General features: G+C 41.8%; 11 protein-coding genes, 2 long non-coding RNA genes and 1 pseudogene across 17 annotated transcripts in view; 5 read left to right on the top strand and 9 right to left on the bottom strand.

Moving 5' to 3' along the window:
- The window catches only part of rarga (retinoic acid receptor gamma a), a 147,931-nt gene extending 72,726 nt beyond the window's left edge, over window positions 1-75,205 (bottom strand). Inside the window, exons 1-3 of the mRNA XM_034172436.1 lie at window positions 75,053-75,205; window positions 41,129-41,197; window positions 26,972-27,332 (exon numbers count right to left, since the gene is read on the bottom strand). Coding sequence (XP_034028327.1) covers window positions 26,972-27,140 — 169 coding nt within the window. The 5' untranslated portion in view covers window positions 27,141-27,332; window positions 41,129-41,197; window positions 75,053-75,205. The remainder of the gene's footprint in view (window positions 1-26,971; window positions 27,333-41,128; window positions 41,198-75,052) is intronic.
- A 17,783-nt stretch (window positions 75,206-92,988) lies between these two features.
- nr1d4a (nuclear receptor subfamily 1, group D, member 4a) lies at window positions 92,989-117,463 on the top strand. The gene is made up of 8 exons (XM_034172435.1): window positions 92,989-93,407; window positions 106,874-107,182; window positions 108,160-108,248; window positions 109,421-109,565; window positions 113,242-113,804; window positions 113,904-114,089; window positions 116,628-116,838; window positions 116,949-117,463. Exons 1-8 carry the CDS (start codon window positions 93,389-93,391, stop codon window positions 117,143-117,145), a joined length of 1,719 nt encoding a protein of 572 aa, XP_034028326.1. The 5' UTR covers window positions 92,989-93,388; the 3' UTR covers window positions 117,146-117,463.
- Window positions 117,464-123,118: 5,655 nt separating this feature from the next.
- On the top strand, window positions 123,119-130,538 carry mfsd5 (major facilitator superfamily domain containing 5). The gene is made up of 2 exons (XM_034172434.1): window positions 123,119-123,246; window positions 128,048-130,538. The coding sequence occupies exon 2, from the start codon at window positions 128,118-128,120 to the stop codon at window positions 129,561-129,563; it is 1,446 nt and encodes a 481-aa protein (XP_034028325.1). The 5' UTR covers window positions 123,119-123,246; window positions 128,048-128,117; the 3' UTR covers window positions 129,564-130,538.
- An 8,954-nt stretch (window positions 130,539-139,492) lies between these two features.
- LOC117512391 (protein lifeguard 2-like) lies at window positions 139,493-159,141 on the top strand. Its single transcript, XM_034172432.1, has 12 exons — window positions 139,493-139,743; window positions 141,339-141,429; window positions 141,659-141,747; window positions 141,920-141,984; window positions 146,350-146,403; window positions 146,485-146,535; window positions 146,631-146,670; window positions 156,035-156,072; window positions 156,272-156,359; window positions 156,514-156,609; window positions 158,827-158,880; window positions 158,977-159,141. The coding sequence occupies exons 1-12, from the start codon at window positions 139,729-139,731 to the stop codon at window positions 159,124-159,126; spliced, it is 831 nt and encodes a 276-aa protein (XP_034028323.1). The 5' UTR covers window positions 139,493-139,728; the 3' UTR covers window positions 159,127-159,141.
- A 14,736-nt stretch (window positions 159,142-173,877) lies between these two features.
- Window positions 173,878-208,087, top strand: si:dkey-21c19.3 (sentrin-specific protease 1). The gene is given in 22 exon segments (XM_034172431.1): window positions 173,878-174,516; window positions 174,519-174,609; window positions 174,756-174,814; window positions 176,874-177,046; window positions 177,122-177,197; window positions 177,320-177,524; window positions 178,742-178,877; window positions 178,971-179,089; window positions 181,769-182,049; window positions 182,143-182,206; window positions 182,414-182,452; window positions 182,546-182,630; window positions 182,734-182,874; window positions 184,112-184,136; window positions 184,139-184,179; window positions 184,182-184,244; window positions 187,594-187,797; window positions 187,885-187,964; window positions 198,432-198,516; window positions 200,830-200,925; window positions 207,929-207,952; window positions 207,954-208,087. Coding segments are annotated over 22 exon segments (2,151 nt in total). The 5' UTR covers window positions 173,878-174,491; the 3' UTR covers window positions 207,993-208,087.
- Window positions 208,088-211,318: 3,231 nt separating this feature from the next.
- On the bottom strand, window positions 211,319-331,071 carry rbms2b (RNA binding motif, single stranded interacting protein 2b). Its single transcript, XM_034172430.1, is given in 16 exon segments — window positions 211,319-212,995; window positions 213,112-213,190; window positions 213,274-213,354; window positions 213,444-213,472; window positions 213,475-213,513; window positions 213,516-213,551; window positions 228,359-228,410; window positions 228,527-228,620; window positions 228,709-228,755; window positions 228,878-228,987; window positions 229,125-229,204; window positions 231,000-231,157; window positions 243,066-243,157; window positions 243,548-243,606; window positions 275,494-275,684; window positions 330,893-331,071. Coding segments are annotated over 15 exon segments (1,218 nt in total). The 5' UTR covers window positions 330,965-331,071; the 3' UTR covers window positions 211,319-212,995; window position 213,112.
- A 38,751-nt stretch (window positions 331,072-369,822) lies between these two features.
- On the bottom strand, window positions 369,823-374,225 carry LOC117511466 (annotated as a pseudogene).
- An 11,993-nt stretch (window positions 374,226-386,218) lies between these two features.
- Window positions 386,219-795,071, top strand: lrp1ab (low density lipoprotein receptor-related protein 1Ab). Its single transcript, XM_034172428.1, has 89 exons — window positions 386,219-386,445; window positions 445,112-445,234; window positions 540,758-540,895; window positions 576,924-577,043; window positions 577,307-577,435; window positions 579,541-579,801; window positions 601,252-601,414; window positions 601,868-602,090; window positions 605,612-605,801; window positions 605,937-606,080; window positions 607,933-608,169; window positions 608,316-608,496; window positions 608,881-609,103; window positions 621,449-621,638; window positions 621,755-621,877; window positions 624,209-624,349; window positions 624,748-624,873; window positions 626,123-626,239; window positions 626,325-626,405; window positions 630,398-630,565; window positions 633,613-633,795; window positions 647,933-648,130; window positions 652,269-652,514; window positions 653,889-654,086; window positions 659,037-659,241; window positions 660,737-660,901; window positions 661,932-662,176; window positions 664,042-664,173; window positions 669,972-670,199; window positions 671,115-671,289; window positions 678,317-678,411; window positions 681,028-681,177; window positions 681,302-681,442; window positions 682,539-682,667; window positions 684,411-684,542; window positions 684,617-684,751; window positions 684,843-684,972; window positions 685,064-685,190; window positions 690,445-690,596; window positions 691,982-692,106; window positions 692,212-692,586; window positions 704,236-704,425; window positions 704,601-704,805; window positions 705,809-706,001; window positions 706,153-706,278; window positions 706,378-706,506; window positions 711,084-711,203; window positions 711,562-711,675; window positions 711,812-711,961; window positions 716,192-716,314; window positions 716,470-716,586; window positions 716,682-716,810; window positions 716,921-717,049; window positions 723,024-723,164; window positions 723,279-723,466; window positions 726,506-726,689; window positions 726,787-726,872; window positions 726,957-727,076; window positions 729,927-730,114; window positions 730,267-730,472; window positions 735,523-735,711; window positions 740,081-740,229; window positions 740,437-740,530; window positions 741,560-741,676; window positions 744,496-744,615; window positions 744,705-744,827; window positions 744,948-745,073; window positions 747,007-747,123; window positions 750,841-750,947; window positions 754,106-754,238; window positions 756,081-756,203; window positions 756,314-756,436; window positions 756,593-756,730; window positions 756,846-756,983; window positions 757,102-757,221; window positions 757,462-757,754; window positions 757,852-758,030; window positions 758,116-758,222; window positions 761,053-761,172; window positions 761,289-761,465; window positions 764,218-764,358; window positions 769,523-769,696; window positions 769,932-770,093; window positions 772,891-773,062; window positions 785,563-785,664; window positions 785,786-785,859; window positions 787,207-787,300; window positions 788,219-788,363; window positions 793,277-795,071. Exons 1-89 carry the CDS (start codon window positions 386,373-386,375, stop codon window positions 793,412-793,414), a joined length of 13,650 nt encoding a protein of 4,549 aa, XP_034028319.1. The 5' UTR covers window positions 386,219-386,372; the 3' UTR covers window positions 793,415-795,071.
- LOC117512387 lies at window positions 680,433-695,247 on the bottom strand. The gene is made up of 3 exons (XR_004561287.1): window positions 695,235-695,247; window positions 692,761-692,765; window positions 680,433-680,595 (listed from the first exon to the last, which is right to left on the bottom strand). It is a non-coding gene; the product is annotated as an uncharacterized LOC117512387 (long non-coding RNA).
- Window positions 696,564-697,603, bottom strand: LOC117512386 (galanin receptor type 1-like). Its single transcript, XM_034172429.1, has one exon. The coding sequence runs from the start codon at window positions 697,581-697,583 to the stop codon at window positions 696,564-696,566; it is 1,020 nt and encodes a 339-aa protein (XP_034028320.1). The 5' UTR covers window positions 697,584-697,603.
- A 1,906-nt stretch (window positions 795,072-796,977) lies between the features above and the next one.
- Window positions 796,978-867,726, bottom strand: fmnl3 (formin-like 3). Of its 5 annotated transcripts, none has more exons than XM_034172424.1 (26): window positions 867,280-867,726; window positions 830,266-830,349; window positions 827,694-827,774; window positions 827,500-827,576; window positions 823,455-823,538; window positions 822,886-823,032; window positions 820,104-820,212; window positions 819,907-819,983; window positions 819,433-819,526; window positions 817,007-817,081; window positions 816,176-816,286; window positions 815,795-815,944; window positions 815,126-815,227; window positions 814,603-814,957; window positions 814,228-814,320; window positions 813,269-813,393; window positions 812,990-813,192; window positions 812,604-812,907; window positions 812,438-812,518; window positions 812,187-812,316; window positions 810,179-810,339; window positions 809,896-809,997; window positions 807,957-808,049; window positions 807,728-807,851; window positions 804,990-805,113; window positions 796,978-798,178 (listed from the first exon to the last, which is right to left on the bottom strand). In XM_034172424.1, exons 1-25 carry the CDS (start codon window positions 867,391-867,393, stop codon window positions 805,022-805,024), a joined length of 3,168 nt encoding a protein of 1,055 aa, XP_034028315.1. In that variant the 5' UTR covers window positions 867,394-867,726; the 3' UTR covers window positions 796,978-798,178; window positions 804,990-805,021. The 5 variants fall into 5 exon arrangements, with proteins under 5 accessions (XP_034028315.1, XP_034028314.1, XP_034028316.1 ...); XM_034172423.1 differs by having other exon boundaries at window positions 804,999-805,113; XM_034172425.1 differs by lacking the exon at window positions 804,990-805,113 and adding an exon at window positions 800,020-800,060.
- Window positions 867,727-873,579: 5,853 nt separating this feature from the next.
- Window positions 873,580-944,959, bottom strand: esyt1a (extended synaptotagmin-like protein 1a). The gene is made up of 31 exons (XM_034172422.1): window positions 944,645-944,959; window positions 937,328-937,369; window positions 925,472-925,606; window positions 925,188-925,261; window positions 924,905-924,977; window positions 924,734-924,823; window positions 923,313-923,368; window positions 920,140-920,260; window positions 919,837-920,013; window positions 919,304-919,386; window positions 919,087-919,135; window positions 918,752-918,841; window positions 918,475-918,570; window positions 918,327-918,398; window positions 918,166-918,252; window positions 915,832-915,981; window positions 905,999-906,181; window positions 905,744-905,920; window positions 905,583-905,665; window positions 905,438-905,486; window positions 905,267-905,356; window positions 899,577-899,672; window positions 894,519-894,590; window positions 894,337-894,423; window positions 894,073-894,219; window positions 891,768-891,907; window positions 891,537-891,632; window positions 891,203-891,334; window positions 891,014-891,119; window positions 874,816-874,865; window positions 873,580-874,695 (listed from the first exon to the last, which is right to left on the bottom strand). The coding sequence occupies exons 1-31, from the start codon at window positions 944,957-944,959 to the stop codon at window positions 874,668-874,670; spliced, it is 3,246 nt and encodes a 1,081-aa protein (XP_034028313.1). The 3' UTR covers window positions 873,580-874,667.
- A 9,243-nt stretch (window positions 944,960-954,202) lies between these two features.
- LOC117511650 lies at window positions 954,203-957,599 on the bottom strand. The gene is made up of 3 exons (XR_004561019.1): window positions 957,445-957,599; window positions 957,225-957,247; window positions 954,203-954,435 (listed from the first exon to the last, which is right to left on the bottom strand). It is a non-coding gene; the product is annotated as an uncharacterized LOC117511650 (long non-coding RNA).
- A 1,674-nt stretch (window positions 957,600-959,273) lies between these two features.
- The window catches only part of pa2g4b (proliferation-associated 2G4, b), a 26,700-nt gene continuing 17,720 nt past the window's right edge, over window positions 959,274-968,253 (bottom strand). The window contains exons 10-13 of the mRNA XM_034172420.1: window positions 966,332-966,426; window positions 960,502-960,629; window positions 960,250-960,303; window positions 959,274-960,154 (exon numbers count right to left, since the gene is read on the bottom strand). Coding sequence (XP_034028311.1) covers window positions 960,095-960,154; window positions 960,250-960,303; window positions 960,502-960,629; window positions 966,332-966,426 — 337 coding nt within the window. The 3' untranslated portion in view covers window positions 959,274-960,094. The remainder of the gene's footprint in view (window positions 960,155-960,249; window positions 960,304-960,501; window positions 960,630-966,331; window positions 966,427-968,253) is intronic.

Here is a 968,253-nt window from a genome sequence, read left to right as displayed (position 1 = left end):
AAGAAACGCTATAAGAAATCAGGAAAAAAAATTGTGGCAGTCAGTAACGGTTACTTTTTTAGACCAAGGAGAGGGAAAAAAATATGGAATCACTCAATTCTGAGGAAAAAATTATGGAATCATGAAAAACAAAAGAACGCTCCAACACATCACTAGTATTTTGTTGCACCACCTCTGGCTTTTATAACAGCTTGCAGTCTCTGAGGCATGGACTTAATGAGTGACAAACAGTACTCTTCATCAATCTGGCTCCAACTTTCTCTGATTGCTGTTGCCAGATCAGCTTTGCAGGTTGGAGCCTTGTCATGGACCATTTTCTTCAACTTCCACCAAAGATTTTCAATTGGATTAAGATCCGGACTATTTGCAGGCCATGACATTGACCCTATGTGTCTTTTTGCAAGGAATGTTTTCACAGTTTTTGCTCTATGGCAAGATGCATTATCATCTTGAAAATGATATCATCCCCAAACATCCTTTCAACTGATGGGATAAGAAAAGTGTCCAAAATATCAACGTAAAATTGTGCATTTATTGATGATGTAATGACAGCCATCTATCTCCCCAGTGCCTTTACCTGACATGCAGCCCCATATCATCAATGACTGTGGAAATTTACATGTTCTATTCAGGCAGTCGTCTTTATAAATCTCATTGGAACGGCACCAAACAAAAGTTCCAGCATCATCACCTTGCCCAATGCAGATTCGAGATTCATCACTGAATATGACTTTCATCCAGTCATCCACAGTCCATGATTGCTTTTCCTTAGTCCATTGTAACCTTGTTTTTTTCTGTTTAGGTGTTAATGATGGCTTTCATTTAGCTTTTCTGTATGTAAATCCCATTTCCTTTAGGCGGTTTCTTACAGTTCGGTCACAGACGTTGACTCCAGTTTCCTCCCATTCGTTCCTCATTTGTTTTGTTGTGCATTTTCAATTTTTGAGACATAATGCTTTAAGTTTTCTGTCTTGACGCTTTGATGTCTTCCTTGGTCTACCAGTATGTTTGCCTTTAACAACCTTCCCATGTTGTTTGTATTTGGTCCAGAGTTTAGACACAGCTGACTCTGAACAACCAACATCTTTTGCAACATTGCGTGATGATTTAGCCTCTTTTAAGAGTTTGATAATCCTCTCCTTTGTTTCAATTGACATCTCTGGTATTGGAGCCATGATTCATGTCAGTCCACTTGGTGCAACAGCTCTCCAAGGTGTGATCACTCCTTTTTAGATACAGACTAACGAGCAGATCTGATTTGATGCAGGTGTTAGTTTTGGGGATGAAAATTTACAGGGTGATTCCATAATTTATTCCTCAGAATTGAGTGAGTCAATATTTTTTCCCTCTGCTTGGTCTAAAAAAGTAACCATTACTGACTGCCACAATTTTTTTTCCTGATTTCTTATAGTGTTTCTTAAAGCCAGAAAGTTGCCATTTGAAATGACTTTAGTTTTGTGTCATGTCTGTGATCTGCTTTTTTTCTACAACATTAAACACCTGAATGAACATCCTCCGAGGCAGGTGATTCCATAATTATTGCCAGGGGTTGTGTATATATATATATATATATATATATATATATATATGAACACAATAAATAAATTCCTCACTGTAATATCACACAAATTATTCATGGTTATCTGAAACCAGGTGACTCTCTGGACTTAAATAATCCATCTTTCACCGTCTGTCTTTCCTCCTCATTAAAGCTAAAACAAGACCAACAGATGAATGTAGCACAGTGTAACCTATACTTACAACACAAATCCTTGCTGTTTATACCAGGGTCTATCCTTTTCAAAATGTTTCAAGTCAAGTCAATGTGGTGCTAATTGGCTCTTGTGACAAGTCAGTCATTAGAAAATTAAGAAACTTTGACCCATACAAATATGACAAAATCTGTACATTACAAACATATGCACATTAGTACACCAATTACTCAGAGGATGCATTCATCTTGGATGTGTATATCTGTACCTAAAGGATTTGAGTGTCATCCTTCTGAAATGAATTTTTCAAAAAAGGATTTCTTGCAAACAGAGCAATAGTCAAAGGAGAGATCACTTAGAAGCTTGATTGGTAATAATTTTTTTATTTATGACTGGGCTCGTTTAAAAGAAAAAAAACAGACAACACATTCTTTAAATAATCACTGCCTAGAGTTATATTTTTACGGTTGAGCAGCATTCTTTTCATGCTCATGTTTCACCTTCCTGTGTATTTTCCTCCCCGCCATCCTTCATATGGTGGAAACTGTTTAATCTCAGAGTGTTTGACGTAAGATCAGCGGTTTTTGCCAAGGCTGCCTCAGTACTCATGATCCACAACATAGCCGATTTATATTATGTGACAACAATTGAGCTCTTTTGTATTTGAACCTGAAATTTCTCTTATTAGGTTCAAAACGATAATTCAGACCGCTAATTCCAGGGTCTCCACTTCGTGGAACATAATGCCTTGAGCTCAAGTCGTCCAGCATTTCAGAGGCTTTGCGGATTGAGTTCAGACAGCTAATCTACACATATTCCGTACTGCTGCTGACCCAGGCCGGTCCCTGCATCCCCTCCTCTTACTCCCCCCCTTCCTTCCCCTGCCAGAGAGGTTGAACTCTACAAGAAACCCCCACTGGGCCACTAACTTTCCCCCAAAACTTATCCTGCCCTCCCTCATCTCTCTGGCTCACAATTCTCTCTATCGCTCAGCTAAATTCTCATCTTTCCACTCTATTCCTTTTGCCATTTCACCAAGTTCCCCATGGCCATTTTTTGTCAACTGCCTGAGTTGTTTAAGTTGACAAAGTTGTCTGCTTCTGTTTCTGATTGTGGAAAATGTTTCCCTGTCGACTGCTGCCAACTCAACGGTCATTACGATCACTGCTTTCCATCATGCTGGACTGCACTGATTGCGCCACCTAGTACCAAATTTTCTCTCACGACAAGGTTTTACATCTATGTTTCATCTCTCTATGTTTTCATCTCTCAGTAGAGAGAAGTTCAGTCATCTTTTAACCCTATGTGGTTTGGAGCACTATACAGTTTCAAAACCGTTGAGATGTACGCATGCATAGTAGCCACATCGCAAGACCTGTGATGTCAAGTAAGGGCCATTGAAATAAACAAGTTCTTTTGTTGCTTGGTTAAAAAATAAAAATCTCCCACGCTTCTCATCTTTCATGACTAATGTACAAGAGAAGTTTGTCTGAGGTAATGTACTGGAATTTACCCAATTTAAGGGATCTTGCATACACAGAGGTTTTTTGTTTTTACTGTTGTAAGAGACCTGCAGACGCTACATGTCAAGTTAACCACAAGTTGACACAAATGTCCGCTGCTTGTTTGTGCCTGTGATTATTAAAGTCTAGCGAAGAAGGTTCCTGCAAATGTGACCTTTTGTGCCAGCCACCACCCAATACTGACCTCAAGTGTACAATATTGTTTATGTTATCACAGTGTCTCTCAGCAAAATGCTCTGAGTTGATGTACATTTGTGCTGGTCAGCAGCATTTAAATTTAGGACTTTTATTGTGAAATATCAGAAGGGAAGAACCACAAACTTTCTTTGTGTTGTATTTGACTGTGAAATTAGTTGTACATGGAGGAGAGAAACAGAAAAACAAAGAAATGATGCAAAAAAAAAAAAGAAAAACCCTAAATCAATGTGAGCTGTATGGAATTCAGGCACAGAAAGGATGATGACCAAAAACAGGTAATTTGATGAGAATTTGTTGCAAAGTCTTTTGACTTTAAATTTATACTGTATTTCCTTGATTAAAAGTCTGGGCATTTGTTTTTTTTTTTTTCAAACCATGCTCAGACCTGGTGTCGCAGACCAAACAGCCCCCCCCATAAAAATTGGTCCACCCTGCCTCCACTGCGCTTGCACCATTTCGAAGCTCAGCTTCTTGTCTGAGACAGTCTCTTCATCCAAAGCGATCAAATGGATTAATGTACTGTAATTATTAACCATCAGATGACAAGGTAAAACCTCCTAAAGTCAGTTTTAAGCAGAAACGAGGCCGTTTTAAGTAGAAAGGAGGCGATACTCTGTGACGCTTTGAAATGACTGACACGCAGTGAACGCATCAGCTAGCAGCTCCTGTAGCTGCAGCGCTCTGATCGATTCCTTCGTCTTTTCTGATGAAATAATGCTGAATTTATGTGGAAATGACTGTTGTACTAAAGCTTCAGATATCTGTCGCTGAGACAGATGATGACTGGAGTGCACTTTGAAGCAGAAATGAGGTGATAATCCGTGAACCGCAGTGAAGGCAGGGAGTAGCAATTTTTAGGGGGGACCGTTCAGTCGGCAGCACCGGCACCTAAACGAGGCAGGCCTTTATTTAAGGCAGGTGATTATAAACAAAATCATGCTTGCCGCCTGCACTGTAATATGGTGTTAATTTTCACACATATCCCTGGGTGTTACGAACCAAATTTAGATCAGAGCTCAGTTTCCAGTTTCACTGCTTCTTCTCCCGCCATATTTGAAATGTTTTTGCAGTGTGCGTGGCTATTACATGTTCATCATGGACAAATAGAGGAATGTTTGGCAGAAAAGTCAACAAATATGACCAACTTCACAACATGGAGTTGAAAAACTACAAAGATGCTCAAATGACCCGCAATTCTTGAAGGGAAACTGCACGTACCGTAACGCTGGTTTCGAGGATGATGACTGTATGAAGAAGTGGAGCTCATTGAGGGACAAACTGGTCCAGAAAAGGCCACTGTTCCTGCAGTAAATTGCATTATGACACCCACCAACGTGACAGAGAACTTCGAAAGGGTCATACCCACATTAACGTCATTCAGTGGCCACAGAGTTACAGAGTTGTAGAAGCATAAATCAGGCTTTAGGATTTTATGGTACCACTCCGCAGCAGACTTAGAAAAAAGAGAGACTCAACCAAATGCAATCCTTTTACATGCCCGGTGCTTATTTAAGGCAGGCGTTTATTTTTTTCAGGTGGTTTTGACCTGGCCATAAAGTGAGGCATGTCCCTATTCAATTTCAGGTGTTTAAGCAAGGAAATACAGTAAGTTTTATTTTTTGGGTAGATGCGTTCGCTTACAGAATTACGCTATTCATCACATGTAGCATGAGTCAATCTTTCCAAACAGAGCTATTCAAGTTATATGTGTGAAAAGTGCTCTATTTTTTCACATAGTAGTATACTATATATCGCAGACAAAAAATATATATATATATATTGCAGTGTCCATTTTGTCCCCCAAAATTATGCAGTCCTAACGTGGACTGAGGCAGAAGCAAATCAAGGTTTACTACTGTCTGACACGCTGGTGCCGATTACAGATAAGACGAAAACACAACACACCATTGCCACTTCCTCCACATACAGTCATCCAGGTTCCAGCCAGTCAACAACACAGCAATGTGTGAAGTCATAAAGTCAGCACTTTTTTAATGCCTACGGCTAAACAGTGTGGCAATTGTGAAAGGAATGTCGAGCTGTTCCACTGCCGATGTGTGCATGTGTGCGGTGTGAGGACGTGCTCAAACAGATTGTCGTTGATGACATTCGCAAAGAATGGCAGTCCACTGCAGCAAAAGTACTAAACAGCCACGAAACAGGGTCCATGAGACCCAAAACCTTTACTTTAATCCATGTACTCATTTGGAACGAGGTGCATTCCTGGATAGGGCTGCAACTAAATTATTTTGTAATTAATTAATCTATCAATTATTTTGAGACTGAATCAAATAATATTAAAAAAATTATTAGTCTATTGATTATTTTCTAATTAATTGATTATACTTTGGTTAATTTGCTATTAAACCATAACTATAAATTCTACCAATAACTTTCAACGTTGCATTGAAATATTTGTCAAAAGATGTAAGTAAGTAAGTCCTTTCGGCTGCTCCCTTGTTTGCACTCGGGGTCGCCACAGCAAATCCAAGGTGGATCTGCATGTTGAATTGGCAAAGGTTTTACGCCGGATGCCATTCCTGACGCAAGTCCACATTACATGGAGAAATGTGGCAGGGGTGGGATTTGAACCCGGAACCTTCTGAACTGGAACCAAGCGCATTAACCACTTGGACACCATCCCTGTCAAAAGATGTACAACCCCAATTCCAATAAAGTTAGGACGTTGTGTAAAATGTAAATAAAACAGAATACAATGATTTGCAAATCCTCTTCAACCTATATTCAATTGAATACACCACAAAGACAAGATATTTAATGTTCAAACTGATAAACTTTATTGTTTTTGTGCAAATATTTGATCATTTTGAAATGGATGCCTGCAACATGTTTCAAAAAAGCAGGGACAGTGGTATGTTTACCACTGTGTTACATCACCTTTCCTTCTAACAACACTCAAATGTTTTGGAACCGAGGACACTCATGATTGGGTATAAAAGGAGCATCACAAAAAGACTCAGCCGTTCACAAGTAAAGATGGGGCGAGGATCACCACTTTGTGAACAACTGCAGGAAAAAAACAGTCCAACAGTTTAAGAACAATTATTTGCTCTTTTAAGAATTATTTACTATTTTAAGAACATTAACAAAATTGAGGGTACATTTATAAATTTTTACGAATGTCTTACAAAAAAAGGTTTCACTGCATTACATGTATACATGTATATATGATCGTCTGTTCAGTGACTTAAAGAAGTAGTTTACTTGTGGTTTGCACTTTTAACAAAAACATGAATTAGCTCTTAGCTCCTGATTGCCAAAGCAGTGTTTGTATTATGAATACATAAATAATGCACCTGGTTTTCAAACATTTAATTGTTGCATGTACAACTCACATATGATCATCTGTACAGAGGCTTAAAGAAGCAGTTTACTCACATTTTGTGCCTTAACATTAATTAGCTCATTAGCTGTGCTCTTTAACCCCATGTGTAGCTTATAAATAAATAATGCCACGATTAAATGAATTTTGCCTTTCCTTGCATGAAGTAGAAAATGCGACTTATACTCAGGTACGCTTATATACATTTTTCTTCTTAAAGAGGCATTTTTGGACAAGTGCGACTTGTACCAAATACATTTGGAGATTTTAAAAAGCTTCAAAATGATTACCAAAGTAGTTGGCAATTAATTTAATAATAGATTCATCATTCAGCTGTAATCCTGGAAGGTGCAATTTGAGTTCAGTCCTCATGTTCTTTTTGATCACATCTATCAACTACACCACTGACCTCGCATTAACACAATGTAACATTGTAATTAACAGCAGCCATGGTCACCTCTGCTTGCATGCTAGTAGCAAAAAACCCAAACAGAACTACATTTTAGAACATTATCATCTTTGGTCATCTTTCAGAAAAGTCTTTTTTTTACTTTGTCTTTATAACACACACACACACACACACACACACACACACACACACACACACACACACACACACACACACACACACACACACACACACACACACACACACACAGTGCATCAGGAAAGTATTCAATAATATATTAATCAGTACTTGTTATTTAGCTTCACCTTTTCCACATTCTGTTATGTTATAGCCTTTTTTCAGAAAGGAGCAAATTCATTTTATCCCTCAACATTCAACAAACAATACCCCATAATGACAATATGAAAAAGTTTTTTTTTTTTGCAAATTTATTAAAAATAATAATTAAAAAAAACTAGGAAATCACATGTACATAAGTATTCACACCCTTTGCTCAATACTTTGTTGATGTACCTTTGGCAGCAACTACAGCCTCAAGTCTTCATGAATATGATGCCACAAGCTTGGCGCACCTTTCTTTGGGCAGTTTTGTGCACTCCTCTTTGCAGCACCTCTCAAGCTCCATCAGGTTGGATGGGGAGGGTCGGTGCACAGCAATTTTCAGATCACTCTAGAGATGTTCAATTGGATTCATGTCTGGGCTCTGGCTGGGTCACTCAAGGACATTCACAGAGTTGTCCTGAAGCCCCTCATTTGAAATCTTGGCTGTGTGCTTAGGGTCATTGTCCTGCTGAAAGATGAATCGCTGCCCCAGTCTGAGATCAAGACCCTGTAGCAGGTTTTCATCCAGGATGTCTCCGTACATTGTTGCATTCATCTTTCCCTCAATCCTGATTAGTCTCCCAGTTCCTGCCGCTGAAAAACATCCCCACAGCATGATGCTGCCACCACCATGCTTCACTGTAGGGATGGTGCCTAGTTTCCTCTAAACATGATGCCTGGCATTCACGCCAAAGAGTTCAATCTTTGTCTCATCAGAGCAGAGAATTTTGTGTATCATAGTCTGAGAGTCCTTCAGATGGTTTTTTGGCAAACTCCAGGTGGGCTGCCATCTGCCATTTACTAAGGAGTGGCTTCTGTCTGGCCACTCTACCATACAGGCCTGATTGCTGGTTTGCTACAGAGATGGTTGTCCTTCTGGAAGGTTCTCCTCTCTCCACAAAGGAATGCTGAAGCTCTAACAGAGTGACCATCGGGTTTTTGTTCACTTCCCTGACTAAAGCCCAGGTTACACATAGACGGTTCTGTCCGCGGGTAGTACGTAGACCGAAGTTCGCGGTAGTTCCGGCTGTTTTCGCGGTGGAAAGGGGCGGACCATTTCGCCGGCGTTTTGAGCGCCGTACTAGCTGCAAATACGCGGATAAAACGCCGCTAAATCCGCCGAATAAAGTGGAGTTTTGATGCCGTAGCATCCGGAACACGTCAGGCAACGGGGGTTAATACTCAGTTCTATCCTTTACAATCGCAGATTAAGACGCACGTGAGAACGGCGGTGTTCTGCTGCTGCCGATAATGCCCTGTGTACCGCTGGATTTATCCAGGCAAATCCTGCGTTACTCCAGGAACTTTTGCTTATAGGCACCGCCCCCAGAGTATAATAGGCTGAAGCAGCTGTCAGTGCAGGAGGAGGGAGTGACAGGGAGCTCATCTCTCAGCCTTTTCTTTTCTCTCCTTTTCCCCTCCTCAACGTGTTGCTCATTTCCACCACAGGGCTACCCTCTGCTTCTGAACCAGACCTCTTGGTAAGTCCTTGCCGCTGCCAATTTTATTTTAGGAAGTATACTGGAGCTTCTCTGCAAAAATATCTGGAGCTGGCCACGAGTGAGAGACCTGCATGTAATGCACTAGCGTTTTTATACTGACCGCCGCCTATCGGCCGTTTGGAACACCGTTACCCGGGAGGTGGCGTTTAGAACAGTGTACTGTCCGCTAGCGCCGCCGTTTTGTCTGCCTCTGTCACCGGTTAAAACGCCTTTGAGGACACCGATGTGGGCTCTATCGCTGTTTTACACGCCGTTGGTTAGGGATACAATGCTGGCCGCCAATTACGGCGGTGTAAACTGCGGCACTACAGGAAGGGGCGGGATGACACGGCGATTAAAAATTATCAAACGCTGTTGTTCGTGTTGTCTCCGTCGTCAGGCCACTTCTCCTGGAGTGCTCCCAGAATTATTCGACATGTTGAATAATTTTTTCGACGATTCCCGGTGAAGCCGGAATCAAACCACGCCCCCGTGCACCGGCGTTAACTACTGCGTTTGATCCCTAAAACGGCCCGGAGGGGGCAAAATCTCTGCCGGGATGCTTCTGGGAGAGTTTACCGTCTATGTGTAAACGGGGCTTAAGGCCTTTCTCCCCTGATCACTCAGTTTAGACGGGCAGCCAGCAGAAGAGTCTTGGTGGATTTAAACCTCTTCCATTTATGGATGATGGAGGCCACTGTGCTCACTGGGACCTTCAAAGCAGCAGAAATGTTTCTGTACCCTTCCCCAGATTTGTGCCTTGAGACAATCCTGTCTCAGAGGTCTACAGACAATTCCTTTAACATCATGCTTGGTTTGTGCTCTGACATGCACTGTCAACTGTGTGACCTCATATGTAGGCAGGTGTGTGCCTTTCCAAATTATGTCCAATCAACTGAATTTACCCCAGGTGGACTACAATCAAGCTGTAGAAACATCTCAAGGATAAGTGGAAACAGGATACACCTGAGCTCAATTTTGAGCTTCATGGCAAAGTCTGTGAATACTTATGTACATGTGATTTCTCAGTTTTTTATTTTTAGTAAATTCGCAAAAATCACACACAAAAAAACTTTTATCATATTGTCATTGTGGGGTATTGTGTGTACAATTTTTAGGGAAAAAAATTAATTTCATCCATTTTGGAATATGGCTGTAACATAACAAAATGTGGAAAAAATGATGCACTGAGAATACTTTCCAGATGTACTATATATATATGTGTGTGTGTGTGTGTGTGTGTGTGTGCGCACACGAGTGTGCGTTTGTGTGCAAGCGCTGTCATGACATTTTATTCCTCCTATTTTGTAGAGGAGGTTAAAAAAACGGATCTCTGCAAAAATACAAATCCCGGTCTTGTTCTGGTTGGCCCACACTGTGCCTGTGTGCCTGCCTATGCCTTGTGAGTCCCCGCCCAGCCTTTCTCACCCTTGCGCCGTCTTTGTCTTGCAAGTACCCACAAAAGCCAGTCTGAAACCAGAACCCACCCATTTTTAATCACGGCCTCTTTATCTTCATCTGTCATCATCATCAGGGCTGCAGTACACTCTGTAGCCTCTCCCTTACCGCCAACCCTCTGGCTTTCCACACATGCAGGCATGCAGGCACACGCAAAGGCCACGCACACAAATACACAATGACACATGTGCCGTTGTATGCACCACAAAGTTTCAGCAAGTTTCCAGCACTTAGGGCAATTGGCTCCAGCATACAGACAAAGATAACTAAAGGAAATCCATGGTAAAGATGGAGGAGAAAGGAAAGGGGGACAAAAGAGAACAAGTTAACTCAAGAGTACCTAAGTCCACAAGGTTTAGGAGGGATATCGCTGGAGGAACAGATATTCTGTTCACTATCAATTTCACAAAAACTCCTTCAGGGTACTTAAATTGTCTGGAAAGAAAGCGCCCCCATTAGCCGAATCATAGCCAGTAGGTTAATAAATAAATGTGAAGGGAATCAATTTCCAAAATGAAGAGCATCACCTCAAAGAGCTTTTGCGATCACCAGGGTAGATAAAAGCAGGTGATGCAAACTGTCACAGCCAAAGAGCACTGCAGGTTCTGTTACCATGAGTGCTCACAAACAGACCACTTCTACCTTTCGGCTTTTCCCTTGTTTCACTCAGGGTCACCACAGTAGATCCACCTCAGATCTGCACAAGTTTGACGCTGGATGCTAGAGCCCGACCAATATATCGGCCGGCCAATATTATTGGCCAATATAAGCCCTTTTCAGAACGCCGATAATTTCTCATAAACAGAACAGTTACCGAAATAATGTTTGTGTCGGCAATGTAAAATGTCCTTGCACCATTTGTCCAGTAGATGGAGCTCTGACTCCATTCAACTGAGAGCTGCTTACACCCCTGCTTAAATGTGTCCATCACCGGCCCCCGTAGTTCGCCGTCACACGGCACTGATCGGCTGACAAAAGCATACAAGTAAGTTTATAAGGATGTTGTTTGCAATAACTTTGCGATTACATTCACCCTACATTTCTCCCGTTTCATTTCAACTCAGTTTGATTAACTCAGTTTATGTAGTAATGTGTCAAATGTGCTTCATTGCGTCGGTCACGCTTTTTATTAAGCCCACGTTGTGTAGACCTTATTTCTAGCATGAAAAACTTTTGTTTACTGCTAATAGGTTGAAACATTCAGATTCACTGGTCGTCTGGAAGGGTTCTGGGAATTACTGCCGTTCGCCGTTAACCCTCTGGGGCCGACGCTGGCGTATACAACAGCTGGGACCAAGCTTTACTAAATTGTAAATAACTTTTTAATGATATGAGACAGAAACTTTTTTTGGGGGGGTGAAAGGTTAACTCCGCGGACTTTCGATCCACCGTCGGCCATCTTGGTACTCCTCATAGAAGCTGCGTGATGACGTGTGCAATGTGAGTGTCCAATCGGAATTGGTTCTCCGTCACATGGTTTTCCAAAATCCAATCGTGGGGTAAATTTCCCTCACGTGATATGGCAAAGATCGTTTTCAGGAGTGATATCTTACTAGTTGGCCCATCTGAATAGCCCCCTAACTGCTCCAATTGCATTTTTGCATTTATTTGAATTTGAAAATTCTTCTCTGTTATAAAGTTAATCAATATTAGGCCAATGCTTCAGCTTTTAGCTCATACCTTTTTTGTTAAGGGTCTGAAAAAGAACATTTTATCCATTTAAAAAAATATCAGCTGATTTATCGGCTATCGGCAAATCAGCCGATTTATCGATTATCTGCATTTTTTTCCATTCAAATATCGTTATCGTATCGGCCTCAAAAATCCATATCGGTCAGGCTCTACTGGATGCCGTTCCTGATGCAATGGTCAGGGGTGGTTTTGAACTGGGAGCCTTTCGCACTAGAAAGAAGCACACTTCACCACTTGACTGCCACAAACAGACCACTTCTACCATTGATCACATTCTGTGGTGATCACGCTGAATGGAGCTAAAATGGCTCTAAAATAGAGCTTTGTTCTGATTGAGTAAGGCTTTGCAGTCAAACGTAAACAATGGCATGGAGTAACAACTGGGCACTAAAAAATTTGATATTGAATGAACTGAATCTTTAGAATCTCCTCATATAATAATAGCCTAATGGGCCATTATCCAGAAGACTATAGATTTTCACACGAGGTTAACATGCAAATTAGGGATGTCCCAATCAAGTTCTTTTTGTTTGTTTATTTGTGACAGACAGACAGACAGACAGACAGACAGACAGACAGACAGACAGACAGACAGACAGACAGACAGACAGACAGACAGACAGACAGACAGACAGACAGACAGACAGACAGACAGACAGACAGACAGACAGACAGACAGACAGACAGACAGACAGACAGACAGACAGACAGACAGACAGACAGATAGATAGATAGATAGATAGATAGATAGATAGATAGATAGATAGATAGATAGATAGATAGATAGATAGATAGATAGATAGATAGATAGATAGATAGATAGATAGATAGATAGATAGGTTTAGCTGAGAAAGTGCTCACAAATTTCATGTTCAGACAGCCAGCGTGATTCTTCGGTACCCCTACTCAAAAACAACTTTTTCGGGGGGGCTATATTATAATAGGCAAGTGGCCTGTGTGTGTGTGTGTGTGTGTGTGTGTGTGTGTGTGTGTGTGTGTGTGTGTGTGTGTGTGTGTGTGTGTGTGTGTGTGTGTGTGTGCATGGCTCACGGAGAAACTGGGAAGAGCTGACATTTGATGTTTGGTATGCTTATGTATTTTGGGTCAAGGATGAATGCTGCAAAAAACAGAAAGTTGATAAGACTAATATTTTTGGAGAAATTTGTGATATTAACGAACAACAGTGAACAATGGACAATGTGCTGCAGTGTACCATGGGAGTTCAGGGTTTTGAGGTTTTAAATGTAGGTCAATTGGTTTAGTTAATTTAGTTCATGTTACCATTACCATGAGTGAAAAGTGTAGTGCTTTTGATGTGCTTCTGCCACCATCTCTATTTGTGCGTGTGTAAAATTAAAAGCAACTGCTTGCAGCAGAATGCAGAAAAGACAAAAAGCTCTGTGTGCATGTGTGTGGGTGTGTATAACTTCGATCACGGACAAACTGGGGAGAGCTGACATTTGCCGTTTGGTATGCTTTTGTACTTTGGATCACGGATGAATGCTGTGAAAACAGAAAGTTTATAGGACTAATATTTTTGAAGAAATTAGCAACATTAGCTAACAACAGTGAACAAAGGACATTGTGCAATGCACCATGTCCATGCACCAACAACACTGAACAATATCACAATTACATTCTGGACTCACACACCATTCCAGCAGAGGGGCAGTAAATCATCTATATATTAAAAGCGTGCATGCATGATTTTATTTAGTAAGTTCAATGTAAGTACACAATATAATTGTAAATACCATTTAAAAATAAAATAAAATAGAAGTAATAATAAAATAATAATAATAATAATAATAATAATAATAATAATAGTGAGTATATGATAACAAAAACCTAAACAATTTATAAATACATTAAGCAGTAAATTAACATTAAAATACAAAATCAACAGGAAAAAAGGGCTGAGTTCTTCTTTTAAAAACTGTTTAGGTCTAAGCTCTCAGATTTGAAAAATATTATGGACTCACACGCCATTCTAACTCATTACAGAAATTTTGCAGAATTTATTACAACCTTTGAAAAATGTCAGCTACCTATTTTAAAGACACTACCCAAAATAGAGCCTGCAGATCCCAGCGGGCAACACACTCATAAAAAACATAATTGTTTTATTTATTTATCTATTTATTTATTTATTAACATTGTAAAATACCCTTTTTAGTGTTACAAAAATAAGCACATATGCCAGTTTGCCCAGGGCTACTCAGACTCTGCACACAAGTGCACTTGGTGTTTGACAATCCTGAAATTGTTCTAAAATATTTTGGAAACCCCCTCATTTGCAATTTTATACTTTGGGCTTGGGTAACTGCTTCTGTCCCTCTAATAATTCTACATGGCCCTATAAATACTTCCGAGATTGACAGGGGTCAGACACAGATTAGCCTTGTTCTGAAAAGCAAACAGAAATTTGAAGACTCAGGTGTCTCTTAGATCTGAGTTTTGGCTTCCTGTTTCTGTTGTAAAATTTGTGCCTGTGAGGGAGTGAAAGATGTCAGGACAGATCATCTCTTCATCCATAGTTCAATTTCTTGTTTAAGCGGATCTACTACTCTGATTTGATTAACAAAAACAAGCATATTTCAAAGTTCCTGTTCGACATGGTTGCACTTATTCACGGACAACCACCAGTAAGACACTCTCCATTCACAGCCAAAGATTTCTTAGATTACTCTAAGAAGAAAATAGATGACATTCGGTTAAATATATCCCAGCATGCCTTAGTCCAGCCACTACACCCTGTTACTGTCATCACTGATTTATTACCTATATTTACCGAATTTGATATTATTTCACTGGACGTGCCGACGAAACTTGTAACTTCTGCTAAAAGCACAAGCTGCTTATTCGATCCTATACCAAAAAAAACTGTTTAAGGACCTGTGGCCCACTCTTGGGCCGACTGTGTTGGAAATTATTAATCTGTCACTAAACCCAGGGGCTATTTCTAAATGTTTCAAATGTGCAGTGATTAAACCATTACTTAAGAAATCTAATCTTCCCTCCAGTCTATTGAATAATTACAGGCCAACATCAAACCTATCATTTTGTTGCCAAATTCTGGAAATAGTGGTTTCACAGCAGCTTATGGGCCACCTTACTGAGAATATTCTCCGTGAGCCACTACAGTCTGGATTCAGAACACGTCATTCCACAGAGACGGTTCTCACTAAAGTGGTAAATGATCTTCTGTTTGCAATGGATTCAAACACCAGTACGGTTCTAGTGCTGTTAGATCTTAGCGCTGCGTTTGGTACGGTGGATTATCATATTCTACTCGATGGGTTGGAGAATAATTTTGGGATTACTTGGAATGTCCTTGCATGGTTGACATCTTACCTAAGCAGTCACTATCACTGTGTCCTGTACAACAACACTACCTCCAACTTTGGCGACATGAAACATGCCAATAACTATTAATTTAGCTGACCTAATTAAATCCCATGTACTGGCCCGGGCTCTGCGTTCTCAGGTCGCAGGGCCACTTTGTGCCCCTAGGGTGAATAAAAAGTCTGCAGGTCACAGAGCTTTCTCTTATTGTGCACATGCTTTGTGGAATGATCTCCCTGCATCAATAAAACAGTCAGATTCTGTAGAGACTTTCAAGTCCATACTTAAGAAGCACTTGTTTTCCCTTTCGTATGGCATACTGGCATAGTATGGTACTATGCTTTCTACCCTTTTACATTCATTTTATTATTAAACAGAGCAGGTCGCAGCCTCAACTTTATCTAAAGTTTGAGTCTGTTAGCGAAACTTAGGGCTAGCGGCTGGCGGTCCCCTTAGTATTCTTTCTGTTTCCCTCTCATACCTTAGGTGCAGTTTTCCATCTGACTGATTATGCGTTTTTTTTCCCCTCTGTCTAAGGGACTGACGATGTCTCACAAGGCTGACAGCTGCACACCCCAGGGCACTAGACTGATCACGAGATGCCATGGCTGGAGCTGATGTAGCACACTGCAGTCTGCGTTCAGAATAAACTTTGCTACAGTGACAGGCCCACTGACGGTGTGATAGATGGAGGCTGCCCCTGCACCCCCAGGGTGCTGGATGACCCCCTGCCTGCGGTGCAAACGCTTGTGTGGTCATCTCAATAATGCAATTTGTTTTTGATGTTACATTCTGGTTTTCTGTTTCCCATTTCTTGAGCTTTGTAAAAACCTTGTAGCTGTTAGACTGGCCTAAGCAGTGGGTCACCTGAGTTTTCTTCTTCAACATCATCAGACAGAGTTTTTCCTTACCACTGTCACATGTGTGCTTGTTGTGGGGGTTGGTAAAGTTAGACCGCCTTGAGGCAGCACTGTTGTGATTTGGCACTATTCACAAAGGTAAATCCAAATATATATGGTCGATCTTGCGGCATGAAGGCTGAGCTGAAACCCTGAACTTCAACATTCATTAAAATACAGCCATCCTCTGTCTGTGCCCTGCTTTCACACTAGTGGAGAAGGCATCCTTCTGCTCATCCACATCCCTTCTCTGCAGTCCTCTCCACCATTTACAGATTCCTTTTTTCATTCCTTCTCATACCACATTTCCCACCAAAATGGCTCCTTTACACAAATCCCTGAGCTCCCTAAGCCAACATGACCTTCTTCTGTGTGTTTGTGTGTGTTTGTTAAAGAATGCAATGAGTGTTTTTAATTATGTCACACTGCATGAGGATTTTTGTTTCTGCTGAAACAATATAATCCTTCTCACAGCCTGCCTAACTTAAAGGTTTGTGCGAGCATGAAAGTACATGCATGCACGCATGCATTCACTGTGGTGCTTTGGCAAGTGTGCAGATGAAGGTGCATGCATTTGTGCGTTGAAGCAAGCATGCTAATGCATGTGCATGCGTGCAAAACCACACTCTACAAGCACTTGGTGTAAACAACGTTTCACTATGTCACCACTGTGAGGCACAACCGAGCAGCTTTTGCACAAGTACGAACAGGCTTATTCATTCCAGTGTGTGATTACGCTGCTTTTAATTTCAAAACACTGAGAAGCAATGCAGTTGCCTTTCAGTTCATGTCACTTGCCCTGAAGTTAAAACCATGATCGGAATGGAAACGCCTGGTCCCACTTTCGGTCTGAGCCATGTGGGCTGAAGGAAATGACCTACTAGCTTTTCAAAACATCCCTGTGGCTGGCTTTTTGAGGCCAGGACTCCGTCCCCCCAATTGGTGAAAGCTTAGAGAGGTGTTTCAGGGCTCAGTGGCGATGTTATCACACAGTAAGTGGCCTTAATGGGCTTCCAACTGTTTGTTTGAAGGGCTTCTATAATGACAGGGATCAACTGATAGCAGGATCCGCAACACGCCGCACAGAGAGCCAACAGCCCCTTTCGCCAACGGACAAGCACCTTTGCATGTTTGGAAAAGCGCAGCTGGCGAGGCTTCCAGCACATCCACGTACTCAGTGGGCCCCTTTCATGGATGTTTGTGAAGGGTTTCTGGCTCCATGTCCTCCACAGTAACTCACTGTGGAGATCTACATGTGCAAACACAGTCTGCCTCCGCGGTCCCTCCCCTCTGCTGTCTCTTCCCACCTCTGTGCAAAACAGGTATTTCCAAAGACAGTCTGGTGCCAGAGTGCACCGCCGCCGTGGGAGGTGCTCGGCCTGTCAGCACAACAAGCACACCCAACAAAGGTAGGTGTCACCTGGCCTCCCTTTCTTTACAGTAATTACGCACAGAGATCTGACGCTGGGCATGAATGCAGCACTAGTTACCACACAGAGGAAAGCACACAAAGAAATATCCCTTTATGCAGAGGATATTTTCACAGTCTGGCCTAGGGACAAGTCTGACGACAATGAGCAGGCCTGTTAAGCCAACTCCTGCAGAAGAAATAGAGAGAGAAGAAAAACAGGGCCTGGGGAACGTCGGAACTAAGGCCTTTTGTCTTCCCTCTTAATGCTTAAGAGAGCAGAGAATCACAGTGAAATGACTCGTAAAGTTCTTTATTTTTTAGGATGGAAGAACTGGATGTTTTTAGGCTGACATCAACATGCTGTACCCTTTATAGCGTTAGCCAACGTCAAAATGATAACAATATCCATTTGTGTAAGAGCAACAGCACAAAGTGTGCAAACAAAAGGTTCAAACATTTCAGACGTGGCTGTAACAATCACTTCCAGCACAGAGGCTATATGTTTTCATATTGCATTTGTCTGTAAACATGATATCGCAAAAAGACCTGAACAGAAATCCAAACTTGAAACATATGGGCTTTTTTTCTCTGAACTATAATGAAAAATGAATGGTCTTATTGTTTCATATTATTGCATTATTTGATTCTGAAATTTTGGCCTATTTATATATTAATAGGCAAGTGGTCTCTTGCGTTGATATGTGTGTGCGTGCATGTGTTTGGCTTTGATCACGACAAACTGGGGAGAGCTGACATGTGCCATTTGTTATGGTTATGTATTTTGGGTCATGTATGAACGCTGCGAAAACAAAAAGTTGATAGGACAAATATTTTTGGAGAAATTACCGACAATAGCTTATTAGGATTTTAATTGTTATTATTGTGGTTCATGTTAGTTTAACAGCATTGTTAGTGTGGTTGATTTATAGTGTTTTTATAGCTCAAATTGGTTTAATTAGTTTAGTTAAGTGTTATGTTGCCGTTACCATGAGTGTTTTAATATTTCTTAAAAATAAAAAACTAAAATCGCATGCGATGTTCAATAAGCGAAGTGTGCAACACATCTGCGCATGCGTGGGTCAAACAGGGCCAAAAATTCCAACTACCAAACTCACATCGCTCCCACTGAATTTCGTATACAGTAGCATTAGCAGACTGTGAAAGTTAAGGCTTACAGGGATTGTTTCAAAGGCCTTAAGCCTTAAGCGTCGTATACAATAATGATAGGTGCGCATTGTGCTGTTTTCAAATGCTCGAACGGAATTTATAGGCTTGAAAGTTGGCTGAAAACACACGATTGCAAAGTTTCGCCGAGTCCACACAAAGAAGGAAAGAAGAAGAAATGTGGTTGTAAACCTCTGTTCATTCTACACAATTTCCCCACAGAAAAGAAACATCCAGACGGACGTAAAAGATGGACTAAAATTGTAAGTTTCTTGCACACATTTATTTTGTCAATATCCTGAAACTGTGCCGAATTATAATGTGACTGATGACGCCGTTTTCGTGCATCGGCTTACAACTGTAATGTCGCGCCATGAATGACGTGGCGCGTAATATTGTAATGACATGTTCTATAAACAAACTGCATGCATGCACATATTATTGTATGTCAGTCAACTTATCAAAACAAACGTGACACCAAAGAGGTTATATGTGAGACCCACCTTCCTTGTAGTCATTACGAAGCCGGCGGAGTAGCGATTTCTCATCCCTGCTTAGCAAATATTCTGCCATATCCACAGTTTCAGACTCTGGACTTCATCTAACCATCCGTCAGTTGCCTTCAAGGGGTCAGAAATTTGTTTGTCTCCAACTAACAACAAGGACTTGTCATTTTCGACGGCAGCGCTCTCTTCCTCCTTCGTCGGCACCAACGGTAGTTTCTGTAATGATGCAGCGTACACAATGGCAGCCAGCTCTTCTTTCCATTTCTGTCCACTGCCGTACGTAGTCCTGGTTGTAACAGGCAATCCCCGGAGCTTACAAAAACGCTTTAAATCGTCAACTTTCCAGCGGTTGAAATGATCCAAATCATAGCACTCCTCACTGCTTTCCGCCGTGATAGCATGTGGGTTGGTAGCCGAAAAATTTAGCCTACCCATAATGCATCGTGGGGCCCGAGATGTGCACTTCGCTTATTGGATTCAGGTCTGGGCTCTGGCAGGGCCACTCAAGGACATTCACAGAGTTATCCTGAAGCCACTCCTTTGATATCTTGGCTATGTACTTAGGCTCATTGTCCTGCTAAAAGATGAATTGTTGCCCCAGTCTGAGGTCAAGAGTGTTCTGGAGCAGGTTTTCATCCAGGATGTCTCTGTCCATTGCTGTAACATCACAAAAGTGGAAAAAGTGATGTGCTGTGAATACTTTCCAGATGCACTGTGTGCTCATACGCAACCCTCACAACTCAACAGTGCATCATGTCAAGTACAATTTTTTAAAGAAGCTGAATGGTTGAATTTACTGCTACAGTCGGTTGACAGGACTGAACTGCAACAACAAAATGACGAAAATGGAGGAACTCAGACTTTACTCAAACACTGAGAAACACAAAGAATCACAGCATACAGGAAGCCAACATAATTGCTTTCCTTTAACATATCAACCTAGTAGAGATAACACATTGTAATATTCCAACAAAGTGACAACTAGAGATCAATCAATCAATCAACTTTTTTCTTGTATAGCGCCAAATCACAACAAACAGTTGCCCCAAGGCAATGAGATGAGGGGGAAATTAATTCTCAGATGCAATGCGATACGCATGTTGGACGATTCTGAACTCATTCACAAATGTCAATGTGAAATCCATTTTTATAAACATTACTAGGGGGAGATGGGACCGTAGGTGGTGGCCACGTTTCACATTCCTTATGTAAACCTACATTCCTACTTTTACTCATGATTTTTTGAAGCTGGCAATATACTCTTAAGTACATTTGCCATACAGCTTTGTTACAGCAAGTCTACTCCAAAGCCTAGGGGAGACCAAGCAGTAAACTTCGATGGTTTGACATGAAGCCCTTCCAGGAGAAGAAAAACTTGCAGTTCCATGACTGGCCGCTTGAGGCTGGTTCCAAAACAGAGCACATTCCTATAGGAGTCCATATTAAAATGTCCAAATTTAGACAGAAATAAATATGTTTCCAGACATACAAAACGGTTTTGGCCTCTATAGAGATTCCTCCTCCATGACGACTGTACAGGGAGTGAATTTTTTTCTAACTTCTTAGTTTAAGATCTTTAATGCAATAAAGTTCTGTGTAATTGTGAGTGTGGTCGTTTTGAGTGACAGCGGCTGAGCCAAGCCGGTTAGCCGGGCAGCTGAGCCAAGCAGGTTAGCCAGGCAGCTGAGATGGGTATCTCTGCCTCTCACTGTGACCATAGCTCAGAAGCATAGCTCAGAAGCCAAGTGATGTGGCTGCGAGCAGTTGTGGAGGGCCGTGTCTGTCATTTGGAGTATTTTATTACAAACACCTGGAATAATATGGCTTGTGAGGTAAAACGTCCAAACGGATCATCTTGTACGCTAACAGTGTTAGGGCTTTTAGCAGCTGTCAGTAACTTTATTTAAAGAGTCCATTTAATGCAGGATGACTGAGGGAATAAGCGGCTCACAACTTTTAATGTCCACACCAAAGCAAATAATTAGGAGAACCACCACGCATTCCGCAAAAATACTGGCATGTGTCTGCCTACGAGAACCGATGATGCAGCTTCAGACGTTGGAAGTACTGGTCTATCTGCATCTTCGGGAGTGGCTGACAAGCCCAATTCTGGAATGGCAGTTGAAGGGCAATGCGTGCTGAGGCTGTTGTTGTCTTGCCTTCCTCCCGACTTTTTTGGCAGCAAAAATATGATTTAATAAACACCCAAACCGAGGTTAGCCTGTTACCTTAAGCAGTGAGACTCAAGGAGAGGGGCGTGTTCAGACTTCTTTCATCACACACTGAGCATCCACCCTCCAATCCTTTATGCATTAATGAGTTCAATGTGAATCAGCGTGGCCTCTTCACCAACATGGTGACACCCAGACCATGGCTCAAACACATGCTTAACATCAGCTGTTCTGGGTCTCTACAGAAAACTTATGGGTGACGTCACGTATGTATGTACGTATATATATATATATATACTCAACAAAAATATTAACGCAACACTTTTGGTTGTGCTCCCATTTTGTATGAGATGAACTCAAAGATCTAAAACTTTTTCCACATACACAATATCACCATTTCCCTCAAATATTGTTCACAAACCAGTTTAAATCTGTGATAGTGAGCACTTCTCCTTTGCTGAGATAATCCATCCCACCTCACAGGTGTGCCATATCAAGATGCTGATTAGACACCATGATTAGTGCACAGGTGTGCCTTAGACTGCCCACAATAAAAGGCCACTCCGAAAGGTGCAGTTTTGTTTTATTGGGGGGGGGGGGGGGGGGGGGATACCAGTCAGTATCTGGTGTGACCACCATTTGCCTCATGCAGTGCAACACATCTCCTTCGCATAGAGTTGATCAGGTTGTCAATTGTGGCCTGTGGAATGTTGGTCCACTCCTCTTCAATGGCTGTGCGAAGTTGCGACGACGAACTGGAGTCAGGTCGAGACCCCGATGAGGACGACGAGCATGCAGATGAGCTTCCCTGAGACGGTTTCTGACAGTTTGTGCAGAAATTCTTTGGTTATGCAAACCGATTGTTCCAGCAGCTGTCCGAGTGGCTGGTCTCAGACGATCTTGGAGGTGAACATGCTGGATGTGGAGGTCCTGGGCTGGTGTGGTTACACGTGGTCTGCGGTTGTGAGGCTGGTTGGATGTACTGCCAAATTCTCTGAAACGCCTTTGGAGGCGGCTTATGGTAGAGAAATGAACATTCAATACACGAGCAACAGCTCTGGTTGACATTCCTGCTGTCAGCATGCCAATTGCATGCTCCCTCAAATCTTGCGACATCTGTGGTATTGTGCTGTGTGATAAAACTGCACCTTTCAGAGTGGCCTTTTATTGTGGGCAGTCTAAGGCACACCTGTGCACTAATCATGGTGTCTAATCAGCATCTTGGTATGGCACACCTGTGAGGTGGGATGGATTATCTCAGCAAAGGAGAAGTGCTCACTATCACAGATTTAGACTGGTTTGTGAACAATATTTGAGGGAAATGGTGATATTGTGTATGTAGAAAAAGTTTTAGATCTTTGAGTTCATCTCATACAAAATGGGAGCAAAACCAAAAGTGTTGCGTTTATATTTTTGTTGAGTGTATATATATATATAATATATATATATATATATATATATATATATATATATATATATATATATATATATATATACACACACACAGGGTGGTCCAAAAAAAAGCGCCCTATTTTGTATTTCCTCCCAAATTTGTGTTTTACAACATTTTGCCATATTTTTCAGGTGGTGTAGACAGCGGGCCTGGGAGATTCTTTTGACACCAATATGTCAAGCTGGACAGTATACTAAGCAGCAGCGGATAAAAATCATTGAGGCCTACTTTGCCACAACATCGGTGCTACTGACACAAAGACAATGCAGGAGAGATTTTGGCAGGAACAAAGTACCTGACAGAAATTTCGGGAGACTGGAAGTGTAGCCAATGCCAATAAAGGTCACAGCGGTCGACATACCAGCTGACATGATTGGACGAGTCATCAAAAATTTGAGCGTTCATGTTGCTGCAGTTATTCGTCAGAGGAGCCTGGATAGAACATATTATCAACTATTAAGGGCAGACCACCAAAAATGTTTCAATTTCTATCAGATTTGAATGACATAATGTCCCATCATTCTGCTAATGTTTGGTGAAAGAATTTTCAAAATATCTCATCTGAGTAAAAAATGAGATCAAAAAGAAAATAGGGCGTTTTTTTTGGACCACCCTGTATGTATGTGTATGTATATATATGCACAGTCTATGGGGAGACAGGCAGTGCACAGTGCAGGTGCTGAGCTGCAAGATGAAAGAGGAAAAAAACACCTGTTTTTGATGATAAATGTGATATATCACAGGACAAGAACCACTTAATGACAAGTTCTGGCTATATCTGAACCCAGTTTTTATTTCAAAATCTAAAAAATTCAAAATCGCTTGCTAGGTTACATTCTTCCCTCTTTTTATTCAAGACTGTGGTCTTTCAATTTGAGAGCACGATTTATTGGTTTTGAGAACTGACCTATGGCAGTGACTGGATGTCTTTCGTACTAGGTCTCTTCCAAGGATCCTTGGGTATCACTGAACTGACTATGTCAAATGAAATAAATACTTACTTAAGGAGACTACATGAGGAGTATCCTTGCATTGTTAGCGATCATCACCTACATCATTTTGGCCATGTGGAGTATTTCTCTGGGCATGATTCAACATGCAACTGCCTCAGTATTGAGAACCCCAACAGCTGGATAAGGCCAAGGCGACACCCAAGTTTCACCTGTCTGCAGCAGATATATGGTTATTTTGGAGAGGTGGGAATGGACAGGATCTCTGCCTGGGTGGCTGCCATTCAGAGCCAAGATGGTTCCTTAGTGTAGAGGATGTGGCAGCCCACTGCACCAGCACATGATCTCAGAGCAGACCTGACAAATACTGACTTGAATTGATGATACTGTACAACAGTCATAGAACAGCATAACCTCAAAACCTCTGCACAAAAAGCTGAGTCAAAGCTAATTACCACAGCAATCCTCAGTTAAACTATAAATCCAGCATTGTTAACGTTCCAACACAGGCTTAAATCAAATGTGTCCCATCTAAAATCTATGGGAATGATACTCCTGCCAGCGTGGATGTGTCCGTACAAGCAGTCATGTATGCCGCCCTAATGCATGTGGTTGCCTGCATCTGTTGTGCTTTGATACTTGTTTTAACTCATGCCAGTGCAAAAACCAAAAAGAATCCATCTGTCAGTGTGGTGGGGTTGCATTCTGCGTCAGGGGTATGTTTCTCGTTTTTAGATGAAAGAAGTGCTGTGTGTGTGTGTGTGTGTGTGTGTGTGTGTGTGTGTGTGTGTGTGTGTGTGTGTGTGTGTGTGTGTGTGTGTGTGTGTGTGTGTGTGTGTGTGTGTGTGTGTGTGCGCGAGAGAGAGAGAGAATGAAGAGGGTATAACCACCTTGACACTTGCACAAATTTGATCCCCGCATTGCCGCCCAATTCATCGTGCCAATGCATCCCGCTTTGTTCTGCTTTGTCCCGCTTGACGCCTGTGCCATATCATTTCATAGCCGATGACGCCTTTGCTCTCAGAACTTTGCTGATGAAACCATTTTTTCATCGCTCCCAGAATCACAGAGAAATTATCTACAGCTGCAGGTTGTCTCATGCGCGTCATGCAGTGGAGAACACATTTGGAATCTTGTCTCAAAAGTCTATAATATATATAGTAATGGACTGGTAAAACAGCTGCATTTTCATTCCTTCTTATGAGTTAGATAATGTATCTGTAATGTTATGTTTATTAAAGATGAAACATCTCTTCATAATGTAAGGTTCAGATGCCCTGCGCGCAGTGACACACGGTGTTTTCGAATAGGTTGCACAATGTTCACCACTAGTTCATGCAAGAGGCACGAAATTTATGCGTGCCAGAAATTTTTTACACTTCAAAATTTTCTTTGTGCACTGGCACCTAGCCACGCACAGTTTACAACAGTTTACGACAAGTTTATTATTTGGCACGCAATCTTGCGGCAATCAGTGCGACACAAATTTGTGCAAGTGTCAAGGTGCCTAATGTTGTGCGTTGGCATGTGTGTATTTGTGTTTTCCTAGCAGGGTGTGTTCTTAGATTCCACCACACTAGCACATTACCCCCAGGTGCGCCCTCCCTCTCTCTCTTTCTGTGTGTGTGTGTGTGTGTGTGTGTGTGTGTGTGTGTGTGTGTGTGTGTGTGTGTGTGTGTGTGTGTGTGTGTGTGTGTGTGTGTGTGAATACCTTGAGGATTAGGTGGGTGCACAGCAGTGGGGGGGGGGTGAGGTAGTGATTGACAGCTGAAAAGCTGGAGAGGTGCTCAGGCATGCTGTGGGGGAATAAGGGGGACTGCACGCACAGGCGGGGGGCTGCACTCAGCTGTTGCCACCCACACCCATTATAACACTCCCCCCCACCACCACCACCACCACCACCACAGCCGCCTACCACCCACCACTGCCTGCCGTCCCTTTTGCTGTCACAGCACCCAGATATGATTTCAAATAACTCCAGCTTACCTTTACCTTGTGACCTATTCTTTAACTTCAATAAAAGTGCTGCAGCTTCTTTTTTTCTCAGACTCCTTCCTTTATCTTACACTGACATCCTGAGGTGGAAACTGGTGGTTTATGCAGCAGTGCATTTAAGCAAGAACACACACTGACCTAGAATCCTCCTGATATTGACTGAAACACAGTGCTGTGATATGAGCAGGTGTTCTGAACACCAAGCATCTGTATCGTCAGAGACTGCATGACATGTGCCATTCCTTCATGAGAGAAAACGCTCCCTGCTGCCCACAACCTCCTCTTTGTCCCATACCTTATCCCAAATCCTTTAGAATACAACAGTGCCCCGTGTGGTCAGGTCTGGAACTACTGCCCCCACCCAATACAGCGACAGCTCACCTTTCTGTGCAGTTAAAAAAATAATGAAGCTCAGTATTTTTAAATATTTGTTGCCCTTTCAAATATTTGCTCAGAGCACTCATCACTTCACAGTCAAAGAATGCTGTTTTGTCTCTAATTGCAGACGTCTGAGTTGCCTACTGCACAATAGCTCTGTGAGAGGTCTAAATACACACAAACCCGGTAGTGAAGGCAGAGCCTGTGGTCAGAACCGCACCATCCTACAAGCTTCTACAAGGAAACCACAGGAGTGGAGTAATCGCCGTACTGATGAAAGTGGACTTTATTCCCCCATGGTTTGTTTTGGGATGTGTGTGTGTGTTTTTTCCTACCACTTGTCCTATATCACAAACACACATGAAGGTTTTCCATTTCCACAAAATTACACATAATGAAGTGCAATTTAAAGACCTATATTTTCCCCTCTTCAGCAGACATCCAATCTGTTTAATATGACTTGACTAAAAATGAAGGTATGAGTCGTTAAAGTGGAAAAATTGATACGTGAAAAGGATGAAAAGTCAAACATAAAGAAATTTGAGTAACAATAATGACTTACAGAGAGCAGCCATCTCTTTGGGCAAGTCGGCACCAAATCTCCCAAACAAGCTGCTACTGGCCAGCAGGTCGAAGGGGGAGTGGCTTCGCATGGAATTGAAGGCAAAAGGGTAGACAGCAGGTGGGAAGCCGGTCATGTGACCCACCTGCTGTTCCCTGTTGGCAGCCATGGCGTTGAGGCACCCAGGGGTCTGCAGCAGACCACTGGGCCAAAGAAGTTGCTCTTACAACACTTGGAAATCCCAAGAAAACTTGAAATCCACCTTCTTCCAATGGCTCTCAGGATGTGGAGAATGGACAAGCCAGCGGATTATTTGTGGAAGATCAGCCTCCACTTCTGAACGATCTTCCAATTCACTTTTCTGCACGACAGAAGAGAAAGAAAAAAAATGATTTCCCACGACTAATCTCACCATAGAGCACAATGTTTCAGATTTGCACAGATATGATAATACAATCAGCCGTTTTTGTCGAGGACCACAGAATTCACCTCCTGTCAATTCTGAGGCCATTCTCTGTGCACGTTCTGGGACAGAGAGAGGTTTATCCACAGTCATAATGTGAGTGGGATGTGCAAACGTCATAGCAACAGGTACGAGAAATCGGGAGAGAAGATGAAAAAGGGAATGGATGCCAGCAAAAGAAGCAAAACAACTGAAAAAGAAAAAAACAATACATGAGCTGTAAGAGGAAAAGCCAGAAAAACTGGGACCAGGCGAAGGGGAAAAGAAAATAAGAAAGACGTTTGGAAAAAGTTATAACAGGGAAGGGTGGGAGGGAAGGGAAAGAGAGGGAGAGAAAAAGAGAGAGAGCTCTTGTTCCTGCAGGTCTGAAGAGCTTCCAGACTTCTACAGTGATTCCAGGCTATGCCATATGATTTAAATCACCAGAACTCTACTATAAAGAGCTCCTCTGTTCCTGCTGCCAGTCTAGCACAGCAGCCTTCCTCTCTGCATCTTTCCCCCAGGACCAGAGGCCCAGACACGGGGTCCAAACTGTGAAGGGAAGGGGGAAGGGGGGGTGGCGGAGGGGGCAGAGAAAATGAGATCCACTGATTGCTAACTGCTGCTGTCACTTCCAACTATCTTCTCTTGAGGTTAGGCTCTCATCCCATTGAGTAATTTCGGTCCAAACGTCCCGCAGCCTGCTCGTCCCCTTGATTTGGCTCAGTAGGTACAGACACGTCAAGCTCGAGTGTGGACAAGGCTGCACTTATGCCCATCTGATGACGGGGGGAAAAATATCCATCAAGTCTCCCATTTTCTTATGTTTTCTTTTAGCCTTTTGCTTCCCTAGCGTGATTTTATGAGTGGGTGGTGTGATCGGCTTGTTGTTTCAGTGTGGCTTTGAAAAAGAGCAGAGCCAAGGAATTTGGAACTGCTGTGGCTTGTGAATCTGGGAGAGAAGACGGGGGGAAATATCTCGGTAATGAATTCGGTATAAACAAAGAAAAAACATGGGGGGGGGTCTAAAGCAGAACAGTGGAATTGCTGAACTGAGCAGAATGCACAGAGGGACAGTGACAAGTTCTGGGCACTGGGGGGCACTAAGGGGTGGTGGCTTGCCCGGGAAAAGGAGACTTTTCCAGGATGCACCACAGAAAGACTAAGACACACATTCAAGCAATTACGCAGTCAAAGGAAAAAAAAAAATCCACACGTGTGTGAGCGCCCACTTACACCCACACAGGCACACCTCTCACCCATTGCCTTTTCCAGAGTGCTGACTCCCTCCCTGCCTCACTTTCTGGCTCTTTCTCTTTCAACAGAGCCAGTTAATTACACCCTACCGCTGCAGGCAGCTTCAAACCGCCACTAATTTAGAGTTCCATTACAGTAAACTGTTCCACATGTGCATCCCGGACCCAGGCAGGCTCGGGTGGCCACGTTTCAGAAAGGAGGGGCCATCAATAGGCACCCACCCCCATCCTGCCAACACAGCCCTGCTGCCATCTTTCTTTCATTCATCATTACTTCCCGCCTCCACTCATCAAAAATACCTTTTTTATCCCGATTTCTGATCAACCCCACATCTCCTCTCTATAATCATGTCCTTTTTCCCAATCTTTTCTTACACTCCCCCCACTCGGAACCCCATCGTTATCCTTCCACTGTTTATACAACTCGTACCGTGACCCTGTGCAGCGGTTCCACTGTGCTGCTAACGCACAAAAACATCGCTAACGATTTCATAGTGGGCCTAATGGGAGAGGAGATACTGACTGGAAAAATAAAACCGCCAGCAACCTATAGCGTCATAATGTGTGTGCATATTTATATATATATATATATATATATATATACACACACATATATACATACATACACACACACACACGTGTGTGTGTGTTATGATTATGTACTTGGCCAGCATTTGCCCCGTTTGGTTATCTGCCTCATGAACTTGACCCAGGCCCCTTAAAGGCAGCATAGTCTGTCAAGGAGTGCTGGCAGAAAACAGAAGGATAAAGGGGAAAAGCAAACAGAAGGATCCTGGCAAAGTGCATGGCTGCACATGTGCATTCTTTATTTTTATTCCTACAGAAGGAAATCACAACATTAATTCATACATTAAGCTTTTAGACTTTTAGACTTTTAGACTGTGAACTCAAAACTATAAGAAAAGAAAAAGAAAAGAAAAAGGAAAGGGAAAGTCTTTAAAATAGAATGCTGTAACTTTATTCTCCCAAAACACAATAATGAATTAATAAAAGAGTTGGCGCCAGTGTTTTTTAATGAGTCACATCAGCCGAGCAGCTTTTTGCAGAGCCATTTATGTTTTATGTCAAGTCCTGTGGTTGGCCCACTTCGCCAGTCCGTCTGGGGCTATAAGGGGATAAGGGGAATTTGGAGTGACCTCATTCCCTGTTAGCGAGGGCCAAATGGGCATGGAGGGCCTCCCCGTTTCCCCTGAGCCTGGGGGGCACACAGAAGGCAGCAGGCAGCCGGACGGAGAGGCAGGCGAGTTGCACGGCGGAGGCCAGCTCTGGGTGGATTCAGGTCTTGCTGCTGGGACTTTCCATCACTGCCTAAGCGGTGCGCTGCAGCAGTTTAAATTTACTTGGGTTGTTTCTGTAAATAGCGGCGGATCAAACTTAGCTGCACTTTTCTGTGTTAAAAGAGACAGAATGGTTACACTCGATTAATCCGCTGAGTTTATCACAACAAAACACCATGTAGCAAATGAAATTAAATGAATCTAGGCAGCAATTTTGGAGACAGCAGTGCAAGACAAGGCACGCAACCACAGGAGATTGTTTTGCTTGTTGAAGAGTTTGGAAAAAGACAACATGGAGGAAGAAGAGTGGGACTCAGAGAGACAGAGCAGTTTGCATGAATGGAATCTCTGGGTGTTTTCACACCTGAAAGTCCAGAACAAGGTCCGAACCAAGGTTCACATTTTCATATATTTGGTCTGGTTAGTTTGGTTTTATGTTGCAATTGTGTGTTTGCACTAAAGAACTTTCCACAATGCACTTACATCGTGCTGTCGTCATCTATGTACACTGTATCTCCCTGCACTTGACACTGATTGGTTTGTAAACACGCGTACATTGACTAATTTTCAATTTGGCGAGTAGTAGGAAAATTTTATGGATCGTTTCAAGTTGACGTTCATTACTTCTTCTGACCAAAACACAATTAAAAATTATCTCCTCCTTTCCCTCTGTGTTCTCATAGCTGATGTGTACTGCTTTCATTTGTCTGTTTCTTCTACTGTCAAATGGATCATTACAACTTATGTTTTGTCTTGTTGTCTACCAGCCTCCACTTCCTGTAATTGGTCTGAAATTCTGATTTAAAAAAAAACGTTTTCACACTGCAAACAAAAGGGACCATGGTTCAGTTTGATGGTCCCTTTTGTTTGTGTGGTCCTCGAGACCACCTCTTTTGGTCGGAACAAATTCTGGCGTAGTCACAAAAGCCTTCACAAAAATCTACCAAACTGAAAAGTCCAAAAGTCCGGACCGAACAACGTAGGTGTGAAAGCACCCGAAAAGAACAGGTGGGTTTAAACTACTGGCATAGAGAGTGCACCCACCTCCCCAACTCTCACCCCTGGCACAATTGCAGTCAAAGATTAAAGGAGACCTGCATTGAAAAAAATGCAGTCAGATTTTTTGAACAAAAAATGACTTACATTTATACATGAGATCCTTCTGAATGTAGTAAAGTAAATCTGCAAGCCCAGATCTGTCATTCAACGGAGAAATCTTCATTTGAAAATGACAAATTTACAGCTAACATTTAGCCCTCCGCAAATTGTCCCTCTCATCATGGACGCTGCTGAGATGTCACGGACAAGACCCTCTCCCAGCATGCATTGCGCCAATTGTAATTTGTGGATTTACGTCAGTTTGCATCTGCACCTTTTTCTTGTCTTATACGGAAGGATCTACTTTTTTTAAAACTACATATGGTCTTGCGGCACATTTGGTGAGTACACATTTCTTTTATTTGTGCTTGAAAATTATTTTGGGGGACTTTTTCATACGCCCGTTTGATTGAGTGGTGTTGCAATGAAAATCTACTGTCTTTCGCCTCCAGTACCATTGCGGGATATGGAGGCGAGACCCGCAAAGAATCCCAGTCATTAAAAATATATAAACCTCTCTCAGCGTCCATGGAGCTCTGGGGCTCCGATTGCCGAGACGTGCAGTGCTGTGGATTTTGCCGCAAGAAGTCTGTCCTTGCAGCAACAGGTGTACCGGCCGCTTCGCATTAAAACAGCGAGCGTAGCGGAGGCAGAGAGCGGGAGAGGAAGAACGGCGCCCGCTGTCGATGTCGTTGCTGATCTGAGCACACAGATCTGTATCTCACATTCATTGCAGCTTACTTTTTGGATGTTGAAACCAGGACATGTATAAGTAACATTACTAACAGATAAAATCAATTTCAATGCGGGATCAGACTGAAGGCGGGAGCACGTCGTCTTGTCCCTGACGTCATGGAAATGATACGGCTGTACAAACTGTTTTCACAGAGGGCTAAATTTTAGCTGCAAATTTGTCATTTTTAAACGAAGATTTCTCCGCTGAATTACAAATTTGGGCTTACAGATTTACTTTACTGCATTCACAAGGGTCTTATAAATACATATCAGCTATTTCTTTCTGAAATCTGACCACATTTATTTCAATGCAGGTCTACTTTAAAAATAAATCATAACATCTCAAGACATTCTGCACCACACCACCAGCCAAGATACCTGGGTAGGTTTCTTTAGTCAGCAAAGGAAACCACATGTGATTATTCTGCGTATGTGAGAAGGAACCTGGGTGCCATAATTGCCCCAGTTTGTCATTTATTTATTGTTCATTGTACTCAAGCAAAAACCTCACGTTACTCATCATGTGATACCGAGGAATATTACTGAACATTTGTAGCTTTCAAGGATATTTCCTTTGAAGTCAAATTTCCACAACTCCTTGGAACGTCAGCTCTTGTGGAACTACTTTTGTTTCCATTTTCTGATATCCTATACCAGTGAACTGGGTTTCCAAAACTCCAAAAAAACAAACAAACAAAAAAAACAAACATTTTTTTAACAAATGTTCTGCAAAGTAAGATTAAAATATGTGTTAGTCAGTTCGGGCAGAGCAGCAAGTCGAAACCTTTACTGGAGGGACCTCGTTTGAATTCACAGCCTCAAGATAAATGAACAGAACTATGTATCCTGGCATGATGGCAGAATCACAGTCCTCTCTCCTTTTTTCCACCACTTGACTTGCCCACTCCTGTTCCTTTTTTTTTCCTGACAAAACTGTGTGTTATCCAGGTACAGTATTCCAATTGTCAGCTTTGTAAAGTGATTTATGTTCAGCAACCCTGTAAAGGAAACGGCTTGAAGCAGCAATGTTTCAATTCTAGCTCACAGGTGAAGTCATAGTAGTGAAACAATGACTTTACAGTGCTGGTGCACGAACCGAGTTGACAGTCTGGCTCTCCCATCTGGCCAGACCAAAAAGAACAGTGTCACCGCTGTTTAATATGCCTGCACAGAGTCGGCAGGGATGACTACACTGACACAACAAATCATAGAAAAACTATTAGTGTGCATAAAGGGAATGCTAAGTGTTGCTGGTTTCAGCAGTATTTTGCTGATGAAAAACAATATCCTGAACACTTTATTATCAGATGTTAAGCTGACAACAGCCAGTCTTTCAACAACTGCCTGGCTAATGGCTCCGAAAGAGACAACTGCTGACAGATGACCCAGTGTCTCTAAACAGCGCTGCATTCCGTAGTGTCAAACTTGTTTGACATCTGCCTGCTCCTGGCATCACGCAAAACACATATTTGCTTACAGCAACTGTGCAAAGGCACCTTTACATAATTGTTTGGTGCTTAAAGGCGTCTTATTTATCAAGCATCCCGCTGGGAGAGTGTCACTCACATCAAAATGATTATGAAATGTTATTAGTTTTTCTATTCTTTTGCGTCAATTTAAGCCTTTGTGTTAAAAAAGGCTGTATTGTATTGCAGTGATAGAGTCTGGAAAGAGTGAGAACTCGCAGGGAGACATAAAACACTTTGTGACATGATGAAGTCATTCTGACAGCTTGCGTTTCCGTGACGCCGCGGAGCTCGTTTCTGGAAGTCAAAACGGAGATTCCAGTTGGTCCAGCAACACAACAGAAAAAGGCACAGATAGTATGAACTTTTCAGATAGAGAGACATGGAAAAAGTCAATATGCAAGAGTGTGATGGCTGCTCGTCAGGTTGGAATAGTAAGAAAGGTGCTAATAACATGGTATGTCTTCTCATTTAATTACAGAGAAACTCCTAAGGATTCACACAGGCAGCGCAGAATGCTATTCCCTTCTTCAAGTCGGAGAGGAAACAACCCTTACTCTGTATAAAGTGATGCATAATGGATGGGTTTCACCACCACCGCTTTTAGCCCCAGGACTCAAAGTAACACTTGGCTACAAGCGGAGAGAAGCAGGACCAAACGCGCACACATGAAAGCACAACATGAAAAACACACGCACACGCAAAAAAAGTTAAGGTTGGTGCCAAAATATCTTTTAACGGGAGCTCAGAGTCAGACTGAAAATGCAAGTCCTCAATCAGCCTGCACACCTGCAAAAATACACATAGGAAATGGTGAGCAGTTAGCTTCCTTGTTAATTATAGCATGGCAGTGGACAAGCCCTTGATTCGTTTAAAACCACCTGTCCAACCACTCCCTTCCACTTGGCATTAATTGCTTTACAAATTCCAGAAGAGACAGGTATCAACAACTCCCAGATTTGCTGCGGAAAGTCATGCCATGAAAAAGACTGCTTGATTTTGCAATACAACTCAACTGCTGTTTGAAGAACTCCCTTAAAATATAATGTATTATTATATTAAATGGTAAATGGACTGCATTTATATAGCGCTTTTCCATCTGCATCAGAAGCTCAAAGTGCTTTACAATTATGCCTCACATTCACCCATGCACACAAACACACCGATGTTAGGGTGCTACCATGCAAGGCGCTCACTGCACACCAGGAGCAACTAGGGAATTAAGGACCTTGCCCAAGGGCTCTTAGTGATTTTTCCAGTGTGGCTGCATTTTGAACTGAGGATCCGGTGATCTGAAGCCCAACGCTTAACCACTGGACCATCACCTCCCCATTATTAAAATAATGTAAATATTATTTAGACCAAAATTATCTAAATTCACATAACACATCAGGTTTGGTATGATGTCAACTAACCAATGAACACAATGTAATGTTTAAAGTCACCGATATAACTTGACATCAATGTAACTGTGAAAAATATAAGAAATACATCTGTGTGATCAAACAGCCTGAAAAACAGTGGAGAGTTCTGCCTGTACGTTCACGGAGGGAGCTATATCAGGATTAAAACAGTGTGGTCCACTAGTAGACAGCAGACTCCATACACATCGAGATGCAAAATCCAGCAGACTCTCTCCAAGTAAAATTAAAATAAAGTCTACCAGCTCCACTCAGGAGAACAAAATATAAAAGGAAAAAAAAACTGAAAAGGGCAATCACCCACTTGTAGAATGATTTCCAAGATCAACTATGTAAAGTCCACACCATCGAAGAAGTTGTCACACACGGATCATGAATGATCAACAGCCGGAGAACAATGTCCAGGTCCACTCCACCAAAGAAGTCGTCACACACGATCGCCAGCCACAGAATAATGTCCCACAGTAGCTCTCTGTCAGCTCCTCCCAAAGTTATCTTGCAATTCTGGCACGTAACCTAGAAAGTCCATTATCTCCTGAAAATAACGTATTCTGACGTTTTCCAATGTAAGAAATAAATCTTCATGTTCAGGCAGCCTGTAAAAACAGCTTTGTGGAGACATTCCACATGCGCATTCACTGCGGCAGTAAAATAGTGTCCTTCAACAGACAGCAGAATCAGCACATGTTATGATCCAAAATCCAACAGACTATGAAACAATTAAGAGTTTCATGGGGGGAAGTGTATAGTCTCCTCTCTGTACATCTTCTGTAAATCCAAGCTATTACTTTCAAATGAAAGCTCAGGAGCTTCGTTCTTGGACATAGCAGCATTCGTTTCACTCTGTCAGCCATCAGGATGTTTCTGCTTTTGCTAAAACGGACGTCACACACCGAGAAATGCTGAGTAAGACGTTTTCCAGAAATGCACCTGCTAGCTCGCAGAGCGAGAGGGATAATTAGCAATAAAATACATCACATGTGCACGGACAGACTTACAATCATGAAAACTTTGATGTTGTGTTGCTAACCGGGATGTTAAATAACCTGCGATGTAAATGAATGAACTATGCACACAAATGTGTGCATAGTTCAAATAAACTTTCCTTTTTGCTAAAGCTTATAGTTAGGGCTGGATCAGGTGACCCTGAACCATCCCTTAGTTATGCTGCTATAGACGTAGACTGCTGGGGGGTTCCCATGATGCACTGTTTCTTTCTCTTTTTGCTCTGTATGCACCACTCTGCATTTAATCATTAGTGATCGATCTCTGCTCCCCTCCACAGCATGTCTTTTTCCTGGTTCTCTCCCTCAGCCCCAACCAGTCCCAGCAGAAGACTGCCCCTCCCTGAACCTGGTTCTGCTGGAGGTTTCTTACTGTTAAAAGGGAGTTTTTCCTTCCCACTGTAGCCAAGTGCTTGCTCACAGGGGGTCGTTTTGACCGTTGGGGTTTTACATAATTATTGTATGGCCTTGCCTTACAATATAAAGCGCCTTGGGGCAACTGTTTGTTGTGATTTGGCGCTATATAAAAAAATTGATTGATTGATTGATTGATTGAAATGGCTATAAATCTGAAATGGTTAATGCTATTTTTTTTTACCTCCGCCAAGGAGGTTGTGTTTTCACCGGCATTTGTCTGTCTGTCTGTTAACAGGCACACGGCACACGACGATTCCTGAACGAAGGGAAAAAGTAAAAAACGTCACAATTCCTTGAGAAAAGGTGGACGAAAGAGCTTTTATCACCGAATAGTCTGCGAAGCAAGAGCGCAAAAGGGACGAATGAGGAAATTAACAAAACCGAAGCTCACGATCTCGACGAAACGCGCCTGGAGCCACAGCTGGAGCAGAGTGTGTCTGCAGCTCTGCGTTCCAGGACTCAGCACTGGGACGGAGCTCATAGCACCTGAGTCCTGGAGAAACTGCAAACAGAAGCTGTGGAGATCTGTGTGCACGTCGGTGGACCACCTGCTCTGGTTCCTCGTCCAGAACAAAAGAGGGATCATCTCCATCATTATCAGAATCCACACTGTCTGTCGACACGCTGCGCGCTCCGTCTTCCTCAAATTAAAAAAAAAAAAAAAGTGTTCTGTGGTCACTGCTGTATCACTGTTTTATGTTCTAAGCCATATATATTTATTTATAACAGAAAACTGTCAAAAGGGAGAATAAATATAAATATAAGTGTAAAGATGATTGAATATATCAGAGCAGTAAACTGATCAGTGCATGTGAACGCGCGCATTGACTCACATGTGCGGTAATTCCACCACCTGATCACTGATCCACAACGTGAATTCTTCCTTCCAGAACAGCTCTTTATATAATCATTTTGATTCATCTACCTGTTGCCACATGTACAAAAGGACTGGATTGTCATTCCTACACTCATATTGTTATATTTAATACAAAATAATAAGTGCACGCAGGAGCTCCTGCTGCTGCTGCATTCAAGTACCGTCGCAAATTACACAAATTTTTTGTTGTTTCCAATTCAACAGTTGCTTGTGGCAAAATAATTAATTATATCCACACAAAAGATTAATTATGGCCTATGTAAGGTGCCTGAGCCCACTGAAGCTGCCCCCCACACACACACAGATAAAAAAAAATCCAAGCAAGCAGGCTGAGTTTGCCCTGTAATTTCCGACAGTACGTGAAGCAGCAGCAGCCTCCGCGCTCACAAACCGGCTTCTGCACTGTGTGAAAACGTTCAGCTGCTCCAACGAAGTCAAATTAAACAATAACGTGAGAAAAACTAAACAAACGATTAAAAAACGTCAAGAACGACAGCAAAACGAGAAACAGATGAACTGAGGTTTTCGTTGCCCTTCGTTCAAATTTTTCAACAGTTTAAAAATCCTGACGTAGCGCCAGCTGCAGGAACGAGGCTGCGCGAAGGTTAAACGATGTCAACGACAGTCAATGAAAGTCCAGATTTCTTGTTTCGTCAGGGCTTCATCACCCTTTGTTAAGTGCCGTGTGACTGGGCCTTAAGGGAGTTTTTAAAACAAAACTCTATAGTAACAAAATTGTGTTCCCATCACAACAAACTAATCGTTGTTTTGGATTTGTCTTTGTTGTCAGCTATCCATGGCTGGATGCTATTAGCTATTAGCCTTATTAGCAACCTCAACTAATTATTTCTTTTTGTAGTTGTTTGTCATGACATTTCTTTCATAAATGTCATAAATATTGTCATAAATGTGTCATAAATATTTGCATATCTTGTGACAAGTGTCCTTAGTAACAAACCAGACTTTTGTGCTATCAGCTTACACTGCAAATGCCTAGTTAACTCGTTGTGTATCTGGGTGTCTCTGGGCTGTTGCATGTATGCAACACCACAACCCTAACCATGATAAAGTCTGTTATTTCAGGTCAGCAGTGTCAATACGGATTGTGGAGACCTGGAGTGAAATTGTGGGTTACAATTCACCAAATCTGAGCTTTACCTGAAAGCATTGCATTCTGTATTTTGTCATTACCCATAATGCAATGTGGCAAGGCACTATGGTGCATTCACGTTAAATCAAAGTAAGAGTTCTGGTTGATATTTCTCCACCCAGATTCACAATTTAAGAGCTTTCAGGGGTATGGCTTTCCTAAGATCCTCAAAGTTTAGGGCGACTGTCAGCAAGGTAATCTACTAGTGTAATAACCATTATTAAGTGCTTTTCTGCTCGAATGATCAAGGAAATAAAACAAATATGTCGATCTAAACACAAATCCAAAATGGAATTCTAATAATTTTGCGTGCATGCACTGTTGCATAGCAATAAATTTATTGCATCATGAATAACAAAGAGTAAGGTTTTTGTCATTGATGTTTTGCATTTAGAGTGAATTAGCTCCCTTTACATAACACCTGAATAGATCCTTGTCATTTGATTGGTGGTTTGTACGTTACGTGTGATGGATTATTTGTACCATTTGCCATTGTGTTCCACTTACCTTGCAACAGTCCTATTTAGTTTGCAATTTTTGTACTATACAATTCATCCCATTGCGCACTGTGACCACAGCGCATGCTCACACTAGCAGCGACGGCGCTTAGCTTAAAAACAAACATGGCGGGAGCTGCTCATTCTTCAAACTCAAAAAAACTAATCCAGTACGCTGTAAGCCATCTGGAGGCATATGAAGTATTCGCCGGGACGTCTCTAGGTGAAATGGAACCGCTGTTGGATGAAGAGCTTGACACATTTCTGTTGCGATTTTTCGCTGGACTGAGAAAAGCAGACGGCAGTCTATACACGATGCACAGCATCAGCTAGGGACTACATTGTGAGCATTGTTTTTGAACTGTCTGTTTTTGCAAGTTGACTGAGAATTTTGGATCCGATTGGATTGCTATTTAAAATTTGTGTTGGCCTATTTGGAACCTGTTGATGTCAAAGAACCAGTGACGCACACCAAAATGTAAGTCCCGATCTCTTGTTTATAAATGAATAAAATATCAAATGACAAGTATCTGTTTTAGCTGTTATATAAAACAAATGAATGTTTTTTTCATCCGCTCAATGGAAATAATATTTCATGAGGTGAAAGATGGAATGTTCCATTCAACGAGGTGAATGCACTCATAAACATTCATTATTTGTGTACTCCTGCTAATGCTCCGGTATTTGCAGCAGTTATTATGAAATGAGCAGATTTCAATAATTTATTCAAAATGAATGTCTGTGTGAATGGCCTGTTCTCCACTACAGAGTTTACTGTCTATTATTAATTATTTTTATTGATAGAAAATGAGCGGAATCAGAATCTTAAAATTGGACTACCGCATTTTCAGGAGTATAAGTCACATCAATATCTAAATTGCATTGAGATATAAGTCACATCTTTTTTCTGTATCATCAGCTCTTTAATTTGGTATTTTTGTCCATTAATGTTGTGTGCTTTCCATTATTAACATTTATTCCTTTATTATTAGAGTTTATTTGATTTAGTGCTTTGATTCCTGGAAAAGTCCTATATAAATACTCATTTTTTAGTAAAAATGCACCAGAGTATAAGTCGCAGGGCCTCCCAAACTAGTTAAAAAAAAGCAATTTATACTCCAGAAAATACAGTACTTCTTGAAGTGTGACTACTTGCAACTTTAAAACTGAGACTTTTGAGTGAGGCTGTTGAGATAAAAAGTCATGATGACTACATTAAAAAAAACAGAAACATCTCCATCTGGAGCAATATAAGACAAAGTAGGAATAAGTGAAAATGAAAGCAATCAAAAAGCCGTTTGGCCTTGCGTGAAGCTCAAACTGTTTGAATGAACAGTGCGTGATTGAAAAGGACCCACTGGTGGCACTTTGATAAACAGCATTGTTGCAGTATTACTCAGAGATTAACCATTAGATTGGGTTTTTTAATTCCAGATGTCACTGAACTGATGTCACACTGATGAGAGACGACAGCGACATGGCTATCGTCAGCCTTCAGAAGGCATTATGGGCGTATTCTCAATTCCCTTCAATCAAAATCTCCCTCGATCCTGACACTTATGTCATGGCCATCTGGGGAAATAAGCAGTGGTCAGTCAGCAGGTGCACAGCCAAGGCGGCCCAGATGTAGAAATTCACCTACAGTAAGACCGAACGACCAACCGCTCTCTGCTTTAAGCAATAAGGAGACACCCTACGGAAAGGAAGACCGTCAGAAATGACACCTGAAAGGATCAAAATCCTGTTATGACATCAGGCGCCTGATCCTTATCTAATATTCAAACCATGCAGCACTAAGTGTGCTGTCTTACACACAGCAGCAACAAGTGGAACCTGTTAACCTGGCACATGTGCCAGAATCATTAAATAATCTGCACTGACACGCTGCTAACTATGGGAACATGGTGAGCAAACTAAGACTGGAGACAGAGACGCTGCGCCTTCCATAAAAATTTAGCTTTTGCTTTTTAAATGGTAGAAAACAACGCTGCTCTTTGCCAACACGTTCATATGTTGCTTATTAAAAAAAGCAGGTCAAGGACTGGTGACTGCACATTCGCTTAGATCAAACACATTCACATACACACACGTGCTAATAATAAAGGGCTCTACAGGCACTGGGTAACACTTGGAACGCTAATAAGCACATATGTGCATTCAGATCGACACACACACACACGGCGAATAAATGAGCCCACATGCTGGAGTATGTTTGCACATAAAGTGTCACTCTCGCATTCAATGAGAATAAAGAAACAAACAAACCATAACTCTGCAGGCAACCATGTGAGATCCCGCTCAGATTTCAGGAAAACAGCGATTAATTTTCCACTGCGTGCTTGGTTTCTGTATTCAATTATAATTGTGGACTTGTTCCCCAAAATGCAGCTTTTCTCTTTCCGTTTAACTCTGTTACCAGAAGGAGAACGCGGGGGAAAAAAAGAATCACCCCCCGGACTAACTGACAATGAACTTTTTAAGATAAAAATTACTCACCAGCCGTGGCGTTGACGGGACAGAAGGACAGATGAAGCACGTGAATGATCCGATGATTAGTGGAGCTGGCTGAGGAAAAGCAGAAAAGATGTGTGTACAATCATCAGAGTGCTTCTGACAGCTGCAGCAAAGCTCCTTCACACACACACTCTCTCTCTCTCTCTCTCTCTCTCTCTCTCTCTCTCTCTCTCTCTCTCTCTCTCTCTCCTCCTATTTTCATCTGTACCTTTAAAAAATACAAAATCACTCTTTCACTCGCTGAGAAATAATTGCACTCTTTGATTCATAAAGCCGTCCTTTGTCACATGACTCACCAGTACAAATACACAACGTGGTGGTTTTTAATGGTTTGGTTTTTTCACAAGCTACAAAATGCCTAGAGGGAGGGAAAAGGCCCAAAGAGCTTAACTCTCTGGTTTTAATTCTCTCTATTTTCTATGTCACTGGGCTGAATTCTTTTTCTCTATATCATATTTTTGGCTGAAACATCAGTTTATTGCCAATGTGTTTGTGCATAAAGTTACACTGTTCTTTATTCGTCTTGAATTAAAAATGTGTTGTTTAACAGGAGATGCAACCAAGGGATTCGGATTGACACCAACACTGTTTTCATAGACCGTATACACATAGGACAAACCCTAGGTAACGTCACCCATAGGTTATCTGAAGAGCGGGTTTCAAGCTGAAATGTGTCAGCTCTAAATGTCATGGACTTGGCAGTGTCTAACTCTATCTAACTCTCAGCCAACCCATCAACAGACAAAGAGGTGGAGCATGAGCAAATGAAACACAAACACACACCCCATGTCAGAGTTCCTAAACAAGCTAAGGCTAACAGGCTAACTTTGGTTCAGGGGTTTTATTAGTGCATATTTTTGGACCAAATGTCCTCAAGCTACTAATACCTGCTAAAAATGCTTACTTACAAATTAAATAATGCAAAAATTGGCAATGGAAATACCAGAGCACACACTTATTAGATGGTTGGTTACTACAATTAACAGCACAACATCCCATGTTTTCTCAGATATTTGTCATAAAATGCTCAGAAAAGACAAACACAGTGGACTCACTAGTCACTACCCACCACAGCTGTCACTCAAAGAGACCACACCCCTAATTACTCATAACTGTATGGCTTAAAATACCTTAAACTGATGAGTTATTTAAAAGAGGTGTCCCCACCCCACCCCATGCAGTAAATTGGACAGTTTAACATGGGGGCCCATGGGAAATGGCTCAAGTAACCGCAAAATGTGGCACTTCCACTTTTGTTTCATTTTCCAGGACTGGAGGTTGGGCTTGGCTATTTTGCAGGCTAATATGTTTTTACCCTTCCAAAGATTTTCAAACAATCATTGGCACTGAGCGCGACAAAGTTGTGGAAAATTCTGCCCTGCCTGCCTGCTTAGTACCGGCAGCCTGGTCTCTGGCTTTTTTTTTTGTGCCCCCGTCATAAAATGAGTAACATTTTTGTGACTTTTTTTTTTTTTTTTATTATTATTTTACTATTTCTAATCCTACACCTTCCCGTAACCCTAACCTTAACCCACACAGACACCCCCTCCCCTCCCGTCACCCCACATTTTGTGATACCATCACAAAATTAATTCATGCTCCCGTCAGGAAAATGTGGCGATTTTAGTGACGGGAGCATGAATTAATTTTGTGAGCACGAACTAATAGATTAATGTACTTTTCGTGATGCTATCACGAAATGGCATTAGATAGGGTTGTACTGGCACACTGATTTTGTGCATCCAGCGACATTCATCACAGTTTTTTTTTTAATTATTGAAGTATTTTTGATGAGTAGTGCATCTAAAAATTAAACACAGCCAGCACAAGAAGCACATTTTGATTAAAGATACACACCCACCCACACACAGAGACAGAGAGACAGAGAGAGAGAGAGAGCGAGAGAGATTTCAGTAAATCAGTTCAGTTACTTGTGGTTGCATTTTGGCTGGGTGGAAGTCCCCTGTAAGCTGGCAGCAGTGTGCAGCGGCAGCGACAGATTTGGGTGTGCCCCCTGAACGTGCCCCTCTCTCCATATGAGATCATATGTTTCAGATGTGTGTTTATGTGTTTGCGGCTCTGGGCGTGTGCCCTGTTTTTCTGAAAGTCGTGTTTCTCAAGCTGTTTTGGTTATGAGATGGAACTCAAACCTCAAAACGGAGGAAAAGACACACCTTAACTGGCACTTCTACGGGCACAGTTTTCTCGGGTACCAGAGGGGAGTGTGACTGCTATTTCTTTTTGAAAAACTAGAAAAGCACACACTAGAGAGAATGCCGCCAAAACTCCCACAATGCTGAAGATAAACTGCTTTGACTGCTGCTGTGAATGGGTGAATGTGAGGCATCATTGTAAAGTGCTTTGACCATAAAAAATGCTATACAGATGCACTGCATTTACCATTTGGCTGGCGAAGTAACCTGCATTGCACTGGCGTCCAGTCAAAGGGTCACAGGCTCTCTTCTGCTTCATACTGCAGAATCTGGAGATAAGCACTGACACAAACGGGCCAATATGGGACTTACTTATCAGTAATGTGATCGTCACTCTTATTTCTGATGTTTTCAGCTTTCTACTAGTTGATGCAATTTCTCTTTTTGTCAATCACAGCACATATGGGTAAGAAATATGCACTATGGTGATAGTGCAGTTTATGTGGCAGGGAGGGGAAATTCATCCAGTTGAGATTGTGGCCTGTTTCCGCAGACGTGTCCATAAAAATCTCATAGAGGGGATATGCTTTGCAAACTTAATACCCATCACTACATTGGATGACATTAAAATTGAGGATGGCCCATTAGCTGTTCCATCCATCCATCCATCCATTTTCTTCTGCTTTATACGGAGTCGGGTCGCGGGGGCAGCAGCTTAAGCAAAGCCGCCCAGACCTCCTGATCCACACACACCTCCCCCAGCTCCTCCGGGGAAACCCCAAGGCGTTCCCAAGCCAGCCGAGAGATGTAGTCCCTCCAGTGTATCCTGGGTCTTCCCCGGGGCCTCCTCCCAATGGGACGTGCCCGGATCACCTCTCCAGCGAGGCGTCCAGGGGGCATCCGGAAAAGATGCCCGAGCCACCTCAACTGACTCCTTTCGACGTGGAGGAGCAGCGGCTCAACTCCGAGCTCCTCCCGAGTGACTGAGCTCCTCACCCTATTTCTAAGAGAGCGCCCAGCCACCCTGCGGAGGAAACTCATCTGGGCTGCTTGTACTCGCGATCTCGTTCTTTCCGTCTATCGATCTCACGCTCCATCCGTCCCTAACTCGTGAACAAGACCCTGAGATACTTAAACTCCTCCACTTGAGGCAAGGACACTCCACCGACCTGAAGAGGGAAAAGCACCTTTTTCCGGTCGAGAACCATGGCCTCGGATTTGGAGGTGCTGATTTTCATCCCGGACGCTTCACACTCAGCTTCAAACCGCCCCAGTGCACGCTGAAGGTCCTGATTTGACGAAGCCAACAGAACCACATCGTCCGCAAACACCAGAGACGAGATTCTGTGGTTCCCAAACCAGACCCCCTCTACACCCTGGCTGCGCCTAGAAATTTTGTCCATAAAAATAATGAACAGAACCGGTGACAAAGGGCAGCCCTGACAGAGGCCAACGTGCACTGGAAACAGGTTTGACTTACTACCGGCAATGCGAACCAAGCTCCTGTTGCGGTCGTACAGGGACAGGATAGTCCTTGGCAAAGGACCCCCGGACCCCGTACTCCCGGAGCACTCCCCACAGGGTGCCCCAAGGGACACGGTCGAACGCCTTCTCCAGATCCACAAAACACATGTGGACTGGTTGGGTGAACTCCTATGAACCCTCGAGCACCCGATGGAGCGTGTAGAGCTGGTCCAGTGTGCCAAGACCAGGACGAAAACCACACTGCTCCTCCTGAATCCGAGGTTCGACCATCGGTCGAATTCTCCTCTCCAGTACTCTGGAATAGACCTTACCGGGGAGGCTGAGGAGTGTGATCCCCCTATAGTTGGAACACACCCTCCGGTCCCCCTTCTTAAACAGAGGGACCACCACCCCGGTCTGCCAATCCAGAGGCACTGTCCCTGACCGCCATGCGTTGTTGCAGAGGCGTGTCAGCCAAGACAGTCCCACAACATCCAGAGACTTAAGGTACTCAGGACGGATTTCATCCACCCCAGGAGCCTTGCCACCGAGGAGCTTTCTAACCACCTTGGTGACTTCGGCCTGGGTAATGGATGAGTCCGCTTCTGAGTCCCCAGAATCTGCTTCCTCTTCGGAAGACGTGACGATGGGATTGAGGAGATCCTCGAAGTACTCCTTCCACCACCCGACAACATCCCCAGTCAGGGTCAACAGCTCCCCACTCGCACCATAAACAGTGCTGGTGGAGAGCTGCTTCCGCCTCCTGAGGCGTCGGACGGTTTGCCAGAATCTCTTCGAGGCTGACCGATAGTCCTCCTCCATAGTCTCCCCGAACTCCTCCCAGACCCGAGTTTTTGCCTCTGCGACCGCATGGGCTGCGGAACGCTTGGCCTGCCGGTACCTGTCAGCTGCCTCTGGGGTCCCACCTACCAACAAAGATAAGTAGGACTCCTTCTTCAGCTTGACGGCATCCCTTACTTATGGTGTCCACCACCAGGTTCGGAGACTGCCGCCACGACAGGCACCAGAGACCTTGCGACCACAGCCACGAGCGGCCGCATCGACAATGGAGGTGGAGAACATGGTCCACTGCCCCTCTCTTCACTCGAGTGTCCGAGACACATGGCCGAAGGTCAGATGATACGACTACAAAGTCGATCATCGACGTCCGGCTCAGGGTGTCCTGGTGCCACATGCACTTATGGACACTCTTGTGCTCGAACATGGTGTTCGTGACGGACAAACTGTGACTAGCACAGAAGTCCAACAACTGAACACCACTCGGGTTCGGATCGGGGAGGCCGTGCTTCCCGATCAGCCCCCTCCAGGTCTCACTGTCACTGCCCACGTGGGAGTTGAAATCCCCCAAGATAACAATGGATTCCCCAGTCGGAGCGCTATCTAGTACCCCTCCCAGGGACTCCAGGAAGGTCGGGTACTCTGCACTGCTGCTCGGCACATAGGCCGAGACAACGGTGAGAGACCTGTCCCCGACCCAAAGGCGTAGGGACGCGACCCTCTCGTTCACTGGAGTGAACTCCAACACATGGCGACTGAGCTGGGGAGCAATAAGCAATGCAACCCCAGCTCTCCGCCTCTCCCCGTGAGCAACGCCAGAAAAATGAAGCGTCCAGCCCCTCTCCAGGAGTTGGGTACCAGAGCCCAAGCTGTGCATGGAGGTGAGCCCGACTATCTCTAGTCGGTATCTCTCAACCTCCCGTACAAGCTCAGGCTCCTTCCCCCCCAGCGAGGTGACATTCCACGTCCCATCAGCAAGGGGCTGTGAGCATGGACCGGGCCGCCGGGCCATCCACCCTCGACCGCCACCCAATTATCTCTGCACCCGACCCCCATGGCCCCCTCTGCAGGTAGTGAACCCAAAGGAGGGCGGTCCCACGTTACTCTTTCAGGCTGAGCCAGGCCGGGCCCCATGGGCTGAGGCCCGACCACCAGGCGCTTGTGCGCAAGCCCCAGGCCCAGGCCTGGCTCCAGGGTGGGGCCCCGGCTCCGCCATACCGGGCGACGTCTTGGTCCTTGATTTTTTACTGGTCATGGAGGTTCTGAACTGCCCTTAGTCTGACCTGTCATTAGCTGTTCCAGCAATATCAAATATTTTGTGTCTCCTACCTACAACCCACGTGGAATGTCTCAAACCTGAACCTACTTCCAGGCATCTTATATATGCTACTCTGGAACCATCCCAACAGTCCATCTGTCAACCCCACTGATGTCCTTAGCCTGGGTCTCATTAACATAATCAATCAATCAATCAATCAATTTTTTTATATAGTGCCAAATCACAACAAACAGTTGCCCCAAGGCACTTTATATTGTAAGGCAAGGCCATACAATAATTATGTAAAACCCCAACGGTCAAAACGACCCCCTGTGAGCAAGCACTTGGCTACAGTGGGAAGGAAAAACTCCCTTTTAACAGGAAGAAACCTCCAGCAGAACCAGGCTCAGGGAGGGGCAGTCTTCTGCTGGGACTGGTTGGGGCTGAGGGAGAGAACCAGGAAAAAGACATGCTGTGGAGGGGAGCAGAGATCGATCACTAATGATTAAATGCAGAGTGGTGCATACAGAGCAAAAAGAGAAAGAAACAGTGCATCATGGGAACCCCCCAGCAGTCTACGTCTATAGCAGCATAACTAAGGGATGGTTCAGGGTCACCTGATCCAGCCATAACTATAAGCTTTAGCAAAAAGGAAAGTTTTAAGCCTAATCTTAAAAGTAGAGAGGGTGTCTGTCTCCCTGATCTGAATTGGGAGCTGGTTCCACAGGAGAGGAGCCTGAAAGCTGAAGGCTCTGCCTCCCATTCTACTCTTACAAACCCTAGGAACTACAAGTAAGCCTGCAGTCTGAGAGCGAAGCGCTCTATTGGGGTGATATGGTACTACGAGGTCCGTAAGATAAGATGGGACCTGATTATTCAAAACCTTATAAGTAAGAAGAAGAATTTTAAATTCTATTCTAGAATTAACAGGAAGCCAATGAAGAGAAGCCAATATGGGTGAGATATGCTCTCTCCTTCTAGTCCCCGTCAGTACTCTAGCTGCAGCATTTTGAATTAACTGAAGGCTTTTTAGGGAACTTTTAGGACAACCTGATAATAATGAATTACAATAGTCCAGCCTAGAGGAAATAAATGCATGAATTAGTTTTTCAGCATCACTCTGAGACAAGACCTTTCTGATTTTAGAGATATCATAAGACATAAGACATAAGACCACTGTCTTCAAAATCCTTGCTGATTAATGATCTAATTATGGATCATCACTTAGATATGATTGGGTTATATGAAGCCTGGCTTAAACCTACAGCTGTCCTCCCCTTAAATAAGGTCTGCCCACCGCCGTACACATTTAGTTATGTCCCTCGTGATGCGAAACAAGGCAGGGGTGTTGCTCTTATTTATAAATCTAGGTTTAGTTTATTAGCTACTGGGGGTCACAAATATAATTTGTTGGAACATCTGATTCTCCGCTCTGCCCACAATGCTACGTATTGCCAAGGTCAGAAGAATAAAAATCAGCTGTATTACTTTGTCACTGTAAATAGGCCCCCTGGCCCACACTCTGAATTCTAAACATTCTGATTAACAATAAACATTCTGATTACTGGTGACTTCAACATTCATAAAAATACAGTGGGGTAAAAAAGTATTTAGTCAGCCCCTGATTGTGCAAGTTCTCCTACTTAGAAAGATGAGAGAGGTCTGTATTTTTCAACATAGTTACACTTCAATTAAGAGAGACAAAATGAGAAAAAAAAAATCCAGAAAATCACATTGTAGGATTTTTTTTTAAAGGATTTATTTGTAAATTATGGTGGAATATAAGTATTTGGTCACTCACAAACAAGCAAGATTTCTGGCTCTCGCAGACCTGTAACTTCTTCTTTAAGAAGCTCTTCTGTCCTTCACCTGTTACCTGTATTAATGGTATCTGTTGGAACTTGTTATCTGTATAAAAGACACATATCCACAGCCTCAAACAGTCAGACTCCAAACTCAACCATGGCCAAGACCAAAGAGCTGTTGAAGGGCACCAGGAAGAAAACTGTAGATGTGCACCAGGATGGGAAGAGTGAATCTACAACAGTCAAGGTTGGTGAGAATAAATCAACTGTGGGAGCAACTGTAAGAAATTGGAAGACATACAAGACCATTGATAATCTCTCTCGATCTGGGGCTCCACGCAAGATCTCATCCCTTGGGGTCAAAATGATCATGAGAACGGTGAACAAAAATCCCAGAATTACACGGAGGGACCTGATGAATGACCTGTAGAGAGCTGGGACCAAAGTAACAAAGGGTACACACTATGCAGAGAGGGACTCAAATCCTGCAGTGCCAGGCGTGTCCCCCTGCTTAAGCCAGTACATGTCCAGGCCCCTCTGAAGTTTGCCAGAGAGCATATGGATGATCCAGAAGAGGATTGGGAGAATATCATGTGGTCAGTTGAAACCAAAATAGAATATTTTGGTAAAAACTCAACTCGTCGTGTTTGGAGGAAGAAGAATGCTGAGTTGCATTCCAACAACACCATATCTACTATGAAGCATGGGGGTGGAAACATCATGCTTTGGGGCTGTTTTTTTCTGCAAAGGGGACAGGACGAGTGATCCATGTTAAAGGAAGAATGAACATGGCCGTGTATCATGAGATTTTAAGCCAAAACCTCCTTCCATCAGTGAGAGCATTAAAGATGCAACGTGGCTGGGTCTTCCAGCTGTCATGTCCCGCCCAGTTCCAGGCTTCAGCCCTTATTTTTCCTCTTTATTTAGTTCTGTTCCTTTTGCCCCAGCCTTGTTTTGAACCAGTCTCCACGCTAGCGGCACCAGCGGTTGAACCAGCTTCCACGCGCACCGCGCCTGCGGCTGAACCAGTCTCCGCACCTGTGGCACCTCCAGCCGAACCAGTCTCTGTGCGCAATGTGCCAGCGGCTGAACCAGACTCCGCGCTAGCGGCGCCTGTGGCACCTCCAGCTGAACCAGACTCCGCGCGCACCGCGCCAGCGGCTGAACCAGACTCCGCGCGCACCGCGCCAGCGGCTGAACCAGACTCCGCGCGCACCGCGCCAGCGGCTGAACCAGACTCCGCGCGCACCGCGCCAGCGGCTGAACCAGACTCCGCGCGCACCGCGCCAGTGGCTGAACCAGACTCCGTGCGCACCGCGCCAGCGGCTGAACCAGACTCCGTGCGCACCGCGCCAGCGGCTGAACCAGACTCCGCGCGCACCACGCCAGCGGCACCTGCGGCTGAACCAGTCTCCGCGCGCATTGCGCCAGCGGCACCTGCGGCTGAACCAGTCTCCGCGCGCATTGTGCCAGCGGCACCTGTGGCTGAACCAGTCTCCGAGTACACTGCTTCTGCGGCACCAGCTGCTGGACCGGCCTCAGTGCACGCCGCGCCGCAGCCTGTTACGACGCCTGACGGTGCGTCGGTCGTACGCACGCTGTCTGAACCTTCCTCTCCGGAGCCTCCTCGTCCTGCTCCTGCTTTAGTGTCAGCTCAGATGACAACGCTTGAGGACACAAACCAAGGGACGGTTAGTGACTTTTCATTTGAACTCTGTTTTTTACGGGTTTATTTTGTGCTTTCTTTATGTGCCTCATTGAATAGTCTGTTAAAGGTCCCACTCCCACTCCTGGGGTGGCCCATGAATGACCATGACACACAATTATTGAAGGTCTTGACTTTAATACTTGAAAAAATAATTTTGTTCCTTGGGATCTCTCCAGGGTTTGGTTGTGGGATTCTGGAAATTAATTCCACCCAACATCTGTTAAAGTCCTCTCTCTGGTCCCTGATTACATCGGGTAATCCTGATTACCCACAGGGTTTGATTAATCATTTTTCGCAATAAATTCGGCACTCCGAGAAAGCACAGGTTATTCTGGTTGGTTCTTTTGTTGGTCTGCTCTTGGTTTTAGTTTTCTGTCTGCATCATAGCTCATTAATGTGGGTTCTCTGCTTTTTATGGTTTTTGTTCAAATACATTTATTCTGCATGAGTGTTCTTTTTGGTCTCTTTTTAGTTATTTTCTTAGGGTGCTATGTGTATACCTGGCTATCATGTGTTATGGGGTCTTACGTTGGTTTGATTTGGTTTGTACCTGGGATGTTAAAGCACTTTGTTTTTCTTTTTATGGGCTGTTCGGCATGGCGCTTCTCCTTTTTGCCCAGTGGCTTCTCCATTCTGTGGGACTCCTCCTTAGGAGGTTAGTTTCTTCACTATGTTGTTTTTGGATAAATCATACCACATCTGGCCCAGATTGTCCCTCTGGCACGCCCTAGGGGTCAGTTCGTCCCATAATCGAATTTCTGATATGTCCTTACAAGATGTTACTTCCCAGGTCCGCCCTCCTGACCCAGTGGTTGATCACGACCCAGTTGTATGTCACTTGCCCAGGCCCTGTGTTACGCCGCATGGTCGCCCTCCTGAGCCGCCTAGAGGTCTATTTCCTACCATGGCTATGCGCTATTTTGGATCCCACGGCCGCCTGCCAGGTTTTTGTTGTTCGGGTTTCCCTCTGCCTGTATTTCTGGGGTCTGTTCTTGGTCATCCTTGGGGCCTCCTGTTTTTTGGGCCCTGTTATGGCTCGCCTGCCTCGGTTTGCCCACCATCCTGGGCCCCTGGCCGCCCGCCTGGTGTCGGGTCGTTTTTGGGCGGGTGCCCTGGGGCACCCGCTTGGGGGAGGGGTACTGTCATGCCCCACCCAGTTCCAGGCTTCAGCCCTTACTTTTCCTCTTTATTTAGTTCTGTTCCTTTTGCCCCAGCCTTGTTTTATTAATTACCTTCTTCATCATGTGTTTATTCTATGTTCTATTTTTGCTTTGGACATTCTTCTGTTACTTTTATACTTCAGCCATGTTCCAGTTCCCTTCTAGTTTTGTTGTATCAGTCTGTGTTTTCATGGTTTATCATTTGGTTATTGTTTGCCTATTGTTTTTGCTGTTCTCATTTCTATTATGTAGTACTGTTATGCCAGGTTTTGTTATCACTTAGTTTCTGTTTTTCTTATAGTTTTGTCTGTCTGTTCCACTTGGTTTTGTCACAATGTGTTATTTCCCATGATTCTGTTTATCATGTTCTGGTATGCTTTTCAGTCCTGATCAAGTTTAGATTTGTGCTCATGTTTTCTTTGTATGATCTTTAGTTGTCATGTCCAGTTTCATTGTTATCACAGTCTCTTCTCTTCACCACTCACTTGCACCTGCCTGTTATTCTCTCTTTATCTGCACTCCTCTCAGGTCTCTAAGTTGTCATGTCCAGTTTCATTGTTATCACAGTCTCTTTCTGATCACTCATGTCCCACACCTGCACTTTGTCATCACTGTTGGCCACGCCCCATTCATCTGTCATTTACTTGCCCATTTGTCACCGCCTTTCTGCATCTCTTTTGCCTCTTAGTTGTCACCTGACCACGCCCCCTTCCAGGCCCTTCCTCCTCCATGTGCACCTCATTATCTTATTAACACCTGTTCTTATTTAAACCGCTACAGTTCACTTCCTCCCTGCTCATTTGTTGATTCATTCACTCACCAGCACTTTGTTTCAGTCCTGTTTTGCCAAGCCGTGTTTTTTGATTCTGCTCTGTGTACCGGATCCTGCCTTTTGCCTCAGCCCTGACAACTCTGTTTGCTCGTGTACTGACCCTGCTTGTTTTTGACCACGTCTTCTGTCTTGTCCCTGCCCGGTACTTTTGCTCCGCGGACTGCCTTCCTGTTACTGAACCCAGGTCTGAATTAAACCATCCTTTACGCATACGTCCTGTGGTGAGCCTGCATTTGTGTCCAGCCTCTGTCTGTGTCTCGCCTCCGCTCAGTCCTGACACCAGCATGACAATGATCCCAAACACACCGCTCAGGCAACGAAGGGGAGGCTTCGTAAAAAGCATTTCAAGGTCCTGGAGTGGCCAAGCCAGTCTCCAGGCCTCAACCCCATAGAAAAATTGTGGAGGGAGTTGAAAGTCCATGTTACCCAGCGACTGCCCCAAAACATCAATGCTCTAGAGGAGATCTGCATGGAGGAATGGGCCAAAATACCAGCTACAGTGTGTGAAAACCTGGTGAAGACTTACAGGAAACATTTGACCTCTGTTATTGCCAACAAAGATTATGTTACAAACTACTGAGTGGAACTTTTGTTATTGACGAAATACTTATTTTCCACCATAATTTACAAATAAATTCTTTAAAAATCCTACAATGTGATTTCCTGAATTTTTTTTTCTCATTTTGTCTCTCACAGTTAAGTGTACCTATGATGAAAATTACAGACCTCTCTCATCTTTCTAAGTAGGAGAACTTGCACAATCAGGGACTGACTAAATACTTTTTTGCCCCACTGTAAGCCTTCTGATCCCCTCTGCAAATCATTTATGGAAGTTGTGGATGTATTGGGATTTAAGCAATGCATTCAGGATTCGACGCACATTAGTGGAAATACCCTGGATTTTGTTGTCGCACGTGGTATTGCTGTCACAAATATTGACATCATGCCTCTTGCATCAGTGGTCTCTGATCACTCACTTATTAAGTTTACAGTTTCGCTGCCATGTTTAGTGGAACAACAACCTTATTTGTCACTGCGGCGACGCATCAACTCCTCAACTACGACTAAACTCGAAGCTAGACTGCCTGATATCTTAGCTTCACATTTAGAAAATGCCCAATCAGTAGACAGTCTTGTGGATAGTTTAAACTCAGTGCTCAAAACTACACTCGACATGATTGCGCCACCTATATTAAAACCACACTCCCCCAAAACCCAGTCACCTTGGTTCAATGATGACTTGCATGACCTCAAGCATAACACTAGAGGTCTGGAACGGAAATGGCGTAGTTCAAAATTAGAAGTATTCCACCTTGCGTGGTGTGATGCTATCTTAGACTATAAGCATGCATTACTGGCTACAAAGCAGGTCTATTACTCTGATTTGATCAACAAAAACAAGCATAACTCAAAGTTCTTGTTTGACACAGTGGCAACACTTATTCATGGACAACCACCTATAAGTCGCTCTCCTTTTACATCACAAGATTTCTTGGATTACTTTGAGAATAGATGACACTGGGTTATACATATCCCAGCATGCCTTAACCCAGCCATTACACCCTACTATTGAGGTGGGTGTCATTACTGACGTATTACCTAGATTTACAGAATCTCACTGGGAGTGCTGACAAAAATAACGTCTACAAAAAAGCACAACCTGCTTATTTGATCCTATACCAACAAAGCTGTTTAAGGACGTGTGGCCCACTCTTAGGCAGACTGTGCTGGAAATTATTAATCTCTCATTAACTTCTGGATCTGTTCCTAAATGTTTCAAATCTGCAGTGATTAAACCACTACTTTAGAAATCTAATCTTGACCCTGGTGTATTGAAAACTATAGACCGATCTATCATTTTGCTCTAAAGTGTGGAAAAGGTGGTTTCACGGTAGCTCGTGGACCACCTTACTGAGAATAATCTTTTCAAGCCACTGCAGTCTGCTGTTAGAAAATATCATTCCACAGAGACAGTTCTCACTAAAGTGGTGAGTGATCTTCTGCTTGCAATGGATTCGGACACCACTATGATTCTGGTGATGTTAGAACTTAGTGCTGTGTTTGATACCGTGGATTACCATATTCTACTCGATAGGCTGGAGAATCATTTTGGGATCACTGGGAATGCCCTTGCATGGTTGACCAGTCGTTGTCATTGTGTTTTGCACAATAACACTACCTCTAACCTTAGTGACATGAAATTTGGGGTTCCGCAGGGGTCTGTCTTAGGCCCTCTGATTTTCTCCCTTTATATATAGCACCCCTTGGGCACATACTGTGGCATTTTGGGATTACCTTTCATTGCTATGCTGATGATACTCAGTGATAGATGCCGATAACTGCTGGTAATCCAATCCACATAAAAACCTTAGAAGACTGCTTTGCATCAGTGAAACGCTGGATGTTGAGCAATTTCCTACTTTTAAACTCTGATAAGTCTGAAATGATGGTTCTTGGTCAAGTGAGACATCTGCATCAATTTGACCAGCTAACACTTAGCCTAGGCTCGTGTGTCATACATCACACTGACAAAGTGAGGAACCTTGGGGTAATTTTTGATCCTACGTTGTCCTTTGACCTCCACATTAGAGGTATTACGAGGACTGCTTTCTTCCACCTGCAAAATATAGCGAAGATTCGTCCCATCCTGTCTATGGCTGATGCTAAGATGTTGATCCCACATTGTCTTTTGACCTACACATCAGAGAAATCACAATTCATCGCATCCTGTCTATGGCTGATGAAGAGACTCTGATTCATACATTTGTCTCTTCTAGATTGGACTACTGCAATGTTCTATTTTCCGGTTTACCACAGTCCAGCATTAGGGTCCAATTGGTTCAAAATGCTGTTGCCAGACTTTTGACAGGAAGCAGAAAGTTTGACCATATTACACCCATTTTGGCATCTCTTCACTGGCTTACTGTCCCTGTGAGATCAGATTTTAAGGTTCTGCTACTAGGACTAGGATTGGCACCGCCCTACTTAGCTGACCTAATTAAACCATACATACCTGCGTTCTCAGGGTGCAAGACTACTTTGTGTCCCTAGGGTGAATAAAAAGTCTGCGGATCACAGAGCTTTCTCTTATCGTGCCCCTGTTCTGTGAAATGATCTCCCTGCATCAATAAAACATTCAGATTGAGTAGAGACTTTCAAGTCCAGACTTAAGACACACTTATTTTCCCTTTTGTATGGCTAGCATACTGGCACAGCATGTTACTATGCTTTGTTCTCTTTTAAATTCATTTTATTAGGAAACGGAGTGGGCCGCAGCCTCAACTTTAAAGTCTGTGTCTTTTAGTGAAGCTTTAGGGCTTGTGGGTGGCGATCACCTTAGTATTGCTTCTGGTTTTCTTGTTGCTTAATGCTGACAAATAATACTGTATTTGTTGTCTTTCTGCCACCTGATGCTGTTTTTCTCTCTGTTTGACGTGCGGCTCCATCCAAGGATGGGAGTGGTGTCTACTTCTGCAACCCTCCCATCCTGTGCACTGGCAAAATTTCCTGTATATTCATTTTGTAAAATGTTTTATAAATTGTGTTGGTAGCATAGCCCAAGCTTGAGGTTTCTTCCCCAAATCATCAGAGGGAGTTTTTCCTTACCACTGTCACCTGTGTGGTTGCTCTGGCGGTTGGTAAGGTTTGACCTTACTTGTGTGACATGCCTTGAGGCAACTGAAATGAAATAAATTGAAACTGAAATTCAACAATAGCACAATATGCACCTGACATATTTCACCGCAAGGAGTTCTCGATTGCCGACGTCATAGTTCCGTTCAGCCGGGGTCAACCTGCGGGAAAAGTAGGCACACGGGTGAAGAACCTTATCGGTCTCTCCGCTCTGGGACAGCACGGCTCCTATCCCTGAGTCAGAGGCGTCCACTTCAACCATGAACTGGCGGCTAGGGTCGGGCTGCACCAAAACTGGCGCAGTAGAGAACCGTCGTTTCAACTCCTTGAACGCGGCTTCGCACCGATCTGACCAGGTGAAGGGGACTTTTGGAGAGGTCAGGGCGGTCAGGGGGCTAACTACCTGACTGTAGCCCTTAATGAACCTCCTATAGAAATTAGCAAAGCCGAGGAACTGTTGCAGCTTCCTACGGCTTGTTGGTTGGGGCCAATCTCTCACCGCCGCAACCTTGGCCGGATCAGGGGCGAGGGAGTTGGAGGAGATTATAAACCCCAGGAAGGACAAAGACGCGCGGTGAAACTCGCACTTCTCGCCCTTCACAAACAGTCGGTTCTCTAACAACCGCTGCAGGACCTGACATGCTGGACATGGGTCTCAGGATCCGGAGAAAAGATGAGAATATCGTCCAGATATACGAAGAAGAATCGGTGCAGGAAGTCCCGCAAGACGTCGTTAACCAAGGCTTGGAACGTCGCGGGGGCGTTGGTGAGGCCGAACGGCATGACCAGGTACTCAAAGTGACCTAACGGGGTGTTAAATGCCGTCTTCCATTCGTCTCCCTTCCGGATCCGAACCAGGTGATACGCATTCCTAAGATCCAGCTTAGTAAAGATTTTGGCTCCATGCAGGGGGGTGAACACGGAATCTAACAATGGCAACGGTAATCTCATTCAGCCCCCTGTAATCAATACATGGACGAAGTCCGCCATCTTTCTTGCCCACAAAAAAGAAACCTGCCCCCATCGGGGAGGTGGAGTTCCGGATCAGCCCGGCAGCTAATGAGTCCCGGAAGTAGGTCTCCATTGATTCGCGCTCAGGTCGTGAGAGGTTGTACAGCCTGCTGGACAGGAACTCAGCGCCTGGAACCAAATCAATGGCACAATCGTACGGACGGTACGGGGGAAGGATGAGTGCCAGATCCTTGCTGAAGACGTCAGCAAGATCGTGGTACTCAACCGGCACTGCCGTCAGATTGGGAGGGACTTTGACCTCCTCCTTAGCCTGTGAACCGGGAGGAACCGAGGATCCTAAACACCCCCGATGGCAGGTTTCGCTCCACTGAACCACCACCCCAGACGGCCAATCAATCCGAGGATTGTGCTTCAACATCCATGGGATGCCCAAAATCACGCGGGAGGTAGAAGGAGTCACAAAAAACTCAATCTTAATGTTGTGAATGTGCACAACAAACATACAGACAATCACAGAATATCATAACAGTCAATACACAGAGGTGACGTGTGGGCAGGCTCGAGGATAGAAGACGTCTGTCCTGAGAAGAGCCAGAACCACATGATTTCCGCCGCCCCAGAACCTGGTGAATACTGGAGCCGCCAAGTCCCGAATTCCCAGGTGATCACCGTCCCCGACTGTCGGATCTGGTACTGCTGGCGAAGAACAAAGACAGTCAAGTGTGGGTGTGTGTACACCCAGTAACAACAACAGTGGGAATGCCACCTCCACCTCTCACTCAATACTTGCAGCGCGTCCTCAGAGGAAAAAGAGTGCCGTATTGCACAGCCTCCACAAAAGGACCGGAACTCCTGCAAACACTCACAATAAACAGATTCTCAATATTTCCACAAAGGCTGAGGATATTACCTCCTATGAAGTATGATATCTCGGCAACGAGGTGGAGATGACGTCTGGTCTTTATGGAGTGAGATGATGTTGAGTAGATGGGTGACAGCTGTCAAGAGGTAATGAGCGACAGCTGTCACCCCCGGCTGTGTCCATGGCAGCAGCGCCCTCTCGTGCCTGAAGCCCGCACTTCAGGCAGGGCGCCCTCTGGTGGTGGGCCAGCAGTACCTCCTCTTCTGGCGGCCCACACAACAGACATGTTCTCACTTCACATGAACATAAGGCTTGAAGTGCATATCACTTGAAAATAAAATGTCAAATGAGCTGACAAAGAATTATGAAAATATTGATGCACTGAATTTTATTTTTGGTGCCATATGCCCTGAGAAATTTAGTCATAAACATGGGGAAATTAGCCTGATTTCACCTGCTGCTGATAAACCCTCAGAAACATTCAACTGTGAGGAATATGGACTTTGATGACATCATGTATGGTGACGCACCCTTGAGGGTCTCTATTAAAATAAATGGGGGGAAAACAGATTTTTTTTTACAGTGTGAAATCAGTGTTTTTTGTGTACTGACGGTGCATATGTCAAAATGGTTAAAATGTCCTGCTTATTAGATGGACAGATTTTCCATAGACAATATTTTGAGGAGGAAAGTGAGAGGCGTTCTTTATAGCGCATCTTGAACAAACAGCACATGAGAATGGTTTCCAAAACATGGATCTAAACACAGATTTTATACTTTCCTTTCATGTGGCCAGGAGAAAATTCCTAACAAAGCATGTTTCCTCTCCTGAAAGTGTGGAACCGGCCATGTTTGTGGATTGTGCCACTGTGTCGTTTTGCGCCATGCTAAGCGAAGCTGCTACGTAAATGCTGAGTGACAGCAGCATAACGGCTGCATGATGCTCATTGGTTGGTTGTTCACTATAGTTACACTTATTTATAATAAAGTCCATGTTTAAACTGCAAAGCAGAAAGCCTCGGTTACATTTTTTGTCATAAGAGTTTGATAACAAAATGTTGGGAACCACTGCCATTTTTTATGTATATATCAGTATTGTAAATTTTTTACTCCAGAATGTCGATATCATATCGGCCCACAAAAATGCACAATTGGTTGTGTTTTAATAAAAGGCCAATGGGTTTTTGACAAAGCCAGTTAAGGAATGAACAAACACTTTCCCATCAGAATTTGAATTATCTAACATAAATAACTGCTTGACGCATCTTGAAAATAAAATCTATGTAAGCACTACACTACTCAAACATCTGTTTAATTTAATTGGATGCTCAACAGACACGCTGGTCATGCATCAGTTCACATTTTCCCAAATTTCACAGTCTGAGGCAGAATAGCTGCCAACCAACGCAGCATGTGGAACTATTCTTTTCGCTATTCTAAACCACCAAAAATCCCTTCTACCTGCACATCAAACTGCTGAGTATTCTGTTTGCCAATCTCAGTAGCTGGCACAAGACAGGTAAAGATCTTATCCTAGAATACACTGAACCCAATACGTGTTCCAAACAAAGTCAAGCCATCACAATCCCGTACCTTGATAAAGAGCCCAACTCTCAGCATTCTTCTGTGCTTTCAATTTAAAGACACATATGTTCTACAGTAAACGTCTGTACAGTTTTGATGTGGATTTCCGACTACATAATCAGAGTGGAATAACTGATAAGCAGAAAGACATGGCTGCTGGGTTTTTGCAGAAACCTTATATTCAGGAAGCAGAGATCTAAGCCACGCTGCAAAAAAGCACTTACACTGATCCTTATGTTATTGACGTTTGATTTATGTGTTGCTTATGAGGTTAATAGGAATCCTTTAACAGTTTACACAGCAGTAATTGACCAAAAGATATATAAAAAAATCAAAGTGACAGAAAACCATAGGATGGGATGTGTGATCAGAATGCTATCAGACTAAGTGTCACCACTACTTCTTGTCACTAAATGCAGACAAGTGCATCAAGACTGTGTACTAGTGGGGGGGCTCTGATAGTTACTGAATTATGACAGTGAGTGTAGGCTTTTTGTGGATGTCTGCACTTTGTGATTCTGCGTGCACGGATGAGCATGTGCAGGCAGTAGCAGTGAGAAGGTCAGAGGTTACTAGTGTTTGTGTTTCAGTGTCAGTGAAGTGTGCTCCAGGCAGAGATTTATGATCATTGTGTCTGGGAGGCAGCAGAGTGGGAGATAATGAAGATAGATCAGGGCGCTATCTCTGGGCCTTCTCTCTCTGGGCACCACTGGAAACGTGGCCTATGGCCTCCGCTGTTCTCGTATCATTAACTTCAGCCAGTGACATCAAAACGTGCAGCCCGGACATCAATCGTAACACGGTGTGGTCTGACGAGAGAAAAAAAAAGGACCAACACAGAGATACAACTCCTCCCGGGAAGCCATCCGGCAGACAGAGGAGTCGCTAGTAGCGTCACCACTTCTCCGGGTGCGTTTATGAAAATATGAAATATTCATGAATATAGTGCAGTCAGTCTACTTAAGATTCATGGTATTTGCATTCGCGAAGCCACAGAATATAGGAGCCTCGGGGTCCCTGGCAAAGGAAAAGAAGCAAGGCTGGAAAGGAAAAGGGGGGATGATGATGATGGGAGCAAAAGAGTGGGAGGAAGAGAGGTTAGAGGGGTTAAAGAGAGATGGCAAGAGGAAGAGGGTAGCTGAGGTGCACTACGGGCAGGGAGTGGAAGAAAACTTGATGGTGTGATGAAGAGAGAGGTGAACTGCAGATGGGGGGGGGGGGTGGCAGAGAAGTGAGAGCAAGCTGGTGCCTGCGGCGGCTCGTTTTAATCAGTAAAAGGAAAAAAAAAGACCCCTGTAATGAGATCACTATTTCCCCACATTCAGATTGATGTCATATGAAGTTTTGGTGCCGCAGTGAGAAAAGCAGGACACACACCGCAAGCATGCAGCAATTACTTGCACACAAACATGTGTGTTCCTACGCGTGCACACCAAACACAAATATACGACTTTCTTGGTTACAGAGTGAAAACACACATCCTGTGAAATGAAGGCACTCATTCATCCCACCTCACAAAGTGCGCTCATTTTGAGTTCAATGGTCTTAAAGCGAAACCATACTCACAGGAAAATGACTAAGGCTGTCTTTACACCGTGCCGCACTTGACGCAACAGCGGGCTGAGCAGCGGGCTGAGCAGCGGGCTGAGCAGCGGGCTGAGCAGCGGGCTGAGCAGCGGGCTGAGCAGCGGGCTGAGCAGCGGGCTGAGCAGCGACTCAGCGTACCTTGGCTGACGTCCTCAAGCAGAACTCACCTGGAAGCATTCAGTGGTGTGCCCCCCCACCCCAGACCAGCCGAGCTGCCTTGGCCCCGTTAGCACTCGACTCAGGATGACCCAGGGCAGGTGTGCTGTAAATTCGGATAAACTTGGACCCCTTTCAGACTGGGGTTGGCAATCTGGCTGGAGCAGGATTGAGATAGATAGGTTTCTCTGAATATGAATAGCCCAAATTGGATTTAAGCCGGATGGTTTTCTATCTGGTTCAACCCACCTCTCAGAGATGAGCTGCAAACGGGGTCTTACCTGCTGCAGCCCAAGTGTAAGCCGGCCGATACAGCTAAGAGTCCTGCCAAGCTCCCAAAAATATGAATATGTTCAAAACCGGTGCAAGGAAGGGGGTAAGAAAATAATAAGAAAAAAGTTTAGCTGACATTTCCAAAGCTCTGTGGAAAACTCTGGAAAACTAGGCATCGAACTCAGCCAGGACTTAGAGCTGCATTCCTCGTAGCAACAGAGAAATGCATATGTGAGGTACTGAGAACCATGTACCACACAGTACACAAAAATAAATGAGGACAAAGGTTGGAAAAGTGGAAAAAGAGACAAAAGCATTTTTACTGGAGATGGAGAAAAAAGAAAAGCAGCAAGGAAATAAAGAGGTAAGTTTGTGTGTGTAAATTTGGGTGTTGTGACTGGGGGACGGGGAGAGGTGTTGACATGGTTATCAGTGTGTGCAAGCGCATAAGCGATCTGCCTATTCCCCCACATGTGCATCCAATGAAAAGTGAACAGCTCTCCTGTCTATACTTTCCTCAAAAATCAGCCATGATGTCACCATGAACCCATCCTGAACCCACCTCTGTCAAAAAGTATTACTCCAGCAGCCCTCCCTCTTCTGTTCTACCTCTCCCTCCTTCACACTCCGTTCTTGCCTCCCGCTCAGGCTGAATTCTTCACCAAACTACTTCTTCGTACTTTACGCATTTCCTTTCCCTTTATCATCTCTAACGGATGCAATATAAATTTGTTTTTAGCCTGCATGACCCAACTGAATCACAAAAATAAATATTGTTTGCCAAGAATTCCAGGATGTTCCAATTACCATAAATTTTGCTAAAGCTGTGGTTTTTTTGGGGGGGAGGGAAATGCATAGAGTGCAAGAGGGAAAGGAGAAAAAATATATTTTTAAATTAAAAAAAAGGACTGGGGAGAATGTAAATGAAAGGGGCAGAGGCAACGAGAGAACACTGGGGAAAAGAGGGGTGTTGGGGGCAGCGAGAAGGCAGCCAAAGAGCCACATATGGAAGTGATTCTGTAATTACTGCAAATCTGTGAGCTCAAAAGGAAAGGTCTTCTTTTCCATGCCTCCTTCCCTGCACATAAAACTGCCCTTGTGAGAAAGCTGGGCACTAAATACTGTGCAGGAAACATGAAAAAACATTTCGCTGCTTTTTGGCATGTTGGGTTGGCATACGTACGTGGTACGCTGGGCTTAAGTACAGCTCTGCTTTTGCCATTTTTAAGCACAGATGATGAGAAAATAGCCGCTGATCCCAAGGCTAATTCCATGCAATTCACTACTGGAAAATATGCGTTCATTACACTGCTTTCATGATGATTTACACTGCTTTCATTAATCAACCATCCTGGAAGACCATCCAAGAAAGAAAAAGGCACCAGAACAAGTGAGGCGATTCGTCAATCAATGGAAAATAATTGTCAATTAAAGTGAATGATCATTGAAATTAATTATTAGGAAAAGATGGCACATGATTTCACAGCTTTATAGATGTGAGATGTTGCTCATTTGCTTGACTACTAGGGGTGTAACGCATCAACAACAGAAAACTAACACTATGACTACATCGATGCACAGAACCCCGATTCGATCGAAATGTACTATGAACTGGTCGATGAACTGATTTTAACATCAGAAATTGATTGAATGAATCTTATTTTGCTGCTACTTCTGCACGTCCGTGTCCTGTAAAACTTTAAAGGTGGGCATGAGGCTGTTGCGCGATTGGTCACAGGAACATTAAATTTGCAAAGTAAAACAAAACCAACATGTTCCATAGTGGTAGGCAGTATAACAGATAAATGTACCCATTTGAACTTCATAATTGATCACAATATGTTAAAACTGTCATACTGGATCCAAACAGATAAGTTATACTATGCTATTTATACTATGCTAACAAAAACTGGCTTGGTTTTCTGGGCTTCTTCTATGCAGCACTTTTGGCTACTGTATGTGGTGCTGCCCGCAATAGTGGACAAAAGACTAACAGAGGCAGGGCCAGTATGCTGCAGCACAGTAGCAAAAACCTCAAGAAGGTCCCTGTATTTTCCATGAAACATTTATTTGAAGATATCAATGCCAAAGGTCTATAACGGTGTCGCCGACCAAACGGTCTCCCTAAAAATAGGTCCCCCCTGATGACGCGGTTCATGAAGCGGTTCACGGATTAACACCTCATTTCTGCTTCAAACTGCACTCCAGTCATCATCTAGCTCATCGACAAATATCTGAAGCTTTTGTACAACAATCATCTCCACATAAATTCAGCATTATTTTAACATAAAAGACGGCAGAAGTGATCAGAGCGGCGCAGCTAAACGAGCTGCTGGCTGATGCATTCACTGCGCGCCGGCATTTCAATGCATCACAGAATTCGTTGGAAGCCTTAAGGACAAGTTGGAACATGCCCTGCTGTTAAACAATTTCTCAGATACTCACTCAACTGAAAGCCACCAAAAGCCGCCTGGATTTTACAAATGGTTATCAACACGGAGGTGTTTTTCCTGTGGCAGGCGCGCTGCGCCGGCTGCGAGCAGACGCGCCAATCCGTCTGCACGTCTTTCATTAAAAAAATTTCCTTTAACAGTGGAATGTACGGATAAACTGCTCATTCCGACCTCTTCTGAAACTTCTCTGTTCTCTCACGACGTCCTGGGTCAACAGAGGCTTAAATTTGGAGGTTTTCAGCTTGAAACAGGATGACGACGTCGCCTCGGAGCACTGCGCGACGTCCCGCTCCATGGGAAGTCCTTACAGCGATAGAAACAATCCAAAATCTCTCATCAGCCGTTAAAATTTACACCGAAAACCAGCTGAATTTCTCGAATGGTCTCCACTCGGATGTGCCTCACAGTTCTTGAAAAAAGTTTGATCAAGCACAGCGCCAGTCTCTCAGCAACTTCTCAGACAATGAAAATCCGACGAGGGGGCTGGACCATTCCTTCCACAAGGCGTGCTCACAGGCGAATGACGTCACAATCAGGCGTGAAAAATCTCACGCATGCGCACGAGGGTTCAAGCTTGGCTGACGTAATCACACGTGATTCAAATCCATGTAGTTTTAAAAAAAATAAAACTGTCGGTTTCTTTTCTAATAGACCTCGTATGTCCAGAGATCAAGGATACAGTGACTAATTTCATATTTATTTACTATAAGACTCAAGGAAATACATAGAAAACCTGTAAAGCCTACTTTTAGTACAAAATTCACGAGGTATTGATAAGGGAATCGATAAGGAATCGGATCGATAAGCAGAATCGATAATGGCATCGATATCGATAAAATCTTATCAATACCCACCTTCTCTGGGCCCGAGCTCATTTGAAATGGACAGACGCAAAGTAGAAAAGTGTGCTATTGTCTGATGAGTCCACATTTCAAATTGTTTTTGCAAATCGTGGACGTTGTGTCCTCCAGACAAAAGAGGAAAAAGACCATCCAGACTGTTACCAGCGCTAAGTTCAAAAGCCAGAATCTGTGATGGTATGGGGATGTGTTAGTGCCCATGGCATGGGCAACTTACACATCTGTGATGGCACCATCAATGCTGAAAGGTACATCCAGGCTTCGGAGCAACACATGCTGCCATCCAGTTTAATTTCAATTTCATTTTACTGTTTATTTCAGCAAGACAATGCCAAGCCACATTCTGCACATGTTCCAACAGTGTGGCTTTGTAGTAAAAGAGTGCAGGTACTAGACTAGCCTGCCTGCAGTCCAGACATGTCGCCCATTGAAAATGTGTGGCGCATTATGAAGCGCAAAATACGACAACAGAAACCCCGGACTGTTGAACAACTGAAGTCGTACATCAAACAAGAATGGGAAAGAATTCCACCTACAAAGCTTCAACAATTAGTGTCCTCAGTTCCCAAACTCTTACTGAGTGTTGTTAGAAGGAAAGGTGATGTAACACAGTGGTAAACATACCACTGTCCCCGCTTTTTGAAATGTGTTGCAGGAATCCATTTCAAAATGAGCAAATATTTGCACAAAAAACAATAAAGTTTATCAGTTTGAACATTAAATATCTTGTCTTTGTGGTGTATTCAATTGAATATAGGTTGAAGAGGATTTGCAAATCATTGTATTCTGTTTTTATTTACATTTTACACAACGTCCCAACTTCATTGGAATTGGGGTTGTAAAGTGGGATGTGAAACAATACTTTTTTTTTAAGCAGTGTCTGAGCTATGGCATAACTGGATTTGTTCGGGCTTCCAGCTTTAAAAATCAGAGAATTTAGAATAGGATAAAGGCAAAGAAAAGATGAAAGTGTGCAAAAGAAAATACTAATACAGCACACAATAAGCAGTATACCTAAACTATTAAACAGCTGTTACACACCAACACCAGACAATACAATTTATGTATGCATTTAAATAAAATTGATATAAGCAGTATTAAACATATAATGCATCAATATTGTGATACAGATTTGAGTATTGGCGGTCAAATGATACTTACATATTGAATTTTGAGAAAGCAATGTTACCTTTAATTTTAAATGATAAATTAGAATAAGCCAATGTCTCTATTCAACTAAGAACTGTATCAGATTGCATTGTATTTTTGAATGCTATCAAAAAAATTAATCCCACAATTTAAAAAAAGTCCCATTCTTGCATTGTATTGAAGCCGATGTGTCTGTTGTTTTTTTTTGTTTTGTTTTGTTTTTTGTTTGATTGTTTGTTTGTTTTGCCATTATAAGGCAAAGATGCATTCTCTTCTGCCATCCCCCACTGGGAATTTATACCATGGCATTCAACAGCTTTGATCACTTTGGTAGATAAATCATAAGATATTACACCGAAGCAGGTCTTTTGTGTTCTGATGCTGTATGTACAAATAACAACATCAACAACAACAAAAGCTGTGTTGGTGAACTAACAGTTCCACCACATTGGGATGTGGCTGATATTGACGGATATGCTTTCCAAACTGAAAGACGGTTTACAATTTATCCATCCATCCATTTTCTGAACCTGCTTATTTCAGTTAACCCTGCACACTCTGTACACTGGGATTTATCAATGGCCAATAGTTGTTTAGTAGCAAATGCACAGTGAGCGTACACAGTGTTTTGATTAGAAAAAACTGTGTTGATAATTTGTTTCTTAGAATCCCACAACTTCTTGTTGAAAGGTGACGCAACTTCCTATGTTTATTATTCTCTCACTCCCAAACCGGACTCATTGACTATAAGCAAGGGGGAAAATGGTCACCTCAAGGAGATATTGAAAACAGTGTATTCTTAACAAACATGACTTTCTTTTACGGCTTCCTTGTGACCACCAAGACACCACTAATACCCATCAATCACAAATATTTTTGCTCATCAATATAAACTTTAGAAGATCAACTCTCTAACTCTATTGATTTCAAAGACATACCATGTTTTTCACAACATGTTTTTGTTGACTGTCACCTTTGTCTGATCCTCTCCAAAAGTTAATTATCTTGAGCTACTGTATCTGCCCAAGCAATATTCCCACTAAGTTTGGTGAAAATCAGTCCAACCTTTTTTCTTTTCTTTTGTTAAAGTTATGTTCACACAGACAGACAGACAGAGATGCACACACACACACACACACACACACACACACACACACACACACACACACACACACACACACACACACACACACACACACACACACACACACACACACACACACACACACACACACACACACAGGAGGACAGATTACAATACTTTGTGTCTTCAATTCACATGTGGGCTGATGAATGTTCAACAACTAGAGTCAGGAGTCACAGTTTCTACATTCTCACTGATGTTTTTGGTTACATTTTATGTAATGACATTAAAAACAAACATCTGAACATGACAATAAAAATCAAAGTCACCTTTTTTGAACAAAACAGTCTACAGTTTGGTACATATATAATAGTAAGGTTTTTCAGTGCCATGGTTTATTGTTCTACCCCTACTTATAGCATCTTCAACTAATGCAAAGACTAAGCAGCAGCGGCCACATTTGAATAGTAGCTGTTTACAATCCATTGTGTGTGGCCTCTTTAATAAAGCGAGGCTTACATGTTACCAGGGTTGGGACGTAATCCAAGTACCATAATATTAAAGTAATGTAATTTGATTACTTTCAATTACTTCTGGATTACTCCAATATCAAATATGCTAATACAGACAAAAGAAACTAAATATAAATAGTCTAGACTACATAGTACAGTTTATTACTGTACTATATGGCATGCTTTGTTTTACTTCACATTATGAATTAAGAGCACCCACAATATTGTTTAAAACACACCCAGTGTTCACCTGCTAAATTTTCAACAAAAAATGCCAAACAAATGAAGGATAATGAAAACTCAGGCGTGTGCGGATGAATTTGTAATTAAAAGTGGCTTACAGAACAATATACAAAACAAAAAAAGTCTACTACTTGTTCAGTAAATTCGCACCATGTTTAGCATATCAGTCCACTTATTGAATTTTCAAAATAAGAACAACAGCATAATGAAAACCATTAAGTAAATACTGTCAGTAAGGAGGCGTGGTCGCCATTTTAATTCCGGGCAAGTTAGTGATTTGCGTGCATAGAAGTTCAAGAGACAGGTGGAATATGCCGGAAAGCTGCACATGTTGGCAAAGCCACAAATGGAGGAACAAGGGAGACAATATTTCCTTCCATAAGTAAGTGGTTTTGGTTATTCTTGTCATTTTGTCCGTGATATTTGGATGATAAACAGCTGTATGTCTCCTGCCGTACCTGTGTCGCCCGATGACACGGACCATTAACTCTTCACTTATGTCTAGTTGATATTTTCCACTGCTAGACCAATGTCTAGTTAAAATACTTGTCATTAGTGATTAAAATTGTTCGACAAGACTGGGGATTTTTTTTAATTTGCACCTTAAAATAATGAGATTATAATGACCCGCACTGTGCCGCTCACCGTCAAACCCACACATAGAGATGTGTACCCACACCACTGACTTCATGAATGAAACTCGGTCAATAAAGGATAATTGTGTAAAAATATAATATATATATAAATGTACTGTAATGGTTTTAGGAGCCGCGCTGCGTTGAACACAGCAGCAGCTGCAGCAGGACGCCTCAGCTCAGCAGCTTGAACAGCGCAGATCCGTGTCACTTTCAACACTAATATTTGGGAATGTGTGTGTGTCCGAGTAAGTTTAATACTTGACATAATTTAATGTAATTTAATTTTACTGGCTCAATATCCAGGTCACAATGGCATTTTAACACGTATTTTGCGAGCATTTTCTGAGTGTGTTCAGTCGCGGATCTCCATTGAAAATGCATTAACATCCAGGTACTTCATCAATATTTTTGCCCGATTAGGAGACATCATGTCGCTGTCCATGAAGGGACGTTTTCGTTTCAAAGAATATATATATATATATATATATATATATATACATACAGATAATATCATAATTTTTACTAAATATACCTGTAATCTGAATACGTCTTTTTTTCTGTAACTGTAGCGGAATACAGTTACCTTTTTTGTATCCTAATTACGTAACGCTGTTACATGTATTCCGTTACTCCCCAAGCCTCCATGTTACTGCTAATTGGGAAACAGCTAACACAACCATCAAACAAGTGAAAATATACCTCAGCATAGCGTTTCAAGTAAACATATTGTTCATTGCATAAAACATAGTAAATGATTTGAGATTAAATGCAGTGCAGGGATAGCCATGATGATCTCCCTAACAACCACTACATGTGGGTCCAAACCAACAGTCAACATGGATAACTATGATAGTAATCAATAAACACTTTTCAGGAGAAGAAATGCAACTGTTTATTAACAATTTCCAAACAGTTAGCAATAAATCCGTCAACAACTAAGTCGGAGTCACAATGAAAGACAAAATCGACAATGTTTTGGTAAGGCTTAGCTTTACTAGTTATGCTGGTCTATGTCATGTAATCTATTGACTCAATTTTTAAAATTACAAAAAAAAAAAGTTTTTTCTTTTAAAATTACTCTGACTTACTGCTTTCATGAACATATTTATATGAATGTTGGAAGAATTGATTAGAGTGTCTTTAAGGACAAGCTGTGACAGTAAATTGGTTTGTTGTTCATGTCTTGAGGAACCAGTATGAGTTATATTTGACAAATATTTAAGGTTAACTGAAAATGGACCAATACTCTGTTGATTCATAATGAATAGCTTTAATCACACCAAGATAGTGGTGGTCTGTGAAAAGGTGATTAGTGAAGCAGAAGATAATCTAAGGACGTTTTTTTCCCCTTTTACAAAAAGAGCTAAATTAGTACACTGTTGATTGTAATTTATTTATTTTTATTAGTGCAAGACTCCACTCCTGCTGCCAGCAATACCGTCTTGTAGTCCTCATAGACATCAGTTATCTAAACATTCTGAATATGCAAGTCCTATCAGGTTCAAATCAAGATAAAAGTGAATAAAGTTGCAAAAATGAATAAATGGAATGTACTTAATCAGAAAACCATCAATAATCTATGGCTTCACTGCACAACGATGCTTTAAAAATAAATAGGATTGATCGTGACGACGTCAGGACTGTGAGCTTTTTCTTTTATCTTTGACTAGCTTCATGCTTCAGAGATAAAATACAACCCGGGACCACTCTCATTTCCAACAAACATAAATAAATGTAATTACAACACACAAATAGTTGACACCAACAACTGACAAAATGAACGTCTGTTCCAGCACGATGATGTCAGGAATGTTTTGCATACCAGTTAGTGTTAACCTGAAAAGCAGAGAGTAAACAATAGCGGCATCAATCACATTTGTCTATGATGGAACAAATAATTCCGGTTTGTCAGAGGTGTGTGTAAATGGAAATTTGTGCAGAGAAACCTGGTGACCAGTCCTGCAAGTAATCTGGCTTACACACTGACAGGTGAACATGACCGTGAACAGTGACACGTGAACCAGGCGTACATGGCCGTGACAGGTGAACCAGGCGTACATGGCCGTGACAGGTGAACCAGGCGTACATGGCCGTGACAGGTGAACCAGGCGTACATGGCCGTGACAGGTGAACCAGGCGTACATGAATGTGACAGGTGAACCAGGCGTACATGAATGTGACAGGTGAACCAGGTCTACAAGACTGGGCCTATGACTGAACCAGGCCTATATTGCTAGGGTTTGGCCCTCAAGTGACACAGGCCAGGCTCTCCAAAATAGTCCTGATTTGCCTGCAGGCCAGTGCTGATGTAGGTCTGGTCACCCGATATTGTGTTGCAAATTCTGCTACTGTGCAAGTCTTTCAGAAGTGTGCAAAGCGGTAGTCTGGAAGCAGAAATATTGTTCAAATGTCAAAACTTTTTTGCATTTCAGGAAAACTTAAACCCTAAACCGGCATGCAAAAAAACTGGTGTCCTGTCCTGGGTGTAGCTTGCCTCTCACCCTATGTCCGCTATACAGAATATGCATACCACCTGTGGGTGATTATGCCAGCTGGGACCGCTTTGATGGCGTGGACCTGGACATTGTTCTTTGACTGGCAACTGTGCATGACAAATTCTTTGATGGTGTGGACTTTACATATTAAATCTTGGAAATCATTCTACAGGTGCATGAGTGCCCTGTTTATTTTTTTTCCTTTTGTATTTTGTTCTCCTCAGTGGAGCTGGCAGAATTTGTTCATTTTATTTTGCTTTGAGAGAGTCTGTCAGATTTTGGATCTTGATGTGTGCAGAGTCTACTGCTACCGGAGCAGCTCCCACTGTTATAGCTCCCACCATGAACATGCATGCAGACCTCTCCACTGTTTTTCAGGCTGCCTGATCACACAGATGTATTTCTTACATTTTTCACATTTATATCGATGAGAACACTTATACACATGCACAAAGCTGAGCCTCTACCAGAGACTGTTTTTAACAGGCTGCGTTCATGATTATGGATGTACACGAGCATTAAGTTTTATCACAGTGGAGAGTGGCATCTTCTTTTACTATGACTGCATCAAAATTAACAGTTATCTCTGAAAAACGAGTCATCATAACATGAAATCACACTTATGAAAACTTTGCAATTAATCTGCGGCTCCATTCTTAATGTTAGCAGCTACATTCCATTCAAGCACGGAGTTGGATGTTTCCTCAAAGCTATGTAAATGCTGTCGGAAACACTCAGAACAACAAGTGCTCATGAGTACTTTGTTTTTGGAAGTCTCCGTAGCTGTTTGTTGCGAATGCCGTATACTTGAGACTGGTCACGGAAGCACACAAAATAAGCTCGATGTATCATCGGATGGTTACTAAAAATAGGGATGGGACCGATCCGATCCCAGCTCTGTATCGGGTTTCGATACCAATGTAATTCACATATCAGAAAATACCGATCCGACCCACGGCATTTTCCAATACCAGAGAAGAGCTACTGTAAATCCTCTCAACTGCTGTTTGCTCTCTGCTTGTTTGCTGCCGAGCGGGAGGAGGGGAGGTTTTCTGAAGCCGGGCTATTTAAGAGAGCTCTCTTCCGCAGTGTTCTAGCTATGGTTAGCGAAAAATGTCTGCCCGGGTCTCTGGTTCAAACTGCCTGTTCGTCAAGCACGGATGTTCTGAAAAATTAACTGAATTGTTGCTGAAAAAGTGTGCTAAAAAGTTAACCGCGTCACTGTCCCGAGGCTGTAAAACGCCAGCTCAGCATGCAGCTGAGGACAGCGAACAGAGATTCTGTCCGCTGAAAGGGAAAACATCTCCATTAAAATCCTGCGCTTGAGCGTTGATGATGATACATTTATTTTACAGTTGAAAGGCTTTGTGTTTCCCAAAAGTTCGAAGTCTGCGCAACACGAAAACAGCGAGAAAGAAAGAGAGAGAGAGAGAGAGAGAGAAAGCGAGCGAGAAAGAGAGAGAGACAGAGAGGGAGACAGACAGGCAGAAAAAGAGAGAGACAGGTAGACAGACAGAGAGGGAGAGACAGACAGAGAGAGAGAGACAGGCAGAGAGACAGACATTCACAGTGCTGTCTTTTCTCTTGAAGTCTATAAAAATAAGGCTATAAAAGTCTATAAAAAATAAAAGTACTTCATTCTTTCACCACAACATTAAATCTAGGCTTTCATCTTAGATGCACCTTCTGGCAAATTGTAGCTCAACTTTCAGGTCTCTGTTTTTAAGAAAATCCTCATATAAAATCAACAATAATGATAATGATAATATTAAAGCAAACAGAGCTCTGGTATTGGATCGGAAAAGTATCGGTATCAGCAGATATCCAAATTCGGGTGTCGGGATTGGCTCGGAAGTGAAAAATTGTGGATCGGTGCATCCCTAACTAAAAACCTAAATCTAAGTTGTTATGATTTCTGTGTGACATGTCCTTTAAATATTGCTGTTACACTGATTAGCTCCTTACACCTGTTATGCGCATGCTCCACATCTTCTTCTCCGTTTTCTTGTGGAAGCATTACACTGCCACATACAGGCCTGGCATATGTACTACAGCATTTTCAGGTGGTTTGAGTGTTTTTGTGTGGACGGAGATATTTCTTGAAACGGTGCGGTATTTTTGGAACACTTTTTGAAAACAACAAAGAAAAGACTGTGGAAAGTTCATTTCCACAGGAGTGGTGGTTAAATGGTTTGTGCGCTTGGTTTCAGTGCGGAAGGTTCCTGGTTCAAACCCCAACCCCTGCCACATTTCTCCATGTAATGTGGAGTTGCATCAGGAAGGGCATCCAGCATAAAACTTGTGCCAAAACAACATGCAGATCCACCTTGGCTCTGCTGTGGCGACCCCGAGTGAAAACAAGGAGGCAGCCAAAGGGACTTACTTACTTAGGAAAAGTTCTGTTTTATGTGGACAAGGCCCTACAGCCTTGTTCCAACATCAGAAGCATGCAGCTCCCTTTCAGAAGTGACAGATAGTTACAGGATTGCAATAAACTACAGACATTCGTCACAAAATGCCCCGCGCGCAGTACTATTTTCCATGTAAAGTGCAGTAATATGTACATGTGTTTGATGTAAACAGGGATACACAATGGAAAAACTGGAGATTGGCATTATATTTATTTAGAGGATATGGCCAACAGTAACCATAAAAAGTCAGTAGCCTTTGAACAAATGCAACTATTGGTAATTTTTCTGAAACTAGGTCAAGGTCACCGGCCTTCGAACCCATGCGAAGTACTCCTCCAAGGCAGGTACCCATCAAATATGAAGTTTTTGCAAGCAATAGGTGCCGAGGTACATTGTGGCGAACAAATTTCAGGCGAAGGATTTGACATTTGTGACCATTGGTGACCTTGAAAAGTAGGTCAAGGCCACCGACCTTCGAGCCCATGTGAAGTACTCCTCCAAGGCATGTACCCATCAAATATGAAGTTTCTGTGAGCAACAGGTGCTGAGCTATGTTGCGGCAAAGGATTTGACAGTTGTGACCATTGGTGACCTTGGAAAGTAGGTCAAGGTCACCGGCCTTCAAACCCATGCAAAGTACTCATCCAAGGCATGTACCCATCAAATATGAAGTTTTTGCAAGCAACAGGTGCCGAACTACGTTGCGGCGAACAAATTGCGGCTGGACAGATGGATGGACGGACAGACAGACAGACGGAAGGAAGGACGGACGGACGGACAACCCGGATGCTCTATGCCCCACCTCACAGCGCTGCATTTGTTCCAGTTCACATATTGCAAGCAACACAGCTATGAATATGACTTAAGGCTCTGGTGTCCTCTACTGAGTGCCCCTCTGTTATAAACTTGCTCAATTTGATGCTGTGTTTATCTCCAAAAAGGAGGTAATGGTTTCACTAGCATTTATCTGTTTTTAGCAGGATAACTCAAAACGTAACTAACAGATTTCAGTGAAATTTGCTGAGCAGATAGAAAATGTTCTGGAAACTAAGTGATTCGATTTTGGAGATGATCGGGAAAATATTCTGGAACTGAGATCCAACAGAATGTTTGGCACACAGCAACATTTAACACAAAAAGTTGTTTGCGGACATTGATGAAATCTGGTGAGCAGATGGACTAATGTCCAAGAACATGAAGGATTTTATTTTGAATCGGATCTGTAACATATTTTGAATCCAGGATGAATCCAGTAAATGGCTTTGGCAGAGGTACGCGCTCTGAGTGCCTTCTAGTTTACTAAATATCATTGGTTTGTAGACTGCAGGATGAAGAAAACATTTCATCGGAATCCATCTCTCTGGAATGAGAGGAAAATACACGTTTTTCCCCTTTATTTCTGGCATGGCATTAAAAAAAAGTAAATGGAAAAAGCACTTCGGGATCCAATCCAAAGTGGAAACTAATAGTTAAAAACTTTAAGCTGCCTGTCACGCATACAGGACAGACAGACAGACAAAGTCAGTGAGTGAGCGAGTGAGTGAGTGAGGTGTCGGAGGCACAGACAGTGATGGCTGTGTTTCCAGTGTGTGTGTGTGTGTGTGTGTGTGTGTGTGTTGGCAGACTTCTCCGTCCTCAAACACTGTGTAATTACCTCCTGCCCTGACGTGTTCCCATCGTGACTCAGTCCCCCCCCCCCCCCACACCCCACACACACACACACACACACACACACACACACACACACACACACAGACGCTGTTTTCTGTCTAATTCATCAGCGCAGCAGATGATTTGAAGAACTCGGTCCTCCTACCTTCTTCCTCGGCGGCGGATCACACACATTCCACGGCGCGCGCGCACTCTCCCAACTTTCTTTGAGGGACACAAAACAAAGTGACGGAGCGTCTTCACACGAGTCCTCCGGCGCGGCGCAGCGCTGGCTCGAGGAAACGCCGACACATCCGCCTGTTGTTTGTTGATGACTTGAGTTGGTTTGTCAGGTTACGTGTGTTGGCAGTCCGTCACTGGGGCGTCGATGGGAGCTGCTGATTCCTGGCGCTGTGGCTCCCCCTAGCGACAGGGAGCGGTACGACAGGTTGACGCTTACCCGGTCTAATGCAGCGGATAAGAGAATATTTAGAGGGGAATCATCCAAATGGTGATAAAAGCATCAAATTCGGCAGAAATACTCCTCATACAATCCTCTTTTAAAAAACTGATTGGCCACTTGAATTTTCAATCGGTGGTCAGGTAGGGATCAATTGAAGTATTACACAGAGGTCAAAATTTAAAGATGCTCCAATCATATTGAAAAATATTCCACATTATTTGCCTGATCATAAAGATTCCAAAAAGGTATAGTTTGAACAATCTGTGACTGAATTCTATGGAGTTACGGAGTTAAAAACAGCAAGAATGGTGACAAAGGTCAGTTTCATTTTGCACAGGGGTCAAAAGTTAATGTTGCTCCAATTTTGGTAAAACGTGATGGAAATTGCTAGTTGAGTTAACACGGTTTTAAAGAGGAATAGTTTGGACCATGTATCATCCTTACTTATCACGTTACAGGGTAACATATGTTACGTCATAGAATCCAATAGACGTAGACCTTATTTGACCTTTACTTTGGAGACCAAGCATTCAACACTGTCAACACTATTCCATTTATTAATCCTATTAGCTCAACCAATAATTTGCATCACTTTTTACAAAAATTGGAGCAACTTTAACTTTTGACCCCTGTACAAAATGACACTTACCTTTGTCACCATTGTTGCTGTTTTTATCCCGTAACTCCATAGAATTCAGTCATAGATAGTCCAAACTATACCTTTTTGGAATCTTTATGATCAGGCAAATAATGTGGAATATTTTTCAATATGATTGGAGCATCTTTTAAGTTTGACCTCTGTGTAATACTTCAATTGACCCCTACCTGACCACCGTTTGAAAATTCAAGTGGCCAATCGGTTTTTTCAAAAGAGGAGTGTCTAAGGAGTATTTCTGCCGAATTTGATGCTTTTATCACCATTTGCATGATTGTTTCACTTATCTGCTGCACTAGTCGTAAGTGGAAACTAGAAGGGCACACACACCTGCCCCACGTGCATGTTTCTCTGGAACACATGAGTTTTCATGTTAATCTGTTGGAAATTAAGTGAAATATTGAACAGCGCCGCTTCTCGCTGTTCCTTTGTGAGAAAAATAGACGAGTGAGTAAATCCATCCCAGCCAGCTTGTGTAGGCAATAAGTTGAAACCAATATTTGCTATCATCTTGTAACAACAAGTTAAAAGAGCACCTAATAAACTTGTTGGAACATCCACTTATCTTTGCAGTGACATTCTTGTCTCTCTGTCTAAAGACAGTCAGTGAATCCATGACTGTAAAGCTACAAATCAGAAAAATCTGTGATAGTATAGAAAAAGCAGGTAGCACGGTGGATTAGTGGTTAGCACTGTTGCCTCACAGCAAGAAGGTCATGGGATTGATTCCCACCTGTGGCCTTTCTGTGTGGAGTTTGCATGTTCTCTCCTTGTTTGCGTGGGTTCTCTCTTGGTGCTCCGGCTTCCTCTCACATCCAAAGACATGCAGGTTAAGTGAATTGGACACTTTAAATTGTCCGTAGGTGTGTGTGTGGGTGTGGCTCTGTTTGTATGTGGTGTGACAGACTGGTGTCTTGCCCAGGATGTACTCTGCCTCACGAGGGAACTAAGGTGGAGGCTGTGGATTCCTACAAGTGCCTCAGGTTGTGGTTGGACAGCAAACTGGACTGGACAACCAACACCAACCACCAGGAAGGGACAGAGCAGGCTGTACTTTCTGAGGAGGTTGCAGTTGTTTAATATCTGCAGCAAACTCCTGTGGATGTTCTACCAATCCGTAGTAGCCGCGTCATCTTTTACACCGTGGTGTGCTGGGTGGGCAGCACATCCAGGGTGGACAAATTGATCAGGCAAGCTGGCTCTGTGGCTGGCATGAAGCTGAACTCTCTAGTGACGGTGGCAGAGAAGAGCACACTGGACAAACTGCTGGACATTATGGACAATGCCAGTCACCCTCTGCACACCGTCATCAGCAACCAGAGGACCCTCTTCACCCACAGACTGCTCCTTCCCAAGTGCAGGACCAAGAGACTGAAAAGCTCCTTTGTCCCTCAGACCATCAGGTTCAGGTTCAGGTAACTTTATTTGTACCCGTAGGTAGATTTGGCTTGCAGCAAACAGAAAACAGAAAAAAGGTGTCCATGTTAGTCAACACAACAACAACAATAAAAAAACACTAAAAATACTAACAAAGAACATACACAAAACAAGTTAACAAACACCACCAAGGACTCACAACCTTAAAACCACTAAAAAGATGGTCAGCTTAAAACTAGTGTGCAAAGGGCAAATAAATAAATAAGTATATAAATATCTAAATATAACCATATACAAACCTACTAAGATTTGTTCAGTTGCACAATTGCTGCTGGGACAAAACTACTCCTGTAGCGTTTTGTTCTACACCTTGGGACTCTAAACCTACGGCCAGAAGGTAAAAGCTGAAATTCATTAGCCAGGGGGTGGGAGTCATCAACTGTAATGCAGTTGGTTATCTGCTGTAATTGTTTAGTGTACAGGGACTCTAAACTCAGCTGCCGACTGGACCATTTAATGATCTGACTCAGTCTGTTCCTATCCTTCAGTGTCAAACTGCCAAACCATGCCACCAAAGAAAAAGCTAAAACAGATTCAATAAAAGCACGATAAAATAGTGTTAACATGGTTCGGCCAATGTGAAAATACGACAGTTTCCAGGAGACAGAACAAGCGCTGATGTCCCTTCCTACACACCGCCTCACAGTTTGCCTCAAACTTCAGCGAGTCATCAATAATAGTCCCAAGGTATTTATAAGTTTTCACAATTCCAACTGCTTGACCATTCATTGTTGTGTTGCCAGGTGTGCTACCATTCTTCCTAAAATCAATGACCATATCTTTAGTTTTAGATATATTAATCTGAAGATATGAGGCCTCACACCATTTAACAAAATGGTCGACTACAGGACCGTGGCTACTCTCGTTATCCCGCAGCAGACTGACAATCACTGTATCATCCGCGTATTTTAAAATAAACCTGTTTTTAAAAGTGCTCTGACACATACTGGTATAGAGAATAAATAACAGAGGTGAGAGCACACACCCTTGTGGCGAGCCAGTAGAAGAACACACTGCGTTTGATAAAATCCTGTTCACTCTAACTTTCTGTGTTCTGTTTGTTAAAAAGTCTAAAATCCAACCCATGAGATTATTACTTAATTTAAAATGTTCTAAAAGCCTTTGGGTTAAAATACAGGGTTGAATTGTATTAAAAGCTGAAGAGAAGTCAACAAATAAAAGCCGGGCATGACACCCGCTGCCCTCCAAATGCCTGAGAAGCAGATTAAGCAAAGTGAGTGTGGCGTCCTCCACTCCTCTATTAGGCCTGTAAGCAAATTGTAACGGATCGAGTGCATGCATAGTATTTTTTAGCATTACCGACCGTACCAATTTCTCAAAAATCTTCATCAAAATTGATGTTAGAGCAACAGGCCTAAAATCATTCAAGGATGTAGGATTACTAGATTTAGGAACTGGGACCACAACAGCATCTTTCCACACTTTGGGGACATGCTGTGTTTCCAAGGACCAGTTAAAAATATAATAAAAAACTGGACTCAGCTCTTTTGCACAAGATTTAAGTAAATGGCCACAGATATTATCTGGACCATGACTCTTATTTACCTTTGTGCTAAGAAAAGTTTTTTCTATATCCCATTGGTGAAGGGAGAAGTGTTGAGAGTCACGGAGCCTGAGACCAAGTTCCTGAGTTTCCTTACTAAAATCAGATATGTTAAAACGATTTAAAAAAAAAAAACAATTAAGAGCATTAGCTAGTTCAATATCTGAGTTGAAGCCATTTAAAGTAATATTTGTGCTGCTTTCAATATTTTGGAGGCCTGCAATGGCCTTCATACTAGACCAAGCTGAACCAAGATTATGAGCAGCCATCCTCTTCTCCAACTCAGACTTATAGGTCTGTTTTGCTTTAAGAATCTCTATTTTAAGCTCTTTGGTAACTAAAAGAAGGTCCGAGTCTACTCCCTTTTTGAAGACCTCCTTCTTTTTCTTTATACAAGATTTCACTGATTTAGTGACCCATGGTCTATTATTAGGATAAATTTTAACTTTCTTACAGGGAACAATCATGTCTCTACAAAAAGTGACATAAGAACATATAACATCAGTGAGTTCATCCAGGTTATCAGAGGACTGCTTAAACATGTCCCAGTCAGTACAGTCAAAACATTCCTGCAAACAATGCTCAGAATCAGCAGTCCAAACTTTAACCTCCTTGGTTTGTACTTTTCCCCTCTTTAAAACAGTCTTGTAGGTTGGCAGAAGATGCATACAATTATGATCTGCAAAACCCAACGGAGGAAGAGGGAGTGATTTAAAAGCGTCTTTAATTGACCCATAACATAAATCCAAAATCTTGCCACGCCTGGTTGGGCAGGTAACATATTGATAGAAGTTTGTTAGGGTTTTTTCCAAGGAGACTTGATTAAAATCTCCCAAAATAAAATTCGGGGCATCAGGTGAAATGGACTGCAATTTTTGAACAACATTAAAAACAGTACTAGAAGCACAGGCAGCATTTGCCTTTGGGTGAATGTATAGTACTGTTATAAAAAGTTGTGGGAATTCATGAGCCAGATAAAAAGGATGCAATGACACAGATAAAAGTTCAACATCTGGTGTGCAGATTTTCTCTCTGACAGTCACAGAGGTGCAGTATTGTTTGTTGACATACAAACATACCCCATCAGACTGTACAACTTCTCACTTAGGGGGAGGAGGAGTAACAGGAAGACAGAGGACAGGAAGGAGAGGAACAGTCGTAGTCAGTAAGCCAGTAGCGAGCAGTATTTCTGGTATTTATATTTGCATTTACATTTTGCAAATTGTTTTTACTTCTATTTTTGCTCTGTGTGCTTCTTACCCTGTGTGCTTTTGGGATAGGCTCCAACCCCCTGTGACCCTTAAGTGGAGTAAGCGGTTGAAGATGAGCGAGTAAGCGAGTATAACAAAGTCAAATTTTTAAGAATTGCAAGGATTCTTACATTTACTTTTTTATTTCATTGCCGACAGCATGAACCCAAGATATTTAATGTTTTGTGTGGTCAACTTCAGTTAATTTGTTATTGCATTCCTATGTCTCTCTAAGGTTAAAAAGAAGTCAGCAGGCCACAGAGCCTTCTTTTATTGTGTACCTGTCCTGTGGAACAATCTGCCTCCAGAGACAATGCAGTCGGATTCTGTGAAGTCATTGAAGTCCAGATTAAAGACTCATCTATTTGCTCTCATATGGTTAGTATACCTGTGTAGTATGGAATTATGCTTTCTCTCCTTTTATATATTATTAACAATGGAACAGGTCTCAGCCTCACAATATCAAAATTCTGGGTCTGTTAGTAGAGCCAGCTGCCGGCAATCTCTGTTGATTTACTGCTGTTGAACTAATGCCTTAGGTGCTGTTATTTCCAGCCGATTGATTCTTCTCTCTTTCTCTCTGTGTGAGATGCTGCTGACCAGTGATGCCGGTAACGCGTTACTAATCTGACCACTTTTTTTTTAGTAACGAGTAATCTAACGCGTTAATCTTTCCAAATCAGTAATCAGATTAAAGTTACTTCTCCATGTCACTGTGCGTTACTATTATTTTTCATTGTGGGTCGATAGCAGCATTAAACTTGGTCTGTGGGCAGGAGGTCGGGGTTCGACTGAACTGCCCACTTTAAGTGAACTGTGAGCTTTTCATCCGCGTTTTTTTGCAGCTGCTCGACTCGTCGTCTCCTCTTAAAGCGCGGTGATCAGCACACCTGCACTGAACTTTACAAAGACATTTTTATACTTTTTCCCCTACTTTATTTAGAATTCTGAGCTGAGCCGCTCTGTATCGTCTCGTTAAAAACAGCTGATCCTCCGCGACGCATCAACAACTAACACTATTTTCCACTCAAATGCACCTAAACTCTCTTTCTGAGGACCACATGATGTGAAAACGCAATAAAACTTTCTTACCTGTAAATCTGGTCCTGTTTTCTGTATAAATAAATGTTATCCATTCTTTGTGCTCAAACGCCAAAGCAGGGGCGAATCTAGATGGAATGGGGGGGGTGGGGCAAGGATGTGCCCCCCCCACAACACCCCTAGATTAAAGGTACAGTTTTGAAGCCGTTTTTTGCTACAACTACTAATACTGCTTAAAATAATAATAATTTCGACAAGTAAAATGTTTAGAGAATTTAAATGTTAGAAAAATGTTAGAATTTAATAGTTACATTTATAAACAATGTAGGTTTGAAATTGCAAGTTTTACTGTTACAGTGCTGTCAACAGTTAAATATGAGGTCAAGAAAGAGGTCTTTATTTTACTTTTTATAAAACAAGTATTTGTTTTCATTGAAGTCAAGAAAGGGTGACTATAAAGTGAGTTTTGGCAAAACAGGTATCATTGTCATGTTGACGTGGGTTGTTGTCGGCAGCTGGGGAAAGTAACTAAAAAAGTAACTAGTAATCTAACTTAGTTACTTTTACAATTGAGTAATCAGTAAAGTAACTAAGTTACTTTTTCAAGGAGTAATCAGTAATCAGTAATTGGATTACTTTTTCAAAGTAACTGTGGCAACACTGCTGCTGACAGATGCAATCTAAGAGGCAGATGCTGTGTGCTGAAGAATTGGTCATGGATTTACTTGGCTTTGACATATGACACCTATAACAATCAGAAGAATTCAAGAACTGTAACAACAGACTCTGGTCTGAGACGGATTATGTGCAACTTAATAATGGACTGTTTTTTATTCATTTTTTGGTAAAAACGTTACGGATTATGTGCAACTTAATAACTGACTCAGGTTTTTTCTTAATTTTTCAGTGAAAACTTTAGAACTGTTAGAACGGCCAAAGCAGTGGGTCACCCCTCTGAGTCTGGTCTGCTCGAGGTTTCTTCCTGAAAAATGCCAGAGGGAGTTTTTCCTTACCACGGTTGCCTACCCATGTGACGCACCTTGACGCAGCATTGCTGTGATTTGGCCTGATGTAAATTAAATATTTACTACTTTGTAATGTCATTCCTTTTCAGCAAACTTAAAAGACATTTTTTGGCATTGAGGATACCAAGCAATGAAGTGTTTCAGGTATCACTTTGTCCCACTCTTCCTCTAAATATGTCTTAAAGTGCGCAATAGTGTCATTGTAGCATTTTTTTTTTTCCCAAAAAAAAATTCTCCACACATTAAAATATCCAATCCTTCTTCTGCAGCCATGGCTTTGTAATGTGTACTAATTGTGGTTTTCCATTGTCTTGTTGAAAAATGCATGCATGTCCCTGGAAAAGATGTCATCTTGAAGGCACCATCTGTTGCTCGAAAATCTCAATGTAATATTCTGCATGAATTGTAAATTTCCTTTGAAAAGAGCACTGACACAACTCCATACCATGACAGATCCTGACTTTTGGACTTGTTGAGGATAACAGTCTGGATGGCCCTTTTCATCTATGGTCCTGGAGCACATGGTATCTGTTTCTTCCAAAAAAGACTTGGAATACTGATTTGTCTGACCACAGTACATGTTTCCACTGTGTAATTTTCCAACCCAGATACCTCTGAGCTCAGAGAAGTTGACACCACTTCTGGATAAGGTTAACATAAACATTCTTTTTCGACACAGTAAAGTTTTGATTAGAATTTGTGAATGCAACTCCATACTGTAGTGCTTAGCAAAGGTTTTCCAAAGTAATCCGTTGTTCTGTGCAAGCTCTCAGTCATCCAGGCGAGGATCAGAAGCTTAGTCGAGGTAACTAGACTTCTTGTTTAGCTGGAAAATGTTTCGCCACTCATTTAAGTGGCTTCATCAGTCTGAGATAATCTCTTGCTCATGTGGTTATATCAGCTGTTGATGATGCAGTGCTGTCTGAGGGATCGGAGGTCACAAGTGTTCAGCTTAGGCTTGTGTCTTGCCTTTGCACACTGAAATTCCTCCAGACTCCTTGAATCGTTTAAAGATGTTATGCACTGTAGAAACAGAAATATGCAAATCCCTTTCCCTTTTTTTGAGGAATATTGTTTTTAAACATTTCAATAATTTTCTCATGCATTTGTTGACACATTCGACATCTTCTGCAAAATGTTGCTCATAGATTCCATCTTTCATGGATACTGCTTTTGTACCAAATCCACAAGTTCAAATTCGAACACGACTGGGTTTCATCAAGGCCATCTGAGGAACTACACACGTCACTGAACAGAACATTGATGGTTGTTCCAAGAATAACGTGAACACAATCAATTGAATTTTCATCAATTCAGAATTACCATATAACATACATCTTTCACAGAAATAACAATTCAGTGCACAAATTTTACTTTATTTTGGGTTTTCTGAACTCAACCTACAATCAGACTTATACAGACATACACACAGATTATTAACTCAGTTGTGCTAAATGTTCCAAATGTCTTTTAATTTACCAAGGTCCCTGAACCTCTAGTTCATGTTCAAGACTGACCACATTGAGTATAGCTTCTTTGTGCCAACATAAAAAGTTTGTTTGATAACACTCTGTGATTTAACCAACTCACAATTCAATGGGAATGTCCAAGGAGTGCAGTATACGAGGTCTGTCCAATGAAGTAACGGTCCTTTTTATTTTTTTCAAAAACTATATGGATTTCATTCATATGTTTTTACGTCAGACATGCTTGAACCCTCGTGCGCATGCGTGAGTTTTTCCATGCCTGTCAGTGACGTCATTCGCCTGTGAGCACGCCTTGGGAAGGAGTGGTCCCGCCCCCTCATCGGATTTTCATTGTCTGGAAATGGCGGAATGAAAAGGAATTTTTCCATCAGAATTTTTTCAGAAGCTGTTAGAGACTGGCACCTGGAAACCATTCGAAAAATTTATCTGGCTTTCGGTGAAAATTTTACGGGCTTCACAGAGAATAAGGTCTGTTACTACAGCTTTAAGGACCCCTTTAAGGACGCTCGGCGTGCCGCGCTCCGAGCTGCGATGACGCGGCACAAGCCACCGGACCATTTCTAAATGGATGGCTCTGTGGATACGAGACCGTCGTGTGCTCTTTCTCTGGTTATCACAAGAGCTGGACATCAGCCATTTCCCAGCAGATTTCACTTTTAACAAGAGATTTTGTCATGGAAAGCCGCACGGAGGCTTCGCGCGTAAAGACCGATTCGCTTTGGAAGCGAGACAAAGGAACACGTCCGTTTTGGCGTGTCAGAGGACAAGTTTGGACATGCCTATCTCGGCTTTCAATGCTTACCAGTCCAGTAAGTATCAGAGAAATTGTGGAGAGCTGAACATGTCCAAACTTGTCCTCTGACACGCCGAAACAGAGGTGTTCCTTTGTCTCGCTTCCAAAGCGAATCGGTCGTGACGCGCAAAGCCTCCGCGCGGCTTTCCATGACAAAATCTCTTGTTAAAAGTGAAATCTGCCGGAAAATGGCTGATGTCCAGCTCTTGTGATAACCAGAGAAAGAGCACACGACGGTCTCGTATCCACAGAGCCATCAGCTCAGAAATGGGGGATTCCATTATCATCAGGGTAAATTTTGCAGAGTAAAATATACTCTGCCAGGACTACATTTGGTCCCAGTCCAAATAGAGTTAAATATACTCTATTACAGTGCTAAATCAATTCTATCACAGTGTAAAATCAACTCTATCATGGTGTGAATGATTCTTACTGGAGTTGAAAAACATGATTTGACAAGACAGTAGAGCTGATTTCACTCTATAATAGAGTGTATTTAACTCTATTTGGACTGGGACCAAATGTTATCCTCGCAGAGTATATTTACTCTGAAGTACTGTGTATTAAGTACAAGTTATTGGGCTGTGCTCCAGTACAACAATGACTTTGTCAACAAATGTCTTCTTATTCTCCAAAAAGGTGTTCTCAAATATCCAATCAAGCTGAAACATACAACAATACTTTCAACCACACACTGGGTGTGCTGTATGTAGCAGTATATGTTTTCCCTGTACAGTACGTATCATTTTGACATGAAGACTGTATCGGCCTCCGGAAGTCTTGTAATCATGGTGAAATTGACTAATTAACTTAGCAAAATATTAGAGACTACAAGTTTCTGGAACCTGGCTTCAGCATTCAGAGTGACACATCAGAAACATGGTATTCTAACAATATTAGAATACCATGAAAATAAAGGTCCAGCTTTGAATAGTACTCTAAAAACCCGGACCTGAATGAGTCGACCTAAGATGCCTTTGATACTAGGCCTCTCAATCGTTGGGTACCACAGAAATGACTTTATGTCAAAGGAACAGTTACTTAGGGAGACTGAAATGAGGTGTACTACTTGAATTGTGATCAGCTATGACATTATGGTCATGTGGCGCATACAGTATGATCCAACATACTCAATACTGTGGAAGAAGAAGAAGTTCTCTATAGGCCTGAGGGCCAGTGGTGCCATTGCTTCTGTGGATTCCATAGTGTGAAGCTGATGAGAGTCTACAACACCAGTCAGATGCCAGCTGGAACAGACCAAAGGGATGCCCATGTATCACATGCGACACATACATTGGCTGGATGTATGGCTGAGGAGGACTGACCACTTATTTGCTCCGTGATTGCTAATCAGGTCTCAGAAATTTTCCATAGTGTGATGCAGAGGTGGAACAAAGTCACTGTCAAGTCATTCTCAAGTCATCAATCTGCAAGTCCCAAATCAAGTCTCAAGTCAGCTTGCAAACAACTGGTGGTCATTATGACTTGAGGCTTGACTTAGGACTTGGTGATTCATGACTTGATGGTGACTTTGTCCCACCTCTGATGTAATGATGCAATGACACGAGTCACCATTTGTCAGATCTGACCTGATGTGTTGGGAAAGTGTAGTGACACGGACCCACAACAGGGGGCGCAAATGATCGGACAATGAAAGAGTCGAATATGAACACTTTACGGTTGTGAAAGAGCACAACAAAAACACAGTGTTATGATTTGAAGCCAGGATCTGAACAAAGGCTGAGATTTCCCAAATGCAGAGCAGTCACGACAAAATGTTGAATTTTTAAAGAATACCAGGTTTAATGCTGGACTGGTGACAAGATACAAAAACAGTTGAGGAGCAGGAACAACCAAAATACAAAATTCACCCACTCAGGTTGTGGGGAGATCCAGGGCGTGAGGAGACAAAGCAAAACGTAAGTTGACAATCTTCCAGGGAGTGCAAAAACCAGAACTGAGTACTTACAAAAAGGGAGCAGTGGAGAACACAGGACATCAGAAAAGGTGAGCAGTCACTTTAACAACAGAATGATAAGTAGCATGCTGCATGGACAAAGACGAAAAGCAGCACAGGAATCAGCTACCACAGGAAAACAGCTACAATGGACCAGCATGGGACATGAACACAGGTGAGGTTAAATACAGAGTCTGATGAGTGAATTAATTCCAGCTGGAAACTCAGAAGAAGTGTGAAGACTAATTTAAGACACTAGATGGCGGCAGAGAACAGAACATACATGACTGAAGAGTGCAAACATGAAGTGACCCAACATACTAATAAGCCTAATGACATAGAAAGGAACAATGACAAACACACAGTGGAAAGACCAAGACACAAGCAACCACAGGAGTGTAGGACAAACTTGGTTGGAAAGAAAGATGAGAGAACACAACAGGACCCCCCCCCCTCAACGGGTGCCTCCTGGCGCCCGACCAGGCTTGTCCAGGTGACGGTGGTAGAAATCGGCCAGGAGGGCCAGGTCCAGGATGAAGCTCCTCTTTACCCAGGAGCGTTCTTTGGGTCCATACCCCTCCCAGTCCACCAAATACTGGAACCCCCGGCCCATTCGACGGACATCCAGGAGCCAGCGCACTGTCCAAGCCGGCTCCCCGTCGATGATCCGGGCAGGAGGCGGTGCCGGACCCGGAGCACAGAGGGGTGAGGTGAGGTGTGGTTTAATCCGGGAGACATGAAAAACAGGGTGGATCTGCAGTGAAGCCGGGAGTTGGAGCTTCACTGCAGCAGGACTGAGGATTTTGATGATCTTGAAGAGTCCAATGAATCTGTCCATCAGTTTGGGGGAGTCCACCTGCAGGGGAATGTCCTTAGTTGATAACCACACCTCCTGCCCGGGCTGGTATGCAGGGGCCGGGGACCGCCGGCGGTCTGCATGGGTCTTGGCCCTCGTCCGGGCCTTCAACAAGGCAGAACGGGTGGTGCGCCACACCCGACGACACCTCCGCAGGTGGGCCTGGACCGAGGGCACACGACCTCTCCCTCCACCACGGGAAACAACGGGGGCTGGTACCCCAGGCACACCTCAAACAGGGAGAGGCCGGTGGCAGAAGACACCTGACTGTTGTGTGCATACTCGATCCAGGCCAGATGGTTACTCCAGGCCATCGGGTGCGCGGATGTCACACAGCGGAGGGTCTGTTCCAACTCTTGGTTGGCCCGTTCTGCCTGTCCGTTCGTCTGTGGGTGGTACCCGGACGAGAGGCTCACGGTGGCCCCCAGTTCTCTGCAGAAACTCCTCCAGACCTGTGAGGAGAACTGAGGACCATGATCCGAGACAGTGTCAGTTGGTATCCCATGCAGGCGAACGACGTGGTGGACCAGGAGGTCAGCAGTCTCCTGGGCCGTTGGGAGGGCCACGAAGTGGGCCGCCTTGGAGAATCGGTCCACTATCGTGAGGATGGTCGTCATGCCCTGGGACGGCGGGAGGCCCGTGACGAAATCCAGGCAGATATGGGACCAGAGGCGATGAGGCACCGGGAGCGGCTGGAGAAGTCCTTGGGTCCTCTTATGGTCTGCCTTGCCCCTGGCACAGGTGGTGCAGGCCTGGATATACTCCCGGACGTCAGCTTCCATAGACGCCCACCAGAAGTGCTGCTGGACAACTGCCACGGTCCTTCGCACCCCCGGATGACAGGAGAGCTTGGAACCGTGACAGAAATCCAAGACAGCAGCTCTGGCCTCTGGTGGGACATACAGACGATTTTTTGGTCCCGTTCCGGGGTCCGGGTTCCGTGCCAGGGCCTCCCGGACGGTCTTCTCCACGTCCCAGGTGAGGGTAGCCACGATAGCGGACTCCGGAATGATGGGCTCCGGTGGATAGGACAGCTCAGTTTTGACTTCGTCTTCGTGTACCCGGGACAAGGCATCTGAGCTTTGGTTCTTGGTCCCAGGGCGATAGGTGATCCGGAAGTCAAAACGCCCGAAGAACAGTGACCAGCGGGCTTGCCTGGGGTTCAGCCGCTTGGCGGTCCTGATATACTCCAGGTTCCGATGGTCAGTGAAAACTGTGAACGGCACAGACGTTCCCTCCAACAGGTGTCTCCACTCCTCAAGAGCCTCTTTCACCGCAAGGAGTTCTCGGTTGCCAACATCATAGTTCCGTTCAGCCGGGGTCAACCTGCGAGAAAAGTAGGCACACGGGTGAAGAACCTTATCGGTCTCTCCGCTCTGGGATAGCACGGCTCCTATCCCTGAGTCAGAGGCGTCCACTTCAACCACAAACTGACGGCCAGGGTCGGGCTGCACCAGAACTGGTGCAGTCGAGAACCGTCGTTTCAACTCCCTGAACACGGCTTCGCACCGATCCGACCAGCTGAAGGGGACTTTTGGAGAGGTCAGGGCTGGCAGGGGGCTAACTACCTGACTGTAGCCCTTAATGAACCTCCTGTAGAAATTTGCAAAGCCGAGGAACTGTTGCAGCTTCCTACGGCTTGTTGGTTGGGGCCAATCTCTCACTGCCGCAACCTTGGCCGGATCAGGGGCGACGGAGTTGGAGGAGATGATAAACCCCAGGAAGGACAAAGAAGTATGGTAGAACTCGCACTTCTCGCCCTTCACAAACAAACTGTTCTCCAACAACCGCTGCAGGACCTGATGTACATGCTGGACATGAGTCTCAGGATCAGGAGAAAAGATGAGTATATCGTCCAGATATACGAAGACGAATCGGTGCAGGAAGTCCCGCAAGACGCCATTAACCAAAGCTTGGAACGTCGCGGGGGCGTTAGTGAGGCCGAACGGCATGACCAGGTACTCAAAATGACCTAACAGGGTGTTAAATGCCGTCTTCCACTCGTCTCCCTTCCGGATCCGAACCAGGTGGTATGCATTTCTAAGATCCAACTTGGTGAAGATTTTGGCTCCATGCAGGGGTGTGAACACTGAATCTAACAGGGGCAATGGGTATCGATTGCGAACTGTAATCTCATTCAGCCCCCTGTAATCAATGCATGGACGGAGTCCGCCGTCTTTCTTGCCCACAAAAAAGAAACCTGCACCCATCGGGGAGGTGGAATTCCGGATCAGCCCGGCAGCTAATGAGTCCCGGATGTAGGTCTCCATTGATTCGCGCTCAGGTCGTGAGAGATTGTACAGCCTGCTGGACGGAAACTCAACGCCCGGAATCAAATCAATGGCACAATCATACGGACGGTGCGGGGGAAGGGTGAGCGCCAGATCCTTGCTGAAGACGTCAGCAAGATCGTGGTACTCAACCGGCACTGCCGTCAGATTGGGAGGGACTTTGACCTCCTCCTTAGCCTGTAAACCGGGAGGAACCGAGGATCCTAAACACACCCGATGGCAGGTTGTGCTCCACTGAACCACCACCCCAGACGGCCAATCAATCCGGGGATTGTGTTTCAACATCCAAGGGAAGCCCAAAATCACGCGGGAGGTAGAAGGAGTCACAAAAAACTCGATCTCCTCCCGATGATTTCCAGACACCACCAGAGTTACAGGTTGTGTCTTGTGCGTGATTAAAGGGAGAAGGGTGCCATCTAGTGCCCGCACCTGCAATGGTGAAGGGAGCACCACCAGAGGGAGCCCTACCTCCCTAGCCCATCTGCTGTCTAGCAGATTCCCTTCTGACCCTGTGTCCACCAGTGCTGGGGCTTGAAGGGTTAAATCCCCGCTCAGGATTGTAACTGGGAGTCGTGTGGAAATATGTGTATGCCCCACGTGAATGTCTTGGCCCACCCTAAGCCCAGTTTCTAGGGGGCGGGCGTTGGTGTTTAACCGCTTGGGGCAGTCTCTCTGCAGATGCTCACTCGAGCCGCAGACAAAGCACTCCCCGTGGGCCAGCCTCCTCTGTCTGTTAGGTGGTCTAAATGTGGCCCTGCTCGTGTCCATAGCTTCGTCAGCAGGGGGAGCTGTAGCCACACGGAGCGTTGAGGCAGTGGAGCATGGGGAGGGCGGAACCTTTTCGGACCCGGAAGGGAGAGGGATGGCGCGTGCCCAGCCACGTCCTTCGTCTCGCTCCCGACAGCGTTCCTCTAACCGATTGTCTAACCGTATAACGAGATCAATAAGCCCATCTAGATCCCGCGGTTCTTCCTTGGCTACCAGGTGCTCCTTCAGGACCGACGACAGTCCGTTTATGAAGGCGGCGCGGAGCGCAACGTTATTCCAGCTGGACCTCGCAGCCGCGATGCGGAAGTCGACTGCATATTCGGCTGCGCTTCGGTGCCCCTGTCTCATAGACAGCAGCATAGATGAAGCAGTCTCTCCTCTATTAGGGTGATCAAAAACCGTTTTGAACTCCCTCACAAACCCAGCATAAGTGGTAAGGAGCTGTGAATTTTGCTCCCAAAGCGCTGTAGCCCAAGCGCGTGCCTCACCACGAAGCAAGTTAATTACATAAGCCACCTTACTGGCGTCAGACGCGTACATGATGGGACGTTGTGCAAAGACGAGCGAACACTGCATAAGAAAGTCCGCGCACGTCTCCACACAACCTCCGTACGGCTCTGGGGGACTTATGTATGCTTCAGGGGATGATGGGGGGGGTCGTTGAACGACCAGTGGAACGTCTATATTCTGCACCGGGTCGGCAGGAGGAGGAGCTGCAGCAGCGCCCTGAGCGCGTGCTTCCACCTCCGCGGTGAGACCCTCCATCCTGCGGTTAAGGATGATAAGTTTTGCTCAGTCATCAAATCCAACCGAGCGGTAAAGGCGGTGAGGATTTGCTGCAACTCACCAATCACGCCTCCTGCAGACGCCTGTGCACCCTGCTCTTCCATTGGTTGTCCAACAGATGGTTGACGCCCCTCGGGATCCATGACGCTGGCCGAGATATTCTATTGGGAAAGTGTAGTGACACGGACCCACAACAGGAGGCGCAAATGATCGGACAATGAAAGAGTCGAATATGAACACTTTACAGTTGTGAAAGAGCACAACAAAAACACAGAGGATTACAGAATTTGAGCAAACAGTCAATCCACAAAGGTGACGTGTGGGCAGGCTCAAGGATAGAAGACGTCTGTCCTGAGAAGAACCGGAACCACACAATTTCCTCCGCCACCGAACCTGGAGAATACTGGAGTCGCCAAGTTCCGAGTCTCCAGGTGGCCACCGTCTCCGAGTGTCGGATCTGGTACTGCTGGCGAGGAGCAAAAACAGTCATATGTGGGTGCGTGCACACCCAGTAACAACAATGGTGGGAATTCCACCTCCACCTCTAACACACACTCGTGCAGCTCCTGTCTAACCACTTATCTGGTTGGGGTGTGAAGCAAAGCCGTCGCTGATCACACCAAACGCCAATCTCTCAGATAGGGAACACCACAGGAAAGCGGCTGCAAAAAGAGTTCAGACTAAGACACAGTTTAGTGTTAAGGCTGAGAATATTACCTTCACAGGTAGATGATATCTCGGCAACGAGGTGGAGATGACGTCCGGTTTTTATGGAGTGGAATGATGAAGTGTAGATGGATGACAGCTGTCATGAGATAATGAGTGACAGCTGTCACCCCCGGCTGTGTCCGTGGCAGCGCCCTCTCGTGCCTGAAGCCCGCACTTCAGGCAGGGCGCCCTCTGGTGGTGGGCCAGCAGTACCTCCTCTTCTGGCAGCCCACACAACATGATGTTTAATTTTGGCCTTGAGTTCATTTCAGAAAGTTAAATCACTTCACCAAATTCTTTGTCTTTCAACCTTGTTAAAGGTGTGTGCTGCACAAAAAAACGTTTAAAGAAATTATTAAAAGCCCAGTTTTGCCTTGACATACCTGTCCATGACGAGTGTATGTAAACTGACCAACAGCTGCAAATGTTTACTTGTTATTGCTTTAAACTTCCACTAAGGGGCGCTTCCACCAGCATATTCCACGAATCCAAATAAACTAGAGAAACTGTGAAAAATGTGTAGACACCCACACCTACAACGAACAAACCCGCAGCAAAATTCACATGTAGGTTCTTTTATTTGTCAGAAAGCGAACTTATAAACTGAGATCTTGGAGTTTATGAGCCGGTTCAAAGTTGTGTGGTCCAGATGTGCGCGGGGTTTTTTTCTGCATTTTGGGCTTTAAACTTGGCGCTGACAGGATGTTTGGCGTTTAGCGGAGAGGACAAGCGCTCACGGTGAGCCACGCCCACTGTCCATGTGCGAGCTGTCCATCCCTCAGCGTGCTCCGCGTTTCGCATAAAATGTGTATCAGTAGGGCACTGTTTTCTCCGCACATGCACGGCGCACATGCACCGTGGCTTTACTGAACACATAACACGGTCAAATAAGCGCATCAGTTTTAGCTCCCCCCTGCCCAGAAGCGTGAAGAGGGGGGGGGCGCAGATTCAGAGAGTCAACCAAATTCCGCAAAAACATGCGCGACATAAGTTGGCGCGCACCAAAAGGCGGTCACATTTCAGCCCTCACCTGCAAAAGTAACTGATGTCAGCGCGTGTTTGTATCAGTGTGTGCGTGCGTGCCATGGCAACACTTCGGATATGCTGACTCTAGTTTCTTGGGAGCGACGAGTTTCGTATAATCTGCTCGTGCAACATCACACGCACTCGAGCCCAGAGCGCAGATGACCTGCAGGTATCTTTGGACGTAGATGATCTCTGGAGTCACCTGTGTCAGAGCAGATCTGCGACCTGAGAGAGGGGCATCACTCTGTGCACGCTGCTGCGCTCCGTCAAACAGGTGCTGCTGTGCGCAAAGGTGCTTCCCAATCGACTTTCTCACCTGTCTGTAGAAGACTTTTTTTGTGACATTTACTGTACGTCTACCTTCAAGTTTGAACGCATCAACTTCAACGACAGAAATGGATCACAGCCCCGGCGGTAAGAAAACCTTTAATATTACAGCAATAACAGAAACTCAATCGTTTATTTGTGCTGTTTTCATTTATGCCTGCAATCAATTATGCAAACAAATGTGACTTACTTTATCTGTAAGTTAGATATGTTATGCGTTGTGTTAAAGCGCAAATTATCCCCAATATGTGCACACTGTGCGCAAAATGTTTGCCAATTATAATCGTATGGATGCATTTACGCACAAGAAATGCGTGTTTCTGGCTGAGATGTTTGACCTGGTTTATTTCGTTTCATTCTATTCCACATGTAACTTTTCTCGTTCGTTTGCAGCTACGTTAAAATATTTTTTGTTTTCAGTCGAAACGCACGCGCGGCTCTGCGGAGGGTGTTGCAGCTACTTCCTGTTTCTGCACATGAAAACAAACTCACGTGGACTGACAATAGCTGTCAATCAATTTATAATCTGTGAGCGCGCGCAATAAAAAGTTGATAACCGCAGGAAGCCCGCCCATAACGCGGCATTATCGTTCACTCCCGGTCAGCAAGTGCGCGTGCTTTGCAGTGAATCATTTGGTGAAGGTCACGTTCCAGTGTAGGTGGCGGCTGTAACCTGCGCCCAGGGGCGTTGCAGCAAGGTAGTCAAACTAGGCAATTGCCTAGGCCCCCCGAACGAGAAGGGGGCCCGCTGAGAACAACTGATTACATTTGTGAGAACCCCCAAAATTCTGTGGTCAACCATGTACTGCTTATGAGGTTGCTAAACACTTTGTAATTTTAAAGCACCGTGAAGCGCGTTTAGCCTTCCAGTATTCATAAAAGACAGTGAAGCAAGAGGATGAGGAAAGGTATCACCTGAAGCAGTGAGAATCTTTTATGTTGAATTCCAGCAACAGAAAAAAAATGGTTGATTGTCAATTCAGTTATAACAACTAGTCTGCTAGTTTATTCAGTCTAAACAGTTAATAAGGCATAACAATAAGCATAAGTACCATAATAATGTAATGAGTATACTATATCTTGCTTGAAGGCAATCACAGAGTTACACTGAGTTATTAAGATATTGCTGCACAAAGTGAGGCTTTTCATCGATAATAACAAGCTGAAGACTGCAGTTGTTATTGTTATTGTTGGTTGGAGACGTTTTGTGGGTGATTGGACAAAGTACACTGTGAATTTTTTTAATGACTGTACAAATGCTGACTTTCTGCAATATTCTTCTCCTCATCCAGCTGCACAAATAACTGCCCATCTTAACATCATTTAACATCACTTTCAGTTTGAAATATCTCATAATTATTATTGCAACTTTATATATATATATATATATATATATATATATATATATATATATATATATATATATATATATATATATATATATATATATATATATATATATAGCTGCAGCAGTCAGATGTATGTGGCTCATAAAGCCCAACAAATGAAATTATACCATGTCCGTGCATGCATGAGGTCAAGTGGACCTTACAGAAATATTGACACAAAGTCCCTAATTCCCAGAGGCACATTTCATCCACAAAAGAGTGAAATAATAACTCATTTTGGAAGGGTTTATGTCATGTCATAAATAGAGGCAGCCTTTCTAAACTGTGCCATAAAGTAACAGCATGTCTTATTATTGGCTTGTTATAAACACAATAGGGGAGCGTACAGTCATACAAAACATTGTACTGCCCCAGATATCTAAAGAACCCCCCAAAGAATCATATTAAATTAAAAAAATTAATAGGATGATGTGTATAATTCTGATTTGGTTATTTAAAAATGTCACAACTGACCTTATGAGTGTGTGTGTGTGTGTGTGTGTGTGTGTGTGTGTGTGTGTGTGTGTGTGTGTGTGTGTGTGTGTGTGTGTGTGTGTGTGTGTGTGTGTGTGTGTGTGTGTGTGTGTGTGTCTCACTCATTCTGTTTACTTCAAACCTGAAGCTTTGGTGAAATACTGGTTTGAAGAACATGTGACAGTTTTGTCTCTGACCCTGTTTCTTGAGGCAATATTTCAACCTCTGTGGACTTTGGGTTTCTTCTTCAAGCCTCTTCACAAACTTTGTTTCCCATGGATATTTGGATCACCAATGCAAAGACAATCATGTGACCACAAAAATCAGGCATAGATGTAACTTTTTTTGTTGTTGAAAGACTACATTATTTGTAGTTATGAGAACATGCCAATCTTTAACCCCATAATCCCATAGCAGCTCATCAGCTGGCCAATCTGCCAGCACATAATACTTTGCTATGTTTTCCAGTCATTATTTATTTCTCAGCAAAATGTAATGGGTGATCTTAGACATGTAATGGGTGATCTTAGACTACGGGCACTTATTATGTCCTTTGATCATAATGTATGAAAAACAGAAAAAAGGGGAAATGTCACACTTTTATAGTTATCTTTACAATGAAAGTGTGTTAAGAAATTTGTTCTAGTAGTCTATGATCAGCATAATTATATGCAAATATTGCCGTTTTGTGCTTGTCCCACACCCAGACTTTTGATCTTCAATGATAAAAATGAATGGTAAAGAAATGTTTTTTCTAATGTTTTAAAATATCTCTGAATAAAATATCAGTAAAATAATCAAAACATAACTGGGGTATTCAATGTCATACAACTGTTGTGATTTTTTTTAAACAAAATGTAGTTGTCCCACACTATTGCCGTAATTTCCACCACAACACTGTAATGTCCCTTTAAACAGTTTGTATGAAAGATTGTTTGGGTAGTTCCTATGGAGATAAACAGTGACATCAGAGCACATGTATATAGCACCAAATCACAACAAACAGTTGCCCCAAGGCGCTTTATATTGTAAGGCAATGGTGTGGTGGAAATTACATTTACAAGGCCAATAGTGCCCGTAGTTAAAGAATCACCCTAATATATGAATATCTGCAGAATGCATGCCTTCTCCAGTTTTTATGATGATGTAATCCCCAAATCCAGAAAAAAGCACAAGACAGCATCTGGTCTGCAGTGTGTAGCCTCCTGTCTTCCAAAGCATGTCATTTGTAGGTTTGAATTTTCCTTCACTATAATTCAACAGAAGACTAGCACTAATTTTGACTGATGGGTTAGTAGCTTTACCAGCTTTGGTTTAACCATAGCAACAACCAACAGGCACAGTTTACCCTGTAGAAAATATGTCAAATGGCTGATCTTACAAAGAAAGAAACAGGTATGTAGAAGGGGAAAAGGAGAAGCTGAAGATACCACACCCACCCCGTTCTTCTGCACTTACAGTTTGGAGTTTGTTCCAAGGAGTTGGCTTGTTGTGTTCTTGAAATACCCATCATGAAGTAAAGTTTATTTTAGTGTTTCTACTTTCCATGGTTGAACCAGACAATGTTTCAGTTCAGTATACTTATAGCGTGCCAAGTCACAACATGAGTCACCCAAAGGTGCTTCACAAGAGTAAGGTCTCACCTTACATAGCCCCAAAGTAAGTACATTGGCAACAGTGGTACAAAAAAACCTCCCTCTGCATTTTTGGATTGTAGGAAGAAACCTCAAGCAGAACAGACTCAGGGGGGTGGTCATCTGCTTTGGCCATGCTGCCAGCAACAAAAAAAATCAAATAAAAGTACCACATTGAATCGTCAAACAGAGATGATGGAACTAAGCATCCAGTGGTCATAGTAACTAACTCGTGTTTCCCGTGGGGATCCATGGGCTCTAGATTGGGTAGTGTTTATAAAATAGGGAGCTGACATTTTTCAAGGGTGGTAATAAATTGTGCAAAGTTTCTATAATGAGTTGGAATGGCATGTGAGTCCAGAATGTTTTTAGAACTTTAAGTCCTCAACAGTTTTTTTTTTTTTGAAGAACTAGACTCTTTAATTTCTTGTTAATTACTTAATTTTTTAATGTTAATTTACTGTCTTAATATATTCATAAATTGTTTAGGTTCTTGTTATCATATACACACTATTATTATCGTTATTATCATTATTATTATCATCATCATCATCATCATCAGTATTATTATTTTATTTTTACTTCTATTTTTGTCATTTGTTTTTTAAATGGACCACAATGGAAATAAGTGTTTTCATTTTCTTGCGTCATCCATGTATTTTTAACGTATTTACAGGTATATTATGTACATACATTGAACTTACTAAATAAAATCATGCATGCGCATTCACGCGTTTAATATATAGATGATTAACCGGCCCCTGCTGGAATGGCATGTGAGTCCAGAATGTAAATATCAATGTCTATTGTTCAGTGTTGGTAGCTAATATATGTAGGTTCTCTAAAAATATTAGTACTGTCAATGTTTAGTTTTGGTGCAGTTCATCCTTGACCCAAAATACATAAGCATACCAAACAGCAATTGTCAGCTCTCCACAGTTTGTGCGTGATCAAAATAGCACGCACGCACAGCTTTTTGTCACTTCTTTCTGTCACTTCACAATCTGCTGTAAGCAGGTGCTTTTAATTTGGCAAACACAGATGGTGGACATTTCTCTCATGGTACCAACATAACACTAAGTCACTCATGGTAAGAGCAATGTAACACTACATTACGCTAAACACAACATGTTTTTGTGAACGCATCTTTAAATAGTTTTGTTTTGGTTTTTGCTATGACTGCTGTCCTTCTTGTAAAGGAGTATTTCTTGCATTTCAGCCACAGACAAGAGTGCAGACTGACCTACCCTGCATATGTTATAGAAGTCTAAAATGGTCTGGCGTTTCTACATGCTCAGACAAAGAATTACAGTACGTGACTTTGCAGATGGTAAACATAAAATCCCCATCACCTCTTTAAAAAAGTTCCTGCTGCAAGAAAAAAAATGATTATGTGCAAGTTTTCTGTTGTGCAAAACGCAACTGCTGAACCTTCCATTGTTACACGGAACCCGGTCTCCCCTATTCCATCATGCATTTTTATTTTCTTTTTAGACAAGTTGCATTTGTGTAAAAGTAACTGGCTTCAGCTGTTTGGGACAGTAGAGATGGAGCCGCACGGCCTCACGCACACTGCTCCATTTCATAGAGCTCTTTATTAATTCTCAGTTACTCCTCCTCGGCTGCAGCACAGCCGCATATCAGTGAACGCACCATCAAAAAACCTCCTCACGTGGCTTTCGTTTGCAGAGCCGCGTGCGACGCGTGACGCGTGCTCGCTCGGTCCGTGCGCCCACAGACCGCCGCCTGTGGTGATTATGAAGGAGAGTTTGGTCAGTGGGTCACCGATTCCATGTATTAGCGGATTTTTTTCCTCCCGTCACGTTTTCTGGCCGCATGCGCCGCTTTCTTCTTGCGCTGCCTTCGGCAATATTTGTAATCACCTCGTGCGTCCAGAGTGTGCACAAGTTCGCGTTTGAGCTGAATCGTGAGCACGCTGTTATAGCTGATTTTATCTGTTGCACTTTCCAAACACGATGAAACCGAGAGCTCATCAAAAACATCCACAAACTACGAGATCGTGTGCGCGTAAAACGGATGTTTTTGGATCTTCGCTTGACAGAGTGCCAGCTGCACATCGATTTAACACAGCAGCCATAAAAACTCAGGATATGAGGCCACATCTTGGAATTAAACTGTAGTGTGTAAGTGAGATCCAGAGTGATCATTTCATTCAGCTACCCTTGGTGATTGCACACACAGGCTCTGCAAGTGATGCAGCATCAATTTGAAGAAACTGCTGGAGGCACTAGAGACACAGTTCCACCAAGTTCCCTTGATACTGACCTACTTACACAAGCCGGAGTTAAATCATGTCCACAGCAAAATCCCAAACAGTGCTCACAGATCGGCCATATCAGGAGCGCTGTGGCTGTTTTTATGGGCCTGATGCTATACAGAATTTTCTGTTAGAGCTTAATAAACGCTCAAAGCAGCTTGCAATAAGAGGTGAATTATTCAAGGAGAGGAGAGGGCCTGTGAAATGTTCCCATGCTCACATGTCTCTGCCTGCCTGTGACCCCTGACCCCAGATTGCTTCATGCTTGTGTCCATTAATCTTCAAATGGGCAATTCTGGGCTGATTGATTCCTCAATTAATGTTGTCTGCAGTGACCTACATTTAACTGTGTTGTGCATATTGTGAAACTGTGTGTGGCATTTCCGGTTCCACTTGTGGGAAAATCCCATATGTACCAAGAAAAAAAAGAAAGAACAGAGAAAACCCAAAAAACGTTTATGTAAAACAGTTGTAACAGGATGCACATTGCTGCTGATCATGCACATCTTCGATGACAGAACACTACCACAGCCTTCTATGTTGCCGAGGTGAACCCAACTGGGGTCCCTTGCTTTGCCCTCAACTGTGCACAAACGACAATGTGAATCATGTGCTTGCTTGTGTGTCAAACAGATTTATAGGTCTGCACTAGAGTCGGTTGGCGCTACTTCCCATATAGTAACCAAACTAATAATGGCAGCTAACCACTGTCTAGAGAGCGCTCAATGTGTTGGTTGTGGCATTTGCAGTTTTAGCTCTGTAAGCCCAAGCACGCTGGTATAACTTAAAATATTGATATGACTGGTTGTGCCAATTTTTTTTAAGTTGATGTGCTCAAAAATAACAAGTTATTAGAATGTAAATATTTGAAGTTGTTACATACATTTTTGTTTGCACATAAACCAGATAACTCAAACCCATTTTAAATACTGTTAACTTAGTTAACTGAGTTAAATACATCACCATATGCATGTTGTAGTAAAACACAAAGAAGCAGTCAGGTATGAAGTCAGGGATCTTGTGGCGTGTGAGCAACCTGTTTACTCAGTTGAACCACATCCAGGTTACTATGCCAACATACTGTATATTCGCCCTATTGACGTATCCCATAATCCCTTGCGTGCCAGAGAGTTGCTGCAGTCAACAGCATATAGAGAATCAACACGATGACAGTTGTAAATGAATATTATACAACAAAAATGTAATTTTTTATGCTTTTCGTCACGTTAATAAGAGACTGCTGCATGATACCCTGAAAACTTGCTAAAACAATTATAACAATCCGTGTCGGCTACGTTTAACCTGCGTGGAATTTAATAAACGCAAACCGAATTTCAGACATATTATATATATTAGTATGGAACAAAGAGGACAAACAGTGTTGTAAAGAACAATAATCAAGACGTTAAAAAGCAAACTTAACTTTCCCGCAGAACGACATGATCAGGAAGCGATTGTAGCTCACAGCAGCTCCCATTGAAAATAACGGAGAGACAGCCTGTGATTCTCGCATGTTTACATAAAACAAGCGCAATAACAACGTCTATAAAACCAGAGAATATATTCATGAGAGTTTTAGGCACAATATAAAAATAGTTTTATGTTGCGATGTTAATGGTGTTGTCCGTGTGCAGCGGTTAAAGTGCAGCCCGATCAGAGCGTCTCAGTGCAGTTCTCAATGTTACTGAGATCTCGCAGCGCAGCGACCTCTCCAAGATTTTGCGGGATTTGAAACATCAATAGGGCGAATACACTATCTATAGGGGAACATAGGGATATTTCAGCCTGGACCTAGATGTTTTGGGGTTTAGATTTTTACTCGGGACAAAAACAAGGGTAATCGATCCAGGCTTAAGATAGGATGCTGACACACTGAAGACCTATAAACTAGAAGCCTATGGGGCAAGTGAAAAACGTCATACTAAACTGCTTCTTGTCAACACTGAATACCCCAAAATGTCATTAGATGTGTCTTGTACAACCTAATCTCACGGAATTTCGTGATGGCATCAGAAAAAGTAAAATAATCTATTAGTTCATGATACGTCACAAAATGCAGCACTTTTTTGTGACTGTATCACAAAATGTGGGGTGATGGGGGTCTGTGGGTGTTATAGTTAGCGATAGGGGAAGTGAGGGTTAGGTTATGGCTAGGAGTTAAATGGTAAATGCACTGCATTTATATAGCACTTTTCCATCTGCATCAGACGCTCAAAGTGCTTTCCAAATAATGCCTCACATTCACCCCGATGTGAGGGTGCTGCAATACAAGGCGCTCACTAGGATCCTCTGGTCTCAAGCCCAACGCTTAACCACTAGACCATCACCTCCCCAGGAGTTAAGGTAAGAGGTAAAGTTAGAAATAGTAAAATAAACAAAACTAGAAGCACTCAGAGAGTGCAAACCTCCGCCAAGGCCATGGGGTCACTGACACCATAACATCTACACGCCGTGGAATCATTGAACCTAAAAAAGTCTAACAATGATGTTTGCTCAGTAGTAAAAAAGTTTCATCTGCTGTGACTGGATAGCATGTATCCTTAGCGCTTGGCATCACAGTTTATTGCAACTTGCACCTTTCTCAGAAGCTACTGTCATCTGAGCACTGATATTGATATTGCATGTGCTTATAGACAAAAACAAATAAGAGACAAAATTCAATTTATTATTCAACTAAACTGCAAATATATGAATTTTTTTACATTTATGAAACACTTCTCTAAACAAGGCCATAGGGTCACTGACCCTAAAGAGATTCCCTCCTTGGCACAGTGATCTATTCAACCATTGTTACAACCAAAACTATGATACATACACTTTTCTTTCCTTTATATTTGACATCCTTGACCATGAAAACATACCACTAAGAACTTGGAATCACTTTTATGCCTTTATTAGTTCAAAAGTTATTGTATAAAAACGATTTTTCGGTAATGGCGGTTTTCTTCAAATCTGATGACACCTTACTGAATCAGTACAGATTCAGCTACAATTTGGTGTTAGTTGTACATCTCTAGCTTCATTTGTCACCTCACACTGACACATTTTCTATTTTCCCTATATTTTTGCATATTCTGGATCACCAGATACAAAATCCGGATCCGATCATCACCAAACTTTGTTGTTTGATAGAACATTTGACTGTGTTACACCCTAATTTTTTTCAAGCCTTTCTGCCGTGTTTTTGTGGAGTTAGAATCTAGAATGTCAAAATTCCCCCTATCCTGCAATGGTGAACAATCCTTTAAAAAAATTCCTGGATCCGGATCACCACTAAAATTTAATCACTTGTTCCTCTTGTCATTTCCAACCACTCCACAAAATTTCATCAAAATCTGTTCAAAGCTTTTTGAGTTATCCTGCTGACAAACAGACAGACAAACAAACAAACGCGACCGAAAACATAACCTCCTTGGCGGAGGTAAAAAAAACCACATCACGATAATGTGAATCATTTTGGAATGGAAGCATGAAACAAAAACGTAAGACTGGGCTGGTCTAGTCGCATGGAGTGGATGCCTATGATACACATTTGCATGTTTACTTTTGTAAATGTAAAGAAACTGATTTAAAAAGCCTGGTTATACAGGCAGTGGCTTGGTTTCGCAATGCAGCTTTCCACAAAGTCTATACAAGTCGATTGTTGATGATAGGCTCAGCAATGAGGCCCGCATCACCACCCTGACCATACATCACACTACACACAAGGTTGGCAATTGAGTAAGAAAACTATCTTGCAGAGGTGGGATGAAGTCACCATCAAGTCACTCTCAAGTCACCAATCTGCAAGCCTCAAGTCATAATGACCACCAGTTGTTTGCAAGCTGACTTGAGACTTGACTTGAGACTTGCAGATTGGTGATTTGAGAATGACTTGATGGTGACTTCGTCCCATTTTGATCTAAATCTCTGTAGTCTATTAACAAATGTTCTCATCGGATTCAAAATGACTGCCTGTTGTGACATCATTCTGACCTTGAGAATTGGGACCAGACATTGGCAATCAAGAAGGATGACCTGGCAGAACAAAATAAATGTCCAAAGTGGCAGACGGTCGTCATATTTGCTGGCCATGCCACATTCACCACTTTTGTAAAACAAATAAACAAACAAAAAAAAAACACTTGCTTGCCTCACAAAAGTATAGGGCTGCCCGAACATCTGGCCTACTTGGTGGTGCCACGTTATTACCATTTTTTGTGGCAGTGCAAACTCACAGCAGACATGAAATGTTTACATCATCTGTTATTGTCAATCTGCAAGTGTGCATTCATGATGAACACTGTTAATGATCTTCCTGATTAAAATAGACCTTGCATAAACAAGGAAATGATGTCCTTTTCAAAAATGCGCAGCAAGACTCACATGCACTGTTTGATCTGTGCAGCAGTTTGGGTATGTCCACCCATCACTGCTCCAGATCAGTTAATGTGATTGTTATCAGGGGTTCTCAGGGGTCATCGTTTGAGCTGTTCAGGTGCACGTGCAATGTGTTTGGACAGCGTTCCTGTAAGCTCAGACGCTGAGGTGCCTGGATGGATTTGCTGGCTGTGGCTCTGGCATGAGTCAACAAATCCACCAGCACGGGCTGCTTGAAGGATTATCAAAACCTTTGAGCTGGACAGTCAGCCTGTGCAGCAAAGGGTAAAAACCCAGTGATCAGGCTCCACTTCTGCACGTTGGTTTAAACATTCTGTGGCACAGATTTTGGAAATGATTTGTAAGCTGGCAACCTCTGAAACGCATCAAAAATGATTTTTATGAAATCCACGTGGGTTTAAGCTTATTTACCTGAGTGAAGCATTTAACCTTTAATATTATAATCCTAGTAGGACTTTACTGGGGCTATTAATACTTTTTTTTTTTTCCAACAGTCACATCAGTACTTTGTTGCAAAAACGTGACTTGCTTCCCTTCGAAGCGTCGGTGGCGCGTGAACAGTGGATTGTGCGCTACCTCGTGCACGGGGAGCTTCCCGTGTTTGTGCGCGCAGATGTGACTTAAGTATTTGTCGACGCGAGACTGCAGATTTGGATCGGATCGGGCAGTAACCGTGTCAGGAGTCCGTGCATGTGAGGGGGCGGTCAGGTGTCGCGCTGCTGGCTGGCGCTGGGCACCGTGCCAGGGGAGCAGGGATATTATTGGAGCGGAGGAGGAGGCAGCAGACACGTGAGCACGCGCCCCAGCTCATCCACCACGCATGACCTGAGAGAGAGAGCGCGCTGAGGGAGAATGCACAAAGCTTTCCACGTACCTGCAAAGGCATGGATGGAATTTTAGGGTACTACTGTATTATTTCATGTGCTGCTAACAGTGTACTTGGACAACAAAAATTACAGGCGAGTGGGCAAGTGAGTGGTTGGGTGATTTAATCACTTGCATAAGCAATAACTCATAAACAATAAATCCTGTCATGTTGTAAGCAAGCAAATTAAAAGATCTTATAATGAGGAGAAACCTTTGCACATCTAATGAGCTTTGATGCACCAGATCTAATCTAAAAGCAACTTTGTTTTGCCTATGTTATACCTCATAGACGTGTCTGCCATCTGCTGGATGGATTGTGGGAAATTACTAAACAGCAATCTCTGGTGCTGCCAAATTCAGCCAACATATAAGTGCCAACTCTTGCAGTTCCTTGAATGGCCCCTTGAGGTTGGTGTCATAAGTGAGTCAATCCCCATAGAAGCCCATGTTAAACTGTCCAGATTTACAGAAGAAATACATGTTTACAGCCTCGCACACACACATACACACTCACACACACAAAATGGTTTTTATCTATGTAGCTCCCCGTTCATGCCAGTTGTACAGTGGGTGAATTTTTATATAACTCTTCAATTTAAGCTGAGGTTGCCCACACTCCACCCCTCTGTGCATTTATGGGCTGGTCGGGAGTTAGATGGATGCAGGTATGACAAGATGGTGACATTTGGAGGTGCCACATTTGGGCTTCAAAGCCACTCTTCAGAAACCCTACAGGGAATGTTATACTGGCTTAGTCCAATATATATATATATATATATATATATATAAAAACCAGATCAATACATGATGATTTAATCACTGTAAATTGGAATTCACAACTATTGGTTCTCATATAAATACTGGGTGGGGGTTGGGTTACTCCTCTGATAGTGTTACCTGTCTCACTGTTACAGTGTAAAACACTAAGATTGCCCTTCAGACACTTGTCTTCATACTACAAGAGGAAGCCAGAGTACTTACAGTAAAACCTGCACACAGATCTGGCACAGGTGGGGTTCAAACCCATAATGTACTGATTCTGAGACAATACTGCACCATTACATTAAATACACAATTCATGAACTCCTTTTTCTCCTTTCTCATTCATTGATAGACTGAAATATAATAACACTTGCAGAGAGTTGAACTAACTGGTTTGCTCAGTCTCAGTGCTGTTGTCTCCTAATCGGACTGTAGGTTCTAATCCTACCTGTGGCTGCTGTATGTGGAGGGGGTACAAGAGGGAAGCCAGTAATACTATCAGAGTGGTAACACTTTCAAATGAACACTGAAGTGGTTCCTATACTGGGTGAGTGTCAGCTTAACATTTTAAAAGTGTTAATTTAGCAGTCAGTGGGGTTTATGCGGTATCTCTGAGGGAGGTAAATAAATAAATTTGCTACGAGGTTCCTTAAATATATGCTGGACACAGTTTGAACTGGAAGGGTCTTCGCCATAGTCAGCTTTAAGGTCAGGCTTCATTAGGATGCAGCTCCCCCCACCACCACCCCCTAAAAAAAAAATATATAAAATTAAGTGGTCCTACTATAGTGCCTTCAGAAAATTGGCAGTTGCCAGTTTGACATTCACTACCCTTTGTTTTCAGCCTCAGTATCATGAAAAATTTTTCTGCTGCACAATTTGTGTCATTTTTAACCAAGGCCAACATATGGCCATCGATTACTGTGAAGACCTGGCGTCCGTCTGTCTGTCCATGTGCAGCTTAAGTCCAGTTCTATTACTGCCACAGTCTTCAAATTCACAGGGAACATTCTTGGGACACAGACCTTGGACAAGTTTGAAGATTGGCTATCTTTGACCTGTTTTAAGACGTTAAAAAGTTGCATTCTGTATTTAATTTTATGGCATGATCTCACGGCCATTAGCGTGGTGACATCACTTCCTGATGTCGTTAGCTGTTAACTTTGCTTCGGTTTTGGTTAGAAATAACACCTTTCTCATATATTATGTCAAAGCTAGCGAGAAATAAACACTTCTAAAACCAAAAATGCTGTTTTTGTAACCTGATAACACCCCTGGAAGGATTTACAAACCATTTAGTGTGCATTAGCGTGGTAATGTCACATGCTGCTAGCTAGGTGGACACTCTGTTTCATTTGTATGTAAATATAATCTCTTTGTCATATTATGTAAAAGCTAGCGAGAAATAAACACTGAAAAAACTAAAACTGAAAACACTGTTTTTGGAACCTAATAACACCCCTGAACTGATTTACAAAACAATTCGTGGACATTAGCGTGCAAGATTGATTGATAGAGGGGCTTTATTGAACATGTACAAATTGTAAGACAAGAGAATCTTAATAATGAATTAAACAACTGAAAATTATAAACAACACAATGCTCATATGGCTGAGGGTATTTTAGCATTGCATTATATCTATATATTGCAAAACAATGTTGTTATGCCACAATTTCAGTTTGTAATGCCACTTGCATAAGTATAGCATATAAAAATCATGACACGCAAAATATTACATGTCATCATGCGTCTCCTTATTGTTTCTGCAGGAGGTTCAGGGGTGATCCTGTATGCGGGCTCCTCTGGCAGTGCCAGTCCCAGCCCTGGCAGCCCATCCAGTGGTTATCAGACCCAGTCCCCATCTTCCCACTCCCAGCCCTCATCACCAGAAGAATTTACCTTCACAGAGATTGGCGCAGTGAAACAGAGGTCGGCAGGAGGCACCACCTCATCATCCAAACTGGTGTTTCAGTTCCCAGAGGTCTACAGCGGCCCACCAGCATCAGCCACTCCCCAGCACAGCTACACACACCCCATCGCAGGAAAGAGGCCAAGTGGGTTTCCTGGAACTTTCACCAGTAAGTGTTTCATCAGTGCAATAAGTTAAGCATTTACAGTGCATTCAGAAAGTATTCACAGCACTTCATTTTTTTCACATTTTACTTATTCCAAAATGGATGAAATTAATTTTTTTCCTCAACATTCTACACACAATACCCCATAATAACAATGTGAAAAGTTTTTATTATTATTTCTATTTTTGCAAATTTATTACAAAAAAAAAAAACCCTAAGAATTCATAAGTACATAAGTATTCACAACCTTTGTCATGAAGCTTAAACTTGAGGTCAGGTGCATCCTGTTTCCACTGATCAAATTCAGTTGATTGGACATGATTTGAAAAGGCACCCACCTGTCTACATATAAGGATGAAAACCTGCTCCAGAGTGCTCTTGACCTCACACTGGGGCGACAGTTCATCTTTCAACAGGACAATGACCCTAAGCACACAGCCAAGATATCAAAGGAGTGACTTCAGGACAACTCTGTCAATGTCCTTGTGTGGCCCAGCCAGAGCCCAGACCTGAATCCGATTGAACATCTCTGGAGAGATCTGAAAATGGCTGTGCACCTATGCTCCGCATCCAACCTGATGGAGCATGAGAGGTGCTACAAAGAGGAATGGGCAAAAGTGCTCAAAGATAGGTGCACCAAGCTTGTGGCATCATATTGAAGAAGACTTGAGGCTGTAATTGTTGCCAAAGGTGCATGAACAAAGTATTGAGCAAAGGGTGTGAACACTTATGTACATGTGATTTCTCAGTTTTTTATTTTTAATAAATTTGCAAAAATGTAAAAAAAAAGTTTTTATGTTGTCATTATGGGGTATTGTGAGTAGAATTTTGAGGGAAATAATTAATTTACTCAATTTTGGACAAGGCTGTAACATAACAAAATATGGAAGAAGTGAAGCTCTGTGAATATATTCTGGATGCACTGTATACTGTGATTTGAGTTGTTCAAGTATTCTGATGGTGTGTTTTTCTCTCCACAGAAACAGGTGGAATGGTCCTTCTGTGCAAAGTCTGTGGTGACATTGCATCTGGTTTCCACTATGGAGTGCATGCATGTGAAGGCTGCAAGGTATGCCTTCTTAATCAAAAAATATAATAAACCATTAGGGTTTGGTCATAACTGACTACATGCAATCTGTATTACGTAATCATATTCCAAACAAAATATCTCATAAGTAACTATAATCAGACAAGATTATACTGGAGAAATGTATAATCATATTATAGTTACATTGTCCTACTTGATTATATTTTGCTTATTAAAATATGGCCATTCTAAAATTATGAAACATTTTTCAATAATCTGAAGCTATTAAATATTAAACTGTAAGTGAACTTCCATTTTTCAAGCAATAGTATGTTTTTAAGACTTTAATTGCAACATTTACAAGTCGAAGCATAAGAACAGACTCAAGCAGCATCTGTCTGTCTGCATTACTTGGAAAAAACAGCTTTGGATTCTTGTCAATGTCGCCATGATTTTGCTTTCCAAATGTGCACCACAAGAACATAAATGTTGATTGCAGTTTGTGTAATTTTTGAGAATAAAAACATTTAATTTATAATTTAAATTATAATTTGTTATGACATAATGAGAAAAAATGTGATTGTGCCCATTTTTTTGGATGATGTGCATCAGTTTCAGTAATTGATTATGAAGTAATCCAAAAGTATTTGGATTGTGTTACTTTTTTTGTAATCCAATGAATTACTTACCCAAATGGCCATGTAATTTGTATTATGTAACTGATTACATTTCAAAGTTATCTGACCCACCTCTGACCATGATTACTTCAGTACTGGCTACCACTACCAAAGGTTTTCAGTACTGCATGTCTGTTTTATTCTTAACAGGATTATGGAAAAACTGCTTAAATGATTTTCTTGAAACATAGTAGAATAGTGGCATATGGGCCAAGGAGAAAACCATTAACCTTTGAAGTGGATCCAATTGATGGGACACATCCAGGATTTTATTTTTATTTAAAAATCCCCTGTTTTGTAATGGTAAAGTGGAAAAACCAAAATCCTGGTATTGCCCCTTAATCAGATCAGCTACAAAAGTTAATGGTATCCTCCTTTGCCCATATTCCACTCTTCTACCATGTTTCAAGAAAATCCGTTGAGTACTTTTTGTGTAATCCTGCTAAACAGCACTGAAAACATAACCTCCTTGGTATAGAGTCCTGGTTATTTTTGGGTTGTTGCTAACATTACATCCTGCTTATCACTTCATTTCAGGGATTTTTCCGTCGCAGCATCCAGCAGAACATCAACTACAAGATGTGCGTGAAGAATGAGAACTGCTTGATTATGCGCATGAACCGCAACCGATGCCAGCACTGCCGCTTCAAGAAATGCCTCTCTGTTGGCATGTCGAGAGATGGTGAGACACCCCTAACACATTTTTTTTTTCAAACAGAGACAGAGAGCGAGACAAATCCCTGTGTAGTTGTGTCAGATGTCACAGTGCTCTGATTAGCCAAAGCAACAGGGAAAAGGGCATTTTGACTGAGGCATCGAGCTGATATGTAGGTCCGCATGAAAAATCTTGTGGGTCATCATGCCGGTTATCAGTGACGCCTCACTCGTCTTGTCCTTCTAAGGTGTCATTGCACCTCTATTTGGCTTTGCATTATTCTTTTAAGTTTTCATTTGTCTTTCTCTTGCCCTTTGCGGCATAACAGCATTGTGCCTTTGCTCTGGCGTCAGTACAACCCCTCCTCCGTGTCCCCCAATGTTCCCTCAGCTCAGTTATATCTACCCCTCAGACAATGATTTATGAGAAGAGGAGCCTTGGAGTCCCTGAAGCTATCTATCATCCGGAAAACTGCAGCAAACACAGAAATTATTTTCGGAAATTGGAGCGGGGTCAACGTGATTACCTTGTGTGTGCCCAAGGAACATCTTAAAGCAATTAATGAGGGACGGGGTAACAATTAAGCAAGGGATGCAGAAAACAGCGAGTTGAAGTGACAGCATTCATCAGGTGCGATGTGAGCATCACCTGCTTTTAGCTCTGATAGCTGAGCGCTGATTGATGACCTATCAGCACCGATTACAAAAACTGCAGGGCTGACCTAGAAAAACAATGCAAAATTGGGCTTGTAATGTGCTCAAGCATCATGACCTACTTGATGTAGTTTGCCCGTCTTCCTCCTCTCAGTATGGGTTCTGCACAACTCCACCCTCTAGCACTCTGCATTTCCTAATCTAGTAAAGAGGTTAGTGTTATTTCTGCATGTGCATGACACTTCTGGTGCACTGAGAAAATAGGGTGGCCGCACGCATCTCGGTACAAGAACAAAGAGGGCGACCCCCCCTTGGAGGAGATGTGTGAAAGAGTAAAGGACCACAACCTAGAAACCCCTTTTTGCTTTCTTTCAACCATCACAAAAACAGGAAAACCGCATGCAACTGCCTGTAGGCCACGAAAAAATGGCACACCCTGATTTCACACCAGGCAGCTGTGTGACTCTGCAATATAGGCAAATATTTGAGTCTGTTTGCGTGATTAAATCAACAGTTCATCAGCCTGCACTTAAGTGTTTTTAACTGTGATAAAAGGGATTAACCACATTATTGGCCTCAACCTGTTCACATTGTACAGATTACTATAGCCTTAATATATCCAGCACAGTCCACGCTATACGAGGTCTGTTAGAAAAGTATCAGACCTTTTTATTTTTTCAAAAACCTGATGGATTTGAATCACGTGTGCTTGCATGAGCCAACCTTGAACCTTCGTGCGCATGCGTGATTTTTTTCACGCCTGTCAGTTGCGTCATTTGCTTGTAAGCAGCCTTTGTGTGAGGATGGGTGGAGTCTCTCATCGTTTTTTCTTTGCAAGGAAATGGTGGAACGACTGGAGCAGCTCGACTGCATCAAATTTTGTCAGAAACTGGGCAACAGCCAGGTGGAAACCATTCGGATTATTCACACGGCTTTTGGTGACGATAGTATGGGCATCACACAGATTAAGGAGCGGTACAACCGGTTTAAAGAAGTCGCACAACTGTGGAGAGCGAGCCGCGCTCCGGGCGGCCATCAACATGCTGAAATGACCAGATCATTTCCAAAGTGAACGCTGTGGTGATGTGGGACCGTCGTGTGACTATCCGGGAAATTGCGGAGGAGATGGACATCAGCACTTTTTTCGGCACATTCCACTGTGACAGAAGATTTTGCCATGAAAAGAGTTGCAGCGAAATTCATCGGCACAAAGCTGATGGCAGAACAAAAGCGCCTTCGTGTTGAAGTCTCACAGGACATGTTGTGACATGCCCACCTCGTCCACAATTTCTCGGATAGTCACACGACAGAAAAGCGACCGAAGGCCGTCTGAATCTTCCGAATGGTGGAAGAGCTGATCATGTTACAACATGTCCTGTGAGATTTCAACACGAAGGCGCTTTTGTTCCGCCATCAGCTTCGTGCCGATGAATCTCTCCACCGTTGTGCGGCCGTCTCCGACCTTCCATGCGCACAAACACATATCATTAGTTGTACATAATCACAACATCTCATTACTTTCTCCCAAACTCTTTACTGCCTCAAACCTATTTCTCTCATGCTTCTCCCGTTAACGATTGCAGTACTAGTGACATCATGTTCACGTTGCCCCACTGCCCTACTTAAAAATGGAGAGGGAGAGAAGGAGACGGGTGCATGGAGGAGAGGATGAGGCAGATGGGGGGGGGGGGGGGGGGTCCTATAAATAGCCTTTCCAGCTGATGGGAAGGGTTGGGGCTGTACATTGGAGGAGAGGGGTGTTTTCGTTGCACAATGTAACTGAACGTCCTTGGATTTTTCTTGCGTCTAAATCTCAGTATAATGCGGCATTTGTCTGTGGTGGGTACTGCTAACCTAAAAGATACGTGCGATAACCACTAATCCATTAACTGAAAAGTTGACTGTGATAACACAAAATCAATAAAAGTTTTAGCTGAAGCTGCTGAAAACCACTAACCACTTTATTATGTCCGCCAAGAACATAATAAAATCATTGCCGTTTATTTATGTGACTGTCTGTTAGTAGGATAACATCAAAACTACTGCACAGATTTTGACAAAATTTTCACCACAGATAGATATTAGGCCATGGAAGACTCCACCGAATTTTGGAGGTGACCCAGATCCAGATCCGGATTTTGGATCAAGATTTCACTTTATATAGGCTTTGAAGGATTACATCAAAACTATGTCACGGATTCTCAACAAATTTGCACCACAGATAGATATCAGGGCATGGACAACTACACTGAATCTTGGAGGTGATTTGGATCCGGATTGGCGGACATCAGAAATCTCGGATTGCTCTTGTTTTTTTATTTAAAAGAAAAAAATGAATTTAGCTGTGGCTTGGTTTTTGGCTTGAAAACCCTGACCGACAGACCTAAACAGCTGAAATTTTAATTTGTTGAAACATAAACATGAAAGTACCCTAAAAGATTTAGCAAGCCAAGATCAAATGATCATCTAGATGTGCATAAATAATTAAGTGAACAAATGAAATTAAACTAGTTTACATTCAACGTACAGATTGTATACACCACAGAGATTTTTTTAAATTAATAAGAAATATTAAGAAATAGAAAATATATGTGGAAAATAGTTTTAAGAAACAAAGTAATGCATTTACTCTGGTTTTGACCTCCTTCTTCTCCATCTCCTGGAGGTGATGCTTGTTGTCTTTGCGCGATGTGTCAGTTCTGCTTATTGGATTAATGATTAAAGTCCAACAGGGACAAATGTATGATTTTAGGGTTTGCAATCATTTTTTATTGTTCCTACTTTATGGTAAGAAAAAACTGGCTAACAACATTAGCAGAACTACATTTAGTGGAAAGTAAATGATCCACTAATGGTTTTCAAAGTTAGCCAAAAACCTAAATCTGCACCAAAAAAGTTAGCTTTGCTAACTAGCTGTTAGCTGATTAGCAGATCTGTGCCACCATGTGAGCAGTGTTTATTTTTAAAAATTTGGCCACATCTCATGTATATGCTTGCTGTATAACAATAACTGCAGGCTGATTTGTCTTTATTGCATGTGCTTTCTTTAGCTGTGCGTTTTGGTCGCATCCCAAAGAGAGAGAAGCAGCGACTTCTGGATGAGATGCAGAGCTACATGAACAGCCTAAATGAGTCGGCCACCGTGGACATGGATTCGGTGAAAGACAGTAACTCTAGCCCAGAAGGTGGTAAATCAAAAGAAGCCGTTGGGACCATCTCCAGAGCATACCACGATATATTCACCAGCAACAGCAACAGCCAGGAGAGATCAGCCAAGAAGACTAATATCAACAATAATATGTCTTCTTTTCCTCAGGATGTCAATTATCCCAAAGCCTCCTCTCAAACCATTTCAACCCAAAATTATCCATCTTGCTCTGTTGCCTCTCCTGTTCTGTGCCCAGTTGCTCAAAATGACAACCAACCAACATTCCATAATGTTGACAACAGCCATTATGGATATTTCTTATCATCAAATCAAAATCACATCCAGACTAATGGTGCAGCACCTCAAATGGGCATTTCTACAAATGATAACATTTATCACAGTGTGGGAACTGCTCCAAATCAGCCGTCCTGTCCATGGAAACTAGCTCCTGGCGCTAAAGTGTTGGTAAGCAAGTTCTAAGATGGGAAAACTTTGGTCAGATGTACAATGTCTGGCTGACAATGATATGACTTTTTCTTTGTCCTCTGTGTTTCTCTTTCTAAGGCCTGTCCTCTCAATGCATACCCTGTATCAGGGGCAGAGCGCACAAGTCAGAAAATATGGGAAGCCTTCTCTCAGTGTTTCACTCCTGCGGTCAAGGAAGTTGTAGAATTTGCCAAAGGAATCCCAGGATTTCAAGACCTTAGCCAACAAGACCAGGTGATGCTGCTCAAATCAGGCACTTTCCAGGTAAATAACTGATATGAGTGTATTCAGACAATCTATATGAAATGTGTACAGGTTGAGGCACACTGATGGTCTTGTTCGGTTATACAGTGGTATGTAAAAGTTTGGGTACCCCTGATGATTTTCATGATTTTCCTTTAGAAATCATTAGTTGTTTGGATCAGCAATTTCAGTTAAATATATCATATAGCAGACAAACACAGTGATATTTGAGAAGTGAAATGAAGTTTATAGGATTTACAAAAAGTGTGCAATAATTCTTTAAACAAAATTAGACAGGTGCATAAATTTGGGCACCCCAACAGAAAAAATACATCAATATTTAGTAGATCCTCCTTTTGCAGACATAAGTCTCTAAACGCTTCCTATAGCTTCCAGTGACAGTCTGGATTCTGGTTGAAGGTATTTTGGACCATTCTTCTTTACAAAACATCTCAGGTTTGTTGGTTTCCGAGCATAGACAGGCCGCTTAAAATCACACCACAGATTTTCAGTAATATTCAGGTCTGGGTGGGGACGGAGATGGCCATTCCAGAACATTGTACTTGTTCCTCTGCATGAATGCCTTAGTAGATTTTCAGCAGTGTTTAGGGTTGTTATCTTGTTGAAAGATCCAACCCCGGCGCAACTTCAACTTTGTCACTGATTCTTGAACATTGTTCTCAAGAATCTGCTGATATTGACTGGAATCCATGTGACCCTCAACTTTAACAAGATTCCCAGTACCTGCACTGGCCACACAGCCACACAGCATGATGGAACCACCTCCAAATTTTACTATAGGTAGCAAGTGTTTTTCTTGGAATGCTGTGTTATTTTTCTGCCATGCATATCACCCCTTGTTATGTCCAAATAACTCAGTTTTAGTTTCATCAGTCCACAGGACCTTATTCAAAAATTAAGCTGGCTTGTCCAAATGTGCTTTAGCATACCTCAAGTGACTCTGCTTGTGGCGTGTACGCAGAAAAGGCTTCCTCTGCATTACAGCATCATACAGCACCTCCTTGTGCAAAGTGTGCTGTAAAGTTGAACGATGCACAGAGACACTATCTGCAGCAAGATCATGTTGTAGGTCTTTGGAGCAAGTCTGTGGGTTGACTATGACTGTTCTCACCATCCTTCGCTTCAGCTTATCTGAGATTTTTCTTGGCCTGCCACTTTGGGCCTTAACTAGTATTGTGCCCGTGGTCTTCCATTTCCTCACTATGTTCTTCACAGTGGAAACTGACAGCTGAAATCTCTAAAATAGCTTTTTGTATCCTTCCCCTAAACCATGATGTTGAACAATCTTTGTTTTCAAGTCATTTGAGAGTTGTTTAGAGGCTCCCATGTTGCCGCTCATTTGAAGAGATACAAAAAGGAGAAACATTTGTAAATGGCCACCTTAAATACCATTTCTCATGATTGGATTCACCTGTGTAAGGAGGTCAAGGGTCAATGAGCTTACCAAACCAATTTTGTGTTCCAATAATTAGTGCTAAATGTATTCAAATCAATAAAATGACAAGGGTGCCCAAATTTATCCACCTGCCTAATTTTCTTTAATGAATTATTGCATACTTTCTGTAAATACTATAAACTTCATTTCACTTCTCAAATATCAGTGTGTTCGTCTGTTATATGATATATTTAACTAAAATTTCTGATTCAGACAACCAACTGTTAATAAAGGAAAATTGTGAAAATTATCAGGGGTGTCCAAATGTTTGCATACAACTGTATGTCCCATTTGTTTGGTCATTTGATTTGGTAGATTATAAGCTTTACAAAAATGCCTCACATTCACCTGAGCTGCTTGGTCAACTGCCACCGCAACCCTGATAGTAGCAGAAAATGAATTCACCCATTTACACACTGATGTCAGTGTGTTTCATGCAACACACTCAACTGCACACCAGGAGCATGCTAGGGATTAAGGACCTTTTTGATCTGATGGGGAATTGAACCAAGGACCCCTTGGTCTGAAGCCTACCCCTTTAACCACTAGCCCATCACCTCATATCATCTCTATCGGTTAGCCCCATATAATGCATCTTGCAACCAGAAGTGCTTATATGCTGTGTAGAAGTTTATTACCCTGTGCACTGCACCCTACCTGGAAGAGTAGCTGGTATGTAGTAGAGGGTAGAATCATATTGGATCCACCGTGTATTCACAATCAAAAGTGCCAGAAGTTTAACCAGTATGTAATAGAGGTCTGGAGCCATATTGGATCAACTGTTGAACCACCATTGTGGGAGGTAATGGTCTAGAGGTTAAACGTTGAGTAGGCTGGAAAATCACTAAGGTCTCTTCGCCAAGGTCTTTAATCCCCAACCTTTTCCTCTGGGCAGATGGGTGTCTTGCATGGCAGCACCCCTGACATCAATGAGTAAGTGTGTGTTTGAATGGGTGAATGTGAGGCATCATTGTAAAGTGCATTTTAGGATCTACAACAGATGGAAAAGTGCTATGTTCACATTTTTGACAAGTTTCAATGGTACAAATATTTGTGACAAACACCTTGTAAGTAACTATTTTCTTGGTTACCTCTTTCCTTAGGTTCTGATGGTGAGGTTCTGCAGCTTGTTTAATGCTGAAGAGCGTACTGTGACCTTCCTGAATGGTCAGAGTTATCCCTTAGCCACTCTGCGAGCCATGGGCATGGGTTCCCTGCTGGATGCCATGTTCGACTTCAGTGAGAAGTTGGGCTCCTTGGGCCTAGAGCCTGATGAAATGGCTCTTTTCATGGCTGTGGTACTGGTCTCTGCAGGTAAGTGAAGGGTGCTGTAGCTATTAGCGTGTTAACACAGTGACGTTAATGATCCCATTATGTAACTGTGAGAGTCCACCGCTAACACCTGCATCCTGTGTGTTCCTCAGACCACTGTGGCATTGCTGACATGCAGGCTGTAGAGCAACTCCAGGAGAGTCTGATCCGTGCCCTGCGGTCACTGATCACCCGCCGTTGCCCAGACGACACTGCGCTCTTCCCTAAACTCCTCCTGTGTCTGCCAGACCTCCGTACTCTCAATAATTTGCATTCCGACAAACTGTTGGCCTTCCACATTGACCCCTGAACAAGCCACTTAATTATTGAACACGACTGCACACTCAAGCACAAAGCATTCCTCAAGTGCACACATGCACACAAACACACACACACACACATATGCCCAGAAATTATCTTCCAATGGCAGGATTTCCTTTAACTTGGTGAACAAGGAATAGTGGAATCCAGAGACTGTTTTCTAAAAGGATTCGAAAAGAGGAGAAAACATATTTGTCTTCAAGCAGTGCTTTGGGACAAACAAGCATGTAGATAGGTGGACATTTGTATGTATAAACGTCAGCATCTATTAGCAACATTTTCCCAGTAGAAAATAAAATCATCAAAATCATTTACTATTACACTTTTGAACAAATCCTATGTACATTTGCTCGATATATCCACTGTACAGTGTAATTAAGACCAACAGCCAGCTGATTTCTGTTTAGTCCTTAAGTTGTACAGTCTCAACGGGCCATGAAAGAAGGGTATTGTAGATCCAAACATTCATTACTTAGTGACAAATGTGCCTGATTGTGTTTAATACAAAGGGAACTTGTATATAATAGCAAAACCTGAAATATTATAAATATGTATCACCTTTAAACATCTACATTAGTATTAGAATGAAACTATAATTAGAATGTCAGATCTGTGCACAGTTGATTGCATCCTGCGTTAGAATTTTTGAGTAATATTCCAGAAGTCATTAAGTACAGTTTGAGGTTAAAGGTACAGTTTGTAGGATTTAGGGGCATTTATTAGCAGAAATGGAATACAGCATTCATAACCATCTGTTCAATGGTGTATACTTGTCTGCAACAATGAATTGATGTCTTTTCTTAAGCTTGGAATGAGCCCTTCATATCTACATGGGAGCGGGCCCCCTCATGGAGGTCATCATGTTGATACAGTAGCCCAAAAGGACATACTACTTACTCTGCGTTTCGCATTTTGCACTGCGGCCAGAAGACTGAAGGAAAGAGCAAATGGTTCCCCTTCTCACTGACTACTTGTGTTAGTGTTGGCTTACAACTTTGAGAACCCTCGTTTGAAATGGGGGATCATACATATGAATCCTACATAATGTAACATTAAATATCTCAACATCACAAGTCCTTGACATTTTATCTGTGTTTGCATCACTAGATTCACAGCTGGACTGATGAAGTACCAAGCATGTTGGGTTTTGTAATTTCATCATTATTGCTGCTGTAAATATTATGTTAACCTCATATAGCAATACTTGAACTGATACAGTTGCTCAGACAGATGAGTTCAGAGTGAAGAGGAATGTAACGACCACCCGGCACTGGGTCGAGATTTGGCCGTACCGAGGCAGCTTCGCACAGGGGAACAAACAGTCGGACCTTTCAGATTCTTGGACACAGATTCTGCTATCACATGATGTAACTAACCAGCACAATCCCTGAAGTCACCAGCGCTCACTCCACATGTACAACTTCCTCTGCCCCCAAAGTTTGTCATACAAACACAAGAGATTTTTTTGGTGGAGAAACCCTGTTTGACTGTAGAGCCTCTCACTGTTTGTTTGATAATGGTCGATTGAGCAGATCTTGTACATTTTTTAAATGTTTCTTCCTGAATATAGATGATATAAAGCTAAAACTGTACGTGGCTGTGCGTGTGTGTCTTTATTTTGCCCATTATAATGAAACGCAGTTAAATTGGGTTGAAAGATGATGCAAAAGAAATTTCTCATTAGCATCAGATGAAATTTAGATACAGGATACTGACTTATTAAGAACAGATTGATTATCTGTGTGTGCAGGTTTGTTGCTATAATGGCTGTTTCTGTAAGTTTTCATCATAAAACATACAGAAAAGTTTTTTTTTTTTTAAATGAAGCATGTTTAGAGTCTGGCCGTAATGTAAACAGTGATACAATTTTTGTATTTTTAAATCTATACGTCACCATGGGGAATTTTAAATGAAGCAGTCGAGATATGTTTATCATGTAGATTTTCAGTTTTCAGTTTTTTCATATATTGATGAAAAATATCAAACACTTTCTGGTTCCAGCTGTTCTAATGCAGTATGTTTAGAGCTGAATTTGGTTATTTGATCAACAGATAAGGTTTCATCAACTATTTTCTATAATATATGAATTATTAAGTGTGTTGATTTAAAAAAGACAATGTCAAATGTTCTCAAATGTGGAAATTTGTTCCTCTTCTTTTTGCTTTGAAATAAACTGATGATTTAAAATACTTTTAATCATCTTTAAATATTTTTAAAATGGTTTAAATATTTTTTTTAACTGACTTCAAAACCTCTATATCACTGCAAAACACATTAAATGAATTTAATTAAATACAACACAGATCATTTTGTATGAAGAAAGTAAACAGGAGCACAAGGCGATGCAGTGTAAAGTAAAGAGAGAGCTGGGAAATAAGAAGGAAAACATGTTTGGTGAGCTGTACATAAAGTTGAACAAAAAGAAAGGGATTTGTGGGGCTGAGCTGGAAAGGATGTGCAGCAGGTTGGAGTGTTAAAGGATGCAGATAGAAATGTGCTGACCAGCGAGAAGTGTGTTGAGAAGGTAGAAGTATTTTAAGGAGCTGATGAATGAAGAAAATGGGAGAGAGAGAGAGAGACAGAAATCTGGCTGATGTGGAAAGAGTGAATCGGGCAGTGCAATGGATTATTAAGGAAGAAGTAAAGACAGTGAAGAGTGGAAAGGCAGTTGGTCCAGATGACACATCAGTGGAGACATGGAGATGTTTAGGAGAGATGGCAGTGGAGTTTTTATCCACATTGTTCACTAAAATCTTGGAAAGTGAGTGGAGCAGAAGTGTGCTGGTTCTGATTTTTAAAAAGAAAGGTGATGTGAAGTGCTGTAATAACTCCAGAGGTATAAAGCTGATCAGCCACAGGTTGAACTTATAGGAAAGAGTAGTGGAAGTAAGGCTTTGAACAGAGGTGATTTACTAGCAGCAATATGATTTCACTCACTCACTCACCTTCAACCGCTTACTCTAATTAAGGGTCACGGGGGGTGGAGCCTATCCCAGCAGTCATAGGGCATGAGGCGGGGTACACCCTGGACAGGACACTAGTCTGATGCAGGGCCACGTACAGATGGACAAACACATACACACCCACATGCACACCTACAGACAATTTAAAGTCTCCAATCCACCTAACGTGCATGTCTTTGGATGTGGGAGGAAGCCAGAGCACCCAGAGAGAACCCATGCAAACACGGGGAGAACATGCAAACTCCACACAGAAAGGCCGATTGATCCCCTGACCTTCTTGCTGTGAGGTAACAATGCTAACCACTAATCCACCGTGCTGCCCTCACTATGATTTCATGCTGAGAAAAATCACTTCAAATGCAATGTTTGATTTGAGAGTCCTGATGGAGAAGCATAGAGAAGGCCAGAAGGACTTTTATTATATGGCTACAGCACTACGCTCACTCTGATTGGCTGATTTCTGGTCTAATATTTTCCAATTTCAGACCATTAACATGACACCTGGTCCGGATCGTGTATCATGTTTGCAATTTTTTTACAATTATAATGGCACGAAATAAAAAAAATAAAAGCAAACAAAGAAAATGGAGGAATTAACAGCAAATAAGGTGGAAGTGGACGTGTGAAATGGAATGCAACAAGATGAAAACACAGGTCCGAACAGTCAAGAGCAGATTGAAAACTTCGTTACAATCCAGAAAGCTAAAAATACGATTAGAGAAACCAAGTCAGACATGAACATACTCCATAAATATCTAAACAGCAGCGGAAAAAATACACAGATTGAAAGCTTATCAGCTAACGACCAGACCATCTGTTAGCAAGTTCTTCATGGAGGTGAACAAAGCGAACAGGTCTGACTACAAGCCCAAAACCATCAGCAGCTTTCATATTCGTGCAATACTGGAAGTTCGCGTGTTAATATTTATATAATAGCTATATAATAAACAAACTATTAACCTCACTTGCTTAGTCTACGGGAATATCAGACCTTGGTGCTTTTTGCATGGATGTCGCTACACTTCTATACTGTCAACACCTCAGTCTGATATATTCCCCTACAGACCTTGTGCTCGGTTAATAATCGTTTAGTATTGTATGATTGTGGACTTAAGGAAAGCTTATGACAGTGCAGAGAAAAGTTGTGGTATTGTTTGAGGAAGTCTGGATTGGTAGAAATACAGTCAGTGTGACAGTACAATAGCAATGCTGAATAGGTTCAAGATGGAGGTGGGATTGAATCAAGGATAAGCACAAAACACTTTCTTGTTTGCAATGGTGACAGATTGATGAACAAGATCAGACAGGAGTTTAATGCTTATGATGCTGTGGATGACATTGTGATCTGCAGGGAGAGTTGGCAGGATACTGCGATTAGTCAAAAGAGGTGAAGGTATGCTCTGGAGAGAAGGGGAATGAAAGTCATTCGGACCAAGATGGAGTCTGTGCATGAATGAGATGGAGGACAATGGAATGGTATGGCTGAAGATAGAGATTATGAAATTAGATGAGTTTAAATACTTCAAGTCAACTGTTTAATGTCATGTAGAGTGTGGTTGAGAGGTGAAGGCAGGGAGGGTAGAGAATAGTGGCAGGGGTGATTTCTGATAGAAGGCTTTGTGCAAGAGTGAAAGGAACGTTTACAAGAGAGTAAAGGTGCTGTGACACTTGCACGACTTTGATCTGTGCACTTGCACGCACATCCTCATGACGATCCCATCCACTGTGTTCCCAGGTGGACGCCGTGCTTTGTTCCGCTGGCTGCCATGTGTTGTGTGCTGATGCTGCATATATAAAATAATTATTTTGTAGCGGATTAATCATTTTCTGCCCGAGTTAGCTGTTGATAACACCTCTAATTGCTTCCGAAATCACAGGGGAGCACTCCAGCTGCTGCTTTTCTTGTGCGCACGGGCTGAACAAGGTCGAGAAAGCATTTGGAGCCATCTAAGAAGGTAATTATTTGTCATATTTACATTATAATGGCTTGGTAAAACAGTTGCATGTTCTTTCCTTCTTGTATGCAGCTGTAAAAGTATGTTTGTGATACATTTACCATCTCATTATAAACATTTAGACGAGCTGCACTCTGATGCAGTGCACTGATGCAACCACTCGCACTGCTCACGTCTTCTCTCCTCAACTTGACGAGCTGCAGGTAGTGTTGGTGAGTAGATCGCGCAACGTTTGCATTCTGAGAAACCAGAAATCTTGATTTCTCAGAATGAATAAGATGGCGAACCATGCCCTACTTTTTCTGAGTCTGTCTCAAAACTTCTCAATCACACCTCGTACTTCAGGCAGGTGTACGGGAGGGATGCAGCGTACATCAGGAGAAGGATGATGAGGATGGAGCCAAAAGGCTGGAGGAGGAGGGGAGGCCAAAGAGGAGATTTATAGATGCAATGAGGGATGACATGCAGGAAGATGGTGTGACAGAAGAAGAAACAGAGGACAGGGTGAGATGTAGACAGTTTAGTAGAAGAACTGAAGAAGACAAGAGATCATCATAAGATGTTCATTGAATGGTTTAAAGTGGATTTCAACTGGCAAAATGTAAAACAGAGTGGTTGTTAAAAATCAGTAGGAATCAAGACCTTACTAATTGTTCTTTGCATTAAATAGTTTAAAGATCTTTTGAAAAACTTGATGCGCACTGTTTTATGTTTTTTTATATTTGATGTCTTCAAGTTAATCGATCATTTTGAAACAAGCAACAGATTAACTCATATAAAACACTATTGAAAAGCAGCATTCATGATAAAAGCCAAACTTTTTCCCAGCAAATACAACTTATACAGGCTGTTATGAAGTATTTTATCCTGACAGTGATTTTATTAATTTTGTTGTTGTTGTTATTATTATTATCAGTGTTATTTTGGAAATTTGTTGTTGAGTTTTTGGTATGGGGGGGGGGGGGGGGGGGGTTGTCGTTTTTTTTTTTTTTTTTGGCCAGAACAAAACTACGGGTGAGGAAGTGAAGTACGACTGCCACTTTGTGGTGAAATTGTGAAACTGCATCCCGGAAGTCCGTTAGTGTTGCAATGAAAGCAGACTTGCTGCTGTCTTTACCTTCAGTTATCGTTTATGTTTTCTCTGGACACTAACATGGGCTCGCTGTCAAACGGTACTGTAAGATATGTTATAATGTAAAATATGTAGTGAATATATGTTATTGTATCGTAGAAAACGCGGCAGCATAGAAACGTAAATTAGAAGAATGGACCTCAGCGGGTTAGCATGTAACTATGCTATACACTAGCTATATAGCAAATACATATAATGATTTAGCGTTTGCTGGCTTGTGCACTTAATCTTACAATGACGTTTAGCTGTTGCCTTTTTTGTTGACGCTAATTCGTTCAAAGTAACATTTAGCTAGCTACTGTTAGCTGTTCAAAATATCTGCACAGAACAACCAGAACTCATTTTTATTCAAAGGTCAATAACTTAATCCCACATGACATGAAAATGTTCAAATAACACGGCATTTAAAGGTTTAAAAATTATAATAACATTTTCAAATGCCAAGATATGATTTAATCCCATATCAAAATGCTCCATTCCCGCACAGAACAGTGAAGTGTAAAAAGTCAAAAGTTCAGTGTCAAAAGTAGACAGCCGGGTCCATGAGTAGTTTGCGTGTGTGTATTTTTGCCTCTGTACACCACTTTGGTAAGATTCTATACGTTGTTAGACAGACAAAACAAATATTATTATAGTTAGAAATTATCATTTTTACACCCAGGTTTCTTTTGATCAATCAGGGGATGGACACAAGGACTTGTTGAAGTCACTGAATCCGTATGACCCAAAATTCCTTCAGTCATTGAGGAATATAGACAGTGCGTTCTGTGATAAACCACATCACACATGGGAGTTAGGGTGGTCCTTATTTTGCAAAGTTTTGAAATTTAATACTCTTTAATACCCCGAATAGGTTCCAATTGATGAGAAAACATACTGTGTAAAATTTTGTTTGCATAAATACATTTTTTCGAGGTAAAAGCTTGAATTTCTAAGTGAGCCCCAGGAGGCTTCATCAGGACTTTTGATATTTCATTGTGCAGGGAACATGTTCCTATGTGCATATGACAATAAACTTCTTTTGAATCCTTGAATCCTTGAATATGTTGTTTAGGATGGGTTGGGGCACCATTAAGCTTTAGTTTGCATAGTGTTATATAGCAGAAAACAGCACAGTTTCAATGCTTTTGAGCTAACTCTAAAAATTAATTTATACAAAAAAATTTTACACAGCATATTTTTTCATCAGTTGGAACCTATTCAGGGGGTCAGAGTATTAAATTTCAAAACTTTACAAAATAATAATCACCCCAATGGGAGTCTCGAGCTCAGCGTTGATCATTTGTGAAAATTCTTCCATGTGCAATTCCATTATGAAGCTGCATAACTGGTGATGCAGCAGACAAAAGTTGCACAATGCAGAGTCTCTCCTGTTGTGTGAAAGTGTAATGACACGGACCCACAACAGGGGGCGTAAATGAACGGTCAATGGAAATAAAGAGTAACACTTTTAATGTTGTGAAATGTGCACAACGGATACAGATACAATTCAATACTACAGTCAATTTGTACAGTTGGTGTCGTGTGGGCAGGCTCGAGGATAGGAGACGCCTGTCCAGATAAGAGTCGGGACCCACACGATTTCCACCGCCAACAGATCTGGAACACACCGAAGCCACCAAGTCCCGAGTCACCTTGTGGCCACCGTCTCCAGCTGTCAGATCGGGTACTGCTGGCAGGGAGCAGAAACAGTCAAGGGTGGGTGTGTGCACACACCCAGCAAACAGTCAGCAGAGTTCTGATAATGAAGGGAGAAAAACACTACCTCCCACTTCTCACAATATCACAGTCGTGCAGATCCTAATCTCACAGCTGAGGAGCGGAAAACGCCAACTCCTCCTGACCAGCTGCAAGTGTACTGAAACGTCTGCAAACTCAGAATATAAAGTACAGCTTTTCGAGCTTAACAGCAAAGTACGTTGCAACAATAAGTTTAGCTGAAACAGACAAAGACGGCTGAGAGTTTACCTGAGTACCTCAGATGATTTCTCGGCAGGGGTGTGGTGTCTTCTCCAGGCTTTTATGGATGGCTAGATGAGATGATGAAGGACAGCTGTCAGGGTCCCTGGCGGCGAACTGCGCCCTCTGGTGCCTGAAGCCCGTCTACAGGCAGAGCGCCCTCTGGTGTTGGCCAGCAGTACCTCCTCTTCGGGCGGCCCACACAACACTCTCCAATCACAACCACAACACTCCTTCAGAGTTGTTAATGGTGTTTTGTGGCTTCCTTCACTAGTCTCCTTCCTGCATAGTCATTCAGTTTTTGAGACATACCTACTTCATACTCTTAGTATTTCTTAATGATTGTTGTAAATGAAGTCCAAGACATATTCAAATTCATTTGGAAAGGTTTATGAGTACTTTCACATTAAAGGGTACCCAGAATCTGTCACGGGGGTCAAAAATAAAGTATATCTTCTTTAGAAAATGTTGCTTATAGAAACAAATCCCTAAGAAAAGCAAAAATGAAAATGCTATTGGACTCTGATGTATTCATCTCTCCAAAAATTTCTTCTGAATCTGGTGAAATGTGAAATTTTTGAAAAGGAGACATTTTATTTATTTAACAAGCAGTAATATTATAATTCTGAATAATCAAGATGTGTAATTCTTACCTCTGGTGAAAGCATGTTTCCTCCTCTGTACCCAGGAATGTGTGATGTGAAGTGCCTCCACCAGCATTAGCCTTAAATGGATGAGATATTGGTAGATGCCAAAGTTTCACTATTATACCAGTTTTTCAATATGTACCCTCTAATGTGGAAGTGCCCTTATGTATCCATCCCCTGACTTGTGTAAAGATAACTGGCTTTTTGTATTGAATGTGTCCAGTTACTTATGGCTTCTGAAGATGGAGGGACTGTGTATTAAAATGGCTGTAATTTCTGAATGGTTAACATGATATTGCTGTTGAAGCCTTTGAAGTAAAAGTGTAAGTCTGTACTTCAGTCACGTCCTGCTTCATTTCAACTCCACTGTGGTGATGTACAAAGGCAAAATTACAAATACTGTATCACTGTCCAAATACTTGTGAACCTGTGTGAATGACTCAACTAGCATTTTCTAAATTACAGTCTCAAAGTGACAGCTGTTTCCATTTTTCTCAATCATTTTTTGATGTGTTATGTACACTAAGGATGGACAAATTTTAAATCCTGTACCTCTGTCAACCCGAAGCAGATTCTGTAATTTCTTTTTTATGTATTTATTTATTTTTGCTCTGGTTACGTTTTTACTCCCTGTGGTCTATTTTTTCCACTTGCATGTCCTGCACCATTATGATAAGAGCACAATCATGGCTAGAAACAGACAGAACTCACAAAGGTCTTTTGTGCAGTATAACACTGTTATAATGTAATAATAAACGAAGGGGGAAAAAATTAATTTGAATTTAGTTCATAATTTGTTCAGAAAAAAATTGAAGGAAAAAGTAAAGTGTGCAACATTTTGTGGGCTCCATATGCTACAAATTTACTATAAACACTGTTCTTTTTTTAAAGCAACTACTGCTCTCTCCATAACTGTCCTTTGTTTACACATCTGTCTGCCTCAGCCTGAAATTCAGTCAAAATTAGCTGAATTCTTGAGACATGACTGTTGGTGTGAGCCGAGTCATTCAAGGCTTCACAGTTGTGCTGAGGAATGCACAATTGTTTGTGTTTTACAGGATCTGCAAAGAGCAAACTGTGTATTTTTGGCAATTTTTAAAATTAAATATGTAGAATAAAGTAACTTTGATGAAATATTACTATTTGAAGCTTAGACTTGGTTATTGATCCTTGAAGCATTTGACACATCTGGGTAATTCAAGGAAACTTGAATGTGGGAATTTGAATGCCAAGTGATAATATGTATTTTTTTTACAGTTTCTGGCTATAATAAATAGTGTAATTTAGGCTTTTTTGTTGTTGTTGTTGTTAAAATAGAAATAAAAAAGTCACTGGGAGTTTGAAACGATCCACCATATCATTAGTATTTTTGCTATGGGTCTTCAGAACCATGCACTGTAGACCCGAACAAGTTACCAGAACTCAAAAATAGTGAGGCAATCTGTTGCCACAAAATTTTTGCGTCCATAAACCTAAAAGTCAATTGTTCCCAGAAGTTTCAATTAAATGCTACTTCATGATTTTCAGCTGCTTCCTTGTTTTTTACTTGGGGTCGCTAGCAGATGTGAAGTGGATCAGTTATGTTGAGCTGGCACAAGTTTTACACCAGATACCCTTCCTGATGCAACTCCATATTACATGGAAGAATGTGGCAGGGATGGGGTGTGAACCAGGAACCTATTGCACTGAAACCAAGTACACTAACCACTTGGCCACCACCCATGCTAATGGGTTCATTAAGTCAGCTCAGATATTTTCATATATACTTAATATATATTACTTAATTCTTTTAAGTTGTGCTTTGAAGTTTAGCTTACAGTTAGGGTTAGCCCATCCATGCCCCACTTTCATTATACATCTGGAATTGTGTCCGGAGTGGAAGTTTGTCAGGGGAAAAACATGTGCCATCTCAACACACAGATCCATGCTAGATCTGCTGTGCCAACCCCACGCAAATAGCCACCAAAAGTATCACACAACTTTTTCCATGATGTTTTGGGGTGTTGAGTTACATATGCATGTCTCAAGATTTGGTGTTTGGTATGCGGAACAATATTCACCAAAACGTGATATAGCGTGTTTTTTTTTCTTCCACCTATTAAATATTTTTCAATTAACGTATGATCATTTTTGGTCTGTTGGTGTTATTTATGTAATTTATTTTATTTATTATTTTTTGGTCTTTATTTCACATGTAATGTGCGTAATGTGTTTTGGTTTTTGTTTTTTTCACAGGTGCTGAGAATTAACAACACAGGAGCTGATAAAGACTCACACGCCTCAGGTTTATCATCGACTGGGTGCAATGTTTGACACCATGTTGGTGACGTCATATCTGGCCTTCATTTTCCTGTTAGTCCTGTGTGTTGGCCTTGAGCTCACATCTCGTCGCCTCACTCCTCCTCAGACGGCTCCTTCTGCTGTAGCCAACCCAGTCTTCCGTCGCTTCCAGCGTGTATTCCTCCGGGCATACCTGTTGGCTCTGTGGGCAGACTGGCTCCAGGGTCCTTACCTCTATAAGTTGTACCGTGACTACACTTTTCTGGAATCCCAAATAGCCATCTTGTACGTGTGTGGCCTGGCCTCCTGTATTCTGTTTGCTCCTGTTGCTGGTTGGCTTCCTCAGGTTCTGGGTCGCAGACAAACGTGTCTTCTCTTCTGCCTATCCTACTCCGCATGTTGCCTCACCAAGCTGTCACAAGACTATTTTGTTTTGATTGTGGGCCGTATTCTGGGAGGTTTGTCCACATCCCTACTCTCCACCACATTTGAAGCCTGGTACGTGCATCAACATATAGATATCCATGATTTTCCCAAGGAGTGGATTCCTAGCACCTTTTCAAAAGCTGCTACCTGGAACCACGGGCTTGCTGTTGCAGCAGGGTTGGCGGCTAACCTGTTGGCTGAGTGGCTCCACCTGGGACCTGTGGCACCCTTTCTTTTAGCTGTACCCTTCCTGGCAAGCTGTGGATGGGTGGTGCTTACAGACTGGGGTAGGGAAGAGGCTGAGGGAGGCCTTGAAGGGAATAAACAGACACCCGTCCTTGGAGTCCCAAATGCATCACAGGCCCGTATGTCTGCCAAGGCCCGGTTCTCACGGAGCTGCCACGACGGGCTGCGCTGCCTGCTGTCAGACAGGAGAGTTATGCTGTTAGGTGGAGTGCAGGCTTTGTTTGAAAGTGCCCTCTATATATTTGTGTTCTTGTGGACTCCAGTACTGGACCCTCATGGACCTCCTTTAGGAATTGTGTTCTCTTGTTTAATGGCTGCTAGCATGGTGGGCTCCTTACTGTACCGCCTAGCCACCTCCACACGTTACCACTTGCAGCCCGGCCATGTGCTGTGCGTGGCAGTGTTGATGGCCTTCTTCTCCTTCTTCATGCTGACTTTCTCCACGACCCCAGGACAGCCTAGACCTCATGAGTCTTTCCTGGCCTTTCTGCTGCTGGAGCTGGCCTGTGGCCTCTACTTTCCCGCAGTCAGCTTTCTTCAGGGCAGGGTGATCCCAGAGGACAAGCGGGCCGGTGTGTTGGCCTGGTTCCGGGTGCCTCTGCACCTACTGGCCTGCTTGGGACTGCTCGCACTCCACGGGGAAGTATCAGGAACAGGTGGAGGAGAGGGGGGCAGCGGTACCAGACACATGTTTGGGGGCTGTGCAGTCATGATGCTGGCAGCTCTGCTGGCTGTGGTCAGTCTGTTCACGCTGGGCAGAAATGACACAGACCTGAGACTAGAGAGCGACATAGAATGAAGATGACTTGGACCACATGTCTATTTATTATGTGACAAATTAAACAATGCTGAGGAGAAACCAGTACCATAGTTTATATTTTTTGCCAAAATGAAACTGAAATCAATCAGTCCAAATGGGGTATTTGTATTTTTCAACTACATTTACGCTCTGGATTTCGTGTGCTTTCCTTGTTGCTAATATCTTTTCTGAATCCTGTATGTGTAACTAAGATCAGGAAACAAACTTTTATTTTCAAAGGGAAAAAGAAGTATAAAAAATTGACTGCTACTGGATCTAAATTAACTGCCCTGGATAAGTGACAGACTAATTTAATAAGATGTTTGTGTTTGAAATACAAGCCTCAGTTTTCTATAAGGATCAGTAACACCCAAGTGTTTATCATATGTTTAGAAACAGAAGAAACTGGCTGTTACAGAGCGCTTAATTAATATCCAAAGAAATAAGGTCATATCTTGTATATGGATGTGTTTTTGAATGGTATTTTTGCATTACTTTGATTTCTTCAGTTTACTGTTTTTATTGACATTATGCCTTGCAATTAGCAAAGTATGCAAAAGCATAATAGAGTGAGTGAGTGGGTCAGCAGAAGTTCAGTTAAACTAAAAACTAATGTATATTCAGCTTTGGAATTTTGGATTCTGATCAATACAGATGAGGACTAATGAAGCCTATTGTGGGCCGTGTTGGCATCCTTTAACATAATTTGCAGTAATTCTTTTATAAGTTTAAAAATGTTGGCACAGTGGAGCATGTCTGAAGTTGTTAACATGCAAAGTAGTCCTTTTGTTTGCACATGATTGATGAAGCCTTGTTGCTAATCGCAGCATCCTGGTGGCCACTTGAGGTTGGTTGTATTTCGAATGGAAAGGCAATATGGGTCAGTTTTGGTTTAAAAGTTCTGAATTTGTAATTTTCTTTTTTTCCTAAACATTTCTTTGTCCTATATGTTGAAATAAAATTGTACATAATGAACAAATGCTGTATTTTTTTTTACGTCAGGGAAATTGAAGTTTTTTAAATTACCACTTCTAGAGCTGGTTAGCACTAATATTCATAAATGTTACAGTATCAACCGTTTTAATTTACTAGACTGTCTGAATTTAATTGTCTCAGTAAAAAGGCCTTGAGTGATGGTTTATTTTTTTGCTTGTGAATGAAAATTATCTGAGTCAATACAAATTAGTTCTGCAATGATTAATCCATTATTAATTGATTAATAAATTACTATAAAAGTGTTTTGGTAACCTATTAATCATTTTGAGTACTTTTTTTGGTAAGTTTTAAAATTTGCTTATTTCAGATTCGTAAATGTGAATAATTTCTGTTTTTTTCACTCCTTTCTGACTTGTAAAGAATATCTGTCAATATCTGTGTTGTGGACAAACCCTTTGAGAACATCATCTTGGACTACGAAAAATACAGATGGATATTTTTCACCATTTTCCGGACCAAATTAGTTGGTTAATCCAGAAAAATAGGACGTTGACCCATGAGGAAGCACGGGTGTTGTGTGGGCCGCTGAAGAGGAGGTACTGTTGGCCCACCACCACCAGAGGGCGCCCTGCCTGGAATGCGGGCTCCAGGCACCAGAGGGCGCTGCCGCATCATGGGAGTAGCCTGGGTGACAGCTGTCACCCATCACCAGACAGCTGTTCCACTCAGCACAGAGGTATATCAGGAGGACGGCGTCTCCACCTCAGTGCCGAGATATCGCTTAAGACTAAGGTAGTATTCTCTGCATTTATATATATTAACCAGCTAAACCTATTAAACCTTTTCAGGACTGGTGACTACAGATAGCTTCACTGTTTTGGATAAGTACTCACCTTCCTGCTGTTCTTTGACAAGAGGTGGAGGCGGCTTCTCCCCTCTCCGTTACTGGGTGCGGTCATCCACGCCTGTGTGTTGTCGCTCTCTCCTGCCAGCAGTACCGGATCCGACGAGCGGAGGCAGTGGCCACCTGGGAATTCGGGACTTGGCGGTTCCAGTATTTCCAGGGTTCGGTGGCAGAGGAGATCTGGGTGGTTCCGGTTCGACTGAGACGGACGTCTCCTACCTTCGAGCCTGCCCACACGACACCAGCGGATTCGACCCCAAATTGTGTTTGTTATATTAATTGTGCCTGTTTCACAGAAGTAAATCTTGTTATTTACCTTCTCCATTGTCCGTTCATTGCGCCCCCTGTTGTGGGTCCGTGTTCCAACACTTTCACAACAACGGGTCCTAGATGTGGTCGTTTGTACTATATACGGAGGACAGCTGACTTTTGGGGAAAATCTGTTCACAGTTATGCTACATTTTTTAAGTATTGACGTAGAAAATTTATTTGCTTTTATGAAAGTCTTTATTGAAGGTTTAATATGTTTTCAGTTGTGTTCAATTTTCTAAAACAAATTTTTAATCAATAAGCTTTTCTGAAGCTCCTTAACCAGTACAATATTCCATGTAAAGAAATAATGAATAACTGAAGTTTTATATTTGCACTGTGATGGTGTTCACATTAGATCTTTTTTTTTTTTTTTTGGCCTGTGTGAGACACTGTTGAGACACAGTTCTGCTATTTTGTCCGGAGTGTGAACATGTTAATTCTGGGTTTGGGGTCACATGCACACAGAAAATGTCCAGAGTTGAATCTGCTGTCTGGGATGTAGAGGATGGACAGACTGATGAATTGTCAGGTCTGGAGTAGGGATGGGTATAGATAAGATTTTATCGATATCGATGCCATTATCGATTCTGCTTATCGAGCCGATTCTTTATTGATTCCCTTATCAATACCTCTTGTGAATTTTCTGTGTACTAAAAGTAGGCTTTATAGGTTTTCTATGTCAACATTTTATTGAGTCTTAAAGTAAATAAATATGAAATTGGTCACTAGATCCTTGATCTCTGAGCATAAATTAAAATCTGTACATGGTGGATCCTAGATCAATCAATCAATTTTTTTATATAGCGCCAAATCACAAACAGTTGCCCCAAGGCGCTTTATATTGTAAGGCAAGGCCATACAATAATTATGTAAAACCCCAACGGTCAAAACGACCCCCTGTGAGCAAGCACTTGGCTACAGTGGGAAGGAAAAACTCCCTTTTAACAGGAAGAAACCTCCAACAGAACCAGGCTCAGGGAGGGGCAGTCTTCTGCTGGGACTGGTTGGGGCTGAGGGAGAGAACCAGGAAAAAGACATGCTGTGGAGGGGAGCAGAGATCAATCACTAATGATTAAATGCAGAGTGGTGCATACAGAGCAAAAAGAGAAAGAAACAGTGCATCATGGGAACCCCCCAGCAGTCTACGTCTATAGCAGCATAACTAAGGGATGGTTCAGGGTCACCTGATCCAGCCCTAACTATAAGCTTTAGCAAAAAGGAAAGTTTTAAGCCTAATCTTAAAAGTAGAGACAAGATCCAGTAGATCTCGACATAAATAGAAATAAAATCTATGGTTTTTGTCAAAAGCATTTACTTTCAGATAATAATGACAGAAATTTAACTCCATAGCCTCTGAGCTGAGCTCAGCCGGCTGCGCTGCATGTCAGGGTGTAATTCATAAAACACAGACAATGTCTCATTTTGGAAGAAAAAAAATGTTTTGTTTTGTTGTCTGTATTACAACTTTTGGAAAGAGGTCATTTGATTTAAAACGGTGATTTGCTTTGAAGTTACTAATTCCGACCGGGCTATCTAACTTCACACTTTGTGTCCGATCACTGCACCGTCGTTGCTTACAAATTGGCCAATTTGCACCCTCCTCCAGACTCACAGCTTTCCTTCCCACAGCCTCTTCCACCAAAGTCAGACGACAATGATGATGATAATAATAATAACATAAATGATAACAATTATATATGTTTACAGGTAATGTTGTGAATGTGTTTTCTAAAATGTATATTAGCTTAGTAGAGAAGCTTGAATCTTCGATTGGACTGGGTTGCTTGACGCGAGGACATTTCGCTTCAAATCGCAGAAGCTTCCTCAGCTAAAATTCTTGCTCTGGTGGTCTGACTTCTGTCTTGACTCTTGTAGAGAAGAATAATCAAGAAGTCACAAAAGCTGGAGTTTTAAACCTAACCAGACCCCTCCTACCGAGAGGCAGACTGCTATAGGCCAGTGACTAAACAATAGCTCTAATTAGCACCTATTGTGCTCTAGTTAGCACCCTCCAAATGACAGGGCAGCTGTCCCTCCTAATGATGGGACGGACCCTCTCTTGATGGCACCCTTGACGACTCTGCTGATGACGTGAATGACTCATTACCATGAACAAAAGACTGAAACTGCTTTGACCTGAGTACCCCATTGTAAACGGGATAAAGCGTGTCTCAGACCCCCTCCCCGGTTAAGGCTGGGTTTCAAACGTTTCACAAAGAGAGGGGTCAAGGAGGCATTCTTTGTGAAACGTTAAAAGAATTTTAGCTGAGGAAGCTTCTGCGATTTGAAGTGAAACGTCCTCACGTCAAGCAACCCAGTCCAGTCGAAGATTCAAGCTTCTCTACTATGGAAACCACTTGGACAACTGAGAGCCTACACAGAAATATATATTAGCTGTACATCAAACAATCCATAGATGGGACCCACAAAAAGCATCCAGACCTGACTCTGTCTCCCCATCCATATTGATGAACTGTGCAGACCAATCGTCTCTGGTCTTCAACAACTCACTGGAGACATGTCAGGTGCCAGCATGCTTCAAGACCTCCACCATCATCCCCATCTCCCAAAAACAAAGAACTACAGGACTTAATGACTACAGACCCGTCGTCCTGACCTCTGTGGTGATAAGACCTTCAAGCACACACGTCAAGACCATCTCTGTCCCACTCCTGGATCCCCTGCAGTTCACTTACAGAGCCAACAGGTCTGACGATAACATGGCCCTCCACTGCATGTTCCAGCATCTGAACTCCCCAGGAACCTACACCAGGATTCTGTTTGTGGAGTTCAGCTCTGCTTTCAACACAATCGTCCCGGCCCTGCTGGAGGACAAGTTCGCTCAGCTTGGTGTGTCTGACTGCACCTGTAACAGGAGGCAGCATGTGAAGCTGGGTGGGCATGTCTCCGACACACAGTCAATCAGCACCAAATCCCCCCAAAGCTGCACTCTTTCTCCTCTACGCTTCTCCCTGTACACCAACAGCTGCACCTCCAGTCACCAGTCTGAGAAGCTCCTAAAGTTCACGGACAAAATGACCCTCATTGGACTCATATCTGATAGGGATGAGTCTACATACAGACAGGAGATCAATCACCTGGTGTCCTGGTGCAGACAGAACAATCTGGAGCTTAATGCCCTCAAGAAAGTGGAGATGGTTGCTGACTTCAGAAAAACCCAGTCCTGTCTGCCCCCCAGCACAGCATGTGATTCCCCAGTCCCCATTGTGGAGTCCTTCTGCTACCTGGCGATCACCATCACCCAGGACCTCAAATGGGAGCTGAACATCAGCTCTCTCATCAAGAGAGCACACAGAAGGTGTACTTTCTGCAGCAGATGAGGAAGTTCAACCTGCCAAAAACATTGATGGTGAACTTTTCCACTCCCATTACTGAGTCCATCCTCTCCTCTTCCATCACAGTCTGGTATGCTGCTGCCACTGTTAAGGACACAAGCAGACTGCAGTGTATCATCCATGCAGCAGAGAAGGTAATCAACTGCAGTCTGCCATCCCTACAGGACCTGTATGCCCCCAGGGCTCTGAGTTGAGCAAGGAAGATTGTGGTTGATCCCTTCCACTCAGGACACAAACTTTTTGTCATCCTCCCCTCTGGCAGGAGGCCAAGGTCCATCAGAACCAAAACCTCAAGACACAAAAACAGCTTCTTTCCATCAGCAGCTGGACTCATAAAAAATGCCAGAGACCCCCACTCACTCTGCCTCCCTCTCCCACCACCATAAAGCACAGATTGGTCATCCCTGCACTGAAAGGTACTGTACATCTGTACTCCAATCACCTGTTTTTGCACAGTCCCATTCTATTACATTTTAATTAACAGTGAATATAGTTTTGTCAGTTTTGTCTATTTGACTCGTCTTAATTCTTATAGAAGTGTTTTCCTATTGTTTATACACCAGTAACACCAGATCAAATTCCTTGTATGTGAAAACTTTTGGCAATAAATTTGATTCTGATTTTGACTGTACCTAATGATGATGTTCAATTAAAAACCAAATGGACAGTTATATCATTTAAATGCAAAATTATATCAATGGTTTTAGGCATTATATTTATGAATTATATTGTACGTCACTCACTAAGTTGTGTTATTTATGAGTGTAATGTTTTTATAAAGCACACATTAGCTGTTATGTAATAATTGACATTTGCTGATAAAGTTCAATCACTAATCAGACTAGAATTTTTTTCTATTTGACTGTAAAAACAAAAGATCCACACTTTAGCCTATATTACCCCATAATATATAATTAATACATGATAATGCATTTCTGCTAAAACTGTTATGTGTCGGACGCAGCTCGGAGAACCAACCAGCGTTTGAAGGACCCAGTATGAAATAAGCAGAGCACGGTACAAAGGCTAACTGAATTTAATACATAACAGTGATACAAAAATAACAGAAGGTGCGGTCTGGCGTGGTGCGCTCCCAGCAGCGCTAACGGTCCGGAGCCAGAAGCTGTTCGGACCCAAGGACCCCGCCGACACCCCCCAGGTGGCCGCAACAAACCGAGTCTGTGAAAGAAGGAACCATTATGTGAGTCCACACTCTACACACAGAGAGAACACTTAAAGGTGTACAAACAGCAATCCTGGCTTGATTACTAATCAACTTCCCAACCTGCAGGCATGGAACATCCAGTTCACAAAACTCCACTGCAGTGGAAGCCGATACATGACTAACATACAGCTCAATATAAAAAGGTGTGAGGGACACCACATTTACTGACTGTATAAATGTTAGTCACAAAATCTAATGTACCTCAGGAAGTGTGCTGACGAGCGTGAGACCTCACCCCCTCCTCTTTCACAGACCGTGCATCAAACCCTGGACGTTCTCTGCATCCACTGATGATGAGATGGCTCCCGAGACGACGATCTCACCCGTCTGGTCACAAGGTCGAGTCTCTGGCAAATACACACTGTATACTCCAGTCTTAAATGCCACCATGTTCCAATCCATATAGATGCACCTCAGCTGTGAGTCCTGACGAGCCACAGGTGATCAGGGTGAGGTCCTGATAACCTCAGCAACACAGCCACTCAGTCCCAAATGCAAGCCACCTGGAAGGAGAAACAAAGGACAGAAACAAAAAGGCAGCCAGGCCCCCCCAGCCATATAACAAAAACGTATTTACGATCAATTCCTTCAAAGCCCAAGATGGATTTGTACGGTAGATTTAAGTATTTACAAATATTAATTGTATGTTTTAGTTGCTTGAAAACTTTGTTGATTAGTTTTTAAAGAATATAAAATTCACATTAAACAAATACAGTGAGGAAAATAAGTATTTGAACACCCTGTGATTTTGCAAGTTCTCCCACTTAGAAATCATGGAGGGGTCTGAAATTTTCATCTTAGGTGCATGTCCACTGTGAGAGACATAATCTAAAAAAAAAAAAAAAAAAAAAAAATCCGGAAATCACAATGTATGATTTTTTTTTAATAATTTATTTGTATGTTACTGCTGCAAATAAGTATTTCAACACCTGTGAAAATCAATGTTAATATTTGGTACAGTAGCCTTTGTCTGCAATTACAGAAGTCAAATGTTTCCTGTAGTTTTTCACCAGGTTTGCACACACTGCAGCAGGGATTTTGGTCCACTCCTCCATACAGATCATCTCCAAATCTTTCAAGTTTGGAGTTTCAGCTCCCTCCAAAGATTTTCTATTGAGTTCTGGTCTGGAGACTGGCCAGGCCACTCCAGGACCTTGAAATGATTCTTGTGGATTGTGAATCATCCTTACTCCACAAAGTGAGATCTTGCATGGAATCCCAGACTGAGGGAGATTGACAGTCATCTTGTGTTTCTTCCACTTTCTAATAAATAATCATAACAGTTGTTGTCTTCTGCCAAGCTGCTTGGCTGTTGTCCTGTAGTCCATCCCAGCCTTGTGCAGGTCTAAAGTTTTGTCCCTGGTGTCCTTAGACAGCTCTTTGGTCTTGGCTGTGGTGGACAGGTTGGAATGTGATTGACTGAGTGTGTGAACAGGTGTCTTTTATACAGGTAACAAGTTCAAACAGGTGCAATTAATACAGGTAAAGAGTGCAGAATAAGAGGTCTGTGAGAGCCAGAATTCTTGCTGGTTGGTAGGTGTTCAAATTCGTATTTGCAGCAGTAACATACAAATAAACTATTTTAAAAAAAATCATACATTGTGATTTCCGGATTTTTTTTTATTTTATTTTTTTTTTAGATTATGTCTCTCACAGTGGACATGCACCTAAGATGAAAATTTCAGAGCCCTCCATGATTTCTATGTGGGAGAACTTGCAGAATCGCAGGGTGTTCAAATACTTATTTTCCTCACTGTATAATGCACATTTGAACATAAAAAATTATATTTTATATAAAAAGTAATTCTATTTTGTGCAGCTATTGCTTGGAATGATGTATCACGTAGTGAATTTAAGCCTGTCAGTGCGTTACGAAGATATAACCGCCATATAAGTAGTATGATTGAAAGAAAATTATTATATGTTGCAAATAGATACCATTTTTTCACAAAAACACTGTAAACAGCAGTGTATACAGGCAATATGAATGTACAGCTAATGATCGGTAATATGTGCAGTTAGTAGAACATAGGCCAAACTGTAAATGTGCGCGTATAGCTCATAGATTGCAGCCCAGTCTAACCAAGCCTCCCTTTTTCTCGTGCCTCTGTCAAAATGCCCCCCATTTTCGTGACATAGTTTTTTGCATTTAGCTATTTATAATCCCCCCCTTCTTTTAACTCTAACCATAACCATAGCGTAAGTGTGTCCCCTCTGCTAAACCTAACCATAACCCCCCTTACCCCCCATCACCCCACATTTCATGCCTTTGTCATTAAATGACATCGTGCCCCTGTCACGAAAATTACACTAATCTATGGATTTGACAGAGATCTTTAGTAGTGACCCCTGCCCCACCACCCTCAGAAAATATTTTTGCGGATATACCGTTTGCGATCAAGATTTCTTGAAGTAACTGACCCCTAAACCTACTTAAACCGAAAGAAAGCATATATCATGAATGATATTCACATTTTGCAAATTACATTTTGCAAGATATCTGTGTTCACGTTTTGTGGGATATTTTATTCACGGTTTGCAACAAAATTATTAATGGTTCACGGATATTCATGGTTTGCGTAAATTTTCGTTAACGGTTTGCGGATAATTCATGATTTGCAGCAGATTTGCATTTTTGGGGTCAACAGGAGGCAAAGCTGTGTGCAAGATTTTCTTGCATACGTCTTTTTTTCCTGCCATTGGGATTTTTTAAAATTTGTAAAATACCTTTTATGGCAAAGTATTTGAATGCAAGATTGCAAGTTATTGGTAGAATTTATGTTAATAGTTTACTGATATAGCAACCTAAGGAAAATCAATGTATCAGAAAATAATCATTAGACTAAAAAAAATTGTTAGTTATTTGATTAATTAAAAAAAATGATAATCAATTACAAATATGATTGTTAGTTGCAAACCATGCAAATTACATTTGTGACATCAAATTCTGTTAATTATTTCAGTGTTGCTTATTTTTGTTTAAAAATTGCAGTGTTTCAGTTAGTTCAGGCCTGTTAAAAAGCTGGCAGTAAACCTGGAAATTTCAAAGTAGCCTTTCTCTGCTCACCTTATTTCCAGATTTCTCTGGTTGTCCCATGCATCATGCAAGGAGATGTTCTCCCCCATTTGAGCCGGTGGAGTGGTACAGTCCCAGCTTTTCTCTGTGCTGCAGTTTCACCTAGATGCTGCTAGAACATCCCTGTGTGGGTGAGGGAGGAGGAACTGCACGATGCCCTAACTGCTGTTTTTGGATTGCGTCACTGCATCTTCAGTGTTTGGTCTGACCAGACGCACTGCTGATCCAGAGTCCTCTCTCACAGCTGTCAGTGCTCAGCTTGTCTCTGCAGCTACTACAGGATCAAGAAAAGAAGAAAAGCAGACTTCCATTGACACAAAACAAAGTAACCTGCAGCAGGAACACAGACTGGCATCATGACACAGAGCAAGGTAGGAGCTCCTTCCAGTCATCTGATTAAATTTCATTCACTATGGCAAAACAGTCTGCTTTATGTAACATTTCTGATAGTGTTATGTAATGGGTACTGGATGTGCATGTGTACTTCATTACCCCTCACTGGTTTTTAGTACTTCATTGCAGAGGATCAGCACCATTAGCTGCAGTTAGTCAGCTGAATGACATAATTACACATTTGTTTTAACTTCAGGAGAGCTTTTTAAAGACATGCAGGTTAGGCAGATTGGAAACTTTATAATTGTCCAGGCCTCCCTTGCAAAAGAGGTCTCGATCTCAATGGGACTAACCTGGTTAATTAAAAGTAAAAAAAAAAAAAAAAAAAAATGCTGTTTATGTCCACAAATTAATTTCATCTAGACTGGTTTCCTGCATGAGTCAGAGGATACTAGTATGCAGTCAGAGGATATTACAAGCAGTGAAAGGCCTTGAATTCTTACTTAATTGTGTTGAATTTCTTCAAATTTGTTACAATAATAGTTTTCCATTGCCCAGGACTATGTCCAGTATGTAAATTTTAATTGAGTTCACTGAATGAATAAAATTTGTCACTAGTTGTTTTACCATGTTGCATCACCATGGCAACCTATTTCTTTCCTTAGCTTGGGGAAAACATGCTATACACAGTATTTTGCCAGAAGAATCGGTGTCACCAGTCGAACATTTAATGTTGCGTTTCCCTGATAGGTCAGTCCTTTCCTCATCCTTCATTGTATGAATTATTTACATGGAACAAGAGCTTTCAGTTCGTCTCAGGTAAAACGTAATCCATGTGCATAAGCGGTGATGCTTCCAAATCGTTCGTCTCTCCTTTTGATCTGCTAACACTGAAAACATCCTGCCATATAACGCACTTCTAATCATCATGAAAAGTAAAGACTCACGTATGCATTGCATTTACACCGTAAATTTTAGTTCCTCAGGGAAAAATTTTTTTTAAACAATAGCAAACAAGGATTTCTGACGTCCGCCAATCTGGATCCGGATCACCTCCAAAATTCAGTGGAGTCTTCCATGGCCTAATATTTGTCTGTGGTGAAAATTTGGTGAGAATCCATGAAGTAGTTTTGATGTAATCCTTCAAAGCCTATATAAACTGAAACTTGATCCCGATCCAGATAACCTCCAAAATTTAATGGAGTCTTCCATGGCCTAATATGTATCTGTGTTGAAAATTTTGTCAAAATCCGTGCAGTAGTTTTGATGTAATCCTGCCAACAGTTGTCCTTCAAAACCTATAAAGTGAAACTTGATCCAGATTCGGATCACCTCCAAAATTTAATGGAGTCTTATTTGGTCTAATATCTATCTTTGGTGAAAAATCTGTGCAGTAGCTTTGACGTAATCTTGCTAACAGACAGACAGACAAATAAACGCAGATGATTTTATTACGTCCTTGGTGGACATACTAACAGAAGATATGGGAACAATATATACAGAGCATCCACTCCCAAAGGTCAAAGTTTAAATTCTTTACACTTAAGGCCAGAAAATCCTGAATGCGCAGGGAGCATTTTTATTATTGTTGATTCTCACCTACAAATATCCTTGTTTCTATTTTTGGTATCAGCTGTTACTTGGAAAGAAAACCACCAATGGTGACTCCAGTGGTCAGGACTTGGTGCCACCTTCTCCTCCAAGTTATGAGGAAGCCACTACTGGTATGATTGTGCCTTCTCAATTTTATCATAAAGAGCTAATCCATTGCTCACCAGCAAATAAAGTTGTCAAACTCTTCATCCTGTTTTGGCAGCAATGGCAAACTACACTTGATTTGACATTTAATTAGAATATTGAAGGGAACTTGGGACAGCACCCTGGATAATTTGCAAATTAATTCATAATTAAATCATTCTTTACAATATAATGTGAATATAAATGACTCTCTAGGTACCAGTGGTCCCTGTTACAGTGACGCTGAAATGCTCACAGAGTTCACCTGGGACGACCACAACATAAGAAGAATCTTCATCCGCAAGGTATCTAAACTGTCCTGAAATCAATATGAGGGAATACAATATTAGAGGTTTAGGGAATGTTGCACATTTCTCATAATTAACCATGCACATAAAATATAATAACTATTGGTTAAATTGCAGATGTAAGAGGCACATGTTCCACTATGTCTCACATGAACATGTCTTATTTTAGGTCTATGCCATCTTGATGATCCAGCTTTTTGTCACTCTTGCTGTGGTGGCTCTGTTCACGTTCTGGTGAGTGCTACAATTCGTACAGTGGTGAGTGCTAACAACAACAACTACAAATTTTATTTACAAATATTTCAAAGAAAGACATTTCATTTACATTTCAGAAAGTATGCATTTGAGGAAGCTTTCTTGAAATTTGTAAAAAGGATCTCCCAAGAAGCTACCTTAGCTTATAAGATATATTACAATACAACAGTAAAAAAACAAAACAAAAAACACCCACCAGCCCAACCCCTATGGATGCATTAAGCACTCCCACACAAACATTCATACAGTCCCACATTATCTGGCAATGATATTGCACTTATCCCATCAACTAATCTCATACTGATTTTTGCAGTCATATTCACAAAGATACATCATCAAACACATTAGATTATTTACGGCAGCAATTTTTCTTACATTTACAGTCGTGACAAAGGCATTAAAAAACAAGGTACAAAGACATTTAATTATAATACATTTGAATTTGAATGAATGAATGAATGAATGGATTTATTCGGCACACACACAAATCCGAAAGAACAGAAACATACCAATAATATGAATGTTATATAAACAAGCCTGTGAGTCCGAAAGGGTGTGGGCAGAAGCAAAGCTTATCAACGCCCACCCCTGCTAGAATGAGTCCAACAATTATAAGTCATAACAACATACGTATACACAAATTCACAACACACTACATATCAACACAGACATACACTTCAATATTCAATTACATTTCAATTCATGTATAAGTATGTTATGTATAAAGCGCCAAATCACAGCAAACTTGGCCCAAGTCACTCCATATTAACCCTGCCAACAATTTCATTGTTGTGTACATTATATACACATTGTTTTGTATTATTTGCTATTAGGGTCTAGTCTGAGTATAATGTTGCAACAAGTCATTTTTCAAAAGTTTCTTAAATATATTTAACGATACTGAGTTTTGTATTGTATCGTCAATTGCATTCCAGATCTGTGGACCTTTGCATGTAATGCTAAAATTAGTACATCTTGTGTTATATTCATGAGTTGGATAAGTAATTGGGATTAGTTGGCAAAGTCTTTCATTTCGCTTATATACTACATTATACATCATGCATGCGTTCTGAAATATGTTGCTCTCAGTTAGCTTCAGAAGCTTAAGCCTATAAAAGAGAGGATCAGAGGGAGCATTATATTCGGACCAGGTTATAACACGAATCACTTTCTTTTGCAAAGCAATCAATTTATTGAGATAACTAGGATACGTGTTACACCATATAATATTGCAGTAATTCAAATGTGGTTCAAATAAAGTTTGATAAAGTGTTATAAGAGCTTTGAGAGGGAGATAATGTTGAATTTTATAGAATAATCCAACATATTTCGATAACTTACTTGTCAATTAATCAATTTGTTTTTAAAATATAAAAATTCATCTATACCTAAAAATTTTATGTGCTGTACTCTTTCAATGCCAGTTCCATTCATCTCTATCTGTACATTTTCAATATTTATCCGAGATCTGTTAGAACGGAACATAATGTAGTGAGTTTTATTAATGTTTAAAGATAGTTTATTGCATTTGAGCCAAATGTCCACTTTAGTTAATTCTTCATTAACTGTGTTTTGGAGAAACTGAAGATTTTTATGTGATAAAAAAAGATTTGTGTCATCTGCAAAAATAATTTTGTGTAATATATCTGATGAATTTATAAAGTCATTTATGTAAATAATAAAAAGAAGAGGACCTAATATGGATCCCTGTGGAACACCACATTTTGTTGTTTTGTATTGCGATTTACTGCTATGTATCTGTACGTAATGCTCCCTTTCAGACAGATAGCTTCTGAACCAAATGAGCGCAATACCTCTGACACCATAATGCTCAAGTTTCCCCAATAAGATGTTAAAATCTGTAGTGTCAAATGCTTTTGATAAATCAAGAAATATCCCCACTCCACATTCACCTTTATCTATAGCATCATATATTTGCTCTATAAGATCAAGAATGGCCATACATGTTGTTCTGTTTTTCCTGAAGCCATACTGAGATGTGGTGAGTATGTGCAATTTGTCCAAATATTCACTTAATCTATTGTAAACAGATATTGGATGATAATTATGCATATTATTTTTGTCCCCAGTTTTATATACTGGGATGACTTTTGCTATTTTGATTTGTCTTTTTTTTTAGGTACAACACCATATATTAAGGACAGATTTATACAATAGGCAAGTGGTTCAATAATTTCATGAGCCACATATTTTATAATTTTACTACAAATACCATCCATCCCTTCAGTGCACGAACGTTTCAGTCCCATTATGATTTTAAGGACTTCAGCTTCATCAGTTGGTTTCAGGAAAAATGACTTAGAATAGTTACCTTTTAGATACAAGTGATATGTAGCACCCCCTGGTGGCTTTATAATCTTTGATAGCGATTCTCCTATGGAATTGAAATAATTGTTGAAGCTGTTGGCAAGATCTTCATTTGCCTGTTTGCATTTGGTATCAGGAAGGACAGTTGTTTTTTTTTTTTTACCCCGGCTGAGAACTTTATTTAGTACTTTCCAGCACTGCATTTGGTCACCATGGGCAGCCTTCAAATCTTGTGAATTTTGATTTCTCTGACTTATTCTTATCAAGTTAGTCAGTTTATTTTTATATTTACGATACCTGTCTTTGTTTTCATCAGTTGGCTTCTTAATAGAGAGTTTCAAAAGCTTATTTTTGTTTTAATGGATTTCAGGATGCCCTTGGTGATCCATTTTTCCTGTTTACCAGAAAGTATTTTGTTTACTTTTTGAGGTATAGTTCTGCTTATACTGTCAGATATCTCTTGTAGAAGTGTATTATAGGCATCATCCGGAGTATTACAATGGTAAACAGAATTCCATACTTTTGCTTTAAGATGATCTTTGAGTGAGCTTAAATTTTTTTCAGATAATACTTTAGCTTTTGTCTTTCGGAGTGATTCGTTTAGGTGTCTTGTAATACCAGCAAAAAGTACAATAGGAAAATGATCAGAGATATCCAACAGTATAACACCTGAATCAAAGCGATTGTTCTGTATATTTGTAATGACATTATCAATGATTGATTTACTGGATTCGGTTTCCCTTGTATACAGATTAATTGTAGGAAAAAATGATGAAGCATAGATACAATTTAAAAAATCTATTTTTGCCACATTTTCTACGGCAAGATTGATGTTATAATCTCCTAGAAGAAAGCAATTTTTGTTACAATTATTTAGTGTATTGAGGAGTTCTGCCAAGCTATTTAAGAATAGATTTAAATCTGAATCTGGAGGCCGATATATTACTCCAACAATAATGTTTTTATCATTTTTTATATCTAGCTCAATTAACAGGGAATCCGAAAATCCATCATCTATAGTTAAGTCATCTCTGACTATTACAGAGTCATGTACATTAGCATATACACAGACACCCCCACCCTGTCTACCTGTTCTGTTTCTATTGTATAATACATAACCATCACGTTTAAGTGTGTCCAGATATGTTCTTTCATTTAGCCATGTTTCACTGCATCCTATAATATTGAATTTATGATTAAGACTGGCTAACAAAGTTAAGTCATCGTGATGTTTAACTAGGCTTCTTGTATTAAGGTGTAGTATTGAGAAAGGATATTTATTAAACACTTGTAAGTTTTCAGGTGAAGCCCTCTTGCAATTTATATTTTCAAAGCAATGCTGTTCAAGCACTTCATTTGATTCAGTTGTCATGTCATCATACCCCATTAAATGCAAAAATATATATATATTTTATGATATCCAATGTGTACATTCAATTGATACATATTTGATACATATGCAAAATTCATCTGGCTAAGTGCAATAAAAATGAAAAGGGAAAATGTCAGTGATACACCAAAATACAGTACTTCTAAAACTAACAATAAAATAAACATACTAACCTAAACAGTAATCAGTTATATGATTTAAACCACCCTAATACTGCTCTGAAATAACAACACAACCTAATCCCTAATCTAAATTAAGGTTTCTTCAAGTTATTATACACGTAAACACACACACGAACACACACACACACACACACACACACACACACACACACACACACACACACACACACACACACACACACACACACACACACACACACGCTCACACCACTACTGACGCACCGACAGAACACTCAAAGCTCACACTAACACCAAAAAAACATTAAGCAAAGTTGAAGTTTTGGTTCAATGCTAGATCTGACAAACAAAATTCAGTACTCGCATACAGTACTGATCTCAAGTCCTAATTAGTGTAGACGCAACTTTTTAACATCAGACAGTTTGGTAATAACATGCCGCTACAGTTGTGCATTCTAAATATCCCCTGTCCTTACTTGCTTTTAGTGATCCTGTGAAGGACTACATTCAAGCCAACCCAGGATGGTACTGGTCATCTTAGTAAGTAAGGATTTCAGTCCATCTCAAATATGAAACACTCCAGATTTTTTCATTCACATCTAGCCTTTTGTTGTTCAACAGTGCCGTCTTCTTTGTCACATACCTGACTTTATCCTGTTTCTCTGCACCAAGGTAACCTCACTGTGAAATGAACAATATTTAAAAAAGCTATGAATTACTAAAAAAAAACTCATAAACTCCTGACACCATCATTCTTTCTTTTACAGAAGACAGTTTCCATGGAATCTGATTCTGCTTGCCATCTTTGTAAGTGAAACTGTAATATATACTTTATTTATCATTTTATTCATATGTATGCATTTTAAATTTATGGAAACATTATACTTTCATACATCCTTTTTATCCCCCTGGTATGAAATATGGGGGACTACAGCATTCAGCATGTCCATCCATCTATCCATCCGTTTTCGCTTGTTAGTGTGATAGCTCAAGGACCAGTAGACCAATTTCATTCATACTGTATGTAGCATACTTAGGTGATCCCCCGACACCAGTTGATTATGCTGACATTGGGGTCAATTTCAAGGTTACAGTAGATATTCAAGATCAGAGTCAGAATCTAATTTATTGCCAAGTAAATTCTCACATACAAAGAGTTTGATCTGGTGTTATTGGTGTATAAACAACAATAATAAAATAGAAAAGGAAAAAACACTTCTGTAAGAAGTAAAATAGTCAAATTGGCAAGACTGTGTTCCCTGTTAACTAAATATAATGTAATGGGATGGGACTGTGCAAAATGCATGTGATTAGTGTACAGATGTACAGTACCTTTCAGTGCAGGGATGACCAATATGTACTTTGTGGAATGTGGGGGGCAGAGTTAATGGGATATTGTCGTTGCCACCCTTAGCGTGATACCTCAAGAACCAATTGACAAATTTAATTCATATGTAGCATAAACGTGTACTTGGGTGATCCTCTGACACTTTGTATTATTGATTTGTAGGGACCGGAGGGAATGTGTCATTTCCTGATGACTCTTGTTTAATATAAGCAGGCAAATCTGAAGGTTGAGAGTTATAATAAACAGTATGGCCATAGATTAATAACAAACTTTTGTTTATGTATTATTCACTCCTTAATGAATTACATTAACTAAATCACCACAATATGACATTTGATATCATTGTAAAATCTATTTTTGTCCTGTAAATATATTGGGAGAGTTAAATAGGTCATATCATACAAAATCTCTTTTTAATGTATTGTATACTGCTAAATGTAGTTGAAATTTCAAATTATATATTCTGCAGAGCCCAACAGGGTACATGTAGCATGTGTCCAGGTGTCAGGACAGTTCTAGTGAATGCGCTCAATAACCATGTAATTCAATACTACCTATTTATGGATGGACTGTTGGAGACAAAACTGACACCCCCTATCCTGGAAGGTAAAGAGGTTAGTGAGACCTTGATAGTGTCAGGAACTGAGGTGGTGTGGCACGGCAGGCGGGCAGACATACATGCAGACTCATGACTCAGGGATGGAATTAATAAAAGGTTTGATCAAAAACAGGTGGTGGTCGATACACAGGTTGTCAATCACAACAGGCGGAGGTACAGACAGCCGTGAGGCAAAGGCGAGGTCAGACAACAAGCAGGCAAAACTGAGTCAAAAACAAGCAGGGTTCAGGCACGGAGAAGCAGGTTTACAGGCCGAGACAAACGCGTGGTCAAAAACAAGCGAGGGTCGGACACGGCAAGAAAACAGACTCTGGCAAAACACGGGAAGCTTGGAACGAGGCAGGGCACACAACGAACTAGCACTGAAGTACAGAACACACGGTGTTTAAATACTGAGGGTAATCAGGGGGTGATGTGGAGCAGGTGCAGGGAGGAAGGCGTGGCCAGATGAGACAGAAGACAAGAGTGGAGTGACAGGTGGGCATGTCAGACAAAAGCAGCAATAACAGAAATGTGATGTGACAAGACAAATGTCAAACAACTAAGAAATAAAGATACCTAAAATCCAATCGTGAGAGAAACACAGAATTAACAAATGTAAGAACTGAAAAAGAACAGAAAATAATAGGCTGGATCTAAACTATAACAGAACTCAACATGTGGCTGAAGAATAACAGATAAACACCAAAGACTAATCTATATACATAAAGGGCTACATCTGTCTGTCTGTCTGTCCAGGATAAACTCCCAAACTATTAACTTAAATTTAAGACCATAAAGTGTTGTACCATGTGTGATAAACTCCCAAACTATAATATGTAGCCCTAAAAACTATATATATTCTCAATCCTCATGACATGGGGAACATACTGGTACCATTTTTTTTTTAAAGTTGAACTGAAAATTACCCCAAAATAGCCATTTTTGTAAGACCATACAGTGTGGTACCATGTGCTTTTCATGCTGCCACTTCTGTCTGTCTTTCTGTCTGTCCGGGATAAATTCCCAAACTATAATATGTAGCCCTAAAAACTATATATATTCTGAAACCTCATGACATGGGGAACAAACCATTTTTTTTTTAAAGTTGAACTGAAAATTACCCCCAAAATAGCTGGCTGTGGGCATAACCAGGCAGATTCAAATTTCCAGCCCTGCATATGTGTTGGCCATCTCTGTTTATTTAATCCCTTTCTACAGCGCACTCTGCACAGCATAGCCACAGCACACTCAGCAAAACAACAACATGCTTAGGCAGATTCAAATTTCCAGCCAAACAACAACATGCTTAGGCTGAGGCTGTGGATATGACCAGGCAGATTCAAATTTCCAGCCAAACAACAACATGCTTAGGCTGAAGCTGTGGGTATGACCAGGCAGATTCAAATTTCCAGCCTTGTACATGTGTTGGCTATCTCTGTTTCTCTGTTTATTTAATCCCTTTCTTCATTATGTTCTCAACTGTTAAGTACCTGACTGTCCTGTACAACCCAGTTTGCCTTCCTGTCTGAATACATTCATTTTATATTTGTAAAATTGCAATGTAAAAACAGTGAAATTTAAATTTACTGTTGCCTACCTTTTGTGTGCAATTTTGTTATAAATGTGACTGCAAAACAAAGTCTGCATGAAGGACTTCAGATGTGTTTGTCTTTTAACCAAGTATTTCCACTTAGTTTGGGGAGTCCGCCTCTTATAGTTCTGCTGGACAAACTATAGCTATTATTAACTATTATATTTATAAGACATCAGCATTACAAAAACAAATGCTGGGCAATTGTTTTGATTAAAATGATTGGCATTTGGCTTATGTTTAAAACAGGTTAACCCGGGCAGCGCCGGGTACCCCAGCTAGTGTAATAAAAACAGAAGGAATGAACCAGAAAATAAAAGACAAAGACAAAACTAGAACAGAACATAACATGTGGCTGAAGTATAACCACATATAGCCAGTGACTAAAGTGGAAAAAACAGAACAAGGGGAGGTGATGGTCTAGTGGTTAAGCTAGAGACCAGAGGATCCTCAGTTCAAATCCCAGCCTGACCAGAAAATCACTAAGGGCCCTTGGGCAAGGTCCTCAATCCCCTAGTTGCTCCCGGTGTGTAATGAGTACCTTGTATGGCAGCACCCTCACATCGGGGTGAATGTGAGCAGGGGCGTAGCACCAAATTCTGGGCCCTAGGTACTAGCCATATTGAAGACCCCCCCCCCACACACACACTGTTGTGTTCTTTTTTATTAACGCAAACACCAAATTTCTAATGCATAGTCAAACCAGGTCTAAATCATGTATACCTTAGATCACACCTGGGAGTCAGAATCCTTTTTAAAGTTGGGGGAGCAATATTGAGTTAGGGGGTGCACCAAATTGCACCATTTTCTAGAAAAATGGTGCAATTTGGTGCAGAGCATTCTGTCTGTTAAAATGCACAGGAATGCACCAAATTGCACCATTTTTCTAGAAAATGGTGCAATTTGGTCCCCCAGACCCCCCAGCTCAATATAGTTAGCTTTCAAGCTCACCTCTCCTTTCAAAGAATTTGGTTAGCAGCTGCTTTCCCTCATTTAGTTTTCTTTCCCTGTCCTTTTTTTCCTCTTCTTTTTTGGAATCCGGACTTTAATTTTTTAGGAAAGACATATTTATATTACTTACATACTTATATTTCAGCCTAAACACTAGGGCTGCAACTAACGATTATTTTAGTAATCAATTCATCGGTTGATTATTTTTTCGATTAATCGTTTTGGGTTTTTTTTTTTTACTTGCATGTGAGTTTTGCCATTATATCTTTAAGTGAGTTATTATTAAAAGGCCTTTATCACACAACATCAACGTTTGACCTTGTAACAAAGTTATGATGTTATATTCTCGTCAAAAACATACCTGGAGTAGTGTTTTGTTTTATTTTGCACATACATACATCACCGACACACCACAAAGAGATTTCCCTCAGGTTTCACCCGATTATGAGCATTTTTAGATGCCTACAGCAACTATCTCAACCACTGACAACATATTACAGCAAGAGTCCACAAAACTATTTTAACGGCCTGACTAAAGTGTAACGTGATCTTTAAAACATATTTTCATGAAAAAAGACACAAATGTGCAGTTAACTGCATTTTATTTTTTGTCTTGTGTAAAAACACAGCTTAGATGTGGTTTGACCGAAACAAATTGTCATTAAACTTAAATAAAACAGGGGTGAAGTGGAGGTTTAAGAGCCACTAGGTGTTCACAGGAAACAGTTATTTATTTCTATATTTATTTATTTATGTTCATTGTTAGTTGGATTTATCTTTTCTGTTGTGTTTAATCAGGTTCTTTTATTTCTTTCTCTAAAATTGTATTGTAGCATTACTGATTATTATTACTATTATTGGTGTTGCTATTATTACTAATATATAAATAAAAAATAAATTTAAAAAAATTACAATTTGTAATACATTTGACTCTTTTACGACAACAAACGCTGAGCCATGAATTATTATACAGAAAACAAATGTGCTGACAGCTGCAACAGCTTGATGCTAACTTTAACATTGAAAACGTCATAGACATGCTAATGTGTTAGCATCGGTCCCGTTTTTAAGTTATAAAATACATCTATCAACTGTTTCAGAAGACCATAACAGGTCAGATTAACATAAAAAGGTAAATATTACTCACAGACATAGGCTTTTTGGGATTTTAGTGGGGAAAAATGAAGATAAAGCGAAATAAAAAAATGAATCCACAAAGCAGCAGATCGAAGCACAAAACGTTTGCGGTAAAACAAAGTTATTTAACAACTAATCCGTGACTAAATTAGTTGACAACTATTTTAATAATCGATTAAATCGATTAGTTGTTTCAGCTCTACTACACACCTACTCTTTCTGTCAGATCCCGTGGGGCAGCATGCCGCCTGTGCGCCTGGTCTAAACCATTGTACAACTGTGCAGGGGTGGAAGGGCCCTCAGAGATCTTTCAATATTATTGTTAGAGCAGAATTATGTTTTGCAACATTTATACATTCATTCAAATTTTATTCTTTTGCAACATGAATTGTATGGACATTAATAGCATGCAACACAAAAATATATTTAATGCTAGTTTTTTGTACCCCCCAACCCTCCCCCATGCTCTGGGCCCTGGGTACATAGTACCCTTTACCCCCCTAGTCCGATGCTCCTGAATGTGAGGCATTATTGTAAAGTGCTTTGAGCATCTGATACAGATGGAAAAGCGCTATATAAATGCAGTCCATTTAACATCAATTCTCAGGGCCGGACAGAAGGGCAAAGAGAAGGAAACAGACGAAGACTGGGGGGCAAAACATGACTCCGGGCAGGACCAGGGCCAAAACATGACAGATAGGACTAAAAACAAGAACTATCAAAAGGCCGTATCTCTACATCACCATTGTACCGGTCTCAGCTGGGGAAGTAACCTGTGTCTGACTGCCATCCTGTCCAGGGGGAGTTCTAAATTGTCATCCACTAAAGGATGTCAACAGATAATTGTAATCATGATGTGATACAAATCAATGTCCATAAAAGATCAGCAGAATCTCTGCTGAAGGGATTTGCATATTTCTTCCTCTACAGTGCATAATATCATTAAATAATTCAAGGAATATGGAGGAATACTGGTGTGCAAAGGTCAAGGATACAAACCTAAGGTGAACACTTGTCATCTCCAATCCCCCAGATGGCTCTGCATGAAAAACTGTCATTCATTAATAGCAAATATAACCACATGGGCAAGGAATTACTTTGAGAAACCTATGTCAAGCACTGTACAATACAGATTTACATTCGCAAATACCACTTAGAACTTTACTGTGCAAAAAAGAAGCCTTATGATAACCTTGTGCACAAGTGGTGTTGACTTTGGAGGCAGTGGAAACATATACTGTGGTAGGATGAATCAGTATTCCAGATCTTTTTTGGAAGAAATGGATGCTGTGTGCTCCAGACCAAAGATGAAAAGACCCATCCAAGGTATTATCAGCCAGTGTCTCTCATGGTACAGGGTTGTGTCAGTGCCCTTGTCAAAGGTAATTTACACTTTTGTGATGACAGCATCAATACAGAAAAGTACACTGAGAATTTACAGAATCATATGGTGCCTTCATGACATCTTTTCGAGGGACATCCATGCATTTTTCAACAAGATATTGCAAAACCACATTCCGCAGATATTCAAAAGATGTGGTTGTGGAAGCAGAAGGCATGGTTTCTGGACTATTCTGCCCTGTCTCTAATAAGAGTGTGTGGAGAATTTTGAAATGAAAAATGCAACAATTATGACCCCTGCCTGTTGCACACCTTAATGGCCCCTTCACACATAGTGTGAATTTGGTCGATTTGCGCCTAAAGTGCGCATGAAGCAGGAATCATATGCAAAACATGTAAAATTGTAGCTGCTTCTAAAGCCTCGTATACCTGTTGCTACAACTATTTGTGCACACCAGCAGCTAAAAGTCAAGTGTGCGCTGTGTGAGCCCATCGAACCCTCTCGCAGCAGATGTCGGCCAAATTCCAGTGTCACACCCACGAACATCTAACACTGCTCGCATGGCACTTAGAAAATGTGTGGCCATTTGCACTATCATCACGAAAACAGTCAGCAGATGATCACTGTCGAACTGGATGTGAAATTTGTCTAAGTGCCCCACGACTGTGAAATTGCCGAGTGCACATGTGGTGTGCCAGAGTGTCGGCTCCCCCCACAACACGTGTGCCTGTGTTTCATGCGCCCCCCCCCCCACACACACACATCTGTGCATGTGGTTCCCCAGGCAGGCAAGGCATCTCTCATCTGATCACAGAGTGACATCTTGGTCTGTGCGCTAACAGGACAGGGGACGTGGCTGGCTGCCCACAGCTGTTGAGACATTTCCGGTTCTGGACATCACAGCTGCAGCACACTCCCCATGTTTTGACGGACACACGCATGTGTGTGCTTGTGTGGAAATACATAAAAACATATATCGCTTTGCTGATGGGCTGGAGAAACGGACCATTGACAGTTCATTTGGACACGCAGCAGGTGATCTAAATGTCACGTCTGACAGGACACGTGTGTTGGGCCATGAGGGCTGTGAGCGGCGTACTATAGGACCAGGACAAAATCAAATCAAATCAATTTTATTTATATAGCGCCAAATCACAACAAACAGTTGCCCCAAGGCGCTTTATATTGTAAGGCAAGGCCATACAATAATTACGGAAAAACCCCAACGGTCAAAACGACCCCCTGTGAGCAAGCACTTGGCGACAGTGGGAAGGAAAAACTCCCTTTTAACAGGAAGAAACCTCCAGCAGAACCAGGCTCAGGGAGGGGCAGTCTTCTGCTGGGACTGGTTGGGGCTGAGGGAGAGAACCAGGAAAAAGACATGCTGTGGAAGAGAGCAGAAATCAATCACTAATGATTAAATGCAGAGTGGTGCATACAGAGCAAAAAGAGAAAGAAACACTCAGTGCATCATGGGAACCCCCCCAGCAGTCTAAGTCTATAGCAGCATAACTAAGGGATGGTTCAGGGTCACCTGATCCAGCCCTAACTATACGTTTTAGCAAAAAGGAAAGTTTTAAGCCTAATCTTAAAAGTAGAGAGGGTGTCTGTCTCCCTGATCCGAAATGGGAGCTGGTTCCACAGGAGAGGAGCCTGAAAGCTGAAGGCTCTGCCTCCCATTCTACTCTTACAAACCCTAGGAACTACAAGTAAGCCTGCAGTCTGAGAGCGAAGCGCTCTATTGGGGTGATATGGTACTATGAGGTCCCTAAGATAAGATGGGACCTGATTATTCAAAACCTTATAAGTAAGAAGAAGAATTTTAAATTCTATTCTAGAATTAACAGGAAGCCAATGAAGAGAGGCCAATATGGGTGAGATATGCTCTCTCCTTCTAGTCCCTGTCAGTACTCTAGCTGCAGCATTTTGAATTAACTGAAGGCTTTTCAGGGAACTTTTAAGACAACCTGATAATAATGAATTACAATAGTCCAGCCTAGAGGAAATAAATGCATGAATTAGTTTTTCAGCATCACTCTGAGACAAGACCTTTCTAATTTTAGAGATATTGCGCAAATGCAAAAAAGCAGTCCTACATATTTGTTTAATATGCGCATTGAATGACATATCCTGATCAAAAATGACTCCAAGATTTCTCACAGTATTACTAGAGGTCAGGGTAATGCCATCCAGAGTAAGGATCTTGCAAGCCAACAGTATGACAAATATCCCACTTTCAGTCACGTATCAGCAGAAATACACGATAACAAATGCAGTTTGGTCAGTTATCACAGTGCTTTTTTGTTTTTTAGAAAATACTTTTATCTGCTTGTTGATTTTAGCCATTTCATGCTCCTGTTACAAGACAGTGATTGTAGTGCAGTGATGAAGTTTCCATCTGGTAATCAGAGTGTGCAGGTTCGAATCCTGTGGCATTTTTTCTTTTTATTTAACCAGGGTTGTTTAACTGCAGGGTTCTGTATTGCGTCCCCTTTTATTTATTATTCATATCGATCCAGTGATATTCACTAATTATACAACTGGGTTTTATTTTATTTTCCTCCACATCAGCGGCACGATGTGGTGCACCTCGTCTCATGGAACACAGTCAGAGCAGCTGCTCTGACTGTGTTCCTGCTCGAAAGACACCATCGTGTGCGTGAACTGTTGCACCAGGATCATGCACGCCTGCCTGTCAGCGCGATGGTTCGTGGTTCGTTCATACAAGCTGTTTCGCAGTGAGTCGCCCTGAATTGTACATATTCGCACTATGTGTGCAAGGGCCCTAAGACATGTTCACAGGAAGAATGGAACAAAATAATACCTGAAATGCTTCATTGCTTGGTAACTTTGATGCCAAGATGTCTTTTAAGAGTTGTAAGTAGGAATGACAACATTACAAAGTGGTAAACACTTTAACGTGTCTTCTAGACTATGAAATATTGTTGTCTTTATTTATGTTTACATATTTGTTGGATGTTTTGTTGAGTTGTTGCTGTTTTGTACCATCTGCTTGATAGCCACTGTCTTTATGGAATGTGGCTTCAGTCTATAGCGTTTCTGAAAAAAATATATTTGCTTGCAGAAAAGACACCATAATCACTCTATTATTGTTGCCCAATCCTGCTGCTGAGTCAGACTGAATAAAAAACTGTTTTATTGTTTGTTTTTTAAATGTGACTTTTGTGTGATCTTTTACAGACCATCTCTCTTTCCTACATGACAGGGATGTTGTCCAGGTATTTGTCTTTTGCATATTTCTTGGACTTTCTCCTTTACAAGAACACGTTTGTATCCACATGAACAACACAACAGTATATTAATGTGTGAAAGATTGAGGGCTATGTGGTTACTGATGCAACACAAGTACATAGAACTGTAGAGCATAATCACTGTTAGCACATTCTCATAATATTATGCATGTTTCTTGTTCTTCAGCTTCTATAACACAAAGTCAGTGGTGATGTGTCTGGGCATCACTGCAGCAGTCTGTCTCCTTGTCACTGTCTTCAGCTTCCAAACCAAGGTGAGCAAAATAAAAAATAAAATGTGCAAGGGACTTCTTTTTTCCGCCCTCCCTCCCCCATGATATATTGTAATAAAGCAGCAGTGTTTGTGAGCCTCAGTTTCTGATGCTGTTTCATAACAGTATATTTCTTTTTCATATGCTTTTGAAACAGATCGATGTCACATCGTACCATGGCGTACTCTTTATTTTCTGCATGGTTATGTTCATCTCTGGTCTGGTGTTGGCAATTGTCCTTCCCTTTCAATATGTAAGTATAGAGTGATATAACCCTGGATATGCACAAGTCACTGTATTCTGAAGTAGAGGAATGAGGAAGGGCAGATGGTGGTAGATTTGGCAAAAGAATGGAAATGGCTGTCGTAAATATTTATTTTAAGAAGACGGAGAAGCAAAGGGTGATGCATACAGGTGGACTACATTCTATGTAGGCAATACAACCGACTATATACACTATCTGTCAAAGGTTTGGACACACTTTCCCATTCAGTTGAATGGGAAAGTGTGTCCAAATCTCCATTTCAAGAACCCTGGGACATGACGATGACCAACCTGTTGGTAGCAAGATAATAAAAATATACTATTAATTTATATGGAGCTTTTAGTTAAAGACATCTTCAAGTTCATTCTAACTGAAATTTGAATCTCCATTTTAATTTTAGCCGACTATTGAAATTATAATTTCAGGTACTACTGTGCAAAATAAAGCCTGCGTTTATGTATGAATGTAGTTTTTGATGTCTATATCTTAATTGAAAATAAACAAAAGACCAAATTTGATATCTACAAATACTAGTCTTCCAAAAGAAATGTTACAGGGAATATTGTCTATTTTTAATTTTAAAAAGAGGGGGTGGTGGCCAAGCAAGTAAGCTTGTTTCCAGTGCAGAAGGCTCCCGGTGCAAAACCACCCCACCCATTCTCCATGTAATATGTTACATCATGAAGGGCATCCAGTGTAAAACTTGTGCCAAATCAACATGCAGATCCACCTCGGATCTGTTGTGGCGACCCTGAGTGAAAACAAGGGAGAAGCAGACCGGACTTACTTACTTACTTTCATTTTCTGCCGCTTATCTGGGTCAGGGTCATGGTGGCAGCAGACTGGGCAGCTTATCTCACACTTCCCTATCCTCAGTTAAGTCCTGTACCACTTCCTGGGGGATTCCGAGGCATTTCAAAGCCAGCTGGTTAATATAATGCCTCCAGCATGTCCTGGGTCTTCCCTGGGGCCTCTTCCCAGTTGACATGCCTGGAAGACCTCCCCAGGGGGACGACCAAGGGGCATTCTCAACAGATGCCTGAACCACTTCTTCGATGCAAAGAAGCAGTCACTCAGAGTCCCTCCTGGATAGTTGAGCTTCGGAGGAGGGTAAGCCCATATACCCAACAGAAGAATCTCATTTCTGCCACTTGTATCTGTGATCTTATTCTTTCGGTCATTACCCAAAGTTCATGACCAGATGATAGGCGCATAAATCAACTGGTCAACTGCAGAGATGATAGCTTGGCTACTCCTCCTCTCATCCACCACCTGCGATGGGGTATCCCAGGACCAAATTGACCTTTCTGACCAGTTTCTCCAATCTCTTCCTGTCTGCTGTTGATATGCCACTGCCCCATCAGACCACTCCAAGGGCTGATGCCACCACAGACTCTTTAGGAGCGCCCCTGCACTCCAAATGACCTCAGTCTCCTCAAAAAATAGAGCCTGCTCTGGCCCTTCCTGTATAGAGCAAATGCACGGTTAGTCCTGTCCAGTTTATTATTATGGCTGTCCTGCAGACCACCATGTCCGACTTGAAGTCTCCAGTCCTTACATACTGTGACTGGTGGATCAGACAGTCCACGATCCAGTATGTGAAGTGAAGGTCCATTACTGCCAGCTCCAGTTTGTCCATCAGGAGTATGGTGTTGAAGGCACTTAAAGATACACTTCTGATGGCTGAGTCCAGAAAGTTGTTTAAAGCCTGAATCTTAGTCTTGATCCAGGACAACTGCAAATCCAGACAATCCGATTCCTTACTCAGCTTCTCAAGAGCTGCGATCAGAGTATCCATTGATTCTGCAAAGATCACAGCAAGTCAAGGTCAGTAACACTAACAGAAGCACCAACAGAAGCACCCAAGTCACTGGTTTTCACAACCCTACCCAAAACACAGTCCAAACAAACATTGAACAGTGTTAGAGCCAGAACATATCCTTGATTAACTCGTTTTCAGTGGGAAAACTCATCTCTGCCTCTGCTCCATAGAGCAGTTACAGTATCTGTACATAGACTAGCTATGCAACCCAGTCTCACGGCAGTTCGTGTGACTGTCAATCAGCAGTCAGTATGACTACAACTAGTCATATTGACTCGGCAAAATACAGTTGAAGATGCCCTGAAGTGTATGTGTCTCAATTTCACGTAGCTTGCACTCTACAAAGTGAAATCATATCTAACAATTCTGTTTGTGTCTATTAGGTACCTTGGTTAGATTCTATCTACGCAACACTGGGAGCCATACTGTTTACCATGGTATGTGCATATTAGACTACATCATATATCGTGATGTTGATCATTAGAATCAGGAAAGAAAAGATTTCTTATGCCCTTCTTTATTTTCTGTTACAGTTTTTAGCATTTGACACACAGCTCCTCTTGGGAAACAACCGCTACACTATAAGTCCAGAAGAGTATGTCTTTGCCACTCTCAGCATCTACCTAGATATCGTCTACATCTTCTCCTTCTTCCTACAGATTTTTGGAACAACTCGAGAGTAAATCCGTTACACCACCTTGTGATTTCTCCTTTAAATTTTTAGCAAATTATGGAATCTGGAATGGTTTGATGAGATCATGAATATTTACAAACCTTTCGCAATAGATGTACATCAGTGGCGGTTGGTGCTAAAAATTTTGAGGGAGCACACCTTTAGAGGAAACAAAATTTAAAAAAGCACTTCATATGGGAGCAACAAAAGAACAAACTAAAGACATCAAAATCACAATATAACCTACTTTACTGATGCCCATTAGATGGATAAAAATGAGTGGATAAAAACTCACTGCTCTGGACTTCTTTGATGATTTCCTTCTTCACAAGAGGCAATATACAGTCCAGCAGCTCATTTTGCACTGTTTTTGAGGTCCCCTTGAATACTGTGGCGTTCACTAGGTGCTCTCTCAACACCCAGTCAAGAGAGGCAACAAAATCCACCAAGCCACAGAAAATCCCAGGCTCCAGGAGAGAGAAAGGGCACATACGAGGTCTGTCCATAAAGTATCATACCTTTTTTTTTTTTTAAACTATATGGATTTGATTCATATGTTTTCACGTCAGACAAGCTTGAACCCTCGTGCGCATGCGTGAGTTTTCCACGCCTGTCGGTGACGTCATTCGCCTGTGAGCACGGCTTGTGGAAGGAGTGGTCCCACCCCGTCGTCGGATTTTCATTGTCTGGAAATGGCGGAATGATTTGGGGTTTTTTCCATCAGAATTTTTTCAGAAGCTGTTAGAGACTGGCACCTGGAAACCATTCGAAAAATTTATCTGGCTTTCGGTGAAAATTTTACGGGCTTCACAGAGAATAAGGTCTGTTAGTACAGCTTTAAGGACCCCTTTAAGGACGCTCAGCATGCCGCGCTCCGAGCTGCGACGACGGGGCACAAGCCACTGGACCATTTCTAAACGGATGGCTCTGTGGATATGAGACCATCGTGTGCTCTTTCTCTGGTTATCACAAGAGCTGGACATCAGCCATTTTCTGTCAGATTTCACTTTTAACAAGAGATTTTGTCATGGAAAGCCGCGCGGAGGCTTCGCGCGTCACGACCGATTCGCTTTGGAAGCGAGACAAAGCAACACCTCCGTTTCGGCGTGTCAGAGGACAAGTTTGGACATGTCTATCTCGGCTTTCAATGCTTATCAGTCCGGTAAGTATCAGTGAAATTGTGGAGAGCTGGACATGTCCAAACTTGTCCTCTGACACGCAGAAACGGAGGTGTTCCTTTGTCTCGCTTCCAAAGGGAATTGGTCTCTGGCTGATGTCCAGCTCTTGTGATAACCAGAGAAAGAGCACTCGACGGTCTCGTATCCACAGAGCCATCCGTTTAGAAATGGTCCGGTGGCTTGTGCCGCGTCGTCGCAGCTCGGAGCGCGGCGCGCTGAGTGTCCTTAAAGGGGTCCTTAAAGCTGTACTAACAGACCTTATTCTCTGTGAAGCCCGTAAAATTTTCACCGAAAGCCAGATAAATTTTTCGAATGGTTTGCAGGTGCCAGTCTCTAACTAGCTTCTGAAAAAATTTCTGATGGAAAAAAAACCCCCCAATCATTCCGCCATTTCCAGACAATGAAAATCCGACGACGGGGCAGGACCACTTCCTTCCACAAGGCGTGCTCACAGGCGAATGACGTCACCGACAGGCGTGGAAAAACTCACGCATGCGCACAAGGGGTTCAAGCTTGTCTGACGTGAACACATATGAATCAAATCCATATAGTTTAAAAAAAAATAAAAAGGTACGATACTTTATGGACCAGACCTCGTATGATCGTTGCACATGACTACAATCTGCTGCGGTGACGACATGTATATGATCGACAGCACTAATTGTCCAGTCACATGAGGAAAGAAACCGAAAACAATACTAATTCGCTGTCAGTTAAGAAATGGGAGTGTCCGAGGCGCAGTTCTGTGCGCCCCCCGCAGGCAGAATTGAGGCAGCCAATCACAGAGAAGCATCAGGTTACATGCTGGGCAAATGTTCAAGGTCTGCCGTTGACTCCTGTTAGAGCGGCTCCCCTCCGTTAATAAATTACGTATTCAAAACATTGTAGCTATTAATCCATACATTGTGAAACCCCTTTTGTTAAATGATGACAGTTACTGACAGGCTATCATTTTATGGCAAAAGTAAATGCTTATTTCCATTTTTAATATAATGTAATGACAAATTTTGCTATGTTTATGTAGATTTTTCCTCTGTCAAATTTCAGAGGAGATGGCACCCCAGCGCCACCTATTGACAAACCGCCACAGATGTATGTACAGTAGATGATCAGCATTAAAAACCAAATGATCTATAAGATTCCCCTCATGTCAAGCATGTTGTGGACTTGTACCATATTATGGAGTCAGTTTGGACAGCTTCATCAGGTAGAAACATTCAATGATGTAGTAGTTTTTTAGAGGAACACATCTTAGATGATAGTACATCCTCCAAGGGTCTGTAGGAGGTTGTATGGATACCTAGATTCAATCTGTTTGTAAGTCCAAATATGGCACAAAACATAGACGCTGCTTTAAGGTAGTGCTGCTTTAAGGTAATAGTCTACACTGTATATGCCTGCATATTAAAAAAACAAAATTGCCAGTGCACACTCATCTCTGGACTCTGCTATGAGATATGGTTTACTGAATTGATAACATTGAAGGTAGCGTTTAAAAAAAGTAATTTTGTTGTCAGAGTGTTGTATATCACAATGAATTTACGACATGCTTTTATGGCTTGGTGTACGTTACCATTGTTCCATGTGCATGATTTGTTGATCATTCACAGTTTTTGAGCTATTTTGTAATTTCTGCTCAGTTTGATCATGACCAGCGTCATTGATTGTTTATATTTATGAAGTAAGTACATTTACCATAATCGATACGTTTAATTTCTATAGTCATCACTACAGGCTTATGTTTTTCTTATTCTTTAAAGATCTTCATTTTGTTTGAAATGGTGAAACAACTTGGTAAATTTTTTAAAAGTGCTGTACATGGATGGTTTACAAGTTTTGATGAAGCCTACATTTCTGAAAGGCCTTGAATCCTACAATTCATTAAATTTGAACTTTATTTTTGTATGACAGTGATATATTTTTGAAATTTCCAATATACAGTACAATGTGAGTTAGTAGTGTGAACTTAATGTGTTGTGATAAAGTGTACTCAACTGAAAATCTGGCATAACATTATTTGATGATGATGTACATGCAGTTTACTGTTTTAGTCTTTCACAGTAGCTTTGGTGTCACTTTATTATTTATTAAAGAGTGAATGTTAATGAATGCACCAGTGTTTTCTGCCATTTTTTTAACTATACTGTAGCTAGCACAACAATATGGAGACAATAAAATTTGATGGAATGGTCTGGAGGTTAGATAACTGAGTTTGAGACCAGAGGGTCCTTAGTTCAATTCTCTGTTCACGCAAGTGCCCTTGAGAAAGTCACCAAGTTGCGCAAGTGTGCAGTTGAGCATGTTGCATGGCAGCACGCTGACATGTATACAAATGGGTGAAAGGAAAAAGTGCTACAGAAATGCAGGTATTAACTCACAAAATGTTTCCGACCACCAGCATATCTATCTATCTATATACACTCAACAAAAATATAAACGCAACACTTTTGGTTTTGCTCCCATTTTGTATGAGCTGAACTCATAGATCTAAAACTTTTTCCACATACACAGTATCACCATTTCCCTCAAATATTGTTCACAAACCAGTCTAAATCTGTGATAGTGAGCACTTCTCCTTTGCTGAGATAATCCATCCCACCTCACAGCTGTGCCATATCAAGATGATTAGACACCATGATTAGTGCACAGGTGTGCCTTAGACTGTCCACAATAAAAGGCCACTCTGAAAGGTGCAGTTTTGTTTTATTGGGGGGGATACCAGTCAGTATCTGGTGTGACCACCATTTGCCTCATGCAGTGCAACACATCTCCTTCGCATAGAGTTGATCAGGTTGTCAATTGTGGCCTGTGGAATGTTGGTCCACTCCTCTTCAATGGCTGTGCGAAGTTGCTGGATATTGGCAGGAACTGGTACACGCTGTCGTATACGCCGGTCCAGAGCATCCCAAACATGCTCAATGGGTGACATGTCCGGTGAGTATGCCGGCCATGCAAGAACTGGGACATTTTCAGCTTCCAAGAATTGTGTACAGATCCTTGCAACATGGGGCTGTGCATTATCCTGCTGCAACATGAGGTGATGTTCTTGGATGTATGGCACAACAGTGGGCCTCAGGATCTCGTCATGGTATCTCTGTGCATTCAAAATGCCATCAATAAAATGCACCTGTGTTCTTCGTCCATAACTGACGCCTCCCCATACCATAACCCCACCGCCACCATGGGCCATTCGATCCACAACATTGACATCAGAAAACCGCTCACCCACACGATGCCACACACGCTGTCTGCCATCTGCCCTGAACAGTGTGAACCGGGATTCATCCATGAAGAGAACACCTCTCCAACGTGCCAAACGCCAGCGAATGTGAGCATTTGCCCACTCAAGTCGGTTACGACGAGGAACTGGAGTCAGGTCGAGACCCAGATGAGGACGACGAGCATGCAGATGAGCTTCCCTGAGACGGTTTCTGACAGTTTGTGCAGAAATTCTTTGGTTATGGCTGGTGTGGTTACACGTGGTCTGCGGTTGTGAGGCTGGTTGGATGTACTGCCAAATTCTCTGAAACGCCTTTGGAGACGGCTTATGGTAGAGAAATGAACATTCAATACACAAGCAACAGCTCTGGTTGACATTCCTGCTGTCAGCATGCCAATTGCATGCTCCGTCAAATCTTGCGACATCTGTGGCATTGTGCTGTGTGATAAAACTGCACCTTTCAGAGTGGCCTTTTATTGTGGGCAGTCTAAGGCACACCTGTGCACTAATCATGGTGTCTGATCAGCATCTTGATATGGCACACCTGTGAGGTGGGATGGATTATCTCAGCAAAGGAGAAGTGCTCACTATCACAGATTTAGACTGGTTTGTGAACAATATTTGAGGGAAATGGTGATATTGTGTATGTGGAAAAAGTTTTAGATCTTTGAGTGTTGTGAAAGTGTAGTGACACGGACCCACAACAGGGGGCGGTAATGAACGGACAATGGATTAAGCCAAACAGTAACAATTTAATGTTGTGAATTGCACAACGGAATACAGACAATTGCAGTTGAGGAGTACAGTCAATCATACACAAGGTGACGTGTGGGTAGGCTCGAGGATAGAAGACGTCTGTCCAGAGAAGAGCCGGATCCCACACGGCTTCCACCGCCAACAGATCTGAAGAACACCGGAGCCGCCAAGTCCTGGGTCCCAGGTGGCCACCGTCTCCAGCTGTCAGACCTGGTACTGCTGGCAGAAACAGAAATAGTTAATGGTGCATGTGTGGTTACACACCCAGTAATCTCTCTGTACTCAGTTCCTCCGGGAGGGAGAACCTCCACCTCCAGAAACAATGTCACCCGTGCAGCTCCTGTTGGTCTCTTTACTGGATGGAGTGAGAGGCGAAGAACGTCACCCTCTCACTGTCCGCCAATCCAGCCTCCGACAGAGCCCGCAGGAACACGGCTGCACACAGAACAATATTTTAATCTCAATAATCGCAGAGAAGGTTACCTGAGTGGTAGCTGATTTCTCGGCGGGGAGGTGGAGTTGCAATCCGGCTTTTATGGTGATGGTAGAATCAATCAATCAATCAATCAATTTTTTTTTTATATAGCGCCAAATCACAACAAACAGTTGCCCCAAGGCGCTTTATATTGTAAGGCAAGGCCATACAATAATTATGTAAAACCCCAACGGTCAAAACGACCCCCTGTGAGCAAGCACTTGGCTACAGTGGGAAGGAAAAACTCCCTTTTAACAGGAAGAAACCTCCAGCAGAACCAGGCTCAGGGAGGGGCAGTCTTCTGCTGGGACTGGTTGGGGCTGAGGGAGAGAACCAGGAAAAAGACATGCTGTGGAGGGGAGCAGAGATCGATCACTAATGATTAAATGCAGAGTGGTGCATACAGAGCAAAAAGAGAAAGAAACAGTGCATCATGGGAACCCCCCAGCAGTCTACGTCTATAGCAGCATAACTAAGGGATGGTTCAGGGTCACCTGATCCAGCCCTAACTATAAGCTTTAGCAAAAAGGAAAGTTTTAAGCCTAATCTTAAAAGTAGAGAGGGTGTCTGTCTCCCTGATCTGAATTGGGAGCTGGTTCCACAGGAGAGGAGCCTGAAAGCTGAAGGCTCTGCCTCCCATTCTACTCTTACAAACCCTAGGAACTACAAGTAAGCCTGCAGTCTGAGAGCGAAGCGCTCTATTGGGGTGATATGGTACTACGAGGTCCCTAAGATAAGATGGGACCTGATTATTCAAAACCTTATAAGTAAGAAGAAGAATTTTAAATTCTATTCTAGAATTAACAGGAAGCCAATGAAGAGAGGCCAATATGGGTGCGATATGCTCTCTCCTTCTAGTCCCCGTTAGTACTCTAGCTGCAGCATTTTGAATTAACTGAAGGCTTTTTAGGGAACTTTTAGGACAACCTGATAATAATGAATTACAATAGTCCAGCCTAGAGGAAATAAATGCATTAATTAGTTTTTCGGCATCACTCTGAGACAAGACCTTTCTAATTTTAGAGATATTGCATAAATGCAAAAAAGCAGTCCTACATATTGTTTAATATGCGCTTTGAATGACATATCCTGATCAAAAAATGACTCCAAGATTTCTCACAGTATTACTAGAGGTCAGGGTAATGCCATCCAGAGTAAGGATCTGGTTAGACACCATGTTTCTAAGATTTGTGGGGCCAAGTACAATAACTTCAGTTTTATCTGAGTTTAAAAGCAGGAAATTAGAGGTCATCCATGTCTTTATGTCTGTAAGACAATCCTGCAGTTTAGCTAATTGGTGTGTGTCCTCTGGCTTCATGGATAGATAAAGCTGGGTATCATCTGCGTAACAATGAAAATTTAAGCAATACTGTCTAATAATACTGCCTAAGGGAAGCATGTATAAAGTGAATAAAATTGGTCCTAGCACAGAACCTTGTGGAACTCCATAATTAACTTTAGTCTGTGAAGAAGATTCCCCATTTACATGAACAAATTGTAATCTATTAGACAAATATGATTCAAACCACCGCAGCGCAGTGCCTTTAATACCTATGGCATGCTCTAATCTCTGTAATAAAAATTTATGGTCAACAGTATCAAAAGCAGCACTGAGGTCTAACAGAACAAGCACAGAGATGACTCCACTGTCCGAGGCCATAAGAAGATCATTTGTAACCTTCACTAATGCTGTTTCTGTACTATGATGAATTCTAAAACCTGACTGAAACTCTTCAAATAGACCATTCCTCTGCAGATGATCAGTTACCTGTTTTACAACTACCCTTTCAAGAATTTTTGAGAGAAAAGGAAGGTTGGAGATTGGCCTATAATTAGCTAAGATAGCTGGGTCAAGTGATGGCTTTTTAAGTAATGGTTTAATTACTGCCACCTTAAAAGCCTGTGGTACATAGCCAACTAACAAAGATAGATTGATCATATTTAAGATCGAAGCATTAAATAATGGTAGGGCTTCCTTGAGCAGCCTGGTAGGAATGGGGGTCTAATAAACATGTTGATGGTTTGGATGAAGTAACTAATGAAAATAACTCAGACAGGACAATCGGAGAGAAAGAGTCTAACCAAATACCGGCATCACTGAAAGCAGCCAAAGATAACGATACGTCTTTGGGATGGTTATGAGTAATTTTTTCTCTAATAGTTAAAATTTTGTTAGCAAAGAAAGTCATGAAGTCATTACTAGTTAAAGTTAATGGAATACTCAGCTCAATAGAGCTCTGACTCTGTCAGCCTGGCTACAGTGCTGAAAAGAAACCTGGGGTTGTTCTTATTTTCTTCAATTAGTGATGAGTAGAAAGATGTCCTAGCTTTACGGAGGGCTTTTTTATACAGCAACAGACTCTTTTTCCAGGCTAAGTGAAGATCTTTCCTCTCCAACTTACGGGTTATATATATACATATATATATATACACACACACACACATACAGTGCATCCAGAAAGTATTCACAGTGCTTCACTTTTTCCACATTTTGTTGTGTTACAGCGTTATTCCAAAATGGATCAAATGCACGTTTTCCTATAAATTCTCCACACAATACTCCATAAGGGCAATGTGAAAAGTTTTTTTTCCCTTTAGATCAAGGGTGCCCAAGTTCGGTCCTCGAGATCTACCTTCCTGACACTCTTATTTGTCTCCCTGCTCCAACACACCTGAATCCAATGAAAAACTCATTAAAAGCTTGCTAACGAGTCTTTCATTGGATTCAGGTGTGTTGGAACAGGAAGACAAGAGTGTCAGGAAGGTAGATCTCGAGGACTGAACTTGGGCACCCCTGCTTTAGATTTTTGAAAATTTATTAAAAATAAACTAAGAAATTGCATGTACATAAGTATTCACAACCTTTGCCATGAAGCTCAAAACTGAGCTCAGGTGTTTCCACTGATCATCCTCGAGATGTTTCTACAGCTTAATTGGAGTCCACCTGAGATAAATTCAGTTGATTGGACATGATTTGGAAAGACACACAGCTGTGTGTATATATATATATGGTCACACAGTTGACAGTGGGTGTCAGAGCAAACATGCATCAAACCAACCATGACGTCAAAGGGATTGTTGACTTCTGGGACAGAATTGTCTCGAGGCACAAGTCTGGGGAAGGGTACAGAACATTTTGAAGGTCTCACTGAGCACAGTGGCCTCCATCATCCATAAATGGAAGAAGTTTGGATCCACCAGGACTCTTCCTTGCTTTGGGTGCCCGTTTAAACTGAGCAATCGGGGGAAAAGGACCTTAGTCAGAGAGGTGACAAAGCATCTGATGGTCACTCTGTCAGAGCTCCAGGATTCCTCTGTGGAGACAGGAGAACCTTCCAGAAGAACAATCATCTCTGCAGCAATCCACCAATCAGTCCTGTTTGGTAGAGTGGCAAGACGGAATCCACTCCTTAGTAAAAGGCACATGGCAGCCTGCCTGGAGTTTGCCAAAAGGCATCTAAAGGACTCTCACATCATGAGAAACAAAATTCTCTGGTTTGGTGAGACAAAGATTGAATTCTTTGGTGTGAATGCCAGGCGTCGTATTTTCTGGAAATGTTTGGTGGAAGAACCTGTCCAGACGACCTTCAACTCACACAACCGAAGAAACTTCTAGATCCAGACGGAGGTCAGGGACATGGAAGCAGAGTGGTCCATGTCCAAGGCCTCCATTGCTGAAGCATCTGTTTTGAGCTGTGGCTAGAAGGTTGTGGGTGCTCGTCGTGGTGGCAACCTAAGAACACGCTGATGAACTCCAGTGGTAAGGGAAGCCATCAGGCTGAAGAATAAATAAACCTTTCATGTTTGGTTAGCACAGAAGTCTCCAGAATCAGCGAATGGGCACCGGCAGGCCACAAGGACTCCAGTTAAGCTGTAGAAGCATCTCAAGGATTATCAGTAGAAACAGGATGCACCTGAGCTCAATTATGTGCTTCATGACAAAGGCTGCAAATACTTATGTACATGTGACTTCTTAGTTTGTTTGTTTTTTAATAAATTTGCAAATATCAGAAAAAAATGTCACATTGTCAGTATGGGGTACTGTGTGTAGAATTTTGAGGAAAAAAATTATTTCATCCATTTTGGAATAAGGCTGTAACATAAAATATGAAAAAAGTGAAGTGCTGTGAATACTTTCTGGATGCACTGCATATCAGACTACAACCCCTGGCAAAAATTATGGAATCACCGGCCTCGGAGGATGTCCATTCAGTTGTTTAATTTTGTAGAAAAAAAGCAGATCACAGACATGACACAAAACTAAAGTAATTTCAAATGGCAACTTTCTGGCTTTAAGAAACACTATAAGAAATCAAGAAAAAAAGATTGTGGCAGTCAGTAACGGTTACTTTTTTAGACCAAGCAGAGGAAAAAAATATGGAATCACTCAATTCTGAGGAATAAATTATGGAATCACCCTGTAAATTTTCATCCCCAAAACTAACACCTGCATCATATCAGATCTGCTCGTTAGTCTGCATCTAAAAAGGAGTGAACACACCTTGGAGAGCTGTTGTACCAAGTGGACTGACATGAATCATGGCTCCAACAGGAGAGATGTCAATTGAAACAAAGGAGAGGATTATCAAACTCTTAAAAGAGAGTAAATCATCACGCAAAGTTGCAAAAGATGTTGGTTGTTCACAGTCAGCTGTGTCTAAACTCTGGACCAAATACAAACAACATGGGAAGGTTGTTAAAGGCAAACATACTGGTAGACCAAGGAAGACAAAGCGTCAAGGCAGAAAACTTAAAGCAATATGTCTCAAAAATCGAAAAATGTAAAACAAAACAAATGAGGAACGAATGGGAGGAAACTGGAGTCAACGTCTGTGACCGAACTGTAAGAAACCGCCTAAAGGAAATGGGATTTACATACAGAAAAGCTAAACGAAAGGCATCATTAACACCTAAACAGAAAAAAACAAGGTTACAATGGGCTAAGGAAAAGCAATTGTGGACTGTGGATGACTGGATCAAAGTCATATTCAGTGATGAATCTTGAATCTGCATTGGGCAAGGTGATGATGCTTGAACTTTTGTTTGGTGCCTTTCCAATGAGATTTATAAAGATGACTGCCTGAAGAGAACATGTAAATTTCCACAGTCATTGATGATATGGGGCTGCATGTCAGGTAAAGGCACTGGGGAGATGGCTGTCATTACATCATCAATAAATGCACAAGTTTATGTTGATATTTTGGACAATTGAAAGGATGTTTGGGGATGATGAAATCATTTTTCAAGATGATAATGCATCTTGCCATAGAGCAAAAACTGCAAAAACATTCCTTGCAAAAAGACACATAGGGTCAATGTCATGGCATAGGGTCAATGTCAATGAGCAGATCTGATTTGATGCAGGTGTTAATTTGGGGGATGAAAATTTACAGGGTGATTCCATAATTTTTTCCTCAGAATTGAGTGATTCCATATTTTTTTCCTCTGCTTGGTCTAAAAAAGTAACCGTTACTGACTGCCACAATCCTTTTTTCTTGATTTCTTATAGTGTTTCTTAAAGCCAGAAAGTTGCCATTTGAAATGACTTTAGTTTTGTGTCATGTCTGTGATCTGCTTTTTTTCTACAAAATTAAACAACTGAATGAACATCCTCTGAGGCCGGTGATTCCATAATTTTTGCCAGGGGTTGTATGATTCAGCAAGGTATAGCACAGGTGTTAACTTTTTAACCAGACTTTTCAAATGTTCATTTTGACTTTTCATAACATCACTGCATCACATTCAAGATTGTACAGTACAACAACTGCACGACTCAGCATCCAAGAGTCAGCTGGTGGTCTCCTGTCACCTGCGTCCTCCTGTCAGTCGCTATCCAGTAGAATGCCACCTGTGAGGCCTCACGGTTGAGCCCAGATATCCTGGATGTCTTCATGATGCAAGAACTAATAATGTGTGCAGTTCTGAAGCTACAAAAATTTCATGTAATTTTAAATCATGTAATATACAAACCCACTGGGCTTGCTGGTGATTTTTCCAGTTTGGGCAGCTTGATAGAAACTGAAGGCAAGTGCCAGGTCCTCCATGATGCCTCTCATATTTTCTTTGATTTGTGTGGACTGAAATAAATGATGCATATTTCATCGTATTGACTGTGTGATACCTCAGTGATGTTGAAATAATTTATGACTAAAAATAAAATGTGAATTGTACTTAACAATGAGTTGCTCAACAAAAGAACGTGGTTCTTCTGGAACAATATCAGGATCTCCAAGACTGAAGCCGGAAAAAATAGAAATTGCTGCGGTAAGGCTGGCAACTTTTCTTTTTTTCAAAAACTATATGGATTTGAATCGCGTGCGATTACATCAGACAAGCTTGAACCCTCGTGGGCATGCAAGAGTTTTTTCACGCCTGTCGGTTACGTCATTCGCCTGTGGGCTGGCTTTGAGTGAGGAGTGGTCCACCCCTCCCGTCAGAATCTCTTTGTCTGAGAACTTCCTGAGAGACTGACGCTTTGCTTGATCAAAATTTTTTCAAAAACTGTGAGGCACATCGAAGTGGACATCATTCGAGAAATTCAGCTGGTTTTCTGTGAAAATTTTAACGGCTGATGAGAGATTATTGACTGTTGCTGTCGCTTTAAGGACTGCCCACGGAGCGGGATGTCGCGACGCGCCCTGAGCCGCTGCTGTCTGCCTGTTTCGAGCTGAAAGCTTCCAAATTTAAGCCTCTGTTGACCCAGGACGTCGTGACAGAACAGAGAACTTTCAGAAGACGTCGGGATCAGCAGTTTATCCGGACATTCCACTGTTAAAGGAGATTTTGTAATGAAAGAAAGTGCGGATGGGTCCGCGCGTCGGGACGCAGCCGGCGCCACACGCCGCCACAGGAAAAACACCTCCGTTGGAAGCCTTAAGGACAAGTTGGAACATGTCCAGCTGTTAAACAATTTCTCAGATACTCACTCAACTGAAAGCCATCAAAAGCCGCCTGGTTTTTACAAATGGTTATCAACACGGAGGTGTTTTTCCTGTGCCGCCACACCACGCCGGCTGTGTCTCGACGCGCGGACCCGTCCGCACAGTGGAATGTCCGGATAAACTGCTGATCCCGACCTCTTCTGAAAGTTCTCTGTTCTCTCACGACGTCCTGGGTCAACAGAGGCTTAAATTTGGAAGCTTTCAGCTCGAACAGGCAGCACAGCGGCGGCTCAGGGCGCGTCGCGAGTCCCGCTCCGTGGGCAGTCCTTAAGCGACAGCAACAGTCCATAAATCTCTCAACAGCCGTTAAAATTTTCACAGAAACTAGCTGAATTTCTCAATGATGTCCACTTCGATGTGCCTCACAGTTTTGAAAAAATTTTGATCAAGGCAAAGCGTCAGTCTCTCAGGAAGTTCTCAGGACAAAGAGATTCCAACGGTAGGGGTGGACCACTCCTCACTCAAAGCCAGCCCACAGGCGAATGACGTAACCGACAGGCGTTAAAAAACTCACCGCATGTGCACGAGGGTTCAAGGTTGTCTGATGTAATCGCCTGTGATTAAATCCATATAGTTTTTGAAAAAAATAAAAAGGTATGTTAGTTTTATCACAGACCTCGTATATATGTAGAAATTTTTTCAGGTTGTAATTTTTTTTCCAAAATAGAGTTATTTATGTTTGAGAGGTCACTCTACATTTTTTAGGTGCATATGCAGATATGACTCAAGAAAATATTTCTATATTAGTGGTAACTTTGTGGAGACAGCCTCCATCATGTGGTAAATGCTCCAAGAGTAATATTTCAAAGGAATACTGTGATTATTTTATGGGGTTTGCTTTTTATTGATTGATGATTTTATTATGGCTGTTTGATGACTTTACTGTGCTATTTATAAGTTTTATATGGTTATATTTGAGTTTTTACTATGATGCTTTTTTAAATGATGAACGGTGTGTGCTTTTATTGTATTTTTATACACATTTTATGAATAATTAATTATTGACCGGGATATTTCCCGCCACAGTTGGTGACAGTCTGCATGCTCTTATCAATAATATTACCAAGTTTTGTCCTAATACAAATCAACAAGAACTTCATGAAGCTACACTTTGAAATACTTTGAGGGGATAACTTGCTGAAGCCACGGCAGAAAACGCAAACAAAACATGCAGAAACTGTGCTTTAAAAGCGCATTCTGGTGTTATTGCTGGCAGATGACCGGAAGTGAATTACCCCAACTGTCGCGGCCGAGTGCCTGATATCTCGGGATCACAAGGTCACAAACAGAACTCAATGGAACGAGGATCTTGAGTTAGCATTCGTCTCGCTACTTCTATGTTCAAATGAATAAAAAACAGGTTAGAAAGTTTCTTTTCTCTGTGGTGTATTTTGTGGTAAAATATGCGCCAAAATGCAGGAAATAGCACCTAAAAATTCAGTAATTTTTTTTTTTTTTACAAAATCCTGGATCTGCCTCTAACTGGACTTTAGTGTTTGACAGATCTTGATCTTACCATTTCCTTGTAAAACCACTTGTGGATATAATGAAACTTGACAGAATGGACTGCATTTATATGACGCTTTTCCATCTGCATCAGACGCTCTACGCGCTTTACAATAATGCCTCACATTCACCCAGATGTCAGGGTGCTGCCATACAAGGCGCTCACTACACATGGGGAGCAATAGGGGATTAAGGACCTTGCCCAAGGGCCCTTAGTGATTTTCCAGTCAGGGTAGTATTTGAACAGAGGATCTTCTGGTCTCAAGCCCAACGCCTTAACCACTAGACCATCACCTCCCCTACACAGAACATAAGCAGAACATAGCACATGAAGATTTACACAAAGTTCCATGTCTTCAGAGAGAGATCATATGTGTTAAATACTGAGACTGACCTGCGTTACAAAAGTTACACACACACACACTAACACATACATACACACACACATACATATCTATAGATAGTGGTAGTCCACATAGAGTACAAAATCTGAGAGAAAGGTTAACCTAAAAATACAAGTTATAAAAGTTTCTAGAAGCTTGACGAAATCGAAATCCATAACCTGAAATCTCACATGAATGGCTTTGTTTTTACAACTAAAAGAATAATCTGAAATAAAGTAAGAACTCTATGCTTTCATAATTGCTAAATGTGAAAAAAACGGACGGAGCCGAATAAAGTTTTTACATGTAGGATACATGAAAATTTGGTCAAATCAATGTCCGGCGGCGCTTTCATCTCTGTCGGCCGTCAACCAATAAATGTAGAGAACACTCAAGTTTTCACCAGTCGTCCAATGACATTTTGCGATGGTAGAACGTCTAGTTCAGCCATGTTGTGGTTTTAAATGAGGAAGAAGCGGGAGATGTTAATATTCAACGAATTTATATGCTGTTACATGTCGTGTTTTTCTTATTTGTTGAAATTAGTGTGTGGGGCACAATGCAAACTCTGTTTTCGGTAGTGTTGGTGCGGCTTATCGCCTTCTGGTAGAACTTATACCAACTTTCATAAATTAGCCGCACGGCTAACAGCGTTAGCTATCAAGGTAGCTAGCGTCGCGTGTTAGCTTAGAAACTTACCTGTTTCTCGCCTAACTAGGCTGACATTTGGCTGGTTTTCTGTAAAACTTCCGCTGATTTGTGTGGCTCGCGTTGAGCGTTGAAAAAGCCTGAGCTCACCTGTGTTAGTTGGGTGACTTGGTTTAGGTTCGCTGGGTTTGATTGACAGGACGGGCTGAAAGCAACCAGGGTGTTTAAACGTGAAACCAACGGTCTTATTTTAGAAGAGGTTGACGCAATGCTGAATAAAATCTACGAATGGTTTGAACAAGTTTTGGCAATCTTCGCAACGGTGTGCCAGCTGCGGAGGATGCTCCGAGAGATGGAGCGATGAGGAGGAAGAGACCCAACCAATGGTACGAGTTTGGAAATATTTATTATTTAACAATAAGCTTTAGTGATTAGTCTGACCGTCCACTGTTTTATTAATAGCCTAACTGATGTCTCTATTTGTGTAAGTTGGTACTTACCATTAATTGTGCTACTGATCTTTTTTCTTAAGTTTGGAAGACGGACATAACGTCAGCCAGGATGACATACCCGTAAAGAAATCTCGAATGGGTAATTTGCACATTCACTCACTTTGCATTACATTATGGTGCAGTTGACAGTGGGACTTCTGTTAAATAACCAGTGAGTTGAATTTAAATGTGTAGTCCTTTTGTTTTTTTTAACCATTTGTCATGGCAGGAATTTTTTGGGGGCGGGGGGAGACCACAGAAAGTTTGTTGGCTTACTTTGTATTCAGATAAACAATTCACAGTCTTATCTCACCAGTATGATCAAAAGTCGCATGATCTGGAAATGATTTTGATCCATGTGGGTTGGAATACCTCGACAAGACGCCATGACCCACTTTCTGTAGGAATGTCAGATGTTGTTAGAGAATTGTGTCACTCAGTTGCCAAGTACACTTTTTTCTTTACAAGTCAGTTGGGGAGGAAGTTTTAAAATAGCAGGTTGCAGAGGTTTTTTGGCTTGTTTTAAAGATTGGTTGCTTGGTAGTGAAAATCTGGCAAATGACACCCCCCACCCCCACCATGCATGGGCACTGTTTTTCCCCAGTGTATCAATTGTCATATTATGTTCACAGCCTCACATTAATAAAATCATGTAAATGATTCACCCTTCTGATAACCCCACAAACTACAAGTGGCTTCAGTTTAATATATTTTTAACATGTTAATATTGAGGCTAAAAATGGCGTAACAACACTGGGCTTGTTTTTGAATCTGTAATTGCTTATTTTTCATGCAATACCTGACAACAGCAGTCAATATTGGCATCATGGAGCTGACAAATAAGCCAAAGCAGCACTATCAACACGCATCCGCCGTGACAGTGCCAAATATTCTGGTCAGAGTTCACGGTTACGCACTTTAGTAAACAAAGCCGCATTACTCGAGTGTGTGGTACATTTATATCTTGCTCCTATAGTTAGCATTTTTAAGCAGTGTTAAAGCAGTGTGTCAGGTCCACATTGTTCCGAAGCCAGTTGTCATAGCTATATGTGTGGGCTGTAAAAGTGGAAACAAGTTTGCCCAGTACATGAGTGTAAATAAGGGACCACACATTGTATTTGCAATCTATTGTACCTCTTACATACTTTTTCAAGGGAATTGCGAGTTCCTGGATGTGCTGAGTGGACTAAATTAGTAATTTATTATTATTTTTACTTTTGTCTGTTACATATCCAAATAAACCCAGCCAAATATTTGATAATGTAATGTCTATATATGATGGTATACTACCGCGTCGATCTGATAACTATAGTGTAATAGCATGAAGTACAGTGAGCTGTTTACTATATATATATATATATATATATATATATCTCAAGGGACACATAACATAGACGTGATATAACAAAAAACCTGGAAATGGACAGGTCTCAGTCTGTATGCCTTGTGTGTGTTTCATGACCATAGAAATTTCCCTCATCTTTTTGTATGAGATACTTATTAATATAGTGTACGTACATGCAGGGGGGCCATTTGCTTGATGCTGATGTCTTGTTTTCCCAACCATCTGACATTTGTAATGGATTGGGAATTGTCAACTTCAAATGTCAGTAAAGACTTTAACGGCTTCCCATTTGTCTTCTTTCGTTAGTACTACAGGGCATTTTGTGGTGTGATTTGCATAAGGTATGGCCAAAGGTTCTTTTTCAGCTTTGCGCCAATTTTGTAGTCGTGGTTTTTACTAAGTTCTTTCAAAACATCAGCTTTCCAGCTGTCAAGATCTTCACGATTTATGTTGCAATATTTACGTCCCTTGTTGTGTGTTTTGGGTAGTCGTGAACTTTCAACCAGCACAGCATGCACCACACGTACTGAGACCCAGAATTGCCTTATTGTGGTAGTCCTTCCGCTGTGACAGTTGGTGTAAAAAAAAAAAAAAAAAAAAAAAAAAATCATTACTGTTAGAATGGCCTAAGCATTGGGTCATCTCTCTGAGTCTGGTCTGTTTGAGGTTTCTTCCTCAGAAAACCATCAGTACAAGCTGTTTAGCAATTTATAATTACTTTGAAACTGTAAAATTAATGTAAAAATGTTGCATAGTTCCTTTTAAATACAGCTTGCTTGGAGTGGATAATATAACACCTTTTCTCTTTGTGTAGGAGATCTAATCGATACAGTAAAGATTGCAGCTGAAGGGGTCAAAAACCATAGTTCCAGTGTGGCGGCATGGATGAAGAACAGTGTGAGCCCTACCTTGAGAAATATACTCCCTCCTTCTCTACCTGGAGAACCACAGCCATCAACATCAGCAGCAACCTGGGCAGGGAGGCAGGTAAGAAATATGCAAATGTACCACACTGAAATTGATTTCTGTTGACTAAAATAGCTTGTGTATGAATGTTGTTAGATTGTTGAGAAGAACTCTATGGATGAAATGTTTGCTGCTCCCTCGACGACTTTGGAGTGGAAAACATCTAAATCGGGTAAGAGTAGTATTTCATGCATTTGGTAACCTTTTGCATTAATGCGACTGGACTTAAGTTCATGTCATAAAGTTCTTTCTTATAGTTTGACTTGAACTGTGCTTCCTCCCCCCCAACTCCAGAACTGCTCCGAAATGAGAAGTCCATAATAGGGTCAAAAGTCTGTCGGCGACAAGCGTGTTTAAGTCTAGCACATCGTGAAGTATCAAAAACCAATGGACACTCTGTTAACTTGCCAGCCTCCTTCACACAGCCTCCCAAACTGCTTCCCTTTCCACGATTAGGCAGGCCCCTAAATCTCCGACTGCACGGAACATCTGCATCAAGGTAGACTTACTGCAGTACGGTTTCTTCTTCTTGGAAATACTTGTATGCAGTGTATAAATGTTTGCTTTGTGTTGTGTGATGCTGCATCATTATTAGGGGTGTAACGATGCACAAAAATCATGGTTCGGTGCATACCTCGGTTTTGAGATCACGGTTCGGTTTATTTTCAGTACAGTATGGGAACAAAATGGAAAACCTAAATTTGCTTGTTTAAACTAACAATTTATTGTAACATACAAACAGGAAAATAAAATAATTGCAAAGTGCTGCCTGGTAATAAGTTAAATAAAATGTTCTCAAATAAACAACAAATGTATGAAATATTATAAAAATACATTCCTAGTAAACAGCTTTTAACAAAACCTTTCCACAAGTAAAGCGCAGCACAACAATTCCAGCATGAAGCCCTGTTCAGTTTTATTCTTCCTTCATATTTTTTGCCAGAGAAATTAACTTTTCCAAAACTGTCACACTCTAAGGAATTTTTTTTTTAAAGAGAATTAATGTTAAACAATCCCTTTATTTTTGTACAATTTATTTTATTTTCTATCTCTTTCTATTAACTGTTCATTTAATGTTTAATATATCTTTTTGAATAAAGTTTTGTAAACAAAACTTTGTGGGAGAGGCAAAAAAAGTGAATAAAACCCACCTTAAATATTTAGAACCACAAATAAACTTGATTCTTGCTTTGTTTATTTATTTTGCCATTATAATTGGCCATCACTTATTAAAATAAAATAACTTCTCAAAGTCTGGGGACTATTTAATCACAGTGCAGCAAACAAGGTCAGTAGGCCAAGCGACACTGAGTGAGGAGGATTGTAGCTATCCCTCCGCTCAGTGCTTTACAGATGCAGCGCTGCAGAGGAGGTGGAGACTCGCTGCCGCTCAGTGACAACAGAGACTTTCACTTTCAGTCGCCAAACATCATAAAAGTCTCCAGTAACACCAGGAAAAGTAGCTAGATTTGTCACTAGTCGCTTTTGAGAAAATAAGTCATCAAGAGGGTTTGGAAAGTCACCAGATGTAGCGAGAAAGTCGCTAAGTTGGCAACACTGAATGTAAACACACACAATGTGAACTCACCCGTGCACAGCTTTGTACCGAACCGAACATCCCGTACCGAAACTGTTCACAAATACATGTATCGTTACACCCTTAATCATTATGCAATATGAACCTTTACTTAACAAATAAATTTTCTGTGGTTTTAGTGGAGGGGACTCAACAAGCAGTTCCTGCACAAGCATGTATGAAAAGACATTTCCCATCAAAATGGTGCAGAGCCCAACACACAGCACATCATCAGGTCGAATACATAGGACCAGGCCTCACTGCACAGCACAGGAGGTCAGACAGCAGGACTATACCACTTTATTTGATTATCTTAATTCAGTTGTTTGATTTCCTTTTTGAACTCCTAATTGTTTTCTGTTGCTTTAGTCTGTTCGTGAGGAAGAGAAGGAGGTCTACAGGCAACTTCTGACCATGGTCTCTGGTGGTCAGTCATCTTTTCTACACAACGGCAGCTCACATGGCATTGTGAGGTCACACAGGGATTTGTACGTATCCGTACAGTTGCAGTGTATTTACAAATTGCAGTTTTGATCCAGTTGTTACTATAGAGTAATCATATGCTACTTTTTCTCTCTCTAAAGGGAATAGTACAGGCTCCACAGGAACATATATTTATCTGTAGTAGTAAAAATGTGGTTCATTGGGTGGCGAAAAAATTCTTGTAACTTGCATTGAAATTAAATGTTTTTGTCATGGTTCCTGCAGATACATAAAAAGTCTCAAAGGGCATTGAATTTGTTAATCTAATAATGTCATCATATTTTATATTAAAATCTCAAATCATTCATTTGCTCTACCTCCTTACTACAGTTAAGGGTCACTGGGGGGCTAGAGCCTGTCCCAGGAATCGCAGGGCGAGAGGCGGTGTACACCCTGGACAGGATGCTAGTCTATCACAGAGCTACACATAGACACACATTCACAGCTATGGTCAATTTTTAAACTTCCCAGTTCACCTAACCTGCATGTCTTTGGACATGGGAGGAAGCTGGAGCATCCAGAGAGAACCAACAAGGAGAACAAGCAGACTACACACAAAAAGGCCCAGGTGGGAAGCAATCCTATGACCTTATTCCTGTGAGGCAGCAGTGCTAAACACGAAGCCACAGTGCCACTCTTATCGCAAATCAAACTTTCAGAAGTCTTAAAAATGCCAAGACATACAAAGTAGGATGTGATTCATGTTTTCTGACATTTCAATTAAAAATATCAGAATCAGAAGAGCCTTTATTCGCCAAGTATACACAGAATACAAGGAATTTGCCTTCAGTTTGAGCTGCACTCTCTCTGTACGGCATGTATAGATATACGCTAAACACTGAATAATTCACAGTAATAAATGTGCAAATGAAAAGTGGGGATGCACCAATCCACAATTTTTTATTTTTTTTTATTTTTTTCACATCCTATCCCAGTACTTGAATTTGGATGTCTGCCGATAACAATACTTTTCCAATCCGATACCAGAGCTCTGTTTGCTTTAATATTGTTATCATTATTGTTGATGATTATATGAGGATTTTCTTAAAAGGAGACCTGAAAGTTCAGCTACAATTTGCCAGAAGGTGCATCTAAGATGAAAGGCTAGTTTTGGGTGAAAGAATTAAGTACTTGTATTTTTTTTTTTATAGACATAAAGAGGAAAAGACGGCACTCTCTCTCTCTCCTTCTGAATTGTAAATTTCAGTGGAGCTTCATTAATATGGGGAGACATATGTTTACATTGTCAACGCAAGTGTTAGAGTAAAAATTAAGCCATCTGTCTCTCTTTTTTTCTCTCCCTCTCTCTATCTGTCTCCCTCTCTTTATGTCTCTCGTTTACTCTCGTTCTCGCTCCCTCCGTCTCTCTTTTTCTTTCTAGCTGTGTTCATGCTGCACAAACTTTGAACTTTTGGAAACACGAAGCCTTTCAATTGTAAAATTAGTGCATCAACATCAACGCTCACACACGGGATTTTAACTGAGACTTTTTTCCCTTTCAGCGGACAGAATCTCTGTTCAACACTTTCTCAGCTACACACTGAGCTGGCTTTTCATAGCATTTTACAGTCTCGGGACAATGAAGTGGCTAACTTTTTAGCACACATTTTCAACAACAATTCAGTTAATGTTTTGGAAAATCCGTGCTTGACAAACAGACAATTTGAATACAAGAGCCGGGCAGAAATTTGCCACTAACCGCAGCTAGAACATTGCTGAAGAGAGCTCTATCAAACAGTCTGGCTTCAAAAACCTCCCCTCCTCCCGCTTGGCAGTAAACAAGCAGAGAGCAAACAGCAGTTGAGAGGATTCACAGTGGCTCTTCTCCGGTATCGGAAAATGTCTTGGGTTGGATCTGTATTTTCTGAATTATGTCGGTATCGGGTAGGGATTGGATCGGTCCCATCCCTACTTTCAACTAGCTATATGTAACTTGTATAATGCCATGAGGAAGTGTAAATTTATTCAATAAATATTTGGATGAAAAACTTCATAGCAGCTTGAGAGGTCCATCTTTATAACTGTCATATTGAGCACTGACAGCCCAACATAGGATATTCACATCTGTTTTACATCTGTCCACACCAGTTATCAGACCCCAAAATTTCAGAGCCCAGTTACTTTTTATACTTAGTAACTGAAATTTTGGAATAATCCTCGCAAGCACCTGTCCTGGTAGAGAGAGCAGTGTAATGCTCCTGTAGTTATTACACTCCAGCTGATGGTTGTTTAAAAAATGAAACCCTGCTTATTCTTAGCCCATTTTTACCTCCAGCTTAAGAAGGGCTGAGATTCAACCATTCATTACTATAACCAAGTTTTAACTTTTTTTTTTATAGCACAATGGTAACACTTCCATTGAGACAGGCGTTAGCTCCTCCATGACCCTTAAGTGAAATAAATGAATAGTAAAACAATATAATAAATTTGTACAAACCAAAGCATAAATGGCTACGTTCGTAGTTATGCTTTGGCAGAGGGATACTTGGGGCATGTGGTGGTTACATAACTACCATCAAATGTCCCTCATTCTTTCACTTTGAGCCCTTTCCCATATATTGTATGCCGAGTGAGTTTGAAATCACATTACATGTCAGTTGTTTGGAACTGATCCTTTGACATTGTGTGTCTGCCAGCCAACTGCTCATTTTCTTATACCCGCTCACCTCTTGCTTTCTCTTCAGCACCAGCTTCCTCAGCACCAGCCGCGACTGCTGCAATTCTCGTCCCTTGGCGGATCAGCAGGGGGAACATCTGAGGGACCCCAGCAGCCCTCCCAGTCCACGGGAATTTTCAAGCCAGAGTTCCAGCAACATTCCTAGCCCAATGGGGGCCTGTAGCAGATCAGGGAACCAGATGTGGTCTTTGGACACAGAACTTGTGTCCAGTAGAACAGATGCCATCATGTCAGCCCCTTCACCATCCACTCTGCAAGATGCCTCTTCTCAGGACACTCAGTCATCAGGTAACATTCTCACCCTCTCATTCTTCCAATTAGAGAATATGTAGTATATTGAATATTTTATTGTATTTGGTGATGGCTTTTGTCTTCTTGCAGCTCATGATGGCGAATCTGTAATATTTGTGAAGGAGCAAAAGGGTAAAAAACAAGACATCTCAAGGTTAGCTTTTGTTCGGGTTAGGCACAGCAATTATTTGGTGTTGCAGGGGTCCTTTTGTTCCCATACCTTTTTTCTTTCTTTTTTTTTTTTCTCAAAAAATTTGAGCTCAGCAGGGGAAAAATTGTTGGTTGGGGCATTTGGTGGGGGATATTTGGGGATTCTCACTTGCACACACATTGAATAAAGATACTTTTTCTGTCATTACAGCGTGCCATATTTCCAAGCTGAATTATGGATCAGAGAATTGTAAGGATAATTTCCTTTCATATAATCACAAAAATAGTCTATTTTTCCACAAACTGTTGAGCTACAATAATGGGAAAATACATTTTGTTGTAGGAGTAGTATGTATGACTCTCGAGCACGAGAAAAGAAGGAGACAAATAGAAGGCAGGAGATCTTGGCTGCACAACTGCGAGGGCAGGTATGTTTCAGAACTGAACCCTTTTTTGTTTTGGTTCAAATGTAATTTTATCAGATTTCTCTCTTGTTGTTCCATTAACCTATCAGGTGTTGTTGTTTCTCAGCGTTTGTCTGAAGAAGGGCAACATAGGCCAGAAGTGGAGGTCCGTGTTCGTGTTCCTTTGGAGAAAGAAGTTCCTTTGACACTTGTCATAGAAGAACCAAAACCTTTGGAAGAAAAACCAGAATTTCCTGCACTCACAGAGGTCTGGTTTTTGTCTGTTGTATTGTGATGCCTACAGTCTTCATCATTTTCCTTCATATTATCTGCTTTTTTTTTTTTTTTTTTTTTTTTTTTTTTTTTTTTTGAATGAAGCATTGATGTAGAGTTGAGATTTATTTGAGTTTGATGTTTTCTTGTAACTAATGTAAAGTAGTCAGAGCTGCTCCTCAGGTGACCATCTTAAAGGCCCGTCACATCTTGACACTTTAGCCTCTGAATGCCAATGTAAAAAAAAAAAAAATACGCTGGCATACGTCTAATATGTCATGGGTAAGTTTGTATAAGTTAAGAGTACGTTGAAGCACACTGGTATGTCATAGTATGACGAGTTTGTTGAAAATTTTGGGCATGCGAGTTTATGTCTCATACATCACTCATACGCATGCCATACGTTGTAGGGGTATTATGCGATTGGTGACACACATTTCTTGTACATTACTGAAGTTGAAATGCATCCATTGATGCTGTCCATTGATTGGCTCAACAACTGAAAGCTGCAGTCCTCATGCAAACTGTTTGAACTGTTCCAAATACTAAAATCATTCATACACATAGTAAGAATAAAGTATTAATCTTACCTATTAACATTGTTTCAGTCTGATTTATCATCACAGCCTGACGAAAACTTATCCACATAGTGTAACAAGACAATTATTTTAAAAGTTGGAAGAGTCACAGCGCCTCATTCATTCACGTCAGCGTTTATCACAGGCATCAGTCGACTCTTCAGCATTCTGCATACAATGAAAATAAATCCCGTGATCCACCAAGACAAAAAATAAAGTGAAATTAAAATAAAAATGACCTCAGTTTGGCCTCCGTGTGGAGGGGTGAGGCCATGCAAAAGCATACGCACTCTCTGTGCATGTCAACATCTGCATGCTCCGCCTACCAACAAAGGGTTCTGTTGGTGGTGGAAACTCAAACCAAGCCAGACTTAACGTTCCAACCCAGACCATTGCATACCGTGCCGTACCGACCCGGACCACTTGGTGGAAATAGAGCTGTTGGGATACACTGGCTAAATTGCATGGTGTGACAGGTGCATAAACTTATTCAGTGTAGCTAGCGCATTTGCCAGATTTTTCATCACACGGCATATGCTGTTTAAATCGTCACGGTGTGGCAGGCCCATAAGACTCACATGAACCCCTTAGAAAGATACAAAACTGAAAAATTACATTTACATCTGCATTAACTGTTTGTTAATGTGTTTGAAGTTGATGGAGGCTGAGGTGAACCGGGTGCGAGAGGAGATGATCCTGATGAAGTGTTAAGTGAAGGTTTTTGGCCAAAAACTTACACGAAAGGACATTACAGACTCTCAGCCATCTCAACTGGCTTAATGATGAGGTGGGTACACATTGTTGGGGGGAGAGGGGGTTGTCAAGAAATTGCCTGAGGGTCACAATTTTGGCATCAAGTTCCCCTGTTTTAGGCAGGCCAAGCACAGAATTAATGGAGTCAGAGTGGATCTGCAGAATTTCAGTAACTAAGTGTAAAAAGTAACTGGAGTCTGATAACTGGTGAGGACAGTGTGAAACAGATGTGAACCTCCTACACTATGGTGGCATGCAATAAAAATTAAGTCCTTCCGCTGCTTCCTTGTTTTTACTCGGGGTCACCACAGCAGATCCAAGGTGGATTTGGCACAAGTTTTATGCCTGATGTCCTTCCTGACACAACTCCACATTACTTGGAGAAATGCAGCAGGGATGGGGTTTGAACCGGATTCCACACATAAACCAGCACACAAATGTACTTTTTACCATTTGGGTGACCAGATGTCCCACTTTGTGTAGACAGTCCAGCATTTTCGTTATCTTTCGCAAACTGTGATGGAGTCCAACGTTGTTGGCAGTCAGGCTCCATGGTTTGCAGTGTTTTATGATCAGACAATTTGTCAGATCATAAAACACATCAAAGTGAGACATGTGGTCACCCTAGCCACCACCCTCACCTCCGTGCTGTTAGCCTGCTCTGTGACAGTTTTATAAAAATGGACCCTTTGCTTATGACGCTTTGTTGCTAATCGCCAGGGTCCTCGTGGCCACTATCATCAGTGGTGGGCACAGTTCCGCTAATGCGCAACCATAATTATTGAAGCTACATTTCATTAGCGGATTAGCTTTCAATGACTTTGAAAGCCATTAGCTGACCAATTAGCTTCTGATAAATTGAGTTAACTTTAGACCGCTAGCATATTTTTGCGGGCATAGCGAATAAAGCTTAACAGTCAAAAACATTTGTAAAGTCTGAAATCAGAGATTTTAGTGCCTGTCTGTTACATGTTTTGTAGCAGACAGACAGCCATGAATGGTAGAGCTCTATCCTTTGCAGGCAGAGAAGAGCTGACTACCAGAGAGAAAGGAAGACGGATGGGGAAAAAAAGATAATTTCTCTTCTAGGGATGGGTATTGATAAGATTTTATCTATCGATGCCATTATCGATTCTGCTTATCGATCCGATTCCTTATCGATTCCCTTATCAATACCTCATTAATTTTGTACTAAAAGTAGGCTTTACAGGTTTTCTATGTATTTCATTGAGTCTTAAAGTAAATAAATATGAATTGGTCACTGTATCCTTGATCTCTGGACATAACAAAACAGTGTTTCGCTTTGCAATTATTAATTCAGACTGTATTCTATCGTTCTACACTTGACTTGGCAGAGAGCCGCGCAGCGTTTGGAGCTTGTGGTGAACAGAACGGAGGACGATTTCCGTTTCTTTCTCGCAACAAGACAGGAGTCCCAGATAGTAACTTTAATCCGCACAAACAGTGACTCACGATTGACATATTCAGGGATGAAAGTGTTGAAAAACAAAAAAAAGCTGAAACCCAAAATTACCCCCACCACCTGCACCGAAAATGTTTCAATTCTAGAAGCTCTGAAAATGCAATCTAGGACTATTCCAGACGATAAACTGGAGTGAGTGCAGCATCCATTTAGGTGAGGGAAAAAAAAAAAAAAAAAAACAGCTTTCCTTATTCATATTAATTCCAGTAGTATTCTGCTCTTACTAAGAGCAGCAGCTTTCTAGCTTGGCAGATAGTTCTGGAGGAAATCACTGGAAGAAAATTAACACATTGAAAATATGGTTTGACTGAAACAAACTGTCATTAAACTTAAGACAGGGATGAAAGGGAGGTGTAAGAGTCACTAGGTGTTCACAGGAAACATTTATTTTTGTATATATGTATTTAGGTATTTATTTATGTATGTTCATTGTAGTTGGTTTTATATTTTCTGTTGTGTTTCTATTCAGGTTCTTTTTGTCTCTTTCTCTAAAATTGTATATAATAAGTATATGTTGTATAATATAATCATTAGATTATTAATATATAAACAAAAATAAATATAAAAAATATTACAATTTGAAGAACAAATGCACCCGAACATGATGACAGCTGCAACGCTTAATGCTAACGTTTACATTGAAAATGCCAGACATGCTAACCGCGTTACCATCGCTCCGTTTTTAAGTTCTAAAATACATCAAACTGTTTCAGAAGACCATAAAAGGTCAGTTTAACATAAAAAAGGTAACTAATACTCACAGACATATGCTCTTTAGGGTTTTAGCGGGCGAAAATTAAGCGAAAGAAAGAATGAATAAACAAAGCAATAGATCGAAGCTTCAATCTGCGAACCACTGCTTCGATTGGTTCAAGGATTCAAGCAAAGCCGTGCTGCAGAACAGTTGATTACGGACCTGCTGCTGGGTCCTGCAATCAATGTAGAGAAATGAGAATTTTCCTGACAAACACCCCCCAAAAACAACGGCCTACTCTGAAGGACCGATAACAGAATCGTTAGGCAAAAAGCTGATTGATGTCGGTGGATCAGAATCATTTCTTAACGATACCCGAAAGGAATCGGTGCTCGATACCCATCTCTATTCTCTTCACACACATAACAGGCCATTTGGCTGGTAGGTATAACACACAGTTACCAATAATTGAGGCAGTATTCCGTGGCAGTTAGCGCAGCCACACATTTGCTAAAACTGATGGACTTAACAGAATGTTTCAGTTTTCAAATTGCCTTTTTTCTTTACAAATGGAAATAGGACCATATTACAAATACAGACTTATGTATTAAAACCACCACAAGGACCCAAACTAAGACTTTGTGTGTTATACCCATACCAGCCACCACTGATGTCAGAAACTAATTGTATCCAAAATGCAATGCGGCATGTGTGTCTAAACGCTAAAACCTTCAAAATTAGTGCATTACTTAAAATAAAAACACATAGCTGATATTTTCACTTTGTAAAACGACAGACGTGATGTTAATTTTAATAACTTGGTCTGCAATTAGTTTGTTTAAAATTCTAACCATAAGTCAACTGTGTGCCTGTGCAAGACTCCAGTGAATTGACTGGCAGGTCTGTATGGTGTGAAGAGAAATTTTACCCCCCCCCCCCCCAATCTGATCACCAGGTCTCTTTTGCTGAGAGAAGGTCGACCTGAGACAGAAGCGCTGACTCGTTGTCAGTAGCTGGCGTGTACTGAAGTCAATACTGAAAGTTATTGGTTTAGCCTTTCTCTGTAACTTCCGCTAAACTTTTTAGGAATTTATCCGTTTGGCTTTATAAAAGTTAACTTTTCAGTTGTGGTTTAACGGTTATCGAAGCTAACTTTTTTGGCTACTGTGCCCGCCAGTTGAAATCATCTCTCTTGCCTTGTCTCAGGTGATCAACTTTTACATGAACCTGCTGGTGGAGCGCAGTAAGGACTCCAGTCTGCCATCCGTGAATACATTCAACACTTTTTTCTACCCCAAGCTGCGCAGCAGTGGCTATTCTGCTGTCCGTCGCTGGACCAAAAAAATGGACATCTTTTCTTTGGATATCCTGCTGGTTCCCGTCCACTCAGGGGTGCATTGGTGTCTCTCTGTGAGTTCTTACTGACCATCATTATCAAAGTAGCAAACCTTTTTACATATATGTATTTATTTATTTATTTTTAATTATCTCTCTCAGGTGGTGGATTTCCGCAAAAAGACTATAATGTACTTTGACTCTATGGGAGGCAGTGATGATGGTCTCTGCAGGTTATTGCTGTAAGTTTCACTTTCAGATTTGTCATATTAAATGTAGAGATGTCCAGTTACCAGTCAGTATTTGGGCTGATACTGGTAGTGCTTTTTATTTATTTTTTTTTAAGGCTCTGTTTTGCATTGAACATTTGCGTTGTCATACAGCTGAGCTTGTGTTAAGTTCTACACCAATTCTGCCCTTTTGAGTGACTGAGCAGAGTCTCAAAACCACTTTTAGCACTGATTATACTTGAATTTCTCATGTGCACTGTGTCTCTGCAGTATTGTTGATTATGAAGTTGCTACTAAACATCAGTGTTTTAGGATTTGTAGCTGTAGTGTTTGGATCAGGTGTCTAACACTGTGGCAGCCCAGATTGAAAACAAGGGAGAGGCAGAAGGGACTTGCTGTCTGACGGTGGTCATCAAACTTCTCTAAGTTCCATTTCTCACCAAAGCTGCAACTTAAATAAGCAGCAGAACCTGCAGGTTTTCTGCAATAACTGAGCATAGCAAAGTTAGCGCTCACTGCTTTAGGAAACCATTAGGAATGTGATGAAGCTGCTATAAATTAATGTCCTTAGATGTGCTGCAATGTATATTTATTGACATTTATATTTATTTATTTTTTTTTCATGGCCTTCGAACATCATACGTCTTCACTTCTATGATCAGACATTGGCTTGTGTCTCAGCTGCATTAGCCTATGGTTTACTTCTGCTTAACTAAACTCCTTTGGACCAAGGTCTAGTGGACTAATGCCATCAAAATTTGCCATCTGATTTTTCTGAGGTCAAGACTGCCCTGGAGCAGGTTTTCATCCAAGATGTCTCTGTACATTGCTGAATTCATTTTTTCCTCAATACTGACTCCTCTCCCAGTTCCTGCTGCTGAAAAACATCCCCACAGCATTGATGCTGCCACCACTGTGCTTCACTGTAGGGATGGTGCCTGGTTTCTTCCAAATATGATGCCTGGCATTCACGCCAAAGAGTTCAATCTTTGTCTTATCATATCAGAGAATTTTTTTCTCGTGGTCTCAGAGTTTTCAAGTGCCTTTTGTCAAACTCCAGGTGGACTGCCATGTGCCTTTTACTAAGGAGTGGCTTCTGTCTGGCAACTCTACCATACAGGCCTGATTGGTGGATTGCTACAGAGATGGTTGTCCTTCTGGAAGGTTCTCGTCTCTCCACAGAGTAATGCTGGAGCTCTGACAGAGTGACCATTGAGTTCTTGGTCACCTCCCTAAGTCCCTTCTCCCCCACTTGATCAGTTTAGACGGGCAGCCAGCTCTAGAAAGAGTCCTGGTGGATCTGAACTTCATCCATTTACAGATGATTGAGGTCACTGTGCTTATTGTGACCTTCAAAGCAGCAGAAATGTTTCTGTACCCTTCCTCAGATTTATAAATACTTATGTACAGTGGGCCAACAAGTGCCAACAAGTATTTAGTCAGTCCCTGATTGTGCAAGTTCTACTTAGAAAGATGAAAGAGGTCTGTAATTTTCATCATAGGTACACTTCAACTATGAGAGACAAAATGAGGAAAAAAATCCAGGAAATCACATTGTAGGATTTTAAAGAATTTGATTGTAAATTATGGTGGAAAATAAGTATTTGGTCAATAACAAAGTTCAGCTCAATACTTATAACATAATCTTTGTTGGCAATGACAGAGGTCACATGTTTCCTGTAAGTGTTCACCAGGTTTGCGCACACTGTAGCTGGTATTTTGACTCATTCCTTCATGCAGATCTCCTCTAGAGCAGTGATGTTTTGGGGCTGTCGCTGGGCAACATGGACTTTCAACTCCCTCCACAAATTTTCTATGGGTTTGAGGTCTGGAGACTGGCTCGGCCACTCTAGGACCATGAAATGCTTTTTACGGAGCCACTCCTTTGTTGCCTGAGTGGTGTGTTTGGGATCATTGTCATGCTGGAAGACCCAGCCACGTTGCATCTTCAATGCTCTCACTGATGGAAGGAGGTTTTGGCTTAAAATCTCACAATACATGGCCACGTTCATTCCTCCCTTAACACAGATCAGTCATCCTGTCCCCTTTGCAGAAAAACGGCCCCAAAGCATGATGTTTCCACCACCATGCTTCACAGTAGGCATGGTGTTCTTGGAATGCAACTCAGCATTCGTCTTCCTCCAAACATGACTTGTTGAGTTTTTACTAAAAACTTCTATTTTGGTTTAATCTGACCACATGATATTCTCCCAATCCTCTTCTGGATCATCCATATGCTCTCTGGCAAACTTCAGACGGGCCTGGGCACGTACTGGCTTAAGCAGGGGGACACGCCTGGCACTGCAGGATTTGAGTCCCTCTCTGAGTAGTGTGTAGCCTTTGTTACTTTGGTCCCAGCTCTCTGCAGGTCATTTATCAGGTTCCTCCGTGTAGTTCTGGGATTTTTGCTCACAGCGTTCTCATGATCATTTTGACCCCACAGGATGACATCTTGCGTGGAGCCCCAGATCGAGGGAGATTATCAGTGGTCTTGCATGTCTTCCATTTTCTTACAGTTGCTCCCACAGTTGATTTATTCACACCAACCTGCTTGTCTATTGTAGATTCACTCTTCCCAGCCTGGTGCAGGTCTACAATGTTCTTCCTGGTGTCCTTCGACAGATGGTTGAGTTTGGAGTCTGACTGTTTGAGGATGTGGATAGGTGTCTTTTATACAGATAACGAGTTCCAGCAGATGCCATTAATAGAGGCAACAGGTGGAGGACAGGAGAGCTTCTTAAAGAAGTTACAGGTCTGTGAGAGCCAGAAATCTTGCTTGTTTGTGGGTGACCAAATACTTATTTTCCACCACAATTTACAAATAAATTCTTTAAAAATCCTACAGTGTGATTTCCTGGATTTTTTTTTTTTTTTTTTTGTCATTTTGTCTCTCATACAGAATCGCCTTTATTGTCATTGTAATTTTTCCAAAAAGGTGGCTTTCCGTGGTGCGAGTAATTTTTAGCCAAAATTAAAGATAGTGAAATTTAACAGTAAATTATTCAGAGTATACGAGGTCTGTTAGAAAAGTATCCGACCTTTTTATTTTTTTCTAAAACCATATGCATTTGAATCACGTGTGATTGCATCAGCCAGGCTTGAACCTTCGTGCGCATGCGTGAGTTTTTTCACGCCTGTCGGTTGCGTCATTTGCCTGTGAGCAGTGGCCCACCCCCCTTGTCGGATTTTTTATTGCGAATAAATGTCTGAATGATTTGGAGCTTTGCTGCATCAATTTTTTCCAGAAACTGTGAGAGACCTCCAGGTGGTAACCATTCGGAAAATTCAAATGGCTTTGAGGGATGATTTTATGGGGATTACACAGATTAAGGAGTGCTCCAGCCGGTTTAAAGACTGCCCACAGCTGCTGAGAGTGCGCCACGCTCCGAGCGCCGGTCGACAGGCTGAATCAACCATATCATTTCCAACGTGAAGGCTTTGTTGATCCGGGACATCGTCTGACTTACACAAAAATGGCAGGAGACGTGGACATCAGTACTTTTTCAGCACATTCCACTGTTACAGGAGTTTTTTTCATGGAAAGAAAAGCGGACGGATGCGCCACCGTGCCGCTCATGGTGTGGCACAAAAACCACCTCCCTGTTGGTCTCACGGGACGGCTTTGAGATGGCTTTCAGACGGCTGTCGGGTGGGTTTTCAGTCGTGTGACTAACCGAGAAATTGTGGATGAGCCTGGACATACCAGAACATGTCCTGTGAGGCTTCATCACGGCGTTGCTTTGCGCCATGCGGCACCGCCGTGACGCACCGAATTCCTCCGCTCCTCTTTCCTCCGCTCCTCTTTCCATGACAAAAACTCCTGGAACAGTGGAAAGTGCTGTTCATTTCCAAACTGGACGCTGTGTTTTATCCAGACGTTCTCTGACTAGCACAGGAATTGCTGAAGACGTGGAATCAGCACTTTTTTGTCACATTGAGACAGACGTGCGGAGGAATTTCCGCGTGTCGCGGTGGAGCCGCATGGCGCAAAGCAACGCCGTGATGAAGCCTCACAGGACATGTTCTGGCATGTCCAGGCTCATCCACAATTCTCGGTTAGTCACACGACTGAAAACCCACCGACAGCCGTCTGAAAGCCATCTCAAAGACGTCCTGTGAGACCAACACGGAGGTGGTTTTGTGCCGCCATGAGCAGCACGGGGCTCATCCATCCACTTTTCTTCCATGAAAAAAACTAACAGTGGAATGTGCCGAAAAAGTACTGATGTCCACGTCTCCTGCCATTTTTGTGTAAGTCAGACGACATCCCGGATCAACAAAGCCTTCACCTTGGAAAAGATCTGGTTGTTTCAGCGGGGTTTGAGCCGGTCGATCGCGCTCGGAGCGCGGCAAGCTCTCAGCAGCTGTGGGCGGTCTTTAAACCGGGCTGGAAGCACTCTTTAATCTGTGTAATCCCCATAAAATCATCCCTCAAAGCCAGTTGAATTTTCCGAATGGTTACCACCTGGAGGTCTCTCACAGTTTCTGGAAAAAATTGATGCAGCAAAGCTCCAAATCATTCAGACATTTATTCACAATAAAAATCTGACAAGGGGGGTGGACCACTGTTCACACAAAGCTGCCTCACAGGCGAATGACGCAACCGACAGGCGTGAAAAAACTCACGCATGCGCACGAAGGTTCAAGCTTGGCTCATGCAATCACACGTGATTCAAATCCATATGGTTTTTGAAAAAGATAAAAAGGTCGGATACTTTTCTACCAGACCTCATATGTACAACTAATATAAACATAAGATGAAATGTGGACCAAGTAAAATGTAAAATGAGATTATATACAACTGTGGAATCATATGCACAGGAATATTGCACATGGTTTATAGATAATTACACAAGAAACTTGAAAAATGCAGATTAGAGCAATTTGTTTTTGTTCAGAGCAGTGATTGCTCTGGGGATAAAACTGTCCCTGAGTCTGTTCTGTTTGTCCTAGATTTGATTGACCTATACCATCGGCCGGAGGGTAGTAGGTCAACAGGTGGTTGCTGCGGTGGGATGTGTCTTTGCAGATGCTGGCAGCTCTGCTGAGGTAGTGAGAGCTGGCAATGTCTTCCAGGCTGGGCAGAGAGCAACCAGTGATCCCCCGGGCCGTTTTGATCACCCTCTGCAGCGCTCTCCTGTCTGCTGCTGTGCACCCCCCGTACCACACTGTGATGCAGTACGTCAGGATGCTCTCAATTGTGGCTCTGTAGAACAACACCAGCAGCTTCTCCTCCTGATTGTTTCTCCTGAGCACCCTCAGGAAGTGGAGACGCTGCTGGGCTTTCTTCACCACCACTGGTGTTGGCAGTCAGGAGAGGCTGTCGGAGAGCTGCACTCCCAGGAACCTGATGGAGCTGACCCTCTCCACACAGTCCCCTTGGATGTAGAGCGGGCTGGGTCAGCCCTGTTCTTCCTGAAGTCCAGGATTATTTCTTTTGTTTTTGTGGTGTTCAGCAGCAGGTTGTTAGCTGAACACCACGCTGTCACTCGTTTTACCTTGTCTCTGTAGTCGGTCTCATCCCCCCCTGAGATGAGCCCAATCACGGTGGTATCATCCACAAACTTTATGATGGTGTTTGTGGGGTGGGTCGGAGAGCAGTCGTGTGTAAAGGGTGAACAGGAGGGGGCTCAGTACACAGCCTTGAGGGGAACCGGTGCTGAGTGTGATGGTGGAGGAAAGGTGGGGGCCAAGTTTCACAGACTGTGGGTGGTTTGTGAGGAAGTCCTCACAAACTGGCAATCCACTGGCAGATGGGTGTGGAGATTCCCAGATGTGTCAGTTTCTGGACCAGGATCTCCGGGATGATGTGGTTGAAGGCTGAGCTGAAGTCCGGAAGAGCATCCTTACATAGCTCCCCTGGTGCTCCAGGTGGCTCAGCGCGGTGTGGAGAGCTGTGGTGATAGCATCCTCTGTGGAGCGGTTTGCCCTGTAGGCAAACTGGTGGGGGTCCAGAATGGGAGGCAGGCAGGCCCTGATCTGCTGAGAGACCAGTCTTTCAAAGCACTTCATGACCACAGGCGTAAGTGCAGCAGGCCTGTAGTCATTTATGCTCTCTACTGCTGATTTCTTGGGGACTGGAATGATGGTGGAGGATTTGAGGCAGGGTGGAATGATGGCCTGCGACAGGGACAGGTTGAAGATGCAGGTGAAAACTCCAGCCAGTTGGTCAGCACACGCTTTCAGGACCTTTCCAGGTACACCATCGGGGCCGGCCGCCTTCCTTGGGTTCACCGCACGTCTCACTTTGTGTTCCTGAAGTGTCAGTGTGCTAGTGCTGGAGTGTGGTGGGTGTGGAGTTGCTGTCTGCTTCGAAGCGGGCAAAGAAGCGGTTCAGCTCCTCTGCCAGCGAGGCGTCAGACCTAGCATTTCCTGGGTTGCTGCTTCTGTAGTTGGTTATATGATTTATTCCGCATTTCCTGGGTTGCTGCTTCTGTAGTTGGTTATATGATTTATTCCCTGCCACATCCTTCTGGGATCATTTACAGTGAAGTGGTCCTCTATCTTTTTCTTGTAGGCAGCCTTGGCCTCTCTGATGCCTCTTTTCAGATCGGACCTGGCCGTGCTGTACAGGGCCCTGTCCCCTGATTTAAATGCGGTGTTGTGGCTTTTAAATAGGGACTGGACTGGACTGCACTGTTCATCCAGGGCTTCTGGTTTGGAAAAAACCCTGACCCTTTTGTTGACGGTGACAGTATCAACACAGTTTCTTAATGTAAAAGAGGACGTGTCGGTGTACTCCTGCAGGTTGTGGCTGGAGAATAAATCCCAGTCCGCGAGAAGCAGTCCTGTAGCTGGGAGAGCGCTCCCTCAGGCCAGGTTTGGATAGTTTTTCATTGTGGCTTTGTTCGCCTCAGCAGGCAGTGTAGGTGGGGGTGGGGGACAGGCACAGTTGGTCTGATGCAGCGAGATGGGGGAGGGGAGTGACTTTGTACGCATTTTTAATGTTTGAGTAAACATGGTCCAAAGTATTTTCCCCTCTGGTGGCAACACTTCACGTACTGGACGAACTTAGGGAGCACAGTCTTTAAACACGCTTGGTTGAAGTCACCAGCAACAATACAAACGCCATCCGGGTGGGCCAGCTGCTGTTTATTTACACAGGCGAGCAAGAGGCTAAGGGCCGTGCTAACGTTAGCATCGAGTGGGATGTAAACAGCAAACACGACTACTGTGAACTCCCTTGGGAGAATAAAAAGGTTCTGCACGAGACTGCCAGCACCTCTAAATCAGGAGAACAGTGAGAGTCAGTGACCCTGCTGCTACAGCACCACTTGCGGTTCACATAAACACAGAGCCCCCCCCACCTCTGCACTTACCCGAATCACTGGTTCTGTTCTGCCGATGTAGCGTGCGACCTGCTAGCTCGACTGCAGCGTCGGGGATCAGCGGGTGAAAGCCACGTCTCCGTGATGAAAAATAACGCTGCAGTTCTGCACAAAGCTGTTTGTGGCCATCTGTAGCTCCAATTCGTCAGTTTTGTGTGTGATGGATCTGGCGTTTGAGAGGAAGAGGCTCGGTAATGCTGGCCTGTGTGGTTGTATATGTAGCCTAGCTCAGAGCCGGACCGACAATCTTCGCTTCTGCTTCCTGTCTCTACGCCGCCTTCCCCACCCGCTGGGCAGGCTGGTAATCCACGGCGAGCCGGTGTTCTCGCTATGTCCTCCGGGATGTTGTGGTACTGGTGGAATTCACTCGTAACCGACAGTTTGTACCTCAGACCGAGGTCGATAAGGTTCTGGCGGCTAAAGCTGTGGGTCGCTTTACAAAACTCGAAGAATATACACGCAAGAAGTAAGAAAAACAAGCACCAAATTGGAGAGCTAAAAGCCGCTGCATCCGTGCGCGCCATCTTGAATGCATGCTCCTATGAAATGTCCCTACAGTAGTGTTCAGAATAATAGTAGTGCTATGTGACTAAAAAGATTAATCCAGGTTTTGAGTATATTTCTTATTGTTACATGGGAAGGTACAAGGTTACAAGGTACCAGTAGATTCTCACAAATCCAACAAGACCAAGCATTCATGATATGCACACTCTTAAGGCTATGAAATTGGGCTATTAGTAAAAAAAAAAAAAAAGTAGAAAAGGGGGTGTTCACAATAATAGTGTGGCATTCGTTCAGTGAGTTCATCAATTTTGTGTATCAGGTGTCCCCTATGTAAGGATGAAGCCAGCACCTGTTGAACATGTTTTTCCTCTTTGAAAGCCTGAGGAAAATGGGACGTTCAAGACATTGTTCAGAAGAACAGCGTAGTTTGATTAAAAAGTTGATTGGAGAGGGGAAAACCTATACGCAGGTGCAAAAAATTATAGGCTGTTCATCTACAATGATCTCCAATGCATTAAAATGGACAAAAAAAAAGACGCGTGGAAGAAAACGGAAAACAACCATCAAAATGGATAGAAGAATAACCAGAATGGCAAAGGCTCACCCATTGATCAGTTCCAGGATGATCAAAGACAGTCTGGAGTTACCTGTAAGTGCTGTGACAGTTAGAAGACGCCTGTGTGAAGCTAATTTATTTGCAAGAATCCCCCGCAAAGTCCCTCTGTTAAATAAAAGACGTGCAGAAGAGGTTACAATTTGCCAAAGAACACATCAACTGGCCTAAAAAGAAATGGAGGAATATTTTGTGGACTGATGAGAGTAAAATTGTTCTTTTTGGGTCCAAGGGCCGCAGACAGTTTGTGAGACGACCCCCAAACTCTGAATTCAAGCCACAGATCACACACAGTGAAGCATAGTGGTGCAAGCATCATGATATGGGCATGTTTCTCCTACTATGGTGTTGGGCCTATATTTCACATACCAGGTATCATGGATCAGTTTGGATATGTCAGAATACTTGAAGAGGTCATGCCCTTGAAATGGGTGTTTCAACAAGACAATGAGCCCAAGCACACTAGTAAACCAGCAAAATCTTGTTTCCAAACCAACAAAATTAATGCCTCGCAGATGTGAAGAAATCATGAAAAACTGTGGTTATACAACTAAATACTAGTTTAGTGATTCACAGGATTGCTAAAAAAAGCAGTTTGAACATATTTTCTACTTTTTTTTTATTTTTTATTAATAGCCCAATTTCATAGCCTTAAGAGTGTGCATATCATGAATGCTTGGTCTTGTTGGATTTGTGAGAATCTACTGAATCTACTGGTACCTTGTTTCCCATGTAACAATAAGAAATATACTCAAAACCTGGATTAATCTTTTTAGTCACATAGCACTACTATTATTCTGAACACTACTGTATGATGACAATTACAGACCTCTAATCTTTCTAAGTAGGAGAACTTGCACAATCAGGGACTGACTAAATACTTGTTGGCCCCACTGTACATGTGATGTCTTAGTTTGTTGTTATTATTTTAACAAATTTGCAAAAAAAAAAAAAAAAAACCCAAAACTTTTTCACGTTGTCATTATAGGGAGTTGTCTGTAGAATTTTGAGGGGGGAAAAAATGAATTTCATTCATTTTGGAATCAGGCTATAATATTAAAAATGTGCAATGTGCAGCGCTGTGAACACACTGGGTGCACTGGTAAATGAGAATGTGGTAGAGAGGTGAAGAAGAGAGTGCAGGCAGGGTGGAGTGGTAGGAATGATTGGTGACAAAAGGATTCTGCAAGAGTGAAAGGGAAAGTCTACAAGACAGTAGTGAGACCAGCTATGTTGTGCTGCTTAGAGGCGGTGGTGCGACAAAAAGACCAGAGGCGGAGCTGAAGATACTGTTATTTTCTTTGGGAATGACAAGGACAGACAGGATTCGGAATGAACATATCAGAGGTCGAACAGTTTGGAGACAAAGTCAGAGAGGTGATACTGAGATGGTTTGGACATGAGCAGAGCAGGACCCTGGGTATATAGGAAGGAGGATGCTGAGGATGGAGCTACCAGGCAGGAGTAGACAAGGGAGACCAAAGAGGTTTGTGGATGTGCTGGGGGTGACATGCGGGTGACTGGTGTGACAAAGGAAGATGCTGAGAACAGGGTGAGATGGAAACTGTTGATCTGCTGTGGCGATACCTAACAGGAGCAGCTGAAAGATGGTGATGATGATTCAGGGCTTGACATTAATAATGCTACTACTATTATTGTTATTAATTGTGGATGATGTAAATATTTTTAACTGTATATGATGGTTGTTAAATGAAGTGCATTTATTTTTCTCAACATCAGTGGGGTGGGGGAGGTCCCACTTTGGTCCTGATTGCCATGTCAAATAATCTGTGGTGCACAATGAGTCTGCTCATAAATTCTCAGGGTGCGTCTTCAGCCACGATGCCTTATGCACATGCATAAATTTTTTAAAGTTTATTTATGGTCTTGATTTTTTTGTAACGATAATTGAGACTTATGGCTTTGTAACTGTGATGAAAACTGCAGTTTTAGTTGTGAAGCTACATAATAAAATGTGGCCTTTGGACATTTAACTCTTAACCTGTCTGGAACTAATAAAATTCATTTGTTTAGTGAGTACCTACAACAGGAAAGTAAGGACAAGAAGAACAAAGAACTGGATACCTCAGGATGGACTCTGCATATCAAAAGGCGCAACGTAAGCCTTTGTACACAAAAGTATGCATGTTTATTGTGACATCTGACTGTGGTGCTCAACTGACTCTGTGGTTATGGTCAGACAAATGATGTGGACTTCAGCAAAGGATTGGAGGATTTTTAAGTTTGGATCCCTGTGTGAGCCTTAATAGACCATTCTTACATTGTTTGACTCATGCACACTGATTACTCTACAAGTCACTCATGTAGAACGCCGCGGGGAGCAGAGCCTTTCATTGTGTCTGAATCTATGGATAATACTGCAACAAATACCTGTAACTTGCCTAAAGAAAGGTGGAGAAAGTCCCTTAAACGTGTCCCAGACATGAGAATCAGAGCAATAAGACAATATTTAGTATATGACATTGGTGGCGTCAGCTATAATCCTGTATGCATTGTGTGTACATTTTTGTCATGGCTTTATTCATAAAAAATCATTCAGTATTACAACAGTAAAAATAGCTTGTGTGAAAGTACGTTTAATCTCTTGATTCATACGTGCTTCGCACAAATGATAGCGGAACAGTCCACTGTTTTTCCAATTTTCCTCCCAATCAGTCAGGAAGCCTTGGCAGGCAGCTTGCAGAACGTTATAAAAAGGCAACATTTCATTTATTCATCAAAAATTTAAAGTGTACTGCTCCAGTCGTCATGAAAAGAAAACACCAACTCAACATTTTTCAAGTATTTAGAATCAGTAAAACTTGCACTGAAAGCAGCTGAACATCTGGCCAAGAGTGAAGTTTACTTTCATTTTGAAGCGGGTTGCCAGGTCTGCACTGTTTAATCACTTTTTTTTGGATTGTGAACGATTATAGTACAACAGCACCCTGTGGAATAAGCTATGAGAGCAACTACTCATATGAGTTTTGGGCAAATAGGCACATCACGCCCCCCCATGCCAATAGCAGAGGTGGGAGCTCACGCTTAGTCATGTGAGATTTGCACACTACTGAGCATGCGTATTGAGAATGCAACAATGGTCTATTGAGCCCTACCTGGTTATAGCTACCTTTTGAAATAAATATATATATATATATATATATATATATACTCCCGGAAAAAAAACAAAACAAAAAAACCTAACTGCATACACAGTATGTGAAGTGTATTATGAAAACAGTTAAAGTATTCCGGAAATCCAGTTTTTTACTTGCGTGGTGAACGTTTCCGGGCTATTTTTGATGGCATATGTCAGAATCAATGTCCCACACCCAAACAGTTGGTGGCGGTAATGCACCATGTTGGTTTGCAAACCGCCAGTAAACTCGAAAGAAGAAAAAAGGTTATTTTTGTTTTGCTGTCTGTGGTCTATATTTTACGTTTATATTTGTAAAATTGCTTGGAAACGTCTCTGAGATGTGAATATTAAGTCTCGCAGTTTCACGTCCTGGTCCAAGACTGAAAAATATGTTATGCGGTGCCGCTCATCCACACATCAGCAAATAAGAGTTGCTGTTACATATTTTACCGTGAACTCCGTGTTGTGGTGAAACTGCAAAGGAAATGGCTGAAACGTTCTGCTGCAAGGAGACAATTTAAAGTTCATGAATAAAAATGGGGGCTGGCTTGACCAAAAGGCACAAAAACACAGACCCCAACTTATTTTAATCATCATTTATACAGAAACATTAACACTCCTGGTAGGTTTTGGTTTATGACATCATGTTTTTGACGGAACTTGTTGTCAGTTGATGTTATTTCACATAAGTCAAACTCTTTTGGGGATGAATTTAATTCAAGCTGTCTACATGAAAATGTGATATGTTAGCCTGCTAAATCTGCATTTTATGGTTTCTTCTGTTACATGGGTGTGAAATATTAATGTGAATTAAAATATGATAAATGTTTTACCTGCTCGTAGAAGTCAGATATTGATGTGAAAAAAGTTTTTGTTTCGTTTTGCACAACACTTAAGCTGTGAGTATCCAAGAAATGTTGACAGCACTGGAAGGAAAAAACTGTTATTGTGTTTCCCATTTATAGAAGCAAATAAGAATCTAATTTAAACCCAAATCAGTGTTACTGGGAGCTAAATGTTATATTGGTGACTTAATGAATAGTTGGATAATGAATACCTTTTTCTGGGGTGGAAAAATTGACCTGACCCAACAAATTTTCAACAGATTTTTTTTTTTGGGGGGGGGGGGGGGGGGATAGACCTGAAAATGCACCAGAATGCATCTGAGATTTCATCTTTTTCTGGGGGAGCACCCCCCCCCCCCCACCCATGTCCCACTTTCATCACTGAAACATCATTTCACACTTTGTTATTTTGCAGTAAAGAGTTGATGTTCTTCTTTGTGGTCTCAGGGAAATCCCACAGCAAATGAATGGGAGTGACTGTGGAATGTTCACGTGCAAGTACGCAGACTACATTACCAAAGACAAGCCAATCACATTCACGCAGGTAATCAAAGTGTTCACAAGCAAGAAACACACACAGCGCTGAGCAAAGATTTTAGGGACAAAGATTTTGTCTGGACAGTTTAAAAACTTTTAGTTTTAATTAATGATTTCAAATGAAAGAATTCGAAATGACCATGTTATCATAACGCTAGTTGCGTATTCCTGTCGATAATTTACAGCGACGTAAAATGTGGCCTTGCTTCACCTGGGAAATCTGCTTAGAAAACAAAACCAGTCACGTGACTTGTGGTGCCATCTTGGTTCCAAATAGCGTGCACTGTTAATCTGTCTGCATGGAAATACAGCTTTTATTTATTTATTCATTGAAAATGGCAGGTTGCTGTGCATTTGGAGGCGCAAATAGACACAACAAGGGCTTCAAGACGTACAGATTCCCTTCAGATCCGAACAGAAGAAACATTTGGGAAAATAAAGTCAGCTGTGTGGGATGGAAGCGACTTTGTTGTCAAAGCTTTGAAAGGTAAATTTATTGTTCAGTCCCATGTACAGTAAAACTCACTTAAACCATCATCGTATAACCAGATATTCGCAGTCACTGGACAAAAAAGTCCCAATGTTTTTCTATTGTTTTCCATGTAATAAACAACGTGTATAACGGATTTTTTCGCTCAATCGGATAAATGTCCCATCCGATCGCAATTTCCATTTAAAAAAAAAAAAAAAAAAAAAAAAAAAATCCAGAGCAGTCTGGACATGCATAGAAACAGAGGTACAAATTAAAGTTCATCTTTGACACTCGCCAATTTGGGTAAAGTGGGACCAGAGTCATTCTGTGATTAAAAGACCGTTTTTTTTTTTCACACCGTGTTCAGACTCAGACCTGCAGCCTGACAGGCACCTGTTAAATCAGCACAAAAGGCTATATTTGACACTTTTCTGCTTTCACTGCTTCGTTTGCCATCATATTATAATAGTTTTGCACTGCACCACTGATTACAAAACGGATCAGAAACGTCTGCACATTACCAGCACGAAGTCTGTAAAGAGTAAATTGTACAGCTTACATTTGATTCAGAGGTGTTGATTGTACAACCTCCCTGACACAATTATGGGAATCACTGGCCTCAGAGGATGTTATTCAGTTGCTTAATTTTGTAGAACAAAAGCAGATCACAGACAGGAACCAAACTACAGTCATTTCCAATGGCAGTTTTGTGGCTTTAAGGACACACTATAGAAATCAGGAAAAAATAATTGTGGCAGTCAGTAATGGTTACTTTTTTAGACCATGCAGAGGAAGAAAATATGGAATCCACTCAATTCTGAGGAAAAAAATATGGAATCATGAAAAACAAAGAACGCTCCAACACATCACTAGTATTTTTGTTGCACCACCTCTGGCTTTTATAACAGCTTGCAGTCTCTGAGGCATGGACTTGAGTGCAAAACATTACCTCTTCATCATCTGGCTCCAACTTTCTCTGATTGCTGTTGCCAGATCAGCTTTGCAGGTTGGAGCCTTGTCATGGCCCATTTTCTTCAACTTCCCCCAAAGATTTTCAATTGGATTAAGATCGGCTATTTGCAGGCCATGACATTGACCCTATGTGTCTTTTTGCAAGGAATGTTTTCACAGTTTTTGCTCTATGCAATGCGATTATCATCTGAAAAATGATTTCATCATCCCCAACATCCTTTCAGTTGATGGGATAAGAAAAAGTGTCCAAAATATCAACGTAAACTTGTGCATTTATTGATGATGTAATGACAGCCATCTCCTCAGTGCCTTTACCTGACATGCAGCCCCATATCATCAATGACTGTAGAAATTTACATGTTCTCTTCCAGGCAGACATCTTTATAAATCTCATTGGAACGGCACCAAACAAAAGTTCCAGGCATCATCACCTTGCCCAATGCAGATTCGAGATTCATCACTGAATATGACTTTCATCCAGTCATCCACAGTCCACGATTGCTTTTCCTTAGCCCATTGTAACCTTCTTTTTTTTTTTTTCTGTTTAGGTGTTAATGATGGCTTTTGTTTTGCATTTCTGTATGTAAATCCCATTTCCTTTAGGCGGTTTCTTACAGTTTGGTCACAGATGTTGACTCCAGTTTCCTCCCATTCGTTCCTCATTTGTTTTGTTGTGCATTTTCGATTTTTTGAGACATATTGCTTTAAGTTTTCTGTCTTGACGCTTTGATGTCTTCCTTGTCTACCAGTATGTTTGTCTTTAACAACCTTCCCATGTGTTTGTATTTGGTCCACAGTTTAGACACAGCTGACTGTGAACAACCAACATCTTTTGCAACATTGCGTGATGATTTACCCTCTTTTAGAGTTTGATAATCCTCTCCTTTGTTTCAGTTGACATCTCTCGTGTTAGAGCCATGATTCATGTCAGTCCACTTGGGTGCAACAGCTCTCCAAGGTGTGATCACTCCTTTTAGATGCAAACTAATGAGCAGATCTGATTTGATGCATGTGTTAGTTTTGGGGATGAAAATTTACAGGGTGATTACATAATTTATTCCTCAGAATTGAGTGAGTCCATTTTTTTTTTTGTTTTTTTTTTTTTTTCCCCTCTGCTTGGGCTAAAAAAGTAACCGTTACTGACTGCCACAATTATTTTTCCTGATTTCTTATAGTGTTTAAAGCCAGAAAGTTGCCATTTGAAATGATTTTAGTTTTGTGTCATGTCTGTGATCTGCGTTTTTTCTACAAAATTAAACAACTGAATGACCATCCTCCGCGGCCGGTTGATTCCATAATTTATTGCCAGGGGTTGTAGAAAGAAAGCTTGTTGAGGTCAATTAATCCATAATAAACCATAATCCTGCGACAGAGAACTTTAAAACTGTCACAACATGTCATTGCATTGACACAGAATTACAGCTGTGCAGCTGCAAAAATTAGGCTTTAAATTAAGTCATCATAAATTTTGAATTTGATAGGTTAACTGTTTTTATATTTGTTTTGATAGCACCTATACCTGGATGTGTTGCTGTATGTGGTTAAATGATAAAAAAAAAAAAAGATGAAAACATAAAGGTTCATTCGTAGTTCAGCACCAGTTGGAACCAAAATGGCACCATGTTCAGAGTTGATGCACTCTCTCAATTAAGGCACTCTAGTTTTAGTGTAAAGTTAAATGTTTAAAGTAGACCTGCATTGAAATAAATGTGGTCAGATCTCACAAAGAAATAGCTGATATGTATTTATAAGACCCTTATGAATGCAGTAAAGTAAATCTGCAAGCCCAAATTTGTAATTCCAGCGGAGAAATCTTCATTTAAAAATGACAAATTTGCACCTAAAATTTAGCTCTCTTCGAAAACTGTTTGTACAATCCAGGACATTGCCGTGACATGAGGGAGAAGACGGAGCGCTAGCGCCTTTAGTCCGATCCCGCATTGAAATTGATTTTATCTGTTAGTAATGTTACTGTAATGCCGCGTTCACACCGGGGCGCGACGCGAGCGACAGCAGCGACAGGTTGCCATGTAGTTCCTATGAAGGACTATGGCACCAAAGCCGCGCAGCGCAATGCGAATGAAGCGACGCGAGTGAAGCGATTTTGAGCGATTGGCGCGTTTGTAGCGCGATATTGCATTGCGTCATGTTGCGTTGCCCTCCTCCCCAAATTGAAAAATCTGAACTTTTTCGTCTTGCCGCGATGACCAATCAGGGACTGAATATGTAGTGGACGTGGAGATGTCTGGAGGTTTGACTGAGTTGGATGTGAACATGTCCTGTATCTGGTAGCAGCCTGTGAGCAGGACTTATGTCCCTTTTGTCCTTTATTTCATAATTATGACAGTTTTTGAGCACAACACACAAACTGTTGTGATGTCAGCATGAGGAGCACAAAGCACACCTTTACACACCGCGGCAAACGTTCGTTCCCCGGGATCAGGAGCCAGCTCGACTGATACCTGCTGCTGTTATTGCTGCATGCTTTGTCCATGAGATTATTTTACTTATTAACTACACAGATGTATAATAAAACAGTGGTGACTGGTTTCTAAACACAATTATGACAGAGTTTTTTGGGGAAGAGCGAGCAGCAGCCCCACAGCAGCAGCAGAGTTTTTTTAATTGTTTACATGTGCGCGGCGTGAACATGACAGGAGGTCCTTAGACTGGGGGTCCCTGCAGAGGCGGAAGGACCGCTGAAAAGCGGCCGTCATCCAGGCGCAGCTCCTGCAGCAAATGATGATACTCCTGAATTGGGGAGCACAACAACTCGCTCCGTGTGATCAAGGTCTGTCATGTTAACTTGACTGACAACCGGAGCAGGCGAGCGGGAAAGGAAGCTTCTCCTATTTGATGATGCACTGGGGCGAATTTTCGCAACGAAAGCAGAGCGACACACCGGGCGATGGTGGCACGTCCGTCACCATGCGCCCGAAGCGAATTTGTGGCGTCTGGTCGCGCCCGGTGTGAACGCAGCATTATACACATCCCGGTTTCAACATCCAAAAGTAAGCTGCAATGAATGTGAGAAACAGCTCTGCATGCTCAGATCAGCGGTGACATCGACAGCGGGCGACGTTGTTCCCCGACCCTTACGCCTTGCTCTCACTGCCTCCGATGCGCTACCGAGTCTGTCGGGCTCGGTAAACAACACAGCGGGCCACTCACACAACCGCCCCCGTGTCTGCTGTGCAGAGCTGCGACCAACTCCGGCACTACCTCCCTGTTCTACCTGAATGTAGGTGCGGCCACTTGGCAACAAGTCCAGAGGACTACGCTCGCTGTTTTGGATGCGGAGCGCTCCGGCCGCACGCCTCAAGGACAGACTTCTTGCGAAAAAATCCACAGCGCCGCACGGTCTCGGTAATCGCAAGCCAGCATAGCTTCGTGGCCACTGAGAGAGGTTTGTATCTTTTTAATAACTTCCGTACCCACGCAACAGTAACATGGAGGCTAAAGACAGTAGGACTTTTAAATGCGACACCACTCAATCAAATGGGCGTATGGAAAAAGTCCCCAAAAATAATTTTCAAGCAAAAATAAAAGAAAATTGTATACTCACCAACGTACCGCAAAACAATATGAAGTTTTTAAAAAAGTCGATCCTTCTGTATAAGACAGTAAAAGGTGCTTTTGTAAAGATGCAAACTGATGTAAATCCACAAAATTACAGTTGGCACGCGCAATGCATGCTGGGACTAGGGTCTTGTCTCTTGCGTCTCGGCAACGTCCCGGATGTGATGACAGTTTTGCGGAGGGCCACATTTCGCTGTAAATTTCGTCATTTTTAAACGAAGATTCCTCCATTGAATGAACAGATCTGGGCTTGTAGATTTACTTTACTACATTCAGAAGGATCTTAATGTGTAAATATGTCATTTTTTGGTCCAAAGATCTGACTGCATTTATTTCAAGCAGGTCTACTTTAAAGGAAATTAGTTTGATTAGTTTTATGTAAGCAAATCATTTGCTCTGGACTCAGAGGCACACAGTAACGGTTGCTGAAAGCAGCCATGCCTGTAATATTTGTAACCTCATGGCTTAAAATATCTTATACTGATGAGTTATTTAAAAAAAAATATATGGGGAGTGAACTATCCCCATCCGGTTGTCATGACCGGGGAAAGCTTATCTGTAGAGACCAAAAACGTTTTTTCTCCAGGCTGTAAACCATTTTATTTCTGCTGCAAAGTTGGACATTGTTGGAGGGGTGTCTGGGGAGTGACTCGCATTTTGGAGCCACCTCGAACCCCATTCATAAACTGGCAGATTTCTGTTTGCAGGTGTGGGATCGTGATCATGTGACACAGTTTTTTTTTTTTTTTTTTTTTAATGGTCTGAAGAATCTGGTTTTGTGAAACATATCTCAAATTCCAGATCAATTTGGAGGGAAACATTCTGTAATTACTCCGTTTTGGTTCTTAACCAGCATAAACATACCAGCATAAGTCTACAATGTGTCAGTATTTGGGGAATAATCTAAAAATAAATAAATACAAAGAGACCCAGTTTAGTGGTTACAGACTTTAAGGAGCTGCTGGAGATGTCAATTTGAACTGTCAGAAAGGATGGCAGTGCATAGTGTGGCAAAAGGATGTTGATTATTTCAGTCAGTTGTATCTATATTTGGTACAAGCACAAACCAAATGGAAAGTCTATAAAAGGAAAACATGCTAGTAGATCAAAGCAGTGGTTCAAGGGACAGGATGGAAAACTGAAATCATATGATTGGAAAATTGAATGAAATGGATGGAAACAGCCTGTCTGTGACAGACCTGTAATAAGTCAGATAGATCTGGAGAAAACATGGAAATAGTGATATTTAGTAATTAGTCAGAAATGTGCTTTGAGAAATCGGTGCCGTTATAGTGGAACATATGAAGCGTTTGGTGTTTAATATGTGACCAGTTATCAATCAAAGACATTAGGGAGATGGTCATCGTTATGTCAGCAGTCGGTGCACAGGGTGCAGTGACCGTATGAACTTTCTCCAGCTTCATTTTTTTTTAAAATAAACATTCTGTTGATTGATGAGAATGTATGTTGCTGCAGAGGAATAAGTGTTAATAGTTTAATAGAACAAAGACAAATCAACTCGTGACACAGCGCCTCGTGAACGGTCTGAGTCTCCATCCCAGTGAGCATTTGTGGTTGGATTTAAGAATTGACGAGTCTCCATTCTGTCAGCCTTATCCATTAGTTGCAGTTTAAGGAAATTGGAGCCAGTTTGGTGGAGATTTTTTTTTTTTTTTTTTTTTGCTGGTGATTGCGTAACCTTTTTCCTCATCGTGCCCCCCCCTCCCCCCACTTGATCTTGGAAAACATTAATTGAATTTGTCTTAAGCGAGAATGTTCACTTATTAAACAAATCACTGTCTTATCTGTAATTTGTTAATTCTTTACAAAGCTGGGTGAATCCTGTGTGGTGATGACATCATTCACTACAACCCAGAGATTGTACTTTTTTTTTTTTTTTAAGGCCACATTTCTTCAGAGCGTCAAAGGCAGCTGAAGTTACAGTAATCCTTTTTGAAGCTTAACTGTGTCTGTTGTGATTTGACAGAAACACATGCCGTACTTCAGAAGAAAGAATGGTTTGGGAGATTGTGAACCACAAACTGTTGTGATGTCAGCATGGAGGATCACAAAGCCACACCTTACACACCGCAGCAAACGTTCGTTCCCCAGGACCTCACGGTCTTGCTGTGGAAAAGACCTACACACCAGCTCATCAAATCAGGAGCCAGCTCACCTGATACTCTGCTGTTTATGCTGCAGCGCCGCACAAAGCGCCCCCCGCCCCCCCATGGACCCAACATCTTTATGTATTTCTGCATTGTCGAACCAGAATGTTTCGAGATTACACATACAAACCATTCTCTGAGCTGCAATGTTCAATGTGATAGAGTTACAATATTTTGGAAATAAGTACATTATGCTGCATTGTTTGAGTAATACTTTTGGTGTTTATTTGTAATGTGTGAAATGGATTAGTCTTTACCATAAAAATTTATAAATGTCCACTTAGCCAAATTGGGGTCTGTCTTTATAGGGATGAAATGATTTTCCCTGCAGGACAAACTTGCTTTAGTTCCCCCCCCCCCCCCCCCCCCCCTTTTTTTATTTATTATAATAACCCAAGTCTTCAAATGTAACATTGCCTCAGAGTATGATTTGTAATGACTCTTATGTTGCATTGCTGGTCACCCCAACGTCTGTAATATTTTTAAGAAAACTATTGATACAAGATTGTAAATTAGGGTTCAAAGTCTATTGTTATTTATTTGGGCTTTGTTTCAACAGCAGTTTCTGGGCAAATGTCTATTTTCAATTTTGTACATATTTGTAAACTTAATACTGCTTCTTGTAGAGTGAGACTTTTTTTTTTTGTAAATTTAAGTCCCAAGTCTGTTTTGGATATAATTTCTGTGTTGTGACTGTATTACCTCAAAACCAGTCAGGTTTGTTATACGAACTGCATATTTGATAATATGTCAACACACGAGTGTCGGCATTTTTTTTTTTTTTTTTTTGAGGCAAACATGCACTATATCAGAGGCGGAGGGGTGGGAGTACAAGTTCAAGTTCAAAATGAAACGAAGTTAAGTTTAATAACTGAGTGTTGAGACAAACATCATGGCAGCAAACATTTACTAAGGGGAAGCTGTTTGATGCACAACAAGTGACACATGCACTGTTGAACATGGTTTGCAAAATATGACAACTGGTTGAATGACCTTCAGCTAAAAGTGATCCAGATACTTGGCAATCCAGAAGTAGCAGCAATAGTTTGACTCAGTAAGCCTTTATAAGAAATGTAACGGGATTTCTTCAATACGAGTATTTTGGAATAAAAATGCCCCCCCCCCCCCCCCCCCCCCCCCCCTCTCCCCCCCCCCCCCCCCCCAAAAAAAAACCTCAAAATTGTTAGTTTCTTTTGATTTATAGATCACTTAATTTCATTTTAAACATTAGCAGTGCATGACTGAAAAAAAAAAAAAAAAAGGTTCCAGTCAGGTCCAGGCCATCATCAAGCTGAAGCACTTCTTTCTTCCAGTGAATTGTAAGGCATTTCTGTGAAAGTTAAATTTCTCCTGCATTTTTTTTTTTTTTTTGGACATTCCTTCAAGTCACTGTGAAGCAAATTGATGACAAAATGTACCACAAAATACCATATAGCCAGAAAGTATCACAGTACTTCACTTTTCCCATATTTTAGTTTTATAGCTAAAGAAATAACATGCATAAGTATTCGTAGCCTTTACCATGAAGGTCAAAATTGAGCTCAGGTGCATTCTGTTTCCACTGATCTTGAGATGTTTCTAAAGCTAATTAGAGTCCATCTGTGGCAAAGTCAGTTGACTGGACATGATTTGGAACGACATACACTCGTCTAAATATAAGGTCCCACATTGATAGTGACTTAACCATCTGTAAAAGGAAGAAGTTCAGATCTTCCTAGGACTGGCAACCCATCAAAACTTGGCGATCGGTGGAGAAAGGCTTTCGTCGGAAGGTGACCAAGAACCCTGTCAGAGCTCCAGTATTCCTCTGTGGAGAGAGAACCATTCAGAAGGACAACCATTTCTGCAGCAATCCACCAATCAGGCCTGTATGTAGAGTGGCCAGATGGAAGCCACTCCTTAGTAAAAGGCACATGGCAGTCTCACCTGGACTTTGCCAAGGCACCCGGAGGACTCTCAGACCATGAGAAACAAAATTCTCTGGTATGATGAGACAAAGGATTGAACTCTGGCATGAATGCCAGGCATCATGTTTGGAGGAAACCAGACACCATCCCTACAGTGACGCATGGTGGTGGCAGCATCATGATGTGGGGATGTTTCCAGTGGCACGAACTGGGAGACTAGTCAGGATTGAGGGAAAGATGAATGCAGCCAATGTACAGAGACTTGCTGGAAGAAAACCTGCTCCAGAGTGCTCTTGACCTGCAGGCGACTTCATTCAGCAGGACAATGGTCCTAAGCACACAGCCAAGATATCAAGGAGTGGCTTCAGAACAACTGTGAATGTCCTTGAGTGGCCCAGCCAAAGCCCGACCTGAATCTGATTGGAACATCTCTGGAGAGATCATGAAAATGGTTGTGCACCAACGCTCCCCATCCAACCTGATGGAGCTTGAGAGGTGCTGCAAAGTGGAATGTGCAAAACTGCTCAAAGATAGGTGCACCAAGCTTGGGGCATCATATTCAAGAAGACTTGAGGCTGTAATTGCTGCCAAAGGTGCATCAACAAAGTATTGAGCAAAGGGTGTGAATACTTATGTACATGTGATTTATTAGGTTTTTTTTTTATCTTTAATAAATTTGTAAAAATTACCAAAAAAGAAAAAACTTTTCCATGTTTTCATTATGGGGTGTTGTGAGTAGAATATTGAGAGGAAAAATGAATTTACTCCATTTTGGAATAAGGCTGTAACATAATGTGGAAAAAGTGAAGTGTTGTGAGTACTTTCTGGATGCACTGTACACCTAAAACATGATGGGACGGAGAAGGGCCTTTACTGTACATGCACCAAAAATTGTCCTATGCATTTAACTCATCCTAATTACAGTTAGACACAAGCCAACCCCTAAGAGCAGTGAGCAGAACAGAGGTACCACCTCCAAATGTAGAGAGACCCTGCCTTGGTCAGGAGTGGAGAAAGAAGCAGACCCGCAATAAGGATGCTTTTGACTGTGGGATGAAACCCAGACAGACACGAGGAGATCATACAAACTCCACACAGAAAGGACAAGGTGGGAAGTGATCCCAGGACCTTCTTGTTCTGAGGCAACCATGCTAACCACTAAGCCACCATGCCTTTATGTCAGCTGATTAGGCAATCAAGTAAACAGCTTCCAAAGTCAACCATATTTTTACTGTTTAAAAACTTAATGAATCTGCAAATTTTATGTGTGATGAAACAAGAACCATGTGAGCTAGACTGAGATTGCATTTTAAGGACAATAAATTAATTGCATAGATCAGACTGAGTGTGTTGGACAGAAGCATTAAAGGACATGGACACAGTACCAGCTGTGAGGAGCCACCAGAACTACCCGCGTGGTTATTGCCCGTCATCTGTTGTACACAAACTGCACCTACATTGCTCTGGTGAGATGAGGTAAGTTAAGGTTTAGAACATATTTGCCAAATTGTCCCAACTGTTAGGGACACAACTGTGTTTTAAAAAAAAGAAGACATGAATAACCAAGCAAACATAATTCACACCATGATCAGGAGTCATGTTCATCAAGTGCCAACATTTGAGACAAGTGAAATGAATAAAAAAAATTAAAGCTTCATTGCCAAGAATGAGACAAAAATCAAGCAAACTGAAAATTTTCTAGTAATACACAACTCAAAAATAAAATCAAGCTTCTTCTGCTTCTAAAAAAAAAGATCAATCTTAAAAGTATTCCAAGTGAATTTCAAAAACTTTTTTAAATAAGAGATATAAAAACATGAGGGTGAAAACAAATGTGACAACCCAAACACACACAGTAACAGACAAATATTAAACCATCGATACGGCCACATCAATCTACTGAACCTTCTTCTAATCACAGGACAGAGCCGTACAGGTTTCTGTGAAGATTTCAGACTTTAGGAACAACTGTTCTCAAACACTGAAGCCTCACTACATCGATAAGTAGAATCCAAAGAAAGCCTCAATAAATTCCTCTTATGTACAGGCAGCTCTGAGTGTATCCATCACTGTTACCCCAGTTTGGATTTAACTGTGTGGAGCAGCTCAAAGTGAAGCAGGATTCAGAACCCTTCTGGTCATATTCTGTGGAATGCTTTGAATCCTCTTTTGCAGGAATCTCTGACGTGCGTCTTTGATGACTTACTGCCATCTCTAAATCTCTTCTTTTTAATCTGATTGTCCAAAGCTTGTCAAAATGGCAGAACTATAAATTATTTTAAAGTCAAGTGCCAGGAAAAAAAAATACAATACAAGGGAGTCCAGGTACAGTTTGATACCTGGTCAAAGTGCTGCCACTTTGAGAGAAATTAATCTTAGGCACCAAACCTGTCCAACGTGCGAGTCCTTGGCTTTTTTTGATGAGCTGCTTTTGAGCCTTCAAACATTTGCATCAATCAATAAGTCAAAAACACATAAAGCTTTAAAAAAATACAAACACACATACACTCAAATAAAGAATTATGTACAAAAGAAAGGTGGAAAGCCAGAATGTATCTGACTAAAAAGCCGATTTAAAATCAGCATATCTTACAAAACAAAAGCATGATCCAAAACACAGCATGGAGCTGAAATGCTTCTTTTCTGGTTGGTTTCGAGCTCTCCAGAAAGGATTATGAACTTGCTGTTCATAAAATGAGTAGTGAATCTGTCTGAGTGTGACCTTTTGCCCGAATGTTCCCAAAACATGACGCTCTGCGTTCCGTTCTGTAGCTCGTTTTCCTGCCGTTCTTCAGCCTCAGTGATTTGGAGTGTAACAGTTTGTATTAAAACATGAGTTTGTAGAAAATATAGTTTAGTCCTTTTTTGTGTAACGGTCCACATTCCTCCCAAGTGTCTGGTGCATTGTGTGCAGAGCCACTGTGCCGAATGTCCGGACACGGGCGCCATGAGAGTCGCAGGAGCTCCAGACTGAGAGACCTGACACGGTGTGAAAAGAGTCACCAATTAACAAAAAGTGCTTCTGCTACATATTTTTCTCATTTCTATAGCAACCGCATGGCAAGACAAAAACACCAGATGTGATCAACACTCACCTCACTTGTTATGCTGGTAAGAGTAGGTTGCGTGTTCTGTGGGCGTCTCTATGGCAACAGGTTGCTGGACAGCACTTTCCTGAGAGACGTGGCAAACATTAAATGTATGCACAGACACGTTTGGGTGTTGCGTGGTTCTGATCACTAAAAACGGGCAGTTACCTCAACTGACATGTTGGTGGCAGGCACTTGGGTGTACTGGGGGATATAGGTCCCCTGCATAGAGGCGTTTGCTGGCATGTACTGTAGGAGAACAGACACAATTCATTCAAAACATCATATTACATGACTGCAGAATAACTCCAAACAGCTGAACTGGAAATATGACTGACTGTGCCACTGCTGCCCATGGAGAGGTGCTGAGCTGCTGTGCCAGAGGTCCCATCATTGATGTTGGCTGATGGACATGGTGTGGTCCATTCCTGGTGTCAGGACTCCCCTGTCGAAAAAATGAAACACTGACATCAGCATGACACAACGAATATAAAACAACATCACATGTGGCAGCATGTTCGGCCCCTTTTTTCTTTTTATATCAGTATGGGTCAATCAGAGGCACAAACACTGAGCACAGCTATCGCAACAATCCAAAATGACCTGAGAAGGAAAGAAACCACAGGTGAGGCAACAGATACTGAAATGGCTCAACTAAAAACAACAGCAGCTGATAACAGAATCACTATGGGAGCTGTGAGGAAAACTCCAACGCAATCAGGGTTCTAGCCAGGGGGAGGATGCCACTGGGCGGCCCTGCCCAGTACTGCAAATTGCCACCCGGCTCTCGGGTTTAAATTGGCTGTGCCACCCAGCACAGAATTTCTAAAATATGTACTGAAATGTTGCTGAAAATGTACCAATTCGATCGCATTTCAAGCTTATAGAGTCATAGTGTTGCAATTTTAAACCAATAATTAAAGTAGTAAGTATATTTCTCATTTTCGTCATATCAAATCGCAAACAGCAGAGATCAGAGAGTCAGCACGTTCTGTGGCCAAAGCAGCGCACTGTGAAGGGCAGCACCTGAAAACAGCATCTCTGCTGTGCTCTGAACTGAGGGAAAAAAATGCCATGAAAATTCTACATTAAATAATCCAGAAGTCCTTCTGTGTCCGTATATGATGATATATTTAGACATTTACAGTTTATTTTACAGTTGAAAGGCTTCATGCTTCCAAAAAGCTCCAAGTTCGAAAAACAGCAGATGGTGTGATCAGTGAGCGAGGGGGAGGAGGAGGGAGAGAAACAGAGAGAGAGAGAGGGGGGGGGGGTGGGTGGAGCAGAGGAGGAGGGATGGGAGAGGAGGAGGGGCACAGCGTCAGTGAAAGAGGAAAGTGGACAACTCATTCAGAAAGTTTTTCATTTAAAAGAGCAGGTTTTGACAAATCAGTCCAGGTTCACCTCTTGTTCAAACAAGGCAATTAGTGCTATATTGTGTAAAAAGAAATGTCATACAACCAACTCAAATATGTTGAATAAAAAAAACTGTCAGGATGACAGAAAAATTTAGACTTTGACAGAAACATGCAAAAAAGAACTTTGATCTTACAATATTACAACATAAATATAATTTTTTAGTTTATTACTCCTGCTTTCAATGTATCTAAAACCACTCAAAATTAGTTAAAATAGGGCTTGCCAATAATGTTTTAGTGGTATAAAACCCATATAGCTTTGGGGGGCCACGGGCCCCACGGCCCCCTAAAGCTAAGAGCCACAATCACATAATTTACCCGGCATTAAAATGGTCCTAGCTAGAACCCTGAACACAGCAACTGACATCATCAACAGCATTTTGGAGTATTCGGGCCTTCTTGGAGTCCTGATGGAGTCCTGTATGGGGCTCCGGTGGGGGACTCAATTGTTCTGCTGGGGGACTTCAACGTACACGTGGGCAATAACAGAGACACCTCGAGAGGTGTGATTGGGAGGAACGGCCCTCCCTGATCTAAACCCGAATGGTCGGTTGTTATTGGACTTCTGTGCTAGTCACGGACTGCCCATAATGAACACCATGTTCGAACATAAGGATGCTCATAAGTGTACATGGTACCAGAGCACCCTAGGCCAAAGATCGATGATCGATTTTGTGATTGTATCATCTGATTTGAAGCCGCATGTTCTGGACACTCGAGTTGAAGTAGAGGGGCAGAGCTGTCAACTGATCACCATCTGGTGGTGAGTTGGAGCAGAGGGTGGGGGTGGACTTTGGACAGACCTGGTAAGCCGAAACAGATAGTGCGGGTGAAGTGGGAACGTCTGGAGGAGCCCACTGTCCGGCAGATCTTCAACTCACACCTCCGGCAGAGCTTCTCTAGCATCCCTGTGGAGGTTAGGGGCATTGAACCAGAATGGGCAATGTTCAAAGCTTCCATTGCTGAAGCTGTAATGGGGAGCTGTGGCCTGAAGGTCTTAGATGCCTCAAGGGGCGGCAATCCTCGAACACCGTGGTGGACACTGTTGGTCAGGGAAGCTGTCCGACTGAAGAAGGAGTCCTTCCGGGATATGTTATCTCGGAGGACTCCAGAGGCAGTTGCAAGGTACCGACAGGCCCAAAGGGCAGCAGCCTCTGCTGTGGGGGAGGCAAAGCAAAGGGCATGGGAGGAGTTCTGAACAACCATGGAGAAGGACTTTTGGTCAGCACCAAGGTGCTTCTGGCGGACCTTGAGGCAACTCAGGAGGGGAAACGTGGAACCATTCAAGCTGTCTACAGTAAGGATGGGATTCTGTTGACCTCAAGTGAGGATGTAATCAGGCGCTAGAAGGAACACTTTAAGGAACTCCTGCATCAGACCCTTGGTGGAAGTCACTGAGGTAGTCAAACAACTCCACAGTGGCAAGGCCCTGGGCCCTGAAGGCTCTGGGTGTGGAGGGATTGTCTTGGATAAGATGTCTCTTCAACATTGTGTGGAGGTCTGGGACAGTGCCTAAGGAGTGGCAAATTGGGGTGGTGGTCCCCATATTTAAAAAGGGGGACCAGAGAGTGTGTGCCAACTACAGGGGCATCACACTACTCAGCCTCCCTGGTAAAGTCTACTCCAGGGTGCTGGAAAGGAGAGTTCGGCCAACCTCGGATTGAAGAGGAACAATGTGGGTTCTGTCCTGGTTGTGGAACAACTGAACAGCTCTTTACTCTCACAAGGATCCTGGAGGTGCCTGGGAGTATGCCCACCCAGTCTACATGTGTTTTGTGGACTTGGAGAAGGCATATGATCGGGTAGCCTGGGAGATAATGTGGGAGGTGCTGCGGGAGTATGGAGTGAGGGGGTCCCTTCTCAGGGCGTCCAATCACTGTACTCGCAAAGCGAGAGCTGTCTTCGGTGCTCAGCAGTAAGTTGGACTCGTTCCGGTGGAGGTTGGCCTCCACCGGGCTGCACCTTGTCACCAATCCTGTTTGTGATATTCTGGGCAGGATATCGAGGCGTAGTCGGGGAGACAAGGGTTTCCAATTTGGTGGCTCGGGGTCTCATCACTGCTTTTTTCAGATGATATGGTCCTGTTGGCTTCAACGGCCAGTGACCTCCAACACTCACCGGATCGATTCGCTGTGTGTGAAGTGGCTGGGATGAGGATCAGCACCTCTACATCTGAGGCCATGGTTCTCAGCAGCAAACCGATGGATTGCCTAGGCAATGCAGTTTTGCCCAAGTGAAGGAGATTCAAGTACCTTGGGGTCTTGTTCACAAGTGAGGGGGACGATGGAGCGTAAGATTGGCCGAAGAATCGGCGCAGCTGGGGCGGTATTGTATTGCTCTACCGTACTGTTGTGATGAAAAGGGAGCTGACCCAAAAGGCGAAGCTCTCGATCTACTGGTCAATATCTTCGTTCCTACTCTCACCTATGGTCATGAGTGTTGGGTCATAACCGAAATAACTAGATCGCGGGTACAAGCGGCTGAAATGGGCTTCCTCAGGAGGGTGGCCGGTGTCTCCCTTAGAGATAGGGTGAGAAGTTCGGTCATCCGTGGGGAGCTCGTAGTAGAGTCGCTGCTCCTTCACGTTGAAAGAAGCCAGCTGAGGTGGTTCGGGCATCTGGTAAGGATGCCTCCTGGGTGCCTCCCAAGGGAGGTGTTCCAGGCATGTCCATCTGGGAGGAGACCCCGAGGAAGACCCAGGACTAGGTGGAGAGATTATATCTCCACACTGGCCTGGGAATGCCTCAGGATCCCCCCAGTCAGAGGTGGTCAATCTGGCACGGGGATAGGGAAGTCTGGGGTCCCCTGCTGGAGCTGTTGCCCCGATGACCCGAACCCAGAAAAGCGGTTGAAGATGAGTCATGATGAGATGAGTGAGTATCCTCAACAATGGGCACCTGTGTGCTGAATGACACCCAGAGAAGGGCGCCGCATGATATTCCTCATGCAAGTTTTGTAAGTAGCAGTCTGTTTGACATAAGACAGAGTAACAAAAGCATCCAGTCATTGCCTTAGGTCACTGCTTAGTGTCCAAGTGCCACAACCATACAGTAAGACAGGAAACACCGGGATCCTAAAGACTGCACCTTCAATCTCAAGCAAAGGTATCAGCATCACAAAATACCTCTGTCCAGTGACCTCATGACTCCATAAATTCTTCCCAAGTGTCTCTCAATGTTCCGAGGACTCCGACACAAGAATGTCAATTAAATTTATTTATTTATTTGTATAGCGCCAAATCACAACAAAGTTGCCTTAAGGCACTTCACATGAGTAAAGTCTATACCTTAGCAACCCCCTGAACAAGCAACCCAGGTGACAGTGGTAAGGAAAAACTCCCTCTGGTGATAATCAATCAATCAATCAATTTTTTATATAGCGCCAAATCACAACAAACAGTTGCCCCAAGGCGCTTTATATTGTAAGGCAAGGCCATACAATAATTATGTAAAACCCAACGGGCCAAACGACCCCCTGTGAGCAAGCACTTGGCTACAGTGGAAGGAAAAACTCCCTTTTAAACAGGAAGAAACCTCCAGCGAAACCAGGCTCAGGGAGGGGCAGTCTCTCTGCTGGGACTGGTTGGGGCTGAGGAGAGAACCAGGAAAAAGACATGCTGTGGAGGGGAGCAGAGATCGATCACTAATGATTAAATGCAGAGTGGTGCATACAGAGCAAAAGAGAAAGAAACAGTGCATCCATGGGAACCCCCCAGCAGTCTACGTCTATAGCAGCATAACTAAGGGATGGTTCAGGGTCACCTGATCCAGCCCTAACTATAAGCTTTAGCAAAAAGGAAAGTTTTAAGCCTAATCTTAAAAGTAGAGAGGGTGTCTGTCTCCCTGATCTGAATTGGGAGCTGGTTCCACAGGAGAGGAGCCTGAAGCTGAAGGCCTCTGCCTCCATTCTACTCTTACAAACCCTAGGAACTACAAGTAAGCCTGCAGTCTGAGAGCCAAAGCGCTCTATTGGGGTGATATGGTACTACGAGGTCCCTAAGATAAGATGGGACCTGATTATTCAAAACCTTATAAGTAAGAAGAATAATTTTAAATTCTATTCTAGAATTAACAGGAAGCCAATGAAGAGAGGCCAATATGGGTGAGATATGCTCTCTCCTTCTAGTCCCCCGTCAGTACTCTAGCTGCAGCATTTTGAATTAACTGAAGGCTTTTTAGGGAACTTTTAGGACACACCTGATAATAATGAATTACAACATTCCAGCCTAGAGGAAATAAATGCATTAATTAGTTTTCAGCATCACTCTGAGACAAGACCTTTCTGATTTTAGAGATATTGCGTAAATGCAAAAAAGCAGTCCTACATATTTGTTTAATATGCGCTTGAATGACATATCCTGATCAAAAATGACTCCAAGATTCTCACAGTATTACTAGAGGTCAGGGTAATGCCATCCAGAGTAAGGATCTGGTAGACACCATGTTTCTAAGATTTGTGGGGCCAAGTACAATAACTTCAGTGTTATTCTGAGTTTAAAAAGCGGAAATTAGAGGTCATCCATGTCTTTATGTCTGTAAGACAATCCTGCAGTTTAGCTAATTGGTGTGTGTCCTCTGGCTTCATGGATAGATAAAGCTGGGTATCATCTGCGTAACAATGAAAATTTAAGCAATACCGTCTAATAATACTGCCTAAGGGAAGCATGTATAAAGTGAATAAAATTGGTCCTAGCACAGAACCTTGTGGAACTCCATAATTAACTTTAGTCTGTGAAGAAGATTCCCCATTTACATGAACAAATTGTAATCTATTAGACAAATATGATTCAAACCACCGCAGCGCAGTGCCTTTAATACCTATGGCATGCTCTAATCTCTGTAATAAAATTTATATGGTCAACAGTATCAAAAGCAGCACTGAGGTCTAACCAGAACAAGCACAGAGATGAGTCCACTGTCCGAGGCCATAAGAAGATCATTTGTAACCTTCACTAATGCTGTTTCTGTACTATGATGAATTCTAAAACCTGACTGAAACTCTTCAAATAGACCATTCCTCTGCAGATGATCAGTTAGCTGTTTTACAACTACCCTTTCAAGAATTTTTGAGAGAAAGGAGGTTGGAGATTGGCCTATAATTAGCTAAGATAGCTGGGTCAAGTCATGGCTTTTTAAGTAATGGTTTAATTACTGCCACCTTAAAAGCCTTGGTACATAGCCAACTAACAAAGATAGATTGATCATATTTAAGATCAAAGCATTAATAATGGTAGGGCCTTCTTGAGCAGCCTGGTAGGAATGGTTTCTAATAACAGTGTTGATGGTTTGATGAAGTAACTAATGAAAATAACTCAGACAGAACAAATCGGGAGAGAAAGAGTCTAACCAAATACCGCATCACTGAAAGCAGCCAAGATAACGATACGTCTTGGGATGGTTATGAGTAATTTTTTCTCTAATAGTAAAATTTTGTATAGCAAAGAAAGTCATGAAGTCATTACTAGTTAAAGTTAATGGAATAGCGCAGCTCAATAGAGCTCTGACTCTTTGTCAGCCTGTGCTACAGTGCTGAAAAGAAAACCTGGGGTTGTTCTTATTTTCTTCAATTAGTGATGAGTAGAAAGATGTCCTAGCTTTACGGAGGGCTTTTTTATAGAGCAACAGACTCTTTTTCCAGGCTAAGTGAAGATCTTCTAAATTAGTGAGACGCCATTTCCTCTCCAACTTACTGGTTATCTGCTATTAAGCTACGAGTTGTGAGTTATACCACGGAGTCAGGCACTTCTGCTTTAAAGCTCCTCTTTTTAGAGGAGCTACAGCATCCAAAGTTGTCTTCAATGAGGATGTAAACTATTGACGAGATACTCTATCTCACTTACAGAGTTTAGGTAGCTACTCTGCACTGTGTTGGTATATGGCATTAGAGAACATAAAGAAGGAATCATATCCTTAAACCTAGGTTACAGCGCTTTCTGAAAGACTTCTAGTGTAATGAAACTTATTCCCCACTGCTGGGTAGTCCATCAGAGTAAATGTAAATGTTATTAAGAAATGATCAGACGGAAGGGAGTTTTCAGGGAATACTGTTAAGTCTTCTATTTCCATACCATAAGTCAGAACAAGATCTAAGATATGATTAAAGTGGTGGGTGGACTCATTTACTTTTGAGCAAAGCCAATAGAGTCTAATAATAGATTAATGCAGTGTTGAGCTGTCATTCTCAGCATCTGTGTGGATGTTAAAATCGCCCACTATAATTATCTTATCTGAGCTAAGCACTAAGTCAGACAAAAGGTCTGAAAATTCACAGAGAAACTCACAGTAACGACCAGGTGGACGATAGATAATAACAATAAAACTGTTTTTTGGGACTTCCAATTTGTATGGACAAGACTAAGAGTCAAGCTTTCAAATGAATTAAAGCTCTGTCTGGGTTTTTGATTAATTAATAAGCTGGAATGGAAGACTGCTGCTAATCCTCCGCCCGGCCCGTGCTACGAGCATTTCTGACAGTTAGTGTGACTCGGGGTGTGTTGACTCATTTAAACTAACATATTCATCCTGCTGTAACCAGGTTTCTGTAAGGCAGAATAAATCAATATGTTGATCAATTATTATATCATTTACCAACAGGGCTTAGAAGAGAGAGACCCTAATGTTTAATAGACCACATTTAACTGTTTAGTCTGTGGTGCAGTTGAAGGTGCTATATTATTTTTTTCTTTTTGAATTTTTATGCTTAAATAGAATTTTTGCTGGTTATTGGTAGTCTGGGAGCAGGCACCGTCTCTACGGGGGATGGGGTAATGAGGGGATGGCAGGGGGAGAGAAGCTGCAGAGAGGGTGTGTAAGACTACAACTCTGCTTCCTGGTCCCAACCCTGGATAGTCACGGTTTGGAGGATTTTAAGAAAATTGGCCAGATTTCTAGAAATGAGAGCTGCTCCATCCAAAGTGGGATGGATGCCGTCTCTCCTAACAAAGACCAGGTTTTCCCCAGAAGCTTTGCCAATTATCTATGAAGCCCACCTCATTTTTTGGACACCACTCAGACAGCCAGCAATTCAAGGAGAACATGCGGCTAAACATGTCACTCCCGGATCTGATTGGGGAGGGACCCAGAGAAAACTACAGAGTCCGACAATTGGTTTTTGCAAAGTTACACACCGATTTAATGTTAATTTTAGTGACCTCCGATTGGCGTAACCGGGTGTCATTACTGCCGACGTGAATTACATCTTACCAAATTTACGCTTAGCCTTAGCCAGCAGTTTCAAATTTCCTTCAATGTCGCCTGCTCTGGCCCCCGGAAGACAATTGACTATGGTTGCTGGTGTCGCTAACTTCACATTTCTCAAACAGAGTCGCCAATAACCAGAGTTTGATCCTCGGCGGGTGTGTCGTCGAGTGGGGAAAAACGGTTAGAGATGTGAACGGGTTGGCGGTGTACACAGGGCTTCTGTTTAGGGCTACGCTTCCTCCTCACAGTCACCCAGTCGGCCTGCTTTCCCGGCTGCTCGGGATCTGCCAGGGGGTAACTAACGGCGGCTAAGCTACCTTGGTCCTGCACCGACTACAGGGGCCTGGCTAGCTGTAGAATTTTCCACGGTGCGGAGCCGAGTCTCCAATTCGCCCAGCCTGGCCTCCAAAGCTACGAATAAGCTACACTTATTACAAGTACCGTTACTGCTAAAGGAGGCTGAGGAATAACTAAAGATTTCAAACACAGAGCAGAAAAGTGCGGGAGAGACAGGAGAAGCCGCCATGCTAAATCGGCTAAGAGCTAGTAACTACGCTAAGCTAGCGGATTCCTAAAAACACGCAAAGTGAATAATGTGTAAATAATTTAGAGGTGATTCAGCAGAAGGAGTGCTTTAGTTAAGGCACGTAAAGATTACACTGGGAAACAAATCGTAATCTAGATAACTAGATCAATCTAACTGCGCAGATTAAACAGCTAACAGATACAGAAAAACACCGCTGTGCTCCGGAACAGGAAGTGATACAATACCGCAGTGAGAGCCAACCACCAGTAGAGGCAAGCAAGAGTGGATAAGGAGGAAGAAACCTTAAGCAGACCAGACCCAGAGGGGTGACCCACTGCTTAGGCCATTTTAACAGTTACAAGGTATTTACATATTGTACAAGAGTTTCTTTACAAACAGAAGAGCAACAAAAACAGAGTCCTTAACTGAAAGTACAGTAGAGCCTATCTTGGTTCTCTAATACATAGGTGTCCATGTCCAGCACTGGTAGGCTGCAGTGCAGGCCTTCCAGTCAGTGGTGCAACAGGCACGTAATTCTGAGATCAGTCCGGCACCCTGGGGTACAGGGCCAGGATCAGTCATTGGTGTAGTCAGTGTCTTGGACAGAGAGAAAAAGAGCAGAATCAGTCAGCCCTGAGGCCCCTGACCTGACCTGAGGCATTAATTCACCAGCAGTAAATCAAAAGGGGAGCAAAGAGATTGCTAAGGTGGTCGTCGGGAACTAGCCCTGAGCTTCACTAATAGACCCAGAATTTAGATGTAGTGAGGCAGAGACCTGTGTCATTGCTAATAACATGAATTAAAAAGGAGAGGAAGCATAGTTCCATACTGCACTGGTATGCTCGCCATATGAGAGGGAGAATAGCTACAGGGGCATCATTCCAAAAGGCAGGTGCACAATTAGAGAAGGCTCTGTGACCTGGTGACTTTTTTAACCTTGGGGACACAAAGTAGTCATGCGCCCTGGGAACGCAGAGCCTGGGCAGGTACGGTACGTACGGTGTAATTAGTTCAGCTAGCTAGGTAGGGAGGCGCTAATCCATGAATAATTTGAAAAGTTAATAGCAGAACCTTAAACTCAGACCTCACAGAGACAGGAAAACCAGTGAAGGGAGGCCAAAAATCAATGTAATGTGGTCAAACTTTCTAATCAAACTTTCTGCTTCGATTCTGTTCAAAAGTCTGGAAGCAGCATTTTGAACCAATTGGAGACCCCTAATGCTGGACTGCAGTAAACCAGAGAATAGAACATTCCTGTAGTCCAGCCTAGAAGAGATAAATGCATGGATCAGAGTCTCTTCAGCAGCCATAGACAGGAAGCGATGAATTGTGATTTCTCTGATGTGTAGGTCAAAAGACAATGTGGGATCAAAAATCACCCCAAGGTTTCTCACTTTGTCAAAGTGATGTACGAGTCTAAGTTAAGCATTAGCTGGACAAACTGATGTCAATATCTTGCTGGACCAAGGACCATCATTTCGGTCTTCTCCAAATTTAAAAGAACTTCCAAAACATCCAGCTTTTCACTGAAGCAAGGCAATCCTCTAAAGTCTTAATGTGTATGATATTACCAGCAGTTATCGGCATGTACAACTGAATATCATCAGCATAGCAGTGAAAAGTAATCCCATAATGTTGCAATATATGCCCAAGACAGATAAGGGGCATAAGACAGATCCTGTGGAACCCCGTACTTCATCGGAACAAGGTTTGAGGTGACGTTATTGTACAGGACACAGTGACAGCGACAGGTTAGTTAGGATGTCAACCATACAAGGACATTCCCAGCAATCCTAAAGTGATTCTCCAACTTATCGAGTAGCAAACGATGATCCACCATGTTGAACGCATTGCTAAAATATAACTAACAGAACTGTGGCGGTTGTCCAACTCCATAGTGAGGAAGAGATCATTTACCACTTTAGTAAGAGCTGTCTCTGTGGAATGATACAACCCCTGGCAAAAATTATGGAATCACCGGCCTCAGAGGATGTTCATTCAGTTGTTTAATTTTGTAGAAAAAAAGCAGATCACAGACATGACACAAAACTAAAGTCATTTCAAATGGCAACTTTCTGGCTTTAAGAAACACTATAAGAAATCAAGAAAAAAAGATTGTGGCAGTCAGTAACGGTTACTTTTTTAGACCAAGCAGAGGAAAAAAATATGGAATCACTCAATTCTGAGGATAAAATTATGGAATCACTCTGTAAATTTTCATCCCCCAAATTAACACCTGCATCAAATCAGATCTGCTCATTGACATTGACCCTATGCCATGACATTGACCCTATGTGTCTTTTTGCAAGGAATGTTTTTGCAGTTTTTGCTCTATGGCAAGATGCATTATCATCTTGAAAAATGATTTCATCATCCCCAAACATCCTTTCAATTGTCCAAAATATCAACATAAACGTGTGCATTTATTGATGATGTAATGACAGCCATCTCCTCAGTGCCTTTACCTGACATGCAGCCCCATATCATCAATGACTGCAGAAATTTACATGTTCTCTTCAGGCAGTCGTCTTTATAAATCTCACTGGAACGGCACCAAACAAAAGTTCCAGCATCATCACCTTGCCCAATGCAGATTCGAGATTCATCACTGAATATGACTTTCATCCAGTCATCCACAGTCCACGATTGCTTTTCCTTAGCCCAATGTAACCTTGTTTTTTTCTGTTTAGGTGTTAATGATGGCTTTCGTTTAGTTTTTCTGTATGTAAATCCCATTTCCTTTAGGCGGTTTCTTACAGTTCGGTCACAGACGTTGACTCCAGTTTCCTCCCATTCGTTCCTCATTTGTTGTACATTTTTCGATTTTTGAGACATATTGCTTTAAGTTTTCTGTCTTGACGCTTTGATGTCTTCCTTGGTCTACCAGTATGTTTGCCTTTAACAACCTTCCCATGTTGTTTGTATTTGGTCCAGAGTTTAGACACAGCTGACTGTGAACAACCAACATCTTTTGCAACATTGCGTGATGATTTACTCTCTTTTAAGAGTTTGATAATCCTCTCCTTTGTTTCAATTGACATCTCTTGTGTTGGAGCCATGATTCATGTCAGTCCACTTGGTGCAACAGCTCTCCAAGGTGTGATCACTCCTTTTTAGATGCAGACTAACGAGCAGATCTGATATGATGCAGGTGTTAGTTTTGGGGATGAAAATTTACAGGGTGATTCCATAATTTTTTCCTCAGAATTGAGTGATTCCATATTTTTTTCCTCTGCTTGGTCTAAAAAAGTAACCGTTACTGACTGCCACAATCTTTTTTTCTTGATTTCTTATAGTGTTTCTTAAAGCCAGAAAGTTGCCATTTGAAATGACTTTAGTTTTGTGTCATGTCTGTGATCTGCTTTTTTTCTACAAAATTAAACAACTGAATGAACATCCTCCGAGGCCGGTGATTCCATAATTTTTGCCAGGGGTTGTATTTTCTAAATGCAGATTGCAGTGGCTCAAAGAGGTTATTCTCAGAAAGTGATCCACAAGCTGCTGCAAAACTATTTTTTCAAGGATTTTATAAGAAAATGATAGGTTTGATATCGGCCGATAATTTTTCAGGAGAGCGCGGTCAAGGTTCGATTTCTTAAGTAATGGTTTAATCGCTGCGGATTTAAAGCATTTAGGAACAGATCCTGAGGTTAGTGTCAGGTTAATAATTTCTAATATAGTAGGCCCAAGTGTAGGCCACAGGTCCTTAAACAGTTTCATTAATATAGGGTCAAAAAGACAGGTCGTGCATTTCACAGAAATTACAAATTTCGTCAGCACATCCAGTGAGATAATGTTAAAGTGAATGTCAAGTTCAACACTTTCACTGCATATAGATGCAACTCTGAAGTCTGGATCTTAGTCTTGATCCAAAACAATCACAAACCCACACATTCAACACTCCCCACTCAGATATTCAAGAGTTGCGATCTGTTGATTCTGCAGAGATCACAGTATTGTCCACAAAGGAAAGGCCAGTAAAGTGTTTTTTTTTTTTTGCCAACATAGACACCTGAGTCAGTGGTTTCCACAACCCTAACTAACATTTAATCTATGTGTACCAAAACATCAAAGTGTGAAGGAATTAAGGATGTTCTCCTGATCAAAGTTTTACAAACTTGTATGCAAAAGCAGGTTGGAGGTGGGGTCATAGCTGGGCCTTGCATGGCTGCTGTTACCTCACTAATCATTGTTGATAATGTAACTCATGATGGCAGTGATATGTTCCTTCAGAATCAAACTGCTGACCTACAGTTGAACAGTCTGCACAAACATTTATTTATTTTTAAACAACCCCAAATCAGAAAAAGTTGTGATGGTGTGGAAAATGCAAAAAACCACAGTGATTCGGACCCTTACTTTAACTTTTATTTCTTTGATGACAACATGAACCCCAGATATTTCATTTTTCCTTTTCACAACATCTAAGACATTTTGGCATTCAAAATATCAAGCAAATAAGAGTTTCTGATGTTATTTTGTCCCATTGTTCCTGCAAAAACATACTGAGGTGTGCAACAGTACAGGGGTCATCATTGTTGCATTTTTCTATTTCAAAATTTTCCACCCATTCTCTATTGGGGACAGGTCAGGACTGCAGGCAGGCCAGTCCAGTATCCGTACCCTCTCCTTTCACAGCCATGCCTTTGTGGACGGCCCTGGAAAAGCATGTTGCTCTAAAATGATTTTTGGATTAATACTGCATTCACAGAAGTGTAAATTACCTTTGCCAAGGCCACTAACACAAACCCATACCATGACAGACCCTGGCTTTTGGTTTTGTTGCTGGTAAGATTTTGGATGGCACACAGCATCTATTGCTTCCACAAAAAACAAACAAACAACAACAACAAAAAAAAACTAACTTTAATACGGGTTCATCTGATCCCAATACATGTTTCCACTGTGTGATACCCAAATCAGATGCCTCAGAGCCCAGAGATGTTGATGCCACTTCTGGACAAGATTAACATAAGGCTTCTTTTTTTGTAAAGTAAAGATTTAAGTTGCATTTGCAAATGTAACTCCACACCTGACAAAGGTTTCCTAAAGTAATCCCTTGCCCATGTGGTTATATCAACTATTGATGGACTATTCTTGATGGAGTGCCGTGTGAGGAATCGGACATTACAGGGCTCCTTCATGCAATGAATTTCCAAAAGATTCCTTGAATCATTTCATGATATTATGCACTGCAGAGGGAGAAATATGCAAATCCCTTCCAAACCTTCTCTCAGGAACATCATTTTTAAACATTTGAATAATTTTCTCCCAAATTCCTTGACAAACTGGAGCTCCTCTGCCTTTCTTTGCTCTTCAAAGATTTGGCATTTCATAGATACTGCTTTTGTACCAAATCATGATTACAATCATCTGCTGACACCACCTGTTTGAAATAACATCCTTAAATGCAGGAATGGATGCGTATTAACAAATGAAATGAAGCTGACCACACAAAACATAAAATATCTTGGGTTCACGTCATCTGAAATGACGTATAAGTCAAGGGGTTTTTGTTTCCATTTCCCATACCACACTGACATTTTCAGATTTGGGGTTATAAGTGAAACTCATCTTCGTGTGTAATGCTAAAGTTTCATTATGCAAAGAGCAGCTAATAAGAGTTAACTAGATGAGCGCTTGCCCAGAAAAATTACAGATTAACAGCAGTTTGTCTTAATATTTACACTTTGTTAATTAAAATAAAATACTCCACTTCTAAATGTTATAATTACATTTGAAAAGTGAGTCGTACCACTATGAGCTAAGAGCAGGGCCAACTGTTACAGTTCAGTGTTCAGTGGCAACAAGAAACCATTTAAACAGTGTTTCTCGTTGCCCTGTTGATTAACATTCATTAGCCAGTTAGCTTATATTGGTGTTTGCATTCTAAAAATAAATAATGTACTGATTAAATTCATTTGTGTCCCCAGCGAAAAGATTCCGTCCAAAACATCTAACAACAGAGCCTAGGTTGAAAATGTTGAAGTTCTCCTTTAAAGACCAGGGTGGTCTCACCTTATTGGTCACAGAATATTTGGGATAACACCCCCCCCCCCCCCCCCCCCCCACCACCACCACCACTTTCATCACTGGATTCAAGATACTCACTGTAGGTGGCATGATGTAGGACTGATGATGTATCCAGGATGGGTTGTGTACCTACAACAAGAAACAGCATGAGATTACATCAAACAGCTGCCCTGTCATGTTATATCTGGAATATTATGGCCGTTTTATAGTGATGGAGTTTAGTTAGTGTGACCCATCTGAGAGACCTGGTAGGTGGACACCGGTGAGTGCATGTATGGGGAGAGTGAGGTCGGTGCCATCATCCGGTTTGGGGCAATGCTGTAAGGAGAAGAGTAGAACCTGCAGCAGAGACACATTATTAGTTACCAAAATGTGATGCCTCTACATCACATACCAAATATGTAGGTGTCAGATTAACAGTACTGACCCATTCTGTAAGGCTGTTGTGGGATCATACGTTAGTGTCATTCCTCCCTGTGGGGGAAAAAAAATACTGTTTGAATAAAGGATGACCAATGACTTATACCACAAGCCCAGATCAATGTTGTACAGTAAAGAATAAATGTTCTCCAGGCTGAAAGACAAGAAAAACTCACCGTCTCACCATCTCTTGTCCACAAACGGCCATTTTGCAGATATTTCCCTTGACTCTGACGCTTCTTCTGGCCGCCATCAGCAAATTTGCATAACAAGGGCTCTGATGGGACTGGACCAGAGAATTGTTAAGAGGGAAAGTCTTATGGTCTTATGTCAAGTATTATTATTGAAACGGGATACTTCTTTTTTTTTAAACTATTAACCTGTAGAAATTCCATATCAACTGAAATAGAAAAGAAGCCTCACCTGGCACTCCAGGAGGAGTCTTGATATACTTTCCATTGAAATGCTGAATAATGGCCTCACACTTCTCTGTTGACTCCATCCTGCATGAAAAAACTTGATTATTATTATTATTATTATTAGTCTCTCTCTCTGTGTGTGTGTGTGTGTGTGTGTGTGTGTGTGTGTGTGTGTGTGTGTGTGTGTGTGTGTGTGTGTGTGTCTAACAGTAGGGGGAAACAGAATATCACTCACAGCTGTGCTGAAGTTACACAGTGCAGGGTATTTTGTGCTCATACTGGCCACAAGGGGGCTCAATAGTCATTGCTACCACTGGAAAGATTCCTTGGGACCAGAAAGTATTCACACTGCTTCACTTTTTCCACGTTTTATGTTAAAGCCTTATTCCGAAATGGAGTAAATTTATTTTTTTCCCATCAAAATTGTACTCACAACACCCCTTAATGACAACATGAAAAATCTTTTTGGACATTTTTGCAAATTTATTAAAAATAAAAACTAAGGACTCACATTTACGTATGTATTCACAGCCTTTGCTCAATACTTTGTTGATGCACCTTTGGCAGCAATTACAGCCTCAAGTCTTCTTTAATATGATTCCACAATCCTGATGCACATATCTTTGGGTTTTGCCCATCCCTCTTTGCAGCACCTCTCAAGCTCCATCAGGTTGGATGGGGAGCGTCGGTGCACAGCAATTTTCAGATCTCTCTGGAGACATTCAATCGGATTCAGGTCTAATCTCTGGCTGGGTCACTCCTTTGATAACTTGGCTGTGTGCTTAGGGTCACTGACCTGCTGAAGGATGAACCATTGCCTTAGTCTGAGGTCAAGAGCACTCTGGAGGGATGTGTAGGGATGGTGCGTGGTTTCCTCCTAACATGACACTTGGCATTCACACCAAAGAATTCAATCTTTGTTTCATTATATCACAGGATTTTGTTTCTCATGGTCTGCGAGTCCTTCAGGTGCCTTTTGGCAAACTCCAGGTGGGCTGCCATGCACCTTTTATTAAGGAGTAGTTTCAGTCTGCGACTCTAGCATACAAGCCTGATTGGTGGATTACTGCTGGGATGGTTGCTTGTCCGTCTGTAAGGTTCTCCTCTTTCCACAGACGACTCTTGGAGCTCTGACAGAGTGACCATTGGGTTCTTGGTCACCTCCCTAACTAAGACCATTGTCCCCCTATTGCTCAGTTTAGACGGGCAGCTAGCTCTAAGAAGAGTCCTGGTGGATCAGAATGTCTTCCTTTTCCAGATGATGGAGGCCACTGTGCTCATTGGGAGCTTCAATGCAGCAGAAATCTTTATGTACCCTTCCACAGATTTGTGCCTTGAGACGATCCTGTCTTGGAGATCGACAGACAATTCCTTTGACTTCATGTGTGGTTTGTGCTCTGACATGCACTGTCAACTGTGGGACCTTATATGTAGGTCCCACATGAACTGAGTTTACCCCAGGTGGACTCCAATTAAGCTGTAGAAACATCTCAAGGATTATCTGTAGAAACAGGATGCACCTGAGCTCAATTTTAAGATTCATGACAAAGGCTGTGAATACTTACGTACCTGTAATTTCTTAGTTTTTAAATTTTTAATAAATTTGGAAAAAAAAAAAACTTTTTCACACTGTCATTATGGGGTATTGTATGTAGAATTTTGAGGAAAATAATGAATTTCATCCATTTTGGAACAAGGCTGTAACATAACAAAATGTGGAAAAATTGAAGCACTATGAATACTTTCCGGATGCACTGTAAAGTTGAACTATAATGCATTTTTTCTGGCACTGTATAACTTGGGAGGACTCCCTTCCTTACCCCCACTCCATCTCATACAGCTGTCCAAGTACTTTTGAGTCAATACACAAAGTTTGCACCTGGCAAAGCCCACTCCTCGACTGGCTCCGTTGGCGTCCCGGAGGATCCGCGTTGAAATTGCCTGGCTGAAGGGCTTCAACATGTTCTCCAGCTCCTGCTCATCCATAGACAGCGGCAGGTTGGACATGTACAAGTTGGTAGGGTCCTGCTCCTGTTGCTGAAAAGAGAGAAGAGAAACTCAAGGATTGAGATTTCCAAATATTCTAAGCAATCAGATGGTGGTAAAGCTCTTCTTGTCACAATTTCTGGACCACAACTGCTGTGTGTAATAACACAAGTACATACACACACACACACACACACACACACACACACACACACACACACACACACACACACACACACACACGAAAGCAAGAGCTCTTCAAAGTGGGAAAAACAAAAGGGGGAAAAAAAAAAACAAGATGGAATTTACAGTACATGTCGACAAAATTATTGGTACCCTCTATTTTATGTACAGATTTTAATATATGGTCAGAAATAAATGCAAACAAAGCAATTTTGTTTGATCAAAAATATTTTTTATAAAGTCCAAAGTTATTTGGCAACAAGAAGAAAACAAAATGCTTTCATAAAGTGAAACAAAACATCCTGATATAAAATGTATACTGGACACAATTATTGGCATCCTTTGATGAATTTGCAGTAAATCATCATTTTTACAGCCAGTTTTCAACTGTTTACAACTCTGAAGAAGTGATGGGTTTCTGTGACTGTGACGAGAAATTGTACACAGTGCAGCTTTTGTCTGTCACACCACCACTCACAACCTCATTCTGAAGTGGAGCAGAGAAGGACTTTCAAACAACAAACCAGATCAAATCTAGGCCTCTATCTCTCATGCACCTTCTGGGAATCTGTAGTTGAATTTTCACATCATCTTTTTAAGAAATAAAACTTCTCTGTGCCACTCCACCATAAAGCTGTGGAACAGGTGATGGAACAGTTAAAAGTTACACTGTGCACAATTGCTACAGTCACAGCCACAAATGCCTAGAACTTCCTCAGCGTTGTCTTGGTGGCTTTCATCACTCATTTCCTTCTTGCATGGTCACTCAGTTTTTGAGTACTGCGTCCTCCAGACAGATTTACCATACAGTACCCCACTGTTTGTATTTCTTAAAGATTTATGTAAATGACTTGAAATCTTCATGTATCCATCCCCTGGCTTGTCTAAAGAAAACTGGCTGTAAAAATGACAATTTGCTGTTAATTCATCAAAAAGTAACTCTGTGCAACACAGATTTCATGTCAAGATCTTTTGTTTCACTTCAGGAAAGCATTTTGTTTTGCTCTTGCCACCAATAACTTTGGGCATTTTTAAAAATAATTTTGATAAAACAAAATTGCTTTGTTTGCATTTATTTATGACCATATATTAAAATGCTACATAAAATATAGGAGTAAAAAAGATAATGAGTGACAGCTGTCACCCCCGGCTGTGTCCGTGGCAGCAGCGCCTTCTCATGCCTGAAGCCCGCACTTCAGGCAGGGCACCCTTTGGTGGTGGGCCAGCAGTACCTCCTCTTCTGGCGGTCCACACAACACATACGCTGTAGCATCACAGTTTTATTCCATTTGTTCAGGTGCATCCATCCATGTGGGTCCTGCCTATATCAATCTTGTAGCTTTGCAGCCATTTTGAATTATTCTTATTCTTTACTAAAACAGTATTTTTTGATAGACGTCAATGTGACAGCAATGAAACTTGTCACATAGCTTCCACATGGTACCCCTATGCAGACAAAAAAAACTGCACTTATAAACAACAAGGTGGTGCTATAAGATATGTTGTGTCTAATAAATCCTGAACTGTACAACATAGAATCAAAATTCTTTGATAATTATATTCCTTTGTGTATTCTACATTTAAATACATTGGCCTAGCTCATTTTGTTCTGTGAAATTCTTCACCATTTGTACATGGGCGCAATTTGGTGGGGGATAGGGGGGACATGTCCCCCCCACCTTTTCAACCAGGGGGGACAGAATATGGTATGTCCCCCCCACCTTCTGACATATATGTGTGTACTTGAAACATGCTATGCCAGTCTTATGTGCAAACCATGTCAGTCTTATGTGCAAAACCATGTCAGAATAGTATCTTTGTTTCTGCAAGTTTGTATTTTTAGCAGCATTGACTCTTTTACAACACCTGTTTCTTGTTTGTCCCATTGTTTGTCCCATTCGGAATTTTCTGGTACTGCATTTGCCCTGATGTGAAACCAAAAATAGTTGCCTCTTGGGACTAGTGTCTACACATAAGTATCAATGGACCATATGCTAATTTACTAAATTCTGAAAGTTAGAAAAGGAAATCAGAAAAGCTATCTGGGACCTCAAAAAGCCCATTTGCAATTATTGCTTGATCTCCAAAATCAGTCTATGCAGGCGAAATTATGTTCAGTATAAGTGTTGTCATTAGTGCCACTTCAAAAATTAAATTCATGATGAGTAATTTATCCTAAACTTATGATCTGTTGTTTTTTCAAATTTATCCAAAACCAAATCTTGAGAAAATAAAATACAGTATGCGATAGTTAATAATTATTAACAGCCTGTTCTTTCATATTTATGAATACATTTTACCACACTGCAGTTTTTTTTTAATGAAAACTCAACCTATCATTCTTTTTGAGTTCTACACATGTGGTGATACCTTATTTACACCAGGATGTTAATAAAATCAATGCTGGCTATTCTCAGAATAAAGTACTTATATCCACAGTTTCAAATTGCGTAAGTCAAATGGTGTCCACTTTATGGTCTTCTCAAAACAATAAAATTACTGTTCTGGATGCTCAGAATGCATCTGAGCTTATCCAGACCCCCGGCCTATGGGCTTCGGCCCTGCGGGCCTTGCACTTTGATCCCCCCAATTTCTAGTTCTAAATTGCGCCCTTGCATTCGTAAATGTTGGAAAATGTGTCTTTTGCCAATAATTACTGTATGGAGGCACCAGCCAGAAAAAAAGAACAGGAGGGTCAAAGTGTTGTGTGGGCCGCTGAAGAGGAGGTACTGCTGGCCCACCACCACCAGAGGGCGCCCTGCCTGGAGTGCGGGCTCCAGGCACCAGAGGGCGCTGCCGCATCATGGGAGTAATCTGGGTGACAGCTGTCACCCATCACCAAACACAGCTGTTTCCACTCAGCACCGAGGTATATCAGGAGGACGGCGTCTCCACCTCAGTGCCGAGATATCACCTAAGACCAAGGTAGTATTCTCTGCAGGTATACTTTGCATTATTAACTAAGACTGTCAAAACCGTTTTTCAGGACTGGTGACTACTAAGAACCTTATTCCTTGGATAAGTACTCACCTTCCTGCTGAACTTTGTCAAGAGGTGGAGGCGGCTTCTCCCCTCTCTGTAACTGGGTGCGTTCATCCACTCCTGTGTGTTGTTGCTCTCTCCTGCCAGCAGTACCGGATCCGACGAGCGGAGGCAGTGGCCACCTGGGAAGTCGGGACTTGGCGGTTCCAGTATTTCCAGGGTTCGGTGGCAGAGGAGATCTGGGTGGTTCCGGTTCGACTGAGACGGACGTCTCCTACCTTCGAGCCTGCCCACACGACACCAGCGGATTCGACCCTAAATTGTGTTTGTTGTATTACTCTTGCTTGTTCAGTAGTAAATCTTGTTATTTACTTTCTCCATTGTCCGTTCATTGCGCCCCCTGTTGTGGGTCCGTGTTCCAACACTTTCACAACAGGATATCTCGGCCAGCGTCATGGACCCCGAGGGGCGTCAACCGGCTGTTGAACGGCCAATGGAAGACCAAGACGCGGCGGAGGCTTCGGGAGGGGTAATCGGCGAGTTGCAGCGGATCCTCACCGCTTTCACCTCTCGGATCGATTCAATGACCGAGCAATACGTTCTCCTAAACCGCAGGGTGGAGGCTCTCGCCGCACAAGTGGAGGCGCGCCCTTCGGGCGCCGCTGCGGCTCTCCCTCCCGAGGACCCTGCGCGTGAAAGTGACGTTCCACTGGTCGTTCAACGGTCCCTTCCTCCGTCCCCAGAAGCATACATAAGCCCTCCAGAACCGTACGGAGGCTGTGTGGAGACGTGCGCGGATTTTCTGATGCAGTGTTCGCTCGTCTTCGCACAGCGTCCCGTAATGTACGCGACTGATGCTAGCAAAGTAGCTTATGTAATAAATCTGCTTCGCGGGGAGGCACGCGCTTGGGCTACAGCGCTCTGGGAGCAGAACTCACGGCTCCTTCATACGTACGTTGGGTTTGTACGGGAGCTCAGAACGGTGTTCGACCATCCCAACAGAGGAGAGTCCGCTTCAACCGCGCTACTGTCAATGAGACAGGGGCGTCGGAGCGCAGCTGCCTATGCAGTCGCCTTCCGCATCGCGGCGGCGAGATCCGGCTGGAATAGCACTGCCCTCCGCGCCGCCTTTGTAAACGGACTGTCACTGGTCCTAAAAGAGCATCTGGTGGCGAAGGACGAACCGCGGGACTTAGACGGGCTCATCGATCTAGTCATACGACTCGACAACCGGTTAGAAGAACGCCGTCGGGAACGAGGCGAAGGGCGTGGCCAGGCACGCGTCGTCCCTCTCCCTTCCGGTTCCGATCGAGCACCGCCTTCCCCACGCTCCACAGCCCCTGCGCTCCGTGGGGTCACAGCTCCCCCTACTGACGAAGCTAGGGACACGAGTAGGGCAACATTTAGGGCACCAGATGCACAGAGGAGATGGACCCACGGAGCGTGTCTTGTTTGTGGTTCAATAGAGCACCATGTGAGAGACTGCCCCGAGCGGTCAAACGCCAAATGCCCGCCCCTAGAGACTGGGCCAGGGGTGGGTCAAAACATTCACGTGGGACACACCCACATTGCTACACGACTCCCAGTCACGATCCTGTTTGAGGATTCAACCCTGAAGGCCCCAGCACTGGTGGACACGGGCTCTGAGGGGAATCTGCTTGACAGTAGATGGGCCAGGGAGATAGGGCTCCCTCTGGTGGCTCTTACCTCGCCTGTGCAGGTTCGGGCACTAGATGGCTCCCTACTCCCACCAATTACGCACAAGACACCTCCAGTAACTCTGGTGGTGTCAGGTAACCACCGGGAGGTGATCGAGTTCTTCGTGACTAAGGCCACCTCCCGTGTGGTTTTAGGGTTTCCATGGATGCTTAAACACAATCCCCGGATTGATTGGCCGTCCGGGGTAGTGGTTCAGTGGAGCGAAACCTGCCATCGGGAGTGTCTCGGTTCCTCGGTTCCTCCCGGCTCCCAAGCTAAAGAGGAGGTCCGAGTCCCGCCCAATCTGAAGGCGGTGCCAGCGGAGTACCATGACCTCGCTGATGTGTTCAGCAAGGATCTGGCTCTCACGCTTCCTCCCCACCGCCCGTATGATTGTGCCATCGATTTGGTTCCAGGCAGTGAGTTCCCGTCCAGTAGGCTGTACAACCTCTCACGGCCGGAACGCGAATCAATGGAGACCTACATCCGGGACTCATTAGCTGCCGGATTGATCCGGAATTCCACCTCACCGATGGGCGCAGGTTTCTTTTTTGTGGGTAAAAAAGATGGCGGGCTTCGTCCATGCATTGATTACAGGGGGTTGAACGAGATCACGGTTCGCAACCGATACCCGTTGCCCTTGTTGGATTCAGTGTTCACTCCCTTGCATGGAGCCAAAATGTTCACCAAGCTGGATCTTAGGAATGCGTATCATTTGGTTCGGATTCGGAAGGGAGACGAATGGAAGACGGCATTTAACACCCCCTTAGGTCATTTTGAGTACCTGGTCATGCCGTTCGGTCTCACTAACGCTCCCGCGACTTTCCAAGCGTTGGTAAACGATGTCTTGCGGGACTTCCTGCACCGGTTCGTCTTCGTATATCTGGACGATATACTCATCTTTTCCCCGGATCCTGAGACTCATGTCCGGCATGTCCGTCAGGTTCTGCAGCGGTTGTTGGAGAACCGGCTGTTTGTGAAGGGCGAGAAGTGTGAGTTCCACCGCACTTCTTTGTCCTTCCTGGGGTTTATCATCTCCTCTAACTCCGTCGCCCCGGACCCGGCCAAGGTTGCGGCGGTGAGAGATTGGCCCCAACCTACAAGCCGTAGGAAGCTGCAACAGTTCCTCGGCTTTGCAAATTTCTACAGGAGGTTCATTAAGGGCTACAGTCAGGTAGTTAGCCCCCTGACAGCCCTGACCTCTCCAAAAGTTCCCTTCACCTGGTCGGACCGGTGCGAGGCCGCGTTCAAGGAGTTGAAACGGCGCTTCTCGTCTGCACCAGTTCTGGTGCAGCCCGATCCTAGCCGCCAGTTGGTGGTTGAAGTGGATGCCTCGGACTCAGGGATAGGAGCGGTGCTCTCCCAGAGCGGGAAGACCGATAAGGTCCTTCACCCGTGTGCCTATTTTTCTCGCAGGTTGACCCCCGCTGAGCGGAATTATGACGTCGGCAATCGGGAACTCCTTGCTGTGAAAGAGGCCCTCGAAGAGTGGAGACATCTGTGGGAGGGAACAGCCGTGCCATTCACGGTTTTCACTGACCATTGGAACCTGGAGTACATCAGAACCGCCAAGCGTCTGAACCCCAGGCAAGCCCGCTGGTCACTGTTCTTTGGCCGTTTTGACTTCCGGATTACCTACCGCCCCGGGACCAAGAATCAGAGATCGGATGCATTGTCCCGGGTGCACGAAGATGAGGTCAAAACGGAACCGTCGGATCCCCCGGATCCCATCATCCCGGAGTCCGCTATCGTGGCCGCCCTCACCTGGGACGTGGAGAAGACCGTCCGGGAGGCCCTGACCCGTGTCCCGGACCCCGGAAACGGACCAAAAAACAGACTATACGTCCCACCAGAAGCTAGGGCTGCAGTCCTGGACTTCTGTCACGGTTCTAAGCTCTCCTGTCACCCAGGGGTGCGAAGGACCGTGGCAGTCGTCCGGCAACGCTTCTGGTGGGCATCCCTGGAGACCGACGTCCGGGACTACATCCAGGCCTGTACCACCTGTGCCAGGGGCAAGGCAGATCATAGAAAAACCTCAGGGCAACTACAGCCATTGCCCGTGCCTCATCGCCCCTGGTCCCACATCGGCCTGGACTTCGTCACGGGTCTCCCGCCGTCCCAGGGAAACACTGTCATCTTCACGATAGTGGACCGTTTCTCCAAGGCGGCCCACTTCGTGGCCCTCCCGAAGCTCCCTACGGCCCAGGAGACAGCGGACCTCCTGGTCCACCACGTCGTCCGTCTGCATGGCATACCATCAGACATCGTCTCCGATCGCGGTCCCCAGTTCACCTCACATGTCTGGAGGAGTTTCTGCCGGGAACTGGGGGCCACGGTCAGCCTCTCGTCTGGGTACCACCCCCAGACCAACGGGCAGGCAGAGCGGGCGAATCAAGAACTGGAGCAGACACTTCGCTGTGTGACAGCCGCGCACCCGACGGCCTGGAGTACCCATCTGGCCTGGATCGAGTACGCCCACAACAGCCAAGTGTCATCAGCCACCGGCCTCTCCCCGTTTGAGGCGTGCTTGGGGTATCAGCCCCCCTTGTTTCCGGTGGTTGAGGGAGAGGTCGGTGTGCCCTCGGTCCAGGCCCACCTACGGAAGTGCCGTCGGGTGTGGCGGGCCGCCCGCTCTGCTTTGTTGCAGGCCCAGACGAGGGCGAAGAAACATGCAGACCGGCGACGGGCCCCGGCTCCCAAGTATCGTCCTGGGCAGGAGGTCTGGTTATCCACCAAGGACATTCCCCTACAGGTTACCTCTCCTAAACTGCAAGAACGATACATCGGACCATATAAAATCCTCAAAGTCATCAACCCCGCCGCAGTGAGGCTCCAGCTTCCGGCCTCACTGCGGATCCATCCAGTTTTCCATGTTTCCCGGATCAAGCCTCTTCGCACCTCACCCCTCTGCACCCCGGGTCCGGCACCGCCTCCTGCCCGGATCATCGACGGAGCACCGGCTTGGACTGTCCGCCGGCTCCTTGACGTCCGTCGGATGGGCCGGGGTTTTCAGTATCTGGTGGACTGGGAGGGGTACGGCCCCGAGGAGCGCTCCTGGGTGAAGAAGGGCTTCATCCTGGACCCGGCCCTCCTGGCCGACTTCTACCGTCGCCATCCGGATAAGCCCGGTTGTGCGCCAGGAGGCGCCCGTTGAGGGGGGGGTCCTGTTGTGTGGGCCGCTGAAGAGGAGGTACTGCTGGCCCACCACCACCAGAGGGCGCCCTGCCTGGAGTGCGGGCTCCAGGCACCAGAGGGCGCTGCCGCATCATGGGAGTAATCTGGGTGACAGCTGTCACCCATCACCAAACACAGCTGTTTCCACTCAGCACCGAGGTATATCAGGAGGACGGCGTCTCCACCTCAGTGCCGAGATATCACCTAAGACCAAGGTAGTATTCTCTGCAGGTATACTTTGCATTATTAACTAAGACTGTCAAAACCGTTTTTCAGGACTGGTGACTACTAAGAACCTTATTCCTTGGATAAGTACTCACCTTCCTGCTGAACTTTGTCAAGAGGTGGAGGCGGCTTCTCCCCTCTCTGTAACTGGGTGCGTTCATCCACTCCTGTGTGTTGTTGCTCTCTCCTGCCAGCAGTACCGGATCCGACGAGCGGAGGCAGTGGCCACCTGGGAAGTCGGGACTTGGCGGTTCCAGTATTTCCAGGGTTCGGTGGCAGAGGAGATCTGGGTGGTTCCGGTTCGACTGAGACGGACGTCTCCTACCTTCGAGCCTGCCCACACGACACCAGCGGATTCGACCCTAAATTGTGTTTGTTGTATTACTCTTGCTTGTTCAGTAGTAAATCTTGTTATTTACTTTCTCCATTGTCCGTTCATTGCGCCCCCTGTTGTGGGTCCGTGTTCCAACACTTTCACAACACAAAGAGGAGGTTCGTAGATGTTTTGAGGTAGGACATGCAGATAGTCTGAGGGACAGTAAAATGGTTGGGGTGGATTTATCAACTGTGGAAAACCCTAACAGGATCATGTGACAGGACAAGAAGGTTTTTATTGCATTTAATACATTCAAATGCCTTTATATGAGTCTGCTACACCCACTCTGTTCATGGATGGAATTGAGCAAACGGTGCTTGGACCCTGTCAATCGCCACTTGCAGACGTATATTATTTTTTAAATAAAATAAAAAAGCCAGTCCCATTATGTGAGACTCATCTCCTCAGAGTCTGAAAATGCATGTTCCAGGTAATGTGACATCAAAGCATAAGTGCAGTTGAAATGGCTCTCCATACGTCGATGATCTTAAATAATTATCTGCTCAGCAGAGAATCAAAGCAAAGCCATTTTGGACTAAGACCTCTTCAAATGATTTGGATGACATCTATAAGCCAGAGTTATCAGCTTCCCACAGGCAAACATTATCATCCTGCTTCTTAAGTCATAATGGTAATAAGATGTCACCTGCATTCATCCCGTTATAGTTACGTTAATCCTGACCTTGAATTCAGATGCAGAGGCTGCCTGCATAACTCAAACGAATTATACATCTACTCCAAATCTGAATTTGAAATTATTAGTGCCACAGTTCCAGTATTTGACAGGTTATTTTTTCTTCTTCTTTTTTTCTGTACGTTGTTCAAACAAACTTAATTTGACAGACATCTTGTACGATAAGCAGTCTGCACCACCTTCTAACTCTTATGCATATTCATTATCTCAGACTGCAGATGTGATTAAAAACTGTAAATGCAATGTGAATTAATTTCCGTGCATGAATAATGCATGTGAAATTTCAATGGCCTGCAGTAAAGGTGATTTCTCCTTCGCCTCTTCTCCCTCCTTCAGCGGCAGTGAGAGCCAGCGGCCAGGGCCCGACCCAAGAGGGCAGACAGAAAACGAGCTGCCGTGAAGTCAAACCATAAATGAGTCAGAATGAGTCAGAGAGAAATGTGACACAAACGTAAGCCCTTCTGTAAACCCAGAGTGAAGGGGTTAGTGAAATCGAGTTATTCTACGAGTAAGGAGCCGTATGAATGCTAGTGATCCAGTTTAACCACAGATCAGCTTTCCCAGCGTGTTGGTGATGTGCATGCGCACTTCTGTGTGACTTGTGTGTGTCATAATCCGGTGAAGTGCATGTGTGATTGTCAAGTGTGTGTGTATGCATGCACTGACAGGGCGGGCGGCTGGGCATAGGGCCCTGCTGACTGGGGAGCTGCTCAGACACTGAGTCAGATGCCACCAGGGAGAACAGACAGGTCCTTTGTACAGGGAGCTCAGAGAGCACCGCTGGGACACCCTCCCCCAGCACAGTGCATACACATACATGTGCACACTTGTGCTGGTCTAACTGCAGCGACTGTTGTTTGTGCACAAATTCTACAGTGTATTAACACCCATAAGTACTCTGACTTAGGCATATGCCCATGTGTGCATGTGAGTGCACCGCCTTTCAAATGAACAAACATGCACATGCAGTGACTGAGAAGCTTAATTGGCTTATATTTCTGAACTGCAGCTCATACTTTAAAAAAAGAGAGGCAAAAGAAAGCTCAAACTATAGCTATGTGAGCATGCTGTACTTCTTACTATGGAATGAGTCGATGTAACCCCAATCCAATTCTTTGCTTAATGTAGACGTTCCTTTTCCATGATAAATTAGAATAAGCCAAATGTAGCATTGCTTAACTTCAAATACAGATTTTAGGGGGACCTTCTTCAGGTTTTTGCAACTGTGCTTCAACAGTTGGTGCTACCTTTTGTTCAGTACTGTGGTCAGTATCATATATAAACCACATTCTCTGCTCAGTGTAGAAGATGCCCAAAAGAACAAGCCAGCTCTTGTTAGCACAGTATAACTTTCCTGTTCTGAGCCAGTATGACACTATTAAACAAAACATGAATCAAATGTAAGGTTAAAATGGGTACATTTATCCATTACACTGCCTACTACTACCGGAAACATTGATTTTACACTGACCTTTGAGCTTTTATAAGTTTGCAGACATGGAAGAAGCAAAGAAAAAAGCTTACCTCAACCAGTTCATAGGGTTTAGGGCTATTCCACAGAGCGCCGCTCCTTCCCATTTCATCCCGAATAATAGCAAATCATCCGTGTTTTGAAGCATCAGAGTAACTTCTTGACGCGTCTTTTGTCAATGTTGAACAAACTTGGTATACGCAGTAGTTACGGCCATGATTGGCACCAGTTTTGAAATTGGGGTGAAATTTTCAAGCTGTTCAAAAATTTCATCCCGATTCGCCAAATCAACATCATTACCGGGTATTTGTAGTCTTAACAGCTTCAATCATGTTCCACCATCTTTAAACAGGGTAGTTCAAGTGAGTACAGCTTGAAACGTGTTTAACTGTGCTCTAATTGGGGTAAAAATTTGAAGTGGAAGCAGCGTTTGCTACGGTTCTGGCCGAGGACACAGCCAGGCCCAGCTTTACTTTTGTTTTCGAGCAGCTTGTTAGGTCTGCACTTTGTAAGCCACCCTGATAGGAGGCAAGCTGGAGTAAGCCGTTTCATCCCGTTTTTACACTTTCTGGATCGTGGGGGATGGTAATAGAATGGTGCCGTGTGGAATAGGGGTTTTAAAAATCGAATCATCGACCAGTTCCTTGTACATTTAGATCAATTCAGAGGTCTGTGTGTCGATGTACCTATTACTTTAAAATATATTTTGATTTGTATCGGTTAATTGTTACATCCCTACCATGTCCTAACATATCTGCATACTTGAAGGGATTTGGCTGAATTGTTGTCCTTTATGTACATTCATTTATATGGTGTGTTACTATTCTGTGATCACTTATTGAAATCCACCAGCCAGTTTAGGAGCAGTTGTGTTTACAAGGTTCAAAGACTGACAGACAGGGTGATTCCAATATATCCCCTTAAAGCTTTTATTTACAGGGAGTATAAAACTCCTGAGCCAGTAGATACTGTCACTGACCAAAGAGCAACGGTCAACTGAGATGCTTTCCTGATTCCTCCTTAAATTTGTACTTAACATTTCATCCTGTTCACCTTCTGAATAACTGCTGTCAAAATGTGACAAGCTTGATGATACAATTCTGCTTTGTAGAGCGAAACAGATCCACCATATCGAATCCCCAAGAGGCGTGCTTACTTTGGCCATCTGAGCCTGTACACCGGCCGCCTTCAGCGCCGTTACTGCCTTCTGAGCAGATGCTGGACTGTCAAAGTCAACAAAGCCGTATCCTGCAGGGGTCGAGACACAGTTTATGACATACAGACATGCATACATGAGCAAGGACATGTAAGGTTAACGCATGGAGTACACATAGTCATCATGTATGAACATCAGGAGGCAGCCAGCCATCTTTGAAAATGGTTAGCAGGTTTTGGGTCCACGTGTGCTGCTAAACAACATCAGTGTGCCGTGACCTTAAAAGTGCATTCTGCAACTTTCCACATGTGAAAACAGTCTTGAGAAAGTGTAAACTGTGACGTCATGCTGTCACTTTGTTGCAAATGTGCAGTGAAAATATTAAGTGACAAGACGGCATTAGTGAACACATCATCGATAGTTGAGGACGGACATGTGTGTCTACAATCACGGTAAATGAAAACTCAAATGTTACTCCTCACCTTTGCACTTGTTGGTCGTCTTATCCAGGATGGCCTTGGTGGACACAATTTTTCCATACCTGGGGGAAGAATAAAGAAAGTCTACACTCAGCAACAATTCATGTACTGTGTGCTAAAGGTAGAGATCTGTGATCAGGCTCACAAAATGATACAGCACACTCAGACACGAGTGTCTTGCATATATTATAATTCGATGATGCCCGAATTTTTAAACTGGTTGATCTCTGTATATAGAAGAACCCAACAGATCAGTTTACACATGTAATTGACATATATATATATATATATATATATATATATATATATATATATATATATATATTTTTTTTTTTTTAAGTCCAGTGATCTCCCTTTGAAGATGTCAGACTGGAATTAATTTCTTTCATGCATTTTCACACACTGCACTCCCACTGAAGTTTTGCTGAAATTCACAACACTCATGGTGGACAGTATGTCTCCTCTCAATAACCCCCAGGGATTTGTAGGCAATGATAATTAAAATTCACCAAACAGATTCAGTGAAATGGCACTATGACACGATATACTATCTGATAAATATACCCTATTCTCCCATCAGAGGGCCCAGGGCAATTCTGCCTGAAAAGGGGGTGGGCCGATGCATGAGCATGGCCAATAACATGGAATACATTGGAATGCCAATTTCAATAAAATGTCTAATTTCATCACAAAAAAAAAAAAAAAAATACATCACAAATAATTCACCTGATTGTGTCCCCTGTTTTTTTTTTACCTTTTCTCATTCATTAAATGTCACTCACTCATCTTCAACTGCTTATTCAGGATCAGGTCACAGTGGCATCAGCTCCTGCTGCAGCTGTTGCCACCAGTCAAATGAATTTCATGTAATTGAACTTAATTTCAGGTGTGAATTTAACCAACTTTCTTCAAAAAAGGGGGTGGGCTGATGCTTTGCCCTGGGCTCTCTGACGGGCAAATACAGTAATATGCACAGGGAAATCTTTATTCAGAGGAAACATTATGTGGCCTGCCTGTTACTCATTCAAACACACACACACACACACACACACACACACACACACACACACACACACACACACACACACACACACACACACCCCCATTGGGATCATAACTCAAGGGAATGCAGTGGACATGCCAACATGATAAAAATAAATAACCGTCTCTGCTCTATATTCAGACTACCTGACAATGTCCTGTCAATATGAAAATCCTGTGTTGTCCATCCGCCCAGCTGAATATCGATATTGCAAATGTATAGGAGAGGTCCTGGCTTTGCTAAATGCTTCTGTGCAGCAGTGTGTCTATCGGTTTCCATCTCTTCAGGCATGTGCATGCAGTGTAATCTGATATCCGCGGCTGTCCCGTCCAATGCTGGCTCTCAGGCACAAGCTCGTTCGACGAACCAGCTTCTCTCTGGGCATCATTACCCCACCACTTCATCTTAGTGCTCCTGAGAATATGCTGGGCCTTCAAAGCAGTGACACTGCCTCATTGTTAGATTCAGAACAATACAGTATTCCAGTGTTTTCAGATCAGCAATACTCTACTTATATTTATGAAAGGAGCAAGTACAAGTTTTAGGTTATGTCATGTAATTACAAGTGAATGGACATAATTGTGGATACATTTGTTTGTTTTGATACTTATGAGTATTCTTGAGTGATTAGGCAGTTTTTTCATGACTAAAATCAACCCAAATCAATCAAGTCTGAAAATTACCCCGTAACAAAACAGCTCAGTATGCCAACAAAACATTTATTAAACCAAGTTTAAATAATAATCAATAAGATGTACGCCCACGGGCATGATAAAGAGTAGAAGCCGCATAAACCGCTACTGCCTATTGGCACTGATGAGCCGTGGGGCCGCCACCTTAGACCAGTCGCCTGACCCGCTCAACTCAATGCTGTTTGCTGTTTGTTTGTGCAGCGCATTAATCCATCGTAACTCTTTGAATACAACAGTAACAGAATATTATGATATAGCCTGGACTGTAGACAGGTATTTTGCTAACACTGTAAACACACACATTATACACGTGTGTGTGTGTCTGTGTGTGTCTCTGTGTGTGTGTATATATATATATTAGGGGTGGGCAAACATAAAAAATCTTAATCGCATTAACTCAATGACTTTCTGTGATTAATCATGATTAATCGCATGGTATATGTGAAACCCAAAAATGAATTCAAAAGCCGCTTAAAAGCACAGTTTTATTTGAAAATGTAAATGAACACTGCATAAATTTGAAAATGTAAATTTCAACTAAAACACACTAATGAAATCAAATATAAAACCACTGGCAGGTCATTTGTTATCCTGTTTCATATCAAAATAACAATATTCATGTCCATGACTAAATGTACTAAAACAAATACGTCACAATTGTACACATACCACAATTTGATATGTGTACAATTGTGATGTATTTGTTTTAGTATATTTAGATTTTGTTGTGATTTGGCACTTTATAAGCCGATTAAACTGAACTGAAATTGAACATTTTATTGAGTCTTAAAGTAAATAAATATGAATTTGGTCACTGGATCCTTAAACTTTGTACATAATGAACTCTACATGGTGAATCCTTGATCTCTGGACATAAATAGGAATAAACAAAATCTGTAGTTTTTGTCAAAAGCATTTCCTTTCAGACACTGGCATGAATGTGTTTCCATATATCTGAGCTGAGCTTACAGCTGCTGTGCTTCACTTCAGGATGTAATTTGAAAAGAAAATACAGCACGTTTCATTTTGGGAGAAAAAAAAAACGTTTTAGTCGATTGTAGTTTCTTGTCTGTATTACATTTGGAAAGAGGTGTCATTTTATTTAAAGCGGCGATTCATTTTGAAGTTATTAATTCCGACCGGACTATCTCAGCCGCGCAGCGTTTTCGAGCTGTGTGAACGGAACGGAGGACGATTCTCCTTTCTTGACAGCAACAAGACAAGAGTCCCAGTTAGTGACTTTAATCCACACAAAAGTGACTGACGATATTTTAATGAATTTGCGAGGGGTTAAGAATCGGCTTGCCGTTTCTGAAGAGCAGTGAATCAAAGAACCAATGAGCTACTGGATCGAAGCATTGCTTCAATGGTTCATGGTTCCAAAGCGGAGCCGTGCTGCAGAAATAGTATATTACAGACCAAACCCTGAATATCCGACTTTATTTGTACGTCCGTATGACTCTGAAACTCGGACAAATCCGTATAATTTACGGACTATAGGTTGACATGAAAACCACCGAAAAGCTGTGTTCACCGCGGGGACACGTTCGGCTATTCGAGATTATTCAAGATTTTTTTTTTACCGATGACGAACGATGCGTAAAAAAAAATTTGACCGATGCAGCTGCATCGGTCCAAACCAGTCTGGATCCGGGCCTGATCATGTAGAACTTTGTACCGAAAATGTCCATTCAAAAGTTCGGCGTCTTTCTGCATTTTGTTTTGTTGTGCATTGCACAGCCTGTAGTTTTCTCGATCCTCGTGTCATTTTCTGTGTGAACTCAGCTATCAGCAGGAAGCAGCAGCATAAGCTTGCCCCCGACTGACACTTTCAAAATAAAAGGCAAGGAGCAACAGTTATAAAAGGCTAAAAAAAAAACAAAAAAACAAAAAACAAAAACGCAGCGTTAAGGGGAGGAACAAATTGTCGGCGATAATGACCTCAATAATTAACGCAACGTTAGCGCGTTAACGTTGCCCAGCCCTAATATATATATATATATATAGGAATAAACAAAATCTGTTTTGTTTATATACACTCAACAAAAATATAAACGCAACACTTTTGGTTTTGCTCCCATTTTGTATGAGATGAACTCAAAGATCTAAAACTTTTTCCACATACACAATATCACCATTTCCCTCAAATATTGTTCACAAACCAGTCTAAATCTGTGATAGTGAGCACTTCTCCTTTGCTGAGATAATCCATCCCACCTCACAGGTGTGCCATATCAAGATGCTGATTAGACACCATGATTAGTGCACAGGTGTGCCTTAGACTGCCCACAATAAAAGGCCACTCTGAAAGGTTCAGTTTTATCACAGCACAATGCCACAGATGTCGCAAGATTTGAGGGAGCGTGCAATTGGCATGCTGACAGCAGGAATGTCAACCAGAGCTGTTGCTCGTGTATTGAATGTTCATTTCTCTACCATAAGCCATCTCCAAAGGCATTTCAGAGAATTTGGCAGTACATCCAACCAGCCTCACAACCGCAGACCACGTGTAACCACACCAGCCCAGGACCTCCACATCCAGCATGTTCACCTCCAAGATCGTCTGAGACCAGCCACTCGGACAGCTGCTGAAACAGTCGGTTTGCATAACCAAAGAATTTCTGCACAAACTGTCAGAAACCGTCTCAGGGAAGCTCATCTGCATGCTCGTCATCCTCATCGGGGTCTCGACCTGACTCCAGTTCGTCGTCGTAACTGACTTGAGTGGGCAAATGCTCACATTTGCTGGCGTTTGGCACGTTGGAGAGGTGTTCTCTTCACGGATGAATCCCGGTTCACACTGTTCAGGGCAGATGGCAGACAGCGTGTGTGGCGTCGTGTGGGTGAGCGGTTTTCTGATATCAATGTTGTGGATCGAGTGGCCCATGGTGGCGGTGGGGTTATGGTATGGGCAGGCGTCTGTTATGGAGAACACAGGTGCATTTTATTGATGGCATTTTGAATGCACAGAGATACCGTGACGAGATCCTGAGGCCCATTGTTGTGCCATACATCCAAGAACATCACCTCATGTTGCAGCAGGATAATGCACGGCCCCATGTTGCAAGGATCTGTACACAATTCTTGGAAGCTGAAAATGTCCCAGTTCTTGCATGGCCGGCATACTCACCGGACATGTCACCCATTGAGCATGTTTGGGATGCTCTGGACCGGCGTATACGACAGTGTGTATTAGTTCCTGCCAATATCCAGCAACTTCGCACAGCCATTGAAGAGGAGTGGACCAACATTCCACAGGCCACAATTGACAACCTGATCAACTCTATGCGAAGGAGATGTGTTGCACTGCATGAGGCAAATGGTGGTCACACCAGATACTGACTGGTATCACCCCCCAATAAAACAAAACTGCACCTTTCAGAGTGGCCTTTTATTGTGGGCAGTCTAAGGCACACCTGTGCACTAATCATGGTGTCTAATCAGCATCTTGATATGGCACACCTGTGAGGTGGGATGGATTATCTCAGCAAAGGAGAAGTGCTCACTATCACAGATTTAGACTGGTTTGTGAACAATATTTGAGGGAAATGGTGATATTATGTATGTGGAAAAAGTTTTAGATCTTTGAGTTCATCTCATACAAAATGGGAGCAAAACCAAAAGTGTTGCGTTTATATTTTTGTTGAGTGTATATATATATATATATATATATATATATATATATATAGCCCGACCGATATGAATTTTTTGAAGCTGATGCCGATAACTATATTTGTATATTTGGATGAAAAAATGCCGATAATCGATAAATCGGCTGATTTGCCGATAGCCGATGAATCAGCCAATATTTTTTTTTTTAACTCATTGAGTGCCAGCCATTTTCAAAGTTCAGAACATTCCAGTGCCAGGATTTTTTCAGCATTTGAGTGTTTTTCAAGACCCATACAAAATCGAGTTCTATGTCCATGTCAACAACAACAAACATACCAAAAGAAACTTCAGACTTTCGTTTATCATCAGAAAAAAAAACGTCTTTGCCGCTGAGCGTTACTATCGGAAAAGACGCGTTTAAGAGCCAATGGCATTGAGTGTGTTAATGAATACAATGTTCTTTTTTGAACCCTTAACAAAAAAGGTATGAGCTAAAAGCTGAAGCTTTGTCCTCACATTGATTAACTTTATCACAGAGAAGAATTTTCAAGTTCAAAAAATGCAATCAAGAATTAAACCTTTGTGAAATTAGCAAATACATATCCTTAAAAAAAGAGTCGTGAAATACATCTGATCTTGTACCTCTTGTTGCTGCAACTTAGATATAGGTTCAGGATAAGGATATAGATCCTTATAAATGTACTTGTATGCTTTTGTCAGCCAATCAGTGCAGTGTGATGGCGAACTACAGGGGCCGGTGAAAAAACACATTTAAGCAGGGGTTTAAGCAGCTCTCAGTTGAATGGAGTCAGAGCTCCATCTACTGGACAAACGGTGCAAGGACATTTTACATTGCCGACACAAACATTATTTCAGTAACTTTTCTGTTTATGAGAAATTATCGGCATTCTATCGGCAAAATTTCGGCCGATAGTGAAAAGGGCTTATATCGGCCGATATATCGGTCGGGCTCTAATATATATAGTAAGTCCCTTCGGCTGCTCCCTTGTTTGCACTTGGGGTCGCCACAACAAATCCAAGGTGGATTTGCATGTTGGATGGGCACAAGTTTTACGCCAGATGCCCTTCCTGATGCAACTCCACATTGCATGGAGAAATGTGGCAGGGGTTGGATTTGAACCCAGAACCTTCTGAACTGAAATCAAGCGCATTAACCACTTGGCCTATATATATATATATATATATATATATATATATATATATATATATATATATATATATATATATATATATATATACTGCAATAGCCAATCACAAATGTGCCTTTCTGTTCATCATTTACCTGTATTTTGGCATGCTTGGCGCGAGAAAGTTATGTTGGATCCAAAAGGATCCAAAAAGGCTAGGACCAAAAGTTATATTGGATCGGTTCCCACTGACCAATAGCGTTAGAGCTTCCTGCCAACAGCTAGCCAATCACAGCGCGGCAAACAAAGGTCAGGAACAAGCTGACAGACGCTGGTTGAAAAAATGGCAACAAACATGTCAACATCAGCAGAAAATCGTCTGCCAGCGAGGTTTACTGAGTTCACAGAGGAGGAACTGATGGAAATATGAACTCCAAGGATGCCAAAAACACTAAGAAGGTAGACAAGCACACTACTGACATTTTAGAAACATTCATCGCATCAGAATCAATCATATGCTGGTCAGTTGTTTGCTTAATTTGGGAGGGGGTGGAGAACATAACAACTGATGGATGGCAAGTCGTCCAACATAGAGAAATATTGGATGAAGAAAAGTGATATTGGACTTGGCTACGCCTCGTCCAATATAACTTTTCTTCATCCATTATTTGTATAATATATATATATATATATATATATATATATATGGCAGTAAAGTCAACTATTTTAGTAATTTGAAGAGACAATATATGATTAGGCTATATATAAATATTTATATAAATAAACAAAATACTGAGTAATGAATAGATGATATTTCTATATCAAATATAATCTCTCTCTCTCATCTATATGATCAATATATCAGAGAAAATTATATCATATCAATAGTATTCATATATATATATAAACGTTATACATCAGAGAAAAGCATAATATATAGGTTAGACCTTAGTTGTGTGAAGCACCTTGAACAACTTTGTTCAAATCATATATAGAGTATCAATATCATATATATATATATACATACATATACAGACACACACACAACCCCAATTTCAATGAAGTTGGACGTTGTGTAAAATGTAAATAAAAACAGAATACAATGATTTGCAAATCCTCTTCAACCTATATTCAATTGAATACACCACAAAGACAAGATATTTAATGTTCAAACTGATAAACTTTATTGTTTTTATGCAAATATTTGCTCATTTTGAAATGGATGCCTGCAACACGTTTCAAAAAAGCTGGGACAGTGGTATGTTTACCACTGCGTTACATCACCTTTCCTTCTAACAACACTCAATAAGCATTTGGGAAATGAAGACACTAATTGTTGAAGCTTTGTAGGTGGAATTCTTTCCCATTCTTGCTTGATGTATGACTTCAGTTGTTCAACAGTCCGGGGTCTCCATTGTCATATTTTACGCTTCATAATGCGCCACACATTTTCAATGGGCGACAGGTCTGGACTGCAGGCAGGCCAGTCTAGTACCTGCACTCTTTTACTACGAAGCCACGCTGTTGTAACACGTGCAGAATGTGGCTTGGCATTGTCTTGCTGAAATAAGCAGGGACGTCCCTGAAAAAGACATTGCTTGGATGGCAGCATGTGTTGCTCCAAAACCTTGACGTACCTTTCAGCATTGATGGTGCCATCACAGATGTGTAAGCTGCCCATGCCATGTGCACGAACACACCCCCATACGATCACAGATGCTGGCTTTTGAACTTTGCGCTGGTAACAATCTGGATGGTCTTCTTCCTCTTTTGTCCGGAGGACACGACATCCACGATTTCCAAAAACAATTTGAAATGTGGACTCATCAGAGCACATCAGTTTGAACATTAAATATCTTGTCTTTGTGGTGTATTCAATTGAATATAGGTTGAAGAGGATTTGCAAATCACTGTATTCTGTTTTTATTTATATTTTACATAATGTTCCAACTTCATTGGAATTGAGGTTGTATATATTATATATCAGAGAGAATTAAAATATATAAATCATGTATGGCGTTCCAATTCATATATATATCAGAAAATGATATACGAGGTCTATTAGATAAGAAACCGACACTTTTATTTTTTTTTAACTATATGGATTTGAATGATGTGCGATTGCACCAATCATGCTTGAACCCTCGTGCGCAGGCGTGAGTTTTTTCACGCATCGGTGACGTCATTTCCCTGTGGGTAGGCCTTGAGTGAGATATGGTCCAGCTGAATTCCTTTGTTTCACACGCTGCTCGAGACGGCGCGTGTTGCTTTATCAAAATTTTTTCTGGACCTGTGAGGAATATCCGAGTGGACACTATTCGAGAAATTCAGCTGGTTTTCGGTGAAAAGTTTAACGGCTGATGAGAGATTATGGGGTGTTTCTGTCGCTGTAAGGACTTCCCACGGAGCGGGACGTCGCGCAGCGCTTCCAGGCGCCGTCGTCGGCCTGTTTCGACGTGCCTTTTCGGCACGTGACGCATTTGAAAAACACACTGACTTTCCTACTTGTCACAGTCAGTCAGAGCTGCGTGTCGTCAGAGCGAGCTGCAAAAAGTTTGTACCTGAGTTTTCAGAGGTGGTGTTTGTAGTTGCCATCTGCCACGCCGGTGTTTGCCAACCCGGACAGTGGGAATACCACCTCAACCGGCAACTTAGCCCCGCGATTGGACAGCAACAACGTCCGAGGCCCAACGTGGTGAATTCACTGAGGCCGCGCGCTGCGTCATTAGAGCCGCGCGTCACGAGTGTCGCTTCCCCGAGGCCTCGTGCAGCCACCGCGGATCCATCAGCGCAGAAACACCGAGGCCGCGCGGCACCAGCGCAGTGCAGATCCATCCCGGTGACAAACAACGCAGGCTGTTAACATCGGCGATCGACAAGCTGCTCATAAGCGACCATGGGGCCTAAGAAGGTTCTGACAGCGGAGGAAGGTGACGATATTAAAAAATCTCTGGACTTTCTATCAGAGGAGATTTCTGTTGTGAAGCAGCAACAGAAATCAATCATGGATCTGGTGGAGGAGGTGAAGGCATTACGGCTCCAGAATGCCGAGAAAGACCGGCATCTGGTGCAGCTGGAAAATAGAGTGGCTGAATTGGAGCAGTACACCAGAATTAACGACGTCATCATCACAGGTCTTCACATCAAACCACGGTCCTACGCACGGGCGGTAACAGATGAGAGCGGAGGGGAGCCCAGTGAACAGGAGGTCAGCTCTGTGGAAAAACAGGTTGCTGATTTCCTCCTATCTAAAGGTATAGAAATGGATTTAAATAACATTGAAGCGTGCCACCCTCTGCCCCGGAGAAATGATGGTGATAAACGAACCGTCATCATGAGATTCATCAACAGAAAACACAAAACAGCACTGTTAAAACAAGGAAGAAAACTGAAAGGGACAAACGTATTCATCAATGAACATCTCACCAAACGGAATGCCGACATCGCCAGGAAAGCACGCTTCTTGAAGAAACAGGGAAAAATCCAGCACACATGGACTTCAAACTGTAAAATATTAATCAAACTGAACGGATCACCAGAACAAGCAAAAGTCATGGCAATAAGGAACATCGAGGAGCTGGACAAATATGAACAATAGTGTTTCTTAAAGCGAGGATCTGGACAAATATGACCAATAAGGTATGAGGACACAAACACATCACAACACCATGACACAGACCAGAGGAACCTATTCATCTACTACCTATTCATCTACATCTGGAGACAAGAAGGATATAACTCAAAGGATTGCTGATCATGGAAAAGTAGAACTGAGAACATTTAAATACACAGACCACAATGTACTGGACTTGGAGCACGATATAGACCCGGACAATAATTTCTTCTCAAATATCAATGACAGTTGTTGTTATTATACAGATGAACAGTTTAATCGGATCATTAGAACGGATAACAAATTATCAATAATCCATTTCAACAGCAGAAGTCTATATGCAAACTTTAACAACATTAAAGAATATTTAAGTCAGTTTAAAAAATATTTAACATAATTGCTATATCAGAAACATGGATCAATGAAGATAAAGGAATGGATTTTGAACTGGATGGATATGAATTTAATTGTGTAAACAGAAAAATAAGAGTGGAGGAGGAGTGGCTGTGTATGTGGATAAGAACATGGATTATAAAATAGTAGACAATATGACAACTGTGATTGATAACTTATTAGAATGTATAACTATTGAAATATGTGAAGAAAAAAGCAAAAATGTATTAGTCAGCTGTATATATAGAGCACCAGGATCTAGTATTGAAACATTCACTGACTGTATGGGAAAAATGTTCTCAAAAACTAATCAAAAACTGTGTTCATTTGTGGTGACTTAAATATTGATCTGCTCAATCCAAATAAGCATAAAATAACAGATGAATTTATCAGTATAATGTACAGTATGAGTTTATATCCAAAAATCACCAGGCCAAGCAGAATTACATCCCATAGTGCCACCTTAATTGATAATATATTCAGCAATGATATTGAGAATAACACTGTGAGTGGATTATTAATCAATGACATTAGTGATCATCTACCAGTTTTCATCGTTTATAATAGAAACCATCGGCGGAATCAGCCAGAGGAGAAAATAAAATACAGGCGAGTGCGGACAGAGGAAAACATGAACACACTAAAGAAGGATTTACAGGAGCAAAACTGGGAAAGGTATACAGTGAAAGTGATGTTGATAGTGCATATGAAACTTTTTTACAAATATTTACATCATTATATGATAAAAATTGTCCAATTAAACAAGACTACAGAAAACAAAAATCCAAGCTCGACCATGGATGACGAAAGGGTTACGAAATGCATGTAATAAGAAAAATACACTGTATAGAGAATTCATAAAACTAAAGACTAAAGAGGCAGAAAATAGATATAAGAAATACAAAAATAGATTAACTAATATTATACGGGTATGTAGGAAGGAATATTATAGGAACATATTATATAATAACAAAAACAATATTAAAGGAATATGGGATATATTAAATAGCATTATCAAAAATGGTAATAAAAAACAGAGTTACCCTCAGTATTTCATTGATAATAATGTCAAGAAGGAAAATAAGGATGAGGTAGTCAACGGTTTTAATAATTTTTTTGTAAATATTGGACCAAGCTTGGCAGAAAAAAATTCCTGATTCCCAATCTGAGGATTGGGATAATAATCTTATAGAAAGAAATCCATGTTCAATGTTCCTCACAGCAGTGGATGGAAATGAAATTATAGACATTGTGAATAATTGTAAATATAAACATCTACCGATTTAAATGAATTGATATGGTGGTGGTAAACAGGTCATTGAATGGATTGTAGAACCATTAACATACATCTGTAACTTATTTCAAACCGGTAAATTTCCCAATCAAATGAAAATAGCTAAGGTTGTGCCGCTGTATAAGACTGGGGATAGACACCACTTCACAAATTATAGACCTGTTTCTTTGCTTCCACAATTTTCCAAATTATTAGAAAAGTTATTCAATAATAGATTAGACAATTCATAAATAAACATAAATTACTTACTGATAGTCAATATGCATTCAGAGCACATAGTTCAACATCACTTGCATTAACAGAATCAGTTGAGGAGATTACAAACGCCATAGACCACAAATTACATTCAGTTGGAATATTTATAGACCTTAAAAAGGCTTTTGATACAATTAATCATGACATATTAATCAATAAACTTGAACAGTATGGGATTAGGGGGTTGGTGTTGCACTGGGTGAGAAGCTACTTAAGTAACAGAAAACAGTTTGTGAAGTTGGGGGAATATACATCATCATGCTTGGACAATGCTTGTGGCGTCCCACAGGGGTCAGTATTGGGTCCAAAACTGTTTCTAATTTATATAAATGATATTGTCAATGTTTCCAAAATATTAAAATTAGTATTATTTGCAGATGACACAAGCATTTTTTGTTCAGGGGGGGATTTGCAGGAGTTACTGAGGAGGATCAGTATAGAAATGGGAAAATTGAAAATATGGTTTGACAGAAACAAATTATCATTAAACTTAAGTAAAACAAAATACATGTTATTTGGCTATTGTAATACAGACATACAGGTTCAGTTACAAGTCGAGGGGGTAGATATTGAAAGGGTACATGAAATAAGTTTCTGGGGGTGATAATAGATGATAAGATAAACTGGAAGACTCATATAAAACATATACAAAGTAAACTGTCAAGAAGCATTTCAGTTCTAAACAAGCGAAACATATTCTGGACCACAACTCACTCCGCATTCTTTACTGCTCACTGGTTTTACCATATTTACAGTACTGTGCAGAGGTATGGGGTAATACTTATAAAGGTACAACACAATCACTATCAGTAATGCAGAAAAGAGCTATAAGAATTATTCATAATACTGGCTATAGAGATCATACAAATCCACTATTTTTACAATCCAAATTCTTAAAATTCACAGACTTGGTTCATTTTCAAACAGTACAAATTGCGTATAAAGCAATAAACAATTTACTTCCAGCAAATATTAAAATATGTTTTTTAACAGATCAGGGGATTACAGTCTGAGGGGGAAATTTAATTTAAAGCATCAGTGGGCACGAACAACATTAAAAGGTTTCTGTATTCTGTCTGTGGGGTGAGGATGTGGAACAGATTGGGAGTGGGGCTCAAGCAATGTCCAAGCATGAACCAGTTCAAACAGCGGTACAAAAATATGTTTTTTTCTGGGTATAGGGAGGAGGAAGGGTAATGAGGGTTAGGGTGTTTTTGTTTTTTTGCTTCGTCTTGTAAATATATAGTATTTTGTATGTAAGTAGGTATGTGTAGGTGTATATTTATGTTTGTGTATGTATATGTGTATATATGTATATGTGTGTATATGTGTATGTATATGTGTATGTATGTTGATGTGTGTATGTATATATATATATATATATATATATATATATATATATATATATATATATATATATATATATATATATTGATATCGGTTTAGGTGTGTAGGAATCTATGTGTATATGTGGCAAAGGGTATTACTGGTTGTGGGGAAGAAGGGGTAGGGATAAATAACCTGATGCTTCACCCTACCCCTTTTCGGACATGTTGGGTACACAGTAGGAACTTTTTTGTTGTTGTCTTTACTGATCTATCTTGTATTTGTTGTTGTATCAAATGTTCGAAATAAACAGTTTTCATTCATTCATTCATAATTTAAGGCTTAATTCACCCAGGACGTCATGATAGAACAGAGAAGATACAGAAGAGGCCGGCATGAGGACTTTATGCGGACATTCCACTGTTTAAGGACATTTTTTTAATGAAAGACGTGCGCGCAAATTCGCCGAGTCGAATCTGTGTGCGCCGCGACAGGAAAAACACCTCCGTGTTGAAAACCATTTATAAAATTCAGGCGGCTTTTGATGCCTTTCAACAAGTGAGTAACTGAGAAATTGTTTAACAGCTTGGGCATGTTCCAACTTGCCCGTTAAGATTTCCAACACGGAGGTGTTTTTCCTGTCGCGACCCCCCGCGGTCGGGTCCGGCACGACATGCGACTCTGCCCGCACGTTCTTTCATTACAAAATGTCCGTTAACAATGGAATGTCCGAATAAACTCCTCATGCCGACTTCTTCTGAAAGTTCTCTGTTCTCTGACGACTTACTGGGTCAACAGAGCCTGAAATGTGGAAATTTTCAACTTGAAACGGCGAGACGCTGCCGCCTCGAAGCGCAGATCACCATCAGGCACCGTGGGCCGTGCTTAAAGCGACACTACCAGACCAAAATCTCTCATCAGCCGTTAAAATTTTTACCGAAAACCAGCTGAATTTATCGAATGGTGTCCACTCAGTTGTGCCTTACAGTTTTTGAAAAAATTTTGATCAAACAAAGCAGCAGTCTCTGAGCCATTCCTAAACAATGAAAAAATCGACGAGAGGGTGGGCCACTCCTCACTCAAAGACTGCCCACAGGCGAATGACGTAACCGACAGGCGTCAAAAAAACTCTTGCAGCCCACGAGGGTTCAAGCATGTCTGATGTAATCACACGTGATTCAAATCCATATGGTTTTTGAAAAAAATAATAAGGTCGGATACTTTTCTAATAGACCTCGTATATATAAATCACATAGTGTATCAATATACTTCATATCAGGTCAGAGAGAGAAAGAGAGAGTCCAAGGCTGTACAAAGCAGAGAGAGAACAAAATGTAATGTAATGTAAATGTCAAATTAACACACAAACTTGACATCCCGGCCCCAAACCATATTTGCACATGTACAAATGTGCTCGTGAAAGTTTTCCAGCTAAAAGCCCTAAAAGAGGACTGTATACAGAGCTCTCTGCGTTCTCAGCACCTTATTATAACACTAATAAAAATAATGCATTCTATTTATATAGTGCTTTACACAGTGCTAAAAGACACTTTATAAAACACAGAAATAACAAAGAACAAAGCAACTTTAGTATAGAAAGATAAAAAAAATTAAAATAAGCAAAAATATAAAATCAAACCTTCACTGTGCCTTGTGATGGAATCACTACGAAGACCAGTCCAATATGGCGGCCATATTTCTTGCGCTTCAGCAACTAATGCGGCATCTACTCTTTGTAATGTCTGTGTGTATGCCCCCTCGCTAGCATTTACACATTGCTGGCATAGATTCTGCATATTCCTGATAATCTATCAATGGCACAACAACATGCCTGCTCCTTTAATTGATGTGGGTAGTGTAGAAACTAGATTTTATGTTTCTCTTTACATAAATACATGCACTGAAGAAGCATTTAATGTACCTGCAACTTTTAAAAATTGAATGAAAAGCTTGATATATATCAAGTGAGTAAGTAAAATATGTGGTAACCTTTGACTTTGAAAAAAAAACTGCTTTCTCAATGGAAAAAAACTGCTTTCTCAACCCAATGTAGGGTTTGGACAGCAAAAACAGATGAGTGGGTGACTGATCAGGTTAGTCATCCCAGCTAGCTTGTGTAGACAATAACTCAAAAGCAATGTACAACCCCAAATCCCAAGAAGTTGGGACAGGGTGGAAAATGCCAATAAATAAATAAATAAAAGAAGTGATTGTTGCATTTACTTTGACTTTTATTTAATTGCAAACAGTATGAAGCCAGATATTTAATATTTTGTGTGGTAATTTCATCCATTCATTATCTATACCCATATATTCCATTAAGGGTCCCAAGGAGCCTGCTGGGGAGCCTATCCCAGCAGGTCACTGGACCAAAGCCGAAGTACACCCTGGAGAACCGCCAGTCTAAAGCAGGGCGACATATGAATAGACAAACATTCACATGCTCACTTACACCTACGGCCATTTTAAAGTTTCAATTCACCTAATGTGTATCTCTTTGGAAGTGGGAGGAAGTTGCAGCACCTGGACTGAACCCACACAAACACAGAAAGAACATACAAACTCCACACAGAAAGAAGATGTAAGGCCTAGATAGACCCTGAAGTCTGTTGGTGCTGGTGCTTATCTCCGGGTTCTGTCTTATCAAGACACTGAGACTTTACCACTGCCCCTGGATGGGACACCAGTCTGACTCAGGTTACTTCTCTGGCTGAGGCCAGTACCAATTTACAGCTGGGTGGACTGAAACAATGCAGATTAAGTGTCTTGTTCAAGGACACAGATATGCACCATGAACAGGGATTCAAATCCAGGTCTACATATTGGCAGGCCAGATCCACTCAGCTACCTGCTTTACACTAACAAACGACAAAGTCAAACACAAAGTTGAGACCTTCTCCTGTTAGCAGGGGCGTAGGTTTGCATATGGACCATAGGGACAAGTCACAACCAATATTTTTGGGATGGCAAAATAGTCCCTACCAATATTTAGCATTTTTTGATATAACAAAATCATTCAATATTTTTTTGCGAACTCGATACTAATTTTAGTCGTCACGTTTGTGTTTTCGACTTGCCAGAGTGACAGGGTTACCCATGTTGCAATTTCATTGGCTCACGTTCTTCTCACATGAACGTAACAAAGCGCATCTCGTGGTGGCAGTCAGTGCTTAATTTGTAAAGTGGGAGGTCCAGGAGCGCAGAGGATGGGTGGCTCCGGTGCAGAAAAACAAGAAGGGCGGGGGGGCTTGCGAACAAAGCTGTGCGCCACACTTAAAATAAACTGCACACCCACACAAACACGCACACACACCTTCACAAATGACACTAACACCCTGCCTTTTCCTCAAAAATGACTACATTTATGTTTGCTGTCTGTCTCTGTACTTTTCTGTCACTTTTGCACTCTTTTTCATACTTTTCCCTCGTTTCAAAAGTCACCGAACGCACTTTACCGTAATATATGCAACATATAGCATACTGTTGGAAAGCACGGGTTCTTGGCTTGCTGTCAGTGTTGAAATTTTTCAGAGTGAGGGCTTACATGAGAACTTACGGTAATGAGAATCAGCGGCGCACTAGTGTGAAGCTTCCGTGTTTTTCCTCTGCGTTATGACATCACAGGCTTACGTTTACCGTAATACACCATATATCATTGGAAAGCCCTTTTTTCTTTTTTTCTTTTTTTTTGGCAAATTAGGTTGCCAGATACCTATAACTGCATTATTGATGAAGAGAATAGATTATACATCTTGGTTGCAAAAACTTTTTTTTTTTGTTTTGTTAGGTCCACAAGTATTTTTTTGTTGTTGTTGTCTTGTTCTCTCAGGTGTAGGCCTATAGAATAGATTTGTGATTTTGGGTGCAGTTTTGTTATTTAAGCTATTTGTTTGTTTGCCTACACACTTAATAATGTAAATAAAGTGTTAAATTATTCAGCATTATGTCGTCATATGTTATGTATTATGCTGTACTTGTGCGTCTAATGGTATGAGTGGGTTAGGGGGTGGTGGTGGTGGGCAGGGGGGCCGGGGGGGTGGTATTGTCCCTATCAAAGCTGAGACCAAACCTAAGCCCTTGCCTGGTTGTACCAATGATGCTAACCACAAAGCCACCGTGCTGCCAGTTACTGCATTTGTTAATATACATCCATTCCTGCACTGAAAGGCCTGCAGAAATTTAAAAAAAAGTTGGGACGCTAAAGCAGTTACCACTTTGTAATGCTGCCATTCCTACTCACAACACTCAAGACGTTTTGGCATTGAGGATACAAAGCTATGAAACGTTTCAGTTATTCTTTGTGTTTTGACCCGTTATTCCTGCAACCACATCTTAAAGTGTGCAACAGTACGGGATTGTTGTCGGTGCATTTTACATCTCAAAATGCTCCACACATTCTCTGTTGGATACAGGTCAAGACTGTAGGCAGGCCAGTACTCACACCCTTTTCTTCCGCAGCCATGTCATGTCTCACATCCATTTCTCCTCCTCCCCTCATGTATATCTTGTAAAGGATGCGTCCCTTCACACGTTCCAACATAAATCCACACGTGCATTTCATTAAATCACTGTTCGTGATCATAGGTTTGATAAACAAAACGTTATCGTCCACATTTTGTCGTTCGAAAGCCTTTGGACACCACAGCAGATCTGGTGCAGATGTCTCCTGGGATTTGGCAGATGTTTTACTCTGGATGCCCTAATTGACACAGTTCTAGCTTCAAATGGAGAAACATGTTTGCTGTTCTGAAAGTCTCCTAGCCAAATACTAATCAGCACCTACTCTGCTTCACAAGTGAGATCTGATGGGATCAAGCGTGCTCAGAGTCTTTGGCTGCACTGACTTTTAAAATAATTGATTTCAGACACAGAAGAGACAGAAAGTAACTATTTGACTTTGTGGAAGCAAGCAGGCTTCTTCATTATTTACACGAGAATCAAAATTAGAATTACATACTCACCAGTGCTGTACTTCGCCACTGCTGAGTGTTCAACATTTTTAGTTTAAAGTTTTTAGTTTAAATGTAGTTTTCTGTCTGTAATTAAGATCAAGTGTATGTATCATCAATGAGTGCATTCAACCCGCTTGTAGCTGTGGCTCTGTGCACACCTAATCCTGTCAGATCTAAGAAATTAAGTAGAGTAGGTCCTGATTAGTACTTGGTTGGGAAGCAACGTAGGAACATCAGGAACTGCATGTTTCTTCATGTAGAACTGCATCAGTCATGTAGCTGCATCAGTGAAAACTAATGAGTGCACTGCAGCATGTAGGACAGTACTGATTTCTTAAGCTGGCCACTGATGCCATATGAATGTGTGTTTTGCCATGATCATACAGAAACACAAGTCACTTTGCAGCATATGCACAGCACCTGCGTTACAAACGTGCGTCTTGATGAAATCAGACCACAACACAGCAGCTCAAGCATGTTCATAGGGCTGAAACGATTAGTTGAGTAACTTGAATAATATGAATACAAAAAATATTTGAGGCAAATTCTGTGCCTTGAAGCTTCATTTAATGTTGTAGTATATATGCCAGGCCTGTGTGTGGTGCTGTAACATCCCCAGAAAAAAGAAGACTACAGCATGCGCACAAGCTGTGTTAAGCCAGGCTAATCTGTAGCACCAAAAGCTACAGCTTTCCAACACGACAGAAAAGAGTAAAATAAAGCCTTTAAAGACAAAGAGGGTCCGCGCTTATCATCTGAAATAGACGTACTGCGCATTTAAAGTGAAACGGACTCACAATATGACTAAATAAAGTACTTTTATTTTCAGAAATGCGCTCCGTTGTCAAAACAGATACATGAAAAGCAAACGGCCCTCGCCTTTGCAGACGTACAGCAGGACGCACTGCTGCCTCGCCAGGGTTCGTAACATCAGATCTTAAAGTTTAGAGTCTGTCGTATGTGCTTCCCCCCAAACGTACTCACAAACGTACTTAAACATCTCTTGTTTATTGTTTCAGCATTCTAAAAAGAGACAGAGGGAGGGAGGGAGATTGCGCTTCATGTACTGTTTTGAGAATGGAGCGCATTACTGAAAATAAATAAAAGTACTTCATTTAGTCATTTGGAGTCAGTTTGGGTAAATCGTCACACCGCTGTGCTCATGTTCAGGTGCAGCCTGACTGACTGATAATCACACCGACCACCTGCGCTTGCAGTCCAATTTCTGCAATGGGAACACTGCTGTATTTCCCATGTTGCATCATACTAGTGCATTGTGTGGTGTTACATGGGTGGTTTCCATTATGTAGTTCTAGCACTACTTGGCTCCGCTCAACTCTACTCAGTTTGGTACCAGGCATATCGGTTTCCATTACAATTGAGAACCTCCTCAACATGAGCAGGGTCATCAGAGCACTGCTGCACGAAACTGCCGTGACGTTAATTATGTGATAAGGGTTGGGTATCGAAAACCGGTTCCGGTTAAGAATCGTTAAGAAATTATCATCAATAGCCTTTTTGCTTAACAATTCCCTTATTGGTCCTTCAGTTCACATTATGCCGGAGCAGCCATTATTTTTGAGGGTGTTTATCAGGAAAATGACCATTTCTCTACATTGACTGCAGACCCCCTGCTTCTAGAGCTGCTCTGCTTGAAGCTTGAACCAGCGAAGCAGTGCTTTGACCCACTGCTTCGCTGGTTGTCTGATTTTCAAAAGCGGCAGGTCCGCAATATCTTCATTAAGCCCTCTCAAAGCCGTTTATAGATGTCAATAGTGAGTCACCTTTGTGCGGATTAAAGTCACTAACTGAGACTCTTGTCTTGTTGCGGGCAAGAAATGAGAATCGTCCTCTGTTTCGTTGCTGTTTTGTGGGACTAACTACACAGCTCCAAACGCTAAAGATGGAAAGAGATTTCGGTCGGAATTAAAAACCTCATAGTAAATTGCCATTTTAAATCAAATGACACCTCTTTCCAAACACTGGAATACAGACAACAAACTACCACCAACCAAAACCATTTTTGTTCCTCCCAAAATGAGACGTCCTCCGTTCTTTATTAATTACATTGATGTTGACATGCAGCGCAGCTGGCTGCAAGAGCTCAGCTCAGAGGCTATGGAGTTAAATTTGTCTCAATATCTGAAAGGAAATGTTTTTGACAAAAGCTACAGATTTTGTTTATTTCTATTTCTGTCCAGAGATCTAGGATCCAGTGACCAAGTTCATATTTATCTAAGACTCAATCAAATGTTGTTGACATAGAAAACCTGTAAAGCCTACTTTAAGTACACAGAAAATTCACAAGAGGTATCGATACGGGAACTGATAAAGAATCGGATCGATAATGGCATTGAGATCGATAAAATCTTAACAATACCCATCCCTAAAACCCAATACAAGCACATAAACTAGGGATGCACCAATCCACATTTTTTCACTTCGGTCCGATCTAGATACCTGAATATGGATGTCTGCCGATACCGATACTATTCTGATACCAGCGCTCTGTTTGCTCTAATATTATTATCATTATTGTTGATTTTAAATGAGGATATTTTGTATACCCAGTTATACAGCTTCATGATGAAATGGTGTAGAGGAGGATTTTCTTTAAAAAAAAAAAAGACCTGAAAATTCAGCTACAATTTAGCAGGAGGTACTTCTAAGATGCAAGCCTAGATTTGATGTTTTGGTGAAAGAATTAAGTACTTTTATTTATTTTTTGGTGGTTTCTTGTAGCATTTTGGAAATGCAGAAATGCACTTCTGCCTTTAAAGAAGACTGGGTGCGCTTGATTTTTTTTGTCACAGCCAGAAGCACGTTTACATGACCATAATAATCAGATAACTGTTAGAAATCAGATAACTAATAATCTGATCTCTCGCTTGACGTCATTGCATGGCCACAGAGTTATGGAGCTGGTGAAGCATGAATCAGGCTCCAGGATTTTAAGGTACCACTCCGCAGCTGACTTAGAAAAAGAGTGACTCTACCAAATGTAATCTTTTTAATCCACATTATGGCTGGCGCTTATTTAAAGCAGGCGTTTATTTTTTCAGACAAAGTTTTGACTCAGTCATTAAATGAGGCAGGTCCCAATTCAAGGTCAAGCTTTTAATCAAGGAAATGCGCAAGCCTAACAGATTTTGTCCTTTTATACATATAATGGATTTAGATTATAATAGCCAAATTTTGCTGGTCCACCTGAACCCATTATATGTGAGTTTTACTGTATATAAAAAAGTTTAAGAGCTGGGAAGCTCAAACAAAAAAGGGGGTGTTACATCAAAAAGTTTTATTGTGAACATGTGATACTGTATAATTAGTTTCCTCAGTTTGCAACTTTATATACTTTTATTTTTATCCGCATTAACACCCAGTAATAACTATTATACACGGTGTTATTTCATATCAAATCTCTGTGCGCACTTGGTTTGGCACAGAGCAGATACATATCATGTGCACCTGAAGTAATCAAAAATTCTTCTTTTTTTTTTTTTTTTACATATACTGCAGAATTTTTATTCATTTATTCATTGTATTATTTGCTCTCACAAAGGAGCTCTCCATTCATCACAAATGGGAGAATCTGTGTATCACTGCATACACTGTGCAGCTCTACCTTGTCCCTCACTGCACGGATAGAGGCGCACCTTAATGTGTGTGCTGTGTTTCTTTTGAAATACGTTTCTGCTCCATGTTGATACACTGCTGCTTACGAGAACAAGACACGAGTGCATTCATGCAGTGTTTAGCCAGCTTTACGTGCACTGCCTGACCAACCACTGCACATGCTGACCAGGTGGCAATTGAGATCATTCATCCTTGAAAAAGAAGGAAACGGCATGACATGGTTTCTACTGCATAAAATACAGGTGTGGTCAGAAGTTTATATACAATCAAGATTTTCAAGTCCAGACTTAAGATGCACTTATTTTCCCTTTCATATGGCTAGCATACTGGCACAGTTTTGTTTTACGCTTTTTACTCTTTTAATTCATTTATTAGTAATTGGAGCGGGCTACGGCCTCAACTTTACCTAAATTCTGGGTCTTTTAGTGAAGTTTAGGGCTAGTGGCTGGTGATCACCTTAGTATTTCTCTGTTTTTCTTGTTGTTTAATGCTGGCAAATTATACAGTATTTTTTGTCTTTCTGATGCCTGATTCTGTTTTTTCTCTCTGTTTAAGGTGCAGCTTCATCCAGAGATGGGAGTTGTATTCGTATTGGCGATCCTCCTGTCCTGTGCGCCAGTAGCATTTCTTGTATAATTGTCCGAGAACTGTTCTGTAAATTATGTTTGTAGCATGGCCTTGAGTCCGGTCTGCTTGAGGTTTCTTCCTCAGAGGGAGTTTTTCCTTACCACTGTTGCTCTGGGGGTTGGTAAGGTTAGACCTTGCCTGTGTGAAGCGCTTTGAGGCAATTCTGTTGTGATTTGGCGCTATATAAATGAAAATAAATTGAAATTGAACCATCATGGGTGTGAATGTCATGGTGATATTGGGCTTTTAATAATTTTTTTTAACTGTTCTTTAGGGTGTAATGATTGTACAGCATACATCATTAATGACTAAAAGAGTTGGGTTCACAAGTTTTAATTCATTTTAGATCTTGTCTAATCAGCACAGGGTCAAAATTATACATACAGGCAAAATGCCTCTTAGCAAGCTGCACTTAGTTCAGATGCTTTTGGTAGCCATCAACAAGCTTCTGGCATAATTCTGGCTGGATGTTTTTGACCACTCTTCTTGACAAAATTGAGTTCATTTAAACTGGTTGGTTTCCTGGCACGGACCTGGCTTTGAAGAGTCGTCCACAAATTTTCAATAGGGTTGAGGCCGGATCTTTGGGAAGGCCATTCCAGAATCTTAATGTTAGCCTGCTTTATCCTACCCACAGCCAGTTTTGATGTGTTTTTAGGAACATTGTCCTGTTGTTACAGCCAATTGTGGCCAAGTTTGAACCATGTAGTTGTTAATTTGCGGAAATGCTGAATAATTTGAAGGTATTCATCCTCCTTTATTATTCCATTCACTTTGTGCAATGCACCAGGGTCACTTACAGAAAAACAGCCCCAACCTAGAAAGAAGCCCTGCCCAAAACTGACACCTTCAAGATAAACTAAAATTTGTAGTTGCCTACATGTGCAAACCAAATGCCTTCTGTAGAAACATTTTATGGTCAGACGAAGCAAAGATTGAGCTATTTGGCCACAATGACAAGAGATATGTTTGGAGGAGTAAAGGTGAGGCTTTCAAACCTAAGAACACTGTACCAACTGTCAAGTACGGTGGTGGTAGCACCATGCTCTGTGGCAGTTTTGCTGCCCGTGGTACTGGTGCATTGTACAAAGTGGATGGAATAATGAAGAAGGAGGATTAACTCCAAATTCTTCAACATCACACCTCAAATCAACAGCTAAAAGGTTGAAACAGCCAAAAGCGGTGGTTCCAGCAGGACTATGATCCCAAACACACATCAAAACTTGTGGGTTGGATAAAGCAGGCTAACATTAAGCTTATGGAATCGCCTTCCCAAAGCCCCCACCTCAACCCTGTTCAAAAATTGTGGATTACACTTAAAAGCCAGGTCCATACCAGGAAACCAAACAATTTGAATGAGCTCTACTAATTCTGCCAAGAGTGGTCAAATATCCAGACAGAAGTATGCCAGAAGCTTGCTGATGGCTACCAAAAGCATCTGGGTCAAGACGCAGCTTGTTAATGGGAGGTGTATGTATGTATGGATTAGAGAAGATCCAAAATTAATTCAAACCTGTGCACCCAATTCTTGTTTTTTTATAGTCATTAATGATGTATGCTGGACAATCACTGCACCCTTGCAAAAGAACAAAGACATCACTAAAAGCAAAAAATTACCATAACATTCATACCCATGATGAGTGTATGTAAACGTCCAACCACAACTGTATGTCAGGGTCCTTCCCAGGAGTACAAAATAGACACATGCAAAACAAGCCACCAGCTTTCACTCACCATCAAATAAGGCTGATCTTGGCTTTTCATTCACTAAATTCTTGCTGAAATTTCAGGGCACATGGTTGTCACTTTTCACACATTTCCTGGAAAATGTGGGTTTTGGCCTATTGTCTACTTATAAGGTCTGGCCCATTTTAGACTTGAAAACTGAAGGAAATTGTCTGTGCATATGTTGTGAAGATTAAACAAGAAGTCCTGTTGTTTCTGAGTAAATTTCAAGACATCTATTTAAATGTCTAACAGTAGTGCAAACCAAAATCAATACTGTACATCATATAAATAATAAATGCTAGTAATGCCTGATTTCTACATAATGTATGAGTGCTTTCCAAACGCAAGTATGTGCACCCCTGACAACACGTAAACTGTGACCATCAGATGTACATGAAAACTGTTCCAAAAAGAAAAAAAAAATTAATAAGAAAAATGTGCTGATTCATTGAGTTGGGATATGTGCATGTCTTCTGCACCTATTATTTGTATACGTAGTTTAGTAATGACTTTTCTCAGTTGCCCTACACTAGGACAACAAAGAAATGCAACACATGAAGCAGACTCTAAAATAGTCCCTGGTAAATCAGAATTTGAGTGCTTGTCAGAAACATGTGTAATACCCCTTTATGAAGCTTTTCCACTGCATGGTATTTACTAGTCTTAACGTGAACTGATACAGAGTACCTGGTTCTGTTTTTGCCATCACCTCCATTGCAGTTATAACACAGCTGAGGCAATACTAAAAGCTGATGTGAAATCACTGTAGATGATTGAACGGTCAGAGAGAATCATCACTATCGCTGCGCCATCACTATGAGACAGGAGACATTAATCCTCAACAAACTCATCATTTTAAAAATATCTTTCGGTAAAGCCTGGTTCACACGGCAGGATTTTAAAATTGACCATAGGTTTCCAAAACCCAAGAGACCACACACGTGGAGATAACAAAATCATAGATGTAACAGTGTTGGTCGTACAGTGTGTGGTGTTCAGCCACACGGTAAAAACACCACCACACATGAACAGATTTCACACACGGACATTCCCAGGTCAGACAGGAAATCTTCCAAAATCTCTCAAGATTAAACGTGACTTCAGAGCAAACAAACAGAGACAGTTTGTTGACTATTTACAACCAAGGAAAAAAACAATACAAAAAGAAAAAGAAAAGGCGTCCTTTAAAAGGAGTGGAGACAGCGCGACCACCGGACATTCTGGTAAGCCATAACAGCTGTTTTGATTTTAGATTTCGCTCCGTGCGTCCATCACCTCACTTTCTGATTGGCTACACGTCACATTCAGCAGGCTGCGTACTCGTTTGGACACCACCACGCTGCGATATTGGGCCAAGACAATCCAACATGTTGGATGTCCCCGATTTGCAATCAGAGCGCCCCTGACGTCTTTCCGAGCAGATCAAGAGCGCTCCAAACACCACCACACACAGCAGGAATATCTGCTAAGATTATCTTTAGCGTCATCACAATTGTCAGGGCGTCCTTAAGACTGTCGGAAGGGGAAGATCGGGTCTGATAGTGGCCGATCTTGCTGTGTGAACCAGGCTTAAGTAACACTGCACGTACTACTTGTATAACGCAAAAGGATAACTATTCAGGATTAGTGTCTTTCATTATTTGTCTTTTCACGTTCAAGTTAACATCTTGGCGGTTCCAGTCGGCATCATTATGACAACTTGGGGATACTACAACTGGCAGTGGAAAAAGGAAGCACCTGGTACCAAAGTGAGTAGTTGAGTACAGGTGAGTCAAGTTAACCTGGAACAACCCAGTGGAAAAAGTGCATAAGATTCTGTACTAGTCCCTTATGGGGAACTCTGGGATTTTCAACATGGGTCCTATATAAAAATGTTTTTGTGCTCAGGCTTTTCACTCAAGACATAAACAATCTGTCCAGTACAGAGTTACAACAAAGCCTTTGGTAGCACTGAGAGGACACTACAGAAGCACACATGAAATCTGCACACAGGTCAATTGTGATCGGTGCTTGCTCCTGTTGTAAGCAGAATATATGAGATTATAGACTTTACGCACCCCATGAGCAAGCACATTGATGACAGTGGTAAGAAAAAAATCCCTCAGAGTTTTTGGATAACCACAAAGCACAAACATATTTGAAAGAACATGCAACAGCAACCACAACCACAAAAAAAAAAAAAAAAAAAACTGTTGCGACTAAACAACCATGCACAAGTCCTTATTTACAACAATGGAATAACCAAACAAAGTGCAGATCAGAAGCCCAGAGAAACAGGCTACATTAGTTAGTTAGTGAATCAGTGTCCATGGCGATGCCAGAGCAGTTGCCAAGGCAGGGAAGTTCCCAAAGCCCACTGTGACACAGCATGACTGTCTACTTGTCCACAACATACACCATCAAACAACAAGCTAGTTTCTTCCTCCAAAGGTTCCTAAATAGAATGCACGCCTACTAATGTATTGTCTCAACACCTCCACAAGTACTAGTCCCTTCGTAAAATGCTAGTCCTCATGATGGAAAAGCACCTGATGCTCTGGTAACAGCAATGTAAATGGATGGTGGGGTGGACATGGATTTTCTTTCAGTTTATTTTATTACTGTTTATCCCGCTCCATCTATAAAAACACTTTGGCTCAATCTAGTACTGTAAGTGTATGCATATAAATTATCCTTGAGGTGATAGCCTAACATTACTATTAAAGATTATTAGACTAATTTATTTTATATGAGTTCTCTACAAACTGAATTTATCCTGTGCTGGCTCACTGGAGATCTCTGGCCTGCTGTAGAACATGAGCTTTTCATGATATATTTCATCTAATTGTACTTCATAGCAAACCAATCACAGATACAACACAAAACAATTTCTGTTCAATAGCTGAAACAGACTAAATGTAATTAGGCCCCATAAAAAAAAACAAAACAAAACAAAACAAAATGTTAGTTTATCATCCTTGACATCAGAAAAAAGTGATGAGGGAGGACAGATTCTTTTTTGTAGATTATTTTTTTTTCTTAGTAAAATTTTGAAGTTGGGAAATGAAACTTCATCTAATAAGACAAAATACTATAATACAGTTTTCACTTAGAATTATGAAAAAAACAGCCTCACATCTCTGCAATAGTATTTGATTAAAATCCTCAAAAATAGGGATATCATCAAACTACTCCTCTAAGAGGTGCACTGGACCAAGTGGCTGGAATTACCAAGAGAAGAAGAAGAAGAAGAGGAAGAAGCAGACTAGGAAAAATTCACCTTGCAACTGTTGTACTTGGGGTCCAAGCTGCCTCCATTGTCCAGTATACCACATGCATACTGGCTGTAAATGTCGCTCATGATCGTCTCGGGGGGGGGGTGCTCACCCCGTACCATGGCTTCAGCTTCTTGGCCTTATCGGCATTCTGTATCCCGATAAATAGCATCGTCCTCGTGTGTATGGTTGTCAATGACAACAAGCAGCAAGTTCCGGGCCCGGCTCGGTAAACTTCAGCTGTCTTTGGCCAAAGCATATTCGACACTTATCGGACGTGCTGGTTCTTGCACCAGCTGTACTGCCGTAAATGAAATTCGGGCAAAATATATAAATGTAATGCAGGCCAATTTTGGCATGTGGGCGGGGATGATAAACTGATGTTTTTTTGTTTTTTTTGGGGGGGGGGGGGGGGGGGGGGGCTTAATGTCAATCACGCCATACATTTAATCGAGATCAAGTAAAAATGTCATTTTCCAATGTAGGTGGTGGGGGGTGCAATGGGAATTACTTCGTAATTTGCATTTCTAATACAAATAATGGTAATTTCAATTTCAATTATTTTCATTTATATAGCGCCAAATCACAACAGAGTTGCCTCAAGGCACTGCACACAAGTAAGGTCTACTGGTACAACTGTAAAAATGCAAATCAGTCTTCAGTTAAAATAGAGTGCTTAACAGACTGCTGGACATGGTCAGTTGAAGCAAAAGGAAACATGAACTCATCAAGGCAGCGCTTAATTCAAACAATGGAAAGGATGTCTTCAAAATGGAACAAAACAGGAAAAACAACTCAAAACCATATGTGACAGGAGTCAGCAGTAGTGACAATAAAGGTACCTTGACAGTTGCTTGAATTTGATCCGTGCATTGGTACACAATCTGCCATGCCAGAGAGTACACTCGTTGTAAACCGTTATAAACTGTGCGCAGCTTTGTGCAAGTGCGCAAAGAAAATTTTGAAATGTTCAAGTGCAGACTCATCTGAACGATTGCAACGAGATGTTAAATCTATAATAAACATAATTTTACAGATACTCATAAGATGGAATGAAAATGCAACTGTTTGATCAAGCCATTACAATATAAATATTACAAATGATTACCTTTTAGACTATTCCAAATGCGTTCTCCATGTCACACGAGAACAGCTGTGATACTGGAGCGATTAGAGGTGGTTTCATCAGCCAAACTCAGAGCAAATGATTAATCCACTACTTAATATTATTGTATATAACACAGCATCCAGTGGAACACAGCAGGTTGCATTGGCAGGACGAATTGTGTGACAGTGTGGGAGTTAAATGCATGGAAGCAGGGTTCTCACCAGCGCAGCTGAGCATAGGGGGCCCCTATGCTGTGATTTGTGTCCCCTACACTGTGATTTGGGCCCCTGTCCTGTGATTTAACCAACATAGGAGGGCTTTTCTGTGTTGTTTTTTTGTTTGTTTGTTTGTATTGTTTTTTAGCAAAAGCGGCCCTCAAAATGCAGGAAATTGTGTTTCAAAGTTATAAATTTCTAAATTTTCTTGGGGGGGAGGAATTCTCCTGGACTCTCCTACAATACTCGTGCCTGCAATGCTTGTCACGCAGCTATGCTCTCCTAAGTTCCCACCTATGCTGTGAAAAAATTCCTGTGAGAACCCTGTGCCAAGTGTCAAGGTACTTTAAAATCTGAATGAAATGGGATTTACATGTAGACAGGCCAAAAGAAAACAGCACTGACTCCTATTCAGAAGAAAGCAAGGTTACAGATGGCTAAAGGGAAGCTAACATGGGGCGTGGATGACTAGATGAAAGTGATATTAAGGCAAAAGTCACGAATCTGCACTTGCCAAGAAGATGATGTTGGAACGTTGTCTGATCCTGTGCTAATAGAACAGACGAATAAAGATGAACGCATGAAGCAAACAAGCACATCTGCCCGATCAGTTAGCATATGAGATTGCAAGTCAGGTAAAGTATTAGGGGGACGATGGCAATCATTACCTCACCACTCACACACATTGCATCACAGTGACATGTCAGGCACTTTTCACATTCCACTGCCTCAAAACGGTTTCTGCACTGATGAAGTCATGTGACAGGAAGACAATGCATCCTGCCACAGAGCAAAAAGCATTAAAGCTTTATTGAGGAGAGGAATATCAGCTCAGTGACATGTCAACAAACGGTCCGGGTCTCAGCCCATTGGAAATTTGCGGTGGAAATAAAAATTTTGGTCCATGACGAGGCTCCAGCCTGCAATCCTGATTCTCAGCAGCTACATAAGAAAGTTGGAACCACTTTGATGGAGAATATTGTTTTTCATTTGTAAAGTGGATGCCTCATAGGATTTGGGTAGTCCTTAATATCACAGCGCAGCAACAGAGCACTGATGTGATTTTTGTTCTTGTTGATTCCGTAAGATTGATCAACACTGTGATACCATTGATCTGGATAGAAATACGCAATTGATTACAGTCATTTTAATTTCATCTGTTTGAAGTGCGTTCCAACAGCACCACAACAAACAAAAAATGTTTTGGGTCAATTCTATCATTTGTTTAGTGAACATCCTGCAAGTGTGCCAATTTCTTTTTTTTTCTCCAGGGGGTTGTATGCGTTACTTCTGTGAACATGAATCCAACCACTTTATAACTTTACATTACAACTACTTAAGCTGTGAGCCGCGCTTGCTGCACTTCACATCTTGCAGAGTTGAGATGCCCATTAGCTGAGCTGTGCTAAGAGGCTCAGGACTACATGATGCAGAGCGAAAACGGGCTGGAGACTCAGCCATGTGTGAGGGCACACAGCCTACTGTTCATCCATGGTCAACCAGAGAGACAGACCAAGGGAAAAACCAAAACGGCAGGCAGCGAAGCACCCAGAGAGACACTGCAGGGTCTGGAGATGGAGAGCAAGTCCCCGTCCTCTTCTCTCATCCCTCATTTCCTCTAAACTATCTCAAAGCTTGCACAAAACCACTCTTGGTATGGGGGAGGAGCACAGTTTCCTCACACTACGCACATGTATCGAGTTCAAATACGACTCAGGTCTAATTCACGCCCTGAGCCACCTCCCCGCTGATGGAGAGCATCTACACTTCCTCAAATAACTCTTGCTATATTCATCCCAGTTTCAACTGAGAATTACTCAGGCGTTAATGTGCTCAGCGAAATGGCAAATTTTATGCAGTGATTTTATCTGCTCTGTAAAAGCAGAAATATGAGAACTACCCCCACCGAACACCACCTGACATGCAAGCCCTGAACTCTTTTCGCTCCTCCCCCACTGATTCTCTTCATCCACCCCCCACTCGGTTCATGCCATTGCCCTTGTTTGTCTTTCCCTTTCCCCTGAGCTCGCCATTTCCTGTAGGGTGGGCAGCCTCATGTGAGCCATATCTTCCAGACAGCTGTAAAATAGCAGGCCTCTCCCTCTTTCTCTTATTCAATCTGTCTTCCCTCCTTTTCTCTCGGTCTTCTCCTCCCTCAGTCTCTCTGCTCTTCTGGTTCTCATCACCAGGCTCCAGTATTCAATTAAAGCAAACCCAGATCACTTACCCCGGCTCTGCTTGTATTGATGTCTTCTGCTGAAGACCTAACAGACATTTCAGATGGACTGGATGACGTCTGAATACGTGATGCACAAAACACAGTGCAGACTGATGAACAGCTTATTACTGTGATATTTATAGTGCAGATTGTGACTTTAAATAAGGACGGAATGTTCTCAATGTACTGTGTGAAGATTCAGAGACACTGTAATGTATATAAGAGAAAGGTTGGAGACGGAGCACAGACAGGGCAGAGTGCAAATTAGGGTGAGAAGCAGACAGAAAGTAAACACTGAAGTTGTTGGGAACGTCTGCGTTTACCTGGGCCATACTGAAAACTCTATGGTAGCTGTTGCTTTTTCCATAAGGTCACTAACACATGGCCACTGAACACAGAATGATGCTGAAGAGACATTTCTTTTAGCTTCTCCCATTTTGCTGGAAGTCACCACTGTGGATGTGACATAGGTTCACATGTTGATTTGCCACACGTTTTGCACCAGCTGCCCTTCCGGATGCAACTACAGATGTACAAGGAGGGCAACGGTGACCTTGAACCATGAACCTTCTTTTGTGTCACCATGCTGCTCCACATTTAAAGCTATTTTTCTGAACCCTAAAAACACATTAATGTGGAAACAATTCAGTCTCCAGTAACATTTCTTGAGTCGTCGATCCAATTATTTGTCTGGGTTCTCGTGCAATCTTCGACAGTTTTGGGGATCCTGACATCACTCATCCATCTGTCCATTCTCTCTCTGCAACAGGCATGCGAGAGATTTTTGCTGGGTGCATGTTTAGAGTTTGGAGTGATGTGCTTTTTGGGATACTTACGGTTGACAGAGCTTGACCAGATCTTGGTCTGTGGTTCCTGGGTGGAGGCCACGTATGTACAAGTTGGTTTTACTCAGCTGCTCTCCTCCATTGCTGCTGCTGTTATTGATGGTGTTAGTGGTTGTATTGCTGTTATGGTTGTTGGGGCTTGGAGGAGCCATCTGGTGGTTGGATGAGGACACATATGTCTGCTGCAAAGCCAGGAAACAACATATTCAGATTTGCAATAAGTCAGCAGTACACAAAAAAAAAAAATTATGACATAAAACTGGATGTATACACAAGGGGTATCACCAATTGCAAAACCCATGGTTTGGGTCTAATACAGTTCTAACTTAATGTGCAATGAAAACAAGGACATTTGGCCTCTAGCTCAGAGAAAATGAAAATGTGTTCAATGTCTTACATAATATTTGAAAATAAGAGCAATCAAAGATTTCTGATGTCTGTCAATCCAGATCCGGTGTCACAGAGCAAATAGTCCGGCCCTAAAAAAAAAAAATTGGTCCATCCTACCTCCACTGTGCATCCCTCATTTTAGAGCTCAGCAGCTTGTCTGAGACAGAGTCTCTTTACCCAAAGTGATCAAATGGATTAATGTAATTATTAACCACCAGATGACAAGGTAAAATCTCTTAAATCATTCTAAAGTCAGTTTTAAGCCAAAATGAGGCCATTTTAAGCAGAAAGGAGGCGATACTGCATGATGTTTTGAAATGACCGATGTGCAGTGAACGCATCAGCTAGCAGCTTGTGTACCAGCGGTGCTCTGATTGCTACCTCCATCTTTTATGATGAAATAATGCTGAATTTATGTTTAAATGATTGTTGTATAAAAGCTTCAAATATCTGGTGCTGAGATAGATGATGACTGGAGTGCAGTTTTAAGCAAAAACGAGGCGATAATCTGTGAACCGCAGCTAATGACGCATGCGCAGTGAAGGCAGGGCGGACCGATTTTTAGGGGAGACCATTCGGTCCGTGACACAGGATCACCTCTAAAATTCAGTGGAGTCTTCCATGCCCTAATATCTATCTGTGGTGCAAATTTGGTGAGAATCCGTCAAGTAGTTTTGACGTAATCATTCAAAGTGTATATAAAGTGAAATCGTGATCCAGAATCTGGATCTAGATCACCTCCAAAATTTAAATTCTTCTGCACTAATGCACTAATTTAAAGTCTTCTATGGCCTAATATGTATCTGTGGTGAAAATTTTGTCAAAACTCATTCAGTAGTTTTGACGTAATCCTGCCAACAGACAGACAGAGAAATAAATAAATAAATATATAAACGCAGATGATTTTATTACATCATTGGCGGGCATAATAAAACACTTAATTGATGTATTAAATTGCAACATGAACTGTATCAGTTGTGAAAACCCTGACATAGCAAGTCATGGAAATGGAGCAAAGCTGATCAGAGTTTCAAACTTCAAATTCAGTTTAGTTTGTTTTTTTTAAACAAGAGATCAGAATGTATACACTGTATAGTGAGAAGATAGCAATAACAATTTTATTTATAAGCGTGCCGGCTCATGGAGGGGCAGTCCATGTGGACCTCGGATCAGCTATGATCCATTGCACCACTAGTATACATTGATGTTAAAAGTAACTGTGTGACAAACTGGTCCAGAACATAAACAACAGCTGGTGCCTAAAGTAAATTATGGTGTGAAATACAGACATCATCACAGATCCTAAAATTTGGACTCAACATTAAACAGATAAATAAAAAGCTGACATGAATTCACCGAAAGCTAACCACTCAGCTAAGTAAGATTCATCGGTTGGCGAAACCTGTGTCAATATTGGTGGACCCCTGGAGATTTAATAACAACAGCACTAGTGTTACAACTGATCACAACTGATCTGTAGGAACCGCCCCCCATGGATCAGCACCCAAGTGAACTGTGGATTATTTGCAAGGTTTACATACGAGGTCTATTAGAAAAGTATCCGACCTTATTATTTTTTTCAAAAACCATATGGATTTGAATCACGTGTGATTGCGTTAGACAAGCTTGAACCCTCGTGCGCATGTGTGAGTTTTCCCACACCTGTTGGCTGCGTCATTCGCCTGTGAGCAGGCTTTGAGTGAGGAGTGGTCCAGCCCCTCGTCGGATTTTCATTGTCAGGAAATGGCGGAATGATTTGGGCTTTTTTTCCATCAGAATTTTTTCAGAAACTGTTAGAGACTGGCAGCTGGAAACCATTAGAAAAATTTATCTGGCTTTCGGTGAAAATGTTACGGGCTTGGTAGAGAATAAGGAGTGTTACTGTCGCTTTAAGGACGGAGGAATTCTGCGCGTCGTGGCGGTGCCGCATGGCGCACAGCAACGCCGTGATAAAGCCTCACGGGACATGTTCTGGCATGTCCAGGCACATCCACAATTTCTCGGATAATCACTCGATGGAAAAACCACCGACAGCTGTCTGAACGCCATCTCAAAGCCGTCCTGTGAGACCAAAACAGAGGTGGTTTTGTCTCGCTCCAGTAGCGAATCCATCGTGACGCGTGAAGCCTCCGCTCGGCTTTCCATGACAAAATCTCTTGTTAAAAGTAAAATCTGCCGGAAAATGGTTGATGTCCAGCTCTTGTGATAACCAGAGAAATGGCACACGATGGTCACGGATCCAGACAGCCATCCGTTCAGAAATGAAATGGTTGTTCAGCCTGTCGATGGCGGCTTCGGAGCGCGGCGCGCCCCACAGCCACTGGGGGCTGTCCTTAAAGCGACAGTAACACTCCTTATTCTCTACCAAGCCCGTAACATTTTCACCGAAAGCCAGATAAATTTTTCTAATGGTTTCCAGCTGCCAGTCGCTAACAGTTTCTGAAAAAATTCTGATGGAAAAAAAGCCCAAATCATTCCGCCATTTCCTGACAATGAAAATCCAACGAGGGGGCTGGACCACTCCTCACTCAAAGCCTGCTCACAGGCGAATGACGCAACCGACAGGCGTGGAAAAACTCACGCATGCGCACGAGGGTTCAAGCTTGTCTGACACAATCACACGTGATTCAAATCCATATGGTTTTTGAAAAAAATAATAAGGTCGGATACTTTTCTAATAGACCTCGTAAGTGCGATTTTTGTGTCAGGTTGACTTGTTTTTAAAGTAATAACTGCATTCATCTTTTATAAAATACATAAATCCCAGTGAGTGAACGTTGTGAACACAGCCTGTGTGAAAAACAGTCTCAGGTGGACTGTGGAGTGAAGCTTTTCTGCATCGATTTCTCAAAAGCTGCAATGATAAATCTGCTGTGCACCCTGTTGATGAAGAGATGAAAACTCTGATCGAATATGATAAGAATCAGCCAGATAAAGGCGTGTTTTGTTTGTTTTTGATTGGTCCATTAAATTTGATTCACTAAATGTTTCCTTTCGTGTCGTCTGCGAGGTGGAACAAGCAGCCAGCGTTTGTTCGGACAGAGCACTGTGAATTTAAATAAAGTAAATAATACACAAACACACTGCTTTGCTTTAAATACACAATACGTCTCTTTTAGATCCATCAGCAGTGTGCGTCTGTCTCACTGTATGATTGCGCGGGTAAGAGCAATTATAAAAACCAGTGAACCTGCTGTCTGTTCTGTCTGTTCTGCAGCTCACACACAGACTGTGCAGGGGTGGACCGACAGTGTTAACAGGTGGGAACCCCCTCCACCCAAATCCCTTAAAGGTCCTCTTTGAACCCATTTTAAAGACATTTTGACACATAATAATAACAATAACAACACAACAACAGCCAGATTATAGTACTTTGCAAAATAGATTAAATAATAAAAAGGCAAGTCCCTTCAGCTTCTCCATGTTTTCACTCGGGGTCACCACAGCAGATCTGAGGTGGATCTGCATGTGGAATTTGGCACAACTGTTACACCGGATGCCTGTCCTGGCACAACTCCACATTACATGGAGAGTGGGCATGGTGGCCTTGAACTGGGAACGTTCCGCACTGAAAGCAGCGGACTTAACCACTGGCTACCCCTCCATTCCTGACTTACTATTTGTAATATTTAATAATAAAGTAATGCTGTTTGAACCACGCTGCCTTTGAAACCAAGATTGGTTTGACTGATTTGTCTGAGCTCACAGCTACGGCCAGAAGACTGTGCAATCATATCTCCACGGTAATAATAACTCTTCAAAGCTATAAACTCAGATCAGTTTTGCTCCTCATCTCTCTCTCCCTTTTTTTTGGACTTTTCATGATTTTGACAAAGGCGTTTTTTTTTTAATTCACAGACACGATTCAATATGAAATTTAATACAAGTATTAAGTATTTTATTTTAAAATATTCTGGAAAATACTAAACACCTTGTTTTCATTCAGGATGACAGGCAAAAAAAAAGAGTTATTTTTAAAAATATTTTATTTTCTGATCCAAAAAAATGATCTGATCTGTGGCTTTAAAGAAAAGAAAAAAACAAAACACCTGTATCTGTCTAAAAAAAAAAACTGGCTGATCTCAAACCGTGTGTTTTGTGACACCATAATGATGTTGATGGTGATTGAAATGGGTAAGTTTGGAAATTCTGCTGGTCATGTTCAGGTTCAAATAAACAAGTGTGTTATCTGAAAAATATTGATACAAAACTGATTATGCATGGTTACAAAAAAAAGTCCAAACAACAGGTCAGAATGTTATTTCACTTCAATTTTTGAAAAATCACAAACTGTGAACTCCAGGACAAAGACTACAACACAAAAGTATCAAAATGGGTTACAACGCCAAGAAGCAGTGTATAAATAATTAAAATGAATTGCAAGCATTAGCATTTGTACAGTGCGTTTACAGGTTTGGCTCCATTAGCTGCATAGTAATATTTTGCCCTGGGACTAACAAGCCAGCAGTCAGTTTAAGAAACTTGACACCAACTTGAATTATGTTTGTATAGCCCAAGAAGAGATTTGCCCAAATAGAAAATTGTGTCAAACCTTGCCAATTCAAAGAATGGTGTTCAAATATTTAAGGCACTCTTGACAGTAGTGGTCGCAGACATTCTCTCCCAATTCTCAAAAGCCAGTAATTACTCGAGATCTGTGAGCAAACTCAAATGTTTGTATCTCAAACACCAGTTGCTTGCATGCATTATATACAGTTGTGTTGAAAATAATAGCAGTGTGTTTATAAAAGGAGTAAAGTTCAAAATCCTTACAATAGCTTTTATTTCCACACACATAAATGCATTGGGAACACCGCAATTCTATTCCAAATCAAAACATGAAGAAACAAGTATCAAATGTGATATTACTTTACAGATATTGAAGAAAGGGGAATATTAGGTTGTTCAAAAAATAGAAGTGTCTGCATTTTTTCCCTTCGTGACTCTTATTACACTCATACAGGTGGCCCTTATTTAAGGATGAAGGCAGAAAATGTTGTACATGCAACAATAGTAAATGGGAGTAAAACGGGTCATTCCAGACATTGTTCAGAAGAACAGCACACTTTGTTTAAAAAGTTGACTGGAGAGGGGAAAATAAAGAAATTCATAAATGATAGGCTGCTCAACTAAAATCATATCAAATGCTTTAAAATGGCAACAAAACTAGAAAGACGTGGAAGAACTTGGAGAACCGCCGTACAATGGATTGAAGAATAGCCGAATGGCAAAGACTCATGCCAATGATCAGCTCCAGGGTGATGAAAGAAGGTCTAAAGTTACCTGTGAGTACTGTAACAATTAGAAGTTGCCTATGTGAAGCCAAGCTACGGGTAAGAAGCCCCCGCAAAGTTCCATTGTTAAAAAATGACGTGCTGAAGAGGTTACAATTTGCCAAAGAACACATTGGCTAGCTGGCCTTAAGAGAAATGGTGCAACATTTTGTGGACTGATGAAAGCAAGATTGTTCTTTTTGGGTCTACGTACTGCAGACAGTTTGTCAGACGACCCTCAAAACTGAATTTAAGCCACAGTACACTGTGAAGACAGTGAAGCATGGTGGAGCAAGCATCATGATGTGGCGATGTTTTAATACTATGGTTGTTGGGCGTATTTATCGCATACCAGAGATCCGGATTAATTTGAATACATTAAAATACTTGAAGAGATCATGTTGCTTTATGTCGAAGAGAAAATGCTCGTGTCAAAAAGACAATGACCCGTAATTACACCCAGCAAGCAAGCAGCATCTTGGTTCCAGACCAGCAAAATTAACATTATGGAGTGGCCAGCCCAATCCAAGGACCTTAATCCAATAGAAAACTTGTGGGGTGACATAAAAAAAATGCTGTTTCTGAGGCAAAACCAAGAAATGCAGAGGAATTGTGGAATGTAATCCAATCGCCTGGGCTGGAATACCTGTTCACAGGTGCCAGAAGTTGGTCGACTCCAGGCAACAGAGATGTGAAGCAGTTCCCAGAAACAGTGGTTGTTCTACTAAATATTAGTTCAGTGATTCACAGGAAAGCTACATCTTCAAGAATTTTTCAGTTTATACAGTTTATTTCAGATGCTAGGTTCTGGGTCTCAACAGCACATCATTGATCTCCACCTCAGCTGAAATGGAAATATGGAACTATTAGTTTTACACATACGAGGGTCTGTCCATAGTATCTGTCCACTTTATGGACAGACCTCGTATTTCAGTTGCTGCACTTGTAAACTCCAGTATTTGGCAATTAGTGAATGTGCCATGGGTGGCAGGTCTTTGACATCACATGTAACACATGAAGACTATGTGTTCCTGTCTATCTGTGCGTGTTTACTTAACATGACAATTTGCCATATGCATCATGTCAAAATGTGGGACAGGACACATCACAGATAATATTCACAGCACTTTACTTTTTCCACATTTTGTTATGTTACAGCCTTATTTCAAAATGGAGCAAATTAATTTTTCCCTCTTCAAAATTCTACTCACAACACCCCTTAATAACAACATGAAAAAATGTTTTGGGTGGAAATTTTGCAAATTTATTAAAAATAAAAAAAAAAAACTAAGAAAGTGAGAGCTGTGTTTGGGTGCTCGGCAGCAAGTCTGACTTGTTTCCGGTGGGGTTAGGCCTCCACCAGGGCTGAACCTCGTCACCAATCCTGTTTGTGATAATTCATGGGCAAGATATCGAGGCATAGTTGGGGGAGGAGGGTCTTCAGTTTGGTGGGCTTCAGAGGCTCATCACTGCTTTTTGCAGGTAATGTGGTCCTGTTGGCTTCAGATCCGTTCACAGAACAGTGTAAAAGTGGCATTTTGCTGAATGGCAATGGGTTGGTGGCTTTCTGTTTTTGTCTTCCCCAAATTGTAAAATTTAACCATTTTTATTAATTTATTAATTTATTAAGGTGATGGACTGGGTCCCTGCATGAATTTCTTTTAACACTCTCTCTAGGGATTCAGCCAGTGCATTTCATTTTCAGATGGAGGTTGAACATGCAGCCTCGCAGTCACTGGTTTATTATTATTATTATTATGATTTTATTTGAGTTCCCGTGTTTGTGAAGCATTGTGTGTTGCCCAAAAAGTAAAAAATTAAAAAGTGAAACACTCATTGCGAGTCTAAGCAAAACACAGAAGAAAGAGTGGACTTCTTCCAGAGACTGTCTGTGGCCGGTACAGAGCTGTATGGGGCAGTGCTGAGCCGCTCACCACAGGGCAGAGAGAGGCAGCAGCTGGCCACCGCGTGTAGAGCGGCCAGCAGACGAAACTGTGTTTTTTTAAAAAAAAAAAAAACACACTGCTTTGCTTTAAATGCACAGTAAGCTATTTCAGATGATCAGCGTGGACTGTCTTTTTCCTAAAAGGCTTTATTTCCTTCTGTTTGTCGTGTTGGAAAGCTGTAGCTTTTGTGCTAATTTGATTAGCGCTTGCTGTAGTCTTCTTCTGTTTGTTTTTCTGGGGACATTACAGCGCCACACACAGGCCTGGCATATGTACTACAACGTTAAACGAAGCTTCAAGGCCCAGAATTTGCCTCAAACATTTTTTATAATCGAATTATTCAAATTACTCGACTAATTGTTTCAGCCCTACTGGTCCTATCAACTTTCTGTTTTTGCAGCACTAATCCTGAGCAAAACGGCAAATGTTACTTCTCCTGAGTTTCTGCATGATCGAAGCCATACACACATGCACACACAGGCCACTTGGCTATTATAATATAGATAAGAAATAAGAAGGTCAATTGTTGATTTTGCATTAATTTCTGTGACTGCAGAATCACAAAAATCTAGAGTTACTGTGCAGTGCATAGTATAAACTTCAGATTCAACTTCAGGGTTTATTTGGAGTCCCAGTGATTCCATGGTTTAAAACATTTGGAGCCCCCAGTCAAGCAATGAATTTTGAGGTTCAAGTGCAGCTGACTACAACCCATTTACTTTCCTGCATGGAAAGTACAGCTTAATATTATTGATTTATATTACTTGCATTTTTTTTTTTAAGTGGGACAGCATTAAATCAAACCCTGCACACACAGTTTGACACACAGACAGCATGCCAGCTTGTGATGCACTGTTATCACAAATCAATATTTCATGGAACTTGCACTGAATCTTTTAGTACTTGTAATAGATATGGACCTACAACCTCTGTCATGTGGGATCGTGTGAATCCGTTCTTTTTATTTATGTCCTCCAAATTCAAAACAGAGGTGTCCAAATTCTTACCTTTGGCTACCAATTAACCTAAATGGAGGGCCACGGGACAAGAAAATTTATCTTGTGTGGATTACATACAATTACAACTGCATTATATTGTAGAGAAAATTTACATTCTAAATCTATAGTAAAAAAAGTTTCAACATAAAATCGCTTGTATTTAATTTGCCTTCCTGACGCAACTCCACATTACATGGAGAAATGTGGCAGGGGTGGGGATTGAATCAGGAACCTTCGGCACTGAAACCAAGTGCACTAACCACTTGGCCAACACCCCTGCTTAATTTGCTTATCAGTAATTTATTAATTCCAGAAAGTTCATCACTTGCCAAGGGGGCCAAAATAAAGGAAAGGTGGTCCACAAAATTATAAAAATAAAGTAATAATTTCATGTGTGCATTGGTTTACCAGCATTAAATTACTCAAATTACCAACACCAGAGAAAAAAAGTAAATTCCATTCTGAACACTGGAGATGGGGGGGGGGGGGGGGATTGATCCATCGTGATGCATACAATTTTGAATCTTGAATCTGTTGGGAAGGTGTCGTAACACGGACCCACAACAGGGGGCGCAAATGAACGGACAATGGATAAGAGAAGGAGTAACAATTTAATGTTGCACAAGAACACAACGTAATATAAACAAGAGTGCTGCCATCATACACAAGAGGACTGCGGGCAGGCTTGAAGATAGGAGACCTCGGATGAACGAAGAGCCGGGGCCCACACCGCTTCTACCACCACGGCCTGAAGAACACCGAAGCCGCCAAGCCCTGAGTCCCCAGGTGGTCTCTGTCCTCCGTTGTCGGCCCTGGTACTGCTGGCAGACAGAAACAGAAGGTGGTGAGTGTGAATCCTCACACCAGCAACCTTGATTAATGATTCCTCTTGGAGGGAGAACCTCCACCTCCAATCATACACACGTGCAGCTCCTGTTTTACCACTTATCGGTTTTGGGGTGTGAGGCGAAGTCGTCGCAGTCACACCAAACGCCAAAAATCCCAGATAAGGAATACCAACAGGAAAAACAGCTGCAAAACAGATCAGATTATTATTCGCAATAATCACAGCAGAGAAGTTTACCTCGAACCGTAGGAGATTTCTCGGCGAGGAGGTGGAAGTCGCCGTCCGGCCTTTATGGTGATGATGATGATGAGATGAATGAGTGACAGCTGGTGTTTGAGGATGATTGACGGCTGTCACTCCCAGTGGTTCTGGCGCCCTCTTGTGCTTGAAGCCCGCCACTCCAAGCAGGGCACCATCTGGTGGTGGTGAGCCAGCAGTACCTCCTCTTCAGCGGCCCACACAACAGAATCGATTCACAAAAACATCAATAATTGATTTTATAAGCATTAATTGTGTGTGTGTGTGGGGGGGGGGGGGGGGGGGGGGGGGGGTAGGAAAGTGGCTGATAGTGAGTACTTTTCATGTTCTTTATGTAAACCTGTAATTGTACTCTTACTCAAGCATTTTTTATGGTAATGTACCTTTTATTCAAGTAAATTTGCAATACAGCTTCATTTCCAGCTTCTCTCAATAAACAACTGGAGACAAGTGGTACAGTGAAGCTGCAACTTCCTGCTGCATGCGTAAAGAAAAGCAACCTGTTTTTTTGGACTATATTGCAACACACCACAATAAAAAACAAACATTTCATAAACGAAAAACCCAACAAAACAGTTACATGATGGCATATTTCTTTGTGCTACTAAAGAAATTCTCTGCTTTTATCTTCACCCTCCATCAGCATGTTAAAGGCTCCACTAACAGCTCTGTTGAAAACAGACTCATTCTGTTGTTTCATCAAGGGCCAAGAAAGAATCCAGTTGGATTATTTGTCTGGTATCATGGCAGATCACCTAAAAATGGTATCCACCACCATTTTCATTTTTAATATGCATTGTGGAGCACACTGTGGTAGAGTGCACATGTGCAATTCATTCTGCTGAAAATAACTGCAATTAAAAGGAAAATAAGCTACTAAGATGCCATGTGCTATGTGCAGTTTAGAGTGTCAGTAAATTAGCAGTGCCACAACCTTTCACCATTATCACGTGTGTTCTTGTTTTAATTATGTTGACATGAGTATGAAGTGCATTTGTGCAGCACAGCAAGTGTACACGTTCATCATAATGAGGTGAACATAAAAGCAAAAAGAAGCTGCAGATGCAAATCAAACCTTCCACAAATTACTCAATAGGTGGCAATCCGAAATGAGCAGTGTCAATAAATGATTTTATTAATGTTAAAGCTGCAGGGCCTCTGGGTTCTTTAAGATTTACGGCATTTATATAAGGGATTCATAAATTTATATTGCCAATATGATCAAAATTTGTGCTGTCTGAAAACAATTGAGAATCTCCCCCCCCTATGGGGAGTAATTCAAGCGATCAGACCGCCATGACCTACAATTGGTAGTGATGTCAGATCATGTGGTGGCCTGAATGTGTGTGAGGTATGCTGGGAAGGACACTGTGACTGATAATCAGAGTAAGGAAAGGCAGCGTGACGTCAGCTGGCTGCTCACTCGAACAAAATAAACCAAGATGTGGAAAATGCTCTGAACAGCTTATTTCTGTATAAATCGAAATATGTTCGTCAATATATTTCTAAAACAGTGAGAAATAAAACACTTCTAAATCTAAAAATGCTGTTTTGTGAACCAATAATGCCTCTGAAGTGATTTACAAGACATCTTAGGAATGTTAACCGTGCAAACACCTGGGAATGCGCATGCAGCAAGTGTGTCAGGTCACAGGTAATTCAACCTCATGCAATTCCTCCTGTAGATGGCATAAGATGTTCTGGCTTAAGATGTTCTCTACATTAAATGAGTTGTAATTTTGCAACATGTTCCAAAAATAAAACCACATTAAAAAGCTCAGATTTAGGTAGATACTGCATTTTGTCAGTTTTGTGAAATTTCAAAAGGCCGTACATCTTTATCTGCGGGGGTAGGAACGCAGCTGCTGGCCACTGTTAGGGACCCTTCACACATAACATGAATGAAGTACAAATCAGGGCGAATCACTGTGAAACAGCTCGTATGAGCGAACCCACGAAAACATTGAGCCAACATCGGGAGGGACACATGGTCCGGACAGGCATGAACGCAGTGCGAGCAGCTGGAGCAGCGGAGCATGTGTAACCACATCGCACAACTTCTGTGGGAAAAAAAATACATGCCACGCACAGGATTCGAACATGCAAATTTACAAAAAGCTCTGACTGCCAGCCAGAAACGTTACCATTGCGCTACCATCGTTGTCCTATAAAAGGTCAATCAATCAATCAATCAATTTTTTTATATAGCGCCAAATCACAACAAACAGTTGCCCCAAGGTGCTTTATATTGTAAGGCAAGGCCATACAATAATTATGTAAAACCCCAACGGTCAAAACGACCCCCTGTGAGCAAGCACTTGGCTACAGTGGGAAGGAAAAACTCCCTTTTAACAGGAAGAAACCTCCAGCAGAACCAGGCTCAGGGAGGGGCAGTCTTCTGCTGGGACTGGTTGGGGCTGAGGGAGAGAACCAGGAAAAAGACATGCTGTGGAGGGGAGCAGAGATCGATCACTAATGATTAAATGCAGAGTGGTGCATACAGAGCAAAAAGAGAAAGAAACAGTGCATCATGGGAACCCCCCAGCAGTCTACGTCTATAGCAGCATAACTAAGGGATGGTTCAGGGTCACCTGATCCAGCCCTAACTATAAGCTTTAGCAAAAAGGAAAGTTTTAAGCCTAATCTTAAAAGTAGAGAGGGTGTCTGTCTCCCTGATCTGAATTGGGAGCTGGTTCCACAGGAGAGGAGCCTGAAAGCTGAAGGCTCTGCCTCCCATTCTACTCTTACAAACCCTAGGAACTACAAGTAAGCCTGCAGTCTGAGAGCGAAGCGCTCTATTGGGGTGATATGGTACTACGAGGTCCCTAAGATAAGATGGGACCTGATTATTCAAAACCTTATAAGTAAGAAGAAGAATTTTAAATTCTATTCTAGAATTAACAGGAAGCCAATGAAGAGAGGCCAATATGGGTGAGATATGCTCTCTCCTTCTAGTCCCCGTCAGTACTCTAGCTGCAGCATTTTGAATTAACTGAAGGCTTTTTAGGGAACTTTTAGGACAACCTGATAATAATGAATTACAATAGTCCAGCCTAGAGGAAATAAATGCATGAATTAGTTTTTCAGCATCACTCTGAGACAAGACCTTTCTGATTTTAGAGATATTGCACAAATGCAAAAAAGCAGTCCTACATATTTGTTTAATATGCGCTTTGAATGACATATCCTGATCAAAAATGACTCCAAGATTTCTCACAGTATTACTAGAGGTCAGGGTAATGCCATCCAGAGTAAGGATCTGGTTAGACACCATGTTTCTAAGATTTGTGGGGCCAAGTACAATAACTTCAGTTTTATCTGAGTTTAAAAGCAGGAAATTAGAGGTCATCCATGTCTTTATGTCTGTAAGACAATCCTGCAGTTTAGCTAATTGGTGTGTGTCCTCTGGCTTCATGGATAGATAAAGCTGGGTATCATCTGCGTAACAATGAAAATTTAAGCAATACCGTCTAATAATACTGCCTAAGGGAAGCATGTATAAAGTGAATAAAATTGGTCCTAGCACAGAACCTTGTGGAACTCCATAATTAACTTTAGTCTGTGAAGAAGATTCCCCATTTACATGAACAAATTGTAATCTATTAGACAAATATGATTCAAACCACCGCAGCGCAGTGCCTTTAATACCTATGGCATGCTCTAATCTCTGTAATAAAATTTTATGGTCAACAGTATCAAAAGCAGCACTGAGGTCTAACAGAACAAGCACAGAGATGAGTCCACTGTCCGAGGCCATAAGAAGATCATTTGTAACCTTCACTAATGCTGTTTCTGTACTATGATGAATTCTAAAACCTGACTGAAACTCTTCAAATAGACCATTCCTCTGCAGATGATCAGTTAGCTGTTTTACAACTACCCTTTCAAGAATTTTTGAGAGAAAAGGAAGGTTGGAGATTGGCCTATAATTAGCTAAGATAGCTGGGTCAAGTGATGGCTTTTTAAGTAATGGTTTAATTACTGCCACCTTAAAAGCCTGTGGTACATAGCCAACTAACAAAGATAGATTGATCATATTTAAGATTGAAGCATTAAATAATGGTAGGGCTTCCTTGAGCAGCCTGGTAGGAATGGGGTCTAATAAACATGTTGATGGTTTGGATGAAGTAACTAATGAAAATAACTCAGACAGAACAATCGGAGAGAAAGAGTCTAACCAAATACCGGCATCACTGAAAGCAGCCAAAGATAACGATACGTCTTTGGGATGGTTATGAGTAATTTTTTCTCTAATAGTTAAAATTTTGTTAGCAAAGAAAGTCATGAAGTCATTACTAGTTAAAGTTAATGGAATACTCAGCTCAATAGAGCTCTGACTCTTTGTCAGCCTGGCTACAGTGCTGAAAAGAAACCTGGGGTTGTTCTTATTTTCTTCAATTAGTGATGAGTAGAAAGATGTCCTAGCTTTACGGAGGGCTTTTTTATAGAGCAACAGACTCTTTTTCCAGGCTAAGTGAAGATCTTCTAAATTAGTGAGACGCCATTTCCTCTCCAACTTACGGGTTATCTGCTTTAAGCTACGAGTTTGTGAGTTATACCACGGAGTCAGACACTTCTGATTTAAAGCTCTCTTTTTCAGAGGAGCTACAGCATCCAAAGTTGTCTTCAATGAGGATGTAAAACTATTGACGAGATACCCTATCTCCCTTACAGAGTTTAGGTAGCTACTCTGCACTGTGTTGGTATATGGCATTAGAGAACATAAAGAAGGAATCATATCCTTAAACCTAGTTACAGCGCTTTCTGAAAGACTTCTAGTGTAATGAAACTTATTCCCCACTGCTGGGTAGTCCATCAGAGTAAATGTAAATGTTATTAAGAAATGATCAGACAGAAGGGAGTTTTCAGGGAATACTGTTAAGTCTTCTATTTCCATACCATAAGTCAGAACAAGATCTAAGATATGATTAAAGTGGTGGGTGGACTCATTTACTTTTTGAGCAAAGCCAATAGAGTCTAATAATAGATTAAATGCAGTGTTGAGGCTGTCATTCTCAGCATCTGTGTGGATGTTAAAATCGCCCACTATAATTATCTTATCTGAGCTAAGCACTAAGTCAGACAAAAGGTCTGAAAATTCACAGAGAAACTCACAGTAACGACCAGGTAGACGATAGATAATAACAAATAAAACTGGTTTTTGGGACTTCCAATTTGGATGGACAAGACTAAGAGACAAGCTTTCAAATTAATTAAAGCTCTGTCTGGGTTTTTGATTAATTAATAAGCTGGAATGGAAGATTGCTGCTAATCCTCCGCCCCGGCCCGTGCTACGAGCATTCTGACAGTTAGTGTGACTCGGGGGTGTTGACTCATTTAAACTAACATATTCATCCTGCTGTAACCAGGTTTCTGTAAGGCAGAATAAGGTGCATAAATACCTGAAATCAACAAGGAGATAAATGTATTTAAAAAAAATAAACCACACACCATAAAAAACACCGCATTGGACTGAATCCCTCTTATCGAGGGAACTGTTGTGTGGGCCGCTGAAGAGGAGGTACTGCTGGCCTACCACCACCAGAGGGCGCCCTGCTTGAAGTGCGGGCTTCAAGCACGAGAGGGCGTCGGAGCAAAAGAGAGTGACAGCCGTCACTCATCATCAGCACCAGCTGTCACTCATCAACTGCCATCATTCAACATCACCATAAAGGCCGGACTGCAACTCCACCTCCCTGCCGAGAAATCATCTACTACTTAGGTAATATCCTCTGCTGTGTCTGAACGTTGACTTACGTGTGATCTGTTTGCAGCCGTTGTCCTGTGGTGCCCTGTCAGTTGGGTTGGCGGTCTGTGAGAGTGCCGACGTCTTCGCCTCTCACTCCAACCAGATAAGTGGTAACAGGAGCTGCTATCGTGTTCCTAATTCGGAGGTGGAGGTGCTCTCTCCCGGAGGAACTGTATCTGTGTGTGAGGATTTACTGGGTGTGTATCCACACACCCACCATTAACTGTCTCTGCTTCCTGCCAGCAGTACCAGGTCTGACAGCTGGAGACGGTGGCCACCTGGAGATTCAGGGCTTGTCGGCTCCGGTGTTCTTCAGATCCGTTGGCGGTGGAAGCCGTGTGGGACCTGGCTCTTCTCTGGACGGACGTCTTCTATCCTCGAGCCTGCCCACACGTCACTTTTCGTACAATTGACTATCATTCTCAAACTGCATTTGTCTGTATTCCATTGTGCACACTTTGCAACATTAAATTGTTATCTTTTGGCTTATCCACTGTCCGTTCATTTACGCCCCCTGTTGTAGGTCCGTGTCACTACACTCTCACAACAGGAACAATACAAGTATGAACAGTTCCTCTGTAGATGACACATGGTCACAGACGTACAGTCATGAAATGACATGAATGAAGCAGTTCGCTCTTATTATGCCCACATCTGCTGGCCCACTGTTTCCAGCCGGCCCCGCCCACATGTCCTGTTGACGGCGCGCCACAGGACAGACAGTGCATCATATAGAACAGAGCTCACGTGGGTGACGTGACATTCAGATCACCCACTGCGTGTTATGATCTGATGGTCTGTTTGACCTAGGGCAGCCTGTCAATGTGCGCACTGTGTAGCCATCGCAACAATGATATATGTTTTTATGTATGCCCACGTGAAGACAGCAAGCAGACATGCACGTCACAGTGGACAGTTGTAAGTTCATGTCGTTCAAAACACAGTATGTGTTCCCAGCTGGGACATCCAGAACCAGATATCTCAACAGCAGCTGCTGTCGGCGGACACGCCCCCTGTTAGTTCAGTGCACACACCAATGTGTCACTCTCTGTTATGTGATCATTATTTTTTAGTTATTTGTTATGTAATTGTGTGTGTAGGTAGTGTGGTACTTATTAATATACCCATCCTGGCTGTGGTCTCTGTGTTTGTACTGTGACACGTCGTGTGCACTGAGCTGTCATTTGTGTCTGTGGTCAGCAGCTGGGAGGCGCCTCCCCTTGCTGTGTGTGCTCTGATGTGGCTGTCTGGCCCCGCATGTGCTCATGTTTGTACATACATATAAGCATTTTATGCAAGTGTGCTCCCCCACACACCACATGTGTGGGGAGCACGACACTCGTACACTGGCGAGACACATGCACCACATGTGTGTTGCTTTTTGCAACCCCACACTCTTGGGGGCACTTAGACAAATTTCACATCCAGCTCGAAAGTGATCGTCTGCTGGCTATTTTTGTGCTAACCATGTGAATGGCCAAACGTTTTCTAAGTGCCAAGCGAGTGGTGTTAGATGTTCGTGTGTGTCACCTGGGAGTTGGCTGACACCTGCCGTGAGACGGTTCGAATGAGTTCTCACGGGGCACTCTCTGTTTTTCAGCCACTGGTGTGCGCAAATAGCTGCAGCGACACGTGTATGAGACATTGGAGGCAGCTCCAATTTTTCACGAACGGCATGCAATTCCTCCTTCGTGCGCTAGTCGGCTTGAATTGTGCTATGTGTGAAGGGGGCCCTTAAGAATACTTTTCATATTCCTGATGTAAGCTTGTGTTTCTACTTTTACTCAAGTAGTTTTTTCAAGGTAATGTACTTTTTATTGAAGTACATTTGCCATATGGCTTCAGTCCAGCTTCTCTCTTTATAAAAACTGGAGATGACGCACACGGTGAAGCTGCAGCTTCCACTCTGTGTGTGTGTGTGTTGTGTAAAGAAACAGAACAACACATATTTTTGGACTATATGTACACCCCTCAGGACAATATCCACCATTAAGTATCAATTACTAACTAGGTATCATAGCTTAGCTTAAATGAGGCTGAAGTAGCTTCCAATTCAACAGTTTCTGACTGCGGCCACTTCATAGCTTTGAATCATGCTTATGAAGATTTGAGTGCTTCCAATTACGGGACGCAGTGTGATGTTCGCAAAAGTGTGCAGAGAAAATAAGGCAAACTTAGCTGGCACCATGAGTGTCCGTAATTTTTTCAGGGGATTATGACCAGTGAAGAAGCCATGAGAAGCTCAGTCATGGAGACACAGAGACAGCGGCTGCTGCAGTGCACAAGAAGACAAAATCACAGCAAAAATTATTTTATATTTTAAGCACGTTTGCTATAATAGCGGCAGAATTACATGGGTATACACAGTGACCCCCCAGCCGCCACCATTAGGAGTCAGTCTGAAGCAACACTTACACTGGTGTGGTTTTAGCAGGTGGGATGGGGCAACAGCCCCCGTGGATTTCAGACTGGTGAATGAGAGAGCTACACAGGTGCAAATATGGCAGAACTGTTAAAGAATGTAATGGAAAATAAATAGATTATGATCATTACAAATACTTAAAAAGTACCAAGTAGTCACACAGTGAGAAAAATCAAATCCTGTATAGAGTCAGAAACAGCAGATCAAGGTGGAAATGCACGCTGATTTGTCACAAGTTTTATGCGCATGGCCTTCCTGACGCAACTTCCACATTACATAAAGAATGGGCGAGTGGGGGGCTTTGAAGAGGGAACCTTCTTCCTCTCGAAACAAGCAGACTTAACCGCTTGGCAGCCATATCTCTCTCCGATCAGGTCCTTTTGAACAGCTCATGTTCAAAAGAATCAGCTCATTCACAAACCACACACTAGCACAGCCACAGAAAGACAAGAAAGAAGCCTTTGCTGCTGTGTGTTCATGTTTGTGTTTTACAGCCTAACCCGCTGTGAAACCATCCAAAATAAGGTTAATTTTGTCCTGATTCACAGATTTAACGTGAACACTGTCAACATTCTCTTTTCTGCGGCGCAATGACTTGTGACACACTCTGTCTTTTTCTATCCCTCTGACATTCTCAGGGAAAATAAAATGCAGCCAAATTCCCCGTGATGGAACTGATTGTAAAAGCTCCGCAGGGTGCTGCTCTTGCAGTGACGACAGTCCTGTTCTAAACTAAACAGAATGCCAGTGACTTTAGCACGATGTTCTCCCACCTGGATTTAGCAGTACTTTGTTAACCTACATACATTCTGCTTCCCCGACACATACACATATTAAAATCTGCTTTCTTTTTATATTGATGCAATTGTTTTTTTTGTTGTCATTTTTAAGGGATGCCATTAAACTGAATCCTGAACTTTAATATTATAAAACTTTGTTTCTCAAAATCATGAGGGGAAATGATATTGCAACATTCATGCAGAATCTGAAAATTCATCTTAGATGGCTAACCATATAAAGGGAAAGTGGCAGCCTGAAAGGTTAGCACAGCAACTCAGACTCGTTTACATGCAGCCAATAATCCTTTCATAACCGGAATATTAGCAATAACCCGGTTGCACAACGGCCATGTAAACACCCCACAAAAACCTAACTATGCTCATATTCCGGTTTTTAAAAAACTCGAATATGACCCCTGGGTTACTCCTTTTCTAACCCAAATATCAGGTCCATATAAACGCGCATCGGAATATCCCCATCTGCGCATGTCCTATCCGCAAGGAATCTTGGCCTTTTGAGTACGGCAACTACTTGTATGTGGTGCGCACAACCCACCAGACACTACAGAAGCAGAGATAAACAAGCATGGGGAAATCCAGACATGGCAGCACAGCACCACACGTTTGGAGCAAGGAGGAAACAGAGTACTTCATTAGTATCATGAAAGACATGAATATAATGTCTTTTATTGATAGTAGAAAGTACAGAGATAGCGGCATTTACAAGAAGGTGGCCGAAAAGTTACGCAAAGCAGGATTTGCACGAACGCCAGACCAAATCAAGCACCGGTGGAAGACGTGCGTCGCTGTTTAGATGGTGACATTCCAAATGATACCAATGACCATATATACAGGAGTAACTCTGCCTGCTTAAGCATGTAAACGGGTTATTCCTAATGATTCAGAAACCGAAATATTGACCTTATCCCGAATATTAACAGCATGTAAACATAGCCACTGTGTCAAAGCATCACAGGTTCAATCCCACCACCTGATGAAGCAATATGACGAAGGTGCCATTGAGTAAGGTCCTTAATCCCCAAGATGTGTATCTAGTTGAGCAGCTTGCATGACAGCACTCTGATGCCAGTGTGTGAATGTGTGAACGTGAGATGTCAAGGTAAAAATGTTGAACCTGCCATCAGTGGTAATGCACTTCAGAAATGGAGTCTATTTAGACCATATAAACAGAAAATGTCTGCATGTGGGTGTGCTAATGGCTGTAAGAGTGCCCTGGTGAAGTAATGTCGGGAAACAAAGAAAATAAGTCACTGCTGGGAGGTTACTTGCACACACATGCACACACACACTTCCTTCAAGCATTTGCTGTTAACATTAATCAAATGGCAATAGCAGCTAGAAGAGACTGGCAGCTATTCAATGGCGCCAATAACCGCCTACTTGGACAAGAGATGAATGAATGACCGGCTCTTCAAGCTAGTGTTCGTTATTGGTCTGTGCATAAATAGAGCAGGAGGTGGCAATATTACTTACTGGCATTGGTGATTACCGATAAAGACCAACTTTGATTCAACTGAGGGGAATTTTTTTTGTTGTTTTTTTCTGGCACACGCACACACACGCATAGCTGCTCATTCAGCCGTTATGAACACACACACCCAGCAATCATGTCATCAGTCCAGCACCTACTCTACACACGCACGTGAGGTCAGTAGCACTGGGAAGTGAAGGACAAGCGCAGATGTGATTGCATGACCGCACTATGTCAGCTTTGACACATATGGCAGGGCTCGAAATACATTTTTTAACCTACTTGTACTGATGCTAGTAACAAAAAAATTACTTGCACCAAGGAAGCAAGAAGGAGGAGGAGGAGCATTTTTTTTTTCCTGTGCTCTTTTTTGAGCGCGTAGTTTTACTGCATTGTGTACACAGTATAAAAACAATCCTGCGTGATTTATACTGCGGGAACAATGGAACACAAGCAGGAATCATACACTGGCGTCGGGTAATGTTATCTTGTGAGTGTGTGGCTTCCAGTCACGCTGAGTACCGTCCTGTTGCTCTGACTTGCGCTAAAAACCACTTAATTCTGCGTCGAGCAACAGGACGCAAACAAAAATTAAACGTTTAATTTTCGGCGTCCGATTTCCTTCATCCTTTGCTCCCCTCGTGCTGCATCGTATCGGCACTGAGTTGCTTCCCAGTGGCGTCGTCGTAACGACACGATGCAACTGGGAGCAGCCCCGGTGTGAAAGGGGCTGAAGGAACTCGAAGCAGGTCCGGTGTGGTTATGACAGAGTTTGAAGGAAGAGCAGCGGCAGACAGGTTTTTTTTTCATGTGCGTGCGCGAACGAATCGTCACAGCAACTCGCTCCATGTGCGAGAGTCATAAAATGCAGGGAAGACGAAGACAACACACTGGAAATTGTTTTTTTTTTTTTCCCTTATTTATTCCTTTATTGATTCATTCTACTTACTTATAATTGATAAAACTTGGATAAAGTTACTTGCACCAGTGATGGTGCAGTATAAAATTACGTGTACCGCTCGAACAATCCGGGCACAAACTAGCACATGCACTTACTATTTCGAGCCCTGTATGGTGTGGGTCCGGTCCATACGTTGGTTGTACTCCAGTGTCTAGTACCGGTAGGGACTGTGCAAAGTCAGGAACACAACGCTCCCTCCCACCCAGTTCCGTGCAGACGTTTGGACATCGGGCAGTCTTCAACGCCTTTTATGGTCATCTGATGGGAGTCTGTGTCATCTACCTGTTGTCTAACATGCGCTTTGGATGCTACAGTGCAGGTGTGGACGAGGTAATTGGATGCGTTCTGACACTGCTGACCACGCCTCTTTCCCTCCCGACTGTGTCCATTATGGCAATATTTGCCATGTCGGGCTGGTTCCTGCACACTCTTACCATGTGTGACGGGGGCTTTAAAGTTAAATTATTTCAGCCAACATAACACGGATGTGAATATGTCGTGTTGCAAAAGAGTAATTTTGTGGTATGCAAAACAAAGTTTATATTGTTAAACATGGCTGGAATTATAATGTGGCTGAGCTCCATGCTGCTGTAAGGGAGACTTTGATGCTGTGAGTTCTAGTTGGAAAAGTTTATTTGAGAATATTTCAAATGGTCCCAGTGGAAACAGATCACAGCAAGATTAGAGCAACCATAAGAAAAGAGAGGGAGAGCAAGAGAAAGAAAGTTTTTTCTTGTTTTTACATTGCAAGTTTCAATTCTGACTATTTATTTTCCACAAAACACATAAAATGAAGACATTTTTTAAAAAATATAATTCTGTGAACTTAGAACCTTATGCTCACAACTACCTAGATGTAAATAAATAAATAAATAAACTGTTCTAGGTTTTACACTTTCAGAATTTCACATCTGTTAGTTGATGTCAAAGTGTGGCAGTTCAGAATCCTTCATATGCATATCATGTAGGTGAGCAAATACAGCGTGCATTTGGTTAGGACATTTAATGTTGTGGACCATATTGCTGAATAAAGAACAAAGAACTGATACTGCAGTCAAACGTCAGCCAAGTCCAGCTCTGGTGTTTCCCCATTCAGTGTTGGAGGAGGAGGAACTGTTTGATTAGTTTGGGTCATCTAGCCTGGCCCTGGGGAACAATGGGATGGCTTGTTGAACAGCACAAGGTCACCACTGGAACAGAAGCTTATTAACAGAGAGGGAGCTGGCAATAATAATGCTGAAATAAAGCTAATTACGGCCGCTACTCTACCACAATACAGATCTGGACCTCATGTACAAAGGCTGTGTATGCACAAAAATGTGGCGTATGTCCATCTCCACACTAACGTTCAGATGTATCAAAAGTGAAATGACCATAGAAAATCATGGCTGGTGTACGCATGTTTCTACAGCTATTGGTCCACTATCGACATGCATAGGTGATGCTGGGGAATTGTTAATAGTGTGAAAACAAGAAGTTACCACAGTGATGTGTACACCAGAGACACAAGTATGAACAATTAAAACACACACACACACACGTGTTTGCAATTATATGGGTGGATATAAAAGCATGTGCAAAGTCATGAGGAAAATGGCACCAACAATGGCTGCATTAGCGTTGTTAGAGGACCTTGCAAATGGTGCAAGATGAGGTGAGTGTGTATTCAGGGAACACGAGGATTTACTTGCAAATGACGATAATTGGCTCATAAGCTGATTTCGATTACCAAGGCCACTGTTACTGGAGTTATGCGAAGAATCCGGCTGTCCCTAGAGCACAATATGGCGAGGAGCCAGGGGTTCTCTGTGCCCACACAGGTGCTGACCATGCTGCGCTTCCTGGCATTCCAACGGGAGCTGGCCGATCAGTCAGGAGTGTGCCAGTCAACTTTGACCTGAGCCATGCCAGCTGTCCGGAACAGAATCAGTCGAATGTCATCCAGGTACATCACATTCCAACATTAAAGCATAGCGAGATCCGGTTTCCCAAATGTAATCGGAGCTACTGACTGCACACATATTGCTATAAAGGAGTCATCATGTGATGAATCTGTTTTTGCTATTAGGACACAATTTCATTCCATCAATGTTCAAATCATATGTGATATGCAAATGCATTGGGTTGGGGTGAGTACAGACTAGAGGCTGGCACGGTGTGCGATGGGTGGCTGCTTGGTGAGGAAATAGTTTATTTGTGTAATTGTTCCAAATGAAAACCAGCGTATTTGGGCATGTGCACATTAAAATATGTTTTTATTTACTTACTTTGTTTGCATATATATATATATATATATATATATATGTGTGTATATATACATACATACATATACACACAGTGGGGTAAAAAAGTATTTAGTCAGTCCCTGATTGTGCAAGTTCTCCTAGTTAGAAAGATGAGAGAGGTCTGTAATTTTCATCATAGGTACACTTCAACTGTGAGAGACAAAAAAAAAAAAAAAATCCAGGAAATCACATTGTAGGAAGAATTTATTTGTAAATTATGGTGGAAAATAAGTATTTGGTCAATAACAAAAAGTTCAACTCAGTACTTTGTAACATAATCTTTGTTGGCAATGACAGAAGTCAAACGTTTCCTGTACGTCTTCACCAGGTTTGCACACACTGTAGCTGGTATTTTGGCCCATTCCTCCATGCAGATCTCCTCTAGAGCAGTGATGTTTGGGGCTGTCGCTGGGCAACACGAACTTTCAACTCCTTCAACAAATTTTCTATGGGTTGAGGTCTGGAGACTGGCTTGGCCACTCCAGGACCTTGAAATGCTTTGTACTCCTTCGTTGCCCGAGTAGTGTGTTTGGGATCACTGTCATGCTGTCAGACCCAGCCACGTTGCATCTTCAATGCCCTCACTGATGGAAAGAGGTTTTGGCTTAAAATCTCATGATACATGCCCTGTTCATTCTTCCCTTAACATTCAGCAGGTCCCTCCGTGTAGTTCTGGCATTTTTGTGTCACCGTTCTCATGATCATTTGACCCCACGGGATGACATCTTGTGTGGAGCCCCAGATTGAGGGAGATTATCAATGGGCTTGTATGTCTTCCATTTTCTTACAATTGCTCCCACAGTTGATTATTTCACACCAACCTGCTTGACTATTGTAGATTCACTCTTTCCCAGCCTGGTGCACATCTCCAATTTTCTTACTGGTGTCCTTCGACAGCTCTTTGGTCTTGGCCATGGTTGAGTTTGGAGTCTGACTGTTGAGGCTGTGGACAGGTATATTTTATGCAGATAACGAGTTCCAACAGGGTGCCATTAATACAGGTAACAGGTGGAGGACAGAAGAGCTTCTTAAAGAAGAAGTTACAGGGTCTGTGAGAGCCAGAAATCGTGCTTGTTTGTGGGTGACCAAATACTTATTTTTCCAACACAATTTACAAATAAATTCTTTTAAAATCCTACAATGTTATTTCCTGGAATTGTTTTTTCTCATTATGTCTCTCAAAGTTTAAGTGTACCTATGGTTGAAAATTACAGACCTTCTCATCTTTCTAAGTAGGAAAACTTGCACAATCTTCCCAACAATGTAATCTCTCAACAATGAAATAATCAATGCCATTAATAAAAAGTCCACTACAACAACGTACAAAATCCCACATTAAAGAGCTGAGAATAATACAGAAAAAGGTGCAACTTATACTAATATGGATTTTTTCCTATTCAAAAGGCATTTTTTAAACAAGTGTGCCGTATACTCTGGTGCAACTTATCCTCCCAGAAAATATGGTATGCACTGCTCACTGGGTTGTGACAAATTAATGTATCAAAAGCATTGGCAATTATAAGGAAGCTTCCAGTCACTGACCTGTGGCCCTGAAAGTTTCCTGCTTTTTTAAGGTCTGTTTCAAACAGTGTGTTTTAATTTTTCAATGAAAAATCATTTTGCCTCTCCAAATGCAGGAAAACTGATCCCAGATATCCCCACCAACACAAAACGTGAGAATATTCAAGTAATATCTAGTATTAAACCCAAAGTGGCCTCTGTGTACGTGTGTGTAACTTTGATCATGGAGAAACTGGGGAGAGCTGACATGCTTACGTATTTTGGGTCAAGGATGAACGCAGCGGAAAATGGAAAGTTGATAGGACTAATATTTTTGGAGAAATTAGCGATATAAGGTAACAGTGACAAGGGATGTTGATATCACCATTAATCAGTACCCGGTAACCAGACAAGCTCTGAACAAAGGAAATATGTCAACATTGCCAGTTGTAAAACATGACAACTAAATGTGCCAAATATAAAAACATTATTCACAAAACTTTTTCATTTTAATTGCTGCACTTTCAGCTAAAATTTGCATAATTTATTACCACGCTTGAAAAATTCAGCTACCTATTTTATAAACACTACCCAATCTAGAACCCGTAGATCCCCACACGCAGCGCTCTGGTCCTTTTAGATTACTGTCAAAATACTGTTCTTTCAAGATTTCAATTTTTTTATGTTACTCATCTGCTGTACTTTGCACACTATTGTGTAACGAGCCTTCAGATCAAACTCCCTCTGTTTTTAGTCAAAATGAGAGAGTGTCTAAGTGACTCAGATTCCATGCATCTCTTTTTCTTTAGCATCAATAGTATACATGGTTCGTTTTGCACAGTCCAGCCTGCACACACTATCAGGACGATGCACCTGCAGAGGCCTTGGGAGATATGATCCGAAGACAGCCCAAGCCCAGGCCTGGCTAGTGAGGCCTGTCTATTGGAATCTAGCTTGTTAGCAGAAAGTGCTAATCCTTCTCATGTGCTCTCTAGTCAGAAGGTAATGTCTCATTAAAACTGTTCTGCTTGGTTCCTTCTGAGAAAAGGATGGCAAAGTCAGATCCACAACCTACTCCCTAAATGTCCCAGTTTCCCACCCTACCAGTTCCAGGTGTTCATATAATCTAAATGTGCTGACAAGGTCAGAAATATGAAGATCCTACATTTGCATGATGGACAGTGGCATATCACATTTAACAGCCTGTAAGATCGCACATCCTCTCAGTTTGTGCCCAGAATCTGACCTGCTGGCATTTTACTGATTTAATTCCTAATGGCTGCCCTTCAGCTCAGAGCCACCTACATCTTAAGGTTTACACGGCTCCTTACACACTTCACAGTGTCATCTCGCTGAGCATTCTTTAAATTCCTGTGCAATACTCAAATGTTTGTGTTTAGCTTCTTGAAGTGGTTAGAGGATGTGGGGGGCTGTGTTGGGTTAATATTAAATTCCAAACCGCAGTCATTATCTGGAACTGCATTCCTGCATGCATCACTGTCGTGTGAGAACTCAATCCTGACAAATACAGGCGAACTTCCCTTGCCTATATATAAGGAATATATAATTTTGAAATATACATAATGAATGGTGTTAAAGGCTCAAGCAATAGAGTTTCTTTAAACAAAACATGGGTGGTGATGCATCTTATCTGCATGACAAATGACATATTCAATAGGGCACCGCAGTCTCCTTTGAAGGCAGGCCCTAAAGGGGTAAAATATGACACATACGACGTAATTTCTCTACTTCCGGTGGACCAAATTACACATAAACAAAGTGAAAATGCAAAGAAAAAGGTGACGATGCGGTACGAAACTGGACGTGTTGCGGTCTGTTATGACCCGGAGCACAAACGTGTCAAGACCGTTTTGTGGGCGAGAAAACGGAGCTATTCTGGTTCACTGTGTAGGCTAGCACTTACCGACACAACGTCTCCCCTCTGCCTCCATTTTCTTCTCCGCTGGGAACCAAAAAAAAAAACTTTCGCAACTACTTCTGTGACTGCAACCGAAACAAAACAGTACACCATTTATCCGTGTGAAGTTATGCTGTGTACATATTGCCCAATGGACACAGGGTCCCGGTAAGTGGTCAATCCCGCGATATCACGCAGTGGTTCCAACGAGATTGCAGTGCCTTATTGGTTTAAGAAAAGAGTTGTTGTAAAGTCCTGTGCTATTGTTACCAAATACTGTTCTCTTTGCCTCATTATGACAGTTTAAACATGCAACGTGAAAACAGTAAGCAGTTTCTACATATTAATGATAGCCATCAACAGAACAACAGAAGAACAGCAACAGTGGCCACCAGCAGCTGTTGATGGCAGAAGTTCAACTTGCAGAACATTGTTCCCTGTTGTAGATCAGAAAAAGGCTATACTGACTGATCCTACCGTGAAACCTATGTAGGTCTTAGCAAGGTATAATCTACAGTAGTAAGTTCCATTACAATCCATGAAGTCCTTGGGGCCTTATCACACACAGCTTCCTGGGGGCCACAATTAGAATCAAAATGTACCAATGTCAAACTTGTCTGAGGTCTTAGTGAAAGAGACATTGTGTATCAGGTTTCACCTGGTTACAAATATCGACTGCAAGTTGTCTGTCTGTGTGTTTGTGTAAGTTGATTTGTGTGTGTGATATCTTGACATTGACCGAACAAGCAACCATGAGACCTGCTCTCCCATTGGCAACTAGGGATGGGTATTGATAAGATTTTAGCGATATCGATGCCATTATCGATTTCTGCTTATCGATCCGATTCCGTATCGAGTACCTCGTGAATTTTGTACTAAAAGTAGGCTTTACAGGTTTTCTATGTATTTCATTGAGTCTTAAATTAATAAATATGAAATTGGTCACTGTATCCTTGATCTCTGGACATAAATAAAAATAAACAAAACGTGTTCGCTTTGAAGTTATTAATTCAGACTGGACTCTATCGTTCTAACTTGACTCGTCAGAGAGCCGCGCAACGTTTGGAGCTGTGTGAACAGAACGGAGGACGATTCTCGTTTCTTTCTCGCAACAAAAACAGGAGTCCCAGTTAGTAACTTTAATCCGCACAAAAGTGACTCACGATTGACATATTCAGGGATGAAAGTGGTGATAAACAAAAAAAGCTGAAACCCAAAATTACCCTCCAACACCACCCGCACAAAAAATGTTTGAATTCTAGAAGCTCTGAAATGCAATCTGGGACTATTCCAGACGATAAACTGCAGTGAGTGCAGCATCCATTTAGGTGAGAGAAAAAAAACAAAAAAAAAAAACAACTTTCCTTATTCAAATTCACTCCAGTAGTATTCTGCTCTTACTAGGATGCAGCAGTTTTCTAGCTTGGCAGATAGTTCTGGAGGAAATCACTGAAGAAATTAACACATTGAAAATATGGTTTGACCGAAACAAACTGTCATTAAACTTAAATTAGACAGGGATGAAATGGAGGTGTAAGAGTCACTAGGTGTTCACAGGAAACATTTATTTATTTCTGTATGTATGTATTTATTTATTTCTGTATGTTCATTGTTAGTTGCTTTTATATTTTCTGTTGTGTTTCTATTCAGGTTCTTTTTGTCTCTTTCTCTAAAATTGTATATAATCATTAGATTATTAATATATAAACAAAAATAAATTTAAGAAATATTACAATTTGAAAACTAATGCACCCGAACGTGATGACAGCTGCAACTGCTTAATGATAACTTTTACCATTGAAAATGCCATAGACATGCTAACGCGTTAGCATCGCTCCCGTTTTTAAGTTATAAAATACATCTATCAACTGTTTCAGAAGACCATAACAGGTCGGTTTAACATAGAAAAAGGTAAATAATACTCACAGACGTATGCTCTTTGGGGTTTTAGCGGGGAAAATTAAGCGAAAGAAAGAAAGAATAAACAAAGCAATAGATCGAAGCATTGCTTCAATCTGCGAACCACTGCTTCGATTAGTTCAAGGTTCAAAGCAAAGCCGCACTGCAGAAAAGCTGATTACGGACCCGCTGTGGGGTCCTGTAATCAATGTAGAGAAATTATCATTTTCCTGACAAACACCCCCCAAAACAGCGGCCACCCTGAAGGACTGATAACAGAATTGTTAAGCACAAAAGCTTATTGATGTCGGTGGATCGAATCATTTCTTAACGATACCCGAAAGGAACCGGTTCTCAATACCCATCCCTATTGGCAACACACACTCATCTTCAACCGCTTATCCAAGATCGGGTCGCGGGGATTGGAGCTTATCCCAGCAGTCATAGGGCGTGAGGCGGGGTACACCCTGGACAGGCCACCAGTCTATCGCAGGGCCACATATAGACAAACAAACGCATTCATACCCGCACGCACACCTACGGTCAATTTAAAGTTTCCAATTCACCTAACCTGCAGGTCTTCGGATGTGGGAGGAAGCCGGAGCACCGGAGAGAACCCACACAAACACAGGGAGAACATGCAAACTCCACATGCAGGAATGGACCCCATGACCTCCTCACTGTGACGCAACAGGGCTAACCCCTAATCCACCGTGTTGCCCCATTCCAATTCAGTTACAAAATAAGAAATGGACAAGAGAACCCACACAAACACAGGGAGAACATGCAAACTCCACACAGAAAGGCCACAGGTGGGAATTGAACCTATGACCTTCTCCATTGGCAACACATAGTAAAAATAAATAAAAACAGGGAAGGTGTTTTAAAGAAGTTGTCATCAAGTTAAATGTCCCAGGTAAAGTGTTTTCTTTCATTATCCTGTATTGTAGCATAGCATGTTGGTGTTGTGGACTGTTACTATGGAAACGTGCTGTCGCGGCCACCATCTCCAGTCTGACAAACATTGATGGCTGATGATTTCTGATCACTGACATGTAAAAGCAGAAACCAACAATGTGCTGCAAAGGAATGGTTTCGAGTGACCAAGTGTTAACAGTATGAAAAAGCAGAAGAGGTTAAAAAAAAGTACTCATAAAGCACAGATGCTGCTAAAACAATAAAAAAATATATCTTCCAAATATCAATTCCAATAAGGGCTGCTAAACATAATACAAATAAAAAAAATTAATGCCCAAGTGGCTAAAATTTACCTTTAAAACTGAATAATTTGGGGTGGACTATTCCAAGGTTTGCAAGAACATTTAATTCATTCCTTATTCGGTGATTATCACTCCTTGCTTATTTGTTCTTGTGGAATCATGCACTGGGCTGTTGTGCATGCAGGTATTTTAGAAAGAGAAAATTTTATATATATTCTAGACTCATTACATAGAAACTAAAATCTTTCAGGCATATTTTTTCACTGCCTTCGGCTCAAAAATTAAAAGCATTTCAAAAATATTAGAATATTTCATGTAAAGTTTGAGTACTATTTGTGCAGTATAAATACCATGGATCTCTCAGTCTGATTCAGTACACATAACCACAATCCTAGAGAAGACTGCTGACTCAACATTTGTTCAGAATACACTCACTGACACCCTCCACAAGGAGGACAAGACACAGAAGGTCACTGTTGAACCTGGCTATTCACATCAAAGTGCTGCATCAAAGTGTATTCATGGAAAGCTGACTGGAAGAGAAAAGTGTGGTAGGAAAAGATGCAAAATCAACAGGAACAACCAAAGCCTTTCGAAGGCCGTCAAGCAAATCTAAATCAAGAACTTTGGGAACTTCACAAGGAACAGACTGAGGCTGATGTCAGTGCCTCTAGAGCCTCACAGACATGTCCAGGAGATAGCCTACAAGTGTCGCATTACTAGTGTCAAGCCACTCCTGAAACAGAGCCAATGACAGAAGTGTCTTACCTGCACGGTGGAGAAAAAGAACTGGACAGTTCCTCAGTGGTCCAAAGTCCTCCTTTCAGATAAAGTAAATTCTGCATTTCATTTAGAAGTTAAGTTCTCAGGGTCTGGAGGAAGAATGGACAGGCACAGAGTCCAAGGTGCCTGAAGTCCAGTGTGACATTTTCACATTTCACAGTCAGCGTGATTTGGGGTGCCATGTCATCTGCTGGTATTGGGACACTGTGTTTTAGAAAGTCCAAAGTCAACATAACTATCTACCAGGAGATTTTAGAGCACTTCAAGCTTCCATCTGCAAACAAGTTTTATGGAGATACAGATTTCCTATTCCAGCAAGACGTGGCACCTGTGGTTTGCTGAGGATGGCATTACTGTGCTTGGTTGGTCTGGCCTGACCTGAACCTCACCGAGAATCTATGGTGTACGATCAAGAGGAAGATGTAAGACATCAGAAACAACAACAACACAGATGAGCTGAATGTCACTATCAAAGCAACCTGGGCTCCCTTAACAACTCAGGCTACAGGCTGATCACATCCAATGCAGCGCGACACTGATACAGCAATTCATTCAAAATGAGCCCCAACTAAGTACTGAATGCAGAAATAAACATACGTATGACATTTCTGTATTAAAATCCTATTCTGGATCATCATTATGAAATATTCTAATAGGTAACTGTAGGCTGCAATTATTAAAATAAAAAAAATGCTTGACAGATTTTAGTTTATATGTCAGTTTAGGATTAGGGATGTCTCGATCCGATGCAACGTCCGATTTCGATCAAGTATGAAACCACGTGATCGGGCCCGATTTCCGATCACGTGGTTTCATACTTGATCTAAATTGGACGTTGCATCCCGATCAGGAATCTGATATAGATTTTATCCTCATTATTTTGATCAGTGCTATTTCAAGCTCATTATTGCAGATTAATTGGACTTTCACGCGTCGGAAGCGTCAGAGGTGTGAGATGCATTGCTTAGCTCGGCTTTTGACGTGACGCTTCTGACGGGAGCGCGTATTGCCGCTTGTCGGCAGGCTGACGCAGTCAAAGTTCAACCCAATCTTTTTTTTTTTAAATTAAACAAGAAAAAACATAAGTTCAACCAGACAGAGGTGGGTGGAGTTACGCGCGCAAAGTTTCTTTCGCAGAACTGCTGTTTGTATGTTTACGCGCTCAGTCTGACGCCTCGATGGAATGACAAGAGGATGATGGACACTTTCCCACCGAAACTCTTGCTTAGTCATCACTCCATGCGCAGCAGGACCCGGTGCTGACCAAGTCCTCTGGACGACGATCTGTCATCTGATTAACAAAAAAAAAAAAAAATTGTCCTGTGATTGTTTGTCTGCAAAACAGAGCGAGAGATGGTGTGTGCACGAGCGACGTGCGCACTCATCACATTTAGGAGTGTGTCTTAAAGAGCTTCCGTCTTCATTCACGTTCACTGCGCTGCTCTGAACTTGTTGAACACTGATAAAGCATCAGAGGGGCACACTGAGGACTGTCAGGACGCAAATGTAACATGTTTTTTTTTTCCTTTTACTTTTCAAGTTGACTTTTGAACTTTCGACGCTCTGAGCTGTGACGTAGATTCGCGCTGTCCAATAGGAACGACGCATCGGGCCAAAACACAGAAGACTAGTGGCAGAAACCACTGATCTGTATAAATGGTAAATGGACTGCATTTATAAAGCGCTTTTCCATCTGCATCAGACGCTCAAAGCGCTTTACAATTATGCCTCACATTCACCCCGATGTCAGGGTGCTGCCATACAAGGCGCTGACTACACACCGGGAGCAATAGGGGATTAACGGCCTTGCCCAAGGGCCATTAGTGATTTTCCAGTCAGGCGGGGATTTGAACCACAGATCAGTGCAGAAATCACGTGTCTGAAGAAAAATCCTTGGAAATGTTTTTTGTTGTTGTTGTTTGTTACCTCAAAATTTCTGATTACTGTTTAAAAAAGTTTAGAACACTTGTAATTAAAATAGCTAAATCAATAAATGGTTCTTTAAAAACCTTTCATCTATAAATTAAAACCACCTGTTATTTCAGATTAGATAATTTCTTGTTTAACATAAGGAACCTTTGACATTTATTTTTAGACAAATAAAATAACATGGAAATTTGTACATTTTTAAAGTCTGGTAGATTATTACTTGATTGTTCAAGCTACCTCAAGGAGAAGTGCACTGTTTAAGTGATAAATAATAAATAAGGTGATTTAAATGAAATTATTATATATTTAGCATTTGTTCATTGTTCATTCAGATCGGATTGGGACTCGGTATCGGCAGATACTCAAAATTAGATGACTCGGAATCGGATCGGGACATCCCTATTTAGGATATATAGATTTTTCACTTTCTGAAATAGTAAGTCCTTTCAGCTGCTCCCTTGTTTTCACTCAGGGTCAGCACAACAGATCAAGGTGGATCTGCATGTTGATTTTGGAATGTTTTACACCGGATGCCCTTCCTGACGCAACTCTGCATTACACGGAGACTCCAGACTGAAACCAAACAAACTAACCACTTGGCCACCACCCCTGCTTTCACTTTCTGAAGTACCCAATAAAAAATATTGCACTTTTTCATGATATTCTATTTTCTGAGATGCACCTGTAGAGGTACTCTGTATGCAAATGACTGTAATTCCTACATGTAATGGTGCGTTTACACATAGGCAGGAAACGTTACGAATGTCATATTTGCATCATTCTTGGCAAAATCCTGACATTCTTAATGTGACTTAATGTACCTGAATAGGTTTCTTAATAGTGCATGTTGGTGTGTGATATTCCTGATTTTCATGGAGCATGTTTTTGGCTGTCAAAAATCTTCCACGAATGTCACACACCACCCTCATTTCGCCTCATGTCACGGAGGTCGCAACTGAGCGTGTCGATCTGTCTTGATTAGTGGTGATCCTTAATAGAGCGTGACAGCGTTCTTCTCTGACGTGCGCACAATTAAACCCTGCTGCACCACAACGCTGACGTGCGCACAATTAAACCCTGCTGCACCACATTCAGTTTCATTGCTGCAGTATGCTGAAGAAGGACAGGGACACCAAGTCAGCTAAAAGTTTAATTCCAACGCTCATCAGCGCGCTCCTGCAGGTGTTCCACCTGCTGCTGCTGCGCCTGATGTCTGGGAAAATGGGCGAGACGAGAGCCATGTGGAGCCACACATCTGGCTCTCTCCGTCTCCTCCTCCTCTCTGTGCCGCTCCATGGCACAGAGCCCAACTAAGCATGAAATCACAAAGTAATTCTGCTGTGGATTTTGAGGAACAAACTGGAGCGATCTGAATTGTTCAGCAGCTGATGGATGAATATGGGTGTGTGTGTGGAGACAATTTGCCTCATTCACAATGTGACAGAACATAACGCAACAGTGCGGAACATTATTCTTGACCGTGCGTAATGGTTCCTGATAATTCACCAGCAACATGTGATATTAATCGTAATGCTTGGTAACAGGGTGCAGCAGTTCCTAAGGACAACCTGACGCCTCTGCCTCAAATAATCACATTCGTGATCAGCAGCCAAGAATGTATACTTCGTGGCATTTGTGACTTGTCGTTATGTGTAAATGCAGCATTAATGGGATATTTCTGTTAAACTTGTTGAATTAAAGCTGAAGGTCTACAGTACAACTTGTCAGGACTTGTGGTGGGCTGAAACTGGAATCAGTAAGAGACCAATGCAGACTCACAGGCATGGTTGGTTTAGATGAATAAAAGGCTTTATCTTGAAACCAGGCATTGGGCTCAGTACACAGGTAGTCAGACATGGGAGCAGAGGTATCAGACATGGTACAGGCTGGGACGTGGTCAATAAACCAGGCAGGGTTCATTCACACGGCGTCAAGGTATAAAGCAGGAAAAACAAAGGCAGAGCCAAAATACAGGTGGAGTTCAGGATACGGCAAGGCGGAAGTCGGAGCACAAAAGCAAGGTCAAAACACACAAGAGCAAACTGAACAAAAATGAGAGGCACAAAAGTGAACGAAGTCAACAATCAGGCAGTAAGCTGTGGAACTGTGAGGGTTTCAACAGGAGCAAACTAATCAGGGTGATGTGAAGCAGGTGTGTGGAAGGTTCTGGAAAGAGGTGTGGTTTAGTGAACGAAGAAGAGGGAAGAAAGGGAGTGCAGGGGGCAAAACAAAGTGGTGCAAAGCAAGATAAGTAGGTGACAGAAAAACTAACTGAATAACGTGATGTGTTCTAGACAAACAATGTGTGAGCAAAACAAAAAGGAGCAGAACTAAGAAATACTGTGACGAGTAGAAGGAGAGGGAAAAAAAACAAGGAACTTACGAGGTCTGTTACAAAAGTATCGGACCTTTTTATTTTTTCAAAAACCATATGGATTTGAATCACGTGTGATTGCATCAGCCAAGCTTGAACCTTCGTGCGCATGCGTGAGTTTTTTCACGCCTGTCGGTTGCGTCATTCGCCTGTGAGCAGGCTTTGTGTGAGCACTGGTCCACCCTTTCGTCGTTTTTTATTGCGAATAAATGTCTGAACGATTTGGAGCTTTGCTGCATCAATTTTTTTCCAGAAACTGTGAGAGACCTCCAGGTGGACACCGTTCGGAAAATTAATATGGCTTTCAGGGACGATTTTATGGGGATTACACAGATTAAGGAGTGATCCAGACGGTTTAAAGACCTCCCACAGCTGCTGAGAGCGCGCTGCGCTCCGAGCGCCGATCGACAGGCTCAAACCCCGCTGAAACAACCAGATCATTTCCAACGTGAAGGCTTTGTTGATCCGGGACGTCGTCTGACTTTCACAAAAAGGCAGAAGGCGTGGACATCAGCACTTTTTCGGCACATTCCACTGTTACAGGAGTTTTTTTCATGGAAGGAAAAGCAGAGGGACGCGCCACGGAGCCGTTCATGACGCGGCACAAAACCACCTCCATGTTGGTCTCACAGGACGGCTTTGAGATGGCTTTCAGACGGCTGAAGGTGGGTTTTCAGTCGTGTGACTATCCAAGAAATTGTGGATGAGCCTGGACATGCCAGAACATGTCCTGTGAGGCTTCATCACAGCGTTGCTTTGCGTCATGCGGCTCCACCGCGACGCGCGGAACTCCTCCGCACGTCTGTCTCAATGTGCCAAAAAACTGCTGATGTCCACGTCTTCCGCAATTCCTGTGCTAGTCAGACGACATACCGGATCAAGACAGCGTCCAGTTTAGAAATGAACAGCACATTCCACTCTTTTTTTTTCAGGAGTTTTTGTCATGGAAAGAGGAGCAGAGTTCCGTGCGTCGCGGTGGAGCTGCATGGCACAAAGCAACGCTGTGATGAAACCTCACAGGACATGTTGGGGCATGTCCAGCTCATGCTCAATTTCTCAGATAATCACACAACTGAAAAGCAACCGGAAGCCGCCTGAAAGCCATCTCAAAGCCGTCCTGTGAGACCAACGCGGAGGTGGTTTTGTGCCGCGTCATGAACGGCTCCATGGCGCGTCCCTCCGCTTTCTTTCCATGAAAAAAACTCCTGTAACAGTGGAATGTGCCAAAAAAGTGCTGATGTCCACGCCTTCTGCCTTTTTGTAAAAGTCAGATGACGTCCCGGATCAACAAAGCCTTCACGTTGGAAATGATCTGGTTGTTTCAGCGGGGTTTGAGCCTGTCGATCAGTGCTCGGAGTGGGGCGCGCTCTCAGCAGTTGTGGGCGGTCTTTAAACCATCTGGATCACTCCTTAATCTGTGTAATCCCCATAAAATCGTCCCTGAAAGCCATATTAATTTTCCGAACGGTGTCCACCTGGAGGTCTCTCACAGTTTCTGGAAAAAAATTGATGCAGCAAAGCTCCAAATCGTTCAGACATTTATTCGCAATAAAAAAAACGACGAGAGGGTGGACCAGTGCTCACACAAAGCCTGCTCACAGGCGAATGACGCAACCAACAGACGTGAAAAAACTCACACATGCGCACGAAGGTTCCAGACAACAGACCTCGTAGTATTAAACCAAACTAGGACGAAACAGATACTGGCTGAGACAAAAGAGAATACAATAACTGATAAAGGCAAAACAAAGTATTGGTTAAACCGCAAATAAACAAAACCCGGTGAATACAGAATAATGCAACAAGATAACGGATAAACACAAAATGCAATGAATAACAAATGGAACATAATCAGATAAGCAACACTGAGATAAATAATAACAAAAACCTGTGACCAAGCATTATACAATAAATGTGATAAACACAACTAAACTAAGACTAAAGTAACTTAAAGGACCCAGAGTGAAGGAATACAATAACCAGCTACAAAACAGATAACCAAAAAATGAACCAGTGACAAAAGGGCAAACAAAGAAAAGCAATAAACAGATCCAAATTGAGATTACTTGAGAAAATATAAACATATGAAAACTAAAACCAGAAAACGATGGAGGACATAAAGTCGAAAATTCTGACCTAAATCCCAAGCCAGGGTCAAGCATGACACAACTGTACCTCCTGATTCATTTAAACTCTGTGATGGTGGACAGAGGTAAATTTATAAAAATATGTCACTGTCCAACTACTTATGGACCAGACTGTGGTAAAAGTAAATTTTTCAAAATAGGCCCTGCAGGCCCATTGGGACAGGTGCTTATTCCCAGACACCCCATCACGAAGCTGACGAGAGGCCAATGAATTATTAGATTTATCTAATCTTTAAGCACCTCACAATTCAATTATGATTCAGAGGGCCGCGATTCAATTATAAAATGATTATCGATGCATCTTTTTATCTATACAGGATTATATCCCCCCCCCACACACACACACACACACTGTGTGATTACTTAGTACTTTGCAAAGTAAAGGATTTGTAATGATCCTTAATGAGTCAATTTTAAGTGTGACTTACACAGGTGTGATGATAAAAGCAGAGATATTCTTTTGCAGCATAAACAAGCACTCAGTCATGTAGCATGTGTTTGTTTTTAGATTATGAAGTTAAAAACTGTGTTCAGATGTAGCCAGAACACCTCACTAGATGCGTCTTGCTCTATGGTGTTTTGCATATAGTCCTAAAACAGGTGTTTTTTTTTTTAAACTCCATTTCTTGACACACCTGACAGCACCTGCAGATTGCGCACTTTCCTCCAGTTTTTAAAAAGAGACTGTAACGAAGCTATACGGTAAATCTCACAGCAAGAAGGTCATGGGATAGCTTCCCACCTACGGCCTTTCTGTGTGGAGTTTTCATGTTCTTCTCACGTTTGTGTTGGTTCCCTCCAGGTACTCTGGCTTCCTCCTAGGAATGGGTATTGATAAGATTTTATCTAGATCGATACCATTATCAATTCTGCTTATCGATCCAATTCCTTATCTCTTGTCAATTTTCTGTGTACTAAAAGTAGGCTTTACAGGTTTTCTATGTCAACAACATTTTATTGAGTCTTAAAGTAAATAAATATGAAATTGGTCACTGGATCCTTAAACTCTGGACATAAATAAACTCTACATGGTGGATCCTTGATCCCTAGACATAAATAGAAAATAAACAAAATCTGTAGTTTTTGTCAAAAGCATTTCCTTTCAGACATTATTGGCATGAATGTCCTTCCATACATTGCGATGTACTGTGCTACACATCAGGATGTAATTCATAAAGAATGCAGGACGTCTCATTTTGGGAGGAAAAAATGTTTTAGTCAATTGCAGTTTATTGTCTGTATTACAGCATTTGGAAAGAGGTGTCATTTTATTTAAAGCGGCAATTCGTTGTGAAGTTATTAATTCCCACCGGACTCTGTCTCGGCACAGATCCAGGCAGAGTTTGGAGCTGTGCCAACAGAACAGAGGACGATTCTTGTTTCTTGACTGCAACAAGACAAGAGTCCCAGTTAGTGACTTTAATCCACACAAAAGTGACTCACGCTGACATATTTAATGGCTTTGAGAGGGGTTAAGAAGCGGACTTGCCGCTTCTGAAGAGCAGCAAATCAAAGAACCAACAAGCCAGGGAATCAAACCATTGCTTCATTGGTTCACGCTTCAAAGTGGAGTCGCCCTGCAGAAGCGGTTGATTACACAGCCGCTGCAGGGTCTGTAATCAACGTAGAGAACAAAACAATGGCTCAAAAACAATGGCTGCTCTGAAGGACCGATAAGGGAATCGTTAAGCAAAAAGACTATTGATATCGGTGGATCGAATCATTTCTTAACGATACCCGAAAAGAACCGGTCCTCGATACCCAACCATACCATATCCAAAGACATGCAGATTAGGTGAACTGAAAACTTTAAATTGTGCACAAGGAGTGCGTGTTAATGTGTTTGTCTGTCTATACGTGGCCCTGTGATAGACTGGCTTCCTATCCTGGGCATACCACGCCTCACACCATATATTTTTTTTTATTTAACCAGGTTAGTCCCATTGAAATAGAGACCTTTTTTTGCAAGGAAGACCTGGACAATTATAAAGTTTCCAATTCACCTAACCTGCATGTCTTTAAATATGGGAGGAAACCGGTGCACCCGGAGCAAACCCACGCAAACACAGAGAGAACATGCAAACTCCACAGGTCAGAATTGAACCCATGACCTTCTTGCTGTGAGGCAACCGCACTAACCACTAATCCACTGTGCTGCCCAAATATGACTGCTGGGATAGGCTGCAACCTCCCCGTGACCCTTAATGGATTATTGACATTTGTTAATCGAATCAGAATCGTCAATAATGATACCCATCCTCCCTCCCCTTTGAGAGTCTACAACTTCCTCTGAACAGGATACTAATCCATTGCAGGTTACTTCCACAACCAAGGTTGGTACCCAATTACAGCTTGGTGGACTGAGACAACACACATGAAGTGTTTTGTCTAAGGACAAAGACAGGTAATGTGAAGCACAGACCTGGAATCAAACCCCAGTCTCTGTATTGGCAAACTGACTCCTACCCCACAGAGCCAACTGCTCTGCATTATAGATATAATATTCATTCATTCATTTTCTACAGCTTATCTGGGTCACGGTAAATATATAATAATAAATAACTAAAAACAGAGACACATGGGTGTTTCACACGTTTTCTGTGCATATATCCACATATTCTGTGCCTTTTACTATACTGACAGAAAAGGCATTATTTTGACTGTCTTCAGCAACCTGCTGAGTTTATTTGTGTATATCTGTACAAAATGCTAATAATGTAGGTACTATTTTGTTGTATTTTAATAAACTTTGAAATGTTTGATTTCATTAAGAATCCTATGAAAAGAAAAGGAAACCACTTTACTGTAAATGTTATAAGACATTCCACAACTTTTTGATTTGTACACAAACAATGTGATGGTTGAAAGTATGTGTTAGGGTTGAAACAATTAGTCGAGTAACGTGAATAATTCGATTACAAAAAATATTTGAGGCAAATTCTGTGCCTCGAAGCTTCGTTTAACGGTGTAGTACATATGCCAGGCCAGTGTGTGGCGCTGCAGTGTCCCCAGAAAAAAAAAACATCAGAAGAAGACTAGAGCATAACAGCTAATCAAATTAGCAACGATAGCTACCGCTTTTCAACAAATAAAGCCTTTTAAGAGATGCTGATCATCTGAAATAGACTGACTGTGCATTTAAAGTGAAGCAGTGTTTGTCTATTTTTTTTAAAAAAAACCACACGGTCCGCTCTACTTGGGGCGTGTCTATTCGACCGGCTGCTGTCTCTGCGCGGTTGACAAACAGTTTCTGAAAGAAGATCATCACTGTAAAACTTCACTCTTTCAACTGTGTTTTGCTCAGACTCGCACTGTGTTTTGCTTTTTAATTTTTGCTTTTTTTGGGGCAACACACAACACTTCACAAACGGTAACTTCAAATCAAATCAATTTTATTTATATAGCGCCAAATCACAACAAACAGTCGCCCCAAGGCGCTTTATATTGTAAGGCAAAAGCCATACAATAATTACAGAAAATCCCCAACGGTCAAAACGACCCCCTATGAGCAAGCACTTGGTGACAGTGGGAAGGAAAACTCCCTTTTAACAGGAAGAAACCTCCAGCAGAACCAGGCTCACGGAGGGGCAGTCTTGGGACTGGTTGGGGCTGAGGGGAGAGAATCAGGAAAAAAGACATGCTGTGGAAGAGAGCAGAGATCAATCACCAATGATTAAAAGCAGAGTGGTGCATACAGAGCAAAAAGAGGTGAATAAAAAGAAACACTGGGTGCATCATGGGAAACCCCCCAGCAGTCTAAGTCTATAGCAGCATAACTAACGGATCGTTCAGGGTCACCTGATCCAACCCTAACTATAAGCTTTTTCATAAAGGAAAGTTTTAAGCCGAATCTTAAAAGTAGAGAGGGTGTCTGTCTCCCTAATCCAAATTGGGAGCTGGTTCCACAGGAGAGGAGCCTGAAAGCTGAAGGCTCTGCCTCCCATTCTACTCTTACAAACCCTAGGAACTACAAGTAAGCCTGCAGTCTGAGAGCGAAGCGCTCTATTGGGGTGATATGGTACTATGAGGTCCCTAAGATAAGATGGGACCTGATTATTCAAAACCTTATAAGTAAAGAAGAATTTTAAATTCTATTCTGGAATTAACAGGGAGCCAATGAAGAGAGGCCAATATGGGTGAAATATGCTCTCTCCTTCTAGTCCCTGTCAGTACTCTAGTTGCAGCATTTTGAATTAACCCTTTATCTACGGCGATGGCGCCCACGCCATATTTTCCATATGCGTATTTTTTTTACCGTAACTCCACCATAGTTTGTCCAATCCGAATGATTCAAAGTGCACTGTTAAGCTAACACCAAGGGCTTTCCAATGATATATGGTGTATTACGGTAAACGTAAGCCTGTGACGTCATAACGCAGAGGAAATACACAGAAGTTTCACACTAGTGCGCCAATGATTCTCATTACCGTAAATTCTCATGTAAGTCCTCAATCTGAAAAATTTCAACACTGACAGCAAGCCAAGAACCCGTGCTTTCCAACAGTATGCTATATGTTGCATATATTATGGTAAAGTGCGTTCGGTGACTTTTGAAACGACGGAAAAGTATGAAAAAGAGCGCAAAAGTGACAGAAAAGTACAGAGACAGACAGCAAACATAAATGCAGTAATTTTTGAGGAAAAGGCAAGGTGTTAGTGTCATTTGTGAACAGTGTTGCCACAGTTACTTTGAAAAAGTAATCCAATTACTGATTACTGATTACTCCTTGAAAAAGTAACTTAGTTACTTTACTGATTACTCAATTGTAAAAGTAACTAAGTTAGATTACGAGTTACTTTTTTAGTTACTTTTCCCAGCTGTCGACAACAACCCTCTGCCACCTCAACATGACAATGATACCTGTTTTGCCAAAATTCACTTTATAGTCACCCTTTCTTGATTTCAATGAAAATAAATACTTGTTTTATAAAAAGTAAAATAAAGACCTCTTTCTTGACCTCATATTTAACTGTTGACAGCACTGTAACAGTAAAACTTGCAATTTCGAACCTACATTTTTTATAAATGTAACTATTAAATTCTAACATTTTTCTAACATTTAAATTCTCTCTAAACATTTTACTTGTCGAAATTATTATTATTTTAAGCAATATTAGTAGTTGTAGTAAAAAACGGCTTCAAAACTGGACCTTTAATCTAGGGGTGTTGTGAGGGGGGCACATCCTTGCCCCACGCCCCCATTCCATCTGGAGTCGCCCCTGCTTTGGCGTTTGAGCACAAAGAATGGATTACATTTATTTATGCAGAAAACATGACCAGATTTACAGGTAAGAAAGTTTTATTGCGTTTTCACATCATGTGGTCCTCAGAAAGAGAGTTTAGGTGCATTTGAGTGGAAAATAGTGTTAGTTGTTGACGCGTCGCGGAGGATCAGCTGTTTTTAACGACCAGATACAGAGCGGCTCAGCTCAGAATTCTAAATAAAGGAGGAAAAAAAGTATAAAAATGTCTTTGTAAAGCTCAGTGCAGGTATGCTGATCACCACGCTTTAAGAGGTGAGGACGAGTCGAGCAGCTGCAAAAAAAACGCGGATGAAAAGCTCACAGCTCGCTTCAAGTGGGCAGTTCAGTCGAACCCCGACCCCCTGCCCACGGACCAAGTTTAATGCTGCTATCGACCCACAATGAAAAGTAATAGTACGCACAGTGACATGGAGAAGTAACTTTAATCTGATTACTGATTTGGAAAGATTAACGCATTAGATTACTCGTTACTAAAAAAAAGTGGTCAGATTAGAGTAACGCGTTACCGGTATCACTGTTTGTGAAGGTGTGTGTGCGTGTTTGTGTGGGTGTGATGGCTCCATCAGCCACAAGCCACTGCCCGGTGCCAACAAGCAGTGGAAACCCAACTTGCCAGTGATCCACAAAAGGGCGGCGTTCTTGCAAGGTTTGCAAGAGGTCAACCTGCTGGATGTGCAAACTTTGTAAAATTGGCCTCTGTCTTCAGCCAGACAGAAACTGTTACAAACAGTACCACACTGACAATGGACTGATGTAGTTTAGATCTAATTTTGATTCTTTGTTATATATCTGTATACAGTTTGACACTTTGTTTTATTCATATTGTATAATTTTGCACAAAATGAGGTGATCAAATGAGTGATTTATTGCACATTTTAATAATACAGATAATAATTGATATATTTATATATAGTTTTGCACTTTGTTGTTGTTATTCATATTGTTTGGTTCCGCACTTTAAAATTGGTTACTTTTTGCATATTTTCGCCTTGTAAAATGTTTACTTTTGCACTGTTTCTGCACTGTTTCTGAGTTCTAGACACAAAAAAATAATTATTTTGATTGTAAACACTATCAAGTTCGTTTTTGTGTTTTTTCCTCATTTTAAATGCTAAAACTTAATCAGGTGTAATATATTGAAATTCAGGTACTCTTGGAAAAGGGTACCAAAGCACAAAACATAGAACATTATTTCTTAATTTTATTGCTAAAATAAAAAATTATAACCAATCGTCCATTTATAGTCTCAGTAGGTAAAGGGTTAACTGAAGGCTTTTCAGGGAACTTTTAGGGCAACCTGATAATAATGAATTACAGTAGTCCAGCCTAGAAGAAATAAATGCATGAATTAGCTTTTCAGCATCACTCTGAGACAAGACCTTTCTAATTTTAGAGATATTGCGCAAATGCAAAAAAGCAGTCCTACATATTTGCTTAATATGCGCACTGAAGGACATATCCTGATCAAAAACGACTCCAAGATTTCTCACAGTATTACTGGAGGTCAGGGTAATGCCATCCAGAGTAAGGATCTGGTTACACACCATGTTTCTAAGATTTGTGGGGACAAGTACAATAACTTCAGTTTTATCTGAATTTAAAAGCAGGAAATTAGAGGTCATCCATGTCTTTATGTCTGAAAGACATTCCTGCAGTTTAACTAATTGGTGTGTGTCCTCTGGCTTCATGGATATATAAAGCTGGGTATCATCTGCGTAACAATGAAAATTTAAGCAATGCTTTCTAATAATACTGCCTAAGGGAAGCATGTATAAAGTGAATAAAATCGGTCCTAGCACAGAACCTTGTGGAACTCCATAATTAACCTTACTCTGTGAAGAAGACTCCCCATTTACATGAAGAAATTGTAATCTATTAGATAAATATGATTCAAACCACTGCAGCGCAGTGCCTTTAATACCTATGGCATGCTCTAATCTCTGTAATAAAATTTTATGGTCAACAATATCAAAAGCTGCACTGAGGTCTAACGGGATGAGCACAGAGATGAGTTCACTGTCTGAGGCCATAAGAAAATCATTTGTAACCTTCACTAATGCTGTTTCTGTACTATGATGAATTCTGAAACCTGACTGAAACTCTTCAAATAGACCATTCCTCTGCAGATGATCACTTAGCTGTTTTACAACTACCCTTTCAAGAATTTTTGAGAGAAAAGGAAGGTTGGAGATTGGCCTATAATTAGCTAAGATAGCTGGGTCAAGTGATGGCTTTTTAAGTAATGGTTTAATTACTGCCACCTTAAAAGCCTGTGGTACATAGCCAACTAATAAAGATAGATTGATCATATTTAAGATCGAAGCATTAATTAACAGTAGGGCTTCCTTGAGCAGCCTGGTAGGAATGGGGTCTAATAGACATGTTGATGGTTTGGAGGAAGTGACTAATAAAAGTAACTCAGACAGAACAATCGGAGAGAAAGAGTCTAACCAAATACCAGCATTACTGAAAGCAGTCGAACATAAAGATATGTCTTTGGGATGGTTATAAATAATTTTTTCTCTAATAGTTAAAATTTTATTTGCAAAGAAAGTCATGAAGTCATTACTAGTTAAAGTTAAAGGAATACTCGGCTCAATAGAGCTCTGACTCTTTGTCAGCCTGGCTACAGTGCTGAAAAGAAACCTGGGGTTGTTCTTATTTTCTTCAATTAGTGATGAATAGTAAGATGTCCTAGCTTTACGGAGGGCTTTTTTATAGAGCAACAGAATCTTTTTAAACTTAAATAAAATAAAATAAAAAAACTGACTGCAAGGCTTGCATGTTCAACCTCCAGCTGAAAAGCATCAGCTGAATCTTAGAGAAAGACAGATAAAAAAAAAATCACGCAGGGACCTTGTCCACCAACATAAAAAAAACCAAATAAAAACTTAAAGAAGCATCTCATCGCCATTTCAGCAAAATGTCGACTTTGGCCAGGGACACTGGGCCTCATGTATCAATGTTGTGCACTTGTGGCGTAAATTTACGGCGTAAACTTGAAATACACCAAAGTTGCTGTGACATGTATCAAGCAGTGTGCACCTGCCCATTTCTGGCGTATGCCTGACGTGACCTTGATAAATGCGGCGGGTGGAAACAATCGTAAATATAATAAACATGCCCATAAATATTCAGACTCTGCTTCAGACACACCCTCATTTTACGACATGGAAGCCGGGAGACGGCAATGAAAAAGAACTCCACCAATCACGACGCGTGCCAATAGAGCGTCAAAAGCGGCTGTCGTATCAATTGTTTTGTAGTATAATCAATAAAGTGTTACAGTGGTCCCTCATTAATCGCTGGAGTTACGTTCTAAAAAATAGCCCGTAATACGCGAAACCGCGACGTAGTCAGCGTTATTTTTTACAATTATTATAGACGTTTCAAAGCTGTAAAACCCCTCACTACACAGTTTATACACTTTCTCAATCAGGCATGAACATTTTCCTCACTTTTCTCTCGTGTATAAAACACTCTCAAGTTCAAACCTTAGTAGGAAAATAATACCAAACTGTTTTCAGGCCCAAACATTGTTTGAGAAATAAAAATAGAATGTTTTCCTATAAATAATTATGCTGGCATTTAGAACTAACGAATTAATTTTAACGATCAACGAACGAGGTCGGACACATAAGAAATTATTAATAGTGACCGACCAGTATTTCACAGATCGGGCCTCTGCGTCCTGACGCTGCGCCTTTTCCCACTCACACCTGGCTGCAGCAGGTGTGTGTTTCCGTGTGACAAACACAGTTATGAGTAGTTGTTGGCGCTCTTTTCTCTTCTGGGCAACAAGATTCTTATAAACAGATACGCAGAACACAGAACATTGTAAAAAAAAAAAAAAGGCATGCAAAATTGGACTAAATACTCCACGAGACTCCGAGGCCACGACAGGTGAACGGCGTTATAGCGAGGGACCACTGTATTCTCTTTTCACATGTCAATAATTCTTGACGTGGATATTTGCTCGCTCAATTAATAAGACACGCCTAATCTGTCAGATTTCTTTATTTGTTAAATGTATTTCTGTATTTATTTTATTGTGACAACCGAATGGAGACGACAAAACCTGGTTGCAGCACGAGCGAATTAAGGGAATGACGAAACTACAGTTGTTATTACCAATTTCATAGTCTAAAACGATCACACCACATGAAGTTAAGCTCAGCGCTGCTCTGGCTCCAGGCTCGAAGTCTGGAGAAAAAGGCGAGCAGTGCTTTCTTTGCAGTCAGCGCTGTGACCACGGATCGTGCTCCATAACAATCCCGCAAAGGCGGGATTTGTATTGATTATTATGTAGCATAATCAGGAAAGTGTTATTTATGTAACATATGCATTGATTTGTATAATGGCACTATTTATCATGTTGATCATCTTCATTTTTATGTGGATTCCAGCGCTGGTTCATTTTGGTGTATATTTTACACCACCTCTCGACCTGGTGTATATTTTCAGCACAGCGTACGCCAACGACCACATTGATAAATGCCAAGTAGCGCATCCGTTTTGGCGTACACCCCATATACTGTTATGTGTCGATGCGGGTTGAGGAGCGGACCTGCGTCAGACAGGACCCAGCGCTAAAAATAACCAGAAAGCGGTTCCAAACAGAAACTATTTATTATTCACCTGTGCTTAAAAGTGTAAAAACATAAAAACGTCCCTCTGGTGGAGTGATTCGTGGCTCGCTCTCCAGCGCCCGCAAGGATTAAAGCCGGCGCTCCTGGACTTCCTACCACCGCCAAACACCCCCCAGGTGGACACGACAACTGATTCTCTGTGAAGCAAAGAGAAGGTGAGGTAAGTCAACAGATACAACTATATCTTCCAATAACACACGCTATCAGCAACACACTCAGGTCAGTGTCCTTTTTTTACTTTATGCAAATGAGCAGCTTCTCACAACAAGTGGAGGATCACTTATCCTTCACGCCACAGCAGTGAGAAGCAAACTGCACAATTCTCTTCACAATTCCAGTATACTGTGTAACAAAACACCAAGTTACTATCAACAATTACTTAAACACTTAATTACCTTTAGTGTGTGCTGACAGCATGTGTCCTCACCCCTCCCTGCTTCACGGGCTCGATGTGTCAAAACCCAGGCGCGGTCCTCAGCGTCTCACAAACGAACGTCACAAGGTCGAGTTCCCGGCAGTTCTGCTCAAATCACACATGACTTAAATGCAGAACGCCATCCAATTATCTGCTTCAGCTGCAAGTCGTCCAGGTTGCACGTGAGCACCAATCACAGGTGCTTTCCATGATGTTGATGAGGGTGAAGACTCTTCAGCCAGCACCTTCTTCACAGACAAATCAGCCCTCATGCCACCTGGAGAGCAAAGAAAAGAAAAGAACACCAAAACATCCAGCCACGCCCCCCCAACACACAACATATACGCTCAAATATCGCCGTATGCAACGTTGATACATGAGGCCCACTGTGTCATTGCTTAGGGAGAGCCCTGGACTATTGATGATGTTTAAAAATGCAAAAGTACTTTTTATCCGATAACTCGATTAGTCGCCAGAATAATCAACAGAATACTTGATTACTAAATAATCAATAGCTGCAGCCCTAGTGTGTGTTGAACACTGTGATTTTCATTGAGGCAAAGACATGATTCCGCAGAATACTGAAAATATAAAATACATTTAAATTTTAGTGCAGATATGCAACTGCATGTTAACCAGTGTACCTCTAATACTGTGGCTGTTTCTAAAAACATACATTTACATATAATGTTTAAAAAAATGTATGCAATTCCAAATGTTCTGGTAAAATAAATGGTATATTTTGTCTGGAATCATAAATATACTATTCATTCTTAGAGTTCTACTTGCTTGGCTAAAGAAAACTTAACAAGCACCATGGAAAAGATCATTGTCTGACAGACAATCTCTGTTATACTTCTACAGACTCGTGCAAACTTGAAAGTGATGATTCTGTGCCATTTCAAGAATCAACAACTTCTTCCATGTTAATCCCATTTCATAACAAACAAACAAAGAAAAACTAAAGTACACACACATATGAAGAAAGAAAGTTCCTGCAGTAAAAACTGAGAAGACAACTTGGTTAGGAGAAGCAAAGCGACTGACCCAGTAACACTGACTGATCAGCCTCTCTTCTCCATGTGAAAGAACCACTGACAGCTTAGTGAAACCAACAGGAGGAAAGAAAAAAAGGGGGGGGAGACAAGGGGAGTTAATAGAAAGCAGAGAACAGGGCGGAAATCTCTTAAGCCTTTTCTTTTCTCCGCCCTTTTTCTCGTAGTAAAAGACACAGACCAGAGGTTACCACTTGACGCTGGATTTACAAGTCTTCACTCTGTGAGACTTTGCGCCTGAACAATGCAACATAAAAAAGCGCATGTGTGTCTTTTATTTTTTCAAGAAAAGGTTTGAGTTTGCAGAAAAAGCACAGAGCCCCACTTGAAGTGAGCGCACTGTCTGAATGCAGGATTCCAAGAATTCCAGATCATTAATCTGAGCAATCTGAATTCCTTCCAGCCGTCAGGCATGGATACTTCAGCTTGCTTCAACATTAGCCAAGAACTCCAAACTGTGACTGTCTAGCGTTGGGACCAGGAGGCAGAGCTGTGGTCTTATACACCTCTCTGCAGCTTCTCTCCCCTGCCATCCCCCTATTACCCCATCCCCGTAGAGACGGTGCCTGCTCCCAGACCACCAATAACTAGCAAAAATCTATTTAAGCATAAAAATTCAAAAAGAAAAAATAATATAGCACCTTCAATTGCACCACAGACTAAAACAGTTAAATGTGGTCTATTAAACATTAGGTCTCTTTCTTTCTAAGTCCCTGTTGGTAAATGATATAATAATTGATCAACGTATTGATTTATTCTGCCTAACAGAAACTTGGTTACAGCAGGATGAATATGTTAGTTTAAATGAGTCAACACCCCCGAGTCACACTAACTGTCAGAATGCTCGTAGCACGGGCCGGGGCGGAGGATTAGCAGCAATCTTCCATTCCAGCTTATTAATTAATCAAAAACCTAGACAGAGCTTTAATTCATTTGAAAGCTTGTCTCTTAGTCTTGTCCATCCAAATTGGAAGTCCCAAAAACCAGTTTTATTTGTTATTATCTATCGTCCACCTGGTCGTTACTGTGAGTTTCTCTGTGAATTTTCAGACCTTTTGTCTGACTTAGTGCTTAGCTCAGATAAGATAATTATAGTGGGCGATTTTAACATCCACACAGATGCTGAGAATGACAGCCTCAACACTGCATTTAATCTATTATTAGACTCTATCGGCTTTGCTCAAAAAGTAAATGAGTCCACCCACCACTTTAATCATATTTTAGATCTTGTTCTGACTTATGGTATGGAAATAGAAGACTTAACAGTATTCCCTGAAAACTCCCTTTTGTCTGATCATTTTTTAATAACATTTACATTTACCCTGATGGACTACCCTGCAGTGGGGAATAAGTTTCATTACACTAGAAGTCTTTCAGAAAGCGCTGTAACTAGGTTTAAGGATATGATTCCTTCTTTATGTTCTCTAATGTCATATACCAACACAGAGCAGAGTAGCTACCTAAACTCTGTAAGGGAGTTAGAGTATCTTGTCAATAGTTTTACATCCTCATTGAAGACAACTTTGGATGCTGTAGCTCCTCTGAAAAAGAGAGCTTTAAATCAGAAGTGTCTGACTCCGTGGTATAACTCACAAACTCGTAGCTTAAAGCAGATAACCTGTAAGTTGGAGAGGAAATGGCGTCTCACTAATTTAGAAGATCTTCACTTAGCCTGGAAAAAGAGTTTGTTGCTCTATAAGAAAGCCCTTCGTGAAGCTAGGACATCTTTTCTACTCATCACTAATTGAAGAAAATAAGAACAACCCCAGGTTTCTTTTCAGCACTGTAGCCAGGCTGACAAAGAGTCAGAGCTCTATTGAGCTGAGTATTCCATTAACTTTAACTAGTAATGACTTCATGACTTTCTTTGCTAACAAAATTTTGACTATTAGAGAAAAAATTACTCATAACCAGCCAAAGATGTATCGTTATCTTTGGCTGCTTTCAGTGATGCCGGTATTTGGTTAGACTCTTTCTCTCCGATTGTTCTGTCTGAGTTATTTTCATTAGTTACTTCATCCAAACCATCAACATGCTTATTAGACCCCATTCCTGCCAGGCTGCTCAAGGAAGTCCTACCATTATTTAATGCTTCAATCTTAAATATGATCAATCTATCTTTGTTAGTTGGTTATGTACCACAGGCCTTTAAGGTGGCAGTAATTAAACCATTACTTAAAAAGCCATCACTTGACCCAGCTATCTTAGCTAATTATAGGCCAATCTCCAACCTTCCTTTTCTCTCAAAGATTCTTGAGAGGGTAGTTGTTAAACAGCTAACTGATCACCTGCAGAGGAATGGTCTATTTGAAGAGTTTCAGTCAGGTTTTAGAATTCATCATAGTACAGAAACAGCATTAGTGAAGGTTACAAATGATCTTCTTATGGCTTCGGACAGTGGACTCATCTCTGTGCTTGTTCTGTTGGACCTCAGTGCTGCTTTTGATACTGTTGACCATAAAATTTTATTACAGAGATTAGAGCATGTCATAGGTATTAAAGGCATTGCGCTGCGGTGGTTTGAATCATATTTGTCTAATAGATTACAGTTTGTTCATGTAAATGGGGAATCTTCTTCACAGACTAAAGTTAATTATGGAGTTCCACAAGGTTCTGTGCTAGGACCAATTTTATTCACTTTATACATGCTTCCCTTGGGCAGTATTATTAGACGGTATTGCTTAAATTTTCATTGTTACGCAGATGATACCCAGCTTTATCTATCCATGAAGCCAGAGGATACGCACCAATTAGCTAAACTGCAGGATTGTCTTACAGACATAAAGACATGGATGACCTCTAATTTCCTGCTTTTAAACTCAGATAAAACTGAAGTTATTGTACTTGGCCCCACAAATCTTAGAAGCATGGTGTCTAACCAGATCGTTACTCTGGATGGCATTTCCCTGATCTCTAGTAATACTGTGAGAAATCTTGGAGTTATTTTTGATCAGGATATGTCATTCAAAGCGCATATTAAACAAATATGTAGGACTGCCTTTTTGCATTTACGCAATATCTCTAAAATCAGAAAGGTCTTGTCTCAGAGTGATGCTGAAAAACTAATTCATGCATTTGTTTCCTCTAGGCTGGACTATTGTAATTCATTATTATCAGGTTGTCCTAAAAGTTCCCTAAAAAGCCTCAGTTGGTTCAGAATGCTGCAGCTAGAGTACTGACGGGGACTAGCAGGAGAGAGCATATCTCACCCGTGTTGGCCTCCCTTCATTGGCTTCCTGTTAATGCTAGAATAGAATTTAAAATTCTTCTTCTTACTTATAAGGTTTTGAATAATCAGGTCCCATCTTATCTTAGGGACCTCATAGTACCATATTACCCCATTAGAGCGCTTCGCTCTCAGACTGCGGGCTTACTTGTAGTTCCTAGGGTTTGTAAGAGTAGAATGGGAGGCAGAGCCTTCAGCTTTCAGGCTCCTCTCCTGTGGAACCAGCTCCCAATTCAGATCAGGGAGACAGATACCCTCTCTACTTTTAAGATTAGGCTTAAAACTTTCCTTTTCGCTAAGGCTTATAGTTAGGGCTGGATCGGGTGACCCTGGACCATCCCTTGGTTATGTTGCTTTAGACGTAGACTGTGTTTCATAATTATTGTATGGCCTTGCCTTGCAATGTGGAGCGCCTTGGGGCAACTGTTTGTTGTGATTTGGCGCTATACAAGAAAAAAGTTGATTGATTGATTGAACTAATGCTGACACAGACATCAAAATACTTTGTCTTATGGCTGGATCCAACTAATATGTTAATTCCTTTAACAACTGGTTAATAAATAAGTTTTAGAAAACAAAACAAAAAAGTGTAAAGTTATACTAAAGTATTAGTAACTAGCTAAATAATGAGGCTGATGTAAGGATAATCAGATCTTTAACAATAACGTAATTATTTTATGATTAACTGATTAGCTACAGCCAGGTGATAAAATAATCACAGTAACATATTGCAATAAAGTTTATATTGATAATGATGGCCATTTATACTCAATATGGACAGCTCTAACAACCTATTACACAACAGAAATCAACCTAAGAACATCCTCCACATTAATGTGCACAAGCATTTCCTGCTGAGGATGGAAGTCATGAACTGGTTCCAGTTGAGAACTAATTTCAAATTTTTTAATCCATCTGAATTGTATGCCTCAAACATTATCAATGTTTTGTCTGACAGTTCAGTGTTACAAAAACTCAAACATCATACATCAAACATGACATCATGATGCCAAACTTTGCATCAATCAATGACAAAAATGACCGCACTGATGCCAATACCTGTATAGATCTCCATTTTTCCCATAAAGAAAATTGATAAGGAATCGTTAAAGGACTCAATAAAGAATCAGACCAATAATTACAATCAATGGCTATTTCCTACTGCAAAGTGTTGTTTTAACTACCAGTGGTGAATAACACTAAAAAAAGGAGGGAAAAAAGAGGTAGATTGGAGTGGAGTGAATGCTGGTCTTCTAAAACTGAAGAAATTGTTGACCAAATTAATAAATAATGGTAACAGAGAGTTATAGATGTGAAAAAGGATGGTGAATAAAATGAACTGAGAGAGAAGAAAATTATAAGGCCTAGTTCAAAAATAATGAAGCCTAACTGCTGATTTGCATTGCATTTGTCATGAACAAGCCATTATTTTTAGTACCATCCAGATTTATCTGTGAGTTGCCTATAGCCTCTTTGACGGGTACTGAAAATGTCATGGAAAAATTCTGCACCGTTCCAAAGATATGCACGAAATTAACCCCAAAAATAGCACTTTTTTCATCAATTTTATGTGACATTGATAGTTAGCATTATCATTTAAAGTTGAATGTTAAAGAAATAACCTTGTATTTTGTCTGTTTGTTTGTGCTTCATACTAACACACAGTAATACATTTTCTTCTGTTTCTTTCTGTTTCTAAAGCAAGGTAAAACTGTCGCAAGCGTAAGTCCTTGATTTATTTGTGTCCAAACCTTAGCTATATCTCCTACTCTCCTTCAATAGAATAATTATATTACTTGTTCAATAATACCAGGAACTAATGGACAGAATTTCTTTGTTTCAGGCTTCTGCAGACTAAAGAAGATACCTCCAACTGTTGTCGCAAGCGTTACGCTCTAGCACATTATAGTATATATGCACTGATAATTTCTAGCAATGACTGAACCGAGACCAGTAGAAATATTGAAACTCTGATATATAGCCATACCTAAAATGATAACATTTCACAAAAAAATACCACTTTTAAATTTGATGGTTATGTCACACTTTGGCTTCATTATTTTTGAACTAGGCCATAATGCAGGCTGAACTGAAAGAGTTGAATTCAACCAACTGCAGGTGAAATCACATCTTGTTCCTTCACTAACAAACTGACGTGTGAACCAACACAGTATTAAAGAAAAAAATACAAATCAAGCAAACTGAACATTTCTTATAAAAGAATGGATTCCAAATAAGCCAGTTTGTTAAATAATAATAATAATAATAATAATATTTCCACCATCACCATGTGCCAGTCCAGATTATCATTCCATCTACAAAAGTTTTATGTTGCTTGATCTTAAAAGCCATCAAGAATAGTTTTAGGACTATAAATACAAAGTCTACATCTGATATCTACTGATGGCTCATGTCTATAAACATACATACTGTACATTATTATCACTTTACCGAGGCGTTGCTAGGCCGGTATCGTAGATTTACGTCAACGCTACCTGGTTATATCCGCCCGCTGTGCGTGAACAAATGACGTCTTAGCATGCGCGCAGCCCAAGAACTGCCCGCAGAGGGGGAAATAAATACATAAATAAATAAATAAAAAGACGAGAAGTGTGTTTTGGTCCCAATATGGATATTCCGGATGATTTTCTCATGGATAGTACGACAATGAACAGAAGCCAGAGCAGCCAGCTTGATGAGGACGCACTGCCAAATTTATAATAAAATACGTAATAAAATATGCGTTACGTGTTGTGTAGCTCAGTAAAAAGTGATAATAATGTAAATAACATGCTGTTGTCGTGCGATATGCATTTTCTAAGTCCCTCCGTCCATGCAGTCGCCCAAAATGACAGATATTCGCCCGAGTTAGACAAGGGCGAATATCTGTCATTTTGGGCGACTGGGCATAGACGTCAGGCCTCTGAAAATGCATATCGCACGACAACAGCATGTTATTGTATTATAATATCCCAGTAGCTGAAATGTGTATCAGTATTACAGCATGAATTATTCATCCAGGAATGGCAATCAACATTACACCGTGTATATTATTCCCATTTTAAATGTCCTCTAAGGCTACATCTTATTGTTATTATCAGACTTTTCACAGATCAATTTTTCAAAAGTGTCACTCAAACGTTTGAAGTCTGGAGGGGCGGGGCGTATCTATATACCTAAAACATGGACAAACTTAAAAAAAGAGAGAGAGAGAAAAGAAACTTTCAATGAAATAGCGAAGCAAAAACAAGCGACAAACACACAGAGAAGTCGAACTTAATTCTCCTTTATGAGCTCGCTCGGAATCTAACGGGGATAATTAGTAAGTTGTGTCCTGCGTGCAGGAAGAGAATGTCGGAACAAACCGACGCACTCAATCCTCGATTAAAACACCGTAACGGGCTGTTACAGCCGTCACCGTGTCATAAAGCCTACAAAAAAACAACCAGCACGGAGGTTACGAGAGTGAAAAGTCAGAGAGTTTACACGTCGCCTGTGTTCCACTTTCAAGGACACTGCAGCCGAGCGGAGACCCGAGCGGCTCCACAGCGGTGTCGAGCCGTCGAGGCTCCGCCGCGCGGCTTCCCGGAGAGGAGCGGAATGTCTTTACCTTCTTGTTGTTTTTGCCGGTGTAGCCGTTGTACGGATTGATTCCTGTCCTTGGCGGCACAGAGAGCAGCATTTTTCACTCGGCGCTGTGTCCGGAGGAGCAGCGGAGAGCGGAGGCAGCCAGCTGACGTCACAGCGGGAGCAGTGATCGGAGTCCTCCTGCCTCTCCTCCTCCTGCAGTCTGACTTTATCTAATATCTCAGCGGGGTCACTGCCTCTTTTTTAAAACCACCAACTCTCTCACAACATGATATAAAACTCACAAGTAGATCCTCGACGATATATCGAGTGGGCGATAATATCGGCTAATGTGTTTTGCACAGACATATTAGTATCGGTGTTGTTTTTGCTGATATGAAAACTTTTGTTTTATACAATAAAACAATATGCAGAAAACACTGGCTGGTTTGGTTAGAAATGGTGTCATTGCGTAGTTTGTCCAGCAGAGGGCACTCCCCAAAATAAATGAGACGTGTTTTCTAGAGGTGGGCAATACCGGGAATTTTGGTATTGATCCGATACCAAGTAAATACAGGCCCAGTATCGCCGATATCGATACCAATACCGATACTTTATCATATTTAAGCTTGATAGATCCAAAGGATCCAAAAGGCCCAGGATACAATTTCCCCAACCATTGTACATGACAACAAAATATTATCATAATCAACATTTTTGTTTAAAAAATATCACTCAATACAACTTAAAATCTCCTGAGGTAGAGGGCTGACAAACCACAATACAAGGGTGCGCTGCTCCGTGTTGTGTGACACAGCGTAGCACTGCTCTTACAAACAGAGAGTAGACTTTGATGACTCTGCGTCCGCAGCAGTTAGTGCGTCTGGGAGAGAAAAAAGCTTGAGTATCCATCTTTTTACACAAAGATCATTCAATATCAATACCAGCGTTGGTATCGATATTATCGATATTAGGATCGATCCGCCCACCTCTAGTGTTTTCTGCAAATGCTGAGTGATGCAACATGTTGCCTGTCAGTTCGAGTGAAAGCAGTAAGCTCTATCGGGATTTCGGGTGATGCACTGAGTTGTGGGAGAGGTCAGACTTCACTAGTAACAACCACAGCCAACGCGTGTGAGTGTCCATTTAAATCCCAGTGATTTATCTCTCTGTTTAGCAGTATTTTGTGTCCATCTGGTGCCAGCAGTCATGGTAATTCCAGCTGCAGTAGCGTATCTAAAAGTTAATGCAGTTAAAAAGGTCATAGTTGGATCGTGGGAGCGAGCTACTGTCTGTCCCAGCCCCTGCCTCTCGGGAGCCCCCTCGATGCTCCTAGCTGAGTGTCCAGCGGGGTCCGAAGCGTTTACTTTGAAAAAATTAGTGTTCAGAGCAGGCCCAGTCGCCTGAATACCCAGCTAGGAATAATGAAATTGGACTCTGTTTCTATTTTGTGCCGCAGCCGCTAGAGGTGAAATTCTTGGACCAGAGCAAGACAGACGAAAGCGAAAGCATTTGCCAAGAATGTTTGCACTAATCAAGAGCAAAAGTCAGAGGTTCGAAGATGATCAGATATAGCCGTAGTTCCAACCATAAACGATGCCAACTACATATACGGCGGCATTATTGCCATGACCTGCCGGGCAGCATCCGAGAAACCAAAGCCTTTGGGTTCCAGGGGGGTGTATGGTTGCGAAGCTGAAACTTAAAGGAATTGACGGAAGGGCACCATTAGGAGTGGAGCCTGCGACTTAATCTGACTCAACACGGGAAACCTCACCCGGCTCAGACACGGAAAGGATTGACAGATTGATAGCTTTTCTTGATTCTGTGGGTGGTGGTGCATGGCCGTTCTAAATTGGTGGAGCGATTTGTCTGGTTAATTCTGATAACAAACAAGTCTCCAGCATGCTAACTAGTTATGCGGCCCCGTGCAGTCGGCGTCAATTTCTTAGAGGGACACATGGCATTCAGCCACACGAGACTGAGCAATAACATCAGCAGTTGTGACAGTAGTGAATAAGAAAGCAGTCATGCAAACTCCAGCCATATTGTTTAAGCATGCAACAAACCATGTTGTTTGGTACCCGTGACCTGGAAATACATGCGCACCTGTAACCACGAGATTGCTTATTTGATGGAAACTTGACGTTGGATGCTTGAACAAAATAATTCAAGATGGCGAAATACGCTCCCAGACAGCTATACTCGTATTTCTCTATAAATCAAACATGTTTGGCATATTTTCTCTTGTATTTGGAAATCGTTAGTGAGAAATAAACAGGTGGGTAATCCCTACTTCAGTGAGTAAAAGTTCTACCACATATTAGTGCTATTTGTGGTATGTGCAGACGCAGGTTGAGGAGCGGACCAACGTCTGACCGAACCCAGCGCTAAATAAACCAGAAAGCGGGTTCCACAACAAAACGATTTTATTTCCCCTCCAGTGCAATAATTAGTGTACAACATAAATATTTGGTTTGTCTGGCGGAGTGAAGGACGGCGCACTCTCCAGCGCCCAAAAGGATCGAAGCCTCGGCGCTTCTGGACCCAGACTCACCGCCGAACACCCCCCAGGTGGATACGACAAACTGACTCTGTGAAGGATGGAAAAGGTGAGGTAAGTCAACAGCTACAACAAATATCCTTCAAAGGCACACGCTATCAGCAACACATTCAGGTCTGAATTTAAGCTGTATGTAAATGAGCAGCTTCTCACAACAGGTGGAGGATCATCATTTCGTACGCCACGGCAGTGAGAAGCGAGCTGCACAATTCTCATCAATGTTCAAATATACTGCGTAACAAAATACCAAATTACTGTTAACACTTATTCAGACAATCAATCACCTCTGATGTGTGCTGACAGCATGTGTCCCTCACCCGTCCTCCTTCACAGGCACGATGTGTCAAACCCAGGCGCGGTCCTCAGCATCTCACAAATGAACGCCACAAGGTCGAGTTCCTGGCAATTCTGCTTGAATCACTCATGGCTTAAATGCAGAACGCCATCTAATTATCTGCTTCAGCTGAAAGTCTTTAAGTTTGCACGTGAGCATCATCCACAGGTGCTGCAATCATGCTGATGAGGGTGAAGGACTCTTCTGCCAGCACCTTCTCCACAGACAAAAAACAGTTTGCATACCACCTGGAGAGCAAAGAAAAGAAAACAACACCAAAATGTCCAGCCAAACCCCCCAACACACAACAATTTGTCTACTAAATCAGATGATTGTAATTACTTCAACTCGTCAGGTATATAGATGATTCATTCATTCATTTTCTATACCCACTTACTCCAATCAAGGGTCACGGCGGGTTGGGGGTGGGGTGGGGGGTGAGCTGGAGCCTATCCCAGCCAGCATAGGGGGAGAGGTGGGATACATTCTGAACTAGGGCTGCAGATATTGTACAGTTTTGGAATAAAGTATTGTATCAGTTATTTTATTGATTAATTGAGCAATCGGAAAAAAGTACTTGTGCGTTTTTAAACATCAGTATCAATAGTAACAGGGCTCTCTCTAAGCAATGGCACAATGTGTTGCACCATCATGTAGATTTTCAAATTTAGGGTGTTCCCTCTGTGTTTTCCTGGGTAATTATTTATTTTGTCACATCATTACAGGTTTCTGAGCTTTCCCAGACCGTAAGCACAGGCAGTCTGTGAAATCCTCAGTCTGTGGACAGGCTGCACATACACAGTCTGTGACAAACTTGGCTGTGGAGTGCAGCTTTTCCACAAAAGCCACACTGATAAATCCGCTGTGCACCCTGTTGAGGAAAACTGACGGAATCAGAAAAAAGGCGGGGTTTTTTTTAACAGTTAAACTTGATTCTCTTAAACCAAAACACACGAACACAGTGCTTCCCTTTAAATATGCAATAAGTCTATTTCAGATGATCAGGGCAGAACCTATATTTCTCTTAAAAGCTTTATTTTGTTCAATGTGGCGCTTTGGTAGCTTCTGCGGCTACACTGATTAACCCCTTACACTGGTTATGCGACATGCTCCATGTCCTTTCTGTTTTTTTGGTGAATGTTATAGCACCACATACAGTGCATCCGGAAAATATTCACAAGGGCTGCACCTTTCAGCATTTTATGTTACAGCCTTATTTCAGAATTGATTAAATTATTTTTCCCTCCAAATTCTACACACAATACCCCAAAATGACAATAAGAAAAAAATGTTTTTTTGGAGTTGTTTGCAAATGTATTAAAAATAATAAGAATATAAAAAAGGAATCACATGTACATAAGTATTCACAGCCTTTGCCATGAAGCTCAAAATTGACTCAGGTGTATCCTGTTTTCCACTGATCATCCTTGAGATGTCTCTACAGCTTAATTGGTGTCCACCTGGGGTAAATTCAGTTGATTGGACATGATTTGGAAAGACACACACCTGTCTACATATAAGGCCCTACAGTTGACAGTGCATGTCAGAGCACAAACCAAACATGAAGTCAAAGGAATTGTCTGTAGACCTCTGAGACAGGATTGTCTCAAGGCACAAATCTGGGGAAGAGTACAGAAACATTTCTGCTGCTTTGAAGGTCCCAATGAGCACAGTGGCCTCAATCATCCATAAATGGAAGAAGTTTGGATCCATCAGGACTCTTCCTAGAGCTGGCTGCCCGTCTAAACTGAGCAGTTGAAGGAGAAAGGTCTTAGTCAGGGAGGTGACCAAGAACCCGATGGCCACTCTGTCAGAGGTCCAGAATTACTCTGTAGAAAGAGGAGATTGTTTCAGAAGGACAACCATCTCTGCAGTAATCCACCAATCAGGCCTGCATGTTAGAGTGGCCAGACTGAAGCCACTCCTTAGTAAAAGGCAAATGGTAGCCCATCTGGAGTTTGCCAAAAGGCGTCTGAAACAAAATTCTCTGGTCTTATGAGACAAAGATTGAACTCTTTGGCGTGAATGGCAGGTGTCATGTTGGGAGGAAACCAGGCACCATCCCTACAGTGAAGCATGGTGGTGACACCATCATGCTGTGGGGATGTTTTTCAGCCGCAGGAACTGGGAGACTAGTCAGGATTGAGAGAAAGATGAATGCAGCAATGTACAGAGACATCCTGGATGCAAACCTGCTCCAGAGTGCTCTTGACCTCAGACTGGGGTGACAGTTCATCTTTCAACAGGACAATGACCCTAAGCACACAGCAAAGATATCAAAGGAGTGGCTTCAGAACAACTCTGTGAATGTGCTTGATTGTCCCAACCAGAGCCCAGACCTGACTCTGATTGAACATCTCTGGAGAGATCTGAAAATGGCTGTTGACGACGCTCCCCATCCAACCTGATGGATGGGGAGAGGTGCTGCAAATACGATGGTAGGTGTGCTTTTATGTTGTCATATGTATTATGTTGTGGGTACAATTTTGAGGGAAAAATTAATTTACTTAATTTTGGAATAAGACTGTAACATAACAAAATATGGAAAAAGTGAAGCACTGTGAATACTTTTCCGGATGCACTGTACCAGCCTGATGTATATACTCAGTGTTTTCAGTCGTGCCATTTTTACGGAACACGCAATTACAAAAAATCTTCAAGGAAAATTCTTTGCCTTGAGACTTCATTTAATTCCTGCCACCAAATTATTCCAGAGTAATCATTTCAGGCCTACTTTGGACAGGATGCTAGTCTATCACAGGGCATCATACAGAAAGACAAACTCAATAACACTCACATGAACACTTACGGCCAATTTAAAGTTACCAATTCACCTAACCTGCAGGTGGGAAGCAATCCCAGAGCCTTCATGCTGCCCTAAGTAGATGAGTAAAACAGCCTGCTTTAGGTTCACAGGTAGAAGTCGGGATTACCCAATGCTGGAAATAAACACTGTTCTACATCGCCAGATATATAGGTATTGTAATTTTATTTTTACTCCCTAACATCAGTAAAGTATCAGGGTCTCCCCACCCCTCAAAAAAAGTAAATACATTCAAAATCAGTCATGCTCTATAGTCACAAATCCCTTTATGCAAGTGTTTTTCCACTCTGACACAAAAAAGTGTTTTAAGCAAATTAATGCAGAAATGCTCAAATTCTTTCTTTTGGAGAACCATAAATTAATCTGTATCTAAGGAGCTATGGCACCAAAAACAATAAAAAAGTCACATGATTGCACACATACCTATTACATTACACTAATATTACGGTATCATAGCACAAGAAGTTTCGGCATTCAAAGGCTACCTGTGCCCCACTATCCTTATACAACTGGAGTTAGTCAGGAAGCGCATCAGCATAAAATGTGTCAAATCAACATCTGGACCCATACCAGAATCAATGCGATGACCCCCAAGCAAACGGGGAGCAGCCAAAAGATAACTGATAATAACTCACAACCTTTAACAGGATTATGCCATCAGGAGGCAACTGTATTCCACAACAGCTGTGACGGTTTGATCCCAGGAACCTCTGGGTGAGTCTTGGTTTGTGTTTATGACATTTTGACCAACTTAGGTTTCACCAAGATGGATGGATGTTAAGCTGTCAAAACATTAGGAATCTCAGTCTTTCTTAAGACAGTATTGCATGTCACTTAATAAACTAAGTCTCCTCGACTGCTCCCTTGTTTTTCACTTGGGGTTGCCGGCACATGTTTTACACTGGATGCCCTGGAACATTACGAGGTCTGTTAGAAAAGTATCCGACATTTTTATTTTTTCAAAAAATATATGGATTTGAATCGTGCGCTTGTAGCCAAGCTTGAACCTTCGTGCGCATGCGTGAGTTTTTTCACGCCTGTCGGTTGCGTCATTCGCCTGTGGGCAGGCTTTGAGTGAGCACTGGTCTACCCCCCTCGTCGGATTTTCATTGTCAGGGAAATGGCTGAGCGATTGGAGCAGCGCTGAATCAAATTTTTCCAGAAACTGTGAGAGACAGCCAGGTGGAAACCATTCGGTAGATTTAGATGGCTTTCGGTGAGGATACTCTGGGCGTCACACAGATTAAGGACCATTACAACCGGATTAAAGATGGCCCACAGCGGCGGAGGGCGCGCCGCGCTCCAAGCGGCCATCGACAGGCTGAAACGACCAGATCATTTCCAAAGTGAAGGAAGGCTGTATTGATCCGGGACCTCGTCTGACTACCAGAGAAATTGCAGAAGAGGTGGACATCAGCACTTTTGCGGTACATTCCACTGTTACAGGAGATTTTGTAATGAAAGACGTGCGGAGGAATTCGCATTATTTCCTCTGACATTATTCATCAAAGTTTATTATAATACATTTTTTTAGTTCAATGTTCCAGAATGCTTAAAACGTCTTCTGGATTCCTGATCCAAAATATGTTCTGGATCAGTCCCTCATTTTCTAGGACTTTATCCATCTCTTCACCAGATTTTATTAACATTGTCTCAAAACTTTTTGAGTCAAATGTTGCACTGTGCCAAACATTCTTCTGGATCTCAATTCCAGAATATATTCTGGATCACCTCCAAAATTTAATAGCATCATGAACATGATCTATCTGCTCATTAAATGTAACTGGAATCCATTTATTACTTTCTGATTTGTCCTGCAATCAGACAAAAAACAGTCATACTCCAGTGAAAATATTAACATCTTGGTGGAGGTAAAAATAAGTCAGCAGGCTGTCAAGCATTTGCTAATCACATCAAACCTATGACACACTTCTTTTCTGTCACTTCCAGTTAGTTTTATTATTTTTATTTGTTTTATTTTGCTCTTACATATTGATTGTGTTATTATCTTGATATTTTCTTTTTTGAAGTCATATTTGTACTTGTTCTTATGTGCATTTTTTATGATTATGATCATTATTATTATTCCCTCATCCAAGAAGGTTATGTTTTTTGATGTTGTGTCTGTCTGTCAGCAGGACATCTCGAAAGAACATGAATGGATTTCAGTGAACATTGGAGATGTTGGCCTTGGGTCAAGGAAGAAGTAATTAAATTCTGAAGTGGCTCTGGATCAAAATTAAATCTTGCCTTTGAAAGTGTTTCCTTTCATCCTGATCATGCCTTTGATTTGTGGCGGTTGATATCTGACCTCGATTTCTTTGATCATATAGTCAGGACAGCTGATTACTTCTGCAATCAGGATCACGGTTATGATCCACCCCTTGATTCCTTTGATAAATATTACAGGATCAAAGAAAGACAGATAAACTGTGATAACATACAGCCTCCAAGTTTCAAAGCTTAGGGATCAGGATAAAAAAAATTAGGGCCAATGTTCAACAATCACAGCCTAAGGTCAAGATAAAAAAAAAACAGTGGTCAAGATCAAAAACTAGAATGCAAGATCGGTGTTTACGATCAAAGATAAGGTCCAAAGCTTGGTGATCAGGAACAAAGACCAGCAGTCCAAAATGAGTGATCAGGAAACAAGATCAGAATCACAGGTAAGCAAACCAAAACAAAGTTGTGTGATCGGAGATGCATCGCGGTTGGGTTGGGAAATGGGGAATGACCGAATTAGCATAAATACAGTCACAAACTTACTAATGCAGTCTGTTTTCCTGGGATTTTAACCTTCACCTCCTAGTTATCTTTTAATATTTCATCATTGAGACCAGTGGCTTTGCTGTAACATTTCTCCCACTGCATATGCTGACAATACTGTGTTGTGTTTTTGTTGTTGTTTTGTTGGTACAGCCAGATGGCCCTTGACTGAGTCTGGTCTGTTTGAGGTTTCTTCTTATAATTCCACAAACAGCGATGGAGTTTTTCCTCAACACCAGTGTGTCACCCATGTGCTTTGCTCTGAGGTGGGTAAGTTCTCGACTTTGGTGCTGTATAAATAAACTGAATGCATACATGCTCTCGGAGTGCTAGTAAAGGAGTATGCATATAATTTTGTTGCATCTCTTTATATATGAGGTGTACACAATGTTACAGACACTTTTAGACATAATACACTTCAGTACCACACTTCCACAAAATCAGAGTATTATATAAACTGGAACAAGAACAGAGAAAAAGCTGGAAAACCTGAACAGTATTTTGGGAAGTATTTTGTTGTATTGTACATCATTAGATTGTAAAGGTATGCATCAAAGGTGGAACAAAGTTACCATCAAGTCACTCTCAAGTCATGAATCAACAAGTCCCCAGACAAATCTTGTCATAATGACCACCAATTGTTTGCAAGCTGACTTGAGACTTGACTTGGGACTTGCAGATTGATGACTTGAGAATGACTTGGCAGTGACTTCGTCCCACCTCTGGTATGCATACTTTTTTTCTGAGGTCAGGTCAGTCACTATGTAGGTCGGTTGCTCCAAATTAAGACACACTGTCAGCATCTCTGTCCATTTGGAATGGCATGTTCATGATTTTCCACAAGAGTAGAATTATTCTTCATGCCTGGAGAAGTTTAAAATCAGGGAGCAAATCATTCTGGAAAGTGACAATATAGTCCTCTGGGTAGATTCATCTTGGTATAGAGTACACTTTGAAAAAATTCTTTCTTGAATCACTGTAGTTTTATAAATCCTCAAATGTTGTAATAATGTGCCTATTTCTTTTGTGGAATTGTCTGTAATGTATAGGACATAGTATTAGCCACTCTGGTTTTTACCACAACTTTAATTTTGAAGTAATTCTCAGCATCCGTACCTGATACTGTACATGCCTGTGACTCCTGTGCCTGACTTTAAGCTGCGCCCAGGACTGTAGGTGGTCCTCCGGCTTGCAGATACAGTAACTCCTTTTTTGGGGTTGGTGGCAGGATTTGCAGTAGCTCGACACTGGAAAAGAAGATCTCTTAGTAATTCTGCTGCTGCTTGCCATCAGAGAATGGTGTGTGTTATGAAGGGGATGGAGCAAAGCTGTATGGATCTTTGTCCTTGGAAAAGAAGAAACTATTGGAGAGCACCAAACATCTTGTCTGTGGAAGCTGGTGACTGAAGCAGGGGTCATCCACTGGATGGTGGCACACAGGTCCAAACTTCAGATGGCTCATGCAGGTAGCCTCCTGAAACATCTTTCCCTCCAGCAAGGATGACCATCTTCCACTGTCTGCCACGCATGCTTGAAGAGCTTTGCACCCTTTGGCCATCTTGTCTGTTACCTTTGTATATGCTCCATCTGCTTACAGCTACGATCTTTGTGGAATCATTGGCTGCTCTGATTGCAGTATATGAGAAGCTAAGTCAGGAGCTGGAGTGTTTGGGCTTGTGACTGTTCTGGATCAAGTCTAAATTCAAAGCTAGAGCAACTAGGAGTTTCTAAGACAAAATCTTAGTAAAGATTAAAGTGAACACCTAAGATAAAAAAACCATGAGCAGTAGGAAGGACTTTTAAGAGGGTAAAGAGTTACTTAATCAGATGAAAACATGGTGGGGAAAAGTCTACACATCCACAAAAGTAGTAGAAAATTCTTCAGACACTGAGATAATAAAACATTACAGATTCAGTTGTACAGAGATCATGTTAGTGGTTGATGTCATATGAGATACATTCACATCTCCAACCCAGTGCAATAACACTATAACATCAGAAATGAAAGTGATCATAACACAGCAATATTTCAAAACTGGGGGGGATGGAACTGTGCAGACAGTGATAAGGCTTTTTCACAATTTTCCATCACCAGGGTGATCACACTGATGATGGGATAGTCAGAGAGATGAAGAAAGTAGACATGAGTACAAGGAGTTGTGGCATAAGGCACAGATGAAGGGACAGAGCTGGAAAGGATGTGCAGCAGGTTAGGGTGGTAAAAGATGCAGATGGTAATGTGCTGGCAAGCTAGGAGAGTGTGTTCAGAAGGTGGAGGGAATATTTTGAGGAGCTGATGAATGAAAAAAATGAGAGAGAAAAACACTGGATGATGTAGCGAGAGTAAATCAGGATGTGCAAGAGATTAGTAAGGATGAAGTGAGGACAGCTATGAAGAGGATGGACAGTTGTTCCAGATGACATTCCAGTGGAGGAATGGAAATGTCTAGGAGAGATGGCTGGCTAGTTTCTAAACAGATTGTTTAATAAAATTTTGAGAATGTTTGCGGATGCCTGAGGAATGGAGACAAAGTGTGCTGGTTCCTATTTTTAAGAACAAGGATGATGTGCAGAGCTGTAGCAGCTACAGAGGCATAAAGCTGATCAGCTACAGCATGGGGTTATGGGAAAGAGTAGTAGAAGCCAGGCTTAGAAAACAGGTGAAGATCTGTGAGCAGCAATATGGTTTCATGTTGAGAAAGAGCACTACAGATGCAATGTTTGCTTTGAATTCATCATAGTACAGAAACAGCATTAGTGAAGGTTACAAATGATCTTCTTATGGCTTCGGACAGTGGACTTATCTCTGTGCTTGTTCTGTTGGACCTCAGTGCTGCTTTTGATACTGTTGACCATAAAATTTTATTACAGAGGTTAGAGCATGTCATAGGTATTAAAGGCACTGCGCTGCGGTGGTTTGAATCATATTTGTCTAATAGATTACAGTTTGTTCATGTAAATGGGGAATCTTCTTCACAGACTAAAGTTAATTATGGAGTTCCACAAGGTTCTGTGCTAGGACCAATTTTATTCACTTTATACATGCTTCCCTTAGGCAGTATTATTAGACGGTATTGCTTAAATTTTCATTGTTACGCAGATGATACCCAGCTTTATCTATCCATGAAGCCAGAGGATACACACCAATTAGCTAAACTGCAGGATTGTCTTACAGACATAAAGACATGGATGACCTCTAATTTCCTGCTTTTAAACTCAGATAAAACTGAAGTTATTGTACTTGGCCCCACAAATCTTAGAAGCATGGTGTCTAACCAGATCGTTACTCTGGATGGCATTTCCCTGATCTCTAGTAATACTGTGAGAAATCTTGGAGTCATTTTTGATCAGGATATGTCATTCAAAGCGCATATTAAACAAATATGTAGGACTGCCTTTTTGCATTTACGCAATATCTCTAAAATCAGAAAGGTCTTGTCTCAGAGTGATGCTGAAAAACTAATTCATGCATTTATTTCCTCTAGGCTGGACTATTGTAATTCATTATTATCAGGTTGTCCTAAAAGTTCCCTAAAAAGCCTTCAGTTGGTTCAGAATGCTGCAGCTAGAGTACTGACGGGGACTAGCAGGAGAGAGCATATCTCACCCGTGTTGGCCTCTCTTCATTGGCTTCCTGTTAATTCTAGAATAGAATTTAAAATTCTTCTTCTTACTTATAAGGTTTTGAATAATCAGGTCCCATCTTATCTTAGGGACCTCGTAGTACCATATTACCCCATTAGAGCGCTTCGTTCTCAGACTGCGGGCTTACTTGTAGTTCCTAGGGTTTGTAAGAGTAGAATGGGAGGCAGAGCCTTCAGCTTTCAGGCTCCTCTCCTGTGGAACCAGCTCCCAATTCAGATCAGGGAGACAGATACCCTCTCTACTTTTAAGATTAGGCTTAAAACTTTCCTTTTCGCTAAGGCTTATAGTTAGGGCTGGATCGGGTGACCCTGGACCATCCCTTGGTTATGCTGCTTTAGACGTAGATTGTGGGGGGGTTCCCATGATGCACTGTTTCTTTCTCTTTTTGCTCCGTATGCATCACTCTGCATTTAATCATTAGTGATCGATCTCTGCCCCCCTTCACGGCATGTCCTTTTCCTGTTTTTTTTTCCCTCAGCCCCAACCAGTCTCAGCAGAAGACTGCCCCTCCCTGAGCCTGGTTCTGCTGGAGGTTTCTTCCTGTTAAAAGGGAGTTTTTCCTTCCCACTGTTGCCAAGTGCTTGCTCATAGGGGTCGTTTTGACCGTTGGGGTTTTTCATAATTATTGCATGGCCTTGCCTTGCAATATGGAGCGCCTTGGGGCAACTGTTTGTTGTGATTTGGCGCTATATAAGAAAAAAGTTGAGTTGATTGATTGATTTGAGAATACTGATGAAGTATAGAGAAGGCCAGAAGAAGTAACATTGTGTGTTTGTGGATTTAGAGAAAGCTTGTGACAGGGTGCCAAGAGAAGAGTTGTGGTATTGTATGAGGAAGTCTGGAGTGACAGAGAGGTATGCTGGGTAGTGAAGCACATGTACAAGATAGTGTGACAATGGTGAAATGCACAGTAGGTGGAGGTGGGATTACACCAAGGATCAGCTCTGAGTCCTTTCTTGTTCGCAATGGTGATGGACAGGGTCACAGATGAGATCAGACAGGAGTCTCCATGGACTATGATCTTTGCAGATGACATTATGATCTGTAGTCAGAGTAGAGGGCAGGTTGAGTCTAGCCTGGAAATGTGGAGATATGCTCTGGAGAGAAGGGGAATGAAAGTCAGTAAGAGCAAGAGTGAGTACATGTGTGTGAATGAGATGGAGCCCAGTGGAATAGTGGAGTTACAAGGAGTAGAAGTGGTGAAAGTAGATGAGTTTAAATGCTTGGGGTCAACTGTCCAAAGTAATGGAGAGTGTGGTAGAGGGGTGAAGAGAGAGTGCAGGCAGGGTGGAGTGGGTGGAGAAAAGTGGCAAGAGTGACTTGTAACCAAAGAATATCAGCAAGAGTGAAGGGGAAAGTCTACAAGACAGTAGTGAAACCAGCTGTATTGTACAGCTTAGAGATGGTGGCACTAGCAAAAAGACAGGAGGCAGAGCTGAAGATGTTGAGATTCTCTTTGGGAGTGACGGGAATGGACCGGATTAGGAATGAACATATCAGAGGGACAGCCCAGGTGGGACGGTTTGGAGACAAAGTCAGAGACGCGAGATTGAAATGGTTTGGACATGTGCAGAGGAGGGACTCGGGGTATATAGGGAGAGAGATTGTAGAAGAATTTTTAGGTCCATATTTGAACTGTGATGAACTATCAAGTGTCCTGATCCGAACTGTATGTCCTCTGGTTGAACTAGCAGGTGTTCAACCCAAAAAAAGGGCTCTATTAGTCATTTAGTCTGTCAGGGGCTTTCCAAGGCCTTTTAGGTGCTTTCCCGCAGGCCACGTGCGGGGGCCTCAGGCCAGCTGCACGTGTGGCTGAGGCCACGTGCGGAGGGGGCCTCAGGCCAGCTGCACCTGTGGCTGAAGGTCTTTTAAAAAAAATCAGTTGTAAATCCTTCATGTTTTAATGGGAGCATTTGTCACATTGAAATAATGGCCTAACACCTGCTTAGGGTTCACTAGAGGACGCTTCCAATAGAAAACCATGTCTTGGGAATGAAATAAATAAAAAAGTCGAAGGAGGAGCGATGCCCGCGGGTCTCCAATAAATAGACGAGCGCGGTTGTCATATTCAGTCTCTCTAGAGGACTCAGTTTGTCTAAGCTTTGTGTCGAAGGCTTAAATAAACTTAAAAACTCTGTGCATTTTATCTTGCTTAAGGCTGAATTATTCTAAAGTGTTGTGTCATTTTCTAGCATATCACTTGCAATTAGTTTGTGTTATCTAAAAGACGACATCCTGAGAAGACTAAAGACGAGCCGCGACAAGATGCTGAGGATGGAGCCACCAGGCAGGAGGAGGGCGGCCCAAGAGGAGACTGATGGATGTGCTGAAGGAGAACATGCAGGTGCTTGGTGTGACAGAGGAAGTTGCAGAGGACAGGGTGAGATGGATTGATGTGCTGTGGCAACTCCTAACGGGAGCAGCCAAAAGAAGAAGTGTGATCACACAAACAATAACAGTGATTCCACAGCCTGATATGATGCATTTCATTTCATACAATAATTATTAAATATAAATGTAACAACCGACCAAATACTTTTAATAACTAGGTGTATGTGAAGTGCATGTAGGCCAGTTTTCAAACATTTTGTAGGCCACCATTAAAGTACACCTTACAATTGTTTAAGTGCAGGTATTCGTTAGGGTAGTAACCTGTGATGGAGGTATAGGGGAAGTTGTAGTCTTTCATCCACTTCGCACTATGTTAAACCAGGCATAAATACCTGTAGTGATGGGCCTCCAGACCTGGATAGGACTTGTCCCTGAGCTAGTAAATCCATTGACCTCTTTGCCTTGTCTTGCATACCCTGACCGATTACTTCACAAGTGTCTCGAAAACATATGCAGTTGTTCAGTCAGCTGTACAGTGTAGTATGTTCTCTCTAGCCAGGGCATTTACATAATACATGCACAACTGCAACACAACAACAACAACAACAAAAAACAATCCGCCACACAGGAAAAACAGAGCATATATACTGCGATCTCCATGCACAAGGGATTTCATCCTGATTTCATCACAACAGTTAAGAAAAGGCTCATCTGAATTTATAATCGCTCCCTTTTTTCACTCATACTCACACAAATGCATGCCCATGTTGATGTATTGGAGCATTTACATAAAAATAACATGATTTTGCATTGCTATTCTCTTTTGCTAAATATTTACATTTTTTTTTTCAAAGGGAACATTTTCTGACCACAGTCAGGTCACTCAGAGTTGTTCATCCCTCCCTGTTTAAAATCTGATCTTATATGTGTGTGCAAGTGTTCAGCCAGATGGGCTGAGAGCTCAAGGACAGTTTTGGGGGAGTGACTCAGTCAGCAGAGTGCCTGCGCAAGCCAACACACACCGAGTTCACCGGTAACGGGACTAGAGGGGCCTGTTGGGAGCTGTTGGGTTTTAGATAGGCTTTCCCCCTGCTATAAGAGATATGACGTGGTGCGACCAACTCGTTGCAATGCAGCGATTAGAAGTTTAAATAACACCAGCTTGACCTCGAGATTTTGCAATCAGTCCTGTAAATGTTGTGTTGAAACTGAGCTTAGGGGTTGTATGGGGGAGGGTTTGGAATCAGGGGAGAAGTCAGGTGGGTGGCTGATGGTGGAGGGAGAACACAGGCGGTGGGTGCATGCTCTGCATTCCTCAGGTGTTGTCAGCATAGTGTGCTCAGTAATTACCTCTGTGAAAACAGGCACAAACATACACTTTATAGGGCAGTGAAAGGTACCAACGAAGACAAGCTCATGGAAGATTCAGTTACATTTAGGCACAGAAGGAATAGGATTAATTGTTTAAAAACTCATCAAGTAAAGTTACATTTATGCACTGCTGTATATCAGGCTGCATGGTTTACTGCGTGCAGAGTATAGAGGAATTGTGTGCAGACCATGCATGTGTAGAAGGCAAAGCCAACCACAACGGTCTCCTGGTTTGACCTCACACCAGTGTAAGCAAGGAGGTTGATGTTTTTGCCTGCCTGCTTTCCTGTCTGTAAGGACCTGTCAACTTGGCTCTAGGCCATCGTGTTGAGATTCTGCCATCTACAGGACAATAGCTGGATTGCATGAGAGTTGTCTCACATTAAAATGAGTTAAGATACTTAATGTGGTTGTGGGTTTGGAATTTACAAGTTCAAATTAAAAATTAAATTCCTTAGTTCTACTGAGTGGGGCATCACGGTGGCTTAGTGGTTTGCACTGTTGCCTCACAGTGAGAAGGTCATGGGTTCAATTTCCGCCTGTGGCCTTTCTGTGTGGAGTTTGCATGTTCTCCCCGTGTTTGCGTGGGTTTCCTCCCGGTGCTCCGGTTTCCTCCCACATCCAAAGACATGCGGGTTAGGTGGATTGGAATCTTTAAATTGTCCATAGGTGTGGGAGTGGGTGTGAATGTGTTTGTTTGTCTGTTTGTGGCCCTGCGACAGACTGGCATCCTGTCCTGGGTGAACCCCACCTTGCGCTCTATGACTACTGGGATAGGCTCCAGCCCCCCGTGACTCTTGATTGGACTAAGCAGTTGAAGATGAGTGTGTGTGTGAGTTCTACCGAGTGGTGTTTTGTTGTTGAACTTCTGTGCTGGTCATGGATTGTTCATAGTGAACACCTTGTTCGAACACCCTATGTCATTTTGTAATTGTGTCATCAGACCTGCAACTGTATGCCTTGGGTGAAGAGACTCGGGTAACAATTTAATGTTTTAATAACGCTATGAGAACATTTGGTCAATGTTATGAGAACATTCGTTGATAATGCTACAATAATATTATTGCATGGAGTTTTTCCATGGGTATTAGAACATTTTACAAAACGAAAGATGGTGGAAATAAGACATGGAACAGAAAGGTCATGGTGAGTGCAGGCGCACATTAATTTTTCATGGCATTACAGCCACAGTTTAGGAAATATCACAGGAGCTGTGAAATTCCTATTGTGACAGTTTGGTCGCTCAATCTAAGGACTTCCCAAATGCCTCAGACTTACACCATCTGATGGACAAAGAGGCTTACAATACCTGGTATGGTCAGGCAGTCTCCCATGCAAGTGCTTACCTGGCCTGACTGTGCATACAGTAGCTTCTGAGATGAGACACGACCAGGAGTTTTCACAGTGGCACAGCCAAAAGCAGCAGCTGTAATCGCTTGTAGCACTTTTATAAACGGATTTGCACAATGCATGGAAATGGACATTTTGGTCTCTCGATCCATGAAAATCGACAGAATTTCCAAATGTCTCATACAACCCCAATTCCAATGAAGTTGGGACATTGTGTGAAATGTAAATAAAAGCACAATACAATGATTTGCAAATCCTCTTCAACCTATATTCAATTGAATACACCACAAAGACAAGATATTTAATGTTCAAACTGATAGACATTTTTGTTTTTCTGCAAATATTTGCTCATTTTGAAATAGATGCCTCCAACACGTTTCAAAAAAGCTGGGACAGGGCAACAAAAGACTGGGAAAGTTGATGAATGCTCAAAGAACACCCAATTGGAAACACGTGAGTGTCATGATTGTGTATAAAAGGAGCATCCCCAAAAGGCTCAGCCCTTCATAAGCAAAGATGGGGCGAGGATCACCACTTTGTGAACAACTGCATGAATAAATAGTCCAACAGTTTAAGAACAATGTTTCTCAATGTTCAAATGCAAGGAATTTAGGGATTCCATCATCTACAGTCCATAATATAATCAGAAGATTCAGAGAATCTGGAGAACTTTCTATATGTAAGCGGCAAGGCCGAAAACCTCTTACTGCGTGGGCTTAGGAACATTTCATAAAACCATTGTCAGTTAACACAGTTCGCCGCTATACCTACAAGTGCAAGTTAAAACTCTACTATGCAAAGTGAAAGCCATACATTAACGACATCCAGAAAACGCCGTCGCCTTCTCTGGGCCTGAGTTCATTTGAAATGAAAAGATGCAAAGTAGAAAAGTGTGCTGTTGTCTGATAAGTCCACATTTCTTTTTTTTTTTTTTTTTTTTGAGATTCTTTATTTTGGTTTTTAGACAACAGAGAATATTTACATTGCTTTTTAGATAGAAATCTGTTCAGTTTCCTCTGTAGTCCTCAATTTTAAACAGTAAACATAAAATACAACATGGGAGGCATAGTGATTGTAAAACAACAACAAAAAAACTGCCTACCAGCCTATCAAAGACATCTGAAGAGAGAGATACAGAAATTTAAAGCAAATAAAGAAATAACTTGGTTCAAAAATACTAAGACAAGACGGTATCATACGGTTCTTGAATTGTCACCTCCACAAAGTCCGCTCATAGAAGTTTCACATATTTAAACCACTTTCTCCAATATTCAATAAAAGCATCCTTCTGTAAACATAAACAAAAAGTCATCCTTTCCATAACATAAAGATCATTCACAATATTAATCCACTCTTGTATTGTGGGCAGTTCAGGAAGCAGCCACTTTCTAGTGAGAGCTTTTTTACAGGGTGAGATCAGTATGCCGAACATATATTTATTACTTCTTGACTGAAAAACAACAATTTACAGAAATAGTGTAGTAAAATGCAGAGGCAAGTCAATGTTCAGAATGTTTTTAGTGTTGTATGGATCTCCATCCAAAATGGTTTTATTACTGGGCACTCCCAGAAAATATGCCAGTGGTCTGCCTCCTGACACCCACACTGTCTCCAACATTCACTATCCCCTTGTGCAAAGTGTGCTTTCTGCCTAGGTGTGGAAAAAAAACAAAAAAACAAAAATGAACACTACACTTCCAATCAAATTCCCTCCACATTTGGGAGTTTGTACATCGCTATACAAAATTCCACATACCTGACTATTCTTCATTTGATATTGAGAGATTTCCCTCTTTCTCCCATTTCCCTTTAATGTACTCTGTTGTATATTGTTTCTTAGTCATAAAACCTTTATAGATTTTGGAAACAATGCCTATGTTTGAAGCATTTTGATAAGCATCTGTAAATAATCTCAGTATCGGATCTTCTAGATTTGTATTGTTGTATTGAGACAGAACATTCATTTTTACCAAATCAATTCTATGACTGAGACCGAGAGAAGAAACGTAGTTCCATCTACTGATGTATTCTTTAATTTTTGTCATGAGGTAGAGTAATTTAAAGTAAAGTAAGTAATTTAATTTGTATCCTGCGTAAATGTTGTATCTACTAAATGTGTGTAAAAGAGTCATTAATCGATAAGTGAGCAAGAAGGCTGGCTTAAATAGACCAAAACATCATCAGCATATAGTGCCACCTTGTGGACTTCTTCATTTATACAAATTCCCTGGATGTTTTCTGTCTGTCTTATTTGTTGTGCAAGAGGTTCTATATAAAGGGCAAAGAGCAGCAGCGACAAAGGGCACCCTTGTCGCGTTCCGCACTCTAAAGTTATAGGATCCGTGAGATAACCATTTATTTTAATATGGGCTGAGGGTTTACTATACGAGAAATTGTAAATTATATTAATTATTTTAACAATTTTTTCATGCATGCCAAATCTTTTTAATACATTACATAGGAAAGGCCAGCTTACCGAGTCCAAAAGCTTCCTCGCATCTAGGCTGATAAATAAGATGTTGTGAAGGTGTAGGAACACGGACCCACAACAGGGGGCGTTAAATGAACGGACAATGGATAAGCCAAACAGTAACAATTTAATGTTGTGAAGTGCACAACAGAATACAGACAAATACAGTTTTGGTACCACAGACAATTATATGTTGAGTGACGTGTGGGCAGGCTTGAGGATAGGAGACGTCCGTCCTGAACCGAGCCGGATCCCACACGGCCCTCACCGCCAACGGATCTGAAGAACACCGTGTTGTGTGGGCCGCTGAAGAGGAGGTACTGCTGGCCCACCACTACAAGATGGCGCCCTGCTTGAAGTGCGGGCTTCAAGCACGAGAGGGCGTCGGCTTTGCTGGAGGTGACAGCTGTCATCAATCAACACAAGCTGTCACCCATCACCACCACTACAAAGACCGGACTGCAACTCCACCTCCTCGCCGAGAAATCAACTACCATTCAGGTAATTTCTCTGCTGACTAACACTGTGTGTGTAATAACTTGAACTTCTATTGCAGCCGTTTTCCTGGAGTGTTGCCTTATCTGGAGGATTGGCGTTTGGTGTGACAGCGACGGCTTCGCCTCACACCCCAACTCAGATAAGTGGTTGACCAGGAGCTGCACGAGTGTGTGTGATTGGAGGTGGAGGTTTTCCCTCCTTTACTTAATACAGACTGTGGGATTACTGAGTGTGCGAACTCACACTCATCTGGACTGTCTCTGTTCTCTGCCAGCAGTACCGGGTCTGACTGCTGAAGACAGCGGCCACCTGGGGCGCAGGGCTTGGCGGCTCCGGTGTTCTTCAGCTCCGTTGGTGGTGGAAGCTGTGTGGGGATCCAGCTCTTCTCTCTCCAGGCGTCTTCTATCGTCGAGCCTGCCCATACATCACCTGGTGTATGATTGACAATCCACCATATTGTTATTGTCTGTACGTTGTTGTGCGATTCACAACATTAAATTGTTACTTTTTGGCTTATCCATTGTCCGTTCATTAACGCCCCCTGTTGTGGGTCCGTGTCACGTCACTTTCACAACACACCGGAGCCGCCAAGTCCTGGAACCCCAGGTGGCCACCGTCTCCAGCTGTCAGACCTGGTACTGCTGAACAGAAACAGTTTTGATGAGTGTGAGTTCGCACACTCAGTAATCCCACTGTCTGTGTTCTTTAGGGAGGGAGCACCTCCACCTCGAATCACACACTTGTGCAGCTCCTGTCTAACCACTTATCTGGTTGGGGTGTGAAGCGAAGCCGTCGCTGATCACACCAAACTCCAATCCCACCGATAAGGCACACCACAGGAAAGCGGCTGCAAAAAGAGTTCAAACTAAGACACAGTTTTCAGTTTAGCAGAGAATTACCTCTTCTAGTGGCTGATTTCTCAGCGAGGAGGTGGAGTTGCAGTCCGGGCCTTTATGTGATGTTGATGAGTTGGCTGAGTGACAGCTGGTGCTGATGATGTGTGACAGCTGTCACTCCCAGTGGCTCCGACGCCCTCTCATGCTTGAAGCCCGCACTTCAAGCAGGGCGCCATCTGGAGGTGGTGGGCCAGCAGTACCTCTTCTTCAGCAGCCCACACAACAGGACTCCCCCTCAACGGACGCCTCCTGCGCCCGCCAGGTTTGTCCGGTGCAGAAATCGGCCAGGAGGGCCGGGTCCAGGATGAAGCTCCTCTTCACCAAGGAGCGTTCTTCGGGTCCGTATCCTTCCCAGTCCACCAAATACTGGAACCCCGGCCCTTCCGACGGACGTCCAGGAGCCGGCGCAACCGTTCAAAGCCGGCTCCCCGTCAATGATCCGGGCAGGCGGCAGCGCCGGTCCAGGGACACAGAGGGGAGAGGAGTGGCAGGGTTTGAGTCGTGACACATGAAAAACCGGATGTATCCGCAGTGAAGCTGGCAGCTTCAGCTTCACTGCGGCTGGACTGAGGACCTTTAGGATGGTGAAGGGTCCTATGAATCTGTCCTTTAGTTTTTGGGATTCCACTTGTAGGGGAATGTCCTTTGTGGATAGCCAAACCGCCTGCCCGGGCTGATACGTAGGGGCCGGGGCACGCCAGCGGTCTGCATGGGCCTTAGCCCTCGTCCGGGCTTTGAGCAGGGCAGAGTGGGCGGTACGCCACACCCGACGGCACCTCCTCAGATGGGCCTGGACCGAGGGCACCCCGACCTCTCCCTCCACTAACGGAAATAATGGGGGCTGGTACCCCAAACATACCTCGAATGGGGAGAGGCCGGTGGCAGATGACACTTGGCTATTATGAGCATACTCGATCAAGGCCAGATGGTCACTCCAGGCCGTCGGGTGCGCGGAGGTCACGCAGCGGAGGGCCTGCTCCAATTCCTGATTCATCCGCTCTGCCTGCCCGTTCGTCTGGGGGTGGTACCCGGACTCTGGGTCTTTTGGTGGTCCGCTTTGCCCCTGGCACAGGTGGTGCAGGCCTGGACGTACTCCCGGACGTCGGCTTCCAGAGACGCCCACCAGAAGCGCTGCCAGACAACTGCCATGGTTCTTCACACCCCTGGGTGGCAGGAGAGCTTGGAACCGTGACAGAAGTCCAGGACTGCAGCTCTGGCTTCTGGTGGGACGTAAAGTCTGTTCTTTGGGCCGGTCCCCGGGTCTGGGTTCCGTGTCAGAGCCTCCCGGACGGTCTTCTCCACGTCCCAGGTGATGGTGGCCACGACAGTGGACTCGGGGATGATGGTTTCGGTTGGGTCTGACAGCTCGGTCCTGACTTCCTCTTCGTGCACCTGGGACAGGGCGTCAGACCGTTGGTTCTTCGTCCCGGGGCGGTATGTGATCCGAAAGTCAAAATGCCCGAAGAACAGTGACCAGCGGGCTTGCCTGGGGTTCAGACGCTTGGCGGTCCGGATGTACTCCAGGTTCCGATGGTCTGTGAAAACCGTGAATGGCTCCGAAGCTCCTTCCAACAGGTATCTCCACTCCTCCGGAGCCTCCTTTACCGCAAGAAGTTCACGATTGCCGACGTCATAATTCCTTTCAGCCGGGGTCAACCTGCGGGAAAAATAGGCACATGGGTGGAGAACCTTGTCGGACTCCCTGCTCTGGGACAGCACGGCTCCTATCCCTGAGTCAGAGGCATCCACTTCGACTATAAACTGGCGACTTGGATTGGGCTGCACTAGAACTGGTGCAGTTGAGAACTGGCGTTTCAACTCCCTAAACGCGGCTTTGCACTGATCCGACCAGGTGAAGGAGACTTTTGTGGAGGTCAGGGCTGTCAGGGGACTAACCACCTGACTACAGCCCTTGATGAACCTCCGGTAAAAATTAGCAAAACCGAGGAACTGTAGTAGTTTCCTACGGTTTGTTGGTTGGGGCCAATCTCTCACCGACGCTACCTTGGCTGGATCGGGTGCGACGGAGTTTGAGGAGATGATGAACCCCAGGAAGGACAAAGAAGTACAGTGGAACTCGCACTTCTTGCCCTTCACAAACAGCCGGTTCTCCAACAACCGCTGCAGGACCTGACGTACATGCGTAACATGAGTCTCAGGATCCGGGGAAAAGATGAGTATATCGTCTAGATATACGAAGACAAACCGATGCAGGAAGTCCCGCAAGATATCGTTTACCAAAGCTTGGAACGTCGCAGGGGCGTTAGTGAGGCCGAAAGGCATGACCGGGTACTCAAAATGACCTAACGGGGTGTTAAATGCCGTCTTCCATTCGTCTCCCTTCCGGATCCGAACCAGGTGGTACACATTCCTAAGATCCAGTTTTGTGAAAATTTGGGCTCCATGCAAGGGCGTGAACACTGAATCTAACAGGGGCAGAGGGTATCGGTTGCGAACCGTGATTTCGTTCAGCCCCCTGTAATCAATGCATGGACGGAGTCCGCCGTCTTTCTTGCCCATAAAAAAGAAACCAGCACCCATTGGGGAGGTGGAGATCCGGATCAGCCCGGCAGCTAATGAGTCCCAGGTGTAGGTCTCCATTGATTCGCGTTCAGGACGTGAGAGGTTGTACAGCCTGCTGGACGGGTACTCAACGCCCGGGATCAAATCAATGGCACAATCATACGGACGGTGCGGGGGAAGGGTGAGCGCCAGATCTTTGCTGAAAATGTCAGCAAGATCGTGGTACTCACTTGGCACCGCCGTCAGATTGGGGGGGACTTTAACCTCCTCACTAGCTGTCACACCAGGCGGAACCGAGCATCTGAGACATTCCCGGTGGCAGGTTTCGCTCCACTGAGCCACAACCCCAGACGGCCAATCAATCCGGGGATTGTGCTTTATCATCCAAGGATAACCCAAAATCACATGGGAGGTAGAAGGTGTTACATAAAACACAATCTCCTCCCTGTGATTTCCAGACACCACCAATGTCACAGGCTGTGTCTGGTGTGTGATTAATGGAAGAAGGGTGCCATCTAGTGTCCGTACCTTCAAAGGTGAAGGTAGAGCCACTAGAGGGAGCCCGACTTCCCTTGCCCATCTGCTGTCCATTAGATTCCCCTCCAACCCCGTGTCCATCAGTGCTGGGGCGTGAAGGGTTAGATCCCCACTCAGGATCGTGACTGGGATGCGTGCAGATTTTCAGGGTCTCCCCGCGTGGGTATTGTGACCCACCCTTAGCCCAGTCTCTAAGGACGAGTGCTGTTGTATTGACCGTTTGGGGCAGTTTTTCTGCGTGTGCTCGGTTGAGCTGCAGTGAAAACACTCCCCACGGAACAGCCTCCTTTGTCTCTGATCTGATCGCCTTTTGGCCCTGCTCGTTTCCATAGCAACGTCAGCAGGGGGAGCTGTCATCATGTGGAGTGCCCTGGCTGTGGAGCGTGGGGAAGACGGCTCCCTTTCAGCCCCGGGAGGAAGAGGAACGGCTTGTGCCTGACCACGCCCTTCGTCTCGCTCCCGTCGGTGTTCTGTTAATCGGTTGTCTAACCGTATAACTAGGTCGATAAGCCCGTCTAAATCCCGCGGCTCGTCCTTCGCCACCAGGTGCTCTTTAAAGACCAGAGACAGTCCGTTTACAAAGGTGGCGCGGAGCGCAACAGCATTCCAGCCGGCTCGCGCTGCCGTGATGCGGAAGTCGACTGCATACTTCGCTGTGCTCCGACACCCCTGTCTTATCGACAGCAGCACGTTTGAAGCGGTCTCGCCTCTATGAGGGTGGTCGAACACCTGTCTGAACTCCCTCACAAACCCAGCATATGTCGTTAGGAGCCGTGAATTCTGCTCCCAGAGCGCCGTAGCCCAGGCACGTGCCTCTCCTCGAAGCAAATTTATAACGTAAGCCACCCGGCTAGCGTCTGACGCGTACATGATGGGACGCTGTGAAAAGATGAGCAAGCACTGCATCAAGAAGTCCGCGCACGTCTCAACACAGCCTGTGTACAGCTCTGGAGGGCTTATGTATGCTTCAGGGGAAGGTGGGGGGTTCGTTGAACAACCAGTGGAACGTCTGTTTCTGGCATTCGGTCAGCAGGAGGAGGTGCTGCAGCAGCGCCCTGAGCATGCGCTTCCACCTGGGCGGTGAGAGCCTCCATCCTTCGATTGAGAATCACACTCTGCTCGGTGACTAAGTCCAACCAAGCAGTGAAAGTGGTTAAGATTTGCTGCAGCTCACCTAACACGCCTCCTGCTGACGCCTGTGCACCTCGCTCTTCCATTGGCTGTTCAAGCAATGGTTGACGCCCCTGGGGATCCATGACGCTGGCCGAGAAATCCTGTTGTGAAGGTGTAGGAACACGGACCCACAACAGGGGGCGTTAAATGAACGGACAATGGATAAGCCAAACAGTAACAATTTAATGTTGTGAAGTGCACAACGGAATACAGACAAATACAGTTTTGGTACCACAGACAATTATATGTTGAGTGACGTGTGGGCAGGCTTGAGGATAGGAGATGTCCGTCCTGAACCGAGCCGGATCCCACACGGCCCTCACCGCCAACGGATCTGAAGAACACCGGAGCCGCCAAGGCCTGGATCCCCAGGTGGCCACCATCTCCAGCTGTCAGACCTGGTACTGTTGGCAGAGAACAGAAACAGTTTTGATGAGTGTGAGTTCGCACACTCAGTAATCCCACCGTCTGTGTTCTTTAGGGAGGGAGCACCTCCACCTCCAATCACACACTCGTGCAGCTCCTGTCTAACCACTTATCTGGTTGGGGTGTGAAGCGAAGCCGTCGCTGATCACACCAAACTCCAATCCCACCAATAAGGCACACCACAGGAAAGCGGCTGCAAAAAGAGTTCAAACTAAGACACAGTTTTCAGTTTAGCAGAGAATTACCTCTTCTAGTGGCTGATTTCTCTGCGAGGAGGTGGAGTTGCAGTCCGGCCTTTATGGTGATGTTGATGAGTTGGCTGAGTGACAGCTGGTGCTGATGATGTGTGACAGCTGTCACTCCCAGTGGCTCCAACGCCCTCTTGTGCTTGAAGCCCGCACTTCAAGCAGGGCGCCATCTGATGGTGGTGGGCCAGCAGTACCTCCTCTTCAGCGGCCCACACAACAAAAGATTCAATATTATTCTGTTGAATATGATTTATTATGTGAAGAGACCATCTAATGTTATCATGAGTTTGTCTTTTTGAGATAAATCCTGTCTGGTCATTATGTATGAGCTCAGGGAGAATCTTTTCTAATCTTTTGGCAATTATAGCTGCAAAAATTTTGTAATCAGTATTTAACACAGAAATTGGCCGATATGATCCACAATCCAAGGTATCTTTTCCTTCTTTGGGTATAATCGATATTACTGCATCATTCCAAAATGGAGGCATCACACCTTCCAGAGTTGTATTACAGGCTCTGAGTAAGCTTGGCATTAATTCCTAGCGAAAGGCGTTATACCATTCTGATTGAAAACCATCTGGTCCGGGGGATTTGTTTGCTTTAAGCTTGGAGATAGCATTATTTAGTTCTAAAGCAGTCACTGGACCAGTTAATAGTTTATTTTGTTTTTCTGTCATTACTGGCAAGTACAGAGTACTTAAAAACCTGGCTATTTGTTGCTCATCTTCTAGCAGGGGTTGAGTGTATAAAAGTTTATAAAACCTTTTAAATGACTGTTTTATTTCCTGTTGCTTATATAGTGTAATTTTAGAAACTGGATCTATTATCTTGTATATGGTGTTATCAGCTTGTTGTTTTTGTAGTCTTCTTGCCAAAAGTTTCATTGATTTTGAGCTTGACTCGTAGTATTTCTGCTTTGTGAATACCACCTTTTTTCAATTTCCTTTGAGTACAGTATATTTATCTCATTCCTGATTTTCTTTATCTTTGTGATCAAGTCTGTTTTTTGTTCCTTTTTATGTTGTGTCTCCAAGTCTTTTAATTGCTTATTAAGATCTATTAGTCTTAATTGTTTCTTTTTCTTTTCATAAGAACAAAATGATATAATTTTTCCCCTGATAACTGCTTTTAATGTATCCCATACTAAAGCTGAGTTAACCTCCCCATTATCATTTTCTTCTAGAAACATTTCTATTTCTTTTTTCATTTGAGTTTTAAACTGTCGATTATTTAGAATGCTTACGAGGTCTGTTAGAAAAGTATCCAACCTTTTTATTTTTTCCGCTCCTCTTTCCATGACAAAAACTCCTGTAACAGTGGAATGTGCCGTTCATTTCTAAACTGGACGCTGTCTTGATCCGGTATGTCTTCTGACTAGCACAGGAATTGTGAAAAGACGTGGACATCAGCACTTTTTCAGCACATTGAGACAGGCGTGCGGAGGAGTTCTGCGCGTCGCGGTGGAGCCGCATGGCGCAAAGCAACGCCGTGATGAAGCCTCACAGGACATGTTGGGGCATGTCAAGCTCATGCTCAATTTCTCGGATAATCACACGACTGAAAAGCAACCGACAACCGTCTGAAATCCACCTGAAAGCCGTCCTGTGAGACCAACACAGAGGTGGTTTTGTGCCGTGTAATGAACGGCTTCGTGGCGCATCCCTCCACTTTTCTTTCCATGAAAAAAACTCCTGTAACAGTGGAATGTGCCGAAAAAGTGCTGATGTCCACGCCTTCTGCCTTTTTGTGAAAGTCAGACGACGTCCCGGATCAACAAAGCCTTCATGTTGGAAATGATCTGGTTGTTTCAGCGGGGTTTGAGCCTGTCGATCGGCGCTTGGAGTGCAGCGCGCTCTCAGCAGTTGTGGGCGGTCTTTAAACCGTCTGGATCACTCCTTAATCTGTGTAATCCCCATAAAATCGTCCCTGAAAGCCATATTCATTTTCCGAACGGTGTCCACCTGGAGGTCTCTCACAGTTTCTGGAAAAAAATTGATGCAGCAAAGCTCCAAATCATTCAGACATTTATTCGCAATAAAAAAACGACGAGAGGGGTGGACCAGTGCTCACACAAAGCCTGCTCACAGGCGAATGACGCAACTGACAGGCGTGAAAAAACTCACGCATGCGCACGAAGGTTCAAGCTTGGCTGATGCAATCACACGTGATTCAAATCCATATGGTTTTTGAAAAAAATAAAAAGGTCGGATACTTTTCTAACAGACCTCGTATATTAAATTTCCATAATGTTTTTCCTAGACTGTCACCAATATGTACAGTGCAGGAGAGAGGAGCATGATCAGACAGATCAATGTGTCCATTATCACAGCTGCACATTCGTTCGCTGTCTCTCTTAAAAACAAAGAAATAATCAATTCTTGAATAAGTATCATGGGGGCATGAGTAAAATGTATAATCCCGGCCTGATGGGCTAAAGTCTCTCTAGAGGTCTATAATACCAAGCTCACATATAAGATCGTTCATTTTTTTTATGCAAAGGTGTTGTAGTTGAAGTTTTTGATGAGTCCAATTTTGGATTCAGGTGGATGTTCCAGTCTCCAGACCACATATGATAATGCCTTTAGTCTCTATCATTAAATCAAACATCCTTCTGTAAAAGGTAAAGTCACTTCCAGGGGGGGGCATAAATTAATATACCTGTTAGGGTTTTGACCCGAAAACCAGGATTGGACTCCAAAGCAGGGAGGCTGAATGGAAGGTAAATCAGATTTATTGTACAAGGATGGTACCAGGACAAATGCTGCATGAATAGTGTGTACTGATTCGGAGGTTGGCAGAGTGGGGACCCGGCCTGCGTTACGGTGGAATCAGGTGGTTGCAGCCCAAGTAGAACCGGTGTGCAGGTGGCGATCCTTGGTGAGGAGTTGGGTGGTCTGTGGTCCAGGTGGCCCCCTGTGGAGCTGACAGAGAATGGTGTCAATTTAACCAAACAGTGAGTAAGTAAACACGGCGACGGAACACAGACAGATAGGCTCTATACAGAAATAGAGAGGCCAGATACCAGGTTGTGAACACTGAGTCTCTGGTGCTGATGAGCTGTTGAACCAGGGTTTATATGGAGGCATGTAGATTGCAGGCAGGTGTGCTCATCAACTCCACAAGGAATGCCACCTGGGGGGAGAGAGAGAGAGAGAGAGAGAGAGAGAGAGAGAGAGAGAGAGAGAGAGAGAGGGGGCAGGAACCAGGATGACACACAACAATACTGTTGACTTTGCCTGTTACCATTATAAATCTTCCCTCTTTGTCTGTTGCTTTCAAAACTAATTTTTTTGTGATATTAATATTGCTACCCCTCTCCTACGCCCATTCTTATAAGATGAATAATATACTCTTGAGGAACCCCTTTTTAGTTTTTCATGTTCCGTTGGGCTGAGGTGTGTCTCCTGTAAGAGTACCACCTGCCCATTTTCCTTTTTCATTTTGGACAATATTTGACTTCTTTTAGTTGGGTTTAGAATCCCTTTCACATTAAAAGAAATAACTTTAAATTCTCCCTTATTCATGTTTATCTATATAATATTTGGCACTTGTTATATCTCTTTCTTTTTTTTTTTTTTTGAACACTGTTTATTCAAAAGGGCAACTCCATATTCAATTACAACATAAAATTAATACAACAAATCGAACAGAGCGACTCAGCAAATTCTAGGACGGTATTCCATCTCATTGAAAGTAAAAGGGGTATATCCTAAAATATATTTTACTTTATCTACAACTGGTATAAAAGGAAAAATAAAATTATACTCAATTATCTCTTCCAACAACAAATAATAAAAGAACAGTAGCACACAAAGAACAATTTTGAACAAAACCTTAACAAAAAACTTGCGGTTTCCGAAGTAGAGGCTCGTTTTAAATGGAGCCTTGTGGAGCCTTGTGAAGCCAAAGCTCCTGTTAGGGAATGTCCCCCGCTGCATCAGTGGTGTGGCCCTATAGAGTGGCCGCATTTTAGTCAATGTCTCAATAAAAAATATGTAATATGAACTGAATTCGTGTCAATTCGCGAGTCCCAACATATTTAAATAAAGTAACACACTGTAGAACTCACACATACTGGTGGAAAAACAACCTCTTAACTGTCTCTCAGGGTGAGGATCAAAATATTTTGACACTTACATATCCATGATCATCATCTTTATTTTAATAAAATGATGAAGCTAATCGTCTGCCGTAGGAGAGCGCCTTCTGAAAGCTTGGAGTTTCTCCTTGTACTGAGAGCAGTGATGGCCTTTTTTGCGAGCGACATCAGCCGCTTCCCTGAGTTCCGCTTCATCACTCCGGTCCCACCATCCTCTCACGGTCTGCCAGGCGAACAGCTGCTGGATTTCCTCCCAAACCGGGTCAGCGGCGGACTTCACCACATTAACTGCAAACCCTCATGAGATCATGTCGCTCATCACTTCTGACGCATTCTGAAACATCCAGGTGCCGTCTTCATAAAAAATTTGCATCTGCACAGGATAAGGAGTCTGGAACTTTATTTTATTTGCTTTCAGAACTTTCTTGGCTTCAGAGTATTCATTGCGCTTATTCAGCACCTCAGGAGGGAAGTCATGGTCCACATAAAAGCAAACACCATCACAAAGCACTTCTTTTTTCTGCCATATACACCAGAGGACCTCTTCCTTGGTTTGGTAACTTCTGAACTGGAGCACGATGGATCTAGGTTTGGTATTTGGGTCCTTCGGCTTCGGTGCCAGGGCTCAGTGAGCCCATTTGATCCCGAGATCTTTCTCTTGGGCAAAATTGAGTATGTTTTTCAAAAGACTGTCTAGGAAACCAACCATATCAGTCCTCTCTTTTCCTTCAGGTATGCCGTAGATCCTCATGTTGGCTCTCCTCGCTCTCCCCTCCTGGTCAATCAGTTTTTCCTCGAGATTAGCTTGGCGCTGCAGTAGCTTCTTAATTACCGTCGACGTTACTTGAAGCACGTTCTCAGTTTCATTAATTCTTTCCTCCGCCTCTTCATGTCTGTCATTAGCTCTTTTAAGCTCATGTTTTATATCGGAGAGTTGCTCCCTGTTATCGTTTCTGAACTCTCGAAGCTCATGGAGGATATTTTTTAAACTAGCTTCTGGAGTATCCTCACCATGTGCGGGGAGACTCGGTGATCCCGCTCGGCTACTTCGGTTCAATTCAGGGTCGTCTTCCATCACAGCTGTGGTTGCTCTACTTCGAGTAGTAACCTTTCTCCATTGTTTTTATTAAATTATGTATTTTAAGATGACCCAAAGTTTATGGTGTTATTTTTACAATTCCGTCAGGGAGCTTTCAAATTAAGCTGCCGTCTTCCTGGAGGTGGGACTGGAAAAAAAAAAAAAAGCAAGTCCACATTTCAAATTGTTTTTGGAAATCATGGACATCGTGTCCTCTGGACAAAAGAGGAAAAAGACCATGCAGATTGTTACCAGCGCAAAGTTCAAAAGCCAGCATCTGTGATGGTATGGGGTGTGTTAGTGTCTATGGCATGGCCAACTTACACATCTGTGATGACACCATCAATGCTGAAAGGTACATCCAGGTTTTGGAGCAACACATGCTACCATTCAAGCAACGTCTTTTTCAGGGACGTCCCTGCTTATTTCAGCAAGACACTGCCAAGCTACATTCTGCACGTGTTACCACAGCGTGGCTTCATAGTAAAAGAGTGCTGGTACTAGACTGGCCTGCCTGCAGTCCAGACCTGTCGCCCATTGAAAATGTGTGGTGCATTATGAAGCGCAAAATGCGACAACAGAGACCCCGGACTGTTGAACAACTGAAGTCATACATCAAGCAAAAATGGGAAAGAATTCCACCTACAAAGCTTCAACAATTAGTATCCTCAGTTCCCAAATGCTTATTGAGTGTTGTTAGAAGGAAAGGTGATGTAACACAGTGGTAAACATTCCACTGTCCCAGCTTTTTTGAAACGTGTTGCAGGCATCCATTTCAAAATTAGCAAATATTTGCACAAAAACAATAAAGTTCATCAGTTTGAACATTAAATATCTTGTCTTTGTGGTGTATTCAATTGAATATACATTGAAGAGGATTTGCAAATCATTGTATTCTGTTTTTATTTACATTTTACACCACGTCCCAACTTCATTGGAATTGGGGTTGTACTTGCTACATCTGCTGTCCAAAAAAGTCTAACATCCAGGTAACTCTTTAGTAACATTGTCAGAACGTTTGGTTAATGTTATGAGAACATTAGTTGAATCGTTACAGTAACAGTTATTGCGTGAAGTTTTTCCTTAGTTATTGGAATGTTTTGGAAAAATGTTACCTTGGAATGTTCTGGGAACATTCCCATAATGTAACATTTTTCCAAAACATTCTAATAACCAAGGGAAAACTTCACATAATAATGTTGCTGTAACAACATCACACAATGTAACCCGTGCCCTGTGGTGGTTGGGCGGTGGATGGCAGCTCCTTGGGTCAAATATCATTTAGAACTCAATTGGTGCAGTTAATAGTATCAGAAAACCATTCAGAACAAATTAGTTTCCATCTTTTTGATAATATGACTCACCCGGTGATCTTGGGGCATCCTTGGCTAAAACAGCACAACCCAAATTTCAATTGGGTTAATGGTCAAATTTGTTCTTGGGGTCCAATGTGTGCTAATTCTTGTTTAGTTCAGCATCCTGTTACACAAACTTTGCTCAATACCGACCTCTCTGGGGTCCCAGCGTGTTATCATGACCTTGCTCAGGTCTTTAGCAAGGCTAAGGCTAAGTCCTTACCTCCACACAGAGATTATAATTGTGCTGTTGACTTGCTCCCCGGAACCTCTCCCCCCAGGGGGAAATTGTTTTCGCTATCTGCACCGGAACGCCAAGCCATGACCGAATATATGCAGGAGTCCCTAGCAGCCGGGTTAATTCGTCCCTCATCTTCTCCGGCGGGTGCTGGTTTTTTCTTCGTGGAAAAGAAGGATAAGACCCTTCGTCCATGTATTGACTTCCGGGGCCTTAATGATATTACTGTGAAAAATCGGTACCCACTTCCCCTCATTACCTCGGCATTTGAATTGTTAGAGGGTGCTAAGATCTTCACCAAATTGGACCTACGAAATGCTTATCATTTGGTTAGGATCAAGGAAGGGGATGAGTGGAAAACTGCGTTTAACACTACCACCGGGCACTATGAATACTTGGTCATGCTCTTTGGTTTAACTAATGCCCCAGCAGTATTCCAAAACCTTGTCAACGATGTGTTACACGACTACTTAAACAAGTTTGTCTTTGTTTACCTAGACGATATCCTCATATTCTCCCCTGATGAGGAAACGCATTTGCAACATGTCTGTACCATACTGCTGAAACTACTCCAGAATCAGTTGTACGTCAAGGTGGAAAAATGCGAGTTTCACAGATCCACAGTGTCTTTTCTGGGATTTGAGTAGCTGAGGGGGAGATTAGGATGGACCCAGCGAAAATCACTGCCGTAGCCGATTGGGCAGTGCCACAATCCCGCAAAGAGGTGCAGAGGTTTTTGGGATTTGCTAATTTCTATATGAAGTTCATAAGGAACTTTAGCTCTGTGGCTGCCCCGTTGCATGAATTTACCTCATCCCATCGGCCTTTTGTCTGGACCCCGGAGTGTGAGAGAGCATTCCGGGTGCTAAAGCAACGCTTTGCTGCGGTCCCCGTGCTGCTCCTCCCTGACCCCACCCGACAGTTCGTGGTTGAGGTGGATGCCTCCGATATTGGCATTGAGGCTGTCCTTTCCCAAATGTGTCCTACAGATGGGAAATTGCACCCCTGTGCATATTTATCCAAGAAATTATCGGTGGCGGAACGCAATTATGACGTGGGTGATCATGAACTGTTAGCGGTAAAAGTGGCCTTGGAGGAGTGGCGCCATTGGTTGGAGGGCACACAAGTTCTGTTTCTGGTTTGGATGGACCATAAGAACTTAGAAAACTTACGCACTGCCAAGAGGCTGAATGCCAGGCAAGGGCGGTGGGCTATCTTCTTTAGTCGTTTTGACTTTGTATTATCTTACCGGCCGAGCACCAAGAACGGCAAACCTGATGCTCTGTCATGCCAATTTGATTCGACTCGTGTGCCCGCCGAGGTTTCCACCATTTTACCTGCATCGTGACTTATGTCCGCCCTTACATGGGACATTGAGACTAGGGTTAAGGCGGCAACCCAAAATCTACCTACCCCCCCCGCCCCGAATGCCCTCCAGGGAAGCTCCTGGTACCTGACTCTCTCAAGGGGGATGTTATTAGGTGGGATCATGCCACACGATTTGCCTGTCACCCGGGGAGCAAAAGAACAGATTACATCATACAGCAAAGGTTTTGGTGGCCACGTATGCAGGCCGACATATCAAGCTACGTTAATGCCTGTCAGGTTTGTGCTATAAACAAGTCCTCCACCAAGCGTCCGTCAGGGAAGTTGATGCCACTTCCAGTCCCTAGGCGACCTTGGTCTCATCTGTCTGTGGATTTTGTAACAGGGCTCCCTGCTTCTAATGGCAATACAGTGGTGCTTACAGTAGTAGACAGGCTCTCGAAAATGGTTAATTTTATTCCTTTACCTAAACTCCCCTCGGCCAAGGAGACAGCTGAGGTCATGTTGACTAATGTTTAAGTTACATGGACATTGTATCGGATCGGGGACCACAATTTGTCTCCCGCTTCTGGGGAGAGTTCTGCAAACTACTCAGGGCCACCGCCAGCCTGACGTCTGGATTTCACCCGCAATCCAATGGACAAACAGAACGTTTGAATCAGGACTTGGAGAAGGGTCTGCGCATCCTGACCTCTCAGCATCCAGCAACATGGACAACCCAGTTAAGTTGGATTGAACTGGCGCACAATTGTCTACCCACGTCTTCCACGGGCTTTTCCCTCTTTCGTGTTGTGTACGGTTTTCAACCACCATTGTTCTCCTCCACTTGCTTAGACTCTACTGTTCCCTCTGCCTTGGCTCTGATTTGGCAGTGTCGCCGTGCCTGGGAGCGGGCGCGATGGGCTCTGCTCTGTTCCTCCATTGCTTATAAGACAGCTGCTGACCGCAGGAGGTTGACTGTGCCGAATTACCATTCAGGTCAGAGAGTTTGGCTTTCTACACGAGACCTGCCTCTAAAAGGTACTACTAGAAAGCTTGCACCCAGATTTGTCGGACCTTTCCCTATCACAAAGGTTATCAATCCTGTTTCTGTCCGGCTGCGCCTTCCACGGGCCTTGCGTGTCCATCCATCCTTCCATGTCAGTCAGATCAAACCTGTTCGAGCTAGTCCTCTGTCCTTATAATACCTGCCTTATAATAATCAAATTGAAAGGCCATACAACTTTAAAGAACAAAGTTGGATTAACCAGTGCATTAACCCTTTATTATTTCCCCGTCTTACAGTTTATTTGAAAAACCATTAAACTGGGGGAGGTGATGGTCTAGTGGTTAAGGTGTTGGGCTTGAGACCAGAAGACCCTCAGTTCAAACCCTGACTGGAAAATCACTAAGGTCTTTAATCCCCTATTGCTCCCGGTGTGTAGTGAGTGCCTTGTATGGCGGCACCCTCACATCGGGGTGAAGATGCTCAAAGTGCATTATTTGTAAAGCACTTTGAGCATCTGATGCAGATGGAAAAGTGTGATATAAATGCAGTCCATTTCCCATTTCCCATTAAACAGTCTTGTCACAAATGCTTCAGAGACAGTTTCCAAGCTAGTACCTTAGTTTTTAATATTTCTCCCCATCGTTCATTTTATTTTAAACAGTCTTATCAGAATACTTCAAGGACAGTTTCCTATTTAACTAATACCTTAGTTGTTACAGCTCCTCCTAGATACAGTTTATTTGGAAACAGTCTCATCAGAACCCTTCAAGGACAGTTTCCTATAAACTAGTACAGTCACTCACTCACTCCCTCATCTTTAACCACATTCTCCAATTAAGGGTTGCGGGGTGGGGGGGAGCTAGCTGGAGCCTATCCCAGCAGTTATTTAACTAGTACATTAGTTTTTTGTATCCTCTGTTGTTCTTCTCCTCTCCCTGCATGTCTGTTTGTGTTGTGAGCCTTAGGCTGGGTGTGGCTGACCTGACTCACACCTGCAATTAATTATCTACTCCAGTGCAGTTTAAAAGACTGGCTCATTCATCCACTCATAGCCACTTCATTTACCTTACCTCCAGTGGTAGAGTTGGCTCAACTTCTTAATTCTCTGCACATTTTGTTTGTGAATTTTTTGAGACTGGATTTAACTCTGTTTGCTTCCTGGGTTCTCTCAGCTGGCCACGTCCAGCCCACAGATTTACTAGATAGGGTTGAGCTGTACAAAAGGCCTGCCCCGAGTGAATCGCAGCCCCACCATCTTGGAAGATTGAAGCACTGCAGCAGTCTCACGCTGTCAGTGGAAAATGCATGCTCTGCGCTTGTAATCACTGTTGATTCTCTGGCCGACTTCTCCGTTGTTATTTACATTTAAGACGTGAAAACTTGTGCTTAGGTCAATTCAGATGCATAGATTTGATTTCTGAAGTCAGATTTATCATAACTATTGCTTGTTTCTCACTACAAGGCTGCAAATGGAACTCCTGTCAATAGAAAACTCATGTCATCTCTCTGGCTCTCTGACTCTCTGGCGGAGCGTGTGGGTGCCAGAGCCCCCACTCCCCCAGTGGCTATGCTTGACTTTGTCTCCAAACCGTCCCACCTGAGCTGTCCCTCTGATATGTTCATTCCTAATCCTGCCCATTCTCATCACTCCCAAAGAGAATCTCAACATCTTCAGCTCTGCCACCTCCATCTCTGCCTCCTGTCTTTTTGTTAGTGCCACCATCTCACAACATAGCTGGTCTCACTACTGTCTTGTAAACTTTGCCCTTCAAGCTTGCTGATATTCTTTGGTCACAAATCATTCCTGCCACCTTTCTCCACCCACTCCACCTGCCTGTACTCTCTTCTTCACCTCTCTACCACACTCTCCATTACTTTGAACAGTTGATCCCAAGTATTTAAACTCATCTACTTTCACCACTTCTACTTCTTGTAATCACACTATTCCACCGGGCTCCCTCTCATTCACACACATGTACTCAGTGCTTCTACTGACTTTCATTCCCCTGCTCTCCCGAGCATATCTCCACCTCTCCAGAATAAACTCAACTTGCTCTCTACCCTCACTACAGATCACAATGTCATCTGCAAACATCATAGTCCATGGAGACTCCTGTCTGATCTCATCTGTCAACCTGTCCCTCACCATTGCAAACAAGAAAGGGCTCAGAGCTGATCCTTGGTGTAATCTCACCTCCACCTGTCATTCCTACTGTGCATCTCACTGCTGTTCACATGCTATTCTTGTACATGTCCTGCACTACTCTAACATATTTCTCTGCCACTCCAGACTTCCTCATACAATACCACAGCTCTTCTCTTGGCACCCTATCATAAGCTTTTTGTAAGTCCACAAACACACAATGTAACTCTTTCTGGTCTTCTCTGTACTTCTCCAACAGTATTCTCAGAGCAAACATTGCATCTGTAGCGCTCTTTCTCTGCATGAAACCATATTGATCTTCACCTGTTTTTTAAGCCTAGCTTCTACTTCCCATAACTTCATGCTGTGGCTGATCAAATTTATGCCTCTGTAGTTACTGCAGCTCTGCACATCACCCTTGTTCTTGAAAATAGGAACCAGCACACTTCGTCTCCACTCTTCAGGCATCCTTTCACTTTCTAAGATTTTATTAAACAATCTGGTTAGAAACTCCACTGCCATCTCTCCGAGACATTTCCATGCCTCCACTGGAATGTCATCTGGACCAACTATCTTCCTTTACAGCTCTGTCCCTTTGTCTGGCCAATCGGTACAAGTCCTTTTCTCCTTCCTTACCATTCACCTTCTTGTACAGCTTGCAATATACCTTTTCCTTCACTTTTGCCACTTCTCTTTTCACCTTAGGCCGCATCTCCTTGTACTCCTGTCTATGTTTTTCATCTCTCCGACTATCCTAAAACTTTTTTGCCAACCTCTTTCTCATTAAGGTTTCATGGACCTCTTTATTCCACCACCAAGTCTCCTTGTCTTCCTTCCACTGTCCAGATGTCACACCCAGTACTATCCTAGCTGTCTCCCTCACCACATCTGCAGTACATTTCCAGTTGTCCAAAATTGGTTCCCCTCCATCCAATGCTTCTCTCACCTGCTCGCTAAATTTCACACAACAGTCTTCCTCCTTCAGCTTCCACCATCTGATCCTTTGTTGCGCTCTCACTCTCTTCTTCTTCTTTACACCTCTAAAGTCATCCTACAACCAACCATCCTATGCTGTCCTGCCACCACCTTACAGTCTCTGATTTCTTTTCATCATTTTACTAAAGGTTCAGTGCTATGTGGGTTGTCATTTCATGTGTGTGTGTGTTTTTTTTTTTTTTTTTTTTTTTTTTTTTGTATTTTCATTGTATTCATGTTTGTTTTTTTCCTTTATGTTCAGGTTTTGTCTGCTTTGTGTTTTTCTGACTACATGCTCTTGTCTTGTATTTGGGGTGGGGTCTGGCTGTGTCTTGTCACTTTTGTTTGCCACACCCTCTTCCTGATTGTTTTCCCACACCTGTGTCTCATTTTCCCTAATCACACTTGTTATTTAAGCCCTCTGTTTTCCTTTTTGTTTTTGCCAGTTTGTTGTTCCTCGTGTCTTCGTTCCAGCCTTTTTCACACAGTTCTTGATCTTATTTTTGCCTTGCTGTGTACTGAACCTTTTGATTTGGATACCATTGCTGATTTTGGCTTAGCTACCTGTGTAGCGACCTTTGCCCGGTTTTTCAGTAAATACTTTTTTACACTCTACGCTTCTGTGTGAGTCTTGCATTTGTGTCCAGCCTTTTTAGCTCCAGGTTCCTGACAGTTCAGCGTCTGTGTCTGCATTTTGAGTCCAATTTATATATTTGCTAATAATCTCCATTTTATTTTTAAAGCAACATATTAGAATCTAATGTCAGAATGTTGAACAACAGTTTTATTTTCAATACCTTAATTCTCCTCTTCCTCCTATCCTTCACCCTCAATAGTGTCAACCCAAACATCCCCGTAATCCTTCTCTAGAGCAGCCATGTCCTCTTTGGCCCCAGAAAACTCTCCCTCCTCCATACCTCTACCTATATGCCAGTGAACAGAGGCATGCTTAGCGTACATCAGGTCAGACCTGTGGTCTACATGGGTCCAGGACTCTACAATAGCAGTGGTGTTGCTCAGCATTCACACAGCCCTTTGGACTTTGGCCAGGTCTCCAACAGGAACTATGGTGAGCAGCTAATAGCTGATTCCAACCTTGAAACCAGTGGGGGAATTGTCCACAAACTGGATGGTGCCTTTTTTCTTGATGGTGATAATGGCAGCATTTACACCTCTGGGAACCACATCACCATGGTACAAGAGGCAACAGCCCATGTATTTACCGTGGCGAGAGTCATATTTAATCCATCTGATTAGTTGGTTCAAAGCAAGCATTGGTGATTTCAGCCACTGAGAGCTGCTCATGGTAAGCCTTCTCAGCGGTGATGACAGGGGTGTAGATGGCAAGAGGGAAATGGATATGGGGATACTGCACCAAATTGGTCTGGAATTCGCTCAGATCAACATTGAGAGCATCATTAAAATGAAGGGAGATGATGATGGAAGAGACAATCTCACTGATTAATCTGTTAAGGTTTATGTGGGTAGGATGCAGACCAAGACAGCACAGCCTGAGTGCTCTTAGGTGGTGTGGGTGGTCAGGACAGTATTGTATGGCTCCACCATGGCAGTGGAAACCTGAGTAGCTGGCCAGGTTGAAAACTCAGCTTGCATTTCCTGCCGTAGTCTTCAGACAGACGCTCCATCAACAGGGCGGTGAAACCAGAGCCGGTGCCACCTCTGAAACTGCAGAAAACCAGGAAGCCCTGAACACCAGTGCACTGATCAGCCTGAGGACAGAAAGGTAATGCTCATCTGTACACAATATATTCATTTCTCAAGTAGGAATTATCTCTTGGTCACGCACCAGTTTTCGGGTCCTGTTCGCCACCAGGTCAATGATCTCTTTGCCAATGGTGTAATGTCTGCAGGCATAGTTGTTGGCAGCATCCTCCTTGCCAGTGATCAGCTGCCTTGGGAGGATGAGCTGGCAATAGGTCCCAGTGCACACCTCATCCGAGGAGATGAAACTGTTATTAAGATACTGCATTTCAAATCACTGTATAACTGTGGGAAAGTGCCTTAAACTCAGTTAACTGCATAGATACACAGTTTTCTGCAACTAAAACGTACATAAATCAATATGATTCTCATTCTATGTCACATCCTCTCCAGATATGTGAAAGTGAAGACAATATGTAAAATTTATTAAGGAAAATATAGGTACAGAGTTTTAAGAAATTATGCATCTTCCAATTCCATAATATTTATGAGTAATTGGGTGCTTTTGTTCATTTGGAACAAATGTTTTTAATGCTATTTTGGAACTTATTTCCTAAGGTTTGACTGAATGTGATGTGTTTGTGTTAGTATTTGTTTGTTAAGATGATTTTAATTTTATTAATTAAAGTTATGAATGAATGTGGAGCTTTATATTTTCTGGTTTGTATAATATACAAGGTCTATTATCCGACCTTATTATTTTTTTCAAAAACCATATGGATTTGAATCACGTGTGATTGCGTCAGCCAAGCTTGAACCTTCGTGCGCATGCGTGAGTTTTTTCACGCCTGTCGGTTGCGTCATTCACCTGTGAGCAGGCTTTGAGTGAGGAGTGGTCCACCCCTCTCGTCGTTTTTTTCATTGTTTAGGAATGGCTCAGAGACTGCCGCTTTGCTTGATCAAAATTTTTTCAGAAACTGTGAGGGACATCAAAGTGGACACCATTCGAGAAATTCAGATGGCTTTTGGTGAAAATTTTATGGGCTTCAAAGAGATTACAGAGTGTTACTGTCACTTTAAGGATGGCCCAGAGCGACTGGTGGTGCGCCGCGCTCCGAAGCCGCCATCGACAGGCTGAGCGACCATTTCATTTCTAAACGGATGGCTGTATGGATCCGTGACCATCGTGTGCAATTTCTCTGGTTATCATAAGAGCTGGACATCAACAATTTTCCGGCAGATTTCACTTTTAACAAGAGATTTTGTCATAGAAAGCCGAGCGGAGGCTTCGCGCGTCACGATGGATTCGCTACTGGAACGAGACAAAACCACCTCCGTTTTGGTCTCACAGGACGGCTTTAAGATGGCGTTCAGACAGCTGTCGGTGGTTTTTCCATCGAGTGATTATCCGAGAAATTGTGGATGTGCCTGGACATGCCAGAACATGTCCTGTGAGGCTTCATCATGGCGTTGCTTTGCGCCATGCGGCACCACCGTGACACGCAGAATTCCTCCGCACGTCTGTTTCAATGTGCCGAAAAAGTGCATGGCACAAAGCAACGCAACAGAACCTTAAAATATCCTGTTAAATTGCTAGTTTTAGTGAAAACGCTCACAGCTGTAGTCTGTAATCATCTCACACTCTTATGTGGTAAACCAGATAATAAAAAGATTATAGCAGTCAAAAGGATGAATCAGTGTCTCCGCATCCATTTTAGACAGGATACATTTCATCATTGCATTCTTATTGTTGTGGTTTGTCCCCTGTCAGTGCTCCTTTGTTAAGCATCATTATGTAATGTATATGCCCTTTTGTTAGTTTTCTCTGGGTTCTTTCCAGGTCCCTTTTGTGGTCTTATTCTGTGTTCTGTCAGTGTCTGTGTCCTGGGGGTCTGTCTCTGGCCTGGGTCCTCCGTGTTCCACTCCTGTGTCCTCCTCACCTGTCAGTCCTATTGTGTCTTTCTGTTCCACTCTGTCACACATTTGAGTCCCACACTAGTTTGCTGGTTTGGGTTTTTGTTTGTCTTTTGCTTATTACTAAGTTCTTGTCTGTGAATTGCTTGTTTTCTTATTTTTCACATTTGTTTTCTACCATTTATTTTTGTACACATCTGATCTTCATGTTTCCTTTTGCATCTAGTATTATTGTTTGAGCACGTTGTCGCTTTGTGTTTTTGATTACTCTGTTATTTTTCTCCACTCACCTTTTGAGGTCTGTTTTAGTTCTGCCACCTTGCTCCTGTTGTTTTCCATGTGCACCTGTTGTTTCTGCCTCCTCAGTTACACAAACCTGTGTTTAGTTAATTGTTTGGGATTTAAGCCTTCACTTGTTCCCCGCCTTTTGCGGGGTCATTCTCTCTTCTTGCCCACCTGTGGGTATTGGTTTGCCTTTACATGTTTTATAGTGTTACCTAGTGATTGAGTGTTTTTTTTTGTGTGTGTGTGAGTTACCTCCATGTGTTTCTGCCTTCTGTTCCCTCCCGTTAATCTCCAGTTAGTTTGTTGCCACCTCTGGGAATTTTTATTTGTAGTTTGGTTGTGGACTTTCACCATTTGTTTTGGACTGTGTTTTCACTATTGTCTGGGAGGAATAAATCTGTTTTTCACTCAACATTCTGTCCTGGTTAATGCCTGCATTCATGGGTTTGTGTCCAAACTGCCACTAAAACAGAATGAACCCGCCAACCATGGACCCAATAGGCAGTAACCTTGACCTTGGCAAAATTAAGACAATTTTTTTCTGTAATCAATGACATCTTTAATTGCTACCACTGCTGTTACACACCAAAGAAAAAGTTTGACTTTCTGGATCAAGCATGGGATTTTGTGGAGGGCAATTCATGGTTATGTGACTGGTTCTTATGTTGCCTTGAAGACCCATTTAACAGGAGCAGACTTCCAGACTGGGTGTGGCAACCCAAGGCGTATCTACAGTCAAAGCCTCAACTCCTGAGATCAACCTTTATTGTTTGGACTCAGAAGAGGGGATCCTATATATGACGCTGAGAGAGACCAAGACCTGTTCTCAGTAGATGATTCAGACGCACTTGACCTCTGTAACACCTCCAAAGTGTTTTTCATAATCTGGGACCTATACCTTGACCACACTCACTCCAAACCTCTCTGAATGAAATAAAATATTGGACTCTGTAGATGACATTTTCCGCTCAGAACCTAATGTAGTGACAGCATACCCGGACCTACGTAACATCAGAACCCTAATCATTTAAGGACAGATTCCTCCTATATTGAAGACCCCATGGACTTTTTGTACTTTCTAGACTCAGCCAACTCCATTCCATTTTCTTTGACTAATGACGTTCCCTCCGTTCCACCTTCCCCACTGACCACCATGACCTCCATAACCGATACAGCTTGCATGCAGGCATTCCTCACCAACATCCAGCAGACATTAACAGGCATTCAGTCAGTCCTTCCTCAGCTGTCAAAACCTAACACCTGCTCATCAGTCAAAACAGTGTTCCACTCACCTCAGCAGCCACTGGCGCTCCAGGCAGCGCAACAGCTGTCACTGCATTCCGGGCCACATCAACCATCACCCTCACTGAGCATCATCGCGGGCGCAGGTGAATCTCACAAGTAGAGGAATAAAAGATGTCCAAAGCCCCGCTGGATGAATCAAGTGGCTGCCTCCTCAGAGACTGTGATTCCCCAGCCAAGATCACCAACAGGACCAGTGCCGCAGAAAACTATCCAATCCTCATCAGCTTTCTCTCCCCACTCCAAGGCAGGTATGGACGGACATGCCTCATCAACAGTGTTTTGTCCAAGATCTGAGGAAATCGTGGTTGGACAGGTCTCATCATTTGTTTTTTTTCTCCAATCTATGAGGCGGTCATGGATGGACATGCCCCCTCATCTACTTTTTCTCCACATTCCGGTGCAGTAACAAATGGAGACACCCCCTCATGTTTTTTCTCCCAGGTTCAAGAATGTCATGAACGGACACGGTCCCTCATCGGCTTTCTCTCCACACTCCAAGGCAGTCATGGACAGACGTGCCTCATCATCTGTGTTTCCTCCAAGCTCGAAGATGATCGTGAATGAACGCACCTCATTATCTATTTGTTTTTCTCCAAGCTCCAAGGTGATTGTGAATGAATGCACTTCATTATCTATTTGTTTTTCTCCAAGCTCCAAGGCGGTCGTGGATGGACGAGCCTCATCATCTGTGTGTTTTTCTCCAAGCTCCGAGCCAATCGTGGATGGACACACCTCATGATCATCTGTATTTTCTCTGACCTCTGAGAGGGCTGTGGTTGGACACGCCTCCTCTCCTGTTAACCCTGAGGCAGTCACAGTGCGACCCACTTCTTTTGCTTTATGTTCCAAGTCTGAGGGAGACAGCCGCCACCTACTGGATGACATCAAGGTTTCAAGGGAGCCTTCTGGTTCCATTCCAGACAGCAGCACAGAGCCCAACAGCATCTCAGCTCCTGTAGGGAGCGCTCTCCCTCTGTCACTAGCTGTCTGGTAGAACCATCAGGTGGTGCACCTGAGGACAGTGCTGTTCCTGTGGAGCCAGCAGACGCTGCTTCAGAGGGCATCTGTGCTCCAACAGAGCTGCCTCTTGGCTCCATGGTGGACGTGGGGACGCAACCACCATCTGTTTTGTCTTTCAGGGTCTGGGTGTCTACCGGAGGAAGTGGAGACAATCAGCTTCTCCCCTGCTGGCGTAGCAAAGGAGCCATCCAACTCCAGTCCTGTGGAAACCAGTCAGTCTGTGGGCTGTATGGTTTCTCTGCTATGGCTGTTGTGGAACCTGGTGGCGGGTCATCCAGCAGCCCGCCTAACACTGCTGGGAACTCCGGTGGGTCATCCAGCAGCCTGCCTGACACTGCTGTAAACTCCGGAGGGCCATCCAGCTGCACGTCGGTCACAGCAGTGTCTTCCATGGGGCCCTCCTGCAACCCCCATGCCTCGGCCATGCATTCAGTGGGAGTCAGACAGCCTCCTTCCCATTGCTGCTATGAACATCTGTAGGTGGCCTAGCCGCCCTCCTGTCTCTACGATGGACTCCTGTCAGCCGCATGGCCGTCCTCCAGTGAGCTTATGTTTTCCTCCTACTTCGGTTATGGACTTTTGTCAGTTGCAAAGTCGTCCTTCGCACTGGGTTTTCGGTCCCTGCTGCCCAGTCAGCCGGCCATGGGGTGTTTTTGTTCATGATTGTTATGCTGGGTGTGTACCTGCTTTTGTTTTTGGCTGTATTTTCCAGTGTTACCTAGTTTCCTAGTGATTGTTTTGTTTTGTGTGAGTTACCTCTGTGTGTTTCTGTCTCCTGCTCCCTCCTGTTAATCTCCGGTAGTTTGTTGCCACCTCTGGGAGTTTTTGTTTGTATTTTGGTCATGGACTTTCACCTTTTGTTTTGGACTGTGTTTTCACTATTGTCTGGGAAGAATAAATCACCTGTTTTTCACTCAACATCCTGTCCTGGTTACTGCCTGCAGTCATGGGTTCACATCCGAACTGCCACCACAGCAGTTATGCAAAAGAAATACAGCAGTCTTGACTACCATTCTGATTCAAAAGACAACTCTGGATCAGAAATCAGAAAAATTTTGAACTCAAAAGACTGACTGTGGAATCCATTGTGGAATGTCCTTACCGTCTACTGCAGGACAGGTTCTTGCACAGATTGCCAATAGCAGTCTGAGACTGTCAACCATGGCAACTGTCTTATTTATTTTTCTGTTCTGAGCAAACAGCAAATATTTTGAACTCCCAGGTTGTCTGTTTTCATGGATTTCATTTATAAATTAGTCCCCCCCAAAAAAAGGAAACTATACTCAAATGTGAGTGGAATGCTCAAAGTGTTGTATGTGCATCCATCTGCCTTGTCTGTTCCTTTTGTTTGTGTTCAGGCCTGTCTTTTTCTGTATATTTGGTTTATGTGTCCTCCTCGTCTGTCATTCCTGTGGTTTCTGGTTGTGTGTGTGTGTTCCCTTGGTTCTTGTCTGAGTTTTATGTGTGTGTGTCTTTTGCTGTTTGTCATCTCTGTGGGTCCCTGTCATGTTTGTGCCTTGTGTGTCTGTGCTTTGTGTATATGTGTGTGTTTGTAATCTGTTGTGTTCTCTCCCCTACGTAAACAGCTCATTGGTGTTTGTCATCTTTGTGATCAGTCCGCCGTCTGCGTTGTTCTTATGTCTCCCCTGATCAAGGTCATTCTGTCTTTGTGTTTTGCTCATTCTGTGTTCTTGGATTTTTTTTTTCATGTGTGTCCTGTTTGAGTTCCATGTGTCTTCTGCGTGTGTTCACGGATTTAGTTTTTGATTATTGGTTAGTTGTGGTTGTTGTGGTTTTGCTTCTGAATGTCTTCTCATTTACCTTGTGTCCTTGTCAATTTGCCCTTGTTTCACTCACACTTCAGTTCTACAGTAGTTTGCATTTCATGTACTTGATGTTGTATTTTGGGTTTATGTCTCAGGTTTTGTTTCATGTTCAGGTTTTATTTCCATGTTCGTTGTGATGTTTGATTAGTCTTTAGTCACCTTATGTTCCATTAGTTTCGCACGTCCCTGTTGTTCCAGCCCTCCCTGATTCCTCACACCTGTGTTCATTTGTTCTGTTCACTTTTAAGCCACACCTCTCTGCTTGTTCGTTTGCCACTTGTTTGCCAGTGTTATGCATTTCGTTAGTCTCTCCTGTGGTCATTGCTTGTAAGTACCATGCTCATTATTCCCCAGCTGTGTTTCCTGCCTTGTTAGTTTTGTCTGCACCTTGCACCTCCCATTAGATCTCTGCCCTGTATTCGTCTTTGAACTCTTTTTGTATGCTTGTCCTGGCCCTGGTGTGTTTCGATTGTTTGTTCACTGTGGATAATTAAAGCACCATGATTTTTGCACCTTACATGCTGTCTCCTGGCTGCATGCATCTTGGGGTTTAGTTTTGACTCTCCCTCCAAATTGTAACACAAAGACTGGATTGCCAGCAATGGAATTTCCTTGATGTCTACCGCAGGCAAGGTTCTTTCATGGATTGCCAACAGGCGTCTGAGGCCACTAGCAGAAAGCATCCTTCCTTAAACTCAGAGTGGCTTCCGACAAAACTCCTCATTGCTGCCATCATGCCAATGTTGCTGTACGGATCAGAGACCTTGACCACCTACCGTCGCCACCTGAAGACCCGCAAGCAATTTCACCACTCTTGCCTGAGGAATATCCTCTACATCAGGTGGGAAGATACTGTACTAATATCAAGCCAAGCTACAGAACATCATGTGTGTCATCATCAAGAACCAGCTTCAGTTAGTGGATCATGTTGTTATGATGGACACCAACTGATTTTCCAAGCAGATCTTCTACTCTCAGCTGAACAAAGGAAAATGGTCCAGAGGAGGGCAGAAGAAAGGCTACAAGGCCCTCCTGAAGCACAACCTCAAGAACTGCTCCATTGACTGGAAGACCTGGGGAAAACACAAGGGAACAAGCCATCTGGTGAGCAATGATCCACAGAGTCTTTGTAAAAATGCAAACAAACAACACAGAGAAGAAGAGGTGAAAGAGGAAGGGGCGAGAGCAAGATCCTTACCAGCAGAAGATTCCAGCAGCAACCATGTACAGCATCTTTAAGAAAGAGTGTGCGTCAAGCCTGGGCCTGTCCAGTCATCTCCATGTCCACCATCCTGCCCGCGAATCAATCAAGAGGCAATCTCGTCGCCACCAAGGGATAGCAGCGATACCGGAGGCACTGAAATTGTAAATGACATAACACAGCAAAATCAAAGGTTTATATTTGTATCGACAAATTCTGAGTTAATCACATATGTTGCATTTGACAGTGGGTGTGCTGAACCAATATTTTGGATCTGTATTGGTCCAAAGTTGGCAAAAAGTACTCAATCTGATATTGAAAAAAATAATACCAAAATCTGATGCAAGTGTTTTATTACACATCCACATTATGTTGAGAGGTCAATATGTTTTCCTTTAGGGGAGTATAGAATCTTTGGTTCACAATTTGCGATGTTATGAAATGACTAGGTCAGCAAAGTACATCTGGACAAATGTCTTTATTGGTTCGTTAAAGACAGGGAAAAATGTGTCAGATTGGGATCAGCTTCTGTATTATATGGGACATAAAATAGTGGTATTGCTTCATGCTTAATTACAATTCGAATTTGCTTTGGCTTCTTGGATTTTTTTCTTGCTTGAGGTTGTAAAAAGTGGATCTGGATGTTGATTTGGCACAAGCTTTTACACTGGATGTCCTTCCTGACACAACTTTGAGCCCCGGTCACATGGCACTAACGAAGGACACTGAAGCCAAAACAAAACAAGAAATCTGGACTTACGCTGACTTTCGGAGGTGTCACTTAACCATCGTCCAACTTTGTTCCTGTAGCTGGCGCTTCGTCAAAATTTTCAAACTGTTGAAAAAATGTGAACAAATCCTGATGACAATCTCAATTTGTCCGTATTCCATTTTGCTTTCTGTTTTGATGGTTCCTTCGTTTGTGTAATTCCCATGATGTCAGCGTTCTGGTTGACTGTCGTCCAACTTTGTCCAACCTCCCAAGTCCGACGTCTTGTACGAACGTTGACGATATCTGAACAGATCAATAACTAAAGCTCAGACGAGCTGCACGCAACATCCTTGCATCGCTGATGACTCGCTCATGTGTGGGACAAATAGCAGCAAGAAAGTTTTATCAACTACTTTAACTATTTCTGCATGTTCCAGCTGTTTGTGGCTGGCAAGCGTGTGCACACACGTTGTTGTGAAGACAAATCTGTTGTCAAGACAACCCGATCCTGCGGACATGAGGACAAGGCTGGCTGTGCTCTGTCTCATGCCCTCTGTCGGTCATCTCATCATGAACGTTTGTTTTGATTTCATTTAAAGCGTCAAGGTCGACGCTCACTTCATTTTTCTTTTGGTAGTTTCGGTTTTGTAGTGTTCCTTTATGCGCTCTTGATTCACAGGCTTTTCGGTGATGGGAATCTCACAGGCTCATTCGTCCACCTTTGCTCGACGATTTGTGACTTTGTGACTTTTTATCCTTAGTTCAGCTATTGCCGTGTGCCATGTGACCAGGCCCTTAGATGTACAAGGAGAACGGGGCACAGATATCCTGGAATTGGGGACTTTCTTGTTTGGAGGCAAAGGGACTAAGTACTTGCAGATATGTCACAATTACAATAATATCCAAAATGCCTTTATGTAATCCTTCAGTCCCTCCTTTTTTCTCCTGCTGAGTATGTGTCAGCCCTCTCCAAACAATCTTTTGATCATTATTGTGATTTTGACACTGATGTCATCACTTTCATTATTGACCCTGTTGCGTAACAAGCGGGTTCTTGGTGTCTGGGAATGCATAGCTTTTCTCTGCCTACTCTGTCTCCTTGGCTGCTTTGCTAAAAGCTGATGGATCATGTGCAGATGTGCCTGGAGAGAGGCCAGCCCCTGTGCCCTGGGAGAACATGTGGTCTGGGAGTGTTTACGCTGGCACGCTTTCAATCTGTCTCCCACACAGCATGCTGGCGTCTGTCTCTCCTGGATGACAATACTCAACCCTCCTCCCGCAAAGGGGACATTCTCAGGCCGAGGTGACACCAGTCATCATGTTGATTTACTGTGTTGACAGACAGCTGAAACTGTGAAGTAAATAAAGGGTAATTTCCCAGATACAACTAAATGTGCTCAACTTGAGTGACTGTTGTTGCAAACAAGCTTTACTAACACTGACCTATTTTCCTTATGTGTGTGTTTGTGTGCTGTTTTGTGCTCAGGGTGGAAGGTATGCTTGGATTCAACAATATTCTAACCCTTTAGTTGTCTTTTTCACAGATTCCCAACATACTTAACATTTTTTCCCATGATTCCTGATAAATGTTGATAAATTACTGATTAAAAAAACAGGAAAGGTGTGATTAACAGCGTGTGTAGTTAGAAACTAGTGCTGTTTGTTTTTCTACAACGTTTCTCTTGAGATCTATTGAGCCGAGAACTTCGAATCTGTGAATATCTTTTTAACTTTACTGGAGTAAAAAACTACTCTTGGTGTTGCTTTTTGTTGGAACGCGAGACATATTATGTAATGTCATCAGCAGAAATTCTCATTGAGAAAAATGATTTTGGCAAACACAAACGGCCTTTTATATATTATTTTTATATGATTGTTTAATCACTTCTCTTCGAAAAGTGTTTAGTGTAAAACTGACTGAGCTTTATGTCAAAATTGTTGCAATATTTTTGTTATGTAAGTAAAAATGAGCTGCAGATTACATGCGTGGCAGTAAACTAAGCGTATGGCGCCCTCTACAGGCTTGGAGAGTATTAACACATCCAAAGTCATGCTTTCAGAACATTTAAGTCAAATCAACTTTATTTGTCAATTCTGCAATGCATACACACACATACTGAGAATTGAAATTCCGTTGCTCTCAGTCTCAAACAAACAAACAAACAAACAAACAAAAAGATTTTCCTTTAAGGTTTTCTTCAAAAATTTTCCAAATACTTTTTCACAGAGCAAGGAATTTTTCAAGTTTTATTTTGAATGCTTACATTATGATATTATTTTACTTTGCACAACAGAATTATTTCACAAACACCAAAACCTATACTACCTGGGTCAAACCCTCCCCCGATGCTAACAGTCAATTGTGTGTCATTTTTGATGAATAACAGTCTGCAGTAGAGGTAGGTGATACCGGACATTTTGGTATTGATCTGATACCAAGTAAATACAGGCCCAATATCGCTGTTATGGATACTGATACCGATACTGATACTTTTTCATATTTAAGCTTCATAGATCCAAAGGATCCAAAAGACCTAGGATAGAATTTCGCCAAACGTACATGACAACAATTATCACAATCAATTATCACAATCAATCAATTACAATTATCACAATCAACATTTTTGTTTAAAAAATATCACTCAACACAACTTAAAATCTCCTGAGGTAGCGGGCTGACAAACCACAATACAAGGGTGCGCTGCTCCGTGTTGTGTGATACAGCGCAGCGCTGCTCTTACAGACAGAGAGTAGACTTTGATGAATCTGTGTGCACAGAAGTCAGTGCATGCAGGAGAGAAAAGAAACTTGCGATCTTTTCACACGAGGATCTTTCAATATCAATACCAGCGTTGGTATCGATATTATCGATATTAGGATCTATCCACCCACCTCTAGTCTGCAGTCGTTTGTTGTAGCTTTCAGCATGTCTCCGACATGTCTCCTGAGGTTAGGAATCCCAGCCTATTCTTCGCACCACAGAATTTCAAAGGGATTTAAGTCAGGACTTTGTGCAGGCCAGTGAATAATGTTCATTTTGGTCTTCTGGAGGTAGTTCTTCACCAGTCTCATGGCAGTTCATGAGACTGGGTTAATGAAAAGTACATTAATCTATGGGTTCGTGCTGAGGGTATGAAAATGGGGCACTTTTTGTGGCGGGGGAATGAATTCATTTGGTGACGGGGGTCTGGAGGGGTTATGGTATGGGTTACGGGAGGGTAGACACTAATGCTGTGGTTATGGTTAGAGTTAGGAGAAGGAGAAATTAAGAAATAGATAAATAACAAAACATGTCATGAAAATAGGGCACCTTTTTTGATGGGGGCATGTGAAAAACGTGAGACTGGGCTGGTTTTGGGTCCTTGCGTTGGAAGAAAAAGTAACGACCCAGACCGTTTTGATTCCTCCCACCTTGAGCAGATTTCCAGTTCCAGATGCAGTGAAACATCCCTACAGCATAATACTCCCACCACCGTGTTTCACTGTGGGGACATGTTCTTTGGGTTACACCCATCTCTCTCTCTCTCTCTCTCTCTCTGTGTATATATATATATATATATATATATATATATATATATATATATATATATATATATATATATATATATATATATATATATATATATATATATATACACACACACACACCAAACAGCATTTGGCACAGTGACTAGAAAACATGCTTGCCCCCGTAAATGTTTTAATGATACACTGAAAGCCCATCTGAAATGGTATTGACTTGTTGGCTGCAGTGAAGCGCTTTCAAATGAAGAGCATCTGCTTCACTGAAAGAAAAGTGCCGCAACCTGCTTAAACCTTGGAATGCTCTCTATCAAGCAGTGTCGTTGCTTTTCCACTATTCGCCTTCCTTTTCTACACACTTACACCAACACAGGACATGTTTTTGAATCCCACAGGGGAAGAAATCAGGTGTCTTCTATTCATACCAGCCAAGTCATAAATCATGTGTCTTCTCTTGGCTTCTCTGCATCATAAAACAGTGTACCTTCTGGTCCACTTTCAACTTGGGAAAAAGGAAACTTTTGGAGGGGCGAGAGCCAAACTGTACAGAGAGTGTGGTAAAATCTCATAAAATCTGCATCCTGCGTTTGTTAATTTGTGTGTAGATGAGCAGTCATGTTGACAAAACACATCTTTTCCAGAACAAACTCATTTTAAGGATACACGAAGCTTTTGCAAAGTGTCCACATATCGGTCAGAGTTGACTGTATTGTTGTATTCCAAAAATGCCGTGAGGACTGTTCTGTTGAAGTGCCAAAATGTGGTCCTCAAGAGTTTCACCACTGAACTGAAGACTTTGGATATTTTCACTTCAAACTCCTTGCCCACCTCTTGACTGTACTGACATCCACACACACGTCACCAGCCAAAACACACATTCTGGATGAATGCCCGTGGGTGGACAGCCCTCCATTGTGAAGAATTCAATAACAGCACGTTGTTTCAAATGCACAACCATGTTTATGTACATCACCATTTTTTAGCCACTATTATGCGCAGGTGTTACATCCAAGACAATCGTGCACATGCCTGAAATTGGAACTGAAAACGGTTTGGTGTGGTGATTGTCAATATGTAAAGGTGTATTCTCATACCAATTTCAGTTCAATTTCTTGCTTGTTATTTAAATAATTGGTTTGAAGGCAAAACTTTTCAGCCTACCTTCATGTGTGCATGTATGTCGAATTCTAACCAGGACAACCTTCCAGTTGGAGTTCTGAGGCTTAGCTTGCTAATGCAAGCTGACCGTCAAACATGAGCAAGAGAATAAAAGAAACTGGGTGGGACATCACCTGTGTAAGTATCCCCACTATCACCATCTCAGAAACCAATGAAATGTCATTGGTTTCTGAAGGGTGCCACTGCAACAGGAGATGCGTGTACAAGCTTAAGACCACAAGCCATAGACCCACAGTACCCTCCATGCAGGAAAAGCCTGGAAGCTAAAATAATGGACGGCCAGAAATACATTATCCAGCTAACAGAGATGTAAAAGGGAATGAAGGGGGACTGATCCTTTGTTGAAAAACAAGTACAGAAAGTTGTCCCTATTCAAAGCTCAGGAAACTGCCCCCCCCCAAAAAAAGACTTTCAGTTATCATTTTGAAGAGATACAGTGAGTAAAGCGAGGTCAAGATAATAAATTCTACTGAGAACTATCCAAAATGTACTCACAGCTGCACATAATTGTAGTACAAACCTCCTCCAACACTAGTTTCCAATTACAAAAATTTTTACCTTGGAAAAAAATTTCAAGGTCAAAGTCCTATTAGAAGTGGCTTTTCATAAGCTAAAATACAGTATAACATAAAAATATAGATCAAAAGCGCTTTTCAAATCAAATATCTGCTAAATCCACAATGTGGATCAGATGCAGATCAAACTTAGTCTATTCATTGAGAGTGCCAGTTTGCACCTCATTGTCACAAATGAGAGTGATTGAGGCACTTTTGATTTAGATATAATGCAAAATGTACACCAAATGGGCTTTTCAATATTAAATTCAAATGTCCACAAAATCCACAATCCGGAACAGATCCGGATCAAACTTTGTCAGGTGATGGTGAGTGCCAGTCTGCACCTCACTTTCAAATATGAGAGTGATTGGTCAATGTTTGATTAAGATATAATGTAAATATACATTAAAAATGGAGTTTTCAATGTTAAATGGCCACAAAATCTGAAATCTGGATCAGATCCAGATCAACCTTTGTCAGTCAATAATGGATACCATCCTGCATAAGGATGTCACATATGAAAGAAATTTGATCTTTTTTTCTTGACAGGGCACCTGATGATTACACAGATGCAAACACACACACACACCCTCACCCCCAAGTCGACAAGGGACATAGAAATGGACTGCAATTATATAGCATATATAACATATATACATAGATACTGGGAAACAAACCTAGTTGAGCTTGAGAGATGGGCACCCCAACACTGCCCAAGCTCATAACAGGTTTATTGGTCTTTATTAACTGGAAAAAAGATGCTCTTCTATCCATTGTCTCATTTCTTTAAAGCCAACTGACTGCAAAGGTCATAAGGCAGTTGTTATGTTACATTATTTTGTATTTTATAATGTGTTATACAATTCATACTGTACAAATGCATTTTCATACTGAGATTAAAAACCGTGTTTAAAATGTTTGGATGAATAAGCCTGATTATTATTAATATTATTATTATTGACTTGATGTAATAAAAATACAAATGTGTAATTTCCAAGGAAAAATTTGCATACAACTGTAGTTTATGTGGGTACTTTTTGTTTGCATTTATTCTTTTCCATTCCTGTAAATTTTGCCTGAAATACGTATGATTTACTTTTTCTCAACAGAAGTTAATCGACGTAGTTAAACAAACAAACAAACAAACAACAACAACAACAAAAAACAAAAGAGAGAGAGAAGTCATAATTAATAATTTGCTCTAAGCACCGCCAGGGGTCGCGGTATAGTGAAGATTACTGGTTGCATGAAATGTTCCATTTTCTTATTTTACGTTTTGAAAATAGAAACAGAAAATAAATCAGAAAAAAAAATAAAATATTGGCTCATGCACAACAACAACAAAAACAAGCTCTGTAAGACATATCTTCAAAAATGTTAGAAAAAACTGACATTTCTTCCCAAAATCAGATGTAAAATGCGATAATATGAAGCAGAATTGTTTAAGTAAGTGTTTCGCGGTGCTTACTTTTGTTTGTCATAAGCTGATAGTGTAGTAAAAAAAATTAGATGGAATAATATTGAGCCAAAATGGCTGATCGAGGAGCGCCAGTTGCAGCTGAAAACGCATGAAACAGGAGAAAAGGAGTGTTTGGAGCATGCGCACACGTGACTCGCCGCGTAGTTTTTTTTTCCCCTTCTTTTTTTTTTGGAGGAGTCGAGTGGGTGACGTCACGGGCTAGTCCACACAGTGCTGCTGTTGAGCTTCACCATCATCCACTCGCGCAGCAGCAGCCGCCACAGACATAGACACGGCCCGGTGCTCCCACGGAGGAGGACGGCTGCAGTTTGGAATTTTGGATTTGAATTTGTGCACGGATTGAGCTGAAGTGAGCTGACGGCTTCTGCAGGGATTCTGAACTGAGACCTGCTGGGAGAAGTGTGGCGGCGCGGCGGCGGCACGCAGGGTTTCCACGCAGAGATTCCACTGTGCATCATGTTTGAACGCCGATAATCACTCCAAATGTACGCGAGTGCGCCTCTACGCTGAGCTGCTGCGCCTCTTTCTTCTTCTTTTTTTTTTTTTTTTGGGGGGTGCACGCCGTGGGTGCAGCCGGACAGTCACACCGGACCGCCGGAGGGGGGGTTCGCATGAGGTGGATGATCGGTGTGCTCGTCTTTAGAAATCCGGCCAACTTTTCCTCCTTGTAACGGCGGCGGTGCCACGGGGCATTGCTCAGGAGATGGCGATGAGGTTGTTCTTTTTGGGATGTATGCTCTGCCTGGAGATCATATCTCCTAACGGTGCCTTCGAAGGTAAGATCCCGCCGTATGTCACGCTCACTTTTTTGCGCACAGGCCTGTATCGATCAGATTGATCAGGGTGTGATCGAGCCGTCTCGTCAGATCGGTTGGTGAAAAAGTGTGTGCAACGCGCTGATCATTTTTGGCCTTAAACAAAAAAACAACAAAAATTCTCCATTCTGTCTACGATCTGCAGACAGAAGGGGCCTGGCGCCGACAGGCGCGTGCTGAGGTTGGAATATTGAGCAGGTAAAGGACAAACGGTCTCACCCCCACTACAAAAAAAACCCCAAAACCTAAATTCAGTGGCGTTCACACATCAAACAGCTTATTCGCACAGTCTGTGCAACATGTTCCACTTTCAAACCTGTGTGAGCCATCAAGCTTTGATGTTTGTTTACATGCGTAAACAATACTGTTTGTCATCACAATAACGTGTGAATCAGCCTTGACAGATGTGCACAGACGCGCAGCTTCACAATGAAACGTTTTAGTGGCGCATCCCTGCTGTTATTGTGCAGACCTGTTGAGCTTACGGCTCGCTTCTCCTGTCTGCGCCCACATGCACGCGGGCGGGCAAATAAGAAAAAACACCAACATGCGTTTCTTTTCATATGCAGACCTCCTCATTCATCAGTTCACTGCTTGTATAATTGCTGAAGCAGATTTGCTTATGAATGAAAGACTGCCATCCCATAATACCACATTGACCCGAATATAAGACGGTCCTGATTATACCCCTTTTTCAAGATATATATTTTTTTGGGTGGGAAAAATACTTAACAAACACCAAATCTTGTTTCTTAAAAGGAAAGTGCTTTTATTTAAACATAGTGCTAATTAAAGCATTGAAAGAAAGAAAACAGGCTGTATTGCATATTACAACCCCTGGCAATAATTATGGAATCACCGGCCTCGGAGGATGTTCATTCAGTTGTTTAATTTTGTAGGAAAAAAGCAGATCACAGACATGACACAAAACTACAGTCATTTCAAATGGCAACTTTCTGGCTTTAAGAAACACTATAAGAAATCAAGAAAAAAAATTGTGGCAGTCAGTAACGGTTATTTTTTTAGACCAAGCAGAGGGAAAAAAATATGGACTCACTCAATTCTGAGGAATAAATTATGGAATCACCCTGTAAATTTTCATCCCCAAAACTAACACCTGCATCAGATCAGATCTGCTCCTTAGTTTGTATCTAAAAAGGAGTGATCACACCTTGGAGAGCTGTTGCACCAAGTGGAATGACATGAATCATGGCTCCAACATGAGAGATGTCAATTGAAACAAAGGAGAGGATTATCAAACTCTTAAGAGGGTAAATCATCACGCAATGTTGCAAAAGATGTTGGTTGTTCACAGTCAGCTGTGTCTAAACTCTGGACCAAATACAAACAACATGGGAAGGTTGTTAAAGACAAACATACTGGTAGACCAAGGAAGACATCAAAGCGTCAAGACAGAAAACTTAAAGCAACATGTCTCAAAAATCGAAAATGCACAACAAAACAAATGAGGAACGAATGGGAGGAAACTGGAGTCAACGTCTGTCACCGAACTGTAAGAAACCGCCTAAAGGAAATGGGATTTGCATACAGAAAAGCTAAACGAAAGCCATCATTAACACCTAAACAGAAAAAAACAAGGTTACAATGGGCTAAGGAAAAGCAATCGTGGACTGTGGATGACTGGATGAAAGTCATATTCAGTGATGAATCTTGAATCTGCATTGGGCAAGGTGATGATGCTGGAACTTTTGTTTGGTGCCGTTCTAATGAGATTTATAAAGATGACTGCCTGAAGAGAACATGTAAATTTCCACAGTCATTGATGATATGGGGCTGCATGTCAGGTAAAGGCACTGGGGAGATGGCTGTCATTACATCATCAATAAATGCAGAAGTTTACGTTGATATTTTGGACATTTTTCTTATCCCATCAATTGAAAGGATGTTTTGGTGATGATATCATTTTTCAAGATGATAATGCATCTTGCCATGGAGCAAAAACTGAAAACATTCCTTGCAAAAAGACGCATAGGGTCAATGTTATGGCCTGCAAATAGTCCAGATCTTAATCCAATTGAAAATCTTTGGTGGAAGTTGAAGAAAATGGTCCAGGACAAGGCTCCAACCTGCAAAGCTGATCTGGCAACAGCAGTCAGAGAAAGTTGGAGCCAGATTGATGAAGAGTACTGTTTGTCACTCATTAAGTCCATGCCTCAGAGACTGCAAGCTGTTATAAAAGCCAGAGGTGGTGCAACAAAATACCAGTGATGTGTTGGAGCGTTCTTTTGTTTTTCATGATTCCATAATTTTTTCCTCAGAATTGAGTGATTCCATATTTTTTTCCCTCTGCTTGGTCTAAAAAAGTAACCGATACTGACTGCCACAATTTTTTTTTCCTGATTTCTTATAGTGTTTCTTAAAGCCAGAAAGTTGCCATTTGAAATGACTTTAGTTTTGTGTCATGTCTGTGATCTGCTTTTTTTCTACAAAATTAAACAACTGAATGAACATCCTCCGAGGCCGGTGATTCCATAATTTTTGCCAGGGGTTGTATTATACATCTGACCTAAATCCTTTGTTCTGATTGGCTGGTTTGCGTGTAATAATTGCAGAACTTTGCACAATAAATCATCCAAAGTTAACAATAGCCACATTATTGACTGATTCTGCACCATTTCGGGCAACATTATGAGTGATTGTGGACCGATTTTGTCATAACAGGGCAACAGTGTTTCGCGCATGCGCAGGGGTGTTGTGTCACAGACGACATCATGGCGGAGAGCAGAAGGTTTGCGTCTGTGGATACTGATGGGATTAACGCTCTTCTATCCAACAAAAAGGCAGTGAGAGTACTAGGGATGTGAATGTTACAACTCCCGATTCAATTCGATTCTGATTCTTGGGGTGACGATTCGATTCAGAATCGATTTTTGATTGAAAGAGCTCTGAGAAATAGTTATATTACTTAAAAAAAATTATGTTTAAGAAAATGCAGCTTTACAAGGTTAATCAAGTGATTCTAAAGATGTAAATTTACTTATCTGCTTTGCTCGTTCAGAGTTGGTTGGCAGTTTAGTGAAGTGATGGAGTGTGCGCCGGTCAGTAGTTGGCAAATACCGCTGTTCCGCTTCTTTTAGCTCCAGGTGATGGCGTAGCATGTGGGCTTGAGGATTTGAAGTGTTTCCAAAGTACTTAACTTTCATTTTGCAGATTTTGCACACTGCATAAGCCATGTCAAGCTTCTTCTTGCCTTCAGCAAAGACGGTTTTGGCTGAATTAGCTCTTCGTCCGCCATGCTAAGCTGCAGCTCACGAATGTTTGAAGCACGTCGGACCCTCCCCTAGTGGGGACGCTGCAGTACGGAAGCCGTTGCCTGACAAACAGTACATGCAGTGAGAAAGCAAGAAAATGTTTAAAAAAATGCTTTTTAAAAATTGATTCTTAGACATTTTGAATCGATTCAGAATCTTAATAAATAAGAATCGCGATTCGGACGTGAATCGTTTTTTTCCCAGCACCCCTAGAGAGTACTGCGAAAAGTACCAAGAAAAGTTTTGCACTGTTCAGGGAGTTTTTAGCAAAGGACGACGGGAAAGATTTGCATGGTGTTTCACCTGACAAGTTCAAGAAGCTTCCCACTGCCACGCTCGACCATGAACTGGGACAGTTCTACGCATCAGTGCGCTCCAAGTCTGGCCAGAGGGTCAAACACAGTACCATGAACTCACTACAATACAGGATATCCAGGTACCTTAAGGATAAGGGTATTGACATTATGGGGAATCCTGAGTTTGAATGGGAAATGACTCAGCATATTTTTCACACAATTGCAAAGATAAATTTATTAACTACACAGATTAATAATAAAACAAATGGTGACTGGTTTATCGGGCAGCATAATGGTGTCACCCTGAGGGATCATTGTTGCCCAAGGCCGATGGCCGCAGGTAACAATGATCCCTCGGGGTGACACTCCATTATGCTGCCCTCCAAACCAGTCACTATTTGTATAATGGCTCCTCATATAATTTCAAGTCATTCAGTGCTCCACAGATGGAACTTTGTGAGTACTATATCATGACTTTTGTAATGATATAAAATCACTTAGGGTATTCCAGTGACTTTTCAGATGAGTAATTGACTATCAGAGATTCATGTGAAGGGATGAGGCAAGCGACTTTGGAAATTTTAAGCGTTAAAAGAGATCTTTAATTGTTTTGATGGTCATAAACAAGAAGTTGTTCAGTGACATACATGAACTGGTAGAGTCCGTGTAGTGGAGTGTGGTCTGAGGGGTTCAAAAGCACACAACGTGGTGGGATTCTGCTGCTATCTTTATTAAGATTAAAATCTCTCTTGATGGAGTTTGAGCAGCAAAAATAACATGGGTTCATTGTTGAAATAAAATTACAGAGGGACAACAGGCGCTGCTTTGTGGCCGTGACAAAATATATTGTAGCAGGAAGGGGAGAACGTCACTCTGATTTGGGAATGGGAGCACAAAGGCTCCTGGAAGAACTGTAAATAATTGTGATTTATTGTGTTATTTGTCATGTTAAAATGAACGCAGTCTTTATTTGGTATGGAAGAGCAGGACACTGGCTTGTTGTGTAAGATGTGATGATCAAAGACAACTAAAGGGAGCACTCCACCTACTGTTCCAGATGTATGACATGTAAAAGTGCACAATTATAAAAACACCCCATATTTTTTATGTTTTCAAGGGGGAAAAAAACCCAACAGTTTTATATTTGGGCCAATACTGTATTTTACTGGTGCAGTGTCTACACTAATGTCTTTTGTGACCAGAGGTCATTGCACATAAACTTAACCACACATACAATATGAAGCATCAGTAGATATGGACCAATAAAGATTCCTGTCCAGCTATACGTTTGTATCATTTCTGGTTTATGTGTTCCATACAATATTGGAACTTTTCCAGATGAGGACCTGAGCCATGGGTACACTTTTCCTCAGTCTCTGAGACCTCGACCACAAAAACTGGACACAACAGACTGGTGACTCACATACCTTTCAATTGTGACCATCAGAGGGTGCCGCAAAAACAGTAATACAGTTGTTACGTGACAAATGTGTCAACAAACGATGTAAGCATTCAAGTTATTTTTGTTTAAAGTCACATTGTACTTGGTGAAGGAGTCTTTCTTTATCTGTGCCCAAAATAACTTAGACATTGCCATAGGTGTCTTGGTGGCTTCCCTCGCTTGCAGTAGTGTATAGCTTCTCAGTTTTAAGGATGACCTTCTACAACAAATATTCCTTACAGTCGACTAGTTCTGATTTTACTTAATTGTTTTATTTAATTAATTTTTTTGGTGTTGAATTGCTGATTCAACTGAACTCCAGTACATATGGGGAAAAAACTGACATAAGACCTTTTATCTGATGGCTTGTGAATTTAAGAGAATCTCACAACCTGGGTGTGAGACAGCTTAGGAGCCAGTTGTCTACCTACAAAAGTATAAAGGCAACAGTTTTGTTTTTGCTCCCATTTTTCATGAGCTCAACTCAAAGATCTAAAACATTTTCTATATACACAAAAGACATATTTCTCTCAAATATTGTTCACAAATCTGTTAGTGAGCACTTCTTCTTTGCTGAGATAATCCATCCCACCTCACAGGTGTGCCTTAGGCTGGTCACAATAAAAGGCCACTCTGAAATGTGCAATTTTAGGAAACTAAAGGTAAGAAACCTGGTATCATTTATCAAGGGTACCAAAAGTTTTACCAAAAGGTCTACCCCTGCTTGGCGCATAATGTTGTCCAAGTGGCAACAGTTTCTGTCATAAGGAGGACAATTTTTGCCTTGTTTGTTGGGACCCAAGTTTGTCAGTTATTTTGTCGTGGTTCACACCTGGTCCCCCTGACCCCAGCTGTAAATTCATCCAGCCGACATCTTTGTCCATGCAGCATGACAATACAGTCTTGAGATTTGGGAGGGCTGCACATCATCCCATTAAAGCCTCTTCACCATTTGATTACGCATCATCCTTGTAACTGATTTGCAGCATTGCTGTCATGTACATTGGCAAGATCTTACATAATTTTCATTAGATTCAAATGGATGTGTTTCAATACAAAAGGCATAGCAGAGGTTAGAGGAGTCTGCATGCTCCTCCCATCTTCTCCATGACTATGAAACATCTGGACACAAGAGAACCATTAATCCAACTTTAGATGTGACTGTGGGGGCAGGGGGTTGTGGAGGAGCAGTTAAGGGAGGGGAAATAAAAAAAAAAAAACATCACCAAGAAACTGAGCTGTGTCAAACGTATTCAAGGATGATATGCATGTGGAACTGTATTTCCTTTCTAAATGTTTAATTCTAGCAGAATGCTGTTGGTGTTGTGGTCATTAGTGAGTTGAAATGATCAAGTGAGCAGAGTCAAACCTAAAGGTCAGCCACTCACAGTGGATCAGAGCACAGCTGGTACACAGCATGAAGTTTAGACTGAAAAAGCATTAGAAGGACTGAGGTCACAAGGTCATAGTTAACAGCAAACACTTTGAAAATGCTTTTTTTATGTTTGTGGAAAGTTTATTTCGGCACTTGAAGAGGTCATGCTTGTCTCAGTCAAAATCCACCACTTTGACCCGATGGACAGTTTTGATACTCAATAAGTGCACTGTGGAGGCAAATTGGGCATTCATTAAATCATTGTGGAATATGCAGCTATAGCAGGAGAGATAAAGGTGGGATGGAGGTGGCATGTTTATGTTTTCGAAAAAGTTGCTTTAAATCCATGAAGGAGCCAGCAAATTTTAAAACAAGGGCACTCAGAAAGTGCAACCCCATTTTGCATGTTTGATGCGGAAACGTGCAAATTAATTTTGTGATTCTGTGTTGCCTTAATACGTGATTTTTATCTGACATTTGATCAGTTCTGTGTAAACATGACCACTTTATCCTTGATTAACACCTAATCCTTCTATCATGTTTAATCCATATTGGCTTCAAACTGCAAGTTGAGCAGTTATGACCTTGAATTTGACTTTTTATGGCTACCCAAGGTCAGAGGACGTGATCGGTAGAAATGTAACATCATATTGGTGTTTCAGCCGCTTTTGCACCGCGTCCAACGTAGAGTTGCGTATTGCGGTGTACTGACTACGCCAAGTTAAGCAGCTCTACACCGAGTTTTTGCTCCTCTACACAGCTGTATGCTGAGGGCTACATGAGGCAGACGCAAAAAAGAAACTGAGTGCTTTACGCTGAAAAATTAAACAGGTTTAATATTTCGGCGTAAAGCACTCAGTTTCTAAGCAAGTCTACACAACACTGCGCTACTGTACACCAAGCATCCGCAATTCTGCACACCAGGGCGAAACATCCTTTTATCAATACATACCTGGATTGATAGATGGCAGTGAAGCTTTAAAACCACGGAAGAAGAGGTGAGCCAAGCTTCCACGTTCAGAGGACATGTTCACGTCCACTCCTCATGGACAGATCGCCAGGGAGCAGGCATGTCCAGTGTTCACCGTTTTCTTCTCACGGACGAATCACGTGCCGTCTCTGCAGCTACTCTTTGATTTTCACGTCTTCCACTTGTCTCAAGATTGTGGCAAGTTAAATAAAGTCCATTAACTCCTGCTCATGGACAGATCGCCAGCGAGAGGACATGTCCACGTCCACTTCTCATGCACAGATTGCGCATGCCATTGCTCTGCAGCTGCGCTTTGCTTTCACCTCCTCCAGTTCGCTCACGATTGTAGCGAGTTAAATAAAGTCCATTAACTCCTGCTCACAGACCAATTGCCAGTGAGAGGACATGTCCACCATCCACTTCTTGTGCATGGAATGCGCATGTGATTGCTGGCTGAAGATTCTCGACACTTTCACCTTTTTAAGTTCTCTCATGATTGTGCCACATTAATAAAGTCCATTAACTCCTGGAAATAATGTCTTCTGACTTTTTCCAATGTGTCAAATCCATCTGTGTGTCAGTCTGTAGCGTCATGGAGCCAAACTTCCCTCTGCGTGCAAGGTTTTTCTCTCTCTCTGTCTCTCTCTCCTCCTGTGTGCAACAACGCACCCCTGACGAGACAGCAGCTTGTCTCCCGCTGTACGTCTGGAAACGTGAGTCCCATTCACGTACTATTTTGAGAACAGAGCACATTTCCACAATGTCAAAAAAAGAAAAAGTAGGCAGGAGTGGACTGTGAGAGGCAGAAAAATAGTGGTGAGGGCTCCATACGTGGCAGTAAGCAACTGAAAGCAAGACTCGGAACACAATCACACAACAGCCTACACAGGCACTACGCCAAAGCTGTGCAATTTTCCAGCGTACTACAGCACAACTGTATGCAAGCCCAGTGTGAAAGGGGCTTTAATAAAAGCCATACAAGGTCTGTCAATAAAGTATAGGTCCTTTTTATTTTTTTCAAAAACTATATGGATTTCATTCATATGTTTTTACGTCAGACATGCTTGAACCCTCGTGAGCATGCATGAGTTTTTCCACGCCTGTCGGTGACGTCATTCGCCTGTGAGCACTCCTTGTGGGAGGAGTCGTCCAGCCCCTCGTCGGAATTCCTCTGTCTGAGAAGTTGCTGAGAGACTGGCGCTTTGTTTGATCAAAATTTTTTCTAAACCTGTGAGACACATCGAAGTGGACACGGTTCGAAAAATTAAGCTGGTTTTCAGTGAAAATTTTAACGGCTGATGAGAGATTTTGAGGTGATACTGTCGCTTTAAGGACTTCCCACGGTGGGAGACGTCGCGCAACGCTCTCGGGCGCCGTCGTCGCCTGTTTCAAGCTGAAAACCTCCACATTTCAGGCTCTATTGATCCAGGACGTCGTGAGAGAACAGAGAAGTTTCAGAAGAAGTCGGTTTCAGCATTTTATCCGGATATTCCACTGTTAAAGGAGATTTTTTTAAATGAAAGACGTGCGGGCGGATTGCAGCATCGGCTCGCAGCCGCCGTGACGCTCTGCCACAGGAAAAACACCTCTGTTGGAAGCCTTAAGGACAAGTTGGAACATTTCCAGCTGTTAAACAATTTCTCATATACTCACTCCACTGAAAGCCATCAAAAGCTGCCTGGATTTTACAAATGGTTATCAACACGGAGGTGTTTTTCCTGTGCCGCCGCACCGCGCCGGCTGCGTCCCGACGCGCGGACCCGTCCGCACGTCTTTCATTAAAAAAATCTCCTTAACAGTGGAATATCCGGATAAAATGCTGAAACCGACTTCTTCTGAAACTCCTCTGTTCTCTCACGACATCCTGGATCAATAGAGCCTGAAATGTGGAGGTTTTCAGCTTGAAACAGGCTGACGACGGCGCCTGAGAGCGCTGAGCGACGTCTCGCACCGTGGGAAGTCCTTAAAGCGACAGTATCACCTCAAAATCTCTCATCAGCTGTTAAAATTTTCACTGAAAACCAGCTTAATTTTTTGAACCGTGTCCACTTCGATGTGCCTCACAGGTTTAGAAAAAATTTTGATCAAACAAAGCGCCAGTCTCTCAGCAACTTCTCAGACAAAGGAATTCCGACGAGGGGCTGGACGACTCCTCCCACAAGGAGTGTTCACAGGCAAATGACATCACCGACAGGCGTGGAAAAACTCACGCATGCGCACGAGGGTTCAAGCATGTCTGACGTAAAAACATATGAATGAAATCCATATAGTTTTTGAAAAAAATAAAAAGGACCTATACTTTATTGACAGACCTCGTATGTGTATCTTAAACTAATTCTCTGAAACAGCCATTCAGGATGTTAGGGGTGGAGCAAAATAAAATCAATAGAATATTGTGATATTTAATTGTACAATATGAAAATTGAAGTCCACAATTGAAATAATTCAAACTCTAGGGGGCTTGGCAATGTAAATGAATTTAATTTGCTGCAAACCATCCATTTTTTTTGCTGTAGGATTTTTATATATTCTTCAAGAAATATATTGCAGATGTTTTATCACTGGGTGGTCTCCAGCCTCATCTTCCATGCTGTAGTATGCTGGGACAGCAGGTTGAAGGCAGCTGACACAAACAGATTCAACAAGCTCGTTAGGAGAGCTAGCTCTGTTCTGGCGGTTGAGCTGGAGTCTGTGGTGGAGGCGTCAAGATGTGCGGAGGATTTCGCGCGTCGGCACGAAGCAGCTCAGGACGCACAGCAAAAAAAAAAAAACCTCCGTGTTGGAAACCATTCAGAAGATTCAGACGGCTTTCGATGGCTTCAGTCGAGTGAGTATCCGAGAAATTGTGTAACAGCTGGACATGCCCCAACATGTCCTGTGAGACTTCCAAGACGGAGGTGTTTTTTTGCTGCACGTCATGAGCTGCTTCGTGCTGACACGCAAAATCCTCTGCACGTCTTTCATTACAAAATCTCCTGTAACAGTGGAATGTGCCGCAAAAGTGCTATGTCCAGCTCTCCTGCCATTTCTGTGGTAGTCGCATGATGTCCCGGATCAACACAGCGTTGGGTTTAGAAATGATCTGGTTGATCCAGCCTGTCGAATGGTTGCTTGGCGCGCCGCTCGCCCTCCGCCGCTGTGGGCCATCTTTAAAAAGGTTTTAACAGTCCATAATCCACGTGACGCCGACAGAATCTTCACCGATATCCAACTGAATCTATTGAATGGTTTCCAACTGCTTGTCTCTAACAGTTTCTGAAAAAAATTTCATGGAGCAAAGCGGCAGTCTCTCAGCAAGTTCTCAGACAAAAGAAATCCGACGGGAGGGGTGGACCAGTGCTCACTCAAAGCCTGCCCACAGGCGAATGACGCAACCGACAGGCGTGGAAAAACTCCAGCATGCGCACGAAGGTTCAAGCTTGGCTCATGCAATCACATGTGATTCAAATCCATATGGTTTTTGAAAAATAAAAAGGTAAGATACTTTTTTGACAGACCTCGTAATCGAATCCCTTCACGGTAACGGTATATATCTCGATATAAACTTAAGTGTAAAAATTACAATGTATAATGTTAGCAGGTGCATTACAGAAACCGTCTTCCTCTGCATTTTCGGCATGTGACGTACATTTTAGTAAAAGCAGAAACATCCCAATGGCCGACAGACACAGTGAAACGAAAGGTGCAACATCCAATAACGAAGCTTCTGAGCTTTTATTCGAAAGTGATGGTTCAGATTTACAGAGGATGTAAATCATAGTGTCAGTGTGGCACTCCAGCTGCACTGAAGCTGACAGGAAGAGACTGCAGAAGGTAGCAAACACTGCCCAAAAAATCATTGGCTGTCCTCTGCCCTCCATTTCCACCATCTACACTTCCTGTTGTCTTAGTAGAGCCAAGAACATTCTCAAGGACAATACACACCCCAGCTTTCACTTCTTCAACCTGTTGCGCTACAGGTCCATACAGGCCAGGACAAACAGACTCAGAGACAGTTTCTTCCCCAAACCATCACCATGTTGAACAATAATCTGCACTAAAAACGGACTATATTAGGTACTGAGCCGCACCATATCTATCTCATTTGTAGCACAGGACTTTTGCACATTTTTCAATTGTTACAATGTTTACATTGCCTATAGTTGTCATACAGTTTTACATTTCCTTTTGCACTCTCTCAATTGCTGCACTGTTTGCACTGTCCATTTCATACATACATTTCAGCAAAGGACTTCACATTTTCTTTATGTTATATTGTTGTTTATTTATGTTGTCTGGTATTGGATCCCAATTCGGATCAGGGAGACAGACACCCTCTCTACTTTTAAGATTAGGCTTAAAACTTTCCTTTTTGCTAAAGCTTATAGTTAGGGCTGGATCAGGTGACCCTGAACCATCCCTTAGTTATGCTGCTATAGACTTAGACTGCTGGGGGATTCCCATGATGCACTGAGTGTTTCTTTCTCTTTTTGTTCTGTATGCACCACTCTGCATTTAATCATTAGTGATCGATCTCTGCTCCCCTCCACAGCATGTATTTTTCCTGGTTCTGTCCCTCAGCCCCAACCAGTCCCAGCAGAAGACTGCCCCTCCCTGAGCCTGGTTCTGCTAGAGGTTTCTTCCTGTTAAAAGGGAGTTTTTCCTTCCCACTGTCGCCAAGTGCTTGCTCCCCGGGGGTCATTTTGACCGTTGGGGGGTTTTCCGTAATTATTGTATGGCTTTGCCTTACAATATAAAGCGCCTTGGGGCAACTGTTTGTTGTGATTTGGCGCTGTATAAATAAAATTCATTTGATTTGATTTATTGCACATTTTAAGGAGAAGCCCCCCTCTCTCGTTGTACCTCTCTCTATCTAATCTTGTTGTACTATGCAGACTGTGTTTGCTGTGTATAATGACAATAAAGGCTTTCTGTTCTATTCTATTCTATTCTATTCTATCTATAGAGAGGAGATGACACACTTCACCCCGAAACTCTTAACTTTTTCAGAGTCTGTCAGATTTTGGAACGTAATGTGTGGTGACACTGCTGTCTGTTGCAGGAAGCTATTTTACTGTCGCAAGGAGTGCGCACATGGAATGTCTCCACACGCTGTTTTTACAGACTGCCTGAAGATGCAGATGTATTTCTTACATTGGAAAAAGAAACCTCAAGCAGACCAGACTCAAAGGTGTACCCTCTGCTTGGGCCATGCTACAGAATTACAGAACAATTCTCAGAACAATTCACAAAACGAATATACAGGAAATGCTGTTGGTGCACAGGACAGGAGGGTCACAAGCACAAATACAACTCCCATCTCTGAATGGAGCTACACCTTAAACAGGGAGAAAAAACAGAATCAGGCATCAGAAAGACAAAAAATACTGTATCATTTGGCAGCATTAAACAAGAAGAAAAACAGAAGAAATGCTAAGGTGATCACCAGCCACTAGCCCTAAGCTTCACTGAAAGACCCAGAATATACAGTGAGGAAAATAAGTATTTGAACACCCTGCGGTTTTGCATGTTCTCCCACTTAGAAATCATGGAGGGGTCTGAAATTTTCATCTTAGGTGCATGTCCACTGTGAGAGATCTAAAAAAAAATAAAAATCTGGAAATCACAATGTATGATTTTTTTTTTTATAATTTATTTGTATGTTACTGCTGCAAATAAGTATTTGAACACCTGTGAAAATCAATGTTAATATTTGGACAGTAGCCTTTGTTTGCAATTACAGAGGTCAAATGTTTCTTGTAGTTTTTCACCAGGTTTGCACACACTGCAGCAGGAATTTTGGTCCATTCATCCATATAGATCTTCTCCAAATCTTTCAGGTTTGGAGTTTCAGCTCCCTCCAAAGATTTTGTATTGAGTTCAGGTTTGGAGACTGGCCAGGCCACTCCAAGACCTTGAAATGCTTCTTACAGAGGCCCTCTTTAGTTGCCCTGGCTGTGTGTTTGGGGTCACTGTCATGCTGGAAGACCCAGCCATGACCCATCTTCAATGCTCTTACTGAGGGAAGGAGGTTGTTTGCCAAAATCTCGCAATACATGACCCCATCCATCCTCCCTTCAATGCGGTGCAGTCATCCTGTCCCCTTTGCAGAAGAGCACCCTCCAGAGTATGATGTTTCCACCCCCATGCTTCATGGTTGGGATGGTTTTCTTGGGGTTGTTCTCATCCTCTAAACATGGTAAATGGAGTTGATTCCAAAAAGCTCTATTCTGGTCTCATCTGACCACATGACCTTCTCCCATGCCTCCTCTGGATCATCCAGATGGTCACTGGTGAACTTCAAATGGGCCTGGACATGTGCTGGCTTGAGCAGGGGGACCTTGCTGCCCTGCAGGATTTTAAACCATGACAGCATCATGTGTTACTAATGTAATCTTTGTGACTGTGGTCCCAGCTCTCTTCAGGTCATTTACCAGGTCCTCCTGTGTAGTTCTGAGCTTTCTCAGAATCATCCTTACCCCACAAAGTGAGATCTTGCATGGAATCCCAGACCGAGGGAGATTGACAGTCATCTTGTGTTTCTTCCACTTTCTAATAAATAATCATAACAGTTGTTGTCTTCTACCAAGCTGCTTGCTTGTTGTCCTGTAGTCCATCCCATCTTGTGCAGGTCTACAGTTTTGTTCCTGGTGTCCTTAAACAGCTCTTTGGTCTTGGCTATGGTGGACAGGTTGCAGTGTGATTGATTGAGTGTGTGAACAGGTGTCTTTTATACAGGTAACAAGTTCAAACAGGTGCAGTTAATACAGGTAAAGAGTGCAGAATAAGAGGTCTTCTTAAAGAAAAATTAACAGGTCTGTGTGAGCCAGAATTCTTGCTAGTTGGTAGGTGTTCAAATACTTATTTGCAGCAGTAACATACAAATAAATTATAAAAAAAATCATACATTGTGATTTCTGGATTTTTTTTTAGATTATGTCTCTCACAGTGGACATGCACCTAAGATGAAAATTTCAGACCCCTCCATGATTTCTAAGTGGGAGAACTTGCAAAACCTCAGGGTGTTCAAATACTTATTTTCCTCACTGTAAGTAAAGTTGAGGCCGCTGCACACTCCATTTCATAATAAAATGAATTAAAAGAGTAAAAAGCATAAAACAAAACTATACCAGTATGCTAGCCATACGAAAGGGAAAATAAGTGCGTCTTAAGTCTGGACTTGAAAGTCTCAGAATCTGACTGTTTTATTGATGCAGGGAGATCATTCCACAGAACAGGGGCATGATAAGAGAAAGCTCTTAGATTTTTCAGTTATATTTATTTGCACACATTATACAATCGTGGCATATAAAAAAAGATAAATAAATACAACGAACAGTTAAAAATGAACTAAAAAGACATAAAATTACATATTTAAAACTAAACGGTGACAACTGAATGACGGGGAGAATTAATCAGTGCATAGTGTGACTAGCTTAGCTTAACTAGCCATTACCTGTATGGGCAATGGGATTATATCTTTGTGAGAGCCATTGCTTCTCACTAAAATTCAGATCAGACCAATAGGTTATTTATAAGACAGTTCTCTAGACTTTGTCCGCACACTGAAAATGGACAGTCAATACTAACAACGCTTATAAGTGTGCACAAAGCTGAACCTTTAGTAGAAACTGTTTTTAACAGGCTGCGTTTATGACTAATGGCCGTGCACATGCACTAAGTCTTCTCACAGTGGAAAGTGGCTGCTACGTTTACCATGACTGCATCAAAATTAATAGTTATCATTTAAAAATGAGTCATCATAAGACAACATCAGACTTATGTAAACTTTGCAAAATTGCAGTTAATCTGCAGCTCTGTTCTTAACGTCTTCCACCACAGTCTCTGGTGTGTCTAAAATTAGAAGCACCTGCTTGCCACAGAATGCGGAAAAGACAAAAAGCTCTGCGACAGCTGACATTGCTGTTTGCTATACTTTTGTATTTTGGGTCAAGGATGAACGCCGCCAAAACGGAACGTTGATAGGACTTTTGGAAAAGCTATGGATATTAGCTAACATTACTAACTACATTCTGGACTCACATGTCATTAGAAGGAGCTGATTGGCTTCTTTAACAAAGTGGATACATGGATTTTTGTTTTCCTCCTGATGAGAACATCCTCGGGTTGAGGCCATCTGTGACCCATACTGGAGTTGCATTTGTAAGGGCATCCAGTGGAAAACTTTAATCAAAAAGCTGATCGGCTTACAAAAGTTGAGTTTTGTAAATGAGGAAACTCGCCAGTGACCGTCCAGAAAACGGTCCATGTATACAAAGTGGGTGTGCCATCTAGTGTTGAAGAGATGAAACTTCAGCCACTGACCCAACAACAAAATTTTTTTTAATTATTTCACCAAACCTGAAATCTAGGCTTGCATCTTAGAAATACCTTCTGGCAAATTGTACAACCCCAATTCCATGAAGTTGGCATGTTGTGAAATGTAATGAAAACAGAATACAGTGATTTGCAAATCCTCTTCAACCTATATTCAATTGAATACACCACAAAGTCAAGATATTTAATGTTCAAACTGATACTGATTCAGGCTCCTCTCCTGTGGAACCAGCTCCCAATTCAGATCAGGAGACAGACACCCTCTCTACTTTAAGATTAGGCTTAAAACTTTCCTTTTTGCTAAAGCTTATAGTTAGGGCTGGATCAGGTGACCCTGAACCATCCCTTAGTTATGCTGCTATAGACGTAGACTGCTGGGGGGTTCCCATGATGCACTGAGTGTTTCTTTCTCTTTTTGCTCTGTATGCACCACTCTGCATTTAATCATTAGTGATTGATCTCTTCTCCCCTCCACAGCATGTCTTTTTCCTGGTTCTGTCCCTCAGCCCCAACCAGTCCCAGCAGAAGACTGCCCCTCCCTGAGCCTGCTTCTGCTGGAGGTTTCTTCCTGTTAAAAGGGAGTTTTTCCTTCCCACTGTCACCAAGTGCTTGCTCACAGGGGGTCGTTTTGACCGTTGGGGTTTTTACGTAATTATTGTATGCTTTTGCCTTACAGTATAAGCGCCTTGGGGCAACTGTTTGTTGTGATTTGGCGCTATATAAATATGATTTTTGTGAAATATTTGCTCATTTTGAAATGGATGCTTGCATCACATTTCAAAAAAGCTGGGACAGTGGTATGTTTACCACTGTGTTGCATCACCCTTCCTTCTAACAACACTCATTAGCGTTGGGAGTGGAGGACACTAATTGTGTGTGTCATGATTGTGTATCAAAGGAGTATCCCCAAAAGGCTCAGCCGTTCACAAGCAAAGATGGGATGAGGATCACCACTTTGTGAACAACTGTATGAAAAAATAGTCCATCAGTTTTAAGAACAATGTTTCTAAACATTCAGTTGCAAGGAATTTAGGGATTTCATCATCTACAGTCCATAATATAATCAGAGGATTCAGAAAATCTGGATAACTTTCTACACGTAAGCAGCAAGGCTGAAATCCAACATTGAATGCCCGTGACCTTCCTTCCCTTAGGCGGTACTGCATTAAAAACCGACATTATTGTGTAAAGGATTTTACCGCGTGGGCTCAGGAACACTTCAGGAAACCCATTGTCAGTCAACACAGTTTGTTAAAAATCTATCATGCAAAGCGAAAGCCATACATCAACAACATTCAGAAATGCCGCTGCCTTCTCTGGCCCGAGCTCATTTGAAATAGCAACGCAAAGTGAAAAGTGTGCTGTGGTCTGATGCGTCCTCATTTCAAATTGTTTTTGGAAATCATGGATGTCGTGTCTTCCGGACAAAAGACGAAAAGACATCTAGATTGTTGCCAGCGCAAAGTTCAAAAGCCAGCATCTGTGAAGTATTGGGGTGTGTTATTGCCCATGGGCATAGGCAACTTGCACATCTGTGATGGCACCATCAATGTTTGAAAGGTACATCCAGACTTTGGAGCAACACATGCTGCCTCCAAGCAGTGTCTTTTTCAGGGACATCCTTGCTATTTCAGCAAGATAATGCCAAGCCACGTTCTCCATGGTTACCAAAAGCGTGGTTTAGTAGTAAAAGAGTGTGGATAGTAGACTGGCCTGCCTGCAGCAAAATTCATGCCGATGGTTTTGGCACGAAGCTGATGGCGGAGCAAAAGCACCACCGTGTTGAAGCCTCACAGGACATGTTGTGACATGCCCTTTCTCAGGATAGTCACACAACTGAAAACTCACCGAAAGCCGTCTGAATCTTCCGAATGGTGGAAGAGCTGGGTATGTCACAACATGTCCAGTTTCTGGTAAAATTTGATGCAGTCGCGCTGCTCCAGTCGTTCCGCCATTTCCTTGCAAAGAAAAAACGATGAGAGACTCCACCCATCCTCACACAAAGGCTGCGTACCAAGCAAATGACGCAATCAACAGTTGTGAAAAAATTCACGCATGCGCACGAAGGTTCAGGTTGGCTCATGCAAGCACACGTGATTCAAATCCATCAGGTTTTGAAAAAAATAAAAAGGGTCGGATAATTCGGGAGGAGCTCAGAGTCGAGCCGCCGCTCCTCCACGTCGAAAGGAGTCAGTTGAGGTGGCTCGGGCATCTTTCCGGATGCCCCCTGGACGCCTTGCTGGAGAGGTGTTTCCGGGCACGTCCCATTGGGAGGAGGCCCCGGGGAAGACCCCAGGACACGCTGGAGGGACTAGATCTCTGCTGGCTTGGGAACGCCTTTGGGTTCCCCCGGAGGAGCTGGGGGAGGTGTTTGTGGATCGGGAGGGTCTGGGCGGCTTGCTTGAGCTGCTGCCCCCACGACCCGACTCCGGATAAACGCGGAAGAAATGGATGATGGATACTTTTCTAACAGACCTCATATAGGTTGAAGAGGATTTGCAAATCATTGTATTCTGTTTTTATTTACATTTACACAACTGTCCCCAACTTCCTTGGAATTGGGGTTGTAGCTGTAGTTTTGAGCATCTAATATATAAGTTACATTATATCTGTTTTTGTTGACATTTTTTATTTATTATTTTTATCAATTTACCTTTGCCAGAAAACAATACATTTAGGGCTGCCGCTATCAATTATTTTAGTATTTGACCATCTATCAAATTATTCTGGCACCGATTAATCGAGTAATCGGATATAAAAGTACTTTTTGCATTTTTAAACACGTTATAGTCCAGGGCTCTCCCTAAGCAATGCCAATGTCACTGACCCCCATGCAGATTGTCAAATTTAGTGTATCCCTTTCTGTTTTTCTGTGTAATTATTTGTTTTTTCACATTTTACAGGTTTTGGATCTTCATGTGTCAGGATCTCAGCCCTCCCCTGACACTGAATGTAAGCACAGGTGGTTTGTGTGATTATCAGTCAGTCAAGCTGCACCTGAACGTGATCACAGTCTGTAGAAAAACTGGCTCTGGGAGGGGTGCGATGATTTACCAAACTGACTCCAAATGACTAAATGAAGTACTTTATTATTTTCGGAAATGCGCTCCATTCTCAAAATAGTGCATGAAGATTAGCTCTTTACACGGCTTGTGCGCATGCTCTTGTCTTCTGTTTTTTTTTTTTTCTGGGGAATTGCAGCGCACATATAGGCCTGGCATACTATACTACAATGTTAAACGGAGCTTCGAGGCACAGAATTTGCCTCAAATACTGTTATTTTAAGTGTGTATTTAATGAGTTACTAGGTGAAGAAGGTTAAAATGTCCCTGACTCCATGTGTAACAGGCGAACTGCAAATGTTGTTTTTGCACTCAGTACAAAGGACTTTTTCTAGTCATTTTTGATCGTCATTTCACAGTTCCGCAGAGATAAATTTCTTGAAAATGGTATAAAAATTTGTGGTTCTTTATATTGAACTGCGTTGAGATTGAAACCTGACACCAAAGTTCAATTAATTACTTTTGTGTGTACAGTGTGTTTTGCTCATCCCCAACAAAAACACACACACACATGCACTGTTAAAGATTTTGTAATGAAAGATGTGTGGACGGATTCGCGCGTCGCGACGCAGCTGCTCATGGTGCTGGACAAACAACACCTCCGTGTTGGAAGTCTCACAGGACAAGTTGGAACATGCCCAGCTGTTAAACAATTTCTCGGATACTCACTCGACTGAAAAGCCATCAAAGCCTCTGAAGTTTTTGAAGGTTTCCAACACGGAGGTGTGCCGACGCGCACGTCTTTCATTACAAAATCTCCTTTAAACAGTGGAACGTGCGATAAAGTGCTGATCCCGACCTCTTCTGAAACTTCTCTGCTAGTCACACGACATCACTGCATCAACAGAGCCTTAAATTTGGAAGTGATCTGCTCGTTCCAGCCTGTCGATGGCCGCTCGGGGTGTGCGGTGCGTCCTCCGCCGCTGTGGGCCGTTTTTATCCAGTTTTAATGGTCCTTATCCGTGTGATACCGATAGAATCTTCACCGAAAGCCATCTAAATCTTCCAAATGGTTTCCAACTTGGCTGTCTCTAACAGTTTCTGAAAAAAAAAAATTCATGGAGCAAAGCGGCAGCCTCTCAGCCATTTCACTGACAATAAAATCCGATGAGGGGGTGGGCCAGTGCTCACTCAAAGCCTGCCCACAGGCAAATGACGCACCGACAGGCGTGAAAAAACTCACGCATGCGCACGAAGGTTCAAGCTTGTCTGATGCAAGCACACATGATTCAATCCATATAGTTTTTGAAAAAAATAAAAAGGTCAGATAGTTTTTCTCACAGATCTTGTATAACGCTATACAAACTAAAGCTTAATGGTGCCCTAGCCCATCCTCACAACATATCAAAAGACTGATGAATCTACGTGTGTGTGTGTGTGTGTATGTATGTATGTAGTGTATATATATAATATACACACCACAGACATTATTTATATAGCTCTGTTTTATATGTTCGTATGGCTAAAGCCGGTGGTCACCTCACTGAGTCCGATTTGCTTCAGGTTTCTTCCAACAGCAAAAATGTCTAAGTCCGTGTCGCTGTGGCTTTCTCTTGACTTTTAGCAGTAATACCAAAGGGTCATGGTTTTTAAGCATTCTTTGCCTTCTAAGTGGAATTTTATTGAAAGCTCATGATTTTAACCATGTGAAATTTTTCTGCATGATGATGGACGATTCTTGACGTCAGCTGCAAAGAATATCTCTTATCCTGCTGTTTTCCTGCAGTATATCGCTAACCACTGTGATTAGAAGGTAAAATTAGATTACCAGAAATGTCGTTGGTGGTTTTCCCCCACATACTGTAGGCGTGGAAACCACAGATGAAAGAGTGTTTGTTGATTGTGAAATAGCAGGGGTGTGCTGTAATTGGTGTTTTCTGCCAGCTGCATCACTTGTTTACCTGTTAGCTTCTAAGACCACCAGAATGAGCTGATTGGCTTCTTTACAAAGTGGAGGGTGTAGGTTGCAGCTCCAGAAGAGAGAATACATGGATTTCTGTTTGCCTCCCGATGAGAACATCCTCGGGTTGAGACCCATACTGGAGTTGCATCAGGAAGGGCATCCGATGGAAAACGTTTTGCCAAAAACCCGAGCAAATTGGAGAAGCCACATGAAATTAGTTGGAAAAGTTTCTCTTTGTATCCTTGTTAAGGGATGCAGTTAGTCAGTGTTTTCCTGTCAGTTACATAACGTATTGCACAGTCAGTGAAAAATCTCCAACCACAAAGATCTTTAGTTTCAAGATATGGAGTAAAGATTTCCATGTGTGAAACGCTCCAGTGTTGCTAAGACATTACCTGAGATCTGGCAATAGGTGCTGAGATCGTGTGACTTCCGTTTGCCTTCTGCTTCATTTGAACGCCTCACTTGATGCTTCAGGGTGATCACCCTTGTTTTCTCTGTCTGTCTTCAATGTCCACTCCACGTCTGTTTGTCAGATTTGTTTTACAGTTGGTGCTCCTGGTTGTTTATGTCTGCAGGACCACTGAGTCTGTGCTTGATTGGAGAGTTGAAGTTATTCCAGAGTTCCTGGCTGGCTTTTACACTTCAGAGGACATAAAACTGATGTGTGGAGATTCTGTTTCATTTTCATGAACTGCTGCAAGATGCCAAAATTGTTTGATAAACTCGTGACATTATTCTTAGTCATTGGAATATGAGTGACATGCAGCACACATTTCAGTTTTTCATTTTTTTGAGAGGTGCTCAGTAGGGATGGGGTATTGATAAGCTTTTATTGATGCCAGTATCGATTCCGCTTATTGATCGATTTCCCTTATCAATACCTCCTGTGAATTTTCTGTGTACTAAAAGTATACTTTACAGGTTTCTATGTCAACAACATTTTATTAAGTCTTTAAAGTAAATAAATATGAATGGTCACTGGGGATCCTTGATCTCTGGACTTTAATAAAATCTACATGGGGATTCTGATCTCTGGACATAAATATGAAATCAAGAAATCTGTAGTTTTTGTCAAAAGCATTTCTTTCAGACATTAATGGCATAATGATACCTCTGAGCTGAGCTCAGCCGGCTGCACGTCATGCATCAGTGTAAAAGCTGAGCAGGGGCAGACACTGTATGATATTGTCAATCGTTGTACTCAGCTCTAGCTCACACTGTTCGACACAAACCGCAGCGGTGTAAAAGTTCAGAGCGCACGATTAATGTCTCACACTACATGGCCCGATGCTCTGATGTGATCTGTATCAACTTGCATACAGTGATATTTGAGCGTATATGGGGTATTGAACGCCAAAATGGCTGCGCTACTTGGCATTTACCAATGTTGTTGTTGGCGTACGGTACGCTGAAAACATACACCAGGTCGAGAGGTGGTGTAAATTATACGCCAAAATGAACCAGCGCTGGAATCCACATAAAAATGAAAATGATCAACATGATAAACAGTGCCATCATACAAATCAATGCATATGTTACATAAATAACACTTTCTTGATTATACTACCTAATAATTAATACAAATCCTGCTTTGCCAGGATGTTGGTGTATGAGGCATGATCCGTGGCCACAGCACTGACCGCAAAGAAAGCGCTGCTCGCCTTTTCTTCAGACTTCGAGCCTGGAGCCAGAGCAGCTCTGAGCTTAACTTTATATGGTGGTGATCGTTTTAGACAATGAAATTGATAATTACAACTGTAGTGTTGTCATTCCCTTCGCCCGTGCTGCAATCAGTTTTGTCTTCTCCATTCGTTTGTTACAATAAAATAAATAAAGAAATACATTTTAAAAGTAAAGAAATCTGAAACATTAGGCGTGTCTTATTAATTGAGCTAGCAAATATCCACATGTCAAGAAAAGAGAATACAGTGGTCCCTCGCTATAACGCGGTTCACCTTTCGCGGCCTCGCAGTTTCGCGGATTTGTTAGTCCAATTTTGCATGCTTTTTTACAGTGCATTGTGGTCTGCATGTCTGTTTATAAGAATCTTCTCGCCCAGAAGAAAAAAGAGTGCCAACAACTACACATAACTGTGTTTTTCACTCGGAAAAAGACACCTGCAGCGAGGTTTGACTCAGTGGAAAAAGGCGGGGCGTCAGGACGAAGAGGCGCGATCAGAGGAACTGTGAAATACTGGTCAGTCATTATTAATAATTTCTTATGTGTCCAACCTTGTAGGTTGATCGTTAAAATGAAATTCGTTAGTTCTAAAAGCCATCATAATTATTTATAGGAAAACGTTCTTTTTATTTCTCAAACAAATGTTTGGGCCTGAAAACAGGTTGGTCTTATTTCTCTACAAAGGTTTGAACTTTGAGAGTGTTTACACATGAGAGAAAAGTGAGAAAATGCCTGATTGAGAAAAGTGTATAAAGTGGTTTTACAGCTTTAAAACGTCTATAATAATTGTAAAAAAAATAACGTTGACTACTTCGCGGACTTCGCTTATTGCGGGCTATTTTTAGAACGTAACTCCCGCGATAAACGAGGGACCACTGTAACACTTTTTTGATTATACTACAAAACAATTAATACGACAGCCGCTTTTGACGCTCTATTGGCACGCGTCGTGATTGGTGGAGTTCTTTTTCTTTGCCGTCTTCCTGGCTTCCATGTCGTAAAATGAGGGTGTGTCTGAAGCAGAGTCTGAATATTTATGGGCGTGTTTATTATAATACGATTGTTTTCACTCGCCGCATTTATCAAGTCACGTCGGGCATACGCCGGAAATGGGTTAGGTGCACACTGCTTGATACAATGTCACGGCAACTTTGGTGTATTTCAAATTTACACCGTAAATTTACGCCACAAGTGTTTCCAGAAGCAAAACGTAAACAGAAGCTTTTTTCTTTCTTTTTTTCAAACTTTATTTACATTTTCTTATTTTTACAAAAACGCTCAATGGGAGACATCAAAGTAAAAAAAAAAAAAAAAAAATACAAGACTTTAATGAGTTGAAGAATAATGGGGAAAAGAGAAACAGAAGCTGCTCTCCCAAAGAGATGATCACTGTTCATGCTCTCGCCGGTCTGTTTGCACAGGCACAGTGCGAGAGATGCTTGTAGCGCTGGCTTCAGCAGTGTGGAACCCTCACGACGGCTGACCAGAATATCAAACAGGTTTGATTTTCATCCGACCATACGATTTGGCTGATCAGGAGATAGTACGTGATGAGTGTTAAACGCAGCTCGTTACTCCATGTATACTACACAATGCAGGACGCGCGATTAAGCTGAAACGTCGGGCGCGATCCAAAAAATCTCGCACGAGTTAAAAATTGGCTGAAAAAGGGCTAAAACTCGCACAGTTTAAACCCGCTTTATTCATAAAGAACGCATGATCTCTCATTTTGGGATGAAAAAAAAAAAAACGTTTTGGTTGATTGTAGCTTATTGTTTGTATTAAAATGTTTGGAAAGAGGTGTGATTTGATTTGAAATGGCGATTTGCTTTGAAGTTATTAATTCCAGTGTCGCAGACCGAACTGTCCGCCTTTTGCATCTGTGCATGCGTCATTTCGGACCACAGCAAGCACGTCTGAGACAGAGTCTCCTTCACCCAAAGCGATCAATGGATTATGGGATTATTAACCATCAGAGAAAATTTAAAACTCTCTTAAATCATTCTGAAGTCATTTTAAGCAGAAACATAGCTGTTTAAGCAGAATGAGGCGAAATTCTGGATGCTTTGAATGTCCGATGCGCAGTGAACGCATCAGCGAGCAGCTCGTTTGCCGCGCGCGCTGATCGCTTCTGCCGCCTTTTATGATGAAATAATTAAGAATTTATGTGGAAATGATTGTTGTACAAAAGCTTCAGATATCTGTGCAGACCCTGAAGGGGGTCTGTAATCAATTTAGAGAAATTATAATTAAACACTCTCAAAAACAGCGGACGCTCTGAAGGACTGATAACTGAATCGTTAAGCAAAAAGGCTATTGATGTTGGTGAATCGAATAATTTCTTAACGATTCTCGTAAAGAACTGGTTCTCAAAACCCATCCCTAGTGCTCAGTTTGTGTAAGGAGCCGTGTTTAATATTATACAGTCAGGGCCATACATATTTGGACAGTGTCACAATTTTTCTAATTCTGCCTCTGTACAGCACCATAGTGGAGTTGAAATGACAGGTGATTTTTAGCTTTGATTCAAGCGTAACAAAAAATATTTTATTGTATTTTTGTTTAGTAATTGAAGCTTTTTTTGTACATAGATCCTCCATTTTGAGAATAAGAAGTAAATTTTGTATAATTCATGAGTCCCATTAATGCCAATACATGACCCCGGACGCCAGTCTGATGTGGGTTACTATACCAGCCAAGGCTGGTACTAGGACAGCCACGATAAGCCGACTAGTCACAATTATGTCGACTTTCAAAATAGTTGGGGACTAATTTAATAATCAACATTGTTTTTTTTTAAAGCTTTGTTTTTCTCTCAAAACTGCCACAGTATTTTCCGCTGCCTTTCTGTCCTTCACGCGCAGTAGCAGTAATCCAGGTCAGCTGGATGGCACCGGCAAAAGTTATGCCCAAACAATATCATGGCTTGCTGGCAACGAAGCTTAAACGTTCTGGAGCATTTTAACCAAATTACAGACAAAAACGTGCAATGCAAAATCTGCAAGGCAGAACTTGCCTTCCACAGCAGTACAACGGTGATGCAGAAGCATCTGAGAAGGAAGCACGTTGTGGCTGATTCTGACAAAGCAAGAGTCATCTCGGTAAGCTAATGGGCTAGTTAGCCACTAACATTAACGTCTATAGTGAGCTACTTACTGTAAATGTTAACATTAACAATGACAATTTCATTAGCCTTAGCACACATATGTATTTGCTGTAACGTTATAACAAGAAGGAAGCACGTTGTGGCTGATTCTGACAAAGCAAGAGTTGTCTCGGTAAGCTAATTGGCTAGTTAGCCACTAACATTAACGTCTATAGTGAGCTATTTACTGTAAATGTTAACATTAACGATGACAAGTTCATTAGCCTTAGCACACATATGTTATGCTTGAATAGGAAATGTGATAACGCTAATGTTTTGTAACGCTACGTTACAGTGCTAAAAAATCCATTCCTCTTCAATGAATGACTTTGTTACCAAGTAAAAGTTGAATGAACTATCATCTTAAAGTGTAGGTGACACCAAAAATTGTGCTCAAACAATCACTAAAAATGATTAAATGTTGATATTTAAAAAAAAATCCTGAACAGTAAAAGTCGATAAGTGCACAGGTGAAGGATAAACAACAGCTGTCTGAAGCCTGCGGCCATATTGTTGCTGTGTCATCACCAGAACGGCACCTGCTGATTCATGCCCAAATTAATTATAAACACGGCGGAGGTCGAGCTGTTTTCAGATGATTTTTTTTTTCTAGTGCGGAGCTTTTATTTTTTAAGTCCACTCTGAAGGTGATTCTGAATAAGCTGTGGGGACACAGCCTTATGGTTTTGAGCCTTATTTACACCACAGTGAGGGAGAAGAAACCTTGGAGGAAAACTTTCAGTCTGACAACAGTGAAGATATTGGCAGAGTTCAGAACACGGAATGGTGATTATAAAATAAATAAATAAATGCAGGTGGAGATGAAAAATTTTTTTTTGCTCGTTGGTCATGATCAACTGATTTTTACTATCTGTGATGTCAGAAAAAAGTGGCGAGGAAGTGTGCATTTTTTTTTTATTTACGTTTTTTTTTTTTTTTGAGAAACGGGTACATACATTTCAAATCTGAAAAATGTCATGAGAGACTGAAAATATCAGCTATTTTTAAAATAAATATTGTTTCCTTAGTTAATGTACTGTACGTTAGTAGCGTAACACATTATTATTAAATATTAAAACCATTCACACAAGGAATAAATAATATAGTCTTACCTGTCCGTTTCAGTGAGATCATTTTGAGTCTGAATAAAAACGTCTGGAAATAATTGAATTCGTTTTTGTGGCTGAAGAAAAGTCCATGATGGGTCGAGTCTCTGCTGTACCGATCTGGAACCAGCATGGTCAACTACAGGTGTAATCCATTAATTGCATTTGCAGCTGATGGTTTGAGTCTCTGCTGTGAATGGATCCTCTTGTTCCACCGCAGGCACTTTGCGCCGCAAGTTAAAAGACGCGCAGCGCCTCATCTGCTCATAACGTCTCAGTCTGCACGCAATGAAATATTCCCATGATGTTGTGTGTTGGGGGGTGTGGCTGGACATTTTGGTGTTCTTTTCTTTTCTTTGCTCTCCAGGTGGTATGAAAACTGATTTGTCTGTGGAGAAGGTGCTGGCTGAAGAGTCCTTCACCCTCATCAGCGTCGTGTGCAGCACCTGTGGATGGTGCTCACGTGCAACCTTGAGGACTTTCAGCTGGGGCAGATAGTTAGATGGCGTTCTGCATTTGAGCCATGTGTGATTCAAGCAGAATTGCCGGGAATGCGACCTTGTGATGTTCGTTTGTGAGACGCTGAGGACCGCGCCTGGGTTTGACACATCGAGCCTGTGAAGCAGGAAGGGTGAGGGACACATGCTGTCAGCACACATCAGAGGTGATTAATTGTTTGACTACTTGTTGATAGTAACTTGGTATTTTGTTACGCAGTAGATTTGAATTGTGATGAGAATTGTGCAGCTCGCTTCTCACTGCTGTGGCGTACGGACAAGTGATCCTCCACCTGTTGTGAGAGGCTGCTCATTTGCATAAAGCTTAAAATACAGACCTGAATGTGTTGTTGATGGTGTGTGTCTTTTGAAGGATATTGGTTGTAACTGCTGACTTACCTCACCTCTTCTATCCTTCACAGAGAGTCGGTTTGTCGTGTCCACCTGGGGGGTGTTTGGCGATAACAGTGAGTCCAGAAGCGCCGGGCTTCGATCCTTTTGGGTGCTGGAGAGCGTGCCAGCCTTCACTCCACCAGAATGATGCTGTTTTAGTTTCTACACTTTATTATGCACCAGAGGGTGAAGAAATAAATTGTTTTTGTTATTGGAGCCGCTTTCTGGTTATTTTAGCGCTGGGTTCCGTCAGACGCAGGTCCGCTCCTCAACCCGCGTCAACACATGACACATGATGCATGATGTAGTTCCTCTGTCCAGCCAAAAATCACGCCAGCGTTTCATGTGAACATGTTTTCATGCATCCAGATGGCTTACAGTGGAGTGGATTTTGTGTGTGTATGTTATAAGAATTAGCAGCTGCAGGTAACTCAGTCAAATCATCGTGTCATCCCCCGCGCACGCACGCACACATGCAACCGGGTCGGTCGACTGTGTATGTCCTCAGTGCAGCGAAAAAACAAAAAACAAAACTCATACCAGAAATGAGTCCAGCTTTTCATTCTTTCTTCCTGCTAACAGCCTCCAGACAGCACAGTGGATTTGTTTTGTGTGTGCGTGTGTGTCTTACAAGAATTAGCAGTGTCAGTTAGCTCAATCAAATTATGTCTCGGGAAAGTCGTTGTCCCCTGCGCGCGCGCGCACACACGCAACCTGGTCAGCGCTTGTGCGTGTGTGTACTATCAAAAAAGACTGTGTACATCCTCAGTGCAGCGAAAAAAAAATCACATGAGAAATTAGTCCAGCTTTTCATTCCAAATTCCTGCCAACAGCCTCCAGACAGCACAGTGAATTTGCTTTGTGTGTGCGCGAGGACGTGTGCACGATTACGTGTGCGAGTGCACGAGGACGTGCGCACGCGTGCGTGCGTGTGTGTGTGCAGAGTGTAATGGTGCCAAATGTATGGAGCCAAGCTGCACTCTAAATGCAATGCAACACAAATGGGATGAATTAATCCATGTCATGTGACATACAAAGCACCAATCAAATGACAAGGATCCACTCAGCCGTTATATAAAAGGGTATTATACATGGGAATCTATATTTTGATTTGTCAACTGCTATCCAAATGAGTTGCCTATTCAAATCCCCCCCACAAAAAGAAAAGAAAATTCCTTTAGTTCTTTCTCTGAGTTTTTGAGAAAACTGCTTTTAGTCATTTATGTGTTCTGGTTTCTACACCGTTCAGTATTTGCATGGACTGACTGTTTGGTAGTATTGTGGAAACCGGCAGCTTAGGTGCCTTTCTTGGTCAGAAAAGGTTGACCTTGAATTCTTCATGACACTGTGATGTTTGCAGAATCAGTGGAAACCCTGATGACAAAACTTAAGAAAGTGGGAGAGGAGTTGGAGTGTCTGGGTTTGTGATAGTCTTGGATTAAGAGGCAGGCTTTCAGTGTCTTTCTGGATTCGTCCATCTGTATGCAGCAAAAGTGTTGATACAGACATTTACTTATCTTGGTAGTGACGTTTATGTCTGTGGGAGACAATCTTATGGAATCATGTGGTTGCTGGACAGAAGTGTTTGTTGATGCCAAAATCTTTTGAATGTCCAAGTCTTTAGGGTCCTGGTATGGTTGTCAGACTTGGAGACAAACTAGTGATGTAAGACACCAACTGGATGTCATTGGCACTTGGTCTTATCAGAGGACCCTTGGTTACAGCTGGAATGACTTTGTGTCAAAAAGAGCTGTAAGTTAGGGAGACTCAGGTGTGAACAATCACTTGCATTGTTACAGAATCTCTGTGCACGTCCCATATTTCACCTGACTGTAGCAGATAGTTACTTTCTCAAGTTGTCTGCTGGGTGCTTACCATCTAGAACCAAGGGTGGTTCTGTGGTTTGGTGGATGCAGCAAGGCGTGACACAGGTGCATGCTTCCAGACCATTTATTAATTTTCTACACACGCTTACTCCAATCAGGGGTCACGGGGGGGGGGCATAGACAGACAAACGCACGCACACCTATGGTTGATTTAGAGTCACCAGTTCACCTAACCTGCATGCCTTTGAAAGTGGGAGGAAGCTGGACCACCTGTAGGGAACCCATGCAAGTGAACATGGAAACTCCACACAGATATAACCAGGCGGGAAGCGATCCCACGACTGTATTGCTGTGAGGCAACAGTGCTAACCACTAAGCCACCGTGCTGTTGCACATTCCAATTCAGTTTACAAAAATAAAAAATGGACAAGAGGCACCTCCAAAGTTGAGACATGCAACCAGATATTTTTCTTTGATAAACATCTTAAACCATGAAAGTACTGTCAAAGCAGTGGAAGGTTTTAACTGGTGATTGATTAATTGTTTCAACTCGAAAGGATGATTATCTGAACTTTAGCAAGTTAGCATAAAAACTATTATCTATTTATTGACCGTTTGTAACCCTGGTGTCTGTTTCCTGCTTTCTTTATCAGCAGGTAGTTGGCTGAATTCCAAGATTCGAAACAGTATTATAGAGATTGAAGGGTGGGTTCATCACATAGGTAACCTTTGACTATACCTGTGTGTGCCAAGGTAAACCTTGGAAGTTAACAGTCAGGAACACTCATGTTACACAGTGCATTATGAAATTCTGCATTATGCAAGAGATTCATTTAGGTTATTTTCAAAATGTATTAAATGCCTTCTGTTGGGCTCATACAATACGGCTGTTTGGGCACCCCTGATGATTTCCATGATTTTCCTTTATAAAGCATTGGTTGTTTGGATCAGCAATTTCAGTTAAATATATCATACAGCAGATGAACACAGTGATATTTGAGAAGTGAAATAAAATTTCTAGGATTTACAGAAAGTGTGCAATAATTCTTTAAACAAAATTAGGCAGGTGCATAAATTTGGGCACCCCAACAGAAAAAAAATACATCGGTATTTAGTAGATCCTCCTTTTGCAAAAATAACAGCCTCTAAACGCTTCCTATAGCTTCCAATTAGAGTTTGGATTCTGGTTGAAGGTATTTTGGCCCATTCTCCTTTACAAAACATCTCCAGTTCAGTCAGGTTTGTTGGTTTCCGAGCTTGGACAGCCCACTTAAAATCACACCACAGATTTTCAATAATATTCAGGTCTGGTGACTGAGATGTCCATTCCAGAACATTGTACTTGTTCCTCTGCACGAGTGCCTTAGTAGATTTTGAGCAGTGTTTAGGGTCGTTGTCTTGTTGAAAGATCCAGCCCCGGCGCAACTTCAACTTTGTCACTGATTTATGACCATTGTTCTCAAGAATCTGCTGATATTGACTGGAATCCATGTGACCCTCAATTTTAACAAGATTCCCAGTACCTGCACTGGCCACACAGCCACACAGCATGATGGAATCACCTCCAAATTTTACAGTAGGTAGCAAGCGTTTTTCTTCGAATGCTGTTCTTTTTCAGTCATGCATACCGCCCCTTATGTCCACTCAATTTTAGTTTCATCAGTCCACAGCACCTTATTCCAAAATGAAGCTGGCTTGTCCAAATGTGCTTTAGCATACCTCAAGCGACTGTTTGTGTCGTGTACGCAGGAAAGGCTTCCTCTGCATTACAGCATCATACAACATCTCCTTGTGCAAAGTGCGCTGTATAGTTGAACGGTGCACAGAAACACTATCTGCAGCAAGATCGTGTTGTAGGTCTTTGGAACAGGTCTGTGGGTTGACTATGACTGTTCTCACCATCCTTCACTTCAGCTTATCTGAGATTTTTCTTGGCCTGCCACCTCGGGCCTTAACTAGTACTGTGCCTGTGATCTTCCATTTCCTCACTATGTTCCTCACAGTGGAAACTGACATCTGAAATCTCTGAGATAGCTTTTGTGTATCCTTCCCCTAAACCATGATGTTGAACATTCTTTGTTTTCAGGTCATTTGAGAGTTGTTTAGAGGCTCCCATGTTGCCACTCATTAGAAGAGATGCAAAGAGGAGAAACATTTGCAAATGGCCACCTTAAATACCGTTTCTCATGACTGGATTCACCTGTGTAAGGAGGGTCAATGAGCTTACCAAACCAATTTTGTGTTCCAAGAATTAGTGGTAAATATATTCAAATCAATAAAATGACAAGGGTGCCCAAATTTTTGTACCTGCCTAATTTTGTTTCAATAATTATTGCACACTTTCTGTAAATACGAGAAACTTCATTTCACTTCTCATATATTAGTGTGTTTGTCTGCTATATGATATATTTAACTGAAAGTTCTGATCCAGACAACCAATGATTTATAAAGGAAAATCATGGCAAATTATCAGGGGTGCCCAAACATTTGCATAAAACTGTTTGTATGTGTGTATATATATGAGGACATTTTCGAGATTAAATATAAATTGACAAATCTCTCCTGCAGCAGAAATAAATTACCGTGGTTTTAAATATATCTTACAATGGTGTCTCTCTCTCTCTCTCTCTCTCTCATATATATGTATATATATATATATATATATATATATATATATATATATATATATATATATATATGAGGTCTGTCAATAAAGCAACGGTCCTTTTTATTTTTTTCAAAAACTATATGGATTTCATTCATATGTTTTTACGTCAGACATGCTTGAACCCTCGTGCGCATGCGTGAGTTTTTCCACGCCTGTCGGTGACGTCATTCGCCTGTGAGCACTCCTTGTGGGAGGAGTCGTCCAGCCCCTCGTCGGAATTCCTTTGTCTGAGAAGTTGCTGAGAGACTGGCGCGTTGTTTGATCAAAATTTTTTCTAAACCTGTGAGACACATCGAAGTGGACACGGTTTGAAAAATTAAGCTGGTTTTCAGTGAAAATTTTAACGGCTGATGAGAGATTTTGAGGTGATTCTGTCGCTTTAAGGACTTCCCACGGTGCGAGACGTCGCTCAGCGCTCTCAGCCGCCGTCGTCAGCCTGTTCAAGCTGAAAACCTCCACAGTGGTTGGCTCTCACTGAAAGGAAAAACAGGAAAAACACATCCGTGTTGATAACCATTTGTAAAATCCAGGCGGCTTTTGATGGCTTTCAGTGGAGTGAGTATATGAGAAATTGTTTAACAGCAGGACATGTTCCAACTTGTCCTTAAGGCTTTCAACAGAGGTGTTTTTCCTGTGGCGGAGCGTTGCGTCGGCTGCGAGCCGACGCGCGGACCCGTCCGCACGTCTTTCATTAAAAAAATCTCCTTTAACAGTGGAATATCCGGATAAAATGCTGAAACCGACTTCTTCTGAAACTTCTCTGTTCTCTCACGACGTCCTGGATCAATAGAGCCTGAAATGTGGAGGTTTTCAGCTTGAACAGGCTGACGACGGCGGCTGAGAGCGCTGAGCGACGTCTCGCACCGTGGGAAGTCCTTAAAGCGACAGAATCACCTCAAAATCTCTCATCAGCCGTTAAAATTTTCACTGAAAACCAGCTTAATTTTTCGAACCGTGTCCACTTCGATGTGTCTCACAGGTTTAGAAAAAATTTTGATCAAACAACGCGCCAGTCTCTCAGCAACTTCTCAGACAAAGGAATTCCGACGAGGGGCTGGACGACTCCTCCCACAAGGAGTGCTCACAGGCGAATGACGTCACCGACAGGCGTGGAAAAACTCACGCATGCGCACGAGGGTTCAAGCATGTCTGACGTAAAAACATATGAATGAAATCCATATAGTTTTTGAAAAAAATAAAAAGGACCGTTACTTTATTGACAGCCCTCGTACGTATATATATATATATATATATATATATATATATATATATATATATTTCATATTTAAACTCCTATTTCCCTCTGTTACATCAGTGTCTTTCTCTCTACCACAAAGCTTTGTCTGGTGAAACGCTTGTTGGATGCACAGTTTCTCCAATCACAGCCACTGAAGCTTGAATCTTTGTCAGAGTTGTCAGTGGTGTCTTTTGAGATTCTTTCACTTGTCTGCTGTGTCCACAGTCACTTTTTGAGGATGTTCTTTTCTAAGCAGATTTAAAGCTTTGTCAACTTCTTTCATTTCCTTACAATACCATAACTGTGATTCAGTGACCTCAAAACTTTCTTGTCTGTTTGCTGACCTGGTCACTTTTTCTTGGACTGTAGTGGATTTTATTCTTTTTTTGGTCTTCATACTGCTGAATTTGCAGGAATACTCACTCGTCAAACTGAATGTTCCAGATGGAGGTGTTTTTATGGTACAGTCAAATGAAACTCCTTACACAAATGAGCTCCATTTTTGTTTGCTGGGCCCACTGCTAATTCCTGATGTACTTGTTATATTGAAAGAGGTGAATATTTGCTTAATCCACTTTTAAAAATTTTAAAAAAGCATGTTTAAAAAATCATTGCATAATGTTGCCCCATTGTTGTTGCTGTTGTTGTTGTTGTTATTATTATTGTACTATTTCACAATTAGTTGGTAGGGGGCACATTTCTGTGCATTTGTCTTGATCGTCCAGCCCTCCTTCCCCATGTTCAACTTAGTTTAATTAAATTTATTTTATTTTATTTGTATAGTACCAAATCACAACAATGCTGTCTCAAGGAGCTTCACATGAGTAAGGGTCTAACCTTACCCCCTGAGCAAGTACACAGGTTGCTGCAGCATTTTGAAAGTGGTAAGGAAAAAACTCCCTCTGGTGATAATAAGGAAGAAATGTCAAGCAGACCAGACTCAGAGGGTGACCCACTGCTTAGGGTTATTCTAACAGTTACAAGGTTTTTACAGATTGTACAAGAATTTCTTGACAAACAGAAAAGCAACAAAAACAGAGTCCTTAATTGAAACTAAAAAGCAGTCCATCTTGGGTCTTTAATCTATGGGTGTCTATGTCCATTATTGGTTGGTCCCTAAGAGGTATGACTTCCAGTAATTGGTGCAACAGGCAGAGCTTCCCAAGGTCAATGCAGCACCCCTGAAGTGCAGGGCCAGGATCAGTCATTGGTGTTGTCAGTGCCTCAGACAGATAGAAAAAGAGTAGAATCAGTTGGCCTGGAAATAAACTGCACCTGAGGTATTAATTCACCAGCAGTAAATCAACAGGGAACCAGAAAGATAACTAAGGTGGCTGTCAGCAGCTAGCCTTGTACTTCACTAACAGACCCAGAATTTAGATGTAATGAGGGTGAGACCTGTTCCTTTTCTAATAATGTAAATTGAAAGGAGAGGAAGCATACTTCTATACTACACCGATATGCTAGCCATACGAGAGGAAGAATAGATGCTTCTTTAGTTTGGACTGGAATTCTACAGAATCTGCAGGGAGATCAATCAATCAATCAATTTTATTTATATAGTGCCAAATCACAACAAACAGTTGCCCCAAGGTGCTTTATATTGTAAGGCAAGGCCATACAATAATTACGTAAAAACCCCAACGGTCAAAACGACCCCCTGTGAGCAAGCACTTGGCGACAGTGGGAAGGAAAAACTCCCTTTTAACAGGAAGAAACCTCCAGCAGAACCAGGCTCAGGGAGGGGCAGTCTTCTGCTGGGACTGGTTGGGGCTGAGGGAGAGAACCAGGAAAAAGACATGCTGTGGAGGGGAGCAGAGATCAATCACTAATGAGTAAATGCAGAGTGGTGCATACAGAGCAAAAAGAGAAAGAAACACTCAGTGCATCATGGGAACCCCCCAGCAGTCTAAGTCTATAGCAGCATAACTAAGGGATGGTTCACGGTCACCTGATCCAGCCCTAACTATAAGCTTTAGCAAAAAGGAAAGTTTTAAGCCTAATTTTAAAAGTGAGAGGGTGTCTGTCTCCCTGATCTTAATTGGGAGCTGGGTCTACAGGAGAGGGAGCCTGAAAGCTGAAGGCTCTGCCTCCCATTCTACTCTTACAAACCCTAGGAACTACACAGTAGCTGCAGTCTGAGAGCTAAGCGCTCTATTGGGTGATATGGTACTATGAGGTCCCTAAGATAAGATGGACCTGAATTATTCAAAACCTCATAAGTAAGAAGAAGATTTTAAATTCTATTCTAGAATTAACAGAAGCCATGAAGAGAGGCCAATATGGGTGAGATATGCCTCTCTCTTCCAGTCCCAGTTAGTACTCTAGCTGCAGCATTTGAATTAACTGAAGGCTTTTCAGGGAACTTTTAGGACAACCTGATATAATGAATTACAATGGCCAGCCTAGAGGAAATAAATGCATGAATTAAGTTTTTCAGCATCACTCTCAGACAAGACCTGTCTAATTTAGAGATATTGCGTAAATGCAAAAAAGCATCTCACTATTTGTTTAATATGCGCATTGAATGACATATCCTGATCAAAAATGACTCCAAGATTCTCACAGTATACTAGAAGTCAGGGTAATGCCATCCAGAGTAAGGATCTGGTTAGACACCATGTTTCTAGAGATTTGTGGGGCCAAGTACAATACTTCAGTTTTATCTAGTTTAAAAGCAGGAAATTAGAGGTCATCCATGTCTTTATTCTGTAAGACAATCCTGCTTTTAGCTAATTGGTGTGTGTCCTCTGGCTTCATGGATAGATAAAGCTGGGTATCATCTGCGTAACAATGAAAATTTAAGCAATGCCGTCTAATAATACTGCCTAAGGGAAGCATGTATAAAGTGAATAAAATTGGTCCTAGCACAGAACCTTGTGGAACTCCATAATTAACCTTAGTCTGTGAAGAAGATTCCCCATTTACATGAACAAATTGTAATCTATTCGATAAATATGATTCAAACCACTGCAGCGCAGTGCCTTTAATACCTATGGCATGCTCTAATCTCTGTAATAAAATTTTATGGTCAGCAGTATCAAAAGCAGCACTGAGGTCTAACAGAACAAGCACAGAGATGAGTCCACTGTCTGAGGCCATAAGAAGATAATTTGTAACCTTCACTAATGCTGTTTCTGTACTATGATGAATTCTAAAACCTGACTGAAACTCTTCAAATAGACCATTCCTCTGCAGATGATCAGTTAGCTGTTTTACAACTACCCTTTCAAGAATTTCTGAGACAAAAGGAAGGTTGGAGATTGGCCTATAATTAGCTAAGATAGCTGGGTCAAGTGATGGCTTTTTAAGTAATGGTTTAATTACTGCCACCTTAAAAGCCTGTGGTACATAGCCAACTAATAATGATAGATTGATCATATTTAAGATCGAAGCATTAAATAATGGTAGGGCTTCCTTGAGCAGCCTGGTAGGAATGGGGTCTAATAGACATGTTGATGGTTTGGAGGAAGTAACTAATGAAAATAACTCAGGACAGAACAATCGGAGAGAAAGAGTCTAACCAAATACTGGCATCACTGAAAAGCAACCAAAGATAACGATACGTCTTTGGGATGGTTATGAGTAGATTTTTTTCTCTAATAGTTAAAATTTATTAGCAAAGAAAGTGCAGGAAGTCATTACTAGTTAAAGTTAAAGGAATACTTGGCTCAATAGAGCTCTGACTCTTTGTCAGCCTGGCTACAGTGCTGAAAGAAACCTGGGTTTGTTCTTATTTTCTTCAAATAGTGTATGAGTAGTAAGTTGTCCTAGTTTACGGAGGGCTTTTTTATAGAGCAACAGACTCTTTTTCCAGGCTAAGTGAAGAGCTTCTTAAATTTGTGAGATGCCATTTCCTCTCCAACTTACGGGTTATCTGCTTTAAGCTGCGAGTGCTGGATTATACCACGGAGTCAGGCACTTCTGATTTAAAGCTCTCTTTTCAGAGGAGCTACAGCATCCAAAGTTGTCTTCATTGAGGATGTAAACTATTGACGAGATACTATATCTCAGTTACAGAGTTTAGGTAGGCTACTCTACACTGGTGTTTGGTATATGGCATTAGAGAAGCATAAAGAAGGAATCATATCCTTAAACCTAGTTACAGTGCTTTCTGAAAGACCTCTAGTGTCTAGCAGTGGGGAAACTTATTCCCCACTGCTGGGTAGTCCATCAGAGTAAATGTAAATGTTATTAAGAAATGATCAGACAGAAGGGAGTTTTCAGGGGAATACTGTTAAGTCTTCAATTTCCGTACCATAAATCAGAACAAGATCTAAGATATGATTAAAGTGGTGGGTGGACTCATTTACATTTTGAGCAAAGCCAATTGAGTCTAATAATAGATTTAAATGCAGTGTTGAGCTGTCATTCTCAGCATCTGTGTGGATGTTAAAATCGCCCACTATAATTATCTTATCTGAGCTAAGCACTACCAAGTCAGACAAAGGTCTGGAAAATTCACAGAGAAACTCACAGTAACGACCAGTGGACGATAGATAATAACAAATAAAACTGGTTTTGGGACTTCCAATTTGGATGGACAAGACTAAGAGTCCAAGCTTTCAAATTAATTGAAAGCTCTGTCTGGGATTTTGATTAATTAATAGACTGGAATAGAAGATTGCTGCTAATCCTCGCGCTCGGCCCGTGCTACGAGCATTGCTGGCAGTTAGTGTGACTCGGGGGTGTTGACTCATTTAAACTAACATATCATCCTGCTGTAACCAGGGTTCTGTAAGGCAGAATAAATCAATATGTTGATCAATTATTATATCATTTACTAACAGGGACTTAGAAGAGAGAGACATAATGTTTAATAGACCATATTTAACTGTTTTAGTCTGTGGTGCAGTTGAAGGTGCTATATTATTTTTTCTTTTGAATTTTTATGCTTAAATAGATTTTGCTGATTATTGGTGGTCTGGGAGCAGGCACCGTCTCTACGGGATGAGGTAATGAGGGGATGGCAGGGGGAGAGAAGCTGCAGAGAGGTGTGTAAGACTACAACTCTGCTTCCTGGTCCCAACCCTGGATAGTCACGGTTTGGAGGAGTTAAGAAAATTGGCCAGATTTCTAGAAATGAGAGCTGCTCCATCCAAAGTGGGATGGATGCCGTCTCTCCTAACAAGACCAGGTTTTCCCCAGAAGCTTTGCCAATTATCTAAGAAGCCCACCTCATTTTTTGGACACCACTCAGACAGCCAGCAATTCAAGGAGAACATGCGGCTAAACATGTCACTCCCGGTCTGATTGGGGAGGGGCCCAGAGACAACTACAGAGTCCTACATTGTTTTTGCAAAGTTACACACCGATTCATTGTTAATTTTAGTGACCTCCGATTGGCGTAACCGGGTGTCATTACTGCCGACGTGAATTACAATCTTACCAAATTTACGCTTAGCCTTAGCCAGCAGTTTCAAATTTCCTTCAGTGTCGCCTGCTCTGGCCCCCGGAAGACAATTGATTATGGTTGCTGGTGTCACTAACTTCACATTTCTCAAAACAGAGTCGCCAATAACCAGAGTTTGTTCCTCGGCGGGTGTGTCGTCGAGTGGGGAAAAATGGTTAGAAATGTGAATGGGTTGGCGGTGTACACGGGGCTTCTGTTTAGAACTACGCTTCCTCCTCACAGTCACCCAGTCGGCCTGCTTTCCCGGCTGCTCGGGATCTGCCAGAGGGAAACTAACGGGAAACTAACGGCGGCTAAGCTACCTTGGTCCACACCGACTACAGGGGCCTGGCTAGCTGTAGAATTTTCCACGGTGCGGAGCCGAGTCTCCAATTCGCCTAGCCTGGCCTCCAAAGCTACGAATAAGCTACACGTATTGCAAGTACCATTACTGCTAAAGGAGGCCGAGGAATACCTAAACATTTCACACCGAGCAGAAAAGTGCAGGAGAGACAGGAGAAGCCGCCATGCTAAACCGGCTAAGAGCTAGTAGCTGCGCTAAGCTAGCGGATTCCTAAAAACACACAAAGTGAATAATGTGTAAATAATTTAGAGGTGATTCAGCAGAGGGAGTGCTTTAGTTAAGGCACGTGAAGATTACACTGTGAAACAAATCATTATCTAGTTAACTAGATCAATCTAACTGCGCAGATTAAACAGCTAACAGATACAGCAAAACACCGCTGTGCTCTGGAACAGGAAGTGATATAATACCGCAGTGAGAGCCAACCACCAGTAGAGGCAAGCAAGGATTTTATAGGATACACCGCGGGTTACGGACATATGTTGATTGTAAAATACAAGAATTTAACTTTAAAGCGTGGTGGGGATCATCACGATGAAGTGCATGCAAGAGCGCGGATCAAAGTTGTGCAAGTGTCAGGTCACCTTAAGTATCTTGGGGTCTTGTTTAGGAGTGGGGTAAATTGAAGCAGGGGATTGATCGATGGATTGGGGTGGCATTTTATGTTTTACGGATGCTGTACAAGGTCGTGGTAAAGAAATAGTTGAGCCAGAAGGTGAGACTCTCAATTTACCAGTCCAATTTATGATCCTGTATCCTCACCTATGGTCATAACCTCTGGATAAAGACTGAAAGAAACTGGTTGGAGATACAAGCGGTGGGAGATTCCTCTGTTGGGTTTCTGGGCTTACACCCTGCACAGGGTGAGAAGCTCTACTATCCTGAAGGATGCTGATTAGAGCTGCTACTTCTTTGCATCGAAAGAGCCAGTTGAGGTGGTTCGGCATTTGGTGAGGATGTCCCCTGTTCGTCTCCTAGGGAGGTCTTCCAGGCATGTACAACTGGGAAGAGGCCCCGGGGAAGATCCAGGACACACTAGAGGGATTATACAGTATTTCCCTGCTGATTTGAGAATGCCTCAGGATACCCAGGAAAAGGAGTTAGAGGACTTGGCCGAAAAAAAATACAGCATTGTGTTATGCCTGCACAAAATTAGTCTAAAACAACTTTCTTATTGGAAATAAGCACATGCCACATTAGCACAAACACTTGTACTAAACACTTGTTCTTCCCAGATGCGCACAGGCGCTGCACCTGAGTACAGTTTGGGTTGTAAACCTGCATCGATGACCACTTTATGACCTACTCACCCTCAAGGCTAATTGGTTTTGTACAACACTCAATGTGGCTGTCCTTCAACATAAAAATGCACAGAGTGAGAGTATGGGTGTTTGTGGTGAGTTTAGAGACAGGACTGGAATGGGGCCTACCCATATACTTGCCTGAGGGTTGGTAATGAGGATCATTCATTTCCTGCATCATAAATTCAACAGGCCAATCACAAAGAAGGTGGTGGAGCTCCAGTTTATGTGCTCCTGCATTTTTTTAATTGAAGGAGGAGAACATGTTGATGCCTTTCTTGGCAGTTTAGTGACTCATTTACAGAAAAAACTACATAAAACAATATTTGAATATGTTAATTTTTATGTGGCTGTGAAAATGTCTTTTGCATAATGTGTTAAAGACATTTTTGTTCTGATTACAGAGCACGAACATAATCATGAAGTCTGACACCATGATCTCAGAGCGAAACGGATTCTATCCATATTTACGTTCAGACCTCGATGAATCCGCTCAAATCTGGTGTTGCAGACCGAATGCCCCCCCCCCCCCTCTAAAAATCGGTCTGCCCTGCCTTCACTGTGCATGTGTCATCAGCCGCGGTTCACTGATTATCATCTCATTTCTGCTTAAAACTGCACTCCAGTCATCATCTATCTCAGCAACAGATATCTTAAGCTTTTGTACAACACTTATTTCCATATAAATTCAGCATTATTTCATCATAAAAGATGGAGGAAGGGATCAGAGTGCCACAGCTACACGGGCTGCTAGCTGATGCGTTCACTGCGCATCAGGCATTTCAAAGCATCATGGAATTTTGCCTCGTTTCTGCTTAAAAATGACTTTAGAATGATTTAAAAGGTTTTACCTTTATCATCTGATGGTTAATAATCACATTAATCCATTTGATCAATTTGGGTGGAGAGACTCTGTCTCAGAACTCCGAAATGACACATTTGCAGTGGAGGCAGGGCGGACCAATTTTTAGGGGCAGACCGTTCGATGTGCGACACCGGCTCCCCCCACCAGGCATATATGTCTTGAAACCAGGAAAATCATTCTGCTGAATGAATCTCTCTCTAACCGATGGTTTACGCAATTTTGTCACCGGACATAATATTTAAATATGTAGCTAATCCATTTGCTCTGTACATCACAGTGTTACCTTACCCTCTGGAAATTTTAAGCTGGTTAAGTGTTGCTGTACTACGGCTTGGATTCTCAAAGCTAAGAGTGTGTTTCACTGGATGGGAGTTATAACCTGCTGGCACGAAAAGTAGATCAGTGATCCAGAAGGAGCCAACGTCAGATATAGTGGTGGGTGGTACACCGATGTTATGTCCATAGCTTGAAGATTTAACAAATAAATTAAACAACACCACATAAATCATTTAATCAAAATTTATTTACAAGTAAAATAACATAAAATAATCACTGAGCTAAGTGGAGAGTCCCAGCTTCACTGAGGCACAGCATATACTTTATGGGGTGAGGTAATTTATAGGCCTAGTGCCTCCACTCAGCCAGTCAGCTGATCTGGACCTGGACCTCAACAAATCGAGCAGATACTGGTCTTAATACCCGGAACACTGCATCATATAGAGGGCAGCATGTTGGCCAAGTGGTTAGTCCACTTACTTCCAAAAGAATACAAGACCAGTTGTGCCAGGAAGAGCATCTGGTGTAAAATCTGCGCCATATCAATACACAGACCCATATTACCATTATTTCCAGACAACAGAGCCCGCTTGCATATTAGCCGCACCCACCAATTTTAAAAAGAAAAGGAAATTGTAATAAATGGGCTGCACTTCTCTATAAGCCGCGGGTCTCGTTGTAACATGAGATATATATACACAGAAAAATTTTTAACTTTTAATAAATGCGTACCGTAATGCTTTTTCCCCCTGAAGTGCTACATGTAAATATTGACGCACACGTCATCCAGCATGCGCCGCACGGTGTCCCTGCTCCACACCGATAACTGAGTAATTTTAACTTTTTCTTGAAATTTCATCGTGTGCGGCCAGGTTCGGATGGAGTCTGTGGTAAATGAGACATTAATGAGGCGCTGTGACTTTTTCGACTTGTTGCGTCAAGACAGAACCGGTGTGGAAGAAGGGGGGAGAAGGCTCTGCTCCGCTGACGGCGCCACTCTGACTTTTCTTCATTAAAACGAATGGGTAAGACCTTATTTTTACACTGTGTGTGAATTTACGCCACATGAGATGCGCATCTTGCAAGAAATCAATTGAAAGCATCAATTGACGTATTTGGACTTATGAATAAGCCTGTAAAAATCCATAAATTAGCCGCATCATTGTAAAAGCTGCAGTGTTCAAAGTATGTGGAAAAAAGTAGTGGCGTATAGTCCGGAAATTACGGTAGATCCACTGTGGCAGCCCCAAGTCAAAAAAGGGAAAAACTGAGAGCTAACTAGTGTGTCATTATTCATATACTGTCATATTGTCACATCCATGTAACGACGACTGCTAATTTGCTACTTGAAGTGCGATGAAATGCTGCCCATTGTGATGTGAGAAGTGCGTACCATTTGTCCTTATGCTTGTGTAATGTTTTATACACAGTTAATTACACTTCAGCAGCCCGGCACTGTTTCATAACTGTTGCCTCACAGCGAGAAGGTTGTGGGTTCAATTCCCCTGGCCTTCTGTGTGGAGTTTGCATGTTCTCCCCGTGTTTGCGTGGGTTTCCTCCGGGTGTACCGTTTCCTCCCACATCCAAAGACATGCGGGTTAGGTGGATTGGCATCTTTAAATTGTCCTTAGGTGTGTGTGGGTGTGTCTGTGTTTGTGTGTCTATTTGTGGCACTGCGACAGACTGGCGTCCTGTCCTGGGTGTACCCCGCCTCGCGCCCTATGACTGCTGGGATAGGCTCCAGCCCCCCGCGACCCTTAATTGGACTAAGCGGTAGAAGATGAATGAATGAATGATGAATGCTTGTACATGTTTCTACGAAGGACCTCTGTCAGCTCGGAACCATGGGGCTTCATTGAGTGCATCGAAAACACTGTTCAAAAACGTTACAGTATCCACTGCAGTCACCCACTAGTCCTAACAATTCTATTGTCAGAGTACCACAGCAAACAGATATTATTACTGCAGAAGTTATCATTGATAAATTCATATCATTAACAAATAAATTAAGCAACACCAAATAAATCATTTAATCAAAATTTATTTACAAGTAAAATAACATGAAAAGGTTAGCTAAATTTAGCATGGTGTTAGCATCACTTTCTTCTTGGAAGTTTAATGGCAATTGGCAAACCTGTTGTACATTCTCACCACCAGTTACACAACATTGTGTACTAGCAGACTGACAAAAGCAAAAACAACAACAACAAAAAAGGTAATATAGAAATATTGACTGTTTAGGAGTGAAATGATATGAAAATATTCTTGCTGTTGCACAATTGGAAAACATATATTTGTTTTATATGACGCCTAGATAGATCTTTGTCATTTCATATTTACTTAAGTGGTCTTTCTTCTTGGCAAAAAGTGCATCAATAAAACAATCAAATTCTGTGGAGACTTTCAAGTCCAGACTTAAGACGCACTTATTTCCCTTTCATATGGCTAGCATACTGGTACAGTTTTGTTTAACGCTTTTACTCTTAATTCATGTTATTAGTAATTGGAGCGGGCCGCGGCCTCAACTTTACCTAAATACTGGGTCTTTTAGTGAAGCTTAGGGCTAGTGGCCGGTAGTCACCTTAGTATTTCTTCTGTTTTTTTTGTTGTTTAATGCTGACAAATTATACAGTATTTTTTGTCTTTCTGATGCCTGATTCTGTTCTTTCTCTGTTTAAGGTGTAGCTCCATCCAGAGATGGGAGTTGTATTTGTGTTGGCGACCCTCCTGTCCTGTGCACCACACCAATTCTTGTATATTCGTCTGTGAATTGATCTGTGAATTGTTTCTGTAATTTATGTTGTAGCATGGCCCAAGCAGAGGGTCACCCCTTTGAGTCTGGTCTGCTTGAGGTTTCTTCCTCAGAGGGAGTTTTTCCTTACCACTGTTGCTCTGGGGGGTTGGTAAGGTTAGACCTTACCTGTGTGAAGCGCCTTGAGGCAACTCTGTTGTGATTTGGCGCTATATAAAGGAAAATAAATTGAAATTGAAATTGAAAATTGAAATTGGATTAGGAAGCCGAAAGCAGCAGAGCACAGATGGATCTGTGTTCGCACAGCAGTCCACTCCGCCCGGCAGGCGGGTCGCAGACAGACTGCTGTGTTCGGTGACAACCGCTGAGGGCTCGCGCGGAATGTGTGGAAGCACACTCCTTTCTTCAGTCCAACAAAAAAATTCATTATAGGACCTCATCATCTAACAGAGCCTCTACGCCTGCAAGAGAATCACAAATAGCGCTGTGATAGCTTCTAAACAGCTTATGGCATACTGGATTTAGCTTCCTCGTATCATAGACTCATTTTTATCCACCAATCAAATCAGGATCTATTTAGGTGTTATGTAAATACTGTAAATACTCTGTACAAAAAAGTCTTTTTTAGTTGTTTGGTGTTGTGAATATGAGAATGCTTTGCTGAACAATAGTTGTCCACATTTATGTATCTCTAGCTTAGGTGGGCAAAAAAAAAGATGTTCTTCTGAATAATTGATACATCACAAAACGTCTTTGTGCTCATTGATTTCCCTGTGGGTCTTTTAGTTTGTTACTACATGAATTCTTGCTTTGAAATTGGTGCTAACTGACAACGTAGAAATCACTTTAAACTTGACCTCAGGCGTCTGTAATTACATACCATAGACTGTTCGTGGGTTTTTGTTTTTTTCTAACACTCCAGATGCCTTGTGTTCGACACTGGAGGAGCAGGAAAGGGAAAAGTGGAGGATGATGGGAAACAGTCTGGGTTTTATTGCTGTTGTCACTGGAAGTGCACAACCCTAGAGTGTGGCGGTGCACACTTATTTGTGTTTAAATAATTTCTAATACCCATTTGTACGGTTATCTTTTAACAGTGTCTCATAGAATCCATGCTGTGATACTCAAACCGGTCATTTGAACGCAAGGCGTGGAGCCCAATGTTAGAAGAAATGTTCATGAAATAAAAATAGAAGTCCTATATCAGTTTGCTTGGTGAATATTCACAGCTGAGACTGTTCAGGTGACGTTCTCATCATTATGTTTCTCACTGTTTCAAATAAAGCTTATAGGCTGCCTTAAATCAGTCATATCTTGCATTATTTTGTGTTACTTACTTTTTCAAGCTTCTCTTTAGTGACTGGTCTTCTTGAGGAAGACACATGAGGCCAAGTAGAACGTGCTGGAATGTGCTGTGTGGGTCTGGAGTTGATTTGTGGAGCAGAGATGAACATATTGAGTGGGATGGGTCTTTGGGGTCCGTGTGTGTCCCAGCTGGTGATGATGTCTGGATGCTTCCGTCAGTTGGTTGGAGAATTGGGGGCCGGAGGAGGCGGGGGAGGAGGGAGCACAACTCTGTTGTCTCAGAGTCTCATCCATTTCTGTTCAACAGGTTTTTTATTTTTTCCTGAGCCTTGATGGTATTAAAAAAAAAGTTTACTTGAATAAAATAACACATAAAACATCATAAATTTGCTTATGATGTTTGTGTCCAGGGTGTAGCCACCTCTCACCCTGTGTCTGCTGGGATAGGCTCTAGGCTCCATTTGTCCCTTGACTGGAGTAAGTGTATAGAGAAAAATGAATGGATGTTGGAAGGGCCAGGCTTTGTAAAATGTATGCTTTTGCTCATTCATTCATGTTTAATGTTTTTTTTTTTGCCAAAGTGTACATGAGAAACTATATCTCAGTAAGTCCAATTTAAAATAATTTATTCATACAGCAACAAATCACAACATGAGTTTTCCCAATGCCAATTAAGGCCTAGCCTATACCCACCCCCATGAGCAAGCACTTTGGCAGCAGTTTTAAGGGAGAAACTCTAGTACATGCACAAGGCATTAGTTTGTGTGTGTGTGTGTGTTTAGCTTCCTCGTATCATAGGCTCATTTTATGCAAAAGTTGTGTGTGTGTTTAGCTTCGTCGTATCATAGACTCATTTTTATGCAAAAGTTGTGTGTGTATGTGTGTGCGTGAGACAGAGACTGTGTGTACTAAATAACTGAAACAGTTGGGCTCCTTTTCAACCAAACTTGAGTGTTTCTCTGGCGAATGTTTTCCAAAATTGTTTGAGCAAATAGGTCAGGGTTGTCAAAAATATGAAGATGAAGATGAAACTGTTTATTTCGAACATTTGATACAACAACAATTACAAGATAGATCAGTAAAGACAACACAAAAAAGTTTCCTACTGTGTACCCAACATGTCCGAAAAGGGGTAGGGTGAAGCATCAGCTTATTTATCCCTACCCCTTCTTCCCCACAACCAGTAATACCCTTTGCCACATATACACATAGATTCCTACACACCTAAACCGATATATATATATATATATATATATACACATATATATATATATATATACACATATACATATCAACATACATACACATATATACACACACACATACATATATATACATACACATATATATATATATACACATATACACACAAACAGAAATACTATATATTTACAAGCCGAAGCAAAAAAAACAAAAACAACCCTAACCTCATTACCCTTCCTCCTCCCTATACCTAGAAAAAAACATATTTTTGTACCGCTGTTTGAACTGGTTCATGCTTGGACCATTGCTTGAGCCCCACTCCCAGTCTGTTCCACATCCTCACACCACAGACAGAAATACAGAACCTTTAATGTTGTTCGTGCCCACTGATGCTTAAATTAATTTCCCCCTCAGACTGCAATCCCCTGATCTGTTAAAAAACATATTTTTAATATTTGCTGGAAGTAAATTGTTTATTGCTTTATACATGATTTGTACTGTTTGAAAATGAACCAGTCTGTGAATTTTAAGAATTTGGATTGTAAAAATATTGGATTTGTATGATCTCTATAGCCAGTATTATGAATAATTCTTATAAGCGCTTTTCTGCATTACTGATAGTGATTGTGTTGTACCTTTCTAAGTATTACCCCATAACCTCTGCACAGTACTGTAAATAGGTAAACCAGTGAGCAGTAAGAATGCGGAGTGAGTTGTGGTCCAGAATATGTTCGCTTTGTTTAGAACTGAAATGCTTCTTGACAGTTTACTTTGTATATGTTTTATATGAGTCTTCCATTTTATCTTATCATCTATTATCACACCCCCAGAAACTTATTTCATGTACCCTTTCAATATCTACCCCTCGACTTGTAACTGAACCTGTATGTCTGTATTACAATAGCCAAATAACATGTATTTGTTTTACTTAAGTTTAATGATAAGTTGTTTCTGTCAAAACCATATTTGCAATTTTCCCATTTCTATACTGATCCTCCTCAGTAACTCCTGCAAATCCCCCCCTGAACAAAAAATGCTTGTCATCTGCAAATAATACTAATTTTAATATTTTGGAAACATTGACAATATCATTTATATAAATTAGAAACAGTTTTGGACCCAATACTGACCCCTGTGGGACGCCACAAGCATTGTCCAAGCATGATGATGTATATTCCCCCAACTTCACAAACTGTTTTCTGTTACTTAAGTAGCTTCTCACCCAGTGCAACACCACCCCCTAATCCCATACTGTTGAAGTTTACTGATTAATATGTCATGATTGATTGTATCAGAAGCCTTTTTAAGGTCTATAAATATTCCAACTGAATGTAATTTGTGGTCTATGGCGTTTGTAATCTCCTCAACTGATTCTATTAATGCAAGTGATGTTGAACTATGTGCTCTGAATCCATATTGACTATCAGTAAGTAATTTGTTTATTTATGAATAGTCCAAAATGCCATTTCCAGCATATCGCCAGTAGTGCTAGAGAGAAACAGTGTAAAAGCCAATATCAATCAGTAACTTGCTTTTAAATCAAATGGTGCAAGTGTCGTTATGAAAGCATCAAAAAGTTGTCATGAAGTGAATCAGAATAGCCTTTATTTGCCAAGTATCTTCAAAAGAATGCAAGGAATTTGCTTCTGGTATGAACTGTAACTCTCTCTGTATAAACATATATAAATAGTAAAATTCACAAATAAAAATGTGCGAAGGAGAAACAGACAAACAGATTGAAGTTAAGTTGTACATGAGGTATATGAAGTAGTGAGTTTTTGGCAGGTTAAATTGTTCATCCAGTGTGATGGGTCTGTGGAAAGAAACTGTTCCTGTGTCTGGTTGTTTTGACGTACAGAGCTCTGTAATGTCAACCAGAGGGGAGGAGTTTAAACAACGTGTGTCCAGGGTGTGAGGGGTCTGCAGAGATGTTACTAGCTCACTTCCCGGCCTAGACCGGTATAAGATCCTGGATGGAAGGCAGGCTGCCTCTAATGATTTTTTTTGTCCCTGTCAATTTTGGAGGCAGAGGAAAACCAAACAGATGGAGATGCACAAAACAGACTGGATGATAGTTGTGTAAAAGTTGATGAGCAGTTCCTGGGGCAGGTTGAACCTCCTGAGCTGTCTGAGGAAGTACATCCTCCGTTGTGTCTTTTTCCTAATGGAGTCTATGTGGGAGGTCCACTTCAGATCCCGGGAGATGGTGGATCCCAGGAACTGAAAGCGTCTCCAGTAGACACAGTGTTGATGAGGGTCGAGAGGAAGGATGGGAGTGATGGGGGGGGGGTTCTCCTAGAGTCTTGAGCGCGTTCAGGTCCAGGTAGTTCTGACCACACCAGAGGTCCAACTGTTCCACCTCCTGTCTGTATGTGACCTCATCACCATCCTGGATGAGAACAACGATGGTGGTATTGTCCGCAAGCTTCAGATGTTTAACAGGGGGGTCCCCTGAGGTACTGTCATTCGTGTAGAAGAAAAGAGCAGTGGGGAGAGCACACACCCCTGTGGGGCACCAGTGCTGATTGCCCGCATGCTGGATGTGATGCTCCCCAGCCTCACCTGCTGTGTCCTGTCTGTGATGTCATAAGTGTCCATTTCCAGGGTTCCTCCTCTACCACCAATAGGATGATAGAGGTGATCCAAAGGTAGCTGGAAGAATTGAGTAGTGGGAAGTAGGGGCCAGCCGGCAGCATCTCCACCTTTGTACTGCAGATGGCCAAAATGATGCATAGAATGGCTTCACTAGGTGACAGATTGGTCAGGAAAAGGGTGAGAAAGGCAATGCAACTTCCACGAGCATGCATATCATACACTTCCCAAACTGGCAAGAAAAATTGTTCAGAATTTGAGCAAGAGACATCTAAAACTGGACGAGGATTCACATATTTTGACTGCTCATTATATACCTAGAAAGACTCCAGTAAAACCTGCATGTAGTGGATTCAAGGGGATCAGCGGATTTTGTCTGTTATAATCGAAAGCCGCTGTATGAGATATACTTTATACTTTATTGATCTCACAGTGGAGAAATTATGTTTACACTCCAGTTACCACAGACAGCAATTAGTCCACAGTTATTACTTGTTTACTGTAATAATGGCACACATCAGAATTAAAGACAGCACATACACATTTGACATTGTTTATGTGCACAAAATTTGAAGAGGTCCGTTATCCGAATTGAGGCAAGTGGGTGAAGGTCACGCAGCAACCCTGAGTTGCGCCACCGTCAGCTTTGGGGGGGGGGACCAGCTGCAGCTAAAGCCGCGCCGTCCCCGCAGAAGGGAAGGGATGACGTGAGCAGAAGCCGGAGTAGGGAAGTGTGTGATGGGGGATAGGAGGGGGGGTGGGGAGAGGGAGTGGAGCATGCTTCAGTCCTGTGAAACAGTTTATTGTCTTTGTGAGTTGAGATAAGAAAACAGCCGAGCAATTTGTCCTTCAGGCTGATAAGCCTGCCGTGTTGTGGTTTGAGCAGTGAAAAACACTTTTTACAGCTTCACTTGAACAACCAAATCCCAATTATGAGTTAAGATTATTCCCAATTATGAATTAAGAATATTCCCCGGCCTCCGAAATCTTCATCTGCAAGGCGCGCATCTGCTCCAAGATGTCATCCAATTTGTGTCTGAGTTCAAGAGTAATAGCAGTCTGAGAATGCACAGCCTTGCCCACCTCGTTAATCATGACGGACAAGCGAGGGGCCGTGGCTTTTGATGCCACCGTCTTGCCAATTTTCCGGTAGATCAGGGCAGCACATAAGCCAGAAAGTACCAGCTCTGCTACCATAAGACCAAATATGAGTAAATCCTCGACGTCCTCAACAGAGAAAAGGGCAAAGCATGCAACACACCACGACCCCCAGGACCCCCCTCGTCCAGGAGTCGAGAACATAGCCTGCAGGATACGTTCCATCTGGGCAGGTAGGATCCCCCGGTCCTGACCTTCTTGTAGAAAAGATGGTGTCAATAGCGTTCAGAGACCAGCTGATCAATTCCATGCTTAATCCAATAGTAGTCCAGTAGATCCAGTATCCAATATAATTTGAAGAATTCACAGTCTGGTGAAGTAGGGACTTGAAGGTTAAAGCAGAGAGCAGAGATAAGGGAGAGTGCAGGAGATGCAACCGCCCTTGTCGGAGTCCCAAGCTGAAAAATGTATAAATGGACACAATCCGTTATATGTATGTACAGATTAGTGACAGTGAGGAGGCACTAAATGATCTACGGGGAATCTCCAGCAAGGTTTATGTATTCCTTGATTAAAGGCCTGACCTTGTATCGGGACCTGACTCATTTAATGGCTGGGTCAAAACTTTGTCTGAAAAAAATAAGTGCCATGCATTATGTGCATTCAAAAGATTACATTTGATCAAGTCTTTTTTTTTTTCTACGTCCGCTGCCGAGAGGTACCTTAAAATCCGAAAGCCTGATTCATGCTTCTACAACTCCATAACTTTGTGGCCACGCAATGACGTTTGCGTATTCTTGACCCTTTTAAAGATTTCTGTCGCATCTTAATGCAGTTTACAGCAGGAACAGTGGCTTTTTCGGGATTAATATGTCCCTCAAAGAGCTCCACGTCTTTGTTACACACATCAACCTCCAAACCAACAGTACTGGTCCTTGCAATTTTCCTCCATGAATTGCGGGTCAGTTGAGTGTCTTTTTTCCAACTTTTTTTTGTAAAGTTGATCATATTTGTGGACTTTTCTGCCAAACGTATGTGATCTATGATCAAATGTAACCGACGGGCGCATTGAAAAAACTGTTAAAATATGACAGGAGAGGAAGGAGGGAAAATAAATGTGACAAATCAGAGCCCTTCAGTACCTTGATTCATTGGGATTGGTGTTTGGTGTCAGGCCTATAGCAGGAGAATGAATAAATAAAGGCTTTAATAATTCCCTTTTGTAGGTAAAATGGCCTCAAACATCCTAGTCTGATTCGAACCTTTCACAAGTTGTCAGCATTTTGGGACTTTCTTTGGGAAACAAATGACTTGGCACACTGAATTCACAGTTAGCGCCTCTGTTAGAGATATTTCAGTGGGGTTTGAAAGAGATCTGCTGAGGGGGATGGACCAGAGCATCTAACCCCCTCCTCAGCAAAAACCCATCCAATAATGCTCAGAGGTGTACCCTTCTGCGGTCACTTCAGGCTGGTGTGTGAAGTGATGATAAAATTAGAACCCACAATGTTTTATTTTCAGTTTTACGTGTATTCACGGGCAACAACCAGCTGAGCCCAGCTCCTGCAGAGAGGGATCAGGGAGAACAAGCAAATGTCCACACATTTCAGCTTAGAGCACAGTCAGACTGGCGCTTTGGATAGTAACCCTGTATCATGTCTCCATGTGGCCTCTGGGCTTGGAACTATGTGAGGTGTACATATTATAGTATTTTATAATATTTTATAATATTTTAGTATTAATATTTAGGTTTTAGAAGCTTACTCCTATAATATTATATAATAACCATATTTCTTGTATATGTTGTTTATTACCTTTATTATGTAAATATCACTTATATACACAAATTCTGTTTTCTTATTATATGTCTTATGATACGAGGTCTGTTAGAAAAGTATCCGACCTTTTTTTTCTTTTCTTCAAAAACCATATGGATTTGAATCACGTGTGATTGCATCAGCCAAGCTTGAACCTTTGTGCGCATGCATGAGTTTTTTCATGCCTGTCGGTTGCGTCATTCGCCTGTGAGCAGGCTTTGTGTGAGCACTGGTCCACCCTCTCGTCGTTTTTTATTGCGAATAAATGTCTGAACGATTTGGAGCTTTGCTGCATCAATATTTTTCCAGAAACTGTGAGAGACCTCCAGGTGGACACCGTTCGGAAAATTAATATGGCTTTCAGGAATTATTTTATGGGGATTACACAGATTAAGGAGTGATCCAGATGGTTTAAAGACCGCCCACAACTGCTGAGAGCGCGCTGCACTCCGAGCACTGATCGACAGGCTCAACCCCGCTGAAACAACCAGATCATTTCCAACATGAAGGCTTTGTTGATCCGGGACGTCGTCTGACTTTCACAGAAAGGCAGAAGGCCTGGATAACAGCACTTTTTCGGCACATTCCACTGCTACAGGAGTTTTTTTCATGGAAAGAAAAGCGGAGGAACACGCCACGGAGGACATGTTGGGGCATGTCCAGCTCATGCTCAATTTCTCGGATAATCACACGACTGAAAAGCAACCGCCAGCCGTCTGAAATCCACCTGAAAGCCATCCTGTGAGACCAACACAGAGGTGGTTTTGTGCCGCGTAATGAACGGCTCCGTGGTGCATCCCTCCACTTTTCTTTCCATGAAAAAACTCCTGTAACAGTGGAATGTGCTGAAAAAGTGCTGATATCCACGCCTTCTGCCTTTTTATTGTATGGCCTTGCCTTACAATATAAAGCGCCTTGGGGCAACTGTTTGTTGTGATTTGGCGCTATATAAATAAAATTGAATTGAATTGAATTGAATTTTTGTGAAAGTCAGACGACGTCCCGGCTCAACAAAGCCTTCACGTTGGAAATGATCTGGTTGTTTCAGCGGGGTTTGAGCCTGTCGATCGGCGCTCGGAGCACGGCGTGCTCTCAGTAGTTGTGGGCGGTCTTTAAACCGTCTGGATCACTCCTTAATCTGTGTAATCCCCATAAAATCGTCCCTGAAAGCCATATTAATTTTCCGAACGTGTCCACCTGGAGGTCTCTCAGTTTCTGGAAAAAAACTGATGCAGCAAAGCTCCAAATCGTTCAGACATTTATTCACAATAAAAAAGACGACAAGAGGGGTGGACCACTGCTCACACAAAGCCTGCTCACAGACGAATGACGCAATCGACAGGCGTGAAAAAACTCACGCATGCGCACGAAGGTTCAAGCTTGGCTGATGCAATCACACGTGATTCAAATCCATATGGTTTTTGAAAAAAATAAAAAGGTCGGATACTTTTCTAACAGACCTTGTATATATTATTATGATATGTCCATATTCTTGAGCTAGTTAGGTGCGTAGGGAAAGTTCCCATGGGATAAAAAAGCTTTTCATTCTACCATCCCTGGTTCTCAAGACCAGGCACCTAAGTGGCTCTACTTTGCTCTATTCTACTCTTCTATTCTACTCTTCCTTTTGTAGATATTTAGATATACCTTAGTATACACTAGTAGAGTTCTACCTTAGAAATAGAGTGTATTATAGAAGACATACTTTACTGAATTTTCATGAGATCTTGTGATTATGAACCCCTGATCTTGCTATAGGAAAAGGGACACTTTGTCGGGGTTGGGCCAACATTTGAGTTTGGATAGGACCTGGGGAGTATTGCAGTTTTGGTGATTAATCTGGTGCGGTTAGGACTCTGGTCTGAGCCTCCGAGTTATCTTTTCAGGGCAGCTGTCATTGTGAATGCTGGACTACATGTAAATGCTCAGCTGCAAAATTCCTGTCACTGTATGTTCTGACATATCTATTGTTTTGTTTTATTTTTGTTTATGTGACCAAAGCAGAAGGTCACCCCACTGAGTCTGTTCTGCTTGAGGTTTCTTCCTGTAATCAAATTGCGCCAATGTGCTTGTGCATGGAGCTGGTAATTTAAACCTTGCTCTTGTGTTGGGCTTTGGCGCTTTAAATAAAGTGAATTGAAATAGCTGTTTAAGAAATGTAAATGTTAGTTAGTTCGGCGTGTCAGAGGACAAGTTTAGACATGTCCAGCTCTCCACAATTTCACTGATACTTACTGGACTGGTAAGCATTGAAAGCCGAGATAGACATGTCCAAACTTGTCCTCTGACACGCCGAAACGGAGGTGTTCCTTTGTCTCGCTTCCAAAGCGAATTGGTCGTGACGCGTGAAGCCTCCGCGCGGCTTTCCATGACAAAATCTCTTGTTAAAAGTGAAATCTGCCAGAAAATGGCTGATGTCCAGCTCTTGTGATAACCAGAGAAAGAGCACACGATGGTCTCGTATCCACAGAGCCATCCGTTTAGAAATGGTCCGGTGGCTTGTGCCGCATTGTCGCAGCTCGGAGCGTGGCGCGCCGAACATGGCGCGCCGAGCGTCCTTAAAGGGGTCCTTAAAGCTGTACTAACAGACCTTTTTCTCTGTAAAATTTTCACCGAAAGCCAGATAAATTTTTCGAATGGTTTCCAGGTGCCAGTTTCTAACAGCTTCTGAAAAAATTCTGATGGAAAAAAAGTCCTTTTCATTCCGCCATTTCCAGACAATGAAAATCCGACGAGGGGGCGGGACCACTCCTTCCCAAGGCGTGCTCACAGGCGAATGACGTCACCGACAGGCATGGAAAAACTCACGCATGCGCACGAAGGTTCAAGCATGTCTGACGTAAAAACATATGAATGAAATCCATATAGTTTTTGAAAAAAATAAAAAGGACCGTTACTTTATTGACAGACCTCGTATTCCTCTAATGTTATTAACAAGTAACAGTCGTTTTTTTTCTAACGGCTGTGACAGAAAGTGTTTTGGAACCTCTGGTCTAAGCACAAGTGGGTTTTGTTTATTTCCCACCACACAAAATGTACCAGGACATTTGGTGTGCTGAAAGGAAGCCTCAGGCCATCGTGGTTAGCCTAGTTCTCATTCCTTCACTAAACGGCTGAGTGTGTGCATGTCGCTCTGTCTCAGATCTCACATTTGCCTTTTGTCAAATGTTTGACAATCAATATGAACTCTGTTCAGACATCTGAAAGCTGCATTTTGTGCCACTTGAATTAAGTTCTGTAAAGGCTTTTTCTGGTGCCATTGTGTGTGAACCAAGTGGCAAGCTTTGCATTTTAAAATCCACCCCCCGCCCCCCAAAATCTCCTCACATATGTGATTTGATCTCTGCAGCTGCTTAACGTTTAAATGTATTTTTAAAAACATGACAATCAAAAGTCTTTCTGTGTCATTTGAAAAGGCTCAGATTTAAAACCTTTTGGTCTGCCAGTCCAACGGAACGTGACTGCAATGATACACTATCCCTGTGCTCTCTTGTGATTTTAGTCACATCCCGACCCCCTTGCGGTGCACACGAGCCCCCCCACCCAACCTCTCTGTCTGCCAAATGCGTAGCGAAGCAAGTCATCCAGGGCAAGTGAGGGCTCAGTCCCTGCAGTGAATCACAGTGAGGGCTTTATTGCTGTCTTTTCCAGAGCATTGCTGTACAAAAGCAGAGAACAACAAGCAGCACCCCCATCGATCACTTCCTCAATTCAAAACATGTGCATGAACTAGTATGACACCTGTGGCACCACAAATGTTGAAATCATTTCATGCTGTTTGGTTGTAGAAGATGTTCACTCTTTGCAAGGTACCACCATGGATGGCAGAGAATGGTCAAAACTAGTCCCATGTGGTTGCTCTATGTTAAAAATAAATAAATAATAGAAGAATACCTCCAGAAATAAATAGGAGTAGATGACAGAAAATGAATTTTAATACTCTGTATGCAGGGCACGACATTAAAACAAATGCCTAGTTCAGTATATGGAGTCACATTACAGTATGGAAAAGTGGTGTAATGAATGTTGTTGATCTGTGATTTCTATGTATTTCAATGGTGCATTCTATGTGATTTTTATATATTGTTGTTGTTATATTTATTCTCCATGCTATTAATTGCATACAATCGGCAAGTGTGAGAAGTGCTAGTACGTGCAATCCAAAGTGAGAGCAGAGATTGCAGCACACAGATGAACTTCATCTCAAAACAGGTGTGTTTAGACTTTGGCTGCTGACATCGCTTACTTTGGGATTAATAATTGTGTGACTGTTACAGAGTTTATAATATTTATTGGGGAGGTGATGGTCTAGTGGTTACAACGTTGGGCTTGAGACTGGAGGATCCACAGTTCAAATCCCAGCCTGACTGGAAAATCACTAAGGGTCCTTGGGCAAGTTGCTCCCGGTATGTAGTGAGTACCTTGTATGGCAGCACCCTCACACCGGGGTGAATGTGAGGCATTACTGTAAAGTGCGTTGAGCATCTGATGCAGATGGAAAAGCACTATATAAATGTAGTCCATTTATTGTCATTATACAAAATGTACAATGACATTGGAGAGAGCTTCTCTTTTGTCAGTGCAAACAGATAAAGTAAAAACAAAAACTATAAAATCCTACAGGACAGTGCAATGAAAATCTGTATGTACAAATATAAGATATGAATATATGTTGTGTATATATATATGTTGCAATGTTGTGATGACCTTCATCTCAGGTGTTATTACGTTATGCTGAGTGAGTAAGCTCAATTATGATGAGGTCAACCACAAACATGATACCTGCACCATCAAGCCGATAGCGTGTTACTGAATCACTGCCATTCAACATACAAGAAATGTCTCTCCTTCCTCTCTGTCTTCTCCACCAACCTATCTGTTTAAGACACTCTTAAGATACTCTTACGCTACCTGTCTGTGTCCTCGGATAAAACACTTAAGGCCCCCTGACACTTGCACGACTTTGATCCACGCACTTGCACGCGCTCTGCCATGCACGAGAGTAAACTCGTCTCAAACTCGTAAACCGTTGTAATCTGTGCGCAGCTTCATGCAAGTGCGCAAAGAAAATTTTGAAATGTTAAAAATCTCCATCACGCATTAATGGCATGAACTTCACGTGAACATTACTGCAAACACTTTGAAAACATTGCGTGAGTGCGAGTGATTGCGTCAGTGCACTGCATCAGCGCACTGCTCGTCTGAATGATTATAGTGAGTTGTTAAATCTATCATAAATGTACTTTTACAGCAGCTCACAAGAAGCAGTGAACATGCAACTGTTTTACCAAACTTTTACAATAAAACCATGACAAATAATAACCTTTTTAGACGGTTCCAAATGCTTTCTCCTCCTCATTAAGTGCGTGCGCACGAGAGAGAGAAGCTGCAGCTGGAACAGCCCTCTGTGATTCTGGAAGTGATTAGAGGCGTTTTCAACAGCCAATTCGAAGAGAAAATGATTAATCAGCTACAAAATAATTATTTAATATATGCAGCGTCCAGCACACAATGCGTGGCAGCCAGTGGAACAAAGCACGGTATCCACCAGGGAACACAGCGGGTGGGATCGTCATGACGATGTGTGTACAAGTGCGCTGATCAAAGTCATGCAAGTGTCAGGGCACCTTTATTCTGCATTGTCTCACTCCACCCAGCTGCAAATGGGCACTGGCCTCACCTGGGGAAGTAATCAGCATTGAACCGGTGTCCCTTCCAGGGGGAGTCATAGACTCTCATCTGCTTGACGCTGCGCAATCCTGAGATAAGCACCGGCACCAGTGGCCTCAGGGCCTATATAGGATTCAGTGGTGGGACTAAATGTGACCAGGGTTTGTGTTGGTGTGGCTGAGTGAGAGCATGTCAGCAGTGGCAGACTGCTGATGGCTCATGAATGCACCCTGTGGTACACCTCAACAATCTCTGCTGACTTGCTGCCCAGAACTACCGCGCTCTGCTTTTTCCCCACGGCTCATACGCTGAGAGAATGCCCAGTTCTGTCTGTGCCACCACACATGAAAGAGCCTCTGTGGTAAAGGGTGAAAACACCTTAAGATTAATGTTAAAAAAAAAAAGGGGAGCCAAAGAAATGAGATGTTTGTAAGAAGAAGGGAAACAGCATCAAACTTTGAACTTAAAGACACCACTGTTGGTTCTAAACTTGTAGGGGAGGTTTTTTTTTCTTTTTCTTTTTGCTTTAACAGTGTTCCTGTGGATCTTTTGGTACAAAAACATTATTGTAAACTTGGGTTGACCTCTGCATGTTGCTTTGCCCTGCTCAGTTGAGATCTGTACTGCATGAAAGTGAAAATTTCTGATCCGGTATGAAGCGAAATTGTTGAAAAATGCATTAAAACAAGAAGCACATTTTCTTGCATGAGAAATTAGATGCTAATGAGTTGCCTTTATTTGGAATTCTGTGAGTTAAATGTATTTATGACTTTTTTTTTTTTTTATTATTTTTCTTTTGAAGCTCCCAAGACCTGCAGCCCGAAGCAGTTTTTATGTAAGGACCAGCACACCTGTATCTCCAAAGGTTGGCGCTGTGACGGGGAGAAGGACTGTCCAGACGGCTCTGATGAATCACCAGATATTTGTAAGTGCACCACCATGTTAGAAAACAAAAAAATCAGTTGAAATTGATTGAAGATGTACTGTAACTTTCACCCGGCAATTTTCAAACATGATGGGATGTTTATGGACAAATATTAGGGGTGGGCAATATGACCTAAAAAGAATATCACATTTTTCACTTTTTTGATGGTGGCAATATCACAGTACAACAATATGGCCACTTATTATTATTCGAGGTACAGTTTGATCTGAACAATTTTAATTTTCAAATCTTGTCCTTCAAATTGAAGATCTGTATGAAAAGTGTCATGACTCAAAGTTTTTTTTTTAAACAGTTTTGTATGTTTACCAGATCCATAGCTGTGCTTAATTAATGACCATTAAGTTTTAAAAAGAGGTTGGAGCGCAAAGGTCTGCTGGTTCACAGAACAGAATCACAGTTTAACAGTTTTCCCCAAACTATTTTGTTTTTTTTATTAATTTATAGCTAGATACAGCTTTAAGAAAAGTATTTAACAGGTGTTTGACTCTTGTATGGTGCTCTGAAGAACAGGGAAAAAACAGAGCTCTGCTGTGCTGATCCAAGGTGCAGATGCTCCAGAATGATTGATTTCTAAATTAATGGACATTTAGTGCTTTTTATCTATTTCCTCAGTGTTATTTTTCTTTGACTTCGTTAAAAAATATTTCTTTCCTGGTGAGGGTTCTGGTTAGTCTGATTCCTCATGGTGTTGATTGTATTGTGCAATCCATATTGTGGTGCACTATCACACCAGTGATGATTATGATACACTGCAAGACATTATTAATTACATTTGAGATAATGATCACAGCCATGTGTGGTTGTTAGCAGGTTTACAGAAAATTACTAAAAAATAACTTTGAGAATTGTTGAAGAGAAGGGACAGGATCCAGGGGGGCATAAAATTTTGGGGCTGATATGGATAAAAATGTTCGGTGTTTGGTATTATATCTATGAACATGTACATTTTGATCAAGATTCAGATCCCAGTTTAGTAGATCACAATAATTATTAATTGGGGTAGTAGATGATCTCTTTTGTCAGAGGATTTATTTTTCTCTTGTTGTCCTTGTATTATAAGAGTTAGATAGTTGTGTCGAGGACAGAGGTATGCTGTCTACTGAGTGCCCCTTGTGCTGTTTTTCCCATTTGGAAGAAGTGTCTTGTCAAAACAGAAAGTTATGATGCAAGAAACCTCCCACACAAAAATTCTGGCTTCTGTTTCCCCCCTCTTTACTGCCACCTCAGCATGGGTGGATCGTTCTTTCACCTCAGTGTCACAACATTTCCAGACATTTTAAGAAGTTCGAGGCAGTTATGTCCCAACACTTTGAACATACAGTAGTGTTCAGAATAATAGTAGTGCTATGTGACTAAAAAGATTAATCCAGGTTTTGAGTATATTTCTTACTGTTACATGGGAAACAAGGTACCAGTAGATTCAGTAGATTCTCACAAATCCAACAAGACCAAGCATTCATAATAGGCACACTCTTAAGGCTATGAAATTGGGCTATTAGTAAAAAAAAGAAAAAGAAAAAAAAGAAAAGGGGGTGTTCACAATAATAGTAGCATCTGCTGTTGACGCTACAAACTCAAAACTATTATGTTCAAACTGCTTTTTTTTAGCAATCCTGTGAATCACTAAACTAGTATTTAGTTGTATAACCACAGTTTTTCATGATTTCTTCACATCTGTGAAGCATTAATTTTGTTGGTTTGGAACCAAGATTTTGCTGGTTTACTAGTGTGCTTGGGGTCATTGTCTTGTTGAAACACCCATTTCAAGGGCATGTCCTCTTCAGCATAAGGCAACATGACCTCTTCAAGTATTTTGACATATATAAACTGATCCATGATACCTGGTATGCGATATATAGGCCCAGCACCATAGTAGGAGAAACATGCCCATATCATGATGCTTGCACCACCATGCTTCACTGTCTTCACTGTGAACTGTGGCTTGAATTCTGAGTTTGGGGGTCGTCTCACAAACTCTCTGTGGCCCTTGGACCGAAAAAGAACAATTTTACTCTCATCAGTCCACAAAATATTCCTCCATTTCTCTTTAGGCCAGTTGATGTGTTCTTTGGCAAATTGTAACCTCTTCTGCACATTTCTTTTATTTAACAGAGGGACTTTGCGGGGGATTCTTGCAAATAAAGTAGCTTCACACAGACGTCTTCTAACTGTCACAGCACTTACAGGTAACTCCAGACTGTCTTTGATCATCCTGGAGCTGATCAATGGGTGAGCCTTTGCCATTCTGGTTATTCTTCTATCCATTTTGATGGTTGTTTTCCGTTTTCTTCCACGCGTCTCTGTTTTTTTTTTTGTCCATATTAAAGCATTGGAGATCATTGTAGATGAACAGCCGATAATTTTTTGCACCTGTGTATAAGTTTTCCCCTCTCCAATCAACTTTTTAATCAAACTACGCTGTTCTTCTGAACAATGTCTTGAACGTCCCATTTTCTCAGGCTTTCAAAGAAAAAAGCATGTTCAACAGGTGCTGGCTTCATCCTTGAATAGGGGACACCTGATTCACACCTGTTTGTTCCACAAAATTGACAAACTGACTGACTGAATGCCACACTACTATTATTGTGAACTCCCCCTTTACTACTTTTTTTTACTTATAGCCCAATTTCATAGCCTTAAGAGTGTGCATATCATAAATGCTTGGTCTTGTTGGATTTGTGACAATCTACTGAATCTAATGGTACCTTGTTTCCCATGTAACAATAAGAAATATACTCAAAACCTGGATTAATCTTTTTAGTCACATATAACTACTATTATTCTGAACACTACTGTAGTTTGCAAGACATTGTATTGTCATTCTTGTGTGTGTGTGGTAATATACAAATGATAAATGTTTATGAGCAATAGAAAGAATATTCCATGCGTTTCACTGAATGGAACATTTAATCTTTTACCGAATAAAAAACATTAATTATTTGTTTTATATAACAGCTAAAATAGATCCTTATCATTTGAAATGTTATTCATAAACAAGAGAAAAGGGGCTTATATTTTTGTCATCTGTCACCAAAACAAACCCCATCATGTTTGTTTTTAAACTAAGCGCCATTGCCATGTCAAAGGTTGCGAGAGTGCTAGTGTGAGTGCACAGTCCATCAGTGCTTGATTGCTGTACACGCAAACACAATACGCTGTGTTTTTACTTTAAGGTTGTCACGGCGTACAATGGTGCAAAATGTATGGAACCAAAATTGCACAGTAAATGGGACAAATTATCAATATCACGTGACATACAAACCAACAATCAAATGACAAGGATCTATTTAGGTGTTATATAACATTCTATCATAGGCATTTGATTCTGATACTATAGTACTCCTTATGAAATAGATAAGATGATAAGTTTGGGTTATAATGAGGATGGTGAACATTAGACGGTTTAGATGCCACTTGTCCAAAGATGCATCTTGTACTGTTGTACTGTATAGTTGGTCGCGCTGTTTATTCAGGTGTGAGTTGTGAAAGAGGTTTGATGGATTTCTGTGCAGCATGCTGATGTTCTGTTGGCATACGTTTCAAAGGAGTCACATCGTTGGCACTTCGACAGTATAATGGACTAAAGTCTGAAAGTGGCTGTTCTGACATCTTCAGCATGCATCCATGTTAAACTCTATTCTTAATCTATTGAACATCTTTCTTCAAGGTGGTGAGGATTACTGGTTTAACTCAATTTATGTCATACCTTCACAATGTTTTTTTTTTTTCATTTTTTGATATATTTTGTCCTTTTTTAGCCAGATTAAGAACTTCTTTAGCAGCAGCATGAATCAGCTGATATAGGAGGCCTGTCAGAATTCTGACCTTTCATTGACATGAAATGTTTGTGAGGTACTACCCCAATTCCAATGAAGTTGGGACGTTGTGTAAAATGTAATTACAAACAGAATACAATGATTTGCAAATCCTCTTCAACCTATATTCAATTGAATACACCACAAAGACAAGATATTTAATGTTCAGACTGATAAACTTTATTGTTCTTGTGCAAATGTTTGCTCATTTTGAAATGGATGCCTGCAACACATTTTAAAAAAGCTGGGACAGTGATATGTTTACCACTGTGTTACATCACCTTTCCTTCTAACAACACTCAATAAGCGTTTGGGAACTGAGGACACTAAATGTTGAAGCTTTGTAGGTGGAATTCTTTACCATTCTTGCTTCTTGCATCTTTACTTGGATGGCAGCATGTGTTGCTCTAAAACCTGGATGTACCTTTCAGTATTGATGCTGCCATCACAGATGTGTAAGTTGCCCATGCAGTGGGCACTAACACACCCCCATACCATCACAGATGGTACTTTGCACTCGAACTTTGCCCTGGTAACAATCTGGATGGTCTTTTCCTCTTTTGTCCGGAGGACACAATATCCATGATTTCCAAAAACAATTTGAAATGTTGACTCATCAAACCACAGCACACTTTTCTACTTTGCATCTGTCCATTTCAAATGAGCTCGGGCCCAGAGAACGCGGCGGCATTTCTGGATGTTGTTGATGTATGGCTTTCACTTTGCATGGTAGAGTTTTAACTTGCACTTGTAGATGTAGCGATGAACTGTGTTAACTGGCAATGGTTTTCTGAAGTGTTCCTGAGCCCACGCGGTAAGATCCTTTACACAATGATGTCAGTTTTTAATGCAGTGCCGCCTGAGGGATCGAAGGTCACAGGCATTCAATGTTGGCTTTTGTCCTTGCCTCTTATGTGTAGAAGGTTCTCCAGATTCTCTGAATCTTCTGATTATATTATGGACTGTAGATGATGGAATCCCTAAATTACTTGCAACTGAACATTGAGAAACAGTTCTTAAACTGTTGGACTATTTTTTTACGCAGTTGGTCACAAAGTGGTGATCCAGACCCCATCTTTGCTTGTGAACGGCTGAGCCTTTAGGGGATTCTCCTTTTATACCTATCATGAAACACACAAATAGTGTCCTCCATTCCCAAGCGCTTATTGAGTGTTGTTAGAAGGAAAGGTGATGTAACAGAGTGTTAAACATATCAATGTCCCAGCTTTTTGAAACGTGTTGCAGGCATTCATTTCAAAATGAGCAAATATTTGCACAAAAACAATAAAATGTATCAGTTTGAACATTAAATATCTTGTCTTTATGGTGTATTCAATTGAATATAGGTTGAACAGGATTTGCAAATCATTGTATTCTCTTTTTATTTACATTTTACACAACGTCCAAACTTCAGTGGAATTGGGGTTGTAGTAGGATGAAAATAATAATGAATGGGATAACGGGAAAACCCACCTTACACTTGACTTACCAAGTCAAGTCAGGGACCGTGTTCTGCTGTTGGATGTCGCTGTATCCATCACACCATGGAATTGCCTAGGGTCCTGGATAGAAACCACCCAGACAGGCAACTGGTCCATCCCCACTGCTTGAAAGTAACTATCTAACCATGTAACTAGGTGAAGTGTGGGCATCCCCTTTGCCCTCTCCAGACGCTGGGGTCCTCAACACTGCGGATCATGCACAGAGAAATGCGCCACATGGCCAGATTGTCATAGCTGATGCTCCATCACAGTGCAAATAATTTCCTCATCTCAAACACCTTAAGTAACAGCTGATTTGACACAGTCATTTCAAGATCCCAAGGAACATCTGAAGAGACCTTATACCAAACACATCCAGTTGTCACTGCTTAATGTCCAGGACTCACAACCATACAGCAAGACGGGAAGCACCAAGACCCTCAAGACTTGGACATTCATTCTCCTGCAAAGACCTCTGCATTTCCAAACACCGTTGTACAGCAGCTTTGTGACTCCATGAAGTTTTCCCAGGGGTCTTTTGATCTCAGACGATGAGGACCCAGAGGTGTGACTGTCACTGCCAACTGCTGACATTATCATGTATGTAGGCTGTGTTATGTGCCGACGCGGGTTGAGGAGCGGACCTGCGTCTGACTGAACCCAGCGCTAAATAACCAGAAAGCGGTTCCAAAAACAAAACATTTATTTCCCTTTCTGTGCAATAATTGTGTACAACATAATATATGGTTTGTCTGGCGGAGTGAAGGACGGCGCGCTCTCCAGCGCCCAAAGGGATCCAAGCCCGGTGCTTCTGGTCTCACATTCACCGCCAAACACCCCCCAGGTGGACACGACAAACTGACTCTGTGAAGGATAGAAGAGATGAGGTAAGTCAACAGCTACAACTAATATCCTTCAAAGGCACACACTATCAGCAACACATTCAGGTCTGAATTTAAACTTTATGTAAATGAGCAGCTTCTCACAACAGGTGGAGGATCATCAGTCCGCACGCCACGGCCGTGAGAAGCGAGCTGCACAATTCTCATCAATGTTCAAATATACTGCGTAACAAAATACCAAATTACTGTTAACACTTATTCAGACAATCAATCACTTCTGATGTGTGCTGACAGCATGTGTCCCTCACCCGTCCTCCTTCACAGGCACGATGTGTCAAACCCAGGCGCGGTCCTCAGCGTCTCACAAACGAACGTCACAAGGTCGAGTTCCTGGCAATTCTGCTTGAATCACTCATGGCTTAAATGCAGAACGCCATCTCATTATCTGCTTCAGCTGAAAGTCTTTAAGTCTGCACTTGAGCATCATCCACAGGTGCTGCGAGTCATTAGGCCTGCACATGAACATCCTCCACAAGTGCAGCCAATAATGTTGATGAGGGTGAAGGATTCTTCTGCCAGCACCGTCTCCACAGACAAAAACCAGTTTGCATACCACCTGGAGAGCAAAGAAAAGAAAACAACACAAAAACATCCAGCCAAACCCCCCAACACACAACAGTACCCCCCCCATCAACGGGAAGCCTCCCGGCGACCGAACAGACCAGGCCCGAGAACAGCACCTTCCTCCGGGGTCCATGACAGCAAGCAGACGGCGTAACGCTCCCAAGGTCCACAGCAGACAGCAGGACAGGGCACCGCGGCTGGAAGGCCGGCTGGCATCAACAAAACCCCAAAAAAGTCCCATATACAACCCAACATACAAGAAAAACACAAAACCCACCCAAAACCTCCCCAGGGGACCGTCCCATCCAACCCCGGGAAGAAAAGAAAAACTCCCAAATACACAAACCCAACACAGCCCCAACAACACAATACAAACACAAATTCACAAAGAAAAATAACAAACAACCCCCCCCCCCAGAACGATATGCAGAGCCCCCCCCCCCCAGAAGACCTTTACCGCCAGTTCCAGGAGAGACAACCAAAACCGGAATCCTACAGAGGTCCCCAGGTTTACATGGAGGAGCAGCGCCCCCCAGAGGACCGTACCATCAACCCCAGGAGGCCCTCTCCCCTCAACCCAGGAACTCCAGACCCTGCCACACTTGGTTAGTCGGCCCCACAATCAATTCCCCCCCAGAGGACCGTCCCATCAACCCTGGAGGTGGAACCTGGAAGGAAGCATAAAAACACAAAAATCCAACCCCCGGCAGACTTCATTAAAACACCCCGGGGGCAAACAAAACAACTGGAAAACCCTGTTACCTCCCCCAGCACCCCGAAAGACCCCAGATCACTGCCAGAGCCAGTCGGTAGCTCCATTTTGGCGAACGGCACAAAATTACTAAGCGGGGGAAGGAAACAGGAAAAACTAACCCGGTTCCAACCCCAAAGCACAGCGGAAAACCGGAAATACGTCCGGTGCCCCTACCCGACCATACCACCAGCCTATTGGGAGGGGCAGAACTACTGAAATGGTGAACGGCAACAGATCGGCCCACCCCTCCAACTGAGGTATGTTCCCGCTGCACCACACCCCGGTAACACCAATGACGAACGGTCAAAGGCCAACCGAGGCTGGAGTGGAACCGGGCCCTAACCAAACCCAAAAAAACACCCCTGACAACCCCCCCCCTAGGTGCAGAGGTCTTCTGAGAAACACTCAGCGTGACCAACCTGCACCACCCCACAACCCACAAGACAAACGGTCTTAGGGCAAGTGAGGTTGGGGTTAGGGAAGCAGGGAAATAAAAAACAACAAAACAAAATGACCCAATCCCAAACAGAAAATACCTAAGTTCAAATGATAAAAACCAACGATTGGCTGAGTCCAGCCGAGTTCCGAACCGCCAGTCGTTCACTCCACCAGAACCGCCTCTAAACACCCAAACAATTTATAACCCCTTACAAAAAAAACAAAAAAAAACAGCCCAAATAACTTTTTTTTTTTTTTTTTCCCCCATTATTGTGCCTGTCCAAGAACACCTGGAGATGTCCTTAAGGATCCTAACAATGGAGAGTCATTACTCCACAACGCAGTGACCCAAGCTAAGGCGTCACCTCGGAGCAAATTTGTCACATATGAGACACGGCTACCATCAGAAGAGAAGGAAGCCGAATCTCTGGGTGACGGAGTTATCTGCACCGGTATCGATAGTGCCGCAGCTGGAGGAGCAGAAAGCAGAACGGCGTGCGCTGCAAGCTCCATAATGCAGGCATCTGTTTGTTTAATTAGGTTTGCGCGATACTGTAATTGCTCCCATATTTTCTCCAAGTATTCTTGAACTCTTTCGGCAAATGGAACCGCTTCTGCCGCTGGGTCCATTTTAGAATGGCCGGGAACTACTGTTATGTGCCGACGCGGGTTGAGGAGCGGACCTGCGTCTGACTGAACCCAGCGCTAAATAACCAGAAAGCGGTTCCAAAACCAAAATATTTATTTCCCTTTCTGTGCAATAATTGTGTACAACATAATATATGGTTTGTCTGGCGGAGTGAAGGATGGCGCGCTCTCCAGCGCCCAAAGGGATTGAAGCCCGGCGCTTCTGGACTCACATTCACCGCCAAACACCCCCCAGGTGGACACGACAAACTGACTCTTTGAAGGATAGAAGAGGTGAGGTAAGTCAACAGCTACAACTAATATCCTTCAAAGGCACACACTATCAGCAACACATTCAGGTCTGAATTTAAACTTTATGTAAATGAGCAGCTTCTCACAACAGGTGGAGGATCATCAGTCCGCACGCCACGGCCGTGAGAAGCGAGCTGCACAATTCTCATCAATGTTCAAATATACTGCGTAACAAAATACCAAATTACTATTAACACTTATTCAGACAATCAATCACCTCTGATGTGTGCTGACAGCATGTGTCCCTCACCCGTCCTCCTTCACAGGCACGATGTGTCAAACCCAGGCGCGGTCCACAGCGTCTCACAAACGAACGTCACAAGGTCGAGTTCCCGGCAATTCTGCTTGAATCACTCATGGCTTCAATGCAGAATGCCATCTCATTATCTGCTTCAGTTGAAAGTCTTTAAGTCTGCACGTGAGCATCATCCACAGGTGCTGCGAGTCATTAGGCCTGCACATGAACATCCTCCACAAGTGCAGCCAATAATGTTGATGAGGGTGGAGAGCAAAGAAAAGAAAACAACACAAAAACATCCAGCCAAACCCCCCAACACACAACAGGCTGCATTTCCCTGTACTTGACATTGACTGGTTTTCAGGTATGTGTAAGTCTGACATCGCCTTGTTGCCAGTCTGGTGTGTAGTTCAGTTTGACCACACAAAAAAGTTATATTTGAACAGAGGAAAAGAAATGAACTTTCTCAGTAACCACACTGTTATTGTTATGGTACTGTTACCAGCAACATGCTATGTCACTTGCCATCAAAAGTTAGAAATTTTCAAGTTTTATCACCTCCTGCAGCGACAAGACAAATGGGATGTTTTTATCTTTAATGAGGAGAAAGCAGCATAGACGTCACCTGGTTTGAACCCATTTTGCCCCATTGGCAACAATTGTTGCCGAAGTGTATCACTGTCATTTTCTACTCACAATAAAAAATCTCAAGGGTACTAATGCAACTTTTTCCACCTATAAAAAAAAAATCTGGGCATAAATGGTTAATGAGATAAATTAATTAAATTACTATCAGTTTCTTTTCTTGTACGACTGTTTAATGGGTGACAATAACCTGTCTGATCTGGTCTGAATGTCCGATTTGTCCAAATAGTATTTTCACAATGCAATTGGTTCACAGTGGTTCCGGACTGAGAGAATCAGATTATCTCAGTCTGACCTGGTCAGGCCAAAGTCTGGACTGTGGTCCAAGACAGCTTTTACGCCTGGTATTTTGATTGGGACCAAACTGAAAAGTCAGAGAGGTCTGAACCAAACAAGTTAGGCGTGAAAGCACTCTTAGTGGACAATCGCAAACCTCAACTTCTGAAGTGCTCCAATCAGGCTTTCCACTGATTTCACAAAGTTGACCAAAGGGATGAAAGAAAAATGAAAATGGTGACACAGATTCAGATTATAAACAACGATTCTCAACTCTTCCTTCATTCAAGGATCTTCTCTCCACATTTTATGTTAATCTGTAAGCCACTTTTAGTTTTAGTATCCACAAACACAGATGGACAGACGGAGACAGATATTGTTTCGTGGGGGTTACTCAAGGGCACTCTGAGATCATAATGTACATCTGTTGACAGGATATCTTCACATCATTCAGATTATTTAAGGGTTTTGTTTTTTTTAAATGGCTGGTTCTCACTCAGTCACTGTGAAAATAGATGGATGTGGCTCCGAATTTAACCAATTCTTCCCCCTACTTAAGAGCATCTTGCTATAAAATTTACAGTCACCAGCCAGTTAATTAGGTGCGGGTCCGTTGGAGCTATGATGAAAGTTTCCAATCCCTTGTTGAGTTTAAGCCATAAAGAATTAAGGTAGTTCTAAAAGCGAAACCGGTCCAACTTGGTACTCGTAAGATGTACCTAGTAAATGTCTGTGTGCATACATTACTTTTTACCTTATCTGTCCAAAAACACGTGATCACATAACACTGCTCACATCTTGCCTGCCATAGTATAAAGGGTAGCAAATAAAATAACAGATACAACACATTAATCAACATTCATCCATCCACACATGCTATGAATCTATATTAATCGTGCTAAATAAAGCAGTAAATATGGCAAATAATTGATTTGGTACTTGAAAGCAGTAAGTCACTGTTGTTGCAGTACGTAGACATCAGATAAAAGAGACCAGTTCAATGTTCAGACTGTTTAATTTGTGCCCGAATAAGAGGGTAGGTTTTGCCTTTTCTCTGAAGGACACAGGCGCAGTCTGTGCTCTGGCTTCTCTGCTGAATTATAGCTCTAATTATGCAGCCGTGTTTAGTCTGAGCGTTTGGGGATATGTCTGCTCTTGTCTGGACTCTTGTGGGATGTGCGTGGTCACTAAGAGTCTAGTCCCAGCTGCTCACATCTGTCAACCTCCTCCATCCCGCTGTTCCATCCATAAACTCTCTGCCTCAGTTTATGTGCCGGCGCTAATAGTGATTTTTCCGTCTTCATGTGCCACACCTTACACACATCTGTCAGGCCGCAAACATTCTCACAATAGTCTGACATGCAGAGACAAGCAGCTAACACCCCGCATTAAGAGCCTTGTTATTGTAGGTTTTCACACATGGGATTATCAATTACAAATGTGTGAAATAGCTGAGATTAATAAACTGAGTAACAAAGGTTTGGTCATATGCCACACAAAAACATGAAATGAAAAGTTAGGTATTCCTTTCCGTAATCAGTGCACTTATTTTTTGGGGGTGTTGACCCACTTTACATGTCTGTGCTGTCATTCAGATTAACAGTCTTTGGGTTTTTTTTTGGCATAATTCAGTATGTTTGAGAATTTAGTGTATTTATTGGACTATATATTGCACCGGTGTATTAGTAGCACACTCACTCATCTTCAACCACTTACTCCAAGTAAGGGTCATGGGGGGCTGGAGCCTGTCACAGCAGTCATACGGCGTCAGGCAGGGTACAACCTGGACAGGATGCCAGTGTGCCACAGGGCCACATACAGACAAACAAACACATTCACACCCGCATGCACACCTACAGATAATTTTAAAGTTTCCAGTACACCTAACCTGTATGCCTTTGGATGTGGGAGGAAGCCGGAGCACCCGGAGAACCCACGTAACCCAGACAAACACGGGGAGAACATGCAAACTCCACTCAGAAAGGCCACAGGTGGGAATCAAACCCATGACCTTCTTCCTGTGAGGCAACAGTGCTGATCACTAATCCACCGCGTTGGTATTACTAGCATCTGTCCAAAAAAGCGTGATGAAGAGGAAAAACCACATATACAAGGGGAGATTGTGATGTTTTGTGCCTGACCCCGAAAATTTATGATGTGGTTCACCATCTTTTGAATTCTGAGAAACCAGTATTTCTCAAGAATGTGTTCAGCTTTGACTCACTAGGTGCAATGTAGAGAAATGTTAGTTTCTCAGACAGCAACAGATTGATAACCGCGTCCCATTTTTTCTGGGTTAGGGTCAGAACTTCTCAATTGCCACTCATAAGTCATATCTGTATACAAATCACATTTAGTCATGAAATGTGGTGTCTGCTTCAAACAAGAATCAAAATGAATTTAAGCGTTGCATTAGTTATTATAACGCAAATTCTGTGTTAGTGAGCAGAGGCTAATGCGAAACACATTGTGATGGTACGTGTGGATCAGATTTTTTTTAGTATTTGCCACAGGCTCCAGGTGTTGGGTTTTATGCAAGAAGTTTATCTGGCAATGTTTGACATGAGTGGTGGATCTAAGGGCCCTGTCACACTTTGACAATTTAGCCTGCGTATGCCAACCCTATTACAAATGCTGGCATATGCTGGCGTACGTGTAATAAATTTTATGCTGTCACACTTTGACAATTTATCCAGCGTATTATGACAGTCCCGTTTCTACCGAGTGGTTTGGGTCGGTACTGCACGGTGTGGTGCTGGTCGGAACAGTTAAGTCTCGCTTGGATTGTGTTTCTACTGCCGGCAGGTGGAACACAAATATTTATGAGCACGTCATCCGGCGCGAGTATGCTTTTGCGCGTTGTCTCCGTTCCACATGGAGGCTAAACAGAATCATTTAGCATTATTTTATTTTATTTTTGTCTTGGTGGATCATGGGTTTTATTTTCATTGCGTGCAGACTGCTAATGAGTCATCTGATGGCTGTGGTAAATGCTGCTGGGAATGAATGAAGCGCTGTGACTCTTTAAACTTTTACGCGCCGTTCGATTGGAGCAGAAAACCACAAAGAGACTTGATTTTAAAAAACTATGTTTCCCACAAAGAACTGAAGTATTTTTAGATGACGTTTTTCAAAATCAGGATGCTTTATGTGGATAAGCTTTCATCAGGATGTGATGATGAATCTGACTGAAACGAACAGGTAAGATTAAGACTTACTCCCTGTGTGAATGTTTCAAATATTAAAAATATAATGCGATGCTAAAGTACCCTCTACCATTGTGTTCTTTATAATTTGCAGTTATTTAATTATTTATTAAGATCCGATTGTCTTGTGTACAATTTGTACATGTTCAGTAATGCTCATCAGTCAATCAATCAATCAATCAAAAACAATGTTTACGTTTTAAGAGTTGAAGTTGTGCAAATCAAGGAATATTTGTAGAAAACCCTCTGTGCATTTACAGGTATTAATGAACCAAATGCAAACTTGGATGAGGTTGGTGATGAATTTCACTACTTATTCAGGTGCAAGTATTTCGATGTAATTAGGGAAAAGTACCTGGGGAAAAATGTATGGGAAACGCAAATATCCATACCATACCGTGTGCGCATGCAGGGGGCGGGGGGACAACGACTCTCCCGAGACATAATTTGATTGAGCTAACTCACGCTACTAATTCTTGTAAGCTATACACACACACACACATATACATACATACATACAAAACGAATCCACTGTGTCTGGAGGCTGTGAGCAGGAAGAGAGAAAGAAAAACTGGACTCATTTCTGCCGTGATTTTTTTTTCCCGCTGCACTGAGGACGTACACAGTCACTCGAGCCAGTTGCAGGTGTGTGTGTGCTAGCGCGCTGGGGGCAACGACACGATGATTTGATTGAGCTAACTGACGCTGCTACACACACACACACACACACACACACACACACACACACACACACACACACACACACACACACACACACACACACACACACAAAATCCACTCTGCTGTAAGCCGTCTGGATGCATGAAGACCTGTTCACATGAAACACTGATTCTTAGCTGGACTGAGGAACTACACAGTCTTTTTAAAAATTTTTTATGGAAGCCTGAAGTCGGTGCACAGCATCACCGGACTACACATTACAATTTGGACTTTAGCAGCAGTGGAACACCAAAATATAAGTCCCTTTTCTGTTGTTTATAAATGAATAAAACATCAAATGGCAAGGATCTATTTTAGCCATTATATAAAAGAAATAATGAATGTTTTTACATTCTTTCAATTGACCGAATATTTAATTCAGTGAACTCGCCTCGTTGAATGGTATGTTCCAGCTTTCACCTCATGAAATATTCATACCATTGAACTCATAAAAATTCATTATTTGTATAATATTATTGTATTCTGTACTCTCATACCCCATGTGGGGGTCGTCAGAGCGATCAGTAAAACTTCAGTGTAACTCCATAGAAAGTTAACTTTGAGTTAGCGGATGTTCGCATACATGCTACCGTTATTGCTAGCTTTTACATAATATGTGACAAAGAGGATATCGTGTATTTACACACAAACAAAACAGAGTTTTGCAGCTAGCTACCAGCCTGTGATGTCGTGATGCTGACATCCGCGAAATGTCTTGTAAATAAGTTCAGAGATGTTATTAGGTTCTAAAAACAGCATTTTCAGTTTTAGAAGTGTTTATTTCTTGCTAACTTTTACATAATGTATGAGAAACATAAACAAAACAAAGTGATTTTAGAAAGACCAGCCGCTGACAGTCCCAGAATTTAGATATGAGACTGAGTCCTGCTACATTATTAGTATCAAAATAAAGATGGAGGGGAAAAATGGTTCAGAACAACACTAATATATTAGTCATACAAAAGGGAGAACAAATGTGTCTCATTTGGATTAGAACAACTCCATAGAATCAGTCTGTGAGAGTGTTTTATCTCAGTGTGCAGATTGTTACACAGAGCAGGTGTATGGTAAGAGAAAGCTATGTGGCTGTCTTACTTCTTTTTAACTATGTGGTACCCAGTGGTGGGCACATTTCTGTTAATCTGCTAACCGCTAATTATGGAAGCTAACTGTTTTGTTAGTGGATTAGCTTTTCAGCTAACACCAAAAACCGGATTACTTAGCTTCTGATAACTTGTAGACCGCTAATGTTTTTTACATAGTAACGGTGAAAAATATTTATAAACCCTGTTCGTTCCTGTCTGCTTTGTATTTGCAGCAGTGAGGCAGCTAAGGGGAGCTGAGCTCAACTCTACCCCAGAAGAAGGGGCCTGGCCGCTAGGCCTGGCCGCCAGGCTGCTGCTGCAAAAAAAGTCATTACTCTTTACAACATACAGTGAAGAAAACATACAGTGAAAAAAACCTGCTTTCCTTTTGAGGAAAGCAGGTTTTTTTGACTTATGGTTTTGATTTAGAAACCAAATTAATCCAGATAGTTTAACGACATTAATTGTGGAAAATCAAATCAATTTTATTTATATAGTGCCAAATCACAACAAACACTTGCCCCAAGGCGCTTTATATTGTAAGGCAAAGCCATACAATAATTATGGAAAAACCCCAACGGTCAAAACGACCCCCTGTGAGCAAGCACTTGGCAACAGTGGGAAGGAAAAACTCCCTTTTAACAGGAAGAAACCTCCAGCAGAACCAGGCTCAGGGAGGGGCAGTCTTCTGCTGGGACTGGTTGGGTCTGAGGGGAGAGAACCAGGAAAAAGACATGCTGTGGAGGGGAGCAGAGATCAATCACTAATGATTAAATGCAGAGTGGTGCATACAGAGCGAAAAGAGAAAGAAACACTCAGTGCATCATGGGAACCCCCAGCAGTCTAAGTCTATAGCAGCATAACTAAGGGATGGTTCAGGGTCACCTGATCCAGCCCTAACTATAAGCTTTAGCAAAAAGGAAAGCTTTAAGCCTAATCTTAAAAGTAGAGAGGGTGTCTGTCTCCCTGATCCGAATTGGGAGCTGGTTCCAGAGGAGAGGAGCCTGAAAGCTGAAGGCTCTGCCTCCCATTCTACTCTTACAGACCCTAGGAACTACAAGTAAGCCTGCAGTCTGAGAGCGAAGCGCTCTATTGGGGTGATATGGTACTATGAGGTCCCTAAGATAAGATGGGACCTGATTATTCAAAACCTTATAAGTAAGAAGAAGAATTTTAAATTCTATTCTAGAATTAACAGGAAGCCAGTGAAGAGAGGCCAATATGGGTGAGATATGCTCTCTCCTTCTAGTCCCTGTCAGTACTCTAGCTGCAGCATTTTGAAATAACTGAAGGCTTTTCAGGGAACTTTGAGGACAACCTGATAATAATGAATTACAATAGTCCAGCCTAGAGGAAATAAATGCATGAATTAGTTTTTCAGCATCACTCTGAGACAAGACCTTTCTAATTTTAGAGATATTGCGCAAATGCAAAAAGCAGTCCTACATATTTGTTTAACATGCGCATTGAATGACATATCCTGATCAAAAATGACTCCAAGATTTTTCACAGTATTACTAGAAGTCAAGGTAATGCCATCCAGAGTAAGGATCTGGTTAGACACCATGTTTGTAAGATTTGTGGGGCCAAGTACAATAACTTCAGTTTTATCTGAGTTTAAAAGCAAGAAATTAGAGGTCATCCATGTCTTTATGTCTGTAAGACAATCCTGTAGTTTAGCTAATTGGTGTGTGTCCTCTGGCTTCATGGATAGATAAAGCTGGGTATCATCTGCGTAACAATGAAAATTTAAGCAATGCTGTCTAATAATACTGCCTAAGGGAAGCATGTATAAAGTGAATAAAATTGGTCCTAGCACAGAACCTTGTGGAACTCCATAATTAACCTTAGTCTCTGAAAAAGATTCCCCATTTACATGAACAAATTGTAATCTATTAGATAAATATGATTCAAACCACCGCAGCGCAGTCCCTTTAATACCTATGGCATGCTCTAATCTCTGTAATAAAATTTTATGGTCAACAGTATCAAAAGCTGCACTGAGGTCTAACAGAACAAGCACAGAGATGAGTCCACTGTCTGATGCCATAAGAAGATCATTTGTAACCTTCACTAATGCTGTTTCTGTACTATGATGAATTCTAAACTCTGACTGAAACTCTTCAAATAGACCATTCCTCTGCAGATGATCAGTTAGCTGTTTTACAACTACCCTTTCAAGAATTTTTGAGAGAAAAGGAAGGTTGGAGATTGGCCTATAATTAGCTAAGATAGCTGGGTCAAGTGATGGCTTTTTAAGTAATGGTTTAATTACTGCCACCTTAAAAGCCTGTGGTACATAGCCAACTAATAAAGATAGATTGATCATATTTAAGATTGAAGCATTAATTAATGGTAGGGCTTCCTTGAGCAGCCTGGTAGGAATGGGGTCTAATAGACATGTTGATGGTTTGGAGGAAGTAACTAATGAAAATAACTCAGACAGAACAATCGGAGAGAAAGAGTCTAACCAAATACCGGCATCACTGAAAGCAGCCAAAGAGAACGATATGTCTTTGGGATGGTTATGAGTAATTTTTTCTCTAATGGTTAAAATTTTATTAGCAAAGAAAGTCATGAAGTCATTACTAGTTAAAGTTAAAGGAATACACGGCTCAATAGAGCTCTGACTCTTTGTCAGCCTGGCTACAGTGCTGAAAAGAAACCTGAGGTTGTTCTTATTTTCTTCAATTAGTGATGAGTAGTAAGATGTCCTAGCTTTACGGAGGGCTTTTTTTTTATAGAGCAACAGACTCTTTTTCCAGGCTAAGTGAAGATCTTCTAAATTAGTTAGACGCCATTTCCTCTCCAACTTACAGGTTATCTGCTTTAAGCTGAGAGTTTGTGAGTTATACCACAGAGTCAGGCACTTCTGATTTAAGGCTCTCTTTTTCAGAGGAGGTACAGCATCCAAAGTTGTCCTCAATGAGGATATAAAACTATTGACGAGATAATCTATCTCACTCACAGAGTTAGGTAGCTACTCTGCCCTGTGTTGGTGTATGGCATTGGAGAACATGAAGGAATCATATTTCCTATACCTAGTTACAGCGCTTTCTGAAAGACTTCCACTGTAATGAAACTTATTCCCCACTGCTGGGTAGTCCATCAGAGTAAATATAAATGTTATTAAGAAATGATCAGACAGAAGAGGGTTTTCAGGGAATACTGTTAAGTCTTCAATTTCCATACCATAAGTCAGAACAAGATCTAAGGTATGATTAAAGTGGTGGGTGGACTCATTTACATTTTGAGCAAAGCCAATCGAGTCTAACAATAGATTACATGCAGTGTTGAGGCTGTCATTCTCAGCATCTGTGTGGATGTTATAATCGCCCACTATAATTATCTTATCTGAGCTAAGCACTAAGTCAGACAAAAGGTCAGAAAATTCACAGAGAAACTCACAGTAACGACCAGGTGGACGATAGATAACAACAAATAAAACTGGTTTTTGGGACTTCAAATTTGGATGGACAAGACTAAGAGTCAAGCTTTCAAATGAATTAAAGCTCTGTCTGGGTTTTTGATTAATTAATAAGCTGGAGTGGAAGATTGCTGCTAATCCTCCGCCTCGGCCCGTGCTACGAGCGTTCTGGCAGTTAGTGTGACTCGGGGCTGTTGACTCATTTAAACTAACATATTCATCCTGCTGTAACCAGGTTTCTGTAAGGCAGAATAAATCAGTATGTTGATCAATTATTATATCATTTACTAACAGGGACTTAGAAGAGAGAGATCTAATGTTTAATAGACCACATTTAACTGTTTTAGTCTGTGGTGCAGTTGAAGGTGCTATATTATTTTTTCTTTTTGAATTTTTATGCTTAAATAGATTTTTGCTGGTTATTGGTGGTCTGGGAGCAGGCACCGTCTCTACGGGGATGGGGTAATGAGGGGATGGCAGGGGGAGAGAAGCTGCAGAGAGGTGTGTAAGACTACAACTCTGCTTCCTGGTCCCAACCCTGGATAGTCATGTTTTGGAGGATTTAAGAAAATTGGCCAGATTTCTAGAAATGAGAGCTGCTCCATCCAAAGTGGGATGGATGCCGTCTCTCCTAACAAGAAGAGGCCCCCTCTAGTGGACAATTGGGTCTTTTACTCACTGTCATTGGGCACTCTCTCTCCTCTACTCTAACTTGACCATTTGCCGTAGTCTGGAGCTCAACACGGAGCGAGGCTGCAAATCACAGCAATCCTCGCCAACATCTGCCTAACCAGCCATTTGGCAACAGCGCGTACAGTGCAAGTGAGTGAGAGAATCCATTTGTCTTCCTTTGATTCTTTGATGATGTCTTTGATGTTGTTTCTAAGCTGTTTAGCCTAGCTCACGTGTGGTGTTGACTTAATTGCATCAGCCATTAGCATTAGCAGGGGCTAGTTCCCCTCATGGTTTCAGCTGCCAGTGCGTTCAGTGGCCAATAGATGGCAGTGTTGGTTTGGAAATGGTTGTAGGAATACAGAAATGTATCTGACAGACTGTTTATCTATTTGCCATCTTTGCTGTTGTGGGTTTGCCATATTTCTTACTGTTATCTGTTAGGTATATACACCATTTCTGTATTTAAGTTAATGATTACATTTCATTTGTGTTAATTATGTTTAATTCATAGAACCACACATCATAAAGTTTCCAGACAGCTGCAATAAAGGATCTGGACAAAGACATTGGAGTGATTCTTACCGATCACCTGCTGAGGGTTATAACAACCAGATCCAGCATAAATAAATAATCAGGGAGTATTCGGCATCCTTACAAATGGTCCTTCGAGCCGGATAAAGAGAACGCTCAGCATATGAAGATGTCTCATTCACAAGATAAAGAGTCTGGAGGTACGTGTGTCAGGAGGCAGTCAACGCTTCCTGTATACCTCCAGGACTACAGCCTTCCAGACTATCTGAGCAAATGTTCACCTCCTTCAAAGCCAGCACAGGAGGATATAGAAAGCAGGAGTAATTCACGCGGTGCTTCACCCATCAGTCAGGAATGGAGCCCCCCCCAATGGGCAGTAACTGACCAGTGGGATCAACCCAGCCGTGACTGGGAGATGGAGTGTCAGAAGCTCAAGTATGAAAGGGATCGTCTCCCTGCTTCAATGCAGCACCTCAGGTTACACAACCAGTAGCTAGAAGCTAAGGTGAGACATAGTGAATCTAGGCAGGAGTCCCACTGTCGTCACCAGGATGCCGCTGAGACTGAGCCACCTCAGGAGGCCCTACACACAGACAGAGCTGCAGCTGCCCACCGGAGGCAGTCTGCTCACAACTCAGAGCATGCAGTTCATCCCAAGAATCATCTTCACTCTTCGTCAGATGATGTTATTCAGGCCTGTTCATCACCTGGTGGGAGACGTCATAATGTGTCACCATCCCGGTAGTCCTATGGCTGGGATCCACCATTGTATACTCCTCCCAGTTCACCACCTTTACCTCGTAGTTCCAGAGTCGTACACCAGTATAGCCCAGAGCCCAGCAGTTACCACCCCAGACACCGTTCTTTGCCAGAGCGTTATGCCGACTATGATGATCACTCCAATTCCCATGACAGGTACGGGTACACCAGTGAGCGATGTCACTGCACCTCACCTTCTCGTGATCACAACCCCCACAGTGGTTATTCATATGAGCAACACCACAATTATCATGAGCGCTATCCTCCCAGACGCCTAGCCCGGGACCCCCCTGGTGGTCAGGAGCAGACATATCGTGGACCTACTCCTACCATACCAGAGTTTATCCATCCTAACCCCAAAGATTTTTCCCGACTGCGAATCGCTCTAGATAACATCCTGCCAAGGGATGCCACAGCACGTTTCAAATTCCAGATCCTTATGGATCATCTCAAAGTGGAAGAAGCTCTGCTTATAGCAGACTCCTATGCAAACTCTCATTACCCCTTCTCAGATACCGTGGCTGCCTTGAATCAGCAATATGGACAACCACACCAGCTGGCTCTTCAGCATATCGCTGAACTCATGGATGGTCCCAACATAAACAGTGGTGACATCAAGTCATTCCGGATGTTTGCCCTGCGTGTACGGTCCCTTGTCAGCATGTTAGATCAGCTTGGACATAAGGGAAGGGTGGAACTGGACTGTGGTTCACATGTGTCTCGGCTGCTGGGAAAACTACCACATGATCTCAGATCAAGCTTTCGCCGGTACATACACCCATTGAGGATACCGATACCAACTCTCTTGGATCTAGCAGACTGGTTGGAATACGAACTTCAGGTCCAGGAAGATATGTCACACTATGGGTCTAGCACCAAGAGGAACATATCTAAAGGCAGTGACCTTAAGAGGGAAACCAAGCCACCTGCCAAGGCATCAGTTCTTCTCCTCGGTACTGAAGCCAAGCCCACAAGGGAACCAGTCAAAGCTACAGTTCCTACTCCACCTCTGAAGAAATTCTGCCCATTCTGTGACAACAACAAACACTCCCTCAATAATTGCTCCAACTTTAAGATCCTTAACACTGCCCAAAAGCGCGCTTGGATTCAAGACAACAAGCGATGTTGGCGGTGTGGCAGGAATCATAAGTCTGTCGACTGTGATTTAAAAATGTGCTGCAAGACATGCAACAGTCGGCACCTAATCGCCCTTCATGGGATTGGAGAAAAGGCCTCCGTCAAAACTGACAATGCTGGCAACCTTGAGTCTGCAGCGTATGGCAAGCCACTGTTACCTCCTGAGGGAGAAGAAGTTCTCTACATTGGTAAGCCAACTCAAGGGCATCGTGTTCTCCTGAAGGTCAGCCTGAGGATTTGCCCCTTCGGACAGTGAGACAGGAACTCAAGATGCTCCATGGGGCCGCTGTATCCTTCACAGTCTCACCAGCAAATTCGCCCAAACAGCAGTTCAACATTATTGATGCTTTCACTGCAAGAAATCTTGGTTTGGGGGAACATACCTACCCCATAAAAGCTCTGCGTTAGAAGTTCAGGTACCTAAGGGAACTGCCTATTCAACCCTTCAAAGGCGTCTGTCCTCTGCAGCTCATTGGATCCGACCACCCTCATCTCATAACACCAGTAGAGCCAGTGCATGTGGGGCCACCAGGAGCACCAGTGGCAGTTCGAACCCGTCTTGGATGGACCCTCCAAGGGCCAACACCCCACCTTAAACACTATCTCCTGGACCAACAATGTCTCTTCACAGCCCACAGAACTCCACCACCAGACCTTCAACAACACATTGAGCGATTATGGCAGATGGATGTTCTTCCTTGGCGCAATGAAAAGGCTAGCATGAGATAACGTCAGAATCACAAGGCTCTCAGTTGTCTAGAGGCAAAGACACATAAGGTGGAAGTTGATGGTGTTCAGCGCTATGCCACTCCACTCCTGAGGGTAAAGAACTTCCCTTCCCTTTGTGTCCCCAAGACAGCAGTTCTCTCACACCTCAGAAGCATCGAGAGACGCCTCGCCAAATCACCTGAGATGACCACGGCCTACATCTCAGAAATAAACAGACTGGATCAAGCTGGTTACGTGGTCAGATTGGAACCTGAAGCAGAGGACACAACTACCAGGTGGTACATCCCTTACCAAAAAGTAGTACATACAAGTATGTTTCAAGTATACTTCCAGTTTACCTTTTATATACTTATCAGTACTATTTTTTGGTAAGGGATCCCACACCATCTAGTAGAACACAATGGAAAGCCTCGTGTCATCTTCAACTGCTGTTTTCAGTACCAGGGCATTAACCTAAACAAGCTTCCTGGACCAGCCCTGGGACCTTCCTTGATTTCTGTCCTCCTGGGCTTCAGGGAACATACAGTGGCTATCAGTAGTGACATACGCAGTATGTTCCACCTAGTACAGCTTCTGCCTGAGGATCAGCCACTTCTCTGCTTTCTCTGGAGAGATCTTTGACGAGAGGAACAGCCTACAGTGTATGAGTGGAGAGTGCTACCGTTCCCTGCTGTGCCATATATGCACTCCAGAAACATATCCTTGATCACACTCAAACAGAAGATGCTGCCAGGTTAGCTGTGTTGAAATGTTTCTACGTTGACAACTGTCTCCGGAGTGTGGCTACAGTGGAGGATGCCACAACATTAGTGAACCAACTACAGACACTTCTGGCCCAAGGTGGTTTCGAGCTGAGGCAGTGGGCAAGTAACTACCCTGACACTATTAGTCACCTACCGACTGAAGCAAAGGCAGATAAGGTAGAGAAGTGGGTCTCTCATGGTCAGGTGGACCAGCAGGAATCAGCCCTTGGCCTCCAGTGGCATTGTCAGGCGGACACTCTGTCCTACAAGACTCGCATTCCCCAACCGAATAAGATCACCATGCGCTGTGTTTATAAAGTGTTAGCCAGTCAGTATGACCCCCTTGGATTTCTTGTCCCATACACTATGGGAGCCAAAGTCCTGGTGCGATTTCTGTGGGACAGAAACGTGAGTGGGATGATCCTGCTCTACCAGATCTTTGCTTCAAGCTTGGAGAGAATGGGAAGTGATCTGCCTGATCATAAAGCATCACCCTGCCAAGATGCTACACCAGCCTCGGACTGGATACTCTACCAGCTATCGTGAAATCCATGTGTTCTGCGATGCTCTGAGCAAGCATATGGCTCTGTGGCATACCTCAGGACTGTCAGTTGTAGTGGTGAGGTGGAGGTCGCCTTCCTCACGTGCAAGGTCACGACTGCTCCAAAGAAGCAACAGTCCAATCCCGCGTCTGGAACTATGTGCTGCTTTGACCCTTACCATCCAACAGACCGTGTTGTGGACTGATTCTACCACTGTTATCTCCTGGTTGAATTCAAAATCATGCCGCTTCAAAGTGTTTGTGGGCACCAGAGTCGCAGAGATCCGGGATCTTACAGTCGATGCCACCTGGTGCTATGTAGAGTCTGCTGTAATCCAGCAGATGACATCACGCGGGAAAGCCACTTTCCTCACTAACAGAACACAGCCACTGGAGTAGTGGTCCACCCTTCCTGCTCCAATGTTCAGCTGAGTGGCCACAAACACTTCCACTTCCAGCAGCAGAACCAATTAAAGAACTGAGGAATCCTACCTTTTTTGGCCTCACAGGTGTACCTCACATACACCCTGTCCCAGATGCCACTCAGTTCACTACCTTTGAGGATCTCAAAGGAGCTACTGCACAATCCTTACATGGGGCGGCTCGGGATGAGTTGACAGCAGAAGACTATCATCAAGCCCAAACCTTACTCTTGCGACAGATCCAACTGGATTGTTTCCCCACTGAGTTTAATGCCCTGAAAGGCTGTAAACCAGTCCTAAAACCAGCAGCATTCTCCCTCTGGCCCCAGAATTTGATGAAAGGATAATCTCATCTGGGTTGGAGGTCGCCTTTGGCACAGTAATCAACTCAGTCCAGACACCATTCACCCTATTGTCCTTGGCGCCCAACATCCCATCACTAAGTTGATCATGCAGGACTTTGATGCAAAGTTATTCCATTCTGGGCCTGACGAGTCTTTGCTGAGCTTCGACGCCATTATTGGATCCCCCGTGGGCGAAGAGGCCAACTCGATACCAGTGTAACTGCCCTGAAATGCCGGAAAGTGACGCAGCAAACCACGGTACCCAAATGGACGACTTACCCTCCTTCGAGGTTACCCTGTACAAGCCAGCCTTCTATTCTACTGGCGTAGATTGCTTTGGCCCATACACCGTCAAATTGGTTTGGAGGAGTGAGAGAAACGCTGGGGGAGTGCCTCTTCAAATGCATGACTACCTGTGCTGTGCACATAGCACCTCCTTCCAGCCTTAACACTGATGTCTTCCTAATGGCTCTAAGGTGTTTTCACAGCCAGGAGAGGCAAACGATTTGAACTGCTCTTTAATCAGGGAACCAATTTCAAGGGAAGCGAATGAGAACTACGAGAAGCCTTTGCTGCTCTCCAGCCAGACCTGCAAGCACTTCTCGCATCCAACAACTGGAAGTACAAACCCACCAAATGCTCCCCATTTTGGTGGTTGTTGGGAACGAGGAAATCCGTTCCATCAAGCAAGCCTTGGGGGTTGCTCTTGGTGCTCAGCTGGTGACAAAGGAGGACTGAGAACACTCCTAATCGAGGTTGAAGATATTCTCAATTCTAAACCTTTGGGCTACACATCGACCGACATTGCGGACCCTAGCCCATAACCCCCAATTTTCTTGCTATGGGACGCCCAGATGCTGCCCATTCCGCCAGTGGTATATCCGGACTCAGAACTTCTAGGTCGCGGACGATGGCGACATTGTTCAGTCCTTGCTGACCACTTCTGGAAGCACTTCATTAAGTTCTACCTCTCCAGCCTTCAGGCCCACCAGAAGTGGCATACCGACCAGCCAAGCCTCCATGTTGGAAAGACTGTCATGATCATGGATCAGCAATTACCTTGTTTGTTGTGGCCAGTGGGAAAGATCATCAGCGTCTCAACGGGATTAGATGGGAAAGTGCGATCAGCTGACAGACAGGTTGACAACCGGACCTACTCCTGTCCTGTTAGTTGACTCATCCAACTCCCATCTGTACCAGACTAACAGATTCTGCAACATTGTTATTATCAACATGGGCCTTTTCGGTTATAGTTCAGATTTCTTATGGGAAATCTGGGGCGGCTGTGGAAAAGTCCCCCTCTAGTGGACATTTGGGTCTTTCACTCACTGTCATTGGGCACTTGCTCTCCTCTACTCTTACTCGACCATTTGCCGTAGTCTGGAGCTCAACATGGAGCGAGGCTGCAAATCACAGCAACCCTCGCCAACATCTGCCTAACCAGCCATTTGGCAACAGTGCGTACAGTGCAAGTGAGTGAGAGAATACATTTGTCTTCCTTTGATTCTTGATTGATGTCTTTGATGTTGTGTTTCTAAGCTGTTTAGCGCACACGTGTGGTGTTGACCATTAATTGCATCAGCCATTAGCATTAGCAGGGCTAGCTTCCCTCATGGTTTCAGCTGCCAGTTGCGTTCAGTGGCCAGTAGATGGCAGTGTTGGTTTGGAACATGGCTGTAGGAATACAGAAATGTATCTGACAGACTGTTTATCTATTTGCCATCTTTGCTGTTGTGGGTTTGCCATATTTCTTAGTGTTATCTGTTAGGTATATACACCATTTCTGTATCTGGGTTAATGATTACATTTCATTTGTGTTAATTTATGTTGATTCTAGAACCACACATATAAGTTGCCAGACAGCTGCAATAAAGGAATCTGGACAAAGACATTGGAGTGATTCTTAACGATCACCTGCTGAGGGTTCTAACAACCAGATCCAGCATAAATAAATAATCAGGGACTATTCGGCGTCCCTACATTAATGTCAACTCTGTCATTTGTACAAAGTGAAAATATAACACATATCTTTTAATTTAAAATAATGCACTAATTCTGAAGTTTTGAACATATTAACACACACAGATGCCAAACTGCATTATGGGTAAACTGAGCCTATAATCACCGATTGGTTGATTCATTTAAGCAACAAACTTAACATGTGTGTTGGTTTTTACAAATAAATGTGTATTTGCAAAATATCAAATTTTTTTCATTTGTTGAAAAAAGGCATTTGCAAAACTGAAAATTCTGTTTATTAAGTTGTGATTCAGCCTGGCAGCAACAACCATGTGATATAACCAGGCGTCATTCACACTGCCATCTAGCAGATGACAGTGTTCTATGCATTTTGGCCCATCTACTGGATGGCATATTACATGCTAGCATATTATGTTACTATGCTTTTTACTTTTTTACTCTTTTACTATGCTCTATAATCTTTTAATTCATTTTATTTGTTTTCTGAAATGTTTTGTGTGAAGCGCCTTGAGATGACTCTGTTGTGATTTGGCGCTATATAAATTGAATTAATTTAATTGAAATTGAGGCTCAGTTTACCCATAATGCAGTTTGGCATCTGTGTGTGTTAATATGTTCAAAATTTCAAACTTAGTGCATTAATTTAAAATTAAAAGATATGTGTTATATTTTCACTTTCTACAAATGACAGACTTGACATTAATGTAGTTAAACTATCCGGATTAATTTGGTTTATAAGTCAAACCTGCTTTGCTTTTTAAGACGTCTGCCTCATGGCTGGACCACTGTAGTTTGTCAAGGTAAATTACACTTCTCTACAGCAGTGGGCAGGGTGCACAAAGACAGAAGCGCTGACTCATTGGCTGTGTTTGGGTTTGTGATTGCCTTTGATTCTGTCAGCAGCGTTGGCGGATTAAACTCAAAATTGACTTGTTAGTAGCTGAGAGTGTACCGGAGACAATAGTGAAAGTTATCAGTTTGCGGTTATCTGTAGTTTCCGATAATTTTTTTTGGTGGTTTATCGGTTAAGCATTATAAAAGATAACTTTTCCTTTAGCTGATTAGCTTGTATCAAAGCTAACTTTTTGGTTAGTTGTGCCCACCACTGGTGGTACCCCATATTTTCTGAAACAAGATTTGAAGTAAAGTTGTTATAGAAGATGCACTGAGAGTAACTAGATAAGTATGATGTGACCCACCAGAGAACCTGAACAGTAATCCCGAAATAATTCTCAAGTCTAGCCAATAATATGCAATGCTTGACTGCATCAAATGTAGCACTAAGATCTAACAATAGCAGCACTGTGGTGGTATTGGAATCCATTGCATGCAGAAAATCTTTCCCCACTTTAATTTTTCAATGAACCCAGATCTCGGTTAGCTTTCTTAATAGGTTTGATCACTGCAGATTTAAAAGCTCAGACAGTTTTGCTAATTTGGGGAATGTAGATCGGTGCCCCATTAGTGATTTACTAAGTATTTTAACCTTGCAGATATGTCATTAGATATTTTGCTTCATATAAAGCCTGAATAGATCCTTGTCAGTTGATTGGTGGTTTGTCTGTCACGTGATATTGATCATTCGTCCCATTTGCCATTGTGCTCCATTTAGCGTGCAATTTGGTTAATTTGTTCATTGGTATGAATATTCATTATTTGTATAAACGACTGAGTAGACTCCTTGTCATTTGATTGGCACTTTGTATGTGACATGGGTTACATGGATTATTCATTCGGTTGTGTTGTGTTGCATTTACTGTGCAAATTTGGTTTCATCCATTTTGTACCATTGCACACTGCGACCACAGTGCATGCACACACACACCCACTATTGGGGATGATGGTTAGCTAAACATCGTGGAGTTTGGTTTGCTGACGGACGATGATTTGAACCAGCTAATTAACAGTGCTAATTCTTCTAATACAAAAGAAACAAATCCACTATGCCATAAGGTGTCTGGAGGCATGAAGACCTGTTAGGATGAAGTTAGTATGAACAGCTGGACAAATTTCTGACTCGAATTTTCGCTGGAGTGAGGAAAGCAGACAGCAATCTGTTAAAAAAGTCAGTGCACGGCATCACGGACTGTATCGTCAGGATTGTTTTTGAAGTATCTGAGTGTTTTTGCAGGTTGGCTAAGAACAATTTTGGGCTCCTATTTAAAGTTTGTGTTGGTCTGTTGACGTCAAAGCACCAGTGACGCACACCAAAACGGAAGTCCCTTTGCTGTTGTTTATAAATTAATACAATATCAAATGACAAGGATCTATTTTAGCCATTATATAAAACAAATAATAAATGAATAATATGTTTTTTCATTCATTCAATGGCACAAATTTTTGTGCCATTGAATGAAGTTGGAAGTTCTATCAACTCAGCGGGTTGATGGAACATTCCAACTTTCACCTGATGAAATATTTGTACCATTGCACTCATATACATCATTATTTGAATATCATATAACGGCTGAGTGGATATGTCACGTGACATCGATTAGTCCTACCTTTTGCTGTTGTGTTTCTTTGACCATGCAATAGTTCTTTTTTAGGTGTGCAATTTCGGTGCTTATGAATGTGGTATTGCATGCCCCGACCACCGTGCATACTCACACTATCGGGGGGCAGATTTTAGTTAAACATAGTGGAGTTTGTTTAGCTGGTAGATGACGATTTGAAGGAGCTAATTGATGTTGATAATTATTCTAACACAAAAAACAAATCCACTATGCCGTAAGCCATCTGGAGGCATGAAGAGCTGTTAGGATGAAAAGTCTGGACACATTTCTGACATGATTTTTTTGCTGGATTGAGGAACTACACAAAGTCTTTTATTATTTATTTATTTATTTATTTAAAGTGCACAAAGTCAGTGCACAGCATCACGGACTACATTGTCGTAATTTTGGACTCCAATTTAAAGTTTGTGTTGGACTGTTAAGCACCAAAATGTAAGTCCCTTTTCTGTTGTTTATAAATTAATAAATTGTCAAATGGCAAGGATCTATTTTAGCTGTTACATAAAACAAATAACAAATTTTTTTTTTCATTATTTCAATGAACGAATATTTAATTTGATGAAAGCTGGAACATACCATTCAATTAGGCGAAGCCGTAGATTGAATGGAACATTTCATCTTTCACCTCATGAAATATTCATACCATTGAAACTCATAAACTCATTATTTGTATATTATTAGCTATGCATTAACAGTACAATTGTCTATGATAGGTCCCAAGAATTCTGTTGCTTTTCAAATTGCTTCACTTATAGGATGGGACTCTAATGGTGTGACACTGCTGTGATACAGTTGATGGATAGGCAGGCACCAGGCAATCTTTTTACTTGCGGTAAGGGAAATTCAAGGGACCCCTGCAGTCGGCTGTGTCTGCCTTTGGGAAAAAGAGCAATGACAGATTGCTGGAACCAGGAAAATTTATTGACAAGAATGACCACATAATTTTCAAACAAATGGCACTAGTCATTTTCAACTTTTTTCTACTAAGCAGTTGAATTGAGTGAAGTGTGTGTGGCACTTATGCAATTTGCCAATGCAGCGGTGTGATTCATCTTCTGCATGGAGAGATGGAGAGCAGCGTTTCAGCAGAGCATCAAGATGTGTTTTGCTCATTTACCTGCTCTCCTCCATCTCTGGGCTCCTGCTTTATCTCTATTCATGGCTGTGCTGTATTCATGAAAGCTTCTGAGGCACTTAGAATAAATATCTGTTACTGCTATTAATGCACTTTTTCTCTGAGTAGCGCAAAATACTTGTAGGTGAGCAAGTTCAGGCAAGGTGCCTTTAAGTGTCATAATGAAAGGCAGACAGAATACAATTTTATCCACAGTTGTTTAGTTGATCCGTCCATTAAATGTGAGTAATGCTGGTTGAATGAATGGGCCGGAGCCAGCACAGATGGAGACGGGAGAATTTGGAAGAGTATCACTGTGAAGGTTATTCAAAATCCTACTGGTATGACTCAGAGGAATGGAAAACTTTAGATCTTTTTAAACTGGCTTTTCCATTCAGGAGTTAGAGCTGTTTTCAGGTCACCAGCTTGCTTTCTTCCCCCATAGAAAGTATTATGAGAGACATGCGGTCCGTAGACTCGATATACTGAACAAATCCTCCGTGTCATCACCCATACATTTTCTAAAGGGCAGGTTTGAAGCTCAAATGGTGCAACTCTAGATATTGCCATCTTGGTGTTGCTCAACTCTGCCTCACTGTTAGTACAGTTAACCGCACAGGAAGCCATAAAATGCTTAAAAATGACCTGCCAACCTGTCAGCAGGCAGCTGCTAGTGGCCTTTTAGTGGCTGAATGCTAACTGTACCACTTATCCAGGTCAGGGTCACGGTTGCAGCAGACCAGGCATCTCAACCCACACTTCCCTATCCTCAACCAGGTCCTGTATAACTCTTCCCAGAGGATCTCGAGGTGTTCCCAAGCCATCTGGGAAATATAATCTCTCCAGCATGTCCTGGGTCTTCCACAGGGCCTCTTCCAAGTGGACGTGGCTGGAAGACCTCCCTAAGGAGATGACCAGGGGAAGGTCTCACCAAATGCCCGAACCACCTCAGCTGGCTCCTTTCGATATTAAGAAGCAGCGGCTCTACTCAGCGTCCCTCCCAGATAGTTGAGCTTCTCACCCTGTCCCAGAGTGAAAGCTCAGATACCCAACGGCGGAATTTTAATTCTGCGTCTTGTTTTCGTGACCTTATTCTTTCAGTCGTTATCCAAAGTTCATGACCATAGGTGAGGATAGGAGCATGACTTGACTGGTAAATTGACAGCTTCATCTCCTGGCTCAGCTCCTTCTTCACCACGACAGTCCAGTACAATGTCTGTAAAACATCAGACTCCGCCCCAATCCGTCTATTGATCTCAAACTTCAGTTTACTCCCACTCGTGAACAAGATCTCAAGATACTTAAACTCCTCCACTTGGGGCAGTACCTCTCTCCTGATCCAGAGGGGACAATCCACCCTTTTCAGACTGAGGACCATGGTCTCAGATTTGGAGGTGCTGATTGTCATCCCAGTCGCTTCACTCTCTTCCTCAAACCTGCTCACTGCACATTGGAGGACCCCTAAATATGCGCAACTGTATGGCTTAAAGGACATGTCGCACCAAAATCATAACATTTTAGATTAGGCTGTTAGTGGCCATCCGATGATCCACCAGGATTACTTTGTGCACTTCCGTGACTGGTTTTAAAGTATATGGCATTCACAACAAACAGCTACGGAGACGTCTGAAAAAACAAAGTACTCATGAGTACTCGGGTGTTTCCAACAAGTGACGTAGCTACTAGAAGTGTCCTAGCGTGCGCTTCAATGGAATGTAGCTGTTATCATTAAGAACTGAGGCACAGGTTAATAACAAAGTTGACATAAGTGTGATGTTGTTTTATGATGTCTCGTTTTTAAGTGAAAACTGTTAATTTTGATGCAGTTACGGTATAAGCTAGTTCTGAGAAGGTTTCTGTGCACCTGCACGGCCATGAGTTATAAACGCAGCCTGTTAGTAACAGTCTGTGCTCGAGGTTCAGCTTTGTGCACGATTAATTGTAAGTGTTGTTATCAATAAAATCAAAAAAAATACAACTGCTGCCTGGGGAAAAAATACATCTTGGAGACATTCCTTTTTGCAGTGAGCTGAGAGGAGCAGAACGCGCAAACACACAAATTTTCACACACACACACACACACACACGTGCACTCCAGGTCCAAATTCACACTCTAAGCAAAAAAAAAAAAGAAAAAAAAAGAAAAAAGCTTGCCACAAACGCAAAATGTCAAGATACTTTAGCTGGTATGGCTGGAGACAAATGCGAGACTGGACACAGAAGTTCTGGTTCAAAAAGACATTTACTGAAGTAATAAATGTTGTCCGGTACACAAAGAGGCCAGGAATATCATCAGGCAAGTAGCGTGGTCGAGAAAAACAGGTAGAGGTCAAAACACACGTGGCAGCAGGACTTGAACAATACAAAGAGCGTCTGTTTACCGCCTTTGTTATTGTTCCGGAGCAGCGACAGTGTAGCTATTACTTGCAGACCACCGTCATTACCTTCAGGTTTTTGCCATTTTCGAGTGCCTGGCATTGCATTCATCCGTGTTTAGTTATGTTATTTTCATGAAAGAATAGGAAATAAACGGCGAAAGTTTCGAAAAAGATCGCCGAAAACAACAGTGAACGTGCCGGCGTCGTGTTTACTACATAATTTCCTTGACCATTTCAAGATTATTGTGAACATATTATTTGGGGTTGACAATTTATGTGTTCCTGTGAGCGGTGAGAACATGGAGACGGTAGAGGAAACTGTCTGCTGTCGGGAGCAAATGCGTGTGTGCAAGCGGAGCGAGCGGCAGCCGGACATTTCGTGCATCACACAACAGCGCGGCTTTCTATCAATCTGCCTGGACTTGAAAAGGCTAAAACCTTTCGCCCTTGTATTTGTGCAATATGCTGCGATACACTGGTCAGGCATATTGACAAACAAGTCCCTGAGAGCTGTGTTTAATCAAAGTTTCTGCCGCTAAACAAAGTGTAAACAATGGCCGCCAGGCGCACAAGCCGATACAGTCTACACGTAGTGACGTATTTTAGGCTTGGTGCTCAGCGGAAAGCTGATCACGGGGCGTGCACATTTTTCAGTTGCAGGACGTTCAAATGTTATATATAACGGGAGAACCGTGTACACTTTTTACTTTTTACAAATGGTTTTCAACACGGAGGTGTTTTTCCTGTCGCGGCGCAGACGGATTTGCGTCGTCGTCACGGAACCGACTCGGCGAATTTGCCCGCACGTCCTGGGTGAACAGAGCCTTCAATTAGGATGTTTTCAGCTCGAAACAGCCAGACGGACGCCACCTCTGATTGTGCCGATCCGCTTTGTGAGCTGTCCTTAAAGCAAAAGAAACTCCACAATCTCTCATCAGCCATTAAACTTTTCACCGAGAACCAGCTGAATTTCTCGAATAGTGTCCACTCGGATATCCTTCACAGGTCCTGAATAAATTTTGATAAAGCAATGCGCGCCGTCTCCAGCAGCGTCTCAGACAAAGGATTTCAGTCGAGAGGGCTGGACCAGTGCTCACTCAAAGCCTGCCCACAGGCGGATGACATCACTGACACACGTGAAAAAACTCACGCATGCGCACGAGGGTTCAAGCATGTCTGGTGTAATCGCACGTGATTCAAATCCATATTGTTTTTTTTTTTTTATATATAAAACTGCCGGTTAGTTTTCTAATAAACCTTGTACAGCACAAACCAACATCTCCCCCAATCAGACCATAAAACAATGCAGGAACTACACAGAAAAGAAACAGAACCCCAACCAAGGCATGACCAAACACTGGATGACACAGTACATGACACAAAAGGCGTAAAATCCTGAGCATGCCAGACTCACCGTGTTATAGATTTAATTCCAAATGTAAACTCCACACGATCACTGGCTGCAGCTTTGCCTCTCTCATGATTGTGACACATTAAATAACATCCATTAACTCCTGGAAATAATGTATTCTGACTTTTTCCAATGTAACAAATCCATCTCCATGTCAAGAAGTCTGTTAAAAACACCATCATCATGGAGATGTCCCCATGTCCATGTCCACAGCTTCAGTAAACCAGCATCCACACAAACTGCGCAGCGCCACACTTTAGGCTCCAAAATCCGATACTCTATAAAAGTTAGAGTTTCAGGGTGAAGCGTGTCATCTCCTCTCTGTAAAACTGAGCCATTACTTTCAAACGGCAGCTCAGAAGCTTCGTTTACGGACGGAGGAGGTTCGTTTCCCTCTGTCTGTCAGTCATTGGGATGTTTCTGTTTTGCTAATAAGTGCATCACACACTGAAAAATGCAGAGAATTGCCGAGTGAAACGTTTTCCGGAAATGCACCTGCAGACGCTTAGAGTGAGAGGAATAAAATACACCCGAGATAACTAATTATTAGACCATGTGTGCAGAGTACTTTTATGTTGTCTTACTAACTTGGACGTTAAAAAACATCAGACATGTCCTTTGAAATGGTGTAAATAATGAGTTGCAAAATTCACCCTCCCCACAGCTGTCATGAACCCAAAAACTCACTATATTGTAGATGCCAAAACTGTTTTTTGTAGCAGACTGTAAACATGTTGCTGTAAAATTTGTCACTTAAATGTTGGTGCTTTTGGAGCCGGCCTCAAGTGGCAATCCAGCGAATTGCATGATTTTGCATTTCTGTGTTGGTTTCATTTTTTATCACCGGAATTTGTTGCTTCATACTGACCAGCTGTAAACGCGGCTGTTCTCGTCTGGTGCGAGAGTGAAATGACAGAATTAAACACAGTACAAATATTGGTTCAGTTGAGAGGAATGACTGAAATCTGAATCAACTGGGAATTTGTATCATATGCTTTTAGAATTAATTTTTAAACCGTAAAATGTCATCTGCTCATGCACTGCTCTTGAATCATTTGTAGTTTATCTTTGTGTTGCATATGTCGAATTCAAATTAACTGACCCCTAGAGCTTTGTTTTAACATGCCTCCCCCACCCCCCACCGGCCAGAGCCTAATTTATGTATTAATGATGTCTCGAACATTGTAATGTTATCTCTGCTTCAAGTTAATTACTTACTACAGGATTTGATTAAATCTGCTCATGCAGATTTCATAGGCACAGCCTTTTTTCTTTTCTTTTATTTCCTTCCTTCTTGTCCTTTGTTCGTCCTCTTCTGGCTGCAGTCTGTGCTGTTGGATAATGCACAGTCTGACCAGCCTGTTAATCAGTACAGTGCATGTGGCCAACGCAGACCTTTGTCTTTGGCAGTGTACCCCCAGAGAGGGGCACACTCTAAGCATACCAATTAAAATGTGGTGCTTTCATTCTCATCTGTCAGTATAACAACACAGTCTGCTCCTGATGATATGCACACATTTTTTGACAGTTATAATTAAAACAAGGGTCTTATTTTTTTCATATTTAGGAATCTAATGGGCAAAAATTGTTTAACCTGTAGCATTCAGGGGTATTTTCTTGATTTTACCAAACTTTCCGTTAATCCCCTTTTAAGGTGCTTTTTAAAGCTATACAGTAACCTTTCACATTTCCCAAAACTGAGAAGTATTATTTTTGTAACATGTTACAACATTACAGCTCATTGTAATGAGGAGGACATACTTATCTGGGGGGAAATTCCATAGTGAATATTGTGTTTTCCTTCATCACCATCATGCAGATTACTGGAGGAAGCATTTATGCGCATGCATGAGGTTTTGAGCATGCCTGTGACCCATCTTATGTTAAAAATCTGTAAGATTTAGAGGTGCACCGATCGATCAGCCACCGATCATTATCGGCCGATCACGCCTTGATCGGTTTGATCGGTGATCAGCAAAATGCGCCGATCAAAAGGACCGATCACAACAGTGCAGGCAGTAGCGCAGGGAGCGCTTGGTGTGTTTGTCAGGAAAATGATAATTTCTCTACATTGATTACAGACCCTGCAGCGGGTCCGTGATCGACTTTTCTGCAGCACGGCTTTGCTCTGAACCTTGAACCAATCGAACCAGTGGTTCGCAGATTGAAGCAATGCTTCGAGCCTTTTGCTTCGTTTATACTTTCTTTCTTTCCCTTAATTTTCCCCCGCTAAAACCCTAAAGAGCATACGTCTGTGAGTATTATTTACCTTTTCTATGTTATGGTCTTCTGAAACAGTTGATAGATGTATTTTATAACTTAAAAATGGGAGCGATGCTAATGCGTTAGCATGTCTATGGCATTTTCAATGTTAAAGGTTAGCATTACGCATTTGCAGCTCTCATCACGTTCGGGTGCATTTGTTTTCAAATTGTAATATTTCTTAAATTTATTTTTGTTTATATATTAATTTATTATTATTTTGGGCATGATCCAAATATGTACTTGATCGGTCATCGGCCTAAAAAGTCCTGATCGGTGCACCTCTAATAAGATTTCTTGTAAATCACTTCCAAATCTACCAAATGTTGGTCATAGCATCTGATTCTCTGAATTTCTCCCCCATCAGGGGTTGAAATTCTAAATTGTTTACAGACAGCATGAATTTTGATCATATTGGCAATATCATGTTATGAATCCCTTATCTAAATGCTAAGGAATAAAATTATAGTGGTGCATAAGAAAATTCTTTTTATGACATGAATCTTAAAAAAACCCAGTGGCATTATACGTTTTGTTTTGTTTTTATTTTTTTTTTGTTTTTTTGAAGAGAAAAAAGACAATGTCAAATCAGAATAACTTTAGATTCTCAGGTTTTTCCTTTTTTCACAACAGAACATAAAAAAACATGAACAGTGTCCCCTCACAAAATGGACAAATGAATAAAAGAGAAAAAATAACTAAATAAATAAAATGTAAAAAAAATAACTAAATAAATAAAATTTTAAAAAGTACAAAATTACAAACATAATCCATTGAGTATTGGAATCATAAAAATGGGAGTTAAACTGAACTCTGAGTTGGTAATGACTTGAAGTATTCGATGAAAGGATTCCATTTGTGAAAAAACTAAAAAAAAAAAACAACCTTTAATAGTTAAAGAAATCTTTTCTACGCAAAGAAATTACATAAGATCCTTGGGCCATTACGTTGTTTGCGAGGGTGTGCAGTGGGAAAATGATCATTTCATTACGTTGATTGTGGATCCACTGGTTCTGATTCATAAGCAGTGAGTCCACAATTTATTCATCAACCTCCATCAAGCCATTTAAAGATGCCAATTTTGATTCATGTTTCTGCTGACTAAAGTCGAATACCGGGACTCTTCTGTTGTGGGCAAAAAAAGAGAATCGTCCACCGTTTCACACTGTACAGTTCTTATTAGTTCCTTATAACAAGCCATTTCCATGGGGCAGCTCATAAAGATTCTCTGGTGTGGACTGTGGCAGAACTGCAGGCATGAGTATTGTAGGGGAGACCAGGGACATTCTCTGCTAGAAATTTTTTTAATTTATAACCCTCTGAAACACCATTTCCTGCATTTTGAGGGACAAATTTTGTGACGTAAAGCCTTAGTTTTTTTTTTTCTTTCTTTGTTACAGCCTTACTTTAAAGCCAAAAGAAACAAGGCATCAGGCCAAAACATGTAGTGTAGAAATCTGTCAAAGGAACATCAGAACTACTAATTTATACACAGCAGTTTTCTAAAGAAAATCCTTACAAATGTTTTTATTTTGTACTTCAAGATTAATTTCTGATTACTCTATATTTTGAAGTAAAAAAATCTTACATTAAAAAACTTTTAATGTAAGATTAATGTAAAAAGAGTTTTAAGTTAAAAAAAAAGGATTCTTTAGAAATCTTTGATGTTTTAAATTAAAACTGTAACTTATCTGTTGTTTCAGATGAGATGATTTCTTAACATTCTAAGGAACCATGGGCAGTTATTTTTAGACAAATAAAATAGCATGAAAAGTAATGTGTACATTTTTAAGTCTGGTAGATTTATTCATTCATTCATATCTGCATTTCAACCAGGAAACAAGACACTGTAAATAAATATAATTATTTATTATAAACATAACAGGAGATGGTGTAACAATAACTGCAGTGTGTCTGTTAATTAGGATTTCTAATTACTAATAACTTATTAGTCTACATATTTTTAATTGAAAGCATAATTTCATCTAAGGATAGGGGTGCATCAAACCTATCAACAATCAGTGGGTCAACAGTGGAAATGTCAAGATTCTGAAGGAGGGAAGTCATATCACCTGCCTCTGGCAATGATTCAGATTCATGAAGAGAGGAGTAAATTTTTTTTTAATTCTCATTGACAGATGCAGGGTCTGAAACGAGACTGCCAGATGAATCCTTAATTGGCAAATTAGTTGAGAACTAGCCTGATGTTTCACTTGATCTGCCAGAAGTCTAATTGGCTTTTCACCATGGCTAATTGGCTTTCACAATAAACCACTCGAGTATGAATTAGAAGACATTCTGCATCAGATGTTGTGAAGAAGACCAGTTCAGTCTGTATCAGACCTGTCGCTGTTTCTGTAAACCCTGCAATGGATTGATGACATTTTGTCTATCAATATTCTGAATTTTAGTAGAAAGTTCAGTTAATTCGATCCTTCGGCTTCTGTTATGGTATCCTAAATAAGAGATAATTTGGCCACTGAGATAAGCTTCAAGCAGTTCCCAAAATAGAAGGAGGAGACTGAATCATTTTTATTAAGGACCAAAAAAATCATCAGTTGCAGATGAAATGAAAATATTAAACTTGTCGTCAGTAATAAAGGATTGAACCTCCATGGAGAGAAAAAATGAGGTTGATCTTTAAATTTTATACTGAGGTTAAGAGGAGCATGATCTGAGATGATAATTGATTGATAATCTGATGAAGTCACCCTGGACATTAAAGAACTATCAATGAAAAAGGAATCTATATGGGAATAGGATTGGTGTACCTCAAAAAATAAGCCCTTATTTGTGGGTTAAGAACTCTCTAATGATCCACAAACCCATTTTGAAGCATAAAATCACATATTGATTTAGACATAGAGGACTGAGTGAGGATGCAAGGAGAGGAACAGTCTAAAGATGGGTTCATGACACAATTCAAATCACCTGCAAGAATTAAAACATGGGTGTCAAGAAGAGGGAGCCTGCCAAATCATTTCTTCATGAAGTCTGGCCAATCAAAACTTGTGGCATAAATGTTTATGAATAAAACTGGATTGCGAAATAAACTATCTATAATTGTCAAATATCTGCATTTCTTATCAGCTATCATCTTGGAAGTTTAGAACTAAAAGATGAATGAAAAACATCACCTGCCCACGGACAATTGAGTCTGAAGTGATCTACATATATCATGGAGATGCATTTCCACTACTGCAGCTAAATTTTGAGAATTATTGATCAAGTGACCTTCTCCAAGCTCTAGGATTTGCTGTGATGTAAAGATAGTCTATAACAGTAGTTTCAGGAAGTGGTCGAATGAAGTCGCTGATCTATCAAAAGAAACATGGTTAAAAACAGAGTTGGACGTACCCACACCTCCATCGACACAGGAGGGTTATTGAGTTCATGTTTTTGGTTGACTTATTTGTCTGTCTGTCTGTCTAATAGGATGAATAAATAGAATAGTTTTGACAGTGTTGAATGCTTGGTCTCCAAAGTAAAGGTCAAACAAGCTCAATGTCCATTGGATTCTATGACATGTCACATATGTCAACCCATAACATGATAACTCAGCATGGCACATGTTCCAAACTATTCCTTTTTAAAACTCTGTTAACTCAGCTACAACCCCTGGCAAAAATTATGGAATCACCGGCCTCGGAGGATGTTCATTCAGTTGTTTAATTTTGTAGAAAAAAGCAGATCACAGACATGACACAAAACTAAAGTCATTTCAAATGGCAACTTTCTGGCTTTAAGAAACACTATAAGAAATCAAGAAAAAAAAATTGTGGCAGTCAGTAATGGTTACTTTTTTAGACCAAGCAGAGGGGAAAAAAATATGGAATCACTCAATTCTGAGGAAAAAATTATGGAATCATGAAAAACAAAAGAACGCTCCAACACATCACTGGTATTTTGTTGCACCACCTCTGGCTTTTATAACAGCTTGGACTCACTCAATTCTGAGGAATAAATTATGGAATCACCCTGTAAATTTTCATCCCCAAAACTAACACCTGCATCACATCAGATCTGCTCGTTAGTCTGCATCTAAAAAGGAGTGATCACACCTTGGAGAGCTGTTGCACCAAGTGGACTGACATGAATCATGGCTCCAACACGAGAAATGTCAATTGAAACAAAGGAGATTATTATCAAACTCTTAAAAGAGGGTAAATCATCACGCAATGTTGCAAAAGATGTTGGTTGTTCACAGTCAGCTGTGTCTAAACTCTGGACCAAATACAAACAACATGGGAAGGTTGTTAAAGGCAAACATACTGGTAGACCAAGGAAGACATCAAAGCGTCAAGACAGAAAACTTAAAGCAATATGTCTCAAAAATCGAAAATGCACAACAAAACAAATGAGGAACGAATGGGAGGAAACTGGAGTCAACATCTGTGACCGAACTGTAAGAAACCACCTAAAGGAAGTGGGATTTACATACAGAAAAGCTAAACAAAAGCCATCATTAACACCTAAACAGAAAAAAAACAAGGTTACAATGGGCTAAGGAAAAGTAATCGTGAACTGTGGATGACTGGATGAAAGTCATATTCAGTGATGAATCTCGAATCTGCATTGGGCAAGGTGATGATGCTGGAACTTTTGTTTGGTGCCGTTCCAATGAGATTTATAAAGATGACTGACATGTACATTTCCACAGTCATTGATGATATGGGGCTGCATGTCAGGTAAAGGCACTGGGGAGATGGCTGTCATTACATCATCAATAAATGCACACGTTTACGTTGATATTTTGGACACTTTTCTTATCCCATCAGTTGAAAGGATGTGTGGGGATGATGAAATCATTTTTCAAGATGATAATGCATCTTGCCATAGAGCAAAAACTGTGAAAACATTCCTTGCAAAAAGACACATAGGGTCAATGTCATGGCCTGCAAATAGTCCGGATCTTAATCTAATTGAAAATCTTTGGTGGAAGTTGAAGAAAATGGTCCATGACAAGGCTCCAACCTGCAATGCTGATCTGGCAACAGCAATCAGAGAAAGTTGGAGCCAGATTGATGAAGAGTACTGTTTGTCACTCATTAAGTCCATGCCTCAGACACTGCAAGCTGTTATAAAAGCCAGAGGTGGTGCAACAAAATACTAGTGATGTGTTGGAGTGTTCTTTTGTTTTTCATGATTCCATAATTTTTTCCTCAGAATTGAGTGATTCCATATTTTTTCCCTCTGCTTGGTCTAAAAAAGTAACCGTTACTGACTGCCACAATTTTTTTTCCTGATTTCTTATAGTGTTTCTTAAAGCCAGAAAGTTGCCATTTGAAATGACTTTAGTTTTGTGTCATGTCTGTGATCTGCTTTTTTTCTACAAAATTAAACAACTGAATGAACATCCTCCGAGGCCGGTGATTCCATAATTTTTGCCAGGGGTTGTAATATTTTGCATCACGTTTTACCAAAATTGGGGCAACTTTAGCTTTTGACCCTGTACAAACTGAAACTGACCTTTGTCACCATTCTTGCTGCTTTTACCTCATGACATTCAGTCACAGATGGTCCAAACTATATCTTTTTGGAATCGTTATGATCAAGTGAATAATGTGACATAGTTTTCAATATGATTTAGAGCATCTTTTAATTTTGACCCTTGTGTAATTCTTCAATTGACCCCTACCTGGCTGCCTATTGAAAATTCATCTGGTTAATCGGTTATTTCAAAAGAGTAATGTCTAAGGAGTATTTGTGCTGAATTTGATGCTTTGTATCACCATTTGCAGGATTCCGCTCTAAATATTCTCTTATCTACTGCACTACAGCACTTGCTGCTGTTCTGACCGAGGGCGCAGCTCCTTTTCTTTCGTTTTCAGGTGGGTGGCCAGGTCCGCACTTTATAAACTAGTTTGTTAGGAGGTAAGATAAGATAAGAAGAGCCTTTATTCATCCCTCAATGGGGGAAATTTCAGTGTCACATTGCATCATAGAACAGTAGGAGTAGACAGAAGGGCATGCAATAAAACAAACAAGTATGCCATGCTAGGTAAGCCAGATTAAGCCATTTCATTGTTTTTTTTTTTGTACTTTTTTGGCTGGTGGGCAATTGTAATGGAATAGGGGTGTTGTGGGATCAGATGAAAGAAAAAGACCACACAGCACCGTACTGTTTGTTTTTCTTAATGATTGACATAACTGAAGTCAGTAACTTATTTTGTGACATGGGGATATTCATATATTCATCTCCTGACTTTTCTAAAGAAAATTGGCTGTAAAAGTGATGATTTTTCTGAACAACAATACTTACGTGTTCTTACAATACTTACTTGTGGCTTCTGAAAACTGAGGGACTGTGATTGGCTGCAATTCCTAAATGATTCATTGTAGTTAAACTGAATTGAAGCTAAAAGTCTAAGCTATAATCGTATTTTGAATGTTTTGCTTCAACGCCGTTGTGGGGGTGTACAGATGCAAACATGTATTATATTTTATGTTCATTTTTTTTAAGTCGTTGCCCAAATACTCATGGACCTGGTTGTGTGTGCCCCATGGGAACTAGATGAGCTTATTAATGAAGATGAAGTGATTAATTCCTTTACATAAATTACTACCAATGCATGACAGGCACTTCATATTTACAACATAGGTAATCCCTGCAAAGTACGTAGATGAACCGATTACATTTTAGGGGAGTTATATGCATAAATCTACCTATTAATTAGGATTGGTTTCTTTTGTGAACATAATAAAGCAATAAAAATACATGCTCGACACTTAATATTTATAACGTAGGTACCCTTGGGCAGTCAAGGAGTTTAATATATTTTATGGGAGTTCTGAGCATAAATTTGCATATAAATTCATTCATTTTGTAAACCTGCTTACCTTAATCAAAGGTCATGGGGGGCTGGAGCCTATCCCAGCAGTAATAGGGTGAGAGGCAGGGTACACCCTGTACAGGATACCAGTCTACTGCAGGGCCACATTACCAGACAAAAACATTCACACATACAGTCAATTTAATGTTTCTAATTCATTGAAGCAGCATGTGTTTGGAGGTGGGAGGAAACTGCAGACCCTGCAAGGAACCCAGACAAGCATGGATATATCATACAAACTCCACAGAGAAAGACCAGGTGAGAAGTGTAACATGCACCTAAGATGAAAATTTCAGACCCCTCCATGATCCACTTCCTGAGATCCAAGCCTGAACGCAATTGTGGTAAAATAGCTCGTCTGAAGCCAATTGAAGACAGGCAGCGAAGGCGAGCCAGTGCGGTGCTGGGGAGAATGATGGGGTCCCACCTGCAGACAGGAGCTTGCTGATGGCTATCAGAGTGCATATGGGCTGCAGGAGGTGGGGTGCATACTGGAGGTCTGACAGCTATGACAGCCCAACAACTGGCAACCTGCCCAGACACTCTTCTGCTGACAACTCATGCAGATTTATGTGCGCATTCACATGCACTGGCAACATCTTTCGACTAACTGCTGAATAAAAAAGGCCACAACATGTGACAGTGACCCCTGGTGTCAACTGGCATCTCAAAGAACAGCAAAACAGTGTGGCAGAAGTCTTTCTTTACTCCCTCCACATAATTACAGCCCAGACGGACGACAGGCAATTACAGCGGCAGACAGTATGATAGTGAAGAGCGAGTACACGTTCCTCCAGCATGGCTACTAAACGTGAAGATCAAAGGTCCTCACCACACAAAAACACACATTTACTCCACCCACCATGCTGTCAGCAAGACACTCTATGATCATCTCAACCCAAACTGGTGCCACTCACCTAAAACAACCCTGATGCGTCAGCCAAACATCTAGAAGATGAGGTGGAGCAATTCATTGTGATATGAAACATGACAAAATGCTTTGTGCAGTTAAATCAGTGATTGTGATTATAAGTTGATTCACATTTGGATAGCTGCCTCACAAGTTTTCAATCTTTTAATAAATATAAATACGTTAAAAATATTCATGAAGTACGTGCAGAATTCAGACGAGGAACAAGATGTGCAGCTAACATTCATGCATTCTCATGGTCAGGTCTGTTGGTCCATCTTGGGTAGAGAGGGACTAAAACCAAGTAGAGAGCATGTGATCTACATTCGGGCTGGCCGCACAACTGTTTGGCGTGCACTCAGAATGCTGTCAGAGGTTTTCAATTGCACCTTGACTTTGCCCGAATGGAGGTTGAATTTTCATTGGGACTGCATTCGGGCTCCTTCGGCCTCTAGTGTGACGGGGGCATATCTATGTGCACGCTACATACCCTCTAGTTTAGTATGAATGCTATCTGGAAGAGGACAGAGTTGTATATGAAATATTGTTTTGAGAGAGAGAGCTGGGACCACAGTCGCAAAGATTAATTTAGTAACACATGATGCTGTCATGGTTTAAAATCCTGCAGGGCAGCAAGGTCCCCCTGCTCAAGCCAGCACATGTCCAGGCCCGTTTGAAGTTCACCAGTGACCATCTGGATGATCCAGAGGAGGCATGGGAGAAGGTCATGTGGACAGATGAGACCAGAATAGAGCTTTTTGGAATCAACTCCACTTACCATGTTTAGAGGATGAGAACAACCCCAAGAAAACCATCCCAACCGTGAAGCATGGGGGTGGAAACATCATACTCTGGGGGTGCTCTTCTGCAAAGGGGACAGGACGACTGCACCGTGTTGAAGGGAGGATGGATGGGGTCATGTATTGCAAGATTTTGGCAAACAACCTCCTTCCCTCAGTAAGAGCATTGAAGATGGGTCATGGCTGGGTCTTCCAGCATGACAATGACCCCAAACACACAGCCAGGGCAAGTAAGGAGGGGCTCCGTAAGAAGCATTTCAAGGTCCTGGAGTGGCCTGGCCAGTCTCCAGACCTGAACTCAATAGAAAATCTTTGGAGGAACCTGAAACTCCAAACCTGAAAGCTCTGTATGGAGGAGTGGACCAAAATCCCTGCTGCAGTGTGTGCAAACCTACTGAAAAACTACAGGAAATGTTTGACTTCTGTAATTGCAAACAAAGGCTACTGTACCAAATATTAACATTGATTTTCACAGGTGTTCAAATACTTATTTGCAGCAGTAACATACAAATAAATTATTAAAAAATCATACATTGTGATTTCCAGATTTTTTTTTTTTTTAAGATTATGTCTCTCACAGTGGACATGCACCTAAGATGAAAATTTCAGACCCCTCCATGATTTCTAAGTGGGAGAACTTGCAAAATCGCAGGATGTTCAAATACTTATTTTCCTCACTGTACATGCAGGTGGGTGGCACAGTGGCTTCATGGTTAGCACTGTTGCAGAAATGGTTACACTTCCCACCTGGTCCTTTCTCTGTGGAGTTTGTATGATATCTCCATGTTTGTCTGGGTTCCTTGCAGGGTCTGCAGTTTCCTCCCACCTCCAAACACATGCATCTTAAATTAATTAGAAACATTAAATTGACTGTATGTGTGAATGTGTTTGTCTGGTAATGTGACCCTGCAGTAGACTGGTATCCTGTCCAGGGTGTACCCTGCCTCTCACCCTATGACTGCTGGGATAGGCTCCAGCCCCCCATGACCTTTGATTGAGGTAAGCAGGTTTACAAAATGAATGAATTTATATGCAAATTTATGCTCAGAACTCCCATAAAATATATTAAACTCCTTGACTGCCCAAGGGTACCTACGTTATAAATATTAAGTGTCAAGCATGTATTTTTATTGCTTTATTATGTTCACAATAGAAACCAATCCTAATTAATAGGTAGATTTATGCATATAACTCCCCTAAAATGTAATCAGTTCATCTACTTTGCAGGGATTACCTATGTTGTAAATATGAAGTGCCTGTCATGCATTGGTAGTAATTTATGTAAAGGAATGACACATGGCCTCAGGATGGGAGTGTGTGCGCGCGCGCGTGTGTGTGTGTATATGTATATATATATATATATATATATATATATATAGTGAAGAAAATAAGTATTTGAACACCCTGCGGTTTTGCAAGTTCTCCCACTTAGAAATCATGGTGGGGTCTGAAATTTAATCTTAGGTACATGTCCACTGTGAGAGACATAATCTAAAAATAAATCCAGAATACCAATGTATGATTTTTAATAATTATGTTGTATGTTACTGCTGCAACTAAGTATTGAACACCTACAACCAGCAAGAATCTGGCTCACACAGACCTGTAATTTTCTCCTTAAGAAGCCCTCTTATTCTGCACTCTTTACCGTATAATTGCCACCTGTTTGAACTGTACATGTATAAAAGATGCCTGTCACACACTCAATCAATCACACTGCAACCTGTCCCCATAGCCAAGACCAAAGAGCTGTCTAAGGACACCAGGGACAAAACTGTAGACTGCACAAGGCTGGGATGGACTACAGGACAACAGGCAAGCAGCTTGTAGAAGACAACAACTGTTATGATTATTTATTAGAAAGTGGAAGAAACACAAGATGACTGTCCCTCTCCCTCAAGTCTGGGATTCCATGCAAGATCTCACTTTGGGGTGGAACATCATACTTTGGGGTGCTCTTCTGCAAGGGGACAGGACGACTGCACCGTATTGAAGGGGAGGATGGATGGGCTCATGTATTGTGAGATTTTGGCAAAGAACTCCTCCCTCAGTAAGAGCATTGAAGATGTGTCATGGCTGGGTCTTCCAGCATGACAGTGACCCCAAAGCACACAGCCAGTGCAACTAAGGAGGGGCTCTGTAGAAGCATTTTCAAGGTCCTGGAGTGGCCTGGCCAGTCTCCAGACCTGAAGTCAATAGAAAAACTTTGGAGGGAGCTGAAACTCCAAACCTGAAAGATTTGGAAAAGATCTGTATGGAGGAGTGGACCAAAATCCCTGTTTCAGTGTGTGCAAACCTGGTCAAGAACTACAGGAAACGTTTGACCTCTGTAATTGCAAACAAAGTTTACTGTACCAAATATTAACATTGATAAGTGTTGAAATACTTATTTGCAGCAGTAACATACAAATAAATTATTAAAAAATCATACATTGTGATTTCCAGATTTTCTTTTTTTTTTTTTTTTTTTTTAGATTATGTCTCTCACAGTGGACATGCACCTAAGATGAAAATTTCAGACCCCTCCCTATATATATATATATATATACAGGGATGAGATTTTTCCGCGGATTTCCACAGATTTGACAGTCCCTGGGTCGATTTTGTGAAACGTCCAAATCCGTCGAGCAAATTTTAGGGGGGGGTAAGAATGCAAAAAAAAAATTAATGCCAGGAGTACCTTTAGGGGCTGTCACAGTGGCGTATTCGTAGAGCTGCTCATTGCAGTGTTGTGCTTCATTTAAATACGGTCGAAATACGCGTGTACTCAGCCTTTAACAGTGTTCGTTCATACTTGCAGCTGCGTGTGTTCGCGTTTTAATGTGTGCACACAGTCGCGTGTGCCATGCTGCACCAGTTTCAGTGCTATTTCTCTGCCTCTTGTGGAAGTGCGCTCTGCTGCATGGTGTGGTCCGGCTCATAACAGAGTCATTAACATTATTATCTATTATTTATATTTAATAACTCTTAATAATACCTTCTTATTAGAGTCACACCTCTTTTCCGCTTTGTATCAGACTGATCAATCAGGGTGTTTGATAAGCGCACCGACATGTAGCAAGTGCGCGTTATTATAAAGAGTCACAGCACTTTCAGCTTTGATAGATGATCGATCCGGGTGTTTGATAAACATACCGACATGTAGCGAGTGCGCGTTTATTTTAAGAGTCGCAGGTCTGATTAGACACACAGAGAGAGAGAATGAGAGATGTGAGAGAGGGAGAGCGTGCACGCGCGAAAGAGTGGTTTTATTTATTTTATTTTAAGGAGTCTGATAGAGGAGAGAGAGCGGGTTTATTTTATTTATTTTAAGGAGTCTGATAGAATACGCCACTGTGACAGGCCCTTTTGTTTAATAAAATTGTCGTCTATTCAGAACACTTAGTGGTCTTTGTTTGTTATCGCCGACGCAGCAAGTTCGATCAGTCTGTCAGTCAGCCAAATGCGGAAGTAACGCTGTGCTGACAGTGACCAGTATGAAGTAGGTGCCCAATGAGTATGTAGTGTAAAGGAGGTAACTGTGCAGTCTTTCAACTTCCAATATTCGGTAGTTTTCCCTCCAGCAAAACAGAAAAACCGAGACGGTATCGAAGCGCAGTCGAAACTATTACTTACGCACGTTTTCATTGGTTATTACAAAGCTTATGACCAATCAGCACAAAGGTTATATATGCGTTTCTCCCACCCTTTCTTCGGTGTTGCACCACACACCACCACACACACAACACACACACACCACACACACACACACACAACACACACACACACACACACACACACAACCACAGTCAGTGGATTATGTAAACAGACATTTTGGACGTTATTGTAGTGTGCTAGACCATTGTAATTATATATACATGTATGTGTGTGTATATTATATACATGAATACACGTGATGACCAGTGTTATAGGTGGAGATCACATCGACTAAATATAAACCTTACATGGTCTGACAGTTCAATGGACATAGAACATGGATATACATGCTACATGCATTTTGAGGGAATACATGTACATGTATGTTTGTTGACCAGTGTGCCATGCTGAAAGTGGAGAATGCTGAAAATCAAGTAAGTCTAGTTATGAAAAAATATTTTGGTCACAAAATACACATGTACAGTAGATGGTTTTAGTAAGGGTTTACAGTTTTGAATATAGATATGAACACCTGGCATTTATAGTAGGTTTAATATCATTTTAGTGCAATTTACATGTTTTAAAACAGCAAAAATGCTTTGGCTTACATGACCCCCTGGCCAGGCTCCATTCCTGGACCCACCGCGGCCTGCGGCCCCTGGACCCTGCTTATTTTCCTCTGAAAATCGAATTTGCCAATCTCATCCCTATATATATATATATATATATATATAATATATATATATATTATATATATATATATATATATATATATATATATATATATATATATATATACACACACACACACACACACACACAGTATTCACCCATGAGAGTGCCCGAACCCTCCACGTGAAATTCTGCCTGAGAGGGATGTATTATGTTGTGTAAATATTATGTTTCGTCGGAATACCCATTTCAATAAAATGTTTGAATTCATCACAAATATTAATAAATCACCATTAACTCACCTGTGTGTGTTCATTTTTACCGAGGCCATCAACTATAGTCATCGGGTACTTGTGAGGACTTTGCATCCATCAGTTTCTCCGTCTGGAAACTAACAAGACAGTAAGACAGTAAACTACTTTTAAAAAATGATTTAATTAACAGGAATAAAATCTTGGTTCCAAACCACAAAATTTATGCCCTTGCAGATGCGAAGGAATCATGAAAAACTGTGGTTTTTCAGCTAAATATAGTTTAGTGATTCCAGGATTACTAAAAAAGCAGTTTGAACATAATAGTTTTGCGTTTGTAACGTCAACAGCAGATGCTATACTATTACTGTGAACACCCCCCTTTTCTACTTTTTTTTACTAATAGCCCAATTTCATAGCCTTAAGAGTGTGCTATCATGAATGCTTGGTCTTGTTGGATTTGTGAGAATCTACTGAATCCTCGTGGTATCTTGTTTTCCCATGTAACAATAGGAAATATACTCAAAACCTGGATTAATCTTTTTAGTCACATAGCACTACTATTATTCCTGAACGCTACTGGTATATATATATCAACAAGCACCCCCTGGTTATTGTGGTTAAATTTACTCTGTAGGTAAATTTATGCAGTTTATGTTTATTTAAAAAATGTTAACAATTTCACACATGTTTTGAGCGTACCATTCACTAGCTTAATCAAAGGTCTTTCATTTCACTATGAAGCCATCATCAAAGTATTTTTCTATCTTATAATCTGAACAAAGTTGCTTTACTTTTCAGACATTCTGCTAAAATAAATCTTCATGTCTCAGTTGAAAGATTCCGTGCCTGTATCCTGCTTCTGAAAGCAATTAGGATTCTCGCGTGTGCCACATTCATTGTGGTTCTGCCAGCGAATGAGAACAGATGGTCTGAATAAAAGCAAGCATGAAACTTTCTCCTGCATGAGAATGTACTTGTCATGGAGAAATCCCTTTCAACATCAAAACGCTTATGTAACAATTGTCTGCTCTTAATTTTCTGTTACACATTTTTAGTCCCTGATTCAGCATGAAATGTCTGCAGGCGGACTTCCAAGCAGGGGATAAAACATGTCTGGATAATGTAAATTCGGTGCCTTTCTTTGCCCATGCTGGGTCATCCACTGCCATTCAAGGAGAGAATGAGCCGATAACTCAAAATAGTTAATGTTTGCAAATGACTAGCCACTCCCGGCTCTGTCTGTTGGTGGTATTGTCTTTATTGGATTTAGTCCATACATAAAGGAATTATTTGCTTTAGTTTTTCATATTAATTTAGCAAAGTCATTATGAGGCAATATCTACTGGAATGTTATTTATAATAAAACATGGCCCTGAGGTTGAAGAGGCTTAAAGTATTAAAGGGGTTGCAATGAATGTAATTACTGTGTGCCTTAAAAACATATATGAGAATTTGTACCCAAAAATGACCCTTTAAAAAAAAACTTTTTAAGAATGTTATGAAAGGATCAGTAGAGCGTACCTAATGACATCACTACAATAGACAGTAAGGAGCATTGATTCTATATCGTAAAAAGTGCCTTCACATCTTGGTGTTGCAAGCCGTAAACAGAATGTTCCAAACCTTTCAGTAAGATGATGGGAAGTTCCGCCAACATTGGCTGATAACACTGATGACTCACGGTGGCACATGCTATCCAGTGGCGGCTGGTGAAAAAAAATCTTGGTGGGGCTGGTGTGCCAATAGATTTCCCTGCCTAGTCCAGCACAGGCATTCAAATGGACAGTCAGAAAATTACTACAATTCCATAATAATCATTTCATGTCCTTCTCAAATTCAGCAGTTTTACAGATAATGTTAACCATTTACAGCTATATTAGGCCTCGTTTACACTTTGGAAAGGAACAGTATCAAATACAATGCAACAGATTTCACCATTTGACACCAATTACACACATAGTACACCAAACTGTACTGCACTGCCATTATCTTCAGGCAAACAGATCCAGGGTTTCACAGTAACAGCAGCTTAACAGAATAGAAAATACCACCAAATTTAGACTCCTTCAAAATATGGAAAAATTCCTCAATTGACAAAAGAACATTATGTACATACGACAATGTTCACACCACCTTCCGAGAGAGAGAGAGAGAGAGAGAGAGAGAGAGAGAAATAAAACAGCTGAACAGCTGGACATAGGTTGACTGTAAAACGTACTGCAACATGTAACTTATTCAGACTTTAATGAAATAAATTTAAAAATGTTTTTAAACTTAACAAAATTGAGGTAATAATTTGCATGAATGTTACTGAGTGGAATGGAGGCAAAATAAAGAAGCAAGAATAACTTAAATAATTCAGCTAACTAATAACACAAAACCTTGCAAATTGCAAAAAACATGCAAATTGGTATTTTAGTTGTTTTTTTTTAAGCTGAGCAAATCATTCATTTTTGACTGTGGAATACTTCAAAGATATTGAAGAAAATCCCTATCATTTAACAAACAAGATCAAATGTCTTTCATATTTGAGGGTGTTATATAGGATGGCATCCTTTGAATGAATGAATGAATTTATTTGGCACACAGACTCAACAATAACAACAACAAAAAAAAAGATACACAAGACAATTCCACAGTGACATATGTGACCAAAAGGGGGTGAGCAGAAGCAAAGCTTATCCTTTATTAACTGACACAGTTTGATCCAGATTGGATCCAGATTACAGATTTTGTGGCCATTTAAATTTAACATTGAAAACCCAATTTAATGTATATTTTCCATTATATCTTAATCAAACACGCACGTCACGGCGGTGCCGCATGGCGCAAAGAAATGCCGTAATGAAGCCTCACAGGACATGTTCTGGCATGTCCAGGCTCATCCACAATTTCTCGGTTAGTCACACGACTGAAAACCCACCGACAGCCGTCTGAAAGCCATCTCAAAGCCGTCCTGTGAGACCAACACGGAGGTAGTTTTGTGCCGCGCCATGAGCAGCAGGGTGGCGCATCCGTCCGCTTTTCTTTCCATGAAAAAAACTCCTGTAACAGTGGAATGTGCTGAAAAAGTACTGATGTCCACGTCTCCTGCCATTTTTGTGTAAGTCAGACGACGTCCCGGATCAACAAAGCCTTCACGTTGGAATCTGGTTGTTTCAGCAGGGTGTCAGCCTGTCGATCGGCGTTCGGAGCGCGGCACGCTCTCAGACGCTGTGGGCGGTCTTTAAACCGGCTGGAGCACTCCTTAATCTGTGTAATCCCCATAAAATCATCCCTCAAAGCCATTTGAATTTTCCGAATGGTTACCACCTGGAGGTCTCTCACAGTTTCTGGAAAAAATTGATGCAGCAAAGCTCCAAATCGTTCAGACATTTATTCGCAATAAAAATCCGACGCGAGGGGTGGACCACTGCTCACACAAAGCCTGCTCACAGGTGAATGACGCAACTGACAGGCGTGAAAAAACTCACTCATGCGCACGAAGGTTCAAGCTTGGCTGAAGCAATCACACGTGATTCAAATCATATGGTTTTTGAAAAAAATAAAAAGGTCGGATACTTTTCTAACAGACCTCGTATAGCGAAGATTCATCCCATCCTGTCTATAGCTGATGCTGAGACCCTGATCCATGCATTTATCTCTTCTAGATTGGACTACTGCAATGTTCTATTTTCTGGTTTACCGCAGTCTAGCATTAGGGGTCTCCAGTTGGTTCAAAATGCTGCAGCCAGACTTTTGACACGAAGCAGAAAGTACAACCACATTACACCCATTTTGGCATCCCTTCACTGGCTTCCTGTCCCAGTAAGATCAGATTTTAAGGTTCTGCTACTAACCTATAAAATTATTCATGGACTGGCACCTCCCTACCTAACTGACCTAATTAAACCTTACGTACCGACCCAGGCTTTACGTTCTCAGGGTGCAGGACTACGTGGTGTGTCCATAAAGTAACGGTCCTTTTTATTTTTTTCAAAAACTATATGGATTTCATTCATATGTTTTTACGTCAGACATGCTTGAACCCTTGTGCGCATGCGTGAGTTTTTCCACGCCTGTCGGTGACGTCATTCGCCTGTGAGCACGCCTTGTGGAAGGAGTGATCCCGCCCCCTCATCGGATTTTTATTGTTTGGAAATGGCGAAATGAAAAGGACTTTTTTCCATCAGAATTTTTTCAGAAGCTGTTAGAGACTGGCACCTGGAAACCATTCAAAAAATTTATCTGGCTTTCTGTGAAAATGTTACAGGCTTCACAGAGAATAAGGACTTTAACTACAGCTTTAAGGACCCCTTTAAGGACGGTCGGTGCACCGCGCTCCGAGCTGCGACGTCGCGGCACAAACCACTGGATCATTTCTAAGCTGATGGCTCTGTGGATACGAGACCGTCGTGTGCTCTTTCTCTGGTTATCACAAGAGCTGGACATCAGCCATTTTCCGGCAGATTTCACTTTTAACAAGAGATTTGTCATGGAAAGCCGCGCGGAGGCTTCACGCGTCACGACCGATTCGCTGATGAAGCGAGACAAAGGAACACCTCCGTTTCGGAGTGTTAGAGGACAAGTTGGGACATGTCCAGCTCTTCACAAGTTCTCTTATACTCACTCGACTGGTAAGCACTGAAAGCCGAGATAGGCATAGGCAGACCTCGTACTTTGTGTCCCTAAGGTGAATAAGAAGTCTGCGGGTCACAGAGCTTTCTCTTATCGTGCCCCTGTTCTGTGGAATGATCTCCCTGCGTCAATAAAACAGTCAGATTCTGTGGAGATTTTCAAGTCCAGACTTAAGACGGACTTATTTTCCCTTTCATTTGGCTAGCATACTGGTACAGTTTTGTTTTACGCTTTTTCTCTTTTAATTAATTTATTAGTAATTGGAGTGGGCTGCAGCCTCAACTTTACCTAAATTCTGGGTCTTTTAGTGAAGTTTAGGGCTAGTGGCCGGCGATCACCTTAGTATTTCTCTGTTTTTCTTGTTGTTTAATGCTGGCAAATTATACAGTATTTTTTGTCTTTCTGATGCCTGATTCTGTTTTTTCTAGGTGCAGCTCCATCCAGAGATGGGAGTTGTGTTCGTGTTGGCGATCCTCCTGTCCTGTGCGCCAATAGCATTTCTTGTATATTCGTCCGTGAATTGTTCTGTAATTTATGTTTGTAGCATGGCCCAAGCAGAGGGTCACCCCTTTGAGTCTGGTCTGCTTGAGGTTTCTTCCTCAGAGGGAGTTTTTCCTTACCTTACCACTGTTGCTCTGGGGGTTGGTGGGGTTAGACCTTACTTATGTGAAGCGCTTTGAGGGAACTCTGTTGTGCTTTGGCACTATATAAATGAAAATAAATTGAAATTGTATTGAAAATCTGAGCCATATTGCGGATTTAGTGAATATTTGATTTTAATGTTGAAAAGCTCTTTTGAAGTATATTTTGTATTATATTTTAGCTTATGAAAAGCCATTTCTAACAGGACTTTGACCTTGAAAATTTTTTCCAAGGTAAAATTTGTGGAATTGGAAACTAGTGTTGGTGAAGTTTTGTGCTCTACGAGCGCAGTGCTTATAGCATGGGATTTTTATTTATTTATTTATTTATTTTTTACATGTGAGCATAATTCTGGACTTTGAGGATGTTTAACAAAAGACTCTAACTACACTTTTCTGTAAAATGAAAATAGACTTTTTGTACAGCATTGACCCCTTAAATATAATACTACCAGCGCTGGACTGGGACAGAAATTTGGCCCTGGACTTTTTGGTCCAGACTGGCCCACCACTACAATCCTCCTGCAGATAGTGTGCCAACTTGGCCCTGTTGAAGTACATATAAACACACAAGCCCTTAATAACACTACTATACTGAACAATATTCCTTTTTATTCTGACGCCTTGAATAAAATAAATGCTGACTACACACTATGTTGCCCACTTGGTCTTAAGAATGATGCTGGAGAAAGCACCTCAGGACACTGGCAGCAAGGAAGACAACTGCAGGTCCCTCACAAAACATACACTGGATGGAACAAATATAAAGCTCTCCTCCGCTCTGTGAAAGACAGACACCCATTATTTAAGGGATTACAAATCGTAAATTAACAACCCAGTAGTGCGGAGTAAGTTTGAGCAAGATTACATGCAAAAAAAAAAAAAAAAAAAAAAAAAAGTGTCTTGATTCAATCAGAACTTTGGCTAGTTGACTTAAGTATGGAAAACAATAGGGTTATGATATGAACAATGGACAAACACTTTCTACAGCTCAACATAATGTATAGCCAATAAAACATGGCAAAAGAGGAAATACCTGTAATTTGTGTACTGCATCATTGAATAATTTGTATATAGGTGTTTTATTGTAATTACTATATGGTATGGGATTTTGCCAACTTCCGATTGGCCCATTCACCACTTTCTGAGCTGTACCACATGCCGAGTTGACCGCTGGTGGAGCCAAGTAGGCAGCGCGTGTGAAACGAGTACACCTCGCGTGCAGCGTAGTGCTAGCTAATCGAGCGATACCTTCTATCGATAACGACCAATCAGATAATGCGATACAATGCCTACTCTGACTGTCAGTTTGTTGACAAGATGGCAGAAGACAGGTTTAGCTACGCTGACATAAAATGAATTTTACACGAAAAGATGCGAAGAACACCCGCAGAAATACACAGTCAGCAGCCAAGTACGTCACTGAAAAGGGGCATGCGCCCAACTTTGAAACTTATGACAGACGGATGCTTGACGGAGTACTCGGTCAATTTTATGCGGAAGCTAGACAGGCAAATGGCGAACTTTATAAGAAAACAAGCCTGATGACTCTTTGTCACGGACTTAACAGGCATCTCCAGTCGATCGATGGGATGTCAGTTGGTGCAGTATGACAGTAATAATAAAGAGTTGAAACTTGAGATTGATTTTTCAGTTTTAATATGTTTGACAAATGCCCAATTTTCTTGTTTACCATATAATAAAGCAGTTATAGACTTTTGATGAGGTGTACCCGTGATTATGCGGACCTGGACCAGGTCTGCATAATCACGGGTGCACCTCATCAAAAGTCTATAATTGTATACAGTAGTTAATCAGGATTTGAATATGGTATTGTTTTCCAATACTTTAGATAACCAAATTTAATTGTACCACACCACACTATGCAGTTTGCTATGAAGTGAGTAAATTATATATTTGATTTGAACGTTTGTGGAGACATAAATCTCTTAGACCCGTAGCCGGAAAAAGGGGGAGTGGGGGGCAGGGGTTCATTTATTTGAAAGGCTGAAAATTTATATGAATAAGTGACGTGCATCAGCTAAAGAAGCGGGCAGGTTGACCCTAATCTCTCCGCTAAGCGAGTTCTTGGCGGTCCATGCCATGTAGGGCTTTGGTGGGTCTACGTCTCCACGCCACATGTCTGCACCTCCACTACAACAGTTTTTGAAGTACTGCGCTGGGTAGCGAGTTAGTAGCTAAGCTAGCGCAGCAACACAGCAAATTAACCGCTCGGTACGTACACGCAAACGTGTTGACAACCTGCTTGACCAATCCCACCGCTGCCACCAATGTAACCGAGCTGGTGAGGGTTTGTTGCAGCAGGCGTGTTGAGCATTAAAACACAGAACAGCTGAAGACCGTTCTAGCACAGCAAAATGGCTGGCTCCTTTATTGCGTGCTCCCGCTCTAACCACACACACACGCAGGCAGGGGCACGTTGCCTCACATCTCCTGTTCTACTGCAACACCAAAATGCCAAAATGAAAACCCATAATGATAAATAAAAGCAAATCATCAGAAAGCCTGTTTTATTACCATGAAAAAATAAAAAACTGGGCAGCCATCAGCCCATTTATTGATCGGCCCACCTGGAAAAGTCCCAGTACTCTCCATGGCCAATCCACCTCTGAATACCACTAACTGTGTGCTTTAGATTGCATTAAATATCACATTCATGAGGACAGTTTGCAGTAATAGACTAGAAACAGAATCAAAGGCGTTGACCAGATTTCTCTGTTATAACACGGGCAGTGTGACACTGTGGAGTTAGTAAATCCCAACACACAGTTGCGTCATGTCCGTTGGCCCACACACAGTCTGGCCAATGACGGTGGATGCTGTGGCCCAGGGCCAAGCTGCTTGGGAGATTTGATGTGAAGATTGAGTTATCATCTGTGTGCAGCTGCCTGAGGCGGCCACGGGCCACACAACAAGGTTATCAGTGCATCTTCTGCCCTTGAGCTCCTTGTGGATGCTTGCCAGCCTGATCCTTTGTCTGGTCCATCTGACAGTCACGCCTCAGCAGACTCACCAAGACGACCAAGAAGAGTTGACTGCCGAGGCAGAGGGATGGAGGGGTACATACACGTGGAGTAGGGATGATCTGAGTGAAAATGAGCAGATTAGCATTTTAGCTGAGGAAAAGCATGACTATGACATGACATTTGGAGAGAGTGCTGTAATTTGAAATCATGTATCTGTACTCGCAGAGGGCGATGGGCAGGGTCAGGATGGTCTGCAGGGGCTATGGTTGACACATTGCTTCCACAGAGGATGGAGCAAAGCCCTGTAAATCCCTCTGGTCTGTGGCCCTGAGCCGTCTTCAGCCTCACCAACTGATCACCAGACAGACAGCACAGGGCTTTCTCACGCCACACAGGCACCACTTCTCTTTCTCTGTCATCTTCTCCACGCCCTGTCTCCTTCTCTCCCTCTTTCTTTCTTGTGTCCTTCACTCTTCCTAAAAAGAAGCGAGACTCCAGTCCTCTGTACTTTCTGTTCCTCCCATTTTGCCCTGCTGTCACCTCAGCTTGCTGTTTCTTCCTCACTACATTCTTTGCTTTCTGCCTATTTTGGGCAAATCCTCTGTGAAGCATTTTAGATAGGTCCCGTTTAATTGTATTTTAGGTTGAGGAATAATTGTATGGCCTGCCATTGTGTACGCAGCTAGACATATTGCATCTGTCTGTCAGTGTGTATGTGTGTCTGTGGGATTGGAGCACAGTTTTTTAGGCCATTTACATTATGATTGTACAAACCCAATTCCAATGAAGTTGGGACATTGTGTGAAATGTAAATAAAAACACAATACAATGATTTGCAAATCCTCTTCAACCTATATTCAATTGAGTACACCACAAAGACAAGATATTTAATGTTCAAACTGCTAAACGTTTTTGTTTTTGTGCAAATATTTGGTCATTTTGAAATGGATGCCTGTAACACATTTCAAAAAAGCTGGGACAGGGGCAACAAAAGACTGGGAAAGTTGATGAATCCTTCCTCAAAGAACACCTGTTTGGAATATTCCACAGGTGAACAGGTTAACTGGAAACAGGTGAGTGTCATGATTGGGTATCAAAGCAGCATCCCCAAAAGGCTCAGCCACAAGCAAAGATGGGATGAGGATCACCACTTTGTGAATAACTGCATGAAAAAAATAGTCCAATAGTTTAAGAACAATGTTTCTCAACGTTCAGTTGCAAAGAATTTAGCGATTCCATCATCTACAGTCCATAATATAATCAGAGGATTCAGAGAATCTGGAGAACTTTCTACATGTAAGCGGCAAGGCTGAAAACCAACACTGAATGCCCGTGACCTTCTATCTCTCAGGTGGCACTGCATTAAAAATTGACATCATTGTGTAACAACAACACATTGTACAGAAATTCCTGTTTATTATTCATCTTGATGTGCTTGATAAATATACAGAAACACACACACACACACATAATTATCTGCAACATACATGACAATTATTTCAATAGATGGGTATGTTTCCACAACATTGAAAGTTTGATGGAAATATTCATTAGTCAAATATACCAAAAATATCTGAAAAGTAACCGAAGAGGCCTTGTTCCAACAATAATTTTTCAAAAGCAGTTGATTACACTTACAATACTTTCCAGGAATAATCAGTTCCAGGTTCATTTACTTGAAAAAGGAATTGCCATTGCAGTTAGTTACTTCAAATGGAATTACTTTTGGACCCAATTCTAACTTAATATACTATCCAAGTATGGCTTGGATAGTATATGAACTGTATTTGCATATTAATTATGATAAAGTGTTCTTGTTTTGTTTTTTCCTTAAGTCATTACTTAATGCTTAGAGTGTGGGCATATTATGGTGAATGATACAAATTAGGATGCTACTTGCATAACTTGTTCAAAAAAAAACTCTGGAATGTTTGATTTCAATTCAGTTTCAGTTTATTTCATTTATACAGCATTAAATCACAACAAAGCTGCCACAAGGCGCATCACACAAGTAAGGTCTAACCTTACCAGCACCTAGAACAAGCACACAGGTGACAGTGGTAAGGAAAAACTCCCCCTGGTGATATCGAGAAAGAAACCTCAAGCAGACCAGACTCAGAGGGGTGACCCTCTGCTTAGGCCATCATAACAGTTACAAGGTTTTACAAAACTTTGCAAAAGCCAAGTTGATGAGACTTCATAGTGCGTGTGCATGTGTGTTAGATGGCAATTTATTTCTGCACCACCAATAATGCTATGTGGAAGAGCAGGTCACTAGAATGGGGTACAAACAAGAGCACAGGGGGTGGTGATGTTCACTTGCAAATCCTCTCTCCTGTATGGATTGTGTAGAGTGGCTGAGCGGGGATGCACTTATTCCACCTGCTGCTGAGAAGTGACATTTCAGAGTGGGGGAAGAGCCTGTTGGTGGGTCGCCCTGTCACCCCAACCAACATATTTATTCAAACTGATGGCAGGCTTTATGCGAGTCAGTCAGGGGCTGCCACGGACCCCGAAGAGCAGTATTAAAAGCAGGCTTTTATGTTGAGTACAAAAGATCAACAGGGAATCCAAATTTAATGTCATTGCATAACTGCGGGGCGCAGGGGTCCAAAAGTTGAGTTGAGGAAAGCACACACACCAAGAGAGATCCTCTTATGATCTTGCACTTCTCACACTCACTCCCAGAGCCTTGTACAAAAGAACTGTGGAAATCACTTGAAGGTGACAAAAGTTGTGATGTATTGTCTCAATATACCCTCAGCTCAGGGAAAAAAGTTTTAAGTTTAAAGCCATATTTCAGTGTAAATCTGTGGAGTTCCAGTACCGCGGAATGTATTTTATTTGTAGTTTAAAATGGTTTAATGGTTTATGCACAGTGAATTCCAGCATCACTTTCGTTCATATGTGGTTTGCACAAAGAAGAAAGCGTAATCTAATTTGAGATTTTAGTAAGGATACAGGAGGGGTATGGTATTGTTACTAGTACCTGATCACGTTTAAAGCGTTAATGCAGTCTTCAGAGACATAATACAGCCGTCTTCACTCTGCTCTCTCATAGGTATGAGGGTTATAATTTTCTCTGGTTCTTTGTCTGATGTCCTCTCAGACTCTCACACTGTTATTATTACTGCACTGTACCTCCAGACCGCACAAATTTAAACCAACATCTCAATTGTTATGAAAAATAGTCTTTGAGCATTGTATCACGTCACTCCTCAGCGTGTTAGACTTTCATAGATATTGGCTGTTTTAATTAAAAGGGCAGGTTTCTTTATGTGTATTTTCATGTTGAAATGGGTCCCCCTCCAACACTGGAAATCTGCATTTCCACTGTAGGTTTTAAAGGGTCACAAAGTATTTTGGAAATGTTAGAATAATAGTACATAATTAGAGTTCAGTAATTTGTGTAATTTGGCAACAAACATGAACTTTTCTTTTATGTTTTTTCAGTATTAAGTGTTCCAAGCAACAAAAACTATCCACACTGCTGAATGAATGATCAAATTGATTTCATTTTGGAAAACAGCTTTCAATTTATTCCTTTCAAATGTAAAACTGCACATGTTGTGTTGCTATTTTCACAGTGACGGCACCTGAATCTGTGCTGAAAAACATTCTTCATTTGGCTCCTAAGAACATTTTGCAGTATTGCATATTTTATTATTCATATGACAGTTACAAGTGGCTCTGATTTAAGAGTTACATTTGCTGGGATACATAACTGCAGTCTGCACATCAGTGAGAAGCATTGTTGAATAATTTATATGCCATAGGGAATGGTTGAAGATGAGCTGCCTGTGTTCACCGTGTGCACTCTGGAGGCATATTTCCCACACTGGTTGATGATAACTCAGCACTGGACCTTCATCAAAAATGTTTGTTTTTGACAATCTACTTTATTTACACAGCACCCCCCAAGGTATTCCACATGAGTAAGGTAAGTAAGTAAGTAATTAAGTAAGTAAGGTTTATTTATATAGCACCTTCCAAGATAGAAATCACAAAGTGCTTCACATAAGAACAGAGAAAATAAAAACAGCAGAAACATAAAACCATAAAAACTAGGTAAAAGCCAGCCTATACAAAAGGGTCTTTAGCTTCACTTTAAATGTTTCAACAGAGTCCACGGAGCGTAGGTCCAAAGGCAATGCATTCCACATTTTAGGTGCCACCACCTCGAAAGCACAGTCTCCCCTGGTCTTCAGTCTTGTCCTAGGCACAACCAATAGGCCCAGGTCCGAAGACCTCAGAGACCTACTTGTCACATATGGGTGTAATAGCTTGGTGATATAAGATGGCATTTGACCATGCAGAGCTCTAAAAGTCAGTACTAGAATTTTAAATTGGAGTCTGAAATGGATGGGGAGCCAGTGCAAGGAGGAGAGGATTGGGGTTATATGTGACCTCTTTGATGATCTCGTCAGCAGCCTCGCAGCCGCATTCTGAACCGTTTGCAAGCGGTCCAAAGAGGACTTGCTAAGGCTAAAAAATAGAGAGTTACAGTAATCCAAACGTGATGACACAAATGCATGAATGATCATCTCCATCTCCGCCCGAGACACAATGCTGCGCAGACGGGCAATATTGCGCAAATGGAAAAAAACAAGACTGTGCCAGGCGGGTAACATACGCGTCAAAGTTGAGGGAGTGATCGAACGTAACACCCAAGTTCCTCACTGCTGAGCGAACAAAAAGAGCCAGAGAACCAAGATTCCCAACCACAGTGGGAACAAACTCGTCAGGGGCACAAACAAGGACCTCAGTCTTTGCTATATTTAAGGACAAATAGTTGGCCGCCATCCAGTCACCAATAACCTCTGGGTGGGTAAGGTCTGACCTTACCCACCATTAGAGCAAGAACATTGGCAGCAGTGGTAAGGAAAAACTCCCTGAGGCATTTTGATTACAGGAAGAAACATCAACCAGCCCAGACTCAGTGGGGTGACCATCTGGTTTGGCTGTACCTCCAATAACAAATAAAACAAAAGTACAACTAATTGTTGGAGACAGAGAGACTGAAATGCTGCTTTTCAGCAACCATATATTTTTTTTTTTTGCCTTTTTGCTCTCGGGCGGGACGGTCGCATTTTTCTCTCCTCCTCCCTCCCCAACATTCCTGCTACTGTAGCGTGTTTTGTCTGTGATTTGTCTGTGAGGCTGCCAGCCCTGCTCCTCTGGAAAACGGCAAAATGGATCTGATCAAGTGGTCTCTGAATGCAATTGATACTATTTTTTCCACAAGGCACTCGGGAGCGGAGGACCCGACCTGTCCTGCCGGGACACATGTGGCGGGTTACGTGATGGACAGCTGGCGGAGGTGGCAAGTCATGTGCCTGTACACGTTGTCTGTGGAGGATGTTGAAGATGTGTACTTATTTGGAGCTGTGGTGACTGGGTTTCTGCTATGTGGAGGGGCCACAGCACTGGTTTACCGGAAAATTAAGAAGGTGGAGGCGGCATTAATTGGCCCGTCCAGGCTGCCCCACATGATTGATTCGATTGGAAGGGCAGTGTCAGCTCAGTCGACAGGTGTCAACCGCACGTTGGAATCCATCTCGGGGAGAATGGCTGCACTGGAAAACCGCTTTGATCGTCTGTAAGACCACATCTCTTCTCTATTCAGATGTATTGGGAGCCACTCTGAAGTTTCAGACTGTGGACTCTGCCAGGCGTCTGTTAATCTGGATATCTATTTGGGTTCCAAACACCAGCTGTCCTTCAAGACCGCTGGGATAAAATCCTCCCCCCGAAGAACACTCCTGATAGCCTCGCTCCTCGTCTCCCCCGCCTCCTTGTCTTTCCCTGCCTCCCTCCCTTCCCAGTCCTGAGATGTGGACTGATTCAGGACTGGGATCCCCCCCCCCCCACCCCCCCAGGATGGACCGATAAGGCCTAATGGCGCCTCAAGGGCGGCCTTTCCGGGCTGTCTGTCTGGACACTGGACACATCCAAGTCTCAGCTGTCGTCTGTCGTCTGTTGTGTTTTTTTGTTTTTGTTATGACTGTTTTTCTGTGCTATGGGCTTTTTTTTTTTTTTTTTTGCTCTCCAGTGGTGCTGCGGGAGTTCAACGCAGCAGCAGTGGAGGTTTTTCTTTTCCCAATTCTTTCCTTGTGTGTGCTTTTATATGTGTTCATGTACTGGACTGGCTTATGTGTGTTGTTGTTTGTTAAGTGTGTCATGAGGCCGGTCAAGGTTTGCTCAGCCCTGCTCATGACCTAGGGCAGGGATATACATCTGTAGCTGGTTCCCGGGCGCCAAAAAGGCGACCTCTGCTCCTAACTGGCAATTAGGATGGGTAAAATGCAGTAAACACATTTCATTGTGCAGAGAACATGTTCCTATGTGCATATGACAATAAACTTCTTTTGAATCCTTTGAATCCTTGAATATACATTTCAACTCCTGTGATCGCAATGACCAATGGCTTAAAAGCCATCCGAGAGGTGTAGACGATAGTCGACCAATCACAATTATGTTGACTATCAAAATCATCTGTGGCTAATTTAATAATCAACATCATAGTTTATTTTTTTATGCGCTGTTTTTCTCTCAAAGCTGCTGCTGTATCTTCTGCTGCCTTTGTGTCCCTGACGTACATGCGCAGTAGCGGTAACCCGGGTCAGCCCTGATGTCACCGGAAAAGTTATGCCCAAACAAAATCATGGCTAGCGGGCAACAAAGCTCAAAAGTTTGGGAACATTTTAATCAAATTAAAGAGAAAATTGTGCATTGGAAAATCTGCAAGGCAGAACTTGTCTTCCACGGCAGTACAACGGCGATGCAGAAGCATCTAAGAAGAAAAGACATTGTGACTGATGTTGACAAAGAGGGACAGTCATCTCTGTAAGCTAATTGGCTAGTTAGCCGCTAACATTGGTATGTATAGTGAGCTACTTACTTATATCGCTAGCTGTAAATGTTAACATTAACAATGACGATTTCATTAGCCTTAGCACACATATGTTATGTGTTGTAACGTTACAACAGCGATATCATGTTTGAATAAGAAATGTGATAACGCTAATGTGTTATAAAGCTACACTACAGTGCTAAAAAAAATATGTTCCTCTTCAGTGGATGACTTTATTACCAAGCCGGCAACATGCACACCTCAGCAAGCAAATATCCTGACTGAAGCAATCTTGAACATGTTGGTGACTGATATGAGACCAATCACACTTCACCACAATGATAATATGATACAACCTTTGGGAAGGACAGTCTCTCTCTCACTCTCTTTCTCTCTCTCTGTCAATTTCAGCACACTTTACTGGCATGAATGTATTAGAACAATATTACCAACAATAGCACATAGTAAAATAATTAATTAATTAAATGATGTAATAAACAATAGCAACATTCAAAGACAAATAACAGTTGCATGCTGGTGAGATAAGCCACAATTTATGTATGATCCGATTAGTTGACTAATAACAAAAATAATCTGTGACTAGTCGATTATCAAAATAACCGTTTGTGGCAGCCCTAGAGACTGAGTCTCTACTAGTCATGGAAATCATTGAGGGCAATGATTCCATACAGTTAAGTCTATGTTAATTATAAGAGAAAGAGAAGAGGTGCATCTTTCATCTAGATTTAAGTAACTCCATAGAATCGGACCATTTTATCTCAACATGTAGCCTATTCCACAGAAAAGGTGTATGATTTTAAAAAATGGTTTGTGACCTGTTGACTTCTTCTTTGCCTTTGGAATTCACAGTAATCATGTATTCCGAGAATGCAGATCACGGGCCAGTATGTGAAGTTTAATTAGATCTGCCATATAGGGAGATGCTATTCCATGAAGGATTTTTACCCGAGGCCTTCAAATAAAAGAATCATTAAAATAAAAATTAAATAAAAGATTATTAAAAGTCAGGAAGTCATAAAAATCAGGAAAAGTGTTTCATTTATCAATCAGTTGAGCTGCAAGGCTGTTGGTTTAATCCCTGTGGCATCACAAGCTTTTAGCCATAATGCAGCTGCTGAAGAACTCCATCAATCTTCTGTTATTAATTAGAGATGATAGAAGACTAAGAGACGGTACATATTGTGTCCATAGTGTCTGTCTTAGTTGCAGCAGACAAAGGACTGATTGTCTAAAGGACCGATTCCCTTACTACTCTTATGTGTCTGTTTCATTTATGTTTTTGCTTCCTGCTTATTGACATTGAAGAGTTTAGTGTTCCTTATCAATACGCTTTCCTGGAATATGAACTCAATTGAACAAATATACCGTATTTTCCGGACTATAAGTCGCACTTTTTTACATGTTTTGGCCGGGGGTGCGACCTATACTCCGGTGCGACTTATAAATGAAAAATATACCGGTAGGATCTCAATTAATTTACTGTAACAAAACAATTTTACGTGACAGAGTCGATCTATGTTTTAAAATGGCCACCGGAAAAGGAAATGCAATGCATCATGGGCACTGTAGTATGACGGCCATCCTATAGTTCACGCTGGTCGCGATAACCAATCAGAGAACAGAACTTTGGATGCGTATTCTTCACCTCACCCACAGCGTGTGAAGCTGACGAACACGGTGCTTGCTGTTATTCCGGCATGGCGAACAGAACAGCTTCAACCCTTGGATATCAATGTGAGCAGAGTGTTTAAGTTGACGCTGAGAGCTGCATGGGAGCACCGGGTGAGCGACGGTGGAGGATTAGCGTGTGCACTTGGAAGGAGCTGGCGTCGATGATTGTGAAAAGCGTTTGAAGCAGACGAACATGGTGTTTATTCCGGGACGGCTAACAAGACAGCTTCAACCCTTGGATATCAGTGTGAGCAGAGTTGACGCTGAGAGCTGCATGGGAGCACTGAGCGACGGCGGAGGATTAGCGTCTGCACTTGGAAGGAGCTGGATCGACACCGCTGGGAGGTCATGAGCTGCGCAGGTAGGTGCTGCATGGTTCGGCTCGCAATGTGGTCCGCAAAATACAAACATATCCGTAGGTAAAATGCAGCTCACGAGAGGGCACTCGAGGCTTGTGTGACTGTTCCTGCGACTTCTGACTACCATAGAAAAATAAAAATTTTAACGTTACTGATAACATAACAAGACAACGGAGAAGGCCCGAAAAAATGCCACCAAAAAGAAAATCATACTCTGCAGATTACAAGTTGCGACTGGTGAAATATGCATCCGAAAACGGTAGCCGTCACAATATTATCATCTGAACTTTTCATGTTAACATACCTGTATGTCCATGGGACTTATAGTCCAGTGGACCTTATTTATGGTTTATTTTTCTTTATAATGGATAAAGTGGCTGGTGCGACTTATACTCCGGTGCGACTTATTTATGGTTTATTTTTCTTTATAATGGATAAAGTGGCTGGTGCGACTTATACTCCGGTGCGACTTATAGTCCGGAAAATACGATAGTCAGTCAACACTGAGGTCTCAGTGGACCAAAGTCCTTTCACGAGATTTGAACAGAATAGAATAGAAACATTATTGTCATTGCACATATATACATACAATGAAACTGCATTTAACCCATCCTAATTACAGTAAAACACAATCTAACCACTAGGAGCAGTGGGCAGCCATAGTACAGTGCCCGGGGACCAACTCTAAATGTAGACTCTGCCTTGGTCAGGGGTAGAAAAGGAGCAGACCCCAAATAAGCATGTTTTTTGATTGTGGAGGAAACCGGAGTGCGCGGAGGAAACCCACGCAGACACGGAATCGATCAGGAAGGTCAGGAATCGATCCCACAACCTTCTTGCTGTGAGGCACCAGTGCTAACCACTGTTGGCTAACGGCACCGTAATGTTGCATCACCTTATCTCTTTTGGAAAATTTAAATTATTAACTGAACCCTCTCTTGGATATGACAGAAACTGCAGTGATTAGTTTGATTTAGGATTAATTAATGGTAGGCTTTTATTTTTACCCGAGGCCATCAAATATGGCCATCGGGTATTACGAAGACTTTGTGTTCTTCTGTCTGTGTTCAGCACAAGTCCAGCCCTATTACTTCCACAGTCTTCAAATTCACAGGGAACATTCTTGGGACACAGACCTTGGACAGGTTCAGAAATGGCTAACCTTGAGATATTTTAAGAGGTTAAAAAGTCACATCCTGTTTCAATCTGTTCTGTTTTGTTGTTGAGTGTTCAGGGTGACAGTCAATCAAAGTAGAGCTGCACCGTGATGTCACACTGTAAAAACTGTCACTCTCTAAATAAGTCAGATAATCTGAAATCTAGCCAAATTGTCTTGTAATAAGCAAAAAAAAAAAAAAAAAAAAGCAAAAATATCTGGCAATGGGGTAAGAAAAATTTACTCCTCCAAAGCATGTACCTACCAAATATGAAGTTTCTGTGAGCAATGGGTGCCGAGCAATGTTGTGGCGAAGGATTTAACAGTTGTGACTATTGGTGACCTTGAAAAGTAGGTTACGGTCCCCAGCCTTCGAACCCATGCGAAGTACTCCTCCAAGGCAAATACCCACCAAATATGAAGTTTCTGTGAGCAAAACATGCCGAGCTACATTGTGGCAAAGGATATGAGAGTTGTGACCATTGGTTACCTTCAAAAGTAGGTTAAGGTCACTGGCCTTCGAACCCATGCGAAGTACTCCTCCAAGGCTTGTACCCACCAAATATGAAGTTTCTGCGAGCAATAGGTGCCAAGCTATGTTGCGGTGAAGGATTTGACAGTTGTGACCACTGATGACCTTGAAAAGTAGGTCAAGGTCACCGACCTTCGAACCCATGCAAAGTACTCCTCCAAGGCATGTACCCACCAAATATGAAGTTTTTGCGAGCAATAGGTGCCGAGCTACGTTGCAGCGAATGAATTGTGGCCGGACAGACGGATGGACAGACAGGCGGACAGACGAACAGATGGAAGGACGGACGGACAGACAACCCGGATGCTATATGCCCCGCCTCGCGGTGCAAGCGCCGCGCGGGGCATAAAACACTCATAAATTCTGAGGATTAAAACTTGTCGTATATTTAAAAAAAAAAAAAGTCCTTCCCAAGCCTCAAGTAAGTATGAAAACCCTCTTAAATCGAAGTATACCGTGTTAAATCATGTATTTTCCAAGTGTACTGATCAACCTAAACAATTAGAAACAATCAAATAAAGGACAAAGTATATGTAAATAAATATGAAATTTCATAGTCAGGATTTTCTTTATGCAGTTTTTCCCCACACAAACAGTTTAGACGTAAATAGCAGTGGTATTTCTTTTCAAAGTTCAGTTTATCAAGGGTAGCTTTAATTAAAACACGGAATATTGTCAAAAAGTATTTGATAAAGCACTGACTCTAAAACTGGCTGCTGTTTTGCAATTCTGTGAATACAGTGAAACATGAAACACTGGTGATAACGGTTCATTGCATTTGCTATAACTTGGAGTCGAGGCCTGTATTTTTTATTTGTTTGATTATTTTACTTTTTACACTTTATGTAAAGACCCTACCACCATAACACACGTGGTTGCACAGTAATACTCTGGGATCCGACTAATAACACAGGAAATACCCGCTGCTCGTTTGAGTGGAGCTTATTGTAATAGACTGCCAACAACTTCCCAAACTGGAGCAGAGAGGCCAGGGTTCATCTCCATTGTGCCTCTTGTAAAGTTACTTAATCCTCCATATTGTCCTTTTAATTTAGTTTTCTGATGATGATTCTTATTCAGCCCATGCCAAGGTATTGCTATGCTGTGAAACTCTAATATTTTTTTTTGTCTGATATGTGTTGCTGGCATTTCTTACTTATTTATTTATTTATTTATTTTCAAAACATTTTTTCTACTGCTGCTTCTCCAGAGTAGGGAGTCAGAGTACATTAAAAAAGGTAAGCTGTTTTAACTTTTATCAGGCTACATGAGAGATATCACAAATTAATTTGAGAAGTCAATATTATTTTTGAGACATCTGTGTTTACATTTTGATAAGTCACATTTCAAATTGAAATATCACTAAAGTATTTTAAATGGTGAGAATGCCCTGTTGGGCTGTATATGGAATCCAGTTTGAGTCACAGTTAGGTTTGTTGTGCAGAATGTGTAATCCACACATGGTATCTGCAATAAATTATGACGAGCCAGAAATTGTAATTCACTATTGAAAATTGCAAACAAAAATATGTGTAATGGTTTCTGGTAACAGAAACTCATATTTGGTAGCATGAATAATGGCAAATCAAAATCCAATCATTCATTTTCTGAACCCACTTTGTCTGGTTAAGGGTCATGGGGGTGGTCACTGGGTGAAAGGCAGGGTACCCGCTGGACAGGTCACCAGTCTGTCACAGGGCATGTACAGACAAACTCACTCACAGAGCCACAGTCAATCAAGAGATTCCAGTTCTTCAAATCTGAATGCCTTGGGAAGTGAGTGGAAGTCTGATCAGCTGGAGGGAACACACGCAAACACTGGGAGAACATGCAGACTCCACACAGAAAAGACCAGGTCTTATTTGAACTAGGGACCCTCTTGGTGTGAGGCAACGGTTATCAGGGTTTACAGGCAGAGTAGGCTGGACACAAATGCAAAACGCAGGCACACAGCTCAGTAGAGTTAAGACATTTACTTGGTTCACATGCGGGAGTCGGTACACAGAGAGGCAGTCCAAAAAGAGCAACAGTGACAAAGCCATCAGGTTTAGGCGTGGTCGAGGTACACAAGCAGATAGTCAAAACATGATGAGGCAAAGAGAGGAAGGCAAGAAAACACAAGGAACTGAAGCTGGAAAGAGGCACCCGGCACATCAATCTGGCGAAGGAGCAGAGCAGAATGAGGAGCTTATAAACACCCAGTTGATGAGGTGCAGATTGGAAGCAGGTGTACATGGAACGCACCAGAATGGGGGTGTGGCCAGAGAGAGGGAATCACCCACCACCAAGAACCAGGAGAGACAGACAAGAGAGACAGGGACAGATAAACCCAAGCAGAAAAACACCCTAACAAGTAAATGACGATACAGAGAAAACAACAGAACCATGATAAAATGAACCAAAGCGTGAAAACAAAACAAGGCAAAAACTCATATCCTGACAACTGTGCTATCCACCAAGCCACCTATTTTGTCAGTTAATACATGTTTTGGGCCTCACATGAATTACAAGTTAGATCAGTCATTCAAGGTGGAGGTGGGATTACATCTAGGATCTAGGAGTCCTTGTTCGTAGTGATGATAGACAGATTGATGGATGAATTCAGACAGGAGTCTCCGTGGAGTATGGTGTTTGCAGTTGACAATGTGACGTGTAGTGAGAGTACAGAGCAGGTTGAGACAAACCTTGAGAGGTGGAGATATGCTCTAGAGAGAAGAGAAATGAAAGTCAGTAGGCACAAGACTAAGAATGTGTGTGAATGAGGGGAGCATGGTAGAATAATGTAGTTACAAGGAGTGGAGGCGGTGAAAATAGACAAGTTTAAGGGTGATTCTTTAACTATGGGCACTATTGGCCTTGTAAATATAATTTCCACCACACCATTGCCTTACAATATAAAGCGCCTTGTGGCAACTGTTTGTTGTGATTTTGCGCTATATACATGTGCTCTGATGTCACTGTTTATCTCCATAGAAACTACCCAAACAATCTTTCATACAAACTGTTAAGGGACATTACAGTGTTGTGGTGGAAATTACGGCAATAGTGTGGGACAACTACATTTTGTTTAAAAAAAAATCACAACCGTTCTAAAGTAAGTCCCATCGGCTGCTCCCTTGTTTGCACTCGGGGTCGCCACAGCAAATCCAAGGTGGATCTGCATGTTGAATTGGCACAGGTTTTACGCCGGATGCCCTTCCTGACGCAACTCCACATTACATGGAGAAATGTGGCAGGGGTGGGATTTGAACCCGGAGCCTTCTGAACTGAAACCAAGCACATTAACCACTTGTCCACCAACCCTGTTGTATGACATTGAATACCCCAATTATGTTTTGATTATTTTACTGATATTTTATTCAGAGATATTTTAAAACATTAGAAAAAATGTTTTTTTACCATTCATTTTTATCATTGAAGATCAAAAGTCTGGGTGTGGGACAAGCACAAAACGGCAATATTTGCATATAATGATGCTGAAAAAAGGTGAAAAAGTCATCATAGACTACTAGAACAAATTTCTTAACACACTTTCATTGTAAAGATAACTATAAAAGTGTGACATTTTCCCTTTTTTCTGTTTTTCATACAATATGATCAAAGGACATAATAAGTGCCGTAGTCTAAGAATCACCCTTAAATACTTTGGGTCAACTGTCCAAAGTGGCGACTGTGTTAGAGTTGAAGGGGAGAGCACAGGCAGGGTGGAGTGGGTGGAGAAATATGACATGGGTAATTTTTGATAGAATATCTGCAAAGAATAAAAAGGAAATGAATGGAAAAGTTGAATTAAAGGAAACGTTGGCAGTAATGAGATCAGCTGTGTTGTGCGACCATGAAGTGGTGGTGATAGGAGGCAGGCTTTGAAGCTTTGAATCAATGCTTTCCGGACTAACTAAGCGAGGATATCTAGTTATCAATTGATAGCATTAACAAGGTAATGTTATCCCTAACCTCAACAGTTTTTAGAAGAAGAACTAAACCCTTTTATTTCTTGTTAACTACATAATATTTTAATGTTAATTTACTGTCTTATTGTATTTATAAATTGTTTATGTTCTTGTTATCATACACACACTATTATTATTATTGTTCTTACAATCAGTATTATTATTATTATTACTGTTATTATTTATTTATTTTATTATTACTTCTATTTTGTCATTTGATTTTTAAATGGAGCACAATTGAAATGTGGTTTCCTTTCTTGTGTCAGCCATGTATTTTTAACGTGTTTACAATTGTATTGTGTACTTACATTGAATTTACTAAATAAAAGCACACACGCACATTTTTAATATATAGATGATTTACTGTCCCCTGCTGGAATGGTGTGAGTCCAGAATGTAAATATGAACATCCATTGTTCAGTGTTGTTCGCTAATGTCCTTAGTTTATCCAGAAATATTAGTCAGTGTTTCGTCAGTGTCAATGTTCTGTTTTGGCGGCATTCACCCATGACACAAAATTCATAAGCGTACCAAATGGCAAATGTCAGCTCTCTCCAGTTTGTCCGTGATCGAAGTTATACACACAGAGCTTTTTGTCTTTCCTGCATTCTGCCGCAAGCAAGGTGCTTCTATTTTTATGGACCCACAAACAGAGACAGTGGTGAAAGATATCAAATGCACTACACTTGTCACTCATGGTAACGGCAACATGACACTTAACTAAGCTGACAGAACCAATTGAACTACAAAAACACGATGAATCAATAACAGTAACAACACTGTTAAACTAACATGAACCACAATAACAACATTTAAAACCCCAAAATCCAGAACTTCCATGGCGCATTGCAACACAACCTCCATTGTTTACTGTTGTTAGCTAATATTGCTAAATTCTCCAAAAATATTAGTCCTATCAACATTCCATTTTCGCAGGGTTCATCCTTGACTCAAAATACATAAGCATACCAAACGGCAAATGTCAGCTCTCCCCAGTTTCTCTGTGATCAAAGCCATACACATGCATGCACACACACGCACACATACAATACAGGCACACAAAGGCCACTTGGCTATTTTATATATATATATATATATATATATATATATATATATATATATATATAGTGTGTGTCTGATCAGAAACAATCCTTTTGCAAAATCTGTTTTTGTCATACTTTCATAATCTAAGTGCCTGATACTTTATTTCTGGTGCTGCAGGTTCTGCAGTAGTCCTCAGCTTGGTGGTTTATTGAAAGTGAATCAGACCAGCTTACAGAAGCTGAGGCTGCAGGGGGGCTGCTCACATCCTCACGGACCTCAGATGAGAGGACTGTTCTGCCTCTTCTCTGAATTCAACACCTTTTCCACACAGGCTGTTGTGGGGGATCATTATGGAAGCTCTCATCTCTTTCGGCACTTCTGCCACTGTGTTGCATTTTATATTCTGTGTGGTTATCACGAGTTTTCTGGGTGGATAAAGAAGACTTGGAAGGGATGTGCGTCACTTAATTTTAGTGAATGCACATACAAGCATATTAGTTTCCTCAAATGAGTGAACTCCAGTCTCAAAATAATGAAAACATTTTTTAACCAAAGTTCTCTTTTTTTGCCATCCACATCTTAGATGTGCATTAGGAAAGGCGAGACATACAGGAAGAATATTTTAGCATGAATTTTGATTAAAACTATGGTGACATTTTAAAAAGATTTTTGTTATAAAGAGGGTGTCATGGTCGGCCCCGGCTTGGAGTTTAGGTATTAGTTCATGGATTTATTTTCTCTGTGGTTCTCTAGTTTTATTTCCCATATGTTCATACTTTGCCTTTTAAGTCTCTTTTTGCTTTTGTTTATTGCTTTCCTTTGTGTATACTGCAGTAACCAGTTCATGCATTGTTTATCATTTAGTTTTGCAGTCATTTGTTTATTCATGGTTTTCTGTAGTAGTTACAATGGCTTGCAAAAGTATTCAGCCCCTTGGTATTTCACGCATTTTAATTTGTTTATGGCATTTCATATACAAAAAGTAAATCAGGCTTCTCAATATAAAAATTTCTAAAATTATCTTCCTTAGACTCAAATGAAAACAAATCTCTACAACTTGATATAAACTAATTAAAATATAAAAGCCAAGATGATGGGTTGCATAAGTAATCAGCCCCTTTGGTATAATACCTGTAAATAATCAGTTTAATTGCCAGTTTTCTTCAGACAAGTCAGGGGATGGATACATGAATATTTCCCAGTCCCAAATATGTCTTGAACTTTATTTACATCAGTTATGAAGAAATACAAACAATATGGCACTCTATGGTGAATCTGTGTGGAGTTGACAGTTCTCAAAAACTGAGTGACTGTGTAAGAAGGAAAACAGTGAGGAAAGCCAGCAAGACACCCAGACAACCCATAAAAAGTTTAAGGCTTCTGTGGCTGTGATTGAAGAAACTGTGCACAGTGCAAATTCTGCGTTTTGTATCACCAGTTATACAGCTTCATGGTGAAGTGGTATAGAGGAGGGTCTTCTTTCATAAAACATCAAATCTAGGCTTGCATCTCAGATGTACCTTCTGGCAAATTGTAGGTGAACTTTCAGGTCTTCTTTTTAAGAAAATCATCCTCTGCTCCACTTCCTCATGACGGATACATATAACTGGAAATATAAAATCCAAAACTTGCACTGTGCAGAATTTCTCCAATCACAGCCACAGGAGCCTATAACTTCTTCTGAGTTGTCTAGGTGTCTTGGTGGCTTTCCTCACTCTTCTCCTTCTTGCACAGTCACTTAGTTTTTCAGAACTGTCTACTCCACACAGATTTACCATAGAGTGTCATACTGTTTGTATTTCTTCATAACTGATGTAAATAAGGTCAGAGACATTTTCAGTGACTTGGAAATGTTCATGTATCCATCCCCTACTTGTCTGAAGAAAACTGGCAATTAAACTGATTCTATTCAGGTATTATACCAAAGAGGCCCATTACTTATGCAACCCATCATGTTGGCTTTTATATTTTTAATTAATTTATGTCAGGTTATAGAAATTTACTTTCGGTTTGAGTTTAAGGAAGATAATTTTAGAAATTTTTATATTGAGAAGCCTGGTTTACTTTTTGTATTTGAAATGTCATAAACAAATTACAATGTGTGAAATACCAAGGGGCTGAATACTGTTGCAAGCCACTGTATGTATTCTCTGGTTTTGCTTTATCTTCAGTGTCTTATTGTCAGGTTGTGTTCTGTTAGTCTTGGGTTTTATTTTCTGTTATCATTTATTGTGTGTCACTTTTTCATTGTTTCATTATGTAGTCACCGGTTGGATTTTCTGCTCAGCATTCTCTGTTTAACCAATAGTTTGTTTTTCCAGTTTTATTGTATTCACTTTTCTGTATGAGGTCTGCTCTAGTTTTAGTTATAATCATTAGTTTTCTGGTTTCCACTTTTTGACTCACCACCTTAGTTCTTAGTTTTGCCCTTTTGTTTTGTTCACGTTTATTATGGTTTGTCAAGCACGTCACGTTTTGCATTGTTGGTTTTTCTGCCACTTGGTTATCTTGCCCCAGTTCACTTTTTGCTTTTGCCGCACTGCACTCTCTTACACTTGCCTTTGTCTTCCCCAGTCACGCCCCCTTCCAGCTCCTTCTGCACAACTGTTCCTCATTTCTCACCCTGATTATTCCGCTAGTATTTAAGCCCTCAGTCTCGCAGTCCCTCGCCAGATTGTTGTATTTTTGCACTTTCCAGTCTCACGTCTCAGCCCTGTTCTGCCTTGTATTTTTTACCTTGCTTTTGTTAACCAACCTCTGCCTCGCTTAATCCCTGAACCTTGCTTGTTTTTTGTCTTTGCCTTTGTCTCCGCCTATTGTGCTTCTTGTCTCCACGGTGTTTGAATTTTACTTGTTTTTTTACCTTGCCTCAGCCTGTTACCTGCTTGTTACCTCTGCTGTGCTGACTGCCTCCCTGTGTACCACACCTTCTGCAAGTAAATCCAGATAAAGCCTTTTTACTCAAGCCCTCATGTCTGAGAGTCTGCATTTGCTTCCTACTGCTTTCGGTGTCAGGCCACCTCACATCATGATAGGGGATTCAGAAATGTTTTGTCTTGGTGTCCTAAAAAAAAAAAAAAAGAAAAAAAAATTAAAAAAGAAATTAAATGTTGTAGCCAATGTTGTGCCACCAGGTTGCTGTACTCACGAAGCTGTGTGAAGAGTGTCTGGGCTTTTGACTTTCCTGGATGTTGACCTCCAAATCTTGAATCTGCTGCAAATCACTAATGATCCACAAACCCTTAATGAAAATTTACACAAACTGTGAATATCTGCAAACTGTTAATACTTTTGCTGCAAACTGGGAATGAAATATCCCACAAAATGTGAATGCAAGTCTTGTAAAACATAAGTCTCAAAACGTGAACATCATTCATGATATATATTTTCTTAACTGATGAATATGCTTCATATTAAGTTTATTAGTTTATGTTAAGCCTTTACAACCCAGACGGATGAAAATGTCATGTGTGTTTAATACACATGAATCTTACAAGTAGGCAGAAATATTTTTTGAGTGCACAAGATCATCATGATATCATTGAGGTAACGTCATATCTCCCATTCCTATTTTTTTTTAACCCTTTTTACCTCTTACATGCAATCACTTTCCAGGTGGCGCCATTCAAGTCTGTGAGTGTTCTGGGGCTTTGCGGGCATTGGGATTTTGTTTCTGATCCAGGCTTTCAATGACTTTCTGGACTCAGTCATCAGTGCTGTGTCTGCATGTAGTAAAGGTTTTCTAAGCTTGGAGAGATTTACTTATCAGTGACATTCATGTCTCTGTCAGCTCCTCCTATAAAGTTGATAGACATCTGGAAAGACTTTATGGAGTCATGAGGTCACTGGACAAAGGTGTTTGGAAATGCAGATGTCTTTGTAGGAGGACAACTATGCAAGTCTTTTGTGTCCTCGTGCTTACACTGTTAGTGTGACTGTTAGACGGTGACCTAACACAACATCTGGATGTCTTTGGTACTTGGTCTCTGTGAAGGAATTTTGCATAGTGCTGGGATCACTTTGTGTCAAATGAACAGAGATGAGTGCTTAGAACTTCAGACACTGGGCGAGGCCAAGGGAATGCCCAAGTATCACATGGCTGTGACACATAGATAACGTAGGGTGGTGGATGTAGTAATGCACAGCACCAGTGCATGCTCGTAGACCTGGTGTGTAGCCAAAAATACCATATACGAGGGCTGTCAATAAAGTAACGGTCCTTTTTATTTTTTCAAAAACTATATGGATTTCATTCATATGTTTTTACGTCAGACATGCTTGAACCCTCGTGCGCATGCGTGAGTTTTTCCACGCCTGTCCGTGACGTCATTCGCCTGTGAGCACTCCTTGTGGGAGGAGTCGTCCAGCCCCTCGTCGGAATTCCTTTGTCTGAGAAGTTGCTGAGAGACTGGCGCGTTGTTTGATCAAAATTTTTTCTAAACCTGTGAGACACATCGAAGTGGACACGGTTCGAAAATTAAGCTGGTTTTCAGTGAAAATTTTAACGGCTGATGAGAGATTTTGAGGTGATACTGTCGCTTTAAGGACTTTTCACGGTGGGAGACGTCGCGCAGCGCTCTCAGGCAGCGTCATCAGCCTGTTCAAGCTGAAAACCTCCACATTTCAGGCTCTATTGATCCAGGACGTCGTGAGAGAACAGAGAAGTTTCAGAAGAAGTCGGTTTCAGCATTTTATCCGGATATTCCACTGTTAAAGGAGATTTTTTTTAATGAAAGACGTGTGGACGGGTCCGCGCGTCGGGACGCAGCCGACGCGGTGCGGCGGCACAGGAAAAACACCTCCGTTGAAAGCCTTAAGGACAAGTTGGAACATGTCCTGCCTGTTAAACAATTTCTCATATACTCACTCCATTGAAAGCCATCAAAAGCCGCCTGGATTTTACAAATGGTTATCAACACGGAGGTGTTTTTCCTGTGCCGCCGCACCACGTCGGCTGCGTCCCGACGCGCGGATCCGTCTGCACGTCTTTCATTAAAAAAAAATCTCCTTTAACAGTGGAATATCCGGATAAAATGCTGAAACCGACTTCTTCTGAAACTTCTCTGTTCTCTCACGACGTCCTGGATCAATAGAGCCTGAAATGTGGAGGTTTTCAGCTTGAACAGGCTGATGACGCTGCCTGAGAGCACTGTGCGACGTCTCCCACCGTGAAAAGTCCTTAAAGCGACAGTATCACCTCAAAATCTCTCATCAGCCGTTAAAATTTTCACTGAAAACCAGCTTAATTTTTCGAACCGTGTCCACTTCGATGTGTCTCACAGGTTTAGAAAAAAGTTTGATCAAACAACGCGCCAGTCTCTCAGCAACTTCTCAGACAAAGGAATTCCGACGAGGGGCTGGACGACTCCTCCCACAAGGAGTGCTCACAGGCGAATGACGTCACCGACAGGCGTGGAAAAACTCACGCATGCGCACGAGGGTTCAAGCATGTCTGAAGTAAAAACATATGAATGAAATCCATATAGTTTTTGAAAAAAATAAAAAGGACTGTTACTTTATTGACAGCCCTCGTATACATGGAGTTGATCCGCCCTAAAATTTCAGTTATTTAAGAATCAGTTTCTGCCTCCGTTGCTGCACACCACTTTTGACATACACTCCTTTTGTTTTCTCTGACCATTGTAATTAAACAGCTCTTCACAAATTGATAATTGCTACGACAACAGTTTAACGATGAGTGGTTTTGATACTTCAGAGTCCAAGCAGCAACCAAACTTAGCACATCCTCACCACTGCTCAGATCCTTAAAAAAACTACAGTGATTGACCTCATTGTGGTATTATAATAACCACATGTACCTTTTGCTAATATCTTCAGAACTGTGAGATGTAAAATCAGAATTCTTTTTCTAGGTTTGTTGGGTCTTTCTCCATCTACTAGAGTCGACACAGATTGCAGGTAGCTGAGTGGTTAAGGAGCCGACCTGCCAATATTTGATCTAGTGTTAAATCCCACTCCTGCTGCCTTTCTGTCCTTAGACAAGACATTTAATCAACAATTTCTCAGTTCATCCAACTGTAAATGGATATCCGCCCCGAGGGCAGTCGTAGAGTCTCATCTGCTTGACACTGCAGAATCTGGAACACCGGCACTAATGGGCCTCAGGGTGTATGTAGGATTTACTACTTCTTCTTCTTCTCTTCTTCCTCTCTTCTGCATCTAACCACATAGGCCAAACCCATGTCTGCCTCAAAATAAATAAATACACACACACACACACACACACACACACACACACACACACACACACACACACATATATATATATATATATATACCTCTATATATATAATATATATATATAGATATACAACCCCTGGCAAAAATTATGGAATCACCGGCCTCGGAGGATGTTCATTCAGTTGTTTAATTTTGTAGAAAAAAAGCAGATCACAGACATGACACAAAACTAAAGTCATTTCAAATGGCAACTTTCTGGCTTTAAGAAACACTATAAGAAATCAAGAAAAAAAGATTGTGGCAGTCAGTAACGGTTACTTTTTTAGACCAAGCAGAGGAAAAAAATATGGAATCACTCAATTCTGAGGAAAAAATTATGGACTCACCCTGTAAATTTTCATCCCCAAAACTAACACCTGCATCATATCAGATCTGCTTGTTAGTCTGCATCTAAAAATCATCCCTGAAAGCCATCTGAATTTTCCGAATGGTGTCCACCTGGAGGTCTCTCACAGTTTCTGGAAAAATTTGATGCAGCAAAGCTCCAAATCGTTCAGACATTTATTCACAATAAAAATTCGACGAGAGGGGTGGACCACTGCTCACACAAAGCCTACTCACAGGCGAATGACGCAACCGACAGGCCTGAAAAAACTCACGCATGCGCACGAAGGTTCAAGCTTGGCTGATGCAATCACACGTGATTCAAATCCATATGGTTTTTGCAAAAAATAAAAAGGTCAGATACTTTTCTAACAGACAGGTTTTATTTCCACCTCAATTATTAGTATTCAGGTTCTCCTGGAAAGCACATTTTATGGAATTTAGGTTTTAGGGACTTTAACTTGTTGGCCAGTGAAGTTTTATTGGACAAAACATGGAATGGGTAAGAAGAAAAAGGACTGCATTTCTACAGCAGTTTTCCCTCTTGCAGATGTTCAAAGCAGTTTACAGTGATGCCTCACTTTTAGTGCCACAGCAAAGACTGGTATGTATTTTTTACAGCTGGGTGAATTGAGACAATGCAGATTAAGTGTGTTGTCCAAGGACACAGACAGGCATGTGTGGATTAGAATTACAACCCCAATTCCAATGAAGTTGAGACGTTGTGTAAAATGTAAATAAAAAGAGTACAATGATTTGCAAATCCTCTTCAAACAATATTCAGTTGAATACAGCACATAGACAAGATAGTTAATGTTCAAACTGATAAACTTTGTTGTTTTTGTGTAAGTATTTGCTCATTTTGAAATGGATGCCTGCAACACATTTCAAAAAAGTTGGAAAGGGGCAACAAAAAACTGGAAAAGTTGATGAATGTTCAAAGAACACCTAATTAGAAACACGTGAGTGTCATGATTGGGTATAAAAGGAGCATCCCCAAAAGGCTCAGCTGTTTACAAGCAAAGAATGGGTGAGGATCACCACTTTGTGAACAACTGCATGAAAAAATAGCCCAGCAGTTTAAGAACAATGTTTCTTAATGTTCAGTTGCAAGGAATTTAGGGATTTCATCATCTACAGTTCGTAATATAATCAGAAGATTCAGAGAATATGGAGAACTGTCTACACGTTAGTGACAAGACCGAAAACCAACATTGAATGCCCGTGACCTTCGATCCCTTAGGCGGTACTGCATTACAAACCAACATCATTGTGTAAAGGATCTTACTGCGTGGGCTCAGGAACACTTATGAAAACCATTGTCAGTTGATTGACAGTTTATCGCTACATCTACAAGTGCAAGTTGAAACTCTGCCATGCAAAGCGAAAGCCATACATCAACAACATCCAGAAACGCCGCTGCCTTCTCTGGGCCCGAGCTCATTTGAAATGGACAGACGTAAAGTGGAAAAGTGTGCTGTGGTCTGATGAGTCCATATTTCAAATTGTTTTTGGAAATCATGGACGTCGTGTCCTCCGCACAAAAGAGGGAAAAGACCATCCAGCTTGTTACCAGCGCAAAGTTCAAAAGCCAGCATCTGTGATGGTATCGGGGCGTGTTACTGCCCATGGCATAGCACCTTACACATCTATGATGGCACCAACAATGCTGAAAGGTAGGTCCAGGTTTTTGAGCAACACATGCTGCCATCCAAGCAACGGCTTTTTCAGGGACGTCCCTCCTTACTTCAGCAAGACAATGCCAAGCCACATTCTGCACGTGTTACAACAGCATGGCTTCGTAGTAACAGAGTGCGGGTACTAGACTGGCCTGCCTGCAATCCAGAACTGTCGCCCATTGAAAATGTGTGGCGCATTATGAACCACAAAATACGACAACGGAGACCCCGGACTGTTGAACAACTGAAGTCGTACATCAAGCAAGAATGGGAAAGAATCCCACCTACAAAGCTTCAACAATTAGTGTCTTCAGTTCCCAAATGCTTATTGAGTGTTGATAGAAGGAAAGGTGATGTAACACAGTGGTAAACATACCACTGTCCCAGCTTTTTTGGAATGTGTTACAGGCATCCATTTCAAAATGAGCAAATAGTGGCACAAAAACAATAAAGTTTATCAGTTTGAGCATTGGAATCGGGATGGAGGAGATAAATCTCAGAAAAAAGCAGATATGTTGTCATATTTTGTTCAGAATATAAAACCCACTGCAGATTTCTAGTAATTTTGGGCTAAATAAATAAACTGGACTTGCAATGTCTTCACTTATACAGGCACTAAATTATAACTGTTCAGATGCAAAATTGTACTATCAAATTTGAAATTTCATTGCTACACTATTGTTTGTGATTTGAGACTGTAAATATTGACACGCAACGCTTCAAAGCATATCCAATTATGTCATGCTCAAAACTACAATTTGGGGCTGCTATTTTGTGTTTGAACAGTCATGACAGTGTGTGTCTTCAATCATGGATGACCCTGTTCTTTTGGCAACAAGAGTAAATATAACGCAGTGGTAAAATACCCTCGGCTATATGACCATGTACCTTTTAATGGTGTCTGCAGCAGGGAGTGCATGCGCATATACATGAGGTTTTGAAAAGACCGGAATTTACCTTTGACCGCGTGCGATGCACGTGTATGCTGATATCCGCGAGATGTCTTGTAAATCACTCCAGAGGTTCAAAAATAGGTTATAAAAACAGTGTTTTCAGTTTTAGAAGTGATTATTTCTCGCTAGCTTTTAAATAATATATAAAAACATGTTTTATTTACACATAACCCCGGTGGTTTGGGAAAAGATTCCGCCATGTTGAATTAGCAGCCAGACAAGTCACTGTGCCTTTCTCCTCTGATTAGCTGTCACCCCCCCCCAAGAAAAAATGGATTTGCATGATTCATAGCATAAAAATAGGAAACAGATTGTGGTGTTTTCACCTCTTAAAATAGGTCAAGGTTAGCCATCTTTGAACTTGTCCAAGGTCTGTGTCTCAAGAATGTTCCCTGTTAATTTGAAGACCCTGGCAGTAATATGGCTGAATTTATGCTGAGCACAGGCATAAGTCCAGGACGGACAGACAGATGGATGGACGGATGCAAAGCCTTCGCAATACCCGATGGCCATATTTTGATGGACTCTACTAATAAATAGAAATTTTGAAGAGTTTTTTCCTGGAGTCTCCTCTTCAGAAGCTGAGATGCATGCTCACTTCGGTTAAAGTGCGTTGATTAACTTCAAATCAAATCAATTTTATTTATATAGCGCCAAATCACAACAAACAGTTGCCCCAAGGCGCTTTATATTGTAAGGCAAAGCCATACAATAATTACGGAAAAACCCCAACAGTCAAAACGACCCCCTGTGAGCAAGCACTTGGCGACACTGTGAAGGAAAAACTCCCTTTTAACAGGAAGAAACCTCCAGCAGAACCACGCTCAGGGAGGGGCAGTCTTCTGCTGGGACTGGTTGGGGCTGAGGGAGAGAACCAGAAAAAAGACATGCTGTGGAGGGGAGCAGAGATCAATCACTAATGATTAAATGCAGAGTGTTGCATACAGAGCAAAAAGAGCAAGAAACACTCAGTGCATCATGGGAACCCCCCAGCAGTCTAAGTCTATAGCAGCATAACTAAGGGATGGTTCAGGGTCACCTGATCAAGCCCTAACTATAAGCTTTAGCAAAAAGGAAAGTTTTAAGCCTAATCTTAAAGTAGAGAGGGTGTCTGTCTCCCTGATCTGAATTGGGAGCTGGTTCCAGAGGAGAGGAGCCTGAAAGCTGAAGGCTCTGCCTCCCATTCTACTCTTACAAACCCTAGGAACTACAAGTAAGCCTGCAGTCTGACAGCGAAGCGCTCTATTGGGGTGATATGGTACTATGAGGTCCCTAAGATAAGATTGGACCTGATTATTCAAAACCTTATAAGAAAGAAGAAGAATTTTAAATTCTATTCTAGAATTAACAGGAAGCCAATGAAGAGAAGCCAATATGGGTGAGATATGCTCTCTCCTTCTAGTCCCTGTCAGTAGTCTAGCTGCAGCATTTTGAATTAACTGAAGGCTTTTCAGGGAACTTTTAGGACAACCTGATAATAATGAATTACAATAGTCCAGCCTAGAGGAAATAAATGCATGAATTAGTTCTTCAGCATCACTGTTTTTCAGCTGACTCCTTGATCACAAGACCTTTCTAATTTTAGAGATATTGCGTAAATGCAAAAAAGCAGTCCTACATATTTGTTTAATATTCGCATTGAATGACATATCCTGATCAAAAATGACTCCAAGATTTCTCACAGTATTACTAGAGGTCAGGGTAATGCCATCCAGAGTAAGGATCTGGTTAGACACCATGTTTCTAAGATTTGTGGGGCCAAGTACAATAACTTCAGTTTTATCTGAGTTTAAAAGCAGGAAATTAGAGGTCATCCATGTCTTTATGTCTGTAAGACAATCCTGCAGTTTAGCTAATTGGTGTGTGTCCTCTGGCTTCATGGATAGATAAAGCTGGGTAACAATTAAAATTTAAGCAATGCTGTCTAATAATACTGCCTATGGCATGCTCTAATCTCTGTAATAAAATTTTATGGTCAACAGTATCAAAAGCAGCACTGAGGTCTAACAGAACAAGCACAGAGATGAGTCCACTGTCTGAGGCCATAAGATCATTTGTAACCTTCACCATTGCTGTTTCTGTACTATGATGAATTCTAAACCCTGACTGAAACTCTTCAAATAGATCTAAGCCTTAAGTCTTGTAAAAGCCTTAACAAGCCTAAGTAAAACTTAAGCCTTGTTTACACATAGACGGTAAGAGCTCCCGGAAGCGTCCCGGAAGAGTTTTTGGCCGTCTTAAGGATCAAACGCCGTTGTCAACGCCGGCACTAGGGGGCGTGGCTTAGTTCCGGCTTTACTGGGAATCATTGAAAAAATTATTCAACATGTCGAATAATTCCGGGAGCGCTCCCGGAGAATTCGCGTGACAACGGAGACAACGCGAACAACGGCGTTTGATACTTTTTATTCGCCGTTTCATCCCGCCCCTTCCTGTAGTGCTGCAGTTTACACCGCCGTAATTGGCGGCCGGCGTTGTATCCCTAACCAACGGCGTGTAAAACGGCGATAGAGCCCACATCGGCGTCCTCAAGGGCGTTTTATCCGGCTACAGAGGCAGACAAAACGGCGGCGCTAGCGGACAGTACGTCGTTCTAAACGCCACCTCCCGGTTAACGGCATTCCAAACGGGCGATAGGCGGCGGTCAATATAAAAACGCTAGCGCGCTGCATGCAGGCCTCTCACTCGTGGCCAACTCCAGATATTTTTGCAGAGAAGCTCCAGTATGCCTCCTAAAAGAAAATTGGCAGCGGCAAGGACTTACCAAGAGGTCTGGTTCAGAAGCAGAGGAGAGCCCTGTAGTGGAGACGAGCAACACGTTGAGGAGGGGAAAAGGAAAGGAGAATAAAAAGCTGAGAGATGAGCTCCCTCCCCCTGCAGTGACAGCTGCTTCAGCCTATTATACTCTGGGGGCGGTGCGTATATGCAAAAGTTCCTGGAGTAACGCAGGATTTGCCTGGATAAATCCAGCGGTACACAGGGCATTATCGGCGGCAGCAGAACACCGCCGTTCTCACGCGTGTCTTAACCTGCGATTGTAAAGGATAGAACTGGGTATTAACCCCCGTTGCCTGACGTGTGCCGGATGCTACGGCGTCAAAACGCCGCTTTATTCGGCGGATTTAGCGGCGTTTTATTCGCGCATTTGTGGGTAGTACGGCGCTCAAAACGCCGGCGAAATGCTCCGCCCCTTTCCACCGCGAAATCAGCCGGAACTACTGCGAACTTCGGTCTACGTACTGCCTGCCGACAAAACCGTCTATGTGTAACCTGGGCTTTAGCTGGTCTTGAACTTTACACTTTTTCATGCTGAAGAAGTCATTAGTTGAGTTGACATTGTGTTTTGGTTCAGTGCTGGATGACTGTGCATCCGGACAATATTCACAGCTCTTTATGTTACAGTTCTAAAATGCAGTAAATCCATTTTTTTCCCAAACAATTCTACTCACAACACCCCATAATGACAACATGAAAAACGTTTTTTTGCAAATTTATTAAAAATGAAACACAAAGTGTCAGGACGGGCGACTGCCCGACATCCATAGCGGGTGGGCCCGCAATGCAGACTTCCAGACTTGTTGTTGGAGTAGGAAAAAACATGGTCTTTATTTCAGGCTTAGGTTCGGTGCACATGTGATCAAGCAGTGAAGCAGAGGTACAATTGGGGTCAGACAAAAACGCAGTCATGATCCAGCAGGGGTCAAGGCACGAGCAAACACAGTAATCAAGAACAAGGCAAAAAACGTGGTTGAGGAAAAACAGAGCAACAGTCGATACACGGCTTGGCAAAACAGGACTGAGAACAAAAGGCTGGGATGTGTGAAAAAGCGACAACAAACTGGCAAAGGGGTGGTAGCTGGGAGGAGATTAAATAAACACGTGTTAACAAGGTGCACGTAAGGAGAAGGGTCTAGAAAGGGGGTGTGGCTAATAAACAAAGAGTATATATGGGGCAAGACAGTGAGGAAGGGAGTGCACAAAGTGGCGTGATGTAATAGACAAAGACACCTGAGCTGGTGCAAGAGCGTGAGTGAATGGAAACAAAACAGACCGAATCAAAGTGAGGGAAAAACATAATGGCAGATGCAGGACGTGGAGTGAACATAAGTAACTGGGCGTGAGACAAGGAATGAAGACATGATGGGAGGTGCGGAGTGGAAACAAATGGCAAAAACAGAACAGAGCTAAATTGGAAATCATGGTCAGAATATAATGCAACAACAACAGGAACCAAAATCAAACATGAGCATGAGTACAAAAGCAACTAGAACTGATCAGGAAATCAATACAAAAGCAAAATTAAACAGGAACAGACTAATAAACAGAAATCAAACCCCGATATAAGAGTACAACAGAAAACATATACAGATGAAAGCTAAATTATAAACAATGAAAACACAAACCAGCTGAACAGAACTAGAACAGAACTGGAGAATGGCTACAGTATGAAAAGTAACAAAGTGATAAGAACATAACAAACACATAAAACCTACAAGTTGTCCAGATGTTGTTACAGCTAAGGTGCTGAAGGAGGTTTTTAATACTGTTGGGGCGGGTCTCCTAACTTTTATCAATGCTTGTCTTAGATCAGGGTCTGTTCCAGCTGCTTTTAAACATGCTGTGGTTCAACCTCTTCTTAAAAAAACTCACCTGGACTTGTCAGTTTTATCCAATTTTAGGCCTGTGTCTCATCTGCCATTTCTGTCTAAGATTTTAGAAAAGGTTGTCTTTTTACAGTTACAATCATTTTTAGAAGACAATCACATCCTTGAAAAATTCCTATCCGGGTTTAGATCGCGACACAGCATTGAGTCTGCACTTTTAAAAGTTTATAATGACATCACTTTGTCGGTGGATGCAGGGAATCCTGCTGTGCTGGTTCTGTTGGACCTCACAGCAGCCTTTGATACTGTGGATCACACAGTACTTGTTTCCCGGTTAGAACATTTTATTGGCATTCAGGGTACTACTACACTTAAGTGGTTTAGATCATACACTCAACAAAAATATAAACGCAACACTTTTGGTTTTGCTCCCATTTTGTATGAGATGAACTCAAAGATCTAAAACTTTTTCCACATACTGTGGATCACACAGTACTTGTTTCCCGGTTAGAACATTTTATTGGCATTCAGGGTACTACTACACTTAAGTGGTTTAGATCATACACTCAACAAAAATATAAACGCAACACTTTTGGTTTTGCTCCCATTTTGTATGAGATGAACTCAAAGATCTAAAACTTTTTCCACATACACAATATCACCATTTCCCTCAAATATTGTTCACAAACCAGTCTAAATCTGTGATAGTGAGCACTTCTCCTTTGCTAAGATAATCCATCCCACCTCACAGGTGTGCCATATCAAGATGCTGATTAGACACCATGATTAGTGCACAGGTGTGCCTTAGACTGCCCACAATAAAAGGCCACTCTGAAAGGTGCAGTTTTGTTTTATTGGGGGGGGGGGGGGGGATACCAGTCAGTATCTGGTGTGGCCACCATTTGCCTCATGCAGTGCAACACATCTCCTTCGCATAGAGTTGATCAGGTTGTCAATTGTGGCCTGTGGAATGTTGGTCCACTCCTCTTCAATGGCTGTGCGAAGTTGCTGGATATTGACAGGAACTGGTACACACTGTCGTATACGCCGGTCCAGAGCATCCCAAACATGCTCAATGGATGACATGTCCGGTGAGTATGCCGGCCATGCAAGAACTGGGACATTTTCAGCTTCCAAGAATTGTGTACAGATCCTTGCAACATGGGGCCGTGCATTATCCTGCTGCAACGTGAGGTATTGTTCTTGGATGTATGGCACAACAATGGGCCTCAGGATCTCGTCACGGTATCTCTGTGCATTCAAAATGCCATCAATAAAATGCACCTGTGTTCTTCATCCATAACAGACGCCTGCCCATACCATAACCGCACCGCCACCATGGGCCACTCGATCCACAACATTGACATCAGAAAACCGCTCACCCACACAACGCCACACACGCTGTCTGCCATCTGCTCTGAACAGTGTGAACGGGATTCATCCGTGAAGAGAACACCTCTCCAACGTGCCAAACACCAGCGAATGTGAGCATTTGCCCACTCAAGTCGGTTACGACGACGAACTGGAGTCAGGTCGAGACCCCGATGAGGACGACGAGCATGCAGATGAGCTTCCCTGAGACGGTTTCTGACAGTTTGTGCAGAAATTCTTTGGTTATGCAAACCGATTGTTTCAGCAGCTGTCCGAGTGGCTGGTCTCGGACGATCTTGGAGGTGAACATGCTGGATGTGGAGGTCCTGGGCTGGTGTGGTTACACGTGGTCTGCGGTTGTGAGGCTGGTTGGATGTACTGCCAAATTCTCTGAAACGCCTTTGGAGATGGCTTATGGTAGAGAAATGAACATTCAATACACGAGCAACAGCTCTGGTTGACATTCCTGCTGTCAGCATGCCAATTGCACACTCCCTCAAATCTTGCGACATCTGTGGCATTGTGCTGTGTGATAAAACTGCACCTTTTAGAGTGGCCTTTTATTGTGGGCAGTCTAAGGCACACCTGTGCACTAATCATGGTATCTAATCAGCATCTTGATATGGCACACCTGTGAGGTGGGATGGATTATCTCAGCAAAGGAGAAGTGCTCACTATCACAGATTTAGACTGGTTTGTGAACAATATTTGAGGGAAATGGTGATATTGTGTATGTGGAAAAAGTTTTAGATCTTTGAGTTCATCTCATACAAAATGGGAGCAAAACCAAAAGTGTTGTGTTTATATTTTTGTTGAGTATATTTGGCTGAAAGGAGCTTTTCTGTCATGATTGGGGACCTCTCCTCATCAACTGCTCATCTATCTTGTGGAGTGCCGCAGGGTTCTGTCCTGGGGCCGATTCTATTTTCTTTGTACATTCTGCCATTGGGGTCAGTTATACCCCAGTACAATCTGTCCTTTCATTGTTATGCAGATGATCTGCAAATCTATCTGCCTGTGAGGACTAATGGGAGTGATGCTTTGTCATCATTATTTAATTGTATTCATGATGTAAAGCAGTGGCTGTCCCAAAACTTCGTTTACCTGAATGATGGTAAAACAGAGATCATGGTGTTTGAGCGCTCTGGCATACCAAATGTGGTAACACCAAATTGTGGTGCTTTGGCTAACTATGTAAAACCAGCTGCCAAGAATTTGGGAGTGATATTTGACAGCTGTTTGAGGTTTGATCAACAGATAAACTCTGTTGTCAAAGCTAGTTTTTTCCAACTTCGTCTTTTGGCTAAAATAAAGCACTTTCTCAGTAGACGTGATCTTGAGACAGCCATTCATGCTTTCATCAGCTCCAGACTTGATTATTGTAATGCACTTTATTCAGGCATTAAGCAGTCGTCTCTTGCACGTCTCCAAATGGTGCAGAATGCTGCTGCTCGTCTTTTAACAAACACTTTTAGACGTGAGCATATTACGCCCATCTTGTACTCACTCCACTGGCTTCCAGTTCGTTTTAGAATTGATTTTAAAATTTTAATGTTTGTTTTTAAAGCTATTTATGGCCTTGCACCTCCCTACTTGTCTGAAATTTTAACTTTGCGCACTTACAGTAGGACATTAAGGGCATCTGGTCAGCTTTACTTAGATGTTCCAAGGTCAAGATATAAACGCTGGGCTGACCATGCTTTTGTGGTAGCTGGCCCCAGACTGTGGAACTAGCTACCTCTTGAGTTACGTACCATTCCTGACCTCACACTTTTACTTTTTAAATCTAAGTTAAAGACTTATTTATTTAAACTGGCTTTTGAACACTTACTGGGGAGGTGACATGTTCTTTTTTTTTATGTGTTGTTTTAAAATTTTATTCTATATGTGTTTTATTTAGTGAATTTGTGTTTTTAATGTTAAGCACTTTGGACACCAGTCGGTGCTGTAAAGCGCTTTATGATTAAATGTTGATTGATTGATTGATAACAGAATAACTCATGATGAAAATAATTACTGATAAATCAAAGCCGAAGCAGACGGAAAACCACAAAACGGGCAAAAACAAGGGCTCAGTGCCCTGTCCCGGCCAAATCCCTGACACAAAGTAATCACATAATTATTCACAGCCTTTGCCCAATACTTTGTTGATGCACGTTTGGCAGCAATTACAGCCTTAAGTCTTCTTGAATTTGATGCCACGAGCTTGGTCCACCTATCTTTGGGCAGTTTTGCCCATTCCTTTCAAGCTCCATCAAGTTGGATGGGGAGCGTCGGTACACAGTCATTTTCACGTCTCTCCAGAGAGCTTTAATCAGATTCAGGTCTGGGCTCTGGCTGGGGCACTCAGGGACATTCACAGAGTTGCCCTGAAGCCACTCCTTTGATATCTTAGCTGTGTGTGTAGGTTCAGTGTCCTGCTGAAAGATGAACAGTCGCCCCATTCTGAGGTCAAGAGCACTCTGGAGCAGGTTTTCATCCAGGATGTCTCTGTACATTGCTGCGTTCATCTTTTCCTTAATCCTGACTATTCGCCCTGTTCCTGCCACTAAAAAGCATCCCCACAGCATGATGCTGCCACCACCATACTTCACTTTAGGGATGGTGACTGGTTTCGTCAGAATATGATGCCTGGCATTCACGCCAAACAGTTGAATCTTTGTCTCATCAGACCATAGAATTTTGTTTCCCATGATCTGAGAGTCCTTCATTTCCCCTTTGACAAATTCCAGGGGGGCTGTCATGTGCCTTTTACTCAAGAGTGGCTTCCGTCTGGCCACTCTACCATACAGATCTGATTGGTGAATTGCTGGAAGGTCCTCCTCTCTCCACAGAGGAATGCTGGAGCTCTGACAGAGTGCCCATCAGGTTCTTGGTCACTTCCCTGACTAAAGCCCTATTTCCCCGATCGCTCAGTTTAGACAGGCAGCCAGCTTTAGGAAGAGTCCTGGTGGATTGGAACTTCTTCCAGTTATGGATGAAGGAGGCTGCTGTGCTCATTGGGACCTTCAGAGCAGCAGAAATGTTTCTGTACCCTTCTCTGAGGTCTACAGACAATTCCTTTGACTTCATGCTTGGTTTGTGCTCTGACATCCCATGTGATAAAAAGCTTTTCAACCTACCATCCCTGGTTCTCAAGCCCAGCCACCTAAGTGGCTCTGCTGTGTCTCTCTCTTTTTTTTTTTAGATATTTAGGTGTACCTTATTTAGGTGTATACTCTAGTAGAGTTCCACCCTAGATTTGGAATGTATAATAGAAGATATACCTTACTGAATTTTAATGCACTGTCAACTGTGGGGCCTTATATGTAGACAGGTGTGTGCCTTTCCAAATCATGTCCAATCAACTGAATTTACCCCAGGTGGACTCCAGTTAAGCTGTAGAAACATCTCAAAGATGATCAGTGGAAACAGGATGCACCTGAGCTCAATTTTGAGCTTCATGGCAAAGGCTGTGAATATTTATGGTCACGTGATTTCTTAGTTTGTTTGTTTTTTTTTTTCATAAATTTGCAAAAATCTCAAAAAACCTTATTTTCCCACATTGTCCTTATGGGGTATTGTGTGTGGAATTTTGAGGACAAAAATGAATTTCATCCTCTTTGGATGAAATCACTTTTTCTACATAAAATGTAGAAAAAGTGAAGCACTGTGAATACTTTCTGGGTGCACCATATTGCTATAGATTATATTTATGGTGAGAGGCAGAGAAAGGAACAGACCTTAATGAGCATGTTTTTGATGGCGCGAAAAAAACAGAGTTGTTTGTCTTTCAGCACCCATTGCCCAGGGACACCACATCAGAGTCAGTACAGATCCGCTTTGGAATTTAGCATAAAGTTAACACCAGATGCCCTTCCTGACGCAACTCATCTTACCTGGTGAAACACACACAGTCTCTGGTCTTCCTAAGAGGTGTCCCATCCCAGTACTAATCAGGACCTACCTGCTGAGCTTCTGAAATCTGATGGTATCAGGCATATAGAAAACAGAGGGGCTATTTTGGGAGGAAATATCTGTCTGTCTGTCTGTCTGTCTGTCAGTCAAATTAAATAAACACATTTTTGTATGACATATGAATTCTACTTAGTGCAGTATTGTAGTAGTAGAACTATGTAGGACATTTCAGAGTAATAGTGATTTAACAACTTTTTAGTTTTTATAATACATTATTATTATTATTATTATTATTGTTATTATTGTTGTTGTTGTTTGTAAAAAATGTCTTCAAAAGTGGGCTATTACTCTAAGGCGGCTCCTTCAGACCCCTTGTCCCTCTGGCTTTGCACCTGTACTACCTTTGTTAGCAGGAGGAAACCAGCCACCATGATGAGAAAAATGTACTTATTTATATGGAATGAACTACCTGACTGGCCAGTAGGAAGATAAAATCACATGCGCCATCTGTCAGAAAGAGACTTGTGTATTTGAAGCAAAGGAGAGTGCAGCACTGATTGACAAAGCGCTTCTGCTGGCACCATGCTTATGAAATGGAGTGAGACTGACATGCCCTGTAGATGATCAATGGGAATAAAATACACTTGTTGCATATTCCATGTGAAAGACAGTGTTAATGTGCTTTTAAAAAGGGCACCACAGCTCTGTTGTGAACTTGGCAGCACTGTTGACTGCATGTTCGCTTCTCTGGCACAGTACATATGAAACAAAGCGAGAGGAAATGCACATTTAACTACTGACTCAGGTTAAATTTATCCAGTAAGATCAATTAAAAAACCCCACTTTGATTGGACCTGATTCTGGTCACTTCAGTCGAATTGGAACATCCCTACTATGTTCTTCTATGTTCCTTAAGACATCTTGATGTAAATGCCAGATTACTCATGTTCATGAATTGGCCTTCTTATTCCAATACTCTTGGATGGAATAGTATCATGTTGGCCCAAATATAATAATGCCACATCATTGGGAGACATACTTTTATCATGATAATTCACTGTGTAACATGATTTTTGTTCCTGGCAAATAAGTGTCTTTTTCCAACTACATTTATTGCAAAACAATAGAAAAAGCCCCTTTTTTTATGCCAAACTTTGATTTTTTTGGGGGGCTGCACAGCAATTTTATCCCCTCAAAACAGGTATTTTTGACAATTTTGTGACTTTTTCACAATAAAACTAAAATACGGAACATAACTGCAGCAAAGTTTATTTTCAAACATTTGAAAACAATTTTACAAAGTTAAAAATTAACAGTTTTCCTTGATTTGTGAAGGTGCAACGAATCACTTTCCGTTATCAAACCCCAAATGTAGTTCCCCATCATGTTTTCATTGTAAGATCCCTGATATCTGGGTTCAAAGTCCATTATGTCTTGGTGGAAGCGCTCCCCATGTTCTTCTGGTGTGTGCCCCCATGTTGTCCTTGAAGTTGTCAAGTTGAGCATCCAGAATGTGGACCTTCAGTGACATCCTACAGCCCATTTGGCCATAGTTTCTCACCAAAGTCTCAACCAGTTCCACATAATTGTCAGCCTTGTGGTTGCCCAGAAACCCATGGAGAACATCAACAAAACTTTTCCATGCCTCCTGTTCCTTTGCCGTCAGTTTCTTTGGAAATTCAGGGCACTCTATGATTTTCTTGACTTGTGGTCCAGTGAAAACACCAGCTTTCACTTTTGCCTCTGACAGCTTTGGGAAAAAGTCTTGAAGATACTTGAATGCTGCAGACTCTTTGTCAAGCACTGTGACAAATTCTTTCATGAGACCCAGTTTGATGGGCAGAGGAGGGAACAAAACCTTGTGAGGATCCACCAATGGCTCATGTTTAATGTTACGGCTTCCAACTGAGAATTCAGTCCTTTCAGGCCGTTGCTTCCGATGCTAATGTGCTGCCCTGTCTCTACTGCCCAAAAGGCAGAGAAAACAGGGAAACTTGGTGAAACCTCCCTAGAGTCCCATCAAAAATGCCACCATTTTGAAGTCCCCAATGACATCCCATCCATACTCATCATAGTTCAAAGCTTCCAGCAGATATTTGACACTGTTGTAATCCTCCTTGAGATGCACTGAATGAGCCAAAGGAAGTGATTGATACTTGTTCCCATTGTGCAGTAGCACAGCACAATGAAGAGTCTCCACTCATTTGGATTACATGCAATTCCAATTGCACTGAACAGTCCTGAAATGTCACAACAACGAGTGTTTTTTTGCAATATTCACAAGCTCAGTGAGGTGCCCAGTTCTTATCTTGGTCTCCAACTGGCATTCCAAAATAAGCTTTGTAGGCTTCACACATTTTGCTGGATGCGGTCACAGAAAACTTGTTTGCTCTTTTCTTGATGAACTGGCCACAGATGTAACAGAATTTATCTGGAGAATGATTGCAGCCTCTTGATGCCATCTCTCTTCTTCTGGTGTATCTTCTCAGGTAGTCCGAGCTTGACTGAATGCTGGCCTATGAACCCCTGTTTAAATATTTGTCATGTAACACCCCAGAACTTTCTCAGTCTTTCATGATGGCATTCTGGAATCTTCTTGATCTCTCAAGAATATTCCTGAACTTGTTTGTCAACCATTATGGAAAATTCCAGAAGATTCTAGAAAATTTTTCGCTGTCCTACAGATTTCTGGTATTTTCTAGAAAGTTCCATGAGATTCTTGTGGGTTTTCTCTAAGATTCTAGAACATTCTTTGGTATTCTACACATTTCCGGAATGTTCCACAAGGTTGTTTAATTTTCTTTGATTAAAGAGTGAAATATTCATGAACAAAGGTGATTCTTCAAACCTCAGTAAATTACTCTCCTGTTCTTTAAAGTTCTTGCTCAATCTGTACAAATGAGGAAGGTTTTCATAAATATAATTGCTTTGTCAACATTGAATTATGTTTGAAATGATGTTTGAACCCTTTTGACATGATCACAAAAAGAAAATATGATGACCACAACTCTGACAAATGGACTTAACTTTTCCAGAAATTAGTAGTGACCACTCAGTGAATGCGAAAACTGGTTAATTTGCAAATTCATTGTCCTGACCACAAAACCAAAGTTTGGAGGTCAAGACCACTCTTTTCTCTTTTGATTGGAAATTATGGTTTTAACCCAGGAACAAGACAAAAGTGAAAATTCTCAGTGGCCACATTCTAACATGTCAGAATCCATCTCGATTTAGATTTTTTTTTTTTTTTACCTTAAGAAATGAATACCTTCTTCATCTCAGCTTTATGCAACAGCCAGTCACAAAAAATGTTGTTCATACATTAGTTAATGCTGCTGGATGAATGTCTGTCTTCCAAGATTGTGTTTCTTGATGTGTGCATCAACAAAATATCATCTTTTTCCTGCTGTACATCTTCAGATATGGTTTTCTTTTCTTTTTTCAGGCTTACACAACAGAGTGAACCAGTGTCCTGTTAACGAGCACGGCTGCCTGGACCTTGACGTGTGCATTCATATGAGCAAGTTGTGTGATGGGAACTCTGACTGTTCTGACGGCTGGGATGAGGGCCCTCACTGCAGAGGTAATAAACACAAAATGCCATTGTCTTGTCTCTTTATTTCCTCTGTCACAGTGTTGTCCTCTCTTATGGGTCAAAACGAGCTGCTGCCACCCACCATTCCAAACAGAAACCTCATGTCATTGTCTTCCTGTCCAAAAACTACAATCTGTCCCCAATAATCTCCTCTATTAGGTCCTTTAATGAGTAGACCTGCTTTACAATGGAATTCGTCTTTCTTCGGGAAAAAGTCATTAATTTATCAACCATTTGAGCTGCAAGGCTGTTGGTCCAATCCCTGTGGGAACACAAGCTTTCAGCTCCAATGCGGCTGCTGAAGAATTCCATCAAATCCTCTTTTATTAATTAGACATGATAGAAGAATGAGAGACGGTACATATTGTGTCCATAGTGTCTGTCTTTGTTGCAGCAGACAAAGGACTGATTCTCTAAAGGACCGATTCTTTTGCTACTCTTATGTGTCTGTTTCATTTATGTTTTTGCTTCCTTCTTATTGACATTGAAGAGTTTAGTGTTCCTTATCAATACGCTTTCCTGGAACTCAGTTGAACAAATATAGTCAGTCAACACTGAGGTCTCAGTGGACCAAAGTCCTGGCACAAGATTTTGTTTGTAAAGTTCTCAAACAATACCTGTAATGTTGCATCACCTCATCTCTTTTGGAAATTTTAAATGATTAACTGAACTCTGCTGAATATGACAGAACCTGCAGTGATTAGTTTTATTTATGATTAATTAATGGCAGACTTTTATTTTTTTATTCTTTTAGTCACTGTTTAAACTATAGTTTTGTTTTAATATTGACACCAATAACTTTTTGTACTGCAACTCAAACTGATCAGTTATTTACTCAACAGAAAAATAACTGTCAGTAGTTTGATAATTGGTTTGATTTTTTTTTGTTTGTTTGTTTGTTTGTTTTTTTGTCACTGCTCAAGGAAAACTCATTTTGCCTGGGCTCATCTCCTTAGCACTATGAGGATTTCTCAGTCACTGTAAAATAAATATCTTTATGTTTTGGATTGATGGGCAGGCAAATACATACAGTAATGTGAAGAATTAACCTTTGTCAGTGGGAAGTCTACAAGGTGAAACATGTTATTGTGTGTAAAAATTGAAGAACTTTTGGAGATAATGTGCAAAAACAATGAATGCTGTGACTTGATTGCTGTTCTTTCCTGCAGCTTGCCGCAATGTTAAACGAAAATTAAATGAAAGCGTCCATGTGTGTAAACGCTGAACTAAGCTACACGCACACACTGAAGTAAAAAGTTATTAGGTGCACGGTGGCTGACAGTGTGTGACATGAACATTACACGCTTTTATTGGCAAACACTGAACACAGTCGGGGGCTTGTTAAGATGCTCTCTAGTTCCACCATCAAGAAAAAGAAAACATATTAATAATAATAATAATAAAAAACATATTTGAATGCGCACATGCTCAAATGTGCTGGTTATCATTTGGAACAGTTACATAGACAAACTATTTAACCACCAACCAGCCCCCCATCACGCGCTGTGCCAGCCTCCAACCTGACGTGCATTTGCACATCACATATGATTTGAACAATGATGGAATAAAAAAGTTTCCTATTAACAAAAAACTAATTTGTCATGTGATGGCACCTTTATATGTGCAATTAATAGCGCCGATTACATTAGGGAAACCGGCTCCCGCTGTAAAATGCACTGTAATGTTGGAATGTGATGTACCTGGATGGCATTCAGATGATTGTGTTCCGCACAGCTGGCATGGCTCGGCTCAAGGTTGACTGGCACGCTCCTGACCGATGAGTCAGCCGGCTTAAACAGCTTGGACTCCGGCAAGGATGGTCACATTCCTCCCCTCTCCTCTCCTCCTTTCTTCTCTCTATCTCTGCTCTGACCTTCAAAGTCCCAGCTTCACCAGACTCTGAATTCTTCAAATTATGATTTGGATTAACTATGGAATTGATCAGCTGGTCTCTCAACACCATTGACACCATTTGTTTTTGACAAGGAGATCAGGGTTTGGGGACCCTCCGTGTCCTGATGGAACCTACCCAGCGGGCTTTGCTCTCGACGGCTGAGAGAATGGAGTGTGACATGTGGCTCCACTCTCTGTGGAAGACGTTGAGGATTCATTCGTATTCGCTTTTACGATGGGAGGTTTGGAGCTGATTGGTTTGTGCGCTGCCCTGACCCACAGGAATATTAGCAAGACGGCTGCTTCCAGAATAATGAGTTGGGCAATGCTGTGTAATCTCAGACTGCGTGAACTCTTGAACTCAAATGCAAAATGGATTCAATCTCGGAGCAAATCACTGCATTGCAAAGGAATTGTACTGCTGAGGACCAGAGAATATTCTTCATAAATTTGGACTCTCGATGGTCAGGGGTGCAGTAAATAGAATTCTGTATCTCTCCGCCAAACATCAATATGGCAGCCTTATCGGCTCCTGAAGGCCAAATGCCCTGCTCTTCCCTCAGAAGGATCTACAGCCTTGGTGAAGAAATTCGCCCCCCCCCCCCCAGCCTGCTGTTGCCTAGCAACATCAGACTTTACACACACACGGACAGAAACTGTCAGACTTTACACACACACAGACAGAAATTGACAGAAATTTAACTCATCTGCACACGACGCATGTCTCCCTCCCTCCATCTCCCCCCATGTCTCTCCACTCCCCCCACTCTGGCTTTCTCCTTGCTACCTCGAAGGCAGCGCGTTTTTTTTACTTCTGCAGCCTTCAACCCCCAGGCTGGGCGGCGTGGGCCCCTCCTGCTGCGGCCTTCACCCACTTTGACCCAATTCGGAAGACGGACTACTTCAAGTTCAGTGCACATAAACAATATCAAATGTATATGTGTTGTCTTTCATTTTGATGTGTGCCATTATTACGGTAAACAAGTAATAATTGTGGATTAATTGCTGTATCTTGTCTGAGGTAATTGGAGTGTAAACGTAATTGCCCCTTTTTTGGGATCAATAAAGTTGTCTGAAGTCTGAAGCTCCTGCAGGAATACCCCTGCCGCCAGGAAGCCCATCGTGGGCAGCAACTGTGTGAGCACAGACAACCCCGTCGCCGTATTGCACTCTGGGTTAGCTGCAGTTCTGTGCGCAACTCCAGTAACAGTGACCTTGGTAATAGAAATCGGTTTGTGATCCAGTTATCGTCATTTGTAAGAAGGTCCTCTGACGTTAACGCAGCCACTGTTGGTGCCATTTTATGCATCACGCTGCACATGCTTTTATATCCACCCATATAATTGCAAACATATGGGTGTGTTAATTGTTCATCAGTGTGTCTCTGGTGTGCACGTCAATCTGATGACTTCTTGTTTTCCCACTATTAACAGTTTCCAGCATCACATCCATGTGTCAGAGATAGCACAATAGCTATAGAAACATGCGTACACCAGCCAGTATTTTTGCGTGACGCACCACACATTTCCACAATCATTTCACTTATGATACATCTGAACGTGAGCGTGGAGTCGGACGTATGCCAGGTTTTAGTGCGTACACAGACTTTGTACATGAGACCCCATGACCCTAAAAACCTAACCTTTCATTCTCCTGTAAAGATCTGCATTGCATAACACCCGTGTTCAGTGAACGCATGACTCCAGAAGCTCTTCTCAGATGTTCTTAAAGTCCGATGACCAAGATACGAGAATGTCATCGCTGAGATAATTGAATCTCTGTACAGTTTAATACAGCATAATGATACACTTGTGATGAAGTTAAGTCATTGAAAGCCTAGATATTAGTCTCGATCCAGGGCACTCCCAAACCCAGGCACTCCGACTGCTGTAGTCAGCAATGCATTTATACCACAGAGATCACAGCGTCATCCAGGATGCCAGCCCAGTACCAGTAAACCTTTCCTTGCTGAAACAGACAGCCAAATTGCTGGAGTTCACAGTTCACATAGGGATTTTCCAAGATTTTTCCTGAATTTGACCTATGACCTTGAAAATTTAATAAATTCTTGCCAATGATATATGAAAAATTGTAGGTTACAGGCTGTTCACAAACAAACAAACAAACAAACAAACGGGTTGACAGAGGATAAAAATAAACATTTGGACTTACTGGCATACTCATGAAAAAAAACAGCAGCACAGCATTTATACAGAAACTTGAAGGTGCATAGTACTGTAAATCAGAATAAATGGGAGGAAAAATCACACTAACTCGATGTATCTGTTTTAAGAGTTTCACTGGATTAAAAAAAGCAAAATGATGGTTACAGAAGAGCAGGGCGACTACTGGGTTAGTGAAATGTTCTGGACAGTTGGACAGCGTGGGTGTTTGATTTCTTTGATTCTGACACACTGGTCGCCAGTGCTCGACTCGCGTTTGCACAGCACACTGATGATGTCATCTTGTTAGAACATGTACTGCTTATCTTTGAGGACACAAGCCCAGCTGTTGTCCATAAGGCCTTGGCCAAGACACATGCACCTCAACATTAATGCACTCACACGTGTGCACACACTTTCACTCACGTTATTGCAGAAATACTTCAACCCCACCAACATGCAAGCACAAACACACGCGCAGTGTGCCTGGAACGTTTTGGCTGTTTGTGTTTCCCCCGTTCAGGGAAAAGTTCAGCCCTTCACAAGCATCCCTGTGTTTGGTTGTACATACTGCTGGGTTGTGTATGTTTACCTGGGCACTGATGTCTGAAAGCACACTCTGTCACTTAGTATCTCAAAGTAATTCTGCCAAATTTGTTGATGGGAGGTTAGAAAGGGGACTTCAGCAAGGTAGGTCAGGCTGGGATTTTATTGCTCTGAAATCAAATTCCACATGCTTTTCGTAGTGTGTGGCAAGGCCAAAAAATATGTCTAATGATAGCCAAAAAGAATACCAAACAGGCTGAGTTTGGGGAGGCCTATTCTTGGTAGAAGGGATTCAAGTTTGAATATCAACATGAAACACAAATTGCTCCTCATGGATAGCAGATTGTACATAAAAACAGATTCTTAATGTATTTATCTAATTTAGTTGAACTGAGAGGTACATTTTCTACAAAATGTGTTCAGAAAATGCACTTTTGACCTTTAAAATAGTCAGAAACTTTTCAATATGTCAAATAACAAACTTATAGCTGCTATGGTATGGTATTCGGTAGCTGCTAAAATCTTGAATATATTCAATTACTAAGAATTTGTAGTAAGTTGGTGTGGCAAGGAGGTTAAGGTGACTTGTTATCAGTGCAGAAGGTTCACCCCACCCCCCAACAAAAAACACCCATTCTCCAATATGGACTTGCATTAGAAAGTGCGTCAGTCGTAAAAGCTGTGCCAAATCAACATGCAGATCCACCTCGGATCTGCTGTGGCAACCTCAAATGAGAACAAGTGCGACACTGAAGGGACTTACTTTACTATAATTTTGTAGCAATATTCAGCCATGACTGGCCAGCAAGACTCATATTCTTTATTAATGTAGAGAAAATATTTAAAATCTGCCCTCAGTTGCATGTAATGTGAATGTATTGTCTTCTATAGATATTTTAAGTGATTTTTCAAAGCACTGAAAGTAGAGAAAAAAGAAGAGCACTTAGTTTTGGCGTTGATGACGCCAAAACTTTAATGGGCCATATCTCAAGTTTAAAGTTAGTTGCTTAAAATTTTTAGTGATATACTATAACATTTTTGATCCTTATCCTCATCTTCAGACGCTTTTCTCAGATCAGATCGCGGGGCAACAGCTCACGTAGGGGACCCCAAACTGGCGGCATTAACCACCTCTGACTGGAGGATACTGAGGCATTAACATACAATATTTTTAAAGTTCAGGCAGGTTTACATTAGGGTGTGATTCAAGGCGACTCGGATTTCAAAGTAACTTGGCTCAGAGATGAAACCTACCAAGAAACGAACTTTCCCAAAATTTTTCAACCGAAAACCAAACGGTGACCTTGCCAGGGGTCATCAAAGTTCAAGGCAAAAATACGCAAAAACTGATATTTTATTAAATTCCCATCTTTCAGGTGGTGTAACATTCAGTGCTATCAAGTCCCCAAGGTAGTTTAACTATCAAATGACATAGGGAGGCAAACTCTTTCATCTTATATATATTTGGTTGGAGGATCGAAGGCACTGAATATAGGGGGAGCTCAAAGTCTGGTTATTTTGCAAAATTGGCTGTATTTAAACGCCCATAACCCTCTGCTCCATCAAGACCCCAACCACATTTCAATGTTATCAACAAATATAGGCCCTATTCTATCAAATGCAAATGAAAAAACATTGGGGTCTTGAAGGCACTGGCCACGGGGGTGCCAAAGTACTCGCCTGATCCTTAAAAAAAGTGGCTCTTCATCTCTCCACCTAGTCCTGGGTTTTCCCCAGGACTCTCCACCTAGGGAGGCATTCACACCAGATGCACACCACCTCACCTGGCTTCTTTCAAGGTGAAGGAACAGCTGCTTTACTCCAAGCTCCTCACAAATGACTGAGTTTCTCACCCTATCTCTAATAGAGACACCAGCCACCCTGTTGAGCATACCTATTTCAGCTGCATGTACCCATGATCTAGTTCTTTCGGTCATGACCCAACCCTCATGACCATAGGTGAGAGTAGGAACAAAGATTGACTGGTAGATGGAGCGTTTTACCTTTTGGCTCAACTCCCTTTAGGTCACAAGAGTATGGAAGTGCGAATGCAACACTGTTCCTGCTGTGCCGATTCTCCAGCCAATCTCACGCTCCATTGTCCCCTCACTCTCAAACAAGACCCTGAGGTACTTGGACTCCTTCACTCAGGGCAAGACCTCATTCTCTACCCAGAGTAGTCTGAATATTGCAAACAGGATTGGTGAGAAGGCACAGCCCTGGCGAAGGCCAACCTCCACTGGAAATGTGTCCGACTTACTGCAGAGTACCCGAACACAGCTCTTGCTTTGTGAGTACAGAGATTGGATGGCCCTTAGAAAGGACCCTCTCACTCCATACTCCTGCAGTACCTCCCATAGTATCTCCTGGGGTACCCGATCATATGCTTTCTCCAAGTCCTCAAAACACATGTAGACTGGATGGGCAAACTCCCAGTCCCCCTTCAGGATCCCTGTGAGAGTCAAGAGCTGGTCAGTTGTTCCACGGCCAGGACAGAACCTGCATTCTGGGTGTTCTGCTGTATCTGTTAGCTGTTTGAACTGAGCTGTTTGAGTTCTTTGAATTAACAGTCTTTTTCAAGACTTTTTTACTTTTTTTTTTTTTACTTTTTCACCGTGCTCCAACGCCTAAAGAAGACCTCTAACGGTCGAAGCATCGCGACGGAGCTCTTTTATCAGCTAACCTTCATCAGCGTTGGCAAGCTAACTAGCTTGCTAACGCTTTCGTTTTTATTTTTATTTTATTTTTTAGCACTGTTGTCGTGCTGCTCCACAGCCTGCCTAGTGGATTTTTATTTTATTTTAGCACTGTTGTCGTGCGTTACCTGTGCTGCTCCACAGCCTGTCCAGTGGATTTTTATTTTATTTTTAGCACTGTTGTCGTGCGTTACCTGTGCTGCTCTACAGCCTGTTCAGTGGATTTTTATTTTATTTTTTACCACTGTTGTCGTGTGTTACCTGTGCTGCTCTACAGCCTGTTCAGTGGATTTTTATTTTATTTTTTACCACTGTTGTCGTGTGTTACCTGTGCTGCTCCACAGCCTGTTCAGTGGATTTTTATTTTATTTTTTACCACTGTTGTCGTGCGTTACCTGTGCTGCTCCACAGCCTGTTCAGTGGATTTTTATTTTATTTTTACCACTGTTGTCGTGTGTTACCTGTGCTGCTCCACAGCCTGTTCAGTGGATTTTTATTTTATTTTTTACCACTGTTGTCGTGTGTTACCTGTGCTGCTCCACAGCCTGTACAGTGGATTTTTATTTTATTTTTAGCACTGTTGTCGTGCGTTACCTGTGCTGCTCTACAGCCTGTTCAGTGGATTTTTATTTTATTTTTTACCACTGTTGTCGTGCGTTACCTGTGCTGCTCCACAGCCTGTTCAGTGGATTTTTATTTTATTTTTTACCACTGTTGTCGTGCGTTACCTGTGCTGCTCCACAGCCTGTTCAGTGGATTTTTATTTTATTTTTTACCACTGTTGTCGTGCGTTACCTGTGCTGCTCCACAGCCTGTTCAGTGGATTTTTATTTTATTTTTTACCACTGTTGTCGTGCGTTACCTGTGCTGCTCCACAGCCTGTTCAGTGGATTTTTATTTTATTTTTTACCACTGTTGTCGTGTGTTACCTGTGCTGCTCCACAGCCTGTACAGTGGATTTTTATTTTATTATTTTATTTTATTTTATTTTTTTTTTTTTTTTTATTTATTTATTTTTTTTTAGCACTGTTGTCGTGCGTTACCTGTGCTGCTCCACAGCCTGTCCAGTGGATTTTTATTTAGCGCTGTTGTCGTGCGTTACCTGTGCTGCTCCACAGCCTGTCTAGTGGATTTTTATTTTGTTTTAGCACTGTTGTCGTGCGTTGCCTGTGCTGCTCCACAGCCTGTCCAGTGGATTTTTATTTTTATTTTATTTTATTTTTTAGCACTGTTGTCGTGTGTTACCTGTGCTGCTCCACAGCCTGTCCAGTGGATTTTTATTTTATTTTATTTTTTAGCACTGTTGTCGTGTGTTACCTGTGCTGCTCCACAGCCTGTCTAGTGGATTTTTATTTTATTTTAGCACTGTTGTCGTGCGTTACCTGTGCTGCTCCACAGCCTGTCTAGTGGATTTTTATTTTGTTTTAGCACTGTTGTCGTGCGTTGCCTGTGCTGCTCCACAGCCTGTCCAGTGGATTTTGATTTTGATTTTATTTTTTTTGGCACTGTTGTCGTGTGTTACCTGTGCTGCTCCACAGCCTGTCTAGTGGATTTTTATTTTATTTTTTACCACTGTTGTCGTGTGTTACCTGTGCTGCTCCGCAGCCTGTCCAGTGGATTTTTATTTTATTATTTTATTTTATTTATTTATTTATTTATTTTTTTTTAGCACTGTTGTCGTGCATTACCTGTGCTGCTCCACAGCCTGTCCAGTGGATTTTTATTTTATTTTTTAGCACTGTTGTCGTGCGTTACCTGTGCTGCTCCACAGCCTGTCCAGTGGATTTTGATTTTATTTTTTACCACTGTTGTCGTGTGTTACCTGTGCTGCTCCACAGCCTGTCCAGTGGATTTTGATTTTGATTTTATTTTTTTGGGCGCTGTTGTCGTGCATTACCTGTGCTGCTCCACAGCCTGTCCAGTGGATTTTTATTTAGCGCTGTTGTCGTGCGTTACCTGTGCTGCTCCACAGCCTGTCTAGTGGATTTTTATTTTGTTTTAGCACTGTTGTCGTGCGTTGCCTGTGCTGCTCCACAGCCTGTCCAGTGGATTTTTATTTTTATTTTATTTTTTAGCACTGTTGTTGTGCGTTACCTGTGCTGCTCCACAGCCTGTCCAGTGGATTTTTATTTTGTTTTAGCACTGTTGTTGTGCGTTACCTGTGCTGCTCCACAGCCTGTCTAGTGGATTTTTATTTTGTTTTAGCACTGTTGTCGTGCGTTACCTGTGCTGCTCCACAGCCTGTCTAGTGGATTTTTATTTTGTTTTAGCACTGTTGTTGTGCGTTACCTGTGCTGCTCCACAGCCTGTCTAGTGGATTTTTATTTTGTTTTAGCACTGTTGTCGTGCGTTACCTGTGCTGCTCCACAGCCTGTCTAGTGGATTTTTATTTGTTTTAGCACTGTTGTCGTGCGTTACCTGTGCTGCTCCACAGCCTGTCTAGTGGATTTTTATTTTATTTTTTAGCACTGTTGTTGTGCGTTACCTGTGCTGCTCCACAGCCTGTCCAGTGGATTTTTATTTTTATTTTATTTTATTTTTTAGCACTGTTGTTGTGCGTTACCTGTGCTGCTCCACAGCCTGTCTAGTGGATTTTTATTTTATTTTAGCACTGTTGTCGTGCGTTACCTGTGCTGCTCCACAGCCTGTCTAGTTGATTTTTATTTTATTTTAGCACTGTTGTTGTGCGTTACCTGTGCTGCTCCACAGCCTGTCTAGTGGATTTTTATTTTGTTTTAGCACTGTTGTCGTGCGTTGCCTGTGCTGCTCCACAGCCTGTCCAGTGGATTTTTATTTTTATTTTATTTTTTAGCACTGTTGTTGTGCGTTACCTGTGCTGCTCCACAGCCTGTCTAGTGTCGGATTCCCTGTTTGGGAATCCGCTAGCTTAGCATAGCTACTAGCTCTTAGCCGTTTTAGCATGGCGGCTTCTCCTGTCTCTCCTGCACTTTTCTGCTCTGGGTGTGAAATGTTTAGTTATTCCTCGGCCTCTTTTAGCAGTAACGGTACATGTAATAAGTGCAGCTTATTCGTAGCTTTGGAGGCCAGGCTGGGCGAATTGGAGGCTCGGCTCCGCACCGTGGAAAATTCTACAGCTAGCCAGGCCCCTGTAGTCGGTGCGGACCAAGGTAGCTTAGCCGCCGTTAGTTCCCCCCTGGCAGACCCCGTGCAGTCGGGAAGGCAGGCTGACTGGGTGACTGTGAGGAGGAAGCGTAGCCCTAAACAGAAGCCCCGTGTACACCGTCAACCCGTTCACATCTCTAACCGTTTTTCCCCACTCGACGATACACTCGCCGAGGATCAAACTCTGGTTATTGGCGACTCTGTTTTGAGAAATGTGAAGTTAGCGACACCAGCAACCATTGTCAATTGTCTTCCGGGGGCCAGAGCAGGCGACATCGAAGGACATTTGAAATTGCTGGCTAAGGCTAAGCGTAAATTTGGTAAGATTGTAATTCACGTCGGCAGTAATGACACTCGGTTACGCCAATCGGAGGTCACTAAAATTAACATTGAATCGGTGTGTAACTTTGCAAAAACAATGTCGGACTCTGTTGTTTTCTCTGGGCCCCTCCCCAATCAGACCGGGAGTGACATGTTTAGCCGCATGTTCTCCTTGAATTGCTGGCTGTCTGAGTGGTGTCCAAAAAATGAGGTGGGCTTCATTGATAATTGGCAAAGCTTCTGGGGAAAACCTGGTCTTGTTAGGAGAGACGGCATCCATCCCACTTTAGAGGGAGCAGCTCTCATTTCTAGAAATCTGGCCAATTTTTTGGGATCCTCCAAACTGTGACTGTCTAGCGTTGGGACCAGGAGGCAGAGCTGTGGTCTTATACACCTCTCTGCAGCTTCTCTCCCCCTGCCATCCCCTCGTTGCCCCATCCCCATAGAGACGGTGCCTGCTCCCAGACCACCAATAACTAGCAAAAATCTATTTAAGCATAAAAATTCAAAAAGAAAAAATAATATAGCACCTTCAATTGCACCACAGACTAAAACAGTTAAATGTGGTCTATTAAACATTAGGTCTCTTTCTTCTAAGTCCCTGTTGGTAAATGATATAATAATTGATCAACGTATTGATTTATTCTGCCTAACAGAAACTTGGTTACAGCAGGATGAATATGTTAGTTTAAATGAGTCAACACCCCCGAGTCACACTAACTGTCAGAATGCTCGTAGCACGGGCCGGGGTGGAGGATTAGCAGCAATCTTCCATTCCAGCTTATTAATTAATCAAAAACCTAGACAGAGCTTTAATTCATTTGAAAGCTTGTATCTTAGTCTTGTCCATCCAAATTGGAAGTCCCAAAAACCAGTTTTATTTGTTATTATCTATCGTCCACCTGGTCGTTACTGTGAGTTTCTCTGTGAATTTTCAGACCTTTTGTCTGACTTAGTGCTTAGCTCAGATAAGATAATTATAGTGGGCGATTTTAACATCCACACAGATGCTGAGAATGACAGCCTCAACACTGCATTTAATCTATTATTAGACTCTATCGGCTTTGCTCAAAAAGTAAATGAGTCCACCCACCACTTTAATCATATTTTAGATCTTGTTCTGACTTATGGTATGGAAATAGAAGACTTAACAGTATTCCCTGAAAACTCCCTTTTGTCTGATCATTTTTTAATAACATTTACATTTACCCTGATGGACTACCCTGCAGTGGGGAATAAGTTTCATTACACTAGAAGTCTTTCAGAAGCGCTGTAACTAGGTTTAAGGATATGATTCCTTCTTTATGTTCTCTAATGTCATATACCAACACAGAGCAGAGTAGCTACCTAAACTCTGTAAGGGAGTTAGAGTATCTTGTCAATAGTTTTACATCCTCATTGAAGACAACTTTGGATGCTGTAGCTCCTCTGAAAAAGAGAGCTTTAAATCAGAAGTGTCTGACTCCGTGGTATAACTCACAAACTCGTAGCTTAAAGCAGATAACCCGTAAGTTGGAGAGGAAATGGCGTCTCACTAATTTAGAAGATCTTCACTTAGCCTGGAAAAAGAGTTTGTTGCTCTATAAGAAAGCCCTTCGTGAAGCTAGGACATCTTTCTACTCATCACTAATTGAAGAAAATAAGAACAACCCCAGGTTTCTTTTCAGCACTGTAGCCAGGCTGACAAAGAGTCAGAGCTCTATTGAGCTGAGTATTCCATTAACTTTAACTAGTAATGACTTCATGACTTTCTTTGCTAACAAAATTTTGACTATTAGAGAAAAAATTACTCATAACCATCCCAAAGATGTATCGTTATCTTTGGCTGCTTTCAGTGATGCCGGTATTTGGTTAGACTCTTTCTCTCCGATTGTTCTGTCTGAGTTATTTTCATTAGTTACTTCATCCAAACCATCAACATGCTTATTAGACCCCATTCCTGTCAGGCTGCTCAAGGAAGTCCTACCATTATTTAATGCTTCAATCTTAAATATGATCAATCTATCTTTGTTAGTTGGTTATGTACCACAGGCCTTTAAGGTGGCAGTAATTAAACCATTACTTAAAAAGCCATCACTTGACCCAGCTATCTTAGCTAATTATAGGCCAATCTCCAACCTTCCTTTTCTCTCAAAGATTCTTGAGAGGGTAGTTGTAAAACAGCTAACTGATCACCTGCAGAGGAATGGTCTATTTGAAGAGTTTCAGTCAGGTTTTAGAATTCATCATAGTACAGAAACAGCATTAGTGAAGGTTACAAATGATCTTCTTATGGCTTCGGACAGTGGACTTATCTCTGTGCTTGTTCTGTTGGACCTCAGTGCTGCTTTTGATACTGTTGACCATAAAATTTTATTACAGAGATTAGAGCATGTCATAGGTATTAAAGGCATTGCGCTGCGGTGGTTTGAATCATATTTGTCTAATAGATTACAGTTTGTTCATGTAAATGGGGAATCTTCTTCACAGACTAAAGTTAATTATGGAGTTCCACAAGGTTCTGTGCTAGGACCAATTTTATTCACTTTATACATGCTTCCCTTGGGCAGTATTATTAGACGGTATTGCTTAAATTTTCATTGTTACGCAGATGATACCCAGCTTTATCTATCCATGAAGCCAGAGGATACGCACCAATTAGCTAAACTGCAGGATTGTCTTACAGACATAAAGACATGGATGACCTCTAATTTCCTGCTTTTAAACTCAGATAAAACTGAAGTTATTGTACTTGGCCCCACAAATCTTAGAAGCATGGTGTCTAACCAGATCGTTACTCTGGATGGCATTTCCCTGATCTCTAGTAATACTGTGAGAAATCTTGGAGTTATTTTTGATCAGGATATGTCATTCAAAGCGCATATTAAACAAATATGTAGGACTGCCTTTTTGCATTTACGCAATATCTCTAAAATCAGAAAGGTCTTGTCTCAGAGTGATGCTGAAAAACTAATTCATGCATTTGTTTCCTCTAGGCTGGACTATTGTAATTCATTATTATCAGGTTGTCCTAAAAGTTCCCTAAAAAGCCTTCAGTTGGTTCAGAATGCTGCAGCTAGAGTACTGACGGGGACTAGCAGGAGAGAGCATATCTCACCCGTGTTGGCCTCCCTTCATTGGCTTCCTGTTAATGCTAGAATAGAATTTAAAATTCTTCTTCTTACTTATAAGGTTTTGAATAATCAGGTCCCATCTTATCTTAGGGACCTCATAGTACCATATTACCCCATTAGAGCGCTTCGCTCTCAGACTGCGGGCTTACTTGTAGTTCCTAGGGTTTGTAAGAGTAGAATGGGAGGCAGAGCCTTCAGCTTTCAGGCTCCTCTCCTGTGGAACCAGCTCCCAATTCAGATCAGGGAGACAGATACCCTCTCTACTTTTAAGATTAGGCTTAAAACTTTCCTTTTCGCTAAGGCTTATAGTTAGGGCTGGATCGGGTGACCCTGGACCATCCCTTGGTTATGTTGCTTTAGACGTAGACTGTGTTTCATAATTATTGTATGGCCTTGCCTTGCAATGTGGAGCGCCTTGGGGCAACTGTTTGTTGTGATTTGGCGCTATACAAGAAAAAAAGTTGATTGATTGATTGATTCTTCCTTTTCAATCTAAATTTTGACTATCGGCCAAACCCTCCTTTCCAACACCCTAGAGTAGGCTTTACCAGGGAGGCTGAGTAGTGTGAGACCCCTGTAGTTGGCACACACTTTTTTAAATATGGGGACCAACACCCCAATTTGCCTCTCCTTTGGCACTATCCCAGACCTCCATGCAATGTAGAAGAGACGTCTTATCCACGGCAGTCCCTCCTCACCCAGAGCCTTTAGCATTTCTGATGGATCTCAACAACTGCAGAGTTGTTTGGCTACCTCAGTGACTTCCACCAGGGAAATTGACAGTGATCCCCCATCACCAGCTTCCGGTTCTAACTCTTCTACATAGGGCACTCCACTCTGATGCAGGAGGTCCTCAAAGTGCTCCTTCCAGCGCCCCATTACCTCTTCAGTTGAGGTCCCAGCCTTACTGTATACAGCTTGGATGGTTTCCCATTTTCCTCCCCCAAGGTGCCGTGTGGCACCTTGGTGCAGACCTGGTCCAGTCCTTCTTCATGGTTACTCCGAACTCCTCCCACACCCACTACTTTGCCTTCCCCACGACAGAGGCTGCTGCCCTACGGACCTGTCAGTACCTTGCAACTGCTTCCTGAGTCCTCCGAGACTCCTTCTTCAGTTGGACGGCTTACCTGACCACCGGTATGCACCACAGTGTTTGAGGGTTACCGCTCCTTGAGGCACCTAAGACCTTCAGTTCACAGCTCCCTGCTGCAGCTTCAGAAATGGAAGCTTTGAATATTGCCCTTTCTGGTTCAATGCCCCCAACCTCCACAGGGATGCCAGAAAAACTCCACCAGAGGTGTGAGTTGAAAATCTCTCAGACAGTGGGCTTCTTCAGACGTTCCCAGTTCACTATCCATTTGGGCTTACCAGGTCTGTCCAAAGTCCTCCTCCATCCGCTGATTCAACTCACTACCAGATGGTGATCAGTTGACACCTCTGCCCCTCTCTTCACCCAAGTGTCCAGAACATGCGGCCTCAGATCAGATGATACAATCACAAAATCGATCATCGAACTTCAGTCTAGGGTGCTCTGGTACCATGTACACTTGTGAACATCCCTGTGTTCAAACATGGTGTTCATTACAGACAGTCCATGACTAGCACAGAAGTCCAATGACAAACATCCGCTCGGGTTTAGATCAGGGTGAACTGCTCTGACTGGTGACTGGGATCTGAACCCGAGCGGTTCAGATCCCAGTCATGCCTCTCCAGGAGTCTCTGTCATTGCCCACATCAAGTTTCCCAGCAGAGCAATCAATTTCCCCACTGGAGCCCCATACAGTACTCCTACCAGCGACTCCAACAAGGCTGAATACGCCGAACTCCTGTTCAGTGCATACACACAAACAACAGTCAGAATTTTCCCCCCGCAACCTGAAGGCACAGGGAGGCGAACCTCTCGTCTACTGGGGTAAACTCCAGCCCAGTGGTGCTCAGGCAGGGGTTTGTGAATATCCCCACACCATCTCAGCATCTCACACTCTGGCCCAGAGAAGAATAAGGTTCCAGAGCGGAGGTTGTGTGTGGAGTCGAAAGCCCACCCGCTCTAACTGGTGGCCACCTCCTGTACCATCTCTGTCTCCTTCCTCCACAGCGAGCTGATGTTCCACACCCCCAGAGCTAGCTTCTGCTGCCAGGGTCTGGTCCGTCGAGGTCCAAACCCCAGCGGTTCCCCTAGTGGGTGGTGAGCCCACAGGGTGAAGATGGAAAGTCCATGTTGCCTTTTTGGGCTGAAACAAGCTCGCTGATGGGCCCTCCATCCATGCCTGGCTCCCGACGTGGGCCCTGGGCTTCCTCCGGGCCAGGTCATGTTTCCTCTGCCTCGTTTGTTCATGGTCTTTTGTGTACCATTCTTAGTCTGACCCCTTGCCTGAGACCAATTTGCCATGGGAAACCCTACCAGGAGCATGAAGGCTCCAGACAACACAGCTCTCAGGTTCATAGGGACACACAAACCTTTCCAACACGATAAGGTGATGGTTCCCAGAGAGGTAACATTTTTTTAATACAAACGTTGTGAAGAGGATAGTTTTCCCACCTTTTGAAAATTTGATCCACTTGGTACGTATTCCATTACCAGTAGTCACTAGAATTGGTTCAAATAGTCCCTACATCAATTTCTGCTGTGACGTCACTTCACATGGTAGCAGCAAGTCGAAAGCACTACAGACAAACCAGTAAGATGGTGCTGATTAGCTTGTTAGGGACAGCATCCTCCTTTTCTGAGGAGCACAGGCTCATCAAGCAAGTGGAGAATGCAGTTAAATTGACACAGGTAATGCAGAGGACACACTGGTGGGACGTGGTGGTTGTGATTTGCTTGTGATCATCTAACATTTCTCGCTTGGTTGAACTCACCATCAAAGGATTGTTAATTTTCTTAAATGCAGTAGTCACAAAGCACAGGTACGTATATAGCATTTAGGTCTAATATGAGAGAATATCAGTACTGAATGATGGTGTTTTAATGTCGGTGTAGTTTTGTTTGAATCTAATATGGTGGCTTTCCCATGGTGGCTCCTGGTGCATCATTCTACTAGCCCTCTAATGAAATATTTTTCAGTAGATATTTTTAAATCTAAATTTTAGTCATTTTATGTTTAGCAATTTGAATGTCACATTTTGAACATGTGCAATTTCAGTTTGTACCTTTTTACAGTTGAACGTGTGCCTTTAAAATCAGACTTGATTAAAATTCTTGTTTTTAGATTTTTAATTAAGTATTTATTTCTTTTCAATACTGCTGCCACTAAGGTGGTAAGCATCTGAATCAGTATTTCTTATGACCTTTGAGTCATACGAGGTCTGTTAGGAAAGTATCGTACCCTTTTATCTTTTGCAAAAACTATATGGATTTGAATCATGTGCGTTTGCATCAGCCAAGCTTGAACCTTCATGCGCATGCGTGAGTTTTTTCACGCCTGTCGGTTGCGTCATTCGCCTGTGGGCAGGTTTTGAGTGAGCACTGGTCCACCCCTCTCGTCGGATTTTCATTGTCAGGAAAATGTCTGAACGGCTGGAGCAGCGCTGCATCAAATTTTTCAAGAAACTGTGTGAGACAGCCAGGTGGACACCATTCGGAAAATTCAGATGGCTTTCGGTGAAAATCCTATGGGCATCACACAGATTAAGGAGCATTACAACTGGATTAAAGACGGCCCACAGCGGTTGAGGGCACGCCGCGCTTCGAGTGGCCATCGACAGGCTGAAATGACCAGATCATTTCCAAAGTGAAGGCTGTGTTGATCCGGGACATCGTGTGACTAACAGAGAAATGGCAGAAAAGGTGGACATCAGCCATTTTTCGTCAGATTCCACTGTTACATGAGATTTTGTAATGAAAGACGTGCGGAGGCATTCGCGCGTCGGGACGCAGCCGCAATGGCGGAGAACAAAAGCAAGTCCGTGTTGGAAGTCTCACGGGACATGTTGTGACATGCCCAGCGCTCCACAATTTCCCGGATACTCACTCGACTAAAAAGCCACCGAAAGCCGTCTGAATCTTCTGAATGGTGGAAGTCCTAACACCATTGCAGCTTCGTCCCGACGCGCGAATGCCTCCGCACATCTTTCATTACAAACTCTCCTATAACAGTGGAATCTGACGAAAAATGGCTGATGTCCACCTTTTCTGCCATTTCTCTGGTAGTCACACGACGTCCCGGATCAACACAGCCTTCACTTTGGAAATGATCTGGTCATTTCAGCCTGTCGATGGCCGCTAGAAGCACGACGCGCCCTCAGCCGCTGTGGGACGTCTTTATTCCGGTTGTAATGCTCCTTAATCTGTGTCATGCCCATAGGATTTTTACCGAAAGCCATCTGAATTTTCCGAATGGTTTGCTCCTGGCTGTCTCACACAGTTTCTTGAAAAATGTGATGCAGCGCTGCTCCAGCCCTTCAGACATTTTCCTGACAAAGAAAATCTGACGAGAGGGGTGGACCAGTGCTCACTCAAAGCCTGCCCACAGGCGAATGACGCAACCGACAGGCGTGAAAAAACTCACGCATGCGCACGAAGGTTCAAGCTTGGCTGATGCAAGCGCACATGATTCAAATCCATATAGTTTTTGCAAAAAATAAAAAGGTCTGATACTTTTCTAACAGACCTCGTATTTTTAGGTTGCTTGCAGCAAAAGCAATCAATTTAAATAATTTTGTACATTTTAATTTTTTCAGAAAAGCACTAGAGGCATCACTTAAAGCTTATATTTTCCTTATGATTGTTTAATGAAAATTGTTTTTGTCCTGGAAAATTACCATGAATTGTGCCCATTTTCCATCGTTCTTTGTTTAATGTAGACATTTATTTTTGATAATAAATTATAATAAGTGTGAACAAAAGTGACATTGCTTACCTTCAAATACATATTTCATAAAAAACTAGGGATCTTCTTCAGGTCTTTACTGTGCTGTAGTACGTTGTCTCTGCATCTGCTCTCCTTTTGCATTCCACTGGGGGCAACACCACATACAGTAACAGAAAGTGCAGCACAGAAGAACCCCAGAAGAAGAAACCAGCTTTTTTTTCTCTCTCTCTCTTCTTTTTTTTTTAAGACTCAGAATCAGAAGATTAATTTCTATGTGCTGGAATTCAAGTGCTTTTATTTACGAGGGCAGTCCATAAAGTATAGGTCCTTTTTATTTTTTTCAAAAACTATATGGATTTCATTCATATGTTTTTATGTCAGACATGCTTGAACCCTCGTGCGCATGCGTGAGTTTTTCCACGCCTGTCGGTGATGTCATTCGCCTGTGAGCACTCCTTGTGGGAGGAGTCGTCCAGCCCCTCGTCGGAATTCCTTTGTCTGAGAAGTTGCTGAGAGACTGGTGCTTTGTTTGATCAAAATTTTTTCTAAACCTGTGAGACATCGAAGTGGACACGGTTCGAAAAATTAAGCTGGTTTTCGGTGAAAATTTTAACGGCTGATGAGAGATTTTGAGGTGATACTATCGCTTTAAGGACTTCCCACAGAGCGAGACGTCGTGCAGCGGTCCCAGGTGCCATCGTCAGCCTGTTTCAAGCTGAAAACCTCCACATTTCAGGCTCTATTGATCGAGGACATCGTGACAGAACAGAGAAGTTTCAGAAGAAGTCGGTTTCAGCATTTTATCTGGGTATTCCACTGTTAAAGGAGATTTTTTTTAATGAAAGACGTGCGGACGGGTCCGTGCGGACGGGTCCGTGCGGACGGGTCCGTGCGGACGGGTCCGCGCGTCGGGACGCAGCCGGCGCGGTGCGGCGGCACAGGAAAAACACCTCCGTGTTGATAACCATTTGTAAAATCCAGGCGGCTTTTGATGGCTTTCAGTGGAGTGAGTATATGAGAAATTGTTTAACAGCTGGACATGTTCCAACTTGTCCTTAAGGCTTCCAACGGAGGTGTTTTTCCTGTGGCGGAGCGTCGCGGCGGCTGCGAGCCGACGCTGCAATCCGGCCCGCACGTCTTTCATTAAAAAAATCTCCTTTAACAGTGGAATATCCAGATAAAATGCTGAAACCGACTTCTTCTGAAACTTCTCTGTTCTCTCACGACGTCCTGGATCAATAGAGCCTGAAATGTGGTTTTCAGCTTGAAACAGGCTGACAACGGCGCCTGGGAGTGCTGCACGACATCTCGCTCCGTGGGAAGTCCTTAAAGCGACAGTATCACCTCAAAATCTCTCATCAGCCGTTAAAATTTTCACCGAAAACCAGCTTAATTTTTCGAACCGTGTCCACTTCGATGTGTCTCACAGGTTTAGAAAAACTTTTGATCAAACAAAGCGCCAGTCTCTCAGCAACTTCTCAAACAAAGGAATTCCGACGAGGGGCTGGACAACTCCTCCCACAAGGAGTGCTCACAGGCGAATGACATCACCGACAGGCGTGGAAAAACTCACGCATGCGCACGAGGATTCAAGCATGTCTGACGTAAAAACATATGAATGAAATCCATATAGTTTTTGAAAAAAATAAAAGGACCTATACTTTATGGACAGCCCTCGTATTTATTTATGTTTGGACTTTTGCTTTTTTTTTTTTTGTACTAGTCATGCCTGTTCTGCAGCAGAGATGATGGCACGTCAGTAGGGTTGCCAACTCTCTGAAAAATAAATAAGGGACACCTCACTGGCAGGGCTGACCGGCCCATGGAAATATAGACTGGAATGGACATGCACGCCTCTATCTATTAGCGTCACTCAGGACAGGAAGGCGCCATTACTAAGGGTGAAATGTGCAGCTCATCAATAATAAACTGACCGCTTTTTTTGCACTAGCGTCACTATTTCTTAATGGATTTTAATAAATGTAGGCTTGTTTCAAAGCCCTTTGAAAGCTCTTTCCAATGCACCTATGCATGTGTGGGTTAAAAAAAAAAAACTTTTATGTAAAATGCAGAAATTTGGGGAAATTACAACAAACCGTGCTGCTTTTCTCGCTCTGTTGTCGCTATTTGTTAACAGATTTTAATAAAAGTAGGCTTGTTTTAAAGCCATTTCATTGCTCTTTCTAATGGACCCATACATGTCTAGGTAGAAAAAAATGTTTTATGTAAAGTGTGCAAATTTGTGGAAAATATTCCATTCTGTTCATTTACTGTGATTTCTTTTTTTCCTGTAATCATAATTCTCGATGGATTTTTATAAATGAAGCCTTGTAAGTTGTATTCATGCTAATTAAAAGGTCTAACGAACCCATACATGTCTGGATAAAAAAATCCTTATGTATTAAAATATAAATCTGAAGTATGCCTTGCCATTGTGCTCATTTACCTTGCTGCTTTTTCCACTGTAATATTACTGCTAGTGTTTTAATGACAACAACATATATATGATTTTTACTAACATTTTATTACAAGTAGATATAAAGCCATTCAGAATTTATGACTTTTGACCCTCAGTCAGGGTAAAAAGTACCTCCTCCATCCCCTCCAACCACACTGTTAAAATTTAAATGCCTCCTGTGACCACCATGTGCATATCATATTAAACAACAGCTGCAAGTATATATATAGACATAAATATATTTAAACATTTTTGTTTCCGCATGTGAACGCAGCTTAATGAAAAGAACTTATGGCGTTGAGTTATAGTCTCAGTATATTGACATTAAATTGCGGCATAACGACTTTAAAATAGACATTTGTTTTACATAATTACATTAAGGCTCTTGTACAGTTCATTTTAGTATTGGAGAATTTGTTTTTGTGGTTCGTGCAGTTGATGGTGAAGCACTGGCTGCCTTTTTTCTCCACATATCACTTCTGTTTAACAGGATCAAGGTCTCTCTCCACCCTCAGTAATGGCCGCCGTGCGGCACGCTGCTAGTCACGTGACGTCCATTCCAGTCTCTATTTCCATTGACCGGACAACTGACCATTGCCTTCACCCTTCCCAGCGTGTGTGTGAAACGATTTTTAACCATTTGACTATTGACTTGATCCTGAATTTAAGTAGATGCACACATGCATATGTTATGATATGAACATGCGGAAAACAAATTATTATTTAGCAATTTATTTTTAGTGCAAAATAAATTTTCACTTACAATTTCAATATGAGCATCCTGTCCTGCTTCAAAGTATATAAAAAATGTCTTTAAAAATAAATCTTTCTCTGTCGTGTTATTGTTATAAAAGTGTATAAATTAACAAAAAAAATATAATCCAAAACAATGTAACAGTAAAAGTCTGAAAAAGTAAACAATACTTACAATACTTATAGCTGTTGTCTCGCACCTTTTCCCATTTGCCCATGTATTTTTGCTTTCTTTTTTGTTTTGTTTTTTCGAGGAGGATGTTATGTGTCGGACGCAGCCCGGAGAACCGACCAGCGTTTGAAGGACCCAGTATAAAATAAGCAGAGCACGGTACAAAGGATAACAGAGTTTAATAAACATAACAGTGATGTGAAAAAATACAAACAAATAAGTGTGCGGTCTGGCGTGGCGGATTTGCGGTGTGCTCCCAGCAGCACAAAACGGTCCGGAGCCAGAACCAGTTCGGACCCAAGGACCCCGCCGACACCCCCCCAGGTGGCCGCGACAAACCGAGTCTGTGAAAGAAGAAATCATTATGTGAGTCCACACTCAACACACAGAGAGACCACTAAAAGGTGTACAAACAGCAAACACTTCCTGGCTTAATTGCAAATCAGCTTCCCACCCTGCAGGCATAGAACACCCTGTTCACAAAACTCCACTGCAGTGGAAGCTGATTTAAACGACCAACATACAGCTCAATATAATAAGGTGTGAGGGACACCACATTTACTGACTGTATAAATGTTAGTCACAAAATCTAACGTACCTCAGGAAGTGTGCTGACGAGCGTGAGACCTCACCCCCTCCTCTTTCACAGACCATGCATCAAACCTGGACGTTCTCTGCATCCACTGATGATGAGATGGCTCTCGAGACGACGATCTCACCCGTCTGGTCATAAAGTTGAGTCTCTGGCAAATACACACTGTGTACTCCAGTCTTAAATGCCACCATGTTCCAATCCATGTAGATGCACCACAGCTGTGAGTCCTGACGAGCCGCAGGTGATCAGCCTCAGGTGATCAGGGTGAGGTCCTGATAAACTCAGCTACACAGCCACTCAGTCCCAAATGCACACCACCTGGGAGGAAAACCAAAAGACAGAAACAAAAGACACAAAAGCCAGCCAGGCACGCCAGCCACAACAGAGGAGTAACGACGTTACAGACATTGCTGTTCGTAGGCGTATCTGCAATACCAGTGTCGGTGTCTGTGTCGGTATCAGCCATGCTGCTATGGTCGTCCGACGACTGTCGTCGGCTCATGATTCTCGTCCGGGATCTTCTTGCGAGCAGATGTCCCTCGACCAATGAGATAAGAGTGATTCTGTATCGTCAACTCGTGTCTGTCAGCTCATTGGTGAAGAGCAGGAGAGAGGCTGGGATCAAATTTACCGTAAGTTTCCATATAAAGCGCCAGTCAATTCCAATGACATTTTACAGACTTTTTGATTCTAACAGAAAAACGGGACAAACTGCATCCCGTTTCAGGTCAATACGGAACGCACACTTTTATTTCCAAATAAGGGACGATTCCGTTTTTCAAGGGACGGTTGGCAACCCTACACGTCAGTGAAACATGTCAAAAGGTCCAGCCAGATCTTGATCTACTTCTCAGGTGTTTTGAGCGTTTACAGCAGGGGTGCTCAATACGTCGATCTCGATCAACCAGTTGATCGCAAAGATGGTGTGGCTAGATTGCGTGGCATTAAAACTGGCCTGTAGCCAGGGGGTCGCGAGTTCGGCCGAACAGCCCACTTCGCCACTTGTAGCGTTTTTTGCTGTGGGCTGTTCATCTGCTGTTTTTTTGCAGCTCCGAGTTGTCGTTGTCTCGGTGTGTCTCAAAGCGTGGTGACAACAGTACACCTGCGCTGAGCTTTACAGAGGCATTTTTACACTTTTCTTTTCTTTAAAACTCTGTCCTGCTTTGTGAGTATCCTCGCTGTGGTTAAACTAAAAGCAGCTGAAAACCTGTGACACGTTAACAACAAATACTAAGGCTACCCCCCCAACATACCTAAAGTCTCTTTCTGAGGATGGCATGACATAAACAGCGCTGATAAAATCTTCTTACCCGTCAATGAAGTTGTACGTTCTGCATAAATACACACATTATCCTTTCTTCCTGCTCAGACGGCAAACCAGGGGTGAATCCAGACAGAAGGGGAGCGCCCCCCACAACATCTTGAGATTAAAAGTCCACTTTTGAAGACACTTTTCATATTATTAAATTCATACTCCTAAGTTCCAGTAATACTACATATAATAATAATAATAATAATAATAATTTTAACAACTAAAATGTTAAGTCAGTGTTACTCTGGGACTACGTTTTGCTAAGCTCACTAACTTTAAGTGATGAGCCAATATATGTTTAGCATTTGTAATATAGGTAGATCATTTTGACTTGGTCATTTTAAAAGTAGCTTGCAAGCCAAAAGCTTGGGCACCCCTGGTTTACAGGAGCAGCCTCATAATTGCCCTTGTTATACTACTGTTCCACAGGGCACCGTTCTATTATGATCGCCCATGATCCAAAAAAAAGTGCAGAAACAGGATGAAATGGCTTACTCCAGCTTGCCTCCGAACAGGCTGTCTTATAAAGTGCTTATAAAGTAAGGTGCTGCGTCCTCAGTCAGAGCGGCAACAAACACTGCTTCTGCTTCAAATTTTTACCCCTATGGAGCAAACATGTTTCAAGCTGTACTCACTTGCAATAACCCATTTAAAGTAATTTAAACATGCTTGTAGCTGTTAACACTAGGGTTGGGTATCAAAAACCAGTTTATCATGGTCATCATCGATAAGAAATGATTAGATCCACCGACATCAATAGCCTTTTTGCTTATTGATGTCCAGAGATCAACGATCCAGTGACCATTTACAGATTTTATTTATTTTTATTTATGTCCAGAGATCAAGGATCCAGTGACCAATATCATATTTATTTACTCAATGAAATGTTGTTGACATTGAAAATCTGTAATGCCTACTTTTAGTACACAGAAAATTCAAAAGAGGTATTAATAACGGAATTGATAAATAATCGGGTCGATAAGCGGAATTGATAATGCCATCTATATCAATAAAATCTTATCAATACCCACCCCTAGTTAAGACTATGAACACCTGGAAGTTACCTCACACTAGCGATGATTTGGTAAATCGGGCTGAAATTTTTGAACAGCTCAAAAATTTCACCTCAATTTCAAAACTGGTGCTGAAGATGGCTGTAACTACTACTATGTATACCAAGTTTGTTCGAGATTGGCAAACATGGATCAAAAAGTTATTGTGATGCTTCAGGACGTGCCTCGATTTGATATTCGGAATGAAATGGGAAGGAACGGTGCTCTGTGGAATAGCCCCTGCACTGAGGACCCACCATGCTCACGCACCTATGTATGTAGTTCTGTAATAATTTGGCAACAGTTTCAGCCGCTACTTAAATTCTGTGTGACTGAAGATGACATTAATAGTTATCATGTTAGAGAGGTGGGTGGTGCATTTCTGTTTGTGGAGGATCCTCCCCGGAGGATGGACTTACTTATTTGACTCTTGAAAAAGACCCCCCCAAAACATCACCTTTCTTTGATGGTCTAGTGGTTAAGGTGTTGGGCTTGAGACCAGAAGATCCTTGGTTCAAATCCCAGCCTGACTGGAAAATCGCTAAGGGCCCTTGGGCAAGGTCTTTAATCCCCTATTGCTCCCGGTGTGTAGCGAGCGCCTTGTATGGCAACACCCTCACATCGGGGTGAATGTGAGGAATTATTTGTAAAGCGCTTTGAGCGTCTGATGCAGATAGAAAAGCACTATATAAATGCAGTCCATTTATATATATGTGCAGCAGCACAGAAGTAAAACTTAACATTTAACAAGTACCTAAACAGCCTTGTGCTGACCTTTGAACATTTCCAAGAGTTTGAAAACTGGACCAATATAGTGCATTTAGATCAATCCAGGGGTCGATGAATCTATGTAGTCATCTTGCTTATTTTAATTTGCACTGGTGAATTTCTACACCCGTAGTATTTACATATCAGAGGAAACAGCTTTTCATGTCCACACAGTGGATCTCAAGGTTTTCAGTCAACATTCCTTTGTCATTTAATGCAGCCTGTATGGACAGTCGTGACATTTGTTTGGTTGGTTAGTTGTATTGGTGAAAGTTGTCTTGTATTGAGTCTTGTATTAGTGCTTTAGTTGGTCATTTAGTTTCTTTGGGCAAGAGCTTTGACCTGCTCTCTTCAGATGCGTCGGATTGATAGGGGAGAACAAAATGGGGTCATGACTGTACTTTTTAAAGCTCCATCTTAAAGGGAATCTTGAATGCTGATACTGTTGTTTATGCATTCGCTGGCCTGGTTTGTCTGTGTCCTTCATGTCTCAGTGACTGCGGGATGAGAATCGCTCATAGGCTGATACAGCCTGTGGAAATGCCACATTTCCATCTTTATTCTCCAGTGGCTGCTGCCCTGACTGAGTCGGGGTTGTCTTGGATGACAAGATTTGGATTACTGCCCATCTTTGCCCTCCTTCTATGCAGAAAAAACAGCATGTTATGAGTGTGTTAACTCAGTAAACCCAGTGTGTAGTGTAGAGTTAAGGGTCTGGGCAGCATGATGCCTCTGTTTGGGACGGTGACAGCTCGTGTTTGCTCATTACTCAGTGTGCTACCCTATTTCTATTTGCATACAGCTACTTTGCCCCTTTGACTGCAGTGCCTGCAAACAACTGCCAAATGCTGAGCCTTCCTGCAGCAGGCACCCAATTACCCTAATATACACATGATTATTTCCCTCAACTCTCATTTACCATGCCAGCACTGCTCACTGTAGCCAATTTATTCAGCAATGCAGAATTTTCTGTTGTATGTGATGGGATGCACCAAGAAAATAATCACAACGCAATTTCACAGATTGGTGCTGCTAAATTGTCGTGGCACCTGATTATTTAACTTATGACAGTCATCTGCTAAATGTAGCTGAGATGGGTATTCTCAAGAGTTTTGGTTGATAATTAGATTGATAATACACTATATCAAAGTTAATGCAAGATGATCAGATGGTGTTGAGTAATGTGACTTTTGTCGGAGTCAGGTAGTATGATGGAGCTCTGTGGGAAAACTCCTGACAGCTGCAGGGAAAGTAAAAGGCATGTGTGGACTCATCGCCAGACGGTGTGAGCACAAAGGTAGGAATGTCTATAAAGTGTCACACTGGAGTAGACTGTTTGTACGCTTAACTTGTGGCTTTCCTTTTGTGGCAGAGCAATGTAGAAACAAAGTGGTGTTACATGTTTATCTTTCAGTGTGCTTCTCTTTCAAGCACATTATTGGACAGATGAGTTAGAGTTAGGAAATCATTTGATGGTGATAGATGTGTTGTGTAACCATTGTTTGATGTTGACCCGAACCCTACCTCACTCAGCTCACATGACCCAGTTATGCACGTTCAACCATAGGATTGCAAAGGAAACAAATGTTGACTCGTGTAGTCCAAAGGCACTGCTTTGCTTCCTTTGTGTGTGTGTCTCTGTGTGTGTGTCTTTGTTGCTTATTGTCACGTTGTGCTTCTCATTGTCTCTCATAGTGCTGCTTCTCACTCTAGTACTCCCTTTACCCTTTGTTTTTGTGTGCAGACTATGCATAACTAGCCTTTAAACTTGAAATTCATAATTTGATGTGGATGCAAATTCATGAATGGCCCAGCAAGTGTCATTGTTTAATGGGTGGCAGCACAGGACATGATGTCTTCATTTTCATGTACACTCCGTAACCATGTTTGAATTTTTGCCGTTTTCAGTGTTTCATAGCGTTTTGACTTAGGCATCACTAATTTGCAATACCAGTGACAAGTTTTGGCACCATCCCCAGCTACACGCTCTATCCAATCAATCATTCATTTTCTGTTCCTCCTTATTCCAATTAAGGTTCTTGTATGTTCTTGTATGTTTTGGCTTTTATTTGCCCACGGGCATCATGTTTCTCCCTGCTGATACATAACATCTGCAAATCAAAGTTACTTTTGGGATTGATCTGATGCGTCAAAGTTCACTACAAACAAATCAGTTCATCCTTATTATCTGTTCTTTTACTTTTTACAAGATGATACCATTTATTGTTAGTCTGCAAACTGAATATTACTTGGCCCGCTATCTAGAATTGATTAGCTTTTCTAGTAGTTTGTTTGGAGGTCAAGCTTATAGAAAACATGGTCCAATAAACATAAATAATTTAAACAGACTGGCTTTGTATCCTTTTTTCATATGCTTTTCCTACTGCCCTTTCAACATGTTTAGTGAAATTGACAGTTCACTTTCCATCCATGCACTCGTAAGTTAAATAGCTTCTGGCATGCTTGTTTAGGGCTGAAAGTCTCCATTGTGTCACTGTGTGATTTGTTTGTTTCGTTCATTAACCCCTGGTCAAACCTCAAACATGCTGCTATTTCAGTGAAACTAAACGCACCATATCCTTGAGGGATGTTTGGCCTTAATTTGCCTCTCTCACCCGTGTTTGTTCCCCCTCCCGCCTACTTCTCTTTTAGTCTCTGTTCCTCAATCCTTGTCTTTTTTTTGTTCTTCCTTCACATTTTCTATATCTGTTTTCCTGTCCTTTGTTATTTGAGGTTACAGCAGGGTTACACTTAAGAAACTCTCTCTTTACTAACTTACAAAGATGACATCAAGCTTTTCCCTCCAAAAAAACATTTTTCCTTGTGTTATTTAGCAATATTATTTATCTCTACCAATGAGGTTATTTCTGCCCATTAAAGCAGGAATGCTGAAAAACAGAACTGATTTTTATAACATTGGTGAGAAGTTTGGGACTGACTCGAAACACATTCCTTGACAATTTGGGGTGCTTCCAGATAAAGGGGTGTTTTTGTTTTTTAGTTTTTTGGTGGGGGTGGGGGGGGGGGTTCTGACAAACTCTCTGACATTCCTGGATACACTAATGAGGCAATATTTGTGAGAATGACTAAAAAAGCTGCATATGTTCTGTTATCCTTCAGAGCAGATTTGGATAAAAGGGATAGAGCCCGGGAAAACAAACATAAATGTTGGTTTTTGTGGGATTGTGAGGTGTTTTATTAAGGAACTGATTTTTACCATTGGAATAAAATCCTTTCAGTTTCTTGGAGCAGATCTGCAAAAGAATGTGCAGCTGTTATTTTATTGTCGTTGTTTTTTAAAACATTGATTGATTGGTCATTTTGGGCTTTAGTACACAAGCCTTCAAAATGTGTTTAGAAAAGAGGAGGAAGTAAGTCTAAAATCATCAGTATTTTCTCTCGGAGATCATACATTTGATAGTATTTTTTTGAATTTGTAGGATTTTATTTAACACAGTAAGTGACTGGACAGTAGCTTAATTTAGAGTTTATAGGATCACATTGATGTAAAGTTAATGCTGTCAACTATTCCAGTATTACTTTTGGTCACGTTGCCCATCCTTACCTCAACATTAGCAGTGCGTCTGAGTGTTGGCGATGGGACTTTTTTCTGCGTACTGTAGTGCTTTAACTGCCTGTGGTCTGGCACAGTGTGAAGCTCAGTAAATGGATTCGATATGGCCCACAGTGTTTGCTGGGGGACTCTTCTTTTCAGTGGAGCCACAACAAAAGGTCCATTGTGGCTCAGAGTGCTACAGGCTTTATATAATGAGGGCCCTTCACCGGTCCCATCTCTGCTCCCCACTGCTGCTTACTATATGTGCAGTGACCATTCCCAGGTGTTTGTTGGATGCTGGGGTAAATGCAGCTTTGTTATCAGGGTCTTAACATTTTGTAAATGATTTGAGTAGTAATGCTTTTTAGTAGAAGAAGAAATAAGTCTGGTATAGGCCCTGAGACACTTTGTGCCAGTAGCGTGAATCGGATGAGCGTCTATGACTCCCCCTAGAGGGGTTGTAGTCCATCGCAGGATGCTTCCCCAGCCACAGCCGGTACCCATTTGACATGTTAAATGACATTCAGTTCGGCTTATTTCTTTATGTCTGTGGCGTGTCAGTGTTGGAACCAGGTTTTTTTTTTTTTTTTTTTGACAGTTTTGGTTTTATTGGGTGATTGAGGGTTTGCTGAGAGCACCCCCTGCCTGTGTTTCAAGGTGTCCTTGAGAAAGGTATTGAATCTCAAATTGAATCTGATGGTCCAGCCCAGTCTCAACACTTTTTTCGTGATACCATCACGAAATGCGTCACATTTTTGTGATGCAGTCAAGTTTACTAACCATGCCCCCCTCCCCCCGTGTCACCCTAAAGTTCATGATAACATCACAAAATAATTTTGTGATACATTACAAAAAATGTAGCACATTTCATGATGGCATCACAAACTGTAAAAGGCTAGGAGGGCAAAACATCAGTGAAAGATGGCGCCTGTCGAAGATTCTGCAGTTGACCCCAAGTGCACCGGAGGAGGTGCAACAGGCAGGCAGGTTAATATCAGTGACACCCTGTATGTTCAAGTTAATCACTTTTCATGATGCCATCACACACTGGCGTGAGATTGGGTTGGATGGTCAGGACAGCACCTTCCATTCAAGCAAGTAATATTGGCATCTCATTGTGAACATAACTCAAATGTATAAGCAGCAATGGGCTTGTTAATTGATTAATCTTTTGTCATTTACAAGGTTGGACTGGTTTCAGGTGCTTTCCACATTTGTTTGAGGATGACAGCTGTGGAAATGTCACATTAAAGCTCCAAGGGAGATTTTGTGTCACTGTGCGTGTACTTTCTTCATAGTTCAGTATTCTTTGTAATGAGAACCTGTCAAACTGAAGTGTTTTGTTGTTGTTGTTTTTTAATGTACACACAATTAATTGTCTGTGGCTCTGTGACCACTGTACTGACTTCTTATTATTGATCAGATTTAGCTCTTGTTTTTTGTCGTATGTGTCTGTCTGAGGTTAAACATAATATATCAAGGAGTTTTAATCCAGTTTAGAATAAACTTGGTGGAGTGAATAAGAGACACCGAGGACAAAGTCATTGGATTTTGAGAAAAAAAAAGCTTGAAAGTAAAGGTCTTAAGCCCTGGTCCCACCGAATAATGAACGACGAATAATGAGCCACGTAGCATTTTTTTTTGGGGGGGGGGGGGGGGGGGGTGGGTACAAGTCCAGTTATTCAACAAATGTTGGAGAATAGTGGCTCTGAGAAGCTCTTAAGCCACTTTCACACCAGGCCCACTTTGAGTTGCGTCGTGTGGCGTCACGTGGAAGCAACCCAGTACCGAGAAGATGTAGCTCAATGTCGGAACAGCGCGAGGGGCGCAAAGGACAAAGCAAATCGGACGCCAAATATTAAACATGTTTAATTTTTTTTTTGCGTCCTGTGCGGTTTCAGTGCAAGTCAGAGCAACGCGACGGTACTCAACGTGACTGGAAGCCACACCCTCAGGATACAACGTTACCCTACGCCAATTTATGATTCCTGCTGTGTTCCACTGTTCCCGCAGTATAAATCATGCAGGATTGTTCTTATACCGTGTACTCAATGCAGTAAAACTAACACTCAAAAAGAACACAGAAAAAAAATGCTGCTGCAGCTACTCGCTCACAGTCTGGCTGCAGCCAAACTGTGCACTCTGATTTCTCTGTGCAGAGAACCTGCAGGCTGCGTCCTCACCTCCTCTCTCTCCCCTGCTGTGCGCACCTGACGCAGACACGACGCCACACGAAGCAACTCGAAGCAGCCCTGGTGTGAAAGGGGCTTTAGAGGCAGAATATTCGGCTAACGAGGATTTTAGAGGAATGTTTGTGGTGAGGATGAAGCTTTTATGGCCCAGTCACACGGCACTTAACGAAGGGTGACGAAGCCCTGACGAAACAAGAAATCTGGACTTTCGTTGGCATCGTGCTTATTCACTTTATACATGCTTCCCTTAGGCAGTATTATTAGACGGTATTGCTTAAATTTTCATTGTTACGCAGACGATACCCAGCTTTATCTATCCATGAAGCCAGAGGACACACACCAATTAGCTAAACTGCAGGATTGTCTTACAGACATAAAGACATGGATGACCTCTAATTTCCTGCTTTTAAACTCAGATAAAACTGAAGTTATTGTACTTGGCCCCACAAATCTTAGAAACATGGTGTCTAACCAGATCCTTACTCTGGATGGCATTACCCTGACCTCTAGTAATACTGTGAGAAATCTTCGAGTCATTTTTGATCAGGATATGTCATTCAAAGCGCATATTAAACAAATATGTAGGACTGCTTTTTTGCATTTACGCAATATCTCTAAAATTAGAAAGGTCTTGTCTCACAGTGATGCTGAAAAACTAATTCATGCATTTATTTCCTCTAGGCTGGACTATTGTAATTCATTATTATCAGGTTGTCCTAAAAGTTCCCTTAAAAGCCTTCAGTTAATTCAAAATGCTGCAGCTAGAGTACTAACGGGGACTAGAAGGAGAGAGCATATCTCACCCATAGTGGCCTCTCTTCATTGGCTTCCTGTTAATTCTAGAATAGAATTTAAAATTCTTCTTCTTACTTATAAGGTTTTGAATAATCAGGTCCCATCTTATCTTAGGGACCTCATAGTACCATATCACCCCAATAGAGCGCTTCGCTCTCAGACTGCAGGCTTACTTGTAGTTCCTAGGGTTTGTAAGAGTAGAATGGGAGGCAGAGCCTTCAGCTTTCAGGCTCCTCTCCTGTGGAACCAGCTCCCAATTCAGATCAGGGAGACAGACACCCTCTCTACTTTTAAGATTAGGCTTAAAACTTTCCTTTTTGCTAAAGCTTATAGTTAGGGCTGGATCAGGTGACCCTGAACCATCCCTTAGTTATGCTGCTATAGACGTAGACTGCTGGGGGGTTTCCATGATGCACTGTTTCTTTCTCTTTTTGCTCTGTATGCACCACTCTGCATTTAATCATTAGTGATCGATCTCTGCTCCCCTCCACAGCATGTCTTTTTCCTGGTTCTCTCCCTCAGCCCCAACCAGTCCCAGCAGAAGACTGCCCCTCCCTGAGCCTGGTTCTGCTGGAGGTTTCTTCCTGTTAAAAGGGAGTTTTTCCTTCCCACTGTAGCCAAGTGCTTGCTCACAGGGGGTCGTTTTGACCGTTGGGGTTTTACATAATTATTGTATGGCCTTGCCTTACAATATAAAGCGCCTTGGGGCAACTGTTTGTTGTGATTTGGCGCTATATAAAAAAAAAATTGAATTGAATTGAATCGTTTAACCCTCGTCAGCTTCGTTCTGGCAGCGGCCACTTCGTCAGAATTTTTAAACTGTCGAAAATCTTCAACGAACACCACCGAAAACCTCAATTCGTCCGTATTTCGTTTCGCCGTCGTTTGTGACGGTTTGTTATCGTTTGGTTAGTTTTTGTAACGTTAGCCTTTCGATCACTCTTCGTTCACGTCGGTTGAACGAACATGACGACAGCTGAACGAGTAATTAACGAATACGTAACAATGCCTCGACGACCTAAACGTTTTCATACAGTAAATATAGCGTTAATAACGTTTCATCAGCTATGTACGGACGTTTCAAACTTTTCACCTTTGTGTGGGCGTGGCCTTAGTCGGTCTTCTTCTTCTTCATTCGTATTCAATGGCGGACGGTACCATTTACCGCCACCTACCGGGCTGGTGAGTGATCGCTGTTTTTAGCTGTCATTCAAAGCGTCGAAGCTTCGGTTGCAGCTGTCGTTCAAAGCGTTTATCCTTTGTTCGTTTCGCGCTCATGATTTGTTGGATATTCGGTGATTGGAATTCGTCGGCTCCTTCGTCAACGTTTTCTGACGAATTGTTTTTTTTTTCTTCGTCAGGGCTTCGTCACCCTTCATTAAGTGCTGTGTGACTGGGCCATTAGAAGCCCATTATCCGAGCAGCTGGCAGCTACAAGGACAGAACAGGCTATTTTGGACAGGCTATTTTGGCTCCGCCCTCTCGCGCACTTCATCGTGACAATCTCACCTGCTTTGTGCGCCGGACACTGTATGTAAAATAATTATTTTGTAGCAGATTAATCATTTTCTGTCATAGTTTGAATGTTGAAAACACCTCTAATCGCTTCTGGAATCACAGAAGATTGTTTCATCTGGACGCTTTTTTCCTCTCTCTCCCGTGTGCTCCATGAGGTGGAGAAGGTATTTGGAACAGCCTAAAAGGTAATTATTTATAATGTTTTTCTCATAATATCTTGGTAAAACAGTTTATTCCTTCTTTATACAAGTAAGCAGCTGTAAAAGTATGTTTATGATAGATTTAACATCTTGTTATAATGGATCAGACGAGCTCTGCTGTGTGCGCACTGGCACAATGACTCGCACTCAAGACAAGCATTTACGCAGAACGCGAGCATGCAAAAGAGCGATTTTGCTGACAATGACAGACGAACACAAAGTTAAAAGTTGGATCACGGTGTCAAAATGACTGTAAAGCCACAGAAGAAATAAAGACAGCGAGAAGAAGTGCAGAGGCAACTGTCCAGGAACCGTGGTTCAGTTCTAGCTGGTCTGGTTATGGATGGGTTCTGTGTTTGTTGATTGTTTTTTTTTGGAAGGGGGGGGGTGTAAGTGATCAACACAGGTGCAGGTGTATATAATTAAAGCGGCCACCTCAGTGTGGTGTCTTGGTTTTGTTTTTTTTTTGGGTTTTTTTTTTTTGGTCACAGAGAGCTGGGTGCACATGCAGAACTTCTGCATTTAATGACTATAACACAGGTGAACAGCAGCCTGATGCATGGATTGTCACACCAGCTGGACTGTGACAGGAGCGTCTTTATTTGAACTGTGTTTAAAAAATGTGACAACATCTTGAATGGATGCTGTGAATTGAAAACCCACACTTTAAAGGAACAAGTGTGGGAGGGTTGGACCAAACCCATGCCTAAACGTGCACCAACGTCGCGTTACATGGCGCTACCTGGATCATACACAGCAACACTAGCCATTTGAGGCTGGACAGGGCTCAAATGACAGGTCGGTCATGGCTGATTAGAGGCTGATACCTGGCACATGTACGGTACTTAGAGGCATATAGAGGCCTCTTCGTAGCGGATACATGATAGATTTATACATGGGTCATTATTCAGATAATCACTGAAATTTCTGGCAAATCCATACGTGGCTCATTATTCATGGCTTTATTATTCGGTGGGGCCGAGACTTTAGGCCAAAGTCAAATTTTGGCCCATTATAATGTTGATGTTTAAAATGCCTAATATGAAGAAGTGGCTGAAGATACAGAAGTTACTACTAAACACGAGCATGAAGTTATATATCACCTTTCTATTGGTAAGATAATCTTGAACCTTGGATGACCTTGAAAGGTCAAACCCAATTTCAAATTCAGATTGCCAGTTCAAAGCAGATTTATTGCATAGTTGATTCAAATCTGACTGTCCAAGTAAGTAACATGATCTGATTTGCGTGTCCCTGTAGGAAGCGTTATTAGCTGTAATCCACATTGGTTGCCATAGTAATGACATTGCGCTCAGTAGGGCATGTGGGTGGAGTGTGGTGTGTCTTTTTCATGTCTTTTTCTCTGTGTATGTGTGTGTGGGGGGGACTTCAGATATCACCTTAATCTCTCACTCTATTTGATTTACAGGTTAGTGTGGGCTTTTCTGTGCGTGTATCTGCTCACTCTCTCTCTCTCTCTCTCTCTCTCTCTCTCTCTCTCTCTCTCTCTCTCTCTCTCTCTCTCTCTCTCTCTCTCTCTCTCTCACATGTATGATGGCTGTAACTTGATGTCACATCCCTGTAAACACACTTCATGTCAAACTTTTTTTTTCTCTCGCTTTTTTGGAGGAAGCAGTGGTGTGTTTTATTGCAGCTGGTTTAAAACTGGCCCGAGCAGAGAGAGGGAGTCGTGGGCAACAGTGACTGTGCGTGGCGAAGAGAGTGTACATTTCTCAGTGTATTTCTTGCTACAGTGCTACAGCCCCCCCCCATGGGCTTTAAAGCTACATGGAGTTAAACATCACAAAATGCACCAAGAATCTGACCTGAGCTGTCAGATCCAAATGCAATGCAGACTTATCTGATCTGTGTGATGGGGTGCTACAATCTGCAGATCTTTGTATTGCCTGATTCATTGTTTAATGAATTTCTACTTTCACTGTGTAATGTTCTCTGTGTGTCTGTTTTTCTCCTGTGTAGAAGACGCACCTGCCTGTGCCTCCCATGGGTGCCAGTTTCACTGCGCCGTGACTCACGATGGGCCTAAGTGCTACTGTGACAGTGGCTACGAGGTTGCTGCAGATGGCAAGACGTGTAAAGGTGAGTGGGCGAGTCGAAACAACTTTTCCACTGTGACCCAGATAATGTTTTTCCACAAGGCAGTATGCCAACATAAAGATCTTTCTCAAGTCCTTCGGTTCAGTATAAGTTAATAACACACATTCTGATATTCTGTCTATGCTGTCATATGACATTTTCTGTCACAGTGCCACAGTTGAGTAGAGCCTGCCGTCTTTGGATTCTCTACAATCTCTGTCCACACTTTTGAGTCACAGCATGCTGTTGTGTTCATCTGTTGATAGATTTCAACGAGTGTAACGTGTATGGGACGTGCAGTCAGACGTGCACAAATAAGCAGGGCTCGTACACCTGCAGCTGTGTGGAGGGCTACCTGCTGCAACCAGACAATCGCTCCTGCAAAGCCAAAAATGGTGAAAACACACACACACACACACACAAAAGGAACACCAGTCCTCACTGAACCAAGAACTGTATTCAGATTCATTTGTTTCTCTGTTGGAAATGGTTTCCTGCTCTGTTATTTGAGCACAAACAAATTTTTTTGTGTGTGTGTAAAGTGCATCATTTGATTTATACTCTTTGTCACTTTTGAAATGGGTTGCACATCAGCATCGACTCTGTTTCGCTTTCTCCTCATCTGTCTTTCACTCAGCTCAGTTCAATTTATTGAGGCAACGTCAAATCATAACACAAGTTACCTCAAGGCTAAGGATTAGAACTTATCCACCCCGTGAGCAAGGCCGCTGGAGACAGTGCTACTAAGTACTAAGTAAGTCCTATATGAGTCATGAGACCCATTGATTCTGGCAATCATTCCTGGATTCTGTAGCATGAAGCAAATGAGAGTCTACAACTCCCTCTGGATGAATTGACGGTCCAACGCAAATTAATTCCTTATCCAAGGCCAGTTCCCACTTAACAGTTGGATGGACTGAAAGAATGCAGATAAAGTGTCTTGTCCAAAGACTCTAGCAAATAGCATGACCAGGAATCAGACCCAGGTCTAGATATTGGTGGCTCAACTTGCTATCCTGCTGAGGTACTTGTTCTGCTCTTGTCAACAGCAAGACTCGCTCTAGGCTGTCCTTTTCGAACCAGTGTTAACATCCTACATCAAAGACTGTCATGGATGACAGTGATGGAGAGACTGGCCTGTTCTTCTGTGGTTTCTTTGCAAAAGATTTGGACCACACACAAACCTTTTACCCTGTTCTCTAAACTTCAACTCACTGGTAACAGGCATGAGTTTAACACAAGACAAGCTACTAGTTCTATTTTTGTTTTGCCGCTGCCAAAAACTAATGCTCTAAAAAAATACATTTATATATCGATCAATCTTATATTGGAATCAGTTGCCTCTGGATGTGAGGTTAATACGAAATCATATAGTTTTTAAAGCAAGTCTTAAGAAATGTATACTCAACAAGACAGTTCTCCTAATGTAGTGAATGTAGTGTTGGTGTTTGTTTTGTGAAGAAATAACTGTTACTTGTGTATTTTCTGTGAATTGTACAGTTGGTGCTTGTGAGTTGTATAAATTGTAATACTTTGATGTAATTATAATATTTTTATTTGAGAATGGACCCCAGGAAGAATAGTCTCTACTTTGGTAAAGACTAATGGGGATCCTTAAATAAAGAAACAGTAGTTAGGAAAAACTCCTTCAGCAGTTTTTGATTATAGGAAGAAACCTTCAGGAGATCAGAGTAGTGGTATGAACATCTGCTATGAAGATCTCAGAGGCCAGTGAATATTCTTAATTCATAATTGGGAATATTCTTAATTCATAATTGGGATTTGGTTGTGCAAGTGGACCTGTTAAAAAGTGTTTTTCACTGCTCAAACCATAACATTACAGGCTTATCAAGCCTGAAGGTCAAATTACCAGACTGTTTTCCTCCAGAGGAATTTTTTTTTTCGGCCTGGGGAACATTGGCTGTTTCTTATCTCAACTCACAAATACAATAAACTGCTTTTCACAGGACTGAAGCATGCTCCATACCCTCTCCCCACCTGCCTCCTATCCCCCATCAACACCCCCCTCTCCGGCGCCTGCTAACGTCATCCTTTTCCCCTTCGGCGGGGGCAGTGCAGTTTTAGCTGCAGCCCCCGTTCTTCCCCCCAAGCTGACGGTGGCGCATCTCAGGGTTGCTGTGTGGCCTTCACCCACTTGCCTCAAGTCAGATAACGGACTTTTTCAAACTTAGTGCACATAAACAATGTCAAATATGTATGTGTTGTCTTTAATTCTGATGTGTGCCATTATTACGGTAAACAAGTAATAATTGTGGACTAATTGCTGTCTGAGGTAACTGGAGTGTAAACATAATTTCTCCACTGTGAGATCAATAAAGTATATCTCATCTCATCTCATCTCATATTCAGAGAGTCCTATTTGCTCATATTCACTCATGACCCATTTATCTTTAATTCTCATTCTTTCCTTCCCTTTCTCTTTTTGTTTCTCGTGTCTTTGGCTATATTTCACTCCTTATTACTCCGACCCTCCTTCCAGTCCCAGTGGATCGTCTGCCGATGTTGTTGATCGCCAACCTCCAGGACATCCGCTGCACCTCCCTGAGTGGTTCCACATCTCGGTTACCCTCCATCGCTACCAAACAGGCCATGGCGATGGATTTCATCTACGCCGAGGAGACTGTCTGCTGGATAGATGTGGGTGACACCCCGGCTGCCACCCAGCTGAAATGCGCCAACATTCTTGACCTCAAAAGTGTTACTAACATCCGTACCATCAACATCTCTCTCAGCCTTCACCGTGAGTAGAAGCTTCATTGATGAACATGAGACGGATGTGAATGAGAAATGAACGTTTTTCTTTGTAGAGGAGCTATTTTCATATTCTGCTGACACAGTGTTCCTTAAAAAAATGCTGGGCATGACAGGATTTGGAAAACCAGTGAATGACAAATGAAAGCCTTGTGCAAGAGAACTGTTGCAACACCTAGCTAATCAGTTCTGCTTGTCTACTCTTGTAAGTCCTTTCAGCTTTTCCCTTGTTTCACTCGGGGTCACCACAGCAGGTCCAAACGGGATCTGCATGTTGATTTGGAACGAGTTTGACGCCAGATGCCCTTCCTGACGCAACCCAACGTTACATGGAGAATGGGCAGAGGTGGCCTTGAAAACAGGAGCCTTCTGTAGTAGGCATGTGGAGATTAATCAATACCAATCAGTATCTAGATACAACCGTTCAGAATGCGAGTGTATCGATTCATTCAGTGTGCATCGATTCTATTGACTGGTGAAATTGTCATCCATTGCTCGCTTGCATCAATTTTTTTCTGACGGACAGTGAATGCACCATCACTGCTTCGCGTTTTGTTTTGAACATGGACGGAAGCCAGAAAGCACATTTCTACCACAACAAATCTATTTCAACATGGAGGTCCGTGAGAACAGCAGTAAGCAGTTGGAGCATTTTTGATGCAAATCAGGCATTTGGAGATGCTTTGGCTTGTAAATAAAGATGAGAAACTTGACAAGACGCAGGTCTTTTGTAAAGAATGCCGTGCTGCTAAACTTTACACTGGCAGTACGACAAATTTAGGGACTCGAAGAGAAATCACGGTATCAATACAGCCACCGCTGCTCCCCTTGGATTCCTCTGAGGCAGATTGTAAACCGAGCTTCAGCAAAACTGGTGAGAAAAGTATCTCAAATTACTTTTGAGATACTTTGAAAGTGTTGAGTGACTCGCTTTAAGTCACTCATAGTGAGTGACGTTGTTTTACTGTTTACTGTACTGTTTAAGTTCTGACAGTGTGATGAAACAGTCTCCACATACACTCAACAAAAATATAAACGCAACACTTTTGGTTTTGCTCCCATTTTGTATGAGATGAACTCAAAGATCTAAAACTTTTTCCACATACACAATATCACCATTTCCCTCAAATATTGTTCACAAACCAGTCTAAATCTGTGATAGTGAGCACTTCTCCTTTGCTGAGATAATCCATCCCACCTCACAAAATGGGAGCAAAACCAAAAGTGTTGCGTTTATATTTTTGTTGAGTATATGAGGGAACCGATTCCTGTTCCTTAATGTTGAATCTGATAAATTTGCTGCTTATAAGGAGTAAAACAAATTGTCTGCCTCGAGTAGAATCAGAAGAAGGAGAAGAAGAATACCATAGTACTAAATTGCAGCTTCTTATTTTCTATTTAAATTTTTGGTCTAATTTCTTTACATTATGTTGAATCGCATCGTATTGCACCAATTCGCATTGTATTGCATTGTGAGGAATTGAATCGCCATCAAATACATATCAAAATGCATCGAATTGGGAACAGGGGTGAATCCTATTGCACCGTATCATCAGTATTGTCATGTTTCATTAATGTATCGCTGGTAGTGTATCGAGGTGCATATAGAATTGTTGTCAGTGATGAGATTCACATGCCTATTCTGTACGGGAAGCAAGCGCACTTAGCCGCTTAGTCACCGCCCCTTTCCATGTGTGAAATTTTCCTCCTTTGCCTCAGGAATCACATGGCCAACTTTTCATTCATGAGCTCAGAACAAATGTAAGATGTGAAGCAGTGCAGCTACATCTATGAAAGCTGCTCATAGCAGCATAAACGTGCCAAGTAGAAATGCTGAGTCCAGCTTTATTTTTCAAAAGGTTGGTTTTTAACGAACGGGGGCACCCTGACACAACACTAAATCACCGCTTAGAGGCAACATGTGTGGAGCTGACTTAACAGTGATATGATGCGTGTAAAGCTGCCAGCATGTTCTCAGGCTTTAGTTTACACATCGTTTGACAGGCAAACAGCAGCCTACTGTGTGCTTGATTTATGTGCTGTGCTTGGCTGTGTGATGCATTTTAGTGCAATCAGTTAAATCCTTCCTCTGATACTCTGATTTGATTTGGCAGTATTAAAAAAAAACACTCTCATAAGTCCTTATGAAGTGGTGGTGGCGGTGTGGGTGTGTGTGTGTGTGTGTGTGTGTGTGTGGGTGGGGGGATAGATGTCATGGCATCACTGATAAGCAATGATAAGTGAACGTCTGGCCTTTGGAGATATGGGCCAGGCTCTGATCTTTTTGGCGTCTCGTAAGACCGGATTGACACAAGCTGCCTTTCATACGCAACATGTGAGCATTTCTCTTTGAGGAGCTTAAGGTGCCAGTATCCTTCAAAACACCAAAGAAGAATCCTGTGAAGATTTTAAATCTATGTGCAGTATATAGCTGTTGAGAACTGAGTAGTTTTATAGTAATAAGATGCCAGTAGGGGCACAAGATTGAAGCTGATCTCAGCTAGTCACGCGCTGGAATGATGAAAGTGCAACAGAGCCACATTGAAGCTTAAAGTTTTCTGTGCTGTATTTAGCGGCTGTTCATATGGAGATATTATGTTGATTCTGTTGACATGTGTTATAACTAGAAGTGTGTGGATGAGTTTGGTAACTGCCATCAAATCTGTTCTTGTTGCTAATGATGTGTATGTGTATTCTGGACAGACCTCTCCTGACGTCACCCATAAGTTTTCTGAAGAACTGCTTTGAAGCTCAAATGTCCCTGACTCTGCCTAACTACCAGCCAACCCATAAATGGGTCAAGAGGTGGCATGTGGGCAAGACCTGGGAGGGATGAATGAAACCAAATGAGCTAAAGCTACCAGGGTAATCATGGTTGGGTTTTTTATTAAAACATTTTTTTTTTGTGGACATGGAAGTGGTTGTCATAACAGATGGCTTGGGTGCGGGTATTTTATGCTGGTCATAATTACAAATTATGACCAGCATATTCCCTTAGTAACTGTAGAGTACCAGTGGAGATGATGTCACTAAGCTCTCGATACCTGCTAATCAGTGCTAACATGCAAATGGAATAATAAAGAAATTTCATTCAGCAAAAATACTGAAGCACAAACTTCTTCCACGGTTAGTACAATTAACCACACAGCAATCCACAATATCGCAGATACTGGTAATAAAATGCTCAGAAAAGATGAACATGATTGAATATACAGATGCTAACCAACTCTGCTAGAGGGTGGCACATAGTAGCTGTCACTCAAAGTGACCACGCCTTTCATTATTCATAACTTTATGGCTAAAAATGGCTTAAACTGATGAGTTATATGAAACTGACACCACCACCACCAACATGCTTGTAATGGATGGAGAAATGGAGAAACTCACTATCGAGACCAAAATCCTTCAGCATGTTCATTTCTGCCGTAAATTTAGAGATTTTAACATTTGCTTCATTTGAGGGTGAATTTACTATTGAAAGGCAGCTTCAAACGGCCACTCGTTAAATGCAAGATTTGTCAGTTCTGCTTTGGCTTCATTTTTCAGCACCGTAGGTTGCTACTTGGCAGAAACATGTTCAGTTAGCTCTGGTAGTGACGGTATGTGAAGCAAAATTGTGCCATGTTGTTAATGTAACTATTTATATTGTGTCCAGTCACAGCCAGGGGGAGGGACAGGATGCTGTATGGCTGTATGTAGCCACTTGTGGCTGATTGTTTCAGGGCAGCTTGTACAGGTGAATCAGAAATAGAAAATGCTGTGACTTTTGTCCTGTCAGATAGACAGTAAGCCAGGGAGCAGCCCATATAAAACACCAGAGCCAATTATATGAGATGTTCGATGTTTGGCGGTTGACATGGAATATGTTGGTGTTGCCTTGCATTGATGACTTTGAATTTGTGGCGACATCTGGCGCAGTCCTATTTTGTTCAGTTTCACATAAAAGAGAAACTGTGGAAGTGGCAGGGAAATGATTTCTACAGGAGAAAGATGACAGCTAATCTGTAGCCTGCAGCAAAGGGCATTACAGCCTGTCATGAACAGGACGTCTCAAATCACTGCAGATCTGTATGTTGTTCAGGCTGCATGTATTCCCTCCGCTAGAGGCCTCTGGTATGATAATGTTAGATTGCAAACAACTAAAATGCACTTTCGTAGGTTGTTAAATTCTTGATTCAGTCCAGGTCCATGATTAGTTGCAGGTCTACAGCTCAGCCTTGGGTTTCTTTGCCACCTCATTTGGCACCCCCTCCAAACATGCAACACGCGTTGACGTGCTGCACATTTCCTATTTTGCAACCGGCATGTTTCCCAACAGGCAGGAGGCAGACCCAGGCACTGGGAACTCATGGTGCAAACAATATGTATTAGCAAATATTGCAAAGATCAGGTTTGCACTTCAGATGACAACCCAACAATTTTTTTTCACCACCTCAAAAGAAAGGTCTGCAAAGAGTGAAACAGAGGGCATAAGCTACATGGCTAAATTAATTATTTTGGTGGCTGTATTTGAGAAAAAACACTATGACAGAACACATAAGAGCTTAATTAGTGACATTTTACCTGGCTAATGATATGATTTGCATAAATACTATGTAAAAAAAGTTTTTACATAGTATATGACAAAGAGGTTATATTTACACAAACAAAGCGGTTAGCAGCTAGCTAGTCCAGGAAGGCCATATTTGATGTCCTTGGGTAAAAATGATTATTTATGGCCTCTGACTGTTCCACAGTGTACTCCTGAAAGCCATTCCCTTGCCTGCTGTGACTCACATAGTACTGATGTGATTTATCACCGATTGCGAGCATGACAAGGTTTGACTTGGCCTCACTGACAACAACTGTTACTGTCCTGAAAGCCAAGCCAGAGATGTAAACAAAACATGAAAGTGTGTGAGTGAGTGTGCGGGCGTGCGCTCGTGTGTGCGCGCATGTGAAGCGTTCCCTTGAGAATTTGCCTGAGGCACGGAGCGTCGGATGTGAAGAAAACAAGTGCGGGAGCTGGGGGTGTAGATCCAAGCTGTGGGCTGTGAAACCTGCCACGTGATCAGAAGAGCCACTTCCAGTGATGCTTGTGTAATTGCTGTCACGCTGACATTTTGGGGCAGGAGGCTCAGCGAACCCCATTGTTCAAACAAGGGGTTTAGCAATCACTGCAGTGGCCCAAATTCCCACATCACCTTTACTGGGCCAGCTTGCTGCTGCAGCCTTTTAATGGAGTGTTCTGTTTAGAGGTGAATGAGAGCAGGAGGTGAAAGTGAGGGAGGAGGAAGACTGAAGTAAAGGATATGCCAAAGGAGATGGTGACAGTGGAGGTTGTGTTTTTGTGTGGAGGACAGTGCGTGCTTCCCAGTGGTCATGCAGATGGTATTTACATTCCTCTGTTGTGTTATGTCAGTCTGAACAGCCCGTACATTCCTCTGTCCTGTCCAGTCAGGTCACTTTAACATGCTCATAACTGAGACACACACACAAATACCCTCGCTCGTCTTCTCATTACCTATTGACATAATGCTTTATAGAAATTGAGCTTTTCATATTTTTAATTTGTTTCTAACATAATTTTGTCTGTGCTTTGCTAGAACAGAATAACATATTTATATTTGTGCCATCTCATAATTAATATGCTAATACGTTACTTTCTGAATTACTTTATTCACATCCGTTATTCAATTCTCTTATTATATAATAATAATAATAATAATAATAATAATAATAATAATGAGGTGGCTTTGTTGTGATTTGGCACCATGTAAATTATGTAAATAAGTTAAAGTTAATTTAAGTTAAATTATGTCCTACTACTTTTTACTCTTTTTTAACTTTGTCTTTTATTTGTTTTATTGCCTGTTGTAATTTTCTTATTATTTTTAATTTATTTAATTACGATTGGGGTAACTTGGTGCCTATTTTTTATTTATGTACAGCACTTTGGTCAACTGCTGTGGTTTTAAATGTGCTTTTGAAATAAAGGTTGAGTTGAGAGAGTTGAGTTCATTTATAATGCACCTTTCGTTAATAAAAAATCTCAAAGTGCTACAGGATAAATAAAATAATTAAATAAATAAAACCAAGAATAAATAAGAGATTAAAAACAGAAAATATGGTTGTTGTTTCTCGGCTGCTGCAGTGACCTCTTTATGTTTTAGCACCTTAGATGCGCATATGAGTAATCATGTTAAAAAATCACTTTTTATTAGTTTTAGGAGTGATTGTTGTAATCTGTGAGAAACAGTGCATATCACCATGGCAACGTATTTCCACATGGCAGGAGTCTTGACTGCTAACTGCGATAATGTGACAAAATCCTGCAGTTAAAAGTGTAATCCCTTTGAAGTTCAAGTCAAAAAAGAATTTTCTTGGGCACCACGATAGCTTTCTTCCGTAGTATTCAAATGAAGGATTATCAGTCTTTTTATCTGCGATATGATCAAAAGTCACCTTTTCTGAGGGGGATGGAGAACTTGTAAAAATTGTGACAAGATGCTATGACTCAAGGGGACTCAGGCCCAGCGCCAGAAAAAAAATATTAAGGGGGCGATGAGTTTATCACAGGGAGCGGGGTCGCCCCCCCCCCCCCCCCCAAAAAGTGCGCACCGAGGGGACGTGCCTCTGAGCGTGCGTAATGAATTGGGTGCGCTCCTGGAAAGCTTGTGTATTTAGGCTACACCGTTGTAAGAGACTGACTGAGTAAGAGTAAAGAGTGATGACAGTATTTTTTTAATTATTATTTGAACGTATAGACCCTCGGTCAAGTGATCTCCTGCATACCACAAAACCAAACCAACAACTGATCTGAGAAACGACACGAGACAGTAGATTAACCCCACATACAGCCCTCCATCACAAGCGCAAACACAGCGCAATTGGGCATGACAGTCACACAACGGGTCAAAGATAAACCTTTCATGTAGATATATTTACAACAATACATAACTTTTATCTTACCATAAAAGTCCATATCTTACATAAAATTCTGTGTGGAAACTGGATGCTAGCCTACCTCAGAAGAGTTGAAGCCTTCGGTTGGATGCCGCGTTGAATCTTCTGAGAAGGACATCTCGCCACTCTCCGTTGAATTTCCTGCTTAGGTCATTCTCAGATGCCAGCCTTATTAAGTTCGCCTTTCGTTCATGCAGCATGCTGCGTCTGTGATCACTGAACACTCTTTTTAATGTTGAGAAAGAGTTCTCGCACTAAAGGCGGGCTTACACTGTGCGAGTTTTGGCCCTTTTTCAGCCGATTATTCACTCGTGCGAGAATTTTTTGGATAGCGCCGAGTTTCAGCTTAATCGTGCGTCCTGCATCGTGCAGTCTACATGGAGTAACGAGCTGCGTTTAACATCTAACGACCACCTCCCGATCGGGAATCGTATGGTCGGATGAAAATCAAACCTGTTTGATATTTTGGTCGGTTGCCGTGGCTTATGAGGGTTCCGCGCTGTTGAAGCAGCGCTACAAGCGTCTACGCGCTGATTACCTCGTGCACTGTCCATGAGCAAACACCGGAGAGAGCAAACAGTGATCTCATGTAAAGTCTTGTGTTTTTTTTATCGTGTTCCCTCGCAATAACCTAATATATTAAAGATCATACCTATCAGGGCGCGTAGAGAGTGGAATCAGGTGGGGGAGACTGAACGTATATGCACGCGCACACACACACACACACAGCAGACAACAACAGGATTTACGACAGATGAGGGAGTAAGTTGCTACACCTTGCACAGCTGTTCTGTGTGAAATGTAGTTTATTTATACAACAGTGTAAATAGCAACACCTGTTATGAATGTTTGTTTTTTTTTACCATCCTCTCATGAATCATGTTGCTGTCTGCTGTGTGTGTGCGCGCGCATATACGTTCAGTCTCCCCCCACCGGATTTCACTCACTGTGCGCGCTGATAGGCATGAAATAATTTTTGTTTTTAAAGAAAAAAAAGCTTCCAACGTGTGGTTTTTGAACGTACAATGTGAGCAGTCAGATCGCATCAGAGCATCAGGTCGTACAGTGTGAGAACATGAATCGTTCGCTCTGAACTTTTAACCCCTGCGGTTTTGTCGCACAGTTTGAGCTGGAGCCAAGTACAACGATTGAAAATATCGTACAGTGTATGCCCAGTCTAATTGGACTTGACGAATCCCAGGAACTCCAGCTCTGACACTGCTTGAATAAATCGAGCATGCTTTAATTCATCCACCTTGCCATAATCGCAGGACTCAGGATCCTTGCCCTCTGCCGCACTGACAAGCGCAACCCTCATCCTATCAAATCGCTTGAACACAGACACATGCCATATCCGTTTGTTTTAAAATTAATTACTTTAGTTAATTAATTTGGTTTATTTGTTAAATATGTGATATTATTGAATAACTAATAGTTTGCTATATTTTCAAGTATTTCTTTTTCTTTCTTTTTTCATTTTATTTTTTGATAACTCTCACATCCGAGGGGGCGGGGTTGATGACGTGAGGGGGCGTCGCCCCCGAATGCCCCCTCATGGCGCCGGGACTGTATGCTACACATGCTAGTGTTAGCGAAATGGAGGTATAGAAACGCGAGAGATCTTCAGCTGTCAATGATGGTATCAGAAAAACAACAACACAATGTAAAATGGAAAGGAACACAATAACAGACATAACTAATGAACAAACTAATGAACGTGCCACCAGAAATCCAGTTGGAAAGAACTCCATATAAATTCTGCAAATAATTTACACACAAACATATATACACTCAACAAAAATATAAACGCAACACTTTTGGTTTTGCTCCCATTTTGTATGAGATGAACTCAAAGATCTAAAACTTTTTCCACATACACAATATCACCATTTCCCTCAAATATTGTTCACAAACCAGTCGAAATCTGTGATAGTGAGCACTTCTCCTTTGCTGAGATAATCCATCCCACCTCACAGGTGTGCCATATCAAGATGCTGATTAGACACCATGATTAGTGCACAGGTGTGCCTTAGACTGCCCACAATAAAAGGCCACTCTGAAAGGTGCAGTTTTATCACACAGCACAATGCCACAGATGTCGCAAGATTTGAGGGAGCGTGCAGTTGGCATGCTGACAGCAGGAATGTCAACCAGAGCTGTTGCTCGTGTATTGAATGTTCATTTCTCTACCATAAGCCGTCTCCAAAGGCATTTCAGAGAATTTGGCAGTACATCCAACCAGCCTCACAACCGCAGACCACGTGTAACCACACCAGCCCAGGACCTCCACATCCAGCATGTTCACCTCCAAGATCGTCTGAGACCAGCCACTCGGACAGCTGCTGAAACAATCGGTTTGCATAACCAAAGAATATCTGCACAAACTGTCAGAAACCGTCTCAGGGAAGCTCATCTGCATGCTCGTCGTCCTCATCGGGGTCTCGACCTGACTCCAGTTCGTCGTCGTAACCGACTTGAGTGGGCAAATGCTCACATTCGCTGGCGTTTGGCACACTGGAAAGGTGTTCTCTTCATAAATGATGCGAAGGAGATGTGTTGCACTGCATGAGGCAAATGGTTGTCACACCAGATACTGACTGGTATCCCCCCCCAATAAAACAAAACTGCACCTTTCAGAGTGGCCTTTTATTGTGGGCAGTCTAAGGCACACCTGTGCACTAATCATGGTGTCTAATCAGCATCTTGGTATGGCACACCTGTGAGGTGGGATGGATTATCTCAGCAAAGGAGAAGTGCTCACTATCACAGATTTCAACTGGTTTGTGAACAATATTTGAGGGAAATGGTGATATTGTGTATGTGGAAAAAGTTTTAGATCTTTTAGATCATCTCATACAAAATGGGAGCAAAACCAAAAGTGTTGCGTTTATATTTTTGTTGAGTATATATACGAGGGTAGGCTGAAAAGTTCTAAGGCTCACTATAATGCAGTTAATGCATTACTCCTTCATGGGGAGCCATAGAACTTTTCAGCCTACCCTCGTGTATATATATATATATATATATATATATATATATATATATATATATATATATATATATATAGGTGGGTATGATAAAACACACTGTTACAATTACAGCATTTCTTCTTGGTTTCACAAAATAACTCAGTGGGAAGATGAATGTTTTACCGTAGCTTCATTAAAATTATTTTTCCGAGTTGTAAATGGGAAATTCAGAGCTCCCATTTTCCACTGAATGCAGCAGGAATGTCAAACGTTGTGCATGCACCTTCTCCTCCATGTTGTCTGCAATTTCTCGCAGAGAGAATTTGCTACAGTTGCCATGGAACACCTCCCCAATAAAATTACTGAATTTTCCGGAGTGTAAGTCACACCTGTTTAAAAAAAAATGTCTCTTGAACAGGAAAAGCCCATATGTAAGTCGCACTGGTGTATAAGTCGCACCTTTTTTTTATGTATTATCACCTCTAGCTTCTATAATTTGTGTTTTTTGTGCATTGTTGTAGTGTTCGTTTTGTTATTGCCATTTATTCTTTTGTTATTAGAACCAGAAGCCCACATCATCGATAACATGTTGTGGACATTTATAAACTGTTATGTATTGTAGGCTACTAGAGGAAATGTAAAAGAATCTAAAGTAATTTTCTTTGATTGCCCTTCAATAAAACAACAACTCATGACACATATTCTGCCAAAATAGCAGATGTTAAAGCAGCCTCATACCAAAGTCTGGACCATAGGACCCAGCTTTGGTGCAACCAAAAGCGGTGGCTTTTTCCAGAACCATTCTGTTTTCAGTGTGAAAACACTTTTTGGATCACTCTGACTTTTAGACAAATTACAGGAAGGAGGCAGGTTACCGTCACCCACTAAAGAGTAAAAAGAGAAATGATCAATAACTTAATTAATTTAACTCATTAAATACTGGTAACTGTCTGTGCTGCTGTCCATCTTTTCTTCCTGCCAAACATAAAACAACATCTGTTTTGAGTGTTGTTGCGGCAGGCATCAGCTGAAAATATTAGTGCTGTGAAATCACTCACTGCTCACTCCAAAAAAGAAAATCTTAAACTCGGCGTGCCCAACCAGTCGATCACATAAAAAACAATAAATAAATAAAAAAAAATCTGTCCCTGGACTAGAGAGGATTTAGTGCTGCTATAACAGACTGATGCAGCAGGTGGCAGCAATTCACTAACAAGGATGCCGGCTGCCGTTAAATGCCAGAGTAGAACAGCTCTTATTCTATGGTGGATAACAAAATTGTAATTTTCATCTTGTATTATTTTTTAATTTATTCGAATGGCAAATCCATCTGTCTTATCTGCAAAGTAAATGTGGCTTTACTGAAGAAAGGAAATTTGGAGCGGCATTTCAGATGATTCACAAGAAATACGATGCTAACTTCTAACCCGGCTAAATCCCCTCTGCTTGTTCGAAAAGTCCAGGAATTGAAAAGTCGGCGAGCAGCACAATGATTCGTGGTTCATAAATATGAAGAGTGACGAATGTGGCGAACAAGATTGCAGTGTTCTGTTCGGGCCAGGAGTCTGAGGACGCATTTATTCTGTTCGCAGCTGGAGGAGACACACATCTGCTGCACACAGACGTTAGGTGGCTCAGCAGAGGTATGGAGGCTGCTGTATCACTGTATTACGTTACTAAGCCATATATATTGATTTATAACACAAAACTGTCACAAGGGGTAATAAATATGTGTAAAGATGGTTGAATATATGTATCATCAGGGCAGTAAATTGATCAGTCTGCGTGAATACCGCGCAGATCGTTGCTGCTGCTGCGTTCATGTACTGTCGGAAATTACAGCTTGTTTGCTTGGATTTTTTTATATGGGGGGGGGGGGGGGGGGTCTGCATCATTGGGCTCAGGCACCTTATATAGACCAGAAGTAATCTTTTGTGTGGATATAATGATTTTTATTTTATTTTTTGTTACTTAAAATAAAACAAAAACCATGCACCTGCCACAAGCAACTGCTGAGATTGAAGCAGCAAAAAAGTCCTGTAATTTCTGACAGTACCTGAACGCAGCAACGTTCTGCACGGCGTTCACATGGACTGATTAATTTACTGCTCTGATGATGTATTCAGTCATCTTTACAACTTATCTCTATTACTCCTTTTGACAGTTTTGTGTTATAAATCAATATATATGGCTTAGTAATGTAATAAAATTGATACAGGAGCCACCACGGCACACAAGCGGGTTTTTTCAGGCCTTTTGCACACTCCTGGAAACTTTTCGGGTCCTGCGCGTCCTGCGCCTTTCGGTCCAGCCCTTTCTGGAATGGTCTTCTGCCTGAAATTACAGAATTTCTGAAATGTTCAAACCATGCTGAATATGCACAGCTTTTGGATTTGAAAGCAAGTTTAAAAGCATATTACATGTGCTGTCAAGCAGGTTGCAACAGTGTGACCTGCAGAACTTTCCACACATGGACACAGAACTTAAACACCAGGAAAAAGACCGTCGAGCCTAAGAGTCCATGTTTATGATTATCACATGCAGAGCAGCTTGTCAGAATTTGACAGGCGTTTCACTGACTCACTGACTTTGCATCCATAGAGCCTGTGTCAGTTTTCTCTGTTTTCCATTTAGGGAAAATATAGATGTGGACTGTATATCGTCCAAAGTGGCATCACTCTTCAACCTGGATGCTCACACTAAAAAATGACATTGAGCTCAAATCCAGAGCAACACCTGACATGAATGTCCAAATCTGGAATCTAATGCAGACAGAGAGTGCCTGAGTGCCTGCTGGTTACGGCTGCACTCAGCTCCTACTGTTCGGACTATGAGAGACAAGCTTCCTCCTCTCTGGGCCAGAAATCCCACTAAGGTAGGGAACAACTTTTCCAACTTGAGGCCAGTCCTAGGCCTACTTGTGCTTATTCTTTTCCACCATGCACATTTACTTCAATGATATTATTGTTGAAACCTGCCAGAAAATTATGTTATTATGTTCTCCACTCAGATTGCAATAGCCAATCACAGATTAACCTTTCTATCCATCATTTACCTGTATTTTGGCATGCTTGGCGCCAGAAAGTTATGTTGGATCCAAAAGGATCCAAAAAGGCTAGGCCCAAAAGTTATATTGGATCGGTTCCCACTGACCAATAGCGTTAGAGCTTACTGCCAACAGCTAGCCAATCAGAGCGCGGCATACGAAGGTCAGGAACTAGCTGACAGACGCTGGTTGAAAAAATGGTAACAAACATGTCAACATCAGCAGAAAATCGTCTGCCAGCGAGGTTTGCCGAGTTCACAGGGGAGGAACTGGTGGAAGTATTGAACTCCAAGGATGCCAAAAACACTACGAAGGTAGACAAGCACACTACTAACGTTTTAGAAGCATTCATATGCTGTTCACAACAAAATAAATTGATCTAATTTACTTGACTCTTTGTTGTTTGCTTAATTTGGGAGGGGGGTGGAGAACATAATTGATGGATGGCAAGTCGTCCAACATAGAGAAATACTGGATGAAGACTACTTGCCATCCATTATTTGTATAATATTGGTGCACAATATATTGCGGCTATGCTGTGGCGTTTCATATGGCTTGGTAGATCTTGATACACTGTCAACTTCAAAAGTAGATCTCAGTTCAATAAAGGTTAGGTACCCCTGTCTTAAACATTCATGGAGGTGCTGTCCAGTGATCACCATATCAGCCAGAAAAAAAGAATAATTAGGCCAAATGTATACAAATATGAACTTTCTGCAATTGCAAATTTTGTCTCTTTTGTCTCTAGTGGCAATCCACGCATCCTTGGGAGTGTGCGCATCCAAGGTTTGGGAAATTTTGAACCTCTTAAAATCAGGATATTATTAGTTTGTGTCTTGGTATAAGGTTGACCCATGTGAAGTCTGCTCCATTCATAATTAACCCCAGGGGTTGTTGGGGTTCTTGAAGGTGGACATGTTTTCTTGGTTCTGCAGAGCCATCCTCTGGTTTTACAGTGTAACCGGTGCCATCATGGTGTCTTAGTCATTTGCATGACTTGGGTGCACTTCTCAAAGTATGGTGGCCGGACTTGGGAATGGCCTTAGATGGATATAGATGGAATGGAGGAGACAGGATGTTTGGAGCAGGCCTCATACAGATGGGATGATTTATAGCTTCTGGAGCTTGGGGGAGCAGGGCAGATAAGAGAATGAGGGTTCCATATGTAGTTTTCCCTGTCTGTATGTGTGATTTCCTGGTCAGAAAGATAAAAGCGGAGCAAAGGCTCCTTTCCCATCTTTTAAACCTTGTGTGCAGACATCCACCACAGGGACCTACACATATCTGTTGATCGTCCGCTCTTCCTTTTTTCTTCTGCCCAGCCTTTGATCTCAAGACATAATTTGCTTTCCTATTTAGATGCTGAAAAGCAAATAAAACTCCAGTGCAAAACATATGGAATTTAATTAATTTCTATCATCCAAAATCACAGGATGTCCCAGATGACTATACACAACTACATATACATATATGTGTGTGTGTGTGTGTGTGTGTGTGTGTGTGTGTGTGTGTGTGTGTGTGTGTGTGTGTGTGTGTGTGTGTGTGTGTGTGTGTGTGTGTGTGTGTATACACAACAGTGTAGTGTTCTTACAGCAAAATGTAGGAGAGTCAGTGAGTGGGTTAGTCCAGCTTAGCCAGTTTGTGCAAATGGTAACTCAAAAAAACAATAAATGCTATTATATAATGGCTGAGTGGATCCTTGTCATTTGATTGATGCTTTGTATGTCACATGACATGGATTAATTCATCCCATTTCTATTGCATTACATTTAGAGTGCGGCTTGGTTCCATTTAGAGTGGAAATTTGGTTCCATATGTTTGGTACCATTGCACTCTACACACACACGCACACACTCGCACGCACATGTGCATGTGCACGTGATCGCGCACGCGCATGTGCGCGCCACACATACGCGCGCACACACGCAAAACAAATCCACTGTACTGTCGTGGACATACACAGTCTTTTTTTTGGTAGTACACGCACGCACAAGCACAGACCAGGTTGCGTGTGTGTGCACGCGCGCGGGGCAATGACTCTCCCAAGACATAATTTGATTGAGCTAACTGACGTTACTAATTCACACACACACATAAAACAAATCCACTGTGCTGTCTGGAGGCTGTTAGCAGGAAGAGTGAAGAAAAGCTGGACTCATTTCTGATGTGATTTTTTTTTTTTTTTTTTTCACGGCACTGAGGACGTACACAGTCGACCGACCCAGTTGCGTGTGTGTGGGGGACAATGACACGATGAATTGAATGAGCTAACTGACGTTGCTTGTAACATACACACAAAATCCACTCTGCTGTAACCCGTCTGGATGCATGAAGACCTGTTCACATGAAACGCTGATGTGATTTTTGGCTGGACTAAGGAACTACACAGTCTTTTTTTTTTTTTTATGAAAGTCCGAAGTCACAGGGCCGCTGCTAAGGTTTTGGAGGCCCTAAGCATAACTGGTCAGGGAGGCCCCCCCACCCCCATACAAGAGGAACCCGAATTTTTTTGTATAGAATTGCCACACACATTTTAAAAATCAGTTCAAATTGCGCAGGATTTAGTGCCTCCATGCATTTTTGAGCATTTATTGGACTGGAAATCGTCACATCTGGCAACCCTGGTTAGGCGACACAGCGAAAGAGAAAAACACAAACAGGGCTGTACCATTTCAGGGAATCGGGGCGGGGGTGCATGGGAGCTTTATATTAGGCAAAACAAAACTGTTAATTTGCCCCAATTAAGTAATGGGGTAGGGGCCTACACAATGTTTAAAGACAAAAACGATGGGCCTATTCATAAATAATTCATATTGATTTTGAAATGTAATAATGTAATAATTTCAACACATTTTTCAGTCAATTGGAGGCCCTGCAAACTAGTGCAACATGGTTGGTGCCCCACGCAGGCTGCATAGTCTGCTTATGCCGAACGGCGGCGCTGGTCACTGCACAGCATCACTGGACTACACGTCACAGTGGAACACCAAAATGTAAGTCCCTTTTCTGTTGTTTATAAATTAATAAAATATCAAATGACAAGGATCTGTTTTAGCCGTTATATAAAACAAATAATGAATGTTTTTACATTCTTTCAATGGTATGAATATTTAATTCGGTGAAAGCTGGAACATACCATTCAACAAGGCGAAGCCGAGTTGAATGGTATGTTCCAGCTTTCAGCTTATTAAATATTCATACGATAGAACTCATAAACATTCATTATTTGTATACCATCTTGTAAAATGGCATATAATGAGGCTAAACTGATGAGTATCTGTTGAGATTTAATGCACTACATCAATCTAAAAATCAACTTTGTTTAGCCTTGATTAAAATCTCACATCTGCTACCAGCTAACAACTGAAACTAGCCCCCATTCACCCTATTGAGGTTTCAAATCCCGCAAAGCTTGCAAAACTTCGGAGAGGTCGCTCCACTGCGAGATTTCATTAACATTAAGAACTGCATTGAGACGCTCTGATCAGGCTGCACTTTAACCGCTGCACACAACAGCAGTAACATCGCAACATAAAACTCTTTGCATATTGTGCCTAAAACTCTAGTGAATATATTCTCTGGGTTTATAGATGTTGTTATTGTTTGTTTTATGTAAACATGCCAGAAGCTCAGGTTGTTCTTCTGTTATTTTCAGTGGCATTTGCTGTGAGCTGCCATCGCTTCCTGTTCATGTCGTTCTGGGGGAAAGTGAAGTTTGCTCTTTAACGTCCTGCTTATTGTCCTTTACAACACTGTTTGTCCTCTTTGTTCCACAGTAATATATATAAGATGTCTGAAATTCGGTTTGCGTTTATTAAATTCCACACAGATTTAACGTAGCAGACACGGATTATTTGGAATATTTGTTTTGTTTCTGTGAAGGCTCTCAGTTGTCCAGGTGGTTTCCATAGTAGAGAAGCTTGAATCTTCGACTGGACTGGGTTGCTTGACGTGAGGACGTTTCGCTTCAAATCGCAGAAGCTTCCTCAGCTAAAATTCTTGCTCTGGTAGTCTGACTTCTGTCTTGACTCTTGTAGAGAAGAATAACAGAAGCCACAAAAGCTGGAATTTTAAACCTAACCAGACCCCTCCTACCGAGAGGCAGACTGCTATAGGCTAGTGACTAAACAATAGCTCTAATTAGCATCTGTTGTGCTCTAGTTAGCACCCTCCTAATGACAGGGCAGCTGTCCCTCCTAATGATGGGATGGACGCCTCTCCTGACGGCTCCCCTGTCTACTCTCCTGATGACGTGAATGACTCATTACCATGAACAAAAGACTGAAACTGCTTTGACCTGAGTACCCCATAGTAAACAGGGGGCAAAGCGTGTCTCAGTCCACCTCCCCGGTTAAGGCTGGGTTTCAACTGTTTCACATAAAATGCCTCCTTCACTCCTCTCTCAAACCATTTCCTTTCTCTGGCTAAGATTTTAACTTCCTTGTCCTCAAACATGTGGTTAGTGTCTTTAAGGTGGAGATGAACTGCAGACTGAGGTCCACCGGCACCCTCTCTGCGGTGCTGGTATAGCCTTTTGTGTAACGGCTGCTTCGTCTCACCTATGTAGTGTTCATTACAGTTTTCCTGACATCTGATAGAATACACTACATTGCTCTGTTTGTAACTAGGGATCCTGTCCTTAGGGTGAACTGATTTCTGTCTCAAGGTGCTAACAGGTTTAAAGTAAACTGGGATTTTGTACTGTCTGAAGATCCTTTGTAGTTTTTTCCCTACTCCTGCTAAATAAGACACTTCTCTTCTTCTTGGCTCCATCTCCTGTCTGTCTGGTCTCTTTGTTCTTTGAGACTTTTGCACTTTATCCAGGGACCATCGTGGGTAACCACATACTGTGAGGGCTTTCCGGACATGTTGTTGTTCTTTAGCCCTTCCGTCTGCAGTTGTGGGCACCTGTAGGGCTCTGTGTTGAAGAGTTCTGATCACCCCAGGCTTGTGTTTAAGGGGTGGTTTGAGCCAAAGAGCAGATATTGGTCAGTGTGAGTGGGTTTTCTGTAAACCCCTGTCTGGAGCTGCCTGTTCTCTCCAATGGTAACATCACAGTCCATGAAGGCTAAATGTTTGTTTCTGGCATCCTCACCTGTGAACTTGATATTGGAGTCCACCGAGTTGATGTGCTCTGTAAAGGCCTCCACTTCTTGTTGCTTGATTTTAACCCATGTTTCATCGACATATCTGAACCAGTGACTGGGAGCGATGCCCGTGAACAACTCCAAGGCTCTCTTCTCCACTAGCTCCATGTACAGATTGGCCACAATGGGGGATCCCGGAGACCCCATCGCTCAACAGGCAGATCCATGATGATATATGCAAATAGAAGAAATAACAGTTAACACATGGGTCGTGCCCCTTAATGTCTATACCTGTAGGTGTTTTTTTCTTTTGCGATTATCAGACCTCCTCAGTTTGTGAAATGTTGCCCTCTGTGAGGTGGTAGGTGTTAAAAGCAGGAAGTTGCAGAGCCTGTGAGGCAAGGTAAGAGAAAGCTGTTTTTTCTTTATCCAGTAAACTTTCCATTTCCAAGAAGCTGAATGAATGAGTCAGGCAGGCTCCCCACTGGTTGCACATTATCGCACAACTGAATACATTATATCACAGTCTAATCAGTGCACTGTGCCACCAGCTGTACAACTGGATGTCTTCAGAGGGATTGCCGCCATTGTATTGTTTAGATACCATTCTTCACCATTCTTCCAAGCACCACAACAAATTTTCACTCTTGGTTCTGACGTTACTGAAATATGTTGGGTTTGAATTCTTCTCCCTCCTTCTGTTCTCGCAAGTCCAGTTTTTTATTTACAGTTCCTCCCTTCTACGTCTGATATGGAGCAATATCTTTACAGTGTCAGTAAATGGTTGTCAGCTTGGAATCACACCAGGGGTTTTAATGTGCCAAAATAAATTTTATTACGCCTGCCAAGGATGTAATAAAATCATTGGCATTTATTGCATCCAGCAAGGACATAATAAAATGTCTGTCTGTCTGTCTGTCTGTCAGCAGGATTACGTCAAACTACTGCACGGGTTTTGACGAAATTTCCACCACAGATAGATATTAGGGCATAGAAGACTCCATTAAACTTTGGTGGTGATCCCGATCCGGATTGTGACTCAAGTTTCACTTTATATACGCATTGAAGGATTACGTCAAAACTACTTCACAGATTTTCTCCAAATTTGCACCACAGTTTGGGGCATGGAAGACCACTGAATTTTGGAGGTGATCCAGATCCGGATTGTGGCTCAAGTTTCACTTTATATAGTACATTGTGTGTTTGTGGACTTAGAAAAAGCTTATGATAGGGTGCCAAGAGAAGAGTTGTGGTATTGTATGACTATGATGTTTGCAGATGACATTGTGATCTGTAGTGAGAGTAGAGAGCAAGTTGAGTCTAGCCTGGAGAAGTGGAGATATGCTTTGGAGAGAAGGGGAATGAAAGTCAGTAGAAGCAAGACTGAGTACATGTGTGTGAATGAGAGGGCGCCCAGTGGAATAGTGCAGTTACAAGGAGTAGAAGTGGTGAAAGTAGATGAGTTTAAATATTTGGGGTCAACTGTTCAAAGTAATGGAGAGTGTGGTAGAGAGGTGAAGAAGAGAGTGCAGGCAGGGTGGAGTGGGTGGAGAAAGGTGGCAGGAGTGATTTGTGACCGAAGAATATCAGCAAGAGTGAAGGGGAAAGTTTACAAAACGGTAGTGAGACCAGCTGTGTTGTATGGTTTAGAGACGGTGGCACTAACAAAAAGACAGGAGGCAGAGCTGGAGGTGACAGAGCTGAAGATGTTGAGATTCTCTTTGGGAGTGACAAGAATGGACAAGATTAGGAATGAACATATCAGAGGGACAGCTCAGGTGGGACGGTTTGGAGACAAAGTCAGAGAGGTGAGATTGAGATGGTTTGGACATGTGCAGAAGAGGGACCCAGGGTGTATAGGGAAAAGGATGCTGAGGATGGATCCACCAGGCAGGAGGAGAAGAGGGAGACCAAAGAGGAGGTTCATGGATGTGCTGAGAGAGGACATGCAGGTGGTTGGTGTGACAGAGGAAGATACAGAGGACAGGGTTAGATGGAAACGATTGATCTGCTGTGGCGACCCCTAACGGGAACAGCCGAAAGACAAAGAAGAAGGATTACATCAAAACTACTTCGTGGATTCTCACCAAATTTGCAACAGATAGATATTGGGGCATGGTAGACTCTTACTCACATCCGGATTGTGGCTCAAGTGTTGCTTTACATAGGCTTTGAAGGATTATGTCAAAACTACTTCATGGATTCTCACCAAATTTGTACCGGCTCACCTCCAAAATACATTGGAGTCTTCCATGCCCTGGTACAGAATTTGATGAGAATCTGTGAAGTAGTTGACACTGACTTTGTTTTTGGAGTGAGTTCTGTCTTCCCAAGCCCCCCCGCCCCAGGTTTTGCTCATTTTCATTGTAGTTCTGCATAAAGCTATGCTAAGCTGAGCTCTGCTCCTTCACCACAGACAAGAGCTCCTTTCACAGTCAAATACAGCACCATATGCATACATGAAGTGCAGCCCGCAGTCCCATGTGGAGGTGGTCTTTTGAATCTGTGTTGTGTGGATGGGAAGGACCTGCTGTGGGTCTCTAAACCATGATTTAAGCCTCTAGCGCAGAGGCTCAAAGGGTACCCCGTGTGTGCAGATATGTCAGCATTGACTTTGATGATGCACCTTTTTCATGTGTGCATGGAGTGGGTGTTTGTGTGGTGTACACAGTGTCTGCCTTGCAGAAGAAATGTAGTAACAGCTGTTAGAATACTGGAGCACCAAGTTCCCCCTTCTGACTGAACTCTTATATACTGTAGGTTTCATTTCTCATCCTGCATCAGAAGTCACAGAGTCGGTGTTCCAGAGTCCTTAATGTAGCAGTTCAACCCACTAACACTGGGAATGTCTGCAGCAATGGTCTCCATTTGAAATGCTTTCTGTTTCTAACTCCTTTGGACTTGGCTAGTAAAATGGAAATTTTGTGTTATCTAAGTGCTGTAATGTGCTGCAACATTCTCCTTTTCAAGTAATATTCTTATTGACTGCAAAAGTGGCAATTTAACTACTTCAGCAGTCACTGTGTTTTTGCACTTGTTGTGATAGATGCATTTCACACACCTGTACATTCCTCATGAGAAGCGCTACTTGAAGAAGTCACCTTTAATAGGCTGCTTTGCAGCTGTTTTTTTTTTTCTTCTTTTCTGGTGTTTCTTTGTCATGCCCTGGCTGCCTTACTTAAAGATTAGTGGAGTGGTGATTATGAAGACTGTAATAAACCAACTGTTCAGGAACATCACAGTGTTGTTTTTTTAAACAGAGGGGGCTTCATAGGGGAGTGGAAGGTGGGATCATCACATTCAAAGTTTTGAAATAATGCTGATATCTGACCAAAATTTATGAATGTCCTTCAAGATGTTCTGATTTTTACAAACATTTCCTTTTTTTAAAGATGTGGAACAAATGGCTATCGACTGGTTAACCGGAAACTTCTACTTTGTGGACGATGTGGACGACCGCGTGTTTGTCTGCAATAAGAATGGCCAGACATGTGTGACCCTACTGGATCAAGAGTTGTACAACCCTAAAGGCATCACCTTGGACCCGGCTATGGGGTCTGTAGTTCATTCATCCTTCTTGACCTAACACAACCCTTCACACTATTTTTTAACAAATGAAGCATTGTCTTATGAGCACACAGTGTGCTGACCATGCAGGCAGTCAAAAAGTCAAAGCAGTTCCTCCAGATGGAACCACAGAGAAATGCTTGTGTGTCATGTAAAAGCAGGCAGACTTGTATATAAATTCCCAAAACAGAAGTGACTGTTGCTTCATGTTCATCTTGTATCTGAAATAGTTCCTTTTCCCAAAGTATCACTTCTACATATTTCTGTGGATCTGCAAATGACCTGACAATGGTGAATACAGGCTTCTCAGTTGTGGAATATTATGAAAAATCAGAGCTAAATGGATTTAACAATACAAAAACACTGAGTTTCATAAATCAAATCAGTTATTTTTGTTAAATACCTTCTGTCTTTTTTTTTTGTCCTTATCTTGTTCTATAGCAAAGTGTTCTTTACAGACTACGGGTCAACTCCAAGAGTGGAGCGCTGTGACATGGACGGTCAGAACCGCACAAAACTGGTGGACAGTAAGATCGTCTTCCCTCATGGAATCACCTTGGATTTAGTCAACCGGTTGGTGTACTGGGCTGATGCCTACCTGGACTATATTGAAGTGGTCGACTATGAGGGAAGGAACAGGCACACCATCATCCAGGGCCTGCTGGTGAGGACTGAAGAAAGACTGGACATGATGTCACTATGCGACATAGTACAACCCCAATTCCAATGAAGTTGGGATGTTGTGTAAAATGTAAATAAAAACAGAATACAATGATTTGCAAATCCTCTTCAACCTATATTCAATTGAATACACCACAAAGACAAGATATTTAATGTTCAGACAGATAGACTTTTTTGTTTTTACGCAAATATTTGCTAATTTTGAAATGAATGCCTGCAACATGTTTCAAAAAAGTTGGGACGGGGCAACAAAAGACTGGGAAAGTTGATGAATACTCAAAGAACACCTAATTTTAAACAGGTGAGTGTCATGATTGGGTATAAAAGGAGCATCCCCAAAAGGCTCAGCTGTTTACAAGCGAAGATGGGGCGAGGATCACCACTTTGTAAACAACTGCATGAAAAATAGTCTAACAGTTTAAGAACAATGTTTCTCAACATTCAGTTGCAAGGAATTTAGGGATTCCATCATCTATAGTTCATAATATAATCAGAAGATTCACAGAATCTGGAGAACTTTCTACACGTAAACGGCAAGGCCGAAAACCAATATTGAATGCCCGTGACCTTCTCAGGCGGCACTGCATTAAAATCTGACATCATTGTGTAAAGGATCTTACCATGTGTGCTCAGGAACACTTCAGAAAACCATTGTCAGTTAACACAGTTCGTCGCTACATCTACAAGTTAAAACTCTACCATGCAAGTGAAAGCCATACATCAACAACATCCAGAAATGTCACCGCCTTCTGTGGGCCCAAGCTCATTTGAAATGGACAGACGCAAAGTGGAAAAGTGTGCTGTGGTCTGATGAGTCCACATTTCAAATTGTTTTTGGAAATCATGGACATTGTGTCCTCCAGACAAAAGAGGAAAAGGACCATCCAGATTGTTACTAGCGCAAACTTCAAAAACCAGCATCTGTGATGGTATAGGGGTTTGTTAGTGCCCATGGCATGGGCAACTTACACATCTATGATGGCACCATCAATGCTGAAAGATGCATACAGGTTTTGGAGCAACACATGCTACCATCCAAGCAACGTCTTTTTCAGGGACGTCCCTGCTTATTTCAGCAAGACAATGCCAAGCCACATTCTGCACGTGTTACAACAGCGTGGCTGTGTAGTAAAAGAGTAGGGGTACTAGACTGGCCTGCCTGCAGTCCAGACATGTCGCCCATTGAAAATGTGTGGCGCATTGTGAAGCACAAAATACGACAACGGAGACCCCGGACTGTTCAACAACTGAAGTCGTAAATCAAGCAAGAATGAAAAGTAAACATACCACTGTCCCAGCTTTTTTGAAACGTGTTGCAGGCATCCATTTCAAAATGAGCAAATATTTGCACAAAAACAATAAAGTTTATCAGTTTGAACATTAAATATCTTGTCTTTGTGGTGTATTCAATTGAATATAGGTTGAAGAGGATTTGCAAATCATTGTATTTTGTTTTTCTTTACATTTTACACAACGTCCCAACTTCATTGGAATTGGGGTTGTATATTGGGGGGTCAATGTTCATGTATTTGCTTGTGTATTCACTGTAGGATTGGAAGGTTTACCCACCAGAGGGGGTGGGTCAAATAATGCCACATTATGTTAGTGATTTTGTTAATTGTATTCTTGTACTTTGAAACTGAATATTTATCGCTGTGATGGCTTCAGAACTTTCAGTTGCATTTTTTATGATTTTGAATCTGAAGCTTTCCGCTGTTAGGCAGTAGACTGGATGACCGACTGTCCCCCTCCTAAAACTTTTTAAGGAATGTGGCTTGTCTACACTGCATAACCTCATTCTGTTAGGTTTGCAGTTTCTGAGTGAACCCAAATATACAGACGGTGAAACACAGGTGATTTATTTGCCCAAAACATGAGAGTCTAGTCCAACAAATTGAGGGAGTCCAACAGTGCACACCAGGAGTGAATGTAAACCCAAAAACAGCAGGCAAATGAAGGCAACAAACGAACTGAGTTAAACACAGGCTGACAAACACTGAGCTGTCATACAGAGCAAACTCACGGAAGTGTTAAGGGTAATCAATCCTTACGGACAGTTACACACGGGAGGTGACAAAGAATAATCCAGCAACAGAAAAGCAGAACGGTGCAGTATTTAACATGACACAAATGAACAGACAAGCTGCAGGTGTGGAGAGCACAGGGAGACCGGTACACAAGACACGCCTACAAACACACACAGAATGTGACACACACAAAGTGATGTAAACCTCAAAAGAACCCCGGCGGTGAGTGGAAACTAAAACATACCTTAATAATAATCAAACTGAAAGGCGAACCACAAAATAACCAAGTAAGAAAACTAACACTGGAACTCAACGATGTAACAATGCAAACAGGGAACCCACACAATTTACAGACGTGGACACAAGACTGAAACACACTGACAGTAAACACAGGGACACAGACAGGGGACAGACCACAAAGATAACTAACAGAAAGCCAGACAGGGGACCGACCACAACACATTCAGCCCATTTAACAAAATTCTGGCCCAAGCTGCTTGGTATGGGGCTGGTTCGGACATTGACGATGTCCACTTTAGTTTTCCCTTTTTTAACATCTCTATGACACAGATAGTCGTATCTAAATGTGATAACTTCTAGGCATGGGAGGGATCGGAACTGAGAAATACATAATTCTGTTTGGCGACCCAAACCAAAACAATACCGGAAAACATGAGTCCTTGTGGTTAAAGTCTTGAAATATGGTGTGTTTTTTTGTTGTTGTTTTTTTTTTACTTTAGGAAAATCTATATCTGTTAAAGCATTTTTAAAAAGTTGAAGACACTAAATAGCTTTGAAGCTCTGCGTCAATTTCCAGTCTTCCCTTTGATAACAGTGTGTCTGCTTTCCAAATTTGTCCCATCTTTGATGTAATCTCACCTTCTTCTGCGACAGTAAGGTGCATCTAGCCAAAGAGAGTCCCTGTCTACTGGAGAGATGTCCTTTTAATCGTCTTGATTGATATTACTTTAAGAGTGTGTGATTTTCCTGGCCAGTGCCTCTCTAAACACATTAGTCGGGCTCTACTGAAGCTTGGCTCAAACTTATAGTGGAGTAATGATCTTAATGAAATCAGGACTGCAGTGGTGGTGGATGTGTGTGAGGGCTTCGGGGGGTGGTAATTTGATCTCAGTGCGTACGTCTTTCTTACAGCAGATGAGAGCTTCACAGAGCAGAATCACTCTCTGTTTAACTGCAGATGGGAATTTGAGACATGATGCTACCCGGTGCCAGGTTGACACAAACAATCTCTCCTTATCTCTCTGTCTGAGACTGTTTGTGTCTCCCTCTTTCATAGATTTCCTCACATTTTTTGGACTTACCAGGAACTGTTTCCCACTGATAAATAGTTTGTCATGAAAGGTTTATCATGTGGAGTTTACCAGGCAAATGTCAAGCTGTTTTCCAGACACTTTATAAATAATGTCAGAGTTTTCACCAGCCAACTTATGAGTTTTGTTGTCTTGTTTTACTTTAGATTGAGCACTTATATGGGCTGACTGTATTTGAGAACTACCTGTATGCTACAAACTCAGATGAAGGCAACCTCAACCCCAAGACCAGCGTGATCCGAGTGAACCGCTTCAACAGCTCAGACTTCCAGGTGGTCACGCGGGTCGACCGAGGTGCTGCACTGCACGTCTACCACCAGAGGCGGCAGCCTCAAGGTGCACACAAAGAATGATTGTAGCCTTGCACTTAGCTTGACAGTAACACCGCATCCTTCCCTTATGTGCTACATGTGACCCATGCCATTGAATGCTATTTGGTGAGGTTTTTTTTCTGTCACTCTCATTCCCCAGTGCGCAGTCATGCATGTGCCCTTGATCAGTTTGGGAAGGCTGGCGGTTGCTCTGACATCTGTTTGTTGAGCAACAGTCACAAGACTCGTACCTGCCGCTGTCGCTCCGGATTCAGCCTCGGAAGTGATGGCAAGTCCTGCAAGAGTACGTATCAAGACTGAGGAAGAATTTGATGCAATCAGTGTTGAAATTAATCTGGAAATGGACAGGAACTGGATTATTAGGTGTACATAGAGCATAGTGCCATTTGTATTGGCCATTATCATATCAGTGTGGCACATTTGAATAATAACTGTAAGAAAGGCTAACACGGCTCTGGTGACTGCATATGATAAACCTAACTTCCGATGATGCCCTAACTGTATTCAGATGTGTCATGTTGATGTGACAATCGGGACAGATCCAGGATTTTGTAAAGGGGTGGTGGGGAGGGGGGAGGGCATGGATTTGTGAAGGAGTTGCTTACCTAGGGTGGTATCACTCATAAAACTTTGAATCTTTAGCTGCCATTTCCTGCATTTTTTGCATATTTCACCATATAATACACAGAGAAAAGATACATTATAACCTGTTTTTTCTTCATTTGAACTTGTATTTTGCAATATTAAATGTGACGCTATGATATTATGATAAGTAACAAAGAAACACTGTCCACCCCACCCCCAGGCCTGTCCGTGATGACAATTCATCCAGTATGAACAATAAAATTCTTGTAATGGTATTAACCTATTGGTCTTGACAGACTGCTGTGCGTGCCTCTTCATGCACAAAAAATACATATAAAGAGTTAATGGTTTACTTTGTGCTTATTTATGACTGTCATTGACGTGTCACACACATATAAGATAAGATCAACTTTAATTATCTCGAAGTAAATTATTTTGCCAGAGTATAGAAACACTAAACAGTGAACTTCTTTCCAGTAAATACAACAGTTTTATGCGAAATGACAGGAAGACATTTGCAAGATGTACCACAATGTTGCACATAACTCTGAATAACTCTGTTCATTATGTATTCATCCTGCAGAAGGGGGAGGAATTATACAGTTTGATTTCCACAGGTAGGAAAGACCTCCTGTGGCATTCTGTGGTGCACCTCGGTGGTCTCAATCTATGGCTGAAGGTGCTCTGACATCAGTGTGGCAAGCAGGATGCTGAGCAGTTTCATCAGCATCCTCCTTTCAGACACCTCCACCACAGATTCCAGCTCAACCCCCAGGACAGGATATCGAAGTCTGTGTCTGTGTGGAACATCATGACTGTGCGCACAGGCTTATGTGCTAGCTATTACAACCAACAAACAAACACAAAAACCACAATCTCCTATTCCTAACATTGTCCCATCCATGGTCTCTAAACTAACTGGTGAATAATTATTCTGCCTTCTGCCAGTTGAACATAGGGAACTGTGTGCACAGTTGTCTGTGTGCATTCCACCATCAGAATGCAGCACAATCATTGACCAATTTCCTTAAATACCATGGCTGGAAAAAAGTAAATGTATGAAATAGGAGATTCATTTATTTTTTTGGTTAGCACATGAACATGCTCAGTCATGTCGCAGAGCTTGTGTGTAAAACAACACAAGGCACATACATGCAAGTGGCTGATTGAATTTCATTTTGCACTTATAGCCACTAACATGCAAAATCCTCATTTATATACTGCTGTCTGTGTCATGTTACTACCCACAGTCAATTGCACAATTGCTCTTCCTCTTACCTTTAAATCACCTGCAAAATTGCCTACACCCCAACACATAAAAGTTTAGGATTAATTGCCCATGCAGTTTAGCACTCCTTATCTGGGATCTTTGTCAATTGACCCCAAGTACTAATTTTATTTTTCAGCTGTGATAATATATAATATAATGTGATATATATAATATAATCTTAATGAGTCAGTGGTGGTTACACAATTGCTGTCAGCAGTAATAACACTGACAGGTTGTTTTGTTTTTTGTTGGTTTGTTTTTTCTTCCCCCACCCCTGCAGAGCCAGATCATGAGTTGTTTTTGGTGTACGGTAAGGGTCGTCCTGGAATTATCAGGGGTATGGACATGAATGCCAAGGTACCTGATGAGTACATGATTCCCATTGAGAACCTGATGAACCCCAGAGCTCTAGATTTCCATGCTGCTACTGAATTCATCTACTTTGCTGATGCAACCAGTTACATTATTGGCCGACAGAAGATAGACGGCACAGAGAGAGACACCATACTAAAGGAAGGTAAGAATCATGCAATGGATTCATAACCAACTTCTTCCTGACTACATCAGTTTTACTGAGTGATTTCACATCATTTTAACTTGTTGTGTCCTGTCTTGGCCAACTAATACTATCTTTATTACATTTGCTTCTTGGGTTTATCTTAGGTATCCACACAGTGGAAGGCATAGCAGTAGACTGGATGGGCAGTAATCTGTACTGGACAGATGATGGACCTAAGAAGACTATCAGTGTTGCAAAGCTGGAGAAGGCCTCCCAGACACGCAAGACACTGATTGAGGGCAAAATGACTCACCCCCGTGCTATTGTGGTGGACCCTCAGCATGGGTGAGATACTGCAAGGAATTTTCATAATGTTCACCATACTTGTTCTTTTCAAAATTCATAAGAGAATTTTGTTCATGTTTGTGTACTGCGACATGAAATCTGTATTAATACTTCTGTAGTGGGGGAAGAGCTTCTGAGGGTTTGTTGCTTGCAGCAACTGCAGATTTTTGTTCTAGTTACTGGTTACATGGTTGCTATGTTATGGTTTCTGTGTGGGAACTAGTGAGTTGAAGGTGTTTTTGGGAGCTGCTTACTGTATTTTGTTTTGGAATCTTTCATTAACCTAGCATTAAAACACAATTTTGACAGCTGTAACTCTTAAAGGAATGATTACTCTCACATTCTTTTTGAATATGATATGCTTGATGTATATTCATCTCCCAGGTGGATGTACTGGACTGACTGGGAGGAGGACCCCTCAGAGAGCAACAGAGGAAAGATCAAGAAAGCTTGGATGGATGGTTCGCATCACCAAGTTTTTCTGACAAGCAAGACAGTGCTTTGGCCGAATGGTTTGAGTCTGGACATTCCCCAGGGAATCCTGTACTGGGTAGATGCTTACTACGACCGCATTGAGTTGGTTTACCTCAACACGTCTGAGCGAAAGGTTAGTATTGATCATGACATGGTGACATGGTGTACTTACAGTTGATGGGGTGGGGGTGGGTGGAGGGGGAATAACACTCCACAACTTATGCCTGGTTCACACGACAAGATAATTTGGCCGATATCGGACCCGATCTTCACCTTCCGACAACCTTAAGGATTCAATTCAATCAATTTTTTTATATAGCGCCAAATCACAACAAACAGTTGCCCCAAGGCGCTTTATATTGTAAGGCAAGGCCATACAATAATTATGTAAAACCCCAACGGTCAAAACGACCCCCTGTGAGCAAGCACTTGGCTACAGTGGGAAGGAAAAACTCCCTTTTAACAGGAAGAAACCTCCAGCAGAACCAGGCTCAGGGAGGGGCAGTCTTCTGCTGGGACTGGCTGGGGCTGAGGGAGAGAACCAGGAAAAAGACATACTGTGGAGGGGAGCAGAGATCGATCACTAATGATTAAATGCAGAGTGGTGCATACAGAGCAAAAAGAGAAAGAATGCATCATGGGAACCCCCCAGCAGTCTACGTCTATAGCAGCATAACTAAGGGATGGTTCAGGGTCACCTGATCCAGCCCTAACTATAAGCTTTAGCAAAAAGGAAAGTTTTAAGCCTAATCTTAAAAGTAGAGAGGGTGTCTGTCTCCCTGATCTGAATTGGGAGCTGGTTCCAGAGGAGAGGAGCCTGAAAGCTGAAGGCTCTGCCTCCCATTCTACTCTTACAAACCCTAGGAACTACAAGTAAGCCTGCAGTCTGAGAGCGAAGCGCTCTATTGGGGTGATATGGTACTACGAGGTCCCTAAGATAAGATGGGACCTGATTATTCAAAACCTTATAAGTAAGAAGAAGAATTTTAAATTCTATTCTAGAATTAACAGGAAGCCAATGAAGAGAGGCCAATATGGGTGAGATATGCTCTCTCCTTCTAGTCCCCGCCAGTACTCTAGCTGCAGCATTTTGAATTAACTGAAGGCTTTTTAGGGAACTTTTAGGACAACCTGATAATAATGAATTACAATAGTCCAGCCTAGAGGAAATAAATGCATGAATTAGTTTTTCAGCATCACTCCGAGACAAGACCTTTCTGATTTTAGAGATATTGCGTAAATGCAAAAAAGCAGTCCTACATATTTGTTTAATATGCGCTTTGAATGACATATCCTGATCAAAAATGACTCCAAGATTTCTCACAGTATTACTAGAGGTCAGGGTAATGCCATCCAGAGTAAGGATCTGGTTAGACACCATGTTTCTAAGATTTGTGGGGCCAAGTACAATAACTTCAGTTTTATCTGAGTTTAAAAGCAGGAAATTAGAGGTCATCCATGTCTTTATGTCTGTAAGACAATCCTGCAGTTTAGCTAATTGGTGTGTGTCCTCTGGCTTCATGGATAGATAAAGCTGGGTATCATCTGCGTAACAATGAAAATTTAAGCAATACCGTCTAATAATACTGCCTAAGGGAAGCATGTATAAAGTGAATAAAATTGGTCCTAGCACAGAACCTTGTGGAACTCCATAATTAACTTTAGTCTGTGAAGAAGATTCCCCATTTACATGAACAAATTGTAATCTATTAGACAAATATGATTCAAACCACCGCAGCGCAGTGCCTTTAATACCTATGGCATGCTCTAATCTCTGTAATAAAATTTTATGGTCAACAGTATCAAAAGCAGCACTGAGGTCTAACAGAACAAGCACAGAGATGAGTCCACTGTCCGAGGCCATAAGAAGATCATTTGTAACCTTCACTAATGCTGTTTCTGTGCTATGATGAATTCTAAAACCTGACTGAAACTCTTCAAATAGACCATTCCTCTGCAGATGATCAATTAGCTGTTTTACAACTACCCTTTCAAGAATTTTTGAGAGAAAAGGAAGGTTGGAGATTGGCCTATAATTAGCTAAGATAGCTGGGTCAAGTGATGGCTTTTTAAGTAATGGTTTAATTACTGCCACCTTAAAAGCCTGTGGTACATAGCCAACTAACAAAGATGATAGAATGATCATATTTAAGATCGAAGCACTAAATAATGGTAGGGCTTCCTTGAGCAGCCTGGTAGGAATGGGGTCTAATAAACATGTTGATGGTTTGGGTGAAGTAACTAATGAAAATAACTCAGACAGAACAATCGGAGAGAAAGAGTCTAACCAAATACCGGCATCACTGAAAGCAGCCAAAGATAACGATACGTCCTTGGGATGGTTATGAGTAATTTTTTCTCTAATAGTTAAAATTTTGTTAGCAAAGAAAGTCATGAAGTCATTACTAGTTAAAGTTAATGGAATACTCAGCTCAATAGAGCTCTGACTCTTTGTCAGCCTGGCTACAGTGCTGAAAAGAAACCTGGGGTTGTTCTTATTTTCTTCAATTAGTGATGAGTAGAAAGATGTCCTAGCTTTACGGAGGGCTTTTTTATAGAGCAACAGACTCTTTTTCCAGGCTAAGTGAAGATCTTCTAAATTAGTGAGACGCCATTTCCTCTCCAACTTACGGGTTATCTGCTTTAAGCTACGAGTTTGTGAGTTATACCACGGAGTCAGGCACTTCTGATTTAAAGCTCTCTTTTTCAGAGGAGCTACAGCATCCAAAGTTGTCTTCAATGAGGATGTAAAACTATTGACGAGATACTCTATCTCACTTACAGAGTTTAGATAGCTACTCTGCACTGTGTTGGTATATGGCATTAGAGAACATAAAGAAGGAATCATATCCTTAAACCTAGTTACAGCGCTTTCTGAAAGACTTCTAGTGTAATGAAACTTATTCCCCACTGCTGGGTAGTCCATCAGAGTAAATGTAAATTCAATTCAATTCAATTCAATTTTTTTTTTATATAGCGCCAAATCACAACAAACAGTTGCCCCAAGGCGCTTTATATTGTAAGGCAAGGCCATACAATAATGATGTAAAACCCCAACGGTCAAAACGACCCCCTGTGAGCAAGCACTTGGCTACAGTGGGAAGGAAAAACTCCCTTTTAACAGGAAGAAACCTCCAGCAGAACCAGGCTCAGGGAGGGGCAGTCTTCTGCTGGGACTGGTTGGGGCTGAGGGAGAAATTCATTTCTTAAATGTTATTAAGAAATGATCAGACAGAAGGGAGTTTTCAGGGAATACTGTTAAGTCTTCTATTTCCATACCATAAGTCAGAACAAGATCTAAGATATGATTAAAGTGGTGGGTGGACTCATTTACATTTTGAGCAAAGCCAATAGAGTCTAATAATAGATTAAATGCAGTATTGAGGCTGTCATTCTCAGCATCTGTGTGGATGTTAAAATCGCCCACTATAATTATCTTATCTGAGCTAAGCACTAAGTCAGACAAAAGGTCTGAAAATTCACAGAGAAACTCACAGTAACGACCAGGTGGACGATAGATAATAACAAATAAAACTGGTTTTTGGGACTTCCAATTTGGATGGACAAGACTAAGAGTCAAGCTTTCAAATGAATTAAAGCTCTGTCTGGGTTTTTGATTAATTAATAAGCTGGAATGGAAGATTGCTGCTAATCCTCCGCCCCGGCCTGTGCTACGAGCATTCTGACAGTTAGTGTGACTCGGGGGTGTTGACTCATTTAAACTAACATATTCATCCTGCTGTAACCAGGTTTCTGTAAGGCAGAATAAATCAATATGTTGATCAATTATTATATCATTTACCAACAGGGACTTAGAAGAGAGAGACCTAATGTTTAATAGACCACATTTAACTGTTTTAGTCTGTGGTGCAGTTGAAGGTGCTATATTATTTTTTCTTTTTGAATTTTTATGCTTAAATAGATTTTTGCTGGTTATTGGTAGTCTGGGAGCAGGCACCGTCTCTACGGGGATGGGGTAATGAGGGGATGGCAGGGGGAGAGAAGCTGCAGAGAGTTGTGTAAGACTACAACTCTGCTTCCTGGTCCCAACCCTGGATAGTCACGGTTTGGAGGATTTAAGAAAATTGGCCAGATTTCTAGAAATGAGAGCTGCTCCATCCAAAGTGGGATGGATGCCGTCTCTCCTAACAAGACCAGGTTTTCCCCAGAAGCTTTGGCAATTATCTATGAAGCCCACCTCATTTTTTGGACACCACTCAGACAGCCAGCAATTCAAGGAGAACATGCGGCTAAACATGTCACTCCCGGTCTGATTGGGGAGGGGCCCAGAGAAAACTACAGAGTCCGACATTGTTTTTGCAAAGTTACACACCGATTTAATGTTAATTTTAGTGACCTCCGATTGGCGTAACCGGGTGTCATTACTGCCGACGTGAATTACAATCTTACCAAATTTACGCTTAGCCTTAGCCAGCAGTTTCAAATTTCCTTCAATGTCGCCTGCTCTGGCCCCCGGAAGACAATTGACTATGGTTGCTGGTGTCGCTAACTTCACATTTCTCAAAACTGAGTCGCCAATAACCAGAGTTTGATCCTCGGCGGGTGTGTCGTCGAGTGGGGAAAAACGGTTAGAGATGTGAACGGGTTGGCGGTGTACACGGGGCTTCTGTTTAGGGCTACGCTTCCTCCTCACAGTCACCCAGTCGGCCTGCTTTCCCGGCTGCTCGGGATCTGCCAGGGGGTAACTAACGGCGGCTAAGCTACCTTGGTCTGCACCGACTACAGGGGCCTGGCTAGCTGTAGAATTTTCCACGGTGCGGAGCCGAGTCTCCAATTCGCCCAGCCTGGCCTCCAAAGCTACGAATAAGCTACACTTATTACAAGTACTGTTACTGCTAAAGAAGGCCGAGGAATAACTAAACATTTCACACCCAGAGCAGAAAAGTGCGGGAGAGACAGGAGAAGCAGCCATGCTAAATCGGCTAAGAGCTAGTAGCTACGCTAAGCTAGCAGATTCCTAAAAACACGCAAAGTGAATAATGTGTAAATAATTTAGAGGTGATTCAGCAGAAGGAGTGCTTTAGTTAAGGCACGTAAAGATTACACTGGGAAACAAATCATAAGCTAGATAACTAGATCAATCTAACTGCGCAGATTAAACAGCTAACAGATACAGAAAAACACCGCTGTGCTCCGGAACAGGAAGTGATACAATACCGCAGTGAGAGCCAACCACCAGTAGAGGCAAGCAAGAGTAAGTAAGAAGGATGCCCCGACAATCGTGATGACGCTAAAGATAATCTTATCAGGTATTCCTGCCATGTGTGGTGTGTTAAGAGCACTCTGATCTGCTCATAAGGACGTTAGGAGTGCTCCGATTGCAAATCGGGGATATTCAACAGGTTGGATTGTCTTGGCCCGATATCGCAGTGTGTGTGGTGTCCTCTGACTACAAACAAGCACAGAGCCCGCTGAATGTGACGTGTAGCCAATCAGAAAACGAGGTGACGGACGTACGGAGCAGAACGTTTTCATTTTCAATTTTCAGTTTATTTTAATTTATATAGCGCCAAATCACAACAAGGTTGCCTCAAGGCGCTTCACACAAGTAAGGTCTAACCTTACCAACCCCCAGAGCAACAGTGGTAAGAAAAAACGCCCTCTAAGGAAGAAACCTCAAGCAGACCAGACTCAAATCTATGACCCGCTGCTTGGGCCATGCTACTGACACAAATTACAAAACAATTCACAAAACGAACATACAGGAAATGTTGCCGGTGCACAAGATGGTTTCCGAAACAGATATCACACCCATCGCTGGATGGAGCTGCACCTCAAACAGAAAGAAAAGGAAAAAAAAAAAGCAGATTCAAGCATCAGAAAAACAACAAATACAGTGTAATTTGTCAGCATTAAGCAACAATGAAAAACAGAAGAAATATCAAGGTGATCGCCAGCCACTAGCCCTAAGCTTCACTAAAAGACCCAGAATTTAGATAAAGTTGAGACCACGGCCCGCTCCGTGAATGAATTAACAGAGTAAAAAGCATAGTAACATACTATGCCAGTATGCTAGCCATACGAAAGGGAAAATAAGTGTGTCTTAAGTCTGGACTTGAAAATAAAATCATAACAGCTGTTCTGACTTACCAGAAAGTCCAGTGGTTGAAGAGCGCCTTTTCTTTTTCTTTTTGTATCATTTTTATCCCTCTGTTTTAAATAGTCCACAAACTATCTCCGTCTGTTTACTCTGAAGTCACGTTTAATCTTGAGAGATTTTGCGAGATTTCCTATCTGACCTGGGAATGTTCGTGTGTGCAATCTGTTTGTGTGTGGTGTGTTGACTTCACCGTGTGGCTGACTTCACCATGTGGCTGAACAACATACACTGTATGACCAAACCTGTTAGATCTGTGATTTTTTTTTTTATCTCTACATGTGTGGTCTCTCAGGTTTTGGAAACCTACAGATAATTTTAAAATCCTGCCGCGTGAATCAGGCATTAATCATATATTTTGCCAGATAATTTTTTTTATTTATAGAATTCCTACTCTTGAAAGGTCAGGTCTGTGAGCTTGCGCTGGTACCACACCATGGTAGTAGTCATCTATGTGCTGTAGCCAGTTGAAAGTTTGGTGTCCTTTTGGCTTCTTTCAGTTGTTCTAGTCCTCAACCCTGGATCATCCCCAGATAAATGTGCCACATGGCTTCGGAACCGTTTCCTTGAGACTAAGTCATTCAAGCAGTACCCAAGAATCCTCTGAAGAGGCCTAGTATGAAAGACGTACAGTAATCACCTTAAGTCACTGGTTAATGTCCAACTCTCACGGTGATAAGAAAGGAAGTAGGACCTTCTCAGGCATCTCTTGATGTCAAAGGCTGAGTAACCAGAGACATGAGCGTCACTGCCAAGATAGGTCTGACAGTTGCATTGCATACAGATACACTGCTTATGTCTGAGTCCAGGAAGTAAGTCATTGCAATCACAAACACAGACATTCAGATTCACAAACCCAGACATTCAGATTCCTCACTCAGCTTCTCACATGCAGTTATCAAGGATTTCGATTGATTCTCCAAAGATCACAGCATCATATGTGAAGTCGAGGGCAGTTAACCTTCCTCATCAACAGAGACACTTTAGCTGTCAATTTCACAGTTCCATTAGACTACAGGGTGTTATGTGTAGGACGCAGCCCGGAGAACCGACCAGCGTTTGAAGGACCCAGTATAAAATAAGCAGAGCACGGTACAAAGGATAACAGGGTTTAATAAACATAACAGTGATGTGAAAAAATACAAACAAATAATTGCGCGGTCTGGCGTGGCGGATTTGCGGTGTGCTCCCAGCAGCACAAAACGGTCCGGAGCCAGAACCAGTTCGGACCCAAGGACCCCGCCGACACCCCCCAGGTGGCCGCGACAAACCGAGTCTGTGAAAGAAGAAATCATCATGTGAGTCCACACTCTACACACAGAGGGACCGCTCAAAGGTGTACAAACAGCAAACACTTCCTGGCTTAATTACTAATCAGCTTCCCACCCTGCAGGCATAGAACACCCTGTTCACAAAACTCCACTGCAGTGGAAGCTGATTAAACGACTACATACAGCTCAATATAATAAGGTGTGAGGGACACCACATTTACTGACTGTATAAATGTTAGTCACAAAATCTAACGTACCTCAGGAAGTGTGCTGACGAGCGTGAGACCTCACCCCCTCCTCTTTCACAGACCATGCATCAAACCTGGACGTTCTCTGCATCCACTGATGATGAGATGGCTCTCGAGACGACGATCTCACCCGTCTGGTCACAAGGTCGAGTCTCTGGCAAATACACACTGTGTACTCCAGTCTTAAATGCCACCATGTTCCAATCCATGTAGATGCACCACAGCTGTGAGTCCTGACGAGCCGCAGGTGATCAGCCTCAGGTGATCAGGGTGAGGTCCTGATAAACTCAGCTACACAGCCACTCAGTCCCAAATGCGCACCACCTGGGAGGAAAACCAAAAGACAGAAACAAAAGACACACAAAAGCCAGCCAGGCACGCCAGCCACAACAGCACCCCACCCTCACGGGAAGCCTCCCGGCGACCACACAAACCTGGCCCAGGAGAAACACCCCCCTCCAGGGACCATGGCTGGAAACCGTATCTGCATTCATCTTCCAACAGAATCTTCATCCAACAGAACGGTTGATCTCTTCTCCTCTGACTCCAGCCGGGTGAGCCGTAGAGTCGGCGTTGCTGGAGTGGTGCAGTTTGGTTATGCTGGGCGTTTCCCAGGTAACCTCTGCACCTGGGGGGGGGGGGGGGGGGTTGTTTGTTGATTCCCTGTTCCACCTCCGGCTTCAGCGCGCCTTTGAGCCGTCTGCCATCGGCGTGGCTGAGGTTTGGGGCAGTGGGATATACCCGCAGCTGGTGGCTGGTTTGGAAGTCGGAGGAGTGGCGCTGTTTTGTGCCGTCTGCCATAACCGCTGTTCCACTCCTCCCGGTTGGCTTCTGGGGTATAGTCACAGTTGGTGACGCTGGACGTGCTTCCAGTTTCCACTGCACCAAGGGGGTGGGGTTGGGTTGTTTTGTTTGTATGTTTTTTTTTCTTTCCTTTTGTTTTTTCCCCCAGTTTCCGCCCTCAGGGTGTGACTGTGGTGTCCTCTGGGGGGGAAAGGGCTGTGGGTCCATCTAGCCATAGACGGCCGGGGCTGGGTCCGTTGGTCATGAGGGGAGGCGTCTCCTGGGGTTGATGGAATGGTCCTCTGGGAGGCGCTGGGAGTCCCCGTGGGTGACGTTGGATCCCAGAGGGTCCTCGGCTGTGGTTATTACTCCTGGAGCTGGCGGGATGTCCTCTGGGGGGTGTTGGTCCCTACATGTCGTTTGGGGGGGGGGGGGGTGTTAGCATTTTTATTTGCAAGCTTAAGTTTGGGTCTTTCTTTTCTCCCCTTCCCGGGGTTTGATGGAACGGTCCTCTGGGGAGGGGGGGGGGGGTGTTAGCATTGTTATTTGCAAGCTTAAGTTTGGGTTGTTTTTCTTTTCTCCCCTTCCCGGGGTTTGATGGGACGGTCCTCTGGGAGGGGGGGGTGGTTTGGTTGTTTGTGTTTGTCTTTTTTGTTTTATGACTAATCAGACTGAACATGGTTGGACAAAGGCTGACCGTACAGGTTTAAGAACTCCTGGCCATACCTGTGCTAATTGACAGACAGAAACAAAGGCAAAGATGCAGCCAGAGGAGAAGACATCAACCGTTCTGTTGGATGAAGATTCTGTTGGAAGATGAATGCAGATACGGTTTCCAGCCATGGTCCCTGGAGGGGGGTGTTTCTCCTGGGCCAGGTTTGTGTGGTCGCCGGGAGGCTTCCCGTGAGGGTGGGGTGCTGTTGTGGCTGGCGTGCCTGGCTGGCTTTTGTGTGTCTTTTGTTTCTGTCTTTTGGTTTTCCTCCCAGGTGGTGCGCATTTGGGACTGAGTGGCTGTGTAGCTGAGTTTATCAGGACCTCACCCTGATCACCTGAGGCTGATCACCTGCGGCTCGTCAGGACTCACAGCTGTGGTGCATCTACATGGATTGGAACATGGTGGCATTTAAGACTGGAGTACACAGTGTGTATTTGCCAGAGACTCGACCTTGTGACCAGACGGGTGAGATCGTCGTCTCGAGAGCCATCTCATCATCAGTGGATGCAGAGAACGTCCAGGTTTGATGCATGGTCTGTGAAAGAGGAGGGGGTGAGGTCTCACGCTCGTCAGCACACTTCCTGAGGTACGTTAGATTTTGTGACTAACATTTATACAGTCAGTAAATGTGGTGTCCGTCACACCTTATTATATTGAGCTGTATGTAGTCGTTTAATCAGCTTCCACTGCAGTGGAGTTTTGTGAACAGGGTGTTCTATGCCTGCAGGGTGGGAAGCTGATTAGTAATTAAGCCAGGAAGTGTTTGCTGTTTGTACACCTTTGAGCGGTCCCTCTGTGTGTAGAGTGTGGACTCACATGATGATTTCTTCTTTCACAGACTCGGTTTGTCGCGGCCACCTGGGGGGTGTCGGCGGGGTCCTTGGGTCCGAACTGGTTCTGGCTCCGGACCGTTTTGTGCTGCTGGGAGCACACCGCAAATCCGCCACGCCAGACCGCGCACTTATTTGTTTGTATTTTTTCACATCACTGTTATGTTTATTAAACCCTGTTATCCTTTGTACCGTGCTCTGCTTATTTTATACTGTGTCCTTCAAACGCTGGTCGGTTCTCCGGGCTGCGTCCGACACATAACACAGGGTTGTGATTTGATTATATAAATTGATTAATGATGCAACTGTTGTTTCTAAGCAGGATTTCTTTTTTTTCTCACTGTGTGACTACTTGTTACTTTGCAAAATCAAATTATTTGTAATGATCCATGATTAATTAATTTAATTAATATATTCTTTGACAGCTCAGGCAGATTTGCACCTGTGTGGCTCTCATTCACTGATTCTGCAGCGGCTTGCAAAAGTATTCAGCCTTTTCACCTCATTGCACATTGGCTGTGCTGTACTAATGCATTTTGTAGTTATGTCAGAATAATTAAAATGGGAGCATGCATGTGTGCTCCACCACAGTGCACTGCACAGCACATGTTGAGATGAAAATTCTGGTTGAGACAATTGTAGTTGATCAGCCATGATACTCTGCAAATAATCTATTTGGATTCTTTCTTAGCCCTTAACATATGAAACTATAGAATGAGTCAGCATTTTTTAAGAAGAGAGAGGCTGTAACAAAGCCGCATGGCACACTTGCATAAAAAATAATTTACCGCTTCAAGAAATGATGAGTAAGAAGAAACACAGGTTTTCATAAAAAACATGAAAAGTGGTCCTTAATGGGAGACAGCAGCCCCTTTCCAACCCCTGCAATTAATGTTTATAAAATCGATTATTGACATTTGCTAATCAAGAATTGTTCACATCGTAAAACATCTAAAAGTCGCCACCACCCCACCTTTTGTAGTTTGGCTTGATATCTAGCAATTTGTTTGGGATCCCACAAATTTTCAGGATGTCCCAGAAACAAGGCCGCTCCACAGAACCAAGTATTTTGCAGAAATCAACATGGGGTAGAAAGAAGTGGTGAGTGGGATGTTTAATTTCAAGTTAGAAGCTTAACTTCTTGGATGCAATGCAGGCCGCTGCAGTCACTAATGGGCAAGTAACTCAGAATGAATCCTGTTAAGAATAATCCCTGCAAGCACCTTTGCCAGCACCAAGAGCAGTGTAATACCTCTGTAGTTGTAATCCAGACGTTCACACATTTCTTTCTTGAGAGAGATAACAAGCCCTTTTTTTCCGGTCCGTAGGGATAACACGTCTCCCAGATTTAAACAAAGATTTTTGGCAATACCCTGAAAAGACCATTGCTAATGTAAATGGCATATAAAATGTCTTGGGAACTGGACAAAACTGCAAAAGAGGGAAGCCTCACAGGATCCTACCATTGGCATCACACAGCACCCTCTTCTCATGACCGAAATCCAAAGCATTCTGTATTTTAGTTAGCAAAATGCCCCAGGAAATGGAGAGTTTTACATTTTAGGGAGATTTTTAAAGGGACTCTAAATGGCATTTTAAACATTAATATAGCAGCCAGCAACTACACAGGCAACTCTATGGGTGGTGTCCAAGAGGTTAAGTGTGCTTGTTTCCAATGTGGAAGGTTACTAGTTCAAGGCGACCCCTGGCCATTCTCCATGTAATGTGGAGTTGAATCAGCGTAAAACTTGTGCCAAATCAACATGCAGATCCACCTCAGATCTGCTGTGGCGACCCCGAGTGAAACAAGGGAGAAGCCGAAGGGACTTGCTTCTTATAGTAGCCAGCAGCTATTTTCTTGGTAAAAATTTAGTGGCGTAATGTCATCCTGTGTAGAGACTGAAGCAACACTCCCTCAGTGTGTGTTGTGATTTGAGCTTTTCTGCCACTTTTTTTACATTCCCGGTCCAGCCGCGCATGCATGTTTAGTGCATGTGAGAGCCGCTCTATGAGAACACTGCTCCTGCCCATGTTTATAAAGAAACAGCAGTACTCACTTCTCACAGCATAACTGTTGGGTTTTTCTTGCAAGATGGCAGACAGTTGTGGCTTTACCGAAATTATTTTAAAAACCATGTTGAGAGGCTAAAAATGCTTCTGGCCAAGAACATGGTTGGACTAGAATTAACATGTCTGGCTTTTCCCACATAGACAGCCGTTAGACCTGTTAAAAGTCTCCAACTGTCGTTACTTATGCAGTGGAACTCAAATTTGGGGCAAAACAATGTATTTTTATTCCTCACCCAAATGACAGCGGCTCCAATTGCCACTATAGGACAGTAGTCTGTTGCAGGTTATCTTTAGCCCAGTTCTTGTCAGTCCTATAGTGTGTGAAGTTGGGCACATGCAGTCATTCTGAAAAATGATCACAAGTAGTAGTAGTAGTAGTAGTAGTAGTAGTAGTAAAATAAGGTATTGATGAGCTAACTGCTCTCTGCTTTCTGTTTTAACAGGTGGTCTATGAGGGCCAGGAGCTTAACCATGCCTTTGGTTTATGTCATTACAAACAATTTCTGTTTTGGAATGAGTACCGTGGTGGCAGCATCTACAAACTGGACCAGGTCACAAAGACTGTCACCCTTCTCCGCAATGAGAGGCCACCCATTTTTGAGATCAGGGTGTATGACGCATATCAACAGCAGGGTAACTTTACCTTCTTAAACCTTTGTTCTGGTTAGAGCAGTGTAACTGCTAATACAAAGTGTGCTATTATGATGATATGATGTTTTATTTGTTTCTTGGTTTGTCTTTGTGTTTAGGTTCCAACGTGTGTCGAGTTAACAACGGGGGCTGTAGCAGTCTCTGCCTCGCTATCCCAAATGGCAGGTCGTGTGGTTGTGCTGATGATCAAATCCTGGATGTTGATAATGTCACCTGCAGAGGTATTTAGTAGCTTCACCAGCAGTACATTCATTAAAGATCAGTGTGAACTGTTTGGGAAATTCAGGAGAGAGTCACTGCTGAGGCTCCTAAAGGATTCTGGGTTGTCCTCACACGCGGTATGAGTATTGTAGAAGAGGTACGGGTGATATATATATCCTGAGGCCCAATGGTGCTGGTGCTTATCACAGGATTTGCGTAGTTTGATGTGGATGAGAGCCTATGACTCCCCATGGGTGAGATGCTAGTCCATTGCAGACTATTTCCCTAGCAGTGCTGGCACCCTTTTACAAGTTGGCAAACACAAGTTGTACTGGGACAATGTGGATGAAGTGTCTTGTCCAAGAACACAGACAGGTAGCGTGACTGGGATTCAAACTCAGGTCTATGCATTGGTAGTCCAACTCATATTTTCTGAAACAGGCGTGGAATGTAGAATGTGGAACGTAGAACGTGGAGCGGACTCTGCCGTGGGAACAGGCCAACTGAATGGCATGAGCACTGCTGGATGATCCCTGCCTGTGGACTGGACACCTGCATGGACTTCTCATCAAATGCATCTTCTTTTGTTGTGTTCTGTTCTGTTTTGTAAAACTTTGCAAAACCTTGTAACTGTTATAATGTCCTAAGCAGTGGGTCACCCCTTTGAGTTGGGTCTGCTTGAGGTTTCTTCTTGAATATAATCAGAGGAAGTTTTTCCTTACCACTGTGCCTGTGTCAGGGCTGTGAAAACTCTGCGGGTCCGCGGGATTCCGCGGATTTCATCATGGGCGGGGGGGGGGGTTAGTGTTGTACTCTTTAATTGTGATCGTTACTGAGTTTTTAAAATGCTTATGGCAAAGCGTTCTTTTTTTACGACATCATGCGTGTTTTATAAGTCCGCGGACACTGATCTGTGTGTTACAGATACATATCAGTTTCCTCGGATCCGCGGAGATTCGCGGAGGAAAACTGCCACTCAAAGCCTGGCTGTTACGACAGTTGTCGTAAAGCGGGACTGGTTGGTTGCTGCGGTGACACTGTGTGGCTCCTGTGCGAAGCGTATCTAAACGTAGCATGTGGACATCGCACACTTTTAGAACTTTCAAGTTTTTAAAAGAAGAATTTTGCAGCATGTCTGTGTCACAGCGACATCAGAGAGAGCGAAGATGGCGAGAAAGACGGTTTGAAAAAGTGTGATAAGGACAAGAATCCGTGGAATGGTTGCTGGCTTCATGAACACACCTGAAAGATAAACGGGAAAAGCGAACTGGTAAGAATTTTTTTCTCTCTCTGGAAAATAAACATTGTGCTGTTCAAACAGGATTTCAGAAAAGATTATGTGCCTTTTTTTTCTTTCATTAATCTAGACTTTTTTTCATTGAAAAAAAAGACATTGTGGCTTTGAATGAATTTAGGCTACATGAATTTACACAACAGTGTAAATTAGTTTTTATTAATGTAGACTTTTTTCATGGGAAAAAAGACACTGTGGCTTTGAGTGGATTTACAGGAATTTACACAAGAATGTGTAGCTGTTTTACTATAAGGTATGTTATTGATATTTTACCCTGATTTTTTAAATATTCTACAATCTTTAGCTGTGGTTTTTGACATGGTTTAACAGTCTTTTCAGTCTTCGTGAATTTCATGTAGTTTAATTGTTCTAAGTTAATGCAAAATTTGGTTTACAGTTAAAAGGAAAATCATTCCAGGTCCTACTTCCATGTTGTATTCTGTTATTTCAACATGATCATTGATGGTTCAAATGTAAGGTTGAATCTAGGATCATTTAAATATGCACTAATTTTGAGATTTGTTCTTCCAGGAGATGTTGAAAATGTATCAGTAGATGAAAATTTAATTTGGTTTCTGGGGCCCCACAAGGCCCGAGTCCCCTGCTCCTGGGGAGCTGCGCCCCCCAGACCCCCTGCGAATTTTCCTCGGATTTTACAATTTTCATTTCACAGCCCTGCTGTGTACTTGCTCTAGGGGTTGGTAAGGTTAGACCTTACTTGTGTGAAGTGCGTTGAGGCAGCTTTGTTGCAATTAGGCGCTACATAAACTAAATAAATTGAAACTGAATTGAATTCATATCCCACTGAATTACCTATTCCATGGAACCACCCTGGGCAGATAACCTCGTGAAATGTAGGCATTTACTGAGCCACCTGCATGCTGGATCATGTACATCGAAACGCACCCCATGACCAAAATGTCATAGCTGATGCTCAAAATGCATTATTACATTCAATAAATATTTGCAGCATTAGCAGACACAGAAGCTGACTTGCAACAAAAAGCTTTGTGTTTTAGTTTTGATTGCTTGTCTGAACCCCTGATCTCTTCTCCAGTCAACCCTTCCTACGTGACCCCGCCTCACTGCCAGCCAGGGGAGTTTGCCTGTAAGAACAACCGCTGCATCCAAGAGCGTTGGAAGTGTGATGGGGACAATGACTGTCTGGACAACAGCGATGAGGACTCTGAGCATTGCCGTAAGTGTGCCACATCATTGTCATGGTTACATAGCAACACACAGATAAACAAAATCTGTTTAAGGGCCTTAGCTAACGCCAGCTGACACTCTGCAAAATGTACTTTCCAAGATTGTCTCTTTCCATGCAGCATAATGTGGTTTTCATGTCACTGGCTAACTGTGTCCTCGTTATGAGAAGCAGGGATTTGTCGTGGGTGTTCTTCTCTTAATACTTCACTTGAAGTGACGTACTTAGAGGATCATGGGATTATTTAGTATTTCAAAACCAGTGCAATAAATCAGTTTTGTGTTGTTTTAGCTCAGACGATTAGTCACACACACTATAATAATACAAACTACAAATGAAATCAGCAAAAACATGTTGATCTTGACATAGTTTCTGCCTTCTTTTCTCAGATGAACACACTTGCCCATCTGACAAATTTAAATGCCAGAACAACCGGTGCATCCCTCTGCGCTGGCTGTGCGACGGCGACAACGACTGTGGCAACGGAGACGATGAATCCAACACGACCTGCTCTGGTGTGTACGATACCTGTGTGTTCAAGCAAATATATAAGTTCTTTGGTCATTGGTGTGCTATCTTTGTGCTTGCTGTTCAATAATGATTAATAATATTTTAGCTGATCGAGTCCAACATAGAACTTGAAATGAAACTTCAGGAAAGTTGACAAACCAACACAAAACTAAATATATTAAGATCTGTTTTTCCCTTTGAGTTAAAGCAAGTAAAATTAGTGTGGTGGATACAAGACAGTTTTACAGTCCAGACGGATCAATTAGCCTCACCTTATTAAACTGTATTTTCTACAGTGAAACCTTGAAGTTCTTTGTGATGATAATTGGCCGAGTCAGTGATGGACCCTGGCTAACGGCGTATGTTGACTTCCTTAGAGCTGTCTCTGTGTATTACTCGAAGAAGAACAAATTACAAAGGATGACAGAGCTAAACAATAGCAGTCAGAGATTTCTGACGTCCGCCAATGCGGATTCGGATCGCCTCCAAAATTCAGTGGAGTCTTCCATGCAAATTTGGTGAAAATCCATGAAGTAGTTTTGATGTATTCCTTCAAAGCCTATATAAAGGGAAATCTTGATCCAGATCTTGATCCGGATTACCTCCAAAATTCATTGGAGCCTTCCATGCCCTAATATCTGTCTATGGTGTAAATTTGGTGACAATCTGTGAAATAGTTTTGACGTAATAATTCACAACCTATATAAAGTGAACCCTGATCCAGAATCTAGATCCAGTTCCGGATCACGTCCAAAATGTAATGGAGTCTCCCATGGCCTAATATGTACCTGTGTTGAAATTTTTGTCAAAATCCATGCATTAGTTTTGACGTAATCCTGCTAACAGTAATCCTTCAACGCCTATATAAAGTGAAACTTGGTCTAGAATCTGGATCTGAATCACATCCAAAATTTAATAGATTCTTCCATGGCCCAGTATGTATCTGTGGTGAAAATTTAGTCAAATTCCATGCAGTAGTGTAGATGTAATCCTGCTAACAGACAGACAAATAAATAAACGCTGATGATTTTATTATATCCTTGGCGGCTGTAATTAGATAAAATTAGTTAGCTGTTGTGTGGCTGAAACTATTTTGAAGGAATCTATATTAACATGGGTCATTCTGTAATTTTTACATTCTTGTGGGATCATGTTGATCTTCATTCTAACACTGGTGAACAACTGCTAGACTGATTCTTAAATATAAAAAAGTTTTTTAAGCACTAAACATTTGTATAAAATATTCCCTGTCAGCTCGCACGTGCCCACCGAACCAGCACCCTTGTGCCAGCGGGCGCTGCATCCCCATCTCTTGGACATGTGACCTTGATGATGACTGCGGGGATCGCTCAGATGAACCAGATTCTTGTGGTGGGTTTTTCTCTACTTTGGTTGAAAAGCACAGTTTGTCTTCATTCAATGCTTTTGATATACCGTCTCCTGCAACTTTCTCCAGCCTACCCAACATGCTTCCCTTTGACCCAGTTCACCTGCACCAATGGCCGCTGCATCAACATCAACTGGCGCTGTGACAATGGTATGCATCCGAATCTTCTTTTGCTTTCCACATTTGAAAATTAGTGCAGCAGATAATTGAAACAGTCCTTCAAATGGTGATACAAGCACAAATACACCTTAGACATTACTCTTTTGATAAAAAAAATGACTGGCCATTTGAGTTTCCGGTAGGCAGCCAGGTAGGGGTCAATTGAAGAATTGCACAGGGGTCAAAATTTAAAAATGCCCCAATCAAATTGAAAACTACACCACATTATTTGTCTGATCATAAAGATTCCAAAAAAGGTATAGTTTGGACAATCTATGACTGAATGTTCTGGAGTTATGGGGTAAAAACAGCAAGAATAGTGACAAAGGTCAATTTCAGTTTGTACAGGGGTCAAAAGTTAAAGTTGCTACAATTTTGGTAAAAAGTGATGCAAATTATTGGTTGAGCTAATATGATTAAGCCCCTTTCACACCGGGCTTGCATACAGTTGCGCTAAAATGCTTATGCAGTATGCTGGAAAATTGCACACATTTGGCGTAGTCCCTGTGCAGGCTGGTGTGTGATGGCGCATGGTTGCGATCCTAGATTTGCTTATAGTAGTGTATGGTTGCTTTAGGCCCTGTCAAACCATAAATTAATGCAGTTGTAACACCTTGACGATCAGCGTATGCTGACAGCCCCGTTTTCACCAAGTGGTTCAGGTCGGTACTGCACAGTGGTGCAAGTCAGAAACAGAGTAATTTAACTTTTTTTTTTTTTTGTCTTGGTGGATCATTTTTGTTGTGTACGGAATGCTGATGAGTCTGGCTGTGGCAAATGCTGCTGTGAATGAAGTGCTGTGACTGTTTAAACTTTTAAAGCTCCGGTTACTTTCTGATCAGGTCCGCTGATCTGATCAAACCTGACCAGGTCTGTGATGACTTGAATATTGAAGTGCTCAAGTCATCTGATGATCACACCTACAGCAACGTCATTTTGGAGTCACAGCGCTTATTCAGGTTTGATCAAACCTGATCGCAGTCGAATGGCACTTTAAAAGTTTAAATCATCACAGCGCTTCTGTGTGACCAGATGTGATTAGAGCACGATACTGGCATCCTCAGAGAAACAAACCTGGAGCAGAAAAAACACAGACGTACTTGTTTTAAAATGCTGCGTTTCCAGCTACGACAAGGAATTAATTCAAAGTGTTTTCAGATGTCATTTTCCAAAATCAGGCTTTATGTGGACACAGTGTTCCCCAGACTGTGATTGTGCATGAACAGATAGAGCACCTATATTTACTCCATGTGTGAATGAAACAGTCTGTCCGCATGAAACAGATCGCAAAGTTCAGAGTCCACTGTGTGACCCCCACCAAAAAAAAGCAGAAAATATTGCCATTTAAACTCACAAGCATACTGAAATATCCCGTTTCTTGTCAGGATTCTAAGGAGAGCGAGAGAGACAGAGAGAGAAAGAGAGAGACAGAGAGAGCGAGCAAGCAAGAGAGAGAGAATGAGTGAAAGAGAGAGAGCGAGCGAGTGAGTGCTGTGTCTCTGCTCTTTTTTCCAAGACCTGCTGATTTTGTTCTTTGGATTTCTGGATTTATGAGTTGAGGTTCTGAGCACACACACATCCACCAGTTCGATCACCTGTTGTAAGCACACAGTTACACTGCGGACTGCGTGATCAGTTTTTGGATGTCTACAGTAGCGCCGTGTTGTGCAGACCTGTTTCTGTGTAGGCTCTCAGTTGTCCAGATGGTTCTCTCCAATCGTAACATCACAGTCCAAGAAGGCTAAATGGTTGTTTCTGGCATCCTCACGTGTGAACTTGATATTGGAGTACATGGACTCCATGGAGAATTGATAGACTCCAATATCAAGTTCACACGTGAGGATGCCCGAAACAACCATTTAGCCTTCTTGGACTGTGATGTTACGATTGGAGAGAACAGGCAGCTCCAGACAGAGGTTTACAGAAAACCCACTCACACTGACCAATATCTGCTCTTTGGCTCAAACCACCCCCTTGAACACAAGCTCGGGGTGATCAGGACTCTTCAACACAGAGCCCTACAGGTGCCCACAACTGCAGAGGGAAGGGCTAAAGAGCAACAACTTGTACGGAAAGCCCTCACAGTATGTGGGTACCCACGTTGGTCCCTGGACAAAGTGCAGAAGTCCCAGAAAACAAAGAGACCAGATAGACAGGAGACGGAGACAAGAAGAAGAGGAGTGTCTCTCCCTTATTTAGCAGGAGTAGGGGAAAAACTACAGAGGATCTTCAGACAGCACAAAATTCCAGTTTACTTTAAACCAGTGAACACCTTGAGACAGAAATTAGTTCACCCTAAGGACAGGATCCCTAGTTACAAACAGAGCAATGTAGTGTATCATATCAGATGTCAGGAAAACTGTAATGAACACTACATAGATGAGATGAAGCAACTTTTACACAAGAGGCTATACCAGCACCGCAGAGAGGTCGCCAGTGGACCTCAGTCTGCAGTTCATCTCCACCTGAAAGACACTAACCACACGTTTGAGGACAAGGAAGTTAAAATCTTAGCCAGAGAGAAGAAATGGTTTGAGAGAGGTGTCAAGGAAGCAGTCTTTGTAAAACATTTGAAACCCAGCCTTAACCGCGGAGCGGGTCTCAGACACGCTTTGTCCCCTGTTTACAATATGGTACTCAGGTCAAAGCAGTTTCAGTCTTTTGTTCATGGTAATGAGTCATTCACGTCATCAGGAGAGAGTCGTCAAGGGAGCCATCAGGGGAGGCTTCCGTCCTGTCATTAGGAGAGTGCTAACTAGAGCACAATAGGTGCTAATTAGAGCTATTGTTTAGTCACTAGGCTATAGCAGTCAGCCTCTCAGTAGGTGGGGTCTGGTTAGGTTAAAAAACTCCAGCTTTTGTTGGCTTCTGGTTTATTCTTCTCTACAAGAGTCAAGACAGAAATCAGACTACCAGAGCAAGAATTTTAGATGAGGAAGCTTCTGTGATTTGAAGCGAAACGTCCTCACGTCAAGCAACCCAGTCCAGTCGAAGATTCAAGCTTCTCTACTATTGTGCAGACCTGCTTAAAAACTGTGTGCTTTCTGTGTCCAGCACTCTACGCAGAAAAAAATTAAACAGGTTTAATTTTTTATGTCCTCCTCGCGTAGACCTCAGCATATTGCTGTGTAGTGAGCAAAAACTCAGGGTAGAGCTGTTTAAACTGGGCGTAGAGCTGCATAACTCAGCGTAGATGGTACGCCACAGTACACAATTCTACATTGGCCCCAGTGTGAAAGGAGCTTAACACACACACACACTCATCTTGAACCGCTTAGTCCAATTAAGGGTCGCGGGGGCTGGAGCCTATCCCAGCAGTCATAGAGTGCGAGGCGAGGTACACCCTGGATAGGATGGCAGTCTGTCGCAGGGCTTAATAGGATTAATAAATGGAATAGTTTTTACTGTGTTGAATGCTTGGTCTGAAAAGTAAAGGTCAAACAAGGTCAACGTCCATTAATTTTATGACATGTGACATATGTTACCCTGTAAACTAAACCTGATAACTAAGTGTGATACATGGTCCAAGCTATTCCTTTTTAAAACCTTGTTAACTAATAATTTGCATCACTTTTTACCAAAATTGGAGCAACTTTAACTTTTGACCCCTGTAAAAACTGAAACTGATCTTTGTCACAATTCTTGCTGTTTTTACCCCATAACTCCAGAACATTCAGTCCCAGACAGTCCAAACGATACCTTTTTGGAATCTTTATGATCAGGCAAATACTACAGTGTAGTTTTCAATTTGATTGGAGCATCTTTTAATTTTGAGAACGGTGTAATTCTTCAGTTGACCCCTACCTGGCTGCCTATTGACAATTCAAATGGCTAATCGTTTTTTCAAAAAGTAATGTCTAAGGAGTATTTGTGCCAAATCTGGTGCTTGTATCACCATTTGCAGGATTCCGCTCGAAATATTCTTTTATTTGCTGCACTAAATAGATCGATAACTATCAGGAGCATCTTGGGTTTGTTTGCAGACAATGACTGTGGGGATAACAGCGATGAAGCAGGTTGTAGCCATTCTTGCTCCAGTGTCCAGTTCAAATGTAACAGTGGCCGCTGCATCCCAGAGTACTGGACCTGTGATGGTGACAATGACTGTGGCGACTACAGCGACGAGACTCATGCCAACTGTACCAACCAGGGTAAGGAACAGTAGGGTGCCCAGCAGTTAGTCCATCCCAGCCAGCCTGTGGAATCACTGACTCAAAAAAACACACCAACTTAAAAGAGCACCCAATGTTGCATCTGGTGAACTTTGATGCACCACATCAGTCAAAAGGGTAACATTGTTTTGGTTATATTCTGGAGAGGAAAGAGTGTAAACCGCACTTTGCCCAGCTACCAAGCCAGCAAGTGCAGGGAGATCTACAGTGTCCACTATGTGGACAAATACAAGAGGAAAATATACAACAGAATGGCAGTTAAAACAAGATTTAAAGAATGAGTACAACCTCTCTTTGGAGATGGTTCCAAAACCTTTGGCCACTGTAATACAGAGGAAATATGCATTATTTCAACCACTGGATTTTTTATTTTTCATTTGTTGGTAATTTCTTAGGTTGCAAAGATGGCGAGTACACAATATTGTGGTTGATATCTCCTGACTGTATGTACCAAGTATACAAGGCATTTTGTTGTCCTTGTTATGTCTGTCTTTCTGTGTGGAGCCCAATTCTTGTAATACTTGATATTTACACCATGTGTACTCCCTGTGGAATAGATGATATTATATGGCTGTTTGATGACTATATCCATCCATTCATTAATCCATTTTGTAAACCTTTTTATTCTAATTAAGTGTCATGGGGAGGCTGGAGTCTTTCCAAGTGATCGCTGGGTGAGTGGCACAGTACAGTCTGGACAGTCTGTCACAGAGCCCTGCTGAATGTATTCATATATTAATGTGGTTAATATTTTGTCAACATCGTACCTCAGTAACAATAGACCATTTTCGCATGACGTCACAAACCAAGAAGCTAGTCATATTATCCATTATCCATAACCAACATAGCAAAACAAAAGTGTTGGGGCGGATTGGGTTGTCATTGGTACCACCATATTCCTGGTATGGCCTTGACATCTTGCTGAGATGATTAAAGCCAGAGTAACAGTGCTCCCTAGTGGAGGAGCCAACACTGCTTTATGGCAGCACAGTAGCGGTAGTCTCGGCGTACAGTAGTGCCACCAGCACTGACAGCTATGTGGGCATATCTGTGGACAGAGATGACAACTGTCTGCAAACCAAGCTGGACCATCATGTCATTGAGTCCAGTTTGGCTCTGTCCATCTGGCATTGGCCCCCTTTTCTACTGAAGCATTGTTATAAGATAATGTTAGAAGAATTACATAGTTTTAATTGCTTAAAATGTAAAAATCTTTTGTTTTTCCAATGTTTTACATTGTATTTACATTTTTGTGTCTCCAGTGTGATGGACCTCTGGATTTGTTGGTTCAAAGTGCAAACAGGCTATATGTGGAAAGTTACTTAATACTTATACCATAGGTATCCCCTAGCAAGCAGATGAGCTTTTTAGTTTGTTTAGTTAGTGCATTTGTCCATGTTTTTCCCAAACTACAGATACATGACAATGGTTTATGATTGAATGACGTAAAAAAGCTGGGGGGTCTAAGAGCCATAACTCAATACATTAAATATATTGGTGCTTTATGGACACTATCCATTTTAGGCAGCACTAATAGTTGATACTACTTGATTAGACGAGAACTTCCCCCTAGGACTAGTGGACCGTCTCCTAGGTGGGAACTTCCCACTATATTGGACTAAAGTAGGTTAAGTAATGTTACAAAAGTGTGACATTTAAAAAAAAACATTTAATTATGGTACATTACCATTATTTGTTGATTTTCACTTCAACAGATTTATAGACAACAGTAGAATTAAGGGTGATTAATGGTGTGTATCAACAGAATCATGTTTTATTTCTGTAAATTGATCAAAACTGGATCTGGTTGGTTAGCTATTTGAAAGTATTACATTGTGAAATTTAAAATCAGTTTGGGGTTGTAATATACACCATCAAATAATATAAAGAGATTAGGACCAGTGGACCCTAGGACCAGTGGGCTCGAGGACTAGTGGACCCTCCCTTGATTAGACCATTCTAGTGCCTGCTGTTTTGCTGTATGTGAATTTTCCTTTTATCATTACATCATGTATTATGTGTCACTGTGCTTATATGTTGCTGTTTGCACTTGCAGAGAAGTTGTCACAACAGCAGTCCCACAGGGTCTTCCTCTCTCCTGCCCACTTTTATTCCACTCTGCATGCCCCTTCATGCCCGCCAGCTCCCACTTACACGTTTTACAGAAAACGTTTGACGCTGTTGCTTTCAGATTTGATTATGTTACGTGGTTAGATGACACTCAAGTCAGCAATTACACTGTTTCATGTTGTTGTGCAAAAGAAACAGAAGCTTCAACTGTACTACAACAACATGTTTAAACTTGACGGTTGGCGATGGCCTATGTCGAGCTCTTTTGGGTCATTCACAGTTTTCAGTGGATGCAAATGCGGTTTGCACTCTTTCCTCTCCAGCTGTCTTGCTTGCTCTGAAGTGACAGTGTAGGTATGAGTTTTTCTGTTCATGTTTGTGCTACTAAATCTATGCACAAACTGGGCCAGTTGCTGTCAAGTCCCAGCATGTAAGGGCTGGGCTCAGCATGACCTGTGTGTCTAATGAGCAATCTGTGCTCTCTGTGCTTGTGGGCATGCGGTCTGATGTCTGGAAGTCATTAACTGAACTCAGAAAACAGCACTATTGCTTTTCCATCTTGTATATGGCAGTTGTGTGTTGAAAACTCTGCGGGCCATTTCCTGCTTTATCCGTGCCAAACGTTGACCTTTGCCATGAGAGGATGTCATTAATGCCACCTCCTCAGTGGCGCCTTTGATCCGCCTGAAACGTCAGGCGGTGAGTGGACATCAGAAGAGGCTGCTTCACTTTTATATATTATTATTTGGCTCATTGTCAGGTAGTGAATTCAACGTCCCAAATGACCTCCACACTTGTTAATGACAAGAATGGGTATTTTTCATTTTACAGCCAAGTGTGTCTGTTTTGTGTTTGTGTGATTTTGCAGCTGCTGATTGCCTCTTCACTGACATTGTCTAAATGGCATAATTCAAATCTGCTGTTGGTTTTATAATGTCTACTTCCCCCCATTCCAGCTACCCGTCCTCCCGGAGGCTGCCATGTAGATGAATTCCAGTGTCGGCTGGATGGTTTGTGCATTCCCATGCGCTGGCGTTGCGATGGGGATACAGACTGTATGGACCTAAGTGATGAGAACAACTGTGAGGGTGTGACCCACATGTGTGACCCAGCAGTCAAGTTCAGCTGCAGAGACTCTGGTGAGGAAGCTCTTAACACATCACAGAAACTGGTATATATATTTTAATCATGAATGTCCCAATTACGTTTTTTTTATTCTTTTTTTGCCCCTGTTCCCACTATGAGTCATTTAATATTGACTATTTGCTAATACTGAGTTTTGATCTGATACTTATATTTTTCATATTACACTTTTCATTATTACACTTATACAGGGCAGAATGTAAGCACATTAAAGTCAATCTGTTTTATTTGTTTGTCACGTTAACTGTTCTGCCATACATAAAAAAACACTTTGAATCTATGCTGCTTCTTAATCTTTATATTAATTAATGAATTATTTTTTTTAATTAGGTAAACAGATTTTTCTTAATGTCTCATCAATTCCCCTTAGTACAGAATTGTAATAGTAAAACTAGGACACTCTGAGTAATAGTGACTGAATCATGTTTTAGTTGTTAGAAATACATTTATTGTTGCTATAGGTTACCGTTGCAAGACTTGAACCCCTGTGGGATATCGTGGGATTTGACCACTTCCGTGGTACAGCCTGCCATTGTGCAACACAAACACAGCATCACTTCACACGGAAAGATGGTGGACTGTTTTGTTTTTGGCTACAATCACCGAAGCAGTTGCGAAAGTGCCGTTTTTTTTTTTTTTTTTCTTTTTCATTCCCACTGGAGAAGGGAAGATGAAGCAAGTGGGAGCGGTCGTGTCTGTAATTTTTTGCTATATTTAATGTTAATAATGATAATGGGGCTGTCCCTGGAAGCAGGATTATTGCATCATATGCTCTTTCATTTAGCCCCTTTATCACCTACCCTCAAACGAGAGACTATGCTGCCACATTGTATGTATAAAAAAAGCCTTCCAAAAGTGGGTCTGTACTCTAATGGGGGCAGTTTGGTTATTTTTTAGTCTATGTGATAGCTCTCCGTTGGTTACCGAGAACTCATGAGAAGGCTGGTGTTGGCCTACTTTAAAGTCTATTGTGGAGTGATTTGTTTCCTGGTGTGAAAGTGGACCAAACGGAGGATTGTGCAGCAGATATGATTCACAACATGAATTCAGACTAGTGGCCACCCATTCACTATGCTCACTCAGTGGACAATGAAACAGTGCACATGCACATGTTTCTGTTGTATCAGTGAAACTTGAGATAAATCACTTTAGTGTCAATGATTGCACAGCCTCATCACAGAGACTTATCTTGATTTATAACAAGAAGATATTGTCTACAAGGCTTCTATTGTAACCAACCTGTAGCCTGGTAGCACATGGCCAAATAATTCTTTGGAGTATAACATTTAATTACTAGAAACAGAAACTTGAGATTTCAACATGTACTGCACCACAAGTGGGTGCTATCCAGATGCAGATATGTCCATAGTAGTAAAGGCTTAAGCTGTAATATATCAACAGTTACATCCTGTTTTCCAGTGCTCTCTGTAGTAAACAACAGTCCTATACTAACCCTAACCATAAGCATGTTTGTTTATATTAAGTGATAACCATATGAACCTGTAACACAACTTGGAGAGTACAGAACACAAATTGTTGCTATATGCAGATGATATTTTGGCATTGGTAGTAGACCCGCTGACCTCACTGACACACTTAACGGAGACCATGCAATCATATTCAGAGTTATCAGCTTACACTGTGAGCTGGAAGAAAGCAGAATCCATGACACTTTCTCAATCCTCACATCCAAACTTAAAGCTTTTGTTCCAGAAGAAATTAATTATCTCATAATTAGCCGGAGTCAGAATTTGCAAAACATGCCAGCATTAAATTTTAATCCATTATTGAATAACACAAACACAAATATGAATAAATGGGAGCGAATCAAACTTGTCTTCGTGATAAGATGTGTATTGTGAATTTGACAATGACCGTTTGATTCAATTATATATTAGTGATGCTACCAGTATGTTAACATCAAATATATCAAATAAACATGAATTTATGGTCAAACACTTTCTGTGGGTGGAGAGAAGACCAACAATTAAAATGAGCACAATGCATGTTCCCAATGGAAAAAAAAGGAGGATTAGGCCTACCCAACTTCAGATTGTACATTTTAGCCTTCTTATCCAGTCTTCCAAAGACTGGATAAGATTGGATAATAATCTGTGTGTATTTTGAATCTGAATCACCTTCACTGTTTAAATCTAAACACACTGTCCCAAAATGTAAATAAGACAAGTCCTGTTGCTGTTCATTCTAAAGCCATCTGGACCAATATCCATAAAATATATAAACTGTCAATTTATCAACAGAGTGTGGGATAATCCTGCAGCTGTGGCATTCTGTACAACAACGTGGACACATTTCAGTCTGACAGAGCCGTTACTGTGGAGTTTCTCCTGCAAGGCAGACAACATTTTTGGAATTATTTAGAGGGTTGTAGTTGTTTGTCACTAGTGTGTAACAGTATTTAATGATGTCACTGGGTAGTTTAAGTTGACAGGTTTGCTACACAGCTTCAGAATGTTATAAAAATTCCAAGAATTTTAGGGGTGGTGACTGAGCCTTTAACTGCTTTGGCGTCAGGGTTCGGGAGAAAAAAGATTGATTTTGGAGGATAAAGAGTTTGGCAGGGTGTGGAAAATGTGTTCAGGAAGTAAATGGGAAATTCACATACTGTGAATTAGATACGAGTATTATCACGCACCATAACGGGTATTCAGAATGAAAATATTGAAGGATGATCTGCGTTGGAAACGTCAAACAGGCACTGGGACATGTCCGCAGTGTATTTATGATTACAGTCATAAATGTTTTAAGTGAATGGTTTCAAGAGCTCCTTTAGCTCCTGGTCTGGGTCTATTGGGGGAGAAATCGAGTGCTGAATATGTCAAACTGCAGGTTTAGTCATAACGGTTGGTTTGGTCATAGTTTTGAGGATTATTTTAAGACACTGGGAATCAGGTGAAGCTTCTGTCAGGAAGGGGATTCTGTGATACATGCTGCCATGATCTCTGATGAATGCTGTATTTTTTTGTAGATCTTAAAGTTAAAGTTAATTAAAAAAAAATGAAATCCAAAAAAAAAAAAAAGACCATTGGGTAACCATGGTAACACATACTTGTGGAGGCACAAGTGCAGGGATTTTCATCGATCTGTCAAACAGTCGTGTTCTTTTTGTATCCTGTTTTAAGACTTTTGGTAGTTCTCATTAAACTGAGAAAATTTGCAGTGCAAAACCTGCTACATTAAAAGCTCCCCCCACCCCCAAAAAATCAGTCCCTTTCTGTGTTGCATCATCATGAGTTGAAAATTTTGTTAATATCTCTTCAGTAAAATGAATTTGGAAACCTCTGACTGAAATACAGTGAGGGGATATTTTATCTGGAACACAATATGAATTTTCAGGAAAAACATTCAATTAAATTGAATAGAAACTTGAGGTCTCTGGGTAATTTGCTTCCTAAATCTCTGCTGTCTACCCTAAGTGGTTACTGAGGGACAGCACAGGTGTTTACAGTCATTTACAGGAAGAATTTTCACCTGGGGTGAGTATGAAAATGTGGGGTGCTGACTGAGTAATTTGAGCCCAGGATGCACTCTTGCCTCACAAGTTACTAAGGTATGAGACATGGATGTTTCCATGGTAACTCCAGTTTCTGACAAACTGTATCTTTATAGCCTGTAGAAAGTTATATTTTGCAAATAATTTGCTGTCACATTTTAAACCATATGACCAGTGGTTCATGATATGGTATGACATCCATGAAACCACATAGTGAGAAATTGACAGGACAAATGTGTTGTCCTACCAGATTTTAGTTTGTTCAGTACCTTGGGATGTGCAGGTAACAAAAACACCTTCTCCACCCTTAAAGATCTTGAACTTATACGGTGCATCTGGAAAGTGCTTCAGTGCTTCACTTTGTCCACATTTTGTTATGTTACATTCTAAAATGGATGAAATTCATGTTTTCCTGAAAATTCTACACACAATACCCCATAATGACAATGTGAAAAAAGTTTTTATTTTTGAGATTTTTGCAAATTTATCAAAAATTAAAAAAAACCCATAAGAAATCACACCTACATAAATATTCACAACCTTTGTCATGAAGCTCAAAATTGAACTTATATGCATCGTGTTTCCACTGATCATCCTTGAGATGTTTCTACAGCTTAACTGGAGTCCACCTGGGATAATTCAGTTGATTGGACATGATTTGGAAAGGCACACACCTGTCTACATATAAGGTCCCACAGTTAACAGTGCATGCCACAACATAAACCAAGCATGAAGTCAAAGGAATTGTCTGTAGACCTCAGACACAGAATTGTCTCGAGGCACAAATCTGGGGAAGGGTACAGAAAGATTTCTGCTGCTCTGAAGGTCCCAATTAGCACAGTGGCCTCCATCATCTGTAACTGGAAGAAACCAAACACAAACCCATTCTGGAAGAGAAATTCAGCTCTACCAGGACTCTTCCTACAGCTGGCAACACGTCTAAACTGAGCCATGGGGGGGGGGAAGGGCCTTAAGGTGCACTGACATTAGCATGCCTTTGACTCACGCACTAGCACGAACTGTGTCATGCTGGAGAGTTAACGGGTGCAGACAGGAAGTAAGAGGGGCGCCGGTGCATGCTATTGCGCACAGAGAATTTTGAAATGTTGAAAAAAATCTTTCACACACAAATGTTATTCCATGTGGCGCGATCTAAACTCCAGTATTACATGTGGCTCGTCAAGTGGAGTAAAGAAGAAGTGTCCCTTCTTCAGGGAGAGGAGTCAGGACATGGGGAGGCCCTTGCTGATTTTGTTTCATGGTGCGATACAAATCACTTGGAGTTAAATGTATCTAAAACGAAGGAGCTTATAATTGATTTTAGACGTAACAAAGGGTTTGCTATAGACAGCATTATTCATGGGAAAGCTGTAGAAAAAGTTCCTGCATATAAATATCTGGGCACTTTTTTTGATGAGAAGTTGAGATTTGACGTAAATACGGCAGACATTGTGAAGCGAAGGCAACAGAGAGTGTACCTCCTTCGCAAATTGAAGTCCTCCTCTGTCAGTTCTGTTATTATGGGTTGTTTTTATCAGTCCTTTATTGAAAGTCTTTTATGTTTTTCTTTCATCTGCTGGTTTCCTAGCCTGGCACTGAAAGATAAAAGTAGCTTGCATAGTATCACAAAGACATGTTGTTGGGAAAGTGTAGTGACACGGACCCACAACAGGGGGCGCAAATGAACGGTCAATAGATGAGCCAAAATATAACAATTTAATGTTGTGAATGTGCACAACGAACATACAGACAATCTCAGAATATCACAACAGTCAATACACAAAGGTGACGTGTGGGCAGGCTCGAGGATAGAAGACGTCTGTCCTAAGAAGAGCCGGAACCACATGATTTCCACCGCCCCAGAACCTGGTGAATACTGGAGCCGCCAAGTCCCGAATTCCCAGGTGATCACCGTCCCCGACTGTCGGATCTGGTACTGCTGGCGAAGAACAAAGACAGTCAAGTGTGGGTGTGTGTACACCCAGTAACAACAACGGTGGGAATGCCACCTCCACCTCTCACTCAGAATGCTGAGGTATTTACAGTGATCCCTCAGAGGAAAAGAGTGCCGTCCTGCACTCACTCAGCCTCCACAAGAAGAGGGACCAGTACTCCTGCAAACACTCACAATATACAGCTTATTAGAAACACAAATGGCTGAGGATATTACCTCCAATGAAGTATGATATCTCGGCAACGAGGTGGAGATGACGTCTGGTCTTTATGGAGTGAGATGATGTTGAGTAGATGGGTGACAGCTGTCAAGAGGTAATGAGCGACAGCTGTCACCCCCGGCTGTGTCCATGGCGGCAGCGCCCTCTCGTGCCTGAAGCCCGCACTTCAGGCAGGGCGCCCTCTGGTGGTGGGCCAGCAGTACCTCCTCTTCTGGCGGCCCACACAACAGGACCCCCCCCTCAACGGGCGCCTCCTGGCGCCCGACCAGGTTTGTCAGGGTGTCGGCGGTAGAAGTCGGCCAGGAGGGCCGGATCCAGGATGAAGCTCCTCTTCACCCAGGAGCGTTCTTCGGGTCCATACCCCTCCCAGTCCATCTAGTACTGGAACCCCCGACCCATCCGACGGACGTCCAGGAGCCGGCGCACCGTCCAAGCCGGCCCCCCGTCGATGATCCGAGCAGGAGGGGGCGCCGGTCCGGGAGCACAGAGGGGTGAGGTGTGATGAGGTTTGAGACGTGACACGTGGAAAACCGGATGGATCCGCAGTGAAGCCGGGAGTTGGAGCTTCACTGCGGCAGGACTGAGGACTTTGAGGATCTTGAAGGGGCCAGTGTACCTGTCCTGGAGTTTCGGGGAGTCCACCTGGAGGGGGATGTCCTTCGTGGAAAGCCACACCTCCTGCCCGAGCTGGTAAGCAGGGGCCGGGGATCACCGGCGGTCTGCATGGGTCTTCGCCCTCGTCCGGGCCTTCAACAAGGCAGAGCGGGCGGAGCGCCACACCCGACGGCACTTCCGCAGGTGGGCCTGGACCGAGGGCACACCGACCTCTCCCTCCACCACGGGAAACAACGGGGGCTGATACCCCAAACACACCTCAAATGGGGAGAGGCCGGTGGCCGAAGACACCTGGCTGTTATGCGCATACTCGATCCAGGCCAGATGGTTACTCCAGGCCGTCGGGTGCGCGGATGTGACGCAGCGGAGGGTCTGATCCAGTTCCTGGTTGACCCGCTCTGCCTGTCCGTTCGTCTGTGGATGGTACCCGGACGAGAGGCTCACGGTGGCCCCCAGTTCCCTGCAGAAGCTCCTCCAGACGTGTGAGGAGAACTGGGGACCACGATCTGAGACGATGTCGGAGGGTATCCCATGCAGACGGACAACGTGGTGGACCAGGAGGTCTGCTGTTTCCTGGGCTGTTGGGAGCTTCGGGAGGGCCATTAAGTGGGCCGCCTTGGAGAAACGGTCCACTATCATGAAGATGGTGGTGTTGCCCTGGGACGGCGGGAGGCCTGTGACGAAATCCAGGCCGATGTGGGACCAGGGGCGATGAGGCACCGGCAGCGGCTGGAGGAGTCCTTGGGCCTTTGTGTGTACTGCCTTGCCCCTGGCACAGGTGGTGACCAGCGGGCTTGCCTGGGGTTCAGCCGCTTGGCGGTCCTGATATACTCCAGGTTCCGATGGTCAGTGAAAACCGTGAATGGCACAGACACTCCCTCCAACAGGTGTCTCCACTCCTCAAGAGCCTCTTTCACCGCAAGGAGTTCTCGATTGCCGACGTCATAGTTCCGTTCAGCCGGGGTCAACGTGCGTGAAAAGTAGGCACACGGGTGAAGTACCTTATCGGTCTCTCCGCTCTGGGACAGCACGGCTCCTATCCCTGAGTCAGAGGCGTCCACTTCAACCATGAACTGGCGGCTAGGGTCGGGCTGCACCAAAACTGGCGCAGTAGAGAACCGTCGTTTCAACTCCTTGAATGCGGCTTCGCACCGATCCGACCAGGTGAAGGGGACTTTTGGAGAGGTCAGGGCTGTCAGGGGGCTAACTACCTGACTGTAGCCCTTAATGAACCTCCTATAGAAATTAGCGAAGCCGAGGAACTGTTGCAGCTTCCTGCGGCTTGTTGGTTGGGGCCAATCTCTCACCGCCGCAACCTTGGCCGGATCAGGGGCGACGGAGTTAGAGGAGATGATAAACCCCAGGAAGGACAAAGACGTGCGGTGAAACTCGCACTTCTCACCCTTCACAAACAGTCGGTTCTCTAACAACCACTGCAGGACCTGACGTACATGCTGGACATGGGTCTCAGGATCCGGAGAAAAGATGAGAATATCGTCCAGATATACGAAGACGAATCGGTGCAGGAAGTCCCGCAAGACGTCGTTAACCAAGGCTTGGAACGTCGCGGGGGCGTTGGTGAGGCCGAACGGCATGACCAGGTACTCAAAGTGACCTAATGGGGTGTTAAATGCCGTCTTCCATTCGTCTCCCTTCCGGATCCGAACCAGGTGATATGCATTTCTAAGATCCAGCTTAGTAAAGATTTTGGCTCCATGCAGGGGGGTGAACACGGAATCTAACAATGGCAACGGGTATCGGTTGCGAACCGTAATCTCATTCAGCCCCCTGTAATCAATACATGGACGAAGTCCGCCATCTTTCTTGCCCACAAAAAAGAAACCTGCCCCCATCGGGGAGGTGGAGTTCCGGATCAGCCCGGCAGCTAATGAGTCCCGGATGTAGGTCTCCATTGATTCGTGCTCAGGTCGTGAGAGGTTGTACAGCCTGCTGGATGGGAACTCAGCACCTGGAACCAAATCAATGGCACAATCATACGGACGGTGCGGGGGAAGGGTGAGTGCCAGATCCTTACTGAAGACGTCAGCAAGATCGTGGTACTCAACCGGCACTGCCGTCAGATTGGGAGGGACTTTGACCTCCTCCTTAGCCTGTGAACCGGGAGGAACCGAGGATCCTAAACACCCCCGATGGCAGGTTTCGCTCCACTGAACCACCACCCCAGACGGCCAATCAATCCGGGGATTGTGCTTCAACATGCATGGGATGCCCAAAATCACGCGGGAGGTAGAAGGAGTTACAAAAAACTCAATCTCCTCCCGGTGGTTTCCAGACACCACCAGAGTTACTGGTTGTGTCTTGTGTGTGAGTAAAGGGAGGAGGGTGCCATCTAGTGCCCGCACCTGCAACGGCGAAGGAAGCGCCACCAGAGGGAGCCCTACCTCCCTTGCCCATCTGCTGTCTAGCAGATTCCCTTCTGACCCCGTGTCCACCAGTGCTCGGGCTTGAAGGGTTAAATCCCCACTCAGGATTGTGACCGGGAGTCGTGTGGCAATTTGTGTGTGTCTCACTTGAATGTTTTGACCCCCCCTTAGCCCAGTCTCTAAGGGCGAGTGTTGTCGTTTTGGCCGTTTGGGGCAGTTTCTCTGTGTGTGCTCAGTTGAGCTGCAGAGAAAACACTCTCCACGGATCAGCCTCCCCATTTTGGCCCTGTACGTTTCCCTAACAACGTCAGCAGGGGGAGCTGTTGTCCCACAAAGCGCTGCGGCTGTGGAGCGTGGGGAGGGCGGCCCCTTTTCGAACCCGGAAGGGAGAGGGGCGGCGCGTATCCGGTCACGTCCTTCGCCTCGCTCCTGACGGCGTTCCTCCAACCGATTGTCTAACCGTATAACGAGATCGATAAGCCCATCTAAATCCCGCGGTTCCTCCTTAGCTACCAGCTGCTCCTTCAGAACCAACGACAGTCCGTTTATGAAGGTGGCGCGGAGCGCAGCGTTATTCCAGCTGGACCTCGCAGCCGCGATGCGGAAGTTGACTGCATAAGCGGCTGCGCTCTCGCGTCCCTGTCTCATTGACAGCAGCACGGTTGAAGCGGTCTCTCCTCTGTTAGGGTGATCAAACACTGTTCTGAACTCCCCCACAAACCCAGTGTATGCTGATAACAACCGTGAGTTCTGTTCCCAGAGCGCCGTAGCCCAGGCGCGTGCTTTACCCCGAAGCAGAGCAATCACATAAGCTATTTTACTAGCATCTGACGCGTACATGACGGGACGTTGTGCGAAGACGAGCGAACACTGCATAAGAAAATCCGCGCACGTCTCCACACAACCTCCGTACGGCTCAGGAGGGCTTATGTATGCTTCAGGGGATGGTGGGAGGGGTTGTTGAACCACCACTGGAACGTTTATATCCTGCACAGGGTCGGCAGGAGGACGAGCTGCAGCAGTGCACTGAGCGCTCGCCGCCATCTGTGCGGAGAGAGCCTCCACCCTGCGGTTCAGGAGGATGTTTTGCTCAGTCATTTGATCCAACCGAGCCGTAAAGGCGGTGAGAATGTGCTGCAGCTCACCAATCACGTCTCCTGCAGACGCCTGCGCTCTCTGCTCTCCCATTGGTCGTTCAACAGCCGGGTGACGCCCCTCGGAGTCCATGACGCTGGCCGAGATATCCTGTTGGGAAAGTGTAGTGACACGGACCCACAACAGGGGGCGCAAATGAACGGTCAATAGATGAGCCAAAATATAACAATTTAATGTTGTGAATGTGCACAACGAACATACAGACAATCTCAGAATATCATAACAGTCAATACACAAAGGTGACGTGTGGGCAGGCTCGAGGATAGAAGACGTCTGTCCTAAGAAGAGCCGGAACCACACGATTTCCGCCGCCCCAGAACCTGGTGAATACTGGAGCCGCCAAGTCCCGAATTCCCAGGTGATCACCGTCCCCGACTGTCGGATCTGGTACTGCTGGCGAGAACAAAGACAGTCAAGTGTGGGTATGTGTACACCCAGTAACAACAACGGTGGGAATGCCACCTCTCACTCAGAATGTTGAGGTATTTACAGTGATCCCTCAGAGGAAAAGAGTGCCGTCCTGCACTCACTCAGCCTCCACAAGAAGAGGGACCAGTACTCCTGCAAACACTCACAATATACAGCTTATTAGAAACACAAATGGCTGAGGATATTACCTCCAATGAAGTATGATATCTCGGCAACGAGGTGGAGATGACGTCTGGTCTTTATGGAGTGAGATGATGTTGAGTAGATGGGTGACAGCTGTCAAGAGGTAATGAGCGACAGCTGTCACCCCCGGCTGTGTCCATGGCGGCAGCGCCCTCTCGTGCCTGAAGCCCGCACTTCAGGCAGGGTGCCCTCTGGTGGTGGGCCAGCAGTGCCTCCTCTTCTGGCGGCCCACACAACACATGTTCAAAGATCATTGGAGTATAAACCAGAGACCTAGCTAGTTTTTGTGAACAGCAAATGGTGAGGAAGGCAAATTGTATTTTGTCTTCTCCCGGACATGTGCTGGCAGGTGAATTTTCTTTGTTGCCTTCGGGCCGTCGTTATGTTTCACCTGTCTGCAGGACGAATCGGTTGTTAAAATCTTTTATTCCTTCTGCTATCCGTCTTTTAAATTCCTTGTTAGGTGTGGATGTATGGGTATGTGGATGTAGTATGTTGCACATTTTATGTGGATGTAGTATGTTTTTTTTTTTGTTTTTGTTTTTTTTTTGTGATGTGCCGGTATGCAGGCTGCTGAAATTAATTGCCCCTGGTGGGATGAATAAAGTTGTCTAAGTCTAAGTCTAAGTCTAAGTCTGAACAGAGCAAGTGGTGACGTCAGTGGATCACATCAGAGCGCAGCTTGTCTGAAGGATTATAACAAGAATTAAATCTGTTATAAACATACTTTAACAGCTGCACACAAGAAGGAAAAAACGCAACTGCTTTATCAAGCCAAGACAATGTAAACATGACAAAAAATTACCTTTTTAGATGGCTGAAAATGCTTTCTGCAGGTATGCAAACGGCTCCAGCTGCAGCCTCCTTTGTGATTCAGGATGCGATTAGAGCCGTTTTCAATGGCCAGTTTGCAGAAAAAAATGATTAATCCACCACAAAATAATTATTTTATATATGGAGAGTCCAGCGCAGAGCACGTGGCAGCCGGTAGAACAAAGAACACTGTCCAGCTGTGAACACAGCAAGTGGGATCATGCTATTGCGTGAGTCACAGGCATGCTTGTGTTAATGCACCTTGAGTCAGGGAGGTGACCAAGAATCCGATGGTCACTCTGTCAGAGCTCCAGCATTCCTCTATGGAGAGAGGAGAACCTTCCAGAAGGACAGCCATCTTTGAAGTGAAGCCCTATAAATACTTTGGCAGCTAACATGACAACAAAAAGGAAAAGCTTTGTAACAGATGATGATCAGAAAAAGCGAATGAGCTCAATGACTTTTATTTGAGATTTGAGAAACAGGATTTTTCTTTGGATGGTGCTAATATTTTAAATTCCATTTCACCTGACTTGCGCACTAGGTTAGTAGTTGATCCAGGGAAAATCGGGTCACTTTTTAGTGGGGTTCAGAAAAATAAGTCTGCTGGCCCAGATGGCATCTCAGCTCTTCTTTTAAAGACTTTTGCAGAGGAGCTCACAACAGCCTGTTGCCCGGTCTTCCAGCAGTCTGTAGACCAGCACACAGTTCCTTTACTCTGGAAAAAATCAATTATTGTTCCAGTCCCCAAAAACCCTGCCCAATGGTTAACAATGATTTTAGACCTGTAGCTATAACTTCTGATGTTATGAAATGCTTAGAAAAATATCTTGTGTCTATTTTAAAGTCAGAGATAAATTCCGATCTAGATCCTCTGCAGTTTGCTTGTAGGAGACGGCGGGCCACAGATGATGCCATTAATGGCATCACTCACCTGTCACTAAAACACCTTGAAGACCCAAAGGCTTAAGAACGTCTTTTATTTATTGATTTTAGTTCTGCTTTTAACACATCACAGCCTCATTTACTGATCCAAAATCTTATTCACCTGTCAGTAAACCCTGTAATTCTAAAATGATTCTATTCTTTTTTAACAGACAGGATTCAAAATGTCAGAGTGAACAACACTATCTCTGATCCAAAAAACATCAGTACTGTTGAACCTCAGGGCTGTGACAGTTCATTCGCCTGTCCTTTTTACAATTTATACTGATTGCATTAGCCACTTTCATGGAAACCATGTTTTTAAGTTTTCTGATGACACTGCCATTCTTAGTCTGCTTCACAAAGACTCAGATCCATCACTGTACTTTAACGAGGTGCAGTCTTTTGTCCACTGGAGTGAGGCTAACTTTCTTACCATAAATATAACGAAAACTGAGGAGATGCTAATTGACCCTCAGTCTATTGGTGATCATACCCCTCTGGTAATCCATGACGAAGAAATCAATCAGGTCAACTTTTACAGGTATCTAGGCATTTACTTAGATCACCAGTTTACAGTAGCTAGGAAATACATGTCAATCATTTATGCTCCCGTTTACAGCAGAGGTTATATTTTCTGCGCAGACTCAGGGTGTTTGGGGTTGATTGGAACATCTTGTTTCTGTTTTATCAGGCTGTTTTGGAAAGCAGTATCCGGTATGGGATGTCATCTTGGTACAGTAATGTCTCTGTCCAGTTAAAATCTAAGCTTGCTTGTCTGGTGAAGACGACCATGAAAGTTTTAGGGAGGACTGAAAACTCTTCCCTGCAGTCCATGTATGAACAGTCTGTTCTCAAACAAGCACAGCGAGCTTTGTCAGATCCTTCCCACATCCTCTACCCTGAGTATGAACTCCTACCGTCTGGTGGGCGATATAGAGTCTCTCAATGTAGACTGAGTCACTTTAAAAACTCATTTGTGCCCACGTCAATTTGAGTTTTAAATAATGCTTCCTGGGATAGGTAGTAGGATTGTGCATTAATGTCATGGTGGCATTGCTATTCAGTGTTATTTATTCATTGTTATTCACTATATTGTCAGCATTTTCCTTTTAACCATATGTGTGAGACGGCTGTGCAATAGGGATATGTGCAATATGGGTATGTGTATTAGGGATATGTGGAATATGGGTATGTGTATTAGAAATATGTGCAGTATGCATGAGCCATCTGTGGAAGACTGTTGTGCAAAAGGGGTGTGTGCAATATTGGTGTGTGTATTAAGTTATGTGCAGTGTGCATGAGTTATGTAATTATGCCATGGCAGTTTTATTTGTGCAGCCCTTGGAATCCAAAACAAATTTACCAGAAGGGACAATAAAGTATACTATATCTTATCGTACTTTCAGGATGCACTGTAAACACCTGCTGAAACAGTACTATCATATAATATCCTTTATTTCTATCTGTCCTTAATTTTGCCTTAAAGAGGTACAGGGTGAGCAAGATCTAAAATAAACATTAACTACGTGTTTCATTAAGTTATTGAAAACATATTAGCAGTAAAACAGGGCCAATGTAGCACTGGACAAAATAACATTTTTTTTTTACACTGCTTGATTTACAAATGCACTGTGTGCATGTAAACCAAACTTCAACTAAAATGCAATAATGTAACTTTTTATTTTTTTGTTTGGACCAACTGAACGGAGTGACAGGTGCAAACTCAACCTGTTCTCTGGCAGAACAAATAGATGAGAGATGTGAAGTTGTTCGAAACACATCGTCTGTGTGACTTTACTGGAATAACATTCTTGAAGAACAAAAGCTGACAGTTGTGACGTGTGTGTGTGTGTGTGTGTGTGTGTGTGTGTGTGTGTGTGTGTGTGTGTGTGTGTGTGTGTGTGTGTGTGTGTGTGTGTGTGTGTCTGTGTCCTGTCAGCTCGTTGCATCAGCAAGGCCTGGGTGTGTGATGGTGATAGTGACTGCGAGGACAACTCCGATGAAGAGAACTGTGAGGCGTTGGTGTGCAAGTTGTCTCACCACATGTGTGCTACCAACGACTCCATCTGCCTGCCTGCTGAGAAGCTGTGCGACGGCACTGACGATTGTCCTGATGGCTCTGACGAGAAACTTTGTGGTAAAACACTTTTAGACTGTTTTCCACGTCCGCGCACACACTCACATGCTCACATATTTTAAACCCATGTTCAGACTGCCAGTAAAAATCCGATTTGAGTCTGATTCCATGTTGCAAGTCTGAACAGTCAAAAGTTGCATAAAATCATTTTTTTCCCCAATCTGGTTCAAGCCTCAATCATACGTCGTTTAAAATGCGATTTAAATCACATTTTTGTTCTGTTTTTTGTCTGAATGCCCAGATCAGATTGTGACTGTTGACTGTTATATTTCATTCCTCCTGACCGCCAGAGGGTGGTGTTTAGCATGCTTTTCCATCAGGCAGTCATCCGGAATTCACAACTCTCATTTTTTGAGTACCCCCCCCACCTTGCCGCTGCTAACTGCTGGGTGACAGCAAAAAAAAAAAAAATTTCATGCAGCCACTTGCTATACACACAGACACACACACACACACACTGAAAAGCTCAACTTAACCTCTAAACTCACCTCCACAAATGAATACTGAGATGGGATTCTCAGTTTGTAACACCTCAAACATGAAACTCGCATCACATTGGACACGCACCTCACCTGCACATGAGTCTGGAGTATTTGTGTATTTGGCAACATTTCAGCTGTTGCTTTGTCTGTCCACATCATTTGTCTGTATTCTACATGCTTGTGTGCACACACATTTTTGTTATTGTTTTGTTTTTTATTTTGGCTGATCACCACCTTTGATTATAATCCGTTGTTTGGACCCTGGACAGCAGTCATTGGACTGTTTCCGGGTGTGACTTTAATTAATTAATCGAGGAATCAGTGTGGGTTAGAATGCACATGAGGACTGCAACACGGATACAGAAATCAGATCTAGTCATTTGAGATATATATATATATATATATATATATACAAGGTCTGTCCGTAAAGTATAGGTCCTTTTTATTTTTTTCAAAAACTATATGGATTTCATTCATATGTTTTTACGTCAGACATGCTTGAACCCTCGTGCGCATGCGTGAGTTTTTCCACGCCTGTCGGTGACGTCATTCGCCTATGAGCACTCCTTGTGGGAGGAGTCATCCAGCCCCTCGTCGGAATTCCTTTGTCTGAGAAGTTGCTGAGAGACTGGCGCTTTGTTTGATCAAAATTTTTTCTAAACCTGTGAGACACATGGAAGTGGACATGGTTCGAAAAATTAAGCTGGTCTTCAGTGAAAATTTTAACAGCTGATGAGAGATTTTGAGGTGATTCTGTCGCTTTAAGGACTTCCCACGGTGCGAGACGTCGCGCAGCACTCTCAGGCAGCGTCATCAGCCTGTTTCAAGCTTAAAACCTCCACATTTCAGGCTCTGTTGATCCAGGACGTCGTGAGAGAACAGAGATGTTTCAGAAGAAGTCGGTTTCAGCATTTTATCCGGATATTCCACTGTTAAAGGAGATTTTTTAATGAAAGACGTGCGGGCGGATTGCAGCGTCGGCTCGCAGCCGCTGCGACGCTCCTTCACAGGAAAAACACCTCTGTTGGAAGCCTTAAGGACAAGTTGGAACATCTCCAGCTGATAAACAATTTCTCATATACTCACTCTACTGAAAGCCATCAAAAGCCGCCTGGATTTTAACAAATGGTTATCGACACGGAGGTGTTTTTCCTGTGCCGCCGCGCCGCGTCAGCTGTGTCCTGACGCGCGGACCCGTCCGCACGTCTTTCATTAAAAAAATCTCCTTTAACAGTGGAATATCCGGATAAAATGCTGAAACCGACTTCTTCTGAAACGTCTCTGTTCTCTCACGACGTCCTGGATCAATAGAGCCTGAAATGTGGAGGTTTTAAGCTTGAAACAGGCTGATGACGCTGCCTGAGAGCGCTGCACGACGTCTCGCACCGTGAAAAGTCCTTAAAGCGACAGAATCACCTCAAAATCTCTCATCAGCTGTTAAAATTTTCACTGAAAACCAGCTTAATTTTTCGAACCGTGTCCACTTCGATGTGTCTCACAGGTTTAGAAAAAATTTTGATCAAACAAAGCGCCAGTCTCTCAGCAACTTCTCAGACAAAGGAATTCCGACGAGGGGCTGGACGACTCCTCCCACAAGGAGTGCTCACAGGCGAATGACGTCACCGACAGGCATGGAAAAACTCACGCATGCGCACGAGGGTTCAAGCATGTCTGACGTAAAAACATATGAATGAAATCCATATAGTTTTTGAAAAAAATAAAAAGGACCTATACTTTACGGACAGCCCTCGTATATATACACACACACGAGGTCTGTTAGAAAAGTATCCGACCTTTTTATTTTTTGCAAAAACCATATGGATTTGAATCACGTGTGAGTGCATCAGCCAAGCTTGAACCTTCGTGCGCATGCGTGAGTTTTTTCACGCCTGTCGGTTGCGTCATTCGCCTGTGAGCAGGCTTTGTATGAGCAGTGGTCCACCCCTCTCGTCGGATTTTTATTGTGAATAAATGTCTGAACGATTTGGAGCTTTGCTGCATCAAATGTTTCCAGAAACTGTGAGAGACCTCCAGGTGGACACCATTCGGAAAATTCATATGGCTTTCAGCGACGATTTTATGGGGATTACACAGATTAAGGAGTGCTCCAGCCGGTTTAAAGACCGCCCACAGCGTCTGAGAGTGCAGCGTACTCCGAGCGCCGATCGACAGGCTGACACCCCGCTGAAACAACCAGATCATTTCCAACATGAAGGCTTTGTTGATCCGGGACGTCGTCTGACTTCCACAAAAAAAAGGCAGAAGGCGTGGACATCAGCACTTTTTCGGCACATTCCACTGTTACAGGAGTTTTTTTCATGGAAAGAGGAGCGGAGGGATGCGCCACCGTGCTGCTCATGGCGCGGCACAAAACCACCTCCGTGTTGGTCTCACAGGACGGCTTTCAGATGGCTCAGACGGCTTTCGGTTGCTTTTCAGTCGTGTGAATATCCGAGAAATTGTGCATGAGCTGGACATGCCCCAACATGTCCTGTGAGGCTTCATCACAGCATTGCTTTGTGCCATGCGGCTCTGCTGCGACGCACGGAATTCCTCTGCTCCTCTTTCCATGACAAAAACTCCTGTAACAGTGGAATGTGCCGTTCATTTCTAAACTGGACGCTGTGTTGATCCGGGACATCGTCTGACTAGCACAGAAATTGCGGAAGATGTGGACATCAGCACCTTTTCGACACATTGAGACAGACGTGCGGAGGAATTCCGTGCGTCGGGACGGTTCCACATGGCGCAAAGCAACGCCGTGATGAATCCTCACAGGACCTGTTGGGGCATGTCCAGCTCATGCACAATTTCTCGGATATTCACACGACTGAAAAGCAACCGAAAGCCATCTGAGCCATCTGAAAGCCGTCCTGTGAGACCAACACGGAGGTGGTTTTGTGCCGCGCCATGAGCGGCACGGTGGCGCGTCCCTCCACTCCTCTTTCCATGAAAAAAACTCCTGTAACAGTGGAATGTGCCGAAAAAGTGCTGATGTCCACGCCTTCTGCCTTTTTTTGTGGAAGTCAGATCAACAAAGCCTTCACGTTGGAAATGATCTGGTTGTTTCAGCGGGGTGTCAGCCTGTCGATCGGCGCTCGGAGTGCTCCGCTCTCTCAGACGCTGTGGGCGGTCTTTAAACCAGCTGGAGCACTCCTTAATCTGTGTAATCCCCATAAAATCGTCGCTGAAAGCCATATGAATTTTCCGAATGGTGTCCACCTGGAGGTCTCTCACAGTTTCTGGAAAAATTTGATGCAGCAATGCTCCAAATCATTCAGACATTTATTCACAATAAAAATCCGACGAGAGGAGTGGACCACTGCTCACACAAAGCCTGCTCACAGGCGAATGACGCAGCCAACAGGCGTAAAAAAACTCCCGCATGCGCACGAAGGTTCAAGCTTGGCTGATGCAATCACACGTGATTCAAATCCATATGGTTTTTGCAAAAAATAAAAAGGTCGGATACTTTTCTAACAGACTTCGTATATATAATGTCAGTCAGTCAGGGAGATCAGATTTGTATCAGATATGTAATAAATCCAATTTGAACTGACAGTCTCAGAAAAGCCAAAGAGCAACTTTTTGTTTGTTTTCTTTCACTCCACTGTGGAAAGTACAAGTCAGCTCTGATGTCTCTTTCTTGCCTGTAGATCTGTGTGCAATAGACAATGGTGGTTGTAGCCACAACTGCAGCATCATTCCAGGGGAGGGGTTCATGTGTTCGTGCCCCTTGGGTATGGAGTTGGGAGCGGACAATAAGACCTGCCAGATCCAGAGCTTCTGCGCCAAACATCTCAAGTGTAGCCAGAATTGTGAGCAGGAGAAATCCAGCGTTAAGTGCTCATGTTATGATGGCTGGGAGCTGGAGTCTGACATGGAAAGCTGCAAAAGCACTGGTTTGTTTGATTTTGTTCAGTTCTGCAAACTATAGCTTTCTTCGTATATGTTAATTGAGAATACATTTTTTTATAATGAGATTTTATTTGGTTTTAAACATGAACAAGAACAAACAGAAATGTCGACAACACTGAGCAGACTACGTAGAAAGTAACTTTAAAAAAAAGTTACACAACAGAAAAACAGAGGGCGTAAAGTAAAAACAAAACACAACTGTTAAAGTGGACACAGGCATCACACTGCAAAGCAGAACCTTCCAGTCAATGTACAAGAGCCTTTAACAATAGTCTCTCCAAGGTTCCTGGGAAGGCAATCAATAAGAGGCTGCCACCTTTCTGTAAACAAGTTGTCTTTGCCCCTCAGTTTTGCGCTTATTCTTTCCATTGGCATAACTCTAAAAATTTCATTATACCACTCTGTGACTGTAGGGGGTTTGTCCATTATCCACTTATTCGGGATGCATTTCCTAGCCAAAGAGAGAAACTTCTTGAGTATTTTACCGTTGAAGTATGTAGTTTTAGCTGGTAGTCCTAATAAAAATTGACCGGGGTCCAAAAAAATTTTACATTTCAAAATTGCACCAATCTGCTTTGCTACCAGGAACCAAAATCTTGATATTTTAGGACATGACCAGAAACAATGAATATAGGTAGCCGGAGTCTGATTGCACTTTTGACACGAAGATCTGGAAGGGTCAAATTTATTCAAAACATAAGGATTTCTGTGCCGCCTATGAAAAATTCTAAATTGCATTTCTCTTAATCTGTTACTCAGAAAAACTGAGTAGATATCACAGATTGCTCTATGCCAGTCCACTTCATTGTAAGAAATACTGATATCCTCCTCCCATCTCTTAACAAGTTTCTCCACACTATCCCCAGTAAATTTAAGTAACACACCATAAAATTGAGAAATAAACCCTTTGGTAATTTTAAATGTAGACAAAAAAAACTCTCAAGTGGATTTGGCAATGGTTCGTCCTTATGCAAAGATTTCACATTGCTATTTATAAAATGCCAACTTGTAAATATGCAAAAAAGGCATTATTAGGGAGGCCAAAAGCATCCTTCACCTCTATAAAAGATATGAGACTGTCATTTTCACTGAAAAGAACCTTTGCAATATGAAGACCTCGTCCATACCAATCAACAAACACGAGAATATTTTTATTGTTCTTTATAAACTTTACAATGCTGACGGCTGCGTCATGCGTTTAGACTTAAAAGGAACTGTGAACACAAACCTGGCAACCAAATATTCTGGAAGAGAAAGCTGCTGCCAGTTTAATCACCAGGGAATTTGGGGAATCTGAAGTGGAAAGTTTATTTGAAAAGAGATTTACACTTTACTGGGTACAAATTTGTTTCTTTCAGATCCCTTCAAGCCCTTTATCATCTTCTCTAACCGCCATGAGATCAGAAGGATTGATCTTCACAAGGGGGAGTTCAGTGTGCTTGTGCCTGGCCTGAGGAACACAATCGCCCTGGACTTCCACCTCAACCAGAGTACCCTGTACTGGACCGACGTAGTGGAGGACAAGATCTACCGTGGAAAACTGTCTGACAATGGTGGTAAGATGACGTCTGAGGTGCATCTTTCAGTCATTTTTAGCTAACACACAAAGATAAATAAGCAGGTACGGCTGCTTAGAGCAGTGAAAGGAGTTCATTATTCATCATTTTGGAAGTCAAATTTAAATAACGCGAGATGTTTTATTTTGTTGACTGGGCCATTTCTTGGAAATTAAGTTCTGCTAAACACTAATCGTAACCAGATATGTTGAATCTCTGGCAGGGGGGTGGGAATCGACCGTGTCACGGTTGACCTTTCCTGCTCCCAAAACCGCAGGTCTCCTTTTCAATCCAGGTTGTGTTCCCAGCAAAGCACTCGGGGGGCACACGGAAGGCTTTGTCTCTTTCCATTTGTCTTGGCACTCTCTGTGCGTGTGACTACAGCCAGAACACTAGTGTAGCGTGGGAGGCAGAGTTCCCAGACCCTCAGACTTCATCATTAAGGCAGAGCTCCTCAGTGCAGACTTTGTGACCAACTCATACATCAGCTCCTCCTGCTTGTTATCGAAGTCGCTTCAACATCTTGGTGTTTGTGCAAACTCACTAAGCCACAGACGTGCCACCAGCTTAATAAAGACACAGTGACTGACTGGGTTTATCCATCTGTACTGCAGGGAGAACTGGTCTGATCGCCTTCAGCCAGATGATCACACACACTGGTTTACACTTAGGTCCCATGAGTACTAGTTGTTTCTGTTGAAATACTAAAAACACAGGTGTTTGAAACCTGTTTTCTAAGAAGTGGGCCAGCTGTGTGTTAAAGGTTGTGCTTTTAAAAGCCATGCTGATACAGCACCGCATACAATGATTTAATTTTTCAATAAAAGCAAAACATTATAAACTGTATAAACAAGCATTTATTATGAATAAGCTTATATAATGTATATGAATGAAAAACTGATTTTAAAATAATTTAAAGTAATTGATACAAGTACATCAATATTTTGCTCTAACTGCCCTAATGACTTAATTTTAATATTATCAATCAGTTGAGCTAATGTTGCTGTGCTGCTGCTTCTATGCCTTCAAACTCTTGGAAAAGTTCAAAGGTCAACGTGAGGTTTTCATGAGCCCAGTCGTACCAAAGTTTAACTTTGTGAGGTCAAAAGAAAATCAACAAATCCGACAGTGGTAGGTGGTATAATAGATAAATGTTGCTCATTTGCACATTACATTCGGTTAACCCTCTGGGGTCCGAGGGCATTTTTTGGACAGTTCACTCGCCTGGCATAAATGTTTTATTGTTATCTCCGTGCATCCCACAATCAAGTTTCATGTCTCTTTTTTTTTTTTTTTTTTCAGAACAGCCTGTGCTTTCAGAATACGAGGGCTGTCAATAAAGTAACGGTCCTTTTTATTTTTTTCAAGAACTATATGGATTTCATTCATATGTTTTTACGTCAGACATGCTTGAACCCTCGTGCGCATGCGTGAGTTTTTCCACGCCTGTCGGTGACGTCATTCGCCTGTGAGCACTCCTTGTGGGAGGAGTCGTCCAGCCCCTCGTCGGAATTCCTTTGTCTGAGAAGTTGCTGAGAGACTGGCGCTTTGTTTGATCAAAAGTTTTTCTAAACCTGTGAGACACATCGAAGTGGACACGGTTCGAAAAATTAAGCTGGTTTTCAGTGAAAATTTTAATGGCTGATGAGAGATTTTGAGGTGATTCTGTCGCTTTAAGGACTTCCCACGGTGCGAGACGTCGCTCAGCGCTCTCAGCCGCCGTCGTCAGCCTGTTCAAGCTGAAAACCTCCACATTTCAGGTTCTATTGATCCAGGACGTCGTGAGAGAACAGAGAAGTTTCAGAAGAAGTCGGTTTCAGCATTTTATCCGGATATTCCACTGTTAAAGGAGATTTTTTTAATGAAAGACGTGCGGACGGGTCCGCGCGTCGGGACGCAGCCGCCGCGATGCTCCGCCACAGGAAAAACACCTCTGTTGAAAGCCTTAAGGACAAGCTGGAACATGTCCTGCCTGTTAAACAATTTCTCATATACTCACTCCACTGAAAGCCATCAAAAGCCGCCTGGATTTTACAAATGGTTATCAACACGGAGGTGTTTTTCCTGTGCCGCCGCACCGCGTCGGCTGCGTCCCGACGCGCGGATCAGTCCGCACGTCTTTCATTAAAAAAATCTGCTTTAACAGTGGAATATCCGGATAAAATGCTGAAACCGACTTCTTCTGAAACTTCTCTGTTCTCTCACGAAGTCCTGGATCAATAGAGCCTGAAATGTGGAGGTTTTCAGCTTGAACAGGCTGACGACGGCGGCTGAGAGCGCTGAGCGACATCTCGCACCGTGGGAAGTCCTTAAAGCGACAGAATCACCTCAAAATCTCTCATCAGCCGTTAAAATTTTCACTGAAAACCAGCTTAATTTTTCGAACCGTGTCCACTTCGATGTGTCTCACAGGTTTAGAAAAAATTTTGATCAAACAACGCGCCAGTCTCTCAGCAACTTCTCAGACAAAGGAATTCCGACGAGGGGCTGGACGACTCCTCCCACAAGGAGTGCTCACAGGCGAATGACGTCACCGACAGGCGTGGAAAAATTCACGCATGCGCACGAGGGTTCAAGCATGTCTGACGTAAAAACATATGAATGAAATCCATATAGTTTTTGAAAAAAATAAAAAGGACCGTTACTTTATTGACAGCCCTCGTATATGGGTTAATTTATTTCAGTTTATTTATTTCATTTGTATAGCTCCAAATCACAACAATGCTGCCTCAAGGCACTTCACACAAGTAAGGTCTAACCTTACCAACCCCTAGAACAAGCACACAGGTGACAGTGGTAAGGAAAAACTCCCTCTGATGATTTCAGGAAGAAACCTCAAGCAGACCAGACTCAAATGGGTGACCCTCTGCTTAGGCCATGCTACTGACACACTTGACAATACACATATGCAGGAAATTTTGGGAGTCCATGCTGGTGTACAGAACTGGAGGCTGGCGGGGGAGAGGAAGAGGAGGGGTCTGGGTCCACAGATCCCATCTATTTCATGACCATTGCAGAAGAAGACACCCACTCCCACTTCTGGATGGAGACGCACCTCAGACAGAGAGACAAAACAGAATTAGGTGGCAGAAACAAACATAGTATAATTTGTCAGCATTAACCCTCTGGGACCGATGCCTTCGTATACGACAGCTAAGACCAAGCATTACTAAATTATAAATAACTTTTGAATGATATGGGATAGAAACATACTTTTTTTTGCTTTAAAGTTAACTCTGTGGACTTTCGAGCCAGCCATCAGCCATCTTTGTACTCCTCATAGAAGCTTTGTGATGACGTGTGCAATGTGAGTGTCCAATCGGAATTGGTTCACCGTCACATGGTTTTTCAAAATCCAATCCAGATTTACCTCACGTGAAAAGCCAAAGATCGTTTTCAGGACTGATGTGTTACTAGTGGGCCCTTTGAATAGCCCCCTGGGTGCTCCAATTAGTACATACTATTAGTACATACTCAGTGTGCCCTGCACCATTACGCACAGTGATCAGTGAAAGCAGGAGCACACGGAGAGCCTCTGTTGACAATCTCACGTGCTCAAACAAAGTGTGTAACTATCAGGATTGCTCCACTAGTTTGCATGTGAATGTTACTGGATAACTCTGTTGCTTTCTCTATGTAATGCACTGTTTACCATATCAATGGACAAAAAAGCGCATAGACCATTTTGTATATATTGTTCAAAATGTGCATTTGTGTTTATTGTTTGAACCTTTTTGCTGTACAGTCTTTCTCACAAGACCTCAAATTACCTTTATAAAGTGTCAAAACAGTTGTTTATTATAGTTTGCTGTGTGTTTTATTTTCCTCTTTATTTTTTCCATGCCTATTTTTGATTGTAAACCTTTATTACACTTATATAACACAATAAACACATATATATTCTGAAAGCACAGGTTGTCCTGAAAAAAAGAGGCATAAAACTTGATTGTGGGATGCAGGGAGAGCTGTTAACAGCAATAATAAAACATTTATGCCAGGTGAGTGAACTGTCCAAAAAATGCCCTCAGACCCCAGAGGGTTAAGCAACAAGAAAAACAGAAGAAATACTAAGGCCACGAGCCCTAACCTTCAGTAAAAGACCCAGACTTTAGATACGTAAAGTTGAGGCCGCGACCCGCTCTGTTTACTAATAAAAGGAATTTAAAAGGGTAAAATGCATAGTAACATATTATGCCAGTATGCTAGCAATATGAAAGGGAAAATAAATGCTTCTTAAGTCTGGACTTGAAAGTCTCTACAGAATCTGACTGTGTTATTGATGCAGGGAGATCATTCGGTTCAGAATTTGTTTGTACCGGTGTCACCAACCAAATGGTTCCCCCCAAAAATCGGTCTGCCCTGCCTTCACTACACATGCGTCATTTCTGTGTGTCAGCTGCGGTTCACCGATTATCACCTTGTTTTTTCTTAAAACTGCACTCCAGTCATCATCTATCTCAGGGACAGATGTCTGAAGCTTTTGTACAACAATCATTTCCACATAAATTCATTGTTATTTCATGGTAAAAAAACAGATGAAGCGATCACAGCGCAGCAGCAGCATGAGTTGCTAGCTGTTGCGTTCACTGCGCCTCCATCATTTCAAAGCGTCAGTAGCGACTCACTAATTATCGCCTCGTTTCTGCTTAAACTGACTTTAGAATGGTTTTACTTTTTCATCTGATGGTTAATAATCACATTATTCTCTTTAATTGCTTTGGGTGTAGAGAGTCAGTCTCAAACAAGCTGCTGTGGTCCCATATGATGCATGCACAATGAAAGCAGGGCGGACAAATTTTTAGGGGGGGGCGACACCAGTTCAGCAAAGTTATGCTATGCTAACAACAGCTGGCATGATGTTTCCCATATTGCATTGTGACTTGCTTGATAAACAGCAGTATGCTTTGGCATCTTTTTAATGTTGTTCTTGATCTCTGTTGTGCTGGTTAGCCCTCACCAGTTTTGAAGTGGTGATCCAGTATGGCCTGGCTACTCCTGAAGGACTGGCTGTGGATTGGATAGCAGGGAACATCTACTGGGTGGAAAGCAATTTGGACCAGATTGAAGTGGCCAAACTGGACGGGAGCATGAGAATCACACTGCTGGCTGGGGAAGTGGAGCATCCCAGAGCCATTGCCCTGGACCCTCGTGATGGGTAAGAAATAAAGATCTAGTTTTTCGTGGTAGACAGTTGGTGTTATTTGAATATAGAATCACCAAATTCTTTTGCCTGTTTTTCAATACCTTAAAAGGGTGATGTCAAAGTTACTTTTTATATACTTGAATATGGTTGAGGTTTCATGACTGAATGGACAAAATTCCCTGAGATAAGAATAACTTAAGCTGGAATGATGTAGTCAAAGGAATGTGTTAATAAGGTGTTCAGACACCACATGCTGCTAGAACAGATTCATTGCACCTTGGTATTGACTCTGCAAGTCTATAGAACGCCACTGGTGCGATGGCACATCTATGGGTCAGAGGGTATTACCTCATTTATTAAGAAGAGGGTCCCATATTATCCCATAATTGTTAAACTGAGTTGAGATTCAATCACTGTGAATGACCCTTTGCGCCCTATGATTAGTGGCATCATCATCCCATTTATTCTCAAATTATTTAGGTGTTTTTCTTGAATTTCTTTGCTCATTTGTTTGTCCCACAAGTCCATATCAGAAATTCTGCTCACACTACAATACTTCCTTCACAAATGCAACAAAAATTATGCGATGGGTGTTTATGTTATAACACACGTAATCACACTGTTCATTGCTTGCATGGACTGAGTTTTTGGTAGGGTTGTGGAAACCAGTAACTTTGGGCTCTCTGCCTCTGAGATTGAGAGGAAATAGCTTATAGAGTTATGAGGTCACTGGACAGAGGTGTTTAGTGATGCTGATATTTTTACACCCTCATCTTTAGGGTCCTGGTGGTCCTGTCTTATTGTGTATGTGTTAGATTTGAACACTAACCAGTAACGTAATGATGGATGTCTTTGGTACTACGTCTCTTCTGAGGATGCTTGGGTGTCAGTGGAATGACTGTGTCAGAAAAAGGTTACTTTGGAAGACTCAGATGAGGAGTATCACTTTCATTATGCGAGAGTGTCAGCTGCAACATTTTGGCCATGTGGCACGTTTCAAAAGGTGCATTCGTTGGCCACGTATGTCATATGTGGTGCGACTAGGCTGTCCCATTTCAAAGGAATTTTGCAGATGTAGGCATCTTTTTTTCCTTCAAAAATGGACACAACAGGTGTGTATCTTTTGCAACTCTGGGGGTTGGTAAGGTTAGACTTTACTTGTGTGAAGTGACATGAGGCAACTGTGTTGTGATTTGATGCTATATAAATGAAAATAAATCAAATTAAATTAAAAATTAAATAAAACCCAAACAGTCTCATGAGTCATTGCCCATTTTTTCCTCAAGACAAAATAGTTAGTAAATATATATTTAAAAAAAAAACAGGGGTGAGGGAGGACAATTTTGGGTTTCATACGTACAATTGTAAATAAGTAATGTTTAAATGAGTACTGTAAAATGATTACTTAATTACAGGTTATGCCCACTACGTGAGATTATGATGTATATTTTGAGAAACCAGGACGGTACCCTACATATCTGTGAATTGCCTTATTTTCTGTTTGCAGTATTCTGTTTTGGACAGATTGGGATGCCAGTCTTCCCAGGATTGAGGCGGCATCAATGAGTGGGGAAGGGAGGCGCACCATCCACAGGGAAACTGGCAGCGGTGGCTGGCCCAATGGACTCACTGTAGACTACATGGAGAGACGCATTGTCTGGATTGATGCGAGGTAGCATTTGCCAGAAGTCTCTCAAATAATATTCACACAGCGCTCTCATTGCACAACAATAATCCCCTCACTCATTGTCTGCTTCTCTCTCTCTCTCTCTCGCTCTCTCTCTCTCTCTCTCTCTCTCTCTCTCTCTCTCTTGCTTTTTTGGTTGTCTGTGGGTATTCTTGTACCCTATGGCATCTGTCCATCCTGCAGTTTGTCCTTTGACACTACCTGACCATCTTTCACTGCAAATGGCCATTTTTAATTTGTTCATTGTAACAGGCTCTTTCCTGAATTAGGGCGCTGTAAATGATCAGTGTCATATGGGTGTTTTTTACAATTTTAGTCATAGGTCAGAACCTAAGGAACATCTGCTTAACACTGTAGAGTTGTTCGACGCGGATATGTGTCAAAGTCACATGACATGAAATCCCATGATCCACCAAGATAAAAATAAAATTTAAAAAGTGTACTCGCTATCAATTACATGCATGTCAACATCTACACGCTCCACCTTCCAAACAAAAGATACTGCTGGCGGTGGAAACGCAAGCCAAGCCAGACTTAAGCATTCTGATCGGTACCATTTCATGTCGTACCAACCCAGACCGCTTGGTGGAAACGGGGCTGTCAGCATACACTGGCTAAATTGTCATGGTGTGACAGCTGCGTAACTTATTCGACGTAGCTGGCATATTCACCAAATTTTTCATAACGTGGCATATGCTGGCTAAATGGTCAAGGTGTGACAAGCCCATAAGTCTCTAGTTCAGAGGTTCTGAATTAGATTGTCAACTGTCTAGAGACGAATGTTAAGATTTGGTAGTTTCTAACTTTTCCCTTCAGTCACAGTTTAACTAACTAACATAAGTTAGTTAACGCTAACATTTCCCTTACATTAGCAAACTGATGTTAAGTAAGGACCCTCTATGGAGAAGGACGCCCTGATTGTCTTTGTGTAATTGACGCTCTGGCTGAGACAGGATGGCAGTATTTGTGCTTCTCATTGTGTACTTATTCAGATTTATTGTTCCTCCTTCTCCAGGTCGGACGCCATCTACTCTGCTCTGTATGACGGTTCTGGTCTGATTGAAATTTTGCGGGGCCACGAGTATTTGTCCCACCCGTTTGCTGTTACCATGTATGGAGGGGAAGTGTACTGGACTGACTGGAGGACCAACACTCTGGCTAAAGCCAATAAATGGACAGGACACAACGTCACCGTTGTCCAGCGCACCAACACCCAGCCCTTTGACTTGCAGGTTTATCATCCATCCAGACAACCCCAGGGTAGGTCACAGAGAACTAACAGCTACTCTATATCACACATTTAATTTCTTTGTCAGCGTCTCTGACAGATTTAGGTGAGTAGGGAAAAGCCAACAGGAAGTTGATTCATGACCCCTGTTCCCCAAAGACAGCTGACCTTTGCTAACAGTCAGACATGTTGTCTCCTTGTGCTGGCAGGAGTTTGGACACCTCCTGCTGCTTTGTTACTCAGAACTTCACCTCACTGTTTGGCCTTTGCCACTGGCTGTGTTGCAATAAAATACTCCTCTTGTGGTTTAAATGTCATGTGCTGAATTTACAGACCCGCATGATTGACATGACGACAGTAAGATTGACAAAAGTGTTTTATAGCATTCTGTCACACTGTACTGGCACCTTGATCTTTTACAGCCGTGGAGTGTTTGGGCATCAGACTCTGACCAGGTCCTGTAACAGGAGGATGGGAGAGAGTATTTTGATTGACAGGCCCATGTAGTGAAAGTGACAGTGATGAGGGAGCGGGCCTATCTGCCCTGACACAGAATTCCATTAAATAAAAAAAGACATAAAATCACTTAGTTTAATAATGGCTGTGATAGTTTGGAATCATGGCTCATGTTTTACTGATAATTGCTCTTCTTAATCACAGTAATCCACAGTCTGTACTGCCAACCATAAATGTCTCATCTCTCATCTCTGTCTCTACCACACACAGAGCTGAATCGTTTACGGAAGACAATCAGCGAGGCGACTACAGAGATTTGACATTCACGCTTTATATTACAGATCTAGTCTCAGAAATTGTGATCATGTCCATGTTGGCACCGTTCTGTGCTGTGTGTCTTCTGTGGCATGATTTATGAATTTAATAAACTGACATCTTGAGTAAGAGGTTGGGACAAAGTTATGTTGCTCAGAGAGCGACAGAGAGAGAAATAGTGTCAAAACTGTATCATTTTAAGAATCATTCTAAAACAGCATTTGTTCCCCAATCCTGGTTCTTGGGACCCAAAGTGCTGCACATTTTTCATTTGACCCTGAACTAATCAGATCAGCTCAGCTCATCAGGTGTGTTCAGCAAATCAGCAGTTGATTGAGTGTCGTCAAGGTGCTCGTTCTAAACCCAATTTCACTTTCTCTGACTGTTAAAATGCAAACATTTCAGAAATCATCCATCTTTTTTCCCATGGTGCAGCCAGTCACGCAGATGTTACTGTGTGTGGGGAGTCAGTCTATCAGTCAGTCAGGAGATATTTCACTTGTGAACCAGATAACCCCAGTGGTATTGGCCCGATTGTCACCAACCGGGCGTTAGCATAGTGACCTCAAGAAGCCTATTGTTCAGATGGTCAAAGTTCAAGGTCACTGGAGTGTACTTTGTTAAAAACAAAAAAAAAAACATTGAGTGCAATAACTCCTTTTTAAACTGCCCCGTTGTTACCAAACTTGGTACATGCATTATTGATAGTGACCCTATTAAGCCTTTTGATTTTGAGGTCAAAAGGAGCATACTTTGTAACAGTTTTGTGACTACAAGGTGCAACTTCTTTTTTTTAATTGTATGATTGTCACCAAACATGTTATGTATGTTGGTAACCCCAGGAAGCCTATTGATTTTTTCAAATCAAAAGCTCAAAATCAAAGTAACCTGCAGAAAAGAATCACTTGTCAATGTGCTGAGATTTCCACATCTATCCCATGTAGAAGTGTTTAAAATTTGTCACTAGGTTGAGAGCGGGTAGAAAGATGGATCAACTTTTGTCTATCAGTTGTTTTTTTAATACGAAACACCAGAACAGAATATAAATAGATGTATTTCAGTGTATGAAAAAAGATGTTTTTGTAGTTTTCTCATTACATGTTCCATGATGTTTTCTCTGTTTTAGCTCCCAACCCTTGTGCCACCAGTGATGGTAAAGGTCCTTGCTCTCACCTGTGTCTCATCAACTTCAACCAGACCTTTGCCTGTGCATGCCCTCACCTCATGAAGCTACAGGCAGACAAACGCACTTGCAAAGGCAAGACCATGACACACATACATGCTGTGGCAGTTTTCTCTTACCTTACAAACTACGCAGGTGGTGAGCCCACGCACAAAATTTTCATATATACTTGGCGTTAATGGAAAAAAAAAAACAGGTATTTATAGTATTTAAGGAATCTAATCAAATCTTTCAGGAATCTAAGTAAAGGTTTTTGCAGGTCATCTAGGGTCTGAAAACCTAATACCCGGACCCGAGCCAGATTGGACCCAAATTTCAGTCGGGACTGGGCTAGGTTGTACAGTGGAACCTCTAGATACGAGTTTAATTCGTTCCGTGACCAAGTTCGTAAGCCAATCTGCTCATATTTCAAACGAATTTTCCACTTTGAAAATAATTTAAATAATTTTAATCCGTTCCAGCCTTGTAAAACATCCCCATACCACTCTAAATTATGAAAAAATACATTTTTATTAACATACTTATACTTTACTTGTGCATAATAAAATATATAAAATAAAAGAAAAACGTTTTAACGGTTAACGGAGGCGTAGAAGGGAGGGAGGGAGGGAGGGAGGAAGGTTTGTGCACACTGTAAACACAAACTAAACCTAAACTGTAGATCCTTAATAGGATCATGCAGACGTAACTTTAATTGTAAACTTGCAGGTCTTTTAGATAAAAACCTATCCAAGGAGGTTTGCTTCTGCCTGCCTTTAAAAATGTTGCGGAAATGTGAAGGATAAATGTCATTAAAAAGTGCGGAAGCACGACCAGTGGACACTTTTTCTGGCTGTTTCTTTTCAATGAAGCAGCTTCTTCGCCTCTGCTGTTATATACGTCCCAAAAGGAATTTTTTTCCAGAATAATCCAGTTTAGTCACAGTTAAACACTTGTTGCGGGACACAGTCTTCCTTCACAAGTGCAGCAAAACGGGTGATGTATTCTTCCGCTGCCTTAACGTCGGCACTAGAAGCTTCTCCTCCTCCTTCTTCTCTCCACTTTCCTTTTTGCTCCAGTGGCGTCCCGAAGCGCGTTCACTGAAATTACATTCGCTGAAATCTTTTAATAAGTGGTGCTGAGGGTTGTACAGTGTCTTTCAGTGTAACAAGGCCAATACCTATTAACTTCTTGTTAGTGACCATAATTGACTATTGCTGGTAATTTTTTTGCCAGCAGAACAAACAAAGGATGTGTTTGACAGCACTCACTGGACTGACCAATATTCAGAACAATGGGAAAGTCCAAGGAACTCAATGGATTTAAGAAAAATTGTAGGTTAACACAAGTTGTGAAGTTCTCTTGGAGCCATTTCTAAACAAGTACAGATTCTAAACAACTGTATGTCAGTACACGTTGGTCAGATGTGTCACCACTTTGCCAAGGTCTGCAAGAAGACTCAAACTGTCATCTTCAGATGAGTGAAATTGTTTATGATGTTCAGGAACAATCCAACAACCACCAAGGCTCAGGCCTCCCATGAACTCGAAACTTCTGTAACACCAGCGTCACTGTCCACAGTGAAACGACTTTTACGTCGCCATGGACTGAGAGGGTGCTGACCAAAAAAGCCCCTGCTCCAAAATTGACACCTTCAAGCTTGACTGAAATTGGCATCTGCCTACATGGACAAGCCAAAGGCCGTCTGGAGAAAAATTTTATGGTCAAACGAGACAAAGGTTGAGCTATTTGGCCACAATGACATATGTTTGGAGGGGTAAAGGTGAAACTTTCAAACCTAAGAACAATGCACCAGCTGTCCAGCATGGCAGTTTTAGCATAATGTTCTGGGGCTGTTTTGGTGCTAGTAGTACTGGTTCATTGTACAAAGTGGAGAGAATAATGAAGGAGGAGGACGACCTCTCTATTCTTCCATGTCACCTAAAATCAACAGTTAGACAGTTGAAACTTGGCAGTAGTCAGGTATTCCAACCAGACAATGATCCCAGACACACATCAAAACTGGTTGGTGGTTGGATAACATTAAGCTTCTGGAATGACCTTCCCAAAGCCCTGACCTCAACCCTATTGAAAATTTGTGAACTATGCCTAAAAGCTGGGTCCATGCCAGCAAACCAACCAATTTAAATTAACTCAATTCTGTCAAGAACAGTGATCAAATATCCAGCCATAATTATGCCACAAGTTTGTTGATGGCTACCGAAACCATCTGGTTGTGGTGCAGCTTGCTAAGCAACATTTATCCAAATATTACTGGTCTGTACATATAATTTTTACCCTGTATAGATTAGAGAAGACACAAAATAAATTCAGAATTGTGGACTCAATTCTTGTTTTTTGTTTTTTTTTAAGTCATGAATGATGCATGCTGTACAGTCATTCCACAATCCCAAAAGAACAGTCCAAAGACATCATTAAAAGCCCAAAATTATCATGACATTCATGCCCATGGTGAGTGTATGTTAACGTTTGACCACAGCTGCAACATCATCTTGTGTGTGAGCTTTGTTTTTGTATTTTAACTCACTCAGATATTGACAAAATGATCATATAGAGTCAAATCCATAAGTATTTGGACAGTGGCACAGTTTTTGGGTAATGTCTCCAAATGAAAACGATCAAGATTTTCTTGTAGTGTAGACCTTCACCTAAAGGGGTTAAACAAAGAATATTCAGTTAAACATTTATAAATAAGATGTGTATGTCCACGGGAGGTAACGTGTGCATAAAATTCTCACAATGGAACATTCAGGCAGATAATTATAGAGTATTTACAACCCCACTTCCAATGAAGTTGGGATGTTGTCCAAAATGTAAATAAAAACAGAATACAATGATTTGAAAATCCTCTTCAACCTATATTCAATTGAATACGCCACAAAGACAAAATATTTAATGATTAAACTGATAAACTTTACTGTTTTTGTGCAAATATTTGCTCATTTTGAAATGGATGCCTGCAACACGTTTCAAAAAGGCTGGGACAGTGGTATGTTTACCACTGTGTTACATCACCTTTCCTTCTAACAACACTCAATAAGCGTTTGGGAACTGAGGACACTAATTGTTGAAGCTTTGGAGGTGGAATTCTTTCCCATTCTTGCTTGATGTACGACTTTAGTTGTTCAGTCCGGGGTCTCCGTTGTCGTATTTTGCGCCTCATAATGCGTCACAAATTTTCAGTGTGCGACAGGTCTGGACTGCAGGCAGGCCAGTCTAGTACCCGCACTCTTTTACTACGAGGCCACACTGTTGTAACACAAGCAGAATGTGGCTTGGCATTGTCTTGCTGAAATAAGCAGAGACGTCCCTGAAAAAGATGTTGCTTTCATGGCAGCATGTGTTGCTCCAAGGATGTACCTTTCAGCATTGATGGTGCCATCACAGATGTGTAAGTTGCCCATGCCATGGGAACGAACACACCCCCATGCCATCACAGATGCTGGCTTTTGAACTTTGTGCTGGTAACAATCTGGATGGTCTTTCTTCTCTTTTGTGCAGAAGACACAACGTCCAGGATTTCCAAAAACAATTTGGAATGTTAACTCATCAGACCACAGCACATTTTTCCCCTTTGCGTCTATTCATTTCAGATGACCTCGGTCCCAGAGAAGGCGGTGGCATTTCTGGATGTTGTTGATATATGGCTTTTGCTTTGCATGGTAGAGTTTTAACTTGCACTTGTAGATGTAGCAACGAACTGTGTTAACTGACAATGGTTTTCTGAAGTGTTCCTGAGGCCACGCGGTAAGAACCTTTACATAACGATGTCGGTTTTTAATGCAGTGCCGCCTGAGGGATCGAAGGTCACGTGCATTCAGTGTTGGTATTTATGGACTGTAGATGATGGAATCCCTAAATTCCTTACAATTGAACGTTGAGAAACATTGTTCTTAAACTGTTGGACTATTTTTTCATGCAGTTGTTCACAAAGTGGTGATCCTCACCCCATCTTTGCTTGTGAACGGCTGAGCCTTTTGGGTATGATCCTTTTATACCTAATCATGGCACTCATAGTTAGTGTCCTCAGTTCCCAAATGCTTATTGAGTGTTGTTAGAAGGAAAGGTGATGTAACAGTGGTAAACATTCCATTGTCCCAGCTTTTTTTTTTTTAAACGTGTTGCAGGCATCCATTTCAAAATTAGCAAATATTTGCACAAAAACAATAAAGTTTATCAGTTTGAACATTAAATATCTTGTCTTTGTGGTGTATTCAATTGAATATAGGTTGAAGAGGATTTGCAAATCATTGTATTCTGTTTTTAATTTACATTTCACACAATGTCCTAACTTCATTGGAATTGGGGTTGTATATTCTCTGTATGTTTATGAGCCTGAAGGTTCTTGGTCTTTGTCTGCACATTGCAGGATTCTAATGAGTGTGCTTCTATAAGCTGATGGCTCAAATAAGATGTACAATCAATGTATTGTTGGGCCTGTTGCTTCTCTTTTAATTGCTGCTCGTTAACGAGCGGCGCATTACACAGCTGTCAGTGTATGCTCACTATTTTGGTTCTGTTCTGGTCCACTGCCTGTAAACAGAATACATTTAGCTGTGGGCTATTTCAGAATGGATCTCATCCTTGTATTATCTTCTTACCAGGTCTCTATTTTTAGAAATCATCAGATGTAAAGTAAATGTGGCTTTGTGTGGGCATGGTCCTGGTCAAGTTTGGCTTGGTTTTACACTTTTAAGCCTTTTTCCACCGAGTGGTTCGGGTTGGTATGGCACAGTACAGCATGCTATTTTTTTGAGTTTCTACATCCATATTTAGGAACCTGTCCCAAAATAACTGACCTGTACCATACCATTTTTCGGCAGCCTTCAGCTGGGGTCCTCAGATTATGAGGGGTTAGCCGCGGGTTAGCCCCTCCCTTTTGTAAGGAAGGGGCTAACCCGCTGCTGTGCACTGATTGGCTCAGCAGCTAAGGTGAAAGCTGCAGTCCTCCCAGTCCACAACCATTCATACAGTTCAGACAGTTTCAGATATTAAACCATTCACACAGTGAGTAAATATTAAACTTCAATCTTACCTGTTTTGCTATTTCAGTTGGATTCATCATCACAGCCTGATGAAAACTTATCCACATAAGCGTCCTTATTTTGAAAAATGACGTCTGGAAATACTTTAATTCCTTGTCGTGCCTGAAGAAACGTGGTGTTTTTAAAGAACTCCCTCTGTATTTGTGTGCTACCGGTGCGTTTCTAAGCCTGAACCAAAGGACGCCAGCTCTTTGTCCCACACCAAGACAGTTTATTTTAAAAGTTGAAAGAGTCTCAGCGCCTCATTCATGTCAGTGTTTACAACAGCCATGCGTCATCTCTTCAGCAGTCTGCATGCAATTAAAATAAATCCCATGATCCACCAAGACGAAAATAAAATTAAATAAAATTTTAAAAATATTAAATTACTTTGTTTGGCCTCTGTGTGGAAGGGTGAGGCCGCTCAACAGTATACAGGCATGTTGACATCTACATGCTCCTCCTACCAAACACAAGGGTACTGCTGGCAGTGGAAACGCATGCCAAGCCAGACTTAACTGTTCCAGTCTGTACCATACCGTGCTGTACCGACCCAGACCGCTTTGTGGAAACAGGGCTCTAGACCCATGAAGACCTCTGAAAATGATCTTCACTGCTTTGGACATGTCCATCTTCAGAGTGATGATGGACACGTCCAAATCAGAGTGGTCACTATGGTGTGATTCATGAATGGTTTGACATTGAACCAAGACTTTAGCTTTGAACAGAAACTCTTTTCTCCTTCTGTTCAATCTTCCTTTCTGTTTTTACTCATAAATGGCTTCAAATAAATTTCTTAAAATGCGAAAAACCTTAATAACTCTATTTTTAATAATTTCTCCTTTCTAGAGTCCCGTAAGTTCCTTCTTTATACACGTCAGGTTGAGATCCGAGGTGTGGATATAGACAACCCCTACTTCAACTACATCATCTCCTTCACCATGCCGGACATAGACAACGTGACTGTGGTGGACTACGATGCTGTGGAGCATCGCATCTACTGGTCAGATGTCCGAGCACAGGCAATAAAGAGAGCTTTCATCAATGGCACAGGAGTAGAGACAGTTGTGTCTGCTGGTAAGAACCCACACATGAATACCTTATTTTCTGAACTATAGCTATAAGTTGCACTTTTATTTTTTACTTGTTTAGCTGGTTCTGTGACTGATTTCAAATTGGCTTAAATGTCAAAAATATACTGTATTATCATCTACAGCCGCAAGATGGCATAGTCTACACGTCATAAGGTGCTCCAGTATATTAATCTGAATGAGAAGGAAACGGTGGATGAAATCATTCTGTCAATTCGAAAGACCACACCCTTGAATAAACACAGGAAATAGCTTTCACATCACTCAGAACTCCACTTATTTGAACTTTGTGGGACAGCCAGAGCAGTAATGAGGAGAATGGCTATACTAGTCTGCACTGAGGCTAAGTATAATGTTTTTAAAATGTATAAGTAGTTAAAAATGTATTTACACTTATTCAGATGAACAGGTACACGTTTAAACTCCTTGATATTTCTTCTGTTCAGTGTCAACAAGAAGCAGTTTACTCCTGGGTTCTTTGTGTCTTGTACAATAAATGACTTAGCTCATTCGATTCTGCTTGCTAATGTGTTTCTGTACTAAATAAATAATCTACCTATTACATTAATTTTGCTTCTTGTTGCATGAAGCAGTACCACTGTTTCAAAATCAAATGTGTTATATATATATATATATATATATATATATATATATATATATATATCTGTGTGTGTGTGTATGTGTATGTTTTTTCCTCTTGACAATGCATTTGTTGGACAAATACAAGTAGTACTCTGGTGCAACACATACTCTAGAAAATATGGAAACTGTTATCCTGATTTGATGGTCTTTTTTTTTTCCTCTGTGCTGGATAAAGAAATACATTGAGCCTCTACTGCAGAGGCTCAATGCATGCCCTGGTAACCTGAAGTATTCTCTTTGTTGGTCTAATGTTCTTCAGATCTTCCTAATGTCCATGGACTTGCAGTAGACTGGGTGTCCAGGAATCTTTTCTGGACCAGCTATGATGCCAATAAGAAGCAGATCAATGTTGCCCGCCTGGATGGCTCTTTCAAGAATGCTGTCATACAAGGCCTAGACAAGCCCCATTGCCTGGTGGTGCACCCTCTCCTTGGGTTAGTGTGATGTAATATCAGTTCACTCTGTGGTCAAATCAGGATGTTAATTCTTTAAAATAATGTATGATGACGAACAAGTAAGAAGATGGATTTTAAGAGTGCAAAGAAAACACAGAGGGGCCCATGTTCTGATCTAAAGATACCGGATCGCTGTATTTGCATATTTTGAGTGTTTTGAAACTCAGTCAGTGAGTCTCTGAGAGTATTGGTTCTAAAATACTTTTGTCCTAGTTTATGGCCTTTTGGCTAATTGTATTTGTACCTAAACCTGCTTCTGTATACATAAGAACCAGGGATGTCCCAAGCTGATCAGAGACTATCAAAATTAGCCTGATATAGGCATTGTTTGATTGATCGTATTGGTTAACTAAACCCGATTAACCTAGAGCCATCAAATAAGTGCATGCACGTTGACTGCTTTGCTTTATAATTGTGGAGCTAGTGGAGCAAACATTCACAGCAGCTGCTGCTTCACAACAGAGCCACAGTCACGTTTTAACAGTGCTCGAAATATGCAACAAGTAAGTGTGTCTGGCTCTGTTTGATAAGAGTGGAACAGTAAGACGCAGCCCTCAACTTTGACACCGTGAGAGTTTCATATGGACGGCGTCCATCATTCTGATGGACGGCGTGTGTGATATGACCTTCCGTCCAATCAGTCAGGTAGCCATTTCCACAAACACTAAACAAATTCCTCTCATTCCTCATCTACAGGGGAGTGCTCTCCCCCCCCGTTAGAGTAAAGGCCCACTTTTGAAGACATTATAGATATTTTTTTACACACGACAACAACATTAATGATGATGATGATAATAATGACAATTATTGTATTTGTAACAACTAAGTCATTCAGTCACTATTGCTCTGTGTCCTAGCTTTACTGTTACAATTCTGTACAAAGTGGAATTGATGAGAAAAAAATCTGTTTACTTAATTTTTTGAAAAATACAACAAATTACAAAAATTAAGAAGTAGCTTGGATTGAAGGTGTTTTTAACAAGGCAAAAACCCTGAACGGGACGTCCTTAATTAGACCATTACATGTGGTTTATGTTGTGTGGGCCGCTGAAGAGGAGGTACTGCTGGCCCACCACCACCAGAGGGCGCCCTGTCTGGAGTGCGGGCTCCAGGTACCAGAGGGCGCTGCCGCCTCACAGGAGCAGCCGGGGTGACAGCTGTCACTTATCGCCTACGACAGCTGTCACCAATCATCTGATCAGCAGTGGTATATCAGCAAGACGACATCTCCACCTCTTTGCCGAGATATCGCTCTACCTAGGAGGTACAGTACTCAGCCGACTGTGTTGTCTTTTTGACATTAACACTTTGTTACTTTTGTGCGTTAAATAGCAGACATTCTTCCGACGAGAGGTGGAGGTGGTTTTTCCGCCATACGGGTTGCTGGGTGCAAACGCACCCACATTTAACTGTTTTTGTTCCTCGCCAGCAGTACCAGATCCGACACGCGGAGGCAGTGGCCACCTGGGAGTTCGGGACTTGGCGGCTCCAGTATTCCCGGGGTTCGGTGGTGGAGGAAATCGTGTGGTTCCGGTTCTGCTTTGGACAGACGTCTCTTATCTTCGAGCCTGCCCACGTGACACATTTTGTGAATTGACTTCTTTGTCTATTGTTGTAATCTGTTGTGTTTGTTGTGTTTATTCACAACAGTAAAGTGTTGTTATTTGACTTCCTCCATTGTCCGTTCATTTGCGCCCCCTGTTGTGGGTCCGTGTTCCTACACTTTCCCAACAGGATATCTCGGCCAGCGTCATGGACTCCGAGGGGCGTCACCCGGCTGTTGAACGACCAATGGGAGAGCAGGGAGCGCAGGCGTCTGCAGGAGACGTGATTGGTGAGCTGCAGCACATTCTCACCGCCTTTACGGCTCGGTTGGATCAAATGACTGAGCAAAACATCCTCCTGAACCGCAGGGTGGAGGCTCTCTCCGCACAGATGGCGGCGAGCGCTCAGGGCGCTGCTGCAGCTCGTCCTCCTGCCGATCCTGTGCAGGATATAAACGTTCCAGTGGTGGTTCAACAACCCCTCCCACCATCCCCTGAAGCATACATAAGCCCTCCTGAGCCGTACGGAGGTTGTGTGGAGACGTGCGCGGATTTTCTTATGCAGTGTTCGCTCGTCTTCGCACAACGTCCCGTCATGTACGCGTCAGATGCTAGTAAAATAGCTTATGTGATTGCTCTGCTTCGGGGTAAAGCACGCGCCTGGGCTACGGCGCTCTGGGAACAGAACTCACGGTTGTTATCAGCATACACTGGGTTTGTGGGGGAGTTCAGAACAGTGTTTGATCACCCTAACAGAGGAGAGACCGCTTCAACCGTGCTGCTGTCAATGAGACAGGGACGCGAGAGCGCAGCCGCTTATGCAGTCAACTTCCGCATCGCGGCTGCGAGGTCCGGCTGGAATAACGTTGCGCTCCGCGCCGCCTTCATAAACGGACTGTCGTTGGTTCTGAAGGAGCAGCTGGTAGCTAAGGAGGAACCGCGGGATTTAGATGGGCTTATCGATCTCGTTATACGGTTAGACAATCGGTTGGAGGAACGCCGTCGGGAGCGAGGCGAAGGACGTGACCGGATACGCGCCGCCCCTCTCCCTTCCGGGTTCGAAAAGGGGCCGCCCTCCCCACGCTCCACAGCCGCAGCGCTTTGTGGGGCAACAGCTCCCCCTGCTGACGTTGTTAGGGAAACGCACAGGGCCAAAATGGGGAGGCTGATCCGTGGAGAGTGTTTTCTCTGCAGCTCAACTGAGCACACACAGAGAAACTGCCCCAAACGGCCAAAACGACAACACTCGCCCTTAGAGACTGGGCTAAGGGGGGGTCAAAACATTCAAGTGAGACACACACAAATTGCCACACGACTCCCAGTCACAATCCTGAGCGGGGATTTAACCCTTCAAGCCCGAGCACTGGTGGACACGGGGTCAGAAGGGAATCTGCTAGACAGCAGATGGGCAAGGGAGGTAGGGCTCCCTCTGGTGGCGCTTCCTTCGCCGTTGCAGGTGCGGGCACTAGATGGCACCCTCCTCCCTTTACTCACACACAAGACACAACCAGTAACTCTGGTGGTGTCTGGAAACCACCGGGAGGAGATTGAGTTTTTTGTAACTCCTTCTACCTCCCGCGTGATTTTGGGCATCCCATGGATGTTGAAGCGCAATCCCCGGATTGATTGGCCGTCTGGGGTGGTGGTTCAGTGGAGCGAAACCTGCCATCGGGGGTGTTTAGGATCCTCGGTTCCTCCCGGTTCACAGGCTAAGGAGGAGGTCAAAGTCCCTCCCAATCTGACGGCAGTGCCGGTTGAGTACCACGATCTTGCTGACGTCTTCAGTAAGGATCTGGCACTCACCCTTCCCCCGCACCGTCTGTACGATTGTGCCATTGATTTGGTTCCAGGCGCTGAGTTCCCGTCCAGCAGGCTGTACAACCTCTCACGACCTGAGCGCGAATCAATGGAGACCTACATCCGGGACTCAATAGCTGCCGGGCTGATCCGGAACTCCACCTCCCCGATGGGGGCAGGTTTCTTTTTTGTGGGCAAGAAAGATGGCGGACTTCGTCCATGTATTGATTACAGGGGGCTGAATGAGATTACGGTTCGCAACCGATACCCGTTGCCATTGTTAGATTCCGTGTTCACCCCCCTGCATGGAGCCAAAATCTTTACTAAGCTGGATCTTAGAAATGCGTATCACCTGGTTCGGATCCGGAAGGGAGACGAATGGAAGACGGCATTTAACACCCCGTTAGGTCACTTTGAGTACCTGGTCATGCCGTTCGGCCTCACCAACTCCCCCGCGACGTTCCAAGCCTTGGTTAACGACGTCTTGCGGGACTTCCTGCACCGATTCGTCTTTGTATATCTGGACGATATTCTCATCTTTTCTCCGGATCCTGAGACCCATGTCCAGCATGTACGTCAGGTCCTGCAGCGGTTGTTAGAGAACCGACTGTTTGTGAAGGGCGAGAAGTGCGAGTTTCACCGCACGTCTTTGTCCTTCCTGGGGTTTATCATCTCCTCTAACTCCGTCGCCCCTGATCCGGCCAAGGTTGCGGCAGTGAGAGATTGGCCCCAACCAACAAGCCGTAGGAAGCTGCAACAGTTCCTCGGCTTCGCTAATTTCTATAGGAGGTTCATTAAGGGCTACAGTCAGGTAGTTAGCCCCCTGACAGCCCTGACCTCTCCAAAAGTCCCCTTCACCTGGTCGGATCGGTGCGAAGCCGCGTTCAAGGAGTTGAAACGACGGTTCTCTACTGCGCCAGTTTTGGTGCAGCCCGACCCTAGCCGCCAGTTCATGGTTGAAGTGGACGCCTCTGACTCAGGGATAGGAGCCGTGCTGTCCCAGAGCGGAGAGACCGATAAGGTACTTCACCCGTGTGCCTACTTTTCACGCAGGTTGACCCCGGCTGAACGGAACTATGACGTCGGCAATCGAGAACTCCTTGCGGTGAAAGAGGCTCTTGAAGAGTGGAGACATCTGTTGGAGGGAACGTCCGTGCCATTCACGGTTTTCACTGACCACCGGAACCTGGAGTATATCAGGACCGCCAAGCAGCTGAACCCCAGGCAAGCCCGCTGGTCACTGTTCTTCGGCCGTTTTGACTTCCGGATCACCTACCGCCCCGGGACCAAAAACCAGAGATCGGATGCCTTGTCCCGGGTGCATGACGATGACGCAGACGAAGTCAAAACGGAGTTGTCGGATCCACCGGAACCTATCATCCCGGAGTCCGCTATCGTGGCCACCCTCACCTGGGACGTAGAGAAAACCGTCCGGGAGGCCCTGGCACGGAGCCCGGATCCCGGAACTGGGCCGAAGAACAAACTTTACGTCCCACCAGAGGCCAGGGCTGCAGTCCTGGACTTCTGTCACGGCTCTAAGTTCTCCTGTCATCCAGGGGTGCGTAGGACCGTGGCAGTTGTCCGGCAGTGCTTCTGGTGGGCGTCCCTGGAGGCCGACGTCCGGGATTATATCCAGGCCTGCACCACCTGCGCCAGGGGCAAGGCTGACCACCGCAGGGCATCGGGACTGATCCAGCCGCTGCCTGTGCCTCATTGCCCCTGGTCCCACATCGGCCTGGATTTTGTCACGGGCCTCCCGCCGTCCCAGGGCAACACCACCATCCTCACGATAGTGGACCGATTCTCCTAGGCGGCCCACTTCGTGGCCCTCCCGAAGCTCCCGACTGCCCAGGAGACAGCGGACCTCCTGGTCCACCACGTCGTCCGGCTGCATGGGATTCCAACAGACATCGTCTCCGACCGCGGTCCCCAGTTCTCCTCGCAAGTCTGGAGGAGCTTCTGCCGGGAACTGGGTGCCACGGTGAGTCTCTCGTCCGGGTATCATCCTCAGACCAACGGGCAAGCAGAACGGGTCAATCAGGAGGTGGAACAGGCCCTGCGCTGCGTGACGGCCGCGCACCCGGCGGCCTGGAGTACCCATTTGGCCTGGATCGAGTATGCCCATAACAGCCAGGTGTCTTCAGCCACCGGCCTCTCCCCTTTTGAGGTGTGTCTGGGGTATCAGCCCCCGTTGTTTCCGGTGGTTGAGGGAGAGGTCGGTGTGCCCTCGGTCCAGGCCCACCTGCGGAAGTGCCGTCGGGTGTGGCGCGCCGCCCGTTCTGCTTTGCTAAAGGCCCGGACGAGGGCAAAAGCCCACGCAGACCGTCGGCGGACCCCGGCCCCTGCGTATCGGCCAGGGCAGGAGGTGTGGTTGTCCACAAAGGACATTCCCCTGAAAGTGGACTCCCCTAAACTACAGGACCGTTACATTGGTCCCTTCAGAATCCTTAAGGTCATCAGTCCAGCCGCAGTGAGGCTTCAGCTTCCGGCCTCACTGCGGATCCATCCTGTTTTCCATGTGTACCGGATAAAGCCACATCACACCTCACCCCTCTGTGCTCCGGGTCCGGCGCCGCCTCCTGCCCGGATCATCGATGGCGAGCCGGCTTGGACTGTGCGCCGGCTCTTGGCTGTCCGTAGGATGGGCCGGGGCTTCCAGTATTTGGTGGACTGGGAGGGGTACGGACCCGAAGAACGCTCCTGGGTGAAGAGGAGCTTCATCCTGGACCCGGCCCTCCTGGCCGATTTCTACCGCCGCCACCCGGACAAGCCTGGTCGGGTGCCAGGAGGCGCCCGTTGAGGGGGGGGTCCTGTTGTGTGGGCCGCTGAAGAGGAGGTACTGCTGGCCCACCACCACCAGAGGGCGCCCTGTCTGGAGTGCGGGCTCCAGGTACCAGAGGGCGCTGCCGCCTCACAGGAGCAGCCGGGGTGACAGCTGTCACTTATCACCTACGACAGCTGTCACCAATCATCTGATCAGCAGTGGTATATCAGCAAGACGCCATCTCCACCTCTTTGCCGAGATATCGCTCTACCTAGGAGGTACAGTACTCAGCCGACTGTGTTGTCTTTTTGACATTAACACTTTGTTACTTTTGTGCGTTAAATAGCAGACATTCTTCCGACGAGAGGTGGAGGTGGTTTTTCTGCCATACGGGTTGCTGGGTGCAAACGCACCCACATTTAACTGTTTTTGTTCCTCGCCAGCAGTACCAGATCCGACACGCGGAGGCAGTGGCCACCTGGGAGTTCGGGACTTGGCGGCTCCAGTATTCCCGGGGTTCGGTGGCGGAGGAAATCGTGTGGTTCCGGTTCTGCTTTGGACAGACGTCTCTTATCTTCGAGCCTGCCCACGTGACACATTTTGTGAATTGACTTCTTTGTCTATTGTTGTAATCTGTTGTGTTTGTTGTGCTTATTCACAACAGTAAAGTGTTGTTATTTGACTTCCTCCATTGTCCGTTCATTTGCGCCCCCTGTTGTGGGTCCGTGTTCCTACACTTTCCCAACAGTTTAGGTAGTTAAGGCACATTGCTTTCCCCTCATGTGATGCTTGTGTCTGGTCTGCTGATGTGTCTTTGATAAACCATTATTCTTCAGTGGAAGGAAAATTTTATGCAAGTCCCCCCATCCATATGTCAGATGTTATTTGTATCTTCCTCCAGAAAGCTGTACTGGACTGATGGTGACAACATAAGCATGGCTAACATGGATGGTAGCAACAGCACCACACTTTTCGCCAATCAAAAAGGACCAGTAGGTGAGTGAATGAACCCACACTGCTATAAAAATGGAGTGTGGAGAGCTCTGCGAACAAAGGCTTATTAACCAAGCAAGGCAGGTTAATAATGTGTTTATTATATGGCTATTATATATAGTGAGGAAAATAAGTATTTGAACACCCTGCAGTTTTGCAAGTTCTCTCACTTAGAAATCATGGCGGGGTCTGAAATTTTCATCTTAGGTGCCTGTTCACTGTGAGAGACATAATCTAAAAAAAAAAAAATCTGGAAATCACAATGTATGATTTTTTAATAATTTATTTGTATGCTACTGTTGCAAATAAGTATTTGAACACCGACCAACCAGCAAGAATTCTGGCTCACACAGACCTGTTAATTTTTCTTTAAGAAGCTCTCTTTTTCTGCACTCTTTACCTGTATTAATTGCAGCTGTTTGAACTTGTTACCTGTATAAAAGACACCTGTTCACACACTCAATCAACCACATTCCAACCTGTCCACCATAGCCAAGACCAAAGAGCTGTCTAAGGACACCAGGGACAAAACTGTAGACCTGCACAAGGATGGGATGGACTACAGGGCAACAGGCAAGCAGTTTGGTAGAAGACAACAACTGTTATAATTATTTATTAGAAAGTCGAAGAAACACAAGATGACTGTCAATCTCCCTTGCTCTGGGATTTCATGCAAGATCTCACTTTGTGGGGTAAGGATGATTCTGAGAAAGCTCAGAACTACACAGGAGGACCTGGTCAATGACCTGAAGAGAGCTGGGACCACAGTCACAAACATTACATTAGTAACATATGATGCTGTCATAGTTTAAAATCCTGCAGGGTAGCAAGGTCCCCCTGCTGAAGCCAGCACATGTCCAGGCCCGTTTCAAGTTCACCAGTGACCATCTGGATGATCCAGAGGAGGCATGGGAGAAGGTCATGTGGTCAGATGAGACCAGAATAGAGCTTTTTGGAATCAACTCCACTTACCATGTTTAAAGGATGAGAACAACCCCAAGAATACCATCCCAACTGTGAAGCATGGGGGTGGAAACATCATACTCTGGGGGTGCTCTTCTGCAAAGGGGACAGGACAACTGCACCGTATTGAAGGGAGGATGGATGGGGTCATGTATTGCGAAATTTTGGCAAACATCCTCCTTCCCTCGGTAAGAGCATTGAAGATGGGTCATGGCTGGGTCTTCTAGCATGACAATGTCCCCAAACACACAGCCAGGGCAACTAAGGAGGGGCTCCATAAGAAGCATTTCAAGGTCCTGGAGTGGCCTGGCCAGTCTCCAGACCTGAACTCAATAGAAAATATTTGGAGGGAGCTGAAACTCCAAACCTGAAAGTTTTGGAGAAGATCTGTATGGAGGAGTGGACCAAAATCCCTGCTGCAGTGTCTGAAAACCTGGTGAGAAACTACAGGAAACGTTTGACCTCTGTAATTGCAAACAAAGGCTACTGTACCAAATATTAACATTGATTTTCACAGGTGTTCAAATACTTATTTGCAGCAGTAACATACGAGGTCTGTTAGAAAAGTATCCGACCTTTTTTGCAAAAACCTGATGGATTTGAATCATGTGCTTGCATGAGCCAACCTTGAACCTTCGTGCGCATTCATTTCAGCATGTTGATGGCCGACCGGAGCGTGGCTCGCTTTCCACCGTTTTGCGGATGTCTTTAAACTGGTTGTACCGCTCCTTAATCTGTGTGATGCCCATAGGATCGTCACCAAAAGCCGTCTGAATCTTCCGAATGGTTTCCACCTGGCTGTCGCCCAGTTTCTGGCAAAATTTGATGCAGTAGCGCTGCTGCAGTTGTTCCGCCATTTTCCTTGCAATGAAAATCCGACGAGAGCACAACACATGTCCTCACACAAAGGCTGCTTACCAGCAAATGACGCAATCGACAGGCGTGAAAATGCGCACGAAGGTTCAAGGTTGGCTCATGCAAGCACACGTGATTCAAAGCCATCAGGTTTTTGCAAAAAATAAAAAGGTCGGATACTTTTCTAACAGACTTCGTACAAATAAATTAATAAAAAAAATCATACATTGTGATTTCCGGAATTTTTTTTTTTTAGATTATGTCTCTCACAGTGGACATGCACCTAAGATGAAAATTTCAGACCCCTCCATGATTTCTAGGTGGGAGAGCTTGCAAAACCGCAGAGTGTTCAAATGCTTACTTTCCTCACTGTATATAAACATGCAAACTTGCGGTATCACCTAAATATGAGAGGTGCTGACAGTTTTGGGCCCATAGTCAAACCTGTTTGCTTTCTTCACCTCCATGAAGAACTTGCTAACACATGGTCGGGTCATTATCTGGTAAGCTTTCAATCTATGTGTTTTTTCTGATGGTGTTTAGATATTTATGGAGTATGTTCATTTCTGCCTTAGTTTTTCTAATCATGTTTTTACCTTTCTGGTTTGTGACGAATGTGATAGACGATCCAGACCAATTGTCATGGTAACGATCTGATATGTATATGTGTAATATCAGACCGGAAATCAGCCAATCAGCGCGCGTAGCGTCACAGCCATATAATAAAGTAAATTATTACGCTGTTCTTTACTGGTATGGGTTGGACAATAATGATCTTCTGTTTGTTTGTTTATTTATCAGGGCTCTCTATTGATTATGAAAAAGAGCAACTGTACTGGATCAGCTCAGGGAACAGTACCATTAACCACTGTCAGCTGGATGGATCTAAACTGGAGGTCCTGGAAGGTGCCAAAGGCAAACTTAACAAGGCAACAGCATTGGCTATTATGGGTACGGGAAAAAAACTGTACAATCTTTATTTACCATGAATACTTTTCTGATCTGTAAGATGAGTGTTGTCACATCATCAGTTGTAAAGTAAGAACATTTACTGAATTGTCAAAATGTACCGTAGGTGACAAGCTATGGTGGGCAGACCAAGGAACCGACCACATCGGAACATGCGATAAGAAGAATGGTGGAAACTGGAAGGTGTTACGAAAAAACACATCCCCTGTGATGCACATGAGGATATATGATGAGGAGGTGCAGAAAGGTGTGTAAGGTTATTTTAAAGGTGGTGGGGGGTGCATGTTGTTAGACTTGTTGCATTTGTGCTCTGTGCAGATTAAAACTACTAGCAGAGGCACCTATCTTCAGTCAGGTGAATAGGAATAGTTGCCAGATTTTCATTGTTTTTCTTTAAAAATTAAGCACCCCATTGGAATCAGCGCATCATTTATCTACTGTTTGCTTAGGGTTTTTCTTTGCCCTGGTATTACAGGTTTTAAGCATTTTTTGTTGCCGGACGTATGTATGTACTCTGAGTGTTGTAGTTTATTTATATCATAAATTGAACATGTTGATGCATTGATTTCAGTGGTTTGCTTAAATTTTTCTGTATGCCCTGCAGTTCCAATGGTATAAGTAATTTTCCTTGGTGGGGGTGTGCACAGTGCTGTAGTTTATTTATAGCCTAAAACTACTGCGTTGATGCTCTGATTCCAGCGGCGTGCTTAAATGTGTTGTGCTCTATTGTTGTGCTAAAATTATCACATTTGTGCTGTGTCCTAATAATGTTATGATATTTATTGTACATTTTGATTATTTTATTTTTCATTGTACAGTTTCACATTCTGTATTGACAGAATAACTTATGCCACAATTCCACACACTCCGATAAAGTAGGCGGTGGTATGCACCTGTAAAGCTGGTTAGCGATGCACAGATGAACACAAAGTTTTATTTATTTTTTTTTTATTTACAAGTGTTGAGTTTATTTTCAGACTGTGGCTGATGACATGACCAAGGTCAGTGCCTTAAAGCAGTGACTTATGATTGATTTAATTATTCATGTCTTGAATGACATCACATAGTGCGATGCTAACGACTAACGTTAGCATGACTGAATGGCTCCTTTATGAGCATTTTATTACAAATCTCTGTAATAATATGGCTTGTTGTGCTGTTAATTGGCCTGATGGATCGTATCTAAGAAGCGTGTTTTGCAGTTTTTCCGTTGAGGGGATAGTGGTGACAGTGCCGCCTTAATACATGGACACATACTTGTGCACAGACAGAGGTACGTGCATAAGGCCCTTTATATATAGGATTTCCTTTTCAAAATACTTTCTTCTTCTCATCCTTCATAGCTGGCATCAACCTATGCAGTAATAACAATGGTGACTGCTCCCAGCTGTGTTTGCCTACATCGCCCACAACCAGGGCATGCATGTGCACTGCCGGGTACAGCCTGAAGACCGGGCAGCAGTCCTGTGAAGGTGAAACAGCGTGTCATTTATCTCGCACATACAACCCCAATTCCAATGAAGTTGGGACGTTGTGTGAAATGTAAATAAAAACAGATTACAATGATTTGCAAATCCTCTTCAACCTATGTTCATTTGAATACACCACAAAGACAAGATATTTAATGTTCAAACTGACAGACTTTTTTGTTTTTGTGCAAATATTTGCTCATTTTGAAATGGATGCCTGCAACACGTTTCAAAAAAACTGGGACAGTGGTAACAAAAGACTGGGAAAGTTGATGATTGCTCAAAGAACACCTGTTTGGAACATTCCACAGGTGAACAGGTTAATTGGAAACAGGTGAGTGTCATGACAGGGTATAAAGAGCATCCCCAAAAGTCTCAGCCATTCACAAGCAAAGATGTTCACAAGCATCTGTATATTCGTTTTGTGAATTGTTTCTGTGAATTGTTCTGTCATTTATGTCTGTAGCATGGCCCAAGCAGAGGGTCACCCCTCTGAGTCTGGTCTGCTTGAGGTCTCTTCCTCAGAGGGAGTTTTTCCTTACCACTGTTGCTCTGGGGGTTAGTAAGGTTAGACCTTACTTGTGTGAAGCACCTTGAGGCAACTCTGTTGTGATTTGGCACTTTATGAATGAAAATAAATTGAAATTGAAAATTGAAATGGAGGCGAGGATCACCACTTTGTGAACAACTGCATGACAAAATAGTCCAACAGTTTAAGAACAATGTTTCTCAACATTCAGTTGCAAGGAATTTAGGGATTCCATCATCTACAGTCCACAATATAATCAGAAGATTCAGAAAATCTGGAGAACTTTCTGAAGACGCAAAGTGGAAAAGTGTGCTATGGTCTGATGAGTCCACATTTCAAATTGTTTTTAGAAATCATGGACGTCGTGTCCTCCGGACAAAAGAGGAAAAAGACCATCCAGATTGTTACCAGTGTAAGTTGCCCATGGCATGGGCAACTTACACATCTGTGATGGCACCATCAATGCTGAAATGTACATCCAGGTTTTGGAGCAACACATGCTGCCATCCAAGCAATGTCTTTTTCAGGGACATCCCTGCTTATTTCAGCAAGACAATGCCAAGCCACATTCTGCACGTTACAACAGTGTGGCTTCATAGTAAAAGAGTGCGGGTACTAGACTGATCTGTCTGCAGTCCAGACCTGTCACCTGTTGAAAATGTGTGGCGCATTATTAAATTTAATTAATTAATTTAATTTAATTAGCTTATAATGCGCCAAATCACAGGAAAAGCCGTCTCAAGGTGCCTTACATAAAACAAGTCAACATAAAATTGAATAAATAATTAAAAATGAATAAAAAAATTCAAATACATAAATAAAAACAGAAGTCAAGCAAGAATGGAAAAGAATTCCACCTATAAAGGTTCACCAATTAATGTCTTCAGGTCCCAAACACTTATTGAGTGTTGTTAGAAGGAAAGGTGATGTAACACAGTGGTAAACATTCCATTGTCCCAGCTTTTTTGAAATGTGTTGCAGGCATCCATTTCAAAATGAGCAAATATTTGCACAAAAATAATAAAGTTTATCTGTTTGAACATTAAATATCTTGTCTTTGTGGTGTATTCAATTGAATATAGGTTGAAGATGATTTGCAAATTATTGTATTCTGTTTTTATTTACATTTTACACAACGTCCCACCTTCATTGGAATTGTGGTTGTACAGTACATCTGCAGGGTTTCCTTGGTTGAACTTTGAACTGTGGTTGTGTAGGTATGGGCTCTTTCCTGCTGTACTCTGTCCATGAGGGGATCAGAGGAATTCCATTGGACCCAGCAGACAAATCGGATGCCTTGGTTCCAGTGTCTGGCACTTCACTGGCTGTTGGCATTGACTTCCATGCTGGTGAGCACAGCGGTAATAGAATGGCTTCAGTCTCAAGATAAAACAGATTTATAGAGCAGCATTGTGCTTTTCAGAGAATGACACCATCTACTGGGTGGACATGGGCCTGAGCACCATCAGCAGGGCAAAGAGAGATCAGACATGGAGAGAAGATGTGGTGACCAACGGCATTGGCAGGGTGGAGGGGATCACAGTTGACTGGATAGCAGGTGGGGTTCTGTGTTCCACCCAGCATCTGTGGACATTCTACAGCTGCACTAGCGTCGATAATGGGGCATTAAAGACCTTGTTCTTTTGTAGGAAACATTTACTGGACTGACCAGGGCTTTGATGTGATTGAAGTGGCCAGACTCAATGGCTCCTTCCGCTATGTGGTCATTTCTCAGGGTCTAGACAAACCCAGAGCCATCACAGTCCACCCAGTCAAAGGGTAAACCTCACAAGTAGTAACTCTGTTCTGCTCTCTGTGTACTTTCAACCACATGTTTCCTCCTTTTCCTGTAAATTTCATCTCTGTGCAGTTATCTGTTCTGGACTGAGTGGGGTCAATACCCCCGTATCGAGCGTTCTCGGTTGGATGGTACCCAGAGGTTGGTGTTGGTCGGTGTTAGCATCAGTTGGCCCAATGGAATCTCTGTCGACTATAAGGTGATGCAGCTAAGCACTGCTGCACTTCTACACTGTACTAAGAACAATTGCCGTTATTCCTTCTTTCAAAGTTATTTTTTATTAAATTTCACAATTATAATTATTCATCTGGTTAAGCTTGATCCACATTGTAAGTGATGTATAACTTTGTATGCATGTAAACACACACACACACACATCAGTTTAACAGAATGAGCACAGTAAGAGACCGTATGAAAAGATATACAAATAAAAAGAAAGGAGAAAAAAAGGCCTCAGAATTATGACCAAACTGCCGATATTAATAGATGACATTTCCTGTTTCTGAGAACGTAAGTCAAATCAAGATGGGGTCTTTTAAAAATCTGAAGTAAAATTAAAGCTTTTAGAGGTATTTCTTTTAGGTCTCAGATGAGCTGTCAGGCTGAAATGATGTGTTGTATAGGATCAGGAGAATATGTGTGAAAACACTCATAGAACTGTGGAACTTTGGAGATATTTAACACTGAACCTCAAACACATGAAAATGTAAAAGGTAGCTTACAAACTGTTTTTTTTTTTTTTTTTTTTTTTTTGTTACGGTGTTTTTCACTTAATAATTCTTATTTGATCAGGAATATTTTCATTTTCAAATCAGGTTCTTGAAAGTTTAAACTTGATAAATCAAAGTTTTTCCACAGTTTTACAAATTTAACAGTTAACGTGGCTGTGCAATGAAACGTGCACATATTATGAAGCTTATTAAGGTGCTTCTGGGGTGTGGAGCGCAAAAGTCCCCTGTTCACACAACAGGATTATGTTTTAGCTCATTTTTCCATGAAAAAAATTCTTCATATGAAAATTACTTTATAACAACTATATTTTTGACAAAAAAAAAAAAAACATCAAAAGGGGTTTGATTTGTGTTTGTAGCCAACAGGGAAATAAATTCTGAGCTGTCATCTTTCATCCCTCGTGTTTTTTTTTAATTATTCTTCACCAAATATGTAAAGATTTTTGTGTAGTATTTTGCATATTTAAAATATGAGGCTATATTTAATTAATCATTAAGGCTTACACAAGTGTGCAGCGCAAATGTCCGCTGCTTCACACGACAGAATAACAGATCATATTTCACTCACATGTGGAATGCAACAGAACAGAAAGAAGAAAAAAAACAGGTCTCTGATTATCACAGCCTCAGAGCTGCACCACTAATCTGAGCACTCACTGGTGCTATAAAAAAAATAAATAAAAATAACACGGCTGCCAGATCTGTACTATTACAGGGGAAACGCTGGATTTCAGATAAATAAAATCTGATTACTTTGTAGTTTCATAGTCCAGTGCATAATTCCACAAAGACAACAAACAGATATGAATAATCAGTCAATACTGCGTCGATAGGCTGAAAGAATTCAGTGTTAATGCTTAACAGTCTTTAAATGAATTGATAGTGAGAAGCTTTTAATTAATTTTGCAGCATCTTTGCTTTGTGTCTTTTATTAATTTAGTTATGTTTAAGAGTTTTTACACTTAATTTCCATATGTACATTTGATAAAAGGAAATGTATTTGTATGATCAAGGTTTTTGTCAGTTTCTGCAGTTATTAATGAAGTCTATTTACAACCCCAATTTCAATGAAGTTGGGACGTTGTGTAAAATGTAAATAAAAACAGAATACGAGGTCTATTAGAAAAGTATCCGACCTTATTATTTTTTCAAAAACCATATGGATTTGAATCACGTGTGATTGCATCAGCCAAGCTTGAACCTTCGTGCGCATGCGTGAGTTTTTTCACGCCTGTCGGTTGCGTCATTCGCCTGTGAGCAGGCTTTGAGTGAGGAGTGGTCCACCCCTCTCGTCGTTTTTTTCATTGTTTAGGAATGGCTCAGAGACTGCCGCTTTGCTTGATCAAACTTTTTTCAGAAACTGTGAGGGACATCAAAGTGGACACCATTCGAGAAATTCAGATGGTTTTTGGTGAAGATTTTATGGGCTTCAAAGAGATTACGGAGTGTTACTGTCGCTTTAAGGACAGCCCAGAGCGACTGGTGGTGCGCCGCGCTCCGAAGCCGCCATCGACAGGCTGAGCGACCATTTCATTTCTAAACGGATGGATGTGCCTGGACATGCCAGAACATGTCCTGTGAGGCTTCATCACGGCGTTGCTTTGCACCATGCGGCACCGCCGCGACTCGCGGAATTCCTCCGCACGTCTGTCTCAATGTGCCGAAAAAGTGCTGATGTCCACATCTTTTCACAATTCCTGTGCTAGTCAGATGACATCCCGGATAAAACACAGCGTCCAGTTTGGAAATGAACGGCACATTCCACTGTTACAGGAGTTTTTGTCATGGAAAGAGGAGAGGAGGCTTCGCGCGTTGCGGCGGTGCCGCATGGCGCAAAGCAACGCCGTGATGAAGCCTCACAGGACATGTTCTGGCATGTCCAGGCACATCCACAATTTCTCGGATAATCACTCGATGGAAAAACCACCGACAGCTGTCTGAACGCCATCTCAAAGCCGTCCTGTGAGACCAAAATGGAGGTGGTTTTGTCTCGTTCCAGTAGCGAATCCATTGTGACGCGCAAAACTTCTGCTCGGCTTTCCATGACAAAATCTCTTGTTAAAAGTAAAATCTGCCGGAAAATGGTTGATGTCCAGCTCTTGTGATAACCACAGAAATTGCACACAATCACGGATTCAGACAGCCATCCGTTTAGAAATGAAATGGTCGTTCAGCCTGTCGATGGCGGCTTCGGAGCGCGGCGCACCACCAGTCGCTCTGGGCCGTCCTTAAAGCGACAGTAACACTCCGTAATCTCTTTAAAGCCCATAAAATTTTCACCAAAAACCATCTGAATTTCTCGAATGGTGTCCACTTTGATGTCCCTCACAGTTTCTGAAAAAATTTTGATCAAGCAAAGCGGCAGTCTCTGAGCCATTCCTAAACAATGAAAAAACGATGAGAGGGGTGGACCACTCCTCACTCAAAGCCTGCTCACAGGCGAATGACGCAACCGACAGGCGTGAAAAAACTCACGCATGCGCACGAAGGTTCAAGCTTGGCTGATGCAATCACACGTGATTCAAATGCATATGGTTTTTGAAAAAAATAATAAGGTCGGATACTTTTCAAATAGACCTCGTACAATGATATGCAAAACCTCTTCAACCTATATTCAATTGAATACACCACAAAGACAAGATATTTAATGTTCAAACTGATAAACTTTTTTGTTTTTTGCAAATATTTGCTCATTTTGAAATGGATGCCTACAACACATTTCAAAAAGCTGGGACAGTGGTATGTTTACCACTGTGTTACATCACTGTGTTACATCATCCTTCTAACAACACCTAGTAAGTGTTGGGGAACTGATGACACTAATTGTTGAAGCTTTGGAGGTGGAATTCTTCCCATTGTTGCTTGATGTACGACTTCAGTTATTTAACAGTCCGTTGTCGTATTTTGCACTAGTGCCTTTACCTGACATGCAGCCCCATATCATCAATGACTGTGGAAATTTACATGTTCTCTTCAGGCAGTCATCTTTATAAATCTCATTGGAACGGCACCAAACAAAAGTTCCAGCATCATCACCTTGTCCAATGCAGATTCGAGATTCATCACTGAATATGACTTTCATCCAGCCATCCACAGTCCACGATTGCTTTTCCTTAGCCCATTGTAACCTTGTTTTTTTCTGTTTAGGTGTTAATGATGGCTTTCGTTTAGCTTTTCTCTAAGTAAATCCCATTTCCTTTAGGCGGTTTCTTACAGTTCGGTCAAAGACGTTGACTCCAGTTTCCTCCCATTCGTTCCTCATTTGTTTTGTTGTGCATTTTCGATTTTTGAAACATATTGCTTTAAATTTTCTGTCTTGACGCTTTGATGTTTTCCTTGGTCTACCAGTATGTTTGCCTTTAATAACCTTCCCATGTTGTTTGTATTTGGTCCAGAGTTTAGACACAGCTGACTGTGAACAACCAACATCTTTTGCAACATTGCGTGATGATTTACCCTCTTTTAAGAGTTTGATAATCCTCTCCTTTGTTTCAGTTGACATCTCTTTTGTTGGAGCCATGATTCATGTCAGTCCACTTGGTGTAACAGCTCTCCAAGGTGTGATGTGTAAGTTGCCCATGCCATGGGCACTAACACACCCCCATACTATCACAGATGCTGGCTTTTGAACTTTGCTCTGGTAACAGTCTGGATGGTCTTTTTCCTCTTTTGTCCAGAGGACACGATGTCCATGATTTCCATAAACAATTTGAAATGTGGACTCATCAGACCACAGCCCACTTTTCCACTTTGCATCTGTCCATTTCAAATGAGCTCAGGCCCAGAGAAGGCGGCGGCGTTTCTGGATGTTGTTGATGTATGGCTTTCGCTTTGCATGGTAGAGTTTTAACTTGCACTTGTAAATGTAGCGACAAACTGTGTTAACTGACAATGGTTTTCTGGAGTGTTCCTGAGCCTACATAGTAAGATCCTTTACACAATGATGTTGTTTTTTTTAATGCCATGCCACCTGAGGGATCGAAGGGCACAGGCATTCAATATTGGTTTTCGGCCTTGCCGCTTACGTGTAGAAAATTCTCCAGATTCTCTGAATCTTCTGATTATATTATGGACTGTAGATGATGGAATCCCTAAATTCCTTGCAATTGAACATTGAGAAACATTGTTCCTAAACTGTTGGACTACTTTTTCACACAGTTCACAAAGTGGTGATCCTCGCTCCATCTTTGCTTGTGAATGGCTGAGCCTTTTGGGGATGCTCCTTTTATACCCAATCATGACCTTTATCATGATCACTGTCCCAGCTTTTTTGAAACGTGTTGCAGGCATCCATTTCAAAATGAGCAAATATTTGCACAAAAACAAAGTTTATCAGTTTGAACATTAAATATCTTGTCTTTGTGGTGTATTCAGTTGAATATAGGTTGAAGAGGATTTGCAAATCATTGTATTCTGTTTTTATTTACATTTTACACAACGTCCCAACTTCATTGGGGTTGTAATGCAGTGAGTATACAGTTTATTGCGACTTGTGCTTGAAAACACACAAGCTGTCATCTTTCATATCAGTAGCAAAATTCAGCTTTTAAAATGGCTTTTGATGAAGTGTTAGGGTTTTAGGGTTCACCAAAAAAAATTTTGAAGAGAAAACCTGGGACATTATTTTATATGTTATCAGTGTGCCAGTATCTCAAATGCTGTTTCATATTTTGAACTTTCTTAAATAATCAGCATTATTTCAATCCCTACTTTGGCCTGTAGGAGGGTTTGCTGTATTGGTGCGATGCCAGAACAGACAAGATTGAGCGGATCAACCTGGAGACTGGAGAGAACAGGGAGGTGGTGCTGGCTACCAACAACATGGACATGTTTGCTATCTCTGTTTTTGAAGAATACATCTACTGGAGTGATCGGTCAGTTGTAGTATTTATTCAACTGTGTTCTTCCATTGTTACAATCATTTATGTGTCATTTATTCTTAGATCCTTAAAGATATAGTGCCATGGGTTTTTTTTTAAGATTTAAGACATAAAAATAATTTTCTTTGGCATTACCATAATTTTATTCCTTAGCATTTAGATAAGTGATTCATAATATGATTTTGTCAGTATGATCAAAATTCATCCTGTCTGGAAACAATCTAGGATTTTAACCCCAGAGGGGGAGAAATTCAAAGGATCAGATGCTATGACCAACATTTAGTAGATTTGGAAGTGATTTACAAGAAAGCTTATGGGTGTTAACGTCAGATGGGTTGCAGGTAATCTCAAAACCTCACACATGCGCACACGCGCTTCCTCCTGTAGTTGGTCTGCATGATGGTGATGAAGGAAAAGACAGTATTCACTCAGAACTATGTTATTGAATTCCCCCCAGATAAATATGTCCTCTTCATTAAAATGAACTGTAATTTTGCAACATGTTACAAAAATAAGCCTGTATATTCATGCTTGGATTTTGGTAGAAACAAAATTTTCTCAGTTTTGTGAAATTTGTAAGGCTCTCTAGCTTTAAGTAATTGGACATTGATAAACATTTCTTATAGGCATGTAGAGCTCATTGAAAAAAGTATTTGGGGTACCAATATGTAAAACTGGGTTTAATTCCTGGCTATGCTACCTGTCTGCATCTTTTTACAACACACTTCATGTGCATTGCCTCGGTCCACCTGGTATAAACGGGTGCTGACCTTGGCTGGGCTCAACCTCGTCTCTATTTATCATGGCATGTTAGAGTTGAAACCCAACAATAAATATCAGTTTGCAGTCCAGATAGTTGGTTTTAATTTGAGGGAAATTGCATAAAGGTTGGGTTGAGGCAAGTAAGAATTACATTATTTTTGGGCGGGGTTATCAACCACCTTTAAGGGACCAAAAGCACAATGTTTGATGACTCAGGTATTTGTTATTACCTCATTATTTCTTTGACAAATCAGAAGATATAAGGTCTACAGCTGAATTCAAGTGTTACGTAGCCCTTAAGAGTTCATTTAAATGATTTATTTATTTTGGGGGGGCGAGGGGGGCAGTATGGTATAGCAAATCTACATAGAACCAGCCATCTTTGAAAACTCCACAAACTGAGTGGCCGTGCATCAAGGGGGTACTTTTTTCTTCTTCTAGTACTTAACCAGTCACGCCATCATGGTTATTGCTCAATTATTTTTGGTCCATTTAAAAATAAATACTGTATAGTTTCTGTCCAAACATATATAGCTCTAACTTTGTAATGTAAAACAGCTTTTGGCATCATGTGAAAGATTTGCAGTAATGTGCGTGCGTTGTTGGCTTTTGTGTAGGACACATGCCAACGGGTCTATCAAACGAGGCAACAAGGATAACGCCACAGATGCTGTTCAGCTCAGGACGGGCATCGGTGTGCAGCTCAAAGACATCAAGGTCTTCAACAGAGCCAGACAACAAGGTAGCAATCTGAAAAAATTTCAACACTACAGGCATTTATGAAATGTTACAGCAGGTTTAATCAAGCTCCATATTAGTTTAACAGTACACGTCATGCTCTGTGTAGGCACAAACATCTGCAAAAACAACAACGGTGGCTGTGAACAGCTGTGTCTCTACCGTGGCAATGGTGCACGCACTTGTGCATGTGCTCATGGCATGCTGGCTGAGGACAACCGTAGCTGCCGTGACTATGATGGATACCTGCTGTACTCGGAGCGGACTATTCTGAAGAGCGTCCACCTATCAGATGAGACCAACCTTAACGCACCAATCAAACCCTTTGAAGATCCCGACCACATGAAGAATGTCATAGCCCTCAGCTTTGATTACCACGGAGGCGGAGGAAAGGGAGCCAACCGCATCTTCTTCAGCGACATCCATTTTGGGAATATCCAGCAGATCAACGATGATGGCACAGACAGAAAGATTGTGGTGGACAGTAAGTGGAGTTATCACTCTGTCACACTGCTCTCTAAAAAATAAAAAAATGCGTCTAGAAAAACCCTGCTTTGACCACAACCTTCTTACTCCATCTTTTCATGACTGTCCCCACCACCGTGCAATGCTCGTGTCATGCATGCTCTTGTTATCTGCTGTGATGGACAGCACCGACTGTGACTACACACCTACACACATTTGTAACCAAGAGGTTATTTGAAACGAGGGGTGGGGGGGATTATTGTTACGTTCCCATTACATTTCATGTGTTGATAGAGGCAAGTAGCCGCATTGCTCAGAATTCCAAATAACACCTCCATGCTCCAGAAGAGGGAGCAGCTTGGGTGTCTGATTGTCATGTCATCCCATTTTGGAATGATGTAGCCAATGCTAGATGCCACAAGATATGGGGACACATCTATGTTGCCAGGGTCCTGTGATGACATAGTTCATTGTAACCATGGCCATATGTTTTCAGTGTCCTATGATCCCACAGCCCTATGTTACCATGGTGTGATGTGTCTAGGATCAGATGTTCCCATGGTCTGTTGTAACCATGGTCATATGTTTTCCCAACTAAACACAACAAAATCATTGGTTATCATGTTACATCTTTTGCAAGTCACTGAAAAGTTGATTTTCATTATCAAGGTATGGGTGTCCTTTAGACCAAAAAAATAAAATTTAGCTTTTGTTGTTATGAACGGATAAGAAAATATTTGCTTTGGTGTTTGCTCGAGGGGTTTGAGACTCTGGGATCTCTAAATCGCCTTGATACAATTTCAGTTGTTTTCATGCTATATATCCTCCTGAGAACCAAGGGAGAAAAAGTATATTTCAATTTAACTTTTTTGTCCACTACAGGCTTTGTCTCAGGAGGATAAGGAAAATGTAATTGAAGTTTTGCAGTGAAAGACTGTAAGTCAGTCCCTTCGGCTGCTCCCTTGTTTGAACTCGGAGTCGCCACAGCAAATCCGAGGTGGATCTGCATGTTGAAATGACAAAGGTTTTATGCCGGATGCCCTTCCTGACGCAACCCCACATTACATGGAGAAATGTGGCAGGGGTGGGATTTGAACCTGGAACCTTCTGCACTGAAACCAAGCGCATTAACCACTTGGCCACCACCCCTGCTGCAGTGAAAGACTGTACTGTGTAAAAATTGTTTGCGCTTGGAGTTGAATTCAGAATATGGTCAGTTTTTGCCCAAAAATACGAAATGTACAAGCCTTTTTTTTTTTTTTGCACAATACTTATATTTATAAAACTGTCTACACCTCTGGTGAATATGCATGTTTTTTCTTCAACCGCTTGATAAGTTTATCAAAGTGTAGGCCTGTTAGTGTATACTGAGAGCCATAAAGGTGTGACAATTAGCAAAGACCCCTTTGATGAGTTTGCAGTATAACTCATCTGTAAACAGAACTTGGGAACATCTTTTTCAGATTTGAATAAATGAATGAATGAATTAATGAGTTTTATTCAGCACGCACATAAACAAAATACCAACATAAAAATCTCTAACATAACAAATCAAAAAAACAAAAGAAAACACAACAACTCAAACTATTTCCCAGTTGGGTGCGGCCGAATGAGCATGGGCTGAAGCAAAAGCTTATAAACGCCCACCCCGTACACCCAAAACAAGGTAACAGTCAGAAAATAATGTAACAGAACAATCACCAATATGATGTGCAAATAAACAAAAAAGAACCACAAAAACAATTAGCCTAATATAACATACTATAGTAAGAAATTGCATTGTTTTTATAGAGCCTTTTAACACCTACCAATGTACCACATGATTTAATGCTATCAGAACAATTATTCCAAATTCTAACACCTCTTACAGAAACACAATGACTTTTAACAGTAGTTCGAATCTTTGTTCTTTCAAATATCAATGTTCCTCGCAAATGATAACTGGACTCCCTCATTTTAAACAACTCCTGAACGTGCAGAGGCAAAAGATTATTTTTAACTTTTTACATGATCTGTAATGTAAAATAATCCACCAAATCTTGAAATTTCAAAATACCCAGAGAAGCAAACAATTAGTTTGTTGGTTCGTAACATGGTTTTTTACTTATAACTCTTATAGCTTTCTTTTGTAACAGAAAAAACTGAATTTGTTTTTGTTTTATACGTGTTTCCCCAAACCTCAATACAATAGGTCATATAGGGGACAAGTAATGAATGATACAACAAGACCAATGAATGTTGGGGGAGAAAATAATGTGCTTTGTACAAAATTGAAATAACTTTTGAAATTTTAGATTTGCCATAATTTATGTGAGTTTTCCAACTTAATTTATCATCAATAAAAATGTCAAGAAATTTAGTTTCAGATACAATTTCAATTTCAACATTGTTCAATGATAAGTTTCTACTTAAATTCCTGGGCTTATTTCCAAATATAATACACTTAGTCTTACCAAAATGAAGAGACAATTTATTAGAACCAAACCAATATTTAAAATTTAATAATTCCTTCTCCATCCTTTCCAAAAGTTGTCCCAAAATGTCCCCACTACTGAACACAGTCGTGTCATCGGCAAACAAAATACAACGCACAGACTTTGACACCAAACTTATATCATTAACATACAACAAAAACAGCAACGGCCCAAGGACTGACCCTTGGGGCACCCCACATGTGGTCCTCAGTAATTCTGAATTTGTCCCTCCAAATTTCCATTATGTGCTGGTGGTAAAGAAAGCACCTTGATCCCAGGAAAACATAGGATCTTGGTAGCCTAGGACCCTGGGAACAAAGAAGCCTCTACCTGGGAAACATGCAGAATTGGAAAACATGGGACCCTGGTTCACAGGGGATCCTGGGAACATCGAAATGCCCCCCACAATATGCATCTCAGAAAAGTTCTCACATCCACATTAATATAAAGCTCCAAAGTGATGACATAACGGCCCCAGTGACAGTCACTCGGCTGGTTCTACACCAAGCTTGCTATTGGGGGAACAATGGATGGCACCGCCATAACCATGTTGTGTCCTACTTTTCTGACGAGCTAAAACCACTACAAGGGGAAAATCATGTCAAATCTGATCATGTGAAGAGTTGTAATTACTTGTGTTCGCTGATATCTCAGCTGTGAACTGTTAACATTTGCTTGACCCTCTCCTTTAATGATTGAATGTTGTCCGTCCTTTTGTTAACACTATAAACAACCATCATCACACATGCTGACATCATAACGACCCAGAAAGGACAACTGGAATAAAAGCACAGGTGCTGTAGATTTCACTTGAACAAGTTGCACTTGCACACAAATACACATGCACCCTCTCTCTCTCTCTCTCTCTCTCTCTCTCTCTCTCTCACACTGCTTTTTGAGTGTTTCTGTACTTAAATATATTTTAAACCAGTTTTTAGTTCATCAAGAAAAGGTTGTCCTCACATATTAAAACTTTGAAGCCTTTCTTAACATTCAGAATTCACAGTACTCAGTCCGTGCTAGAAAACACAGGGAAATGGGTGAATTGTATGAGGTTGTGTTTATTAATATTCTATTGACACTTGAGTTTTGACAAATTCTGAAAATGCAACATTTATTAGATTGAGGAGTCGTTATTGTGTCAATCCCTCAGTAACGAGGAAGATTATCTCAATTGATTCCAGACTGGATGGTGGATGTGGAGATGACTGAATGAGCCCAGTCTTGATGTGCACTGTTTCTGACAGACGCTGCATGTGGTTGCTGTGGGAAGCTTTGGCCGGTTAGGAGCTTGCTCTCTCTCCTTCCTCTTTCTCTTTTTCTCATCCGTCTTGTTCATCTGCATATTTTCAAAGGCTTCTGCTCCCATGTGACGCATTGCTCACCAGCTGGCTCGGTTCCTCGCTTCTTCTTCCCAAGTCTTCCAATGGATGGAATAGCTCTTGAGGTTGTGCTTCAAAAGGGCCTTTTACCATTTCTTCTACCCTTCTCTGGACAGTTTTCCTTCGCTCAGTGGGCCCAGTCAGTTTTGCCCTCTCTCTGAAGGTGTGTCCAGTTCAAAGGGCTGCACCATGTTAGAGCATCCAATCAGATGGGTTTTGCACCATGTCCAGTGCGCTCTCCCCAGCTGCAGTAATTCATGTCTAAACCTCTGAGACATAAAGCCATATAGAATGGGGTTTACTACAGCTGCCAGCGATGCCAGCAGTCTGGCTATGATGGCAATGGTACGGTAGGCTGGTGATACTGATACAGTTCCTCCTATTAAGGAGAACATGAGGCTGTAGGATGGCAGCCAGAGGAGTGTGAAGACCACAACTAGGAGAGCTGAAGTGTGAGTGACCTGTCTCTGGTAGCGTTCCAGCTGAGGGGCATTGCCAAGCTTGCGTGCATGCCGAAGAAAACAGTAGATCTTGGTGTACATCATCACAATGATACCCAGGGGTATTGCAAAGCCAAACAAGAAAAGGGCAAGGCTGTAGACAAATTGGCTAGCTGTTGACAAAAAAGCAAAGCAGGACACAGCGCTAGACACGCTAACTCTGCGGATAGCAAACTGAGGCGAGGCCAAAGCTAAGGCAGGGAGCCAGAGCAGAGCGACTGACAGCTTTAGGCGATGGTGTTTTCTAGAACGGTAGGCCCAGTTTGGGTGTACCACAGTCAGGTAGCGTGTCACGGCCAAAGCTGCAAGTGTGAAGACTGAGGCAACTGAGCAGGCGACACCAAGGAAGCTGATGACTTTGCATAAGATGTTCCCAAAAGGCCAGTAGCCAAGGCCGATGGCAGAGGTGTGGAAGGGCAGGCAAAACAGCAGTAGCAGGTCTGCAGCACTCAAAGCCAACAACAAGATGTCAGTACGATGCTGGGGCTGACTATCTCTCCTCCTCCTGCCAGTAAGGATGACTATGACCAAGATTTGCCCCACCAGGCCACTTGCCAGAATTATTCCATCCATGACTAGTATGAAGGTCATCATCAAAGTTTCATCTGTTTTGTTGGTTTGACAAAGGTCACTGTAATTTACTTGTTGCCGCAGATCCATGCACTCAAAGTGAAGCTCTATTGAGGATTTAAGCCAGTGGACTTGATTTTGAAAATCAGAGCAGCAATACACAAGCATTAATATCAAACACCATTAAGAAAGCAAGTATTCTCATTCCAATGTAGAAGAGTTGCATTCTACTTCATATATTTTAAGTGCGCTTATCTCTAAAAGAATTGTTAATGTGACTTACATAACATCTATTTCAGCATACATATATGCTGAAATAGATTATGTAATTTGAATTCATTTTAAAGTGCACAGATATGCAGATATCAGGTGGTGCCGTGTTGAGTAGCAGGTGCGCTCCTTATATGACTGAATCCCACTAAAAGAATTGCCATCTGTCCAAAATGAAAACAGACTGTTGGATTGGGTACCTTCCTTTGTTGGAAAATTTAAGGCATAGTTTCCAAAAACCTCTTAAAATCTTTATTACAGTTGAAACAAATCTGAAAACAACACCTGGATTTGGCTTTCCTTCATCAGCATGTCCTTTTGTAATCCAAAAAAGATCATTTTATTTCAAAACCAGATGGATGTCAGCTGGTGTATTGATTTCTTGAAACGAGGCAACAGTGGAAAAGTTCATCCCATTAGCCCCCAAGAGACATTCCACGTTAACAGCAGTCAGTGCTACTTAATGCTAAGTGGTCACCATAACAGTAGGCGTCTTGTCTGTCTGGAACCTGTTCACAGGTAATGTGTGGATTCCATTCTCAGAAGAGTCCTTGAGCAAATAACCCAATCTTCAGAGCTGGTTAAAAAGAAAAACATAGTCCCAAAATTTGTTCAGTTCTCAGCGTTATTTTGTCAGTTGTAAGTGTTTTTCTCATCGGCAACAATCATCCCAACAGATTTCCACTGCTGTTTGCACAGTGGCGAGGAGCTGAGGTATACTGTATCTGCAGTGGGAGGGGAGGCAGCTGTGCTTTCTCCTCATCCAAAGCTGCTCTCAAGCCACTCTTCATCCTCAGTTTACCTTTTCTGAGCGTAATTAGCTGCTCACGGTCACATTGTGTCTTATTTTTGCTGAGTACAGCTTTGTTTCATAGTTCGTTGGTCCGGCTTGATGTTTGACTTTGCTTTGTCACTCTGTTCCATGCTAAAATTGTCATTTTGATGCTTTTTAATTGGTTAAATAGGTTCTTTTACCACTACAAAATCATGGTAAAGGTACATTAATGTTGAGTCATTAAACTCAATATCTATTAAACCACAAATATTGACTTTCAGCTGAGCGCAAACAGTTGCGTGGAGTGTATGGCGTTTTATTGTTGGGTGGTCGTAAACGAGGTTGGTAGTGTGACTCAGAACAGATGGATGTACACACCTTGCAGCTTGCAATACTGCATTAGAAGCTTGTTTTCCATGATGCTGATCGTGGTAGGCACCATAGATATACACATATTGCTGCCTTGTAGTTTTTGTTGGCGTCACAGCACAAAGAAGAAAGTAGAGCGCTTGCAGCTGCTTTATCTTTGCCGCCCATGGCTGACTTATTCACCCTGGCCTGTTTCCCTAAAGTGACTCAATCTGTTCCAGTGGCAGTTTTCTTGCCAGAACAAGTCACTGTAAATGATTGTCCAGAGAGAGCTGTATTTGTGTGTCTGTAGGCAGTCGGCCATGAAACAACAGGATGATACAAAGTCTTTAACTGTCTCCAGGGACAGCAGGCATAGCATACACTCTGCTTTGTGACGCACTGTTCCTATTTTATTTTTTAAATTTCTCAGTAAAGAGTTGGACTGCCAGATTCCATGACAAAAGCTCACAAGACATAAGGTCACACCCTTAATGAAAAAAAGACAAAAGTTCACATTTTTTAAACAGATAGAAGTTATTATACAAAAGATCACAAACATAACTAATAAGATGAGATGAGATGAGATTTATTGTCATTGTCATTACACGAGTGCAACAACAATGAAATTACGTTTACACCCCAATTACCTCAGACAAAATACAGCTATTAATCCACAATTATTACCGGTTGAACATAATAATGGCACACATCAGAATTAAAGACAACACATATACATTTGACATTGTTTATGTGCACTAAACTTGAAGCAGTCATCATCCGAAATGAGGCAAAGTGGGTGAAGGCCACAGCAGGAGGGCATGCGCCGCCCAGCTTAAAAACCGCGCTGCCTCCAGGGTTGCAGGGAGGAAGCCAGGGTGAGGGGAGTTTCTCCTCATTTTACACATTTGATGAGTTATGCTTGGTCACACGGCACACAGCGATAGCTGGAAAAAGGAAAAAAGTCAAAAATTGTTGAGAAAAGGTGGATGAAAGATTCTGCACTTTTCCCATCACCGAAAAGCCTGCGAATCAAGCGAACTTAAACAGAACTCAAAAGAAATTTGTTTCTGCAAAGATGTCAGCAAAGGGTTGAACGAAAGAAAACCGAAACTAATGAAAGAAAAATGAAGCGAACGTCAGCCTTGATGGTTTAAACGAAATCAAAATGAAGCATTCATGATGACGTGACCGAAAGCAGGTATAAAACCGAATGCAGCCAGCTGTGTCCGCCGTGCTTGCAGGTGCGAGATTTTGTTTGTCTTCACATTCTGAGTTCTCGCGGTGTCTGTACCTTGTTGTATGGTATTTGTCCTGACGAGTACCTTTGATGACTCCATGACATCATCCATGGGGAACTGTCAGACAGAGGCTACTCCCAAAGACACGCACGCATAGGCCAGCCACGGACGGTTGAAATGGCTGGGTATTGGCAGGAACTGGTACACGCTGTCGCATACGCCGGTCCAGAGCATCCCAAACATGCTCAATGGTTGACATGTCCGGTGAGTATGCCGGCCATGCAAGAACTGGGACATTTTCAGCTTCCAAGAATTGTGTACAGATCCTTGCAACATGGGGCTGTGCATTATCCTGCTGCAACATGAGGTGATGTTCTTGGATGTATGGCACAACAATGGGCCTCAGGATCTCGTCACGGTATCTCTGTGCATTCAAAATGCCATCAATAAAATGCACCTGTGTTTTTCGTCCATAACAGATGCCTGCCCATACCATAACCCCACCGCCACCATGGGCCACCCGATCCACAACATTGACATCAGAAAACCGCTCACCCACATGTCGCCACACGCTGTCTGCCATCTGCCCTGAACAGTGTGAATCAGGATTCATCCGTGAAGAGAACACCTCTCCAACATGCCAAACGCCAGCGAATGTGAGCATTTGCCCACTCAGGTCGGTTACGACGACGAACTGGAGTCAGGTCGAGACCCCGATGAGGACGACGAGCATGCAGATGAGCTTCCCTGAGACGGTTTCTGACAGTTTGTGCAGAAAGTTTTTGGTTATGCAAACCGATTGTTTCAGCAGCTGTCCGAGCGGCTGGTCTCAGACGATCTTGGAGGTGAACATGCTGGATGTGGAGGTCCTGGGCTGGTGTGGTTACACGTGGTCTGCGGTTGTGAGGCTGGTTGGATGTACTGCCAAATTCTCTGAAACGCCTTTGGAGACGGCTTATGGTAGAGAAATGAACATTCAATACACGAGCAACAGCTCTGGTTGACATTCCTGCTGTCAGCATGCCAATTGCACGCTCCCTCAAATCTTGCGACATCTGTGGCATTGTGCTGTGTGATAAAACTGCACCTTTTAGAGTGGCCTTTTATTGTGGGCAGTCTAAGGCACACCTGTGCACTAATCATGGTGTCTAATCAGCATCTTGATATGGCACACCTGTGAGGTGGGATGGATTATCTCAGCAAAGGAGAAGTGCTCACTATCACAGATTTAGACTGGTTTGTGAACAATATTTGAGGGAAATGGTGATATTTTGTATGTGGAAAAAGTTTTAGATCTTTGAGTTCATCTCATACAAAATGGGAGCAAAACCAAAAGTGTTGATCACCAAAAGTGTAGTTGATCAAATGTTCTTAACGCTATTGTTTCTGTATGAAAACATTACTTTTTCATCCCAAAAATTAACTATTCAGTAGCAATTCAAGGATGTTTCGTTCAGCTTGTTGAAGCTTTGGTTGTTGATTCACTCAGATGTCATTGCGTTTGTCAACCTTTGTTCAATACGTCGCACTTGGGAGGTTGAACGAAGCTGGATGAAAGTCAAACGAAACGTTAACGTTACGAAAACTAAGCAAATGCTAAGAAGCCATCAAGAATGAAAGCAAAATGAAATTTGGACGAATTGAGGTGGTCGGCGGTATTTGTTCAAATTTTTCAACACTTTGAAAATTCCATCAAAGCGCCAGCTGCAGAAACGAAGCTGAACGAAGGCTAAACGATGGCTCCGAAAGTTTTATGTGTCGGACGCAGTTGGAGTACCGACCAGCGTTTGAAGTAGGACCCAGCATAAAGGAAACAGAGCACGGTTCAAAGGATAACAGAATTTAATGACATAACAGTGAGTGCTAATTAATAACAAATAAGTGCGCGGTCTGGTGAGGTGGAAGAACGGTGCGCTCCCAGTAGCACAAACGGTCCGGAGCCAGAACAGTTCGGACCCAAGGACCCCGCCGACACCCCCCATTTGGCCGCGACCAACCGAGTCTGTGAAAGAAGAAACCATCATGTGAGTCCACCACTCCACACACAGAGAGACCACTCAAAGGTTTACATAAACAGCAAACACTTCCTGGCTTAATCACCAATCAGCTTCCCACCCTGCAGGCATGGAACACCCAGTTCAATTCTCCACTGCAGTGGAAGCTGATTAAACGACTAACATAACAGCTCAATATAATAAGGTGTGAGGGACACCACATTTACTGACTGTACTCATGTTAGTCACAAAACCTAAAATACCTCAGGAAGTGTGCTGACGAGCGTGAGACCTCACCCCCTCCTCTTTCACAGACCATGGCATCAAACCTGGTACGGTCTCTGCGTCCATGATGATGAGATGGTTCTCTAAACGTCGATCTCACCCGTCTGGTCACAAGGTCGAGTCTCTGGCAAATACACACTGTTTACTCCAGACTTAAATGCAACCATGCCCCAATCCATATAGATGCACCACAGCTGTGAGTCCTGACGAGCTGCACATGACCAGCCTCAGGTGATCAGGGTGAGGTCCTAATAACTCAGCCACACAGCCACTCAGTCCTGAACGCATGCCACCTGGAAGGAAAAACAAAAGACAGAAAACAGAAGACAGAAACAAAAGCCAGCCAGGCACCCCAGCCACAACAGAAAGTCAACAAAAGTCCAGATTTCTTGTTTTGTTTGGGCTTCGCTGTCCTTCGTTAGTGCTGTGTGACTGGGGCTTTCACCTTCTAGAGTTGTTCTGACCTTCCACAGTCAGTTCACACCTAGTTTTTATTTGTGTGATGTGAGCTTTTGTCTTGTTTCAGTAAGGGTGTGAACTTTTGTCTTGTGAGTTTTTGTCTTATGAACTCAAGTCTTGTGAGCTTTTGTCTGCTCACCGGACTGCCAATATATAAACTGGGATTCAGTTCTAGGTGTGTGCTCTAGGCATCATCCCACTGTACCTTGGTGTAAATGGGTACCAGCTATGGCTGGACAATATGGCCAAAAATGTTTGTCACCTTATAATTTGAAGCACAAATGGTAACATTATACACATGGATCTTTCAAAATACAAATGTGGGAAATTTCAAAATACGTGCATCTGAGGTTGCAAAGCTCTTGTATAGTAACTACATGGCAGCTTTGACTGTACTCTAAACTCTATTACTGCAACATATTTCACAGAATGCAGAGGTGTTTAAAAAATATTTATTGTGCAAAACTGCAATATATAAAAAAAATACAAAACCTTTTCTCATTAACTTCAGTCTTCGCTTTCATGAAAATATAATAAAAATTGAACTGCACAAAGTGATAACAAAAATGGACCTGATTTGCAGAGCTGCCTTTTATTTTCTATATACGCTCAAACAGTTGTCTTTATGTTTTTGGAAGACTTATTTTGTGGTTGGTGCATTCTTTTACATTGCTCATACTCCACAATGAATTTTGATTTGAGGTGATAGAAAAGATTGCAACCACTGTTAAAAGACAGTTTGCAAATGATCATGTTTGACTTATTAAATCTGAACCATGTCCAAGTAACAGATATTCCTCCAGTCTTTCTTCTTGCACACTACTTTGTGCTCTTTTATTAATTGCAAAATAAAGCAACGTGAGCTGTTACATTTTCAAGATGATTTGTTGGAATAGGCTGATGATGTCAAAGCCTAATCTATTTGTAGAGCAAATTTATACTATGACTATATACTGTTTATAACATCCAACCATAGTACCAGCTTTGGTTGGTACCAGTTTGGTCTGGTGTCCCATACAGAGGGAGTGGTAGACTCTTATCTGCTTCACACTAGAGTATCAGGGGATATGCACCAGCCCGGTGAGCCTCAGGGCCTATGATGTAGGACTGGCTTCTGCTCTTCCTCACAGTTTGTGGTCCTTTGTGAAGTCATTTGAGAAGATATACAAAATCTTGAATGCCTTTCACTTATAAAAGCATAAGTATTACTGGTGGGAGTGTCTGGTTAATATCTGGCTCTTCTTACAGATCTGTGTAAATCTCCTTGACTTTCCTGTTACATCGATAAGAAAAAATAATTTGTTCTCATTAGTGTTTTACCATAGACCCAGTATGTTTACTGAGTCCCAGCTTCCTTCTCTGTTTCACAGATGTTGGGTCAGTTGAGGGCCTGGCGTACCACCGTGGTTGGGATACACTCTACTGGACAAGTTATACAACCTCCACCATCACTCGTCAGACTGTGGACCAGAGCCGCTCTGCCGCATATAACCGCAACACTGTGGTCACAATGTCTGGGGAAGACCACCCAAGAGCCTTTGTACTGGATGAGTGTCAGGAGTGAGTATCTAATTTACTTGGTTTGCTTTATATCAAAACCAAGGTCCAATAGTATTTATTTTCTTTTACAAAGCAGATTTATTTCAGATTGGTCAGCTGTATCTTTTAAACAAAGACATTTTAGGACCTCACATTGTACATCATTATGTCTGTCCTGTGTTTCTTTGAATTACAGTCTAATGTTCTGGACTAACTGGAATGAGCAGGCCCCCAGTATCATGAGAGCTTCCTTGAATGGAGCCAATGTGCTTGTGATCATTGGCAGTCACATTAAAACTCCGAATGGCCTCGCCATCGACCATCGAGCTGAAAAACTCTACTTTTCTGATGCTACATTGGACAAGATTGAACGCTGTGAATACGACGGAAGCAGCCGCTATGTAAGACCATGGGGTTTTATTTTTCCATTTTGGTTAATGAAGAGCCATTATAATGGCAGTGGTTGAACATTTACAGTCTGTTGAAATTGTGCAGAAAATATCTTAACCCTCTGACCACAAGCAGTTTTTGGGCATTAATCGCTCCTGTTACATTTTTACTCACTGTGGGCTCACTTGTCACTGCACCTGCAAGTCCTGCACCTCCACAGAAACAGCACAACCATATTTAGAAATAGGCAGAAGTGAACAATGCAGCGTGATTTGTCATAAATCATAAAAAAAATAAAAGGAAAACCGGAGCTGAATTTCTTTGATAACTTGTTTCATAAAAATTGAAAAAAAAAATCGAGACTCTATATACGCAGTTTCCCCCAATTTCCCACAGTATTAATAATACTGGGGGAAGGGGGCTGTACCTGCTATACATATACAACAAGCATGTTTGTTTATTTGTTTATTTTGTGTGTGTGTGTGTGTGTGTGTGTGTGTGTGTGTGTGTGTGTGTGTGTGTGTGTGTGTGTGTGTGTGTGTGTGTGTGTGTGTGTGTGTGTGTGTTGTATCTCTCTGTCCTCTCCACGCTTTCCTCTCTGCTCTTGTCTGCAGTTCAGCCAACATATTTTGGTCACGTGACTATTGGTCTCAGCAGACTGATTCAGTGCTTCCCAGTTTCAGTGGGAGTGCAAAATTTTATTTGTTTCCATGTTATGGTTCATGCAAAGCGTTTATTATTGGCAATATTTTACATATAACATGTAAAGTAAAGTGATTTAGATGAAATGTCAGTATTTTAAACTTTGATTTGGTTGTATTTCCTGATCAAACATGTGATTAGTTTTAGGACCAATGGAAATTTGAGAACCAAAATGATAGTTTCTATTTGGCTTTAATACAAGACATAATTTTGCTGGGGTTTTTAAAAATTAATATTAAAGAAACCATGCCTTTCAAACCTCTCAGTGGGTTGTGCGTTTTAAAGAATTGATGAGAAAATTTTCTCCTGTAGGTTTTGTTGAAGAATGAGCCTGTCCACCCATTTGGTCTGGCGGTTTATGGTGACTACATATTCTGGACTGACTGGGTGAGGAGGGCTGTTCTCAGAGCCGACAAATACACGGGAGGAGATATGAAGGTGCTGCGCGCCGACATACCTCAGCAGCCAATGGGCATCATCGCTGTGGCTAACGACACCAACAGCTGTGAGTACGAGTCACCACAGCTATTGGTTAAGTTTTTGCATATCATAATTTTGTTTTATTCATACTTGTGCATGAATATGAGGGCAGCTCCATTGCTACTCATTCACTCATTCTTAGCGTAGATAATCAGCCTGGTTTACTTGCTCTTTAGGTGAGTTTTCTCCTTGCCGAACAAATAACGGAGGCTGCCAAGACCTGTGTCTGCCCACATCCGACGGACGCGTAAACTGCAGTTGTCGTGGAGAGAGACAGCTTTTAGAGGACAACACCTGTTCTTGTAAGAGAAGTGAAAGAAAGTTTTTAACATAAAGTTCTCTCAAAACATTTCTGTTGACTAAAGCACTTCATGTCTGTTCATATGTTTCCACCTTGCTAGCACTGAATGTGTCATGTGGAAGTGTGGATGACTTTGAGTGTGGCAACGGTGACTGCATCAACTACAGCCTGACCTGCGATGGTATGGCCCACTGTAAGGACAAGTCTGATGAGAAGCAGTCATACTGCGGTGAGGGTTTTTCTTTGTCAAGTTAACTTTAATATTTTGCATTGTAGCTGATGCTTTTATTTAGAGAGAGTGTTCAATCAAACACTCTGGTCACCAGATTTTAAAGGATCACACTCAGCAATTTGATGTTTGAGCACAAATTAAAGTATTGTTACATTATTTGCAACCGTTTTCTGGACCATAAGAAAGAGAAGAAGTTAAGACACTCTTGCCTGCCTTTCATGGGTTCTGTTGGAACCATATGAAAGTGCTGTGCGTGTCTGCATCCACTGCACAACATAGCTACAGACGGTTGCCCAGTTCCGGTTCACCTTTTTTAAAGTCCCACTATACGGAGCCATAATGCAACTGAATGTCCTTTATTGTGTATTGTTGTATTGGGTATTTGGATGTTATTTAGCTGAAAAAGTCTGGGTGGAGTAGCGCTTCTACTTAAAGTGTGAAGCCACATTATGCTTGGTGCAAACATTTGCCAGAAACGGATCACTTTTGCCAGTTCCGTATCACGACACTGCGTCATTTTGGGGGCATTCCTGGCATCTGGCTGGAGCCCTTCTAATGCAGAATGATACACACCATGCCCGAGAATGTGTTTTGAACACAAAATGATAGAAATAATACTTATTAAATGAGAATTTACTTTGTTTCGAAAAGCGCCGTTATACGTTTTTACGAGCAAAAAAATGAAGTGTGGAGGTGAGATTTCTCCCGAATTAAAAAATAAAAGCCCCCACATTCATTCCCATTCGTGATGTTAAGATGATCCCCAAAGTCCACTTGACTTACAACTACAGACACGAGGCTGCTGCTTCAGTGATCCGCAACTGGCAAATTTTTGCGTCGGAGATAAATGCGCGCAGCAATTAAACAGCAAGACATAACACACTGACATTTTCTACCCAAGTAAGTAAGTATTTTCCCACTCTAGAACCACAAACACCGAACAGCTAACTCACCTTTGCTACGTTTTAGTTACGTTTTCGTTACTTTAAAACTTGCAGGAATGAGTGAGTCAGAAAAAGCGCGCACACCGCAGACACCGGGATGTTTTGATTCCTCCGCTGATCACAAGGACGGCTGGATCCGGTCGAGCTTGTGGTCGTTTGTAGACAAAACATCAATCTTTCCATTGGTACCAAGTATTAGCTTATTCGTGCTGATTACGAGAAACGGCGGCGCAAAAAATACAGCAGTGATCCGGAACTGGCAATGATCCGGAACTGGGCAAGTGACTGTACCTTTGGTCCTGGATGCCAATCACCCAGGCAGACAACAAGTCCATCCTCAACTACTACACTTCAGCAAACTTGGGTTTTTGCAATGTGTGATAAAGCGCACGTTTAGTGATACATCCAAAATGATCACATTTTTCCTGAAGCTAAATTTGACAATTGTCAAACCTTTACAGCAGTGCTGTCGACACCACGAAGCATTATTTTGCTCAACACTGTTGAGCACTTTGTGGTATGAATTAAAGCTAAAATGGGCACTGTGGTGAATTCATCCAATGAAGACCTTTTCATGTTGAGTTTTAATGTTGTTCATAATGAACTCAAGACAGTAGTACATCGGAAATGCAGGTAGAATTGCTCCTATCTTGTCCTTTTTAGTTTTATGGTTAAGAATATGGTTACAGGTCATCATACAAGTCATCATGTGCATGCAGTGATGGGACTTTTCTGGGAATTTCCAGAAATCCAGGTTTTTACTTCTGTGGCAAATGTTTCCGGGTTATTTTTGTTTTAATGGCACTCTTCAGATTTTGTCTGTGGTCTGATTTCATGATGTTCTTATTTGTAAAATCATTTGGAAATTTCTCTGAGACACCACGTTGGGTATTAAGTCTCATGTTTTTACGTCCTGGTCCGAGACTGAAGGATAAATGTAACGTGCCGCTGCTCGTCCACACAGCAGCAAATGAGAGACACTGTTACAAATTTCACTGTGAACTCCGTGTCATGTTGAAACTACAAAACAAATGGATGAAAATGTTGTTCTGCTGCAAGGAGATGATTTAAAGTTCATCAAGAATAAATTCAAATGGGCCTGGTTTGAGCAAAAAGGACCAAAATGCCAACTCGACTTATATGTATATTTTTTTAATCGTTTATATGGAAACGCAAACACTAAGTCTTTGATCTTATTATATTATTTTTTGACTGACTTTGTTGTCAGTTTATGTTATTCAAGTTATTTCATACAAATCAAAATCTGTCTTTGGAATGAATTTACTTCAAACTGTCTCCATGCAAACTCTGCATGTTAGCCTGCTAAATCTGCATTTTTTTATTTTTTTTTATTTTTTATTTTTTGTTTGTTTCTTCTGTTACATGGTATTCATGTGGAGGAAAATATGATAAAAATTTTTATTGTACGGCTGCGACGGCACATGCGCTCTGGTTGGCTGATTTCCAGTCTGATATTTTCCCATATCAGAAAACTAGAAGGGTGGAAATGAGAGGGGGGACTTTGAATGTTGGTAGTATGACTGGTAAAGGGAGAGAGCTGGCTGATATGATGGAGAGGAGAAAGGTAGACATATTGTGTGTGCAAAAGTGGAAGGGTAGTAAGAGCAGGAGCATCGGCGGTGTGTACAAGCCTATAATTTTTTGCACCTGCGTATAAGTTTTCCCTCTCCAATCAACCTTTTAATCAAACTACGCTGTTCTTCTGAACAACGTCTTGAACGTTCCATTTTCCTCAGGCTTTCAAAGAGAAAGGCATGTTCAACAAGTGCTGGCTTCATCCTTACATAGGGGACACCTGTTTGTTCCACAAAATTGACAAACTCACTGACTGAATGCCACACTACTATTATTGTGAACGCCCCCTTTTCTACTTTTTTACCTCTGTCAAGGAGGTTATGTTTTCGGTCGCGTTTGTTTGTCTGTCTGTCAGCAGGATAACTCAAAAAGTTTTGAACGGATTTTGATGAAATTTGGTGGAGTAGTTGGAAATGACAAGTGGAACAAGTGATTAAATTTTAGTGATGATCCGGATCACGATGCTAACACTTTAGCATGTCTATGGCATTTTCAATGTTAAAAGTTAGCATTAAGCAGTTGCAACTGTCATCACGTTCGGGTGCATTTGTTACCTCCGCCAAGGAGGTTATGTTTTCGCGTTTGTTTGTTTGTCTGTCTGTCAGCAGGCTAACTCCAAAAGTTTTGAACGGATTTTGATGAAATTTTGTGGAGTGGTTGGAAATGACAAGAGGAACAAGTGATTAAATTTTAGTGGTGCTCCAGATCACGATCCGGATCCCGATGCTAACGCTTTAGCATGTCTATGGCATTTTCAGTGTTAAAAGTTAGCATTAAGCAGTTGCAGCTGTCATCATGTTCGGGTGCATTTGTTTTCAAATTGTTATATTTCTTACATTTATTTTTGCTTATATATTAATAATCTAATGATTATTATATACAATTTTAGAGAAACAGACGGAATCTCTTTAGGGTCAGTGACCCTATGGCCTTGTTTTGAGAAGTGTTTCATAAATGTTAAAAAATTAATATATTTGCAGTTTAGTTGAATAATAAATTGAATTTTGTCTCTTATTTGTTTTTGTCTATAAGCACATGCAATATCAATATCAGTGCTCAGATGACAGTAGCTTCTGGGAAAGGTGTAAGTTGCAATAAACTGTGATGCCAAGTGCTAAGGATACATGCTATCCAGTCACAGCAGATGAAACTTTTTTTTTACTACTGAGCAAACATCATTGTTAGACTTTTTTATGTTCAATGATTCCACGGCATGTAGATGTTATGGCATCAGTGACTCCATGGCCTTGACGGAGGTTTGCACTCTGAGTGCTTCTACATAGCCTTAAGAGTGTGCATATCATAAATGATTGGTCTTGTTGGATTTGTGAGAATCTACTGAATCTACTGGTCCCTTGTTTCCCATGTAACAATAGGAAATATACTCAAAACCTGGATTAATCTTTTTAGTCACATTACACTATTATTCTGAACACTACTGTATATTGGTGACTTAATGAACAGTAGATAAAGCTTTACTTGTATCAGATTTTATTTTAAGACACTATCGGTTGTTATAAAAGCACAAATTGGTGAAGTCAAATGTTTAGATTAATGTAGAGAGAGAACAGTAACAGTCCAATAAGAATATGTTGTCTCATCAAATAGTATTCTAATCCATGTGACAGACTGTGTTATAGTTCTGTCATCTTTCCAATATGGGAAAATCTGCTTTTTATGACTAAAATGAGCAAGAAAATGAGACTGAGAAATAGCTCTCTTTTAGTTTATTAATTGCACCAAATTGCATGTGATATTGCAGCAATTTTCTGTGCGAGTTCCCTCAGACCCCCACTAGGTGCTACAGCCCCAACGTCAAAAAAAATTCTTCATGTTCCACTCGCATCACTGTGTATGGCACGTTTACATTTTGGGCTCCAACATCCATAAAATTGTTGTGATCCCTTGTGATAAAGTGAGATAGGATGTGAATACAGTGGTCATGTATTGTGATTTCTGAAAAGCCCATTAAGCAATATGCAAAGACTCATTCTGCATGTGAGTAGATGTTCATTATCTTCTGCTCCTTCACAGCCAATCGTCTTTGTAAGAAAGGCTACAGACGCTGCATAAATGGCCGCTGCATTGGCCACCAGTTCTGGTGTGATGGTACTGATGACTGTGGTGACCACTCAGATGAACTGCCTTGCAATAGTAAGAAATTTCTGTTTTTTTTTTTAAGTGAAATTGGTCCAAAACTTCTCAGTTACTCTCAGACAACAAAAGAATGAAGCTCGTTTTGCACAGTCTTGGATGTTGGCAAAGTTTTGCTTAGCAGAGGTTTTGTTATTGGTTTGGTACATAAGTAAATTTGTGGTAATATCTATACTGCATCAGTCTAGCAGGAAAATAAACTTAACAAAACATAAAGAGCAAATTTTGATACTGCTCTCTGTATAAGCCTGTATTACTTATGTCTTACTTATGTTATTATTATTACTGTGAGTTACGAAGTGATTTGTTTTTTCATTGAATTTTTGAATTAAGAAGAAAATTTCTTTTGTTCCTGCAGTAACTGTGTGTAAAGTGGGAGAGTTTCAGTGCAAAGACGGAAGCTGCATCTCCAACTATAGCCGCTGTGACCAAGTGGTCAACTGTGAGGACGCGAGCGATGAAATGAACTGTCGTGAGTGAATTTACTTTATTCTACTCATTAGTGACAGACAGATATTTTTAAACGGAAAGGTTGACACTCCCATGTGTTTTAAAAACAGGCTGATAATGAGGCCAATGGATAACATTTCGTCCCCTGTTTTCCACAGAACCTACTGACTGCTCCCGTTTCTTCCGTCTGGGGGTGAAAGGAGCTTCCTTCCAGAGCTGTGAGAAAACCACCCTCTGCTATCTGTCCTCATGGGTGTGTGATGGTAACAACGACTGTGGAGACTTTTCCGATGAGAGAAACTGCCCAGGTCGGCTGACGAAGTTGTTTCCCCTGCAAGCACTGGTGCATTCAAAGAGTATCCAACCTTTGGCCATGAAAAATATAATTATTTACCTGGGAGTCTGAAATCCTAATCCCCTTCAAAGTAGTCTCTTTGGGACTGCACAGACTTCACCAAGCCATTCTGCCATTTGGAATGGTCCGGCTGGGCTGTCACATTCCACATAATGTCTTCTTGCCACTCAAATAAAGGCCCTTTTTTGTGTTGTTTTGATCTTGGGGAACAGCCAAAAATCACAGGGAGCCATATCAGGAGAGTAGGGAGCCTTGCTGAGCAAAATGGGTGGGTGCATTGTCATGATGGAGCAGCCAACTTTTGCTGCTACCCCCCCCCCCTCCCCCCACCCCACACACACACACACACACACACCAGAAAATAGCATTACCTTTTAATTAGTATTGTATTTATATGCCAGTAATCTACAGTGGATCCACCATCTTTCAGTGGTGCACAGCATCATGAAGGTGTTGTAGGACCTCCCAATACTCTTTATTAATATTTTGGCCTTCTGGTGCATACTCGTGATTAACTGCTGGTAATTTCATCCACATAAAATCCTTAGAAGATTGCCTTTCATCAGTGAGAAGCTGGATGTCGAGCAACTTCCTACTTTTAAACTCTGATAAGACTGAAATGATGGTTCTTGGTCCAGTGAGACATTGGCATCAATTTGACCAGCTAGCCTAGGCTTGTGTGTCATGCATCACACTGAAAGTGAGGAACCATGGGGTAATTTTTATCCTACGTTGTCCTTTGATTTCCATATTAGAGATATTACAAGGAGTGTGATGATTCGTTCCATCCTGTCTATGGCTGATGCTGAGACCCTGATTCATTTATTTGTTTCTTCTAGATTGGACAACTGCAATGTTCTATTTTCTGGTTTATCACAGTCCAGTATTAGGGGTCTCCAATTGTTTCAAAATCCTGCTGCCAGACTTTAGACATGAAGCAGAAAGTTTGACCACATTACACCCATATTGCCATCTCTTCACTGCCTTCCTGTTCCTGTGAGATCAGATTTTAACATTCTGCTACTAGCCTATAAATTTGTTCACGAACCTTCAACTCTGTACCTAGCTGACCTAATTAAACCCTACGTACCGGCCCGGGCTCTGTGTTCTCAGGGTGCAGGACTACTTTGTGCCTGTAGGGTGAATAAAAAGTCTGTGGGTCACAGAGCTTTCTCTTATTATGCCCCTGTTCTGTGGAATGATCTCCCTGCATCAATAAAACAGTCAGATTCTGTGGAGACTTTCAAGTCCAGACTTAAGACGCACTTATTTTCCCTTTCGTATGATTAGCATATTGCCATAGTATGTTACTATGCTTTTTACCCTTTTAAATTAATTTCATTAGGAAACGTAGCATGCTGTGGCCTCAATTTTATCTAAATTCTGGGTGTTTTCTTGAAGCTTAGGGCTAGTGGTCGGTGATCACCTTAGTATTTCTTCTGTTTTTCTTGTTGCTTAATGCTGACAAATTATACTGTACCTGTTATCTTTCTGATGCCTGTTGATTTGCTCTCTGTTAGAGGTGCAGCTCCATCCAGAGATGGCTGTGGTGTCTGTTTCTGCAACCCTCCTGTCCTGTGCACCTGCAACATTTCCTGTTTATTCATTTTGTGAATTGTTTTGTAATTTGTGTCGGTAGCATGGCCCAAGCAGAGGGTCGCCCCTTTGAGTCTGGTCTGCTTGAGGTTTCTTCCTCAAATCATCAGAGGGAGTTTTTCCTTACCGCTGTCGCCTGTGTGCTTGCTCTGGGGGTTGGTAAGGTTAGACCTTGCTTCTCTGAAGCGCCTTGAGGCACCTTTGTTGTGATTTGGCGCTCTATATACAGTGAGGAAAATAAGTATTTGAACACCCTGTGATTTTGAAAGTTCTCCCACTTAGAAATCATGGAGGGGTCTAAAATTTTCATCTTAGGTGCATGTTCACTGTGAGAGACACAGTCTAAAAAAAATCCGGAAATCACAATGTATGATTTTTTTAAATAATTTATTTGTATGTTACTGCTGCAAATAAGTATTTGAACACCTACCAACCAGCAAGAATTCTGGCTCACACAGACCTGTTAATTTTTCTTTAAGAAGCCCTCTTATTCTGCACTCTTTACCTGTATTAATTGCACCTGTTTGAACTTGTTACCTGTATAAAAGACACCTGTTCACACACTCAATCAATCACACTCCAACCCGTCCGCCATAGCCAAGACAAAAGAGTTGTCTAAGGACACCAGGGACAAAACTGTAGACCTGCACAAGGCTGGGATGGACTACAGGACAACAGGCAAGCAGTTTGGTAGAAGACAACAACTGTTATGATTATTTATTAGAAAGTGGAAGGAAGACAACAACTGTTATGATTATTTATTAGAAAGTGGAAGAAACACAAGATGACTGTCAATCTCCCTCAGTCTGGGATTCCATGCAAGCTCTCACTTTGTGGGGTAAGGATGATTCTGAGAAAGCTCAGAACTACACAGGAGGACCTGGTCAATGACCTGAAGAGAGCTGGGACCACAGTCACAAAGATTACATTAGTAACACATGATGCTGTCATGGTTTAAAATACTGCAGGGCAGCAAGGTCCCCCTGCTCAAGCCAGCTTATGTCCAGGCCCGTTTGAAGTTCACCAGTGATCATCTGCATGATCCAGAGGAGGCATGGGAGAAGGTCATGTGGTCAGATGAGACCAGAATAGAGCTTTTTGGAATCAACTCCACTTACCATGTTTGGAGGATGAGAACAACCCCAAGAAAACCATCCCAACCGTGAAGCATGGGGGTGGAAACATCATACTCTGGAGGTGCTCTTCTGCAAAGGGGACAGGATGACTGCACCGTATTGACGGGAGGATGGATGGGGTCATGTATTGTGAGATTTTGGCAAACAACCTCCTTCCCTCAGTAAGTGCATTGAAGATGGGTCATGGCTGGGTCTTCCAGCGTGACAATGACCCCAAACACACAGCCAGGGCAACTAAGGGGGAACTCTGTAAGAAGCATTTCAAGGTCCCACAGTGGCCTGGCCAGTCTCCAGACCTGAACTCAATAGAAAATCTTTGGAGGGAGCTGAAACTCCAAACCTGAAAGATCTAGAGAAGATCTGTATGGAGGAGTGGACCAAAATCCCTGCTGCAGTGTGTGAAAACCTGGTGAAAAACTACAGGAAACATTTGACCTCTGTAATTGCAAACAAAGGCTACTGTACCAAATATTAACATTGATTTTCACAGGTGTTCAAATACTTATTTGCAGCAGTAACATACAAATAAATTATTAAAAAAATCATACATTGTGATTAGCGATTTTTTTTTTTTTTTGATTATGTCTCTCACAGTGGACATGCACCTAAGATGAAAATTTCAGACCCCTACATGAGAGTCAAAGAAAAGAGTTAATATCACTGACATTGCTTGCGCAACTGCCATGCTTCCTTTGACCCCGGTGATGTTGGATGTTTCCATTACGATGACTGAAATGTAGTTTTTGGTTTGTATCCATAAATCCATGTCTTCACCAGTGATGATGGTGTTCAGGAAGTTGCAGTCACTGTTTGCACATTCCATCATGTTCTGTGAGACTTCCAGGCATAGTTGCTTCTGTTTTGCCGTTAGCAGCTTCAGCATGAATTTCACTGACACTCTCCACATGCCCAGTGGAATATACCAAGCCCGTGTTTATCCCCACCTCGTCTGCAAGTTCTTGGATGATGACATGACAGTCATCCATGACCAAAGCTCGTGTTCTGTCAGTCACTTGGCCATTTTGCTTCTGGATGGTCTACCAGAACGTGCTTTTCTTTCCTCTAATATACACCCACTTTTGAAGTGGTTATACCACTCCTGTATTTACGTTATCTCATGGCATCATTGCCAAAAGCCTGCTGAATCTTGCGAATGGTTTCCACTTGGGTATCACCAAGTTTTTGGCAAAATTTGATGCAGTACTTTTGCTCAAGTCCTTCCGTCATGTAGCAAATAAGAATTCGACGGGTGCTCAGTACACGTTTACTCTTAGGCTGACTGCTGGCGACTGATGTGCTCTGCGGGTGGGAAAAAATGTGCAAATAACAACTCATATGCTTCATTTGATTCTGTGGGATTGAAATAAGATCGGATACTTTTTGAATGCCCATTGTATTGTTGCTTTTTGCATCTCCAACCTGCCAAAGGTTTGACATATTCTGTGTTGCAGACAAAAGAAAGCTCAAGTGTCCAGTCAACTTCTTTGCATGTCCCAGCGGTCGCTGCATTCCTATGAGTTGGACATGTGACAAGGAGAATGACTGTGAGAACGGCGCTGATGAGACTCACTGCGGTGAGTCGACTACACTTACGTCCACCACCAAATGTACCAGAAAGACCAGAGTTCTTCTCAAGGGAGTCTTACTGCACTCAGGAAAATGTGACTTTGAAATACGGTGAATAAAATGATTGTTCAGAAAGTTGAGCTCTCTATGCCCTCTCTTACAGACAAATTTTGTACGTCCACTCAGTTTGAGTGTAAAAACCACCGCTGCATTTCCAGCCACTGGGTGTGTGATGGCTCTGATGACTGTGGTGACGGCTCTGATGAGGACCAGCAGTGCAGTATGTGACACGTTAATTACACTCACCACCGTGGAAGTACTTTCTTCCACAGCCAGCAGAGACATTTCTTCATGTTACATCATCAACTCCCACAGAATCCAAGACCTGTAGTCCTGAGGCATTCCAGTGCCCGGGTTCCAACATGTGTGTGCCTCAACGCTGGAAGTGCGACGGAGACAAAGACTGTCCTGATGGAGCTGATGAGAGTGTGAAGGCTGGCTGCAGTGAGTCAAACAGTTACACCAAATCTGTCTGTTTTGTGCCTTGAAGGTCAGAAACCCTACAGGACTGTTTCTTGCCCGTTGACCAAAAATGTGTTTTGTTTCACTTCTAGTGTACACAAACAGCACGTGTGATGTCGAGAATGAGTTCATGTGCCAAAACAGACAGTGTATTCCCAAGCACTTCGTGTGCGATCATGACATTGACTGCTCTGATGGCTCAGATGAGTCCCTAGAATGTGGTGAGTAGTGTATGTTTTATTTTTGTGGGAGATAACTGAGGGCCTGAGTGGAATGGTAGAAAACTGAGGTTCCAAAATAGGTTGAGAGAGAATTTAGGTTGACCTCAATATTACTGACAGTGTATAACAGGATGTCTTACTGGGCTTTAAGTTGTCCAAAATATAAGGCACCCACTGTCCTTGAATCTTCATATGTGATAGAGAAGTTAAAGACAAACATATTAACAGAGGAAGATATCTTGCATCAGTATTCTATACCCGCTTATTCCAGTTTAGGATCACTACGGGGTGGGGGATTTGGGAGCCGGAGCCTTTCCCAGCAGTCGTAGTGCATGAGGCGTGGCGCACCCTGGATAAGATGCTAGTCTATCGCAGGGCATATAAATATGCAGTGCATTTGGAAAGTATTCACAGCACTTCACTTTTTCGACATTTTGTTATGTTATTTTGTTCCCCTCAAAATTCTACACACGATACCCCATAATGACAATGTGAAAAAAGTCCACATCCTACATCCTGTTCCACTGATCATCCTTGAGATGTTTCTAGCTTAATTGGGGTAAATTCAGTTGATCCATCATCTGTAAATGGAAGATGTTCAGATTCACCAGGACTCTCTAAACTGAGCAGTCGGGGGAGAAGGACCTTAGTCAGGGAGGTGACCAAGAACTTGATGGTCACTCTGTCAGTGCTCCAGCATTCCTCTGTGGGGAGAGGAGAACCTTCCAGAAGGACAACCATCTCTGCAGCAATCCACCAATCGGGCCTTTATGGGAAAAAGCATAGGTCCGGATGACTGGGGTAGACATTCGGCGCAGAGCACTGGACGCAACATATTTTGGGATTACTGGAAGTGTCCTTGCTTGGTTGATGTCATACCTGTCCAATCATTCTCATTGTGTTGTGTATAATAACACTACCTCTGGCCTTGGTGACATGACATTTGGGGTTCCACAGGGGTCTGTGTTAGGCCCGTGGCTTTTCTCCCATTATATAGCGCGCCTTGGGCATATTCTGCAGCATTATGGGATTGCCTTTTTTGTTATGCTGACGATACTCAATTGTACATGGCAATAACTGCTGGTAATCTTAACCATATAAAATCCTCAGAAGATTGCCTTGCATCAGTGAGAAGGTGGTTGTCTAGTAACTTCCTACTCTTAAACTTTGATAAGACTGAAATGATGGTTCTTGGTCCAGCCAGACATCGGCATCAATTTGACCAGCTGGCGCTTAGTTTGGGTTTGTGTATTATACATCATACGGACAAAGTGAGGAATCTTGGGGTACTTTTTGATCCTATGTTGTCCTTTGAACTCCACATTAGAGATATTACGAGGACTGCCTTCTTCCATCTGTGAAACATAGTGAAGATTTGTCCCATCCTGTCTATGGCTGATGCTGAGACTCTGATACATGTATTTATCTCTTCTAGATTGGATTACTGCAATGCTTTATTTTCTGGTCTGCCGCAGTCCAGTAGTAGGGGTCTTGAATTAGTGCAGAAAGCTGCTGCCAGACTTCTGGCACAAAGTAGAAAGTTTGACCACATTACACCCATTCTGGCATCCCCTCATTGGCTTCCGGTTTCTGCCAGATTGTATTTTAAAGTCCTGTTGCTGGTGTATAAAATTGTTCATGAACTGGCTCCTTCCTACCTGGCGGGCTTGGTCAAACCCTACGTACCGGCGCAGCCCTTGTGTGTTCCAAGGGTGAATAAAAAGTCTGTGGGGTATAGAGCCTTCTCTTACCATGGCCCTGTTTTCTGGAACGATCTACCTGCAGCTATGAGGCTGTCCGACACAGTCCGACTTTTAAATCAAGATTGAAGACCCACTTTTTTAGACTGTCTTATTGTTCATTTATTATGTTTTTATGTTTGCTTTGTAATTTCTTTTTATTCTACTATGTTTTACCTTTTTATTGTGCCCTTTTCAATTTTAATTCACTTTGTGCTGCTATGAATTGTGTGTTGTGTGAAGCGCCTTGAGGCGACTCTGTCCTGAGATGGCGCTATATAAATTGATAAAATTGAATTGAATTGAACACTCTGCTACTGTATGCAAGTCTACGTTAACACCGCGCTACTCTACACCATGCCTCCGCAATTGTACGCTACCCTACATCAGTCCGGCAAAAAATTATTTTAGGTTTTGCATTGCTAGATTTTATTCATCCCGTTGGACTGTGCTGAACTTTGCTCTCAGTGAAGCCTCCAAACCACAGAAGAAGAGGTGGGCCAAAGCTTCCCCCCTGTGCGCAACATATGCAGCCATTCCTGCATAATAGATACGTAGCACAATGCAACGCTATGCAGACCCGGTGTGAAAGGGTCTTAACCAGTCAACCAGTCAATGGTTGGAGCCCAACAAGCCACTATTGTGACATACATGTGTGGCAGTAGAAAAGACTTATGAAAGAGGATGAACTGCTGCCCAGTGAAGAATCACGTCAAATCACACAACTAAGCAATTAAGTTGAGGGATGCGGGGTCCGGTGGGGCCGGGGTGTGCGGCCTACTCCCTGCACCGTGCCTCTCCCTTCCGCCGACTGCCTGGGGTTAGGCCTCACGTGTCACACCCTTTTAATGCACTTTACTAGCTCAGTACTTGCATGCACATTATAGGGTTCATATACATTCACGGTCAGGTGTTGGTGATAGATTTGCAAGGCAGTCTGTGGCGCAGCAGTACACTGTACATCCGCCGCTCCTGCCCTGCTTTTAATACATACGCTTCATTTCTACACATTTAGTAGACACATTCACCAATTTAGAGTCAGGGGTTTTGGTCCCGCCCCTTGTCTGGGGGCCGGATCTCGCCGTCGTTGGCTCGGTGGTCCCTCCCCAGGCTTGGGGTTTGGTCGTGCTGGCCCCCTTTTGTGGGCCTACACCGGCGCCCTGTGTGCTTCCCCTTGTGTGTGAGGTTGCTTCCTGTGCCTCCGTGAGGGGGAGTTCAGTGTGGGGGTGCATTTTGGTTCTGTCTGAGCCGTTCATCGGGCTGCCCCGGTGGACCTGGTGGGTGCCATTCCTGGCCCCTGTGCCCTTCTACTGTCCATTTTCTCCTTGTTTTCCTGGAGCCCTGCATCCTAGACCCATTTCCATCAGTTGTATGCAATCACCATATGGCTCCTGGCATGCCGGAGTGGTCCACGTCATATGGTAAGGTTCTGTACTTTTGCCTTGGCCCAACACACCGGTCACAGTAGTGATCGGATATTTAGCTGTGATCTGGGTCTCTGTGTGTGGATGGTCAGGTGTTTGTGTCCGTCACCACAGTTCGGTTTTGGGTGTTCTCAAGGGGATTGAGACTCTGGTGTCCTAGACTAGGGTATGAACACTCACTAACTAGACAACAGACTGTTGCTGTCACTACTGGTTCATTTTATTTATTTATTTGTTTTTATTTATTTCCTTTATATAGCGCCAAATCACAACAGAGTTGCTCCAAGGCGCTTCACACAGGCAAGGTCTAACCTTACCAACCCCCAGAGCAACAGTGGTAAGGAAAAACTTCCTCTGAGGAAGAAACCTCAAGCAGACCAGACTCAAAGGGGTGACCCTCTGATTGGGCCATGCTACAAACATAAATTACAGAAATAATTCACAGAACAATTCACGGACAAATATACAAGAATTGCTGTTGATGCACAGGACAGGAGGATCGCCAACATAAACACAACTCCCATCTCTGGATGGAGCTGCACCTTAAACAGAGAAAAAACAGAATCAGGCATCAGAAAGACAAAAAATACTGTATAATTTGCCAGCATTAATCAACAAGAAAAACAGAAGAAATACTAAGGTGATTGCCGGCCGCTAGCCCTAAGCTTCACTAAAAGACCCAGAATTCAGGTGAAGTTGAGGCAGCGGCCTGCTCCAATTATTAACATGAATTAAAAGAGTAGAAAGCGTAAAACAAAACTGTACCAGTATGCTAGCCATATGAAAGGGAAAATAAGTGCGTCTTAAGTCTGGACTTGAAAGTTTCCACAGAATCTGATTGTTTTATTGACGCAGGGAGATCATTCATTCATATGTGGTTGTTTGTCCTAGTATGTTGTATCATTGGGGTTTCGTCTCCTTGGTGTCTCACGTTTCATCACTTCACAGTTATTACTGTCACCACTTGTCTTTTGTTCTTGTCTGTCTTCATCTTGTTTTGGTGGTCAGCCATTCCTGATAGAAGTTATTTGTTAGCTTTAAATAAAATGTTATAGGCAGATCAGGAAGGGCAGAAGGTCACACACGCACACCATGTTCACTCATGCACTACATGCTATCTGTCTTGTAAGAACAAATTGGATATACGAGGTCTATTAGAAAAGTATCCGACCTTATTATTTTTTTCAAAAACCATATGGATTTGAATCACGTGTGATTACATCAGACATGCTTGAACCCTCGTGGGCATGCAAGAGTTTTTTCACGCCTGTCGGTTACGTCATTCGCCTGTGGGCAGTCTTTGAGTGAGGAGTCGTCCACCCGCTCGTCGATTTTTTTCATTGTTTAGGAATGGCTCAGAGACTGTTGCTTTGTTTGATAAAAATTTTTTCAAAACTGTAAGGCACAACTGAGTGGACACCATTCAATAAATTCAGCTGGTTTTCGGTAAAAAATTTTAACGGCTGATGAGAGATTTTGGTCTGGTAGTGTCGCTTTAAGGACGGTCCACGGCGCCTGACGGCGATCTGCGCTTCGAGGCGGCAGCGTCTCGCCGTTTCAAGTTGAAAACTTCCACATTTCAGGCTCTGTTGACGCAGTAAGTCGTCAGAGAACAGAGAACTTTCAGAAGAAGTCGGCATGAGGAGTTTATTCGGACATTCCATTGTTAACGGTCATTTTGTAATGAAAGAACGTGCGGGCAGAGTCGCATGTCGGGCTGGACCCGACCGCGGGGGGTCGCGGCAGGAAAAACACCTCCGTTGGAAATCTTAACGGGCAAGTTGGAACATGCCCAAGCTGTTAAACAATTTCTCAGTTACTCACTTGTTGAAAGCCATTAAAAGCCGCCTGAATTCTACAAATGGTTTTCAACACGGAGGTGTTTATCCTGTCGCGGCGCACACAGATTTGCCAAGTCGTCACGGAAACGACTCGGCGAATTTGCGCGTACGTCTTTCATTAAAAAAATGTCCTTAAACAGTGGAATGTCCGCATAAATTCCTCATGCCGGCCTCTTCTGAATCTTCTCTGTTCTCTCACGATGTCCTGGGTGAATTAAGCCTTAAATTAGGATGTTTTCAGCTCGAAACAGGCCGACGACAGCGCCTGGAAGCGCTGCAGGACGTCCCGCTCCGTGGGAAGTCCTTACACCGACAGAAACACCCCATAATCTCTCATCAGCCGTTAAACTTTTCACAGAAAACCAGCTTAATTTCTCGAATAGTGTCCACTCGGATATTCCTCACAGGTCCAGAAAAAATTTTGATAAAGCAACACGCGCCGTCTCGAGCAGCGTGTGAAACAAAGGAATTCAGCCGAGAGGGCGGGACCACATCTCACTCAAGGCCTGCCCACAGGGAAATGACGTCACCGACACGCGTGAAAATACTCACGCATGCGCACGAGGGTTCAAGCATGATTGGTGTAATCGCATGTCATTCAAATCCATATAGTTAAAAAAAAAAATAAAAGGGTCGGTTTATTATCTAAGAGACCTCGTATGTGTATATATGTATATAAATAGTTCTGCCAGTTTGGCATTTACCATCACTATATATGCAGACAGGAAAAAAAGTTGAGTAATGCAGAAAATAAGATTTGGTCAGTGACACAGCTTCTGTAAATCACTGTTCCTCTGTCAGCCATTGATAGAATACTGTGAAACTTTGTGAATAAATGTGGGTAAAAAGGCATTCTTGATTATTTCTGTCATAGTAAAACAAAGACACGAGAACCTGATTTATGAATGTTTTAGCTGTATCGCCACCCGTAGCTGAGGTCAAGCGTGACTGTATTGTTGTTCTGGTGTAGAATACCCAACGTGTGGTCCAGATGAGTTCCGCTGTGCCAATGGTCGCTGCCTCAACCAGAAGAAATGGGAGTGTGATGGAGAGTTTGACTGTCAGGATCGCTCTGATGAAGCCCCCAAGAACCCTCGTTGTACTGACTCAGGTATGGATCAGGCTGTACTGAAAATGAGGTGTGAACAATATGGAAAATGTGGTGGTGAGACAGGCCATCCTGAATCGAACTGGCACTAATTTAATGTGCCACGTGTGATTTCAGAGAAGACGTGTAATGAGTCGGCCTTTACGTGCCATAACGGAAAGTGTTTGAATGAGACTCTGCTGTGTGACCGTAATGACGACTGTGGAGACGGCTCCGATGAACTCAACTGCTTCATCAATGAGTGTCTGAACAGTAAGCTGAGCGGCTGCTCACAGCTCTGTGATGACCTCAAGATTGGCTTTAAGGTAAGTTAAGTAACATTTGAGTCAGTCTCTACGATAGCACTTGGTAGAACTTCAGAAATGAGTTTAATCTTTGAACCTACAGACTTTAGTGGTCTACATGAGGAGAAATCTCATGTCTGGTGCTCAGTTATGTTCGCCATAATAGCAGTGTGTATTAGTGGTTGAGGAGGTCCTTAAATAAAAGCTCAGGCATGTGGTTATGTAAGAGGAAAACATGTTTTTACTCTCTTTCTAGAAAGGAGTCCAGTCTTAGAACAGCTTGAACTCTTTGTGAACTCTCATGCCTGCAGTGTTGTGGCTGCAGCCAAATCTTCACTTGCAATTTATTATGTACCATTTGAAATAATGAAATTATTCAGCTTTAAAGCAGCAAAAGTGTTGACGGTACTACAATCACTATTTGAAACCGGTATCTGCACAACTGTCATGATCCATTTGCACTTATTTATTTTGACCACATACTAACTTGCAATTATGTGCAAACTTACACAGTAATAAAAGATTTCAAAGTGTGATACTAAAGTGGCCTTACATTTTACAGTCTGTGATCATTTGAAGCAGCAGGTGAAGCCGTTGTCGATGTTTAAAAGAAAGACTCTTTACCGTGTCCTTTGATTCAGTTTCTCAAATTTTGAGAAATTTTGAGACTAGGCAGGTTTACATTATCTTCCAATGTGTGCACTGTGATGTGGCGAATGAAATGTATGCTTAATAGAAATGTAGAAAGAAGTAAAAAAAATGGATCACATTCTGCCAATATTGAATTCAAGAAAACAATGAATGGCAGTATTTATCAGGACTTACCCATGTGTTGTCATGACAGCTGGAACAGAGATGTTTGGTGATCCCAGCAGCTTTACAGGAGAATGAAGGTCCAACTGTTGAGAGTTCTAATGTTTCCTGTCTTAGGTCACTAATTGATATCCAAGTCTCACAGCCATACACTCAGTGAGATGACATTTTGGCCATGTGACACCTTTCTCTGGGCATCATCCTTCATGGAGGTGCCTCAGTGTTGAGGACCACAACAACTGGAAAAGGCCAAAGGAAAGGTCACATTCTGCTTTGTTGTGGTAAATAGATGGCTCCTTTTGAGAGGTGGTGATGGACCAGTTGTCTGCCTCGGTGGTTGCCGTTCAGGACCCAAGCCTGTTCCACGGTGTGATGGATGCGGTGGTCCATAGCACCATCGCATGTTTCCTCACCTAACCTGAAGTCATTTTCACTTTTACCACACAAGCACATAAGTCAACCATGCTGTAGGAGGATTATTTCATGGCAATTTCTGTCCTTCCCCAAAAAGGGTATAAGCATTCTGAAATCGACTCCTCTCACATTTTTAGGAGGAATTTCATAAAACTTGGTACAAGTCCTTGCTATAGGTTGGTAATTCGCATATTATCATATCGTTCAAGTTGGGCCAATTTTACCAGAGTTATGGCCCTTTATTGACGAATCTAGATTCCGTCAGTTTCATGAGTGGATGCCTGCATTCTGAAATCAACTCCTCTTACATTTTTGGAAGGAATTTCTTGAAACTTGGTACAAGTCCTTGTTATAGGTTGGTAAGGTGCATATTATCATATTGTTTGAGTTTTGCCCATTTTACCAGAGTTTGGCTCTTGATTACCCAATCTATACTCTGTCAGTTCCATGAATGGGTGCCTGCATTCTGTAATCAACTCCTCTCACACTTTTAGATGAAATTTCATGTAACTTGGTACAAATCATTGTTATAGGTTGGTAATATGCACGTTGTAATATTGTACAAGATTGACACATTTTAGCAGAGTTGTGGCCCTTGATTAACAAACCTAGACACTGTTAGTTTCATGAGTTAGTGTCTGCATTCTGAAATCAATTCCTGACATTTAGGATGGATTTCAGAAATACTGGTACAAGTCATTGAAATGTTATCAGAATGTAGCCAGCGCTTGTACAGTGCCTGTAGCAGCATTTGCCAGCAGGGGATATTGTGCTCTCAGAGCACTCCTGTTTTAATTTTATTCTTTGCATTCAAAACATAAAACCATACAATGTTGTTGATTAAAAACAAAATCCTGGCACATGAAATAAATGCTGAGGATAACAAAAGAAATTCATCATATTGATATTCTGGTCCTGTGACCTTGCAGTCATAGCGTTTTATACAGAACTCAAAAGCAACTCGACATGTTGTTTTAGTTGTCAAGATGTTGATTCACTCATCCAAGTTGCTCCTTTGGTGTAAATGCTTGTTTTCACGTTCTTGTTGCTGCATGTCTGCATGGTCTTGACCGGCATAGAGAGATTGTTTTATGAGTGCGTGCTTTTTATCATTCTCAAACAGTTTTCAGCATTATCCAAGCATACTATGTTATCATCTCTCTCCAGAGGACACTTTATCATAAAGAAGGCCTTTACCTGTGCTTACTGTGTGCTGAAATTCATCTTCATTCCTCAATGTTTGATTTAAGAATTAAGGTCTTCTATCTGCCCCATTTATTGATGTTTCCAGCCCATCACCAGATCTCACTGTTAAATTTCTCCAATCACCTTGTTTTGATTTGCCACAGATCTGTTGCACTGTTTAGAGGGCATCATGCCGATATATCATAACACTTCTGCATTATTTGATTACCCATAATTCTCTTTGAGATCCAAAGTCATAACCCTTCAGAACTGATAAATGATGAACTTGTTCCATTAGGAGCAGAATCACTCCCCTTGTGGAAAGTTATGGTTTCCAGATCAGTTTACTTTAGACTGAACAAGCCATTTGAAATGTCTTTAAAAGCAAAACAGCAAGTCTAGTTTCTTTGACTTCTGAAAAACTTCACCTGGGTGACTCTTTAACAGCTATTTATACAGTGTATTTCACAGCTGCAAATAAATTTTGCGCTGATCTTGATATATCAAAAATGTGTTTTCATGTGTTACACTTTATTGAGCAATTCCATTTCACAAGTTTTTCTGATGAGTCCAGATAAAAAGTCAGATATGGATGAATGTGTAGCTCGTGAGGTACTGACATGTCTTCTGTGCGCTTGGCCCCTTCAGTGCAGGTGTCACCCTGGTTTCCAGCTGAAGCGGGATGGGAAAACGTGTGTGGATATAGACGAGTGCACAACTACCTACCCCTGCTCTCAGCGCTGCATCAACACACATGGCAGCTTCCACTGCCTGTGTGTGGATGGCTTTGAACTTAGCCCCAATGATCCCACCATCTGCAAGTCCACATCAGGTAAGACAGGATGCTGTCTCCTGGACACTACATAAGCAGTTGGTATTAGTCAAATCAATTCTTAAACATATGGTTTTTGTCTTCTTTTCATGTGCAGAAGAGGAGCCGTACCTCATCTTTGCTAATCGTTACTATTTGAGAAAACTCAACCTGGATGGTTCCAACTATACTCTCATAAAACAGGTAAGACACACATATTACATATCAACAACCGCTTGACATTCTTATAGTTACACTATAAGAACCTGCTAATACTGCCTTTTGCAGGGTCTGAACAATGCAGTTGCGCTAGACTTTCACTATGCAGAACAGATGATCTACTGGACAGATGTGACTACCCAAGGCAGCATGATCCGACGTATGCGAATGAATGGCAGCAACATGGAGGTCAGTGAAGACAGTCATATGCTCAGATTTATTCTGTCTGTGTAAAATGTAATAGGAGTAAATTACCTCAACACGTTTTTAAGAAAAAATAATGAGACATAGTTTGAATATTTGTTTTAATTTGTCTCTTTTACTTGCTTGGAGGTGGTGCAATTAATGACCTGTGCTCTAACCAACCACTAGGGGGCAATGGAGACATTCTGACTTCACTATTTTAGGAGCTGTTTTGCATTATTTCCTTTCTATGTTTTAACTATAATAATAATGTTTTACATTTAAGACTTTCCAATACATTGTTCCAAAGTGCCATACAATGTTGATTGATACAGTGATACAGTATGTTAAAGAGCATACTGTATTTTCCAGACAAAATCGCGCACTGTAATATTAGACACATCAGTCAAAAAAAAAGGCATCATGAAGAGGAAAACAACATATGTAGGCCACATCAGTGTATACGTTGCATTTATTTTTGAAACATAGTGCTATAGCTTCATGCAACAAGGCCTGCCAGCAAAATATTTATATTCACCTCCTTGGCAATTACCTGCGCATGGTGATGTAACTGACTGTATAATAAAGGACAGTTCCACCTAATTCCAACTTACGCTCTATTTTTAGATGTTATGGGAGGATATTTTCTCACTAACATTTTTTATTCATAATAATGCAGACACCACGTTAACAAGCAGAAGCTAATGGTTAATTGTTATTGCATGCTCAAATCTGTTCCTGGAGGGCACCTGCCCTGGATGATTTCATGTCTACCTGCTCTCACTTTAATTTAATTCAGTTTAAGTGCCAAATCACAAGAAAGCTGCCTCAAGGCTCTTCACACAGGTAAGGTCACCTTACCAACACCCCGCTGAGCACACACATAGGCCGCAGTGGTAAGAAGAAAAGCCCCCTCTGGCATTTTTGAGGAAGAAAATTCAAGCAGACCAGACTCACAGGAGTGACCCATTGCTTAGGCCATTCTAACAGTTACAAGGTTACAAGCAGTTATGAACAAGTAGTAAATAGTGCATATTGAGGCCAAGCCCAAGAATCCAATGTCTAGAGTTATTGGGATGGTTCAGAGACCTAGGGAGGGTACTACGCTATTCTTGAGATTTTGTATTTAATATCAGCCTCGCCAGTGTCATAGCCCCACCTGTGAAAGTGGCTCTTCAGGTCGTTGTTATGATTCTGTGATGCGCCAGTTTATTGTCCATCTTGTGGTGTAGGTCACACCCCATCCATTCACTCAACATGTGGCTGTTGCACTCCTCAGTCTCAGCACATCTAAATATTTCATTCTGATATTTTCCAGCTCTTCATTGGCTGAGCACAGCTTTCAACTGTGGGTGGAGCAGGGAGTGTGGGGATGTGGCCTGTCGATGATAATGCAGTGTGCTGTTGATGTATAAGTCGCTTTGAAAAATAAGTCACAGCACCAGCCAAACAGTAAAAAAGTGCACCTTATAGTCTGGAAAATATGGTAATTATAAGTGTACAATATCAGTGATTTGGACACTAGGCTGTACATTTAGGCTATCTTAAAATTTGAAATAATAAAATAAGGTCAAACGTTGCTAATTATAGAAATCAGATTAAAGATGTCTTTTGAGTCTTGATTTCAAGGACTCAACAGAAGTTGAATATCTAATCTTAGTAAGAATATTGCTTTGGACAAAGGAGCATGATATGCAACAGTGTTGTACCATGCTGTCACAGAATAAACCTACAGATTGTGAACACAGAGCATGTGAGGGTACGTACAGTGGCTTGCAAAAGTATTCAGCCCCTTGGTATTTCACACATTTTAATTTGTTTATGGCATTTTAAAACAAAAAGTAAACCAGGCTTCTCAATATAAAAATTTCTGAAGTTATTTTCCTTAAACTCAAGCTGAAAGTAAATCTCTACAACTTGATATAAATGAATTAAAAATATAAAAACCAAGATGATGTGTTGCATAAGTAATGGGCCCCTTTGGTATAATACCTGTAAATAATCAGTTTTATTGCCAATTTTCTTCAGACAAGTCAGGGGATGGATACATGAACATTTCCAAGTCACTGTATATGCCTTGGACTTTATTTACATCAGTTATGAAGAAATACAAACAATATGGCACTCTATGGTGAATCTGTGTGGAGTAGACAGTTCTCAAATACTGAGTGACTGTGCAAGAAGGAGAAGAGTGAGCAAAGCCACCAAGACACCTAGACAACACAGAAGACGTTATAGGGTTCTGTGGCTGTGATTGGAGAAATTATGCACAGTGCAAGTTTTGGATTTTATATCCCCAGTTATACAGCTTCATGATGAAGTGGAGCAGAGGAGGATTTTCTTAAAAAGAAGACCTGAACGTTCAGCTATAATTTGCCGGAAGGTACATCTGAGATCAAAGCTAGATTTGATGTTTTAGTGAAAGAAGACCCTCCTCTATGTTCATGTATCCATCTCCTGACTTGTCTGAAGAAAACTGGCAATTAAACTGATTATTTACAGGTATTATTCCAAAGGTGTTGATTACTTATGCAACCCATCATCTTGGCTTTTATATTTTTAATTAATTTATATCAAGTTGTAGAGAATTGTTTTCACTTTGAGTCTAAGGAAGATAATTTTAGAAATTTTTATATTGAGAAGCCTGATTTACTTTTTGTATTTGAAATGCCATAAACAAATTAAAATGTGGGAAATACCAAGGGGCTGAATACTTTTGCAAGCCACTGTAAGCATCCATATGTTCTGGGAGATTAGAGGGTGTGCTTATGTTCTGTGTCATCAATGTTAGCAAAACCTTGAAGTCTAACAGAGAAAGAGAGAAAAGTGCAATACTGTATCTGACTTACCTGACAGGTATTACATCGGACCTCCCTGAGTAACCCGGATGGTTTAGCAGTGGACTGGGTAGGTGGGAACCTTTACTGGTGTGATAAGGGCCGGGACACCATTGAGGTGTCAAAACTCAACGGTGCCTATCGGACAGTTTTGGTGAACAATGGCTTGAAGGAACCACGTGCTGTGGCTGTGGATGTACGCAACGGGTAAGAAATATGAGTAATATTATGTTAAACTGATCAACTAAATGCTGTAAAACTTTACAACCCACCTGACTGCCTATCTATTTTTTGAATGTGAACTTAGATTTCATGAATTATTTATTATTTGTTAACCTGTAAAACGATCATGGGCTTAGGTATCTCTATTGGTCTGACTGGGGCGACAGTCCCCATATTGGGAGAATTGGGATGGACGGCACCAACCGAAGTGTCATCATAGAGGATAAGATCACCTGGCCCAATGGACTTACACTGGACTTCATCAATGATCGGATATATTGGGCTGATGCCCGGGAAGACTACATTGAGTTTGCTAGTCTGGATGGGACCGGCAGACACACAGGTAACAGGACACAAACCCCCATGCAAATGCAGACTCTCCATTGTTTCCTTTATACCTGCACTCTTGTGACTTATTGTTGAAAGTGCTCCTTGCTTCATTTATATCCATACTGTAGTCTAGAGTATAACCTACATATGTTTATGATTCAGTAGATTAAGGACCTTGGCCTTTTATGAGTGCGTGAAAACTCCCTACTGCCTTATATCGGGCACAGTATGATAATTCAGTCACAGTTTGGGTTGTTCATGAATGAAAACTGCATTTGTATGTAAATACTAAAGTAAAAAGTAAGTGCCTTCGCCTGCTCCCTTGTTTTTGCATGGGGTCGCCACAGCAGATCCAAAGTGGGTGGGTCAGCATGTTGATTTGGCAGACGTTTTGTGCCAGTATTGTAGACCAAACGGTCCCCCCCGCCTTCGCTGCGCATGTGTCATTTCAGAGCATCAGCAGCGATTCACAAATTATTGCCTCGTTTCTGCTTAAAACTGACTTTAGAATGATTTAAGAGGTTTTACTTTGTCATCTGATGGTTAATAATCACATTATTCCCTTTGATTGCTTTGGGTGTAGAGAGTCAGACTCAGATGTGCTGCTGTGCGCTCTGATCACTTCCCCTGTCTTTTATGATGAAATAATGCTGAATATATGTGGAAATGATTGTTGTACAAAAGCTTCAGATATCTGTCGCTGAGATAGATGATGACTGGAGGGCAGTTGCCACTGACGTTGCGAAATGACGCATGCACAGTGAAGGCAGGAGGATCGATTATTTGGGGGGACCGTTCGGTCTACGACACCGGATGTCCTTCCTGACACAACTCCACATTACATGGAGAAATGTGGCAGAGGTGGGGTTTGAACCGGGGACCTTCCGCACTGAAACCAAATGCACTAACCACTTAGCTACAAGTAAATGTTCAGACTGGGTTCTGCTGTGGTTAAATGTTGCGGCTAAGTTTTGTTTTTTCACTGCAAGAGCAGAGCATCAAACTGTCATACACATAATTTTATCAGTACTGCAGTGCTTAAGCAGGCCAGTCAGATTGTTGGCTGGACTCCTGCAGCCATATTAGGCCTGGGGGCGTGAGATAGTTGAATAGAAGAGATTGTTGTGATCACTGAGGACACTAGAATATATGGCATCTGAATGCCTCTCAGCTGTTTAGCATGCTCGCTACAATAGTCGACATTGTCAGCCAGCTTAGTGCACAAGAAGAATTCTCCAGTACAGGGAACATTGTTAGTCAAATTTGTCACATTTAGTGAAGTTTCTGCAAGAACATGTTGCATATAAAACATTACCTCAAGGTTTTATGCCTCAAAATAGCCGTGGTACCCTGTCAGTTACATGGCAGAGCTTAGATCAAGTATTTACATAACATAAAAGCTTCTGATTGCATGTTTGAGATAGTGCTTTCTGTCATTCTCAGCTCAGAGCTTTGTGCTGAGGCAGAGGTCTGATAGTTTAGAGCATGTTGAACATCTGTCATTGTTCCCATCGGGAAAGAGTGCTGATCCCAGCAGCGTGTTGGGACTGACAGCTAGCTGCAATGACAGCTTTATCTGATAAATCATAGAGCAAACTAAACTTGGTGTTTGTAATAAAATCTTAAAAAGTTCATTCTTTTTGAGAAACGAACAAAACATTTTATATTCAATATGTTGACAGATTTAAAATCATAATTTATTAAAAATAACTTGTGGTGTGTCAAGATGTTCACCAGACTTTACATATATACACACACACACACACACACACACATGCACGCATGTGCTGGCCATTTGTTAGCCATTTGAACTTCAGATAAGAGTGGACTAATGGGCGCCTCATACTAACCTCCCTCACATTTCATTTCAGCCTCACGTTGTAAATCTATTACTATCTAACAACAATAAAAGTTTTATTGTTTAACCACTTTAGTTCTGTGCTGAAACTGTAGCCAGCTAATTGTGCTTTCAACTGGGGCTTGATGTGAATGTTTTGCATGTGTGTGATGATGCATGTGTACTAGTGTTTTAAACTTGTACATTTCCATAATGTTCCAGCTACAAATACAAAATGACAAATGCATGTAAGCAGAACAACTGCAATTACAGTGTAAATATAATGAGGCATAGCACTCGTCGCCCAGCACACTGATACAGTGGTGCTCGGAGATTTGTGAGCCCTTGAGCTCGAACGTTAGTGAATCCTTGAGCTGTTAAGACGGTTTAATTTTTTTATGACATCAAATTTAAAAAACATAATTCAGGTTGTTTAAATTATTTACAGTAGTGTTCAGAATAATAGTAGTGCTATGTGACTAAAAAGATTAATCCAGGTTTTGAGTATATTTCTTATTGTTACATGGGAAACAAGGTACCAGTAGATTCAATAGTTTCTCACAAATCCAAGACCAAGCATTCATGATATGCACACTCTTAAGGCTATGAAATTGGGCTATTAGTAAAAAAAAAAAAAAGTAGAAAAGGGGGTGTTCACAATCCAATCCAATCCACTTTATTTATATAGCACATTTAAACAACAAAACAGTTTCCAAAGTGCTGCACAGAAAAATAATTATACAAACTATACAAGACAATAAACCAACTCAGATACTAATAAATAGACATAAAAACAATAAAACAATAAATAAATAAAACACTGGGCCAAAAGACAACAGAGGACCATACAACTCACGCAGAGCTAAAAGCCAGGGAATAAAAGTGGGTCTTCAGACGAGACTTAAAACACTCCACTGTGGGGGCTGTTTGAACGTGGAGAGGCAAATCGTTCCAGAGTAATACAATTCCGCAATACAGTTCCACAATAATAGCAGCATCTGCTGTTGACGCTACAAACTCAAAACTGTTATGTTCAAACTGCTTTTTTAGCAATCCTGTGAATCACTAAACTAGTATTTAGTTGTATAACCACAGTTTTTCATGATTTCTTCACATCTGCGAGGCATTAATTTTGTTGGTTTGGAACCAAGATTTTGCTTGTTTACTAGTGTGCTTGGGGTCATTGTCTTGTTGAAACACCCATTTCAAGGCCATGCCCTCTTCAGCATAAGGCAACATGACCTCTTCAAGTATTTTGACATATCCAAACTGATCCATGGTACCTGGTATGCGATATATAGGCCCAACACCATAGTAGGAGAAACATGCCCATATCATGATGCTTGCACCACCATGCTTCACTGTCTTCACTGTGAACTGTGGCTTGAATTCAGAGTTTGGGGGTCATCTCACAAACTGTCTGCGGCCCTTGGACCCAAAAAGAACAATTTTACTCTCATCAGTCCACAAAATATTCCTCCATTTCTCTTTAGGCCAGTTGATGTGTTCTTTGGCAAATTGTAACCTCTTCTGCACATGTCTTGTATTTAACAGAGGGACTTTGCGAGGGAATCTTGCAAATAAATTAGCTTCACACAGGCGTCTTCTAACTGTCACAGCACTTACAGGTAACTCCACACTGTCTTTGATCATCCTGGAGCTGATCAATGGGTGAGCCTTTGCCATTCTGGTTATTCTTCTATCCATTTTGATGGTTGTTTTCCGTTTTCTTCCACGCGTCTCTGGTGTTTTTGTCCATTTTAAAGCATTGGAGATCATTGTAGATGAACAGCCTATAATTTTTTGCACCTACGTATATGTTTTCCCCTCCCCAATCAACTTTTTAATCAAACTACGCTGTTCTTCTGAACAATGTCTTGAACGTTCCATTTTCCTCAGGCTTTCAAAGAGAAAAGCATGTTCAACAGGTGCTGGCTTCATCCTTAAATAGGGGACACCTGATTCACACCTGTTTGTTCCACAACATTGACAAACTCACTGACTGAATGCCACACTACTATTATTGTGAACACCCCCTTTTCTACTTTTTTTTTTTTACTAATAGCCCAATTTCATAGCCTTAAGAGTGTGCATATCATGAATGCTTGGTCTTGTTGGATTTGTGAGAATCTACTGAATCTACTAGTACCTTGTTTTCCATGTTAGAATAAGAAATATACTCAAAACCTGGATTAATCTTTTTAGTCACATAGCACTACTATTATTCTGAACACTACTGTATTTATTTATTTTAAATTCAGGCTTCTTTATGCTAAAATTTCTAAAATAATGCCCTTTAAAATCACAGTGAAGTCTAATTTCCCTGAGGGAGTCTTCCCAAAGGATCAAAGTTCTGTCTAATCTAATCTATGAGATAAACAAAATAAAAATATTAAAGTCAAAACACATGCTGTGCATACGTATACACATCCTTAAGTATAACATGACTAATTCATCTGTTTTACAGCTAGTTTTTTCATCAAGTCAGAGAATGCATACATGACAGGGTGTTCCGCAAATGACAAAATAGGTGGCAATTTGAAACAAGTAGGTGGTGGTATTTCATAGCTTCTGCTGCATTTTAAGTGTAATTTTGTTTTGGGTGTACACATTATTATAGTAGCTCTTGTACTATAACCAATAATACTAAGTGTGTAACTGGGTTTCAGTGCAGTCCCCTATCTCTCTTTCAGTTACTCACTCACATTATTAATGTCGTCTGTCATACGTGACTGATGTGTTTAATGATCACAGGCATATAACAGCAATAAGCTGTTCATGCTCCTCTTCGGTGTGTTATTATTACTCTGTTAGGCTAAAGGAAGTGAACCATGTTAATTGTTTAAAATCCTTTTTTTTTTTTACAAAATTGTCCAGCCTCATCAACAGGTGTTGTCCAGTTAGCACCACATTTGAAATATGTGATGTCATGTTTACAAAAGTACTCAAGAAGACAAAAGCAGCTGGAGCACAGGTGTACAATAAATTCTCAGGGCATTATGGGCGGAGAGAGGAAACAACGGTCATGAAAGAGAGGCTGCTGCACATTCACGCACATGCGCACGCACATACACACTCACACAAGACAAAATGACAGTGACATTTTTTTGTAGATATTAGATGGAATAGCTGGCAGCTTCACGTGGTGTACATGGCGATTCCACCAGCAGCAGCCATTAGGGACCACACTGCATCAAACAGTGACTGCCATTCTGTGACCCCACAGTTCTCAACCAAGATATCCCCCACATCTTTGCTATGACACTGTTTGAGGAGTACATCTACTGGACCGACTGGGAGACAAAGTCCATCAACAGGGCTCATAAGAGTCTAGGCACCAACAAGTCCACTTTGATCAGCACACTGCACCGGCCGATGGACATCCACATTTTCCACCCCTACAGACAACCTGAAGGTAAGTCAGCACTAAAGCATATTCAGCAGTTGGATGAAATAATCTTCAGTGCTTGAAATATATGTTTATGAATGTGACAGGAGGACCTTGGAATAGACTTGGGCAGTGTTATAGTGCATAAACATACCTGTTTTATCAAATTTGGGTGAATACATTTTGTCTTATTGATTTCTTCTTCTGGTACTTTGCTGCTGCTACTACTACCACTACTTCTAGGATGTCTTACCTTTTCTTATATGAAATGTTCAGTGGCAGCTCAGGAGCTTCCTTCTTAGTGCAGTAACTGCAAGCGATTATTACTTAATGTGTCGTTAATGTGTAAATTATGCATTTAGTAGTTAATACACTACGTAACAGACACACAATTATACAAAAGCATTTGTTCAAAAATTATAGCAGGAGTATTCATTTTGACAGCATATTTTGGTTAGTTTTAGTCATAGTCAAAGAAAATAGCATTTAGTTTTAGTCATAATTTAGTCATCTGGATAGTTTTAGTCTAGTTTTAGTCAACCAAATATAAGATTTTTGTGAACTGAGAATTCATTGACAAAAATCTGATATTTAGTTGACTAAAACCAAAACAATCCAGATGACTACATTATGAGCAAACCTAAATAGCATTTTCTTCAACTATGACTAAAATTAAACCAGAATATGCTGTCAAAATTAACATCGTCTGACAAGACACAAATGCAAACTGTAAGGATTTGGGAAAACTTAATGGCAGAACAATCGGCTGAAAAACTGTACAGCTAACAACAGTAAGGGCCCCTTCACTCATAGTACGAAGCTGGAATCATCGTATGCATTAAGTGTAAAATTGGAGCTGCCTCCAACGCCCCATACACCTGTTGCTACAACTATTTGTGCACGGAAAGACAGAGTGTAAATGGACTGCATTTATATAGCGTTTTTCCATCAGCATCAGATGCTCAAAGTGCTTTAGAATTGCCTCACATTCACCCCGATGTCAGGTTGCTGCCATACAAAGCGCTCACTACACACCGGGAGCAATAGGGGATTAAAGGCCTTGCCCAAGGGCCCTTAGTGATTTTCAAGTCAGATGGGGATTTGAATCCATGATCTTCTGGACTCAAGCCCAACACCTTAACCACTAGACCATCACCTCCCTTATGGTGTGCCCCGTGAGAGCCCATTTGAGCCCTCTTGCGGCAGGTGTCAGCCAAATTCCAGGTGACACACAAACATCTAACACCGCTCGCTTGGCACTTAGAAAATGTGTGGCCAGTCACGCTATTAGCACAAAAACAGTCAGCAGACGATCAATCAATCAATCAATCAATCAATTTTATTTATATAGCGCCAAATCACAACAAACAGTTGCCCCAAGGCACTTTATATTGTAAGGCAAGGCCATACAATAATTACGTAAAAACCCCAACGGTCAAAACGACCCCCTGTGAGCAAGCACTTGGCGACAGTGGGAAGGAAAAACTCCCTTTTAACAGGAAGAAACCTCCAGCAGAACCAGGCTCAGGGAGGGGCAGTCTTCTGCTAGGACTGGTTGGGGCTGAGGGAGAGAACCAGGAAAAAGACATGCTGTGGAGGGGAGCAGAGATCAATCACTAATGATTAAATGCAGAGTGGTGCATACAGAGCAAAAAGAGAAAGAAACACTCAGTGCATCATGGGAACCCCCCAGCAGTCTAAGTCTATAGCAGCATAACTAAGGGATGGTTCAGGGTCACCTGATCCAGCCCTAACTATAAGCTTTAGCAAAAAGGGAAGTTTTAAGCCTAATCTTAAAAGTAGAGAGGGTGTCTGTCTCCCTGATCTGAATTGGGAGCTGGTTCCACAGGAGAGGAGCCTGAAAGCTGAAGGCTCTGCCTCCCATTCTACTCTTACAAACCCTAGGAACTACAAGTAAGCCTGCAGTCTGAGAGCAAAGCGCTCTATTGGGGTGATATGGTACTATGAGGTCCCTAAGATAAGATGGGACCTGATTATTCAAAACCTTATAAGTAAGAAGAAGAATTTTAAATTCTATTCTAGAATTAACAGGAAGCCAATGAAGAGAGGCCAATATGGGTGAGATATGCTCTCTCCTTCTAGTCCCCGTTAGTACTCTAGCTGCAGCATTTTGAATTAACTGAAGGCTTTTCAGGGAACTTTTAGGACAACCTGATAATAATGAATTACAATAGTCCAGCCTAGAGGAAATAAATGCATGAATTAGTTTTTCAGCATCACTCTGAGACAAGACCTTTCTAATTTTAGAGATATTGCGTAAATGCAAAAAAGCAGTCCTACATATTTGTTTAATATGCGCATTGAATGACATATCCTGATCAAAAATGACTCCAAGATTTCTCACAGTATTACTAGAGGTCAGGGTAATGCCATCCAGAGTAAGGATCTGGTTAGACACCATGTTTCTAAGATTTGTGGGGCCAAGTACAATAACTTCAGTTTTATCTGAGTTTAAAAGCAGGAAATTAGAGGTCATCCATGTCTTTATGTATGTAAGACAATCCTGCAGTTTAGCTAATTGGTGTGTGTCCTCTGGCTTCATGGATAGATAAAGCTGGGTATCATCTGCGTAACAATGAAAATTTAAGCAATGCCGTCTAATAATACTGCCTAAGGGAAGCATGTATAAAGTGAATAAAATTGGTCCTAGCACAGAATGTTGTGGAACTCCATAATTAACCTTAGTCTGTGAAGAAGATTCCCCATTTACATGAACAAATTGTAATCTATTAGATAAATATGATTCAAACCACCGCAGCGCAGTGCCTTTAATACCTATGGCATGCTCTCATCTCTGTAATAAAATTTTATGGTCAACAGTATCAAAAGCAGCACTGAGGTCTAACAGAACAAGCACAGAGATGAGTTCACTGTCTGATCACATTCGAGCTGGATGTGAAATTTGTCTTAAGTGACCCCACGAGTGTGCTGTTGCAAAAAGCAACATACATGTGGTGCATGTGTCTCACACGTGTGCTCGTGTGCTCCCCCTCCGCTCCCTCCAACACATGCGGTGTGCTGGGGGGACACACTTGCATAAAATGCCTATATGCATGTACAGATCTGATCAGATGGGGGCCGGACAACCAGGTCTGACAGCATGCAGCGCGGGGAGGGGCCTGTCAACTGATCGCAGCACACTGACAGCTGGATGACGGCTCAGTGCACAAATTAAAAACACAGAAACCACTGCCAGGACAGGTATATAAATAATTATGACAATACCTACATACACAATTACATAATAAATAATGAAAATGAATGACCACATAACACAGAGTGACACGTTGGTCTGGGCGCTGAACAGACAGGGGGGGCGTGTCCACCCACAGCTGCTGCTGTTGTGATCTCTGCTCCTGGATGTCCCAGCTAGAGAACACGCACCGTGTTTTGAAGGACATGAACTTACAACATTCCTCCATGAGGTGCGTGTCTCTGCCTGCTGTCCTCATGTAGAAATACATAAAACATCTTTCACCTTTTGCACGGGGTACAATTTTTGTTGTAAATATGCTAAGGGAAATAAAATTTGATTGCATTTAATTCCACTCATCCCACTTGATTGCACAAGCAGGTTCTTTTTTTTTTTTTTTTTTGCCAGTCGACCAAGTTGGAGCAGAATTCCAAACACAATCCTTGGCAAATTTTCCCTATAATTAGACGCAACATTTTCGTGTTTAAATGTCATTTGGCATTGTTCTGACATAATGTTTATCTACAGGGTGATGAGGTCGAAATCACCATGAGAAACAGCTGCTCGTATGCTTGATTGCAAATGTAACAGAAACGGTTTGCAATAGCTTCTATTGTGAATATATCTTCAATTAGATGGCTATTGAGACAAAATAATATTTTGTAACTTGAATAGACCACATATTCTCAAGATTTTGACAACTTTGGGATCATCATGTGAGGAAGTGTGTTCCAGAACCATTCAAGTCGTCACAGGCACTCTAAGGGGACTAGAACAGAATCAAACAGGCAAAAACCAACAGTTGGTATCCTCTCTACCTCACAAAATTCAAGCTCTATGTGTTGCAAGAGGTGGCACCACAAAGTTCTGGTTTTAATGATCCAGATCCACAGTTTGACTTGTGCAGATGAGCTGTCCGCCCTTTATATTTTTTTCATATTTTATGACAGCTTTTTGTCATTTTTTTGCACTAATTCAAATATTGTTTGTACCTGAATAAACATGGGTGTTGCATCAGACGTTTGGCTCAGTGTATCAATGTGCTAACCAAACATCTAGTTTAAAAAGGCTCCATAAAGTCTGAGATTGTGTAAGTATCGTGTTTAACCACGAGGATTCAGACAAGACAAACATTCCAACTTGTGTGATACAATCACAAGGTTTTTCTCCTTTTCTTCTCAGTGTTCAATCATTCATGCCAGACGAACAACGGGGGCTGCAGTAACCTCTGCCTCCTTTCTCCTGGAGGAGGTTACAAGTGCGCCTGTCCCACCAACTTCTACCTGGCCAACAATCAGCGCACTTGCATGTCTAACTGTACCGCCAGCCAGGTATAGATGCTGTCAATATCACCAGTATCAATGGCTTCAGTTGATAAGCAGCTTTTCACGTGTTGATGTTTAATTGAAACTTGTTTAAGCGCTTTGACCTACTGTTTGTCTGCTGACTACCTGCCATTTTCTAGCTGCTTTATATCAGTGGAGTTTTGGTATTCCACTCTGTGAGCATGTTAATTTATTTTCTTCTTCCTCTGGCAGTTTGTGTGCAAGAATGACAAGTGCATTCCATTCTGGTGGAAATGCGACACAGAGGATGATTGTGGTGACCGGTCAGATGAGCCGGCTGACTGCCGTAAGTGTTAGATTTAGGTTTGCAACAGTTTTTCATTCACTCGTTCAGGACATCAGGAAACCTATATACGTAATTTTGGCCTCATTAGAACATGGGGAATCTGGAAATCAATGTCGTCAGTTGTGTTAACACTCACATGGTGGCCATTTGGAATGTCCATGAGCCACAATGGTATACAAATTTTTCAAAAATTTCAAAAAACATTTTTTCAAAAATGATTTTAATCTATCTTCATCAGATTGGCTAAGCTGTTTTCAGACACTATACAATATTTATCTTCCTTCTGTTCCTTTTTGTTTATGATAAATGTTTATGACATGAATATGAACAAATAATGTGAACAAATGTTGATCTTGAAAAAAAAATCTACATTTTTATTTGAACAGTCACCACTATATATAAAAGTTCATCAGGATAATTATTTCTGTCTGTGAAAGTGTATATGTATGCTGATGAGATGAGCATTTCATGAAAATGCATCAGATGTTCAAATTTGGAGTCGAGTTGTGCAGCCCATCGGTATTTTTTTGTCCATTAGCATGTCACTGAAAACACGTACTGAAAGGTTTATGGGTTAAACAAGTTCTTCAGTATAATTTCATCACTTTTGATGAATCCCATAGAGGAAGATGAAAATGAGTTCAAGGTAATTAGGCAGGTGCAAGGGTCAGCTGTATTACCACTGTATATTTTTAGCCAGAAAGCATAGGAGTATCACATTTTAAAGCTGCTAAATTGGTGAGAAGCAGATGGGAAAATGTATATTTGGCCGCCATGTGGGTGTGTGGCAAATACTTATTTTCAGATTCGTCATAGCCTGGAAATATTAAGAATGTAGTTTTGCTGAGCTGTCAAAATTATCATTGAAATTACATTTAACACATTATTGTGGGTTATTTAAGAGAGGATAGTGGATTTTTTTTTTGTACATACTGTATGTGTGATACAGTGTGAGTAAGGTTAAGCAAGAGAGGGACAATTCTGTAGTGTTGTACTACAGCGTCACTTACTCTAACTCTTTTCTAATAGCGGAATTCAAGTGCAGGCCGGGGCAGTTTCAGTGTGGTACTGGCATCTGCACCAACCCTGCCTACATCTGTGACGGAGACAACGATTGCCAGGACAACTCAGATGAAGCCAACTGTGGTAATTTTCTGCATATACGTACACAGAGATGAAAGTTACCAGGAATGATTGGATTTTCAGACATGGAAGTATCATGTTTTATTGCTGTTCATTGTTATTAGTCCCAGAAGGTCACAGCCTATATCATGCAACATGACAGACTTATACCAAGTGACATGTGGACAAACAGTCATAGGTCACACATAGTTCAACTAAAGGAGGGCGTTTCCACAAAACCTCCCACCGATGCCATGGCATGTACACCAGTGTTACGGGTTTACCAAGGGATTACCAAAGTATGCCTGAATTTACAATAGAAGAAAGATTTTTTTGAAAATCTTGTAAATTATCCCACAGTTAAAACAAGACCACTCCACAGTATCCCAGTTCATCACAGTCAGGCTCCCAGATCCAGGTTTTCAAAGGCATTGGAAAGGTTTAAAACTGTGGCCTCATGGGAAACATATCCCTGAAAGTCAGAATGGGCTTCACCGTAAACATATGTATGGGCTCATGTGTTGCATTAGCACATATAGTCACTGTAGTCACAAAAATCTTTGGTGATGTGAACTGCAGTTAACATGTTTGATGCAATTGATGCTAATGGTTAAAGCTTGACTGCTATACTAAAGCCACCTTGACACTTGCATGAATTTGAACCCTGCACTGGCACGCACTCTGGCGTGCCAGAGAGTAACCAGTGTATGAGCTGTGTACGGCTGCGTGCAGGCGCACAAAGAAAATGTTTAAATGTTCAAAATATCTGTCACACATTAAATTTGTGAACTAAACGTGAACATTGCGCAACTTATTTGAAAACACTGCGTGTCACTGCAAGTCAATGCGTCTCATTGCTGCAGAGCAGCGCAATGGATCTGAACGATTATGATGAGATGTTACATCCACAATTAATATAATTTTACAGATACATTATCTAACTCATAAGAAGGAATGAAAATGCAACTGTTTTACCAATCCATTACAATATAAATATTATAAATAATTACCTTTGCGACTATTCCAAATGCGTTCTCCACCTCATGAAGCACACGAGAGAAGCAGCAGCTGCAGATAATTTGTCTGTGATTCCAGGAGCGATGAGAGATGCGTTCATAAGCCAAGTTCCAACAGCAAATGCATCATCGGCTACAAAATAATTATTTTATATAACGAGAGGTAAACAGGACAAAGTGTTGCATGCAGTGGGACAGCGGGTTGCATTGGCACTATGAATTGCATGCGGGTGCAGGGATTAAATTAGTGCAAGTGTCGAAGTGTCTATCTCTGACTATAAATGCGTGACCGCATATACTAGGAGGGGCGATTGAAAAGTTTTGAGCTTGATCCAGAAAAATTAGGGCGTGGTCATCCATCTTTTACATTCTGAGAAACCAACATTTCTCTTGAGAATGTGTGTAATTTTGACTCACTTGGTGCTATGTTGGCGATGCAGTATTTCAGTGAGGTAAGTAGGGGTGCGTCAGACAAAATGGACAAAGCTGGTGGGCGTGCTATGATTCAATATTTCACAAAAACAGGGAATGTCTCTGAAGGAGATCCATGAGGAAATTGGCAGTGACATTAGGGGAGAGTGGCCCATCTTATGCTACAGTTAAATGCTGATCAGCCGAATTCAAGAGGGGCAGAACAAGCATCCAAGATGGATCAAAACAGGAAGACCCAGAACTGCCACTTTGTCCGATATGATCCAGAAGATCCATGATATGGTCCTTGGTGACATAACAGCAAGTGAGTGTCACATAAATAGCCAGTACTGTATGTATTTCCCAGGAGAGAATTCCTTCGGTTCTGATGGAAGAACTGAAGCATGATTGGTCCCAAGGTTTCTCATAGCCAATTCTCACTCACAAGGTTCCGGATGTCTAGGGAGAATCTTTGGGCTTTTGAGGCAGATCCCAATAACTAAATGCAATGATTTGTGACCATGGACAACACCTGGGTGCATTACTTCAAACTGTAGTCCAAACAACAATCAAAGCATTGGAAACTTGTGGGTTCTCCCTCACCAATGAAAGCCAAAGGTCTCATCTGGTGGAAAGCACATGGCCTCTGTCTTCTGGGATACTGAGGATATCATAATGGCAGACTATCTTCAGAAGGGACACACCATCAATGGGGCCTATTATGCTTCCATTTTGTGACAGCTGTGGGAGAAAATAAAGCAGAATCTGTGTGGAATGCTCCAACAAGATGTTTTGTTTCACCAGGACAACGCTCCGGTCCACGTCGGTCATCGCAGTGGTTGCCATTCATGAATGTGGCTTCAAACTTGTTCCGCACCTACCTTACTCCCCTGATTTGGCTCCTTCAGAAGTCCATCTGTTTCCAAACATGGAAAGGCATCTTGCTAGAAATCATTATAATAATGTCATATCTGCAGTGGATGACTTCCTTGAGCTCCAGGATAAGACCTCTTATGAGAAAGGTATTGAGGAACTGCAGCAGTGCTGGAAAAGGCCTGTGGACTTACATGGGAATTATGTTGAAAAATAAAGCATGACATTAATTCAGTCCTGGTTTTTCTTGGTCAGGCTCAAATCTTTTTAATCACACCCGTAACTCGAACTGCAGTTAATATTTTTGTTCTTGGGGACTATTAATGGTTGACTGTGCCATCTCAATATAACATTGTCTTATAGCATTACACTCCACATCTGGAAATCTAAAATTTCTGGAAAATGATGGTCTCATTTCTTGTACATTTGTGAAAACATTCCTGTCTGTATACATTCAAGAAAGTAATTTATTTGCCATTTTTAAATCTACATCCTATGGTTTATGTCTTTTTCTTGTTTGCTTGCCTTTGTGTTGTCTTACAGACATTCACGTTTGTCTACCAAGCCAGTTCAAATGTTCCCACCCGAGCCGCTGCATTCCAGGAATCTTCCGTTGTAATGGGCAGGACAACTGTGGAGAAGGAGAGGATGAGAAGGACTGTCGTAAGTATAGTGAAGTCCTCTTCTTCACAGTGGTTTTCTGCCTTTTAAAACTGTAAAAGGTTAAAAAAAAAAAACCTCTTCTCTTATAGCCGAGGTCACATGTGCTCCCACTCAGTTCCAGTGCGCCATCACCAAACGATGCATTCCTCGCGTCTGGGTGTGTGACCGTGATAATGACTGTGTTGATGGATCTGATGAACCTGCCAACTGCAGTAAGACAACTTCTTATCGTACATCTTTGGCTATTCATTACCGTGTAGAGTTTCACAGATGATTCTTAAGTTTAATGGTTTTGGATATTTTTATATATTTGTTTATTTTTTTGTCTCTAGCCCAGATGACTTGTGGAGTAGATGAGTTTCGTTGTAAAGACTCTGGACGCTGCATCCCTGCTCGCTGGAAGTGCGACAGTGAGGATGACTGCGGCGATGCATCAGATGAACCAAAAGAAGAGTGTGGTGAGAATCTCCACTCATGTAGATCGATGCACTGAGGAGACATTTAGCGCCTGATTCACTAAAGGTTTGCTTATTTAAAAATGTGCGTGAACACTATAGCAGTCTTTAAAAAATGTGCGTGCTGATTTTATGAACACATTGCACTGAGGACTGTTTTTTTTTTTTTCAAAAGCGCTAAATAGCATCTATTGTCCATTTAGCTTGTTTACTTTTGTGAATATGCAATTGTGGCTTTTGTCCAAATCCTAACGGAAATTTAGCGAGTGCTGATAGCGTCTGTATTTTGTGCGTTTGAAACCATGGCGCTGACTGTCTGACAGACTGACAGACTGTTGTTGTTTTCCTACATAGAATTGAAAAACACATATCGGAGTCTGTGTAGGACATCATGGCTGTTGCAGGATGTAAAGCACATGAACACGTTAATACGCCAGCTGTTACAAAAACAGAGAAAAGTCCTATTTCAGACATTTAATTATGATTCCTTTCACAGAGAACTGTGCGTACTGTTGTCTGTGTGTGTTCCATCAGCAGAATGCAGCAGAATTTTTCACTGGTTTGTTGAAATACCTGTTTGCTTTTTATTGCCAGCACGTGAACACACTCAGTTAGGTGGCAGAGATTGTGCGTAACTGAGCACAAGGTGCATACAGTTAAGTGACTGATTGAATTTAATTTAAACCAATTGTGCAAAATCCTCATTTACATGCTGCTATCTAGGTCACGTTATCACTCCCTATCAATTCTCCCTTCCACATTTAGAAAAAATCAACCCAGAAAGCATGGCTTCGTCAACATCTGTTTTTTTTTTTTCCTCAGTCACCTGAATTTCCGGTCCTATAGTTCTTTTTTAAATAATATATTAAATAATATATTTATTGTCATTGTACATTCTTCCTGCATAAAACAAAATTTGATCTCTGCATTGAACCCATTCTAATTACAGTTAGAGACAGTCCAAGCACGAGGACCAGTGGGCAGCCACAGTCAGGCATCCGGGGGCCAACTCCAGATGTAGAGACGTTGCCTTGGTCAGAGGCATGCAGACTCCACACAGAAAGGATGGGAAGCGATCCCATAACCTTGCTGTGAGGCATCAGTGCTAACCACTAAGTCACCGTGCTGCCACATAGCTCGACATCCACGTTTAATTTTTACATGTGTATGAGAAAACCGCTCAAGTTTTTCCGATTTTGCAGGAGTGTGACTATGAAAGTTTGACAAAGTGACATTGGGGTATCAATCTCAACAGGAGAGCTGTGGTGTGACACAGGACTTTGTGGTAGTTAGCACTGCTAGCTGTTAGTGATGTCTATGTTTACTGGTTTGTTGTCTGTAGCTGAACCAATTAAAGAATCAAGAAACATGAATGTGACTATAGGCAGTCTGCTGTTTAATGAGTGTCAGGCCGAACTCATGGTACTTGGAATTATTGAAGCTTGCGAAGCCATGTGAAGCCTGAAGCAGCATTGGACAGCAGGGCAATGTCCTCTGTGGCTGTTGTGTGCTGTTTAAGGAGAAATAAAATCAGCAGTATGCAGTTGTGTTGTGAGGATCTTATTTCTTACTTAGTTTGTCCAGTCTGGTTTACACTTATTAGATGTATTTTTAAAGCTGGCTGGCTCAGTTACAGCACAACTGGAAGAACAGCTGACTGTGCTTCTCTTCAAGATGAGGCAAATAATAATAATGCGCCCCTATGGTGGCCCAGTGTAACTATATGTGGTAGGGAGAATCACACAGTTAGTCTTAGTAAATCATCTGTAAAACTGTCTCCACCCCATCGTGCAAAAAGTTCGATTGGCCAGCCAGTTTAGAACTTGTCATCTGGGTTCTTAGTAAATCAGGCCCATAAAGTTTCTATATTTTGGTGTTCAGCTGGTGTCCTTTCCGTTGAGTCTTCCTGGAATAATATTTTCTGTGACATCTACAGCTGAGAGAACATGTGAGCCGTACCAGTTCCGATGTAAGAACAACCGCTGTGTCCCGGGCCGCTGGCAGTGTGACTATGACAATGACTGTGGGGACAACTCTGATGAAGACAATTGTGGTAAGTGTCACTGTCAGCATGGGAGCAACACTTTCACACTGTAACCTGCCAGTGTTTCTTACTTTACCTCGTCCAGTTTCGGTCGAGGAAGATAGTTTTTCAGGAATTACCAGATTTCCGGATGTGGAGCATACTTCTGTTTATACCAGAAATGTTTCTGTTGGCATGGCAACTATAACTACTAACAAAATTGCCGTACAAATGCTACCCATGGTTAACTTTTGTGTATGTGGTCATGCGTTAGTGGTTAGTGTGAGCATATGCATGCGGCTACTCATGTGCATTGATGACAGTGATAGTTTTTTTTTGTAACTTTGCCTCTGAAGAACTTTGGCTTTAATTCAAGTGATTAAACAAGATTTTCCATTAACCATTAAGGAATTACAGCTATTTGTATACATAGTCCCTTTATTTTCAGAGCCCATACGTAATTGGAAAGAGAAAATTATTTTCAATACAAATAATTGCTTTTGTAGCCTGTTTTCTTTAGTGGCCCTTCACACATAGTACGAATAAGTACAACTCAGGGTTGTTCAACATGATGGTTTAGGGGAAGGATACAAAAGCTATCTTAGAGATTTCAGCTGTCAGTTTCCACTGTGAGGAACATAGTGAGGAAATGGAAGACTACAGGCACAGTACTAGTTAAGGCCCGAAGTGGCAGGCCAAGAAAAATTCCATCATAGTTCCATCATGCTGTGTGGGCGGTGCAGGGAATCTTGTTAAAGTTGAGGGTCACATGGATTCAATATCAGAAGATTCTTGAGAACAATGTTCATGAATCAGTGACAAAGTTGAACTTGCTCCCGGGCTGGATCTTTCAACAAGACAAAGACCCTAAACACTGCTCAAAATCTACTAAGGCATTCATGCAGAGGAACAAGTACAATGTTCTGGAATGGCCATCTCAGTCCCCAGACCTGCATATTATTGAAAATCTGTGGTGTGATTTTAAGCGGGCTGTCCATGCTCGGAAACCAACAAACCTGAGATGTTTTGTCAAGAAGAATTGTCCAAAATACCTTCAACCAGAATCCATACTCTCATTAGAAGCTATAGGAAGCGTTTAGTGGTGGTTTCTGTGTATGTAATGTGTGCACTGAGCCGTCATCCAGCTGTCAGTGTGCTACGATCAGCTGACAGGCACCTCCCTGTGCTGTGTATGATCAGACCTGGCTGTCCGGCCCCCATGTGATCAGATCTGTACATACATATAAGCATTTTATGCAAGTGGGGGGCATGACACACACGCACACGTGTGAGACACATGCACTACATGTGTGTGGGTTTTTACGATTCCACAGTCATGGGGCACTTAGACAGATTTCACATCCAGCTCAACAGTGATTCTCTGCTGACTGTTTTCATGATGATAGTGCGAATGGCCAGATATTTCTAAGTACCAAACGAGTGGTGTTAGATGTTCGAGTGTGTCCGTTGGAATTTGGCTGACACCTGCCGCGAGAGGGTTCGATAGGCTCGCACAGCGCACACTCTGTTTTTCAGCCGCTGGTGTGCCCATATAGTTGTAGCAACAGGTGTATGAGGCCTTCGACACAGCTATGATTTCACACATTTTGCATACGATTCCTGCTTCATGCGCACTTCATGCACAACTTGACCAAATTCGCACTATGTGTGAAGGGGCCCTTAGACAAGTCAGGGAATGGAGACATGAACATTTCCAAGTCACTGAATATGTCTTGGACTTCATTTACTTCAGTCATTAAGAAATACAAACAGTATTGTACTATGTGGTAAATCTGTCTGGAGTAATTAGTTCTCAAAAAGTGAGCGACCGTGCAAGAAGGAAGCTAGTGACAGAAGACACCCAGACAGTTCTGACAGAGTTACACAGTCTGCTTCCATGGCTGTGTTTGGAGAAACTGAAAACTGAAACAGTGTCATTGTCTGCCCTGCTTTTTGGTGTATACTCTTGAAATATTTTTATACTCAATGCATTGTCTTGTAGCCCAATGCTCATTGGTCTGTCACTCACTGGCTTGTATCCTAGTATGTACTTGTTCAGCTCTTAGTCAGCAATTATTGCAAAGACTCCTTGAAAGCATGTGCACTGCCAGAGTAGTATATAGTGTAACTGCCTGGTTAGTAAACACTCACCAAAGGCATGTCCAGTCTTCCATTTCATCAGTCACAGCTTGTTTGGTAAATGGACTGCATTTATATAGCACCTTTTCTATCTGTATCAGAAGCCCAAAGCACTTACAATGATGCCTCGCATTCACATAGACACACTCGATGTCATGGTGCTGCCATTCAAGGCGCCCACTACACACTGGGAGCAACTTGGGGATAAGGGCCATGCCCAAGGGACAGTAGTGATTTTGTGGTCTGGCTGGGTTTTGAAACGCTGCTTCTGCTTCAAATTTTTACCCTGATGGAGCAGAGTAAAACAGGTATCAAGTTGTACTCACTAGGACTACCCTGTTTCAAGATCTTTGAACGTGACTGAAGCTGTTAAGACTATGAACACCCAGAAGTGACCAGGTAATGACACAGATTTGGTGAATTGGGATGAAATTTTTGAACAGCTTGAAAATTTCACCCCGATTTCAAATCTGGTGCCAATGATGGCCGAAACTACTACGTATACCAAGCTTGTTCAAGATTGACAAAAGATGGATCAAGGAGTTACAATGTTGAAATGCTCCCTGATTTGCTATTCTGGAAAAAACAGTGCTCTGTGGAATAGCCCCATTAAAATCACAAGCATTAGGTTAAGGTTGACACCAGATTAAGGTTAGTGTTAGGGTTATCTTAAAGTTAAGGTACACATTAAGTTAAGGTTGGGATTAGACTAAGGTTAGTGTTAGGATCAAGTTAGAGTCCGTGTCTTCTCTTGTATTAGTCATGAACGCGTGTATTTTCATGGATCGGGGTGTACCTTCAAAGATCAGAGAGGACCATTTAGGTGCGATGTGTTTGTGTTGATGTTCCTGAACTGTCACCACTGGTCAATGGACTAATTCCTGTGCCTCGTCTCTAACATGTATGTTTGGCGCCTTTTATCCTGTAAATTGATCCATGCCAAGTCATTGCTAACTGACTGCTTCTGTCTGTCGTGTCTAACTGTATCTCCACTAAATGCATTTCCATTCACTCTCATTTCGGATGCATCTCACCTCACCTGATATTTGTTTCATTCCACACCACCCTGGCATGAGCCAGAGGTAAGTTTCTCCACTTTCATGTATGAACCCCTCCTCCACTGTGTGTGTCTTTTGTGCTTGCTTCCATTATCGGGCCATTATTGCAGCAAAAGTATTTGCAAATGTGTATTTTGATTGGTGTGTGTGTAACCAGAACCAAAAATGTGTGTAAAAAAATAAATAAAAAAATTGTGTGCGTGTGTATTTCAATCTGTGGATCCACATTTGTGGATCTGGTTACACACTCAGATCAAAATACACATCTGCAAATACTTTTGCGACAATAATGATCTCATACTCCATCTAATTCATTGTCTGTGCCATCATACTGTTCCAGTCAACCAACAGTCATTAATTTTGTTTTGTAGTAACACTGCACCGTGTCCCTGTCACCAGTAGATTGCTGCTTTTTAGGGTTTAGTTTCTGTGTTTGAACCCTTGTCTTGTATTTTGTCATGAAGATGAAAACTTTATAACTGACTTGAAGCCGCTCGGCAGCATTGTCACTGACAGCAATGTTGTTTTTTTTTTCTTTCTCTCCCTCTAGTCCCCCGACAATGTTCAGAGAGTGAGTTTGCGTGCACTAATGGCCGCTGTATTGCCGGGAGATGGAAGTGTGATGGAGACCATGACTGCGCTGATGGATCAGATGAGGTAGAGCCATATTTCCTTGGAGACACATTTTTTTGAGTCCCCGGCCCTCTGTAGTGTACAGATATACACACACAACCAGATAAACAATGAAGTGATTCAATCCCATTTTTTGTTTATTCCTGTAACACACATATGACTTCCACCCCCCCCCCACACACACACTCACACACACACTTTTTCTCTTTGGCTCATCCAAAGAAAAACAGCAATGTTTTAAAGTGTAGGTGACACGATATGAACAACAGTTTGAAATTTATCCTTTCTTGGTGCGTAGTCACTGAAGAGATAAATGTTTGGATTTTGAACTGCGCACCACAAAAAAACCAGGAACTTCTTGGCGAGTCCCGACATTGGAGAAGGATGAGGAAGTGACATCAGCAAGAGAACCATTGTCTTAATAGCCCCATTAATTTATGGATTAATTTATGAATTTTTACAGGCTACTGATAGCCCCGTTTCCACCTAGTGGTTCGGGTCAGAACTGCACCGTGTTTTCAGTGTTAGAACGGTTAATTCTTGCCGCCAGAATCCTTTTGATTGGCAGGTGGAAACACTTATATTGAAGAACACGCACTTGCACGGTGTCCGTGGCTTCGCCATTCAACACGGAGGCAAAACTGAGTGTTTTCGTATTATTTTATTTTATTGTTTTGTGGATCATGGCGTAATTTTGTCGAGTGAGACGTTAAGAGCAGATGAGAAACTATGGGAGTCTTTTAACATGCAGAGCAAAGTGGCTCTTATGAGCAAAGACTCGATCCATCAGCCGCAATAACAGACTACAGCTGGCGCTGTACCCTGACACGAAACTCCAGTGTGACAAGTTCCTCGTCATGTTTCTCTGATGTCAAGGACAGTAAAACAAACTTTAAAAAAAAAGATAAAATAAAAAAAATTATCAGTTGATTATGATCACAGAGCTGGGAAAAAGTTTATCATCTCCTGCACACCGAAATTGCCTGCATTATTTATTTTATAATCACCATTCTGTGTTCTGAACTCTGCCAATATCATCACTGTTGTCAGACTGAAGATTTTCCTCCAAGGTTTAGGCTGAGTCTCAATTCTACCCCTTGGCCCTTCCCCTTACCCCTTCCCCTCCGTTTTGCGCGGGCACGAGAGACAGAGGAGTGTCTCAATTCTCTTTTAGTAGCGAGGCGGAGGGGTAGGCGAAGGGCTACAAACCCCTCCATTTGGAGTGAATCTGGATGCACACTCCGTTTGGACGGGTAGGAATCGCTTACTGCTCTCTCAGAAAAAAACAAACATGGCGCCGAAAGAGCCGCACAAATGAAGCGGCTTTCATTACAAATTGCGCTGTTTAGAAAGTTATAACTTGCCAAAAAACTTTACATGCAGTTGTCTATGATAGCAACGTGTGTGCTGCTGGATGCATGTTGTCGTAACATCGCTCGTGCGCTGAGGCGTTATAATGCACATACACACAAGAAAATCATGATAAAGGATAAGCACGTTAAATTTGTATGTTCATAAATCTTTGTATAATATCAACCCCTGCTGTTGGATTTCAAGGTCTGTAACATGTGTGTGTATTTAGTAAACAAACAGGGAGCCCTGAACACACTCGACTCCTAATAAACTTTCAGGCAGAAAATGAGGAGAAGTTTCATCAATGGAAGTAAGTTGGAAAATATATACAGACCCACATGTATATGTGTAACACATAACCTGACGTCCTAATAGACTGCTATTATTTGTCAAGGAAATTTCTAAAGGAAATAGAGCTGGATGCAAAAAATGGGAGAATTTGAAAAAGAAATATTAACCGAACGAGATGCAGCCCAAAACATACATACAGGTGCTGGTCATATAATTAGAATATCATGAAAAAGTTGATTTATTTCAGTAATTCCTTTCAAAAAGTGAAACTTGTATAATGTATACATTCATTGCACACAGACTGATATATTTCAAATGTTTATTTATTTTAAATAAACTGTTTTCCTGTTTTATCATTAGTATTTTATATGATTGTGTGTCTTTTTTATTATTTTTATTATTTTACTTCTTTTCCTTATTTATGTTTTAAAATTTTTTTATTGTGTTTTAATCTTATTTCATTTTATTCTGCTTTTAAATGATGTTTGTGAAGCGCCTTGAGGCGATTAGTCGTGATTTGGCGCTATATAAATTAATAAATTATTATCATAAATTATTTTAATTACTAATTCATTAATTACTAATCAATCAATTAATGATTAATCAAATAATATTAATTATTATTATTGATTCATTACTAGTATCATTAACATTAATAAATTACTAATCAATTAATTATTATACTATTAATTATTATTATTATTATAAATTACAAATTAATTAAATTAATTAACATGACATGATTGCAATGCGTCAAAGAAATCTGCGACTTCTTCTATTTCTTTGCATTGACGCAGAAAGGCGAGAAAATAAAAAGAGCAAACAGGCTACTGCAACAAGTTGCATTTCGGTTGCCATGTTAACAAACAGTGAAGACGGCAGTTTGACATGGGCAGTTTTTTTTTTCTCCTAAGGCGGAGGGGTGTCTCAGTTCATAGGGCTAGAGGCATACCCCTTCACCTTACCCCTTGTTTTAAAGGGGTAGGCGTAGGGGTAGGGGTAGGGCCAAGGGGAAGGGGTACAAAAGAGAATTGAGATTGGGGGTTAGTCTCCCTCACTGTGGTCTAAATAAGGCTCAAAACCATAAGGCTGTGTCCTACACAGCTGCTTCAGAAAATCCTTCAGACTGGACTTTAAAAAAAAAAAGCTCCACACTAGAAAAAAAAATTGTCTGTAAACAGCTCGGCCTCTGCTGTGTTTGCAATTGATTTGGGCTTGAATCAGCAGGTCCCATTCTGGTGATGACATAGCAACAATATGGCCTCGGCTGAGGGCTGAAATAGAGCGCAGGCTTCAGACAGCTGTTGTTTATCCTTCACCTGCACACTTATCGACTTTTATTGTTCAGGATTTTTTAAAATATCAGAATTTCAGCATTTTTAGTGATTATTTGTGCACATTTTTTGGTGTCAGCTACACTTTAAATTGCTACTGATTATCCAGGAAGTAAGTTATGACCTTATGTCTGTACGATTCTAATTTTGAAAGAAAAGCTTGGGAAAATAAATCCTTGGTTGTCATTCATTGTTTGTCTTCAGCATGACTGTGACCTCAAGTGTGATAATGACCAGTTCCAGTGTAAGAACGGTCACTGTATCCCAATCCGCTGGCGGTGCGACGCTGATGCAGACTGCATGGATGGCAGTGACGAGGAGAATTGTGGAACTGCTGGTGAGTATGGATATTTGTCTCTGTGCATTTATAGACAAACAAACTTTTTTAGTCCATGAGCCAGTCATCAGTTTGGCCTAATCGGTACCACTTAAGGTGACAAAACGACACTTAGAATCCATCTTCCCTCAGTGTACCATGGTATACCCACAAACGTAGTACAGCCATCCCAGGGTGGCAGCTGTAGCCAGGTAGGGGTCAGTGAAGAATGGCACAGAGGTTAAAATGTAAAAATGCACCAATCACGTTGAAAACTATACCACATTATTTGTCTTATCATAACTATTCCAAAAAGGTATAGTTTGGACTATCTGTGACTGAATGTTCTGGAGTTATGGGGTAAAAACAGCAAAAATGGTGACAAAGGTCAGTTTCAGTTTGTACAGGGGTCAAAAGTTAAAGTTGTTCCAATTGCAGTAAAAAAAATATGCAAATTATTGGTTGAAATAAAAGGATTAATAAATGGAATAGTTTTGACTGTGTTGAATGTTTGGTCTCCAAAGTAAAGGTCAAACAAGGTTGATGTCCATTGGATTCTATGACGTGTGACATATGTTACCCTGTAACATGATAACTAAGCATTTCATTTCATTTATTTATACAGGAAAAGGTTAAAAAGCACAATTGCACATTACCCCAGGCCTGACTCAGTAACACTGTTTTACAGCAGGTTCCTGTTTTACGCACAAACCGACACACAAACAAACATTTCATTCAATCATTTGGACACCTAACATGTACAGCATATAATCATAAAATGATCAGTCAAATAAGAGAGGTAGATCAGTGGTTACACGAGTAACTATTCATTAAATCGTCTCTATAGGTTTTTTAAATAGTATCTCTGAGCTGATAGCATGACAGATGGTGCAAACTATTCCTTTTTAGAACCCTATTAACCCAAACAATAATTTGCTGTAATACATTTTTGTGTAGGTTATGGTACCCTAAGGCTGGATTCTAAGTGTTGTTTCATCACCTTAAGTGGTACAGAAAACCTGCTTGGCCCATGGACTATTTTATTTTGCTCGGGGTGCCCACAGCAAATCTCATCCAATCTGGCACAAGTTTTCTGGCCCTCCTGACACAACTGCATATTACATGGAGCTTATGGCCTCCATGTATGGCCTTGCCTTACAATATATAGCGCCTTGGGGCAACTGTTTTTTGTGATTTGGCGCTATATAAATAAAATTGATTGATTGATTGAGCATGGTCTTGAACCAGAAAGGTTCCATTTGCAAACACACTAACAACTTGCACTATCACACTGTCACACAATATTAAAATAAATCTTTAAACGTGGTTGCATCCCTGTATTTTCGAAATTATAAAGTGTGTAATTTCTGGAAAGTTGAATAAACATGAGTTCTGTTAACATGTGCACTCTCATATGAATCATCTATTTCCTGCCAGAGTGCTTTAACAGAACTTTTATTTTGGTTGACACAAAGGAGATTTTTCATTTTTTGCACTCCACATCAAAGACTTCTCCAAGAATACCCGACCACAGTTGGATGTGGGGGTTTTTTGTTCTGTTTTGTTTTTGGACATATTTTTATCAGTGAGTGCCTTCTTGCAATCAAGTATTCCCAGACTTTACTAGTATAGATTCCAGGACACAAAACCGTTTCTGTGTTGGTTGTTGAGGAATCCTGAAAACAAACAAAAACACACACACACACATAACATAACTTCCTTTGTGGTGGTAATTAAACACAAACGTGGTAATGTGAGCTATCACCTTAGGCATTTGTGCCAGAACTTCTAAGTGTTAAATTCCACATGATGCCAATGACTGCTAAGGTTTTAATGCAAACACCCTCCTGTGCGTTTTGTCAGCGGAGCGTCACTGCCCTCTGGATGAGTTCCAGTGTAACAACACTTTGTGCAAACCCCTCGCTTGGAAGTGTGACGGAGAGGACGACTGCGGAGACAACTCTGATGAGAACCCTGAGGAATGCAGTAAGTGTAGCGCCCAGTGCGACAAATCCTCTTCTCTTCATCTTTTGTCATTTCCTACCCCATCTTGACATTTTCTCTTTCTTCTACTTTGTTCTTGCTTCACCCATTAGGGAAGTTCCAGTGTCCACCCACTAGGGCTTTCCGCTGTCGAAACGACCGTGTGTGTTTGCAGATCTCAAAGCGATGTGATGGCGTGAACAACTGCGGCGACGGTTCTGATGAGCTGGCCTGCCGTAAGTTTTTCAGCGGTCAGGCGTCATGGGATTGGGTTGATGCGTGTGTTTACGGTGTTGTGTATTCACAGCGGTCACGCCTGCCGTAAGTTTTTCAGCGGTCAGGCGTCATGGGATTGGGTTGATGCGTGTGTTTACGGTGTTGTGTATTCACAGCGGTCACTCCAGCTGTTCCCACATGTGAGAAGGATGAGTTCTTGTGTGCTAATGGCAGGTGCATTAGCTCCACCTTGCGCTGCAACTTTTTCAATGACTGCGAGGACTACGGCTCTGATGAGATCAGCTGCAAGACAGGTGAGGGGCGTGTGACAGAAGTTTACCTCCTCACAACTGACCACAGACGGACAGTCTCATCTGTTTACTTTAAATCCGTTGACTCAACGTTGTGTTGTTGCATTTCCATGTTCAGACGCCAAACTGAACGACTGCAGGAGCAACAGGACTCAGTGTGGAGATGGAGACGAGGCACATTGTTTCATCAACGGCACAGACTCCTTCTGCTCCTGCAAACCGGGTTTCCGCAAAACAGGGCATCACACCTGTGGAGGTAGAGCTGCCCAGAACGCTGCAGCTGTTACTGTGAATGATTCACATTGTGCTCTGTGAAACAGATGAGTGTAGCTTTGATCTGCATCTGTTGTTTTCTGGTTTTCTTTTATTTTTAGATAAGAATGAGTGTCGGCAGTTTGGTGTGTGTTCCCACATCTGCAACAACACCAAAGGTTCCTACAAGTGCAGCTGCCATAAATACTTCACCAGGATCAATGACACCTGCAAAGCTGACAGTGAGGACCAAAACTGCTTCTCCTCTAAACTGTTTGTCCCGCCATATCACTCTTTTTTCTTCTCCTCTCATCATCTATACCACAATTCTCTAAAGCCCAAATCCATGTGTTTATGTTTGTCAGAAAAAAAGGAAAAATCTTTTGGGGGGGGGATGGGAGGTGGAATTTCAGCTTGATTAGAATGGATTTATCTACAGGGATTGTGCTAGTTCATACAATAAATATCTGTCTTCTTTTCAGGCATGAACAGCAGTCGACAAATTCTCTACATTGCTGATGACAATGAAATTCGCAGCCTGGACCCCGGCATGCCTAACTGGCGCTATGAGCAGACCTTCCAAGGCGATGCCAGCGTTCGGATAGATGCAATGGACCTCCACGTTAAGACCAACCGTATCTTCTGGACCAACTGGCACACTGGACGCATCTCCTCCTATGAACTTCCAGGTCCATCTACATCCTCCTCTTCAGGGACGTCATCTAACTCACACCGCAACCGGCGGCAGAGCGAGGGCAGGATCACTAACCTGCAGGTGAGGCTGCTTCAAGACAACCAGCATGTCAAGAGAAGTCTGCTCACTTAGATTCATCAAACTTGTTGGTCTTACAAAAGCCTCTTCTCACTTCCAGATCAAAGAGCTAAAGATGCCCCGTGGTATCGCAGTGGACTGGGTTGCTGGTAACCTGTACTGGACAGACTCTGGACGAGATGTCATTGAAGTGGCTCAGATGTCAGGCCAGAATTGCAAGACCATCATCTCTGGCATGATCGATGAGCCTTATGCCATTGTTGTAGATCCACAGAGGGGGTGAGATAGTATTTGATGGCTGTTACGGGCACTTCTGTCATGATTTATGTGCGAACGTGCATTCTAACTCTACTTTTTCCTTCAGTACAATGTACTGGGCAGACTGGGGAAACCATCCTAAAATTGAGACCGCTGCCATGGACGGCACTTTGAGACAAACGCTTGTGCACGAGAACATCCAGTGGCCCACAGGTCAGTAGTGTGGAAGCAATGCAGGGTCTCTGTAGACACAAAAATGCTGAGTTATTAACAAATAAATCAAGTTTCTAATTAACAACCTGTGTCTGACCTTGTCACTGTCGCACAGATCAGTTCATTGGGTGTGTCACACAGAGGGAGTTCAGATATAGACTTCTGTGACATATGTCCCTGACATCTAAAATGAGCCGTTTACTCCCTAAATTGATCTTACTGCAAGAGAACTTGCACATGCATAGTCATAGAATTGTGGAATTTTGAGGCAGGATAATGTGAAAGCCCAACCATATTTAAAAGTAAAAGGCAGATTAAAACAGTTCTTGCACAATAGGACCCCTTTAATACTAAACAGTGCCTAATGATGTTTTTGGCTATACTCACAGTCCACTGTACACATAGCTGTGTAAAACAAAAGTTATTCTGCTAAACATATGTACAGAGAAAAGTAATAAATGACTAAATATCCCAAGTGATCACCATTTTGCAGAAAATAAAAATAAATAAATGTTCTTCTTAAATGTCCTCATTCTTGATTTCTATTCCAGTAGAGTATTATTACAACCCCTGGCAAAAATTATGGAATTACCGGCCTCGGAGGATGTTCATTCAGTTGTTTAATTTTGTAGAAAAAAAGCAGATCACAGACATAACACAAAACTAAAGTCATTTCAAATGGCAACTTTCTGGCTTTAAGAAACACTGTAAGAAATCAGGAAAAAAAAATTGTGGCAGTCAGTAACGGTTACTTTTTTTAGACCAAGCAGAGGGAAAAAAAAATATGGAATCACTCAATTCTGAGGAAAAAATTATGGAATCATGAAAAACAAAAGAACGCTCCAACACATCACTAGTATTTTGTTGCACCACCACTGGCTTTTATAACAGCTTGCAGTCTCTGAGGCATGGACTTAATGAGTGACAAACAGTACTCTTCATCAATCTGGCTCCAACTTTCTCTGATTGCTGTTGCCAGATCAGCTTTGCAGGTTGGAGCCTTGTCATGGACCATTTTCTTCAACTTCCACCAAAGATTTTCAATTGGATTAAGATCCGGACTATTTGCAGGCCATGACATTGACCCTATGTGTCTTTTTGCAAGGAATGTTTTCACAGTTTTTGCTCTATGGCAAGATGCATTATCATCTTGAAAATGATTTCATCATCTCCAAACATCCTTTCAATTGATGGGATAAGAAAAGTGTCCAAAATATCAATGTAAACTTGTGGATTTATTGATGATGTAATGACAGCCATCTCCCCAGTGCCTTTACCTGACATGCAGCCCCATATCATCAATGACTGTGGAAATTTACATGTTCTCCTCAGGCAGTCATCTTTATAAATCTCTTTGGAATGGCACCAAACAAAAGTTCCAGCATCATCACCTTGCCCATTGCAGATTCGAGATTCATCACTGAATATGACTTTCATCCAGTCATCCACAGTCCACGACTGCTTTTGCTTAGCCCATTGTAACCATGTTTTTTTCTGTTTAGGTGTTAATGATGGCTTTCGTTTAGCTTTTCTGTATGTAAATCCCATTTCCTTTAGGTGGTTTCTTACAGTTCGGTCACAGACGTTGACTCCTGTTTCCTCGCATTCGTTCCTCATTTGTTTTGTTGTGCATTTTCGATTTTTGAGACATACTGTTTTAAGTTTTCTGTCTTGACGCTTTGATGTCTTCCTTGGTCTACCAGTATGTTTGCCTTTAACAACCTTCCCATGTTGTTTGTATTTGGTCCAGAGTTTAGACACAGCTGACTGTGAACAACCAACATCTTTTGCAACATTGCATGATGATTTACCCTCTTTTAAGAGTTTGATAATCCTCTCCTTTGTTTCAATTGACATCTCTCGTGTTGGAGCCATGACTCATGTCAGTCCACTTGGTGCAACAGCTCTCCAAGGTGTGATCACTCCTTTTTGGATGCAACCTAATGAGCAGATCTGATTTGATGCAGGTGTTAGTTTTGGGGATGAAAATTTACAGGGTGATTCCATAATTGATTCCTCAGAATTGAGTGAGTCCATATTTTTTTCCCTCTGCTTGGTCTAAAAAAGTAACCGTTACTGACTGCCACAGTTATTTTTCCTGATTTATTATAGTGTTTCTTAAAGCCAGAAAGTTGCCATTTGAAATGACTTTAGTTTTGTGTCATGTCTGTGATCTGCTTTTTTTCTACAAAATGAAAAACTGAATGAACATCCTCCGAAGGCCGGTGATTCCATAATTATTGCCAGGGGTTGTATTACCGTGTGTGACATTCTCCATTATGTTGATTTACAGTTTTGACTTGAGGGTGATAAATGTTAACCATTGCCTAGTTTTCAGATTCCTATGTGAATTCTGAGCTTTCTAAATAAATGCTGATTTGACTTAACAGACACCATCACACCAAAATACTACAATTTGCTCTGAGTGCTTCTATTTGTAATACATTCATGAGAGAAATTGTAATTGTTTTCCAAATCAATGTACGTACCTGCGTCAATGTAAGTACCACAGTCAGGAGAAATGTGTTATGCATGTATTTGCTTCAGCTGAAGAGCAACAGGTCGGTGTCCCGGCTCTGTTTTTCTGGTAGAGTTAGAATGAAACTGAAGTATGTCCTGACCAACACCCAGGTGCAGCTGTGTGACAAATTTAAAAGGAAAAGATGCAGATATGCACACAATTAATATGTACTTCAGTTAACTGATTTCTCTCAGGAAAGCCACTTAAACATGCATGTTTATCTCCAACAGTTCTCCACTTTTTATTAAAAGGGATTTTTATGTTCAGCGGTGTGTTTTTCATTAACCAGTTTGCATTGTTCCTCTCCAGGTTTGGCTGTGGATTACTTCAACGAGCGTCTGTACTGGGCAGATGCTAAACTCTCAGTCATCGGCAGTGTTCGTCTGGACGGTTCTGACCCTGTCGTTGCCATTTCTGGCATCAAAAACAGTTGAGTTCTGTCCATACTAATCTATTTTCTTGGTCAGATGTAAAAAAAAAAAATCAGTTTTCAGGCATTAACATGTTGCCTGCCTTCCTTTTTGTTTTCTTTTTCTCACTTGCAGACCTCCTCCATCCATTTAGTATCGATATCTTTGAGGACTACATATATGGGGTCACATATGTCAACAACATCGTTTTCCGTGTCAACAAGTTTGGCAAAGGCCACACAGAAAATCTCACCACAGGCATCAACCACGCGACCGACATCGTCCTGTACCACCGCTACAAGCAACCGGAAAGTGAGTTTAAATATTCATTCCATTAAAACAATGTAAAAACATTCATTATTTGTTTGATATAACGGCTAAAATGCATCCTTGTCATTTGATATTTTATTAATTTATAAACAACAGAAAAGGGACTTACATTTTGGTGTTCCACTGCTGCTAAAGTCCAAATTGTGACGTGTAGTCCAGTGATGCAGTGCACTGACTTTGGACTTCCATTAAAAAAAAGACTTTGTGTAGTTCCTTAGTCCAGCCAAAAATCACATCAGCTTTTCATCTGAACAGCTCTTCATGCATCCAGATGGCTTACAGCGGAGTAGATTGTGTGTGTGTGTGTGTGTGCGTTACAATAACTAGCATCGTCACTTAGCTCAATCAAATCGACAACAATTACAAAAAAAGACTGTACTCCTCAGTGCAGCGAAAAAAAAATCACGTGAAAAATTAGTCCAGCTTTTCATTCTAACTTCCTGCAAACAGCCTGCAAATGCGTGGGTGCACGTGTGTGCGCATGTGTGTAGGTGTGTGCATGTGTGCACGTGCATGTGTGTGTGCAGAGTGCAATGATACCAAACGTATGGAACCAAATTTGCACTCTAAATGGAACCACATTGCACTCTAAATGCAGTGCAACACAAATGGGACAAATAATCCATGTCATGTGACATACAAAGCACCAATCAAATGACAAGGATCCACTTAGCCATTATGTAATACTTTATATACAGTAGTGTTCAGAATAATAGTAGTGCTATGTGACTAACAAGATTAATCCAGGTTTTGAGTATATTTCTTATTGTTACATGGGAAACAAGGTACCAGTAGATTCAGTAGATTCTCACAAATCCAACAAGACCAAGCATTCATGATATGCACACTCTTAAGGCTATAAGATTGGGCTATTAGTAAAAAAAAAGTAGAAAAGGGGGTGTTCACAATAATAGTAGCATCTGCTGTTGACGCTACAAACTCAAAACTTTTATGTTCAAACTGCTTTTTTAGCAATCCTGTGAATCACTAAACTAGTATTTAGTTGTATAACCACAGTTTTTCATGATTTCTTCACATCTGCGAGGCATTAATTTTGTTGGTTTGGAACCAAGATTTTGCTCGTTTAATAGTGTGCTTGGGGTCATTGTCTTGTTGAAACACCCATTTCAAGGGCATGACCTCTATAGCATAAGGCAACATGACCTCTTCAAGTATTTTGACATATCCAAACTGATCCATGATACCTGGTATGCGATATATAGGCCCAACACCATAGTAGGAGAAACATACCCATATCATGATGCTTCACTGTCTTCACTGTGAACTGTGGCTTGAATTCAGAGTTTGAGGGTCATCACAGCCCTTGGACCCAAAAAGAACAATTTTACTCTCATCAGTCCACAAAATATTCCTCCATTTCTCTTTAGGCCAGTTGATGTGTTCGTTGGCAAATTGTAACCTCTTCTGCACGTCTTTTATTTAACAGAGGGACTTTGCGAGGGAATCTTGCAAATAAATTAGCTTCACACAGGCTTCTTCTAACTGTCACAGCACTTACAGGTAACTCCAGACTGTCTTTGATCATCCTGGAGCTGATCAATGGGTAAGCCTTTGCCATTCTGGTTATTCTTCTATCCATTTTGATGGTTGTTTTCCATTTTCTTCCACGCGTCTGTTTTTTTTTTGTCTATTTTAAAGCATTGGAGATCATTGTAGATGAACAGCCTATAATTTTTTGCACTTGCGTATAAGTTTTCCCCTCTCCAGTCAACTTTTTAATCAAACTACGCTGTTCTTCTGAACAATGTCTTGAATGTCCCATTTTCCTCAGGCTTTCAAAGAGAAAAGCATGTTCAACAGGTGCTGGCCTCATCCTTAAATACGGGACACCTGATTCACACCTGTTTGTTCCACAAAACTGACAAACTCACTGACTGAATGCCACACTACTATTATTGTGAACACCCCTTTTTCTACTTTTTTTTTACTAATAGCCCAATTTCATAGCCTTAAGAGTGTGCATATCATGAATGCTTGGTCTTGTTGGATTTGTGAGAATCTACTGAATCTACTGGTACCTTGTTTCCCATGTAACAATAAGAAATATACTCAAAACCTGGATTAATCTTTTTAGTCACATAACACTACTATTATTCTGAACACTAATGTAGATGGGATTCCATTATCCTCCAAACTGCACAATTTGAAGTAATGAATTGAAAATACGCTTAGTGGAAACTCATCTGTATCAGAAAAACTGTCAAATATTGCAAAAGGTTTTTTACGTGTACAGGTGAATTGAGAAAGCCTTATTTTGCAAAAATTCAATGTATTTCTTCTATTACAGGTCACGTGACATTCTAAAATACCATTCAACCAATTAATGGAAGCGCTTTTATTTTGCTGTTGGTTGTGTTTTATCAACTGTTTTGAACATTTTCCAAGCTTCTGTGATAACATCACAGCTGTTGTGTCATCATTGTGTTTACCTGCAGCAAGCAAGTTGTGGTTATTTACAGTAAACAGTGTTTTCACCAATGAAATGCACACTTTTTATTGCACGTGTGAGACTGCCTTTAAACACACTGACTGCTGTCACCTTGTGGCCAAAAGAACACAACCTGCGAAGATGGGCCAGACTCAACAGTCTGACCCTGTGGTGTTATTATTTATTTAACAGTCTGTAGGTGATCATGGTAGCAAGCAAACAAACAGACAGGTGCAAATTTATGATCATGTGACATGACTTTATTATTCCTAATGTCTTTGTCAGTGACAAACCCATGTGACAGGAAGAAGTGTGAGTGGTTGTGTCTGCTCAGCCCCAGTGGACCAGTGTGCACGTGTCCGAACAACTACGTTGCCGACAACGGGACATGTGTGGAGAGACAGAGTCCCACACAGTCACCATTCTGTAAGAGTGAACCCATACACACACAAACACACACACAGAACTGATGCAGGCTGTTCACACACAGCATGACAGCAACTGCAATTATATTGGTAAATATAGTAGTTTTGTGTTGTTGCTTTACCAGGAAAATTCAAATTTTGCCAGTCACAGAAATATTATCCAAAAACATGCACCTGTTACTATGATTCAGATTATACTGTGCATTGAGAAATTACTCACAACACTTCACTTTTTCCACATTTTGTTACATGTTGGTTACAGCCTTATTCCAAAATGGATGAAATTCATTTTTTTCCTTAAAATTGCACTCACAATACCCCAGAATGACCCTCAAATTGGGTTCGGTGCTTCCTGTTTCCACTGATCATCCTTGTGATGTTTCTACAGCTTAATAGGGCAGCACAGTCTCGTTTGAACCCCTACGTGATATTGTCGTATTTGACCACATCTGGGGACAGCCGGCACTAACATGGGAGAGAATCCCCGGGCAGAGTGCAGGAGTTTCAGCACAAACCATTCAACCTGGCTCTGTAAAATTAAAAGCATACTTGCTGTCACCTAGCAGACCTGCCGGTTTAAGACGTGACAGTTTAAAATGGTTTCCACTGAAACCCCCATCCTCTGAGTGGTTTGTGCTGACGCTCCCACACTCTGTCCGGGTATTAGTCTCTCCCCATAAACACCGTCAATTCTAATGGGAAAATGGTGTATTGTTTTTGGTTGCAGTCACCGAAGCAGTCACCAAAACTGCAGTTTGTTTTTTTTTTCTGTCCCAGTGGAGAAGGGAAGACGATAACAAGGTGTGTTAATTGTTATGTTCATGTTATTGTGTTTAAAATGTGATGTCGGCTCATGTTGACAATAAGAGCAAAAGCTGTTCATTTTGCTGCAGCTGCTCTTTATAGATCATCCACATATGCATGTGGCCCTATATGAATGGTATATGCAAGTAGACTGTGATAAATAACAAATGTAGCCGAAGTGCAACTTCAGGATGAGCCACAGTGACGCCGATGGCCTGTCAGTATTAATGCAACTGATATTTAGTTAAATTATTGGGTGCTATGTTAGAGTTGTCTTCTTTGGACATTTTTTTAAATCAACAGATACTGTCCAAGCTGTTGATCCTGGCCACCATTACGTTGTTTCGACGAGATCGGTTTTCTTTGTTTGTAGGAAGATGTGTTGATGTCTCCACAATGATCCCTGCAGTGATTGCACGACTCCCGCTGCAAGTGAAAGATTTATATCCCATTTTCACTTATTTTTTACATACTTGATAAAAAAAAAAAAAAAAAAATCAAACACAAAAATCTTAAACAGCATCAGCACACCTCTGATCTCCATCATCACATTTAAGACAGTCTGTGCACCAAGCCAGCGGTTCTTCTGTTTCTTCTTGAAAGCAGACCATTTTCAAAGTAAACCCTCTGCAAATATTTTTATCACAGGCATTGTCACAGCAATATTCTACAGCCTATGCTAGTAAACAAACAAACTCCACTACAGAGTGAAGCTCCACCATCGAACTCAACAGGTTTCAAGTTTCAACATCTGAGTTAACATCTGAGTTAACAACTTAATGTGCACATGCATGTAAAATTAACCAACAACTTCATCATTAGTGGGATTGAAGCCAGCACATTCTCATTTAAGATATGATATGAATTGCCCTTTTAGGGATTAATAAAGTTGTTTGAATCTTGAATCTTGAACTGATGGACTGCAGGGAAAAAAAAGTCTTTGCATTCATTTGTGCAGCTTTGGGCTTTAAAGTAAGACCTTTATCTGATAAACCTTATTTGGTCATATTACTCGGCACTAGTTTTAGTAAATCCACTTCAAAGTTGAAAACAAGTTCTCGCACATAGACTTTGAGGCTCCGAGAGTTAATGAGCGATTCCAGAGTTACTGATATTTCCAATAGCTTTGTTCACTGAGGGCAACTATTCTAATGAGCAGTGAAGAATTGCAGCTTTGGCGCATTGCCGTGTCTGTCTCTGACTGCTTTGTTAGCTTGATTAACGGCAGCGTCGCTGCCATCATGGGCACCAGCTAGTCCACAGACCTGCCTGCTGCTTCTTTAGACACAGAGTAGGATTAGTGGTATCAAACCAGTTTCTTACATCCATTTTTAGTTTGTTAAAAAAAACACCCAACAGCACCGCGGTAAGTCAACAACGGCCACCATTAACTCCTCTGTCTGCTCACCAATTAGTATGGACTAGTGGGTTCACATTGGAGGTGGTACCAAATTAAATTCAAACATATGGATGATTTATACTTTTTAAAAATAGACAAAAGAGCAGAGCACAAACTGTTAGTGTAAAAAAAAGCAATATTCCATTGAGTAGGGGAAATAAATTAAACTGTGTGTGTTGTTTTTCCGTCCTTGTTGGGACCTTGATGAGTGCAATGCTGGTACGGCATGGGTTAAAGTTCTCCGTCACCACAACGGATTTCCGTCATTTGGAAAATTTAACCACACATACGTGTGCGCACGTGGTGTCATGCGTATTTTGTGGCTGAAATATGATACTCTCACTGTCAAAACAACATCCTATTCTGCGCTAATCAAAGCAGCAGCAGTATCAGCATGTATGGCGCCGCACTGTGGAGGAAGGGAATGTGTGAATTTTCCTTCCTCTCCGCTCTGTTTACTGCTTGCCATGAGCCACGGTCCTTCTCCTCCCTGTCTTCATGAGAACATTGGCAGACCTTCCCCAAGCTGTGCTTTGAACCAATGAAGCAATGATTCGACTCAATGCTTCAATGGTTTGTTGTATTATTTCGCTTTATCTTAATTTTCCCCTGCTAAAACCCTAAAGAACATATTTCTGTGAGTAATATTTACCTTTTTTTATATTAAACCGACCTGTTATGGTCTTCTAAAACAGTTGATAGATGTATTTTGTAACTTAAAAACGGGACCAATGCTAACGCGTTAGCATGTCTATGGTGTTTTCAATGTTAAAGTTAGCATTAAGCTGTTCGCATCTCAGCACAGTTTGTGTGCTTTTGTTTTCTGTATAATAAATAATTAATGGCTTAGCGTTTGTTGTCGTAAGAGTCAAATGTATTACGAATTGTAGTATTTATTTTTATTTATATATTAGTAATAGTAATAATAGCAACAGCAACAAAAGTAATAATAACTAATAATGCTACAATACAATTTTAGAGAAACAGACAAAAAGAACCTGATAAAACAAAACACGACAGAAAAGGTAAAACCAACTAACAATGAACATAAATAAATAAATATAGAAATAAATAACTGTTTCCTGTGAGCACCTAGTGACTCCACTTCATCCCTGTTTTATTTAAGTTTAATGACAATTTGTTTCAGTCAAACCACATCTAAGCTGGTTTTTTACACAAGAAAAAAATAAAATGCAGTAAACTGCACATTTGTGTCTTTTTTCATGAAAAGAACTTATTAAAGATCACATATTACACTTTAGTCAGGCCTTTAAAATACTTTTGTGGACTCTTGCTGTAATATGTTGTCAGTGGTTGAGATAGTTGCTGTAGGCATCTAAAAATGCTCATAATCGCCTGAAACCTGATGGAAATCTCTGTGATGTGTCGGGGATGTATGTATGTGCAAAATAAAACAAAACACTACATGTGGCAAAACTCAGATGTAAGTAAAAAAAAACAACAAAAAAAAAAAATCAAAAAAATAATCTACCGATGAACTGATTCGTAAAATAATCGTTAGTTGCAGCGCTAGTGTTTAGGCTGAAATAAAATGTTTTTCCTAAAAAAATCAAAGTCCGGATTTCAAAAAAGAAGAGAAAAAAGGACAGGGAAAGAAAACTAAATGAGGGAAAGCAGCTACTAACCAAATTCTTTAAAAAGAGAGGTGAGCTTGAAAGCTAGTGTCAGAGTTGTTCAGAGTTGGACCTGAAAAAAACAACTCAGTTAAAAAAATTAATCGATTACTAAAATAATCGTTAGTTGCAGCCCTAGTTTGTTTTATGAGTGAGACCATTTTACCAATTAAATGTGAATACACCAGTTTTGAGTTTCTCAGTGCGCATGCGTATTCAGAACTGGTGACAGTGTTACTTTGTGCACAGCAGAACGTTGTCAGTTGCTTTAGGCCCTAATTTTGTATTTTATTGACTGTACAGCCAGCAACACAGCACCCATTTGGTGCATTCACCAGATTAGAACAGATCAAAATACTATAGAAGACAAATAATTTTTGCTTGACAGTTTGAAGTGAGTTTTCTTTGTTTCAGAGGACTTCATACCCATTAAAATTCACTAGAATATACAAAATTTGACTTGCTCTTTTAAAATATTTCTGTGGGAGATTCCCCAGACCCCCATAGTTTGAAGGGAGTTTTCTTTGTTTCAGAGGGCTTCATACCCATTAAAATTCACCAGAATATACAAAATTTGACTTGGTCTTTTAAAACATTTGTGGGGGAGAACCCACAGATCCCCTAGAATCAATACTGTGTTTTTACTTCACAGACTGAAGTGAGTTTTCTTTGTTTCAGAGGGCTTCATACATGTTAAAATTCACCAGAATACACAAAATTTGACCTTGTCTTTAAAAAATGTTCTGGGAGGGCACCCCCAGACCCCCCAGAATCAAGACTACACCCTGCCCCCCCCACCACCCTTTTATGAACCTTTATGTTCAAGTTTTGCATTCTTTTTATGCTTTGTCTGTCTCTCCTTAGAGGCTATTTAGTATAGATTTGTATGCTATATAATGTGTTTATTGTATTTATTGAGGAAAAAAAGTGTGTGTGCCCCCACTACGCCACATTTTAGGGATTTGCTGGCATTGATTTTTTTGCCAAGAAAAAATTTCAGTCAGATAAAAATTTATTTCTTGAACCCATGTGGTATGGCAAATATTCCTGCATTTGCTGAGTGGTCTCTCACAGTAAAAGTGAAGAAAATATATTCTCATTCATAGTGAAGCTTGGGTGATGTGTCATAAACAGCCTCTCAGAGTATAGGCACAATGGAATGCCAGAACTGGACAACCTGTGTCCAACATGTGTCTGTTCCTAATGAAAACACGGGGTGATATCGGCACATTTCACCACTGTTCAAAACGCCTGGAGTAGTTTATTCATGAACAGGTGAGGCTATTTATAAATAATACCTTCAGCTGTGGCCATCTTCTTTTTCACAGCGCCCCCTACGGGCTCCTGTGATATTCAGTGTCAGAACGGCGGGAGCTGTTTCCTTAACGCCCGTCAGGTGCCAAAGTGTCGCTGCCAGCCCAGCTACACCGGCGAGAGATGCGAGATCAACCAGTGCAGAGACTACTGCAAAAACGGGGGCACGTGCACGGCTTCTCACACAGGTAAGAGTGAAACACTCACATAAATAATGACCACTGTAGTGTGTCAAACTCCTGTCATTTCACGCCCTTTTTTTTCAAGTATTTACATTATCACCATTTAAATAAGAAACATGAATCATCAGTTTCACTGGTTATTGTTATTTACATTTTCTTGAATATTCGTATTTGTATTATTCTTTTGTGTAAAACATATTGTCCTTGAACTAATTTAATTACTAATGTGGTTTTGTTATAGGTGCTCCGACTTGCCGATGCCTAAAGGGATTCACGGGGCCCAGCTGTAATCGCCAAACCTGTCTGGACTACTGCCTGAATGAAGGAAACTGTTCAGTCAACGCGGGCAACCAGCCGACTTGTAGCTGCCCACCAAACTACGAGGGAGACCAGTGCCAGTACAGTCAGTACCTGCATGCTCTCACTTGGCTGTAATATGAAGAGATGGAGCAGATTTTATGCATAAAAAGAAAATAGCCAAATCTGACATTCCATATTAATAATACAAGGCAGGTCCACAGTGTCATGGATGTAGGAAAGTGCGGCAGCAGCACATGCCCCCAAACCTGACTTGACTTACCTTCAAATACATATTTCATGACAAACCAGGGAGCTTACTTAGGTTTTTGCTACTGCAGTGCTGCACATTCATGCTACTTCCGCTTAACTTTTATTCACCACTGGGGGCAGCACTACATGTAGTAGCAGAAAGAGGAGCATAGAAGAAGCCGGGAAAAAGAAACTTGCTGTTGTTAGTGTCGCACAAATTTCCTGTTTTGTACCACTATGACAGTATTACTAAAGACTTTATTTATCCATTATACTACTGTGCACAATTATTTTGATTTTACCTTGCAAAATTCGCTCTCCTGTGAAGAGTTTTTCAAGAGCCTTGTACTGTAGAGCAGCAGATAACTGAAACAACGTCTAAGGAATGTTTGTGCTGAATTTGGTGCTTGTATCACCATTTGCAGGATTCCTCTGTAAATGTTCTATTATCTGCTGCACTACTGAGAGTGCGGTGTAACACCTTAAGTGCTTGTCACACCTTGACGATTTAGCCAGTGTATGACAACCGTGTTAAAAAATGCTGGCATAAGTCCAATAAGTTAAGGGTAACTTTTTACAAGTTAAGATCAAGTTGAAGCACATTGAAACACGCTGAAGTTCGCTAGTGTACATCCTAATAAGCTGAGCTCCTTAAAAAATTTTGGGCATGCTGAAAATTTTCACCGCATGCCAGCATGTGACTCATACGTCCCACACATGCTGGACATAAGTTGTCACTAAGTTATGTGATTGTTGGCACGTTTCTTGTAATTTACTCCTAAGTCTAAATACATCCATTAATGCTGGTGACTGATTGGCTGAAAGCTGCGGTCCTCATGCAAACACACTGTTTCATTCACACACAGAGTAAATCTGACCTCTTCATTTCAGTCCAATTCACCATCACAGATTGACAGAGTAGAGAAGCTTGAATCTTCGACTGGACTGGGTTGCTTAAACGCGAGGACGTTTCACTTCAAATCGCAGAAGCTTCCTCAGCTAAAATTCTTGCTCTGGTGGTCTGACTTCTCTCTTGACTCTTGTAGAGAAGAATAATCAAGAAGTCACAAAAGCTGGAGTTTTAAACCTAACCAGACCCCTCCTGCCGAGAGGCAGACTGCTATAGGCTGGTGACTAAACAATAGCTCTAATTAGCACCTATTGTGCTCTAGTTAGCACCCTCCTAATGACAGGGCAGCTGTCCCTCTCCTGATGGCTCCCTTGACGACTCTGCTGATGACGTGAATGACTCATTACTATGAACAAAAGACTGAAACTGCTTTGATCTAAGTACTCCATTGTAAACAGGGGATAAAGAGTGTCTCAGACCCCCTCCCTGGTTAAGGCTGGGTTTCAAACATTTCACAAAGAATGCCTCCTTGACCCCTCTCTCAAACCATTTCTTCTCTCTGGCTAATATTTTAACTTCCTTGTCCTCAAACGTGTGGTTAGTGTCTTTAAGGTGGAGATGAACTGCAGACTGAGGTCCACTGGCGACCTCTCTGCGGTGCTGGTATAGCCTTTTGTGTAAAGGTTGCTTAGTCTCACCTATGTAGTGTTCGTTACAGTTTTCCTGACATTTGATAGAATACACTACATTGCTCTGTTTGTAACTAGGGATCCTGTCCTTAGGGTGAACTAATTTCTGTCTCAAGGTGTTAACCGGTTTAAAGTAAACTGGAATTTTGTGCTGTCTGAAGATCGTCTGTAGTTTAGAAAGAAGAGGAGAAACATCACCGATTAACATGGATCCACATAAAGCTCCTGATTTTTGAAAATGACCTCTGAAAATACTGTAATTCATGGCTGGAAATGTAGTGTTTCAAAGCGAGTCCCTCGGTGGTCTGTGATCTGTGATGACCTGATAAGGTCATCACAGATCAGGTTAAAGAGTCACAGCACTCCATTCATTCACGGCAGCGTTTCCCACAGCTGGTCCACTCATCAGCATTCTGTACACAAAGAAAAGGGTCCACCAAAATAAAAACTTAAAAAAAAAATAGTGTTAAATTACTGTTTCTCACCTGGACCAACGGTGCAGTACCGACCCAAACCACTGGGTGGAAACAGCTGTTGGCATACGCTGGTTAATCGTCAAGGTGTGACAATTGCATTAATTCATTAGACGCACGCCAGCGTGTGCCAGCGTTTTTAATACGGCCGGCATATGCAGGCTAAATCGTCATGCTGTGACAGGGCCTTAAATTCACCCGATTTCTGACATTTAAAAAAATTAGCATTTGACCCGTTCATAGTACATTAAGATTGATTCAGGGATCTGTGTATCAGTTTAGTCATATCTTTTAATTTAAAATTTATTTCTGATTCTTAACGATGTTCCACCCCTAAAAATTACCCATCACAATTTCCAGTAGTAAAAGGTTACATCTTCAATTGTGTTGTTTTGTCCACCCAACAGTTTAAGACCAAACTGTCAAAAGGTATAACATTGGAAATTATTTCAGTCAGAGGAAATTAACACATATTTACTTTGGACAAGTTGGAACCACAAAATTTTGTTGTCTTTTTTAATTTATACCTACCGATTTTGTTTTTGTTTTTTTTTAACTGCAGTTGGCTGTTTTGAGCATATGACTACTTGACTAAAGGTTTTAGGTCTAAAGGTTCTTTTGCTCGTCTGCTGTGCACAGGTAAATGTGAGGGTTTCTGTCAGAACGGTGGAACCTGCTTACAGACCTCCAACGGCACCAAGCTGTGTCAGTGTCCTAATCAGTACATTGGACAGCAGTGTGAGCTGGACAAATGTCTGTTCTGTGGAACAGGCAAGTGCTTGACGTCATCCTCAGGGCAGGTTTCCTGCAGGTAAGCACGCAGTGGCAGCATTTATTCCAAGCATTTCCAAACGGTGAGCACATTTTCTCCAGAGGACACAAATTCTGTGGAGGGGCTGAGGGCAAATAATTGGTAGAAAGTCTAAAGTGCGACAAAACTAGAATCAGATGTATGTTGAACCTCCATTAATATGCTCATTCACCACTTAAGCACCTGAACAGGCAAATACTCATACGTTAGGTTCTCTGCAAATTAATGCATATTTATTATTAAGCTCAAGTAATACTTTTAATCACAACAATTAACAATCAAATGTGTCTTGGTGTTAATTGTATTCATGATTGCCCATGCTGCTGAGCATCTTATTTGTATAAAAGATCTGAGAATCAAATGTACTGTCATATAAAGTACAAACAGTGGTGGCCACTACACTTAGGCTTTGAACATGAAAGTAAATGAAAACAAATTCTTTTCAAACTACATGTAATTTCAACCACAGCAGCATGTCATGCAAGTGTGCCTGCCCCCCGCACACCACATGTTGCGAGTGGGGTGACACACTCACACGCCACGTGTTGGGGGGGTGTGGGGGTGGCGCTACAAACACGCACTCCACATGTGTTGAGGGGGGCCAACACACTTGCACTCCACATGTATTGGGGGGGCATACTTGCTTGATATATGTGTTGCTTATGTGTTGCTTGATAACGGCACACTCACGTGGCACTTAAACAATTTTCAGAGACAGCTCAAATGTGGTGATCTGCACTCCACTATCATGCCAGAAGCGCAAATAGCTCCGCCTTTTCTAAGTGCCCAGCGAGTGGTGTTGGATGTTCATGTGTGGCACCTGGAATTTGGCCGGTACCTACTGAGAGGGGGTCAAATGGGCACTTGCAGGGCACTCGCTGTTTTTTGGCCACTGGTGTGCGCAAATAGTTGTGGCGACAGCTATTCGAGGCAGCTCCGATTTTTCTCAGTGGCATGCGATTCCTCCCTCGTGCGCCAGTCAGCTTCAGTTGTGTGGTGTGTGAAGGGGCCCTAATCCCTGCAACAAGCCCTGACTTGTCCAGCCAGCAGACATGTAGTGGAATATTAAGTTATGAAAACAATCTTGCATTTTCGATTGATGCGATGCATCAAAGATAACCAGATTCTAATCAGTTACTACTCATTTTATGCACTTTTAAATTGTAGCCTTACAAGATGATGATATTTATAGTTTTTGAGTTATTTTGTTAGTCTGCTGGGGAATCACTCATTGTATGTTATTGTCTCTCATTGTATGTTACATGGTACATGCCTAGGCTTTTGCTGAAATCTAGAAATATGTCTCATCTATATACATATATATGGTAAATGGACTGAATTTAACTGCATCAGAAGCTCAAAGCACTTTACAATTATGCCTCGCATTCACCCATTCACACTTACACACCAATGTCAGGGTGTGTGTGTGTGTGTGTGTGTGTGTGTGTGTGTGTGTGTGTGTGTGTGTGTGTGTGTGTGTGTGTGTGTGTGTATATATATATGTATATATAGATATATATATGTATGCACATTTTGCAAGTTCTCCCACTTAGAAATCATGGAGGGGGGGGTCTGAAATTTTCATCTTAGGTGCATGTCCACTGTGAGAGACATAATCTAAAAAAAAAAAAACCGGAAATCACAATGTATGATTTTTTTATATAATTTATTTGTATGTTACTGCTGTAAATAAGTATTTGAACACCTGTGAAAATCAGTGTTAATATTTGGTACAGTAGCCTTTGTTTGCAATTACAGAGGTCAAACGTTTCCTGTAGATTTTCACCAGGTTTGCACACACTGCAGCAGGGATTTTGGTCCACTCCTCCATACAGATCTTCTCCAAATCTTTCAGGTTTGGAGTTTCAGCTCCCTCCAAATATTTTCTATTGAGTTCAGGTCTGGAGACTGGCCAGGCCACTCCAGGACCTTGAAATGCTTCTTACGGAGCCCCTCCTTAGTTGCCCTGGCTGTGTGTTTGGGGTCATTGTCATGCTGGAAGATCCAGCCATGACCCATCTTCAAAGCTCTTACTGAGGGAAGGAGGTTGTTTGCCAAAATCTCGCAGTACATGACCCCATCCATCCTCCCTTCAATACGGTGCAGTCGTCCTGTCCCCTTTGCAGAAGAGCACCCCCAGAGTATGATGTTTCCACCCCCATGCTTCACGGTTGGGATGGTTTTCTTGGGGTTGTTCTCATCCTCTAAACATGGTAAGTGGAGTTGATTCCAAAAAGCTCTATTCTGGTCTCATCTGACCACATGACCTTCTCCCATGCCTCCTCTGGATCATCTAGATGGTCACTGGTGAACTTCAAACGGGTCTGGACATGTGCTGGCTTGAGCAGGGGGACCTTGCTGCCCTGCAGGATTTTAAACCATGACAGCATCATGTGTTACTAATGTAATCTTTGTGACTGTGGTCCCAGCTCTCTTCACGTCATTGACCAGGTCCTCCTGTGTAGTTCTGATCTTTCTCAGAATCATCCTTACCCCACAAAGTGACATCTTGCATGGAATCCCAGACCGAGGGAGATTGACAGTCATCTTGTGTTTCTTCCACTTTCTAATAAATAATCATAACAGTTGTTGTCTTCTACCAAGCTGCTTGTCTGTTGTCCTGTAGTCCATCCCAGCCTTGTGCAGGTCTACAGTTTTGTCCCTGGTGTCCTTAGACAGCTCTTTGGTCTTGGCTATGGTGGACAGTTTGGAGTGTGATTGATTGAGTGTTTAATTCATTCATTTAAGCTTTAATTCATTTGAAAGCTTGACTCTTAGTCTTGTCCATCCAAATTGGAAGTCCCAAAAACCAGTTTTATTTGTTGTTATCTATGGTCGTTACTGTGAGTTTCTCTGTGAATTTTCGGACCTTTTGTCTGACTTAGTGCTTAGCTCAGATAAGATAATTATAGTGGGCGGTTTTAACATCCACACAGATGCTGAGAATGACAGCCTCAACACTGCATTTAATCTATTGTTAGGCTCGATTGGCTTTGCTCAAAATGTAAATGAGTCCACCCACCACTTTAATCATACCTTAGATCTTGTTCTGACTTATGGTATGGAAATTGAAGACTTAACAGTATTCCCTGAAAACCCCCTTCTGTCTGATCATTTCTTAATAACATTTACATTTACTCTGATGGACTACCCAGCAGTGGGGAATAAGTTTCATTACAGTAGAAGTCTTTCAGAAAGAGCTGTAACTAGGTTTAAGGATATGATTCCTTCTTTATGTTCTCCAATGCCATATACCAACACAGGGCAGAGTAGCTACCTAAACTCTGTGAGTGAGATAGATTATCTCGTCAGTAGTTTTATATCCTCATTGAGGACAACTTTGGATGCTGTAGCTCCTCTGAAAAAGAGAGCCTTAAATCAGAAGTGCCTGACTCCGTGGTATAACTCACAAACTCACAGCTTAAAGCAGATAACCCGTAAGTTGGAGAGGAAATGGCATCTCACTAATTCAGAAGATCTTCACTTAGCCTGGAAAAAGAGTCTGTTGCTCTATAAAAAAGCCCTCTGTAAAGCTAGGACATCTTACTACTCATCACTAATTGAAGAAAATAAGAACAACCCCAGGTTTCTTTTCAGCACTGTAGCCAGGCTGACAAAGAGTCAGAGCTCTATTGAGCTGAGTATTCCTTTAACTTTAACTAGTAGTGACTTCATGACTTTCTTTGCTAATAAAATTTTAACTATTAGAGAAAAAATTACTCATAACCATCCCAAAGACATATCGTTCTCTTTGGCTTCTTTCAGTGATGCCGGTATTTGGTTAGACTCTTTCTCTCCGATTGTTCTGTCTGAGTTATTTTCATTAGTTACTTCCTCCAAAGCATCAACATGTCTATTAGACCCCATTCCTACCAGGCTGCTCAAGGAAGCCCTACCATTAATTAATGCTTCGATCTTAAATATGATCAATCTATCTTTATTAGTTGGCTATGTACCACAGGCTTTTAAGGTGGCAGTAATTAAACCATTACTTAAAAAGCCATCACTTGACCCAGCTATCTTAGCTAATTATAGGCCAATCTCCAACCTTCCTTTTCTCTCAGAAATTCTTGAAAGGGTAGTTGTAAAGCAGCTAACTGATCATCTGCAGAGGATTGGTCTATTTGAAGAGTTTCAGTCAGGGTTTAGAATTCATCATAGTACAGAAACAGCATTAATGAAGGTTACAAATGATCTTCTTATGGCCTCAGACAGTGGACTCATCTCTGTGCTTGTTCTGTTAGACCTCAGTGCTGCTTTTGATACTGTTGACCATAAAATTTTATTACAGAGATTAGAGCATGCCATAGGTATTAAAGGCACTGCGCTGCGGTGGTTTGAATCATATTTGTCTAATAGATTACAATTTGTTCATGTAAATGGGGAATCTTCTTCACAGACTAAGGTTAATTATGGAGTTCCACAAGGTTCTGTGCTAAGACCAATTTTATTCACTTTATACATGCTTCCCTTAGGCAGTATTATTAGACAGCATTGCTTAAATTTTCATTGTTACGCAGATAATACCCAGCTTTATCTATCCATGAAGCCAGAGGACACACACCAATTAGCTAAACTGCAAGATTGTCTTACAGACATAAAGACATGGATGACCTCTAATTTCCTGCTTTTAAACTCAGATAAAACTGAAGTTATTGTACTTGGCCCCACAAATCTTAGAAACATGGTGTCTAACCAGATCCTTACTCTGGATGGCATTACCCTGACCTCTAGTAATACTGTGAGAAATCTTGGAGTCATTTTTGATCAGGATATGTTATTCAATGCGCATATTAAACAAATATGTAGGACTGCTTTTTTGCATTTACGCAATATCTCTAAAATTAGAAAGGTCTTGTCTCAGAGTGATGCTGAAAAACTAATTCATGCATTTATTTCCTCTAGGCTGGACTATTGTAATTCATTATTATCAGGTTGTCCTAAAGGTTCCCTGAAAAGCCTTCAGTTAATTCAAAATGCTGCAGCTAGAGTACTGACAGGGACTAGAACGAGAGAGCATATTTCACCCATATTGGCTTCCTGTTAATTCTAGAATAGAATTTAAAATTCTTCTTCTTACTTATAAGGTTTTGAATAATCAGGTCCCATCTTATCTTAGGGACCTCATATTACCATATCACCCCAATAGAGCGCTTCGCTCTCAGACTGCAGGCTTACTTGTAGTTCCTAGGGTTTGTAAGAGTAGAATGGGAGGCAGAGCCTTCAGCTTTCAGGCTCCTCTCCTCTGGAACCAGCTCCCAATTCGGATCAGGGAGACAGACACCCTCTCTACTTTTAAGATTAGGCTTAAAACTTTCCTTTTTGCTAAAGCTTATAGTTAGGGCTGGATCAGGTGACCCTGGACCATCCCTTAGTTATGCTGCTATAGACTTAGACTGCTGGGGGGTTCCCATGATGCACTGAGTGTTTCTTTCTCTTTTTGCTCTGTATGCACCACTCAGCATTTAATCATTAGTAATTGATCTCTGCTCCCCTCCACAGCATGTCTTTTTCCTGGTTCTCTCCCTCAGCCCCAACCAGTCCCAGCAGAAGACTGCCCCTCCCTGAGCCTGGTTCTGCTGGAGGTTTCTTCCTGTTAAAAGGGAGTTTTTCCTTCCCACTGTCGCCAAGTGCTTGCTCACAGGGGGTCGTTTTGACCGTTGGGGTTTTTCCATAATTATTGTATGGCTTTGCCTTACAATATAAAGCGCCTTGGGGCAACTGTTTGTTGTGATTTGGTGCTATATAAATAAAATTGATTTGATTTGATTGAGTGTGTGAACAGGTGTCCTTTATACAGGTAACAAGTTCAAACAGGTGCAATTAATAAAGGTAAAGAGTGCAGAATAAGAGGGCTTCTTACAGAAAAATTAACAGGTCTGTGTGAGCCAGAATTCTTGCTGGTTGGTAGGAGATCAAATACTTATTTGCAGCAGTAACATACAAATAAATTATTAAAAAATCATACATTGTGATTTCCGGATTTTTGTTTTTTTTTTTAGATTCTGTCTCTCATGGTAGACATGCACCTAAGATGAAAATTTCAGACCCCTCCATGATTTCTGAGTGGGAGAACTTGCAAAATCGCAGGGTGTTCAAATACTTAGTTTCCTCACTGTGTGTGTGTGTGTGTGTGTGTGTGTGTGTGTGTGTGTGTGTGTGTGTGTGTATATATATATATATATATATATATATATATATATATATATATATAATATACACGCAACACTTTTGGTTTTGCTCCCATTTTGTATGAGATGAACTCAAAGATCTAAAACTTTTTCCACATACACAATATCACCATTTCTCTCAAATATTGTTCACAAACCAGTCTAAATCTGTGATAGTGAGCACTTCTCCTTTGCTGAGATAATCCATCCCACCTCACAGGTGTGCCATATCAAGATGCTGATTAGACACCATGATTAGTGCGCAGGTGTGCCTTAGACTGCCCACAATAAAAGGCCACTCTGAAAGGTGCAGTTTTTTCACACAGCACAATGCCACAGATGTCGCAAGATTTGAGGGAGCGTGCAATTGGCATGCTGACAGCAGGAATGTCAACCAGAGCTGTTGCTCGTGTATTGAATGTTCATTTCTCTACCATAAGCCGTCTCCAAAGGCGTTTCAGAGAATTTGGCAGTACATCCAACCAGCCTCACAACCGCAGACCACGTGTAACCACACCAGCCCAGGACCTCCACATCCAGCATGTTCACCTCCAAGATCATCTGAGACCAGCCACTCGGACAGCTGCTGAAACAATCGGTTTGCATAACCAAAGAATTTCTGCACAAACTGTCAGAAACCGTCTCAGGGAAGCTCATCTGCATGCTCGTCGTCCTCATCGGGGTCTCGACCTGACTCCAGTTCGTCGTCGTAACCGACTTGAGTGGGCAAATGCTCACATTCGCTGGCGTTTGGCACGTTGGAGACGTGTTCTCTTCACGGATGAATCCCAGTTCACACTGTTCAGGGCAGATGGCAGACACTGTGTGTGGCGTCGTGTGGGTGAGCGGTTTTCTGATGTCAATGTTGTGGATTGAGTGGCCCATGGTGGCGGTGGGGTTATGGTATGGGCAGACGTCTGTTACGGAAGAAGAACACAGGTGCATTTTATTGATGGCATTTTGAATGCACAGAGATACCGTGACGAGATCCTGAGGCCCATTGTTGTGCCATACATCCAAGAACATCACCTCATGTTGCAGCAGGATAATGCACGGCCCATGTTGCAAGGATCTGTGCACAATTCTTGGAAGCTGAAAATGTCCCAGTTCTTGCATGGCCGGCATACTCACCGGACATGTCACCCATTGAGCATGTTTGGGATGCTCTGGACCGGCGTATACAGCGTGTACCAGTTCCTGCCAATATCCAGCAACTTCGCACAGCCATTGAAGAGGAGTGGACCAACATTCCACAGGCCACAATTGACAACCTGATCAACTCTATGCGAAGGAGATGTGTTGCACTGCATGAGGCAAATGGTGGTCACACCAGATACTGACTGGTATCCCCCCCCAATAAAACAAAACTGCACCTTTCAGAGTGGCCTTTTATTGTGGGCAGTCTACGGCACGCCTGTGCACTAATCATGGTGTCTAATCAGCATCTTGATATGGCACACCTGTGAGGTGGGATGGATTATCTCAGCAAAGGAGAAGTGCTCACTATCACAGATTTAGACTGGTTTGTGAACAATATTTGAGGGAAATGGTGATATTGTGTATGTGGAAAAAGTTTTAGATCTTTGAGTTCATCTCATACAAAATGGGAGCAAAACCAAAAGTGTTGCATTTATATTTTTGTTGAGTATATATATATATATATATATATATATATATATATATATATATATATATATATATATATATATATATATATATATGAGATTTGATTTGTTTATTTAGCACAAAATAAAAAATACATACATAAAACAACCAAAGAGAGAGAGTGTGAGAGAAAAAAATACAATATAAATAAAGTGCAAGGGAGTGGTGGAAGCCAAAAGGCTTATAGAAAATCCACTCCCAAACAAAGCAAACATAACAGAATACAACAGAATTACACCATTTTTTCCAGACTAAAACAAATCACTGTAAATATTCCTGCAAGATCTTCGCTTTTAGTCCACTTTTATAGGTATATAAGGTGATATATGGATTCACGAGGTGTACATTATCATTCCAAGATTTAACACCATGATATCTGATGTGATGCTGATAACGAGTCGCTCTATGCAAAGGTAAATGCAAATGTGCAGCCTGCCTGGTCAGATAATTATGAATTTGATGGTTATGTACAAAATAATATTTAATGAAGGAAGGCCACTTAATATCATAGACCTCTCTGAAAACAAACGTACAAGTCAAGAAAATATTTATATGAAAAATATTTAAGAGCTGCAATTTAAAAAACAGAGGTGCACTTGAAGCACAAGGTTTTGAACGAGTAGCTATTCGAGCAAATTTTTTTGTAGAAAAAAAAAATATATATATATATAATATGGCTGTAACTCTACACGAGAACTGATTGGCTAATTACCAGTCAGATGTTTTCCCATATCGGACTGGTTACCATAACTTCGGTCTGCAACGCGTATTTTCGTTACAAACCAGGAAGCTAAAAACACGATTAGAAAAACCAAGTTGGACATGAACATACTCCATAAATATCTAAACGGTATCGGAAAAAACACACAGATTGAAAGCTTACCGGCTAACGAACGGACCACTTGTTAGCACGTTCTTCATGGAGGTGAAGAAAGCGAATGAGCCTAACGCCATCAGCAGCATATTTGGGCGATACTGTAAGTTTGCGTGTTCATATACGTGGTCTATTAGAAAAGAAACCGACCTTTTTATTTTTTTCAAAAACTATATGGATTTGAATCACGTGCGATTACATCAGACAAGCTTGAACCCTCGTGGGCATGCGTGAGTTTTTTCACGCCTGTCGGTTGCGTCATTCGCCTGTGGGCAGGCTTTGAGTGAGGAGTGGTCCACCCCTCCCGTCTGTTTTTTCATTGTTTAGGAATGGCTCAGAGACTGCCGCTTTGCTTGATCAAAATTTTTTCAGAAACTAAGGCACATCCGAGTGGACACCATTCGAGAAATTCAGCTGGTTTTCGGTGAAAATTTGAAGGGCTGATGAGAGATTATGGAGTATTACTGTCGCTTTAAGGACAACCCACAGAGCCGGAGGGCGCACCGCGCTCCGAGCCGCCGTCGTCAGCCTTTTTCGAGCTGAAAACTTCCAAATTTAAGCCTCTGTTGACCCAGGACGTCGTGAGAGAACAGAGAAGTTTCAGAAGAGGTCGGGATCAGCAGTTTATCCGGACATTCCACTGTTAAAGGAGATTTTGTAATGAAAGACGTGCGGATGGATTCGCGCGTCAGCAGGCAGCCGCTCATGGCCTGGCGCCACAGAGAAACACCTCCGTGTTGATAACCATTCGTAAAATTCAGGCGGCTTTCGATGGTTTTCAGTCGAGTGAGTATCCGAGAAACTGTTTAACAGCTGGGCATGTTCAAACTTGTCCCGTAACGCTTCCAACGGAGGTGTTTCTCTGTGGCGCCGGGCCATGAGCGGCTGCCTGCCGACGCGCGAATCCGTCCGCACGTATTTCATTACAAAATCTCCTTTAACAGTGGAATGTCCGGATAAACTGCTGATCCCGACCTCTTCTGAAACTTCTCTGTTCTCTCACAACGTCCTGGGTCAACAGAGGCTTAAATTTGGAAGTTTTCAGCTCGAAACAGGCTGACGACGGCGGCTCGGAGCGCGGGCGCCCTCTGGCTCCGTGGGTTGTCCTTAAAGCAACAGTAACACTCCATAATCTCTCATCAGCCCTTAAAATTTTCACCGAAGACCAGCTGAATTTCTCGAATGGTGTCCACTCGGATGTGCCTTACAGTTTCTGAAAAAATTTTGATCAAGCAAAGCGGCAGTCTCTGAGCCATTCCTAAACAATGAAAAAATAGACGGGAGGAGTGGACCACTCCTCACTCAAAGCCTGCCCACAGGCGAATGACACAACCGACAGGCGTGAAAAAACTCTCGCATGCCCACGAGGGTTCAAGCTTGTCTGATGTAATCGCACGTGATTCAAATCCATATAGTTTTTGAAAAAAATAATAAGGTCGGATACTTTTCTAATAGACCTCGTATACAACCCCTGGCAAAAATTATGGAATCACCAGCCTCGGAGGATGTTCATTCAGTTGTTTAATTTTGTAGAAAAAAAGCAGATCACAGACATGACACAAAACTAAAGTCATTTCAGATGGCAACTTTCTGGCTTTAAGAAACACTATAAGAAATCAGGAAAAAAAAATTGTGGCAGTCAGTAACGGTTACTTTTTAGACCAAGCAGAGGGAAAAAAAAATATGGACTCACTCAATTCTGAGGAAAAAATTATGGAATCATGAAAAACAAAAGAACGCTCCAACACATCACTAGTATTTTGTTGCACCACCTCTGGCTTTTATAACAGCTTGCAGTCTCTGAGGCATGGACTTAATGAGTGACAAACAGTACTCTTCATCAATCTGGCTCCAACTTTCTCTGATTGCTGTTGCCAGATCAGCTTTGCAGGTTGGAGCCTTGTCATGGACCATTTTCTTCAACTTCCACCAAACATTTTCAATTGGATTAAGATCCGGACTATTTGCAGGCCATGACATTGACCCTATGTGTCTTTTTGCAAGGAATGTTTTCAAAGTTTTTGCTCTATGGCAAGATGCATTATCATCTTGAAAAATGATTTCATCATCACCAAAACATCCTTTCAATTGATGGGATAAGAAAAGTGTCCAAAATATCAATGTAAACTTGTGCATTTATTGATGATGTAATGACAGCCATCTCCCCAGTGCAGACATGCAGCCCCATATCATCAATGACTGTGGAAATTTACATGTTCTCTTCAGGCAGTCATCTTTATAAATCTCATTGGAACGGCACCAAACAAAAGGTCGAGATTCATCACTGAATATGACTTTCATCCAGTCATCCACAGTCCACGATTGCTTTTCCTTAGCCCATTGTAACCTTGTTTTTTTCTGTTTAGGTGTTAATGATGGCTTTCGTTTAGCTTTTCTGTATGTAAATTCCATTTCCTTTAGGCGGTTTCTTACAGTTCGGTCACAGACGTTGACTCCAGTTTCCTCCCATTCGTTCCTCATTTGTTTTGTTGTGCATTTTCGATTTTTGAGACATATTGCTTTAAGTTTTCTGTCTTGATGCATTGATGTCTTCCTTGGTCTACCAATATGTTTGCCTTTAACAACCTTCCCATGTTGTTTGTATTTGGTCCAGAGTTTAGACACAGCTGACAGTGAACAACCAACATCTTTTGCAACATTGCGTGATGATTTACCCTCTTTTAAGAGTTTGATAATCCTCTCCTTTGTTTCAATTGACATCTCTCGTGTTGGAGCCATGATTCATGTCAGTCCACTTGGTGCAACAGCTCTCCAAGGTGTGATCACTTCTTTTTAGATGCAGACTAACGAGCAGATCTGATTTGATGCAGGTGTTAGTTTTGGGGATGAAAATTTACAGGGTGATTCCATAATTTATTCCTCAGAATTGAGTGAGTCCATATTTTTTTCCCTCTGCTTGGTCTAAAAAAGTAACCGTTACTGACTGCCACAATTTTTTTTTCTTGTTTTCTTATAGTTTTTCTTAAAGCCAGAAAGTTGCCATTTGAAATGACTTTTCTCGGATCAGGGAGACAGACACCCTCTCTACTTTTAAGATTAGGCTTAAAACTTTCCTTTTTGCTAAAGCTTATAGTTAGGGCTGGATCAGGTGACCCTGAACCATCCCTTAGTTATGCTGCTATAGACTTAGACTGCTGGGGGGTTCCCATGATGCACTGTTTCTTTCTCTTTTTGCTCTGTATGCACCACTCTGCATTTAATCATTAGTGATTGATCTCTGCTCCCCTCCACAGCATGTCTTTTTCTTGGTTCTCTCCCTCAGCCCCAACCAGTCCCAGCAGAAGACTGCCCCTCCCTGAGCCTGGTTCTGCTGGAGGTTTCTTCCTGTTAAAAGGGAGTTTTTCCTTCCCACTGTCGCCAAGTGCTTGCTCACAGGGGGTCGTTTTGACCGTTGGGGTTTTTACGTAATTATTGTATGGCCTTGCCTTACAATATAAAGCGCCTTGGGGCAACTGTTTGTTGTGATTTGGCGCTATATAAATAAAATTGATGATGATGATGATGTCTGTGATCTGCTTTTTTTCTACAAAATTAAACAACTGAATGAACATCCTCCGAGGCCGGTTTTTCCATAATTATTGCCAGGGGTTGTATATCCGCTATATCAACCTCACTTGCTTGGTCTGTACAGGGATATCAGACATCGGTGTTTTTCACACAGACCTTGCTAACGCTCGGTCCGTACTTACACCTCGATCTGATATTTCTCCATAAACAAATAATTCAACCTTATTTGAGAATCTGATTATTTTCTAATCTGTGGTGTGTAGCTGTCCCAATGGTCAGACCCAGCCAAGCTGTTATTCCTGTTTGGACTACTGCACTAATGGACAGTGTTCCGTGGACACACGTACACTTCTGCCTCAGTGCAGGTACGATTCCTGGTGCCACCCACACCCACCATACACATGATAACCCTCTTGTTGTTGTCGTGTCTTCCAAATTCACTGGCTGTCACGCATTGTTTGTAACTGTCACTGATTGTGTGTTCAGGTGTCCTGCAAGCTGGAGTGGATACAGATGTGAAGTTGCTGTTGCATCTGTAGATGAGTCAACTTCCAGCAGAAGTAAGTTGCACACTTCGGAGCAGTATTTTTACAAAAACATGCATTTTGGTTCTATTGTCAAGCAACACAAACAGACTCAACAAGCTCATCAGGAGAGCTGCCTCTGTCCTGCCGCGTTCACACTGGGCGCGCCGCGAGCGACGGCAGCGACAGGTTGCCATGTAATCGCTATGGAAGGAGGAGTTTTGGTGCCAAGCCACGCAGCGCGACGCGGTGGACGCGAATGAAGCGACGCGAGTGAAGTGATTGATTTTGAGCGATTGGCGCATTTGTGGTGTGATATTGCGTTGCTTCACGTCGCGTTGCCCTCCTCCCCAAGTTGAAAAATTGGAACTTTTTCGTCTTGTCGCACCGCGATGACAATCAGGGACTGAATATGTAGTGACGTGGAGATGTCTGGAGTTTGACTGAGTTGGATGTGAACATGTCCTGTCTCTGGTAACCAGCCTGTTAGCAGGACTTATGTCCCTTTTGTCCTTTATTTAACAATTATGAGTTTGGGGGAAGAGCAGCAGGGGGAGCGGAGTTTTTTTACATGCGCATGCGAGCGAATCGTCCATGAAGATTATTTTACTTATTAACTACACAGATGTATAATAAAACAAATGGTGACTGGTTTCTAAACACAATTATGACAGAGTTTTTTGGGGAAGAGTGAGGAGCAGCCCCACAGCAAGCAGCAGAGTTTTTTTTTTGTTGTTGTTTTTTGTTTACATGTGCACGTGAACGGGACAGGAGGTCCTCAAACTAGGAATGTCAGCTTTCCACAACAACTCGCTCCGTGTGATCAAGGTCCGTCATGTTAACTTGACTAACAGCCGGAGCCGGTGATCGGAATGGAAGCTCCGCCTATTTGATGACGCACTGGGGCGAATTTTCGCAGCGAAAGCAGAGCGACACACTGGGCGATGGTGGCGCGTCTGTCGCCACGCAACCTACGCGAATTTGTGGTGTCTGGTCGCGCCCGGTTTGAACGCGGCATTAGAGTCTGGTGGAGGTGACAGAGAGGAGGATGTTGAGGAAACTGCTCAGCATCTGGGACAGCACCTGCCACCCCCTGCATGCCACACTGTCATCCTATCAGAACACCTTCAGCCACAGACTGAGGTCTTTCCTACCTGCAGCAATGAGACTGTATAATTCCTCCCCCTCTGCAGGATAACTACATAATGAACAGTGTTTTCAGTGTTTTTCAGTTACTCAGTTATGTGCAGTGTTATTGAACATCTTGTGCAAATGTCTTTTAAAAACCTGTTTACTGTGACTGTTTCAGTACTGTGGCAAAATAATTTCCTTTGGGATAAATAAAGTTGACCTTATTCTTATAACTTATTTGCGAATCTGCAGGTGCTACCTCCATTGTGATCCCCATCCTCCTGCTGCTGTTATTGGCATTGCTGGTGATGGGTGCCATCTGGTGGTACAAACGGAGAATGCAAGGGTGAGTTGTGGTCTCAGGTGTCTCTGCTGCTTTTTATTGTAAGCTCCATTTTTCATCTTTTCATTGTACTTCTGTTACCAAGCTACTCTTTCTGTTCTTCCTGTAATATGCAGCGGATAACAATGTATTTCCTGTCTCCCAGACCTCTAGGGCCACACAAACCTTGTTCTCAGTGCTTTTGGTAACTTTTTAGGGTTACATAATTCACCTATTGGCAAAGTCTGTCCCCTTCTTTCCGCAGTACCTACTGAGATTAACAGTCCTGTATGTCAATCCATGTGTCCATGCTGTCGGTCATTGTAGAAATCATGTGTTTTGTCACTGCCTGCAGTTTTCTGTTTGTCTTAAATCAGGTTTTTCACCCAGCAGCACCAGGATATGGTGACAAGAATGTTCTGTCCTACTTGCATATCCATACTTTCCCCTGTTTACTTGTACAGACGTGAAGCCTAAACGATACTATGCACTCACATAGCCAACTGCATAAATGTGCATATGTGAGGATTCCTTATTTCAGGGGTCACAACCCTGCTGCCTGCTGCTTTCACTGCTCAGGAACTAAGTCAGGTGTGCTCAGCTTGTCAACAGCAAGGAAACGCCAGACTTGACTAATCAGCTGTGGTTGCAGCAAGTGCATGGGGGCGGGTTCGTCTCCAGGAGCAGGGTTGGTGACCCTTGGTGACCCTACATGCTTGCAGACTACAAAGTATCAGCAGTTTCTACAGTAGACACACTGTGGTATGTTTTCTGGTTGTGATGAAATTACCTTTTGGCAAAAAGCTCATTTGCAATCTTGTATGTTGTCTTGATTGTTCATGACTGACACAGTTCTAACCCCATGAACTGTATCTTTTATTTAAGAAGTCTCAAGCAGATCTGTTCCTCCCACGGAAACTGTTTGTCTTTGCCTCTTTACAGTGCCAAGGGGTTCCAACACCACCGAATGACTAATGGAGCCATGAACGTGGAGATTGGGAACCCTGCCTATAAGATTTATGAAGGAGACCCTGATGATGATGCTGGAGAGCTCCTGGTTTCAGACTTTGCTTTGGATCCAGATAAGGTAATGCAGCTGAAAACATGAGGAGAAATATAGGAATCAAAGCAGAAAGTATCCAGCTTTCTGCAGACTGATTCAGTCCTTCTGACATCTCAGAGGCTCATGAGTTTCCTAGCACCGTCCAGCAGGTGGCAGAAGTCACTGCAGAAACGTTCACCCAGTTCAAAATTATGAGTGAGAAATCATGCTGCCTTTGTCCTGTGGAATCTGCAGCCTCAGGATAACAGAACAGTGACACATCATACTCATGCACCCTGCCACTGTGACATTCCACCTACCACCTAAATTGTACACATTATAAAATCGTCTATACCAGCTTCACCCCCCCCCCCCCCCCCACACACACACACACACATACACACACACACACACAGATCCCCCGCCTTTTTAAGCATTTTTCTTTATTTGCCTCTCACATGCCTTGAAAAGCTCCTCACCATCTAACCATGTCCTTTAGGTCCTTCAGACTTTTTTCAGTAGAATGGTTCTTGGGAGCCTGAGCATGACTAAAACCTTTCAGCTTCTGACCCCCTGCCTTTTTAAGCATTTTCCTTATTTTGCCTTTAAGCTTCTGGAGGGGCTCTGCTCCCCATACTCTCCACATTTTAAGCATTTTTCTTTTTTTGCTTTTCAGCTGACACCCCCCCCCCCCCCCCCCCCCATGACAGCCCTCTTAATCCCCTGCCACTTTAAGCATTTTTTTTTAATGTAGATGTAAATTAATGGTTTTCAGCTAGTTGACAGTAAGGCTGTACAATATGGCCACATTTTCGTATCTCAATATTGTCATATAAATTGTCATGTAAATGTCACTTATATACATGCTGTCCATATTCTTGAGCCGCTTAGGTGGGTAGGGAGAGTTCCCATGGGATAGTAGAGAAGCTTAAATCTTCGACTGGACTGGGTTGCTTGATGTGAGGACGTTTCGCTTCAAATCACAGAAGCTTCCTCAGCTAAAATTCTTGCTCTGGTAGTCTGACTTCTGTCTTGACTCTTGTAGAGAAGAATAAACCAGAAGCCAACAAAAGCTGGAGTTTTTAACCTAACCAGACCCCTCCTACCGAGAGGCCGACTGCTATAGGCTAGTGACTAAACAATAGCTCTAATTAGCACCTATTGTGCTCTAGTTAGCACTCTCCTAATGATGGGATGGAAGCCTCCCCTGATGGCTCCCTTGACGACTCTCCTGATGACGTGAATGACTCATTACCATGAACAAAAGACTGAAACTGCTTTGACCTGAGTACCCCGTTGTAAACAGGGGACAAAGCGTGTCTGAGACCCACCCCCCGGTTAAGGCTGGGTTTCAACTGTTTTACAAAGAATGCTTCCTTGACACCTCTCTCAAACCATTTCTTCTCTCTGGCTAAGATTTTAACTTCCTTGTCCTCAAACGTGTGGTTAGTGTCTTTCAGGTGGAGATGAACTGCAGACTGAGGTCCACTGGCGAACTCTCTGCGGTGCTGGTATAGCCTCTTGTTTAAAGGTTGCTTAGTCTCACCTATGTAGTGTTCATTACAGTTTTCCTGACATCTGATATAATACACTACATTGCTCTGTTTGTAACTAGGGATCCTGTCCTTAGGGTGAACTAATTTCTGTCTCAAGGTGTTAACCAGTTTAAAGTAAACTGGAATTTTGTGCTGTCTGAAGATCCTCTGTAGTTTTTCCCCTACTCCTGCTAAATAAGGGAGAGACACTCCTCTTCTTCTTGTCTCCGTCTCCTGTCTATCTGGTCTCTTTGTTTTCTGGGACTTCTGCACTTTGTCCAGGGACCATCGTGGGTACCCACATACTGTGAGGGCTTTCCGTACCAGTTGTTGTTCTTTAGCCCTTTACTCTGCAGTTGTGGGCACCTGTAGGGCTCTGTGTTGAAGAGTCCTGATCACCCCGAGCTTGTGTTCAAGGGTGTTTTTTGAGTCAAAGAGCAGATATTGGTCAGTGTGAGTGGGTTTTCTGTAAACCTCTGTCTGGAGCTGCCTGTTCTCTCCAATCGTAACATCACAGTCCAAGAAGGCTAAATGGTTGTTTCTGGCATCCTCACGTGTGAACTTGATATTGGAATCCACCGAATTGATGTGTTCTGTAAAGTCCTCGACCTCCTGTTGCTTGATTTTAACCCATGTGTCATCGACATACCAGTAACTGGGAGAGATGCCCGTGAACGACGTCAAGGCTGTCTTCTCCACTCGCTCCATGTACAGATTGGCCACAATGGGGGATACCGGAGACCCCATCGCACAACCATGGATCTGCCTGTAGTAATTCCTCCTAAACAGGAAATACGTGGTGTTAAGACAGATCTCCAAGAGATCTTTCCCATGGGATAAAAAAGCTTTTCAGCCTACCATCCCTGGTTCTCAAGACCAGGCACCTAAGTGGCTCTACTCTCTTTTTTAAAGATATTTAGGTGTATGAGGTCTGTTAGAAAAGTAACAGACCTTTTTATTTATGCAAAAAATATATGGATTTGAGTCATATGTTTTTACGTCAGCCAAGCTTGAACCTTCTTGAGCATGCGTGAGTTTTTTCACGCCTGTCAGTTGTGTCATTCGCCTGTGGGCAGGCTTTGAGTGAGCACTGGTCCACCCCTCTCGTCGTTTTTTCATTGCGAGGAAATGGCGGAATGATTTGGGCTTTGTTCCATCAGAATTTTTCAGAAACTGTTAGAGACAGGCAGTTGGAAACCATTCGGAAAATTCATTTGGCTTTCGGTGAAAATTTTTTGGGCTTCTTAGAGATTAAGGAGTGTTACTACCGCTTTAAGGATGGCCCACAATGGCGCACGGCGCGCCACACTCCGAGCCACGATCAACAGGCAGAAACGACCATTTCATTTCTAAACGGATGGCTGTATGGCTCCGGGACCATCGTGTGCAATTTCTCTGGTTATCACAAGAGCTGGACATCAGCCATTTTCCGGTAGATTTCACTTTTAACAAGAGATTTTGTCATGGAAAGCCGCGCGGAGGCTTCGCGCATCACGACGGATTCGCTCATGGAGCGAGACAAAGAACACCTCCGTTTTGGAGTGTCAGAGGACAAGTTGGGACATGCCTATCTCGGCTTTCAGTGGCTTACCAGTCGAGTGAGTATAAGAGAAATTGTGGAGAGCTGGGCAAGTTAAAGTTGCTCCATTAATTTTGCTCCAGCTGTATTTGTGCTGATATTGATGCTTGTATCGCCATTTGAAGGATTGTTTCAGTTATCTGCTGCACTAATAAGCCAACAGAGAACCAGATGTTAGCTTAAACATGTGTATATAAGGCAACCCGAAATAAAGGAGAAATGCTGCTTTTAACAACCTGGACCTCATTTTACAGTCGTTTACTCACCAATATAAGTTTGGTGTGATTAGAAGTCCATAGTTCAAACAACATGTTCAGTTCAAATCTGTAGCAAACATTTTTCTTCTTCTACTAAGGTGGATTAGAACTTTTTGTGGTACACAGCACAAAGTACTGGACAGGAGGAACCTACCAGTCAATGTGACTCACTAATTTCAAAATCCAGCTCTTTCAACCAGACGTGTGGTGCTGTGACATGTCAATCATCTGTGTCCAATCAGATTTCAGGGGAGTCCAGTGAAACCCCAGCCTCTAGCTCCACCCATGCCAGGAAGTGTTCAAGAATGGACATTTCCTGTTTCACTGTGACTGAGTATTCGGCACTTCCTGTTTGAGTGTGAGCTTGCCACTGAGTTCCCACGAGATTCCATGGGATCTCGTCTGTCAATCCAGGAAATGTTTGACATTTGAACATTTCCTGTTTTACTGTGGATTTGAATTTTTGGACTTCCTCTTTAGGACGCCCTGTACCATGAGTGAGCTTCACGCCGCTGTGTGACCCTTCGCTCATATTAGTTTATATTTGGTGTTTGAGTTGGATGTTTTACTCAGTTTATAGATTAAAATTAGTAAAAAATAAATTTAAAAAAATTAGCCTATGAACTGAATTATCTGTTTGCTTTAAGTGTAAAGATCAGGAAGGTCCCCCAGGTCTATTAGTTTTTTATGTATTTATTTATATATTTATTGGTTTGTTGTAAATGGACTGCATTTATATCGCGCTTTTCCATCTGCATCAGACGCTCAAAGTGCTTTACACATCAGTGCTTCACATTCACCCCGATGTGAGGCTGCTGTCATACAAGGCGCCCACTACACACCGGGAGCAACTAGGGGATTAAGGACCTTGCCCAAGGGCCCTTAGTGATTTTCTGGTCATGCTGGGATTTGAACCGAAGATCATCTGGTCTCAAACCCGATGCTTAACCAGTAGACCATCACCTCCCCTGTTGTTTTTTTTTTTTAAGGTAATTTGTAACTTACTTTTTTGTGTCTTACAAGAAACAATACCTCTAGAGTCCTTGTGCTTCCTGTCTTATGTCTTTGGTACTCCATCTCTTTGAAGGATCCTCAAATGACATTGTATCAACCGGGCAGTTACTCAGGTAGACTAAGATAAAAAGGATCACTTGCACTGTGAGGGAACGTCAGCTTGGGCATTTTGTTCATGTGGTGTGTTTTTCTGGACATGATCCAGCACGCACATGCCTGAGTGCTAAGAACCCCAGTAGCTGGAGAAGGACAAGGGGACACATTTCACCAGGCTGTGGCAGAAAGATGGTTACTTCTGAGAGGTGGTTAGAGTTAGGGTTGTCATACCCGTCATGACATCGACAGGTCTTCTGAAGGTGCCGTGGTTGTGATGAAGTTACATTGAGGGCGTGCTAGTGTCTGTTGTTATGCTACGGTTGTTCTTGCACACATGGTAGATTGTAACTTGCTAGGATGCTTATATGTGAAAGTGAGATCGGCGTTCAAAACTGAGTTGGACTGTCACTTGTGGTATGAGAAGGGATTAAATTCTTTTTCAGTCTGAATCACCATGTAATTTTCTTTTCTTTGCAGCCCACCAACTTTACCAACCCTGTGTACGCTACCCTGTACATGGGCGCCCAAAACAGCCGCAACTCTCTGGCCAGCACAGATGAAAAGAAGGAGCTTCTCTCCCAGGGCGAAGACGACGTGAGCGACCCGCTGGCGTAGAGCTCGGCGTGGATTGAACTCTGCCAACGCTGCCTGACCCAGTGCTGAGCCAACACGCTCTCTCATCTTATGCCTTTACCAACTAGAATGAAAAGCAACAAAAAGGGGAAAAAAACACGAGAACACTGTATAAAATGTATAAAATGAAGGACTACTTTTTTATGTGATTGCAGTATTATATTTTGTTCTTGGACAAAAAAAAAATCCTCTGGTGACAAACAGGAAGCATTTTATAGACATTTATTCAGTTCAGTTTAATTTCGCTCACAGCGCTCCCTCCCCCTCGCGCATATAGCCACTACCTCTGTGCAAATGTAAACGATAAGAGACGCCAGTGGAACAGTTTTACTTTATTTTTTTTCTGTCATCTTAGGGGGAGGAGAAAAAGACTTCTTGTTTCATCCTTAACCATTGTCGTCAATGAGAGTGAGGCGTCTGTGCCGACTACGGCGGCTTCGTAGGTGCCGGTTCGACTAGCTCGTTCACCTTTTGGGTAAATGTGCGTTTGCTGCTGGAAGGAAATGAGGAGGCGTTTAAGTGTGCACGTGCACACGCCGAGGACTCGGCACCATGGAGAGTGTCTGTTGTGTCGTCTCGAACTGCATTCAAGTGATTGTCTTCTAGCTCCTTGCACAGACTAAAGTTATATATTTGCATATATATAAACCTATAACACAGTGTCTTGAAAATATACCCGGGAATACAAACACCAGTAACAAATGGCAGTCTGTACTTTTTAAGTTTTTTTTGTTTGTTTTTAATCATTGTGTAATTGACATGCTTTGAGTCAGCAGTGAGTCGGTGCATCGTCTGAGTGCGCTGGATGAAAATGATTGTATTCAAGTCCACATTCCGGGATAAAAGGTCCAGGATGGGTGTCCGTGGCCTTCGTTTTGCCGATTTCAAGATTTGTGCTGAAAGTGTTCTAGAAAGTTCTTCTGAGAAAGACAACAAAGCCTCTGTGAAGATCCAGTTATCACTGAAAACAGTGTTTTGTTCCTCGTCTTTGATTGTAAATACTTTCAGGAAAGGCGAGCGTCGAATGGTACGTACGTCTGTGGGAAACTTTTTTGTTTTTGTGTGTAATTACATGGATGTGTAATTTAGGTTGATGCTCGTCGTTTGTGTGGATTCCTCCAGAAGGAGCTCGATCAGCCTTCCCAGTAAAGCATTCCTTTGTTAGCTTCCTTACCTTGCTGCTAACGCTAACCATCATTCTGTTAGCCTTGTTTTTTGTTTGTTTTTAGACCGTTTTTGTTCGCTCCGTGTCACGCTGCTGTTTTTAACTGAGGTTATCGGCCATATCATTCTGCACGGTGCTCACACACACATACACACACGTATATATTACAGCTTCACCCTTCTTAACAGTATTCATCAGTTTTGTTTTTAATCCTCCGGTTTTTCATATCACCCATGTAAATTGGAACAATTTTTTTGGGTTGGAGAAGTTAATTTGGTGGCAAACACCCACATGGATTTTGTGGTTCAGATTGTTTTGTTATCCCGTTTCTTTTTGATATAAGAAATTAAATGGATTTTTATAGTAGAAATGTATGGTGGCTCCGTCTTTCATTTGGAGAGATAACAAAGCAGATTTCATGCTGGATCAGAAATTAACATTTCTAAAACTCTGAATAAAAATGCAGAAAGTGTTGATGTAGTATTTTTTTCTTCTTCTTCTTCTTTTTTGCTTGGTGAGAAACAGATAAACAGCTTTTGCTTTCACACATTCTTTTTGTCTTGTCCCGGGACCTTTCAGCCCGTATCAGTGATGGGTTTGATTTTTTTTTTTTTCTGTTGATTTGAACTAACATTACCACTTACAGACTGATGATGTCTTGTACAGTGATGAGCCGTACTGAGTCATGATAATGTGCTCCGTCCCTTTATGATGACACAACATTAGAACAAAGGCTGTGTGTGTCATTTTGCACAATCATGTCCACTAGAATAAATTCATCTACTCAGCAACAAGCAGGTTTTTTTTTTTATGTCCTTCATCCAACTACACCATCCTCTGAGCCTCGAAACACTCCTGATCGTCATACATTTCCCATTTACAAAGTTGTATCAAGGCACGACATTCAGTTTGCAACAGCTTCCAGGACAAGAAAACTTTCACTTCAACTGTTATGGATGAGCTTTAAAGGGGTCGTATTATACACCTTTTTCACCAAATAATTTTTTACCCCCCCCCAAACAAAAAAATTCTTGTACAAACTCGGGTGATGAGTGCTCAAAATCAAAATTTTACAATCTCTACAAACCTTTTTCTGTCACTTTAAATAGAAATGAGGCGCGCTCTTTCTACTAAGTGCTATGTAAATTTTTTGGGATTGCCTTTTGCCTGTTCTACCTTTCCCCATGTTGGTGCTCTCTGTACCAGCAGTAATACCTGTGGTTGTACAAATTACACACAATGCTCTACAGTTTCACTGTAACACAATTCCAATAGCTTTGACTAAAGCAATGTGGTTTAGGAAGAATCTCTGCTCTGTGTACCGGTAGTTGTTGAGTCACATATTGTTAAACATTTTACTTCACTGTACATGTGTTTATGGACATTAGTTCACACTAATTTGGAATGTTCCCTTAAGTGGGTGTGTCTTTACAGACGGAACATTGAATTTGTAAACTTGTAACTGTCGCATGGTTTTAGCTAAAATACTGTATGTGCTCATGGAATCAATGAAATGTGAATATTAGGGTTCTGTTTACATTCTATGTTGAGCTCATAAACCTCTGGGTAGGAACTCTTATGTCCGCCAAGGATGTAACCATCACCATTGATTTATTTGTCTGTTAACAGGATTACATCAAAACTATTGCACGGATTTTGACTAAATTTTCACCACAGATATTAGCCCATGGAAGACTCCATTAAATTTTGGAGGTGATCCAGATCCAGATTTGAGATCAAGATTTCACTTTATATAGGCTTTGAAGGATTATGTCAAAACTACTTTGCAGATTCTCACCAAATTTGCACCACAGATAAATATTTGGACATGGAAGACTCTACTGAATTTAGGAGGTGATCCAGATCCGGATTCTGGCAAAGGATTTGTTGGGAGTGATCCAGATCAATATGCAGGTTCTGGAGCAGAAAGATACGACATCAGAATGTAAAACCAAGATCAGGAAATCACTATTTTGTTTCAGCTTGTGAATTAAATATGAGATTGCAACATCGTGATCAGTCGGACCATTCTGCATCAGTATGCAATTATTGCATTGTGTTGTGGAATCCGGATCCAGGTAAAGTCCAAGTCACGATGTGAATCGCATATCTTTTGAGTCCTCCAATTTTATAATGTTTACAGTTAAGTCCCTTCAGTATCTCCCATGTTTTCACTTGGAGTCGCCACAGCAGAGCCAAGGTGGATCTGGAAGTTTATTTGGCACGTTTTACACTGAATCCTCTTCCTGACGCAACTCCATATTGGAGAATGGGCATGGGGAACTAGGGACCGTACTAGAAACAAGTGCACTTAAGCAACGTTATTTAAGAGTTGCGCATGAGGTATTTCTAAGATTTTCACATTTATTTATCATTTATCTTACTATCTGTGGTGGTAACAAGATGATTATGCTGTGGCTTCACTTGTCCTCATTTCGTAGTATATAAACAAGCCCTTTACCAGAGAATTTATGAAGATTTCAGTGTCTCCCACATGGCAGCATAGAGTGTCTCAGTGGGCACAGCTCACAGAGCACTTAGGCGGGTGGTCACAGATGTGTCAAACATGTCGGGTCAGTACTCTGTTTTGCTTGGAGCAGCATGCACAAATATAAAATTGTGACATTTTCACAATAAAACCATCCATATGAAAGTGTAAAAGGCAAATAAAACAATACGACCCCTTTAAGACATTCAACATCACATAAAAAGACATTTTCAAAAGTTCTTTTTTTTTTTCCTTTTGTCCCCTTACCCTGTCGTAGTAGGAATTATGACATTTGCATAATTTTTTTTTTTTAACAAGGAAACTTGTAAATCAAATTATGGCTGATTCACAAGAAATAACACTGTTTACACAAAAGGCACTTAAGTAAAACTTGGGACAGTTTGGTTTGACTAGCTTGTGCGAAGGACGTGAAGCCTCATGGGATTTTCCTCCAAGATATGCACAATTGAAATAAAATGTAAAATTGTAGGTATCTTGATTTAACATGTAAAGACTTGGCCTCATACAAGAAAACCATCCACAACAGTCTCATTAGTACAATTTTTTTTTTTTTTTTCTGACATTTCAAGGCAAACATCCCGGCAAGCAGAGGCTGCATCTTTTCTGGCTGCCTCTCAGTCTAAATCCTGCTGGGATTACATAATCCAAGAAAAGCAATGGCAATGAGAATAAGATCCACATGTTGGCAGGCGCGTGTTGGACCTTCCTGCTCGTGGTCCACCAGTCCTCCTCTCTGTCTCGCTGTCTGTAGCCATCCTCTGAGTGGTGCAGTTCCTCAGGCTGTGTTCGGAGGAGGAAGGAGGAACCCCATGTGCTTCTGTCGTGGTGCCTGTTCCCTTAAAGTGATTGTAAGGGGGCCTCCATAAATAAATAAATTACCCAGCTATAAGGCCCATTGTCCTCTGTTCCCTTTCAGTCTGTGATCTGCAGCCTCATGGTTGACCATCGGGGATGCGGGGGAAGAGGGTTATGGTGGGGAAGGGGAGTATAAGTGATGAATAAGTGGTTTAGGGTCTCTTCCAGCCGCAGCGGATCAACGCGTCAGCTCGCAGGAAAGGCTGGTTTCGAAGATCTGTGAGCAAGCATGAAGAGACGGGGGGTACACACATGTTAGACGACAAGGTCAAATTGCAAACTTCACGCTCAGGTTTGGGCCAAATGAAAGAAATTTGCAGTGCTACAACGTCTATTTTAAACCCAAAGTAGAAATGTATATAATGGCTGAGAGGGGCCAGAACACGTCTACAAAAAAACATTGACAAGTAGTTGCATCAAAAAGCATCTTCCTAATTAAAAAAAATGCTTGAAAACAGAACACAAGCAGCTAAAACTTGCAACATGAAACATTTAATTTGATAACACGTTTGCTGGAAATTCACACAAGCGCTTTGCAAAGCTTCACAACACAATGGAGCTACAAACAACAAAACAAGAGTTTCTGCCTGAAGGACCTTAACTGACAGACGGTTCAGTGCATCGCAGCCCGCCACTCAATTTACACCTGCACTGCAAAATAAGACAAATAATCCTAAATCTAGCCAAATTGTTTTGTATTAAGCAAAAAAAATCTGCCAATGGGGTATGAAAAATTTGCTTGGTCAGAATTCTCAAAACGAGCAAACATTTTCCCAAAATAAGACATTTTTTCTTATGTAAAAATACTCGACAAAATTATTTTTCTATTTAGACAAAAAAAAAAAGTCAAATTTTCTTTAAACAAGTCTTTTTTACTTAGATACCAGTTTTTGCACTGTGGTCGGCAGAGCGGAGTAAGTTTATTTGTACACTTGGAGTTTACTCACTATATTTTCATGGTTTATCATGTTATTTGCAATGCAGTGAAGAGTAGAACTCAGGTAAAGTCGTTTGAGCAGAAACTTATTTTTATGTTGTTCGTACTTCTGTTGTGAAACTTTACAAAGCATTGGTGTTTGCATCTGTTGTCAGAATTTGGCACACGCTACCAAATTAAATTTTTACATGTGCTGCAGGGTAGATTTTCTATTTGTTATTTATTTTTTTGATACAGCTACCTGTTGTTGAACTAATGTACACGTCAGGTCTGTAAATGTTTTGTGTATCTGCTAGTATTGCGGCCCTGATTGTTTACCATAGACATATCCTAACATACAAAAAAAAAAAAAAAATCCAGACTAAATTGTACAATTAATCTGTTAGCTACATTAGAGATATAAATTATGACATAAATACATTCACAATACAGACTGAAGAGTTGATGATGTTCCCATAACCTTGCATTTCTGACACAAAACTGAAATCCAAAGTTTTGGGAATTTGGTTAGCGCTGCTAACACTAACAATGCAGCGATTACAGCTACAATGCGACGGTCAACAGGCTCTTCAGCGTGCAGTGCAACCGCCAGGCTGCACCGGAGAAATCCAGTCTGCTGTCACAGCCTTTTGGACGCACTTCATTTCTGATGTCTTTGTCTTTTGGAGTGAGAGCTTTTTGACCGTTGCTGTTCGGCACATCGCAAAACAACAGTTAGGCAAATCATGACGGACACTGATGACAGGTGAGGCGTGAACAAACACTGGACGACATGCACAGTAGGAAAGAGATGATGATGATGATGATAATCTGAAGGGCAGTTTAATAAAAACAGCAGAAGCTTTTCTTCCTTGAAGCAGACTCAGTGGAAAAATGTAATCCCTGAGTTCAACATCTGAAGGCTTTAAAGGTGGAAGAAATTAATCACTAATAATGCAGGATTCAATTACTGAGGATATATTTTTGAACAGTTTTGCTCACTGACTGATCAAGCAAATCCTGAGACGCATCTTTTTTTTTTTTTTTTTTTTTGCACATCTGAAGCAGCTGACGTCACTGTAGCAGCACACAGCAGCTGGAGGACCAAGCAGGCCGGGTTCGAAACCGGCTACCTTCCTTACCCTGTCTGAGGAGTGCGAAATACTGTCAATCTTCTGTTCAACTAGAAGAGTAGAATAAACAGTTGTGTTTGAGGAAAGAAGAATGACATGTTAGCCACAAACCAACACCAAACAGGTTAGCGCAGTGGTTCTCATACTTTATCCTTCATGCCCTGTTCAAAGTCTTATCAACGTTAAAAAAAAAAGCCCATTTTAATTTACTGACACATTATCAAAGTTAATGAGCATTAGATTTTTTTTTTATTTTTATGTTACTTCTGTGTCACAACATTAAAGCTGCAGTGTGCAGGATTGAGCATAAATGGAATGCAGCTGTGATAACCATCTGTTCATTAGTGGAAAATTACTCTTAGCAACAAATTGATGTGTTTTCGTAAACAGAATGAGCTTTACATATCTACATGGGAGGAGGCCATCATATTGCACCACCATGTTGATACAGGAATTTTTCCTGCCTTTTGCAGCTCAGCTGTTAGACTGAAAACAACGAGAACACTCAGAGGCTGCTCCCCTGTACACTACTGGTTGCTAGGCAGACTAACAACTATGGAACACCAAAGCATATGGCTGTCACTCCAACAGCAACGTCCTTCCCCCAGCACAGTTACTAAGCAAGTCTCTGAGGGATCCTTGTCCCGAGCAAAGGAAGCATGAAGATTCTGCTTGTTGCTGACCATGCTAACTGCTGTTACATCCTCCATTTCTGCACACACCTCCTTCTGAGGCTGATGGTGTTGCTCTTTGCCCTGGACGTTATCAACCTAGCTGACCAGGGAAGAACCTATTCTCGCTCGAACTGTTCCCACCATTTGCCTTAACCATTCCCGGCACTTCACTGGAGTATTCCCACCCGTTGTGACCTCCGTGCCAGCTGCTGATATTCTGGGATCTCTGGAGTTATTGTATTGGAGAGCTTCTCTTCCATAAGACCACTGAATAGGAGGTGCAATCTGTTACTGCTCCTGTACACAGCAGTGCTGTTGACAATGCAGCAGAATGAATCTTTATCTCTAGGGATGCCAACAGTGGCTACAGAACAGTATGCTAGTAAATCAAAGTACTGATCCTACCACAAACACCTGAACTGGCAACTTTCTTGAGCCAAGCCTCATGTTTTTCACTGGTTTTGAAAATTACTGCAGGCTGTCAGACTGCAGTCTAAAAACCTTCCCAGCCTCTTGACTGGCTGCTTTCACACAGTCAGGATGATGGAGATGTGGCGTACCATGTTCGTCACCGAGGCCAAGAGGATGCCCAAGTATCATCTGGCTGGGGCACACAGATGATAGTTTTGAGTGCTAGGGAGGGACTAATGGGCACCAATCAAGACCCATGTTGAAATATGACTTACAAAATTTGCTTAGACAGATATTTGCTACAGGGATATTTGCCAACGCCGGATATTTGCCAGAGACGTATTTGATGTTGACATTTGTCAAAAGGTGTATTTGTCATAGATCCTTATTTTATTTTAGAGCCATTTGGTTGTTGACAGGATTATCACTTCAGCCCCCAGAAAAGTGAGCGGAACACATTCTTTTTGGAACCACTGAATCTCAATAGTAAAGAATGGTGGAAAGCTCATATTCACCTCACGTGGAGTGCTTTTTGCAACATGAGTGCAGCATAACTGTTATTCTGCTTCACCGTTCTGTGTAAAATGTACAAGCACAGAATGGAGGGCATTGTGGAGGTATTCACAAATCTGAAATGACATTGTGGCAGGAAACTAGGGTGACATTTTGACGTTTAATTATTGCAACCTGCCACCAAGTGATGTAGAACCAAACAGCAACAAGAACCAAACACCACTGCTGAAATAACTGCAAACTGGTGTGATGGGGAGCAACTTACTATTACCCAGCAAGAACTGACCAAGCAGAACCAAGAAGACATACCTAACGTCTCCATCTAAAGTATATTTGGGATATTTGTATTTCCAAACTGCACACTGGGGTAACATGATGCCACTTTTGTTTGGTTCAGTGTAAACAGACAAAGGTGGTATAATGAGGGGTCTCCTTAAGGGCAGTATAGTGGGATGTCTGTTTAAAAAGAGCTTCTATTTCACTCGTGTTTAGCCAAGGAAAGTTCACATTTATGTAATGGATACCTCGTGTGGAACTGAAGCTGCTTTATATTTTGTACTTAACAGTCTGCATGTGTTGATCTTTTTTACAGTTGAGATAATTTGACATAAACCATGTCTACAATCTTTGAAACTCAATTTTTCCCCAAATACAGACATTTCATGTTACCAAAAAAAAAAAAAAAAAAAAAAAAAGTATACCTGTGTGAGAAAACCTGACAGTCGTGATTTTGACCATACCATAGTTTTAAAAACATGCTTTGTACTGAACCATGAGGGAGGTGTGCCATTGTACTCCTAGTAAATACATACATTCAGAAGCTTCTGATTGGAAAATTGGAATTATCAGGGGTTGACTGAGACACCTGTGGTCTACATGTAGAACCACTGGCTTCTTGCATTTAAAAGCACAGTAATTTTTGTTATAGGAATCCAGAGAAAAGTGGCAAGGATCGCCCTCTGAAGCAGGTATCACGAGCGTTTGTACAAATATATACCATAAGAAGACTGGAACCACACAGACTTTATATTATTGAGGAAGGGGGCCAGACCCAGTGCCAGACACATATTTGTGGAGGGGACTTGCATTGCTCTGAGGGGAGCACTGTTTTTTTTTTTTTTGGCCAGAAGTGTAAAGTCCTATTTAATTGGGGGTTTCTCGCCCGGGATATTTAAAAATTTGAACTGCTGAATATGCAATTATAACATATTTTGAGAAGCAAAGAGCAATCTTCTCACGTCTGACTCACGTGAAGAAAGCGCAAGGCTGTAGCAAGCGCCGCAGGCTAAACGCAGGCTAAAAACTTCAGGTAACTCCTGTATGCACCAAATGCAAGCAATGGCTACACATTCTCTAGACACTGTTTACTATTGTTACCAGCAGGATACACAACATAGTTTTTTTCACTTCTCACTCTCGTTCACAGCTTGGTCCAGTAGTCAACCCTCTACACATATCATTTCTATTTTACATTTCCATTTTACCCTGACCATTTCATGAACCAACTGAATCATTCCCAGTTATTTTAGTAAAAGTCAGATAAAGCACAGTGTGTTTTTCAATATTATTATGAATCATTTACTATATTGGAAATTTGGTTGGCAGGTGACTGACAGGCTCGTCCATCTAGGGCATCCCCAACTGACTCCAAGGGCAGGCAAGACACCCTAAGGCCCACCCATGACGCTGGGTATGAAGGGGTTCCAAATTATTGCCAAGGAATAAATACTGGTCCAAAAACTCCAACAGAACTCCAGGTTACAACGAAGGAGCGGAAGGCATTAGTTATAAATGTGTTATCAACCAACATCAAAAGAGCACCACCATCATGCCTTAAAAGTCTCAGCTTTTGGTGATCAACTGCAAACTTTTGTCAAGCATTTTTGTCCATTTGGGAGAAATGGATTGTTGTTGGTCAACAACTTTCTAGGTCATGGCAAAAGAGTGCTCTCTAAGAAGTGGATGATGACATTGCTGCCTGTCATCTCCAGCTTCATCAGCTTCCTAGTTGTGATCCTGGGGTTCCGAGCCTTCCATATTGTTTAAAGAGACAGTAAACAGTGCATGTAAACCTTTGACCCACTGAAAGATTGGCACTGTGAATCAGAATTGGAATAAATTAATCTTTTAACTTCATAAGGAAATGAAATAGACATTTTAAGTCACTTAAACACAAGCACTGTTTGGTAACATGAAATGTCTAGTTAGGGATACATGAGTAAGTTTTTCACCATGCATTTTTAGAAAACATATGGCCTCAACTTTACAGTTTGACACTATAATACCTTTATCTCAACGTATAATATCTAACAAACATAATTACATTCGCCAAAGACCTTATAAAATCATCGACATTTATTTATTTATTTATTTGTCTGACTTTTAGCAGGATTTCATCAAAACTACTGCACAGACGAAGCTTTTACCACAGATACATATTAAGCCAAGAAAGAACCCATTAAATTTTGATTCTGGATCAAGTTTCACTTTATATAGGCTTTGAAGTATTACTGTTAGCAGGAATGTCAAAATTACTGCACAGATTTTGACAAACTTTTCACCACAGATACATATTAGGCCACGGAAGAATCCATTAAATTTTGGAGGTGATTCTGATCTGGATCCGGATTCTGGATCAGGTTTCACTTTATATAAGGTTTGAAGGATTATAACCATACTACTACACAGATTCTTACCAAAAATGCACCACAGATAGATATTAGGGCATGGAAGACTCCACTGAATTTTCGAGGTGATCCAGATCTGGATTGGTGAACATTAGAAATCTCTGATTGCTAATGTTCACAGTGTGTCCATACAGAAACACATTTTACACACGAGTCTGCCTTATTCCATTTCAGTTCTATGTCCTTGGTGGGAAATAGATGTAGACGGATATCTGCATTTAGTCCATCTACACCAATCACCTTGATGTTACACTACCCCATCCCACGAGGGTCCCGGCCTACAGTTTGAGAACCACTGGGTTAGTGTCATGGAACAAGACATTCACCAAACAAGTACAATGGCCAAACCTCTTTATGTTGTGATGATTGAATTCAGCTTCATTAAAAAGAAATTTGCCAGGCTATTGCACAGCCATGTACACGTGCATGCATGCTCACTCGCACTTGATAATTTGATCACATTCAGGTTTGACTGTCCTGAAGAGCTGTCAGCATATTCATTGAACAGACCATATGCTGATACTCCTGGGGACGTGTGCCAAGCAAAGAGGTTTGGCTGACTCCTATCACCAGATGCCCAATAGGAGACTGCTGAACATCACCAATGGAGGCCCAAGTTAGTTCACGCTAGTCGCGGTGGGTGAGAGGGATCATGCTGCATGCACAGTGGAAATGGGAGGTGTATGAGAGACACCTGGACAACCTTGGCATTTAAGGGGGGAAGGGCTAGCAGTTGGCGTCATCACAGAGGTTGGCTTCACAGAAGAACCGTGAGCCGCGTTTAGCAGTGCGGGCTGTGAACGGCACGCTCTTCAGTACTGGGGGAGGAGGGGAAGGGAGAAAAGAACACGTCACACCGGAAACACTGCCTTGCAAGGGGAAAATACTCGACCACCTACAGACTGCATTTCACAAAGCAGAAAAAATGTTCCAACTAAATGGAATCAACATGGTGAACGCCCTCAGTGCAGAGGAGGAGCTTCATACACAGAATTATAATGCTCTGAGCAGGTCAGCAATCATATTCCATGTGGGTGCAGAATTAGATGTTACAGCTCTAACAGCAGCTGCATCAAAGCATTAATCACATTATTAAACACAACACCAAAACATTGTGATTGATTCTGATTACATTTGTTGCTTGGTTTAATAGTTGTTAGCTTATTTGCTATCCTGAGGCTGTAGATCAGTGGTCTCCAACCACGTGTCATGAAGGTCTGCAAGGACGCACATTTTTTTATTTGGTCAAATATAATCCTTTAGATGAAGCATTTAAGATTAAAATAGTCAAAAATCAAGATATACTGTATTAAATACACAGCTGTCATGGTCCCGTTTATTTCAATCTCTCTCACTTCTTCTTTTATTTTGAGATTGCCTTTCCTCATCTTTTTTTGTTCACTTCTTTTTACAGGCCACCTGTTTGTTATTGTAGTAATTGTCCTCCTAGTCCATTTAAACCTATCACTAATATTCCCCTGTGCCACTACGTCGTATATCCCAACACGACTACCAGCATTTTCTATTAAGTCCTATTGATTCCTCATTGCCGACGCGTGTTTGTTCCTGTTTGATTTCATCTTTCTTGCCTGCCTCCTGTGGATTTACAAACCCAATTCCAATGAAATTGGGACGTTGTGTAAAATGTAAATAAAAACAGAATATCAGAGAAAAACAGAATCCCAAGGCGTACCCAGGCCAGTGTGGAGATATAATCTCTCCACCTAGTCCTGGTTCTTCCCCGGGGTCTCCTCGCAGATGAACACCTCCATTGGGAGGCGTCCAGGAGGCATCCTTACCAGATGCCTGAACCACCTCAGCTGGCTCCTTTCATCACAAAGGAGCAGCGACTCTACTCCGAGCTCCCCACGGATGACTGAACTTCTTACCCTTCTTACCCTTCAGCTTTCAGGCTCCTCCCTTGTGGAACCAGCTCCCAATTCAGATCAGGGAGACAGACACCCTCTCTACTTTTAAGATTAGGCTTAAAACTTTCCTTTTTGCTAAAGCTTATGGTTAGGGCTGGATCAGGTGACCCTGAACCATCCCTTAGTTATGCTGCTATAGACTTAGACTGCTGGGGGGTTCCCATGATGCACTGAGTGTTTCTTTCTCTTTTTGCTCTGTATGCACCACTCTGCATTTAATCATTAGTGATTGATCTCTGCTCCCCTCCACAGCATGTCTTTTTCCTGGTTCTCTCCCTCAGCCCCAACCAGTCCCAGCAGAAGACTGCCCCTCCCTGAGCCTGGTTCTGCTGGAGGTTTCTTCCTGTTAAAAGGGAGTTTTTCCTTCCCACTGTCGCCAAGTGCTTGCTCACAGGGGGTCGTTTTGACCGTTGGGGTTTTGTGTAATTATTGTGTGGCCTTGCCTTACAATATAAAGCGCCTTGGGGCAACTGTTTGTTGTGATTTGGTGCTATATAAATAAAATTGATTGATTGATTGATCTATAAGGGAGACACCAGCCACCCTCCTGAGGAAGCCCATTTCGGCCACTTGTACCTGCAATCTAGTTCTTTCGGTCATGACCCAACACTCATGACCATAGGTGACAGTAGGAACGAAGATTGACCAGTAGATCGAGAGCTTCGCCTTTTGGGTCAGCTCCTTTTTCATCACAACAGTACGGCAGAGCGAATGCAATACCACCCCTGCTGTGCCGATTCTCTGGCCAATCTCACGCTCCATCGTCCCCTCACTCGTGAACAAGACCTCGAGGTCACCGGCCGATGAACCCAACAGGACCACATCATCTGCAAAAGGCAGTGATGAGACCCTGCGCCCACCAAACCAGAAACCCTCCTCCCCCCTACTACGCCTCAATATCCTGTCCATGAAAAATTTGTTTAATACTCAGGTTAAACAATTTTGGACTCACCTCTGTGTCTGTTCTCTACGTTTGGGTATTCAGTACTCAGTTACTGACAAGAGTATCATATTGTGCACAGCTTCAAAGTTTAAGACAACAACAATATTATGTTACATACCTGTAAAACTTTCTTCTTTAAAATAAAAAACCTGAGGAATGTTTTGCACTTATATCAGACCTTATTAGAAGTCTAGACCTCTCAGACCTTCATAGTGTAATTGAAAACCACTATGTTGTGTCCATCCTTCTCTTCTTCACATTTAGCAGTGACAAATGAGTAAGTGTAATTCCTTGAAGCCTACCTGCTGTACGACATGAACATGAGAACTGTACTGACTCTTCACAGCTCAAAGGCAAAACATTTCAGATCTAACTAGTCATTGCATCATGGAATAACAGCTGGCTCAGGTGTAGCTGTTCTGTGCTCCAGATGTGATGCTGCCTGAACCACATAGCACAAGGTGCACTTCAAGGAAGCAGAGCGTTTGATGACCACAGTAATCCTGGACATGTGATTGCTGACACCCACTTGGGGGTCGCTTGGGCTTCCGTCTGGCCCACCTGTGATGATGTCCTCGATAGTGCCATCCTTGCCCTCGTACACCGGCCGGTGGTCTTTGGCTTGTTTCCTCCGCAGCTCAGCGATCAGCTCTTGCTGCTGCTGCCTCTTCTTTTGGGCCTGGACCTGAACCAGCAGAGGGAGACATTCATTATCTGTGCTTTTTGGTGCACTACAAATATTTGCTTGGCATCGAGAAGAACATATACACTTGGCAGATTTGGGTGCTACCTTGGGGTCATGCTGTTTAGCCTTTTGAGCCAGTAACTTTTCTCTCATTGCCTCCTCCTGTTTTTTTCTCTGTTCATTTTCCTCCACCGCATCCTGTTGTGAAAAATGTCAGAATGATTATGAACACAGCCATTCTGGGTTTTTTCCCCCTTGTAATGCTCTGTGAGGCTTCCAGTTAGAATATTTGTAGTTTAATATCTGGTGATTTCATTCACTGCTTTTGTCATCATTGAAAACTAGTGATGTTGCCTCCATCATGCTTCCCAGATGAGGAGGTGTGCTTTGGATCATCTCTACTCCAAACTAACAAACAAGCTCATTTCAAGTGACAAGTAACTTCAAAAACATATGTTGAGCGTGACAGAGAAAGAAATAAGAAGTGTCTGCTTCAGCTGCATTCATACAAACTCCTTCCCACAGGGCCTATGTGGACATGTGACCATGAATTTTTCAAGGTATCCAATATGAAATCCAAAAGTAAAGGATGGTTTCTTCCTCTGATTTACTGCACGTCTGTGCAGAAATTGTCTGTTTGTCTCACTGATGGCCACACCTGTTCCTAATCCATCATCCGTCCAGCATCCACTAGACATGTAGCATGTGGCAGGCAGGTCTACAGTTTATTACATGAGCAAAATAGTTACTTTTGTGATTGATTTGGTTAATAAAAGTCACTACATTTTAATGACTTTGTCCTCATTAGACACCCTTTTTTGTTTTAAGGCATACAAGATGATAGCATCATTTATTGCCTTTGAGTTATTGTGGTTTACAACCTGGAGGGATGAACTCACTGCATTTTACGGGGTACATGCGTTGACTTTGGAAAAGCCTAAGAATAATAACAATCATTCAGACTTTATTCATCATATGAGAGAACTTATTTTCTGCATTTAACTCGTCCAAGTCAGAGACAATTTGACACAATCTAATTCCGAGGAGCAATGGGCAGTCACTGAGCAGTACCTGGAGACCAGTGGGAAGAAAACTGGAGTTCCACTATACGTCTTTCTGACAGATGGCGTGGAGGATGTTGTTGATCTGGTCAACGTTTGTGAATGGATTTTTTTCATATGTTAAAGAATTATTCTACAAAGGCAGAAAGTTGTCCGGTCAAGGACATAATGAAATGAAAGGCATCAACGGGCTGATGCAAATCCTGTGCAATCTAAACAAACATCACTTCCTTTTAGTCGTCATTGTCACCGCTTATACCAATAAATGACAAATATTTTCCTGATCAAGAAAAATTTTAGATCATCGCTCTTGCCCCATTGATTGCAGAGAGATAGGAGAAAATCTTTTTCGCACAATGTTTTTGTTGACCTTGATCTCCGCCCGATCCTCTCCACATGCTAATCATCTGGAGATATTTGTTCAAGTAATACTCCCACCAAGTTTGGAGAAAATTCATCCAATTGGTTTTTAGTTATCTTGTTCACAGGCACACACAAGCCCAATTACAACAGCTTACTTCACTGGCGTGCGGGGTAAATATCAACATTCTCTTTCTGCCTCCCACTTTCACCCTTCACATATATCTGCATTATGCATTCAAGTCATTCAAACAAACATATGTATACAGAAATCCTTTTCTGCACATTTCCTTGACAGATCCCATAAATCCAGATGGAGAACAATCTCAGGAAGTGTGTTTGTGATGGCTCAGGGTGAGGCTGTCCGGAGGTAAAGAGGAGGTGGTGGGGGAGCCATCTAAACACCGCAGCTGCTTCTCTAAAGCCAAACCCAGCTGGTCTTTCCTGTTATTTGGCTTCAGACTTTCTGCCACGTCCTGTGGCACAGAGGCAGCCAAAGCCCTACCCTGCACTGTTCAAGAGAGCAGGACACCCAGGGAAGTTCCCAGAAAACCAGGAGAGAAAACTGCAACATATCGGTAAAGAAGGGAGCAAAAATAGGTAAAGGTTGATTCTATCCTCACCTTGTAGGCTTTGATGAAGCGTACAAACACAGGGAAAAACACAGAGGGTGGAGTCGTCTTGGCACTCTCTCCAAAATAGTTCACCACATTGTTGAAAGCTTCCTAGAAATGGATAAGACAGTGTCAGAGTGGAAGCAATGTTTGCAAACACTGTCAAGTTAGGAGTCATAACTGGTTGTGTATTAGAAGTCGCTGAGCTGCAGCTGAATTTAACGTAATGGCTAGTTTCAGTTTTTCCACTTGCGAGTTTGAGGTTAGGAGTTGAAAACAGTATGCTGGATACCTCTGCTGTCTTGGCATCTTTCTGCAGCTTGTCCATCTGTGCATCACTAGCCTGCACGAAGCCCTTGAGGACTGAATGGTCGTGAAGACTACACTCTCTCCTGATCAAGTCCATGCCCTTCCCAAGCTCTCGAACATCCAGCAGCACATTTTCCAGAGATACTTTGCACACAAGGAGAAGACATGTTGTAACAAGAAACTAAAGTAGCAGTGAAGTTAATATATAGTCATATAGTCGTAGAAGACGAACAAGAAGCAAGCCCTATAATATAATTAAGGCAAAACCTTGGACTGAGCATTGATGTAGGTTGATGCAAATTTAAAGACTACTTAGAATGTGAATTTCAACAAAATATTTATTGAAATTGGCGGGGACATCCGCGATCGCAACTTGATCGCGACAAAAGTCACATAAATTTGATTCAGAGAAATAAATTGGCAGGAAACATGGCAGAGAATAAAATATTCTTAATTCTGTATGTTATTTTCACACATACACAAATATTTCGCCTCAGATTTAAAGAATATCGCAGATTCTCGATCAGTTTTGACGCTGTCGCAGACAGCAGCCGACAGAAATTTGAGTGGCGTGCTAAGTGGCCAATTTTGGCATCACACACTACTTTGAAATCTGTACTTTCTTTACTGTGAATAAACTGAATGGAAACATCAATTAATTTGTCAAATAAACAAACAAATTAATTTTCAATATGTCCTATTTTTATTTCTCTATATTTCTTATTTGTTTAATAATTTCTGTACTGTGAATAAACTGAATGGAAACTACTATTTAACTTAATTTGTTCATTTAATTAATTCAATTTCAATTCAATTCAATTTTTTTTTTTATATAGCGCCAAATCACAACAAACAGTTGCCCCAAGGCGCTTTATATTGTAAGGCAAGGCCATACAATAATGATGTAAAACCCCAACGGTCAAAACGACCCCCTGTGAGCAAGCACTTGGCTACAGTGGGAAGGAAAAACTCCCTTTTAACAGGAAGAAACCTCCAGCAGAACCAGGCTCAGGGAGGGGCAGTCTTCTGCTGGGACTGGTTGGGGCTGAGGGAGAGAACCAGGAAAAAGACATGCTGTGGAGGGGAGCAGAGATCGATCACTAATGATTAAATGCAGAGTGGTGCATACAGAGCAAAAAGAGAAAGAAACAGTGCATCATGGGAACCCCCCAGCAGTCTACGTCTATAGCAGCATAACTAAGGGATGGTTCAGGGTCACCTGATCCAGCCCTAACTATAAGCTTTAGCAAAAAGGAAAGTTTTAAGCCTAATCTTAAAAGTAGAGAGGGTGTCTGTCTCCCTGATCTGAATTGGGAGCTGGTTCCACAGGAGAGGAGCCTGAAAGCTGAAGGCTCTGCCTCCCATTCTACTCTTACAAACCCTAGGAACTACAAGTAAGCCTGCAGTCTGAGAGCGAAGCGCTCTATTGGGGTGATATGGTACTACGAGGTCCCTAAGATAAGATGGGACCTGATTATTCAAAACCTTATAAGTAAGAAGAAGAATTTTAAATTCTATTCTAGAATTAACAGGAAGCCAATGAAGAGAGGCCAATATGGGTGAGATATGCTCTCTCCTTCTAGTCCCCGTCAGCACTCTAGCTGCAGCATAATTATGTATATTATGTTATGTTATGAACATTATGTTCATTTAATTGTTTATGTATTTTGATCATCATCTGATCTTGGCATGCTAAATGTTTTTGGAATCCTCCATGGTTGTGCCTTCAGCACATTAAAATTTCAGGTCTTTAGGTCTGTTTATCAGTGTTGCAAAGCCAAAATATCCAAACAAAAAACACAAACCAAAGATAAACTCAAATAATAAAAGTCAGCAGTTAGGTTTTTTTTTTAGTTTAGCCTTATCACAGATAATTTTCCAGTTACTGAATTAGCATTTCTTGACACCTAACGTTTAGGTTAGCAGTGCCCACTGATAGTTTCCAAAATGTAATTACGAAAGCAACAATTTAATCCTTTGTCATAGCTTACCTGCTGCAGCTTTATCCACAAAATGCAGTTCATTGTAGAAGTTAGCCAGTTCTGAGTATTTCTCTTTAACAATGTGTGCGATGTAATGGAGCAGCGTCATTTTCCTGTCTGTAGACTTGGTGTCCAGGAGCTGTATAACAATAAGAATGAACACAATATCATTAAAACCATGACAAAAACTATACTCCGCTATGTATTTTTAAGTAGAATGCTTGAAAAAAAACCTCTGCATTGTTCTACGTAATACTCACCAGATCAAGACTTTGTAATTTGAAACCATAAACACACCCTCTCTTGCTGCTGTTCATGTAGTTTCCCAAGGCTAAGATGATCTAAAGACAAATACAAGGAACATATGAATATGCACAGCACAGTGTTTTACAAAAAAAAAAAAACACAGTCAAATTTACATTTTACCTCAAGCATTTTCTTCAGCTTCGGTGATGATTTTACTGAGCCAGAAGCGGCAATGATCGCGTTGAGTTGTGGCGTGAGCATGCTGACATTCTCCGTGAAGTTCCCTACAAATGTAATGATGTTCATTCTCTGAGTAAGTCTCTCAATTTTGCTGAAAAGGAGCATGAAGCGATCTTCCTCTGCCAGCTGATCCAGTGGTCGGCGCTCACGCTCATACTGACGAAGCACTTTGATCTCCGCCTCGGTGGGCAGGAAGCGTATCAGACATTCCACAAAGTCAACAGGTAAAGCCTTCAGGTCAAATCTGAGAGGACGCAACAAATATGAAAACTGTTTCACTTGATGTCATAATAATTCGTTATTTTATGGCCATTAAAAGTGCATACTTCTCTATTGCTCTGCAGATCTCTTCTGTTGACTTGTTAGCCTTCCGCAATGTGATGGCCAGGTTCTTAGAACGGTTGGCATCCAGAAGGGTGACTTTGTTTGCTGCTTTCTGGGCTACCTTGCTCTTAGTGCATGAAAGATCCACAAGGGGACCCTGGGCTCTGGTCTTAAACAGCTCTTCAAACTTCTCCAGATCCAGCTCCTGCACAACCAAGATTACTAACAACTTGTTCTGAGCTAAAGTGCAGTTTCTATGTTAACTGATGTGTCTGATTTACCTCTAGTACACGTTCGTCATCAATTTCATTGAAGACAGTGCCATTGATCTGATTGGGCTTCAAGGCCGTCCAGTTAAACACGGGCAAACGAAATTTTGTCTTGATTGGCTTTTTGATTCTGATAGCTGCAGGAAGATTTGAATAAATTGTCAGTCACTTCAGTTTTGTTCTACTGTGTGTGGATTAATCCTACAATCAGTTTAGCTACACACAAATGTGAGAAGTAGTTGGTGTTTGTCGCTTGATGTGCATACCCGGAATGTGGCCAAGATCTGGTTTCTTGGCGTTACTGTGCACAATGTTTAATGATAGATTATAAAAGACAGGGAAACCCAACATCATCACTATGAGCTATTCCTCGATGCTTAAGTGCTTGATGCTTAAGTGCCGACAACTAGGAGGAGCCAAAATAGACCAGAAGTCTATTTTACACAAATACTGAGCGCATGACATGGCGACTGCCAATCCAAGTAAAAAGGCAGTGTGACATCAGCTGGCTGCTCACTCAAATACAATAAACCAAGATGTTGGATAAAGCTCTGAAACAGCTTATTTCTGTATAAATCTTATATACTTGACATTTTTTTTTAAATATTTTGTAAAGGTTAGTGAGATACAAACATTTCAAAATCTAAAAACACTGTTTTTTAACCAGATAACACCTTTGAAGTGATTTACAAGACATCTTATGGCGATGTTTGCATGCTAACTAGCGGCACAGGTGCATCACTGTGAAATACGATGTACTGAAACAAATCAAGCGAACCTTGGTTGTGTTAAGCAGTCAAGCATGGAATAAAAACTCTGAGTGACAGTGTCAGGTTTTCCATCCTTTGTAATCTAACAATAGAGAGTGTGCGCTTTAATGCCAAGTAACTGCGAGCTGGGCAGGGAACACCCATCAAGCGCCAAGTGCTTGTCACCCTCATTTGTAGCCAAAGCGATGTGATAGTACATACCCGACAAGCCCATGCTTAGGATAACTGAGGGACTGGACTCTGGCAGAGGTGGAGCAAGAGGTGGAGGTGGTGGAGGAACTGGTGCGCTCAGACCTGCAGTTAAGATAGAATACAGTGTCAAAAACACTTACCACCAGAGCAACAGAGTTCAAAACTGCTGGAGGCATTTTTATTTTTTTCTTCTACACCATGGTCTGCTGGCACACATGCACAGACAGAAAACACCTAGCGTATTTCCTTTTCCTGTCTAGTATAGAAGAACACTGCTGTGACCTATTACCTGGCTTGCCACAAATGAAAAAAGAACAGACCTCCTCTGAGACCACACTTGAATGAGCTCTGCTTTCACATATAAATACCAGGAGACGCGATCACCTGAAAATAAAGGAGCAGGCGGCGGTAGAGGCGGTGGCGGGGGAGGTGGCGGAGGAGGTGGTGGAGGAGCCTCACTGGCAGGTGGCAAACGCATATCTACGCCTGTCAGCTCTGGCGGTAGACCTGCAGCCAGCTGGCCAATGTCTCCAAGTGGGATTCCAATACAACCCCCTCCCACGCTGAGCGGTTCAATGGTGAGGTCTCCATCAGGCTTCTTGTGCAAACGGATGGTGCCTTGCTGCTCAAGCTCCAGTAGGCGCCTCTCTATGTTAAAGTGCCTCTGAAAGGCGGCATCCTTCTCCTTGATCATCTTCCTCAAGGTGTTGACCTGGGTGTTTGTTGACTCGTATGTCTCCTGCACAGTCAACAGGGGGAGATAAAGTGCACAACACAATGACTCCACAAGCCAGAAAGACATCCTGTTTCCTGCTGACCTAATTTATCATGACAGCAATTTAGCTACAGGCATCAAAAACTGACAAACAGAATAAGCAGATCCTTTCTGTTTTGACGTTCAGCCTACCCGGATTGCTTGCAGGTCTTTATCCTTTTGAAGGAGCAGCTTTTCCAGATCAGCCACTTTCATCATCGTTTCATTCTCAACCTCCACCAGCCTCTCCGTCACCTACCAAAGAAGCCACCAAAATTGACACCATGAAAAAAGAGATGAGGAGATGAACTCAGGAATCAAGCTAGTAAAAAAAACATGCGGCAACTTTTTTTTCGTACTACCTCTGCTCTCTCCTATAATACACTATGCAGCATCACTTAGAAATACGATATCCTCAGCATCATGACGCATCAAGTCTTGGACTTTGAAGGTGAACTGGATCTACATGTTGCTAAGAATTCACAAGGAATTTTCATCATCCTCCTTCATCATTCCTGACTCCTGAGAGCAGAGTTTGTTATGAAATTCCTAGAATGATGTCAAGGCTGCCTACGACCTTTCCATGTGAAGAAGGTCTTTGCAAAGCAGTGTGGGATACCAAAGCAGCCAGCCAGAAAGAATGAGGCAACATGAGAACAATATTAGGATTGTTTTTCTACCCTGCAGTTACACTGCAGCACTTGTGAAATGCAAACATTGAATAGAATTGTAATTACTACATAGAAGCAGCCAAGGAAAGTAGCGTGTGATAAACAGGCTCAGGGAGCAGCGTTGGTGGTCTACAATGGGTGGAGCACTTACATGGGACAGGTGCTCCTCAAGCTCCTCCACCTTTTCCAGGGCCGCATTCTTGGTCTCTGCATCTTCCAGTAGACCACCAACATCAAACACGTTGTCCAGGTAGGCCTGAATCTGCACCGACAGCTTGTCACTCTCCGTGTGTTTACATTTCTAACAAGAGGCAGAAGTAGTCACAATTAGTACTTCTGTACATCCACAAGTAGTCTCTATTCCAGGATTTATCTTGGGTTGTTAGGTACAAGCTACTATCTGTTAGGGAGGGTTTCATGAAGAATCAATCAGCTCCATGGAAGTGCTCTAGTTTAAAGAGGGCATCGTTTTTGCACTGTTTAGGGTTGTTTACTGCATATTTTAGCTCTTCATGTTCCTTTGTTTTCTTGCCTCCAAGTAATCATCCAGCTCCAATTTGGTGAACTCATACTGAAGATGAACTCTGAAGTTCATGTCCTCAACAGAGTGGACCACGATGTTGATGAACTGCATGCATGCAACCTGGAGTACAAACACAAACAGGCTTACAACAACAACTACAACAACTACAACAACAACATTGTCAACAAATTTCATTTTAAGTTATGTTTGAGTTTGCTTGAATTGCTGGTTTTTTGGTTTTGGGAAAAGTGTAGGATCTTTTGTCCACCTTTTCGCAACGATTTTTGACTTTTTGTCCTTTGTCCACCTATCGCCGTGTGACCATTGTACTCTGTTCTCAGCCAGGCATCTTTTCAACAAGTTTTATGGACCTACTTCTCTATTTTCAAAAAACAAAACACATTTACCTCATCTTTCTACTAATCTGTTTTGAAATTTTACATATCCCCAACCATGCCCAACTATTTCACCAAAATTAATTAAAAAAAAATTAATTAATGCTACAGACATTACAAATATCCTGACACTATCCAGTTATCAAGATCCATCTCAATATATAATGCAAACTGTAAATTTCCCTAAAATCAGATGTATGAATCATGTGTTATTGTGCAATTAACTTCCAAAAAACAGCCAACCAAACAAACAAAAAAGTTAACTTTTTCTGGCCCAGCCTCTTTTTGAAGAAGAGTCTCAGAATTTATTGGTCTCCATAACAGACCCAATCACTTCACAGTGTCATGAAATTCTGTTCATTATTTTTTGGGAAATCCTAACAAACCAGGAAATGCATGACAAACACATAACCTCATTGGCAAACATAATTAAGACGTTTATTACCATAAAGTCAATGTTTCCTTCCTCGCTACAGAAGTATTCCATCAGTCTCTCGAAGCGGTGTTTTTCCTTACACACCTAAAATAAGATACGGCAGTTATTCTTCAAAACCACACTGGAGACTTACACAAGCATGAAAACAAAAAGGAAAATATCCAGATGAAATCATCTGGCTCTTAGATCCTGATTAATTTTGCAGTATATATAGACTATATGACACTAAATCATGTGATTAGTCAAAACATAAGAAAAAGCTGAGTCTCAAAACATTCCAGAATTGAGCATAACTCATACTAAGAACTGAGCTGTATGTAAACAGAAGTCATCTTGCTTAATGTATGATGTTAAACTCATCAAATGATCAGATGTCATGGGGAGGAAAATACTGTATTATAAGATACAGACATGTTTTTGACCAAACTCAAGTTTTTGACCAAACTCAAGTACAAAAATAAACATTGGAATGAGCGTAAATGTTTTCTGAACTACTTAGTGTGTTTCTAATAAGATGAACTACGCATACAGTATAGTGCACATATTTATTTAGCCTACAGCTGTGGTTGGTTATCAGAGACTTCTCACTGTTTATCAGTGTAGCGTTTTATAAAACAACACAACAGAAATACTCTCATGTTTGGACGAGATGGTTGATTACGTTTTGAGCCTCTCTGGGGTTTAGACTGTGTGGTAATCAACTTGTTCCGGTGTTTAGTTGAAACCAAAAGGCTAAGAAAATCCTTGAGGGTCACTGGCTGCCAACAAGAATTTGATAGTTACTGTTCAGCTCACATCTGGTGAGTTAATGACACTGAAAGTCTCACACAGGCTGCACAGTCGGTAGAAAACCTCCACAATGTTCACACCTCTACACATTTATGACCACCACTGAAATGTGAAATTACCATGCTGTTGTACTTGTCTTTGTATATTCCATTCTCACTAAATTGGTCAAAATGTGTCACTATTTTGACCATCTATATTGCACAGTCTAAAGCGCATAGTGCAAGTGCATTTGGGGCATGTACAACTTCAATTTTCTATTTACAGGGTGCATAATCTGAGCACAAAGTAAGGTGCAATGTGTAAATGGGTTGTATTTAGTCACTTAATCATGGGTGTGTTGTGGCAGAAAGAAACCAATGAGATTGACAGTCGTCATCAGCTGTCAGAGTCAGGGTGTGCCAGAACCTTGCGCATTGCTATTCAAACTTAAGTAGCAGTTTTTTTGGCTTGTAAAAAAATCTGTGTGCAATGTGTCAAAGAGCATAAAAGGGGAGCAGTCCACCACAACTCCCAGAGGTGACGCAGCAGGTGAAGTTTTGTATTTTTCTGTTTGTCTTGTGTGTACAAGTGGCGTAGGTATGTGCAACGTGAACCTACCTAGGCAGGGCGTATCTATTATATCACACAGATACAGGAAAATCCTTCACTTAACATTAGACCAGATTTTTTTGGTCTATAGCAGGGGTGCCCAACACGTCGATCGCGATCGACTGGTCGATCGCAAAGATAGTATGGGCAGATCGCATGACATTAAAACTGGCCAGGGGGAGGTCGGGTGTTCAGCCAAACCGCCCACTTCACCAACTTTTAGCTTTTGATGCTGCAAGCTGATCAGCCGCTGTTATGTGCAGCAGCAACAAGTTGAAAAAAAAAAGTTGCCACCCTGTCTCTGTGTCTCAAAGCATGGTGACAGCAGCACACCTGCAGTGAGCTTTACAAAGACATTTTTACACTTTTCTTTTCTTTAAAAGTCTGTTTTGTTCTGTGAGTGTCCTCGCTGTGGTTAAACTAAAAATAGCTGAAGACCCACAACGTGTTAACAATACTATCCCCCCCTCAATGCACCTAAAGTCTCTTTTTGAGGAAAGCAGGATGTAAAAAGTGCGCATAAAACCTTCTTACCTTACCTTCAATCAGGTCATGCTTTCTGTATAAATATATGTTAGCCATTCTTCCTGCTCAGATGGCAAACCATGGATCAATCCAGCCGGAAAGAGGGTGTTGTTGGGGGGGAGGTGCCCCTCACAAAGGGTGTTGTGGGGGCGCAAGGTCCACTTTTGAAGACATTTTTTCCTACTACTAAATACTACTACTGCTACTACTTATAACAGTAGTAATAATTTTAACAACTAAAAAGTTTAAGTCAGTATTACTCAGGGACTAAGTTTTACTACAGTTCTGCACTAAGTTTAATTGATAAGCCAATATATGATTAGTGTTTGTAATGTCGGTAGATCATTTTGACTTGGTCCTTCTAAAAGTAGCTTGCAAGCTGAAAACGTGTGGCCACCCCTGGTCTATAGAAACAAAGCTTTCTGCTGCTTGTGATATCAAAGTCCTAACACAGCACCTAACCCCATTTTAAAAGCAACACGCTGATGTGATGATGTTAACAGTTTAAAATATTGCTTTAGAAAGTATTGCACCTCTTTGAAGTTGGTAAATGCTGCTAGAATGATCTCATGGCCTCCACGGACCAGACAGACAGCGGCCAGCAGCTCAAGGACCAATGCTTTTGTCCTGGAAACAGCAGACACTTAAATGTAAAACACACTTGAAATTTTTGAGAACCAACATCTACTATCTCTGAGAAAAATATGAAATGAGTTAAATTAGAAGAAAAATCTAAACTTCTATTCCTGCAAGCACTAGCAGAAGAGTTAAACTCTACAATTCATGTTGAAGGTGCAACTCTTTGTTGCTTTGTGATTTCATGAGAGAGCGATCAGCTCCTGTGGTTTGACATCAATCCCCCTGTAGAAAACCAGCCCACGTGCACACTCAGACCACCAACTTCAGACAGAAGCTGAGCTCCATGGAGAATGGGAGGCATATCATGTGACGTGGCTGCAGGGTTTGGTCAACTGTCAACCTACAGAGACGAAGGCCTCAATTCCTACCTCGAGTTCTTGTTGTTCAAGCTGAGAGCGATCTCATTGACTGCGTGTGGATGAGACATGACCATGTTAAAGCCATACTGCATGAAGAAGACAGAAAAAAGGCATGTGGTCAGAGAAATGTGCAATTCACTCTTTCACTGCACAGGAAAGACATGAACACATATCAGACTGTGCTTGAATAAGAGAGATTTTATTACCTGATAATTCATGATTGCTCTTAAGCACATGATGCACACATGCACGTCATCTTTCTGTCTCACAAGACGGGAGTTCTTAATGGTTTTGCTGTTCGTAACTGAACCGTAGCTGCAACAGATGGCAGAGGTTAACGTTAGTTTCACTGGCTCACACATTTCTGTGGCTCCCGTTTATTTGTGAATCGGGTTTTATTTTCTGTGTGTGACTCTCAGCAGAATGAGGGAGAGAGAAAACGAGAGAACGATGTCTGACAAACAAATGAGATGATGTGTGAGGTTACAGATGCATCATGGGAGATGAGTAGTTTTATGTTGCCCTGTAGCTCGGAAAGTAGAGCAGGTTGTCCAGTAACCAAAGGGATGGCGGGTTCGATCCGTGATTGCTGCTGAGTGTCAAAGTTTCCCAAAATATGACATTAATCCCAAAACTGCTCAACCTTGGGGCGTGTAACAGCTCACATCAGCCCCACAAGTATGTGGGAGGAAAGACATAGAAGCATGAGAAGAGCTGTCATCATGTGCACATGTTGACACTTTCTTGTACAGTTTAGCTCCTTCTTCTTCAGTGTATCCCTGTCTGTCTGTCTGTCTGTGCGTCATGGGGCACTGCGATTTATTATGCCTTCCTCTGCTACAGCCTGACAAACTGTCAACTTTACAGAAGTGAAAACCAACTTCCACAATTGTGGCAAATACTACTGAGTCATGAGTTATTTCCTAATTTATAAAACTTTTTCATGAATGCAGATCATCATGCAGATTAGCCAGTCAGCACCACTACTTCAGCAGAGCCGCGGTGCAGATTTTAGAAGCAGTGCCACATGATTAAAATACTATTACAACACTCTTCTTTGTTTTAAACACACAATAAGTCTATTTTATTCACGCTCATCATCGACAGTGCATGAGTCTCACTTTTTTAATAAATTCTGTGCCGACGCTGCGATAACAGCCAGTGTCTCTTATCACTAAATGTCACACTCAGCGTTGCAAGTTTTAAAAATTGATTTAAATACAGACCAAGTCTGTTTTTGGTGCACTGTGCATGTGATGTGACGGAGGTAATAATAAAAATAATAATGGTGGAGGTAACAATAATAATAACAATAATAATGAAAAGTAATGTATTTTTAAAAAACAAAACATCGTTTAACCAATATTATTCTGAGCATCCTAGTTTTACTACTGCCATGCTGCACAAGCATGCACATGAGCATATAAAACAACCAGTTTACAGAAAATTTAAGAAGTAAATTAATGAATATTTCAGGAATAGCATGGATTGAAGGGAGGTTTTTTCTTAATACATGGTAAAGCTGTTAAACAGTCAGCCATATACACTGGATTTTGCTTAATGTGCGTACACTGTGCTAGCTGTGAAAGTGTAATATCTAGGAAAACACATGTATTGGATGTGGACTAGGCATCAGCAGATATATGACATTAAATGACTGATAAGTAAAAAACTGATAAGGACATCCCTGTTAAAAATCTCTCAACTCTATAGAAAAGCCATGTCATCACTGCAGCCAGACAGACAGAGCAAAGCTTGTCACCCTCACTGAAAGAGAGGCTTGTTTTTGCCATTTTTGTCTATAGTCAGATGATTTGACACACAAACTCTATTGTAATACAAAAAACCTTATCTGTGACAGCAGACTGGACATACGCTATGTTTGAGGGTGAGTGCTTTTATCACCATACTCATTATAATATAGTAGTAATTAGCTGTTTATTGTTGTCAATCAAACAATTTGTGATTGCTGTCACAACTTTTATTTAACAATTTTACTACAGTATATTACAAGGCAGGCTAAATTAAATTGCTTTGTTTAGGCAGATAATTTCTTTCACAGATAAATGTTTATATTGTTATTCTATTTTGAATTTCTAAAGTACTCTAAAGTTCAAATAATAAACACTCTGGTTATTCCAGGCTTCAGTCATTAGATTCTTCAAACTGGCATTATCAAATTATATATATTATGATAAATTACAACATCAATCAATGCGGGGACAAATATATTGCCCAGATTTAGCTGAGCGTCTCGTTCCTGCAACACTTCATCCATCTATGTCCTCCCAGTCTTCAACAGCTCATCAGGTGGAAACAGACCCCCACTGTACCTTGGACCATACCCCCAAATCAGACAAAATGATTTGACCACAAGGTCCGAAAATAACAGCTGCGTTGGTTGGAAGCAAGTAATGACGCTTGCAACTGCAGCAGATGTAAGATAGGGCCCTAAATTTCTACAGAGTGGGTAGTCATGTGTCACTGAAACTAAATTTTGAAATTTATTCTGGCAGAATATTAGCTGTGCTCTCAAATAATGTCAGTTTAATACTATCCAATTTTTGGTTTGAAGTGTCTTGATATCCTGTCTGCGTGTAGCACAGTGATGAAGAGGAGGATCACAACTGTCCAACATGTGCTCTGATTCACAGCTGGCTCTCATCTGAAGAAAACAGACACATCTGGATGAATGAGAGAAGACCATTATCCAAGACAGACATAATGCACAGGTTCAGAGACTTTCAGTTTCTGTCACTGAGCCACATGGAGACCTAATTGAGTTTGTATGGAGCAAAGCCTTAGCGGTCAGGAGAGAGGTCACCAACCCCCATAACTTATCAACCAGACAGTCATTTTCCTGCCTGTTTAAGAAAACAGCACCAAGACAACTAGCATGCTAATAAATGTTCACAGCGCTTTAGGTTAGCAGGGCAGGATAAAAACAGGGATAGGTAAGTGGAGGAAAGCTAGCCCAGCAATACATACCGGAAGACAGACTGGCGAGCAGAGCGCACCAGGGTGTTGCAGAAGGGTTGGGTGCCCATGTGGTGCAGATCTTCTATAGACCTGCTCCAAGATTTAGCCTTCTCCAAGAAGCTTTCCTCCCCATTGTCCAGTCCCTCAAAATCCAACCTGAGCCACAGGAGAGGAGCCAACAGAGAGGCACAGGGGTATAGATTGCACGGGGAAAGTTAGCAAGATAGCTTGGTAAAGAGCCAGCGGTTATCACAAAACCCATCATTAAGCTGCGAAAAGAAGCTCAGCACAATTTCAGTCAAGCAAGGTACAGATCAGCACTACAACCACAATGCACCTGTCCACAAACACAATCGGTCTGTCAGGGCAGCCAAGCAAAACACATACACACAAGGCAAGGGACCAAGAGGGACTTTTTTTTCCAGATAAACAAGCAGCAAGTGTGCCCCCCGCAGGACACAATGTGTTAACTCAGCAGCTGGATCCAGTGACCAACCCTGTTCCTGAAGAAAGACTAGGGTTTGGCTACAATCGTGAGAGCTGTGTGTATTTGTGTGCACATAAGTGTGTGTACTCACATGACAGCACACTGGGCAAAGGAGAGGTACTCCACCAGGACATCAAGACCTCGGTTTTCATCATTGAGGAACTCCCTGACCCACCTGTGACGCATGGGAACAGGGAGAGGTTAGCAGGGTACTGAATCAGGAACACACCTACATCCTTTAGGACAGTGAGAAACAGATTCCTAACTGCCTCATATGATCCATTTTAGGACTTCATATCTTAACCCAAGGCATCAGAGGGCTGATGTATACCCTGTGTGTAAGGCCTTCTTTGAGGAAGACTTCATGAAATCACTGATACCTATCGATAACAAATACTTTACTAATCAATATGATTTCTTGATCACATCTCTGGCCACACTGGCAGGAGAAATGTTACAGTAAACGTGTTTTTGGGCTACGTTTTCTTCATCTTGACTCATCTGTTCCAAAAGTTAATCATCTAGAGTCACTAACCCAAGAACAACCCCAATTCCAATGAAGTTGGGACGTTGTGTGAAATGTAAATAAAAACAGAACACAATGATTTGCAAATCTTCTTCAACCTACATTCAACTGAATACACCACAAAGACAAGATATTTAATGATTAAACTGATAAACTTTATTGTTTTTGTGCAAATATTTGCTCATTTTGAAATGGATGCCTGCAACACATTTCAAAATGCTGGGACAGTGGTATGTTTACCACTGTGTTACATCACCTTTCCTTCTAACAACACTCAATAAGCATTTGGGAACTGAGGACTAATTGTGAGTGTCATGACTGGGTATAAAAGGAGCATCCCCAAAAGACTCAGCTGTTCACAAGCAAAGATGGGGCGAGGATCATCATTTTGTGAACAACTGTGTGAAAAAATAGTCCAACAGTTTAAGAACAATGTTTCTCATTGTTCAATTGCAAGCAATTTAGGGATTCCATCATCTACAGTCCATAATATAATCAGAAGATTCAGAGCATCTGGAGAACTTTCTACACGTAAGCGGCAAGGCGGAAAACCAACACCGAATGCCTGTGACATTCGATCCCTCAGGTGGCACTGCATTAAAAACTGACATCATTGTGTAAAGGATCTTGCCGCGTGGGCTCAGGAACACTTCAGAAAACCATTGTCAGTTAACACAGTTTGTCACTAAATTGACAAGTGCAACTTAAACTCTACCACGCAAACCAAAAGTCATACATCAACAACATCCAGAACCGCCGCTGCCTTCTCTGGGCCCGAGCTCATTTGAAATGGACAGACGCAAAGTGAAAAAGTGTGCTGTGGTCTGATGAGTCCACATTTCAAATTGTTTTTGAAATCATGGACGTTGTGTCCTCCAGACAAAAGAGGAAAAAGACCATCCAGATTGTTACCAGCACAAAGTTCCAAAGCCAGCCTCTGTGATGGTATGGGGGTGTGTTAGTGCCCATGGAATGGGAAACCTACACATCTGTGATGGCACCATCAATGCTGAAAGGTACATCCAGGTTTTGGAGCAACACATGCTGCCATCCAAGCAACGTCTTTTTCAGAGACGTCCCTGCATATTTCAGCAAGACAATCCCAAGCCACATTCTGCACGTGTTACAACAGCGTGACTTCATAGCAAAAGAGTGCAGGTACTAGACTGGACTGCCTGCAGTCCAGACCTGAAAATGTGTGGCGCATTGTGAAGTGCAAAACACAACAAGGGAGACCCCGGACTGTTGAACAACTGAAGTCGTACATCAAGCAAGAATGGGAAAGAATTCCACCTACAAAGCTTCAACAATTAATGTCATCAGTTCCTGTCATTAACTCTGACAGGTTGTAATACTCCCAACATTTTTTTTTTTCAAATCTATCCTGCAAGTTGTTTTTGTTCACAAATACATAGAGGGGATCTTGTAATACCTCGAGCGCAAACGTAACTTGAAAAGGCAACTCAGACGTGGGTTTCAAATGGTCAAGAACGCAAATGGAAAGCAAATTAAAGCAGGGCTGCAGATTTCCTTCCCCTTTCATTTTAGTTTCTGGAGAGAGAAACAACTCCAAACAAAGGAATTCCCATTGCGATGGGAACAAGAATGTGGTGGGCATATGGCTGGAAGAGCTGGGCTCAGGTCAACTTTTTAGTCCACCTCCCCCACAGACCTCCCCACCACCTCCTCCCAGCCTTCAGCGCACCCCAAGAAACACGAGACCAGGATTGGGGTAAAAGGTTCTTAAAATAGTCTCGAAACTGCTTGGGACGGAGCGACCAGTCGTGAGTCAGAGGAGAGGTGAGGAGAGAAAGAGAGGAAAGCGAACAAAAGCGGAGAGAGGAGTGGAGGGGTTAAGAGGAGGAGGGGTGGGTAAGGAGGCGGGCTTGATCATTGGCTTCCTGTCTACCACCGATCCACCCCCCTCCTCACCATCCCTCCCTGCTTCTGACCTCTCAGTCCTTCCTCCCTCGCTGCACCTCTCTCCTCAACCAGTTGCTATTTCAGATTTTCTTGGCAATCTCAGGAATAACACATCAGAAACGGCTCAAGATTCAGTTGCACATGATAAACCAGCATCTGCTGCACTTAATCCCACCCACAAAAATCTCCCGAAAATAGCATTCCTCTGCTCTGCTTATGGTTCTTTCTGGGGAACGGACTCAAAAAGCTGCTTATTGATGAAGCCAAATAGAATGAACGCTACACACTATGATATAAATGCACAAGTAAATACATTATTGTATTATATGGCTACGCGCACTCTGATTGGCTGATTACCGGTCTGATATTTTCCCATATCAGACCGGTTTCCATGGTCCAAAACGCGGATTTTCTTTACAAACCAGAAGCTAAAAACGCGATTAGAAAAAGCAAGTCGGACATGAACGTACTCCATAAATATCTAAACTGCGTCGGAAAAAACATACAGATTGAACGCTTACCAACTTAAGACTGGACCATCTGTTGACTTAAGTTCTTCATGGAGGTGAAGCGAACAAGTCGGACTAAAAGCCATCAGCAGCTTTCATATTCTGGCGATACTGTAAGTTTGCGTGTTTATATATATAATAGCCATATAATAAACAAATTATTTACCTCACTTGTTCGGTCTGTACGGGGACTATATCAGACCTCCATGTTTTTCACACGGAGGTCTGATATATTCCCCGTACAGACCTCACAATCGGTTAATAATACCTTCAATATACATTTTGTCTATAATGATGCTTTTGACTATGTTTGTCTTCATTATGAAGTAACTCATACCAATCAATCACAAATATTTTGCTGTGCTTTAGATCATCCATCTAGGTTTATTGGTTGTTGAGATATATATATAAAAAAAGGTTTCCAAACCATGTTGTTCTTTGACGTTTTTCCACACTACTCCAAAATGCAATCACCTCTCGATATCATTCCAGTTAATATTCCCACTGAGTTTGAAGGAAATCTGTGCAGTCGTTTTTGATTTATCTTGTCCACATACACACAGACACACACATGCCAGTGAAAACAATAACCTGTTTTGCCATTTTGCTGACATGCACAGTAATAAGAGTTGTTATTGGAGTCAGTTCAGTTCTATGGAAAATTAAGGTTTTCCAAGGCTTTTCATAGATGGCAGGATCTGATGGTGAAATTGTGGATCAAGTCAACCATCATCAATATAAATGCATGAAAATCACAAGACAGAACAACGTGCACAACAACCTCTGACCTATCTGTTAAAAAAAGTGTTTGCTGTGTTTGTGAGCTGTTCCCCGGGTTCGGCACTGGTCAGCTGAGCTTCCTGTCCCTTCAGCATACACAACAAAGCCTCCTGCTCCACACTACGGGGGAGTCGACAAGGCAACACAATGGCTACCATCTGGGCATTATGAGGACCAGCTCTATGAAGTGGAACTGCAGAGCCTGGCATGCTCAAACAATGGGAGGGATGTGGGCACCAGAAAAACTCTGAGCCACGGCAGCACCAACAACACAAAGCAGCTTCCTTTATTTAAAAAATGACACAGACCCAAACCCCTAAACATTTTTTTTCCTTGAGCACTGTTCATCAAATAAACACATCTACAAAATCCACCTGAAAAAAAACAGATGTGATTACCCAATGTGATTTGTCCTTAATGATATTTCCAGCTCCCGCAAGACTTTAGTAGATTCCTGGACCCGCCTGCGGAACTTCTGCAAGACATAACAAAGGCACATTGTTACCACATGTTTATCACCATATGGGTTTTACTTTAACAGGCAGTAAATGCAAACCTTGAAGTGTCAGAGAAGTAATTTGAACTATTCTACCTTTCGTGTGACTCCAGGGTCTAAGTAACTTCGTAGCTTCTGGATGTATGTGTGAGGCGGATTCTTAACTTGGAACCTCTCCTGTAAAACACAGAAAACATACACAATAAAACAAATGGTTGAGAAATGATTTGTAACTTGCACAAATCTATTGATAAATATGAACTGTAAATAGATAGTGAGCATAGACAAAATGAAATGTAATATTAATGGTCAAATTGAGTAATTTACTGCCAAATTATTGGACTGCACAATTGAATGGGAAAGTGTGTCCAAACTTATAACCATCCATCCATTTTCTATACCTGCTTACTCAAATTAAGGGTCATGGGGAGCTGGAGACTGCCCCAGCAGTCATGGGACATGAGGTAGGATACACCCTGGACAGGACGCCAGTCTATCACAGGGCCACATGTAGACAAACAAACACATTCACACCCATGTTCAATTTAAAGTTTTCAATTCACCTAACCTGCTTGTCTCATCATACGTCTGGTGGGTGCATGTGTGGTGGGTGCATGTGTAATTTCTGGCCCAATCTGAACTGGCAGTAAGGATCTAAAGAGTCACATCCAAAAACTTCAATCATCCAGAATCGTCCGCACTGACAAAGCCCTCACCGCTGCCATGCAGCAGCCGGAGGAGGAACTTCACACTTCAAATGGTCAAAACTATTATAATATGGAAAGATGAGCTGATTTTAAGCTTTCTTGGTCAACTTCATTAACTTGTGGTTTCAGATAACTCGTGGCCCGATTTTGTGGACCCCAACATTATAAGGTATGGAGATTGTGACCGCATCATAATTTCAGCTTTAGATGATTCTTTTTCAGAAAAAAATGTTAACTGAAAAACAAAAACAGAGACATATAAAGACATACATCTAAATTAATAAATGAATAAGTGCAAATGAATGCAAAATAAATCATTTAGAGAATGGCTTGTTGATGAAGCAAAAACATTTAAAAATACTGCTTTAGTTTTTTTATTTATCTATATATTTTTATAGTTAATAAATAATTACATTGGGCCATTTTATGGTGTAATTGAATGATATGCAAATAATGAATGTTTATGAGTGCAATGCTAAGGGCCCCTTCACACACAGTACAATTAAGTACAAATCTGGGCGACTCACGGCGGAAGAGTTTGTATGAACGAACAACAAAAACATCAAGCCGACGGGCAGGCATGCACGATCCTGGTGCGATGGTGTCGTGCGAGCAGGAACACAGCGCGAGCAGTTGAGACGAGGTGCACCACATCGTGCCGCTGATGTGGCGGAAAATAAAATAAAAACCAGCTGTATAATTAGTGAATATCACTGGGTTGATAGAAATAATACATAAAAGTAGAGCCCGACCGATATATTATATTATCGGCCGATATAACCCCTTTTCAAAGTACTCACTATCGGCCGAAATTTTGCCAATAGAACGCCGATAATTTTTCATAAACAGAACAGTTACTGAAATAATGTTTTGTGTCGGCAATATAAAATGTCCTTGCACTGTTTGTCCAGTAGATGGAGCTCTGACTCCATTCAACTCAGAGCTGCCTATACTCCTGCTTAAATGTGTTCATCACCGGCCCCCGTAGTTCGCAGTCACACTGCACTGATCGGCTGACAAAAGCATAAAGTAAGTTTATAAGGATGTTGTTTGTAATAACTTTGCGATTACATTCACCCCACATTTCTCCCGTTTCAGTTCAACTCAGTTTGAATAACTCAGTTTATGTAGTAATGTGTCAAATGTGCTTCTTTGTGTTGGTCATGCTTTTTATTAAGCCCACGTTGTGTAGACCTTATTTCTAGCATGAAAAACTTTCGTTTACAGCTATGAGGTTGAAACATTCAGATTCACTGGTCATCCGGAAGGGTTCTGGGAATTACTGCCATTCGCCATTAACCCTCTGGGGCCGACACTGTCGTATACGATGGCTGGGACCAAGCTTTACTAAATTGTAAATAAATTGTAAATTGTATTTCAGCTTTTAGCTCATACCTTTTTTGTTAAGGGTCCAAAAAAGAATATTTTATTCATTTTAAAAATATATATATATATATATATATATATATCGGCTGATTTATCGGCTATCGGCAAATCAGCCAATTTATCGATTATCTGCATTTTTTTTTCATCCAAATATCGTTATCAGCATCGGCCTAAAAAATCAATATCGGTCGGGCTCTACAACCACGTACATAAAAGGGGACGCAATACAGAACCCCGCAGTTAAATAACCCTGGTTAAATAAAAAGAAAAATGGTACTCACGGGATTTGAACCTGTAAGATCTGATTACCAGATGGAAATTTTACTACTGCACAATGCTCCCAGCGTGCAATAGCACAAAAAGTATAGAAACCAAAACTGCACGCTAAATGGAACACAATGGCAAATGGAAAGAATAATCCATATCACATGACATACAAGCTACTAATCAAATGACAAGGATCTATTTACGTGTTATATAAATCAGAATAATTGGTAGCTTAATCTCTGCAGAAAATAATTTCATTTTTGTAAAACAAAGTTTTGCAATCAGTTCATCAGAATAAATGATTGTACCTGGTCACAGATCAGGTCCCACTTCTTCTCATTGTCATACTGTCTGAGCAGCCGGGCTTTGTCTGGAGGAAGGTTCATAGAATTCTGAAAAATAAAAAAGAAATTATAAGTGAATGATGGCACAAAGACAAAAGAAAACCAAAAATGCACAAGTTTAATTTCTACTGTATTTGACAGAGTGCAGTGGTAAGCAGAACATTAGAGGCCTTTGACATCTTTGGCAGAGCACAGCTGAAATGTTGGGCAGCGACCCGATGATCTCACTTCCTGGGTTGACTTTTGAGCATCCTGTTGCAGGAGGTGATCTGCATCTCCTCTGCAAGCTGACACAGCACTGAGGCAGTGAGCTGCTTTTTTAACCACAGCAGCTATCAGAGGTAGCACTCATGACCCAACAGGTCATTAATCCCGTCTTAAAACACACAAGTGCCACATGAGGTGTCGTCAGCGATTTCAGTTAAACCCTTAATGCTCCAATTAATGGTGCGAGTCCAACTCGGTGAAGTATTTTATGTCCTTGTGGCCGCTGTTAGGAATTAAAACTATATGACACAAGCATTTGACTAATTATTTCCGTGCCTGAGCCAGGAGCTTGTAAACACGTACAAATCTTAAAAAGGAGGAAATGCAACAATATGAAGGAGCTTTGCCAGAGCCTGAAACTGATCGTCTCAGCATTTGAAATGAAGAATAACGTCTCTGCACAACCACAACCTGCCAGTCAGCTTGACTTTTAACCTGCAGCAATAACTCTGCATCCCATCTAAAACAACAATATATTTTACCCTGTTAACTCATCCCAGGTCAGATGTGAGGACTACTCTGCTGTTTTTCCCACCGGTTAGCCCACCGCATGTTTGACATGGAAAACTACATATATTTGTTCTTATGACAACTGCTTTGTTTTCTTTGCCCACTTTAAAATTTGTCCCTCCGTCAGCACAATGTGAATTGTACTGTTGGAAACTGAATAAAAAGAGAAGCTACAACTCAAAATTTCAAAATCACATTCATAAATATCACCCTTTATAATCTACACTGGAATATGCAAACAGAAAAGGGCTGACAAAACTATAACTGCGGTAGACAATCGTGCCAAGATATTGGATGGAGGACCTTTGACGAAAGCTGCTTCACAAAACCCACAAAGTGGAGAAAGGAGAAGCAACATGCTTACCAGATGTCCAGAATTACAAGAGGAATGTGTCATGTTTATATAGTACCGTAGTTACAAATTTGCAGTAAATTCTTCTCTTGTCTAACCCCCGAGCTGCACTCTCCTCCACTGTCTCTCTTGGGAGAGATTTTACCTACAACAGACTTAAAGAAGGTCACACTAAGTGTAACATCCCCCATCTGTCTGCATTAAAGTGTTTCTTAGCATTTTGTCAAATGTTGGACCAGACTTAAAGCGCCTAACGTATACATGTCTGTCCCTTGGTGTTTACCCACATATGGGTAAAGGTGGAGGTGGAGCATGGGTGACATCATGCATGACCTTGGTGGGACAAACACGAACACCAACAAGCAAAGCTAACAGGCTAATCTTGGTTCCAGTGTTTATTACATCATATTTTTGGGGGCTGAGTGGTGGTTCTCATCAAGGTTTTGCTTTGGTGTGAGCATTACAAATTATGACCCGCTTATTTCCTCAATAATTGGGGATTAATGACCCAACATCATGAAGGAACTCATAGTTGCTTAAAATGCTAACACCATTAGCATCCAAAATTACATGCCATGATTAATTTCACTTTTTGCAAATTCTGGCGCACACACATCTTTCATGATTTGTCTGGACAATTACCCACACAAGTCATAGCATTACAGATATTTGGAATAAAAATGCTAAAAAAGGGCCCTCACAGCTACAGCGACAACACACTAGCTGTCACTCAAAGTGGTCACACCCCTAATGTGTTAGGATAACTGGACTTTTGTGAATGTGATAGTAAACATGATGATGGTGTTTGAAAGATAATAAATACATATTTAAATTGAGCAACAGTACGTTAAGAGATTATGACAATTACCACTGTTTCCTCCCCAAAATGACAGCACCCATGGCCAGTATTTACAGAGTCTTTTTCAAACAGTTCATTCTCTAACTAATATCTTATGGTCACTGCATTTTTTTTTTTTTTATCTTTTGCATTTGGCATTCTAAACAACTGGTATTTCTTCTAGTTTTATATAAGCCTAGAGAAAAAAAAAAGAACTGTATAGAAGGAAACTTGCTAATACGTAAGGTAAGCTGGATTTATAGCTGACAGAAAGAGGAAATTATAATTGGTGTAGGATTTCTATAAGTACATCAACTGCAAAATAAATATTCCTATTTGGAAAGGCCTAGACGTGAAATGCAGTGAGTGAACAGGTACAGCTAGTAAAACAAGTGTTGAACGTGTCACCTTTTTTCTCAGGAAATATATTTTTAAAGGTGGTATTGACATGGAATTTTCACCAGATGTAACAACCCAAGTAATCCACACATGCAAAGAAATCAAGCCATAGATGTCCATAAATTATTTGTAATAATGTGAAATGACACAGGAAAAAGTATTGAACACCTGAAGAAAGGGAGGTGCAAAAAACCAAGACACCTGCTGAAATCTCTCAGTAATTAGAAAGCAGTCCTGCCCCTTGTCAGTTCAAATTAATATCAGCTGGTTCAGTCCCACCTGATGGCTTATAAAAAGGCATATCAATAACAAGGTGTCACGCAAGAATGATCTAATCATGGGTAAAAGTAAAGAGATCTCTCAAGATCTTTGCAATGTTACTGCAGCAAAACATACTGATGGCACTGGTTACAGAAGGATTTCTAAACTCCTGAATGTTCCAGTGAGCACTACTGGGGCCATAATCTGGAAGTGGAAAGAACATCATTTCACCATAACCCAGCCATGACCAGTTGGTCCTCGCCAAGAAGAAGAGTTGTCCAAGAGCAAGGACCAATTGTGGAGAGCTTCAGAAAAGACCTGGAATTAGCAGGTACAGCTGTTTCAGAGAAAACAATAAGTAAAGCACTCAACCACTATGGCATGTATACACGCTCACCACATAAGACTCCACTGCTGAAGAAAAATAACATTGAAGCATGTTTAAAGTTTGTTGCACAACATTTAGTCAAGCCTGTGAAATAATGGGAGACTATGGTCTGGCCAGGTGAGACCAAAACTGAACTCTTCAGATGTCATAATACACACTATGTTTGGAGATGAAATGGCACTGTACATCACCCCAAAAACACCACACCAACAGTGAGGTTTGGAGATAGAAACATCATGCTGTGGTGCGGTTTTTCAGCAGACAACACTGGAAAACGTCATATAATTGAAGGAAGGACGAATGGAAAAATGTACAGAGACATTCTTGATAAAAATCTGCTGCCATCGACCAGGATGATGAAGATGTAATAAGGGTGGACATTTCAGCAATACAATGATCCCAAACACACAGCCAAGGAAACTCTCAATTGTTTTCAGAGAATGAAAATAAAACTGTTGGACAGCCCAGCCAATCACCTGACTTGAATCCAACAAAAAAATCTATGGAAAGAACTAAAGATTAGATTTCATAGAAGACGTCCATGGAATCTTCAAGATTTGAAGACTGTGTAGAAGAATTGGCCAAAATCACACCTGAGCAATGCATGTGAGTAGTTTCTCCATACAAGAACCGCCTTGAAGCCGTCATTACCAATAAAGGCTTTTGTACGAAGTGTTAAATAAATTTCAGTAATTTTGTCTTCAATATTTTTCCCTGTATCATTCCATTTTATTACACATAACTTATTTGGTTTGGGCTCTTTGTATGTGTGGACTACTTGGGTTGAAAATATCATGTCAGTAGCACCTTTATAAATATATTTACTGACAAAAATGGAGACATATTCAATTCTTATTTTACCCGCTGGAAATGGAGTGACTCTACCTCCAGGAATTCAAAAACAAGAAATGCTATCATCTTGTATGGCAACAAATTAAAAGTGAATCTGATTCAAATCTGTTGAACTTTGATGCACCAAATCAATTGAAAAAGTAACTTTTTTGGGGGGGTTATGTAACATCCCATAGACATGCCTCCTAACTGCTCAGCACTGCAACTTGGTGGATGGTTAGTGGATGCTGAATAGATGATGAAAATTAGGAGCAGGTGTGGGTTCCAGGAGAAGTGTTGGTCTCTATTACAAAATATGGTCTTGTCCCCCAAAAACTGGACACTCACATTGATATAATTGTAAAACCACCAAACCAAAGCTTTCTTGGAGGCCCTCCTCACATGGGGGCCTTGTGAAGAGAGTTCCCCACTACAGTGCTCCTGGTTGTCACCAGCACAGAGACAGACCATTTCCAGACAAAAATGTACTAAAATCAGAGAAATAAACCATTTAAATTTAACAGTGATTATGTTGTAGAATAAATATCATATTGAAATAGTGGTTAGCACTGTTGCTTCACACTGAGAAGGTCCTGGGCTTGTTTCCAACCTGCTGCTTTCTGTGTGGAGTGTGCATGTTCTCCTCATGTTTGTGTGGGTTCCTTCCGGATGCTTCGGCCTCCTCCTACATCCAAAGACACGTAAATTAGATTAAGGTGGAAACTTTAAATTGACTGTAGGGGTGTGAATGCATTTGTCTATCGATATGTGTCATCCATGTGCAATTAGCTGTGAAAGAAAAAGAAAGGGACGTGGTCAAGATACATACACATTGAATGGGGTCACTGAAAGAGAGAGCGCGAGAGAGAGAGAGAGAGAGAGAGAGAGAGAGAGCGTGAGCTCTGACAGATTAACAGTGACTACATTCTAAAGCTTAAATTATAGTCACAACTCCACACAACCCTGCAGAAAGAGCAGACACTTCTTCATTCTCTCTGTCTCTCTCTCTCAACACGTGATTTTGAAGTTGCATACATCTTGAAATGAGCTTGTCAGTTTCCTTTCCAAAGCCTAGGTCTGGTCAGTGGTCACCACTAAAGCCACCGCTGCTTGTTTACCTATCATACCAGAGGAAATGTGTTACGTCCATCCATACTCATATCCAAAATGAAACACTGAACATGGGTTTCACAAAAATATAATACTGTAAAAATAATATAAGTCAGGATATGTGGCGCTGCATCCTTCCTAACTGAAAGTCTGCCTGTGTTTTCTTGGTCAGTCATGCACGTTGATGTAGAGCTTCTCTTTTGTAATAATGTAATATTGAATTACAGCAAACCATGCACAGCAAAACCCAAAGAGCAAAATACATCCAAATCACATCCACTGCTTTTGGATCTCATATCTAGGATCTACATAAGCACTGATATCTCTCAACATAGTGTGCGACAAGATGAAACAGTGGTTAGCACTCTCCCTTTACAGCAAGAAGGTCTGGGGTTTGATTCCACTCATGTCGACTTCCTTTCAGTGTGGAGATTGCATGTTCTCTGGTGGCTGTGTGGGTTTTCTCCAGGGACTCTAGTTTCCTCCCACCATCCATGCACATTAGGATCTATTTTAATTTCAATTTAATTTAATTTATATAGCGCCAAATCACAGCAAAGCTGCCTCAAGGCGCTTCACACAAGTAAGGTCTAACCTTAACAACCTCCAGAGCAAGCACACAGGCGACAGTGGTAAGGAAAACTCCCTGTAATGATCTGAGGAAGAAACCTTAAGCAGACCAGACTCAAAGGGGTGACCCTCTGCTAGGGCCATGCTACCAACACAATAGATAACACAGGAAATTTTGGGAATCCATGCTGGTGCACAAGACGGGAGGCCTGCAGAAGAAAACAGGACCTGCGCCTTTCTCAGCATCCCTAGATGTTGAGTTAGTCTCTGGGTGCTGGACTATAGCTGCTCACTGCTCCTAGTGGTTGGATTGTGACTAACTAGTTAGGCTGGGTTAAGTGCAGAGGACAAATTTTGTTGTATGTACAATAAAAGTCATCAGAGGGGAGATGTATACCCTGTGTGTGTATACGAGGTCTGTTAGAAAAGTATCGGACCTTTTTATTTTTTGCAAAAACCTGATGGATTTGAATCACGTGTGCTTGCATGAGCCAACCTTGAACCTTCGTGCGCATGCATGAATTTTTTCACGCCTGTCGATTGCGTCATTTGCTGGTAAGCAGCCTTTGTGTGAGGTGGTGTGTAGTGCACTGCAGTGCCGCATCAAATTTTGCCAGAAACTGGGCGACAGCCAGGTGGAAACCATTCAGATGATTCAGACGGCTTTTGGTGACTTTTCAGTCATGTGACTATCCAAGAAATTGTGGAAGAGGTGGGCATGTCACAGCATGTCCTGTGAGACTTCAACACGGAGGCGCTTTTGCGCCGCCGTCAGCAGCAGCATGAATTTCATCGCAACTCTTTTCATGGCCAAATCTTCTGTCACAGTGGAATGTACGGAAAAATTGCTGATGTCCACCTCTTCCGCAATTTCTCGGATAGTCACACGATGGTCCCACATTACCACAGCGTTCACTTTGGAAATGATCTGGTCATTTCAGCATGTTGATGGCCGACCAGAGCGTGGCTCGCTCTCCACCGTTGTGCGGACGTCTTTAAACTGGTTGTACCGCTCCTTAATCTGTGTGATGCCCATAGGATCGTCACTGAAAGCCGTCTGAATCATCCGAATGGTTTCCACCTGGCTGTCGCCCAGTTTCTGGCAAAATTTGATGCGGCGCTGCTCCAGTCGTTCCACCTTTTTCCTTGAAATGAAAATCCGCCGAGCGCACAGCACACGTCCCACACAAAAGCTGCTTACCAGGAAATGACGCAATCGACAGGCATGAAAAAGTTCCTGCATGCACACGAAGGTTCAAGGTTTGCTCATGCAAGCACACGTGATTCAAATCCATCAGGTTTTTGCAAAAAACAAAAAGGTCCGATACTTTTCTAACAGACCTCGTATATATATATATATATATATATATATATATATATATATATATATATATATATATATATATATAACAAATATTTGACTGATCAATGAGCTTTTGATCAAATCTCTTTAGGAGATACTAAGACCCCGTTTACACATAGACGGTTTAGTCGGCGGGTAGTACGTAGACCGAAGTTTGTGGTAGTTCCGGCTGTTTTCGCGGTGGAAAGGGGTGGAGCACTTTGCCAGCGTTTTGACCGCCATACTATCCGCAAATAGGAGGATAAAACGCCGCTAAATCTGCCGAATAAAGCAATGTTTTGACGCCGCAGCATCTGGCACATGTCAGGCAACGGGGGTTAATACACATTCTATCCCTTACAATTGCAGGTTAAGATGCGGGTGAGAACGGCAGTGTTCTTCTGCCGCCGATAATGCCCTGTGTACCGCTGGTTAATACCCAGGTTTTTACCCAGGCAAACAGGGTAAATCCTGCATTACTCCAGGATCATTTGCATATTAGGCACTGCCCCCAGAGTATCCAGTATAATAGGCTGGGTCTGCACACATTTTCATCATTCTGGAGTTGCTAGCAGAGCTGTAAAAGGAGCACCATGGACTTCTTTGACCAAGAAAACTTCGACATGGACATGCCCATGGGCATTGAAGCTGAGGCCTTGCATGAGGCAACAGGCACCATGCTGGAACTTGGTCGAGGTGTACTCCAGATCCTAGAATTATACAGAGCTAATCCAGCTTAGGCAGGCAGCAGCTGAGGAGAGGAGAGGAGGAGGAGGACGAAGAGGATAAGGCAGAGGAGATAGTGGGTCAAAACGTGGCTGGCAAGAAGGGTGGACCAGGGACATTATGACAATTTGATGAAGGAGCTTGAGCTGGAAGATCCTTAGAATGGCATACTGTCCGCTAGCGCCGCCGTTTTGTCTGCCTCTGTCGCCGGTTAAAACGCGTTGTGTATGCCAATGTGGGCTCTATCGCCGTTTTATACGCCGTTGATTAGGGATACAGCGCCGGCCGCAGAATAACGGCGGTGTAAACTGCGGCACTACAGGAAGAGACAGGATGAAATGGCGATTAAAAAGTATCGAACGCCATTGTTCGCGTTGTCTCCGTCGTCACGTGAATTCTCCGGGAGCACTCCCGGAATTATTCGACATGTTGAATAATTTTTTTTGACGATTCCCGGTGAAGCCGGAACTAAGCCACGCCCCCTAGCGCCGGCGTTAACAACGGCGTTTGATCCCTAAGACGGCCCGGAGGAGCCAAAAACTCTTCCGGGACGCTTCCGGGAGCTCTTACCGTCTATGTGTAAACGGGGCTTAAGCCAAGTAATATTCCCACCAGGTCTGGTGGAAATTCATCCAGCTGTTTCTTTTTTTTCCCCATTATTCTGTTGAAACACAGACACACACTCACAGCAGCGATTATAACACCCTGCTTGCCACGCGTGCAGGGTGATAAAGACTGTTTTTCTCCTTCTTCTTATCAGCAGTGAAAACACACTGAACAGGTTGACTTTTACTGTGCCGCTCTTTTTCAGTTGGATCCTCCGGGAATGCAAACAAATGCAGGTAGTAAGTGCAAATAGGGTGCACAATAAAAATACTTCTGCACAAATAAGATGTAGAAAGCCAAATGAAAAGGGACACTGAAGCAGTTTAAAAGGCAAGAAAACCAAAATAAGGCAGGAGGGATGTTTGCATTGGTGTAGTAACATGAGTTATTTAAGCCTGCATCATTTCACTTTCTCCAACAGTGATACAATCTTGTGCTTCCTGTGTTTATAAGACGCTTAAAAAATGATTTAAAGTGGTCGTTCTTCAGTAAAAGGGTGAAATAGCACAGAAATGCCAAAAATGCAGTGTTAGCTATGCACTACCCACATCCTCCCCTCAGCGAGGCTCATCTTGTTTGACCTGAGGTTTGGATTCAATGTGAACCTTTGTTTTGATTTGGTGCTGTGCCATTTGCTTCCTTGGAGATGTGAGCTAACTTTTTCTCCCCATAGTAGAAAGTTAATAACAATAGCTGGTGGGCAGGGTTACCGTTTACCTTGTGGCACTGTGCAGAGTGAAATCTGGCTGAATGTGGCACCGTTACACTGCACAACCAGACAAACTGGTTCTATTATCACCGCTATCTGTCCAATCATTAGCATCCCACTGTCAGCCAGAGCAAGACATTCAATTTCCAAACACAGACACAGGAAAGGCTGAAGAAAACGACCAGCGCATTCAACTCCAATAGCTCTAACACACAAACTGCTATCTATCAAAAGTGCAGAATCCTGTTTTGTTGTGTTCCTTCTGGAGCATAATCATCAGTATGGCAAGAAATGTTGAGCAATGGAAGAAATAACTGGAAGATACCTGGGGGGTAGGTAGAAAAAAGTGGAATTGAGAAAACAGGTGAAAAATGTTGAGTAGCATGAAAGGTGGGCAGCAGTCTGTGACAGACGTCTGGGTCACTGATGCAGGCAGACGAGATAAAGCCGAAACACTTAAAGTATTTGATGGGCTCAGGCTGCAGGTTAAAGAGACACGGAGGGTTCAGGAGCATCAGGAGGCTCTGAGTAGTCATGCACAGTCTCCACAGTTGGAGGAATGTTGAAGAACGAATGGTCGCTTTCTCATCCAACCTCCCTGATTTGAGTTTACAACCTGCAATTCCAGCCAGAGGCTCGCAGCTCAAGTGTTGAGAGACAAATGGAAAAGACTTACAGTATGTTTCTCTCCAGATGTTTCTTGCTGCTCGACATGTTGATCGTCATTCTCATAAAAAAGATAACTTTTCTTATCAGCAATGTAGTTGTGAGATAACTATATCTAAGTAGATACTGTGCAAGAGTGAGACATCTTCTTCTTACAGTTGATCCTATTAGGAGTCTTCACACCAACCAGCCACCAACCTTCTCTTTGGGTTTCCTCTCCTCCTCAAGCCTGGTGACTCCATCCTGATATACCCCACATCACTTCTCTGCACATGTCCAAACTATCTCAATCTCACGTCTTCAAAACGCTTCAACCCTCCAATATGCACACATTCCAAATCCCGTTGTCGTCCCTCAAGAAAATTCTACCATCTTCATATTTTCCATGTCCAACTCAGCCAGCTTTTTGTCAGCTCCCCCCAACCCACCCCCCAACCTTGAAGCCATACAACACAGAAGTAGTTGGACAGTGATGCACATTTTGCCTCTGAACTCTATCATAACAGAGTTGAAATGAAACAATCAATAAGTGCTTGAAGTGTAGACTCTCAAATTTAAAGCCCCTCTCACACAGACGGTCACGCTCGCCACAAGCACGCCACTACTTGGCAAAAACACATCCCGCAACGTCACACGGTTGCCAGCACTCACCAGAGACAAAGCTGATAAAGCCACTGAACAGGAAGATGCTGACATGCTACGTTAAACACCACAAACAGCGGTCACATGACACACACAAGCTGGTGTAGCCGACCGAATGGTTCCCCCATAAAAATCGGTCCGCCCTGCCGTCACTGCGTATGCATCATTTTGGAGCGTCAGCAGCATTTCACCGATTATCGCCTTGTTTCTGATTAAAACTGCACTCCAGTCATCATCTAGCTCAGCGACAGATATCTGACACTTTTGTACAATTTCAGTTTAAATTCAATTCAATTTATTTTCATTTATATAGCGCCAAATCACAACAGAGTTGCCTCAAAGGCGCTTCACACAAGTAAGGTCTAACCTTACTAACCTCCAGAGCAGCAGTGGTAAGGAAAACCTCCCTCTGAGGAAGAAACCTCAAGCAGACCAGACTCTAAGGGGTGACCCTCTGCTTGGGCCATGCTACAGACATAAATTACAGAACAATTCACAAAACGAATATACAGGAAATGCTGTTGGTGCACAGGACAGGAGGGTCGCCAGCACAAATACCACACCCATCTCTGGATGGAGCTACACCTTAAACAGAGAGAAAAACAGAATCAGGAATCAGAAAGACAAGAAATACTGTATAATTTTTCAGCATTAAACAACAAGAAAAACAGGAAATACTAAAGTGATTGCCGGCCACTAGCCTTAAGCTTCACTAAAAGACCCAGAATTTAGGTAAAGCTGAGGCTGTGGCACGCTCCATTTCCTAATAAAATAAATTAAAAGAGTAAAAAGCGTAGAACTATACTATGCCAGTACGCTAGCCATAAAAAAGGGAAAATAAGTGCGCCTTAAGTCTGTACAACAATCATTTCCACATAAATTCAGCATTATTTCATAATAAAAGACGGGGAAAGCGATCAAAGCGCCACAGCAGCACGTCTGAGTCTGACTGTCTGAGTCAGACTCTCTTCACCCAAAGCGATCAAAGGGAATAATGTGATTATTAACCATTAGATAACTAAGTAAAACCTCTTAAATCATTCTAAAGTCAGTTTTAAGTAGAAATGGTGAATGTGCTGTGAAGGCGGGTGGGGGGCACCGATTTTTAGGGGAGACTGTTAGGTCGGTGACACCGTCAGTCAACGGATTTGGAGGCGAGTGCCAGCGAGTATTACACAGCAGTAGTTGGAAGGAACATGCCACACACGTGCCTTCTGTGTGAGAGGGGCTGAATTCAAAATCCTGCATTAACCATTAGGAATTACAGCCATTTATACATACAAAGCCTCTATTTTCAGAGGTCACATGTATTCTGGTCAAAGGGTTGCTGTTAATACAAACGATAACTTTTACAGATGGTTTTTACTGAAGGAGACTGGTGAGGGAAACCACCAAGACCCACAAAACAACTTTGAAGGAGTTATAGACTTCTGTGGAGATATAGTATAGTCCAAATAAGGTAAAATATTTGGTGTGATTCTTTATGTATCTACTTTGACTTTTTAAACATAGGCCATGCATAGTTCTCATCAAGCCAAACATAAAAGGCGTGGGTGGCTAGATGGAGAGGTTGGTAGACAATGAACTCCAAAGGCACCCAAAAACAGATTTACTCCAAAATACACAATAATAATTTTACAGAAAACAGAATTTTAATATGGATGGAACAGACAGACAGATTTCACAGGGCACCATTACGTGTGAGTACATGACAACATGATCTGGTAACCATTAAGGGCCTGGAGGTCTTAAATAAAGGGTATTGTCTAAAGAAGACGGAAAAACTCAGACCACTAATCCCCATTAGAAACTGGAGCCAATCAGGAGTTAAACAAAACAACATGAATAAGACCTGAAATGACTACATTCTCTGTAAGCAAATTTTGGACCCTCTTAATGAAATGAGATGAACCCGTTCCTATGGTAAATATATGATTCAAGGTAAATCATTTCATCCTCACAAGGACACGGGGTGAACCAGGTTCCAGGAGTGTCAAGATGCCAGCTGACCTCAAAGCATGACATCATTATGAATCAGACTGCATCGACGACAAATTTATCACAGTTTTTTTAATGCAAATATTACTGCTTTGTTTGAATTTCTCTGCTTCCTTGATGCTGGAACAAAGAGAGGAGACAGGATGAGAACCCAGCTGGCGTCACTGGGCTGTGAGGACTTCCTGTAGTGTTCAGGAAATCAAAAACTTCCCTGGATGACGCCAGCTTTAATTCAAAACGCGTAAGATCGCTGTGTACGTGTGTCCCTGCATTCATTCCAAATGTGTGTTGATGTATGAAGGGGTTGTTTTCGAGCTCTCAGGTAAGAACCCGCTGGATTAAAAGCGGCATATCGGAGTGTGAGAAAACACTGCCTCCCTTTCTCTGAGCTGACACCTGATCATCCTCTGGCTCTTTGGTGAGGCAACCTAAACCAGGCATAAACAACAAAGCACGAGTCCTCAATAAGGATGCTTAAAAGACCAGGAGGCCTACGAAGCAGATGTTCTCATCTCGAGAGGCTGGGGGGCATGACACCAAGGATAGGAGATGTTTTTCTTGCAGAAAGGACTCAATGCCCCTCTAAGTCCACTCCTCCTGATAGTGTTCCTGTTTACAAAACAAAACAGAAACACGCCCTTTAAAGAGCTTGTTTATGAAGGCACTAAGACAACAGCCAAGGAAAATGGGACCTTGGTTTCTGAGTAATCCTGCTGTCAAACCAATGACAAGACTGGGCGGATAGAAAAAATATTACCTGAGCTGCACAAGGAGGTACCCTGTGTAAGCATGTAATATTGTGATAGTCATTTCAAGATAGAGACGGTGTTGTGTGTTGGGGGGTTTGGCTGGACATTTTGGTGTTGTTTTCTTTTCTTTGCTCTCCAGGTGGTATGCAAACTGTTTTTTTGTCTGTGGAGAAGGTGCTGGCAGAAGAGTCCTTCACCCTCATCAGCATTATTGGCTGCACTTGTGGAGGATGTTCACATGCAGGCCTAATGACTTGCAGTACCTGTGGATGATGCTCACGTGCAAACTTAAAGACTTTCAGCTGAAGCAGATAATGAGATGGCGTTCTGCATTTAAGCCATGAGTGATTCGAGCAGAATTGCCGGGAACTCGACCTTGTGACGTTCGTTTGTGAGACGCTGAGGACCGCGCCTGGGTTTGACACATCGTGCCTGTGAAGGAGGACGGGTGAGGGACACATGCTGGGTTCAGTCAGACGCTGGTCCGCTCCTCAACTCGCGTCTGCACATAACAGACGGAGTGGTGGCCTTGGTATGGTTAAAGCAGATGGTCACTGCACTGAGTCTGGTCCTCTTGAGGTTTCGTCATATAATCAAAAGATTCCTGAGGGCTAAACCTCACCCATGTGTAGTACCACTGCATACTTGTGATTTGATGCTGTGTAAATAAAGTGAATGGAAATGATAGTATAGAAACTAGAAAACCACACATTGGTCATCTTGCCATTATTAGTTTTATACACCCAGGAAAGGTCTTTTGACAATAGTGACATCATCTCATGACATAAGTAACATCATCATGATGTGACTTACACAGGGTCCTCACCAGGATTTCTTTTACAGCATAGGGGGGAACTCAGCGGGGCATAGCAACGAGAATTGCAGGTCCAAGTATTGTAGGAGGGTCCGGGGGCATCCCCCTGAGAAATTTTAAAATTTGTAACACTTAACACACTATTTGCTGCATTTTGAGGGCCGCTATGTGTTGCTAACTGGGACATTAAATAATGTGCGACATGAAAACAAAACAGAAAAGCCACCTTATACTGGTTAAATCAAAGCATAGGGGCCCAAATCACAGCGTAGGGGATCCAAATGTCAGCACAGGGGCCCCCTATGCTCAACTGCGCTGGCAAGAACCCCGTTATACCATGTAATAAATGATTAGCTGATCTAGATAAGCTTTGGATCACCTCCCTTGCCCTATTGATAGAGGAAATATACTGGAAATTGCATTTTTTTTTTTTTAAACAGTTGTGTTATTTCACAAAATCTTCATGGTGTTATTCCAGCATCACCTATACCATTTCATTACAAATGTTTTACTCATTTATATAAGCTTTACATGGTCTTTCTAGCCCATCGATTTGTATTTAATCCACTAGATGGTGGATGCAGCCTGTGAACTGTTACCAGCAGCCGCCATCTTGCTTAGCGTTATTCCACGTGGTCAGACATTAGATTAAATATAAATCTATGATGCGCTGACTCAAGTTTGGGTTAAAGTGATCTGAAAATGCTGTTTTGTTCAGCGTTCAGGTGCAGCAACAAGCTGACAAAGGATTGTCAGCTGGTTAAATAAATGTTAAAGGTCAAATAAAAAAAAAAAATTGAGAAGTGATCTCTCATAAGTGTGTATTATATGTAATATAAATGATGTGGGGAAATGACTAAAATTTCTGAAAAAAAGGTTTGATCTATATTCTGTAAAGTAGTGACTTCAGTTTTACTACCTGAATGCTTTGTCGTGATAAATTTCTCACCATTCATTTAGCGATTCAATTAGAAGTCTCACTTTCATAAGTCTCAATTTATCCATTTTAATTGACCTCAGGGTTTTTCTTCACATCCGGTTTTCCATCCTGAGATATTCTGTCAGAGCAAATTCACAGAATGTAAATGCTTTTTCTCTTAGTTTGGTGGGTCACATGATAGGCGCTTTGACATTGTATATTCTACTAATATAAGAATATATACGAATGAGATTAATTTCTCTATGATATACTCTATATTCCAGTGTAGTGTTTTCAGATTTCTTTCAACTTGGCCCAGAAATTATGGAATATTTTTATTTCACCTGGCTGGTGTGGCTGTTTCATTTTATTTATTTATCTTATTTGATATTTTCGTGGTGTGCGCTACACGTGGCTTAAGAGCAGTCTTTAATATTATTATCATTAATATGATGCGAGTGTGGGACTCTCTTACTTTCACCCATGATTATTTCCCATCTTTAACTTAACTTCATAATGAAATTAATTAAGGATCAGACTAGTATTTGGTGTCGTAGCAGACATACTGTGTTTGACAAATTGATGGTATTATTTTCTATCTGGACTGGGACAAACAAATTTATTCAAGTCTGTTATATAAATAGTCTGATCCTCTTCTGTATTTGTTTTGACAAATAGTGACTGCACAAATGTGGGACTGAGTTTGAATAAATGTAACAGCACAGTAATAGCACAGAAAATGCAAATTTAAGGTGAAACTCTCTTGAAAACATTGATTATGTCCACATTGATTTCTATTTATGTCGGGTTGTCATACGCTAACCAAGATGGCGGCGTTCTGGTAAGAGCACACGAATGAGCAGATCTCCTCGGTCCTCCATCTAGTGAGTAAATAAAAATTGATGCTCTGGCTCTACTGGTTGCAGTGGTATCCAAGAAAATGTTTTGTTTGGTTTTTTAAACACATTTTTTAACAATACTGACAATTAACTTTGACCAATCTGCTCCAAACATTAGTCATCTGGAGATGGTCGCCCAAGGACTACAACCCCTGGCAAAAATTATGGAATCACCGGCCTCGGAGGATGTTCATTCACTTGTTTAATTTTGTAGAAAAAAAGCAGATCACAGACATGACACAAAACTAAAGTCATTTCAAATGGCAACTTTCTGGCTTTAAGAAACACTATAAGAAATCAGGAAAAAAAATTGTGGCAGTCAGTAACGGTTACTTTTTTAGACCAAGCAGAGGGAAAAAAATATGGAATCACTCAATTCTGAGGAAAAAATTATGGAATCATGAAAAACAAAAGAATGCTCCAACACATCACTAGTATTTTGTTGCACCACCTCTGGCTTTTATAACAGCTTGCAGTCTCTGAGGCATGGACTTAATGAGTGACAAACAGTACTCTTCATCAATCTGGCTCCAACTTTCTCTGATTGCTGTTGCCAGATCAGCTTTGCAGGTTGGAGCCTTGTCATGGACCATTTTCTTCAACTTCCACCAAAGATTTTCAATTGGATTAAGATCCGGACTATTTGCAGGCCATGACATTGACCCTATGTGTCTTTTTGCAAGGAATGTTTTCACAGTTTTTGCTCTATGGCAAGATGCATTATCATCTTGAAAAATGATTTCATCATCCCCAAACATCCTTTCAATTGATGGGATAAGAAAGGTGTCCAAAATATCAATGTAAACTTGTGCATTTATCGATGATGTAATGACAGCCATCTCCCCAGTGCCTTTACCTGACATGCAGCCCCATATCATCGATGACTGTGGAAATGTACATGTTCTCTTCAGGCAGTCATCTTTATAAATCTCATTGGAACGGCACCAAACAAAAATTCCAGCATCATCACCTTGCCCAATGCAGATTCGAGATTCATCACTGAATATGACTTTCATCCAGTCATCCACAGTCCACGACTGCTTTTCCTTAGCCCATTGTAACCTTGTTTTTTTCTGTTTAGGTGTTAATGATGGCTTTCATTTAGCTTTTCTGTATGTAAATCCCATTTCCTTTAGGCGGTTTCTTACAGTTCGGTCACAGATGTTGACTCCAGTTTCCTCGCATTCGTTCCTCATTTGTTTTGTTGTGCATTTTCGATTTTTGAGACATACTGTTTTAAGTTTTCTGTCTTGACGCTTTGATGTCTTCCTTGGTCTACCAGTATGTTTGCCTTTAACAACCTTCCCATGTTGTTTGTATTTGGTCCAGAGTTTAGACACAACTGACTGTGAACAACCAACATCTTTTGCAACATTGCGTGATGATTTACCCTCTTTTAAGAGTTTGATAATCCTCTCCTTTGTTTCAATTGACATCTCTCGTGTTGGAGCCATGATTCATGTCAGTCCACTTGGTGCAACAGCTCTCCAAGGTGTGATCACTCCTTTTTAGATGCAGACTAATGAGCAGATCTGATTTGATGCAGGTGTTAGTTTTGGGGCTGAAAATTTACAGGGTGATTCCATAATTTATTCCTCAGAACTGAGTGATTCCATATTTTTTTCCCTCTGCTTGGTCTAAAAAAGTAAACAATACTGACTGCCACAATTTTTTTTTTCTTGATTTCTTATAGTGTTTCTTAAAGCCAGAAAGTTGCCATTTGAAATGACTTTAGTTTTGTGTCATGTCTGTGATCTGCTTTTTTTTCTACAAAATTAAACAACTGAATGAACATCCTCCGAGGCCGGTGATTCTGTAATTTTTGCCAGGGGTTGTATTCCTTCCATGTTTGATGAAAATTGACTCACTAATTATTTCACACACACACACACACACACACACACGATTACAGTAGCCTGCCATAGTGGTGTTCAGAATACTTCTGGAGAGTTACATCCCCAAGAAACCACCTTAATTTAGGAGTTAAGCAAACAATGTTTCAATCTTCCTTTACTTATTTTTACACCTTTGCCCACCTCCATTCTAGTCCTGAAAACTTTTCTTTGCTCCCTTAAACATTTTTTTAAAATCTGTGACTTCTGAGAAACACCATTTTCAGGTTGATTAAAGAGCAGCAGCGTCCTCGAAAAATCCATTTGCGAGCCCATTTATTTACCCAGGGGCATGTTGGCAGCGACAGCATTAGCTGATGGGTTTGAGGTAGAGGCCATTATTATCACAGGATTCTTTGAAGCCTTGCTTGTGGCCATGGCCAGAGATAAAGAAATGGCCAAAGCACAAGGTCTTTATGAAACCACATGTTCCTTGAGCTTCAACACTGAACGTCCCTGAAATGTTTAGACAAACTTATCTGTGAAGTCTTTTAGTTTGATACGAGCATTAAAAACAATACGTGACACAAAAGCATTCCAGAAATTCAGCTTTACAAAATCCTGCCGCAGATATACTGTGTGACCGCCTGCACAGTGAGGCAAAGGTATAAATAAATCCAGGTGGTCATAACTCAGACTTTCATTCAGTGTGGCCAACATCCTGTTTGGTCTCATCTGTGCGTCCATGCAGACTTTAGGGAAAGCCCAGTCACCAGACAATATACACAGGGGAATTTCAGGAATGCAGGTACATGAATGCCCCAATAATTCATGCTGGCCAGGCCTATCCACACACTGCCCAAAAACGACCATCAAGGTCAGCCAAACAGAAACAAAACCCAAACTGAGCCTGAACTGTGAAGGAGGTTTAGGTTACAAATCAAAACGAAAAGAAAGTCAAGACGGAAATTTCACGAAAACCACATTATCACATCACGTGTCACGTCTTTAAAAACCTCCACCCGGTGTGACTAAAAAAGCAGAAGTAGACGTCATAGGAATCAAACTAAGGAAATTAGGGTGAGATTCTATTTCACCCTTTGTTGAAATAACACAAAATCACCCAAAGGTCATGTTGTGTTAAACTGGTTTTATCTTTTACTTTTAAATATGGTTTCAGTTTCATATTAAATAGCTCTCAAAGTTCCACAATTCTGTGACTGCATACAAGTCTAGAAGGGGTGCCTTATGTTTGACATAGATACAGATTTGATCAATTCTGCACAAAATTAAACCATTTCATTCTTGATTAACACACAAGGCTTTTAAACTATATTAGCTTTAAACACAGTTTAACAGTTATGGCCTTGAGCCCTCCCTTTCAATGTGCATCTGTGTAACCAATTCCTCAGGACAATGTTGTGTGGGCCGCTGAAGAGGAGGTACTGCTGGCCCACCACCACCAGATGGCGCCCTGCCTGAAGTGCGGGCTTCAGGCACGAGAGGGCGCTGCCACCCCACAAGAGCGGCCGGGGTGACGGCTGTCACTCAGCGGCTATGACAGCTGTCACCAATCATCTGCTCCTCACCCCTAATAAAAGCAGGACGACACCTCCACCACATTGCCAAGATATTGTTCTACCAAGGAGGTAACGTTCTCAGCCTGAGTGTTATCACTACTAACGTTATTTCAGTGAATACGTTGTTGCAGCTGTTTTCCTGAGGAATCGGCGTATGCCGCGACTGCTTCGCTCTGCATCCCGCCAGTTAAGTGATTGACAGTAGCTACACGAGTGTGGATTATAGGTGGAAGTGGAATAACCACCATACTTGTTACGGGGTGTACACACACCCACAACTGACTGTTTTTGCTCTTCGCCAGCAGTACCAGATCCGACACGCGGATACGGTGGCCACCTGGGGACTCGGAACTTGGCGGCTCCAGTATTCTCCTGGTTCGGTGGCGGAGGAAATCGTGTGGTTCCGGTTCTTCTCCAGACGGACGTCTCCTATTGTTGAGCCTGCCCACACGACACCTTGATTGATTGATTCTGTATTCGTTCTATAATCTGCTGTGTGTAGTTGTGGCATTCACAACGGACTTCTTCTATTGTCCGTTCATTTGCGCCCCCTGTTGTGGGTCCATGTCACTACACTTTCACAACAGACAAACATTGTAAATAACCTATACAGGGCTGGACTGGGACAAAAATTCAGCCCTGGATGTTTTGGTCCAGACTGGCCTACCACTACAATACACCTGCAGATACTGTGCCAACTCACCCCTGTTGGAGTACATATAAACACAGAAGCCCTTGATAACACTACTATACTGAACAATATCCCTTTTTATTCCGGAGCCTTGAATAAAATAAATGATGACTACACACTATGTTGCTCACAACGGATAAGGTGGTGGTGGTGGTGGTTGGGGGGGGGGGGGGGGGGGGGGGGGGGAAGTTGGGTGTTTTCATTTATATGAAAGGCTTAACATTCATATGAATGATTGTTTATCCACACCAGGCTGGCACACACCTGCTACCATCACCAATTGCATTCTGCTCCTGTACCACCTCCATGGCAGCAGAAGCCTCACTGTCACTTTCACTGTCCAATTCCAACACCACCTGCTGCTGCTGAGAGGGACCCGCAAGCGCCCCTGCCAGGCCAGCCCCCACAGCAAACATCTGTTTTCTGCTCCGCCTTTCCATTTTTTCTCCATTTTGTGACTCGCTTTGTTTTTTTTTGTGTGTGTGTGTGTGTGTGTGTGTGTGTGTGTGTGTGTGTTCTGCTGTGTTGTTTCTCTCTGTCTCTCACATCATGACTTCTCAACATTAAAGGTGACTGGATGAGAGGAGGGGGTCTAGAGCATGCGTGGGTGGGATTCCTGGGCCTCTGTAACCTATCATAGGGCCACTGTTGGGTCAGGTGTTCTTTTGACAGACAAGCCACTGGGACTATGCTGTGTGTCTGCAGGCTGCAGCTGAGCTCTGTGGGCTGATGCATGCCTGTCTTCCTGGACTGGGAGAGTGTGTGTGTGTGTGTGTGTGTGTGTGTGTATATATATATATATATATATATATACGTGGGCTGTCAATAAAGTAACGGTCCTTTTTATTTTTTTCAAAAACTATATGGATTTCATTCATATGTTTTTACGTCAGACATGCTTGAACCCTCGTGCGCATGCGTGAGTTTTTCCACGCCTGTCGGTGACGTCATTCGCCTGTGAGCACGCCTTGTGGGAGGAGTCGTCCAGCCCCTCGTCGGAATTCCTTTGTCTGAGAAGTTGCTGAGAGACTGGCGCTTTGTTTGATCAAAATTTTTTCTAAACCTGTGAGACACATCGAAGTGGACACGGTTCAAAAAATTAAGCTGGTTTTCAGTGAAAATTTTAACAGCTGATGAGAGATTTTGAGGTGATTCTGTCACTTTAAGGACTTCCCACGGTGCGAGACGTCGTGCAGCGCTCTCAGCCGCTGTCGTCAGCCTGTTCAAGCTGAAAACCTCCACATTTCAGGTTCTATTGATCCAGGACGTCGTGAGAGAACAGAGAAGTTTCAGAAGAAGTCGGTTTCAGCATTTTATCCGGATATTCCACTGTTAAAGGAGATTTTTTTAATGAAAGACATGCGGACGGGTCCGCGCGTCGGGATGCAGCCGCCGCGACGCAGCCGCCGCGACGCTCCGCCACAGGAAAAACACCTCTGTTGAAAGCCTTAAGGACAAGTTGGAACATGTCCTGCCTGTTAAACAATTTCTCATATACTCACTCCACTGAAAGCCATCAAAAGCCGCCTGGATTTTACAAATGGTTATCAACACGGAGGTGTTTTTCCTGTGCCGCCACACCGCGTCGGCTGTGTCCTGACGCGCGGACCCGTCCGCACGTCTTTCATTAAAAAAATCTCCTTTAACAGTGGAATATCCGGATAAAATGCTGAAACCGACTTCTTCTGAAACTTCTCTGTTCTCTCACGACGTCCTGGATCAATAGAGCCTGAAATGTGGAGGTTTTCAGCTTGAACAGGCTGACGACGGCGGCTGAGAGCGCTGAGCGACGTCTCGCACCGTGGGAAGTCCATAAAGCGACAGTATCACCTCAAAATCTCTCACCAGCCGTTAAAAGTTTCACTGAAAACCAGCTTAATTTTTCGAACCGTGTCCACTTCGATGTGTCTCACAGGTTTAGAAAAAATTTTGATCAAACAAAGCGCCAGTCTCTCAGCAACTTCTCAGACAAAGGAATTCTGACGAGGGGCTGGACGACTCCTCCCACAAGGAGTGCTCACAGGCGAATGACGTCACCGACAGGCGTGGAAAAACTCACGCATGCGCACGAGGGTTCAAGCATGTCTGATGTAAAAACATATGAATGAAATCCATATAGTTTTTGAAAAAAATAAAAAGGACCGTTACTTTATTGACAGCCCTCGTATATATATGTGTGTGTGTGTGTGTTTGTGTGTTAAAAAAAACACTCTAGGTTTAACCTTCAGTGACTTATGTCACAGAAGGTCATATCCAGGTTATCCTCACAACAACAAATTCATCATAAAACATCAGAAAAGTAACAGGATGTCAGACTATCTGACTGAAAAAATGTAAAAATGAATTTTATCATTATTATTCTTGTAACCCCAACTCCAAGGCACGTTTCTGAACACCTAATGCGAAAGACGTGTTGCACATATGCATACAAATTTATATGATTATGTACGGAATATTGTGTGTAACTTTTCAATTGATATCGTGAGTACATACGTTGCCAAAACTAAACTCCTGCTTGTTCTATGAGACACTCCCACTGATCTGATTTGTTCACTGTATAACACATTACTTCACCATCCTCTCTCTTCAGAGAGAAGGCATGGTGCAGAAACAGGATGTTTCTGAAAAAATCTTTTTATTTTAGGATCAGATCACCTTTGGGTTATTTTAGTCTACAGACAGTGCACATTCTATTATGTTGCAGCATTATTCCAAAATAGAGTCAATTCATTTTCCCCTCAAAATTCTACCCACAACAACCCATAATAACAACATGAAAAAAGTTTTTTTTTTCAAATTTATTACAAATAAAAAATTAAGATATCACATGTACATAAAAATTCACACCTCTTGCTCAATTCTTTGTTGATGCACCTTTGGCAGTAATTACAGCCTCAAACATTCTTGAATATGATCCCACACGCTTGGTGCACCTATCTTTGGGCAAGTTTGTCCATTCCTCTTTGCAGCACCTCTCAAGCTCCATCAGTTTGGATGGGGAGCGTCAGTGCACAGTAGGGCTGCCACAAACGACTATTTTGATAGTCGACTAGTCAACGATTATTTTTGCGATTAGTCGACTAGTCGGCTCATACGGAATTTCCTAAATTAAGGCCTGCAGCATTTTCCGAGAAATGTCAGGGGATGAAAACATGAACATTTCCAAATCAATGACTCTTTCTTAGACTTCATTTACATCAACCATTCAGAAATACAAACAGTGTGGTACTTTATAGTAAATCTGTGTCAGGTAGGCAGTTCTCAAAAACTAAATGTCCATTCTGGAAGGAGACAAATGAGGGAAGCCACCAAGACACAACTCTGGAAGAACTTTTGGCTTCTGTGGGTGTGAGTGGAGAAACTGGGTGCAAGTGCAACATTTTTATTTTATCTTCATTTTACATATAGTCCCAACTTTTTCTGATTTGTGGTTGTTTCTGTTGCATTTCTAAAATTACAGAACTGCTTTAAAGAAAAGTGTGAACATTTTATTGTGTTTTAAAACTGTGTGGAGCAAATGCAAACACCAAACTCTTAGAAAGAAGGAAAAAATATACAGACGTGCAGGAAAACTTTGATATAAACTGAACAGAACAATGCAGGCTGATTTGACTCCCCATATTTTTTGTATAAATACATCAGAATAAAATAAGAGGCAACTCACTTTGAAATAATTAAAACATATCGCTGCAGCTTATAATAACTTTGAAAAATAACAAAAATCAGCAGCTTGTATTTTATCAGTCATGTTTTGTGCTTGAACACTACATTAAGCTTAAGATTGAACAAATACGTAAATACCTTTGGAAAATAACAGCTGTTAAAGTTCAGAGTTCTTGCCTGCTTTATGTGATCTGTGCGTCTGAACATCACTGCATAGCTTCTTCACAGCAGGGTTTTTTACCCGTGTATGTGTAATTTTTGCTCCGTTCATTTATTTATTCTCATTTTTAAGGATATTTAACTGTTTATTTCATCTCATGATCTCATAAATTCAGTATACGATGTGCACATGGTGTGCACAGGATGGTGCCATCAGAACCGCACAAGTGGAGAAAGTGCAGAGAGACGTAAAGGCAGCTCCACGGTTTGGTTCGGTATGTCTTGTTTTTTTTTAACATGCGCACTCGGGTTAAAATCCTCTCTCTCTGCTCTGCGTTCGCTGTCTCACGTGCACTGATGGTTCTCAGCAGAATGTAACGTCTCGTGCCTCTGTTCAGGAATCTTCCTCCCCCACCACCTCCCTCGCAGTCTACAATCAGTTGACTCCACGCACGCGCGCACACACACACAGACACACACACACACACCGACAGCTCTGTCGGTAAACTGCGCATTTTAAATGGCTCTGAACAAGACGGCCACTGTTTTAATCGGCCGTCTTATCCAAATTTGAACGTCCAAATGACGGCAGGACGGCTCGCTGCTTAAAACTATGAATGGAGAGGAAAAACAAAGACTTAAATAAAATAAATAAATAAACTCGTCGACTACTAAATTAGTTGTCGACGGTTTCAATAGTCAACGTAGTCGTGACTAGTACACTAGTTGTGGCAGCCCTAGTGCACAGCCATTTTCAGATCTCTCCAGAGATGTTTCATCAGACTCAGGTCTGGGATCTGGCTGGGACACTCAAGGACATTCACAGAGTTGTCCTGAAGCCACTCCTTTGATATCTTGGCTGTGTCATTGTCCTGCTGAAAGATGAACAGTCGCCCCAGTCTGAGGTCAAAAGCACTCTGAAGCAGGTTTTCATCCAGGATGTCTCTGTACATTGCTGCATTCACCTTTCCCTCAATCCTGATGAGTCTCCCAGTTCCTGCCACTGAAAAACATCACCACAGCATGATGCTGCTACCACCATGCTTCACTGTAGGGATGGTGCCTGGTTTCCTCCAAACATGATGTCTGGCATTCACGTCAAAGAGTTCAATCTTTGTCTAATCAGAACAGATCATTTTGTTTCTCATGGTCCTAGAGTCCTTCCACAGAGGAATGCTGAAGTTCTGACAGGGTGGCCTTCAGCTTTTTGGTCACCTCCGTGCGTAAGACCCTGCTCCACCGATTGCTCAGTTTAGATGGGTGACCAGCTCTACAAAGAGTCCTGTTGAATCTAAACTTTTTCCATTTAATGGTGATAGAGACCACTATGCTCATTGGGACCTTCAAAGCAGCAGAAATGTTTCTGTACCCTTCCCCAGATTTGTGCCTTGAGACAATCCTGCGTCAGAGGTCTACAAACAATTCCTTTGACTTCATGATTGGTTTGTGCTCTGCCATGCACTGTCAACTGTCGGACCTTATATGTAGACAAGTGTGTGCCTTTCCAAATCATGTCCAATCAATTGCAGGCGGACTCCAATTATGCTGTAGAAACATATCAAGAATGATCTGTGAAAACAGGAAGCACGTGAGCTCAACTGTGAGCTTCATGGCAAAGGCTGTGAATACCTATGTGATTTCTTAGTTTTTTATTTTTAATAAATTTGCAAAAATTAAAAAAAAAACTTTCACATTGTCATTATGGGGTATTGTGTTTGGAACTTTGAGGAAAATATAATTAATTTCATCCATTTTGGAATAAGGCTGTAACAGCAAAATGTGTAAAAGTAAAGTGTTCTGAATACTTTCTGGATGCACTGTATGTCAACACTTTGCTTTAAAAGCAGCTGGTGACCTACAGCTCACTGAAAAATGTGTATAATATAACCTCTTTGAGTCAGATTTGGATAATAATCACATCATGTCATGAGCATATAGGAGAAGTCAGCATCAAGACATGACCCCGCGGTTCAGTTCCTTTGAGGGTCCATGCAAAAGCGTGCAAAAGCACAAAAGACACCGGGGGGATGAGGCCCCCTTTTTCTAAAACAACACAGACTGACAGAGTCTCCTTTGTATCGGTGAGGAAATCACTTCTCCAACCTACAGCTGCATTGAAATGACAATTACAAACACATGCCTTTTCTTCACATACTGCATATAAATAACCCACACACATATTCAGAGATGCTGCACAAATTTCTATTTCGAAGGTTAGAGATTCAAGTGTCATATTATGGAAAACCTTTTACTTTTTTCATACACCAAATATGCCATGGTGTTTATTTTGATGGCTTAATAGAATCAGCCACCAGGTGGATTTCAGCTGATACATGATCAATCTATGTGCTGCCCAGTCATGGTCTTAAACCTAACCTTTACTTTCCAAAAGCACACACCTGGAGAAGCACTAAAGCTTCCTATAAAGCTTTGGCCAGAATGGCAACGATAGCCTCAGGGGCAACGCAGTCCCAGTAAACCATTCAGCTCAGCCTGTGCCGCCACTCTAAAACCAAGTTAACTGTGCTCAACTCCCAATAAACCCCCTGAGCCAGATGCACACACTTTCCCAGCTTGAGTGACACAACAAACACACTCTTTATTAAAAAAAAAGAAAAAAAGAATGACTGTGATGATGTGTACAAGCAAAGGAGGGGTAGAGGTTCCATGCACATAAATAAAGAGTAACCACCGCTACACAAATAAAAGTCATTTAGGTTTATGTGCATAAAACACAGCTCAACTCCATTAGTTCCAGCGGAGTGGCATCGATAGATCAGCTAACCTTCAACGAACACACATCGGTGTCAGCAGCACGTCTGATTTCACTCCCGCCCACTTACAATTAACCTCTCCAATTGTCAAACTTCTAAAATACTGCTGAAAGAAAAGCTTGTGGGCACATCCATGCATGACGCAACTCAAAGTCAGAGTATAAAATAACCAGACAAGTCTGGAAAGCATGGTTTCAAATGCAATCAAGTGGTGAAAATAAACCCGTGCTGCCGCCGTAACAGCTCTTAAATATGTGTGCGCTGTTTAAAAATGTTGGTAAAGTCATTACAACCAAGAACAGTGGCATTCAGCCAGTTCAAAGAGAATTTTCCCTCTCAAGTTCTCCCGCGGCCTCAGCTGAGACTAGACCGCAGGAATCTGGTGGTGGATTGGAGCACGGATACTTTGAAAGCAAATCCCCAGTCAGATACGCACAACCAGACATGCACCTATGAAAAAGCCACTGGAATCTCACATTATTTTCACAGAGTGGAGTCATAAGGAGAAGGTTATTTTATAGTTTAGACTGACTACATGGAATGACAAGGTAGGAAATACTGACTGCTAGCGTGAACGAGAAGTTCCACGTCTATTTGGAATTGCAAAATAGACAGGGGGGGGGGCTATCAGGAAAATTTTATGCACACTTTAACAGTAACAAGAGGCTGGAGTTTTACATCTGTATCTGTGGGGTCTCCACTTTCATGAACTGTCAAGCTCTTTATGCTGAAGCGCCATGAACTGCAGTTTGTGACGGTTCTTTGCCATGTGGCTAGAAAAGTACCTCGCTCACCAATGTTACCACTAAGACACCCCCGCAACACACTTACTATATCACACCAGTAGGGCTGGGTAATAAAATGATCATGATCCCTGGTTCTCAAGACCAGGCACCTAAGTGGCTCTACTCTACTCTTTTCTACTCTCCTATTTTACTCTTCCTTTTTAGATATTGAGATATACATTTATATATTAGCATAGTTCTGCCTTAGAATTGGAATATAATATATAAGATATACCAGACTGAATTTTCATGATAACATACTGCAATCAAATGCTACTCACCAACGGTGACAAGCTTTGGGCATTCATACTCGAAGGGGGCAACTTTAACACCAAGACAAATAAAGTGCTCTCCAAATTTAAAAATACAATAAGAGCAAAATTGTTATGTGCAGACGCAGGTTGAGGAGCGGACCAACGTCTGACCGAACCCAGCGCTAAATAACCAGAAAGCGGTTCCACAAACAAAACGATTTTATTTCCCCCTCTAGTGCAATAATTAGTGCACAACATAAATATTTAGTTTGTCTGGTGGAGTGAAGGACGGCGCGCTCTCCAGCGCCCAAAAGGATCGAAGCCTCGACGCTTCTGGACTCAGATTCACTGCCAAACACCCCCCAGGTGGACACGACAAACTGACTCTGTGAAGGATGGAAAAGGTGAGGTAAGTCAACAGAGCTACAGCAAATATCCCTCAGAGGCACACACTATCAGCAACACATTCAGGTCTGAATTTAAGCTTTATGTAAATGAGCAGCTTCTCACAACAGGTGGAGGATCATCAGTCCGTACGCCACGGCAGTGAGAAGCAAACTGCACAATTCTCATCAATGTTCAAATACACTGCGTAACAAAATACCAAATTACTATTAACGATCATTCAGACAATAATCACCTCTGATGTGTGCTGACAGCATGTGTCCCTCACCCGTCCTCCTTCACAGGCACGATGTGTCAAACCCTGGCGCGGTCCTCGGCGTCTCACAAACGAACGTCACAAGGTCGAGTTCCCGGCAATTCTGCTTGAACCACTCATGGCTTAAATGCAGAACGCCATCTCATTATCTGCTTCAGCTGAAAGTCTTTAAGTTTACACGTGAGCATCATCCACAGGTGCAGCTAATAATGCTGATGAGGGTGAAGGACTCTTCTGCCAGCACCGTCTCCACAGACAAAAACCAGTTTGCATACCACCTGGAGAGCAAAGAAAAGAAAACAACACAAAAACATCCAGCCAAACCCCCCCAACACACAACAGAAATTTGAATTTATATGGGTTATAGTCATTATCAGGATAGCCTTCAAACTGGCAGGATTGATACATAGATCTTGATGAATGCTGATCAATATGAAAAGAAGTAATTTTATTTTTTGAAATATTGCTCAGCCCTATGCACCAGTGCAGCAAGATACCTCCATGATCTCACCTAGACCTAACATAATGTACTAAATATCACCACGAATTGTCCTGATGCCAATACCAAACATCACAAATATATATGCAAGTATGACATGCCATGATGTGTAAAGATGTCAGCACAATGGTTTGGCTGTCATGAGGGAAAGCATGCCAAAATAGATATATGGTGCTTCATATATTCAAGGAAGAATGTCTGCTGTTAAACGATCTTGCCTTTGTTTTAGTGGTTTCACAGTACCGTTTGTTGGGCTTCATGTTGTGTTTGTGCCAGCATCTTGCTGGTATTGTGGCCATTTTTTTCCCTCTCGCATTGCTACAAAGGGTCAAAATTTCTGGTGCCGCAAAATTTCCAAGACAGAAACAAGATGCACCAGTGGTGTGAAAAGATATGTCAAGATAGAGGAAAATTTAAAAAAAATTCAAGAATTATTGGGGATATTGCGGACCAGACCACAATGTGGTACCACAGATGAGAAAGGCATCAATGGGATGCAGCAATTCTTAAGGTGTTGTCACAGTAGGACAAAAGGAGTACACTGATTACTCATGGATTGAAATAATAATCCATTGGTCTCTGACGGATTTGGAGCTCTGATGGATAGATGATGTCGCATTTCCACTGGCAACACAAAGAGCTGCATTCAGCAGAATGATTTTCCAGGTTCCAAGACAAATATGAGTGCTGGGGGTAACTGGATTTGTGTGGGATTCACTGAGGTCTGAACACAAATGTGGCTAGAATCCGTCTAGCTCTGCAATCATAACGTCATTCTTCCTCACTACTTTTATGCGCTGACAACATTTTCTACACTGTGCTGGTGTTCAGTACGGCTGCAAAAGTGAGAATAGTAAACAACTTTCTTTCTCTGCTGAGACTTCTCGCCAAGATATTGTGCTGTGTGCACTCTGACATCCAGATAAAAATGCATACAGCCATGCTGTGTTTTTCTTCAATCTGACTTTGGCTAAAAGAACAGCTGCACTTGCATGTTGCTGGAACTGTCCTGTCCCCTGGTGCTGAATTCACACCTGACACCAGAGCTTTGGCCAATCAGAAGCATCAGACAGCCACAGAATATGAATGTATGAGTATTGTAGGCGTAACAAACAAACGGTAAGCAAATGTGCAACCACTGGAAAAGCTCTCTACCTGATGTCCACTCAAAGTTTTGAGCATGCACAAAACTTTCCAATAGACTTGCCAGACATCAGCTGACAAGGAATGCAAAATGAATAAGAAAAGGACTTATACACAACAAAATGGACATGAAGGAGAAGCAAAATGTCATACACGTTACTCATATGTTTTCTCAATCCATCATAGTGTGACAGATGCTTTAGATCAGCCAACAGATTGGTGCACATTGTGTTAATAATTGTGAGGGTGGAAGCCCCCCCCCCCCAATTAACAGCATGTTTCCCATGAGTACTACTCTCTAGGACCACAGTTTTTCTTGTAAAAAGGACCAGCTGTGGCAGAACAATGCAACTTCCTCTAGAAAACAAAAGAAAGAAAATGTTTGCATTCACAAAATACAGAGCTGAGGTGCATTCTGATAATGCTGAACAAAAGAGGCGAGAATGAGATGATGTCTTTAGCACATGCTGCCGTTTAGATGTGGCCCAGAAATTTTATTAGCAGGCTGCATGAAGTAGTGTAAGCTAACCCAGGGGTCTCATCCATCCTTCACTGCCCAGACCAATCCTGTTAAAGCCATTAGTCTGGGGATAATACCACACTGGCACAGAATGCTGTGCCCATGACATAACTAGGGGATACTGTCATTCTGGCTGGATGTCTGACTGGACAGAAGCAGACAGACACTCTCATCATCAGGCAGACTCAGACAGACACGCATCCATGTAGCTACAACAAACGTGCCATCACTCAGCGGGAAATACAACCACCCGAAGGAGGGGAAATTACCCATTTCAAAATATCCATTTATGGAAACACTTGAATTTGTCCGAAGTCGCCAACAACACTAATTTATGTCTCTGCTGGAATCTAAAAAAAAAAAAACCCTACTCAAGAACAAAATAGCTAATTAAATCATTCACTCTTTTTGGCATGTCTGCGAGAGCTCAGAAGGAGCACCTGTACCGATTCTGGACCAGAAAGGTCCGGGATTCTCATAGGGAGGAACTCTGGCCATGAAGAGTGTTTGATGTACCTTCATATCAACAAGAAGTAAGCAGACCCAGGGGGAGACAATTGTCTGAATGATAAGAAGCCTAAAATATACAAGCATGTTGTTCTTTCCCACAACGTAAAGGAAATCTGGATGCACTCTGGGGTGGAGTAAAGGAGGCTGAAAGATGGCTCCCAGTCAAAAACAAGAGAAATGTTGAGTCTACTGCATCTCACATAAAAATAATCTGCCCTGCACGGCTGAACATAATAACAGGGATCAACTTTTGTACTGTGCTGCAGGACACTCAGGCAGCTCAGTTTCTAAGCAAGATGCACCGTTACGTCCAGAGTCCAGAGACGCTGACAAACGTTTCATGAGATCAGCTGTCAATCACAGCATATTAGCATTAAAAGCAAATGTTGCTAAAAATGCATAGTGCTGGGTGTTGGCTTTAGTTTAGGGTAACTGCATCCAAATCCAGGAAATAGTGAGGTCACCCATTTTTGTGGGCCCAAAAGTAATTGGACAATTGCCTGCTGTTTCTGCATGATGAGGTGTGTGTTATTCTTTTCACCGGCCAGAAAGCAGACAAGCAACAGACCTTATGCTTTGGAAATGAAAGAAAATGAAAATCAAGCTCATTTCAAGCTACATGTAACATCAAAACCACACATGCTGCGAACAGGGATGCAAACATTCTTTCCTTTGAAAGGCCAAAAATGACTTTTAATGAAGGGCCACAGGACAAAAGTAAATGTTAATGTTGTATTAATTACATATGATTACAAGTACATGTTTCTTTTTATTTCCTACAAAATTAAAATTTGAAATCTAAAATAAAATTTCAAAACACATTACTGCTGAATCTGCGTCACAGTAATTCATTAATTCGGAGAGACTGTCATTTGCCGTAGCAGGTCAAACATGGTGGGCTACATGTCTCACACTGGGGTAGCCCCAGTTAGGACAGAGAGAGAGAGAAAGAAAGAGAGAGAGGCAGAGAGAGAGAGAAAGCGAAAGAGAGAGAGGGAGGGGGAATTTATTGCATTTCAGTGTGGAAAAGGTTCCTCTCTCGCTCTCTCTCTCTGATCACATTCACTGCGTACCTTGCTCAACCATTTTTTTTTCACTGCCAAATTCATGCAAAATCCTTTCTGCTGACTTGTGTGGAGGCATGAATGTGTTATTCAAGTTTTGGAACTGCTGTGATATAATCAAAACATAATACTTTACTTCTCTGAATTAGGCAGCATGTTGGCCAAGCGGTTAGTCTGCTTGATTCCAGAGTAGAAGGTTTACTCAACAAACTGATGCATTGGATGAACTTAATTCTATTATGAGCAGGATTTCCATCTAATCAATATATGTGGCCCCAACTCAAATAAAGCACATCCATGCAAAATAATTTAATTTTATTTAGTTGGGACTACATGGAAATTCAATCCAGTGAGTTAGTTTTTTGAGTGTGATACACCCAATAAACTGACTCACTGGATCAGATTTCCATCTAAAAAATATATGTAGTCCCAACTAAATTTTAATTAAATTATCTTGCATGAATGTGCTTTATTTGAGTTGGGGCTACATATATTGATTAGATGCAAATCTTGCATATGGGCTAATTAAACTGAGTTCTTCCAATGAGCCATTTTTGCACATTTTACAACATCATAAAAGTTTTAAAACATGCAATTGAGATGACACTTCCAGGGCTCCGTAAAAATGCCTGTTTTTACAAATAAAAATGGAATATTTTACAAAAGCACATTTATCTTTAAACCAACACACGACACATGTCACATTAACGTGTTGGTTTACATAATGGATTACTGAACCAATCACTGTTTAGCACTTTTACCCAGAATGCTTTGCGGTCTGTGTTTGTTACAAAACCTCAGAATTAGTGCCTTATTCAACATTAAAAGATATATGTTATATTTTAACTTTGTACAAATGACAGAATTGACATTAATGGAGTTATTCTATCAGTATTTTCAAAAAACCATAAGTTAGTATGACTTTATTTTTCAAGACCTCCGCCTGACCGGAGTGTTGAAATTGATAGGGAGCTGGCCTTATGATTGCTCTCAGTGTGCCTCTGTTGTGGGAGTATTGTTGTAAACAAGAGCTTCCAGCAGGGGCAGAATGTTGAAAGAAATATGATTATGATTATGATTAGTAAAGAGTTGATTTTGTGGGTGCTCAGGATTTGTCTGTGCTGTTTCCTGCAGGGGGCAGCATGGTCAGACATTTTTGGTTATTCTTTAGGTTTTTTGATGCTTTTAAAAGTGATCATGTTAAAAATCAATTTCAGCTTTTTAGTAACTGCAAATGTCCCATAGACAACACCGGAATTTATCGGTTATCGATTATCTGTAACTTCCGATACATTTTTGGGTGGTTTATCAGTTTATCTTTATCAAAGATAACTTTTCAGTTATCTTATTATCTGTTATCAAAGTTAATTTTTTGGTTATCTGTGCCCACCACTGCTTTCAAGGCTGCATTTTAGATTGGTCTGGTGCATCAAAATTCACCAGATATGAATGTTTATCCTCATTATGAGAGTTACAAGATGATAGCATTTATTGTTTTTGAGTTATTGTGTTTAAAAAAACTGGAAGGGATGGGCTCATTCAATTACACTCGGCTTTGAGTAAAACCCGACCATCTTTTTATCTATTTATAAAAACACACATGCACAGATTTGTCTGACATAACTTGAGCTTGCATAATAACACTTAAGGGAGTAAACTGCATAGCTGAAGGCTCATCTCAGTACAGTTGGCTCAGACTGATGTTGCTTCTGATGGTTCTTTCTGGAAAGTAAATTGTGGTTTTCATCCAGAAACACAGAAGATACACAAACTACGCCAGACCTGATGTGAATAATGCTGCTTTGCTGCATGCTACTGTAATTAAAGTCTTAAACAGTTGAAAATCAAGGCTGGGTGCGGCTGTGCTGAATTTTGCACCGAGAATCACAAAATAAGCACCTGAGAGAAACTCTCATTTAGCTGTTTAACCCAAAACAAACACACTATTAACACACAGAAAAGATCAAATAAAATAAAAAAAAAAACAACAGATTTTTACTGCAAAAAAATTTTTATGCATGTTGTCCTGCAGGTAGCTTCATTAATCACGGTGGATTTGATAACAGTGGGAGCATGTTTCAGTCAGACAGTAGTATTCTGAAGCAGAACATTTAAAGGTTCTGTTGAAACTGTCACTATTAGTCCATTTAATACATTTCAGTGTCACCCCTCAAAGCAGCACTCATATACACACTCACTTATATTTTGGAGACGTTCCAGATACTAGAACCTTCTTCTACCTTTGCCAGCCAACAGGGGAGGTTAGAGGACATCTGATCCATCTGTTTCTTAATCGTCCTCATTATTACTCAAGGCCATCAAATATGGCCATCAGGTATTGCGAAGGTTTCATCCATCTGTCTGTCTGTGCTCAGCATAAGTCCAGTCCTATTACCGCTAAGGTCTTGAAATTCACAGGGAACATTCTTGGGATACAGACCTTGGACAAGTTCAAAGATGGCTAACCTTGACCTACTTTAAGAGGTTAAAACATCACATTCTGTACCTAATTTTATGGTACAATCTCACGGACGTTAGCATGGTGACATCACTTCCTGGTGTCGCTAGCTGCTAACTTTGCTTCATTTTTGGCTAGAAATAACACATTTCTCATATATTATATAAACGCTAGCGAGAAATAAACACTTCTAAAACTGAAAACACTGTTTTTGTAACCTGATAACACCTCTGGCAGGATTTACAAAACATTTAGCAGATGTCAGCGAGGTGACATCACTTCCTGGTGTCGCTAGCTGCTAACTTTGCTTGGTTTTTGGCTAGAAATAACACCTTTCTCATATTATATAAAAGCTAGCGAGAAATAAACACTTCTAAAACTGAAAACACTGTTTTTGTCACCTGATAACACCTCTGGAAGGATTTACAAGATAATTTGTGGGCTTTAGCATGCAGGCTAAGTTCCCCTAACTCAAAGCTAAGTGTCTATGGAATTTAATTTGTCTCATTAATGGGTTGGCAGGGAGACACGTCACTTCCAGTGAAGTGGCAAATCCGAAGGTGAGAATTTTTACCTCCGTGACTGGCTTGGAACGATGAGATATATACACCAAGCTGAACTGAAATGAACCACTGTATATTAAATTGACTTTACTGAAGAGTCTGACCCCTTTGAAAAGTGACAAAATTACATGTATTTGTATTGCATTGTGCAATGTTTTCATTGGCCAAAAACAGCCACCAGAGAGCGCTCGGGTAAAGTCTGCAGCAACCCATACCTGCAAATGCACAGAGATCTACAAATATTCTTTGATTTGCACAACTTCCACTCTTGACAAAAGCTCATATATGCTCACACGCAAGGCCTCCTGCAGATGGTGTTTAAACGTAAATATTGTTTTTGATTGATTGATTGATAGAGGGGCTTTATTGAGCATGTACATAAGACAGTAGTATCTTAATAATTAATTAACCAAGTGCAAATTATAAATAACACAATGCTCATATACGGCCAAGGGTTTTTTAGCATTGCGTTATATTGTCATCTTTGGTTGCCTCAGTCTCAGTTTGGTTTTAACATTACAAGAAAGATACTTTTTCTTTTTATCATTATAGCAGTCTCACTTCATGATATCATATAGAAAGTGACTGTCGTGTACTGGGAGATGAGCTGTAATTTTCCCTCACTTCTGCTCCTCCAAGATCAGACAAATCTGAGTCTGGACTTAGATTTTACATTACACTTTTACTTTTACGAGATATCCACTCAGGGTGCATCAAATAATCTAATCATTCCTGTAGATCTATTTGACCATAACTGTGCAACAGTTGGCTACAATGTAGAGACACAAAAATGGGTTAATAAAGCAGGTATTTGATCTAATGGAAATATTTTCATCTCTGCCTCAAAAACTTGAGGAAGTATTTTGATGAAACATCAGAAATACTGTAAATGCTACTTGTGTGAGGAAAGAGGTGAGTAAATTTTCAGAAAGATCTAGAGCTGCTTGGAAAGTTTTTTTTTCCTTTCCTGATTTGTCTATTTTTTTGTTCATGATCCTTTTACAACTGATTTTTTTTTTTGCCTTTGATCTACTTTTCCAATCCACTTACATTCTAACAATATTTTTTTGCTTTTGATCACTTCTTTTTCTGTTCACTTATGTACATATTTTATTTGCTTTTGTTCTATTTCTTTTCTTGATTAGCTTACAACTGTTTTGTTGCGATTGATCTATTGTCTTCCTGATCCACTTACCATTTTATTTTTTTTAACCTTTGATTTGTTTTTCTAAACCAGTCTATCATTTTTTTGTGCCTGATCGATTTCTTTTCGATCCATTTACATTTATTGCCTTTGATACATTTCTGTTCTTGATCTGCTAACAATATTTTTGCCTTTGATCTATTTATTTTCCTGATTCACTTACATTTATTTCCTTTGTTCCCTTTCTTTTCTGTTTACTTTTTGCATTGGTCTGTTTATTTTACAGTCTGCTTAAATGCTCACAATTTTTTCCTTTGATCTATTTCTTTTCCTGATTTTATATTATTTTGGTCTTTGATTTTTTTTTTTTTTTTTTTTAGTTTTTTTCCCGTTTTAAGGGCTGGCATTATGACATCACAAAGACCTTAAACCCTGCCTCTGTCTGTTGACTGATCTCATAACTCCAGCTCCCACAGCGCACCTTCTAGTTGCAAAAGTTGCTTTCAACTCTTTGAGATCAAAAAAATAAACCAAATCCAAATGTAACATTTAGTTTCTTCAGCTGAAGCAGCCACTTACTGACTTTGTCATGAATACTCGCCCAAATAAAAGACCGTTGGAATCACTGTAAACATCAGTGGCCCTAAAAAGTGTGTGAGAGCCTTGTGTGATGTGACATGTGGCCTTGATGACAGTGACTTGACTGTTGATAAATAGTAAGAGTGGGTGTTGACTGTGTGCTCATTATTACAAAGACCTCAGACAGACTGCTGAGAACTGTGCGTGTGCATGAAGAGGAGTTACTGCGTGTGCGTGTGTGTGTGTGTGTGGGGGGGGGGGGGGATTCAGAAAATGTTGACGAAAGTCAGACTGAAAACAAATGAGAGAATGTGTTTTTCCGGGGAAAAAAAAGCTTTTTGATCATGATGCGTTCACGGCTGCTTCAGCCAAACGCGGCTGAGTTTTGTGACTTTAAAACGGAGACAAAAGAACCACAGCAGGCAGCAAGGGGCGGGACATGACACTTAAAAAAAAAAAATTATATTATATATAGATATTCATAAAAGTTCGTAATGACTTACGAGAACGATGGAGAACTTTTCCTCCAGCTCCATGGGGTCGGGCATGGGCACCTTCAGAGGCATGATGTGATGTTTGGTCTCCGACTGACCGTCCACACTTTCAATATTACCCATTGTGTCTTGCAATCAAAAAACTCCAAAATAATCCAATTTCAAAAATATACGAATCCAAATAATCCACTTCTCCGAGCCGACGTGAATCTGACAGGGTCCTGCTCTCTCACAAAATGCCATTTACTCTCGTTTGCTAATTTATTCAGCTTTCATCTCCCCTAACTTTTTCTAAAGTAATAAGAAAACACTTTTCAGTTTAGAAGACTCGTTTCTGTCCTTCCTGGCCACTCCATTACTTACAGCAGCCAACTTGAAAATTCCGACCGACTGTTACTGTTCCACTTTCTTGGCCGCGACGTGTTTCCATTCATTACTGCTGTTCGATCCTGATTCAACTCTGCGCTGTTGTCTCCACTCACAGGGCGGAGGGCGGAGGGTTTTTTTTCTTTGGCCACGCCTCCTACAGTGGAAAGCACCATTCGTATTTGTTCTGCGAAACGTCAATCGCTCCGTCTCCTGCCCCGCCCCCTCACATCTGCAGCATAGACTGTACATATCTACAGCGAGCCCACGCACAGCTGGAAGCAGCGTGTGTTAGCATTTTACTGCCACCTAGTGGTGAAAGCCAATAACACGGTTTCATTCAGTTAGTTTTTGTTTTGTTTTGTTTTTTATAATGCCTAAGAGGATTTTTGCAACAGGATGTTGACCCCTCCCTCTCCCCACAAAAAGGAAAAAAATATTTTTCAATTACTCATTGAAAATAAGGCAGCTGTAGCCGTGGTTTGAAAATTAAAGAATGTGAAATTGACAAACTAGTTCATTTCACACTACATGTGATAGTGGGGAGCAGCACGGTGGATTAGTGGTTAGCACTGTTGCCTCACAGCAAGAAGGTCATGAGATCGATTCCCACCTGTGGCCTTTCTGTGGGGAGTTTGCATGTTCTGCTCATGTCTGTGTGGGTTTCTGCCGAGTGCTCCGGCTTACTCCCACATCAGGTTAGGTGGATTGGAAACTTTATAACTGCCCAGATCTCCCTTGCAAAAGGGCTTTCGATATCAATGGAACTAACCTGGTTAAATAAAGATTAAAATATAATGGAAGGCATGGAAGATTCCTTTCCTGTTTGATTTTTGGTTAGTCCTTAGAAAAGCCCAATCTTGATTTACAGTATGTCTGGAAAGTATTCACAATGCTTCACTTTTTCCACGTTTTATGTTACAGCCTTATTCCTAAATGGATGGAATTATTTTTTTTCCCCAAATTCTACTCACATTATTGCATTATTATTTATTTATTTATTATTATTATTGTATTATTGCAAATTTATTAAAAATAAAAACCTAAGAAATCACATGTACACCATGTACACAGGTATTCACACCCTTTGCTCAATACTTTGTTGATGCACCTTTGGCAGCAATTACAGCCTCAAGTCATCTTGAATGATGCCACAAGCTTGGTGCACCTATCTTTGGGCAGTTTTGCCCATTCCTCTATGCAGCAATTCTCAAGCTCCACATTCACAGAGTTGTCCTGAAGACACTCCTGTGATATCTTGGCTGTGTGCTTAGGGTCATTGTCCTGCTGAAAGATGAATCGTCGCCCCAGTCTGAGATCAAGAGCACTCTGGAGCAGGTTTTCATCCAGGATGTCTCTGTACATTGCTGCATTCATCTTTCCCTCAAACCTGACTAGTCTCTCAGTTCCTGCTGCTGAAAAACATCCCCACAGCATGATGCTGCCACCATCACGCTTCATTGTAGGGATGGTGCCTGGTTTCCTCCAAAGCTGATGCCTGGCATTCATGACAAAGAGTTCAATCTTTGTCCCATCAGATGACAGAATTTTGTTTCTCATGGTCTGAGAGTCCTTCTGGTGCCTTTTGGCAAACTCCAGGCGGACTGTCATGTGCTTTTACTCAGGAGTGGCTTCTGGCTGTCCACTCTACCATATAGGCCTGATTTGTGGATTGCTGCAGAGATGGTTGTCCTTCTGGAAGGTTTTCCTCTCTCCACAGAGTAATGCTGGAGCTCTGACAGACTGACCATCAGGTTCTTGGTCACCTCCCTGACGAAGGTTCTCCCCTGATTGCTCAGTTTAGGCAGACAGCCAACTCTAGGAGGCGTCCTAATGGATCCAAACATCTTCCATTTACATATGATGGAGGCCACTTTGCTCACTGGGACCTTCAAAGCAGCAGAAATGTTTCTGTACCCTTCCCCAGATTTGTGACTCAAGACAATCCTGTCTCAGAGGTCTACAGACAATTCCTTTGACTTCATGCTTGGTTTGTGTTCTGACATGCACTGTCAACTGTGGGACCTTATATCTAGACAGGTGTGTGTCTTTCCAAATCATGTCCAATCAAGTGAATTTAACCCAGGTGGACTCCAATTAAGCTGTAGAAACATCTTAATGTAGCGGCTGCACTCTGCGTTGTGTTGTTATGACTCCGTCCATTCGTTCCCCTCGGGACGCAAATTCACAATCCTCGGCATGGAAGTCGGACTCTCTAACCAGAAGGCTAAAACCCAGGGCTCTGGCCTTGTGACCAGAGAATCCTTTTGAGCTGTTGGGAGTGAGGTTTACTACCTACATCTGCACATTGACACCTGCTGGCCTCTGTTACACTAAGGATGATCAGTGGAAACAGGATGCACCTGAGCTCAATTTTGAGCTTCATGACAAAGGCTGTGAATACTTACGTACATGTGATTTCTTAGCTTTTTTTTTTAATAAATCTGCAAAAATCTCAAAAAACTTTTTTCATATTGTCATTGTGGGGTGTTGTGTGTAGAAGTTTGAGGAAGAAATGAATTTCATCCACTTTGGAATCAGGTTGTAACATAAAAAAAAAAAAGTGAAATGTGCAGCGCTGTGAATACTTTCCGGATACATGGTACAGTTATATCTTCAACTTGGAGGGATATACTGTATTATCAAATGTCAAAATCCCAATAACCGACTACAGTGCATCCAGAAAGTATGTGCCGGATTTTCATGTAAGGGGTTTACACTTAGACATTAGTTGTGGATATAACATCAAGACATGAGTGTTATTCTGAATAAGAAAAACTGTGAACCTCACAGCATGGTGAACATACAAAGCACCTTCTTGCAATATGAGTAATGTAACACAGTTTATTTCATTCATTCATTCATTTTCATTCATTTATTTATTTATTTATTTCATTCATTTAAAAGCAAAAACAAAAAACAAAAAACAGAAAAGCAGAAATAAAGCATCTCCATTACCAGAATGAAAAGGAGCAGAGAGAAGAACAAGTCTTATATTTTCTGCCCCTTTTTACAATACAATCTTTCAATATCCAGCGTCATTTTTCAACATTATTTAACAGATTGTATTTCTTTAACTTGTCACATACCACTGACTTATTTCATAATTATGACCATTATTAAATAGATTACATCTCTGACAGGTTACATTTTTAAACTTAAAACATTTTATACATTATTAACAAATTACATTTTTTTTAACTTCCTTACAGCCCACTAACTTATTTTATAGTTTCATACTTACTTAATACATCTAGTTTAATACGTTTTTTAAATAATTTAAGCGACCTTAATTCTTTAATTTCTTTGTTGAGATTGTTCCATAATTTTACACCATTTACTGCAATACTCCGTTCTTTTACTCTGGTTCTGTATCTTGGTTTTCTAAAGACTTCTATTCCTTTCAGTTTATAACTACTTACTCTTTTCTCAAACATATTTTGAATGTTTGTTGGTAAAGTATTTTTATTTGCTTGGTACATTGTTTGTAATATTTTCAAATCGACCAAATCACGAAATTTAAGTACCCTGTACTTAATAAACAATGGATTAGATGGATCTCTAAAACCACTGTTGCTAATCACCCTTAAAGCCCTTTTCTGCAGAATAAACAAAGGTTGTATATAAGTTGTATATGTTGATCCCCAGATTTCTACACAATAAGTTAAATATGGGAAAATCAATGAATTGTACAATGTTAATAAACCATAACTATTTAATGAATATTTTACTTTATGCAAAACAGCAATGGCTTTCGCTATTTTTCCTTTTATGTAATTTATGTGTGACTTCCATGTAAGATCTTCATCAATTATGACTCCTAAAAATTTCATTTCTTTTACCCTTTGTATATCCATTCCATCTATTTGTAATGACACGTTATTTTTTTTTTGCTCTGTCATTAAACAATATGAAATTTGTCTTATTAATATTTAGTGACAGTCTGTTTATATCAAACCAATGCTTAACCTTTTCCAATTCTGTTTTTATCACTTGTGCTACTTCCTGTATATCTGATCCAGAGTAAAACAGCGTTGTATCATCAGCAAATAAAATGCTACCAAGCACATTAGATACATTCACAAAATCATTGATATACAAAATAAACAGTTTGGGTCCAAGTACTGATCCTTGTGGTACTCCATAAGCAATATTACACAATTCTGATTTGATATTATTTATCTGAACAAACTATTTTCTAAGTAGCTTTTTACCCACTGATGTGCAATACCTCTTATTCCATATTGTTGTAACTTGTGAAGCAATCTTGAGTGGTCAATAACATCAAAAGCTTTTTTCAAGTCAATAAAAATACTTACAAAATAATCCTTATTTTCTATTGTTGTTGATATTTTCTCTATTAATTCCATAATTGCCATAGCTGTCGAATGTTTTGTTCTGAATCCATACTGAACATTATTTAAAATATGATGTTTCTCAGTGAATTTATCCAACCTTGTCACAAAAACTTTTAAAGGACTATTGTGCAAAATTACCATTATATTGTGTTCAAATTTTGGTTATGTTGTTTGTTTGCTTAACCTTATCCCTGGGGTCTAAGAGGCCACCATGGATACATATATTTTAATATATTTTCTGAACCGTGATGCTTACTTAACTGAAATTTCATGTAATTGTCACCTATGTTGTTGTCTTCCATATCACTTCTTTTATCAAATTTGATTAAATACTCTGGGCATCATAATAAATTGTTTAATGGGTCCATTTGGAGCCCAATTTCCTATAATGAAATCTGGTCGCACTCTAATGCAAAATTTTGAGCTTTGTGTCAGCTTTTTCATAACCACTGTATTAGAGCCCAACCGATATATCTGCCATTTTACTCATTGGGACCTTCAAAGCAGCAGAAATGTTTCTGTACCCTTCCCCAGATTTGTGACTCAAGACAATCCTGTCTCGGAGGTCTACAGACAATTCCTTTGACTTCATGTTTGGTTTGTGCTCTGACATGCACTGTCAACTGTGGGACCTTATATCTAGACAGGTGTGTGTCTTTCCAAATCACGCACATGACCAATATAAGCCCTTTTCAAAGTACTCACTATCGACCGAAATTTTGCCGATAGAACGCCGATAATTTCTCATAAACAGAACAGTTACTGAAATAATGTTTGTGTCTGCAATGTAAAATGTCCTTGCACCGTTTGTCCAGTAGATGGAGCGCTGACTCCATTCAACTGAGAGCTGCTTACGCCCCTGCTTAAATGTGTTCATCACCGGCCCCCGTAGTTCGCCGTCACACTGCACTGATCGGCTGACAAAAGCATACAAGTAAGTTTATAAGGGTCTATATCCTTATCCTGAACCTATATCTAAGTTGCAGCAACAAGAGGTACAAGATCAGATGTATTTCACAACTCTTTTTAAGGATATGTATTTGCTAATTTCACAAAGGTTTAATTGATTGCATTTTTTGAACTTGAAAATTCTTCTGTTATAAAGTTAATCAATATGAGGACAAAGCTTCAGCTTTTAGCTCATACCTTTTTTGTTAAGGGTCCAAAAAAGAACATTTTAGTCATAAAAAAAAAAAAAAATAAAAATATCGGCAGATTTATCGGCTATCGGCAAATCAGCTGATTTATCGATTATCGGCATTTTTTCATCCAAATATCGTTATCGGCATCTGCCTCAAAAAATCCATATCGCTCGGGCTCTACACTGTATTGTCAGAGCAGTTGTCAATCAGGATGTTTGCGATAGAGCAACTGTTGTGACTAAGTAGGCACTAGTTTTAGTTACTGAAAGGTGTGTTTGATAAAGAAAGAAAATTTCTCAAAGTTTGATTTATTGAGTTTTAGCATCCACAAACAGATGAGAAGATCACATGATCTCCAAAAAGGACAGATGTAATCCTAATAAATAGAAAGATGGACAGACTGACAGATTATTGGCATTGAGGGGTAAAAACAAAGAAACTGGTTGATTCTTAAGAGTGCAAACTTTAATGAACAACTTTAAAGCAGATGCATGAAAAGCATTCATGCACAATAATATGTTCAACATGTCAGCTGATGCTGAAACACTTTTTAGACCTTGTTTTTAATTCCATTTCTGCAAATCAGCATCCAAAGCCTTTGTGGTAGGGAATACAGAAAATGTCCGTGCTTACATCTCAAAAGGTCTAAGCTGGTCTAAAATGTATTGCTTTGTTTTGTTTTTTCCTTTTTTTGGCTTGAAGAGCAAATTATAAACAGAACTTTCTGACTTGGTGAAGTAGCATTTTGTTCTACAAACACACACACAAACACGAAGAAGCCTGAGAGCTAAAACTCTGGCAGCGTTTCTGCCCATGCAGCATGTACACAGTTTTGTCTTGATAAACGCACAGTGATCCTGACTCTGCTTACAGTATCATAACCTCCGTTTACAGCAGTAAATATGACAGTCTGCAATCTGTAATGCTTTGATTTATAAAATCAGTTTTCAGAAAGTTGTGATTAAAACATATAAAACTTCATTTGGAACATAATCATTGGAAACTGTGCACTGTTTTTTAATACTTAAGGCAATAAGATAAACATACATGAAAAAAGATATGGAATTCATTTAAGTCTGTAAAAAATTAATCTCAAAGGAACCACTTTAGATTGGAGGCTCTAAATCCACTCTGTTATACATTTAAATATTGATCACAGTATAAGATCTTTTGTAAGTAAACTTCCAAAGGATTTTTTTTTTGCATGCTTTTGAACTTACAAAGATAAATTTGGTAGGTTTTGCAACATAGTTGCATTAATATTAAATATCTATTCAGCTAGAGTATTGTACTGAAGAATATATCCAAGCATGGCTACAGCACAATTAACACTTTATGCACGATAAGCATGTGAAGAGCCTCTGCTCATAAATACGGATTGATTGTGCTATTGTGAAGCCAACATGTGGTCATTGTATTTTTTCCAGCGATAGTCAAAATGTTACTGAAGCTGAATATATTAAGACAATCACAGATCACTAAAGCAACACAAATGCCAAGTGCAGAAGTAATACTGAAGATCACCATTCTTCTAGTTGGTCTCTGCAACCAGATCATACCTGAGAAAACATAAAACACAATTTGTACGCTTTACAATATCCCGTGTAACATAATAAGAGTGCATTAATTTGTTGCTACAGGTCTGCAAAATGACACAGCATTGATGAGAATGTTGTTACCATTGCGTGATACCAGTCTTGAGGTCGAGTTGGTCCAAGTCCAGCTGCAACTGAGGGTGACATAGGAAAAAAAAAACTGAACAATTATGTCTATCTTTTATGGAAGCCCGTTTGTGCCACTTGAAAAAAAAAGGTTTTTTGATTAATTGCGAGATACTATCTCGCAATTCTGACTTATTATCTCACAATTCTGACTTATTATCTCACAATTCTGACTTATTATCTCACAATTCAGAGTTACTATCTCGCAATTCGGAGTTACTATCTCGCAATTCTGACTTATTATCTTATAATTCTGAGTTACTATCTCGCAATTCTGACTTATCTCACAATTCTGACTTATTATCTCACAATTCTGACTTATTATCTCACAATTCTGACTTATTATCTCACAATTCTGAGTTACTATCTCGCAATTCTGACTTATTATCTCACAATTCTGACTTATTATCTCACAATTCTGAGTTACTATCTCACAATTCTGACTTATCTCACAATTCTGAGTTACTATCTCGCAATTCTGACTTATCTCACAATTCTGAATTACTATCTCGCAATTCTGACTTATTATCTCGCAATTCTGACTTATCTCACAATTCTGAGATACTATCTCGCAATTCTGACTTATTATCTCGCAATTCTGAGTTACTATCTTGCAATTCTGAGATACTTTACATTATGAAATGCATTGCCCCTTACCCCACATGGTTATGGAAGCACGTTTGTGGCACTTGAAAAAAAAGGTTTTTTGATCAATTGCGAGATAGTATGTCGCAATTCTAAGATAGTATTATTTCGCCTGCACCAGAGATGGTTCCTTGCTAAAGTTCTTTGTAAAGTTCGGAGGCTTATTTCAATGTCATGCTCCTCATGTAATAGCGTCCGAATCTCACTGTTTGTGAAACCATGCCGAAAATAGCTTTCAGTGATCGAATCCATGGAATGACCATGTGGGGTAGGGGGCAATGCATTTCGTAACGTAAAGTATCTCAGAATTGCAAGATAGTAACTCAGAATTGCGAGATAAGTCAGAATTGCGAGATAGTAACTCAGAATTGCGAGATAAGTCAGAATTGCGAGATAGTAACTCAGAATTGTGAGATAATAAGTCAGAATTGCGAGATAGTAACTCAGAATTGTGAGATAAGTCAGAATTGCGAGATACTATCTCGCAATTAATCAAAAAACCTTTTTTTCAAGTGGCACAAACGGGCTTCCATAATCCTTCTCATATTTCTACTATAACAAGAAGAGCATTTGGTGAACTGCTCATCCACAGCTTTGAAACATTTTATCAGCTACAGTGATCTGTAATTCAAGGCCATACATACTGAATTCTAATCCAGTGACATTTGGTTAATTGTGTGAAATTTCAGACTGTATAATATCAGGTGTAAGTTTGCAAAATATTCGATCGTTTCACATTTAATGTATTATTCTGCACCCTGAAATGCTGCGCGCGCAGCTACACAGATGAGAGAAAGTCGTGTACCAATGATGACGCCAAAATGGGTGAATTTAAGCTACCATACGAAAGTATTTATGTGGATTCTGATACACAATTATCATTTCACATTTGATGGATTTGATAGATTTTCATATTTGATGGATTACTCTGCGCCCTGACCGCTGTTGGAGCGATGCTGTCTTGACGGTAACTGAATTACTTACAGAAAAATAAACCGTGCAAATGATGGAATTGGATTAGAATGGAATAACCCCCTAGTGTCTGATGCTTTGCGGACATTCATGCAGGATTACGGTCGTAAATATCAATTTTACTAGCTCCGCTAATGCTTCGCCGATAAAGCTCAATTTGCAACCGTATAACCAGCATGAACATCTGCAAATCATCAGACACAACAGGGTTATTCCCTAATTTATAGCCCTATTTACATGCAAGTGTAATTTACATAATTAATATATTAAGCAAAAATATAGTCATTCTTGCTTAAAATCTGTCTCCATCATTAGTGTTTTAGAAAGTATTTTTATCAGTTTAATTTATAATTAGAAATTGCTTCAGGCAGAGCTTGACTTCACAGGTTTAACCATTTTGTCGCTCCATGGATTAAAGCAATAGTAAAATTGTTGTGAACTGAGTGGAATAGACTCATGCTTGAATCTGCTGGAAAGCAGTTTCACTGGATATTACAACAAAACACACAAGGACAGTTTGTCTTTGTTCAATTTTCCAAAGGATTGTCATTTGTCAGCACATTGGACTTGAAAGCTCCAGACAAACAGGGCTGATTAAGAGGATGAGGGCTGATTTTAGAACAGCATTCTGAGTGTCACTGCTGCTTTGGAGACTGCTGTTTTGAGGTCAGACAGCAAGCACTGGCAGAGTTTGGAAATGCGGTCAAAAGAAAGTCTTTGTTGAAGCCAAGCTCTGTTCTGAACAAGTTTCCATGACCTGCTTTAAACCTCTGCTGACAGCCAACAGCCTCCAGTCGGCAAAATGCTTTCAAAGAGGAAGGAAAAGAAAAGTTGAGTATGAGTCTGTGTTGAATAATACAGTAAACATGCTTCTACTGACTTGTTTCCCTTTCATACGGTGATAACGTGTACCGCAGGACATTTCTGGTGGTCCTTTTGGCTTCACTTGGGGATACCACTACATGTAGATTTGGCACAAGTTTTACACCGGATGCCCTTCCAGACACAACTCCACTTTACATGGAGAATGGGCAGTGGTGGACTTGTTCTGGAAACAAGCGCAAAAACCTCTGGCCACCATGCTGCTCAAGGATTATTAACCAAGCAAGCAATTCGTTTATTATACAACCCCTGGCAATAATTATGGAATCACCGGCCTCGGAGGATGTTCATTCAGTTGTTTAATTTTGTAGAAAAAAAACAGATCACAGACATGACACAAAACTAAAGTCATTTCAAATGGTAACTTTCTGGCTTTAAGAAACACTATAAGAAATCAGGAAAAAAAAATTGTGGCAGTCAGTAATGGTTACTTTTTTAGACCAAGCAGAGGGAAAAAAAAATGGAATCACTTAATTCTGAGGAAAAAATTATGGAATCATGAAAAACAAAGAACGCTCCAACACATCACTAGTATTTTGTTGCACCACCTCTGGCTTTTATAACAGCTTGCAGTCTCTGAGGCATGGACTTAATGAGTGACAAACAATACTCTTCATCAATCTGGCTCCAACATTCTCTGATTGCTGTTGCCAGATCAGCTTTGCAGGTTGGAGCCTTGTCATAGACCATTTTCTTCAACTTCCACCAAAGATTTTCAACTGGATTAAGATCCGGACTATTTGCAGGCCATGACATTGACCCTATGTGTCTTTTTGCAAGGAATGTTTTCACAGTTTTTGCTCTATGGCAAGATGCATTATCATCTTGAAAAATGATTTCATCATCCCCAAACATCCTTTCAATTGATGGGATAAGAAAAGTGTCCAAAATATCAACGTAAATTTGTGCATTTATTGATGATGTAATGACAGCCATCTCCCCAGTGCCTTTACCTGACATGCAGCCCCATATCATCAATGACTGTGGAAATTTACATGTTCTCTTCAGGCAGTCATCTTTAAAAATCTCATTGGAATGGCACCAAACAAAAGTTCCAGCATCATCACCTTGCCCAATGCAGATTCGAGATTCATCACTGAATATGACTTTCATCCAGTCATCTATAGTCAAATCAAATCAAATCAATTTAATTTATATATCGCCAAATCACAACAAACAGTTGCCCCAAGGCGCTTTATATTGTAAGGCAAAGCCATACAATAATTACGGAAAAACCCCAACGGTCAAAACGACCCCCTGTGAGCAAGCACTTGGCGACAGTGGGAAGGAAAAACTCCCCTTTAACAGGAAGAAACCTCCAGCAGAACCAGGCCCAGGGAGGGGCAGTCCCCCGCTGGGACTGGTTGGGGCTGAGGGAGAGAACCAGGAAAAAGACATGCTGTGGAGGGGAGCAGAAATCAATCACTAATGATTAAATGCAGAGTGGTGCAAACAGAGCAAAAAGAGAAAGAAACACTGGGTGCATCATGGGAACCCCCCAGCAGTCTAAGTCTATAGCAGCATAACTAAGGGATGGTTCAGGGTCACCTGATCCAGCCCTAACTATAAGCTTTAGCAAAAAGGAAAGTTTTAAGCCTAATCTTAAAAGTAGAGAGGGTGTCTGTCTCCCTGATCCGAACTGGGAGCTGGTTCCACAGGAGAGGAGCCTGAAAGCTGAAGGCTCTGCCTCCCATTCTACTCTTAAAAACCCTAGGAACTACAAGTAAGCCTGCAGTCTGAGAGCGAAGCGCTCTATTGGGGTGATATGGTACTATGAGGTCCCTAAGATAAGATGGGACCTGATTATTCAAAACCTTATAAGTAAGAAGAAGAATTTTAAATTCTATTCTAGAATTAACAGGAAGCCAATGAAGAGAGGCCAATATGGGTGAGATATGCTCTCTCCTTCTAGTCCCCGTCAGTACTCTAGCTGCAGCATTTTGAATTAAGTGAAGGCTTTTCAGGGAACTTTTAGGACAACCTGATAATAATGAATTACAATCGTCCAGCCTAGAGGAAATAAATGCATGAATTAGTTTTTCAGCATCACTCTGAGACAAGACCTTTCTAATTTTAGAGATATTGCGCAAATGCAAAAAAGTAGTCCTACATATTTGCTTAATATGCGCATTGAAGGACATATCCTGATCTAAAATGACTCCAAGATTTCTCACAGTATTACTAGAGGTCAGGGTAATGCCATCCAGAGTAAGGATCTGGTTAGACACCATGTTTCTAAGATTTGTGGGGCCAAGTACAATAACTTCAGTTTTATCTGAGTTTAAAAGCAGGAAATTAGAGGTCATCCATGTCTTTATGTCTGTAAGACAATCCTGCAGTTTAGCTAATTGGTGTGTGTCCTCTGGCTTCATGGATAGATAAAGCTGGGTATCATCAGCGTAACAATGAAAATTTAAGCAATGCTGTCTAATAATATTGCCTAAGGGAAGCATGTATAAAGTGAATAAAATTGGTCCTAGCACAGAACCTTGTGGAACCCCACCTTAGTCTGTGAAGAAGATTCCCCATTTACATGAACAAATTGTAATCTATTAGATAACTATGATTCAAACCACCGCAGCACAGTGCCTTTAATACCTATGGCATTCTCTAATCTCTGTAATAAAATTTTATGGTCAACAGTATCAAAAGCAGCACTGAGGTCTAACAGGACAAGCACAGAGATGAGTCCACTGTCTGAGGCCAAAAGAAGATCATTTGTAACCTTCACTAATGCTGTTTCTGTACTATGATGAATTCTAAAACCTGAGTGAAACTCTTCAAATAGACCATTCCTCTGCAGATGATCAGTTAGCTGTTTTACAACTACCCTTTCAAGAATTTTTGAGAGAAAAGGAAGGTTGGAGATTGGCCTATAATTAGCTAAGATAGCTGGGTCAAGTGATGGCTTTTTAAGTAATGGTTTAATTACTGCCACCTTAAAAGCCTGTGGTACATAGCCAACTAGCAAAGATAGATTGATCATATTTAAGATCGAAGCATTAATTAATGGTAGGGTTTCCTTGAGCAGCCTGGTAGGAATGGGGTCTAATAGACATGTTGATGCTTTGGAGGAAGTAACTAATGAAAATAACTCAGAACAATCGGAGAGAAAGAGTCTAACCAAATATCAGCATTACTGAAAGCAGCCAAAGATAATGATATGTCTTTGGCATGGTTATGAGTAATTTTTTTCTCTAATAGTTAAAATTTTATTAGCAAAGAAAGTCATGAAGTCATTGTTATGTGTCGGACGCAGCTCGGAGAACCGACCAGCATTTGAAGGACCCAGTATGAAATAAGCAGAGCACGGTACAAAGGCTAACTGAATTTAATACATAACAGTGATGTGATACAAAATAACAAAAGAATGTGCGGTCTGGCGTGGTGGTGATACGGTGCGCTCCCTGCAGCGCTAACGGTCCGGAGCCAGAAGCCGTTCGGACCCAAGGACCCCGCCGACACCCCCCAGGTGGCCGCAACAAACCGAGTCTGTGAAAGAAGGAACCATTATGTGAGTCCACACTCTACACACAGAGAGACCACTCAAAGGTGTACATAAACAGCAAACACTTCCTGGCTTAATTACTAATCAGCTTCCCAACCTGCAGGCATGGAACATCCAGTTCACAAAACTCCACTGCAGTGGAAGCCGATACATGACTAACGTACAGCTCAATATAATAAGGTGTGAGGGACACCACATTTACTGACTGTATAAACGTTAGTCACAAAATCTAACGTACCTCAGGAAGTGTGCTGACGAGCATGAGACCTCACCCCCTGCTCTTTCACAGACCGTGCATCAAACCCTGGACGTTCTCTGCATCCACTGATGATGAGATGGCTCCCGAGACGACGATCTCACCCGTCTGGTCACAAGGTCGAGTCTCTGGCAAATACACACTGTATACTCCAGTCTTAAATGCCACCATGTTCCAATCCATATAGATGCACCACAGCTGTGAGTCCTGACGAGCCGCAGGTGATCAGGGTGAGGTCCTGATAACCTCAGCAACACAGCCACTCAGTCCCAAATGCAAGCCACCTGGAAGGAAAAACAAAAGACAGAAACAAAAAGGCAGCCAGGCCCCCCAGCCATACAACAGTCATTACTAGTTAAAGTTAAAGGAATACTCGGCTCAATAGAGCTCTGACTCTTTGTCAGCCTGGCTACAGTGCTGAAAAGAAACCTGGGTTGTTCTTATTTTCTTCAATTAGTGATGAGTAGTAAGATATCCTAGCTTTACGGAGGGCTTTTTTATAGAGCAACAGACTCTTTTTCCAGGCTAAGTGAAGATCTTCTAAATTAGTGAGACGCCATTTCCTCTCCAACTTACGGGTTATCTGCTTTAAGCTGCGAGTTTGTGAGTTATACCATGGAGTCAGGCACTTCTGATTTAAGGCTCTCTTTTTCAGAGGAGCTACAGCATCCAAAGTTGTCCTCAATGAGGATGTAAAACTACTGACGAGATAATCTATCTCACTCACAGAGTTTAGGTAGCTACTCTGCTCTGTGTTGGTATATGGCATTGGAGAACATAAAGAAGGAATCATATCCTTAAACCTAGTTACAGCACTTTCTGAAAGACTTCTACTGTAATGAAACTTATTCCCCACTGCTGGGTAGTCCATCAGAGTAAATGTAAATGTTATTAAGAAATGATCAGACAGAAGGGGGTTTTCAGGGAATACTGTTAAGTCTTCAATTTCCATACCATAAGTCAGAACAAGATCTAAGGTATGATTAAAGTGGTGGGTGGACTCATTTACTTTTTGAGCAAAGCCAATAGAGTCTAACAATAGATTAAATGCAGTGTTGAGACTGTCATTCTCAGCATCTGTGTGGATGTTAAAATTGCCCACTATAATTATCTTATCTGAGCTAAGCACTAAGTCAGACAAAAGGTCCGAAAATTCACAGAGAAACTCACAGTAACGACCAGGTGGACTATAGATAACAACAAATAAAACTGTTTTTTGGGACTTCCAATTTGGATGGACAAGACTAAGAGTCAAGCTTTCAAATGAATTAAAGCTCTGTCTGGGTTTTTGATTAATTAATAAGATGGAGTGGAAGATTGCTGCTAATCCTCCGCCTCGGCCCATGCTACGAGCGTTCTGGCAGTTAGTGTGACTTGGGGGTGTTGACTCATTTAAACTAACATATTCATCCTGCTGTAACCAGGTTTCTGTAAGGCAGAATAAATCAATATGTTGATCACTTATTATATCATTTACTAACAGGGACTTAGAAGAGAGAGACCTAATGTTTAATAGACCACATTTAACTGTTTTAGTCTGTGGTGCAGTTGAAGGTGCTATGTTATTTTTTCTTTTTGAATTTTTATGCTTAAATAGATTTTTGCTGGTTATTGGTGGTCTGGGAGCAGGCACCGTCTCTAGGGGGATGGGGTAATGAGGGGATGGCAGGGGGAGAGAAGCTGTAGAGAGGTGTGTAAGACTACAACTCTGCTTGCAGTCCACGATTGCTTTTCCTTAGCCCATTGTAACCTTGTTTTTTTCTGTTTAGGTGTTAATGATGGCTTTCGTTTAGCTTTTCTGTATGTAAATCCCATTTCCTTTAGGCGGTTTCTTACAGTTTGGTCACAGACATTGACTCCAGTTTCCTCCCATTCGTTCCTCATTTGTTTTGTTGTGCATTTTCGATTTTTGAGACATATTGCTTTAAGTTTTCTGTCTTGACGTTTTGATGTCTTCCATGGTCTACCAGTATGTTTGCCTTTAACAACCTTCCCATGTTGTTTGTATTTGGTCCAGAGTTTAGACACAGCTGACTGTGAACAACCAACATCTTTTGCAACATTGCGTGATGATTTACCCTCTTTTAAGAGTTTGATAATCCTCTCCTTTGTTTCAATTGACATCTCTCGTGTTGGAGCCATGATTCATGTCAGTCCACTTGGTGCAGCAGCTCTCCAAGGTGTGATCACTTGTTTTTAGATGCAGACTAACGAGCAGATTTGATTTGATGCAGGTGTTAATTTTGGGGATGAAAATTTACAGGGTGATTCCATAATTTATTCCTCAGAATTGAGTGAGTCCATATTTTTTTCCCTCTGCTTGGTCTAAAAAAGTAACCGTTACTAACTGCCACAATTATTTTTCCTGATTTCTTATAGTGTTTCTTAAAGCCAGAAAGTTGCCATTTGAAATGACTTTAGTTTTGTGTCATGTCTGTGATCTGCTTTTTTTCTACAAAATTAAACAACTGAATGAACATCCTCCGAGGCCGGTGATTACATAATTATTGCCAGGGGTTGTACAAACCTACACTACTAATTAAAGAACAACTACAAATAAACAACAACAACAGCTCTCCAAGGTGTGATCACTCCTTTTTAGATGCAGACTAACGAGCAGATCTGATTTGATGCTGGTGTTAGTTTTGGGAATGAAAATTTACAGGGTGATTCCATAATTTTTTCCTCAGAATTGAGTGAGTCCATATTTTTTTCCCTCTGCTAACAGAACTTGCTAACAGGTGGTCTGGTCGTTAGCTGGTAAGCTTTCAATCTGTGTGTTTTTTTCTGATGCTGTTTGGATATTTATGGAGTATGTTCATGTCCAACTTGGTTTTTCTAATCGTACGAATTTGATACGTGATCCAGACTGACTGTCATGGTAACAGTCTGATATGGGAAAATATCAGACCAGAAATCAGCCAATCAGAGTGCACGAAGCGTCATAGATAAATAATATATAATAAATATATATCTTTATTCGTGGTCCACACAGTTTGTGCACTGGTGCCAAGTGGCGATTTGTTTTTTTACACTAAGTCAGTCATGTCCCCGTGTCTGCAGTTGAAATCAGACTCTCCAATCAAATAATAAGTCCTAATTTTGTGCTGCTGTCATTCTGTGATGTTGCTTCACACTGAGTCAGACAAAGGTGGTTCAACTTCTCACGTCATGGTCAATGCGGTGTCTGGATCAACAGTGGCTAACAAAGTCAACTCATGGTGGATATTTTATGTTAGATATATAAATATTTTGCTGTAAATCTCAATTGCCTGCACCTATATGGATATTTGTATTTCTTTTTGCATGTCTGAGCAAAACTTTGCCAAGGTTTGGAATAATCAATTTTCTTGCACTTTCAGTACAGAATTTAAAATATATTCAGAAATAAATGTAACTATACTAATTCTGTGTAATCAGAATACTGACATGTACAAAGGTGTTGAACAACAACAACAACAACAGCAACAAAACAAAATGTTTTGTATTATGAAATAAAAACCAGACATAAAATGTTGCACATTCATTGACAGCCTTTGGTGAATTTAAAGTACTGTATTTTCTGGAGTTGTTGTGGTCCGTCCCCAGTCTGCACCTTTTGTTATTCTTAGTTGTCCTTGTGGTCTGTCCACAGTCTGTGCCTTTTGTCCTTGTTAGTTGTCTTTGTAGTCTGTCCCCTGTCTGTGTCTTTTGTCCTTGTTAGCTGTCTTTGTGGTCTGCCCCTGGTCTGTGTTTTATCTGTTAGTCATGTGGTTTTTCTGTGTTTGCACACTTTAGTCTTTTTTGAGTTCCACCTTATTTGTTCTTTAGCTTGTGTTTTTTTTACTTTGTGTTTTGGTATTTGATGTTAGTATGTGTTGTTTTCTACTCATCCTCAGGGTTCCATGAGGTTTGTGACACTTTTGTCTTTGTCAGTTTCGGTGTGTTTGTAGGTGTGTCGGTCTCCCTTACACAGCTGCAGTGGTGGGCACAGTTCCGCTAATCCGCTAATTATCGAAGCTAATGTTTTCATTATCGGATTAGCTTTTCAGATAACTTTGAAAACCATCATTGGATCAATTATCTTACAATAAATTTTGGTCCGATAATTTTTAGACCGCTAACATATTATTGCAAGCTTTAACAGTTAATAAACATTTTTAAAGTCTGATATCAAAGATTTTAGACCCTACCTGTTAAATGTTTTGTAGTAGACATACAGAGGACGCAATCAGAGGACAACTGGTCACAAAAGAGAATCAAAATGAGAGCCAAAAAAAAAATTTCTCTTGACATCCTACTATCTAGCCGACAATATCACCCATGTCATCCAGAGGCATACAGTTGTAACTTATGGTTAAAATTTTAACCAAAGTAATTTCGGACAAGTTATTTAAATTAATGTCACATCTGAAGTTTTCTAAAGTGAAAATATCTACTATCTGTTTTAGTTTTAAAGTATTGCACTAATTTTAAAGGTTTTAGTGTGGACATGGTGTGTCCGCACTCCCCAGTGCATTATGGGTACTGTAAAAGTTCACGAAAGGAGAAATGCATTTGAAACACGCTGATCAGGCTCCACATGGACAGCAGCATTAAACCCTTTGTATATTGTGCCCAAAACTCGTAAGTATATTCTCTGGGTTTATAGATGTTGTTATTGTGTTTGTTTTATGTAAAAATGCCAGAAGAAGCTCAGGTTGCTTCTCCATTATTTTCAATTGGAATCACTGTGAGCTGCAATCACTTCCTGTTTGCTATATAATGTCCTGGTTATTGTCCTTCACAACACTGTTTGTCGTCTTTGTTCCCAAGTAATATATAAGATGTCTGAAATTTGGTTTGTGTTTATTAAATTCCACGCAGATTAAACATAGCAGATACGGATTATTTATTTGGAATACTTTGTTTTGGCAAGTTTTCACTGTCTGTATGTACATTTTGGTTGTATAATGTTCATTTACAATTGTCATGTGTTTTCTCTCTGTGCTGTTTAAACTGCAGCAAATCTCTGGCGTGCAAAGGATTATGGGTTAGGGTCTGAGCTTTTGGGCGCCAGTAGATGGCAGTGTTCTATGCATTTTGACCCTGGTTATATCAGACGGTTGTCTAATCACAACTTGACTTTTAGCTTTTGCAAATGGCCTTTTTTTTTCATATGAAAAAAAGGCATATTTTACAAAAGCATATTTATATGTAAACCAACACGTCACATTAACGTGTTTGTTTTTACATAGAATGATTGAGTCAACCAATCAGTGTTAGCGGAGGCTCATTTTACCCATAATCCCTTTGACATCTGTGCGTGTTTGTTACAATACTTCAGAATTAGTGCATTATTTAAAATTTAAAGATATATGTTATATTTTAACTTTGTACAAATGACAGAATTGTCATTAATGTAGGTATTCTATCCAGAATAATTTGATTTATAAATCTAAACCATAAGTAAAAACTGCTTTATTTTCTAAGACCTCTGCCTCACGGCGGAACTTCTATGCAGTTAAGGAATAATTACTTTTTTGTTGTTGTTTTGTTTGTGACAACCTGGTGATCAGGCTCCTTTTGTTGCGGTAGAGTAAAATACATAGTAAACAGGAGCTTCCGGGGGGGCACAAAGAGAGAAGTGGTGATTCATTGTTTGGAATTGTGATCGTGGTGTTAAAACTCAATTTTGAAAGTTAGCGGTTGTCAGTTATCAGTTGGGTGGTTTAGCGGTTTAGCTTCATAAAAGATAACTTTTCAGTTAGCTGATTAGCTGTTATCAAAGCTAACGTTTTGGTTAGCTGTACCCACCACTGCACAGCTGTTCCACATTTCCTAATCACAGCACCTGTCGTTCGTCAGTTCATTTGTGTCACTATTTTAGCACTGCACTGTTCTCCTTTAAGTTGTTGGATTATTCTTTAACACCTCCCATTAGTAACATAAGTGTTAGCATAACACTTATCTAAACTGACTAAGCCAATTGAACTACAAAACACAGTATATCATAACACTAACAACACTGTTAAACAAACATAAAACGTAATAACAATATTTAAAACCCTAAAACCTGAACTCCTGTGATGCATTGCAACACAACGTCCATTGTTTACTGGTTAGATAAAATTGCTAATTTCTTAAAAAATATCTGTCCAGTCAACATTCCGTTTTCATAGTGTTCATTTTTGACCCAAAATAGATAAGCATACCAAACAGCAAATGTCAGCTCTCTCCAGTTTCACTGTGATCAAAGCCATATGCATGCACATACAGAGGCCACTTGGTTATTATAATATAGATTGTCCATAGCGTCTATTAATCCAGTGGTGGCACTCACTTGGTAAACTTCCACTGAAAATTCAACAGCCACCTTTAAAGTTTTTATGAAAAAAGATGCTACAACTGCATGTCAGCTGTTTTGGCTAATCATAAACAAGTGTCTTGCCCACCTTGGCTAGCTTATTAGGGAGTTTCCCAACATACAGTGCATCCATAAAGTATTCACAGTGCTGCACATTTTCCACATTTTTTTAATGTTACAGCCTTATTCCAAACTGGATGAAATTCATTTTTCCCCCTGAAAATTCTACACACAATACCCCATAATGACAATGTGAAAAACTTTTTTTTTTTTTTTTTTTTTTAGATTTTTGTGAATTCATTAAAAACAAAAACCTAAGAAATCATATGTACATAAGTACAGGCAACCAGAAAGTATTCAGTATGCCCTTCATTTTTTTCACATTTTTTTAATGTTACAGCCTTATTCCAAATTGGATGAAATTCATTTTCCCCCCCTCAAAATTCTACACACAATACCCTATAATGACAATGTGAAAAAGGGTTTTTTTTTTAGATTTTTGCGAATTTATTAAAAACAAAAACCTAAGAAATCACATGTACATAAGTACAGGCAACCAGAAAGTATTCACAGCCCTTCATTTTTTTCCACATTTTTGTTATGTTACAGCCTTGTTCCAAAATGGATGAAATTAAATTTCCCTCAAAATTCCACACACAATACCCCAAAATGACAATGTGAAAAAGGTTTTGTTTGTTTGTTTGTTTTAGATTTTTGCAATTTTATTAAAATAAAAAAACTAAGAAATCACATGTATTTACAGACTTTGGCATGAAGCTCAAAATTAAACTCAGGAGCATCCTGTTTGCACAGCTTAACTGGAGTCCACCTGGGGTAAATTCAGTTGATTGGACATGATTTGGAAAGACACACACCTACATATAAGGTCCCACAGTTGACAGTGCATGTCAGAGCACAAACCAAGCATGAAGTCAAAGGAATTGTCTGTAGACATCCGAGACAGGATTGTCTCAAGGCACAAATCTGGGGAAGAGTACAGAAACATTTCTGCTGCTTTGAAGGTCCCAATGAGCCCCTTGGCCTCTATCACCATTACATGGAAAAAGTTTGGATCCACCAGGAGTCTTCGTAGAACTGGCTGCTCATCTAAATTGAGCAATCAGGGAGAAAAGCCTGAGTCAGGGAGGTGACCAAGAACCTGATGGATTAGAGCTCCATCATTCATCTGTGTAGAGAGGAGAACCTTCCATAAGGACAACCATCTCTGAAGCAATCCACCAATCAGGCCTGTATGGTAGAGTGGCCAGACAGAAGCCACTCCTTAGTAAAAGACACATGGCAGCCTGCCTGGAGTTTGCCAAAAGGCACCTGAAGGACTCTCAGACCATGAGAAAGAAAGTTCTCTGGTGTGATGAGAGAAAGATTGAACTCTCTGGCGTGAATGCCAGGCGTCATGTATGAAGGAAACCAGGCACCATCCCTACAGTGAAGCATGGTGGTGGTGGCAGTATCATTCTGTGGGGATGTTTTTCAGCGGAAGGAACTGGGAGACTAGTCAGGATTGAGGGATAAAATAAATGTACTCAATTTTGGAATAAGACTGTAAAATAACAAAATGTGGAAAAAGTAAAGCGATGTGAATATTTTCCAGGTGCACTGTATTTGATATTGTTCCTGTGTCATTTATACCACCTAATTGTGGTTTTATTCTATTGTTTGCTATAGTGTGTGCTCAATGTTTTTAAGAAAGTTAAAAAAAACAGACTTTCAACATGAGGTCCATATGTAATATCAGCAGTAAATAAAGTGAGCAGACCCGTCTCCTAAGATCGATGCGGAGTTGATTAAAAAAAAAAAAAAAAAAAACTGGTATGTTTTGGAAAAAATGCACCAAGCTAGCCAGATTTCTTCAGAAGTTATTGTTTTGCTAATGTGACAATGATTATTACATAGGTTGTTATTGCTATTTTGGATCCCACTGTGGATTATTGTAAAATTTTCAAAACAGGATTTCTCACAAAAAACCCCATTCATTAAATGTGAATAAAGCAATCAGAGACTTGATTGCTAGTAATGTTTTAATATGATTTGGGTTGTCCAATAAATAAATAAATAAACAAATAAATAAATAATTAAATAAATACATCTTTAATTCTCCCTATTGCATATAGGAAAAATTGACCCAGAATGCATTGCATCATCAACATCAGTTTTTGTTTTTTATGCAGATAAAGACACTTCTTGTAGCAGTGATGATTTTCACTTAGCAGCGCCTGGCTAATGCGTTTTATTTTGTCATTATTTTTAGTGGCTGTTTAGTGTTACTTTCACCTGCGTTATCTCCAAGTCTGTCATTATGGAGGAGCATGAAAATTTCAGGAATATGACAGTCCCACACCTGAAAAAAATTCTCGCGATAAGAAGTGTTCCCTGGAGTGGAAAACTATGCTGGGAGCCGATGAGTCTCTCAGAGAAAGCTGTACAAGTTCATCCGATTTTGGAGAAGTGTGACCACGAAGAGTCAGAGAGAGAAAGCGACGGTGGCTGACAGCAGAGGACAGACCTGTTTGTATTCATAAGGGGTGAGCTGTGACGTGGACACAGGATTTTTACTTACCGCCTCATTGACAGTGGACGGCCAAATGAAAGAATCAAGCAACACAAACATGACAACGGCTATCGGGTGTTTACTGACCGTCATTTGGAACTTGTACAACTTGGATTTATCGAAGGGGACACTGACTTTGCTTACATATGAAGCCATTTGAAACCGGTGTCGCAGACTGAATGGTCTGCCCTAAAAATTGGTCTGCCCTGCCTACACTGCGTATGCATCATTTTGCAGCTCAGCAGCTCGTCTGAGAGTGATCAAATGGATTAATGGGATTATTAACCATCAGATGACAAGGTAAAACCTCTTAAATCATTCTAAAGTCAGTTTTAAGCAGAAACGAGGCAATATTCAGTGACGCTTTGAAATGACGGATGCGCAGTGAATGCACCAGCTAGCAGCCCGTGTAGCTGCGGCACTCTGATCGCTTCCTCTGTCTTTTATGATGAAATAATGCGGAAATGATTGTTGTACAAAAGCTTCAGATATTTGTCCTTGAGATAGATGATGACTGGAGTGCAGTTTGTAGCAGAAATGAGGTGTTAATCCATGAACCGCAGCTAATGACGCACATGCAGTGAAGGTAGGGCAGACCGTTTTTTAGGGGGGACCGTTCGGTTGGTGACACCAGAGCAGTGGCTGCTGTGTGCTAACACAGGAGAAGTAAAATCAGCGGGCTGTGGTTATGTTTCAGGATATGTTGGGTAGCATTACTTTGAAAGAATACATTTGGATTACTTGTAATCTGACTACTTTTGGATTACATTTCAAAGTAATCCTACCCAACCTACGGCTTTGTTTGTGACTATCCAATCTTATTTAGACAGATCTGATGGTTTTTTTTTCTCTCAATACTCCGCATGTCACCACGGAGCTGGAAACTGGTGAACCTCAGAAAATTCAGGCAACAACAAATATTGCGCCCCCCTATGGTGCTCCGTAAGTACCTGAATGGCGGTAGGGAGAACTGAGAGCCATAGCTGATTGTATTAATACCTTTCCAATAAGCTCCCTCTCTCTGCTCATAAAGGAGACACTGTTCTTCACAGACAAGTCCAGCCTTCTCTGCATGGACTCCTCCAGAGACAAATCAAAGTCAAATCTATAGGGAAAGAAAGAAAAAGGACAGAGAGACGAGACATTAAAGACCAAAGGTTTCTTTCACTAACATGTGAGTCAGATTACCTTTCATTGAATTCTGGGTTGAGGTCTCTCTTCTTTGTGGCAGTTCTCCTCTTGGTGGTAGACTTCTTATCTGGCAGCAGGATGAAGGACACATAGGGGTCTGCACCATCCTTGGAGCAAGCTGTCAGGGCTCTACGCGCACGCGCGCGCGCACACACACACACACACACACACACACACACACACACACACACACACACACACACACACACACACACACACACACACACACACACACACACACACACACACACACACACACACACACAAAGTGAGTGCACCAACTGATATCCAGGTAAAAATATAACCTGTGACCAATGTTTTATGTAGAGACCTGCACGAGTGAACGGTGATGAAAAGTCTGCTCTCCTCAGTGGAGTAGGCAAGTGTAAGCTTTACTTGGCCTGTTGTGTTTGCAGGTTCGCTGACTCTAAAAGTGATTACAGACATATTGACATTTTTGAGTGCACAGAGAAGTCAGACTCCCACCAAGGCATTGATAAACAGTGTTTAAATAGAACAATCTAAAGTGGAAGATGCTCTGATGACACTTTGTCTAACTCACATGGAGAATCCAGTTCTGTGTTTCAGGTCAAGATGGGACGGATCCCATTTGGGAATGACATGAACATTTTCATCTCCGCTGATGTCATCGGCTGTGTCTCCTGGAGCCTTGCGACACAATGCCAGCTGAGTGTCCAAGATCTGCGGGACATGAGTGTCCTCCATAAAACATCTTTTGACTTCATGTCACACTGCAAACCTGAACAAGTTAGCAGAACTCAAAAATATTGAGGTAATCAATTGCTACAAAGTTTCTGAGTTCCTAAACTTAAAAGTCAGTTAAAGGTTTCAATTATATGCTACTTGTACTTCATGATTACAATTAAATTAAATTGTTCATTAAATAAAAGTAAGTCCCTTCAGCTACTCTCTTGTTTTTTTTCATTCGGGGTCACCACAGCAGATCTGAGGTGGATCTTTATGTTGAATTAGCACAAGTTCTATGTGAGATGCCCTTCCCGACACAACTCCACATTACATGGAGAAATGTGGCAGGGGTGGGGTTTAAACTGGGATCCTTGTGCACCAAAACCAAGCGCACTAACCACTTGGCCACCACCCCTGCTAAAGTGTTCGTTAAGTCATCTAAAATATTTTCATATATAATTACTTAATTCTTTTAAGTTGTGCATAAGGTATGATTTGAAGTTTTGCTTACTTAATACACAATTAGTTCAAGTCAATCAAAAATTCTGAGATTAATTTACTCAAAAAGCTATACCATGTTACACAAACTTGAAATATTTAAGTAAATAGAATGTTGTCTTTAAACCTTGATTTTACACAATTACATTTTTTTAATTAATTTCAACATTCGGGTTCACAGTGCAGGTAAATGAGGCAATTGTATAAAGTACAAGCTTGGATGAAATGAAACAGCTTCCATTATGAGATTCCTATGGAATAATTAGTATTAATTTTGTCACCTGTTTTCATTAATTTAGTCTTAGTCTTGTGTCAAATGTCCTTACTAGTTTTAGTCATATTTAGTCATTCACATACCATTTTTATTTAGTCATATTTTAGTTGACTAAATGTCTGTTAATTTTAGTCTAGTTTTAGTCAAAAGAGAACTGAATGTAATGTATTTCAGTCAAGACATTTTAGTAAAAAATGGTAAAAAAAAAAAATAAATAAATAATTATGTCTGATATAGTAATCAGACATAAAAATAAATAATGAATGAATAAATAATGAATGTTAAAATGACCTGACAAAACACACTTGTAATGGTGCAGTCAGAAGTGTCAAAGGCTGCAATGAAAGACCACAGATATTTGCATTATGAAGTAAAAACAAAAAGCATCATCTAGAATTACACTGTTATCAGCAAGTGCCCATCCAGTGTAGTCAGTACACTTTTTTGGCATGAACTTGGGCCACCTACATATATGTGTGTAAGATCTGATTTAAAACAGGTTTATTTTTTCTTTTTACAAAGTGCAATGGAGAGAGAACAGCATGGCGGAAGGAGCCAACCAAGAGGACTATGTAAAGAACCCAAATCCTTCCAAACACCCCATGATGTGAAAAAAGTCACCAAAGATATGTTGTGAAAAACTTCAACAAAGACCCTGAGACCCAAGTCACCAAAGACCCTGTGATTAAAATCACCAAAGCTATGACCACTGAAGACCTCTCACAGGTTTAGCTGGATGAGTTCCTCAAGGTTAAAGAGGAACAACAACATCTGAAGGAGGAGTTGGAAGCTGTGAGGAACACCACTGAGGCAAAGCAGGCTATCACTGAGGCTATGAGAGCACAATTTGAGAAAGGCCTGCAAGCCAAAGAGGCAGAGTACCCAAGAAACCTGGAAGCCCCCAAAGCTGACTGCAGGCAAAAGGACAAAAAACAAGAATCCCAGTTCCAGAAATATCACAAGCCCAGGAGCTCCAATTTAAAAAGGAACGTGAATCCAAGACGGACAGATCTTGGGTTGATATTTTTGGTGGTGTTTGTTTTTTTAGTGGTTTGTCAGCAAAGTTTGTAACAAACTGAAACAGATTTGACTAACAGAGGCAAACATCTGCCTTCTGCAAGACTTTTGCCAAATTTGTCAAGACTGCAAACTGCAATGCTTACAAATAAATGTGACATATTTACAATGTTCATCTGCTTTTCATATTACAAATTCTTATATATTGATTTTGTGAAGAAACAAATGTGAGTTCTCTTGTATTTTATAAGAAAATAAGGTTCTTTTTCACTTCACTTTTCATATGTGCTCTATCTGCACGTGCAGATAGAGCACTGATTATGATGCCCGGCACCGTGCAGTGTAATAGTTCTGGTTCTGGTACCAGTACCTGGAGTGTGGCTCTCAGTAATATTTGGCTCTCTGGCAGAGCTCCGTCCAGGTTCAGCCAGCGGTCCAACACCAAACCGGGCTCAACCAGCACCTCTCTGAGAGGAATCAACAAGGAACCCAGCGCTTGGCCCCAATTGTGGGAGAGCTAAAGACAAACACACATCTGTGCAGAAAACCTCCGCTGTGGCCCAAAATGACTTCAAAAGTTTAATAAATGGTGCAGAGTGATTCAGACAAAGTGAATGATGATGATCACGCTCACTTTAACTGTCAGCGTTTCCTCTCTGGGGTCACGAACTAAGAAGTGAAAGGCTTCATCCCATCGAGGTGATGTTGAACGCTCACATACCTTCAAAAACAACAACAATGAAAAATCTTAATTCATGACTTCTGTGCAAACATTTTCTTTTTCTGTAACCAACAAACTAAATTAATAAGTCATACCTTGGTTCGGTGTGCTACATTTTTGAGGGTAATCTCTGCCCCAGCCTTTGGCTCCTTTCCGCTTTTCTTCAACTGAAATGGCATCAAAACAAAATGTGATCAGCAGCAGCTATTATAATAAACTAGTATTTTCATTAATAGTGGAGAATTCTTTCAACTTCTAAAGACAACCTGATAAATGTGTTTCTATAGCATCACCAAATTACAGTTGTGAACAATCAGCGCTGCAAAACACATGTTTTAATATGTAGTATGCAATTTTTGATTTTTTGAGTAAAATGGTCAGAAATGTCAAACCCCACAATGCTAAAGAAACTCACATTTAAAGGTGCTGGACTGCACAATCAGTGAAGCAAAATGCATCACAAATGCCACAACACCCATTTTCAGCTGTACAGCACAATTGTTTTTTTAAAAACCATTTGTATTTCTTTATTTGCAAACTTTTAAAAACAAAGTTGTACAATAAAATAGAATAAAAACACTGAAAAGAGATAAATAATGCTAAAAACTTCACCAGGCCTTTACCCTGTACACAGGTGTGTAATTATAATCGTACATTCTTGCTTGCTGAGCAAATTTACCTCACAATTATTTCTCCTTGCACACAGTTCTAAAATTTGTTGTGCAATTCTGAGTACCTCTTCATAAAAATTATGCTGCCAAGAGGCACAAACATTACTAATATCACATTGAAATTTATACAAAGGATATCTCATGTTAGCACCAATTATGGAATGGGAGCCTAAAAGGCCCATATTGCTAACTGTACTTACAGCATCATTATTGCTATTACATATCTTATCAATTAATTTTATACAAATAAAGCTCAACACTCATACAATTTGTAAGATGTGGCAAAATATTACAATGTGTGAACAATGACATGTGCTATGACAATGCCGACTGGCTGACAGCGGAGAATCTGAGGACACACCTTCAGTAACTCTGAAGGTGTGTCCCTTTAACTGTAACTGTAGAGCAGGTAGTCGAATGGATAAGGAGCTGGACTGCCAACATGTAGACCTAGGTTCCAATTCCACTCATGCTACCTGCCTTTGTCCTTGGACAAGACACTTAAAGGACATGTTTCACAGAATTCATAACAACTCAGATTTTGGTTATTAGAGGCCATGTGATGATATACAGTAGTGTTCAAAATAATAGTAGTACTATGTGACTAAAAAGATTAATTAAGTAGATTCTCACAAATCCAACAAGACCAAGCATTCATGATATGCACACTCTTAAGGCTATGAAATTGGGCTATTAGTAAAAAAAAGGTAGAAATGGGGGTGTCCACAATAACAGTAGTGTGGCATTCAGTCAGTGAGTTTGTCAATTTTGTGGAACAAACAGGTGTGAATCAGGTGTCCCCTATTTAAGGATGAAGCCAGCACCTGTTGAACATGCTTTTCTCTTTGAAAGCCTGAGGAAAATGGGACGTTCAAGACATTGTTCAGAAGAACAGCGTAGTTTGATTAAAAAGTTGATTGGAGAGGGGAAAACGTATACGCAGGTGCAAAAAATTATAGGCTGTTCATCTACAATGATCTCCAATGCTTTAAAATGGACAAAAAAACCAGAGACGCGTGGAAGAAAACGGAAAACAACAATCAAAATGGATAGAAGAATAACCAGAATGGCAAAGGCTCGCCCATTGATCAGCTCCAGGATGATCAAAGACAGTCTGGAGTTACCTGTAAGTGCTGTGACAGTTAGAAGACGCCTGTGCGAAGCTAATTTATTTGCAAGAATCCCCTGCAAAGTCCCTCTTAAATAAAAGACATGTGCAGAAGAGGTTACAAGTGCTGTGACAGTTAGAAGACGCCTGTGTGAAGCTAATTTATTTGCAAGAATCCCTCGCAAAGTCCCTCTTAAATAAAAGACGTGCAGAAGAGGTTACAATTTGCCAAAGAACACATCAACTAGCCTAAAGAGAAATGGAGGAATATTTTGTGGACTGATGAGAGTAAAATTGTTCTTTTTGGGTCCAAGGGCCGCAGACAGTTTGTGAGACGACCCCCAAACTCTGAATTCAAGCCACAGTTCACAGTGAAGACAGTGAAGCATGGTGGTGCAAGCATCATGATATGGGCATGTTTCTCCTACTATGGTATTGGGCCTATATATTGCATACCAGGTATCATGGATCAGTTTGGATGTGTCAAAATACTTGAAGAGGTCATGTTGCCTTATGCTGAAGAGGACATGCCCTTGAAATGGGTGTTTCAACAAGACAATGACCCCAAGCACACTAGTAAACGAGCAAAATCTTGGTCCCAAACCAACAAAATTAATGCCTCGCAGATGTGAAGAAATCATGAAAAACTGTGGTTATACAACTAAATACTGGTTTAGTGATTCACAGGATTGCTAAAAAAAAGCAGTTTGAACATAATAGTTTTGAGTTTGTAGCGTCAACAGCAGATGCTACTATTATTGTGAACACCCCCTTTTCTACTTTTTTTTTTTTACTAATAGCCCAATTTCATAGCCTTAAGAGTGTGCATATCATGAATGCTTGGTCTTGTTGGATTTGTGAGAATCTACTGAATCTACTGGTACCTTGTTTCCCATGTAACAATAAGAAATATACTCAAAACCTGGATTAATCTTTTTAGTCACATAGCACTACTATTATTCTGAACACTACTGTATATTAAGTAAATCCCTTCAGCTGCTCCCTTGTTTGCACTCGGAGTCACCACAGCAAATCTGAGGTGGATCTGTATGTTGGTTTGGCACAAGTTTTACACCGGATGCCCTTCCTAACACAACTCCACATTACATGGAGAAATGTGGCAGCGGTGGGGTTTGAACTGGGAACCTTCCGCACTGAAACCAACTGCACTAACTGCTTTTCCACCACCCCTACCACATGTAATGATGAGTCCATGTGATGGTAGACCGGTGTCACAGACCGAACGGTCCCCCCCAAAAATCGGTCCATCTTTTGCATCTGCGCATGCGTCATTTCGGACCAGAGCAGCACGTCTGAGACAGATTCTTTTCACCCAAAGCAACCAAATGGATTAATGGGATTATTACCCATCAGATGATAAAGGTAAAACCTCTTAAATCATTCTAAAGTCACTTTTAAGCAGAAATGAGGCCGTTTTAAGCAGAAATGAGGCAAAATTCCGTGACGCTTTGAAATGACCAACGCGCAGTGAACGCATCAGCTAGCAGCTCATTTAGCTGCGGTGCTCTGATCACTTCTGCTGCCTTTTATGATTAAATAATGCTGAATTTATGTGGAAATGATTGTTGTACAAAAGCTTCAGATATCTGTTGCTGAGATAGATGATGACTGGAATGCAGTTTGAAGCAGAAACAAGATCTTAATCTGTGAACCGCGGCTAATGATGCATGCGCAGATGCAAAAGGCGGACCGGTTTTAGGGTGTACCATTCGGTCGGCGACACCGGTATTAATTTGTGCACATCTGTAACCCATCTCTAAGCATAAGCCAATCAAAACAAACAGCTATGGAGACTGCCACAAACAAAGTACTTGTTTTTCCGCAAGTTTCCGACAGTGTTTACATCACTCTGAGCAAACGTCTCATTGAGCTGTGGAAAGGAATGCGCACCAACTGCTGCTAACAGAAGCACAAAAATTTCAACAGCAATATTTCCAACATCTAGATCCCTTCATACACATTCACAATGACACAAGGATGCATTGTAGGAGGTTGTGACAACAGCTACAGTGATTCCATGTTGCCAAAAGAGTGCCTATATATTATATTGATAATAATATACTGTCCCTTATCCATTGCAATTAGTGCTGTAGCAGCGCTGTGAATTAAGTGTAAAGTTTTATAGTGATAACCGTGCTAATTTCAATGCAATCATAGTAACAGAGTAGCTGTGCTCTTCACTGTGAGAAGAGGGGCTGCGCATGCATGTAGATCAGTCATGAATGCAGCCTGTTAAAAACAGCCAGAGAGACAGCCCATCTTCAATGCAGTAATGGTGAAAAGTAACTGTAACTGGAAAAGTAACTGTTTGAGTAGTGTAGCAAATGCAGCTGCATGTTTGGGCAGCCTGTAAAACAGCGTTGTGTAGAGTTCCAGCTGCACGTTCATGGTGCCACTTATTACCGGGATAAAACAATGTCATGTAGTATTCCAGCATAATGGTCACAGCGCTAGTTATAAGCAGGTTAAAACAGCATCATGCTCCAGTACAGACAGCAGACTCCATACATGTTGGGATCCAAAATCTGACAGATGCTTTCAAAAAATGAAGAGAGTTGAGGGTGAAGTGTCCGTCGTCTCCTCTCTGTACAGAGCTCACTGAACTGAGCAGCATACTTGATACGTGTGTACAGCTGCAAGCAGATAGAAAGTCCATCGCTCCGGGAAATAAAAAGTACTGTATTCCACACTGTTTCAAAGCATCTGCTCACCACGTCAACTGATCTGAATACTGAGCCATCACTTTGGAATGAATGGTCAGCAGTTTCATAATCTGATGTTGCAATGTTCATTTCGCTCTGTCATAAATGCAAAGTTCAAAATTTTCTTGAAATGCACTTAAATGAGAAGTTGACAGTCACTGCGTGTGTGGATACTCTTACAAATACTTTGATGATGAGTTGCTGTATGGTACATCAAACAATATAAGACATGTCCTTTAATCTGCATTGTCTCAGTCCACCCAGCTGTAAAAATGGGTGCCAGCCTCATCTGGGGACATAAATGTGACGCATCATTGTAAAGTGCTTTTAGTATCTCCTAGATGGAAAAGTGCTATAGAAATGCAGTTCTTCTTAACTGCTGGATCATTAAAACATTTAATGAGCTCTTCCTCGTATAAACACCAATAATTTCAGTGTTTCATAAAATAGTTTTTGAGTAATCCTGCTGACAGAGGAAGAAGCACATATGTCCTGGGTTGGCATAACGAGTGTGTCTCAGCACAGGACAGTGCCCTAAATGACACAATATCATAAAGATAAATTACTTCTCTGCTCCTTGGAGCAGAGGAAAAAAATCCATCAACAATAAACAACAAAGCAAACCCCAAGGACTTATAGATGTGATCTCACCGGTAATCCATGAGCACGCTCTACATACACAAACAGCACAGCCACCGATGGCACAACCTTGTTCTGGTAGGACTGCTGGGACTGGTACTGCAGTACCTTTCAGAATAGAGAAAATGTCACATTGAGTGAGTCAGCGAGAGAAATAAGAGAAACATTCATGTTCAGATTTACTGGTACCCCGAGAACCAATTAACTTGGCTACAACAGACAGATGTTATTTTACAGATGTAGTGATGGACTGGCTACAAAACCTGACTGATTTTTAAGGAGAGAATTTAAAATAGGTTCAGAAGTCACAGAAGCTTATAACACCTTCAGCGTTGTCTTGGTGGCTTCAATAGCTAGTCTCCTTCTTGGACTTTCACTGATTTTGAGAACTGCCTCCTCCAGCCATACAGTACCTTCAAATACTGTTTGTATTTCGTAATCATTGATGTAAATGAAGTCCAAGATATAATCATTGACTTGGAAATGTTCATGTAGCCATCCCCTGACTTGTCTAAAGAAAACACGTGTATCCAGCATACAAACGATAGTGCATCCGGAAAGTATATGCAGTGCTTCACTTTTGCCACATTTTGTTATGTTACAGCCTTATTCTAAAATGGAGAAAATTCATTTTTCCCTCCCTCAAAATTCTACTCACAACACCCCATAATGTTGTTGTTGTTCATTCGGCTGCTCCCGGTTTCGTTTGGGGTGGCCACAGCGGATACAACCAGATCCGCATTGGTAATTGGCACAAGTTTTACGCCGGATGCCCTTCCTGACGCAACTACAGTTTTACCTGGAGAAACACACACACAGCCGCTGGTGTTTCAAAGAGGTCTCCCATCCAAGTACTAACCAGATCCTGCTCTGCTTAGCTTTTGAGATCCGACGGGATCAGGCTGTCACAGAGCATAATAACAACAAGAAAAAGGTTCTTTTTTAAATTTTTGAAAATTTATTACAAATAAAATACGAAGAAATCACATATACATATTTGTTGATGCACCTTTATCAGCAATTACAGCCTCAAGTCTTACCCATTCCTCTTTGCAGCACCTCTCAAATGCCATCAGGTTGGATGGGGAGTGTCAGAGCACAGCCATTTTCAGATCTCTGCAGATATTTCCAATAAGATTCAGGTCTGGGCTCTGGCTGGGTCACTCAATGACATTCACAGAGTTCCCCTGAAGCCACTCCTTTGATATCTTGGCTGTATGCTTAGGGTCATTGTCCTGCTGAAAGATGAACCGTCTCCTCAGTCTGAGGTCAAGAGCGCTCTGGAGCAGGTTTTCATCCAGGATGTCTCTGTACATCTGTACATTGCTGCATTCATCTTTCCCTCAATCCTGACTAGTTTCCCAGTTCCTGCTGCTGAAAAACATCTACACAGCATGATGCTGCCACCACCATGCTTCACTGTAGGGATGGTGCCTGGTTTTCTCCAAAGATGACGCCTGGCATTCACACCAAAGAGTTCAATCTTTGTCTCATCAGAAAAACAGACTTTTGTTTCTCATGGTCTGAGTCCATCAGGTGCCTTTTGGCAAATTCCACGCAGGCTGTCGTGTGCCTTTTACTAAGGAGTGGCTTCTGTCTGACCACTCTACCATACAGGTCTGATTGGTGGATTGCTACAGAGATGGTTGTCCTTCTGGAAGGTTCTTTCTCTCTGAGAGCTCTGACAGAGTGACCATCAGGTTCTCAGACACCTCCCTGACTAAGGCATGTTCACTCAGTTTAGACGGGCGGCCAGCTCTGGGAAGAGTCCTGATGGATCTGAACTTAATCCTTTTATGGATGGTTGAGGCCACTGTGCTCATTGGAGCCTTCAAAGCAACAGAAATGTTTCTGTACCCTTCCCCAGATTAGTGCCTCGAGACAATCCTGTCTCGGAGGTCTACAGACAATTCCTTTGACTTCATGCTTGGTTTGTGCTCTGACATGCACTATATGTAGACAGGTGTGTGCATTTCCAAATCATGTCCAATCAACTGAATTTACCCCAGGTGGACTCCAGTTAAGCTGTAGAAACATCTCAAGGATGATCAGTGCAAACAGGATGCACCTGAGCTCAATTCTGAGCTTCATGGCAAAAGCTGTGAATACTTATGTACATGTGATTTCTTAGTTTTTTACATTTTTTTTAAATAAATTTGCAAAAAAAAAAAAAAAAATCAAAACTTATGGGGTGTTGTGTGTGGAATTTTGAGGGAAAAAAAATGAATTTCATCCATTTTGGAGTAAGGCTGTAACATAACGAAATGTTGAATACTTGAATACTTTCTGGATCCACTGTATTTTCTATTTCTGTACATGAAAGCATTTTGTTGTTGCTGCTGCTCTTCAGTAATTTTGTCAATTTTATCATATATATATATATATATATATATATATATATATATATATATATATATATACGAGGTCTGTTAGAAAAGTATCCGACCTTTTTATTTTTTTCAAAAACCATATGGATTTGAATCACGTGTGATTGCATCAGCCAAGCCTGAACCTTCGTGCACATGCGTGAGTTTTTTTCACGCCTGTCAGTTGCGTCATTCACCTGTGAGCAGGCTTTGTGTGAGCAGTGGTCCACCCCTCTTGTCGGATTTTTATTGCGAATAAATGTCTGAAAGATTTTGAGCTTTGCTGCATCAGTTTTTTTCCAGAAACTGTGAGAGACCTCCAGGTGGTAACATTCGGAAAATTCAAATGGCTTTGAGGGACGATTTTATGGGGATTACACAGATTAAGGAGTGATCCAGCCGGTTTAAAGACCGCTCCTCTTTCCATGACAAAAACTCCTGTAACAGTGGAATGTGCCGTTCATTTCCAAACTGGATGCTGTGTTTTATCCGGGACGTCCTCTGACTAGCACAGGAACTGCGGAAGATGTGGACATCAGCACTTTTTCGGCACATTGAGACAGACGTGCGGAGGAATTCCGCGCGTCGCGGTGGAGCCGCATGGCGCAAAGCAACGCCGTGATGAAGCCTCACAGGACATGTTCTGGCATGTCCAGGCTCATCCACAATTTCTCGGTTAGTCACACGACTGAAAACCCACCGACAGCCGTCTGAAAGCCATCTCAAAGCCGTCCTGTGAGACCAACATGGAGGTGGTTTTGTGCCGCGCCATGAGCGGCACGGTGGCGCATCCGTCCGCTTTTCTTTCCATGAAAAAAACTCCTGTAACAGTGGAATGTGCAGAAAAAGTACTGATGTCCACGTCTCCTGCCATTTTTGCGTAAGTCAGACGACGTCCCGGATCAACAAAGCCTTCACGTTGGAAATGATCTGGTTGTTTCAGCCTGTCGATCGGCACTCGGAGCGCGGCGCGCTCTCAGCAGCTGTGGGCAGTCTTTAAACCAGCTGGATCACTCCTTAATCTGTGTAATCCCCATAAAATCGTCCAGTGTTGCCACAGTTACTTTGAAAAAGTAACTTAGTTACTTTACTGATTACTCAATTGTAAAAGTAACTTAGTTACTTTACTGATTACTCAATTGTAAAAGTAACTAAGTTAGATTACTAGTTACTTTTTTAGTTACTTTTCCCAGCTGCCGACAACAACCCTCTGCCACCTCAACATGACAATGATACCTGTTTTGCCAAAACTCACTTTATAGTCACCCTTTCTTGACTTCAATGAAAATAAATACTTGTTTTATAAAAAGTAAAATAAAGACGTCTTTCTTGACCTCATATTTAACTGATGACAGCACTGTAACAGTAAAACTTGCAATTTCGAGCCTACATTGTTTATAAAGGTAACTATTAAATTCTAACATTTTTCTAACATTTAAATTCTCTCTAAACATTTTACTTGTCGAAATTATTATTATTTTAAGCAATATTAGTTGTAGTAAAAAACGGCTTCAAAATTGCACCTTTAATCTAGGGGTGTTGTGGGGGAGGGGGCACATCCTTGCCCCACGCCCCCATTCCATCTAGATTCGCCCCTGCTTTGGCGTTTGAGCACAAAGAATGGATAACATTTATTTATGCAGAAAACATGACCAGATTTACAGGTAAGAAAGTTTTATTGCATTTTCACATCATGTGGTCCTCAGAAAGAGAGTTTAGGTGCATTTGAGTGGAAAATAGTGTTAGTTGTTGACGCGTCGCGGAGGATCAGCTGTTTTTAACGACCAGATACAGAGCGGCTCAGCTCAGAATTCTAAATAAAGGAGGAAAAAAAGTATAAAAATGTCTTTGTAAAGTTCAGTGCAGGTGTGCTGATCACCGCGCTTTAAGAGGTGAGGACGAGTCAAGGAGCTGCAAAAAACCGCGGATTAAAAGCTCACAGTTCGCTTAAAGTGGGCAGTTCAGTCGAACCCCGACCTCCTGCCCACGGACCAAGTTTAATGCTGTTATCGACCCACAATGAAAAATAATAGTAACGCACAGTGACATGGAGAAGTAACTTTAATCTGATTACTGATTTGGAAAGATTAATGCGTTAGATTACTCGTTACTAAAAAAAGTGGTCAGATTAGAGTAACGCGTTACTACCGGCATCACTGAAATCGTCCCTCAAAGCCATTTGAATTTTCCGAATGTTACCACCTGGAGGTCTCTCACAGTTTCTGGAAAAAATTGATGCAGCAAAGCTCCAAATCGTTCAAACATTTATTCGCAATAAAAATCAGACGAGAGGGGTGGACCACTGCTCACACAAAGCCTGCTCACAGGTGAATGACGCAACCGACAGGCGTGAAAAAACTCACGCATGCGCACGAAGGTTCAAGCTTGGCTGATGCAATCACATGTGATTCAAATCCATATGGGTTTTTGAAAAAAATAAAAAGGTCAGATACTTTTCTAACAGACCTCGTATATATATATATATATATATATATATATATATATATATATATATATATATATATATATATATAGTTGAGCTCAAACGTTTACATACCCTGGTGGAATTTTTGTTTTTTTGGCCATTTTTCAGCTTGCACTGTGCACAATTTCTCCAATCACAGCCACATAAGCCCATAACTTCTCCTGGGTTGACTGGGTGTCTTGGTGGCTTTCCTCACTCTTCTACTTCTTGCACAGTCACTAAGTTTTTGAGAACTGTCTACTCCATGCAGATTTACCATAGAGTGCCATATTGTTTGTATTTCTTTGTAATTGATGTAAATAAAGTCCAAGACATATTCAGTGGCAGCTTCACCATCAGAGAGCCTCGTCCACAACCACCACAAATGATTCCAAGCTGTCACTGATGTTAAAGTGGGCAATACATGTTATTAAGAAGAGATGTATGTAAACTTTTGATCAGGGTCATTTGGGTAGTTTGTGTTGTCATTATGACTTAAAAAGAGTAAACCTGGTTGTCACCCAACCACTAACCATGAATGAAAAAAAGTTTTTGTGTTGTCATTCATATTCTTTGAAAAATGGCTAAAAAAACAAAAATAGAATCTGTATTTAAAATTCAGGGGTGCCAATAATACTGAGTAGGACTGTAAAGACATGTCTTACAACGGAAAGAAGAAGTTAGAAAGTTGTGGTTAAAATTTCTGCTCTGTACTTTTACAATACTACCCACAGGTATTAACACAAACACACTGATAAAAATGCACTTCCAACTATAAAGATAAGCTCTTTCTCCACTCATTTACTCTGTGCACAAAGCAGGTTAATATTCAAACTGTAAACCATTATTGGACTTTAAACAGGGTAACTAACCTGTTCTACTCTGCTTAGGTCAGAGACTCTGGACAGCCACTCCAGCACCAGATGAACCCGACCAGACTTCACATCATTCAAAGTGTACCACTGCAACAAGATAAAAGATGTCCATCATAATACAAATATGATTTGTACAGAAACTCTTCAAAACTTTTCAGCCTCACACACCGTGTCTATGAACTGTGCACTGATGATATCTCGTAAGTTTAGCTTGAACCTGCAAAGTCAGGACACAATCAGTTGTTTACTGTGGATTTCATTTAAGTGATTCAGCTTGTCTTGCGTATTGTGCATTTGTAATGTCACAGCAGACCTTCCGAGGAAGTCATCCTGATCAATGTCCTTGTCAAACAACTCAAACTGGATCTCCTGACCAGGAAGTTGGGTTAAAATCACCTAAAAATAAAAAAGGCATCATGGAATCTGAAGTCCATTAGATGTGAGAATGTGATTTATCAGACAAAGTGTTGATACCTCATAGAGTTCATTCCAGATGGGATTGAGATTCTCCTTGATGGTGTGGCTGCGGAAGGCGATTCCCGCCACGCGGATCTTGACATAGGGGTCGCTCTTCCCTTTCACCATACCCCCCATGAAGTTGTCCTTAGCTATAAGGTTCTGGGCCTCCAGCAGGTGAATGCGCAACACTCCCTGTGGGGCGGTAAATGTTACGGTCGTGTATGTGTGAGAGAGGTGGAAGGTTCACCTCTTCGTTACTCATTATTTTACCTCAGTTGCAAAGTCTGGGTCGGGGGTGGTGTGCTGGGGTCGTACAGATTGAGGTTTAGCTGACCCACCGGGTCCCGTAGGATTCAGTTCTGCTGTTATCCCCCCGTGACCCGTCACGGACCCCGATGCTGAAGGGCGAGGAGACGGGGTTGCTGAAGAGGACTCATCATTTAGCCACAGCACCTGGAACACAAAGCAAAAATAAGCACCAAACAACCACATTTTTGCCTCACAATGAATGAATAAATGAATTCATTAATTGATTTTCTAACAAATACACAAATTGTGAAAGAAACAATCCATGAAAAATTATAGGGGGAAGTGTACACTTTCAAATTCCTGCCCCCTTCTCACTATTCATCTACAAAATGGCAAATTAATTACGTACATTCCCACATACTTTCCATCTCCAAGTTACTTACAAGCTAAATTCCCACCTAGTGTGTTAAAAAAAGTCTATAAATATATAAAGGAACATTCAAAAATTATGTATATAAATTAGTTGCACAGCATAATATTCTTAAAGTTCAATGCAATTATGAAAGAACTAAATGTGTATTTTTTTTCTTTTTTGTGGCAATAAAGCATATTTGACTCATTCAGCTGCAAACATCAAATCAATTCAATTTTATTTATATAGCGCCAAATCACAACAAACAGTTGCCCCAAGGCGCTTTATATTGTAAAGCAAAAGCCATACAATAATTACAGAAAAACCCCAACGGTCAAAATGACCCCCTATGAGCAAGCACTTGGTGACAGTGGGAAGGAAAAACTCCCTTTTAACAGGAAGAAACCTCCAGCAGAACCAGGCTCAGGGAGGAGCAGTCTTCTGCTGGGACTGGTTGGGGCTGAAGGGAGAGAATCAGGAAAAAGACATGCTGTGGAAGAGAGCAGAGATCAATCACCAATGATTAAAAGCAGAGTGGTGCATACAGAGCAAAAAGAGGTGAATAAAAAGAAACACTGGGTGCATCATGGGAACCCCCCAGCAGTCTAAGTCTATAGCAGCATAACTAAGGGATGGTGTTATGTGTCGGACGCAGCTCGGAGAACCGACCAGCGTTTGAAGGACCCAGTATGAAATAAGCAGAGCACGGTACAAAGGCTAACTGAATTTAATACATAACAGTGATAATATAATAACAAAGGTGCGGCCTGGCGTGGTGCGCTCCCAGCAGCGCTAACGGTCCGGAGCCAGAAGCTGTTTCGGACCCAAGGACCCCGCCGACACCCCCCAGGTGGCCGCAACAACCGAGTCTGTGAAAGAAGGAACCATTATGTGAGTCCACACTCTACACACAGAACACTTAAAGGTGTACAAACAGCAAACACTTCCTGGCTTGATTACTGATCAGCTTCCCAACCTGCAGGCATGGAACAATCAGTTCACAAAACTCCACTGCAGTGAAAGCTGATACATGACTAACAAACAGCTCAATATAATAAAGTGTGAGGGACACCACATTTACTGACTGTATAACTGTTAGTCACAAAATCTAACGTACCTCAGGAAGTGTGCTGACGAGCGTGAGACCTCACCCCCTCCTCTTTCACAGACTGTGCATCAAACCTGGACGTTCTCAGCATCCGCTGCTGATGAGATGGCTCCCGAGACGACGATCTCACCCGTCTGGTCACAAGGTCGAGTCTCTGGCAAATACACACTGTGCACTCCAGTCTTAAATGCCAACATGTTCCAATCTATCCAGATGCACCACAGCTGTGAGTCCTGACGAGTCGCAGGTGATCAGGGTGAGGTCCTGACAGCCTCAGCAACACAGCCACTCAGTCCCAAACGCACGCCACCTGGGAGGAAAACCAAAAGACAGAAACAAACCGGCAGCCAGGCCCCCCCAGCCATATAACAGATGGTTCAGGGTCACCTGAGCCAGCCCTAACTATAAGCTTTTTCAAAAAGGAAAGTTTTAAGCTTAATTTTAAAAGTAGAGAGGGTGTCTGTCTCCCTGATCCGAATTGGGAGCTGGTTCCACAGGAGAGGAGCCTGAAAGCTGAAGGCTCTGCCTCCCATTCTACTCTTACAAACCCTAGGAACTACAAGTAAGCCTGCAGCCTGAGAGCGAAGCGTTCTATTGGGGTGATATGGTACTAAGAGGTCCCTAAGATAAGATGGGACCTGATTATTCAAAACCTTATAAGTAAGAAGAAGAATTTTAAATTCTATTCTAGAATTAACAGGAAGCCAATGAAGAGAGGCCAATATGGGTGAGATATGCTCTCTCCTTCTAGTCCCTGTCAGCACTCTAGCTGCAGCATTTTGAATTAACTGAAGGCTTTTCAGGGAACTTTTAGGACAACCTGATAATAATGAATTACAGTAGTCCAGCCTAGAAGAAATAAATGCATGAATTAGCTTTTCAGCATCACTCTGAGAAAAGACCTTTCTAATTTTAGAGATATTGCGCAAATGCAAGAAAGCAGTCCTACATATTTGCTTAATATGCGCATTGAAGGACATATCCTGATCAAAAATGACTCCAAGATTTCTCACAGTATTACTGGAGGTCAGGGTAATGCCATCCAGAGTAAGGATCTGGTTAGACACCATGTTTCTAAGATTTGTGGGGCCAAGTACAATAACTTCAGTTTTATCTGAATTTAAAAGCAGGAAATTAGAGGTCACGCATGTCTTTATGTCTGAAAGACATTCCTGCAGTTTAACTAATTGGTGTGTGTCCTCTGGCTACATGGATAGATAAAGCTGGGTATCATCTTCGTAACAATGAAAATTTAAGCAATGCTTTCTAATAACACTGCCTAAGGGAAGCATGTATAAAGTGAATAAAATTGGTCCTAGCACAGAACCTTGTGGAACTCCATAATTAACCTTAGTCTGTGAAGAAGACTCCCCATTTACATGAACAAATTGGACAAACACTTCTAGACGTGAGCATATTGCGCCCATCCTATACTCACTCCACTGGCTTCCAGTTCGTTTTAGAATTGATTTTAAAATTTTAATGTTTGTTTTTAAAGCTATTTATGGCCTTGCACCTCCCTACTTGTCTGAAATTTTAACTTTGCGCACCTACAGTAGGACGTTAAGGGCGTCTGGCCAGCTTTACTTAGATGTTCCAAGGTCAAGATATAAACGCTGGGGTGATCATGCTTTCGCGGTAGCTGGCCCCAGACTGTGGAATGAGCTACCTCTTGAGTTACGTACTATTCCTGACCTAGCACTTTTTAAATCTAAGTTAAAGACTTATTTATTTAAACTGGCTTTTAACACTTAGTGGGGAGGTGACATGTTCTGTTATTTTTATGTTTTTTTTATGTGTTGTTTTAAAATTTTATTTTATATGTGTTTTATTTTGTAAATTTGTGTTTTTAATGTTAAGCACTTTGGACACCAGTCGGTGCTGTAAAGCGCTTTATAAATAAATGTTGATTGATTGATTGATTGAAGATCTAAAGTATGGTTAAAATGGTGGGTGGGCTCATTTACATTTTGAGCGAAGCCAACTGAATCTAATAATAGACTAAATGTAGTGTTGAGGCTGTCATTCTCAGCATCTATGTGGATGTTAAAATCACCCACTATAATTATCTTATCTGAGCTAAGCACTAAGTCAGACAAATGGTCTGAAAATTCACAGAAAAACCCACAGTAACGACCAGGTGGACGATAGATAATAAGAAATAAAACTGGTTTTTGAGACTTCCAATTTGGATGGACAAGACTGAGTCAAGCTTTCAAATGAATTAAAGGTCTGTCTGGGTCTTTGATTAATTAATAAGCTAGAGTGGAAGATTGTTGCTAATCCTCCTCCTCGACCCGTGCTTCGAGCATTCTGACAGTTAGTGTGACTCGGGGGTGTTGACTCATTTTAACTAACATATTCATTCTGCTGTAACCAGGTTTCTGTAAGGCAGAATAAATCAATATGTTGCTCAATTATTATATCATTTACTAACAGGGACTTAGAAAAGAGAGACCTAATGTTTAATAGACCACATTTAACTGTTTTAGTCTGTGGTGCAGTTGAAGGTGCTATATTATTTTTTCTTTTTGAATTTTTATGCTTAAATAGATTTTTACTGGTTATTGGTGGTCTGGGAGCAGGCACTGTCTCTACAGGGATGGGGTATTGGGGGGATGGCAGGGGGAGAGAAGCTGCAGAGAGGTGTATAACCCTGGTCCCAACCCTGGATAGTCACAATTTGGAGGGTTTAATAAAATTGGCCAGATTTCTAGAGATGAGAGCTGCTCCATCCAAAGTGGGACGGATGCCGTCTCTCCTAACAAGACCAGGTTTTCCCCAGAAACTTTGCCAATTATCTATGAAGCAGCCAGCAATTCAAGGAGAACATGCGGCTAAACATGTCACTCCCGGTCCGACTGGGGAGGGGCCCAGAGAAAACTACAGAGTCCGACATTGTTTTTGCAAAGTTACACACGATTCAATATTAATTTTAGTAACCTCCGATTGGCATAACCAGGTGTCATTACTGCCGACATGAATTACAATCTTACCGAATTTACGCTTAGCCTTAGCCAGCAGTTTCAAATTTCCTTCAATGTCGCCTGCTCTGGCCCCCGGAAGACATTTGACTATGGTTGCTGGTATCGCTAACTTCACATTTATCAAAACAGAGTCGCCAATAACCAGAGTTTGATCCTCGGTGGGTGTGTCGCCGAGTGGGGAAAAACGGTTAGAGATGTGAAGGGGTTGGTAGTGTACAGGGGGCTTCTGTTTAGAACTATGCTTCTTCCTCACAGTCACCCAGCCGGCCTGCTTTCCCAGCTGCTTGGGATCTGCTGGGGAAGAGCTAACGGCGGCTAAGCTACCTTGGTCCGCACCAACTACAGGGGTCTGGCTAGCTGTAGGATTTTCCAAGGTGCGGAGCCGAGTCTCCAATTCACCCAGCCTAGCCTCCAAAGCTACGAACAAGCTACACTTATTAGTACAAGTACTGTTACTGCTAAAGGAGGCCGAGGAATAGCTAAACATTTCACACCCAGCGCAGACATAAACATAAACAAGAGTCATCAGGAGATGACATATCCCCCCCCCACCCCCCACAAATCAGTAATACAAAGTGTTGGATCAGCCAAGTCCACTCTTACCTAATATATAAGGCTGACCGTGTGTCTGTCTGTGTGTGTGTACATGTGTTCGCTGTGCACAGCCACAGTAATTATGCAATCAACACCAAACTTGGTATGGTGAGTCGGGACACCATTGGGGAGGTCACTGGGGCCCGTAGGTTGAAAGTGTATGTGCGCAAACACACACACACACACACACACACACACACACACACACACACACACACACACACACACACACACACACACACACACACACACACACACACACACCAACCTGGTCTCACGGCAAGTCGTGATTCAGCAGCACGAAATATACATTAATCTATCGGTTTGTGATATTGTGACGAAAAGCGTCTCATTTTCGTCACGGCAGCACAAATTCATTCTAATTCATTCCGTGATGGCTGCACAAAATTAAAAGTGAAGCGGGGGGGGTCGGGGTGGTTATGGTTATGGTCGGGGGTAGGAGTAGGGTTAGTAATAGTGAGTTAAAAAAAAACCCCGTCACGAAAAATTTGACTCATTCCGTCACAGGAGCACGGAAAAAAAAAAAAACATGAGACTGGGCCACACACACACACGGTCAGCCTTATATATTAGATCATAACCCGCTCACTGGAGCCCTTATTTTCACAGTTCACATGATACTCAGATCAGGTAGCAGCATCACACTTTATTTACTACGTAGTAGTGGCTGGCTAGGGTGGACTTTAATTACAATCTGAATGGGCCAGCGCATGCCGCATGCGAGTTAAGGCGTGCTTTTTTTTTTAATTAAAATGTACCTGCTGTGTATGGCATGCCCGAGCATTGCAGTGATATGACATCATGTCACTTTTTAATCATCATTCACTTGAGTCTCATGAATGTCACAAATTGCTCTATGAAAATTAATGGACAACATACCCACAATGCAATGCAACTTACTGTCACAGCAGCTTGTGGACTACCTTACCGAGAATAATCTGTCTGCTTTTAGAAAATATCATTCCACAGAGACGGCTCTCACTAAAGTGGTGAATGATCTTCTGCTCACAATGGATTCAGACACCATGACAGTTCTGGTGCTGTTAGATCTCAGTGCTGCATTTGATACCGTGGATCATCATATTCTACTCGATAGGCTGGAGAATCATTCTGAGATTACTGCTCACCCTTATGAATGAAATTGGTCAACTGGTTCTTGAGATATCGCGCTAACAAGTGAAAACGGATGGACAGACAGACAGACATGCTGATCACTACATCCCCCCGTATTTCACACCGGGGGGATAAAAAGCAGTTGCAGATATCAGTGAACGCCAAAGACTGCCATGAAACACAAACACTGTTGGCTTTAAATGCATGTTTAAAAAATGGGAGGATTATTGTTCGGGATTAAAAGCTTACAACTTAGTTCAGGCAAATATTTGTAGTCCTTCTCTCTCTCTCTCTCTCTCTCTCTCTCTCTCTCTCTCCTTTAAAGCTACAGTGTGTAGCATTTAGTGCCATGTCATTGCTTTGGTGACGGGGGTTCCTGCCAGCTTGCCTTCTCTTGTGATAAGCAACATGTATTAGCCTCCATTGTTCTCAAAGTTGTTTGGCAGCTTCATGTAGGTGACACAATATGTAATGTTTTTTGAGTATTTAAGTCTAAAATTACAGTTTGAAATTCATCATTTCCTGGTGCGCAGTTACTGAAGAGAGAAATAAAACCAGGAACTTCCCGGCGACTCCTGACATTGAAGAAGCAGAAACTGTCATCAGCGCCGGAACCATTATCTTAATAGTCCCATTAATTCATGGATTAATTTATGGATTGTTACAGGCTGCTGACAGCTCCGTTTCCACCGAGTGGTTCGGGTCAGAGCTACACTGTGTTTTTGGTGTCAGAATGGTTATTCTTACCGGCAGAATCCTTTTGATTGACAAGTGGAACGCTTGTATTGATGAGTGCGCATGCACAGTGTCCACGGCTTCTCCACAGTCTTTTAACTTGCAGCACAAACAGGAGAGACTCGATCCATCAGACGAAATGAACAGATTACACCTGTAGTTGACCATGCCAGTCGCGGATGGACTTTTCTTCAGACAGGACAATGAATTGAATTATTTTCAGATAATGATCTCACTGAAATGGACAGGTAAGACTTCATATTTACTCCTTGTGTGAATGGTTTTAATATAATAATAACGTGCACAATAGACCTTACTTGTGTAAAGCGCCATGAGGCCACTTTGTTGTGATTTGCCGCTATATAAATGAAAATAATTTGAAAATTGAAACTGAGCGCGCAATATACTAAAACGCGCACACAATATAGTGAAATGGGTGCACAATATAATGAGTGCAAAATATAATAAAACATGTGCACAATACAGCGAAATGAGCACACAATATAGTAAAATGAGCGCACAATATAATAAAACGTGCAAAATATAATTAAAATAAGCATACAATATAATAAAACGTGCACACAGTATAGTAAAATGAGTGCATAATATAATAAAATGCACGCACAATATTATAAAATGAGCGCACAATGTAGTAAAATGTGCGGACAGTCGCTCCACATCCAAAACATTATGCCATGACACTTCCAGGGCTCCGTAAACTACTAACGTACAGTACATTGACTGTATTCAAAGAGCTGGCAAAAAAACGTATCACCTGCATGCCAAAATCGCCTGCAGTATTTATTTATTTTCTAATCACCATTCTGTCTTCTGAATTCTGCCAATATCGTCACTGTTGTCACACTGAAGGTTTTCCTCCAAGTTTTGTCTCCCTCATTGTCATCTAAATAAGGCCCAAACCCATAAAGCTGTATCCCCCACAGTTTCTTCAGACACATGTTCAGACTGGACAAAATTCCTCTATAATCAGCTTGACCTCCACTGTGTTTACAATTGATATGGGCTTGAATCAGCAGGTGCCGTTCTTGTGATGACGTAGCAACAATATGGTCGCGGCTGAGGGCTGAAATCGAGCGCAGGCTTCAGACAGCTGTTTATCCTTCACATGCACACATCGAATTTTATTGTTCAGGATTTTTAAAAATATCAACATTTCATCATTTTAGTGATTATTTGTGCAAATTTTTTGGTGTCACCTACACTTTAAAGTTGTCTCCTCTCTGTCCTGTTTATCAAGATGAGAGTTCGACAGACCTCAGAAAGCTGTGATCATGTGATTACAGCTTATCTCACATCTTGTTTTGGTAATTTCACACTCTGTTACACAAGTCCTTCCTGTTTATCTGACACAAAACCAGATCTCTGTGTAAATGGTAAATGGACTGCATTTATATAGCGCTTTCCATCTGCATCAGATACTCAAAGCGCTTACTCTGTACTGTGTACTGAAATAATTCATCTCTCACGGTCCAAATTTGATAACTGATCTTCACTGAGGATAAACTGACATCTGGTTTATTGTTGTTGCTGCAGGAAACAAAAATAAATAAATAAATAAAAATGGTAATGTTTAACATGCAATGACACACACTGATGTGCCGTTCTCAATTTTGCAGAGGCCGTACGTTTTCATTCACTCATTTTCTAAACCTGCTTACTTCCATTAAGGGTCACAGGGGGCAGGAGCCTATTCTAGCAGTCATAAGGCGTGAGGCGGCGTACACCCTGAACAGGATGCTAGTCTGTCACAGAGCCACATATAGACAAACACACACAGTCACACGCACATCTACGGACAATTACAAGTTTCCAATCCACCTAACCTGCATGTCTTTGGAAGTGAGAGGAAGCCGGAGCACCTGGAGGGAACCCACGCAAACATGGGGGGAACATACATACGCCACACAGAAAGGCCACAGGCAGGAAGTGATCCCAGGACCTTCTTGCTATGAGGCAACAGCGCTAACCACTAAGCAACTGTGCTGCCTCCATAAGTATTTAGACAAACTAAATTTAAGGATTATTATTAATACAAATTTTCACATTTACAGCAAGTTTTCTTTAGACAAGTCAGAGGATGGATACATGAACAATTCCAAGTCTGTATGTCTTGGAATTCAGTTCCATAAATCATTAATAAATCCAAACAGTATGGTACTGTGTGGGAAACCTGTCTGGAGTAGGAAGGAGTCAAAAGCGAGGGAAGCCACCAAGACTCCCATGACAACTCTGAAGCAGTTACTTGCTCTTGAGGCTATGATTACAGAAAATAAAAGTGCCTAATGGAACTTAAGAGACATATTCAACACCTTGGAAATGTTCATGTATCCATCCCCTGACAGACTAAAGAAAACTGTCCGTAAAAATGATTATTTACATGAACAATAATACTTATGTTTAATTTGTCCACTAACTTATGGGTTCTGTTAATGCAATGTTTTGTTAAACCCCTTGAATTAAAGCTGAAAGTCTACACTTGCAAGCACATTTCGATAATTTCTTTCAAGTCCATTTTGAGGCAAAATTATAAAAATTGTGTTGCTGTCCAAATACTTATGCCTCTGACTGTAAGCACTGCACAGAAAGTTCACATGCACAGCCACAGTCTATTTAAATGAAGGTTCTCTGCACCACAGCAATAACTGTGGATGTGAAACATCTACCTCATGACAGCTAATGACATATTACAACAGTGCCTCAGCAGCTGGTGTGATTTTAAAGTCTTCCACACAGATAATTCAGCGTGAATGATTCCAGCCCAGGATCCACATCTTCCAGCTGAAAATGACACTTTACCCACTTTCCACAAAACCCTACACATTAGTGTGCACAATCAAAGTACATCCATTTGTCAGAAACAAACCCTCAGCACGACTTTGATGTAGATGCGGCTGGAAGGAGTTGAATTGTCCAGATGGAACCACTGGTCCATGGTGAGTTCAGGGCTTGCTAGAAGACGAGTGAGAGGAATAGTCAGGCTGCCCAAGGACAGAGCACGATCGTCATCCTTAACCTGAATGAAAAACACAAGCAGAGATGCCATTTGAGTCAGGAAAGGAAAATATGGTGGAAAAAATAGCCATGAACGGGGTAAGAAGACTGAGGGATGTGAAGAAGCATGCACCAAAAGACCAGGGACCAAGAACATTTCTCAACTAACAGTGGAAAAAACCTAATAATGCAGTTCCTTGTGGGTCTACAGAGATGCCCAGTTTGTGAATTCTGACCACAGACTTGTTGTGGCTTCCCTGAGGATTCAACTGAAGTCTTGCAGGCTACTGCCTGCTCAGTGCCCAAGATTAAAGCTGGTCAGACTTCAAGATCAGACTGTTTTCCAGGATTTTGCATGCAATTCAGCTGGAGGACTTGCAGACATGAACACAACTGGAAATCCAAACAGGTTGTGTGAGGTCTTCTGCAACAAGACCCGGAAAAGTGCTGAGAATTGTACTGGACCCGCCAGTGTCCATAGGAGGAGGTGTTTCATAATGGAGAATACTCTAAATAACATCCATAGGAGTTGTAGGGCACTGCTTGATGAAATCTTAGGATGTACAGGGAGCTGAGAAATCAGTCAGTCCTGAGAATGAACAAGGAGGCATTTGTTAGAAGAATCTGTGATCTAATGACCCTCAACCTGCTTACAAAGGAATAAAAGCACTTTGTTCCTCAAAACCTACACTTCATTTCATTGTACATATGGTGGAAGATGGTTCAGTCCTAACAGATGCCTCTGTTGTCATGTTGGTCGAGCTAGTTTGAGGAATTATATAAGGCTGATCCTCCTGCTGGGATGTTAGACATTTCTGGCGTCAGACTTCTTATAGCTGATTCTCCAGTCAGTTGTGAACTATCAAATCTTGCTGAGATCACAAAGCCCATGAAACAGCTGAGTGGGGAAAGCTCCAGGGATTTGTGGCACTGGAACTGACCTCTTTCAGGCAAGTATAGAGCTGTTCTTGTGGCAATGCAAACAATTTTGTTTCAGTATGGGAGATGGGTATTATCTCTGTAGAAGAAAGAACGTCTTGTCCCAATCTGGAAAAGAAAGGGTGATTGTATAGATTATAACAACTGTAGGGATATCACACTGCTCTCTGTGCCAGGGGAAGGATTCTGAAGAGGATTCAGTCCCAGCTGCTTGCTGCTCAGCGACTGGACAGTCTGGCTTCACACCTAAGAAGTCAACCATCAACCACATTTTAGCCCTGCGAGGACTCATAGAACACAAGCATGAATACTGGCATCACTACTGGCATTTGATTCAGTTGCTCTCTGGGACATTCTGAGAAATGGATGTTGGGTAGGGTTGTGGAAATCAGTGACTTGAGTGCTTTTGTTGGCAAGGAAAGATTTATTGACTTTCACTTTGAGGACAATGCTGTGATCTTTGCAGAATCATGGATACTTGATTGTAGTACTTGAGAAGCTGAGTGACAAATCAGCATGCCTGGGCTTGGCATTGTCCTGGATCAAGCCTAAGATTCAGGCTTTTAACAGTTCCTGGACTCAGCCATCAGAAGTGTATCTGTGTTGTTGAACTTATAGAGGTTTTCACTTATCTCTGTAGTGACAGACATGTCTCTGGGTCCTCGGCCTTGGAGAGAACTTATGGAGTCATGACGTCGCTGGACAGAGTTGTTTGGCGATGTGATATCTTTGCAGGTTAGCAAAAGTTTGAGACTTTAGGATCCTGGTAAGCCTGTCTTATTTATGGCTGTGAGACTTGAAGGCTAACCACTGCCTAAGGAGACGGTTTGAAGTTTTGGTACTCCATCTCTGGAGGATCCTTGGGTACCACTGGAAATCTAATGAGCAGTTACTAAGAAAGACTAAGATGAGGAGTATCACTTGCATTGTGAGGGAGCGTAAGCTTTGACATTTTGGCCATGTAGCGCATTTCTCTGTACATGAGCCAGCGTGTAGGGACCTGAGTGTTGAGGACTCCAGTAAGTGGAGCAAGCCAAGAGGAATCCCACATTTCCGGCAGAAGATAGATGGTTATTTTAGAGATTTGGTAATGGACTAGTTGTCCACCTGGGAGGGGGGGAGTTTGACACCCTGGTCCCAAAGCAGTTGTGCAGCACCAGCACATGCTCCCAGAGTTGAATTGCAATTTGATGAAAAAGCACCTTGATTGGATGTGAAATCAGCAGATCAACTAAAGCTTTTAGTTGCCACTCCATTCCACACTTACTTGAATATCAATGTCTTGTTTGTGAGGATCCTGAATGAAGAAAGTGAAGGCATCCTCCCACACAGGGTTGTTGGTCCCATAGCAAGTCTGCATAATAGAATACACTCATTATCTTTACCATTTGCTTGACTGAACTCAGAAATAATAAGTTTTATTCAGTACTTGCTCTCTTTTGTTGTGTCCTGAATGGAAACCTGTACCATTGGGCTTGGATCTTTATTGCCTTTTCGCATCTGAAACATTTTAAATCCACCAATGTGGGTAAAAGACTCAGACAAATCAGGCAGATCCTTACAGTGCTGATCTTACAGGCAGTTCGTAGGCTTGATCAAGGTAGATGGCGAGGATGGCAGCGGAGGGAGGATCAGACATCTTACTTGTCAGGTTCTGATTAATCTGGATTACCTAGAACAAAACAACATTAACAGTTTTTCAACAGAACAAACAACATTTATCAGTGTTTAGCCTAAGATTACCTTGTTGCTGGTCCACCCCAGCTTTGCCGTGGCAGCCCGTCAGGCCTATATAATGGTAGGGGAAACTTCACTGATGTTTTTATATGTGTACCTATTGCGTGAAGGCTCACCTCATTAAGTTTGGCAGCAGAAGGCAGCAAAGAGAGCCATTCCAGTCTAAGGTGAATACTGCCGGATGGAACGTCCTTCAGATTGAACCACTGTTTGGAAGCACAGATCCCTTGTTAAATGAACCTTTTTTTCACTTTTCATTTTGGCATTGGGTAGCAAGATCAAGCATGGTGACATCAGAGCAAATCACCAGGAAGCACATGAGGTCACATCACATTTCAACAGGATTACCACAGGATTTTTTCTCCAGCAAGAGAAACAATACAGTGATTATATTTTATCTGCTGGATAAGAATGTTTGATTTTGTCCCTGTTAAGAACGTTCCTCACTCACATCATCCACGACTCTGTGTTCCTTTACAATATCAAGATCCACTTTGACCCTGAAAAACAAAGAGGCACACAGAAGCAGGTGCCAGTGAGAAAACTAAGCCTCAAAATAGACTGCATTCGAATTTCAACAGTCATGGCAGATCACGGCCGCAGCAGAGATGGAAATGACATGAGAAGCACATAGAGACAGAGTAAATGAATGAGAACGAATAAGCTACCTCCCCAGGAAGTCATCCTGGTCTGGGTCTTTGTCAAACACTTCCACTTCCAACTCCTGACCAGGTACTTCATGGACAATCACCTGACATGAACACACATAAATGGGCAAATACACAATATGCACCACGAATATAGATCCAGCCACAAACGACACAGTAACGCAAGAGCATGCAAACAGAACCACAATGACAAAAACATTCAACTGTGCTATCACAAAAGTAATAACGCAATAGCTTTTTGCTGTTTGACTCAAACTTCAATGACACAAATTTGCCTCAAAGGACAGCAAAAGACAAATTTGTCCCTGAGCTTATCTCAGAAGCGGGAACTTCCTGCTATTGTGGCAGTCGATTAAATCTGCTTCGAGTGCTTACTGATACTGTGCCAGTGACATGTTCGCTATCACAGACAGCACACTCGCTAAAAAGCAAGGACACCAACACAAAGCTATCAGCATACAAACTGGTGGAAAGTACACAATTTGAATTTCAAAGTGAAGTCACATCAGGTATGTTTCAGCTGAGTTTCTTACCTCGTACATCTCCCGCCACTGAGGGTTCAGGTTACTGTCCACGTGATGAGAGGTGAAGATCTGGGTTCCCACACGCAGCACAGCGTAGGGGTCCGACTTCCCGTTGATTAACCCTTTGATAACTGTGTCTTTTGCAGTGAGATCCTCGGCCTCCAGCAGGTGGATGCGCACAACACCCTAGTTTGTGCAAACATCAAAACACGCAACATATATCAAAATGTTTCTTATTAAAAATAAGTTCCATCCTTATACCAACTACTGTGTTCATATGTCTGCTTTAGTGTACATTTTTTCTTCAGTTACCCTTGGAAGAGGTGAGCGGAGCTCTGCAGTGCGTAGGTCAGACACCAGAGGAACAGTGAGACGGTTGGGGAGCACCAGGTGGGAGGCTATTGCATCCATTATCATAGTGTCCGACATGGCACTGCAAGTGAATGCCACATACAGATAGTTGTCAATCATGTCAGCATAAACAAAAAGAAGATACCAGGGTTCACAGCAGCAATGGAAATCAGAATGTCTTACAATAATTGATTTATTAATTCCTTTTCTACACTGGCTTATTCCAATTAAGTTAAAGGTTTTTTTTTTTAATTAATCCCAGGTTGTTGTTGATGCAAACCATGTCCCTGCATCAAATGGTAAAATATGTAGTCTTTCCAAGCTTCAGTTAAGTGCAGTACATGCACATTTTTTTAAATAAAATTAAGAGTACCACAGGTTCTGTTTTCATTCCTTTGTTATTGTCCATTAAATAGCACCTACTGGTCAAAGTATTTATAAAAAATTTAATATATATTTGCTACCATGTTTTTATATCCCGATCAATGTGAGCAATTTCATTCATATGAGGAATTCTTACATTTTTTGGCAAAAAATTTAACTGCGTTATTCCATTACCAGAATACCAGCCTTTTCATTGGCTCCGTGTAAGTACATGAAAACCTCTGAGTTTGAGGGCTTGTAAGAAAATACAAAATCCACATATGTTGTTTACAACATTTAAAATGCTGTTTGGACACCTCACTTGGTTGTTATTGGTTCCTGTGGGAGAGGATACATTGTTAACATATTCTCAGGACAGGTCAGGTCTAAAAGCATGTGCTGGTGTCATCCCCCACACTATGGATTAACCTTAGGTCCTGAATGGGGTCAACAGTGAGGTACCTGTGTGCTGGTTCATGCCCAGAGAAATGCACCACATGGTCAAAATGTGGTGGTTGTTTCCTCACAATGCAAGTGATGCTCCTCATCTGAGTATCCATCTGTTTGACACAAATTCATCCCAACACCACCCAAGGACAATGTACTCCAAAAGTAAAACACAGGTATTATAATGTTCAAATACACCTTGCAGTGAAGGAGTCTTTGGCTCAGGACAGGCGTTCATCTTTCAGGAGACAGACACATCAAACCTATTCTTTCTATGGTTCTTCTCTTCAGAAATCAACACTCACCTGGTCTCGTCTGGTCAGTCTCTCTTCTACAACTGCACATTCACATGTATATTGTAGGTGTATAACTAATCTGTTTGTGTGCCTGTGGAAAAGTGGTACATTTGTCCTTGCAGTTCTCAACTGACATGGAGGTCCAGGAACAGATGGTGTCACATGTTGGTGACAATGTAAAGTCCACTGAATCATTCTTACATGATATAACTAACACTGAATTCGAAAAGTATTCAACAGCCCTGTTATACACCCCTGGCAAAAATTATGGAATCACCGGCCTCGGAGGATGTTCATTCAGTTGTTTAATTTTGTAGAAAAAAAGCAGATCACAGACATGACAAAAAACTACAGTCATTTCAAATGGCAACTTTCTGGCTTTAAGAAACACTATAAGAAATCAGGAAAAAAATTGTGGCAGTTAGTAACGGTTACTTTTTTAGACCAAGCAGAGGGAAAAAAATATGGAATCACTCAATTCTGAGGAAAAAATTATGGAATCATGAAAAACAAAAGAACGCTCCAACACATCACTAGTATTTTGTTGCACCACCTCTGGCTTTTATAACAGCTTGCAGTCTCTGAGGCATGGACTTAATGAGTGACAAACAGTACTCTTCATCAATCTGGCTCCAACTTTCTCTGATTGCTGTTGCCAGATCAGCATTGCAGGTTGGAGCCTTGTCATGGACCATTTTCTTCAACTTCCACCAAAGATTTTCAATTGGATTAAGATCCGTACTATTTGCAGGCCATGACATTGACCCTATGTGTCTTTTTGCAAGGAATGTTTTCACAGTTTTTGCTCTATGGCAAGATGCATTATCATCTTGAAAAATTATTTCATCATCCCCAAACATCCTTTCAATTGATGGGATAAGAAAAGTGTCCAAAATATCAACGTAAACTTGTGCATTTATTGATGATGTAATGACAGCCATCTCCCCAGTGCCTTTACCTGACATGCAGCCCCATATCATCAATGACTGCGGAAATTTACATGTTCTCTTCAGGCAGTCATCTTTATAAATCTCACTGGAACAGCACCAAACAAAAATTCCAGCATCATCACCTTGCCCAATGCAGATTCGAGATTCATCACTGAATATGACTTTCATCCAGTCATCCACAGTCCACGATTGCTTTTCCTTAGCCCATGTAACCTTGTTTCTTTCTGTTTAGGTGTTAATGATGGCTTTCGTTTAGCTTTTCTGTATGTAAATCCCATTTCCTTTAGGCGGTTTCTTACAGTTCGGTCACAGACGTTGACTCCAGTTTCCTCCCATTCGTTCCTCATTTGTTTTGTTGTGCATTTTCGATTTTTGAGACATATTGCTTTAAGTTTTCTGTCTTGACGCTTTGATGTCTTCCTTGGTCTACCAGTATGTTTGCCTTTAATAACCTTCCCATGTTGTTTGTATTTGGTCCAGAGTTTAGACACCGCTGACTGTGAACAACCAACATCTTTTGCAACATTGATTACCCTCTTTTAAGAGTTTGATAATCCTCTCCTTTGTTTCAATTGACATCTCTCGTGTTGGAGCCATGATTCATGTCAGTCCACTTGGTGCAGCAGCTCTCCAAGGTGTGATCACTCCTTTTTAGATGCAGACTAACGAGCAGATCTGATTTGATGCAGGTGTTAATTTTGGGGATGAAAATTTACAGGGTGATTCCATAATTTATTCCTCAGAATTGAGTGAGTCCATATTTTTTTTCCCTCTGTTTGGTCTAAAAAAGTAACCGTTACTGACTGCCACAATTTTTTTTTCCTGATTTCTTATAGTGTTTCTTAAAGCCAGAAAGTTGCCATTTGAAATGACTTTAGTTTTGTGTCATGTCTGTGATCTGCTTTTTTTCTACAAAATTAAACAACTGAATGAACATCCTCCGAGGCCGGTGATTCCATAATTATTGCCAGGGGTTGTACAAACCTACACTGCTAATTAAAGAACAACTACAAATAAACACAATGCAACAGACGGATTAGGGCAACCGCACCCTAAGACCTCAATCCTATAAACTCACTTCAGTCCAGGAATATCCAACAGGTTGGTCAGCCCAGTCCAACTGATGTCTAGCTTCTGTGAAGCAAAAGACAGAAAAGATAAAGAACTCTAGGCTAATGAAAAGAACATACTGTTAGGCAATGAGCCAAGCAGGTTTTCAGTACCACTTAAGGTGACCAAACGACACTTAGAATCCAGCCAGTGTATCATGGCCTACACAAAAATGTAATACAGCCATCTGGGGTGGCAGCTGTAGCCAGCTAGGGGTCAATGAAGAATTACACAGAGGTCCAAAAAAAAAAAAAAAAAAAAAAAAAGCTCTAATCATGTTGAAAACAGACACTCTTTTGAAAAAAACAATTAGCCATTTGAATTTTCAACAGGCAGCCAGGTAGGGGTCAATTGAAGAATTACACAGGGGTCAAAATTAAAAGATGGTCCAATCATATTGAAAACTACACCTCATAATTTGTCTGATCATAACGATTCCAAAAAGCTACACTAAAAAAAGAGAATGTTTGAACCAACTTAAAAAGTGTTACACTTCGTAAAAACCTGAATGAATTAAGTTGTTTGAACTTAAGTTTGTAAGTTAGAGTTGATTTAACGTTCAAACAACTTAATTCATTCAGGTTTTTACAAATTGTAACACTTTTTTAAGTTGGTTCAAACATTCTCTTTTTTCAGTGTATAGTTTGGACTGTCTGTGACTGAATGTTGTGGAGTTATGGTGTAAAAACAGCAAAAATGGCAACAAAGGTCAATTTCAGTTTGTACAGGGGTCAAAAGTTAAAGTTGGTCCAATTTCAGTAAACAATGATGCAAATTATTGTTTGAGTTAAAGGGTTCTAAAAAGGAATAGTTTCCACCATCTGTCATGCTTGGTTATCATGTTACAGGGTAACATATGTCACAAGTCATAGAATCCAATGGACGTCGACATTGTTTGACCTTTACTTTGGAGACCAAACATTCAGCAGTCAAAACTATTCCATTTATTAATCCTTTTATTTCATCTAATTTTTATGAAGTTAGAGCAGCATTAATGTTTGACCCCTGTACAAACTGAAACTGACCTTTGTCACCATTATTGCTGTTTTTACCCCATAACTCCAGAACATTCAGTCATAGATAGTCCAAACTATACCTTTTTGGAATCATTATAATCAGACTAATAATGTGGTGTAGGTTTCAACATGATTAGAGCATTTTTAAATTTTGACCTCTGTGTAATTCTTCGTTGACCCCTACCTGACTGTATCTACCACCCTGGGATGGCTGTACTACATTTTTGAGTAGGCCATGGTACACTGGGGCTTGATTCTAAGTGTCATTTTGTCACCTTAAGTGGTACTGATTAGGTCAAAACTGATGACTGGCTCATAGACTTGTAGTGCAAATCTAAAATGCAGCCAGTTAGTTATTTGTTGCTGCACTCACAGGCCTGCGGATGAAGAACAGCGTGATGGCGCCAACCAGTGGCATGTCTGCGATGAGAGGTTCGAGGATAACACGAAGTTTTCCATGAAGCTAGAAAGAAAGATGTAACATGATGATCTCAACTATAACTGATAATGTTGGAATATGAATAAATATTACTTTTATTTATACCTGTATTCCCTTCACGCCTGCCTTGCAGAAGTACTTTTTAATTTCTACATTGATCTCAACATCTCCAGCGTAACTGCAAGCAGAGGAACGCAGGCAAATGAGAAAATACTTGTTTATTCAGCAGACGCAGCTGCAGCAGAGTGATGACAGCGTGGCGTTTTTTTGTGTCAAGCAAATAATGACTTGTAATGGGTAAACTCTGGCCAGTCCACTGAAAGGAAATGTTGGAGGATCTAAAGAGACACTTAGAAATTAGTCACAGCATATAATGGAGACATATTACCTCAGGTACAAGTCCAGTAGAACTTGTCGCTTATCATGTTCTGTGTGAGCCTTCACGCCAACGACCTTCAGCACCTGTGAACACACCGGCTGCTATTATCGAAAAAGACAAGAAATCCCATTACCAAAAATGAGGCTGACTGCTTCCTGTAATGAACTCGTTAATCTTCAGACGCATGGTGCAGCAACAATCAGTTTATTAGCCTTAATAAAAGCCTGTATTTCTTCCATTATGGCACTTTTACAGGATGAACTGTTTTTTTTTCTGGGTGGCTGTTCGTGTACCTTATCGCCGAGGTTGACCTTGGTGAAGCTGAATGTCTGCAGATGAATGCTAGAGGCTCGGATGGCAGGAGCAATAGTATCAACCATCAACTTCTCCAGGTACTGACCGAGGAAGGGCCAGGCCTGCTGCAGGATCTACATCACAGAACATCACAGTGTTTCTCAACATCGCCAACAAACACCATCATTATGGTTCAAAATGCAATTTCAAATAAACACGGCATAGTCACAAATAATTCATACATATAATTCAAGTTCATGTTTTCATCCACTGTGGTGGAATTCTGTTTAACAGTGTATTATCACTTGTACACTTATTGCACACAAAGTCCCTCCTGTGAAAGGAAAAAAACTCCATTTATGATAAACTCTCTGTAAACAGGAAAGACCTATAACAACGTGACACCTCAAAAAGTCGACCAAAGACAGTTGGCTTGCGGTTTTCAGAATGAACAAAAACCCCTCTGACACTGGGAAAGAACTAAATTGTGACAGATTTAAGCATGAGCAATCAATAACTCAGAGAAGGTGGTTGGACAACAAATTACCAAATTGACAAAGTGTGCTCTAATTATGATATTTTGGACAATGTTTTATAATATATATAAAAAGAAAATCAATCATGTTTGGCTAACTTTATATATATTTATCCCCCACTGGCTTATGTCGTGGTGATTTCTGTCCGTCTGTCTCAAGTCCTTGTTATAGGTTGGTTATATGCATATTTTTATATCATTCCAGTTGGGCTTATTTTACCAGAGTTATGGCCTTTGATTAACAAAGCTAAACTCTGTCAGTGTCATGTTTGCGTGCCTGTATTTCCAAATTAACCCCTCTTACACTCTTAGTAGGAATTTCATGTAACTTGGTACAACTCCATGTTACAGGTTGATAAAACTCATACTGTAATACTGTATAAGACTGGCATATTTTGGCAGAGTTATAGCCCTTGATTAACAAACCAGTTAATCACTGCCAATTTCATGAGTTGGTGCCTGCATTCTGAAAAAAAAAGAAAAAGAGGTGGGCTTCATAGATAATTGGCAAAGCTTCTGGGGAAAACCTGGTCTTGTTAGGAGAGACGGCATCCATCCCACTTTGGATGGAGCAGCTCTCATTTCTAGAAATCTGGCCAATTTTCTTAAATCCTCCAAACCGTGACTATCCAGGGTTGGGACCAGGAAGCAGAGTTGTAGTCTTACACACCTCTCTGCAGCTTCTCTCCCCCTGCCATCCCCTCATTACCCCATCCCCGTAGAGACGGTGCCTGCTCCCAGACCACCAATAACCAGTAAAAATCTATTTAAGCATAAAAATTCAAAAAGAAAAAAATAATATAGCACCTTCAACTGCACCACAGACTAAAACAGTTAAATGTGGTCTATTAAACATTAGGTCTCTCTCTTCTAAGTCTGTTAGTAAATGATATAATAATTGATCAACATACTGATTTATTCTGCCTTACAGAAACCTGGTTACAGCAGGATGAATATGTTAGTTTAAATGAGTCAACAACCCCGAGTCACACTAACTGCCAGAACGCTCGTAGCATGGGCCGAGGTGGAGGATTAGCAGCAATCTTCCATTCCAGCTTATTAATAAATCCAAAACCCAGACAGAGCTTTAATTCATTTGAAAGCTTGACTCTTAGTCTTGTCCATCCAAATTGGAAATCCCAAAAAACAGTTTTATTTGTTATTATCTATCGTCCACCTGGTCGTTACTGTGAGTTTCTCTGTGAATTTTTAGACCTTTTGTCTGACTTAGTGCTTAGCTCAGATAAGATAATTATAGTGGGCGATTTTAACATCCACACAGATGCTGAGAATGACAGCCTCAACACTGCATTTAATCTATTATTAGACTCAGTTGGCATTGCTCAAAATGTAAATGAGTCCACCCACCACTTTAATCATATCTTAGATCTTGTTCTGACTTATGGTATGGAAATTGAAGACTTAATAGTATTCCCTGAAAACTCCCTTCTGTCTGATCATTTCTTAATAACATTTACATTTACTCTGATGGACTACCCAGCAGTGGGGAATAAGTTTCATTACACTAGAAGTCTTTCAGAAAGCGCTGTAACTAGGTTTAAGGATATGTTTCCTTCTTTATGTTCTCTAATGCCATATACCAACACAGTGCAGAGTAGCTACCTAAACTCTGTAAGTGAGATAGAGTATCTCGTCAATAGTTTTACATCCTCATTGAAGACAACTTTGGATGCTGTAGCTCCTCTGAAAAAGAGAGCTTTAAATCAGAAGTGCCTGACTCCGTGGTATAACTCACAAACTCGCAGCTTAAAGCAGATAACCCGTAAATTGGAGAGGAAATGGCATCTCACTAATTTAGAAGATCTTCACTTAGCCTGGATAAAGAGTCTGTTGCTCTATAAAAAAGCCCTCCGTAAAGCTAGGACATCTTACTACTCATCACTAATTGAAGAAAATAAGAACAACCCCAGGTTTCTTTTCAGCACTGTAGCCAGGCTGACAAAGAGTCAGAGCTCTATTGAGCCGAGTATTCCTTTAACTTTAACTAGTAATGACTTTATGACTTTCTTTGCTAATAAAATTTTAACTATTAGAGAAAAAATTACTCATAACCATGCCAAAGACATATCGTTATCTTTGGCTGCTTTCAGTAATGCTGGTATTTGGTTAGACTCTTTCTCTCCGATTGTTCTGAGTTATTTTCATTAGTTATACTCAACAAAAATATAAACGCAACACTTTTGGTTTTGCTCCCATTTTGCATGAGATTAACTCAAAGATCTAAAACTTTTTCCACATACACAATATCACCATTTCCCTCAAATATTGTTCACAAACCAGTCTAAATCTGTGATAGTGAGCACTTCTCCTTTGCTGAGATAATCCATCCCACCTCACAGGTGTGCCATATCAAGATGCTGATTAGACACCATGATTAGTGCACAGGTGTGCCTTAGACTGCCCACAATAAAAGGCCACTCTGAAAGGTGCAGTTTTGTTTTACTGGGGGGGGGGGGGAAACCAGTCAGTACCTGGTGTGACCACCATTTGCCTCATGCAGTGCAACACATCTCCTTCGCATCATCCGTGAAGAGAACACCTCTCCAACGTGCCAAACGGCAGCGAATGTGAGCATTTGCCCACTCAAATCGGTTACAACGACGAACTGGAGTCAGGTCGAGACCCAGATGAGGACGACGAGCATGCAGATGAGCTTCCCTGAGACAGTTTCTGACAGTTTGTGCAGAAATTCTTTGGTTATGCAAACCGATTGTTCCAGCAGCTGTCCGAGTGGCTGGTCTCAGACGATCTTGGAGGTGAACATGCTGGATGTGGAGGTCCTGGGCTGGTGTGGTTACACGTGGTCTGCGGTTGTGAGGCTGGTTGGATGTACTGCCAAATTCTCTGAAACGCCTTTGGAGACGACTTATGGTAGAGAAATGAACATTCAATACACGAGCAACAGCTCGGGTTGACATTCCTGCTGTCAGCATGCCAATTGCACGCTCCCTCAAATCTTGCGACATCTGTGGCATTGTGCTGCGTGATAAAACTGCACCTTTCAGAGTGGCCTTTTATTGTGGGCAGTCTAAGGCACACCTGTGCACTAATCATGGTGTCTAATCAGCATCTTGATATGGCACACCTGTGAGGTGGGATGGATTATCTCAGCAAAGGAGATGTGCTCACTATCACAGATTTAGACTGGTTTGTGAACAATATTTGAGAGAAATGGTGATATTGTATATGTGGAAAAAGTTTTAGATCTTTGAGTTCATCTCATACAAAATGGGAGCAAAACCAAAAGTGTTGCGTTTATATTTTTGGTTGAGTGTACTTCCTCCAAACCATCAACATGTCTATTAGACCCCATTCCTACCAGGCTGCTCAAGGAAGCCCTACCATTAATTAATGCTTCGATCTTAAATATGATCAATCTATCTTTATTAGTTGGCTATGTACCACAGGCTTTTAAGGTGGCAGTAATTAAACCATTACTTAAAAAGCCATCACTTGACCCTGCTATCTTAGCTAATTATAGGCCAATCTCCAACCTTCCTTTTCTCTCAAAAATTCTTGAAAGGGTAGTTGTTGTGAAAGTGTCGTGACACGGACCCACAACAGGGGGCGTTAATGAACGGACAATGGACAAGCCAAAAAGTAACAATTTAATGTTGTGAATCGCACAACGAAGTACAGACAATAACAATATGGTGGAATGTCAATTATACACAAGGTGACGTGTGGGCAGGCTCGACGATAGAAGACGTCTGGCGAGAGAAGAGCCGGATCCCACACAGCTTCCACCACCAACGGATCTGAAGAACACCGGAGCCGCCAAGCCCTGCGCCCCAGGTGGCCACTGTCTTTAGCAGTCAGACCCGGTACTGCTGGCAGAGAACAGAGACAGTACTGATGAGTGTGAGTTCGCACACTCAGTAATCCCACAGTCAGTGTTTAGTTAGGAGGGAGGACCTCCTCCTCCAATCACACACTCGTGCAGCTCCTGTTTAACCACTTATCTGGTTTGGGGTGTGAGGCGAAGCCGTCGCTAATCACACCAAACGCCAATCCCACAGATAAGGACACACCACAGGAAAACGGCTGCAAAGAAGTTCAGATTGTTACTTTGTAAGTCAGCAGAGAAGTTACCTGATTGGTAGCTGATTTCTCGGCGGGGAGGTGGAGTTGCAGTCCGGCCTTTATGGTGGTGGTGATGTGTAGTGGATGAGTGACAGCTGGTACAGATGATGAGTGACAGCTGTCACTCCCGGTCGCTCCGACGCCCTCTCGTGCTTGAAGCCCGCACTTCAAGCAGGGCGCCATCTTGTGGTGGTGGGCCAGCAGTACCTCCTCTTCAGTGGCCCACACAACAGTAGTTGTAAAACAGCTAACTGATCATCTGCAGAGGAATGGTCTATTTGAAGAGTTTCAGTCAGGTTTTAGAATTCATCATAGTATAGAAACAGCATTAGTGAAGGTTACAAATGATCTTCTTATGGCCTCAGACAGTGGACTCATCTCTGTGCTTGTTCTGTTAGACCTCAGTGCTGCTTTTGATACTGTTGACCATAAAATTTTATTACAGAGATTAGAGCATGCCATAGGTATTAAAGGCACTGCGCTGCGGTGGTTTGAATCATATTTATCTAATAGATTACAATTTGTTCATGTAAATGGGGAATCTTCTTCACAGACAAAGGTTAATTATGGAGTTCCACAAGGTTCTGTGCTAGGACAAATTTTATTCACTTTATACATGTTTCCCTTTGCAAGTATTATTAGACAGCATTGCTTAAATTTTCATTGTTACGCAGATGATACCCAGCTTTAGCTATCCATGAAGCCAGAGGACACACACCAATTAGCTAAACTGCAGGATTGTCTTACAGACATAAAGACATGGATGACCTCTAATTTCCTGCTTTTAAACTCAGATAAAACTGAAGTTATTGTACTTGGCCCCACAAATCTTAGAAACATGGTGTCTAACCAGATCCTTACTCTGGATGGCATTACCCTGACCTCTAGCAATACTGTGAGAAATCTTGGAGTCATTTTTGATCAGGATATGTCATTCAATGCGCATATTAAACAAATATGTAGGACTGCTTTTTTGCATTTGTGCAATATCTCTAAAATTAGAAAGGTCTTGTTTCAGAGTGATGCTGAAAAAACTAATTCATGCATTTATTTCCTCTAGGCTGGACTATTGTAATTCATTATTATCAGGTTGTCCTAAAAGTTCCCTGAAAAGCCTTCAGTTAATTCAAAATGCTGCAGCTAGAGTACTGACAGGGACTAGAAGGAGAGAGCATATATCACCCATATTGGCCTCTCTTCATTGGCTTCCTGTTAATTCTAGAATAGAATTTAAAATTCTTCTTCTTACTTATAAGGTTTTGAATAATCAGGTCCCATCTTATCTTAGGGAACTCATAGTACCATATCACCCCAATAGAGCGCTTCGCTCTCAGACTGCAGGCTTACTTGTAGTTCCTAGGGTTTGTAAGAGTAGAATGGGAGGCAGAGCCTTCAGCTTTCAGGCTCCTCTCCTGTGGAACCAGCTCCCAATTCAGATCAGGGAGACAGACACCCTCTCTACTTTTAAGATTAGGCTTAAAACTTTCCTTTTTGCTAAAGCTTATAGTTAGGGCTGGATCAGGTGACCCTGAACCATCCCTTAGTTATGCTGCTATAGACTTAGACTGCTGGGGGGTTCCCATGATGCACTGAGTGTTTCTTTCTCTTTTTGCTCTGTATGCACCACTCTGCATTTAATCATTAGTGATTGATCTCTGCTTCCCTCCACAGCATGTCTTTTTCCTGGTTCTCTCTCTCAGCCCCAACCAGTCCCAGCAGAAGACTGCCCCTCCCTGGTTCTGCTGGAGGTTTCTTCCTGTTAAAAGGGAGTTTTTCCTTCCCACTGTCACCAAGTGCTTGCTCACAGGGGGTCGTTTTGACCGTTGGGGTTTTTCCGTAATTATTGTATGGCCTTCCCTTACAATATAAAGCACCTTGGGGCAACTGTTTGTTGTGATCTGGCGCTATATAAATAAAATTGAATTGAATTGAATTGAAATCAACTCGTCTCACATTTTTAGAAGAGGTTTGGGAAATTTGGTACAATTCCTTGAAAAGTTATCGAAATGTAGCAAGCACTTGTACCAAAGCAGCATTTGACAGTAGTACTCTTTTTTTTTGTATAGGTTTACCATTGTGTTGTGTCCATAAAAGTCATTACGTTGGGGAACCATCAAGACTCCACACTCACACTAACAGCACAACCTGGAAACTAAAACTAATTCACAAGGGGAGATGATGGTCTAGTGGTTAAGCGTTGGGTTTGAGACCAGAGGATCCTTGATTCAAATCCCAGCCTGACCAGAAAATCCCTTGGGCAAGGTCTTTTAATCCCCTAGTTGCTCCTGGTGTGGAGTGGGCACCTTGCATGGCAGCAGCCTGACATCGGGGTGAATGTGAGACATTGATGTGTAAAGTGCTTTGAGCATCAGATGCAGAGCGTCTGATGGAAAAGCGCTATATAAATGCAGTCCATTTACCATTTAACCCAGCTAAATGAAATATAAATTCAAAACCAAGATGATTTATATATATAAACGTTTTTCACATTGTCATTATAGGGTATTGTGTGTAGAATTTTGAAGGAAAAAAATTAATTTCATCCATTCTGGAATAATAAATAAAAAAATGTGAACAAAGTAAAGAGCTGTAAATACTTTCTGAATGCACTGCATGTTTGTATGGACGGAGATATGGATAAACACACAGAATTGAACACAATGATGTAATAGATAAACATAAACATAGATGTAATTTTAAATAAGTGGACTGTCCATGCATTCGTCCATGGATGTTATGCCTTATCCCAGGATCATACAGCCATAATATTAGTGCCAAATAACTTCCAAAATGCAACTTTCTATAGACTTTACTTGAACACATCAGAAGTTGAAGTGTCACCATACTACTCCACTGACATCTCAGAAACCACAGAGATCAGAGGGGATGTTAAATTACCTAGCAACCACAAGTTCCTGTTTACTTAAACATTTTAACTGAGGGGGTTACTGAAAATGCCTGTCTTGTCCTTATAGCTCAGTATCCACTGAGACTAAGGAGTGAAGTTTTTGGTCTTAAATATAATCTTCATATACACCTTGCAATGCAGTGTGACCAGAGTAGTGCCATCCCAGCTCATCCCAAAACTACCTCCTACTACACAATGGTATCACTCTGGGTGTCACTGCACTGCAGGGTGCATTTGAAGATTGCTCTTAAATTACTCAATGAGCTTGATTTTCTATTTTTTTTTTTAATTAGTAATTGCGTCCGCCAAGGACATAATAAAATCATCGGCGTTTATTTATTGATTTGTCTCTCAGTCTGTCTGACTGTTAGCAGCATTACGTCAAAACTACTGCACAGATTTTTAAGAAATTTTCACCACAGATACATATTAGGCCATGGAAGACTCCATTAAATTTTGGAGGTGATCCAGATCCGGATCTGGATTCTGGATCAAGATTTCCCTATATATAGGCTTTGAAGGATTACGTCAAAACTACTTAATGGATTCTCACCAAATTTTCACCACTGATACATATTAGGCCATGGAAGACTCCATTAAATTTTGGATGTGATCCAGATCCGGATCTGGATTCTGGATCAAGATTTCCCTATATATAGGCTTTGAAGGATTACGTCAAAACTACTTAATGGATTCTCACCAAATTTTCACCACTGATACATATTAAGCCATGGAAGTCTCCATTAAATTTTGGAAGTGATCCAGAACCGGTGTCGCTGACCAAACGCCCCCCCCCCCCCCCCAAAAAAAATTGGTCCGCCCTATCTTCACTGTGCCTTCACTGCGCATGTGTCTGAGTCTGACTCTCTGAGTCTGATTCTCTTCACCCAAAGCAATCAAAGGGAATAATGTGATTATTAACCATTAGATGACAAAGTAAAACCTCTTAAATCATTCTAAAGTCAGTTTTAAGTAGAAACAAGGCTGTTTTAAGCAGAAACGAGGCGATAATCGCCACATTTCGCTATGATAATTAGGTGATAATTAGTGAATCGATGCTGATGCTTAGAAATGACACTGGGGATGCTCTGAAGTGACGCATGCACAGTGAAGGCATTTTTAGGAGGGACAATTCAATCTGCGACAACGGATCCAGATTGTGGATCAAGACTACACTTTATATTGCTTTGAAGGATTACGTCAAAACTAAACAATTTTTCGGATTCTCACCATATTTGCACCACAGACAGATATTAGGGCATGAAAGACGCCACTGAATTTTGGAGCATCTGGACTGTCAGCTGTCAGAAATCTTTGATTGCTTTTGTTAACTCTTGTTTTTGGAAGTTACAAATTCTGTGCCAGACAAAATGATCCCTTGTTGTATTTCAGGAACAGGCCCAAAACAAACAAACAAACAAAAAAAACCAGTTCCACTGAGGATGCAAAGAATCATAGATGTGCATCCTGTACATTATTTATGATGCAGTTGTGCTCATACACTTAATGAATGCATTATCTGCTATGCATCATCTCTGTCTTTTCTGAACATGTATTTAATGAAGCTGTCAAATATGATGTAAGAAACCATCAACTGCTGCATGTTTGTGTCTTCAGCATTAATAAATGCAGTGAACAATGTAGAAGAGACATGAACCAGTGGGTGAGTACAACAGCATCCTGCAATGTGGGTTTCGGTCACCAAATTCATTACATTTTTTTCTCTCCAGGCATGTGTTTGGTTTATTAGTATTCCCACAGACGTTTGCCATGCTGTGATGTCAGGTTGCTGTACTGACAGACAGGGAGGCTCAGATATGATCAGAGACGCTCTCCGGCCCTCATAATTAGACCAGCGGATAATCCACTGTGACGAGTGGCAGTAAAAAGATCTGGGGAACATTAAATCAACACAAAATGTTATTGATCTTATTATTAATGTTGCCAGTGTTGGAAAGAGTTCTGAAAATTTGCACTTAAGTACAATTTGTAAAAGTACTGGTGTTAAAACCGTACTTAAGTAAAAGTACAAAGCTACTCAGAGTACTTTTTGGCATTGATATTTAACAGATTATCAATAATTATTAAATCAAACTGGAGATCCATGCAGAAAATACCTGCTTTCATAGTTCTACCTTATTAATGAAGCATATAAATGAATAAAACTCAGAGAATTGGTGCTCTCAGCAAATAAACACATAAAACAGGAGTTTTTTTATGTTTAAAGAATGCTAAAAAAATTTTTTTTGACGTTATGACGTATGACGTTTTCCCAATGCACTGGAAATGAACAGATGGGCAGGGGCCTTAAACCCTTAGAGGTGTTAATATGTGGAAGATGATCTGTAAACGTTCAGAGTCTATCCAGCAGGGTTTGAACCAGCACAGCGAAAACACCGTTCACACGCAGCGGATGCAGACAGAGCTGTGTGTCACTTGTTTTGTCTATGATAGATGGCACGTTTTTTTTCACTGTCATTTATAACATACACGTGTGACTTTTCAAGTATAAAATCTGAAATTATTTCTTTTAATTGCATTTACCAGTAATTTTCACGCAAGTGTTCAAATATTTAATATTATAATAATATTATTGTAATACATTGTGTAAATACAGTACTGTCTTTATCCCCACAAGAAAAAGCTTTTTCATATTTTTGGACTGAGTCACTTCCTTGTACATACCAGCTGAGCTTGACTAAGATTAAAATAAATATGAATCAGTTTTCAGTAGAATATTTGTTACAACAGTAATGACCAGATTAAGGAAATTCTTATTTTATTTATGACACACATCATAAATAAAACACAATACCGTTTTTAAATTACCAACAAAGACATTATTCAGTACTAACTGAAGAACTGAGTGTAATTTATGCAATTTCCCCCCTGGAGATTAATAAAGTATTCTGATTCTGAAAAATAATGACTATGTAAGTTCTACAGAAATTCCTTCAAAGCTGCTACTTTCTAGTATTTGATGTCTTCTGGGGATTATTCTCCATTTATTGTACAAGTGACATTTGATTGTGAACAGCATAAGATGAAATCAAATGAATCATACAGAGATGCTTTTTCTGTTGTCGGAGTTTCTACGACCAAGTGATTGGCATCATGTCACTTTTCCACTCCTGAGGTAGGTGTGCAGGCAAGATAAGGAAGTGAGGTACTCAAAAAGTAATTGTGATTTTAACAATAGTGAAGTACATTACTTACTTTAATTTGTACTTAAGTGCAAGTAAAATTACAGACTTAAAAATATACTCATAAAAGTACAAGTACAAAAAAAAACTAGAGACATTTGTCACGAAATGCCCCGTGTGGTACCATTTTCCATGTAAAGTGCAGTAATATGTACATGTGTGGGGTAGGTATTTGGTTGAACCCTCATGTGTTTGATGTAAACTGGGATACACAGTGGAAAAAGTGGAGATTGACAATATATTTATTTAGAGGATGTGGCCAACAGTGACCATAAAAAGTCGGTAGCCTTCGAACAAATGCAACTATTGGTCATTTTTTAAAAGTAGGTCAAGGTCACCGGCCTTGACCTAGCGGGGCATAAAAAACTATGATTTGATTAATTTGTGCACATTAGGTAAATACTTAAATAATTTTGCAGGCATATGGGGCAGGTCATTGGAAAAGGTGAGCTGCTGCCTCATGTGCACCTTTCTCTCTGAGTTAACAAAACGTATTCGGTCCTCAATAAATGTATTTCTGTCTATATTATTATCCACATAATCACCAATAATAACATCTGTAGTGCAGGGTGTAGCATGCTCGGCAGTGTGGCACAGTGCAGATCATGTGTGCACAAACTAATCAAACATGGGAAATAAATATATCTTTTGCACACACAGTAGCATTTCGAGTGCTAAATAAAATGTGGCTGTTACATATTTATTTGTCTCTCAATGAAGCTCTGCATTGATGGAAAATGAGCAATGCTGTGCAGCTCCTGTTCCTCGTTCACTGTGCAGGTACAACCAGACACCATAATGTGCACGCTGTGTGTTACAGTTGTTGTGCAATATACTCTTGCATTACATTGATACTGTACTGAGTTATGTTGATAAGACACTATCACATGCGATGTTTGGCTGCCTTATTCCTGCTGATGTTACACAAGTTACTCAGAACTCTAAACTCTTATTGTAAGATTGTACATTGCTTCCTTCCTTCATTGGAACCAAAGTAGATCACCAATGGGCAATACACTGCATATAAAAAATAAAAAAATTAAAATGCTGCCTTACTGCAAAAAATATAAACAGCTTTTGCAAAGAAGCAGTAAGACAAACATACCTTGTTCACCCACTCCACTTTTTCCACATCTGGAAAGCTGACCTGTAGACAAATAATATCGATCAATAATAAAATTTCTTCTGATTCAAACATAGTAATTAAGCTGCTATAAGCACAACGAGAACAGCTCCAAAATGGACTGAAAATATGCATTCAGAATACAAGCAGAGTTTTATTAAAATGTCAACACGTTTACCACTCAATTTCAAAAGAGCGTGCACATAGGGTTAACAGCTGAGACCAGTTCTTTGTTTTTAAACTGTTGATGAAATATCAGGAAACCATCAAGCCCATAGGAACTGTGACTATCACATCACCGGCCTTTCCCCCAACCCAAACCACATGACTTGACAAGATGAACACATACACAGAGACACACACACAGAGACAGAGAGAGAGAGAGAGCGAGAGAGCGAGAGAGAGAGCGAGAGCTTCTTTCTTGCCTGATATGGATATCTTTGTGGTTTCACTCTGAAAGCTATTTATGCATCATGTTTTTGGAGGCACATAAGGTCAACAGCAGCTCCACAGCAGTAAAACAGGAAGAACCACACAAACTAACCATATCTCCCGTTGCTGCATTAAATACATATGTCCTCACTATAAGCCTTCACCAATGCTGATTCTATTTCCTCTGTTCCCACTGCAAAGAATGTGTTGATTCATATTCCTTGGAGTGGCACGGCTGCACATTAGGAATGTCACTGTGCAGTTGGTCAAAGGAAAAACACACAGGACAAAAAGGCCATTATCTGTTAGGACTCTCATGTATTCATGTTTCAGTTGCCATAAAAATGCTTTGTAATGTGAAGCTTTCAAACAAACCAGAGGCGGATGTTAACATTAAGGGCCCTATCTTGCAAAAAGACAAAATGCAATTCCACAGGAGCCTGTCTGAGTGTGACAGCGACCAGCAGGAGTCGCTGTACATGTGGTCAGCAATAGGCCTCACTCCCCCAACAGCATAAGGATACGCTGGTCACTCAGGCCAGAGCCCGGGATTTTGGCTGACGGGTCAGAGCATCCGCCTCCCATGCTGAAGACTGTGAGTTTGCATCCCGAGTGGTGCAAATGAGAGGATTCAAAGCAATACAAAGCAAGCAGCTACATGAGCACACATTGCTATCTGAGCAATGGGAAATAGTGTCACAGAGCTTGGAGCTGGTTAAAAAGCAGATGGATTTACCATGTTCATTAGGCATGTGAGCGTTGTAGTACAAACATAATTGGTTATCTTAAACAGCATTGGTTTTATACTCCGCTATGTGATCAATTTTTTTCTTTTTGCATATATGCTCACTTAACTACTCTCTGTACTACGTGATGTAAAAATAAGATGATTTTTACCAGACAACTTAAATTGAAAAGGGGATAAAATTATTAAAATGGATAGCACTGGATAGTGAATTTAGGCCTGGGTTGTATGACTCAACATTTAAAGAACGGAAGAAAAATGGAATAACTGCATTTTGTACTGCCAAAGAGAATGGAGAACTAAGAAGTTTTGAAGACTTAAAGAAAAGATTTGCACTTAAGAATCAAGACTTGTTTAGATATCTTCAACTGAGGGAATAATACAATAAAGAGGTGAAGAGGGCGACACCAGAAGAAATGAACCCAGTGATAGAAGTCATGGTTAATGCATACAATCAAGAAATATCTATGGTTATATCAGTAATCTACCACAGCATAATGGAATGTCAGAATAAAACAACATTATATATAAAGCACAAGTGGGAAAAAGAGTTGAATATCACGATTAGTGAAGAGGAATGGTATCACATGTGTACAACTCAACAGACATCCACAAATTCACTTACATGGAGAGAATTTAACTGGAAAAATTTAACATGTTTTTTTTTTATTACGCCAAATTTAAAAAGCAAACAACTGTTAAAACAGCAAACATGCTGGAGGCAATGTGGTCAAATAAATGCAAACCATACACACGTCTTCTGGTGTTGCCCCAAAATAGAACCGTTTAGGATAACGTGAACGCTGTGATAAATAAAGTGCTTGGATACAGGATTACCAAGGACTGCACCACCCTGTATTTGGGAAATATAGGTAAAGTTGTACTGAAAGAGGACAATTATCTGGTAAAAATTCTTCTTACGGCTGGCAGGAAGGCCATAACAAGAAAGTGGCATGCTTCAGACCCACCTAGACGAAAAGAATGGTTGGATATAGTACAGGAAATATGTGTGATGGAAAAGATGACTTATTGTTTAAGACTAAAAAAGATGATTATAATAGGAAATGCTGCAAAAGGATAAGATATATAAACAAGGACATTAACATTTAAATGGAATTTATTTATTTATTTTCACATATAAATAAAAAATGTGATCTGAAACTGTAATCCCCCCCGTTCTTTGTGAGCTGATCCCATACTGTTTGTTTACTGTTCTGTATGCATACTTATGAGAAATAAAATAAAAAGCGGAAAAAAGATGATTTTTCAATTTGAATAGTTTATGCTTATTTACTAATTCATTTATTTATTTATTGTAGTGATACATGATTTTTATTGTGGACAGGGACAGATGTATTTTCAATCATTTAATGATTTTTAATTATGTTTTCATAGCTGTTTCTATTGACCATTAAATCACCCATGTCAACTAACTCAAACATGATAAGTGACATTAATATAGGCAAACGTTGTTTTGTTAGCAAGAACTCAATCTGGAATTTCTGTTACTGTATATGAACATATTAATTTGAAACATATGCTATTAGTTCTAGCCCTGCGACATACTTGCATCCTGTCCAGGGTGTACCCTGCCTCATGCCCTATGACTGCTGAGATAGGCTCCAGCTGCAACCCGATCTTGGATAAGCGGTTGAAGATGAGTGTGTGTGCATTAGTTCTACTGTTAAGTCCTGTGTACTTAAGCTCCTTGGTTACACACTACAAAAGAAATGTAGATCTATTTTCGATCAATTCAGCAGAGTTTTCAAACAGTCACTGCTTCAACTCCCTAATATCGCTCACTCAGAGTGACACCTGTCTTTGCCTGTAAAATGGACTGTGCCAGACACACAACACTATATTTTGAGAAAGCGAATGGAAATAAAAGGACTTCTGGGGAAATGATGGATTAGAGTCAACCTGTCTGAGCAAACAGCAGACAGCAGCCAACAAAGATCCCTGAGTTGAAGCAACAAAGTGAGTAGAGAAGCTTGAATCTTCGACTGGACTGGGTTGCTTGACGCGAGGACGTTTCGCTTCAAATCGCAGAAGCTTCCTCAGCTAAAATTCTTGCTCTGGTGGTCTGAATTCTGTCTTGACTCTTGTAGAGAAGAATAATCAAGAAGTCACAAAAGCTGGAGTTTTAAACCTAACCAGACCCCTCCTGCCGAGAGGCAGACTGCTATAGGCTGGTGACTAAACAATAGCTCTAATTAGCACCTATTGTGCTCTAGTTAACACCCTCCTAATGACAGGGCAGCTGTCCCTCTCCTGATGGCTCCCTTGACGACTCTGCTGATGACGTGAATGACTCGTTACCATGAACAACAGACTGAAACTGCTTTGACCTGAGTACCCCATTGTAAACAGGGGATAAAGCGTGTCTCAGACCCCCTCCCCGGTTAAGGCTAGGTTTCAAACGTTTCACAAAGAATGCCTCCTTGACCCCTCTCTCAAACCATTTCTTCTCTCTGGCTAATATTTTAACTTCCTTGTCCTCAAACGTGTGGTTAGTGTCTTTAAGGTGGAGATGAACTGCAGACTGAGGTCCACTGGCGCCCTCTCTGTGGTGCTGGTATAGCCTTTTGTGTAAAGGTTGCTTAGTCTCACCTATGTAGTGTTCGTTACAGTTTTCCTGACATCTGATAGAATACACTACATTGCTCTGTTTGTAACTAGGGATCCAGAGAGAAGAAATGGTTTGAGAGAGGAGTCAAGGAGGCATTCTTTGTGAAATGTTTGAAACCTAGCCTTAACTGGGGAGGGGGTCTGAGACACGCTTTATCCCCTGTTTACAATGGGGTACTCAGGTCAAAGCAGTTTCAGTCTGGTGTTCATGGTAATGAGTCATTCACGTCATCAGCAGAGTCGTCAAGGGAGCCATCAGGAGAGGGACAGCTGCCCTGTCATTAGGAGGGTGTTAACTAGAGCACAATATGTGCTAATTAGAGCTATTGTTTAGTCACCAGCCTATAGCAGTCTGCCTCTCGGTAGGAGGGGTCTGGTTAGGTTTAAAACTCCAGCTTTTGTGACTTCTTGATTATTCTTCTCTACAAGAGTCAAGACAGAAGTCAGACCACCAGAGCAAGAATTTTAGCTGAGGAAGCTTCTGCAATTTGAAACGAAACGTCCTCGTGTCAAGCAACCCAGTCCAGTCAAAGATTCAAGCTTCTCTACTATGGAAACCACCTGGACAACTGAGAGCCTACACAGAAACAACAAAGTGAGGTTTTGTAGTTTCACTGAGTGTTTACTCTTATTTATTTGAATGGTTGTTTGCACTTCACTTTTAGACCATATAGGATGTTGCCTGCATCTTGGGTGGGAGTTGGGGTGTTTCCAGATTTTTAACATAATTTGAAAAACACTAATGCCATCATATTAGGGGAGGTGATGGTCTAGTGGTTAAGTGTTGGGCTTCAGAGCAGAAGATCTTCGGTTCAAACTCCAGCCTGACCGGAAAATCATTTAAGGGCCCTTGAGCAAGGTCCTTAATCCCCTAGTTGCCTCTGGTGTGTGGCAGCACCCTGCGCGCACAAAGCACGATAGAAAATGCAGTCCATTTACCATTTATTTTGTAAATGCCTTGCCAAAAGGACACATAAGATGTTGGTGAAGTTCGATGCACCAGATCAACACAAAAATGTTTTTCTTATGTAGTAATATACCGTATACCTGTCTGCCACCTGCTGGACATGTCTAGGATTGTTGCCAGGAAAAAAAAAAACATGCATGATGGCAATTAGGAGCAAGTCTGGTTGAATGGACACAGCTGCTTGAATCTTTTTTAAATTTGGTCTCGATTGAAGTTTAATGAAAATTCAGTAAGGTATGTCTTCTAGAATATATTCCATTTCTAAGGTAGAACTCTACTAGTGTATCAAGGTACATCTAAATATCTAAAAAAGGAAGAGCGGAACAGATTAAAGTAGAGCCACTTAGGTGCCTGGTCTTGAGAACCAGGGATGGTAGGTTATTGATGGTAGGTTGATGAATTTTTGAGAATAATAATTGTGACTAAGTATTGTATCTGGTAACATTAGTTGCAACACTTGCTTGCCTTACAAAAAGTAAATTAATCTATGGGTTTGTGATACCATCACGAATGACGGGGGCACAAATTAATTTTGTGATGGGGGCACACAATGCGGGGTGATGGGGGGGGTAATGGGTCTGGGGTTTATGGTTAGGGGAAGGGAGACACACTATGAGTTAGGAGAAGGAGAGGATTATAAATACTAAAATAAAAAAAAACATGCCATGAAAATGGGCACTTTTCATGATGGGGGCACAAAAAAAAAAAAAAAAAGTGAGATGGGGCTGCATATGCCCGATGTCCATGCCCTGTCAGAGTAGGGGTTCAAATGAAATATAGTAAATTTTGTACCATTTAAATCTTGTGTAGCCCTTTTTTTGTATGTGTTCTTGTTGGCTTAGTGGGACTGATTCCAATACAGCCCCCCAAACCCAAATCCTCTTCCCATGGTCATATCCAAGCATGGAAATAATTGCTCCAAAATATCAAGAGTTGAGGGCGGAATATGTGCACTGATTCTCATGATGACTCTTTGTATAGATCTGAAGTGCAAAACGTAGTTTCCTGGAGTGAGGAAAACAATCTGAAGTTAAACACTGCAAAAACTTTTGAGTTGGTTGTTGACTTCAGTAAAAATAGATCTTATGCTCCCATCATATTAAATGATGCTGAGGTGAAAACAGTTGAAAACTGTAAATTTCTGGGATTGTTTTTATCTGATAACTTGAGCTGGAATTATAACACCAACGGAATTGTTAAAAAGTCTCGACAACGGCTTTTTTTTTGTGCGTAAGCTGAAAGAATTTACTCTGAACAAGACTCTTAAATTTTTATCACAGCTGCATTGAAAGTCTTCTTACAAACGCTATAACTGCATGGTTTGGAAATGCCACTGCAAAAGAAAGGAAGGCTTTGAACAGAGTGGTTCGTTCAGCCAGTAGAACTATTGGTGTGGAACTGTCTGTCCTGGAGGACATTTACAAAAAAAGGCTTAAGTCCTGGTCTTTGGCTATTACTAAGGATCTCCTGCATCCTGCCAGGGACCTGTTTGAGTTTCTTCCTTCGGGTAGGCGCTATCGGTCTATTAAATGTGGGACATCACGTTATAGAAAAGGTTTCTTCCCACAAGCCATAGCAATGATCAACACTCTTTGATTAGTTTTAAATGTATCTTAAATTAGTTTGTGGCTTTGTCGTTTTTATGTTCTTTTATGACTTTTTATTGTTTGTGTATGTCTTGCTAGTGCACTTTTGAGCTCCTTGCACCATTTTTCCAATGTGGTTGTAATACTGCAAATGGCAAATAAACTTGAACTTGAATTGATATTAAGATCATTCAGATCAGTCAGTGTGCGGCCCCTTCCCCACCAAGCACTGAGAGTCCACTGAGTGCTAAAAATCAATAAATAAATAAATAAATGAAAAGACTTTTCCATACTTTTGTGATGTGCCTGCTCAAGATGACTAATTATTAATCCTGAAAGTTCTACATAAAGTTACTATTACCTTTTAACCAGAAAATGTAAACCTCTTCATTTTGAAAAGAATTTGAATTTATAATATCCAGTCTGTATTGTTTAATTTCCTTGAATTAGTTTTAACGCCGTTTATTCACTAAAACGGCTCATATTCCAATTTAATATAACGATTAAGCATTTTATTTTAAACGTTATTGAACAATTGGACACCTTGTCTTCATAAAGGACAACAGGCAAAAGTTCCGTGTTTTCATTGTTCTTTAAGTTCTGTTTAAAAAATATAAAGCAAAGTTATGCTTGTCTTCCTTTTATTTGTATTTTATTTATTTATTTTGCTCATCCGAATCGTGACATGCAAACCAAACTCATGACCACCTCCTGATGGAAGGTCCACCGTCGCAGCTCAGCATCTCGTTTGATCCCTTACGCGCCTTTTCTGTTCAAAACATCGTTTTCACAAGCACGAATTCTTAAAAAAAAAACCTATTGCGCTTAGTTTGCTCTTTAATATGTACATCATCATCATCATCATCATCATGCCAATAAGGTGCATGTGATGCTGCGTGCAGCATCACATGCGACACATGCCCATCAGTGTGACTCTTTACCCATGGAGGTAAAACCCTTTTGGTCCTGAAGACCTTCTCGGAGGTGATTTCCCTCTCGTTCTCCAAAATGTACATGGCAGACTTGAGCCTCGTCACTTTCTCCAGTCGGCTGTGTTTCCATCCTATGTAGAGCATCGCGGCGAACAGGACCACGCTGATGCTGAGCCCGTAGTATCCGGCCAGGTAGACCGGCAGAAGCGCGCCGAGGCATTTTCCGAAGGACCAGAGCGCGCTGACCGCGCGTTTAGCGGGCGACTGGTTCGGTGAGGCGGCTGGGTCTCCGCTAACACTCGGCTGTGAATCTGCGGACAGCATGGTGAAATCGGCAGCTTTCTGCGCGCAGCGGCGAGGATGTGCACCGAGCAGACGTCGATAAGACAGCGGGCGTCGCCACTTTACAGGGCCACTGCAGTGGACTATTCCGTGTTTCATTCACGTGTAGGACTAAGAAGAGACCCGTGAGGGAGGGATCAGCCTCAAACCCTCCTCCACATGCAGCCAAGTAAAAAACAACAACAACAACAAAAAAACTCGTAGCGTCACGCTATAAAACGATCATTTATAGTGGCTTCATTAAAAAAAAATCGCCAAAACGATCATTTATGGCGGCTTCATTCATTCATTCAAAAAAAAAAAAAAAATCGCCAAAACGATTATTTATAGTGGCTTCATTCATTCATTCAAAAAAAAAAAAAAAAAATCGCCAAAACGATCATTTATAGTGGCTTCATTCAAAAAAAAAAAAATCGCCAACACGATCATTTATGGTGGCTTCATTCAAAAAAAAAAAAAATCGCCAAAACGATCATTTATAGTGGCTTCATTCAAAAAAAAAAAAACAAAAAATCGCCAAAACGATCATTTATGGTGGCTTCATTCAAAAAAAAAAAAAAAAAATCGCCAAAACGATCATTTATGGTGGCTTCATTCATTCATTCATTCAAAAAAAAAAAAAAAAAAATCGCCAAAACGATCATTTATAGTGGCTTCATTCAAAAAAAAAAAATCGCCAAAACGATCATTTATGGTGGCTTCATTCATTCATTCATTCAAAAAAAAAAAAAATCGCTAAAACGATCATTTATAGTGGCTTCATTCAAAAAATAAATAAATAAATAAAATAAAATACAATTAAAAAATCGCCAAAACGATCATTTAGATCAATAGACCCACTGCAGCTGGAACGAACGCAGGCTGTGGTTATATTGACACCCCCGCCCAATTTATTTATTTTAGATTTATTATTATTATTTTACATAACGGGATCACGCGCAAACTCTGTATAAACAGCCGCACAACAGCACCTTTTTGTGCAGAATCTTGCTGCAACTTCCTGCAGCAAGTAGGTAGAATAATTCTTTTATACCCACTGTTACTAGTCTTTTAAACACTATCACATGAGGTTTTTTTTGTTTTTTATTATTGTTTTATGTTGTACTGTTATGTCCACTGTCTGGTGATTCTTAATGAAAATTCAGTAAGGTATGTCTTCTATAATATATTCCAGTTCTAAGGTAGAACTATAGTGTATGCTAGGTATATCTAAATATCTAAAAAAGGAAGAGTAGAATAGAATAGAGTAGATCATTAATAAAGAGACACCTTATAGCTTTATATATAATTTAATATCACACTGCAATTAAAACGTAAAAGTTGTCATTGGATAGCCTACACTTGTATAGAGGGTGTAAATTAAGGATCCTTAAGATCTGTTTTTCTCCTGTACAAAAAAAAAAAGGGAAAAAAAAGCACAAAAATACTTCACACTGTATTCAACAATGGCATGAGTGCACAGGAAACAAAAATATTACAACACTAATATAGCCACCATGGGCAGAGTAAGACACGGGGTGTCTGAGCTGAAAACTAGGGCCACTAAGTCACAAATGACCCCACATTTTCTCAGCTCAGTCTCACATTTTTTTTCGTCCTCCCATCATGAAATGATTCAAATTTTTTTTTTTAAACTCACTATTACTAACCTTATCTTTAACCTTAACCACAACCTAACCCTACTCCTTCCCCTAACCCTAACCATAAGCACCCCGACACCTCCCCACCCCCTCCCGCTGCACTTTTAATTATGTGCACCCATCACGGAATGAATTAGAATAAATTTGTGCTCCCATGATGAAAATTTTGCACTTTTAGTGACAATATGACGAACCAATAGATTAATGTATATTTCGTGCTGCTGAATCATGACATACCATGAGACTGGGCTGCATTTTACTGTGGTGACTTTCAGGAAGAAAACGTAAATCACATGAGACAGGAGGCCAAATTCCTAAAACTCACAAATTAAACTTTATGTTTAAGAACCTGTTTTCTTGTCCACGTGACAGAGGCAGAACTAGTCACAGGATCATCAGTCCAGTTGTGATGTTGAAACTGTGCAGGAACTATATGAACGTTCAAACTCTGTTTGTGACCTCATGCCAGTTATGTGCCCGTTTCTGTTCTCGTGTATTTTTTAACAATCAGGTCACATAATTGTTAATGTTTGTCTCTTTGTTTCCTTATCTGTGGATCTTGATCAAAGTTGGTTGAACATTCTTATCTAGAAGAACCCATTAAATCCTGATATTGATGCAGCTGGATCTGGATTCTGAATATTTTTGTAAAATATTTCTTTGACACAGTAAAATGACACACTGGTTTTAACATTTTTGTCATTTCCTCAAGAACTAATGCTGTGGTCTTTAAACCCGTGAGTCATACTACATTTCAATGTGACATAATGCAGAAGTGAAATCTTCTGCAGATTCATAGGGACCATAAAAAACATCACAGGAATAACATTATTATTATTATTATTACTAATATGTATATGTCACAGACATGAACGAGCTCAGCTCTTCAGCATCTGACCTTGTCATTTAGGTCCTTCAGAATTTTTTCAGTAAATGGTTGTAGGGAGCATTAGCATGGCTAAAAACATTCATGCAATTTACACACTATGTTTAAGGATTATATCAAAACTACTTCACGGATTCTCACCAAATTTGCACCACAGATAGATATTACAGCATGGAAGATTCCATTAAATTTTGGAGGTGATCTAGAGCCAAATTCTGGCTCGAGATTTCACTTTACTGGCTTTAAGGATAACGTCAAAACTACTTCACGGATTCTCACCACATTTGCACCACAGATACATATTAGGACATGGAAGAATTTTGGAGGTGATCGGGATCTGGATTGGGGGACATCAGAAATCTCTGATTGCTCTTGTTATTATTATTATTATTATTCAGAAGAACCAAAGTTATTACCCTGGATTTAGACTTAATCCATTGATTCCTGTCCATGTGAGGTCAGATTTTATGGTTCTGTTGTTAACGTATAAAATCCTGATCGCAAGAGTGCCCTCTCATCAGGTAGATAAAATTGGATAGGATAAACTAGACTCCTTTCTTATGGATGGTGTATTGAGGTCACTAATGTCATGATTTGCAACTGTATAAGTAAACAATTGAATTGGGACATGGGTGATGTCATTTAATAACATTAGAGAATAGTTCATAGTTGGTGGAGTACATGCTGTTTTTCCCCAGAATTAAGAATGTAAATTGGGAAAAGTTATTTTATCACTGTATTAAGAATTTAGCATTGAAATTTGGTTTGGGACTTAATGGATACTGTGATGGTTTGACAGAGGTATGTGCTTTACTGAGTGCCCTTCTATTATTTTACTGTGACAATTCTATTTGTATGTGAATGCATTTCATGTTTCCAAGAGGTGTGATAATGCATAACTGACTGATAATAAAGTTATTTTTCCAGCTTAGGCCTTGTTTAATTGCAGACAGAGAGCCATCGTGTTTTAAAGTGATAATATTTACTTGAAATATATTTTTCAACAACAACCAGAATATAACTGATCATTACACACAACAAGATAAAATGCAGCACTGCCTTGAAATGGGGGAAAAAAGTCCCAAGACACATCACATTAAAATGGTGCTCTGTGCAAAGGTCACAGCATTCATCACCCACCAAGTCATGTGATGTGGACAGAATCTGAAGCATTCACAAGAAACACAACTTCCCACAGCACATGTGCCTGCTGGCCACATCGCTCAAGGGTGCTGTTTTGGTTCCTGATCAGTCAGATACATTTCAGGAACAAATGCTGAAAACTCAGAATTAATTACAAATATCTAATTTCCAGTCTGAAATTTCTAACATAGCTTTTGTGTGTTTCATTTCAGCTGCTTCCGTTTCTTGGGGTCGCCACAGCAGATACAGCCACATCCGCATTTGATATTTGGCACAAGTTTTACGCCAGATGCCCTTCCCGATGCAACTCCAGTTTTACCCGCAGAAACACACATAGCCACTGGTGTTCTGAAGAGGTCTCCCATCCAAGTACTAACCAGATGCCACACTGCTTAGCTTCCGAGAGGTTGTCTTCTTTTTATTTGTGAGCAGGATAATTCAAAAAGTAAAGAACTCTTTTGTTTAAAATTTAGTGAGTAGACAGATAACGATCTGGGAAATATATGATTGTTTTAGAGGTGATCCTTAATATATTTTGGAAGTTAGATTCAGAAGAATGTACTTAGCAACATTTAACTCAAAAGGCTGTGAGAGGATGTTGATAAAATTTGGTGACCAGATGGATGATGTCCAAAAAATCAGGGCTTTTATTTTGAAGTTGATCCAGAGCATATTTTTCCAAACATATTGACGGAGGTATGGACTCTGAGTAAATTCTAGTTTTTAAAATCTGATGTAAATGCTGTCAACAATGATAATCACCCATTGAAAAACTACTGCTGTTTGAAAATGTGGTTGTCTTGCCACTTATGAGTTCAAACAAACCTGACCGACCCATTTCTTAGAACGAATCAAATGTAGTTTTAATCACTGCTACCCATAATATGGGAAACACTTAGGGGACAGAGTATTTTATAAAGGGAAATGAAAATTAATTTTCTATATCTGCTTTCTCCAATTAAGGGTCATGGGGGAGCTGGAGCCTATCCCACCAGTCATTGGGCAGTGGCGGGGTCTGCCCTGGACAGGCCGCCAGTCCATCACAGGGCTAAGACAGACAGATAGACAGACATACTCATGATCAATGTAGAGTTTCCAATGTATCTAACCTGCATGTCTTTGGAAGTGGAAGGAAGACAGATTACCTGGAGGAAACATGAGAAGAACATACAAACTCCACACAGAAAGGAAAAGGTCAGAAGTGATCCCAGGACCCTCTCCCTGTGAGGCAACAGTCCTAACCATGAAGACACCATGCTTCATCATGAAGCTGTATAACTGGCAAATGAACAAATAAACAAACAAATAAATCTTTTTTTCCAAGACAGCCAGTAAATTTAGGTCAGTTTTCACTTTACAATGATGAATTTATGGGTTTCTGATTCTTGTCTGTCTTCTAAATTGAATCTTCACAATTTTGGCCACCATTCCCAAAGGTACACATGCTCCTTCCTGATTGGTTTAGTCAAAGGTCAGCTTTTGCCATCCACGTGTATTTCTGGCTTTCGTTCAAACATGGCCATCATCTCAGACAGGCCAGGTCAGAGACAACTGTGTGACAGACGAGATCAGTGCTTATAAATCCTCTCTCACACGTGCCACTGCTCAGTAGGAGGGTAAGAGCGGACAGCAGCGACTTTTGGATGCATTCCAGCCTGCTTGAAATACGTCCAACCACTCAGGTTCAACAAATAAGCAGTACAATGTGTCATTGAATGTTTAGTTTCCAAATATATGGCAATCCTCTTTTTCCTGTGGCCATGTCAAAGGATATAAAAATCAAAAACTTTGCTGGACTTTAGACCACATCAACTCTACTGATGGAGATCCCGTGCCCTGTATGTTGTCCATGTATGCCCCAGTAGGAGCCCCTGCAGGCTCCTGTGACACATGACTTCTCAGATAGGCCAGAGCCAGTTGACACATGCGGTTACAACAAAACTTTGCTCCATAATTTCTGGTAACGGCTGGATCTGAGTTCAAGATGATAACACTGACTACCCACATACTGAATATCAATCATTCTAATCGTGTGTATCAGCTTGCTCTGGGCCATCTCGTGCACCTAATATTAAGGCCAAAACACAGGGGCACTCCAATTTTAGTGTCTGCTGGTTTGACCCCAGTTGTTGGTTGGGGGGAGTGGTTGGACGCCATCTGTCTTAAACATGGTAAGTGTGTGTGTGTGTGCAGTTTTAGTTTTATGCTTATGTTGCATTTAGTGGCAGCACATTCCTACATCACAGTGGTGCAATCTGCCAGTAAACACAGAGAACACCTGCAGTTTCAGGCATGTGCACAGTGGTCATTAAAAATGGCAACGTGGTGCATGTTCATTAATGAATGAGTGGATGCCTGTGTAGATGTCCGTAGTCAAGAAGAACACAGGCATTTTGAAGTGCATGACCAGGTCCATAGTGGTTGCCCAGTAACAGCCACAGATGGACTGTAGAGAACATGACAAGTTTTAAGCAGATTGAAATAATTGTGTTCAGGCAACCTGAGCAGAATGTTAACGTGACAGCAGTGTGGTTCAGCATGTACAGCTATTATTAACTGTGTGCATGGTGCACAAAAATGTGAACAAGAATTTCCCTGTGCTACCACGTGAAGTAAACTGGGCACAACTTCATTGTGCATTCAAACTGTGGCTCCATCAGTGCACATACTTGTAGAAACCACATAATTTTTCCACTGGTCACCTGCGCCACTGAAAACCTACTAGATCTTGTGAGCTTTTCTGCATGGACAGGATGATCAGTCCAAGAAAATCAAATGTTAATTCCTTACGGAGGAAAACAAACAGTGACTGTGTGAAGAATCTCTTATTTATATGCCTTCTGAAGTGTCAAAAAGCAGTCCCCACTACATTATAATCCTGTCACAGAACTCAACAGGCAACAGCGGCCTCAGTCCTTCCATGTGGGCATTCTCCCCTGTCCCCTGCTAGAAAAACAGCACACCAGACCCCTTACTCTCTCCTTGCGGTGGTGAGCAGTGCACACACAGAGGTGACACTATGTTGTCTTTTTAAGTCCCACAGTGCCAAGCACTTGCCTCCAAGCTGCAAGCGAAACCCCCTCAACAGGCCTGGCTCCAGGAGAGTCCGGCCTCCCAAAACTGGCCAAGTTGACGCCATCCCGGTTTGTCCATCATAAGGGTTTTTTTTTTTTAAATCATGTTTTGCCTGTCTCCACATCTGGGATAAATTTGTGAAAGGTGGCCCTACTGCTCCAGACAACACAGCTCCCAAAATCACTGGAGTTTAAGTTTCTCATGGTTGTGTTCACCAGTGAGGGTAAGTGAGATCAATAGATAGATTGGGGGCATCTGATGGTTTACAAACGCTGTACTAGACAGTCACAGTGAAGGAGCTGAGCCAGAACGTGAGGCTTTCACTTTACGCGCCTGTTGTCACCTATGGTCATGAACCTTGGGTAATGAATGACCAATGCATATACAGTACAAGCAGCAGAAATGAGATTCCTCCAGTGGTTATGAGCCGATATTCCTGGACAGGGTGAAAAGCTTGACGATCTCAGAGAAACTCGGAGTAGAGCCACTACTTCTTTGCACCGAAAGGAGCCAGTTGAGGTGGTTCAGGCATATGGTTCGGATGCCCCTAGTCATCTCCCTTGAGAGGTCTTCAAGGCACATCCAACTGGGAGGAAACCCTGGGGAAAACCCAGGACAGGTTGGAGGGATTATCTTCCCCAACTGGCCTTGGAACACCTTGAGATCTCAGGAAGACTACAGGAATTGACTTAGGGAAGTGTGGGTTGAGCTGCTTAGTCGGCTGCCACTGCGACCCAGACAAGTGGCAGAAAATGAGTGAATGAACAGTGGCCTCGGTGAGGATCCTTTGATTAGGCATCAAAAATTACATGCAAAGAAAAAGTGGTGCCTGTCTGAATAAACCCAAACGTCCCACTGTGCCACCATTCTACTATAAAAAATAAGTGGAAATTATGTTTGCCAAGGCCCAGAATACGAGGTTCATTGGTCCTCACCTGTATACAGAATCTGTCATTTCAGAGATTAATATGGTGTCATTTTTATATTGTTACTGATGGACTGTGTATCATGAAAATTCAGTAAGGTATATCTTACAGTAGTGTTCAGAATAATAGTAGTGCTATGTGACTAAAAAGATTAATCCAGCCATTCCCATTTTCCTGTTCAACAGGTGCTGGCTTCATCCTTAAATAGGGGACACCTGATTCACACCTATTTGTTCCACAAAATTGACAAACTCACTGACTGAATGCCACACTATTATTGTGAACACCTGCTTTTCTACTTTTTTTTTTTTTTTTTACTAATAGCTCCATTTCATAGCCTTAAGACTGTGCATATCATGAATGCTTGGTCTTGTTGGATTTGTGAGAATCTACTGAATCTACTGGTACCTTGTTTCCCATTAACAATAAGAAATATACTCAACACCTGGATTAATCTTTTTAGTCACATAGCACTACTATTATTCTGAACACTATATATTATATTCATGCTTAGTTATCTAGTTACGACGTAACATATGTCACGTTATAGAATCCAACAGACACTGATCTTGTTTAACCTTTACTTTGGAGACCAAGCATGCAGTAGTCAAAACTATTCCATTTATTAATCCTATTAGCTCAACCAATAACTTGCATCACTATTTTTTTTAAACCAAAAATTTAACAACTTTAACTTTTGACCCCTGTACAAACTGAAATTGACCAGTTCATCACCATTCGTGCTGTTTTCACCCCATAACATTTAATCATAGATAGTTCTATATACTATAACTTTTTGTAATCTTTATGATCAGACAAATATAATGTGGTGTAGTTTTCAATTTGATTGAAGTATTTTTAAATTTTGACCCTCAAGTAATTCTTCAATTGACCCCTACATTGCTGCCTATTGAAAATTCAAGTGGGCAGTCATTTTATTCAAGAGTAATGTCTGTGTATTTGTGCCAAATTTGGTGCTTGCATCACCATTTGAAGGATTGTTTCAATTATCTACTGCACTAACAGCAGCTTCTTTACGGTCTAAGACTGTTTCCAGTCTCTCTGCTACACAGTAGTGCCGTTATCAACATTTAGTGGACTCCATGAAATATCAGTCTGGCAGTCTGCATGTTTTGTATCCCGGTGTTCAAGTTTCCATCTTATCAAATTCAGTGTTATCTTTGTTTTATTGTTGCACTCTTTCTTCAAGCATTCAGATTTTTTCTGTCATATTCATTTGGAATGTCCCTCCACTGCTATACCAGATTCCAGCCTGATCCAAACAGTTTTCCTTAAAATACGTTTGGAGAACAGATACTTTGACTTGAAATGCACCCCCACCCCTTTCTAATTCCCCCACCCCTTTCTAATTTTAAGTAAATGTTACAGCTGTATTTCAAGTAAATGTTAGTTAAGAAGGTAACCCAATTATTCCACACTACACATACCAAGAACTAGGATATTGAAAGGCATTTTGTATTTATTCTGAAAGTAGCCAGCACAGTTTTAAAAAGCACAGCTTGAAGTTTATCATTTGAAATCAAGAAGCTTAAGCAGCTTTGTTTTTGTTAACTTTTAATAAGAAATACAAATGACAAAAGCTGGCAATAAAAGGAGCTCAGAACATTCCAGAAGAAATGATCGCCATTCAGCTCATCTCCACAGGCTCTGTAGATGGCTCTGGCTGATGTAGACGACAGTCCTCAGAACTGGACTCTGAGACAGCAACATGACATCAAGACCGTTTACTTAGACCTCTGCCTCATCTTTCTCCTTTTGCGCTTCAGCCTATAGTTGCCATGAGAACACCAAGATTGAGAAATCCTTGCACATTTGTACAAGTTTACACATACATACACATATACTCGTGTGTGTGTATATGTGTGTATATATATATATATATACACACACACACACACACACACACACACACACACACACACACACAGTGAATAAAATAAGTATTTGAACACCCTGTGATTTTGCAAGTTCTCCCTTTTAGAAATCATGGAGGGGTCTGAAATTTTCATTTTAGGTGCATGTCCACTGTGAGAGACATAATCAAAAAAATGGCACAAAAATCTGCCCATAGGGGAAAAGGCCACAAACAGGACAATATCCGGTTGTTAAAGTAGAACTGCATTGAAATAAATGTGGTCAGATCTCAGAAAGAAATAGCTGATATGTATTTATAAGACCCTTATGAATGCAGTAAAGTAAATCTGCAAGCCCAAATTTGTAATTTAGCGAAGAAATCTTCATTTAAAAATGACAAATTTGCAGCTAAAATTTGGCCCTCAGCGAAAACTGTTTGTACATCCGGGTCATTGCAGTGACGTCCGGCAGAAGACGGAGTGCTCCCGCCTTCAGTCTGATCCCGCATTGAAATTGATTTTATCTGTTAGTAATGTTACTGTTATACACATCCTGGTTTCAACATCCAAAAGTAAGCTGCAATGAATGTGAGATACAGCTCTGCATCCTCAGATCAGCAGCGACATTGACAGCGGGCGACGTTCTTCCCCGACGCCTCGCTCTCTGCCTCCGCTGCGCTTACTGAGTCTGCGTACTCGGTAAATGCGGAAGCGGGCCACTCACATCGCCCCCGTGTCTGTTGTGCAGCCGGCACCATGTACCTGTCTGCTGAATGGAGGTGCAGCCAACTTGGCACAAATCCAGAGAATACACTCGCTGTTTTGATGCGGAGCGGCCGGTGACACCTGTTGCTGCAAGGACAGACTTTCCGCAGCGCCGCACGTCTCGGTAATCGGAGCCACAGAGCTCCGTGGCCACTGAGAGAGGTTTATATCTTTTTAATGACTTGGATTCTTTGCGGGTCCCGCCTCCGTACCCCGCGACAGTAACACCGGAGGCGAAAGACAGTAGACTTTCAATGCGACACCACTCAGTCAAACGGGCGTATGAAAAAGTTCCCCAAAATAATTTTCAAGCACAAATAAAAGAAATGTGTACTCACCAAACATGCCGCAAGACAATATGAACTTTTAAAAAAAGTAGATCCTTCCGTATAAGACAAGAAAAAGGTGCAGATGCAAACTGACGTAAACCCACAAATTACAGTTGGCGCACGCAATGCATGCTGGGATAGGGTCTTTTCCCTGACGTCTCGGCAGCGTCCCGGATGTGATGAGTTTTGCGGAGGGCTAAATTTTAGCTGTAAATTTGTCATTTTTAAATGAAAATTTCTCCGTTGAATGACAGATCTGGGCTTGCAGATTTACTTTACTACATTCAGAAGGACCTTATTTGTAAATATAACTCATTTTTTGGTCCAAAGATTTGACTGCATTTATTTCAGTGCAGGTCTACTTTAAGTGTGATGCAACGTATCATGTGATTTTTCAACTTCCGGCTCCAAACAAAAAAGGCGCGCTGTCATTAACATTGAGAACTGCACTGAGACACTCTGATCAGGCTGCACTTAAACCGTTGCACACAGACAACAGCATTAACATTGCAATATAAAACTCTTTGTATATTGTGCCTAAAACTCTCCTGGATATATTAATTGTTTTTTTAGACTTTGTTATTGCGTTTGTTTTATGTAAAAATGCCAGAAGATCAGGTCGTTTCTCTGTTATTTTCAATGGGAGTTGCTGTGAGCTGCGATCACTTCCTGTTCATGTCATTCAGGTGAAAAGTGAAGTTTGCACTTTAACGTCCTGTTTACTGTAATAAATCCGTCCATCCATTTTCTTCCACTTTATCCGGAGTCGGGTCGCGGGGGCAGCAGCTCAAGCAAAGCCGCCCAGACCTCCGGATCCACACACACCTCCCCCAGCTCCTCCGGGGGAACCCCAAGGCGTTCCCAAGCCAGCCGAGAGATGTAATCCTTCCAGCGTGTCCTGGGTCTTCCCCGGGATTTTTTTTTATTAACAAACAGACATATATATTTTACGTGTGCATAACAAAATATATAAAGTAAAAGAAAAAAGTTTTATTAAGTGTTCTTACCTTAGAAACAGACAAATGTGGTTAACGGAGGTGGAGAAGGGAGGGACAGAGGTTTGCGCACACTGTAAACACAAACTAAGCTTAAACTGTAGATCTTTAAAAGGATCATACAGACGTAACTTGAATTGTAAACTTGCAGGTCTTTGGACCCGGAAACAGATTCATCAAGTGATGCGTTACGTCAGTGTTTAACAACCGGATGGCCATAAAAAGCCACAAGCGATCCTTTGGATCCTTGAAGGGCGCAAACCGTGTGAAATAAAACTCCGCAAATTAGCGTTGCTACAGCGCAACATGTTTTGGTACTCACTCTTTGAAACAAAACAAAATAGAAATTTAGGTTTTAGCCATGCTCATGCTCCCCTGAAGCATTTACTAAAAGAGTCTGAAGGACCTAAATGACATGGTGAGATGCTGAAGAGCTTCGCTTGTTCATGTCAGTGACATATACATTTTATATACTAAAAGAAGAAAAAAAAAACCTGCAAGGCACACCTAAACTATCTGCAGAAAATCCATTAAAATCTGGACTGTAGAAGGGCAAATGATCACAAAGAGCTGACACGGTCAGTGACGTCATAAAATCTGTCGAAAAGTCTTACCTGCGCATGCGCTTCTTTCTCCACTGCGAACAAGAGACACGTTATTAGTGTGCGTATATATATAACATAATTGCATTCCAATCACTCTATTGATTTATTTTAAAGTTACACAAATCATAGCTAAGCACTTGTTTAAACCTTCCAGTTAGTTAGCTAACTAGTTAGCTAACGTAGTTCCACTTAAAACTTCACACTGTACATGCGGACAGAGAACACAAACCTTAGCTCTCATCCCGACGAGGATTCAGATTCACTGAGTGCAAAATGCCAGCGCAAAAGATTACAGCTCGGTTACTTTTAAACACGGTGATATACAGTAACTGTAAATCAAGCTCCGTCCACCTCGCTTCGTGTGCAGTCAACTCATTGCCCTTTTCTTCTATCGGTTTGCAAACCGATCCGGCGCATTACCGCCACCAACTGTTAGGGAGTGGAACATTAATGGAGTCTGACGAGATGAGGGAGGGGTAATTACACTAGATTTTTTTTAATTTAAACTTTATTTAACCAGGTTAGTCCCATTGAGATCAAGGTCTTTTACAAGTAAGATTTGGACAATTATAAACACTTTAACACTAGAAGGAGAGAGCATATCTCACCCATATTGGCCTCTCTTCATTGGCTTCCTGTTAATTCTAGAATAGAATTTAAAATTCTTCTTCTTACTTATAAGGTTTTGAATAATCAGGTCCCATCTTATCTTAGGGACCTCGTAGTACCATATCACCCCAATAGAGCGCTTCGCTCTCAGACTGCAGGCTTACTTGTAGTTCCTAGGGTTTGTAAGAGTAGAATGGGAGGCAGAGCCTTCAGCTTTCAGGCTCCTCTCCTGTGGAACCAGCTCCCAATTCAGATCAGGGAGACAGACACCCTCTCTACTTTTAAGATTAGGCTTAAAACTTTCCTTTTTGCTAAAGCTTATAGTTAGGGCTGGATCGGGTGACCCTGAACCATCCCTTAGTTATGCTGCTATAGACGTAGACTGCTGGGGGGTTCCCATGATGCACTGTTTCTTTCTTTTTGCTCTGTATACACCACTCTGCTTTTAATCATTAGTGATCGATCTCTGCTCCCCTCCACAGCATGTCTTTTTCCTGGTTCTCTCCCTCAGCCCCAACCAGTCCCAGCAGAAGACTGCCCCTCCCTGAGCCTGGTTCTGCTGGAGGTTTCTTCCTGTTAAAAGGGAGTTTTTCCTTCCCACTGTAGCCAAGTGCTTGCTCACAGGGGGTCGTTTTGACCGTTGGGGTTTTACATAACTATTGTATGGCCTTGCCTTACAATATAAAGGGCCTTGGGGCAACTGTTTGTTGTGATTTGGCGCTATATAAAAAAAAAATTTGAAAAATTGATTCAATCAATCAATCAATTTTTTTATATTGACTTTATATTGACAATATATTGACTTATATTGATTGACTTTCCAATTCTCCTAAGATGCACGCAAACACAGGGAGAACATGCAGACTCCACACAGAAAGGCCACAGGTGGGACTCGATCCCATGACCGTCTCGCTGTGAAGCAACAATGCTAACCACTAAGCCACCGTACTGCATAAAGGGACTCTAAAATAAGTCTCGCTCTCTTCCATCGACACGTGTCACTTTGCGAGTTACAAAGTCTGAGCAACATATGGGACAGGCTCAGTGACACCCAACAAAAATTTAATTACATGAAAGCAGGGAATTTGTAGCAATGTTTTACAACATCAAGCCCATTTCTGCCAGTTGGACTAAAATAAATAATCCAAATTTTTTAGACTGTTAGAATTAATTACATCGAGTCATAATTATGAGACAGTCAAAATTAAGAACATAAGCTAATTTTATACTACACTTGATTTTTTTTTTTCCAGCTGGTGATGAGATTTCCACAGAAAGTACAGTAGTAACATTTAACTCTGACAGACATGCCAGCCTTCTTGACTGTGCAAAGTTGAACTTAAATCAGAAGCATGAGATCGGTTTTATAGCTCAAACTTGCTTATGCCTAAACATTAAGGATTACTGCTTTGTGTTAACTGACAAAATTCATAAATCAAACCACACAAATGATGTCAGGAGGCTTTTAATGTTTCCAAAAATAGTCTCTGAAAATGGGATTTGTTTTACAAAAGCATCCATATATTTAACATTTATGGAACTCTTATGTAAACACAGACTGTCACACTCAGCAGTGACACCAGAGGACTGAACGCTGATCCCATGGCAGGAGTTCTAGTAGCCGCAAACAGAATAACGAGTTCACACGTTATGTTACTCAACCTGAAAGCCTTCAGTCATCAGTGTTAGAAAATGTTAGTTGGGTCACCTGGAGTCCTAGCAGTGTACACAATGTCCGAGCAAACTCACTTGAGACAAGTATGAATTTAGCTGAAGTCAATAGTTATGATTGTAATGTATGATTATGCCATGTGATACCATGATTAAAAAAAAACAAACAAAAAAACAAAAAGGAAAAAAAAAAAACAGTTAAAATTCACTTATTTCAACGGATTCAACTGATGTTACAATGGCACAACTGTGCACACTGTTCTCCCTGTCTGCTACTTTGGGGGAAAAAAGGGGGAGGCCAGTCAAACGTATCCCCTCGCACAAATGATCCTCTCTCAAAGTGGAACTGTAAAAGGGGGAAACCCTGGCCTCATGGGGAGTGAGATATACTAAGGACATACAGTGTATTTTAGGTAGAGTGACAGATTTTAGGAGCGGCATCATCCCACACTGACATCAGTTAGACTCGGAGGTATTCACAACGGCTACGTCTGCAAGTGCCTCAGACAGCAGGGACAGAAGGATGCTTGACGTCTGTTCTTTGGGTCATCAGATGCCTGTCAGATATTCTTGAAGACAGAAAGGTGAGCCTGATGGATTTATTCTGCAGTTTCAGTCTCCACTGGCTGTCCTGTTGCACTCTCAACAGTCTTTGTGGCCTTAAAATAAATTAAATTAGAGGTTGAAATGGGAAAGAAGCATTTTCAACAGGTACTAACATTTGTTTGATTAAAAATAATTTCTTATAACTTACCTTCTTTTTCTTTTTTTTCTGTGCCTTGCGGCTTACTGAGCTCTGCAGCAAAGCCTTTAAAATAAAGGGAAACAAAACATCCATTTTCATAACCACACAATGGCCAATACTCAACATGTCAAAACACAATTACTATACTTTGAAAATGTCAGGTCGGTAATCAGCCTGCCATAACAGTCCCATTATACCAACCCTGCTTTCACAGGCAAAGGACAAAATACTCCATCAAATAAATGAACACATGTATTTTACCTTCAGTTCCGGGTCATCCACTTCATGTTCAGACTGATAGAGTTCGGGCTCAAAAAGGCTGTTTGTGATTCGCAGAGGTCCATTGGCCATGAGCAGCACAGTGAACTTGAACTGAGCAACAAATTCACCTTAAAAAACAAAACCACAATGAGCTCATCAAAAGGCCTGCCACAATAATTACACTGTTGCTTATTGTACAAGATATGGGCATGACATTGATCATTTTTGCTTACTGCCTATTGCACTTACGTATGTTTTACAAGAATGCAATCAACATTTTAGCAAAGATGCTAACACAGCCTCATGTCGATCTTGTTTACAGTTTTGGTTGGTGTTTTATTCATTGAGGATATTTTATTTCTTCACATTCCAGTTCATATGCCTGAAAAAAATCATTCATATCATATATCAATCATAAAATCATTGCAGTAGAAAGTTGAAGAAGAGAGTGCAGGCAGGGTGGAGTGGGTAAAGAAAGGTGGCAGGAGTTACTTGTGACCGAAGAACATCAGCAAGAGTGAAGGGGAAAGTCTACAAGATAGTAGTGATACCAGCTATGTTGGATGGCTTAGAGATGGTGGCACTAACAAAAAGACAGGAGGCGGAGCTGGAGGTAGCAGAACTGAAGATGTTCACATTCTCTTTGGCAGTGACAAGGACAAACAGAATTAGGAATAAACATAGAGGGACATCTCAGGTGGGACGGTTTGGCAGGGTTTGCCTTTTAGAATAAATAGTTGTGTCCCTTAAGGGCACCAAAATCTGAAACGTTTGGTGCCCCTCAGAAAAGTTCGGTACCAAACCTACCGCTACGCAGCATAGCGGCAAAGCAACTAGGGGGGTCTGGGGGCATGCCCCCCCACAAAATTTTGATATAAAAGAATGAAAATTGTGCATTCTGGTGATATCTGGGGCAGATTTGGGGTGAAATTATGGAAGAACAAAAAACGAAAGAGATCCGCACAGCCAGTTAGCTCCCAAACAAGCCTTTAATAACACACCAAAGGTGACGTTTCGGGCCTCGCCCTTCATCAGACAGGATGAAATTATGGAAGGGAATTTGTGTTTTTGGAGTAATATTTTCTGAAATTTCGAAATTTTCTAACCTTGTCAGAAGCTGAGATGAACCCATGCCAATATGCACAGGCAGATTGGCATGGGGTCATCTCAGCTGCCGATGTTTTATTAAACATCCAGCCCATTAACAATCATGGCTGCCATGAGTGTTGATTACACTTGTTGTGATTACAGAAAATCTATTAGCAGTCATCATGGTCATCTGCCATTCTCTGCAGCACTTCAAGGTGTTCTTCCTCAGAATCAGAATTAAGCTCAGAATCTAAGGCAGCTCTTCCCTCAAAAACTCTGTCATAATTGTGTTTATAAACCAGTCACCATTTGCTTTTATTATACATCTGTGTAGTTAATAAATAAAATAATCTTCACGGATGATTTGCTCGCGCGCACGTAGAGAAATATAAAAAACTCTCCGCTGGCTGCTGTTCGCTCTTCCCTCAAAAACGCTCCATTTGATCTGTGTATAATAAAATGCTGCATTACAAACAGAGAAGAACATTTTTTGATGACATTTTGTGTATGCGTCGGTCTCAGAAAGTCAAATTCTGCGCAAATTTTGTCCAAATTTGATAGATTTCTGTACAGTTATGAAATAAAAACGGTGGATTCCAGTCGGGAATGCATGTCTAAAGAGTTGTGTGCCTGCCCCCAAAGTAGGGTGCCACGGGTTCCCGGGTAACCGCTAAAATCGAACCCTGCGGTTTGGAGAAAAAGGCAGAGAAGGGAGACTGAGATGGTTTGGACATGTGCAGAGTTATATAGGGAGAAGGATGCTGAGGATGGAGCCACCAGGCAGAAGGAGAAGAGGGAGGACAAAGAGGAGGTTTATGGATGTACCGAGGGAAGACATGTAGGTGGTTGGTGTGACAGAGGAAGAAGATACAGAGGACAGGGTGAGATGGAAACAATTTATCTGCTGTGGTGACCTCTAACTGGAGCAGCTGAAAGAAGATTGACAGCTCATTGCTGTTTGAAAGGTTGGACCTCAATTATGTTACCGTGTTACTGCCATCAAATGTTTTTAAAATGACAATTATAATGTTAATCATAATTATTTTTATTATATTAGTTAAGTAAAGTAGTTATTGTGACAGGCCAACTCGGTCATTAGAAGAAATCCTTAGTATTAATTCACAAATATATCTGTCATTTGCTCCTTCCTATCGGCACAGAACAGCACGCTAAACAGAGCAATTCCCAATTAATCCATAATTGAGTAAACCGGTGGAGTGTGGGTAAGACCAGCGTGACCATCTCAAAATTACCACAGCAAACAAACTGGTAACGTGGGACAGGATGACCAATATATTTTTTTCACCGAACAGTTGTTGTAATAACAGGTGGTTTGGTAGTGGGTATTAAAAACTATGAGTGGCATTAGGGATGGGTATTGATAAGATTTTATCGATACTGATACCATTATCGAGTCTGCTTATTAAGCCGATTCTTTATCGATTCCCTTATCAATACCTCCTGTGAATTTTCTGTGTACAAAAAGTAGGCTTTACAGGTTTTCTCTGTTAAGATTTTATTGAGTCTTGGTAAATAAATATGAAAGTGGTCACTGCATCCTTGATCTCTGGGACAGGTTCATGCAGGAGTCAGCAAGACTGTATTCAAGACCTTGTTTTGGTGATTAGGGATGTCTTCATGTATTGTAATAAATATTCCAGAGAAAGGCAAGAGCTTCTCTAAGAACCTGATTAAATAAAGATTAAATTAAAGTGGGAGGGGGAGGTGTTGGCTTTTTAAATACTTGAAAGAATACATGAGAGGATTCAGTACTGCTATAACGGACTGATGCAGAAGGTGGCAGCAAGGCAACAATAAGGATGCCAGCTGCCATTAAATGCCATAGAAAAAGAGTGTGTTTGGTTTATATTACAGGAGCGCGCTTTGAGGTCGGAGCGCATTTCTGCATTCACAAAATGCTTCAAGAAACCACAAAAAGGGAATAAAATTACCTAATTTATTCATATTTGTTGTCAGTTTGGGTAAAATGTTAGACTCAGACAGATTGACTGATTGATTGTGGAGCTACTCTTGTTTCCTCAGTGGAGCGTGCACAAGGGTGCATTTGATTTATATCACAGGAGAGGGTTTGTGCATTCACAAAATGCCTCAAGAGGTGTTGTCAGACTGGGTAAATCTTTGGACTCGTTCCCATTGATTGTGCAGCTAATCTCGTTTCCTTAGCAGAGCACATGTGACACAAAACCAAATAGGGCTGAAACGATTAATCGAGTAATGCAATTCCAAAAAGTGTTTGAGGCAAATTCTTTGCCTCGAAGCTTCGTTTAAAGCTGTAGTACATATGCCAGGCCTGGAGGTGGCACTGTAACACCCCCACAAAAAACCGAGAAGACCATAGAGCATGCCCATAACTAATGTAAGCGCTAATCAATGTAGCAGGTAATGCTACAAGTTTACAAAGCCACATGCTGAGTAAAATAAAGCCTTTTAAGAGAAAGGGTCTGAGCTGATCATCTGAAACGGACTTATTATGCATTTAAAGTGTGTTTTAAAGCAGTGTGTTTATATATATATATATATATTTTTTTTTTAAACGTGGTTTGCTCCACTGGCTGCTCTCCACCTCCGCAGATGAGAAAAAAAAAAAAAAAAGCCTATATTCAGATTTGATAGTTTTTATCAACAGGCTGTAGAGTTAATTTATCAGTGCAGCTGTTGTGGAAATATTGCACTCCACAACCGTTTTTTTCAAAGGCTTTGTTATTCGCCAAGTATCTACAGAAAACAAGTAATTTGACTTCAGTTTGAGCTGCTCTGTACGGCATGTATAAATATACACTAAACACTGAATAAATCACAGTAATAAAAAGTGTAAATGAAATGTGCAATAAGAAAAAAAAAAAAAAGAATGTCCTGTCCACAGACTGAAGATTTCACAGAGCGCCTGGGCTTATGGTTTGGCAAAGCTCCAAAACTCTTAATAGTAGTAAGTCCCTTCAGCTGCTCCCTTGTTTGCACTCGGGGTCGCCATAGAAAATCCAAGGTGGATCTGCATGTTGAATTGGCACTCAAAAAATCTTAATAATGTGAAAAAATAAATAATTACCTGGGAAAACAGAGAGAGAGGGAACATCTAAAACTTAAACAACTTAAGTGCAAACTTACAAGTGCAGAAGTCCCAGAGAACAAAGACCAGATAGACAGGAGACGGAGACAAGAAGAAGAGGAGTGTCTCTCCCTTATTTAGCAGGAGTAGGGGAAAAACTACAGAGGATCTTCAGATAGCACAAAATCCCAGTTTACTTTAAACCGGTTAACACCTTGAGACAGAAATTAGTTCACCTTAAGGACTGGATCCCTAGTTACAAACAGAGCAATGTAGTGTATTCTATCAGATGTCAGGAAAACTGTAACGAACACTACACAGGTGAGACTAAGCAACCTTTACACAAAAGGCTATACCAGCACCGCAGAGAGGGCGCCAGTGGACCTCAGTCTGCAGTTCATCTCCACCTTAAAGACACTAACCACACGTTTTAGGACAAGGAAGTTAAAATATTAGCCAGAGAGAAGAAATGGTTTGAGAGAGGGGTCAAGGAGGCATTCTTTGTGAAACGTTTGAAACCCAGCCTTAACCGGGGAGGGGGTCTGAGACACGCTTTATCCCCTGTTTACAATGGGGTACTCAGGTCAAAGCAGTTTCAGTCTTTTGTTCATGGTAATGAGTCATTCACGTCATCAGCAGAGTCGTCAAGGGAGCCATCAAGAGAGGGTCCGTCCCATCATTAGGATGGACAGCTGCCCTGTCATTAGGAGGGTGCTAACTAGAGCACAATAGGTGCTAATTAGAGCTTTTGTTTAGTCACTAGCCTATAGCAGTCTGCCTCTCGGTAGGAGGGGTCTGGTTAGGTTTAAAACTCCAGCTTTTGTGACTTCTGAGTCAAGACAGAAGTCAGACCACCAGAGCAAGAATTTTAGCTGAGGAAGCTTCTGCGATTTGAAGCGAAACGTCCTCGTGTCAAGCAACCCAGTCCAGTCTCTTCTCTACTATGGAAACCACCTGGACAACTGACAGCCTACACAGAAACATCCAAAACTTAAAAATCTGCATGATGGCACAGCGACATTGTGCCATTGCTTAGGGAGAGCCTTGCCACTACTGATATTGTTTAAAAATACAAAAGTACTTTTTCATCCGATTACTCGATAAAATAATCAATAGAATACTTGATTCCAAAAATATTTGATAGCTGCAGCCCTAAAACCAAATGTATTTTTGTCATGGCAAGTGGTCAGAGCCATTTTCGAACACCAGCTAGCTTAATGTGAATTAAAGAATAACTGATAAGGGAATCGTTAAGCATAAAGACTATTGATGTTGGTGGATCAAATAATTTATCGATTCTTAACAGGAACTGGTTTTCAATACCCAACCCTAACTGGCATCCCCACCGAAATTGACCAGTTTCTTCAAAAATGTCCCAAGTGTTTTTGTTTTTTAACAGAGCAAGGAATTTTCAACACAGCATACCCTCCTTTTAGTTTTAATGCTTACATGAATTTACTCTGCACACAAACAAAATTATTTCACAAAAAAGCAAAAGTTACCAGGGTCAAACAAAATAAGCAAAAACAAAAAGTATTAAATAACCCCCTCCCATCTTAAACACACACACACACACACACACACACACACACACACACACACACACACACACACACACACACACACACACACACACACACACACACACACACACACACACACACACACACTCACCCTCTTTCTCATGTAGCACATTGAACAGCTGCAGCAGCTCATGTTTGGCACACTCCACCACTCCCAGCCTGGCCTTGCCCTCATCTTCAAATGCTCTGATGAGTCAAAACAGACAAAACACGAGAAAGTGGAAGTTCAGATGTGCATTATAATAGGGTACGATACAAAAGTTCAATGTTGATATCTGCCACAATGAGACCAGTGGAACATTAATCTGGAACATTCATTAGACCTGTTTAATCAAAATGAGTTTTACAAAGAATGCTTCCTTGACACCTCTCTCAAACCATTTCTTCTCTCTGGCTAAGATTTTAACTTCCTTGTCCTCAAACATGTGGTTAGTGCCTTTCAGGTGGAGATGAACTGCAGACTGAGGTCCACTGGCGACCTCTCTGCGGTGCTGGTATAGCCTCTTGTTTAAAGGTTGCTTAGTCTCACCTATGTAGAGCAACCTTTAAACAAGAGGCTATACCAGCACCGCAGAGAGGTCGCCAGTGGACCTCAGTCTGCAGTTCATCTCCACCTGAAAGGCACTAACCACATGTTTGAGGACAAGGAAGTTAAAATCTTAGCCAGAGAGAAGAAATGGTTTGAGAGAGGTGTCAAGGAAGCATTCTTTGTAAAACAGTTGAAACCCAGCCTTAACCGGGGGGCGGGTCTCAGACACGCTTTGTCCCCTGTTTACAATGGGGTACTCAGGTCAAAGCAGTTTCAGTCTTTTGTTCATGGTAATGAGTCATTCATGTCATCAGGAGAGTCGTCAAGGGAGCCATCAGGGGAGGCTTCCATCCCATCATTAGGAGAGTGCTAACTAGAGCACAATAGGTGCTAATCAGAGCTATTGTTTAGTCACTAGCCTATACCAGTCGGTCTCTCGGTAGGAGGGGTCTGGTTAGGTTAAAAACTCCAGCTTTTGTTGGCTTCTGGTTTATTCTTCTCTACAAAAGTCAAGACAGAAGTCAGACTACCAGAGCAAGAATTTTAGCTGAAGAAGCTTCTGTGATTTGAAGCGAAACGTCCTCACGTCAAGCAACCCAGTCCAGTTGAAGATTCAAGCTTCTCTACTATGGAAACCACCTGGACAACTGAGAGCCTACACAGAAACACCTGATCATCAATGCCATCACCTGCTGAGGTGATTGGTAGCAAAGAAAACCTGCAGTGTTTCGGCCCTTCATGGCACATGATTGCCCATCCCTGGTCTACTGGTTAAGTGTTGGGCTTGAGACTAGCGGATCCTCTGTTCAAACCCCAGCCTGACCAGAAACTCACTAAGGGCAAGGTCTTTAATCCCAGAGTTGTTCCCAGTGTGTAGTGAGTGCCTTGTAAGCCGGCACCCTGACATTGGTGTGTGAATGGGAGTCATAATTGTAAAGCACTTTGAGCATCAGATGCAGATGGAAAAACGCTATATAAATGCAGCCTATTTACCATTTATTATCATCTACAAAAGAGGTCAGTGGCCCGTGGCTCTTTAACCCCTCCATAGCTGCTTCCAGTACCTTCAACCTGTACAGAGAATTTTATTTTACTCCGTAAGTGGCAGCGTCTTTTAAGTTGAAGAGGTTTCAGACCAAGTGACATAACTTTGCAGGTAACCAATCACATGGAACATCTGGGTGGAGCAACTGTCAAGCCACCTTATCGCTTGTTCACACCACGTGTGCATGACTGACGTGCACACGTGTCACAAACGGCAGCCACCGGTGAATAACCAAAACCACTTATGGAAGGAAATATTGTCTCCTTTGTTCCTCTGTTTGTTCCATCCTCCCACACTGTATCCAGAGAAATCAAAGACACAGGGCACGGCTTCCTGCAGCAGTTCATTTGTTCTGATGAACTCCAAACATCCTTCGGGAGTTGGCTTCATAACCTTGATATAGTCCGTGTCAACAAAGTGCTTGCTGCACACCTGCGAG

This window comes from Thalassophryne amazonica, chromosome 6 (genome assembly GCF_902500255.1).
Source record: "Thalassophryne amazonica chromosome 6, fThaAma1.1, whole genome shotgun sequence".
In the NCBI taxonomy this organism is placed as follows: Eukaryota; Metazoa; Chordata; class Actinopteri; order Batrachoidiformes; family Batrachoididae; genus Thalassophryne; species Thalassophryne amazonica.
Note: the sequence above shows the minus strand (reverse complement) of the source record. Positions and strands in the feature narration are given on the sequence as shown.

Excerpts from the sequence above, each read along its gene's own strand:
- fmnl3 (XM_034172424.1), bottom strand. The coding sequence starts at position 867,393 with ATGGGTAATATTGAAAGTGTGGACGGTCAGTCGGAGACCAAACATCAC. Across the intron at positions 813,394-814,227 it reads CCTAAGCATGGGCTTGTCGG|CTATCAGAATCAAAAAGCCA; the intron begins GTATGTACTATC and ends ATCTTCCTGCAG. Across the intron at positions 809,998-810,178 it reads AAGATGCCAAGACAGCAGAG|GAAGCTTTCAACAATGTGGT; the intron begins GTATCCAGCATA and ends ATCCATTTCTAG.
- esyt1a (XM_034172422.1), bottom strand. The coding sequence starts at position 944,959 with ATGCTGTCCGCAGATTCACAGCCGAGTGTTAGCGGAGACCCAGCCGCC. Across the intron at positions 918,399-918,474 it reads ATCAAGCCTACGAACTGCCT|ATGCGAAAAGGCAATAAAGA; the intron begins GTAAGATCAGCA and ends AAAATGTTTCAG. Across the intron at positions 906,182-915,831 it reads ACATCAAAGTCGTGCTGAGG|GTGCTGTGGCTAAATGATGA; the intron begins GTTTGTTTCTGA and ends TTTGTGTTCCAG.
- lrp1ab (XM_034172428.1), top strand. The coding sequence starts at position 386,373 with ATGGCGATGAGGTTGTTCTTTTTGGGATGTATGCTCTGCCTGGAGATC. Across the intron at positions 681,178-681,301 it reads AACAGCATTGGCTATTATGG|GTGACAAGCTATGGTGGGCA; the intron begins GTACGGGAAAAA and ends AATGTACCGTAG. Across the intron at positions 692,587-704,235 it reads CAGAAAGATTGTGGTGGACA|ATGTTGGGTCAGTTGAGGGC; the intron begins GTAAGTGGAGTT and ends TCTGTTTCACAG.
- mfsd5 (XM_034172434.1), top strand. The coding sequence starts at position 128,118 with ATGTTTGACACCATGTTGGTGACGTCATATCTGGCCTTCATTTTCCTG.
- LOC117512386 (XM_034172429.1), bottom strand. The coding sequence starts at position 697,583 with ATGGATCTGCGGCAACAAGTAAATTACAGTGACCTTTGTCAAACCAAC.
- nr1d4a (XM_034172435.1), top strand. Across the intron at positions 107,183-108,159 it reads GTTTCCTGGAACTTTCACCA|AAACAGGTGGAATGGTCCTT; the intron begins GTAAGTGTTTCA and ends TTCTCTCCACAG. Across the intron at positions 109,566-113,241 it reads TGTTGGCATGTCGAGAGATG|CTGTGCGTTTTGGTCGCATC; the intron begins GTGAGACACCCC and ends TGCTTTCTTTAG.
- LOC117512391 (XM_034172432.1), top strand. Across the intron at positions 141,985-146,349 it reads GTGGCTCTGTTCACGTTCTG|TGATCCTGTGAAGGACTACA; the intron begins GTGAGTGCTACA and ends ACTTGCTTTTAG. Across the intron at positions 146,671-156,034 it reads TGATTCTGCTTGCCATCTTT|ACCATCTCTCTTTCCTACAT; the intron begins GTAAGTGAAACT and ends GATCTTTTACAG.